This window comes from Megachile rotundata, chromosome 3, assembly GCF_050947335.1.
Source record: "Megachile rotundata isolate GNS110a chromosome 3, iyMegRotu1, whole genome shotgun sequence".
In the NCBI taxonomy this organism is placed as follows: Eukaryota; Metazoa; Arthropoda; class Insecta; order Hymenoptera; family Megachilidae; genus Megachile; species Megachile rotundata.
Window position 1 is genome coordinate 14,753,809 of NC_134985.1, and position 1,009,241 is coordinate 15,763,049.

The window sequence follows — 1,009,241 nt, forward strand, 5'->3', positions numbered from 1 at the left end:
GCTTGCTTGGCCACCCCTTATCAACCGTAGCTTGTACATTTCTTTTCTGGCTCGATCCTCCTTTCTTTCCTCCCTTCTTTTCTACTCGTGCCAATGTCTCCGAGACGCGGCCCATCAGCATAAAACGCGCAGTTTTATGAGCCGTAGCGAGTAGACGGCCCCGTGTTACATCTTCCTCAAATGATCCCTGGTTGTTGCCTCCGCTTCTACAATCGTTCTCGCTTTGTGCACGAGAGTTTCGGCGATGGCGTTGTTATCGTTGCCTTCTCGTTCTGTGATTTTCTTTTGATACCTACCTCCGCTCGCTTTAGAACTTCGCTTTATTTTTGACCCCGTTTACTACGTCGCGGTTCCCGAGGACTCGCAATATCTCCATTAAACTACAAGCATCTCGGTTTACCATTTTCTATTCTTCAAGCTACTTTCTAGGCTAACTTTTATGTAGTACAATCGCGGACTTGACGTGTTACTTTACGTGCTGTGACTTGACGCGTTACGTTACATGATGTGACTTGATGCGTTACTTTACATGTGGTGATATTGTGGCGGTGCGATATGGAAGTACTGCGCGTGACGATAACGATGTACATTGTAACACGTGAGAATTACAAGTGGGTACGGAAATTACAATTCATAAGAATGGCATAGCATATACGTTAATCATATACGCTATTAACCCTTTGCACTCCCTTTGTTGTGGTACAACACATTTCTCTTGGATCTCATAAATATCTCAAATAAATAGATTGACACATATTTTCATTTACTTACTACTTATGATAAATGTAAAATATATTTGTCACTCTGCACTGTTACTATATATTTATCTAACAACCCCTTTCTGTATCTATTTTATAAATTAAACATATCGTAGGTTAAAGAAACTAAGGAGTGCCAAGGGTTAACATATTAAGTCTACACATTTCTAATACAAATATGAAACTCGATATAAAAAATCGCTTATAAGTATTTCAAATAAATAGATTGAATGTATATATTTTCATTTACTTACAATTTATAATAAATGTAAAATGTATTTGTCACTCTGCACTGTTACTATATATTTATCTAACAACCCCTTTCTGTATCCATTTTATAAATTAAACGTATCGTAGGTAAAAGAAATTAAGGAGTGCCAAGTGTTAACATATTAAGTCTACACATTTTTAATACAAACTAAAACTCGATATAAAAATTCGCTTATAAGTATTTCAAATAAATAGATTGAATGTATATATTTTCATTTACTTACAATTTATAATAAATGTAAAATGCATTTGTCACTCTGCACTGTTGCTATATATTTATCTAACAACCTCTTTCTGTATCTATTTTATAAATTAAACAGATCGTATATAAAAGAAATTAAGGAGTGCCAAGAATTTACATATTAAGTCTACACATTTTTAATACAAACTAAAACTCGATATAAAAATTCTATTGGAGAAATGATTAAAGACACCGAAGCAACGTAATTCGTTATTTCAATCTGGCCATTTCGTTACGAGTTAAAAGTACGCAACACGGAATCCATTTTCGAGGAGAGAGAAAACGATTCTTTCGCCTGTCATTTTCCTTTTTCGTACGAGGGTGTAGAGAAGCGTGCGCGCGCGTGCACGAGTACAATGCACTTTCAGGCGTGCACACGCATCCCCGGCGAATCCCGAGTGTCCCGATCGCTAATGGTTTGCCGGGGTTGGATGGTCCAGTGATTAATTGTGTCAGCCATGATTACATTACAGAGGACGCAGATCCACTATATTATGTAGGATCGTGCATGCGTGTATCCCGCGGCCTGGTCCTTTTGCACGTGCGTTCAACGCACTCGCGCGTGTTGCCAGGATGTCGGAGAAGTAGCCGAGCACCCGCTTCTGTGGTTCATTGATCGTGCAACACTCCACGATTCCCTACATCTTCAATCTGAATACACTCGTAGAATCAAACCTTTCGAAACGTGTCTTTTAAAAAACCGAATCGGAAAATTTATAATTATTTTCAAGGTTTATGACTACTCTTGCAATGTCTGATTATTTGTTATTATTAGATCTCTTTCAGGTGTGATTATAAATTTTGGATCATCAAAATTGGCACTTGTTATAAAAATTTTTAATTTCAAAGTATTGTATAAAACTTGACCCTTTGCGCTCAAGAGGTGGTTCTCAGTCGCCATTTTATTTAGTACAATAAATTGAAACAAGCATTGTTTAACTGATTCTATAATATGACACTATAATTTGTCTATAATATGACAAATAATAACCTCAAGAGAAGTCATTTAACTTTTTAACTGAGTTTTAAAGTTGCTGTTTGTAAACAGTCAGATTACCTTTGAGTGCAAAGGACAACTCTGTAAAATCATAAATCGGTATCTAAAGTACTTTAGGCTTTCAGAGTATCGATGATATTGTTGAAATATTTTTGAGCGTTTTTGTACTATGAGCGGGTATTAGCACCTCGGCTAATAACAAAGCATCGAAGTTTGTGCTAGCAAGATATAAATAAGAGGTCAAGATGGAAGTAGTTCGCGATAACAATTTGGCGCCGCAGGCGGCATTACCTTAACGAGTTCCAAGTTAAAAAAAAAGAAGAAGAAGGTAGAAAAGGAGAAAGACGGTAACGGGACGAAGAAGTAATTACAGACGGAGCGGAAGGCTTAACGTCGATCCATTTGTGACCGTTCTCATTAGCGGTTTAATTTCCTGAATCTACCGAGGATGACTTTTCGGTGAAATTTTCGAAATTTCTCGATGCCAGCCGGCTATAAGTGGCTTCGTATCTTTCTAGCCGGTCGAACAAATTACGAAGGAGGATGAATCCCTTCGGAATTGGCCCGTGGCCGAGAGCGGACCGAGAAAGATATCTTGGCCGCGAAGATGAGATCGCGGTATCGTCGCGAATTAAAGTTTCGCGTCGTTGCTAACGGTTGTTCCACTTTCAAACGTAAGTATAATTTCTGTTATCTCCGCGGTACCCACGGGCCGTGCAGCCACGAAATATAAAATAATAAAGGCCAGACCGACCAAAGCGACCAAGAACTTTGGCTATTACAATGAAACAGTTCCGCGCAAACGCGTCTTCAACTTTTAACGGCTCGCTCTCGTTCCTTCGTGTCTCCGGCCATTCTGCTGCTCATTTCCCTCCTCTATCGCGAATTTATTTCCCCGACGGCGATAGCATTCAATTGTATTCGGAAAGCGAATCGGCCAAAAAGGAAAATATAAGATAAAATAAGAAACGATCGGTCTGCAAAGATATCCAGATACTCTTTTAACTTTCTTCCCTTTATACCGCCTCTCTCTCCCTTATTCATATATCTTCTCTTTTTTTCTTTCGTTGTATATTACTAAGTGCTTAGTCGCATAATTACATTCACCCTCTTGCCTCGTGAGCACCATATTTATTTCAGTTTACCGTCGCCTTCTCGCCATTAGGGTACTAATCCACTTAATTTCTTCCCAGGCCTGGCCGACGATGGTGTTCTGTTTCTTTTTGTATTTCGATGCTCGCGCGTGCAGGTACATTGCAATTAACTCGTCGAATAAAGCCACGACAATCCCGCTGCTCCTCGCGAAATAAACGTTGCAAAGCGACGCGTTTAAAGAACAAAAACCCAGCGTGGTTTTCGGACACTTGCATTTTTAAACCCCTTTTAACCCTCCTTTCGACCGGGATTTAAACCGATTAATTTCGTGATATTTGCAAAGATAAATATCACCTCTTCCACACTTCTGTACGTTCTAATTTTTACGTATCGTAATTTACATTCATTACAACTTTCACGTGTTACAATCTTTATACTTCGTAATTTCTACGTGCAAGAATCTCTGTACTTTGTAATTGTTCGTTGTAATTACTGTGGCTTGTAACTTTCACGGATTGTTATCTGCCCACGCTGTAGTAACACGCGTTACAATTTTTCCACATACCGTAATCTCTATGTATCACAATTCCTATGCCTTATAATTTCCACGAGTCATAATTTGCATGCGTTATATCACATTAACTTATATTTCCCGTCTGCGTGATAAAATAAATTTCCCGTAATATTAACCGAAAGTCACGATGGTAGAAACGTGACCAATCGATGAGCAAAAAAAGGGAATCACAGACATCGCGGGCTGAGCGGAGTTGATTAACTTCGGTCGGGCAAGTTGAAAAAACCTTCGATACAATCTTTATCGTGTACGGTAAAGAACTACTACCGCCGGTAATTAATTATACAGAAGAGGAAGTTCGCGGAAGTTTTCTCATTTTTTCCATGGAAGAAGGACCTCTCTCTCTCTTACTCGCTCGCTCGATGAACCTGAAGCACGATCATTACTTTTAATAGAGCGCCCAGCGAGCGAACAACAACTAAATCTCGATGAGAACGGATCGCGATACCCTGGCCGGCATTGAAACTAATTTTCCCGCGCAACTACCCGGAAGTTAATTTCGTTTCTATCGAGTAACGAAGAAGCAAAGTTACGGGACAAGTATCCACGCCCTAAATTTCGCGTCTACGAATTATTTTGATCGCTGTGTAACAATGCTCAATTTTGAAATGACGTCATTTTAAATGGCGGACACGGTGTAGCGATTTGTAAGCTTGTAGCTCAGAGCAGATTACAACAACCGTTTTAACATTCTTTCGACGCTCTTAGTACAATATAGTTAATTTCTCTCTGTATAGGTACATCGTATTACACTTTGTATATTTCGAAAGCAATTATTGTTTGCAGCTAGAAATTTTATATTAACACATTGACTGCTACACGAAAGCAATTTTCAATTACATCCAATAGTGCTTAAATTTTTATTAAATTTTTATAAAAATATTTTCACAATATATTACATTTATTTTCCATAGATCCATGTAATTAATGCAAGAATTTTCGATTAGGAAAGTGAATAAATTTTGAACAATATACATCAGTATAGAAACTTAAGTGTAGCAGTCAACATATCAACGATAATAAAATAATGTGTTCTATTGAATTTCAAGCATCCACTTATTACACCGCAGTTATTACATGATCGAATAAGACCAGCTACAGGAGTCATCAACGTGCTATCAGCGGACAGCGAGCAAAACCACGTCAAAGTACCGTTATCTCTTTAATATCTCATTTTCTCCGTTTCCTTCGCCGCAGACGTTAATTACGAAATAATGCATACAAAGCTGTGTACGAAGCGTGAAAATCATAAGAGTGGGAGCCGCCTGTGGGAAACGAGGGACAGGATATGGCCCATTGGCCGTGTGGCAAGACGGGAAAGTGAAGAAGAGGGAGAGCAATAATACGAGGATCCTTGGAAAACGGCCAAAGTGTCAGTCGTAATATTATGGTCGTTACGTGGAACGTCCCAGACGTACATCGTACGAATCAACATTTTATTCTGTGACACTGTGCGAGTGTACGCACACCTTCTCCCGATACAAAGGCAACTGGCTAGCTTTCACTTTCCTCGATGAAATCGTGAACGATCCAGCGAATCCTCTTCGACGGTGCTCGCCCACGCCTTCTGTTATCCGCCGTGCAAAGTGGATATGAAGAGTACCGTGTCACCGGAGCATAATTTGTAACTGCCTTCACCCTGAAAATTTCGTTCTTTGTTAATCATTCATCAACCATTTTATTCAACGTCATTTTTATATTCACAGATATTGACATATCACACATCTCTTAATAGAGAACTTCAAATTTTGCAACTTTCCTTAGGATCTTAATAATTAAGAATTTTGAGAGCGCATGAAAGTATTGTGAGTTATGAAAAATTTGGAAGTAGGACTCGACCTTTCGTTAGGTAGAATTAACTCTAAGAACAACTTGTTATTAAAAACTCATTCATTCTTACTCTAAAAAGTCTCACCGTGTTTTCTTTAATCGACAATTTCAAATTTTGCAACTTTCCTTAGGATCTTAATAATTAAGAATTTTGAGAGCGCATGAAAGTATTGTGAGTTATGAAAAGTTTGAAAGTAGGACTTGACCTTTCGTTAGGTAGAATTAATTCCAAGAACAACTTGTTATTAAAAACTCATTCATTCTTACTCTAAAAAGTCTCACCGTGTTTTCTTTAATCGAGAATTTCAAATTTTGCAACTTTCCTTAGGATCTTAATAATTGAGAATTTTGAAAGCGTATGAAAGTATTGTGAGTTATGAAAAATTTGGAAGTAGGACTTGACCTTTCGTTAGGTAGAATTAATTCCAAGAACAACTTGTTATTAAAAACTCTCACTCTAAAAAGTCTTGACCAGTATTTTCTTTAATCCGTTTCTGGTATGAAAAGTTGAAGATCCGAGTTCCGACGAAAATGTTGGTTATAAATTGCAAAGGGACAGTGGCTAGATAAGGACAAAGTGGTTGGTAGAAGAGATGAAAGGACAAGAAGTCGCGACGGTCGAAGCATGCTAGAGAAGCTTCGGGAAACGTTGGTATTATCATAATAATGGCTGAAACCATCATCTTTTCCGCGTCTGCTCTCTTGCTCCCCCGACCTTACTCGAGGCTCCATTCTCCTCGAGAGTGCTTCAGAAAGCCAAGCCTAATAGCGCTCGCGTTTTGTACATTTACAAATTTAAAATGATAATTTTCTCGTGGGTGTGGCGAGCCTTCAGCCCATTTACGCCCTTTTATCGTCGCGGTCGTGGCTCGTTCCCTTATTTTCCACCCCTGCTTTTGCCAAATATATCATGCGTCGGTTATGCGACTCGTAAAAAGGAATTGCAACCAGATATTTCGAACGCGGAATTTTTGCGAGGGTAATCGCGTTGAAAGGATCGAGTAATTGCGAATGTACGATTTACGTTTGAGGAATGTAGAATAATTGATTAGATTTTAGCTTACCAACAATTCCCAGTCAGTATCGTTCACGAGGACCAAAATTCCTGGCCGCCTGCACATACAAAGTGTCACGTAGTTGGAAGATACGGTGAATACATGTAGGACAGGCTATTTTTGTGTCACGCGATTTGTGGGACTCTAGAGCCCCCTTATCATTTCTGTGTTACGTATTACCGTATCGATTGGGACCGATATCGCGGCACGCCGCTATTCGAGCTAGAAATTAAGATCGAAGATACTGATAGCCGTTTGTTATTAAACAATGTAAAAGCAGATAACAGAAATTAATTTCGAATGCATTTTTTACTGCAATCTCTGCTTGGAGAGCATTTAAATCGGCACGAAAAGGTCACTTTATTTATAATTTAACAAGTAGAAAATACAAAAATATCCTTTACATAAAATTAAAAGTAGGCTACTACTTTATGGCTCAAAAATTATTTTTTGTCTCTTTTTTATTTTGAGTGCGCCTTTTGAAAATGGTACCGCTAGTATCATCTACCGGCCGAACACATAACTGTCGGAAGAAAAAATTATTTCTGCAATGCATAAGATATTCTTATATTTTGGCGATGCTTGAAAATTCTTTTATAGTAACGACAGTGCTGAAAAATGATTTTGTGATAAGCTTTATAAGTAAAAATTTAAAAAAATTGGCGAAATTTCAAAATCAATATTTTTTTCGACACTGTGGCGCCATCTCTCCGGCGAACGGGGTGAACTACGCACTTTTGAAACTGAAGCTTCATTAGTTCCCACTTCTGCCGCTAGGTGGCAGAACATTAAAGCGGGAAATTCAAACTACGAATTGTAGCGCCATCTCTCCGGCGAACGGGGTGAACTACACACTTTTGAAACTGTAGCTTCATTAGTTCCCACTTCTGCCGCTAGGTGGCAGAACATTAAAGCGGGAATTTCAAACTACGAATTGTTTAAAATTGATCATGATTTGGTAAAGCTAAAACATTCCAAAGTTGATGAGCCTTGTATTCGGATGTAATTTTATGCACATTGAAGTTAATTACAACAATAAAATCAGTATTAATTGAATTTTTAAACAATGGAACACGTAGCGCCATCTCTCCGGCGAACGGGATGAACTACACACTTTTGAAACTGTAGCTTCATTAGTTACTATATTCAACCGCTAGATGGCGGCCTAGTCATCTAGCGGCAGATCACATAACTAATGCAACTAAGTTTGAAATGTTTGTGGTGTATGAAATATACTTTAGTATATAAAACTTTGAACTACTGTATAAAAATTTTTTTACAATTGACATCACTGTGGAATGTCAACTGTATGATTGTTAACACTGTAGACAGCTTTAAACTCATTAAAGTTATACATATTAAACTGATTCACAAAGTATAGTCGTGATATTGAAATGGTAAGAGACCTCTAGAATTTATTTTACGTTTCGTCTGTTGAACTATTATACTTTCAGACGTATATACTTTTCGTATAATATTCTAATAAAGATTTTCTGCAGGCTTTATAATCCACCCTTCAAATTTTGTTAAATAGTACTGTAGCACCATCTCGATTACCGCCACGGAACTATCGAGACGCCATCTTAATTTTGTATATCGGTCGAATTGGAAAATGCGAATTAATATAACATATCGTTACCGTGGTGGGACACGAGTGTATTGTAAACTTCGCGGACACCAAACAAAATACTTATTGTGCAATTTACCACAATTGAAATGTTTACGATGCCGAGGTAAAATAGTAGGATGAATTGACGACTTACACGGTATCTCCCTGTAAAAACAGTTCCGGTCGTTCTTTTAAAAGGTTATCCTTTATCCAGAATAGCAACTTTTGTATAGTCCCTGTAAGATTTCACGTGGCCAATTATATTTGCGATTTGAGAACAATTCGAAAAACTTACATTCATCTCCAGGTAAGTTAACCTCGTGTTTTTTCTTTTTATCGAAAAGTAATTCCGCCCCACCCCTGAAATAATTTATTGGATCAGTTATGAGACCTATTCTATTATGACTACAGGAGAAGTTAGGTTATGTATAGTTTTAATTGTTACCCGAATTCAATGGTCACAGGAAGTACACTATTTTTATTAGACATGTTTAAAGATTCTGTTTAAATGTATTACTTGTATTTTCATTAGCTATTATCATTTAACCCCGCGCATAGAAACAACGTGAGTGACAATTCGTTTCAATTCCGTGTTCCTTGTGTTCGAACGATCAGTAGCGTACACACTGTACGCGGCAAAAGCCGGCTTCGATGTTTGGATTTGGTTTAAAAAAAAAATATTTTGTTCCTTATCTAGATACTTTTTTTCTGTCTTTAATTCATTTTGTACAAATTTACATTGCAAACAAGCGCAATAATTTATGATCTTAAACATCTATGGATTAAAAAATGCAGGAATGTTTATAATCTTTTCTAAGAAAAAAAACAGTAATGTCAAACTTGTTGATATTAGCATAGGAATTAATAAATCTATGATAAAATAACTAGATAAATATAATAAAATTTAGAACTAGTGCCCCTTGTTATATACAACACGAATTACATCCCTGTATGTTCGCGGGTCATTAGTCTCGCAATAATTATGTATTTAATTGCGACGCAGAGGTTTCTTAGTAAAGGAACAACAGCAAGAAATAAAGAATTAAGATTTATTGACTAAAAGTAGTGAAAAATCATATGCATTTAAAAAAATATATAATGAAAACATAGATTCGATAGAATTAGACGTAAAATATGTGAACGAGTTGAAGTGTAGATGCCTTCAGCGGCAGCTGTAATGGCGGTTGTCGGGAAAGTACGGACGCACGCGTTAAATGTTTCAAGAACAAAATAGCCAACATTCTGTTTAAGCCCGAATAATTCTGGTCTTCTGGCAATCACAAGATTTTCTATAATCGTAATATTTTACATGTTTAGTGATTACTTTCATAATGTCAGAAGAAAACAAACATACTTCGGAAGAGACCGAATCAGACATGAATACGGAAGATCACAGCAAGGAACAATCGAAAAGTGATACAAGTATGTTAAACAATGAAACTGAACAGCCTATGTTAGAAGACGAAGAAATGCCGACGTATGTTAGCGTATCAAGTCCATCGAGACGCGACGATTCAGATGTTAATAACACAAAACAAAATAAAATACCTGTAGAAGAGGATCACAGTCGAAGTCCTTGCCCTAGCGACGATCAAGGAGGTGGTAGTATTTATGTACTATCCTCTGGAGAAGAAAGTAATCACCCCTATAATGATGAAGATGAAGATGATTATGGAGACAGTGACGGTAAGTGTGCGATATAAAGATATTATTTTATACCTGAACCAGTATACGGAAACTGAAAATTGCATTATGTAGTATTTTTTATGCAGTACTTGTAGACACAAGTAACTTTTTTCTTTCTGTTTACAATGAATAATTATAAGCTGTCGATGTGTTAACACTGACAGAGTATTTAATATATTATTGTTACCATAAACTATAGACATGGATGAAATGGACCTTGAAAATGAACACGAAAATGCGATGTTAGATGATGAAGAAGAGGAAGATGACGAAGATGATGATGATAGAAATCCTCTCAGATTACCCAATGAAGATGATGAGGATATAGAAACAGAATATGATCAAGAATATTTTGATAGGGTGTCCGATGATTTTATTTTAAATAATAGATTAAAACAACATCATAAAGAAAGAAGTTTGTCGTTGCAAGATCTGAGTATTTGTAAAAACAATATCCATTCACCATATAGTAAGAAAAGGCATAGTCTAAATATTGTTAGACCAAATTATCTTAAATATCAACATGTGGAAAGTAAAGTGAAGCAATATATAAGAGATATAAAGAAACAGAATAGAAAGTCTATGGAAAAACGTATTAAAGAACAAGAATTTATAATAAATAAAAATTATGATGAGGATGAAAGTAAGATATATTTTTTGTCTGTTAGAATTTGGATACTCTGGCTTGGAAGATATGTCTATTGTCTATTGTAAATAGCTGTAGGTCATAGTACTTTTAGTAATCTTACAAAGACAATAAAACATGCTTCCATGTACTTGAATAATCAAGTTTTTAAGTTATAAGCAACTAACAAATATAAATTGTAATTTATTCTTCTTATTTTTAGACATTGACAGTGAACAAGTAAGAGCAACAGTTACTAACAAAATCATAAAAGATTATGCACAGAAGGCTATTAAAGACTTGCAACATGAAGAAAATGAAGGTACTAATTTAGTTTATAATATAGCACAAATAGTAAAAAATGGTGAAAACAATAAAACTGACAAGGTAATTGAAAATCAATTTAAACATGTTCGAAAGGATTCTGAATATACTAATACCCAGAATGAAAAACGTGCACAAAACAGTGATGATCGGTTAGAAAAACGAAATGGTTCTGTAGACATTAACGTACATCAAATTGAATATCAAAATACCCTAGATAGAAATACTAAGTTTAGTAACATAAATCAATCTTCTCTAGTTAATGGTCATGAACAAACCCCTGCATTTATCAATCTACGTACAGTAACTTATGAGGAATATATGCATGGTACACCAAATACTGTACAGAAGGAAGAATTAAATGAGCAAAAACAGAAAAACGTGAGTGAAGTATATAATGAAGCAGAAATGATCACTGAACAAGAAATCGATAATAGCGATACAAGTTGTTCTTTAAAAATCGAAAATGTGAAGAGTATTAGAATGAGTCATGAGGAATCGAGTAATTTGAATTTTGCAAAAATAAATGCAAATGAAAAAATGGTTGCAGAAAACAAAGAAATTATTCAACTCAAAACTCAACTGAATCAAAAAGATGCACAGTTTCATAATTTGAAGGATGCCTATCAGAAAACCCTGGCAGAGAATATAAAGATGAAACAAGAATTAGATGAGCTGAAAAAATCCTTAGCAAAATATGAAAATGAAAACAAAACGTGTGAAACAAAAGTAGCATCTGTGCAGACTGAGAACGTTGAAAAGTCTGTAGACAATCAAGAAACTGTAGCCAAAGCAGAAACAGTTAAAAAAGTATCCACCAGCAGTGTCGCGTCGACAGCAAGTTCTTCCGATCAATGGGCGGAAAGCGCTTACAGTCCAGCTGTATCCATCAAACCACCAGATATAACATCAATCCTCAATTCTGATGACAGTATAGTACTTACCAATGGTACTCCAAGAAAACTAGCACATCCATTGTCTCGAACATTCATCACTTCGTCCCGAATTTTACAGACTCTTTCTAACATAACACAAAGCAAAACAAAAGTGGAAAGTCCTTTGGTACGAAATACCAAGAAACGGTCAAATGAAAATTCAACGGATCAGTTGTTGAATTTACATTACAGTTCTCCAATTCATACGTCAAGTTCCAAAAAACGAAAGGCAACAGAAATGCTCGGTAGTGCCGCTTTTACTCAACCTTTCAAAATTCCTCACACAACTGTAGAACCAGACAGAAAAAATAGTACTGACGCTACCACTGTAGAATTTAAGTACGTCGAGGAACATCCAAAGTCTAAATCAGAACAGGAGCAGAGTGCATCTGTTAATAAAAATGGCAATGCCTCTACGTCTGCAGAAGTTAAAACGGAAGAAACAATTGATCAGAACGGTGTAAAGTGTTTCATATACGCAGAGGATGAAAATACTAAGAATAGAAGTTTCTTAATTCAAGCAGAAGAACCGACAAAAGATGGAATAAATGACAAGAATCGGGTGCAAGAATGTGGTCCATATTTATTAGGTAATCTTGAAGTAAGAATGTCTGAAATAAATGGTACAATTAGCGTTTGGGGTAAAGAAGTGAATCGGGAACCTGCGAACGATAACGAGGATGATGCGGAAGTATCTGCCACAATGTCTGAGAAGAAATCGTATGATTGTTGGCATAATACACCTCAAATGAGATTTAACGAGAGCCCGCTGGTTTGTTCAACCAGCAGAAAACTGAAAATTCCATGTAGGTTCAATAAATCTAACAGTTCTCAATATCGTCGGTCTTTGCCCGTGAACGCGATGAGAACGTCTTCCTTAGGAGACGATTTAAGCGATAAGTTACGTATGGATCATTCTTTTAGTCTAAACAATTGTGTTCCTTTTTGTGAAAACTGTGATTCTCCGAAATATCCTGACGAATGGCCAATTTATAAAGGTGCTTCGAGTTCACAAGAAAAAGTACATTCCTGTTGTATACACGGTACAGAATTTGTTGACGAAGAACGTCATTGTGATGTGCATCACGAGAAACAGAAATACGATGTTAGTCCTAAACATAGTAAAACTAAGTTTTATAGTAAGGGAATTCGAAGGAATTCATACAAAAATACTTTTATACCAGATACAAAAAATCACTTACACGAAAACAGTACGAACATCGAGACAAACGAAACAACTTGCAAATGCCACGCTCGTCGTTCATTTCAGAATGTAGTCGATAATGCTGCGCATTCGAAATACTGTAATCATGTTAGAAACATCTCTTATACGTGTAAATCGTCTTTGGATAACGCAAGTAACCATGAGACTTCCGAGAAACATACTTGTTCTCATAGTATTTCAAACGAGGATGAAGAAGACCCTCTTATACCGTTCAAGCGATCTAATGAAACGCCTGAGGTAAAATAATACAATCTTTTATGAATTTCAGTTTTTATTTGTCTTTGGTACCTATCTTCTTTTTCTTATATTTAGACCAGACAACGAAGATTAAGTGGTAAAAAGGTGCGAGGTATCCTTATGGATCTCTTGAGAGGATGTGGAGATTGTCGTAGTAACAGTGCTGCCAATTTAAGTAAAAACGAACAACACTCGAAACAAGCACATACTTCACATGTTCCACCACAAATTAAGATTTCATCTCCTAGCCACGAACCTACATCTTCAGGTTCTACACAGTGTAATGAAAGGTAACATGGTTTTAGTATTGTTAGAATAATAGAGCGTTATGAAAGGAACTATAAAATATACTGTCAGTTTATGTTAACTTGCAGATGTTGTCATGCATACGCGCAACGAATCGAATCTCAACTTGAAGAGTTCCGAATGGAAATGGAAAGAGTACGATCACGTTCCGATGCAATCCTCGATATGCTCAATATGCTTCACTCTGTGGATATGAACTAATGAAATTTACCCAATTTTAAATAAGTGCTTTTCCTTGTACAGATCACTTTCTTAATTTTTTTTAAGTCGGAATTCACTGTCGACGATTTTCCTTATTTACCTCTCGAACTTCATCGCATATAGGAAACGCCTGTTCAATTTATTAAAGTGACATACACTCGAAACGAAAGAAAAAATCACCACGTTGTATCAGATACACATTTGTATTATAGAAGTTCGATTTCGTGTCGTTGATAAATGTGATATAAAATGAAAAACAAATTTGGTATGATTTTTATATCGTACGAACATTTAATACTTTTCTTCTTATAATTTAACTAGAGAATTTTTGTTACATTCTAGACCAACAATGTTTGAACATGTAATTTAAGTAACCGAGTGAGACGACGATCATCGCCTCATCAAACTTTTATTTCGATATCAATAAAATACTGAGTAATTTCTTATTTAATAGTTGCAGTCGCAGGAATCGAATCCTGTACCAGCCTCTCCAGGTAAAACTCCAGGTGGCATCTCTCCTTGTCCTTTAAAGATGTTGCTATAAGATGTCTTCAAATAATTTACGTGTCCCTGCAGTGATCTTATACGACCCTGAGCTTGCTCGAACGCCTCATTGAGGTTGTTTATTTGACCTTGCATTTTTTGACGAATCTATAAACGATGATAGGTAAGCCGACGTTAAAATATTTCCATTAATTTAATGATAAGTTACTTCGTCTCTATCTTTTTGCGCAGCTCTTGCAGTGGCTCGACATTGAGCCAATTGTCTTTCCATTTCCGCAATTTGACTTTGCATTGTTCTTCTAGCGGTCTCGCATCTTTCTTTCGTTCTTGCTACTTGCCTTGCAGAATCTTCTCGAACCTTTTAAATAATATTAATTAAAATCATCATTTTACAGTTTAACAAATTTATATTGCAATAACATACCTGATCAAGCATTGCCGTCAATTGAGTAACCTCGTGCATCTTTTCATCGATACGCTTCTGCAGTTGCGCCTCATGTTCCTCGAATCTAGCAAGCGTATTCTTCATACGTTCATTTTCATGCCGCAATTCAGTATTTTTCCGCTCTAGTTCATCGAATCGTCCCGAACCATGACCCCTTTCATCCTGTAAAGTGGTTTGTCATATAATGCCTGTCGCACAGTTTATTTGATAAACATAAATGGATAAGAACCTGAAGCTGTTGATACTCGCTACGTAACACTTCCAATTGATTTTGTAAAGCCTGCATCTTCTCTTTGGAACCTAAAAGCTCTCGCGACAGATCCTCGCAATTTCGTTCTGCGACTATACGCATTTGCTGTGCTTCTTGCAATTTCACCTGCGTTTGCTTCAGGATGTCAGGTAACGGTGCGAGTTCTGCAAGTTTCTCTTGGAACTGATTCTGTACAAAAGATTGTAAAATTTTGAAGACCCTGCATGTAAATCATTGGTGTAATAAGGATTTCTGAGTTGTATATCGGAATTTGGAAGATCAGGAATTTAATAAACGCATGAGTACATATTTTTCTACCTACTTTAACTCTACCAATCTCCAGAGTCACATTTTCATTCATTCGTGCATTATCCATCTCCATGAGATCAAGTTGCCGACGTTGTTCTTCCACTTGTTGTTGTGCCTATTTTTCGCCGATATTATTACAACATTTATATCGAGAGTTAAAAAAAAGTATGCCCTGTTAATTAGAACCTGCAGATATTTGTTACGATAATCCTCCAACTGAGCAGCTTGATCTTGAATCAAAGATCTCAGTTCCTCAAGCTCATCTTGGGCCTCTCGAAAACGTTGTTTGAAAACAATAAGAGCTTGCTCTTGTTCAACCATTTGCTCCTTGAAGCCTGTCGTTGAACGAATTATTTCATGTATTTGTGCTTAGCAGAGTTCGGAATAATCACCTTCGTATTTCTCTTTTTCAGCTTCTAGCGTTTTCAAACGTTCTTGAGCGTCTGTCAATCTTATATCCAATTTGTCTTTCTCTTCAATAGCATCTCGTGTTTGTTGCTTGAGTTTTTCAGCATCTGTTCTTAAACACGAAACCTCGCATAATTTGTTTTTGTAATCATCCTGTAGACGTGCGTATTGCTCGCGTAGATCACGTAATTGTTGCTGAGGACATGTGCTAGCTCCCTTTCATTAAACAATTCGTTTAGTCCATGTTAAACTTATTTGTTAAGTTAAGTCTTACCATAGGAGCATTTACACAGGGGCCAGTACAAGTTGAAGTAGGAGCTGGTGGCATCTGTATACCATGGAAAATAGATCATTTTGTAATTAAAGAAAAGATCATCCTGCTAAATCTGATTACCAACTGCATGCAGTATGATCTCAAAAAAAACAAAATATTTGCACTTTTTATAAAAACATTTATTTCATACAGAATTCGTGATAATAATCACTGTAACAACAATCACTATCGGCGCAAATTTTTAAGAGTGTGCTGATATTTATGATAAGCGACATATTCATGAAACAACCCCTTGTTTACACAACCAATCTGATCGTAATACTGTTTGGATACCTTGGGAAGAGGTACTGAGGATGGTGGTGGTAGAACCGGTAATGTTGGAGGTGGTACATAAGGCGGCGGGCTAGAACCTTGAAGATTCATAGGCGCAGGAGGACAACAACCACAAGGTGCACAAGGACCAGTGCATTTCAACAGCTTTCGTTGTTGTTCCAGCTGTTGACGTTCTCGTTGTACGTTAGCAAGTTCTATCTGCATGTTACGTACTTCGCATTCCATACTGCCCAGTTGTTGTTCCTGAAAGGGTAACAAGTGTGTGAATAAAAAAATTGCACTCGTAGTTTAATCGAATCGCGAATACGTACTAGCTGCTTGGTATTGTTCCCATAAGCTGCAAGCTTGTTCTCTATTTCAGCGGGACAAGCCCCTTTCGGAGGTGGTGGCACGCATGGCGTTTTAACGACGGCTGGACTTCGGCAACACATTTCGTCGACTTGTGAAGATGCACCACTTGTAATGCAAGCACCTGTTACTGACGCTCCACCCGCAAGCCTGGGTGATTCTGAAACAATTAATGTCAATCATTAATTTGTTTTATTGTGTTGTGATAAACGTGACCACTTCTAGTGACACCAGAAAGCATTACTCACTAAAAAGTATCAACTAGATGTCATTCCTGAATATTGAACATACATTGGAAAAGTGGTTATTAATCTACCGAGACATACCACATACGGTCTGGGCGACTGGCGACAAGGATTCAGCAGACTGAAGACAACACTTGCATCGACAGTAATCGTCGTCCTGCTGTAATGTAGTGGTGCGTGAAACCGAACGTAAAGGACACGGACTTGATACTCCAGAGGAAATTGCACCTGGACAGGTGTAACAACAAGGACTAGTGACTCGTTGATTCAAGCAAGCTATCTGACGCGTCAATTCCACATTTTCCTTCACTACTATTCTCATTTCAGCCTGCAGACCGCATACCTTCCTCTGTAGGCTTTCAACTGCAGAATCCTTTTCTAGTAATGCTTCTTCTAATTTATACCTAGTGTGAGACAGAATATCACATGACTTATGACAACATATTTTTCCCGATGACAAAATCCGTACTAACGTTGTTAGGGAGACTTTCACCGATGTTCATATTTTTTGTTCGAGTTTGTATTATTTGTTCGTATCGAGAAACGATACTGGGTGCTCTAGATCTTATAAAGAGTATTAAATACTTACTTGCCACCTTCGAGCTGCGCGTTTTCTTGTGCCAATTTCTCTTGCATAGTTAACGACTCTGTTAGCTTCCCAGTCAGAGTTTTAAGACTTTCAGTTCCTTTCTTTTTACTATCTGCTACAACAATTTTTGGAATTTCGTCTTCCGTGGTCCCGCAAACGATTACTCTTGGAAGTCTAGCCGGACGAAGACACATTTATAAAACTATATCGCCAGCAGCGAAATCAAAACGTACTTGTCTTCAGGATACTCTATTTGTGGCAAGTCGAATCGATCTTCTGGTTTGGTTACTTTTATCGCAGATACTTCTTTATCTATTTTATCTCTGATCTTATCCTGTGTCAAAATTTCCTCTTCTTCTTCTGTGATCGCCTAGAAATCAATGACTAAATCATTCACTGGGTACAATTTATTCTTGATACCGCATGTATCCAATGGAAATATAGAATATGTACCAAGCTGAGTTTCGAAGTAGGATGCGGTATCATGTCGAACATTTTCGCGAAGGTGGTACTCGAGTAATCAGCCAAGCCTAGTAACCGTTGCAGCTTCCGAGTTATTTCTTCAAATTCAGCCAACTTCCTCATAACTTCATCTTGCTTCGATTGAATTGCTAACGTATCCTCCTCGGTTAAATCTTTTTTCTATAATACATATCACTAATATGAAGGCAGACCTTTGGAAACAATGTGTCTCGAAAGGGTTGGTTTCTCCTAAAACCATTACTTTAGAAAGTTCAGCTATTTCTCGTTTAAGTTGCTCAATTTCCTTTGCGAGTACTGCACAACGTTCATCAGCATTCTTCATTTCCATTTTCACGGCGCTGTCAGTTAACGGCGATGAACTTAAGATGGATTCATTTCTACCACCAGGCTTTACTGGTACACCTAATTCAAAAATTGCACATTCATGAAATCAAAGTTATTTTGGGGACAAATCAATTGTTAGTTATACCACTGATCAAACCTTGTCAGTCTATTACAATTATACCTTCACCAACACCAGGAGGAAGTGGATGAAGTGGAGGCACCTCATCATCCTCTTCCTGTTGCCCAAATGGTGCAACTTCCGACATCTCTTTAAGCGTAGCTTCGAGTCCTTTATCTTCAACTCCGGATTCTGTAACTTCAACTTCTTCACTCGTTATTACAACTTCTTCACCCATCTCTACTAATTCAGCATCTTCAAAATTTTCGCTCAATAATTCTTGCATTTCCTCCGTCTCGTCAGCCATGCTTCAAAATTAGATCAATTTATTAGAATAATAATAACGTATTTGAAGATTCAGTACGACATACTTTGATGATTCTTTTGTTTCAGAATATGGACTCTCAATTTCCTGTGAATTCAACGTTTCTAAATTTGATGTCTGCGCTTTCCTTTTATAATCCTCTGCCTCATGTGCCTGTTAAATAATAAATATCGTACAATTATAATGTACAGTTCAAATGATAATGGATTTTACACTGAGAATTGTTGCGCAATTTAAATTCCAACGTACTCGCTCAAGGATGTGTGGTTCGAGCTCTGTTCGTTGCGAAAGTACCGATTTTATAAAACGTTTAGAATCTTTGAGATTTGTTGACTCGTACAAAGGCGTATATCCCTGCTGATGATACTCGACAGCAAGGGAATGTATTTCCGGTAAAGTCAAAGGTTTCTTGAGATCGAATAAAGACTCCAATGAACCAAATGCATCTCTCTTCAAAGAAGATTCCTCGAACTCGGTGTTTTTTTTCTGCGACTTTGAACCGTACTTTTGCAGATGTTTCAACTCGTGGAAGCTTTTTGTTTCGATAGGAAGACCGTCAAATTCGCGAACACGAAAAGACCTTGGTGAACTTTTTGCCGAGCGAGATAAGTTCCACGTACACGGTCGCCGCTTCTATAATCAGATAAATTGTTTATTTAAAGCGTAAGATATTTATTTTGTTACGGTGATGAAACTGTTATAAAAAGTAAAATTAGAAGCAAAGGTGATGTAAACATTTATGGAAACTGATTGCAAACTTTTACAGATACGAATTTTTAGGTGGATCCGCATTATAATACAAAATGCATACCAATGTATAAATAAAGAAATAAAATTAGTTAACGTTTTACCTTCATTATTTTACCTTCGACACAACACCGTTCTTTCAATAACATAAACTCCTTAAAGTTCAAGGACGATGGCTTCTTTTCCTCGAATGTTCACTGAAGAAACGGTATCGTTATCAAATAGCGTTGGACGATTTCTCAATTATTGTTTTCGAAATTTTTTTTTGGATGGTTTTTGTAAAATTGGAAACTGCAACAAATAATACGTTAATATATTGAATAAATGATTAAAACTTATGGTCTTATAATGAGAAAATAAAATAATTTAATGTATAGGATTTGACACTTACCCAAAAAAACCTTCAATTTCTTGAAATAAGAGTGTGAAATTGCGTCTTTTATTTTTCTGTCGAACGATGGATTTGAACATATCAACATATACCTAAGATGCATATCAATAATTTGATAAACATTATAAAAAATTGTATCACTTTTTTATTATTTTATTGCTACAATTATTAACAATTACTTCGTAAGACATTTTAAAACGTGAACAATTTATTAAACGGCAAAATTTAATTAATAATGTTACAAGAAGCTGTCGCTAATAAATATTACCACAAATTTACTTCTTATTTAACAGAAACGTTTAACTTTTCAATATGATATAAATAAAGGGAGTATGAGAATTAAAATAAAAGTAAATACATACATCTTACAGTTACAATACGTTACACGATTTGTATACTATAAAACTGGTGTGACTTCTTCCACGAAGATCGGCTGAAAAGCATAAAAAATAAATATGTCAACGTACATAACATACAATTGCTAATAGAAATAAATTAGCATTTAAATAATATTATATTATAAATGGTATGTTACCGCACCAATAGAATCATTTCAAATATCTTCTAAAAATATATTTTCGAAAATGAGTAAACAAAAATTCCGTTATATATAAATGTCTCTAATATCATAGCTGAGTTACTGTGTTTATACACAATTAATTATGAATACATTCCCTTGAAGGAAAACCTCTTATACATAATAGTCAATAAAATTTACTTGTAAATAGATAGGTCGTTTCGCATCTTTATAAAATGGAGGTTATGGATATCTGTAAGTGTTTACAAATATAACATATATGTAAATCAAGTGGCACAAAACATTTATAATATAAATGGAATTTATATATTATAATGATGTTTATATATACGAAATTTTATAAACAATTTGTATATTTTTATTTCATAAAGAAATGTAACATTATAAATAATCATTTATGTTAAGAATAATGACAGAAAAGACTGTCTGTTTTCATACAAATTAAATAAACTTGAAGTACAATTTAATATAATTACAATGATTTATTTTAATTTCAATTATATATTGCAGCAGAAGAATCAGTACAAATGGAAGATACAGGCGAAGATCATTCTGAAGAATCAGATACTAATGACAACGTGGACAATAATGTAGACACTGAAATTCAAGCAGATGATGAAAGTAAGTTTATTTTCTTTTCAACATACATAATGTAAATTAAATATCTTATACTATTTAAATATTACATTTTAGAAAAAGATGAACAGGATGAAACAAAAGTAAAAAGACCAAAAGAATCATCCTTGGATGAGTCTCAAACTGATTCTGATCAATCTTGTCCAATATGTATGGATTTATGGACTAGTTCAGGAGAACATCGTTTATGTTGTTTACGTTGTGGACATTTATTTGGATATAATTGCATTTTAAGATGGTTACAAAATTCTTGCACCAGTGTAAATCGTCGTTGCCCTCAGTGTAATAGGAAGGCTGCTGTGAAAGATATCAGAATGTTGTATGCCAAGAAATTAACATCAATAGATACTGCAGAATTAGAAAAATTGAAAGAACAGTTGGACACTGTTAAGACAGAGAAAAATCGTATAGAAATGGAACTGACAAAGTACACCCTCAGACAGAAGTTATTTGAGCAACAAATTACAAGCATGAAAAATCGTATATCTGAACTGGAAAATCAACAATCGGAAATAAGCATTCATTCCTGTCAAAATGTTTCAAAACACATGATTAAAAAGTTCCACTTAGATCGATCAATAGAAATATGTAAAGATGGTGGTTGTCGTGTGTTAGATTATAATCCATCATATGGAGTTCTAGTTGTCTCCCAGAAATCAACAAATGCATTATTCTCGGGTTATGGTATTAAGAAAATTGACACGGATAAATTTCAACCACGACAATTCGTTTTTCTGCATTCTCAAGCCATAAGAGATGTTACATTCAATACCAACCAGCAGTCATTGTTACTTAGCGTTGGTTTTGATAAGTGTGCAAAATTGATGGATATACAAAATCATATCATCATGCACACTTTTCAAGTGGATTATCCATTATGGAGTTGCTGCTGGTCAGGCGACAATCCAAATATATTTTTTGTAGGAGCTCAGAATGGATCTATAACACAATTCGATATTAGACAAACTTCTGGTGCTATTGAAAGTTTAGAGAGTCCAGGCGATAGATCACCGGTGGTTTCTTTAGCAACAGTACCTGTTAATCCCGGTAGCGGTATTGGTCGCGGTGGTTTTATTGCATGTCGTTTAAATACTTGTTACGCTTATGAACAAAAGGAGTCAAAATATGTTCCCAAACAAATATTTCTGGAAGGTCCTTTTGTGTCTGTATGTTACGACGAAAAAAATAATCACACATTAATATCTTCTCGACCGAACGCCAGACAACCTCATGCTAGACATATAGTATGTACTATAGAAAAAGGCAACGATGAATCAACTATCTGTAATGTAGTGCACACGTTTCATGCTGGTAATTCTCAACAATTTTTATCGCGACCATGTTATATAAATGTCGAAAACGATACGTTAGTTGCTGCTCATCAAGAATCCACCAGTAGTATATCCTTGTGGAGTACATCTAGTGGAAAACAAGTAAATAGCCTCCCGGTATCTGATCCTGTGGTAGATATGTGTGCAGTCGATATTAGTAATAACTTATTTTTAGCAACTCTCTCTACAAAGAAAGTGAGGATTTACAGCCATGGATAATTTTCATTGTTATAGAAATAACATAATGATTTAATAATTTATGACATTTTGTAACATTTCATTCATGTTTAGAACATCTTTTACATGTACATTATAAATTCACAATTTAACAGATAGATGATATAACTGCCATTACTTCATTTTGTTTACTATAAGCTTGAACAGTATTTATTCGCATAAAAGTTACGTGATAAAAACATATGTAAATAACTTAATATAAAAATTTACTATAAATTTAATACCGTTATTGACAATGTAGAAATTTTTCATATGCATAACTATGAAGAAATTTAGAAATAAATCCTAGAATTATCATTATACAATTAAATATACATATTTTTATTACTATGCAATACATGCAATAAATATTTGTTATAACATATATTATATTTTTCTAATAATTTAAGTGTTTCAATGGTTATCCTAAATATTATTCCAAAATAGAATAGTAATAATGAAGGTAAATGTATACTGATAATCATTAAGTGAAACAATTTACGAGATGTAAGACTTATTCAACGTAGAAGTATGAACTAGCAAACCAACCATGTATCATAAAAAGGGAATTTTTATATAAGTAAAAACACGAGTGGATGAAGATACCGTATCACAAATTAATTTCTTTTTCTATGCATTCTATTTCTGCAATTATCAAATTTTATTATAAATTTTCAAATTATGACATCTTTATCTCGAAGTTGACATAATAATAAAAGAACATAAATTTATTAGAAAAATATACTGCTGATTTATAGCTGTTATTACATCGAAATTCAATTTTTGAAAAAATACTACATGACGTCTTTATCCATTTGTGTTTTCAAGTATTTTCAATACTCTTATTGAAAAATGTAATTTATTAATATTTTTGAAATATTAAATTACAGTTAGAATTTCTATGAATGTTGTAACCAATTGCTTTCATAAATTAATCCATATATTCCTAATTTGTAAAATCCGCGAATCTAAATCAATTAAACCAAACAGCATTTATAATCTATTAGTACACCTCTAACACAGCCTCCACATAAATTACTAGAAAATGTAAACAAAAGTTTAAAAAATCCTATTTCAGCACTGTCAAAGAGAAAGTATTACTTAACTGTATTTAAAAAAATCTATATAACACACGTAATGTTACGTACAAGTAATTTTGCTGAATAAGTTTGAAATGTATACTACATGTGCTGCTATTTTATTACTGTTCACTTATAAACTTGCAGTTTATTACAAATATTAACTTCATAAATTTTACTGAACATTTTTAAAACGAAATAACTTTTTCCGAAATTTCATAAGCTGGAAGTGTTAATATTATTCAGATGCATAATATTTTTTGTAAATTTTATAATAGTTACTATTATTAAGGTCCATCGTATATCTACTTGAAAACCAAATCTAGTTTATGTTATTTTTAGAAATATAGTAAATGCAGTTTGGTGTTGTAAATATGGAATGTACATCTCCAGCTTCGAGTACAGAAAATGATGCATGTGGAAAAATATATATATGTATATAATTGACATGGTAAATTATAAATGATTGGAACACACCCCATCACCAAAAATGTACAGAATTTAAATATTAACAGTATAATGTTTATGTTACGACTCTTTTTACAAATACCATTTAACGCTAATATGTTTTTGTCTATTTCAATAATGTACAATCAGATTTAATTAAAGTAAACCTCTTTGTGGCTTAAAGAAATGTACAAAAATAAAAGTATAAACTAGTAATCGTTCTCGTATTGATGTAACAAAGTATACAGCACAATGCTCTATGAAACCAAAAAATTTACTACATACTATTCCATGCGAAAATTGTGTATTCATACAAACTGAAGAAGATAAATCAACCAATTAAGTAAATGTAAAAGGAAAGGCCAATGAAAAATTTAAAAGTATGCAATGATTTATACAAAGAAATTTAATAACTGCTCAACAGATTAAATTATTTTTCTGTAAAAAAAAAAGCTGTAAACTGCTGATCATTTAAATAACATTTTTATGTTTTCAATAAACGTGAAATGAAAAATAATATTCCTTTTATAAAGTTCTTTAAAATGTGATTATCAAGTTAGACTTAACAGATTTTATTAGTTATTGTTTTTCTTCATGCCTATTTTACAAGTTAAATAAATGACTATTATTTTAAGATATTAAATGAATTTTCCATGAATTTGTTTGTCATTGAAATATTGTCGTTACAGGTGCTGAATTTGATTATGAAACTGCTATGGTATCAATAACTGGGCATAGTGTTGCGGAAGTTTCGTAATGACAATATGAACAGTGCTTTTGCATGACAGATTAACTATACAGTTATCACTAACTGAAGAGCTGCTCAGTGGCACGTTCCAAATCCCAATTATATGAAGATAAAGCAACTCTTGCATTGTGTTCTTCAATTCCCATATCTGTTAGTCGCCTTATTTTATCATCTAAATCAGGCATTTTTGCTGGTCCTGTAATTACATTAATGTTTATAGTAAAACAACTATCAATTTTAAAATTAAATCTAAAATTATTAGAACTTATATGTACTTACCACCTGCATATACAAATGTCCAATGTTTGGCAGTTTGACGGAACATTTCTGGATGTTCTTTGTATTGTTTAGCTACAACTGCATCTTGTGGGTCATCTGGTTCTGCAGCAGATAATAAAGCTTGCAATGACAACAATACAGTACGCAAAGTCATAGCTGCAGCCCTGAAAATAAAAATTTCAATTATCCAGTCTGTTTCAAAGAATGAAATTAAAGTGCTTGATCTTATCTGATACAGCTACATACCATTGATCTTTCAATATATCCAAACAAATAGCACCTGTTACTGAAGATATATTAGGGTGCCATATTTTTGTTATGAATCTCACCTATAGAAAAAAAATGTTTACATAATTAGGACTTATAAAATAACTTTTGGAATAATGACAGTATATGAAAATAATTTATAATTTTTTTAATACTAAATTAAAATATACAGATATGCTGCTTTATCTTGTTTTAACTTATATTAATTTTACTTATTTTTTAAATAACATAAAACTGATTCTTTATCATTAACATACATTGATCATATTGACTTACAAAGTGCTTACTTTAGGAGGATTGAAGGGATATGTCTCGGGAACTTTAATCTCGAGTACAAAATTACCTCCCTCATATGGCGTATCGGGTGGACCCGCAATCTCACCTTTTAATTCAGTAAAGCTATCATTTACTAATTCAACTTTAATCGCACATTTTGCAACCTGTAATCAAATTTAAAATTACTGTTGATTAAATAAATTTTTACTATATTTCTTCAGGTTACAGTTAAAATTTTCTTAAGAAATATATCCATACATGTGTGGATATTAGCATAAACAATGTATAAGAAACAAAATTACTCTATGAACAAACGAATGATAAGAAATGTGAAAAATCAATAACATGAAACTGTAATTTTCCACTATTCCATTGCATATGTCAGTACTGTATTAAATTTTATGCTTGTTATTAAAAAAGATTAAACTTGTATCATTCTTTACAATAATATTTTTAGTGGATGCACATACTATATACAATGTACTGTTTCAATGGCATATATTGAATAGTTTTCAGAAACATGTACAAAATATGATGATTGACCCATTTGACATCAATACTTGATAGTAAAATGATGTAACGTCATATACTGATAATTCACACATTGTCAGAACAAAAAGATTGTGATATTCTGACGCAAATGGCTTGTGTATAAACATGTGGAAATATTAAATCAAAACAGATGTTTACATGCATACAGAATGGATCTTCTAGACCAGCGTAAAACTAAAAGATTGTGTCACTGCTCTCAAAAATGGAAAATGCGTGGTACGTACTATTTTTAAAGAACAACTGGTAGAAAATGTACATATAACAGACTAATTATACACTGAACATTAATATAAAAATTGATTTTCTTTGTACAACTCGCATTTTAATTTATCAAAGAATCTGAAGACTGTAGGCAATTTATATATATATCTGTTTTCTTAATTAAAAACAATTAATACAAAATCCTTTTCCATACGATATAAAAGCATTTAATCAATAAAATTCGACAATTTTAAAAGTAGATGACTGTCAAGAATATCATACAACAGGTGCCTATGCTTTGTTCGTAGCGATTTTATCGGCCAATGAATTGCAGCACATTTTTGTCACGCCACACATGAGATTTCTATAGAACGATATCATTAGTCGAATGATGTTGTCCAAAGACTTTAATAGTTCTATTTTGCAAGAAACAAGTAGTACATTTTCAAATCATTTAAAACTATTGTTTACTCACCTCCTCACTCTTTATAACCTCTTTAAATTCGCGTTTGATTCTCTGTGCCGCGATGTTCGCCATAGCTTCCGAATCGGTGGAACGGTCAGCACACTGTCATCGTCATTCGAATAGATTAGTAAAGTTCGCTGAAAGCGTCAACGTACGTAAACGTTTCAGGTAATAATACTCTGATTTACTCTCTCTTTCTACTGAGAAAAACGATCGTTCTAATTCGTGTTCTTTACTAAAATCTTCGCTCACGGACACATCCAATTTATCATTCAATCATCACCGGCGCCACATTGATGAGAAAACTTGACTGTCACCCGCTCGTGTTCACCCTTTTGAATTTCATCTATATTCACGCCGTTCTTCTTAAGGCGCCAACTTGTAAATAGCAAAGATCAATTTTTAATAACTATTTGATTATTTACTTAACTCAAATTTATCCGTCACAACAGCTTAAAAGTACGTAAAATATACGTGAAAATATTTTATATCTGATAAACGAAGGTGAATTTAGTTTACTTCTCATAAAAAAAAGTGTTAAAGGTTATAATTTTTAAGGTGACAAATTCAAATTTCATTACAGAATAATTGTAAATTTATAGTTTCAGTGCGATATGTAAAGAAACAAAAAGTTTAAAATTTTTATTCTTATTGTAATACGTATAATTTGAAGCACTATTACGTTGTACAAAATTAGTAAATCTCTGGAAACGAAAGGTTAAGATTATAATAATTATACAAAAACAGATTAAATAATATTTTGATAGAATTCATAATTTTTAATATCTGACAAAATAAAGTCGTTGATTTTAGTTTATTATTCTCTTAATAAATAAAAAAATGTTTGATAAGAAATGTATTTACGCGGTTAGGTCCAACGTTAAATAGGCGGAGCATAATACAATACGTCATATCCGGTTTTTAGAGCGTTCTCTGATTGGATAGTCTCTTTGTGGTTTCTGTTTAGTGATGCCTGTGTCCCAGCCAGTGCGTGCTAAGAGTTTGTTACGCGCAAACTTGGAAAATTCTCGCGGGCAATTTTTGCAAAGCAGAATGCCAAATATCAAAGTCTTCAGTGGCACATCACATCCAGATTTGGCTCAACGTATCGTCGACAGGCTCGGTATCGACATTGGAAAAGTTGTCACCAAGAAATTTAGCAACCTCGAAACATGGTAATGGTCGCAAATCACCGCTATAACCACGTTATTGTCATTGCATTAAACTTAGGTTCGGACCACGTGTCGCCAGAAATTTCATTTAAGTTTTTTCTTTCTGCCATACATTTCTATAGAGGATAAAGTATTTTTGTCATTTTCGTGTTATCCTTTTCGCGTTTCCATTAATCTATCAACTTTACTAGCCTACAAACAACCCTGTCGCGCAAGGCCGGTTCCCCGTGTGTTGCGAAGCCGCGACGTTTAAGTTGAAGGTCAACTAGTACAATTATTAATACACATTCTAATGATTTTCCATGTTAATATATCTTTATAAGTATGATTACATATATTTAAAGTTGTTTGGTTCGTACACAAGTGATAAGAATATTTATAGCTATGTTTTTATTTGCTTTTAATAAAAAAAATCCTAAGTACAACAAAACTTAAATGGTACATATAAATAAAGGAAATATACTTGCACATGTAGATAATTAACAAAATCTGAAATTGGTTATTTCATTTTTACGTAATCAATGTTAGAATATACATAGCAATATTTATAATGTTATGAATACATAATAATTTGTATTTTTAAAATTCTTTATCAGTGTGGAAATAGGAGAATCAGTACGAGGAGAAGATGTATACATTGTACAAAGTGGAAGCGGAGAAGTAAATGACAATTTGATGGAATTATTGATTATGATCAATGCTTGTAAAATTGCTTCTGCATCTAGAGTAACTGCTGTAATTCCTTGTTTTCCATATGCGAGACAAGATAAGAAGGATAAGGTAGGATATATTAATACAATACTTTTTCCATATTTTTATCTAATGTATGTTATCTATAATACATTAGTAGAAATTTAACAGGAAACTTGAATGTACTTGCATCACAGTTTGTAAAAATAGATTATAAAATTTTATCTAAAGAAAGTTTTTGTTTTTAATATTGTGTTTAATATAAAAAATTTTTTAATTTATATGTTGTGATATTTGTTGTTTGTTTTTCTTGTTATTGATTATAAAATATTTATATCTACAAATTAATGTATGTTCATACAATTTTATATTTTTATTATATATTTTTTCAAAAATATTTCAAGATTTTGTTCTTTATATTGATTAAGGGAATTTAAAAAGAAATTAGAATTTGAACACAAAACTAATGTTATTCAGTTTCGACTACATCATGAAGTGAATATCTAAGAAATTGTGTGAATGTAAGATTCTTACGTAACAAAACAACTTATAGAAACTATGCTTCAATGATTCTAATATTGTAGGTATGTAATAGTTATCTTGTTGATGTATGCCATTAATTAACCTGATTACATTGCTTTGAATATACAAGTAAAGTGAATACTCCTGTAGGAAAATTATAATGTGATACTTTTCATGTAGTTGTATGATATGTAAATTTTTTAATTATCTTTGTAAATATCTATATTTTCTACAGTTGGATGTTTATTATGTGCTTATTTCTCTCAAGTAAGCATTTCTGATGTAATAATCACATGAAGTACGTATTGTTGGTAACTTGTGTGATAGGTTCTGGTTTTAATCTAAATGTATATTTTATATCATCTGTAATCGTATGAGATGAAAATATGGCTCTCGCAATAAAGAGAACACAAGTCATTGAAGGAGTAGTTAAATTTTGTTTTTATATGATATCTTCACAGGGTGGTGATGGAGGTGACAACTCAAATTCTAAGAAACAAATTGTCATGAAGTCAAACGAATGGAAATTCAGGGTAACTTGTAGTGGTCTTTTTTCCTTTCTTACTGTTTAATAGCTTTGCAACCACCAATTGGAATAATGATCATATATGGAATGTTGAACACGAATTTCTTCATCGTATAAAAAATGCTTTTAACTTTTTAGCTTTTATCATTGGGTCTTAGCAAATGGTGTACTCATTTTACAAGATTTTTATTATCTTGTATCTGAATTTTTGCAACAAGTGTACATTTTACATAAATTTAATATTTATATCAAATTATAGATTATAGCACAAATAAATTACAGTTGTAAATATGTACTGCAAGCAGTTTAAATGTACTACATGAATATTTATTGCATGTAAATATACATGCAGAATTGCTCATTTTACAAATGGAACTGCATGAAAGTTATACAGGCACTATTAGCATGCACATCAAAATCAAGGGTACTATACTAAACAGAAAGAATCATTCATCTTACTCATTCTATGGATAATTTAAACAGCGAACATACATTTCATGAAAAAACTCATGAAATTTGCATGAATTAATTTTCCAGGAACATTCATTTTAATTGACATATATACCTGCTGCAATATACCATTTTGTATTTTATACAGCAGTGGTATAAATGGAATAATATATCCAGGAAAAAGTTAACATAGTAGTAAACAATAAATACATTACAGTTAAAGCATCGGATTTAGCAATTATCTAAGGTTATCACAAGATGGATAACCCACATGAATATTGCAAAACTATTATCAGAATTCGTCGAGGGGGGCCTTTCGCTCGTTACTACTACAATATTTACAATCATTGTGTACTAAATATGATTAGGTTTATTAAATTTTCTAGTAAACTAAATTTTTATTATTATTTATTCAAAAGGGTGACAATTGTATGCTACTATGTTACAAAGAAATAAGCACACTAAAAACATATCATTGTAATGAAAATTTTATAAATAAATCAAAAATGAATTATATTATGAAAAATAAATTATATTGTCGAAACGATTTTTATTAAAATATGTTAAATACATATTCTTAAATTTCTGAATACATAGTTGGGTATTTTCAGGATTATCTGCCTGAGCTCTCTACAGTGAGTATAAAAACACGATTGTCGAGTGTAAAGTTTGTAGCTGTAACATGATGAACAATTCAATTTGTAATATTATTTTTAGTTTCTTACAAAACTTTCTTTGTAGGACTAACAAAACTTATCTTTTGTTGCTATATTATACAATGGTACGCCCATAAACGAATGAATGAACTATTTGGTCCAAATATATTGATACCTGAATGAGAGGGCAAAATATTAATATAATAGCATTCTACATACATTCTTAATAATCTACATATACATAATGGGGTATACACCTGTATGTTAAATGGGTACTAATTATTATATTCCTAAGGATAATATCGTCTGAACATACTAATCAAAGAATGCCTGTTTTATTAATGAAATAGTGCTTTAGAAAAAAATGATAAAAATTGTGATTGTGTCGCTCTGATAATAGTACGTTATACTAATAATACAAATAAAAGTATTTTTAAGATGTTAACATTAGCCAGCTTTTGTGAAGTTTATGCTGATCATAGATAAGTTAATGAAGATGACTTACCTGCAGCTACTCCTCCGAGCACAATGCATTTGTTTTTAATAAAGAAAAAAAATAATAAATCAAAAGTATTAATATCAATGTTTTTGTTATAAACTTCATTTATAATTTTAAGCTTGCAGGATTATTTAATCTATTATTTCACATGTCTTTAGATACTCCAAAGACAACATTTAAGATCAAGATGCACTGTGTTCTGTTTTTTTAATATATAAGTTTGATTTATGCTTCATTTACACTTTTGTTGAGTCTAACTGGGGTGCATTTGCAACATACCGTTTTTTCCTTTTTATTTTATATGTATACATGTACAATATATTTTTAATATTTATTTCAGCACATAGCCATTGTATTCATATTTTGTCCCCTCTAAAAAATTAATACTTAAAATTTTTTTTGTGACACTCTTTTTTGATAAAAACTATTTTGAGTTATATATCGACACATTCATTTATTAGGCTTATTATAGCCTTTCAGTGAGCTATACAAATTTTAATAGCAATTTTTTTCAAATTGCAGGATATTTCCGGTTGCAAATGGACTCAAGAGACTCATGTAAATTTATAAAATTGAAATTCATAACTGTGTTTTTTTCAGAGTCGTGCACCTATTTCGGCGAAATTAGTAGCAAACATGCTATCAGTAGCAGGAGCTGATCACATAATTACAATGGATTTGCATGCTAGTCAAATTCAAGGTTTTTTCGACATTCCAGTTGACAATTTATTTGCTGAACCTGCTGTTCTTAAATGGATCAAAGAAAATATTGTTGAATGGCGAAATAGCATTATCGTTTCTCCAGATGCTGGCGGTGCTAAAAGGTAATAAATCATATTGAAAGTTAACTTGAAATATATTTATATAATATTTTGTTTCAATAGGGTAACATCTATCGCCGATCGATTAAATGTTGAATTTGCGCTTATACACAAAGAAAGAAAGAAAGCAAATGAAGTTGCTAGTATGGTATTAGTTGGAGATGTAAAAGATAGAGTTGCTATTCTAGTAGATGATATGGCTGATACTTGTGGCACTATATGTCACGCGGCTGAAAAACTTCTGGAAGCCGGAGCAACGAAAGTATATGCAATTTTAACACATGGAATCTTTAGTGGTCCGGCTATTAGCAGAATTAATAATGCATGCTTTGAAGCTGTGGTAGTTACAAATACTATTCCTCAAGATGGTCATATGAAGGATTGCCCAAAGATACAAGTAAGTATTTTATATTAAATTGTGTATAGTCTTCAGTGAGAAAGAATATTTTTGTATGTTTTAGTGTATCGATGTATCGATGATGTTTGCTGAGGCTGTAAGGCGGACTCACAATGGTGAATCCGTATCGTACCTGTTTTCAAATGTACCGTATTAGATAAACATTTTCCTAACAATGACCTCTGTCAAACCATGTAAGGAGAATGTAATCTTTTTACATCTCTTATTTTTAGTTTAGTTTAATCCGTTTGCCTATAAGCGCAAACTTGGGATCAATACTAATGTCCCAGTTTTTTAATTTGAAAACTATACATACTCCTTTCTTTGATAGATGATGTGTGTAGAAAATGAGACTTTAGATGGATAAATCATACTGTACTGTCCATTTAAAAGAAAAAAAGAAAAAATATAAGTTGATAACTAATAGATGCCATCAATTAGCTTCAGAGTAAAATCCGTTAAAAGTAATTGAATTGTCGCTAGGCTGCTATTTATTATGCAGAATACATTGTTATTTTGTTTAGGATACAGATATCGCATTGTTTGACCCAAATTGTGCATTGTTAGAGAAACATCTGTTACTTTCATATACAATGCTACTACATTAATCCTAACAATGGTACATAACTCGGAGACAAAGTATCGCGATGAATACGTGAAGGAATTCGGGCAGTATCACTATATTATTAGTAGCATATCTCATTTTTTACAGTCAAATATATAAAAATTTGCAACATCTGTGAATATTTTTCAAGTGGTATTACAAAGCGTCGAAAAAAAACTAGCTTTTTACAATTCTAATATGATACTGTTTATTAGATTATATACAATGGAATAATAATGTCAGAAAGACATTATATTTTTTTCATGTTTTACTATCACAATTTTTAAGAAAGGCCGCTATTTATATAAACATAATTATAATTGACAAAACAATTATATTTCCTCGTATAATAAATGAATGACTTCGGTGTCATCTACTCAGTTAGCTTTGGACCAATATAACATGAAAATACAAGTCAATACAAACACAGCATTCTTCATATGTAAATTTCTCTTAATTCGATAAAAAGTGCCACCTGTTAATACACTGGGTATTACAATAAATATCTCTATAAATTATATAATTTTAATTCTTTATTGCTATGATGAAAAATTTATATACACGATGAAATCTATGTATAATGATAATTTAAATGCTATAATTACAATTTGTTATTTCATAATTAATTGTTAAGAATTATTCTTTTCAAGCTTATATTGCGTATGAAACGTAATTGAAACAAAACGAGTATAACTGCTTCAAGTATGAAGTTTATAATCTTGTTTAATTTTTATTAATAACTATAACATATTGACATATAGTCTATATGTTGCACCATAATACTCAAATACTATTGTATTTTATTGAATTGTATCACTAATAATTAATGTTTATTATATTGTAATTAAAAGAAAGTATAAACAGGTCAGTTATAAACAATGATGTAACTATATCAAATACCATGTTTCTCGACTGCGATCAAAGTATTTTGTTAAAATAACAATGTATGTAATTAAGATCTTACAAATTGTATAACACAATACGAAGGTGTACCTTAATCCATAATTTAATTTATAGTATTATGTGCAGCAATTTATTGAAACTAAAACTGTGTAAATTTTATATTATGAAATACACAGTACATGGGATTCCTATTTGTTTAAACATATTTGTGAGTAAATTTTTAAAATGTTATGAACGAAAATTGTATTTAAGTACAAAAAGTTTCTATTTACATACTATTTTATATAAATAATACTACAGTGATTATAATGTTTCTACATTTATAAAGAAAAAATTATATGTCAAAAATTTAATTTCGACGCTTTTTTAACACTAACATAAATCGATAATATTTGAAAATGTGCATTATGATCTTCATTTGTTCAAATAAAACTGTACCTATTATAAAATAGTACCTCATTTGTAGAAATTCATAAAAATATATAAATAAATAATTTAAACTGCCAATATCTCAATATTGCGTATGTAAGAATTATAACTAGAAAACTTACTGCTATATATCTTACTTTCTTTATAATTTACAATGACCAGGTGGCAATGTTATGTCGAATACTACTGGTGGATTACTTGGTAAATAGTTTAAATCACATGTTGATGCGTTTACATATATTATTTTCCCATCAGATGAAATACCATACCCTGTAATGACGGAAATATATATTTTATTGTGTAAAACAAAACAAACTTGTACAATGTACCTTCATGTATATGACCAAAAACATGATATTTCGGCTTGACTCGATTTTGAACAGTAGAAAGTAATTCCACACATCCAGCTCGTACACCGCTACAGCACAGATCTCCGTGTCCTACAGGAGGTGTATGTGTTATAAGGATATCTGTGTCTGTTGGTATCATGTCCCATTTTGAAAGGCATGGTGCTCCTCGAGGTACATTAAATGCCCATTTACAAAATTCTGGTTGCCTAAATTGTAAAGAAAATTTGTTTAGAGTAGTAAATCTTACGTTTGAAATAGTATTCTACAAATATTGTCCACTGCATTATTCTTTTATATGTTATTCACCCATATTTTTCGTTGTTATATGATAGTACTGGATACAACATCATGCTAGATCATAAATTCACACATAAATATTTACCATGGTGTACCATATATTTTTATTCCATGTATAACAATTTCAGAATCTTCTAAGTAGGTACAATTTGTCAAATAATCTTTAACATTAGTGGTCTGTATCGCTTCTGCAAGAGTGTCTTTAGACATTCCCAATGTGGGTATATTGTCAAGAATACTGGTCCCTGTATGTTTTTGACGATCCCCACTAGTGTGTAAGGAAAAAGGATTGGTAAATGTAGGATCAAAGCTAAGCTCATGGTTGCCAGCAATAACAATCTTATACTTATGTGGTAAATTGCCTGCAACAAAATACCTTAAGATATATATTAATATAAAAAAATATATGGAATAAACATGTATGTTTTATTTTACCAATCCAATTGTTAAACTCTATGACTTCTTGTAAGCTACCACATTTTGTAAAATCTCCAGCATGAATAAAGACATCTCCTAGTGGTATATCAAATTTTATAAATGGAGTTAATGAATGAGTATCACTCATACAAACAACACGAAGCTGTAATGCAATGAAATATTATAAACAATTATTTTCTATTTGAGAGTTTCTGTCACTGAATGAATGGACATACTGTTGCTTTTAGGTTAGATTTAAATGTATGTTCAAGAATGATAAAATTAGAAATAATTTGATCATTTTACCTTATCATTTGGTGCATCAGTAGTTGGCAGTTTAGCATTTATTTTAATAACTTTTTGCTGTTGTGATAATTCACGCCAAGCTGCTGTAGGATTAGCTGTTAATGGATGAATCTCTATGTTCATGCTGAAGAGATTGTGATACTCGGTTGTCAATTTTATTGTTGTTATGATAAAAACTTAAAATTAGTAAGTTTGTATACAACTGTTTTGCTACATACATAAGATCAACTTCATTTTGCACTTTTCATTTAGAAATATTCATAAATTTAACGTCAAAAATAAATCTGAAGTAGCTTATGAATTTACTTCTTTATTCCGCTTGGGTAATTAGTTTTTATTGCACACGATATTATTATATTCTGTTTAACACAATAATTCTTATGTATCAATTATTTCAGTTGTTAGTATGACAAATAAATTCGTTGCAAATAATTAAATATTGAAGGACCACTCCAAATTTTCGCGCCCAGGCATGAACTAATATGTTCGAATTTTGAACAGATATGTTGGCTCGATCTAAAAATTGTTATGAAATATTGATTAATGTTATGCTTTAGATAGTCTTAACTGTTTAAAATATCTAAGATAAAATGCATAATTTACTCATAAAAAATAATAATTATTTTAATAAAATGAGTGATACAAATAGAAATGACCAATCAGCTGTTCACCTGCAAGTATTCATATTTAATTATTTGTACATACCATTTACTATGTAAATAATATGTCGAATGCATATTGTTATCTTTCTTAGAAAGTTTAAATAATCATTTCAACAGTTGGACAACGTCAATTGTACTTTGATCTGCATTAATTTAATATAAATGTACTTTGGCCTTTATTTGTAATCTGTACTGGCAACAAATAGGATTTTGGATTTTTGAAGATTACAGATAAATTAAGTGCTTAATATAAGAAATTGTCAATTATCTATTATTTTAAAAACAGTTGTATCGTTGTCACTGTTAAGTTAAAGAATACTTTTTGTAACATAATAGAAATAAAAGGTGCCAAAATGTTTTCACGTCTGGTAAGTTATTTCTCAAATAAAAGATTTAGGAAATAATATTTAAAATATATAGATAAATATGTGGAACTAATGTCAAGTAATCTATATTAAAGAATTATACTAATATTGTAATATATAAATATTAGGTATTTAAGAAAGTGACACAGCAAAAAATAGTGCGAGCATTTTCATCTGATATTGCCACAGGATATAATTTTGGTTAGTATAATGTATAAAAATATAGCAATATTACTGAATATTATTAAAATGTTATATTTGATGTTTTTGTTCATATGTAAATAACGTTCATTTTTTTGTGATTTTTACTTTAGAATTAAATGAAACACAAAGGGAAATGCAAGAATTGGCACGAAAATTTACGAAAGAAGAAATTATTCCAGTAGCTGCTGAACATGATAGAACAGGAAAATATCCATGGGATATTATTAAAAAAGCATGGAGTTTAGGACTCTTAAACAAAGCTATACCTCAACATTGCGGTATAATTACAAATTTATATAACTTGAATGTAAAATGAAATTTGAAAAACATATATCATAGATAGACAAATTATTATTGTAGGAGGAATGGAAGTTGGTACTTTTGATGGCTGTTTAGTTGCAGAAGAATTTGCTTATGGTTGTACAGGAATATCAACTGCATTGGAAGGATCAGGATTAGGTGTAAGTTGTATTATAAGCAATTTTTATGTATATAAAATACAAACTGTAACTTGAAAATTTTTTTAATGAATTGTATGTAGCAAGCACCAGTAATTGCATTTGGAACAAAAGAACAACAAAAGAAATATCTTGGAAGACTCATTGAAGAACCACTTGTTGCTGTAAGATAAACAAAGTTCTTAACACATATTTGAAATAGTTTAACATATTTACACTCTATAAATTTTAGGCCTATTGTGTTACTGAACCTGCAGCTGGTTCAGATGTAGCAGGAATTAAAACAAGAGCTGAAAAGAAAGGAAAAGAATGGATTCTTAATGGCACAAAAATGTGGATAACTAATGGCGGTGTAGCTAATTGGTACAAATAATTACTTATAATATTATTTATTATTATCTTGTTATACATTATACATAAAAAATAAATTTTGTATAGGTATTTCGTTTTGGCAAGGTCAAATCCTGATCCAAAAGTGCCAGCTGGTAAAGCTTTTACAGCTTTCATTGTCGAACGCGAAAGCGAAGGTTTAACACCGGGTCGTAAAGTAAATTTTATTACTCTTGACATTATTGTACCGAAACTGATATTACTTCACCTTTTAATATCGACTAAATTTACTTAGGAAATAAATATGGGTCAGAGAGCTTCTGACACTCGAATGATAACATTTGAAGATGTCCGTGTTCCAGAAGAAAATGTTTTAGGCAAGGAAGGTGAAGGATTTAAAATCGCTATGAGAACGTTCGATAAAACTAGACCAATGGTACACTAGATGTAATACCCATACCGTAAAAGGAAACACGAGACTGGTGTCTGAATTTTGGTTTTTGTAGGTTGCAGCCGGATCTGTTGGTTTAGCTCAAAGAGCATTAGACGAAGCTACAAAATATGCATTAGAACGTAAAACTTTTGATAGAGTAATAGCTGAACATCAAGCTGTAGCGTTTATGCTTGCCGACATGTCAATCGGAGTCGAGACAGCTAGACTTGCGTGGATGAAGTCAGCTTGGGCTGCCGATAATAATCTGCCAACAGCCACAGCACTTGCTAGCGTTGCAAAATGTTATGGTGGCGATGTCGCTAATAAATGTGCAACGGATGCAGTACAAGTATATAATCGTTTATTATAAATCGTGCTTCTGATTAACAAAATTTTTAACAATTTCATATACTTTAAATTGTTGTTTACAGATTTTTGGCGGTGCAGGATTCAACACTGAATATCCTGTAGAAAAATTAATGCGAGATGCAAAAATTTATCAGATCTATGAGGGCACTGCTCAAATTCAAAGACTTATAATCTCGCGTCATTTACTTAACCAGGCTAAACAAAAAGCTGCGTAATTGGCTGTGTATGCTGTATTGCATCATCATTATGTACAGAGGTAGTTGTCTTTACATAAACTTTCATATTTTTTTATGCCCTTTTATACCTACATTTAACCGATTTCAGCACTCACGTTGCCTTTAAAAAGTATTTCGTATACGCATATACTCTGTTCTAATCCGTATATACAATATATATTTTTTATAACACTTTGTATGGTTGTTGTTAAAAATTAAAATTTTACAAAAATCGTTAACTCCACGTTGCGTTTTTACTTTATTACGTATTTTTATTAAACGACATGGATATTAAGGGAAGATAGATCAAATACGTTGTTTCGATATTTTGAATTTCGCGCCTTCGGATGTTAGATAGCGCTGCAAACGTTATCCGAAAGCGTTAGTCAAGTGTATTGTACAATGAAAAGAGATTACATCGCATTATGTCCGTCAGGTCATAGTTTTTACACGGTTATATTTGGTGAAGTCGTGCGTGACGAGTTATGCAACATTTGGTGTAAAAGCGCCCCATAATAAGACGACCAGATATTGTGACACCTGACCTACTTAGACAGTATCGTCGTATTTAAGACAGTGGTAAATTGACAGCGTTCGTAACACGAAAAACGCATTTGACAGCCTTTCAATTTGCAGGTTCTAAATGCCTGCTAACACGAGAGAACAGGGAAATCTTTCGGAAATTGCGTCTTTCCGTGATACATTATTGGAACACAGTGCCGTGACTAGTAAACCTTGGTACCCATATAAGACCACGCTCGATACGTTCCATCTTTCAAATTACTTTTCCTTTTGTCACTGTTCATTGCCGGAAAATTAAAGTAAAAATTATCTGATTATTTCGGTGTTCGAGATTTCGTTTCGAGCATGCAAATATGTTTGGCTGTTCTCTTTCTAGGTCGCGTGGCATTTACGGGACGGGTATACTCATATTTTCCCTTTCGTTACCCACTGACGTGCCCGTGAACGTAATATCGGGCGCAATATAATTCATCAATAGTTTGTTCGCGTTAGCTGTATTCAAATTGTTACAAAAACAGGAATTTAATTTTGTATTTTGAAATAGTCGATTAATTTTACATTTGCGTATTTAATTAGTCCGTAACATTGCACCTTGCAATCAGTGTACCTAACTTGAATCATAATCATGCAACGCGTTAAAATTGAATCGATCAACTGTTCGATAAATTAACGAAATGAAATTCATTTTTCGCAGATCATAAAGACACAAGTCATCCGCTACACTTTGAAAATTAATCGAAACATCGTCGACTAACATCATCGATCGTAATAAAGAAAGGAGATAGGAGACGTGAAATAAATTCTCAGCATCGTTCTACGACGCATGATTTTTTAATTTTACGAACCCGTTCGTAACAACACATCGATCAATCGAAGCTGCCGTTTGAAATCGACGCCGCGAGCAAACGTCGCGACGAGATAAAATTCAAAAAGAGGATTAACGGAAGAAGATCGATAGATGGTAGACCGCGATGGCAAGAACGAGGCGTCGATTATCGAGAAACGTGTTTTCGGTGGTCGGTAGTGACAGAACGGATAGGTCGCGGGCACTAACGCGGAGCATACGACCCTGTAACTCGTGCTGTCAGAGCGCAACGGTGCGCCGGACGCTCGCTTGACTAAGGGAGTGCCCGTCCCGATGCAAAGTGTAAGTGAAGTGGCCTACAGACCTACATTTGTCTAACGTTCGATTTTTTTCGAGCCGGCGGACAGGAGGTTAATAATCCGCGCGGGGCTCATTTTTCCGCGGGCGTGTGTGATGTCGCTGTTGTGTGATATACCGATGTTCGGTTGAAAGAGACGGTGTAGTTTCGGTACGCTCAGACGGCGCTGGCCGGCGCGGGGAGCGTAGTAGTAAAAAGAGAGAAGGATAGCAAGAGCGTGCGCACACGAGGAGGAACAGAGAGAGAAAGAGAGGGAAAACAGGGAGAGAAGGAGAGACAGAAGGAACAAGACCGAGCGCGCGCTTCTGTCGACTAGACAGAGAGAAAAGGAAAGAAGACAGACAGATAGATAGACGGGGGTAAGAGAAAGAGAGAGAGAGATAGCGCGAGGGTGCGTAAGAGAGTGTAGGTGTTTTGGAGAGAAGTGCGTGCGCTCGGGGACGACGTGCAGGAGGAGGGACCCCCGTCTGTCTGTCTGCTGGAATGCACGAGGGCCGAATGGCTACGGGGACAGGGGAAGGTGGGGGCCACACGGCCCTCGAGAACACCACCGCGACGGCCCTTACGGAATCATCGTCATCCTCCTCCTCCTCGGTACCGAACATCCTGACGGAAAACAACACCGTGGCTAATCCGCCTTTGACCGAACCTCAACAGCAGCCGAACCTTCATCAGGTACAGCAGCAGCAACAGCAGCAGCATCAGCAACAGGCTCAGCAACAGCACTCGCGGCCACGGGTTAACTTAGTCACCGATCTGCCAGCGAGCGATGCCTCAGGTAACCTCAAACACTAGTTTCTATGCTCTCGCGTTCTTTGTTGTCGTGGTATACCGCTCTTGCCAAAGTCCCTTCTTCTTTCTTCTGCTTTGCCCTCCTCTTTGCTTCACTCTCGTTCTTTGCCGTTTCTCCTTCTCGCTTTCGCTTTCGCTTTCGACCATCTCCCTCTCGCTTTGTGCGTGCAGTCTCTCTCGTCCTTTCCTTTTCTCGCCAACGCGTACACGCTGTATGCGTCCCCTCTCTTTCTCGCTTTCGCCCGTTCTCTCTCTTTCGTCGTCTCGTTTGCTCGCCTACCCGTTCCACTCATTTGCCCGCGAGCTCTCGCGACTCTGTCCACTTCCGAAGTTACAGGTACACACGGATCTCGTTCTCCGGTTGCAGGCATTACGCGGTTTACTCTTAGACTTTATAATTTCCTACGCTCCCTGTTGCGACCGTTTCTTTTCCTTACATCGATTCACCGGGAATAGCGGTATTAGAGATGGAAAGAGAACTATTAACGTCTTGACTTTATCGCGACCGGTCGTTAATAAAACGCGTAGAAATGAGTCTCATTCATCGATGCTCATTCTTAACGAGCTACTCGTGCGCTGGCAATGTTTATCGATACGCACGGCGGGAAAACTTGAACTATTGAGTTGTCAGAAAAATTCGATATCGAAGTCTTATAAACGACTTGTACACATATTCTGTAATACCTATACTTTTTAAGTGGCATACTGCATTTCTCAAGTTTGATGTTCCCTTATCAAAATGATAAACCTATTCAAGTACGGGCCAATAGCGATATGTCACCTGACTATGCACAACGAATGGGAATCTAAGGGTGACTTAAGACAAAATGCTTAAACCCATACTCGCATAACGATCGTTGTTTACCTTAAAACGTTAAGAACAACGGAGATTCGCGACGAGAGTCGCTTGATGGGAGTCGAAATGGTCGTTTACATCGGAGGTTCGCGCGATAACAGGCACACGAACGATGAAGCCAGATAATGATCTCGAGACACGCGTTATTTCGCGCGCGATAAAATCGAACGCGGTGCCAAGGAATCGGCGGGGGTGCGCTGTCTATGCGATTCTTGGAGCGTCGGCCGTGTCGCGCGCCACGGTACGCGCAACAGGCGTTTCGCCGCGAATTCCAAAGCGAAGATGCAAACGGAGCCTCCCGCTGGCCATCCCGCTGCCTCGGATTTAGAACAGACAGCCTTCGAGCGTTTCTTTATGAACGTTGCCACCGACCCTTCGCGGACAAAATAGCGGTTCGATGAAACGAGACTTGCTCGCCTTTATTTACGTCTCTCCCTCCTCTCTCCTGTTGCATCCCCTCCTTTCTTTTTGCGCGGTGCATCGATTGCGAGACGAATTTTTCGGAAACAATGTCCAACCCGATTATCTTACACCTTTTCTCTTTTTGCGCAATCTCCTTTCTTCCTGTCCTTTCTGTATTTACTCGCTCGAACGGAACGGACTCGGGAGAGTATTTCTGGTAACACGGTTTTTCTTTCATAAGGTTAAGGTGTCTCGTCAGTATGAAAACAATGTTTTAGTGAAATGTAAGGAAGTAGTTCTTTAACATTTTGACTGCCACATATGGGTGACGCTTAATCTTCCATACGAATGTATCATCTATATCATTAAGAATTTGTCTAATTAATTGGAAATATTCGTATTAATTATTTGAAACTATGAATAATAAATATAACTGAATAATGTGAGAGTATTTGGTAAGATTTGTTAGAAACAGAAATACTATCTAATATAATTTGCAGCTGCTTCTGTGTGGCAGTCAAAACGTGTTAACGAAAAATAGTTCCGTTTTCCGCTGGTCATACAGCGCTGCTGTCGTGTGGAAAATTTCTGAACCGACGTATGATTTTCTTTTCAAGATCCTATGTTTAGAATCGCCTAGAATCGCCTCGAATTGTATCGAATTGAATCGGATGGTATTCGAGTGGGCCTTCAATTGAATCATGTCCAATCGAATTACGTGAATTGGAATCGCGCGGAATTGAGTCGTGTCGGACTGAATTATATCGAACTAACTTGCGTGGAATTGAACCACATTGAGTTGTACAGGATTTAATGTACGTAGAGTCGAATCATCTCGAATTGCGTCGAATCATGACGAACGTTCTTGTACATATTTAGAGCATTCGTTTATTTACTGTTTATCGTTTATTTTATTTTTTGCTCCGTCGAAAGGCACCCTTACTCGAATCCGTGTCAAAGTGCTTGGACTGGCAAGAATATCTAATTACTGGATAAACAAGCAGTGCGAGTAGGGCCATACTCGAGGCTTGAAAACGATTCTTCTGGTATCGATATTCGCGGTGGTCTCGCGGCTGATCGACTTGGCGCGGCGTGCGCGCGCGGTTTAATTTCCTTAACCGTGACACGGCTATCGATTCGGCGAAGGTGGGTCAAAAAGGAGCCACCGCGAGTAAAACGAGTCCAATTTCCCGCTGTTCGCGATAAAGATGTCAAGTATGAATATTCATGGCTCTCGCCAGCATTAATGCAGATAATTAGCTGCATTGTGGCATTGCACGATTACGCGGGCTCGTTACAGTCGTGTTGGCTTATGTTTCTCCTCGCGTCAAGGGCAGTTTGCACTCTATTTTCTCCGTTTGCCCGTGATCGGCAACGTTGTTACGTCGTTTGTCCGTGTTCTTTTTCCTTTTTTTTTTATTCTTCGTTCTGTCTCCCGACCCCCTTTTAGCCGAGTTTACAATTAGCGTTCCCGTTTCGAATTGTTGGTACTTGCGCAGCCGGTGTTAAATCCAGTGGAGCGTGGCAATTCGTTCGAGATACGAGACCAGTCATGGAGCACTCGAAATGAATCGAAACGCTCGAACTTTGCGGTGAACCTCTTTTAACAACTCTTTCGTATAACCCTCTTGTTCCTGTAACTTTTGTTTCAAATTTTGTTTCGATCGGTCTCCAATACCTTCAGATCAGGTTCCGTAAAAATACAATTTTAACGATTAACACAAAATTTGAGTAGCTTATAAACATATGAAGTGATCATCCACAACGTTATTGTGGAAAACATCCATCAAAGTCGTGGATGTGCAAGAAAAATTTTTGTGCACTCATAGATTCGCCCATCAATGGTTTAAAACTTGTAATTAATTTATCTACACCCTCTGTACTTCCTTTCAACTAAATTTGCATTCAGTTATCGAACACAATATCTCCTCCCCCATCTCCTGATTTTCGAGAATGACACAATCAGCTGTAACACGACGCGAGATAGTTCGTGTGGTTGCAAAATTAGCGGTGAACCAGATAACATAGGAAGTGACACGAAATTATCAACCGGAAGTATCGTTCCGACTGGCTTGCCGCGATTTGATAACGCGGTTTGCAACTTTTCGATCGCGGGGTCCGAGCGTCGCCGATCAAATTCGCGAGCGAAGGTTTTATCGGGGCGGGACTCGACTCGCGAACAGGTTGCGTTAATTAAAAATGGGTCTATGTTACCCGGGGAGAAAATCATTGTGAAACTGGTTACATCACGTCTCTCCTTGATGCTTCAACCGATCGGTGAAAGCATCCGACAAACGTCGCGGTGCAACTCTAGAAATGCGTTTGCACGATTTTAAAGGTCGGAAAGACGCGTCGCGGCGTCCTCTTTCCACGCTCGCATTTCACGCGACACTCGGCCGGTTCTCGCTACTTTTACTTTCATTCGAAGCTTTGCGAACGAGACAGCGAGAACGGAGGCTGAACATTTCTCTCTCTATAAACAGAACTGCGTCCGCTGTCTCCGACAAGCTGAGACCGAACGGGCTGGTTAATCCTGTTAACTTGGAGACTCTGTTCGAGAGTCACACTGTGTTATACGGTGTTCCGTTTTATTATGGTCAAGAGTTTGGTCTTTTCGGTGACTCTTCTTTTGTATTAACTCGGAATTTTCAGGGTGGAAGAGAAGAAATAATTAATTGTAAGAGTAACCATTCGTATCAAGAGACAGGTCTATGATAGTATAGGTCTGTTATTAAGAGATAGGTCTGTATTTGCTCATTTTTAAAAACCTAGACTGCTAGTAGAAGATATGAAGTATCATGTATTGATATAAAATATGTACATTTTGAGTTACATTGTTACTTCGAATGAGGGATATGGTATACGGTACGCTTATAAATTGCAGCAATTTCATTCATTGTTTTTTTGGGCTGCTCAACGACCTCGGGTTGCTGAATATATTAGACCAAAATGGCATCGGGTGCAAAAGGTTAAAGTGTTGGCTGCAGTGGGGGGTCGTTGATGATCGACGTCAGCTAATTTAATCAAGTAATTAGGAGAAAATGGGTGTACTAGGTGCTGCTTATAGATATACTGATATAGGGATCTAGGGTGTGGAGGTGTAGGCATGTGGGGTACCGAGATTTAGAGATGTAACGACATAGGCATATTGGGATCTAGGAATACTGGAATGTATGTCAAGTGGTATACATATTGAGATCTAATAGCAATTGTAGCTGGAGATATTCAAAGATTTGTGAGTTCAGGAATTTGTAGACCTAGAAGGTTTAGAATTTGGGTGAATTTGGATCAAGTGGTCTTTGGATCTTGATGTTTTAGATGTTAATCATCTGAGTTAATGTATTTAACAGGAGTTCAAAAATACTGATATTTAAGAATACAGAGACCCAAAAATGTAGAAATATATACACTCTATACAGTCACATAGAAATATAGAAATTCAATCACATGAATCTAAAACTAATAGTACTCCTCCATAAAAATTCCCAAACAGAATCTTCCAAAATCATCAACAAAATTTAGAAAAGTTTACGACACGTCTACAGTGAACCTTTTTCAACAGAAACGTGTTTTACCGTCGTCACGTAAACGCTAAGAGTAAGTCCGCTTTTATAATGATCATATTTCACCCGAGGGGGGATGAACGCGACGCGTTTCGAAAAAATATTGCTAGTCGAGCGCAATTTTCTTTTCCACTTCACTGTAGGGAGAAAATATATTATCCCCGTAAAGGTTGCCACTATTACTTCTCGAGGGGGGCGGTGGTGAAAGGTAGAACCCCGGCTTTCCACAGTTTTCATAAGCGTGGCGGCGCGTGCCGCACACGAATTCGTCGCAATCGTTTCGGGGTCAGGTTGTCCCGGGGATGTTGCACCCTTCTTCACAATGGCCCGCGTCAACATCTACCTGCTGTGCCGAAAATGCACTTGTTGCGTGTCGTACTTGAACAGAGGGGTGCCCAGGCTCCGTAAATCATGATTATCCGCTCGACTGGGGGGCACGGACCCACGGGACCGAAAGGTACAGGTGCAAATAGAGTTTTCGTGTCTCTTTGTAAAGTTTTTCTGACGAATATTCGATTGTTGGAAAAATTACGATGTTCCTGATACTCGAGTATATCGTTTCAGTTTTTCAAAGTCTACTTTGAAGACCAAGTTCTGTTTTCGAGAAGCTAAATTTTAACCCTTATGGATCGTTCGTAAAACGAATTCATGTAATAATTAATTCATACAATAAATGAATTCATTGCAATGTACGAAGATTAATATCTCGTTCAAAGGACGAAGTAGGATAAATTTCAGAAAATTCTGAATGCTCCCTAAAAAGTTATCAGACTCAAATAATTTAGAAGCTTATTGTGCTCCAGAACAAAGTGCGCAACTCGTGCTTGTAAATAAAGTGCAGAATGTTAGTCGCGGTAAAGAGGAATTTAAATGTGATACCATTCCAAAAAAAAGTTATTCAATATTCATGAATATTCAAGGCCGTGTCTTCAATACATCGTTCACAGCCTGCTTTATCTATTCTTCGGGTAGATTCTTCGTGCTAGACCTGTTTCGTTGCATTTGAAGAATTTTCCACGATCGCGAGTTTCGATGCTGCCTAATAATTGTTTGTAGAATTGTGAAAGCTAAAATTGAGGCGAGGTACAAAAATTAGTGTGTCGGATGTTGGGTCACCGGGGTTAAAATAATTAAAGGATCGCGCACACGGCCAATTCACCGGTCTCGTTCGAAATTTCAATTTCAAATGAAAGTACCATACGAGTTTACTATAACGGTATATTCATACCAATTTACGAAGCATGTTAAAGCCTTTAATGAGTTCGCGTGTACTTCCGTTCGCATTTACTTTAGCTATAAAAAGGTATGTTAATAGCGTTTCGAAAGTGTCTAATTTTCTAACTTAGCAAATTTCTAAATTTCAAGATAGACGATCTGTTTGTACCTGAAAGCGATACTGTCTACGGTTTCGTGAATATTCCAGGTAACGTACCGAAAATCTGCTTTGTTAGTTTTCAACGTTGAATATGATATTAGTCGTTCGTTTGGTCGTTGCGCAAAGAGTCTCGGTGTCTCCTCTATCCGAGCTTTCTTTTTCCGACGTATTTGCCCAATGACTTCGGAAGCGTCCGTCCAACAATGGACACACGACCCTTTTCACTTTTCCCTCTCTCTTTGTCCAACAAATTCGAGCCACTTTGTCCGGCGTTTCCGTCAGTTATAGTTTCTCCGTGACGTCTCCATTCGAAATCTCATTCGTGTTTATTACTCGTCGCAGCAAGGGTGCCCTGGCACACGAATCTTCTTGTTTCCGCTGCTCGCATTGTGCAATCGTTGACACTGTTGTCCCAACTCTCACCGGGAGTGGACTTAACAATCATACCGCTTTCCTACGGGAATTTATGACTCGTCAAACTTCTACCTGTTGCGACACGCTAATGGAAAGCGGATAATTATTCTTCAAACTACCTGCGAAAATTTTCTGACCAGAGAAGCGTGCTCGTCGATGCAATTAGGAAGGGGTAGTTTTAGTCTGTCCTTAAATATAACTATGTTCACATCTCAATTTTCGAATTTATAAATTCTCTTTCTAAATTCCCAAGTTTCTATGCTTCTAAATTCTCTAGATTATAAAAATTCTAGTTCTCCAATCTTTAGATAAAAAACTATAGATTATAAACTATAATTTCTAATGGTGTAAATCTGAAGATCATGGATCTCAAAATCCCTAGATGCTGAAATTCCTAAATCCCCAAATTCCTAAGCACCAAAGTTCCTAGATCTCAAATCCCCAGATTAGAAGTCTCTAGGTCCAAGAATCCTTAGACCCAGAAACCTCTAGATTCAAAAATCTTTAGACCAAAAATCCTCAGATCCTTAAACCACTAAATCTCAAATCCTCAGATCAGAAGTCCTTAGATCAAAAAATCCCTAAACCACTAGGTCTTAAATCTCTAGACCAGAAGTTCCTAGATCAAAAAATTCCTAGACACAGAAAATCACGAGATCTAAAAATCCCTATATTTCCAAACCCCCTAGATCTCAGCTCCCCAAATGAGAAATTTCTAGATCCAAAAATCTCTAGATCCCCAAACCCCTAGATCTCAGATCTCCAAATCAGAAATTTCTAGATCCAAATATTCCTAGACTTCCAATCTCTGAATCCTGAAATCTCTAGATTCCAAAGTCACTAGTACAGAAATTCCTAAATTCCAAAATCCCCAAAACCGAAATTTCAAGATTCTGAAATCCCTAGATCCCCAAACCCCCTAGATCTCAGATCTCCAAATCAGAAATTTCTAGATTCAAATAAACCTAGACTCCCAATCTCTAAATCCTGAAATCCCTAGATTCCAAAGCCACTAGTACAGAAATTCCTAAATTCCAAAATCCCAAAAACCGAAATTTCAAGATTCTGAAATCCCTATATCCCCAAACGCCCTAGATCTCAGATCCCCAAATCAGAAATTTCTAGATCCAAATATTCCTAGACTTCCAATCTCTAAATCCTGAAATCCCTAGATTCCAAAGTCACTAGTACAGGAATTCCTAAATTCCAAAATCCCCAAAACCGAAATTTCAAGATTCTGAAATCCCTAGATCCGAAATCTTTAGACATAAAATCCTCAACTTTGGAATACCTAGATCCCTAAATCTTCTATGTAAAAGTTGATAAATCCCTATAATTTTAGTTCGAAATTTGCAAGTCCCCAAATGTACAAATGATACAGAAACCCCAGTTAGCGCAGCGAGCATGCATTGGGTCCATCGTCGCGCGAAAAGGCAGCGTAATAACATTCTGTATCGGTCGTAATTGCAGACGGATTTATGGTAATTAGCGGTCGAGTAATAAGCGTACAATACTGGAAACAGTGAGTCATTGCGCTTTGTTTTGTGCACCTTCGTCAGAGGTGCAACAAAGTGACGGACTGAGATTGTTTCATCGGTATCAACATTTGTTCAACGTCGTTGAATCACGAACGAGATTTTCGCGGAGTTTTCTGTTTGGTCCAGCTTGTTTGATCGACGAATTATAGCGCACGTAGCTCGCGATGTCTCTAATTCGAAGACAAACACACGTTTTCAACGCAGTTTTAAAAGCAAAGAAGGTGTTCGCCTCGAGTATACGCCGAATCGATAATAATTTTGAAACTGGTTGAGTTTCGTAGAGTTTGGAGAGCTATTAAGTTATTAACAGATTAGATACGAATCTCATAGGATGGGAAGCTTGATTTACACTTTAATATATCTATCGCGGCGTATTACGTTGTATAATCATCTGATTGCGGGAGTTTGTTTAAAATAATCGAAATATCTCGAGTTGTTCATTCTCTTTTGATACCCTAATATTTTCTCAAGCAGAGTGTTTCAAAGAATTGATCCGTATACAGAAGATTGTACAATCTTGTCCAAAAAATTAAATGTCATCTTTGTCTTTTGAAAAACATTGCAAGTATAAGAAATTTACATACACTATTTTCACTGGACTGTTTAAACTTCATCATTTTTATGTATTCATTATTTAAAGGAAAATGTTAGGTACATATAGTAATGACTTTCAATTCGTGTATCGATGACGAATGACAAAACTAGCATCTTCAATTTCATCTTTACGATTAATTTATGCCATGAGTAATGGTAATTTCGTGGTAATCATTTCTATACATACCAAATTGATGATGTATCGTTGTGATCGTGTACGTGTGTACGTATACGGTGCTCTACTACTATACGTATACTCCCACGCCACGTTAAGACGATGGGTCGTTTCTCCTCCACGACGGTCGCTATTGAATCGCTTGACCCACTTTGATAAACTCGCATTGGAATAACTCAATAACACCAAGCCGAGCCAACAACAATAATTATTATTCAACGTTCCCAGCGGGCCTGGGCCACCGGTATAGATACTGTGCAGCCAATTTCATCGCACGAACTTTCATCCCCCTACGCTCACCTTTCACCCCCCTCGTAGCATCGTAATGACACGATAATGCAACGTCTTAATTTAGAAACACTCTACGTTTTGTTGCGTCATTTGTTATGGCAATTATGCATTTGTGTCACGAGCTTATGTTCTATTCAGATTTTCAATTTTCAAATTTGGGAACTTGGGGATTTAGGGATTCGGGGATTGGAAATTTAGGACTTTTGAAAGGTTGAAGTTTGGGTATGGGAATTTGGGGAATTGGGGATTCGGGGATTTAGGGATTTGGGGGTTTGGGGATTTAGGGATTTGGGGGTCTGGGGGTTTGGGGATTTAGGGATTTGAGGGTTTGGGGATTTGGGGATTTGGAAATTGGGAGATTTGAGAATTGGGTGATTTGGAAATTGGAAAATTTGGGAATTGGGAAATTTGGGAATTGGGAAATTTGGGAATTGGGAGATTTGGGAATTAGGAGATTTGGGAATTGGGAGATTTGGAAATTGGAAGATTTGGGAATTGGGAAATTTGGAAATTGGGAGATTTGGGAATTGGGAAATTTGGGAATTGAGAAATTTGGGAATTGGGAAATTTGGGAATTGGGAAATTTGGGAATTGGGAAATTTGGGAATTGGGAAATTTGGGAATTGGGAAATTTGGGAATTGGGAAATTTGGGAATTGGGAAATTTGGGAATTGGGAAATTTGGGAATTGGGAGATTTGGAAATTGGAAGATTTGGGAATTGGGAAATTTGGAAATTGGGAGATTTGGGAATTGGGAAATTTGGGAATTGGGAAATTTGGGAATTGGGAGATTTGGAAATTGGAAGATTTGGGAATTGGGAAATTTGGAAATTGGGAGATTTGGGAATTGGGAAATTTGGGAATTGGGAAATTTGGGAATTGGGAGATTTGGAAATTGGAAGATTTGGGAATTGGGAAATTTGGAAATTGGGTGATTTGAGAATTGGGAGATTTGGGAATTGGGAAATTTGGGAATTGGGCGATTTGGAAATTGGAAGATTTGGGAATTGGGAAATTTGGAAATTGGGTGATTTGGGAATTGGGAAATTTGGGAATTGGGAAATTTGGGAATTAGGAGATTTGGGAATTGGAAAATTTGGGAATTGGGAGATTTGAGAATTGGGTGATTTGGAAATTGGGAAATTTGAGAATTGGGAGATTGGAAACTTAGAACTTTTGAAATTTTAAAGTTTGAGAATTTATAGCCTCAGAAATTTGGGTATAGAAATTTGAGAATTTAGAGATTTGGGGGTTGAAAATTTAAAAATATAAAAATTTGTAATTTTGCCCCTACAGAGTTGCCCATCTCTGACTTACATTAACACCTAAAAATTATTCCTAAATTCATACACCACTATGTCCTTTAAATCTGACATCCAATATCCCCAGATCCCTATATGCATCTAACCCTGAGTTCCTATACCCCTATGTGACTTGTAAAATAATTTGTGCAAAGTTATCGAAAGATATCTTTGTGCAAAGCTGTATCATTAACTGATTGCAATGATAAACGTCAAACAATGTATTTTTATATCTTTCCTCGAGAGTTTACCGGTGTATAAATATCATTCTTCTAGTGCAAGCTATAATTTAATGCTGCATTGTAATCGTCTAATGGTGGTAACTGTACGCCGTAGCCGTCGGAAATAATCCTTACTCGCATTCTCGACGCGTTACTAATGGCTATTATGTCTTTGTTACCGATTTATTGAGAATACATATAATTGCATGTAACGGGTTTGCATAATTGCATTGTACTTGCAAATGAAAAACGAAAACGTATTTAAAATGCCCGAGACCGTGCCTGTACGCTTGATTGTTCTGCGATTTTAATGGAACTGAAATATGTTATGTAAACTTTAGTCTATAACTGCTATTTAGGGGTAAAAATTCCCTTTGAAGTTTCTACAGTGTATACACAAAAATGCATGCAAAACTTTTGCACAGTTTCTATGTTTATTTCTATATTTTATAAAAAATATTTAATTTTATTTATTTGATAAATGTATTATATGGTAAATTGTAAGGATTTCACTTTCCTAGAAATATTTCCATAAAACAGCGTGAGCGCCTGTTTTTAGGTCCTGTTTAGCATATTTCAATTGGATTAAACCATGAGGGGTATATTTCTCGAACGACTTCGAAAAAGTAAACCATATATGTATCTCGCATCGCCAAATTGCTTCTCCTAACTTGTGGCGCCCTCCCAATGGTATCAACGTCTAAAAGCTTGCCCAAAGGATCGCATATAAGAATTGCTATCCGTTCTACCGAACGCATGCGCGCGACATTCAAAACGCATTGGTACAAGAAAACGTTTAACGGTTAAACTACCAAAGCAGTCGGAATTACCGATGCGTGTGTAACTTCCGGAAACGGAAACATAAACGCTGGAAAGATTTTACGACCGCCTTTGTTTTTTTAAATAGACGTGTATATTTTTGACTCGCGTACTTTTGTACGAAAGAAACGTTTGAAGTGTTTGATCGCGTGCAAGTTAGGCTTTCGTTAATCGAAAAGAAGTATGGCGGTAAAAGTGTTTTGCCACTCACCGTAAATACGAGCGTATCTGGTGTTCGAAGAAACGATCGATCAAAGATGATAGCTTTCGACGAGTAGGAAATTGTTTTCGCTTATTTGGTAATGCAACCGGTAATACAGTTTCGCGGGATTGATTTATAGGCCCGATTATTTTTGTCGTCGCTCATCGACTCCCTATCCAACGGTCGTTAAAGAATATTTCACGAACTATAGTTAGCAGACATTTCTCGGGCTTTTACGAGTAACCCTTCAAGGACGCGACCCAATTCCGTAGGAAAATTAATTTACTCGGTGCACGATGCTTTAGCGTCAGCTTAGTTTTCAAACGTGATTAAGGATCATCGATTCGAGCGGAAGAGGCGCGCTCAAACCTTTTATAATTCCCGCGATTGCCGCGACACGGCGTTGGTCTCGTTTCGATCAACCGTTAAATTTAGCGCTCGAGTAAGATTTCTCTGGAAAAATTCAGTCGAGGAATTTCACAGGTACGATTACGTCTTATACACCATTGGGTCGAGCAACGAAAAAGAAAAGTAACGCTATACAGTTTACGGCGCGCGATACACACGAATCTCGAAGCGTAAGCATCGAAATCGAAAGTGTTTATCGTAGATCGCAAGAAGTTAAGTGTTTCCATCGATCACCGCATCATGGCGCTGATCGCGTTGATCACCGAAATTGCCTCTCTCTTTTATGCCGCATAATTCTTCCCCCACCATCCCGTACAATTCGACAATCGGTCCGTTCGTACGTTTCTCGTGCCAGTTATGATGAATTCGATTGGGTAATACCGACGCACCGCGGCGAGGCACGAGAAGTGACGCCACGGGACACGGTCTGTGGTTTTTAATACGCGTCCTACTTTCTGCTATCTTTCCCGGCGTCCGTGCACGACAGAGAGCGCGCGAGCGAGCGAGCTAGAGCGATCGCGCGTGCATCATCGTTCCCCTGGCCCCTTGTCCCGCATACACGTTTCATCCTGTCACTCTCCCTATCGTTCTTTCGTTCTTTTCTGTCGCTCGCAACACACGTTCGCGAACGAACAAGCGTGACGTGATTGGCGCGTGTCGGGACTCCCCTTCGTCTCTGGCATCTGTAGCTCTCTCCGTCGCTCGCGTCGCCGCGTCCAGGACTCTTCTCTGTTTCTCTGACGAAGTCACGACGCCCCCGGGAGAGAAGCCGCGAGTCTGTTCGCTCGCTCGCGGAGAATCGCGCAACAGATAGAGAGTAATGGTGGAAGAAAGACGAGCGTATCGAGGCCGTGGAGCGATAGAGCGAGAGCACGGGAGATAACGCGACGCGGCACGGCGAGTTGCACGGCTAGAAGGACTGAAATTGAAAGTGGTCGTCCCACTGGCCCACTGACCTGATTACCCACTGACAATGACACGAATCCTTGCCTCCCACCGGGCTCACCCTTCCCCACTATCCCTCCCTCCCTCCCCACGTGCGTCCTACTCCCTCGGTCTCGGCGTACGTGGAGGCAGCGCCTTCTCGCACCTCTCCCGCCGACGACGGCGCAAGCGTCGTCCGCTTTAGCGCGAATCCGACGAGGACGCGATGCTTTTTTATCTTGCCGAGATACATGCATCGGTACAATCGTAGCGCGCCGCGTAAGAACGGGGTGCCGTCGCGAACGAAGGCCTCGAGCGAAACGCGAGGGTGAGCCTGACTCACCGACGAAGGGCGTCAGGTGCACCGCCGCCGATGTATGCCCTCTTTCGTTTTTTATTTCGATGATTCGTACCTGCGACCTTGGGCGATCGATGCTGTACGATAATTATAGTGGTCGTTTGAATTTGGGTCTCCCGCAAATACCGTAAAAGGTGCGGTCTCGCGGGAACACGCGAATTGGGTACAATTCACTTTGTGGTTTTCTTTGTATGAAAAGAACTTACATTGTAAGGATGTCTTATACAATTGTATCCGGGAGATTGTCGATAATATCGAAATGTTCGTTAAGACATCGTTAAGTCATTACATCGCCCAATTGTTCGAGTTTGAAACTAGTTATGCAATTTTATTTAACCCTCACTCACCCTTAATGAAATCGTTATATCGCCAGGGTAAACGAGCGAGACTAAGGTGCATAGAAATATTAGTAGAAAAGCGAAAAACGTTAAAAATGCTAACTGGTCCTAATTCGACGGGACTACAATTTGAAACATAAAAACGTAACGTCCGTTTTTTGTCGCCTGTAGATTTCTCATGCTCGCTCGAGTTACCGTGGTTGCTCGCCGTTTCGTATTTGCGCAATCCTCTTCTCCCTCGTATACGCGCGTTTACAAAAGAAAAGAAACGAGTTACGTTACAAAATGAGCGTAATACGTCGTCGCGTAAATTTGCGTTCAACGTTTGAATAGCTTTCTAATGATTTATGCAAGCGAATCGCTTGACTACGTGGAACGACTGCTTAATATTCGTTCGGGAACAGTTTCCGCCACAAGCGTCGTAAAATGGAGCGCATTTAAATGCCGCGTAACCTCATTGAGTCGCGAACCAGCTGATTCTCGAAGTCACTATCACTTGGTCATGGTCCACGATCTAAACCGCGCCTACATCCTCCAGCGGTAGTTAGTTTCTTCCCTTGATTGTTTTCAATGTCGCCGTAAACTTTCCTATTCTCTCGGGTAATCGATCACAAATCTTTTTCCTTAATCGAATCGAGTTAAAATTCATTATGATTTTATGGGTTAGTTTTGATACTTTTTATGTTGTAACTAGTTCTGATTCTATGCGTTGTTTTCACGCGTTGGATTGCGACGAAAGGGACAGCAACGCGTTGTAATTCCTCGCGCTATATCGCCATGTGTTGAAATTCTACGCGTTACAACCTCACACGTTGAAATTCCACCCACCCTAATTTCACGCGTTATATTTCCACGCGTTATAAATCCTCGCGCTATATCGCCACGCGTTATATTTCCACGCGCTATATCGCCACGTGTTGAAATTCTACGCATTATAGTCTTACACGTTGAAATTCCAATTATTGTAATTTCACGCGTTATATTTCCTCGCGCTATATCGCCATGCGTTATATTTCCACGCGCTATTTCGCCACGTGTTGAAATTCTACGCATTACAGTCTCACACGTTGGAATTCCACCTACTGTAATTTCACGCGTTATATCTCCACGCATTATATTTCCTCGCGCTATATCGCCATGCGTTTTATTTCCACGCGCTATATCGCCACGTGTTGAAATTCTACGCATTACAGTCTCACACGTTGGAATTCCACCTACTGTAATTTCACGCGTTATATCTCCACGCATTATATTTCCTCGCGCTATATCACCACGCGCTATATTGCCACGTGTTGAAATTCTACGCATTATATCCTCACACGTTGAAATTCCACTTATCGTAATTTCACGCGTTATATTTCCTCGCGCTATATCGCCGCATGTTATATTTCCACGCGTCACATCGCCAGGTGCTGTAATTCTACGCATGACAACCTCACACGTTGAAATTCCACCTATCGTAATTTCACGTGTTATAATTCAACACGCGGTGTAGTCTCGCGTTATATCGCCAGACGCAGTAACTGCACGTGCTAGTAAAATATCGTTGGATATTATAAATAAGATAACAATGGAGACGATAGGGAAAGAAATTTTACAGCAATGTCAGATCGTAACGAAAGAAAATTCCGAAAGAAAAGACGGGGAACGCGGGGCAATTACACGGTTCCCTTCGATCGCGAGCGTTATAAATAACTCACGTAGCTGAGCACGTGTTAATTAAGGCCTGTTGGGAACGTACGGGCCCCAGATATGTCTCCGGCAGCCCGTTTCGTGACTCGGCCCAGGCTTCTCCACTCTCGCTTTCGGCGCGAAGGAGGCGCTTTCGGCAGCCTTTCGCAACCCTTTTTCCCAACCCGACCAGCTCGAAAACGTACACACGCGTTCTCACGTATCTTTTACCCTGTGTGCGCTACGTGTGTGGTTGGCTATCTGACTGGTTGGTTGGTTGGTCTCTCCGTTGCCGAGCGGCTCTCGCACCCGCCTACTTTCGCTAGTTTGCGTAAGAAATGTATACGTACCTGGTTAGCTAATGTGCCTCGCGACACACACACTTGCGAACACACGTAGACGTCGTCGCACACCATATCTAAGAATTCGAAACGATTTTTTATTTTCATTTCTTCCTCGAAATTTTTCTGTTCGAATCATTTCGCTCGCCGAGGGGGAGAACAGGTATTTTTGCTTTCGAATAATTTTCGTTTCTTTTTTCTTTTGAGTTTCTGCCGGTGAATCGAATCGCGAGGCAATTGCGTTCGATTGTGAAACGATCAGTTTCACTCGCATACCGATCCGTTTTTATTGACTGGTTAAGTAAATTAAGTGGCAGCCACGATGTTTTTGCGACCGATTTTCGGGCATGCTGTTTAAAATAACGACGATAATAATTTGTCTTTATTGTATCGAGGTTTTTGTACAATGTTGATGCCAGAGAGATTTTATGAAAGTTCGCGGTTTGATTTATGGATTGCGCATGGAAATTTGTAAAGAGTATAATGGTTAAACGAAACAATGAAAAGCGATTACGGGCAAGTCTTGAAATTGATGGATCATAATATTATGTATAGCATTTATACAGGTAGTCGCGCTGTTGTCCGATCTGCTAATACAAAAAAAAAAGAGTTGAAACGAGTTAATTATAGCATGCAAGATAGAAAGATATATTCTGCAACGATTCTAATCAGACAAAGATTAAACATCTGTGTGATGAAAATAGAAAAAGATAAGAGAGATTTCATATTGTAATAGAGTAACTGGCATCATCTTAAAGAAGCGGCACAACTTTCGCGCTCGTTTCGTTTGACTTGAACCCAGCGGGCCCCCGGGGGTTCAGCATATATTTGACAATACGTGACTTCCCAGACGGTTACGTAAAACAGAAATTTATCGTAATAACCTCGGGCTTTCAAATAGCGAAACTATCGGCACTTTCTCGTTCCAAAGATCCCCGGTAACGACGGTTGTCGGCCAATTTTCGGGTTAAACGAATTTCGCGTTGGTCGAAAGTGAAACCTCCAACCGTAATCTGTGCTCGTAAAAATCTCATTGTCTTCTAACAGGACGTATCTCTTTCGCCACACCTTCTTCGAATCTCTCCAAGTAGCGATGGCGTTGATACGATGCAAAATTTATGGTACTCAAACAACTCGCTATTTAATTACATTATACTCGCGTTATATCGCCATCTTTATGTACTATTTTACGCGATAATAATGACAGTTAAATCGCCACGCATTATATCATCACGCGTTATATTGCCACGTGTTATATCACCATGCGTTATATTCCCACGCGTTATATTGCCACGTGTCGTATTTCCACGCGTTATATCGCCACATGTCGTATTTCCACGCATTGTATTACCACGCGTTATATCGCCACGTGTCGTATTTCCACGCGTTATATTATCACGCGTTATATCGCCACATGCCATATTTCCACGCATTGTATTACCACGTGTTATATAACCATGCGTTATATTCCCACGCGTTATATTGCCACGTGTCGTATTTCCACGCGTTATATTCTCACGCGTTATATCGCCACATGCCATATTTCCACGCATTGTATTACCACGTGTTATATAACCATGCGTTATATTCCCACGCGTTATATTGCCACGTGTCGTATTTCCACGCGTTATATCGCCACGTGTCATATTTCCACGCATTGTATTACCACGCGTTATATTGCCACGCGTTATATCGCCACGTGTCGCATTTCCACGCGTTATATCACGACGCGTTATATTACCACACGTTATATCGCCACGTGTCATATTTCCACGCATTGTATTACCACGCGTTATATTGCCACGCGTTATATCGCCACGTGTCGCATTTCCACGCGTTATATCACGACGCGTTATATTACCACGCGTTATATCACCACGTGTCATATTCTCACGCATTGTATTACCACGCGTTATATCGCTACGCGTTATATTGCCACGCATTGCATTCCCACGCGTTATATCACCACGTGTCATATTCTCACGCATCATATTACCACGCGTTATATCGCCGCGCGTTATATTGCCGCATGTTATATCACCACGCTTTGTATTTCCATGCGTTATATCGCCACGTGTCGTATTTCCACGCGTTATGTCGCTATCATGCGCTGAACTTCCACTCATTATATCGCCTCGCATTATATCACCATGTGTTGTATTTTCACGCAATATAGCGCTATCTATCATACTTCCACGCATTATATTGCGGTGGATCATATTCTCTCGCATTCAGTAGCATTGTGTTGTCTCGCGTTATATCGCCGCACTTTCACCTCCTACCACTTGACTATTCGATAACTGACGAGTAGCAATGAATTGCATGTGTCAAAGTGCAAGCGAAGAAGCGTAAGGGAAGAAGAATAAGAAAAACGTGAAAAGGACTGTCGCGAGACTGCAACAAGTGACTTATTAACGCCGGTATTGAGATTAAGTTTATTCAGCAACGAGTATGCCATGACACACTAACCAAGTGGTCGAGACCCACTTAAGCTACCGGGTGACCTCCATCGAAATGGAATGGATGGGGTGATAGTGCGTGGTGTATTTTAAGCGTGCTATACGCAACGCTCACGGAAAGCGTCCCGACGCGAGGTCGTCCGCGTGTGTCCTTCGATTTTCAAACGGGAAGACCATTAATTGCCTGTACACCGACGCTGATTCGCTTTAGACCTTCGTCTCGTTGAAAATTATCCTGTTTTGTACGCTGCGCGAATTTCGCGAGCACAAATCTTCGGATGCAGTTTTGTTTTTATCGTAAACACGATGTTTCATTCGTTTATTTCTTCAAGCTTCATGGCACGATCGGATTTAACTCCGCCTAAGTTAATTCTGTAGTTTCTCCACTCGACTGTGTGTATAACAATATACTTTGTTCTAAGAACTATTTACTACGAAACCTGTGTAATGGAAACCGTGGAAATTTGGAGCGTTCTGTAATCTAATAATTAAGTAAGAGGAGTGGTAGCTATCGCATAGAAAATTAAATTGTAGGTGTTTTACCGAAGATTGAATATTCGTGAATTATTTAAAAACTTCGAAGGGAAAGTTTGGAGCATCGGTATCCGTTTCGAGTATGCGTGTATTTCGCAAAGCGAAAAAGAACCACGAATTTGGCTTTCATAAGATTCAATCAGGCCCGGTGCGTTTTATCGGATATCCAGTCGATTAGATTGCGTGTCGTCGATGACCCTGTTCTACCACATCGATTCCGTGACTTCGTGATTTTTCAAAGCGAGACGACGACGATTGACTATGGAACACCGGCTCGCTATATTTAAATGCGAGCTTAAGATAGATAGCATGGTCGGTGGAAATCGGTTGTGAGATAGAGAACGATTCTTTTCTCGACGTTGCTACGCGAATCCGCAACCTTTGAGAACATTCGCATTTATCGGTGATCGTCGATTTCGCGTATCCGAGCCATTTTTATATTAGACCTCTTTACGCTTCGGCGCTCGATTTATCCACGGTTAAAATAATTTCGCGGTTAACGCAACTCTTCTTTTTACCGCGATCCGCTTGTGGCAATCGGAGGCGTGCGATATCTCCAAAATGGATCGAAGCAATCGGGCCCAAGGTCGACCAACATCGAGAAACCATGTCGAAGATTCAGAGTGTCGTGAAATCTCGTCGGCTACTCTCCCGCCTTGAAGTCGAATTTTTGCGCCGATCGGAGGATCGGGTTGGTTGGTCGGTTGGTCCTTGAAGGTGTACGCAACACGGTACCGATATAGCCTGCGCCTCCGCGTATGGAAGCCGTTGATAATTTTTCGATCTTACCCTGGGTCATGGTCTGAATGAAATTCAGATTACCATCGTGTGTGGTATTATCGTATCTCACGTTGATCGTGCGTTATCGCATTCGTTTTCTGCGGCGAACAATTTATTTAGAACGGAAATATCGGACAGCCACCTATTTTTTTATTCAAATTTATTAAACAGGTTCTTTTTTGCGCATTCGTTTAGTCGCCGCTTCAACTTTTTATGCGACTCCATTTTCGAGAGACATACTTATGTCAGCCATTAATTTGCCAAAGTGTTATCGTTTACTTTTCTTTCTTCGACGTTATTTATTCCGACTATAAGATGAATGGTTTCGTGGGTGTTACAATCTGGGGACGTGGAAAATATTTCTTTCAATATGGGGGTTCACTACAATTATTTGTCTACGGATATCAAAGTATAGGAATAAGATTTCGACTCATCCACAAGGTGTAATAATATTGAAATTTGTCTCATTTAAAATCTAAAAATATTTCGATCCAGTATCCAGGAATGTCGGGTTCTATTTCAGTGACGAAATAGTTGGAATGTGGGGACATGTTATTTGAAATCTGGAGATGTCCACAGTTATTTAAAATCTCTAGGGATATCTAGGGACATAGGAATGTAAAAACATCGGTATCCCAGATCGCGTGGAATCTCGAGATATTTTAGTCGACGCATCTCGAGAATTGGGGATGTCTTTCAGTTTGACAGGCGTCGCTTTAAAAAGCAGATTGACGAAATAATTCTTGGAAATAAATTCTCTTCGAAAGATCGTAAACAATTTTATCCTGTTTCCGCGGAACGGAATTTCGTTGCTGCGTCGTAACGCAAGAAGGGTGTTCGGTGTCGTAACGGCGACAGGTTGCGTCCCTTGGAGGAACGATCGATCGAGTCCGAGGAATCGATAGCGAGACAGAGCACGGTAGGAAACGCCTGGCGAGCATAGCAAAAGCGGAGAAGGCTAGAAACGGTCAGGGAGAGACGGATTACCGGTGGATAAGAATGTGTGTCTAGTTTAGTGGGCAAGTAGGTCGCGAGGGAAACCAACGCCGAGTTACGCAACGTAGTTCCAGTGTTATACAACTATTGACTCACCGGATTAACAAGTAGGCTGGGTGAAAACGAAAGCTGAGTGCCCGGGCTGCCTTTTCTCTCTCGGTACCGTTTCTCTTTCCGTCTCGCTTTCGCCTCTGGGACTTCGGTCGAGCGTAGTCACGCGTGTGCCGATGTCGGCGAAAAAATCGCAAATCCAGATGCTCTTAACTCGTACACCCTTCTGAGATCATCTCCCTGTATTCCCTTTTTTCCTTTATCTCCTACATTCTACCTTACCTCTTTCACAGTTCCCAATTTCTACAAATTCAATTCTAAAATTCAGAACCTTAAACGAACCTTAGACTGTGGATCACATCTGAGGGCCCAAAATTAATCCCTACTTACCTACTTAAATAGCTACGCGTTCCTTACCTACGCGACATCGTAAACCTGATAACAGGTTCCCACGAAAATTCCAACCAGTGAAAGTATTACTTTTGATGAAATACCCCTCGACGATTTCAAAAGATAAAAAAAGTGTTCTCTCATCGAAGCGAGTCTTTCGATCTTGTTTCTCTGGAGAAGCGTTATCGATCAGGTGTAGCCGTAACGTCATAATCGCGGGGTGTTCGCGTGGGATACGTATCTCTGACGCAAGTGGATTCGCATGCTTTTTTTTCCATTTTCGAGGGCCGCCGGGGGAAAAAAGGAATCAGGCCACTTTCGGCGCGAACTTCTTTCGCGGAGGAACACGCGAACCAAGTCGAACCGAGCGACCGAGCGGCGATGCTATGCAAATTGCGGCACAGAAATCACCGCTGCCACTCAATTATCCGAACGTTCGAGTCGAGCGTCTGATCTAAAAATAACATCCACTTAACACGGTGCCTAGTTTTAACGAGACCGCTTCACCAGACAATTGACATCGATGTATGTACTTAGGGATTAGGCATTAGACGCAACAATGAGATTAGGATCGTACCTGATCCTCGCTCGGTGAAATCCCTCGTGAATGATTATTCAGTCGGGTTTGTTTGCATGTGATAAATGCTTTGATGTTCAGGTGTCTCAGAGATTTACTTTTGGGATTTTCTTTCTGATCTGGATACGTGTACTACATAGATGTTCTGAAGTTGTTAAATCCCTTGATTCACCTCGAAATCATTGAATTACCAGATTACGAAGTTCTGAAATTTCTGAACCTGAATTTTAGAATTCCCACATGTCTAAACTACTAAATTGCAAACTTTGAAATTTCCAAACCACCGCATCAGGGAATTTTCTTTTGAACGCGACATTCGTGTCGACGTTAAAAATCGGTACATCCCGTCAGACGAGAAGGTGTACGTTTTGACATATTTTTTCGTGGAGGTCCTCGTTGCAGATGACTTTCGATTTCTTGACTCGACGAAACCAGTTTGGCCGTGTTCCCTCTCGTTCGATGCTCGTCACCGAGAAGCGTCGCGTTATCGAGATCCGAAAGCAATGGCTGCAGCTTACGTCGCGATATGCTGCAGCTTGCTTTGGCCGCGCTAACGTTGCCGACCTGCCTCAAACGAGCAAGGCTCGCCTCGTCTTGAGGACGCGATACGTAAACTGGAACACTTATGTCATGGAAAACGGTGCTCGCGCGACTCATGCACGCCGCAAAAAATCACACCTACGACAGACCGAGCGTGTTTTATTGCACGCTCGGCTTTCCAGCACGCTCCTCCGTCCATACACCGCTATCTTTAGCTCGCTACAGGGACTTTGATCGTCGTTGTAAAAACAGAGATATAAGAATACTTGTATAGTGAGTCTTCGCTGATACACGCGATTATGTTGATTAAACTTTATTCTCATTAACCGATGCGTTAGATCCTGAATCTTTACTCGTCTTTCGAATTACTCCTTTATTTCATGGCATATTTGCAATGTAAGATTTTTTTAAGAACAAGTAAATAGAATTTCGAAGTGCAGTTGTATTTATCCAATATAGTTTATGACATGGATTTTGTCTATTTATTTAGGACAGTCGATGACGCAACTGGTGCGTCATGTACTTATTTTGTATAATCAATGACATACCACATGCATTTCAAAATTGTATCAAAACTGAAATATCCTAAGGTGGCAAACTTTCAATGGTTCAAGATAAAATTTGAAAAAGATGTAAAAATTGAAAGTCCCAATAATTGCAATGTGGTCGATGACGCACCTGGTGCGTTGTGTACTTATTCTGTATAATCAATGACATACCACATGCATTTCGAAATTGTATCAAAACTGAAATATCCTAAGGTGGCAAACTTTTAATAGTTCCAGATAAAATTTGAAAAAGATGTAAAAATTGAAAGTCCCAATAATTCCAATGCGGTCGATGACGCACCTGGTGCGCTCTGTACTTATTCTGTATAATCAGTGACATACCACATGCATTTCAAAATTGTATCAAAAGTAAAATATCCTAAGGTGGCAAACTTTCAATGGTTCAAGATAAAATTTGAAAAAGATGTAAAAATTGAAAGTCCCAATAATTCCAATGCGGTCGATGACGCACCTGGTGCGTTGTGTACTTATTCTGTATAGTCAATAACATACTACATGCATTTCGAAATTGTACCTAAACTAAAATATCTTGAAGTGACAGACTTTGAATGGTTCAAGTTTGAAAAAGATATAAAAATCGAAAGTCCCAATAATTCGAATGTTCCAACGCAATTAACGTGTCAGCCTATTTTCAAAGGAGTATAAACCAGGTAGAGAAGATGGATACCGACCAAAAAAAGCTCGAGAGTCGTACTACAATTAAGAAACTAGGTAAGAGTTACAGGGCATAGTTGTTAAGCAGTCAAGCGAGTGTTTCGTAGTCTCCTAGTTGGTATTACCAAAGAAGCTGTCCTAAGTTCGTTCTCAATTCGAAATAGTGAAATCGGGTCCTAAGCCCGTTGCACAACTCGGAAACGAAGAAGACCGATTGACCAATAAGGGACAGCGTTACGTATCACAATAGACACGTCGCTTGAAAAATCGTCGTCGTATTTTTACTCCGGTATTTGCAAACGATATCCTACTTGTCTTGTTTTCTGTTTGCGAACACGTCTCGAAACAAAGGATCATTACAGTTCTCGTGTACCTATCTTGGGTATTAGCGATTCGTCTTTACGATCGGTAAGTACGGATCTGTTCAATGATTACACGGTTTAAAGGGTATTCATTTAGTAATGTCAGCCTGCTATTCTAATGGCGGTGCGTAGAAATCGAGGAACACGTGGAACACCTTTCGTGTAGGAGCAAGTGCGATGCATGTTTCTCGATCATCTTGATGATTATCTCGAAATTTTTATTTATGAGGTTACACTTAGTCTCTGGGGATTCATCTCTAAGTAACATTCTGTTTTCGGTGAACATATGTGTAAATTATAAATGCAAATCTTTGTTGGAAGGTATGCTTTGCCAGATATACTATGTTCTCAGATATGCTTTGCCAGGTATCTGATCATCATATTTGATCATATAAAAAAATTGAACTCGGAGATTTTTATGTATGTACTATTTACATATGTGAACTCGTAAAAATATTGGTCGAAGTAACTTCTGAAAATATATCAAGTTTTCACCGCGGTCTAACCGTATAAGAGCTCTACTTCGCCAAGCGGCGTATTTCAACGAATTGTAGGTACGTAGAAAGTTCACGCGGCTGAAAAGTTTGCCGACATAAATGTATTATCGACTGTACGGTTGGCGCAGAAGTAGAAACACGTGGCATCCACGACTGACCTATTTCCCCGTAGACCAACTTTTGAGAAACGGTTCACGCGACACGGTGAAAATTACCGCGATGTTCGATTTTCAACGATCGAGCAATAATCTTTCTGCCGTTAACCAGAGCTGACTCGCAGGAAGGCTTGACCTAACCGTGTCACGATTTAAAGGTCAGCCTCTTTCCACGTACCACGATCTACCGTCGTGTATCTACGTTTTCGTCTATAATAACAGCCTGCAAAAACAGTTTTTTACGTCTGGCTCGTTTCTGCGAACGCCACCTCTGACAATGCATCATCAATCCTCGAGTCTCCCATTGACAGAGATTACACGCGTCCGTTGATGGCAGAACATCGAAACGATTATGAACGCGTTTCTTGTATCTCGTCGGCCATGTTTATCCGCGCGACCATTTATTTGCACAGCGAGCAAATCGAATTTCGCGAACAAGCTGAGGTCGTGTACCAAGGGAAGAAGTCGAGGAAGGAAGGAAGGAAGGAAGAAGCGATGGAATGAGGTCGTGTTAAAAGTGGGCCAGGTTTACTCGGTAACTGTGTCACCACTATTGATCTGTCATCCACCCACAACCTTCTACCGCACCACTTATCGTCGACCGTACAGTCCAGGCGGAGCAAACTGTTGCAATAGTTTATTTTCACTTCCTATCCCTGCTTTCCAGTATTAATCTATTCCCGTACAGAATCGTTATTTACGATCTAACGAGACGGCGAAATAGAAGGGTCATAAAAATTGAAGGCCCGCTGAAATATGACACACCTGTGACAACTTTAACACTTTCGTGGCTAATCTCCCGGTCTTCATAGGGCTTTGTGTCAATATTTTTTTATTTTACGGTGGACTATTGTCACAGGTGGGGGACAGATTTTGAAGTTGGATAGGAAAATCTTTGGTACGATGATCTATGAGTTTTGAGATGGGGATGGATATCAAATGTAGTGGTGATATAGCATAAGGAGATATAACGAGTGGTAACTTAATACGGGGTGATACGCGTGGTAATACAATACGTAGTAATACGATACGTAGAAAATACAACTCGTAGTAATACAATGCGTACTTAGCACAACGCGAAGTAACACGTTGATACAACACATCAAATTATTACAACGCATGTAATTGTAATGCGTAGAATTATAACGCGCGGTAATCCGGTACATAGAATTATCACATCGAGTGATACAACGCGTGAAATTACAACGCATATCAGGCGTAGAATCATGATACGTGAATTATAAGAACGAGCGAAGTAATGCAGTTTAAATCGCAGTTTTCAACTTTTCGAACATTGTTCAACAGAAATAAAAGTAGATCCGTGAAGCGATAGCTCGCGTAAATAGTTGACGGCGATGGCTTATCGTCGAGCCATTGAGCAAATCGTGCTCCATTCTTACGGGTCGACCAGCCGCAACGATCAAACGCTTCTAAACGATAGCTGCTTTTTCGCTGATAGTGGCACAGCGTGAAAATTACTGGACGCCTTTAGATCGTGCAACCTTTTTGTTGCCTCAGTGGCTACCTTTTGTCGCAGCGCATTAGGAATTACCCCGGTGCGCTTCTAAATTTAATTAAACGACGTCTGGTAGGAGCGTGCATCGTTCGCCAATTTGTATTGTGTATGCTGGCCGATTATTGACTGGAACAGTCGATAAAGAACCACCGCGGGGAAAGCGTGTATAACGTTGAAACGGTCTGCTGCACTGCGGCTGACCTTGAATGTACTTATCTACTGATGGGAAATACTGCTCACGACGTAGCCATTACACGTTACTCTACCTGTCCTGAATAATTTCGCGACTTGTTGTTCTACACGCGTGCCACCTTACTTACTACCTGAATCGCGATTACCGCTCCATCGCTTGGTCGCGTTTTTCTTATATTAGGATGTTAAATTAATTTTATCCGAAATTCAATGTTTATTTCATTCGTTTATGCTGCCGAGGTATTCTTGTACGACTCGTTTTACGATATTAGGATCAGGATGTTAAATTAATATACTAGGATGTTAAATTAATTTCATCCGAGATATTCAATAATTATTTCATTCGTTTATGCTACCGAGGTATTCTTGCACGACTCGTTTTACGATTTAGGATTAGGATGTTAAATTAATATACTAGGATGTTAAATTAATTTCATCCGAGATATTCAATAATTATTTCATTCGTTTATGCTACTGAGGTATTCTTGTACGACTCGTTTTACGATATTAGGATTAGGATGTTAAATTACTATACTAGGATGTTAAATTAATTTCATCCGAGATATTCAATAATTATTTCATTCGTTTATGCTACCGAGGTATTCTTGTACAACTCGTTTTACGAGGCAATCAATGACGCACCACATGCGTCTTGCACTGTTTATCTAGTGCAATGCGTCACTATGCATTTATTCAATGCAACTGATGACGTATCATGTGCTGTATGATTTTTATTCAAGGCTATAAATGACACACTGTATGCGTCTTATACTTTTTATTCAGTGTGAATAAGTTATATGCATTCAATGTAATTGACGCATCATGTGTGTCTTATATTAGTATGGCTATTGAAGACGCACCGTGTGTGTCTCATATTAGTACCGCAATTGAAGACGCAACATGTGTGTCTCATATTAGTACCGCAATTGAAGACGCACCGTGTGTGTCTCATATTAGTACCGCAATTGAAGACGCACCGTGTGTGTCTCATATTAGTACGGCAATTAAAGACGCAACATGTGTGTTTCATATTAGTACGGCAATTGAAGACGCACCGTGTGTGTCTTATATTAGTACGGCAGTTAAAGACGCACCGTGTGTGTCTCATATTAGTACGGCAATTGAAGACGCACCGTGTGTGTCTTATATTAGTACGGCAATTAAAGACGTACCGTGTGTGTCTCATATTAGTACGGCAATTGAAGACGCACCGTGTGTGTCTCATATTAGTACGGCAATTGAAGACGCACCGCGTGTGTCTTATATTATTACTGCAATTGAAGACGCACCGTGTGTGTCTCATATTAGTACGGCAATTGAAGACGCACCATGTGTGTCTCATATTACTACAACACTTGAAGACACACCATGTGTGTCTTGGAGCAATCAGTGACATAATGCATCTAATGCACTCAAAGCATTCGACTGCGCAGCATGTGTTCTATTGTTCGATTAACCGAAGTCTTAAAATTACAAGTGTTACTATATAAAGCGAGAAATGAGTGTTTTACGTGTTCGGATGATTACAAACACATGATGTAATGGTACTTATGGGGATGGTCTGATCAAACCCTGCTTTTGAGTAGGTTAATTGCAAACTGCTCCCTTGCAACTGTTACCGGTGTGCAGGTGTTGACGCGTAAAGCGTGTCGGCGCGATGCACCTCTGCCATTATATATTTCTCGAGCCGACAATTATTGGCTAATCAATTGAAATGAAATTCAAATATGCTGCTTTAATGAAAGGAACCTAATTATGTACATTGTTCACCGCGGTTCTAATTTATTAGAAAATTACGGGTACAAAAACCAATTCAACGGTAGACACACTGAGCGCATTAAATATCGCGTGGTAGTTTTAGTAGGGGGACAATAAAGTGGTCGTTCGTCGAGGTAAATGTTGCGAGTCTTGCACGGGTCTGTGCAGTCGACTGCGTGGAATAAATTCGCTGCTCCACATTGTCTACGCATCTAATAAGCATTTCGAGTTGGACCATTGTTCTCACGATGCGTGTTCATTTCTCTGCTCTTAACATTGTAAATCGTGCGCTGAAATTCATGATTTTCTCCGACCCTGCTGGAAAATAGATCAACCGTTTAACTTTTAGTAGGACAATAAAGCTTTGCTTTTAATACGAGAATGTATCGTGTTCGCCGCGTTACGAACGTTTATGCAAATTAGACATACACGTATTTATAGGTAAACGCGTCTATGTGTGAGTCCGAAGAGGATGAAATAACACTGGCGGACTTAAGACGGATCTCTCGATACGAAAACACGTTCTTCACCGTACAAAATTCAGTTTATTCGTCTTCCCTCGAACAAACTTATTAATCAAAAATATTCGTCGAAGACATAAATTGTTTATTACACCGAACGTTCACAGGCATATTAAGTTCCACGAACGTAGGCGTGTACAAATAACGTATGAAAATTCGCGTAGATTTCTTTTTCAATTCAATTACGAAAATAGGTGGCGAGGAATGTGTTGGTGTGTCTGAAAGTAAGTCTGAACGTCGGACACGGCATCGCGCGATTACAGACGGAGGCGCCCTCGGTCCACACGGACCTGAGCGTGAGTTTGTAACAGCAAGAGCGCTCCTCTCGCGGGGAGAACTGTGTCAAGGGCAAAGCTAGCAGGGCACCGGTCCGTGACGAGCCGAAACGAAACGAGAGAGCCGAGTTTTACCTGGCCGTGCCTACCTCCCTGGCTTCTGCGCCTCTCTCGTGACCGAGCACCGAAATCGCTTTGTACCAAATATTATTCGTCGCTCCATGCATTCCCTGACCTCTTACAAAATTGCACCAAAAATCTCCAGCGTTGCATCATCGTATCGCAAGATGTTATTGATTAACTCGAAGCATGGTGCCGAAGAAAAACGTACATTTACAAACCGAATAATGGTACCACCCTTTTTTTATTCTCTCCACTTTTTCGTTATGATCAGTTCGATATAATTGGAACGGCGTGTAATTAGAAATATCGAACTGAAGTTAATTTTCGTTATGTAAACTATTTCGTAACCATGGAAATAGTACGTGAGAGTTAATAAATGGGTTTTAGTAATGACTCTTTTCGAGCGAAAGCGCAGGTCTGGTTGCGTGGCGCCAGATTCAAATCGCTTGACGTCAGATGCTGAACCGAATCTTTTAATCAGTTAATATTTGTTTTTGATGATGAATAGAAACATAGGTATACTTGTATACGTTTATCTGTTTGAGTATACATTTATTTGTTTGAGATATTATTGTTAAAAGTGGAAGATATTTAACCGCGCTAAGAAAGGGCACGCAAAGTGTTGCGCGAAGAGTATGCGCAGTAGCTCAGAATACAACTCTCTCGTAAGAAAGATTTGCACGTAGCTTTGCTACAGAAGTACCCAAAAATACTTAACAATCTAAATGATCGAAGTTGAGAGATTGAAGCTTTGTATTAGAATATCGAATGTACATAGAGTCTTAATCTACTTACATTAGCATTTGTATCGCTGCTGCCCCGAGGCCTTATATTACCCTAAGCCGAGCGATGATCAGACCCAGCGTGTAGGAACGTAAATAAGAAAAAGAACATAGTTCGTAAGTTCCGTTCTAAATCGATTCGAGTGGGAAACGGGGACGGGTTTCTTCGAAAAACACGTGGCTCGAAGCACATGAAATATTTCACGCGGTGCTTGCAACATAGCCTCCCCTGTGTCTCCGTTCCTCGTCAGCTTGGCGTGGTTACGCGAAAAATTCTCTTTGTTAATCGGTTCGGGAACGGGAGAAAAATAAAACGGTGAAAGCGGTTCACAGTTCAACGCGTACCGGCAACAGCAACAGCTTTGTCCAGTTGCGAACATTAAAGTCAGATTGAATCGCTCAACCTCCAACCCCGGCGTGGAATTTGGATCAAGGAGGGCTCTGCTTACAGAGCGTGACGCCTTTATGGAGTTTACACACGGAACGACCTACGCCCGCCTCGCTCGAATCGCTCGGCTCCGCTCGGCTCGCGTACGCCTCGCGAGAAACTCGAGATACACCGCAGAGATATCGACGCGAACCGGAGAGATACGGCTACTCTCTTGCTACCGTTTGCTCGCTCACCGATCGAGCGAAAGCTCGTCGAACTTTTAGGCCAATCTCGCGGGAAGCGCGGTTAAACGATCAATAAGTTACTTCGAGCGCCAACACCCACGCCTCTTGTTCTATATCAGATGCGTGTTCCCCTTTTCTCGTGCAGATTCTTGCGAAACCCGACCATCGTTCGAAACTCTTTCATCGTATTCACAATTACGCTCTGATCTGTGAGCGTATCCAGAAGATGGGTCAAGAATTCGTGACGTAACCTTGCCAGAAAGAAATCGAACCGGGAGAATCAAAGGAAAATTGATGTTCTATTTATGTTAATAAATCTTTTCGTTCTAGAAACGGGGGATCTAGTGCAGATCCTGTATCTCGCATGAAATACAGAATTTTTGAGGTTACGGATTAGGTCAAATAATTTATTGTTTTTGTTTCGAAAGATAGTTCAGTGTTTTAATTGGAAAGGAAAGTCTACGAACGTCACCGGTTCTCGTAAACGGAATACTCGGTGAATCATAGTATTATCTTACGGTAATTACGACTTACTCATACAAATATTGCTATAATTAACGCCTCGTGATTAAGACTTACGGGAACTTCGAAACTTTCGAATACTTCGTATTACGAATGATGATCGAAATGGTAGTTTCATGGATCGCTTGCAGAGGGATTCGTAGTACCAACTTTCTCGCAAGTACTCACCTCGCTACTTATCCACATATACTCTTTATACTCGCAAACGTACTAACTTTCGAACGAATCAAATTATTGAATCGGTATATGTGCCATACTTTAAATCTAATTTCAAACTCTTCATCATTCTATCTGTTAGATCGATATTATTTTTCTGACATCTGAACATTTTCCATATGGAAATTTGGGTGTACAATTTTAATCGATGTAACATTGTATATGTTCCATAAATCTGGGTCACGATCGCCTGGTTACGGCCATTCGAGGGCTAACGCTTTGACGGCCAGTGTCACGTATTCGTTCACATATTTCATACCTTTACCGCATTTCTAGCTACCAATCGTCAATACAATTTTTCCATTAACAATTAAATGACATACGTTACTGAATCCTCCGGAATATGATCCTACTTATATCTTAAAATGCAAGCAATCTAAATTACAAACTTATAAATTTGTAATCGCAGAGTTACTCAGTTAAATTGAAGCTACGTTAACACAATATAAAAAATGTTTTACATCGAAGGATTCATGCTCCCAAAACACACTATGTTCCACGAATAAAATATTTCCGCTTTTCTCGCAACCTCCGGCAAGTTTCATCTCCATTAACCACCGGTGCCATTTAGAAATGTATCCACACATATAAAAAAAAAATCGGTCCTCGTGATGGACTAGCAGTGCCTCACACGTGCACGAATCCAATGCACCGACGCGGCACACAGTGTAGCTGAGACAACGCGTTTTGCTTCGGTGCACTTAGCTTTACCTTTGTGTCGTTTTTCTCTTCCTCTGTGCCCCCGCTCCGCGGGAGGACAAAAAGGCGAACAGCATAAAACCCCCTAGCAGCGGCGTAGCCGCCTATCGTATATATCGCCGCTGTCCCAATTCCGTCGAGGTATTGTGTCATTCGATTTTACTTCGGCGCACACGAGCTGTCAGACCGGCCGGCCGGCACCGTTGTCACTTTCGCGTATTTTATGCGGGGCATTAATGCACGCGAACGATGATACGCGAACGACACGTATGCATTATGGGCATGCGTACGCATTTGCAACATTCTCTGCCCGGGAGTTCTGCAGACTGAACTTTGTAGCACGTGTGTGCTGTGGCTCGGCGCCATCGGTAACCGTAACATTTATAGATAAACACAATGTAAAATTAAACAATGCTACAATTAAATTTCATTAGACTGAATAGGACTTGTTAATTTCTACGTGAACATCTGGACTTCTTGGGTAGGTCTCATGAATTAATTGCCGTGACATTCACCCTTACTTTGAACGTCTGTATAAGTCTGTCTAAATTTCAAATGTACCCATGTCACTTGAAGGTATGATATTCTTAAAGAGTTAGAATTCTTAGTGTTGGTTCTTAAACCCTCCCGGTTGATGCGTCAGTCAAGATTCAGGGCTATAACATTAAAAGAACAAAGAAAATTAAAATATCGTAACTATTTTATATTCAGGGATCCTTATAGCTGGACCAAAATTTCAAGTTGAAGAGTATTCAAAATTTGATTGAGGTTCGTCATATTTGAGGTGTAAGTGCGTCACGAGTGAGGCTTATCAAAGTACGAGAAGGGGTTAGTTATTAAATAGTAGAATGTAGTTCTGTTTGAAAGGAGAATCGTTTCTCAAGTTTTAATTTACAACAGTCACGTAGACGCGTAAGGCTATGAAGAATACTGGATGAGCCGAACGCGACAGCCAAGAGCCCAGCCACTATTTACGCGCGGACGTACCGTAATTTTCCCTTCCTTTCTTTTCATTCCACTCGAGAAGGGAAGCACTTTGGAGCTCGGCAGAATTAGGACAGCGCGGACCATAGCCAGTGGGAGTTTTATGCCGGCAGGCGTTTTTTCTTCGTCTTCTTCTTGGTCTTCTCGCTGGTCGCGTACTCGGCTGGTGGATGGGCGCAACGGAGCGAAACGCGTTGCTCCGACAAACTCTCGGTACGTGTGCTCGTTGTGCGTGCATACAGAACAGAAAAGCCGAGGGAAAAAAAGGAATCAGAGCTTGCGTCAAAGCTGCACGCTGCGTTTTCAAGCGAATCGTCTTCGTTAGCGACTCGGCGTCTTTCAATTTTTACCTACGCGTTCTGCGGTTGTTTCGTAACCCCGGAAGGTTCGAAGAAAAGGGGGTTCCTTGTGTGTCAGCTGCGTCTTTCTCGAATATATTTCGCGTCGGTAATGCGGCGTTTAAGGCTACCTGTTATTCCGTGGTGTGTCAGCCTATTTATATCGGCCTAGATTCCGCTTTTACATCGCAAGCCACAGGTACGCGGCCCGAGGAACACCGCGATTCTCACGATAGGAACGCGATAAATTTATGGCTGTGATTAATTTTTGCGAAATCGTCGCCCTCGCTGACTACTACTGTGTTGCTTTGGAAGTCGCTCGTGCATGCCTCGCAGCTGACCGACTTGTGCATGATACACCTATGGATTAATCACTAAGCAAAATAAACACGTGCTTACGCTGTCAACGAACAAACCTATACACATTTTTTATCGATCCTTTCATGGACCTCATTTCTCCACGTCCCAATTTTCAATCCCCAATTTTACACATTTTCTCAAAGTCCCAAAGACTACTTCTCTAAAGTAGCCTCTAAAAAATAGAATTATGTATACAGGAAAATATATGATTACTCTGTAATGCTTAACACGGTGACCAGCAAACCGATCAACTTTTTCCTCGATCGTTTTTCACGCCTGCGATATGGCATTGTCACACATCACACAGGAAGCTCGTTATCGAGAAATTGTCAAGGATTTAGAAATCTTCGATTCGTGGAACTCGCGAAACCGAAGGTCTTTTTCTAGCTTGTCGATCGTTTCGAATTGATTGATTGATTATGAATGGACTGCGGACGTTTATGCGCTTATGACATATTGAAGTATGCAAAGCGTGGTCGTTCATCGATTCACTCAAAATTATACTATTATTTCCAAATATAAAATGTGGCACTATCGAGTACCAAAGCACACATGAGTTCATATTAAACTTTGATACTTTCAGCATAGCTCCCATATTTGCACCTCTATTTACATGTTTAAGCACTACATACTTAACTACACACACTACATATTTATTAAACAATATATAAAAATACACCACATTAAATTATATTAACCAAAATAAAGTAGTCTAGAGCATAATAAAAATCGAATATATTTCATGCCATATACAAGGTGTCTGTAAGATTTATGAAGAAGTATCGACAAGATATTAATAGCAGTGAATGATAATGCAGGAATACTTACCGCAGCGTATATTGGCAAAATGATTTCCAAGTTAGACCGCAGCGGTTATTTTCGGACAGTGTATTCGATCGTGAATGGTTCCGATCACGGTCTCCTTTTAGAAGCACCGCCGTGTGATTTTCTAGTATTGATTCGCCGGTTGTGGTGTACGCAAGACCGATGCAAGCGATACCACGACGACGACGCTTGCATGTTCGTAAAATGTTATATTTTTCCACGCCGTCATCATCCTTCGCGCATGGCCTACTTGGCTTCGTGTAAAAAGGGCTCGGCTCTAAATCGGGAGCAAGTTTACACACTGTCCATCTCTCGCTCTAACTTTATCGACCATCCACCAATAATGATGCCTACACGCCCCCGTTGCATGTTTTCTTTCCTCCTCCCTCCGAAAAAAAAACATTCCTTACGATCTTTGTGGCTGGAAGATGAAAGATGCTCTTGCCATTTTATTCCGATTTCGTTTGCTCCGATATTTTAGTCGTGCAAGTTGTGTTTTATTGGGTCGAGTGATTAGGGAGGGAGATTAAGAGTTTTGGAATTTGGGAATTTGGGAATAAAGAATTTGGAAATTTGGAATTCGGAAATTTGGAATTCGGAAATTTGGAATTCGGAAATTTAGAATTCGGAATTTTGGGATTTGGAAATTTTGGAATTTGGAAATTTTGGAATTCGGAAATTGTGGAATTCGAAAACTTAGAATTCGGAATTTTAGGATTTGGAAATTTTGGAATTCGGAAATTGTGGAATTCGAAAACTTAGAATTCGGAATTTTAGGATTTGAAAATTTTGGAATTCGGAAATTTGGAATTCGGAAATTTTGGAATTCGGAATTTTGGAATTTGGAAATTTTGGAATTCGAAAATTTGGAATTCGGAATTTTGGGATTTGGAAATTTTGGAATTTGGAAATTTTGGAATTCGGAAATTGTGGAATTCGAAAACTTAGAATTCGGAATTTTAGGATTTGGAAATTTTGGAATTCGGAAATTTGGAATTCGGAAATTTTGGAATTCGTAATTTTGAAATTTGGAAATTTTGGAATTCGGAAATTTGGAATTCGGAATTTTGGAATTCGGAAAATTGGAATTCGGAAATTTTGGAATTCGAAATTTTGGAATTCATAAATTGCAAAGTGTTAATTCCGAAAATTGCCTTGAGAATATCAAGATCCCAAGTAAAGAAAGTAAACATTTTCAGAAATGATAGTAAAACGTTAAGTTGGAATTAAAGAGAAGACGGTGTGACTGCAAGACGGATGCACCAAAACTAAATTTACCAGCAGCCCCCGATATTGTCGCGGATAGACGCGGTTGGCGCGGTTTTTTCGAGTCAGCTTAGTCAGTCTGGGGTCTGAACGTGAAGTGCAGCGTGCAGCCAGGCGTGCGGCGGGGGCTTTCGTGCGTGGAATAGGCTCAAGGCTGCACCGGTGCAACGTCGAGGCAGCTAACTACTCGCGGTATACTGCTTACTGCTCACTGTCGGTCTGCGGCCTGTGCTACCTGCTCTCGCGATCGGTGATCGATCGATCGGATCCGATAGGATCGAAAACTCGTTGCAGAGAGGCGCTGACGTAGAACGAACAGTATCCGCCGTGAAAGATACATCTACTTACGATGTTCCAAGATGCCTCGCGTTTAACCCTTTCTTTACTCGCTCTCACAGGTTCCTGTTATTAACGTTGCACGGACATACGTTCGTGAGAACTTCTTTCTCTTTTATTGATGTTTGATCGTTACTATACATTTCAATTTTTTTAAGATCATATTTTAGTTTTTTATTTTTGGAGGAGATGAATTTACAAATTTTGGAATTCTATATTTTTGAATTTTAAATTTCCAAATTCAAAAATTTCCGAATTCCAAATTTCCGAATTGAAAAATTCCGAATTCCAAAATTTCCAAATCCCAAAATTCTGAATTCTAAGTTTTCGAATTCCACAATTTCCGAATTCCAAAATTTCCAAATACCAAAATTTCCAAATTCCAACATTCCGAATTCCAAATTTCCGAATTCCAAAATTTCCAAATCCCAAAATTCCGAATTCTAAGTTTTCGAATTCTACAATTTCCGAATTCCAAAATTTCCGAATTTCAAAATTTTCGAATTCCAAAATTTCCAAATCCCAAAATTCCGAATTCTAAATTGTCGAATTCCAAAATTTCCAAATTCCAAAATTCCGAATTCTAAGTTTTCGAATTCCACAATTTCCAAATTCCAAAATTCCGAATTCCAAAATTTCCCAATTCCAAAATTCCGAACTCTAAAGTTTCCCAATACCAAAATTTTCGAATTCTAAAATTTTCAAATTCCAAAATTCCAAATTCCAAAATTCCAAATTCCAAAATTCCAAATTTCAAAATTCCAAATTCTCAAATTTCTTATTTCTATATTTCCAAATTCCACATTTCTGAATTCTAAATTTCCTCATTCTCAAATCCCTATATTTCCAACTTCATAACTTCCCAAATCCCCGTTAAATAAATTCCTGCTACCCATGATCCCGCGCTTATATAATAAAAGCAAACGATAAAAAAGATTTGTTTTCGAATCGTTAAGCCGTTTCCCCGAAGCCTCGCGTTCGGATAATCTCGGATAATAACGAAAATATCGTTGCAAGGATACAGTGCTATCGTCTTATCTGATCGATATCATGCAATATCGATGTTTTGCTTTTCGGTTTCAAGGAACAGGAATTTTTGCCCCGTCACTTACCCTCGTTACGAAACTAGCAACCGCGTCGTCGAAGATCATCGTCGTTCGATTAAGACTTGCATGAAAGGTGAAACTCCGATGCACATTCGGTGTAGCTTGTCCGATTAAGAGATACCGGGTTGCTCGTTTCGACGGCGAATCGATCGTTATCGACCAAAAATCGAGCACTTTCGTTCGAAAGTTACATGGAAGCGGTCCCTTGTCCGATATAATTTTACATCGCATGCGGATTCATGCGTTTCTTTCCACGGGGGTTGCGAGCGCGTTATGCACTCTTCTTACCATTCGACGTGCATTAATTGGACGGTAAGAGCCGACCGCGTTCCCTGCACAAGCGGAATTCCAGTCTAGTAACCATACAGTTGCTGGTGCGAGCTTTAAAAATGTTTCCCAGCGCGTAATACGCGATCGGTTCTCTTGAACGTGAAGGAAACCGGTACGAGGTGGTCATACCGCCGCTCTTGGTGTATATACCAGACCTGTTCTACAAAATAAATAAAACCTGATCCACAATACGCGATGGCGGTATGGTTGGATCTGCTGGTTCAATGAAACATCCACGTCCAAAGATATGTAGGGAATAGCTGTACATATTGGAGTCAATCGCTAGACTTCAAACACGAGTCTTTTGTTTGCGCATTCATTTCGAGTATTTCATTTTAATTTTACTATTGTACGGGTTACATCTACTTGTTCTATCATCGTATTATATGGTGATACGCATTGTGTTATATGGTTCTTACGCATTGTATTTGTAATGCGTTACAGTTCTCATGAGCTGTAATAGATACGTATTATCGTCGGATTTGTTACGCATTGTATTTATTATGCGTAATTCACACGCATCCCGTGTTGTATTTATCTCTGCATCTACTATTCGCTACGCTATTACGCGCGGTTGATTTGCCACGCATTATATAGCCATATCGCTATATTGCACCACCACGCGTTACACACACATCTCGGCACGCGTTACATCATCATGTATTATAATTTTCCGTATCATGTACCCGCGAATTAGGTCTCGCGTTATATCGCCGCTGAGTCAAAAAATACCGCCACCTATAATGGTCAAGGGTTAGAATAAATTAACGAAAGAAAGAAAATGAGAGAAAAGGGGAATGATAATCGAAAGGGAAGAGAACGACAAAGCGAATCGTTGAAGTGGGAGCAAGGGTGAGCCACGGCGTCGTCGACGACGACGCGGTGGTGACGGCGTCGGTGACGGCGTCGGCGACGAGCGGCGGGGAGGGGAGAAGCTTAGTTCTCGGCGAGCAGAGGCGGCGCGCCACTCCGAAGGGTAGAGAGTAGGGGCAGGGCGGCGGTGTGGAAGCAGGGATGTGGTGTGGGGTCGAGGGAGGGACGCGGAGTGCGGTCAAGTGTACTGGGTAACTAGGTCAATGAGAGAACCGAGAGAGCGACGTTGTTGCAGGAGCACGAGCGCGCCGCTACGAGAGCCTCTCTCTCTCTCTCTTCTCTCCTCTCTTCTGTCTGTCTCCGCTCTTGTCGTTCTTCGATATAGAATACTACTGTTTGCTTCACGCATTTCTACGTTCTTTATCGTAACGCATATAGTCGTTATATCATACATTCCTCGTTATCAAGTACTATTAAATGTATAATGTTTAGAGCTTCGATTTAAATTCATTCTTATTTGTTCACTATCGTAATGGAATCGATTTAAATTCATTCTTATTTGTTCACTATCCTAATAGTATGTCTTACCGATTTAACAACTACATTTATCTTAGAGGTACAATTTGCATGGAGAACGGATGTTGAATCCATCTTAAAATTACGGATGTTCAGAAGGACCATCATTTTAACTCTAATTGAATAATTAGCACTTCCATGTACTTACAAACAGCGATTGTTTTAGTCAAAGCGCTCCGAAGCGAAAGGGTTAAATAACCAGTCGTTCATTCGCTTAAATGACCGCAAACACGGTCAGAGTCGTGGGGTTAGGAGCTAGCTAAGGAGCACTGGTTATCAACTTCCTCTTCATATTTCCCCCGGCGTTTCTTCGCCTCTCGTACCATCTAACGCAGACACTGTTCAGACGACGGAACGCAAAGAAGCTTTTTGTTAAATGAAATTCAGACGTTGCTCTCCATTCGATCAGATACTTTTCACGGACTCTAAATTGGTTGGACCAATTTTAGACACGTTCATACTGTTTATATCATTGTATCTTATATGGAGGGTTTCTCTCGTGTAGTTTCTATGCTAATAGAATTATATTTTTTATGAAACTCCGTCAGTTTTATGAAAATTGAAAGGTACATATTCTAGAGAGTTACTTGTATGTTAAAAATGTAGCATTTCAATTTGTGGATGTACGAGTAAAAGGATTAGCGAATGCTGGAAACATCGCAGTGCACTCGGGATTAAGATAATTAGAAAGGGGATTGAAAATTTATGTTAGGAACGTGTTACCGGATGAGGAACAAAGGTAACGAGAAGACGGGTCGCGCGCACGTGGGCACACTTTTAACACACATCGATACCGGTAGTATAAGGTGGTCCAAGTGCATCGGGTAAATGGGTCAAGCGAATTAATTCTGGTTGGCGAGCCGCACTTTGTGTCTCGGTGCATGACGAAAGCTGTCGCGCACTCCTATCGCGACAGGGTAAAATTTTCTCCCCAAACACAAAGATAGAAATAATTACATAATGAAAATCGATATTTCATAAATTGTGAAATCGGGACACACCAAATTTTTATTTTATGCCATTTATAGTACTCGATACAATTTTCAGTAGAAAATTTACTAATTTTGCAAGGATTCATTTTGTTTAATTTATCGAAAAAAATTGTCTTTTTGTTTACGATCTAACGCCAGAAAAAGAGCAACATTTCTCGGAAATGTTATGCGCGGTTGTTTTCTTATCATCGCAAATAAACAAGATACTTACTTGTGGCATTGTAATTGCACTATTAAATTTACAAAACGTTGCATCACATGGCAGTAGTGTAAAAAGGAAATATCGCAATAAACATATATGTATGATATACAAAATGCGTAAAATATTTAAATTTCAGCGTGTTTGCAAATTTTAGCCTTAACGTTAAATATTAGTAGGAAAATTTAGTGACACGCGATATGTTAATATTAGGTAGGACATTTTTCAAGTAGATGATCTATCTGTATAACACGAGATGGCGCGTTGTGGTATCTCGCGTTATATCGCCTCGCATTGTAGTTTCTCGCGTTATATAGTCATGCACAGTGGTTCCTTGCGTTATATTGACAGAGATTGTGGTTTTTGGTTTACGTTATAATTCCTCGCGTTATATTGCCACGCTTTGTGATTCCTCGCGTTATATCGTCACGCTTTGTGGTTCCTCGCGTTATATTGCCACAGATCGTGGATTTTGGCGTGTGTTATAATTCCTCGCGTTATATTGCCACGCTTTGTAGTTCCTCGCGTTATATTGCCACGCTCTGTGATTCCTCGCGTTATATTTCCACAGATCGTGGTTTTTGGTTTACGTTATAATCCCTCGTGTTATATTGCCATACATTGTGTTCCTCGCGTTATATTGCCACGCTCCGTGGTTCCTCGCGTTATATTGCCACAGATCGTGGTTTTTGGCGTGTGTTATAATTCCTCGCGTTATATTGCCACGCTTTGTGGTTCCTCGCGTTATATCGCCATGCTTTGTGGTTCCTCGTTTTATATCGCCACAGATCGTAATTTTTGCCATGCGTTATAATTCCTCGCATTACATTGCCATACATCGTGTTCCTCGCGTTATATTACCACGCTCTGTGGTTCCTCGTGTTACATTGCAACGCGTTGTGTTACTGTTCGTTGTATTACATATAGAACAGTGTTAACGTCGTTATATTGCTACACGTAAATCAGTATGCGCTTGCGCTTAAAAGTGACAAGGTTTTAACTTGTTGGATGGGTTTAGTACAGATCTTGTTAATGTTTCAACCGCTGTCGTTATATTAAGTTAACCTAATTATAATGTTACATTTTTATTACATAACAAAGCATATAATTTTATAATTAAAATGATGAAATTTTATTATAATTTTCAAATAAGTAACTCTTTAACGCCTATTAACTTATATAAAAAATAACTTTATATTTTTTATTTTACTGAATTTGACTCCGTACTGAACCTCCAGTATCAACACTTTCGGTTGGCAGTAAAATGTTACGAGATAAAATATTACAAAAAAATATGTACAATTTGCATGAGCATCCGCAGTCATGTCACGGGCAGCCGCGCAGCTCGTATCGACGAATGTTCCCGCGAAGCCGTACATTCCGAATACGAACCGATAAAACGATCCGCAACACGACAACAAATCGATGGCTTAGCGAGCGAATGTACATATCCACATTTCGTGAAACTCAAATTCTGCAACATATAGTTCTTAACTCTCTCCTTATGACGTATAAAAGTCACGTTTATATCCGCTTCGTAAACTTTTGAAATTTTAAGTCTGGTTACACAAACATTCGCAAATACTAATTGAACGCTTTAAATTATAATTACGTACATTACGTATGAATACATATCTCAGATAATATACAACAAACGCAGTGTAAACTTCTTGTTTAACATAAAGTAATACGATTTATAGCCGCTTTATAATAAAATTGAAGTATCTTTATATAATACTTAATAGTTAATATAATATATTAATAAAACAAATGACATTTGTTCCGTAAGATGTTAAAATTCGTCACGTCGAATTACCCAAAAAATGTACGACGTAAGAATCGTTACTGTAACAAGTTCAAAGCTTGTACCAATTTACGTGGTCGCGTGTCGAATCGTTCAGCTGATACACAGGAATAAAAATGCCGGGTTAAAAGTAGAGTTGCGTGCGTGTTTACACGCAATCACCTCGGACACCTTCTTGGCCAGCGGTTTCTCTCCACACAACGAAGACAGAGAGACACGCTCGAACATACATGTGTACGTGTGCGTTGGATTAGAAGCGAGAGCGTGTTAGTGTAGGTGGGTGGCCATGCACGTGGATACGAGAGAGCTTAGAATTATGCTCTATAAGTACACATATAAAATTGTACTACGCTGGTGGCACGCATGCGGATCTACGAGCGTTGGTAACGCGGCGGTGCCAGCCAGGAATCAGGTCACTCGTATCAAACTGACCTACATACCGTTATCGGCCGTATTATCGCCTTTGATAAAGCGCTTATTAAACGTACAATTATGCCGGGGAAAGATTCAAGGCGTCGTCGTGTTGTTCTTCCCTTCTTCGACGTTGTCCGTTTCTACCGTATTTAACTACCCACATTTTTCTGTCTTACAATCTCGATTACGAGCTCGTAAATTAAATCAATGCGGGGCCGATATTTTGATTCGATTGAATATTTACAGAAACTAGTTTTTTTTAATTAGAGACAATTATGGAAACCTTATGTTTATCTAAGCTCTGTTAATCTTAATTCTTTCGCACTTGACGCTAATAATTATTTGTGATAAAGAAATCCTCTATTTTACGAATATTAAAGACCTTATATTTTTCTATTTTTCAAATTTAATCCTACATTTCTGAATTCATAAATTTCCAAACTTAATATAAACGTAAAATAATGTACACATAGCAATATACTAATAATAATGTACATATATACAAAAGTAAAATAATGTACATATATATAAAAGTAAAATAATGTACATATAGCAATATACTAATCATAATGTACATATATACAGAAGTAAAATAATGTACATATATATAAAAGTAAAATAATGTACATATAGCAATATACTAATAATAATGTACATTTGTACAAAAGTAAAATAATGTACATATAGCAATATACTAATAATAATGTACATATATCCAAAAGTAAAATAATGTACATATAGTAATATACTAATAATAATGTACATATATACAAAAGTAAAATAATGTACATATATACAAAAGCAAAATAATGTACATATAGCAATATACTAATAGTAATGTACATATATACAAAAGTAAAATAATGTACATATAGTAATATACTGATAATAATGTACATATATACAAAAGCAAAATAATGTACATACAGCAATATACTAATAATAATGTACATATATACAAAAGTAAAATAATGTACATATATATAAAAGTAAAATAATGTACATATAGCAATATACTAATCATAATGTACATATATACAGAAGTAAAATAATGTACATATATATAAAAGTAAAATAATGTACATATAGCAATATACTAATAATAATGTACATTTGTACAAAAGTAAAATAATGTACATATAGCAATATACTAATAATAATGTACATATATCCAAAAGTAAAATAATGTACATATAGTAATATACTAATGATAATATACATATATACAAAAGTAAAATAATGTACATATAGCAATATACTAATAATAATGTACATATATACAAAAGTAAAATAATGTACATATATACAAAAGCAAAATAATGTACATATAGCAATATACTAATAATAATGTACATATATACAAAAGTAAAATAATGTACATATAGCAATATACTAATAATAATGTACATATATACAAAAGTAAAATAATGTACATATAGCAATATACTAATAATAATGTACATATATACAAAAGTAAAATAATGTACATAAAGCAATATGCTAATGATAATGTACATATATACAAAAGTAAAATAATGTACACATAGAAATTTGAAGTACATGTTCAAAGTGGGAACTATCAACTTCAACGAGCTCTTATCTCCGAGGAGCGACTAAACAAAGTTACGTATCCAAAGTTGCAGTTTCGACCACCGGTTTAATTTTGATCCTTGACCTATTTGCAACGCGGATCGTCTTAAGGTATTACCTAGTTTGATGCTTTAAGACTTGACGCGGACAGAAAGCGGTACGCGGAATGATATCGTTCGATTCGTCATCGGAGTATCCTTCAGCCGATAGTCCGATGATGACGACGACGTTGGTAATAATAACGCGGGGTAAAAGCGTTCTCCCCAACAAGCTAAAAATAACGAGCAACAATGACACGGGTGACCGCATGCTGGCCACTGTCCTTCCTCGACAGTTCGAACTCTTCAACTTGACCTGAATATAAAAATTATTCCTGTCTTTCGCGGACAATCTTTCGTGGGAACAAGTTTTGCGAGTGTTCGAGAAAATTCAGTAATGGAGTATGTAGAAGTCAATTTCAGTACGAGTTTTGCTTAACGAGATCTGGATATTATTCATAAGTCTACCGGTGTTTATGCATTTATGAAGTCTGCTATATGTACGTCTATACACTACGATGTTTATGTATAGCTTCGATATGTCGTAAATGCATAAACAAAATACTTCTCAATGGTTTGAACCTGTGTCGTATAGATACCAGTCTATTTACAAGGGGTAGCTCTGTCACGAAGCCAGAAAATTATTATTTTAGACTTTACTCTGCCAACTGATTAGTATTTATACCTGCGCTACCTTTCTTTATTCTAACAATTTATGATTTTCTGGTTTCGAGACAAAGTTACAGTAGCGTTTGAAAATCTTTGGAGCATTAGAACCGAAATAGTCGGTAATCGTGCGGGGCTATGAAAGTACCTCTGTTCAATAAGACGCGTACCAGTTTGAACGGCAATTTGTGACAGCCTAATTCACCGCCGCCATTAGGAGCAGGAATCGCGCCCGAACGCGTGACACCTGGTGTATTTCTAGTTTCACGTGACGTCTTCATCGTCACGTCTGCGTACTAAAATTCTCGCCGCGTGAATTATTCGCGTACATGTTCTGAAATTCATGTCTGAGGTTCCATTGATCGCGGAGAAACCGATTGCTGGCATTACGTAGGCGAATCAACGAAAGTGAGAGCTCGAGATCTCCGGATCAGAGGCTGTTACATCTACCAGGCGCGAGAAAGAGAAAGAGTTGGCTTACTTAGCTCGGTTATGCGTCCGAACAAGAAACGCTTGTTCCTCTCTCTCGTAACCGCTTAACGTAACAACCGTAACTAGTACCATTGCCAACGAAAGCTGTCGTGGAAAGTAAAAGCGGATGAGCCACTTTTCGCGCGTGACGGAGCCGAGGCTGAACACCGGTCGGACAAAGAGAGTCCACAGGACGAGCCGCGAAAAGAGAAGGCTAGAACTTTCGCCCATTCACGTGGTGTTCCGCGGCTCTTGAACCGACTCGCGAGATTACTATTGCATCTAATGTACCGTCTTACACGCGATATAAATACGCGGCTAGGTACGGACAAACACGAAGAAGCGCCGCGTCTAACCGTGCCCGATGCACACGGAATTGGCACGCGCGGATGCGTTTACGCGACCACAACTACGTTAGCAAATAACAACACGTGCTATTTCACTTACCTCTGCTATGTCGGAAGTATCTCTTATCGCATCGACCACTTGGTCATCTCTTCCAAATTTTCATACAAATATTTGTGGCGGTACAGGTGGTATATGGTATAGAGATCTGGTGATATAGGGATCTGTAGATGTAGGGATCTGAGAATATAGGAATCCGTGGATATAGAAATTTGAAGAAATAAGAATTTGAAGATATAGGGAACTAGGATGTGGGAATCTTGCACTCAGGGGTCTTGCACTCATATGGGAATCTAGGATATAGAGATACGGTAGTGTAGGAATTATAGAGAACATAAGAATCTACAATCTAGGTGTCAGGTATCTACGAATTTATGAATCTAGCGATCTGATCCTGAGGAGACCTGTAGCTGTATCATGAGACTTCTAATTCTACAGAGATGGTTGTTAGAGACAAGTAAATCTTGAGACTACAGATGTCTAAGAATGCAGACATCTGAGAAATCTAAAGATATGCACCTATCGAAATGTGGAAATGTCTACACATGACGCATTTCGTTTTTGCAAGTACAAGCGTATCTGACTCACCAGAGGACGTTAACCTAATTGTCCTTCACAAATCTGAGATGCTAAGGACACCTGTATCGAAATACTTCCGCTTCCTCGATTCGCTAAGGTCAGATAACAACGTAAATCGACCAAGGTGTTCATTTAAACTTCCTTTAACTAGGAATAAATTAAATAAACTTTTGGTGAAAGAAGAAGGAATCTAGGCGTTATAGAGAAAATGTTCGTGACATTGTAGTTTATGATATTTCATGTATATGTACTGTGAGAGACATCATGTTCTTGCTCGTTTACCTCGCGTCTGGCTCGGACAGAAATGTTTCTCCAGGAAATTGCCGGTCATTACAGTCGCCGATCATTATTATTGGCCTTACCTCTCGAAGACCTGGTCTCGTGTACCCGATTCGCTTTTCAACCTTGAGCAGTGATCCTGTTCGCTCCTCCTATGGGAGATTCACTGACGAGGTAGTAAAACTTAATACCCTATGGACCGGAAGATTAATAGACTTTTTGATGACAGTGCTTATTGACTGAAAATCGATTAATAAACTTTTCATGCTTTTAATAATTCACCTGGGTCATTTATATCGCTTCAACTTTTATTTTGATCGAATTTTAACAAATCGTAATGTTTGACGTGGAACAATAAAAGCGAACGATGCAATATGTCCGTGAAGGATTAAAAAGCTAGGCGTGGACCGTTTTTAGTTATCTACGAAGGTTAGGCGTTAAACGCGTCCGTTAATTCAAAGTAACGCGATGACTTACTTTCGCCATAATTCCCCTGTTAATGGCACGCTCGTTCCGCGCGGATCGCAAATTTTTAATCGTATCGCGAGATTTTTCGGTCAAGGTCGACTTCGTCCTTGGCTTTTCTTAATCGTGATCGCTGATAAAATGAAAAAAAAGAACAAGGCGGGGTGGTCGCGCCTCAAGGTGCACAATCAAACGGCCGATGTTGCGAACAGATACATACATTGCATACACGGTAGCTCGCACCAAACTTGCATTGGACTAAATACATAAATATGATTCGTAATAAACGGCAATGAATGCCGGTCTATCGCTCGCGTACGCGAACTTTCACATTTTATGGAGGGTCGGGAACAGTACTGCCTTTGTCACACTGTCCCGTACACGTGTGCTCGCTAAACACGTTTCTCGTTAAGACAACAGTCATGCGAAACGCTTAAACAGCTTAAATCGACCGAATCAAAGATGCTCCTTAGTTTCATCATTTTCTTATTTCTTTAATTCTTTATCGTAATGCTGAATCATGCCGGTGACTCAGTGCAATTAAATTTTTAGGTCATTTCTATTTTTAATATGTTGACGTACGGGTTTTTCTAAATTTATAGGTTACTGCGATTTTATGTCTGCACTCTTGGATTTTTACATTTACAGGTCCTTAGGTTCTTAGGTCTCTACATCTCCGGATTGTTATATATACAAATCACAATATAACCTAAATCCACATGTCCTGAAATCTTCATGTGTCTAAATCTATGTACTTAGGTAAAGGAAGGTAGATAGCTAAATCCACATAGGATTAAATCTCTACAGCAAATTTTTTCTTCCAAATCCCTAGATCTCTCTATCGTTAAGGACAGCATTCAAGCTGCCCTTAGCTGTCCAAATAGAGCTGTGGTCACCATTGATCGCTGAAGTCGTTTTTTCTGCAGTAGCAGTTTCCCAACCGTTTACCTTCACGGATGAGTTTCGGCTCAATCTGCGAAGATTCAACGGGTCAGAAACATCGCGTTTACTGCCGTCTCGCCTTTCTACTCAAAGACACCGAAGCAAAACTTTTACGAACCCCCAAAGGCCGCGACGGTTCCAGCTAAAAGAGAAACTGCAAACACCCCTTGTGGATACAATATTGTCATCGGGGCACTGGGTCACCGGGAACTCCCGTTGCGAATTGCACGCAATAATTCTCGACAGTATTTCCCAAATATTTACATCCACCCTTAATTTATGGGATCCCCTGGAGAAAGCTTCCTCGCTATAACTCTTCAAGGAGCATAAACTGCATCCCTGTCCAGGTAGGCCCGAATTGACCCTGCAATTCCGTCACTTTCTAGAAAGGTGCAATCTTGTGCCAACAGCTTGTTAGATTTTAGAGAATGGAAGGTTTTTTTGAAGTCTTTTTTACTTTCGCATAATTTCGTTTATTACTGTAAGGGAAGTTTTGGATGATTTAGGGATGTAAGTGCAATATGTGACGACGCAGGGAATTACGTGTGGTAATTTGACGCATTGCAAATGCGTGTAACGCTGCAGATATGACGTGTGGATGTACAACACGAGGCAATGTCAGCGAGTACGCTGGATTGCAGATATGCATTACAAATACAGTGCGTCGCAAATAATATGCGAGAGGATGCAACGCGTTACGGATATTATGCATTACAAATACAGTGCGTCGCAAATAATATGCGAGAGGATGCAACGCGTTACAGATACTATGCATTACAAATACAGTGCGTTGCAAATAGTATGCGAGAGGATGCAACGCGTTACGGATATTATGCATTACAAATACAGTGCGTTGCAAATAGTATGCGAGAGGATGCAACGCATTGTAGATACTATGCATTACAAATACAGTGCGTTGCAAATAGTGTGAGAGAGGATGCAACGCATTACAGATACTATGCATTACAAATACAGTGTGTTGCAAATAGTATGCGAGAGGATGCAACGCGTTACGGATATTATGCATTACAAATACAGTGCGTTGCAAATAGTATGCGAGAGGATGCAACGCATTGCAGATACTATGCATTACAAATACAGTGCGTTGCAAATAGTATGCGAGAGGATGCAACGCATTACAGATACTATGCATAACATGCACAGTGCGTTGCAAATAGTATGCGAGAGGATGCAACGCATTGCAGATACTATGCATAACAAACACAGTGCGTTGCAAATAGTATGCGAGAGGATACAACGCATTCCAGATACTATGCATTACAAATACAGTGCGTTGCAAATAGTATGCGTGGTGAATACAACGCGTTACAGATACTATGCATTAGTACAGTGCGCTGCAGATATATCACGTGGGTCTACAGTGAGAGGCAGATGCAACGCGCTGTAAATTCTATGCATGAGAAATTCATTGCATGGTAATATAACGCGTTGTAAATATATGTCTTAGTAGTACAATGCGTGGTAACTAGTTTGCGTGACATACAAAGCTACAAATTCTACGCATGACAAATTCATTGCGTGGTAATACAACGCGTTGTAAATACATCTCATACTAGTACAGTACGTGGCAACTACTTTGCGTGACATACAACGCTGCAAATTCTACGCATGACAAATTCATTCCGTGGTAATACAATGCGTTGTAAATGCATCTCATAGTACAATGCGTGCAGGTACAGCGCGTTGCAAATACTTTGCGCAACAAATACGAGCTGCAAATTTACGCGTGACAAATTCATTGCGTGGTAATACAACGCGTTGTAAATGCATCTCATAGTACAATGCAGATACAGCGCGTTGCAAATACTTTGCGCAACAAATACAATGCGCCGCAAATACTACACATAACAAATTCATTGCGTGGTAATACAACGCGTTGTAAATGCATCTCATAGTACAATGCAGATACAGCGCGTTGCAAATACTTTGCGCAACAAATACAACTTGCCACAAATTCTCCCCGTGACAAATACATCGCATGTTAATAGAACTTGCAACACCGCATAAATCTGCAGTTATCAAAAAATAGTAAAGCAGGTAGCGAAATCTGTGGCAGCAATCGAAATTGCAAAATGAAAAAAATTTCCAGCGAAATGATCGGTCGCGATATGCGTTCGAGGTCCATTTCGAATTCCATCGTGTGTCCCAGTTGCAAGGTAATAAAAATGGGAGACGACGAGCACCGAGAGGGTCGTCTGAGGTATATACATGGCCACACACGGATGCATGCTCGCACACCACCGGGGGATACATCCTTGCACTTCTACACTGAAACTGGTCTACGCGTCCTTTTTGCCATAGAACACGATGGATTTGCACGGTGATGTGCGCGCACGCGCGATTTCGCATCTTCGTCGCCGACGCGTCTGTGTACGTGCGTGTGTCCGACGTGTGTGCGATGCGTCGTAACACGTACAGACACACACCAGACAGGCGTGCATTTGCACAGGATTGTGTGTACTTGTAGACACATGTGCGCATGCACGTTAATGCACACACTGTTACACGTGGTCTCGCGATATCCCATGTGGGTAAGTGTGTCAAGGACGTGCGAACTGGCCTGCAAAACGGCAGTTCGCGTTTCGTGGATGAAACAGTCTCTCGTTTTCTCTCTCTTCGACTTCTTCTTCGATGATCCTTATTTTTCTTTTCCTGATCGCTGGACAACACTGAATGATAAGTCGCGAAAGGAAGGCCCTCCTTAGTTAACCCTAGAAACATGGAGCCTCGTACGTAACTGTTTCAATATCTGTGTTAATACCTTGTTTTTTAATATCTTTACCGAAGGTCGCTACGGTACTAATCTTCAGTGTAATCCTTTAATTTCGAGAAAACTTATTTTCTAACTGACGCTTGATTTTTTTAGAATTTTTTTATTATGAACATCTAAAGAGTTAACATCTTCTTTAACCCATATTCGAAGAATGTATAAATGTAGGTTGTGCACTTCGACAAGTGCCCCAGAATTTTAACAAGACTTTTAAATGCTCGACTTCAAAAATATAGTTCTGTCTATGCAATGTTAATATAAGAAGCACAACCCCCAAGGGGTTGAACACTTTCATAGAAATTGGAGATTTTCAACAACCCCCTCGTCCTAAACGAATTTGACAGTTCCGATGGTATGACAAAAATATGTATTACGGTAACAGAGTCTCTCTCGATCCGCGCGTGTGTGTGTAACAGCACAATGAGTTAGATTTTACTTTTAGTTTCGAAAATGGGATTGCAGAGTGGGGCGGTCCTTGGCACACTTCACACACCGAGACACGTTGCTCGTCGAGTAAGAGAGAGCAAAAAGAGCGAGAGACAGAGAGAGAAAGAGAGACACATCACACGGACAAGAAAGAGAGAGAAAGATCACACCAGTCTCATATTCTTTGCGTCGAATATTACGAGTTACAGATACCATACCTGCATAGCTAACACCGAGATAGTAATCGCACGCTAGAAGACGATATAGATAGAATTTTTTTTTCGACGACGGATAAAAGTTGGCCTTAATATTACTTATTAACGTGTTAAATACCACGATGAAAATGGACGTTTGTTGCACGGTATGCTGTAATTGCATTATTCAGAACCTTTTTTTAATTCACACTTTCAACTTGAAATTTTTCATTTATCATTTCTATTTCTATCTTTTATTAATTTCAAACTCTTAATTTTAATTCTCATTTTTTTTTATAATTTGTATTTGCAGTCAACTTAAAATTTCAATTTTAGTCTCTTAATGTATAATTTCAATTTTAATTTCTTTTTTCGTAATTTGTATTTGCAGTCAACTTAAAATTTCAATTTTAGTCTCTTAATGTATAATTTCAATTTTAATTTCTTTTTTCGTAATTTGTATTTGAAGTCAACTTAGAATTTCAATTTTAGTCTCTTAATGTATAATTTCAATTTTAATTTCTTTTTTCGTAATTTGTATTTGCAGTCAACTTAGAATTTCAATTTTAGTCTCTTAATGTATAATTTCAATTCTAATTTTTTTTTATAATTTGTATTTGCAGTCAACTTAAAATTTCAATTTTAGTCTCTTAATGTATAATTTCAATTTTAATTTCTTTTTTCGTAATTTGTATTTGCAGTCAACTTAGAATTTCAATTTCAGTCTCTTAATGTGCAATTTCAATTCTAATTTTTTTTTTATAATTTGTATTTGAAGTGTTCAACTCAGGATTTCAATTTTAGTCTCTTAATGTATAATTTCAATTCTAATTTTTTTTTAAAATTTGTATTTGAAGTGTTCAACTCAGGATTTCAATTTCAGTCTCTTAATGTATAATTTCAATTTCAATTTTTTTTTTTTATAATTTGTATTTGAAGTGTTCAACTCAGGATTTCAAATTCAGTCCCTAAAAGTATAATTTCAATTTCAATTTTAATTTTTTTTTGTAATTTGTATTTCAAGTCAACTTAGAATTTCAGCTTCAGTTTTTCATAATTGGAAGTAGCTATTTTAATTTAAATTTGACTTAGGAAATTAACATAGGTGCAAGGATGGTATGAAGGTAGCAATAGTTTTAATATGGGAAGATACTCAGTTTGTTGTATTCAGTATGCTCCCCTATGGATACCAAGGATCCGGACAGTCGGCGACGCACGGTACTCACACTGTAGGTCAGGGCTTCCCAAACTTTTATGGGCCGACCCAGTTTCGAAAACCGTCATTTTTCACGAGACATTCGTTTGTAATGCATGACTCCAGTCTCCAAATTCTTAGGATTTCAAGTCCTAAAATGTTGATATCCCCAGGTCAAGTTCCAGATTTCTAACTAACCTCTTCACAAGTTTCAAAACTTTCAATTAAGTAAAACCCAAATACCCCAAATACTAAAATCTCCATATTCTTAGAAACCAGAATTAAAAATTAAAAAATTGCAAGAATTCCAACTGCACCTTCGCTAGGTCTCGGACCCAAAATTTCAAGCTGAGAAAAATTCTAAAATTCCTATATTTCAAAGTTTCAACGTTGTATAGTTGTAAAGTCCTTAAGTCCCAAATACCTTAAATATTAAAATCCCTAATATTCACAAACCAGAATTAGAAAATTAAAAAATTCTAAAAGTCCCAACTGCACCCCCGCTAGGTCTAAGTCCAAAAATCTCAAGCTATGAAACCTTCAGAAAAATTCTAAAATTCCTACGTCTCAAAATACCAAAGTTGTACAGTCCTTAAGTCCCAAATACCCCAAATACAAAAATCTCCATATCTTCACAAACCAGAATTAGAAAATTAAAAAATTCTAAATGTCCCAACTGCATCCCCGCTAGGTCTAAGTCCAAAAATCTCTAGCTATGAAACCTTCAGAAAAATTCTAAAATTCCCATATTTCAAAGTTTCAGAGTTTTACAGTCCTTAAGTCCCAAATACCTGAAACACTAAAATCTCCATATCTCCAGAAACTAAAATTAGAAACTGAAAAAGTTATAAGAGTTCTAACTGCACCCCACATCGCGTACGTCATAGTCAATTAAAGTCGACATTGGACTACAAAGATATCTGTTTTATTAGAATTTTCTTTTCTTTCAATTATATAATTACATTCCATTAAATTTGCAATGCCGATCACCAGTGACCCCCACGGTATTCAGCGTGTTAACGATCCATCTTTAACCCCGATAATCTTCGATCTAGCCGAAGGAAAATTGCTCCCATTTCTGTCCTGAATACATTTACCTGTATAATCCGCAGGAAATACACTGTTGTACGTCGTCCGTTTAAAAATAGGGTCTCGTACTTTTAGTAGGTTGCCATAACTCGTGCAAACTCCGAATTGTTGCATGTATATTTTCTGCATTTACGATCGTCTGTTTTTCTTCGTGCGTTCGAGGAAGAAACGCTACGTTGTTTCCGCATTTTTTGCGAAACACGTCGAGAAGAAGGAAATCGTACGGTGTAACGCAAACAGAGAATTCTGTGGTTGCACAAGATTTAAAATATGCAATAACTCGATGTAGTTCGTAAATTTATCGATTCAAGATTTTCGTTCATTAAGATGGTCTGTGAAATAATATACTCTCGCCTGCGAGCGCTTAAAGGATCAGCGTGATGCTAATTGGGTTTCGTTTGGGGGTTTTAGGAATTTCAAATTTCCAAATTTTCAAAGTTTCGAATTGTGTAATTACAATGTGTGGATTTCCAATACATAGCATATACAACGCGTGGAATTGCAGCGCGTGTAATTCCAATACATAGCAAATATCACGCGAGGAATTCCAGCGCGTGGAATTACAACGCGTGTAATTCCAATACATAGCAAATATCACGCGAGGAATTACAGCACGTGTAATTCCAATACATAGCAAATATCACGCGAGGAATTCCAGCGCATGGAATTCCAGCGCTTGGAATTACAACGCGTGGAATTCCAGCGTTTGGAATTACAACGCGTGGAATTCCAGCGTTTGGAATTACAACGCGTGGATTTCCAGCGCGTGGAATTACAACGCGTGGAATTCCAGCGCTTAGAATTACAACGCGTGGAATTACAACGCGTGGATTTCCAGCGCGTGGAATTACAACGCGTGGATTTCCAGCGCGTGGAATTACAACGCATGGAATTCCAGCGCGTGGAATTACAACGCATGGAATTCCAACGCGTGGAATTCCAACGCGTGGAATTCCAATACACAGCAAATATCACGCGAGGAATTACAGCGCGTGGAATTTCAATACGTAGCAAATATCACGCGTGGAATTCCAGCGTTTGGAATTACAACGTGTGGAATTCCAGCGCTTAGAATTACAACGCGTGGACTTCCAGCGCATGGAATTACAACGCATGGAATTCCAGCGCGTGGAATTACAACGCATGGAATTCCAGCGCGTGGAATTCCAACGCGTGGAATTCCAATACACAGCAAATATCACGTGTGAAATTACAGCGCGTGGAATTTCAATACGCAGCAAATATCACGCGTGGAATTCCAGCGCGTGGAATTACAACGCGTGGAATACCAATACATAGCAAATATGACGCGTGGAATTACAACGCGTGGAATTCCAATACATCGATTCAAAATTTTCGTTCATTCAGATAATGGTCTGTGGAATAATACACTCTGTGCTCGCCTACGAACGCTTAAAGGATCAGCGTGATGCTAATTGACCCAGAATAGCGTAATGCCGATAATGGTCACATAATTTCAAGCTATACGGGTAAAGGACTCGCACTTTTACAACCTTGTCGCTGCGACTGTCGTTATCGTGTTCGTCCACTATCGTCTGCTGTGTATTATCGATGGAATAAATTCCAGCCGAAGAAGATACGAAGCTTCATTTCTAGATCGACCGTGGGATATCAAATTGTGGAGTTAAATTGAATCATTCAATTCAGAATCATTCTAGGATAATTTTAAAGGATATAGCGTTAAAAATCCAACGTGAGCAACTTATATCCAAATAGATCCAAAGCGGATCATCTAGTGTTACAAATTAATCGACCCATTGATGTAACGTATAGATCCAATTTTTATAGTTATTCAACACTGTAGCGTAGATATACATATCGCGTATTTTATGAGTCCTCATGTTGCAAAGAACGATTACAGGGAATTATCAGCTACAAATTCTTCAATTGGAATTATTACACAACACGGTACATAAAAATAAAGAACGCCGACATAAAAAGTTACAAATCAGAATATCACTTAACGAACAAATATTTTTCTATGATTTATATTTCAATTATAGAAACTTGTACCCACGATTTAACACAGTCCGACAGTTTTTTCCTACGAAATTAGAGAGTCTCCGTTCTAATGAAATCACCGCCTAATCGTGTGTCGAAACTGTAGAACCTTTGGTATAATGATTTATCATTCCCGAACGTGTCGGTGTGCGCCATTTACATTTCCACAGTTTCTGGGTCACAGCTTTCACTTTCTTTCGTTGCTTCTTCCGCCCTTTCGGATACCCGAAGCACGGCCCTTTTCCCTTTCGTTTGATCCACTCTTTTTTTTTTTCGTTTATCGTCACAACGATAGTGATTGAACGTGACACGCAATGAAACACGCTCTACTACGAACTCAATTCTTTTTCAATAGCGTACAATAAAATCGTACAGGTACGTTTCCGATTTGCTGTAAATGGAACAAAACAGGTGTACACCTCTGTTCCAATGATGTACCATGCACTACTATACTTTTTTATGATCGTACGTTATATCACCGCCATATTGCTATTATACCAGTTATACTAGATTAATTGCGTTCGGTGCACAGGAATTGCATGGAGTTGTAAGTGCCATGTAGTGGAATTTCTACGCGTGGGAATTGCCATGAGTTGAATTTGAGGTATCCTGCAATTATTTTGAGTTCGAATTGTCAATTTGGAGTTGTCACAGGTTGGAATCGCCACGCGCGGGAATTGTCACGCGTTGGAGTTGCCACGCGCTGAAATTTCCACGCGTTGGAATTACCACGCGCTGGAATTTGCACGCGTTGGAATTGCCACGCGTTGAAATTGCCACGCGCTGGAATTGCCACTCGTTGGAATTGTCACGCGTTGAAATTGTCACGCCTTGGAATTTCCACGCGTTGGAATTGCCACGCGCTGGAATTTCCACGCGTTGGAATTGCCACGCGTTGAAATTTCCACGCGTTGGAATTGCCACGCACTGGAATTGCCACGCGTTGGAATTGGTGCGCATTGGAATTGCCACGCGTTGGAATTGCAGCACGTTGGAATTATCATGCGTTGGAATTGTAATGCGTTGAAATTGCAACAGTTTGGAATAGTCACGCGTTGGAATTGCAACGCGTCGGAATTGTCACCCCTTGGAATTGCAGCAATTTAGAATTGTCTCGCATTGGAATCGCCACGCGTGTGAATTGTCACTCGTTGGAATTGCCACACGTGTAAATTATCATGCGTTGGAATTGCCACAGTTTCGAATTGTCACGAATTGTAATTACCATGAATTATAATTGCTATCCCTTAGAATAATCACAAATTCGAATTACTATACGTTGGAATTGCCACCCATAGCAATATAACAAAATTGACGATAAAAATTCGTAGAAAATCTTCCCTCCTTTCACTCAACTTCTCCAACAAAAATCCTAATTCGAACGTTGTCTAGATAATTTTAGCAACCTCGAACAATTTCTCAATTTAGTTGCCGTATTATACTTGACGTGATTTTAATAAAATGCCCTAAGAATGTGCCCTGTCAGCCTGCCGGGGGCGGCTGTGCGTCTACTCACTTGTTGCATAAAGAGGTCGAGGTAGAAGGAAGTTTCAGAAAGAAATTGAACAGTTCTTATTTCCAGTTTGATTTACTTTTTTCCCAACTGGCATCGCTGATTAACAAGACAAGCTTTCTCGCTAAACTTTGTAATTAACATTCATCCGCGAGCAACGTCTCTCGCTATCTTTCGCTGCTATACATTCCTCTTGCGGCTTTCTTTTTTTTTATCTCTCTGTCGCGCAGCATACATTTCGTTTGATGTACCACCGCTTCTTCATATTTTTCTCGCTTTTACTGTTTCGTGTAATTGAGCATACGAATGTGGATATGCTGTATTTTTAAGTGGTTACGTAAGAGAGACGCGCAACATTGTGTTCGAATCGAGAATCCGTGGCTCGAATATATTTGTCGCGATAACAACAAACTGCTAGATGCAATGTAATTTAATTGGTGAAATAAAAAGTGGATGTAGCAACGGAAGATTACAACTATTGGTCTGTTTACAGTTTATTAGAAGCGTTAAATAAAAAAAGCTGCGATCGCGATTCGAGCACGATCGATCGATACGCGCTACTCGAAATAATCGAGGAAAATTGAAAAAAATTCTATCATAGCGCTTTGTTATATATGATGGCACCTAACCTCTAAACCTGGTGCACTGGATACGACGACAACGACGATGGCGGCAACACGCTTACAATAGTTGCCGCGTGCATTCATCGATGACACGTTATGCGCGTGCGTGCATGCGTGTGCACTTGCATATACATAGGTACGGGCGTACGTAAATGTATGCGCTATTACGGCAGGCGAGCATGGTTACTTGGACGGAAAAGAGCGTGACAATTACGCTCGAAGTGTATAAGCAAACCTCTGACAGGGGAGTGGAGAGAGAAAGAGAGAGAGAGTGAGAGGGAGTGAGGTAGCATTAGAGAAAGACGATATTCGTTGTTCGCGTTCGTTAGAACAAGAGAGACGGAGTAAAGACGATATGCGCGAGGTACGGAGAGAAAAAAGGGGGAGCCAGGGGTAAGGCAAGAAAGAGAAAGAAACGGTTGAGAAAGAGCACCACGGTGGAGAAAGAGAAAGAAAAAAGAAAAAAAAGCACGCACGCGTTTAGGGTGACGGAACACGTAAAGAGGTAAGGGCAGGGTCTGAGAGAGAGATAAAAGATAGGTTGGGAGGGTGGGATGCGCGAGGTGGATCGCTGAGGGTGCGAGACGGCGAGGGCGAGAGGGAGGGAGCGAGAGAGAGAAAGATACAACGAGAGGGAGCGAGTCGCGGCTGCGTCATGTTCTCAGCGAACTGGGTCAGTGGGTCTCCCCACCGCTTCGCATCATACATCTACTGCGACGTACACACAGAGAAGCACTGGCACTGTTGGGGAGTGCCAACGGCGTTACTGTTGACCCAGCCACGGCCTGTATGTGGCCTGTGCGCCTGCCCTGTGCCCGCTTACCGCGACTCTGTGTTTGGTTCCCCTGTGCTCTTTGAAAGCAAGAGTTGTTCTCCGCCGTCCGTTCGATTTTACTCGCGCGCGACAAAAAACAAAACCGTCCGTGCTGCTGCATCAAAGTCAACGATACCTCGCGACCTTCCGCGGGAACATCTGGTTCTATCGTTCTAAGCGTACATGTATTTCGCAACGATCAGCCGTGTGCACGTTCGATGGTTCGCTCGATCGATTTTTAAACGGATCTCGGACTTTCTCGCGGACGCGTATTTATCGGGACAAATCGGTTAAATTTTCGTTGAAAATCGGATGGGATCTCGTGCGGTTTTACGGTACCCGTAAGGTACACGTGCGTTGGGGTATCCGCCGGTAGCACCGACGACAAATACGGTCGACAAAACGGCGGCAGACCGGCGCGGGAGCGTACGAGGACAATACTTCTCCGGCCGACATAGACCTGGTTCCGTAAGTAGGTCATCCCCGCCAGCGGCTGTGCAACCTCCTTCTCCCCTCCTCCCTCGATCCCTTCGACCACGGCAATACCTCCCGTCCCTCCTCTCGCGACTCCCTCTCCTCCCGGACCGCGTGTTACCCCCCCACCATCCAGGGCACTCGGAGGCACCTCCACTACTCCGTCGGGCACCTGGCCGCGCGCGGTGGCATGCGCTGCTGAATCACTTTCACTTATGCCGTGCGCTGTGTTGGTTATACGACGTGCTTCTCTCTCTCGCACTCGACCCGTGCCCGTCGGTAAAGGGACACGCGCGCTCGTTCTCTCCTCTCCTCTATACCCACCGAAACGCCAAAGGAGCCTGACGGTGCGCGCCTCTCGCCGTTCTCCCAGTTCTGCCAATTTTATTTTATTCCGGACGGTGTCACGGTGAAGCGCGTATATTTTCTGCCGGTCGAACCCGCGCCGCGTCCGCGTCGCGTCGTGTCGTGCCGTGTCGTGTCGTCTCGTGTTCGTTTCGATCCGGTGTAAAAGCAGTGGTGGTCGCCGTTGACGGCGCGTGGTGTACCGCCGCGACAACGCGTGTTTTTATCGGTAACGGGCAAGCGGGGCGTGGATCGAAACAAGACATCATCCCGGACCGTGTTTTTTCGCGTTCACCACCGTCGTTGTGATATATACGTGACGTGTACCGTGTCTCACGAGACGGTCTCCCGACTCTGCCTACCTCCATGTGTCTTCGGTAGGGCGGCAGAGGGGAGGGGGCGGGCCCTTCGGGAAAGCAACGAGGCGAGAAGACAACTAGTCGTACGCAGATTGCCGAGCTGTCAAGTCGTACGTTCGGACAACTGGAAGATCCTCTTTTTGTTTCTTTTTCTCACTTTATCTCTCTCTCCCTCGCTCTTTCACCGGACTTTACGTACCCTCTGTTGTCTAGAGGTACACTTTTGGATTACAGTGTGTGCGCGCGTTCGATTTAACTTGACGATTCGCGGCGTCGCTGGTTTTTGTGTGAACGCCGTGGGTTAAACTTCGTATCGCGTACGCGCATGTGTGATTACCTCGTAACGTTACCGGCGATTCCCGTGTCGCGAGAAACAACGATCCGATTGTTTTCTCCGATCAAGACGGTCCACCTCGTACAGTGGACAACCAGTTCAACCTCGTGTGTGCTTATCGTTGTTTCGGTGTCACGTTGTAACGCTGGATTATCAGTGCCCGCGACCAGAGAAAGATAGTAACGAGGGACGTGGTGGTTCGTTGTTGCGCGACCGTACCAAGAACGCGACGAAACGAGTCCGTGCATCAGTGACAACCGTTCATAATTTTTTTCATCACGAAAAACACATCGTCGTTTTACCATGATTCGGACGTAGTAGCACACGAGTCGAAGAGGATTTATCTGCCGCGGTGGTGCGCGACGATGGTTACCTTCGCGAACGTGTACCGTAGAAAAACGTGACTGGTGATCGATATTGTACGTGCCAAGGGAACAAAGTGTGTTTTCTTTCATGCTTACGCTTTCAACATCGTCGTTGTCGTATCGTCGTCGTTGTCGTCGACATCCAGCGCAACCGGTGGTACCTTAAGTACCACGATCTCGCACGAGGCGCGCTGTTCACGCGTCGGAACTAAAAGGGGAACCCGTAACCGCCGTTTCTCGTCCCGTAACGCCATCGGCGATATATCGTTAACCAAGGTGGCTAGAACCGGGAGAACTATCAGCCACTTCATATATGAACCGATACGCCACGAGCACGTTCCTCCGTGCAGTGCTTGCGCAAGGGTGATATGTTATTGGAGATGGAGCAGCATTCGGGCCTGATATCCCTGAATATGTCGCCGTTCCATCTAAGCCCTCAGGGCAGTCCCCAAGGTGCGGCCGGTGCGGGCCAGCAACAGCAACAGCAGCAACAACAAGCGCAGCAACAGCAACCGCAATACGGTTCCTCGCCTTACGGCAATTGCGCTCACAGTCCGCCCACGACGATGTGCCACCAGTCGCAGTCGCAGCAGCAGCAGCAGCAGCAGCAACCGCAGCAACAACAACAACAACAACATTTGCCGGTACACGGTCAGGTACACTCGCAGGGTGGTATATCGGGCTTCGATGCCGTGTTCTTCGACTCGACCGCCCTGGAGGAACGGTGCCCGATGTGCGGCGACAAAATGTCGGGTTACCAATACGGCCTGCTCACGTGCGAGTCTTGCAAGGGGTTTTTCAAGCGCAACAACTCGCCGTGCAGCAGCAAAAAGGTGTACACGTGTCTGTTTTCGCCGACAGGCGGTGGGGGAGGAGGCGGCGGTGGCGGAGGTGGTGGCGGTGGTGGCGGCGGCGGCGGCGGTAACAACGGAGGAACCAGTGGCTGTGGCGCGTCTTCGGCACTCGAGATCGGCTCTTGCGGCAACAAGAAGGTGTACACGTGTCTATTCTCGCCAACAGGAGCCGGAAGCGGCACCGGGGCCAGTGGCGGCGGCGGCAATAGCGCCGCTAATGGCGCCGGGGGCAGCTGCGGCGCGTCGACGGCCCTCGAGAGCGGCGGCAGCGGTTATACCGGTGGAACCGCGGGCACCGGCGGTGGTGCGGGCGCCGCGGGCGGCAGTGGGCCCACCGCGGGAAACGCCGCTGCTGGCGGCGGCGGTAGCGGTAGCGGCGCCGGAAACGCTACTGGCAATGGCGGCAGTTCCGCTACGGTAAGCGGCAATGTCGCGATACCAACTACCACCTATTCGTTACCGTCTGGTACCCTCTGTCATCCTGGATTGGGTCAGGTCGGGGTCGGTGTCGTCACTGGCTCGATACCCTGCCCATCCGACTTCCCCGACACCAAGGACATCGTCATCGAGGAACTCTGTCCCGTGTGCGGCGACAAAGTATCCGGTTATCACTACGGGCTACTCACCTGCGAATCCTGTAAGGGTTTCTTCAAGCGCACCGTCCAAAACAAAAAGGTCTACACGTGTGTTGCCGAGAGGTCCTGTCACATCGACAAGACGCAACGGAAGCGGTGTCCCTACTGCCGTTTTCAGAAGTGCCTCGAAGTCGGCATGAAGCTTGAGGGTGAGTTTTAACTTCATTGTGAAATTCTACGCAGTGCTACTTTACAGTGGATCTCGAAATTATTCCCGCATTCTTTAACTCTTCGCTTCGTTTTCGTATAATGTCGCAAATATTGTGCGATTTTTTTTTTAATAAATTTGTAACATTTGCTTTTCGTTATTTTTGTTATTATCGCTCATGAGAGTTTAAAAATTCACTAGTAATAATAATAAGAAAGTAGCAGTAAGTGAAATTATGTGGTCCAATTTAAAAACGTTGTTTCAAAGAGCGTGTCAATACATTTCTGATCCACTGTATTTCGTATTTGCCTCCGTATGCTCGTGAACGCGATGCGCGCGCAGCTTTTATATATCGCGATAGATCGAGAAATTGGCGGGACCGGAACGCCTCGTCGTTTCGAAAGCTTCGCGAAACCTTGTTGATAGATCAGGTGCATTAACGTGGAAGGTAAATAATGCGAAGAATTTCGTACTATTGCGCAAGCAGATTTTTATTTGGGCGACGATATGGGTGCTCATTTTTTTGGACGTGAAAGCGATGCATGCGGGTATCGTCGCGATTTTTATGCAGAAGGTGAAAGATCGAAAGCGCGCGCGTATGCACTCGAGTAGATTTCTATGTTCAATTATGCAACATAATATCATGGGACATTTGTATACTCGGATGTAGGCCTTTGTCGGATAAAGTAAGTGTAGCTTTCCACTAAAATACCAGAATTCCTTATACGTCCCATTTCTCTTACGAGAAGCCTAGAGTACACCTGAGTGTTTATACATAAAAAATCTTGCATTGATTAGAATGGATAAAAGAGAAAATAGAGATAGAAATTCATTAACACGTATGTCGACCATCCTTTTTGCATTTTACGACTGGTAACAGACTCGTTATATCTGTGACGAAATATCGCCGGTATGCAAATAATTACTACTGCGAGAATAGATTATTGTTCCCCTTAAAGTTAAATTCTATCGCGGTACAAACACTTTCACTGTGCGTTACGAGTGTCCGGAATCTTTTTTACAATATCACCGTCGTGTTAATATTACCGCATTATTATCGAGTTTTGCGTTATCTCTTATTCAGTATCTTAAACGTGCACTGGGCGATACGTCAAACGTCGTTTACGCGCGAACGCGTGTACAGCGGTTTGCACATCGGTAACGCACGGCTCCTTTCGGCAAACTTCGGCCAAGCCCGTTCGCGCTCGAGCGTTTTCGCATCACGCTCCTACGAACTTAACCTTATTACACACCGTGAAGCGATCAACCGATACTGTCTTCTTTTGCAAATTCTTTCGTAGTTCTAACACTTCTCTGTAATTCAACCAGCAAAAAGAATACTTTGTTCTTTGTTTTTTCCCTTATATTTGCACGATAGCATAAAGTCATTCATTCTAAGAGAATATCACGACCGTGTCACGATCGCGCGTCCACGTTGAACAACCGATTAGGCAAACGGAGTTCTTATATACGCAATAAAGAAATTCACCGTCAGTTTTCTAAAATGCAACGAGTCAGCGAAGTTTCTTTATCACGCCCAAATTTTTATCCGCTTTTTTTATGCATACAGACAGTTTTCACAGAAAATTCTTTTTACGCAAATTTGCTACTTTTGACAGTCATCGTACAAACGTAATGACAGACTCGTGTGTCAGTTACGAATTTGTGGAATCGTGAAATGGATATTATTTAACCCGAATTGGAAAGTAGGGTATATAATGCGAAGCTTAAGTACCGCTTCGTTAGCAAAGGGTTAAAATGTTTGAGCAGTTTACGCGCATTAATAGGAGGACGATTCGAATGAAGCGTCTAATGCAATTCGAGTAACTGGGTCTAGGCCCTCAAGGCCCAGCGATTAAGCGAATCTCGAAACAGGCTCTGTCGCAATTGCCGCCTTTGCACGCCGTTTTCCACGGCGTTCCTACAGCGGCAACGGGATTGCTTAACGCGGAAAGTTTCCAGAGTGCTTGCGAGCGTTTACGAAAGGAAGCAGTTTCTTACTTGCACGCTATTCAGAAATGTAAAAACGTCCGCGTATGAAGTTTACATCGATTTGCTATAACGGGCCGTGTGGCTCTTCCAATTACTTGATGTATTAGTTAATACATCTTGGGTTAGAAATTTAAGACGTTGGGAGAAATTTTCAAATATTCTCACATCTTTAAAATTTGATTTAGTAATTTTGGAATTTAACAATTTATAAATTTAGAGTTCCATTTATGGGTGTGGGACTTCTAAATTTCCAAATTTTCAAAGTTCAAAATTCTGTAGTTAGAACGTGTGCAATTCCAATATGTAACAAATACAACGCGTGGAATTACAACGCGTGGAATTACAGCGGGTGGAATTACAACGCGTAGAATACCAATACATAGCAAATACAAGGCGTGGAATTCCACTACGTATGTAATACAACGCGTGGAATTATAACGCGTGGAATTACAACGCGTGGAATTCCAATACATAGCAAATATCACGCGTGAAATTCTAGCGCGTGGAATTCCAGCGCGTGGAATTTCAGCACGTGGAATTCCAGCGCGTGAAATTACAACGCGTGGAATTACAGAGCGTGAAACTCCAATACATAGCAAATACTACGCGTGAAATTACAGCGCGTGGAATTACAACGCGTGGAATTCCATTGCATAGCAAATATCACGCGTGGAATTACAGTGCGTGGAATTACAACGCGTGGAATTACAGAGCGTGGTGGAATTACAGAGCGTGGAATTACAGAACGTGGAATTACAGAGCGTGGAATTTCAACTCTCAAAGTCCCCAATTTAAAAATTGACACATTCGCAAATTCTAATTTTTCAAGTTCTGAATTTCCAACTTCCTATATTACCAATTTTCTATATCGCTAAATTGCCAAATTTTCAACCATAAAAATTTCCAAACGTAATATTTAAATTTCAAGTATCCCTAAATTGAGATAAGTGCACGTATTAGCAGTCACGTAAGAGTATAAGTCTTTCGCAGTCAAAGGGTTAAATAGCTGGTCTGCGATAACACCTGTCACAGTTCTGCAACGGACCTGCCGTTTGCAGTGGTCCGTGAATACGAGAACGAGGCTCATTCAACGTAATGAACGTTATGGATCTGCTTTATAACCGATTGAAAACCATCCTCTCCTGGAAGCCATAAACCCATCAAGCATGCAACTTTTATTGATACAAAAGATTGTAAAAGTCTGGGAAACGGGGCCGTTATTGCTTTGACATTTTATTTATTTTATTTGAAGAGTTATTAACAGTTTTATGATACTGTTTGATTAAAAGGATCCGGGGGTTGTGAGAGAGCTTTTATGTCAAAGGTGAAAACCACCCTGGAGGGTTCAACTTGATAGGTTACTTTTACACGTTGATTGCAAAAACAGTGTGTAGTAAAACGTATGTAGTATTGTGTGTTGAAGCTGCAATTTTATTTCTGATATTCTACACACTTTTTCGCGTATTTTCGAAACAAAAGTGTTTAAAGGGTAGTTGGGTATAAAAGGGTTAAATAACCTGTTAAAGATTTTTGATTAGCTATTACTAATGAGGTTTCTTTTGGGTAAATCGATAGTGTTCTAATACGTAGCAAATATCACGCGTGGAATTTCAGCGCGTGGAATTCCAATACCTAGCAAATACTACGCGTGGAACTACAACGCGTGGAATTCCAATACATAGCAAATCTCACGCGTGGAATTCCGGCACATGGAATATCAGCGCGTGGATTTTCATCGCGTGGAATTACGGCACGTAGAATTACGGCGCGTGGAATTATGGTGCGTGGAATTCCAGCGCGTGGAATTACAACTCGTGGAATTCCAACACATAGCAAATACTACGCGTGGAATTACAACGCGTGGAATTCCAATACAATAGCAAATACTACGCGTGGAATTACAACGCGTGGAATTCCAATGCATAGCAAATACTACGCGTGGAATTCCAATGCATAGCAAATACTACGCGTGGAATTACAGTGCGTGGAATTACAACGCGTGGAATTACAGCGCGTGGAATTATGGCGCATGGAATTACAACGCGTGAAATTACATCGCGTGGAATTACAACGCGTGGAATTCCAATGCATAGCAAATACTACGCGTGGAATTCCAATGCATAGCAAATACTACGCGTGGAATTACAACGCATGGAATTTCAATATATAGCAAATATCACGCGTGGAATTACAGTGCGTGGAGTTACAGCGCGTGGAATTACAACGCGTGGAATTACAACGCGTGGAATTACAGCGCGTGGAATTCCAATGCATAGCAAATACTACGCGTGGAATTCCAATGCATAGCAAATACTACGCGTGGAATTACAACGCATGGAATTTCAATATATAGCAAATATCACGCGTGGAATTACAGTGCGTGGAGTTACAGCGCGTGGAATTACAACGCGTGGAATTACAACGCGTGGAATTACAGCGCGTGGAATTCCAATGCATAGCAAATACTACGCGTGGAATTCCAATGCATAGCAAATACTACGCGTGGAATTACAACGCATGGAATTTCAATATATAGCAAATATCACGCGTGGAATTACAGTGCGTGGAGTTACAGCGCGTGGAATTACAACGCGTGGAATTACAACGCGTGGAATTACAGCGCGTGGAATTACAGTGCATGGAATTACAACGCGTGGAATTACAGCGCGTGGAATTACAGCGCGTGGAATTACAACGCGTGGAATTACATCGCGTGGAATTACGGCGCGTGGCCGGCGTGTATTGGTCGTTTAATGAGGTTTCTCTTGGGCAAATCGATGAAGCTTCTTTTCGTATTCCAAAAAGCCAGCTAAACAAGCTGTGCACACTCGTTAAAGCGTGGTTCAACAGCATCGAAACAGCGTATACGTTGGATTTTTAATTTCACTTTCGAACCCAGACATCGTCATATGTGTACGGACATGATCAAATATTGACACTGGGCGTTCAATTTCGCAGCTGCGAATAATTTGACTGCTCGTTCATCGTCCTTATATCCATTCTACGTTTTTTCCGTGTCTTTACGAAGAATTATTTTACTCTCCGTTCGATTCCGTCGAGACACGCGTGTCTATCTGAATTATTTTTTCACATAGTAATTTATCGTCTTTGTATCTGCAACGCGAGAGGGAAGATATTAACTCGAAATTCTTAATGCTCGAGAATGTCTGTTATACATACATTCGTTTCTGCAAGTACAGTTATAAAATTATGTAACCAAATAATCATTCACAGAATAACAGTGACATAAAAAAAACTTGAAATAACTTGTGTAATGATTGCACGATGTCATGTTTCTTTTTCTTAGCTACTTTCGAGAGAATAATGCGCCATTTTTGCTGCCTGGAGTTTCAATTGTTATTATATTTAATTTTACTTGATTTATTTATGTACTTTACTTAATTAACTGTGACATTGACAATCAAATGGAACAAAATTACATTAAATCAATATAGATATATTTGTTGGACAAGATTTAAATTCTTATAGTACATAGTACGTCATTTTTCATTAATAAGAACATCTCATAAAATAAAATTGAAAATTAGTGATAAATAAGATTGAAAATTGTAGTCAGAGTAGTTCGTCCGTAAATTTCTTAAACTTCGAGTAAACAGATTTCATTTCCGCTCAAATAATGTCTTACACGTGGTTGTTTGATATCCTTAAGTTTCACTTTCTCATTTAGGAAAAGAGTGTGGGATATGAACTCCACGCGTGTCGAATTCTAATCTTCGAGTAGTCTTGTCTGACCATTAACGCGTTGGCGGTTATTCACTGCGAGCAGTGAATTTGGACGTCGGTAGTAAGACATATTAACACGTTTAAGGATGAAAAGGGACGTGTAGAAAATATTTTGTACCGTTAATCGCCTATACTTTGTAATTCCATGCATTGTATTGTCGTGCTTTGTAATTACACGCTTTGGATTTAATATGTATTGGAATTCCATGCGCTGTAATTCCACGCGTTGCTATTTGCTACGTATTGGAATTCCACGCGTGGTATTTGCTACGTATTGGAATTCCACGCGTGGTATTTGCTACGTATTGGAATTCCACGCGTGGTATTTGCTACGTATTGGAATTCCACGCGTCGTATTTGCTACGTACTGGAATTCCACGCGTCGTATTTGCTACGTATTGGAATTCCACGCGCTGTAATTCCACGCGTGGTATTTGCTACATATTGGAATTCCACGCGTGGTATTTGCTACGTATTGGAATTCCACGCGTGGTATTTGCTACGTATTGGAATTCCACGCGTGGTATTTGCTACGTATTGGAATTCCACGCGCTGTAATTCCACGCGTGGTATTTGCTACATATTGGAATTCCATGCGCTGTAATTCCACGCGTGGTATTTGCTACGTATTGGAATTCCACGCGTGGTATTTGCTACGTATTGGAATTCCACGCGCTGTAATTCCACGCATGGTATTTGCTACGTATGGGAATTCCACGCGTGGTATTTGCTACGTATTGGAATTCCACGCGTGGTATTTGTACGTATTGGAATTCCACGCGTGGTATTTGTACGTATTGGAATTTCACGCGTGGTATTTGCTACGTATTGGAATTCCACGCGCTGTAATTCCACGCATGATATTTGCTACATATTGAAATTCCACGCGTGGTATTTGCTACGTATTGGTATTCCACGCGTGGTATTTACCACATATTGAAATTCCACGCGTGGTATTTGCTACGTATGGAAATTCCACGCATGGTATTTGCCACATATTGGTATCCCACGCGTTGTATTTGTAACATATTGAAATTCCACGCGCCGTACTTGTTACATACTGAAATTCCATGCGTAGTATTTGCTATGTATTGGAATTCCACGCGCTGTAATTCCTCGCGCTATACTTGCTACATATTGCAATTCCAAGCATTTAATTCAACATCCGCTATAATTCCCAGTATACTATCAGCAAAATATCAAAGAAACCTATTTACCCATATTACCAGCTCTCTAATTCTCTTCTCAAGCCCCATCCGAGGCAATATAACGAGTCTACTCTAATTCGATTACCCTCGGTATTCTTCACCTCCATAGCAATCAAAGCTGTCTACATTACCCGAAGTCTTCAAAGGAATTCTTTCCAAACGAGAATCAAAGTAATAGCATTCATTCGATGAACATCAAGATCGCGTTAAGAGGGACATGTTATAAGATTCTTTACAGTAGATAGATTTTAGGCATCTGGCTGAAGTAAAAAGTTTAATTCTCTCAATGTGGGTCTTAGAAACGTTCTCAGCCTTTTCTTTTCGTCATTAGGGAGAGAAGAAAAAAACGGTCTTTTAACCTATCTCAGCGTGTTTCTTTTTTTTTGGACAAAGAGGCAGATTTGTCACGTGGTGACAAGCGAAGTCTTGTACGATATCGCCGGTCAAAATTTCGCAAATCGAATCGTGAAATTTGAGGTAGGACGTTCCGTGTTCACATAATACACGGTGAAAGCCTTTCGGAGTCGCTTGACAATTTCTATTAGATGGCCGAAATGTATTTTCACCGGTCGAGCAACGTTGCCGGTGAAATTAGAGTCGAAAAATTCGTTAGCCGCTTTCGACGTCGAAAGTTTCTTCGGGCATGTTATACGACACTTGTTGGTCGTGTGTTAAGAAAAGATTCGCCACTTGTGCTACTTACGGATTACTTCATTCATATTACTTAATGAAAAAGTGCTGATTCAATGATACATCCTCGGTATCGATTATCCAACTACCGGCAGATTTGTCAGGTTACGGAGATATTTCTCAATTATTTCGCGAAGAATTCATTTACTTAGCTCTTTAGTTAGCTTTTAAATCAGGTAGTTCATCTGATACTTTTGTAATTGTTCTTCAATTTAGTTTACATAGAGAGTCGTGTTGGTCGGGTTAAGTTTTTAAAACTCACATTTTGAGGATGCTAATATTTAACATTTCATGACATAACAGTTGAATTATCGCATACTGTTATGACTTTACACGGTGTAGTATCCTAACTGGCACATCATAATTCATGTTCTCTCTAACCCATTTGTAATAGATCTCCGTATACCTCTATGCCCTACTTTCTGTACCTACATTATTTAGACTACGACCCAAGGTGTGGGCCACGAGTCGCGTGAAACACTAAAATACTTCGGAATTTTCTAACGGGTCTTTAGGATTTTTGAAACTTCAGAATATGTTCCGCGAAGTGGGTCGCGAAAAATGACCGTTTTCGAAAGTAGGTCTCGATTCATAAAAGTTTTAAGAACCTTCATACGCTTCTTTCGTTCCAGCAAATATTCAAAATCTTGCATCTCAACTATTAATCATAAAATGCGCTCATAAACCTGCTTTCCCCAAACGCCGTACCTGAATCCATGGTAGCATCCTAAAAGTGTATCTTCGTTTGGAGTAATATCCCGTAGGTACAGCATTAAAACGAATTTCAGTACCGTTTACGACTTGCGAAAGGGCCATCATTTGCATCTGTCAGCCACGTGGATCCCCGAACGCGTTTAACGGTCGAAGGGAAACTCTGTGAACACGCTCGATTAGCCCCTGTTGATTCCGGGGACACGTTCCCGTCGTAAAAGTGAGAGCCAGTGGTCACCGGTCCACGAGTAGTTAAAATCGGCCGGTGGGTCCTAACGTTTAGGATCCGCCGCGAGATTACATTATGGCGGACCCAGAAAATCAGGCGGGACGTCGGAAATCGTGGCATGCGCCTCTGTGTTTAGAAACTCACGAATTTCATAATTATTGTATTATGTTGCAAGAAGGTGCTATACCTGGCCGACTGCCTGCCTGTCTGCCTTGCCTGTTTGCTTACCTGCCTGGCTGCCTTGCCTGCTTTGCTCTCGACTCCTACCTTCGTTGTTCGAGCGCGCGCGCGAACCAGCTACAAAGGTGGGGGAGAAAGGTTAGGTTGAGGCGGGGATTGTGTAATCCCTCGTTGAGTGGAGCCTCACCGTCTTCTTTTCGCCGAAGCTTTTATTTCTTTCTTCGATTCTTATTCATTCTTACCAATTTATATCCTTCGTCTCGCACTTATCAATGATCAACCTGTTTGCGTATGGTCCTAAATCAGAAAACTATTTCTACCTATCAATTATACGAAAGAGACTTTCTGTTTTTGTAGCAACCCTTATGAAGCTATTAAGCATCCTCATTTCACCCAAATTTTTCATGAAGTTTGACCTAACAGGTTGACAACGCAAGTGATTACTGCATCAGGGACTTAACCATACAGGGACATAATTTCAGTTAGACTTTGTCATCTTTAATCCTACTTATAAAACACATCTCTCCAAAACGACCATCCTCTAATGGTCATAAACTTACTTACACACGAAGGTTCAATAAATTAGAATATATCCAGTAACTTCAATACTAGTAAACCATACAGTTCATATACATTTAACAAACTACAAAAATTACATATTTACAATGCAGTACAACGATCAGTACACAAGCTTATTTTCAAGTATCCATCAATTTAAGTCAACATCTCTGTCCACACTGCAAGAATACATATAATCGTTGCATACACATAATCTTTCAATACATATAATCCTCGAATACACATAATCTTTGAATACATATAATCCTCCAATACATGTAATTGTTGCAAACATGCAATACATGTTTAAAAACATTAACTCTACAATCTACAAGAAAAACAATTCGAAGTTGAAGTTCAGGTATCATCGCCTGGTAAAACAGGACACCTCGCGCGTGTGTAGGTATCATCGGGTCTCGTTCGTGGTTTTTCTTTTTCAGTCAGTCGGAAGATCATGTTCTTTGTTCGACTAGAAATTCAGCAAGGGTTTTCTGGCCGACGATTTTAGTCCTTTTTTTTTGCGTTCTTTCGCAATGCGCGGATGACTTCACTAACGGTCGGGCGCGTCGCGTCGCGTCGGCTGCGTCACGGGGGGAACTTCTCTCACGCGATTGGTCCAAGCATGGGCGACGGTAGTCACGTGGTTGCACATTAATTTCTATGGGGAGGGCCTGACGTCACTGGACCCGTGGACCAGATTTGCCAAGTGAGTTTCCCTTTCTTTTCGACGTACTCTTGGGTTCGGTGCTCTTGCAGTGGCGTAAGTTGATTTTTGGGTAGGTCAATTCCCCTGGATTTGAGATAGTGTTAGGTATTTGGATTAGGGATGGATTGAGTAGATTTTGGGAAGTAGTTGGGGACTTTGGGAGTTGGGGATTTGAGGATTTGGGGTTTGGGAATTTGGGGAGTTAGGAGTTTAGGGAGTTAAGTATTTGGGGAGTTGGGGATTTGGGGAGTTAAGGATTTGGGGAGTTGGAAGTTTAGGGAGTTGGAAATTTGGGGAGTTAAGTATTTGGAGAGTTGGAAGTTTAGGGAGTTGGAAATTTGGGGAGTTAAGTATTTGGAGAGTTGGAAGTTTAGGGAGTTGGAAATTTGGGGAGTTAAGTATTTGGAGAGTTGGAAGTTTAGGGAGTTAGAAATTTGGGGAGCTAAGTATTTGGAGAGTTGGAAATTTAGGGAGTTGGTTACTTGGGGAGTTAAGTATTTGAAGAGTTAGAAACTTGGGGAGTTAAGTATTTGAAGAGTTAGAAACTTGGGGAGTTAAGTATTTGAAGAGTTAGAAATTAGAGGAGTTAGACGTTTCAGAAGTTGGACTTAGGAATCTGTAAACTTGAAAGATATAAAATTCCCAATACGGTAAACACAAAGTTCCACATCCCTCACACTACATCTACTTCTTAATAAACCACCCTAGTTCTTAGTTACACGCCAATGCGTACTTACGAACCTTGCAAACCGGACGTGGGTTGCATTCTTCCAATGGTCTGCACGCGTCCCAATGCACGTGGATCTCACCCGCACACGCGTACCACCCGTTCCCGGCTAGTTCCTCCTAAATAAACAAACGAAACGAAATAGAAAAATTTAAAGCAACGATAGTACACTCCACGATTACCACTTTCATTGGTCGCAATCATTTCGCGGAAAATAAAGGTCAAATCGTTGGACATATTTAAAATTCTTTATCAGAGATACCCCTTATCGACTAATGCTACTATTAGTAAGCAGAAATAGGTACAACTTTTTATCTTCGTTGCCATGTTCATGGACGGTAAATATGCCTTATTTTATTTACGATAACAGTGGATTCGGTACTAAAAAAAAACATTTCTTTGCATAATTCTATACAAATTCAGGTGAATTCCCGGTTTAAGTGGTTAGTCGCGACTGTCACCTGCGTCTACGTTTTATCGCGCATGCGCAGTAGATTGATTTTGCGCGTACTTTTTCCCGCTACTTTTAAACTATTACATGGATTATCAGGGCTGTTATCAGGAATATTAATGTTAACGATGTATTTATATGTGTAAATGATATTTACAATAATGAATTAATAATCAAGTAATAATTCGTCAATTTGAATCATTAAAGTCCCCGCTGCTTTATTTGCAAATATTGTAGATAAGTAGGTAATGGCGGTCATTTAAAGCAATAACTGTAATAAAACTAAACTATAAAATTGAATATTTATTACAAGTTACCATTTACATACTCGAGCCATTAAACAATTATTTGAGTAACAAGATAACCGCTTCTCGAATAAAATTAGCAATTAAATAGGACGTACATTTGGTTCTCATTGTTCGCACATGCTGATAGTACGGTCACGTTATATTTAAAACAACCTTTGCATAGAAAACTTGTTTTCTATAAGTTAGCTAAATCAGTTACACGGTGCAATAGAAAGTGTCGTAAGACACATAGTTGCACACCTTAGACATTTCGTTTAGCAACAATAAAACGACGATTGCTCCATTATTACCTGTGCACGCTCCAGAAAGAAAAGATCCACCCTCGCAGGTCATTAATTCCACAAAAATGAAACTTTTCCGGTAGGTGTGCTTCGGCTGTTGCATAATAGAAGCCACCGAGAATCCCTGTGTGTGTACGTGTGTGCATGGTTTCACTAACCATTGACGATCGATGGAAAAGCGTCCCGCGTTGTATTTAACACATTTATATGCCGCTTTGGTAACACCGCGTTTGTTGCTCTTGCCAAATCCCAGCGCAACCGGCGCTTCTTTCTTGCAAATCGAACGTCACGATCCTGATCGATCATTCTTTACAGAAATTCATAAAATTCTGATCAAGGTACGTTCGTTTCTTTTCTGTACTTTCTTACAGGATTTTATGTTTAGAAATTTGGGAGATTGGAAATTAGGGGTTTGGGGATTTTGGTTGGGTTCTTTAGGGGTTTTGGGGATTTTGGTTAGGTTCTTTAGGGGTTTTGGGATTTTGGTTAGGTTCTTTAGGGGTTTTGGGATTTTGGTTAGGTTCCTCAGAGGTTTTGGGATTTTGGTTAGGTTCTTTAGGGGTTTTGGGATTTTGGTTAGGTTCTTTAGGGGTTTTGGGACGTTGGTTAGGTTCTTTAGGGGTTTTGGGATTTTGGTTAGGTTCTTTAGGGGCTTTGGGATTTTGGTTAGGTTCTTTAGGGGTTTTGGGATTTTGGTTAGGTTCTTTAGGAGTTTTAGGATTTTAGTTAGGTTCTTTAGGGGTTTTGGGATTTTGGTTAGGTTCTTTAAGGGTTTTGGGATTTTGGGATGCAGGGATTTGGGGATACAGAGGTTCAAGAAGATGCAGAAGTTTAAGAATATAGGGATTTGGGGTGTGAGAATTTGGGGACAAAGGGAGTTGAAGATTTGGAGATTTAGAGATTTAGATATGAAGGTTTGAGAAGATAGAGATTTGGGGATGTGAGAATTAGGGAGCATAGAGAGCTGAAGATTTAGGGATTTAGATATGGAGGTTTGAGAGTATAGGGATTTAGGGTGTGAGAATTTGGAGATTTGATAATGTAAAGGTTTGGAGATTTGCATATGTAGGGATTTAAGGATGTGAGGACTTGAGGATGTGGAGATATGGAAATTAGGTATTTAGAGGTGTAAGAATTTGAAAATTTAAGGATTTCAAAGGTATAGGACTTGAGTAGCTATTCAGTAAAGTCAGTAGTTGAGTAGCTACTAGTAGTTGAGTCGCTTGAGTAAATTCAGAAATTTGAAGACAACCCTTTGCGCTGGAGAGGTGACTCATTTCCCATTTTCTTTAACACAATAATTTGAAATAAGCATTTTTCAACTGATTCTATAATATGTCACATATGATGTATAAACATAGCGAAACAATAGCGGAAATTATTACTAGAGAAATAATAACGAAAAAACTCATTTAACCTTTTGACTAGCAAGTTGCTGTTCGCAAATTACCTTCGAGTGCAAAGGGTTAAATACTCCACCCATAACTCCAGAAACTGTACAACTCAGATTAGACAAATGTTAGATTTAGTTATCCGAGATCCACAAACGATCGATTGTCTCCCACAACAAAGGCTCGCATTGTACTCTCCAGTGAAATGTATCGATTCCATTATGCCGAGAGTGCAACCACGAAATCCGTCGCACAACGATGCAATTTCGTGCGTCCTGTCGTACTTCCGGTAGTTACTTAGACACAATGTTCCTCTGGTTGACGCGTTTCCACGGGGTTCCAAGCGACTGGGTGCCCCACTGGAATTCGATTCGTAAATACCATTCCTGTCGTGGTCTGGCATATATACTCGAACGATCGAATCGTGCCGTATATCGATACGCTAATGTTCGGTGCCCACGCGAAACTCTCCGCCACCCACTCAGAGACGCGTCGCGAGAACCCGTCGAATCTCCACGCACGTTCACGTGTTTCAGCTGTTTAACGTGAAAACGTGGAAAACGCGCGGAACACGTGCTCTGCATAAGCATCGTCACGATTATGGATGATTGCGGCTCCGGGGTGAAAGAGTCTCTTCAGGTTTTACAACCGCTTGCGTCTTTTTTTTTCTACATCAGAAAATAATAGCGATGCCAGCAGGTGAAAGTAGTTTGCGTGTCAAGCAGTTTTATTTTAATGAAATTGCGTTGCACAGGTTTTTACGAAACACTGTGACCTATAGTGGTGTTCGCTGCTGGTAGGTCGAGTACCATTCGATTTTGCCCAATTATACGGCGCCACTTTGGACGATTGGAGGGTAAATTTAGGTGGCGAATTCGAGGAGAGTTGTGGTCTTTGTACCGTCGCAGTTTCTGATGCTTTTGTGCACCTGGCAAGTTGAGAGGCAGTATGGACTCTGAGGTCAAATTTAGATGTTCAGGTGCAACGTAGGTTATACATGTAGGGATCCTTCTAACATTGCCATATTCTCAAATTTCCAAATACTTATACTTTAATTTCCAAAGTAGTTTAACTTCAAAATTAAAATTTGCAATTCTTCAGACCTCTGAACTCCACTTTGAACTCCTCCAAATATCCAAGTCTCTAGATTCTTAAACATTTTCAAATTGCTCAAACATTTTCGAACACTTTCATGCTCTTCACTGTACACTCATCAGAACATAAAGTTTCTCTAGGACCTAAGCTCCTAAACTTCCCTCAGTCCAGATTCTCGAACAGTCGCATACGGTTAAAAAAGGGAAAGCAAACCCCGTCAGAAAAATGAATGACAGAAAATTGAACACGACACGAAACAGCAATTACACGTGTTAAATAAGAGCGACACACGGTGTCTGTAGCGTTACATAGCATTGCGTTAAACGAGCCATCGAGAACAAGTGGCCGAAAGCAACAACCTGAAAGTCAAGTTTAGCAACTTTCGTTATTGGCTTGCTCTGGTCGACTATTGTCTGAATTCCCAGGTAGTTGGCGTGTACGTTATTAGAAAGAGAGGAGAGCAGAGAGTGTCGCGGAAAAGAGCTCGCGAGACGACGCGATGGAGCGTGCGCTGCGCTCGTTCACCGCGTCTGCTAACCACGCTCGCTTAATCCTTCGGATGATGGATGACGCTCGCTTTGCATAGCGTTCGTCAGGAATTAATGGCAGAAAAGTTCGAGAAACGAATGCAACCGAATGTCAAGTTTACGGGCCGATCCATCGCGTGACTGCGAACTGGGTTCGTTCGAAATTAAAGGTATCTAGCGTTACGGTATTCGATGATTTTATGTCTGTGGACCAGGGTACTTTCCTGGTGATGGCATTTCTGAGTTCTTCAATTTTTTTGGTACTGGGTTTTCTAGGTAAAAGTTTCATAAATTTTCAACTTTCCCAAATTCTAAATTTCCCAATTTCCAACTTTTCAAATTTCACAAATTCTAAATTTCCCAATTTCCAACTTTTCCAATTTCTAACTTTCCTAATTTCCCACTTTCCCAAATTCCAAATTTCTCAATTTCCAACTTTTCCAAATTCTAAATTTCCCAATTTTCAACTTTTCCAATTTCTCACTTTCCCAATTTCCCACTTTCCCAAATTCTAAATTTCCCAAATTCCCACGTTTCCAATTTCCAACTTTCCCAAATTCCCACGTTCCCAATTTCCCACTTTCCCAAATTCTAAATTTCCCACGTTCCCAATTTCCAACTTTCCCAAATTCTAAACTTCCCAATTTCCAATTTTCCCAAACTCTAAATCCCTCAATTTCCAACTTTTCAGTTTCTCAAGTTTCCCAATTCTCAACTTGCCCATTCACTCATTTCCCAATCTCCTAATTTTCTAATTCTCAAATTGCCAATTTTTCCAATATCCCACTTACCCAATTCCCCGCTTCTTACATACGCTAGTACCAAATTTCCCATTTGCCAAATCCCTCCAATCTCTACCTTCGAAATCCCAATTACCCAATTCCCTAATATCTAAATTACTTAATCACATCACTTACTATCAGATTACTTAACACTAAAACTACCAAACCGGTCAAATGACCCTCCTCAAGTTTCTTATTGTAAGATGTACATTTTGTTGAAATGCATTCCTTGAAATCAACATTGACTTTTATCAAGATAAAGAATAAATGTGTGTACTAATTTATATTTCGTTGTTTGTTTATTTATTGTTTGACTTCATTTTTAATTTCAAATTAAGTACACATTATATGCCGGTAGGTTTAGTGTTAATATCCCAAACACAGAAGCAAAATTTTCTCCTATCCATCAAATCGGGTGTTAATATAATCGATATATCCTCATAACCTATCAGTAATCTACTGTCACACCTCTACCTCTTCCTGGTCGCAGATGTACTTAGCAGGGGCAAAAGGGCAGAGCAGAGGAAGGAACGAAACAGAGCGAAAAAGATACGGCGAAGGAGTAGGCAAAGGGAATATCACGGGAGAGAAAGAAAGAAAGAAGGAACGAAAAGAGAGGAGGCGTGAGCGGGTACACATAGGGTGGCGGAGGCGGCAGTGTAGATCGGCGGGACGAGGTGTTGAGGGAAGTAAGGTCTAGGGAAGGGAATAAGTAGGGTTAGGTGGCGGCGGGGCGATCGAGGAGTGTAGGGAGGTGTCGGGGGCAGAGGGGCTGCCCTCCTCCCTCGGCGGGACGGCTCAGGCAGAAGTGGACGGGCAAGCGATTCAACCTCCTTTCACTTTCAACGAGCGCACACCGCGTTTGCTCGCTCGCTCACTCGCTCGCTCGCCTGGTGTGTTTCATGCGACGACGGATAGAGCAAACACTTCGTACGAAAATAGGCAACGCCGCCGATTTAACCGCGTGTCCGCCCTGCAAATCGTAAATTGCTCAAAAATTCACCCTCCATCCCTTTGATGGCGTTCCAACTCGATTTTAACTAGATGCTTAGATCATAGGCTCGTTATAGTACACTGTATGTGGCAACTTCTTAATGTTAATCTGGGGGAAAAAGAATTTTTGATCAAGCTGAGCTTGGAAATTCGAGGTGTTTGAGAATTTAGGAATTTTTGACTTTGAATGTGTAGAAATGTGGAAATTTAGGAATTTGTGATGTAGGCACTTGAAAATATAGAACTTTGGAAATTTAGCAGTATAGGAATTTAGGAACTCTGAAACTTGTCTATTGATCAGTACTCGCATGCTACATCACCCCTGATTACCCTCCACTCTAAAAGCCCACCGCACACCTCTTAACGAATGCAGTAAATCGTCCTATAACACGCACGTAACCGCATTAAGCCCTAAATAACGCGAGCGTATCATTTTTATTAGTTTACGAAAGCCCATTAAAACCGTGGTCCTTTCCTTGTGAAACCCGAGGATCTCCGGCATCGGGCACACGACCCGTGCTGTACCGGGAGCGTTGCCATACCCGCGAACTTTCTGCGCATCGCGATGCACATCGATGAACTAGCAGCACCATTTATGGCGCAGGACTTTCAGTAATTCTTCCTCTTGTTTCATTTCGTCGCCGTTTCATAGAAGTCCACGTAGCAGAGTGATTTTCATTTTAGCCTCTCGGGACGATGAAGAGTCGGTTTTTTGTGTCGTAGCCAGAGAGGAGAGACTGGTTCCTTAATGCGCGTCTTGCGAGGGCACTGTATTAATCCGTGGCCGACGAAGGGGGATCCATATCGAGTTCCTTCGCTAGGCCACTTCCGACCCCGAGACCACACATCTGGGGAGCTCTTGTTTACAATGTGGATTCTCGAGATGTGGCAATACTTGCTTTCTTGGAAATGCTGCTGCAATATTATCTACGATGTGCTATCAATCGTATGCCATCATGCACCTATCATACTTTATTGTATTCTATTATTTTACTCTAATGTTATATTCTGTTATCATACTGAACACTATTCTTTCATTATTGTACTGTTATAACAGTTCATTTTTATGTTATGCTACTTTTCTGTTACCATACTGTGGCATGTACTGTCATCCACTATAATTATGTTTACTGTGTCATCATATACTGTCATTCTCTATAATTATGTTTACTATATCAGTATATACTGTCATCATATACTGCCATCCACTATAATTATATTTACTACATCAGTATATACTGTCATCATATACTGTCATTCACTATAATTATATTTACTATATCAATATATACTATGTCATCATATTGTGCCATCCACTATAACTATATTTATTACATCAGTATATACTGTCATCATATACTGTCATTCACTATAATTATATTTACTATATCAATATATACTATGTCATCATATAGTGCCATCCACTATAACTATATTTACTACATCAGTATATACTGTCATCATGTACTGTCATTCACTATAATTATATTTACTATATCAATATATACTATGTCATCATATAGTGCCATCCACTATAACTATATTTACTACATCAGAATATACTGTCATCATATACTGTCATCATGTAGTGTCCTCTACTATAATTATATTTACTATATCAGTATATACTATGTCATCATATACTCTCATCATATAGTGTCCACCACTATAATTATATTCACTATATCAGTATATACTGTCATCATATACTGTCATCATGTAGTGTCCTCTACTATAATTATATTTACTATATCAGTATATACTATGTTATCATATACTGTCATCATATAGTGTCCTCCACTATAATTATATTTACTATATCAGTATATACTGTCATCATGTAGTGTCATCTAGTACAATTATATTTACTATATCAATATACACTGCGTCACCATATTTCTAGTACCATGACACATACTCCATCATACTCTAATATCTCACTCTTCTGTGAGACCTTTTCTCCTATACAGTCCTCTACTATTGTCCTACACTCGACTATCATATACGCTAATATATTTTACTGTCATTTCTACCCCACTATTCCAACTCCACATTACGTTATCGTACCCTGTTATCATACCCGATTATCACATTTCATTTGATCGAATATATATATCCACCGAATTTGACGGGTGAACTGTACCGTAACTGTATGCACAGACGAGATTAATGTTTCTGTTAGAGTTTGAGTGTTATCAATTTGATTTGATGTATACGCGAATGATACGGGGTATGTTTAGAGGATATTAATATTAACGAAGTGGCGAACAAACGGAGTACGTTAACAGGTTGTCCCTTGCAGGCTAATCGCGAGTAATAAATAATCGGCGTTGGCAAGTCGCAACGGGTTCGCTTTCAATAGCGACGCGTTCAACGTGCCAAATAACACCTGCAGCTTTCGTAGGTGGAGATCCATGTTTCACACGTAGAAATACCCGTTTACGAGATACGAGACACTTGTTCTCCATCCAGGGGGGGCAAACAGGATCGTGCGGTCTTTTGTCCTGTAGTTATACAACTTCTCGAATACAATTTGGTTAAAGAACCTCTTGATTTCTGATTCGATTGAAAAATTTCGGGGAAAAATATTGTGCGCGTTTTGCAAGTAGGCGGAAGAAATGATCCTCTAGCTCGCGTGCCAACCAGACACCGCGGTTCTCCAACATTCGTGTTTCGCAGAAGTAAAAGGTTGCGAATTTTGACATAAATAACACGTAAATAGCCGTTCGCTTAATTTTCGTTGCGGGCTTTTAATGATACCACGCGAGCGTTAACGCTTCGGGAATAGACTCGGTAAAGGTTAAAATAACTGCACGGTGACATTCTTGCGGCCCCAAATCGTACAAAATTCCGGCAGCGTCATAAAAAGGTGCAACGCTCGGTAGAAAAGTTTAACGAGCCGAAGAAAGAGATAAGAGTGCAAATGAGGCAAAGGAGGAAAAAAAACGGAGAAAGTATCAGTGTTTAGCGTTTGGTATTCACGAAAAGTCCCGAAGTAACAATAAGTCGAGGGCGCGATCTTCGCGACAAGGAGTCGTCGCGACACAAAGATGACGGAATGTTCTTTTCAAGGTGTTTTAACGTTTGTTTTCTTTTTTCCCATTTTAGCCGTTCGAGCGGACCGGATGAGAGGCGGTAGGAACAAATTTGGACCCATGTACAAAAGGGACCGAGCGCGGAAGCTGCAAATGATGAGACAACGGCAGCTGGCACTGCAAACGATACGCGGCAGCCTCGGTGACCCATCGAACTATCCCTCCGCCGTAACGCCTTTCCTGCATATTAAACAGGAGATCCAAATACCTCAGGTCTCGAGTCTAACGTCTTCCCCAGATTCGAGTCCATCCCCCGCAGCCGTGGCCGCTGGTCTGGTCACGACCCAAGCTGGCAGCGGAGCTGGTCAGCATCAACTGATCGCACCGTCCTCACAGCCAAATATTTCTGGCGGTAATCACCTGCACAACCTCAACCCTGGCCTGGATAGCAAATTGTGGGCTGCCAATTCCACCACCCCTAGTCCGAAGGCCTTCAACTTCGGTGAACAGTCCACGCAACCTCACGGGGCCACTGCGTCCGCGCCCTCTACCGCCGCCTTGAAAACTAGTCCAATGATAAGAGACTTCGTGCAAACGGTGGACGACCGCGAGTGGCAGGCATCGCTATTTGGATTGTTGCAAAACCAAACGTACAATCAGTGTGAAGTGGACTTGTTCGAATTAATGTGCAAAGTGCTCGATCAGAATCTGTTCTCGCAGGTGGACTGGGCTAGAAACTCTGTATTCTTCAAAGATCTCAAGGTTAGTGCCTTATTTATCTCTAATTACTTCATCGCATTCTTTCGATGGAACGCAAGTTTCGCTCTATCGTTATTTGTTGTTTTGGTCTGGGATATGTGTTAGTCTGAATACCTTGTGTTAGGTGATGGGCTAGTGTGGTCGTGGACGACGATGAAGGTAGTTTCCAAGGGCCTCCATATTTCTAAATTCCTAACTATCCTGAAATTTAGAAGTCAATCTCTATATCTTTCATGGTTAATCTTCAAATCCCCAAATTCTTGTACTGATCTCCGAATCTCCAAAGAAGTCAGTCTCTAAATCTTCCATAACTAATCTTCAAATCCCCAAATTCTTGTATTGCTCTCCGAAGCCCCAAATCTCCAGATCTTCTGTATCAATATGTCCACAACTACCCACCGTGCACACCAATGCCCTGCGCCTGGCAAGCACTTGATTTGCCCATCACTGGTATACACAATACAGTGGTCTATGCTGCGTATCTTCAGCTTCCAATCAACATGGTTTCCGTGTTGGATACTGAAAACTAGGTCTTACTACATTTTGCTAATCCGGCACATGGCTGTACCTAAATTTGATCATAAATGTAACCCTTGAAAGGTTTGAACGCACTGATGTTCTCATGCTGTATCATATCTTTTAATGAACTATGTTTTGGCTATTGTCCATTATATGTTTTGAGTGTAAATGGACGCGGTTAACAATTGAATAATCATAATCAGTAATTATATTGAAATGAACTTGATTGGATTTTGGAAGATGGCAATGAGTTGCTGCTCAAGTTGGTGCCCATAGATGCTTTATGAAAGGCAATTATAATCATGTAAATAGTGTCATCAGTATTATTGACCATGTGAATGTTTTGTCATTACTTCAAATATACCTGAAGCGATTTTTTAAAAATGTAAAACATTTAATAATGATGAATGTTTCTTTTCCTTGAGTTGTAACTTGTGAATACATTTTTTAATAAATATTGCTGGACAATATACTGATAATCAGGGAATCCCTTGTAAACTTCACGATTGTTAAGAAAACTCCCAGTAATTATACCGCGGTATATCAACTAATATTACAAGTCTAAAATAAATACACAAGTTGTTAACATAGTAGAACACATTTCCTCTTACAATTACAGTCTTCTGTAGAAAGAAATATTGTGCATGGATGATATGATTCATCCAACTATTTTTAAACGAATTGAACTTGTTACTATTAACAAAGTATAAAAAGCAAATAAAGTAAATTGACCCCTTCAAACTTTGCAATTAATTAGCACATTCGGTTTTTATAAAATTTGTTGGCAGATCCATTAACCAGTAATTGCTACCCGACAAAAGAGAACTTTATTGATATTAATCTATCTTTTTTTTTATTTTTTTTTTGTAATCTTTTTTTAATAAAAATCGTATGTTACAAAGTTGTAACAATCGGAGGATTTTTAAACATCGTTGAGAATCTTTTCAAGAGAAGTTAGTTCTTACCGATAAATAACTCGTCGCTGGCCTGTTGGTAGTATGAGCGGGGATGTGAGGTAACCAACAGCATTGCACAATCACTGAATGATTTCAAGCATCGCCTCATATCTAGGTCATAACAAGATACGTTTCTGGGTTATGGCGGTTGCCCTAAAGCAGGCCCATGTCAATTATAAACCGTCTACGTTTACCGATTATATTGTTTTCACAAAGTGTTTTTTTTTTATGCGGACTTATAAAAAGATTCGTTACCATTTCGTTCATACCTTTGAGTCATGACTTTTCTACTTAACGAACAATATGGAGCAGTGGTACACGTTTTTTTAACAGGGATCGTTATCTTTTTTGTACTCTTGAGTGTTGCTAAAATTTGGAAATTGGGAGTTTAGGAATTTGGGAGGTTGGAAATTGGGGATTTTGGAATTTAAGGTTCTTGGAATTGGGGATTTGGAAATTTAGGGTTCTTGGAATTGGGGATTTAGGAATATGGGAATTTTGGAATTTAGGGATCTTGGAATTGGGGATTTAGGAATTTGGGAATTTTGGAATTTAGGGATCTTGGAATTGGGGATTTGAAAATTTAGGGTTCTTGGAATTGGGGGTTTAGGAATTTGGGAATTTTGGAATTGGGGATCTTGGAATTGGAAATCTTGGAATTGGGGATCTTGGAATTTTTGAATTTTGGAATTGGGGATCTTGGAATTTTTGAATTTTGGAATTGGAGATCTTGGAATTGGGAATCTTGGAATTGGGGATCTTGGAATTGGGGATCTTGGAATTGGGGATCTTGGAATTGGAGATCTTGGAATTGGGGATCTTGGAATTGGGGATTTAGGAATTTGGGAATTTTAGAATTGGGGATCTTGGAATTGGGAATCTTTGAATTGAGGATCTTGGAATTGGGGATCTTGGAATTGGGAATTTAGGAATTTGAGAATTTTGGAATTGGGAATCTTGGAATTGCGAATCTTGGAATTGGGAATCTTAGTAATGTGGAACTTGGGAACTTAAGAATTTGGAATTAGAAATTAAAAAGTGTGGAAATTACAATCTAGAAAGCTGAAAATCTAAGAACTGTGAACTTATAAATTTGAAAATACATGCACACTTAAATAATTAAAAATGAATCTAGGAATTTAGAAATGTATATATTTGAGCCAATTAAAGTTCCCAGTAAAATTACAATATAGTAATTCTAATTTGTCTTAAACAGGTTGATGACCAAATGAAGTTACTACAGCACTCCTGGTCGGATATGTTGGTGCTTGATCATCTTCATCAAAGGTTACACAATAATCTACCTGATGAGACTACGCTTCATAATGGCCAAAAGTTTGATCTCCTTTGCCTCGGCCTACTTGGAGTTCCTTCCTTGGCGGACATTTTCAATGATCTATCGTCCAAACTTCAAGAACTAAAATTCGACCTTTCGGATTACATATGCATGAAGTTCTTGATGTTGCTCAATCATGGTATAAGTTTATGCATATACCAAAATCACACTGCAAGGATTCAAAAGAAACGACATATTTTAATGTATACATTTTTATTTAAACATGTAGAAGTTCGTGGATTAGTTAACAAGAAACACGTGCAAGAAGGTCATGAACAAGTACAACAAGCTCTTTTGGATTACACGTTGACATGTTATCCTTCTATACCGGTATGTATATTTTATATAGGTGTACACGAGGTCCTAATTAAATATATACACACTTTATTACATTTGTTATTTTAAGGTAGCATAGAGAATAATTTATTGTTATCCGTAGTTATTGATATTGAAGTGTGTATAAATTTAATTAGAACACTCTGTGTATATGAAGAGGTTGTTATTTTGAATGCTTGATTTACAATGAAATTTTTTGTAAACAGGATAAGTTTAATAAGCTGCTAGCAGTATTACCAGAAATCCATGTGGTAGCAACCAGGGGAGAAGATCATCTTTATCAGAAGCATTGTAGCGGTGGAGCGCCAACTCAAACTCTTCTAATGGAGATGCTTCATGCTAAGAGAAAATGAAACGATAGATTCGTTTGGCATTTTTGCCATGAGTTAGTCTGTTACTATATCTCAGAAATCAAGCTAACGCCCCTTATTGTCAGAGTGGACCTCAAAGTACCTATTAAGAGCTAAAATGCTGTTTAGGTGTTGGACCAAGTTTAAGGGGCCCTGGTTCAATCGATACCTAACGCAAACAAATCAAGTATAGACGTACATACTTTACATATATACATAATATATGTATTATAAAGTGTATCTAAATATATAAACATAATGACATATATTTTCTATATTTGATGTTGAAGTTTTAGAGATGTATCCATGGAGAATTATTACCCCTGTTGATGGGTACAAGCGCAGGGAAAACAGTAAGCAAGATGCCTTGAAAACAGTACAAAGGGTGGTTAACAAAATATTGGTCAAAGGGCAGGCAACTTTTATCTAAATAAGTAAAGCTATTTTTCTAATACTAGATGCGATTATTTTTAAGCATACCACTGAAGCCTTGCTCTTATTTGAACGTAAATGAAATAATAAAAGATATCCTAAATAGTAACGAGAAAGAAAGAAATTGCCGACTCTGCGGTCAATCGTGCTTCTGCAAGGGATTCAATGGGCATACTTGAACGACAGTAAAAAAATTTCATGTGATATACTTATATATACATATATACATATATGTCGCACGGCCACCTGGGCATCCTTAGAACTTCCTATGAAAGAATAAGAAAAAAATAATCTGCATTTTGTCACACTTGCACACAGCAGGGCTATTATGTATTGTAAATACTAGTTAACACATTCCAATTACGTTGTAAAGTATGAATCATGTTAAATATGTAATTATAATATTTTGTGTATAGTTTAATAAAATAAATATATTTCTGTTGCTTATTACCGAGGAAAAAATCATTAGCTACTTAATGTCTTCACTAATTTTAGAGTTTTATTCATGTATTTTTCTCTTTTTATTATTTTTCAAATAGGTGGCGGAAAAAGAATAACCAGAAAAGATTCGCGATATCTTATAATTGTATATTGTATCATAATAAAGATTCTGTTTAAGAAATAAAAAAGGAATCATTGGAGCAAGGTTTATGTGGTCCTACATTATCTAGCGATTAATACTAAGTATATAAGAGATCAATATTGTCTTATCGCAGTTGTTAAATAGATAAATATTTACTGAATGTTAAGATAGCGATGATCGAACGTAGTAATTTTTTCACTAATAGATTATTATTGTTTAGTCAATAGTCAGAAACTTTTCAGTGCTGTGAAGGTTGTCTTTTCGACGCCTGTGGTATCTAAGCCATCGGTAATTACACGTGCTACATTCGAGGCTCAAGCGTGGCAACAGGAACAGAAATCTTTGCTCGTACTGGTAGGCTGGTAGTACCACCCTTTGCAACTCCTACTGTTTATATCCTCTATCAATGAAGTACCTGGAAAAATAAAATGCTATTTTACTACTTTCACTTTTCCACCGACTTCGATATAAGATGTTAAATATAGATGTAAACGATTTGTTGATGTGTGTAAAAAAAGAACTCGATGCCACATTAGATTAAGAATCGAGTGTTGAATCAAATCAGGAGGAGTAGCTGCGAGTAATACTACCATGAGAAATATAAATATATATATATACACGTATATATTTTTGAAAGCATGCATGTACTTATCGTGTGAGTAAAGATTTGTGTCCATGGTCAAATTTTTTGCAAATCTTCGACACAAAAAACTGTATCAACGTGTTCCCAAATTTTCAAATCGTCTGGTTCTGTTTTAATCGATCGATATCCGAAATAGAGAGTTTACATTATTTTTTTGGCTGTTTAAAATACTTTGAAAGAAGAACAAAAAAAAATAATGCATTACTTATATTTAACTCGCATATAAATGTCTACCTCTTCATAACTGTATTAAGTCTTACATTTTTACATTTTTAATAAACCACATACCTCAGAATAGACACCCAGATAGCAAATTAAATGGAATGTATGAATGTTACCTACGTAGACGTTAAATGTCTACGACTTCTGTAATATGCGTAACAACAAAATATAAAAAAGTTCCATTCAAATATTGTACCCACTGTATTTCCATGTTAACTACGTTAATTATTCTTATGTTCTATTCCAAATTAGTCTATACTTGTACACGGCATGTACAAAATATATTTAAATCGAGGAAGTTTATAGCTACTAACAAAGTTTTCCAAACTACACTTAATCCTGTATTGCTGTTTGGGTAAAATCAAATTGAAATCATAATGTTTTTATTTATTATAATACCATTCATCACTCATAACATTTCGTGGAACGTGTCGGTCTGATAATTTTGGAACAATCTAGGAGAAAATGACAAACACGAAGTATTTCAGAAACGAAAATTGTCTCTTCTAAATATATCCCTAAATCAATGATATTTGTATGTATCCATCCTATTTAATCGTCCGCTCGATTCTGTTATAACATGTTTAATTAATAATTGTAACTAGGAAATACGAAAATAGTGGTGTTATAAGCATTGTGTTAAATATGTACAGTTACCAGTTATAATTGGCAAACGATCTAATTTAATATCGATGTGATTTTTTTTTTGATCCAATAAAATAATTGAAATTAACATTATACAAAAGGCAAAAATGAACAAGAAAAATATGCGTTGTTAACACTGCCATTAGGAGTTGGCAATTGTAAATTATGTAGAAAAACAAATTATTGATTGTAAATATATCTTTATTATTAACTAATAATTGTTCCTTTTTAGGATTGACAGCGCTATTTTTTATATATTATACTGATTGAACTCCTATTAAACAATAATATTTCCCTGATTGCACTCCTATCTTTGGTAATTATTGTAAAATACGTGCAATGCCCAAAGGATTGTATGATAGATTTCAAGAGGAGGGTAAAGGATGGTACTATTTAAATTAATTAAGCAGACAATTTTCAAAAATTTACAAGTAGTATTCCAAAACATTCTATATTTGTTTCTTTATTACATACGAGGTATAATTTAAATGCGTTTATGTACAACACAAAGTTTAATATAATTTGTAACAACGGTGTCATTCATATACAAAATAACATGTATATTTAAAACATTTGTTTGCTTTGTACAAATATGGTAACAACATAAGAAAATGCACAGTGGTTAATAAAGACATCAACTAACTACTGCATTTAGCTTCATATTCTTCATTCACAATGTTTATATATACATGTTACCGTGAAAGACCGAAATCTGGAGAATGTCGACTTTCACCGGTGAATGTCAACATTCACATAGTCGCTTGGTGCATGTCCGAAATATTTGCTAAATACCCTTATTTCTGACTTACACCGGTAAATGTCGACATTCACCATGCACTAATGGTGAATGTTGATCATGTCGGGGACTTATATTTTCTTCTCCGTAATTCAGTCGCTATAAAACGTCACAAGGGTGACGTAACTTTTTCGCCTCTTTTTCTGAGAGGAGAGACCAAGAATTTAAAACACATAGTACATTCTAAGCATACGTGTTCTTCCTCCGTGGCCTATTCTGGCGTGAATTTCATATAGTATACTGAACAATTCTTCATTGGTAACATAATACTGTATATTCGTTTCCCCTGATTTTAATGGTACAATTAATTTCCTTTCATCATTAATTTTTAAAACATTAAGTTTTAATCGTCTGTAATCCAAAGGTGTGTTGCACTTAGTTTTAGCAGAAACCACTTCAGAAAGTATTTTAGAGTACTTTTCTTGAGGAAAATAAAAGCAATTGTCTTCTCGTTTACCCGCAATTAATGCATTTAACTTTTCAAGAAAAAGATCACGATTTACTGCAGTATCCATTCAGTATAAATTACGGTATTGGAAAAAAAAAATTAAGAAAACGTTGCTCGCATCATCAAAGCTTGCATAAGATTGACAAAGCTGACTGACTCCCAGTAGAACACAGGATTTGGCGGGAGAGAGCCAGTCGCTACTTTGTCGGCTCCTCTCTTTTGGACCTCCACCAAAGCATATCTGTGATTGTCGACATGCACCGGTGAAGGTCCGAATGTACAAGAATGTAATAAAATATTCGACCTTTCACCGACGTATTTGGTATGTGTTGACATTCACCGGTGAAAGTCGACATTCTCCAATTTCGGTCTTTCACGGTAACATACATATTATAGTACATGTATTTTATTAAACATATATTGCTTCAAGTTATTAAAAATTCTGCCTCCGACCATAGTTCAAAGACAAATTATTTTTTATATTTGTAACGATATTCTTATTATAAATATATCAGCATAAATTCGTCCTGATCGAGGCACTATTTCTTTATTTAAATAAAAAAACTAACTTTACATAATAGTATATCATACTTTGTTAGTAACCACAGATGAAAGGATCTTTGTAATAGCTTTTCAAAATCAGAGAGTAAATACGTGCATCTTTTGCTCATCTTTATATCATTATTATCATTATAGTCAAGTATTAACAGGTAAAGATAAAGGGCAGAAAATTTTGGTCTATATCCGATAAACAACGTAATAAGGAGAAGTTTAAGTTCATAGCATTCAGTCCCTAAATAATCAGTCGTTGCACGGCATTCGAGGAGAAAGGAACTCCAGTCTGTTTATGTATATTTTTCAATTTTCATTCTCGTTCGTTATTTGAATAACACGGAAAGCTGTACTACTGCCACCTATTAATAAAAGCCAAAGTTTATAAAATGAAAAGTTACGCTATCGTAAATTAGCTCTTTCTACACGTCATACGGTAAGTGCAGGTAAATTACCGATCGAAGAAATGATGTGCGTGTATTACCCATCTTACTCTAACAACGGAAAAGATAACAGTTTGATGAAATAAAAAGCATTCTGAAGTTAATTAATCTTGTTCTGAATGTAATTTGATGCATATGAAAGCTAATTAAGCCTATATAATCATTTTTTTCCATTTTTTTGAGAATTGAACATGTGACGCCATCTCTCTGGCAAACAGGGTAAACTACACACCTTTGAAACTGTAGTTAAATTAGTTTGCCCATCCGCCGCTAGATGGCAGTACACAGGGCGGGAATTTTAGTTACACTTTAAATTACTTAAAAATTGATGATGGTTTGGCGCAGTTCGAACAATCCGAAGACAACTATTCTTACATTCGGATGTAATTTCGTGCATATTGAATTTAATTATAACAACAAAATCAGTATAAATTGCATTTTTCGAAAATGGAACAAGTGGCGCCATCTCTCCGGCGAACAGGGTGAACTACACACTTTTGGAACCAGTGTTGGGCAGACCCAGTGCATGCGCAGTAAGCTATCCGTAAAAGACCTCAGTAGCGTATACACTTTGATGAAATATAAGGTATCATTAGGCCCTAGAGAGGAAAAAAAATAAATCTGAAGAAAATTGCAGGAAAGAGAATAAAAGGGTTAAATAATACAACATATTATATATAATAAAAGTAATATTAAATTTATTTATGATTATTATTATTTTTTACATTTACAGCCGATTTGTTATATGAATACCAATATTTGTTGCAAGAGCAAAGGAAAATATACCGCTCGATTTTTATCAAATCTATGCATGTTAACAAAATAAAATCCATACATTTCTTTGTCATTGTTTCTCTGATATTATAATTTTCACACGTATAAAATATAGTTATTCAAAGAGGTCCATCCAAGTCGTTTTTCTTAAATAATAAATTCATTTAGTGTTTTAAAAGTTATTGTGCTTTTCTGTTATTTTAAATATAATAATCTCCCATATTCCATCATATTATTCCTATTATATTATATTATATAATTCACGATATATATATACATATATATACATATATATATGTATATAGTATATATATAGTATATAGTATATATAATATAGTATATATAGTATAGTATAGTATAGTATAGTACTATATAGTATATACTAAAGTATATAGTATATATATATCGTGAATTATATAATATAATATAATAGGAATAATATACTATACTATACTATACTATATATACACACATATATATATACATATATATATATATATATATATATATATATATAGTATATAGTATATAGTATATAGTATATATATATATATATATATATATATATATATATATATATATAGTATAGTATAAAACTATACAACTATATATATATATAGTATATATATAGTATGTATGTATACTATACTATACTATACTATATATACACACATATATATATATATATATACATACATACTATATATATACTATATATATATATAGTTGTATAGTTTTATACAGTCATATTATAACTACTTATATTCCTACTTATATTACTACACATATTACTACGCATATTACTACTTTTATCATCATTATCCATATCATTCTTATTACTATCAATATTATTACGCATATTACGACTACTATCATCGCTGGAACTGTAATTATCCTTACTACTCTTATTTTTATCAATATTATTACGCATATTACTACTTTTATTAACATTATCCTTATTATTTATTTTATTATTAATGTTATTACGCATATTACTACTTTTATTAACATTATCCTTATTATTTATATTATTATCAATATTATTATGCATATTACTATTTTTATCATCATTATCCTTATTATTCTTATTATTATCAATATTATTACGCATATCGCGATTATTATCATCGCTGGAACTGTAATTATCCTTACTACTCATATTATTATCAACATTATTACGCATATTACTACTTTTATTAACATTATCCTTATTATTTATATTATTATCAACATTATTACGCATATTACTACTTTTATTAACATTATCCTTATTATTTATATTATTATCAATATTATTACGCATATTACTACTTTTATCATCATTATCCTTATTATTCTTGTTATTATCAACATTATTACGCATATTACTATTTTTATAAACATTATCCTTATTATTTATATTATTATCAATATTATTACTCATATTACTACTTTTATCATCATTATCCTTATTATTCTTATTATTATCAATATTATTACGCATATTACGACTACCATCATCGCAGGAACTGTAATTATCCTTACTACTCCTATTACTATCAATATTATTCCACATATTACTACTTTTATCATCATTAACCTTATTATTCTTATTATTATCAGTATTATTCCACATATTACTACTTTTATCATCATTATCCTTATTATTCCTATTATTATCAATCTAATAACGCATATTACGACTACTATCATCACTGGAACTGTAATTATACTCACTACTCTTATTATTATCAGTATTATTACGCATATTACGACTACTATCACCGCTGGAACTGTAATTATCCTTACTACTCCTATTACTATCAATATTATTCCACATATTACTACTTTTATCATCATTAACCTTATTATTCTTATTATTATCAGTATTATTCCACATATTACTACTTTTATCATCATTATCCTTATTATTCCTATTATTATCAATCTAATAACGCATATTACGACTACTATCATCACTGGAACTGCAATTATCCTCTCTACTCTTATTATTACCAGTATTATTACGCATATTACTACTTTCATCATCATTTTCCTTATTATTCTTATTATTATCAATCTAATAACTCATATTACGACTACTATCATCGTTGGAACTGTAATTATGCACACTACTCTCATTATTATCAGTATTATTACGCATATTACTACTTCCCTCATCATTTACCTTATTATTCTTATTATTATCAATATTATTACGCATATTACGACTACTATCACCGCTGGAACAGTAATTATCCTTACTACTCCTATTACTATCAATATTATTCCACATATTACTACTTTTAGCATCTTTAACCTTATTATTCTTATTATTATCAGTATTATTCCACATATTACTACTTTTATCATCATTATCCTTACTATTCTTATTATTATCGATATTATAACGCATATTACGACTACTATCATCACTGGAACTGCAATTATCCTTAATATTGTTATTATTATCAATATTAGTACCCAGATTACTACTTTTATCGTCATTACCCATATTATTCTTATTATTATCAATATTATTACCCATATTTCTACTTTTATTATCGTTGCAACTATTATTATTATTATTAATACCTTTTCCTATATAACCAACACTCCTCCACCCTATTCCGGCCTAACCGGTTAGATTGTATCAGGTTACGTCGGTCCCTAGGGTTAGGTTGGAAAAGGTTAGGTCGGACCCTAGGGTTAGGTTGGAAAAGGTTAGGTCGGACCCTAGGGTTAGGTTGGAAAAGGTTAGGTCGGACCCTAGGGTTAGGTTGGAAAAGGTTAGGTCGGACCCTAGGGTTAGGTTATATTAGGTTAGGTCTGGGTACCTAACCTACCTAACCTACCCTGACCTAACCTAATATAACCTAACCTTAGGCCCTGACCTAACCTAATCCGACCTAACCGGTTAGATTGGAAAAGGTTAGGTCGGACACTAGGGTTAGGTTATATTAGGTTAGGTCAGGGTAGGTTAGGTCGGTTAGGTACCCAGACCTAACCTGATCTGACCTAACCTTAGGCCCAGACCTAACCTTTTCCAACCTAACCGGTTAGGTCGGATTAGGTTAGGTCAGGGCCTAAGGTTAGGTTATATTAGGTTAGGTCAGGGTAGGTTAGGTCGGTTAGGTACCCAGACCTAACCTGATCTGACCTAACCTTAGGCCCAGACCTAACCTTTTCCAACCTAACCGGTTAGGTCGGATTAGGTTAGGTCAGGGCCTAAGGTTAGGTTATATTAGGTTAGGTCAGGGTAGGTTAGGTCGGTTAGGTACCCAGACCTAACCTGATCTGACCTAACCTTAGGCCCAGACCTAACCTTTTCCAACCTAACCGGTTAGGTCGGATTAGGTTAGGTCAGGGCCTAAGGTTAGGTTATATTAGGTTAGGTCAGGGCAGGTTAGGTAGGTTAGGTACCCAGACCTAACCTAATCTGACCTAACCTTAGGGCCAGACCTAACCTTTTCCAACCTAACCGGTTAGGTCGGATTAGGTTAGGTCAGGGCCTAAGGTTAGGTTATATTAGGTTAGGTCAGGGTAGGTTAGGTAGGTTAGGTACCCAGACCTAACCTAATCCGACCTAACCTTAGGGCCAGACCTAACCTAATATAACCTAACCTTAGGGCCAGACCTAACCTAATATAACCTAACCTCAGGCCCAGACCTAACCTAATGTAACCTAACCCTTGGCCCAGACCTAACCTAATATAACCTAACCTTGGGGCCAGACCTAACGTATTCTGACCTAACCTTAGGCCCAGACCTAACCTAATATAACCTATCCCTAGGCCCTGACCTAACCTAATCTAAGCTAACCACAGGCCTGATTTACACTATGCGACCTAACCTTAGGTCTAACTGAGAATAATACAGTGGTAAGTATAATAATTATAATTATAATTCCAACGATAATAATAATTGTAATCTGAGGAATTGTATATGTTATATTGATAATAATAAGATTAGTGATAATAATTACAGTTCCAGCGATAATAATAGTCGTAATATGTGTAATAATATTGATAATAATAAGAGTAATAAGGATAATGATTTCATAAAGTAGTAATATGCGGAATAATACTGATAATAATAAGAGTAGAGAGGATAATTGCAGTTACAGTGCTGATAGTAGTCGTAATATGCGTTATTAGATTGATAATAATAGGAATAATAAGGATAATGATGATAAAAGTAGTAATATGTGAAGTAATACTGATAATAATAAGAATAATTAGGATAATGATGATAAAAGTAGTAATATGTGTAATAATATTGATAGTAATAGGAGTTGTAAGGATAATTACAGTTCCAGTGGTGATAGTAGTCGTAATATGCGTAATAATACTGATAATAATAAGAGTAGTGAGGATAATTACAGTTCCAGCGATGATGGTAGTCGTAATATGCGTAATAATATCCATAATAATAAGAAGAGTAAGGATAATGATGATAAAAGTAGTAATATGTGTAATAATATTGTTAGTAATAGGAGTAGTAAGGATAATTACAGTTCCAGCGGTGATAGTAGTCGTAATATTCGTAATAATACTGATAATAATAAAAGTAGTGAGGATAATTACTGTTCCAGCGATGATGGTAGTCGTAATATGCGTAATAATATTGATAATAATAAGAATAATAAGGTAAATAATGAGGGAAGTAGTAATATGCGTAATAATACTGATAATAATGAGAGTAGTGAGGATAATTACTGTTCTAGCGATGATGGTAGTCGTAATATGCGTAATAATATTGATAATAATAAGAATAATAAGGTAAATGATGAGGGAAGTAGTAATATGCGGAATAATACTGATAATAATAAGAGTAGTGAGGATAATTACTGTTCCAGCGATGATGGTAGTCGTAATATGCGTAATAATATTGATAATAATAAGAATAATAAGGTAATTAATGAGGGAAGTAGTAATATGCGTAATAATACTGATGATAATAATGAGAGTAGTGTGCATAATTACAGTTCCAACGATGATAGTAGTCGTAATATGAGTTATTAGATTGATAATAATAAGAATAATAAGGAAAATGATAATAAAAGTAGTAATATGCGTAATAATATTGATAATAATAACAATAATAAGGATAATTGCAGTTCCAGTGATGATAGTAGTCGTAATATGCGTTATAATATCGATAATAATAAGAGTAGTGAGGATAATTACAGTTCCAGCGATGATGGTAGTCCTAATATGCGTAATAATATTGATAATAATAAGAATAATAAGGTAAATGATGAGGGGAGTAGTAATATGCGTAATAATACTGATAATAATGAGAGTAGTGTGCATAATTACAGTTCCAACGATGATAGTAGTCGTAATATGAGTTATTAGATTGATAATAATAAGAATAATAAGGAAAATGATAATAAAAGTAGTAATATGCGTAATAATATTGATAATAATAACAATAATAAGGATAATTGCAGTTCCAGTGATGATAGTAGTCGTAATATGCGTAATAATATTGATAATGATAAGAATAATAAGTATAATGATGATAAAAGTAGTAATATGCGGAATAATATTGATAATGATAAGAGTAGTAAGGATAATTACAGTCCCAGCGATGATAATAGTCGTAATATGCATAATAATATTGATAATAATAAGAATAATAAGGATAATGATAATAAAAGTATTAATATGGGTAATAATGTAGGTTAATTTGATAATAATAAGAGTAGTAAGGATAATAATTATAGTTTCACGATAATAGTAATAATAACATGGGGAATGATATATGTTAGGTCTCCAGACCTAACCTGATACAACCTAACCTTAGGCAATGACCTAATATGATCCGAACTAATCTTAGGTCCTGACCTAATGTAATATAACCGAACCGTAGGCTGGACCTAACCTATTATGCCCTAACCTTAGGCCCTGACCTAACATAATATAACTTAACCGTAAGCCTGACCTAACCTGTTGATTGTCTGTTATGTTTAAGAATGTAATGGAAAGGATTGTAAATAAGTACATGATTTCTTTTGTTTATTTATTGTAACCATAAATACATACAATTTGCAAATATATTTTGTACAATTTTTAATTTATGTAACTCTTTATTGGCTCAATTGTTTGTCGAAGATCGAGGCAGATTGTGTGCATATTCAATTTTAGAACTGAAAAATAAAAGCATTTATAATAACATATTTATTGTTGTTGCACGATTTAATAATATTTTTACGTGAAAGTTAGAACATTAGTAAACAGAAAATGTTACATATAAAAAGAATAAATTGAATAACTATTTATAATGTACAATTGTTGTGGCTAAATATATGTGTAATATTAAAAAATTGAACTTACGTTGATTAAATGGAACGCAGAGATCCCTCCTCCACTTCAATGCTGTAAAGACTAGCTCGTCAGTCCGATAGCATGGCTTAAACTACTTTTAAGTAGCGCGCAGATTTGGAACTGTAGCTTCGTTAGTTCCCACATTAGCCGATAGGTGGCAGGACATAATACGCCATCTGGCGTTAGAAGATAGGAACTAATTAACCTACAATTTCAAGAGCGTGTAGTTCATCCTGTTCGACGGACAGATGGCGCTACCAGTTCCATAGGTTAGAGTACTCCGTGTTAGGTGTAGATTAGGTTAGGATATAATTAGAATGATTTTTTAAATAAATTTTAGAATAATTTTTTAAATAATTTTGCAAATATATATAATCATTAATGTTTAATGAAATATCATGTTTTTGATTAATAAAAAACCAATAAAACGAAAAATAATCAGTATTTCTTTGAAGCAGGATTTTTGTCCCGCTAGATTAGCCAAACGACACACTGTGCGCCGTAAGGGCGCGTGCGCATTACTTTTAGTGGCGTGTCTTGTTAGGACCGATCAGCGCTGATATGCGCAAATAAATGAAAACTTGTCGTTTGACGTATCCTATTATTTGTGAAATAGAATAAAATAAATTGTACATATAGATGTATGATTGAAAACATGTTTAATTTCTTTAATAATGTAGGAATTTGCATAAGTTAGATAAAATTGTACTTAATAATGCTTACAATACAATTCGGACAATGTGGAAATCAGTTGGGACATACATTATTTTCAAAAATATCATCTGATTTGAAATACACGAATACTGGAGTATCATATAATGCTAATTATCAATATTCTGAAGATACATTTAATAAATGGTTTACTGGTATATCTAAGCACAATAAATGGTTGTCAAGAGCAATTCTTGTAGATACAGAACAAAAAGTAATTAACAAAATTTATAATGATACAAGTACATCGTGGGCGTATCCAAAAGAAAATATAATTTGTCAAACTGGCGGTGGTTGTGCAAATAATTGGGCTTTTGGTTATTTAAAAAATGGACAAGAGTTAAGCGATTTAGTTCTAAACTGCGTCAGGCAAGAAGTAGAAAAGACAGATCATTTTGATGGTTTTCTTTTACTCCTAAGTTCTGCAGGTGGAACAGGATCTGGTATTGGCAGCTTCATGGCAGGAATGATACGTGAAGAATATGAAACAAAACCAATCATTACCACAACAGTATTACCATTTTCCTTTGGAGAAGTGTGTACTCAAAAATATAATACACTATTAACCTTAGCAAAACTCTATGATCAAAATGATATAAACATTTTATTTGAAAATGAACAAATATATAATATATGTACAAATTTATTAAAAGAACCTGCTACAAATTTGCAAGACATTAATGAGATTATTTCAGAAAAGTTATTGGCCATTTTTCAACCATTAAATGATACAAACATGAATTCATTGTTATCTCGCGTAGCATCTCATCCTTCTTACAAATTAGCAACAATCAAGAGTACTCCACATATACCAACAATGTCTGCAAAATATGAATCTATGTGTAACTGGAATTCATATATGCATCATTTGAAACAGATGCTTCGAATACCCAACTTAAATATGCAATTAACTGATGCCGAATTAAAGACACCGACTACCTCGTTTGGGAGTACAGCACATCATGCATATACGTGTTCAGTGTCAAATATCTTGGTAACACGTGGATCTGTAACAGATAAAGATTCTATTAATACAAATGAATTTAGAGAAAAACATTTATACGCAGACTGGAATACAACTGATTGGTTTACCCATTTGCATCAAAATAGAAAAATTTTAAACCACGATAAATTTCTTGCCTTAATAACTAATAATTCCCAAATTTGTGATCCTCTGGATATACTTTTAGAAAAGACCTGGACTTCTTACATTAATGCTGCCTTTTTACATCAATATAAACAACATGGTTTAGAGGAAGACGATTTTTTACAAGCATTTGCAGTACTTGAAAATGTTGTAAAAGAATATAAAGAATTAACTACTCATGTAAAAAGATAATATGATTATAAATAATTCAATTTTTAATAATTTATGGATCATATAACTTTCTATATGATATTAATATTCAATATATGTCGAATCATATTAATAGCAGAAAAACAAATTTAAATATTGCATGCATCGAAAAATAAGCACACACGAAAAATGACGACAGAATAAAATTATCTAATTTCCGATATCATACAAATTTATTTATATGTATAATGACAGTAAGAGAAGAAAAAAGAACATCAGTATTAACCAAAAATAAAATATTTATGAGATAAGATAATTGATCAACAATGACTTTTTATTTGATTGAGAAAAAATGGAACAGAACGGAATAAATAGTTCTCCTAGTGTGCATCCATCCTACAATATAGGAAAGTGCTTTTGCGCCTGTGCAAAGGGGCAGTCGAATCTGCCGAAACATAAAAGAAAAAGTTCTGACCATTTCCAAGAAATAACGAAAATACTTCCAGGAATTGGTGGCCATCTCTTCCCCCCTTCTCTTACGTTCATCTGAGGAGAATCGAAAGAATCGATTTCTTAGAAATATTTTCATATTATACAATATTACTGCGTAAAGTATCATCAAATCATACCTTTCAATTATTTATCTGAAAATGCTTATATTGTCATGTTTTTAAAATTTCTAAATTTTTGGAACTTTGGAACTGTCGAATTTAAGAATTTTGCAATTTCTAAACTTTAGAATTTCAAAATTTTCGAACTTTAGAAATTTAAAAAAATTACAAACAAATGTATCATAAAAATTTACAATTTTGGAAAATGAATCTGAAATTATAAAATTTTGAGAAGCACTGTCTAGCAGGTATACGAGATTTTCAAGGTCAAAGTTTTGCACGTATTATGTAAAGGACAGTGGAGAATACTATATAAACAACAACAGATGCACTATCCGTACACGTTTTCTAACACCGGTCAAGCGTTACAGGTACAGCTACGATTGTTAGGAACTCGTTTGCTGTCCCTTCTTCGCCCCCACTGCATATCCTGACTATCGAGCATTTTGAGTTTTAGTATGCCACGCTATTTATCTCCTAAATCTTACGATAGTATGTATAGCTATTAAAAAAATAATTATTCCATACATCATCTAATAGTACATGTTCCAAAATATATGAATTTGTTTAAAATTTATCAAATCATTTTTCCTTTACAATGGAAATAAGAACACAATATTTCTGAGTTTTAAGTCAGCTATTTTTCATATTACGGGGTTGAAGTAGTGGCGCCATCTGAAGAGTACAGGGACAACGATTATTTTTTAAACATATTAATCATCTTTCTTCAAACTATTATCAAATATTATAATTGTAATTGTGCTATTATTTATTACTACAATATAACAATATTCAATTAACTATTTGCATTCTTGCAATGGAACTATACAATTGCAAATACATACATAATTTTAACAGATCTTTCGAAAAATATGTGTTCGTCCCTGCAACCTGCGCACCGCACATACACGTGCAATACAATACGCAGTCGTGTGCGTATGCGACTCGAATACCAAGAGGCGTGGTTTGAATAGGCCAGTGTTTCCCAATCTTTTTTGAATCACGATCTCTATTATGATATTTAAACTACACTTCCCGCGTTATTTTGAGAGATCTCAAAATTTTTTAATTTCTAAAACTCTATGTTTAAGCATTTGAAAATTTTCTAACTAAAAATGAATGACTGCTATGATCTCATACTTCTATCATAACCGCTAAAAAACAATCGCAGCGACTCTACAGCAAATGTTCCTCGATCCACTGCGTGGGAGCCACTGGTATAGACGAACCTGTTCGGTACTTTGTCCCCTCTGACAGGAGAGAACAATATCCTTACACTCACACAGAAAACAGGCGCACTCTGGTGTCGAAGCTGCGGACAAAATGGTACGCGCCATTTTGTTTAGTGCTCGCTGGACGCGTCGTGCGTCGGGGTGGTGCAGGGTTGTTTTCGTGACAGTCAACAAGAATATATTCGTGATTATTTAAACTTGCCTGCGATTTAATGTATACAACAGTGCTGGAATTAATTCAGTGCAATACATTTATTATTTTTCTGCATGATTATTGTGACGCGTGACGACGCAAGGATCAGTTTTTTGAGAGTCGAGGACTTTCTGATGTTCGCAGTGTCAGACGGGATAGTTGAAAAAACTTTGCAAATGCATTGCGCCAGTTACAATTTCATGGATATTTCGTAGGGAATCGCCGTTATTGCCGTTTACGTCGGCAGAATTTTTTTCCACAGGTAAGAAAAGAGGGGTTGCCAGAGCTTAATCGATAAAGCGTCTCTCCCATACTCTTTCCTCTTCCTCGTTTCCAAACATCACAGTTTCGCGTTGTTTTTTCTTCTTTAAATGTACGAGATACATTTTATGATTTTAACAGAAGTTTTTTTATGCTAAATGTTGTGCTCCCTAACCGCTGTAGTGTCTCGCTTGTGCAAGCCGTTCGAGGAAAGTGAAAGCTCGTTCCTGATCGTTCTGCATTGGGTACGGATCTCATTGCGTCCGTCGCAGCGGCACGCGTTTCGTACAGTAGCACGGTAGGCTTCCCTGTGGGAAATGGCGATGTAGGAAAGGGGAACCCCCACCACTCGTTAAATTTTGGTTGATAATTTTGCAAATTTACGAACTTGATTTAGGAGTTTGTAAATTTAAAGACTTGACAATTTTTCAATTTGACAATTTGACAATTTATGAAATTTAAAACTTGGAAATCTGATTAATAAGAAACGTAAAAATTAAAATATTGCAAGTTCACATATTTAATTCCCTAAAATCAAAGTGGTAGGGGACGTCTCCCCCTACATTGCTCTTTATCCAAAAGAAGCCTACATTGCACCAGAATGCAATTCTGTGTTGTAGGAACTGAAGCATTATTGAACCCAAACAACCGGCACTTTAAAGTTTATTCTTGGGTCAGTCGTGACCCAAACTTACGGAATACATACAAATGATAATTTAACTGAAGTCAAGTATAAATGTAGTTTTCAAACAAAAGGATTTAATATATTATTTTTCTGATATATGACTGTTTTTCGAATGGCTAATATTAATCGATACACCATGACATGTGTTTTAAGTTTGATTCACGTTTAACCTAACCATCATTTGAAGGTTATTAGATGCGTTTTAACAAAAGTTCCCAAATTTTTATTTGCCAATATATGCGTCCAAACATGGTCATTTTTCGTGCACTACTCGCTTTTAATTTATTCCTAAAAATTTCAAAATCCCGCTTTCGAAAACGATAACTTTTTTACACTTCATAAATGTTAGATTTTCGTATGAATGAAAAGAGTATACTCCTGGGAATGATTAATCATAACAGTGAACTAAATTAATTCATTGAATATGAAATACACAAAAAGATCGTTGTTACGGATAACATTAATATTGCATAAGAGGTATTGCACATTCCTCACAGCATTTCCTAATAGGTTTAATATTCCTAAAATCAGTAAAATGTTACTACAAAGTACTGATACATGATACAAAAAGGAATTGATAACAGTTTCTTACGAAAGAGACTTTCACGTTTAATGTTTATTATATGTTTATGGGTTATAAACTTTAAAGTGAAAGTATTATACATATTTGATATTATCATGAAAAACATATGTTTGCTGACAAATTACTTATCGGCTAATAATTATGTAAGAGTTTTTATATGGTATTTCTTGTTACTACTTTACAGGAATGTCCTTGAACAGGTAGATTATATTGGATTTCGTGTGACGTATTCAAGTAGAAAACGATGCACAAATGTAGCAAGGATTGATTCCTTTTCAAATATTAAGCATAAAACAACAAATATTTAGAAGTAAGTTATAATAGCAAATATCTTTACCGATCATCGTGATTCTATAGACAGCGTTGCGATCACTGAATTTATCGGGTGATTTCAATGCTAGGATGTGCAGCAAAACTGTGTACATTAATCTAACGATAGTACAGTAACTACAGTAGGACCCCGGAAAAATGGCCGTTTAGGAATTTTTCATTCGTTTTTTTGTGTTGCTCGTAATGCAAGTACCTTCGTTGCATCTCTTTAGAAGGGGTCGTTTGACTGAAGCGAGGGTGAATTCGTAAATAAGTAAACGCGCGAAATTTGAAAATCGTAACAGTGAAAAGACTCGTTTCCCCCTAAATTTGACGTGTATTAAAATTTTAATTACCATCAAGGTTCTACAACGCGAATTTAAAGCGGTAAAATTGAATAACTGAAGGCGCACAGTATATTCTGTTAGCTTTATTAAATTTGTCGCTTAGCGTTAGTCATTCTTGTCTCTAATAACATAATCTATTTTAAAGTACATATTATTCGGTAAAATATTTACACGATGATGAGGAAATTATGATGGTCAGGCGACAAATCGGGAGAGCCAAACACACCCTGTCATTACGATTCGTTTTTCCCCAACTTATAAGAGCGACTGTCCAAGAACGAAGGGTGCAACGTGCTCACTCTTTTGGAACATCGATCTGTTAAGTCGGCTAAGTTTTAAACCCCTTCGCTGTATCGAACGAAAATTCCCGATTGCAACTTCGTACGGTTAACCATTCCAAAGTAAATAAATTTTCTAAATTAAAATTTCTAGAATAGAATAAATTTTCTAAATTATTAATTTAGTGATTATGTTATAATACATATAATACTGCATTGTGTGAAAGTATATAACTGAAACAATGACGACTATCAAAGTCATTAACGCTTGCGTAGGAAGTTACCACTAGATTTAGAAGGTTTCAGGGGTTATTACTAGGAAGTTGGAGCTTACCTAGACATCGACACAGGTGCTTGGGATTAATCCAAGACACGCCTACGAATGACTCACTATACAAAACTCCGTATTCTTTTTTTCTTTGGTAGCGCGAAAGGGTGCCGACGGTTGAACTAGTACTCGTTAGACATTTTTTAAACCGGTCAAATTTGTCGGTTATTTTATATCTTTGTTACGTTGATTCATAAAATAAATGTATAATTTCATATTATACTTTGCCTATCAATTTCTGTTATTTGGCTATGAAGTTTATTTGTATTAATTTATAAAATATATTTTAATTATAAGTTCTTCTAATTTGTATATGTCCAGTTTGTTTTCTATTATAAGATTACGTGAACATAATGCAAGTCAGTGATTCAAGGAATTTGCACGAAAAATAAAATCACGGTTAAGTTTGGTATGTGACCGCCACATACCACGCCTCTTACTAGATCGGCATTCCATTGAACCCAACCTCCCCATGTTATGCCAAAGGTGATTTCTTATTCGTTCTTCTTTTTCGTCCGGTCTTCGATCTTGATACTACTACTTGGTACATGCTTACATATAACAGTGAGACAAGCAACCGCAGATTTTGCTATAAACTTAAATAGCGTCGAAGCAATTTCGATATATCATTGAATTCTGTTTCAGAACTAGAATACCAAATGATAAACGAGAATGCGTACTCCTGCTGAGACCGAAACACTATCTCAACCTGAGATGTACAAATTTGATTCTCAGGAAATGGAAGCACCGTCGGGTGTCAATCAAGTGGTTTTGTCACCCTCCCGTCCAGAAACGCACATATTTACTAATAGGTAAAGAAAAAATATATATTTAATAGTAATAGTGTGTTCTTGCAAATACACCTGTTTAAAATAACGCGCTATTTTTCGTACAGTTGCGCGCGTATCGATGCGCATGCGCACTTGTAATTACCTATTGTAGGTATAATACGAAACAGCTGGTGCGAGAATTTATGGAACCCTGAATTATTTCGAAAATATTGGATGCTGTGTTAGATCATCGATACGCAACTGTATACAGTTCATTATCGTTAGGTTATGTCAGAAAACTAGCTATTAAAAATATAGAAAGATTCTTTCGTGCGATACTCGAAAATTTTTTAATTCCCAATCTAAAAAATTGCAATTTCGAAAATTTGTACATTGACAATTTCTAGAAATGTCTCATTTACAGTAATGACGGTATTGTCACATTATTAAAAATCGACGTACTTATGAAATAGCATCAGCATTTTTTATCGATCACAATACGATTTCAATTACATAAATTTCAACTGTAAGAATAATTGAACACATCACAATCCAGATACAATTTAATTCGATCAAACTCTAATGTAATTATGAAAAGAACAGACACACTTGATCATCACGTGTTATATTGAAGTAACGAACGGTAAATGTAGCCCTCTACCGGATAACTTGTTAGTTTTTGATATGTATCCTGCTCGCGAACACTGTGTGTAGTTTTGTCGTGCTGGTTTTTTGTTCTCCCGGAAAATAATTTGCTCGGTGGCATGATTTTGTAATACTTTCTCTCGGTACATGAGACAAGGGTGCTACATCCATATGTTACGCGTGGTACGATGGTCTTTACACGGTTTTTCCTCCGGAAGACGCAGAACGACGATGCGGCCGTTCCAAACAACGTTGGTACAAGGAGGTGAGCACGAAGGCCAAATCGTCGGAATGCGCTTCCGATAACGGCACGATGACGGCTTCGATCTTGTTCTCGAACGAACACATTTGTATAAACCTGTATTTGTAATTTCTCGAATCTCAGGCATTTACAATTGTAGTGTTTATTTAATTCTTCGTAATTTGTATTGGGTTTAATATATCTTTTGCGTTGAGTAAACACAAAAGTTTATTATGCTACTTAAATATCATCAATGAAAGAATTGTATAATAAAAGGATTCGTAATAAAGGACTATATTAGCAAAGGACACAAAGTTCAGTCTAAAATATATCTTCGTATCAATGCTTACAGTTATCGCGTTAGGTTACTTGTAACACTCGATTCATGCTCGAGATTGACAGGTGTATACTAACGATCATGGTAGCTTTCCTTAGGAAAAATGACATCAGAAAAAAATGGCACCTTCACTCGTTGGTTTTTGGTTTGTAATTTTCGAATTGACAAGCTTTCATATTTTGGAATTTAGGAATTTGGAAATTCGAATATTTCAAAATGAGAAATTTGATGATTGAAAAAATCGAGAATTTGGAAATATAAAAATTGCAAGTTCACATACTTGATTCCCTAAATCGAAGACAAAAATGGTGGGGACCTATTTCCCCTACACTGACTCTTAGCCAAAGGAAGCCTATGTTGCGCTCGGATGTACAATGCATACAAAATAACATAGCAAAAACTCAGTGTTATAGTTGATTTATTAATCAACTATAATATCAAAACACACATATTGCCCACGCAATATTATCATTTTATCGTGGTCCATATCTTTTAGAAATTCCGCGAAAATATAAGGAAGACATTACGGGGAATAGCACATTATTCTAAAATACATATTGCGTCTTCCAACAGTATAATTTATTTTATCAGAGCTTGCTGATTACAAGTACAATAATGTGATTGAATCATCGACCAACTTATAATTATTAGATTAGAGTTCAAGAATTCTAGGAAAGGTTCAAAAAACTTAACCTTTTGTTTGATAATTATCAAACTTTTAGTGTTGATACGATAGTTCGATTATTTCAAAGATAACTTAATTGACTTATCGATGTATTCGTTTCTGTTACAAACGCGGAATTATTTGAAAAAAATTTCCGTTTATTTACATAAATTACTTCCTTCAAACCACGTTGCATCGTTGTAGTTGTGCAGCTTTAAACGGATAAAAACCCCTTGAATTCACTTTCACTACAATATATATCAGTTAAATCGATAACCGATAGCCAATTTAAACATTGACTTTAAAGAACATATTTATGCACTTCTGTTTGAAATGCATATTTTTACAGAATAAATGAACACACATTTGCTAAAATAGTAAATGGTAAGAAATTAATTATCAACTGATAGTAGATTTGTCTATAGTTAAGAAAATGGTTTAATCGTAATTAATTGCCACTTTTTAAAAATATCGTTATCGATACAAAGTTCAATTTTTTATTACAATATGAGTCTTATTAGTATCATTTACATGTGATGTATAAAATATAATATAAAAAATTACGTATACCCGATGCAACAAGATAAACTTTCGCTAATACATTGTGCTTTCTATACCATCTTTGACCTAAGCATGAACTAACTACATACAGACTTGAAAGCTTATGTCAAGGTCATGGTGATAGTTTAGAGAAAAGTTCGGCCGAATAATTTTATTGCTAACAGCATTGCAATTATTATTATAATGAGCGAACATAAATTTTTTAAACAATTTATGTCAAATAATTGTAATAATACAATTTCGCCTGTTTTAATATATTCATGGTATTTATCAAGTTTAATCAGTATAAGCAAATTGTAGTTGAGCAACAACTATTCCTACAAATGATGCAATAATTTGAAAAATTTTGCAAAGTTATATAAATTAATTTTTCTGTTTTATTATCTATTTAAAAGATTTTGTAATTTTATAAATTATTAATTTTTAGCATGTTATGCATCCAAGAAGAGTTGGGCCAGTTGGGTGGAATTGCAGGAGGTCCCATAATCACTGACCCACACAATGCTCAATTACCTAATAATAGTCATAGCATTTCGGGAAGCAATAGTAATTCCAGTGAAACTGCGACAAAATGTACTCCAGGTTCTGGAACTTTGGATGCACAGAGGTCAAGTTGGGTCGAGGGTATATTAGGATGTATGCGCCCAGTTTGGACTATGCTTTCAAAAGCAGCTGTGAATGAAAAAATTAAAGGACATCAAAGTATATTATTTTTTTCTATTTATTTAATATAGTTATTACAAATGTTATTAAGAAAATTAACAGAAAATCATTGTAGCTGATGATTGGGAAATACCATTTGAATCAATTAGTGAACTTCAGTGGCTTGGATCTGGTGCGCAAGGTGCAGTATTTAGTGGGAAATTAAACAAAGAAATTGTAGCTGTAAAAAAGGTACGAGAACCACGTGAGACTGATATAAAGCATTTACGAAAACTTAATCATCCAAATATTGTTCAATTTAAGTAAGTCTTTTATTGTTGTACATATACATGTATGTGGAAAGTTCATAACAGAATAAATATAAAATATTATTACGTATTTTCAGAGGTGTTTGTACACAAGCACCATGTTACTGTATTATAATGGAATTTTGTCCATATGGACCATTGTATGATCTTCTTCGAGCTGGGAAACCAGTTCCACCTCCTAGACTTGTATCATGGTCTAAACAAATTGCAGCTGGGATGGCTTATCTCCATTCGCATAAAATTATACATAGAGATCTCAAAAGTCCAAAGTATGATAATCAACATAAATAAGATTATGATAAAAGTGTTTAAGTTTTAATTTTTTAAATATTATCTATTATTTTAGCGTATTGATAGGACAAGGAGAAGTTGTAAAAATTAGTGATTTTGGAACTAGTAGAGAGTGGAATGAAATCAGTACAAGAATGAGCTTTGCTGGTACTGTTGCCTGGATGGCTCCAGAAATAATTAGAAACGAACCTTGTTCCGAAAAAGTAGACATATGGTCATATGGTGTAGTATTGTGGGAGCTCTTAAGTGGTGAAATACCTTACAAAGATGTGGATTCTTCTGCAATTATTTGGGGTGTGGGCAATAATTCTCTTCATTTACCAATTCCCGCAAGTTGTCCAGAAGGGTACAGATTACTTGTAAAACAATGTTGGGCTGCTAAACCACATAACAGACCTTCCTTCAAACATATTGAAATTCATCTTGGCATTGCAGCTGTTGAAGTGTTATGTACAAAACCTGATGATTACTTTAAAACACAGGTAAAGTATAAATTTTTAGTGAGGAAATCATAAAATTAAATTTAAAGCTATTATATTTAATAATTAATACAATTATAGCAATCTTGGAAAAAAGAAATAAGAGATCATATGAAACAAATGCAAACAAATAGCTGCAGTAGTCCAAGATTTGAAGCTGATCTAATACGACGACGCGAGGATGAATTAAGGCATGCTCAAGACATTCGAGAACACTATGAACGTAAACTCGAACGCACTAACAATTTGTACTTAGAATTAAATGCTGTTTTATTGCAGTTAGAACAGCGTGAACGAGACGTAATTAAGTAAGTATCGATTTAATACGCAAGCTAAATTTAATGAATGTAATAGTTAATAATCATAATTATAATGTTTTAGACGAGAGCAACAAAATGGATACAAACAATGTAAAAAACGTCTTGTACATCCCTTTTTAAAGGCCCAAGAAAGACTCCATCGTAGACGTAATCCTACAACACAATTTTCATCTTCTACACCAACAACCCCACCATCTCCAACAGATTGTCCCCAAAGTCCTGTAAAAGCAACCATGTATACACAATTGAATGAATCTAATCAACCAGAAACAGTTTTAGCGCCTAGTAACAGTTTCAAACAACGTAAATATAGACATCGTCGAGTAGGATCTGGATGTGGTGTAAACTCTAGCCCCCGATCAAGTCCCCATCACGAAAGAAAAGTATATATTCAAATGTGAAAAATATACCTTTTCTATTTTGTAAAAATAAGGTATAATATTGAATCTGTTTTTTCAGAGTACAGAAGTATGTGCACGTTTTGTTGATAATCAAACTCAAACAGATATAACGGATATTAGCGAAACTGATTTCAATCCTGTTGGACATGGAACAATAGTTTCATCAACAGAAAAGCTTTCTGTAAATAGCATCAATAAACAGTCATTAAATAAACAAACATCAGAATGTTTAAATGGAAATTCAGTTTTGTCCGAAGCTCATTATAGAATGCAATCTAGTCCCTGTTCCAGTCCTGAACCTTCAAATGAAAATCATGCTAATGGGAATGAACGTTTAAAGGACTGTAGTGATGATGATAATCTTGAAACACTTGGCCGAAAAGTTAGTGAAATCATTAATGCTAATCGCCTTATTTCTCCTATAGATAATGGAAATTGTGATGATGTCATACAACATAGGTAAGATCTTTAATACTATGACATATAGCAAAAATAATTGTATAAGTAATAATTAATAATTAATTTCAGGGGTAAAGAGGAATCTGTAAAATTATCTGGTCATTTTTGTGGAATTATTAACGGTACTAATACGCAACAAGAGCAATCGGAAATTAAAACTCGGCCTTGCACTGAGAACATAAATGATTTACGCGATCATGAAGATGATGCATGCGAAGAAAGTTGGTCGGATGAAGAAGGTGAAGATCCGAGCTACACGTATAATTATTCTCTAAGAAGAAGGAGGTATGTATTTTAAATTGTTTCTACCAAAGTTATATTTTAGAAAAAAAATTAAACTATTACATATTTTTACAACTTAATTTTATAGTATTGCGAGAAGACCAATTGGTCCTGGGTATAGATTAAGACGATTTAAACACGCAACAGTACGAATAGAGGGAGTGTTAGCTTCAGACGAAGAAAACACTTCCGAATATTCGCATCCTCCGTCCAGTCAATCATCTACATTAGAAAGTAATCCTGATACGCAAAGAGCACTTCGTAATATTCAATATTCCCATAGGGTGAGCTAAAGTAATTTTTTATCATTTATAAGTACACGTTATTCTGTATAATATACACGTGGAATCAGGACTGCTACACTTAAAATAAATAGAACCATTGTGATAAAAGGATTAGAACATAACTGTATTTTCTTGTACAAACAATTTATGAAATAATTAATTCTTAATCTCCAGTGTTTATAATTGATTACACTACAGATTCTTTTTATCTCCATGGTCCTACTTATTTTAAGTCTTAATTCCACATGTATATAAGTATTCCAAAAAGATTATATAAACTACAAATTCTCCGTCCCAAAACAAATTGAGAAGTCCTGTATTATTTTGTGATCTACAATTTTGTTTCCTTGAAGGTACAAAAACAAAATACTGGAATCATATGTTAACGTAAGAATAGAAAGAGAACGTTTCATAAAGATCCCTTGTCCAATTACGTATGTGCATTACTCATTGACCGGCGTTGTGCGCGATATTTGAAAAATCTCTACAGGGGAAATATAAAAGTCTCATATTTCCTGAGAGTTGTTTTTTTGATAAAATATAAATTTTATAATTAAAAGATTTAACGTTAAATAAATATAGACTGAATATAATATAATAATATTACGACCTACCAACGTGCATGGTACTCTGTGTTAATGCGCATATACATACAATCAGACAAGGACGCGGAAAATTCGTGTACCGTTTTTACAATACTAATATCGCTTTTTCAGCTTGCTCACGCACTCTATTATTTATATTTTCATGTTTATTTTCGAAATATAAGCAATTAAAAATTTAGAACTCACTGTGTATGCAAATGTGTCTCCAGCTGTCAATTTTGCATGCGCCGCAGTCCGACCGTTGAGAGTTTTGACAAGCAACTGAGAGTACGTTGCCCGAGGTTATAGAAGAGCACGTGTAGTGATGCGCGCGCATTCAAATCTTCGATCGCTTATATTTCAAAAATGAAGCGGTAGATTACAAAGTAATAAAAGGACTTTTTTTATTTATTTTGACACGAAGAATCTGCAGTTTTTGCATTACACATTCTTTCCTTGACACCATGTGTAAACACAATAAAGACAAAAAATAAATGTATTAGGAAGTAAATATTTCGAAAAAAAGACCGAGTTAGGGAATATATAATGGAATGACAATTGTTAAGAAAATTCTACAAAATAAGTGCCTGTGGCAATTTGTATAAAAAATGCACGAAACAATAACTAAAAGTTAAATAGAAAAAAAATTTAATCGAATTGTAATGTGCAATATAAAGCAATTAAAGCTTTCAATTGGAAATAGAGTTGTTGGTACATTTTCAATTCAACGAATATTCAGATATATAAATAAAATTAATTACAAATGACACAAGATATTGCTTCAAAATTATTTTATCACAAAAGAAATCATTAAATATTTTTGATGCAATAAAATTACATTTTTACTATTAATCTTACCGCTGATGTAATGTAAAGTACTGTATGTAATCGATTTTATTTTGTTTCTCGATTAACAAATGAAAAATCTAATTTAATGACTACGTTTACAATAAAATTAGCATAAGTTGTATTATAATATGATGAATAATAGTGCAGGTTGTCTGAGTTTCAAACTGAAACTCAACAATAGTGTTGGACTGTATAAGAAAGTCATACTCATTTTTGCAAATTAATAACAATAAGTATTCCAATTATATATGCATAACTAGATGATATAGTTAACTCAGTTGTCCAAAGTACTGTTCTGCATCCATCTATTGTACCTGCTTTGAAACTCAAATTGCCTTAATGACAATTACTATACATTGTAAATATAGACAATATGATATGAACTTAAGAAAAATAGGAATAAGATATTGTATAACATTTTGATGTGCTCATTTGGATGAAATAATTAATAAGACGTACAGAGATGTACTTTCTAATAATCATACATATTGTATCTATTATATTTATGCGAGTAGTTGCATAAATTGTTCCTTCTTGTGCAGTGGCAGCTAAACTGACTAGTTCTATTATTCTTTAATAATAGAAGCGGTACACAAAATTTGTGTTATAAACAATAAAGTTGATTTACAGTAATTGATTTATTCAATTTAATTATAGACCTTATTCACATTGTATGTTTAAATTTTGTAAAAAATAAAATAAAATTTTTTTACACAAGGTATAATATGTTTGTTAATTCACTGTTACTTGGAAAAGATATGGTGTTTTTTTGTTTATTTAACTAAAGAATATTCTACATAAAACTAATAGAACAAGTAACTTTACTTTATGTAAGAGTATATTAACTTATTAAAATAGATATAATAAATAATTGCACAGCCTATTGTTGACAATAAAACATACATATCATAATGCATAAAATAAAACACACTAATAAAAAGAAGTTACAATGTATATAGTAGGAAAATACTTCATTTATACCTATGATCAAAAATTCAAAGTCAGGCGCTCAATGTCATGTGAAATATTTTTTTTTTATATTAATATTAATGCTAACTCGATGTATGTATAACACAAAATCTCTATTTGAAAAAACCTTATTTACATTTAAGTCCATAATTCTACCATTTATAATATCATAGGAGAGTATGTAAAAGTTTTACAGCTAACATTTCAGCATATTATAATTTTAAAGTATTTTACCGTTTTTCACTTAATTATAAATTTTAATGCATCGTGTATATACAGTTTAATTAACAACTAATTTCAAATAACAAATCAGATCTTCAATATTGTTATTAAATGTAACTATTCTTTTTAATGCATTTTTAATTGGTTAATTCCATTTTTCAAAATGTATAAAATCTCTAGTTATACTTATATTTCCAATAAATGTAGTAATTCATGATTTTTATATTAAAAATAAATATATGCAACTTTAATATTCTAATATCGAAATGAAGACACAAACGAAAAAGTATCCCAATATTACTGTTAAATCAGTGATTAAACTAATTTCAAATATAATAAGAGTACTTTTTCATGAAATTTCAATTTCACACATTGTTCAGATAACAGGGCGAAAAATTATATTTGATATACTATAACTTATAAATTTACCAGTAAAATGAATTATGAAGAAATTCAGCAGTAGATTTATACAAGGACGAAGCACTTTGTCTTAATCCAGTAAATAATGATACAACTCCTTCTTTTTCATCCTCTTGGTCATCTTCTTCAGGCAAGTAATCTGGCATATCATCAGTATCAGCATTATTTCCAGTATGCACCTGCAAGGTATAATATAATCATGTTGTAGAGAAAATATTTAATTTTATTTTAAAAAATGATTATGATCCAAAATGCTTTTACATATGCATGTATAAACACAAGCAAAATAAATATATATATTTACCAACTTAACAAGATATTCCTGATTAAATTTATTTCGTGTCACTAATCTTGCTTCCATATTTTCTGAATTCTTTTGAATAGCTTCTGCAATTTGTTTGGCTGTGACATAACTTAATGTACGCATTGTAACACGTTGATGTTCTACATCAACAACAAGAGAAACTAATCCATTAATTCTTATTAGTATTGCCTCTAACTCTGCTCGGGTTTCCTATTTCATATATCATTCTTATGAAATAATAGACACATGATATTAAGACACAAATATTGTTCATATTTACCGGCAATAAACCTTGCACATGTAACACAATAACATGAGTTTTTAGTTTCTTAGGTTCTATGACTCTTCGACATCTACTGTGCAAGTTATATATTGGGGGCTTCATTCTTTCTATATCGTTCTTTATGGACTGTGCTCGTGCAGATATCTTTGGTTCATCTATATTGTACTTATTTATAACAGCATCTAAAGCTTCACGAACTCCAAAAGTAGAAGTTATGTGTACATAATTATCCACATTTTTTACAAATAATTCCAAGATATCTAAGCCCAAATTAACAATTTCAATATCTGGTACTTCTAAGATATATGCTACATATGACAAAACTGTTTTATCCTAGAATGATCAGGTTATAATAACAACAATAGATGTAACATATAAATTGAAAAAAATGTATATCCTTACCTTTAAAATCGTGTCGTGGTTTGCAAAATCATTAGCCAATTTCTTATATGTTTCAAGGGTAACTTTCAATTCTTTCGGATCTATCGACTCGTCCACGTCCATTATCTAATACCTGAATGTTGACATTAACTTAATCTTATACCAATACGACCAAAATAAGAAGTATCTTGTTTCACTTTTGCGTTAACGTTACATACGGCAATGACCGTTCAAAAGTTACTTTGTCAATGTTATTATTAAGTCAAATAATTTAATTAATATCATTTATGTTTTTAAAAATGCGAAATGCATATTTTGATATTTTGACATTTTGAAGAATGCATTTTAAATTGTTTATTGAATTAAAATTTGTACGTAAAATGAAATTTTAACTTGAACATACTAAATTAGGAATTACTTTCTCCTACAATATTTTTAGATAAAATGTACGTTAAAATATAATGCGATATATTTAAATATATACTTGATATTTGTATATATATGTTTCATATACGATAAATAAAATACGTTTTTAGAAGAATGCAATTTTTAAACGTACGTAAGATTATTCGCTTATTGAATGTATAGATTTTGCATATATGAGCGTAGACGTAAATACATATGTTTACATACGAACTATATGTATATGCATAAATATATATATATACATATAATACACATGTATCTTTTGGAACAGATATATCAGTATTACCCTATGTAGTAATAACAGCAACAGTCATGCTACAACCAGCTGCTGCCAAATTATTTTGATGACGCACATATTGTAGTACAGTAGCGAAACTGGTGTCCGTATGACGTATTAAAATAAGATGGCTGACATTCGTTCTATCAGCTACCAACAGCATAACACCCGTACTACCTTTCTAATGAACTTCTTTCTTATTTAACACGATCAAGAATTTTAAACCTTCATTGGTGTTATCCGAAATTATTGTAGAAAGAGGTCAATGTAGTATACGATATCTAACGAGCATTAAGAGTAATTAGGGAAGCGCATAAAGTAAGGGCATACATCCCACGTATTTTCAAATACACACGTACAGGTGATTGTTCATAAGAAGTGCTAGTGTAAAGTGCATATTGATTGTTAAAACAATGGAATACGTACTGATCAAAGATATACGGCCGGGCCAAAAAAACATTAATGTAGTGTTTATCGTTTTGGAAGTTGGCCATCCTACAATTACCAAAGAAAACCGCGAAGTTCGAACGTTCAAGGTAGCAGACAGTACAGCATGTATGAATGTCTCAATTTGGGATGAACCTGGACAACTTTTGGTACCAGGTGATATTGTTAGATTAACAAAAGGATATGCATCTGTGTGGAGACAGTGTTTAACACTGTATTCTGGAAAAAATGGTGACATACAAAAAATTGGAGAATTTTGCATGGTGATAAATGAACAGTTAAACATGAGCGAACCAAATCCTGCTTTAGCACAACAAATGATAAATCAGAGCGGTTCTGGTCCACCTGGTAGTAATATTAATAATAACATTACAAATAATGGAAATGCGAATAACATCTCTGGACAATCTGGCAGACAACCATTGGTATATTTTCTATCAAGATTATTCCTCAAATTATCATGTCTGTGATCAGGTTTTAATATATTTGTATTCATTTTGCTATAGGCAATTCAAAGTAATTCAACAACACCTACTAGTGGTACACCTGGTAGTTCTACAACAACAAAAAGTGGAAACAATAATAATGGTAGTAGTGGTGGAAATACTAGCAGTACTTCAGGACTTCCAGGAGGATCTGCAAGATATTCTGGTGACTCAACAACAAAAACAACTGTTACAGCAAAAACTAATTCTCGGGGTCGTGGGGGATATAGAAATGGTGGACGTAGTGACCGTAGATAACACACAAATAAAAAACGGCTAATTATATATGTGTAATAAAAATATGCAACTGATTACATTCAGGACAACTGTAATATACTGTTTTTCTAATAATCCTGTATATGTGTATTCATGAATTAATGTATACGATAAAGTGTATTTAGAACATAACATGAATTGAGGACAATCCAGTTAAGAAGAATAGATTAACATATTATTATTAACATTTAATAATTAAATTTAAACTATATATTAATTTAATACAAATATCTTTTATCAATATTTATATTTAATCTTTTGTATCAATTTAAGTCTGGGGATTGTCTTCAAATCAATATAAGTATCAAAATTTGTCTTAATATGATAAATAATGTAATGTGTAATATAAAGTACTCTGCATTTAACTAGTAAATAATCTTACTTGATAAATTTTTAAAATATATTTTATTAAAAAAACTTTCGTATATGTATGAGTCTAATTTATACTGAGTAAAAATACTTTTTATATTTTATATACAAATACCTCCTACATTATAGAAATTTATTTTTCATATTTAATCTTTTTATTCAGTATAAATTTTGCTTAAATAACTGACTCTATTTGTATACTGTGCTTTTGAGAAAGTTAAACAAATTGAAAAAAACAACAAATGTTCTTTCTATTCTTTCTTTTATATTTTAAATAATAACAATTCATTGTTAATGACTATTAGTTAACTTTGTCTTTATTTAATATTATATAATACACTTTCCTGTAAATGAATTTTTACAAAATTAATGACATTATGAAATGACACAATTTCTAAATGACTATTTAAAACTTTATCATAAATATTTGTCTATTTTCTACAAAACTAATGATATATTTATAATAATTAAAATTCTAAATACAAAATATTAACTGAAATCTGCCCAACTCGCTTATGAAGTTTATCAGACCAATATGATTAAGAACAAAAGAGTTTCCGGGATAAATTATTAGATTGCGATTACATAGGATACCATTTCTGTTTTTCTTATACAATTTTTAGGTTATGTTTATACGTGGATCCACGCTTATATGATATGTCACATCGAAGTAAGTGAGAACGATATGTGTTTTTTATTTATATATAATCTATAATTGTATCCGTCTTTATAACTTTAATGTATTATAATTTTGCAAAATGAATGTAATTATTATATATTTATTATGTTTCGGATATTTTTATTATTAAACATATGATTTGATAACAGATGTATAATACCAAATATAATAATTTATTGCTATTTTTCATGAATCTGGAGAAGTATAAAACGGTACGTTCGATGCATTTATATTTTGTAATTAACAATATTTTACTACTGTATATAATATTCTAGTAATTCATACATGTTTTATTTATAAGTATTGTTATTGTGACAAAATGCAAACAATAGATAAGATAAGCATTATTGATAAAATAGGTCCTTGCTTTATTTATTTTTTAATTCTGCATGGAATAAAAATTGAAACATTATTACTTCTTACTGAAAACAATATATATATAAACTAATATTTTATAACATTAATTTGTATTTACAGATTACTGTGTTTTAAAGTATGACAAGATCACATATAAAGTATGAAATTGCAAAGGATGCAGATGATACAGCAGATTATTTTCTTCAACCTGTACAAGAATTTCCTAATACATCCAAGAAAGAAGTATCTCCTTGGAAAAGACTCTTCCAAATTGCTGTATTAATTGTTACTTACTTTGTGTTATCGGTAGGCCTAACATTTTATGTGCAATGGCTTTACAATTCATATGTAAGTAAGTAATTCTCTAACTTATAGAAATGTCTGTCATTATGGAATTTTATTTTCGATATGTAATAATTTTTTAGGGATTTAATTTTCCTCTTACTGTTGTGATATGTCATTTAACAGTTAAATTTCTTTTATCTTCTTTAATAAGATGTATTAAAACATGTTGGAAAAGGCAACAACAATTAAAACTTTCTCTACAAAGTATATTATGGATGGTTATGCCAGTTGGTGTGGCCAGTGGTCTTGATGTTGGTCTATCAAACTGGGCCATTTCTTTAATTACAATGTCACTGTATGTATAATATATTCTTATTTTACCCCTAAGTTGAATGAAGTAAAGTATTTATTGTTATACATTAACAAGTTATATTTTCACTTAGATATACCATGACAAAATCAACTACCATTATTTTTATTCTGGGATTTGCTCTTATTTTGAAATTAGAAAGAAAGGTAACAACATTGAGTTTTAAACAGTAATAAAATGTTTTGAATATAACATGTATTAAGGGAGCTAATTCTGTTATAGTCTTGGTCATTAATATGCATTGTAGTAATGATATCAGGAGGCTTATTTATGTTCACTTACAAATCAACACAATTTGGCATATTTGGATTTTTGATTTGCCTCTTAGCATCATTCTCAAGTGGTGTTCGATGGACCATGACACAACTTATTATGCAAAAATCTAAACTTGGAATGAAAAGTCCAATTGATATGATGTACTATATGCAACTTTGGATGTTATTACCTATTGTGCCAGTGATGATATGGTTTGAGGGTAAAATCTTTTATATATATCAAATCTGTAATTATACTTTGTTTCAATCAGTTAATTAAGTATCACTAATATGTTTTCTAACATAAACCTTAAGAAGATGAACTATTATTTAGGATCTCGCGTGTACAGTAACTTCAATAACATCGATTGGAATGATGTACACTCTATTATAATTACAACAGTTGCTGTGCTTGGAAGTGCTATTATAGCTTTCCACATGGAAGTCATGGAATTTCTAGTTGTTACATACACTTCTAGTCTTACCCTCTCAATTACTGGCATAATTAAAGTAAGTGAAAATAATAATGCTTATAACATGATATATGACATCACACTAAATAATTTAATTTTGTGGCAATAATGTTTATATATATATGTATTTGTAGGAGATATGTATTTTAATCTTGGCTGTTGAGTGGAAAGGTGATCAGATGAGTGGCCTTAACTTTATAGGGTTGTTGATGTGCCTTGGTGGTATCATAATTCATTCTATTCAGAAAATATTATCAAATAGAAATAAAAAAAGTGAAAATTTGGAATTACAAATGAATTCTTCTTTAAGTATCAACTTAAAGAATGAGGAGGGAATTGAGACAAATTTACCTCTTTTAACTCAAAAATCAACTTCTTTAACGAATCTTTTAAATGCAGAATTTAGTTCGGATGAAGATGATGCGGTTAAACATGGTGAGAATTCTACCCAAATATTGTCTAACATATTGCAACGTAGGGAGCAGTAAATTGTAGACTTGTGATACTGGTGTGCAATAAGACAAGGTTTATTTACTATTAAAAACCATTCCATGTATGACATACATACTGTACTATATACCTATTCTTATGTTTGAATTTAGTCATACAACCTACAATTGCTTTATTTTTTAATGAAATTTCTTACAGTTTTTGGTAATATTTCGTCATATTTTTAAAAATGTAATTTATGCCGGTAAAGTTTATATTAATGTACCAAATTTATTTGTTCTATATAATTTTAGAACATGAACACCTAAATTTGACTTCAATATTTATTTATATATTGTAAACAGATAAACAGTGCATAAAATGAAAGACATACAAATATTTACTATAGTAAAGAGAGTTAAAAGACCATTCCTTTCATAAATGGTAGTCATTAATTATATTTATTTAAACACTTTTTATAAGTTTAACTTATCACTACAAATTTCAGTCTGTATTAGTAATTCTTTGTTTGAAAATGGCATAATAATTATCTTACCGATTAATAGTACTTTTTTCAATTTTGCTATGTTTATAGTATGTTTTTATCTTTTTCAACATTAAGATTCCAATAAACGCACAGTATAATAATAGATAAGTAAGTATTGCATGTAAATTTAATGTTATTAATAATAATTGAAAATTTAATGCAACTTATAACAATTTCTTCAGTCTAAATTTTGGTAAAGTACAATATTATTTTTTTTATGATGAGTATAAATATTCGTAAATGTAAGAAAAAAAATAACTAATTAATAATAATATTGTTTATAAAGAATTTTCGTACAATTTTGTGGTTTTAATAATTATGTGAAATATTATATTTATACATTTTGGAAACGTTCTGTATCGTTACATAAGATTCATTTGATATTATAACACACAAACTCGTTTGTGTATTGTAATAGTAGTAACATATATCAGAAAAATTTGTATGTTCTCATATTGAGAATGTTGATAACTCTAAAATTTATAATAAATTTTGTATATATAAGTATGATATTACTTTATATTTTATTTAATTTTTGGATAACAATTACTATGAATTTCATTTACTATAAGAAATATTCTACATGATTTAATTTTTATTATGCTGTGAACTCTGCTTAAATGTTATATTTGTCAATATAATGTATGATAATCAAGTATAAAGAAATATGTGTATAAATATTGTATTTAAAAGCAATATAAAGTAAAAGCGATTTTCTTTATATTAAAATTAAGTTTTATTAGTAATGCATGGATAGTTCGATTTTTTTTTATATTTTAAATTGATCTGTTTAAAATAATGAAATGAACTTATTTTGTATATACAATTGTATTACTGCGATAAATTGAATAAATATGATGTATACCTAACATAATCTCTATAATTATTTTAATATAGATTAATAAATAATCATTACCTATATAATTTAATAAATAATTTTGTAGGCTTATTACTTTGTCTGTTTGATTTGATTAGTCTTTTTAGATTTGGCTTCAATTCTTTCTTCCAGCTTATGAATTAACTCATCCAATTCATCCTGTTGAAAAAAAAGAATTCATTGTAGATAGAAGTGAAATTATCACCTAAGTACTAATGTACATATGTTTGAAGAACTTACCTCATTATACGTATACATTAAAGTACAATGTTTTAAAGTTTGTTTTTTCTTGTTAAATAATTGCAATGCGTGTGGCAAACAGTAAATACTGTCATCTTGGGAATTGCTAACCAACGAAACAAATAGATTAGCTCTACAAACTTCACATTCAAAATCACCATCATCTTCTTTCACTTTTTTCCCTTTTTTTCGTTTACCACTATCTGGCAGAGGTAATCTTTCTGTATTTAAAAGACCCACCGATACTAACTGTTTTCGAGAACTTATTTCTTTCTCACGAATTTTAATTACACTTGGCAAAATCTGTAAATATTGTTATCAGTAAATAAAAATAATTTATATAAAACATTATGTGTGTTGATACGTACCTGTTTTAACACTTCTATATGAGATCTAGAATCATTAATAATGTTGAATAATAATCTTTCGAACGAGAAAATTGATGGTTCACAACTATCTTGTATGTCCTGAAATAATTATACAATGATCATAAAAATGAGTACTATAAATGTGTGATTAAAGATATAAGAATACTATATATTTACTTTAAATACTTGTTCCGCAGTTTCTAGCCACGATAGTTGTGCAAAGTAAACACTTTCAGAAACCACATAACCAGTACATATGCTTGATGTAAATGCTTTAGGAAATACAATTATAAATTGTCCTGGTTCTTGTACAGTATGACACAATGATACTCCATTACTAACTAACAATTCAGGAGGAACCATTGCTGTGTCTGATGGTAACCATATAGTTTTATTTTTACAGTATCGTGGTACCATTTTTGAAAGAGCTTCTCTGAAATTGTTGTTATGTTCATCTGGTATACCATACCAAATCTTTTTGGCACCAGTGTGTAAATATTCTATCCAGGGAAGACCGTGGGGATCACGATACCAACAGCATGCACTGAATAACATTCCTACATGAAGTGTTGGTACTGTCACACCTGTAAATAAAATTAGAATTATGTAGTAATTTTGTATATAAAAGATATGATATGTTCATCATGAAATTTTTCAAAATACTTCCATACCCATTATTGGACCTAAAGCTCGCAATACTGAACCAGCATTATTAGTGAGTACTTTAAGATTCCATGGATGTCTTGCAAATGGACTATTTTTTGCAACAGAGAATCCAAAACCGCGACCACTTGAATCAATGCTTGCAGCATGTACACATACATGCCGTTTTCGTTCTGCAACATGTTTCCAAAATGCACTTTCAACCTCATCAGCAGAAGCACCTTCAGCTTCATTTCCAGATCGTTGATTTTCACCAAACCACATACGCTGTGTGTTTCGTGCGATACGGTAGAAAGCATTTAATGGCATATTTCTACCCTATAAAATCATGTAACATTATGTTAATTTTCAAATTCAATAAAATTGAAATTTATCTGATTATAATTATTGTAATTCAGAATTCCTACCTTTACAATGCATTCTTCAATTTCATCAGAGCTATCATCTTCTTCATCCTCGTCATTATCTCCTCCAGTACTTGGTGCATTTTGTCTCTGCAAAGCTTTACTTTCTCGTTTTATCCATTCAGATTCAACTTCATCAAATAATTTGCTTCTTTCCTCTAAATACAGATTTTTGATAAATGAGTAGAAAAAGATATATACTATTTTTTGTATATTCGTGAATATATACCTGGGGATAATGTATCATACGGTAATAAATATTTACAATAAATGTCATCTAATTTAGTTACACGATCTTGGGCAGATTTTGGTATCTTCATACCATCAGCTACTTTTTGCCACTTTTTCTTTTCAATGACTTCCTTTAATCCACCTAAGCTTTGAACTGTCTGATATAAATGAGGTAAATCAACTTCCATGCCACCAATCTGTAAAAAAAGGAAAGTAATAAGTATACCAGAAAAAGAAAAGTTAATAAAAAAATGAATAAAAAATTTACCCAAGGCGGATGAGTCAATGTTATACTTTGTGTGGCCAAGTATTTTTTTATAGCCATCATTTCCTTCACATTAGGTCCCCATCTATGAAGCATGCGATGTACATATTGATTATAAGCAGTAAATCTCATGTCATCTGACACTTTACATTCCGGCTGAAATAACAATTATAAATGAAACAGAAATAAAAATGCATTCATATTTCATTTGTATTGATTAACTGTTACATATAATTAACTTTACTTTAAAATTAGGTGGTGGTACAACTCTGCATATTCCAAATTTCTCTGCCACTGGTCTTATTTTATCTATGTATTCTAAAGGATCTTGAAAATCTTTTTCACTAGGATGAAATGTTGGAGCTTCAACTAAACATGCTTCACTGTTTAGATCTTTTGCACTTGGAAATGTTACATTATTAGATGGTGAATAAACTTCAGCATTTTTCTGTTTTGATTTGATTTGACATCTATAATCACAAGCATAAACAGGTGCACATGTATCAAAACAATACTTAATTTTCTAATGTAAAACAATAAAATTATATTTTTACCTTTTTCCATTTTTGTTTGAGTCAATGGAAGTCTTTCTCTCTCTAGAAGTTTTTGGAGATTTTGTTAATTTTTCTGTTCCTGTACTTGATAAAATTCCAGTGTTCTGTTTGCTTACAGTTTGTATTATGTTTTCATTTTTACATGGAGAAGTTGACTGAATTTCAGAAGTAGATGCAGGGATAACCGAAGTAACAGTTGAAGAGGTAGAAGGTGTTGAATGATCTGTAGTTACAAAAGTAGAATTTGGTGGAGTACGAGTTGTGGGTTGAACAGTACCCACGGGAGGACAACGTGCGATAGATGATGGAGGTTTTGTAACTAATTTAGCTCTTAAAAGAACTTTTTGATTAGGTCCATTTGGTCCTTCAGTACCAAGTTTAACAGCTACACCTTGAATTAATTGTTGCCCTTGAACTAAATTTGGTCCATTTCTTGTAACTGCTTGTAATGGTATATAAAATAGTTGACCATCATTTTCATCATCATTTTCGTTATTACTCTCAGTTTGTGTAGATATTTCTGTACTTTTATGTTGGTTTGAATCTCCTTCTCCTGTTTGTTCTTGTGTTTGTGCATTATCATCAAGATTTACTTGCACAGCAATTGATGCACTACAATTTACATTGCTCCATGTTGTAGTTAACTTATCCAATGGTAGTACTTGTATATTAGCTAAAGTTGCAAAATTTTTGGGTAATTCAAATTTATTTATATTCAGTGTAGTATTTGATGTATTTTTTGTTTCAACTGTTTCACATTCTTTTTGTGAAGAGATATTATTGGAGGTCTCTTTTGATTCCAATATCTCACTATTATCCATAATCATCTTTTCTACAGTTTTATTTGTATTATTTTCAGATTTATTTGTATCAATTTCAGACTTTTGTTCAGTGTTTTCGGACAAAAGAGTACTTGCATTTGATTTGGTCGATTCACGAATTTTACGTCTAAATGGAGTATTAACTGGAATTTCAGTATCACTTTCAAATGCATAAACACTACTTTCATTTTCTGGAGAAAATGCATTTGCATTAGGAATGACTGTTTTGCGTTCTTTAACTTTTGGTAAAAATGGTTTTCTTGGCTGAAATATGGTCTTCTTCTCACTTGACAATTTCTTTTCACCAGTTCCATCTGTTACAGTTTGATCAGATTTTAATGTAACATCACTTTCTTCTCCAGCACATAAATCTTTACATAATTTTGCATTTCGTGCTTTACTAACATCTTTCAAATCTACATTACTTTTATTCACAATAGTAGGTTCATTTTCTTGCTTTATTTCACTGGATTTCGTATCTATTATTGTAGTAGATATAAATTTACTTTGTATACTCATACGATCTTTTGCGTTTGCCTTTTCTGCCAACTTTGAAAGTGTAACATTAACTGGTCTTACCAAATGTTGAATCTTTGTTGAAATAGATAAATGCGATACATCAGCCTTTTTCTCACAGATATCATATTTAAAAGTAGATACATTTTCCATCTCCAACTTACTCTCTTCTTTAGCAAATGAACTTTCATTTAACCATTTCTCAATTTGTTCAGTAGACATGTTCACTTTTTCTTTCCTTACATGTAATGTTGATAAAGATATATCTACATCATTTCCAGAAGACATTTCTGGTTTATGGTGACATTCTTTTTCAATATGTTTTATAAATTCTATTTCATTAGATGACTTCAATTTTGTCTTTTGCATTCTTTCAGATTGGGTACACTGATTATTTGCCACATTCGCTACAACAGAAGTTTTGTGTAAGAAAGATTCATTACTTATTAATTCGGTGTTTTCTTCTTTATTAGGTGGATCTGAATTTTTCTCATCTTCTATTTTAGTTGGCTTTGGTGTATCTTCGGTTTTCTCTGCAACTAGGAGATTAGCATTAACGTGGGTTTGACAAGAGTTTAATACTTTAGATATTGTTTTCTTTGTAAATCCGCGAAAAGATTCTTCATCATCTGATACTTTTGAAAGATCCACCTTTATAGAATTCTCATCCAAAGATTGTTCAACCTTATCTGTAACATCACAATTATTGTTGTTGTTATTATTACTAGAAATTTCTTCAGTCTGTGGATGATCATCTTTCTTTCTCTTTATTTTATTAAGCACTGTTCCTAAAGTTTCTTCGTCAGAATCTGCAGTTCCATCTGCATTACTTTGCACCTTTGATTCTTTTTGCTTTATTTCACTACCTTTCTCAGGTAATGACTTAGTAAAATTTTGTTCTCGTTTGCGTTTTATCACAAATTTATCCTTATTAAATCGTACATTAGTTTGAACTTGAGGTTTCGGTTTAATATTTACATTATTTTGAACCTCAATTCGCGTGACTACATTTTTCGTAGAAGATCGAAGAAATCGACTTGCGGGTTTATTTAATTTTCCTAAACTTCGTCTTGTAACAGGCCTTGTATTATTGTTATTATTACTGTTATTATTACTAGTGTCATTAGAAGAACTTACTGAATCTTCGTCGCTATCTATTTCACAATATTTCTGAACCCTTATTAGCCTTTTACTTTTAAAAGCAATTTTACTCACTGTAGTTTTGTCTAATCGTTTTTTCGCTACACTGTGGATAGCAGTAACTTTACCATCCTTAGTTTTAGTAACTGGTTTTGAAGCAGGCTGTTTTACTTTAACTTTAGCTTCATTTTCTGTTTGAGCACTTTTACGTGCATTTGGTAATTCTGGAAAACTATCCATAGATCCATTATCATCATTTTCTAAATCAGGACTTACAAGTTTCCTGCCAAGAATTTCCATATATACTGCAGCTGCTTCTTTTGTCTTTCTTGTTGGTCTCTTATTAAGATTTTTTGGTGAAATTGTCCCAGTATGAGATCGAGTAATTCTTCTTGTTTCAGATTTACTTCTAGTACACATATTTTTTTGAACATTCTTTTGAACTGCACGCTTCATTTGTGATACTGATTTCTCTGAGGGACCTTCCTCTTCATATTCAGATGTAGAGTCTGAATTTGATGTATCACTGTTATTTTGTTTTATGGTAACTTTTTTCTTTGGCTTAGGTGGAACAGATTTAACTTTTGGAGAAGTCTTTTTCATTTTGTCTGCAAGTACACTGCTCCTTAAACCAAGTCTCTTAGTTTCAATTCTTGGAAGAAACTTTCTGGGGGCTAATTGATTTGTGGATTTTAGCATAGTCCTTTCTGTACAAGATCTTGTTCTCATAACACAGGATGCTTTAAATTTATGTTTAATCCTTTCTTTAGCAAGACGTTGTTCCTGATATTTTTTCTTGAGTGCTTGTACAGTAGAAGTAGCACTTTTAAATGTACTAATATTTTTTTGTATTGTACTTGAAACTTTCTTTTTATCATTAACAGCAGGTTTTACTCTGGTAACAGTTTTTTGACTTGTATCTAATTTTTGATTTTCATTAGATGTAGTACTAGAACATACATTCTTATCAACTGATGTACGTAATGGTTTAGGTTCAGACTTTTCTTTCTTGTTTCCAACATTGAAAAAATTTAAACTTGGAGGTAAAATTGATGTTCCTAAATAAAAATATTAATAATTAATTGTTAATTTCAGATTATGATTTACGTAAATATGTTTTTAAAATAATAAATTAAAAACCTCTAAAGCATAGAAATGTTAAGAAATCTTCTGTATTTGGTCGTTTATGTGTTATTAATTCAGTTATAACTGCTGGTTTAGCTTTCTCTTTATCCTTAATTGGAGTATGTGTAGGGTTAAAAACATTTGTTGCTCCTTGTGCAAATTTTCTTTGTGCATGCACTTTAGTTCTACAAAAAGATATTAAATATAATTTCGTATTTCACACATTAAATAAATATTTTCCAAAAGTATTTAAAGAAAATAATAAATTCAAACAAACTTGCATATCTTACAATTGTTATAGCTTAATAAAAATCAAAGTGTCTTAAAAAAATGTTGAATTATATATTTACCTCTTTGGAGATTCTGAAAGTGGTTCCATAAGATCCACTAAATCTCCTTCTTTTCTCTTTCTTTTATCATTTCGACTTAACACCATTTTTCACTTTTATTAAGAAACGTTTCAGTCGATTAATAATAAAAAATTGACATATATATGTTTACTAGCATTTTAATAGGTAAATGTAATATTTACCTAATCACTATCTTCATGTTTATACAAATTGGAAATTAATAAATACCGAAGAACTATTATAAAGAATAAGATATAAGCTTATTTGTAAAGAACAAGCATTTACATAAATATACGAAAAATACCCAAAAAAGAAATACAGAATCTATACAGCATATAAAGTTTAGAGCTATTTAAAAATAAAGCATTTTTCATTCAAGGTAAATAAATAAAAGTTAATAATAAGCACAACGATAAAACATCTGTTCTTCTCACTAAACGAACGATTGTTTATTGTGTCAAGTAAAATTAAATACCACGCTCTGATCTATGGTTTAGATATACATAGATCTGCACTATAAAATTATATTGATTTCTCAAGTCTTGTTCACATTGCACGCACTGCGCTGCGTTACACATAACACACTTTACTATATATATGAATATTATTTCGCGAAAGAACCGTAACAATTTCGCGCATCTCGACTGCTTTCAGAACATTCTATATTATCAGTGTGATGTCAATCTACAGGCGGCTTCTCTCTTTGCGGCCATATATACGGTGAACAAAAATTTATGAGAAGTAGGAAGAAGCGGTGTTGTTGGAAAGTATACTAAATATGAAATCACTGGATATACATGCTCAACACTCTCTTGTTGCTATATAAAACATATGCGCATTAGCCTTGATTATGTAGCTATTAGATCCAATTGGAGGAGACCTGCGCAACATGAACGAAAACTTATCGTTTGGCACAGCGATTCTCTCATGAAACAAAAAGTATATTGAATGTTTAGCTAATGAATAGATATGTCAAATATTATTTATACAGGAAACAATTTATATATTTTAGAAAACACTTTAGTGTACAACAAATTATAATTATTTTTTTAATTAATTTAAGTAAAAAAAGGAATGTCCTTGAATTTACAAATTTTGAATAATCGATATCAATAGAATGTTCATGAAAATAATGTTACGCCATCTATATACGAATGTGAGAATATTTTACTATCTTTTTCATGTTTACATTTCAAACTATTAAAACTATACGTATGGAATATATATTTAGATATAACTAACACGTCATTTAAATAATTGCGACAAATTTGTTACTTTGATAAGGTAGGCGAAATCATAACATATAATGCACTTAGACAAGTATTAATAAATAATTGTTGGATGCGTCATATTTTAATTAAAAAAAGAAGTAGAATGTCATTGTGACAAAATTTCGTAATCAGTTCATGTACGTACAGTAAAAATGTGTCACTATTAATAAACAATGGTAACTGTTGTATAACTTAGCTTGAACATTAAGTATGTATATATAAGATTTAATTAATTTTCTGTCATTTTTTCAGGCAAATTAGCTTTAATGTTCTTGATGGAATTTATAATCACTTGACATTATTTTTATAATTCATTTTATCAAGACAAATATATATATGTAAATCAATTGATTTATTAGAATTATCTCAGGAATTTAATATCCTTTTATTAGGTTATACTTTAATAAATATAAACTAATTACATTGTACAATTACTTATTTGTCTATAGTTACATAACATATTTAATTATAGATACTGCATTTATAAATAATACGAAAACACAATGAATAAAACTGGGCCACCACCTCCACCCTACGAGCCACCTCCATATGCACCGCCTGGATATTCACAAACAATGGGTGGTGTTCCACCTGCTAGTCCTTTTACACCTGCTGAAACTTGTATGTTCTGTTTGTAATTTATTATTACTTTTAATGTTAAAATATATAGAAATCATTGAACTAATTAAATTAATAAAGTTGGTGTAATAAATAATTGTTATCATTATAGATACAAATGGACCAACTATAGTAACAACGATTGTTGCACTTGGACCAGGATCCACTCATACAATTTGTCCACATTGCCATGCAGAAATTGACACTACAACAAAAACAGAACCTGGCTTGATTGCTTATATATCTGGTGTTGTAATTGCATTAATGGGGTAAATATGATGTTGCTGTTTTTAAATAACAGTATAGTTAGATAGGATAAATGTAAATACATATTAAGAAATTGTTATAAAATCATTCATATTTTATACTTATATTATAGATGCTGGTTGGGATGCTGTTTAATACCTTGTTGCATCGATGAATGTATGGATGTTCATCACAGTTGCCCTAACTGTAAAGCTTATTTAGGACGTTACAGGAGATAAAGCAACATGATATATTGATGCTTATTGCATTTCACTTCAAAGTCGTTTGAAAATTACATTATATTCCAATATATATATATATATTTTTAACTTTTATGCATTGAAACATGTTTCTAATGTTTGAGATATAAACGAGCAGCTTTAAACATTTTCACGTGAAAATTTATAACCAGTACAATGCACAAAGCAAGATTGCACATATTAAAATTTTGGATCACTTTTGTCAAAAGAATTGCTAACTAAAATATATGCTAGATAAATCGAGATATTAAACTGAAAAAGTTCCTAAAAATTAATTTAATATGTTTTAGAACTTTTTCATTTGAAAAAATATAAAATAGTTGAGCTGAATGTACAAACAAGTACAAACGTTATTGTTAATTTTATTTGCAACAAAAGTATTTTTTGCAATATATAGCATTCCTGCTATGTATATAAAAGTTGTATACAATATGACTTCATTTTACTAACATTAATATTAACAGCAATTACTACTTACAAGTATTATTAAAGATCTATTTTTTAAAATGATTAAACTAATGTACTCAATTTGTATTTGTTTTTAGGGAGTTTAATTTAATAAATGTTAACAATATAATGTTAAAAACTACTATTTTTTGGAGATAATATGCACTACTGTTTTCTTATAATGATTATATAAATTTGTATAAATTTTCAAATAAAGATAAATACTTTGTAAAATAAAAAATATTGTAAAATTCACCTCTCAAATAAAGTATAAGTTACCTTTGTTAATGTGTCGGAATATTTGTTATATTTTATAAATAATAATTAATAAATTTTATATTTAACCTTCACCTACCTGAAATATACAAGTATATTTATAACCATAACACAAAGATGATCAAAATTTAGGTACTTTTACATTTGATATTAAATGCTGAAAGGCGTAATTATATTTGAAATAATTCAGTTTTAAACAATTCAAATATATCACATTATTTTACAGTAATATGTACGCTTTCCTAGACAAATATTTCGTTATAAGATATTCTGTGTTCATAAGGTTATGATACTGTTGACAATAAAATAAACTGACATTCAACGTAACTATTGTTCTTATTGAAGCTTGCTCATATGAAATTTTCATATGTATCATAATTCAAAACTTGATTATTATAGTTATTAAGTAGATGAAGCTAAAAATATTCTCAAGGAAATATGAACAAAAATGTATATTAAATACATTTTGCTTTGTATTAGGAGTTAATCTTAATAAACACATAATCAATCACAAGCACAGTAATTTTTAATGTTTTTGTGTATTCTCGACAGTATTTTGTGTACTTAATTTCAGATTTACGTTTATTATAATGTGGCATTATTCAAAATCGTTTTATAATAAAAATGTAACAAGATGGAGCAATCATGCATTTTACAATTATCAAAGAATAAGGCACAGTAATTCAAAGTCTAATTCAGAAACAAATGAAGATGTTGATGATCCACTTCCTAAAGAAGCAAAAGTTGTGATATGTGGAGGTGGAGTTATGGGTGGTGCAGTTGCTTATCATCTTTCACTTATGGGATTGGGACCTCAAACTGTTATTGTAGAAAGTGAAAGGTAAAGTTTGTGCAAAATACATTTAAATATTTTGTTTAATAAAATTTTATTTGACTTTAGATTAGGTGGCGGAACAACATGGCATACTTCAGGATTAGTTGGAGCATTTAAACCAAGTCTGGCGCAAATTAAGTTAGCACAGGATAGCATAGCATTATATAAAGAACTAGAAAAAAAGAACTTATCAACTGGTTGGAAGCAATGTGGTAGCCTTTCTTTAGCGCGTACCAGAGATCGTATGACTGTATTTAGAAGAATGAAAGCACAATCCATGTAGGTCTATAAAATTAACAAAATAATAATAAAATTATATGAATATGAGAATGTAAATTTTGAGTGCAGTATAATAGAATTTTATAAATATTCAGATCATGTAACATTGAATGTGAGTTAATTACTCCAAAGCAAGTACAAGAAATATGTCCAATGCTACGTACAGATGATTTAGCTGGTGGATTATGGATTCCGGGTGATGGTGTAGGAAATCCTTATCAAATTTGTTTAACATTAATAAAAGAAGCAAAAAGAAAAGGTATATTTTGTTTGTTCTAAATATTTCTTTACCATTTAATGTTATTTTTGCTTACAAGATATATTTAAAAGTTATGTTTTCAGGTGTTAAAGTATTTGAAAATTGTAAAGTTACTCGAATTATAACACAAAATGATAGAATTGAAGCTGTAGAAACAACACGTGGTACTATTGAATGTGAACATTTTGTCAATTGTGCCGGATTTTGGGCACGTAATGTAGGAAAACTAAGTGAACCATATGTAAAGGTTGATGTTTTCTCTTATTAACGGTATTGAATATTATTTAAAAGGGTAAATTTTTTAAATAATGTTAAGTTTATATATTTAGGTACCGCTTCATCCTGTAGAACATTACTATTTACATACTAAACCAATTACTGGTTTAGATCCTATGACTCCTGTTATAAGAGATTTGGATGGTTACATTTATTTTCGAGAAAACAATGGACGCTTATTAGCTGGTGGTTTTGAACCAATTGCAAAACCAGTATTTGAGGATGGAACAATACCTGGTTGGATATTGATTTGTATGTGTCACTAACATTTTATATACTGCAATCTAAAAAAAATTTCATTTTAGAAACTACAGAACAAAGATTTTTACCAGAAGATTGGGACCATTTTCATATTTTATTGGAACAAATGCTCCATAGAATTCCGAGTTTAGGAAATGCAATTTTGGAAAAACTGTGTAATGGTCCTGAAGCATTTTCTCCAGATTGTAAATGGATAGTCGGTGAAGCTCCAGAAATTCGTAATTATTACATCGCTGCTGGTATGAAAACGGTAAGTAATGTTAAATTATTATTTAATGATAGAATATATAAGTGTAATTTTTCTACAGGTAGGTATATCAGCAGCTGGTGGAGTTGGTCGAGCTACCGCGGAATTAATAATGCACGGTTCAACGTCTTTAGATATGTATGAGTTAGATGTATCACGTTTTTTGGGCCTTCATAATAATCGCAAATTTCTACGTGATCGAGTAAAAGAAGTTCCTGGTATGCATTACGCGTTACAGTATCCACATAATGAATTTAAAACTGGTAGAAATTTGAGAATGTCACCAATTTATCCAAAACTTCGAGAAACGGGTGCTGTATTTGGCCAAGTAATGGGATACGAGCGACCATCATGGTTTGAATTGAATAAAGATGATGATGGTAAGTTTATTACATTTAAGAAGTATATTATAATATACTCAAAAGCATTTATTATAATTCTTAAATATTAAAGCAAATGAATTCTGTTATATAATTTGCTTTGCTACATAGATTTAGAAATAACTGACGCGTTTCCAACTGGTAAGATTGCATACACAAATACGTTTAGTAAACCACCATGGTTTGAACCAGTTGCGGAAGAATATGCTGCGTGCCGTGAAACAATTGGACTTAGTGACTATTCTTCTTTTACTAAGATTGATTTATGGGTAAGTGATTATGTGTAGTTAATTTTAAAAATTTCTACATCCTGAAATTCTTAAGTTCCTGATCACAATAAATATAAATGTTTCAATTCTAGAGGAGTTCATATTTATATTTTAACAGCGATTTTATTTATAAATACGATTCAAATTCATTTCTATTCAAAATAATGCTGTAACTTATATATTTCTTTAGTCACCTGGAATGGAAGTAGTAGAACTACTACAGTACTTGTGTTCAAATGATGTAGATGTTCCAGTAGGTAGCATTATTCATACAGGTATGCAAAACCATGCTGGAGGCTATGAAAATGATTGCAGTCTAGCACGTATAGCTCCCAATCAGTAAGTTGCATAAATTACTGAAATCATATCCTATAATACACAACAGCACAATTATACTTGAAATATTTTAGCTACATGATGATTGCTCCTACTATACAACAAACTCGCTGCAAACAATGGATTAATCGTCATTTACCTGCAGACGGATCAGTTGCAGTATCTGATGTCACATCAGCTTATACAGCAATTTGTATTATGGGTCCTGCTACTAGACAGTTACTTTCAGAATTAACGGATACTGATTTGAATCCTAAGAATTTTCCGTTCTTTACATTTAAGGTATTCATTGTTGGTATGATTTTATATAATTTTGTTAGTTTTATCAAACATACATTCTTTTAAAAGGAATTAGATGTTGGTCTTGCCAATGGAATACGTACAATGAATCTAACTCATACCGGGGAACTTGGTTACGTTTTATATATTCCAAATGAAGTAAGCATTCTGAATTTGGTAACATAAAATACGTGTGTACATATTTTAACATGATACATAGTGTTGATTTATTATACATTTGTAGTTTGCATTACACGTATATACAAGATTAATAGAGTCTGGGGCGAAATATGGAATAAAACATGCCGGTTATTATGCGACCCGAGCATTACGCGTTGAAAAATTTTACGCATTTTGGGGTCAAGATTTAGATACGTTTACTACTCCGTTAGAATGTGGACGGTCTTGGAGAGTGAAACTTGATGTAAGTTTTTTTTAAAATTTATAAACTGTACATGTTAAATTTAAGTTGACATATTTAAATATTATGCATTTAATAGAAGAACATAAATTTCATCGGAAGAGATGCCCTCTTAAAACAACGCGAAGAAGGCGTAAAACGGAAATACGTGCAATTATTGTTGAATGATCATGATCCGGAGTATGATACATGGTGTTGGGGAAGTGAGCCTATTTTTAGGAATGGAAAATATTGTGGGATGACAACTACTACAGGTTACGGATTCACGTTCAGAAAGCAGGTATGAATTCAGTGCCATCAATTATTGATAGTAATTTACTATGTTAATTACTGCGGCGTAAAAAGTATATAAAAACTCCAGAACGTAAATAATTTCTTCTTTTAAAAAAGTGATTAAACTTAAATTTAGGTTTGTCTTGGATTTATACAAAACTTTGATTCGCAAGGACGACCACAAGAAGTAACAAATGAATACGTACTATCTGGAGACTATGAAGTGGATGTTGCAGGAATAAAATTTCCTGCAAAATGTCACTTGCATAGTCCAAATTTGCCAACTAAATTCCCAGATAAAGAAAGAGATTCTTATCATGCAACGCGAGATCAGCACTCTGCATAACTTCGACAATATCAGTTTTAAAGTGTGTATAAATAATGTATATAGATAGGCCAAGATTTAATAAATTAACTAATAAATGATGATTGTAAAGAATTACGTAAACCACCATTTTAATTAATCAGCTTTATCTTCTTTCATAGCTACAATTCTTAAAAAATTACATCAATGTATACTAATAATTATGTACTATATTACAGATTTCCAAATGCACCATACATTCTGCAAGTACTCCCTAAAATGACTTACATAGCACATTTTTTAATTTTGGTACCGACTCAATATACCACTTACTCATAGTACATTTATATTCAGTTTAACCTACAAAATTTTACTATTATTTCATGAACACCCTTATTATTTTCACTTCTTTCTCTTCATTATGATACGCATTATACCGACATTTGTGCTATAATATTACAATGTCATGGTAACACACTGTTTCAAGTACACTGTTCGAAAGACACGTTTTGTGAGGTTGAATGTTCGTTGCTGTTCTGATCGATGCAACAATCTTTTTTTTATTAAAATATTAACATAATAGTAGTCTCACTTATTCTAGGTCAATTGATACATTTAATGTACTGATTATTCGATATCTATCCACCAAAAGTTAAGCCCAAAGTATAGTACATCTATTCGTACATTAACAACTTTTTACACGCGACCCTTATCATTAATGTTTTTTTTTACTGTACACAAATTGACAATGAAAAATAAAGCGTCCTATCACTCTGGGATCTCCGGTTCCGGAGTGGGCTGTACTTGTTTTTGAACCATACAAGATCGAGCCACTGATTCAAACAATCTGTAACAAAATAAATCATAAGTCAATAATCAATCAAGATAACATCTATTAATTAATAAGCGTATCGACTTACTTTTCGATTTCTGGTGCACAGTGAACAAACTCGTGCGTCCAGAATTTGTATGTTGGATTTTTTATAAGTTCAATGAAAGTTATTAAAAGGCCCCACGGATGAGGTCTATTCACAATAAGTCTTTCAAGAAGAACTCTTGTTATTTGTTCTTGTATCGCTTCGGTGTTGGCTTCCGCGAATAAGTACAGAAGGGTACAACTGAAGTAATGTGTATGGCTGTTAGGATATCGAAGTTGATTCGCGATCGCGTTTAAAAACAAATAACGACCTTCTGTATCGAGATCAACTGCTAAGTTTTGGAATATGTCCATATGCGCAGAATGTGCAATAGTGGACATGTTAGGAGTATGCCCTTTGCTACGAATGAAAGCTATAGCCTGCGTTCCAACGTAGAGTACTAAAGCATTCATTAGCTGAATATTGTAGCGAACACCAGCTTCTTGAGATACTTGCAAATTACTACGTAATTCGGAAAGGAAAGTAACTGGTGCGCGTGCTTTCAAATACGAGTCAAGTTCTTTTTTGAAACCAAGTGGTTGTATCATGGACGCAAAGTTGGTTAATACTCTAGGAGCATGTGCTATTTCTTGCAACATGTCAACCTTTAAATTAGGTGTGAATGGATCAGGTAAGCGCATGTTTCTTGGAAACGCGCTTAAGATGAGGTTTCTCATTTGTATACAATTGGGTGGAATAACGTCACAAAATCCGTAATGGTAATCACAAAGGAATTCAGGAAAATCATGTAACAAGACCAACAATACCCTAAGAGTTCCTTTATACAATAAAGTCACAGGTTTTGCGAGCTCAGCATTTCGAAGATAAGGTGCGAGGTATTTAAACAAGTCAATCAACAATTGCGCGTACATGCCCCAACACTTTTGTTGTGGTGTAATTGCGAGCATGCGTCCAATGAAGACTCTGTGTGAAACTAACTCTAACCAAGCGTAACAAAACCCTGAAGCTTTGGCTGGTCTGAGTATATGCAGAGTATGGCAGAAAGCAGTCAATACTTGGTAATTTACTGCTTCCAGTACAGGTTCAGGGGCGCAAAGCTCTAGGAAGAGCATAATGAAAATTCTATGATAGGGCAACTGTTGAAAATCAGTACCTCGTATGTCGTGATCTTGTAATAATACACCGGCTACGATTCCTAAAACCTTATTCAGTAAATTAATTTTCGTATGAGTATTTGTACTGTCACCAGAATGTTTGACCAAAAGCGCAACCAGACGCACGAAAGCATCCAATGAATGGAAACACTTTGCACGAACAACTGATGGGGCTGCATTGGTTTCAGCTAAAGCACGGTAACACAGATCGACGCACATTTGTGTGCTTAACTTGAAGAATCTCGTTATAAGGTCGTCAGTTTTGAGGATCCCATGAATGTTCATTTGATGAACAAACATTCCAAAAGCTTTCGTAGGATCACGTGCATGTGTTGGACTATGATGCATCGAAACCCATTCACGTAATAGATATTCCGTTTTTTCCATCAATCCGGGTGGGTCATCAAAATCACGAGCCTTTAAAGAAACAAACAATATAAATTGTAAACATATACACGTGTTCTTAAAGCCCCGATTGGTCGAATTTACTTACTCTCACCTGTAGAATTCCAGAATGAATATGTGCTGTAGGTCCTGCAGGTGCTCTGTCTGCTAATACTCCGGGATCATGATTAGCGCGCAATGACTCTATTAGATTTGTTAGTCTGAATAGCAAAATCCTAGAAAATACACAAGTGTTATTTTAATAATCAACAACATAGTTGTTAATAGGCATCAATATACTAATTGATAGTAACCCTTCAGGAGGTGCTCTGTGATGAGCCATTCTAGCTAGTATCTCAATTGTATGGAACAAATCAGATTCGGTAACATGCGTGGTCTGTCTCTCGTCAATTAAATAAAGCTGCACCAATTGCATGGCAAATGCTGTTGCCATTGCATTACCAGAATCTATAGCTTGGGCTAATGCTAAGTCATACTGTGGAAGACTAATTAAATGAGATCTAAAAAGAACATTAAAAATTTACTTATATCTGATTGCTTATGTCATTCAATAACTTCAAAATATATTATGAAAATAAAATACCTAATAAGATAATCAACAGCTTCAAAATTGTATCGAAATTCTTCTCTACATTCTGTTAAACAACGGGTAACATGTTTGTTTGTCCACTGCATGCCATAAGCACGTGGATCTTGAAGACACTTCAGAATACGTAAATGGAGTTCTCTATACCGTAATATAATTTCGGAATCTATCACACCACTTGAAATGGTTGGGCCATCTAATAGTCCTTCTACAGCCTAAAGTAAAACATAAAGAACGTATACTAAAATTATATGTACGTGTGGACAACCGTACTCGTTCACTGATTTATTTGTCCATCACTGGTTTATATCGTACATATATACATATTTGATATTTTACCTTTTTGAGCAACGTCATAGCAGCACCTGCGTCTCTCGATCTTCGTGTAAGAATAATAGATTCCAAAAGACTATGCAGAGCAGCATGTTGTGGGGGAGGTACAGCTGGGCCCATTGCAGCAAGTAATACTTCAACCTCTGCAGCAAGCTTCTCTAACATTGCCCCAACTTCATCATTGCTTACTGCCGCTGCATACGCAGCTACCTGTTGGGCTGTTGCTACTGCAACTGCTGGGTTAGCGGCAAATGCAGTTACAGTAGGTTCCTTCAAATATAAACCATTTTAAATATATATCGTGTATATATACATTAAAAAATATATATTGTATAATACGTACTGTAACAGGTTTTGGCATTAATAAAGCTTGCGTGTCTCGTTCAGATAGTGGTAAAAATCCTGGAATATTTCTTGCAAATTCTTCGTAAACAGCCATTTGTTGAGGCGTCACTCCGCCTACTTTTAACCTAATTTGTTCAGGCATTCTCTCAGCTTGATATTTAGCCAAAGGATCGCAGTATCTTCTCCCTTCCTGACGCGCGATCTTCCGTAGTTCAATTTCGTTCAGTAGACGTTTATCCATTTCAGGAATAGCTTTTTCAATAGCTGTTTTTTGTACAAATGCACAGGCAAGCTCCATATTGTCAGCAGCAACTACATTAGCCGCTTGCTCTGCAAGCTCTTTCTGCTGTGGAGTTGTACCCATCATTGCAGTCAAAAAAGCTTGTTTCAAATTTGTACTAATCGACGCCATAACTTGGTCACGGCAAGTGATCATAGCCATCCCTGCAGTTAAGTTGCGAACCATGTGTCTTGCTGCTGTTCTCATTCGAACTTCTTCTGGGTCTAATGCAAAGTCTTTTCTTACAATTTGTTCGCTAGTGGTTAAAGCGATCTTAATCGAACGATCAACAACGGGATGAATCCACTCTTGAATTGCCCTTTCAACAGCTGGACGCACGAATTGCTTCAAGTGTGGGTGCGTTTGGAATAATGGCAGTTGATTATTGATGGTGATGTGTTGAGAAATATTAGCGATGCCTGTTACAGATATATCCATGTAATTAAACCGTGGTTCTGGTGGACCCGTAGGTAGAGATGGTGTTGTATTCGCTGGAGCTGTCTGTGGGACAATCGCTCCAGTTGTAGTAGAACCAACTAATTCTTCGATAGGACCCTGGGATTGTTGCTGATTATTGTTTGATTCTGACTTTTTATTTGGATGCGATAATTGATACTCCAAAGTTCGCAACTTTTCAGGATCTTTCAAATAAAGTGCAGGTTTTAATTCACCAACGTCGATACTTAAATTTTTGCAGAGTACTTCAATTTCAAATTTTAAATTTAGTTTCAAATCAGGCTCTTGATGTAATTCTGCCAGCACGTTCATAATCGCCATTGTCCACGGATTGGGTGGTCGAAAAACACGACTTTTTGCACAACTTTCGAGCACTTTAGCAACGAATGGAACCACATAAAGGAGCTCCTGTTGTCCTTTATGATATGCTTCGACGAGTAAACTTTTTAAGTCTATGTCAATCTGCAAGATGGGTTTATTTCTACCAAGAGTTAACATTCCTAGCCAATGACCTAAATTTTTGAGGAGAGATCGATCTGAAAAATTTGCTATCCCCTTATCACTCCGTAATAAAACCTTTATATTCCTAAACGTTTCTCTAGTAACCATTTTATTCACTTCAGGTAACTTTAAACAGTCTAGAAAGTTCGAATACAAGGCATGGAAATTTAGTTCTATGCTCGCACGTTTCATTACTAGATATTGTGCCATCCAAGGCCAATATTCTTCCGTAACAATTTCTCGAATTTCATCACACTTTTGTTGCAAATTAAGTTGACTAAGATTGTTAAAGATGAACGCTGTTTTATCCTGTAAAGCTTCTGGAGGCGTTGTAATTTTTTCTTCTTTATCTGTTGCTACTAATAACGTATCAATATTTGTTGCATTAGCAATGGAAGGCTAAAATTAAAATATAAAATTATAAGCAAGGATAAAAAGATACATTAAACAATCACAAAAATGATGTTTTACTTACTCTTGCCGAGAGAGAAGTAGTCGGAGTCGTAGACGACTTCGCTTGAGTGGTACTTGTCGTTATCGTTGTTGTTGTAATGGTTTTATATGGCGTAGTAACAGGTGCCAGCATAGCAGCTAAAGTTTTTGGGAGGACTGGACCTTGGGGTCTTGTGGGAGGCTCCTGCCCCTGTAATCCATATTCTATATACTCAATTAAATGTGGTGGGAACTCACTGAAATGCTGAATTGCCCTGACGTGCTCACAGTATGTTTGGTAGTCTTTTAAACGACTCTTGAAACGATCCAGAGCTGTTATGCCGAAGTAATACATCTTGCTGCCTTCTGGTTTCCTCAGAGCATCCAGAACAAATCTTAGGGCTAATCCAAGGGTCATGTAGCTGTTAACCAATCCCCTTTCAATAATTCCTCCAAATAATTGTGCAGTGATTTGTAACTCTTTGTCGGGATATTGTGGAAAAAATCGATATTCTTCAAATAAATTTCGTAACATACAGTTGAACACTTCTCTCTCCCTTTTACTACCAGAATCTTGAAATTTTTTTAACATATCGAGAACTTCATCAATTGATAAGGTAGGATGTGGCGGATGATTGTATATACGTTGAAAATAGCTGTTCGCTTCATCTTCAATTTCTTTCGAAACATTTTGTGACATATCAGGAAATAAGTTTGACGTTTCAGGTATCCTAGCTTTTTCGATGCCTGTTGGTGGTCCGAGTCTACCCAATCCTCCAATTGTTGTACTACCGGGTAAAACGGATGGTCCTTGTGTACCGACTGGTCCTGAATGTAACTGAGAAGATAATGGCAACATTGGAAATGGACTTGGAGAAGGTCCCATAAGACGAGAAGGAGAACCTGGTGCTGATACTAATGGTCCAAGAGCACCAGGTAAATTGAATGCAGAACTGCTCGGTGGACCAAGACTTGAACCCAAACCCATAGATGCAAGACTTGAACTTAAATTTCCAAGCGGGTCTACTTGTTTCGAAGAAAACAACTATAAAATTTAATAAAATACCTCAGTACATAGTAAACGATAAATTATTTGTAAACAATTACACCAAATTTTATACCTGTCCCCCCAATGTTGCTGGATTAAAAGGTTCCAGGCCCCTATGTCTTAAAACTCCTGGAGGTGGAGGTCTACTCATTGTACTTTTGCTCAACATTAGACTACAATTTTGTACCATTGTCATTATTGCTTCGGAACATTCTTGAGAAACACTCCTTTAAAAGTATTTAAAAAATTAAAAGGTGTTACCAATAGTACAAATTTTTACAATAAAGTAAAACATACCCAGCACACACTTGCAAGCAAGCAAGCATCGTCGTTAGCGTCTCTTGTGGAAGTTGACTCGCTTTCGGAACCGTAATATCTTCCTTTATTCCAGGTCCCATAACTTGAGGACAACGCCTTTGTAGAAATTTTACACAAGCGGTGACAAAAACTTCACCTTGTTCTCTAATCTTATCTGTCAACCATTTCTCTAATTTCAAATACTCTCTTCTCGAAGCCAAGCAGGCTAAGTCAATAACAAATGGATAGGATTGAGCAGTAAGTAAATGTGTTAATGCTTTAAGATCTTGAGCAACATCAAGAATACGAGATAGTCTTGTTTGATCATGATCTCCGCGTATGTACCATTCTGCCATAGCATGCATAATTATAGATTTTATTTTAACTGTATTTCCATGCCATGCATGATGTAGAATAACGGCAGAATTTGGATGATTTCCAAGAAAAATGGGCATTAACGTACTAAGTAACTCTTGTCTTAGTATAGTAACAGGAGCATTAATTTGCAATAGGGCTAATACAAGAACATCAGGGCAGTGCTGAATGGGCCACTTAAATATTTCTTGCACTGGTCCATACAGTCCTCTTTCTGCCATATGCAAAAGTAATTCAACTACGTTTAATGATCTCCAGGTTTGTGCTTCTTTACTGTCACTTTCTGGTGCTGCTTTCAAAACATCAACAGTTACAGAATGATATGGATAGTCGGCAAAACAAAATATATCTGGACATTTTAGAATTTGTTGTACTAAAGAAAATTGTCCTTCTACGTTGTCCCAGTGACGATAAAAAAGTTCTACGGGAAACATATCAGGCGGATATCCTTGATGTTGCAATCCTAATCTTAATCCCGTGATCAACAAATTCAATCCTTGTCTATCTTTGACAACGAATTCTGCATGATCTAACTTAACTATTACTTCATTCCATGATAACGTAGATTGCTGAAATTATAAGTAAATTTAATATTTAATACTAATACAAAATTTTAAACTATCAAATAACAATTGATACTTACAATTTCTTTTAAAGCTTGAATGAAAACCTCAACATTCCATGTAGTGGGTGCAGCACTATCTGCTGACTTTTCTTTGTTTGCATCTTGTGTAGCCCCTGAATTACCCCAAAAAGATTGTAAACCTCCAGCATCATCAAGACTACTACAACTACGTGCCATATGAGCCAAAACTCTTGCAGCACATGCTGGAGATATTTCTCTAGCTCCTAGGCCAGCTAAGGCTGAACGACATTCTTCGATGGTACTAGTAAATCCATATCCTAATTCCATAATCAATTCTACTAGAGAATTTCCATCCTAAAAAGCACAGATATATATGCATGTACATAAATACATTTAAAAATTTGAAATCTTATAGCACAGTTACTACACAGCAATGAATACTACTTGATTATTTTACCATTTGATTAACAGCCATGTTTAACTCAATTTTGGCTTGCGAGGTTTCCCCGTTGTCTGGGTACAGGAGTGGTGCTAGCACCACTGGTACCAGTTCACGGGGAAAGTCGCGCCTTAAATTCTTGAGAAATTTTTCTTTTGCTTCCGATGAAAGGCCAAACTGATTGGCTGAATGCAAAGCCTGAGATAATATTAAATGAAGTACTTCAGGCAATGAATCGTGCAATCCTTCTTCCTGATGTTTATTGCTCGTTTCAGAATTAATATAATTTTTTATTAACTCAGGCAGCTGCTTTTTTACGTGTTCTAGAGCTAATGTACGAATTTCAGTATTCTCAGAATGCAATAATGCAATTGCAAATGCAACTTCTTGTACCAGAGTTAAGCCAAGTACCTTTTTCAAACGTAAAAAAAACTTTGCAGATGGATTCAAAGTCTGAAAAAGTAAAATTAAAATTAATAAAAAGTGTTATAAAGCTATAAAATGTAGGTTTTTAAATATATATATGTACATATATATATATGTATTCACACTAATTTTGATAGCCTTAACCTAAATAAAAAGTAAAATAAACCTTTTGTTGATGAAATGGATGATCTATAGCAAAGCACAGATTAGAAATAAAAGAAGGTTTGCTAAGAAGATTAGTACACTCTTGTTTCAGAAGTTGCACTTGAAAATAATCTTTCGCACTTGATTCTGGTGGCTCTCCCGTTGAAAAGTCAATGTACGACAGCAAAGAGCGCAGCAAATGTCTGTCTGCCTCCAAACCCTTCCACTGCACCAGCTACAATATAACCACAAATTTAAAAATGAACATGTACCATATATAAGATATCTATATAAACTTAAATGTATTGAACACAACTTCTGAAATATTATAACCTTTTAACTATCAAGGATGAAAAAATCAACATAAACATTTTTAAAAAAATTTCAACCAAATAAATTTTCAAGAATTTATTTATTTATTAAGTTTTTAAGACCTTAAACGTCGAAAAAACATGCATTGAGAAATTAACAGAGTTTCATCATTCGAAATGATCCGTTGGAACATATACAAATTACGAGAAGAGGCTAAGTTCAAGATGTCTTTCGTGCCGCGTGAACATCAAATAACAAATAATCTTGCAATAAGTAGAATAATAGATACATAAATCTGAACATAATTTTTCTGATAAGGAGGTTTATCTTAATAAATGAAATCAAATGAAATTGATGATAATATTCATAAAGCATATTGCGCTGTTTCGAGGTCGGCGTGTGATGAACAGAAGTGGTAGGGGAGGGCAATAAGAGATGCAGCAGTACAACAGGTTTTTTTTCTACTTACAACTGATATTTCTTGGCAGCTGTCCCGAAAATTTTTCTTATTTAAATTCGCAACCAAATAACTGATTTGTGACAAAGTAAAAGACAACGAGTCCAGGTTCATAGTTCCATGAATACGACCTCGAAAGCTTCAAACGTGTTTGAAGCTTTCTTCGGTATCCACGAATTGCCTCCCCGGATTCTCTCCTCGTTAAAAGCATGAAAACTACATTGGCACAGTCCTACGACCAACATCGGGATTAATATTTTGAAATACAATTTCAAACCAACGTCATGGCGAGCACAACAAGATAATACTGAAAACGTAACACTACTTCAAGATCACACCATATAACCAGTTACACTCTACTGGTCTCTTTTCCCATCTACTTCGGTAGACTTCTACCTCTACAAGACAGCCGGTTCAATGTTTCTTTGAACTGCCGCTAGAGTGCGTTAATATTCATTCTGAAATCTATCAAATTTTATTTCATTTTATCAATTTCCATTTAATTGCAATAAATAATACATGTATTCAGTTTCTTGGATTTGAAATCATGTATGATTAAGAATAAAGTCAGATTTGCTTGAATTTTCAATAATAAATTGTAGAGCAGACTGACCAACTTTAGCATTATTGTTGGTAATCCACTAGAATATTTTGTACGATATAAATATATATGTATAACATTATTATTTGACTAAATTTAAATTAATATTACGTCGTATCATATGATCTTCTGTACATGCTGATTATTTTCTATCCTGGGAAGACTATACTTATCGTAAGAAATTTTATTCATTCTGCGCATGGCAGCTTGGATTAGCGTCTGTAGGCTTTGTAACTATGAGCGACGCGTTTATCACGTTTTTGATGCCAAACCTGTATATTTAGTGATTAAAATATTTTAATTTCTAAATTAGCAAGTTGTAAATTTCCAAATTCCCAATTTCTTAAGTCTCCTGAATCTCAAGTTTTTAGATTTCTAAATTTGATTATCCATGATCTATAATACGTATATTCGCTTCCCGTAAAGTTTACAGGTTTTTGTTGGAAAACCTACTGAACTTGCTGAGAGTTCGCGAATGAGGATGATCTTTCATTGAACAGAGTATATATCTATTTTATTCCATTGTTGTGCTGTACGTGGCGATCCATGCAAGCACGAAATATATAAACATAATTTGTTATCAATTGTTGTCGTCCAGAAATAAAACAATGAACTTTATAATACATTTGGTATAAAATGTAATTATATAGTAAATCGATAATAAAATTCGGTGGAAGTGAATCCTGAATCTGATTTACTTAAATGCGATTTTTAAATGTATATATGTATGACATAAGCACACCTTGACAATATTTTAATTTGACGTCCGTCAAATCTGTGACAGAAAAATTAGAATACTGTTTTATATTTTACTATAGAATTTAAACTAATAACTACTTGGGTATGTTTAAATTGTCAAAGCATTTAACACTAAGCAACTTTTTAATTCCATGTTTCTCTTTCTTTTTAATTATACGTAACCTATCTTTTTTTATTTTATTTACAGTTCTTTCCTAATTATTGTAAAAAAATGGCCACATCTACTTTAAGACAAGAAATACTGGAAAGGAAAAAAGTAAAGAAGAAAATGAGGTAAAAATTGTTACATATGTTTATTTAATTTTTAACATAAATGCAATATAAAAAGTAATATTTGTAATGCACCTAAGTAATTATATTTTGGTTTAAGCAAGGCACAGATGCAGTTAGCAATAGTTAAAAAGAAACAATGTGATGCTAAAGCTCTTGCAATTGTTGAACAACTCCTAGAACCTAAAATAAATTCTGAATGGCTTTTAGATAATGTAAGTATAATTTCTCATTATAATCTGCATATGACTGAAAGATATTTCTCTCTTATTATAGCTGAAATATATTAATAAAAGTCATATGGAAGATGTAATTGAAGAACGAGGGATAACTAAGTTATGTGGTTATGTATTATGTAATAGCAAATTAACAACCATAATTGATCAACAATATCATATATCAACAAAGAAGAACAAAGTTTATGATGTGACTAGGCGTAAAAATTTTTGTAGTTCACGTTGCTATGGAGCTTGCAATTATCTCTTACAACAAATGCTTACAAGCCCTCTGTGGTTAAGAGATAAGGACGAAATACCAGTGTTCAAAGTATTGCCAGCCAAAGATGAATTAGTAAGAAGTATACCTGGAGATGAAATTCATTTTAATGACATAACTGTAACATTGAATGCTGATAATAAGGAGGAATCAACAGAAGTTAATACAAAATGTGACAATTTGAATGATGCAACTTTTGATGCACATTCAAAAGTTAATGAACACAGAAAATATGATACAGTAGAAGATTCTCAGGCAGCTAGTAAACATGTAGAACTACACAATAGTGAAATGCCAAATGTATTGGAAGAACAGTATTCAAAAAATTCTGATGAAAAATTAGGAGACATAAAGAATTCATCCATTGATTTAAAAGATATAACTGATAGTGTTAAACAACAGACAAATGATGATATTGTTAAAAAAGTTTCTTTCTCAGATAGTAATACTGTGCTAAATTATTCTGAAATTGAAGACCTAGACAATATGAATGATAATGTTACTATAAATGAAAGTCAAAATGAAAATACAAAAAATGATAGTGAACAAAGTAATTTAACTACTACCAAGAAAAATACAGACATTAGTAATAACAATGTTCAAGAAATAGAAAAAAATGAACAAAACCGACATAAACGAAAAAATGTTATTAAAGAGAGGCAGACAAATGAATTTTATAATCTTGCAATGCATATTGAACATAGTGTAAAAGAGTGGATAACAGAGGATACAATTTCTTTATTGTCAGGGGAAGAAGATACTAAGAACCGATTATTGGAGAATATAATAACACATGACAGATTCTTACATTTATGTAAAAAATTAAATAAATTACAATTAGAAGATGAGAAAGAAGACCAGACAGATCTAATGAAAAGTAATTTAAAACCTTTACCGCATTTGTCTGCCCTTGAAGAGGAAGGAAAGAAAATGGAATTAAAAGTAAGCATAATATAACATATAACATAAAATATATAAATAATTACTGGTCTATTATTTTCAGGTACGAGCATTCTACAAAGGCAGTATGATCGTAGAAAATCCTAAAAGTACAGAAAATGTTAAACAGGATAGTGACTTTGCTCCAGTATTACCTTTGATAGACGCACATGCACCGAAGGCACTTCGACGTCGTATATTTTTAGATAAACTTAATAGGATGTAATATTGATTCCAATATTTCTTTAGTACTATGAGTTTGTCTTTGTTGTTAAATAGAATTATTTAATTTCTTTTTCAGATTACCGGATTTATTACGAGCTTTAGCGAGTAATAAATTGCCTCAGTATATTTACAACAGCGAAAAGAGTGCTTTAATTAAGGCCTTAGTTAATACTTTTTCATTATCTGCTACAAATATTATTTTTAAAACTGCAGAATGGACTCTTGTTGGTCTTGTAATTATCAAAATGTAAGTACCATATATTAGTATAAGTTCTGTACTTTAAAAAATATTACTAATATATTTATGCATATTTTTTTAGGCTAAGTATGATAGATCCACAACTAAAATTTTTATTATCAAGTAAACAGGCATCAATGTATATCTCAATGATTTTGATGTCATATAAGTTGGACCCAAATTATTTGGACAGACTAATGATGGAATTGATTAATGACATAAATATATCGAATGTCGATAATATCACAAATACGTGATTAAATTATGTACGTTTTATAATCGTTTTAAGTAAAAAATATGTATTTTCGAGACACATTGGATCTGTGTATGTTTATATTTTATGTAAAGTAAAAGATAAATAAACAAAATAGAAAATACAACTGCTTGTAAGTAAAATTAGTAAATTATATTTTTCAATGCATTTGATATTCAAACAATTGCATCACTTAATTTTTATAGTGAACATGAGGCTGGTGTAGGTACACCAGTCAGAGGAGAAGGTGGACAATCAAGTCCTAATGTGTCCATCTGGGTTGTTGTTGTTAACTGGTCTTCCGTAGAACGACTTCCAATTTTATCACGTAAAGCTTCATAGAGATTATGTACAGCTTCATTATGCTTAAATAATAAACGTTATTATAGATACAATATATTTTATATGCTTCGTTTTATTCATTAAGATGTTACCTGACTAGTTGGTTGAAGAGCTTTCATTAGTGCATGTAAACGAGTCGGTGGTAATTTCGGATGAATATACCAAAGTAGTTTTAACAAATGTCGTGTAACATTGTCTCTGCCTAATCCTGCTAGGAAAAATTCGTCAAATATTACAGTACAGAATGATTCGTTAGAAAATTCATCAGCCATATTCAGGATTAACAGAGATACCTATGAATCATAATATTCAATTTTACATTATATGCAATTCAACAAATATAAAAGATATAAATTATGAGTTTACCAAAGTATGCAAAAAGGGATCTTCAAATGCACGCTGTGCTTGACAATTAGGCAAAGTAGCCAATACTCTCATTAAGCCTCTAGCATCACCTCTTCCTCTTCCTACACCACCACCACCACCTACATGTAATGCATAGTACATAGATAAAACAGCAGCAACTCCTGAAAGTTGTGCGTATGCTTGACAAGCGTCAGGAGGTGGGCCAGAATGTTCTATTATAGCAATTGCACTTTCTCTTTCATCCGGCGGAAGTTTGCAATTTAACTGTCTTATTTGATCATCTACCTAAAGTACAAGTTATTTTTTATGTTAATTTTTAATTACTATGATTATTATCTTTAACGTGTTAATACGTTTAAAGTTACTTATTAAATCATATACCATTAAAGACATGAGCGCTGGTAGAAACTTTGTGACAACTTGACTATCCAATTTCGGCTCCTTAAAATCTTGCGAGTCGATCATTTGCCAGGCAGATAAGCCTAATGCAAGCATTCTTAGTAATAGTACAAGAACTGCATTTTCTCTAGGCAATGCTTCACTGTTTATCAAATGAAGTGCAATTTTTATTGCACTACTAGCAAGAAAGTTCACTGCATATGGGTCGCATAATATCATGCTTAAATCTCCTAATACTTGTTCCTGTCCTCTCTGTATAAAACTGTAGATCATTTCACTTATCTAGTACAGCAAGACATAGTATTATGAAACACGAACAGTTTACTGTATACCTTTATACTATCTAGAAAACCTTGCAATTCACGGGACCTTTTAATGTCAACATTTTTTTCCCTGATACATGCATCAAGACACCAAGTGAATTTATGGCATGGGTCAACAGAGATGATGTCTTGAACCTAAGGATCAAATATTTATGTAATTAATATTATACCAATGTGATTTAATATAATACAATTTAACATAATACAAACTGACCTCTAAATCATGTAAGGCCATTAATAGTTCAGCTCTTAAGGTACAATAATGTATATTTTTTGTACGTAAAAATAGAGTCCTTAAGAATTGTAGTACCATATCATATAATTTTACGCTATGCCCAATCATATGAGCCAGCTTTTGTACTACTTCACCTTGTCTTCTTACCTAAGTATGCAAAATAACATAATTTCATGAAAATTAAAATTCTTATTTTGAAGAAATTCATGCAGTATACCTTGGGGGAAGGCATGAAAAAGAGACTATTTAGATTTCGATGATCAAACAATATTTGTTCTTTTTCAATAATGTATCGACTAAATAATGGAGAGACCTCATCTCCAAATAGGCTCTGGTTATCTTTCCAAATTTGCCGTTTAACTTCTGTATCTGCATCATTATATAATTCTTTTTCACGGACAAGTACTCGTAAATATTTATCTTCTATATGTGGTGTATTTCTTAAAATACACATGACAACAGGTCTCAGTGCTGCAACTCTTACAGCTGGGAAACTTTTGGATAATAATTCTTTTAGTCTTTTATCACCTGATGAACCTTTATCTGCTCTTTCTGTACCAATTTCATTGATTCTTTTTATCAATTTTTCTCTTAGTTCTTCTAACACTGATGCATGAAAATCTAATCTTCTTACACCATGAAGATCAAGCAAAGGCAACATAGGTCTTAAGGATGGCAATAAAATGCCATTTTCCAATTGAAATTCTTCAATTGCTTTTAATGGGTCTGTACAACTTGTCAAAGCATCTCTTAAAAAACCTTGTCCAGGTATTCCAAGGTCATCTAAACCATTTCCAATTTCACAGCTGCCTTTTACAGAATTCATTGTTTCCTTTTATACAATGCTTTTATCTATGAACAATATATACATTTGTATAACACTGCACTTATTTGAAAGTTACCTCATAATTTTTAGATCAAATAGTATAATTTGTTTTTAATTTTATGTGGAATTATTTATTAAGTGAACTTTGTTGATCACTTTGTATAAGAGTTTATGATACCTGAAAATGTCAATGCTTTGATTACATACAGCATTGCAACAAATTTAAAATATTAAATGATTATCCTTACAAGTTTTAACGAATTATCACAATTTTTTCTCTTTATTGTTTATCATTAATTTAGTAATTTATGTATTCTAATATTAATTTCATATTTATTTAATAACCTGTGTATGCAAACTGTCGTAGATATAACCACAAATGTAGCGGTGGAACTAAATAGCTTCTCACAATTAGTGGTTTGCGGAGAAACTGTTTTAATAATTGGCCGCTTGGTGCAGCACTTCAAAGGCTAGTTTACAACAAAAGAATGACACAGAATCGATATATTTAAAAAAATGTTTACAGATTTATGTACTTTTAATTATATTATAACATAATTTCAGTAAAGAAAATTTGAAGGTATAATTATACAAAAAATACATGGAATGTCGTTAACGATACAAGTATTTCGATCGATCGATACTAGTCAATTCGCGAAACAGGAAAATTTGAAATGTCCGACAAGTCCGAAGTAAATCGTTTTAACATTTCCCTGTAAACAATAACCTACAAAACACTAATTTATATAGAATTAGTAAGTAATGTAAAACCTAATAACGTGAAATAAGGCGTGTAATGCTGAAACTTTCGACTTATTTATATATCTTAATTGTTATCCTTTTATTAGTCGCTTCTAACGCCAGGAAAAACAAACATAACTTTATCAACATATCTTCATATTATCAGCCTTGCGAAGGGTTAAATAATTTACAAGACTCTACTGTAAATTTTACGCACGTGTGTCAAGGATTAATGACTACTTTAAACGAAACATATGATTCTTATATAAAATCAGAAAATAATTTGAAAAATGTAGTGAGATATTTAGGCAAATTACAAAAATATCAGGAAAGTAAAGTAAACACAACGTACATCGAAAATGATTCGATTCCAAGTTTTTCAACAATATACTGTTACGCAGATACTTGTAACATGAAATCAACTTTCGCATTTAATAATCTATCGCTAAGAGTAGAAGAAAAGAAATGGAATTTATTCGGTTACAAGTGGAAACGAAGAAGTCTGTGCGCGGTTCACGACGATAAAAAACATTCTCCGTCAACACCGTCTAATGTCCTCCATGTTGCTAAAAGGAAGACGCTAATGGATTACGACGCACCAGTTTTACTGGACGACATCGAGGACTCGAATTCTCTAAAAACGCACGTAAGAGTGAAAAGAAGCAAATCTGACTGGAGTCCACTGTCATCGTCAGCATATCAACAAGAGTATTTAAGAGACCTTGCAAATTCTTTTCCTCGGAACACTTACGAATCGGTGGACGAAAATTCCTACGACGACGACACCTCATTTGACGCGAAACGAGAAATCAAGTCTGAACAGTTTTCTGTACCTACGGACAAAGATGGGCCAACGAAAGTTATCGATACACTGGCGTCTGACGAGAAGGATAATTCAATAGTGTTACCATCTGATGTTAACAAAGTAAAAGTTTCGGTAGACAACGGTGAAACGGGTAATAGAGAGATTGCAGAAGAATCAGATTCGTTTACAAATCGACGAAATGACGAAAATATGGAAATTGATCTACCGGATCCTATGATGGCGGTCGATTTAGTGAGAAAGAAACGGAACAATGTGATGGAAAGGTCCGAGTCTCAAAATTCGAATGAAAATGAAAATCGAAGGTTGTCGAGTTTAGTTGCCGCCAATTTGAAGGCACACTTACTGCGAGTGAGGAGAAGGGCAAAGAACAATCACGATAGTTCAAAGACGAAGAAGAAGAAGAAGCATGCGGGAAAGAAACAGGGTAAAAATTCACGACGGTCGTTAGGGAACGAACGTACGAAGAATGCGAATAAATTGAGAACACCTCGCGAGAGAAAACCGAATGCAGCAAAAAGCGAGGGTAAATCAAATGTAGGGATTACTAAGGTAGTTTCTAAGGAAAATAATGAGAACAATTTTCATCGTAGATTCGTAGAATCGAAAGACTCGGTCGATAATTCTAAAAACGATCGTTCCTCAAAGCATCTCGTACTGGAAAATAATGCCGATAATTCTGAACCTTCATCGGCGATAATGGTAACTGGAAATGATGATGACATGACGAAATCGGAAGACAACGGAGATACATCATTAACGCAGAATAAGAAGGAACAAACCTTTCTGGAAATGGCAAAATTACGCGAGAAAAGAAACAAGAATACGGAAGGGGGGCATGGATTTTTGAATAAAGAAGACGAGTTAAAGTATTATGAGAATATTCGAGAACCTGAAACGGAGCGTCGATGCAATGCTCGGAATAAAATACAGCGTTCGGTGATGGTCGAAGGGGAAGGTAGAGCAGTTAGATCCATCGAGGAAGTTAAAGAACTTGCCAAGAAATTGGTTACAAAGGTAAAATTTAAGGAAATACCAAATCTAATAGTAGATCAAATGATTTTGATTTTTGATTGAAAATATTGATAAATGCCATTATGCAATATTTTCAATGTCTCTATACCTTAAAATTATTAATAAGAAATTTTTTAACAGGTGAATGAACTGCAAAATTTTATAAACGCCGGAGATCCAAAAGCTAACGACAGAAAAGAGAAGACAGTCGAGACAAGAGCGATCGACGATCTCTGTTCGAACGCTAGTACAGATTACGACGTTTTCAATGAACCGCCTCAAATTGTTCAGAAATGCGTACCAATGGGTGATAAATATTCGTCGAACCCCGCAAAAATTATAGTCGAAAGGAAAATAGGTTCTTCGAAAATTGCGAAAGAAAATAAAAATAGTGGAGAGAAAGGACGTTCTACGATAGAGAAGAAACGATCAATCGTTAGACGAATACCGAAGACGCCGTCGAGTACTTCAAAAACGGTTCGTAGGGAAAATGCAAAACCACGTCGTAAGTGGGGCAGGTGGACTGATTGGAGCAGCTGTAGTGTCACCTGCGGTAAAGGTCGACAAATTCGATGGCGATACTGTTTACGTGACTGCAACTCCGCGGAAACTGAAATGGAAGAGAAAGCTTGCCAATTACCGGCTTGTCCCCCTGGAAAATTTCTTGGCATATTCTAATAACGAGAAGCGTTACTTTAATCATATTTTTAGCGTATACTTACATTGTAATCTTTTTAGGTAAGCTTTGTATTATCATACTGTGTAAGAAAAGTAAAACATGATTAAATGAAAAATTTCGAAGTGCATGTTTTGATGAAAGGATATAAGTACAGTGAAGTCCTGCTATATGAGTATGAGGTTGCTCATACTATTGATAATAGTGTAATGAATTTTAATCGAAAAAATTTATACTAATTAACCATATAGCGAGAGTGCACTGTACAATAGAGGTTGGTTTAAAATCTCTGTGAAGGAGAACAAGAGTTAAATGCAATTATGTAACAAATCGCATGGTGTATATTTTTTTTGTTCGTCTCATTACCAAACACACAATATATTATACAGAATATTTTAAACAAAACTTCATTTCTTTTCTTCTTTGAACGTATTCACAAGTAACGAGTATTCGTTGCTTACAGAAAGTTGCTGTAGCCCAATGATCACGTTATTCAACGAACAGTTTAACTAAGACATGATAATTCGCCCTTTCTTTTTTTTATGTCGCGAAATATTCAGCGATCACGACTCACTAATGTTATAGAAATATTTTGCGATATCACGGTAGTGGTATTCGGTAACGGTCCTTCTTTTTTTCTTTTTTCGCGAATGTACAATTTAGCGGATCACTTTTGCTTTACTTCTGTCTACGTATCCGCTTTGTATCCCTATATTTGTAAAATCTCATATAATACACATCATTTATCCAACAGCATTCTCAGTTTCGTTCGTCCTGTTGCTTACAAATTAGTTTTATTGTATCGATCGTACAAACGTGATGTCTCTCGTGCGTTTCTTTTAAATTTAGATACAAAGTCACCGAAAATTGATCTAAATACAAGAGTCGCGGTGTAATAAATTCAAATTCGTATCAATTTAACTCGGTGGCTCAGCAAAAAGTTCGTGCTTACAACTATTAACGTGTACAGTAGTATATCTACAAAAAACAATACACATTTGTTCTTGTGATTGCGTGTAGACAGAAAACACAGTGACATCGCACGATCGTGAACGTTTTCGACATCGTGCGATGTATAAGCCTTTTTTACCGTTTTCAACTGATAATTTCCATGTTGTGTTTTTTCTTCTTTCTTTTCCGTTTAACGTAAAGACATTCATCGATGTCGCGCGCATGAGTTCATAACCAGTCACAGCACAAAAACTTGAGTCGTACGAAGTATAAAGTTAAAAAAGTGAAACGTACGAGGAGGGGACGACAATGGTAATACTTCGATAAAAAAATAACAATCATTGGCTTTACTAGGTAGGGATCAGGGTGACGCCAATGATTGTCAAATCCTTAAAATTCCCAAATTTATACAATATTGAATTTACAAATTTCCTGAGGTTCAAAATTCCAAATACCTAAATCTCTAAATTTCGAATTCCTAGTAACGCCAATAATAACAATTAACGCGACGCCGAAGAGAACGTGCTATGACCGTTCACCAAAGAACAAGAGATCCCGTCGATGCGATATCTCCAATTAGTGATATCCGGCTTGCCCGTCCAAGGGACCCACTTACATATACAAATTGATCACAATGGTAAACGCATACATACCCACGAATCTTATCCACGCATACGTTAATTCCTTTTAAACACGCTCACACACACTCTTATATAATTGCGTAATGTCTTTTGACCGTTGATACTTATTTGTCTTAGTCTAAAGGACGCGGAAATTCGTCGGTCCCCTGGTCTTCGACAATGTTCAGTTGCACTTTGTCTATCTCGACTGCACTTAAGCGGTACGTGTTTCGTTTATTTAAAATTTGAGCTCGTATTTTTTTACATCGTACATAAATACACGTATCGTGCCTCCTAAAAGAAAAAAACCTATCGTTTCTCTCGTTTGTCTTGCTCCAATACAATAACGTTGTCCCCGTCTTTCTCTTCCAATTAATTTTCTGTTGCATGTACAGACAATTCACACGTGGAAGAACACATTTGCGGCACCTTTTATTCTGTCCCGTGGCTGTCCAATCTAAAACAATCGTCTCGTATGGCAGGAAATAATTCGAATTTGATTCTCGCGGGGATAGAATTTGTTAAAACAATATATTCCTCGATTGTTCGGCATTTGTTTGCGACAATATATTTAACACAGGCTCCTCCTCGCCTCCGGCCATGACTCGAACATCTCGGTCTGGGTCTGAACGCATCTCTCTCAGTCTTTTCTCCACTTTCTTCGTCTGTTCGACACCCAGCCAGCTTGCTGAAAATTGAAATACATTATTTATTTATTTTTCTATTTGATATCAATTTAAAACACTATCGATAGTGTTCAATATTATAATAGATACTTACGTCCCATCGGGATTACGTTCTCCGACAGAGTTCTCGCCACAACTAGTCTCACGTTTGGTACCTTATCCATGGATAGCTTCAATAAAGTAGGCAACATTTCCTTAGAGAATTTGTGCCCACTGATAGCGTTGTTAGCTATCAATTGAGCGCATACGAACGCCAGTGTTTGTCGTCGAGTCCACTTCTTCGCGTACACGCCTAGCGAGAACCTGAGCTCTTGAAACAACGCCGAGACCAGGCGTTCGCTGTCGGATTGGGCGACAATTTGCGTCACCTGTACAGACATTGAAGTAGAATCATTGGACGTATACGCGATAACGTTACACGGTTCTTTACCTAACGTCGCCATTTATGACCTTTTGTTTAATGAATTCGGAAAATGCAAAATCGAGAACCAGCTGAGACTCTTCTCCTTTACAATTACTTTTAATCGAAAGAAGCCAACGATGATCATGCTTCAAGAGAAAATAGCAACGTCAGATGAGAGACACCCTGTTACGTCCAGATTATACACAGAAGATGGCGAACGTGCGAGGTCATACCAAAGAAAGTGCAACGTGCCTCACAGCAGCGACTTTGTCGTTCAGCAGCTCAAGAGACAGGGGCACGATGTATCGTTCAAGTTGCATGGGTGCAAATAAGTTCACAATTTCCAGCAGTTGCGTGGCCAACTCTTTTCGGAACCTCCAGTTCCATTCGTTATCGGTGACGAGGAATTCCTTCAGCTTCGGCAGATATGGGAAACGATCGGTGGGCTTAAGTATCTTCAAAAAGGCCGCTAGGTGTTTAAGAACGCCTATTCTGACCTCATCCACGTCCTGGATGAAACAGTGATAAGCAGGGACGAGATCGCTGGCAGTCAGTTCTTCGCCGAGTATCGTGGCGATTTCGTGAATACTCGAGGCCAGTGTACGTCGAATTTTCCACTGATCGGCGTTTAACAACAACTTGTAGGTTGGCAGTAAATAACACCAGTGCTCTCTACCTAACGTGAGAGCTACGGCGGGAAAACTAAATGCACAATAATGAAGAATGTCTGCTCCTATGTCTGAGTATCGTTCTGGCTCGGCCATCGTTAGGAACATATTGACCAAATGCAAAGGGACTAGCTCTTCTTCGTTCACACGTATCAGTTCTACCTCTGGGAACTTATCTTCGTCTACTACGTCGTCTAACGAAGAGGCTTTGCTACTGGCGGTGTTGGTCATTGGTTTCCAGTTTATGTTATTCTTCGCTGATGATCTTTTCGCAGCTTCGACGAGTTCGTCGTCCAAAGGCAGGTCTGGCGTTATGTAGTAGTATAAAAATGGATTGTACTTCTCCGTGTCATCCGTTGTTTGGTTTTGATTCAACTTTCTTCGTATCTGAAAGAATAGGATAACTGGTTGCAACTTCTTTCAGAAATAAATGGGAATGGAAAATAATGTAGAAAAAGATTATCTTATACTATTGTGAAAACGTAGTAATATAAATTTTATGATACTTCAAGGCAATGTTATTTACCTTAGATTTGTAAGCTCTCAGAGCAAAAATGTGATCTTCCTGTGACTCGTCCTCGTCCTCCTCGTCATCAGAAGTCGATCTTTGTATTATCACAGACGAATTAAAGTTATCCTTAGTATCAAGATCCTCTTGGTCGAACGAGTGGCGCCGCACCACGTATTTCGGAGGGTAGTTGCCTTCGTACGAATACCTTATACTGCACAACATCATCGAATTTTGAATTACGCCGTGACTCGAATAAAACTAGGATTAAGTAGGGACGCAAGAACAGAAACTACAACAAACGAGTCTCGAGTCGGCCAATTTTAGGCATGATAGCGAAAGTACATTGTACCTGAAACGAGTATCTTGTTGGCTGGTAAACACCAGCTCGCCGTGCTGATTATAAGTTACTTCGGTAAACTGTTTTGCGAACGTAGATATAAATAGTCCTAAAATTTGAAAGGCACACATTCGCACCCATTTCGATTCGTCGTCGAGATGCATGGCTAGAAGTTCGGCCAATAGTAATTGACGTTGTTGGAGGGTCATACAGCAAGCAACCGGCATCATAACGTCCACGCTGGCTCTCCGGATGCCCCACGCTTTATCACAGCATAGATCGACGAATACGGGGAACTGTAATCGATCAAGAGATAATTAGGCCATTGTCGATATTTAACGGAGAGAAAGAGGCCAAAAGTACTCACCAATTTTCGAAGAAACGCCTTCCTCCTGACTGCCACGCAAATCTCTCCAAAATGCGACACGCATACTTTTCTAACGTAGATATCCTTGTCCTCGCAGAGGGCTATGTATCTGTCCAGAAAAATCTTTTCTGTCAGCCTTTTGCCAATGAGCGGTGCCATCTTGCTCATGAGCTGCGGATCGACATAGTAGATGATAATAAACACTGTACTGCAGTGATTGCTGATTAAATTATATATAATAACAAAACGTGCGATGAATCGCTTAATACTTTGGGTATGGTAAAAGATTTCAAGAACCAGATGTAATGATAAAATAAAAAATTAGAGGAGCCAGGAAGCTCGCACGCAAATTACATGTCACTTAATATTTATTCTTAAATAATAATGTTCGATAAGTTATATATGAAGTCAAAAATCGCACCGTTCCGCTCATCAAAGCTGGCTGTGATACGAGTCGAAAGTCACCACATCACAACCACTCTGATGGGAGGAACAGTCGAACACACCTGTAAAACTCGAGATATCGGATCATCGATCGGGCTAGGGATAGTTTCGTACTATCTTCGAGTACCGCGTATTAACGCCCGCATCGTATAAATCAGGAAGAAGGTCATCGGTAATAGGGATTGAACAGAAATGAGTCACTCTATCGTTACGCATAAATACGTTACTCTAAGAAACGTTTATTTTTTCCTAGAACTTCAACAAGTACATAAGCAAATTGTACGACGAAAATTTGACTATGTACTAACGCTAAAACTAGATTATTCGGTGACTATAATTAGCTAACTTTCACGATGGCGTCATACTGAAAGTGTGACTCATAGATATGTTAAGAAGTTTGTAGATAAAGGAAATAAAAGCATTACAGTTTATACCCATTACTTTGTTCGGAAGTAAACTGTACTTGAAACAAACATAAGACGAATCTAACGGTTAAAGATTAACATCAAAGAGTTCAAACTATTTCGTGTCAACTGCGCGTAACTTGCAAGTCTGCAAACAGACCCTGAAGGAAACATTTTGTTCCTTCCTGTTCTCCATTTCTCCTCATGCGACGAAGAAACGAATACAGACTTTAACAGTTGAGAAAAGATCGCGATTCGACGAACGATCGCAACGACGTCCTTCGTAAATCCGTGCAGGATCCGTGAGAGGAAGTCGAGCGACCATGAGAGCGCAAAAGTCGCCACGGACCTTTCCCGAAAGTGGAAACTAAGCGCAAGAACTCGTTATCGCTGTCCGTATCGGGACAGCCGATCGGAAACGTTTTTCTTCGAAACGACGCCGAAGAGCTGGCTCGTCAAGATAGGTGATGGGCAACTGCGCCCACGAGGGCGCGGTGCAGACCTGGAAATGGTCTATGCGAGCAACGATAGTATGTAGATTCTTGTTACAATAGATGTCGAAGAAAATTTTTCGAATTGGTAATACAGAGGTTGAAAAATTTATCGGATTTCTATCATCGCTGCACAGGCGGTGCACTTCAGTGCTCGTGAGCTCAATGAGCACTTCATCTATTACAGATCAATATCATCAACGTTTATTAAGGACTACTGAAAACAGTGATCGAAAGGTTTATCGACGCTCATCACCGATGAAAACAATTATGGGCCGATGAAAACAACACTGATCGAAAGGTTCATAACAAATGAGCGAAAATAACGAGGATCGAAAGCGGCATAACAATATTGATTTTGAAGAAAAGTTCTTGTTTGGAGAAAGAACACGCGTGTTCTTGATCGACGCGTGGTGTCTTCCGGGAAGCGGTTGGTCGGCGCGGCGCAACGCTCATCAAAGCTGGCTGTGATATGAACGCTCGCATCAGCATATCACAACCACTTTGTGAGCGATACACGAGCGCACGCTTCTGTGGGTCTCTGTATCGAGAACTTTCGTTCGCACGACGTCGCAAAAAACGGCGATCCAAATCGTCAAAAATGGCTGTGATATGAAATCTAGAACAGCAACACGCCACAACCAATTTGACGATTGGATCGCGTTCGTCTCGTTCCCGTTAAAGAAGCCTCTCTTGAAGGAAGAAGGACATCATCCATATCGTATCTCTCGTGTCCACGGGATGATTATTAATTAAGCGGTCACTAAGTGCACCGGAGCAACACACACGGGCAACGTTCTCTCCTCTGACGATCGATTCTGCGGGCCAAGCTCATCAAAATGGCTGTGATATGACTCGAAACATTCCACAACCAATTTGATGTATCGGACCGCAAAAGGTATTTTCATTTCGGCGTTGCATACAACATCGTTCCCCTTCTCTTCGTGTATGTTCCTCTCTTCTGGTTGTCCCTCGATTTCACGGGATATATACCCTTTTTTCTCTTTCTCTCTTCGGTAATTATTTCCGTTGTTCTTCGTCCGTTCGATACGCCGAGGATGGACACAATTTTGCTCATCAAAGCTGGCTGTGATAGTCGATCTCTATGACAAACCAACTTTGATGGTAAAAGCATGTCCCAGCAGCGAGCATCTTCTTCGTCGGAACTTTTCTTCGTGTACAAGGACTGGGGCGAGAGGGGGGAAAAAAATGATGAAGAGTTCTCCAGACCTGGTCGCGTACTCTCTCGACGTCGGAGCAGAACGGACGCCGGATGAAAGACAAGATAGTGAGACGCGATAGCGTGAGAACATCTCACTACCCATGTCTTTCTGACGGAATCCGTTCGAAGGGAACAACACCAGCTTCGAAATGCTTCTGAACGCCAACTTCGATACACATAATATAATCCCTGACCGGCGTACCAAAGTTTCTCGCTAACCGGGAGGAGAAACGACGATCGTTTTCCACGCTTCTTTCGTATTTACCACGCGGACAGGATACAACGCACCACGCGTTACTTGTCCACCCGCGGTTCCTTACATACGTATGCGCTAATTAGAACGACGTCCAATCGACGCGGAGCTACATTCGAGAGGCATTCGACGGTAAACGACGACACGCTTCCTGGAATGTTAACGCTTTAACGGCTGCATGTTTTATCAGATGACTCTTGTTATTTCTAATTTACATTTCTATGGACAATTATCTTTTCGAAGATTCTACGCTAGATACAAGTATCAGTTTTCTAATTATATTTAACATGGTCTATAATAAATACTGGACTCACGATATCTGTTAGTGTTAGGACTTTAAATTCTCTGAATAACGATCTTTTAGATGGTAAATGAAAATCATAAACGATTCTCCACATTAACAAAATTAATGTTAAGATTCTTTTTTATAAAACAAAACTTTTTGCTAAAATATTTATGAAGGTATAATAAGTTAAACTTACAGAGATACCCGACTGCAGGAAATCGATCGAAGATCTGCAAAGAATTTCTATCACAGGGCAGATTTTGACTTCGATCGTGGTGCTGTCGAGAAGGCCGTTCTTCATCAGAGTGAGCACCACTGCCTGGGTCGTCATTCGTACCTGAAGAATAAGAAGTTTATCAATGGGATTTCTTACCGAGTTTACTGTATCTCGCTTTTCGAGTGTTCTTTCCCCGAGAGATTTATTATCCCACTTATCTCGGAATATTCACCTGGTTCTCTTCATCCCGAAGGTATGTGACAATGATGTTGAGCAGATGATCGTGAAGAACGTCGCCGAAGAGATGAGAAGCCTCCTGGCAGATCGTCGCCACGTGCGGCAGCTGTTCCATCAGGTCCAGTCGAACCTGCGTGTCTGAAAGCAGAAAAAACACCATACCGATCATTTCAGCTCTTCGGAATGGAAAAGGACATTTTTCTGTTCCTAAATTTCAAAATGTAAAAACTGTAGACTTGCAAAACACGTTGATTTCATTTTTTGGGTAATTATTCATTTTGTGGTGTCAACTTTTTGAAGTAGTCTGAGCAGGTTTGGTAAAAATAAAATTATCTGGACAATTTGTGATGAAACTTTCAAAAATTGAAAACTTGAGAAACTCTTGGGTTAAACATTTTTGTATCAGAAAAATTTTGAAATTTTTTTAAAGTCGAATATCAGAAAATTTTTCAATTAGAGGCTCTCTGATTTTGAAAATGTTTAATAATAAAATTGAATAAAATTGAAAATTAGCGAGAGTGAAAATTAAAAACTTGATAATAAAAAATAGAGATGTTTGTAATAAATAAACGAGAGAGGAGTAAAAATATTCTGAACGTAAATGTCCTGACTTTTTCCTTTCTATTGTCTAATTACGTATTAATTCCATGCAACGAGCCTGGTCGATTCGTGGAAGGAGGATAAAAATGACGATGTGTTCTAGGAGGAATCCGATCGTTTCTTTGCAACTCACGATCGGTCGCTAGCCGACAGAAACTATTCGTGCGTCGAAAGCGAGAAAAACAGGAGGGATAGGCAGGGGACCCATTCTTCGACGTTTTCTCGACCTTGGTCGTTTTTATTCTATACCGCCGGGTGGGTAGCCCTTTTCGTGGAAATACCTGAATGAAGAAGGCGTCGCAACCGGCGCCCCTGCTGATTAGGAAAACTCGCACCTTTACAACGGAGTTTCAGAACACGATCATAAAGAACGAGAATTTCCCGTTTGGTCATTAGGGAAACGGCCGTGAACCGACTACGCTCAACTAGAGACAGGTGCACAACAACGATCAAAGTTACGACCCTACCGCGTTCGTTAATTTCCTCGAAACCTTCCGTACATTACACGCAACGATCTTCGAATTTGTTGATCGAATAAAACTGTCGTATTTGAAAATTGATGGCACGATTTATTCAATCTTTGTTAAACGGTATACGATTTAATCTTTGTAATATCGAAATCCATCCTGAGAATCACTGCTGAAATATTCAACGTTTCTATTGCCACATTTCTTATACCACAATTTTTTTTACTGGAAACAGAAAAATATTTTTCAGAGTACTTTTCATTTAGAGTGTAGCAATTTATGTCTACAATTATTGTGTATAAGTGTCTATCATTGTGTGGACATTTATGGATATTTTTATATGTGATGAAGATGAAAAGTGCTTCTATTAAGTACACAAGTTACACTGATAAAGTTAGAGCAGTTAAAGGAGCTTCTTTTGAAAGTATTGAAATATCTAATTTCCAAATAAGTACAAGTTTAGTCATTTTGTACTACATACTCAACTAGAAAAATATTTACATACCGATACCACGTCAGCTTCGAAAAACAACCACCCTTTGGCCACGATTTCAATTTCCATGTTACTAGTCTTGCAAAGATGTCTGACTTCTTCCTTGATTCTTCCATAATTCTCAATGTTCATTCAACAAAAATATTCAAACACTTAATTGACGGTAAAAGATTTTAAAAAAGGCTCGTAAAACAATCCAACACGAGTTGCTTCGAATTTTTAATTCTTGTAATTAAAGCGAGCAACTTCAAATACTAATAATATTCGCACACTATAACTCGACAATTGAGTAACGGTAGATGGACCTCGAAAAGGCGGGAAAGACCGAGTTCGAGGATCGAAAAATCGAAGGAGATCGAAGAGGAAAGAAGCACCTCACCGACCGAGAGCGTGGGTGAAACTGAAGGGTCGACGATTTGTCGCGGGAAATGCACCTTCCTGGACTTTTTCCAGTCCAGGGTGGGGATAGTCAGGGTAGCTGCCCCACTACCAGAAGGCCCAACCTCGAAAAGGGTAGGAGGTGACCGTGGGGCAACACAGGGTTCTCTTTCCGGTTACTGTGCTCGTCCTTCGTCAGACCCACCATCTGAGCACGTGCTCGCTTTTCCCTCCATTTTCTCGTCTCCCTCGTTTCCTTTTTGCCTGCCACCGCCCTTACGTCCACAAAATTTATACTGATGCAATCATTTTTTCAGAATATTACAAATATGTGTTATTTTGAAAAGATACAAAAATTATGAAATAAAAAATTATGAGAGGTTTCATAAAGGGGCGAGACATGTTACAGGGTTCTGAGACTGGTACATTTGAGTTTTTATGAATTAATAAAGCACATTTAAAGTTTGAATGAGATTGTGATCACTTACTTTATACTACATTCATGCATGAATATAAAAAATATTGTATATGATTTGACTTAAGGGATGTTTCAGCTAAAATTTAAAACATAATCCACATGTAGCTTGAACAAGAAAAATTGTAGCATTCATAAAAATCGAAGGTTCTTAAATATTATTTTACTAAAATAATTGTAAAATTCTGTCCGTTCTAAATTGTAAATACCGATATGCAGAATAATAACTTTTGGGGAAAATCGTATTATCGGTACAGTTTAGCATCTCACTAAGCGTTCCTTTTCTTTCCAACGGGAAAAGAAGCTTGCCCCACCCCTGTTTCCCTTTAGCACAGCCCCTGGTCCATTAATCACGAGCTGGGTCTTATCTCCTTCCTCCGCCTACTCTCCATCCTTGCGCCTTCTGTCCGGGCCGAGATCCCGCCAAAAATATCCCGCTGCGTTCCTTCAGGATTAAGCGTCGCCGATTATTTACCTTGCCGTATTTCGTCTCTTTCTTCTCCCGTTCACATCCTGTCGATCGGTTTTCCTAGGATTCCGCTTCATTGTCCGTTGGTATTCGCAGAGAATCCTTCCTTTTTTCCCGCGTTACGAACCACGTGGCACAAGTTCTTTTGGCGGGAAAGTCTGTACTCTTATATTTCGATAATCGTCAGTGTTTTTTTTTAATTTACCGATTTTAAGTAGAAATGATTGATGTATTTTATTGATTACTTTGATGAGAGTAGTGAGATCATACACCCCTATAATAAGGAATACATGATAATAGGCTAAAACCTTGATAACAGACTTTTGGCGGGAAAGTCACAATTCAAGTTTCTCCAGATTTAAATAAACGTTTTCTACACAGAAGCGTTTTTGTTTTACGGGTTCTGGGAAGACATACCTAGTTGTATGAGAGCGATTGATCTACGTTATTGATCCAACTGCACGATAACGAGACACACACCCCTAGCTGATAATAGCAGGGTGGTTCGTAGAAAATGCTAGTCAGATCCGCATGAAAACCACCTTCGCGGAACAACAATTGTTCGAACCCTTCCTTTTACGAGAACAATTGGCTTCGTTGCATTCTTATCGGGAGTAACCAGAGAAAGCGTTACCTTGTGTAAAATATTCGGAGCAAGTTCTTTGAAGTTACTCGAGTTAACTTTCAATGTTTAAAAACTAGTAACGTGATTCGACGTGGTTGTCTAAGCTGAGTGACGTTCTCAAGCCGCTTCCAAAAATAAAAAAGGAAGAGGAAACGTCAATGTCACCCAAAACGGTTCCTTCCACATATGGTAAGGAAAAGTCGGAAACAGTAGGACGCAGCAACTGGCGTCCTTCGAAGGAAAAAGGGCGCCATATCCCCTCTGCTTTCGCTCGTCCAAAAATACGTGAACGCGTGTGTCGCGTGCCCTCGAGTCCTGGGATTTTCGAGAGTCGACGCAGCCACCCTTCGTTGCCAGTTTCGATCGACCCACGGAAAAACACCGATCATGGCACGTGTTACGGCCCAACATGCTCGTACCATGGATCGTCCCCTAAAAATAGCTTTGGACCGGTGTGCGACACGCTCGTTTCGGATCACGCGTATCGTGATGCACCTCTGTTTGACACAGTTGCATCCCTCGAGAGACGCCTGATGGCTTAGGGCACGCTTCCCCCTATAGTTTACTTACAAGATCTGCCTTTTCCTGTCGAATGTCTTCTAAGGGTATTCTTGGCTCTATTGCAACTGATCTGGCGAATTTTTGGGGAGATATTTATGTTCAAATGCTTGAATACTGGAATATCCATATTCTTATATTTGAGAGATTTTTATATCTCTAAAAGATTAGTCTCAAACTTGCAAATTAGTAGAATCTAATTGAAGTACCAGTTTTCAAATTTCTAAATTCATAGATTTTAAACCTTTAAACATCCAAACTATCAGATCCTCAAATTTCTAAGATCCCACATCTCAAATCTAGTAACATAATAACCTTCAATCTTCTTACTCGAGTACCAACGCACTAAGATGTCTTACCGCGCTCTTCGCAAAATGGCGGCCGTAAGACTCATACCTTCTAGCCTAACTCTTCAATAGAATACACGCAAGTTCACATAGAAGTAGGAATATAGCGCACTGCACAGAGCTCATACTCTTAATTATCCATCTAATTCTACATTTTATACTTTTGTCTCCGTTACAAAGAGAAGCGCACAAGAACTAAGTTTATTTGCAATTCGATTTCTATTGTCCTCGAGGTACGCGTATTAATGGGGCAAGGAAAATAATAAAGGGGACCACACGTAGCACGTTTGTTTCGCGCTGCGAGGTCGTCGAAATATATTTTCGAAGGTCCGCAGAAAAGAAAGGAGCCATTAGTGGGATGAAAATGCAGTGGCGCGTCATTTTCCACGTTTCCTCGAAGCGGCCCAGGTAAAAAGAAAACGTTTTTCGCGGAAGGATCACCGCCAGGCTGTTGCTGCTTTTTGAAAGGTTCTGTCTCTTTTTTTTCCGCGGCAACGTTTCACAGAGAGATACTCATCGACGAAACGTCATGGACGTTCCTTTGAACACGGCACACCAACACGATCCTTCGAAACCACCTTGGTCGGAAACGTCGTCGCTGATCGTTCATCCTATTTGCCTTCCGTGAAAGGATCTCGATTTTTCAAACGACTTGAAACACGGTCACGGTGCAAGCTCCCACGAATATTTTAGAACAATTAAATAAATAAATTCCCGTGGGAACTTTCGGAGCGGGATGTTATAGGGTCACCTACAAATATTTCACTGTAATACTATGTGGGGAATTCATTATTACTTAATTCAATTATTTCAAAATAAATGCATGGTGGAATTCGTGTAATAGTTATTTGACATGGCCGCCAGCAGCGCGGAAAATGGCGGACGTTTCTTGTCTAACTGATAATTTTATCTAAAGATTGCAGAAGTGTTCAGATAACAGTTCAATAGTTCAACTTTGAAAATTTGAAACTTTATTACCTAAATCGCTAATTTACCTACTAGGAAGAATAGACTCGTAAAATCCATGTTTTGACCCGATTTGAACACCCCATTACCATATTCGTAAAACAAAAATTGTAAGTATTTGTCAAGAGAATAGACAGAAATAACAAGGTAGCGAAGGGCGTTTATGATGAGCTTATTGAATTCGTCTTGTATTGAAAGTGATTATAGTTTGCTGACTCAGGTTCCCTTAATAATCGGAAAACCTATTTTCGACCCGCTTTTATGTCCCTTTGGAAAAACCTCAGCAGGTTTATGATTTCTTTCTATTTGTTTCAGAGCGTACTCTCGGGTGTCCCAATATAATCGGTATTGATCTTTTGCGGATAAATGTCGGGGTATTCCTGGCATTAAACTTTTATGATTCCATAGATGAATGGTTGTCGTTAACGAACGATATCAAGAGTCTTTATTTTATCCGACCTTTTACATTTACTTTTCGAGTGAGCACGCAAAACGACTGTTAATACGTTTAATTCTTTCTGTGAATTTAATATTCGACTATTAATGTTGCTTACACATTTTGTTGTACCTTTTATAATTATATTTATTTGATTTCGTTATTTAATTTACTTTCGGTAGATGCTGATGTTTATAATATAATAAATAAGTACTTTGTCCCATTTTATCTTTTATCTCCATTTGTTTCATTATCATTTATTTAAAACAGAATGTAATATCTTGAAAGTAATAAATGTATCGTCTTGGGAATTGACAAATTATGTCTTGAAAAGTATCAGTGTTTGAAAGTAAAAAGTGTGTTTCAAATTCTGCTACGAGTGGATGAAAAAGTAAACTGTGCTACGGCGACCCCGTGTAAATACTACGAGCACGGAAACCACCAGGGACTTCCGGTGAGGCACGCGCTGCAACGAAACCGGGGACAATCTTGTCGTCACCTCGTACGGCAACGCATAGGGTCGTCCGTAACCCCGAAACTTGCCTTCATCGTCATTTACCCACCCTCTTCTTCCCGTACGTGTTCTGCCTTCTTTCAAGAGCGCGATCTTCTATTTTTAAGCTTCTCCGATGCATGCGTTTTCGTTCGTGGAAACCGGCCGGAAAAACAAATGGCGAACGAAAAAGGAACTTTCTGGGGAAAGGGCGCGCTGAGCAGTGTGAAAATTAAAATTTTACTATTTTAATTTCAAAGTCATTGAATTTATAAAGTTTTAAATTTGCATCCCTCAGAGTTTCAAGTCCCTGCATCTACAAATTGTCCAGCATTCGTTTCTCAAGGATTTGGAAATATAGAAATACCAATTTTTTAAACTTAGATAATAAACAAATTTGAGAACTTAAAAGAGATCCTGAAATATTTGTGCCAATATTAAGCTACCGTCTGAAAGTTTTTATCGACAGAGTTTCAGCATTCTTAGTTTAATTAAAGGGGTGCTTTAAAGGGTGCAATCTTTCTCAAGCAACGTGGCAACGTACAAATCACAATTTTCCTCGTTGCCGGGAAAGTGTGAAAAATTATCTGTTGCATACCAAAGGTTCCTTTAGCATCTGGAAGTGACATTTTATTCCCATTTTCTGTTTCATAAAAAATGAAGATGTGCAAGATAGCAAGAACGTGCGTTTGAGTAAGCAAAAAAAGAACACAGAAAGAAAATTAGCAAACGAAAAATTGTAGTAAATACTATGCTTAAAATTGCAACGAATGAAGGATTTGGCTCAGAATTATTTCCAATCCTTCCGTATCTTGCACTGAAATAATAGAAAGCTGTATCTAGCGATAGCAACTATTGCAGCTTGCAGCATAATGCAACAGAGCGATTGTGCAGTTTGCAATTATGGGGTGCGCATAAAAGACACTCAACAGGTTACGTGCTTAGACTGTGAATCATTGTAAGTGGATAATTTAACGCTGGAACGAGCGAATCCGTCAGAATGATTCCTACATGTTTTTCTCGAAACATGTTATTTTTCTGAACAAGTACATTATGTACACTACCGTCCATAAGTATCCGGACACCAGCGAAATATGCATTCGCGTTGTATGAAAGTTATTCAAGTATCTGCAACAGTAACTAAAATCGATTTTTTTTTTTGCGAAGGTCAGAATACTGGAACGTTTTTCCATTGATAATTCTCGTTTGGAACTCATATCCCGATGGAAAAGAAGCTATAGACGAACTAAACCGAAACTGTCGAGTGCGTAGCGTTACCTCCATTCTTATCTCCATTGAGGGAACCTAAACATCTACCAACAGTTTACAAACGCTTGAAACATATCGAAGAACCCTCTGAATACGTTCTGCACCATAGAAATGAAACACAGTAGAAATTAAAATTTTTTTTAGAATCGAAAGCGTTTCATTAGATTCACAAATTTGGACTTTGTACTTCTGGACATGAATTTTACTTTCACACTTTCATTGTATAATTTGTACTTAAAAATTAATTCTATTACGTTATGACACCTCAAAAAAGATAATAATAATTATTACAAATGATATGATAACCCTAAATATCTTTCGTACAAAGTTCAACTATGTTTTATGTAACGAAACCAAGTGTCCGGATACTTATGGACGGTAGTGTATATTAAATCATTTTTTAATCATTTTTGTCTCAAAACAGGTGTGTATTTGATGCTTTTGTTCTAGTGTTAAATTTTTTATAACTCGTATTTTAATAGGTTATTCACGTATGTTAAAGATCATTCCTGGACATTGTAAACTAATTTTGAATATTTTAGTGAGGGGTAAAAGAAATAATTCAAAATTAGCACAAAAAGTTAAAATTGAACAAGAATGCAGTAACTAATTTTCTACATTAATAATATTTAACTTACCAGGGTCCTGAATGATTTGTTGCACCAGTTGCATAATTTCGTTGACGTTGAGTTTCGTTCCATTGTCGGCGGCAGTGCGAAATGTTTCTACTAAAATTCTTCCGATTCTTTGTCTACAACAAAAAATGATAAAAAGAAGGTTAGATGGTGTACATCCACAATTGAAAAATTTTAGATACAATTTTTATCCGTATGAAAAAATTAACATTTACATGTACATTCATACTGATCATATGCAAAGTTATTCTAAATATTTATTTATTCTGTATATATAAAAATTCTGCCATAATTTGTACAATCAGCGCATCAACAGCAAAGATAAATTGACATTGTCGCTTCTTCCAAACGTAATAAATCTCGACGCCTATCGCAAGATACGTTCGACAGGGTAAGAAATGAAAGATGTACCGAAGGAAAATTATATTCTCTCGGCGGAATCGTCAAAATGCAAATACCATCGCGGGACGATAATTAACGGCGAACGGAAGAAGTTCGCGGGAGGCGAAGAAGTTTTAACGAGGAACGATGAACTGCGGCGACGAGGCTCGAATCGTTCGCGGCCCCCAACATTCCCTAGATCGGTCAACTTTTCCCTAGGTTAATTTCGCCGAACTTCCGAACAACGGAGGGTAGGAATAAGTTGCCGAAGCGGCCGGACTTCGCCGAATCTTAACGATCGGGTACCACCGTAGGGGCCAATCAGAAGCGGTGGTGGGGGCAACCGAAAAGGGAGCGTGCGTCAGTGGTTCTTAGTCGGCCATCGAGGCGGCATCCAACAAAGACCAAACAGGAACAAAAAATACGCACATAATAGAACCGTGCAGACACCAAAATGTGTAACCATGCAATTTCTCTGAAATCGAGAAGCAAATATGAGAATACTTTGACTTACTAATTATTGTTTATTGGAGATTTTTATGTATAAGAGAAATTTTTTTTAAAGTATCAAATGGATGTTACATTTTTTATTAATCATATTGCACGTAATTACTTGTTGTAAGGTATTGGAGAAATGTTATGTACATTTATTTTTAGAGATGTTAAATTATAAATAAACATTGAAACATTTTTAGATTATTTTGTATGTTATATCTGCACGTGACTCAACCTGAATCAGTTATTTTTATTTATTTATTTATTGATGAATACTGCAAGTAAGGACTTAATATGCAAAAGTTGTGTTAGATTAGAACAAAGCGAAAAGATGTAAACTATAAAATCGCAGTAAAAATGACTGCACACACAATACATCAAAGTCATTGAAATCGATAAGCTGGGCGCTATTCCCCATAATTACTAAAAAAGAAAAGGGGTGGTTGAAGAAGACGCGAAGAGATGAAAAAAAAGAGGAAGAAGAAAGGGAGGAATGCAAGAAGATACGAGGATTCGATCCTCTTCGTTTTGCGTTCTGACAAGACTTCCCCCCACTAGGTCGATTAACGAGAGTGGTGGTGGTAGTTGGCCCCCTCCAGACGGTGTTGCGTACGGATGGATACAGAGAGCGTGTGTTGGAGGGGATGTTCGAGGAGAGTGTTGTTGGCATTCGAGAGACGAGTCGAGAACGAGCACGACCCGCGAGCGCGAGAAGGACGGAGGGACTCGGGTCGTGAAGGAGAGGTCGGAGGGGAGACGGGCGAACGGTGGGGGGCAGAAGCGGCACCAACGGATGATCGTTTGCGGTACCCCACCAGAAGTTTACTAGACGATCGTTGGTGGGGGTAGGCCGTTCTCCAAAGTCGTTGGAGAACGGGTGGAGGGATGGTACCGCCCGTGAACGCCTACTGTGTCGGCGCAAACATGGCCGCCGCCGACGTCGTCGACGACGACGGCGTCCACGAGGGCGACGTCGAGCCACTCTTGTCACGCGTAACCCCGTCTGCCTCTCTATAATAATTTCGATAGATATTTACCACCCGATATTTTCCTTCGACCGACATTCCGGGTGTTTACCCGATCCCCGATTAGGTCGACGTTCGCCGTTCGGGATGGAAAGGCAACGAGACCCGTGGACCCAGCACCCCCTCTGGCCCAAAAATGAAGCACGACCCTCGTTCGCCGCTGACTTCTGCGCATGGTCGTGCTTCGGGATGGCTCGTGTAAGATCGATAGGGAAGACGACGGTTTCGTGACCGAACCGACTTCGGGGGCTGCTTTCGATTTTAGGGGAGAGCCGATCTGCCCACGAATTCCTTTCGTGATCCCCGCCACGGTTTATTGAAGATTACCCCCTTCGTTAATTTTTATCGCGGGATCTACTCTTCGCCTGGCAAATTTTTACTTCGGCCTTCTTCGAGGGTTGGGGTCAACTTCGTTTGTTAACCCCTTTCGACGTAAATATTTTCCTCGCACTTTACGATATCGATTAGGTTTACTGGTATAGTATAAAGTGCTTATCTCACGCAGTTATAATGAAGTTTTATAGTAAATTTTTATAAGGTTATTGAACAATTATGTGCTTAACCCCTTTACATTGCCTTAAGAAATACTTCATGTACTTTGTGAAATATTTTGTAAAAAGATAAACTGTATATTACAGAAAATTAGAGATTGGTGAACTGATCACTGGCAAAGTATTTATAAATGAATTTAAAAATGAATGTATAAATAATAAATTGGAAAAAAGTTATCTACCCCAACACTATTTCAATAAAAGAATACTCTATTCAGCGGCACTGTAAATATGAACCGATCCACCCAAACAAGAAACCCGAACAAAACAAATTGGGAGATTGATTGCAGCTGCTCCTCTGAAAGCGATCGATCGATTTACGCGATCGCGTGTGAAAATTTGTGGGGTTTATTAGACCGCGTCGCGACGAATTCGCGAAATTCCATTAGTTAGTTGGTGAACGAATGGCTAGAACGAAAGCGAGAGGAGAGATCTCCACGGTAAGGGTGTTTACGAGCGCGAAGGGGACACGGGGAAATCCATGGGAAGATATATCGTGTCTTCGACATCGCGTGCAGACTCCTCGGGATACATTGTATTCGAGTCGCGTGCGCGTGTCTCGTGTATCCTGGTTCGAAGGAAGAAAAGTGGATTTGCCGGTGGTTTCACGGCGACACTGAAGAAATGGACGTAATACACTGTCGCGGGGATGAACGACCGATAAAAATGGTTATGGGAGACTCTGTCGTTTTCATCGATCGGTATCGATCTAAATATTCTTTTAACTTCATCAAAAATATATTTAATATATATTTTTATTTTTAGTATATTAAACTTAAACCTCGTGTTAATATTTAAAAAGCTTGCAAGATCGTTGAAGTCACTGTATGATAATAAAAAACAAGAATGATCATTTAGCAAGATCATTTAGAAACTTCATTTGAGTCAACTAGAATATGTATTTTATGATATATTATAGAATGAAGCATATTTTGTGAAAACATGTTAAAGTCGGTCCCACATATTAGTACATCTATTTCTCTAACACTCTAAACGTCAAATTGTACGATACATTTTACTCGTATAAACATTTTTTAATAACACAAGACGAAGAAAGTGAATTATAAAAAATTCTGTTCAAATATTTAACATGTACTAAAAAATTCAAACCACCCTCAAATATGTACTCTTATTCAAGAACAATTAATTTGTAGATATTTTGTTAGATATACGGTATTTCCAAAATATCTTTGAAGAAAATAGAGGACCACCGGAGCGACACATAATAAGGGCTAAGGTCCTAATCCGAGCCAATTGACCGTTCGGCAAAGACAATATTCTCCGCTCCGTCGAGCAAAAACTCATCGCCAGCAATCGACGACGTTTCACCCGTGTCACAGACAAGTTGACTGCCGCTTTCTAGCCACCGGAAGTCAGCTGTTATCTCAAGAAGCAAGCCGAACGACAAAGCCTCGTCTCGACCTCGTCTTTGACGCGAGCGACCCACATTCGCATCCATGTTCTACGCGTCGAAAACGGGGCTTTGTGTGTTTTACAAACTGTTACTCCAAAAAGGCGATTCTTATTACAAATAGATTCTTTTGATGGTAGAAATTTAATCACTGTGACTCGGTTTTGATAACTTTCGTTTCAGTATTATATTTTACGTGTTTGTTATTAATTTGTGATGGAAAAAATATGAAAATCTTGTTGGGAGAGATTGAAAATTAAAGTGGAGTAATATTAATGTTTACGTGCAAGTTCATCCTTTAAAGTTGTATCTAAGAACTTTGCTTCTCTTCAAGTTTCTGAAAGTTTAAATTATTCTTGTCCTATTATGGTGTTTTAATTACCTACAGCATAGAAAATGCACTACTTGCAGAATACTATTGTATAATACTTCTATAAATTATTACAATATTGCTGAATTATATTAAGCATCACATATGATGTAAAAAGGACTGGCTCCCTTCCCTCTAACAATCTATACAATAATAAAATAATTAAACTAACCAAAAATTGTAATAAACCTCAACAGTTAAGAATTATGAGATCAGTTAAATTTGAACGAAAGATGAAATAATTTTCATCCCCCTCTAAATCGTCGCAGCGGATTTTTCTCAAGGAGTGAAAGAACGAATTCTGCGAGACAAGATAAATTCCCATGGGCCCAGAAACCGCCCTTTGGTGCGACCCTTGCGCATCGGGGTTCATTCTCTGTTGCGAGGGGTAACGACGAGGGTCGAGAAAAGGCTAGGGTTCCGCCACTCGACAAACTCGCGACGAGGATACCGGCTTCCTCGTACGGGACTTTCCACGGGTTCGTCTTCACACGGTTTTTTCTTTACCCCCTTGGATTTGTTTAGGCTCCCCATTTATGCCTCTCCTTGCTTTTCTCCGTTACCCTGTTTCGCGATTGTCTCGCGTGTTTCGTATCATCGCACATGCCTCTCTTCGAATCGAGAACAAACAACCTAACGAATTGAAAAAGGGAACGAGAGAATTATGGAGGGGTTCTAATTTTGCATTTTACTTTGTTAACCTTCTGCGATTTTAATTTTTATACTGGGAGATATTTTTATTTTTTATATGGAGAGGGTCAGTATTAATATTGATAATAGTTTATGAATCTTGAAGTGAATCTGTTAACTTCAATGACTTTACAAATTCAAGACGTACAAAGACAAGATGGCTGCTGTGCAAGGAAAGTAAACAGAATAATTCAATATTCACCCCTTTATTAGCTACTTTCGTTGTAAAGTTCAACGACACTTTCAACATATAAATTTTTGTACTATTCTTCCAATATTATCCTACAATATCCAAAATTTATTTGTAAGTACCATTTGTGAAGTACCATCGTGTACAAGAGCGTGTCTTGAACATCAACAGATACAATACAATAAAATTGAATAACAGAATTCCAAAGAATATAAACTATGTAATCCAGTAAGTAGATTGGATTAAAAAACGAGCACGCGTTCCATATAATTACAGTAACAGCCCAAGAACATTCGCCGATACATTTACCATGTTAAAAGCGTATATACGTCTTCCACAGCGAAGGGGTTAATGAAGCATTCAGACAAGTACAAAGGGATCAGAATTCTTACCGTAGCTATTAAACGCGTTCGAGTTTTTATCAAGGCGATCAAAGAGTTAAGCTCCTTTCGAGAAAAGTCCTCCCATGGAAGCCGCAAAATAAAATCGGCAACAGGCAGAAGCCGCGCAAGTTTCTAATTCCTGGAAGCGTTTAGGTCGAGGGGGATTAGCCACGAATTAGCTACGAGAAATGAAACACGATTTCGCATCGATAGTAGAGGTTTTGGATAATCGGCAAAGTTTATCCAGATGCATCTGGGGTGCAGAAAAATCAAGGGGGATTCTGGCCAGGTGTCTCGTCAGATGCGGACTGACGGAGAAAAATGACGGAAGAAACAAAAAAGGCCCAGTGAAATTTGTTCGTACATCTGTCTGCATTCGTTTCGTAATGTGCCATGGGCGGATTTGGGAAGATGGTGATTTGTTGAGGTTATTGGTTTAATATGTTAAGGGAGAATGACAGAGTCGTTGGTTGGTGCAAGTTTGGTGGTGGTGCAAGTAGATTCGTAAAATAATAGTTTCAAGGTTTATGAAGGGGAGGGAAATTTCTGAAGCGGCATCCAAATTCCAAAATTTCCAAATTTCAAGCTTTCCAAATTCCAAACTTCTCAAATTCCTAAATTTCCAAATTCCAGGCTTCCCAAATTCCAAGCTCCCCAAATTCCAAGCTACCCAAAGTCCAAGCTTCCCAAATTCTAAAATTTCCAAATTCCAAGCTTCCCAAATTCCAAGCTCCCCAAATTCCAAGCTACCCAAAGTCCAAGCTTCCCAAATTCCAAAATTTCCAAATTCCAAGCTTTCCAAATTCCAAGCTTCCAAATTCCAAAATTTCCAAATTCCAAACTTCCCAATTCCTAAATTTCCAAATTCCAAGCTTCCCAAATTCCAAGCTTTCCAAATTCCAAACTTCCCAAGTTCCTAAATTTCCAAATTCCAAGCTTCCCAAATTTCAAGCTCCCCAAATTCCAAAATTTCCAAATTCCAAGCTTCCCAAATTCCAAGCTTTCCAAATTCCAAGCTTCCCAAATTCCAAAATTTCCAAATTCCAAACTTCCTAAATTCCAAACCACCCAAATTCCAAACTTCCCAAATTCCAAACCTCCCAAATTCCAAACTTCCCAAATTCCCAAATTCCCACCTTCTAAATCTCCAAATTTGCAGCCTCAATTCATCCAAAAAATTCCAACTCCTCCAAAAACTCCATCAAAATTTTTTTTCAACCATTTCCATAAGAAGTCCAAACCTCGCAACGAGCGAAGTTGAAAATCCGATTAGGCAAGAAATCAAACTCGGAACGAAGAAAAGAACACGAAGAGGTGGATTTAAAGTACGGAGAGGATTAACGCGTACCTCCAATTGGTTTATGGTTTCACGCTTCTAAACGACAATAAATAAACGTCGAACCGTTCGGCTGAAAACGGTTGAAAAAGAAAAGAACCGGGTACCGGAGGTAGCATCGCGTGGACGTTAATGATCTTGGAGGAAGGTAAAAGGAAAAGGAAACTCGCGCTTCCTTCGAGCAACGTTTATTACCAAGGTCAAATAATTTCGGTGCCCGCCTTCTGGGTTTTCCCTGGGTCGCCTTTGGGACACCTGTCCCTGGCACGCACTCGGGTGAAACAAGCCACAGGATTTAAATCTTTACCTAAATACCGCTTATCGTTTCGGACGTTACGTTTATGACGTGTTATTCTTGGGAATGTGGATATTGTTGACGATTTTTGCGAATTGGGGATTTTTGGGGGTTGGGGTAGAGGGATGTAGTGTGTAAGGTTTATTTGGAGGCGTGTGGTTCTTTTGGGTGTATAAGTTTCTTTGGTATGAGAAGGTGGAGAGACTTTCTAGCCAAACTTCAAATCCTCAAGTTTTTTTAATTTCCAAGTTGTCAGATTTAATAAATTTTTGAAATTCTCAAATTGTAAAGAAGTTTCATAATTTCTAAATACATTGACAAATTTCTGTATAGCCAGATTCAAGTTGCACAAATATCTGAATTTTCAAGCTAGCAATGTATGACCAAGTCACTCGAGTGACCAAATTCTAGAATTTGTATAATGTGCTCCACTTATGATCTACTCCCTCATAAAATAATTCTACGTCTATTCCAACAAGTCTCTCAGTAAAATAATCTGTCAATTAGAATCAGAAAAAATGAGTAATTCAGAAATTGCCAATATAGCCATTGCTAATACTAGCGAAGAGAGTAAGGATGTTCGAAGAAACTTCCTCGTTCCCGTTTTAAGCACCTTTCAACGAAACGATAGGAATCCGACCCTACAATTAACCTGTCACGAGGTTCGATTGCTGCGAACGCAGAACGCTAATGATACGGTTCTTGTCGAAGAACATTCAATGGTCAAGACACCGACGTTTACGACACGTTGTTTAATTCATTCACAACAATGGTTCCGAGTGTGTTTGGAACGGTGAGTCCCACGGGACAAACCTGTCGTATAATCTCCGGTAATAAATGGGGCAATAATTCAAAGGGGTAGCGGAGATTTTCCGGGGCGGAATGTAGAATTTACAGGTAAAAGGACAACACGGGCTTCTTTATTTCGTGATGGCTAACAAAGTTTCGCAGCGTGCCACCAACACCTGCCCCCGTTTAATTATTATTTCGAGTACGTGAAAATTCCTGTCCACGTGCACGATACCAGGCATTTTAGAGAAACTTTTAATGCGTGTTGTTTCATTAAAAGCACGTTCGTGGAAAAATACGACGCTGTATTTATACTTTTAATTCGTGTCAAACTTTAAGTTAATGACACGCTTTTAGAGCGATAAGATTCAGTTCGTATAATTAAGACTCGTAAGTTTATGAAATTTTCAAGCGATGCAAGATAATTTATCTTCTGAATCGGGGTTGGAATACATAGGGTTAATCTTGATATGGAATCGTGTAATCTTTCATGTAGGATAGCAATCATAAATGTGTACAGATGTTTCATAATGTTATAGATTATATTTAACATAAAAATTTGTTGAAGATTCATGATACAATCTAAAAATTTTCGAGTATAATGTAACTGTTACATCAAATTTTTGAGAAAAACGAAAATGGTTACTTATAAGGAAAATTAATTTCATCAACACAGTACTGATACCGGAGAAAGTTTTCGAAATGATGGTAACATTGTTAGAGTAAGAAAATGTGGGGTGTTTTTCGTCGAAATCCGTCCGAGTAGAAGGAACGAAAAACACAGCTTTATGGCTCAATTAGTCCGTCGTAAACCTCTTATAATGCATCATCGAGAAAATTTAAAATCACCGGGGGTAAACACGGGACCGAGACTGTTCACAAATACGAAGAGGAGAGCAGGGGGTGCCTATTATGCGCGTCCGCCGCCAATTCGGACGTCCCGTGTAATAACCCAATTAGCGGTCCTGCGTTCACCGCGAGAGAGCGAGATCGATGTAACACGGTTCGCACGGAGACAAACGACCCGTGAAAACGGGCATAATTCGCGCGTACTCTCGCCGACACGTCGATTCGTCAACGCTGCGACGCCCTACTAGATTTCATTCGTTTTCCTCGCAACTTGTTTTAACACTCGCGTATCCGCCATTTTTTTTTGCTTAATTAACGGCGAAACCGATATGGTATACTCGTCTTTTAATTATGTATTGTTGATGTGGACGCGTATCGAGGTGCAAGATTGATTGATTTGCTCTTTTAATCTCTGAGTTTGACATTTTTTAAATCCTCGAATTCCTGTTGTCGAATCTCTAAATTCATATAAGTACAAAGTTTTATATCTTTATATTACTGCATATACAAATTCTTTGATCTTCATATACTTGCGTACTCACATGCTCACATGTCAAAATCCTCAGATCTTAAAAATCTCTACATACAAAATATTCTTAAGTGCACACTATATCTCCATCTCTAAATTCCTGGATCTCTGAGATCCTCAATTTCGAAATCCTTAAACTCAAACATCCTTGAAGTTTCAAACATCCAACTTCACATCCCAAACTGTATATTCAGAATCATAATACGAGCCAAAGAAAAATTCTACAACCAAAAGTGTTCCAAAATCTAGAAACACTAATAAACAACTCTCCATAAATTAAACCATAGCGTCTTTTAATTAAAACATAGTATGCTAACCAAAAGAGTTGCCAAAGCAGATGAACCCCATATAGCAAATCGATCGAGAGAAGCTTCGGAAGGCTCTGTCTCTCGCAATCGATAAATCGATGCAGAAGAGAGCGCCGGTGTATACCTCGTTCCGATGCATACCAACGAAAACTTTTGCCCGGGGAGTTCTCGTCTGGTGGCCATGAGGTCGATCGTACACGCGATTCGCGAGCGACCAGTTTTCGCGGGGAGTCGCGGTACAACGAACGAAGGAGAAACACGTTGACCATCTCGTTTGCTCGAACGGCGGCCGTTGTCTGGCGGAACAGAGAAGACGAAGAAGAGTCTGGTAGCAGGGTCTTCGTGGCATGAAGGGACTCTGGAGAGAAGGAATGTTGTTGTTGTGCCGGGAGGCGGTTGCACCGGGGAGGCGGTGGAGTGCAACGACGCGGCCGGCGGCGTGGATCAAGCGGCAATAAAGAGAGAGAAAGAGAGAGAACGAGGTGCACGCGTGAAAGAGAGAAGGGAGTGAAGGGGAGGGGGGAGGTGGTCGAGGAGGGGCGGCAAAGTCAATGCACCGCAGGGGAATGCAACGCGCTGCGCGCCACGCCAAGCAATACGGAGCCTACGTCAGAGTGCATTCTACTGCACTTTACAATCACGTCGCTCTGTCCCGGCTACTAGCTGCAGGTCCTGTGTTTGCTTCTAGACTCTCTCTCTCTGTCTCTTCCTTTCTCTGCGGTTCTCGGATGAGGCAATAGGTGTATCGACGCTGGACATTAGCGCTTGCTACCAGGATAATTAATTTGTCGTTTGCCGTTCGAGAGGAAGACGCTTGTAGAATTTGTATTCGTATTCTTTCAACTTCTCAAATTTCTAATTACGAAAACCTTCCTGTCGTTAGAAAAGGTAGAATATCTTTATGTTCCTACGTGTCAACATCTACGGGCCTCATGTCCCTCCATCCATCATCCACATTCTACATCGTTAGATTTCTATACCCCGACATGTACACCAAAATCTTGATACAACGGTTAGATTAAAACTCTGATCACATTCAGAACGAACAAACATCGATCGGACCGTTTCAATTTCTCAAACGACTGGCAGTTCTACGATCAAAGTTTCCGAAAAGCGAGTGTTTTGAAGTCCGTGGCAAAGTCTTATAGGAGCTATCGTTTCTCGGAAGCAATGCATCAGAAGGCGATGCCCGCGAGCCACGGCGCGTGTTACGAGTCGACTCGAATCGAGTTCTCTCGCTGAAGAGGACAAACGTAAAAAGCGAAGCGAGGAAGGAGAAGGTCGCCGAGGAAGCGGCCGAGAATGAAAAGTAAGCTCGAACACGCGGCACACCGTGTTGGCGATAAAGAAAACCCGGAGCTACGACGCTGCTTTTGTCGGCCAACTAGCGACTGTAAACAAGCGGAGCTTGATCAGCCTCCGACCACGCGTTCCAAACATCGAATCACTGTTCACCTCTCGGTTTTCTTTCTCTTGAATCCGGTCGTTTAGCACGCAGGAAATGACACGATGCCGGAAACGGACGCGCAAGAAGAGGGAATTTCCTTCGAGCTATTCGTGATTTTAATCGAACCATCGATCCGAAACAAGTGGTAAAACTGAATACGTACAAAACTGTATATTGACGTATACACTAATTTATTGTATGAAGTGTAAAGAAATTTCATGTATGAAAATATAAGTTCAGTATGTGTTTGTATAAATTTTATACTTGTGTTGTATCACACATGGATGTGAATGTCTGCTAGTCTGACGGGACGTTTCATTGATTCGTATGTCAACTTACCAGACGCGCACAATATACTTGTACAATAAATTCATGCTGTTCAAGCATGCAGTCACATAGCTTAATACATATCAAATCATTACCAACAATGTTCTGAAATGTTACTCAGGTGTTACTCTTCAAGTTCAATATACATACATATTCAAAAATATATAAAGAATAAAAGAGAACAAATGTCTAATTACGATTGAAAAAAAAGCTGAATAGTTTTCTACGAATTTTTCTTCGAGTAAAATTGTGGCAAGGAAGAAATTTATTTAACGTCACCTCCTTATGAAGATCTGATTTGAATTATTAATTGCAGAGGCACGAAAGCAATATCGTCAGAAATTTTCCGACTAATCCATATCGCGTGTTAGGTCCGAGAGGCCGGTCGAAATTGGCGAACGGTGAAAAAAGGAGCAGCGCAAACAAAAGAAAAGAATTGCGACGCGTCGCGGTTTCTTTCGTAACGTATTCCCGTAGCTCGCCTATGCCCAGGATTCCTGGGTGTTCGACTACTCGATCATCGAGGAGAGAGGCTGGAGCGAGAAAGAAAAGGAAAGGAAAGGGAGCGGGGATATCTCGAAAACGCGCGCGTATTCGAGCACGCGGCTCGGCTCGGCTTGGCGCGACGCGACGACGGAGCGGCTGGCGGCGTGTGGTCGTCGTTTGTGCAGTTCAGTCACTCTCGGCCGTTCGCACCGTGCCCTCCCGCCTCGTGGGTCCCACATACCCGCCGCGAGATACATCGTCGTTCTTTCTCTTTGAAAAGCTTCGTTCGTTCGCGATCGCGTTGCCGGTGTGCGTGTGATCGCACACGCCGTAGAACGATTCGTTCTTGGAACGGTCGCGAGAGAGAGAGAGAGAGAGAGAAAAAGCGAGTGAGGTCGGATACGGAGTACAAAGTCCATGTACAGTAGACGAGATGGTGTGCGCGTGCGTGAGTGTGAGCGAACGATAGAGTAGGAGGGGAAGCACAGCGTGAGTAGCGTGTGTACGCGCGGAGGGCTGCGCATGCGCCGAGCGTACCGCAAGAGGCGCACTGAATGAAGTCCCCTACCACCGCCCAGACGACCGACACGCACACTAAGTGCGCCGCCGTGAGCACCTCGTGCCCGATGTTACACGATGCGCTCCACTCGCACGCGGCGGTATGCGATACACGAAAACCGAAATAATCCTCGTACGATTGATTTTCGTACCGCTACACCTTCATTGATACCAATTTAAATGGGAACAAGAGAAATCCAATATTCCCAAGAGAAATCACTGAAGACTCGTAAGAATAATATTTGCATGATAGTTCAGAAATAGGCTTGTCAACTGAGCACTTGAAAATTCAGAACATTGAGAATTCCACAAATTTAACTTAAATTTGTACTTTGAATTTTGGAAATGTAAAAATTTATAAATCCATATACTTAAAAATATGAAAAAAGAATCCATAAGCTGGGAAATTAATTATCTACCGGTGCCCGCCACAAGCACCGTGCCCCAGACCCTCGCGAGCGCAATTGCCCATCACTGTTCTCCATATTATACCACCGTCTTCCTCCGCTACCGCGTGACGTCGAGACAAGGCGCTACGAGAGGAAATTAGAAATTTGCTCGGCGGAGATGGTCGTAGGATTGTTATTTGATTCGTTACTGCGGGCTGCCGAGTAATTGCGCAGCAAGCCCCCGGACTCGGAACAATAGCGACACAGCTGAGAGAGAACTCTACACTCGGTCGTCGAAAAAAGAAACCGTATTGGCCGCGCCGGAAATATCTGCCCTATGGCGATATCCTATTGTTCTCCGTTGTAACTAATTAAGAAAACGACGGCACACGAAAATACTTTACACGACTGCGATGAGAGAGACAGAAAGTGAAACTGTAACTCGATGTACTTTCCGTGCTTTAAGTTAAGAATCGAACCACAATTTGGGAAATTTAATTAAGATTAACGGATCAAAACTTTTTATTAATTTGACTGTACATAAATCGTCTAGGTTGAAATCCACGAGGACGTGCCCTAGATTTCGTGCAGGGTAGAAATGAAAGCAGAATTTTCATAGCGAAAAATATAAAGAATAAAGAAGCAGTGAAACTAGAATGAACATTCGGGTGTTTTTAATCGTAGAGGACCGGAAGCGGGTAAGTAAGATCAACGAAGAAGATGCATCGCGCGGCCATCGCATCGGCCGACATATGCCGGCTGCGGTGCGTGCGTGCAGCTGCTATATCGTCCTTTGGGTTTGGGTCGGTGGGTGACACGTTTCGCTCGTTGTGCACGGCTGGTACACACGCGGCAACCAATGGGTATTGATTTGTGGAGTGAACGCACGGTACCGCGCCCCTCCGCCGCTCGTCTCGCCCAGCCAGGCCAAGCGGAGCCGAGCGGAGCCGAGCGTCGACTCGCCGGTCGCACGGGCAGACCCGCGCGCACACGCCTACAAAGCAGCGCGCTCGAATTCCGTGCACACACGCGTCGCGCATACGATTACCCGCTTCGGGTACACCCTCTTTCGGCGAGAACCACCCTCCATAGGTTCAGGGACCGCTCTCCCCATCGGCGCACCCCGTGTCCCTCGTACAGGAGGGTGAGACTGCATCCTTTGGGTGGGTCAGGGCCAGAGAGACAGAGAATATCGAGGGGATGCCGAGAGCCACGGAAGAGTTCGTCAAACCTACGAGGTCCCTGCACCCTGTCGGCTCGTTACGCGCCGCGACCGATACAGGAAATTCCTGCGTTTCGTGGTATGCCGTCGCCCCGTTAATGCCCCCGTCCGAGCGTGCATTTTATCGTATCCTAATTCGATTATCGAGAGGAATAAGGAGGAGAGTCCGGTCGAACACCTGTTGAAAAAAGTGGCACCGCGAGGAGAGAGAGCGAGAAGCAACAGAATTCTGGTAACCTTGACGGTAAAGGTAGCGCATACCAGCGGTCTCTTCCTTATACAGAGGATCCGCGAAGGACACGGGCTCGAAACACGCGGACCGAAGGGGTGAACGTTCGCACGGGGGTGGAGCGAGGAAAGAAAGGAGCGCGCGGAAGGTCGACGACGGGCGACGATGGGAACGACGAACGGTGCTGGACGCCAGGATAAAGGATACAGGCTGCGGCGGTAAACTAGTCCCTCTCTCGGCGTCCTGGGAGCGGTAGAGGAAGAAGCGGCAACGAAAGGAGAAAGGCTCGAGGAGGAGGAGGTAGGAGGGTGCCGCACGGCCGAAGTAAACAAGTGGAAGCGGTAGAATGGGACAGGCACCGGTCAGTGCGATGCATTTGGTGCATTCCTGCAGTCTGCGCCGCTGCGGGCTCGAACGAGCGAGCGGGAGAACCAGCAAGCCGAAGAGGGTGCGAGAGAGACGCCGAGGAGGAGGAAGACGAGGAGAGAACGAGAACTCGAGAGGTTCCCGCGGGAGCGAACGAGAAAGAGCGAAGCTCTGCAACGCGGCACGCCACTTTGGACCGACGGACGCAAACCGCATTCCCGGCCGTGACCTTCGCTAGGACATCGCCACTGCCCCCACCCCCACCCCACACACACACCACTCTCCCATACAACCCCACCCGGAGACGCTTCTGATCCTCACCGACCCCCTCCTTCCGTGGACACCAATCGTCCTTTCTTTCTTTGCTTCTTTCTCCCTGCCGCCCTCGTTCAATCTTCCTCCCTTTCGTTTGCCCGTCTCCCTCGCGCCAAACGAGATCTTGCCCTATGAGAATCCTTCCAGCGTCCGTGGCCAACGTCCCTTTCGATAGCGCCCGTTTCCCACCCTCTCTGTCGGTCAACAGTCGTCAAACTCTTCATTTCGCCAGGAGATTACGTTCTTCCAGTACGACATTTTTACCCGATCGTCGGAGATAACTTACTCGATTTAAGACGATACTCTTCAAGTATACCCAGACACATAATCGCAGTTACCGACTCGACTCATGTGACGTACCAATGTTCGTGGACGTTACCTCCCTCTGCTGCATCAATGTCCCGAAATTGTATGAATTACAGTATTGCAAATTTGACAATTTAAAAGTATGGAAATTTCAAAGCACTTGCTATACAAAACGATCTCACTTTTAATCATCTCGAGATTAAAGTACGTAACATAGTCAAACAACGGACTCATCGCGAATTTAGAAGGGAAGCGAGGCGCGAAGGAACGAGGCTACTTTAAAGGGACTCCGTTTTAATTTCCTGTCGCGGCGAAAGCCAAAGACATCGTCAAACCTTGCCTCTAAACGAGCGGGTAGATGGAACACGCGCGTACGAGAGCCGAGGAAACGTGTAGCCTAAATGAGAGGAACGATGCACGGGAGGTTAGCGAACAGGGCACGGCTCTGAAGAATTTCCTCGAGTTCTCTCTCGCCGCTCCTCGTCTAATTTACGAGCGGTCGCCCTGAATTCGAGCAAATATTTGTCCAGCGCGTCCGACTAACGGGTGTATATGAGAGAAAAAGGTGGCAGAAAGCGAGGTAGAGGCGCGTCGACGCGCGTGGGGTCGAAAACGGAGTAGAAGCCGAGGGGGGAACAGGGGAGAGCACATCATTCATAGTCTCTCGAAAAGCGGTTCCCTTCCTTTCCTGGGCGTCACCGAATATTTTTCTCTCCTCCGTTTTATGGACATGGTAGCATCTCGAATTTGGAAAGTAGCATTTCATTTCACCTTATAATGGACTGTTCCCGAGAGACATCGTTGGGATTAATTAGGGATTAATCAGGGTAATTACAAGCGAAATAGTTTCGCCCTATTTGGCATGCACACATTCCAAAAAATTCGAGAGAATCTGGCGATGTTTATCGGAATTTGTAGATATGCGGATCTGGGATTCCCGGGATTTTAATGGAAGCGGAATTTGGAGATTTGGGAAGCTAGGAATAGAAGAGTCTACAGGTCTGAAAATGCAAGAATTTCAGGATCTACAATATCTACAGAATCTGATTTGAATATTTTGGAAAATAGACGAGTTTGAAGGTTTGCCGATTTGGAGAAAATTTTGGGGTTCGTCACAGCTTGACCACCTTGCAAGAGGGTGCATTCCATCGGCTTGCATTGGAGAGTTCCAAAAGGCTCTTTGATGAAGGCCGTCCCGTAGTGTTCTAGCCGGAAGCACACCTACTGGAAAGTATTCATCCAGGAGGGAAGAAGAAGCCGAGAAGCCGAGTACCTGGAAGTCGTGTTAACACGCGCTGCTGGACGCTACAAGCCGCTCCAATTAGCATCTTCTTTTTCTCCTTCGACTTCTTTCGCCTTCTCCTCGCGTCTGCCTCCGTCTCTCGGCTTCCTTTTCAACCGACTCACACACGACGCCGATGGACGAGCACCTGTTGAACGGACTCTCGGAAGACGCCGCGGATAGGTGCCAGGTGTTCCAATACGGATTCTAATCGTTTTCTCTTCGTTACAGGCCAACGAAACGGAACAAGTTCCCAAGTGTTCGCTCAACGGAGAACCAAGGGAGCTCGTCTCCCTTTCATTCATCGACGATCGCGATTTTACGATTGCTTAAACCTTAAGCACCTTCGTAGGGTTCACTCTATTAAACTTAACTCTATCGACGCTCGAACTTATCGTAGATAACGATGTTACTCGGAAAACTATTTATCGTTCAATAAAGATAAGGGCTTTCATAAAGGGGCACGGTAGCAATTTCGAGATGAAATAATTTTTTAAGGACGAAAGTATCTTTGCATGAAAACGTAACTGAATGTGTGAACATTCAGAACGGAGATAATATAATAATGTAACGCATGGGAATGTATTCTATTTCGGAACAAAGGTCGGATATCAAAACATGACCAGTTCACCTAGAATCGTAGAGAAGTAATGAAATAAACCGTTGAAAAGATGGCAATAAAAGCAAACGAAAACGAAGTTTACAAAAGTCTGGGAGCGCAGACAGCGTCTAAAGAAAGCGAATTCCAAAAGAGATCGCCGGAAGCTGGCTTTTCCCATTGACGTCTCGATACCGGGTGCGGCTAGAGCGTGCATTGGGCCGTTTCCGGCGGTAGTCGACTCGGTATTTTTATAGTTTAAGCCGGAGGAAAAAAATGCTCGGCTCGCGAGCAACGCGGAGCAGTCTCGGGCGTAGTCTCGCTGGTTGCGCGCACGGCCCGTTCCTGCCGGCCGAAATACGTCGGCATCCAAATAATTCGGGATACGCCGCTCGCGTGAGATATGAATGAGAGAGAAAGAGGAGCCGAGAACGGCGTGGCGTTGTTTACTGTCTGGCAGGAACGGAGAGTAGAAGAAGCATCCGCGTGCACCGACGAAAAACGAGAGACGAACGACGGGGCCAGAAGAAGGAGAGCATCAGGAGCAGGGCTGGGAAGAACGGCGAGGGAAACAGAGGGACCGACAACACGCAGACAGGGATTTAGCGGAGTCGGAAAGAGAGGGAGAGAGGAGAGAAAGAGAGGACGAAAGAGGGAACGAGAGAGACGAAGAGAGGAGAGGGAAACCTGGTACGAGGACGGGGACCGGGCCCAGGATTCGAAGAAACAAGAAACGCAGAGTCAACGACCCAACGAGAGAAGAGAGCCGTCTCCGCGTTAAGGCGCGCTCGAAACTTCCACCCTGCCTCGAATCCGCGCCGAGTCCTCGCCGCGCGCGCTGATACGGGATCAAGGACGCTCGCAGCGGAATTCCTCCGCGGACTCGCAGGTGGTAGAACCTGATAAACGCCGCCGGAATTCCTTTCGGTTGACTCTGTCTCTTTAACCTTTGCTGATGCCACGAGAAACATTATTTCACGTTGGAATAATAAGAAAACGAGCGTGTGCATTGGCTAACACCGATCTAAGATCCGCGCCGATCGCAAGGCCGCGCCGGTTGCGTCACACGGTCGACGTTTAGAAAGGAAAACACGCGCGCGACGTGTCGCAGGCGAACTCTGGACTAACGACAATCACACAAGGGTGTGGAAATCGCTTTCGGTACGAATTCAACTCGTAGTCTTACAAAACCCTTGTGGCTTTCTTCGGAGTGGGCCTTGCTCTTTTCGATATTTTAATTTTGAACTTTCTATCTAATCCATCGATTACGCTGTATGAACAGTGACTGTCGTGCTGCAGTCCCTCACTTCAAATATCTTATTCTATTACATTACATAATATACAATAAAAACTGAAACTGCATTTATGACACAACACATTATCCTAATTCTCTTAACAATGTTTTCAATGTTATTTCGCAAAAATATTTTCCTGGATGAATTCCCCAACACCGCATGAATACGGTTGTATTATATTGCAACAGAGAAATATAGAAGCAGTGATTTTTCAAGCTAGCCACTGAAATCAGGTTCGAAACGATGTGCCAATCGTATGTTAAGTTTCGCCTGACGATCTGATAGAATGTAGAAGCGTTCCAGTATTGTTTTCCTGGAAACGGACCAACCCATGAATGATTGCCGTTGTCACGTTCGGTCGTCAATCTCTTGACGTCACCACCGGTAGCGACGACGGTCGTGTTACGACCGTGCGACCGTTATGTGACCGATTGGCACACGACTAGCTCACCGACAGCACCTGACGACGACGGCGACGACGACGACAACGACGAAGAACGGCGACTCTCCTGCTTTCCCATGCTGGGCCGGTATTCGTCGGAGGTGTCTCGTGTCGCGTCTAGCTGCTACGTGACATTCCGCATGAAATTCACGCCTCCAGCGATCGCTACTCTAGTTAACCCTTTCGCTTTGGAGAGCGTGTATCCACCACTTCGAACAGTGGCTCTACTTATGTACGTATATAATGCGTACGTATTTAATGCGTTTGTTACGGACGCTATTGGTGTGCGTCACACTCAATTAATAGCATTAATATTTATAACATTGCTGAAATCGAGGAATAGCGTGGATTGTAGGCTGTTGAACAGCGAAGGGAAAATTAGCTGCATAATGCTGTGATATAGCCAGTGGGGTAGCGTGGTAATGCGACGTATGGATTAGACAAAGAAATAGTATAGCTATACAACATGTGAGCTGTATCACACATGAGAAATACATGATGTGAGTTTTAGAATATGTAGATGATGAACTGTACATGGAGACTTATACGCGCGAACCATAGAACGCATAGACTACTACGCTTAGAACGGGTAAACTGTGTGTGAATAGTACTATGCGAAAGCCACGTTAGTGACAACGCCTGGCAACGTAACGCGTGACTCAATACTTCATATTTCTACATCCCTCGATACAAACTTATACAGATCACTACCACGATACCTGTACCCCTAGATTCTAATCCTATTTATCGTAATCGACCCTAACGGGTTAAACATGACTATGATTCCACGCAGCAGCGTCGCAGAGCATTCCATCGAGGAGCTCCTCCGTGCGAAAGGGTTAATTGCCCTCGAGTGTGTTTTCGCAAGAACGGTTCAATGTCCCGGGTGTCGTAACGCCACGAGGAAAAGCGTTCTCACCGTCGATGATGAACGACGGGGTCGAAAAAAATTCCAAATCGGCGCGCTTAAAGACACACTCCACTCCAGTTTCGGCGAGTGGATTGATATGGAGATTAAAGGGTTAGAGAGCCGGGGGGTACGCGGACGACAGAGAGAGAGAGAAGAATGGAACGCGGGAGAGGAACGAAGACGTTGGCCCGAGAGGGGAGCGACAGAGAGAAAGAGAGGGGCGAAGGGGAGGACAAGAGGGTCAGTAGCTCTGCGTTCTCATGCATTCCGCTCTGTCATGGCGGCCAGCGACTCAGACACGCTTCGTCTGTCCTCGTTGTGCATGCACTCCGGGGGCAACGCGCGGCTCGTCCTCGTTGCACCGGACCCGGAGGAACCAGGAGGGAGAAAAGGGTGCAGGGACGGGATACGGACGGGGGCGGCGGGGCTAAGAAACACGGAGGGGAGCGCCCACTGCGCTAAATGCTCCGCGGCCGAGCCGCGTTTCTCTCTCGATGCTAACACGACACCCCCCTCGCCCTTTCTCCTTTCGAGGCCCTTCGTCGTCGCGACGTAAACAACGAGCCCCAGGGCCACGCTCCGACTCCTCGACCTATAAGGGCACGCTTTCAGGTGACACTGCCTCTCGTGCCTTTCGATGTCGCGACATTGTCATACCTCTTCACTGTTTACCTTATTACCAACTTGCTACACAATTCTATCAATTTCAACTTTCTATCACTCTACTCCAATTTTCAATTAGGTTTCATTTGAAGTTTAAAGGAAAATTTTTAATTCGGACATTTTTGTTCGCAAGATTTTTTTTTCAAATAAAATTTGATATCATTCTTGAATAATTATTATTCCGACTTATTTATTGATTTGATTGTTCTTAATTTAAGCTGAATTACGTTTTGCAACAAAATATAATCTTTTTAAGATGCATGTAGTATTTGGTAATTTAATAGCTGAATCGTTGAATGTCTTATTTATTGTGGAATAAGTAATGTTCCAAAAACATTTGCATATTGGTGTAACATCACGTGACTCATGCAGAAAATTATGCCTCCTTAGGCTCGTTTGATGAGATTTTTATGATACAACTGTTCGTAACTTATGGGTACACTAGTATGCCAGTTACTTCAGTCAACGACGATTAGGTTTAAAAAGACTCTGTTTTTAAATTACTCATTAAGATTAAATTAAATGCGTTTCGGCCTAGCCTTGGCTTCAGCAGTAGTGTAGTTTTGGTGGTCTGGTGGGTAGCGAGCGATGGTGATGATGATAATAATTATTAAATAATAATATTGGATTTGGAGGAATATTATAGAAATGTATGTGGCGGTGTAAGTATTATTACGTAGTTGTCTGTTAAAATTGTTATTGTTGTTGTGGCGAAGCAGAAGAATCTACTAAAACAAAAGGTAAACAAAAGTCAGGAAGGGGATCTCACCACGTTCGCCGCAGCCAGACAACTTCTTGGCTTTATTATTGTATAGAGATAGTGCACAAAGCAGTTTAATACGATCGTTAATTGTATCACATAAATTAAAGTAGATTATACTTTAATTGGAAGTTCCGTTATCCGGAGTATCAAAAAAGATAAGATATTAATCATTTTATTTGTAATGTTAATATACAGAAAATGAACACCAGAGTATTACTAAACTAACTTCTAATTATCCATGTTTTCAAGAATTACTTCGAGACATTTCTCAAAACTTTAATATTAAATAAATGAAGAAATGTACACCTACAGATGTTATAATATCACAGTGATTTCAACACAATGAATGTTTAGTAACACGACGATCAAAACAAAATTCGGTGTCACCGAAGGTGTATTTTTATGTGACAGTAAATCGTGACATTTACGGTCATGACAATAAACGTCGAGACTTTTGTGGTCATCAAAACTAGATGTCGCACGTGTTTAAATGTAACTAGATGTTGTGACGTTAAGCCGCTTGAGAACGGCCACAGAAAAATGTCGCACCGTTTAGTCGTATTTTGTAACAACAAAAACCATGACTTTTACTATCGTGTAAATGTTAAACTTAGCATGTGTTTTACGGTTATGACACTAAATACTTCTGTCGTCACGACACTAAACGTCGAGACTTTTATCGTCGTCCGAATTATCTAGTTTTGATGACGCGACATCTATCGCGTCATCCGGTCTATAAGTGCCTAGACGTCGTGAGAATAAATTGCATGAAAACACAGCTGCAGAAAAATGTCGATAGAAAGAATGCGTCTTTGCTACCTGGTTCGCGCGGCAAATTTAAACAAAGTAGCGTCGACGCGTTCGCGCCTACATTCGAATCGGTCGCATGACGCACCGGAATCCTTGGAAACCCGATATATGTCGTAGAACCCTTTGTAGGAGCACGCAGCAACGCGCGTAATTCTGTTTTGATATTATTAGAAACAACCTCCGAAGCATGCCCTCCCGCCCACGTTGCAACCGCACCGAGCAGCGCCGACTGACTGTCAACACCGAGCAGCGAAAGTAGAGAAGCCACGAAGAAGAGGGTCACCGCACGACGACTGACGCGCAAGTCCCTTTTACGAACCGTACGTAATTGAAACGGAGTTAGGAACAAGTTAACGAGCGATTCTCTTCGTGATTATGCGATACCGGCCACCTGGACGCCCTTAACGTATCTGAACAATCAAAAAGATCCAAATACACGAACCTCGTGGCTACTCTTCGTTTATCAACAGTGAGAGTTTAAGATCCTTAACTATCCTTCACAAGTCCTAGAGGTCAAACACCGAATATCATACTAGTCTAATTAGCAGAGGTATTTGTACTACGGAGTAATTCTCCTTCAGAGAGACTTGTAAGGCATGCGTACGCAACGGTACTTCAATTCCCTGTTTCTCTTTACGACGCGATTTAACGCCACATCTCGTAAAACTCGATCAAACGAGCGCAAAGGGAAGTAATATCACGCCAATCGGACGCACTCGTAGCTGCGTTATAATAGAAGCTAGGAGGAGCCTGGATGAGTCTAGGACGGGGCAGCAGCCGTAAACAGGAGCAATGGCGCGACGCTTTTATTGCCGGTACGCTAACCACCATCGCGTATTTAATCAGCTTGGCTTTGTTGGACCGAAATACCCGCGACGCGGCCGTTTTTGACGCGTTCAGACGGCCGGTGTTCTCGGAAACGGCACGCACGAGCAAGAAAAATCGGTCGCTCGTAAATCAACGGCACCGGTTCACCATCTTACAGCTGTTGCCTCGTGTGTGTACGTTTAGTTTCTATGTAGCCTTTCTAGTGCGTCAAAATTTTGGTAACTAGGATTTTGGAGGAAGGTTTAGGTTCACACGCGTTTACGTATTCACGCAATGAATCATCGTGTAGTAGATTACTCTGCAGTATAGATCTCTGTGGTGGATCGTCAGATGTAGTGTTTAGGCGCGCTGTAACTCCACGCGCCGTATTTCCACACGTCGTATCTTCACGTGTGCTGTTTTTCTACGCTAAGTATTTTTACACGTATCGCTATGCATATGTACTTCGACATGATCTATCTTGAAGCGTCTATCATTCCGTATCTTCACATATAGTATGTCTACTGATTTCGACGCGTAGCACCTTCCTATATCTCCACGCGCCGTATTTTCACGCGTATCACTATGTATATGTACTTCGACATGATCTATCTTCAAGCGTCTATCATTCCGTATTTTCACATATGGTATGTCTACTGACTTCGAGCACCTTCCTATGTCTCCACGCGCCGTATCTCCCCGCGCGGTATTTTCCCGCATCATAAATAGAGGTTGATCAGTTACCCAGTTACGGGAATGAGAATAGCGCACTGAGAAGAAACGATGAACGCGTTAACCTGGTTTGAATCGTCGGAAGTAGAAGAGCGCGAGAAGAGATCGAAAGGAAAGAGAACGTTAGGGAAGCCTGAGTGGATATCCTCGGTGGGTAACGTAGGTACTATCGTATATCTTCCCACAGGAGGGCGGGAACGTCGTGTCTCTCGTAAGGGGAGACGGCAGAAGGGCGAGAAGGGTCCTATTAACGCGCGACCGCCGACAATAATGCGGAGAAAGGGCACATGAATGCCTCGTGTTTGCACATGCGCGGGAGCGATGAACTTGAGAAGAAGGTCTCTCCTTCGAGTCTCGTTGTCCTACCGCTTCGTGCTCTAGCTTTTCAGGACGAACTTTCATGCTTCTTATCCTCCGTTTTTACTCGCTTTAATATATCAAGTAATCCTATAAATAATTCAGTTTTTTAGAACTCGCAAATATTCTGCTTGGAATATGAGACATCTAATGTTATTATTTTACAAAAGAATCTTTTTGCTTAATGAAAGAATTTTTATCTGATGAAAAGATACGCTAGAAACTGACTTCATATTCGAAAGAGTTGTATATAAAAAAAGTTTGATAATAGTTTGACGCGAACAGTTGTGCGGGAGGGGGAGATATAAAAGTGTTGTTCGACACGAGACACGATGTCGACTGATGTGAAGGTACGAAAGTGTCGGAACATGCCCCGAGAAGGAACGAAACGCGGTGGTCGCGATTGGAGCGAGTCAGCTCCGAGAACGACATTCCATACACGTGTGTCCTTAACTCAGCCTCCTACAGCATTCGCGACGATCGACCTAACTATCAGAGATCGCAATCGCGGTGAGAACGTACGGTGAGAAACAGGAAACACGTATGACGTCCTGCTGATACGTTCTTCTTCTTTAATCTTAACCCTTTACTAGCGAGAGGTTAATACCATTGTCTGTTAACCTCTTCAAGAATAGTTCGTCATTGCTCATGTACAAACTGATAGTCTCCTTTATAAACAAAATTTATGTATGCACATTCGTGTATTAAATATTTTAAGAATTCTGAGTACATGTTCTTCTTGAATGTGCACTAATGAACATATCGATTAAAGGTAAGTTAAAGTACAAGAAACAAATCGCAACTGGAAAGTCGTTGAAAGAAAAATAGGAAACGCATTGTGCAGAGAGGAGCTGCGCTCAGATGCGAGCCATTGAAAGCGATTATTCACGTGTTGCGCAAGAAGTTATATTTACCGTAACGTATTGACGGATTCTTTCGTTCGATCGATCGGATTTTGGAAAAAAACTGAGAGCCCGGAATGAGAACCGCTGTCAGCGCTGCCCCGTTACAGACGCACGCTGGCACAGGAAATATGAATGTAACGCCGAAAATTCATTCATGATATGAACCGCGAACGGGGGCGTACGATTTGAATTTTGGAGCACACGGGACCTGTCTCGAGGAAAGGTTAACGAAATTTGTCGATAAATAACAGGCTCGTGTTCCCTCAAATCGTGGGAATAATGGGACGATTAGAGAGGCTTACGCGATCGCGTAGGCCGCCATGTCCCACGTGTGGGTTCGCTTAAGAATTTATAGAGAAACGGTCTTGCGGGCAAATTAAGAGAAAAAAAATGCGAATACTCTTTTTTTGAGAGATCTATCGCAATTTTACGACTCCATTTACATTAATTCGCGAAAGTTACGTCGTCGATAAGTATAGACCGAGGAAGTATTGTGAACCCTCTTTATTCTTCAGATAATTGTTGGATATTTTATGCATTCGTGTATATGTAGATTTTATTGGAACACCCTGTATGTAATATAACACAAATATAAACATGTGTACGTAATATGAAAAATGAAGATATAAATAATAAATAAATAAATATATTTAATAGTCCAACTGAATTTTGAAGAATTTAAAATAGTGAGCAAAAGTCAGATTGTATAAAGAGAAATAAAAGTGGAGGGTCATAATACCAGCTCTTTCTCTGCGTGTGTACGCTTATGTGTGTGTGTACATACTTTATCGTAGTTTGGTCGCGTGATGTATCGTAGCGTCCGTGAATTCACTCGATCGTTGACGTTTGCTCACTTTTCTTCGACTCGTGTTTCCCAGAACGAACGGTAATATATCCGTGGCGTGCTCGCTTCCCGTATGGGCCATCGAACTTGGGACGCACTGTAGAGGAGGAGCCGAGGCCCGTATTATGGGAACACATACGCCTGAACACGTGTGTCTCACTTCCTGCGGCGGGCCGGAAGTCTCTATAGTACTATGGCGCACCGTAGTGTAGCGTGACCACGCTACAAGGGCCATTACTACCTCAATGGCAAAAAGAATGGTCCAATTACCGGTTAAAGCCACGTTGCTCGTCGTTACTCCTTTAATGCGTTTTTCGGGGGCGTGTACGGCTATCTCGGCTTTCCTCGCGATTCTCTTTACCCTCGTACGATTTTTCTTCTCCTCCGACTCTTTTGTTTTCTTCGACGAACGATATATTACGAGTGTGTGCCATCGTTTCGTCCAAGATTCTTATTCACGCTCTGCACGAAATCGAGAACGTTTCCGTTGTTCCGAGAATTCCATCTCGACGTTACGAATAAAAGCGTTCGTTCTCGAGAAGAGAAACCGGTAGTGCGATTTCCGGTCAAAGGTTCCGCCATCGAGTTTTCGTTGTTACAAACCATTCTGGCCTGTTCCAGCCACGTGTTCGATTTCCGTTAAACACCGTCGACGCACTGATACGCATCCCTTTTTTCGTGTCCCGAGGACGCACGGCCAACGCTCTTTGTATACAAACAACCGCGAACCCTGTTACGTACATGTGCCCCGAACGTCTTCGCCCTTGACACCAACCGCACGGGATGTTTATCCAGTCCGAGCAGACACTCGCGCACACGCGTACCGCGTTCCATGGCCGTGAACAACGAAGAAAGAGCGACGCGCACTCGACGATATAAAAATACAACCGTACCGCGGCACGGCTCGTACCACACTGAGAGTGATCGCTGGCGCGTCATGCTCACGGCGATGCGCAGACATAGGCTGCGCAGACGTGGGCTGCGCACACGCCGCTGCGCACGATGCGCGCTCGCGTTCGCGCTCGCCAACACGCACTCACGCATGCGCAATGCACGCACCCACACGACACTAGCCGACTGGACGCGTACGCGATGCGTTGCCGCGGGTGGTAAGGAACCGAAGGGCCAGGGACGTAGCGAGGGGGAGAAAAGGGATCCAGAGAGGGGACGAAACAGACCCGTTAGTTCTCAGAAGTGGACCGCCACCGCTCGCCGCCAAACAGACCTGTAACCACGTACCGATCGTGGTGGTTCTCTCTCGCCTGCCACCGTCACCGGGCTTTTTGGACCCTGTCGAGCAACGTGTCCCGTCTTGAGGTGTGACCATCGATATTCTTATCGATAATATCGCGAGATTTCCGATAATTCGATATGGAGAAAATATCTTCAAGATGGTCACTAAGATTACTGTGCTTGATAACTCTTTTATTTAAATATATTCATTGGTGCTGGAATTAGTTCAGACACGTATAGGGTCTTTCATACTCGTTTCTCGAAAACTGACAAAATTTCAATTTCTCTATCCTAATTATCTGACGAATGGGGCGAAAATTCGAAATATTTTAAAGAAAACTTTCTTCCCTCCACTTCGTACCGCAAGAGATTTTCACGCGTCACGCGATAAAACGACGCACCCGCGCGCGTTCTGTCGCAAGCTGACCGGCCATTGATTAGATACAAGTGTTTACCCGAGTGACGAACACATACCGATGTCATGTGTTTTTTCATGAGAAAAACGACGGAACGCGAGGAACGAGGCTCGTAAATACCGTCGATGAAATTGGGAGAGAAACTGGTTATCGGTTTAGGTCCGCGCCGCGGGGAGAAGAAAGAGAAAAGTTACGGGGTCTGTGTGTGTCGTGTGGGAAAAGCAGGCAGACCGTTTCGCCGAAATGCGACCTCGGCTCTCGTCTAGTTTTTCTTACCGAGTAAAAGCGGCAAGTGGAGAGCGGTCGAAGGCCGCGTGCATCGAGGATCAACATTTCCTTTCTTTCATGGAACGGGGGCAACGTCGTGGGTGGTACATCATGGAGCGTTTGCATGAACGAAACGTGAAAGTTGACTCTCACGCACACGAACGTTCTTTCTGCTGTACCACCAATTTTGGACGAATTGTCGAATCGGATGATTAACATAGGTTTCATCCTGGGTACAAAGGCGATAACGCGTGGTAAACAGTTTCGAGGTTACGACATCTGATGTTTAGATCGTTCGCTAATTCGTTTTTGCATTAGATGGATTGCAAATGACCGACTTGTTTTCCAAAACACAGTTAGCAATAAGGGTGTAAAGAGAGAAACATTCGATACGAGTGATCGTCCCATTAGGCTGTTCCTTCTCGCCGGGACGCGCACGGGCGGTCTAAGAACTGCAAGATTCATTAACGGTTCCTCGGCACGGACACGCACGCTCGCTTGTATGTGTACAACGGCGTGCATTCCATCGGTCGCGCTCGTGTGAACGACCGTAAGGTGTGCTCGTACGCAGAAAGAGACACACGAGGAAGAAAGATCCGAAGATAGATGCGTAAAAAGGAAAGAAACAGGAGAGAGAGAGAGACTGTATGTATTTGATGCGCACAGTTTGCCTGTGCTAGACGGTAGACCTTGTCTATCGTCATCATCGAGGTACGCTAGGAACGTAGGAGAGTTATTAAGGTCAGTGGTGTAGCGAGGATCGCGACGTGTCCCGAGTTCTAGGACCTCGTGAATTGACCTCGCTGAATAAGCTCCGTGCGTCTCGTTACCCAGTAAAAGGTTATTACAGTTTCCCGTAATCGCGTTCCCTGTTGCACGCGGTTCGAACCATCGATCCGATTGCAATTGAACGCGCTCCGGTAATCCGCTTCGAATCGATCGATTTACACGGCAATAATAACGGTTATAAATAACGCGGACCTATTGTGCTCCGATTGTTTCACCAGGGACCGATAGAAGGCGGTACTCTTACTCTCTAATGCAAATTAAACATCGATCTGGTTCAATCTGTTAATCGTCACGATTTAAGGCCGACTTAAATTACACCCAACGATTCGACACAATAAAAGCTTGTAGCTACAATGTAAATTGTATACAAGTATCTGTTAGAACTTTATGATCCTTTACAAACCTACAATACACCTTCATCTTGTTATCTACACTTTGTCCAACACAACCTTACATAACCGCAACTTAGCCTAAACCATAATTCAGCGCAATGTAACCTGACCTAATAACAAAATATCGCAATGTAGATTCGTGTGACCCAGAACGGAAGCGCCACTTTTTCGGTTAATCATTCTTCCGATGATTCTACGGTCACAGGCTTTATTTTTTCTCCGGTGTTCTCCGAGGCGGAAACAGAAAGTCGGCCGCGATGCACGAATCTCGCTCGCGATATACCCGAGATAAGTTGGCCCGAAGGCGGAACCGAGAGTTGCAAGTTTGTCGTCACGGCTGATCGAGCCACGTTTCAGACGATGCTTGCCAACAGCGAGAGGGAGAGAGATCGTGTGTATAATTTGCGAATGTACCGAAAGGTACGGTATACTCCGGCCGGCAATCGTGTGCCGGGCAAAGCTTTAATAATCAACTCCGCTTTAAACGTGCAATTTACATTTCGATCAACTATGTGCGCCCACTAAGATGTTGCTTTCTCTGCTCAACGAAATTTCTTTTGTACATTGGCGTATTTATGTAGAGGACATCATTTTTCTAGATTCGGTAGTGATGGCTTTATGAGCGATATGAACAAGTGACTTCAGAAAAGCTTGAAAGTGGAGACTTAGACATTTTGATATTTGGGAACTTTGGAGAGTTAAGATTTTGTAAGTTGTACAAACTGAAGATTCGGGGTTTCAAACTTCAGGAAATGCATCTGGAAGAAATAGAAAATCTCTGACGCAGGGTAAGACCAACGTTCTTTATGAGCGATATGAACAAGTGACTTTATACAATCTTGAAATTGAGACTTAGACATTTTGATGTTTGGAAACTTTGGAGAATTAAGATTTTGTAAATTATTCCAACTGAAGATTCGAGGTTTGAAACTTCAGGAAATGCATCTGGAAGAAATAGAAAATCTTTGATGCAAAGTAAGACTAACGACCTTTATGAGCGATATGAACAAGTGACTTTATACAATCTTGAAAGTGGAGACTTAGACATTTTGATGTTCGGGAACTTTGGAGAGTTAAGATTTTGTAAATTGTACAAACTGAAGATTCGGGGTTTCAAACTTCAGGAAATGCATCTGGAAGAAATAGAAAATCTCTGATGCAAAGTAAGACTAACGTCCTTGAGTTTGAAGTGGGTTGAACCCATAATTTGTGTGTGCGGGGGGCGGTAACATGTTTCTCGGTTACCTAATTACGGCAATACGTAGTAAACGAAACGTCGAGGCGACGCCCATGCGAGAGATCGCGGAGGCGCACCTAACCTATAAAGAGACACGGAAACGTGACGGAATGCGCGCGTACGCCCGCGTGCGTCACTTTGCACCGCGTCCTCTTTCTCAAGCCACCGTGTACTTTTTAATTACACGAGTCCGTTCCTTTCTGGATCGATAGCGATGCCGTGCGTTTCACCGTTTACTCGGACCAGCTCGTCAAGGAAGCCGACGAAGAAAATGTTTAGACAGCAACGCGGAGAAAAGATTTATCCGTGGGACGCGTAGTCGACGAATGGAGAGAGATTCGCTCGATGAATCACGACGGCGCGAGCCGTGTCACTCTCCCCTTTCGGGTTCTTTCCCCTTTCCGTGCCAGAGTTCCTCCACCTGACACACCGGGCCACTTAAGGCAACAACGATACCCATCCGCGCCCAAAAGGAAAGACGAATGCCCGCCACCATCTCGGATTTCGAAATGACGCGTATTTCTCCACCATTCGCGATAAATTCGATGGTTTCTTTAAGGGAAATAAGATAATACCTATTCGAGCTGGGGAAAGTCTAGAGATATCCTTTTTACTTGAGGCAAATGGCGTTCAACGCCATTTTTATTTGAAGAAAATAAAAACCAAACCATCCTTTTTGCTTATAATATCGTGTCACACTCCTGACGTGCATTATAGTTCAGGCACAACTAACTAAAATCATGTTAGTAGCATGGGTGAGTCTGGAACTTAATATCAATTACAGTTTGCACAATCATAAAACTCTGAACCCAAAATATACTTAACACTTCACCTTTCCTTACTCATTTCAATATTAGTTACCAAGGGTTTGAGCAAAATATGATCAATTCAAAAGAACTCTTTCCATAAGCAAATGAAGTATAGATACTCGTCTTACATGCTCTTGCAACGATAAATTAATCATTTCACTATTGCGAGCACATTGAAAAAGTGATGAGAATGTACACCAGAGCTGATGGAAAGGCGGAACGCTGAAAAATTAAGTCGAAGCGAGTTAGAATAATTTCCCGGAGGCGAAGCGGAAATCGAAGGCGCGGCCGTTACGAAACGCCGGTTTAAAACGGAGCTGGTGTTCGAAACGCGCGGCGTTATGATAAGGGAACCGAAAACAGACGCAGGGAGAAGGGATACGTAAAGATGGCGTGGGTCCAATCACGACGAGCCGTGGCGCCTTAATTGGTACTCGCACGCGTGGCTCGGGCTTAAGAGGTTAGCGGCAGATGCATCCGAAGACGGTTCACAACAGGAAATTCCTCCTCCCTCGCCGCTCCTCTTCTGACATTCCAGCTTCTACGCATATTTATGCGTGGCGTCCTTCCTTCCATCTGACTTCTGGAACCCTCTCTTTCTTCCCCATCCGCCGCATCCTCCGCTCCTAACCGAGGCATGCACAAATAGACATCCTCGTTCGAGCGACGCGACGCGAGCTCCACGGAGCCGATGAATGGACCGCGCGGATGACGAGGGTAGGAAAAGAAGGGCGTCAATGAGCCGAGTTGCGTGAGCGCAATTATCGTTCGTAGCACGAGCTGACGCGAACCAGCTGGAGCAGCCAGATTTCCTGCGACCACAGATTTCGCGGGGGTGGTTCACGACGAGGGTTTATACGATTTACAAATGGAGGGCAAACGTGGGCAGTATGTGGGTGATGTACCAGTTTTAGGGGAGATCATATAGGGAGCTCTTAGCTCTTCTAGGCTCTAAGTTCGATTCTTTATTCATATTCTACCTAGACTGCAGCTATTATACTAAACTCTTCCATTCTACCTTTGCTTGCGACTTTTAACACCCTTTTACAGTTCTAGTACTTCAGCTACCACTGCACCTTAGACTTTGGAAGCGTGACACATATGGAAGTTTACAAAATATAAAAATTCTGAAATCTGTAACTCTGAGAGTGTCAATGTAAAAATTATATATCTCGACTCTTCATCCCAATCTCTCAGGTTTCCCCTAGTTTCACCCTATCTATCTTCCTATCTTTTACACCCATTCTTCTCTGTCTTTATCAATGAACCATCCGATAGCGAACGATGATGGATATTACCCGACAAGAACGATAAACGACCACCATAAAATATGAAGGAACACAAAGTTCAAGTTGACCGGAAACCCTCGGTTTCCGCGACTAATTAGCCGATTCGTCGTCACAGTGACATCGTAATTTGCGCGGCGAGAATCGAGGGTCTATGGTACCAGTTTCGGTGAATGAACCGGAGAAAAATGTTAATGAGTGCAATTATTACACGACACGGAGGCGGTGTCTGCACGAGATAGAGAGAGAAAAAACATGGAGAAGGGAACGAGTGGGACGACCAATGCATTACAGGCTGCAAATTAATGCCAGATGTGTATGTGTGTAAACGCGTGCAGTTATTGTTACGTCGATACTCGCAGCCGTGGATACGCTCGGTGATTTGTGAACTCGACTCGACTTTGTTTCCACCGAAAACGTTTCATTCAATGTTTTTTAAACGCGACGCTCTGCTTTATCTTCGAGATACACGAAACGTGATAATTCGGTGGAATTCGGGGAAAATTGGGTAACGAGACAGGAAACGAATTTAGGAGCTGTGTTCGTTTATTTTATATGGAGATGCGTTAGGTTGGTTGATAATTAGGTTGGTCATTTTGTAGATATTATGAAATATATGATTCTACTGTAATTCCATACAATTTAGAAGTAATTTCATGTATAACTTTATGAAGGATTTGTTGTGAGTTCATGAGAGAACCCGAGTTTAAATCTTCATATTCAAAGAATCATAAATTGTCATCAAGTAATGAAATATGTAACTACAGTTTCTATTCCGCATTATGTATCATATTTACAAGTGTTGTAACTAATTGCTCGAACTTCGAAATGATACTGTTTCTCAAATGTCTCTTTCGAAGTCCTGATATTGCCAAACATCTGAATGTCCAAATATTTCAAAATTGTCAGAGTTGAAAAGCGTTACAGAGAATGTGTAGAGGGTTCGAAAGGATTAACCCCTTGCACTATGACTTATTTGTCAGTGCGTCAGTCAGAACTGACTAATTATAGCTACAATATTAAAACAGACACAAAAATTGAAATATGTTATTCAATTATTGACTATGCAAATTATACTATGAACTCCAAACTGAAGCGTATTAAAAACTTGAATAAAATTGATCATGACCGAGATACGAGTCGTCACGAGACTCATCAGAATAGTGCAAGGGGTTAACACTAAACCTACCGACATATAATGTACACTTACTTTGAAATTAAAAATGAAGTTAAAGAATAAATATACAAACGACGAAACATAAATTAGCACACACGTTTATTCTTCATCTTGATGGAAATCAATGCTGATTTTAAGAAATGTATTCTAACAAAATGTGCACCTTATAATAAGAAATTTGTGGAGCGGTCATTTGACCGGTTTGGTAGTTCTAGTGTTAAAGAGACGCTGAAAAGGTGTATGTCGAATGGTGATTGCAATTTGGAATATCGTGTAAAACGGGAACGATCGAAGGAATCGGGAGACAGAGAAACTGGTGTGGAAGTAAACGGCCCTCGGGGGCCGTGGGGCGTACGCTGGTACGCTTAGCGCACACTCGGGGCGGTGGGGCGGGAGCGTGAGCAGCGAGCACGCTTACTACGCGCTACGACAGAACGGCTACGTTCACGGGCCGTATGAATGTACCGTGTCGAGCGCGTACGTACGACGACGCGACGCGCACGTTTGCGGCGTGCATTCATAAAGTGGCGGACACGTAGCGCGCGCGTGCGCACTCGCTCGCCTTCTTCGTTGCCGCTCCTTCCTCTTTTCTTCCTCGTCGTCACCCTTCCTGCGACTAATACGGCCTCCCTCGCCACCCATCCTCGCGACCCGCCGTATCCTGCACGCCTTTTTACATCCGCTAACTAGCGTCGTCGCTTTGCGGCCTGCATCGACGATTCGATCGATCGTTCGTCGACACCGACTCTCTTTCTCGATCTTTCCACGCTTTCCTTCGGAATACGAGCACCGGAGGTATTTTTACGCTCCAGGGGGATCCTTGTTTTGAGCTACTGCAGCTGGCTTACAAGATATCGGATGTGGGGTCTTCTTTGACCCGTGTATTCTCCGAGATCTTGCAAACTTTCTGATCATGGAATTAGCAAATTCCCAAATTCTCGAAGTCAATAATTTCCTTTTCGTTAAATTAATTTGTAATTTTCATAATTTCCGAATGTTCAAGAGTCAATTTACAAATTGCAAAATTGTCCAATTTCAAACCTTACGAATTCTTTAATTTTTTCACGTGTTCCTAAAGGATCTAAATTTCTCCTAACAATTGTAATTTGTCATAGGTCAAACCCAGGCCTCCCGAATATAGGGACTAAGTTCGTTCCCGATTCATCGCCGGCTCCTGGAGCATGGAGGAAAGAAAGGGAGCGGCAAGAAACGCGACGGATAAACCCTCCTCTTCGGTCGCGGCCAATGTGCTCGCGAATAGGCGTCCGCTTGTTTCTGCGCGGAGCGGCGCGAGTTCGTAGCGACGAACTTGTACGGGGTCAACGGAACCACCGGAAGTCGTCGATGCCCAGGGTCGTCGCCGATTCTCAAATTGGTGGCCGCCACGTTCTCTCTCTCTTCCTCTCTTCGGTTCGCCTTCCTTATGCTTGCTACTACTGCTGCTTCCTCTCCTTCCTTCTCCCACGACCGCGTCTCTTCCCTTCTTTCTTTCTTTCTTTCTCCGTGACACGAGCCGTTGGTTCTCTCTGTAAACAGGCCACGTAATCCCCTACACCCACTTTTTCCTCCCGTCTAAATCTGTCTCATCGAAATGCGTCCGACGACCAACGGAAACCCCCAGCCGTTAATTTGTCTCTGCGACCAGACCCGGTCGGTTCCTTCTCCTTCCACCGGGTCGAGTTCCTTCTTTTTCCCAGGAACGGATTTCGGGCCGACGCGACGCAGCGAGATCGTCGGAGGCTACGAACTTCGACGACGAAACTCTCTGGTGAATGACTCGGTGCACGCGTGTGAGGCGTGTTTCTCTTTGTGCGTGCTTGCGGACGAGGGTGCACAGTGGCGTAGCTAGCTTTTCGCAAGAGAGACCGACTTCCATGCGTTATATTGCAGTGGACTGCAACCTGGAAGATCTCGACGATTTAACCCAATAGTCAATAATACTTGACTCGGTTGAACCTAATGGAAGCTTCAATAATAAATCGTAACTTTGCTGAGTTTATAGCTGAACTTAAACTAACCGAAGGTGGTATGAGTTTCCTACTACATAGGCAATCAGAACCGACTCAATCATACCTGACTATATTCGAACATGATCAATGAAACCATGATATAACTTAATCTAATATCTAATTTAACCCTTTACACTCGAAGGTAATTTAACTGTTTGCAAACAGCAACTTTAAAACTTAGTTAAAAAGTTAAATGAATTTTTTTATTTCTCTACTAATAATTTCCACTATTGTTTGCTTCATTATGTTTATACATCACACGTGTCATATTATAGAATCAGTTAAAAAATGCTTATTTCAAATTATTGTACTAAATAAAATGGTGACTGAGAGTCACCTCTGAAGCGCAAAGGGTTAACAGTATGTTCTGTAACCTAAATGAAGCTAACAAAATAACCCGATTAATTTGACATACATTGACTTCGATGCATCAGATCATACCATTACCAGGTGTTTGAGAACTGTAATATCCTCCTATACACCTCCACTAATTATATCGCCAAATTCCAAGCGTGTCAACCCCCAACCCTTCCCCAGTTACGCCAATGTCGGTGACGTCACACAGGAGAAGCACGAACACCAAGAGACGCTCGCGTACGAGCGTCAGACGGCGTAAGTCGCGTGTGACGTTCGTTGGTATCTTTGTGCGTGGCCACATACGGAGGGGGAGAGAACGGACTGGTGTTAGAGTGCGTGTGTACGTCGTTCTAACCGTACGCGTACACGCTAATGTGTCGCGAGAAGGCGAAGAGGGAACGGGCGAGCGATAGCGCGACAAAGCGAGACAGAAGACACGGCCATGTGTAGGACCGGAAGTATGAGTATCCGGCCAGACTCGTGTGGGCTTCTCTACGCGCCACGGTACTCTCCTTTCCTCTCGGCGCGTACCCTCTTCCTTTCTTTCGCTCGCTTAGCCCCGCTTTGTACTTACACCCGGCTTTGCCTCCTCCTCGTATGCCAGTTTCCTCGCTGTCTCTCTCTGTTCGCGCGCTGGCCCTCTTTATCCTCCTCCACGCTCGCTCTTTTATCGACGCACAAGCGACGGATACGAGGAACGGCCACCGTTCCACGACGGTGTACGCGTGTTTATAAATACGACGATAAAGCCATAATCGAAACGGCGCCACCGTAAACAAATACGCAACCAGCGGCTGGATCCACACGCCGCTACGCGTTTTAACCCGTTCAACCGTTTATTTCCTCCGCAACGCCTTTCTTTCCAACAGAGAAAGGATTGTAAGTGGATTCGGAGATGGGGAAGTTTTCCAAAGTGTTTCAGTACTTAAACTTGCGTATCTGAAACTTCCTCAGCGAATATTCATCCTTATTTTCTCGAATTTTGTATCTTTACGGATTATAAATTTGCAGGGTAGTGCACGTGTTCCGAAACCGATTTCTCAGACCGCCTGGAATATCTATGGGGTGCATGCGACCCCTGTTCGCGACTGCGAATGAATGGATCTCGTGCCGAGGAAACGTTAGATCGCTTGTTCGCGTGCGAGCGTCGTTTCTACACGTCCCTACCTCGCCGTCAATGACGGTGGTCGAAGCGGGATCAGGCCATGCAGGAGGAAACGAGACACCGCGGCCCGTATACGCGGACTCGCCACGTTCAGAGGATGTGAATCGATCGATCGCACCCCTTCGCGCGTAGGCGGTGGCAACTTTCTTCCAGGAAACCGTTTGGATCGTCGTGAAAACACACGAAAATTCGTGGGGACGTGTAACGCGTCTAATCGGCTCGCTCGATCGAGGACGTTACTCCAATTAACGCCACGAATTCTTTTCCCTTTATTGTACGCCGCACGAGAAGGGTCTGTTAATCGGCAAAAGGTGTCTCAACTTCTCCAAGCACGAATGTACAATTATTTATTTCTAAATTAATAATCAACAGTTTTTTTTGCACGTATAGTTTTTTAGATACATATGAATTTTAATTAGGTATGTTTCGAGTAATTATTGTAAATGACTTGATGGGATATCGATAATGTTAGAGGTCATTTTGTTAATTACGACAAACTGTATTAATTACAAATAAAAATTTAAGACGTTAATTTAAGAGTACTAAAATGCCATTTGATAGCGTCGAATTAGTAGAAGATTAACATTCTATTGAAATAAAAGAAAGAGTATGATTATAAATACATGTTCAATGCCATTCATGGGCGAGCTCCAGCCGAGCGGTAATTTCTGAATGTTCATAAATAATCGGACCCTCCACCGTAGTTTCTGGCCGGTCATCAAATATTCGTGACGAGTTAGCTCGTTATATCGGTAACGAAAAGAAAAACGAAAGAATGAAAGGGAAGTTAGCATTCAAACAGCTTAGCAGACGAGGTATCGACGGGACGTGGGAAAAAGGTTGGAGGAAGTTGGACGGTGGTTCGAGGCCGTGTAAAGAGGTCAGAGGGGCGAGAGGCGCGGGAAAAAATATATTCCAATATTCGATCGCATAGATAAATAAATACATGAGTCCCTGGGCCCCCCGCGCCCTTTGCCGCGAGCCCTGCAGCCCCGAGCGTCCGGTCGCGTCGATCTAGAATCCCCGTTCGAGGATCTAATTTATATTGAAGAATTCCGAAGAGGCCAACCAGAGGCGTCGATCTTTGAGGCGCCGCCGTTTAAGATGCATTATGCTAGCGGCCGGCCGACAATAGATCCCGAAGAGAGAGCCACGAGAATGAATACGCGAGTAAAGGGTAAGTTCGACGAGGAGGAAAGCGAAGGAACACGAGTGAAAAGAAACGCGAGGGACGAGGAGCACAGGAAGGGAGGTAGGTAGGAGAAGAAAATTGAAGGATAGACTACCGGTGGGAGAAGAAAGGAGAACTAGATAGAAGGAAGGAGAGATAGACGCCAGGGGGGTGCAAGGGTGAACGGAACTGGTCCCAGACCCAATATGATAATTGAGTATGGCGAACGATGCGAACGTAGCACCTTGTAGGACTCCATGTGGCCATTGTGGCCTCCCACTGTCGGGACCACCTCGAGAACGCGACTTTGTACGTCGAAACATCAAAGGACTCCCTTTTACCCCCTCCATATTCTCTAACCCACCTTTGACATTCACTCTTGTTTCATTATACTGCTGGAAAAACTGAGATTTTATGTGGCATTTTGTTTCATCGACTTTTGGATTAATTCGAGATAGATATGGTAGAGGTAGGCTTCGATAAAATGGTGTAAACACTACTTTCTAGGTGGTAAATTTTTAAATGTTTGAACAATATCGGAAGCTTTCAAAGTTTTTGAAATAAAGTTCATTGTAAATTTTTCCACGTGGAATTGTAGCTTTTACTATCAGTTACGAGCCTACGTTTCGTCTATGCACACACCCGTATCACAACCATCATATTCCGTGTTTTCCAAGCTCGTGTCTTCTCGTTTGTTTTTCCGCAGTTTCCTGCCGTCCCGAGCTGCGCCTATTCACTGGAAGCCTGTTGTACTAATGTTTTCGCAGACTTCCTCGGGAGCAAATTTAAACCCTTTCTCAATTTCAAAATTTCATATTTTACGTTGTAAATTTGGTAAATTTTCACAACACCAAATTGCTTCACAAACTTTCAAATGTTACCCCCAAATTTCGAGTGATCAATTCGCTAAATTCTCAAATCGTCAAATCCCTGAAACTTAACATTTTCATATACCTAAAACCCCTAAATACCTAAATATCTAAAAGTTCATACGAATTTTCCAAACAACTCTCCATTCCGTTTGTCCCTAAACTACGGCACACGGTTACTTACGGTTCCTAGGATTCCTAAAGTTCCTAGGGCACGATCGCTGTGACAGACCTTTCTTCACTTATTGCTTCAACTCGCGCCACCGAGAGCGTCTCGGTCGATCGCGTTCGATCGAACGCGACATCCGGCTCCCCGTACTCGTCCACGGAATATTCGATTTCCTGTATAGACAGGCTAATGCGATTCGTCGATGAGAAACTAGCCTGCCGTCGATAGAATTGCAGCTCTAACCGGTCTACCGGTGCTAGATCTCAGTCGTCGAACAACGCCGATTCTCACAATGGTGTATTAACCCTTGAACGCCTGATGGTTAAGGCCAATTGTGACTCAGACATTAGACAATGCTATTTTTGTTCAACTTAGACTTGCCGTTATAGGACGAAAGAAAGTTGTATGGAAGGGAGGTCCCTGTGTTGGTCACGTAGGCTACCGAGCAAGGTGGATGCTTTTGTCATTACATGGGGTTCCATGAACATTCTAAATGTATTCGCATATTTGTGTATTCGTTATATCTTCATTACATTCTTGTATAATATAGGTCTATAGTTATAGGACAAAGTTAACGGAGTATATTTACTGACAATGGTACTCTCGAGAGTTTCAGATGGACACTTTGAGAGTTCAGAATCATTGATGTTCAGAATCAAGACTCTGGACAGGGTACATAGTTCGAATGACGTTTGAGCAAAACACATTCGTTATATCTTCATTACATTCTTGTATAATATAGGTCTATAGAATGACAGAGTTAACGGAGTATATTTACTGACAATAGCACTCTTGAGTTTCAGATGGACACTTTGAGAGTTCAGAATCATTGATGTTCAGAATCAAGACTCTGGACAGGGTACATAGTTCGAATGACGTTTGAGCAAAACACATTCGTTATATCTTCATTACATTCTTGTATAATATAGGTCTATAGAATGACAGAGTTAACGGAGTATATTTAATGACAATAGCACTCTTGAGTTTCAGATGGACACTTTGAGGGTTCAGAATTATTGATGTTCAAAATCAAGACTCTGAACAGGGTACATACACTACCGTCCATAAGTATCCGGACGCAAGTGAAATATGCATTCGCGTTGCATGAAAGTTATTGAAGTATCTGCAACAGTAACTAAAATCGATTTTTTTTCTGCGAAGGTCAGAATATTGGAACGTTTTTCGATTAATAATTTTCGTTTGGAACTCGTAGCTCGATGGAAAAGAAGCTACAGACGAACTAAACCGAAACTGTCGAGTGCGTAGCGTTACCTCCATTCTTATCTCCATTGAGGGAACCTAAACATCTACCAACAGTTTACAAACACTTGAATCATATCGAAGAACCCTCTGAATACGTTCTGCGCCATAGAAATGAAACACAGTAGAAATTAAAATTTTTTTTAGAATCGAAAGCGTTTCATTAGATTCACAAGTTTGGACTTTGTACTTCTGGACATGAATTTTACTTTCACACTTTCGTTGTATAATTTGTACTTAAAAATTAATTCTATTACGTTATGACACTTCAAAAAAGATAATAATAATTATTACAAATGATATGATAACCCTGAATACCTTTCGTACAAAGTTCAACTATGTTTTATGTAACGAAACCAAGTGTCCGGATACTTATGAACGATAGTGTAGTTCGAATTTGAGCAAAACACATAAACATATGGTTCACATTGTACTAAGCCGAAATTTCCTAACCGATTATCTTGAGAACGGAAAAATGTTAATCATTTGTTATCTCGAAGGTAGAACGATCTCTGATTGCAGCACAGTAGCCCCGTTATCGAGGAAATTCCTGGGCGTTAATTGTGTCGACTAGATTCGTCGCCAGCCGCGGTTTTTATCGCGTCGAATGCGTCTCGTGTCGAAACGATTCTCTGTTTCACGATGATAATAACGATGACGGTTCCCGGAGGGGGAAAAGAGGGTGAAACTCGGCGCGAGAGAAAAAGCACAGGTAGGAACGCGCGTCCGATGGTGTCGAGACGATATGATAAAGTGGTGGCGCTAACCTCTCGAGCAAACACGACGAAACGCTATCGGCTCTTCTGTCGTATCGTTGCGACAGAGGGTTCCGTGTCGTCTGCCGTTACCTTTCGCTCGGTACTAGACGTGGGATGTTATTGTCGGCCGTGACCGATTCACCGATAAACGAATTACACGTTGACGGAGAAAGACGTTTGCTCGTATACGTTGATAGCCAACCACTTGTTAGAGCCGCGATAACGCTAATTATCCAGGGACATTTACAGACAGCCTACGGTTTACATTCGACTCTCCGATGACCAATTTCACTACGTTATAGTAACCCAATGGCAAGTGTACGAGTAAACTTCCATAGAGAAAATATACTATCTTATAGGCCATCACTTGTTCATTTTTAAAGATACTTAAACCCATTGCTGTACAATTTATTTGTCAGATGCGTCAGTCGAAACTAACCATTTATACCTATAATGTTTAAAGAAACAATACAAATTAAAATGTTGAATATTTTATATTCAGCGATCCTTCATAATGCAAATTATAGTTGGACATAAATTTTAAGTTGAAGAGTATTACAAATTTGAGTAAGATTTGCTATACTGTGAATGCGTCACGAGTGAGACTCGTCAACAAATATGAAAATATGAAAATATTACCTTACATTTTCCATCTAAATCATTTCAGTCAAAGTTACAGTAATTTACCTATAATTTCATAAGCGTTCAAACACGATGTGCCTAAAGCAGCATCAGCAATACTCGAGCGGCTAATAAGTGGAAACAAAGTAACTCGTCCATCTCGGAATCGTTTGCTCTCCCGTCTCACGTCGTTGACGTAATGCGGCGAACTGACAGTGGTAACTACATTAACCTTTGAAGGGAGGCACCGCGTCGAATCGAATTCGGCACACGCCGCTGCGCCGCAGATTCGAAATTCTACGCGGACTGACATTGCCAGACGATACAAACGCTCGCTAACGTACAAAGGAAACTGTTTCGTCTTTGGATCTCTTCGAATTACTCTACACTCTCGCTATATTGCCGTCGAGGTTGGAACGGTCTTGAAACTGGTACAGATTTTCTTCTTTGATGTTGTTAATAATGGTGATGTAAATAATACTTACTACGGTAAGTTGGTTATGTGTAAAAATCACGTGGATGTTTAATCACATGGATGTGTGAGAACCACATATACGTTTCAGTGATAATATTAATATAAAATGGCGGGTGATCAATATCAGAATATTTACAGAAAATACAAATAATTTGAATCTCAACTTAATCAGAAATTACCTACTTGCATCCCCAATTTCTATTTCTTAAAATTTGAATTGTGAAGTAACGTTATCAATTTTAGCGTCGAAAAAGTTCTCGTTCCCGTTTGAGAAGATGTAGTACGTGGCTGTACGCCACTGTCGAAGGTGAGAAAGTGAAAGAATCCGAAAAGGAAAAAAGGGAAGCGGAGCCCGAAGGTGGAGAAAGAGGCGTAGACTGGCAAATGCCGCGAACGTATGAAAACAAATTACGAGGCGGCGTCTGTTTGTTGTGTTCCGAGATGAAGCTGAAGAGAGAGCGAGACGAAGCGGTAGGGACGAGGATAAACGGGACGGTGCATTCTCCTTGTCTCGCTCCGTTTCTCTGATCCTCTGCACCGGTGCATACGTAAGAGTAGGTAGAGAGACCGTAGACGGATTCTCGAAGGTGCATTCCATTCCCCTTCCTTCGTTACCTTCGTGTTTTCTTCTTCTTCTTCTTTTGCATCTCCTAGCGAGATGCGTAAACTCGATCGTACTCTTGTCGTGCCACGAAGAGTTGGTCGAAACCGTATATCGCCACAGATTTCTCCTTTTTTACCCTACGATATTGATCGCTTGCTTTTTCTTATACGAGGTGTGACACAAAAGTAACGAGACTAGGTCTGTAACTTGAAAAAACAATGGAATTCGCAGCAATTATTTTTGTGGCATCATCCCACATACCTCCTCTATCCATGTTGCCAATTTCGATTGAATCGGTCATACCATTTGGAAATATTGCGTTATTTAGTGAACACGTGCAACTGCATTCTGCCGGAAAAATGTCTAACGTAAAAACCGAACAGCGAATAAACATCAAGTTTCTTGTAAAATTTGTTGAAATCTGTTGTAACATGTTATGAGACATGTATTTTTACCTATGACTCACAAAGTAAGCGCCAGTCGATGCAATGGAAGTCTTCAGGAACCCCAAAATCCAAAAAGAACGCATGTCAAAATCAAAATTCGACAATAATGGAATTGTAATGATTGAGTGGTCTCCCAGTGGTCAGACTGTTAACTAACGCTATTACATTGAAATACTAAAAAGACTTCGTGAAAAAATTAGGAAAAAAAGGCCACAGTTGTGAAGCGATGGATGGCTGTTGCTCCGGGACAAAGCACCCGCTCACACGGCACTATCTGTCAAGCAGTTTCTGACCAGCAAAATTATTATTGTGATAGGGAATCCTCCTTATTCGCCTGATTTGGTTTCATGCGACTTTTTTTTATTTCCCAAAGTTAAATTTTGCTTAAAGGGAACCCATTTCACCTCAGTTGAAGAGGTTCAGGCAAAAACGGAGAATCGTCCGAAAGGACTTCCAAAAACCTCGTTCCAGAATTGTTACCAGCAATAGCAGCGCCGAATGCATAAGTGTGTGAATGCTGAAGGGGACTACTTTGAAGGTGATAATGTCACGGAGAACTGATTCTGCAGGTACAATGATTTATTGGACTAGTCTCGTTACTTTTGTGTCACACCTCGTATTTAATCACCCAACGATGAATGGAAGTACCATAGGTATCTAGCTATGAGTTCAATCTTTTAGAATTCAATCTGAGTTCAATCTTTTATTTCGAAAGTAACATTTCGAAATTCGATGTACAATAGAACTGATACAATTAGACATCTTTGATTAATATCATTCCTGAATAATTTCGTGAATCTTGAACCTTTATTTTGATGTACCGTAAGTGTCATTTTGTGATACTTCTGCAACGAAATTGTTTCGAAATCGACTATTTGATATGCAGCAGTGCAACGCCATTGTTTGCTACGGATCAGCCATTTTGGACGAATACGATGAAGCATTTATACTGACCTTTAAGCTTCAATTTGAAGCACCAGAGATACCATGAAATTATGTCAGACTTCCTACGCTAAATCGTTCAGATTCACAAGCTGACATTCTAAAATGTAGCTGACATTCTACAAAATCTAACGACTCAACTTAATAACGGTACTGAAAATTTACCCCGTTCGTTCACAAACAAATTGTAACTCCTTGTGTTCACAATGGAACAAAGTGTTCATAATGGAACCTAAATGATTCCAAAGCAAAAGGAAATTTTGTGCAACGAAGTTCGATAAAATTTATACATAAACAAATTGTAATTGCAGCATAATCTTTATGTTCACAATGGAACAAAGTGTTCATAATGGAACTTAAATGATTTCAAAGCAAAAGGAAATTTTGTACAATGAAGTTCGATTTGTAAATAAATGAAAATTGAGAACGTTTCAGATAACGATTAGAAATTAATAGAGTAGCTTTCGTTGATCGTCGGCGACCATTTAAGGGCCGTCCTAAGTGACGCACCCGCTCAGCCCCGCTGGGCAACTCGCACGAGCGTACGCATGCGTCTTCTCGAGGACGAAGGGCGTGCGTGGCTCTCTTGGGCGCTGTGGCTGGCAACCCCTCGGCTCTTACGTCGCCAACGAAGACGCCCTTTACCGAGCAATTTCGTTTGCTGCTCTCTCCTCCCTCTTTCATCCCCCTCTTCGCTAAGTAAATCGAATTAAGCGGCAGACTCTCGGGGTATTAGCGGCAACGAAATCAACATTTCGCGGGGCGCTGCCCTCGGGAGGGGCACGGTGGCCATCTACCGAGGGTAGTCGAACGCTACTTACCGATGTGCGTTCGATAATTCGCCCCGAGTTTCCTCGGGTCACGAAAAGTAAACGCTTTCGAATTAAATATTCAGAGCCTTTCATCGTTTTCGGGAAAAATGAAATTATGGGCTGGTAGCTCTTTGACCTTTATCGATTATGCTGATTAATATTACGAAGGGTGTACTATCACGGTTTGAAGGGTATTATGATTTGAAGGTTGTCAGATAGTTTGTAGAATTAGTTCAGAAATTAATTCGGGGTTCACAGATGAAGACACTACAGAAGGTATTTGAACGATCGCAAAAAACAGTTTCTTCTATCATAGATAGGGGTTAATTTTTAACTATCATATTATAGACAAGTATGCAAGATGTGGTACTACAGTGCTAAATAAATTTGAAATAAAAATTGGTGAGTCGAGATGTTTGTAGTCTTCACAGCAAGAAACGTGTACGTTTTCTGTCGGGAAAAATTAGGCGGGAAATTCGGGAGGTCACGATTCTTGGAAGTTCGAGGGGCGTTGGAAAGAGAGGGAGAAAAGAGAGAAAGACGGACGGGTGTGAGAGAGTGGCGGGTGTGATATCCCTCCCGGGCGTTACGGCGGGCGGGTGTTACCACAGGGCGAAGGGGTGTGCGAAGGATACGAGAGCAAAGGGAGAGAGACAGGACACGGGCCGAGTGGAAGGCGCGGGGAGAAAGAGGAGGGTTCTATAGGAATTATATGATGGGAAGGGAAGCAATTATTGGGATGATGGATGGCCCCGGGGCGCCGCTGTAGTGCTTCTCTCTAACCAAAGATCTTTCTGTCCCTCCCTTCGTCTCTTTCTCGCCCTTATCGTCTCCCATCGCCTCTTTCCGTCCTCCTTTCTCATTACCCTCCTATGCTTCTTGTCCTTCTCTTTCTGGATTCGACTCGATTTCGCGTACATCCGATTTCGACAATGTCAACGATTTATTAACGAATCTAATATTTTATCGTATGAGTCTGAAGATAGGGTTGGTCAAAAAGTTTGACCGCAACAAAATCACACATCACATATGAAACATATTATAGATTCAATATTGTGAGCTCTGTATAAAAGGAATTATTGTTCAAGATCTATTACCACTGCCAACTTCATCGATAATATTGAAGATTTATAATATCACATGGAAGTAAAATGAAAATTATGAACACAAGTAAAGACGTATAAATTATTTACTTCTGACAGAAGTTCCATAGTATTTACACAGCGAATTTGCAACCCCAATTTGCACGTTCCATAGTATGTACACAATGAATTTACAAAATAAATTTATAAAATACTAAGAATTTATAAAATTCTTAAGAATTCGTAAGAATTTATAAAATACTAAGTTCCGTAGTATTAACACAGTGAATTTGCAACTCCAAATTGCAACCCCAAATTAATTAAAAGTACATAGAACTAAGTCGAAGTCCAGAATAAAACAGCGAAAAAGTGTCGAAATTGAAAGAGGCGTGGAAGAAAATTTTCGGGTGAACGACCGTGTCACGTGGGCGGAACAACGCGTAATTTAGCGGCGTTTAAATTCTCCCTTTTTCCTCCGGTTCTTACGAATTTCCGCATTTTTCCTTCTCCGAGTTTAACGTTCGGTCGCGCATCGCTACGCGGTTAATTATCGCGAGCTCGCCACAAGGCTCGAAATCTCGTTTCCGAGACCTTCTTCCACGATTGAAATTTAGTTATTAAACAGCCGAACAGAGCTCGCGTCGATGGATTTACGGCACGTTGGGGATCGGTCGCGAAGCTTCTGGCGTTTTCACGTTCGCACCGTGTTCCTTTATCAATAACGTAGGGCGGCTTATCGCTCGTTGTGCCACGTTTCTTTCTCACGCTCCGAACGCACCGTTATTAACTGTGTCGTTTACAATTCTGCTCGACAAAATTTTATATGCAATACTTCAATTGCATTCAATTCTTTCAATTCTTTCTTGGGATTGTATTGTATAGATTCATTATTTGGGGAGTCGATTGATATTTTAAGGCGAGTAGTTTTGATTTAGACTGGTTGGCTATTTATTTATTTTAAGGGATGAGATATGTGGATTATAATAATTGTGGTATAATGAAATGCTTAATTTCTTGCACTATTTTAACTATTTTAATTTTTAAGTTTGATACACTTGTATCTCAGCTGTGATTAATTTTACTTTAAGTTTTAATACTTCATTTTCAGTTCAAGACTTCAAGTCCAATAATTTACATAGATTTAATACCAAGTTGACATAATAACAATGATAACATACATAATAATACTTCAACTTTCTTTATATGCTTTAATATTGTAGCTGTGATCGGTTAACTGACGGTCACTTAACTGACGGTCATTTAACTGACGATCACTTAACTAACGATCAGTTAACTGACCTGAAACAAAAATCACAGTGCAATGTATTAAATATAGAAGAGCGTATCTAAACGAAATAAAATTTGCTACACTAAAAATAGCAAAGAAAATTTGTTAAATGTAATAATACTATAACTGTATTATCGAGTGATTTAAAAACAAAATGTTGAATTATTTATTCATTTATTTAATTGATAGTTTAAAGAGGACTTAAGTGTCGAATAGAACCCAGATGAGTTAATTTTGCGAGAAATCCGTTTTCGTTCGTTAAGGAAACTCTAATGAAACCGCAAACGTTTCGAGCCTGTCTATTGGATAGGATATCTATCGTTGCGGCGTTATCGTTTCTGGACCACTTCCTCATCCGGTGACTCCGTTCGAACTGCCGCAAATTTTCCCAGCGATACGCGACTTATCGATCGCGCGTGTCGTTCTCGAAACACGCTACGACTGGAATCGATTCGTATTTCCTCGTCGATTTATCAAATCAACATCGACATGCAATTACATGCAATTCCGCAATCTTATTTAATATATTTATCATCACGGATGATAATTAAAACTTGTTTCGGTTAAAATGTTTATGTTCATACAACCATACTGATGTGAAAATCGAATCGAATTTAAAGGCTGTATTAATATTTTGATGAAGAAATATAAAATATTTAGTTTCACGTTTCAGTGTGTAATTTAGCATCTTTTATTTCTTAAAAAATGTTTTTGTATACTATTTAACTGTTTGCATTTCTTCATTTGTTTCACCTCTTTGATTTACAAAATTCGAAAGGGTTCTCAATCAAATGTAACAACAGTGTGGAGTATGTGACCAATACATTGTTTTTTTTTTAGAACTAAATAGATGAAGATATATTTAGAAAATTTGTTCATCTGAATTATTTATAAAATCCAAGATAAATGTCGAGCTACAAATAGAGACTTAATAGGGTTAAAAAAATAGAGACTTCAAGTCTTTTTAACTAACATATTGAAGTTTTTAACCAACATACAAATTTGAAATCTTTCAACCAACAAAAATACTCAAACTTGAAAATATACTGAAATTAATAAAATCTATATATAATAGTATAAGTAGTCTAACAGTTCATCACCTGCTACAATAAAAAAACATCACCAACAGTTAAAGAACACAATATTGATAATTTTCCCGATATCGAAACAGCGTGAAAAATTAGATTAAAAAAAGCAGACTCCATCTGTCGGAATCTTTTTTTGTCCGTCGATAGCGTTAGCTGTCGTCGTCGTGGTGGTCGGGGCCATCTTAAATGGGACCACTTAAGAGTTTCGTGAATCAACCGAGCCGCTGGAACTCCGAAAACGAGTCCCTCCCGTTCTCCTCGCCCCATCGGTCGCGTTAAAGTTTGCTCTTGGACGACACACGGCGAGAAACGGAGCTATCGTGCCGACACGACTCGTCTTGAATTTCGTCATGGGAGTAGGTTGGAATGCGTCGAGGTGCTCTTAGAGTCGGTATACACGAAGCCTTCTTACTCTGACACCGATGGATTTACCATCAACCCTTTACTCATGAACACAGAGCTACACGTACTCATTGCTTCATTTTAATGATGTTTAGGGGATTGTAAATCTTGTGCTCTTATTTGTTTTTCAGTATTGATATTTGAGGTAGTTTGATGAAACTATCTAGGTAAGCTTGATGAAATGAATCTCAGAGGAAATGATTTGTTTTTGAGTATTGATATTTGAGGTAGTTTGATGAGACTACCTTGGCAAGCTTGATGAAACGAATCTTAGAGGAAATGATTTGTTTTTGAGTACTGATATTTGAGGTAGTTTGATGAAACTACCTAGGTAAACTTGATGAAACGAATCTTAGAGGAAATGATTTGTTTTTGAGTATTGATATTTGAGGTAGTTTGATGAAACTATCTAGGTAAGCTTGATGAAATGAATCTCAGAGGAAATGATTTGTTTTTGAGTATTGATATTTGAGGTAGTTCGATGAGACTACCTAGGCAAGCTTGATGAAACGAATCTTAGAGGAAATGATTTGTTTTTGAGTATTGATATTTGAGGTAGTTTGATGAGACTACCTAGGCAAGCTTGATGAAACGAATCTTGGAGGAAATGACTTGTGAGGAATTTATGTGAAATATATGAAAATATGAACATGTAAGGAAGTTTACAAATTATACTTCAAATCAGTATATCTTCATATCCCAACTCATAGAATCCTCTAATTCATAAATGACCAAATAATCAATTTTATGAATTCCCAAATCTTAAGAATGTCAAATTTCTAAAACACTATAACTCTGAATCTCCAAATTCTCGAATACCAATATCCCACAATCCCCCAATTTAGGAATGACCAAATTTACGATTTTCCAAACTCCCAAATTCTAACAATTCTAGACTCCTAAAATTTAAAAAGTTCAGATTTCCAAATTCCCAAATTCTTGCATCCTTAAATTCTAGAATTCCTCAATTTACAAATGACCGAAGCCTCAATTGTCCAAATTCTAAAATTTCCAAATCACCCAAAGTTCCAAATCTCCAAATCTTCCTATTTTCAAATCCCCTAATCTTCAAGTCTCCAAATCCCCAAATTTCCAAATCTCCAATTCCACAAATACTCAAATCCCCAAATCTCCAAATCTCCATATTTTCAAATCCCCTAATCTCCAAGTCTCCAAATCCCCTAATCTCCAAGTCTCCAAAAACCCAAATTTCCAAATTTCCAAATTTCCAAATTTCCAATTCCACAAATACTCAAATCCCCAAATCCCCAAATCTCCAAATTTCCAAATCTCCATATCTTCAAATCCTCAAATCTCCAAGTCTCCAAATCTCCATATCTTCAAATCCCCAAATCTCCAAGTCTCCAAATCTCCAAACCCCCAAATCTCCAATTCCACAAATACTCAAATCCCCAAATCCCCAAATCTCCATATTTTCAAATCCCCTAACCTCCAAGTCTCCAAATCCCCAAATCCCCAAATTTCCAATTCCACAAATACTCAAATCCCCAAATCTCCAAGTCTCCAAATCTCCAAACCCCCAAATCACCAATTCCACAAATCCCCAAATCCCCAAATCTAAAAATTCCCACCTTCCCAAACAGACAACCCCCAATTTTCCGACTTCCAAATCTCAAACCCCAAAATTCCAAACAACCAAAACCTAACTATCCTACAAAAAGCTAAAATTTCTCGAAACACCAAGGGCCCGAAAGGGTGCGATGCGGCCCTGTTTTCTGACGCGTCCATGAAGCAACTTGCGAGTGTACGTCCGCTGCACGCACACGCTCGCGTGTCGGTGAAACGCGGCTCGAAAGAATCCCATTCATAGACGTAGGAACGAGAAGAACGAGAAAGAGAAAAGGTTGACGGTGCAGGGGGCTTCGGGAGGGGAGAAGGAAGAGGGAAAACGAGAGAGGGAGAGAGAAGGAGAGAAGAGGCAAAGGTATTCGGATTAGGCGCAGGCGCCAGGTAGGAGAGAAAGGCTTAATGAAAAATTTTCCACGAGAGGCTCTGCGCGGTAGAGCTGGCAGCCGTTTTCTAGGTCGTCGTCGAAGCGGCGCGGGTCTGGAATTCGATCTTCGAGCGATCGATCTAAAACGACGATCGAAGGAGAAAGAGAGGAAAGCTTAGGAGTTGGAAAAAGAAGATTCAGCGGCGCTCTTTTACACGGAAAGAGACGATCGATCCGTACGATTGTGTTCGACCGAAGGCGACCTATCGACCTCGCGCTGCGGACACGGTTCTTCCATGTACAAATGTTTCACTTTTATTTTTAAACTCCCACCGTTATTTCTCATGAAACGTTATTCGTATCGATTAAGTTTGTTAGAATCAATTTTTATTGCGAGTAATTGAAATGACAAAGAATTATGCATTTCAGTAATTATTCAGTAAGGGTGCTTGCTATTAAATTTTAATTAAAGAACAGTGTAATGGACTCGCAATGTCTTACAAAATATTAGAAGTTTTATTCTTAAGTTTTTAAAATTAAGAATAAATTTTTAAGCTTAAGCAAGCTGATTTTGCTTATTCTCTTCTATTGTTCCCTCCACTTCCGTTGCGACCCTTACAACAGCGAAGATGTGCGTTCTTACCAAAGACAGTTTATACTTCATATTATTCTACTAGTTAGATTCATTGTGTTTCATATTATCATATATTATTAAATCTATTTATGTACTCATTTTTATTCTATTTGTGTTCATTGTGTTTCATACTATCATATATTATAAAATCTATTTATGTACTCATTTTTACTCTATTTATATTAAAAATTGAACACAATAAAATAGAAACGGCAGTGATCTGTTAAAAGCAAAAGCTATTTCGTCATAATTGTTATCAATTTCGTAAAGCATACTAATTTCCAATGAATCGTACCGATAAGAAAGCCGAGTGTACGCTCGTACTTAAAGTAACCGTATCGACTTATTTACTACGTTTTGTACCCGATTAGAAATGGAAGGAGTGTGTCAATTAAGAGGACACGCGACGTAGAATATTGGATCGACATCGCGGTTACGATCCCATCGACAGCAACAAACTCGTTGAACGGCTCGTAACACGAGCAACACGCGTGCGGCCACGTTTGCTTTGCTGTCGATCGTGAAAAATGCTGGCGCCTCTTTATCGGCCCTGGAAAATTATCTACCGCGATAACGACCATTGATCGCTCCCCGTTGAATCGAGTAGACAGACTAGTCGTCGGTCTCACGAGTGGGGGCGAAACAGAGACGGAGAAAGATAGAAAAAGAAGAGGTGGGACAGAGAGAGCGAGACTCGTTTCCGTCGTGGCGTGCTCATGAATGAAAGCCGAGTATTTCGAAACATCGAGCGAGGAAGCAGAATGCGCGTCACTCTCCTTCCCTTCCTCTTCGTCACTCTTTTTAACGTCTACTCGCGCGCACTTCAACGCTTATCGAACCGAGAGGGAAAAAAGGAACAAGCTGATACGAACAACTTAGGGTATTAGAGACACCGTTTAGAAATGCTCCTTTTTATACCGCTTTTCGTAAATGAACGTTCTAGTACATCACTTTCGATCATTCTGTAATTGTTTTCCTAATAGCATTTCGTTATTGATGATGTTGCGTGAACAATTGTCGGTATGGACAAGAAAAATTCAATTTTATAAATTCATAAGTTCTCACCTTCCTAAACTTCAAAGTAGTTCATGTTAAATTATCAAGTCCTTATATGCATACATTTTAAAATTCTTCAAATTTTATGATCAAATCACAAAGACACTAAATACTAACATTTTCAAATTCTCACCTACAAAATTCTTTTAACAAAATGAGTGACAGAGTTGAAAGTGTATGGAAATAAAGAAATACTTCTTTATGCAAACTTAATTAGATATGCATATATTGAACGTTACATGTAAAACAATAATATTCACGAGCACATAGGAACTCTATAATAATGCAGACAGAAAGATGAACATAAAAGAGCACACCCTTGCAACCGATTTAATAAATGTAGACTGTATTATTGCACATAGACTCTATTCTTAATGTGTACTTAATTAGATATCCATATATTGAACGTTGTATGTAAAACAATAATATACACGAGCACATAGGAACTCTATATTAATGCAGACAGAAAGATGAACATAAAAGAGCACACTCTTGCAACCGATTTAATAAATGTAGACTGTAATATTGGACATAGACTCTATTCTTAATGTGTACTTAATTAGATATGCATATATTGAACGTTGTATGTAAAACAATAATATTCACGAGCACATAGGAACTCTATAATAATGCAATCAGAAAGATGAACATAAAAGAGCACACCTTTGCAACCGATTTAACACTAGATTTACGGAACCCGTCAAAATGACGGATAATAGGTCTATTTTAGATGACAGAATTTGTTAAGAAATTTTTGTAAAAATGTCAACTTTCAGCAAAAGAATCAATGTTTTAGGCAGTTCACATATCATCTGCAATTTATTTATTTTTCTACTTTAGGTAAATTTAAATAAAAGTGACCATCAAACGTCCGTAAATCTAGTGTTAATAAATGTAGCCTCCATTATTGCATATAGAGTCTATCCTAACTATCCTTCTTACTATCCTCATCCAAAGACCGCCTTGGTTTAAGCGCGAAATTCGAACGTCCCCAAGAAAACCGAGGTGAAACCAAAACCTGAAAAGTACACACACAGTTATCGGAAAGTGTCGATTAGGAAAAATGTGGCAATGAAACGGCGTTTCCTCGAAGCCACGGTCCGCACACGTGTCACAGATTATTCACCCTGACGACGATACCCGAACGAACTCTGCCTCTCTTCGGGCTCGTTACGTCACTGGCCGATCGATCGCGTTACATAATCATCGTTTACGATCCATGGATCGCGGCAGCGATTCGTTATCGGTTTGAACAATGTTTTCGCGAACGATACGAATCACGGGAATGGCAAGTTCTTTTTCTTTCGGTTCTTCTCCCACCCTCTGTTAACGACCGTGATTATCAGTCGGTGACCCAGTGTCGAATGGACGATAGCCCTCGCCATTCATATCTACGGTTTTTCGTCGTCACACGCAACCTCGGCCCACTATTTCTACGCTGTAAACACGACTAGTTTTTTCACCGATTTTGTTAGATTCTTAGGTGGAGGACCACAGGTCTTTCAAGTTTATTAAAATGTTTAGTAAGTTCATGCAATACTTATAAGTTCATGCAATCACTGATCTAGCTGCATCATAATTACTGGTGTAATTAGGATTTCTGACGTAGAGAGGTTGTTTATTAAAATGTTTCTAATTCTACTCAGCCCACATTCGCCGTTTTGTACAATGGTTACGAGTGATATTCCTATAGTAGAATTCATACAAGGTTAATACTACAATAATTATACAAATGTCATTCATAATTCCAATAACAGAGAAAATATACGGTTCCAGTTACCCAGCTAATAGGAGAAGACAGGTAAAGGAGTACAAAGTAATTCGATTCATGGAATTTCGATAAGGTTTGCCACGCGTATCCCAGTTCGAAAAGATGGCGCGAAAGAACCTGTCCCTCCGACGAGCGCATTCTTCAGCTTCTAACCCGAGAATCCTCATCTTCGAACAGCGAGTTTCTACCGCGGAAGAATCTTCTTTGATTAAAGGAAACTCGTGTACTCGCGCCTTTTATTCAAATGCCGCGTTCGTCTCTGTTCAGGCAGCGTTTCGAGTCGAGCGTCTCACTCAGCATCCCGAGGAGGATCGTGTCCCGTGGGATAGGGTTGGAATATAGCCGTTAATTATCGCGGTAACGTGGAATGCGCCTCGGTTTCCCTTTCTCTCTCACCGTTCTCTCCGTCTTCTGCTCTCTCACAGTTTCCCTCTCCTTTTCTTCGCTGTCCTCCTCTCTGTTTCATCGACGGAGAGAGGAAGATTCACTCCTATGCATCCGTCGGCAGTGGCATGGACCACCTCATTCATCCTATCTGCATTCCTTTAATGCTACCTGGGGCCCGTGGAATGTCCACCGACCAACATCCTCGTCTGTGGAGAGCCGGACATACGGTATATACCCCGTTCCTACGAAGCTTGCCACACGTCTCCTACTTTCAGAGTACACTTTCGGGGGTTGTTTCGTTCTCTCCAAAATTACCCTTTTGTAAACGGTTCGGTGAATTTTCTTTGAATATCGCTATAGATGTGACGTCAATGCATGCAAATTTCAATACACAGACTTCGATGTGTAGAACGATCAATATATGGGGATCGAAACGCGTGGCGATATAGTGCATAGAAATCTCAGTATGTAGAAACATCAATGCGTGGGAAATTAAATATTTAATGGTATAACGCGTGGAAATCTCAGGATATTGATATGTCATAGCGTGGGAAATGGAACGCGTGGAAATCTCAGAATGTAAATATTTCATAGCGTCCGAAATGGAACGCGTGGCAATGTAACGCGTGGAAATCTCAGCAAGTAGAAACATCAATGCGTGGGAGACTAAACGTGTGGTGATATAACGCATGGAAATCTCAGCAAGTAGAAATACCAATGCGTGGGAGACTAAACGCGTGGAAATCTCAACACGTGGCGATATAAGGCGTGGAAACCTCAGGAAGCAGAAACATCAATGCGTGGAAGATTAAACGCGTGGAAATCTCAATGCGCGGCGATATAACGCGTGGAAACCTCAGCATGTAGAAATATGAATGCGTAAGAAATTAAACGCGTAGAAATCTCAATGCGTAGGAATATCAATGCGCGGCGATATAATGCGTGGAACCTCAGTACATAGAAATATGAATGCGTGGGAAATTAAACGCTTGGAAATCTCAGTGCGTAGGAATATCAATGCGCGGCAATATAACGCGTGGAACCCTCAGCACATAGAAATATGAATGCATAGAAATCTCAATGCATGGCGATATAACGTGTGGAAACCTCAGCATATAAAAATATGAAAGCGCGGGAAATTAAACGCGTACGAATATCAATGCGCGGCGATATAACGCGTGGAACCTCAGTACATAGAAATATGAATGCGTGAGAAATTAAACGCGTGGAAATCTCAGCGCGTAGAAATATCAATGCGCGGCGATATAACGTGTGGAACCCTCAGCACATAGAAATATGAATGCATAGAAATCTCAATGCGTGGCGATATAATGCGTGGAAATCTCAACGCGTAGAAAACTCAACGTATGTATAATTCACCACATGTGAAACTCAACCCGCAGAAATCTCAACATGTGAAATATCAAACGCGTGGAAAACTCAATACTTGAAAAGCCCACCGCGTGGTAAGCTGACACGTGAAACACGTGGAAATCTCAACGCACAAAAATCTAACCACGTGAAAATCTCAGCATCTAAAAGCATCCACATGAAGCAATAGCAACAAAGAGCAGCTAGATCCGCGAAAAAGGCTAGGTCAACGAGTCCGGTTAGATCGAGGTCTCGATCGGCAAGGAGCAGTGACACAGTCGTGATTCGTAGGTCGTAAATCATCGGATAGCAATGGAAATCGAGTAAATCTGTTGGATGACTTGGCGGGAACACACACGGGGGATCGTTAGCCGGTCGATGGTCATTGCTTGTCTAATATGTTAATATACGAGTGGAGGTTACCCGAGGCAGACTAGGCGTCGCCTATCCGGACACTCGACCGGTGCTTCTACTTTCTTGGCCACCTTCCTTTCCTTCTTCTTCTGCTCGTCCCCCCGTGCGTCACTTCGACGAGGATAAACAACGTGAACGTACCGCTATACACGCCGCTGTTACGACGCAGAACCGTCCAATCGTCAATTATCACGGCCGAGGGCAAAGGAACTCGTTTACCTTGTCAATGTACGGGACCAGAGTCCGTAGACCTGCGCAACGACCAAATCTACGACGCAATTCGCTGGCCATGTCTCGAACCGTCGTTATTTCGAAGTATGTTAGGTACAATTTTCTTGCTGTCTCGTATGTGACAAGATTTCGAACTAGTTAGCGGAGCAAAGGTGTTGCGATCGAAGTTCTGCATGTACACTGTACTTATCGGTGTAAATTTTGATCCACTGGTGCGTTGACAGTTACGTGTCTCGTGTGATAAAATTTTGGAATCTCGGGACTTTGTCAATTTTCGAGAACTCCAGGACCTTGCATAGACGTAAATTTGGTATGAAAAATGACGATCAGACAATATAAATTATACGATACGCAATAAACCGCGCTCTCCCTTTTTACAGCATCAATTCCGGAATTTTATTGTCAAACATGAATATCGAGGATAAAGAAGAGAGAGATAGGTGACGGGAGAGCGTAAAACCGCGTCTCATCATCGGCATCTCACGGTCGTTAGAAGCGTATCATAACACGGTGTATAACTAGGGGTAGATTCGACGGAACGAAGCCCCGTGTTTCACCTTCGGGGCCCCCGAGGCAATACAACACAATAAGGCCCCGAAGCTCGGCGATCCTCACCAAGATACCAACAGGCCCAGGCCGCTTCGATCTCGCTCTTTTCCAACCGATCTCTCGGTCACTCCTTTCTTCTCCCTCTCTCTCTCTGTTCATCGCGTTGTTCGCGTATCATCTTCTCCTTTCTTTCTCCTTCCTTTTCGTACCCCGTCTTCTCTGTCTCTCCTTTTTTTATTTTTCCATGCACAGTGTGGCTCTCCTTTTTCTCTCCTCGTCGAAGAAGCAGCAGAGAACCTCTTACGGCTTCTACTCTTTGGTCGTGCCGCCGCCTCGTAGCCCTTTATCTTCACCTTCCAATCGGCCTCCTCATCGTCTCTTTCCCTTCCCCCTCGTACACCCCTCGAACCCCCTGTCCCTTCGTCCAACCATGGCCCCCACGGCGAGAGGCACCTACCACCGCGTTAACGCTCCACGGGGCGAACTCGCGGCCAAATTTTCTCTGGCATTCGATGCTCTCGTGTCATTGATCGCTAACGACCACTATGATACACCGATTGGATTACGGGGGCTGATAATACAGGGACCTGCTAGCCATTGTCTTTATGCGCTCTTCGGACTTTATGGAATTTGGGGTGAGTAATGTACTGGTAGTACTGGTAATGTACTCTTAGCTTCATACTTTTTATGCATGAAATATTTTTAACATTCAGATACGCTCAATACAATGGTTGTCAATATACTTGATGTGTATATACACATATAGTTCTCAATATACTTGATATACATATATACACATATATGTTATCAATATACTTGATATACATATACACACATATATGTTGTCAATATACTTGATATACATATATACACATATATGTTGTCAATATCCTTGATATACATATATACACATGTAGTTGTCAATATACTTGATATACATATACACACATATATGTTGTCAATATACTTGATATACATATATACACATATATGTAGTCAATATACTTGATATACATATGTACACATATATGTTGTCAATATACTTGATATACATATGTACATATGTAGTTGTCAATATACTTGACATACATATATGCACATATGTTGTCAATATACTTGATATACATGTATACACATAGTTGTCAATATACATGAATTTGATATTCCAAAGTTACGACAAACAAATTGTAACTTGACATGTTATATGTAATGAACCGAAACGGTAGGTCAATAGGAACACGGTTGATATATTTGTAAGAATGAAAAAGAATATTTTGTGAAGGTCCGAAAGGAGAAAATGGTATTAAAGGGTACGTAGGCGGTGTCTTCGATCGAAGGCGACAGCTCGCGGTTCGAATTCACCGTGGTCTCTCGTCATTTCGTTTTGCATTCTTAATAGGACCGCCGACAGAGATTTATCTCTCCATCTGATGAAATACAAACGCAGAAATATTTGATTCCAGGCTTGTCGTTCGGCCTGTTTCTCTCTCCCCCGTGGCTGGAATCTGAAAGGTCTCGCGGATCCCCAGGAATTCGTTTGGTCCGTGCGCAGTGAAAGCAAGAAAGTTTTTCTTCTTTCTCCAGCCGTTCGGCGAGGGATCTCTTCTTCCTTGTTCGACGTCAGGACGACTCCGAGACTCGGCTCGACTCTCTTAATCGATACTGTTTTCTTCGAAGGAGATTGCGCGTTCGCCGAAGGTTAGAGACGCCGTTCGGCGTTAGGAGCGCCGCGACGAGCAAGGATGCGCCTTCCTTTTCGCGGCAGCTATTCTCTTCGACTCTTTGCTCCTTATTTCTTTCTTTCTTTCGCTCTCTTTGCTCGACGTCGCTGCCGGCTCCTCCCTTGACGAAGGTCAAGACACACGAAATCTCCATTTGCCCGAGGTCGTAGAGCGCCGCGGCACCTTCGAATTTTGTGCCGGACCTTCCGAGAATCGACGAGGAGCGCCGCGATGCGAACCAAAACCCTCCTCTCTCGATCGAAAACGAGCCTAGGCCACCGCTCCCTCTCGGGTTTCTCACTTTTTTATGACCGACCTTCCTTCCCGTATATCGCTAACGAGGCGGCGGCCCTGCGACAACACGCTACAAAGTAGGTAGGTAGGTGGTCGCCGCTTCTGCTAAGGACATCTCTAGCGTCACGCTAAGTCCATTTTCATTGCTCCTGGATTTCACTCGCATTATTTTTTCTTAACCCCTTGTACTATATTGACGAGTCGCACTCGTACTTCGGCCGTGATAAATTTTACTCGAATTTTTAGTACGCTTCAATTTGAAGCCCAATTATAATTTGCATAATAACATACTGACATAACATTTCAAATTCTTTTGTCTGTGTTAATATTGTAGCTGTAATTAGTTCTGACTGACGCACTTGACAAATAAGCCATAGCGCAAAGGGTTAAGTGTTTGCGCGATTTTAAATTTATATACGTAACGATGACGTCACACGAATGGTTACCTGTGTCGATTACAAAGGCGACACATTGTCAAAGTAACTGTTAACTGCGTCTTGTCCTTGTGCGCGTATAAGAGCAAGCACGTGTTCACTAATTAAATCCATGTAATCTTCAGTTATAATATACGTTTCACTAATGTTAATACTAGACGGCTTTTTCGTTTTATTTCTGCTCTGAACATTTTTACACCCTCTTCTGACTGTCAATATATTTGGACATTCGATGCGGAGAGACACGAAGGGTGAGATGGCTGAGATACCGCGTGAGCGATTGCAAGTGGAGATCTACAAATTTGGCAAGAGCTCGTAATATTCCTAAATTGATTTCCAGATTCGTATCGCAATTTACCAGCACACCTTTTAGAATAACTATCCGAGCGAAAGAAAATAATTGCAAGAAAGGCAGGAAGAAAAGACAGTCGGAACGTCACGGAATCTATCGTTTGCTCCAATTCACGCGAATCGAGATAGTAGTAGATCGATGGAATTCCGTAGCGTGTTCGATCGGTTACGCGCGATGAGCATCAAGAAGTTCGATAAAACGGTCGCGAGTCACGAGAAATCTTAGCGCGAAGAGATCGTCGTGAGAAATCCTCGCGTTCTCTCACGCGGACGAATAAATTGTTCGTTATTCCGAGTTTTTCTCACGTAGTAAAGGCATCCGTCCCAGATCGTCGGCCGGTGTGTACACGAGAGCGCGATATAGCCGAAAACCGGCCCGCGGACGAAACGAGACGAATCGTCCGCATACATATGAGGAATCGACAATGAGTTTCTGAGAAACGCGGACTTTAACATAAATTTCCGAGAGGCTCGTTCCATTTCGACGACTTTCTCGGTTCCCTGCTTATTCTCCTGCCCCTTGCCCATTCATTCCTCGACGCTCTCTATCGGCCTTCTTTCTCCGCTTCTCCTCTTGCTCTAGCACGCGGCTCGCTGGAAAAATGTCCCACGACGTCTCTTTTCCCTTTTTCCCAGGACCCCGGTGCAAGCTTTATAGACGCATTTTTTCCCGAAAGGACCTACCCCAAGGTTCCTGGAATCGATGGGCCCCTCAAGGATCTCTTTCTTCCTTTTTTTTCCCCCGACTCTCCTCTTACCAACGGCGACTTCGTTTCCTGCTGTATATCTCGCGCTTGTATTTTTCAAACACCAGACGCTTGGAAACGAGAAATCGTCAACGACGATGTAAATCTCTCCGCGTGCACGGAAAAAATATGAAAGAAACACCGCTCTTGCGTGTCTAGTTCCCGGATCGTGTTTTGAGTAGGCGCGTTTCGACGAATTCGACCGTAGGTTCATGTTTTCGCTCGATTTATGGGACCGGGAATCGATACGTACAATTAGGTAACGTAGACTTTTTCTGGATCAGGGGACCACCCATCTATTTCAGTTTTTTCGACTTTTCACGTATCTCGATTATCAGATTTCTGTAATTTCCAAGTAGGAGATTTCGAAGTTCCAAATAGCCCTCGAGTTTCCACCGTGAATTCGGTATAACTTAAACAGACCATCGTGTGATTTTCTCGTACGTTCTCGTGTTATAAGCGTCAAGGGTCGTACGAGACGATTTTCAAGGGTAGAACTCGGTTTGTTCATGGTGCCGACTAAATTCCCACGCGTTCTTCCTTTGCACGCCGCCAGGGTAAGGGGCTAGTCATAATATTTAAGATAATCCTAGGCAGGAAGGTAAAGCCGTCTCCGTGTTTCACAAACGCTTCTCTCCTCCGTTCCTCGGTAGAACAGGAATTTATGGCGGGGAATTAATGGCACCGTCGTCGTCGTGGACCAAGAAAAATTTCGTCGTTCCGGTTCAATTGTTCGCGGAGCAAATTGCGGTGTAAATTTGACGCGGTTATTTTCTCTCGTTAGAAAAAGCTCGAGAGAAAAAAAAAATATATATGTATAAGGGAAGAGTGTCTTCTTCTTTCCCGTTTCTTGGGACGCACGCTTTAGTGCCCCTGACTCGGCTCCTGCATTTACATTTTCGAAAGGAGCATCCGCCTTTCCGAGAATCGACACAGGTCACGAGGAACGCTCCTGTTCTCCATCGCGTCGATGTATCTACTTACATACTTTCTGGGAAAAAAAAATCGTTTCTTCCCTTCGTCACATGGCGACTCCTTTTTTCTCCGAGAAACGATCTGCATCGAACGCGAAAACATGAAACTCGCTTTTTTAATAACGTTTGGGAAGATTTGGGTAGTCGTGGTTCTCAACTTGGGACTTGCAACGAATTTGGAAACAACGTACGCTTATTGCGGTGCTTACGGTGCTATAGGTACGAGAAAGTCCACTTGACAACACCTGATCAACTTCGCTACATTCTCGAAGTCGGTACATATATCTTAGCAGCAGTAAAGTATTGATCAGGTACGTGGAATGTCAGTTTGTGCTGCACAGGTGTTGCCTCGTAAGGGTTGAGTCGAAATAAAAAATAAATTTACGATGAAAGAGAGTAGCAGCAGTCATCGAAAGTTTGGACGAGACAACGACCGAAGAATCGCATCTCAGGGGTGCGAATGATCGCGAATGAAGAATTCCCGGAGAGTCCCGCTGGTAAGGAGCATCGAGGAGAGAAAAGAGTAGAAGTTGAAGAAAGATCGAAGTCGAATGTTTCGAGGTATCCTCGGAAGGAATTCCAAGCCCGGTTTGGGCCCGCAAAGGCCAAGAAACCGCGCGCGCCCCCACGTTTCGAGCCTCCGCTGTTTCCGTCCCTGTCGCTCCTTCCACGCGCGTTCGTCGCTCCGGCGCGGCCTAAGGCTTGCCTCTATCGGGCGTCCTGCGATTGGCCCGCGGGCCCAGTCATTCACAGAAAACACAGAATGCAGACGGTCACGTGACCGGTGGACCAGGGCCCGAGAGAGGAGAGTAGAGTAGAGAAGGGAAGAGAAGAGGGTCGGGGGTGTGCGTGCTCGGTATGGCGCCAGGCGGTTCACCGCCTCTTTGCTCCCCCTTTGTCCCTCGATTCCTCCTCGACCGGAGGGATGCGAGTCCCTCGGATGACGCAGGTTTCCCTAGCGATGTCGACGAACCTTCCTCGAGTATCGAACAACGGAAGCCCGGCTCGCGATTCTCTCTTTGTGAATTAGCGGCGGCAGCAACAGGTGTCGCTTTTAGAGAATCAACGATTCGGCTTTTTTTCTTCGGGGAAAAGTCGACGAAACGGGGTCGAAAAAAGGCGGAACGCGATTCCAACAGGTTTCGAGAAGGAAGCGAGAAAGGGGCCAAGAAACGATGCGAAGCCTCGGTTCGTAGTCGTCGCGTAGCAGAAAACCGACCAGGGTGGTTCTCACCCCCTCGTGCGTTTCGGGCACTGTGTCGGTGGCCCGATTCTCGGAAGGACCTCATTTGTTGCTCGGTGCTATATATCTCATTCGGGAACCTCTCTCTCTCTCGTTCCCGTTCCTCTGTTGTTGCTGCCGCGGCCAGAGAACCTCGGGATGCTGGGAATAAGTGCATGCTTTTACGAAAACGAACTCCGTTTGCCAGCGGCCTGCCGCGAACGTGTGCGTGCAGTCGTTCCACACCGATCGCCCTCTTCGTTTCTACCAACACAGCCGCACCGGGGTACAGTCAACGACGCGCGAGGGTCGAACGCGTGCTTTTTTTTCCCTCCAAAAATCTGAGCGTGAGAACGCAGATAAAAAGTGTCGAAGGAACGGCGATAAAGGAGCGGATGCCTTTGCCCGTTAATCGTACCGAAGGTACGCGCTGATTACGCGAATCGTTCGCTGCTGGTGTCAACAACTTTTCTTTCTCTTTTTCTTAACAGGTATACGACCAGGTATTCGACTAGATATACAACTATTTATACAGGAAGATACGGTCGTGTTTGATCGTCGTTTCATAGAGGAATGTTAACCCCTTCGCGTGTATAGAGAGCTTGACTTCGGGCACTAGGATCGAGACTATTGTACAGATAAAAAATTATCTAAATATGAATGAGTTATACGTACAAGAATTATCTAAATAAATTACCCGGTGAAAAAATTATCTAAACAACGATTAGAATTAAAGATACGTTATCTTCGTCCGTTATTCGAATCGTCAGAACTTTTCAGTCAGACAATTTATCTACATCTACCGAAATAATTGTTTAACCGGATAACCCAAGTATCCGAGTATCGTTAAACCACGTAGTTAATGGCGAGATACGTCGTTCGTGAACGCGAAGGGGTTAAAGTAATCGTTAAAATCGTCCCGTTTGGGAACCGCTGCTCGAATAAACACAGACCCTGCATTCCTGCATACGAACGGAATTCACCGTTCCTCGACGCGTGCTCGAGAACGTCGGTTAACCGTTCGGAGACGAATTCCTGATGCTCGTGTTTCGCGACTTTCGTAAGCGTTCACGATGTACGGAAGAATAATCGAACACGACGACGATGCAAGATTTTGAAAAAGTTTATAGTATTATAAACTTCTTATGGGAGAAGCGGTAGATGATTCGAATTTGAGCGGGTGCCGGAAACGCGTCTTAATCGGCGCGAAAAGTACGCGACGGCGCGAGGCACGCGCGGAATCGAAAAAGAAAAGCGAGCGCCGGTCGGGGAAGAAAACAGGTGGCGGTGGTTAGCGGAGCGACGAAAACGAGCGGCTCGCGTATGGGAGCGATCGGGAAGAACGCGAAGAAGAGCCGCGGCGTGTCCCTATCCCGGGGATGAGTCCTTGATCCCTCCGTAGAGGGCTGCAGGAGCGGAGGAAGAAGGAGGCGAAGAACGCGGAGCCGGCGCAGAATTCAAAGAACTGGGAGCGAGGTAAACAAAATATTCGTGCAGGTCGGTGTGTATACACGGGTCCGTGGCAGCTTCTCGCGCGCGTGCATGTGTATCTCCGGGCGCGAGAGGAGAGAGAGAGCTCGGTAAGGGTGGGGCGGGACGAAGAAGAATGAAGGTGTACGGAGTAGGGCCCCGGCAAGGGCGAGGAGTCGGTCGAAGAGAGAAGGAGAGACGAAAGGTATTCGGTGGCGCCGCGCGCGAGTCGGTCGAGCGAGTGCGAAGGGCGAGAAGGTAGCGAAGAGGGCGCGAGGCGCGAGGGGAGGAGCCGGTGTCGGTCGAAAGGTGGGAGAGGGGCCTCGAGAGAGGTAAAGGGCCCCGAAGATGGGCCCTGGCGGCGCGATAGTGACGGCGATGGTGGTGCTAGCGATGCTGCTGCCGCCGGTGGTGGTAGTGGTGACGGTACACGCAGGGGTAGAGCCGTAGAGGGGGGCGAAAAAGAGGGAGGACGGAGGCAGAGGCGAGAGGGAAAGGGCGGGGGTCGTGGAATGCGGCCGTGGTCCCGGTATATACGCGCCAGTCGGCTATGCCAGGGTATTTGTGTATTTATGTGGAACACCGGAGAACCTCGACGATGGGAAAGACGGAGACGGCCACGCGAGACTCTGCCGCGAGAGGGACGAGGATGGACCAGAGCCAATGGCCAGCCAAGGTGTGCTGCCCTTTTGGTACGAGGGAGCGAGTAGGTAGAGGTACTCCAAGGAGCTACCCGACTATGCAGCAAGAACACCAGGAACCAAACGACAACCACCGTCCCACCACCTACCGCGCTTCTCTTTTTCTCCTTACGAGGTTCCTCGAAATTCCATCGCGGACTTCCACGTCCCGTCCGGAAAGCTGCTCCTTTCGAGGAACTTTATAGGATCCGAACGGTTCGTTACAGCCCCGCGATCGATCGCCACGAAAATTTTCTCCGCCGACCGAATCGTCGCGTTACGTACGAACGCGTCCGGCGAGACGCGTCGTGGAATTTTCCCGCCTTCTTCCCTGATCTTCCTCTCTCGTTACCGGGAACGACGGACGTGACACGAGTGACCGGCACGTGAGAGAATGTCGTCAATGCGATGGCGGTGGTTTCTCGAGGGAACGAGGAGGGCAAGGGCCGAGGAGGAGGAGACACGAACGAACAGGGAGGGAAATACCTGGCTTCGGAATCATCGCGGGCACACTGTACGCGCTCTCGAGTACGAATCTCGAATACCGACCGTCCCGAGCGATCGCGGAGACTGCAGCCCCGGTATTCGAACCACGTGGCTGCTCGCCGACTACGAGCAGACTCGCACGCTCGCGATCGCGTTGACAGGACACGGCGAAGGGTCAACGACGTATCTGGAAGAACCGGTGCTCGAGCGGCGCATAATTTGCCGTGAGAATGCAAATCGGCTGATTCGTTTGAATTTCGAACCGCCACGCCGGCACGAGAAACGAGACGGTCAGCCTCGTTTCTTCCTTAGAAATGTCCTTATCTTGCAAGGTCCCGCGACCGACCGTGCATTCCACGGGCAATCGGACTCCGTTGCGGACGGCGAAATACGAAGAGTACCAAAAGCACCTATTCGACGTTTCCGCCTTAAACGCGCCAACTCGCACGCCCCGTTACGGACGAACCGCGAAGAAGTCGGATAGCAGGTGTGGCGCTATTCAAAGATTTCGAAAGGGCGTCGCTTCTATATCGACCCCCGATATCTCCAAAGCCCCGCGTTTCAAATATATAAGTAGAGAACTTTTCCCGATCGCTTTCTTATCCCCCTAACGACTGTCGTTCTATTCAGAAAAGAAATATCACGCTGGAGTATCGCGAAGATAGCCAAAGGTGTTCTATCGGTTTCGACTAATAAGATGTCGCTATTTCTCCTTACTCTTCGAACGTTATAAGACTCGAAAATGTAAAGCGTGAATATTAATCGAAGCAGTTTTCAGCATCTTGCCACAGATTATGTAGCGGGTGAACAATGTGTACTTATATGTTATTATCCGCTGTAACAAACGCGGACGGGATCGTTACATTGTCTCGGCAAATGTCGCGTCGCGGTCGGGGTTCGCCCGTTAAGAAAAGTAACCGAGGAAGAGGATAAAGCGGATCGGTCCAGAGGATGGTAGGTTTGAGTAAGGTTAAGAGTACCTGGCTAAGGTCATGCATCTCCGCGGTTAAATCGATTGGCATTGTCTTCGCTGTCTAGACTCTATTGAACATTTCGCTGATATTTATGCTACTTAGCTCATTCGCAAAGTTTGTTCACCTCGATACAAATATTCCACGGTGCTGTCTGACGACGTACGCAAAAACGTTGGCTGCGACATACACCCACTCGATCATAGCAAGTTCGTACAGAATGACGGAACGGAGTCGGTTCTCTGGTGGTGTTTGCATGGGTTAGCAGAGATCTCGCTGTGTCGAGGCTCGCACAGCATCTCGGGCGGTCCAGTGGCGTCACTGCCCTCCTCGGACCCCCACCTTGCTGTTCCCATCCCCTCCCGCCACCCTTTTGGGCTGGAGTTTTTGGTGGAGGGGCAGTGTACGTGCACGGCCGCGCACAATCACCGATATCGTTCGTGTGTGTGCGCGTCTCGGGATATTAGGTGTACGAGGACGCTCGCGCGCGCCTGTGTGCCCGACAGAGGGCAACAGAAGGGCGAGGGACGAGGGGGCAGGAGGGAGGCGTCGCGCCGTGGGAACCGAGGAAAACGTTTCCCGCATACCACCCCTCCCCGCGGGCTCGCCCGCCCCCTCCAACGCCGGCACACATTCACACACGCTTCGTACGTACGCGTACACACACGTGCATCCTTGGTGGCCCGCATTAATATTCGGACATCACCATATTTAAATAATTATTCGATGGACGCGTTTACAATTATGTTTAACATCAAATTCTCTGTTCGATTGTTGTACAGTATGAAAGTTTTTATACCTATCGATATAATAAAAATATATTCTCCTTTTTATACTCATAATTTAATACATTTATAATGTAGGTAAGAAATATCTTCTGGGTACAAGTATTTATTGGTTCAATGTACATATTATGAATCAATTGTTGGAATATAATGAAACGATCAACAGTGAAATAATTTGTAATAAGACAATTTCAATTTTGCACATTACCTAAGAAAATAAAGCTTGCGAGTGCAAAGTAGAGCACAAATTGCATAAAGTTTCTCTAGACTCTAAACAACATAATACATTTAGCGAGCTCCGAAAAAACGTTGTAGTTTTATAAACCAACGTCCGCAACATTTCATTAAGAATTAAAAACCGCGAGCAAATTTTCTGCGGTAAATTCCCCATTCTTTCCAGAGCGATTCTGCGAAGAACAAAGAAGGAAGGTTATACGTAAAAATCGCATTATTTCAGTGCGTGGTCCTTAATGGGTTAATGCGGGCCACCGTACACACACGTCGAGTAGGTGCGCGAGCGCGCGCGCACTCGTGAGCACACTAAGGAGGTACGCGAAGCGAATGTGGGACCACGTGACTCCACTTTCGCGCACACACTCTCCGGTTCTACGTAGCCTTCTCTTGCTCTATCTTTCTCTCGACCTCTTTCTCGCTCTCTCGCCACGTCTTTCTCGCACTCTCGTACGTGCTCTCCCTCCCCTCTTTCTACGATCCTTATTCGAACGACGCAGTTGCGCGTACCTACCGCGGGAGCAACTGCGTCGTAGGCTTCTTCGAGAACGAGATCCGTGTATCGTTTCCTTGTCCGGCGACATCATCCGCAGGATCCAAGAGGGCGATATACGCCGAGGAAATCGAGATCGAGAGAAACAATGACCCTTTCTCTTATAAAGCGATTGCAAATTAAGCGATCGGTAACTTACCGAAGCATGCAGCGTCTATTGGCAATCTGTCATTGGACTTACCTGAAATCAGAGGAAATGATTATTAGTTGGGATAGTAAAATTTGATGAACAAGGGGAAGGCTAGGAGGCGATATGTAATGCGTAGCGATACGTGTAGCGACGTATAATACACACGTGTCGATCTATGATGCGTAGTGATCTAATGCATGGTAATTTAACACGTGAGGATTCTACACGTGGAGATCTATAACGCGTAGTGATCTATGACGTGTATTGATCCAACGCGTGGTAATCTAATGCGTGGCGAACTGTAGCGTGTAGTAACCCAACGCGTGATAATTGCATACGTAGCGATTTTTGACGCGCGGTGATCTAATGCGTGATCATTCCACGCGTGGTGATCTAACGTGTGACAATTCCACGAGTGGTAATCTAATGCGTGACAATTCCACGCGTGGTGATCTAACGCGTGACAATTCCACGCGTGGTGATCTAACGCGTGACAATTCCACGCGTGGTGATCTAACGCGTGACAATTCCACGCGTGGTGATTTAACGCGTTACAATTCCACGCGTGGTAATCTAACGCGTGACAATTCCACGCGTGGTGATCCAACGCGTGACAATTCCACGCGTGGTAATCTAACGCGTGACAATTCCATACGTGGCGATTTTTGACGCGTGGTGATCTAACGCGTGACAATTCCATGCGTGGTAATCTAACGCGTGACAATTCCACGCGTGGTGATCTAACGCGTGACAATTCCACGCGTGGTGATCTAACGCGTGACAATTCCACGCGTGGTAATCTAACGCGTGACAATTCCATACGTGGCGATTTTTGACGCGTGGTGATCTAACGCGTGACAATTCAACGCGTGGTAATCTAACGCGTGACAATTCCACGCGTGGTGATCTAACGCGTGACAATTCTACGCGTGGTAATCTAATGCGTGACAATTCCATACGTGGCGATTTTTGACGCGTGGTGATCTAACGCGTGACAATTCCACGCGTGGTAATCTAACGCGTGACAATTCCATACGTGGCCATTTATTATGCACGGTGACCCAACATATTGATCTATAAACGCAATAATCCATCACATGACGATTCCACGCATGGTGATCTACCGCATAGCGATGTACCTCGAACCGAACCGCTCGGTACAAATAAAGATTTCACTTCACTTTTTTCTAGAACATAAACCGACTCCAGTTACGCAAACACGCAAATACCACGTAGTTCTTTGTATGTCAACAGCGAGTTTCGTTTACGAAAGGTAGTAAAATTTGAGGGGAAAGGTTGGTCTAAATTTCGATATGCCTCGCAGGCAATGTTTCGAAGCGCGGTGCGACGTTTGATATCGTCCATGCCTGGCAGGCACGTTCCGACCGCAAAACGTTCGTGATTATTCTAACAATAGATCGTGTATATCCGAGTATACTGTAATTTATTTGATTGACGAGCTGTGTAACTGCGTTTGAACAAGGTGTGATCGGGGGTAACGGCAATTAGCAACTATGTATGAAAACTCGTTGCTCCAATTGAAAGGACACTGCAAATCCGATCCGTGATAATGTTTGCAGCTCTGGTTACCTTCCTTTATAAATTGTTCATTCTTTATGACTTTGTGTAGTACATGAGTATATTTTTTTTTTGGAGTGCATGATGCATAGACTGCATGAGGAGTGGACGATACGTCATAGATTAGGAACCTCATGTTGACATATTGGATATCGCGGTGCAAACAGATTTATATGTAGCAAGACGTATCAGAGCATCTAGTTATCAAGGTTACTAATAAATCTAACACTGGAACTTCTAGCTTGTTGCATCAACTTATATCTTCAGAACTCTATAAATCCATATCCATAATCTTAAATTGATATATGGTTAGACTTAATTTAAATTAAACATAGATCGAAACTAAATTCAAGCATTAAAGCGAACTAAAAGCACTAAAGCGAACCATTGATTCAAATAAAATATTTAAGTAAAAATTGTTTTAAAGAGAATTTAAAGGTGCCGCATCGTTCGAGCGTCGGTAGAACAGGAAGGTTGCACAGGTAGGCGAAAAATCGAGCCGACAGGCAAGACGGGAGCGTAAACGGGGAGATGGGTGCACGTAGGTGTATCGGGGGCAGGTACGCGTTGAACGTGGAAATTTGAGACTGACACGAGCAAATGAAACGCGGAGCGGAGAGGCCGGAAAGCCATAGAGTACTCTCTCTCCCATAGAGCGTCGTGAAACTCGATTATTTGGTGCGAGGCGAAGGCGGGATTCGGGCTTCTGTACCGGTTTCGAGTCCGAACGGACGCACGCGTCGCGTCGCGACGCGCCTAGACGGTTCGCCGTGTTAATTAATCTCGTTAAGGCGCCAACTGACAACCGCGTACAACAGACTCTCGCTGACGATCGACTTTTCACGCCGTGTCGACCTTTGTTCGCGGTCGTTTTCAATCACGTACTCGTCAAACCGAAACGTTTCCGATTTCAAACACACCTTTTTAATCTACCGATATTCGTAAATATTTTTGCAATTCGTTGAAATGGATGTAATGTGAAAAGGACTACATTTCGAAACCCAATTGAGGCTACAGTTTGAATTAGAAGGTGCCAACACGAAGGTCTACATTCGTCATCAAAATCGCCATAGTTGTCGCTGAGGTCATTATGGATATCGTCAAGATCGTCAAAGAAAATCTATTCATCAAAACCATCAGAGTTATCGTTCAGGTCATTCAGATCGTCATAACGAAGGTTATGAAAGCTATCATAATCATGAAAGTCGTAATCACTATCATAATAATAACTAAGGTCGCTGCAGTAAATGTTAAGATAATTACAAGCATCATCGAGGACATAATCAACAAGGACATTATAATCATGAAGGACATTATGATCATCAAAGACATCATGATCATCAAGCACATTATAACCATCAAAGGCAGAATAATGATCAAGGATATTATAGTCATCAACATGTTCGATCAAAAAAATATCTAAAGCTTCAAATGAATGTAGCACATTATAATCATCAAAGACAGAATAAAGATCAAGGATATTATAGTCATCAACATGTTCGATCAAAAAAATATCTAAAGCTTCAAATGAATGTAGCACATTATAATCATCAAAGACAGAATAATGATCAAGGATATTATAATCATCAGCATGTTCGATCAAAAAAATATCTAAAGCTTCAAATGAATGTAGCACATTATAATCATCAAAGACAGAATAAAGATCAAGGATATTATAGTCAACATGTTTGATCAAAAAAATATCTAAAGCTTCAAATGAATATAGCGGTGTTATAAATGATTATAACATCTTAATGTCCGGAAATTTTCGTATAATTAATTCGTGCCAGACATGCACCAGCTCCTATTAAGAGCATCAACGAAGGGTTTATATAATTCAAATTTCTTGGTAGCAGATTCAGCAAAGGATTCAGGAGCAAGTTGGTTTCTGTTCGAAAAGTGAGAACAGGAACACGAGCAGGAAAGAGAAAAAAAGGGTGAAGAGTGAAAAAGAGAGTACTAGAGAGAGAAGCACGAAGAAGGACGCGGTCTAGATGAAAGCGACCCAAAAGGGAGGTCGCCGCCCTTCCAGGAACCCTTATAAAACTTGGACCTGATCTTCCTAACACGCACAGTCAAATCGCTCCACACATGCTCGCTCCTACCAAGAATAATCCCTTTCTGTTTATTAAAATAAAGCCTTGTCCTTTATGATAAAAAATGAATTGGGATAACGCTTCGTTCGCTCCATTACTTGTCTTTGAATACTTGCTGACCTATCCTCTTTGAAGATCGTCGTACAAGCAGATCTGACGAGCACGCACGCGTTTCACGACTCCTAGGATTTTTCAGGGATTCTTAGATTTCCTTCGTAAGATAAGCCCAGCTTTCGCGGCTATCGCGTGGGAAGCTACCCTCGGGCGCATTCGCACATGCGCTAACACGCGCGAACACTTGCGAATTTTGCATATTCACTGGGTCGAGATCTGGGTAATTTCGAAAATTCTAGTTTATCAAATTTCCGAAAAGGCAGATTCCTAAATTCTCAAATTTCAAAGCTATCGAGTTCTTCAAGATTTAAATATGCTGATCGTTTGCAAATCCGAATTCTAACATACCGAAACTTCCAATTTCTCTGAACCTCAGTTTCTATTTGCGAATCTCTACAATTTTCCGAATTTCCAAATGACCTAAACGAAGAAAGTACTAGTTTCTAAATGTGTGAAGGTGAAAGTTTGAAATTTCATTGGAGAACCTCTATTGGGCGTAAAATTTGTCTGATGTGGATCCGGTCCCATTCATCCCTAGCAGGGTTAAACGTGGTTTTCGGCGTCTGGAAAGACGATCTGGTGCGTAATGTTCTTCCCCGAATGCACACGGAGCCCTTACCCCGATCTTCTACCCTTTGAACTTTTAAGAGACCACTCGACACTCGGGAAGATGCCTCTAACCCGTTCAATGAGGCCAATACCACGAGGGTGCGGCCCTTAACAAGGTTATGGGACTCTCTCCCCGTCTCTCTGTCTGATTCCCGTAGCTACCCCTTCGTCTCTCTTCGTGTCGCTCTTGGTACGCGTGTACCGGCACTTGCGTCGGTACTCGCGCGCGACAGAATCTCTTTCCGACGTCTCGCCAGGGGGTGGTTGATTTGGGCGCGAAATTGCCCGACAAAATCAAATTTCATTTCGCCGAGGGCGTGTCTGGACAATCGAGCAGCCAAGTGGCCAGCGGCCAATCTGACTATCTCGTCAACCAATTTTGCCGGTGATTACTTTGCTCTCTCGTCGCCCGATGCCCGGTGTCCCGGGGCCGAGCGGTACCGCGCGTTAAGCGTCTTTCTCGCGCTCTTTGCTCGCAATTTAACGCTCGTTCCGCGAAAATTTTACGACTGTATTTTCACCCCGTCCCTCTGTAACGCGATAATCACGGGTTACGGAGACAGGTCCCGGGACAACGTGCTTCTCTCTTTCCCGTTCGTCTCTCTGCCTTCCTGTCATCGGCACGCTCGCAATTTAAATTCTCTTTCGCGTTTTTTCCTCTCGGCGGGTCGCGTTTTAATTACGCTGCTAAGGGTTGCTTTTAATATCGCATCATTTAGTTCTTGGTCGGAAATAAAGGAATCGGGGGTGCACGTCTGCCTAAGTTCTGACGAAAGGATTCGGACTCCTGCATCGAATATTCACAAATTTTTAATTATCTTCACATCGCTTTTTTTATGTAATATAACCATAAATAGTACTCTTATATGAATAACATGTGTACATAAATTATTATCAAATTTTATTCATGTTTAATTTTATACTTGCTCAACACATGTTCATAAAATCGCTTTATAACAGCAACATACAAGCATAAGTGCTTATATGAATAACATGAGCACATAATTTATTATCAAATTGTATTCATGTTTAATTTTATACTTGCTCAACACATGTTCATAAAATCGCTTTATAACAGCAACATACAAGCATAAGTGCTTATATGAATAACATGAGCACATAATTTATTATCAAATTGTATTCATGTTTAATTTTATACTTGCTCAACACATGTTCATGAAATCGCTTTATAACAGCAACATACAAGCATAAGTGCTTATATGAATAACATGAGCACATAATTTATTATCAAATTGTATTCATGTTTAATTTTATACTTGCTCAACACATGTTCATAAAATCGCTTTATAACGGCAACATACAAGCATAAATGCTTATATGAATAACATGAGCACATAATTTATTATCAAATTTTATTCGTGTTTAATTTTATACTTGCTCAACACATGTTCATAAAATCGCTTTATAACAGCAACATACAAGCATAAGTGCTTATATGAATAACATGAACACATAATTTATTCATGTTTAATTTTATACTTGCTCAACACAAGTATGATCATAAGAGATTATGTTCATAATAGAAAGTACATTACTAATATTATACGTATATTACAAAAATTGAATATTATTCATAACATGACAATTTCACGCAAGACAGTTGCACCAAAGGTAGTGTCCTTTCTTTTAGCAATAAAAAAGTATTAACTCAAATTACATTTGACATCAAATGTTATTGTCGAGGTGCTCCAACATTTATAAATGTCCAACCTTATTTTGATTTGCAGAAACGAGAGCAAGAGAAGGAAGAATTCCCGCGGGAAGCGTGGCACAAACAATCCCGATTACACCGAAAATGTTCGGTGATTCGATTACAGAAAGAGAGACAGATCGTGCGCGCGCGCGCGAGTGTACTTAAGCGAGCACACCGCTATATAGTCCGTGTAATTCAATTTCTTTAAAGTAATTACTTGTTGCTTCTACCGTTGGAAGTTAGTTCCCCGGTTGAAAATCAATGCCGCATCCACGACGCCGAGTTTCTCATTATGAGCTGAAAGCGTCTCCGCGAACGCGATCGATTAAGGGTCGAGAGGCGACCACCCGCGACCGATCCTTCGTTTCCCGACCGTTCCGCTTCTTCACTCGTTCTGGGAGAAATAATCGTTTTACGCGATGTCTTGTTCGATTTCGAGACGGAAGAAGGAACGTCGGAACGCGTGACCGGGAACAGGACCCGCTACGTCCGAGCCGCCATTGATACGCGGACGGTACGGACGCGAAACACGCCTTTATTATTTAGTATTCTTACTCTTTCTTTGACTGAAAAATTGTTTATATATTTGTTAAGTCATTTGCGTTGATGGAAAAATTATTCGAGGCAATTTAGATGATTATTATTGTCAGAGACATTTTGGGAAATATTTTTTGATCATCCTTGTTTTTGGTAAAAATTTGTCGAAGTTAAAGATTCATATGTTCGTTCACGTTTTATAATAATTATTGTGTATATGAATATTCACAGTAGAAATTTGCAGACTATTGTAACACGGAGTACCATGTAAAAATTATAATAAATAAATTATATATTTTTTTGTAATAAATTAATGTTTGTAGAGAAAGTAAATGCAAAGAGTGTTAGAAAGTTTCGAGCTGTTTTGATACGAGCACTCGAGAAGATGGCGGGAAGCGTTTCATACCGACCGCCATTTTGACGATCGATATCAAGCTCATTCTTCGTCCCAATCGACTAATGCGAGTTTTAAATCACGAAAAAATAGAGATGTTTTTGAAAAGTGAACCCTCCATCAAATGTCCCTAAATATCAATTTTTTAACTTTAATTTAAAAATTCTTATTTCACTAGTTTGTCACTGTTTCTATTTTGCCAACGCACAATTTCCTCCGAGTCTGAGTCATGAATGACCCAGACGCCATTCAAGGATTAAATATAAACTTCGTCTATTTATATTTGACAAAAAAGTAACTAGGAGACTAACGGTTCATAACACGTAATAAATTCGGTCGCAGACGAAAAAAGCTCGATCGAGGACGAAGAGGAAAACGGGAAGCAAACAGGAAGCGTGCCTATACAATATCGTCTTCGACTATTTTCGACCGGACTTCGTAGAATCATACAGTTTCTTAGAGAGTTTACGGCGCCATCATTCATTCCGTGGTTACTCGGCCGATACTACCGGCTAGCCGTTCATTTCCATGACGCTGCCTCTCGGGCTGCGTTCATCAAGAACATTCTAATAAAGAGAAGAAAATTTAGAAATTATCGGAACATTGGGATTTTAAGGATATTTGGATTTTTGGATATTTGGACTTTTGGACATTTGGACATTTGGATTTTGAACGTCGGGAGTCTGATGCTTTAAAATTGATTAGACGATTTCTGAGCTTCTTCATTTTGGAACTTTAGAAGGTTTAGACTTTGAAGTTCCAAGGTTTTATGCCAAAGTCATCTACTTCGAGGTGCTAAGATTCCAAAGATTTAATATTAAGAAGTTGCAATACCTCGGGGTTCAAAGATCTTAAAATTTCAATACCCTATAATTCTAACATCGCAGAGTTCCAATATTGTAGAGTCCCAAAATTTCAAAGTTCTAACACCTTATAGTTCGAAAATTTCGAAGGTCCTTACAATCATAACATCTCAAAGTTCCAATACTCTACAATCCCAAAATTCTAAACTCTCAATACCCTACATCCCAAAAATCCCAAACCCCAAACTTCCAACACCCAAACGCCTCCAAAACTTCCACAAACCCCTCCCCACTTTATTGCATCAAAAGTCGAACCCCAAAAGATTTCTCCAAGATTAAGCTTGCCAGCAGCCCACGCAGTGAAAAATTCTGCGCTCTTAAAATAACCAGTTACAAAAGAAGCCGTCGTCGAGGATCGCACGCGAGATATATCCCGGTATCCAGCCGTGGCCTTTCTCCAGGAAAATGCACCGCCTCGTATTCCGTATGAATCGGAGGATCAACGGAACGTGAGAATACATAGAACGTAGCACGCAATCGCGATATACGTACACGCTCGGTAAATAGTCGTCGTTACACGGCTGCAGGCGGATTTGCATCGGCTACCGGATGTTTACAATCTGCCACTTGACGGCGACCCAACGTGCGCTCTGGCCGTTACACGCATGTCGCGGCATTATGCGTTTTATCCTACACATTTTCTTCATTCACTTCTTTCGATTCTGACGCTCGTTAGGCTAGAACTGTGTTTATTATAATTTTGTGGGTAGTCTGTGATTAGTTGTTAAATTCAGAAGTATAGGTATACTAGGTTCATGGTTAGGTTCATAGTATATACTAGGTTCATGGTTGAATCATAGACACCTATTAGGTTCGTGGTGCAACTGTAGTCGTTTAAGTTCATGGCTCAACCGTAGAGTTCATGGTTCAGTCGTAGACACGTCTATTAAGTTCACGATTCAAGCATAGGGTTCATGGTTCATAGGTACATGTACTGAGTTCATAATTCAACCATAAACACATATGTTTGCTTGATCCATACGCGTTCGAAGCGCAAATTTGTAGGGGATAGTAGGTAGACTTCATAGGTAGAACTTCAAGGATAGATGTATATTCCATATATGTAACTATTGAGTTCATACATGAATACGTAGCAAAATCAATCTTACAAGGGTTGCCTATACTTCTGACATCCTTTCAATCTTACCGAATCCAGCTGTATTCCATCAATAACTCACAACAATGCACAGACAAGTAAATTGAAAAGCCACATAGAAATTGTAAATTGCGGAAAGGAAGTATCGAAGTAAAAGTAGAAATCGCAGATCGAAAGAGCAAGTTTGTAGCAACGGTTCGAAGGACGTAGGGGTGTATCGGAGGGGGTTTGTTTTGGTGCGTGACTATCGAAAAGGGGTGCGTGGCCCGCTCCCGCAGCCCGTGCCAGGCACGCAGCTGCACGCACCTATGTGTACCTACACGCGGGCAACACAAACACGCGAGAATGCAAAATACGCTGCGTGCACGCAGGCCCGCCTCCTCTCTCCGATGGCTGTACGAAAGATAGAGTACCGATAGCAGCGGCGATTCGCCATGGCCAAGCCGTGATTTAGGGGTCGCTATGGCGCCACGATTCAGAAACAAGGGTTCGTTGAACCCGTTCGCTGTGCAACCCTCGGCCGCGATCGTTACTCTAAAAGCTCCTCTGTCAGCGTGATTACGAAAATGTTAAACTGGCCCGTTCCAGAAGGGTGGAAGGGGAAACGGTAATCAGGGATGAAGAGGAACGGGTGTGTCGAAAATCTGTCGTTTCTTGCGTTCGATAAAATGTATACTCATGATTTTTATGGGAGGTCTGATGTTATAGAGATAACTCATTTCGGTTAGGATTGAGTTAGTGTGGGTCTAGGTAGGATTGGTATGGTTCTACGTAGGGTTAGTATGGTTCTAGCTAGGGTTGGTATGGTTTTAGATAGGTTTACAGAGGGGTGGTAGTGATCTGAGAATTCATTGAGAGTGTTCATATTCTAGGTATGATGATTGATATGATTTTAGGTGAGGTGTATATGGAGATGGTAGTGATCCATGTTTGAGGTTGATACTCTAGGTATGGTAGTTGGCATGGTTTTAGGTAGGTTTACAGAGGGGTAGTAGTGATCTATGTTTAAGAGTGTTCATACTCTAGGTATGATGATTGATATGGTTGTAGATAGAGGTGTACATGGAGTTGATAGTGATCCTTGTTTGAGGTTGATACTCTAGGTATGGTAGTTGATATGGTTTTATGTAGGTATACACGGGGGTGGTAGTGATCTATGTTTAAGAGTGTTCATACTCTAGGTATGATGATTGATATGGTTTTAGGTAAAGGTGTACATGGACATTGTAGTGATCTATGTTCGAGGTTGTTGATATTCTAGGTATGGTAGTTGGTATGGTTTTAGGTAGAGGTGTACATGTGTATGATAGAGATCTACGTTTGAGATTGTTGATACTCTACATATGAAGGTTGGTATCGTTTTAGATAAAGATTTATATGAAGATGGTAGTGATCTATGTTTGAGGTTGTTGATACTCTAGGTACGATGGTTAGTATTGTTTCAGATACAGGTGTACATGAAGATGATAGAGATCCATGTCTGACAATCTTGATACTCTAGGTATGATGGTTGGTATTCTTTTAGATAGAGGTGTACATGAGGATGATAGAGATCTATGTCTGACATTCTTGATCCTCTAGGTATGATGGTTGGTATTGTTTTAGATAGAGGTGTACATGAGGATGTTAGTGATCTATGTTTGGTATTCTTGATACTCTAGGTATGATGGTTGGTATTGTTTTAGGTAGAGGTGTACATTAGGATGATAGAAATCCATGTCTGACATTCTTGATACTCTAGGTATGATGGTTGGTATTGTTTTAGATAGAGGTGTACATGAGGATGTTAGTGATCTATGTTTGGTATTCTTGATACTCTAGGTACAATTGTTGTTATCGCTTTAGGTAGAGGTGTACATGAGAATGATCATGATCTTAGTTCGAAATTATTGATACTCTATGTATGATGGTTGGTATGGTTGCAGCTATAGGTATAAATGGGGATCGTCGTGACCTATGTTTCATATATATGTTCGATCTCAAAGATAAAGGACATTGTTACTGAAAATCATTTGAACCATGAAGCTTATTAATTTTCAAATACCTAAATGTGGAAGTAGAACAGGTTGTGAGTGAATCACGTATACGTGCGATTGCAGTCCGTATATTAAAAAGTGAAACTGTAATGGCGTAACCGTGAAAGATTAATTCTCGCAATAACGAGACGGCGACCTTTCGGATCGGTATTCTTGAAGTAGGTCCCGCGCGACACGGGGTCGCTTTTAGAATGAGCTACGCGAGAGGAGTTGCTCGCGCAAGGACGTCCGTGTCGGGCAATTTTTGCGTCGGCACGCCGGGAAATTTACGACGCGACGTTGAATATTACACGGAAGGCGAATATTTCAGCGGCGGTCTAAGTTCAAAGAAACGTCGTCGCTAACGGTTCGAAACGATCGGTGAACCCCTCTCGCGTCTTTGTGTTCGCGTTCAAAAATCTGCCTTCGACTACCTGCGGTTTTTTTACGATCCTCGTCCCGAAATCGTTTTATCGACAAAACGGAGCAACACGTCGACGTCGCAACAGCTCGAAAACGCCGACTCGATAGACGACGTTAATCGAACGAGAGGGTTGAGAATCAATTAGACGGCGAGTCACCGGAAGTAAGACATGTACGCTTCCTGGCGCGCACGTCATAGCCCATTGTTCCAAGACGAGAGACTTCATCTTCTTGACATACGAGCCACCTGCACCCTCGTTGGGTTTCCTTCGAAACTTGCTGTCTCTACGACGACATCGACGACAAAGACCCTACAGAGCCACGATCACCATATTTACTTCTATGTTTCGCTGAGGGCGAAAAACCGACTTTGTTACGATATTAACCGTTTTGACATAAAAAGGGAGATGTACTACTTCTAAGCAGTCAATCAGTACTTTGCAAAAATTTACATTTTGCAAATGATAGAATAATTGTTTAATATACAGAAAAAAAATGAAAACCATTGCATTTTGAAGATTTATAGAAATATCAATGATACATGGAGACATTCAATTAACGCTTGAACAATATTTTTGCACGGTATTTTTTCAGTTTCACAAAATAATGCATTTTAGAAGCCTCATAAGCACTTAGTCAAAGTTAAACTTGATGTTCCTTCGAATTTTCATTGTTTAAAGACAGTAAACGTCCAGAAATTCTGAAGCACTACATGATCCAATGTGTCCAAAAAATGTGAACAAATACCAAAGACTTAGCGAAGACCTTTTACTAAAAAAAATTCATTAAACAATGAAGTATATCATATGGTCTAGCAATAAAACAGGAAAATCATAAATTCCCATAGAAATGACACCAGACACGAAGAAAGACTCCACACACGTGCAGTAATCGGTTGAGCATCGAATCGATTCCCCAAACGGTTCGATGATCGATCGACTCTATCACCGTTTACGACAAATTATAAATCGTAACGAGCTGACGAAAGAACCGTGGCGCCTACACGCGGAAGATGTGGGACGCGTACTTACACGCGCGTGTTTCATCGCGAGAAAACGCGAACCGTGCTTATTGAGATCGAGAGACATGCGAACCATAAACGACTACCAATCAACATATCACCTACGTCCTGTGGTAGGCGGTCGCCAATTTCGAAACGGAGTTTTTGGTCGAAATCGAGTTCGATCCAATTTTATGGAGTTGAAAATCGAATGCAGATGAATTTTGAGAGCGTCGTTCGATTGCGAAACTGATGAACTTGCAATTTTGAGCATAGTTGACGAGTACTTTCGAAATTTTGTAATCGATGATTGATTTGGTGATCTCAGTGATTTGGTATTTGGAGAGTTTAGGAAACTGGGGATTAGGAGAGTTTGGATTTGGAAATTTTAGACGAGAATTTAGAAACTTCTGGGTTCACGAATTGGGAAAATGAAGTTTACAGGATTTGGAATTTGTGAATTTAAAAATTTGAAAACTTGATAAATTGCAAAGTTTTGGAACTTGAAAATATCTAATATAAAATGTATGAAACCTTGGTGAACCCTAATTTTTAGTGCAACGAACCCTTCGCACAAAAGACAATCCCTTCCACACAAATTAATAAAAATATTTAACAAATTGATAAGAATCATAAAATTTGCACGAAGAAGAAGAGAAATGACGTACTGTTAGGAAACAGAGGAAGTTTTATCGAGTATGACATTAGGCTACGGCATTTAAGGGTTAAGTGAAAAAATCAACCCTTAGCTATTGAACGCGAGGAAACTGCCCACGCGAACGTCACAAAACAATGGAATAATGTCAAAGCACAATTATGGTAGCAACGAAACGTGACTCGCCCACCCTGACCACGTTCCACGGCTCGTTGAAAACGTTGGTCGTTGTTTATTACCGTGGATAGACTATTAGGTCGCTATTATCGCTAGTTAGTACTCTAAATAAACTTCTAACATTAAATTTATGGTCGCTGCTCTTCAGATGCGTTTAGAATTATTAAATTATACCCTTCATGCAAGGTACATGAAAGGGTGTAATTTAACAATAGTTCTAAAAATTATAAATATGTATTATTTTTTTTAAATAATCATAACATTGTACCTTTTAAGAAAGATATATGAAAGAGTACAATTTAACAACAGTTCCAAAAATGATAAATAAGAATTATTTCTGAAAAATAATCATGAAATTGTACCCTTCAAGAAACATATATGAAAGGCTATAATTTAACAATAGTTTCAAAAATTATAAATAAGTATTATTTTTTTTAAATAATCATAACATTGTACCCTTTAAGAAAGGTATATGAAAGAGTACAATTTAACAACAGTTCCAAAAATTATAGATAAGAATTATTTCTGAAAAATAATCATGAAATTCTACCCTTCAAGAAAGGTATATGAAAGGCTGTAATTTAACAATAGTTTCAAAAATTATAAATAAGTATTATTTTTTTAAAATAATCATAACATTGTACCATTTAAAAAAAGTATATGAAATGATAGAATTTAACAATAGTTCCAAGAATGATAAACAATCACTATTCTTGAAAAATAATCATAAAATTACACCCTTCAAGAGAAGTATATGAAATGCTATAATTTAACAATAATTCCAAAAATGATAAACAATCATTATTCTTGAAAAATAATCATAAAATTACACCCTTCAAGAGAAGTATATGAAATGCTATAATTTAATAATAATTCCAAAAATGATAAACAATCATTATTCTTGAAAAATAATCATAAAATTACACCCTTAAAGAGAAGTATACGAAATGCTATAATTTAATAATAATTCCAAAAACGATAAACAATTATTATCTTTTAAAAAATAATTTTCTGCAAATTATTTAAAGTACCGTTAAGGTTAAATTTTCTTCTCTTCGGTAACTCGAAGAGTGTTCGAATTGATCGAAGAAGAATTTCGCTATCTTTCGTTCCAATAAAGCGATAACTATTTCGCGATAGATTTCAATATTTTAGGCTCGATCTAGTCCGTGCAGTAATTTACTTTACGTCAATTTTTCTACGGCACCGGCGATCAATCTCCATTACAGCTTCCGACAGCCATCGCTCTCGGGCACACCCCTTCTCTGCTCTCGTCCTTAAGTGCGTAACATCGTTACCGATTTTTGCATCTACCCTTTGGACGCTTCGCTGAATATCTCTCTGCAAGATTATATCCATCTGACAAAACGTTTTAAATTAATCGACAGAAGCATCGGTGCTTTCCAAAATCTTGAACATTCGACAATTCTCACGGCTCACTTACCCCTTTCAAAATGTATCTCCTTTCAGAACTCACTGGTCGCAAATTATAGTCGCTATTTCATTTATGAACGTTTATGGACAATCATCAAGTTTTAACATTCTATTTTGTTTTGCATATTTTGGTTAAAACGTATCATTTTAATAAATGTTTTAATTGTTTTAATAAATGGTAACCGACCACTAAATATTTGATCAAACACGTACTTGTACATGAACATCATGAACAAAAGATATTCGATGAGTAAAGCTTGAGAAACATGACATATTTGTAAATTAATTAATATTTGTAAATATGGACATCATCCTTGAGCGTCTTAAAACAACCCTATAGTTGTATAATTTAAAAAAATATATATTTAAACAAGGAGTGAATGATCAGAACTTTCAGATAGTCCAAAGTAACCCTTAACTAAAAATTTCATAAACTCCTGATTCCAATCAATCGTTCGCGAATACAATTTGAGGATAAATGACGAACCGCACGAAATCGTCGATGAAGAAAAATGAGAATGAAAAACAACCCCTAGAAGGATAAACTAGCAGACACGCAGTCAGGCTGAGAATTGTAATTACAGGAAAATGCAAATATTTCGAACGGAACCATGAAGTGGTAAACTGGTAATTACGAGTAGCAGTTGTAGCTTCTTAGACATTGCATATGGAACTCGAGAACGCGGAGTTTACTGCTTCGCCGGTCGACATTACTGGCTGTTCCTTCTTCCGCCGAGTGATTCGTTCAAACGCTCGGTGCATAACTAAAGACTTTTTCATCTGAACCTTTGAGAAACATGCTTCCAATTGCGATAATAGCTCTTTTCGTATTCTTTCCGAGCTGCTCCGTCTTTCTTCTTCCGTTATCATTTTTTTCGTATGCGGTGGAGGTAGAAGGTTGCACTGGTCGAATTCTTCAGGGAGAGGGGGTAGGAGGTTGCACTGCTGGGGATTTTGGGTGGTGATGGAGAAAGGACAGTTTTTAGGGAAACTTTGGGAGGATTTGGAGAGGGATGGAGGATTTGGGATTTGAAGATTTGGGCTTTGGAGAATTTTAGGGATGGTTAGATTTGGGATGTGGAGAACTTGGGGATTTGAGACTTGGGAGATTTGGGGATTTGCAGATTTGAGACTTACGGGATTTGGGGATTTGCAGATTTGAGACTTGAGGGATTTAGGGATTTGGAGATTTGAAACTTGGGGGATTTGGGTATTTGGAGATTTGAAACTTCGGGGATTTGGGGATTTGAAAATTTGAGACTTGGAGGATTTGGGGATTTGTAGAGAGTGGATTTGGAGGACTTGGAAATTTGTAGATTTGAACTTCTGAGGATTTGGGAATTTGTAAAGAGTGGATTTGGAGAACTTAGGAATTTATAGATCTAAACTTCTGAGGATTTGGGGATTTGTAGAGAGTGGATTTGGAGAATTTGGGGATTAGTAGAGAGTGGATTTGGAGAACTTGGGAATTTGTAGATTTGAACTTTTGAGGATTTGGGAATTTGTAGAGAGTGGATTTGGAGAACTTAGAAATTTATAGATTTAAACTTCTGAGGATTTGGGGATTTGTAGAGAGTGGATTTGGAGAATTTGGGGATTAGTAGAGAGTGGATTTGGAGAACTTGGGAATTTGTAGATTTGAGCTTTTGAGGATTTGGGAATTTGTAGAGAGTGGATTTGGAGAATTTGGGGATTAGTAGAGAGTGGATTTGGAGAACTTGGGAATTGGTAGATTCAAGCTTTTGAAGACTTGGAATTTAGAGAACTTGGGAACTCGTAGATTTAAGCTTTTGAAGATTTGTGGATTTGTAGATTGGGCTTCTAAGAATGCACGGACTTGTACATTTGTTCTTTTAAGAATTTATGGATTGGTAAATTTGGACATATGATAATTTGGGGATAGGTAGATTTGGACATTCGATAATTTGAGAGGTTCTGAAGCAGACTTGGACCTCTACGTATATGTATGTGGATCAAGAGACTTGTACTTCTGAAAATATGTGGATCCACAGTCTTATGATTCTGACAATACGTCAATACGTAAATCTGTGCCTTTAAGAATGTGCAAACCTCACAATTCAACCATGTAGAAATTAAAAAACGTCAATGCTTGCAAACTTCCATATTCCTTCATTTCTTCATTTCATTTAAAAATACCAACTTCAACTATTTAACCCCTAAATGCATGATTTTCTTATTTTACCAAAAGTTATCAACTAACAAAATACCTTGAAAGCGGTTGATTCAAATTAAAACGAACAGATGACGCTATTGTGTATTTGATTGGTGTGTTGCAGATATGCAACACTACTCACTGCAGGTTTCCTACATTTTGTAAATAATTTATAAGATTAAAACTGGAATGTTGCATTTATACAACTATATGCGTTTAAGGGTTAAAAATCTGAAAAACTCCGCATTTGAGAATGTGACAAATAAATTTCCCAATTTAATAAAAAAATTTACAAAGACAGAACTTCCAAAGAAAAAGAAAGAATACGATATAATAGGTTGCCCATGTGTTTCAGTTCGACGAAGCAGCCTTAAATCCGATCAATCAAATAAGCTCACCGCAAATCGGATCCGGGTAAAAGCGTCGAAAGTTTCCGCGATAAGAAACAAGACTGTTCTCGATCAATTAGCTTGCCTCGTACGTACACGTCGCTCGTTCTACGGGCTCTCGTTCCAGATTCTGAATGACGCGTGTCCGACACAAGCGTGGATGAGTGGCGGCAGCAGGGAAACGATCGAAGAAAACGCGAACGGTGCAGGTTCGCTGAAAAATCTCGACGATCGATCATCAACGTTAAGTATATAGACACGAGAGAGCCCAGACGATCAAACCGAATGCAACGATGCAGTGTCGTTGTGCTCCAACTTAAAATTACCAGGTGTGTCGTAGCGAAAATTTTAAGTGAAAATTATGGTGTTCGAATTGAAATTATGTAAAAACATTGTGGGGTTTAAATTGAAATTACGAAACAATTTTCTTGGGCTCGAATTAAACATTACGCAACAATGTTGCAGTGTTCGGATCAAAAATTGCAATGTTCGAATTATGATTATAATGTTGCAAGGTTCAACTTAAAATTTATAGAACAATTTTGCGGTGTTCAGGTTAAAAATTAAGAAAGTTGCAATGTTCGAAACGAAACAGAGTGTCAGTGTACAAAGGAAAAATTACTTTAATTAATGTTAAGAAACTTCAAGATTATTACAAAAATTTAGATATACAAAATCTTAAAAATTCAGTAACAAATCTAACAAAATTACAATGATAAAATTCAGACAGAAAACGCTCAACAAAGTTGCACAAAGTAGCAAACCTTCAAAACTCGCATAACTAAAAATTTTACAAAACAACAGCAAATAAATAATTTTATAAAATGAAAATTTGTAGAAAATATAGTTCATGATGCAATCTGGAAAGAAGCTTAGATATTTCGAGTATCACGAAACGCGCGCAATGCGGTTCTCACGTGTCCCTGTAACCCGGGGCCGCCATCTTGTGCGTCCACCATGCGAACGGCGAGATCCCCACTACCGATCCACGTATACCCCTCCGCCAATCTTACAAAGCAAACTTTTTGATACGCCAATTGCCGGCTGTGGTGCGGTGTCCCCTCGAAAAAGAATTTTCAACGGGACCGTTTCTTCGTTCGACTTCGTGTGCTCCGAAAACACCCGACGATCTTCGTCGGTTCGACGACGACGCACGAATCGTCGTTCGTGAATCCGATTTGGGTAAAAACGGTACAAACGATCTCGGAGGTCAAATGAATTCGGTTAACAATTTCGGAGATTCAAATTTTTGGGGAAATTAAGGAAGTGGAGAATTTGGTAATGGGGAAATCTGGGGAATTCGGAAATTTGGAAGGTGAAAATTCACAAAGGTGGATATTTGAGAATTTAGGGAGTTTTAGTTTTTTGAAGCGTGGGAATTCGGGAAGCTTGGAAATTTGGGGAGCTTGAGAAGTTGGGGACTAGGGAATTTGGGGAGCTTGAGAATTTGGGGACTAGGGAATTTGGGGAGCTTGAGAATTTTGGGACTAGGGAATTTGGGGAGCTTGAGAATTTGGGAGTTAGGGAATTTGGGGAGTGTGAGAATTTGGGGACTAGGGAATTTCGGGAGTTTGGGAATTTGAAAACTAGGGAATTTGGGAAGCGTGGGAATTTGGGGACTACAGAATTTTGGAAGCGTGGGAATTTGGGGGCTAGGGACTTTGGGAAGCTTGTGAATTTGGGAACTAGGGAATTTGGGAAGCGTGGGAATTTGGGGACTAGAGAATTTTGGAAGCGTGGGAACTTGGGAAGCGTGGGAATTTGGGAACTAGAGAATTTTGGAAGCGTGGGAATTTGGGAACTAGGGAATTTGGGAAGCGTGGGAATTTGGGGACTAGAGAATTTTGGAAGCGTGGGAACTTGGGAAGCGTGGGAATTTGGGAACTAGAGAATTTTGGAAGCGTGGGAATTTGGGAACTAGGGAATTTGGGAAGCGTGGGAATTTGGGGACTAGAGAATTTTGGAAGCGTGGGAACTTGGGAAGCGTGGGAATTTGGGAACTAGAGAATTTTGGAACTAGGGAATTTGGGAAGCGTGGAAATTTGGGGGCTAGGGAATTTGGGAAGCTTGGGAATTTTGAGGACTAGGGAATTTGGGAAGCTTGGAAATTTGGGGAGCTTGAGAATTTAGGAACTAGGAAAATTATAAAGCTTGTGAAGTTGGGTCTAGGGAATTTGGAAAACTAGAAACTTTAGAGAATTTATGAATTCCAAGAACTTAAGAATTCAGAAACTAGAAGATTTGGAGAACTTAGAAATTTAAGAATTAATGAACTAAAAAATTTGATAAACTTGAGAATTTGAATTAAAGAATTTGTAGCTTCAGCAATCTCAAAATTTGAAAATGTGAAAGTCTGAAACCTACAGCGGTCAAACGGTAAATCTCAACCGACCGAAATAAGGCAGATTCAGAGACGTCCTGTTAGAAGACTCCTGACTGTTATCCCATGTGCAGCGAGAGTACGTTTAATTGCAAAACGTTGCATGATTTTAATATCGTGCACGGCTGATTCAGTTTCGCATAGTTCGTCGATGAGTCACGCCGCCTCCTTCTCTCTATTCGTTATCACGCCGCGTGCCGTCGATATTCGGGGACGTGAAAGCACACACCACGTGGCCACCTATGATCGCGTACATATCGTCCCTCTTATTCACCGATTCATCGTCAGCTCTAATAGACGAATTACACCGTTACTCGCAACTTTGCCCGGCTCGTAGAATCGACCGCGTCTTCCTGGAACGCCACGTTCGGTGTCTACTATCCAGAGGTCACCGGATGGAACAACGAACACTCTCCGCTCTCGGGTTCGTTTCACCTTGCTGAACTTGGACGATCGATCCGACGAGGACGATTCCGAGTAGGCGGTGCCACGCGCGACTATGGACATGTACGAAAAATTTCGAATGTCGTCGAAGTTTCGCGCACGAGAATTTGAATGGCGAAAGGAATGCGTGTCTGATTGGTCACGCCGTCGCTGGCCCACCATTTTCGACGCTATCGTCAAAATGGCACATGTACTTGAAACTTTTCGAAATACCATCTCGGAGAAAGATACCGCATATGCGCAACGCATCTTGAATTTGAATAGAGAAAGGAAAGTAGGTCGAATTGCAGCGTCGCTTTTGGACGCTATCGAGAAAACATTTCGTTATGCGTCGACTTCTTAAAATACAAGAAAACCTACGTTCAGAATATACCTAAGACTTGAACGGCGAGAAGGTTGCTTTTAATATTCAATGGCATACACAATTGAAAGATAAAACTAAAGAATCAATTTGTTCGTGTTACCTATAGCCACGATAATTTTCACTGAGACTGTCATCGCGATAATCGTGTTTTTCAATTACCTCGAAACAGTTAATCGAATTATGTAGTATACAGTGACAAAGAAAATCAATGAAACAGATTGAGATCAAGTCGGACGGAACGATAACGAATGGTCCATTGAATTTTAACCCTGGAACGCATAGTCGACCTCTTTGATACATAGAGAATGAAACATTAAGAATGAGAGTGCGTGGAGTCGACATCAAAGTGGAATGCAATTGCGACGAATCTAGCAAGCAGCTTACAGTGTCTCGACCAAAATTAGGTACATTAAATTCGCCTCCGCGACGTTTCGCTATTATTTAAATATCTCGATAATTTACGACCAGCAGTTTAGGAATAAAGCACCACCATAAAGGAAATATAGAAAGATTTAGTTGAAAAGGAGAATTAAGCAAGGTTTTACCGCATGTCGCAATAGAAATGCTAGGTTATTTGTCAGGAGCGTTTAAACTGCGAAGTATCCCCGGCAAGAATCGTCACCTCTGGTGACATTTTTATCGGGTCTGGAAAGATTTTTCGGGTGTGTCACGACGCGCGGAGTTAAGGCGGCAACCAATGACTCGCCTGTTCGAAAATAGAGGCGCCGCTTCGGTGGCACGCTCGAAGCCGCGGCTGCGTTATCCGTCTTATCGCTCGGGCATTACGTAAGCCACCATGTCGCCCACGTCTTTCGCAGAAGGGGCTTCGTTGCGCGACCGACTAAAAGCCAGCGCGGCGTAAGAGCGGCTCGAAAAGCCAAAGCGAAGCGAAGATCGAAAGAAAAAACCTCGAAAGGATGAACGCGATCGAACTTGAAATTTCGTCCACGTGACGGCGAAATTTCGCGGCGCCCTCGGGCCGCGTTCACGCGAACGCGATTTACTGCGCAGATTCCGAGTCACGCGGTTCGTCCGTTCGTACCTACGTCGCGCGCAACGATAACCACTTTTCTTTCTCTCGGTGTGCCGCCCGCTGACCACGGACGTCGAACTTTCCTCATCCCCACTTCGTACAACGCGCCTTTAACCTCTTTCTAGACAACGTACAACTTACGTTTTCGGTCCTGTTCGTCCGTCCCGTTGGAGAATTCGCGGAACGTCGTTCCTCCCGTTCGGTCACCGTTTTCGACTTTTTCTCGCACATCCAATTATTCCATCGCGTTCCAATTCTCCGACACGGGTTATCGTAGCAGCTAACCTCACTGTCAAGTCCTTCGTTACCGGCTGAAATTTCTCGACTGCTTACGAGCGCGATCATTTTCACGAGTTTGCAATAAACAATTCCACGTTGCACTCGGCGTACACCGATCGAGTCCGTTGGCGCGCTTCCCGTGGATCGGCGCACACGTTACAGCGCGCCTATCGAGCGTACTTCGTAACTGTCCGCCGTAGTCGCGTAACCGACGAACCGTTTCCTTTAACCGTCAACGTTCTCCGGCTCCGAAAAAGACGGGGACTCCGGAGTCGCTTGACAAACAGCTAATGCGGGAAACGAGAAAGTGTGCGTAACACACGCGCGTCACTCGGTGGCGGTGCGTGTGTGTACGAGGAACACGTACGGGGCTCTCGCGTGCGCAGAAGCAAAGCGCGCACGCGAGAGACGCAGTTTAAGCCTAAGGAGAGAGCGGCGGCGGTGGCGGCGGCGGTTCTCTGGCTCTTGCACACACTACACACACTGGGTGGCCCGGGTTAGCGTACGACGCAGTTAAAATGGCCGCGCGTGTGTGTTGTCCTCTCTTTCTCTCCGCCTTCCACTCGGTCTTTCTTTTTTTCACGGCAGTCACACGCGGGCATCTCGCGCGGGACACGATCACCCGCGTGAAATCGTGACGCGTCGTTGCTGCTGTCATCGTCGTGGCGGCACTGACTCGCTCGCGAGAGGACATCGCGCGAAACGTCGCTAGAGAAACTCGGACGAAATTCGCGAATGACACTTGCAAACGAAGCGGACGCGCGCGAACATCCGCGTGGGGACTGTGCGCGCTAGCGCGAGCCGAACGCCGTGCACGTCGACGCGACACCGAGTCGAGATGCGACGCAAGAACGAACAGCGCCGCCGACGCCCGTCGCCGGAACTACGAGGGTAAATAGCGCCCTGTTGAAGGAGGGGAGGCGAAAAGCTACGGTGGGGGTACTGGAAGTCTCGCGTACGGAGCCGCTGTACGCCATCATAGAGAACGATGACGGGAAGGGAGGAAGAAAACCAGTCGGTGCGAGAGAGAGGAAGAGAAAGACCGCGGGAGGGGGGAGAGAGGGGAGGAGACATCTCAAGAGTGCGTCGGGCCAAGTGCGCGAGTGTCGTCACATCCGGTATTCGGGGTGGCGCTGTACTGTTACGATAGTGTGTACACGCATGTCTGTGCGTGCGCGCGTGTGTACATACGTGTATGCGTGTACGCGATAAAAGCCGGCATACACGCGTACGTACGCACACAAGGAGACGAGTGTGTACGCGAGTAAGCAGGGTGGAGTGAGGGCATCGTAACGTGACACAACATTGGTCCGTGCACCGTGTACACGGAAAATTATGTGGCACAGGTCGCTGGGATTCTACCGATATGGGCTGTCACGTGAGACGAGCATGTGTCTCGTTTGGTCTTTTGAAAAATTCATGCTCCGCTGCTGGCGTTATCGTTGCTGGACTTTAATGCATTTCGATGCTCCGAAAAATTAACTCGCCTAGGTATATTCGCGACTACAACTGTACATAGTAAAAAGATGATGTATGAGAAAGATTCTAATTTTGTAGTATCCTTAGATCCTGTACCCAGGTCCTACCTTTTAGGAGTAACAAATAAGTTATTCCTAAGAAATATAAGATACCGGAGAAGCAAACACGAGATGCAGTTTATCTCGAACGGCACGACATGGTTTATAGCCGCACGCGTGCCATGGAACGAACACGAGTGCAACGAATTCCGAGCTATGCGGAAAAATATATTTTCTATGACGCGGGTACGGTTACGTTATTACTCGGTGGACTTTGTTTCTGTTGCAAACGCTCGGCGTGGTTCAGCCTGCGGTCAGTTGCTATTAAATGATTCAGCGATTTTTATGTTTATTATTGCCTTGTAATTTATATAATTTGCAACGATCGTTCCTTTGGAAGCTTTAAGGTGAACCTCTTATCGGTTTTTAATTTAGAGCACCTATGTTTGTTTCGATCATTGATTGATACAGCATAAGTATTTGATAATTGTTTCATTTCCAAATCGTAATACGGCACTTGTCGAATACAAGTTCTCGCAGACTGCAAAAACCATACGCAATGTTTGACCACTCGTTTCACAGAATCGACGTTTTATTGCATTATTCTATCAAAACGGATCTACCGTCCGTATATAAACGTCCCTGATTGTTACGGGATAGAAGCGGCAGAAATAGCATCGTTCGCCGGCATTCCTTATAATCCAAGCGGGTCTGTACGCAGGGACATGAAGATCGTATATGACACGACGAGACCGGCCAGTCGTTTACGTATGCGTATTGGCTCGTCACTGATCTCGGTGCGAACGTCACCGTGGAACGTTCAACACACCAGCGTAGCTCGTGCATTCCGATTTCTAGAACGAGTCGCACCAACACTCTCTAACCCAGCCAATTTGATTTGTTCGTGGCTTCTGTGGACTGGCATTCGTGAGAACACGCGTCTCCTCTCGTCGAAAGCTTCTCTCGCCTCGCGCAAAACGATATCGTTTCTCACGCCTTTCGATCCCTTCTTCCCATCCTGAAACCTCAAAATCCCGACTATTCTAATAATTACCTTCCACGCTTCCGGGTTCTGCGCATTTTCTCTGCTTCGGCGAAAGCAAAGGTCGAAGCATCTTGGAAAGTGAAAGAAATATTGGGATATGGTTTATAAGCATCTTTGGTGTAATGTGGTTCACTGAGGATACTAATAGAGAAAGTGGAGGAAGCTTTAAATTTTGTCATTTTAGTATTTTATAATTGGGACTCTGGAATGGGTTGGATGTACAGATGTATTGATTACAATAGATATGGTTTATAAGCATCTTTGATGTAATGTGGTTCACTGAGGATACTAATAGAGAAAGTGGAGGAAGCTTTAAATTTTGTCATTTTAGTATTTTATAATTGGGACTCTGGAATGGGTTGGATGTATAGATGTATTGATTACAATAGATATGTTATCAAGCACCCAGAGTTGTCATGTTTACAGGAGATTCACAGTTCGGTAATCCTGTCTATATTAAAATATGAAAATAATAAAAATAAGTAAGTCGATGTAGTGATGTATTTAAGCGTGCGACAAATGATTAAAGAAAGTTGGATCGAGTTCTAAAACGGTGTCCCATGACACAGGAAGCGTATTTTTTTCAAGTGTAACTTCGATTCGCTCCGTTTCAGGAGGAGGCTCGCAGAACGGAACGTATCAATGACGCGGCGAGTATTAACGGCTGACTGACGTAAAGACGAAAAAAAGTCGGGGAACGTTTGGTCGTGTTATCGTTCGATGCTGTCGAGGAACGACCTCATCCGCCTACACCTACACGCTCACCCACCAGTCACGTGGCGCTTGACGTCGCGACGATGCAGCATTTCATTCATCACGATCGATTTCATTAGCGAAACGTCCATGATGTTCCGCTTGGACGAAACCTTTGAATCGACCGACGACGATACGTTACCGTATCGCGGAATAATTTTCCACCGACTTACTTTGCTCCTTCGACCATCAATGACATGCGCCGATAAAACTATGCGTCTCGTCGGAAAAGCTCGACGTATTTCTACGTGTTTATTCCACTCAACGAGACCTCGACGGTTTCTACGTAGATAGGTCACGCGACACGTGCGACTACCTTACTATTTCATCACGTGTTCGAATGTCACGCGTGCCGTCGAGATCGTGATAAGTTCAAGTAAAATAAGTTCTATCCTCGTTAATTCGTAACCGTGTGTCGAGGTTCGGTGACGATTTGCGCGCGAAATTCCTGAGATTCAAATCCACGTTGCTAACAGAACTCTTTATCGTATACGGAAGATTGGTGTTATACTTTCTCTTACGCATCTCTGTAAGAGAACGTTCTTGTAAATGTTCTTGTATTTGTAAATGTTAACCCTTTGCGCTCAAGAGGCGTTATTCGATTTAATACAATAATTTAAAAGAAGCATTATTTAATTAATTCTATAGTAGTGCTTATGTTATGTATAAACATAGTGAAACAGACAATAGTGGCAATTATTAGTAGAGAAATAATAACTTCAAAAGAAGTCATTTAACATTTTAATTAATATTTTAAAGTTGCTGTTTGCAAACAGTAAAATTATCTTCGAGTGCGAAGGGTTAATCATTTGCATTGTAATACTCCATAAGCTATACTGATTTGAAAACCTGAAATTTCTGAATGTATAAGAGTTCTCATATTTGAAGACTAAACATAATTGTCGATTTTGTGAAAAACGTACGATTTGCAAATGATCAGTGACACCCTTAGAAAGGGCTGTTAATTGTACACAAGGAGCAGGGTCCTTGAAGCTGTTAATTTTCCCAGGGAGGAAAAATGCGCGTTCAAAGAAAATGGAGAGGGTATCCGAAGATGACAGGGAGGAACGTACTCAGACGACGGCGATTGCTCGTCGGAACTTTCGCGTAAACATGCTTTGAGATTACTTCCCTAACACTATCGAGGGAATTATCAATTAGAATTAATTAGCAATTAAGCCAGCCGGCGGACCAACTTACCACGAGTTACCTCGAAGACGCGGCAAAGAGGGACTTTAAGAGGAGTCGTCGGTACGGATCAACGCGGCGAGGTTCTCATTCGACCGGATTTTGCCCCGAGATTCTCTTAAGTACTGCTTACAATAACCGCTGGAAATTGTCTGCCGAAACCCCATAACCGTCGATCGATAACAGTGATTAGTAGAAAGAAATGTTCGTGGGAAAGGTTCGGAGACAGAAAGCGGTCGAACTGTTTTTAACGCGGAATTATCGACATCTTTTTGTCGTTTCCGAGTCGTTTGACGACAAACGAATCATTCGGGAAAAAACTGGACGTGTAATTGATCGAACTTCTAATCTGAAGGGATTACAGGAGGCGGTCCAGCCTCGAGTCATCCGTTATTCATCATGCGGGCATACGAGTCATAGTTTCTAGCTGCGGATTCATAGCGCAGGAAGTGATTCACGAATTTTCTCAAAATCCTGATACAGGTGAAACGATAAATTATCTGGTGTATGTACACAATTCGTGGGAAACGATGTTCGTCATACGTGAACCTAATATCGCCTATCAGGTTTCGAACAGTTATCGAGTAGAGACTACCACATACTTTTATATAACATTAAACTCAGACGAAAGAGACTATTTCTTCTTAATATGCAGCAAGGTACAGTAATAATGCAAAGATTTTTACTGCAAATCAAGATGAGACTAAATTTTTGGAATGAAAACTAGGAAAATATTTTGATTAACGCTTTCAGATTAAACTTTGTAATATATTACTTTTACACCTGCATATTATACAATTAAATCTGAAGGTATTGAATAGGGAATACAACACTATACAGTCAAGTCTGAGAATGTCAAAAACAACCAATTATTTATTACAAAAATAAATAAAAATTTCTCCACATTCCAACTAATCGAAACATCTCTGACGTGTACATAATTAAAACGTTAAAAAACGTCATAAACCAAATAGATGATGTATCGAATTTCCTCGTATAATGATTCAGAAATTATTCAAACCAGGCATCATCGAAGATGGCGTCCGTGTCACCTAAGTGTTCTGTCACAAAAAAATTGTATTCAATCGCGAGAACTCTCGTGAATCATATCGTAGCGAGAACGTAAACGAGAAGAATTGATAGCGCCGTTGACGTCTGTTCGCAATAATCCTGCTTATCTATCAGATATATCACTTCGCTATTCCGACATGAACGCTTGTGACGTATTCACAGTTAAGTTCGATCAAAACATACTGGTCTGATTCTGCGACGCGGTTATATGGGAATTTCCTATCGCAGAGCCCCGAACGCGGGGAATTAGTGGGTGTTGAGGAAATACAGTGTTGGGATTGGATTGCAACAATGGCGTGGGAAATATTTTGAGGTTGGGGATTTGATGGGTGAAGAATTTGGAGGTATGGGGATTTGGGGGTAGGGAAATTAGTTTGAGCGATGATGCAGTCAGAGCGAAAAACAGGGAAGGTAAACAGTGTGAATTGGAAATTGGAAGATTTGGGATATGGGAGATTTGGGAATTGGAAGCTTTGGAAATTGGGAGATTTGGAATTTGGGGATTTTGAAATTTGGGGATGTGGGAATTTGGGGGTTTGGGAATTTGGGGGTTTGGGAATTTAGGGATTTGGGAATTTGGGGATTTGGGAATTTGGGAATTTGGGGATTTGGGGGCTTGGGAATTAGGAGATTTGAGAATTGGGAGATTTGGAATTTGGGGATTTGGGAATTTGGGGGCTTGGGAATTGGGAGATTTGAGAATTGGAAGATTTGGAATTTGGGGATTTGGGAATTTGGGGGCTTGAGAATTAGGAGATTTGAGAATTGGGAGATTTGGGAATTTGGGGATGTGGGAATTTGGGGGTTTGGGAATTTGGGGATGTGGGAAATTGGGAGATTTGAGAATTTGAAGATTTGGAAATTGGGAGATTTGGGAATTAGGTGATTTGGGAATTGGGAGATTTGGAATTTGGGGGTTTGGGAATTTGGGGATGTGGAATTTGGGAATTTGGGAAATTGGGAGATTTGGAATTTGGAGATCTGGTAATTGGATGATTTGGAAATTGGGGGATGTGGAATTTGGGAATTTGGGAAATTGGGAGATCTGAGCCGATGTTATGGCGTAGAGTATGTACCGCCCTAGAGCCGATGTTATGGCATAGAGTATGTACCGGCATGTTTAATCTTCCGAAGATATTTAAACAAAATCGCAGTAGACATTCCGACGCAGACTCGTCGGTAATACGAAAAAGAGTGTGTACGCATTTTGACGACCCCACGAAATGTTTTCGCGGAGTGCGTAGGCCACCGCAACGCGTTACTCCATGAGTTCTCTCGCGAGCTCGCGGTTCAATGTCGCCAGAAGCAGTCAACAACAATGTGTAACCGCTAAAAATACTCTTTCTCCCTTTCCTCTCCTCTGCGTCCTTCTTCGTGATGGCTTGCCCGTTCATGACTTTTCTTCGCCTGCTTGTGTTTCTTTCTTCGTGTCACCCGAGAGGGAGTACACCAGCCACCCCACTTTGAATAGGCGCTCGGCGCAGTAATAGCTTCCTCTTGGAACTTCTCGTGACAAGTTCAAGACCTTTCCCCTTCTTCTTGCTCGTGCTCGAAATCTTTTCAACATCGTTCCTTCCCTTTTTATTCCACGGAGAAATTATCTCGAGGCGTCTGATTTGCTTGGACGCCGAGTTCTGACACTCCCTGGGTCAAGCGTCGCCAAATGGGGGCTCGCGTGCCGGTATTCGGATATTTTGTACTTTTCAACTTTTCTACAGTTTCATGAATTTTTGGATTGATTACTATTGTGTTTTTGGAAGTCTTTTTGTATTACTAAGTTCCGAGCTTCCAATTTCTTAATTCGCAAATTTCTAAAGACTTAAATTCTCAAGTTTCTCAAAGTAATATCCCAATTTCTAAGTGTTCCAATTTGCAAATTTCTCAAATTCCAAATCTCCCAATTTCCAAAGCTTCCAATTCCCAAATCTCCCAATTTCCACATCTCCCAATTCCCAAATCTCCCAATTTCCAAATCATCCAATTCCCAGATCTCCAAATTCCAAATCTTCCAATTCCCAAATCCCCAAATTCCCAAACCCCCAAATTCCCACATCCCCAAATTCCAAATCTCCCAATTTCCAAAGCTTTCAATTCCCAAATCACCCAATTCCCAAATCTCCCAATTTCCAAATCATCCAATTCCCAGATCTCCAAATTCCAAATCTCCCAATTTCCAAATCTTCCAATTCCCAAATCCCCAAATTCCCAAACCCCCAAATTCCCACATCCCCAAATTCCAAAATCCCCAAATTCCAAATCTCCCAATTTCCAAAGCTTCCAATTCCCAAATCACCCAATTCCCAAATCTCCCAATTTCCAAATCATCCAATTCCCAGATCTCCAAATTCCAAATCTCCCAATTTCCAAAGCTTCCAATTCCCAAATCACCCAATTCCCAAATCTCCCAATTTCCAAATCATCCAATTCCCAGATCTCCAAATTCCAAATCTCCCAATTTCCAAATCTTCCAATTCCCAAATCACCCAATTCCCAAATCTCCCAATTTCCAAATCATCCAATTCCCAGATCTCCAAATTCCAAATCTCCCAATTTCCAAAGCTTCCAATTCCCAAATCACCCAATTCCCAAATCTCCCAATTTCCAAATCATCCAATTCCCAGATCTCCAAATTCCAAATCTCCCAATTTCCAAATCTTCCAATTCCCAAACCCCCAAATTCCCACATCCCCAAATTCCAAATCTCCCAATTTCCAAATCTTCCAATTCCCAAACCCCCAAATTCCCACATCCCCAAATTCCAAATCTCCCAATTCCCAAATCTCCCAATTCCCAAATCTCCCAATTCCCAAATCTTCCAATTTCCAATTCACACTGTTCACCTTCCCTGTTTTTCGCTCTGACTGCATCATCGCTCAAACTAATTTCTTACCGCGTCCAAATAAACAAATACCTCATTCCCTTAATTAATTAGAATATTTGCTCCTACGCGGTCTTGCTTTTTCTATTTGCAGATTTGCTTCCTCTATTCTGTTCAGTATCTGGGTTCATCTTATAACTGCACCTGGAACTTAGCTACCTGCATCCATTTTGTGGAAATATTTAACTACATACCAGTGGTTTTTTAGTTCAATCCCATGCACATATTTTGGCAAATAAAATAGAGCAGAAAATTTACTTTGTCACAGATACGATGACTCCATAAATACAAAGGGTCATCGAGTTCCAGCACCGTTCGAGACACATCGACAAGGAAAATTCAGGTCTAAAGTTATTTTTACAGCAAACTTTTCTCGTTACCACGATTCTCTTTGATGTTACTGTTTCACATGTACTTTACTTTTTCTTTGGCTCTTACATTTAGCAGAAAAAGTTTGTCTTCGATTGTACTTGTTTTAAGGAAACTCCTTATAAATTACAAGTTCTTGTTATGAACACTTCAACTAGACTTTGAAAGTTCGTAATGTCTAGAATTATTCACAATTATGATTGTGCTGTACATAGACAATTCTGTAGACCTTCGTTTATAGGTTCGTTTAATACGTATTTTTTAATGAGAATGTAGGTACTCATAAAAAAAATGTAACAACAGATACAACAGTTATTGATCATACAAAAATAATTTTTAGCAGTTTTGTTCATGTATGCTGAATGGAACGGCGTTTTCTTAGATAAGGAATTCATTCAACGACGGAGCCGCGGTTAACGAATCCAGCATGTGGCCGAAAGTTTCGGGACAAAGAGGGAAACGTTGAACCGGGGTACACGTGTTCCCTTGGGATTCTATTCGCGAACACTTGAAACCCCCATGTGAGAGCGATCACGAATGAATTTCGCTCTTTGGTCTCGATTCATAACGCTTCGATTGACGAGGACGCGACGCGTGAGTCAGGATCTCTAACGCGTTATTGGAATTTTTCCGAATCATCGAGCAAACGCGCGGCATTTTCTGCGTGAATTCTTTCCTCGCGGAATAAACGCTCGCCGGCTAAGCTCAGACGAGTCGCGCGAGAATTTCCATTGTCGAAATCGCGACTGGATACTTCATGTTTTCCGAGCCCTTCGCGTGACCGTCAGCATTTTTACTTTTGCTTCAATTTTACTTTGGTTTATCAATAGTCTTCGCTGTCTTTGTCTTCAGATCCCCTTTGCACTTTATTGTTTGCAGACAGCAACTTTAAAATGTTAATTAAAATGTTAAAAATTGGGAGATTTGGAATTTGGGGATGTGGGAAATTGGGAGATTTGGGAATTGGGTGATTTGGGAATTGGGTGATTTGGAAATTGGAAGATATGGGAATTGGGTGATTTGGGAATTGGGAGATTTGGAATTTGGAAATTTGGGGGTTTGGGAATTTGGGGCTAGGGAGATTTGGGGATTTGAGGATTGGGAGATTTGGGAATTGGGAATTTGGGGGTTTGGGAATTTAGGGATTTGGGAATTTGGGGATTTGGGAATTTGGGGATTTGGGAATTTGGGGGCTTGGGAATTAGGAGATTTGAGAATTGGGAGATTTGGGAATTTGGGGGCTTGGGAATTAGGAGATTTGAGAATTGGGAGATTTGGAATTTGGGGATTTGGGAATTTGGGGGCTTGGGAATTAGGAGATTTGAGAATTGGGAGATTTGGAATTTGGGGATTTGGGAATTTGGGGATGTGGGAATTTGGGGGTTTGGGAATTTGGGGATGTGGGAAATTGAGAGATTTGGAAATTGGGAGATTTGGGAATTGGAAGATATGGGAATTGGGAGATCTGGGAATTGGATGATTTGGAAATTGGGAGATTTGGGAATTGGGTGATTTGGGAATTGGGAGATTTGGAATTTGGGGACGTGGGAAATTGGGAGATTTGGGAATTGCAAGATATAGGAATTGGATGATTTGGAAATTGGGAGATGTGGAAATTGGGAGATTTGGAAATTGGGAGATTTGGGAATTGGAAGCTTTGAAAATTGAGAGATTTGGAAATTGGGAGACGTGGAAACAAGGAAATATTCCACATACGAGTAAGAGAGACTGTCCTACATGACGCACACACCCACACACTCGCAGACATCCAGAAATTACTCGCCACATCGTGGTTGCATATCCAAAGAGGAGTACAGCGAGTCGCGATTAAATAAATTGCTTCGTATGACGCAAGGAATTACGATCAATAAGAGGATTGTTTATGAAAATATTAAATGGGCTATTGGTTAAGAGTTATGTACACGGAATACACGTCAGGCAATACGTGTTTTCCAAGTGTATTATGCATACGCGTCATTCAAACGACAATAAAGAATTCCAAGAATGGAGGATGCATTACTATAATAATAGTACGTGTGAATGGTTACTCACGTCACAAACGATGTTTCCGAGTATACGATCTTGAATAGGTAAACTTACCTGCAACAGAGAACAAAAAGTCATTCATTAGAGCGATAGAATGGAGATCACAAAATTCACCCTCGTATTTTTATCGAATGTCTTTTAATCTTAGGGAATGTTTATACACATTTTCGATAAATAGCTGATAAATTCAGTCTTTCGAAGAACTTTTCTGAGATCGAACAGTCTTATAATTTGTAGTGTATTGAATTATTGTTTCATTGATCTGGGAACGTATTTTTGATACACCGCCCTCAGATAAGAGTCCGTGCAATGTTTCAATCCAATCGACAGTAAAAAGGAATGTAAATCAGAGAAATGAATATTTACTGCGAGGAATAACAGTTATTCGTGCTATCGAAGCGGCGTTAAGGCCATTATCACGAAAAGATATAGCCGGTTAATTTTTCTTATCCTAGACAAGAAAGGATGGAGCTATAGCACATATGGTCGTTCGTTTTCGGCGTATCACGTCAACCCGTTAATTATCACATTTATCCCTCCACTTAGTAACCCCAAGTAACAGGAACACTGTCCTACATCGTGTTCTCGGATCGTTCAATTTACGCGATCTCGATTGACCCGGTCAGATATAAATACCCCGACATTTCCCACCCAACGAGAGCATTCTCGCTAGGTCACGATCTAGCATGCTCCGGCATTATCGACGGACATAACATACGGATTTTTCCAGTGCATTATTTATGGCTTTTCCTTCGCGGAAGACGGTTAATTTTTATTGACGAGGTTGACACGATTCGTAGCCGCGACAGATTGTCGCGATCGGAGGACAATGATCCGGCTGCTACCCTCAGAGTCCAAAGATCATTTCGTCGATTTTACAAAAGCGTCACGAAACGCACACGATGCCGCACCACCTGGACCTTGAATTCATCTTGGCCCGTAGTAGGTCTTTCTTCCGCTCGTGCACGCTCGCGACGAAGCGGGCTCGCATCTGCCACCTTGTGCCGCGTGTTCCGTTCCGACCGGGCCCGATAATTGCTTGGCCATCACGCCGCCGATCCTCATCGCGATTCATCCTCGTCAGCCTTTCGGAAAGTCATCGATCCGAGTCGTGTAAACACGGGCCAATTAAATGCTCGTCGGAAAAGGGAAAACGTGGTCGTTTAACACGCCACGGGTACGGCAGGGGGGTGTGGCAGGTGGTGTGCCACCGTGCCGTTCAGGAATCCACGATTCGTCGATGCACGCATGAGCAACGAGTAATTAATACGGATCTGCGGGTTATCGAATGTGCTGCCTACTCCATCTTTCGCGCCACAAAAAGTCCACACACTTTAACTCAATTCATGTTCGAATCCAAAGAAACTTCCTCTCGTATCCAGAGTCGAATCTGCGGTATCAAAATTTAGAAACCATCTTCCAAATTTATTTATCTAGAAATTTCATGGACTCAACTTCACAAATCCATCTTAAATCCAGTCTTAACAATTAAATATATACACAATTACAACTTATGACATTTGAGTCTGAAAGTGATCCTGCAATTTTGTCCGAAGTAGTCTAGCTAGAACAGTTGGCCAGATACCCGTACCGCCCCGGGGATAGAAATGTGGGGTACCAGCAGATCCCCGCTGATTAATGATCGTACTAATCGCGAAAACTGAATGTAGATAGGATCGGCAAACGAGGTGGACTGCGTTCGTCGCGAAGAATATTCGTTGTGTCTGGGATAGAGGAGGTAGCTGCGAGTGGAGAGTCGGGCCGGCATTGTATCGAGGATCTCTTGAATCCGCCAACTCTTGACATGGTTTTAAAACACAGTGAGTAAAAGAGCGTCTGCACCGGTGCGGATCGTGCAGGCGGTTGACGGTGAACCGCGGATTAATTTAAAAGCGGCGAGAAAGAAGAGAAAGAATCAGGAGGATCGCAAACGAACGAGCAGCTTAACGTCGAGTGGTTCTAAGGTGGTTGAAGGTGGTGAAGCGAGCTCGGGGATGGGGAAGAGTAGTATATAGCCGGAGAAGGAAGAGGCGGAGGTGAAGAAGCTAAGGAAAAAGAAGGATAAGAGAGAAGAGAGGAAAGGAGGTGGCAGGGAGGCTTAAGCAGGGGGCAGCAGGTGATGCACCAGGTGGAGGACGACGGCGCGTGCGCCGTTTTGCCCCCCGCCTTCCGGTCACGTGCCTGAGCCCTCAACCCCCTCTCACCCCCACCCATTCTCTTCTTTCCAAGAACTCTCTTTCGTTTCTCTTTCTCTTTCTTGCCTCTCCTCAACTCCACACTTTGGATTTCTTCGGGGGGTACGTACCCTTCTGACACTTCCACAATTTCCATCGCATCCCGGTACACACAATTTCTTTTATTAACCTTTTGAGTACTGAATTATTTGAAGATTTTCATGCCCATGGGACGGATTTATATGGATTAATATATAAAAGTCTCCTTAAATTAAAATGGCGAGTCAGACTCGTCCACCGTAACTTCGCCCAAGTAAACAGATGACGGGTCTCACTCGTCAAATGCACCTAAAGGGTTAACCACGTTGCAAACACTGTTTACAACTTTTCCCTTTCCAATGAATAGAATCCACCATTTTTCTTTAAATGATTCGATACAGCTTCTCGGAAGATAACCCTCCCACAATTTAAAAGCAGCTTCTTTAACCCCTTACACTATTTTGACGAGTCTGACTCGTGACGCACTCACACTTCGGCTATGACCAATTTTACTCGAATTTTGAATACATTTCAATTTGGAGTTCAAGTCCAACTATAATTTGCATAGTCAACGACTGATACCTAATTCGCATAACATTTCAAGTTTCTGTGTCTGTTTTCATGTTATGGCTGAAATTAGTCAGTTCTAACCGACGCACTTGACAAAAACATTATAGTGCAAGGAGTTAAGAGGGATTCCAACTGTGATCCCCGAAAGAACAATGAGAAATCGGGTTTTCCATTTTTTGTCTTAACGAAAACATGTTTTTCACGACAACTTATTGGTCGCTCCAGAATAAAGGCTTCCTACGCAGTTGGAAAGTGCGTCGCGTCGGGGTGTTCTTATTTTGGCACGAATTGCGTGTTTGATTTCGTCACCGAATTCGTCGAAGCCGATATAAAGGGAAAGAATAACGGCTATGTACGACCCGGACGAATCTTTTTATTTGACCGAATTTTCGTTCCTCTTCACGAAGAGCCGAGCGAACGGACAGGAAGTCAGATAATCATCGACCCTTGCCGCCTGTCGGCTTTTTAAGAATCGAGTACTCCGTTTCAGTGATGCCTTCTCTCACAGATTGCTTGCCACTTAGCGATTCGCGTTCACCGGGGGGAAATGCACACGCGTGTCGAGTACGTACAAACAAGAAGAAAGAGATAACACCGTGAGGCGGAATATGGGTGAACCCGAAAAAAAGCGTGCAGCCGGTAATACTTTGCGGGTAATAAAGGCGAAGCGGAGGAAACCGGGCAAGTACGACGATTATGCAATTCTTTCGAAAGATAAACAAGTGGAAACAGGATCCATGGCGATGGTTTATCTGGTTCCACGCGCAAGACTCCGAAAATTCGTGGAATGCTTAGAGCTGCAACTGTCGGATGAACGTGCGCTACGTCCACGATACGACGCTTGTATCGGATGCCTGAATCTTTTTGTGCTTAGCTCGTGTCTAGCCGGTGGCGAAAGAAAATACTGTGGCAAGATAGAGGCTGCGGAGGATAGAGCGACGGCGACACGTTTGTTCTCGCGAAAATTTTGCTAATTAAAGGCTTCGAACTTTTATTACAGAAACTCTGGGTTTAGAGGACTTTATTACCGTTTTACCGTTCTTCACTGCTGTTCTACTATTTACTACTATACTATTTCGTTACTGTTTCATTCTGCTATTCGATTGTACCTCTATTTCGTTACTGTTTCAGAACAGTAGCATAGTGGCAGAGTGGAATAAGAGTGAAAGAAAAGAACAATGGCACAACGATATAGAAGAGCGGATCGAAAGCGAGTATTCGAAGCTGAATACTCGGATACCGGGAACCGAGTAATCGAAGGTTCGGTTAGGAATCCAGCAGGTATCCGAGATGTTCGGCAAGAGCCGTAAGTTGTTTTTTTTTTCGCGACGCGACATCTGTCCAAGCGAGGCCGAAAGAACGTTACGGGTGGAAGAGGAATGATCCAGAAGGGGGTCGATAGGTCGCAAGTATCCCGAGGAGAAGCCAACTCACCTTTTCGTGGCTTCTCCGTAAATATACTCGGCGCGATACACGCTCGCGTCCCCGTGCATCTGTGTGCCCGGTGCACGGCCACGTGGCACGTGCGTGTCAGCTGCAATACGACCAGGAGGAGGTTTGGGTTCTTCTCGAAGCCGCGTGTGCACGCGCAAAGGAAGCTGTCTATGGTCGGGGCCCTCCTTTGGCGATTTTATCGACCGAGCGAGACAGCCAGCACGGCAACCCCTCGCGTACAAAGTGGACGGGGAAAAAGAAGAAAGGAGAGAAGCTGACGACGTCGTAACGTAGGTCGAAGCGAAACCTGGCAGAAGGAGGTTAGGGAACCTTGTTGCCGTAGAAAAGTAGGTGTACGAGGTACAACCACCGACAGACTACCTGCGCCTAATTTAAATTTTTCGATGGCAGCCAGCAGCGGGATCGTGGCAGCACCCCGCAGCGGAGCACCGCCACCGACACGAGGGACGGGGGTGAACAAAAAGGTGTACAACGCTACGAAATCACTTCATCGCTGCTGGCAGATGCTACCACGAGGTGTGCAGCCACGGAGAGAAGGTAGGGAGCATCTCGGCCCTCTCCTTTCCTTTCCTTTCTTTTCCTCTTTTTTTTCCTTTCCTCCCGGCACACGCTTGCGGCTCGAAACCGAGGGAAAAAATGCATCAATTTCCCTGCGCTGATAGCCGAGAACAGATGTCCACCGAAAGGGAGCCGATATTCTCCTTCCACGGCCGCACGTGCCACTTTCTTTTGATGCTTTCAGACACACCAAGGTATATCGTCATCTCTTCGGCTTACGTAATACCGAAACTCGCGTGCCACGGTAAGCCTCGCCGCTACGCCTCGAGCATGTTAATCCACCTTTAATCGAACTGAGATGTATTAACGAGGCTCCATCCTACTCTCTGCCTCTACTTCCCATCCTGGCTTTCTCTGAGGAAAATGGCAATGTAAAAATGACGTCACTCTTTCGTTTCTGATTCACAAGTACTTAAAACTCTGACTCTAAGAATATATAAATTTACAACCTCGTGGACATTTATAAACTTCTTTTTTTTCATTTACTTGTTTAAACTCGCATCAACCATTCAAGGGTTATTAGCGACTAGGAGAATACACATTTAGAGCTTGTTGTACAATTTAGTTATTTTGAGATACTGCAGCCGGTTTTGGGTCGAAATGTTGTCTTTCATATTGTCCTTTATGGTTGGTTTTATGTTATATCGTTGCCTGATTGGAGTATATTTCCTGCAGTGGATAATGATATGTTCTATTGTGAGGTGGTCTTTATTTATAAACTTGTAAACCGGAGTACATTAAAATTTGAATCGCTTCGAAAATGAAACGAATACATTGATCAAGAATCTTGCAAATTGAAATGAGAGGAGAGGTTCAAATCGAAAGTGACCCAGCACGAAAGCGTAGGATGGTGTCATAAAACAGGAATGCCTCGATCGCAAAGCGAGCAGTCGTCAGATGTCGGGATAAGGGCAACGATGTCCGAAATCGTCATGGAACGATACGTGATCCGCGTTCGATGGCCGCCGTTTAAGCACGGATCGCCATTTCGCGCAGGAAACAAACCGGCGGCTACTACGCGCCGGATTATCATTTTATTCTCGTTCGGCCGCGATTCCGGGCGAACAGCTGTCGACATCGAGGCGCGATCGATCGATCACGCGATATCGGCGAGATAGCACGGGGCAAAAAAAGGAACCGTATCTCCTTGGTGTGTACCTTGGAAATGGTCAATGGGACATGTACGAGCAAGATCGAAGATTCGACCAGATAATCTCGATACGCTAAACATTTGCTCGAGAGGTATCCCATGGGTTATCCGTTTCCTGAAACGAAACAACGGTTTTCCGTAAACAAAACCCTTTCCCGCGGTTATTTACAGTGGCACAGCTGTACCGATCGAGTCGCTGCACTCTCGGGCGAAAGCTGAGCCGCAGGTTGAACGGGGCCCTCTCCGTGTATCGCCGTCCGCGGCGAATATCGTGTCCCCCTCTGACAAGGAAGGGTTGGGACCGCGACGTCTGTTCCGCTTGAGTTATGTACATGTGCGTATCGAGGAGAGAAAGGAAGAAGGAAACGGAGCTACCGCTTTGGAGAGAAGCGAGACGGAGCCGAGCAAAAATCTAAGGAAGAAGGCCAAATGGGGAGGGGAGGTCGAGGGCCCGAAGGAAACACATGCCAGGAAGGCTCGTGCCACGACGATCTAAGCCGTATCTCGTGAGGTTGCAGCTGCCCTGCACCACCGCCGCAAATTGCCTCTCCCCTTCGTTTTGCCCTTCTCCGGGGCCGTTGTTGGCCGCACGATATACTCGAGTCGAGCCACCTAGCTTCCTTAAAACGAGCCCGACTCACAGCTTCTTTCTTTAACTCTCGCTCTAGACCTAAGCTTATATTTCATATTTTAACGTGGAACTCGGAAAATTTAAGATATAACATATTGACTTGTGTTATAACTTGACGCATTTGGGATAATCTCGAAGCTACTCATGACGCAGTCACAGTTCAAATACGATAGACTTATCTTCCGTTTGGAAATTGTCACGTTTTCGAGATCGCAAGTTATCTTCGTTCAATTGATCAGTTTGATTTTCTATCGGTAGAAGTAACTGTAGAGGCAACGTGGGTCTCGAGATGGTTTCGGGCCCCGTTTCAAAGAAAGCGAGAGGGTCGATGCGTGCTTCGCACCTGGAGGTACGCGAAAACGAGTCGGTTCGTGTCGGATCGGGCAATAAAGGGAATCGAGAATCACGATTAGCTAGATTATTTATATAGGTAACTGGCAAGATTGTCTTAATGATATGCAAATAGTATAAGAGGAGCCTGATTGAAGTTGATAGGAAGTATCCATCGAATTGGAGCCCGCTCGAGTGTAAAATCAATCAGGGATACCGGGAGAATCCGCCGCGCCGTTATATTTTGGCAACAGGATAATGAAGAAGACGAAGAAGAAGAGCAGCATGGCCGGGTGAACAAATTCGATCGTTGTCGACCGTTTGACGGCTATTGGGCAGAGAGATATATTCAGTTACCGGGTTTAACACGAGACGCGCGTCGTAACACGATAACTGGTCGCTCTTTCGTGTTCCCCCAACAGCCCACAGCGAAGGGCACTAACGACTCTTTCGTATGATCAAATTTTCGACTATCGAATATTCATCGTCCAACGGAAAGAGGGGTCCCGGGCTCTTTTTATACGGACCAAGTCGACAAGTTTCGCTCTCTCTTTCTTTCTCTAGCGTCCTAGTACCGGTACGAATCACGAAAGACCACCGGACCAAACGTGCCGCGTTTCATCCACCGTCTTCACCTGTTCTCTTCACGTTTTTAAAAATCTCAACATAAATGATAAAATGACAGTGACAAAATTTGTTCTTATTGTATGCTTTGTTATGCTGCATCTATCATATAACAATTTGGAGGAACAGTGTTGTCAGAATGTGTTGACTGTTCACATATCATGTTAAAATGTCTACCACATCATGTGTGACTCCTGCTACAGATTCAACTAAATTAATTATTTACAGGGAAAGCAAACGATAGAAAGCTTCTAAGAGCTCTTAATGTTGAGACAACGATATAACAGATAAAAAGACGAAATCTGTATTGTAGTTTGATCTGTATTGTAATTTGTAGTTTGATGTCAGTCATTATTCTTGTGGTGAACATATTAAACATGGTTCTAAAACTTCACCAGCTAAAATTTGCATCAACGCGAAGATAGTTAGCTATCTGTAGATCTCCGTGAAAATTGCCGTAATCGAGGGTGGAAAATTTTAAACGGAATCCAATGAAAGACCGATCGCGATAACGTCGGACAATACGTGCTCGAGTCTGGAGGTGTTCCAGAAAACCCGAATAAGTTAAGCCCGAAGTTTACTCTCGACCGCCTTTATTCCTGGGGACACTTCTCTTGGGAAGAGAGTACTTGTGAGCCGCTGTTCGCCCCTGTTACAGGACTTCGCGACCGACCAGCCTCTCCTGGAACGGACCAAGAGGAAGCCAGTAGCCGGGGGGTTATTGCCGGGGCGCGATGTCATTTTCTCTCGGTGGCGAAAGGCTTTAGAAAATGAGAGAAAGAGAGAGAGAAGTGGCAGCAAGAGGCAAAGGAAGAAGGCTAGAGAAGAGACTGCGGAGAAACACTTAGTCCCTGACGCGTTTAATGCACGTCAAAGGGCCGTCGTCCTCGTCATCGGCCTTCTATTAAGTTGTCCAATAAGTTTCCACCGTTTTTTAATATTGACTCCTCTGGCGGACGTTACCAAGGGCTCGTTCTTGTATGATAAAGATTAACTACGAAATTATTATAATTTTTTTTGGACATAGATAGGGTTGGCAGGTATTAAGGATATGAAGAGAATGTTCGAAAAGAATATTCTGTATTGTAGTATTATAAAAGTTACAATTATATTCCAAACTGTATATAAAGATTTAGGAACTTATGAACATACATCACTTATGAACATATTCGCCATATACTTATGGACGGTAGTGTACATACAGACCCTCATACATATGGGGTCTTGTCACCTTAATAGTACAAATAAATTTTACCACAGCTTACCTAGAAAACGAGTCAAACTTATAGGCATAATCACCTGCAATATAACAGTCCTGAAGAAATAATCGATAAAAGAATCAGAGTCTTTAACAGACATCGAACGTTAGAAGAAGAAGACAGCTCTGGAACGTCATCGACCACCCTTCTCGCGGTCGGGAGACACCCGGTGTAAAGGACACGACCGACAGGATTAAAAGGATCGAGGATGGACCGTCTGGCGAATGGTCCTTTCGGTCACCCTCGACGCATTTAAACGAACCATCGACTCGTACCGCGTGCATTCTGTTCGCAGAACGTGCACCCTCCTGTCCAGAGCGTGTTCTGACGCGTGCTCTTTCGTTCCACCATGTGTCGGAGTTCGCTTTGGAAATCGCCAGAAGAAAAAGGATGTCCCACAAAACCTCTATCCCGAGATAACTTTAACCTTTGAATCTTTTCACGAATGCACGCCCGGATATGTATCTGTCCGACGATGCCTTCTGTGCCGGGGTATTTCCGCCCTGGCTATTTCACTCGGTGCTCTACTTACGCAAACATGGCTCGTGCTATTTCTCGAGGGCGCATATTGCAATTTTTCTGGAATTTGTGTAACTATTTATTGCTGAGGGATTTGTACATTTTTTGGGGTGCTTTGATGAGGTTTATTGGATTGTGGCATTCTTTAAAATTTGATGTGCTAAGGTTCTAAGTGCCAAAGTTCCAATTTCAAGATCTCGAAGTCCTAAGATTGCAAAATTCCAAGTTGTGAAATCTACAGATCCAGAAGTCCCAAAGATCAAGAATCCCAAGCTTCCAGGGTTTCAATGAAACAAAATTTCAACGTTCCCAAAATTCTAAGATCTCAAGCTTCAATCTGAAATCCTAAGCTCCAACCTCTGAAAGTCTCAAGCTCCCAAAATTCTGAACTTCCAGAATCCCACACCAGGTCCTAAACCCTCAGAGTCCTAAAACTCCACACATCCAAACAACACAAAGTCCCCAAATCTGAAACTGCCAAAATGTACCTAAGATCCCAAATTTGCCAAAAGCCGAATTCTCCTAAAAATGGAAGTCGAAGCTAGAATACTCGTAACTGCAGGATCGTTGAAGGGTCACTATTTGCTCGTGGACGAAATATCATCCGCGAGAAGAGAGGAATTCAGGAAAGAGAGCGTTCGCTCTCGGATTTCCCTGGTTCGCTGTGGAAGCGACTATGCTCAGCCTCTCTTCGCCGGAGGTGAGCAGGAAAATCGGAAGCTTTGCCGCGAGAACGCCCTTCGAAATGGTCGTTACCGGGGCCCTGCTGATTATCTAAGGGCGGACGTCATTTCCGCGTGGGCGTATGCCCTCGGGGGGTGAAGGGGAGGAACGGCAGGCACCCCCTTTCTGCCATTCCAGGATTAGACTCGTCGATTGCCAGCCTCGACAGCTGGGGTAGATTTTTGAAATTCCAGCTGCTGCCTATTTCCTATGGTCTTCCGGTGGAATTTCATCGATCTTTCTCTACATTGTGCCAGACAGAAACGAGCCTTAATTCGCGACGATAACGTTTATAACCTTACGTCGTTGATGGACGTCGCTGAAAAGTGCATTTACCAAAAATACTTTCAGAATTTATTTCTTCATTATTTATTTCGTCGAGGATAATTTAGGTTCAGAAAAAGAAACGATTTTTCTTGTGGTTATATATCACTGCAAATCTGCAATGAAATTCAAATCTGTAATGAATGTATAAACATATTGAGTATAAGTACTCGAGGAATTTATAATGTACGAAGAGAATAAACATATGCACATTTTTGAAGAAGATTTTGTTATGTACATTTAAGAAGATACATCATAACGGTGTCAGAAAATGGAAATTTCTTTGTGCATTTAAGTTTTGAACACTTAGAATGTTGTATCAAAATTCAAACACCTGGCTATCCCTATAGTCATAGGGACGGGTTATGTACAAACGTCTAGCAGGGAGGAGGCAACGGAGATAATTTCACGTTATTTTTTGTCTCGAGGTTCGTGAGGTAAGATTTCTGGAATGTAATTCAAGTTTCTCGTATCTACTGTGGTATGCGATTGAGGATGAATGTGGGCTAGAACGATAGTGCGAAGAATGTTATCTGGAAGCAGCTTTCATGCTTTTATGGACACCGAACTGGATATCCGATTTTCTTCAAATTTCCTGCTGATATTCCGCTCGAAGTATTCCGTCTTTTTTTACGGGTGTGAGGCTCATAGGTAGGAGATTCATAGGTAGGAGATTCATAGGTAGGAGGTTCATAGGTACAAGTCTCATATAGGGACAAGGATCATATAGGTACAAGTCTCATATAGGGACACGGCTCATATAGGTACAAGGCTCATATAGGTACAAGTCTCATATAGGGACAAGGCTCATCTGGGTACAAGGCTCATGTAGGTACAAGGCTCATGTAGGTACAAGGCTCATGTAGGTACAAGTCTCATGTAGGTACAAGGCTCATATAGGTACAAGGCTCATGTAGGTACAAGGCTCATATAGGGACAAGGCTCATATAGGTACAAGGCTCATATAGGTACAAGTCTCATATAGGTACAAGTCTCATATAGGGACAAGGCTCATATGGGTACAAGGCTGATATAGGTACAAGGCTCATATAGGTACAAGTCTCATATAGGGACAAGGCTCATCTGGGTACAAGGCTCATGTAGGTACAAGTCTCATATAGGGACAAGGCTCATCTGGGTACAAGGCTCATGTAGGTACAAGGCTCATGTAGGAACAAAGCTCATGTAGGTACAAGGCTCATAGGTACAAGGCTTATGGGTACAGGTTTCATAGTTACTCTATGGTACTCAGTTTATAGGTGCTTAATTATGGACAAAGTTAAATAAATTTTTTTAAATTATGTCGCTATCGAGTTGAATGTTTCAAGAGGTGAATGTAAAGTTTACTCACGAATCTTGCAAAGTTGAATCATAAAGTAAAGTCAAACCGATGGAAATATCAGTATTTTATAGAATATGATCACAAGTCATGACCGTAAATTTAATCGGCACGGTGAAATGATTGGAGAACTCGTACAGAGAATAAAGCAAAGAAGGACGGTTCGAAAGCAACAAAAACTGATAATCACAGGTTTGCCGGTAGGATTCGGGGGTACACATGTATCAGAAAGCCGACGATGGTGTCCGTGGGCATCGGTCGTCGATCGCAACAGAGCACATATATTTTTTCTGTAGACCCAGTCGGTCGATGGGCGCCCCTGAAGCGGGACCCAGAGGGTGCATTGGAATCGTAGAGGTTCCGAGGGTAACAAACGCGAGTAAAATGGATAAAGGCTACACCTGGCCTCCGGATGGTCGACGGCGGCACGCGCTCTTCTCTCTCTCTCTCCTTCGCCCTCTGTTCCCATCTTTTTCTCTCTCGCGGCAGATAGGTCTCGTTTTCCCCCCCCCGAATGTACACACCTGCCCCTCACCGACACGCATGCACGTCGTTTACGACTGTGCTCGCCGAGGGTCGTAAATGCACACGGATTACTCCCGGCGATGCCCGTGGAGCATAGAAATAGAAAGTGGAGACCAGACGAGGAAAGACATGCCGCAACTAGAACATAGACACCGTTGCAATTCCACAGCGTTATTTCCTAGGATACGGACCGGTGTGGAAAAGGGTGCAACTCGTTTTGCATATGCATACGAGGATGTTAATGCGAGACATGCCTCGACTTGTCGATGCGACATGACGAAATAACCGTAAATCTGATCGTGAAATTCTGCGGAGTATTCGATAAACGCTCGTTCCAAGGCTTACACAAACTCCATAATTAGGATGTTAACGCTTCATGTCATATGTGAAGGATTAACACATATGGATCATTTGAAATCGTGAACGATGTTTATATCGAATAACGCATAGTTCGATTGCTTGTTGACCTTTAAAAAATAAAGCAAACAAGTGGAGTGAAATATCACCTCACACGATTAACGCAAGATCTGTGTACGTGCATCTGTTGCACGTTTATCTTCAAACAGTTGTTTTGAACCTCAATTTATTTCCCATATGCGTAAACAAAATAATTTATACGAAAATAACAAAACTGTTTTCAAAAGTTTACGATAGACGAACTTTATTCTTATCATCTACGTGATCAACATATTTTGTTGGCTAACCGGTTTAATCACCATATTTCTGATCAGATTGAATCTACATATTTCGTCTTACCGTTTAATTAACATGTTTTGCCTTACTATCAGATTTAATTAACATATTCTCTCGTACTCAGAATTAATCAACATCATTATTTCTTATTATCGCATGTTTCGTTTCATTATCGATAACTGCAATTCCATCACAGAATTATTCATAAAACCGTAATATAATAAACGTTATGATTATTAATTACGGAAGGGTTTCAAAAGATTTTTCGACTACATGGGGAGTCTCGCGTGCAGGGAAACGTAAATTTTATCAACGCTCCTGTCACGACGTAGGAAAAGCGGTGAAGCGAGATGACGGAGAAAGGCAGAAGCCTAAAAGCCGGCTGCTGCCAGCAAAGATATCCTAACTGTTTCCCTGCCTCTGTTTTCAGCCTGTGTTCCACGCGAACTTTGCCATTCCGATGCACCCTTAATCCCTTTTCCGTTAGAGCGTCGCAATGAAGTTGACGCGTTTACGCCCCCTTGAAACTTGCTGCTGAAAACTTTAACGTTCTCTGCGACTATTGCTGCCGATCGGAACAATGGCCAATCAATACTTTCGATAACATGTAGCTATCGAATGGAACGGAGGTTCAGTTTTATAAAAATAGGTTTACCTATGCTAATAGACTCTTTACCTATACTAATAGACTGTACGTTTTGATATTACAATCATAGTTTAGTATCAAGAATGTCAAGTTTTGTAATTTTTTTGAATTTTCAAATATCTAAGTTTTGTAAGTTTTAGAACATTAGGTTTACCAAATGCTTTAATTTATAATATTATGGGCTTTCTATAAGTTTGCTAATTGGACAAATGTCTGAATCCTTAAATTTCTGAAAATTTGAAACTAACTTCTATCACTTCACTTCTTAGATCCTCGAAATTTTTCGATCTTGAGAATAATAAATTTGAATAATTTTCAAAGCTACTATCCTTCGCCTACCTATCGATTGTACCAAAAAAACGAGAGCATGTGTGGGATTTTTATCGCCGGGATCTGTAATTATCGAACTCAGAAGAAATCGTAAAGGCACGCGCCCTTCGCCCTATGACCATCTGCCGTCCCGTTCCTTCCCGTGTTCTTCTCCTTTTTTTCCCCATATCCAGCACGATCGATTCGCGTCACGATATCCCAGCATCTGCCGTGGAAAATGGTCATTAAAGTGTCCCTTGCCTCATTAGGGGCTGCTCTCGCGATAATCGCCGACGTCGAAAACTCGAGTGCTGGACGAGCGATCACCTCCACGGCCGACGTGGAAACTTTTAATAATGCGGTCCTCCGCCAATTACCCCCGCAGCCTGTTGTTTCTTGTCGCGTTCCGCCATGGAAAACTCCACTGGACGTAACTGGACAAACGAACCAACCCCTGCCGACGAATTACGAGTGTAACTTCCCTCTGTGCGCGAGGTCACGTACCTGGACAGCTCGTTTACCTTTGTAACGCGACGTTATTGGCGGCTTCTGTTTTTTCTATGCTTCGCTGGGAATTGCGATCGTGGGTTAGGGGGTTGATAGTTTTCTTTTAACTTCAAACTTAATGGTGATTTGGAAATTTAGGTGACTTAGGAATTTTGGGGCTTGAGTAGGTCTACGAAAAATTTATTGTCAATGTATGTCTATTGATACATATGAAGGTAACTGATCAAGGAATGGGGTTTTTGAGAGATGTAGGTCTATGAAAAATTTATTGTCAATGTATGTCTATTGATACATATGAAGGTAACTGATCAAGGAATGAGGTTTTTGAGAGATGTAGGTCTATGAAAAATTTATTGTCAATGTCTATTAATACATATGAAGGTACTGATCAAAGAATACGACAAAGTTTAATGTTGAATCAATATTATCAAACCGGTCTTCTTCATGCAAATCAGCGATAATAAGCAATTTCATGAGGAACGACGTACTGATAGTTGAACGCAACATCGCGCAACGTGGCGCAAGCCCACCTATGTCCAGTTGCACCATGTTACGCTACACTTTTCGTGCTAGAAAAAAATTCAGTCTAACAAAGATCGCTGTCCCAGTGACCGTGATACCATCCCGTTTCTTGAGCAGCCAAAACCGAATCACGAAATTACCTGAACGTAAATCGAAATCGCAAATACCCGCGCTAATACCCTAATCCCGGTTTATTGGTCCCCCCTCTGCTCTCTCTGGTTCCTCACCATGTGGTCGTGTCTAGTCGCGTACGTTTCACGTATTGAAAGCCGTAGCGAGCGAGTAGGATGAAAAAGCGGACGACGACAATCGGAAAATTGTGCCATCTGGCCGAAGGCTGCATTCACACCGAACAATGTCCGCATTATCTGTTCTCAGCGGTAGTGGAAGAGGCATGACGCGGCAAACGTTCGGGTATACCGGACAAATCGACTAGTCATCGAATGACTCCGCCGACAAAAATCCGCCATTTTCTACCCACGGAAAATTCGATGAAATCTGTGCGGATTTTTCTTCACGTTCGCTTTTCGATTTTGTTACATCGCCTTCTTTCAGTTTGGACTTGGAGTTTATATTTCTGCAAATGTTACTGTCGTTCATATTCTTTAATAGGTTTGAACTAAAAGTTCGCTCTTAGTGAAATTGAACTCTTAAATATATTTTGAATTTGGGGATCCTTGATGTAATGACACAAATTGCAGACTCGATCGTGCTGCGAATGTAAGTTTGATTTGTTTCATCTGCAATATGATGTGCGTCACGATGGTACCTCGCGATGGTGCGTCATGATGGTACGATGGTATGTCATGATGGTACAATAGTGCGTCATGATGGTGCGTCACGATATGCGTCATGATGGTGTCTCACGATGGTGCGTCACGATGTGCGTCATGATGGTACGATGGTGTGTCATGATAGTGCGTCATGATGGTACAATAGTGCGTCATGATGGTGCGTCACAATGTGCGTCATGATGGTACGATGGTGTGTCATGATGGTACGATAGTGCGTCATGATGGTGCGTCACCATGTGCGTCATGATAGTACGATGGTGTGTCATGATGGTACAATAGTGCGTCATGATGGTGTCTCACGATGGTGCGTCATGATGGTACGATGGTGTGTCATGATGGTGTGTTATGATGGTACAATAGTGCGTCATGATGATACGATAGTACGTCATGATGGTACGATAGTGCGTCATGATGGTGTCTCACGATGGTGCGTCACGATGGTGCGTCATGATGCTACGATGGTGTGTCATGATGGTACAATAGTGCGTCATGAAGATACAGTGGTGCGTCTTGATGGTACAATAGTGCGTCATGAAGATACAGTGGTGCGTCTTGATATTGCCTCACAATGGTGCGTCACAATATTATAAATCAAACAGCCAACAACCAACAACGCCCATATTTTATAAAATTAAAATTTTGCAAAGTCTTCCATAATTTATATTTGAGTACTAAGTAGATACTTCGTAAAGAAAAAAGAAGAACGACAAAGGGTTAATACGCCAAGATAGCGCGCATTGTAACATTCGGTCCGCTTTCGACGAGCCCGTGTCGTCGTCAACGAGTTAGTTGGTCGTCTAGACTCGTTGCAGACGTGACCTAAGGTGCGGATTAATTTTAGCAGTATTTTGTTTCGGCCGTCTCGCGTTGTACAGTCGGCCGAAACCCATTGGCTCCTCTTCGTCCGCGACTCCTTGGTATTTCAGAATATTTCGCACGTGCGTGTGACGCGACGCTTTCGAGGAAACGTATCGTGGCGCCAAAAGTATCAGCGTTCCCGCACTTTCCGCGAATATCTTTTCCTCGCTCATCCTCGGAAAGAGTACAAAGAAAAGTTCTGGGAATTTGTTTAATTAGCGTTAGCACCACTTTGCTTGAAGTGCGTAATCACGTATCTTGATGCTTTAGATCCGACCATGCGCGTATTAGACAAGTACAAGTTCTTGTACATACTTCTTAAATTTGAACATTTGAAGCTAAGTTTCAACAATTTTTATATTTATAGAATTGTAAATTTAGATTAGAATTTCTATGTTCGTTTATTACACAGTATTGTAAATGTAAAAATTGTAAAGAAAAAATTTGAGAATGTCAGAATCTCGATCAAATTTCTAATAACATTAATGTGAGCAAGTTTTTGTAAACTCTTACTGTCTGATGTCTTAATTGCTGGACTAAACGTTCTGAAGGAAGAAAAAGAACTTTTCAAACGTACATGAAATTCCACGAGCACGTTGTCCCCGGTAGCAGGTAATCGGAAACCATGCAACAACGTGCGCGGTTACGAAACACGCCTTTAATTACATGGTCTGGGTGCTCTTGGCACCTGTGAAAAGGCCAAGCTGTCCACCAAGGAAACCCGGTACACGAACCTCCGATAAGTTACTCTTTTCTCTCATAGATCACATACACCATTCACAAATTCTTCAAATAAAATTCGATCAAATATAAAAACAGACTATTACAGAAAACAGTTATTTTACTATTATCCCTATGACTTGACTCGAGTGTGCAAATATACAGATAGACTTGTCTAACAATGTGCAAATTATTAAACGATGAGAATCAATTTTGATGGTATTTTTCCATCAAAAGCCCACTCTCCGTGATCAATATCCGAATATAAAAGGAGACATAAAGTTGCAGGAAGCATCGGTTCCATAAAGTACGCGTCTAAATTTTGCTCTACGGTCTATTTAACTTATAGGTGTGCTCGATGTACGGTCCAAAGTTCGCTCATCCAAAACGTACGCGTGAAAAAGAGCGACGAAGAGAGAGGGAAATCGTAAAAGAACAGAGGCAGAAGGGAAGAAGCAAGGGAACGCGAGAAAGGAGAGAGAAGCGAATGACGTTGACCTCAAACGAGGCGCCCGGCAGTTGGACGGTGCAGGAAGGGAGGACGCGACGCCGCGCGCCGCGACGCTGACGCACCGTGTATATTTGGCTAGGGTCCGCCACGTCCGATCGTGGTACTTCTTTCCGCGGTTGCTAATCTCGAGTGACTGCTATCCTCGATATCCTACCGCTAATTTTCTTACCCATTCGATTTTCCCCGTTTCCTCACCTACAAATTTACTTTCGGAATTTTACTAATAAAGTAAACTGGTCTCGTACGATAATTAGACTACGGGTATTTATGCGCTTATAATTATCCAGTAAGACCATTATCTGCATACCGCGGATCTCGATTGCGGAATTTATGTGTAGACTTCGGTGTACCATAAATGAACACTTGAAAGAATTTAATAATCACGGTGTTGGTAATAATGTCCAGTAATGACTTAATAATACCGAGGACGATGATGTTAATAACGTCTAACGACTCATTATTGAATTTATAATATTGCAATCTTCGCACATTTATTTTTACTTTCACGTATCCATAGTTCAATGACGATACCGTGATTTAAATATATAATTATGTTCAAGTATCTTCCGTATATTCTGCATATATAAAACATTCCCGACTCGTGTACACATAAGTGATACGTAAATTAAAACGACTTTTACTTGCATTAAATTAAAAATCTCGACAAACATCGTCAATTACCGTGGTTCGAGAGAGAAGAGTTAGACATTTGTTAATGAAGAGAATTTTCCGGAGCGGTTCAGGTAGCAAAGAAAGCGGAGTGGATGTAAAATTCGAGGGTAGGCAAAATGTGTCTCGGTGGCGAAAGTTCGGGGCGACTAGATAGAAGAAAGTCGAGGAGGAGGGTTGGTATAAGCAAACGCGAGGATTCGTTGTAAGCAGAAGAAACAGCCGAACGTCGACTACCGGCGCTTCGAGAATTTATGGACGGGTCTTTCCCGTCTGTCTCTCTCTATGGTCGGGGGTACGACGCATCCGGCCGGTGCTCAGAAAAAGCGAAACCTGCACGAGAGGACTTCGACGTTACATTGTGTTGTATCCCGTCGATGCACACCGCAAAAGATTTCCTTTTTTCACCGTATGGAAATGAGCAGGCATTTCTTTCATCGCGAGCTTATTCAATGTCTGCTTACGCGTACGTCATACACTTTCCTCTCTTTCTCTTCCTATCCCCGTGGCTTCAACAATTTCGCTCGTATTTCCCCGTTAAACATCGTTTCTTTCATTCCACGGAGACGAGTGTGCTTCAAAGAAATCCTGCTACTACGCCAATTTTCACCAAATTCCTCCCTCGATCATATTCCGAAACTCAAATAATACCCAAGCTTAAATATAAAATTAGGGAGTGCATTAGTCGTATCGGTAATTAACATTCGATTGTTACACCTATAATTAAAAACGTTGCATTTATTTTTAATTAAATAAGAAAATTTTCAGATTTTCAAACAAGAAATTTTTTAGACTCAGAAGTGAAATCAGTTAGCTCGTTAGCAAAAATTCCGACAAAAATATCTAGAAACAGTATGATTCCCTTCGACACCTCTGAAAGTTCCTCCATGCAAATTTCGATATCGTTTCTCTTACTGGTTCAGCGATACGGTCACACTCTTCAACTTTTCCGTATACATGCGGGGGAGAGAGCAGGCAAAGCGGGACCGACACTTTCGTTCACGAAATGAGGATAAAATAAATAAATTGGCAACACTCACCGTGTGAAGTTCGTGTCCGACGTTACGTACTGTTGCAATTTGAGAAGCAGCTCGTCCCTTTCACCTTCGTCGCCGCTTCCTCCGACATTGCAAATACCGGTCTCAGAGGCGTTAGGACTCAAATTATAATCGACATCGTCTTTGTCGACATCATCGATCTCCATTGCTGCAAACACAAACATCATTGTTTCTATCGAACAAAATCATTCTTTCGACTCGGTTTGAATTTCGCGCGCAAAGATGGTGGCACATGAACGAATTGTAATATTTTCTATATAAATAATTGTATCAATTATAATAGTAATCATGTAGTTTTTAAATGAAATACAGTTTTTATAAATTGTGCAACCAGTTCAGAAGTTACGAAAAAATATATATAACTGAGCAACGTTTTATAAGACATAATCCTGTAAAGAGAAAAATTAAATTGGATGATGGAGTTAATAATTCCGGATCACGTAACTGTTATATAAGAAATGATGGGAGTCAAAGGGAAATATGTAGATTAGAAAGTATTTAAGGCTTATTGAAAACGCTTAGAAGTCCAAACTCGACCGGTTCATCGTATCCGCAAACACGTTTGTTACCCGGACAATTTTCGTCGTATCTTGAGCATGGAGCTCAAAAGAAGGTTCCCGGAGTGTAACTAGCGTGTTCGTAACGACTCGTGACAAGAGTAAGAGAAGGAAGTTCAAAGCAGAGGCTTTAAACGAAGCAGTTCCTGCTCCTAAGTCTACGTGCCTCCCTCCTGCTTCCTCCGTCTGTCTAGATATTCATCTATTTTCCTAGCCGTGCTCTCATATCCCGGCTAAACACGAATTTCCCTCGATTTCTCTATTTTCCTCCGCTTTGTCCGCGTTATTTCGTCCTCGCGGAAAACTCGTTGGATCCCGTACACAACGAGAGGAAGAAGCGTGCAAGACGAGCGGCAAAGAATATAAAAAAAATAAGCGTTTTTCTTACGAGTAACTCGAGAGCTTGCACGCGGTTGAAAGCGGAATCACTTTCCGCGATGTTATCCTCTTTGAGGGCTTCGCGAAGAATTACTTTAATTTTCCTGGCTGGCACAAATTAATTCTTGTGCGCGGATGTTGCTATATTGCATGAAACGATCATTTATGAGATTCGCGAGACTCGTGCTCTCCCGGCTAGATATTTTTCTCGACGTACTTAGGCGGCATCGATAGGGAAGGGGGATAGAAGAGAACCGGGGAGAAAGAAATTGAAGGAAAAGATTTTCTTCCCGATGTCGGCCATTCCTGCGGCGCTACAGAGAGAAAAAGAGAGGAGACGTGGACGAAGAAAGCGAAGAAACCGGGGGTGGAGACGAAAGAGGACAACGTACAGGGTGGTTCAGCGAACTTGTTACGAGTCGATATTTATTATTGATGGCAGTACGCTCATTCTTTTCTTCAACTTTTATCCTTTCTTTCCAGACTGGAGTTAGGATTCTAATACATGAATATTCTTACACGTCACATGCATCATTTTCAACCCTTTGTATCGTGTTGCACATATGCTACGAAATTGATATACGTTGTCGAACATAAATAATTTACAGAATTTTTAATTGATGGAACCATGGAAAATGTTTCTCCTCTTTAATTATAATTTATTATACCTCCTTGAAATTCTGAATATACCGCATTTTTTCTTTTGTATCAGAATAAAGATGTACCAGAATACAATCGTGTCGTCGTACGTTATAACATGATAGTAGGTAAAAGACATTTACAATCCACATTATTTTATAGTTTAAATTGTGTTCTTGTTAAAAAAAATGTGAACATAAGATGCTTAATTGAAGAAACGAATAAAAATTGTGGCATAGAGAGGGGAATTGTAGTAAAGAAAATGTAAGTAATCGAGCAGTAAGAGATTAATTGAAACAGCCAGTATATCGATCTCTAGGAAGGAGAATTCCGTCTGTCCGATTGTAGGCTCTCTTTTATCGTGACGCTCGATCGGATCGACCGTTCCGGCGTCGAGCCCTTCTATCTGAAACAAGCAGAGCCACCCTCCTCGAGACCACCCTTTCTCGCCGTCCGGCCTACTACAACCCCCTCTATCGGGCTGCTGGCATCGCGGCGTGGGAGGGTTGGGGCTGGGTACCCAGAAACTCATTTGAATCACGTGCAACGACGAGTCAAGTGCAGCCGTACTACGCGCGTTACGCCGACGTATATACGCGCCCTACTACCACCCAGTTACCGACGACGATTTCCTTTTTTTTCTCCCTCGGCCGTTCTCGTCTCCTCCCTCTTTCATGCGACGACTCGCGATTACTCGGGCCGTTTATCGATTCCGACGTCCGTAACCGTGTCGTCCCGCGTTCCATGCCCAATCTCAACACCCATCATCGATTCTCTTTCCATCGCGACCACGCAGTTTGCTTCCCTTGTGCTTCTCGTGAAGCATTCGTCGGAGACGAAAGAGAAGACCGCGGTCATCGAAATTTCTCTCGGGCGCGTAATGGATAGCAGGATTGGGCGGCAAACGGCGACTCGCGCGATCGCTAGGGGTGGCTGCCACGGGGATGAAATGGAAGGAGAAAGATAGAGAGAGCGAGGAAGGGACGAGAGAAACAGAGAGTGTGGAGAGAGCAGAGGGGCGTGGCAAGATGAATGATCGCAAGACGCGGGAGTATTGATCCCGGGGACTGTACTCTCAACTGTTTCTCTCTTTCTCTCTTCGGCATATATACGCTCGTCCTCCCTTTTACCCGCTTCTCTCCTCCCGGCTCGTTCCGTCTCTCTTTTCTTCTCTTTCTCTGTCGGAGCTTCGCACCCCTGTACCGGGTGGCGCGCCGGTTGGGTTCAGGGTCATGCGTGCACCCCTTTCGCCCGTGTGTCGGCTCCTTCCTTCCTTCCTTCCTTCCTTCCTTCGACCGGAGGGAGAGGTTGCTCCCGTCTGGATCGAAGTCGAAGAACCCGGAGAGGAGATCCCTCTCTCCTTCTCTCTCTCCCCTTCTCACCCCGATACAGGCAAACGGTCGCCGACCAGTTCCACCACTGTGAGAGAGATCAACGACATTTTCGGCGCCCAACGTGCAACCCCCGTGTCCCGACAGAAAGGATAAATCCTGATCTTTTGGACATAGTATAATGAACCCCGTCTCGGTCGCTAACCGTGCGACGGCCGAGCGACCTGCTCGATGTGGGAATGATCCCGATACAATTATACAGCGGACAACCAGTGTACCCCGGGTCAGACACGCACCGGCCGTACCGAAAACCTGTATCGTTTATCGTCACGACGCCGTACAACCTCTGGGAAACGGAGCTTCGTTACGGAGCCGGGAATCTAGTATTTGTAGGATATTACAACCGCCTCCTCTGAGAACGTTCGAACGTGGCCACGGAGTCTCGTGGAAATACGATGACCTTTAACCCCTGCGCTATGGCGGCACAGCTCGTCTAGCGCCTCGTAAAGATCCATTTAAGGCCGTTTTACGATACCGATCTGCTCGTGGCCCGCCGCCTTCGGATCCTGATTCGATCAAATATTAGTCGTACCTTCGTTAACGTACCTCTCTGTGATCGTGCTAGCTTTCGAGAAATCGGAGATAACTTTGCAGGAAACCTACGTCTGGGATACTAAATTGAAACGTTGGATACCCTAACTCTATTAATAGTATTAATGTACGAATATGGTCAAGTTTTGCACTTTGAACATTTATAGATTGATACAAGATGTCGGTCCGTATTTTGAAGATGCAATCCTAATTCTTACTTAGTTGCACCAATGAGAGTACATAGTGAAAATCACTCATTTCTCTTCTTGAAAACTTGGAAAATACCTAACCACAAACCCTGTAACCCATCGGTATCGGTGCAACCCCTATGTACCCGTACAACCCCCTATTGAACACGACTTACATTCAAAGACGTCAAACAGTATTATCTACAGCCCCAAAACCAATGATTTCAATATTAAATTTCCATATTAAATACAAAATCGAGAAGGTAAAAGTGTAATAATTTTTGGCCACCGTTAAGAATAATTTGAACGTAAAATGTCGCGAAATCGTGGAATAGTCGTGGGGTCGATTAATAGGAACGCCAACATCCAAGAGTATTAATAACCGAAGCACGACTAAAACTGTGGAGCAGAGAGAGCTCAACATACGTGACAGTCCCTCGAAAAGTAATTACTGTTTCTCTTGTTCTTCGCGCTTAATATGACGGAACGACTGTTTGAAATAACGTTCTGCATGTCGGTCGACACGTTTTTTTTAAAAAGTTACCCAGGATTAAAATGCTCTTTCACGGTCGTTAACGTCCGTTACGCGGACTTTTGTTATACTCTGTACGAACTTCTAATTATACCCTGCCGAGATATGCCACGCTCGTGAATTTGTGCCTGAATAAGAGCGTGGTAGGGGAAGATTGGTATCCTTTAAATACAACTTTTCGAACTTTACTTATCAATCCCAAAATAATTGCTTTCTGGACACTTCTTTGTGTCAACAGTTATACTTGCTGTTACAATGCAATTACACAATATTTTAATAGGTACAATTATGTTTTTAGGAAAGATAGAAGGATATCTTGTTAAGGGTCGAAGTAAATTTGAAGATCAACTTGATTAAAGTATACGAAGTATTTTTTATTAAAAGACTATAACTTCAGTCAATCTTCAAAGAAGTAATAATTGAAGCAACACGTAACAAATTTCTTTCACATGTCTAAGAGGTCATCAGAGTTTCTTTAAAAATCTTTGTGTCCTCCTACATTAGCATGATTGTTTAAAATATAAAGTGCATAAATCCTGCCGGGTGCACGAAAGGTGGCAATCTCGCGATGCACCATATTTCATTTTTTAATATTTGAACCAATTCCGCGAACGCAATTAATCGTCAAGCATCGAAAAGTTGGCCCTCGAAAGCCGGGCAACATTGTACGTAATTAGTAGCAATTTCTGTGCAGGGCAGAGCCAACAGGCGTGTAATTAAGAAGGTATTTGGCGTGTGTGCGTGTGTACGTGTGCGTTCACCTTCCGTTATAAGCATCGCACGAAACGCGATGGCAGAGCTGCCTACAATAACAGGTGGCGCGACAACTGACGTAATGATAGGTTTAGTAGAACCAATTGGAAAGCGAAAGTTTTCTCCGTTGAAATTTTCCACGCTGTTTGCGTCCAAGTACACCAGCCACGGTTTTCACCAAACCGTCGGTTCTTTACTCTCGCCCTATTCACCGTATCACTGTCATTTACGATTTATAATTCATGCGATGTGCAAAGGCGAGCTTCGAGCCGAGCCGTTTCTCAGCCATTTAGCGTAAGGTATACTTGATCACTTTACGAACGATTCATACGTCGCGAAATGCTGCAACAAACTGTTTTTTCGCGCACGAATGTTTATTCTGTCGGAATCATTCTTCCGTATCAGTTACAATCTGCATTTTCGCTTTTTTTCGAATTACTAACATTCAACAGGTACTTATTGATTTTTACCCGATGAATAGGGATGCGAAACATTTTTTTTAAATATGCACGAAGGGGGTGGAAAATACAAGTGGGATAGTAGAGCGAACTCTCGGATTTTTAAGTTCTTGAAATTGTAAAGTTTCTTGCATTTTGGGAAAGTTTGGAGTTCTTGTCGCTTTGAAGGAACTTCTCGAATTTTATACTTTGAAATTTCAAAGCATTTAGAACTTTGCAAGTTTGAATTTTTGGTACTTAAGAATTATCATAGTTTACTATTTGTCACGATCTATTAAAGTATCTAATCAATTATATCTACGTCAAACACATCAGATAAATTATGTACTCACAGGAAAAATAGTAATTAACTTTCATTATGTGAATACGTATCAATTACCGTTCCTTGATCCTTGCCCCACAAGAGTACAAAGAACAAATAATTGATTTCCCAGGGAAAATCGAAGGTGTACACGATAAGGTACGCCAACAAGTTCCGTTTCAAAGGTGATTACATACACAGATGAAAGAGCCGTGTTACGTTTCTATTAATTAAATCGAATCGAGGTTACTACGCTGATATTCGAGTACGGTTTGCGCGATATCGATGCTGGATGACGTCAAACCGCGTTACTTTCCCACGACTCCCGATGGATATTCCCGATGGATGTTCCTGATCGGATAATCGAATTTTGCGGTGACGTCGACGACGGCAGACGAGAATAGTGGTCGAAAGACGACCGTCTCTATTTCGAAGACACCTTTCGATGAATATTTACACGATTACTTTTGGAGCTGACAGATAGAGATGTGGGGTAAACGATCAATGATGTATCGATGCAATTACGTAACGCTTATTTTCCGTGTTCGTTGAAATAATGTCACCATTAACGATCACGTGCTCTGGCTAAACAACGAACCTCCTGGGACCTGCTATGGTGTCTTTCAAACGACCCACTTTACTCTGGGGTAATAAATAAAATATTCATGATCTTAGAAGCAACTCAGGAATTCTGTTTAAAAGAATATGGAAATATTCATACGGATTTAATCAATTCTTTGGTGTCGATCATTCATACAAGGACAGAGTTACAACCCCTTTTGAAGAGGTAAAGGCAACTTTCAATAGTGTATGCTGAAAGCTCTTTCAATTTATCTCTTTGCTGTTCAAATATTTTGCAAGGAGAATCGAGGAAGAGTTTATAGCAAAGAAATTTGAGAAACGACAAGCGATAAAAGTCAGAACCGCAAGATCAAAGAAGTTGACCGTAAATGATCGAAAAAGATCGGAAAATAACGTTGGACCACCATGGGATAATTTATGTGAGCCAGGAGAATATCGTGTTTTACGTCGCGGTGTAATTACGGCTTTGGATGTAACGATCAGCCTGTAACAGTATAGTCAAAGCTCCGGCACAGAAGCGGGATAAACAGCGGAAAGGTCAAAAGGGTATAGAAGTCCGCACGCCTCGTATTTGCTAGGATAAAAAGAAAAGAAAGGAATAAAGAAACGTTCTAATTTAGCGCCAACAGTTTCTCGCTATTCGCGCAGTTAGCTGGAATTTCTTAGCAAAGCAAGTTTCCCATCATCGAGCCTTGTGACCACGAAAGATTTCACAGCGGCTCCACTTCTCTCCCTCCTCGAAACTTTTCCTTTATTTTTTCCCGACAAGTTCCCGCAAAAACCAAGCGAAGGAGGAGGGTGGCATTTGAACGGGAACACGCAATTAACCGAAGGGGGGGATACCTTTCTTTTGCGGTGGGTACACGCTTTCTCGCGCAATATTTTTCATGCGATACCAAGGACGAGAGAGAGAGAGCGAGCGGGGGAAAGAAAGGAAACGGAGGAAAAGCCGTGACTCTCCAAGATAGATCAATAACAAACCATTACGAGCCTCTTTTCCTGGCAGCCTTCAAAGAGACGCGAATTATTCGATTTACCCGTTAATTGCGAGAGAAAGAAGCAATTCCGAGACAAAGGAAGGACACGGATCGATAAGAGGAGGATTCTCGATTCGATTCGAAACAGAGGGCTAATCGACAGATTTCTACCTTTCCCTGTACCTAAATACCGGAGCCACGAAATAACTCATTCTGTTCTGGTGGATGACTGATTGTTTGACCCCTTTCCGGCACGTTTTATATCGATTTTCCTCTGTTTCGTCCTCCCGGCCCTTTTTCGCCCCCGCCCCCGCCCCCGCTGCTCGCACCCGAAGGCGTTTCATTAGCCGCGACGAGAACATTTGTTTTTGTCGATGTTTCGCGGCAGCTTGTCGCTTTTTATTTTTCTTTCTCCTCTCTCCTTTCCCAACCCTCCGAACATCCCCTCTCGCGGATCTCGACGCCGGAAAAAGCGGCACGGGCATAAGAACTTTCGGCTACTTACGCAATTAACCGACCACCGACCCACGCAGCTTTTGTTTATCGTAATTTTATTATTGTATGCTCGGGGTGCCATAACGGGTTCAGCCAACTCCATTTTGTACGTACGCGAACATAAATTCGAAGTTCAAGTAGAATACTACTTAATATTTTTTAATATAAATTGTTCTTCCACCATCGTACACGGGAAATATAAAATTATATTTAAGGGGTTGCGATAACGTTTCTCGGAAAATATAAATGATATCAAAAGTCATAACTGAACTACGTACTACGATATATGGTTTACAGCAATTAGATACCACAGATAATTTTGTTACAACTTTCACGCTGAGTTTGAGTGATTTATAGATCTATAAATGTCAAAGTTCTATGCGTACTTTATAATTTATCTGAAATGTGTGCCAGCAAATGTAGATATTTGAAACTTCAGAGTAATTTGAAATTACAAATTTCGACTTCCATCGCAAACCAAGCCTTTGCCATTCAAGCTCCTGCACCGCCATTTTGCATCCTTTTTTACATCTTACAGCTTCAAATTGCAGACAAAAGGCCACTTGATACTCTCATACTTTGTCAGAAAGTAAATTTTGAAGTCAAGTCAAGTCATAAGTGGTTAAAATAAGATACGAATTTTGAAACGGACATTAAATTTGATTATGAAGAGTGGTACTTGATAATTTCAATTTGCATTACATCTTGTTAATTACCGATGATTTCGATCATTTCGCGTTTGTAAAAGATTTACCTTGCCTCCAGAGTGGTTCGAGGAAATCCAACGATCTCTTCATGTATCCACGTGATTCCAGGCGTTGTCACTACAAATGTTACGACAGTTTCGAGGATCGAGAGAAACAAATCGCGCACTCACACGTTGTACAACAATCACAACAAAGAGTCGGGAGTATCACAAGAACGTTTGCAATTCCGTGTAACACCCTCGGGGGTTGCCACAGGTCACGATTACTCGAAATTCGCTTTGATTATCGGTGTCGCTGTACGATTTCGTGTCCGGTGCGTGTCGAAACGAGAGAGATTCGATGTCTTTTACGGAGGTTGGAAAATGGTTACTGACCGGCGAGATGGATCCTTACGCCGGCATTTTACGACATCCTTCGGGGCGAAACGGCCATGCGTGGCCGGCGAGAATCCTCGCCACCTTTTCCGTGTTTTAGGCCTCGTTACGATGCCATTTTCCGTCACGTTTCTCGTAGAGAAAAACAGAAACGGTCAGCAGAGCATTTCACGTGTTCCAAAGAGAACGGTACCGATCGTAGATCACGCGAGTCCCAGGTTGCGAGTCGACGGGCATAATCGCGTCACAATAATCGTCACTGATCCACCAGAGAAAAATCCTCGAAACTCGCGAGCTCGGCATATCGCGAACATGCCGGCAGCGACGCGACGCTCCGAAAGGACGTTCCGAAGGACGCAGCATCCTTGCAGGCGTTCTCCACCGCCCCCCTGAGGAAGAAAAAAAAGGGGCGCCGCAGCGGGAACGCCTTGGCGATCGTTTCGCTCGCGACGCGTTTGTTGGTCGTTCGACGAGCGGCGATCGCGCGCGGTTGGCGAAAAAGCGAGCCGCACGCGGCGAACGGACGAAAAGTTTAACGCCATGAACGCGACTCGTCGACTGATAAATCCGCATTTAGTGTGGCGGCCTCACGTACACGCCGGGTTCTTGCCGGCTCCACCAAAGGCATGATTGGTCTGCGTGTCGGTGCCCCCCGCCGCCCCCTCGGCCGCCCCCAGGGGCGGGCGACGAAGCCAGAGCGCCGTCGCCGAGCATCCCGAAGCGACGGGGGCGCCACCGAGCGGCACCGACGCCGACGCCGACGCCCGCCACCGATCGATAGTCACCGACCGTCGACGAGGACAACGAGGACGACGACGCCGCGACGCGACTAACTTCTCTCTTCTACCACCTTGCCCGAACCGTTACACCGCGTCTCCCTTAATCGTCCTCGTCCTTTTTCCGTCTCGAGTTTCGACGCCGTACTACGACCATTCTGTCGATCGGACCCTTAGGCCACACCGATTCAACACCGCGGATCGACGGATCCGCGGTTCTTCGATACCGTCCTCTTTCTTTCCGCCTCCGTGCGCCTAGCAAGGTCACTCCACGAGGCGTCGAACGGAACGCTCCAATTAATCGATCCCTCCTTGATTTACGAGCCGCTGGAAACGAGAATGGAAACGTCGAACCTACGAATAGTCCAAGAACGTTGCACGAGAGAGACGCTCAGAAAGAAATGGGCTTCGGAGCGAGTCTTTCGATCTATATTTCGTACCTTTACGACCACGCCTTCGACACAGTGCTCGCAATTCCGCGGAGAATCATCGAGCGGCCTCCGAGGCGTAGCTCGAATAGAACCATCGTGTTGCACGCAGAATTTTTTACTTTTCTTACATTTCTGTTTTGGAACTGTGTATTGAATAGGACTGATAATTGGTATTGGTTTATGACGCAGTCTGATGGACTGTATGGACACTTCGTTCGTACACTTTAACAGTGATTTAGTAATTTTAGTAATTCGTACTAAGTACGTGCTGCATTTGTTTTTCAATGTGTTTGTTCGAGCTTTTTTATTATGGGAACTTTTTGACTATGGCAAAATTTATGGGAACAGTGGTTAGTTTTTTTTTACATGTGACAATGATATTTATAATATGGGATAATTGTTGGTATATTTTAATCACTGTATCAACTGCACTTTGCTGTTCTCGCTATTTTCTGTCGCTTTCACCAGAAATGAATGAAGATTTTTAATTAAAGTAGCTACTTTATTTTATTACTCTTTCATATGCTTCTGCGATGAAAACGATCTTAATAAATCGGCTTAGAGAGGATTAAAATATATTTTCGCGCATAAATATTAAATCCAAAGGTCTCTGCTTAAATAGCACTCTAAGAGAAAAGTCGAACAAAGAATGTTAAAATGAATATAATAGTGAAATAGTAAGATGGAGTCGTAGTACAGTGAAGCGTTAGAACAGTGATGTGGTAAAGTTGAAGTGAACTTGTACAATAAATAGTAGAATAGGATAAGAGAGTGCAGGAGTGTGATAGTGAACAAAGAGAATAGTAAAAAGGTGAAACCTATAATATATCTGAATAATGATATGGTAGAATCGAAGTGAACTTGTACAATAAATAGTAGAATAGGATAAGAGAGTGCAGGAGTGTGATAGTGAACAAAGAGAATAATAAAAAGGTAAAACCTATAATGGCTTGGAATAGTGATATGGGAAAGTCGAAGTGAACTTGTACAATAAATAGTAGAATAGGATAAAAGAGTGCAGGAGCATAATGTGATAATAACATGGTAATGTAGTATAGCCAAATGGTGATACAACAAACTTGTACAACATACAGCGGACTTGTACAACAAATGATAGAGTACATGATACTGAAATACTAAGATAGATGAATCGTAGAATGTACAAGAGTACAATATGACAGTGAACTAATAGCATAATACATGAAAGAGAACAGTAATGTAGTATAGCAAAATTATTGAAACAGAGTGGTATAGCGATATAGCGAACCAGTACAATAGTGAGAGAATATCAAAACGGTGTTACAGTAGAATAACACCGGTGTTGAGAGTAGAATGGTATCCGTGGGTCAAACTGACCCCGATGGAAAGACGGTTCGTACACAGCGTGATAAGGGTGGAGTTCTCGTACTAGCTCGCGTACGCATCGTGCGTAATGTGAACCGGATGAAGAGGTAGCGAAGGGGGCCCAGGAAGAGAGTGAACGAGAGTGTGGAAAAAAAAGAAGTAGCGAAGGAGGCACGGAGTGCGTTGAGGCTAGGAAAGGAAAAAAAAAGGGAGGCGAGTAGACGCCTGGGATCGAGCAAAGCGAGAGGGAAAGAGAGAGGCGATGGCGGGAACAGGAGGGACGAAGGAAGAGGGGCAGGGAACGATGCGCGAGAAAGAGAAAGGAAGATAGACTGGCAGATAAGAAAAGTCATCACGGTCAGTGCGCGCGCCGCGCCACGCCACACCGTCATTCATTGATTGCATCGTGGCGTGCGGTCTGCCGTGGCGAACGTACGTTTTACGTCGTTAATGTGCCACCGGATGAAAGGAGAGAAAGGGAGAAGAAACGGACGAATATAGAAGCGAGGGGAAGCGGAGAAAACTACGAGACACGCTTTGTCGTATATTCGCCTCTCGCTTTCTCGCCTTATTTTCTCGATGCTTCACGACGAAAACACGCCTTGCTTAGTACACAGAGCCTTCCCTTTGCTACGACCCTGTACACTTGCTTTTTACTTTTTTAGTTTTCCAATTTTTTCATTCTGTAGTGTGCAACTTTTCAAATTTTCAAATTGAGGAATTTTTGGGTTGTTAAATAGAGAATTCTTCCCATATTCAAACCTGGGCAATAAAAAACTCCTAGGTCACTAGGTTGTTAGACTTCAAATTCCCTGACTCCCATGACTTTACTAGAGTTTTAAATCTATGGGTCTACAACTTTCTAGATATTCAAGTTTCTAAATTCTGAAATTACTAGATTTCTGAAATTCTAGATATCCAACTACCTATATTCCTAAATTTCAATATATATGTCGAAATCCCTAGATTCCAAAATTTCAACATTGTTAAATCCCTTCATCCCCAAATTTCTAGATCTCCAAAACTCTAGATTTCTAAATCCCTAGATCCTCAAAATTCCTATATCTCCAAAATCCCTAGACCCCCAAATCCCAAGATTCCAAGATCCCTATAACCAAAATTTTCTAGATGCAAAAATCCCTAAATCCCCAAGTCCCTAGATCAAAAAATTCCCAAATCCCTAGATTCAAAAATCCCTAAATCCCCAAATTCCTAGATTCAAAAATTCCTAGACCCAAGAATCCCTAAATTCAAAAATCCCTAAATCCCCAAATCCCTAGATCAAAAAATCCCTAAATTCCCAAGTCCTTAGATTCAAAAATCCCTAAACCCCCAAATCCCGAGATCAAAAAATCCCCAAATCCCCAAATCCCCAAATCCCCAAATCCCTAGATCAAAAAATTCCTAATTTCCCAAATCCTTAGATTCAAAAATCCCTAAACTCCCAAATCCCTAAATCCCCAAATCCCGAGATCAAAAAATCCCTAAATCCCCAAATCCCTAGATTCAAAAATTCCTAGACCCAAGAATCCCTAAATTCAAAAATCCCTAGATTCACAAATCCCTAGATCCCCAAATCCCTAGATCCACCCATACGAAATAAAAATTTGAAAACCTAAAAACGTGAAAGTTTGCGTCACGACTGAACATAATTGCAAAACGATCGCATAAATTGAAGTTCAGCAGGTAAAGCATAAGTTGGTTAGTTCGAAGAGAAAAATCAATGTAGGTAGAAAAGCAAAAGGGAAAGAGCTCGAGATAAGTCATCACGGTCACCAGCACGACCACGTCACGGCACGCAGTCAGTCATTCATTGATTGTATCATAGAATAGCGAGCGTACGCGGCGCCAGTGCCGTAACATGACGTATACGTAAACTCGCGTGGCGTCATGAACGAGAGGGAAAAAAAAGAGAACAGTACAAAATACCGAGAGTAAACCGTCCTACGAAATAATCAGCGCAGAGAAATCTTTAATTATGTACCTTGTTACGGTTTCAGATTGTTACGATTAATTAATTTCATTAGGGGTAATTACGAATTATGTATCTTGAAGGGCGATAGGTCATTTGTGCTACCATATTTGATATACTTGATTTATATGTTAATAATGGATTGTTCTTGAATTGTATTTTTTGATGTGGTGTTAAAGGGAATGTTGTAAAATATTTTTGAAGGAAATTTATATTTTTGTTGGGTAGAATTGTATGTTAGTGTTGTAATTTAATTGGGATTTTGAGGTAGGTTTTTGGATGGCGATTAGGCTTGTGATGGATGGCGATTTGGAACGAGTTTGAGGTCTCGGTCAAACTCTCGAAGTCCCAAATTTCCCAGTACTCAACTTCACAAATTTCAAATTCCCAATTCCCACATTGTCAAATTCCCATGTTTCCCAATTCCTACATTCCCAAATTCCCACATTCCTAAATTTCCACATTTCCAAATTCCCACGTCCTCAAATTCCCACATTCTCAAATTCCCACATCCCCAAATTCCCACATCTCCAAATTCCCACGTCCTCAAATTCCCACATCTCCAAATTCCCACGTCCTCAAATTCCCACATTCCCAAATTCCCACATTCCTAAATTTCCACATCCCCAAATTCCATCATTCCCAAATTCCCATATCCCCAAATTCCCACATCTCCAAATTCCCACATCTTCAAATTCCCACATCCCCAAATTTCCACATCTCGAGACTCCTACATCCCCAAATTCCCACATCCCCAAATTTCCACATCTCCAGACTTCTACATCCCCAAATTCCCACATCTCCAGACTCCTACATCCCCAAATTCCCACATCCCCAAACTCCTACATTTCCAATTTTCCACATCCTCAAATTCCGACATCCCCAAATTCCCATATTCCAACATCCACACATCCTCAAAGTGCCAAATCCACAAATCCCCAAACTCCCCAATCTCCAAATCCTCAACTAACCTCTTCAACATCAAACATCACCACTCACATGCTCCTCCTAAACTCCCTTTCTCCATCGCCACAACATACCACCAAAACCCCAGCCCAAATTGCCCAAATTAACTCAGTGTAAACAATAAAAATTCACGACCACAAAAGTCACAGTAAAATATTGCGTATACGCAAGTTTAAGTATTAATGGGTTAACAACGCCTTGATAGAGCTCGTCGACCGTTCAGCAGTCAGAACGCGAAGGCAAGGAACGAGAGTCAGCGAAAGAGAGACACGTCGGACGTTAAAGCAGGAGAGAAGTAGGTCTAATTAAGAGACGTAAGTTTATTAAACTCCGGGCTTAAAATAGCGGGCGACACACTGCCCAGGAATGTAAGGACAGTCCGGTTTTATTGTCGGTCGAGCTCCAAGATTAATTCGCAACGGACTTTTCTAGCAAGAGCGTCTGAAAATGTCCATACTGATCCGCGAAAGAGAGTCCCGGAATCGAAAGTGGAACGAGATCGATCGAGTAAAAATTGTTTGATTCCCAAATGCACGGGAGGAAAGGCGAGATCGATTACCGGTCTGAATTTGGGTTAGCTGAAGGACCACGAGAAAAGACGAGGTACACACTGATGCATCGGAAGCTTTTCTATTATTCAAGCACTGTATTTCGAGAACCGGGTCAGAAATCGGAAGGTCACGAAATTCTGTACTTTTATTGATACATTTCACTTGTGACCTTATCCTTTAATTTATCTTATTAAGGACTCTAAAAGCAAGTCTGCTTAAACTGACATATTAACACAGTGGAAAGAACCTACCTGAACCTGGTGCCCCACTTTGAAACATCACTTCTTCAAATTATATTGTATTCACCTATGTACCTCTTTATACCACCTACCTTTTATTTTGTATTTTAAGGGATATCAGGGAGATACCCTAACAGCCTACTTTAACATTATTTCTCTCAACATCAAAAAAAAAGAATGTACTTACTTGCACCACCTTCGAGTTTGCACCCTTTTGTTCATCATCAAAAATAATGAAACAATGAAGTTTCATATTGCTGTTCTATATAATATGAATAGAAGTAACTCTACAATAAAGCAGTGCAACAATGGAGTAGTAATAATGATATTAAGGGATGAGGAGATATCAAGGAGATACTCTAGCAGCCCACATTTTTTATTTCTCTCAAAGAGAAATTTTCATCAAAATAAGAAATGTTGTACGCACTTGTACCAGCTTTACGTTTACAGCTTTTTGTTCATCATCAAAAATAATAAAACAATGAAGTTTCATATTGTTGTTCTATATAATATGAATAGAAGTAACTCTACAATAACGCAGTGCAACAATGGAGTAGTAATAATGATATTAAGGGATGAGGAGATATCAAGAAGATACTCTAGCAGCCCACATTTTTTATTTCTCTCAAAGAGAAATTTTCATCAAAATAAGAAATGTTGTACGCACTTGTACCAGCTTTACGTTTACAGCTTTTTGTTCATCATCAAAAATAATAAAACGATGAAGTTTCATATTGCTGTTCTATGTAATATGAATAGAAGTAACTCTACAATAAAGCAGTGCAACAATGGAGTAGTAATAATGATATTAAGGGATGAGGAGATATCAAGGAGATACTCTAGCAGCCCACATTTTTTATTTCTCTCAAAGAGAAAATTTTGAGACAATATTTTTAAGATGTAACACTAACATTCTATAAAAAAAAAACTTTGTAATTTTTTAAGATTCTAAAGGTATTGCCACCCTTAGCTACGTTCAGCAACAACCCTAATTAGCAAAATCGTTAAGAAACGAAGAAACGAGATTCGGTTACCGCGTAGATTCACGAGCTGTTGGCGGTCAAAGCGATAACGCAGTTTCCGCTTAATTGGAAGCGGTGTACTTCCGGCAACGTAGCGTCGGCGAAAAAGTAAAATAAAGGAAGAAAATTGGACGTCGGTTATCTATTCGAGGCAAGAGCGGCGTAATTCATAGGGGCGAGTGCAGGCGTCGGTTTTCCAGCATCGCGCGACCGACGCCGAAGATACAAACAGCGACCACGAGGGTCAGGATTAAATATAACCGTGGCTCGGGCTATTTATAAAGATTAACTTGTTGGCGAGATAACGAAGGAGGAGATGGAGACAACGGCGTTAAATTGTCGCAACAATAGCGCGGGAACCGGCACATTCCAGCGACGACAAATTTCTCGTGCCGCTTCGAGCTTTGACCTCGATATCCCGTCGTCCACGTTCTTTCGTCGCTTGCCACCGAGTTAAATCGGAGGGAGAAAAGCTTTAAAAATACATGAAATGACGTACGTCCCGTACTACAACGGAGATGGGATTCATTTTCTCGACCGTTCGTCCCTCCGGTTACTACGCGATGACGTAATTGCTTTTCACTCACGAAAACGGCTCGAATAGTATTTTAATTGGAATTCCTTCGATCGTACCACTTTCGACAATCGCCAACTACCCGTAATATCTTGTATCGAATCACCAATTTTCGAATATTCAGACTTTTACAATCCATGACGTATCAAATTGAACTTTATTCAAAATCACTGTATAAACTCCTTCGCTCTAGTATAACATGGCTGATTGCCAGCAATGCACAATGGTCGATAATTTCATGACATAAAAGTAAGTCTTGCACCTAATCTAAAGATTCGAAATAACCCTTTGCTAATTTTCTCCACGCAAAATGGCTACCTGCCATCAGAGTATCACAGCACGTCACTTATATCACGTGCAGTTAAACCTCAGGATTTTATGCAGCTATCTACATAAGCACATCGTGTCGTAAACAAGAATAAACGTTTGTACAGTATCATTGTACTCGAATTTGAAGCTGTAAACTGATACTCGACAAGTCTCATTTTCTTCCACTACCAGGTGGAACTGTATCAATATTTTACTCAAAATCGATTCATACTTGCTTCAAAAGTTACTTATTGATTGATTTTATAAGGACCTCAACTGCTATGATCATTGGCCTAAGTTACTTATTTTATATTAACACTAAAACTACCAAACCGGTCAAATGACCGCTCCACAAGTTTCTTATTATGATACACATCTTGTTAAAATACATTTCTTGAAATCAGCATTGCTTTTCATCAAAATAAAGAATAAATGTGTGTACTACTTTATGTTTCGTCGTTTGTTCATTTATTTTTTAACATCAGTTTTAATTTCAAATTAGGTACACATTATATGCCGGTAGGTTTAGTGTTAACCTTTTGAGGTTATTATTATTTCTTTTGAGGTTAATATTTTTTTACTAATAATTTCCAGTATTGAGTTAAAAAAGAAATGAATGAAAAGTTTGCAGAGTGATTTGTTCCAGTGTATCACATGTGTAATACTCGTATCAGTGAATCGTTCAATAATAATACAGTAGTACAAGTAATAGTAACAGTGCAGGTTACACCTCTAGAGACAGGGTTTTCTCGAAGAAGAAGGCTGGAATCCAGCAACGCGTGGAATTTTATTTACACTACACACCCACGTGTGGAATGCATACACGGGCGACGCACAAAACGACACGTGCCTTAAAAAAGAGGCGAAGAATGCGAGGCTCGTCCATTGAGAAGCTTAGTTTCCACATTTACACGCGCTGCCTAATCGGACGACCGGCTCCGAAACGAGAGAACCAAGACAAAAGACCCCGGGACTCGTGCTCGTCCCGCGTGCACCGTATTCGTGAAGAAAGAAAACACTGCTGCCAGAGTGACGAGGAGAAAGGTGTTACGACATCCTTCGTCGTTATCTCACTCTCCCCCTTCGACAACCCTGAAAAAGTTACCTGATAACGCAACAGACGCGTACCAAGTACGGTAGGTACGAATGCACGGATCTGGGGTATATGGAGGTGTAAATTGGAGGATTTGGAGGTTTGGGTGTGTGGGGATTGAGAGGACTATGTTTGGGGACTTGGGAATTTGGGTATTGCGAAATTTGGGATTTGGGGATTGGGAAATTTGGGATTTGGAGAATTGGGAGATGGGGATTTCAAGGTTTAGAAATTTGGGGATTTGGAGATTTGGGAGATGGGGATTTCAAGCTTTAGAAATTTGGGGATTTGGAGATTTGGGGGATGGGGATTTCAAGTTTTAGAAATTTGGGGATTTGGAGATTTGGGAGATGGGGATTTCAAGATTTAGAAATTTGGGGATTTAGACACCTGGGAATGTGGAGATTTGGAGACGTGGAGAATTGGGGACGTGGAGATTTGGGGACGTGGTGATTTGGAGATGTGGAGATTCGGGCATGTGGAGATTTGGAGATGTGGAGATTTGGGGATGTGGAGATTTGGGCATGTGGAGATTTGGAGATGTGGAGAGTTGGGAATGTGGAGATTTGGGGATGTGGAGACTTGGGAATGTGGAGCCTTAGGGATGTAGAGACTTGGGGATGTGGAGACTTGAAGATGTGGAGATTTAGGGATGTGGAGATTTGGAGATGTGGAGAGTTGGAAATGTGGAAATTTGGGTTTGTGGGAGACTTGGGAATGTGGAGACTTAGGGATGTAAAGACTTAGGAATATGGAGACTTGAAAAATGTAAAGATTTGGAGATGTGAAGAGTTGCGAATGTGGAAACTTGGGATTGTAGAGACTTGGGGATTCAGAAACTTGAAGATCTGAAAGTTCATGAACATGAAACCAATAAAATTTGGAAATTCAAAAGTTTGAAAGCTTGCAATCTTAAAAAGCTTGACAAAATTTGAGTATCCACACTTGAAAATTTGAATAACATATCAAAACTCAAAAACAGAAATTTGAAGTTCACACTGCAGTGTCTACACTGCACAGGTTTCCATTCGGTCGATTCCTTTCGACCAGATTCGATTGATGGGATCGGCGAACCGTTTTCTGAATAAACTTGGCGTAATCGATACGCGTTATCGCGGTTACTCGAGCCCTTGAATTCGTCGATCGGTGATTTTCTTTCTTCAGCACGTTCGATAGCGAAATCTGGTGTATCGCTGTACGTGAGTTATCAAAAGTCACGTATATGGTAATAATTACACCAGTATCGGTACAACAGAAGCAAATGCAACGACGCAACATGTTGCATTAAATATTATTTATAATACATATTATAATTGAATAAATATTAGATAACGAACACGAAGGTTCATAAAGATAAAATAAAATAAATGTTCCGCAGATTTCTCTGCCATGAATTATGAATCTGACCGTGCTTTTGAAAAATCCCTCCGCAATGGACCATTACATAAATGGTATCCACTAAGTTACAGACTTTCTCAAAAATGAGTTTCATCGAGAAACCCTATTTTGTAAACGAACGAACTTATTTTGTGAAAGAAACGAAGTAGTGCAAAGGGTTAAGGCAGCGTACTTTATAAATTAGATTTAACGTTAATATAATGAAAGTCGAGTAAAAAGTGACCCATATCGGTAGTTCGATGCAAGGATCGATTCCCTGCGCGAAACAAGTGGAAAGAACCAGGGTGATTCCCTCGGGTGAAAGGTATCGAGGTTAGAAGATACACGGAAATAAATGTCGCAGCGAGTATCGCAGATTCGCAGAACTCGGCGGATAAAGGTTGTACGTATACCTTTGATCCCTTTGAAGGGTGACTGAATGGGGCCGAGGGTGGGGTGGCACTTTAGTTTCACACCGGTTGTCCCAGTGCCCTTGTATGCGGTAGAAAAATTAGCTAGATTGTTTTTTTTCTCCTTTCTCTCTCTCGGTCTCTCTGAATTTCTCTGTCCCGCTCTTTTTCTCCCCGGTGCGCAATGGCCAAAAGCACACGGAAGGGCTACTGGTTTTCATCGAACGCTGGGCCAAGGCCGGGATAGTCGAGAGAGAGAGAGAGAAAGAACGAGAGAGCGAGCGAGAGGGCGAAGAGGGTGCGTTTACATCGAGCTTTTCCGTTTCCGAGCTATCCATCGATCCCTCTCTGCGAACGAGTTTTGTAACCCAATCAAAACTTTCCCCGGCCTCGTAATAAAGTCCCTCGAAGGGTTATCTCGATACTTCCCGATCAGCTATGACGCTCCGATGTTCGCGCGCCTATCCCACGAAGAAAAGCTCCGCTCGAACGGCGGGATTACCGAAAAAAAGGGAAAAAAAGTTGGAACAACCCCTTAAGTGGCTCGACTCGCGATGAAAATATCAGAAAACATGGCGTTACGAAGAACGCGGAGCACTCGAGAGAGGAAAAAGACGGCTCGTTCGCCATCTACGTGCCGAGGAAGACGAACTTTCTGCTTTTAAGGCAGAATCTACTGTGGCCGTTACCAATAGCCTCGGAACAATGCCATCGGCCGAGTACTCTTTGGAGAAGAACGACGCGGGGAAAAAGAAACCGGTACCATCGCGGTCACCGTCGATGATGTCGCGTCCTTCCCGGAGGTCGGTCCACGTGATGGAACGCGGAAGCCGACTAGAAAGCCTCCTTGTCATCGTTTTAACGTCCCGTTGCGTGCCTACGATTTTCACGGTTTCTTGTCAACCGACAATCCGACACGATCGTTCGCAAAAACCGATCTTCCGGTGGTAATCGAATTTTACCCTAAACCGAAACGCACACCTGGGCTGAGAAACGTACTGGTTCTCCCTTCTGTCAGATATCGAATTGATCTAAAAACATTTTTAGAGTACGTGGGTCACGACTTTTGGCTGACACAGTGACATTTTTCCTGGAACCTATTTGCGACCTATCTCAATTTTAGAATGTTCAGACGTGAAAAATAACCGAATACACGTATTCTTCTTGCATTTCGAAACACAACTTGTACATAATGTAAATGAGTTGTTACAGGTAATTGAAAGAATAATAGCGTATCACGTAATTTCAGCTGACATCGGTGAACTAGGAGCGGATATTTATTGTATAGAACCGGTGTTAGTATGCGGTGTCACGTGAGGGTAGCATGTTTCTAGCTTAATTCACACGTACTGCATATTTCATAGGTTGTAAACAATTCGTTTTATTCTCTCTGCACACAGTCGCGCAGTTTACAAATTTTTCGCGCGATAACCGCAATCTAGTCACGGAATAAGTTGTCGCGTGAAAACGTGCACCTTAATTAGCCAGGATCGCGATATCGGCGCGAGAGGGAGAACCGGAAACGCGATGAAAAGAAGGGAAAAATTCGACTCGTTAGCGGGGCCGATAATGGAGGTAGAAAAGAAGAAGCCGAACGGAGAAAGGAAATCGATAGGAAATAAGAGAGAGAAAGAGAGAGAGGTCGAAGATGAAAGTAAAGAATAGAGAGGGAGGGGAAGACAGAGAGAAGCAGACTCGCGCTCGTTTCTCCTTACTCGTTAGTCACGGCCTCGTCTTTATGAATGGGTTCGCTCGGTGGCTTACGAGGAATCGTACTATCTCTCTACTACCGCCACTTTCTCGCTCTCACCGACGCTGTCTTTCCCTTTCTCTAACGGGGTGTCAGCCAGCGTCCTTCTCCGGAGGGGGTTACTGCAAACCCTTACACACAGACAGCGACAATAGAAGGCGGCCGCGAATCGATCGTATAGCTCTCGCAACCGCCGCCGCGTCCGGCGTCATCGTCCTCGCTCCAACAGCGTCTCTACGCGCTAACGCGTTTTGTTCCACGAAAAACACCCTCTCCGTTGCTAAACGAACGCTCGAAATTTTTTAACCGCGTTTCTCACGATTCTCTACCTTTATAGGTCGCTATATCTCCGTATACCTGTATCCCTAGATATCTATATCCTTAAATACCTACAATCCTAGATATCTATATCCCTGAATACCTATAACCACAGATATTTCGTTTACTATGTACATCTGTTCTATATCCTGCTGGCCACTTCCAGGTTATTCTACATATAATATAGGTACACGATAGAGAATATAACGTGAAACGTATGTGGTTTTGAGGATTGAACGCGCACGTCTTGTAAATATTTGTAAGCAAAATTGAGAGCTTGACCAGTGAAAACCATATTCGTATTCGAACCTATCATGAACGAATTATCATGATATATTACATCAATACGATATATCTGACAGTAAATCTGTACTTGTAATTTGTGTGAAAAAGTTATTCTATTATCGAGTCGTAAACGACGAAAAGAGTGAGGGAGCTTCGTTTCGAAACGAGATCGATTTTGCCCGTTCTTCGCGTCCATTTTCTCACGTAACTCGTAGCCAGGCTGCTTCAGGGCGCGGCTGATTCTCGATCGGTGCGGAGGACGCGCCGACAGGATGCAAAGACGCCACGAAGAGGGGTCGTAGGCCGAGAAGGGCGTAGCGAGCGGAGGATGCAGGAGGGTGTGCTTTTATCACTCGTATCGCGGGCCTATTTTGGAGCTTTCCAGAGCTGCGTCCTCTCGAGAAGCGTCACGGAGAGGGCAGAGTAACGTCGTCGCCGCGTGTATGCGGATGTAGGGAACAGAGAAAGAAATCGTGGGCGGGAACGGAAGACGAAGAAGAAGGAGCCCTTGGTCGTCGGAGGAGACGAGGGAGGACTGGATGGTATTCGAGGAATGTCATGTAATAATCGGGCCGCCATTCGAGCGTCCGTTCTGACGATAGGAGGCGCCACCGCTCGGCTCGGTTTACTCCTCGTCGTTTCATCCCTCGTGGGGTGAATTTACGAATAAACAATTTTACACGCTATTTTATTCTATTCAAAATGTTCTTGGAAATGGTTAAATGTCTGAACTGCTAAAAGGCTCCTTTGTCTGAACTGCTGACTTTTATCATCGATCGATAGTTAACTATGCAAAAATGTTTTAAAATAGAGTGAAAGATACGTTATTAACGCGCAAAGGGTGTCTTTAAGTTGGAGGTAACTTGTAACTGCCTATAAGTAACCGTCTTTAACCATTTCATCACGATCGACAATTCTTGAATTTTTTACACCCCTTTCACAAGTCGGTGGTGCCTCAACACGAAGCTTATAATAGGTTACTATAAAAGGAAAGTGGAAGTTTTCTGCAACGGATTGATGAACGTTATTCAAGAATCCGTTTCCATTATGCAAAAATGGTCGCAAACATGTTTGCTATCATTTGAAGGTATCCTCTTCTCTTTAGCGCGTTGATATTCGATCCTTTGACGATGAACGTGCCAGCACAGTCGAGGATGGTTAAATAGTTAAACAAGAATCGAACTAACGAGACACACGGGTGTCCGTGGGTTAAAAAGAAGGGTGAAATTTATGCACCACCGTGACCTTTGACTACCCTCTCGTCCCAGAAGAAGAGGAACGAGAAGAAAAGACGGAGCCAGTCCTGGTACACTTCAGACACAAGCAGGTCTCGTTGCCGGATGAGACACGTTATCGTTCGGTCTCGAGATTCGATTCACGCGAACCCGAGAATGTGCTCTCGTAGCCTCGAATGCGAATTTAATAAAGAGAATAAATCATTTTAATGTAACGCGCGGCGGCACGTCGCCATGGAACGAAGGGGTGACACGAAACGAAAGGGGGTAGAGAAATTCAACGGCGCGAGAGAGAGACGGAGTGATAGAGAAACAGAGGGGAGGGGGAGAGGAAAAAACCGGTATTTTTGCGTCGAGCACGGAGGGGTGCATTTCGTTGCGATTATAAAAGCTGGGCAACCCCCGGTGTGTCTAGACGACGTGGCCTCCTATCAAAAACAGACCACCGAACTGAAAAGGCTGAAAGGGCAAGGAACTCCTGACAATGCCAAGAAATTAAAGTTTCTCTGTATATCCACCTATACTCGTCTCCTATGCCTCTCCCTTCTTTCTTTCTCTCTCTTTTTTTTCTCTATATCTGTCTCGTATCCTCCTCGTCGACGTCGTACGTCGGCCCGAGGAAATAACGAGAGAAAGAGATCACTTTGCCGATAAACGCAAACACACAGCAACGGGGAGAGCAGCGTACGCGACCAGTTAAAGAGACTCTTGTTTCTCTTTCTTCGTGGCAAATGTTTCGCGAGGATTCGTCGTACCTGTTGGAGTTCGATCGATCCTGTCGCGTACACCTCGATGATCCGCACCCCGAACCTTGGAATTTACGAATCCATCTCGTTGCGTTTTATTCCGTTCCAGAGAAAGGCACACATCGAGGGCAACGTGAAACTATAGCGCATCCGATAGCTACGGCATCGACACAGAAATTCCAAGATTCGTTTCGTGCAGCTCTCGCATGATCGATATTCCGCTGACATGTACTGCATGCTGATCGAAAATTTTCGAATTTCCTGGAATTTTGAGATTTCGGACTCTGAAGAGTTCATAAGTTGTTGAATTCTTATGTTCCTAGATCTCTATAGTCTCTGATTCCTATATCTCTAAACTATACTAAAGACTTCTATTCTTATACACTCGGATATATGTATCCTTAGACTTATATTTCCAGATTCGTATATTTCTAGGTCTCTATATGTACACTATTATTTCTATATAAGACTCCTACATTCCCAGCCCGTTTGTAGGTCTCCATGTCCCAAATGTAAAGAATTCGGATAATTTAAACATTCCATCTCGTTCAAACTTGAATTTCAAATTCAAACATAACGAATACCGAAATTTCGTCACAGTGCTAGTTCATATAGTAACTGTAACCAAGAATTAACCAGACGACCGGTAAACATGACGGCATTGTTACAGAGTGAAAAGAAGGATTCATTGATACCCGAGAAACGTCCGACCCGCTGGCTGTCACAGCCAGTCACCGAATCATTTGCATAATCGCGACTGATTACTATCGCTTCACCGTGACTCCCGTAGCCATTGCCATATGTTAGACATCGAAAAATTCAGCGAACGTTTCGACCAACCGCGTTCCAACGACCAACTTGAAACACGGATGATGTCTTCTCTCTAACCGAGAAAAAGAGAGAGCGAGAGAAAGAATCATTGTTATCGAATCACATTTCGAAATGAATCAAATTCCTAATCCGCCTCTCCGTTCGGGGAAATCTGTTTTCGCGGAAACATGAGTTGGAACGATCGTGACACGAAGGTCATATGAAAAAGATGGAATTCAAGGCGCGTTAAGTCGAGTGGATAATCAACAGATCGGAAGTGTGAATCAGGAAGCGGTGTGTCACGTGCTGCCTTTTGCACGTCATCAAATAGGATACGTGAGCCATGAATCGCAAAAGGATTACTCACGTAAAAGGAACTTGCACGATCGAGCTTCGCAACGCTTCAATTTAATAACTGCATAAAACTGCGATATAACGCGCGGTAATACTCGATGAAATAACGCGTGACGATACCTCCCGTAGGAATATAATCGGACAATTTCATGCAAGAAGAGACAATACCAAGCGTGGAAATACAATCGAACGGCGATATAACGCGAGAAAATACCATGCATGGAAATACTATCGAACGGCGATATTACGCAAGACAATACCACGCGTGGAAGTACAGTCGAACGGCGATATAACGCGAGACAATACCACGCGTGGAAATATAATCGAACGGCGATATAACGCGAGACAATACCACGCGTGGAAATACAATTGAACGGCGATATAACGCGAGGCAATACCACGCGTAAAAATATAACCACCGAGTGGTATAACAAATTTGCACTGGTAGTAGTGTCAATACCACGCGTGGAAGTACAATCGAACGGCGATATAACGCGAGACAATACCACGCGTGGAAATATAATCGAACGGCGATATAACGCGAAATAATACCACGCGTGGAAATACAATCGAACGGCGATATAACGCGAGACAATACCACGCGTGGAAATACAATTGAACGGCGATATAACGCGAGGCAATACCACGCGTAAAAATATAACCACCGAGTGGTATAACAAATTTGCACTGGTAGTAGTGTCAATACCACGCGTGGAAGTACAATCGAACGGCGATATAACGCGAGACAATACCACGCGTGGAAATACAATCGAACGGCGATATAACGCGAGGCAATACCACGCGTAAAAATATAACCACCGAGTGATATAACAAATTTGCACTGGTAGTAGTGTCAATACCACGCGTGGAAGTACAATCGAACGGCGATATAACGCGAGACAATACCACGCGTGGAAATATAATCGAACGGCGATATAACGCGAAATAATACCACGCGTGGAAATACAATCGAATGGCGATATAACGCGAGAAAATACCACGCGTGGAAATACAATTGAACGGCGATATAACGCGAGGCAATACCACGCGTAAAAATATAACCACCGAGTGGTATAACAAATTTGCACTGGTAGTAGTGTCAATACCACGCGTGGAAGTACAATCGAACGGCGATATAACGCGAGACAATACCACGCGTGGAAATACAATCGAACGGCGATATAACGCGAGGCAATACCACGCGTAAAAATATAACCACCGAGTGATATAACAAATTTGCACTGGTAGTAGTGTCAATACCATGCGTGGAAGTACAATCGAACGGCGATATAACGCGAGACAATTCCACGCGTATAAATACAGCCACCGAGCGATATAACAAATGTCTACTAATAGTGTCAATACGAGTGGCAATACAACGTAGAAATGTAATGCACGATAATCTATGATATGGCAATATAACGCATGGTGATTCAACGCATGACTAATACAACGCGAGGAAAATGCCTTGCAAGTAGTAAATCCAAAGCGTGGCGATATAACGCGTGGATTTTACCGAAAGAATTGATGGATTTATTGAAATGTAACATTTAGTGGAACACGTGTTACCAATGATTTCGAATAACGAAAAATCAAACGGTTCCGTAAATCACATAAGTCAGCGAATAAATGGAACTTATTGAATTGGTGAGGTCGATAAGAAGATTCTACGAATCGATCGTTGGAATTCAATCGTCGACAGAAATTCGTGGTGCCCGAGGAGCTCCGAACCGAATCGGGTCGTTGGCTCGTGGATCGAAAGGGCACAGGCTCAAATATTTTTCTATCTGTTCGTGCTTGGAAATATAAGTAAGCCAAGCTGATAAACGACCTCTGGAATGTTAGATAAAGTCGATTAGGGCCAACTACGAGTTAGTTAGCAGCAACAGTTGGTGAGGGTGTTGATATGTGTGAGAACGAGAAAGAAAGAAAGAAAGAAACGAAGGTGGATGCCCCATATACGTAGAGCGTCGACTTTATCGGCTTCACCAGGGTCCAGCCATACTCCGATAACAGTTCACGCGTTATGTTCTTTATGAATAAACGTAGAATGATCCAATCATGAGTTGTCGTCGATAAATCGCGTATCGATCGAGAACGAGATACGCGGTCGATTCGATATCTACGAAGAACTTCCGTATTTCGAACCAACGGTTAGAAACTTCGGAATCTTACGAGATATGCTCTATCGAGAGCTAATAATCTGGTTCAGTTTTGTATACGATAGATGGCAGTAGTAAATAGATGGTAGTCGAAGAAAGATCAGTAACCCCGATAGGCGAATAACCGCGCATTAACTCTTTGTTTATTTCGCTACTACGAAACAATGTTTCTTTCATTCGATTCGGATGCTTTTTAAATGATTCACGGATACGAAGATGTACTATTCTTAATACTTGGAACTTTCGCATTTGAAAAATCGATGTTTCTGCATTTCGAAATTATCAAATTTTCCAACTTCTAAATTTTCTACTTAAATTTCTCGATCTTCCAATTTCTACATTTATAAACTATCCACATTTCCGAATATTTAAGTTAAAAGTTTGAAATCGTCTGAAATGGATAGAAATGTTCGAAATTGTACCTTGTCCCATATCTTCATACTAATGGCAGTCAGCAATTCGGCGGGCACTTATCTAGTGTCGATTTAAAATATTATTCATATTCGTAAGACAATAGACTTGGTTGATTGTTGTAGTATGTCGTCACTCGTAAATTGAGTATGGAGGTCGGAATATAAATGGTAGAGAAACATCGGAAAACATATGGGCATTTCGATCCAACAGACGAAAGCAATGAAAACCCGTAGAAACAATAGAGGAGTACGGAAAGCGACCGCGTGCCCTTTTTCTGTTTTCTTCTTTTTTCAGCGTGCAGTCGAGGTAAACACAGCGCGGCACGTTTCGTGGCGCCCCCTAACCGATAAAACGCCATCGAAGCATTCTCATGCCTTGTGAGTCGCGCATGTGAGAATCACGGCGTGACATACGGCTTGCAGTCGAATTGCAACGTGACATCCGTTCAAATGGTATCGAAACTATGTGGTCGTGGATGATAATAAAGTTGCTGACTCGGTCTAACCTGACAGGTCTAGCAAGGTGTAACGTATTTAAAACGGACACGAGTTTACGACCACGCCACCGCCACGCACGCCAGACACTAGCATGCTTCGATGGTGGGGCCACTGTGCCGAACGACCAACCCCTTCCGCGCACGTTTACAACCGTCAATAATGTATTTCTTTGTCAGTACTCACCTTCGTCTGAATCGTCCAGTCCTTCTTTCAGGTTGTAGAATATATCTGAAACCCACAAACACCACGGGTTAGCTGAATATCCCTCGTGTTTTCGAGCAGCTTCGTTCGATCCACAGGCACTCACTCACCCGCCATGTTGTAACAAACTGTAGCGCACTCTCGTGGCCTCTCATTTAACTTTCCATAATCGAGAGATCGTTCTTTAATGTACACGGATATATCGATATATCAACCATTTATTTTCAAATTGACCCAATATTTTATAGAGTATCCAATTCAGACAGCATTTTCAAACTCTAAATCTTACGCAACATAAGAAACAGAATTAGGCACATTTTGTTGAAGCACGATGAACAATGTTCATTTCAAATACTTTCAAATTAATTTTCTTCTACAGACAATAACAAAATTTTACTTTATGGTATTTCAAATAAATAGTATATATGAAAAATACACAAGAATATAATTATAAAGATATAGAAATTACTAATAAAAAACAATGTAAGTTCATGTTAAATAAAATTAAACAGACACAATATGAATCAATATTACTATAAGGATTGTAAAAAGATTGCATATAAAAGGGTTGTATGTGAATAATTTCTAAAATGTTATAGCACAATAATTTTGTTTAATAGATGGATTCAAAAAATAGAGAATACGATGTAAGTTATATATTTAATACATAGATTGGTACCTTAAGTAATAGGAAAGGTTGCGAATGAAAATCGGTAGTTCATAGAAAAGTTTAGCAAAATTATACATGTAACATATAATATGAGCTTATATATGCACCTTTTTCTTTTGTATACACTACATGATATCGTTATTTTACAATCCCCTTAAAATCAACCTTATATTATAGCACAAATTCAGTTACTTCCTTGCCAATACTGACAAGCACAGGTAACTGCAGACTTTCATAAGTTAAGAGAGAAGAATTTCAAATTCGTGGACAAAATAGTTTTATATATTCGTGAACCAGTCACAAATATTAAATTGGAAATGTACAACATACAGTGATAGCAATTTAAGTGTAAACTGTAAACATTATTCTTCGTTTTAATGTCTACTATATAAAAAAAATATTTTAATTTTGCTATTTTATTTTAAATATCTAATTAAATGCAAATTGTTTCTAGGCGAAACCTAGAAAAAATAATTCGCACAGCCGATGAACGTAAAATGATATTTTTCTGTAAAGTGAATTTCGAATATGATAATTCGTATATCACATCTACATATTTCAAAGCAATATTTAGAATGGTACATATTAGAAGCATGACACATATAAATGTGACTTTGTTTTCTGTAATTGATTCATAGTTCTCTCGACTGAAAATACTGTATTCTAAGAAAACAAATGCACAGAATAATATAATTATATCCCACATGTGATACGCATGATATTGTACAATTGTGATTATCTCGCGACAGTTCCTGAGAGTTGTGTAATATAAGTAGGGTAGTGGAAGAGTATTAAAAAATGATGGTGTACTTGTGTGGTGTCATGTGTTATCAAGAGCTACTTCTTCAATTGTAGCCCTGCACATCGGACACTCTACCAACTGATACGAACACGTCGGGCAAAATCCTCTGAAAAAATTTTTATATTCAATATTGGTTAGTTAACAAAAATGCAGATAACTAAATACAGATTAGATAAAACTTTTACGTGTATTACCTATGATTGCACGGTAACAATCTCACTGAAGCTCTTTGGTCAAAACACAATGTACACGAATCCTCTCTAACACTAAGCTTTCTCAGTTGATCTAAATATATGTGTCTAGGAAGCACAACCTTATCTTCAGGCTTCAACGAAGCAAAATCATTAAACTTCTTATATTCGCGATCAGTAGGGGGATATTTGAAAGGTACATTTCCAAAGTTGAAAAGGCATTGTTGGAATGACATGAAACTCGCCGCTGCAAAAAATCCTGCCCTAAAACGTATACATCACGTATTGATAATTTTTAATATTTTAAACTAAATATTCCTTTAAAATATACGAATAGAAATGTACCTCACAGTTTTAAAAACTTGTACACAAGGTTTAAGTGGTACACCATTTATGGAGAATATTATTTCTAATTTGTTTAAATCTAATAAACAACCCAAAATATCTCCAGCCTTCCAACATGGTCTTTCGTGATATTTTTCGCTTTTTGCATTGTACCAGATTAATCTACGACAACCATCATAAGCTAAAGAATATTCATCATCTCCTATACCATATCCTTCCTAAAATGATAAATAAAAATAAACAAAACTATAAGTTGATATTACGTGTATTAAATGGAAAAAAAATGCTTGCATGATTTAAGAACGTGCTGTTCTTTGTTGCCCAACCAATTTGCATTACACCTGTAGTTATGACAAGTGCTTCATAATACCAAATTCCTGAATCTACTTGAAACGTACACCGTACACTTTCAAATGAATATGCGTCGCACCGGGCCTGAAATTATGACACGAATATACGAGCATCTTTTAACAAAATATACATTACTCTTAACAAACTCACCTCTAAACCATTAGGTGATATTTTCAGGTACTCACTTACATCTTTTGTGTTTAACATAACATTAATACCAGTCATATCAACTGAATCGTGAGAATATTTCCTACCTTCCATTAAAACTGAAATTATAAAAATAGATACAAATTAATGATTTAGGCAACAAATTTGTTTAGTCACATGTGTTAACACTTACATAAGTTATCTAAACACCATTGTGCACAGAAACCTACTTGTCTACGCACATAGTGAGTTTCTGTTGCCCATTTTTCCAGTTCTAATAGTGGATTTGGCTTTTCTGCCATCAGACGTTTTTTAATAGTTACTTTATTTTCACCTAAAAGAATAATATAAACATTACATTCGATTTAAATTTGATTAGCATTGAGATCACAACTGCACAAATCATTATGATAAAAAACTTACTTGTCTGTGCAAATTTTTCCAAAGCTATTAGTGAATATAGTACGACATAAGGATCAATATCTTCCCTCTAAAATAATGTATAAAGTACTAGTGAAAATAAGGTTCCAGCAGGCAGATTTTACATGTTATATTTAGAGTCATAAGGTTGATGAAACTTACAAGGTTTGAAATAAGATAATCCAAAGTTGCCTCAGATAGTACAGCAATACTACTTGGACCAGCTAGTTTCTCTGCTATACAACCCAATACCACACAAATGTTACGCTGTTGAGTTGCACTAGTTTGTACACTTCCAAGTTTTTGGGATAATTGAAACATATGGGACAATCGTAGAACTGATTCCTAACATAATTAAAATGACATTATAATCTAATCAACCAGAATTAAAGTATAGGTATACCTTTGAAGGTAGTGGACAATCATCCAATAAAAGAGTAATAACTGAAGGACCTAATGGGTTATGCATAGGAATAACATTAACCATAGAACTGACAACTTGTATCCACCCATCTTCTTTATCAGCAATTGCATGTAATTTTAACATTGCTGGTGGTGGCTCTTGCTCACTGAATATATATAAGAATAACCAATTAATATATTTATAAATTGTGTACAATTTTATAATACTTACTTATCAACAAGAGAACCAATAACTCCAAGAGATTCAAGAACTAATTTATCAATGTTGGCTGAAGTTGGAAATTTGAAAGGGGTAGAAGTTACATCACCAGATGCAGCTGTGCCTACACTTGATTCTGGTAATACAGTATTTTCAATCTCTGCATGATTTTGCCCACTATATACATCAAGATCTTCTGGTGTATCTTTACACAAACAATTACCCATTCCCACAATTTTATAAGAGATACTTTTCAAGATATTCTATATATGTTATCTAAGTGATATTTACACAATTGAGTGACATGTGTAATTGTTGTGTCCAGTTTAACTGAAAATAATATTTCAAAGATGTCAAATCATATGCATACATTTGGTCTTAACGTTAAAATATCGTATATGTGTTAAACTTTACTGTGATACCTACTAAAAATATACTGGGAAAATCATGCTCCTTCATTACAATTAATTGTAATTATTATTCATATTCTGGTATGATTTTCTTTTTACTCCTTTTAAATACATAGATAAATGCAATTTAAATAAAAGTATGAAGATAAACAGAAATCAATTATGATAGTATATTTATTGAGGTAGCCCGTCTGTAACTGAATAAAGATTAATGGCAAATGTTTTCACAATTTATTTGGCTAATCATGGATATGGCATACTTGCTTGAAAGCTGTCATTTGGTTATGTTTTTATAGAGTTGAAAAGGTGCTGTTTGATACTTTATCAATTATTTGTTCAATCACATGTTTGATGAGACTATTCACAAAATTATATTCATTTCATTTTTTTGCGATAAAACGAAAATCCAAACGTAATTATACTCATCAAATGGTACTTTTTAGGTTATGTTCTCAATAATCTTCAAAACAGTAATCTCAGCATAACAGGATACGCACACTACACTATCTTCACATGAGGTGACCAATTCTAAATCAAATATAAGATACGACTTTCTATACTTATAGATACACTGAATCTTTTTACCTTTCATTTAATTATGATCTTCCGCTTCAGTTTTTCAATTTGTAAAAAATTTCCATCATACGAATATGTTTATATAATAATAAATAACTTTTAGTGATTGTTTTAAACTAAAATTTTTGAAAACTTTCTCGGAAAATTAAAATTCATTTGAAGTAAGAGACAGAAATACTTTTCACCAATATTGTTTTGTAGTATTTTTGTTTTTATTTTCTATTTAGGTATTGTGTTATATTTTATTGTGAAGTTAAATCTTTCATATGAAACGTATCCACTTATAAAATTTAGGAGGATAATGATGTAGTAAATTCAAAGGTATAATAATTTACAGAAATACAACAGTATGACATGATATTAACAGAATTATGACATTAAAATGTATTCATTTGAAGAGGAGCCGCCATATCGAAGGATAATCAGCGTTAAAGCGATAATGCATATCGAAAAGTCGAAATCGCAAGGCAGTCGCGGTCCGTCTGGTACTTTCAAGACGAATTTCATCATCAAAGACGGATCTTTAGCCGTTTTCAAATATTATAAAAATAACATTGTATTAGACTGTCTGTCACCTGTGAATTTAAAATTGTACCTCGAACCAATAAATACTTCGATGAAAATCGTTGAATGGCCCTTTTTATAGACCTGCGATGCGATCACGTGGGGAAGGCGAGAGAATGTCAACGATCAATAGTATTACGAAAATGAATTGGTGATTCGTACGTTGGAAAATTTTGTGCACAACATGGGGTGTAGGGACGACGAAAAGTTGCTGCCCGAGCCGGAGAATTACGTGAAACGTTTTTATGATCTCTTTAAAAGCATCGCCGAGGCACAGAGGTGCGGAATGTGTATAACCTCCCTCAAGCTTTGTTTACTTGACGCTTTTGGCGGTGACTTCATCTGTCATTTATCAAACTTATCAATTAAGATAAAAATCCCGATAAGTTATTCTTATTTTCATCAAATATGTTGATCTATGTCATATTTTTATACAAATATCTGATATTTCTTTAAATGTTTCGAATTAACCTAAAAAAAAGTTTGTTTATTAGAGTTGTCACTTTGACAGTTCTCATGTAAAATGAGATCGCATTGTTTTAAAAACAATCTGCGATTGACATTTTCATTATTTTTATGAATTAAATGATAATCTATGAAATTAGCAATCGAATTTATTTTATTTAAGTTAGTTATTAATGAAAATGAGGATGTAATATTCATTTGTAAATAAAAAATATTTTTATTATTATAATCATTATTTTTTCAAGTCCAAATATACTATATTGTTTTAAAAAATTTTTTTGTACTCTTTTTTTTAACATATCGTTGAAACTTGTATGTTAGAGTGTACATTTTAATTTTCAGAAATAAGGAAGAATGGAGAAAATGTAAAAAAAGTAAATCTATACGTAAACGGGATAAGAAGAAGGTATTGGCAGTTTTTGTTTTCGCAAATTTTGTAATGATTACAGTTCATTATATACATTCCGTTGGTTTCCAGATTGATTTAAGTGGAGATTTAAATTACAATAATCCACCAGAAATAGAATTACCTTGCAATGCTTCTGCATTTGCTGTATTTGCTAGTGTTAGAAGTGCTATTTTGGAAAAATATGCTAGAACAACAAATGAAGTTTATAGAGTATCAAATTGTAATTCTCCACCACCACCGGAACATAGTGAAACTATGGATACAGACAGTGAGGATGAAGATAGGATATCAACTATACAGAGTTTACCAAAGGTAACATGCAAAAATATATGGAATACATATGTAAAGAATTATATTAAAATTAAAATGTTTTTAGATTGTAGGCATTGGTTTGCGAAGCGTTTTCACATTGATGAGAGAAAGTAGAATAATTGAACCTCTTTTGTGTATAAAAGCATTGTCAGCTTTATTGGATATATTACAAGGACAACTCCCTGAAGGCCTGAAGTCTGAACCCGATGATGTTATTGGTTAATATAAAACCATCTCTAGTTGTTTACTAGTACATGTAAAAATGTGTGTCTTATGTTTACAACCTTTTTATTTTCTTCCAGACCCACTTTTTGATCTGCTGTTGGACTTTGCAACTTCACATGGTCCAGAATCAGCAGCTGCTAATGATGGTAGTCATTTGACTGCAATTGCTTGTGCATGTTTACTCAGTCTTGTGGTTGTGAGAGGTGATACTGGTCGCCTGTTGGTAGCTATAGCTGCTTTACTCATGTGTCCTAGAGCACTAGCAGTTCAAAATATTCAAGTAAACGTTATATCTAATTAATATTAAACCTTGTAATAGTTCTGATATTCCAAGTTACAATTTATATGTTGTAGATGCCATGTGTATTAACATCCTTACAAAGAAGTGTGCAAGCTGTGTTACTCGGAAAACTTATACGGCCAGACTGGATTACATATGGAGTTCCTAAAAGTTCTAAAATTTATACTTCTACGCTTAAGTTACCAAATGAGATAAATAATATAACACTAAATGGACGAAGTTTCGTGAGTGATGGAAAGTACCTGTACCTACACACAAGTAGAGGATTATTAAAAATTGGTAGTGGTCATGGTGGAACCATTTGGGGTCATCTGTATATTCACAAGGCAGATTTTTATCCGACAGAAACGGGTTGGCTCGGCTATGCAAATGTTAGTGGGATTAAACATTGATTTCTCACGTAGAAATATAGGGATATCGTCGTCCTAACATTAAATCTTTTCCAGAATACATTATATTTTAAATGCACACCCAGGAAACAGAGCGAGTTGCTAATCATTGATGCGGAAACTCTTGTAGTCACAGGAATTGCAGTTCTAGAAGGCCGTGACTGGTCATCGTCGGTCATGTTTTCTGATGGCGAATGTTTAGGAATGATAACAGCGGGAAAAGATGTTAGTTATTATTACTTTTAATTTCTTGAAACTTGTAATGTTTCAACGACTGATACAAATTTTTATCTTCAATTTAAACAGGATGGTTTTGTAGTCAGAACTATAAATACGTTAAGCAATCCAGTTGCAGTTGCATCCGAATTACCATTAAAATTAGCCAGAAAATGTGTAGATGTTTTTGGATATTCTACTTTTGATGAAGAACAAGCTATCCATACATTAAATCCAGGCTGTGATGACGAAATTGCTATAGTCACTGCAGGAAAAGAATTTGGTCTATTAAAAACTGTGTCCGGAAAGGTAAGTGATTACCCGTTTCCCAACGTGTAATCGTTTATATTAAAATAAGAGCATATTGTATAAATGGTATGTATTCAAGGTATTATACACTGGAAAGGGTACTTGTCTTGGTATGAAAAGTAATACAAGGCCTAATAGATGGGTAGAATTAACACTTGGAAAAGGACCAAGGCTTGTAAATTTTGCAGCTGGTCATGATGGTCAGCACGCTGTTATGATCATGGAAGATGGTTCTGTTTTGTTTGCTGGAACTGCTAGACGCGGAGAAGATGGCGATAGTAGTTAGTACATCTGTGCTAAACATTTGTAATACAACATAATTAAACATTTTTTATCAAATTAACAATTTCAGATAAAATTCGCCGACAACCTAAGCCAGTTAAACCAAAAAAGATAGCAAAAGTAGAAGGACAGTTTATCATTGATGCCGCCTGTAATAATGGATCGACAGCATTAGTTACTAAAGAGGGCTCTTTGTTAATGTTTGGCAAAGATACCTTACACAGTGATCCGGTTTCAGGAGTAGTTACCGATCTCAGAGATGTCTGTGTGGTTCACGTTTCATTGGGGAAAGCTCATGCCGCAGTATTAACTAACAAGGGTCATTTGTACACATTTGGAATTAACAATAAGGGACAGTGCGGTAGAGATTTCACAACAGTGCATACCGTAAATAAGGATGTCTCAGTTGTAGCTATGGAGATGGGTACAGCGGATGATGAACTTTTAGTGACAGAAGAAGGTAATCATGTGTGGTAGAATTTTAATTCTCTATTATCATAAAAAATCAAAATATTTTTAATTACATGTAGACGGCATAGAACCGACCGAGGATTGGGAAGAAACAAGGGGAATGTGTCCGCCGGGATTACATCAATGGAGGCATCGTGTTTGTATGGTCTGTACGGTGTGCCGAGAATGTACAGGTTGCAGCATATCATGTTTGAGCAGTATACGGCCGAATCGAAACCCTGGGCAGTACGTATTTAAAGTAATTATTGTGTAGTAGAAGCGACTAAAAATATGCACTTTCAGGGAATGTGGTTGTGGTAAAGGTGACAGTGGTTGTGCCGAATGTGGATGTTGTCGAACATGCGCAAGAAAAGGTTGTACCAATGGTAAAAATTTAATTATAAATTATTATGCTAGGACTATTCATGATCATTTTCACAAATATTTATGTTGCATTTTAGGTAGATCAAGTTCTAATTTACGAGAATACTTACAAAGACGACTAGGAGAAATTAAGCAAAAACAAAAAACCAAAGCAGGTCCAAGTGCGGCAAAGTACGGGATGAAGATGAAAGGTCCGAATAATCAAAGATTGGGTAGATGTCTTCATAAAATAAATATGCTTTGTACATACAGTTTTAAAATTAAGTTAAGTTATATAACACTTAATTTAACATTAATCTTCGTGTAAAATAGCTGGCCCAAGCGTGATACAAAAAAGTACCGGGAAAACTGCACTGGGGTTGGGTACTAACTTGATGACCGAAGAAGGTATCGGAGGAAGCGATATCGAACGAGGTGACGCGACAAGAATTGCTAGTATACCACCTGCTAGGGTTCCCATACCTAGCGAAAGTGCTGTGGTCCAAGTGTCATGTGGGTTACATCATACAGGTAATGTATATAAATTTGAATGATATTTTTTTATTCGTAATACGATGGACATCAGTAATAGTGTGCTATGTACTGTGTACAGTGGTGCTCTTACAAAACGGAGAAGTTTATACATTTGGGAGCAATATATATGGTCAGCTGGGTGTAGGAGACTTGATACCGCATGCTGGACTTGTTCACGTTAAATTACCAAGAATAGCGACACAAGTTGCGGCTGGAAGTAATCATACTGTCGTACTTACTTCGAAAGGAGAAGTATTCACATTTGGAGCTTATCAAGTTTGTATTACTATCATAGTTTATTTACCATAGGAATGTAATTATGACATTCTTATGCGTGCATCTCTTATATTCAGAAAGGACAGTTGGGCATGAATTGGTGGAATGAACAAAATGACTCTTCAAATACTACTTCTCAAACTAGCCGTCGTACAGATAGGACACAGCCGTGGCACAGTTTTCCGAATGTAGTTCCAAATATTGGTCCACGATGGGGTAGACGTGCAACGTGGGTCGGTGCAAGTGGAGATCAAACTTATGTCAAAATTGATGAAATAAATTTTATTAGTTTAACAAGGAGTACTGTTATGGCAAATAAAAACTGCATAAGTATGTCCTCCTTTCGTATATCATCGTTCCATCACTGTTACATTAACAAGCTTACCTAATTCTAAAACAAATTGTTTCAGTTTTAATTCCACATCAAACTGATCACGCTAATTCGTTCAAATGCTTAGTTATAAGTAAACGAGACGGCACTTGTAATAGTTACAGTGGAGCGGATCAAGTTGACTTCAGTAATTGTGCAACGTGTTTAGATCCTTTGTATAACGTTATTTGGACTTTTAATCCGATAAATAATGAAATAAGCCTATATAATATTATATCGACGGAAGCTAGAACAATTCCTGGTTTGGAAATATCCATTTTGAATCCAGGCTTAGCACTGCCTGTAGTATCAAATTGTTTTGTAACGCGTTCGCAAGCTGCCATGCATTTGTTGGGCTGTTTGGATACTCTTACACAAGCACAAGATGAAAATTTGTCTATAGTAGAAGAAAATGAATGTAATCAATCGACACACGGAAAAGCATATAGTCGTGAAGATTTTGTTACAGTTAACAGATTTGAAAGTATGTACAAGAAGGTGACCAAAAATGGTACATATTTTTATTTCTTTCATTGTCACATTTCATATATTTTCAGCACATGGTGGTGGTTGGGGTTACTCGGCACATTCGATCGAAGCTATCAGATTTATGCCTGATACCGATATCTTACTTGGCGGATACGGATTGTTCGGTGGCCGAGGAGAATATACTGCGAAAATAAAAGTAATTCTTATTACTTGTTTAATTTGTAGCAAATCGTAGAAAATAGCTGTAAAAATTATGCCACAAATCATTGCAGCTTTTCGATATTGGAACGGATGGAGGAGATCAAGAAAACGATGGTGAACTTTTAGCCGAATCAGAGGAAATACCATACGAATGTGGATTAAAACAAACGTATTCCATTTTATTCGATGAACCAATTGCTCTGCAAGCTAACAGGTGGTACGTCGCATGGACAAAAGTTAGCGGGCCTTCCAGTGATTGTGGAAATGGTGGTCAAAGCATGGTCGCGGCAAAAAATCAGTTAGTAGAAACCAAATAATTTTTAAGAAATAATAATTTGAAATATCTGTCACATCTTTATATTTTTTGCTTTTAGAGTTATGTTCTACTTTAAGTCTTCTAAAAGATCTAATAACGGAACGGATGTGAACGCTGGACAAATTCCGCAGTTGCTGTATCGTATTGTTACACCAGAAAATCAAACTCCTAACAGACAAAGAGACCAAATCGAGCCGGTTTATGTATTAAAGCGCGACTTCTCTAGAACAGTTACTAAAGTATGTATTTTTTTATAAAATAAGCTTAAAGATTAACATGTAAAGAAATTTTTGTTTAATATATATTTTTTGTAGGATTGTTTTCAGTCACTAATATCTCTTCTTCAATGGAGCTGGAATACGCTAAAAGCAGCCTTAAATGATTCTATGATTCATGCTATTTCTTCTCACACGTTAGTTGAAATGGAACGTTTGGTTTATATTAGTAAAGCTAGTCTACGGTTACTCAGAACATATACTAATCACATTTATCCCAATCAAGGTACGTATCAAATTTTACTTTAAATACTAGATTGCATTTAAACGTAATGCTAATTTGTAGTTGGCAAGAAAACCCCGGCTGAATCGGTGCGCTTAGCAGAATGCATTGGAGAAGTACGCGCCTTGTTGCACCAAATTTTATCTGATACGGTACCGTCGACTACAAAGAGTAAAGGAAAAACGCGACCAAATAAAAGTAAGACTTTGCGTTAGTTAACATGTTCAATATAAAATTCTCTACATAATAGCACATAAAATGTTTCATTACATAGATACAGCTACAATAAATAATAAGCTAACAAACAGCATATTGGACGAATGTCATAGGACATTTGTAGCTTGTTATCATGCGTTTTACCCGACAGCATATTTAAAGTGGACCTGCCTGTGTGAACTGTTGTCAGAAATTGATAGGGTTAGTATTGCACTATTGTATAATTCATTCATTTCGAAATCTACCAATTCATCAAAATATGTATATTACTTTATAGGAACAAGGAAGATCTTCAAAAGATCGTCTATTGTCAGCCGTTCTGGCTTCCTTGTGTAACCCAGCCATTCGTCTCCGTTGTACATTTCCAATTCTGACTAACATTATGGATAGTAGCGATAGCATCAAACGGCAGCTTAGTCCATCCGACAATACTGGCTTGTTGATGATCAATTCAACAGAAAGCCATCAGTATCCAATTTTAGTCGAACAAATTAGTTATAAATCACAAGTGGAAAGCTCGGGTAAAGAGGCCTTAAATTGGTCGTTTCGCGATGTTCTCGATAGACTGTTAGATTTGATTCTAGTCCCCGTGAAGAAAACTCTTTGTAGGGAAAAGACACAATCGGTACCAGAATTGGTGCTTCATTGTTGTTATTTGTTAGCGCGAGTAATCGCTGAATTGGCGGCACAATCTAGTGGAAACGAAGTTGAACTTCAAGCTGCTTGTGGTATGCTTATGTATACCACACCTTCCAGATTTACTCGAGTAAATCAAACGAGATCTTGGAATACGGGTAATGGGTCTCCTGATGCGATCTGTTTTTCGGTCGATAGACCCGGTATCGTTATTGCTGGTGTAGGTATTTACGGAGGTATTGGGATGTATGACTATGAATTGGAGCTTCTTGATGACGTGAGTAAACGTAGCCAGAAACTTCATCCATGTCTTCCTTGCATTATAATAACAGTTATATTACATTTTACAGCAAAATAATACGGGCAATGATCCGTCTCATACTCAACGTTGGAGTAGTTTGGATTTTACACGCGGTTCTTTTGGACCGGATGATTGCGTGAACGACATAGTAGAATTAAAATTTGATAAGCCTGTGCTCATTAAGGAAAATGTAAAGTACGCTATTAGACTGAGAAATCGTGGCGGTCGTACAAGTAATGGTGATGGTGGTTTGAGTGTCGTTAAAGGTCCCGATGGAACTACCTTTACTTTCACAGCTTGTTCCTTAAGTTTCAATGGTATGTGACTCAGTTGATGCAATTAGAAGTCTTGTTTAGGGTGGGCATGAACTCTAACTTCACTAATGGTGTCAAGATGAGATATATCACATGATCAAATGTGTTTTGAAAGTTTAGAGATTTCAAAATCTGTAACCTAGAAAATCTCAATTTTTAATATGAGATATGAGGGTGCAGACCCACCTACCAAGTTACGCTGGTGCATAATTGAAAGATATTTTCAATTGATTCTTTGTGCAGGTACAACACAAACTAGAGGTCAAATACCTCATATCCTTTATTATTCAAACCCTCAAGATTCTGATGGTCAACATACTAGCAAAGCAATGGCTGAAGTTCAAGCGAGGAAGTGTACCCTTGCCATGACAACCACCGTTATTCAAAGGTCTAACGAAATACTTGCATTAGCGAGAGAGAGGGCCGAAGAAGTGGTAGCCGCCGAAGTTCTAGGCAATGCAACATTTATAACGACGCTTTTACCGTTGGTCATGGCGTACATTAGTCCCCTGGCTACCTCAGATCCTAGGGTAGATACTCATGTCCTTAATAATTATCAATATTGTATTCAGTCGTTACAAACTATTTTCTTTCCCAGAGCGGAGTTCAAGTTCTCACATTGATACAAGAAATGCTTCCCCACGTCTCGGCACTTAACTTATTATCCGCAATGGGATCATCTCAAATATCCCAAGACAGCGAGGCTCAGTCTCACGTTTCTCCACCCATTACTACTAGTCATCATTATACTTGGTTGGAAAGCGACCATCCCTACAAACCCTCCACAGTATCTCATTATAAAGTTGCCTTTCCGGATACAGTTAAGTGGTTAACTATTGAATTCACACCAGAGTGCGGTACAGCACAACCTGAAGATTATTTACAACTCTACATTCCAAATATAATTTCATCCGCGAGGTAAGCACGATAAACGTGAATTGTTTTACAGTTTCTTTATAAAGAAATATCAAAAATAAATTAATTTTATTTTCAGAACATCTGCGACTGCAGGGGTAGAAGATGCACCCCTATATTGGCCTGTACTGCACAAACTAAGCAACATACAAAGCCAGTGGCCTCAAAACGCGATCGTCTTACCAGGTAAATTAGCTTGAAATGAATTCAATGTGATCAACATTTTACTCGACTCGTGTAATGTTCCAGGAAACGAAGTGATATTTTCGTTGGAGACTGCAACGAAATACATGAAAAATGACAGAGCAAACATGTACGGGTTCAAGTGTCTGGTTATCGGGTACGACTGGATAACATCAGGAAACGGGCTAAAAAATTTAGAAATTGAATTATCATTTCTTGGGGGTGCTTGTGCCGCGAGTCTCATGAAGAGGAATCTCGCCTTACCACCTGTGACTAGTACGTATCTTTTAAATCCATTAGATTCAATTCTACAATTATTATATATTATTTAAAATATATTGTCATTCAACGAATTCGTTTATACCTGTTCAGACGAGGAAGTGGAAGAAGATCTCGAGCAAATGCAGGAAACCGCAAAGAGGATTTTCTCTATGCATTCAACACTGTTTGCCCGGGGATTCGCTCTGGCTTCGCCTCCCACGGTCTCCCAGGCTCTCGACGGTGTTCTTCCATTCAGGTGAGTACCAAATGCATGATTCTACTTAACCTGTAGTTGGTAAACGGATGAAACTAAAAAGGATTAGTTTCTTGGCTGGTAACATCACTGTAAAGTCTCGCTACGACCATGAATGGTTGGAAGAGCGGGAAAGAATGAAAGTTCGAAACTTGAACCACTGAGTCTAACAACTGTTCACTAAACAAAATGTTATAATTGACTAACGCTAACTCTTCGGAGTATCGTGCAATGATATCGCGGAGTATCGTCTAAATATATTGCAAGTTTTATCTTTTTAAATTAATATAAATTTTATACGCGCTCACGCTTTAAGAATAGTATCACTGGTTCCATCTAGCGAGTCACTAAAACATAGAGTTGCATTTTGCTACAAGGTGGGGGGCTGTTGTTCGTTTAGTTGGCCACTTCGCCGCTAGATGGCAGTGCCAGTACCATTTTTAGATTTCTCCGAAATAAAAGCACTATAAAACCGTTAATACAAACAGTTTTTTATTGCAAATATAATACAGTGTGATTGTTTAACATATGTTATCGAAATAATATGTTTATAGTGTGCACAAAAATTCTATTTTTATAGAGGAAAGGAAGAAAAATTTACTTCTTTTAGTACCAACTTTTCACCGCTAGATGGCTAAGCATTTTACTGCCCATGAAATGCACTTTTTTTATTTATCGATATCAAAGCTTCAAAAAATTTACGACGTTGTTTACGTGTACTGTAGCGATCGTATAACAATTTAATTGCACTATCAATATACACAACTCATATTTTTCGAAAAAATACGATTTTTAATTTTGTTAATGTTCCTCGTTTCCGCTAGATGGTAACTGAAACCGTTCTTGAAGCGCGGCGATATAAAATTAAAAAAGCGCTTGCACAATATTTTTGCTCTATTAAGCTGATTATTGTGCAATTGCACTATCTCCTGTCTTACTGTGTAAATTAAAATAATACTTTGAGAGACGAAGAGGAGAATAATGAACAATGACTTTAAAATTGAACGGAAGAGTCTTCTCACGATATTTCTGACAAGTCGCAGAACAATTGATTATTGTAGATCTAATGAGAACAATTTACGAATCATAATGATCGTACTACACCTCATTTTACATATAAAATTAGTTTTCGATTTCATCGAGTACAGATTAATCCTCCAAAGGCGTGTTTGCCTTTCCGTTCGCTTTCAAAATCGGTCGTTCGTCATCAAAACGATCGAAATTCGAGCCGTTCAAACAAAAATTCAATGCGTCCACTTATCGTGACCGTATTTCATCCAAACGGACTTCGTGGATCTGTATAAACCCCTCGAAAATACGAGTGCGTTTCTGATAATCAGCGCTGCTTTTGCGTTTCCACGTTTCTGCCCGGTTAAACGTAAATAACCGTCGATCGATCCGGTGAAGCTATCGCAAAACTTTGATGCAAATGCGTGGCGTGTATGCAGATTTCTATTTAGACCCAAGGATAGATAAAAGAAGGCTGTAGGAAACTGTGCTCATCTTGGCTGGTTGGTTCTTCTTCACTTTATTATCTCCTTTCAGGTGTCGAACGATTTCAACGTTCGATGTAAAACAGATCGATACGATCGGTTGTCGTTATATCACAGTCTCATGATAATTACAACTAATCAGTTTTTTTTATTAATCGTCATCGTTTATCGCCGTGGCGCGATAATTATAAGCTCCAGTATTGGTACATTAGTATTACGAACGATTTGCAGTCGATATTCTTGTTCCTTGTACGCGTTGATTATTTAAAAGTTTTCAAAGTTAAAATTTTACACATTTGAGAAATTCGAAAAATTGGGGAGGATAGAGATTTGGATATTTTAAGGTTTGGAGATTTGGGGATTTGAATATTTAGGGATTTTCGAGGAATCTAGGGATTCGGGAACCTACAAATTTTCTAGGATTTGGAGATCTAGGGATTTGAGGATCCAGGGATTTGGGTATTTAGGGATTGCGGAATCTAGGGATCCTTGGAATCTAGGGATCCTTGGGATCTAGGGATCCTTGGGATCTAGGGATCCTTGGGATCTAGGGATCCTTGGGATCTAGGGATTCTTGGAATCTAGGGATCCTTGGAATCTAGGGATCCTTGGAATCTAGGGATCCTTGGAATCTAGGGATCCTTGGAATCTAGGGATCCTTGGAAACTAGGAATCCTTGGGATCTAGGGATCCTTGGAATCTAGAGATTCTTGGAATCTAGAGATTCTTGGAATCTAGAGATTCTTGGGATCAGGGGATGCTTGGGTTCTAGGGATTCGTGGGATCTAGGAATTCGTGGGATCCAGGGATTCGTGGGATCTAGGGATTCTTGGGATACTTGGGATTCGTGGGATCTAGGGATTCTTGGGATACTTGGGATCCTTGGAATCTAGGGATCCTTGGAATCTAGGGATCCTTGGAATTTAGGGATCCTTGGGATACTTGGGATCCTTGGAATTTAGGGGTTCTTGGGATCTAGGGATTCGTGGGATCTAGGGATTCTTGGGATACTTGGGATCCTTGGAATCTAGGGATTCGTGGAATCCAGAGATTCGTGGGATCCAGGGATTCGTGGGATCTAGGGATTCTTGGGATACTTGGGATCCTTGGAATTTAGGGATCCTTGGGATCTAGGGTTTTGGAGATTTGGAAATTTGTGGACGTTGAGATCTTGTGACTTGACACAAGATCTCAATACAAGAACGTGGAGACCTAAATATTAGAGAATGTAAAGATCTTGAGATCTAACGAATCGGAAATTCAGAAATCCTGATAATTGGACAATATTATCTACTAGAAAGTCGAAGTATCTTGTACTTACGAAGAGCCTATACTCGACGGTCCAGTACCGTATCAGGCGTACATCCAAGTTTCGTTTGTTTTCGCGCGTTGACTCTAATTGGCCGTGCAGCCCGCGGCACCGGTAGTAGGAAAAGGTCGGTGAATAATCTCGAGAAGGTACGAGGACCAATTTCTGCTGGTCGCCCGGGGGATAAAAGGAAAGAAAAAGGAGGAACGAAGGAGAACGCCGCGCTAGAGTCGTTAGAAGAGCAAGTGGCGGCAGCATCAATAATGCATGGCTCACACGTGCGCGAGATAGCTGCACATGCGGGGGACAAAGCGTCGTTTACGGTACTCCTATTGTACTTTTAGAACACGGCCGGCTCTTCGAACGTCCAACGAATCGCTTCCTCGTTTCTTCAATTCCACGAGATCCTGTTTGCCTTTACATGCGTCAAATTCATTGATACTTTTTTTTATCGGGCAACAGGATGCTATGTATGCTCGTTTTATTCGTTTAGGGAAGGGTTTGTAGGATGGTGTTCGGAAGGTGATGTAGGAGGATTCATGAGGGTTGACGATCTTAAAGGTGTCTTACAGGTTGATTACTGTCGCGTTCAAATCACGTGGTTACACGTATACGAACAGATTTATGTATGTAAATACATGTGGCGTTATTGATATTCTATACATGTGCAGCACGTGACGTTCGACATTATAGCAATATGGGTCTTGTCTCTCTACTGGTGTAATTATTTTGTCTCACTCAACTTATGGTTAATCTTAGAAATGTTATAGTAAATCAAATGTTAGAAATGTTCAGGTAAATTCAATTTTATGAATGCTCAAGTAAATTAGATTTTAAAAATGCTCAGGTAAATGAAATTTTATGAATGTTTAAGTAAATTAAATTTTGGAAATGTTCAGGTAAATTAAATGTTGTGAATGTTCAGGCAAATTAAATGTCAAAAATGTTCAGGTAAATTAAATTTTAGAAATGTTCAGGTAAATTAAATATTATTAATGTTCAGGCAAATTAAATGTTAAAAATGTTCAGGTAAATTAAATTTTAGAAATGTTCAGGTAAATTAAATATTACAAATGTTCAGGTAAATTAAATGTTAAAAATGTTCAGGTAAATTCAATTTTATGAATGTTCGAGTAAATTAAATTTTAGAAATGCTCAGGTAAATTAAACTTTATGAATGTTTAAGTAAATTAAATTTTGGAAATGTTTAGGTAAATTAAATGTTGTGAATGTTCAGGTAAATTAAATGTTAAAAATGTTCAGGTAAATTCAATTTTAGAAATGTTCAGGTAAATTAAATATTATAAATGTTCAGATAAATTCAATTTTAGAAATGTTCAGGTAAATTAAATATTATAAATGTTCAGATAAATTCAATTTTAGAAATGTTCAGGTAAATGAAATATTATAAATGTTCAGATAAATTCAATTTTAGAAATGTTCAGGTAAATGAAATATTATAAATGTTCAGGTAAGTTCACTTTTAGAAATGTTCAGGTAAATTAAATAGTAGGAATGTTACAGGTAGATTACTAAAAAAGAGAGGGTATCTTGGACTATATTTAATACCGTTCTGAAAGCCGGATAGATTTATATTGTTTTGAAAATGTGAAATCGCTGGGCACGAGTTAAAAGTGCTGTATAATTACAGGAAACTGAGGAAGTAATAAATATGCAAAATTACAGCGTGGAGCTTTCGGAAATAACAGAGAAATTCGCGTTTAAAGGTTTTAAATTGCTACTTAAACGCTTGAGTCGTATTAAATGCACACAATTCACTTTCAACGTTCAGTAATTTTATCGAAGCGAAAAGACTGGAAAAGCTTCGCGATTTTAACTGAAATATTTATCGGCGAAAATAAAATTTTACCTGTTTAGCGAATCAACAGTTTCCTCTTGAAATTTTGTTGATCAAGTAACGAGTCGCGTTTATTTTGTTTAATTCTTTAGAGATAAGGGGTTTCATTGTACGTCCGTCAACAAAGCAGAAAGATTGGAAAAATGGCACGTTTCCGATATTTTTGTTCACTTTTTTCAGTTCGAGAGGCTTTACAGTTTCTATTTACACGCGAGATTCACCGATGTTCGTATGGAAATTTGGAATCTGGGTTTCGAGGAAAAATTTGACAATTTGGGAACACTAGGAATTTTAGATTTTGGGAATTCAGAGATTCGGAAATTTTGGAGTTTGAAAATTTCAGAGTTTATAGATTTGTGGATTCAGTTTGGAACATCTGAAATTAGGGTATTTAAAAATCTGCCAATTTGGAGAGTCAGGAATCTAGCTGTTTGTACATTCTTATTGAAGCTAACTTCTAAAAAACTTGCTTCAACATTAAAGATAATTTTCCAGTCTCTACAGCTATTCCAAATATTAAAGCTTTTACTTACAACCAGATATTTAGACTTACCGCACCTCGATGACCATCGACCATGAATTACCACGTCGCGTTAAAATCTGTAGCTCGGAAAATTATTACGATTCGTTATCTTGCGTCCGTCAGAATTACTGATCGAAATGATAACAGTAACAACAATTTATTGGAAAGTCGAAAGCTCATAAATAAACCGCGGTCGCAGTGAAATAAATTACAATCTGAATGAACGTTCCGAACATGTCTCTATTTTACATCGAACAGAAACGGGTGCTAACATTTCCATCTTCTCTCTCGAGAGCCCTTGAATCTCGTTCAATTCGTGTTTCCGTATTGTCAAGGAGTGTCAGGTAATATCGTTTTATTCTGTTACAAGCACAATGAAAAAAACGCAGTTAGAACGGTCGTATACATACATTCACGCACTCACACACGCAGCGATTTTGGAAGCGAACTTTCGTTTCGAATATTCTATCTTCTAACTCGAGTTCTACACCTCGAACAGACGTTTGTACAGGAATGGCACTGTCTTTCTTCGGTTAATCTCGTTCGATACGTCAATCGACACGAGCCGTTTGTTGTACGATCGATAAACTCGAAAGCAACGAAAAGCTCGACGGGACCCGCGTATTTTACACGAGTCAGCCAGAGTTCGATACCTCGTTGCTTTTTATCACCTCACTTTACTTGCTCTCTTCTTTTTTCCTGTCGGTTCGATGAAACTTTCGAGCCCGATCAACGACGCTGTCCTTCAACTTCTAGTCTCAACTTGATTAACAACGCGCCTCGATTATCCGTACGCGTGATCTCGAGCGAAAGAGACGAACACAATGAACGACTCTTATAATCGTCGAGAGGAACGTGACTGCTTTCGAGGAAAGAAACGTTTAGCCGTTCAACCTGGCGTCCGGATAATCGCTGCTGTCGTTGCTGATATGTAAAATGGAAGCTTACGAACTGGCTTGTACATTCGCGAGCGTGCTGGTCTTCTCTAGGGAATATGGCGACGTAGGAGAAAAGATAGTCCATACTTAAATTGATCTTGTGCTCTTCAATTTTTCGACGTCTGCAACTTTAATTATTTGGAACTTGAGGAATTTAAGGATTCAAGGATTACGTAGTTTAAAAACCTTCATAACTTAACAGTTTCGCAATTTGGCAGTTTCATAGTCTAACAATTATAAAATTCAGAAAATTTAGGGATTGAATACTTTCGGAATTGATCTTGTGCTCTTCAATTTTTCGACGTCTGCAACTTTAATTACTTGGAACTTGAGGAATTTGAGGATTCAAGGCTTACGTAGTTTAAAAACCTTCATAACTTAACAGTTTCGCAATTTGGCAGTTTCATAGTCTAACAATTATAAAATTCAGAAAATTTAGGGATTGAATACTTTCGGAATTGATCTTGATATTCCAAGTCTGGAACTTTAACAATTTGGAACTTGAGGAATTTGGAGAAGTAGGAATTACATAGTTTAAAAACCTCGATAATTTAACAGTTTGACAATTTGGCAGTTTCATAGTTTGACAATGATAAAACTCAGGAAATGTAGGAATTGATAATTGAATGAGGAAAGTGACTCCTTGTAAATACAGTGATGTTTAAATTCTAGAATGTACAGTAAAACGTAAAGCAATAGACACTGTTCCCCTACAACAGTCCCTAGCCAGCGAAAGCCTACGTATCGCTCAGTCATACTCTAAATAGGATATTAAATAGAAAAGAGTATCTCGAGATGGAGTCCGTGTTCTCTCGATCACTCATCGTCTGTCAAGTGGCACTGTGCAATCGTTTTCACCGTCAGCTTTTCCACTTTGCACTCGTCACACGAGTCGTTCTAAGCACAAGGTGTCCCCGCACCCGGAGGGTCGTTGCACGTGTCGGTCACGCGCCGGTGCCCATGGTGTCCCGTTGTTTCACAGCTTGTACACGCGAAATCGGCTCGATCCGGCGAATCGCTGGAATTCCTCTTCGTCTTCCGGTTGTCGCTCGAGTCTAGCGACGGCGGTCCTGTTCGGGCCGCGCGAGGCTTCTCGTTACAACTCGGTAGTGAGCGGTTCTGCCTTCTCGACGATCACGTGGAACTCGGTCTCCCTGTAGAGTCTGCCATCGGGCACGACCATGGTTATCCGGCTGTCGACCGGGGCCGCGGATGCGGCAGTTTCCCTGCCGATCACCCCGTTTTTCTTCGAGACAACGTCGGGCGCGTTTGTCGGCACGCTGATCCACTTCTTCCTGCTGTTGCTTCGCCGCCTCCTGCAGCACCACACGATCAGACAGGCCAGCACTATCAGCAGAACGATCAGGCCGGCCACGATCAGGATAAGGACTAGCATCGATCCACCCAGGGAACAGTGTCTGGTCTCGTATTCGAGGAAACTGGTCGGCACGCCGTCCACCTCGTCGTCGAAGCAGAGGAACGTCTCCGGGGTCTCTGCGATCGAGTCCTGCGGCGACATCGTGGGCGGCAACAGGCCGTTCTGTCTGCCGTAGAACCTCGTGTACGCGTTCGTGTAATTGAGAACGTTGTTCTTCCACACGGGCATCATCTGACAATCGCACGGCTGCTCGACCAACAGGTTGTCCAGTTCCAAATGGAAGCTGCCGCGGTCGAACATCAGCGAGCCCTCCTCGAAGTTCACCACGCTGTTGTTCTTGAAGATCAGGTCGTGGAGATTGAGCGGCACGGAGCCGCTCCTCGCCTCGGGATCCGCTCGCACTCCGACGAACGAGCCCACCGATAGACTACCGAAGCTGTTGTTCTTCAGGATCACGGTTCCTCGCGCGGTCACGTCGAACGCCTCGCTCTCCAGACTCTCCATCGCGCAGTTCTGTATGGCGACCGTTCGAGGACTTCTAACTATGAACGCCTTGCTCCTGACCGTGCCCATTTTCACCCCGTCCAGCATGAACTTGTGGTACACCTCTATGTCGTTCATCGTCCGACTGGGCACTAGGTCCCCGAAACTGCCTCCGATCACGTGCAGGTAGCCTACGTCGAACTTCTTGAACGCTTGAGCCTCCATGCTTTCGATGCGACAATTGTCTAGTCTGAGGGTATCCGTGTGCAGTAAGTTGGCGAACGAGAACGCGCTCAGCTGACCGATCCTCACGTTCTCGAAGCTGATCGCCTCTACGTCGCCGCGGAACACGAAGCTCGGCATCGAGTCGATGCTGCAGTTTCTCACAGAGATACGCGTGCGGGTGCTGCGAGGAGACAGCTCGAAACTCTGTCGGACCAAGGTTAGGTTGGCTACGTTGATCAGGTCGACGGACAGCAGGCCTATCATCGAGGCTAGGCTCGAATTCGTCAGGATCACCGAGCTGCAATTGCCCACCACTATTCTGCTCGTGTGCGGACTCAGCTTTCGGTCGCCCTCTATTGTCAACACCAGTTCCTGAAATTAGATAATTAGTTATTATAGGAGTTTGTGGTTTGGGCTTCAAATTTGGGGAAAGAGAAGGTAGAGTAGGAAGAATGAACTGATGATGCACTATCGAGTAAGGGATATTGACATAGCTGATACAGGAAAGAGTTTAACTATCGCGATACTCTCACGGAAATGCATTAATTAGAAACGATGCAAATATTAATTAACACGGTTTGAGGTAATTAAAGGATCCTGTGAAAGTTACAAAGGACTCCATTGTTCTCACTCTAATCCCTCTTTTTCACACGAGACTATGGTAATCGTTGAAATTTTGAACCCCTCCGTAATGATTGAATCAAGAGTTATTTAACGCAGACAAATATGGAACGGATGTTAACGATGCGGGATGCTGAGCAAAGGCTGAATGGCTGTAATTGAACGTCTAACTACCCTAATCGCTGGCAACGCGTGCCTCCGGTGTCGCACGCCCCTGCCAATTAGCTTGGGCCAATATTGTTATCGTAATCGCGGGCTTTGCTTTTCCGTGCCCATCGTCGTTTCCTCTGTTCTGATCAGGTGAACGTTGGAAATTCCAATGTTAACGAGTCCTTCTCATGAAACTTCGTTTCCTGCACCTTTATAAGCACCGGTTAACACGATTCTTATTTGCTTCATTTAATGGACCTCTTACGTTCTTAATTAATCTTTCTACTGGCTTATCGATTTGGGCATATCAGGGGTAGTTATGCTGGCCAGATGGGGTTTTTAAAATTTCATGGGACGTTTATTTATCTTTGGTAGTCGTGTGTGTTTGGTGGTAGTTGGTTGGTGTTTTTAATTTTTCAAATTCTTCACATTTTGAAATTTCAAGGTTTCGGAATTTCTACGTCACCAAATCTCTACGTCCTCAAATTTCTACGTCTCCAAATTTCCACGCTTCCAAATTTCCACGCTTCCAATTCCCTACGTTTCCAAATTTCCACGCTTCCAAATCTCTATGTTTCCAAATTTCCACGCTTCCAATTCGCTACGTTTCCAAATTTCCACGCTTCCAATTCCCTACACTTCCAAATTTCCGCGCTTCCAAATCCCTACGTCCCCAAATTCCCACGCTTCCAAATCTCTACGTTCCCAAATTCCCACGCTTCCAAATCCCTACGTCTCCAAATTTCCACGCTTCCAAATCCCTACGTTCCCAAATTTCCACGCTTCCAAATCTCTACGTCTCCAAATTTCCACGCTTCCAAATCCCTACGTCTCCAAATTCCCACGCGTCCAAATCCCTACGTCCCCAAATCTCTACGTCCCCGAATCCCTACGCCCCGAATCTCTACGCTCCGAATCTCTACGTCTTCAAATCCCTACGTCTCCAAATTCCCACGCGTTCAAATCCCTACGTCCCCAAATTCCCACGCTCCCAAATCTCTACGTCCCCGAATTCCCACTCTCCCAAATCCCTACGTCCCCAAATCCCTACGTCCCCAAATCTCTACGTCTCCAAATCCCTACATCCCCAAATCTCCACCTCCCCAAATCCGTTCTCCCCAAATTCCTACACCTCGAGTCCCTACACCCCAATTTGCGACTTTCCAGCGTATGCTCCCACGTGCATTTAACCTTGCAGCAACTTCATATCCCAACTTGTATACATAAGTTCGCCCGAGTAAAAAGATTCAGCGCAAGTTGTCAGGGACACGTAAATGGTGTAAGTTGGTTTCCCGAAACAGTCTCGTTAACTGCGTCCGCGTTATTTGCAAGCAGCTGCCCTCGCTCGTACATTTTCGTTCTTTATTAATTCATTTGCACGCTACGCTCGGATGCCACCTGCCACTTCAGACCACCTTGTTTGCTAAACAATCGATGCCGGAACGCGTCGTGCATACCTGAACACGGAATCGAGCGGGCAAACACATCGTAATATATCGTTCGTAGTCAGATTATCGCATCTTTCGCGCTAGAAGCGATAACGAATCGTTCGTGGTAAACGATGTCGCGTTTGTTTGGCTCGGGAGCATGATTCATCGTGCACTTTATATTGGATTTCATCGTTAGAGACGTTATACACGACTGTAGATCACGGATAAGTTGCAACGTCTACACTGTAGACTTTTCTCCGTTTACTTTTCAGAGTAGACTTTATTTCGATCGATGGTCAAATGTAGAAAGGTTGTTACGTTCTTTTCCAAACAAAGTTCAAGACCTCTGAAGACGTCCATTGTAAACTTAATTTAGGCAGACCTGTATATGTGAAAAGTCTTTTGAGATACATACAGTGGAATACCACTTATATTAAGCTTCTTGGGATCTTCCAGTGGTGCATTGTAAATTCATGAGATTTTCTCAGAAGTTCACGTGAATATTTAACGCGTTGTATCTTTAATAAGATTCCAATTCCATTACGTTTTATTGCTCGAGATAATTAGACAAGAAAATAATTTCTGTTTCCGTGTTCAATTATGTAGATACACTATTTTCGTGTTGACTACCTGACTAGATATTTTATTGATCTCAGAAAATTGTGTACTTTAACACGTGGTGGAACTTATTTCCACGTTCTTGTGCAAATGTTTTGTGTTATTTTATTGTAGAACCTTGTTTTGTGGACATGTTTGTCACATGTTATACATATGCATTTATGTGTACATGTACATATATGCATACATATGGATTCATACATATACGTATACACATACACACATATACATACATACATACATATACATATGCATACGTACACATACATACATACATACATATACATATGCATACGTATACATACATATACATATGCATACGTATACATACATACATACATATACATATGCATACGTATACATACATACATACATATACATATGCATACGTATACATACATACATACATACATACATACATACATACATAAATATACATATGCATATGTATACATAGTATCTACATATACATACACATACATACATATACATATACATACATATATGCATACATACATATTCATATAAATACATATACATATACATACATAGACATATCTTAATATCTTCCAGATATTAATACATTTAATAGTAAATCAATCAGCTGTTTGTCCATAAAGCATCGCAGATTATAAAAATATTTATTTGAACAAATTGTCCAGCAACCAGGAACCACAATATTGACGAACGCAGTTGACGAAGGAGAAAAGGGGATGATAATAAAGAACCCGTGGGGTCGATGAAAGCGAAAACCTTTGTGCTCCGTTTTCTCAGGTAGCCACGCGTGTTCTTACCCGCCGACACGATCTCTCTTCTCATCCGTCTAACCTTTTGTTCTCGTCGATTCTCATTGTTCTTGATCAATTCTCAACTCACGATCTCCCTCGTACAAGGGATTACCGTCCAAAATCCTACCCCTCAACATTTCGAACAATCGCGAGGACGTGTTCATTTCCGTTTCTCGAGATTTTCTCTCTCACCCACTGCCATTCAAATTCGCCTGCGATAAAGAAGCTGCGAATTCGAGTCTAAACATTAGCTTCACGGTACTCGAGTTTATGAAGTGTCTGATTGTATTTGTGTTGTTTAAGTTAGACATGATCGAGTTTAAATGAAGGTATAATCAAGATGTAGTCAAGATGAAATTAAGATGAAATGCACTTGAAATGAAGTTGGAAGAAATTGAAAGAAAATGAAAGAAGTTGAAATTAAGATGAAGTTGTAAATCAATTGAGTTGAAGTTGCAGTCGAGAGATCAAGTTCTGATCAAGCTGTCTACAGTTGCAAATATTCATTCAGCTATAAAATTATTCAGAACTCATAAAATGTATAAAATAAATAAAATAACAACGATATTCCACATGATACTTATACATAAATTATCACCCACGCTCAAAATAAAATTTCATATTCAAGGTAAAAATACCTCGTACAAATTCTTAAATATCACACAAGATTGCATTTTATGTACGTGTCCAATTTACTAGAAGATTAGGGTTGTGCATAAAATTTGTAAAGTGTACATAAAGCATGTAAAGATAATCTCCACGAAGAAAGTATGGATATAATCTATGTAAAATAGATATAATAGTATACATTGTATAAATGCATAAAGCTGCGTTCCCAGCTGAACAATGTCTTATGACACGCAAATTTGTGTCGGGGTAAAGAGCGCAGAAATTTCGAGGATCGTCCAATGAATCTGAATATTATTTCCAGCTTTTGTTAAGGTCCCCTTTCAACTGCTCCCTTTTATTCCCCCGTTCTAACCCTCTCGTGCATTACTTGCCGTGTAATTCTATCGATCGCGATCTCGTATTCTCCAGACGGTAAAAAAGCCCGTTGCTCTTGATTACTAGTAGAATTCTATTCTCCTCGGCACTTTTTCCACGCGCAATAGAGCATCGACACGAGCTTTCATTTTATTGCCGACTGTTGACACCGTTCAATAGCTATCTCGCCGCGCGGAGACACTTTCGCGTAACGAAAACGAAAATAATAATAAAAAACGGGGGAAATAAGAAAGGAATCGATGGATTAAGTTCAATGCACCGTGACACACCAGTTTACGGAATCGACCAAAGAGGAACGGAGCCAAGGAAAGCTCTTTTACGATCTATAAAGAATTTATGCGAAACAATTTCCCTCGCGAGGCGTATTCCCGCCATTATCGCGTTCGCGTTATTTCATCGCTTCTTTTTTAGAGGGATGTTCTTCTTAATTTAATATCGATGACGTTACGGGAGGGAAGTGGGTTTAGTCATTTGGAGGTTTGGAAATTTTCGGATTTGGAGATTTGGGGGTTGAAGGTTTAGGGTTTGGGAAATTTGGGGTTCGAGGGATTTGGAAATTTAGGAAGGAGGGAAAGTCAGATTTTGGGGATTAAATTTGGGGGATGAGAAATTGGGGACTTGGAAATTTAGAAATCTTGGAATTTGTATTATTGAGAATTTGGGGATTTGGGAATTCGGGGATTGAGGATTGGGGAGTTAAGAATTTAGGGATTTGAGATTTGGGAGATCATAGGATTGGGGAGATAAGAATTTATGGATTTGAGAATTTGGGAATTTGAGGATTTAGGGGGTTAGAAATTTGGGGGGTGAGAAATTAGGGACTTGGAAGTTTAGACATCTTGGAATTTGTATTATTGAGAATTTGGGGATTTGGGAATTCGGGGATTGAGGATTGGGAAGTTAAGAATTTAGGGATTTGAGATTTGGGAGATCATAGGATTGGGGGAGATAAGAATTTATGGACTTGAGAATTTGGGGATTTAGGGATTTAGGGGATTAGAAATTTGGGGGATGAGAAATTGGGGACTTGGAAATTTAGAAATTTTGGAATTTGTATTATTGAGAATTTGGGGATTTGGGAATTGAAGGATTGAGGATTGGGGAGTTAAGAATTTGGGGGTTTGAGAATTTAGGGGAACTGAGGATTGGAGGAATTAAGAATTTGGGGTTTTAGCAATTTTGAGAATGTGACGATTTGAGGATTTGGAAGTTTAGGAATGTAAGAATTTTGAGTTCTATAAGTTTCAGTATATGAAAATTTGAAGCTTAGCAATTTTGGGAATGTGACTATTTGAGGATTTGGTAATTTGAGAATGTAAGAATTTTCAGTTTTATAAATTTCAGTATATGAAAATTTGCAGTTTAGCAATTTTGGGAATGTGACAATTTGAGGATTTGGTAATTTGAGAATGTAAGAATTTTCAGTTTTATAAATTTCAGTATATGAAAATTTGAAGTTTAGCAATTTTGGGAATGTGACAATTTGAGGATTTGGTAATTTGAGAATGTAAGAATTTTCAGTTTTATAAATTTCAGTATATGAAAATTTGAAGTTTAGCAATTTTGAGAATGTGACAATTTGAGGATTTGGTAATTTGAGAATGTAAGAACTTGGAGTTTCATAAATTTCAATATTTGTAAACTTGAAGTTCAGCAACCTAAGTATTTAAGAATTTGTATATTAAAAAATGTATAAACATAAAAATTTATTGTTTCAAAAATTTTATAATTTAATTTGAAGTTCAGAATATCACAAATTCTACAAATCTACAAATTCTCAATTTTACAGCCAAAGAAGTCCATGAAATAAAAATCCCAGTAACAATTCCCTAAAATGACAATCGCTCCTAAAATGACAATCGCCCCACAAATCAGAAGACTCTCCCATTTCTCTTTCCCCGCGGCTTTCAGGGTAACATTCCCATAGAGTCAGCAGGAATTTGATAATCGTCGTTCGCGGGAATTTTACGTGCCATATGGTTGTTCGTTTCCATGACTCGAGGTGTTCCTGGCATCGAGTTTCCATTTTCCAAGTGTTTTCATAAGCGAACGCCGCCTTCTTCTTCCCGTAAATGGCATCCTTACGAGCTTTCCCTCTACGCTTGCAGCTGTTACTTTTGCACAGAACGTGGTCTGCCCTTGCTCCGTTCGCGTTCTTTATATTCCCTGCCCTTATTTCAAGACTACTCGTTACGAGAGAGGAAAGCCGGTGTCAGTTTAAGGCTGTGCGCTCGCTAAAAGGTCTTCTCGATTATTTACGCTATTGTCAATTATTCAGCTTCCGGCGGTACGCGCGCGACAACTTTGCCCGCTTGGAAACGCGTTTGCCCCGAGCATTTTCTCGCGGACGCGTACAATGTTACCAGAGTCTCAAGAAAATATTTTAGAACACCTTAACATGCTTCATTATTCTTTCTTGAACATATTAAATTCTTGTTAAAGTAATATTCTTGGATGATCAAACACTTGTAACATTATTCTTTTTTGACCATGTATTAACAATTTGTTTAAAGATTATTGACAATGTTCTTAATTGTACAATGTGGATGAGAAGCTTTTAAACACTTGTAACCTTCTTGGTTACTGACTTTCTTTGAAAAAGAACATTATTCTTTTTTGACTATGTATTAACAATTCGTTTAAAGATTATTAACAATGTTCTTAATTGTACAATGTGGATGAGAAACTTTTAAACACTTGTAACCTTCTTGGTTACTAACTTTCTTTGAAAAAGAACATTATTCTTTTTTGACCATGTATTAACAATTCATTTGAAGATTATTAACAATGTTCTTAATTGTACAATGTGGATGAGAAACTTTTAAGCACTCGTAACCTTCTTGGTTACTGACTTTCTTTGAAAAAGAACATTATTCTTTTTTGACTATGTATTAACAATTCCTTTAAAGATTATTAACAATGTTCTTAATTGTACAATGTGGATGAGAAACTTTTCAACACTTGTAACCTTCTTGGTTACTAACTTTGTTCTTCTAAAATGAACATTATTCTTTGTTGACCATGTTAAACAATTCATGTTAAAATTATTAATAATGTTCCTGGTTGTACAACGTTGATGAGCATAAATTTATAACACTCGTTACTAACTTCCTTTGAAAAAGAACGTTATTCTTTTTGACCATCTTAATTCGTGTCAAGATAATGTACATATATGAATGTACGTATATGTACACATATGTACATATAATATAGATAATATATTCCTACTTGTACATATATTGACAAAAACTTGCAGCCTCAGTTACTTTGTTCATTAAAAAAAATCTTTAACTAAAGTTTTAATTCAAGTTCAAAATTCCTGTTCTCCAGTCATGAATTTATATTTTGTAAATCACCTTTGATAGCTCACACAAGAAAATACTGTCATGTGAACATAATCGTTTGAACCGATCTTTATCTCTCCTCGAAGAGAATGATTCGACCGAAGCAAAACTGAAGTAGGGTGAAAACGGGCCACGAGCGTGGAAAGGAGAAGAAAATTTCCCCTTTCGATACACTCGCAGTGACGAGTAGACGGGGCGACAAATTGGCTGAAGCGTGTTCGTGAAATGCCGCGACTGTATTATGCGAAATTCAAGGGGTGAGTTCACCAGGCCAGCTATGCATTATAGAACTTCCCGCCTTTTCTTCATTGTTAGCTAAGGTCTTTCCTGAAACGAGTTCTCCGAATATACGTATTGTAAGACTTTCTCTGAACATCTTTATGGACGGAAAAAAATGAACCTTATATTGAATTTTTTTTGCTACTGTTATAATTGGAGCTCTATGCGAATGGTCGAGAATGTGCGATCATATTCTGGTTAGTCGCGTTCGATCTGGTAGCGATTTTCTAGAATCCGCGCATGCAGACCGCCGCGATCTTCGACGCGGATGATATTCGATCTGTAACTAATCCGACTTTATCGACCACTTCCGTTACATGCGCACGCGACACAAGGCGCCTAAGTGGCCGCGATTCGATCGTCTCGCGAATTCGACATGCAAATTTCCCTTCGTTCGATTAACTCCGATACACTTACGTTGCAAGTGATCATTTGAGTGGTCGTTTAGTATGTGACTTACGGATTCTAGGATTTTGGGAATTTCGAGAGCTTTGGAGGATTGGGACTTCGGATGTGTGCAAATTTTGAGAGGTGAGAGTTTGGGCCTTTGGGAGTTTGAGGCGTTGCGAGTTTGGAGCGTTTAGACTTTAGGAGATTGCGAGTTTGGGAGATTTGAGAGTTTGGGACGGTGGTACTCTGGGATGTGAAGGACTTGGAAGATTGAGAGTTTGGGACGTTGGGAGTTTGAAGCGTTTAGAGTTTAGGAGATTGCGAGTTTGGGAGATTTGAGAGTTTGGGACGGTGGTACTCTGGGATCTGAGGGACTCGGAAGATTTGAAAGTTTGGGACGTTGGTACTCTGGGATATGAGGGACTTGGAAGATTGAGAGTTTGCGACGTTGGTACTCTGGGATGTGAGGGACTCGGGAGATTTGAGAGTTTGGTGTGTTTAGAGTTTAGGAGATTGAGAGTTTGGAAGATTTGAAAGTTTGGGACGATGGTACTCTGGGATGTGGGGGACTTGGGACGGTGGTACTCTGGGATCTGAGGGACTCGGAAGATTTGAGAGTTTGGGATATTGGTACTCTGGGATGTTCGGGACTTGGAAGATTGAGAGTTTGAGACGTTGGTTCTCTGGGATGTAAGGGGCTCGGGAGATTGAGAATTTGGGACGTTGGTACTCTGAGATGTGAAGGACTTTGGGACATTGAGACTTCGGAAAATTACAAGTTTGGAACTTTGGACCTTGAAGATACTGAGAGTTTGACACGTTGGTACTCTGGGTACTTCAGAACCTTAGCACATTGACACTTTGAAAGATTGGTATGTTCAAACTTTGTGACATCAGAACTTGAGGATACTGAATATGTGAGACATTGGTACTCTGTGTCATTATAATTCTGGTACATCTGGACCTTGAGCATCCTTTGGACAGTTCTAGACTTTGTTAGTATATAATACATTTGGACTTCGAAACTTTAGAAGATCGGTACTGTGAGATATTAAGTGTTTGAGATGCTAACTTTATGACAGACCTTGTTCTAATTCTAGACTAGGCCTTTTGAATTTCGAAATGAACTTCCATAATAATTATAACTCTGAAGAACTGCCTGCAAGTCACACGACACATCGACACCTAGTATGAACACTGGTGTGTATTTACATTGAGCAGATATCAAATGTCGAGTGATAAGATGGTGCGTCATTCGCAAAAACCTTATCAAGTGCCTGCTATACTTCAAAATTTCTTTAAAATTACTTTGCAATTTCTTAATATTTCGCCTTCAAATCCTCGAAACCACTCAGCTCTGAAACTCCACAACTCGACTTTTAATTTTTGAATTCTCAGAATTTCTCGAAATTATTAAACTTCGTAACCAGAAATGATAGCAAGCGATCAGCTGGTAATCGTTGCACAGATTTTAGATTTTACTTTGTTCGCGCGAATCGATTTCTTCGAACAGCTTTTCCTCTCTGTTTGCTTTCGTTTTCCACGGAGGCGAGAGATCGAGCCGATTGGTTTTCACGGCGTAACCGGTGCCTGCACTCGCGATGTCGTTTCGTCACGGACCGAAGCTTTACGGATCGGGTTTACGACACGCACGACACACGCTGGCGTAACTCGTCTCCTGGGACAAAGAGTGCTTTATCTCGGTCCCCGGCTGCGTTTCCAAGGGCACCGGCGATAAACGGTGCCTCATTGTGTGGCGAAATTCGTAGGTGTAACGGTAGGTGACCATCTTGAAACGTATTCAGAGAGCATCTCGATAACGACTACACTTGTGTTTATGGTTACACGTAAAATAAGCTATTCCATTTTATCTTCAGTTTCTTTACTGTTATTTCTAAACGTGCTGCCTTTTTAGGTCAGGTGTTTCAATTTGTGTTTCACTGGTTTTGGGTTATAATTATAAAATCATCTGAATAGCTAATTGTTCTTATAACAACAAGTGAAATATACTGATTTTGTTCGAGAAATAAATTTGAAAAGATATGTTAATTTAGGTTTGACAATTTTTGGGTTCAAATTATAAAATCATCTGAATAGCTGATTCAACTAATTGTTCTTATAACAACAAATGAAATATACTGATTTTGTTCGAGAAATAAATTTGAAAAGATATGTTAATTTGTGTTTGACAATTTTTGGGTTCAAATTATAAAATCTTCTGCAAAGCTGATTCAACCATTTGTTCTTATAACAGTAGATAAACCATCCTGATTTTGTTCAAAAAATAAATTTGAAAAGATATGTTAAATATCTAAAAAAAATGTTCAATGAATTGTTGAATGCACTGTGATAAAATATGAAATATTTAAAAATGGCTAATATTTCATAATCGAGTAATTAGTAATAATGGAGAGCATGACATCCGATCATTAATAATTTCGAATAAAAGAAAAATGGTAGGTAGCTCGGCATTTAGCTGAACGGGTCATATGAAGCGTATTTAATAATGGCTCACAATCGTGATCATTACACAACCTCAGGCTATTTAATCCAACAGCAATATATCCGATAAATTTATGCTGCAGTCTCTAACACCAGCTTATAATGAGATACGATTATAGTGCACAGTAATGATCCTATAATTTCTTAATCGAATAACCCGTGTACGATATTTAGTAAATATTTTTCGATCGATTAGTCATCTTTATGGAAGATAATCTATTTAGATTTCGATCATTAATTATGGGTTTTAGGTTAATTATAGTGGTTGGGTAAAATTGAAATTAGAGGTAATTGTTTGTTTGAGGGATGGAGGAGGACAGCTTATTTTATATTTATAGAAAATAATTTTTATTATTTAGTGAAGCTTCATGTGTTTTGAGTTGCATTTCAATTTCATTGTTTTTGTGTTGTGGGAGTTTCAGATTTAGGAATTTCTAAACCCCTAAAGTTAGGAACTTAAAATTCTTAAGCAACGAAATTATTAGCTCTCTAAATTTTTAAATTCCCAAATTTCTCAAGTTCAGAACTCTCAAATTTCCAAATTTCTTAAGTTCCCAAATTCTCAAGTTCCAAACTCTCAAATTTCCAAATTTCTCAACCCCCAAATTTCCCAACTTCCAAATTCTCAAGTTTCCAAATTTTTCAACCCCCAAACTCTCAAGTTTCCAAACTCTCAAATTCCCAAATTTCTCAAATTCCCAAATTTCTCAAATTCCCAAATTCTCAAGTTCCCAAACTCTCAAATTCCCAAATTTCTCAACCCCCAAATTTCCCAACTTCCAAATTCTCAAGTTTCCAAATTTTTCAACCCCCAAACTCTCAAGTTTCCAAACTCTCAAATTCCCAAGTTTCTCAACCCCCAAATTCTCAAGTTTCCAAACTCTCAAATTCCCAAATTTCTCAAATTCCCAAATTCTCAAGTTCCCAAACTCTCAAATTCCCAAATTTCTCAACCCCCAAATTTCTCAACTTCCAAATTCTCAAGTTTCCAAATTTTTCAACCCCCAAACTCTCAAGTTTCCAACCTCTCAAATTCCCAAATTTCTCAACTCCCAAACTCTCAAGTTTCCAACCTCTCAAATTTCCAAATTTCTCAACCTCCAAACTCTCAACTTCCAAATCTCCAACTCCTAAATTCCCAAATTCCCAATTTTCTAAATCTAATTCACAAATTTCCTAATTCCCAACCTTCCAAATTCCTCCCCCAAAATTTCCAAACTCCCCCAAAATGTTCCAGTTCCACCATACGAAAATCACAAAGGGATATAAAGACCGTAGACACCGATGATTTCACGAACACAAAGTTGACGTGACGTGGATGCGTTAAGGGCAGCTGCTATTTCTCTGGGGGCATTTTTCTGGGGCCTCTAGTTGGTACCTGTATGTACCTCCGGCACAATAAATAGCGTAGAAAAGGGCAGGTAGAAAACGACCTGCCTACCTACCAGCATCGTCTGGCCTCGCGATTTGCGTAAACACGGTGTAATTTATGGAAGTTCTGCTCGCACCACCCTCGCAATTTACACGGGCAGCGTGCCTGGGCAGATTAGCCACTCCGTGTTTATTTCGACGACCGCCCGGTTCCGCAAAAGGGTTGGTCAGATCGGCCCTGATCAAACTTTACACTTTGAACACGCCATTAAAAGCGCTGGAACTCGGTCTCGGTTCTTTATCTTCCGCCGATAATTCAAGCGTTCGTATAATGCGTTGGCTGAACAAAGGGGATCGTTGGACCCCCGTGTGTCACATTGTCCGCGATTTTTCGTCGCGATAGGCTCCGCGGTTTCTCGATGGATTCGTGGGAAAGGGAGTTTCGAAAAGGGATCGTGAAAGAAAATAGAGATTGGACGGCTCTCCTGGGCACCAAATGAAATCGACCAAACGAAAGGAACCGAGTTAAACGCGATGGGCTATTTCGCGCCGCACCGAAGGGAGTTTTTTTTCCACAGGATGAAAGGTGCTGGCCGAGATTTAGAACGGTCCTTTCCCCTTTATTTATTTCGAGTACTGGTCAAGGAACGTGTTCTTCACGATCCAATCGCGTCTTGTACTAATAAAGATACTTGCTCGATTAGACCCTTGGATGTTGTTCCGCTCTGGTCTTGTTTTCTGTCATTTAGATTTGTGATAGGAATTGTGGAGATTTAGGTTTTATTGCAGACTCGGAAGTTTTAGTGAATGTTAGGTGAAACTTTTGATGAAGGTTCAGATTTACAATTTGGAAATGAAGGCGCATGATGAACGAAGTTTGACAGGAGTTTGATCGATATTATCCGTCTTAAATGTTTAGAATGAGTCATTTACCACTTGTGTTCGAATATTCAAAGTGTAGACTAATTTAGTTGAAACTGCTTTTCTAGCCGCCATTAAAGATTTACTCGAACGTACACGGTATAATTAACTGCAATCGATAACAGAATAAACACGTGCAGTAAATACACATGGTCAGCAACGAGATAAAACATTTCCCAGAATTGATACACAAAGATATCGTCGAAACAAAATGAAAGTGATTGCACGATAAGGAAGCGATAAGTGACGATAGGTATAAGGGAGGGTTTAATTACGTTTATGGGGGAACATACCTCTCCCTCGTCCTTACAGTCGCAGGTCAGTCTGCCGTGATGATCGCAGTAGCAGGGTGGATAGTCGCACCTGTTCGTCGAATTAGTGAGGGCACCCTTGAACAATCCTGTCCAGAAGAGTCCTAGAATGGCGCTTCCCAAGAGGAATCTGGTTGCTCCCATTTTGCGCCTCCGCCCTTAGCTCTTCTTCTTGTCTCCGTCGTATTAGGTTTTCACCAGGTTTTCACACGGAATCGATCGTCCCGACATGTCTTCGATGGATCGAATCGGCGGAGATTCTCCGGTTTGTCGGAACAACGGAAGTTCCGTGTCGTTCGACACGCGACGCGCCACTACGTGATCCTGTCGGTCATATTGCCGTCAGTATTCACCACCTGTCGCGGAACAATTTTCGACGCTGCTGCTGACGTCGTCATTCGAGTGCGTCGCGAAACGCTCCCGGTGTCGGACTACGACATCCTCGTCGTTATTTCCCTTCGTTCGACCGGAAACACATTCGACTACGTCCGTGACAGGCTACGCCACCGTCCAGCATCACGATTTCCAGCGATTTCCTCGGCCCGATGTTGCTGGAACACCCACAGAAAAAGCCTCGTCAAATTTACTGACCCTAACGCGCCTAACCTCTTCTCCGAAGATTCTAACGAGCCACCCAATTCCCTTTTTTTCTATTACCAATGATTTTTGCTTCCCGACAACTATAGACGGTGAATCACGAACGCGTGCGAGAGGAACTGTAATCTCCGTCGCGACAATCGCGTTCTAACCTCGTTGTGTACCCAGCCATGACTAATTGTCAATGTTCCTACGATTCTGCTTATCACTTCTACTTCGGAAAGATACTTCCTGTATCGACTGTTTTTATTAAATTCCTAATTTGAATAAACGAGAATACTTTTCTAACACTGACAAATTATAGCGACTGTTTATTAACTCGCTGCTACGTTACACGCTTTCGAGCACGTGATTTTACCGACTTCGAACTTCTATGAGGCGCTTTGAATGATGTCTCGAATTAGAAATTTTTGTCCTTCACCGATGAATAGAGTAACGGAACCTGTTCATAATTATTGCATTGTGCATAGCATGCAAAGTAGAGACGTAACGATTACATGACTCTTGCAGAGTATGATGTATCATGAAATATTGCACGTTAACTTCGATTTATCGTACACGTACCATGAATGCATAATTTTGCAGGTATTTAAAATTTTTACAGGTGTTTTAACCCTTTATGTTCGAACGTAATGTGACTGTTTGCAAACAGCATCTTAATTAAAAAATTAAATGAATTCTCTTGAGGTTATTATTTCTCTACTAATAATTTCCATTATTGTTGGTTTCTCTATATTTACACATCACACGTGTCATATCATGAAAAATGCTTATTTCAAATTATTGTATTAAATAAAATGTCACCCCTCGAGCGCAAAGGGTTAACATTACACTTTGTGATCAATTTATGTCAATTTGTTTTTCGTCACAATTTTACATTCAGCCCTGTTACTCCATTTTTATAACATCTTTAAAAAAATTTCGTTTCACGATTTTGTTAGAAAAATTCTGTTCAATAAATATAAAATGTTGAAATAAATTTTGAACGTCGAGTAAATAATCTAGGATTGCACGATAGCTCTCCATCTTGGAGCTCGGTTCGGTCGCATAATTGTTATCGTTCAAATGTTATGCAACCGTACACGGATCAAACTATCACGGATTCGTGACCTCTCTAGTTTGTTGTAACTGCGTAGTTTTTCCAGCTATCGGTATAGAGTTTTGTTCGATAGACGTAGCTAATTGGAGAATTAAACGAGACGATTTTTGCCACCGATAAACCGAGTAAGAGCAGAGAAAACGAAGATTAATTCGTCGAAAGGCGATTATGCAATTATGCTTCAGTCCGTGCCAGTTCATCGTTAATTTTCAAAGCAAAATATTTAATCTGTTATGAAGTTTGGATTTCGAATATTAAATAAAAATTTTGAATTTACAGTTCAATGAAGATCACAGGTGATTTTTAAATATAAAAGCAATATTTTGTTCTTAAACGATAATTTGTTCCGATATCGTAGTTAAAACCTGGTAATAATTTAATTGTAAAATCGCATCGTTTAAATCCGAATAATTGGCGAAACGTTTATCGCATTTTGTTTACAAAATACGTGACAAAGACTATAAACGTGACACGAATTTGCGAGCTGACTTAACACACATTTTATCCGCCGTTTAAAAATATCTCCCTTTTAATTCGGTTGGTTGCTTAATTGCGAATATGTCGCAATTCGTTCGGAAGCGAATTAATTTAAAACAAGATTCAAAGCGTCCATTAGCAACGGCGATAATTTTCATAATAAACTCGGTTCGCTTTAATTCGGATTTAAGCAAGAACATCGGGGGTCGGTGAAACATTGTCGACGAACGTTGAAACGTATCGTTGATTTCCAGTCAAATATTTCAAAGAGATTTAGTCGACGGAGCCGAGGCCGTGCGAGATTAAAAACACGAATCACCGTTCTTTTATTCATTCCCGGCATAAAAACTGTAATTTTCGTGGCGTTCTCGGGGACGACCGTGTTTCTTGTGTCGCTGGTACACACGTGTCGTCGACACTTTTTCACGACGTATCGCGTGTCCGACAATGCGGTCGCCTCTAAATATTACAGCGTTTAACCACCGGAGCCACGTTGGAAAAATAGAAGCTTTCATCCAGGGGTCGATTTTATGCACAGCCTACACCCTCGCGATTTCTCTCGAAACCGTCCTTTACTTAAAAAAACGATACACCGAATTAACAGCTATTCGTTGAACTTTCAGACTCTTTCCATCGAAACGTCAATGGCCCTGAAAGAGTAACAAGTTCAATTCTTTTTCCCGCCGTTCATTCAAAAACACTCTTTAATTTCTTCCGGTCCTCAGACACCACCCTTTGAACGTTAAAAAACAGTCATCTTTTTTAAGTCCGTTGATTAACGAGCACAGACCGATTCGACGAACTGCAACTTCTTTAACGCGTCATTAACAGCCTCGAGAGATCTTCGTTAGCCAGCCAATGTCACATCGGATGCAATGAACGTAATTATATTTACGCGCCCAGACTCGAAAGTTGCATGTCACAAAAGGGCAAGAAAGTCCTTCAGCATTCAATTTTCATGCTGCCGGAACCTTTCAGACCATCTTCACAAACGCTCGCTTTCTTTTAACCCTCTAATTATTTTACAGCGCCGGGTCGCAAAATGGAAACTCGATTCAACGATTATGATGGGATGTCGATATTTCAATTTCTGGGGCTCGAAGTTTTTTAATTTTGCTGTTGGATTTTCGGATTATCGCTTTTTATTTGTGGCAGTGATTGTTAGGTGTTTAAGTTGAGTTTGTGTAATTTCGTATCTTCGAATTTTGGAATTCTCAAGTTTTTATATTTTTATTCGCGAGTTAGTAAATTGTGAAATTTGTAGGTTTTCAAGTTGTCAAAGGCCCAAGTTTTCAAGCTTGAAATTTCCATACTCCCAAATTTCTAAATTGTGAAATTTCTACCCTCACAAGTTCTCAAAGGTCCAAATTCTCAAGCTTGAAATTTCCACCCTCCCAAATTTCTAAATTGTGAAATTTCTACCCTCACAAGTTCTCAAGGGTCTAAATTCTCAAGCTTGAAATTTCCACCCTCCCAAATTTCTAAATTGTGAAATTTCTACCCCCACAAGTTGTCAAGGGTCCAAATTCTCAAGCTTGAAGTTTCCACCCTCCCGAAATTCTAAATTGTGAAATTTCTACCCCCACAAGTTCTCAAGGGTCCGAATTCTCAAGTTTAAAATTTCTACACTTCCAAATTTCTAAATAGTGAAATTTCTACCCCCACAAGTTGTCAAAGGTCCAAATTTTCAAGCTTGAAATGTCCACCCTCCCAAATTTCTAAATTGTGAATTTTCTACCCTCACAAGTTCTCAAAGGTCCAAATTCTCAAGCTTGAAATTTCCACCCTCCCAAATTTCTAAATTGTGAAATTTCTAGCCCCACAACTTCTCAAAGGTCCAAATTCTCAAGCTTGAAATTTCTACACTTCCAAATTCCTAAACCATGAAATTTCTACCCCCTCAATTCTCAAAGATCCAAATTCCTAAATACAAAAATTCTTCACCCTACTTCACAAATTTCCAAACTCCCAAATTGTTACACCCACCCCCTAAATTCCCTGCTTCCCACATTCCACCACTTGCAAATCCACCCTTCGAAACCTTCAAAAAACGTCAAAATTCCAAATCCTCCCCCTCTAAATTTTCCACCTCCGAAATTTCCCTGCTCTCCACATTCCACCACTTGCAAATCCACCCTTCGAAACCTTCAAAAAACGTCAAAATTCCAAATCCTCCCCCTCTAAATTTTCCACCTCCGAAATTTCCCAGCTTCCCAAATTTCCATCGAAAAATAGCAAAAATTTGGGGCAGTAGAACGGTGGGTAATCTCATAGTCAGGCATTTGATCTGCCCATCAGCGGGATAATCCTCGCGATCTAAAGCCATCGTTTTGTCCGCGTAAAAATGCAGAACGATCGGCAACCGGTTTCCCCGTCGAATCGATCGCTCTGTGCATCGTGTTTCCGCTCGGAATTCGCATTTTTCCACGCTCGTCGCGCCGATCAACGCACCGAATACGCGCACGTATTTGTTGCGAGCGTGAGCGATTAATTGGCCACCGGCGCACACGCGTTGCTCCACGGACGACATGGTTAGAGAACAACTGGCGAACAAACGAACCGCGGACGAAGATAACGAAACGGGAACGAGACTTACAGAATCACCGTGTAACGAGATAAACGAAGCGAACGATGTCGATGAAGGTATTTAATTTTTTGGGAGCACGTTTTCGAGGTTGGGAAATTTAATTAATAATTTAATATGTGGAGATGAATTTCAGTGTGTGTAATTAAACGCTGGTTCGTGTAATTGAATAATTCGGGCGATTTGGTTGATTGTTACAGTGGAAAACTTTGGGGGTAGTCAGACACGGTGAAAGTTAGAAGAGAAAATTGTTTTGTTAATTATTAGACTGTTTTGTTGGATGAGTGTTGGTCAATGGTCTTCAGAATAAATTCTTAATGGAGGAGTATATTTATCAAGACTTTATTAATAGTTTATATTTGGTAATTGTTCAACCCCTTGCTGTAAAATTATATTCGTCGGATGCGTCAGTCAAAACTAATTATTTATAAGTTTAGTGTTTAGACAAACTTTATAAAAATTAAAATATTTTTAGCAATCTTTGATAATGCAAATTATAGTTGGACTTAAATTTTAAGTCGCAGAGTATGAAAACTTTCAGCAAGATTTCATTCAAGTGCTAAGTAAGTTTCTTTAAAATTAACAAGTCTCGAATATTAACTTTAACCCATCATTTATTGTCACAGTACGACAAATAAATAAAATTGAACTGTTTAGTATATTTCAAATTTAAGAATTCTGATTAAGCAAATAGTATGATATTAAACAGCAAACATATTGCAAATATAATTTTGATTTCTTGTATCCGAAGTGTAATGTTCCTCACGAGTTACTTTTTGAATATTCCTATTTTAAGTCAAGCTAGATATGAACATTAAAATATTTTCAAAACTGAAAACAGCAAACATATTACAAACATAATTTTGATTTCTTGTATCCAAAGTATAATGTTCCTCACGAGTTAATTTTTGAATCCTACTGCTTTAAGTCAGGTTAGATACGAGCATTAAAATATTTGACAAAATTGAAATGTTTTTTAAATGTTTGATTTAGAAGTTTATTCATTGAACCGCAGTGTCAATAGCTTAAAGGGTGAATCGTATATCCTTGACAGAAGTTTCGTTCGCATTTCTGAGTCGACACGCGACTTCCTATTACGTGTCCGTTTTATTCCGCGCCCACGTGCGTCCGCTCGCGGAATCCCGGAGGTATGCGCGCGTTCGACCAGTCGTCGTCTAACCATCGTGCAAGAACTTCCCGTGTAAACTCCCGACCGATTTCATCCTCGATTTCACCCCCAACTAATCTTCGTCTCGCGGTTATCGCGACCGTTGAACGAACACCTCGGGTTTGAGATTTTCTTACGGAGGATCAAGATCTGGAGGGTCGAAGTCTCGTTAGCCGCTGGGACAACGGTTAATCCCGCAATCACGAGCGCTCCGATATATCGAGGGTTCGATTAATCGGCTAACGGGGGTTGCGGAAGAAACGGTTCTCGAGGCTGTTGTATTCTTATCGATTGCAGCGGATTCGGGAATTGTTTTCGACGATTATCGGATATCGATTAAAGCGAGAGTCAAGGACTCTATCGGAGAGGAATTAATCTTCCATTAAGCATCGCAGCCATTCGTGCTGATACATCTTCCATTGTTATTTTTATTCGTGAGTCAACTTTCGAAATTTGGCATGAAATTTAAAGTGATCAGAATAAACGAAATTCAGTAAAGGAAAGAAGTTTGAAAAGCAAGAGGTGCCACAAGAAAATATCGCTGGAATGTCGAGATCGACAGCTGTGCGCCAGAAGACACGCGTCCGCTGCGAGCAATTACGATACGTCGTTCCATTTACGAGGCTCGTCTCGCAGAATTATTAGACTCGTTAGAAGCTGAACGAAGGCCACCGGTAGAAAAACGGCGTATATCTTCGAGGGATAGAAAACGGCATGATAAACGATGATCGATTTTACGGCTCGAAAATGCACAGCCACGGATTAACGAAAGGAAGAGTATGAAACTTGTTTTCGATAATGTGTCAGTGGGTTATGGCACTCGCAGCTTCTTATCGATTAAATTTCTCTATTACTTGGCAGATATTACGTAATATAGAAAGGGATCTTGTGGACCGGTCTTGATTAATTTAATCGTTTCTTCATGAAATTAAGTCATCGGTACACCTTATTACCATCTTATCGGAAGGAAAAGTTTCGACTTATTAACATCGATACTGGTCTTATCAATGTTATGGGACCTTGATAAGGAATTCGAGTGATCATTGCTGAAGTTAAGACGAAGATTACGAGGGAAGTTTCGATTTAGATAAGCTTCGAATTATAACACTCGTGTGAGGTAACGGGGAGTACTCACGTGTAATGTGAGGTAGAACTGGAGTAGAACCGAAATTCTGTAGTGATACAGAACCGAAGATTCTACCGTGATAAAATTTGAGTGGGACAGTGAATCAGTGGATCGCTGATCTAATCTTTTGCACATGGAGTTTATAATTGCTATTCCAGTTGTCAAATATAAGTGAAGTTCCATAGAGCTATTTAGCACTGCAAGAAAGTTCGCAACTATCAAGTTTAAGATAAAAGTTAAGTTCAGCTCCTAGTGTGCTATGTCCGTTTTATCAGTGAAAGCCAGTCTTCCATAAAACAGCGAAGTCTCAGAACTACTCCAGTTAAGAAAAATTAATAGAGAAGTTATTTTGGCAAGCTCCAGTGCTCTATCAGAACAGCTCAGACAGTGATGTCATATATCGATAAGACCAGTTTACAATCAGTCCGATTAAAAACAAGAATTCCGAGATAAACTCGTAATTTGTTCGAGCTCCACTAATATGTGAAGCAATCTGATCTTTTGATTAAATCGGAAGTTTGCAACTTTAAATTATTAAAGTTTATAAACTTTATGGTCCACTGCAAGTTTCGAAGAGAACGATTTAGAACGTCAGATACATGGAATATGATCCAATCCTCGATAAACAATTGAAAGCTTCCCGGAAACTTCTGATTTACTAAACTTTCGAGCTCTCTAATGTACTCGAACGTTATCTTCCCAGAAGAGTGTCTTGCTGTAAGAGAACAGAGGAAAAGAAAAGCGACGAAAGTAAAAGTTAGACTGTAAGCCCTAAGGGGTCTATGTAACCTTGAAGGATTGTGTTCTTAGTTACAAATCATAAAAAATATCGGTAAGACAAGTATGAATGAAAGGAACGGTAGAATGGGTTGACACGAATGATCAAATCGTAAGCGGAGGCAAATGGTATGCAAGTGGCAGCGTCATCGGAGCTACAGTGTGGCGGGCACTCGGGCATTCTAATCGAGGGCTCCTCTTTCGGAGGCGGGTCGAAGACGACATACGGTTGACAGCGAGTCTGTCGCACGCACGTACGTGCCACGTGGGAAATGATGCGTTACGGGGACGATTATCCGAAAGCGATCTGGTGGCGAACAGCCGGTCGGGCATGTTTCCGCGACGTCGGTGGTCCCGGACGGAGATAACGCGACTCATTGACCGAGTTCTCTCTCGCGGACAGGCACACCCACTGTTTGCTCGCGGAAAAATCCGTCGCATCGTTTTAATACGCGTTATGCAACGAGGATCCTGCAAGACGTTCTCTTTGCGATCCTGGAAGACGTTCTCTTAACTTTTCCCCCTGTTACACTTAGGATTTATTCATTTCTCTTTCGATTAATACACACTGTTTACTGTTGCGTAGAATCTTCCGAGAGAAACGATTTACCTCGATATCTCGATCGGGTACCCGCGACGCGACGCTGACGACGCGCGAACAGCAACTGGCCGCCTTTCGAATTCGCGGCTGGTTTGCACCTCGACGACGGTTATCGCGCGACACGACTACCCCCTCTCCTCCTCCAGCCCCCCACCATGGATCACCTTTGCCCTCCACTCCGTTTGTGTTCTCGGCAAACTGCATCCCCACCCGACACCGTGCTGGACTTCCCTCCCTCGATCGCTTTTTCAGTCTCTCTTTAGACGTCTCGAGGAACGCTTCTTCGTCCTCTCTGTCTGCATGTCTGTCTTCTCCCTTTTATCCTACAACGGTACTGGGTCAACATTGACCTGGACCTACGTGTAGGCAACGGTGCATCGATGATCGACCCACACTTTTGGGAAATGCAGTTAACCGGTGCTTTAGCTTGACTGGAACCTATTAACCCTTCTGAACTTTGTGCTTCTTGTAATGTCTATTTTTTTGGGACTGAAATTACAGCTTTAGAAGAGTGGAGTTTGAGGAATTAGCCCCTTGCACTATTTTGACGAGTCTGACTCACTTTTACCTTAGCCGTGATCAATTTTACTCAAATTTTTAATACGCTTTTGGAGTTCAAGTTCAATTATAATTTGCATAGATTGACATAACATTTCAATTTTTTTCGTCTGTTTTAATATTGTAGCTGTAATTAGTCAGTTCTGACTGACGCACCTGGCAAATAGTTCATAGTGCAAGAGGGTGGAGATTTGGAAAGAGGATGTGGGAATTGAACTTGAGAATTTGAGAATTTGAAGATTTGAGTACTAACTGAATTTGAAAATGTGGAGGTTTAGAGACTCGGAAATTTGATAATTTGTGGATGTAGAAATTTAATAATTTGAGGATGTAGAAATTTGATAATTTGTGAATGTAGAAATTTGATAATTTATGGATGTAAAATTTGAGAATTTGTGGATGTAGAAATTTGATAATTTGTGGATGTAGAAATTTGATAATTTATGGATGTAGAAGTTTGATAATTTGTGAATGTAGAAATTTGAGAATTTGTAGATGTAGAAATTTGAGAATTTTAAAACTTTGTAACTAATCAAATGTTACTCTCCACAATAAACACAATATCTCTCCACAAATACCCCTATTCCATATTTCCTTCGAGGGTGAACGACGAGGTAAACCAGATTTCAAATACGTGAGATACGCTCCACAATAAATACTCTCGCTACATGGTTATTCCCCATTTTCTCCGAGAAGGGTAAGAGTGGATATGAATGACGAGGTAAACAGTTCAAGGGTCAATGAAGAGGAGAAAATGATACACACCACCTTTCCTCGAGTAACAGATTTCTACTTTATAACAGGCTGTTATTATTCCATGCCTCATCCCCGTTTCCATTTTTCGCGTGTATCAAATCGATTTGCCCTTGCACCTTTAAGTATCGCGAAACTCGTTCGAGCGTATGAGCTCGCTTGAAATATTTCCGTGTGAGCGTGTGGCTGATACGTGCGAGCGTGCCAACATTGTTTCGCGGTTGTTAAATTTTGCTCGTCGCAAAATCGTATAAATTCATTAGATGATCGAAATTAATCATGGTCTTTCGTCGATTATCGAAATTCGTTGAATTTATTTAACTGTTCAAAACCATTGTCAGCACCTTCTCAATGTTATTTATTTATTTAGAATTTTTTCTGCTACAATAAAAACTGTTTTAAAATATATTGTACTGACTGTATACATAGTATAATGACGTATGGAGTTGTAGAAGTACAACATTATAGTTATATTTTTAAGTTATATTTCAAGTAATATTTCAAGTAATATTTCAAGTTATATTTCAAGTTATATTTCAAGTTATATTTCAAGTTGTATTTCAAGTTATATTTCAAGTTATATTAGCAAGTTATATTTCAAGTTATATTAGCAAGTTATATTTCAAGTTATATTAGCAAATTATATTTCAAGTTATATTAGCAAGTAATATTTCAAGTTATATTTCAAGTTATATTTCAAGTTATATTAGCAAGTTATATTTCAAATTATATTTCAAGTTATATTTCAAGTTATATTAGCAAGTTATGTTTCAAGTTATATTAGCAAGTTATATTTCAAGTTATATTTCAAGTTATATTTCAAGTTATATTTCAAGTTATATTAACAAGTTATATTTCAAGTTATATTAGCAATTTATATTTCAAGTTATATTAGCAAGTTATATTTCAAGTTATATTTCAAGTTATATTTCAAGTTATATTTCAAGTTATATTTCAAGTAATATTTCAAGTAATATTTCAAGTTATATTTCAAGTTATATTTCAAGTTATATTAACAAGTTATATTTCAAGTTATATTAGCAATTTATATTTCAAGTTATATTAGCAAGTTATATTTCAAGTTATATTTCAAGTTATATTTCAAGTTATATTTCAAGTTATATTTCAAGTAATATTTCAAGTAATATTTCAAGTTATATTTCAAGTTATATTTCAAGTAATATTTCAAGTTATATTAGCAAGTTATATTTCAAGTTATATTAGCAAGTTATATTTCAAATTATATTTCAAGTTATATTTCAAGTTATATTAGCAAGTTATATTTCAAGTTGTATTAGCAAGTTATATTTCAAGTTATATTTCAAGTTATATTTCAAGTTATATTAACAAGTAATATTTCAAGTTATATTAGCAATTTATATTTCAAGTTATATTTCAAGTTATATTTCAAGTTATATTTCAAGTTATATTAACAAGTTATATTTCAAGTTATATTTCAAGTTATATTTCAAGTTATATTTCAAGTTATATTTCAAGTTATATTTCAAGTTATATTTTCAAGTAATATTTCAAGTTATATTAACAAGTTACATTTTCATTACATATGTGAAATGTGTACTTTTGTGAATTATATCATTGCTAATAAAATATGTATTTTCCTTGTTTATACAAAAATGATTTAAGGGTTAATTTCAGACGTGAATCTTTCATGACGTATATACACGACGAAGTAAAGGATAAGGTAAAGAGTTAAGAAGAAATCGGTTTATCGTTTAGAGAGGACCGTTTAGGCTGCAATCTTATCCATTTATCGATCAAATCTTCTCCGTTTCCTTTCCGCTCGCTTTTCCCTCTTCCGATCCTCTCTTGGAGTCTTACAGGCGAATTTCTTATCGGTCGCGAACCGATAAGACGGCTCTGATAAATCTAAGTACACACCGGAGTCATCGATCATTCGCGACACGCGTAGCGTGCTATTTTAAACGCTAGTGTCATCGATTTTCAAATTGTTAGTTCAAATTTCATGGGAATTCGAGTAATTAATTTTAGAAATAAAGACATGTAAATATGCTGGTGAAAAAATGAGTGAAAAGGAAGGAAGTAGAAGATATTAGTTATGGTACGAAATGTTATTAAAATTGTTAACAAAACTGCTTGTATATTATACAGGAGCAATTTTTTTCTTAATCTATTACTTAAATTTTGAATTTATTTCAACACTTTACTAAACAGTTTAATGTACATTTTTCATGGTATGAAATCATCTTGAAGAAAATGGCGGGAAATTCAAATTGCCTCACGTCTAATATGAAATCAAACATTCGCAGTAACATCAACTCACATATTTGTTCGCTAAGTATTACATAATTGAAAGGTGTCAATAAACACACAGCGTGATTGACGCATCTAATCGCTCTAATCGAATTAACACTTCAGGAGTCACCTGCAATTTCTTCGATCTTACCGAAGGTTTCGAACACGTCTTAAACAAACACCATTCTTATATTCCTACATAGTTGAAATTTCTTCACGACGAAAGTATAATCGTAAATCTTTGTTATTTCAAGCGAAGCGAATCTTCGTTTTTCTAACGACCACTATTTTTGCCGCTGCTCAGACGTCACATGATCTACCGCTTTTAGTCGACCTTGGAAAAGTTAACCGGCAAAAAATAACGGGAGACCAGTGGTTCGAGACGTAAAAAAAAAAGGGAAATTTTCAATGAATTGCAAAACGGTATTTTCCCGCTCAAAATTTAGCTCTAATTAACCGCTGATTATAATAAGAATTCGATACAAAATTCTTTAACGCGAAATCGTCAACACGTAGCTATCTATTGCGAAACAATCTAACGCGTCGATAACCAACGTGTTAGTATCCAACGCATCGCTATGCAACGTGTCTCTATCTATCGCGTAACAACCCAACGCGTCGCTATCCAACGCGTCGTTATCCAACGCATCGCTATTCCACGTGTTGCTATCTAACGCGTCGCTATCCAACGCGTCGTTATCCAACGCGTCGCTATTCCACGCGTCGCTATCCAACGCGTCGCTATCCAACGCGTCGCTATCCAACGCATCGCTATTCCACGTGTCACTATCCAACGCGTCGCTATCTATCGCATCGCTATTCCACGCGTCGTTATCCAACGCGTCGCTATCCAACGCGTCGCTATCCAACGCGTCGTTATCCAACGCATCGCTATTCCACGTGTCACTATCCAACGCGTCGCTATCTATCGCATCGCTATTCCACGCGTCGTTATCCAACGCGTCGCTATCCAACGCGTCGCTATCCAACGCGTCGTTATCCAACGCATCGCTATTCCACGTGTCACTATCCAACGCGTCGCTATCTATCGCATCGCTATTCCACGCGTCGTTATCCAACGCGTCGCTATCCAACGCGTCGCTATCCAACGCGTCGCTATCCAACGCGTCGCTATCCAACGCATCGCTATTCCACGTGTTGCTATCCAACGCGTCGCTATCCAACGCGTCGCTATCCAACGCATCGCTATTCCACGCGTCGCTATCCAACGCGTCGCTATCCAACGCATCGCTATTCCACGCGTCGCTATCCCACGCGTCGCTATCCAACGCGTCGCTATCCAACGCGTCGCTATCCAACGCATCGCTATTCCACGCGTCGCTATCCCACGCGTCGCTATCCAACGCGTCGCTATCCAACGCGTCGCTATCCAACGCATCGCTATCCCACGTGTCGCTATGCAACGCATCTCTATCGCGTAACAACCCAACGCGCCAATATTCAACGCGTCCTCATCTATCGTCTCCCTGTCAAACTAACTCTATCTCATCACCTCCGCAATATTATAACAAAAAAAAGAAATTGAAGTATCAACCACAATCCGTATTCAGTAACTTCTCTCTCACCCCGTTTTTACACTGACCAAGAATCATCCCAGAATTTAATTCTAATTACATCGAGAAACTTTAGCAATTCCAAGCGTTTCGTGCCTTCCGCGTCTCTATCCTCATCCCCCGGAGGTTTCCGCGAACTATGCTCACGTTCGCGTCGCTCTGAAAAATCTCGCGCTGCCAACAATTTATGTACTTCCGCGACTCGAGAAATCAGCCCCTCGCTGCTTTGATACGTCACTGAAATAAGCTGTTCTTTTTTACGTGAGAAAACTAACGATATCGCCTTCCTACAATCTCCTTCTTTTCTTTTTATTACGATCATGGAGTTCGATACGCTTTTTTCGAGCTGCCCTGGCAAATTTGCTTTAATAAAGGCTATTAATCTTACAGGTAATTATTTGCCGGTATCTTGCTATTCGAGATTAAAGATTGAGCAGTAATTAGCTGTGTCTTGTCCGCTTGCATATTTTAATAGGATTATTGCAGGAAATAGTTGAATCTTTAATAAGGATTAATGGTTATAATATGATTTATTTTAATCAGTGACGAGGTTGATGATGACAAATCAAACTAAATTGCAATATAATTTAATTCACTCTGAATTTGATAGAGTGTGCTTTATAGTTAACCTAACCATTCCACACTATTTTTTGTCAGCTCATTTTTCCTTTTCAATAAAAATTTGTTGACTCTTGCAAATTTTCAAATCCCCAAATTTCTGAAGTAGAAAATGGAAGCAACAATCTCCTACCCCACATCTGTTAACCCTTTTCAGTTACCCCTCCGAGCACTCTCGATTATTTTATTTCTCAGACTTCCGTTTCCGTGTCTACCCTCTTTGCTGTCACTCCTCCTATCGCTTCGTCTCGAAACGTGCCGTGCATAAGGTCGTATCACGTCGAAATTCTGGCCGGAATCTCACGCGAGATATCGCATGGTCAACTTTTCACCCTCGGAACAGGTCGCCGTTGTTACCCTTCCGTTGATAAGACCGTCGATCATCGATTCGTCAAGACGTCATCTCGTTCGTCCACCGATTCCACCTTTGTCTCCAACGAAACACGCTTCGTTTTTTCCGGTGAAATATCGCGAGGGTCGCCGAACGAACGGCTCGAAATTAATCGCGTCCACTGGCATTTCCGATTTCCAGTTCGACGATCGTTCTCGTCGCTGCGGTGAGAAATTAGAACGATTTCGTCGTTAATTATTTCCATCAGTATCCCGCTCGCGTACACGCTCGCGTGTAACGCGGGATTGTTAATTACTCCGGGATTAATTAGACGTGGCCTTGGTAAAAGTGACGCTAGCCGCGTTATCGACGGTGCTCGATTTGCATCTCTGTATCTAGCAATTTCACCTGTACGAAAAATCAAAATTGCCCGACGTGTTTTCTAATAGTTTGGAAACTCCAGATTAAGTTTGCCAAAGTTCGTTACGGTCGGAACAATTTTTGAAGCTCTGCAACAACTTGCGAGTTTATCTTGAGTCTTTTAAACTTTTTAGTTGGATGAACCTCGAGGATTTCATATTGAATTTATTCTCTGTACGTACAGAATGTTAAATTTTAGAGAAATGAGAAGTCTCTAGAGAAATGATTAAAGTTGTCATAACTCAGCTTTTAGCAGAATTAACAATTTAATTTTTATCATTCATATTAACGTTGCAACTTGACAATTGTATGTTTATACTTTTATTTTTTATTTTCGATAAAATAGTCGAAACACGTAGCTGCACAAGTTATTGTTCATTACATCTCAGACATAACTCAGCGTTTAACAGAATTAATAATTTAATTTGTATCATGTATATTAGCGTTGCAACTTGTCCATTGTATACAAGTTTATACTTTAATTTTTTATTTTCAGTAAAATAGTTGCTGCACAAGTTATTGTTCATTATATCTCAGACATAACTCAGTTTTTAACTGAATTAATAATTTAATTTGCATCATGTATATTAACGTTGTAACTTGTCAATTGTATACAAGTTTATATTTTTATTTTTTATTTCCAATAAAATAGTTACTGCACAAGTTATTGTTCATTATATCTCAGACGTAACTCAGCTTTTAACAGAATTAATAATTTAATTCACATCATGTATATTAACGTTGTAACTTGTCAATTGTATACAAGTTTATATTTTTATTTTTTATTTCCAATAAAATAGTTGCTGCACAAGTTATTGTTCATTACATCTCAGACATAACTCAGCTTTTAACAGAATTAATAATTCAATTCACATTATGTATATTAACGTTGCAACTTGTCAATGTAAGTTTATACTTTTATTTTTTATTTTCAGTAAAATAGTTGCTGCACAAGTTATTGTTCATTATATCAGAGAAAAGAAAGAAAGATTGTCATGTCGAAAATATGTCTCACAAATACTCGTTTCCCGATAAAAACAACCGAGACGGTGATTAATTCCGCGTCACGTTCGCTCGTTAAATCATAGTCCGCGGGCTTGATCAACAAGTGTTACTTCTCGAACGTAGTGCGCAGAAACGGAACACGCTGAAAAAAAAAGAAAGAAAATTCCAGTGTATCCGCGGTTGGCAGGAATTCAACGAATACCGCGGTTTGCAGCGATAGAAGGATGAATAGGGCCAAGACGGTGATGAGCCGAGTACTCCACGAATGGTGTCAAGTGTGGCTCTAGAGGTGTGAATCATGAAAGAGTTGTGATGAAACTTTCTCGCTAGATCAATGAACATATTTACTCGTGTTGCTTCATCCGGTGTTCACGTATCTTTTGTCGCTTGAGTTTCTTTTATCGAAAACAGCTTCTAATTTTTTTTTTATTTGAGTACTTATTGGATTTTCAGTTTTCATATTTCTAGGTTTTTATATAAGGGGGATAAGTTTGTGGAGTTCCATGTTTTTAGATTTTTACGTATTAGGGGAGTTAAATTCTTAGACTCTAAATTTGTAGAGTTCCATATCTCTAGATCTCCAAATACCAAGGTTGCTCATTTTCCAGATCTCCACATCTCATGGTTGCTAATTTTCCAGATCTCCACATTTCAAGGTTGCTAATTTTCCAGATCTCCACATCTCAAGGTTGCTAATCTTCCAGATCTCCACATCTCAAGGTTACTAATTTTCCAGATCTCCACATCTCAAGGTTGCTAATCTTCCAGATCTCCACATCTCAAGGTTGCTAATCTTCCAGATCTCCACATCTCAAGGTTGCTAATCTTCCAGATCTCCACATCTCAAGGTTGCTAATTTTCTAAATCTCCACATTCTGAGTTTGCTAACTTCCTAGACCTCCACATCCTCAGATCGTTAACTTTGCAGATCCCCACATCCTAAGGCTGCTAACTTCGCAGATCTTCACACCCCAAGGTTGCTACATTCCTAGATCTTCACATTCCAAGGTTCCTAACTTCTCAGACCCCCAAATTCCTAGACTATCAAATCCCTGCATCCCCATATCCGTAGATCCTTGAATCCTAAGGTCTCCCTCAGTCCCCAAATCCCCTCATCCCTAATCTTCCAAATCCCCCAAAATCCCTACCAATCAATCAATGTTTACCTCTTCACCCTTATTTGTCATATTTTCGCAAGGGAAGATTTGCTCATAACTAGACCTGAACTCCTTGACAGAAAAAAGTTATCATCCACAATAATTTAACATAATAAATCTGAAATGTTAGAACGTACTAAATACGTCCTTACAAGCTAACCATATTAATTACGGTCCTTTGTGTTAATAATTTTCCAAGTACCTCAAACTTCAACGACATTGATTGGCAACAAGAATATGTTTTCGAAGCTGACCTAGAATACCACTGGAATTTCCAGGGTCTTTGTCGAGACGTCAATAAGTTGGATCTGAAAAGACGCCAGGCGCCTCGACGGCGTCTCGGTCGCGTTCCAACCTCGGTTCATGCCCGTCCTATTCATCGAGCTTGCGTCGATGAGTCCAATAACCCCAGTACCAAAGCTTAGCGATATTGTTCTTCCTTTAGGGGTGGAGATGGACAAGACCACCGGCCACCATTTCCGCTTTCTGATCCCGCTATTTTGTTTTGGTAACTGAACTCTCGTTTCTCGACGCATCGGTTCGTTATTTTTCGTTCGATCAGACTTTGCGTTTGATTGGATCGCTGGGACGAGATTGGATCTGTGTACACTTCGATACAGGAAATATACGCGGACTGTTTGGAAAACTCTGCCCCATGTTTTCTTTTCTTTCGGATGAAACATTTGGAACTTAGAGTTTAGAACGACGCAATTTTGTCTATGATAGGATTGTTTTCTTTGAGTTCAAATAATTCTCTGTCGGGTTTCAAACGATGAACTTTTCGGAGACATACGAATTCGGGTAGCGTTTGATGAAATGTTCTGACGGATGAAATTTGTGTCGGAAACACGTGGTTTTTGCTAAATTTTACCTTTGAAAACATAGATGTCGTTAAACCGACTTTGAAAAAAAGTGAAATATTTGACCTATTTGAAAAAATTTTATGCAGATTTTGCCAGACTTCTAAAAGCTCTGTCTGCGCTATCGAAAGCAAAGTGATTACGCGATTGAACCCAGCTGCCGATCGGCGTTCTTTCATTTTTGTTGCGACTTTTAATGATCCCGCCGGCTGAAAGTTTCAAAGCGTCATCGCGCAGATGATTTTCACGCTTCCCCTTTTGACCCGAACGAAACAGTGACAGGCTTCGGTAAACCAGGTTGCAGCTGGTGAATTTTCAAAAGATTTACTTGGCGAGAACGGGGCTGACGAATCCCCGTCTATTAAGCTGCGCGACGTTCACGAGCGTTGACCCACTGCCCGGGGACATATTTCGCGACTTGTTTCGTCCTCGCCGGGGAGAAATACGCCGCGAGATGGGAAAACTTTGTGCTCTGCCGGCCATCGACCAATATACAGCGTCGTTATAAGAACCGAGGATGACGGAGAGCGCGATGAACTCTCCTTCAGTCTCTTCGAACGTGATCGAGGCCAGTCTCGAGAGGGTGGCTGCTTGAAAAATCGTGCAACACCAGTTGCCTCGGAGAAAGATACCTTTAATATAGATTAATATCACGTCGTTTAATATCGGATCTTTTATTGCTTGTAACGAAACCTTTGCTACACGCTCGATTAGAGTGGATCTTCGGTGTAAAATACTGGAAAATGTAACGCCCACGTTCGTCATAGGGAAAGCTGTTTGACCATTGGCTGAGTGTCACGTGGTCGACGACGTGAAGCGCAAGTGCGCATGCGCGAGTACGGTGGGCGTTGCTATCGTGCATGAAACGCGAATATACTTGCGATACATGGTATATATTTTTGTTAATATTGAAATTATTGACTGTTGTGACTGTTGACCTTTTCGAGATTAAGTGAAAGGTATGATGATATATAAATTAGGGTACGTATTAGAGTTTCCATCCACGGGAAGAAGCGGATGGGCAATAAATTTGCGCTTTACCCTGCGGCTGAATAAATAAATGGTTGGCGGAATTGGATCGAGTAGATCCAGCTGGACAAAGATAAATTAGGTGAAGTTAGCAAGATATAGACTCCGTGGGACAGGCAAAAGGGGTTAGCATTGCGGGGAGGGGGAGAACGAAAGGGATCGGTGGTGGACGACCGCAACGGTGAAACCCGAAATTCCGAAGCCAGAAATTCGTGGCTCGGCAACACCAACGGGGCCATAAATGTAACGTTTCGAAACGACGTGCGCCACCGGCTCGACTATATTATGGTGTTTCTCACCGGAAGTTATAATTGTTTGCCGAGTTTCTGTGGCGCGAGCGATTCCCCTCGGGAGAGAAACAGAACGTCGCGTCTCTTTCTCTCTCTTCCTCTTTCTACGTTTTCGAGAACACCTTGTTGTTTCCTGGACTTTGTTGCTGATACGCTGATGTTTTTGCTGGTTCCGCTCGTCGACAAGCTTGCCAACGCTTTGCCGCGACTCCGCTTTAACTAAAATCACCCTTTCACTGCGGTCCTTCCGTAACGAATCATTTATTTCGTTACTCGTCTCTTTGGCAACTTTGCGGTAAATAATATTATCCTAATAGCCAGTTTGGATCGTTTTGTTTAAATATTCCTAAGAACTGAAATTGCATTATAACGTTGATTCTTAGGAAAAAGAGAAACGTAGAAACGGCAGCTCCATGACACGAATTTCAGCTTATCAAACACACGCGTCCACATCCTAATTACTTTTGGCATATCTCTCGAATCTGAAACAGAATTTCATTCTGGGTCGCGCGGTCGAAAACGAATTCCGGAACGTCCGTCATTCGACCACATCGCGCGGACTCGTTTCGCGACACGCGCAATTAAAATCGACGTGGTTATCCTTTTTGCTTCTGTTACTTTGCAAAAGGAAGCGGTAAATTTTTTCCCAAACGACGCGTAACGAGAACTTCGATTCGTACGCTCGGAGAGACTTCCTTTCGATGAGACATATGTAAACTCTACCAGCTTCACATTTTTATATTTACATATGCATATTTTAATTTTTGAAATATTTTAATTTTCATATACTTTAATTTATGAATTACTGAATTTGTGTATTTATAGATCAATTTTGGAATTTCAATTTAGAATTTGTAAATTTATAAATCATTCGATCTTTCAATTCTTACATCCTCAAATTACTTGATCTTCAAATTTCTACATCCACAAATTTACTAATACTCTAACTTCTAATAAAAATTTATTAATACTCATACTTCTTACTTTACCCCCAAATTTTCTGAACTCCGAAAATTCTAAAAAATCAGGGAATAGAATTTTACGTGGTGTCCATATTTTTTCCAAAGAAGTGGGATTTGCTTCCGACTGTACGTGTTTCCGTAGCGAGCAGCGTGTTGCAAGAAGTAGGGATAAAAATATTGGTACGTCCGCGCGGAACTTCAAGATTCCGCACACTTGCGTCCAAGAAAAATACTTACGATAAATTTGCCGCTTCTCCTACTTTGCCTCTGCTCGATTTTCCACCCTCTCCCCCATAACGTTTCGCTGTCGTCGTGCCCGTACCTCGTAAAACCTAATATTTCTCGTCATATTTCAGATGCACCGGCTACGTGATCGCACGGCTGCACGCGTTGTAAATTGCGTGAATAAAAGTCATCGTAAACCACCCTTGCCGATAATTCGTGAAATATTTTCGAATTATCTTTCCTGATTTTATTTCCAAACTTCTCGCCTCTTTTACCATATTACTGTTTTAATTATTATGTGTATTACACGTTGTTTTAATTATTAAAATATTTCAAACTTCTTTCGACGTGTTTCATACACTCTTGATTAATATTCAAATGATATAATAACCTTGCATACTTAAGCAATAATGTTTTAGTCAGTAATAATGTTTATACATGTCCTCCATAATTAATTAATCATCATATTATTTTTGTCAAAGTTCATAAACGTCATCTGCAACAAAGACCACATTTAAAGGACATTTAAAAATTACCAGCTTCTCATTTGGTCATTGCAGTTCATTTTGACTCGCGTTAAGAAGAGATGCCTGCTGGCGACGTTTCGTGCGCAACCGTTTCCATTTAACGCATAAACGTCGTGCAACGAATGAAATCTCTTGCAGCTTTTTCTGTTTCGAGAACCGCTCTGGGGTCATACTTCAATGTAAATGTTTATCCACGGGTGCGTGTGGTCTACCACTCCAGTACAACACGTGCGTGTCGCAATGCACGATGAAAATCTTACCCGGAGAAATGGGTTAAATAACACTCTTCGAGGTGGCTTGAAAATCGGTTGAGTAAATGTGTGGTTATTAATTATCGTAGATGATAACTGACCCTGCGTGGGTTTAACTAGAGGTAAAAAATATTCACTTGGGTAGTTTGCTTAGGAGATTGCTAGCTGTGTTGTAATCTGAAGAAAATTGTATTGTGGGCGAATATTGGATCGATGTTGGTGAGAGAATGTGATCTTTCGATGTGGATGTGGAGAATTTGAAATCACGTGTGTTTAGATACTACGGGTACTGTAGGTATTGTTTGTTTAGGTATCTCTAGGTACTAGGTACTATCTTGGTACTGGTGATCTTTAGTATTATACATGGTAGTATTATATATTTAGTATTATACATGTGTGTACTTCACATATGGTACGCAGTGCTGTTGGATTTAGGTACTGTAGAGTTTAGATACTACAAAAATTGAATGCTGCAACAAATTATGTACTATAGTACATAGATGCCTTGGTAATTAGGATCTTAATGTTATCTATACACATGTATTATACATGTGTATACTTCACATATGGTACGCAGCGCTGTTGGATTTAGGTACTACAGTTTAGATACTACAAAAACTGAATGCTACAACAAATTATGTACTATAGTACATAGATGCCTTGGTAATTAGGATCTTAATGTTATCTATACACATGTATTATACATGTGTATACTTCACATATGGTACGCAGCGCTGTTGGATTTAGGTACTGTAGAGTTTAGATACTACAAAAACTGAATGCTACAACAAATTATATACTATAGATAACATTAAGATCCTAATTACCAAGGCATCTATGTACTATAGCTCCTACTTATTATAAATCATAAGTACCAGGTTGCAGATACAACACATCCCACATACTAATACTTCACCTTCGATACTATAGAACTATGATAAACTATGGCATCACAAGTACCACAAATCCTAATCAACCTCTCCAAAATAAGTATCTGAGCCACAGGTGGCTCCCAAAGCATATAAGATATCCAAACGATATATCAATCGTACAAAATATATCAATGAAACGATTTAAGTTATGAATGTACGTGGCCATCTTTTTTGTTCTCCACGAGTTTAGCTCTGCAGAGCATGAATATAGAGGCATAAAATTTAATTTCCGGTCCAGTCACATTGTCCCAGAGTTATTAACGCAAATTGAGCCCAGGTAATTCCTCTGTCATTGATTTCCCTCACGTACGATAATTTCTATAAAATTCAAATCATGAAGTCGAGCGTGAAAGAAATGCAAAGTTTTTACGGAGCCACGGTAACGCGACATTTATCACTGTCAGATCGTTTCGATCGTCGCTTACGTGCCCGACAGGAAACGCAGGATCGCAGAAATTGCCATAAACGATAGCTGTACGTGCTCTGTTGGCCGATGCCACGGTCCGTGTTTTTCTTCGTTGTAATTCCGCCACGTATGTTCGCGGTGCAAACGAGCCTGCCACCCTTCCGATCGAAACAATCGTTAAATCTCATTTCTTCTCACCCTTTCTATTAGCTAAACGGATTTTTAATCGGCTGCAAAGCGATACGGTGAAATCGATACAAAAATCCCGGTTACGCTTGTAACCCCCGCGACGACCAATCGAATACGATGTTCCGAAAGCGTCGTTCAATTTACCACCACCTATTAGTTCGACGTGTTAAAATTGCTCGGTGGTCTCGTTCGGTTTTGGAAAAACAAGAAGCGCGTTAAAAAAAAAAAACGCGAGAGCTTTTCACGATTCAGAAGCGACCAGATGTTTCCATCGATGCAGCGGTATGACATTCGTAACCGTGTTCATTGCACGTTACAATATCGCTATCTAGATTTTTTTCGAACTCGATTGCGTTCTCCCCTTTTTTGTACGCTTTATCCACGAGGTGTGCAGCGTGCTCGTAAGTGCCTCAACCATTCTTCCGTTCTTCTTTTTTCTAATGGATCGCTACGTTACGAGGGAAGTTACTCACGGGGTGGGAAAAGTACCCGGTACGTGACCTGTAAAATATGTGTGTCGCGTATTAGTTGTTTAAGAAGCCACTCGTCTTGAACACATTGAAACTTTCTGTTTTTTATGAGAAGGTAATTTAATTCGTATATATGCACGTTAATGTCATAATGTGCAAAAATTCCATAAAATCTGATGAATATTTGCTACTGTTGATTTGAAAATAATTCGAACTTTTTTGTGGAACATTGTTTGGTATCAATTATGAGGATAAACGCAGATGTTGAAAAACATGATTTTTCTACAGTTTTGTTTGTTAATTAAGGTCTTTAGCTTCGAACTGTTTAATGAAGCTGCAATAAATAAAATTGAACAAACAATGAAAATGACATGAATAATAAAACTTGACGAATAATAAGTTCGTGTGAATAATGTACATGTTAATGTACATGTATATTAATGTTTATTACAATCATTTTATATAATGTTTATGTAAGGAACATGTCATTTAATATCTCATGTAAATGTAATACGTATGTCGTGTATATTATGTGTATCACGTATGTCATGTATGTCATATGTTATATATGACATGTATGTATATCATGTATGTCATGTATGTCGTATGACATGTATGACATGTACGTCATATGTTACATATGGCATGTGTGTATATCATGTATATCATGTATGTCGTGTATGTATTTCATGTGTGTCATATGTCATGTATGTAACATGTCATGTATGTCACGTATGTCACGTATGTCATGTATGTCATGTATGTCATGTATGTCATGTATGTAACATGTCATGTATGTCACGTATGTCATGTATGTCATGTATGTCATGTATGTCATGTATGTCATGTATGTCATATGTCATGTATGTCATGTATGTCATATATGTCATGTATGTCATATATGTCATGTATGTCATATATGTCATGTATATTAACATGTAATGGTACAATGATAACATACATACATTACATACATGCATACATACATTACATACATGCATACATAAATACATTATTACTTGACATACATGATATACATTGAACATATGGATATGATACACATGATATATTAACATGTAAGATAAACGTACATTATCAAAGTGGTTCGAGAAACGATGCTTACGAACCTATCTACGCAAGACAGGGAAGAAGCGAACGTAAAAGGAAGGAATCGCTGATTAACTCCATAAAACGAAATCGCGGTCGAAAAACAGATTCAAGAACGAGAAAGTAAATTTCGTTTACGTAGCTCTCGAACGGGGGATCCGCTTCGCAAGATCTTAGATTCTATGGTCTCTTACATGGAAGACGTTAAAAGCTCAGGTTTCAACGATCTCTCACGGTTGTTCGTTTCGGAATTCGTGGAATCTCCGGTCGATTCTTGACCGCGATCGAGAATCGGGCCAGGCTAACCGCGTCTAAAGAAGAAAAACCGTAGAATCGAGCTCCTCTTCCGTTTTCGCATTGAAACGTGGAACTCTTTCGCGAAATTGAAATGGTACGTCTAGAATAGGCACGTAGCGGTGTGAGAAAGCGTGCAAAAGAGAGCGAGGGGTAGAGAAAGAGAGAGAAGCTCTCGCGTGGAGTAATTAAAACTCTGAAAGTCCGTAAGTCGCCTCAGACTGCGCGTAATTTGCAAACGCGCTCCTTCGTCGGTTTAGAAAACCGACGGAGACGGCGAAACGGGGTAGAACGAAGAACGTCGAGACTTACTGCCAACACTTGCAGCCTCCGTCTCTCGTCTAACCTCTTCCTCTTTCGCCGAGTTTCCCCATTTTCCTCGGTTACCGTTGTTTATGCATCTTTTAGCCGAGTCACTCACGCTCGTCTCTTTTCCCGCGTTTTCCGCTCAGGCTGGGTCTTTGTTTCACCCGTGCTGGCCCATCGTTTGATGTTTGAACGCGTCGGGCCCTGAAAAAGGGCGATACAGCGTCGTGCGTGCGTGCATGCATGCATTTTTCGTCGATTTATGCCGCGCTCGGATCAAGAGAAAAAACGCAAAGAGGCGCCGGAAGAACTCGTGCCCGGTTAGTGCCACAAGGGCTAAAGCTTTTAGAAAAAAAATGAGAGAAGAAAGCGCCCGGTAGTGTCGGCCGTTGAAAAGCGCGGATACGACTCTTTGAAAGTCGATAGCTACCCCAGTCGCTTCGCGCTGCTCCCTCTTTCGCCGTGTCATTAACGCCGCGGAAACCAGCCGGCTAAACTTCGAATCGTCGATAAACTTGGATCTTGAGATCCGAAACCCTGCGTGTCTCGAAGTTTCGGATAACGCGACGCGATAAGGGGGTGGGTTTTATGGCCTACGCTTGCCGGAAACTTGCTTTATAGTACTTTATTTCCTGCCTTTTATTCGCTTTATATCTTTATATTATTTTCCTTCTTCGTTTCTTAATTTTTTATTTTTATAATTATTTGTATAATTTTTACATTTGCATAATTTTTGTAATTATTTGTATAATTTTTACATTTGCATAATTTTTACATTTGTATAATTTTTGTAATTATTTGTATAATTTTTACATTTGCATAATTTTTATAATTATTTGTATAATTTTTACATTTGTATAATTTTTATAATTATTTGTATAATTTTTACATTTGCATAATTTTTATAATTATTTGTATAATTTTTACATTTGCATAATTTTTATAATTATTTGTATAATTTTTACATATGTATAATTTTTATAATTATTCGTATAATTCTTACATTTGCATAATTTTTATAATTATTTGTATAATTTTTACATGCGTGTAATTTTTATAATTATTTGTATAATTTTTACATTTGCATAATTTTTATAATTATTTGTATAATTTCTACATTTGCATAATGTTTATAATTATTTGTATAATTTTTTTATTTGCGTAATTTTTATAATTATTTGTATAATTTTTACATTTGTATAATTTTTACATTTGCATAATTTTTATAGTTATTTGTATAATTTTTACATTTGTATAATTTTTATAATTATTTGTTAGGTTAAGAAGTAAGTGAGGGTGTAAAAAACTGTAATTTTAAATTTCGTTGTATAAACTAACTCGGTAGAATACATTTATTTCCGCTGTCGGTTTCTTGCATTTTTCCCAAAATCCCATTACCGTTCGCCGGCAGATAGACGTCATATGTAAATATTTGAAAAACCTCATTCTAAATATTACAGCATCGTTACATTGTAAGTTCGGAACGAAAAAGTTGGGAAGTCAATTTTGGCGGTAATACCGCTCCGGAAGAGGTTATCGAAGTTTGTTATTTACGAGTCCATATTGAAAAAGATGGTAAAAGGAGGGCGTATAAAGAACGAGCGATAGTGCGTGTGAACAAAAGCACAAGCCATAAGAGCAACTCATAGATACCAACACGTAGTAAAACGATATTGGAAAGGGTTCAAAGGTGGCCTAGTACCTCGTTCACATGTATCCGTGCTTCGGTACATACTTTTTCGCCGGGTAGGTTGCCGGCAAGGCTCGAGAGTAAATTTCGAGCATTGACTGTCGAGCATGGTTGATCGTAAAAGGTGGATCGTTCGTAGGTGTTTTTCCTTTTTTTTTTTAATCCTAACAGAATGGAGAACGAATTTACACATAAACGTCGACTCGAATCGATATCGATTCCCGCGCAGAATACGTCGGTAAATGTACGACACGGAGGATATACTGAATTTTATTCATATTCTCGCGTTATTCACGCTCGGATCGTCGTATTCCGCGACCCAGATCGAAATTATTTTCCAGTCACAGGAAATACAATTTCTCCCACAAGTATTCCCCCTTGTTGCCTCGTGCCACGAACCGGAGAACTTGTTCCCGATTTCCCGATCCCGAAGCACGTTGTGCCCCCGATCGATTATTTCCGTTCTAGAAAATTCCCGTCTTTAAAAATCGCCGCGTATAGCGACGTTTCCTGAAACGATCCCCTCTTATTTACGCCACGTTATCGAACAAACGAGTTATGAATACGAGAAATTGTTAATTCGTATCTGCTCGGCAAATTGCCGATAGCATCAAGGCAATATTTATTAATTAAATCCTGCTTTTAAGTCGGGATTCAAAACTGTTCGTTTCAATTAACGTTGCACTTTCGAGGTTTGAATTAGGAGCGAACTGATTAAAATTAGTTCAATTAATTCTGTTATACGATCGATTTCCATTAAACAGTCTAGTAAATTAATAACCTTTGTTGTAGGATACTGGAAGGTATGATACGTTCGTGGAACTTCAAATTTATATCATAAACGCTAAATTGTAGTACTTTTATGTCATCGTACTTAATTCTTTTATTCAAGATATATTATTTTTAAACTTCGTAATATTATTATGAGAAGATAGTAATAAGATTGTAATCAGATGATTGAGATTCTCACCCAAGATTTATAGAAAACGTGATTGTACTGTAATGTACATTGAAGTTCATTTAATCCTCCGAGTGTCACAGTGAAAGTAGTCAGACATAGATGACAATATTCTTACAGTAAATCTTTTTCCACGTCCTCGTTCCGTAAGTCTTCGGAGTTAAAGATCCCCGTTCATTTCCCATCCCTCGCGAGGTGTCGTTTCCACCCTCCGCGACACTTACCGAGGGAATACGTATATCGAGAAATTCACGTTCGACAGTAGTTACAACGAAATCGAGAAGAATAGACGTGCAGGATCGAGGGGGTGGGTCGAGGGTGTAAAAATCGAGTGGCTCCCCTGGCACTCCCGCGGGATGAGGACTCGCGTAAAAAGGAGGATTTCCAATATCGCGTCGCTCAGGCATCTTTTGGATCGGCGTTAATGGTCTCTTCCTACCCCTCCGTCCCCTCTGGACCCTCTCTAACCACCATCGGATCTCGAGGATTTTTTTCTCTCTGTATATATATATACTCCCTCGACCCCTTTCTTTTTTATCCTCGCGCGGTTCGTTTCCTATGAATTCGAGTCGAAACCTTGCCGGGAGAAATTATAATAGGGTCGACGTCGATGTAATAACGACATCGGTATCGCTGAGCAGAAAGAATATCGAACTTCTCTAACGAACGTCTGTCGAACGGCAACTGCCTTCATCGTAACGACTCACAATTTTTTTTTTTTTTGAATTCCAACCTCTCGGAAAGTTCTCCTGGCCTCCGGCTGACGTTTCGATCATTTTTTTATGTGGATCTTTCGGACAATTTTTCAAATTTTCTGGTCATTTAGTTTCTTAATTTTTGGAGTATTCGTTGGACGAATTTTTCGGAATTCAAATTTGCAAGATCACAAAGTCTGTAATTGATCTACAGAACCATGATCTTGAAGATCATCGGATCTTGTGTTACTTTTTAATTTGAGGAGACAACGCCTTTCAGCTATGTAATCGCCTTTATCTGTCATAACTTCGGGATTCAATATTTTATAATTCGCGCCTGTCCCATTTTCGCAGACGAGGAAACACTGTCCCGGTTATCGGTGCTTTCGTCGGGAAAACATATTCGCAAATTTGCCCGTAAACACGTTAAATAATGCAAGCTATTCGAACAAACGGAGCGTGCTCTCGCGACTGTGCATAATTAAATATCGACGCACGTTCGCGCGTTACGAGACAGCGTTTTAATCGGCTTTAAAAACCGTCGATGAATTTCGCGAGAATCCCCTCGATGTCTTTTTTATTTCCACCCCCTGTCCCGTGTTTTCCTGTTGGACAGATGCGAACGCAACGATGCGCGCGAATTTCGGTGCTCGCGAATTTATGAGTGACACGGGACTTCGGATTTCGATAAAAACTTAATCATGCACGAGCAACGAGTATCGATCGTGCTCCAGGGCTAATAAATCGAGAGACACGGTACGGTTGTTCCGCTCGTACCGTCATCGTATTTCAACGCTGCCAAGACTTTATGACACTTTTTATTCTCCCTTTTTTTTCTCTTTCCTTTTTCCGAGTCTGGGTAATTATTTTATGGGCCGTCCCTGGTTTATCGAGGAACACGACGGGTGTCGTTTATCCTTCGTCAAGACACACGAAACGATGAATTATTACGCGGTCTACGTTCTACCTTCTAAACGGAATTTATTTGCCTAACACGAGTACGTTCGTGTTAACGTACGAAACGACAAAATTAATCTAATTATCATTCGGTTGTACCTCTATGAATATTCATTCGGTCCCGGGTGCACTTTTTCATTTCGATACTCGATGCACCCATGTGATAGTCCCAACATATGAACCTCACAAATTTCACAAACTCGCATGTATTCCCTATTTTTGCTATAGGGAAATTAGATTCTGTACTCGCGTTTCCGCGTACGGTTCGGATGGCGGCCGATAAAGGGATCGCAAATTCTCGGTTACGCCGTCAACATTACGATCGATAAGATGGCTTCCGTTTTACAATTAAGGTCGGCCACTTTCGCGCCCTGTACTTTATCGAAGTGCAGGTACACCTGCTGGTATCCGGTTGGCTGGATATATCGTACGATGGATAGCAATAATTCCGACACGGGCTATCATTTCGTGATCGTGAAGAGAGTCGAAACGGTTTCCGTTTCTACTTCGAACGGCGATAGAGAGCCACGAAGGTAATAATTCGGGCCAGGACTTCAACTTACGCTAACTTCGTGTTACAAGGTTTTACATCTGTGATATTTCTGCGTATTTGACATGTACATTTTAATTGAACAATCACTGGTTATTATTGCAACGCGATATTTGTCTGTGAGATTAATAGACAGATTCGTGCTAGAAAATTTCATTTGGTCGTTTATTATATTGTGTTAGGTGTTACATATTAAGGATACGTGCAGGGGTTGAATATTAAGGATACATGTAAGGAGACACGAGGACATATCACTTAGACATATGTTATATTCGTGCTAGAAAATTTTATTTGGTCTTTTATTATATCGTGTTAGGTGTTACATATTAAGGATACGTGCAGGGGTTGAATATTAAGAATACATGACTTAGACACATCACTTAGACATATGTTATATGTATATGTTATATACAGAAACATGTATGTTCAGAGACATGTGTTATATATGTTCATTAAATAATTTAATTAATTTTCTACGACCTCTATTGTCTTTTTCAGAAATTTGTATTATGACTCGCATGAGCCTATGTTCATTTCACGCAGGCAATTTCTTTTCATCAGATCTGACATCGTTTAACTGATATTTTTTCATGAGCTCCATCTCTTATGAACTTTATGTACATACTCATGGACATCGAAGTTTTGAAATTATTTTTAATCAGTGCTCTGTAAATGTTCACCTTGCAGTACGTTGTTAAAAAATATATTGTATATGTTCATATACTAAATGAACGAAACGCATCAAATTTTTGTCGCGAGTTAAAAGCTACTCACAGTGAAAAAGCTGAGATAGTTCTCAATTTGCATGGCTTGAATGCATCAAAAAATTAGCAACGTAATATCAATTTAACGATGCAATATAACCTATGAAACTGTATACGAGACCGACCATATCTCGCAAACAAGAATATAACACATTTAGAGCACATAAATCTTGCACAAATTGTATACATTTTAGAGAGTAAAATATTAAAAATAAAGTGATATTCGAGCAAAAATATGAATTTTTAAGATCATTCATCGAGCAACTATTTGCGTACATCGAACCTAACAGGTATATCTACTTCCGTTATTTACGGCCACATAAAACAACTTATAGAAGAAATCGTTTTCTCGTTCGTTTCTTTTTTTGTATTTCATTTCTATCAATTTCGCTCGGGCAATTTTTGCGACCGCGAATTGCTCGATCACAGAATCGCCTCGTGTCCGGCACAAAGTCAACCCCTCTAACGTACCATTTTGCCCGGGTGAATGTTGCCGAATTAAAAAGAGCATCCACGAGTCCACTCGATCATATTCTGAACGTGATTCCATCCATCGATTCAGAGTTCCTGTTGTGCCTCGCGAATCCCAAACCGCGAACTCGCTCCATGTCAATAACCTATATTTATTCTGACAAACAAATCCTCGATGATCAACAGAAATTATTTCGGACTATGGTATTCTGGGTTGAAGCTAATCCTGGAAAATTAACGTATTTGGGTTGGAATTTTATAGTTGGGGTTTTGTATTAGGTTTGTATCTTGTAGTTTTCAATGTCTCTAGGTGTCGAGGTTCCAAGGAGTTTAGGTTTTCTAGGTTCAGAAGTTCCAGGGTTCCAAGATTCCAAGGTTCTAAGGTTCCGAGGTTCCAAGGTCTCAAGGTCCCAAGATTTCAAGGTTCCAAGGTTTCAAGGACCCAAAAGGTTCCAAGGTTCCAAGATTCCAAGGTCTCAAGGTTGCAAGATCCCAAGGTTCCAAGATCTCAAGGTTCCAAAATCTCAAGGTTCCAAGGTTTCAAGGACCTAAAAGGTTGCAAGGTCCCAAGGTCCGAAGATTCCAAAGTCTCAAGGTTCCAAGATCCCAAGGTCTCAGGGTTCCCGGGTTCCAAGAACCTCAAGGTTGAAAGATCCCAAGGTTCCAAGATCTCAAGGTTCCAAGGTTCCAAGGACTTAAAAGGTTCCAAGGTCCCAAGGTCCGAAGATTCCAAAGTCTCAAGGTTCCAAGATCCCAAGGTCTCAGGGTTCCAGGGTTCTAAGAACCTCAAGCTTGTAAGATCCCAAGGTTCCAAGGTTTTCTAGGTTCAGAAGTCTCAAAATTCCAAGATCAAAAAATCCCAAGGCCCCAAGGTTGCAAGATCTCAAGGTTATAAAATTTCGAACGTCTTAATATCTCAAGGTTGTAAGGTCCAAAAGTCCCAAGATGGAAGATCTCAAAGTCTCCAGATCCTAAGGTCTCAAAGTCTCAAAGTTCTGACCACATCTCAGGTTCACAAGTTCTTAAAGTTTAAAATTGCAAAACTTCAGTGACCCAAAATACAAAATCTTCATATAACATTACAATCATCCCAAACTTTCAGTAGACAAAAATCTCAGATGGCAAAAAATATTTAATTCACGACAACGCTATCGAGACATACGTTTGAAAAGAGATACACGTGTCGACGATGAGCATCGATCGGCGAAAATGTTGCCCCCTTCGAACGCTGGAAATTATGCGTCGCGGATGCAAAGTGCATAGGGAACGAGGCTCGGCCGTGCGCTTCGATGCTCCCGAATGCGCCGGATTGCATTCTCCTTCATCCTGCAGTCGGTCCTGCGGCTGGTTGCACGCGCAGGTATCCAGGGATGAACGACAGAGCCGGAAACAGTAGCGAAACACGGCGAGTTAACATCCCACGAGAAACAGGTAGCTCCTTCCGCCGTTCCATTCCGTCCCGTCTCGCACTTCCATTTTCTACCCCTCGCGATTCACTTTCTCCCCTATCCTGTTTTATCTCTATTATTCAAGTAACCCGTCTCGCCTACGTCGGAAGAAAACGGCACCTCGCTTTGAGCCTTTCGCGCGACGAACGCTCACGACACACCGGGTACTTTGCCTGTCTCGAGATCAAACGCGCCGCCCTTGTCTTTGGATCTTAACGCGTCCGAGAGGGTGCACGGGCACGTCCTACTGGCTCTGCCTGAATTAGACTGTTTAATGGTCGAGAGTAAACCGAGGAGAACGTTTGTCAACGGGTTAGGACACTTTTCAGACCTATGCACGTATAACTTTCTATTGTCGATGTAGTTTTACGAATACCTTCTCGGTCTTTATTCGAGCTTTGTCAATTTCAACTGTAGTAGGTTTATATTGGGTGTATGAAATAGTAGATGTTCACTCATTATTTAAGAAATTATTTACATATATCTTCCATTTTCAAGAATACAGTTCATAAAGCGAGTTAACACGTTTGACTTTAAATGACGTGAAACGGCTAGTACTTCAAAATGTAATTTGGCTCGAAAAACATATTACAGACTTTGCCTAAAATAACACTGAGAATACAGCTAGAGATTGTTCAGAATTAAGTCCGTTGCACTAATTGGAAATTAATCACAAGCTCTCCATGCAGAAGCGAATACTTTGTCCTCCCGAATCCTGCTATATTCCTCATCGTATTATACGTATACCGTGCATGTATATATGCATAAGTTTATACAACACGACTACAATGGAAGGATTAAAGTTTCAGGCGTACTCGAGGAACACAAGGTAAACCGTGGTACGCGCGATAAATCCCTGCAAAAGAATTTCTGAACGCAACACGGTCGAAAGCGGATTCAAACGTTCCCCGGCCGAGGAATTACGCGGAGCTCCCCCGAAGTTCCTTACGTAGGAGATTAATCGCTGATCATCTCCCGTCTACGCTATCCGCCGCGTGTCTGTGTTTTCGTCCGCTTCTGAAGCTCGCTTGATTACACGCAAGCCTGATAATAGATCACCTGCTGCCCCGTTCACGCTACCCGCTCGCTAATATCCACCGCGACGGGCTGGCATTTTCCCTGATCCGATTCCGTCATGTTATCCTGATTTTATTCTGCTGAACCCTTGGACCAGCGAATTAATTTGAGTTGGATTGATAGTAATTCTTCTTGGGATAGTAGGATGCTTAAGTGTATCAAATATTAGATGCAGCAACAATTAGATGTACCAAGTATTAGGTGTAGCAACAATTAGGAGTATAAGATTGATTTAGGTCATTCAAGTATAGGGTCATTGTGTCCTATTAATTTTGAGAGAATTCTGGGGTAGTTCATAACGAGTATGAAGAACCTGAGACTAAGGAGGGTCCATGAGGATGTGGATAGTATTGGAGTTTTGTGAACTTGGAACAGCTGCAACTTGGGCAGTTGGATTTCAAGATGTCGACACTTTGTGGCTGGACTTGTGGACGAGAGAACTTTGAGACAATTGGACTTTAGAGCAGTTGGAATCTGGGGCAATTGAACTTTAGTACAGTTGGAACTTGGGTTAGACTTTCGGGCTAGTTTGGAATCAGAACTGTGGGCTATTGGACCTTGGGACAGTAGAGTTTCGAAGGGTTGACATTCGGAACAATTAGGTTAGCGATTGACCTTCCGACTTGAGCTTCTGGATAGTTGTAACGATAGTTTGGAATGATTAGACTTTGTGACGATTGGACCTGGAATTTTGGATCTACTGAACTTTGTACCAAGTGATCCCTGACACAACTTTGGTATCGTGAAACTTTAGAATTTAGACATCTAGCCTTTCGAATTAAAAAATGAAATATCCTATCATAGGTCCTGTTATAAAAATGACCAAAAGTGGATTATATCAGAATACCAAAAAAAGTATCACCTCCAGCTTTCCCTAAGAAAATCCTAGATTCTAAAATCTTCATATGCATGACTGAAGGTACTTGTAGTGTCGATAGCGGCTAAATGACCTGTATCTTAGAATAATCTATTCACGATAGGTACACGCTCTTTGGAGGCTGTTGATAGACCGCCCGAGGGATATTAATGTATCATTACCGTTTCACGGGCCTCTGACAGAAGACCCGAGGGCAGAACACGAAGACAGAGGATTGGTAGTTAGCAGTGGCTACCAGCTAGTTGGCTTGTCGCTGTTCCCGGGGAACACACCATGACCGAGACGATGTGTATTGTAATTATACGGAAACATCCTCTCGTGACTTCATCCTTTGTCTACGACCCCGTCTGTCTTCGTCGATCTCTCCGGGGCCTCCTTCTCTCTTTCTCTCTCTCCTTTCACCTGCTGGTAATCATCAAACCCGGCTGTCTGTTTGCGCAGAGGCCGGGAAACGCAAACTGTGCAAACTCGTCGGACAACTGGTGATCTGCAACGCGTTGCAAAGTGTATAGGAGAGCACGAAGCCGATAACGAGATCGTTTGTTACGCGATCGATCGTTTCGTTTGCACAGGGAATCGTTATTTTCGTTACTGGCTAGCCAACGGCTTGAAATAATATCTAAGTCCATCAGTATGGATGGGTGCTCGTGGAAATCATGTGTGGCGCTGGGAGCGGTATCTTGCGGAACGGGACATATGAGTAAAACTTGTACACACTGATCGATTAACGAATCGGGATAGCTCACAAGTTTCCATACTTTGAAATCTTCAAATTCTTATATACCTACATTTTGGTGTTCTTAGAGCTAGCTAGAAGAGGTCTATAATAGCAGCGAACAGTAAATTAGTCTTGAGATCCTCGAACTTGAATCTCAACATCCACCAATCTACCATAAAAGAAGAATCGAACACGTTCTCCACTCGCAGAAAAATCTAACAGGCCTTAACGAACAAAGTTTACGAGGGAACTCGAGAAATATTTTTGTCGATTAAATGGATGCATACACGGTACAAGAGGTCTACGTAACCTCTCGTCTCGCGTCGAATTAACCAGTCGGATAATGAACTAGTTAGGTTCGCGACAAGGGGGACGAATCGTCGTGCGGGTTCAAGAAGGTTACGAAACGGAAGCGAAGTTTAAGGGGAGGCATGAAACTCGTGGACAAGTTGCTTCCTTTCGGCAAACTTGGATTGCACCGTGCAAACTGATTTCTTGGGTAAACGCTTATGGTGAACGGATGCAAACCGGTAGACTGCCATAAGTAAGGCTACCCACCGTGTCTTATGAGACAATTAAAGTTACACGAGTACATGTGAGTCTGAACTCGAGACACTGAATTCGAGAATGTTTCCGCCCTGAAGACTTTCTGGATTCTCCGTATTTATACAGCGAAACTTCTCTTATGTATAAAATTACTTATTTCAATATTCCAAAGTTCTGAACGTATTTCAACATTACCCGGAGTTTGGAGTCTCCAACCCAAATTCTATTGTCTCTGAAGACTAGAGCTTCCAAGTTTCAAATTCCGAGGTTTCCTAAATTCACTAAATTGTCACGTGTTAAAAATATAATACTTGATCGATTTTTCTGCATTTTTACTGTCGAACTTGAAGTTTTCTAACGTCGCAGAGTTGCACTTGCATCTTGTTTACATTAGCATCTGTCCCAAAGGCGCTCTCTTTAAAATTCAACTTTATTAAACATGAGGTATTTATTGCTGCCCAGAAGTACCTGTGGCCATAACAAGATGGCTACAAATAAATAAGTCAGACACCACGTTCATTCGACACTCTACAGCTATTATCGCTACCGATATGTTTTAACCTACAGATTCTCGTCCCTGTTAGTCCTACAATTTCCTCGTATTAAAAAAATTTTCGTCTCCCGCTGAGATCACACGAACGGCACAGATTTTTACCGGTACGTATCAGGGAAGCCGAACACGTAAACTGTGCCCCGTTGGACTGTTTCTTTTCTTTTTTTCGCGGGCAAACACACGCGACGTGTGACGCGCCTGTAGAATTAGTTAGGAAGCTAATTGCAGCACCGCCTCGTTTTAATTCCATTATACTGGCTGCGTCGTGTAGATGCAAATTTCTGTCCCCCCTTTTCTGACCCCCTCTGTCGCACTTAAACCCGCTCCTAATATCGTCTCCTCTCGCTCTGCCGGCGAGGAGAAACTTTCGGAATTATCTTGTAACGAGAGACGACGGGAACGTTCCCAATTACGGAATGGCACACGACTCTAAGGCGCACTGCATACACTATCAGTGTATTAACGGATATGTCCCTCGTATTTCCGGAAGTTTAAGCACTCGTTGAACCGAACGAAATCGAGAGTTCCGTGCGTTCGAAACAATCGCTTCAATCGAGTTTTGAGTATTTATCGGAGCATGATTTGGTAGTTTTGTGATGGGTGGTCTTTCGTGATTTTTGGGCTGATGTTTCTTTTTTTTCTGTTTCAGGTGAGTTGGAAACGAACGTGGTTACCGTGAGTAATTATGCGTTTTATTATTATACAATTTTTGTACTCTTGTATTTAGTCGATAATAGAAATATGTGATAGTAGTTTGGAGAGTTCTGTATACTCTGTTATTCATTGTATGAGTCGATATAATTCATCATATGTACACTACCGTCCATAAGTATCTTTACACATGTCAAGTTACACTTGTATGAGTCATACAATGTTTTTTAGAATGTAATTCTTCTTTAAGTACTCATACTTCTCTTTATTTATAATTTTTCGATTCATAAAAGTTCTCATACTTTTATATATCTACTTCTATGTCGACTCGATACAAAATGCTAGTAGATTCACTATATTGGATGACACTTATAATGACGACACAATATAGTGTATAATATTTGTAACGATGTTATATGTACGTCGATAAGTGTTCCTTTGGAGGAGCTCTTGAATGAGCAACGTAAGACTTCATTACGACCTAACAAATTGATCGACAGGTAGCCCTTGTCAGCCGTCTAAAAGCCACGGCTAAACCAGACTATCGATATAATCGTCTCCTCCGCTTAATTAGTGGTGGGAAACGAAGGCGCAGCCCGACCTAACTATTAATTATAAACCACCCAAGTTTCACGCGGTAAAGGCTGACCATTGGCGTAATTTAGAAAAGTTCCCAATTATTTCCATTTTCCTCATAAACCTTCATACTGAATTTTCACATCTTTTCTATAAATCTGCAACTTTTAAAAAACTTTCCAATTTTCATTATAAACCTCCATATTGAATTTTCACATCTTTTCTGTAAATTTGCAAATTTTTAAAAACTCCAATTTTCATCATAAACCTCCATATTAAATTTTCATATTCCATATTAAATTTGCAACTTTTTAAAAACTCTCCAATTTTCAAAGTCCTTTATACACGGTAAAATATAAGTACTCTCAAGAAATCGACTGAAAACAAGAAGCATCAGAATATGAGCTACGCCAATGAGGCAATTTCGGGGGAAATCTTCGATCAATTTGTTATCGAAGCAAAGTTTGGTACACCGCGAAGCAAAAAGGAGAAGACGTAGGAAGGAGTGGTATCGATCGCTCTCGATATAATCGAGCCCACGAACTACCGATACTCGCGGCTCGAACTTGCTCTGTTGACACGAAGTCGACGACACGTCGGGGACGTTTGCCTAATTGTTTACCGATGCGAATCCGAACTCCCGATTTCCCTGATGTTTGAGTTGCGCAACTAAAGCCAGCCGGAAACGTAAGTTAATTATCGCCTGCCGCGCGTTTCGTTAGGGTGCCTTCCTCTCGTTTTCCCGAACCGCTCCGCGCAAACAAACGCGACGCCGTTAACTTTGCCTCGTTTCGAAACGTCGACGATGTTTGAGTCTTCTTCGTTGGATCTCCGTGTTAGAAAATATTGTCCGTTCACGCTCCGGCGGTCCATTGTCGACGCGTGCATTATTTGTTCTGCTACGGAATTTCACCGAAAGTTGTTCACATTTTTCGGATACGCTTTCGTTTGTCATATATCGCTCGTATTAAGGCTGGCTCGATTTATGATCGTTCAAAGTGTTCAAAGGGTTGTTCAGTTTAAGGTTGAAGTAAGGTTGTTCAATTTAGCAAGGGAGGATATTTGCAAGAAACTTTTTATTTACCATATTGATACACTTAATAATTTTGACTTATGTGTGTAACAGTTTAGACATATGTAACATATAGACATATGTATATATTTAATAGTGTTCATGCATAGCAGCATTTAAGACAAAAATACCGATAAGGTTTGTTAAGAATAATTTTTCTATTTTCCATGCAATTTTGACCTACTGAAGGATTGACACCTAAACGTAGAAATGATAACAAACATTTTGTAACTTGGATGAATATTCAAGAATTTAATAACATCAAGTTTGGAATGGCAGTCAACAAATCTTCATATACATATATCATACCTACGATGTTAAAGCGAAAGCTTGAAATTTATGAACCAGCAACGAAGATTTATTTGGAAAGATTGAAAATATGAATTAAATCGAGAGTGACCTAGAGTCCCACATAGTGGACAGTTGTAACAGATATCGATACACATCTCGGCACTCCAGGTGTTAATTCCGTGTTGTGTCATCATTAGCTGGACATCGTAATCCTTTTCACCCGGTTAATTGGGTTTCGACAATCGATAATTGTATTCCGAGAGCACGAGGAATTTAAGTATCACGCGAGCCGGCCATTAGTCGATTAATATCGTCGATGAATTTTGTTATCTAGGAGCCGTGCATTATCGCGACCGGAAGGGGGTGACTGCTGTCAGCGCTCGCTTTTGCTCGTCTCCCCTTTTTAACCTCCGCTTTTGCCGTCTCGCTTTCGCTTAATTACACGGAATTCTTTCTCCGAGACTCTCACCCCTTTGGCACGATGTTACGAGGAAAATGGGCTGGTGGAAATCTAATGACTGCCCTATCTATGTGCATATTTCTTATATAATTACCCGCGTAAAGTACACTCCTCGAAATCCCCAACAGCTTGCTCGCCCGTTGCGTTTCATGCCGTCCAGAAGATATTTATGCACATTAATCTTGCCTTTTCATCGGATTTCATTAATGCAACCACTCGACGATGATAACGCGCGCCTCTAATACCGTCGTAGTTGCTTAACCGCTCGCTCGTTACTACACGGGAAACACCGATTTTTCACGCGACCCTAATTATCCAGCCAGACGCTGCTGATACCACGATTCGACTCTGTAAATCAATCTCGCACTGTGTATCGAATTTGTCTCCGCTAAATTCTTCTACACTTCTTCAGAGCCTTCGCTCTTCACATATTTTGATATCAAACTTCACACCTTGTTATTTGGGTATGTTGTCTTTTTCTGTAAAGATGATTAGGCTAAACTCAGTCTTTCTTCGAGCCTATCGAAGTCATATTTTCTGGCAATATCATAAGCAAAGTAAGAGAACCTGGATGTAAATAAAAGAGTATAAACGTTAGAATAAAATTGAAGGAAACGATGGATCTACATGAAGATTTACATAGATGAAGATCTAAGACCGATACAAATAAACAATGTTAAAAAAAAGAAAAATACAATGATTATTTAAAATACGAAGGTTATGTTACCTATGTCAAAACCTATTCATTGCACATTTATATTATACACTATCCTCCACAAATGTTAAAAATATTCTATAAAATGTAGAAGTACTTCTTCGAGTCATATGACAAGACTAGCTTCAGACTAGCTTTAATACGAATATATCTGAATAATCCGATTCATTTCAAAGAAATAACCGCTTACTACTCGCGTACTCGAAATACACTGTTCCAGAAGCGATTTCCATAGCTACCCCTAGCGTACAAGGGGTCTTCTAATTATGAGGCTTTATAATCCAGCGATGACGAGCTGTCTCCGTGAAACGGTTATCGATTAATTTCTCGACGCTCGGCATCGATAGACGTTATCGAATTCAGGCGTCGACAGGATGCCAGAGGGTGGGACAGATATGTCGAGGGGGGTTCGCAAACTTGCCACACGCCGCCTCTGTACTTTCGCGTAATTACCGTGGAGAGGTTCGAGAGGGGTTCGGAGAGCAGCGATGGCGGCGAGAAAAATTACCGAATCGGCCTGGTTCGGCAAGTTCGCCGAAGTAATTTGAATTCGTATGCCACCGCAGAAATTCGGTTTGACACTCGACGTGAAACGTACATAACGAGTCTGCGAACTATCCGGGAATACGAGCCACCCCCTAACGCCGCCCTCCGTGCTCTTGTTCCGCTCGGGCGACTTAAACTTCGGCTAATGGCGTAATTCATTGAATAATTAGCGTCTCGCTGCGAGATGCCGCGGAAATCCGATCATTCGGTTTCATTTCGGACGGAGAATGGAACACGAGAATCCACCTTTGTTTCTTTGCCATCTGCAAGGAACTGTGACAACTATTATCCCCACGGTTCTGTACTAAATGACACTCGAGTCATTATTTTCTTGAACTTTACATTTTCGTAAAAGAATGATGCTTTTCATTCTATCGTATTCTGATCGTGGATCAGGAGCAAAGGTTTGGAAATAATTGTTGAAGAGGTAGTGAGATTTTGCAAGACACCCCTTCATCTGCAGAGCGAAGGTGAAATTTTGACTCTGGTACGCAGGTAGTGGGTGTTTGTCTGCGGCAAACAAACGAGACGCACGCGATCGTGGTGTACGCGAGCACAAAACGCGCGCCGGCAGGCCAGACCGCTCTCGCCAGGCTTTGATGAGAAGCTTCGGTGATTTAACGACACACGTATACACACACGTACACGAGGCATACACGGTGACGGGGAGCATACACCGCCGAGAGGAATCTAATTTATTTCCTCCTTTGTGAGGCCGGGGAAAGGAAGAGTGAGAGCTGGGACAGAGTCGCGGTTTTCAAAGCGAAAAAGCTTTCCAATCTCTCGAGGCAAAGGAGCTCTCGGGCAAACAAGGGATTTACCGCGATGGACGTCGATGGAAACGCGGATGGAATCGGTCGGGGGACAGAGGTGACCGTTGGCTATGCTTGTTTTCGACTCGTAGCCCCTGCCAGGGGAATTTCTTTGACCGGTATCGCCGCGTTTCGCTCGATCCTCTTCGTTTGATACGCGCCAGACTTCGCCGGAATCGCGGCACGCCCGCAGGCCAAGCTTCCTTCGACCGAGCCGCCCTAGACTTAATAATGGCGCCCACATCCGCCGCCTTATCCGTCACACCCCAGTTTCCGTCACACACAATCGGACAGGCGTTCTCTTTCCACGTGACCCAGAAAATTTCACCTGTCATCTCGTTTATCGACATTTTTCCTCCCCTGTAATTTTCGCTTATTAACCTCGGAACATTCACGAATTGTCAAACTCGGACATTTAGAAATTTGGAAATATGGCTAGGTAGCAATTTTTAGATTGATGGATTCGAAGAGTTTTAAGATTCGAATGTTCGAGGATATTTAGATTTGAAAATTTTAAGTTGCGAAATGTTTAAATTCCGGAATGAAAAATTTAATTAAGCGAGTGCCGTTGCACGTAAGTTGCATGTCCACCGCGCCCTTGCGTGCGAATTCGTCCGTCATTATTCCGCGATCCATAACTCGGATACTGTAATTTTGGAAAAGGTTTCGACATTTAATTTGCGCTCTCTCCTTGACATTTGCCAGAGTTACCTCGTGAATACATAATTTTTCGCGGCGACACTTCTTACTTCTCCAAACTCCGGTATCCGTTTCTTCTCGAGGACTTGCTTTAACTAGATTGTTGTAGTTTGAGAGCCTGTTTCTTGCCACCTCTCGGACCGGTTCCGCTCTCCACAATTTCGATGAGTTTTTACGATCAAAGTTTGCTGAATTTCCTTGGAGTTCTATTACGCAATAATAAAAAAGGGAAACACCGTCTCGATGTAATCGCACGGAAGAGTCTGCAATATATAATCCCGTTACGCGTTCGACATTTTCGAATTTAGCACGATGGCTGTCCGTAGCGTGATATTATGCACCGCGCTTCAACCAGCCGTTCGACGTCCGTCTAATTTGCAATTCGTGCTGTCCCGAAGGCACTTTTGATCCCGTCGCATCCCAATGATTCTGCAGCGGCCTCAAAGTGGACGGTATCGCGGGCCACGAGGGGGCCGTTCCCAAAGGGGGAGGATATTCATCGCCTGCGAAAGGGTGGGTCGACGAGGGTGACGGTTCAACTTTGACCGTGAACCAACGGAAGGAAGGGAGCCAGAGAGATTTATGCTGATCAGAAATTATAGGCCGGCTCCGTGGTTGGCTAGACTGCGCCGTAACCTGTTCCCGCCGCATTAACCCTCTTCTCACCCTATCTTCCGACTAGACCGACGCTCGCTGCTTTATTCAAAGCGGGATCCCGGCCACCTAATGTCCCGACAAGCCGTATTTTCGCGATCACGATTTACGATCGGTCCCCCTTTTCCGTCGCCGCGAAAGACTACGGGAAAACGCGCGGATGTTACGCCTCGAATCAGCCAGCCGACCAACTGCCAATTCGATCAGCCGTTAACGACCGGAAAAGACCCGTGTGTATTCCGGCGAGGTCGCTGCAAAATCGGAGGAAAGATTGAAATTCTTGACGACGCCGGAAGACTCGATAAGCGACCTCTTTCGACCACGTCGTTTATTAGTTTTACGGCATCGTTCTTTTCCATATCTCGAGAATAATGGCCAACGATCGACGAGATTTATTCCGGACGATAAAAGTCTCGTCGCGTGCGATCTCCGGATGACGAGCTTCTGAACCTGTGAGGCCGGAAAACTTACGCGTATAAGAATTCGGGAAAAAATTGTACTTGGAAGTCTCTTACCAAATGAGTATTAAACAGACATGAGTTCATTCAGTTTTGTTCTGTATTGACTGGAAGTTTTATCAGCACCCAACGAAACTTTTGTCAGCAGTGGATGTCTGCAAAATGGCGATTACTCTTAGCGTATATGTATGTGTACATATATGTATATGCATATGTATATGTATATACATATATACATTCTATGTATTAAATTATTTAACAGAAGACATCAAATGAAGGATACAATTTCAACGCTACTATTTTCACAAAGACAGATATCTCCAAGTGTCCCATTTCTTACTCATCCACAGTAAAATTCTTCTCTATAAGAATTTCGAAGCGAACGATTCGATCATGCGAGCCATATGGTTAAAAAGCGACATGACGGCGAGCTCTAAAAATAGAATAGAGAACCTCGTCGATGGTTGGCCACGTTCATTCAGAAACGGTCTGGCAGAGAAGAGAGCGGAGTATGTTGCGAAGCCGAGGACGAGGAGGCGCAGAGACGAAGAGGAGAGCAGAAAGAGAGGCGAATATGACATAAGCCATTGTGAGGAGATACTCGGCCTTGTATTCTCTGTGTTTGCATATGAAATCGTGGGCAACGTTACTTTGCTCGGGACCTGTTCTCCCTACTGCTCTCGTTGCCGAGCGAGGCAGGAACGGCGACAGTCACGGGTCAACGAGATTCCTCGATGATGCGTTTGCCCGCGGGGAATTCAGTCTGCGCATATAATTATTGCACGCATAAGCTCGGCTGTTCCGTGTGTGCCGTCAAACTCCCTTTGAGGGGAAGAGTAACCGCGACGGAACGCAAACCGCGTCCCCTCAAACGCCGTCTCGTGAAACGCGCCGGGGGACTCTCGTTGTGCTCAGACTTTCGATCATCGAGACTTCGCGACGTTTAATGTACTGTTGCTTTCACACCAGACGATATTTTGCCTTGGTCCTATTAGGCATCCTAGTTCGTACAATTCAAAGTTCATAATAATTACAAATATACAATAATTCTGATTTGTAGTCCAAAAGCTATAGACTCCAATACTCTCACAACCTCCTGTTAGGCATCCTAGTTAATGCAATTCAAAGTTCATAATAATTACGAATGTACAATAATTCTGACTCGTAGTCCAAAAGCTATAGGCTCCAATACTCTCACAACCTCCTGTTAGGCATCCTAGTTCGTACAATTCAAAGTTCATAATAATTACAAATACACAATAATTCTGACTCGTAGTCCAAAAGCTATAGACTACAATACTCTCACAACCTCCTGTTAGGCATCCTAGTTCATGCAATTCAAAGTTCATAATAATTACAAATATACAATAATTCTGACTCGTAGTCCAAAAGCTATAGGCTCCAATACTCTCACAACCTCCTGTTAGACATCCTAGTTCATACAATTCAAAGTTCATAATAATTACGAATATACAATAATTCTGACTCGTAGTCGAAAAGCTATAGACTCCCGTACTCTCACAACCTGTAAATCCTATCAACCTTATATCAAGCTACGAAGTCTCTGACTTTACCACCTAATCTTTGAATTCTTCAAACTTCTACCATCGTAGGATATCATAATAAGATCCCAACATGTCTAGACTTCTATGTCCTACCCTATTAACGTCGCAAACTTGAAGAATTATAAATTAACTCAGAAATCCTGAAGTTTCAAAACGTCTTTCTCGCGAGTGAAAAAATGTAGCTCCCTTATCGCAGCGTCTCCGCATGAGCCTCGACTCTGCTCCACATCTAGAAGTATAAAAAATTGGTCAAGTACTTCGACTTTTTCCCCGATGCAGCAACGATAAGAACGTGTTAATGAACCCGTTGCGGGCGTTTTCCGTTGTCGTCGAAACAACGGGCTCGGTTACCTGTTCGAGCCTCTCCTCGCGCAGGTGACTCAGCGTGACAAAATGCCGCTTTCCGCTCGTATAACTCGGCGTCGTTTCTTGGCGGGTCTGCACGCGTGACGGCGTCGTTGCAGTTTGCTTGGTCTGGCGCGCAGCGGTTACCGCAAGAATTGTCGATAAAATAACAGACACGGGGAGGCGTGTGTGTACGCTGACGCCGTATGCAAGCTTCGTAGAAACAAGCTCGAGCTTATAACGTTCCGAGTTCCAAGCCTCAGCCGAATCGGCTTCCGACTCCGCCACACGCTTTACGCTTATCGTCCCGAAACTCGTGTCGGGAAAATCGTACGCTTCGCTGGCACTTTATGACCCAGTGCGCCGGATTCCTTGCATCCTCGTGTTGCGAGCGTCCTCTTAGGTATTTCCGTCGATTTCGTATACGGTAGATCGTATCGTTCCGAGAATTTCTACGGAAAATGTTTCTGCGCCCTTGATTTACCGTGTAATCCTGTAAGTTTTGAGCGGTGAGTATCGGAGGCTCAAGCGGATGTACAGGGTGCTTCATCTTCTTGGTCTTAGACCAAGATTAAGTCATCTTCTTGGTTTTGAGAGGTCTATGCTATTTTCATCTTATGTCTAGATGATTGCATTTCTATTCGGAAACTAGTGTAATGATTAATTTTGGTTTAGTCAATTTGCTCGTTAACTAGAAATTGCATTGCGTAAGTCCAAGTGATGGTCCAGAGTGATGGTCCTCTTTTTAACAAACAATTTAATCAATATGTAAGTAAAAAGAATATGACCATATATTTCTGAATGCACCATTCCGTACAGCACCTATTCGATACACTTCATAAAAGTATGAAGTTAGTTGTGGCTATTCATATGCAACCACGGATGTTTCCATTCGTACTATGGTTTTCGCGGGAAATTTAAAAGGTACAGCGATTGAGTCGACTAATTTTCCTCCCCGATTTTCTCGAACAGATCAAACAGATTTGCAAGAGAATTTCGTAATTGCGAACTGCTCCGAATCAGCATTTGGAAATTTAAAGCAAACCTTGAATTAATTTAACACAGCCACGATTTCAGTGATAATTGAGGATCCCAAGAATACGTGAATGGCGAAGGACGTTGAAGAGCCGTAGGGTTTGCAGGGAGCGTAATTCGGAAGAGCTATTATTTTCGCGTCAGGTCGCGGTGTACAAGGGGCCGCGCAGATATTTTAGCGCGAGGGTTGTCGCCCCAGCCGCAACGGGACCATTACCCCATGATATATGCTACGGTCCTGAGCTTCTTTCTCTCTCTTCCTCTTTCGTTCCTCCATGTCCTAGCTACCTGTTACCCTATTACGCCGTATATACACTCTCCCTGCATTCCACTTTATTTCGTTTCTTCTTTTCTGCCGTGGTGCCACGCGGCGAAAATTCATGAGGGTTATTAATTGTTAAAAAAGGCTCGGGACAAAAGACGGTGAAATTTGCACAAGAATGTTTGAATACGCATTATACCCCGCGGCTCGGGTCTCCACGGTACAACCAGGCCGACCCCTTTGCGTTGCTTTGCTTTCCTTTTGCTCCCGTTACGTTCTCTACGCCCGTAAAGAAGAATTTCGCTCGCGGAAAACGAACAGGTGCGTAAAACGATATATACGGGGCCACCGGAAAACGGCGACAAATATTTACGATGCAATCGTTTCTCTTTCTTCGAACAGAAGATTACGGCCAACAAATTCTTTCGCTTCGTGCGATTCCAATCTTTATCGACTTTTCAGTTGCTAGCAAAATATTCGTTTTAAAATATCTGAGATCGTTTCTTGCTTTCTGACATTTTAATTATTAGTTGACGATTGTGAACACCGTTATCGTGTATGAGTAAATGGTGTACGCTTATTGTACCATCGATAAGTAGTTATTATTATTAATTATTTCTTTTGGGTGTCAGGTAAATAATAGTAAGAATATGTACACTACGGTCCATAAGTATCCGGACACAAGCGAAATATGCATTCGCGTTGCATGAAAGTTATTCAAGTATAATTTGTACTTAAAAATGAATTCTATTACGTTATGACACCTCAAAAAAGATAATAATAATTATTACAAATGATATGATAACCCTAAATACCTTTCGTACAAAGTTCAACTATGTTTTATGTAACGAAACCAAGTGTCCGGATACTTATGGACGGTAGTGTATATTTAACCAATCTGTTATTCATAGTATCCAAGAAAAATGTGATGTCGAGTCACATTGGACATGGGAGTGTTAAAGGTTAACTCTGTCCACAAGCACCCTAATGTACCCGAGTAACAATCTCGTTCCAGCAGCAATCGATAAAGAAAAAGATCCCTTCATTTTCCGCAGGAGATCGGACGTTGAAGAAACTTGTTCCCTTCAGCGAGACATTCGACAAAAGATCCCCCGGCGTGTTCTCTTAATCTACGCTCCTCGGGGAAATTTCTCGAGATCATTGTCGATGTACACTTCGTTTCGGAAAATTTCTGTGGAGACCCGGCTTATCGGTAGCGTAGATCAGCGAGCGGAAAAGTTATTCGAGCCAGGATGTTTCGAAGCGAACGTGTCCCTTGTAATTTCGTAGGATCACCGTAACTCGCTGTATCCTGTGGGGATCTGGGTATAAAAATTCCCCGCTAAGAGAGGGCTGGGGTAAGTTGAGTTTTCGGTTGTGTCAGGACGAACGGTGTTAACCTGTCTCTGGGTGTCTTTTTGCGTCGTCCAACGAGTAATCCCCGCCAGTCTCTCCGTCCGCCATTTTCGTTCGTTTTTGTGGAGCTTACGTTTATGCGCGCGACTAGGACAGTCGGAGACGGGCGGACACGTTTCGGCGGGAAAAGGAATCGGGAAGGGTAAATTTCTGATCCGAGCCCGCTAAGAGCTGCATCGCCCGACAATAAACGACGTTCGAGCTCGGTTACGTCGTAAAGGGATTTGCAAATCCAATTTGTGGTCGGCGTTCTCTTCATCGTTGTAAATCTTGCGCTTCTTTGTTACCTGGCTCCTCGCCTTCTGGAGATTGGCCGGGATTCTTATCAGCGAGACTCCATTTTTAATTCTACCAATGTTATCGGTTGAAGCATGTTCGGGCTTTTCTACGTACGGGTCAGTTTTGAAATTACCGAGCGAGAATTTTAGAGATAATCAAGTTGGATATCGAAGAGTCTAAACACAAGAATTTATTCGCTCCCAGCAGCATCAATCATTTCTCCATTTGAACAAAGATGTAAATTAACAAATCTGAAGCATGTTATTCATCAGAATTTTTCTTGCTATTATTCCCAATAAAAACCTGAAAAGTAAAGAATGTGGTGAACGACACGAAAGTATAGTTTGTACAAAAGTAACCAAGGCCATACGTCACAGATTGAGAGTTACATCCAAATGAAAATTGGCGGCCTGTAATTTAGCCTCGTACGTCCGGCAGACGTTTAAAGCCACCGTGATAAATGGTCCTCTGGCCATATTATTTGGCGTCGATTTCATACAATACGCTTTGAGCCGTCCTCCATGGAGTTGTAACATCGAAACGATGGACAACGTCAGTCTTGTTCGGTGGCAGCCGATGAAACGAGGCATTGAACGAGGACACCGATACGTTGGCCGATCGTCACTTAATCGTGAACGATGTTAATGACTCGTGTCCGTATACACCGCGTTCTCGTTTCGCGATACGACTGTCGTCCCCCGTGATAGATGAGCTTCATAGACGATATCTGCAGACGATTTGCGATTGTCGTCACGACTTGTCCAGAACTGCCACGTTCCCTCGTAAATTTCAACTTCACGCTGCGACGAGCCACCTGGAACGACGATTTTCACCTGCATCAAGATTCCGGGTGGAATCGTGACGACCCGTGCCGGGAATTTCGGATTTGCGTGTTTGGGTGTTTCGAAGTTGAGGGTTTTGGGTTTTTGGGTTTTTGGGTTTTTGGGTTTTTGGGTTTTTGGGTTTTTGGGGTTTTGGGGTTAAGGTTTTTTGGGGTTTTTGGATTTTGGGTGTTTGAGTTTTTGGGTTTTTGGGTTTTTGGAGTTTTGAGGTTTTGGGATTTTAGGGTTTTGGAGGTTTTGGGGTTTTGAGGTTTTGGGATTTAGGGGTTTGGGGGTTTCAAGGTTTTAAGGGTTTGGGGGTTTCAAGGTTTTGGGGTTTTGGAATTTTAGGATTTACGGGTTTTGGAATTTTGGAATTTTGGGGTTATGGGGTTTTGAGGTTTTGGGATTTAGGGCTTTGGATGTTTGGGGGTTTCAAGGTTTTGGGGGTTTGAGGGTTTCAAGGTTTTGGGGGTTTGAGGGTTTCAAGGTTTTAGGGTTTTGGAATTTTAGGATTTAGGGGTTTTGGAATTTTGGGGTTTAGGGGTTTCGGGACATTTGAATTTTAGGATTTTTTAAGTTCCGATGTTTGGAATTTCGAGAATTTGAATTTTTTGGGTTTAGAGATTTTGGGGCTTGAGAGTTTTGGGACTTTAGACTTAATGAGATCTTAGAATTTTGGTACTTTAGGATTTATCTTGAAGTATTAAAATTTTTGAACTTTACAATTTAGCTACTTTGGGATCTTGAGAAAATAGGGTTTTGGTTCTTTACCATTTCGGTACTATAGCATTTTGGGACTGAGATCACGACAACCGTGATTGTATAAAGTTTTCACAATTTTCTTTTCTTTTAACTCTTTATAACCTCATAGCTGAAGATCCTTATAATCATTCTCACAAAGTATCTTCTTACTAAGAAAATAATTTTGTAGCTTCAAGATTTTAGTACTTTAATTATGGTATTCTACAGTTTCTACAATTTAGAATTTCATTATTTCTAACCTTGAAGAATCAGGAATGTAGAGAATTCAAGACACACATAGATAAAATCCTAGAAATTCAGATAATAAAAAAGCGAAAAGAAGATTCGGAACGGCGCGAAGATGGATATAAATTTGAAAGTAAATAGACAAGGGATGGACAAGGGTTTTCTTTTTATTATCGTCGAACGAACGCGTGTTTAAAATTCATAAGTTGATTCATTTCACCTGCACGCTCGGCCGTCGGTTCTCTTATTTTATTCGTCTATAAATCATCCTCCGTCTACGGTTCCGTTGTTCTTCTTCGTTCTGGACTCGCGTGGTCGAGAAACTTTCTCCGAATTACCAGATATTTCATCGGCCTCCGGTTCGACCGATCGAGATAGAAAGAGGAAAACGTTTCTCGGTTACCCTGCCACGAATCCGCCGGCATTAATTACGCCGATAACGATTAGCCGACCGAACCACGCGGACGATCTTCCCTCGACGAATCGAGAGCATTCGTCCAACTTTAATTTAACTTCCCTATCGAATCTGCGAAAAACACTCGAGGCTCAACCAGCTCGTTTTTCTGATGGATTCAATTCGCGTGGATGATCATTTTGGAAAATTGTTAGATTAGAGATTTGGTTGAGGGACTTTGGGAGGCTTTTGGGGGTTGGGAGATTTTGGATGGGGGTGTTAAAATTTGGGGAGGTTGAGATTTAGGGATGGGGAGATTTGGGGATGTGAGGATTTGGGGATGTGAGGATTTGGGGTTGTGAGGATTTGGGGATGTGAGGATTTGGGGATGTGAGGATTTGGAGATGTGAGAATTTGGGGGTGTTGAAATTTGGAGACGTTGAGATTTGGGGATGTGAGGATTTGGGGATGTGAGGATTTGGGGATGTGAGGATTTAGGGATGTGAGAATTTGGGGGTGTTGAAATTTGGAGACGTTGAGATTTGGGAATGTGAGGATTTGGGGATGTGAGGATTTGGGGATGTGAGAATTTGGAGGTGTTGAAATTTGGAGACGTTGAGATTTGGGGATGTGAGGATTTGGGGATGTGAGGATTTGGGGATGTGAGGATTTGGGGATGTGAGGATTTGGGGATGTGAGGATTTGGGGATGTGAGGATTTGGGGATGTGAGGATTTGGGGATGTGAGGATTTGGGGATGTGAGAATTTGGGGATGTGAGAATTTGGGGGTGTTGAAATTTGGAGACGTTGAGATTTGGGAATGTGAGGATTTGGGGATGTGAGAATTTGAAGACGTTGAGATTTGAGGATGTGAGGATTTGGAGATGTGAAGATTTAGGTACGTGAGAATTTGGAAATGTGAAGATTTAAGGATGCGACAATTTAGGGATGTGAGGATTTAAGCACGTGAAGATTTAGGTACCATTCCAAAATACTTCTCTTCAAGACATACAAAACAAATAATATCATTTGAAGATTTGAGGGTTCCTTTCCCTATACATATAATTCTCATTCAAAAGAAGTCTTCATTGCACACACATATATTTTTTATTTAACATAAAACGTCATGCTTCTTACAAATTTCTGTTAGACTTCGTCCATCCAGTCGCACAGTGTTTCAAAGAATATTACACATTCTTGAAAAAAGGAGCATAGCAACAGCTGATACGTTTTCCGTGTGGTAAGACATTCTTGTCACGTAGTTGTTCGTTCATATTCAAGATGGATTCTTCGGGTATGTCGCGTTCTATCCAGACGGTTCTCGTTTCTCATCGACCTCGATAACGTTCGCGTATCATCCCCCGCTAGGAAGCGCGAAATTGGCCCGCATCCCTTTCGCGAACTATCCCGGAACATCCGGGATTCGGGGTACAGAAACGACCCGGTGTTGGAGTACAGTCAGATGCAAACTTGGCAAATTTTAATTTTACTTCACACTTTCGTATTTTTGGATGTTCAAATTAGTAATATGTAAATTTTTACATTCTTAAATCTTCATTAACGTGCTCGAATATGAACATTTTTCTAATTCTAACATCTGTAAATAATAACATTCTTAAATTTCAATGTTTCTGGATTTCTATGTCATCAAATCTCAATGCGACCAAATTTTAATATTTTTAATTTGCGATATTTTCAAATCTTCACATTATCAAATCTCAATGTCCTTAAATTTCAACATCCCCAAATTTCAACATCTTCAAATCCTCACATCCCCAAATCTCAACGTCTCCAAATTTCAACACCCCTAAATTCTCACATCCCCAAATCTCAACATCTCCAAATTTCAACACCCCCAAATTCTCACATCCCCAAATCCTCACATCTCCAGATCCTCACATCCCCAAATTCTCATATCCCCAAATCCTCACATTCCCAAATCTCAACGTCTCCAAATTTCAACACCCCCAAATTCTCACATCCCCAAATCTCAACGTCTTCAAATTTCAACACCCCCAAATTTTCACATCCCCCAATCCTCACATCCCCAAATTCTCACATCCCCAAATCCTCGCATTCCCAAATCTCAACGTTTCCAAATTTCAACACCCCCAAATTCTCACATCCCCCAATCCTCACATTCCCAAATCTCAACGTTTCCAAATTTCAACACCCCCAAATTCTCACATCCCCAAATCCTCACATCCCTAAATCCTCACATCCCCAAATCCTCACATCCCCAAATCTTCCCATCCCTAAATCTCAACCTCTCCAAATTTTAACCCCCCCAAATTTCAACGTCCTCCAACTTCCAACACCCCCAAATTTCAACATCCCTCAACTTCCAACACCCCCAAACACTTGATCCACTACCAATATCCAGGTCGTTAAAAATCGCCAGAAATGAACGGGAGAAAGATGTGGTTGCTACGTTTTCCCTAAGGAAGCCAGATTTGCTGTTGACTGTACGTGTCGCGCCATCGACTTCCGGTACAGGGAGTGCCGCTTACGGAACGTGGAAATCAGGAATGCAATATTAAGGCATCCGAAGTCCGTCGAAGTCTCGAGTATTCCCTGTCGACTCGAGCTGCTTCCAGCTGGTTCCTCTCATCTCCGGTTCCCGTGAAATTAACGAGCGCCGAACGCTTTTGACGTACAATACCGCAACCGTGATTGTTTAAACTTTTCAAAATCTTCTCTTGCTTCTAGGAAATTTTCTTTCATACTTCATGGTCTCATAGTTGAAGATTGGGTCAATGATCATAACAGTCGAGGTCCATATAAAATCAATCGATCAATAAATCAATCAATCATAGTTGAAAATGCTTATGATCATTCTGATTACTTATTTTGTTACTAACGATAAGATGAATGCAACATAAAATTTAAACTTAGATTTATAAATTTGTCTTGCATAAGTTTTGCATATGTGTTCCCTATTTTCAACCCCTAAATATAAATTTTCAACGTCGCCTTAAAATTAAATTTATTAACAGCACTTATCAATTGCACCATTTCTGCGAAAAATATAATTTATGCTCAGCAGAAAATTGTTCCACAAAGTGTGCTTATTTATCGGCAGAAATGAATTGCAACCGGTATCAGAACGACTGTAAGTTATCGATCCCCGAGAACAAAAAATATTCGCCTCGTTATTTAACGGGTACATTGAGTTATTTCCCGATTAATAATCCCGTCTGGGAACGCTTGAATCCAACGATACAAGGCAATACAATCCGAGATATCCAAAGTTCAATGGAGTAGTAGCTCCGCAACTGTCGTTTCGCAGTTTGCCCGTTATTGTGTAACCCGTGCTCAAAATTGGAATTCTCCACGGTCGATTAAATCGGAAGTGGCGACACGATTATAGATCCCGGCAAGTATCAGATTTTCCTTCGATCGATACCGGAATGGCGATCGCTGTTGCCCGATTCATTCGGTTTACCGATATTCGAAAGTTGTGCCCGCGCGTTCAATATTTTCCTTTCCATCGAATGCACTGCCTTCTCGCTACAAACACCTCGAAACAGTATTTACGTTGGTTATCCGGCGTCTGCATCCGACCTTACCCTTCATTGTATACCGAGTCGTTCCCGTCATTTCCAGCAGGGAAGAATTTCACTGCCTGCTCGAAAGTGTTTGACTTTCGACGGATATTTCGATGCTGGGAAAAGTGTTGTTGCATCGTATTTCGTGAAACGTTACATATTCAGTTCGGTAAAATGGATATGGTAAAATGTTTTGCTTCGTATATTTCAAAATACGGTTTCAAATTTTAGGTTGATGTTTTGGGTAATTGTTTGTTTAGTAACAAGCAAAATTTAGATGACTTTTTCATATGACTAATGGTAACATATGACATAACGTTTGGAAAATTTGATAAGTAGGAAATTCAAGTAGTAGTAAATGCAGCTTACGACAAATGTAGCGTACGACAAATGCAGCTTGCGACAAATGCAGCGTACGACAAATGTAGCGTGTGGTAAACACAATCCTTGATAAAGGTAACTTGTGACAATATAACACTTGGAAAATTTGACGAGTAACAAATTCAAGTAGTAGTAAATGTTGCTTATGACAAGTGTAGCGTATGACAAATGCAGCTTGCGACAAATGCAGCGTGTGGTAAATATAATCCTTTGTAAAAATAACACATAATAATATAATGTTTATGAAAATTTGACGAGTAACAAATTCAAGTAGTAGTAAATGCAGCTTACGACAAATGTAGCGTACGACAAATGCAGCTTGCAACAAATGTAGCGTACGACAAATGTAGTGTATATTAAATACAACCCTTGATAAAGGTGACATACGATAATATTACACTTAGAAAATTTGACGAGTAACAAATTCAAGTAGTAGTAAATGCAGCTTACAACAAATGTAGCGTACGACAAATGCAGCTTGCGACAAATGCAGCGTGTGGTAAATATAATCCTTTGTAAAAATAACACATAATAATATAATGTTTATGAAAATTTGACGAGTAACAAATTCAAGTAGTAGTAAATGCAGCTTACAACAAATGTAGCGTACGACAAATGCAGCTTGCGGCAAATGTAGCGTACGACAAGTGTAGCGTGTGATAAATACAATCCTTGATAAAAGTAACATATGCTAATATAACGTTTGGAAAATTTGACGAGTAGGAAATTCAAGTAGTAGTAAACGCAGCTTACGACAAATGCAGCTTGCGACAAATGCAGCTTGCAACAAATACAGCTTGCGACAAATGTGAATTATCAAACTGCAATACATGCATACTACACAGATCACTACGCGTTAAAATTGCTATTAGAGTATGCACCATGAAAAGTCTCCATCATACATTAGTTGAAAAAAATGGCGAAACACAGTGAAGCAGACGTCGGTGAAAGTTTCGAAACGTGTGATCGAGAAGCGAGGAAACTCTGGAGGTTCGTTTTCAATCAAAATCCCAAACGTTCCGGGGCCTGACATTCTCGTAGATCGGATGCCTGAAGCGTTCAAAGCGTTCTAATTACTCGAGGCTGCCTAGTCATTAGTATGAATAAGTAAGCGTCCCCTCGCGACCGTGAGGAATTAAAGTCTTTTAATTAAAGAGCCTTTTTACGGTGAATTTAAATTGCCTGATTTCCCAGAGTTACCTCTTGCACGATACCCTTTTCCTCCCTCTCCTTTTTTCCATGCTGACTCCCTTCTGGTAACCCAGCCCTGTCGCTACCACAATTATGTATACAGGGAAAACTTGTCTACTGCTAAAAAGTCTCGCGATTAGTTTAAATAATCCTAGCCGGTAATCCGAGCGGTCGTTCCTCTTTTTACGTCCGCCACGATAAAACCGACCCTTCGTACGATTAAAACGTTTCGGATCGTACAGCCATCTCTTCATCTATCCTGTGATATCTTTGAGAGCTCCACTCTACAGAATCCCCCGTGTGGAATCGATTTGTAACCTGACGCGTTCGTACCGCTGCCTTCTCGACGGGTATATCCTTCCGACGATATAAAACCATCCACTTTCGACGATCAGCTGAAGACTGGTTACTATGTGCTCTTAATCGTGAGACATTTACAAAGGGTTATTTTTGTGTAAACATGTGGAATATGTAGGATTTGAGAATTTGGAGTATGAGAGTTTGGAGAATGGGGTTTTATAAGTTGGGGATTTTAGAATTTGGAGTCCGAGAATTTGGAGAATGAGATTTTATAAGTTGGGGATTTTAGAATTTGGGAATGTCGAGATTGTAATTTGAAGGCTGGAGGGTTTGAGAATTTGGGGATTTGAGAATTTGGAGATTTGAGAATTTGGGGTTTGAGAATTTGGGGATTTGAGAATTTAGAGATTTGAGAATTTGGGGACTTGAGAATTTTGGGATTTGAGAATTTCAGGACTTGAGAATTTGGGGATTTGAGAATTTGGGGATTTGAGAATTTGGAGATTTGAGAATTTGGGGATTTGAGAATTTAGAGATTTGAGAATTTGGGGACTTGAGAATTTTGGGATTTGAGAATTTCAGGACTTGAGAATTTGGGGATTTGAGAATTTGGAGATTTGAGAATTTGGGGATTTGAGAATTTGGAGATTTGAGAATTTGGGGATTTGAGAATTTGAGGACTTGAGAATTTGGGGACTTGAGAATTTGGGGATTTGAGAATTTGGAGATTTGAGAATTTGGGGATTTGAGAATTTGGGGATTTGAGAATTTGGGGATTTGAGAATTTGGGGACTTGAGAATTTGGGGATTTGAGAATTTGGGAATGTGGAGATTGCAGTTTGAAGCCTAGAGAGTTTGAGAATTTGGGGATTTGAGAATTTGGGGATTTGAGAATTTGGGGACTTGAGAATTTGGAGATTTGAGAATTTGGGGATTTGAGAATTTGGGGATTTGAGAATTTGGGGACTTGAGAATTTGGGGATTTGAGAATTTGGGAATGTGGAGATTGCAGTTTGAAGCCTAGAGAGTTTGAGAATTTGGGGATTTTAGAATTTGGGGATTTGTGAATTTGGGAATGTGGAGGTTGCAGTTTGAAGCCTAGAGAGTTTGAGAATTTGAGGATTTTAGAATTTAGGGATGTGGAGTTTGCAGTTTGAAGCCTACAGGGTTTGAGAATTTCAGTATTTGAAAATTTGAGAGCTTGAAAATTGAAATTTATAAATTTATAAACATTAGAATTGTAATTTGAGAATCTGGTACCCTATCAACTTAAAGCTAAACATTTGGAATCTGAAGACTTCGAATTGTTAGGATGTTAATTTGACAATAAGCTTCATCTTTAATACCCTTTTCGTTCACTTGAATGTGTCTCCATAAAAATCCCATATGCCGATGAATTTTTCTGCTCGTCCCAAGACAGTAAAGAATTAGCGATTCGTAGCTCGGTTATATCGTACATAGTCCCTGGAGAACAACGGCCATAGCGCAATCTCGCTAATTGGATCAGAGTGTCGCGATAATTAGTTTAAATCCTTCCATTAATATTCTGTGTTTTACTTCCGCGTTAGGTACGACGTTTCGGATATTCGTCTTCCTGACTTTCTCTACGAACATTTTATTTCCTTCTCTTTGTTCCTTATAAAAAACTACGTACAATAAAGTTTCAGTACAAATTTCCTACCTCGTTTAACTTTCACTTATATCGTGTAGATATACTATCGTTCCACTTATATCAAGACTGTGTACTTATATCAAACTTTATTTTTTATTTCTTTCTTATGAAAATTTTCTTAACACATTCTGATTGAAATAGGATCAGTCCAAAATTACTTTCAATTGAAATTTTATCAAATTTCAAAAGTTAAGAGCTTCGAATTTCAATCTTTCTTACAAAATTGAATCATATCGATATATTGTCAGAGAGCTTCCGTGTATCGATTGAAATTTTCCACGATTCCAGTCATTCGATATTCTATCTGATAAATAAAAGATCCTCGTCGCGATCCGTCACAGGAAACTCTTTGATGTGTTAAATCCGAGCGTGTTCGGCCGAGAAAAGATTTCTCCTCTGACGGTCGTGAATTTTTGCCCTGTTCCAAGGGACTTCTGCTGCAAGCACAGTAGACGCATAGTTTTAACCATTTCTTTACATCCACCGTGATTTACGATCAAAGTCTATGATTACTTCCAAAAATTTGCTGTATATTTTAACTTCAAACACTGTGGGGGTTCTCTAAAGTTATGAACTTCATTTTCATAAATTTTTGTATTATGACTATAAAATTCATGTTCTGTTATCTGGTCGAGCTTTAATATTTTATAGAAAAAAATTGTACATTTGTCAATTTATTATTGTTATAGTAGAATGGTATAATTATTGTAGGAAATGCATATGTGTTGCACGTGCATATGTTATACATATATGTATTAATGTTCATATGTGAGTATGTGCATCGAACGTCATCATTTAAAGTACATCATTTTCGAGATGCCACAACAATTATCAACAGTAGAAATCAATGCAAACTTGTATAATTAATATGAAGTTAAAGAAGTACCATATGTGACATACATATAACATATGTTATCGAATGTATGTATCAGTCAAAATATAATTCATGTATCAGTCGAATTTTCACCTACATATAATTTTACATATATCACAATAATTATCAACATACAGAAATCGATGCAAACTTGTAGAATTAAAATGAAGTTAAAGAAGTAACATATGTGACATACATATAACATATGTTATCGAATGTATATATCAGTCAAAATATAATTCATGTATCAGTCGAATTTTCACCTACATATAATTTTCCAAATATCACAATAATTATCAACATACAGAAATCGATGCAAACTTGTATAATTAAAATGAAGTTAAAGAAGTACCATATGTAACATACATGTAACATATGTTATCGAATATCAGTCGAAATATAATTCATGTATCAGTCAAATTTTCACGTATATCCCATTTTCCAATTATCACAACAATTATCAATACACAGAAATCGAATTCACAAACCTAAAATAAGGACAAAAAAGTAGCATACATACTCCAGAAAATATATTCACTTTTTCCATCAAGCAGACAGCAGCAAGTTTATTCGCACGTGAGAAAGACGTAGCTTTATCTCAAATTCTATTTCGTGCATACGCAACAGCGGGTACGGTGCTTTTTCCACGATACCAACCCAATTTTCGAAAAAGCTTCTCTGTTTTCGATGTTCTTCGGCATTTTTATCGCTCAACTTTCTCGACCGGATCGCGGCTACAGCCGGTGTTCCAGTCGTTATTCTTTTTCGATATCCGGGGCCTCCGAATTTTTTGCTCTCCTCGCGCCATTCTTCTTCCTCTCCGTCGTAATTGTATTTTGGATTTAATCTCTGGAGACGTTTCTTGCAAAGACGGTCGAAGAAACCATCGCCGCCGCTGTTGCTGCCGATTCATCCATCAATCTTCGCGCGTTACGTCGTTCCCACGGCGCTTCCTGTTCCGGTTTTTTACGTCCAAGGATCAACGGAACCGTCGAACGCTTTTTCCACGGAGCAGACTCTATGCGGCGACGGAGTTGCGAAAAAATTACTTAGTGGTGGTATTAATTCGGTTTAAGGGAGTTTTAGGTTGGGGACATTGTGGTTCGAGAGTTAGGTATTTGGGGATTTTGGGGATTTAGGGATTTGGGTGATTTGGAATTGGGATAATTTGGAATTTGAGTAATTTGGAATTGGGGAATGTGGGAATTGTGGAATGTGGGAATTGGGGAATGTGGGAATTGGGGAATGTGGGAATGTGGGAATTGGGGAATGTGGGAATTCGGGAATGTGGGAATTAGGGAGAGTGGGAATTGGGGTGATTTGGAATTGGGATGATTTGAAATTGGGGTGATTGGGAATTGGGGAATGTGGGAATTGGGGAATGTGGGAATTGGGGAATGTGGGAATTGGGAAATGTGGGAATTCGGGAATGTGGGAATTCGAGAATGTGGGAATTCGGGAATGTGAGAATTAGGGAATGTGGGAATTAGGGAATGTGGGAATTAGGGAATGTGGGAATTAGGGAGAGTGGGAATTGATATAATTTGGAATTGGGATGGTTTGGAATTGGGATGATTTGGAATTGGGATGATTTGGAATTGGGGTGATTTGGAACTGGGTGATTTGGAATAGGTATAATTTAGAATTGGAACGTAGAAATCTCAGAATATAGAATCCCTCGAATTTTAAAAATTCACAGCAAACTTTGTCAATTTCAAACTTTCTAAACCTACAAACCTGCATATTTCATAATTCCTAAAATAGTTCAGCACCAACTCTCGATTTAAATATTGAAAAGTACGCAAACAAATTTCAAAGCTTGCCAGTTCCTAAATTCAAAGTTCCTGAATACACGTCTTCAAAGCTCCTTTCTACCCATAATAGAAAGCTTCAGAAAATATCAGGAGTCGAAGAGAAACCGGTCGAAAGAGACAAAAAGTAACAGCGAGTATTCTCGTCGATTCGCATACCGGTGGAAAAATTGCGTGGTAGAGAAAATGGTAAGGATATGATAGCAGTAACTGTCATGCAATATTCCTTTAACATCGTTCGCCGATAGGGAAAAATTCAAGATTCAGATCCGAAAGTTAAAACGCTTTCGAGCAGCGTGATTGAATTTCCGATCAGCTGGTCGATGTACGCGATATCTTTTGTACCGATTCCGGTCTCGTTGGAATTGCTCTGCCCTTTTATCTGCTTTTTCCTTCCTATTTTTTCTATTTTTTCTTTCTTTCCTTTAAAGGAATCGGAGACTGTTCGATACCGGTTGAAATCGCGGCACGTCGGGTGTGCGAACAGCCAGAAGGTGGAGTTTTCGGCACAGTTTCCCACCTAAGAGTCTGAAAGAGAGATACGGTCGATCGAAAAACAGTAAAGAGCCCGCTACGCCGTCATAAAAGTTAAATGGATTCTGGAGACCTTTCTCTTTACGGCAGACTGCGGGGAAAAAAGGTATCCGGGCGTTTTACTTTTGAAATAGTTTTTGAAACTCGCGATGAGCCGCTGGGAGAACGGCGGAATTCTCGCCTTAGGAGATTTAGTAATTCTACCTGGACTTTTACGACGATTCTTTCCGTCGAGAACCCACCTGAAAAAATTACCCATTGTCTTCTCGGTGCTCCGGAGACGGCTTTCCAAACTGGACCGTTTTCGGTAATTAAAATTGGGGAAAAGTTACGATTCGAAAATGGGCTCGAGTTTTGGGTTCATTGACATGTACCTGCAATTGTATGGATAGATACATGACATTTTTACATATGATCATAATTTGATGATCAAAAACAACCAACAACGTGGAGCATCCTGTAATTGATTTATTATAATCATGCAAAAATTAATATTTGAAAATGAAACCTTCCAATGCATTCATGTTCCGAGGAAGAAGAACAAATACATTCTTTTCTTTTAAATAGAGTTACAAGTAACAGTGATATAACAGAGATGTTCTATTAAAATATGTTCCAAATATGATAATTAGACAAGGTAATCACAGTATGAGACTATATCTTCCATTTGATAATCATAATCATAGAAAAACTTCAATTAGAAAATATAAGATCTTATTCCCCTGAATTCTTCATATGTAACATACTACTTAACGAAGTATTTCTTTAAATGGATTTCTTCTTCTAAATAGAGTTACAACCTACTGCAGTCTATTACATACCTAACATTAATCTGACGTAACCTAACTTTAACCCGACCTAATATAGCATTAACCTAACCTAACATAACATTAATCTGACCTAACCTAACTTTGACATGACCAAATCTAGCATTAGCCTAACTAATATAACATTAATCTGACCTAACCTAACTTTGACATGACCTAATATAGCACTAACCTAACCTAACATAACATTAATCTGATCTAACCTAACTTGAACCTGACCTAATCTAGCACTAACCTAATCTAACATAACATTAATCTGACCTAACCAATCATTAACTTAACCTAACCTAGTATTATCTTGACCTAACCTTGCCTAAACCGACCTAACCTAGGATTAACTTAACCTAATCTATCATTAACTTGACCTAACCTAAAATTAACCTGACCTAACATAACTTTAGCTTGACCCACCCTAACAGTCAGACGTTCAAACATGTCCCAAATACGATAATTACACGAGGTAATAACAATTCGATCAGAGACTGCTGACAGGGTTAATACGTAGATTCGGTTTCATTTCGCTGACTGACAAAGCGTCGAACGTGTTTCCGGAAAACGGTAGGAACCAGTGCAAACAAGAAGTAGTTGCAGAAGTTCGCATGGCGGAGCAATGTCTATCGGAATAACCTCGATGCCGGATAGTTTCGAAATTAGTACTACTAGGTTACCGCTCGTCACGTCGACCAAGTAACGGCAACCTATTCGATCCGTTACCACTTTCTCGATTACGTTCGTCGCGCCTGTTTAACATCCAAAGGGAGCCCTATCAAAAATTCAGTAACTACAGGGCAACTCTATTAAATCTACAAAGCTTGTAACTTTGGTGGGAATATTAGGATCTGGGTGTCCGAGGACGTGGAATGTGAAGAGTCTGGGGAACTGGGGAGAATAAAGGGGCTAGGGGGTGTAAGATGGGAGCTTGGGATATGTGTATATTTCTATTATATTCTAAATATTCTAGATTCTATGGTTTGGTCACCTGATAATTTTGGATGTAGGAAATTCTTTCGTTCTCTATAGGATTTAGAGAGTTTGGGTTGTGAAAGTTGGGGCACAGGAAATTCGGAATGTTGGATGTTGAGGATTAGGTAATTGGGGATGTTGAAAAGTGGGATGCTGGGGAAATGAGATGTGGGGAATTGGGGATGTGTGGAACTGGGGATCTAGCGAATTTGGGATGATATGGAGTTGGGGGTATCGAGAACTGGGGATCTTACGAATTTGGGATATGTGGAAGTGTGAGTATAGAGAATGGGGCATATGTGGAATTGGGGTCCAGCGAATTTGGGATAATATGGGATTGGGGGTATGGAGAATTGGGGATCTTCCGAATTTGGGATATGTGGAAGTGAGAGTATAGAGAATTGGGCATATGTGGAATTGGAGCTCCAGCGAATTTGGGATAATATGGGATTGGGGGTTTGCAGAATTGGGGATCTTCCGAATTTGGAATATGTGGAAGTGAGAGTATAGAGAATTGGGCATATGTGGAATTGGAGATCCAGCGAATTTGGGATGATATGGAGTTGGGGGTATCGAGAATTGAGGATCTTCCGAATTTGGGATATGTGGAAGTGTGAGTATAGAGAATTGGGCATATGTGGAACTTAGGGTCTAGCGAATTTGGGATGATATGGAGTTGGGGGTATCGAGAACTGGGGATCTTCCGAATTTGGGATATGTGGAAGTGTGAGTATAGAGAATTGGGCATATGTGGAATTGGGGTTCAGCGAATTTGGGATATGTGGAATTGAAGGTTCATAGAATTTGGCATATGTAGAATTCAAGGTCCTATGAATTCCAGATATATGGAATTGGATAAATAGGCAATTTTGCATAGATGGAACTGATGACCTAATGAATCACCGACATAATCAGACTATAATATCTAAAAGTTACCAAGTCGTCTTCACAGCTCCCAACATTGCGACTATCATTTATTTTTCTCACAGCATCTCACGGAATAAAATATACTTCTACATCGTCAACTATCCATGTTTGTATCCATTCTTCCGTAATTCTCCGTCGAAACTCAGAACATCTCGAATATTTTCGAGCATCATACACGCTAGTTTATTTCCCAGTACACTGTACCCGGTATTACGCTTACACCTGTTTTAATCCAGCGAGCACTCGACGAGGATCGCAGTGTACCGACTCCCCGTGCATAATACCCTTAATAACGCGTGGTTAACTACGAAAGACAAGCGAAACGGAAAAAGGATAAGGAATGAAATAGAAACAGCGGTCGAAGGAGGTGCTGGCGAAATGCACGGAGAAACAGGGTGCCTCTGATTTTAACAGAAATCGAGTTTCCAGCGACGAGCTTTGCCGCGTTTTGACGTTCTATTAGAACAACGGAAAGCTAAAAGCGTCGAAACGTAAGGGAAATTTTGCGAAGAAAATGAAATTTGACTATAGTCGCTTTTAGAGATTGTTCGTCGCGTTCCGTGACTTTGATTCCTGTCGGGTTTCACTGGGATAACTTCATTAACGGAGATGGTTTCATAATTTATTAATCCTTTGTCGCTTTAAATTCTTGCTTCTCTGATATTTCTGCACTTTTATTTTTATTTTATTTAGAGATTGTTATTTTATATTATGTGGTTGGGGATTTGTAAACTTTTTCAGATAGAAAATTGACGAATTTAGGATTCTATTTTAGGGTAGTTTTTGCAGTTCCACTTTATGAGTCTTAACCTTAATTTTAGGGGTATGTGATTCAATGCATTAATTAATTGCGGAGTTTCCCAGACAGAAAATTGAGAAATTTAATATTCTATCTTAGGATGAAAACTTGGAAGTGTACAAAATTTGTGAAGTTCTAATACATTACTAATTGCGAACTTTCCCAGACAGAAAATTGAGAAATTTAATATTCTATCTTAGGATGAAAACTTGCAAGTGTACAAAATTTGTGAAGTTCTAATACAAAAAAATCCTAAAATTCAATTATTCTAAAATTGCAAACTTTACAGTCTCATAGTCCCAAAGTACCAAAGTGTCATAACTAAAAAATTCCAAAATTTACAAACTCTGATTCCAACAGTTTCACAACTCTTAAATTACAAATTGACAAAATTGCAAAATTAAAAGATTTCCAAATACTTAGAGTGTTCGAACGTACCAACCCTTCACTACCAACCCTAAAAACCTAGTCAACAAAAATGCACCTAAAGATTAAACCTAGTAGTTGAAAACGTGTACAAAGGAAAGTTTCCATAATACACATCGAAGAAGTGTGTGGAAGTTTGTTCTTCACGGTGGAACGGTGTTAGGCTCGAATCCGAATTAAGACGAAGGCGTACGGTGAACTCGGGACAAGTAGGAGCGGAAGGCAAGAGGTCAGAGCCGTGGTACAAATCATTCCAAGTTCTTGAGCGAGTTCGGTGAGCTTCGAAACGGCGCGTCCGCTCGGCCGTAAAATTGCTATGATATAGAAGGGTGAGCCTCGAGTTGCTCTCGGTCTACCAATAGCCAACGCGGAAATCTCGGCGAGAGAACGCGCTTTCCGAAACTTTCGATCGTTCTTCGCCTCGCGAAGATTGAATTATTCCTCGAGGAGTTGTTCGAGAAGAGTTCTTCGGGAAAGAGAGAGAGCATGTGCCGTTGGCAGCGAGCGATAAATTATTCGTTTTGTCGCGAGCTTGTCGGAAATTCATTGAGCATTTTTTTCCTGCTTGAAATTTATATCGTGCGGAGACGTTTTCTTCAAAACGGTACTTACAGGTCTTAAACAGGAATTCTTTATTCAGTTTTTTAAATCGTGTTTCTCATTTAAATTATTATAAGGGGTTAAATCTGGTATAGTCAAATCTGTCACATGTTTTTTAATGTTCATTAAAGTTAGTAGAGTAGTATAGAGTTTTGGAAGAATACGCAACTAGTGTAGGTCCCTAACGTGATTCTGAATAAGATTTTCCTCTGCGAAAATGAGATTTGAAGCTTCGTTTTTGAATTATTAAGGAAAAACACGGACCAACCAGAGAGTGATAGCTTCGAGTCGCAGCTGAGCGCGACTTCGTACAAACATTCTGAACAAATTGTCCAAAATGAAGGTTCACATCTTACAGAATTATTTCAGACTTTATGAACGCAAACTGTGGCTATAAAAATTTAAAAAAGAAATTGCAAAATATTCAATTCGCGACTAATTCGACCATCCATTTTTAACTCTAAAGTTAAACATCCGAAATTCGATTGTTAAAGGGAAAAAAAGGGTTGAAATTCGAAAGGTGTTGAACGCGTGAAGGATTGAGAGCGTTATTCTCTGTGAATCGATGGGAAACGAGTCGATAGTGAACCTTTGTCGAAGAAGCTCGTACGTGAAAAGAAAACTCATGGTTGACGCCGGGGTACTCTGGTCGAACAAAGTAAACGAAAGGGCGCAAAAAGAATGAAGTGGAAAAGTCTATTCGAACGGTAAGGGAAAAAGGCAGGCCAATTATAGCCGCGTACGCCGTGCGTCCTTAACGAACCGAGAATCGCTGTCGGTGCTTGTGCAAACGGCGCCGCGATAGCGTACAGACGCTCGACACATGCTTCAAAGGGAAACGAGTTAAATACTTCTTGACTTCAGAAAGCATAGAACCGAAACGCTCGTGCAGGCAAATGAACGGCCTGCAAATTTCAAACTGGAATTATCCCTGGGACACGAGTCCCTCTCTCTCTCTTTGTTTCGACACGCTTTTTCATTCATTTTCCAACTGTAATTAAAAAGTCGTGAAACTATCTGTGAAACTCGATGACGGTTTTTTGAAAGCGAAAGGATCGCTCAATTTTATATTACCATTGTTTGGTATTTTTGTACTGGATAATTTATGTAGTTAAATATTTATGTGATCGTTTTATAGGAAAATTTATTATTTGATATCGATTATCATTTGATATTCTACAATTTTATTTATGCATTTTGGGGCATTGCACTTTTTGACGATGTTAATTATTTCTCTGAAGAGAATTTTATTACGCATTGTAGTGGCAGTTTTGCAGGTTGATCATTTGGAACTTTCCTAAAATATTTTGTACGATGTTACATTATTTATTTCGTGCAGAGAGTGAACAATTACGTAGAGAGATAGTAATCAACTAGTCTTATGACCAACGTGTATAAAGTACCTGTATAATTACATATGAAGTACGTGCATATGTTATGATCATAAAAAGTGTACATATATTATGATCATAAAATCTGTGCACATGTTATGATCATAAAATGTGTGCATATATTATGATCATAAAAAGTGCACATATATTATGATCATAAAAAGTGTACATATATTATGATCATAAAATCTATGCACATGTTATGATCATAAAATCTATGCATATGTTATGATCAAAGAATGCATACACATATTATAATCACAAAATGTATGCATATATTATAATCATAAAATGTATGCATATATTATGATCATAAAATGTGTGAATATATTATAATCATAAAATGTATGCATATATTATGATCATAAAATGTGTGGATATATTATGATCATAAAAAGTGTACATATATTATGATCATAAAATTTATGCACATGTTATGATCATAAAATCTATGCATATGTTATGATCAAAGAATATATACATATATTATAATCACAAAATGTATGCATATATTATAATCATAAAACGTATGCATATATTATGATCATAAAAAGTGCACATATATTATGATCATAAAAAGCATACATATATTATAATCATACAATGCAGACATATACTGTAATCAAAAAGAACATATACATATATTATAATCCTAAAATGTATGTCCATATTATACTCATAAAACATGTACACACAAAGTATACATCCACACATGTATTCACGTGTATTCAACCGTATGTGAGATTCTCAATTATTCCTGCACTAAAATTCATATATAAACTGCAGAATACTGAATGCTTTATCTGAACGTATTTAAACATTGAATCACGATAATCCGCAGCAAACAGCAGCGAAAAGAGTTACGTAAAAATAACGCAATCGAACAAGGTATTAGAGTGAACACGCGACAGTCCAAGTGTCATTCTTCGCTGAATATTGCATACGAATTAATAGGTAATCGAACAACGCTGAGAATACAAATCGTGGAGGACGTTCGATCAACGCGCCAGGAATATTCCGGGTGTGAAGGGTTAATCGACAGGGGGTTAAAAAAGGAACGGATACTAGGGAATTTCGTGTCGAGCACGCGCCAGCCATTCAATTTCCTCGGTAAATTGTATCGCTGTGTAAATTCGCGTAAATAAACGACGACCGAATCAGCATAATGAAAACTTACTGGGTTAATGAGAAAGACGCTCGAATGCAAATGCAACAGAGTTCTCTTCCCGTCTTTTTTGCTTTCCGTGATTCGTCGGGGACGGGGAAAATCGCCGGGCGAAAAAACGAGAGGTTCAAGGTCCGAGAGATTGGTGTAGGTCAGTCAACCGGAAACGGACGATTTACGAGCGACTTGGCTCATAACGAACTACTCCCAGTTACAATTGGGCGGTGCCATAGTAATTTCTGTTACTGTCGGAAGCCGCTCGCTTCTAAATTAGCTGCAAGGATTCGAGCGTCTTACAGTATCCTCCATCTTCCTTGTCCACGAGACGCATTTACATTCGCCATCTTGATGAATATCCGATTGTACGAGTGTACATTCCAATTATCGAACGTCGACAGCAGAGCAATTAACGTAATCCTCTAACACGTTTAATTCTGATTTCGAGGAGATTACAATTCGGTATCAGAGTTAATTCTGATAATTTCTGTTGACTTAGAAATTGAAGTACAAATCTCCGTTTTTATTAACGCTAAACCTACTGGCATATAATGTGTACTTAATTTGATATTAAAAATGAAATTAAAAAATTAATAAACAAACGACAAAACATAGATTAGTACATACATTTATTCTTTATCTTGATGCAAATCAATGCTGATTTAAAAGAATGTACTTTAACAAGATGTGTATCTTATAATAAGAAACTTGTGGAGCGGTCATTTGACCGGTTTGGTGGTTTTAGTGTTAACTTAACGAAAGTACTGTGATGAAATTGAATTAGAACATTTTAATACAAATTATTATTTAATACAAATAATTTTAATACAAATTAACACGTTGACTGCCACACTAAAGCAATTTTCAATTGCATCCAGTAGTGTTTTGATTTTTAATCAATTTTTCCAAATATTATCACAATATCTTGTTACATTTATTTTCTATAGATCTACGTAATTAACGCAAGAATTTTCAATTAGGAAAGTGAATAAATTTTTAACAATGTACAGGTTAAATCAGTATAGATATTCAAGTGTCACCCATCTATGGGTGATATGGCAGTCAACGTGTTAAATAAAAACCCTCTCCATAAAAATTTATAATTAAATTTTTAACCAGAACGACAGAATTTCAATATTCAATCAAAAAGTAATCGATTATGATATCATTTAGCAGTTAATAAAATAATGAACATCAACAGTGCACTCCGTTGCAGCGTTTTAACGACTCGTAATATCATATCGCATCAGTCTTTCGTCCGCAAAGAAGCGAAATATCCCATATCCGTAGGACTCGTATTTCGAAAATAATTCCACGGAATAATTTCATAATAGTGAGTAGCGCCGCGTTTCCCAACGGGTTACTCCGTCCTGACACTCGAAAATGGTGGCTCGTGAAATTCGGGCTGCAGCGCCAGCAGGAGATCCTCATTATCCGTGTGCCGGTACGGCGTTTCGCGGATTTTCCAAATTATATAACGTCGACCGAGCAAAACCGCAACTGGGTCCATAAAACCAGCCAACTCGATGAATCGCCACCCGGAGAATACGTTTGGAGAAGGTTCCTTTTATCCCATCACCTTATATCTATTACTGACGTTAACGTATTTCTGCTACTGTTCATTTGTTTTTTGGAGATTTGCTTCACTTTGAGACACTAATGCAAATTTATGGTCCACTTGATTTGTTACTGGTGGAGGATATGTTAGTATGTAGTTTGAATATGTGGAGATTTGGGAATGTTGAGTTGGGGAATGTGGGATTTTGGGAAAGTAGGAATTTGGGGGAGATACAAATTTGGAGAAGATAGAATTTGGGAGATTGGGACATTTGGGAGTGGGGAAATTTGGAGATAGGGAAGTTGGACATGTGGAGATTTGGAGGTGTAGGAATTTGGGAATGTAGGGATTTAGGGGAGATAGAAATTTGGAGAAAGGGGAATTTGGGAGATTGGGATATTTGGGAGTGGGGAAGTTTGGAGATTGGGATATTTGGGAGTGGGGAAGTTTGGAGATAGGGAAGTTGGACATGTGGAGATTTGGGGGAGTAGGAATTTGGGGTGTAAGGGATTTGGAAGAGATAGCAATTTGGAGGAGGTGGAATTTGGGAGATTGGGATATTTGGGAGTGGGGAAATTTGGAAATAGGGAAGTTGGACATGTGGAGATTTGGAGGTGAAGGAATTTGGAGTTGATGGGATTTGGAGGAGATAGCAATTTGGAGGAGGTGGAATTTGGGAGATTGGGATATTTGGGAGTGGGGAAATTTGGAAATAGGGAAGTTGGACATGTGGAGATTTGGAGGTGAAGGAATTTGGAGTTGATGGGATTTGGAGGAGATAGCAATTTGGAGGAGGTGGAATTTGGGAGATTGGGATATTTGGGAGTGGGGAAATTTGGAGATAGGGAAGTTGGACATGTGGAGATTTGGAGGTGTAGGAATTTGGGGTGTAAGGGATTTGGAAGAGATAGAAATTTGGAGAAGGTGGAATTTGGGAGATTGGGACATTTGGGAGTGGAGAAGTTTGGAAATTGGAAATTTGGAGATTTGGAGGTGTAGGAATTTGGGGTTAAAAGAATTTGGGACCACAGGTAGTTGAAGTCTACCACAGGCAGAGATTAGGGGGCCATATGTATTTGGGATCTAGGTATTTGAAGATACCGGGACTTGAAGATCTACGAATTTGTAGACCTTGGAATTTTTTAATCTAGTAATTTCTAGGTTTAAGTATTTGGATATCTAGAGATTCGAGATGAAAGGTATTTGGAGATCTAGAGATTTGGACCAATAGTCATTAGATCTACGGATTTGGAGCCATAGGTATTTGTTGGTCCAGCGATCGGAAACCTTGGAATTTAAAAACATTTGAAAATACAGAAATAGTGAAATACGATTTGAGACCTCTGATATCGAACATACAAATTCACCAGTGGTTCATGCCAACGATATTCATGGCTTTTCATGAATACCAAGATTGTCATACATATAATTCGTTGAAAAGAACCGTAGCCTTCCAGGAATTCTTCGATTACGATTTTGATACAGAATTATTGGAACGTACGCGGGAGGATACACACGTATCCGTTTTATTCCACGGTCCCTCGCGATTCATTTTTTAATGCATAGAAGCTGCAGGGAGAAAAGAAGCAGAGAAGGTTGTTTGAACAGAGGCGACGAGCACGTTGCTTTTTTGGAAGCGATTTTTCCCTGTATTTTCTACACTGTCCTTTTTTCTTGCACAGTGTCTACTTGATACAGAAATTCGAGTAAACAGTTTACACGGAATTAAAGTGCATTTCTGACTCGCACGGATACGTGGACAAAATTAGAGCGCTACGTAAAAATATCCGAGTTTCTGTGTTCTGAAAGTTTCGCAACTTTTTCAAATTCGTTATAAAATGAAAGGAAGCTAATCGCTCAGGTATTAAGCATTTTGTTCGGATACAAATTGCAAACTTTCTCATCGGATAAATGAAACGGTGCACTCTGGCAGGGACATTAAAACATACGCTTTTTCCATTTTTCTTGTTAAGTACTTTCTATAATCTTTGTACAAACGTACTGTGACGAGTTTTATAAAATTCCTCCATCTTTATAACTATTTATAAAATTGTTTTTAGGCTGCAATTTATAAAATTGTTCCCACTTTTTAACAATTTATAAAATTGTTTTTAAACTGCAATTTTTAAAATTGTTTCCATATTTTAACAATTTATAAAATTGTTTCCATATTTTAACAATTTATAAAATTGTTTTTAAACTGCAATTTTTTAAATTGTTTCCATATTTTAACAATTTATAAAATTGTTTTTAAACTGCAATTTTTAAAATTGTTCCCACATTTTAACAATTTATAAAATTGTTTTTAAAATTGTTCCTAAACTACAATTTATAAAATTGTCTTTAAACTGTACTTCATAAAATTGTTCCCACATTGCAACAATTTATAAAAATCTTTTCACACTGTAACAATTTATAAAATTGTTTTTAAACTGTAATTTTTTAAATTATTCCCACATGGCAACAATTTATGAAATTGTTCCTAAACTACAATTTATAAAATTGTTTTTAAACTATACTTTGTAAAATTGTTCCTACATTCAAACAATTTATAAAATTCTTCCCATATTGTAACAATTTATAAAATTGTTTTTAAACTGTACTTTATAAAATTGTTCCCACATTGAAACAATTTATAAAAATCTTTTCACACTGTAACAATTTATAAAATTGTTTTTAAACTGTACTTTATAAAATTGTTCCCACATTGAAACAATTTATAAAAATCTTCCCATATTGTAACAATTTATAAAATTGTTTTTTTAACTGTACTTTATAAAATTGTTCCTACATTGAAACAATTTATAAAACTGTTTCCAAATTGTAACAAATTTTGTTGAAGTTTGTACAGGACAGAAAGGGGATGATTTTCAAAAAATAAAATATTACTATTATTTAAACAAAATATAAAAATAGATGTTCGAACGTAACATCATATACCAGTGTACATGTCCAAAAAGTAAGTATATATTCATCATTAAAAATGTACTTAATATCACTCTTAAAAGAAAAGGGGTAGTTATTGTTTCCAAAAGTAGTTGCTCTCCACTAGAATCACCCGTTTAAAAAATGTCCTCAGGCACGAAAAGCGTAATCGTTAATGAAGCGGCCTGTTCGTTTCCATTTGTCCGTTAATCGAGGCTTCGATAAAAAAATACACGACAAATCGAGACGGGAGAGCGTGTAACCGTACGATCGATAGGGACTTCGACTTCGACGCTTATTCCGGTGACCGTCGACGTCGTTTCAAATCAGTTCCGGCCGTCGCGTCGGCTCGAGCTTGCAATTCAATCGAGAAATCGTTTAGAAAACATTGTCTCCCTCGACGCGACACAATCGACGCAATCATTGGTGCACACCTGACCCCGATAATCCTTACCGTCCAAGATCGACCCGCTTTTTTCGACAATCCCAAACGCGAAGGGGGTCGTCACGGCTCACTGCGAGTTACATTGTTTCCAGGAATTTAATTTCAAACGTGCACCGACGACGAACGAGCACTGCAATATACTGGGTGTCCCTTAATTGATGCTGCACGGAGATTCTTCTTGCGAAAATATATTGGACGTCTACCGTGATATTCCCTTTCGACAAAATTGTTTTTCATTTTGTGCCGGTTGGTGGAAAAGATTTATGCAAATCTGGTTGAGAGTCTTTTTGGTAGCTTTTTAATATCTGTTTCTTTTTTAATTGCTTTGAAACATTGTTACTTAAAAAATTTTATATATAATAATTTATTTCAATAAATTATTTAGTGAATATTTTAAAGGGTGACTGATTTAAGTGCTCTTAAAATGTGCTGTCTACTGACTATATATTGATTGATCAGCACAATAATTTTATTAATGAAAGACTGTTCAACAACCTCAAAGAATGAATCTATAATTTAATAATAGACAACAAATAAACATAATGAACATTAATACAGAACAAAATATAATACAACAATTTTTCAATAAGTTCAATGAGTAAATATTATTCTGTTTAATAAAAAATATAATAAATAAATTCTCAACCTTAACATATTCGTTAACATCCCCTATTGACCCTACAATAAAAAAAAGACCCCAAGTGCAAGAAAAAATATCAAACTTTAATCGCAAACATTCATCAAATTCCTTCAAGAACATTTCTCCTCAAAATTGATTCAGTAAATATAGACTTGTACAAGAACTTGCAGAAAGGTAGTAAAATTTCGTACAGAGCAACCCTCTAAATAGTATCAGTTCTAGTAGCGTTGTAAGTCACGAAAGATTACCTGGCGGTGTCGGGAGATTTACCCGGGCGATGAAAGAAAAGGAAGCAAAGAAGGAGTCCGTAAGGGCGCAAAGAACGCGGAGGCGAAGGAAAACGAAGAAACAAGAAGTGGCGGAAGAAGGAAAAGGCGAGTGTTCCGTAAGGGCGGGGGTGGAAAGCCACCAAGAACTCGAGGAGTTTTATCGGGTGAATTGTATCGGTGTCAGACGTGCCGAGTCCCGTCGGACCGGATTCCTCGGCCCTGCGGAAATTACATTCTCCGATAGAACGTGGCGGTGCAAAAGAAACGCGAAACAACGAAAAGAGCTAAGAAAGGCGAAGACAGGGATGGGTTACGATTTTGTGAGGCCCAGAATTTGGGGACTGAATGTATGCATGATTTTATGTAAATGATGGTTTAGAAAATACTGTAATATTCATTTTATAGATGTACATATGGTTGTGTTTAAAATAGAGTAGGTCCACATATGGTCATATGTATAAATATACAGGTTGATCCAAAAATAGTGAAACTATGTGAACAAGTTTAATGAGAAAATTTAGAATAGAATAGGTTTATACATGGTTGTATTTAGAGTAGAAGATGTCTACATATGGTTACATTTAAAATAGAGGAGGTCCACATATGATGACATGGTATAATTATACAGATTGATCCAAAAATATTGAAACTCTACGTGAACAACTTTAATGGACAATTTAGAATAGAATAGGTTTATACATGGTTGTATTCAGAGTAGAAGAGATCTACATATGGTTACATTTAAAATAGAGTAGGTCCACATATGATGACATGGTATAATTATACATGTTGATCCAAAAATATTGAACAACTTTAATGGACAATTTAGAATAGAATAGGTTTATACATGGTTGTATTCAGAGTAGAAGAGATCTACATATGGTTACATTTAAAATAGAGTAGGTCCACATATGATGACATGGTATAATTATACATGTTGATCCAAAAATATTGAACAACTTTAATGGACAATTTAGAATAGAATAGGTTTATACATGGTTGTATTCAGAGTAGAATAGATATACATATGGTTGCACTTAAAATAGAGTAGGTCCACATATGGTGATATGGTATAATTATACAGGTTGATCCAAAAATACTGAAATTCTACATGAACAGATTTAATAACAAACTTACAACAGAATAGGTCTATGTATAGTTGCACTGAGAATAGAATAGGTGTATACATGGTTGTATTGAAAATAGAGTACGTCTACATATGATGATATGTGTCCAAATATACAGGGCTGTCCACGTATGAACATATCTTCCTCCACTGTGAACATTCAGTTCTTCAGAAAAATTAACATTCTTCTCACCTATAATTTGAATGATATAAAACGTCTAACTGAATGCCTTGTAAAAATATATCAGTAAAAATACACATCAGTTTTCCAAAAGTGAATATTCCTGTAACATGCACCCTATAATAAGCAGCTTCGAATCTGCCCCAGTTTCGAACAGTACAAACACAGTCATACATTGCACCCTAATTACAAATATTGTATTTCCATTCTTGATCTCTTGATTGTCTAATTGAACGCAATCATCCGATTGCATCGAACATGCATAATTGGAAGGCAATTAGCAACAACGTCCTCGAACGTTGCATTCGTAATAAGGCAAACATTGAAGGTAGTCCACGAATTCCTCGATCCTCTTCTTTTTTCTCCCGTTTCCCAGAGTTCGTTTCTCTCCGAATCCTTGCCAGTTTCCTTTCTTCGGCACACTTCAGTAAATCTCGAGGTTCTCTGCACCAGAGAGTAATACTCGTGATTTTACGGATTGGCCGACTTTGTTCCCATGACCGAGTCGAATTCGCAATAAGAAAACGGCTTTTCCTTGCCATTGTTTCCCCATTGTTGGCGAAAAACGACGACGAAACGAACTGCAAACAGTACAAATGATCGTCGAGATCGTTGAAACACCTTTCAACCTACTGCTCGATCTTCCCGCGCGTTCGGAACTTCAAGTGGTAAACGATGTAAGTGTCGGAGGAGAAGATTTCTCGAGTCGGAGGAAATAATTCTTTTCGAGGTCTTCTAACGAGACAGGGACGTGGATGCATCGTTCGTTTGCATGATTTGATGATTATCAAGGGAAAAGGAGATATGACTTGACTTTCTTTAGGGTGTTTCGCGAGGATTTTAATGAACTCTTCACGGTGATGTGTGCAATTTCCATCTACGGAGTTATGTGTAGAAATTGCAACGCATGGCGATTATCACACATGCGAGAATATCAACTCGTGGCGATACTAACGCATGATACTAAAGCTTGAGATTACCCAGATGTGGTGATAGTAACGTATGTGGATACTAACGCGTGGTAATACCAACGTATGGGAGTACTGACACGTGAGAATACCAACGCGTAGCGATACTAACGCGTGGTGACACTCAAGCTTGAGATTACCCACACGTGGTAATAGTGGCACATGGGGCTACTAACGTATGGTATCACTAACGCGTGGTAATACCAACGTGTGGGAATACTGACACGTGAGAATACCAATGCGTAGAGATACTAACGCGTGGTGACACTCAAGCTTGAGATTACCCACACGTGGTAATAGTGGCACATGGGGCTACTAACGTATGGTATCACTAACGCGTGGTAATACCAACGTGTGGGAATACTGACACGTGAGAATACCAATGCGTAGAGATACTAACGCGTGGTGATTCTAAAGCTTGAGATTACCCATACGTGGTGATAGTGGCACATGGGGTTACTAACACATGGTATCACTAACGCGTGGTAATACCAACGTGTGGGAATACTGACACGTGAGAATACCAATGCGTAGAGATACTAACGCGTGATGATACTAAAACTTGAGATTACCCACATGTGGTGATAGTGGCGCATAGGGGAACTGACGCGTGGTGTCACTAATGCGTGGTAATACCAACGTGTGGGAATACTGACATGTGAGAACTCCAACGCGTAGAGATACTGACGCGTGGTGATTCTCAAGCTTGAGATTACCCACACGTGGTGATACTGGCGCATAGGGAAACCGACGCGTGGTAATACCAACGTGTGGGGATACTAACGCACGAGAATATCAACGCGTAGAGATACTACTAACGTGTGGTGATACTCAAGCTTGAGATTACCCACACGTGGTGATAGTGGCGCATAGGGGAACTGGCGCGTGGTATCACTAACGCGTGGTTATATTAACGCGTGGGGATACTAACGCATGAGAATACCAACGCGTAGAGATACTAACGTGTGAGAATACTGACATGTGAGAATACCAACGCGTAGAGATACTAACGCGTGGTGATAATAAAGCTTGAGACCCACACGTGGTGATAGTACTACAACACATATGTGCACGCAACAAACTTATCCCAATATACCAATACCAAACTTCCACATATTATTCCACACATGAATATCTCGCTTACGCCTAACCATACACTGCCATATTTACTCCTTGTCCGATCTCTCGACTTCTTACCTCCGTAAAATGGACCCGGAGGAGAATTTCAAAAGCATCTATGTCGGTGAACTTTCTGCGAGGATCCAGCTCGCTTTCAAGAAATCCGATACGAAAGGCAAGAGGGATGCATCAACTTGTCAAGCTGTAATACCTGACCTCTTCTTGGACGATTGCTTCTTCCACTCCGCCTCACGTTCCAGCAGCTTCGTATTTTTCGTTACATCGCGTTATCCGTAGCTTCTTGAGAAATTCGAATTTGAAGGGAGGATCGATTTCGAGGATGACGTTCGGTGATCCCGATTTGCCTGACCTTTCAACTCTGCCGCTCCATTCGTTTGAAGCACTGGATGTTTTTCGATTACTAGGGCTTGCTTCAGACGGGATTTCGTTCTCTTTCATGCGGGAACCTGGCCACGTGATGCTCGAGGAAGATCTTGATCCAGTTTCTTTCATACGATGCTTTGCTTTTGCTTATTTTCCGGAACATCAAGAACGCTTTTGTCTTTGAACACTCCTCACTATTTTAGCATGTTTAATCGTAGTTCGTGGTTTCCGGTGTACTGGTCCTGTGCTACACAGATCCTTTTCATCGTTTCCTTTGATGGAATTTTATTTCTAGATACATTTATGTATAAGTATTCTGTTCGTTTCGGTGAACCTGACTTTGACGAGGGCATATTTATAGAAAAATATTCTTTTCACTGAAACTCTGACAGGTATCTGTATCTCGGTACATTGTTATCTGTAGAAATTCATGTTTTTTTCACGAAAGTATCGATCTAATATCTTTGTCTTCTTTGACTTCTTTCAAGTATCAAAATTTATAAACTGGAAGCATGACATGGCTCAAAAGGTTCAGTCAACAAAAATTTATGATGCATGAAACAAGTCAGACAATTCCTTACAACCTCTTCAACAATAATTTAATACATTCTTGTCTTAATATTTGCTAGTCAATTGTCTTTACAGTATATGCACATTTGATAAACTTGCAAACATCTCAAACTGTCTGAATTACAAGATTATCTTACCCTACACATTTTTCATACTTTCTTATAAACATTTCAGTAATCAAAGTCATCTTCGATCAGGTTAAAGTTTCACAAAGGTTTCTGATCCACCCAGTATACACGTATTCATACGCACGTGTATCAACTTGTCACGTAGACGATACCCACCGCAGCTTGGCAACTTCCGAGTGGCAGCTCTACTGTTTGCACGTCCCTGGGCGACGTTTCTACGAGTACCTGGACGAGAATGTGCAAGTTTCAACTTCTCTTTGTCCTCCTTCCCGATCCATTGCATTCTCCGTTGCTTGCCTTTCTCTGTGAAAGCTTCCCGCGCAAAGTTAGGTCGCGTCTGGGTATCCCCCATGTTGAAAAACTACCCTAGTGTACAATGTAGGTCTCCAATGCAGGTAAACTTGAATATTTGTTGCTCCACAAACTCTATATTTTCAAGCTTAAGTCACTACTTTCTAAATTTTTCAATTTCAAAATTTTCAACTTGTCACTTGAGCTTCTCGATGCTTTTGTGGAGTACTAATATTTTTGTGGAGTACTAATTGTTTAGATTCTAATATCTAGATCCTTAAATTCACCCACATCCCCAAATCGCAAATTCCGGAAAGGTCTCCAAATTTCTTCGACCCCAAATTGCAATATTGTCCTTAGGGTCGATTCGCAGTCGAGTGACCTGACCTAGCCCTTATTGGCATCGATAAACCGTGACGGGAGTTTCTGCGAGGCAATATAATGGCTGTCGTGCGTCTACGGAGAACGAAAAAGGGAGACAGAAATTGCGTCTGGTCTTTTATCGTTTGGACCGACAGGGGAGCCGGTGACCCTGCACCGATTGCCGTACCACGTCCTGGACGTGTTTGTGGACTCGTTATTGGCCGAGAGTTAATGGTACGCCCGAACAAGAAGACCGGTAATTTCGTGGTCGACGTCGTTGTTCAACGGCGAGAAACCCGGGAAGATTCATGGGACACCAGGCTCGATACTCGTTTACGTATACCCCCGAGAAATCGGCTTTGGAACCGATCGATCGCTACTTTGCCTAACTTTTGATTGTTCCTTTTGTCAGGATTTTCGGAAGCTCGTCTTCGTCGCGGTGAACGGTTCTTCGAGTTTGATCGGGGCTGAAAATGGCTGCGATCGAGGTTCGTGCAGTTCATGAAGTAATTAGTCGGTCACGTGGGATCGTTTTTGACGCGTCAGCGTATTCCGTGTCCGCTATCAGGCCATAAATTATTTACAGAAATATGTACCAGCGATTATAGTTAACTGTATCGTTTATTATAGCTATTAGCGATGTCGATGTCCATCCGACGCTCAAGTACCGTTAAGCTGGCTTGCGTACCTAATCCACAAACAAGCCCTATAACGTACTTGATACTCCATAGTTAGCTATATCGCAGAAAACGGAACACGAATTGTTAGTTCACGGATTACATTATAAACCTCGGTGAAGAGCATTCAAGGTCGAAGAAGATCCGCCTAATCGCGGCGCCATGTTGTACGAGCGAATCGAAGAGGAAAGTCGTTATCCGATTATCGAGGGGGATTCAGGGGGCTTTGCTCGATCCGGCGTCGCTTAATTACCCAACAAATACATTTAATTGCCACGTTGTCCGGAATAAAAGGGCGGAAAGGCAGGGCGGCTCACCGGAAGGGGATGATGATAATTTAATTGCAGAACGCTTGTTGTGTCTTGGTTCTCTTAGCCTCGAAAACCGTGGAGCAGCTGGCGAAGACGTATTTGCTCGGTGTTTCGTAGCTGTGGCTGCTTGTTCTCCTCCGTTCGTCTCTGCGGGGCTGTTTTTATTGCCAAGTCAAAGACCGAGTTCCGTGCGGGAACTGTTTTGTCACCCGGCTAAAAGGAACTGCGCTGGAAGAAAAGCTCGCGACTCCTACGATGCCGGGGGAAAGCGTTTTCCGCGCGAGAGACGTCTTCCCATAAACAACGGACTACCACTTCCGCCAATTTCCCTTCGACTCGCCGTGTTTTTGTTCGCCGATCTACGAGTCTTTTTGAGCGAACTTGGAATTTCTTCGCTGAACTTGCGACGACACGGCGATATAGCGCGTGGCTCTTCGGTCAGGAATGTTACTGGTCTTCCGAGGTGAATTTGGGTTCCTGGCGCTTGGAGGAAATTTGTGACATTTGGGTGATTTGGCGATTTTGAGAGATTTGAAGGTATTTGGAGGATTTGGGGAATTTTGACGATTTGGTGATTTTGGGCAATTTGAAAGTTCTGGTGGATTTGGCGGATTTGGTGGATTTGGAGGATTTGGAGAATTTGGAGGACTTGGCGATTTGGAAGATTTTTGTGGATTTTGAGGATTTGAGGAATTTGGACGATTTGGTGATTTTGGGCAATTTGAAAGTTCTGGTGGATTTGGAGGATTTGGAGAATTTGGAGGACTTGGCGATTTGGGAGATTTTTGGGATTTTGAGGATTTGGGGAACTTGGACGATTTAGTGATTTTGGGCAATTTGAAAGTTCTGGTGGATTTGAAGGTTTTGCGGAATTTGGGGAACTTGGTAATTTGAGCTAATTAGAGATTCTTGTGGATTTGAAGGATTTATGGATTTGCACAATTTTGTGATTTTTGGGATTTCCTGATTTTGGAGCATTTAATGATTCTTAGAGATATGGATGATTTGTAGAATTTAGGAAATTTGGTGATCTAGACATCTACAAATGTAACCATCCAATAGTTCAAACATTGAAAAATATTAATGTTTGAGAATCTCATTGCACAGAAATTCACAAACGATGCTATGTACATATCTACACCTTCAACCACCCCTATGGCAATATAACATAAGTTCCTCTACACAACAATCTATAACAACAACACCAGTAATAATCATTGCTATTATAACATAAAAAACAGAGAAAAAAGCCAAAAACATGTTATTTCCTAAACGACGCCCATGTTGCAGCAACGAGCGTCAATTAACGCGAAGCTGTTGCTCGTTCATTTTCGTTTGTCCAATAATTGGCCTATCTATAACAGCTTCTTTCAGCGAAACAAATTGTTGAAACAACAGCGTATTCTTGAATGTATCGTCGGCGTTTCTCTCCACGCAATTTTCGCGAAACAGTCAGACAACTTCGTTGTTCAGTCCGACGCGACGTTGATGCATCTGCGCGCGTTGTGCAGCCGAGTATGGATCGGCGAAAGCTTGTTCAGAAAAGCTGCTTTCGCCAGCGACGCTCTGAACATCGTGTTTCAAGAGTGTTTCGAGCTTTTACAATGCTACATTCCTTCCTTCTCTCTATTTTTTTGTTCTTGCTTTGTTGGAAACAGACTTTTCGTGATTTCGAATCTTTCTGTTGCGTCGTTTTGTTTCGAGTTGAAGTTTCGTGTTCTTTGGAGAGAGAACGAATTATTTGGTAATTTGAGAACTTTGGGAGTTTTGTACTTTCAGTGGTTTGGGAGTTTGCAAGTTTGGGATTTTGGAATTTTAGAAATTTGGGACTTTGGGAGTTTGGGGCTTTGGGAATTCGGGACTTTGAGAGTTTGGAATTTGGGAGTTTGGAACCTTGGGAGTTTGGAATTTGGGAGTTTGGAACCTTGGGAGTTTGGGACTTTGGGAGTTTGGGACTTTGGGAGTTTGGGACTTTGGGAGTGTGGAACTTTGAGAGTTTGGAACCTTGGGAGTTTGGGACTTTGGGAGTTTGGGACTTTGGGAGTTTGGGACTTTGGGAGTTTGGGACTTTGGGAGTTTGGGACTTTGGGAGTTTAGGACTTTGAGAGTGTGGGACTTTGGGAGTTTGGAAGTTCGAGAGTTTGGAATTTGGGAGTTTGGGACTTTGGGAGTTTGGAACCTTGGAAGTTTGGAACCTTGGGAGTTTGGGACTTTGGGAGTTTGGAAGTTCGAGAGTTTGGGACTTTGGGAGTTTGGAACCTTTGGAGTTTGGACTTTGGGAGTTTGGGACTTTGGGAGTTTGGGACTTTGGGAGTTTGGGACTTTGGGAGTTTGGGACTTTGGGAGTTTGGGACTTTGGGAGTTTGGGTCTTTGGGAGTTTGGAACCTTGGGAGTTTGAGACTTTGGGAGCTTGGGGTTTCTAGAGTTTGGGGCTTTGAAACTATAGAGATTCTTAAGAGATTCAGGCTTTGAAGTTTAAAACTGTGTGAGTTTGGGACTTCGAGGTTTAGGTCCTTAGAAGTTTAAAACTTTGGGAACTTGATGTTTTGAGGGATTGGGGCTTTGGGAGTTTAGAATTTCTGAAATTTAGGACTTTGAGACTTGAAGAGATTAAGGATTAAGAATTTGGGGCTATGGGACTGCAAGACTTCAGTTTAGGTCCTTGAAGGGTTGGGACCTTGGTTTGTGACTTTAGGACTTTAAGAATTTTGAACCTTTGAATTTTACAATTTTTGTAGTTAGACACCTTCGAACTTTAGAGCATATAATTTGTAAATTTCATAAATGTGGAACTTTGGAATATAAACAAATAGCGATGGGACGTTTAGTTTGAGACACGAGAGTTGGAAGTTGACAATGGTGTAACTTTGCTGTTCTTGAATTTTGTAAGTACATATGAAACTTTGAAACCGTATACTTTGACACTTGGTAGTTGAAAATATTTCTCAGCTGGAATTGCGAAATATGATCCACAGTGCAGCAATAGTAAATTCCTGCGGTATCCCTTTAATGGTCCGAGCATGTGGTTATTTGCCTTGACGTTTAATCCAGGCCTGGATTCTCCGGTTGTAACGAGTATTCTTTGCCAGGAAACGATTCGTTCGATCTGATTTCTTTGGAAATCAGAAACGCTGAATCAGAGATGCAGAGCCGATAAGCATTAACGAGCAGCTAACTTTTCAGTAACGGGATTTTCTCTGTCGGGGCCACAGGTAAATCACGGGCTCGTAAATCGCGTGGCGGTCGTTCTTGCAGGGAACACGAATCGCGCCCGCGATATCTCCTCGATCGGGGAATTATTTAATTTCACGAAGCTCTCAGCTGCAGCGGCAAACGACCGTCGGCCCAGTTCCACCGCGATTATAATTTACAACGCGTAAGACAAATGGCCGCAACGTCGTTTCTACCACTCGTATTATGTTGTTCGTTTAAAATGGAAAACGCCCGGGGCGGCGAGAGTGCTCGCGCGTGGAAAATCGATGCCGACTTAATTTGTCGTTGCTGATTCTCTTCCGGTTTTTATCGCCTCCGTTCGTACGGTGCCGGCGACTGCTTTGAAAACGCCCGTTTAATTTGTCGCGTTTGCATTTAATTGCGATCGACACGCATTCGTTCGCTAACTTCTATGTAAACACCCGACGCGTGATACGGCAAGCACATCGGAACTTATTAATCTTAGACGCTACGAAATTAATTTCATCGCTTATACTGTTGACGCTCATCGTTAATAATTCGCTCATTCTTCATTAGTCCTCCATTTCGGTAGATGGCTTTTTTCAAGTGGATTCTTTAGGTTATTTTTATTACCGTCAAAATTAACGTTTAGCTAATTTGCTGTACGTATTACACACACAGCTACTTTTGAATTATGTACTTTTATTATTTGTCATTTTTCTATTTTTTATTTTTAGTTTTATTTTTGTTGGTTTCTATATCATATTTTGTCATGTTCACTACATTATTTTGTAGTATTTATTTTTTATTATAATTGCTGTACGTGTTATATATATTGCTGTTTTTTAATCATGTATTGTATTTTTATTATCTATCATTTTTATAATTTTTATTTGTAATTTTATTTATATTTTATTTTCATTATATTTTTATTTTTGTTTGTATCTATATCATACTTTGTCATGTTCACCATATTATTTTGTAGTATTTATTTTTTATTATAATTGGTGAATATATTATACATATTGCTGTTTTTTAATTATGTATTGTATTTTTATTATCTGTCATTTTTATATTTTTCATTTGCAATTTCATTTATATTTTTGTTTGTATGTATCATGTTTTAACATGATCATATTATATGTCGTTTTACTATATGTTCATATTATATGTCGTTTTATTATATGTTCATATTAAATGTTGTTTTATTATATGTTCATCATAAAATTGTTAATATTGCAACACTGTGAACATCAGTAAAATAATTTAGACTCAAAAGAGGAAGTATATAGACTGATAAAGAATGACGCAGCGTCAGATTTGTGACCGAAGATTTGTGAGAGGAATTCTGGATGCAAGAAACGAAACTGATATACCGCGTTTTCGAGTATCCAACTTCCGCCAGCTGTTTTCCTCTTCGTAACTTTATTTCTCCCGTCGCGAGAGTTCGAAGTCGGTCGGTTGGCCACTCGGAAAACGTGTCTATCGTCAGTGGAGCGAGGAATCACGGGCTTTCAAGGGTTCGAAAGAAAGGGCTGGCTAATATTTGATCGAATCTGCTCGATTCCGAAAGAGCTACCGAAAGTTACGAAGAGAAGAAAGTAAGGAACATATAAAGAGGGCTAGAAGTTGAAATATTTGCTCGGTGCAAACAAAAGACTCCCCGGGTGACGTCCTCCCCTTTTATTACCCCTTTTTACGATTCCTTATGGACGAGATCCGTCTTTGGTTTAATTCGCGTTCGTAAATGACACCATTGTGAAATCGAGAGCTTGTAAAATGTTGGATAATTGAGCTGTTTTTTGGGCGGGAGAATTGAATGGATAATAATGTTCAATGGTTCGTGATATAAGAGGTAAATCTTTATGGTGTTCGAACGGTAGATACCGATCTACATGTTTTCTACGTTTTGTTGATATACCTTTCACCTTCGTTTGTTCGGAAAGAAATGTTACTTCATACTTGCACCATTGTTAAATATCAAGTCCTTTCACGAGTGCTCCGTGGGAAATCGGGGATACGTAACACGCGTTGGATGTCGAAAATTAATGTCGGCACTTAGATATCTTGAGGATCACGGGTGGTCAGCATGGTAGGTTAGTAGGTAGGTGAATCAGCGAAAAAATTGAGGGAAATTATGGAGAGACGCGTGACCTTTTCAGTTAGAGATAATTATTGTTACCATTTACTTAGTTACAATTATACTGTATCATATTAGAATTGAAATTTACTCTGCTCAGAATATAAATAAGGTTTATCATGTTTGAACTGTGAAATCTTTATGTAATCGTTGCAACTTTGATACAATAATATGTGGGACATAATATGTATTATATGAGAGTAGACATCATGTTGCTAGCTAACGCATTGATATCTACAGTGTCGCTACTTAACGCGCTGATATCTAACACGTCGCTAAGTAGTGCGCCGATATCTAACACGTTGGTACTTAACGCGCCGATATCTAATACGTTGCTATCTAACGCGCCAATATCTAATATGTTGCTATTTAACGTGTCGATATCTAACACGTTGCTACGTAACGCGCCGATATCTAATACGTTGCTATCTAACGCGCCAATATCTAATACGTTGCTATTTAACGCGCCGATATCTAACACGTTGCTACGTAACGCGCCGATATCTAACAGGTTGCTACCTAATGCGCCGATATCTAACACGCCACTACGTAACGCACCGATATCCAACATGTTGCTACGTAACGCGCCGATATCTAACACGTTGCTACCTAATGCGCCGATATCTAACACGCCACTACGTAACGCACCGATATCCAACACGTCGCTACGTAACGCGCCGATATCTAACCTGTCGCTATGTAACGCGCCAATATCTAACATGTTGCTACGTAACGCGCCGATATCTAACACGTTGCTACCTAATGCGCCGATATCTAACACGGCACTACGTAACGCACCGATATCCAACACGTCGCTACGTAACGCGCCGATATCTAACCTGTCGCTATGTAACGCGCCAATATCTAACACGTTGCTATGTAACGCGCCGATATCTAACACGTTGCTACCTAATGCGCCGATATCTAACACGGCACTACGTAACGCACCGATATCCAACACGTCGCTACGTAACGCGCCGATATCTAACCTGTCGCTATGTAACGCGCCAATATCTAACACGTTGCTATGTAACGCGCCGATATCTAACACGTTGCTACGTAACGCGCCGATATCTAACACGCCACTACGTAACGCACCGATATCCAACACGTCGCTACGTAACGCGCCGATATCTAACCTGTCGCTATGTAACGCGCCAATATCTAACACGTTGCTATGTAACTTACCGATATCTAACTTAATATTATGATTTTCATAATTCGTATTACCATATATTCCGAACAGTGTGTGAAACGGTGTCGATCGTCGGTGAAAATGTTCGTCCTCATTTTTTGTCGACTATTGACGAAAAGGTATTAAATGTGTTTTCAAATTGTGGAGGGATTTGCGCGATTTTATTTTTGATCTGTAATCTTTTAACGCGTCGAATGTCGGGGTGATTGGCACCACAAATTCGATATAATGGTCGAATAAAACGGAGAATTAAAAAAGGGGTTTAGAGTTTGTTGTATCGAAAATAAAATTTACAAATTATATTCGGGAGGTTTTATAGAGTAAACTTGCTAATTAATAAATTGATGATTAACTCATTAACCTATAATTTCTTCGACTGTCAGTCAAAAATAATCACTGACATAATATTAAAATAAATAACAGAACTTTAAATGTCACATTCTTTACCTAACCTAACCTAACCCCTTAACCTATGATTTCTTCGATTGTTGTCAGACAGAAATAATCACAATCACAATCACAATATTAAAATAAATAACAAAACTTCAAATGTCAGATACTTTCAATTTATCTGTAATTGCATAAATCGTAACTGCTATTGAACTCAAAAGTTGCAAGGTAAATACAATTTATTTCTGTCATATTTGAACAATCCGTCCCGTGAAAATAAATATCCAAATCGTCAAAATTATTTGAAAATATACCAAGCACAAAGTGAAAAAGTTTCAAAATAAAAGGAATAATTATAATTGCACGAACGACGTGTATTTACAACTGTCCACATATTTATGGTGGTTGAATCGATGGTTGGACCGGCCGTTCCACATAAATCGTGATATGGTAAATGGGTTTCACGGCGTTAGAGAAAAAAACTGCGAAAAAATTCGACGAACCGGTAGAAGAGTTGGAAAACGCAACCAGATGACAATCGGCTGGTAAAAGCTGGATGAAATGTCTATCAATCTGTCGATCTATCCGTGCGCGTTGTACCACAGAAAAATATGGAGATCTATTTTCCTGTCGTTTTTCGATACGAACGCGAGAATGGGAAACGACACGGGGATTTTGTTGACGCATTCGTCACTCCACTATTTTTTTATCCCGCTTTTAGGAACGCGGGTCTACGCATTCTTTATAGAACTTCGGATATTCGAGAAGACTCGAACGTTCGCGTATTTTCGTTTGTTCTTTCTTCTATGGGTTCGCTGTCGGATTTAAATTAATTAACGAGGATAAATATGACAATTGTGGAAGTTTTGTGGGGTGACTTTCGATGTTATTTAGTTTGGAATTTTTTAAATTACAGTGCTGAGAAATTATGCCAACCTTTTAAGTTGCAAATCTCTCAAGGTCCCAATCTTCCAAGTTCCAAATCTCTCAAGTTCCCAATCTCTCAAGGTTACAATCTTCCAAGTTCCCAATCTCTCAAGGTTCCAATCTTCCAAGTTCCAAATCTCTCAAGGTCCCACTCTCCCAAGTTCCAAATCTCTCGAGTTTCCAATCTCTCAAGGTCCCAAGCTCCCGAGTTCCAAATCTCTCAAGGTCCCAATCTCCCAAGTTCCAAATCTCTCGAGGTTCCAATCTCTCAAGGTTCCAATCTCCCAAGTTCCAAATCTCTCAAGGTCCCACTCTCCCAAGTTCCAAATCTCTCAAGGTTCCAATCTCCCAAGTTCCAAATCTCTCAAGGTCCCACTCTCCCAAGTTCCAAATCTCCCAAGTTCCAAATCTCTCAAGGTCCCACTCTCCCAAGTTCCAAATCTCTCAAGGTCCCAACCTCTCGAGTTCCAAATTTCTCAAGGTCCCACTCTCCCAAGTTCCAAATCTCTCAAGGTCCCACTCTCCCAAGTTCCAAATCTCACCAGGTCCCACTCTCCCAAGTTCCAAATCTCTCAAGGTCCCACTCTCCCAAGTTCCAAATCTCTCAAGGTCCCACTCTCCCAAGTTCCAAATCTCTCAACGTCCCAATCTCTCAAGGTTCCAATCTCTCAAGGTCCCAACCTCCCAAGTTCCAAATCTCTCAAGTTCCCAATCTTTGAAGGTTCCAATCTGTCACGTTCCCAATCTCCCAAGTTCCAATTTGAAGGTTTAGAAATGGAAAATGTTAGAAGCTCCAAGATGTCCAAATCTCCAACTCCCTAAATTCCCAAGCTTCCAATTTTCTGTACCCTCTAAATTCGCAACTTCCCGAGAATATCAGATCCGAAACAAGTGAAAACAATTTCAATTTGAAAATGAAAAAGTATTTTATCCCCCGTTTCTCCGACCCTTATCGCGTTCATAAATACCCCGAACCGTAACAATATTTTCCTTATTTCTATCTGTACAATAAACCAGAGCACTTTACTATCCAAAAATCTGATACAGAAGTTCTAAAGGACCCGAACAGAGCATAACATCCAGATTTTATTGTATAACGGTAACAATACGAAAATACTGATATCACAGTTTCAGCCAGTTTCCCTTTGATCGTTCGCACGAAAATTTATGAATACGAGTTTTCCCTGAAAACAGGTGCTCGATCGTGTTTCCTCTCTCTCGTTCGATCGAGCTCGAATCAAATTTCTTTAATTACATTCTCGCCGAGATGCGGCTGTTTTCGTTACACGGCAGCTAGGAACGAGATTACGTTTCCCATAATGCATGCGGCGCATTACACGCGTTGCGTTTAATGTCGACCGTTTATGGCGGAAATTGCAGCCGCCTCTCGTTTTTCTCCCCCTATATTTCCGGAGGAACATCAACGGCAAAATGTAATTGCATCCCAATAGCCTGGGAGACTGTCGCGAATAAAAATGCGCCGAGAAAAATGCGAATATCACTTTCGCGTACTCGAACCTCTCGAAACATTTATTTCGATCGTATTTAATAACTTTCAGATTCCATGCATTCTTCTACTCGCTCAAATTTTTTATTTCGTCACTTTGCTGATTCTGGGAATGTTGGGATTAGGAGACTTCGGTATTTGGAAACTGTGGATGTACAAAATTTGTGAGTTAGAAAATTTTAGAACTAGGGAAATTTTGAGAATTAGGAAATTTGAGAAACTAGGGAATTTTGGAGTTGGGGAAATTGGGGGATTAGGAGATTGGGAACTAGGGAATTTGGGGGCTAGGGAATTTCGGACTAGAGAATTTTGGGGATGACGAATTTGGGAACTAGAAAATTTGGAACTAGGGAATTTTTGAGAATTAAAAAATTTGAGAAACTAGGGAATTTGGGAACTGGCGAATTTGGAAATTAGGAAATTTGGAACTAGGGATATTTGGAGACGACGAATTTGGGAACTAGGAAATTGTGAACTATAGAATTTTATAATTCGGGTATTTGGAACTAAGAAATTTTGGGATTTGGGAATTTGGAACTAGAGAATTTTGGGATCAGGGAGTTTGGGAATTAGGGAATTTGGAAATTAGGAAATTTGGGACTAGCGAATTTTGGGGATGACAAATTTGGGAACTAGAAAATTTGGAATTAGGGAATTTTGGGATTTGGGAATGTGGAACTAGCGAATTTTGGTGCTGGGGAATTTGGGAATTAGGAAATTTGGAACTAGGGAATTTGGGAATTAGGGAATTTGGGAATTAGGAAATTTGGAACTAGGGAAGTTTGGTGCTAGGGAATTTGGGAATTAGGAAATTTGGAACTAGGGAATTTTGGAATCAGGGAATTTGGGAACTAGGAAATTTGGAACTAAGGAATTTTGGTACTGGGGAATTTGGGAATTAGGAAATTTGGAACTAGGGAATTTTGGAGTTGAAAAAATTGAGGTATTGGGAAATTTGGAACTAGGGAATTTTGGAGCTAAGGAATTTGGCAAATAGAAAATTTGAAACTAGGAAGTTTTGGGAACTAAGAAATTTGGAACTAGAGAATTTCAGGGCTAGGGAATTTTGGTACTCAGAAATTTAGGAACTAGGAAATTTGAGCACTGAGACATTTAAGGACCCACACTTCGTAAATTGTAAAAGTTAGGTTTCAAGAGTAATGTTAACTTAGATACTAGAAGGCTTGAATGTCGTCCAACAGCGGTTTGAAAATTGTGAAGCTAGTCGAACTCGATTTCATTTGGTAACGCGATAAAAATGTTAATTACGCCAGCGATCCGAAATAGAACGCGTCTGAGAGTACTGTCTGCGAGTATACGGTCATGGCCACGGTTGTTTATTGAAAATCGATCGAAACGCGATTCCATTGCATCTAGATAAGGCACTTCGGAGTAAAAGGCCAATTGATCGCGGGTTCTCTGTACCCGTTCACCCACGCGAACGTCGTGGAATCCATGTCCGAGTATCGCTGCCACGAACCAAGGTAAACATTCACCGGTGTCGGCCGCGTTATAAGTGTCATTAATTTCCATTAGAAGTATCGCGGCGCACGCGGGTTGATCAAAGATTCCATTGATCCAAGCTGCCCGCCACTCGAGGAACAACAAATCAACTATTCTCTTTTAATCGATGCACCCAGCGCTGTTTACTCGGAACACTAATCGTATGAACGATCAAATATTTGCCCGGCAACTGGCCGCGCGCTGTTCGCGACTCGTTACGTCCCCGCCGAGGTTAGTCCAAGGAAATTAAAAGTAAATTGAAATCGCTCGCTAGCCGGTATCGATTAAGCGAACAGAGAGAACACACGGGGAAAATTCGAACGACCGAGTTTCGGCGAGCCGCGAGCCATTTCGCGCTCAAAATTTCATAAATCGCGGGAAATTGGGTTGCGAAAGTAGTCATCGTTTAATACCGCGACAGATATTGTTCCTTCTTTTTTAGTCCGAATTAAACACTTCGGCGAAATTATTGTTCTTTGAAACGCATTTACCTTGTTCCTCTTAGGTCCATATTTTTATCTTGTTTATAGTCTCTACTCTGCTTTGTAGAACAGACATTACCTTTTTAGATTTTAATATATTTTAAAATTTGTTTTAAATTAAGGGGTGCATCATGACTGTTACTTATGAATAGATGGTAGCAAGAATTTTAGGGGTAACACTGTTTCAAATAACTGATCAGCATCCACAAGGAAATGTTAGCATATGTATACGTATGTGTATACTATTGGAACATGTGTATATATATATGTGTATACTATTAGAACATGTGTATACATATGTGTATACTATTGGAACATGTGTATACATATGTGTATACTATTGGAACATGTGTACATATGTGTATACTATTGGAACATGTGTATACATATGTGTATACTATTGGAACATGTGTATATATATGTGTATACTATTGGAACATGTGTATACATATGTGTATACTATTGGAACATGTGCATATATGTGTGTATACGATTGGAACATGTGTATACATATGTGTATACTATTGGAACATGTGTATACATATGTGTATACTATTGGAACATGTGTATACATATGTGTATACTATTGGAACATGTGTATACATATGTGTATACTATTGGAACATGTGCATATATGTGTGTATACGATTGGAACATGTGTATACATATGTGTATACTATTGGAACATGTGTATACATATGTGTATACTATTGGAACATGTGTATATATATGTGTATACTATTGGAACATGTGTATACATATGTGTATACTATTGGAACATGTGCATATATGTGTGTATACGATTGGAACATGTGTATACATATGTGTATACTATTGGAACATGTGTATACATATGTGTATACTATTGGAACATGTGTATACATATGTGTATACTATTGGAACATGTGTACATATGTGTATACTATTGGAACATGTGTACATATGTGTATACTATTGGAACATGTGTATACATATGTGTATACTATTGGAACATGTGTACATATGTGTATACTATCACGTGTCTCAACTATTTACTCCTCTCACATATGCGTAATTTAATTGTTCAACTTTGAAGAATTAATGGCTGTACCAAGTGCACCATCGTGTCAAGTTATGAAGGTCTAAAGGTTGAATGGAACTTCATAAGGAACGGGTCTCGATTATGGTAGTAATCGAGGGTGATTTCACCCTTGATAGCCAGGGTTTTACGCGGTGTCCAAGGGGTTAATACATCATTAGAGAGGAGGACGAAAGCATTGAACGTGACGCATGCAGTACACGTTTTGTTTATCCGTTAATCAATGATAAGCCATCGACGGCGACGCGGTGGTTGCTGGCGATCGATAGGGTACATAACGACTTCCCTTTATCGACGTCTACCTTTAATTAACGTTAACGAACCGAGATAGCGAACACCCCCTCTGTGAAGTGAAGCTGCTCTCTGCTTAGTTTGTATTCGTAGATGCCGCAGAATTTCGCTTCGGAGGCTGCGCGCAATCCCCTGCTTGTCCAGCTTGTTAACGTTTATGCGCTTTACGTTGAATTCCTCTGGTATGCCGGCTAATTGCATGCTATATCTACGCGAGGAAACGCGCGTGTTATCGCGATCATGAAGCGAACGAATGAAGCGGCGGAAATTGGTAGCAGACGGTTTCTTATGTGCGTACGAATATGCCATCTCTTATTCTTCGTATGTCAATTTTATACTCGTTTATGTGTTGTTGGGTAGTTTTATAGTTTTTGAAATTTGGGATAGCTTTCGGAGTGGAGAGTTTTGACTTTTTGGGTTTGGGAATTTGGGGATTTGGGTTGGGTTATTTGATTTGGAGGTAGGGGATTTGGGGATTAGGTAATTTGGGAATTTGGGGATTTGAGGATTTGGTGATTTATAGATTTGGAGATAGGGGATTTGGGGATTAGGTAATTTGCAGATTTGGGGATTTGGGGATTTGGTAATTTGGCGATTTAGAGTTAGGTGATTTGGGGATTAGGTAATTTGCAAATTTGGGGATTTGGGGATTTGGTGATTTGGAGATTTGGAGTTAGATAATTTGTGGATTAGGTAATTTGGGAATTTGGGAATTTGGTGATTTGGAGATTTGGAGATTTGGAGTTAGGTGATTTGGGGATTAGGTAATTAGCAGATTTGGGATTAGGTTATTTGCAGATTTGGGATTAGGTGATTTGGAGTTAGGTGATTTAGGAATTAGGTAATTTGCAGATTTGAAGATTTGGAGATTTGCAGATTTGGGATTAGGTGATTTGGAGATTTGGAGTTAGGTGATTTGTGGATTAGGTAATTTTCAAATTTGGGGATTTGTTGATATGGGGATTAGGTCATTCGTAGATTTGAAGTTAGGTGATATGAGAATTAGGTAATTTGCAGATTTGGAGATTTGGTGATTTGAGTATTAGTTAATTTGTAGATTTGGAGTTAGGTGATTTGTGGACTAAGTAATTTACAGATTTGAGGATTTGGTGATCTGGAGATTAGGTAACTGGAGATTTGGGAATTAGGTAATTTGTCAGGTAATATGGAGATTTGGAGATTAGGTAGTCTGTGAGTTACGTACTTCCAAGATTTAGTAACTGAGGAAATGTGGGCTTTGCGAATTTAAGGCAAGGGTAACTGTAAATTAGAAGATGTGGGGCTAGAACGTTGGACTTTGGAAATTCAATACAAGTACATTTTGAGAATTAGAACATTTGTGGTTAGGACAATTAGCCTTTGGAAATTTAATGCAAGGATGTTTGAGGATCAGAACAATTGGAGCTAGGACATTTAAACTTTGGGAATTGAATGCAAGGATATTTGAGGATTAGAACACGTCCGACTAGAACATTTGGACTTTGGAAATTTAAAACAAGAATACCTAAGAACATTTGAGAAGTAGTATAATTTGGAATATGTGAACATTTTCCTTCGAAGATTAGCAAATTCAAGAATTCATACACAAGTTGTCCAAATTTAGAAAGTTTGAAAACAACTCCCCAAATTATTCACATTCTAATGAACATCACACTCTCAGATCAATGTTTCCATTAATCTGGGAACATTAAAAACTCGAAAAATGAATTTGACTCAACAAGCTCTTAATTTTTGAAACGGTGAATCCCTCGCAATCCTGTTACGTCAAATAAGTATCTATTTTAGTATTCAGGGCAGAACCGAGTGAATCTGTTTACGCAGCATCCTGCGTGTCTGAGTTATTAATACGAAATCAATATTCATCAGTGCGTTTTCGGTACCGAATTCGCCTGGAATCGATCATCGAAGTCGAGTCAGGTACGGTTAAGTAGTTTGATGGTAATCCCTCTCTGTCAGAGCTAATTAGATACGTAGAGAGATTATCGATACGTAGTTCTGGCGTTATAGCGCGAAAGATATCGTTCTTATCCCGTGGTTAACTGAGACAGAGTGGAAAACTCGTTAAGTTTCCGAGTTAAACTTGAACAGAACTCGGATGAGTAATCGACTCTAACTTCCACGTTAGCGTTACTTTAGACCGTCTGAAATTGCAGATTTATGCTTGATGACCTGTGCTAGATGATGAGTTAATACCGGCAACTACGCGTTATGACGAATTCTCTGAAATGGATTCTTGGATTATGAATCTACTCGAGTCTCTTCCACTACAAAAACAAGGTTATCTATTGATTACGGTTATATGATGCTACGTAATGGAGGACTGTATTTATGATTTCTTTATGGCTTTATCTGATTAGGACTCTTTTTATTTCTTTTTAGTTGCTTCGATAAGTTATGTTATGGTGATTAGTTATTGGAGATGTTTAATGACCTGAAGTGTTATTAACAAGTATTTTTTGACTGGGATAAATTACTGTTATTACATATGTGATTATAGCTACTACATATGTACATGGCTATTACATATGTGATTATAGGCACTGCATACATGACTGTTATATACGTGGTTATAGCTATTACATACATACATGCTCATCACATACATGATTATAAGTACTACATACATGACTATTACATACATGGTTATAGCTACTACACACATGACTATTACATACATGATTATAGCTACTATTATACACACATGACTATTACATACATGGTTATAGCTACTATTATACACACATGACTATTACATACATGGTTATAGCTACTATTATACATGCTTATCACATACATGATTACAAGTACTACATACATGACTATTACATACATGGTTATAGCTACTACACACATGACTATTACATACATGGTTATAGCTACTATTATACACACATGACTATTACATACATGGTTATAACTACTACATACATGCTTATCACATACATGATTATAAGTACTACATACGTGACTATTACATACATGGTTATAGCTACTACACACATGACTAGTACATACATGATTATAGCTACTATTATACACACATGACTATTACATACATGATTATTGTTACTGCATACATGACTATAACATACATGATAATACCTGCTACATACATGACTATTGCATACATAACTGTTACACACATGATTAACAATATGTTCCAATATTTTTAAACTAAACAAGGCTTTATCTCTGATCAAATGTTTGATCGATTTTGTCAACCAGTCTCAATATAAAGTCTTGCTCTTAACGAAATTATTAAAGATATTAATATGCAGGTACTTAACATCTACACTATTAATATAAAAATATTTTCGTAAAAGATTGACGAATAGAAATATAAGATATCGAGAACAGACAAATGACGAGAGCATCTGAACGTTGTAGCAGGGTATTTCGTGTCACGTGGGATCCGGAGCAGTCTCGTATAAATGGTTTAATTTCCTTATTCGGACGGCAAACCACTCGGTGGTACGGGACGAGCATACTGATGAAACAACGACGCGGTTCGTCGGGGACAATCAAGAGGGTCGAGACGTTTACTAGAAACAGCCCTCGTCGGGAGTGCGCTCGAAACTTCCGCCGGTGACCCTTTTCCTGGCTCGTTGTTAGTCGACGACGCCCGACGCACCGGGACAAGAAAAAACGCTGCATTAAAATTGCCAAGAATTGCGATTAATTGCAAGAAGTTGAGAGAAGTCACCGTGAGTGTCTCGGGATGGGATAATTTTTATACATGAAAATGGTAAAAGGGAATATTCGTTCATATGTCTTCTTGCAATTACCCATAATTTAGGGGAAACACTCTAGGAGGAAGAGGTTGGGCAGTTTTCTTGGTTGGAGTTTCATTTGGGGAGTTTTAGGGGTTTATGAGGTTTGACAGTTTGGGGGTGGATTAAGATGGGGGACATAGAAGTATGGGTGTTTCAGGATTTATGTAATTGAGGATCTAATTTTGGAAATCTTCGGATTTGAGGGTCCAGGCCGAATTTTGGAAATCTGAAAATATATGCACATTGGGTGATTGAATTTTTGGACTTCAAGGTCTTAAAACATTAAAAATTTTGAACTTCAGTACTGCAAAATATCAGGACTCACCAGGAACATCTTTACACTCGAATGAATATTAAAATTCTGAAATTATTTCAGCTCCCAACTACAAAATCTCAGACCAACGAAATAAAAAAAATTTCGAAACGACACCCGAATGAATCACGAAGAAAAATATAACCAAAACAAAAGGCAACTAACAAAGGTTGTAAAATCTACATGACCCGTGTCGTATAACTTCCATAAAAGAACTTGTACCAACACCGTCACCGGCGAAAAGTATTTTTTCACGCGATCCGAAGAGACGTGTCAGCACGCGAGCTGTCGTGAGCGGACATTTTTCCAAATTCATTCTTTTAATCTGCCGATCGCAAAGCGGTGTGAATTTTAATTCGCCACGAAGGATAATGGAATGAACGTTTCGCAAAAGTGCGCTATTTCGCGCGAAAAAGTTCACCGGGAGACCGAACGGCCGATCTCGTGAGAGATAAGCACCGCAATTTAATACAATTCCGTTTCATTACGCGCCGCTCGCCCGAGATATACGCTGTTAAGCCTGGTTACGTCTAACTTGCCTGCTCTCTCGCTTCCGAGACAGAAAAACCTTGGACGTTTCGTGTTGCTGTTTATTCACTGCCTTGTGCCACTTTATTCCTCGCTATTCCTCTACGTAACTTCAACTGATTGCGCTCGCAATTGATATACGAACTCATTGTTTTAATGCAATTTCGTTTTATTAGAAACGATGAGTTTCATGTGAGCGAATATCAGAAGATGCGATGATACGAATGGTACTTGGTATGTTTGCAAATTTTGTACTTTGCAGATATTCGAGGTTCCACTCTGCCAAGTTCCGAATCTCCCAAGGTCCCAATCTCCCAAGTTCCGAATCTCCCAAGGTCCCAACCTCACGAGTTCCAAATTTCTCAAGGTCCCACTCTCCCAAGTTCCAAATCTCTCAAGGTCCCACTCTCCCAAGTTCCAAATCTCTCAAGGTCCCACTCTCCCAAGTTCCAAATTTCTCAAGGTCCCACTCTCCCAAATTCCAAATCTGTCAAGTTCCCAATCTCCCAAGTTCCAAATCTCTCAAGGTCCCACTCTCCCAAGTTCCAAATCTCCCAAGGTCCCAACCTCACGAGTTCCAAATTTCTCAAGGTCCCACTCTCCCAAGTTCCAAATCTCTCAAGGTCCCACTCTCCCAAGTTCCAAATCTCTCAAGGTCCCACTCTCCCAAGTTTCAAATCTCTCAAGGTCCCAATCTCTCAAGGTTCCAAATCTCTCAAGATCCCACTCTCCCAAATTCCAAATTTCTCAAGGTCCCACTCTCCCAAATTCCAAATCTCTCAAGATCCCACTCTCCCAAGTTTCAAATCTCTCAAGCTCCCAATCTCTCAAGGTTCCAAATCTCTCAAGGTCCCACTCTCCCAAGTTTCAAATTTCTCAAGGCCCCAATCTCTCAAGGTTCCAATCTCTCAAGGTTCCAATCTCTCAAGGTCCCAACCTTCCAAGTTCCAAATCTCTCAAGCCCCCAATCTCTCAAGGTTCCAAATCTCCCAAGGTCCCACTCTCCCAAATTCCAAATCTCTCAAGGTCCCACTCTCCCAAGTTCCAAATCTCCCAAGGTCCCACTCTCCCAAGTTCTAAATCTCTCAAGGTCCCAACCTCCCAAGTTCCAAACTCTACTTCTAAAACTTACTTCCACCCTAATTCTAGCATTCCAAAATCCGAAACTCAAAGACCCCAATCCCCCAAAAGTCCCAGAACTCCGAACTCCCAAAGAGTGTCAAACTCCCCCTCAAAGCAAATTTCCTTAAACCAAATGTATCAGTACTCGAAACCCAAGAGTTCCACACACGTACCCTTAACTTAACATACGATTCACGAATTAATCGTGGGTTCCCGTCGATTTAACGCTCGATCGATCCTCGTTTCGGAGACAGTCCCCCCCGAAGAATGTCCGTGATTTCCGTTCGGACGGTGGATCCTCTCGCGTTTCGCGACACGTAGCCTCGGAATCAGTCGAATACCCTGACAAAACGGTACGTGTCCTCGGGAACAAACGGGCGATGCATTTATGAGATTTAAATCGCCTAAGCGGTCCATTTCCCTGGTTATGCATTATTCACCGGTTCCACCAGGTACCTGAATGTTTTATATACCCTTCGTCTTCCTCGTTTTCCGTTTCTCCTCGTCTCGCCGCTTTTCTTGTCTAACCTCTTGCCGCAGAAGTCTCGCAGATACGTACGCGAGCTTATCGCGAGAGCTTGGGGTTGAATGACAAAGAAAGCAACGTGTTTTTTTACCTTCTCTTTTTTCACCGAGACCTTGCTGCCTATTATCATTTTTCATGCGGCCGGATGCAAATAACGGCGAAAGCCTTGACGCGTGTCCGCTTGATATTCGCGGACATTAGCTTGTCTTTAGAATCGTCTGAGGTCGTTAGACCGAAGATACTGGATTGTGACGAAACTACCTTAAATTACCTATTTTGCTCGGGGTGTCTGTAATTTTGTCTCTTCAAAATAAAACAGGTTTATATTCTAATTTTAACGTTCAAACTCATCATATAATCAATACATTTTCCCCTTGGCTCATCAAGTCAGATTTATGAGGTTGCAGTTTAAATGTGTCAAACCTGACTCATATTTGGACTACTCTTCAACTTGAAGTTTAGGTGTAATTATAATTTGTAAAGAATCCTTGAATATAAAATACAAGATTTTCATTTGCTTTGCTGGTTTTAATATTATAGTTTGAACAGGTAGTTCTAACTGACGCATCCGACAAATAAATTGTAGGGCCAGGTTAATTTATATTGATAGAATTTTTTAGACAAGTCAGCTGTTCAACATAACATTGCTCATGGATAGAACATATCGAAAGGTGTTTTTTATAATAATTATGTTTAGTTGCTTAATAGTTTCTGTCGTATTTATTGATATTGATCTTATTGTACATATTATGATCAAACAGCAAACTCTAAAAAATACCAAGAACACCCTCTTTCATTTTTATTCTTCAATTTTTCTTACAGCTTCATTTAATCATATTCTGTATGATCTTTAATCATATTCTTCTTTTTGATACTCTTAAACCTAAAACGTCAATAATAAATCATTATACGCAGAGGTACTTTCATAAAGTCTTCTAATGTTCTCAAACAAAGAGTCAGCTGATCTGAACAAGGAACAATAACTCCTAGCCAGCTGTCCGCCTCGTTCCACCCGATTTCTCGTTTCGTCGCATTTCGATTTCCTTCCCAGCCCTCTTTAGCCTTCCATCCTTTCGATTTTCCCTCAGTCTGCTATTCGTACAAATGTAAATTTCGTTGGCAAGCAGGCTCGTCGGCGAACGAGCACGTGCAGATCGCATCCCTGGGCCGGTTTTTTGGTATTCAGAGCGTCGATGCACGAATTCGCCACGGCATCCAGCTGCAGGAATTTTCCTGATCCTCGAGTCGCTCTCGGGAGACATGGCCAGTGTCCAGTTTCGTGCTTGCCTTACCTTGCCCCCTTTAATTATCCCGCTTTTCTGCCTCTGCCTTCTCGTCCGCCACGCACACGCCTACGAACTCACGTTCTCTACGTGACTTCTGGCTTCCTAGGTTCGGACTTTGGATCTTGACGATTCGGACAGCTGCGAGGAGGAGCAATAGAGGGATTTGGGTAGTTTTGGAATACGTAGAAAATTAAAAATCTATGCACTTGTGTTGTAGTTATTTGGGTAAAAGGAAAACAGTCCAGTTTCAAGAAAAATTGTATTTAATAATATAGAAAATTAAGAACACAAAGAACAAGAATGGCACGTTCTTAACTGCTTAACACATCTAATATAATATTAACAAAAGAATACGGCGCTCATCCTCTCTAACGACGCGTATAGACATAAAGGGAAACATAACGGGTATTGAGTCTTTCTTCAACAACTTGGCAATTTAGTTATTGAACATATCGAAACTTGTCAGTTTATAATTGTATACAATGATCTCCCAATTTGGAGAATTTGAACATTGACAACATTCAGATATAATTTAAGAAAGATAACTTTAACGATTCAAAAATACAGAATCACAAGAACTCAAGAATCTAATGTAACATCTACCCCATCCTTCCGAAAGCACCCCCTAAACCTTTGAAATCCGCCATTCTACCCATCCAAAGCAAACATAACAGAAGTATCGCTCCACTTGTCCCGATTTTCCAAAGATTCGTATCAGTCCATGATGTAGGATTAATGGTGCACGTTTCAACATATCCGAACATATCCGAAATCGAAGCTCGGTGTCTTTTTTCTGAAAGAAGCATCGCGAACTGTTGCTTTTCAAAGACACGATAGAGGATGATGTTCAGCGAGTTTACAGAGGCAGTCTCCCCGCGACTTTCAATATTTTATCGTCAAACAGAGGCGGGAATATTAACCGGACGTCCCCAAGGGCCGGCTACGTACACCGTACGATAATGTGGCCCTGTTTGACGATAAATTTCCAACGATATATCCGCGATTTTTCTTTTATTTCCGTTTATACTGCAGCCGGTATTGCGATCGAGCCCGTGAGCCAGACTGACTTCCCTCGTATACCGGCTCGTATTATACTTTCATCGAGCTGATTTTTCCAATCTGCATCGTAGACGTGTCTCATAAACTTGGTAGCAGTTTCATTTCGATCTGCATCGTAGATTTTCTGGACGTTTAGTATTTTTGGGGTTGGGTGAATTTTGAAGTTTGGGGCGGATTTGGTGTGGGAGGGTGTTTGGATTGAGTTTGAGGTAGGTGGATTTGGGGATGAGTGGATGTTGGGATAGGTGATTGTCGAGATGGGTGGATTTTGGGGTGGGTGGACTTGGGGAAACTAAATTTTCGAACTAACAAAGTTTAGGGATGAGTGGATGTTGAGATGAGTGGATTTTGGGATGGGTGGATCTCGAGATGGGTGGATGTTGACATGGGTGAATTTTGGGATGGGTGGATGTTGAGATGGGTGGATTTTGGGATGGGTGGATTTTGGGATGGGTGGATTTTGGGATGGTTGGATGTTGAGATGGGTGGATGTTGGCATGGGTGAATTTTGGGATGGGTGGATGTTGAGATGGGTGGATGTTGACATGGGTGGATTTTGGAATGGGTGGATTTTGGAATGGGTGGATGTTGAGATGGGTGGATTTTGGGATGGGTGGATGTTGAGATGGGTGGATTTTGGGATGGGTGGAATTTGGGATGGGTGGATGTTGAGATGGGTGGATTTTGGGATGGGTGGATTTTGGGATGGGTGGATTTTGGGATGGGTGGATGTTGAAATGGGTGGATTTTGGGATGGGTGGATTTTGGGATGGGTGGATTTTGGGATGGGTGGATTTTGGGATGGGTGGATTTTGGGATGGGTGGATTTTGGGATGGGTGGATTTTGGGATGGGTGGATGTTGAAATGGGTGGATTTTGGGATGGGTGGATTTTGGGATGGGTGGATTTTGGGATGGGTGGATTTTGGGATGGGTGGATTTTGGGATGGGTGGATTTTGGGATGGGTGGATTTTGGGATGGGTGGTTTTTGGGATGGGTGGATGTTGGGATGGGTGGATTTTGGGATGGGTGGATTTTGGGATGGGTGGATGTTGAGATGGGTGGATTTTGGGATGGGTGGATGTTGAGATGGGTGGATTTTGTGATGGGTGGATGTTGAGATAGGTAGATGTTGAAATGGGTGGACATTGAGAAAACCAAACTTTCCCAAACATAACCTCAACAAGTACAACCCCTCCAGTAGTATCCAAACAAGTTTCATCCTCTCCTAACAATACCTCCTCAATCATCCATATATGAAAAAGTGTAGCCAGCCAATACACACATCAAAATAACACATAAATAAATAAATAAATAACCGATATAATAAATAACCTAATCGATTGTCATCCAAATTCAGCGCACGTCCGTGAAATTCATTTGAACAGTAACCACCGTCTCCGTTTTTCACGTAAATGCAAATGAAACGTCTCTAAAACGCTTCTTGCACGGCTGCCTTTCGATTAACCCGTCTCCGGGTGTCTCGAGTTTTTCGCCTCGAGTCCCATTCGACCACCGATCATTAATAAGCCCTCGTTCAGATTAATTAACGACGATCGCTGGGTGCTTCTGCGCGGTAAACAAAGATTCGTACGCGAGGAAAGTTTTCCGCGACGAGGAGCGATCCTGCGATCGAACTTTGTTCGAGCGTGAAACAAAGGTGTCGTCGAACGATCCGACCGCAGGCCGAAGCGGAAAGCAATCGCATTGCATTCGAATCGAACCGCAATTTCAGCGTGTAATTGGAACGGAACCGGAACAATGGTGAAACGCGGACGATTTTGCGCCACGATTCCGATTTGCCTCTTTTGGACGACGTTTCGAACCCTCTTAAGTCCCTGCCCGAGTTACTAATTAGATCCATCGAGCTTCTTGAGAGACTCGCCACTTCGGACGTGGAGAGACGGTGATTACTTCAGAATTTCGAGAAAATCAGATACAATATTTACGTTTTTATCTGTTCCGCTATACATTTATTTACATATTTATTTGTCTATGTACTCTCATATTTATTTGTATTCTCATACTTATTTAATTCTCTATCTACATATTTATGTATTTATTTATCTATCTGTGTGTCTATATATATAATTATCTGCTGACCTATCATACACGAATGCAAGTGAATTGTAAATCTTCATCGACCATTATGAGACATAAACTGAGAAGCTGCAGGACCGCAAAATATCAGAAGGATAGGATTAATAATATAAAAATATCGCAAAACAGCAAACAACTCATATTGAATTAAAGCTTGAGACGTTCCGAAAATAAGTAACCTACCGGTATTCCTATCCAATAACAAGGATTTTATAACATAAGACATCGCAAAATAGCTTCTGTATCATATCAAATTGACCGATCTAATTTTCTGAAAATAAACACGTAATCGATAAACATTCATATAAAATGGCTGTCTGGGCGTTTCAGTACACAATGGACCATTTTGTCCTGTGCCCCGGACAAAAGTTTAATGGTGGTTCTTTAAAAATAACTACTGAGATATCTGGATCAAGTGATTTTTATATGAAGAGGTAATAAGTGAAGGATATTATTTAATATGTGTATTAATGAAAATGTATTAAAATCCTATTATGTGAGAGTACCAGAAATAATACCCTTTAAAACCCTCTAAATAAATAAATACCCTGTAAATTCCTTTAAATTGAGATGGGTGGATTTTGGGGTGGGTGGATTTTGGGATGGGTGGATGTTGAGATGGGTGGATGTTGAGATGCGTGGATTTTGGGATGGGTGGATGTTGAGATGGGTGGATGTTGAGATGAGTGGATTTTGGGATGGGTAGATGTTGAGATGGGTGAATTTTGGGATGGGTGGATTTTGGGATGGGTGGAATTTGGGATGGGTGAATTTTGGGATGGGTGGATGTTGAGGTGGGTGGATGTTGAAATGGGTGGATGTTGAGATGCGTGGATTTTGGGATGGGTGGATGTTGAGATGGGTGGATGTTGAGATGAGTGGATTTTGGGATGGGTGGATGTTGAGGTGGGTGGATGTTGAGATGGGTGGATGTTGAGATGCGTGGATTTTGGGATGGGTGGATGTTGAGGTGGGTGGATGTTGAGGTGGGTGGATGTTGAGGTGGGTGGATGTTGAGATGCGTGGATTTTGGGATGGGTGGATGTTGAGGTGGGTGGATGTTGAGGTGGGTGGATGTTGAGATGCGTGGATTTTGGGATGGGTGGATTTTTAGATGGGTAGATGTTGAGATGGGTGGATTTTGGGATAGGTGGATGTTGAAATGGATGGATTTTGGGATGGGTGGATGTTGAGAAGGGTGGATATTGAGGTGGGTGGATTTCGGGATGGGTGGATTTTAGTATGGGTGGATTTCGGGATGGGTGGATTTTGGGATGGGTGGATTTCGGAATGGGTGGATGTTGGGATGGGTAGATGTTGAGATCGGTGGATATTGAGATCGGTGGATATTGAGATGGGTGGATTTTGAGATGGGTGGATGTTGAGATGGGTGGATGTTGAGATGGGTGGATGTTGAGATGGGTGGATTTCGGGATGGGTGGATGTTGAGATGGGTGAATATTGAGATGGATAGATGTTGAGATGAGTGAATATTGAGATGGGTGAATATTGAGATGGATAGATGTTGAGATGGGTGGTTTTTACAAAAAAATACCTACCCCCACTGAAAACACTACCTCCAGAAATTACTAAAAATATTTCCCTTCTCTAATAAAAATATTTTCCAAAGTTACCAGAAATATTTTGTGAACCCACGAAGATGACTCGTGAGATTACCAGCGATTGAACAGCAAATTAGATTGTTTCGGAAACAAATTCTCAAAGCAGAACAAGCTCGATAATTGAATAAAACAGGATCCACGATCGAAGAAAAAAATCAGGTTTTACGACCCAGCGGCACTAGCTTAATTTATACAGCAGCAGGGAGCGCGGTCGTAAAGTGCAAGCACGCGAACAAAGAGCAAAAAAAATCCGTCGAACAACGGATACAAGCGAACACGAGGAACAGCGTCACGAAAGGGAACAAACTTCTTACGTTTCATGACCGATTTTTATCGTCGTTCTATAGCCAAGCCGCAGCTTGGTCGTCGTAAAAGCATTGATGTTCGATCCATACTCACGACCCTACGCTTTTAGATCTCGAAAGGGTACATGCAAGGGGCATCCGGAGAAAAGATAGTCGAGAGACAAAATGAAAGTGAGAGACGAGAATTTCCTGCGAATGACCCTTTAGCTTTTTTACGGAGTACTTTACAACGATCTTCTTACAAGAATACAAGAGCGTGAACTGAGAAAGTTGAAGGTTTCAGGTTCAGTTGAATCGCTAATTTATTGATGATTCGAAGAGGTTTACCGAGATCTAACTGGGTACCACAATTAAATCAATACTAATTAAAACTTGACTAAACCAATGCAAATATTATACCTGGTTTGCATTTGAAGGTGCAGGAGACGATTCTCGGGATTTTGAACTACTGAGGTTTCTAGTACTGTTTTGAAATGGTGAAATCGGAAAGCTATTCTACATTTTGAATTTTATCTATTCCGAATTCTATTTATGCCAAATTTTACTCACCACGAACTCTACTCGCTCCAAATTCTACTCACACAGAATTCTACACACGCCGAATTCTTCTCATCCCGAATACCATTCATACCGAATTCTACTCGTCCCAAATTCCATTCATTCTGAATTCTACTCACTCTGAATTCTACCCATGTCAGGTTCTACTCACCCCGAATTCTACTCATGCCGAATTCTACTTACACCAAATTATACTCACCCCGAATTCTACTCACCCCAAATTCTACTCATCCCAAATTCTACTCATGCCGAATTCTACTCATCCTGAATATTGCTCACCTTAAATTTTATTCATGCCAAATTCTACTCACACAGAATTCTACACACGCCGAATTCTACTCATCCCGAATTCCACTCATACCGAATTCTACTCGCCCCAAATTCTATTCATCCTGAATTCTACTCACTCCGAATTCTACTCATGTCAAGTTCTACTCACACCAAATTATACTCACCCCGAATTCTACACCCCCCAAATTCTACTCATCCCAAAATTTACTCATGTCGAATTCTACTCATCCCAAATTCTACCCATGCCGAACTCTACTCATCCTGAATATTGCTCACCTTAAATTTTACTCATGCCAAATTCTACTCATGCTGAATTCTATCTACCTCAAATTCTGTCCATCCCGAATTCTATCGATCCCCAAATCTACTCATCCCGAAAAATTTGGGTTGGCTGATTAGATGGCTAGATAGCCATCCCACTGTCCAATGATTTTGTGAGTTTTGTGAATATATCAGTTTGTAAGTTCATTATCTTGTGAGTTTGTATATATGTCAGTTTGTAAGTTAATCATTTTGTGAGTTTGCGAATATGTCAGTTTGTAAGTTAATCATTTTGTGAGTTTGTAGATATGTCAGTTTGTAAGTTAATCATTTTGTGAGTTTGTGAATATGTCTGTTTGTAAGTTAATCATTTTGTGAGTTTGTAAATATCTCAGTTTTTAAATTAATCATTTCGTGAGTTTGTTACTATGTCACTTTGTAAATTGATCATTTTGCGAATTTGTTAATATGTCAGCTTGTAAATTGATCATTTTATGAGTTTGTAAATGTGTCAGTTCGTTAGTTGTTCATTTTGCAAGTCCATAATTTCATAACTTCATATCTTATCAAGTACATAAATTCATCCACCACAAATTTTCATCTCATCATCCCAAAAATCAGATTCCATAACCTACATCGTACACCGAATCAATTCCCGCGCAAATGTGCTCTTAATCGAAGCACCGTACGTTGAATCACTCGCAAACAAAGATTCGTACGGGCAAATTTAATGGTACATTAACGATTAATTTTTGCATGAGAAAACCGAGCAAATATCCCGTAATAACAGCGCTGGGCGAAATAATTAGGCGCATTTTGGTTTCGTTCGGTGGTACGCTAGTCGCTCGATTTCGCTGGCTTAATGATCCGCGAAGACGTCCCGCGTCCCAGAACCGGTGCCCGTGAAATCTAAAGTATCCCCGCTCCAATTGAACGATAATTAATTGCACTTTGTTTGAAAGGGGGGAATTTGCAACCACGGGACCCGGTCGATGCACTCGATTTAATTCGATCTCCATCTGTAGGAGACTCGACTTACGCTTCTACACACGCTTTTGCAATTAATAGTTCCACTTCTTTGGGGACTGTTTGACTGACAATTTTATCAAATGAAACTTTGGGGATTTTTAAGGAATTTATGGGATTTTAAGACTTCGAGAAGTGGTAAGGGATTTAAAACTTTTGCAGAGGTTTAGAATTTGATAGTTGGGTTTTGGGAAAATTAGGGAGATTTAGAATTTGAGGTGATTTAGGAGTTGGAGAGATTTAGAATTTGGGGGGATTTAGAATTTGGGGGGATTTATAATTTGGGGGTATTTAGAATTTGGGGAGATTTAGAACTTGGGGAGATTTAGAATTTTGGGAAGATTTAGAATTTGGGGAGATTTAGAATTTTGGGAGATTTAGAATTTGGGAATATTTAGAATTTGGGAAGATTTAGAATTTGGGGAAATTTGAATTTGAGGAGATTTAGAATTTGGGGAGATTTAGAATTTGGGGAGATTTAGAATTTGGGAAGTTTTATAATTTGGGGAGATTTAGAATTTGGGGAGATTTAGAATTTAGGAAGATTTAGAATTTGGGGAGATTTAGAATTTGGGAATATTTAGAATTTGGGGAAATTTAGAATTTGGGAAGTTTTATAATTTGGGGAGATTTAGAATTTGGGGAGATTTAGAATTTAGGAAGATTTAGAATTTGGGAAGATTTAGAATTTTGGGAGATTTAGAATTTGGGAATATTTAGAATTTGGGGAAATTTAGAATTTGGGAAGATTTAGAATTTGGGGAGATTTAGGGTTGAGGACGAATATGAGAATTTAGGGATTTGAGTTAATTTAGAGATTTAGGGAGATCTGAGAGTTTGGTGATACATTTGGAGACATTACGGTTTGGAGACATATGAGACATATGAGACATATGTAACATATGAGGCATATGAGGATCTGTAGAATTGAACGTTTTTGAATTTTGAAATTATACTCGTGGACATCGATCTGAAATTTAAGAGTTTAACTTGAGAAAATATAGAAATTTGTCAATTTAATGAAACAATTTTCCAAACTAATCTTCTGCCAGAATTCCCAAAACAATTACGCAAAGTTCCAACTCCTGGATATTAATCGGTTCGTCGGAGCCGTTCCGTGTTTGAACGAGAAATCATTATGGTTCACATGCCATATAGAAAGTTCTCGAGACAGAGGCTGAGTGTGCCCTTTTTCCGGGAGTAATTAATTTTCTTGAAGCTCGTCGAGGATTCTTCGGGCGATTCGAATAGAGAGCGGCTCTTTCAGCGAGCGTCTGTTGCTGATAAGGCAACACCGAAACGAGGATCTCGCGAATTCACCCATTTCTGGATCTTACTTTTTCTGGGCAACGCCCCAATTATTCTCGTCTTTCTTAGCTCGATAAATATACGGTGTTCTATATAACAGTTAGGTTAGGTTAGGTCTTACGTATAACTTTGTCTATCAGTTAAGATAGACAAAGATTTCAAAATGAAAGACACTCAATACTTGACTCTAACCTCTTGCACTTTGGTCTAATCCCATGGAAAAATTGTTATAAATATGTCGACAGATTTATTGGTTTCTGATCGAAAGTTATTTATTGAATTTCGCCGGGTAATTCTGTAGTGAAATAAATGAATAACGCTGTGGATTTATGGTTGTCAAGACTGATACTTTAACTGGTACATTTTTTAAATATATATGTAAATAGTGTGATCGATAGGGTGTCGCTGAAAATGCTCATGTGTATGTTGTGCTACTTTTCGTTTAGTCGTACGATTTGGGGGTGTACTTCATATGTGTTCATATGTGACCTCATTCGAACAAAGCCTACCTTAACTACCTTAGCTACTTTGGTACTTTGGTATCAATTATTAAGTTTAATATCAAGTATCATTTATTATGAGGAACATTTATACTCGTCCAAGTAAATTATCATACAAAGACAACATCGACATCAGCCTAACCTGGCTACTTCAGCTACTCTGATGCTTTGGTATCACTTATCAAGTTTAGTATCTATTATCATTTATTATGAAGAACATTTATACTCGTCCAAGTAAACTATCATACAAAGACAACATCGACATCAGCCTAACCTGGCTACTTTAGCTACTCTGATGCTTTGGTATCAATTATTAAGTTTAATATCAAGTATCATTTATTATGAAGAACATTTATACTCGTCCAAGTAAACTATCATGAAAAGACAACATCGACATCAGCCTAACCTGGCTACTTTAGCTACTCTGATGCTTTGGTATCACTTATCAAGTTTAGTATCTATTATCATTTATTATGAAGAACATTTATACTCGTCCAAGTAAACTATCATACAAAGACAACATCGACATCAGCCTAACCTGGCTACTTTAGCTACTCTGATGCTTTGGTATCAATTATTAAGTTTAATATCAAGTATCATTTATTATGAAGAACATTTATACTCGTCCAAGTAAACTATCATGAAAAGACAACATCGACATCAGCCTAACCTGGCTACTTTAGCTACTCTGATGCTTTGGTATCAATTATCAAGTTTAGTATCTATTATCATTTATTATGAAGAACATTTATACTCGTCCAAGTAAACTATCATACAAAGACAACATCGACATCAGTCTACCTTAACTACTCTAGCTACCCTGCCTAGCTACCCTGATACTTTGCTATCAATTATCAAGTTCAGCATCAATTATCATTTATTACGAAGTACACATATACTCGTCCACGTTATCATACAAAGACAACATCGACATCTGTACATCATCATCTATTCAGCAAACCAGCATTCGCAATTACGTCTGAAGAGAACTAAATTGAACAAAATGCACATGAAGCAGCCTGTACAGTCGTGTATCGAGCAGGTGAAGCTTTTTGCTCGTAGAACGCTGGGGAGGGTTAATGTCGGCCGGTGGTTTTATGCGATATTCCATTAAGAGGGTGCCCCGGCGTCGTTCTATTAAGTCGTCTCCCGGCGAGCCGATAGCCATCGACGGGAAATATCGGCGGTTACGTCGCCGCGACGTTTATTCTGCTCGGCCACGGAGCCGACATTGCGACTGGCAGCCCGTCGATTCCACTTTGAATACGCGACTCGTTCTCGCCTGTCCTCTACCGACGCCATGTCTCGATCGATCTTCTCGGTCATCTCGATGGATCGAGATGAACACCGGATCTACGGAAATACCCTCTTGACGACGCTCTTTCGGTCTCGGTTTTCAAGTAGCTCTGTGCTGAATCGTGTTTAGACTCCTTCGATTTCTATCGTGATAAGAGTCTCATTCTTCAGATTCCTTTGCAAGCATTTGAAGCTTCGTTTTTGACGAAAAATGATACTTTGAATGTGTTCAATTTTAAAATTAACTGAGGAGATTTTTCATTAGGTTCATCGATAATGGTGTAATTTAGAATGATTATGTTATGTGTAACAATGTGTATACTTGTTGAAAGTTTCCTGATAATGCAAGGTCTAACTCTTAATCGGAATAGGATTGTATGAAAAAATGTAGTGATTTTTTGACCCACTTGAATCGAGTTTAAAAATGATAAAATGTCTGAGTTAGAATTATTCTATTAACCATGAAGTAATATTAGACAAGATTAAAAAGAACATCAAACCAGAGCGTCCATTATTCCCAATTACCACAGTGACCTTAATTAAATTATTAAAAAAATAAACAAAAAGAATAAATAAATGGAAGTCACATCAACAATCGAAAACGTTTCAGAATTGAAAAGAAAATATTAATCCTTGAAACTTGTGGTATGTCTGACATGTCTGAATCTACTGCAACAAAGGCGCACGAAAATCGATTGCGGAATCGTAGGATATCGATCGTGTATGGATGTTGTTCCAGTTTCATTTACCGGTGGCCAGGTTCGTTAAGGGATAGCACGACGTAAAGTTGTCGAGATCACGGTGGTCCAGCGCTTTCTATTAATAGGCACACGTGTGCACGCATGACGGGGCGCACCCCGATAAATCAGCGACACGTTACTTTTATCGTAGATACCAGGCTGCAACGATCCTTGGATCGACTTCCGAGGCCCACGCGTATCGATACGAGCCAGAAAATCGAACGACGATCGCCCGGTAAGCTCCATAAATCGCGCGCCATGAAAATCCAGCGAGAAAGCGGTTGACGATTTTTATTCAATCTTTTCTTATCTACCGAAGTATCCATAAACTTGATATCGCTTTTTAATCGAATAATTCAATTACCTTCATTTGATAAGCGTTATCGTTCGTGAAGGAATACGGTCTGATGTTGGTTGTTTGATCAAACCGAGCGGCATGAATTGGTAAAATACAATTTAGGAGAAGACGAAGCACTGACAAATTGCTACGACATGATACTTTGCATAAACATAAATATCCACTGACTGGATTCGCGAAGGTTTCAAAAAGCATCAGAAACTCCGGCAAAGACTATGCAAATAAAAACAGAAATCCCGAGGGAAGACTGCCTTCGCGAAGTACGAAAATACTTGGCAGAGTCTTAAAGCCGAGTCACCGCTTCTCAAAACTCGTAAATCCCATAACACCGCCGAGGGAAACCATTTCCTTGGGAAATCCTAAGACACGACGTATCTTCGCGAGTATTCGCAAATGATCGTGTCACCGACGTAGCGTGACAATGCTTTACACATTTTAGAAAACAATGCGTTCTTTCGTTGTTGCCTTGTTTCGTCTTCAAAAGCATGCTCAAGTTCAATTATTTATTACAGTAGCAGACTACTTAATCTATTACAAGAAGACTACTTTGTTATAGAAGACACTTAATAGAAGACACAATAGAGTTATTACAGTAGAATATCATTCATCTATTTATTATAATAAAACACTCACCATAGTTCAGACGTAAAATCCTCCTCAAGTTCAATTTAACACTTCAAGAACTCAGTTCTTCTTCAAGAACTCACTGTCACAATTATCACTTACGCCCACAAGATTCACCTTGTAATAAATTATCGTTCACCATGAAACATTGCGGAAACTTTCAAAATTTCGCGGTTTCCGAAGCGGAACGATGCGCAGAAGCAGACGTTGCAAACGCATTCGCGACACTGCGAAGCGGTTTTCTTAGGTTCGAGAACCGGACACGAGGCCCATCCCCGCCACGATTTTGCTACGAGAAACGAGCCTTAAGCCTTGTTCATAATCGTGCGATGCAGGCCAACCGAGTACGCAGTTGTCGAACGTCTCTGGAATTTCTCATCTTGACATCCGTTTTTTTCGGACGGGCTCTAAGAAGCAGCGTTTCCCACACTGCTCTTTCATTCGTATGCCACTCACGACTCTCGTGTTTAGTATTCAAATTTGAAAGGTGTGTTTGACATTCGCGAATTGAACTCTGGACGTTTCTAACGTTGCTCGATTGTGGAGAGTAAAACATGATTTAGTGGAACAACTAAAAGATCTTAAAATGAAATTTTAGTGAATGGTCTAGTAGTGGAGGTCATATGTAACTGACACATACGATCAAACATGTGATCATATATTTTATGATTGGTCTATGTGATTGTGTGTATTTCATGGTCAGTATATGTTGTCAGATGTACTTCTTGAGCAGTGTATGTGATCATGTGTATTTTACGATCAGCATATGTGGTTATATGTATTTTATGATCAGTTCGTATGATCATGTATGTTTGAAGATCAATCTTTGTGGTCATATGTAGTTTGTGATCAGTCCATGTGATCATGTATGTTTCAAGATGGGTCTATATGGTCATATGTACTTCATGATCAGTTCATATGACCATGTGTGTTTCAAGATCAGTCTATGTGGTCATATGTACTTCATGATCAGTCTATGTGAACATGTGTATTTTATGATCAGCATATGTGGTCATATGTACTTCATGATCAGTCCAGGTGATCATGTATGTTTCAAGATTAGTCTGTATGGTCATATGTACTTCATAATCAGTCCATGTGATCATGTATGTTTCAAGATCAGTCTATGTGGTCATATGTACTTTATGATCAGTTCATATAACCATATGTACTTCATGATCAGTCTATGTGAACATGTGTGTTTCAAGATCAGTCTATGTGGTCATATGTGCTTCATAATCAGTCCATATGACCATGTGTGTTTCAAGATCAGTCTATGTGGTCATATGTACTTCATGATCAGTCTATGTGAACATGTGTGTTTCAAAATCAATCTATGTGGTCATATGTACTTCATGATCAGCATAAGTGGTCATATGTACTTCATGATCACTCCATGTGATCATGTATATTTCAAGATGAATTTCCATGTTCATATGAACTTCATCATCATGTGTATTTCATGAACAGTCTACGTGGTAATACTTCATCATCAGTCCACATAATCATATAAATTTCACGACGACACACATGATCACCGAACTATTTTAGTTCCTTCATCAAAACGTAATCGCCAAATCCGTGAATCAGACAGTGAAATTAATCGAGTTTAATCTTCCCGAAATACCGTATGCGACGGTACATTTTCAGCGATAAGTTAAATTACACCCGATAGTATCTTCGTGATCCAGCTTGACGAGATTCGCGATGATGAGAAACGGTTCGGCTCGTTCCGTGAGCTACGAGCAACGCTGCGAATTAGTCAGCGAGATAACGAAGCCGCATAATTGCGAGCGAGCTTTCCAGCGATACATATCAATTTTCCCGTGGCCACTTTCCCCCCGGGTCGCACTGAAAGTCATCGATAATCGCAACGGTATCTCAGCCGGCGACGTTCACTCGCGACCTTTTGCTCGCTTGGAATTCGACGAGCGTTCCCTGCGAGAGGATGCTCGCCATCGATTCGACCATCTAACCTGATCGTCTGAAAACCTTCGGATACTGTTTTCTATTAGATCGTTCGGATTCTTTCGATTCCTCGTTTCTTTCGTGAATTGCAGGAAGTTCCATTTGGGGTTGCTCTTCGCTCGTTTCCTTCTATTTCATGGCGCTTTCATATTGTCTTGTGTTTAGGTAAACACTGGTATAAATACTTTAGATACTTCTTACGATTCTACTCTAACCTCTATGAAATGTGGACAGTCATTACAAATTTTTAAATATATGTGCACGTAAATCTCACATAAATATAACCATATAGGGTTACATACATTGATTAACACATTCATCAGCACATTTAGGTATAAATACTTTAGATACTTTTTACGATTCTGTTACAACCTCTGTGAGGTGTGGACAGTCATTACAAATTTTTAAATATATGTGCATGTCAATTTCACATCAATATAACCATATAGGGTTACATATATTGATTAACACATTCATCATCACATTTGGGTGACGTTCGAATCTGTACTTCAGGTGACTACTCATTTCATGAGGAACATCTTACTCATCGACTGACATATTTTAAAAATTTCGAGTTGACACGAGTGAAGGAGAGGAGAGTTTAGGTGGTCGACCTCGAGCCCTACGGGCGTCGACCCGCGAGATAGAGACACGTGAGACGATGGAAAGAGTTTCAGACACGCTTCGAGCAGAGGACGAGACTCGTATGAAATTGACACCGTGTATTACAGAGAAAGCTGACTCTCTGAGCGTTTTCTTAAGCTCCCGAGCTGCGCGTTACCGGATTTCAGGCCTCGCCGGATGAAATTCATCTGGCCGGAAACGTGGACACAACAGGGTAATCTTTGGGTCCGGTGTTCAGGTGAAATTAAGCGTTCAGTGATTTCTATTTGTCTCGAGATGTGTCCTTTGGTGCATTGAAGCTTTGTAAAGAAATTATCCCATCAAGTCACATTATATTTCTATAAGGAAAGGATTTGTTTAGGAAGCAAGTGAAGAATATACATCAATGTGGATATTAAAGCTTGAAACTTTCAATTGTAACTCTGATATCACTAGGAATGGATCACTAATGTGATTCACTTTGGAACTTTGTGGATGTAACACTTATTCAAAAATCGCCATATTTCACCCCACTATTCTCCAAATCAATGTTCTCCAAATCTGAGACCAATGTTCCAAGTCCATAAGTTCCCAGATCAAATCCCGAGGAAGTTATTATATTCCCGTGACAAGCCTTATCTAAAACGAAGGTCCTCGATGGACAAATAGAAGAGTTTCAGGGCCACTCTATCCTCGCAATTTCTCCACGTCCGTTCTTCCTGTTCGTTCTCCAGCCCCCCGGTTAGATATCCGTCGGTTTTTCTCTTTGTCAAGCGTCCACTCTCGCCAACAGGTCGACAGCCGCTCGACTGAAACAACCGTCGACGAGATTAAGGCGAGTTCTCAATAGACGTGGACAGTCGGTTATCCGGATTCATCGAAATTCAGACCGGCTAGTCCCTCTAGTCTAATCCCCGATAAGGGGACAAGCGTCTCGTATTGGCAACGATGTCCCTTCTTCGATTTGCATCCGCGAATCCTTCCGTTCTTTCAGTTCGTGTCAGCTCCGACCCAGACGATTGCCTATCCTTACGGCTAACAATATCACGTACCGTCCTCGCGGTAATTTGCCACACGTCCGGACTCCACCTGCTGATCAGAAGATCCCTCTGAACGGGCTATCGACTCCGACCATCGAGCTGTCGTCGAACCGGTCGATCGAGACGGTGAAGAATGAGTCGGGGGATTTTTACGCTGAGGAGAATCTGTCAAATGGACGCATTTACATTTTAAACTATAAGTTGGAAACCTTGAGATTTGGGACCTTGAGATTTGGGAACCTTGAGATTTGGAAACCTTGAGATTTGGAGAGCTTGAGATTTGGAAACCTTGAGATTTGGGGAGCTTGAGATTTGGGGAGCTTGAGATTTGGGAGCCTTGAGATATTTGGGGAGCTTGAGATTTGAGAACTTTGAGATTTGGAAACCTTGAGATTTGGAAACCTTGAGATTTGGGAAGCTTGAGATTTGGGGAGCTTGAGATTTGGGAGCCTTGAGATTTGGAAACCTTGCGATTTGGAAACCTTGAGATTTGGAAACCTTGAGATTTGGGGAGCTTGAGATTTGGGGAGCTTGAGATTTGGGAGCCTTGAGATATTTGGGGAGCTTGAGATTTGAGAACTTTGAGATTTGGAAACCTTGAGATTTGGGAACCTTGAGATTTGGGAGCCTTAAGATTTGGAAACCTTGCGATTTGGAAACCTTGAGATTTGGAAACCTTGAGATCTGGGGAGCTTGAGATTTGGGGAGCTTGAGATTTGGGGAGCTTGAGATTTGGGAGCCTTGAGATATTTGGGGAGCTTGAGATTTGAGAACTTTGAGATTTGGAAACCTTGAGATTTGGGAACCTTGAGATTTGGGAGCCTTGAGATTTGGAAACCTTGCGATTTGGAAACCTTGAGATTTGGAAACCTTGAGATTTGGAAACCTTGAGATTTGGAAACCTTGAGATTTGGGAACCTTAAGATATTTGGGGAGCTTGAGATTTGAGAACCTTAAAATTTGGAAACCTTAAGACCCTTACACACAAACTTAACCTTTACACCCAGAACATGATATAAAGAGTGAACTGGCTTTAATGAAATATCTCTGCCTTGATTGACTCCAGAAAATAAAGAGAGCTTAAAAATATCTACTATAAAAATGTATCTAAAGTAAAAGCAGAAAATAGCACATCTAAATCCATCACGAATCGATAGCACCGAAAAGCTATTTTACACAACGGGAGATTATCAAAGGAAGGTTCTCCGCATAAAACGATGCAGCTCATATTTGAACAGAGCCATTAAGAAACGAAGGAAACAGTAGCATGGCGAAAAATGCAGAAGGAAGGTGCTTTTATACGTGGCCATTATTCTTACCAACATCGACGATGAACACCGCGAACGAGAGAGTGTCTTTGTAAAGGGTTAAGAAAATCTTGCTACCTGAACGTGGTCTTCACAATCGACGTGAAACAAAGCAGCCGTGCACAGTTATGCGCGAGTTGTTTCATTTTCAATTCTCAAAGGCAAAGAATTCGTTTGAAAGGAAGAACGTACAGCGTTACATACGAGACGAAGCTCTTAGAATGTGGTGAGGGAGACGCATTTTAAACAATACCGCGTTCCACGCTCGTGACTGGGTAGAGAACATACACCGGGCATATAGTTATCGATTGAAAGGCAGAAGATGTATCTTCATTGACAATTACTTTACTGGGCCCTTGGATGAAATGTACGCTGAGTGGATTTGACGACTTTTTAATTTGATAGGTTTGTATTTTTAAGTTTTCAAATCTCATGGGTTGCAAATCTCAAGGTTTCCGAATCTCAAGGTTTCCAAATCTCGAGGTTTCCAAATCTTAAGGTTTCCAAATTTCAAGGTTTTCAATTCTCAAGGTTTCCAAATCTTAAGGTTTCCAACACTCAAGGTTTCCAAATCTCAAGGTTCCCAAATCTTCAGGTTTCCAAATCTCAAGGTTTCCAACACTCAAGGTTTCCAAATCTCAAGGTTCCCAAATCTTCAGGTTTCCAAATCTCAAGGTTTTCAATTCTCAAGGCTTCCAAATCTCAAAGTTTCCAAATCTCAAGGCTTCCAAATCTCAAGGTTTCCAAATCCCAAGGTTTCCAAATCTCAAGGTTCCCAAATCTTCAGATTTCCAAATCTTAAGCTCCCCAAATATCTCAAGGTTTCCAAATCTCAAGCTCCCCAAATATCTCAAGGTTTCCAAATCTCAAGCTCCCCAAATATCTCAAGGTTTCCAAATCTCAAGCTTCCCAAATATCTCAAGGTTCCCAAATCTCAAGCTCCCTAAATCTCAAGCTCCCCAAATCTCAAGCTTCCCAAATATCTCAAGCTCCCCAAATATCTCAAGCTCCCCAAATCTCAAGCTTCCCAAATCCTCTCTACATCCCCAAAATCCCTTACATTCTCCCTACATCCCCAAACTCCAATATCTCCAACTTCTCCCCAAGATCTCCCCAAAAATACCAAACTTCCTCCTAAATGAACAAAGTCCGTCTGTTCGCAATGATACAAGTCGTCGGCAAATTAATTATCGAGACAGCTGCCGCCGAAAAAGAAGTATCAAGAATAAACCGATAGGGTTTCGAGGCAATCGAGATCCTGAACTCGACCGTGAATCTGTCTGGACGACATGTTTCGGTTTCCGCTCGAATGTCATGAAAGAGCACGCGACAATGCGCAGGTTCAAATTGCCGACCCTTGACGTGCAATTATTTTTAATTCTACTAATTGAAGAGACGCGTCGTCGTGACGCCTTCGCGAGCATGCATGGCGGTGTATCACAAAGTGATATATACGAGTGCTACATACGAGTGTTGATTAATTAGACGATTCTTGTGTTATTTCTCTGTCTTTGTTCCTTCGATCGATAAGCTTTAAAAGCTCTTTCAACCTTCGGAGAGTTTGTTTGTCAAGGTCTGACGCGGTTTGAAGGTATTTGACTGCAGACGTATTTTTGAAATTCGATCACTTGGAAGTTAAATAAGATACAGGGAGGACGTTAAATAAGGCGCATTAATGAAGTTTAATTTTTTAAAGATGTTTGATTTGTTGTGGCTGTTGGTATAAGTTTCAGGGTGCTCAGAAGATGAGTGTGAAGTTCAATTTTGATTTGCTCCGAACTGATTTAAATTGGATCAAGTGTAAGATCATATGTGGGTTCTGAGAACGTGAACGTCATGTCTAATAATCATGATGTATATGTACGGTGATAATGGTACACTGTAATATGATGATGTGCTATAATACTCATGTAGTAGTGATGACATACTCTACCAACAGTCATAGTGATATAGTACAATAGTCATAATAATGATATACTACAACAGTTATTATAATATGTCTGATAGTGATGTACTGCAGCAGTGGAAGTGCTATAACAATAATGATAGTAATATATTACAACAGTCAATACAGTTATGATATACTGTAACACTTACAGTGATATTCTACCAATGACCATGACAGTCATGATAATATACGACAGTTACAATTGCTGTACTACAATATTCATCACAATAATATATTGTAGAATAATATTTAATAATTATAAAGACTAATGAAATTTATTAACAAAGTATGACTGTTTATAATTAATTAAATGCAACACAAATGGAACTTCACGAATTAACAAATTTCTCACGTCTCTATCTCACAATCTCTCACGAAGCAATGCCCTCTTTGCTTTGAAACATTCGATCACACCAAAAAGACAATCTTACAATCTTCTAGCAACCTTCATTACATGCAAGCTTCAAACATACCATACGCAAGCTTCATTCATATTATGCACCCATGTCGATCATATAATTACATAGTACATACACACACACATACCATACAATTACATAGTACATACACACACATACCACAATATTCCTATCTAACAGTCTAATAGTCAGTCTAACATTGTAAAACCCTACAATAAGCTGCCAATCGATAAGCTACCACATTGAAATATTCGAACATACACGTGACTAAAGGGATGACAGCGTTAGAGGCGCACTAACTTGCCCAAGTTGTATGTTAGAAAAGAAAATATAGGATGTTGGACACGGTGTATGATGTTGCCGAGGTAGGCAAAGGCTGCCGGTTTTAGCCGGGTCGAGGTCCCTTCCGCTTTTACCGCCGCCGCTACCCACATCCTGTCCCAATGCAATCAAATTACTCGCTGCTCGACGCGCCAACGGGGAAATGTCGTTAACCATGGTGGTTATCGCCGGTGCGTGTCGCGTGTCGCGCTTTAAATCGAGTTTCTGCCTTCTGTGCACGGGGCAACGCAGGCCCTGCGATCGGACGGCCAAACCCGATTTTTGTTTTTGTCCCGAGGAAATTCCCTGATGACCAACCCGTTCCATCCTCACGCACCGGCTACCTCTGACAACGTTTCGTTTTCTCTCGTACTACACAAATCTACTGCAACGTGCATTTCGCTGGTGGTTGGTAGAGGTTGGGTTACTGGGACGTTTGTTGGAGGTCAGTTGTCTAATTGTGGATTATAGTCATTGGTGATTATAGTCTTGATTGGGGTAATTATAATCTAGGTAGATAGGTAAAGTTCTTGAGATGAAGGTAATTTAGGATGCACTTATAATATTCTTCTGACTGTAAGACTTCAACAAGTAAAGTTCTTGAGATGAATATAATTTAGGATGCACTTATAATATTCTTCTGGCTGTATGAGTAGTACTATTGCTATCGAGAGTTTAAGTAAATATGCAGATTTGAAGTCAGTATTATTTTTGATACATGTAAAGTTAATGCAAAGTCAAAAGAAAATGTCTGAAACACTATGTGAGTTGCACATAACAATTTATCTGTAGAACTTCAACAAGTAAAATTCTTGAGATGAATATAATTTAGGATGCACTTATAATATTCTTCTGACTGTATGAGTAGTACTATTGCTATTGAGAGTTTAAGTAAATATGCAGATTTGAAGTCAGTATTATTTTTGATACATGTAAAGTTAATGCAAAGTCAAAAGAAAATGTTTGAAACACTATGTGAATTGCACATAACAATTTATCTGTAGAACTTCAACAAGTAAAATTCTTAAGATGAATACAATTTAGGATGCACTTATAATATTCTTCTGACTGTATAAGTAGTACTATTGCTATTGAGAGTTTAAGTAAATATGCAGACTTGAAGGCAGTATTATTTTGGATACATGTAAAGTTAATGCAAAGTCAAAAGAAAATGTCTGAAACACTATGTGAATTGCACATAACAATTTATCTGTAGAACTTCAACAAGTAAAATTTTTAAGACGAATATAATTTAGGATGCACTTATAATATTCTTCTGACTGTAGAATCAGTATTATGATTGCTACTGAGAGTTCAGGTAAATGTGCACACTTGAAGTTAATGTTACTGAGTCAATGTTAGTGAGTCAATGTTTCTGACACATGTAAAGTTAATGTCAAGTTAAAAGAAAATGTCTGAAACCCTATGTGAATTGCACGTAACAATTTATCTGTACAACTTCAACAACTAACATTGATCTCTCTGTCACATAAAGTCCCTCCTTCAAAGAACCTCAAATGCATGATCCTTAATATTTAACCAAGACTGAAGTATCAATTAAGGTACAGAGCTTCTGTGTTCGTTATCCTGATATTCTTAGCAAGGGAGACATAACGCTAAGTAACTAAACAGTATCGCGTTAGAAATAATGTTGAGAAGCACCGAGGAGCTTACCTATTCCAGCAAGATCGTTCGAGGTAATTCGTGTTATCGTGCTACCCATAGAAACGTCAATTTGATCGAGAAAAATGACCCACCCCGATTACATAAGCTCACCTTCCATCCCGAGGGAGCAACCAATCTTAATTCTCGAACGATTGTCCTTGTACCTGGCCCGGTTGCTGAAACTGGTTCATCGATAAATACCACATTCCACCAGGAATTCTCCTATCGATAGTTCACTTTCGTCATATCGCCACTTTACTGACTTTCACGCGCTTAATGACACTCCTGCAACATCGTGGAGCACGAACATCATCGAACGTGATCGTAAATCATTCGCCACGCCTCGTATTAGTCACGCGCTGTATTTTATGCCAGTAGAATTTCCTTGCGTGGTATTTATCATGCGTAGAATTTGCGGTGCGTGTTTATCTTGCGTAGAATTTGCCGTATGCCATATTCACTAGCGGACAATTTCAGGTAGCTGTACGTTTTATGTACTGCGCGTATTTGCTGCACGTCAAATTTATCGCTATACTTGACGCAGGTAGAATTTACTAAACCTAGCAGTTGCTGCATGTATAATTTGCTGTGTAGTATTTAACTTGTGGAATTTGAGTTGTGTCGCAATTTGCAGTGCGTTTTATGTACTGTGCACTTTAGGTACGTGGTACTTGCTGCACGTCGAATTTATAGTACGTTGTACTTGACGCAGGTAGAATTTGCCATTCGTTGTATTTGCTACTTGTAGAATTTACTGCTTGTGGTATTTATTATCATGTGGAGTTTAACGTCCGTTGAATTCACAGTACGTTTTATGTACTGTACGTTGTGTTTGCTGCACGTTAAATTCATCGTGCGTTGTACTTAATACCTGTACAATTTATCAGATATTGTATATACTACTTGTAAGAATTGCTGTGTGTGTATATTTATTGTCATGTGGAATTTGACGTCCGCCGAATTTGCAGTACGTTTTATGTACTGCACGTTGCATTTGCCGCACGTTAAATTCATCGTGCGTTGTACTTAATACCTGCACAATTGATCAGACATTGTATATACTACCTATAGAAATTATTGTACACATATATTTATTGTCATATGAAATTTGACGTCCGTCAAATTTGTAGTGCGTATCAAGTACCGCACGTTGTATTTACCGCGCATCGAATTTGCCGTGCGTCGAATTCCACCGCAGACAAAATATACCAAATTCACCGTACATCGAATTTAACGCGCGTTACATTTCGCGCATAGAATTTACCGTGCACGGTATTTGCAATGCGTCGAATTTATCGTGCGTTGTATTTGACACGCTGGGAATTTACCGTACGTAGTATTTGCCGCGAGTTGTATTTGCTACTCGTTGGATTAATCGCGCGTCGTGTTTGCCGCGCGTAAAATAAACCGTGCGTAATATTTATCATGCGCCGTATTCGTCGCGCGTGAAATGGAAATAAAAGTAGAAATGTTCGACGGTGTTTTTTTCGCAAATTCAGTTGTCAGGATGAAAGCGTCGCACCGCCGATCACTGATTATCGCCCGACGCGACTCGTTAATCAAGTTTAGCCGGTTTCACATCTGAAATTTCGCCCTTTGCGATGAAATACCTTTGATCCGGTCCCGTCATTCGCGATTTTTCGAAGATTTTCACTCGGTGATTGACGCGACACGGTGACAAATCGTCGCTCGCAGATTTGCAATCGTCGATTCGCGAAATCCTGTAATATATCGCCACCGACGTGGACTTTTATTTGCGTCGAATCGTAATCTGTCGGGTATTACTCTTTTGATTTACGCTGCTTAATGATTTTATACTGCTGGCTGTTTATCGTTCGGCTTTGTACGATACGTTAGAAACCGGACGATTGTTTCCATAAACGAACCGTTCTGGTTCATTTGCACTGTAATGCGGTTTATTTTTCAATGAAACGAAATTCCATCGCAAACTGGGTCGGATTGGATCGTAACGAATTGTGCATACGGGGCAAACGTGGCCGCATCAAAGTGGCCTCATTTATGTTTAATCGGCCTGTCCACGTGATTTCAATGACGTTCTCGGAACATCCGGTTTCCGCGAATACAATTGATTTTTCCTATTTCCATATTGTTTAAATGTATTCGATAAATTATTCAAACAATTACCTTCCGTTATACTTTTCATGTCATAACAAGTATTTCCATTTCATACATGGTAACTTTTATTATGACGGACTCGGGTTATTATTTGATTATCCGCATGGATATGTGGACTAAAGGAGTACTGTTTCTGTTATACATAGGAATATAGCAATGTTGGAGTATATACATTGTCATTTGAGTTTAGGAATATTTAAGTAAGCATATATTGGGGTTTAGGAATGTTGAGTATAGGATATCGGAAGGTAAAATACTAGGAGAATTTGAGGAGGACATAAGAGTACGGAACATAGTGATATAGGTAACGTGGAGATATCGGGACCTTAGGTGTCGGAATGCAGGAATATCGGGACATAGGTATATCACACGTAGGATACTAGAACGTATAGATATCGGAATGTAGAAATATCGAGACGAGAGGAATATTGGTTCGTGGAAATACTTGGACATAGGGATGTTGAAACGTAGGAATGTCAGGACATAAGAATATTAGAACAAAGAGATATGTGATATAAGGACATCAAATTGTAGATACATCTGTATATAGGAATCTGTAGGGATGAGGAAGTGGATGTTCTATGAACATAATCCAGATGCTTCAAAATGATGACCCAGTAATAATCAATTACTACAAACACCCCATTCTAAAATAGAATTACCACAATAAAACCCAAAAGTAGCACCTCGAAATCAGAATGGTATAATTCCGGCGCCACAATAATGCGGTGCTTTGTAAACGCGGCGATAAAATACGATATGGAGGGGCGCGAAGTTGGTCAGATAGTGGCTGGGTTGGTCGGGTCGTGCAATATTAGCGGGAAGGTTCGTGTTCCCGTCGGCATAGCCCCGGGTGCTCGACCTTGAGTTCAATCTCGCGGGAATTCGGGAACCTCGGCAACGTCGGCGACTCCCCTGTCCTCTCGGCCGTTTCTCGGCGCGGGAGAACCGGAGCGGACTTTATGCTTCTAAGCCGTCGTTATTGCTGCGGCGCGACGGTTTGCACGCCGCGGTATGCGTTTCATGAAAGATGGATCGCGTGCCACGCTCTCCCTTATAGAGACCTCTCGGGCAAGGGTCGTGCGACGCCCATGAAAAAGGCTTTAGACACAAGAAACGACTTTAAACGTAATACTTCGGGGACCACCCGGGTCTTTGCCCAATTGCCTTTTTTTTACTTCCCGCGGGATATCCTCTTTAAATCTTCTTATGACAATTTTTAGCGTCATCTTTTTGTTGAAGAGATGGTAGAGCACTGTTGGACTAAGAAATTGATTGTTTTTGTAGTTGTCTTGGGGGTTGGATAGCTTGTTATGGGTTGGATAAATCAGATTCATGATTGCAACTGGAATTTTCTTTTTGTTAGATTTTATTTGCTTGTAGAGTGGTTTTAATTGCATTCTGGTGATGAGAATATTTGATAGAATTACTTTGAAGGACTTCTGAACTGATTGAACTTCATCTTTGCAATTTTGTGAAACATATCTGATGATTATGATGAAGGTATCCTGATCTAAGATTTCATTTGTTGCATACAATATTATTACATGATCAGAATATGTGATACTACTGTCATTGAAGAAAGACTTCACTGAAGATCTCATTGATGAAATACTTTAAGACCAATGTCCAATACGAACATACACACGATCAAAATATATGAAAGACGCCACTGAATCACTAAAGACGTCATCGTAACACAAGATTTAAAATACATAGTACTTCACCGACAAATGAAGCAGTCATCCAGATTTACCTTGCTATAATATATTTCTCATGACAGAGTTTTTTCAGCTAGGTGTATTACGTGTAGGCTGTCAAGAAAGGAACATGTGCCGGTGGACAGATCACATCAAGGATAATGTCAGCTAAACGAATGATCAATTGATCAATTAAAAAGCAGCTTGTTGCCGATCAATGATCCGTAACACGAACACGGGTACTTAAATACCTGAACAACCAAAGTGTCCACGGATCATCGACGAAACTAGCTGTAGACGAGTTAAACTTGAAAGTAATTGTGACAGGACCGTGAAAGTTTCAAGGATCTTGAGACCGATATTTTATTGATCAATTTTCTAATAACAGGTACCATATTTGAAGTCGTTGTTTCAGATTTCTTGACTTCTTGTACCACGACTTCAGAAATAAAGATGGTTGATTTTACTGAACTTTTAATTGGTCAACTGAAATTCTTATTGTACTTGAGGAATATTAAAGTACACTTGTAAACCTCTTTTAACGAACAGTAGAAACATTCATTTTTAACATTCAATAAAAATATTGTAAAATTGTAAAGTTTCTTTAGAATATCATTGTCAATGAATCTTGAGCTCTGACCCAAATTTGTGCTGATGTAAAATTGATCAACTGAAATTCTTATCGTACTTGAGGAATATTAAAGTACACTTGTAAACCTCTTTTAACGAACAATAGAAACATTCATTTTTAACATTCAATAAAAATATTGTAAAATTGTAAAGTTTCTTTAGAATATCATTGTCAATGAATCTTGAACTCAGACCTAAATTTGTGTTCTCTTAAAGAATTATTTTATCGACCAGAAACATTGAATAAGATCTTCGTAGTTTCTTTAGAAATTACATGTTTAACCTATCAGAAAACAATCTCATCAACCAGAAATCAGATATCTTTCATCGTACAGTTTCTTTAAAGTATTCAATCTTGTGAACAATTTCATCAAGTCCTATCTGAAGCAAAAACTAGTCCCAGTTTATTAAATCTCTCTTGTCAGAGAATGATTTAACCAGAAATATCGAACTTTCTTCATAAACTCAAAACATCAATCTTGCTTAGTATTTCATGCATCAGTCAAATGAATCCCACCGCACTGTCCCAGATTTCAAAAATACAGTCTCAAGCTACAATACAATCTCAAAAATAGAATCAAGATGAAAAAAATTTTAAATTGCGAAACTAAAATCTGACATTGTAAAAATAAAGTCTGACACTGTAAAAATAAAATCTGACACTGCAAAAATGTATTCTAAACTTGCACTCAGGTCACAATCACCGTTCACAGATATCAAACAATATCTTTAAACAAAATACCACCAAAAACGATCGGAACAATGTCCCGAGTTAAATCCCTAATCCCGTTTCGTGCACTTTGTTCGGGCGAACGTTGCGTATGATCCCATTCCACGTTTTCCCGATTAATTTAATCGCATTAGTACTAATCGGCGTCCAGAACATCGATCAACAAGGTTTGCGAAAGTTGCGACTCGGTGCAGTTGGTTCGGGTAACAAGAGCAAAGTTTTCAGCCGCGTTATCGCCGGCATCGTTGTCGTCGTCGAGGCTTAGCCGCACACGGCGCTTTATCAACGTTGTAACGAGCTGTCGGCGTTATTGCCGAGGTGTCTCCGTTACCACGGAAGCTGACGTGGCGTTTCTAATAAAACGATCGCGCCAAGGTAGCCTGCATCGCATCAGGATCGTGGTAGCTGAATGTTGGTGAAGGGCTTGTGTTAACGACCCGACCAGCCTCCCTATAATCCTGCGGTGGATCAATTCCGCTCGGATCCAAGAAACATCCTTCCGGAAACTGCTGTTTTAGTTTCCTATCGAATTTCGATCCTTATTTCCTGCGAATCGAGCTCCTTGCACAAATTCATATGTGTTCTAATAAAGACATGTTGATGAATGTATTTTGACAAGAGGACACATATGATAATTTGATTGTAAGCTTGCAAACTTGCTAGTCAAAATTGAGACTATTTTGAGGAACGATATTTAACGTGACTAGGTTTGTGCAATGTCTAACTTCATCTGGATGCAGTTTTTTCTGTACCTATAATACATTTGTCTTACAAAAGATACACAACTGGAAGAAAATATTTAATCATAGTATTAATTGTCATTATATAATAATTGTATGTATGAATTATTTTCTATATGGACTAATATACACATGTGAACATGATTATTTTTTATTCGATTTGCAAGTGATGTTCAGTGACCATACACTTAACAATAACCCTTGTTTGAATTGTACTATGAATCTTGTACTATGAAGCTTATACCATAAATCTTGTACTATGAATCTTGTACTATGAATCTTATACCATGAATCTTGTACTATGAATTAACTTTACACTATGAATTAACCTTGTACTAATAATTAACCCTATACTAAAAAATTAACATTGTACTACAAAATTAACCTTGTACTAAGAATTAACCTTATACTAAAATATTAACCTTGTACTAAGAATGAACCTTGTTCTACAAAATTAACTTTGTACTAAAAATTAACCTTATACTAAAAAATTAACCTTGTACTAAGAATTGACCTTGTACTACAAAATTAATCTTGTACTAAGAATTGACCTTGTACTACAAAATTAACCTTGTACTAAGAATCAACCTTCTACTAAGAATTAACCTTATACTAAAAAATTAACCTTGTACTAAGAATTAACCTTATACTAAAAAATTAACCTTGTACTAAAAATTAATCTTGTACTAAAAAATTAACCTTATACTAAAAAATTAACCTTGTACTAAAAAATTAACCTTGTACTAATAATTAGCCTTCCACTAAAAAATTAACCTCGTTCAACTACCCGAAAAAGACCAGTTTCCAAAAGAACTACCTAAAAAAGAAAATAAGTAGTATAAAGTAGAAGAAGCACGAGATAACTGCAAAGTAACGTAGTGAGGATAAGGGTGGAAAAGAGAACCGTGCTCAAACGATAAGCAGCTAGGAGAAACATGAGTATTCCCCTTTAATGGCGGTGCACTGTTTACTAGACTCGCTGGCAGTAAGTCCTTCAGAATCCCGTTGTCATAATCACCGTTATTTGCTTAATTAGCAAAGGTAATTGTACTCCGCGCGCACTCGAGCATGCTTCTTGGTTAATCATTGACATTCCGCGTAGCCGAGCGAAAAATTCAAGCACCGTTTCAATGGCAATTCAATTCGAAACGATTTCGAGGAATCTCGTGAATTCTTGCGGCAGTCCAAATATGTTTCCGCAGTTCCTCGGTGGAACATTTTAATTAGGGCGAAGTGTCTAGACGTGGGTAAATATTTGACGACGTGTTTATTTAATCTGACAGTCGTTTTATGAATGATTGGTGAACGGTTTTTTACACTTCGGTGTAGTGTGATAATTTTATAAATTGAGAGTAAGAATAGTGTATGAATATGGAGGAGATTAATGGAGAAGATTAATTTTATGGAGTTAAGGAAAAATTTTAACGAAGTAAAGATGTGTGAAAATGTTGGTGGACCTGAGGGAGTATAGTTCAATTTTTTCATCATAATTGAAGTTTCTTGCAATAATGCGCCAAACTATTGATCAGACCAAGAATCTTGCGCAAACAGTGTACGCACAGAATACACGGGTCTTTACTTACGGGAGAACAAGTCCCTGTTTTGTGAAAGGCTCTTTTGGTCTCCTTTATATTGCACATGGCTGCCATAATAATTTCATCTAAACTTCCAGCGAAAATATGCGTCATTTTGTAACAAAATTTGTAAGGATTTGTCGGTATTAAAAATAGTGGAAAAAAGTAATTACACAGGGTAAAAGTTAATTAAAAGAAGCGGTGTTTGGATGCATTTCATCTTGGTCCGCGCAGATGGTCGATTTTCCCATTCGATGAATAATCAAAGTCCGAAGCGGATAGTCGAAGCCCCGCGAATTAATGAAACCAATATGAGCTTGCTTTCCCCCGGCTACCGACAGGAAGTTGAGAAATTCATTTTGCGCGTCGTTTCACTCGCCGACTTTCAATTACAACCGTCTCGATGAAGTCTACGAATCCCACGCGGGCGCCTCCTTGCGGATTTTGAATTGTAAATGGGTCGAGGAGCTGGTTCGACGTCTGTTCGAGTACATACTGTTCGATTCTTTCATTTTACTGGTTTCTTTTCGGGGAAAAGTATGGTCGTTTCGAATGAATAGTACATCTGATCTCTAACAATTTAAACTCTTATCAATTTCAGTTAATGGCTAATTCTTTGTTGAATTATATCTGGTTATAATAATATGCATTTTATAAAGAATTTTTGTGATTTATGGACAGGTTTCAATATGCTAATTTTTCTGAAGGGAAAATTATTTAAAATAGGAAAAATTGTACTGTTGTATAAATTTCAGAATTGCAGTAATGTATTGCAGCTATAAATGTAATATATCAAAGTAATTTATGAATTGCTAAAGTAATTAATTTCGAATAGTCATTTCAATATATTTCAGATGAAACTGTTTAACATTATTGTTGCAAATGACATTTATTATCTACATTAATTAAAATATGTTACAAAGATATTTTTTTATGTATACTACATTATTAGTTGATAATGGCGATTCGTATGGAATATGGCCCTCATAATGTTTATATCCTCCAATTAAAATACATCAAATTTCATTAAAATATCATATGAAATTGCCATTGGCAATTGTCTGTATGTCTGAACATTATGCAACAATAATGCATGAATTTCACTTTGACCCATTGTTTATTGTAATTAATAACCAGCCATTGCATATTGATTATATTAACGAGAAATTAAACTAGCCAATTTAATCAAGCTTCAAGTTACAAATTCATGTGTCATTATTGCGATTTTATGATACATTTATAAAATCAATTTTATGATGCATGTATAACTGGTTATTTTAAGCACTTTTGGGGTGAAATCAATATTCTGTTGTCTTCAAAACATGTCAAACTTTTGTGTCATTAAATCATGTCAAACTTTTATGTCTTTCAAACCATGTCAAACTTTTATGTTTTTCAAACTATGTCAAACTTGTATGTTTTTAAATTATGTCAGACTTTCATGTTTTTAAATTATGTCAAACTTTTATGTCATCAAACCATGTCAAACTAGTAACATGTCTTTAAATCATGTCAGACTTTCATGTCATTAAATCATGTCAAACTTTTATGTTGTCAAACTATGTCAGGCTAGTATGTCTTCAAATCATGTCAAACTTTTATGTCATTAAATCATGTCAAACTAGTGTCATGTCTTTAAATCATGTCAGACTTTCATGTCATCAAATCATGTCAAACTTTCATGTCGTCAAAACATTTGAAACTTTCATGTTGTCAAATCATGTCAAACTCTTATGTCCTCCAAACCATATCAAACTATTATGTCTTCAAATTATGTCAAACTTTTATGTCGTCAAACCATGTCAAACTATTATGTCGTTAAATCATGTCAAACTATTATGTCATTAAATCATGTCAAACTCTTATACCCTTCAAACCATATCAAACTAGTATGTCTTCAAATCATGTCAAACTTTTATATCGTCAAACCGTGTCAAACTATTATGTTATTAAATTATGTCAAACTCTTATATCCTTCAAACCGTATCAAACTAGTATGTCTTCAAATCATATCAAACTCTTGTGTCGTTCAAATCACGTCAAACTTCCATGCTGTCAAACCATGTCAAACTTTTCTATTGTCAAACCATGTCAAACTATTACGTTCTCAAGTCATGTGAAACTTCGTTCCCATTTAAAAATCCAGCATATCTTAACCTAATAAATATGTCCTGTATGCAATACAAATTGACATAACACCCCATTTTACATCATCCCCAAAAAAAGTACACGTTACTGTAAAACATGCTTCTCTCCAAAATGTAAACTACAATCCCCATTCGAAACGCAAACAGAAGATTCCCTTCCAAATGTAAAATACCCATTTGCAAGAAGGAAGAGCAGCAGCAAGACGGTAATTACAATATTTCATAATTACATCCCCATCGTATCCAGCAAGAAACTCCGTCAAACATGTATCTTCGGTGTGTGCGTTATCCGGCGTGCGTGTCTTCTTCCCTCAGGAATGCTACCCTGTTCAAACTTCATTTTCAGCACGGCATGCTCGCGGGTTCATGAAAGTGCGTCGGGTCGTGACGCGTGTTTGGCGTGCGCGTGTCGTCACGCTTCGACCGTGAAACAACGGCTCGTAGTTGCATGGTGGCAAGAAACGCGGTCGACATTAGGGACGATGTCGTCTAATTTTCGCGCCACGCGTCTTTGTGCCGCCTGCTCATTAAGCGGACGTGTGTGTACGTGACCACGCCTGTGTTTGTACCTAAAATACTCGTGTTCATGGTAAATATCAGACGGACTTTGAATCAACGGTCCTCCTAAATATGTCCATTTTGTCGATAGAAACTTTCCTCGTGTGTGGAGTAATTAGGGACACTGGTACTCTAATGTGGAACACCTCATTTTAATAGGTCTTGGATTTTACGTTTTTCTTATTTAAGGTTAGAGGAAAAATTTAGGTTGCAAATCATTCAGAAATTTTTTCAAAAATTCATCAAGATTGTATGAGACCCTAATTTATTTATTTTTGTAATTTTACTTCAATTTGAAAATAAACAGCTATGAAACCTCTGTAAATTTAGGGTCGGAAGCTTATTAGAGACATGACATCCTCTATGCAAACTAATATTAAAATATAAAAATTAATTGATACAAGTAAATATTCCATACATCAACCCTTAGCACTCCATTTAACACCCTTCAAAGAAGACAACCGAAGGTTATAATAAATTATACAGTAAATGACTTGATATTTCTGTAAATTTAATGAAAGGCGTCAAAATATGTAATACGTGGATTATACCTACACTCGTCAGAGGTGAAATTAAAGGAGCACAGAGTGTGTTCGGCTGCAAGAAGCCCCGAAGGAATTTGGCAAGCAAGAGATTTTTGGGACGCCATTGTCGACCTGATTCATTGTTCGCCTCATTGTTTCTCGTCACGTGTCAGCGTTCTTGATTCAAGTCCACACACGAAAAACACACGGTCGAAGTTACCAAGTTTCCACGGGACAAAGACGGAAACAATGGGCGAAAATTTTTACGACTTTAACGATACTTGTCAGCGTTACTATTAGCTATCTCAGACTATTTTAATTACTGTACATTATTGAAGAGGTACTGAACATTTCTGCATTCATAGACTCCTGAATGGAGAATGTTTTGAATGTCTGTATTTAAGAATTTGAAATTTTGACAGTCAGAGAACATTCACGTATGTGAATTTAAATTTTGATGTCTGTATGTGAATGCATCTGAACACATGTGTTGTATGTATGTTATGTTTGAACACAGCTCAAAAATATTTGAACATCCTTAAGGTTTATTAATTTCAAGATTGATAAGCTTATAAATTGTTCTACTTCTATGTTTAAAAATATAAAAATTTGCAAATGTCCACATATGAAGCTCTGAATCTTTGTAGGTCAAAAAGTGTCCAACTTAAAAATATGAAAATGGTTGAAGGTTTTAAATTTCTTAAACATTGAATGAGACTACCTTACCCTCACATAGATCACACATTTTATAAAAATTTGCAAATGTCCACATTTGAAGCTCTGAACCTTTGAAGGTCAGAAAGCGTCCAAATTTCAACCATGAAGATTTTTGAAGTCTATAAATTTCTTAAACATTAAATGAAGCTACCCTACCCCTACATAGATCACATATTTTATAAAAATTTGCAAATGTCCACATTCGAAGCTCTGAACCTTTGAAGGTCAGAAAGCGTCCAAATTTCAACCATGAAGATTTTTGAAGTCTATAAATTTCTTAAACATTAAATGAAACTACCCTACCCCTACATAGATCACATACTCGCACAATAACAATTACCCTCCCGATATTCGATTCACCCTATCTCCCCCAAATCCCCGAATAAATTCAAAGGATCGCATTTCCATTGGAATAAAAATCGGAATTCACAGGCGATAATTCGATTTCTGAAGTCGAAGCAGCAGGTGGGAACAGTCGAAGGGCTTAAGGTATCGAGACAGTCGAAACATTTCTTTTTCTTGAAGGGAATATCTGTTTCGGTGGCGTGTTGGCAGGTAATTCGTCCTGCGCGACGGATGGATCGATCCTCGCGGCTTCTTTCACCGATAGGAGCAAAAGAAACGTCGAACAAGACCTAGGAGGAGAGAATACGTTTTTCCATCCGATCTGGCGCAATCGTGACGGATGATAAATCGTCATCCTTCTCAAGGGGACGAGTATCTTTAACGTCTTGCGGACTCCTTTCACGCTGCAAGACACTGACCACTGAGACGTCGCGACGATTTTCTCGGGAAGAACCTGGCAAAAGAATAAGGAAGTGTTAACCGGGCGACTCTTGTCTGACCTCGGAGTCAATTTAAAAAGTCAGGGAGGTATGAGAAGTCTTCACGAATTTACTGTGGTACTTCATTTGGAATCTTTATGGATTGTCACAATTTTTATTATGGATTCTAGTGAAATGTCACTGAGAAATAATGGATACTGTTAAATTTAGGTTTAATTTTTCTTGACGATCTTTGAAAATTTTCTGATCACTGTACTAATCTCTCAGTGCTTGATTAGACTCTACATGTAAATTTTTCTACATACACATTTTTCTAAAAACACCTGATCCTTCATTTGGCTTCGCTCTACATTTTATTACAGATTGTCATAATCTTTATTATAGGTTGCAGTAAAATATTGTCACTGAGAAATAATACTGTTACTGTCAAGTTCAGGTTCAATCTTTCTTAATGGTCTTTGAAAATTTTCTAATAACTGAATTGATATCTGAACACTTGATAAGACTCTAAATCTAAATTTTCCTACATCCACATTTTTCTAAAAACACCTGATCCTTCATTTTCCTTCACTCTACATTTTATTATAGATTATCACAATTTTTATTATAAATTGTATTAAAATATTGTCACTGAGAAATAATACTATTACTGTTAAATTCAGGTTCAATCTTTCTTAATGATCTTTGAAAATTTTCTAATTACTGAATTGATATCTGAACACTTGATAAGACTCTAGATCTAAATTTTTCTACATCCACATTTTCCACCAGACGCTTCATTTTTCCTCAGTCTAAATTTTTCCCAACTCTACGTTGACTCTAAAGCAACGTATATTCTGTAGGTTAGGTTCCGCTAGGTCCCGCAACCTGGTAGTGAATAATAATCTCTGCTTATGTTTACGGCTATGATATACGAGTTATGTTGAAACTACGGGAACTTCTCGCGGCTTGAGGTGTCGGAAGTTTTTTAATATCGCACTGCTGGAGGAGGGGCACGAATGAAATTAAGGGATGATACGGTCATAGGTGAATCTGCGCTCTAACTGTTAAGATTAAAATTCGCGTAATTACATTTCGGTTTTCGTGGTCCAGGTTTTAGATCCGTAATATACTTGTTATGAATATATGCATAATTTGCAAATTCTGTAAGCAAAAAGTTCATTTGCATTTTGCTACATGAAAATTAAATTCGGTAATTAATACTGTAAGTTCTACATAAACCGTAAATATGTTGTAGTATTCTAAGTTGTAGATTGTACGTACAGTTCTAATAATACTAACATACAGTTTTAATAATAAAAGATTCATCGTTTCAATAAAGTATGTCAAACTAAATGAACATGCAGTTATTTTTATGAAATTTTTATCTTGAAACTGACATGTAGTTTTACTACAATTTCATGTTACATGTGTCAGATCTTTACGTTACCGAATCGATCATTGTTTGCTACAACTGGCAACCTGCCATTTTATATTAAGCATGTTGACGGAACGTTTTCGTAATCATTTCCATGGTACATCAAGCTTAAACTACGTTACAAATCCTAGTATTTTTAAGTCAGTGTTTTTGGGTTCCGAAACAGTTCGACGCTAAGAGTATCGACGAAGCGTTTCCGTAGTTTTGAAACCTCGAGTATTGAATCGATATATCACATGTGTAATCGCTACTTTACTACACTTTTATTGTATCGAATTCTATCAAACTTTCGTCGTTTCAAGATGATTCAGACATGCTACTGAAATATCTTCGAGATAGATTTATGAATTTCAATCTAATCTTAAGTCTGAACTTCTGATTTTACGAAGATCAGAAGTTATAGAAATAATTAATTGTTGGAAATGGTCACGAAAATCGAAATAACTAATCTTGAAAGGTTATCCAGACATTTGGCTTGCCAATTCTCATTTCTCTTATCCGAATAAACTTTCTGTATTTCGCCATAGAAATATAGCAACACGAGATAAACACGAAGTCCACGCGTCTCCCGAGGCATCCTCCCGTCGAAAGCATCGACTCCAGCCGATTTCTCGCTGCAAGGAGCACGTAGCTTTACATGAATACGATGTTACTATCAACAATACGAATCCCGTAAACGGTTCGTTTGTCCATCAGTATGTAGGCCGCAGGCGGAGGAACTGTTCGAGTAAACGTGACCTCAAAATCACCATGCAAATTCGCTGAATAATTATTCCGTGTGACCGTCTCGCCCGGGGGCTCCGCCGAGATCTGCCTGATTTAGGACCGGACTCGATTTGTATGGGTGCAACACGGCTACGTTTCGGCCTCCTCGGAGGTGGTTACACGGTCCGGGTGGATTTCGAACCGCCGACGTTCGTCCCCACCGAGATATACTCACGGGAGACGTTTAACGCGATGAAATATGGACGTCGGTGGGAGGAGCCGCGACTGTTGTCCACCAGTACAGTCGACAGCAAATCTGACTTCCCTTTGGGTAAACATGTCGGCAGCTTTTATCTTTTGGACTTGGAAATTTAGGGGTTCAGATGGAATTTGGGGATGCTGCAACTTAGGGACGGTGCAACTTGGAGATGTTTGGAGGTACTACACTTTGGGGACGTTTGGAGGTATTGCAATTTAGGGACGTTTGGAGGTACTGCAATTTAGGGACGTTAGGAGGTACTGCAATTTGGGGACGTTAGGAGGTACTGCAATTTGGGGATATGTGGATGCTGAAATTTATGGATTTGTAGATTGTGGACATTTGGGGATGTAAAAGTATAATATGGTAACAGAGGAATTTGGAGATCTAGGATTTGAGGACTTAGATATTTATGGAGCTTCCAAGTTGAAGATAGGTACCCAAGTACGTACGAGCTGGAGATTTGGAGGACCTTGGAGTCTGAGGGGTTGCAGATATAGAGATAGAGAGATTTGAGAGTTATGGGAATTCTGGACGTAGGAATTTGGGGATTCAGAGATTTGGGAGTGTTGAAATTTGGGGACGTTCGAATTTGAAGATGAGAGTATTTGTGGACCTTGAGATTTGGGGGTCTGCAGAAATAGCAATAGAGAGATTTGGGAGATATGGGAATTCTGGACGTAGGAATTTGGGTATTCAGAGATTTGGGAGGGTTGAAATTTGGGGACGTCCGAATTTGAAGATGAGAGTATTTGTGGACCTTGGGATTTGGAGGTCTGCAGAAATAGTAATAGAGAGATTTGAGAGTTATGGAAATTCTGGACGTAGGAATTTGGGAATTTAGAGACTTGGGAGGGTTGAAATTTGGGAACGTCCGAATTTGAAGATGAGAGTATTTGAGATTTGAGGATCTATAGATGTACAATAGAAACTTGCGAGTCATGGAAATCTTGGATATAGAAATTTGGAAATCCGGATACTGTACTATAGTTATTGTATACCAGCTATTGAGCATCTACAGATCGTAGAATTTGAGCACTTACAAGTATAATAGTTAAAAAATTTCGAGACATAGAACCTTGACAATCCATCGGATCTAACAATTTACGAGTTCAAGCATTCGAAGACAATTTACAACAAACCACCCTAATACACAAAACCTATCAAAAAGCATACATCAAAATTTCCAACCTGATATATTATCACCTGATATACCTAAATATTATTACCAGCTATATTAAATTAAATTTGAAAATCTAGTATATGAAACAAATTTTGCATGTTTGGGTAACAGAAGCCATTTGTAACATTGAAGTCAAATCCTTACATGCATCAAGATTATTGAACATTTCGCATCAATCCACACATATTACATGCAACCCATCAAACGTGTCCCGGATTTATCGTCTGCCGGCCGCGTTCCCATTCGCGATTACGCGTCGTAATAACGCGGGCAAAACGAGGATTTACCGATTCGTTCGCACGGTAAACAACGCTTGGAGGCTCGCCAGACCGTGTTTAATTAATCGGTAGTCCATTAGCGGCTAAAGCGGTCACTGTGTATTTTCCTTTGGTCCGGCGACGAGAGCCAATAGTTCGAGCGTGCTTCAAGCTGGGGTTCGATCGTGAAAATCTCTGTTCTTCTGATCGAGACGGGGGTGGTTTCAAGTACACTACCGTCCATAAGTATGCGGACACTTGGTTTCGTTAAATAAAACATAGTTGAACTTTGTACGAAAGGTATTTAGGGTTATCATATCATTTGTAATAATTATTATTATCTTTTTTGAGGTGTCATAACGTAATAGAATTAATTTTTAAGTACAAATTATACAATAAAAGTGTGAAAGTAAAATTCATGTCCAGAAGTACAAAGTCCAAATTTGTGAATCTAATGAAACGCTTTCGATTCTAAAAAAAAATTTTAATTTCTACTGTGTTTCATTTCTATGGTGCAGAACGTATTCAGAGGGTTCTTCGATATGTTTCAAGTGTTTGTAAACTGTTGGTAGATGTTTAGGTTCCCTCAATGGAGATAAGAATGGAGGTAACGCTACGCACTCGACAGTTTCGGTTTAGTTCGTCTGTAGCTTCTTTTCCATCGAGACATGAGTTCCAAACGAGAATTATCAATCGAAAAACGTTCCAGTATTCTGACCTTTGCAGAAAAAAAAATCGATTTTAGTTACTGTTGCAGATACTTGAATAACTTTCATGCAACGCGGATTCGTGGATTCATCGACCTTCCTTCTTGGTAAGGGATGATTTTGGGTTGTTCAAGGTGAGGGATGATTTTCGATAAAAATACTAACGGTTTTGTCTTGTTCTTCGTTTTTGACGAAGGATGATTTCTGGTACATATACTCGTGGATTCATCCTCCTTCCTTCTTGATAAGGGATGATTCTGGATTGTTTAAGTCGGGGGATGATATCCCATATAAATACGATCCTTCATTTTCGACAACAAGTTATTACAAGAATACCCGTAACTTTCCACAAGAATTAATTTTAACTATCCCTAACTTTCGACAAGCCCCAACTTTAACTACACGCGACCTCATCGACAAGGGATGATTTCACAACGATGCATGATTCGCCCAAATAAACCCGGTTTACCGTCATTTTGGGCTAACAGTCGCATTTCGAGTTACAAACAGAAACATAAGGGTGGTAAAGAAAGGAGAGGGTTACGTAAGACGTCCTCTTCACCCTCGTCAGCTCGTAAGAGCGAATATATGCCGGAAGGGTGGAGAATGAAACGAGCACGGGAAGCGAAGCGCGTGTTAGAAATATGTACGGGTAAATCCCTGTTTACGAGGGTGATAAGGGTCGTCATTAGAGACGTCACAAAGGTACAGGATGTCCTCTCTGCTTTCTGATGGAAGCTACTTTATGTCGAGCACTGTTTTGCCCTTTCGGAACGGTGGTTAGATAATTATGGCTTACGGAGTGTTGTTTGTCAGGCGATGAGGACTGTCAATATTAACTTAGGTACGGAAGATCTGTATGCTGTCGCCATTTGTACTGCTTGTGAAACGTATTTCGAGATTTTGCTAATTGAATAGTTGGGGTGAGAGAATTTTGGGGTGCGAGGATGCGGAGTTTGGAGATTGAGGGAGATATGGATTTTGCGCCCACTTTTCCAAATTTCCACTCTCCCAAATTTTCACTTTTCCAAATTTTCACTTTTCTAAATTTTCATTTATCCAAACTTTCACTTTTCCAAATTTTGACTTTTCTAAATTTTCATTTATCCAAATTTTCACTTTTCCAAATTTTCACGTTTTCAAATTTCCCACTTCACCCAAATTTCCACTTCCCCCAATTTCTAGTTGCTCAATTTCCACCCTCCAAATTTCCATTCTCCCAAATTTTCAATTTTCCAAATTTCCATTTATCCAAATTTTCACGTTTCCAAATTTCCCACTTCACCGAATTTCCACTCACCCAAATTTCCACTTCCCCCAATTTCTAGTTGTCCAATTTCCACCCTCCAAATTTCCATTCTCCCAAATTTCTACTTTTCCAAATTTTGAGGGGATTTGGGGATGTGGGGATTGGGGTGCCTAGGAATTTTGGGACATAGCAATTTGGGGGTGTCTAGAAATTTGGGGATGTAGGGATTCTGAGACGTAGGAATTTGGAAGCGTAGAAATTTGGGAACGTTGGGATTTGAAAGCGTAGAAATTTGGAAATGTAGGGATTTGAAAGCGTAGAAATTTGGAAGTGTAGAAATTAGGAAATGTGAGAATTTCGAAGCGTGGAAAATTGAAAATGTAAGGATTTGGAAGCGTAGAAATTTGGAAGTGTAGAAATTAAGAAATGTGAGGATTTCAAAGCGTGGAAAATTGAAAATGTAAGGATTTGGAAGCGTAGAAATTTGGAAGTGTAGAAATTAGAAAATGTGAGAATTTCGAAGCGTGGAAAATTGAAAATGTGAAGATTTGGAAGCGTAGAAATTTCGAAATATAGAAATTAGGAAATGTGAGAATTTCGAAGCGTGGAAAATTGAAAATGTGAAGATTTGAAAGCGTAGAAATATTGAAATATAAAAATTGAAAAATGTCGATCTTCGGAAAGAGGGACGAGCTATCAAGCTAACTGACCGTAATTATATTAAAACAAAAATATCCACAAATTACTTATAAATTATCATGCATACCCACAAAAAATTTCATAGAAAGGTCCTTCATAACCTAAAACCCCAAAACTTATCCTTAAAATTCACCCTGCAAGATTCATGATACCCATAGCAGTTCACTCCGAACTAAACTCCGCGTCTCCAAGTAATTCATTCGGTCCTTATTTCTTTCTTAATCTTCCCCAAGAATTTCTGACCGGTTGACAAACGACAATTCCCCGTTTTTTCTCCCCTTTTATCCGGTCGTTGTCTCGTTGTCGGTTTCGGCCGTCCGGGAGAAAAAAGAGCCTGGTTTCCAAGACCGCGTCTACCAGAGCTTAGCTGTAAATTTATTTTCTAGCGGGCAACCGGAAGTCCCGTCGCTTGTACCTTCAGTGAAAACTCCTCCAAGTCCGGCGGACACTTGAGCTTTCATTGTTTACGGCAGCCTGAAGGGGTGAGAAGATGTCAGGGGTTGCAGTTTTCCTCCAAGAAGAGAGGCTACTGTGACCGCCTCCATTTCTCTGCACGGTCAAAAGCTCGACCCCGTTTCCCGCACTTTTCACGTCGTCCTTCAACGTTTCTCGCGAAACGGAAAGCTAGAGGATCTACCGTGATCCTACTCGTTCAAGTTGTCCACGAGGAACCGGTTCTTCGGGGAAATCTTCTGGATACGAGTGAAATAAATGACTCTGGACGGTGCTTGATCATCCAAACGATTTTCTTCTCGATGAAACTTTGCACTTTCGGTAGATGTACTAATATAGAACACGGTGGTAACATATGCTGGTTCGTGTTGTACTAGTTGGGGGAAATTGTAGAGGGCAGTCTCTTGATTTGGATGGATAGGGATTTCGGGAGGAGGAGAGAAGAGGTGATGAGAAGATTTAAAGATTTGGGTATGTGGAGATTTTGGAGATGTAGCAATTTGGGGATGTAGAGATTTGGGGACGTAGCGATTTGGGGATGTGGGAATTTGGGGATGTAGTGATTTGGGAGAGTAGGGATTTCGAAACGTAGGAATTGGAAAATATTGAAATTTGGGAGCGTAGGAATTTGGGAACGTAGAGATATGGGAACGTTGGGATTTGCAAGCGTAGAAATTTGGAAATGTGAGGATTTGAAAGCGTAGAAAGTTGGAAATGTAGGAATTTGGAAGTGTTGGAATTTGCAAGCGTAGAAATTTGGAAATGTGAGGATTTGAAAGCGTAGAAATTTGGAAATGAAAGAATTTGGAAGCGTAGAAATTTGCAAGCGTGGAAATTTGGAAATGTGAGGATTTGAAAGCGCAGAAATTTGGAAATGACAGAATTTGGAAGCGTAGAAATTTGCAAGCGAGAAAATTTGGAACCGTAGAAATTTGGAAATGTGAGGATTTGAAAACGTAGAAATTTGCAAGCGTGGAAATTTGGAAGTGTAGAAATTTGGAAATGTGAGGATTTGAAAGCGTAGAAATTTGGAGGTGTAGAAATTTGGAAATGTAAGAACTTGGAAGCGTAGAAATTTGCAAGCGTGGAAATTGTGAAGTGTAGAAATTTGGAAATGTGAGGATTTAAAAGCGTAGAAATTTGGAAATGTAAGAATTTGAAAGCGTAGAAATTTGCAAGCGTGGAAATTTGGAAGTGTAGAAATTTGGAAATGTGAGAATTTGAAAGCGTAGAAATTTGGAGATGTAGAAATTTGGAAATGTAAGAATTTGGAATCGTAGAAATTTAGAAATATAAGAATTCGAAAGCGTAGAAAATTGAAAACACAAAACTTCAGAAATGTCGACATCCAAAAATAAAAATTCCATCAAAAGTGTCCTATCTAAAAATACCTAAAAAGAATCACATCCAAAAAATTTCATCCCTTCCCAGCCTTACAACCACACCCAACCCTGATCGAAATACCCAAAGAAAAATTGCCCGAACGAACAAAAGCCACAGATACACCAAAGACACCTAGAAGTTGATTTTTCAGGTATCGGAATATTTTTCTTGTATCCGGAAGAGAGCTACAGTGTCCATAGAATAGATAATATAAAGTGGACGTATAAAATTGTGGAGTGACGATATGCCTGTGGCTATCTTACAAAAGCGATATTTTCATTTGAAACCTGAGGGGATTACACTGCATGATCCTTAAGAGACGGTACGTGTATAAGAAAGTATTATACAGAGCCGTCCATTCCGTACAACGTCGTTGAATATTTGAAGAATAAGTGGATTGATCCTGCTCCTGAGGTTCCAATCAAATATTCACGAACGACAGGCTGCTAAAGAACAGGAATTTTCTTTCGACGCGATCTACGATACCTTTAAATGCGAACAGCGACAAGAAACTATGTTCTTTCTTTCTTTGGGCTTTTTTGTTTCTTGCGGCAAGGTTCTGTTGCATTATTCAGAGACTGTTTGCGAATTTTATCGTGTGGAACGGACTTTTGAAATTCGATGGTAAACTGTTCTTTGTTTTTTGGATACCTTGTTTTTTGGAGGAGGGAATGATTGGCAAAATTTTTCTGAACTGTTTAACTGTGGAACGTTTAAGGTGAGAGTTGGAGAAGAGGAGATGTGGAAATGTTTTGGGGTGTATAGGAATTTGGGGATATTGGGGTTTGGATATGGAGGGATTTGGGGATGTAGAGATTTGGGGATAGTGGGGTGTGGATATGAAGGGATTTGGGGATGTAGGAATATGTGGAAATTTGGGGGTGGAAATTTGAGGGAGTCGAAATTTGGGGAAGTGGGAATTGGGGGAAATGGAAATTTGGAAATGTGAGAATTTGAGAAGGTGGAAATTGGGGAAAGTGGAAATTGAGGAAAATGGAAATTGGGGGAAATGGAAATTTGGGAAAGTTGAAATTTTGGAAAGGTGGTAATTTGGAAATGTAAGAATTTGGGAAGGTGGAAATTGGGGAAAGTGGAAATTGAGGAAAGTGGAAATTGAGGAAGATGGAAATTGGGGGAAATGGAAATTTGGGAAAGTAGAAATTTTGGAAAGGTGGTAATTTGGGAAGGTGGAAATTGGGGAAAGTGGAAATTGAGGAAAGTGGAAGTTGAGGAAAATGGAAATGGGAGGAAATGGAAATTTGGAAAAGTGGAAATTTGGAGAAGTGGAAATTTGGAAAGGTGGTAATTTGGAAATGTGAGAATTTGGGAAGGTGGAAATTGGGGAAAGTGGAAATTGAAGAAAATGGAAATTGGGGGAAATGGAAATTTGGGAAAGTGGAAATTTGGAAAGGTGGTAATTTGGGAATGTGAGAATTTGGAAAGGTGGTAATTTGGGAATGTGAGAATTTGGGAAGGTGGAATTTGAGAAAGTGGGAATTGGGGCAAATGGAAAATCCAAAATTTAAAGAAGTTAATATCCACTAAAAATTAAAACCCAAAAGAGACCTATACCTAAGAAAACCTCTACATCACTATAAATCACATCTCACATATCCTTCCTACGAACTTGACCCTAATTTACACATCTCCCATCAGTACTTCATATCACTCTACACAACATCCACTCGAACCAACCATTGAACCGCACAAAGCTATCAAAAACTTCGGAAGATACATTTTCGCAGAAACATGAATTGCAAGGTAATTTATAAACATTTTGCATGGAGCTTGCCATAAATCACGACGCGAATAGGATACGTACATTCGATTCGTACGTATGCATCGACCTTAATGCGCATCCAAAAATATTTATTGCATCCTTCTATTCTGTTCGTCTGCCATTACACAATGGTGATACGCGAATAATGGCGAATGTATTGAAAGGCACACATAGACCTTGATGTTTCTACAGATTCCCTGGCGATGCACGCGACATGGTTTTTCAGCCAGCATCGCTTCGATAGAACCATTAAAAGCCAGATTTTCCCACTGACTGTTCAATCGATCCCGAATAAGCGTCTGCAAATATCGGATTTTTGTTGTCCGACCATCGCGACGAAAATGCAATATTTATTTTCGTTCGGCGCTGTTTACGGACGATTCGAGTTCCCGATCAAATGAGACACTGGACACTCATATCGGTCGCATAAATAATTATTTTTCGCGCTATTATAGGACTGTATTCTTGTTCGAGAATTGTAGATTTTTTATAGGTCTGGGTTTTTAGATTTTCAAATTTTCACTTTTCCAATTTTCCGTTTGCACTAAATTTCAGTTTTTTAATTTTTTATTTGCTCGAATTTCTACTTTCTCAATTTTCCGCTTTTCCGAGTTTCCATGTTTCCAATTTTCCAAATTTCCACTTTTCCAATTTTCCACTTTCCCAATTTCCACCCTTCAAATTTCCACTTGCCCTAATTCCCACTTTCCCAAATTCCATTTGTCCCAATTTCCACTTTCCCAAATTCCACTTGCCCCAATTCCCACCTTCCCAAATTCTCACATTCCCAAATTACCACCTTTCCAAATTTCTACTTCCCCAAATTTCCACTTGCTCTAATTCCCATTTTTCCAAATTCCATTTGTCCCAATTTCCACTTTCCCAAATTCCACTTGCCTCAATTCCCACCTTCCCAAATTTCTACTTCCCCAAATTTCCACTTGCCTTAATTCCCACTTTCCCAAATTCCATTTTTCCCAATTTCCACTTTCCCAAATTCCACTTCCCCCAAATCCCACCTTCCCAAATTCTCACATTCCGAAATTACCACCTTTCCAAATTTCTACTTCCCCAAATTTCCACTTCAAAACATTTCCACATATTCCTACATCCCCAAATCACACTCCCAAATTCCTAGACACCCCAGCACATTTCCACATCTCCATTCTCTCCAACCCTCACCTTAACCTATCAGCACGTCCCACAATTAAACAGTTCAAAAATGTTTTCCAATCGTCCCTCGAACAAGTTATGCAAAAAACCAAAGAACAGTTTACCATCGAATTTTCCCCATGTATTCTTCAATACCTACATTACCTCAGTTTATCACATCGCATAAGAGAAAGCACCAGGTCCAACAGTGCGTTTCGACCGCAATTATCGATCCCGAACCAGTGTAGAGATCCGAGTACAAACGTAGCGCGTGAAGTGGCGCGAAATCAAACGGAAGATGTTCGTGTTGGAAATTAAACACGTGTAGTCGAATGTGAACGAGAGAAACAGGGTAGGCAATCGATAAACTTGGTGGCATTTTGATGAAGCGTTAAGCCAACACGCAGCTACCGAGCACCGTCACGACACAGATAGAATACGATATCTGGATATACATCTGGCCGGCTGGCTGCTAATCAATGCTTTATCGGTTATAGCCAATTAACGGCTGCAATTGGCACGCGAACAAAGCGAGCACGTTCCAATGGGTATACCAAGGCTTTCTGTTACGCGTGGCACCGGCTAACCCTGCCCATTGCTAGCTCGATTGTCCGCCTCGAGTATTACTGAATGCCCCGGGATAAACAATTCGATTATCTGAACAGTCGTGTCCACGGATCAACGGATTGTTCGTCGGCGTCGGTGCCGGCCGACCCTGAAACACCGTCATTAGGCCTTTTATCAGTGGAAACAACGACCCAGATACGCTGCGCGTCAAAAGCCCTACTAATTCATCCGAAAGCTCTCTCTTTGTTCTTTACTTCATCTCTCTTCTTTTGGTGACCCTTTTTCACTTGCGTGTACCATCCATTTGTAGGGAATTTTCAGTGAGTGATGAAGTGGGATTTGTACATTCAATTTTTAGTGCGGCAGAAAATTATTATTACCGTGTGGTGATGTGGATTTGTCGAGAACATTGGGAATTTGGGGTATATGGGTTTGGAGGTATGCGGATTTGGGGGTATATGAATTTGGGGATATGTGGATTTGGGGATATGTGGATTTGGGGATATGTGGATTTGGGGATATGTGGATTTGGGGATATGTGGATTTGGGGATATGTGGATTTGGGGATATGTGGATTTGGGGATATGTGGATTTGGGGATATGTGGATTTGGGGATATGTGGATTTGTGGATATGTGGATATGTGGATATGTGGATATGTGGATTTGTGGATATGTGGATTTGTGGATATGTGGATATGTAGATTTGGGGATATGTGGATTTGGGGATATGTGGATTTGGGGATATGTGGATTTGGGGATATGTGGATTTGGGGATATGTGGATTTGGGGATATGTGGATTTGGGGATATGTGGATTTGGGGATATGTGGATTTGGGGATATGTGGATTTGGGGATATGTGGATTTGGGGATATGTGGATTTGTGGATATGTGGATTTGAGGATATGTGGATTTGGGGATATGTGGATTTGGAGATATGTGGATTTGAGGATATGTGGATTTGTGGATATGTGGATTTGAGGATATGTAGATTTGGGAATATGTGGATTTGGAGATATATGGATTTAGGGATATGTGAATTTGAGGATATGTGGATTTGGGAACGCAAGAATTTCACAATATGTGGATTTGGAGATATGTGGATTTGGAGATATGTGGATTTGGAGATATGTGGATTTGGAGATATGTGGATTTGAGGATATGTGAATTTGGGAATGCAAGAATTTCACAATATGTGGATTTGGTCACGTAGGGATTTGGGAATGCAGGAAGTAGGTGATATGTGGATTTGAGGCTGTATGGATTTGACAATATATGCATTTGGACACGTATGAGGTTTAGTGATATAGGAATCAGGTGACATAGGTATTTGGTAATGTACAAATGGTCCATATAGGAATGTGCTAGTATAGCCATTCAGAAATACAAGGGTTTAAGACTTTATGAACCTGTAACCTTCCTAATTCTGTGACTCTGAAATTACAAAATTTTATTATCTAAGAATTTGGAAAATTTCAAATGTACTGTTTTATGGATACTAAAATTCTGAAGTATAGAAAGAAGTAAATTTATGAATTTAAACTTATGAACAATAAAAAATGAATTTAAGAACTTCACTATTTAATATGAAATAAAACTTCTAACCTTCCTTTAAAGCTAACAAGCAAGAACAGAATATAGACCCGCAAAAGTGAACATCACATCCAAAACGCTCCCATAATTCTTGGCAGCGATCAGACGCAATTCAGGTTTCAAGATCCTCTATGGCGACGAATTCATTCATCGTCACACTGTCATCGTTAGCCACGTAGCCACACGTTGCAATTACAACTGGCAAACGGCCGAGTTCATTGTGCGTTCGCTGGCTTCGGCACTCGGCTTGATTCTTCATGTCCGTCACGTTTGCATACGAGGCATCGATTTGCACGCGAATGCCACGACGCGTTGGAATTTCTTTCAGGACACCGGTCATCGCCAATCGATTATTGCTACTATTTCATCGGGTGAATAAATGTAAGGAACCTTCTATTGCTTCGAGAGGTATGGTACAATGCTCAAGTTTGAACAACTACGCTTCAAACTAGATAATCCTGTTCGGATTCTCGTGGGATCTGTATATCATGGTGGATATGTTATAGGCGATATAGTGGACTTTCGAGACCCTAGACACATCGCTGATTCGGTGTACATAGTCGACTGTAAAGTGGATGTGCTATAATATTATATGCCAGGTCTGGTTTACTTTAGGTTGTCATATGTGGTTCAGATGTTGTATAATCTTATTACAGGTTGAAAAATCATTGCATATGGTTCTTGAACACAGACATTCTCAAAGTGATCATATTCTTAAATCTGCAAATTTTTAGACAATTTTTAATTTTGCAAGTTTTCAAGTCTTCAGACTTGAGCTTCAGAATTCTCAAGCTTCCAAGTGTCCACATTTTGCATTCATATTTTCGAATATTTTTAGCATTCCAATTTAATGTACTTCTTAAATGCTTAGTTTCATCAAATTTAACATAACACATCCACTTTAGGTTGTCATGTGTGGTTCAAATGTTGAATGATCTTATTACAGGTTGAAAAATCATTGCATATGGTTCTTTAACATAGATATTCTCAAAGTGATCATATTCTTAAATCTACAAATTTTTAGACAATTTTTAATTTTGCAAGTTTTCAAGTCTTCAAAGACTTGGGCTTCAGAATTCTCAAGCTTAATGTACTTCTTAAATGTTTAGTTTCATCAAATTTAACTTAACACATCCACTTTAGGATGTCATGTGTGGTTCAGATGTTCAATGATCTTATCATAGGTTGAAAAATAATTGTACATTGATCTTGAACATAGATGTTCTCAAAGTATTCATCTTCTTATATCTACAAATTTTTAGACACTTAATTTTTCAAGTTCCTTAGATCAGTTTCAGACTTCTCAAAATTCTAAGTGTTCATATCTTGCATTCATATTTTCAAATATTTCTAGCATTACAATTTCATGTATTTCTTAATTTTTTAGTTTGTTTGAATTTGACGTAACACATCCACTTTGGGATGTCATGTGTGGTTTAATGATCTTATCACAGGTTGAAAAAGCATTGCACATTGATCTTGAACATAGACGTCCTCAAAGTACTCATTCTCTCAAATCTACAAATTTTTAGATACTTAATTTTGCAAGTTTTAAAGTGTCCACATTTTATATACATATTTAGAAATATGTTTAAACATGAACCTTCATATGCTTCATAAATCTTGAAGTTCAAGATTTATGCTTTGTTTAAATGTTCAGGTGAAATTTGAAAAACGAATTCGTATGTCCTAAAATGTTTGGCAATTGTCTGTGGAAAGCAGTAGTTTTCCGGCGCGATATGTCGTGAAATGCACGAGTGACCCCGTCATCACGGGTTATAACGCGCTCGCGTTTGCGGTCTGAAATCGACGCGGAAAATATTTTCCTCGGTTAGAAGATGGAGCAAAAGGTAGAAGCACGGAGCCGGCACGGCACTTTGCTCACGTTCCCTTTTCACTTTGCACGCGGCGACACGAGAAAGAGCTTATGCCGCGTTCACACGCGACGCTCTTAGCCAGCCTCACGATCTATTAATTTACTCGAATTCTCACCCGTCCTTTGCACTCTTTCTCTCCGTACCCGTCGTTTTTCTCCTTTACGCTCCTTGCGAATTTTAATTCTGCGATTCGTCAAAGGACTCCTGGTTAACAGCCCCGGAAATTGATAGTTTCTCGCTTTCCCCGGTGAAAACGACGAGAAGTTAATAGCCTCTTAATAGAACGGTTCCTGCAGGAACAAAGTTGAAAGGTTAAGTCGAGTTGGCAAGTGTAAGCCCCTTGAATATTAGATGAGGACGTTCTTCGGTTAATTCAATAACTTCTCCAATGAATTATATTCCGTTCGATTTCGTTTCATCCGATTTCTACGAAACAGTATTTCGCGGTAAACTGTCGTCGGACAAGATACGTTTGACTGGATTTAAAACGCTGGATTCTTTGGGTTTCGCTTAATTGTTTTCCTTTATCCTTCGAATGTACAACGCCATTTTCACGGTGCACGATAATGGAATTTCCTTGGGTAGACTTAAATCGTCGCCAACGGTTCAAGGATAAACCGTCCCGACTTTTCGTTTTTAACGCGAACACGTCCGACTAGTTCCCAGGGCGGATGAAAATGAGATCGAGAAACGAGAAGCCGTGTTTAATAATTTCATTAGCGGAGCAGGAAAAACAAGAGTAATACCCTGTCTGATAATGCTTTCGTTTTTCTGTTCCTTTGATCGAAATTAGACCCGTAAAAGGGTGCTGACTGTTCGTACACTTGGGACACAAAAATTTACATGAGGTTTCATTAGATATATATACTACATACTACATGTATGTATGTGTGCTAGATACTACACACTACATGTGTGTATATGTACTACATACTACATACTACATGTATGTATACATACTAAAGATTACATACTACATGTATGTATATGTGCTACATACTACATGTATGTATATGTGCTACATACTACATGTATGTATATGTGCTACATACTACATACTACATATATGTATACATACTACATACTACATGTATGTATATGTGCTACATACTACATGTATGTATATGTGCTACATACTACATACTACATGTCTGTATATGTGCTACATACTACATACTACATACTACATGTATGTATACATACTACATACTACACATATGTGTACATACTACATACTACATACTACATGTATGTATATGTACTACATACTACATACTACATGTATGTATATGTACTACATACTACATACTACATGTATGTATACATACTACAGATTACATGCTACATGTATGTATATGTACTTCATATTACATACTACATGTATGTACATATGTGTAGATAGGTGAATGATAGACACATGATTCTACATTGAATTTCATTTTGACAAAATTTACCAATCAAGTTTTAGGGGTACGATCAATACTCAAATTAATTAGTAAATTATATTTTATCGGTTTAAGTGTAGGAACATGATAACTGTAAATGGATGATTGACACATGGTTGTACGTTGAATTTCATTTTAACAGAGGATCGAATGTAGTAATGAAACTTTAGAGGTAGATTGAATATTCAATTTAATTAATAAATTATACATTTTGTATGCGTTACAAAATAATTTCCTACGTCATGAATATTTAAATGTTCATCTTATAAAAATATGTATAGGTGATTATGTATGAATCCAACTGTATAAAATTTGTTGTGCTTAAACCACATGATAAAAGTATCTCCATGCAAAAATGTCCTCGATTATTAGTCCTTCATGATATCCGTGTTGACTCGCGAGAAAAACGAAGAAACTAGCAGGAAATAGAACAGTAAATATCAGATAAAAATAATCTCTCGATATTCCGGTCGATTTTGCGGTGCAGCAGTCGCCAAGTAAGGGAGATCAGCCAAACCTTCTAAAAGACGTTCCAACGGTTATCGCCCGGAAACCGGGAAAGAAGAAATTGCAACGATGCTATTTGGAACGGTTTAAACCCTTTCGCAGCCGTCGCAACGAGTTTTCGCGACGATTAAGAGCGAAGTTTCCGGCCAGGGGGTTGGGCAATTTCGCGGGGCGGAGGGTGAAAAAAAAAGAAGAAGAAGAAGAAGACGGAGAATAATTTAGCGAAACGATTAAACTCCGTCCGTTGCAAGTTTTCGGTCGCGACTCGCCCCGGAACTCGTCCCGGATAACTGATACTCTGCGAGTAAGCCGAGACTTCCGTTTAAACGAGCTATCTTCTTTTTCTCTGTTCCAGGTAAGAGACGTATTGCCAACTTTCATGGGCTAAGCGAAACGTGGTAAGTGGAAATTTGTAACACGACCTCTCTCTACGTTTTCTACGCCTCTTCATATCGCTTTGTGCTCCTAGACTTGGAAAATTAACGATTCCCGCTCTAATTCAACCGCGATTTTTAAAATATTCATGTACTTGGCGGAAAATATGGATTTGTTAAAATCTCCTTTGTCAGGAGAGATGACATTGAAAAATCCCCAAACTTGCAACATCAATTATCCCTACCTAATGTCGCACGCAAGGGGTTTCTCAGCCCAGTTCCCATCAAGTAATACCAAACACCGAAAATATTAGCGATGTCTATTTCCTCGATACTTTCCTTTTTGTCCTGTTTAGTCTGGAATATTTGCAAGAAACGGTAACCGGTCTCGTGCCCAGCCATCCTTTCTTCTCTTTATCGGGGTTCCTTTATTCCAGCCAGTCTGCTTATTTCGCGTCGTCATTACTGCGAAATTCCCCCGAAAATCCCCGTCCCTTCGCCGTCGTATTACTTCTGTAAAGAAGCCTGTACATATACACGTATACGCGCGTATTTATACGTAGTCCCGTGGGTGCGCGGGTCCGTTGTATACGAGCGGGCACAAAAGGAAAAGTAGTCGGAGCAATTTCCGCAATTACTTCCGCTTCCGCACAAACGCCTCCTTTCTTCCGTCTACGTTGACGTTCGTCGCTTTTGGAGCCTCGTCTCCAGGGCTCTGGCTCCTTTTTCTTTTTATACCGCGTTTCTTTCTATCCCTGGTGATTTCGAGACACTCTAAACGCTACCGCTGTCTTCAAATAATGTTAATAACTTTTTCCCTATGTTCTTCTTGTAAAACTACCGACGGGATATCTTCAAGTTTAATGGCTCGATTGTGTCTTCGTCAATTTCTATTAATTTGGAGGATATGTTTCTGGCGAGCACTCAAGTTTTATCGTCATAAGTTTTATTGGTGAAAATCTGTGAGTGCACAGGATATTTTGAATAATTTTCCGGTTTGATTTTTTTTGAAAAATCACTTTCCCAAATTTCCACTCCCCCATATTTCTACTTCCCCCAACTTCTACTTGCCCTAATTTTCACTCCCCCAAATTTCCATTTTTTCAAATTTCTACTTGCCCTAATTTCCACTTTCCCAAATATCGATATCCCCAAATTTCCACTCCCCCAAATTTCTACTTCCCCCAACTTCTACTTGCCCTAATTTCCACTCCCCCAAATTTCCATTTTTTCAAATTTCTACTTGCCCTAATTTCCACTTTCCCAAATATCGACGTCCCCAAATTTCCACGCCCCCAAATTTCTACTTCCCCCAACTTCTACTTGCCCTAATTTCCACTCCCCCAAATTTCCATTTTTTCAAATTTCTACTTGCCCTAATTTCCACTTTCCCAAATATCAACATCCCCAAATTTCCACTCCCCAAAATTTCTACTTCCCCAATTTCTACCCAAATTCCTAAATTTTGCAAATCACAGCCCTCATTTACAACAACTAATTAAGCGTCGAAATCCATCCCTTACATCGCAATTTAACAATCGAAAGACGAAGTGTAATTAACCCCAGAAATCTTACAAGAAACGTTCTCTAATAACATAACGTTTCAATCTCTAAGAGCTTCCTTCTATTCTCGTCTATTTCCAAGTCCCGCCTCGAAGGGATCTATTTCTGAAGAACAAACGTTAACGAGAAATTAATTGCTCCGTAACGGTAGAACAACGTTGTACAACGTTAAAAAAATCATTTTCAGATTTGTTCAGGACCGAACGCATAAATATTCGTAACGCGATCCTTCCTGCGCATTCTTTCGGATCGAAGAAAAGCCATTCGAAGGCGAGCTTCAATTAATTTTCCAACGGGTAATTAATGACGGTTCACGTGTCTGAGCCATGTAGCTTCGTTTTTTCCTGCTCATTTTTCTCTCCCGTTGGCTGTTCTCCATTTTTCAGCTTCGTTTGTTAATGCTCGGGAACCGACACCCTTTGCGAGTCTTGTATGTTCCTCGACAGAATAGCTGCAGTGTCAGCATGGGGTATAACAAATTATTGATCACCGATTTTTGTTTTAACTTGCACGCCAGCGATATCATGAACCAAACCATCAATTCTTAGTAGTAGATGTAGATGTAGTAGTAGATGTAATAGTTATACAGGTACATAGGTTACAACGTAGTGTATCTAGAAATAATTACATTTTTATAATGTACTATATTTGTAATGATACGTTGTCATCGTGGTGTTTCTTACTAAGGCTCAAAAAGGTGAAATCTGTGCAGGGTGTTTCACAAGTAGTGTAGGTCTCTGGAATGGGGGTAGCTGACGTGATTCCGAATAAGATTTTCCTTTGCAAAAATTGAATATGAAGCTCCGTTTTTGAGTTATTAAGGAAAAACATGGACCAATCTGCACGCGAGGATTACGCATGCGCAGACGCGAGAATGCCAGCTTTCGATAACGCATAGTTATCCAACGCGTGGTAATCCAACGCGTGGTAATCCAACGCGTGGTAATCCAACGCGTGGTAATCCAACGCGTGGTAATACAACGCTTAATAATGCAATGCGTGGTATTCCAACGCGTGGTAATCCAATGCGTGGTAATCCAACGCGTGGCAATCCAACGCGTGGTAATCCAACGTTTGGTATTCCAACGCGTGGTAATCCAACGCGTGGTAATACAACGCTTAATAATGCAACGCGTGGTAATCCAATGCGTGGCAATCCAACGCGTGGTAATCCAACGCGTGGTAATCCAACGCGTGGTAATCCAACGCGTGGTAATCCAACGCGTGGTAATCCAACGCGTGGTAATCCAACGCTTGGTATTCCAACGCTTGGTATTCCAACGCGTGGTAATCCAACGCGTGGTAATCCAACGCGTGGTAATCCAACGCTTAGTAATGCAACGCGTGGTAATTCTACGCGTAGTAATGCAACGTGTGGTAATCCAACGCATAGTAATCCAGCATGTAGATATCCAACGCGTAGTAATCCAGAGCGTCGATATCCAACGTATGGTAATCCAACGCGTAGTAATGCAATGCGTGGATATCCAACGCGTGGTAATCCAACGCGTAGTAAGATAAATAATAACCTCAAAAGAACTCATTCAACATTTCGATTAATATTTTAAAGTTGCTGTTTGTAAACAATAAAATTATCTTTGAGTGCAAAGGGTTAAAAATTGGGGCAAGAGGAAGCTTGGGGAGTGGAGATTTGGGAACTGCGAAATTTGGAGGAGTGGAAATTCGGTAAAGTGGAAATTGGGGCAAGCAGAAATTGGAGAAAGTAGAAATTTGAAAAAGTGAAAATTTGGGGGAATGGAAATTGGGGCAAGTAGAAATTGGGGAAGTGAAAATGTGAGGTCTGGAAATTCGGTAAAGTGAGAAATTGGGAAAGTGGTCATTTTCTGACAAGTCAGTTACTTTTTGACCAGATGCAAGTAGCAATTTAAAAGTACATATAAATTTAAGGGTGTAAGGATTGTAGCTCATGTAGCTCGTTCAAATATCGTAGCACGTATCCTGGAGTGTTATCCGGCGTCGAGAACACGGGACGGAGCAAGCAGGTTATCGGACGAGTTATCTCGTCAGAAACAGCAAGGGGGTGAAAGGGTCTCGTGTTGGCCAAGAACGAGAGCTACGGGATAAGAGGAGGGTGAAGGAGGTGTGTCACGTAGGGTGTTATTCGCGTTATTTATACGTCCCACGAGCATCGGTCGGTTTATAATCGAGCGTGGCTGCTCGACAGCCGTGATTACACATCGTTATCCTAGTTTACCCGCCGGAAATGACGGGCTCGAAACCGCTACCGTGCACCCGAGAGCTGCAGGAAACACGTTCCCGATACCGTTTCCGGTCGCATCTGCGAACGCCGACGTTTTCGACCTAATTTACATTGGTACCTTTATTTTTTCTTTTCACGATTCTTTGGGAATTTGGTTCAGATCTTTTGGCAGAAGTCTTTGACAACGAGAAGATTTAGGTATTTTACTGTACTGTTATTTTATGGGGTGTTGCTATAGGAAGCTTTTGAGTACGTTTTTGTACTATTTTGGATTAGGTTCATAAGATACTTCCACCAATACTTCTCCCAATTTCTATTTGTCCCAAGATTCCACTTTTCCAAATTTTCACTGTTCCAATTTCTACTTCTTCCAATTTCTATTTGCCCTAATTTCCATATTTCCAATTTCCATTTTATCGAATTTCCACTTTTCCAAATTTTCACTGTTCCAAATTTCTACTTCTCCCAATTTCTATTTGCCCTAATTTCCACATTCCCAATTTCCCACTTTACCAAATTTCCATTTTTCCAAATTTTCCACTTTTCCACATTTTCACTGTTCCAAATTTCTACTTCTCCCAATTTCTATTTGCCCTAATTTCCACATTCCCAATTTCCCACTTTACCAAATTTCCATTTTTCCAAATTTTCCACTTTTCCAAATTTTCACTGTTCCAAATTTCTACTTCTCCCAATTTCTATTTGCCCTAATTTCCACATTCCCAATTTCCCACTTTACCGAATTTCCATTTTTCCAAATTTTCACTGTTCCAAATTTCTACTTCTCCCAATTTCCACATTTCTAATGTCCCACTTTACCGAATTTCCACTTTTCCAAATTTTCACTGTTCCAAATTTCTACTTCTCCCAATTTCCCACTTTACCGAATTTCCACTCCCCCAAATTTTCAGTAGACATATCAAGTGCTTCACTATTAAAACCTTCTTCCAAAAGACATCCTCCAAAACCACAAATAAATTTCATAAATCAAAAGTTAGAATACCATGTCCAATATTGAATGTCGCAGTAGTACGAACATATACATAGTCAGACAGCTCCGTTCAATTTCCAAACAAATTTCAATTCGATTGAAAATTAAACTTTGTCGCTTCACTTCCTTGTTCAGAATGAAATTTCTGTTCCTTCTTAATTATTCGACCCATGTTTATGTTTGGGGTAGGAAATATAGGGGTAGAGAACGTTCAGGTTCTACCCCATCTCAGTATTTCCCAAGAAAGTCCGATAAAGAAAGATTTTTATATTTTTTTAAAGGAAGTTCTACATCCGTTGTGATTAAGTACGTACCTTATAATTTACACCCTTATCGGTATCTGGAGTATTACTTTTTTCAAGGGTCCGTCGGGAAATTTTGCAAATACTGAACCATAAAATTACTGTGCAGAAAAAGTTGCAAATACTTAAACCCTTGAATGATTTATTTGTGAGGTGCGTCACGAGTCAAACTTGTCAAAATACCGCAAGGTTTAAGAAACTTTAAAAAGTGAAACATCCAAGTAAAAAAATTCTATAATGTAATAATAAAAATTCTAAAAATGTCTCATCATTTTTTGACAAGGTAAAAGTAGATATGTACCATTTCATTCTGTAGCGAATATTTTGTACGACCTGTTTCTGTCGTATCCCCAGTGGCTTGTTTCCGGGAATGTCGTCGATAGTTTCCGGATTGAAGTCCCACTTTATCCTTGTCCAACTTAAGCCCCTCGCCCCGCTGGAATTTAATTATACTCCGCGACGTTCATTTGGGGAAAAACCGGAATCGATTTTGCACGGTATCGTAGTCCGGCATTAATTACGAAATGTTGCTCCCAAGGGAGGGGTAAAAAAACATCGGATCCATGCATATGCAGGAAGTTTTGGGGAAAAATGATATACACGGTATTAGCGATAATTCGACTCGTTTCAGGATGTCTCGATCGGAAATTGTAATTGAAAAATCACCTGTCCAACGTCGTTTGTATTAATCGCGATAAAAATTGACAATACGATGACGTATAATTTTTAGTGAGCATTTCAGTTGCGGTAATTTGTTGTGAATTTATTGTTTCGGTGGATTGGGGATATTTCGGGAAATATGATATATTGATATATAGGGGTGGAGAATGTTTTATACGTTTTAATTTTATTGCGATGGGGAGGCGATTTTACAGATTTTTCTGTTTGTGAATACTTAAATTTTTGGAGGTCTGAATTGATATATTTTTGGGGTGATGAAGTTATACACTTTTTTAAGGCTCTGTTTGTTGAGTTTCTTGAACTTTCAATTTTATTATTTTCAAGTTTTGCAATTTTTCACCTGGTCTAATTTTCATTTTTCCAAATTTCGACTTCTCCAAATTTCCATTTCCCAAATTCCTACTTGCCCTAATTTCCACTTCCTCAAATTTCCACTTTTTCAAATTTCCACTTCCCCAAGTTTCCATTTTCCCAAATTTCGATTTCCCCAAATTTCTACTCCCTCAAATTTGCACTTGCACCAACTTCTACTTACCCTAATTTACACTTTCCCAATTTCACACTTTACCGAATTTCCAGACCCCAAATTTTCACTTCCCCTAATTTCTACTTGCTTAATTTCCTCTTTCCCCAATTTCCACGTCAGCAAGTTTCCATTTTCCCAAATTTCTACTACCCCAAATTTGCACTTGCATCAATTTCTACTTACCCTAATTTACACTTTCCCAATTTCACAGTTTACCGAATTTCCAGACCCCAAATTTTCACTTCCCCTAATTTCTACTTGCTTAATTTCCTCTTTCCCCAATTTCCACTTCAGCAAGTTTCCATTTTCCCAAATTTCTACTACCCCAAATTTGCACTTGCATCAATTTCTACTTACCCTAATTTACACTTTCCCAATTTCACACTTTACCGAATTTCCAGACCCCAAATTTTCACTTCCCCCAATTTCTACTTGCTTAATTTCCACTTTCCCAAGTTTCCATTTTCTCAAATTTCTACTCTCCCAAATTTGCACTTGCTCCAATTTCTACTTACCCTAATTTACACTTTCCCAATTTCACACTTTACCGAATTTCCAGACCCCAAATTTTCACTTCCCCTAATTTCTACTTGCTTAATTTCCTCTTTCCCCAATTTCTACTTCCCCAAGTTTCCATTTTCTCAAATTTCTACTCCCCCAAATTTGCACTTGCTCCAATTTCTACTTACCCTAATTTACACTTTCCCAATTTCACACTTTACCGAATTTCCACTCCACCAAATTTCCACTCCCCCTAATTTTCACTCCCTCAAATTTCCACGTTTCCAAATTTCCACTCCCCCAATTTCGACTTGCCCCAATTTCTAAGTTTCCAAATTCTCAAGCTTCCACACTAAAAAATTCCAAGTCTGCAAATTCCGAATTCCCAATCTCCGAAAATTTCAAAATCCCAAACTTTCCATCCGATATAAAATTCTTCCAAACTCAAATTCTCCAATCCCACCCCATAATACCACATATCCCCACACTGCTAGTTACCACCGAATCGACTTCCATAAAGTCTTCACCGTCTTCACCGCTGAATTATATGGGCTGAATACCCGTAAAGATTGCGATAAACTGAAAGAGCATGTTTGCGCATCAATAGATAAAACTCGATCAGAAACGGTAGATGAATATCGGCAGTGATGGTTCTACTTGTGGAACTTTAGGCATTCCAATCGAGAAATTCCCGATGCACTTTGGCAAGCGAACGAGAGGAATGCACAGATATATCGATCTGCAACGCTATCGAAGTGGATGTGCATGAATATGCTCGTGATACGCGTTTAACCGACGGTGTAAAGAAATGCCCTGTAAAGTGTACACCGATTTCCGATATCTCGGAGAGTCTGACTTCGAACGAGACGTGTTCCGCTTTGCAAACATTTTCCTACAAAGTGTTATGGTCTGTCGGGAAAAACTCGATGGCGGATCTTAAACGCGCCTCCACTTTGAAAAAATTAGAAGATCAATACGAAACTTTAATATCTCTCAAAATTTTATGCATTATTTTAGGTTCTATCGATTCGATATTTTATGCATAATTTTAATTCTTCATATCGGGTTTTATGCATCATTTTAAATTTGCATAATTTGCTTTCAATTTCTCGTGTCCGGGGGAAATTTTATGCATGATTTGAACGTAAGCATAATTTCAATTTTTTGTAGGGAATCTTCTTAAATTTGCATAATTTTTTGTCGACTTTTATGCGTCATTTTAAGTTATGCATAATGTTATTTTAGGTCTTTAGATCAGTTCTAAATTTTATGCATCATTTTCAGTATGCATAATTTTATTTTAATTTTTCATATCAATTCTAAATTTTATGCATCATTTTTAATGTGCATAATTTTATTTTAATTCTTCATATCATCAGTTCTAAATTTTATGCATCATTTTCAGTTATACGTAGTTTTATTTTAGTTCACAATTTTATGCATCATTTTAAGTACCACATAATTTTACTTTATTTAGCAATTTTGCGCATCATTTTATTTGTGAAAAATTAATTCTAATTCTGCAAAGTTTATACTGGATTGTCTTTAGAAGTCGTCCAAAAAAATGAAGCTGTGCCAAATAACCATCCATCAATTCCATTTTCCACAATCCATAAACCCTCACAGTATTATTTAAAAAAAATGTAGAGCCACTTCCCCCAAAAAAAGAACTGTCAAGTTGTATTTTCCTGTGCGTAGAACTCGTCACCTCGGTGCTAACGAAGCTGCGAATTGAACAGGATTTTCTTCAAGGCTTGTTTGCCTCGGATTCGTTGAGAAAGGGTGTTTGCAAGACGCTTTGGATTTTGATGTTTGCACAGAATAGTCTCTGCGAGATGTGAGTGGCTACGAAATTCTTTATGTCACGTCGAGGTTTGTTTGGGTCGGAATTTGGTGACAGGTAATTTGTCAGATATTTTGTCTAACTGACACGTCTGAAGTATTTTTCACCATTGTATCCCGCTGGGAAATATTTCAAAATCTGATTGATAGGTTAATCAATATTTCAGGGCACACTTTGTCACTGTATTCGGTGATCTTTTTTCATCATTTTTGAGGTTTGAAACACTGATTACACTTTTGGTTGAAAGGAACTTGATGTGACAATTTAAATATATTAATAAAATTAAATTATGTTAAATAGAAAATGTCAAGTGAAATGGACATGATTATAATTAATTAAATTTGATTAATATCTTTAATATTTAATTATATTGAATTGTAATTACTTTTCATTATTAAATATGATTAATGTCTTTAATCATGATTTAATATGATTAGTATCTGTAATTATATTTACATGATTAAATCGTATGTCCATGATTAAAGATTAATAATCAAATATTAAATTGAATGTTTAAATTTTTAAAGCATTTGATAAATGTAGTCATGAATTTAATGATTATTATACATCGTTATGTATTTGTGTCTCAACACATTGCATATGATGGTCATATGTGATCATTCCAAAAATTATGTACACTGTCAGATTAATAGATGAAATTGAAAAATTAAGAAGGTTATGAAACTGAAAGTTTGGAACCCTTAAACCTTGAGAATTTGAGGATTTGCACATATGAATATGAATATGTGAACATGTCAATATGTGAGTATGTGAATATGTGAGTATGTGAATATGTGAGTATGTGAATATGTGAGTATGTGAATATGTGAGTATGTGAATATGTGAGTATGTGAATATGTGAGTATATGAACATGTGAGTACGTGAATATGCGAGTATGTGAATATGTGAGTATGTGAATATGTGAGTATGTGAATATGTGAATATGTGAGTATGTGAGTATGTGAGTATGTGAGCATGTGAGTATGTGAGTATGTGAATATGTGAGTATGTGAATATGTTAATATATGAATATGTGAATGTGTCAATATGTGAATTTATTAATACGTGAATGTATCAATATGTGAATGTGTCAATATGTGAATTTATTAATACGTGAATGTATCAATATGTGAATGTGTCAATAAGGGAATATATTAATATGTGCATACATGAAACTGACAACCAGTTACTAAATTATCATAAACAGAGTAAACTCAGAAAACAAGAAAGACAAATCGTACGATCAGAGCTCCTTTGGACACGCAATATTTCCATGTGAAAACGCAGGAGTCGAGTTTTCCGTTCGAGTTTCAATGCAAGAAAGGAAGCACCAAAACACGAGATTCTTTCTTCGCGGAGAAAAACTGTAGCGCCATCGTCCCTTCTCGACATTCAGCGTTTTCCACTGGAGGTAAGAATAAAAGCAAAGGGGAGTCGCAGGAATAGGTTCTGAGAGGCTGCTCTGGAAAGCGTAGTCGAGAACCAGAGGAAGAAAAAGGAGGGTAAAGTATCGGGAGGTGGAGAAAAAAGGTCTCTTCAGGATAGAGGATCTACTTTCGATCCTTGCTGGCGAATCGGAATAAGAACACGCTCGTATGCATAAAAATGTTCGCAATAAAATTGCTAATCCCGCGATAAACACGTCTGCTACTAAGCCTACTAATATTTATTCCGTTCAATAAATCGATTATTGCAGCGAATGAAATCCCGAAGATGGAATAAAAAGTGATACTTGTTTGACCGAAACGTTTGACGGAATTAATTACTGAATTTGTTGTTCGAATTGCGTGAGCTTTTCAGTGAAATAGCAGACGCTACGAACAAATGTTACAAGCGCTTTAGTATCCAACTTGCAAGCTTTGTTGCAGCAAAGTTGTAGAACAATGGAGAGATTCTCTACGACCGATATAATTCTCCCTTGGGAGCAGAAATTGCTGCTGTGGTATGTGTTCGCGTGTGTTTCATTTTTAATGCGTTTCTGAAGTATTTTTTCTAGGAAACAGATAGTTGGACTGTTTAATTAAATTGAATCAGTAGATTTGTTAGTGAAGTGCAATTTCAAGCAAGATATGTATAATTTGTTCAAGTTTTGATGATGATCTTGAATTGATTTTACATATGATGATGTTTTAGTAATAGTATGATGTGCAGCAATTTAAAGATTATATACGAAGCAACATAATTAACTAGTAACTTTAAAAACAGAACATCGATAATTCAACAAGCAGTACAACAAATGAAATGCAGTTTTAATTCAGACAAAATTGTATCAAATAAAATGTGAAGAGCATCGATCAACAGACAATAGAATCCAGGTATAATTCCGACAAAACAATAATAGAATTACATAAGAAAATCTCAAGAGCATCCAACAACACAACGAATTAAATCCAATTATAATCCTAAAAAGACGATTACATCAAACAAGAAAATCTGAAGTAGCAATCGCTCAGCAAATAAAATCCAATTACAGCCCCAAGAAGATAAAGCAAGAAAACGTTGAGTCCCATCAAAGTCCACAAATAAAATCCAATTACAGTCCCTAAGAAACAAAGATCGCAACAAGAAGATCTTTTAATCTTCTAACCCTCGTCATTAATTATCGTCTCGAAAAGGGTTAAAAGTACGTCGAAAATTCAAGCCCGACTTCAAAGTCTGAAAATCAAATCCGAAAGCGCGATACGGTTCGCGAGCAAGATGGAGGGTTCTGCCCTTGAAGCCAATTACAGGAAGGGAGTTAGGATGATCCGCGAGAAGGAGAGTCAGGATAAACAAGACGGGGTGAAAGTTCATCCAATCTCGCGTAATAAGGCGGTAAACGAAGTGGACTCGAAACACGGCGAGGCACCCGGGGGTTGAAGCACGATCATCGGTTTAGAACGATAGGACGGTCGCGAGAAGCTGTCGGTCTTGTTCGCGGTGGCTTTTAGACCGCGAACTTAATTACCGTTTAATGAAAGCGCCGCCCTCGGGATGAAATCCTTATCGGATCGAGTGCAACCCCCGCGGCCGAGTCTCGAGATCCAAGGGGTCGCTCGAGTGCCCCCTGGCTCGGTACATCTTTTCAAATTTCTCTGTGCTTTCTTTTCACCGACGTTTTCGAGCCGGCTTCTTCGAGTATATTTAACTCGTTGAATGCCGACTTCTTTGGACGCGAATGTTTAACCCGTTAAGCACCGGCTGCTGATATCATTTCGGACGATTTTTACACGCGAGATTCTCTTTAATCTTCATGGAGCTACTTTAGAGGATACAGTTTTGTTGCAAGCCGTATTTAGGAAGGAAAATTATCTTCTCATTCACTTTGATTACTCTTAGAAATGGGGGTTTCAAGGGGTGACTTACAATAAGTTCTCTACATTTTAGAAGCTCCAGTGCATCTTTAAGTCACTTATTTTTCACTTCGGTTTATTTATAACTAAAGATCTGCAGGTGTAATTTAGAGATATTCAAATCTGGGAAGGAAGAAAACTAGGAACATACGAGTACAGAGAAGACTAAAGATCTGGGGATGTGGACACCTACGTGATATGGGGATCTGTGGATGTAAATACCAATATGTTGCAATAATGAATACCATGTAATTAACAATACCAGTATATTGTGATAACGTATTACAAGATCATGTATTACAATAAAGAATGTACTACATAATTATACAGTAGAATGATTGTTAAAAATCGAGAACACCATTGATCAGATAGAGGTCTGGCGCTCGAAACTCAATTTTTCGGAGTTAGCCACTTAATGGCGTTCGAAGCGCTCGAAGATTTATCCAGTGCCCCCTCAAGGGATTATTAAGAAGATTAGATTACCGAAACTCTTCCCCAGGGTAACTTTGATCTCACGAGTTTTATAATTTCCAAGATGAAAGCACTTTTCTTGTTTAGACTATTGAAACGACGGGCATCGCAAAGGATTAATAATTCTTCACGATCACTTCATTGCATACAGTATTGCATAAAATACGCTTTACAGTTGAATCCATTAAATCATGTTTACGTCAACTTTCTTTGTTACGAAGGTTTTGTGTCATTAATTTATATTCTCTGAAGTTTTAAATTAAGAGCGCAGAAGGTAGAAGAAGGTACATGTGCACCTTCACATGTGTGAAGGATTGTACCACATATGAAGCTTCTTATATTAAGGAGGATGAAGAAGGTACATAAAGATACATATGTACCTTGATCACATGTGTGAATGGTCCACACATGGTGAACATCTAAGTGTTGTGTTCATATGTACTACATATGAAGCTTCCTATATTAAGGAGGATGAAGAAGGTGCATAAAGGTGCATATGAATCTTGACCACATATGTGAATGGTCCACATATGGTGAACATCTAAAGATTGTGTTCATATGTACCACATGAAGCTTCCTATATTAAGGAGGATGAAGAAGGTGCATAAAGGTGCATATGAATCTTGACCACATATGTGAATGGTCCACATATGGTGAACATCTAAGTGTTGTGTTCATATGCACCACATATGAAGCTTCCTATATTAAGGAGTATGAAGAAGGTGTATAAAGGTGCATATGTACCTTGATCACATGTGTGAATGGTCCACACATGGTGAACAGCTAAGTGTTGTGTTCATATGTACTACATATGAAGCTTCCTATATTAAGGAGTATGAAGAAGGTGCATAAAGGTGCATATGAATCTTGACCACATATGTGAATGGTCCACACATGATGAACATCTAAAGATTGTGTTCATATGTACCACATATGAAGCTTCCTATATTAAGGAGTATGAAGAAGGTGCATAAAGGTGCATATGAATCTTGACCACATATATGAATGATTCACATATGGTGAACATCTAAAGATTGTGTTCATATGAACCACATGTGAACCTTCTTACATTGAGGAGGATTAAGAAGCTACATAAACTTGACCATATGTGTGAATCGTCCACACATTGTGAACATCTGAGGTGTTCATAAACAACAGTCTTCTTCTAAAAAACATATTATTGGTTCAATTACTCCTTACTGTAATTTTGAAGTACACTTTAATTACTGGGTTTAAATATCGAGTCGAAAATAAGGTATCTCACAGCACGCATCAGAAAGTTGGTAGAATAGTAATTGATAGCAAAGTAGTATTACGGGTGTCCGTCTCTGCAATTTTGTGTTGATCCGCTATTAAAAAGTTGAGACCATAGAATCGTCTGAAAGGTGTGAACCAAGCGTTCTAAAGTGGTTCGGTTGGCAACATTCGAGAATAATGAGCAACCTTTAATAAACTGTCAGGCTATCGTCCGCGTCGGAGCAGTTTGAAACTCGAGATCCCCTTGTCCATTTTCAGTTTCCCTCCCCTTACCCCTGTCTGCTTCTTTTTTCCTCGCAAATGTCTGCGAATGGTTCATAAGTTGGTGGTTCTCGAGTCGTCTCCTCTCCTCCCTTTCTCTCGGACTCTCTCTCTGTCTTCGTTTTTCCTCTTCTCTTTTTTTCTTTACGCTGTTCTTACGCCAGTATTCTTATCCGAGAGGCTCCTTTATATCGTAATTACCATTTTTATCCATCCTCTTAGCCTCCCCTTTATTCCTCCCATCGGAATTCATTAGAGTCTCCAGAGTATTCTCGCGTAACTAGGGGACTTACCTTACTACCCGAGGACTTCAACGTTGCTCGAGGAAAAAATCCTGGATTAGAGACGAAAAGAAACGCAAAAGGAAACGGGGTCACATCCTAGGTTCATTCGGGAACGCTGCGGACATGGCTTCTGAATACATGAGCACCTTTGGTTTTCTGGACTTCCATATTTTCCTCTTTTTAAAACCTTATACTGCTAAACTTTATTATTTTCAAATCTCAAGGTTTTGGAATTCCTACATTTACAAGTTTCTACATATCAAATTATTAACTTCCTACATCCCCAAATCCGTACATTCTTAAATCTTTGCAGATCGAAATCCCTACATCCCCAAATCTCAACGTTCCCAAATTCTTAAACCCCGCTAGATTCCAAATTCTTATCTCCCCAAATACCTACGTCCACAAATTCCTAGACTGCCAAATCCTACATCCCAAATCCCTAGACACCCAATTCCTAGATCCCACATCCCTAGATTCCAAAATCCCTGGGATACCAAATTCTCTAGACCCCGAAAACCCTAGATCTCAAATGTCGCAAGATTCCAAGTATCCCTAAACCCCAAATATCCCTAGATTCCAAATATCCCTAGATCTCAAATACCCCTAGGCCCCAAATATCCCTAGATCCCAAGTATCCATATACCCCAAAATTTCCTAGATCCCAAATATCCCAAGATCCCAAATATCTCTAGATCCCAAGTATCCGTAGACCCCAATATTCCCTAGATCCCAATATTCCTTAGATCCCAAACTCCCCTAGATCCCAAACTCCCCTAGTTCCCAAGGATCTCTAGATCCCAAGGATCCCTATACCCCAAAATTTCCTAAATCCCAAATATCCCTCAATCCCAAATATTCCTAGATCCCAAAATCCCTACGTCTTCAAATCCCTAAACTCCAAAATGTCTACATCTCAAAAATCCCTAGATCCCAGACTATTAAACTCTAAATTTCTCTACCTTCAAAATTCTGAATTCCAACTTTCCTAAACTTTCAAATTCATCTACGACTATTTAGTCCTATAACTAAATAACCTAATCCTCAAAAATTCGTTAAAGGTCAACAAGCAAGAAGCGTCCGTCTGATCGTATTTTTTCCTAGGGAAGCAAGATTAACCGTTAAGTGTAGGGCAGAAAATCTCCCGTGGTGTTTTATGGAGAGTAAAATTTAGAGTATAGCCGAGCGGACGGTGTAATCTTCGCTGGAAGTTACCATTTTGCGACGTGGAATCTCCTGCACGTGTAATGGCTGCGATCGCCAGCGATTCGAATCGAGTTACGTTTAATTGCACGAGAGCCGGAAGTGCGCGGAATGGAAACTCTTTGGAAGGAACTAACCTTTCTTCTACCTTTTGCTCGATGGCGAGCGAGTCGCATTAAATAGCTCCTTTGAAATACACCAATTACACAACGCGAAGTTCGTTCGCGAAAATTGCGAAAGGGCTTAGCCGGCCAGCTGGCAAATTAAAGAAAAGGGCTGGGAATTGATTCGTGCGCGGTTACATCCCACGAGTAATCGATTATTAACCTTTAATTAAGCGTATTACTGCTACCTTTTGCATTCATTTCTGTTTCGTTTGCTTCGGAGAAATGAAATATCGCTTGGTTGCTGGTTAATATCTTTTTTGTGAAGGGAACATCATTTTGTCGTGCTTCTGCTATTTCTTGTGTTATTCTCTGTTTAAATATTGTATGAGTTGTTCAATGACGAGTCTTCAAGAATTAAATAAAAATTAGCTTTTCACTTTGAATATTTGAAAATCTGAAATTTCTATGCACATTTTGGAATTCTTAACCTTCCAATGTTGAAAATAAAAAATGTCTATATATCTACATTAATTTTCAATTTATTAAACGCATCAGTTTCCAAGAATGAAACATAGAGTTTATAGCATTGAAATTTGAGATACGCAGATTTACTCTGTACTGTTAATAACAGATCTCACAACATGTCTGACCATGTACATCACCTTCCACTGCGAACGTTGAACCACAATAATACACCCAGCGCAGTATCAGCGTTTCTAAGCGACCTTTAATAGAAGTAGAACTCCGTTACGCGACAAGAACTAGGAAGAAAAGCAGGGACGGGGAAGATTGAATCCCCGCTCGCGGACGATTTATCGTCGCGGATGTCTGCATTTCTCAGTACTTTGGTTGGATTATCGTCTCATTGGATGCCTGCGTCCCGATAACGGGAATCGCGAGATTGTGTTAACCTCGCGAGTCTTTCGCAGCCGTGCTTCGTACTCGTGCGTTCAATTAACATTCCCGGAATTGCTATGCGTCGAATTAACATTCGCGAAATTTCCATGCAATTCTCTCTCTGCGACTTGCGTTCCTATGCGCAGAATTATTTCGTTATGCATAGCATTACCACGCGTCCAATTGCCACGCGGTATATTGCCACGCGTGGATTTGTTGCGCGCTATATTGCCACTCGTGGAATTGCAACATTGTACTTTGCAACTTGTGGAATTGCAGCGCTGTATTTTGCAACTCGCGAAATTGTAACGTAGTATATTCCTATGCATGGGATTAGTATGTGAGGAGTTGCTACGCGTGGAATTGCTGCGCATGAAATTACTACGCTTGGAATTGCTATCCGTAGAAATTCTACGCGTGGAATTGCACCCCGCTTTATCACAATTCTTTGCGTCGATATACGTGGAATTGCAAGTGGCGGAATTTCTATGAGTGGAATTGCAGCTGTTGGAATTGCTATGCGTGGAATTTCTACGCGTGGAATTGTTACAAGTGGGATCGCAACAGATGGAATTGCCAAGCGTGGAATTGCTACAATTGGAATTGTAACAGATGGAATTGCTACGCGTAGAATTGGAGCAAATGGAATTGCCATGGCTGGAATTGCAAGAGATGGAATTGCTACAAGTGGATCTGCCGTGCACTGTATCGTCGCGCGTTGTATCACTGCGCGTGGAATTGCTACGCGTAGAGTTTCTACAAGTGCAATTGCCACTGATGGAATTGCTATGCATGGAACTGTTACGCGCTGCATTGGTTCGCACGGAATTGCTGTGCATTATATCACAACTCTGTAACCCTACATACGAAGTTGTCACATGCTGCATCATCACACATGGAATTGCTACAATCGTCTCAACTTTGTCCTTACCTAAAATATGTATGCTTTCGTTATATCACCGATGACACTGACCGTCAAGAATAACCGTCATGGCGAGTCCGTAATCAGCGGCAGTCGAGAAAGGAGAGACTCGACGAGAAAGGAGAAACGGGATGGTAATTCCGCGATCGCAAGATTCATGGACGGGAAACGATCGATCGATCTCGAAGGACAACGCGCGCGATCGCAGGATGAGCAAGGGACAAGAATGCGGTACAATACGCGGGACCGGTTTCCATGAACGGTAATGGAATCAAAGGATAACGAGGCTCGTTTGGAGCAGCGAGAACAGAGATTTCCCTGGACGAGGAACGGGAATCACGTCGATGAATTTTTATAACGAGCTACCGCCGTCGATCGACGAGCTGTACCGATAGGTCGACGTATGTATAACGTCGGACTAAACGAAATTCAAACATCGCTTTCGCCTTCGCCGGACGTAATTTAACGCGAGACACGGGCGTAACGATGCTGTTTACACTTTTATTTATGAACGCGAAAACACCACTTTATTCCACGAATATTTTACTATGAACCTCGTGTTACCACGAGCAGATGGTTTTGAAGGCTGTCAAAAGCATACGCTTCTCTTTTTATTTAACGTGTCGATGCTCCAGCTATGAATTTTATTGTCTTAACGGTCGATTGATAATTATTATGTCAGAATCGACAATGTTTTACTAGTAATATATTTCGTTAATAACAGATAATAGAAGATTGGTTGTACCGAAGGTTGGTATTGAATATGTTCATAGCGAATACGTGGATATTTTCATAACACATGTGTTTCGACGCACTGGTGTTACATGTATATGTATCAAGTATGTTCAGCATGTTCTACATAATTCCAGAGTAAAGTGTCGTTTGTTTCGGCTCAATACGGTGATCGTAACCTGTCTGTAGCACGAAGGGGTTAACTTCCACGTCGCACCCTCGTCCATGAACTTTATAGTTCTCGCGAAACGAGCCAATAAAGGGGACGATTTTATCCGCGAGCCTTGACAGCGTTCGTTTCCCGACGATTAAACTCGAAGTCACGTATGAAAAATATTGTTTTCCGCGCGACCGCCGCCAGCTTTTTTATATTTCTTTCTCTTTTTTTTTTGATCCACGGATTATCGAGCAGAATTTCGATTATCGGCTCGCATGGAACTCGCGGGAACCCCTGCTTTTTATAGGAAATTGACGACGAGGACCGCTCGAACGATCGAATCGGAGTAATCGTTTTAACGTCGGTCCTCGTCGCTCTGGTTGCGCGAATTAATCGATAGGTCGCGTGGAATTTGATCGGCTCGATGGTGCTTCAACTTCTCCCCAGACTGTTTGAAATCCGTTCCCCTTTCCTTTATGCCCGGCAATCTGGATAAATTGATCGTGAAACGGCCTCGTTGGATCTCTTGAAATGAACACCTTCATTTACCATCGCTATACGACTACCATTCCTGTTTGCGTTAGAGCAACAAATTTATTTTAACGAAGCGAAAGCTGATTGTAGCCCTCCTACGTTTCCACCACTCTGATTTGCATTGTTCCACGATGGGATTGTTGTTTTCGCAATCATCGAAGGGATCCTGGACGTTGAACCCACAGTCGATTGTCCTCTGCTTTCGAATTATTTTATCTTTATTTTTGTTACGATTCGTGACCCTCTTTGATTGCGGCATCAAAGAGTCCTTCATCATTTACAACTTCATCATTGTTAACGTTGTTAACAATTCGGACTTTGTTAACAATGTAGACTTTGTGCACAAACTTCACATTTTGTGGACAATCTGGACAATCTATTGTATACTGTCATTGCTTCATGTGTACATATAACACATTTCTTGATTCATTGTTTATTTGAATGAAGCTACTTCGTGTTCAGGATGTTAATAATTTAATGCAATACATTTTTTAAAAACTAAGTAATAAATGTACTAACCCTTTGCACTCAAAAGGCTACATTCAACAGTCAGTTTAATATAACAAACATAAATAAAAAATTTTGAACTAAACATACAGTGTTATATACGTCATATATGAACGTCATGTATGAACGTCATGTATGAACGTTATGCATGAACGTCATGTATCAACGTCATGTATACACGTCATATATGAACGTCATGTATGAACTACATCATGCATGAACGCCATGTATGAACGTCATGTATGAACGTCATGTATGAACTACATCATGTATAAACTACATCATGCATGAACGTCATGTATGAACTACATCATGCATGAACGTCATGTATGAACTACATCATGTGTGAACATCATGCATGAACTACATCATGTATGAACATCATATGAGTCTTGCTACCTGGTACCAACAAAAATATCTTCCAGCATTAAGGGATAAAATCAAACATTCTTCTCACTGAACCCTATGAACATTCACCTACAATCCTCACAACTTCAAAACCTACTAACTTACAAAACAAAAATTTTCTAAATGAAGTGATTGTCCAACAATCTCCAACAGAGAAATGGAGGTCGATCTAAGAGATCACCTATACGTCCGCTCCCAGTTATCAGTAAAAGCAAGAAGGATGACAAGGATGTTTCCCAGAAACTCCACGCCCAATCAAGGCTCTCTTCAGGTCCTCGGTGGCCGGGTAAAAGCTAGGTTAATCGATGAGTCGACCATCATGCCGCATCCGCAACGTCCTCGGCATCATCCTTCTTCTTTCTTACGGGCCACTGTAATCCTTTCTCTCGCGGTGCGAGTTCTCGCTCGCTCGCGAGATCGTAACTTCAGCTCTCGCCATCAGCGTCGACAAATCCTCCTACGAGTACAAACTCGTGTCCCGTGGAATCAATCCTGCCTAACGATCGCGATAAAAGCTGCTCAAGGAAGCTTTCCAGGTCGACGACGATTTTTGTATCGCGAAGATATACGCGCCTCGTTGCAGGGACGTTTGTTGAAGGAGGAACGGGATCGGGGGACTGGTTCGTCTGCTTCTCCTTACAGGGAATCGATCCTGGAAAATAAGCCTTCTTTGCAGGGGAGTTATGGGCAGACGGAATAGGTTAGGTTAGGTAGTTTTGAGTGGAAGTTGGTGGTTTGGATGCTTTTGGGATTTGGAGATTTTGGGGGTTGAGGATTTGGGAATGTAGGGGTTTTGGAGATATGGGGGTTTGATGATTTGGAGATTTTGATATTTGAAGATTCAGAGATTTGGGGATTTGGGCGTGTAGGGATTAGGGAGAGTGGGATTGAAGAATGTGGGAATTGGGGAATGTGGGAGTTGGGGAATGTGGAATTGGGGAATGTAGAATTGGGAAATGTGGAATTACGTAATGTGAAATTGGGGAATGTGGAAATTGGGGAATGTGGCAGTTGGAGAATGTGGGAGTTGGGGAATCTGGGAATTGGGGAATGTGGGAATTGGGGAATGTGGGAATTGGAGAATGTGGGAGTTGGGGAATCTGGGAATTGGGGAATGTGGGAATTGGGGAATGTGGGAATTGGGGAATGTGGGAATTGGGGAATGTGGGAATTGGGGAATGTGGGAATTGGGGAATGTGGGAATTGGGGAATGTGGGAATTGGGGAATATAGGAGTTGGGGAATCTGGGAATTGGGGAATGTGGGAATTGGGGAATCTTGTAATTGGGAAATATGGGAATCGGGGAATAGGAGAATTTGAATATTCAGAAAATAATAAAACCTGAAATTAGCAACTGAAATCTCCAGAAATATCAAACGCACGTCTTAATAACCAGAATTCTAAAATATTAAAATATGAAAATTCTCTTTACTCTTTGCATCAGCCCCAAGAAGTCAGATTAAAAGATGGAATAAATTTGCAAACACGATCAACGAAATTCCTGTATAACAAAAGACTACCACATATTCGATGAAATTTTCAATATGAATCGATACGATGAGAATTTTTCATCGAATTCGTGCGCAATTAACACCCACTCTAGCGTGAATCAATTATCCGCGAATATAACGAGAATTTTTTTCCTCTTTTTTATATAATACATCAGCCATAGCAGGGGAGATTAAATCATCGCATTGAATTAAACAGAATCGGCTCCGAAAGTGACTCGTAATCAAATTAATTGCTGTTATTGATTTTTATCGAGTAGTACAAGCGAGAATACGTTCCCCGTAAAATACGTACCTATTTTCGAATTCGTTTGAAACAATCATTAAAACTATATTCGTATTCTTTATTTTTTATATGCACTTGCATTCTGATTTATGAAACCTAGCTGAAAATAATGGTACTAGAATTTCAATCTTTAGATTTTTATATTTTAGTGCAATTTTAGATTTTGGGTGCAATAGAATTTTTCAATATTTTCATATTTTACAGAGATCTAATTTTACAGTTGTTTCAGTAACTTTTATTAAAGATTCAATATTTCTTCTATATCATATTTTTCAAAGATCATGTACTTATATTTTTGCTCACATTTTTCGAGGGCCAAACACTTCTACATTTGTTTCAAAATTTGTGGAAATCAAGTTGTTCTACATTTATTACAAATTTTTGAAAGACCACATAGACCATAATTTTATTCAAAGAGCAAATATCACATAGAACTTATTTTACACTCATCTAAAATTTTTCAAACATACTTTTCTTACACTTGTCTCAAATTTCATAAACATCACAATACTTAATATCTTAATTCTTTAAGCACTTGATACTTGAATAAACATATAAACTAAAGTACTCCCAAATTTCTCCCTCAAATTTTCATCCACTTTAAAATCAACATACCACTCCGTTGCACCTCCATTTCCTCTCCGAGAGAGGCTCTCGAAATTTCCTAAAAATTCGAAAGGTATCGATTTATCTCGCAGCAGCATCTTCGCTGGTCCCCGCACGTACACAGCCCGGTGTCGAATGCAGAATACAGAAGATCCTTGGATCCTCTTTTTTCGATCGTCACAATCTTCGGGAGGTTTCGTCTTCGTTTTCTCCCCGATCGCGGTGTTTGTTAACCCAGGATGTTTTGGCTCGAGTTCACCGCGAATATTCGGTTTGTCGAATCGAGGAGCGGTGCACGACACGCTCGGTGGAACTCGAGGAAAACGGAGAACAACGAGTTCCTCGGCCGGGAACTGGGTCTCTGGAAACAGGGGAAAGTCTCCTCTGGTACGTTCAGAGAATTGCTGTTGTTTGGTCGCGTTCGACCCACATCGGTCACGAACTGAACAAATATGGCTGCTTCTCACGATTCTGTTTCTAACCTCTTCCCGTACTTTGACGAGTCTCACTTGTGACGCACTTACAACTTAAATGTGACAAACCTTATTCAAATTTTGAACAGTCTTCAACTTGAAATTTAAGTCCATCTATAAATTGCATTATTAAGGATCCTTGAATATAAAGTATTCGCAGCATTTTAATTCTCTTTGTTCGTTTTAATGTCCTGAATAGTTAGTCTTAACTGACGCATCTGATAAATAAGTGGCACGGGAAGAGGTTAAGAATCTTAATCTTGTGGCGGTTTCACTCCCACGCTCGTCGCCACTAGACGGCGCATAGAATCGAGACCTAGACTTTCTCGCTAGTACTCAAAGAGCCTTCCTATTCATATATATAGTTCCTGTCTATTCTTTCCTTACATTCCCGCGTGTACGGCAAGGGCCTGCTAGAACGCCTTACTGATAAATCCACTTAGCAGGCCCCGGACGAAACGTTCTCCCACTCCTTTACTTTTCCTAGCCTCCCTACCATAGCTAGCCGAACCGCCGAAATCTTTTCATGTATCAGTGTTGTATGCTGTATATTTTGGGGGATCTGAGGATTTGGGAAATTAGAAATTTGGGGATGTGGGAATTGGGGAATGTGGGAATTGAGGAATGTGGGAATTGGGGAATGTGGGAATTGGGAAATGTTGGAATTGGGGAATGTGGGTATTGGAAAATGTGGTAATTGGGGAATGTGGAAATTGGGGAACGTGGGAATTGCGAAGAGTGGAATTGGGGAATGTAGGAATTGGGGAATCTGGGAATTAGGGAATGCGGGAATTGAGGAATGTGGGAATTGGGGAATGTGGGAATTGGGGAATGTGGGAATTGGGGAATGTGGGAATGTGGGAATTGGGGAATGTGGGAATTGGGGATGTGGGAATTGGGGAATGTGGGAATTGGGGAATGTGGGAATTGGGGAATGTGGGAATTGGGAAATGTGGGAATTGGGAAATGTGAGAATTGGGGAATGTGGAAATTGGGGACGTGGACATTGGAAAGAGTGGAATTGGGGAATGTGGTTATTGGGAAATGCTGAAATTGGGGAGTGTAGAAATTAGGAAAAATGGAAATGGGGAATGTAGGAATTGAGGAACTGAAGTTGACAATGCGACACCTTGCACCTGACAGTGTACAAATTCAAATTTTTGTAATCCCATGAAACTTTTGTAACATTCCTCTACCGAAACAAATCACAGTTCAGAATCTAATCCGGCACTATCGGCATTTCCCACCCTTGAAACTGTCCAACCCAATAACCCCATCAAGTGCCATTTAACCAGAAAGTGGGCCACGATCAAACTTCCCGAAGGCTCCAAGGAATCGAGCTGTCTAGTATGATTTGGATCCGGGGCAAATATTCGCAGTCACCTGCCCTGTCGGTTCAAGCGCAAGATTTAAAGCGATGTTCGACGTAAAAGGTATCTCAGAAATCTACAGGAAGTCGGCATTGTTCGCGAATCACGTTCTATCCGTTTACCATTGTGAACGCAACGAGTCATTTTCTTGAAAACACCGTCACAAGATCAGGTTGCTGGTACGACCCTGGAGATCCGGTAAAGATCCGTCGGCGTTGCTTAAAACTGAAAAGAAGATTTCTCAGCGATGGACTATCTCGGTTATCTGGACCGTGAGAAGTCCGATAAAGATGGCTGTTAGACACCAGGAGATTCGTCAGGTAAAAGGGTGCGCTCTAAGGAGACGTATAAAAGGGTAATGGAAGGGGCTGGTTGAAGGAAACGTAACTGGAAATGATTATTCGAGGTTCACGGACCGTGTGATTAGAAGCTTGGAATTCACAGCGACGACGCTTGTCGAGCTGGCTGTAGGAAGTTTACGGAGCACTACATCACATACGTGATCTTGACAATTTTCTTATTTTCTATATTTTTATTTAAGACTGAAGTTTATTTTTTTAAGACGTGTTAATGATTCACGGTTAGAATTGTGTAGCTTAGGATTCACAGTGACTTAGGTAGCTCTCAAGCTCTCTCATGACTTATATATTTGTATCATTTTGTATACAAAATAATACAAATGGTACGAAGCTTCAAACCCTACTTTTGCAAAGGGAAATCTTATTCAGAATTACGTCCTTTACAACATCTTTCCGGGAGTTACACGAGTTGTGAAGCACCCTGTATATATTACAAGGCGAATTATGATCCTAAAAGGTAAACCCCAGTCGGAATCACATATTAATATTTCCGCGACACAGCAATAAATAATAAAAGGCAGTTTTATCCGATGCATTCTCATTAACGAACGAAATAGGAACCTTTCATAAAAGGTTGTGCACGACGAAAAAGAAAGTTCATACCACCCAGGGACAGGAGGAAGAATCTGCAAAAGGTACGGATAAATAATCTAAAACGTAACGGGGACATGTTCAAAAAGCTTCAGCTCTTCAAACGTGAACGAGGAGCGCGTGCATACGGTCGAAAATATTACAGGACGCGAACGAAACACGGCAAAGGCCTCGGCCAATAAAAATATCCACACTCGAGATTTTCATTTGCCGCGAGAAATGAGCGCAACGAGCTTTTCTGCCCTTTTCCTCGCGTGGAATCGGAATGAAAAGGTAGACAGCCTCTCGTCATCGTATAATCGCGGGCCTTGGCCCGGGAAAACCTTGGCTGACCAGGCCAGAGATAAAACCACTTCCTCGCCGCTTCGTCGTTATGTCTGCCCGTCCAAACTTTTGTGGCGCGAATTCCGGAAAACCACAGGATCGTCTGACCACCGATTCCTGCGTTAACTTGTGGAGTGCAAGCTATTTTCAAATCTTATCATGTGGGAAATTGTTGTGTGTTTGGGGATCATTTTTGCTGATTGAGATTGTATAATTTATAGCTTTTAGTTAGGAGTGCTGTATAATAGTTAAAATCTTGTGATTATCAATTTTCAGAGCTACATATCTCTATGTAGAAAACAAAGTTTGACACGTCTAAACATTCTGAGGTTCTCACATCTCCAAATCTTTACATGTCTGAATTGCTACATCTCCACATACACACATGTCCACATATCCACATATTCACATTTCCACATTCCAACATCTCCACATGTCTAAATCTCCACATATCCAAATCTCCACATTCTGAAATTTCTACATATCTAAATTCTTACGTTCCCCAATTCTCACATATGGAACTCCACATATCTCCAAATCTTCACATCTCCAAATTTCTATATTTTCAAATTCCTACGTCCCCCAATTCTCACATGTGGAATTCCACATATCCCCAAGTCTCCACCTCTTCAAATTTCTATATTTCCAAATTCCCACGTTCCCCAATTCTCACATGTGGAACTCCACATATCCCCAAATCTCTACATCTCCAAATTCCTATATTTCCAAATTCCCATGTCCCCTAATTCTCACATGTGGAACTCCACATATCCCCAAATCTCCACATATCTAAATTCTCACGTCTCCCAATTCTCACATGTGGAACTCCACATATCCCCAAATCTCCACATGTCTAAATCTTCACATATCCAAATCTCCACATTCACAAATTTCTAGATATCGAAATTCTTACGTTCCCTAATTTTCATATGTGGAACTCCACATATTCCCAAATCTCCACATCTCCAAATTCCTATATTTCCAAATTCCCATGTCCCCTAATTCTCACATGTCTAAATTCTCACGTCTCCCAATTCTCACATGTGGAACTCCACATATCCCCAAATCTCCACATCTCCAAATATTCACATATGTAAATTCTCACGTCGCCCAATTCTCACATGTAGAACTCCACATATCCCCAAATCTCTATAGTCCCAAATTCCTATGTATCGAAATTCTCACGTCCCCCAATTCTCACATATGGAACTCCACATATCCACCCACCTCTAGATCTCCACATCTCCACATCTCCAACTCACCACCTCGTCCCACCCTCAAACCTCCACATCTCCAAATCTCCAAAAATAACCTCATCCCCCCAAAAAATTCTGATTACCTCCACAACACGAGGTCGACAATGGTTGCCCAAAATTAACCGCGTGCAAACTCGTCTTTGAACCGCGGAACATAGTTTGGGTACCAAGTGCTAGAATCATGTTAATCCTGATAGGCAGTTAACTACATACAGGTACCGCGTCACCGTCAGTTTCCCAGAGGTTTTTGCAGCTGCCTATACGACGACAAGTTTGACGCTTCGCCAAGATGTGGAAGTTCCAGGGAAACTTGTGAGACAACATAGAACGAAACTTGCGAGGCAACTCTGCGTCGCGAATTTCCTCGGCGCTGTCTCGCGTTACTGTAACAACGATGAAAACGTTTGCCAAGATATTTTGTCGACTTTCGAGAAAAATTGTTTCTGTATCTTTAAACGGGATTGGGTGGCAATTCGCACTTGGTTATGAGACGAGATGAAGTTCATTACTTGAAGAGGTTAGGGTTTGATTAAAATAAAGTTGTGGGGGTTTGGTTAAAATAGAGTTGATGATGTGGGGGTTGGATTAAAGTAAGGTTGATGAGGTGGGGGTTTGATTACAATAAATTTGAAGAAGTAGGGATTTGATTAAAATAAACTTGAAGAAGAAGGGATTTGGCTAAAATAAAGTTGACGAGGTGGGGGTTTGATTAAAATAAACTTGAAAGGTTGGGGTTTTGATTAAAGTAAACTTGCAGAGATGGGAGTTCGGTTAAAATAAATTTGAAGGAGTAAGGTTTTGAACCAACTTGAAAAATTTAATTAACACAATCTTGAGGATACAATTCAATTAAAATAAAAATGCAGAGTACTTTGGAAATATAGTATAATCATAAACAATATAAACAAAAAATTATCACACTAATTTTCTAATGTCTATTCCCAGTTTTCTGTCCAGCAAAATTTGTCAAAATTAATATTTTCCATTTGCGTAAATATTTGTGTCGTTACAAGTACGTTCCGAGTGCACTTTTGCAATGCGAGGCGGAAACAGTTGCAAGTATTAAATTCGCACTAAGCGATATTCAAATGAGGTGAATTAGTTCTGAGGGGAATTTAAAGTTCGAATTTATAGGGTAATTTCGTAAATCGCGCAGACTATGTAGATTTAAAATTACAGTTGTTCTTAATTTGCGACAGCTGTTCAAAGTTTCTTCATTTACCATGCTAGTTCAGACAACTCGACACATACACAATACGTCGATTGCCACCAAAAGCGACGCGACTGAAATACATTCACCTGCAATTTACCCGCATGCCAACTTTAGATGTATGTATTTTCCTCGCGTTCTCACGAATCCTTTATATTTTCGTATCAATATTTTATGACTTCTATTATAGCCGCTGCTAAATGGCGTGGAAACTTGAGGAAACAGTTTTAAATAATTCTGCGATTGCGATGCTTATTGGATAAGTCGAAATGCGGTACGAGATTGAGTAGACGTAAAATTGAATAATTAAAGTGGACGGAAAAAGAAATGGTGCAATTTCTGTTATCATTTCTGAATAAGGGATGAGGTTGAGTTAAATAATTGAATCTTGGGAAATTTTAATTAATTTGCGGTGACGTGGAAATTGAGGAGGTTTATAGAAATTATGTCTTTTGGATTGTGACTTTATTAAATTTTTTAGATTGCATATTTTAAGAGTGCTGTATAGTTAAGTTTTGGTGGTTATGAATTTTTGGAGTGGCAAGACTTTATGTGGAAGTCTAAGTTTGAGGTGTTTTAATGTAACATACTGAGATTCACATATGTTCAAATCTTCACATGTTCACATCTTCACATGTTCGAACCTTCACATATTCAAATCTTCACATGGTCGAACCTTCACATTTCCAAATTAGTACATATCCAAATCTTCACATTTCCGAATTGCTATATCTCCACATATCCACATGTTCACATCTCCACATATCTGAATCTTCACATCTCCAAATCTCCACATATCGAAATTCTCACGTCCCCCAATTCTCACATATGGAACTCCACATATCTAAATTCCTATATTTCTAAATTCTCACGTCCCTCAATTCTCATATGTGGAACTCCACATATCCCCAAATCTCCACATCTCCAAATCTCCACATATCTAAATTCTCACATCCCCCAATTCTCACATGTGGAACTCCACATATCCCCAAATCTCCACATCTCCAAATTTCTCTATTTCTAAATTCTCACGTCCCCCAATTCTCATATGTGGAACTCCACATATCCCCAAATCTCCACATATCTAAATTCTCACATCCCCCAATTCTCACATGTGGAACTCCACATATCCCCAAATCTCCACATCTCCAAATTTCTCTATTTCTAAATTTTCACGTCCCTCAATTCTCACATGTAGAACTCCACATATCCCCAAATCTTCACATATCTAAATTCTCACGTCCCCCAATTCTCACATGTGGAACTCCACATATCCCCAAATCTCCACATCTCCAAATTTCCACATATCTAAATTTTCACGTCCCTTAATTCTCACATGTGGAACTCCACATATCCCCAAATCTCCACATCTCCAAATTTCTATATGTTTAAATTCTCACGTCCCCCAATTCTCATATGTGGAACTCCACATATCCCCAAATCTCCACATATCTAAATTCTCACATCCCTCAATTCTCACATATGGAACTCCACATATCCCCAAATCTCCACATATTTAAATTCCTATATTTCTAAATTCTCACATCCCTCAATTCTCATATGTAGAACTCCACATATCCCCAAATCTCCACATATCTAAATTCTCACGTCCCCCAATTCTCACATGTGGAACTCCACATATCCCCAAATCTCCACATCTCCAAATTTCCACATATCTAAATTTTCACGTCCCTTAATTCTCACATGTGGAACTCCACATATCCCCAAATCTCCACATCTCCAAATTTCTATATGTTTAAATTCTCACGTCCCCTAATTCTCATATGTGGAACTCCACATATCCCCAAATCTCCACATCTCCAAATCTCCACATATCTAAATTCTCACATGCCCCAATCCTCACATGTGGAACTCCACATATTCTCAAATCTCTACATTTCCAAATTCCTATATGTCTAAATTCTCACACCCTCAAATCCACACATACCTAAATTTCCACATGTCTAAATTCCCCCGTCCTCCAATAACTAATGTAATTATTATCACAGTAACGTAACACATTATTTCAACTTGAATTGAAAAACACACCTATCTCGAATGATCATTACAACGTGTTGCACACGATCATTTCGAGCGTAGCAGTTAACGTGTTAATATCCGTAATAATCCATATTATCGCGCGTCTGACTAATCACGGATATTTCTACTGCGTCAGGCAGCGATTTACCAAAATACCGGCGGCACGAATTAATCGTAATAATTTTCCGCGAAAACGGGTTGTTTGATAAATCGACCGGTCGGAAATGTTTCCAATTGCGAGTCTCGAGAACGTATTTCGTCGTGCCATTCGAGCCCGGTTTTTTTCGATAATCAACCGGCCGAAGGATTCGCAATTTTCTTTGCCGCGTACTTCAATCTCTGTCGATGACAGGGACGTAAATATTTCATCGTCCGTTTTAATGGACAAGCCTGTCTGCTTTAACAGCCTTGCAACTCGGCTCCCAAACACTCGGGGACGTATTAATAGAATTTTCAGGGAGGCCGGGATGAGTCTTACCCTGTAAATTAATTCGCAGCCCTTCCGACACGCTCATAATTGAGACGATTCTTTTCTTCTTAATTTTCCGCCGACTTCCCTCGTTTTCGCCGCTTCACGATCGCAATCTCGACGAGATTGAATTTTTATTTCGCTAATCGTTCATGCTCCAACTTGTATAATTCACCGAATGTACTTTGCCGAGGGTGCTTCAGAAATTGCGTCGAACATTCTTTCGGATAGTTTCAATTATCGTTTGTACACAAACTTTTAAATATATTTCTGTGTAATTTCATTTTGTCGGATTAATTTCAGCGTTTAATAAATGAAGGACGTGCGGAATACTGTTTCAAAGCCGGACGCGTGGAATATTAATTCGATCGTGCAAACGTCACCGGTGATAGATTAAATTAAAGATTTGCTAAATTGTTTAAAAGCTAGAGATTTTTAGCAGCAAGTCTTTTGATTTGTATTGCTTCCTGCAGACTGTTAAATTGGCCAGAACTCTGATTATACAGATTCATTGAATTTGCATGAAGATTGATAGAAATATTCGTGGACTTGGCAACCGTGCCGACCTTCCGGATGCACTTCTAGTATTTATATTTCCAATATCGTTTTCCAATATTTTCTAATTGTGTTTGGGAAAATTAGATCTAGGAAGAGTGTTAGAGCTTTAAAGTTTTAAGGTTTTAAAGTTTTATAACTGTGATGTTCCAGAGTTATTTTGCAAAGTCAGGGCCAAAATCCTAAAGCTTTAAATTTACTAAAATCTTGAAACTCTAAATTTGCAAGCTCCAAAGACTGCAAGTTTGCCAAATCTTTAAATCTTCAAATTCTGAAGTCTTCAAATTTTTAGGACTAGAAATTCCTTCCCCAAATTCCTACATTCCTAAACTTCTGTGTTTTTAATTTTTTAGAATATCAAATTCCTAGATTCTTGTAGTAGTAGATTCCTAAATCCTGAGGTCCCAATATCAGTAAATCCCAAAATACAAAAATTTTCAATATCAATAAATCCTTAAATCTCTAAATTCCCATATGAGAGAGTTCCAAGATCTCTAAAGTTCCAATGTCAGTAAATTTCCAAATACCTAAAATCTCAATATTAATAAATTCCCATATCACTAGATTCCCATGTCAGTAAATCGCTAAATTTCTGAAGGCCCAATCAGTAAATCCCCGAACCCCTAAATTCGTAGTATTAGAAAATCCCCAAATCTCTAGATTCTCATATCAGTAGATCCTTAGATCCCTAAAGTCCCAATCAGTAAATCCCTAAATTCCCATATCAATAAATCCCTAGCTCGCTGAAGTCCAATATCAGTAAATCCCCAAATCCCTAAATCCACAAATCTCTGAATCCCCAAATTTCCAAATTCCTAAATCTCTAAATCCCCAAATTTCCAAATTCCCAAATCTCTAAATCCGCAAATCTCTAAATCTCCAAATCTTTAAATCCCCAAATCTCCAAATTCCCAAATCTCTAAATCCCCAAATCTTCAAATTCCCAAATCTCCAAATTCCCAAATCTCTAAATCCCCAAATCTCTAAATCCCTAAATGCCTAAATCCCTAAATCCCTAAATCCCTAAATGCCTAAATCCCTAAATCCCTAAATCCCTAAATCCCCAAGTCCCTAAATCCCTAAATCCCTAAATCCCCAAATCTCTAAATCCCTAAATTCCTAAGTCCCTATATCCCCAAATCTCCAAATTTCTAAATTCTCCAACTCCCAAATCCCTAAAGTCCCAAAATTGTCAAGTACCCAGCTCTCCAAATCCCTAAAATCCCAAGGTTCCCAAAATCCCCAATTCTCCAAATTTCCCTAAGTTGCTAATTCGCCAAATGAACACGAACAATAAAGGTAATATCCCGCTTTAAGCTTTTAATTTGACACAATGCTATTTAAAATCATTCCCCGTTTAATGATTCGAGTATATTAAATTTTGTTTCACCAATTATCGGCGATCCCGTGATGTTCAATTTGTTAACGATGGTGTTACTTCCTCCATCGTTTATATTTTTAATGGAAACAGTATTCGTGGCTAACGAACGATGCTGTACGCAGTACGAACGAAAACCTCATCGATCTCCGATAACCATATAACGATAACAAATACCCGTCAGTTTTCATTAACGAACGAACAAAGACTCAAAAATGAACCCGTATTATCGTAACGTCGATCTCTTGTGAAAATCATAGCTACGAATATGTTTCTTTCCGAGGAACTTTTCATTAAAACCCGTTCGTGTCGCGAACGACATTATCAGTTGACGCTCGCCACGTCGTCATTATTTGGGCTGGTAGGGTGTTCAGGATGCAAAGTAGCATTTGTATCCTGCGGTGGGACATCGTCAGCTGTTAACTTTTCGAGTTAGCGTGGCAGATAAGACCCCATGGGGCACGGTAGAATAGCACTTTGCCGGGAAGTTACACCGCGATAGACGTATCAAACTTTCCCGGCCGGGTCTACTTAGGACTACTCGTAAACGGAATTAGAATCTAATGGATCTGGTAAATGCTCCTTAAAAATCGATTCAGAAATTCCTCTTTAATTTTCCGTCTTCCGAAACTGATATTAGCTGTAAAGGAACGTTTTATGACACCATGCGTCGTAATTCCACGCGTTATTAATTTCACGCGTCGTAATTCCATGCGCTGTAATTCCCCGCCCTGTAATACCGCGCACCGAACTTCTACGCGTTCTCATTCCACGCACCGTAATTCCACGCATCGTAGTTCCGCGCGTCATAATTCCACGCGTTATTAATTCCACGCGTCGTAATTCCACGCGTCGTAGTTCCACGCGTTATAGTTCCACGCGTTGTAATTCCACGCGTCGTGGTTCCACGCGTTAGTAATTCCACGCGTCGTAATTCTAATGGTTCGTAATTCCACGCGTCGTAGTTCCACGCGTTGTAGTTCCACGCGTCGTAATTCTAATGGGTTGTAATTCCTCGTGTCGTAGTTCCACGCGTTGTAGTTCCACGCGTCGTAATTCTAATGGGTCGTAATTCCTCGCGTCGTAGTTCCACGCGTTGTAGTTCCACGCGTCGTGGTTCCACACATCGTAATTCCATGCACCGTAATTCTCCGCGTTGTAATACCACGCGCCGAACTTCTACGCGCTCTAATTCCACGCACCGTATTTCGACGCGTCGTAGTTCCACGCGTTCTAATTCCATGCGTCGTTTTTCCACGCGTTCTAATTCCATGCGTCGTAGGTCCACGCGTTATTAATTCCACTCGCCGTAATTCCAGACACCGTAATTCCCCGCGCTGCAATACCACGCGCCGTAATCCCTTCGTAGGAAGAGAAGTCCAAGCAACTGTGACAAGAGTATTTAATTCCGCAAATCCACATAATAAAATCTATCTTAACGTCATGTGACCCCAACGGAGTATCGATGCGGATGTATCTTAAATAAAAAAATTAATTTTGACAAAATAATAAATTCTCTCTTTTTTATTTAAAGAGTTCCGTTATTTCTTCGACATACTATTTTACTTTGTGACCCGACGCGACGTGTGTATTTGCCAGCACAAACGCAATTAACGCGATCGCAGACCGCGTAAAAGGAAACCGCTTGGCGTCGGTCCGCGTAAAGCGAGTCGAAATAATAATAATTGATAGGTGTCGAGCGTTTAAACGTTTGCCGTACAAGCGTTCGTTTAATAATTCAGTGTAGTTCGACCACGCCAGTTGATCCTATAATTATTCTCTAAATAGCGAAACATAAACAGAACGATTACCCGGTTGATCGGTCACCGCGAGTTTCGTGGCAGTCGAATAACGTACAATTATTCGGTTAACTGACCGGATGAATTATTCCGGTCCTCCGCGTGCAAATCAATGCCCCTCGACTCGGCTTCGCGCGATTTATGGCCGCACGTGTCACGTGAACGTTCCTCCGCGAGACCAACTTTCCCGAATTAAATCTTCGTGCCGACTCTGCAACTAGGTCGATCCCTTTTCCCGCCAAGCTTTTATGCCGTGTAATAATTTCATTCTTCTGCTCCTGCACGCTTTGAATTGATCAAATTCGAAATTGATGCGGGATTCCATTATTCTCGGCCATTTTACTTTTATTTCGTTCACGGACTTTTTCCTCCTTTTTCGCCTTGTACATTCTTCTCGATGAATTTATCGTGATTCCTGTTCGATTACTCGATAATTCCTGTCAGGTTGTTCGTTACAAATTTCGGGTTCGTTTGTTTCCATTTGTTCAAGAAAATGATCTGAGGAAGGATCTTTTTTGAGGATCTCTGAAGAGTGTTAGAGATTGTACAATGTAGAGTGAAAAGAATACGGGAATTTGTCTGAAGTTTCAGCTTTGTGACGCGTTCGTGAGAATACTGCTTATCGTAGCTAAGGCATCTCGGATCCATTAAACCCTTAATGATTAAGGGGTTGTTTCGCAACGCCGGAAGCTCTTTGACTGGTAATCGTGTCAAGTGCGTTACACGCCTTGCTTTGTGTGAACCGATGTCTCCTTGGAATCAAGAGTGTTTTCAGTGTAGACTGTCGATAAGCATGTAGCTGTGTAATTGCTTACGAGTTTCGGTACTCGGGAGACTCCTCGTTCGATGTTAATTCGATATCGACCTTTCGGGCATTCGAAAATTTTTGGTTTCAGGAATCCTAGAATTTTAAAGTAAAATATTTGATTGTTTATATGATAGGTTCATTTGATAGATGATAGTTTATCTGATAGTTGATAGTTCATTTGATAGACGAGTATTTAAATAAATTTGTGAGGTTTGAATTTTAATGATTTGAGGTATATGTGCAATTTAAGGATTTGAAGATATAATAGGTGTAGTAGGGTTGGAAACTTAGAAATGTGAAAATTTAAGGATTTTTAAAATTTAAAAAAAAAAACTTGAAGCTATAGAAATTTTTAGACCTCTAAGATTCAATTATATTCTTAATGTAAATTTTATAAGTTTGAGACATTTGAGAAATTGGCAAATTTATAGAATTTAGGAATGTGAAAACTTCTGCCTCTTCTTATACATATGGAACATAGATATACATATGAACCTAGATACACATATGAACCTAGATACACTTATGAACCTAGACATATACATATGAACCTAGATACACATATGAACTTAGACATACACACATATGAATCTAGATACACATATGAACCTAGATACACATATGAACCTAGACATACACATATGAACCTAGATACACATATGAACCTAGACATATACATATGAGCCTAGATACACATATGAACCTAGACATATACATATGAACCTAGATACACATATGAACCTAGATACACATATGAACTTAAACATACACACATATGAATCTAGATACGCATATGAACCTAGATACACATATGAACCTAGACATACACATATGAACCTAGATACACATATGAACCTAGACATACACATATGAACCTAGATACACATATGAACCTAGACATACACATATGAACCTAGATACACATATGAACCTAGATACACATATGAACCTAGATACACATATGAACCTAGATACACATATGAACCTAGATACACATATGAACCTAGATACACATATGAACCTAGATAAACATATGAACCTAGACATACACATATGAACCTATATACACATATGAAAATTTGAAAATGAACAAATATAAAAATGTTCCACTTCGTCCACAAAACCGTACATATTACATCCACAATAACGGAAGTATTCTAAATTCCTTGCACGTGAGCGACTAAGCTTGAGTATCTGGCGGTAGCCATAAAAGCCGAAAAAGGAGGCCAATTAAGCTCGTTAACCAGAGCTGTCCCTCGGAGAAGGTTTCACGATCGATTAACCGTGGTTGGAACGTCGCGTAAATTAACAGAAGCTCGTTAACTATCGACGCACGGTCGTGCTCGAATTAAAATACTCGTGTAACAACCGATCGCGGATCTTGCTTCGGGTTGAACGTTCAAAGAAAATATATTCGTTCTTTCCTTTTTGAGATCGTACTCATTTATGCTCCCAGAGAGGATCTTTTTCTGTTCTTTGCATACACTGAATATCGTAACTTGATACTTCCACTATTTTCGGATCTATAGTATCCTGATCGCACTTTATACTTTACCTTATGGTATATTGTTGCTTGTAGTGTACTTTTGGTATATTTATTTTTGACTTGGTAGGGTTATATAGAAGTTTAATAACTTAATAGTTGGAATTATTAGTTTATTATGAATTTTTCTGTTTTAATATTTTTGAGGTTAGGTTGGCAAGTTTTTAGTTTTGACATGTGTGAATTTTTTAATTTTCAAGCTTGCAAGTTTTTAAGTTTTTAAATTCTCGCATCGTCGAATTGTAAAATTTTTTTATTTCTAGTCCTTCAAATCTGTATTTCTATATTGCTATATCTTGAGTGTCTATATCTTCAAGTTTGTATGTCTCCAAATACCTTCATTCACAAAATTCCTTGTTCTCCAAATATCTACATAGAGGTCCAAATTTCTACATTATAAAATAGATCCATTTAATTCTATAGTATTAAATGTCTACATTTTTAAACGCCTGTATTAAAAAATTCCTAGATCCCTAACACGAAACATGAAAGTTCAAATACAAAATCCTAGTGAAAGTGTAATAAATAAATAAGATTTGGAACACAGTTCGCGACATCGAATTCTATTTCCGCGAAGGTAGCGACAAATTGATACCGCGAGAATGGTATTCGAAACAGTGGGGTATGTAGGATCGATGAACGGGAAAATGAACTTTTCGAGCGTGAACGCGAGGCAACGGTGGCGGGTTTCCCGTTGGAAAACGAAACGCAATCAAACGTGAATTATTCAGACCAATACGTGGCCCGTCGTAATACGATATCGGCATGACCAAAATGATTACCATTAGTCCGACCGTTGCAATCTGCGTCGCGAATTTCCGCTGTTTCCCTTGTAATTCGCCCTATCCGTTCTAGCCTATTACTCTTCGATTGTTTCGAATCGAACGTTCTACAAAAGTTACGGAAAACGTTTCGTACCCTTCAAACTTTTACACGTGTACATATTTTCATCGATATTCTTTGATTTTAATGTTCTTCATTTCTAATCAATTTTTTTAATGTAGTTTAAAAGAGGTAACTGACTTAAAAAATGTAACTGAGAACCTACTTCAAAACATGTGATTAAGGATGTACCTCTGAAGACCTAACTAAGGTCCTACCTCATGAAGAGTTAACTGAGGGACTGACTTGGGAAACGTAGCTAAGAAACTACTTCAAAAAGTGTAATTAAGAATCTACTTCAGAAGACCTAACTAAGGTCCTACCTCATGAAGAGTTAACTGAGGACCTGACTTAGAAAAGACATAACTGAGAACCTGCTTCGAAACATGTAATTAAGAATCTACCTCAGAAGACCAAACTAAGGTCCTACCTCATGAATAGTTAACTGAAGATCTGACTGAAAAAACATAGCTAAGAAACGACTTCAAAAAATATAATTAAGAATCTACGTGAGAAGACCTAACTAAGGTCCTACCTCATGAAGAGTTAACTGAGGATCTGACTTAGAAAAGACATAACTGAGAACCTACTTCGAAACATGTAATTAAGTATCTACCTCAGAAGATCTAACTAGAGACCTACCTCAGAATATCTAACTAAGAACCTACCGCAGAAGACCTACTTGAGCACCTGACCCAGATCTGAAGACTTAACTTGGAGGAACTATCTAAGGACCCACCTCAGAAGACCTAATTGAGCAGTTAACTCAGATCTACCTAAAATCCTAACTCGAAGAAACTATCTGAGGACCTACCTCAGCAAATTCATGTAAGAACCCATCCCCCAAAACCTAACAAGGAATCTTCCTTATAAGACCTAACTAAGGACGTACCTCAGAAAATCCGTATAATGACCTATCCCCCGAAACCTAACAATGAATCTCCCTTATGAGGTCTAACTAAGGACCTATCCGAAAACCCAATAAAGAATCCACCTTAAATGACCTAACTAAGGACCTACCTCAGAAAACCCACCTAAGAACCAATCTCCCAAATCCTAACAAAGGATCTCCCTTGAAAAACCTAATTAAAACCTATCCGAAAACCCAACAAAAAATCTACCTTAAAAGACCTAACTAAGGACCTACCTCAGAAAACCCACCTGAGAACCAATTCCCCAAATCCTAACAATGAATCTCCCTTATGAGGTCTAACTAAGGACCTATTCGAAAACGCAATAAAGAATCTACCTTAAAAGACCTAACTAAGGACCTACCTCAGAAAACCCACCTAAGAACCAATCCCCCAAATCCTAACAAGGAATCTCCCTTAAAAGACCTAACTAAGACCTATCCGAAAACCCAACAAAGAATCTACCTTAAAAGACCTAACTAAGGACCTACCTCAGAAAACCCACCTAAGAACCAATTCCCCAAATCCTAACAAAGGATCTCCCTTAAAAGACCTAACTAAGGACCTATCCGAAATCTCAACAAAGAATCTACCTTAAAAGACCTAAGTAGCTATCTCAGAAGATCTAAGTAGCTATTAAAGAGCCTATGAACTCCAGAAATAGAAAGCGGTAGAAAGCCGTTCAGTTGATTTCAAGAATGGACTCGAAAGCTTATAACAACGGGTCCGTTTGTAACCAGGAAGCGGAAAAGGATCGAACACATCCCGGAAACGATCGTGGCGAGCTCACGCAGCTTCTGTTAATTAACTCGTATAAATAAGTGGCGCGATTAAGGGGCTGACTTGGGAGAGTATACCTCCCGGCGTGTTTACTCCGCGCAGGAAGATTGCAATTTGCTAGCTGGGCGCGGTTAAGACGTAGGCGGATCCGGGCGAATTCATTCCTACCCTGCGAAACAGCCGACAATTAAAAGCGGCTTTATAATGAATTTATTGCCAAGGGATGCGGACCCCGGGCTAACTAGCGACCGCCTGGAATTATCTCCATTTTCAACGCACTGCAATTTCTGTCTGTGCTCGAAGACCGATGACTTTATTCCTCTAGGTAACCGTACTCGATAATCTTTGTTAACTGATTTTTCACGCGGATGTCATAAATATTCAGTGGTTGAGGAAGAATGGTTTTATCTGAAATTTCTGTTCGATTTCTGTTTTTTGGAATTTGGTTATTTCGCGACTTTCTGGAAGACTTTAATTAGATTATGGTTTCATGTTTAGTGTGATGTAACTCACATTCATGAGTTAGCTCTCAGATCTCACATTTTCCAATTCCCACACTCCCCAATTCTCATATTTCCCAATACCCACATTCTCCAATTCCCACATTCAACAATTCTCACATTCCCCATTTTCCACATTCCCCAATTCCCACATTCTCCAGTTCCCACATTCCCCAGTTCCCACATTCCCCAATTCCCATATTCCCCAATTCCCACATCCCTCAATTCCCACATCCCCCAATTCCCACATCCCCCAATTCCCACATCCCCCAATTCCCACATTTTCCAATTCCCACATGCCCCAATTCCCACTTTCCTCAATTCTCACATCCCCCAATTCCCACATTTCCCAATTTCCACATGCCCCAATTCCCACATTCCCCAATTCCCACATCCCCCAATTTCCACATTCCCCAATTCCCACATTTCCCAATTTCCACATGCCCCAATTCCCACATTCTCCAATTCCCACATTCCCCAATTCCCACATTTCCCAATTTCCACACTCCCCAATTTCCACATTCCCCAATTCCCACATCCCTCAATTCCCACATTTCCTATATCCTCATCTTCTCAAACTCCAAATCTCCCAACTCCCAATCTCCCTTCCAAACAACTACAATTTCCTAAATCTTCAAATCTACCACATCCCAACCTCTTTTTCCTCGCTTAGCCAGAACCGGAAGGCGGCACTTTTCTCTGTTAAAAGACGACCCAGTTGCTCGTCGTTTTAATTACTCCTCCTTCGCTCGAGCAGCCTCGATACGCTCGTTTAAGTGCGAAAGTCGACAGAGTGTCGATGATTTTCGATATTAACGACGGAATCGAGGGTTCGCTCCTTTTTTGCCGGTTGATAAATCGCCGCCGACGGCACGGTTGTCAATTAATTTTCTAATTAGCTCGTGGCACGTTGCTCCAGATCCGCGCGTCTTGGAACGCGGCTTTAGACCACGGAATTCACCTCTTCTTCCTCTTTCACTCGCCCTTCGCTTCGTTTTCTCCTTTTTTTTCTCTCTTTCTTTCTTCCTCGACCTGCTCTCTCGTTCCCTTTCGCTCCTCGGATCGCTTCCTCTTTTGGGCAACGATGCAGCTGTAATTGGAAAGCGTTTCCTTCGCGTCCTGGAAGTTTAATTGCATCGTTTGATTGTAAGCGCTCGAGGAAATTTCGGCTTTTCTTTTTTTTGGCGATTCAAGAATTATGGAGGCGGTGGGAAAATTGTACCTCCTGCAGGATATACTAGCCTCTGATAATCTCGTCGGTACTGATATCTTTATTTCAGGTTTATTTTGGTGCCTTTATAACTGGTTTATTTTAGTTACTTCATATCTAGTTTATCTTAGTATTTTCATATCTGGTCCATCTTGATATTTTCATATCTGGTTTATCTAATTATTTTATCATCTTTATATCTGCTTGTTTTTGATGCTTTGGTATCTGGTTTATTTTACTATTTTGGTATGTGGAATATTTTATTATTTTATTACTTTCATGTCTGTTTTGTCTTGACATCTGCCTGGTTTTTGTTTTATATCCACGTCAGATATTCACAGTGGAGCTCCTATTTATTCCTATTCAAGATTCCATTTTGTTTTTTTTTTTATAAACAAGTCTTCAATTTTTTTTAGGAAGAAAGTCTTCAAAGTCAAGTCTTTAATTTAAAGTCTTGTCAGTCAAAATAATTGTACGTAATTAAGGAGGATCATGTACATTACTTTCAAACACATACATATCTCAGAATGTCTCTAAACTTTTATTTTGAAATTTTATTTTTTGACTTGTTATTGTCACATTTTTAGAGACATCACTTTTGGAGTCGAATACAAATGTCATGTACAGAGCTGACATTTTACAACACCATGTTTCAATTTCATTCACCATGTCCCAGAAAAAAATTTCTAAAATCTTGCTTCAAAGTTTCGAAACCCGACAATGTATATTTGAAAATTAATCAACGATGAATGAAATAATAAAGCTATTTTTCTATGGAAATTCACGATGCATAAAACGATACAAAAGGGGATGATTTACGATATCAGATAACCATTACTCATTATATTTCCGTATATTGTTTCATATTATCAATTACCATACCAATTTAATTGGACTCGAAATTATTTTCCGTGCAAATTCAATCGACGTAAAAAAATTCTAAAAGAATTGTTAGGATTTCCCAAAACGGTCAATTGACCTTTCCCAACTTAATCGCGGAAATCAGTCGAATTTATGGCAACTCGATAAAACGTTAACCCAATTTCGTTATTTCGTTAAATTACCTAGAATCGCTTTTCGATTATAGTCCTTCGTTGTGTGCGGTTTTCCTACGAGTTAACAAACGTTCCACAGTCAAAATAGCTTAATATTTTTTTTTCACTACGGAAGATTGTCTCCGTTGAAGATTATTCGCGGATTTATCTAATGGAATTACAAAACGAGCGAAAAGAATCGTGACGCTCGGAGTTTAATCGCCAATGGCATTCCGTTGCTTTATCGGGTAATTTGGTTTGCCTTAACAAAATCGACTTCGTGAAAGACCTACTTTTTCTTTCAATTTTCCTCCGTATTGACCGAATGCCGGCATTGTTCGACGAGAAACGTTTGATTTCCGCCTTTGATTGATCGTCGTGCTGGAAAATACGCTGAATTAATTTCTCGTGGCTCAAATTAATCTCCCGGAATTTTACATACCGAACGCTTTTAAATTACGTATTACTTCATTCTGGAGCAGCTGCTGCAATTTTGGAGAATATAAAACTTTTGCAATTTTTGCTTTTCGAATTTTTTCACTTTGGAAATTTTTTATTTTGGCACTTTAGGCCCTTGGGACTTTGGAACCTGGGGACTTTGGGACCTTGGGACTTTGGAAATTTCAGAATTTGAATTTTGGCAATTTGGGTGTCTGAGGATTTAGAAGGCTTATAATTTTGATATTTTGTGATTTGAAAATTTGAGGGATCTAAAATTTTGATTTGTGAAAATTATGTATATGGGAATTTGGAGACTCTGAGAGCTAGCTTGTGAATTTGGGAATGTGGGAATTGGAAAAGGTAGAAATTGGGGAGTGTGGGAATTGGGGAATGTTGGAATTGGGGAATGTGGGAATGGGGGGATTTGGGAATTGGGAAATGTGGAAATTGGGGAATGTGGGAACTGGGGAATGTGGAAACTGGGGAATGTTGGAATTGGGGATTGTAGGAATTGGGGAATGTGGGAATGGGGAGATTTGGGAATTGGGGAATGTTGGAATTGGGGAATGTGGGAATTGGGGAATGTGGGAATTGGGGAATGTGGGAATTGGGGAATGTGGGAATTGGGGAATGTGAAAATTAGGGAATGTAGGAATTGGGGAATGTGGGAAATTGGGGAGAGTGGGAATTTGGGAATGTGGGAATTGGGAGTGTGGGAATTGGGGAATGTGGGAAATCGGGGAATGTTGGGATTGGGAAATGTTGGAATTGGGGAATGTGGGAATGGGGGAATATGGGAATTGGGAAATGTGGAAATCAGGGAATGTGGGAAATTGGGGGGAGTGGGAATTTGGGAATGTGAGAATTGGGGAGTGTGGGAATTGGGAAATGTAAGAATTGGGGAATGTGGGAATTGAGAAATGTGGGAATTGGGAAATGTGAGAATTGTTATATCATAATTCGTAAATATAGTAATCTGAGTATTTTACAATACAATACCTATTTCGCTCCATCCTACACCCCCATCGAAAATGTTATAAGTTAACCGTTGAAGGGTGCAATTAAAGGAAAAGGGTGCAATTGAAGGATAAGCCGTCCAAATGGATAATTAGAACGATGATGACCGGAGGCCAGTTAAAGGGTGGCATAATGAAACGAAAACATCGGTCGCACATATAGTTTCGGTACGCAACGAGCCGCGGGCCACGAAATTACACAGCCCACCCGATATAATATTCCCTCTTTCGGCCATGCCGGGATTGATTATGTTTATCTTTCATTAGGAACACCGATGAAACTGGGCTAAAGCCGTGAATAATGAATCCCGCGATTCTCTTGCCGGTGTTGTACGAACGCAAAGGGTGGCCCACCGCCGCTGGGAAAGTCGCTTTTTGCCGGAGGGCTGACTTTTTCGCGAAATTGCCGACTAGGGCGGCCTCGAGGATCAGACCTCTCCAGGGGAACGATGCAATCGTACGGGCTAAGAGCTACCTGGAATTGAATTGATCTCTTTTTTCTGGGGGCCATTGTGGCACGATTACGTTAATTGAACGACGAACGCTGCATTCGAATCGGGTCAAGCCTCGTTGCATCCGAAAATTTGATTTTTAAATTGCTAGTTGCTGCGCTGTATACAGAATGCTACATGTGTGGGGAAATAGTGAGTTCATTTTGTTTTGCAACGGTGCTTTTCTTTATTTTTTTTATTGGGGGTATGTTCTGATTTTTTGAATGGAATCTCTGTTTACGTGGACACGTATGTGGACATATGTGATGACATGTGAACACGTACGTGGACGTATGTGATCACATGTGGACATTATGTATGTTTGAAGAATTGTAAAATGGAGGATTTGGAGATTGAGAAATTGAAGATTTGGAAGTAGACAAATTTGAGTTGAAATATTAAAAGCTGACAAATATGAAATTTCGAGATCCCACAGATTTGAAAAGAAGCGAATAATTTGAATTTGTCGAAACAGTAATATCTTGGCGCGTGAACACAGCACCGCAAAGTTCAAATTTTAGAAAACGGGACGCCCGTTGAAAAAGTAATAAATTCCGCGCGTTTCCAGACAGACATGAATTCCTCACGTTTGAACTGTGCGAATATTCATAAAAATACGGAGGCGCATTTCCTATTAAACCGGTGTTCCCAGGTATGATTTTTATCTTAAAAATTGCTGCATATTTCATGCTTTCTGAATATTTTATTCCCCCTTGTTTTATGCGCCACACGTTCCTCTTATGTTTCGTGTATTTCAACGTGTTATGTTTATTGTATGCAGGATATATATCCAAGAAGTAAATTGAAATCGAACAACACGTACCGTTGTGTATATTTGCCCGTTTCCTTTCTGACGTGAACGAAGAGAAATGCATCGAGAAAATGAACTTTCGTTCGCTTTCGGATGCAAATGTTTGATGTGTTCATTCCTGTGGAAAAGGAGGTAGTTAAGGGGCGAGAGATTTTTGCGACGTAATTGTCTCTTCATTTTGGCAAACTACAGGTTGTCTACTTTTTTGATTTTCGATTTTATGAATTTTGGTGATCTCACATTTCCCAATTTACTAAATTTCCCTATTTTTTACTCTCCCCAATTCCCACATATCTCAATTTCCATTTTAACCAATTCCCATATTTCCTAATTCCTACATTCCCCAATTCCCACATTCCCCAATTCCAACATTCCCCGATTCTCGCATTTCTCAAGTCCCATATTCCCCAATTCCCACTCTTCCCAATTTTCACATTCCCCAATTCCAACATTCCCCAATTCCAACATTTCCCAATTCCTACATTCCCCAATTCCCACATTCTCCAATTCTCACTCTCCCCAATTCCCACATTCTCCAATTCCAACATTCCCCAATTCCCACATTCTCCAATTCTCACTCTCCCCAATTCCCACATTCCCCAATTCCAACATTCCCCAATTCCCGCATTTCCCAATTCCCACATTTCCCAATTCCCACATTCCCCAACTCCCGCATACCCCAACTCCCGCATACCCCAACTCCCACATTCCCCAATTCCCATATTCCCAAATTCCCCAATTCTCAAATCCCTAAATTGCTCTATTTTCCAACCCCCAAATTCCCAAATATCCGAATCACCAAAACCCTAAATCTCCAAATTTCCAAATCCCCAAACCCCACCTCCCATCTCTCCAAGTACCCACATCCCTACATTCTCTCCACCTTACCCCAAATTTCCAACTATCCAACTCACCAAATACAAATACCGCCAACGAAGAAATATCGAAACCAAACGTTCAACATTTAAATGTTAATCTTGCAAGAACCATTTATCTGAAACGCTTAATGAAGGTTCCATGGAGCAAGCGTTTCAATCTCCATTATAAAGTTCCGTTCGTGCGTGTCGACGCACAAATAATGGCAAAGCTCGTTTCCGTTTCGCCTGTAGCGGCGCATCGATATAATCGAGCATTCGCAATCTACGATTAGCAAATGTAATTTCGAGAACCGATACCTGCCCATTATGCATTCATTTTCTATTGTTGAGAAAACAGCTTGCCGATGGTGCTGCATTATTCAGCGGCCTTCGAGGCTCGTCATCGCCGGGTTAAATAATCAACCGGACAACGTACGAGGCATTATTCTACCATGTAAACTGTGTCAGACAATTTTCTTCCTGTAGAAATTTTTGGTAAACTTCAACTAATTAACATTTCGTTGCCATGGACCAACTTTAATTAACGTTTTCATGTCATGTGAGGATATCTTTATGTGACACTTGTTACATGTGTGTACGGTGTCACACGCGACACGATATTAGCTCGTACACAAATTTTCAAATTTAATTCACGGTAGGCGCAAACATTTATTAATTAATTTTGCACTTCTAGCGTCCGTCGTTATTTTTTAATTAAAACATAAACCCGATGTAGGCGCATTCCGTGTAGTCATCAATAAAAATCTTCATAAAATACCGGCATGCATTTTGCCGTAAATAAAATTGTCTATAAATTATCATTTTATCAAGCTTTCACGACACGCCGGAATGTTAGAAATGTTTAATAAAAATTTTCATTTTCAACGCGTCGACACACGGTTGACCGTCGGCTCCGAATTTAATTAAAGAAATTGAAAAATAGCGAGGGCACATTTTCGCCATTAAAATCACCCCGTTCAATTAACGTACCCCCAAGAACGAAGTTCGTCGATCAGTTTTTTCCCCCCGGTGAAATTTCTCGACGTATATCGCTCGGAAAATTAGTCGATACGTGAGAAATAACTGAATCCGTCGCGTTTCGAGAGACCGAAAAATTACCAGCGGCAAACAACCCCTGTCGCGCATAAATTCAGCGGCCGCGTCACAGTCACCCTGGGTCATTATACTCTCGTATTTTGTTTAAAAATCGTCACGGAACATCCTGGCCGGCGCAAACACGCCCGTGTTTATCCTCGGTCTATTTGCACGCTGTTTAAAAATCCGTGAAAACAAAGGGTTCGGGGGTCGAACGTCAGCGCGATGATCGAGCGTAATTGCTCTCTCTGTCCTGTTTCGCGAGCCGGCGAAAAAATGCGAAGACACACCGCATCAATATGCGCGGGCAGGGAATCGTCATGGAAATCTGTTGAAATTTTACGCGAACAGAAATTGCGGGGAAAAAAGTTGCGCCGTTCGAACACCTGCAATTTTTGCGCCTCTCCGGTATTAACATACTCCACGATTGTTTCTCTTTGAGGGATTAACATTGCTGTCTATTGAACAAATCGGAAAACTCGCTGACATTTTATGGGATACTTTTTTTCTCGCGTGAAAATTAATTAAACCGCGAATGATGCGAATCGTAATCCAAACCTATGAAACCACGGTACTTTGATCAAAGTTTACCGCGGTTTTTATACTGGTGAATTTTGTGCATCGAAAAATAAAGCTTATGTTTGGATGCTGGAAAATATGGGATTTATGAGTGATGATAAAATTAGATATATTAGAAATTTTTATAAGTTTTAATTTTTTTGTTAAACTTTTTTTAACTTTACATGTATATGTATTTATGTGTGTATGTGAATCATTTACACATATGTATACGTACATGTGTATGTTTTTTATGTATATGTATTTTACATGTGTATGTATTTATGTGTGTATGTGGATTATTTACACATATGTTTGTATACATATACACATACACACATAAACACAAATATATGTAAAATTAAAGAAAAGTATACATATGTATACATATACATATGTGTATATGATCCACATACACACATGAATACATACACATGTAAAATTAAAGGAAAGTATGTATGTATACATGTACATATGTGTATATGATCCACATACACACATGAATACATACACATGTAAAATTAAAGGAAAGTATGTATGTATACATGTACATATGTGTATATGATTCACATACACACATGAATATACATGTATACATGTACATATGTGTATATGATTCACATACACACATGAATACATACACATATAAAATTAAAGAAAAGTATACATATGTGTATATGATCCACATACACACATAAATACATACACATGTAAAATTAAAAAGAAGTATGTATGTATACATACGTGTGTGTACCAACCATATATACAGGGCGTCTGTCCATATATGTCACAAGGGATTTTTTCAGTAAAATTTATTTTTTTTTTCAAAGGAAGTCGCAGCATTCAAGATTGATAGAGTTTTTATCGATCGACAGCATGATTGAAAATGGCGACCACAATGAACACTATAGAACGTTTGAATAACAATCAGTCTGTACAAACGCGATTGTTCATCTGCAGTGAATCGAATTCCAGATCGAGCGCATCATAGATAGGTTTGCCTAGTTACCGTTAATGAGACAATCCGTGCATCACACCTATGTGCGCGATAGCCAATTAATTTCGCCGAATTTCACGCGAAGAACATCGATTGCTTTCGCGCCTCGTGATATATTAATAATCGCCCGACGAAATAGATGATCAAACCAGTGTATTAATTAATCACGTATTAATTTATGAATCGTATACCGTATCGAGCTTTTGTCTCGGTGAATCTACAAAATAACTTCTTGACTAATTTCCGAAATTATTCGGGTATAAAGAATTCATGTAAACGGAGTCTATACAGTCATTGATACGCTCACTTCGATTCTGAGTTAGTTGTTCAATTATGCGCATGGGTAATGGGGATGGAGCGTTGACAGCAGTAATTTGAAAATGGGAATTATTTAGATGTGTAGCTAAATTTGTAACTTTCTGGATTTTTAAATTTGTATGTTAATACATTTTTGGGTAGATCTTTGTATTTCCTAATTTTTTAATTTCTGAATTTTTTAATTTTTAAACTTGCGAATTTCTAAACTTTTAAATTTATAAATTTGGAAATTGCTAAATTTTTGTATTTCTAAGTTTGTGAAATTCTAAATGATCAAATTTTTGAATTTCTAAATTTCTAAATCCCTGAATTTTTAAATCCCCAAATTTCTAAATTTCCAAACTTCCAAATCCCTAAATTTCTAAAGCCCAAAATTTCTAAATTTCTAAATTTCTAATTCCCTAAATTTCTAAATCCCTGAATTTCTAAATCCCTAAATTTCTAAATCCCCAAATTTCCAAACTTCCAAATACCTAAATTTCTAAATTTCTAAACTTCTAAATCCCTGAATTTCTGAAGCCCAAAATTTCTAAATTTCTAAACTTTTAAATCCCTAAATTTCTAAAGCCCAAAATTTCTAAATCCCTAAATTTCTAAATCCCCAAATTTATAAATTTCCAAACTTCCAAATCCCCAAATTTCTAAATTTCCAAACTTCCGAATCCCTAAATTTCTGAATCCCCAAATTTCTAAATTTCCAAACTTCCAAATCCATAAATTTCTAAATCCCCAAATTTCTAAATTTCCAAACTTCCAAATCCCTAAATTTCTAAATCCCCTTTCACATAAAAAATTTTCCTCCTAATTTACTATTCTTGCAAGAAATTACTAATTATAACAAACAATCCAGCACAGTTCCAAAAGTAGAAACTTAATGTATCGAATTTCTAATACACCAGCACAGTTAGAATCGTCAGAGCCAAAATTCTAAAATACCCATTCCACATTTCAAATTAAACACTTCTCGCTCGGCTGAATAATTGATTACGGTTCGTAATATAAGATGCTTCGAAATCTTTCTAAATATTTGATCAGTTGTTAATAATTGTTCGGTTTTATTAATAGGAGATTGAACTTTAACTGGAGTGAATTTTTAAATGACAACTGAAACTTATACTTATCGGTGTTGACCCAATGGCCCTTTGACCCTACACAATGCCGCTGATAATCGTTAGCGAGTAAACTGCATCGTGTTGCCATCTATGCAGTCAGCATTAAACTTTCTGACACGAACTTTTCTTTATTCGGACGCTCTATCGATATCTGTGTCGACTAATCCTAAAGTATTCTACACAAGATAGTTAGATATTCACTTGATATTCAATTACTAGTTAATATTTTAAGTAGTTTACGTATTCAGCTAAAATATATTATTGTTGAATATGTTATATATTTAATTACGGTAGGTATTTTCTTTGAAATTTATTTGGTGAAGGAAAATATATTGTGTTGATTTGAAGACTTTTGATCATTTTTTAGATCTTTTCAAAAGGCTTAGTAATTTTTATTTTTAGTTTATGTGTGAATCTACCTTCTATGTCTACTATTTAAGCATTGTGTCAATATGTGAGCATAGTCAATGGAATGTTTTCATCTACAAACTTTCTAGTTTCATGTTTAAAAATTGTTTAATTTAGAGATCTAATTTTTCTAGCTTATCAAATCTCAAATTTCTGCCACCATTTCACAATGAATGCAAGCTCGAACAACGTAAACACTGCAGTATCGAATACTTTTTAATTCATAATTTGTATTGAAAGATCCCACTTCAGCACACTTTAGAGGCAACCCTGCAGCTCTTGAGTTTGCAACATTGTTGGAGAACATTTGACACAGATTCCTGAAGTTTTCATTTTTGAAATTGTCTCATCGCAAAAGTACCTCGAGTTCCTAGAAATTCGAAACATGCTTAAAATCCTTAATTAAAATTACTCCCTAAACCCTTCTCTTTATTTCATTTTTCTTTACAGTTTTTGGTATGAAATATTGCTACCAGTAACAGTTCTAGTATCTAACAATAATATTATAGTATATAACAATAAATGTATAATAACAGCTTTATTTTCTAGTATTTACTACAGTATGATAATGTAAAATGTCTACATAATACAAAAAGTATTTACATGGAACGATGAAAGTGGATGCAAGGTTAATCGATGAAGATGCATTGAAATGCATGGAAATCCTTCGTTTGAGGACGAAAGGAATAAGAATGAGAGGACAGAAAAGCCACGAGAACGGGTCGAATTAAGTTCTCGACTGAACTCGATTCAAAGATCGCTTCCGCTACGATGATCTCATCCCTCCTTCTACAATTTGATCGGTACGCATGCTGCCATTAGAGGGAATTACTCTTCTTTTCACGCTGGAAAGTCTATTAAAGATACAATGGCCGTGTGATCATTGTCGCTCGTAGCACACCTCTTTTCAACGATTTTATATTCTCATTCGAAACAACGGTACAAAATTTATGTGACGGAATCTTCGACATCTTGCGTTTACTTTTGACTTGTTGCTTTATTAGGGTGTTATAGTAGGAAGCTGAATGAACGAGTTATTCTGTGATGTATGTTATGGAATAATATGGAGTAATTTTATAATGTTATAATGTTAAAATGTTAAAATGTTAAAATGTTAAAATGTTATAACGTTTTAATGTGTATAACGTTATAATGTTATAATGTGTATAATGTGTATAACGTTATAATGTTATAATGTGTATAATGTTATAATGTGTATAATGTTATAATGTGTATAATGTTATAATGTGTATAATGTTATAATGTGTATAATGTTATAATGTGTATAATGTTATAATGTGTATAATGTTATAATGTGTATAATGTTATAATGTGTATAATGTTATAATGTGTATAATGTTATAACGTGTGCACTGTTATAATGTGTATAATGCTATAATGTGTATAATGTTATAATGTATATAATGTTTGTAACGTTATAATGTGTATAATGTTATAATGTATATGTTTGTAACGTTATAATGTGTATAATGTTATAATGTGTATAATGTTATAACGTTATAATGTTACATTATTATATATTTTCATTTGCAAGCCAAATAGAACATTCAGCACTCCAAAAAATTAATTTTGGCAAAGTAACTTTTTTTTTTATTTAAAAAGTTCCGTTATTTTTCCGATACATACAACAACATATTTCAAAATTAATATAAAACAAATCACATGAAATACGCCATACGAACATCTCTTTAAAAACCACGAAAAAATTAAGAATTAAACAGTAGCATACAAAACGAAAGGAACGTAAATCTTTCTTCGAGTCAGCAGAAAGTGGACGAAAAGGGAGGAAGGTGAATGAGAGAAATGCATTAAGTCTGGTTACCGAAAGACGTTGAAACGATCTATATTTAAGAATCGAATGTCCTCTAGAATTACAAACTGTCGATGAATTATTTAGCGTATATTTTTAAATAGAATACTTGAAGATAGAGGAAATTACGATAGCACGTATAAAACGAACAAGAAGTATGGTAATCTAACTGAGACCGGGCTTTCGAATTAGGTCATAAATCTCATCGCAGAATCCCGGCTTTCCCTGGAAATATAGTATAGAAGTAATTCGAAATCTGGCCAAGATCTAAGTATCAAGGAGGGATCAGAGTTTGCTAACTATGCTGGAATATTCCGACAATTAGCGAATATGTAGACGTCCATGGAAATTAGCGAGCATGTATACATCGGATATTAGTATGTATACCTCGAATTAATAACTCGTTATTAATGCAGGCTATAACGTAGAAATTTTGTTATCTATTTTCGCTACAACCACGGAACTGTATTTACATTCATGATGCAGCGAATGAATCTGTCTTTGATACCTTTGATGCCGAATATGGAAATTCTATGCTCGTTACGAGGCGATTTAATGAACAGTTAATTCGTACTGTTAATGAAAATCTACTGAACAACTTATGAAAGAAATAATCAAATACAGAACAATATTTATATTCGATCCAACTTCAAATACAAAAATTATAAACTTCTGATAGATTGGTGACAGTACACGTGTCAGTATATTCGATCCAACTTCAAATACAAAAATTATAAACTTCTGATAGATTGGTGACAGTACACGTGTCATATACTGACACGTGACAGTACACATTTATTAAGAGAATGTATTAAAATTTTTCAGGAAATTTTCAGAATTTTTTATAAAATATTTAGTGTCTACTTTTCAAATATTCTCACAGTCTATCACAACCAATATTATCTTAATAAGTTCCCAATTTGAACTATTCATGAAAGTGTGCCATAACCGAAAATATTTTGAAGCAATTAAACGTTTCGAAATTTCTGAAGCATCGATCAATCTCCCAGCCATTATTGCCGTCGATAAGGTGGAAAGTTTTAAAAGGGTCTCAGAATCTCGACAAATAGGGCATAGCTATGATAAAATACGGATTTGGTGAAAGGCGAACATAGGCCAATGGCTTACACTTTCTTTCGGCGTTTCGATAACAGGGTGGTACGATGAAACGACTTATATTTCGCGCTGATTGATCGTCCGCTCGTCGCGAAGACTTATCGACCACTCTGTCGAGCTCGAAAGAGTTATCGGCCCACTCGATTTTCACCAGAAACGCTCTTAATAGCCTTCCAACCGCAACTCGTTCGCTCTTCGCGTAATGTCGCCGATTACGCCGATAAAATCGACTTGAACGGACCGTGGCGGAGCCATTCACAGAAAAACCTATCGCTTTAATCGCTGTGAGTCGCTTGGAAAAACCTTCGGTGCTCGGGAGTTTACGTCTCAATTTTTCCGAAATATCTGTTTTTGTGAATAGGAGATTATTTAATTTCGTTGAGAAGGAGATTATTGGTGGAGATTAATTTACACGTATTAGGGCCACATGCTTAGCCGTACTGAGTTAGCCACATACCAGTGAGCCACATATGTTACATACTCAGGCACATATTCACGCTGCATACACATATATGTTTATAGTTCATACATACATATTCGTACCTCATAAATTGTATAATATTCATACTTTATATACTGACATATTCACACTTTACACACATACATATTTATACTTCATGTACATACTTATGTCACACATGTACATATGAAATGTTTGCCTTCCCATATGAGACAGTTATAGTAACTCTTTTGTGTCATTTAAAAAGATAACCAAAATCTGTTGTGTAATCTTAAAACAATACATATGTGCATCATCACATATGTACATCATCATATATAGTATACATCATCGCATATGTACATCATCATATATGTGCATTATTACATATGTACATCATCACATATGTACTTCAACACATATGTACATCATCATATATATACATCATCATATACGTATATGATCATATATGTGCATTATCACATATGTACATCATCACATATGTACTTCAACACATATGTACATCATCATATATATACATCATCATATATGTATATGATCATATATGTGCATTATCACATATGTACATCATCACATATGTACATCATCATATATATACATCATTACATATGTACATCATCATATATATACGTCATCACATATGTACATCATCACATACATACATCAACACATATGTACATCATCATATATATACATCATCATATATGTATATGATCATATATGTGCATTATCACATATGTACATCATCATATATGTACATACCAATTTATCCATAAAATACAACTACTACTATTTAATAACGAAGTTTTCACCCGAGTACCAATAAAATACCACAATGAATTAACCGTCCCCGTTCTCCACAAAACAATACAAAAAAAAGATGTTACATTTTTCTCCGCGAATATCCATTCAGGTCTAATTTCTATGTTTACCAGCGTCGTCACGAAGATTGCTCTGTGCTCCTCTTCATTCAGCCGGTTTCATTTTAACGAAGTAACACAATCGCATTGAAAGAACGATGCCACGCGAGCCTGAAAATTGCATTTTCACGCGGGTATGCGGTTCCCTTTGTTCTCCCGTTCCCGGAAGAATTTCCCGCTCGAAAACAGAGCCCGTAATTGGAGCTCATTATCACCATGCATCTGTAACTTTTAGCGTCCCATATCGTCGAAAGTGAAACGGTTCTTCGCCATTGAACATCAATGATACTTCGATCAGTTTCTACCTGTTACATAAAATACGAGTACTCTGAGCAATTTTTACGAAATACACAAAGAGAATTATTAGTACAATTTTACAGTAATTTCGGTATTAAAGCGGATCTGCGATAATTTTGGTAACGAAGTTGAATTTAACGATGAGGGGAAATTTAGCGGTTCAGTAATTTTACACTGTCAGGTAATTTAACATTTCTGGTATAGACAGATCTATTATATTTGACAGATCTATTATACAACGGTATCAATTTAACCCCTTAATTTACAATGTGACGCGCACAATTGGAATGCGATCAACTAGACATATTTTCATTGCAATTGAATTCTGGATTCAATTCTAACTGTAATATATATGATCAAGGGTCACTGAATGTGTGCTTAACATTTCAACGTCCTTTAATTGTTTTAATTTTGCAGCAATTATTACCTACATGTAAAGGACACAACTGTCTGTGGTTAAATGAAAATTTTAGGTTAGGAAATTGTAGATCGAGGAGGTAAAAATTTTAGGTTTGAAAATTGTAGGTTAAGGAGGTAACAATTTTAGGTTAGAAAATTTTAGATTAAGGAGGTAAAAATTGTAGGTTAAGGGGTTAATTTTATTACAAAATTTTTGCGTCTTCCGTCGAATCACGTGAAGAAATTGAATTATTTCCTAGCGAAGTAATCTCGTAGTTGAAAAAGATTGTGAAGAGATTTTTGGAACGGTCAGAAAGATTTCGTTGCGTCTAACTTATGTTCTCCATTATGAAGTTATGCAACTTTGCGTTGACCCACTTTTCTCCTAGGATAGTTAATACCCACATAAATCAGAGGGGTAATTTCGAGTGTGCCTGCCTCTGTATATTATGCAATTCGATGGGGCGAGAATAATTTCGGGCGTCGATTATTCATGGTGCTAGTTGAACATTACACGCTCGTGCGTTTTAACTAGATAATAATTAACGATACTTCTGGTAAGTATCTAGGAACTATAGATTAACGATCGTATTGATTTACAACCAAAATTGGGTCTCTATAGCGAGGCACTGTGAAATACCGATACAAAATTAAAACAGTAATTCTGAAAAATATTTTTATGTAGTTCAATGAGTATTTGTACGCTGTAAAGTAATTTGGAAGTAATTTTTACGTTGTAGATGTAATTTGGAAGTAATTTTTACGCTGTAAAGTAATTCCTCATCTTTAGAAAGTTGGAACAGAAAGCTAAGGGGCGAAGACATCTTTCGAATACTTCTTTCACGCACGTAGTTAAATCGTTTAATATATCAGGTTGTACCGATCAATTTTTACATCGAACAATTTGTCGTTGATAGCGCAAGCGTTAATACGGTATGAGCTTCTTTGATCTTGCCCATCGTGAATCGGATGGTTGAAATTTTCCGGAAGTCTTTCCGTGACACGATCCCTCCTCGGAGATTCCCTTTCATGTTTTTTAGTCCCCGAAATTCCTTAGGGACTTGTACGATAACGTCTGGCGCTCGTTACATTGTTCCAAATAAAACGAGAACGTTTGTGAAGCACCTGCATTTTTCGTTTTGTTGATATCTGCAATGTACATCTGTATTAATACTAAACCACACGTATATACATTTGCTTTAAAATTAAAAATAAAATTGAATAATATAAAGTTAATATGTATATAAAATAAAATAAAACATGAATTTTTTTTCTTGATAAACATTAACAAAAATTTCAAGAAAACTACCATAATTTTGTAACTTAACATGAGAGTCTTGTGAAATGATTATTTGAACTATTTAGTGGTTTAATGTTAAAATTGCAGCGAGCAAAGTGAAGTATACATTAATCCTCAATACTTAATGTAATTTTAAAAATATATTTACAATTATATAATAGTACAGTGATATAACAATAACTATAATATCCATAGTAACTATAATTACAGTAACTATAATAATTGTAATGTAATAATTTAAAATTGAGAATTGTGTAATATCCTATAATGTTATATCTGCATCACAACGAATTAAAATATAAACGTAGCTAAAAAATATTCTCCCACAAAGATTATCTCGTTTCACTTAATACAAGTGAACTTCACTCGCATCACGGTTTGAGGGATTCCGAGAAGATTGATCGCTTGAAACAGAAATGAAAATGGATAATAACTAGGAGATTAAATTGAACGATGCAGCGTTGTAGAAGCTGGAAGAGGACGAAAAAATTCATTTTCATTCGAAGAAATAAATGGATTACCCGAACTATCAGACGAGCCAAGTTTCCAATGAAGATAATAAATTCGCTTGCAATTAGAAGAATAAAGCCGAAGCATGAAAGACCAATTTAATTTGAAACTAAGAGCAAAAGTTGCAATTATATTCATTAGAGACCGGAGATTCTTGCAATTGGTTGTACATTGGGTTGGGATGACGATATTGATATTACGGTAATTTCCATATAATTGTTAGTGGAAAAGTTCGTGCAAAGGTGGCGATATAACGAGATTTTATTATATTATACTGGGGCTCTAGTTTTACTTTTTTTGTGTTAATTGTGGTCGTAGATATTTATGAATGGTTTTTATTGGTGAGAATTTTGCATTGAAATTTTAATTGTAAATTAATTATACTACAATTATACTAAAAGTATAATAAATTATTACAATTGAATTAGAATTAAATTAAAACTAAGCTAAAATTGAATAAGGCTAAATTAAAATCAAATGAGAATAAAATAAAAATTAAATCAAACTAAAGTTATACTAAAATTGTTACAATTGAATTAAAACTAAACTAAAATTGAACAAAGGTAAATTAACATCAAATGAGAATAAAGTAAAAATGAAATCAAACTGAAATTATAATAAAATTGTTATAATTGACTTACAATTAAAATAAAATCAAACTAAAATTAAACAAGGGGAAATTAAAACAAACTGAAAATAAAAATGAAATGAAAATCAAACTAAAACGAAATTAAAGTAAAAATACCCTGAAAATTAAACAAAAATTAAAATAAAAATGCCGTTAAAATTGAATCAAAGTAAAATGAAAATATCGTATTTAATGTAGCGTCGATACAGAAAAATAAATAACGCCGATGGCTAAGAGCAAATACGATCATAGATGATTAATTAACCGATTCCCGAAAATTCGTGTCAACGTTGATCCGTTAAATCCCGGTATGAAACCGATTCGAATATTCCCCGAAAATTAGCTGGTGCTGCATTTTCCATTCTGCGAAACGTTGGCCGGTATCAAGGGTAGTGCCAAGGGAATGCGGTTTTCTGCATTTGTCTAAAAGTCAGCGTGCATCGCGGGCGTATGAAACGGTCCTTCTGCCACCGCCACACCATACGCTATTAATATCATGGGGTATATTTAGATTTCAATGGGGAAGAGCGGGACCACGAGTTGCCTGGCCGATACGCCGTCTGCAAAGTACACCGGCCAATGAGTCGCAATAAAGGAATTCAGCTCTTTGTCGATCTGCTCTGACTATTTTCAAATCTTCTCGTTTATGAATCTTCTGTTCCGTAAATATTCTTATCGATCATTTTGGACATCCGCCAAAATATGTATTTACATACACATGTTTACAAATTCGAATGTTGGTTCACTTGGAACTCTATTTGTTCATTTATTGAGGGAGACATAGGTCTCGAAGGGAAAGACAGGAGGTTCAAGAGATATTGGAGGTTTAAGAGTATGATCGTTTGGAGATAGACACTTTTTATTAATATGTAGCTAACGTTAGTTCAGTTGGAGTTTTATTTGTTCTTTTATTAAGGGAGAGATGGGTGAACTCATTATTGGAGGTTTGAGAGTATGATGATTTGGAGCTGGACAATTTTTATTTATATATACCGAACATTAGTTCAGTTGGAGTTTTATTTGTTCGTTTATTAAGAGAAAGATAGGTGAACTCATTATTGGAGGTTTGAGAGTATGATGATTTGGAGCTGGACAATTTTTATTAATATACTCCGAACATTGGTTCATTGGAGTTTTATTTGTTCTTTTATTAAGGGAGAGATGGGTGAACTCATTATTGGAGGTTTGAGAGTGTGATCATACGAAGCTAGACACTTTTTATTAATATATAGCGATGATTGTGTGGTATTGATTATATTAACAATGGTAGATTTGCTGACTTTCAAATTTTATGAAATATTGTATGCTGTTCCATATTGGATTCTTGAATAAAACCACGTGGTAGCTGCATAAAACCAGAAACTGAGACAAACAAAATTATAATGTATATATGTTAAATGAACCTATCTCCTCCACACATACAAACCTCAAAGGCTAATTATTTATTCAAACTAATATCATGATTAGATTATTATAACCAAAGATGCAAGAACTCAGTCCAAAAGCATCCATAATCCACCCATACCAAAATACAGCAAACTTAAATACAGCAAACCTAACCTACAAGAACCTAACCTATCATGAATTACCAAAGATGCAAGAACTCCACAAATATCCATAATCCACCCATACCAAAATACAACAAACCTAACCTACAAAAACCTAACCTATCACGAACCACGTATGCATCCACAAATACCTCGTACTCTCACGACCCCAATTTCGAACAATCTTAATTGTAATAAAACATCGATTCCGTACCAAAAATCAACAGCATAATTATTCCAGAACGAATGGCATCCGAGCGGTTAGGTTTTATTTTTGGTATTCCGAAGCTCAACGAACGAACGTTTTCTGGTTCATATTTATAATTATATCGCAGGCCGAGGTTTTCACGCTCGTCCGGCGACATCCTGTTTCTCGCATCTTCCTTTTGCCGTCTTTCGAGATCGCCAACACGTGACTGGCAAACGTTTCGTCATTTCGCGGATGCACCAAACGAACGTTCCCCGAACAGAGGCTTTGCAACAAACTTTTCCCTGCTACCTCGTCGAAAACATCTTCCTTGAACTTTCTTGAACCGCGTGTTTGCGACCTCGCGATTCTGTGACTTGTTTTATTAATCAGCTAAGGAGAAACTGACGTTGAAAGGTCTCGTTTTAAAGACTTCTGAAGTCGCGGTGAAGCTTCGTGGCGTGAAATTTGAGGAAAAAGTTTGTAGATATTCCTTTGGGGAAGCTTCACGTTTGGAGATTTAGGGACAACTTTCAAGTCTGATTCAGCTCTTGCATTTTCAACCCCTTTCTGCATAATGGCTCATGTATGAGCCAAACATTCTTATATCTATAAGTGCATGATGTGCATTCCATAGGCCAAACCTATTTTTAATGAAAATTTGGATTTTTTTCAAAACTGCTAGCTTCTATTAACTACTAGCATTGAAAGTAACAACATATATTTTTTCAGCTCTTTCTAAAAAATCATGCAGAAAGAGGTTAAATTTTTCGTCATTCAATTATGAAATATCAATATTAAAAAATGTCTAAATTCCTGAATTTTTAAGTTTCCAAAATTGTTGGGCTTATAGTTCGCTGTCTGTAATCTCGGAGTATCGGTCATATATGGAAATCGGTGTTGCAGAACGGATCAATAAATCGCAGAGAATCACGAAACGGCAAAGCAAGAGGGTCGACAAAGGGAAAGGTGTATCCATGGCGGAAGTGTACGCGATCGCAACCGGTACGATCTAGTGCGTTACGCGACAGAATAATCCACAACGAGGCGAGCTTCTCTCTATCAGGTTTCATTAGCGTGGCCAATCATCTCATCACTCGAACTATGGGCTAGTACTGGCTGGTGTTGGCTGTACCCTAACCCGTTTTCTCGTGCCCCCGGGACCTAATCCCGGTGTCTAGATCGTAGGAAAATCGATCGAGGATCGTTCAGCGGGACGTCTGATCCTGGTTACGAGCGGGTTACCGGGGAAATCACTGGAACCGGTCAACGGCTTATATTAAGCCCGGCTTAGACCGTAAACGCGTTTTCCACCTCGTGCCGCAAGCCAGTCCCTTCGAAAACAGCTTACGTGGGATAGAATGTATCGGGACGTTGTAATTGGACCGGATCCGATGTATCCAGCGACACGTCACCACCCGGTAATATCGAGCGATATTGTTTCGGCAGGGATCACTTCCTGCTTCCGCTGCGAGATCACTTTCGTACTTGCCTATAACGACTGTCCTCGTGCTGGGAACATTTTGCACCCTTGGGATTTTCTTCCTTCTCTAATTTTAGACTCTTGTAATATCTACTTCAAATATTTTATATATTCATATATTCAAGTTTGTTGAAATTTGAAAATTTGCTGATTTGCATAGTGAATTTTGCAAGTGTTGCTTTGCTGTTATTAAGAGTTAAGGGTTGTTAATTTTGTATTTACTATTTCGTAGGTGTACATAATGAAACAATATGTCTTGTGCACATTAGATTTTCACAAATTCACAGAACTATCACAAGTTTATAGAAATTTGAAATTTAATAAATTAATAAATTAGACTGAAAGTCCTCAAGTGGTGAAAAGAACAAACTTCGCTAATTTTTACAACTCACTATCGAGTCAAGACAAGTATAAATAATTTTCAGTCAGAAATCTTGAAATATATTTTTGTATACAGTCAAGTTATTTCTTAAAAACATATACAAATATAATATAATTGTTTTACTTGTATCGATAAAGAGATGAATACTAAAGATCCCATTTTCGCATTTAAAATTACAAAGACTGCAATTGATTTAATAACCTCGCTAGGTCCAAGCACAAATTTATGACAGACTAGTCCGTCTAGTCTCTAGAGACAGAGACTATAATTTCCTCAAAATTAGTTGATTACTCAAGGCCAACCGTATCATTCAATTACCTAGTTCCACAATCCTCCGTCTGTTTTTAATTCGAAAAATCTAAACTCATAGATACACGTGACTGACATAACGTTTATAAGAATCATATGTGTACGAACGTGCGTGTAGAAGATTTATGAAAACAATAAAAATTCTGGAGATTTACAGATAGTTCACATTTGTGATAACTGTAGATTGCATAAATTGTGTATGTGTGATTCGAATATGTTACACTTTCCTCGCGTGATTTGCAGTGCATTTTCCTCGTTTGATACGGTATCAGTACAATAAATATTTGAAAGGGCAATTTATGGTTAAAACGGTATACTTTGTTGCGTGAAGAATATAATGAACAACCTACGACAAGCAACTGAAATAATTTGTTTAAAATTTGTAATCAGAGTAGCTTGAAATGTATAATTAATGGAGTTTGTCTAAAATATACATCGAGGACAATCTGCTTAAAATGTGCAATTAGAATAATTTGACTGAAATGTACAACTAATGTAATTTTCCAAAATGTTATCGGTATAACTGGTCTAAAATTTGTGTCTGGAATTCGTCTAAAATTGACAGGTACAATAATTTGTCCAATAACCATATGTTTAAAATATGCAACTACATTACTTTACTGAAAATATGCAAGTACAACTTACCTATAATATGTAACCAAACTCTGAAAAAAATAGCTAAACTTATCCAAAATAATAGGTATAACTTGCCAGAAATATAATACTACCTAAATAAATATGACCACTATAACTTCCCTTAAAATGAAAAAAAAAAATTAATATCTAACCTAAATGTAGATATATATATGATAAACCTAACCTAGGTTTAATTATTTAACCTAACCTACACAATTAACCCAACCTAAGAAGTTAACCTAACCTACAAAATTAACCTAACCTAAGAAATTAAACCAACCTAAGAAGTACACCTAACCTACAAAATTAATCTAGCCTAAGAAATTAACCCAACCTAAGAAGTACACCTAACTTACAAAATTAACCTAACCTACGAAATTAAACCAACCTAAGAAGTACACCTAACCAACAAAATTAACCTAACCTAAGAAATTAAACCAACCTAAGAAATACACCTAACCTACAAAATTAACCTAATCTAAAAAATTAACCCAACCCAAGAAGTACACCTAACCTAAAAAATTAACCTAACCTAAAACATAATCTAGAACATTCATGTAACTAAAGTAGCATTTCTAAATTAAGCAAACGAACAATCAGTAAATCTATAACATTAATCTAATATTAAATTGATTGAAAGTAGAAAAAAAGAATCGGCAAGAATTTTGAAATAAATACATTGTTTCTGGGATTTGAAGATGGAAAAGGAACGGCACGCAACAAATGACAGGTCGTCAAGAACCGGTTGTTCCCATCGTCGACGACTCACGAGCACCAGCAGCCGGTCGTCAAGAAAAATCGCGTCCTTATCTGAGAAATAGTGGTCCATAAAGAATCGGCGCGAGATAGGGTGATCGTTTCGTATAAGTTGACTCGGTATCGTGGCTGTGGTCTGTCGACAAAGTAACGAGTGATAAAGAGTGCAAAGAGATCACGGCATTCGAACGAAGCACCGGGAATCGGTCGTGAAAGAAATATCGCGTTTATTTGCCCGGATTTCCGGCCCGTTCGATAAAACGTTTTCACGCCACCTTATCCTCTAATGGCGAAACGTTCAATTTCGAGACCAGTCAGCTTTTCACCATTCGCGCCCGTGTATCTTCTAATATATTTCCCGTTTAGCTTTCGACCGATTCGCGGGGAAAATGTATGGCTACCTTCGTATAATGTGAGCACCTTCTATCGATTTTTATAAAATGTCTAAACTTCGAGACTTTGAAATTTTTTGATTGAGGGATTGAGGGATTTTTATATGTTCAAGGCGTTAAAATACTAATTGTATCAATTTTAGAATACCTAAGTTTTCAAAGTAGTATGTTAATGAATTATTGTATTATAGAGTTGTTATTCCAAATTACAATTTTTCCGAATTTGTAAATTTTCAAGTCTTTAAATTTTCGACTCCTAATGTTTCGAATTCTTGAAGTTCCGAATCCCTATTTTCACAAATTTCTGAATTTCCAAATCCCTAATTTCTCACCTCCTAAAGTTCCTAATTCCTCAAGTTCCGAATTCTTATTTTCTGGAATTTCTAAATTTCCAAATCCCTCAAATTCCACCTCCTGAAGTCCCTAACGTCTCAAGCTCCGAATCTCTATTTTCCCAAATTTCTGAATTTCCAAATCCTTAAATTTCCACCTCCTAAAGTGCCAAACTCCTCAAGTTCCAAATCCCTATTTTCCCAAATTTCTGAATTTTCAAATTCCTAAATTTCCACCTCCTAAAGTGCCGAACTTCTCAAGTTCCAAATCCCTATTTTCCCAAATTTCTAAATTTCCAAATCCCTCAAATTCCACCTCTTAAAGTCCCGAATCCCTATTTTCCTAAATTTCTAAATTTCCAAATCCCTCAATTTCCACCTCCTGAAGTCCCGAATCCCTATTTTCCCAAATTTATAAATTTCCGCCTCCTAAAATCCCCAACTCCTCAAGTCCCGAATCCCTATTTTCCCAAATTTCTAAATTTCCACCTCCTAAAGTGCCAAACTCCTCAAGTTCCAAATCCCCATTTTTCCAAATTTCTAAATTTCCAAATCCCTCAATTTCCACCTCCTCAAGTCCCGAATCCCTACTTTCCCAAATTTCTAAATTTCCGTCTCCTAAAATCCCCAACTCCTCAAGTCCCGAATCCCTATTTTCCCAAATTTCTAAATTTCCAAATCCCCAAACTTCCAACCCTTAAAATTCTAAATTCCCAAATTCCCAAATTAAATATCCAAATACCCAAATTCCCAGTCGGCCAATTTCCCAACTCCCCATGAAAGTGCACGCAACTTAAAAGTACGAAGCAAACAGCGCTACATCCATTAAACGAAACGGAAATGAAAATTACGAAAGTGGATCCTAATTGAGACAAAGAGGTACAGGTAGCCGAATTAATTTTGTTATGAAACTCGTCTCCGGCGCGTTCTAACGAAACAAGATAATCCTCGTTACACGAGCTTTACCTAATTAGCTTAATAAAAGGCGTAACAAAAAAAGGAGAAATTTTTACACCTCTCATAATCCGACTTCAGAGGATAAATTTTCAAAAATTTCGTCTCGGAGGCACGATCCAGCCATCAGGATAAAATAATTTGCCAGGTACTTACGTGTTTAACGCTTCAACGATGGATACTTTTTCCTACTACGTACTTTCGCAGGCTTTTCCCCCGAGTGTGTCACCGTGCTCCTCTTTTTCGCTGAAACTTTTCTGCTTTTCACGGAGGATCGGAAAGAGAGAGGAAAAATTGGGCAGAGAAAGAAGGGAAGAGGCAACAGCCGTTTGAACATCAACAGCTGCATCGCAGCCCTCCCCAAGCTAGCCATCTCTATTTGCTCCTCTTACATTCTTCGTGGAATAGTTTGGTCTCGCCGTGGAATATACACCGACTACGCCCAGAGAACGAAAGAGATTAAGAATATCTTTTTCGGTGCGTTTCCGAACAGAATCGTTCGTCCTGTGGTTCTCCCTTCGTCGAGCACCACTGTCTCTACAACGAGAAAAAATATCACTGTCGACCCTTGAACCCGAACCGAGAACAGCGAAGGACTTCCTCGAGAAATAACAGCTTCTGGAAACTGCCTCGTCAAATTTCCTTTCTGCATATTTTTAGTTTAGATTCTCCAAATGTTGAGTTTCGTGCTTGGAAAATTGATAACTTGGCAATTGTTCAATGTGGAAGTTGAAGAATTTTGAATTTGAGAAAGTGGTATTTGGGGATGCGTGGATTTGAGAACCTGGAGTTTCAGATATTTGAGGTACCTTGAGATGACTATGAAATTTAGGTATTTGAACAATTAGCAATTCCACAAATTTGAAGACTCCACAGAAATCTATAACCTTCAATTCACCAATTTAAAACTGAAGACTCAGCTCATCAAACCCAAAATCTCACCAACATTATAATAACAATTCATCCTAATCTTGAAAAATTCCCAATACTGAACACTCGTATTCAAATCTCCATCATACACCTTTACATATACAAAGGAATCTTCGACTGAAACACTATTTGCCAAACTAGATGGAGTACCAATAACGTAGATGGTTCCAGGAATGCCATGATAGTAAAGCGATGGTTGGCTGTTGCGAGTATAGCCCAAAGGGAAAATGTACCGGGAAACTTTATGGGCGTAAAACAGCGATGAAGTTCGCAGTCACATAGTCTTCGTAACGGTGAAAACGCTCGTAAACTGGGTAGATGTAAGACAACGGTAGCTGCAGGCTCTTCTCCTGGGAAAGACAAATTCAGGATTGTCGTGGACGTGGGAACAACGACGATGTTCATGGTCAGAAGAGAAAATGAATCTTCAGGTATTAATCTCGCACCTGTTGCAAATTCATACCTCGTACGCTTTAAATTCTTTTCTAAGGGAGATTAAGTGAAATAGGATGTTTTATGTGGACTACCATTTTCTCTGCCACTTAACGCGTTCAGTATGAATACTAGAGTAAAAAAAGATTCTGAAACACTGGTGAGCAGTTACGTAGACATTGGTAGCTGGACATGTTCATGGTTCAGACAGTTACTTTAGTTTATTGTTGATTTAAGAAATTATATACCTAAATGATATACTGACTTAGAGAATGATATACCTAAATGAGGTACTGACTTACAGAATGATATACCTAAATGGTACACTGACTTAGAGAATGATATACTTAAATGAGGTACTGACTTACAGAATGATATACCTAAATGATACACTGACTTAGAGAATGATATACCCAAATGAGGTACTGACTTACAGAGTGATATACCTACATGATACACTGACTTAGAGAATGATATACTTAAATGAGGTACTGACTTACAGAATGATATACCTAAATGATACACTGACTTAGAGAATGATATACCTAAATGAGGTACTGACTTACAGAATGATATACCTAAATGATACACTGACTTAGAGAATGATATACCTAAATGAGGTACTGACTTACAGAATGATATACCTAAATGATACACTGTCTTACAGAATGATACACCTAAGTAATTCATAAATTTTTAATTGCTACAATCGCTAACAATTTATGAACACGAAAAATGTGGAAGTTAAGGATCAGGAAATATAGGAGCAGAAAATATGATCACCAGGTTCCAATAAAAGTCAGTCAAGGAATGTGAAATACTCCTTTAATGATATCTGACGAAGCAAATATATAGAAATCTATGATACATCCATGGCCTCTGGAGGCAAGTCTAAATAAACCTCGCGATCGTTGCGGTCCCACGGACCCCTCCACTTGACCAGCAGAAAAGACACAACGATATCAGTCCTTAAATTTTCCTATCTTTTTACACTTCCCTGCACAACACCTCTCGATCTCACCTTTACACCGACTCCACGGAACCTTAATTACAAACATCTGGTCAGCAACACTTGGTCGTTCCCCGAGGAACAATAAAAAAACATCGAGAGAAAGCTCTCTGCAGTCTTGTCGTTGACGACACATTATCACAGACAATCGACGAAGTTCATCGTTATGACCTCGCCAAGTTCGCGGAATCTTGGTCAGGTTTGGTGGGCAGTGGCCTGTTAGCCATTTTGCCGGCAGGAGTCGATGTTTGGGGTTCAGGTAGTTCCGAGTAGAGGTGAGCGGTCGCGTCGGACGGTTCGGCGTACTCGCAGAGTAAGGAGTTGGGCCTCTTGTTGTTGGTCTTCGAGGTCCCTAGGATACTCTCGCCCAGAGCCTTGAGGAAGCTCATTGGACGGCCATGATTTCTGGACTCGAGCTTGGGGCTCTCGGGGGGCCTGTGGTTGCCGGTCTTCAGGCTGCCGAACATCTGGCTCGAGCGGTCGTTGATCAGGTGGTCGTTCACCACGTCCGGAGGTAAAGGTTGCGGTGCTCTTCCGGCCAGGGTGGCCAGGATTGGCTGGGAGAGTCTGCTGGTGCTAGGGACAGTCTCGTCGCCTGGTAGCTCGGCGTAGAGGTGATTCTGTTCGCTGGGTCTCTGATCGCGAGGCTCCGTGTACTCGGTCAGAGGTGGTCTGGGTTGGATACCGGAAGGTGTCAGCTTCTCCAAAGAAGGCGTCTTGGTACCTACGCTGACGCAGGGCTTCGGAGGACCCCTGTGCTTCCTCTGCTTCGGCTGGATCACGTCGTAAGCGTTCTCTTCCCTGGCGGACGGTTGCCTGTCGTTGTTGTTGTTGCAACTCTCCTCCACCTTGATCAGATCGTACAGGTGTTCGATCATATCCCTCGCCTGGTTGTAATTGTCAGGATCGTTGAGCCTCTCTCTGAGATCCCTCAGGTACTCCTCAGTGAGCTCTTCGGGCAACGTCTGCGTCGCCTTGTTCTCGGTATAGGGATACAGTCCTTCGGCTTCCTCGTCCTCTTCCGCTGCTTCGGGCTGCGTCTCCACCTCCAGAATCCTGGTCTCCGGCTGGAGACCCGCGTACTCGTGCACGCTTAACCTCGAAATCGACCTGGCAGACGTGGCGGCCGTCATTCCGCTACTCGGCGACAGCCAGCTGGCGAGGTTCATCAGGTGTCCGGATGTTAACTTCGGACACACGCCGTTTCTTCGTATGTACAGAACCCCGGAGCTGAAGCTCACCAGCATTATTAACACGGCTATCACACAGATCACCACGATGATCCTCTTCTCGCGTTGCAGTTGTTCCGAGTCGCTCATCTCCACGTCCAAGTATCCCTTGTGTCCGGGATATACGTGTGGACCGACGCTGGGTGGGCTGGCACTCGACTCCGGTTTCGCGGACGGCTTCTCGCAGTTGATGTGATTCCCAGGCATGCAAAAGATCTTCGTAAAGTTCCCCATGGACATATAACCCTGAGGTAAATTGAAACACGTGTCTAGCGAATGGTCGACGACGCAGTAGCTCGAGTCCATCATCCACGACACGGAGCTGTTCTTGCCCGTCACGTCCCGTATCCAACTCTCCAGGTTGCAGTTACACTTCTCCTTGAAGTAGTTGTTGCCCACGCGGGCGGTGTTCACTCGCTGAGAGATCGCTGCGAATTTCAGAGATCCTGACCGAGCTTTTTGTATCTGGTTTCCGGTGAAGGAGAACTCGAAGTTCGGGGCCGATGTGGCGTCCACCTCGGCGCTGATCGCGTCCGTCTCTAGGTCCACGAACAGATTGTAATCGATGGCTATGTGGTTCCACTGGTGCAACACGATGGCACCCTGGTGCAGACTCTGGAACTCGTTGTTGTTGAAGCTGACCGTGGCTGCGGATATGTCGATGGCTCCCGTATCCACATCTGATAGGCTATAAACGTAAGACGATATTGGACTTTGATAGTTCATGCAAGATTCACAAATGACGACTCGAAGATTTTTGGTAATGACTGTAGATTTGAAGCTGAGTTTCACTTCGTGATTTCGCAATTATATCGATTACGAAGGAAACATTGTAATAACCTTTATTAAAGGACTTATATAAGCGACCTAGTTTATCGAGAAAAAACTTGTTATTCAACTCGGTCTATCATTAGGTATCCTTCGGTCAGTTATTTTTGTTGACTACGTTTGTAATGTCATCTGACATGTAAGGAGTTTTATTCGCAGAATAGTTGCTCTAGCAATAATGTATTCGTAAATTCATCTTCTAAAATTCTAAATGTACCCTACGATCTATAGCTATGCAAGGAAGATTGAATTTCCTTAGGGAAGCAAATTATCTTCTAATTACATCGAGATGAAATGAACCATTACCTTGAATATTGTATCGTGAGATTATCGTGGCCAGCCCTGAACGCTCCTCTCTCGATGTTCTTCAATCTAACGTCGACAAATTCGAGGCTTTGGATTAACGCCCTGTCGCTGAACGCTCCCGTCTCGATCGCTTGTATGGAAGCGTTGCTGATGGTCACGCTGAAGATCGTCATGGCGCAGAACGCGTTCTTGCGGATCACCTTCGTCCACATATCGTCCATACGTATCTCGGCCACCGCCGATGGGAACACCGCTGTCGGCAACTCCGTGATTTTCACGCTTTGGAACATAATCTGCACCGGGGAATTAGAAAATCGACATTACGGAGCTGCTGGAAAATCGCCAATTCGCCTAAACGAATGTGTACCCTTGCGCTCGTTCATCGTGAAACGGTTTGTCGATCGATTGGAGCGTGAAAATAAACAGTCGCTACTTTGAGCGCGCCCCTTTGAGCTTTGTGAGTGATCAGAAATAATTGGATTCGATTCAGTGATGCGAATTGACGATTTAGAGATCGTGTTTTCTTTTTTGGAAATTGGTTCATAGTTTAGATTGTCGGGAGATTTCGTTGGGGCAATATAACGAGAACTTACTGTACTTGCTTTTACACGGTGATCACATGATAAATCGAGGTCTGCAGGGTATGCATAAATTTAGCTTGCAAGATCCACAGATAACTATAAATGCATAAACATCCTCAATGTACTGATGCCTTCACAAAGCACTTATTTCTACTGATTCTGGTAACTCAATCAAACTGTAGATATATCATAAGTCCAATCACTAATTTTCTATTAAGTCTCGTAACTGAACCCGCAATTAATTCCCGCAGCCTAACTATTCCACGCAATACCGTGGACTCGGACTACGTGACCCAACTACAAATTTCTAAGTAAACGAAGTAAACGAGCAGTGAATTTTAAGGTAATTCACCTTGGTCGCTGGTCCATGCCTGCCGTGCTGCGAAGCTTCGAGTTTGAACGCGTTGCTGGACAGCTCCAGGGTGGGTACTTCTCTGACGGTGATCAGAAGCAGCCTGGAGAACGCGTTCGGTTTGATGCCGACGTGTCTGCACCTGGATATCGAGACGCTGAGGGTCCCCCGTGAATTCCTGAACGCGTGACTCTCCAGAATCACGCTGTCGCACTCGGACACCTCCAGATGCGTGTTGGGTGCGCTTAGATTCAGAAAGGCCTGTCTTTTGGCTACCAAACTGTAAATCCCTGAGACGTGGACTCGTTTCACCGGTGAACCATCCGCGAACGCGCCTGATTGGATCCTTAACACTCGGCAGTGGGAGACTTCTACTTCCATCACGTCCGATGGAATGGTCCCTTCGAGCAGTTCTACGTCCTAACAGAGAAGGTTAATTATTAGCTTCGTATTTTTATGACAAGAGATGTGAAATTTATTCGTCACAAGATAAACTCTAAGATTTCAGAAATATTTTCGCGGTCTTGTGACGAGACGGTTACGTGTGACTGCAGTAATTGTTAGACTATGTAGATAATGCTAGAATACAATTTTTGTTTTAATCAACCGCAGCTTTCAGTGTCGGGACTGACGAGGTATTCTCGGTTTAAACTGGTTCTTGCGGATTAGGGAGAGGCATTTTAATCCTTAAAGCTTCTTTGGAAATCGTGAAAAATGTTGGGTTGGTTCAGAATTCGTAGCCTGAGTATAATAATTCCAACTCGAATTTTCTTCACATACCCCAATGATTATCTAGTAATACTCTTTCTATCATTACATTTTGTAATTTAATTCTCAGCTTAAGAAAATAGCATCATCACTATTAGCTTCGTAATTTCATTCTCAGCTTTCAATGGCGCTTCGATCTAAAAGATTATATTACAGCGTGAAGAATCCTTGGGATGCAATTATATTTCGTTAAGAAATTACACGAAATTGCGAGGCAGCTCAGAAACTCGAGGAACGCGAGCAACTCGAGGCATTGTGTCGAAGTCGAAACAAATTACCGGAGTAATTCAGCACGTTGCAGATATTCGAAAACATTCTTCTTTCCGTAATTGCAACGTGACAGGTTAAATCGTTTGGTTTCTGTCATGAAATTGATGTGATTGCAAATATCGCCCCGACAGGATTTTCCTTTCTTTCTCTGTTACATGACGCTGGAGTAGACGGGGGAATTTTAATTGACCCCAGGTATAATTTCTCGGAATAATTTGCCTGTTACGACTGTGACGGCGATGAATAATAATTAAATAGTTAAAAATTTACATAATGAAACGGAAGCCTTTTGCCCTGTCGTTTTAAAATCAACAAGTGAATTTCTGCTAGTTTAAATTGTTGTGGAAAACGAGAAAGCGGAAAAGGAAATGGGAAAGTATCGCGTGATGCAATTAACATTCTGATCGTTGATCCTGATATTGCGAATTCTCGATATCGAGCGAAATTCTTTCGTGTACTCGTAAGTCATCTTGTAATTATCTTTTATCTGGTGCTTGAACGGAGAAATGAGAAGCGAAATCTTTTTCGTGCAGATTATTTCTAAGTTTTCAAAATATATATATTGTTTAAAATATATCGATATTTTCTTATACAATATTTATATTTGATATTTAAGTATTAAATTTGATATTCAGTATTAAATGTGCGTACATTTTTTTATTATTAAGTAGACAAGAAGATCATAAATGAGTATCGAGTCACACTGCTGCTAGTCAGATGGCTACACAAAATGGCGGCCCAATCAGGTCACGTTCGTAAATGTATATTATTGGCAATTACAACCGAAAATATATTGAAAAGTGTTACTTTATTATAATCACTTTTATTATTGTAACGTTTTGCATACCACGTTTTGCAAGCTTCAAAGCATAAATATACACAATCATAAATATGTATCTCAGTAATAAAATATGGCGATGAAATTTTGTACCGATAAAAGCATAATCAGACTATTCGTGTTAGGAACAAACAAGGGTATTTCGCGATTATTAATATCGTTGATACACGACACGTTATCTTTTTAATCTGATCGCAACAATTTGACAAAGTTACCGTTTGACCGCGTTCAAATTGAATGGTTTCGATGAAAAATTCCCGGTAGAATTTTCCGCGATCACTTTATTCACGGTCCCCGTATCAATGTTAATCGTCCCCAGAAGTAATTTTTAATTCAACGAACGGAAAGTGCATACGCGATGAGAAACGTTCCGCTGTTCCTCGTGAAAAATGAATCACGGAGCTGAAACGCACGCGATTACCGGGAATATCTGTATCGAGCTCATCCAAGGTTACATGCCCCGTACGCATCCTTTTTCGCATTTACATTTTCATTACATAACGAGATATCCATGTCTGTCGACCAGCGCTAACTGCGCCACGCATCCTTTCTTCGTTTCCGTTGAGGGTCGGACGTGATTTTATTCAGAATCTACTTAAACCTTCTTCTCTGACAAATGACAATGTTATACAGTAATATTAGAAGTATAGACTGAAGAATTTTATCGATGTCAGCACATTTACTGGCCGTTCTTCCGTGATCAGAGGCAATGATTTTGAGGAACACTTCACTAAGGTACTAGTTGATTCTTTCATTGAGATAGGAGTCAAAATGATATAGCATTGTGGCATTAGACATGTCAGAAATTGTTAAGAAATTAGACATGTACATAAAATGATTAAACTAAATTCATACATTTGAAGAAGAATAAAATGATTAAACTAAATTCATACATTTGAAGAAGAATAATATGATTAAACTAAATTCATACATTTGAAGAAGAATAAAATGATTAAACTAAATTCATATATTTGAAGAAGAATAAAGTGATTAAACTAAATTCATACATTTGAAGAAGAATAAAGTGATTAAACTAAATTCATACATTTGAACAAGAATGAAATGATTAAACTAAATTCATACATTTGAACAAGAATAAAATGATTAAACTAAATTCACACATTTGAAGAAGAATAAAGTGATTAAACTAAATTCATACATTTGAACAAGAATAAAATGATTAAACTAAATTCATACATTTGAAGAAGAATAAAATGATTAAACTAAATTCACACATTTGAAGAAAAATAAAGTGATTAAACTAAATTCATACATTTGAAGAAGAATAAAGTGATTAAACTAAATTCATACATTTGAAGAAGAATAAAATGATTAAACTAAATTCATACATTTGAACAAGAATAAAATGATTAAACAAAATTCATACATTTGAAGAAGAATAAAATGATTAAACTAAATTCATACATTTGAAGAAGAATAAAATGATTAAACTAAATTCACACGTTTGAAGAAGAATAAAATGATTAAACTAAATTCACACGTTTGAAGAAGAATAAAATGATTAAACTAAATTCATACATTTGAAGAAGAATAAAATGATAAAATACCTGGTTGAAAAATTTAATTATGAAGGTAGATAATAAGTTCCCTACGACAAAATTTATGTCAATGACTATGTGTTAATATTGACAAGAGTCAATTTGTATAAATAATATCAGCTGTACTTCCCAGTCTAACTATTAAGACTAACTTTAATTTTGTAAGATCCTGTACAGTTGAAATACCACTAAATACCTAATTATCAAAATTTATGTGTCATGGAATATACACCTGATGGGTCATTAGATAGGCATCAGTTTTGAGTGGAATATTAATGACATTTTTCGGCGAAAGAGAAAACAAAAGAGGAAGGAGAAATTGTTAGTCCACGACAGGTTACCTTTAAAAGTACTTCCGCTGACGTCGGCTTCCGGGCTATCCCTGCTTCGCTGGTCAACACAATTTAATGAAACGTTCGAGCACTATGCCAAGTAATAATTCCGTCGATTCTCTCTAAAGTGAGTCACGTACAAAAATTATCCAATTAAGGATTCGACGACCACTTCCATAATTTTGCAAGATTGTTAGAACACGTGACATTATGACAAATCTTTCCGCAAGGATTAAACCTTGATTTCAGTACCAATAATTAAGGATTGTTAAATGTATCTGACAAACCTTAAAAATTGCAGTAATAATTTTCGACTGCTAAAGAAAGTTTCGTTCAAATTTGAGGTTAGATCAAATATTCAAGAATGGTGAAGTTTCGTAAAAATAGATTTAGAAAGAGGTGTGATAGTCAAAGTAAGAGATCAAGAATACTAGAAAATTTTGTCATTTATACACGGAATTGAAGCACGATGTAGGAAGCAGAGGAAAAATGTTTTTTCCAAAAAATGCGTAAAAAGGCCAGGGAAATGGAGTACGGCTGTCGCTCGGATTGGTCGCGTCTCATTTTTCCCCGGATTTCCCACGCCACACCGGTGATTTATATTCACGACGTTGCAAAGTTTATCTTTGCAAAAAGAGAAGCGCCAGCACCCGTGTAACAGTTTGGAAAAGCTTCGAGACCGCTTTCCAGCGATACCTCGCTCGCGCAAACACCATCGTCCGGAAAATCCCTGCTGGACTAACGTCTAAACACGGTATATAGGGTGTCTAGTAATCGGCCACATAAATAACTAAAATTCTACCTTCTGCATGCTGATTCTACAAAAGTTCTTTGTAGCTTTTCAAAAATATTACTCTTCTTTTGTAACTATTCACAGAAGCATCATATGTAGTTGCATATGGTTACACATGTTGCACATGCTTTTATGTTCATTAACATAATACTATAATTGTAGATTTGTTCCATACAGTAGTTTTCTTAGAATCTCAGAAAATGTTTGTTTTAGTGTTTTAGTTTTGTAAAGCCTGAGAATATAAAAATAACGATGGAAGTTCGACCATCGACCTGTGATTGCTATCACATGTATAATGGGTTGAGAGTGTGAGCCGTGCTATCAAGTATTCGCATGTATTGTTGCTATACAATTCCATCTTTGCAATGGAAATAGAGCTTCACATCTTGATACAGTGGAAGAGAGAAAAGAATTTTTTGAGGGATGTCAAGGGTCACTTTGTGCTTTTTATAAAGTAGTCGTGAGTCATTATGTGTAGCTGTTACAGTCGGTTAATGGTGGAAATGGAACTAGACTTCTGAATCTTGATGTCTTCAAATTTACAGACCTACGAATTCATAAATTTTCACATACTTAGATCTCCAAATTCTTAAATCTTGAAACACTTATGTCTTCAAATTTCAATGAGCCTAAACCTCTATTTGACCACAAACCTATGTCCCCAAATCTGGTCATCTTCGTATTCCTAAACCTCTATGGTTGATGTTCCCAAATTTACAGACCTCTTCCTAAATTTCCACATATCTAGACTTCAAAATCCTAGATCTTTAAACGCCTATGTCTCCAAATTTCAATGACCCAAACCTCTGTCTGACCAACTACCTATATCCCCAAATCTCTACATCTCAAACCTCCAAGTCCAAAATCTTCAAGTTCCCAAATTCACATGCATCCAAATTCCTGTATCCTCCCATCCCACCTCCATCTCCCTATATTTCCTAACCCCAAAAGACCCTAAATATCAAGAAAACTGCCCTCCTCAAGGTTCATATTTTCCACGAAGTAAATTTTTCTGGACTTCGCTACCCGCCACCGTGTATAAGTGTGGGAGGTCAAAATTTCCATGAGAAAACGTGGCTGGTGAACCGTGTTGCATCGATGAAGCGTTCTTTCTAGCCTGGGAGCCGGTAAATCGAAGGGACGATATCCTAGAATCCTATTTTTCGAGGAGGAGGGAGTTAACCGTGAATCCCGAAGGTAAAAGGCGGACCAACCCGTTCTACAAACGACTCTCCTCCTACCCCGTCGCTTTTAAAGGCCATTGTGTGCAGTAAAAGTCAAAGCTGTTTTCGAGGAGTTTGCTCGTCAGCGGCGCGGTGGCCGAACGACAAAAATCGAGACGTCGCGCCGCTCCTTCGACTAAGTCGAGTGAAGATAGCCTAATCCCTTAATACCCTCGTATATCGAGCCCTTTCTATGCCGTACAACGTGGGGAGAGGTTCTCGAGTTCGTTAAGCCGCTAGCGAGGAAAAATGGGGGCTGAATAGAGACGTCCGAAAAAGGTGGAAAAAGTCTTTCGCTTAAATTCCATAATCGTACGTGTATGAACGGTGGAAATTCTGTACTGAGGTGCGTTTTTAATTTTAATTTTGTTCGTAGGTGTTTAATGGGTTTAGAGTTTGGTTGGAATAGAAAAATGTGTAGACGGATATGATGTCTTGAAAACTGAAATTTGGAAGTTTGAGTATGCAAGTATTCTGAAAATCTACAAATATATGTATGAAGGTTGCACATATTTTATTCTCCGAAAAAAGCAAGTTCAACTCCTCCACATTGCACTCAAACATACTCAACATACAAGAAATAAAATATTACATATGCCACACATGTTCAGCATATAAAATTAAATACACAAATTCAAAACAAAGTTTCCGTAATGAACAAGTTAAGCTTCCTAGTATATTCTCGGAACAAATTAAATCACTAGAAGATACTGTTTGCGGAGATATCTGCAGTTTAGTCACTGTGTGTATGTATAATGTCCTAACACATACTCGACCATGTACTGATGTTAACCCACGAGCTGTCGCATGAGGCTAAGGTGTTTACAAGAGCTAATTGTTCAATTGAAACTTTTTTTGTTGTAAATGATGTTTGATACCTAATCAAAACCTAGAATATGAGCAGAATAGAGTCCGTTATAATTTCGAGTGAGAATAAAGTACGGTTCCAACGTGGTGCACAGGTGTGCGTGATTTATCCTCAACATGGCTGTAGTGCATTAAGTTGCATTAGGGATAGTACAGTCTACTCTTAAATTACACGAGTGCGAAGAAAAGCTTCGCCTTAATATTTATATTTTTCGATACACAGACGAAACGTTATGACAAAAAATCTCATTAATGTTTAAGTATGTTAATTATTAATATTTGAACAAGTAGAAGTTATATTTTGAAGATGTAGAGTTTCATAAAAAGATTGTCTTCTTTGGTTAATGATTTGAAACTTTTGGTTAGTAGAGTATGTTTGATATAGATGGTTTCCGCCACTTTCGACGAAGGAACTTCCTCTTTTCAGGGGAAGGAATTTTCGATAATTTGTTTATCTTTCTCGTCGCGCTATTCTCGGTGAGCTTTTCGTTCCCCTTTGGTCGCATTTCGGGAGAAGGTCTTTTACTCTTGGCTTCTTTGGATAAGCACACGTAAACTTTAGTCTTTAAATTCCTAAATTTTCACAAGTCTCAGTTTTTTTTTACAAATCCCCAAGTTTCTATATTTTCAAATTTTCAATCTTATAAATTTCTTACTCTTCCAGAGTCGAAATTTTCAAATTCTCAGGTATTCGTAATTCTTACATTTCCTTAGTTGACGAATTTCCAAATTTTCAAATTCCCAAATTTCCAAATTCCCAAATTATCAAATTTCCAAATTCTCATATTTTCAAGTGTTCAAATCCCCATATTCCCAAATTTCTAAATTGTCCAAATTTCCAAATTTCTAATTCCACAAATCCCAACCTCCACATCCCTAAATTTCTATACATCCAAATTTTCAATCTTCCAAACTTCCACCCCCGAATTTCAAATTTCTCAATTTCTCAAATTCTCAAATTCTCAAATTTCCAAATCTCTAAATTCTCATATTTTCAAGTGTTCAAATCCCCATATTCCCAAATTTCTAAATCGTCCAAATTCCCAAATTTCTAATTCCACCCAACCTCCACATCCCTAAATTTCTATACATCCAAATTTTCAATCTTCCAAACTTCCACCCCCAAATTTCAAATTTCCCAAATTCTCAAATGTCCATAACTCCAACACTTCCCTAAGACTCACATTTTCCTAATTATCCAAATCCCACGCTAAAAGAATTCCGAACACCCCAACTTCCCACATTTCCAATTCCCAACTTCCTACACTTCCCAAACTTGCACAGAAAATTTCCAAACCGTCGAACGAAAAATTCTCAACCCTCTTCCCCATAGTCACACATCCCTAGAGAAATGAAATTTGTTGTCGACTGTACGCATCTTTCCCTCTTTTCAACGCAGCTAAATTCGTTATCTGCGGGTATTTCGGCTCTCTCTCGAGATATCACAACATCCATTTAGAAACCGGGGACTAAAGCGATGCTAACCAACGACGACTTGATTCATTGTAATGCGCTAGCAGCGAGATCCTGCCGGCAAGAAACACGAGCTTTTTCCACGGAAAGAGTGCGCTAGGAATAATTAAATAATTGTTACTCCAACGTCGCTCCTGTGAATTACCGTCCCATCTGCTTGTACTCGCGCTTTCTTATCGTTAGACTGAAAAGTATACGATTGTTTGATCTGTTAGGTAGATATGTTTGCTGTATAATGAAAATATTTATCTTTACTTCATTAAACGCGTTTCATAATTTACTTGTATTTATAAGAAAAATATTATTTGGTGTTATTTAATGGAGATTTATATTTGATGTGCAAAGAGAGATAAACATTATGAACATTTTAGAATTTTGACTATTTTAAATTATTGTTCTTTTTAAGGATATAGGTTTCTTCATTCTTGGAAGATATTGATCTTCAGGATGCTGTGAATTGTTGATCTGCAACCTTGTAAAATATTAATCTTTAGGATGTTGTAAAATTTTGATGTGTAGAATGTTATCAAACATTGATGTGAATTTTATAGAATATTGATCTGCAGGATCTTAAATACTCATCTTAAGAATCTAATAAAATATTGATGTTTAGAATCGTGTTAAATATTAATCTCTATAATCTTGTGAAATATTCATCAGTAAAATCTTGTCAAATATTGATCTTCTGGATCTAATAAAATTGTTGATGTGCAGAATCTTGCCAAATATTGATGTGGATCTTATAAAACATTGACCTGCAGGATCTTAAATACTCATCTTAAGAATCTAATAAAATATTGATGTTTAGAATCATGTTAAATATTAATCTCTATAATCTTGTGAAATATTCATCAGTAAAATCTTGTCAAATATTGATCTTCTGGATCTTATAAAATTGTTGATGTCTCGAATCTTGTCAGATATTGATCTCTGAAGTCTTGTCATATATTGATCTCAAAAATCATGTAAAATATTGATCTCAAAAATCATGTAAAATATTAATCCCCAGGATGTTCTATCATATTGCTCTCTATAATCTTTTAAAACATCGCTCTCAAAAATCCTTCCAAAATAACCTTGATTCCCTCAAAACACTTCCTCTACCACAACATTCACAATTAGTTCTATTTCCACGTATCAGACTCCGCATAATACTGCATCAGTTATTCCCAGTGTGTTCCTCAGAACGTATAAAAATAAATCTGACTCAAAGTACTCGGTAATCAACGCTTCTAATTATTCTTTTCATAAAAGTATATCTAACGTTACCGAACCTCTCCACTTTCCCTTTTTCGAGAAAAACGTTATCACCTATTTTTACGAGGTTTTCATCAAACACCAGGAACAAAGTCGTTAAACAGCCTCTAGCTACCGTTTCAAACGTTCATTAGCGAGCTGATGACTCACACAAGTATGCAGTCGCGTCTTTAGAACGGTCTCAAGCTTACTAGAGTCTCGAGTGTAACTCGAAGCCTCTCGGTTCGTTCATTTTTCCTCGACATCGCAAGTTTCCAACGCAATTCCCCAGCTCGATTTCAACCGGGGACAGGTTCGCCTTGAACTCGCCCATAGTTGAGCTCTCAGCTGGAAAACCGTTCTTTGTATGCTGTGTTTTTTTCCGAGATGCGAGCGTGGATTAACATGGGAGCGTGGTTAATTAATTTCGTTGTTGGTAAATGTTGATTTTGTTACAGAATTGTGGATAATTTCGTGGGTTAGTATCGTTAAAATGTTTAGGTTCAGTTAGGAGGATTAGGTAGGTTAGGTTAGGAAGGTTAAGTTAGGAAGGTTAGAAAGGTTAGGTTAGGGAGGTTAGGTTAGGAAGGTTAGGTTTGTGAAGTAACACTTAGTGGAGTAAATTTCCAAATTTTAGAAGTTTCAAATTTTTATGGATCAAGTCTTCAAATTTCTAAATTTTGAAATCCCCAAATTTTCAGTTTCTCAATCTCTCAGTTGTTGAATTCAGCAAATTCCCAAATTTCACAAATTTCACAAATTTAAAAAATCTCCAACTTTCGAAGTCTCCAAATTCCCCAAATCCCCAAATTCCCTACCTTCCAAAATCCCAAAATCCCCAAATTCTCAATCTTCCAAATTCCCCAAATTTCCAAATCGTAAAATCCCCAAATTCTCAGTCTTCCAAATTTCCAAAACCCCAAATTCTCAACCTTCCAAATTCCCCAAATCCCCAATTTCTCAACCTTTCAAATTCCACAAATCCCCAAATTCTCAAACTTCCAAATTCCTCAAACTCCCAAATTCTCAACCTTCCAAATTCCAAAAATCCCCAAATTCTCAACCTTCCAAATTTCTCAAACTACCAATTTCTCAACCTTCCTAATTCCCCACAGTCCCAAATTCTCAACCTTCCAAAATCCCTAAATCCCCAAATTCCCAACCTTCCAAAATCCCAAAATCCCCGAATTCTCAACCTTCCAAATTCCCCAAATCCCCAATTTCTCAACCTTTCAAATTCCACAAATCCCCAAATTCTCAAACTTCCAAATTCCTCAAACCCCCAAATTCTCTACCTTCCAAAATCCCAAAATCCCCAAATTCTCAATCTTCCAAATTTCCCAAATCCCCAAATTCTCAACCTTCAAAATTCCCAAATCCTCAAATTCTCAACCATCAAAAATCCCCAACTTCCCCAGACTCCCAAAGCTCCCCCTCACATCATCCTTCCGCCACTAAAGTACCGATAAATGACCGCCAGATACAGACACCTCTGCCCATACCAAAACGAAACGTTTATTTAACGCGAAGAAGTGGAACGATGTCAGGGAATTCATTAGAAGAGAACAATGAGGCCAGTGTGCCCTCGTAAAATTACGAGAACCGTCGACCGTTTCTCGATCTTAGTGCTCGATTACTGTATAGTTTTCCTTTCAAGCGGCACCCTTTCCGCCTCCATTTTCGTCGAAACGCGTGCCAACACTTTTTACATGGCTGTTTCTTGTATTCTTATAAAGGAACGTTATAAAACGAAGCTTCTGTATGCGGACACAATTTACCCATTCAAACGAACGCGTTTCTAATGGACGGTTAAAATTGTTTTCCGGGAAGATTAGGCACTTTTGGGAGACACCTAAATCGTGAGCGAAATTTAATTCCAGGATTATTCTCGAAAATGGTGCGTTTCTGTCACACATGCTGAACTGTTTGCATCAAATATTTGGTTCTAAGGAAATTTGTGATTATTATTTTCTTTGGAACTACATTTATTGTATGTATATTGTACGTGTATATGAATTTGTAAGTATATGTTGAGTTTGAATATTTGTTAGCATACATAGCTGAAGATAACGTTAATATAAATTGTATAATTTTGTGGTATTTCCTTGAGTATGCAGTCTATGAAATTTTATGTCTTATGAATTCCACTGAAATACTCTATCATTATATTAATTTCGTGCATACATGAGATCGACCCCTTAACAATTTTATAATTATACGCCTAAGATAAACATATATATTAATATGTATAATATAAAATTGATAATATAATTTATAACATAACAATATAAGGGTTGAATCATAAAATAATTAATACACTTCTTCATCTCTACGAAAGCATCTATCTGCAATCCAAACTAAAGAACCTAAGACAAGTATCATTTTAACTTCATCTCAAAAATATCGTTAACAATGCTTTTCAAGAAATGAAAAGAGCTAAGTGTTCGGTAAACTTGAGAGGTATCAACGAAGTGCCTTCACAGAGAAAATGCAAAGCAGGTGAACGAAATCGTGCTTGAAATCGCGTTTTACACGAAAGATGGCTGATCGCGTGACGAAGAACGATCGAGGACAGGGTGCGGCGATGGGACTGCAATTACTTCCTGCTGACCACTCCTGACCCGTCACTCCATTAAGAAATGAACTCGAAACGGAACCGTCAAATTACCTTCTGTTTCGCCTATTACTGCAATCTTGGCGTCATAACAGCGGTCACTGGTCGTGTAAACCGTTTTATCCTCGCTGCTCCATTGATTCCCCTCTTGGTCGCTCCAGAATCCCAATACCCACATCTCACCATTTTACACCCGCTTTCAACACATCTCTTCCGTACAAAATTCCTCGACTACAAAGTACGAAATTAAAATTTCAAATTTCAGTTTGTAGTTTCGCGCAAAATATCTCTTCTCGATTCAAAAAGTTCAAGTTGAGGAAGTTTGGATAAGATGGAGTTGAGAAAGTTTAAGGTGGGTGTTGGGCTACTTTTAATTAGTTTAGAGACTTTCGTATGTGTTATTATAAACTTGAATTGGCATTTTAAAATTTCTTTAGAGAGGTATACAAATTCTACATATGAGTAGAGTGTACAAATTCTACAAGTGAGTAGAGGTTACTGACACTAAAGAGGCTACGTATGAACAAAGCAAGAACATAAGCGTTTAACACAAGGTTTGATACGTATAATATCATAAATATAATATATACTGATACGTATAATATAAAATTGATAATATAATTTATAACATAACAATATAAGGGTTGAATCATAAAATAATTACTACACTTCTTCATCTCCACAAAAGCATCTATCTGCAATCCAAACTAAAGAACCTAAGACAAGTATCATTTTATCTTCATCTCAAAAATATCGTTAAAACGATATTGCACAAAGCGTCACAGTAATTCCACTGAATTTTAAGTCGATTATTCCGAACAACGATCGATCATTATATCCGCAATTAATTCAACGACGACCGTCACCGCGTCGGAGTTAAAGCGCCGTTCATAATTCTGCCTCCCCTTTGTACTGGCAACTAGGTGCAGAAATAGCCGGCGTTATCCCTGTCTCATCCTTTGAGTCAGCAGCGCACGAAATGGCACGAATTTTAAGAGCAGTCTTAGTCATTCATCGAGCGTGGAAAAACGGGGGAGACCCGGTGTAAATGTGACGACCTACGCAGGAAACTGTCAGGAAGCGTTCGTTCCCTAACGCTGGCCCCGTTCCTCTTTATTTCGAAGAAGCTGCCCCAGCTGTTCCAGAACGATGCTCCGTGCCTGACGTCATCGATGCACTCCACAAAATGCAGACTACTGTTATGCGTTACGCGGAATCGTCTTTATAAATCTTTCGATAGGGAACTTTTAGAAATGGGATATTCTAGCAAGTTTAGGGGATATTTGTGTTGTGGAATTTTGGGATGTTGGGAGGCGATTTGGGAGTTTGGGATTTTAGGATTTAGGTGGTTTGGAAATTTGGGAATTTTTGAAGTTTGAGAATTAAGGGATTTTGGGATTTAGGGATTTTCGAAGGTTGAGAATTTGGGAATTTGGGAATTTGGGAATTTTTGAAGGTTGAGAATTTTAGAAGATTGAAAATTTGGGGATTTTTGGAATTTGGAAGGTTGAGAATTTGGGGATTTGGGGATTCTGGAAGATTGAGAATTTGGGGATTTGGGAAATTTGGAAGACTGAGAATTTGGGAATTTTAGGATTTGGAGATTTGGGGAATTTGGAAGTTTGAGAATTTGGGGATTTTTGGAATTTGGAAGGTTGAGAATTTGGGGGTTTGAGGAATTTGGAAATTTGAGAATTTGGGGATTTTTGGAATTTGGAAGGTTGAGAATTTGGGGATTTGGGGATTCTGGAAGATTGAGAATTTGGAGATTTTGGGAACTTGGAAGCTTGGGAATTTGGGGATTTTAGGAACTTGGAAGCTTGGGAATTTAGGGATTTAGGGATTTTGGAAGCTTGGGAATTTGGGACTGTGGGGATTTTGGAAGCTTGGGAATTTGGGATTGTGAGGAATTTGGAAGGTTGAGAATTTGGGGATTTTTGGAATTTGGAAGGTTGAGAATTTGGGGATTTGGGGATTCTGGAAGATTGAGAATTTGGAGATTTTGGGAACTTGGAAGCTTGGGAATTTGGGGATTTGGGAAATTTGGAAGATTGAGAATTTGGGGATTTTGGGATTTTCGAAGGTTGAGAATTTGAGTATTTGGAAATTTGAAAATGAGGAAATTTGGGGATTTAGGACTTTCAGAAGGTTGAAAATTTACAGATTTGGAGATTTTGGAAGATTGAAAATTTGGAAATATAGGGATTTGTGAAGGTATGTGAATGTTTGATTCGTTTTTAAGTTCATCAATTAAAAATCACATGGATCATGCAGATACACCATAGCCCCATATAGTACCATTGTATTGAATATTATTTCTTTTACATTTAGTGCCATTCACATTTATTTTCTTTTACATTTATTAATTATATTCATTGATGTACCATGTCCATTAATTGTCAAAATTACAAATACACATGAGCTGTGATTCTTTTTGTTGAAAACAAATTGACTTTGCAAGTACTTTGAAGAATGCTCAGATTCAACTTTCCGAAACAACGAAATAAAGTATAAAAAGTATCACTGTATTTTATTTTATTTCTTGAAAAGTGTTGATAATTTCTGAGACACGGTATGTACAGTCTGGTCGCGTGAGATACAGGAAAGCCACTGGAAACAATTAAGAATTAATTTTATGGCACACAGGGTGTCACCTCAAGCTATGAAGCTATTAAGAAAAAAAGATCAAAGGGACCGGTATACACAGTACATCTATAAATACCTCTTTCGTAATATCTTAACTAATCATAGTCTTCTTGACAAAAAAAATGACAAAATTGCTTGGCTTCTTGACAAAAAAATATTGACTTAATTTACGTAAAATTTTCCCCCCCCAAAAAAATTATCCTTTATTCCTTTATTTTCCTCGAAAGAAACACCTGCTGTAGTCACTAAATCACGCAACCTGCCAACCCGTGAAAAAACCTCGGAACTGGTTACAAACGACCCACATAACCGTGGTCGGCTCGATGCCTTTGGAAAAAACGATCCTCAAAAGGAAGACCACTGTGCGGTGTACAGTTTCATAGGGTAGTGGAGAGTTACAACGGCGAGGAAATCTTCACGGGGAATAATCGAGTTTGGTTGTGTCGGGTCATAAACGGCAAAAGGGATGACGTTACCTTTAACGCGTAGGGTTTTCGCTTTTCGAAGGTTTCTTCGTGAAACTTTGCCATTGAGAGCAGCGTGGGGCTGCAAGGGGTATCGAAACAGGGACTCTGAGTAAGCAAGGAACAAAGTAAAAAACTTTTCTTGGTTTAATTTCATCGGAGGGACGAGGGAAGAATTTACTACTTGCAAGCTACAAGGGTGCTTTTTTAGACGTTAGATAGATAGGACATACATGTGAGTTTGTTCATTTTTAATTTTTTAATATACAAGTTAAAATTTCTAATTTACAGGAAGTGAATGTGATAAAATCATCTAAATTTTTTCTTGAATTGAGATTTTTAATTTTTGAGATTTGCAAATGTTAGTATTCAGATATTTTCACATTTATAAATTTTCAGGATTCCTAGCTTGGAATCCCTGGACCTCGGGAATTTCTTAGTCCCTAATTCCCTAGATCTCCAAGTATTCCCACCTTCAAATCCCTAGATCTCCAAGTTGTTCTACCTCAAATCCCTAGATCTCCAAGTTGACCTACCTCAAATCCCTAGATCTCCTAAATTCTAGATCTCCAAATTCCTAGGTCTTCTGGTTCCCAGGTCTCCTGATCTCTAAATCTCCAAATTGCAAGATTTCCTAATCTCTAGGTTTCCAAATCCCTAGATATCCTAATTCCTATGCCCCCAAATCCGTGGATCTCCTAATTCCTATGACCTCAAATCCCTAGATTCACTAATTCCACAGCCCCCAAATCCCTAGATCTACTAACTCCTATGTCCCCAAATCCCTAGATTCACTAATTCCACAGTCCCCAAATCCCTAGATGTACTAACTTCTATCTCCCCAAATCCCTAGATTTACTAATTCTAAGGTTCCCAAATCCCTAGATCCCCTAATCCCTACGCCCCAAATCCCTAGATCCCCTAATCCCTACGCCCAAAATCCCTAGATCTCCTAATCCCTACGTCCCAAATCCCTAGATCACCTAATCCCTCCGCCCCAAATCCCTAAGCCTTCAAATTCCAATACCCTCACACTACATCCCACAAATACCTAAGTCGTTAAATGCCTAGATTCCACTATCTATAGATTCCCATATCAGCCGACTCCCAAATCCCTAGATTCCCACATCCATCAATCCTCAAATCCCTAGCTTCCCATATCAATAACTCCCCAAATTCCATATTCACCAATCCCAAACTCCTCCCTAAATAAACCACCCGAAATATCGTCACACAAAGCCAACTAAAGCAGTCCACAAATAAATGAATGAAAAATAAATTACATCGTTAAATATCCAAGTGCATTAAGTCGCGAAGGAAACGAAACCGCGTTCGAAAGACACCGGTGCTTCCCTCCAGCCGTTTTTTTCCTCGGCTCTCCCGAAAGCGCAAGGTAAGCTGCAATTCTTTACACTGTACGTCAAAAAAGCCGGGGCCCCGCAGAAATTTACGGTTCTCGCGGAAATTTTGCGAACACGGAGCATAGAACGCGACGATATAAATTACCGAAGAAAAATTGGCCCGTGAAAAGCGGTGCTAACCGCTTCTCGCGCGGCGTTCAACAAAGAGGATTCGCCCGGGCCGATACGAGCCGCCATCGACCCCCAAATTATACGCTCGAAGAAATACTCGATCGAGAAGATAAATAATTAAGCAGTTTCGAGACGCGTGTCACGAATGCCGAACAATCGAGCTGGACGGTTTAAGGCAGCGAGTCACGAACCATCGAGTATTCGCCGGCTGAATCGAAATTGACGAACGACCGACAATGGCGAGGCCGTGGATTAAAACGTGGCCTCCGACCAGCCTCCATTTTATGGACGAGCCGTGAACAGCAATGACGGGAATCGATTCTTTTTCTCCTTCGAGAAACCCTTATTCAATTTGAATCGTAATAGGGACAACTCTTTTTTACTTCGGTAAATTGGTTGATCTTTATGTGCTATGTTATTTATGATAAATGTGATTAATTGTGAGATGATTTATGGAGGTGGATTTATGGAATGTTTCATTTTGGATGAAATGTATTTACGAATGTTCTTTACGAATTTTCGTTACGAATTCGGGGTTGTGGAATGAAGGAGAATTTCGTTTTGACAGGAACACGCAAGTTTGTTGCTAAGAGTGTTTGATAAGGCATGTGCGGTAATATGACATGTGTTGTATCAGATTAACTTAGCAGACGTGTACACGCGAATATGAGGGTTGCAAATCGCGTGATTTGAAGGTACCTGTGTATCAGATAAAATATGTATTTTTAATGGATGTTATACGATATCAGAGAATAATAAAACGCCCTCAAATAATTCTCACCGATAACAGAACATAACTGATATTGTTTTCCGGGTGAGGTTCAATGTTTAAAATAACAAGTATAACAAGTTTAAAATAACACAAGTATTTTGACACATCAAAAACACGTGTGTTTATACACATGTGACAAAGAGGCTAAATATTATTTCTTTCGATAAAAAGATAAGATGTAAGAGGATGAGAGTTGAATGTACTCGAACGTCTTCGCGATTCATGACAGGTCGAAAAGCAAGAAAGTGGAGGACAATAAAACTTTTCGAAAGTTTCCATCGTCGAAGTTGGCCGCGAGTGCAAAGGGTAATTGAAGAAACCTAGAAACAGAGCTGGAAACAGACACTGGCCTGCGAGAGAGGATAGTCGGTGTTTACAATTGTAATTCTGGCTGAGACGACGGTAATCGAGTTATTCGAGATTCGATTAACTCCGCTCGACGCGTCGGAAGTGCTGCCTTCTTCGTAGATAGAGTTAAACCCGTTAATCGATAAGGATTATTCGGTTACAAAGGAAAATTATTGCTTCCTTTTCTAAATTTAAACTTTACTCGTTTTTAGGGATTTTTGAGAACTGAAACATTTGGGGATGGGTTCAGGATTTGTGGGTTTAGGGATTTTGGAATTTGGAGATTTGGGGGTTTAGGGGTTCGGGGGTTTAGGGATTTGGGGATTTAGGGATTTGGGGGTTTAGGGATTTGGGGATCTAGGGAATTAGAGCTCAAGGGATTTGGGGATCTGGTGATCTAAGGATGTAGGAATTTAGGGGTCCAAGAACTTTGTATTTGGAGATCTAAGTATTGGGGGTCTAGGGGTTTCGGGCTCTATGAATCCAAGGATCTAGGAATTTGGAGATCTCGAAATTTGGAAGTCCAAATATTTGGAAATCTAGGAATTTGAGAATTAAAAATTGAAAGGTTTGAAAAAATTTGAAGACTGAAAAATTCACAAATTTTGAAACTAGAACACTTACAAATTTGCAAGTAATCGCAAGTAATTTTGCAAGTAATTGCTCTAATTTTTGCTCTCAACTAACCCTAAATTAACCTAAAATTCAGAAGGCAAAGGACCTCTAATCTCTAGGAGATTGATACGAGGCATAATACATTCAATCAATTGAAACAATTGAAAATTTCCTGCAATTTCAAGTAGTTCGTTATCGGAACGATCGCACCGCGAGATCTCGAAGCAGTCACACGCTCGATAAATCCACTTCCGGTGGAACGTATTCTCCGATCATTGTGTTTCTTCTGAAACGTCGCTACGGTGAGAAGTACTTTGCTCTTTCTCCGTTTATTTTGCTCCCTCACAAAAGAGGCGTTTCACGAAAAGCCTCGACACGCATACCAATGTACGCGGTTCTTAATGACGATAGATAACGATGTTATCTGACTGCGTGATTCAGAGCTAAAGAAACGAAGAAGCAACCGGTGGAACGTGGCGTTTCAAGGACCATTTTGTTGGTCCCACGCGTACGACACAGATTCAAGGCTTCGTGAGCGATTAGTAATTTAATATCGAACGAGAATTTCCGAATTATTTTATGGATATTTATTCAACTTTTTTGTGTTGGAGACTCATGCTCATAATTTTGGAATGGGTATTTTTTAATTACATTGTGTTGCACATATGATGTACATATGATGTATATGATGCATATGTGATGAACATATGATGTACATATGATGTACATATGAGATAACATAGTTATGTGTATGATTGTACATATGAGGTAATATAGTGATGTATATGATCTCTACATATGCTGTAACACAGTGATATATATGATACACATATGATGTTCATATGATGTAACATAGTGATGTGTATGATGTACATATGATGTAACATAGTGATGTGTATGATGTACATATGATATACATATGAGGTAACATAGTGATGTGTATGATGTACATATGATATACATATGAGGTAACATAGTGATGTGAATGATGTACATATGATGTACATATGAGGTAACATAGTGATGTGTATGATGTACATATGCTATAACATAGTGATGCATATGATCTCTACATATACTGTAACATAGTGATATATATGATACACATATGACATACATAGTGACATGTATATAATAGTGACATACATAGTGACATGTATATAATGTAACATAGTGAAATAGTAACAAAAAATAATAAGCCAATAGCAATAATAAATAACAGACAGATTCTTCATTAAAAGAATTCATAACAATTTTCAACTAAAATATTTTAGTATTTCTATGTATACATATGTGAACAGCAAAAATATCTCCAAGACCCGAAGATTTAATCCTAGAACATCAAAGTCAAATTTATTCTGATTTACAATTAAAAAATTGTAGTAGTGTTTCCAATACAAATGAAGTATAGCACAGTCTCGCTATATGGCCCACTAAACATATATCCTTACATACTTATTTTTTTAATTTCCTCTACATGAAACTCACTACATATTACTATACGAACACTGACACATAAAGAGATGTCCATAAAAATTTTAAACTGTCACGCATTCTCAAAAAAGCATATAAGTAATTGATTAATCAAAAGTGATTTTGTTAAACACTCGAAAGTTTATTCAACAGGAAAATAATTAAATGTCAGAAATAGTATACCAAATTGAAATTGGAATCATCAATTGAAATTTGATTGGAAGTAAAATTATTGAAAGAATTTCCAGGAATTTTAGCGCGACACTCAAACACCGTTTAAATTTCAAAGTAAATTACGCGAGCGTTGCACGTGTCCAATCATTTAAACGATTTCGATTAAACCTTTACAGTTCAAGTATCAATCAAACTGGTCGGCTCTCGGAGTCCTATTTAATTAACAATGAAATTTTGTCGGGGTTAAGTAAAATATTTAATGTACCCATATAATGTAGCGAACAAAAGGAGTTATCTTTTAATAATTTACAAAGTCGATTAACTATGCTATTTATTAGTGAGTGCTCTGATTTTAACCTCTTGCAACATGATTTATCAGGTGAGAATTAACTAAGCACTAGAATATTAAAACAGAGAAAGAAAAATGAAGTGTCACGTCAATTTACTAAATATAAATTGACTACTAAAAATATAAATTAACTACTAGATTATTGAAACAGACAAAGAAAGATGAAATGTCATGTCAATTTACTAAATATAAATTAACTACTAGATTATTAAAACAGACAAAGAAAGATGAAATATTATGTGAATTTATTAAATATAAATTGACTATGCAAATTGAACTTGAACATCAAATTGAAGTATTCGAATAAAATTGATCGTACCTCAAATTCCCATCATTGCCCAAATTTTTATTCACAAAAAAAGCAAACTAAAAAAATTTTGAAATCCCTAAATCTTCTAAAAAATCTGACATCTGAAAAGTAGTGAAACACAGAAACAAAGGGGGAAGAAACAAAACGAAAAAAAGGAGGTGGCAAGGAAAAAAGGAAGTAAAACAGGAGTAGCAATCTAGTGGTAATTGTACGGTTCGGTTGTAGGGAAGAAATCAGGATTTCCTGGTAAATCCTGCAGACACGAAAAGTATCTAAATGTTGAAAACCACCGTGGAGAATCGTTATTTGACACAGTTGGCTGTCGGGACAAACGTAGGACGAGACCGCAACAGGGGTCTGGTTGCTGTTCCCGGAAGCTAAATCGAATTTAAAATTCCAGCTGACGCAGAAGGGGGACCTCGTGATCAATCGAGCATATTTAAAACGAAACGAGGCATCGCATAACCATGCTTTCTACCACTCGACCAAGCTTCTCCTTTTCGTAAAACTAGTTTTTCATACTTTTTAAATATTCATCGAATGTTGGACTTTTACATAGACTCGGTATAGACTCTATACTGATTGTAGGCTCAGTATGGACTCTATACTGATTATAGGCTCAGTATGTAAATTTTTTTAGGAAGATTTGAAACGTTATTGATTCTTCAAATGACGAAGTTATTTCTTTCGTGAGTTGGCTGATGAGTTTGGGTTTTGAATGTCTTTGTTAAAGTATGACTTGTGTGGACTGAACGTTGTGATGGTCATTCTGGATGTTGATAATGTTAACATCTGTGGACATTGAGACGTTATTTTGAACTGTGACGTTCTCGTTGAATGATACCTTATTATAGCTCTTCTGACTTGCAGAAAACAACTTGCACAGAGGTTATGTTTGTAGATATCTTATGTGAATGAGGTTATGTTTATGTGATCTCTGAAGTGCAAGTGCTATTTTGTTAATACCCTATGTTATCAGACTTGAATATTAATTAAACTATGTGATCACTTTCATGAAATCTTTAACTCCATTATTATTGTTACTCCATGTATTATTATTTTCATATTTTCTAACGCGACTAATAAATCAGTACAAGTTACCCATTCAGCCATTTTGAATAAATCTATGTACTAACAAAAGACGCACGTAAAAAACATACCTGTGAACTATAAGTCTAAAAACTTTGCAGTAATATTTTCAATGAAATAAACTTCCATCATAATTAAGCTTAAACCATGGATATCTCGTATACTTCAAGCAACTTTTCTGAAGAGCATCGTATCACGTTCCACTTCAACAAAGTTACATGAAGTTATAACGAAGTTTCAAGTAAAAATTAAACAAGACACAAAGAAATGCATCGTAAACATCGTGCAGTATTCTCTGTTTGAAACGGGTTCACCTAACTCAGGTTAACGAAGGATAACGTTGCGTGAGGCACGACATTTCACGGAATACGAGATACGGTCTCGAAGATAGTCCCAAGGTGATAATCGATAACCGGCATCGGATCGGTCCGAGTGACTGGCCACTGTTTACTTGGAAGCGTGTTGCGAGCCGATACTCGGACGAAACGGGAGACCCGTGAACGCGAGGTTCAATCGGAGTTCAATGTCCGATCGATGGATCTGTGCGAGCTGGTCTCGATATTGCGTGTTTGTATCGCAACTTTCCCATCGGAGTTATGCCACCATATCTATTGAGGAAACTGGTTTGAAATTTAGAAGCTGAATTTGTATTAGGATTTTTGGAAATTTTGAATATTTGGGTCTAGATATACTACACAGGTGGATGTCTGAATTTTCAAGTTTAGAAATTTTTTAATTTTACTTTTCAAGTCCCCAAATCTCTAAATTTTCCATCTTTCAAATTCCTAATTCGCAAGACCCTAAGGCTCCAAAACCTAAATTCTTAAATTTCCTAAATTCCTAAATTTTTAAATTTTCAAGCTCACAAGTTCAAAAATTTCCATATTTGCAGATCTGCACATCTCCGAATTCGGAAGTTCCCCAATGCTTACATCCTCAAATTCTAAAGTCTCCAAGTACCTAGACCTGCGAATCTCTTTGTTCCCGAGTTTCTAGATCTCCAAATACCTAAATTCCCATGTACCGATATCTCCGAATCCCGAGAGCTTGGAACATCCATGTCCCCAAATCTGAAGGACCCTAAATCTCTATCTGATGGAATAGCTATGACTCCAAATCTCTATGTGATCAAATACCTATGACTCTAAATCTCTATCTGATGGAATAGCTATGACTCCAAATCTCTATATGATCAAATACCTATGACTCCGAATCTCTATCTGATGGAATAGTTATGACTCCAAATCTCTATCTGATCAAATACCTATGACTCTAAATCTCTATCTGGCCAAATACCTATGATCTCAAATCTCTGTCTGACCAAATACCTATGACTCCGAATCTGTATCTGACCAAATACCTATGACTCCGAATCTCTATCTGACCAAATACCTATGACCCCAAATCTCTATCTGACCAAATACCTCTAACCCCAAATCTCTAGATTTTCATATCCTTAAATATCCAAATCCCAGAAACCCCAAACTCCCACACCCAAATTCCCAAACTCCCCCAAGACCCCCATCCCTCAAACAGCTCAGAATTAACACCAGCAAACTACCAAATTAAAACCCAAGAATCATAAAATATTTTTCCAAAAGTAACGAGCATCTGTCCCAGCACCCTCAAATCCCATTCCACTCATAACACCCAAATTACCAAATCCAGCCCGCAACAATGCCAAAAATACGAGCAAATTACCACCGAAAAAATTCAGCATGATAAACATCTCTGGCAGAGATGTAGGTCCGCGTCTCGTTACCGAAACGAGTTACAGCGTACAAATCAGAGTCCGCCAGGGGAATAAAATCAGCGGGAAAAGCTGTTGGTTCGAGCTTTCCAGCAAAGAGCAGCACTTAGAGGTCCGTCCAGTCTCGGTGGGCCGGCGATTAACCGAATTATCCGTCCACGCGGATATGTCGGGTCCTCGTATAATGGCGGCGTGTCCCTCGGTTTCGTGTGTCCGCACACACGCTCGCCGAAAGTAATTTCGCGGTGGCGGCAGAAGGAGCGTTAACGCGTGCACCATCGCGTCGTTTCACCAATTAACTTCCGGCATTCCAGTGACAACCATCGCACGCGAAATTCTGCCGGGTTTCGCGACGCTACGCGTGTTGCTGCCATACGGGGATGTTACGAGATAATATCGGTGCCTTTTAAAATTTCGGTTTCACCCTTGGGGCTTGTTTATTTGCTGATGGAAACCGAGGAAATTGAAGAACTGCGAATTCGTGGCATATGGAGGAATATTGTGGGGACCATTTATGGAGAGTTGCTTTTCCAGGATTCGTTACTGATACTAATATAGGGTATACTAATATGGGGCTCATAATGGAGATTTAATCAGTTGTTAGAATGGGTTAGATTGTGATGATTTAGGGAAACGTCATATCAACGGGGACTTTGATAAAGTAGATCTATGACGTCATCTGTAACAACGATATGTGGAACTTGTTTCTGATAGAACCAGTTGGTAGTATGGTTCTTTAAAAATATAGTAGGTACTCAAATTATTGGAGCTCATAGTACATGATGTACGTCAACAACTTTGCATTGAAAGTTGCTTCTTAAATGCAAGTATTACTTACTAATTTTTAAGTGGCATATAGAGAGTTAAACGTATATGTACCTGGTGGTGTAAGACTGGACGTAGGATCCAGCAGTTCAAGAATTTGTACAGATATTCATTTTGAATAATCATTAAAATTTTTAGCAAGACCTAGCAGTACAAGAGTTTATGTATCATAGGTATACATTGTGAACAATCATAGAGTCTTTTGATTATGGTCCAGCAATTGAAGAATTTATGTAGCCATTCATTTTGAATAATCATCGAATTTTTAGCAAGACCTAGCAGTACAAGAGTTTATATATCATAGGTATTCATTGTGAACAATCATAGAGTCTTTTGATTGTGATCCAGCAGTTGAAGAATTTATGTAGCTATTCATTTTGAATAATCATCAAAATTTTTAGCAGGACCTAGCAGTACAAGAGTTTATGTATCATAAGTATTCATTGTGAACAATTATCAAGCTTTTTGATTACGACCCAGCACTTTAAAAATTCGTCCACAAATTCATTTTGAATAACAAAGTTTTTGAGCACATTAGTGGACGTTACATAGATGTTTTGTCCAAGAGAAGGATAACAATTTTCGAACCGAAAAGACCAATTCAGTCCTTCAAAGCGCATAAGCCTATTCATCTCCCGTTGCAAACGTAGACGTCCAACGATTGCGACAAGTGCATCAAGCTGTTCCGTACACGACCAACTGCTCGACGTCTGAAACCTTAAACATCGCTGCAGATTCTGAAACACTCGAGGCACTCGAACACGTCGAGTACCGCTCACAAGTTAAAGCTACTTGGATGATACATCTGTCAGCGAGTTTACGTTCGAACAAAAGAGTCTTCAGTCAGACACCATTACTCTAGGTCCAGTCGTTTAAACTTTTATCTTCTTACTGCGTTATATGATGCATGTAACAGTCGTGGTTCTTTGGTAGTAGTCTTTGGTAGTGTTTTATAAGTGGTTTTAGGGTTCTTAGTTTATGGGGAGATCATAGATTTGATGTTGGTTCATAGATGGTTTTTGTTATCTTCATAGTTTGTGGAGATTGTAGATTTGATGTTGGTTTACAAGTAGTTTTCGTAGCTTTCATAGTTTGTGGAGATGATAGATTTGATGTTGGTTCACAAGTAGTTTTCATGGATTTAATATTTTTATTTATATGTATGTTTCATGTGAATTTCACTTGGTAGTAAATATTTCATAAAAGCTGCACTGAAAGATATTTTTATTGGAAACAAAATATAGCGTCTTTAAATCTTCTTTTGTTTGAACCTCAACAAAATTCCTCGAAATTATCCCTAATATTAATGACCGCATGCTAACTCCATATCACCATAATTTTCAAGCTTAAACCCAAAATCCCAAATGAACTCCAAAGCTTACATCACAGATAAATTTCTCTAACAACAGCGAGATTAAATTTAGCCTTCGAAGCATCGGAATTAAAAAGCGATTACTCCATTGATCTCCCCACGCGACAAGATGTATACGTTCTACGATAACGATCTTGTTCAGACAAAAAAATGCACCATCAATGCCAAGACTGTGGCTCGATAAAATCACGTCTGACAGTGACATATGCAGCCACGATTTTCACACGTGTTTCCTTGTAAAACGACCCGAGACGAATTTCGATTTCCGTGAAAATCTTGGAAAACCTTGTGCTTGAAAGGGACTTCGAAAGGAAGTGCGCGTCAGACACGGTTGATCGTTAATCGAACTTGTGTACTCAGAAAATAAACTCGATATTTATGGAAAAATTAAAATTTGAAAATTTTATACTGCTAGAAAAAGTTACAACAAATTTGTCTAAATTAAAATAAATTACTAGATAAGTTAAATATTATATAATTCATATTTCATATTTATAATTTATATTTCATATAAATAAATTACTTGATAAATTAAAATAAGTTACCGAAGAATTGCAGTAACAAAGAAGGTGAAACATAAGAAAATTCCAGTTGGCAGAAAAAATGTCTAGAATTTCAGTGAGAGTCGATCGATCGAGCACAGTTCTCGATTGCGACATTTCCTTTCACGAATCTCGACACATGTTACTGCTATCGGTCCATAAATAAATCCTATGCTTATTAGATATTTCCAGAGTTCCGATCTAGAAACCCAAACTCGATCCCCTGAAATGGAGCAACGATTGATTTAAGATTGATGCGGAAAGACAGGATAACAAACACGCCTCCCACACTAAGAACAGGCAATAAAATTCCGGTCGAAAGGGAAACGAAAGAATAGAAATAACGGTGCTATAATCGTTGAATTACAAGAAGTCTTTTGTCGAAACATCTGTTATTCTAAAACTAGAAAACTAGACGTTGATCAGAAATAAATAAACAAATGACGAAACGTAAATTAATGTACTTGAACACATTTGGTAACTCAAAATAAAAAACTTATAAAAGAGACATTTGACCATTTTGATAGTTTCAGTTAAACATGGAATTACGAGAGAAAAATTGAATACGAAAATGTCTTTAATATTTTCAATGAAACATGTAATACATTTATTACAAGTTGTATAATTATTTTAAATAAAAGCTGTCAGTATTTATATTTTTAGAGTCTCATTTGGAGTCCTCACGTACAAAGAACATATTTGATCAAATTTCCTAATTCTAATGAAAGTTCCCAGTACGCAATTACGTGAAGGTATTTCATAACGAAAGTCTGCGAACTTGATATCAAAGTGGCTGCATCTTCGCTCGTATCAGATAAACGAAATTCATATTCGTCGAATGTGCATCGCAAGCGACAACGCGTTCCCTCGAATCCCGCGTTGTCGAATGAACGCGTTAAGCAACGCGTGAATTTGCGAGTGAATTACACACGCTTATAGTCGAAACGAGATGGAGAGAAGGAGAGGGATAGAGAGAAGTAGAGCGAACAAGCGGGCCACTTCGCACGTGTGGCCAATCGCGATAACTCGAGTGTGCTCGCGGGGTGTTACAGAGAATTATCGTCGGGAATGAACGAAGCAGGATGTCGGCTATATCTACGCCCCCGAGCGAATTCTCAGACAAAGCCGGCGAACCGCAATCGGGCCAGATGTGCGTGCACGTATTGTGCACCGAGAGGCCCGTCCTAAAATAATTTATCTGCCCGCCGGGGATATGCGCACCAACTGATAACCGCGATTTCGATTCGCGACGTTTATCTGATTATCGAAATTGTTCGGTGATGTTCAGACTTCGATGACTTCTCACGATGTAACGACTTGTGTATTGTGGCAATTGGAGGCATGGGAATCTAGGGAATAGGATAGGGGATATGGGGAATTAGGTAAGAATGTATGAGTAGAATTGTGGGAGGAGATTATGACAATTGAGAACTGACAGTGTGTGGATGTAGAGATGTGGAGGTGCTAGGATCGAGTATAAGGAACTAAGGGTATCCAGATCCTGCCTCTATATCCAGGGAAGTAGGTAAAAATGTATGACTAGAATTGTGGGAGATTATGACAATTGAGGAGAACTGACAATGTGTGGATATGTGCATATGTGGATGCAGAGATGTGGAGGTGCTAGGATCGAGTATAAGGAACTAAGGGTATCCAGACCCTGTCTCTATATCCAGGGAAGTAGGTAAAAATGTATGACTAGAATTGTGAGAGATTATGACAATCGAGGAGAACTGACAATGTGTGGATATGTGCATATGTGGATGTAGAGATGTGGAGGTGCTAGGATCGAGTATAAAGAACTAAGCGGATCCAGACCCTGTCTCTATATCCAGATCTCCTTCCAGGGAAAAACTAGGTATAAAACTAGCTATACATAGGGATGTATAAGAAGCTGTAGAAGAATTTAGGGAACCAGAAGAAAATATCTATCAATATATCTACTTAGAAATACATCAAGTGATCTAGAAGTAGAGTGCCCACTAAACAAATTTCTACCCATCTTATCACAGAGTCATCTCATCATGTGAGTCCATTTCCCTCCATAAATGATATTGACATAAATTAAAATATCGAGAGACCCCAATACAGCAAAACATCCTACTCCCCATTACACCTCCAATTTTAGATTGCTTCGCAAAATATTGAACCTACCTCGACTTTAATAAGTACAAGTTCTCCATGGTTAGGTTGTTCGGAATGTTGTTAACGACGTGAAGTGAGTTTTGTGTACACTGTACATAGCTGGGTAATTCTGATTTAAATGCGACCGAATACGCTCAATTTGCCTAAAGTTTACTTGAAATGTCAGGTTTATTGAAGGTTCAATTGAGAGTGGGTGTACTGGAAATAAAGGAGTACATATTCCTGTACTCCGAATGGAGGTCACTATTAATAACGTGCAGTAGTCAAGCTTGTTATACTGATTTTATAAACGTAAATATCGATGTGTTTGTACGTTTGATCAGATCAGAAGTATAATCTGCTGCTGTTCAAAATTCGGCGTTTATAAGTATGATGTATGTAAATACATACTAATTCTTCATCAATTCATTATTTCATTCATAAGTTCATCAATTCATAAGTTCTGGAACAATAACATAGCTCATTACTATATTATTATTGTCTAATAATATAATATAGTAATAATTCTCAATCTTACTTACCATTGTTAAAGAAAAATAATTCCTAACAAGTTTTATCTACAACCCAGAATTTTCCTATCGTCCCAAAAGACCGATACCACCCAGATTATCAGGAATTCCCCAGATAACAGAATCCAAAGTTTCGATCGCGCCCAGAAAGCAAAGACTCCGAAAAAGAGCTCGATCAAAAAAACCTGAAGCAAAGGATGAACATGTCGGACGATAAATGGCATCCATAAGTTCCATCGTCCCCCTCGCGTCTCGTCTCGCGGACACGCTACCCGCATGATTACGACTCGGTAACACCCAGAGATTCGTCGTGGACCAAAGTGTAATTCGTTAAAAGAGCCTATTGTGAATAAATTGAGCCGGAGCAAGGATTGGGCCAGCGGTCGACGAGAGTTCGACACGGTGTTTCTCTCGGGCATCGCGTGGTTCGTTTTGTCCGCATGAAATTCCCACCGCGGTCTAACCCTGCCCGCCGCTCGGACACCCTCTGTGGACCGTCAATTTATTAATACAACGATCGCGTTGGACAACCGCACGAATAAAAGACCCGCAGAGGTGTGATCGGTTCTTGAGAACTTGGTATTGTTAGTCATTGACGTATCTTGGGACCGAAGGGTGGGTAAAATTGCGATGCAGTGTAGGGGAGTTGTTTCCACGTTATCATATTTCCATCTTTCTAAATTTCCATCTTCTCAAATTATCACCTATTCAAATTTCCACTTTTCTAAATTTTTGCGTGTCCCATTTTCTACTTTCATAAATTTCACTTGCCCCAATTTCCACTTCCCCCAATTTCCACTTTCCCAATTTCTACTTTCCCCAATTTCCATTTTCCCAAATTTCACTTGCCCCAATTTCTATGCTCCAATTTCCACTTTCCCAAATTTCACTTTGCCAAATTCCCATTATCCCAATTACCACTTTCCCAATTTCCACTTACCTCAATTTCTACTTGCCCCAATTTCCACTTTTCTAAATTTCCACATTCTCAAATTTCCACCTTCTCCAACTCCAACTCCCAAATTTCCACCTTGCCATAATTCCACTTTCCCACCTTTCCACCTTCTCACCTTCCCACGTTCTCACATTCTCAAATTCTCACTTTCCCAAATTTCCACCTTCTTCAATTCTACCTCCCAAATTTCCACCTTCTTCAATTCCACCTCCCAAATTTCCACCTGGATATAATTCTACTTTCTCACCTTTCCACCTTTTCACCTTCCTACCTTCCCAGCTTCCCAATTTCCCAAATTGCCAAATAAGCAACTAGCATCACGACGAACACATGTCCCTCGAAAATTGTTATCATCAGCACGACACAAAGCTACAACAATTCTCTTGTCCCAAAATCGTGCACCGAGAGCAAATAACTCGTGGACGATCGGAAACAGCGAGCGTGTGCGAACGATAAAAGCACTAACAGCGGAAGTGAACAACGTTCCACGGTTATATACGCTACAATACTCGCGTGACAATGCAACGTCACGCCTGGACTGGACCCTCCTAATTATCTGACCCAATTATCGCGCAAACATAACCGTGAAAATGGCGCGATCGTGACCCATAGGTGCATCCGTAGGATATCTGTTATATTCGTTCTGTAATCATTTCTTATTTCTGTCCCTCGCATAAGTGCACTTTTGTATGGAGTCCCCTTGCTTTAGTCTGCAGCTGGGGTCGTTAAGTGCCTTCTGGAAATTTGAGGATTTGGGGATAAAGATTTAATAAGTATAGTAATTCACAGTTTGAGAATTTGAGGATTTAGAACTTTGGAAAGGTAGAAATTTGATGAGATATATATATGAGAATTTGAAAAAATTTGGAAATGTAGGATTCTTCAGAATTTGAGAAATTGATAACTTAAGTAGGAAATTTTAAAATTGTACCATATAGGAATTCACATAGGAATTGTTTCTACATATTAATTCACGTGTGACCATTCAGTGACCATAGTTATTATAGGACAAAATGTAACAAATTACCTCTAAAGGAATATTTATAAAATTGACATCATTAAGGAACAATCTACACATGTTACTATGATGTCTATCTATAGTGTAGCATATCATCGCAATTACTTTTACCAAATTAGATCAACCCAACAAACATATCACCTTATCCTTTAAGAACAATATATCACATTGTAACCCCGCCACAAAAATCAAAGAAAAATCTCGTCTATTAATAGCCATAAGTTCGTCGATCGATAAAAATTATCTCATCGGAATGAAATTAGCGTCGCAATACGATTGTCGACCGCGGCACACGTCCACGTTGAAATCATCGCTGCCGTTAATTTGCGGTCAGTGGCCGCGAGATAAGGTTAATCAGCAATTTTTCTCGAATACCATCGTGAGCAGAGGAAGATCAACCCGTTTACGAGGCTGATGAGAGAACAATGAGTGCCTCAGACGCGGAGAAATACCGTGCGAGCAGTTACGTTGCGTCGTTCGGTCAACCCTTCGACAGGAAGTTGACCGCGCACCGGAAGTCGACTAGGTTTAGGTGATCGCACAAGCTATGATTCCGTGGGACCTATCGCGACGATCTACACGGGTTTTCGACTCTGTTAGACGTTCCTCTGAATGCATAAACACGAGTTCTCGACTCCTCGAAACGGTGTACGATCGTTTCTACAGAAATCACGTGTTCGAAGGCGTACTGATGTCAACCGGTGGGTTGGCGCGTGACGCGAAGGGAGAGTTACTTATTTACCGTTAGTTCCAGGTTTTAGCTTCGAGGTTTTGATTAGATACAATGTTTTATTGTAATGAAAAGTTTATATAGAACTTTCGTTGTGGAAGACTGGGATTTTAGATATGTGGTTCTTGTAAATGCAAAATGTATCGATGACAACCTATGAGTTGGCACATGACACGAAGCAAGAGCTATAACGTTACTTCCAGGTTTTGATTAAATACAATCTTTTACCATAACGAAAACTTGATATGGAACTTTAGTTATGGAAGACTAGGATTATACGCGGTTCTCGCAAAAGGAAGAAGTCATGTAGCGATGACAACCTATGAGTTGGCACATGACGCGAAGCTATCTATATAACGTTACTTCCAGGTTTTGATTAAATACAATATTTTACCATAACGAAAACTTGATATGGAACTTTAGTTATGGAAGACTAGGATTATACGCGGTTCTCGCAAAAGGAAGAAGTCATGTAGCGATGAAAACCCATGAGTTGGCGGATCAAAAGTAAGAACTACCTATTCTACAGTTACTTCCAACGTTACATTTCGGTAAATAGGTATAATGGCAATAACAACTGCATCATTCGCACTATCTCATTTTTGAAACGTTTGTTGACTGTCATTATTTTTTATCTAATTGTGCGAGCCAATACCAACGAAAATATGTACGAAGCGTCCATTTTTCCTTTCTGACCAATGGGAGAGCTCTTCTGAACAGCTCAGCCTCAAGCGCCAACTAGAGGGTTGACATCAGTACATGGTCAAGTACGTGTTAGGTCATCATGTACACAATGACTAAACTGCAGATATCTCCGCAAACAGACGTATCTTCTAGCAATTTAATTTGCTCTGAGAATATACTGGGAAGTTTGTCTTGTTCATTACACGAACTTTGTCTTGAATTTGTATGTTTAACTTCATATGCAGCGTGTGTGTATTTGACTTCATACGCGGTACGTGTGTGTTTAATATATTTTATTTTCTGTATGTTGAGTATGCACACTTAAGATTGTCTTTGAATGAAGGAGTTATACTTGCTTTTCTTAGGAAATGAAATATGTGAACTTGTAATTCTTACATTTTAAAATTTTGACACTTTTAGATGTTTGAATAAGTTTGAAATTTGCAAGTTTCCTAATCGTCAAGTCATAGTATCAACTACATATGAGTAATAGTACTATAGTAAATAGCTGTAATAAAGACACAGGGTATACAGAGTGATTCATAACCGATTAAAGTGCAGATAAAGTAGTGACGCTCACTTGACCTTACATTTTAACGAGTTATAGTAAACAATCGATATATTTTAATGGTTCGATAATCATTTTATCAAAACGTATATTCATCTTATCACCGGTTTTCCAGCGATAAAGACTTCATTATTTCACTAAACGGATGTCAAGAGCTTATAGACCTAGGAAGGTAAAGACGGTAATCAATTTTTTATGCTAGATGTCTCGTCCACGGAGAGATTAACTTCTCTGTTGAATAAACGAAAAGTTATTCCAGCTCAGAAAGAATACCATGAAAGCGTAAAACGATTATTTATTAGTAAATGTGCATTTATTAGTAAAAGTTCAAATTTCATTGTCCGTGAATATATTGGATATGCGCATACATTGAATTGTAAGTATACGCGTTTAGTGGATTAATACAGTCGTTGCGTATACAATTTCTCGTTCGTTTTGAATTAAAAATACATCATGAAATAAAGATCCTTGTTAAAGAGATTAAACCCTGAGATCACTGAAACAGGGAATATCTAAGAGATTCTTGAGGTTTTATGAACTGAGACCCACTTTTGGAAATTGTTATTTTTTTTATTCATTTATTTTTAATAAATCGGTGCTAGATCAGATCTTTTATTTACAAGATAGCGAAGACTGAGGTTACTAAATTAGGTTTGAGGTTTCAAGGTTTCAGAGTTTCAAGATATGAAGGTTTCAAGGTTTCGAAGTTTTAGGGTTCCAAGATTTCAAAATTTCAAGATCTCAAGTTTGCTATTAAAGTCTTCTCAAGTTCTAAGATCCTAAAATCCTAATTGCTACATTTCAAAAGCTCTAAAATCCCACATAGCTTGTTTACACTTAGCTTGTGATCCATCAAGGTTTCTGAACCCATCTTCCTTGCAATCTCCATATCCTAATTCATAAAAATTCGAGAATTCCCTTCACGCATACTTCCTTCCTTTGACCCACCTAATCCCAAGATTCAAATCGCAAAGATTCTACCACCATGACGTCACCCTTCCCATGTCTCCAACAATCATCAAACCTCCAAAGCCCACGTTTTAACGAAAGCACATCTACCGTGCGCAACTGCAGCCTGTAAATAGAATTAACGTCGGAATGATAAGTGAGTACGTGGATCTGATTCGATTAGGAAGTATATCTCACTCGTGGTGTCAATGAACCTGAATGTATCCCCGCGGGGAATAAAAAAGGGGCATTAACCAGACGTTTACCTATTCATCGGTGATTAGAGACACCCGGTATACGAAGCAATGCGTGTCACGCCTACGACTGTCGCGTCAGGCGTTTGTCGGATCGACAGAAATTGCTTTCAATGATACGAAACGTGGTAGGCACCGAGGCTGGTTCGCACAGCAACTATTCTTGGATAAATTCTTCAACGATAACACGGGGAAACAGGCAACGTGACGTTTCAATCGTTCGTTGTCGAAGACAATTCGCTTGGAGGGATTTGAGTTTTACACGTTTACTTGAATACCGATACTTTTCTGTTTAGTTTTGTAGTAGTTTTAGTGGGAATTTGTAGTCTTTTTGTTTTGAGTTTTTTAGATGTTTAAATGATGGTTATTTGAACCTATAGGCGTCTAAAATTCATTTCGATCATATTAACCCTTTGCGCTCGAGAGGCGCCATTCGATTTAATACAATAATTTAAAAGAAGCATTATTTAATTAATTCTATAATAGTGCTTATGTGATGTATAAACATAGTGAAATAGACAATAGTGGAAATTATTAGCAGAGAAATAATAACTTCAAAAGAAGTCATTTAACATTTTAATTAATATTTTAAAGTTGCTGTTTGCAAACAGTAAAATTATCTTCGAGTGCAAAGGGTTAAAATGTAATAATTCCTAATGATAAACAAGAGTGGTATCTCGTAATGTACCTCATCAAAAGTAGTACACGATTTACGAAGCTTATGTACATTTCTAACCGAGTTACTCCGAACAAACGAACGGATAGAATGAATGTTGAATGAAGGTAAAATGAAAGGAACGAAATTCGTTTCGATTTTGTAGGCCGAAGAGAATGTTTCGTTGATTTTTCGGTAGAAATTGTCGGCTGAAAATTGTTCGACAAATGCCAACGAGGCCGCGAACGGAATTTCCCAATTGCCGCAGAACTTGTTATCCTTGCGTATCCAGGCACAGATTGGAATAACGACGACGAATAAAGAGCAGTACAGTTTGCAGTCGTCGAGCGTAGCATCGATACTTAACCCGATATCGACCTCAGAAATCAGAGACGATCGTCGATTTCGCGACGCGTTATTAGCGCATGATCCGTTACGGACTATTAACATCGCGGCACGTTTCGATCGAGTTCCATAATGCGCCTGGATATTAACCGAATTCCAAAGACCCGTTGTTGCCCATTTCCCGATATGTAACTCGATTTCCGATGTTTACGATCGCCCGTGCAAAATATCGCGTTTCCAACAACAATACCAATTTATTGTACGGGTTAGCACGTTCGATCTAACTCGATTTCGTTTCACGCGAAAGTTTCCTGTACGTTGTTGGTTGGACTGCATCCAGCCAAGCTTGGCTGATAACAGGAATGGCAAGTGGAACTCGGGAATAATGCGGCGAAACGTGTTCATAGAAGATGTCTGTACCAAGGTGTAGACCGCGTCTGCTGTGTGCACGCTGCTGTGTGATTCCCGCCATATTCACGGACCAATGATTTATATGCTAATTCTAACAATAAGGGGAATAGGATCCCTTGTTCCGGAAACTTTCACCCATTGGGATTGGTGGGCTGGCGAAATGCCTTCGATGCTGACCAATAAACACTTTGCCGCTATTTGGACACTTATACCTCCCTGTTATATCGCCAGATATTTAACCCCTTACAGTACTTTGACTCGTGACTTACGGTTCAAATGTGATACCTCTTTACTATTAAATACGTTTCAATTTGAAGTTTAAGTCCAATTATAATTCGTATAGTCAAAGACTGCTGAATACAGGATAGTCACAATATTTTAATTTTCTTTATTGATTTTAATATTGTTACGGTTAATAGTTACTTCTGACGCACCTGACAAATTAACTATACGGCAAGGGGTTAAACTCATACTTGTTTAACGTTCTACTTCCTGCGTACTCTACTTGACTAGTATTGTATTTATTACACGTTGAAATTTCAAGTATTGTACTTCCAATGTGCTGTACTTGTCACATGTTCTATTTACTACCCACAAAATTTCTCATGTGTGATAGGAATTTTCTGATGCGTAAAATTTCTCACATCATCATGGTATCACGAGTTGTAACGCTCATAGTATTTGACCATGCGTTGCATTTCCACGTTAAATTTCTGCTGTGCAATTCTCACGCGTGCAATTTCTCACGCATTGTATTTACCACGCGTAGTATTTGTCACGCATTGTATTTGCCACACGTAGTATTTGTCACGTGTAGTGTTTACCATGCATTTCCACGCGCGGAATTTCTTGCGCTTTGAACCTCTGATACGCAAAATTTTTTACGCGTTGTATTGCCACGCGTGGAATTTCTCACACGTTGTATCCCCACGTGTTACATATCTACTACATATCCAAAATTTCTTACGCTATGATGGGTAAAATTTCTAACGCTGCCACGTGTTGTATCACCATGCGTAAAATTTCCCACGTGTTATAATATATAATATCACTATAGTACTATATTATCAGTACTATAATGTCACACGTAGAATTTCTGACGTTATATCGCCACGCATAGTATCACCTAAGATTCCCGTAAACGCAATATCAAACGCGAAAACTTGCCACCTCTTGCCCTACAAATCCATCAGTGGCAATACTAGAATCTGCAGTACTTATTCTGTTAATCGAGCAAATCTACACGCCGTTCACAGCGAGCGTGTGAACAAGTACAACTGTGGACTACATATAAAAACTAGAAAAAGAATTCGAAGACTCTTTTCTTTCGAGTCCGAAAGCGAAGAGGATGTTAGCGATGATCGAAGGTCTAGTTTTCAGAACGTTCATGTTCCGAGAACATCCTTTGTTCTCGAATCTGCGGAATGCACCTTTCTGCGAGAAGTAAACTAGCAGTTCGTTGCGCGGCGAAAAGGACTCCATTTTTAGATCATGCGATCCTACAGGGTCGGTTATGTATCATCTCGAGTGTTAGTCATCGGTGGCACATTTGCGTCGCACGTTTCGGTATATCGTTATCATCGAGGCGACAGGACGTTCGAACGGGTGGATCCTCCCGGTCGGAATAGAAAATGGAGTTATCGTGTGTTAGTCACGGATGGTACTTCTGTTTCATTCACCTGATCTCTGGAGAAGACGCACTTGACGTTAATCCAACGGTGTGCCTTGACGGTGCAGTTGCACCCGTCCATCGCGCATATCCCGGGCGGTGCACTCTCGACCCCACCAGGCAGAAACAGTAGACACCACAGAAACACCGACCATACGATCGCATGATCACACTTTAGCCCGTGCAGGCCACTGAACACTCTTCTTCTCGCGTTCATCTTGGATCCTCCTGGAAGGTCAGGTTCGACGATCAAGATCGTCTTCGATCTTGCTCGGTCTTCACATCGTTCACGACACACCGTTACTCGTACCTGGCGCGCACTTTCATCGACCTGACTGTTCGATCCTCCTCGCTGAATCTGGTTACATCTGTCCCTCGACTATCTGTTCGCTCATAAACTCGGTAATCGACAGAAGCGGCCACTGGATCGAGCAGTCAGCCACGAAGAAGTCCAAACACGCGTATCCGAAGAGGTGGGGCAACTAGAAGCCAGCTGACGCGATCATGACGGAGGTTGCTTTCAAACTGTGGTCGGTGGCATGCACGATCGGTGTCTCCTCCCCACCAACAACCATGTTCTTTGCCGAGCCTTTGCCACGGCTCTCGCCTACTCTCCCTCTTCTTCAGCCTTTTAAAAGATAAAAGCCAGGTCGGAGGGGCGAACTCTTGCTCGCCGTCGCTTTCGGGTTCGATCTGTTTAGATCGTGAGGCTTCTTCGCAGATACACCGGTTTTTCGAGCAGGTCCTCAGGGTCGCCGCACTTTGCGAAGGGCTCTGACCTTGACCAAGTTAGCGGACCAAACTGTCCATCGCGGATCACGAATGTCCTCGTGTTGCCTTTACGTAACGTGCGGTTTCGAAACGGGTTACTCTTCCATCGTGGAACGGCGATCACCTGTTGAAGCCGGGATCACGGTCGCCTCGTATCCTTTGTCGCTTTTGCGGTCTTCTTCCTCGTTCGGAAGATCTGTTGCCTTCTGCGGTTTTCTTATTTTCAGCGGGATTGGAATAATCATTTGAGACTTCCCAGGTGTCGATTTTGCGTAGACTGGTATCTGTTTCAACATTTTTACGCCGTTTTGTGGAATAACTTGTATCTATTTAATATGACCGATGTTTGTATCATTCTGATGTAATTGTATATTCTTGGGGAAACAATTTACAATAATCTTCACCTTGATTGACCTTCAGAGCGTTAGCTTATTATAGACTTTTTTGAAAATTTTAGATAGATACGTATTATTAAAACGTGAAGAACCGAGACATAACTTAACCACAATTGGAACGTGTTTTCGAGTGTAACCACTGTACCATAAGCTTGTTTGTCTACAAACAATGCATATGTAACATAATTCCCCGGATATTCCATGGCTTATATTTCATATTTCATTTGATAATGGAATCTATCGCTCGCAGGGAATAGAACCATTTATCAAATGAAAGTAATATTCCTTAATAAATTAAATTTAGCAATACCACTTTGAAAACCGATACTAAAAGATCCGTAAAAATAATTTGAACTCCATGAAAGATAACCGATCGCTCGATATTCCACACGGATGTATACCACAATTACCCAATGAAAGTTTAAAAAAAGCGCGCGTAACAGAAGACCGTAAAGCCACCGAAATGCATTGTTTTATAGCCGTTTCGCAGAAAAGTTGAAAGTCAGCGAGTAACGAGCAAAAGCGTCGTAAAAACGAGACACGGCTGTCGGTAGCCTCGTGTTTCACGGCGGAGCACAGGGTTTCCCTAAAACTCTGTACACCATGGTCGGCTGTGTTCGCTTTACGAGCGGATGCCTGACCATTTAATTTCCCATGAGAAATTGCGCGTGTCGGTGGAACTTCGGATCCCGTCTGCGACACATATGCGAGAACGTCCGTTCATTCATAACGCTTTTCCCGAACCAGGAAACACCTGACGCCAACCGGGAAGTGGCCATTTCCGAAATGACCACGTGCTGACCATACGTCACATCGCCGGGTCAGCCCTTCAACCTAGCTGACCAATTTACGGACGAATCTTCTTCTAGTTCGATTGAGTTTCACGTTCTTTCCATCGATCCTCCTCCCTTGGCTCGTGTTACCGACGTGATCGGTAAAACGAAACCTCGCGTCAAGGATACTCTTGGTACCGGTGTCTACCAATTGGTATCGACGTTTCTGGATGAAAGCTCGAAACTATATTCGATACGGTTTTCAGGAAATCTACCTGCTATTGGCAAAATTAGGGGTGTGATTGCTACTTGATGTCTTGGTAGTTTTTTTATGAAGGTACTTTGGTGACAGTACTGTGGATAGATTCGATGATGTGATTTTAGTACTTTGACATTATCAGTAGATATTCAGTATCTTGGTATTTGGTAGCTTGATATTCTACCAGGTAGTGTCTTTATTACTACTTTCTAACTCTACTTCGACATTCGGTAATATGATTCTTTAGCATTTGATATCTCATTTTGGTTCCTCAATATATCTGATTTCTTCACTATTATGTAACCTCGTATTCCTTCACCAAATGGTTCCTTCACTATTACGTAACATGCTAATATTTCATCTAAATATAACCTTGCAAATATTTCAAAATTTACACTCGAACCGAGACACGTGTTCATATCTGTCTCGGTATAGCTACAGTAAACTAGTAGCTCCAATAGCAGTTTATTAAATACACAATTAAGAACCCGTATCTCAATATTCAGAGTTCTAATTTTCACGCTACAACAAAATGTCATCAGATCTAACCTAAGCAACATTCGAGAGACCTTTCCAATGCAAATTGAACATTTATCATAACAGTAGATTTGTCTAGCTATAAATAAATGAAACATATTAAGTGGAGCATTGCGTAAAGAGTTTCTTTCACGAGCGAATGTCGATTAAATATACGCAGGCGAGCGGATACCGGTTTGGTCGCGCGTGTTTCTTCGAAGGTAGTCACGTCCAAGGGTTTCGAAGAAGTGGTTCTTGCCGACCGGGTTGGACAACAAAATCGGCGAAGCAATAATCGCGTATAGGTAGAGAACACGTAGTACCGTGTACGAGCGGAGAACGGAATTACGACGTGATTGCGCCTTATTAGGGATGAGTCCGATGACTCGGTTGGGGGAAGCAGCGATTGTCTGGCTGACAGAAGAGCATCGTCCTCTGGTCGTGATCTACCCAGACGAGATCCGTGAAACGGAGCACCAATTAGGGGCATCGCGGCTCGAAAACTCGTTGTAACGAGAAGGCTACCTGCGATGATCGTGGCCTCGTTTGAAACCGCTTCTTCAACCGCAACAGTACTCGCGATTCAACTTCGTGTCGCGCTGGTCGTTGACTCCGGTTACCGTATACAATTTAATAGGGAAGAATTTACCATATTTTATGAAAGATACTTGTCCCACCAAAAATATGCTTCGTTATTTTCGATCTTTAGCGAGTAGGTTTTTCATGCAACCTTTTTCTTCTTCACAGTTGTCACTTGAACGAACGACACTTTCTTCGAGATTTCGTATCGTGCTCGGCTGGAACCAGCGGTGGGCGTCTAGCAAGATGGCTGCAACCGGACAGCTTCGTGGACCCATCGAAATGCGAGGCATTTTACTCGAAGGACGAAATAAAGTGTGGATGGCCAGCCATAGTTATTGTACTCACCAGGGACCAGTACGGGGACGTTGTGCACGCACCCAACTTAAAGGTATAACTCTTTCGATATCTTGATATTAGGCAAGCTCTATTTGATATTAGACTACATGTCTTTTATACTTTGATGTTAGCTGTATTGATCATGTACCTACATTCTAATATTGTACTCTAATTCTTGATATCCTTAGTACCTTTTGTTGCACAACTCAGGCAACTATCGGCCAGCTTAATCCAGAAGCTTCAACTTCGAAAAATATTCGTTGTCCCATCATTAAATTCCTCCATGACTCTTCATGACTCTTCCATGACTCTTGTCTAGGTCGAGGTAAAGGCAGTTCCCATCGAGAAAAAAGACCTAGCAGACGCAGATCAAGGAAGAAAGATCCGACGAGTATCGCAGCCAGATCCAATGAGCTTCGGAGGTCATCCACAGCCTCCATTAGACGTGCCGTACGAAGTCACGATCAACAACAAGACTTGCTTCTATGCGATCACTATCATGAAGGCTTATCAAAATTATTCATTCGAGGAGCTGAGGTTTATGTCACCGACTATAAAAAGATCGAGCGAGAGTATGCTGGTTAGACCTAACGGCGATGGAAGTTATAGCGCTACGTGGACTCCATCGTCCGTTGGATGGTACTCTCTCATGATCACCGTGGATGGCTATAACATGGAGGATGTAAGTATATGTAATTCTTGTTATTTATTCAATTTATTATATATTTATTTCAGAAGATGTTAAAGAAATACGAGAATAATGTACGAGAATATATTACAACCAGGTCCTTGTTAATGGTGGATTTTGTTCTTAGAATTACAAAGTGGAAGTGAAGGAATCTCCGCAGGGTATGCAACCGCCGCCGACGCGAAATATCGTCAAGAAGCCGCAGCATCAGCCGAGACTGAGAAAATTCGTAGCGAAGAATAGCGCCGGTTTAAGGATCAGGGCTCATCCGTCTCTTCAAAGCGAGCAAATTGGAGTCGTCTCGGTTAATGACACTATAGCGTTCATAGACGAGGTAATTGCGGTTCCTTCGAATTACTTCTTCCTTCTCGAGAAGCGTCTCCTTCCTGAATGAAAGCATCGTTGCGTCTTTATAGATACATAACGACGACGGCGTATGGTTGCTATTAAACGCGGAGACGATCAAGGAATACTGTAGCAGCTACCACCTAGAAGCTTGGTGTCTGCAATATAATCAGCACTTTGGCAAAACCTTGTTACTTCCGGTCGAAGAACCGAAATCGATTCTGGACCAAGTTATCAAGGAGCCCATCTTGCGAAAGAGGCCCGAAGTGGTTGACGAGTACGTGGTCAAAGTAGTTTTCGTGTTCCGCTGGTTGTACATTGATTTCTTAATCGAGTTTCCCGTTTCAGTAAAAGGAAAACTGTTACCTTCGACGGCAGTAGGAGCATGGTCGTAGTGAAGTGCGGTGCATCCGGTCACAATATCAGAAGTAGGCCAAGTTTGAAGGCGGCATCGGTGGGAATGTTGGCTCAGGGCAACTCGGTGACCATTCAAGAATACGTAAGTTCCAATGTTAAGTACACTTTAGAAATAATTAAATACAAATAGAATGATTGTCAAACATCTGTTCCATTAGTTCGTGAATAACGAAGGAGTCTGGGTGCAAATCGACGACGAATCGATGGCCAAGTATTGCTTCGACAAGGGTCGAATGGCCACGAGCGAAGCATGGTGTCTTGCCATTAACAAACATGGTGTCACGTACATGAAAATCGAGCAGGACCTCGAAAACGATCCGGTGGAGAAGAAACCGATCATCGCTGATCCGTCCGAGTCACCTAATCACAAAGGTTTCGATTTCTTTGTGCCTTCGGCGAGTAACGAAGGCTTCAATTTCACTGCGCAGAATTATACACCCGGCACGACTGAGTTTGGCGAAGGCAGCAATACGAATCCGTTCATTTTCGGGTCGTACAGTCAACACGATTCACCAGGTATTATAATAGTGTTTACAACAATTTGTCAGTTTTCTTAGTTTAAGATAAACTCTAAAATTACAAAGTTTGAAGATGTCGAATTCCCAAATGATTCTATTAAAGTGTTTGTCTCCTTTAATTCCAGGTAGCGATAAATTCACACCGGAGAAAACAGACGTTTCTCCGAAATTCACGAAACCTCATTCGAAGGAACGAATGGTGAAGGAAAGGGAGCGCGAAGGTGGTGGCGGGAAGTTCAGCGTGTTGCAGAAATGGCTGCGCGGGGACGACAAGTGTCACGGGGAGAAAAAGAGCTCCCCTGGCAGGTGAGTGAAAAAGAATGAGCGGAAGCACGTTCACAGTTTGGATTAAGTTTCGTCATATAGTTTTGGTATCTGCAGGGACTTCTCGGAGTTCGTAGGGGTGTCTGTGAAGGAGCTGGTGAAAGTGGTGGGCGAAAGTCGAGCGAACGGTAACGGTCCCACGCCACCAGAGACACCCAGAAGATTGTCGAGAAGCTCGTCGCCGAAGAATCCCCAAGGTGGGTCACCAAGATTTCACAGCCCGCCCTCTAGCCCGGTTCCGATACCTGGTACGTATACACTGCTCACAAATCACTCGGACAGAGATATCTTTTAGTTGCTCTGCTCTATGACAGATCTTTATATTTTGTTTTTTCTTGTCTCTGACCTCATTGTTAATCTCATACATTCATGTGTGTGTCTTACTTCACACTTTTGGCACCGTAACTGGTCTGAGGAGGGAACCGTTTCAGAAGCTGAGAGACCCGATGTCGATACTTGTAAGATCATGTGTAAATAATGTCCCAGAATCGTTGTCTTTTGCTCCGTCCAAACGGATTGTTTAGAACGAATCATTAAGTTTGAATAAGTCACACCTTTCCGAATGTCTGTCTTAGGTTATAAACATATGTATACATATATATATATCTATATATTTTTAAAAATCTTGTCGGATTAGTTATAACAAAATAGTGATGTTGATCTTAGCTGGGTCCAGTCGACAGCCAGTTGGTTCTGGTAATTGCCTCTTCCCTCCTGCTGCTCATGCACCAGGTACTCGCTCCTTTCCTACTCGACAATAATCCTCAGTCTGTACAGTTTAACGATATATATTTTCTATATATAATAGTGCATAGTGTTTGTGTTGTTCGATACTCGTACCACATTCTGAAGCTCTGTCGATTTATACATTGTTCTTGGAAGATGTTATAGCACCGTAGATTTTGTTCCCATTTTGTTACTGTACGAACACCACACGAATCGGGTGCATGCAAGCGAGAAGAAATATGGACACTTAACTCGTAAAATAATCGAGCGAATTGTTGCACGTACATCTAACTGTTACAAACACACGTTTCACGTTACCCGTACATTCGAGGTAGAGCAATGGAATTAGTGCACAACCGAGTACACGGATAAAAGAGATCCTTAGTATAATATATAATACGATCATTACACGTCACATGTATGATTTCTACAAACGATGCAAAAATTATCAGGTGGGAGAAGCTTGATGGGAGGGGGAGACAGTATCAGTAGCAGCCCTGTGCTATGTGGCTCCCCCCGAAGTGTCGGCCTCTCTCCATTAGGTAAGAATAAAACAACACACAATATAATACTCTAGAGCTTCACACGAACATAGTTTGCACTCGAACATCAACTACGTTTTCGAATCGTTATCATGAATAGTATCGAGATTCGATTAGTTTGATCGTTTCGTTTGTTCACGACAAAGTGGCACGAAATTATTTTGCACGATATCGATGCGCTATGCGAGAGAATGCCACGCAAAACATTTTGTACCTTTGTTACGTTCATCTTGAGGAGCAAGGTGAGGTAGCACCGAGCGATATAGAAATCGAACGACGTTAGTTTCCCAAATTCATTGCTCTACGAATCTTGCGATGTTTCTACGAACGCTTTGTTTCCTTTTTCAAGTATCCGGTGGCATGGTGGACAGTATCACGTCGCAGCGGCGGGGATCAACACAAAGCGACACAAGTGCCTTGGTCAGTAGTCTAACGAGGGATCCTTCGCAGTCCCCAAGTGCTGTCAGCACAACTGCCAATACTCGCGATCTTTCTCCAAGCCCAAGTTGTAGTTCTTTACATATGAGATCAGAGGGTAGCATAGCTAGTCCACCAGACACGCCGAAGCAAGATGGCCGTGACGTGAGTAATATAAATACACCTAGTACTTTGTGGGTTCTTGGATAAGAAGTAGCATAGAAGATTCTTCTAAAACTTGTCTTTGATTTGGAAAAAAAATATATTGTGCACACTAATGTACGGTACAGATCTAACAAGTTAGCACGATAGTAACACAATTTAATTAATTTCAAGGATTCTCAAGAAAGTCCCAGAAAGGTGTCACAAGCACAAACCCAAACGAGTCCCGAAAGCGCAACGACGGCCATGAAGGGTCACTTCAGCATCGGATCGACAGGACCAAAAGAGGAGCGTCACGCCACAAAACTAAGTAGAAGAGAGCATAGTAAAATATCAAAAACCAGAACGAAGCGAGTGATCTCGCCGACCCCGCCGTCCCAGAGTCCAAACCCTAGTCGGACCCTGAATCTGAACAAAGACAAAGTGAAGGAAGCGTATAGTCCTTCGGTAGCGGAGTGTCTGAGAGCAGTGTTCGCGGCGTTCCTTTGGCACGAAGGGATCGTGCACGATGCTATGGCCTGTGCGAGTTTTCTCAAATTTCATCCCAGCTTACCGAAACAAGGCGCGCTGGTGGTGACCCGGCAAGCGGTGCTACAATCGTCGGACAAGCAGAAACAGGAGCAGAAGGCAAGGCAAAGACACTCGGTCGAGGTGACCAACGCTGGTAACTACTTGCACATTCAGCCGAGTACTCTGGAGACGTTAACTCGGTCGGCCGCGAATGCCAACGCGAATCGGAACAGAAAGAAGCAGGAAACGACGATTAAGGAAGAAGTCCAGGAAAACGGGAAGTTAGGTGCTCTACCGGAATTCCAAACTGTGGCCGTGCTACCGCCAGCTTTGAAGAGCTTGGTATTCTTGTGGGAGGAGCTTAGCACGGATTGTCTCCAGACGATAGAACAACGATCCGTGTTGCCCAGCCCGACGTTGCAGATACAAACGATGAAACTGAGTAAACAGCTGGAGAAGCGAATTCGAGAGGACAAGGCGAAAGACCGGGAGAAGAAGAGTAGCAAAAAGAAGAAAGAATGGAAACCGGTCGGAAGAGCGAACGGGTCAGAAGTTTCGGGAGGAATAGAACGAGAGACGGTTTGCGAACTGTGCGGCCAAATGTTTCCGCATCCGGTCACGTATCACATGAAGAAGATGCATCCCGGCTGCGGTTGGCATGCAGGAGGAAAGGGTTACAACAGCGGAGGTCATTACTGCATCGGTTGGGCAGGAAATTGCGGGGACGGTGGGGTCGGTGGTAGCTCTTGGTACCTTATCTGCGACACCTGTCGCGATAAGTATCTGAGGGCTCGCAAGCTGAAGCTCGCGAAGAAGAACGGTGTCGGCAAAATGGTATCGCCGCTTGGTAGTCCCAGCGGCAACGAAACGCACATCATCATGAAGAACAATGCCATGTTCCTATTGGACCTGGCCAGCGCTTCTGGGTTAAACATTCCAAAACAGCAGAGACGACCTTCTCAGACGTTGTCGTCCGTCGCTGAAAACTATAGTCCTCCAGAAGCGGCTGGACCTTTTCCACCGACTGGACCGTTTCAGTGTCTGCAAGCTTTAGGCGTGCATCACTCGCAGAGCCACGATGAAAGGTATTACGAGGAAACCCTGAGACGACAAAATGGACAGAATGGTTACGAAGGGAGCAGTGGCATGTCGAATACCACGAACGGCAGGGTAAGATCGCTGTTCATTTTCTGTTAGATTTTTTAATTAACCTTGGGGATTTTTGTGTAGCCTTTATCCGAACATCCCATGAGCGACAGTGACAGTGAAAGCGCTAAAGCTCGGGGAGCTTTCCATCGATCGGTGTCGATGTCCACTGGAGCACCTTGGACCAGAAATACCAATGACGGTAGAATCGTCATGATGCGGAAGCGGAACAACAGCAGCAGCGAGATGAACAATGGTATGTGAAATTTATTGGGCAACGTAGAAAGTTCTTGCCGTTTTAATTATTTTTCACTCAGTGGATCAAACTTTAGAACTTACTTTACTTAATACATTTTGAGTTATTTTTTGTTGTTACTTTTAGAGTATGTGCACGTGTAATTGATAATTAGAAAACACAAACGGCAAGATTCTTGAAGAACTACTATAATTTTTTGCTTGTTGGTTCACACCGGTAAGATTTGAAAATGAATGACTTGAAGCTTATGAACGACTCAGTCTGAAAGAATATTCCGCCATGTAAACAAGAAGTTTAAACCGTTTCTTTTTTGTACAGAAGCAGGTTCATCCCTTCTCTGCTACCCGTCCGCAGCACTCCAGAAGCTGGTACCTTCGATGAACCAATCGGCGATCGTATCTACCAATCAATCAGAAGTGACCAATACCGACAAGATAGAAATTCTGATGAGACCAGTGATGCTGTTCGTTCTTCAGCAACACAACTTGCAGCATTTGCAACTCGCCATGAAGCAGGCGTTACGTCGAGCTGCCTGTCGAGTTTACGCAATGCAAGCGTTAAACTGGCTGTTAAGAAGCGTCACTCAACCAATCTGTCTTCATGATTTGCTGTGGTGGTTTGCTGCCTCCCTGTCACCGATTGTGTCACCTGACATTGCCGAGGCGAACTACGAGGACAATCGGGTGGAAAAAAGAGAAGATCACGTAAGTTACATGGAGTATTATCGAGATGATTGAAATTGATGACTGGAAGTTATCAACAGGCAATAAATCAAGTGTGTAGTAACAGTAGAATTGATCTTTAAGGATATGATCGGTGTATACGAGCATCCCTTGAGCGATCTAGTCATAATAGGCGAATCCGTTAATCCACTGCCAACGGTGTTCCACACTTTGCTGCAAACTATTGCGGATCTGATGCTTCTACCACCACCCGGTATGTCACATAAACGATACTGTATGAAATATTAACATCTGCGGAAATACATATCTGCCTGTAAGTTACTGTATCCACTATTCGAATTTAGGTTCACCCTTGCAACAAGCCGCTATCCGTATTTGGGGTATCAAATTCACTCCTGCAGATCACATGTTCTTACATAGAAGTCACGTGTTTAGTAACATCAGCAAAATACTGTCAAGATCTGAAGAGGAAGAGGACACCACTTTGAGCATGCACGAAAGCCATCAATCGATGCATTCTCAACAAATCAATAGTTGCGTGGAGGTGCTGAAGGACTTGACGTGTGGAGTAGAGATCAAGGCCTCCAGTAGACAAGCTATGATCGTTAGTTTGACGGACAATTCGACGGAAACATTCTGGGAATCTGGTGACGAAGATCGTAATAAGACGAAGACCATTACCATTGTCTGCGGTGCTCATTCCGTTCCACGAGTAGTCTACATCCATATTGACAACTGCCGTGATTTAACGGTGAGTATGAGATTTAACGATTGTACAACGATAATTTGTGGTATTTATAAAAATGATATCGTAGCACAAAGTATCCAGCGTGACGTTTCAATCGGGTAACAACACAGACGAAATGGTAAAATTGAGGACAGTGGAAATTGAAAGTCGATCTGCAGGCTGGATCCATTGCCCAGTTACTGGTAACTTTATCTGTTACTCTAAACTAAAGATAGTTGTACAAGTACTGATATCGCTTTTTTATACAGATCCACGTCATGTTATCGTCAGACTCGATTTAAAGGGTCCAGACAATTCTTTACGCGTTCGACAAATAAGAATCCTAGGCGAGATTGAAGGGGAATCTTTAAAAGTTGCAAAACAGTTGAGCGCGCAAACGATCCAGCAAAGAAATTGCGAAGCTGAAACGTTGAAAGTATTCCGTTTAATAACTTCTCAGGTAAATTGCACGTCATATTGAGTTGGTGTTCAATGATGCGACTGATGAATTAATTATTAATTTTCATGTACTAGGTATTTGGTAAACTCATACAACGCGAACAGCAGCAACAACAAACGGAAAATACAGAAAGTGCTAATGATGATTTAGAAGATAGCAATGACCTGCGAGAACATATGGTTGGAATCCTATTTAGCAGAAACAATTTGACACATTTGCAGAAACAAGTTTGTACACATATTGTTCAAGCTATTCAGGCAGAAACTATTAGAATGAGAGAAGAATGGGAAGCGCTTTTATGTTCACCTACGCCTGCTAACAGTTTGCTTAGCGATAACAGTGATTTACCAAAGGCAGCTGATACTTATTGCTTTGAAATGTTGTCTATGGTGTTGGCTCTGAGTGGTAGCTCTGTAGGACAATATTATCTGTCGCACCAGTATGGTTTGTTGAAAGACTTATTGAGTCTGCTACATACGGGGTCAGCCAGAGTGCAACGTCAAGTATGTACTTCATATTTTGATGTTCACATTGTGATGTTTAATAATATATTATTTTTTAATTCTTTAGGTAATATCTCTTTTGAAAAGGATTTTGCCCGAAATCAAGCCAGAAACGTTAGCTAATGTTATCAATATCAAACGTCTACCACCGACAGATTTTAGTATCGTGTCTGCAGCGAATAATGGTTTCACTGATACCACAGACTTCGATGAACATTCCGCAGGAATCCTCGACGTTTTCCTAAGTTGTATCGCAAAGGCATTAACAGTTCAAGTAAAAATAAAGGGAAAAGAAAATAATGGAAAAGCACTACAGACTGTTTCGCTAGCTAGCAGTATTCATCCGGAGAGTTACGTCGGCTCAAGATGGTGGTTAAGGGGGTGCATGACTCGAAAGCTAGCGGAAGTGATAATTCAACTTTTGAAAGACATGGCAGCAGTGAGTATCAATTAATTCGGTATTTTAATGATCTATGATTCACCGGTAAATTTCTTACAGGGAAAGTTGTCAGAAGCCTGGGCATCAGTGACCAAAGCAGCAATCGCAGAAAACATTTTAAATCTTACCAGATTAGATGAGAAGAATCGTGATCCATCCGAATGTCTCAAAACTCCAACCTTCTGGTTAGCTCTTTCTTCGTTATGCGTTTTGGACTCCGATCACGTCGAAAGATTGTCGTCTGTGCAGTGGACCGGTTCGGAGGGACAGCCACCACCTCCTAGAGTAAGATTGATTAAAATAATTTATTAAATCCATTACATTTCATATGTCTAATATTATGTACATTGTTCATCTAGCCAACATGTAGTAATCACGACGACAACGAAACAACAGCGATCATCCAATGCAACGTTTGCGAAAACTTGTGTGCAGAATGTGACAGAATTCTGCATCTGCACAGAAGAACTCGAATGCACATAAGGCAAGTTTGCAAAGAAGAGGAGGAAGCGATACGGGTGGATCTCCACGAGGGTTGCGGCCGCATGAAGCTCTTCTGGATTTTGGCTCTCGCCGATAGCAGAACGCTGAAGGCTTTGGTAGAATTTCGCGATGGTGCACCGAGAAAACCTGTCGGTGCCACATCCGGTATCTGTAGATTCTGCGGCACCACCGAAAACACAGGTTTACTGGCAATCGGCAACGTGTGCGCCGATCACGAGTGTCAGGAACATGCAAAGAACGCATGCACCAAGGTCCACCCATGTGGACATATCTGTGGAGGTGTTCAAAACGAGAAGACGTGTCTACCCTGTCTACACAGGTGTCTGCCAGGCACTGACTTAAAGCAAGATGCCGATGACATGTGCATGATCTGCTTCACCGAAGCTCTATCGGCTGCTCCCGCGATTCAACTACAATGTGGACACGTTTTCCATCTACACTGCTGTAAACACGTTTTAATGAAACGCTGGGTGGGACCGAGAATCACATTCGGCTTCTCTCTTTGTCCCATTTGTAAAGTACCGATGGAACACGCTACTTTGGCCGAACAATTGTCTGGTATCAAAGAACTGTATGACGATGTTAAAAAAAAAGCACTGATGAGATTGGAGTACGAAGGTTTAAATAAGTAAGTATAGGTAGCTTAGCTAACGATGAAGAAGTATAATATTTTAACCGTACATGGTTTTACAGGGCTGAAGCAGTGTTTGGTCCAGGTGGACGATATTATCAAGATCCCGCCGCGTACGCGATGGAACGGTACGCGTATTACGTTTGCTATAAATGTCAAAAGGCCTATTACGGTGGTGAAGCACGATGCGATGCACAAGTTGGCGGAGAAAGATTCGACCCTGCGGAATTAGTATGCGGAGGTTGCAGCGATGTGGCGAGAGCTCATATGTGCCCTAAACATGGGGCAGATTATCTAGAGTATAAGTGCCGGTATTGTTGCTCGGTGGCTGTCTTCTTTTGCTTTGGAACAACCCATTTCTGTAACCCTTGCCATGACGACTTCCAACGGGTCACTGCCATTCCAAAGAGCGAGCTACCTTCGTGTCCTGCAGGTATGTTTATAAACATATAATATACGGTACTTAGAGATATAGAAGTATGACTAATTATAATTTGTTCTTTCACTAGGACCTAAAGCGAAACAACTAGAGGGAGACGAATGTCCTTTGCACGTTAAACATCCACCAACTGGAGAAGAGTTTGCGTTGGGTTGCGGTATTTGCCGTAACGTGCACACGTTCTAAGACAAACTTTTGATATATCAACTTGACACGAGACGCGATTATTTCACAATTTTAACAGGCAATCTTTGTTGGCTCTTATCAATGCAACTATACTAATTCAATTAAGCGGATATACAGTTCGATATAAACATTCTTATGATGGTGCGTCATTAATACGGTAGGGAAAAGATAGTTTGTTCGAGGATTTCGATGATGGCAGACGTGGAATTGATGCGACATAATGATGCACGAGGAATCAAATTAGAAGGAGAACTGTGTAGCTACAATCATAAGTGAGAATCTGACGATGCGTGAAACTATAATACTTGTTAAGTATTACATAAGTCGTTTTTATTAGTAATTATAGAAATTACTTAAAACGCATAATGGAGATTGGGCGTATTAAACTTCCATGCAGTGCGACAAATGAGAGAGCTTACACATGCATAAAGTCATACAAAAATGTAGTGAATTCATTTTCGTAGAATATTCTAAGTATAAGCGTTTAAGATAATATAATATAATTCTCTACGATACTTAAGAAATATTTAATAATTATCGACAATGATCCTAGTAAATTATGTACGTAGGTAAATTATGTATGTGAAAGAAGTATATTATTTAAAAAAATGTGAATCAGCTGTGAAGAATATATCGATATCTTTATTCTAATACCACGTATATAACTAAAAAGAAATTTTACAAGAAGGATGAAAGAACTGATTGTTCCAATTCAGTTTTATATTTTATATGATTATCTTGTACAATTCATAAGATAGGCATATAAAATATAAGTGATGTTAAAATGAATGTATCGATATATACATATATAAAAGAAAAAAAAAACAGAAAAAAAAAGATAATGTTTGAATGGAAAGTTGCGCGTTCCGTAACGTACGGAACGAATCAACGTTTGCATTTATCATTCAAGATAGTCATGAATTTGTGCATTTCTCGTGTTAAACACTTTTCTTTGTTTTCTGTACTTTTCCAAAGGAACAGTATGGGTAAATATCTCATACGTGTCGCGTAATTTATTTATGATTATATCAATGTAATGTTTTGTACTACGTGCGCTGTGTTGCGAAACGATAGAGTCACTGTGTATATTCGTATACAAGATGGAACGTGTAAACGATAACCGCGTGTTAAACGTCGATTGTTATTATTTGTGTTTCAATCTAGTGCAGATTAAATGAAACTAATAATTTCAAAACAGAGCAAGCAAAAAAGACAAGAATTTTTATTAACCTACCTTTTCGTCCCTTTCAAACATGGCGTACGATCGCATTCGAACGAGAATCAAACTCAGCGCACTTTTCGACTGGCGACCAATCGATCCAAGATGGCGGCGTACAACAGCGCCCCGATACGGCAGTTTGTCTCAAGCGGTGCGAGGTGTAACGTGTGTGTGTGCGCGCGATCCTGACGTTTTTCGCCTGATCAGCGGTAAGTAGCCTTTATTTACGAGTCGTGCAACAATAGTTATATAATTCTCGAGTCACTCGAGTTGTTTATGCTCGTTCGTCGATCAACCATTGGCGGGAAATATGCGTTTTTCTAATGAGAATCGAGCGGAGCAACCGCTCGGTCGGAGATGATCTCCTACGCACGTTCGTGCCACCCTGCCAGCATTGCTGTCAACTCGCTCTGTTTATTTTTACCACGAATTGAAGCCAATTACAAGTCGACCGTTAGCTTAATTGAACAAAATTGCACGTTTACTTCCTTCAAATAAGAATCTTCCAGTCACTATTTACGATAATCCGTATCCGCCGATCGATTCTTTTATAAAATGTTCTGTAAGAAAAAAACAATGAACATTTCATCTGTGTTCAGTGATCATTAACGCGTAGTCATCCCTTCGACTCGTTCGCCAAATATTTCGTCAAAATTACATTGTCACGACACGAAATTTCGTTCGCGAGTTGTCGTCTGCTGTGTCGATACTTAACCTCACTTTGCTCACTTAACTCGAAGTGCTGTCAAGTTACGGACGCTTCCGAGGCTAAGTAGTCCTTGAATTCGGTAGTCGATACTATCTATAGAATTTCACAGTCTTCCATCTTATTTGTACAGAACAGTACAACCAAGGCATCACATTTTTAATGATCGTTAGTTACATAAAAAAAATATTTGTCATTTCACCGATGTCAGACTTGTAACTAATATTAACCATTGTTCCCGGTGAATCATACAATGAAAGTCAATGTCGCAATCGTAACTGTTGCGACAAATAATTGTTCCGTGGGATTGGACTATCGACGCGAGTACAATGGCTCGAAAACAAAACGATTAGTCGTAACCATGCACGCGCGTTTATTATTACACGATTGATCCGCGTTCAAATCGTGTGGACATACAATCGTGAAACATCTTCGATTTCTACCGATACTAAAAATTCACTCTTCGCGGGAGCCGTTTAGATTTACGTGAAACTGGTTTTAGACACGTGCGTACCACGCGGTCTAATGCATTTCACGCATCTCACGCGTTCGAGCACGCGTTCGTCCCATCACGGGTGTGAATCGACGAATACCATTACGCGATAACACACGCCTCGTCGGCTCGATGAATGACTTCGCTTCTTACCAGTTTCCGTTTTCTCGGAATAAGTGTTATTGCCTTGTCGCGATGAACGTAATAAAATAACATTTCATGTCGGATTATTTTATACTTTGACTGATGACTCATTTAAGTCGTTGTTTTAGTACATTTATCATTTCAGAGTTTCAAATCAATGTTTATCTATACATACGTTTCTTCTACTATTTCATTTTTTATATATATCTTGTATAGTGTCAGTTACTCGATAGGACGCACGTGGTGCGTCATTAGATGCATACTGTAGAACTCGTACGTTATTAGGGGCAGATTACAAGACGCACACGGTGCGTCATCAGGGGTATACTGTAGAACTCATACGTCATTAGGGGCACATTACAAGACGCACATGGTGCGTCATTAGGTATATACTATAGAATGTATACAGTATGTTATTAGGTATATACTATAAGACGCATACGGTGCGTCATTAGATGGATACTGCAGAACTCGTGCATTATTAGGGGCAGATTACAAGACGCACATGGTGCGTCATCAGGTGTATACTGTAGAACTCATAAATCATTAGGGGTACATTCCAAGACGCACACGGTGCGTCATTAGGTATATACTATAAAATGTATGCAGTATGTTATTGGGTACATACTATAGGACGCATACGGTGCGTCTTGACTGCTCTATAAAAGACTCTTCAGACATAAAATATAATAGAGGTCGTTGATCAAAGGATTGATTGAAAACATTGTCCGGTCGATTGTTCGTGCGACAATCACGATTGCTTCGCACTGGACCCCTCGATTGAAGTCATCGGTATTCCAGAAAACCAGTTTCAGTAGAAGATCATCTTGTCCCGTTATTTTTACCGAATCGTATGCATTGCATCCGTGCCGTACGTGTTGTGGCTTTTACTCGAAGGATGTCGAAGGTTTACCGAAACTTTCATCGGTTTCAGTGAAATCGAACACAGTCATCGAACGTTATTAAAACTCGACTACAAGAATATCCGAAATATTTTGTTGGTACGAAATATCGAGACCTAAAATAACGAATTTACGGCGAGGTTACGGTGAACGTATCGAGATAATTACCTATCTTGGTTAAACATATCCGTCATTTTTTAACCGAACTTTATCTCGTCGAGACAGGTGAACAAACGTACGTTTCTCGGATTATAATTTTCCGTGACCGAGTCTGATTCGATCACACTTGAGAACTCTGCACTCTGCGAACCGGAGGTTCAACTATTTTTAGAGAATCTCTTGTGCATTTCGATGGACGCTAATTAATGAACTTCCTAGCGCAAACTATTTGCCGAGAGCTTCGGTCGATAGCGTGCTCGGAAAATTTTACCCGAGGTTATTTTATCCACCTTGTTTCGTTGAAAGCTGTAAATCAGTCGTTCGTTCATACTGGACACGGTTACATTAATTGGACAGGAGTTGAATAAGAATTTCGACGATCAATATTGTCAGTATTTCAGGATTCACTGTATTGCCAATATTTCAATGTTGTCAATAAATGCTCAGGTTCTTTAAAATATTGTCGACACTCAAGGTCTATATGAGCTATAGCTTCAACTAGATTAACCACTAAATATTTTAATCACCAAATATTTTAATCATTAAATATTGTTAATATTTTGAGAAGTCTCTGTCAGTCTCCAAGACTCCAGATTCTCAATAAAAAGATAACCTATTATTGAGACGAACTTTCGCCGCTGTTCAGAAACTTTCGATCGAGAATCAATAACCTGGCCATTCGTAAAGAAACTTCACAGATTTGGTTAACAAATCAGTTGCACAGAAATTCGTTCGAAGTTTTCATTTATCCAGTTCCGATGTTATGAATACAAGTCTGACAAGTTTTAACAGTCGCTGAAGTCTGGGTCCATTTATTTGTTCAAGTGGTGAACCATTAAAATTGATCATTTTATCACCCCATACATTTACAGTTTTTTATATATAATTTGAAGAATGATATTTTTAAAGATTTAATGATTGCTGCATTTTTTAAGATCCTATCACTTCTGTATTTTAAAACATTACATCCGCAAGATTCATTTAACATGTACTGTTTTTATATATAATTTGAAAAATGATATTTTCAAGGATTTAATGACTTCTATATTTTTAAGAATTTTATCATTTCTGTATTTTAAAACAGTACATCCACAAGATTCATTTAACATGCGCTGTTTTTTATATATAATTTGAAAAATAATATTTTCAAGGATTTAATGATTTCTGCATTTTTTAAGATTTTATCATTTCTGTATTTTAAAACATTACACAAGATTTATTTAACTATTTCATTTATCTAGAATATATTAATTTATGTTCTTTTCATCGCACGAGTCTAATGAATCCTTCTGAATATAATGCAAGAATACATCGTACAAGTTCTCTGCAAAATTGAAAAAATTCCATTTTACCGTCATTTCTTTTAATCTCCCCGCGTAGATATTCATCAAAATTTTTTCCAATTAAGTTCCCCATAAATTTCAGAAGAATTCTTGCCTGCAACTATCAGCAGGATCATCCGCGTGTATTTAAATTCTGCGTTTTATGGTATTCAGAGTGTGACTGTGCACGGTACATTGTAATCGCGTTAAAGCTCCGTCAACCAACGGCGCTCTCATTACCGAGATTAACGGCGTTTTAATTACTCTCGGAAGTATTTAAGCTTGCGTACGCCAGTCTAGACACCTTCCGATGAGCTTAATTGGCCTTTTATCCGGTGCGTGTATAATTTCGATGAAAGAAATGCCCGGTGATTAATACGATCACGTGAACGCTGCTATTGGAACATCAACTATTTATTAATACATCTTACTCCAATCTAAAATTGAAAGCGCTCTTTTCCGCGTTAATACGCTTACTCACTGAGAATTTCATTTCGAAGCAAATAAATTTATTAAAAATTCAAAATTCATCGTAAAATATATCAAAGATCGAAATATTTCGTGAACAGACATTTATATACATGAGAATTTCGTTACGAAGCGAATGAGTTTATTCAAAATTCAATATTCATCAAAAAATTAATCAAAATTGATGTCATAGGAAGGTTTATAGTAAAAGAGAGTATTTTGTGAACAGACATTTATGTACATGAGAATTTCATTACGAAGCAAATGAGTTTATTCAAAATTCAAAGCTCATCAAAAAATTAATCAAAATTACTGCTTGATGTCATAGAAAGGTTTATGATAAAAAGGAGTATTTCGTGAACAGATTTATATACATATAGACATTTGTAACTCAAAAACCTCTGAATGTCTAAATTCACAAATGTGAAGATTCTTCCAACATGGAAGTCAACAGAATAATTTTGTCAAGCCCAAATTTCACATTTCAGAAGTACTAAGATACAAACATTTACATGGTAAATTTCATGACTTTATATTGTAAAAAATATGTAGATATGTAAATGAAAGAAGATATGCAGCTAACGAGGTCCGTAACGTATCTCTGGAACGTAAGCAGAGGTCAATTACAGGTACGACGCGTGTCAAAGGATCATTTGTAAATGCAAGGTCGTGGAAGCCCTCGAAGAAGGTTGGTAAAGTTCGCGGGAGGACGTAAGAGAAAGAGAGCGGGTAGATTCGCTCACGCGTGCACACAGGTGCGTGAAACCCAAGGTGAATGCGCCTTGAGCACGGTGGGCACCTTCAGTCGTATCTTCCTCTTCGCATCGAAACGCAACTCTTCGAGAAACTCGTCTTTGATCCTCTCGAGGCTTCGTCAGGTTCGCGCTCGCGGAAGCTGTCTTCGAGTAGTCTTCGAGATGAGCTCGAAGGAGCACGTTACTCGCTGACAGCGTGTCTGTGATTATTTCTGTGAAACATTTCTGACAACAAATGGCAAGATATTTTGAACTCGATTCGATGACGGTAATTGACTTACTGCTCGATTCGGCTGCCTCGTGATTAATTAGCTACGTTAATTGCTTGCCTCTGCCGATCGTCAAACATGTAAGCTTCCGTGCAAACGTGTTTCGGAATCGATTAACAGCAGGTGTTTGACTCAGCTGGCACGTTTTCGAGAATTGAAAATTACGGTTCATTTTCTTGTGCCTCTCTGATTAATGAAACGAGAGTTTCGAAAGTGGTGAATTCTGTGTAGTGTCACGCGAATCGAGACGAACAGGATTTACTCGGTAGAAAAACTTGCTTCACTTCGCGAGATATGGGAGAAAAGCTTTACCATGGTCGTCGTGGCGTCGTCGGCGATTACCGTAATTGAGGACTTCTCAAAGGATACGTTGGGAAGGTAAAACTGCTTCATCAGTCTCTTCGTTATTCTTCAACTTTCTTAATCTACGACGACGTGTGCCCTAATCAACTTACAAGATACGAACACGTGGATTTCGCTCAAAATAACATCCCTCCAACCCTCCATCCTTCCAAACAAGTACAAAGTTTTATGCCTGCCCGAAACTTTCCGCTAATTTAAGAATAAATACAGGTATTTTAAAGAAAGGAAGATAGCGTGGAGTAATTTAAAGTAGCCCTCGTAACAACCTCGAGCAAAATGGGGAGGAAAAAGTTGAAGGAGGTAAAGTTTCGCGTGGAAGTCGTTCAGCCAGAAAAAGATCAGACAGCTTGAAAACCGTTGGAAGGAGGAAATTGTTGACGCGACACGGTAACAATACCGTGAAATAATGTCGTTTCTTGCGGTGCACCTTTAGACCGAGGCTTTTTCTGGAATCATTCTTCGTGCCCGTTAGACGCAGCGTTGGACATCAGCGTAATTTCGCGTAACTCGAGCAGGACTTTAACCCCCGTTGCTGAAAATCGTGCGTTACGCTTCTATGGTAATGCGAACGATTATACCGGCTACGATGATGGATCTAACAGTATTACGGAATTTCCGTATATTCTTCTAACTAGCTAATTATTGACTTTCTTGCATACCGGACGGTTATTGTACATACGAGGTATTTTCATGGTTAGTGGGGTGAATATTTGTGGTGCAGTTTGAAATTTCAGAGTTTCATGTAAGTAATTTGTGTGATTTGAATTGGTGGATCGAGAGAGTGAGTTTTGGAAATTTTGTGTTTGGGGAATTTGAGGGATTTTGGGGAATTTGGGAATTTGAGGAGGTAGGGAGGTGGAGATTTGAGAGTTGGAAGCTTTGGAAATTTGGAAATTTTAGGGATTTGCAAGGTGTGGAGTTTGAGGATTTAGGGATTTGTGAATTGTGGAATTTGAGGATTCAGGGATTTGCAAGGTGTGGAATTTGGGGATTTCGGGATTTGTGAATTGTGGAATTTGGGGATTTAGGGATTTGTGAATTGTGGAATTTGGGGATTTAGGGATTTGCAAAGTGTGGAATTTGAGGATTCAGGGATTTGCAAGGTGTGGAATTTGGGGATTTAGGGATTTCCAAGGTGTGGAATTTGGGGATTTAGGGATTTGTGTGATTGTGGAATTTGGGGATTTAAGGATTTCCAAGGTGTGGAATTTGGGGATTTAGGGATTTCCAAGGTGTGGAATTTGGGGATTTAGGAATTTGCAAAGTGTGGAATTTGGGGATTTAAGGATTTGCAAAGTGTGGAATTTGGGGATTTAGGGATTTCCAAGGTATGGAATTTGGGGATTTAAGGATTTCCAAGGTGTGGAATTTGGGGATTTAGGGATTTCCAAGGTGTGGAATTTGGGGATTTAGGGATTTATGAATTGTGGAATTTGGGGATTTAGGGATTTGCAAGGTGTGGAATTTGGGGATTTAGGGATTTGCAAGGTGTAGAATTTGGGAATGTAAGAACTTGGATATTTGGGAATTTGGAAATCTGAGAATTTGAAAGAGTAGGAATTTGGGGATTTGAGGACTTGGACATTTGAGGATTTGGAGACTTGAGAATTTGAAGTTTAGGGAATTGCAAATTGTGGAATTTGAGAATTTAGAGATTTCTAAATTGTGGAATTTGGGGATGTGAGAACTTGGTCATTGGAGAATTTGGAAGAGTAGAAATTTGGGGATTTGAGGACTTGTACACTTGGGAATTTGGGAGTATAGTAATTCACAAATTGTGCAATCCAAGTATTTGTCGACTTGTACATTTAAAAATGTAAAAATCATAAAAATTTGAAATTTCGTAAATTTGCTAATTTAAAGATCTGCAAATTGTAAAACTTGAGTACTTGCCCTCAAGATTTAAAAATCTAAGAGTACCTTCGAAATTTTACCAATTTTAGAATTCGCATCAGGCTTTGAAAAATGTTTGAACCTTGAAAATATTCACCTTTCAAACAGTTGCAAAGGTACATAAGCAGGTGCGTCAGCCAATACGCTAATAGCGACGCTAATTATAATAATCGAAATATCAGACAGATGAGAACGTAGGAACGTTTTTTAGGTCGGTGAAATTGGACGGGTAGCTTCTCGGTTGTCGTACTCCGAGCGATCGAAAGTACATTCGATCCTGGTTGTAGTCACGATCTCACCTGAAATCGCGTACACTAGGGTCGCCACGTGAACTTGGCCTCGTTAGCATTGAAATCTCTGTTTTCAAAGCTGAACGCCATTCTTTCTCGTCGATCAAAGCGGCAAGCTTGACGTGGTAACCGATATCGATCGCTTGCAATTCGACTTTCCAAACGACTACCTATTTCCTTAATCGGTGTCCTCGTTTGATATCGACAGGTAACGGTGGATGAAGGAGCAATCGATTGTTTCGCTTTTGTGGAGCTCGTTCGTTGCACTTGCACGTGACGTTTGAACTTCCTGATGTTAGCCTTGTATCATGACGAATTTATTCGTCATCAAGTTGTGTACATAATAGGTTATAGGAGTATGTTCGAGGAATCATTCTTTTTAAGTGGAGATGCATCTAAAGGATAGGTTGGACACATGTGTATGACACGTATGATAGACACACATGTATAATAGCAGATCTGTGCGAATACATATGTGTGTATGTGTACTAGATTTAACTGTCGATACATATGTGTACTGGATTCATATCTAGATACATATGTTTAGATGTGTATTGGACTTGGCTGTAGATACTCATGTGTATATGTTACTGAATTTATGTACGTAGGTTCATATGTGTGTGTGTGTGCTGGGTTTATATGTGGATACACATGTGTATATGTATACTAGATTTATCTGGGGGTACATATGTGTACTGGATTCATGTGTAGATACATATGTCTAGACGTATACTGGACTTAGATATAAATACACATGTGTACATGTAACTGAATTTATATGTAGATACACATATGTATATGTATACTAGGTTTATATGAAGATACACATGTGTATATGCATACTAGGTTTATATGTAGATACACATGTGTATAATGTACACCACGTTCATACATACACATGTGAACATGAGTACTAGATTCAAATGTAGATACACATATGTACATGTATGTATACCAGATTTGTACGTACATACACATACATATGTAGTATTTTAGTACAGTCAATTTTTATTCTGAAGATCTCAGATACTTTTCTCTTCTCACACTTTGTTGTAAGTAATTTATAAATATTTGATTTTGTATCTCGATGCGATACGTGACTTCCAGTGTCACAATGACTATCTCCTGCGAAGATATTCGACTCCCAGATCTTCCTCCTTTATGAGTTCTCTCAAGAACAGTTCGCAAAGTCCGAAGTTTGGCAATGGTTCTAATGAACCTAGACTCTAGAATCTAGGAGATCGTAAGAGCAACTTGAGCCCACAATAGTAGAAATTGACCAATTTCGAATCTCATTACCGACCAAGACGCCAGTACAAACGACGTAATTATTTCGACAAAAAGTCCCTGTAAATTCTCTAATTTCAGTATAACAAGAAGTGGTAATTATCAAAAGAGCATTAAACGATGGTTCCTTGAGCAAATGTTCGTTAAAATTCCTCCGTGGATTTTCTCGTTCTCTTGTTCGACGTACGTCTGTTTCCACGGGTTTCCAACTGTAAGAAATGAGATTTACTGTGAGGGAAGTTTAATGAGGAAAACGTCAAAAATGGACTGAAATCGACGCGATTCGAGGGGCGAAGCACACGGTCAATTAAAGGAATCACGCAGCCCGGAACGAACATTGCTCTACGAAGCATTGTGGATGCATCCGTGCAAAACCGAACTATACGCACTTTACGAATGTATACACCTTGTTGCTAATTCAGTTGAACACAACGGACGTTTATCTAATTTGCTGTTAATTACTTCAAGCTTTAAATGCTCAAAGTCAGGGAAGTTGAGATTTATGAGTTATTTGGAAATTTAGGGATTTAGGAGATTTAGAGTTTGGAGGTTATAGATTTAGGAGTTTGGGGATGTGGGGATTTGGGCATATGTGGAGAATTTGGGGATGTGAGGAGTTGGTATCGTGGAGAATTTGGGGATGTGAGGAGTTGGTATTGTGGAGAATTTGGGGATGTGAGGAGTTGGTATTGTGGAGAATTTGGGGATGTGAGGAGTTGGTATTGTGGAGAATTTGGGGATGTGAGGAGTTGGTATTGTGGAGAATTTGGGAACGTGGAAGTATGGACATGTGACGATTTTGGGATGTGGAGATGTGGGAATGTGGAAATTCGGAAAGATGGAAATTGGGGAAGGTAGGAATTTGGGAAGATGGAAATTAGGAAAGGTAGGAATTTGAGAAGGTGGAAATTAGGGAAGGTGAGAATTGGGGAAGGTGGTAATTTCAGAATTTAGGAATTGGAAGAGGTGGGAATTCAGGAAGATGGGGATTTGGAAATGTGAAGACCCCAGATATGTCAATTTGCAAATTATTGAATTTAGAAATGTGCTAATTTGAAAACCCATATTCAAGAACCTGAGAACCTAAAAATTTGAGAACCTGAGAACCCAAAAATTTGATAATCCAAAAATTAAAAAATGTTCGACCACGTCCCCAACCTACCAGCTAGAAAAGATAAAAAAGAAAGTAATTGCTTGCAGCACAAATTAGATTCACGATATCCTCAAGATGGTCTGTGAGAACCTCAACAGTATACATAAAGTGTGCTCACATGGTACCGGTCCTTTTGACCTTTCCTTGACCTTCACCTACACGCTGAACTTCCCAAGCTTCCGCCTAAGAAAACATATCGATGTATTTGCGTCCACGTGTTACGCCGCAAGGTTTGCATTCTCTGGAATACATGTACGGAATGTTGCAGTTGGAGAAACGATCGATGCAAGAAACTACTATGATTCTTGTGCACGATTTGCTCGATTGCACTTATGACCTCTTTATAAACGATCGGTCGTCGACGACAAACGACTTTTTTACGATGAAAGTGAAAAGTACCAGTCGGTTAATTGGCGATCGGTGTAAAGGGAAAGAACGTACGAACTGTCGGTCTCTCGATGCAACCGGTTTTGCCTTTCGATTTAACGATCTTAAAAGAAGGCAGATTGCACGTTTGTGCAATAATGAGCAGTTGGGTGAATAAATTGATCGGCGAGAGTTTCAGGTTTCATATTTTGGGATTTTCTTGTTTAGAATTTTGTCCAAATGTGTCCAAATTTTATAATTTCGGTGCTCAGAAATTTTCAAATGTACAAGTTTAATAGGTTAGGAATGTATAAATTTAAGAATTAGAAAATTTGTAAACCCACTAGTTAGAAATTTTCAAATGTAGTAGTCCAAAAATTTATAAGTTTAATAGATTAAAAATGTATAAATTTAAGAATTAAAAAATTTGTCAACCCACTGGTTTGTAATTTTTAGAATGTATAGCTTGAAGATTTAAGAACTAATATCCCTCGTCCACACAAAAAATTCTCAGGACCAACCAAAGTAACAGTCTACTGTGGTACTTTAACACTGTAAAACTCCTTCTTCACTCTAAATAGTCGAATAACTTCCACCAAGATATCTCCCCACAAAATCATTAATTTTTAAGAGGATACGTCGCGCACCGTACATAAAGCAGCATAAAATATTCGTGTGCAGCATTCGCGTTCGGGACACGTGTCCCTTTTCGTTCTAGATTCACCAAAATGGCGGCGACGCCGGTCTTCGACCTTGGACCCCTCTGATTTAGGCTACATCCGAGAAAGCGCATCATAACCATGTATTTAGGTTAATTTTCTACCTTCATTGTTTTCATAAAATTTTGCAAACTTCTACCTCCTTTCATCGTTTCTCTAAAACCTTGCAAACTTGTACCTTCTACAAAGTACCTCCTTTTGTTGTTCTTCATAAAACCTTGCAAAGTTGTACCTTCTACAAAGTATCTCCTTTTGTTGTTTTTCATAAACCTTGCAAAGTTGTATCTTCTACAAAATGCCTCCTTTTGTTGTTCTTTATAAAACCTTGCAAAGTTGTACCTTCTACAAAGTATCTCCTTTTGTTGTTTTTCATAAACCTTGCAAAGTTGTATCTTCTACAAAATGCCTCCTTTTGTTGTTCTTTATAAAACCTTGCAAAGTTGTACCTTCTACAAAGTATCTCCTTTTGTTGTTTTTTATAAAACCTTGCAAAGTTGTACCTTCTATAAAGTATCTCCTTTTGTTGTTTTTCATAGACCTTGCAAAGTTGTACCTTCTACAAAGTATCTCCTTTTGTTGTTTTTCATAAACCTTGCAAAGTTGTACCTTCTACAAAATACCTTCTTCTATTGTTCTTTATAAAACCTTGCAAAGTTGTACCACCTTTCATGATTTTTTGTAAAATCTTGCAAGGTTGTAACTTCTTCATCCTTTTCGCAAAACCTTGAAAAGTTGTACCACCTTTCTTCGTGTTTTGTAAAATCTTGCAAGGTTGTACCTCCTTCATTTTTTTCACAAAACCTTGCAAACTTGTATCTCCTTTCACCATTTCTCTAAAATCTTGCAAACTTGCATCTCCTTTCATCCTCTTCACAAAATCTTGCAAAGTTGTACCATCTCTCATAATTTTTCACAAAATCTTGCAAAGTTGTTGCACCTCTCATAATTTTTCACAAAACCCTGCAAACTTATACCACCTTCATCCTCTCCACAAAACCCTACAAACTTGTACCTCCTTTCACCATTTCTCTAAAATTTTGCAAACTTGTACCTCCTTCCACCATTTCTCTAAAATCTTGCAAACTTGCATCTCCTTCCATCCTTTTCACAAAACCTTACAAACTTGTACCACCTCCCATCATTTTTCACAAAACCCTGCAAACTTATACCACCTTCATCCTCTCCACAAAACCCTACAAAGTTGTACCACCTTCATCCTCCTCACAAAACCTAGCAAAACCTAGCGAAACTCCTTCTCCCATTTTCGTAAAACCTTCCAAGTTTGTGCCTCCATTGCAAGTGTCCGTTGCATCGATCACAGTAGCGATTGCTTCCTAGTCAACGCTTAATCATTTTTCCGGTAAATGACGCTGCAGAAAATTAGGAACCTCGACGGAACAAAAGTGAACGATAGTAAATCTTGGAACGTTCAGCTACCATGAATGGCGAGCATGAATAATACATGCATGTGACAGGCACGCAAAAACGGTGGGAGAGGTAGGTAGTTTGGTAGGAAGTCGATATGGTTTTCGGGACACGTATTTTATACTTATACTCGAGGTAATCTGATTTTCTAGACCAGCCATGGAACTTCTTGGCTGGCATACTTGATCGGGCCAACTTCACCGATCTCACGCGCTTTCGTTTATGTGGGATCATTCTTAAGTCGAATTTATAGCTTGCCAATCGAGATCTTATCTGACTCGAGGTTTTTTACTAGCGTGTTAGGTGAGGTGAACTTTTCAAATTTTCTGAAGTATCAATTATTTTAACATTGTCTAAAGGGAGTAAGATATTTTATGTCTATTCTGTCATATTTTTCAGGATTATCGAGTCTAGTTTGTTTTTATTTCAAAGATCAACAGGTCCATGATTCTCTTTGATCTCATGCATTTTCTGAATCGATACTTTTTTAAAGGTAGACATTTTTTGAATGAAAGACATTTTTAAAAGGTCTACTTCTTTCCAAAAGAATGTTATACAGAAGTCGATTTTAAACTTGTAAAACTTTTCCTAAAGTTCGAAAAGTGATTCAATACATTTCAACCCTAAATCCGCATATGTCCACATACATGTATGTTCATCATAGTTTTGAGCCATAAACAATTTAATTTGACAAGCGAAAGAAATGACTCTTTTCTTTTAATTGCAGCTACAATTAGTTTCGGAATCCGTAAATCTGTCGAGTGTGGAAGTATTAATGAAATAATGAATTTTTTCCGTGTCCGATAATTGGTAGCATCGTATGTCTTACTAACTACGGCTATCTCTACGGTAAATTGCAATCGATCGTAAAACCTGTCTGGTTCTAAACTTTTATCAGAAGGCCGTTTCTCGTCGGCCACGAATCGCGAAGTTTTTTCTTCAGCATTTCTTTCGATCGTGCACATAATTCTCCGTTGACAGTATAATTTCACGACCGTGGAATTTCGACGTTTCTTCCCATATTTATGTCGAATGAGACTGCGTTTCTTCGATGGCGAGTCGTGCGCGTTGAAGGAATGCAAGGTTGCATCATTCCTGACGACAGGAGATGATAGTTGGATATTATTTCACACATTCCAGATCATGGTTCTTTTACACAAATTAAGTATCGTAAGTTTTGTGTTGGTTAATTTGGGATTGTACGAGTTCGCAATTTCAATCGGAATTCCAAGCGTGAGAATTTTGCACATTGCGATTCCGCGCGTCGCAATTCCAAGCGCAGTAATTCCACGCATCGCAATTCCAAGCGTAATAATTCCACGCGCCGCAATTCCAAGCGCAGTAATCGCACGCGTCGCAATTCCAAGCGTCCCAATTCCACGCGTGGAAATTCCAAACGTAGTAACTCCACGCGTAGCAATTCTAAGCGTGGCAATTCCAAGCGTAGTAACTCCACGTGTTCCAAATCCACGCGTAGCAATTCTAAGCGTAGAAATTCCACGTCTAGCAATTCCAAGCGTAGCACCTCCACGCGTTCCAATTCCAAGCGTAGCAATTCCAAGCGTAGTAACTCCACGCGTTCCAAATCCACGCGTAGCAATTCGAAGCGTAGTACCTCCACGCGTTCCAATTCCACGCGTAGCAATTCTAAGCGTAGAAATTCCAGGCGTAGCAATTCCGCGCGCTGCAATTCCACATGTAGCAATTCCAAGCGTAGTAATTCCACGCGTCAAAATCCCAAGCGTGGTAATTCACCGCGTAGGAATTCCTCTCGTGACAATTCCAAGCGTAGAATTTCTAAGCATTGCAATTCCACGCGTAGTAATTACAGACGTGATAATTCCACGCGTAAAAACTCTAATGCAAATCGATGGCAAATAAATGAAATTAATTGCATCGAAGGTTGCTTACTTGGCTATATGCTAATCAAGGTGTTAACGAACAGTGCGTGTTGAGCACTTCCGTGAGACGAGTAGCGTGCTCGAGTAGTTCGATAACAAGGGTAGACGTTTAATCGAGTCTCCTTTCTTCTCTGTACTGTCGTCGTTCCGACAATAGAATCGAAGTTTCTTAACAAGAAACGACGCTCAAAAGGATCTCTACTAAATATCCTATTGAGTACTCTTTTTGCGTGTATAACGCGTTACACATTACAATCAGAGCACAAAGAGACAGAATCAGAAAAAGCATGTTTTTTTATTTCATATGGCTTTAACTTTTAAATTAATTTCTGTTCCGGAAGAGTTGGAGGCAACACGTGTTGCACGGTGAATTAATCGGATTTCGTTACAACACTTTAAGTACGCAATTAGGACGTTCGATTCTACTTCTTTTTTACTTTCGAAAACTATAAAACGCCTATAGAGCGATATATCTTTACGGATGATGAACAAATAGATGATTGTAATGGTGCTTTATATTCTCTGTCGGGAAAATATACAATACATAAGAAAAATCTTCCCTAACAAGGCGCCAGAGAGTGTTAAATTACATCTGATTTAATTGGAGTAGTTTTTTAAGTGGTTCGATTCGAGATTAGTTTTTCATCCACTTCGATGAATGTAGCTTTCACCGGGTAAATTTAGTTTTCACGGAATATGAATACGTTGCTCATCAAATTATTCCATCCCATTAATTATCATCTTTTTTTTTCGTCTTGCAACGCGAATTCTCCGATGACGTAATCCAGACATTTTTTCATCCGCGTTCACCTACACCCGTCCAGACTCTCCGGTGATCGATTCGCCGTTTCGCCGTCTTCCGTACATTGCATTCGTGCTGCGTGGGTTGCGTGTAGAAAATTCAGACTCGAAAATATCGATCCGTTCGCTATTTGCGTCATTATCAGCGGGGCTGTATATTGCGAATCCGATGAAAGGGAAGAAATACGTATTCCGGCAATTATCGAACGATTATGCTTACAACAAAAGCCTTAAACGAGCTGTTCAGCCTTAATTCAACTTTAATATTAACCTCTCTATATGCATTATTTATTCAATATTTCCAAGCCTCGTTAAAACATTTGAATGCATAATTTTAGTCGTATTATTGTTCAGCAATTTTTGTAAATCCCCGATTGTGCCGATAGATAGTTAATTAATTTTCTGGTCATAATGGATGTGGAATTGTCAGCACAATTTGGCTATATATCGTGTGGTATTATACGATGTGGCAATACTTTGCAATATAGTGGGTGGTTTTATAGCAAATAACAACTCCAAGTGTGAAACAATTTTACGGGTTGCGATATAGCTCGAAGCAATTCCACTCGTGACAATTCCACGCATCGCAATTCCAAGGGTGACAATTTTACGCGCCGCAATTCCACGCGGTGATACTCCAAGTGTGGCAATTCCAAGTATTGCAATTCCACTCGCAGAAATTCCAAGACAGATAATTCCACGCGTGGAAATTCCATGGTTGACAATTCCACGCGCTGCAATTCCATAGTTGACAATTCCACGCGCTGCAATTCGATGATTGACAATTCCACGCTCTGTAATTCCATGGTTGGCAATTCCACGCGGTGGTATTCCGATTTTGGCAATTCCACGCGCTGCAATTCCAAGCTTGAAAATTCCATGTGACGCAACTCCAATCGTGACAATTCCACGCGCTGCAATTCCAGGATTGACAATTCCACTCGCTGCAATTCCAACATTGACAATTCCACGGGTTGCATTTTCGAGCGTGACAATTCCACGCGTTGCAATTCCAAGCATGCCAATTCCATGTGATGCAACTCCAAGCGTGGCAATTCCATGCGTTGCAATTTCACTCGAACAAGTTTCAAATATGACAATTCCACGCGTTGCAATTCCAGGTGTAGAAGCATGACAATTCCACTTGTTGCAATTGGAAGCGTGGCGATGCAGCAGATAACAATTCCACATAAGCTTGACATATCGCGTGACATTTCCACGCGTTTCTACTACGATTCGGCGTTTCTAGGTACACGGTAGACGCGTCGCGATGCTCTTCGACGCGAGTTTCAGGCGCCGTCGCAGAGACGCCTCGACGCCAAGCGTCGAGCCAGTGTATCCTGCGACGTCGCCTGTACGGTTCAGCCACGTGCTTCCGGTTCTTGGTGTTTTGCAAACGGGATTTCGTGTGTGATGCATCTTCCAGTGAATGGTTCGCCCTCCTCACGCGATACGTGAATGTCCACGGTCCGCAAGACGATCAAAAGAAAGTATGTAAATACACTGCAAAGCAGCTTTTAATCATGTATGATATGGTAAAGCATGCGGTAGAAACTTCTTGTTTACGCGTTTTTGTTGGCAGTTAATTGAAATACTTTTTCGTTACATTATGATGCTACTCTTGAAATACTATTTCCAATAAAATTGTTCTGGGATAACTATTAAACATGTGAAGTATAATTTATGTAATGTGGAGTAATTTTGTTGATATGCATATCAAGTGTATTATATAGTTTATATAAGTCTCAGATAGTAATCGAGGAATAAGCGAAATTTAATACTTGGTCAAGTTCTCGCGCATTAATACTTATCGGAAGCTAAGATCTGTTTTCAAGGAAATTATACGAAGTGATCTTGTTATACTCCAATATAATCCGAGCATTTTTTCCATCTTGCTAAGCATATTTAAACGTGCTGGTATTATTTTCACCCACTGGTAATGTTATACAATAAAGCGATAGTAAAATGCTATATGGATTCAGTTACGCTAGCTCAGCTCGTTACAAGAATTATTGAAGCACAAAAATGTCTTTGTATATTCTTTCCTGCTGTATCGAATTAATTCACAAGTCCTCTATAAAATTAATATTTTTCCCACTACATAAAAATGTGCATTTATAATCGAATAGAAATTCTGGAATCAATTTTACCGTACAGTTTTCTTCGCGATCGATGAAGACGTTTAATCTTCTTTCCCCTAAACAAACGAATCAATCTATGACACGCGTACTCAAGAGGCTGTCATACATCTGTACGGTACATTAACCGATAAACAGCGAAGAAAGCTGCATATGTGAAACTACAAAGTATCACGAGACGTGCTCATTGCGTAGATAAAACGTCTTAATGTTAATTCCTTTTCACGTACGCGTTTGCGAGACTAAGTTGTTCTACTCTATATAACAAGTGTGGTGCCTTTAGTTGGCGAGTCCGCACAATTTTTTTATGGAAATGATACACCATGCTGGGGTATGCGCATCGATCACGTTTCCCCCGTTACTCAAATCGAGGCAGACTTCTGCACGATTTCTTTCCACCCCTGCAATTTTATTGTAAGCATAAATCCAATATCTGAGCGAAATTTCGAGGTCCAATATTCTGAAATATCGAAGTTCTAAATTTCTATGCCGTAGTTTGAAGTTTCAGTTCATTTAAGAAGTTCATGCGAATGTTTAGTTTGAAAGGGTCAGAAATTGCGAGGTTTTCAAGTTCTAAATGTCACAGAATTTTAGGTTGAGAAATTCTGCACGTCCACTACCCCCAAATTCTAGAAACTGCAAGGTTTTAGAATTTCGAGAATGTTACAATTTTGATAGTTATAAAATTTTGAAGTTCCCATATCCCAAACTACTAAACTTTTATAAATCATGTGGTTATAAAATTCTACAAATTCTCAAATTTCAGAGTTGTAAAATTCCAATGTCCACAGACCTAAATTTCCAGAGGTCCTATAATCTCAAAGTATTGAAATTTCAAAGTCCTGCTACTCTTAATTGCAAAAATTCCCAAATTTCAAAGTTATTAAATTCCACCACCCAAACCCCTAAATTTCAGAAACATCCATAATCTCAAAGTACTAAAATTTCAAAGTTATTAAGTTCCACCACCCAAACCCCTAAATTTCAGAAACATCCATAATCTCAAAGTACTAAAATTTCAAAGTTCCACTCCTCTAAACTTAAAAAATCCTCAAATTCCCAAGCTATCAAATTCCACCCCCCAAAATTCTAATTTTCCAAAAGTCCCACAATCTCAGTACTAAAATTTCAAAGCCCCAAATTTCAAAAGTTTCAAATTACAAAGTCATCAATTTCCATCCCCAAACCCCTAATTTTCCAAAACTCCCATAATCTCAGACTACCCAACTTCTAAAGTTCAACCCTAAACTTGCTTAACAACCCTAAACTTATCATCCCTAAACCATCCCTAATCTCACCCCAAACTAACTTAACCTGAAAGAATTCCAAAATACCAAGACCGTAAAATTTCAATAAGAGCAACCGAAAACTTCGCTGGTAGAACGTACGTCGATTCCTGTTTTCACGGTTCTCTTTCGAGGATCCTTCTGGAGATTTATCGGTGCCAAGGACCTCTCGGCGGAGCATTTTCTGCTTCGTTCAATTTTGCGCGTCTATAAAGCTTCGAAAAATCGTAGCGAGCTACTTTCACGCTTTATCGACCACGTCGGGGTTGATTCGTTCGCGAAACAATGGAGGAGAGCGACGAGGACCCGTCACTAGGAAGGGGTGGGTTCTCGATCTAACCCCAAGTGCAAGGCCATGAACGCGTCTTCGATGTGCTTCGAATCATAGGAAATTCAATTTTCGCACGAAAACTATTCTTTGTTGGTATCACAGACTGTGATCGATAAATATTATATTTAATAATTTCTTTGAAAATATTTGCTGTTACACGTTATCATAGTAAGGGTTGTTTCTTTCAGGTTATCAAATATAATAGTTTTTTAGTGGTTTCATATTGAAAGATTAACTAATTACATTTACTTAAGAAATGCTTTAAGGAGTTGTCACAATAGGGGTTGTTTTTCCATGCTTTCAAATATATCGATCCTTCAGTGACTTCATATTGAACAATTAACCTTTTACATTTATTTTAGAAATGCTTTAACCAGTTGTCACTATAAGGATTGTTTCTTTCACATTTTCAAATATAACAATTCTTCAGTAATTTCATATTGAACCTATTATATTTATTTAACAAATGCTTCAGTAATTTGTCGCAACAAGAGTTGTTTCTTTCACGTCATCGAATATAACAATTCTTCAGAAATTTCATATTGAGCAATTAACTAATTACATTTATTTTAAAAGGACATTTTAACGAGTTACTCCAATAAGGTTCATTTCTTTCACATTCATACTGTATAACAATTTTTCACCGATTTCATTTATGGATCAATTAATCAATTACTTAACAAAATTATTTATTGTATAAATTATGGTAAAAGCATTTCGTTTGAAGACGAAGAACAATATTGAAATTTCATACTCTTTCACGGGAGTTCATGAAGGTTGAATGACATGGACCCCGTAGACAAACCCTCCTTGATCTCCCTTCAGACCTCGTTGCCAATGAAAAAATCCATGATCCGTGCTCTGTATGGGCACAGGACTTGGTAAACAAAAGGATACTACGTCGATTGTTACTGAAGTGAATGGTGCACCATAATGCTGACGAATTACGTTGCTATTCTTCTTTGCACACGTACGAGATGGAACGACAGGTAATCGTGGCGTGGATTCGTTGCTCTTCCCTTCTCGTCAAGGATGGGACGTAAAGTGAAGGATGCAAATAGTCGTCGTACAAAATCAATAAGCTAAATTTTTCTTGGATGAGATGCGGTTTTAGAATGTATTGGGTGATAGGTGATTTTTTATGTTATTTGATAAGTTAGGGGTGTGATGGGTCTGGGGTAGGTCTAGGAGTAGGTCTAGGGATAGGTCTAGGGGTAGGTTAGGTGTTTGGGGATTTAGGGAGTTGGGGATGAGGTTTTGGAAATTCAGAGATTTGGTGATTTGAGAATTTGGAAATTTAGGGTGGAGGGTTGAGGCTTTTGACGATTTGAGAATTTGGAAATTTAGGGTGGAGGGTTGAGGCTTTGACGATTTGAGAATTTGGAAATTTAGGGACTTGGGGATTTGAGGATTTGGTGATGTGAGGAGTTGGAAGTTTAGAGATTTGGGGGTTTGAGGATATAGCGATTTGAGAATTTGGAAATTTAGGGACTTGGGGGGTTAAGGATTTGGTGATGTGAGGAGTTGGAAGTTTAGAGATTTGGGGGTTTGAGGCTTTGACGATTTGAGGATTTGGAAATTTAGGGACTTGGGGATTTGAGGATTTGGTGATGTGAGGAGTTGGAAGTTTAGAGATTTGGGGGTTTGAGGATATAGCGATTTGAGAATTTGGAAATTTAGGGATTTGGGGGGTTGAGGATTTGGCGATTTGAGGTTTCGAAGATGTAAGAATTTGGGGGTTAGAGAATTTGACGACTTGAGGATTTGTGGTTTGAGGTTTTGGGAATGTGGAGAAACGTGGGTTAGGTTTGAAAGTTCGGCGATTTGAGGATTCGGAATTCAGGTATTCAAAAATTCATACATTCACACATTTGTAAATTTAAAAACGTACCAACTTGAACAAGTCTCGGGTCCAAAAACTTGAACAAGTCCAAAATCCAAACGCTTGAAGACTTGAAACTTCCGAAAACACCCAAATCCTTAACACGAGACTTTCTCACGCTACCCATCTATTAATCCTTCCCCATTCCAAAGCATCCTTGGCCATAAATAGGCTAATATCGTTGGCACAATCTCCGAAACGACTCAAATCGGTAGCGATCGAAAAAATTGCTCCCACAACCTAATCATATCACGATTCCCACCGAACTTGTTTCTGCAAGGTCCATTTGGAAACTTTAATTTGGCAAGCGTTCAGATCAGCTCATGACATTCGAGTTATGGATGTTGCACACGCTAAGATCGATAGATATTATAGAAAAACGTGTCGATGATTCTATTTTCGAAGCCGTTCGTGAAGCTCTGATCGCAGAGGTCGAATGTGTGAGAGAATCGTGTGATGGTAGAAAAATGGCGAAGCATATTGTCAGACTGTTTCCCAATCAGTAAGACCAGGAAAACGCGAGATGCTTTGCCAGAATGAAGCTGGAATACTTGACGACTTCTTGAGCAATCTTGCAAAGTGGTTGTGCACGAGACCCTGCCGCATACTGTTTCCATTATTCAGCGAACGACGAGACTGGAAATGTAATGAAACGAGTCTTTTTATAGGACTATTGATAACTGTTTACTAGTCATACGTAATTAGGAATATTAAAGTATCTTCGGTATTTAATTACGCTCTTCAGATGTTTCTTATTACGGTTTTATTCTGGATTGGTTTTATTGTGAATTGTATTGGCGTATTTTTATTGGTGGGGGTTTTGTCTGAGGATCTGGTACTGATAGGTTTATTGGGCGGGTAACGTGGCGGGGAATTTTAGAGGCTTGGGGAATTGGGGAGGTTCTGGGATTTGGGAGAAGGGGAGATTTAGAGGTTGGGGAGGTGAAAGGGAGGCTGAGATTTTGGGGGTTGGAGGTGGATTGAGAATTTGGGGTTTTAGGAATTGGGGAGTTTAGGTTTGGAATTTTGAGATTTTGGAGTTTTGGAAATTGGAGAAGAAGGAATGGGAAGATTGAGAATTTGGTGATTTAGAAATTGGGGAGGTAGGAATGGGAAGATTGAGAATTTGGTGATTTAGAAATTGGGGAGGTAGGAATGGGAAGATTGAGAATTTGGGGATTTAGAAATTGGGGAGTTTAGATTTAGGATGTTGAGGTTTTGGGATTTGGAAATTGGGGAGGAAGGAATGGGGAGATTGAGAATTTGGGGATTTAGAAATTGGGGAGATAGGAATGGGGAGATTGAGAATTTGGAGATTTAGAAATTGGGGTTTGGAAGTTGGAGTTTTGCAAGTTAGGGTATTTGGAAGTTAGAGATTTGGGAATTACGGATTTCAAAGTTGGAGATTTGGAAACGGGGGATCTAGGTATTATAATATTTAGATATTGGGAACTTGGAAGTTGGAGTTGTGCAAATTAAGGGTTTGGAAGTGGATAATATGGGTATTGGGGTCTTAGAGATGTAGTAATAGTGATGTGCAAATTGGAAAATTGAGGACTTAGATCTTTAAAAACTGTCTAATTTAGAATTGTAACGTAGAAACTAAATATTTGCGATTCATAGAATTTGATAATTGTGTACATGCAAAATTGGAAAATTAAAAAATATAAACTTCAAAAATTTACAATTGAAATAAACTTCCTCGCATTAACCTTTGCACTCCCATGTCCAGTCTACCTCGAAATATCTCTTGATCTTATATTTTCATTTCTTTACTACTAACAGCAAATGCAAAACCTGTTAGTCACATGCTGCTCATTGTTCCAATTTTATCGTGAACCTCTCCATATATTTCATAAACTAAGAAGTTTGTAGATAAAATAAATTGAGGAACACAAAATGGTCTTCCACCTGTCCACACTCTGTCAGAGTATCAATCTTACCCACGTCACAATCAGATAACGAAGTAACCATCCAAACAGTAAAATAATCTCCCAGTGAATTAACGGAAATCCTATTTTATCAGGAAGCCTGCACCACGTTAATCACGGCGACGGGTTTCGCCCGGTAATCGCCTCTCATTTATTTAGTAACCGTTAAAGCAAAACGACCAAAGTGCGTCTGGTATGAACGAGACTCCGTATGAGCCTCGATCGAGGAATCCGTGTCGATTGAAAACGAGGGAAAAACTTGTCACTAGCTATCTGCCTATGTAAACGAACACCGGTACTCGGTGATCTCGGGTCAAAGGTGAGCCCCGATGAATACCTCCATTACGGTCCGGGTAATGACTTCTTTTCCTCGAGCTCGACGCTGAAGTAAACTTAGAGCCTGGTCATTCAGCCAAAAAGAGACCGGATACTCTTTTGTGAATCACGAGCGATGCACGCAGGTAACGAATCGAAGCGGCCGTAGGGCGATGACCCAGATCGTCGTAAATATTCCGTGACTGGAAACTGCCTAACTTATTCCGTGACAGGTAACGAAGAGCAGGTTAATTATTTCGACGACGCTTTATAGGATGGGTGTCTGCCGACAGCTTGCGCCGTTCGAAGTTTCCGGGTGTAAATCGTGGAGTGGATATGTAGATGCACATAGACCAGAAGTTTTGATCTTTTGGGAAATTCGGGAACTTGGTTGAAAGCTTCATAATGGAACTGTATTTGGGAGTTACGGTAATCTGTTTGGTGATGGAGGGAAACAACGAGGGACAAATAATTGTTCTTTATGTTTCATTGAGTTTGCTTATTAATTAGGGTAGAGTTGGAAATTTTTTATTTGGGAATTTAGGAATTTTTTTATTTGGAGATTTTTGGATTTGGGAATTTTGGGATTTGGAATTTTGGGGTTTGGAATTTTGGGGTTTGGAAATTTGGGATTTGGAAATTTGGGATTTGGAATTTTGGGATTTGGAATTTTGGGATTTGGAATTTTGGGATTTGGAATTTTGGGATTTGGAATTTTGGGATTTTGGAATTTTGGGATTTGGGAATTTTGGGATTTGGGAATTTTGGGATTTGGGAATTTTGGGATTTGGAGATTTTGGAATTTGGGAATTTTGGGATTTGGAAATTTGGTATTTGGAAATTTGGGATTTGGAATTTTGGAATTTTGGAATTTTGGGATTGGGGAATTTTGGGATTGGGGAATTTTGGGATTGGGGAATTTTGGGATTGGGGAATTTTGGGATTGGGGAATTTTGGAATTTGGAATTTTGGAATTTGGGAATTTGGGAATTTGGGAATTTTGGGATTTGGAGAATTTGGAATTTGGGAATTTTGGGATTTGGAAATTTGGGATTTGGAAATATTAATTTCCTTAAACCTACATACACAATGAAATAACCTACATACACAACCTACCTCCACAATGAAATTTTCATAAAAAGTTTACAGAAAAGTTTATTATTACATATAAAAATCATAAATACAATTCACCAAGAATCCCGAAAAAAATACAGATCAATAAAAGATGTAAGTTCTCGAACAACGTGCAATTAGCCAAGCATCTGAATGGCGATCGCAAAAGACACAAAGGGAAGAGAAACGCCTTTTAATTCGGAGGTTAAAAAAGTCTGGGTTTCAGAAAACTGGTAGAGATGCTCTTGTCGGAAAAGCGACACAAAGAGAGAAGTTTGAAAATCTCTCGACGGCTTTTCAAAGAGGTCGTTCTCGTCTTTTCGATGTTGCCGCGCTTAATGTTGAAGCTGGTCCACCATATCCTTTACTATCGGTGTTTCTCTGCTTCTCTTGCATTCGTACTTCCGGCTTTCAGACGCCCAGACAAGCACCGTCACGCCATTGTGTATGTGTCATTCGGGTAACGAGTTAATTTATTCGATAATCGTCGCGAAATCATCCTCAATGGACAAAGTATGTACACAGTATGTACAAGTACACTGTCAGTAAGAGTACTTTATCTTTCATTTTAATTTTAGTTTTCATCTGGATATAATGAGAGCAATGAAAACATTTATTTTACACATTGCTCATATGTTACATGAATTGAATGTTTTCGTTTGTGATACTGAAAGGCTTAGTCAAGTTATTAAATTATTAAGGGTCAGTCAAATTATCAAATTATTCAGGGTTAACCACATTATCTGGATATAATAAGAGCAATGAAAACATTTATTTTACACGTTGTTCATATGTTACATGAATTGAATGTTTTCGTCTGTGATACTGAAAGGCTTAGTCAAGTTATTAAATTATTAAGGGTCAGTCAAATTATCAAATTATTCAGGGTTAACCACATTATCTGGATATAATAAGAGCAATGAAAACATTTATTTTACACGTTGTTCATATGTTACATGAATTGAATGTTTTCGTCTGTGATACTGAAAGGCTTAGTCAAGTTATTAAATTATTAAGGGTCAGTCAAATTATCAAATTATTCAGGGTTAACCACATTATCTGGATATAATAAGAGCAATGAAAACATTTATTTTACACGTTGTTCATATGTTACATGAATTGAATGTTTTTGTCTGTGATACTGAAAGGCTTAGTCAAGTTATTAAATTATTAAGGGTTAGTCAAATTATCAAATTATTCAGGGTTAACCACATTATCATGTTATTCGGGGTAAATTTGTCAGTTAGGGTGAATTATCAAGTTATTAAAGGTCAGTTAAATTATAAAGGTTTCATCAAATTATCGGACACAGTTCAACTCAATTAATTTGCATAGAAAATCAAATCAATTAGTCCAAGAGATTTTCCAAAAATTTGTAGTTTGTGATCCCCGTGCTCCCAATGCAAATTTTCGAGATTTCAATCTGGAGCATGTGCTCCGCGATGCAAATCCCGAACTTCGTTACACCAGGTAATTTCCTTATCTCATCGCTTGCACTTTCAACAGTCGTAACGAACAGCAAACACCGGTTTGATCCGTTGAAATTTCACGATCCCAAAGAAATTACGTTGGAGGCAGAGTCCCGAATCAGGAATCAGAGATTGCACCATCGCCCTCCTTTTCCGGTTATCCGTCGTTTTCGACGCCTACCGCGATGTAATGAAGTTCTGCTGCATTAACGCTGCTGCCAGATTGTACGGAATCGAGTTCATGATTGCTGATCGCCCTCGGCGTTAATATATGCTAATTAAGAGCCTTAAGGGTCGCGAAATGGGGGTTGGAATAACTATTGCGAAAGGGATCGTGGATTTTCGGGAAGTGGAATCTGTTTTTAATTTTTGTTCCAAATTGTTTTTATTGGTTTATGGAATTAGATATCACATTTCTAAGTTTTTAGGGGTTTAAGTTTATACATTTCTAAATTTTTTAATTTCTTGAATTTTGGGAGATGTTAAATTTCTGTAGTCCTCATATTTCTTATATTTTTTAAACTTAGTAAGTTTGTAAGTTTCTCAAGTTTTTTTACATTTCTCAAAATTTTCAAGTTTCTCAAACTTCTCAAATTTGTAGATTTCTAAGCTTGAAACCTCCGTGTTGATCTCCCATCACCATGAACCTAAGTTACCAATATTAATCCACAAATTCGTGATTTCTCTGCCAGCATCGTCAACCTAAAAAGTTCGTGAAACGACAAAGATCTCTCCACAGGGTTCGACCATAAACAAGCACAGTCATCCACCGGTACAAAACCTAGAAGCGAACGGTTGTAGCCATCACTCATCAGAACCGATTAAACAGCAATTAAACGCTAGTCCCTCGCACAGCGTCATTAGAGGAATGTTACAAGAAAGGGGCATCTAACAAACTCGATGATACTTCACTGTCGTACACGTTTATTGAAACGATATTACGATGCCTGCATCAGCAAGCGATTACCAGGTGCTAACAGTAATTGACTTCTATAATAACCGCATGCAAGCGTGAAACATTGTATAGAAATATTATATATAAAACATAATAAATAACAGTCTGATTTGCCGAGTCCAGATTTACGGTAATTGATACATTCGAATCGGTTCGTCTCCGCTGGTGTGCACGCAAATTCGATAGGATGAAGAGGAACACGGGTAACTAGAGCCGTAATTGACGACGTAATTACTACTGTAAGTTTGCGGTAGCATCGTGTACTGAGTGCTGGGTAAATAAGATACTGCCTGGCCGTTGGGAAGCTGATAAACTTGCACCACTTGTTGACCACTGTTTCCTACTAAATTATTCGATATTGCGTCGTCCTGAGCGTTGAAATCACCGGAAGGGTCACTTGTGTCCGATGCTTGTTTGAACGTACCGATCACTGCATGACTGTGGTGACCCTTTACCAGTTTTGTATGATGTAGCCCTCCGTAGTTTCCGATCATCAGTTTGTTGGTTTTGCTCAGACCGATTACCTTTGTTCCGTGCTGAAACATAATTTCGGGGTTCATTCGTATCAAATTTTTAAGGTTTTAGGTTCTCTAATTTTCAGAATTTTTCATTTCTAAATTTTTTCATTTTTAGGTTGTTACATGTTCAGGTCCTTTTCTTTCAAATTAAATTCCTAAGTTTTTGAAAGTTTTTTCATTTATAATTCTTTACACTACTGGGTCTACCAATGATCTTTTTGGTCCAAATTTTGTTATGTACACAACAGTCAAACGATGACTATTTCATGGAGCAATATATCTTCAAACTGTATCCATCAAATCGTGTGTCATAAAACACCAGCAGCAATATCAACTACCTCAATACCTTTATCTACCTTAACACCTCTATCTACCTCAATAATGAATATCACGCAACTAACCCCAAAACTTGGAAATTTAAAAATACGACAGATCCTTAACACTAGATTTACGGATGTTTGATGGTCACTTTTAAATTTATCTAAAGTAGAAAAATAAATAAATTGCAGATGATATGTGAACTGCCTAAAACATTGATTCTTTTGCTGAAAGTTGACATTTTTACAAAAATTTCTTAACAAATTCTGTCATCTAAAATAGACCTATTATCCGTCATTTTGACGGGTTCTGTAAATCTAGTGTTAAGACCTAAACCCTTGAGATCTATACCCTTGAGACCTATACCCTTGTGACCTATCTATCAATTTGCAACGAGTCATTCAAAATTAAAGTACTTACAGTCCTCGCCTGGCGATGCTGGTTATGGTTCACATCACCTTCCTTCGATTGAGAAACAGCGGAACTCGGTCTGGGATCGGGGAAGTTCCTTTGCTCCATGCCTTGCAAAACTTCCGTCTGATGTTGTTGAGGTGCGGGTTGTTGCAGTAGCATAGCGTGTTGTAGATTTTCCAGTTTTATTTGAGGGGGTTGAATCGGCGTGGAAGACACTTCCGGATACTGCGACGCTGGCTGTGTCAACACGGTTTCCTCTGCATTCGTTTCGGACGGCGTCTGTTTGCTCGTAATTTCCTGGTTGGAATCGAGGGCTGGCTCCATCACGCGATATTCTTGGTACATTGGGTACATGTTCGAAGGATTCAGACCTAATAGGGAATCGGTCATGGGTTGATTGTCGCTTTGGCGTACCTTCACGTTCTTCTCTGTGGAGTTATTAGGTTCAGTTGATGTATAATCGCTTATATTTATTTTTTATTAAAGGATTGTATGGAAGACAAATTGGAAAACGACTACAAATGTGCTGATGTGTATATAGTTTACATATACTGTGTTTATAGTTTGCATGTACTGTAAATTATATAAACTGTTGTAGGCGTTTATTGTGCGGAACCAATAAGTACCTACACATCGTTTAATATAAATCAAATTTATTGTACGAGACAAATAAATGCCTACACTGTAATAAATGAAGTTAATTCAAAGCTTATACTTATTGCAATGCGATGAATTTTAATAATTCAGTTTGTCGAAAGAAATTGAAGGTGAATTTTAGCTCCTTAACCTACAATTTCTTGAGCAGCTGCGTCATTCACAGCTATCTCATTATTGCTACAAGGTTAAAACAATGAATGGATGTAGAAGTCTTACATACATTTTGTCTTCAGTGATCTTTGATTATCCAGGTTATAATTAAAATTGAATGTAAACGATTACAGTGAAAAAAGTCTATCACGTTCAAACTGTGCGTCACAAGTGCGTCACGATATTGTAGGACAAGGGGTTAATTATGTTAAAAATGTGAAGCTGGTTTTACCATCGAGACCTTTGGTGGATTCGCCATCTAGACTCTGCAAATCAATGACTGGGGAAATATTTTCGTCTAGGGACGACTTCGTGGCCACAGCATCGAGTTTATCCCGCTTCTGCCTCTGCCCAGCAGCACTGGGTTCGACAGACCGCCTGTTCCGGCTATGTACTGGCTAAGAAAATTTGTAAATTAGCTTCGAAATATTATTCACCAATATAGCCATTTTTTCTCAAATTTTTGTTTGTAATATTTTTGAGAGTCTTCAATTTTTTTTTTCAGTAAGATGACACTTATTAGAAGAACATATTCAGTTAATTATTTTCCTGTCTTTAACTCTACATGCTATTATCTTTTAACATTTATCAAATTTTTCTTTGTAACATTTATGAATCTCTTCAATTTTTTTTTCAGTAAAATGACACACATCAAAAGGACATTTTCAGTTAGTTAATTTTCTGTCATTAAATGGATACATGCTATTTTCGTTTCAGCTTCGTCAAATTTTTGTTTGTAATATTTTTGAAAGTTTCTTCAATTTTTTTTTTTAGTAAGATGACACTTATTAGAAGAACATATTCAGTTAATTATTTTCCTGTCTTAAACTCTACACGCTATTATCTTTTAACATTTGTCAAATTTTTCTTTGTAACATTTATGAATCTCTTCAATTTTTTTTTTTTAGTAAAATGACACACATCAAGAGAACATTTTCAGTTAGTTATTTTTCTGTCATTAAATGGATACATGCTATTTTCGTTTCAGCTTCGTCAAATTTTTGTTTGTAATATTTTTGATAGTTTCTTCAATTGTTTTTAATAAAATGACACTCACCAAAGGAACATAATCGGCAGAAGCTGGAGCAGGCATCCCCACAATTCCGAAATCACTCACTTGCCCAGGGTTTAGTTGATTATAATTCTGTGGTATCAGCTGATAGTGTTGTAATAGGGGATGCAGAGCATCAGCAGGGACGTGATAGGAATCCGTGTAAACTGGATGAAACTCCAAATGGTAATCCGCGGATTTCGGTTGTTGTGGATGATCTTTGTTCACATATTGCATAGTTTCAGGAGGTTGGGTTATTATTGAATGATGCTGCTGGGGTTGATATCCAGGCTGTACCAAGATATCGGCCATCCCGTTTCTCGTTAACACAGCCACCGATAACTGAAACAATATTGGATATAAATTATTTATCCACGCTTTCTTTAGAATTACCGAATTACGGTCTAAAAGATTATGCAAAAAGGAGAAAATATTACTGTAACGAGACTTATTTCATTCTTCACGCTTGTTTATTAGAACTTTCCCTTCATAACTCGCTGATATAATTAATGATCTTTGGTTTCTTAAAACCGAGGTAGACAAAAATAAAAGTTGGAACTACGCTTTTCTACGATTTCATTTTTTCAAACTTTCAAGTTTCTTTTCAACTTTTTTCAAACACTCTTGTTTCGTATGAAACATTTCTCTATTTCACCTCTCAGAATAATAAAAAGCTCAAAATCGTACAAAACTCACCACCAGTATCCATTTCGCCATTGTTATCTCGTTGTCAATCGTCCGGAGGTACAATCAAAACTGCGACCCGCGTTCAGAAAACGCGTGAATTAATCAAGGAAAAGTTGCTGAGACCACAAATTTCCTGCAGCACGCACCGTTTTTTGTCGGGTCAACTGTCGTAACTTCGGACGACAGCTAAATTCGCAGATCCATTGTGTTTTTTTTTTGGGTCAGTCTTTCGAAATTGAATTTCGCAACTGTACGTGAGTACACTTCTACCTGGCTTCGTATTTTTCTTCTCTTATCGTTATATTGTATTATCTGCGCCGTGGAAAGACACACGACGGTCCCTGCTGGGAATTTCTTTTTATCCCGAAGAAATAGCTTTTCGTTACATTGTACTTTATCTTGTCTCGCGGAACGTGCAGATTCATAATTCACACCCTCTCGAATCAAGAATCGCTTTCCGGCAAACTTTCATCGCCATATGGGGGCGCAGTCGATAACGATTCTCCCTTCTATCCATAATCTTTTTTCTTTTGGCGCCTACTGTCTTGGCACGGTGAATACCAGCAGCTTTTTGCGGGAATACAAAGTGGCTGATTTGAGGAAACGATCTAAATATGAAAGTTTCATGCTCAAAATTTAGGGAAGTTCAAGAATCAAAGGAGGTTCAAGTGTAGGCTTTTTTAATTCATAAACTTTCTGCACAAAAAATTGTCGAGTCTTAAAATTTGTCAATTGAAAAATTTCAGGACTCGACAATTTTTTGTGCAGAAAGTTTGTGAATTAAAAAAGCCTACACTTGAACCTCCTTTGATTTTTGAATTTGCCTAAATTTTGCAACTTATGAATCTGTAAGTTCAAGAGTAAGTATTCAGTAAGTAAGTATTCTGAATACTTACAGTATTCAGAAATTGTCAGACTTAATTGAAAACTCTTGAAGTTACAGATTTACAAGTGTCCAAGTTTGACAATTCACATCTTCCAAAATCACCTCACAAACTCTCAATGTATAAACCTAGAAATTTTTCAACTTCATACCACTTATCTGATTGCAAAATAACTCCGCAAGATTCTAGCGTGCATCCGTACTAGGAGAGAAATTCGTATCCAATGTTATTTAACGTCTAGTTAACTGCTTAAATCGCATTAAACGCGCTCTACCCGAAAGGTCCCGCGCTAAAGCGTTTATGCACAGGATTTTAATATAATTCGTTAAAAAACCGGACACCGTGAATTTCTCTCTTATTTCAGGGCGTCGAATAATTATCTCGTACGGAAGTGAACGCGAACTTCGGTTTAAATATTCGCGAGAGTTTAGTAGGAGAATGGTAGATCAATGTCCGAATCGTCTATCCATCCAGTTTACGAGACAATCAGGGCATGTCAGCGGAGACGGTGGCCTCAAAGTGCAACGAACTTGTGAAAACAAGGATTTCGCATATTCCTAACGCGCATACCATTATTTGGTTTTGCAATACCTCGATCGATTCACGATTACCGTGAATCAGATCAACTGTGTTGAATTAGGGTTATGGATTGCAATCAAAGAAAACGAGGTCCATAACTCGCTTGATTATACTGATCGTGCCACAAAATTACCCATAATTTCGCTAAAACGACACAGCTGTGCGATTATTGAAATCGTGCTACAATGTAGCTTGAATAGGGAAGGTTCACAGGGAAGTTGAATTTTATTAGGATTATCTGAACAAAGCATTCGTTAAAATTTTGTGAAGTATCTGTGGTTGATCAGGATCGTTTACGAGCACAAATTGGCTCGTTATGGAGAGGTAGAGTTCTATTACACAGTCAGGAACATTATTACAGTGATAGAAGTTTGATCGAATGGTTCAAACTTGAGTGGATTAGAATTTGTAAATTGTAACTCTGGGAATTGAAGACTAGAGACTTAAAATGAGCTTCTAAGTTTACTTCTAAATTTACTTCCGAGCTTAGAAATTTTAATTTAGAGTTTTACAAATATTCTGCAACTGAGAAATGTTCAAACTCTAAGATGTTCCAAGTTCGAATCGAACCTCTATAATTACATTAAAGAACGCACAGTAAATCAATCTCCATTTCTCTATCTGATCTTTCCAATATACTGAATGTAACAAGATGGAGGCTGTAATTATGGTCTTTATGTTTAGGTTGCGTATTCGGTACGTGATGCCGGCGGCGCACCTGACGCTGCGCGAGGAGGACGTGGTACGCTTAACCTTGGAGTTCCTCCACAGCCGTGACCTTCACATCTCGCAGCTATCGTTGGAGCGTGAGACAGGGGTGATAAACGGTCAGTACAGCGACGACGTCCTCTTCCTTCGTCAGCTGATCCTCGACGGACAATGGGACGACGTGTTGGAGTTCATTCAGCCTCTGGAGGCGTTGCCGGACTTCGACATGAGGAAGTTCACCTATTCGATCCTGAGGCACAAGTATGTGGAGCTGTTGTGCATCAAGTCCGAAGCGAACGTGATCGCGGCGGGTACGAACGGAAGCGTGGACAATGCCGTGGAGGAAGTGGTGAAGGTGTTGAGCGACCTCGAGAAGGTCGCGCCCTCCAAAGAGGAGTATAGCAGTTTGTGTCTGCTGTTGACGCTCCCGCGGCTCACTGATCACCTGCAGTATAAGGACTGGAATCCTAGCAACGCGAGAGTCCAGTGTTTCCGGGAAGTGCATCCTCTGGTGGAAAAATTTCTGCCTGGGGACCGAAAGAGCACCGACCCGGCTCATCCTGTCACCTCGGCGAAGAACGACCGACTCATACAACTGATAATTAAGGGCATTCTGTACGAGTCCTGCGTCAATTATTGCCAGGCTAAGGCCACAGGCTCCAAAGAGAGTGAACAGGTAACTATTTACTTTGTTTTTATCTTTTACAAAGACCTGATAATGGTACATTTACTTTTACAGGTGGAGATGAATTTCTCTCGACTGCTGGACGGTTCCGTCGGCTTCAGCGATTCGGACTTAAGTTTGCTCTCTTGGCTGCAAAGTATACCACCGGAAACGTTCGCTGTTCCTTTCGCGCAGCGGACTCTGAACGTGGACGTGGAACGCTTGGAGAGACCGTCGTTGGAGACCTCGTGGACGGAACACATGTTAATCACCCCGATAAAGCCGAAGACGTTCCCGCATAGCGCGATGCCGTTCACCAGGCCACGATCCGCCGCTGACATGATGTCTCGCAGTTTAGTACCGGCTTTAGAAGCTGGACTCGGACCAAGGAGTCCCGGGCCTAAAAATACGCCGATACCGTCTGCGGCGCTAATGGCCCTGTCCACCGGTGATATAAACCCGATGTCGAGATCGTCTTTCGCGAGCTTTCATCTGACCGGCTTTAAGAACAACAAGCTAATGAACACCAGCGTGGACAGGCTGTTCGAGAACGAGGGTGACGTCTTCCTTAGCTCTAGCTACGCCGAGTTCCAACAGCTGCCTTCCATACAAGAGACGACGACCAACAGTCAGCCGAAAGCTCCACCCAGAACGAGGGGGCAGTCGAAGAGTCCTGAAGGTGCGTTTGGCATCATATCTAAACACGTGTGGCACCTTAAACACAGTACTAATTAATCTAAATTAACATTATCGAAGATAATTACAAATAAACATTTCAATTATCGTAGAAAACGTATACACAATTAACGTTTAAATTATCTTTTGAAGGAATCAAAGCTGACCCTTCGGCAGCCTCGACCCCAGAGCGAAGAGTCGCCGGCAGAGAATCTCCAGCACCGTCAACAGCCAGGAGTTCCAGAAGAGATTCTTTAGCTGAAAAGCCAACCGGGGTCGCAGCTAAGATCACGGAGCCCACCGTGATTCCTGGACGACCCTCCTTGGGCGGTGAACATCTAGAACAGAGTTACAATGGAGACCTGTTCAAGGAGTATCAAAAGCAAAAGCAGAGGCTGCAGGAGAAGTTCCAGCAGAGAGAAAGGGAATGGGACGATTTGGTCAGACAGCTGTCGGCACCGTTGTCTCCGCAGGTGGTCGACAACAGACTTCAAAATGACGGGTAAGTGAACATGTTGTGACTTGTTATCCCTTTATAAAGGTTGAAGAGATGGCTGTGGATCAATACTGCTTGACGGTTCTGGATGTGAATGTAATAGGAAAATGTCACAAACATTCATTTGTAATAATCGAAATTGTACTGTGATTTTATGAGTGATTACACAATCTTCATGAAGGATTATGTTTAAATTTTTTTGAAGAGTAAATGTATTGGCAGAATCTTCAAGATTTAACAATGTTAATGTTGTACTTAGAATATTATCAGTTATTATAATAAGTAGAGAGACATATTGTTCACCGATGATTTTAATAAAAATTTGTAAATTTATGAAGGTTACAAACTTTTGAAGTCGACGAAGATAATAGACAGATAATGTTATAGCTGTTTAATCGCGAATTTAACACATTTTGATGTATTTCCTTTCGGAGTTAATGAAGGCTTTGTATTTTGGTTAATTACTCGTCGGATATAATCCAAACGTTATTGTTTTCCGTGTATCGTATAGCAGTGCAATACAGTCAATCAAACCGAGTGGTTAGTTACATTCTCTAACAGATGGCAGCAAGGGAATGCCTTTCTCGCGCTTATTATGGTACTAAAGCGCGAGCCGAGAATAACTTGCTCGGTCTAGACGGCAACTTGGCGCCGATCGAAATAGCGATTCACCACGGGCCGCGTTGAAAAAAGAATCAGCAGCATTATTTTAGTAGCTTGACAATGACCTCCGACTTCCGGCCTTTGGTTCGACGTTCTGTGCGGAGTGTCCCAATCAAACGTCCTCACATTTTATTTCTATCACTTGAATTTTATTTACCTTTGTTTTATTACAAAACAGGTTATAAATTTATATACAATTAGTACAATTATAAACAAAATTTTAGCATGATCGATTGTGACAAATTAATGAAGGTCTATACAATATAAATCATAGCACATTATTTGAGCATTTATATTTTTGTCAAAATAGCGGCAGAGATATAAATCTTCGTTCTGAAAATTCTCCGAATTTAAAAAGTTCACAAAATCACCCGGTAGAAAAATATTATTTCGCCACTTCCAGCTTGTTTCTTTTTACCCGATTCTTTTGGAAGTTGCGGAGCGTAACAGCGTTGTTTTCCCACGTCCACATACACGGGCAGCTTCGCCATAGACAAATCAGTAGTGGCAGGAAGTCATCCCTCGTGAGTGTCGCGCGAATTCCTTTTCGCGAACGAATAAACGGTCCCGGCTGTATCCTCGTAAATGTCGCGTAACGAGCTAAAATTACCGCCGGTTTCGAGATGTCAAGTGCAATGTATCTTTTCTACGAAGGCATATCGGTCACATCCGGTAATAATAATTGAAACGCCGTTTCACTTCGAATCTGCGAATCCGCGTGTTAAGTTGACCCACATATCGGGGCGGGATCATTACTTTTATCGGCGTCGTTCATTAGGAGCTTCGTTATGAATAGGTATTAAAATTGTTTTATGTACTCGTAATATTTTTGTGCTGATGTTGAGGATGGTTTGGGATGGGTATAAATCTAATGTGGGTATAATGTGGCACTGTTTGGTTACCTATGTGTAGGGAATGTCTAATCTACTTATACTTAGTGAATTTATACTAGCTTTATACCTAGCATCTATACCTATATCATCCTATATACATTATACATACATGATACGTACAGCATATCTATATAATCCTATATGCATCATACGTACATGATACATTGCTGCATACCTATATCATTCTATATACATCATACATATATGATACATTGCTGCATACCTATATCATTCTATATACATCATACATACATGATACATTGCTGCATACCTGTATCATCCTACATATATCATACATACATGATACATACAGTATACCTATATCATCCTACATACATCATACATACATGATACATACAGCATACCTATATCATCCTACATACATCATACATACATGATACATACAGCATACCTATATCATTCCATATACATCATACATACATCATACCTATATCATCCTATACACATCCTACATACATCATACATACATCACACATGTACCTATCTACAGATATATCTCAACTCTTACATAATATTTGACGTCTACAAAAAACATAGAACTGTACGAATAGATTTAGCAAATGTGGACGTAGCAACTATAGACCTAAAAAAAACATGAACTCAGAGAACCTATGTCTAAAGACATTCTCCAGAAAATCTAATATAATTGCAAATGCCATAAATCTCCCCAGATGCAACTGCACATCATCAAAGCGTTAAAGTAAGAAGGTATCTGGTTTACCGACGCATGTAGCAGCAGCTCTATCATCTGTCAGGTGTAGTTTCCTTATCTTTAATCGAACATTTTGCAACCAGCGATTAGGTTTCGTAACCCAAATAGCTTTCAATGACGTCGAGAGGTGGTTCAGATATGAAAGAAATGAAAGTGGAATTCAGGCACGGTTCATTGGCATCGACCGCTGACATTGTTCCACGGCCGGATGCCGGATGTATGAGAATAGTAAGTACGTGCACGTTGTTACAGGGAAATCGTGACCATACAGCCTCGTCATTGGTCGCGTCCCATCGACGCGTTCTAGCTTCACGATTTCGTTATACATATTTATGGTCTCATTGTCTCATTCATGCACATCGTAAAACGCGAATGAACGTGTGGATTTAACGACTTGACAGATGAGTTTTCCGCGCCTGACAATTCTGATATCTGCAGACCGAAACGAGTCGCAGCGGTTATTCTACCTTTAACGCGTGTAAACTCGTTTTTTACGGTGGTTGTATTGGAGATATTTTGCATCAAACTCATAATTTTTCATCGACAAAATTGCGTATAGGTATGAAGACTCTGTCGATGTTTAAATATCTGTCGTATCGTTTTGAAAAGATAGGAAGAGTGTTATTGTTGCTCGAGTATTAGCTCTTATATTTCGAAATTGACATTCATCAATCAATCGAAATAACATATTCGCTGTAACATTGTTATACGAAATATTGTAATTGTATGTACATATGGAGAGTCAATGTTTAAATATTTTTTTATTGTCTCAAAAAGATTTTAGTTTTTGCTGCTCATGTGAGCTCCATTACCTCACATATCGAAATTGAAATTTATCGGTGTAACACGTAATGGGAGTTAACGATTTAGCTTGAAATTCGTTCGAGCCTAATTAAATGCAGACACGGATGGAGTAAAATACCAGACACTGGTGCTGTCTGAATGGTATTCGAGTTCAAAAGGCTAATTATCCTCAGCCGTCTGTAGACAAGGTTTAACTTATTCCAGAAGTGACAATGCAGTGGTTGCGGTCGTACAAGTTGGGTATTTGTGCGTGCATATAAATTGAATTGAGAATGTTATTACCAGAGCCATAAAACATGAAATAGATGTTATTGAATGCTGAAAGCTAACGCTTTGTGAAGTTCTAAAGTTGATACAATCTATGCTATTCGCTTTAGGTAAAATAATACGTGTCAAGTGTTAAGAACGTATACAATTATAAATTACTGTAATGATTTGAGGTCAGATGTGGATCGTTTGAGGAATTAATTATCTCGATCGACGTGGAAACTCTTTCTTTCGCGTTTATTGCTGTAGTAACTTGCGAAATTGAACGCGAGGCTGATTCAGAGGTTTTATCGTTATCTCTATCGTTCGATCGAGAGACATAATCGCGAGATTGTACTCTCGGGAGGTCTTACCTTGTCTCGTGGAGAGATACAGTGATGACCATTAAAAGAATCGATCGTATTCTCGATAGTTCTAAGAACTGCGGTTCAAATAATTTTATGTCTTCAAAGTTGATAAGGTGGAAAATCTTCAAACAAATTGTTAGAAATTATGAATTGTTACAATATCTGAATTTATCCAAGTAATCTTGTTATCCAAATAATCAGACATTAATAAAAATGTGAATATCCAAACTAAGAAAATTGACTTGCGTAGAGAAAATTGTATGAACTTTCTGAAGAAAGTGACGAGTGAATAACCGATTCGTTGATCGGCTAAATATAAAAAGACAGCGAAGAATAGCAGGATTTTCTAATTACGTCCGAAAGTCTAATCGTCGATGCTTAACGAGATTATATCCTTTCAATAGCGTCCATTTGTAGACGTACTAACGAGACTGGTTAGCAATCACGTTGACGTGTTCATGGTGTAAGTCAAGGAATTAGTGGTGGCCAAAAGGAGTTTCGAGTGTCTGGCCACTTCGTTAACCGCAAAATATGAGCGCATTTAAACAGTGAGATTTACGTTTCGTGGCCACTGAAATAAGGGCTGCACGAGAATCCTTGATCCTTCAACAGGTTCAACAAACGAGGTCGTTCCCAATGATTCACTGCGCTTAATTCCTCGCCGGCAAATCCCTTTAAATGGCTACGTGCTACTGTAACTTTGCTAGTAGAGAAAAAGTCAATGTTCGAGGTTGTGTGCACTAAATTTATCTTTGCAATTGTAGCTCTGATTGTAAGAGTATAGTAGACTCCGTTGTATCGGAGTTGTATTAGAGTTATAGTAATGGGTGAAGTAAGGGTAGCTTTTAAAATGGATTGATGTAGCGGGTTAATTGGGAATGTCAAAGGTGATAGAATACTGGGGATGTTGGGGTTACTAGGGAATACAACGCGTGGTGATTACTATGCGTGGGAAATACAACGCATAGAAAATTCAACGCATGGGAAATTCTACGCGTGAGGAATTCAACGCATGGGAAATTAGACGCGTGGAGAATACAACGCATGGAAAATTCAACGTGTGGAAAATACAACGCATGGAAATTTCAACGCATGGGAAATTCGACGCGTGGAAAATACAACGCGTGAGAAATTCAACGCATGGGAAATTCGACGTGTGAAAAATTCCACGCATGGGAAATTCGACGCGTGAGAAATTCAACGCGTGGAAAATTCAACGCATGGAAAATTCGACGCGTGAGAAATTCAACGCGTGGAAAATTCAACGCATGGAAAATTGAACGCATGGGAAATTCGACGCGTGGAAAATACAACGCGTGAGAAATTCCACGCATGGGAAATTCGACGTGTGAGAAATTCCACGCATGGGAAATTCGACGCGTGAGAAATTCAACGAGTGGAAAATTCAACACATAGAAAATTCCACGCATGGGAAATTCGACGCGTGATAAATTCAACGCGTGGAAAATTCAACGCATGGGAAATTCGACGCGTGAGAAATTCAACCCGTGGAAAATTCAACGCATAGAAAATTCCACGCATGGGAAATTCGACGCGTGATAAATTAAACGAGTGGAAAATTCAACGCATAGAAAATTCCACGCATGGGAAATTCGACGCGTGAAAAATTCAACGCATGGAAAATTCAATGCGTGGAAATTACTACTCATGGGAAATATAAAGCGTGGTGATTACTACACATGTGAATACAACGCATGCTAACTACTACACATGGGAAATACAACTCATATGTACTACTACGTGTAAGGAATACCACACATAGAAAATTCAACCCCCAAAAAATACAACGTATAGCAAATTCATCGCTTGAGAAGTACAACATCTGAAGATTACTGATCTTTTGGGAAAAAATGCATGGTGATTACCACATATGTGACATACAACATACAGCAAATTCAACAGAAATTCAAAGTATCTCATTGAAAATACAATACATATGAAACTCGTTACGTAGCAAATGCTCATGACAAATGCACATATTCAACCTCCACACATGACAAATACAGTGTATGACAATAGCATTTGCTTCAAATGAAAAATAAGAACGAAATGAACGATGATAGTTAACACCTCAAATTTGCACAAGAAATAAAAGTAATGAAATAATTGCCATTAAAATCGCATTACGAACGCGAGGCATGTAGCTGCCAAAGAAATGACACGAGTTAAACTTGTTAGAGGACGAAATTAGCGTAGAAAGATGAAATTTTCGAGTGTCTCGGGTGCACATTCCCGATTCGTTCGAGTTGTCGAGCGGTCGACACGCGATCGTCACGGACGTTGCTTTCTCTGAGAGGATCGACGACAGTTGCCAGTCATTCGAGGATTTTCTTGGCTCGGCAGCTGCATTTTCTCGACTCCTCGGCAACGTTATGGCACCAGCAGCGGCGATCTTGTCCACCTACTTACTTGCGTGTAATTAGTACGCGTGACCGACCGAGATTGGTCACAAACGTGGCTTTGTTCGAGGCTCGAGCGATCAAAACGGGATATCAAAACGTACGTAACATCTCGTATTAAACCGCTTCGTTAACATCGGAGAATAGCAGGTGCTGTAAATGTTTGCACGCGAAAAAACTGGATTGTAGGTTAGTTTGCTTTGGTTCAAGGTGAATCGATTGCAGGTACTCGTGGGTTGAAAATGTCTCGTCATATTGCAATAGTTTATATGAGGAGTCTGGCTATGATTTAATGTTGATGAACTTTACGGAGAAATATTTTGTTTCCATAAACTTCAGATACTTTTTAATCAAGCTTTATTGTTGGTCTGTTAATAAATAAGAGACAATTATACACATATGTCATATTTCTCATTTTTATTTTATTAGAAATTTTACAGAAACTTTTCTAGATATAAATTAATCTTATCGCACTTATATTACACGCAGTCTAGCGAGTATAAGCTCACAGATAAACCGCAAATAAAAATAAAAATATCACAATCTTAGTGGAACATAAAGTGCATCGTAAATATACTGTTTCACAAATAATCGTGTTCCAGATATACATTCTTCACGACGTTCTCTTTCAAAATCCATATCGTAATCAAAACCCTGACTCAAACAGGTGTTCGGTGAATCGAACTCTCTCGTCGAACCATTCATAAAATTTGCACAGTCAGAAAACAAACGTTCGAGGCACAAAAGATTAATAAACCAACAAACACGAGGATCTGTATTTCGGAGCTTTCAAAACATTCGAATTTTGCAAAATATTTCCACAAATTCTCTTTTGTGATTCAAATTTTTTTTTTATTGTATTTTCTTGTACTTTTCATTTTCTATCATTTTTGGTAATGATATAAACTTTGGTTGGGAAAGGAATAATTTTTTATTGAAAAAGTTTCATGGTTTAGTGACATTTGTAGGTTATATTTTTTATTGATAAATGTTGTGATTGTAATATGTAGGCTTTGAGATAGTTGTAGTAGTATTTTTTACCTTTGAAGATAATTTTTAGCGAGGTTAGTAAGGTATAAGGTGTTATAGTAACTTCATAAGCAAGAGTCTCGCTATATGGCCCTGGTGTTGTATAATCAAGAGAAATCGTAAAGACCATATAAACAGATTTTTTTACTATGTAATACTTGATTGTCAGAGTCCCATGACTGTATGAAATTAATTTTTCAACTGTGAAAAATTGAAATTTTGAATCTCCCGCGCAATATTAAATAATGCGAACCCCGCTTGTGTTACGGAATAACTAACATACATAATAGTAAAATTGTCATGAAACGAAGAGCGTTAATTTTTAAAGTAGGATCTAGATATAGTGATGTGCATATGTAAAATAATCCATGACAGCTGATCGCAGGCGTAGCGAAGGGGAGCATATCCGCGGGAATCAAAGCGGACTGTGATAGGTCGCGTCGATACGCTTTGTTATTACGAGCGTAGTCAGTGTCGACGTATAGTAGAGTTCTCAGTCGAGTGTAATGTCGGTGGCGGGCGAAATCGTAGCCGTCGCTCGAGCTCCCTCGATACTCCACGTCGGGCTTCCTCCGCAGCAGCATCGTGTTCCCCTGTTGTAACGTGCACCGTTCCGTAGCCTCGCGATCCTAGCATTCCGTTCGTTGCTCGATCACGCTCCCTAAATAAGACCCCGGTGACCACTTTGAATTCCACCACGGTCAAATCGCTACGATCCTCCACGTTCGATCGTCCTTTTAATCGGAAACGCGGTCGCGTTCCTCTGGTGTCACGGTCGACCAGACGTCTCGAGATGAAAGTGTGAACTTCTTGCTTGTGTTCTACGTCTATCAAACATCATGATTTATCATAAACCGACTGTACCGCGGTTTCGTATCGCAGAGCGTGTCAGTGTGGCGCCCAACAATCGGCCGATTTACACCAAACAGAACAGCCATGGGAGCACGTGCAGCCTGAAGAGCGCCGGTTCTACGCCCCCATGTGTCAATCGGTACATTATTTGATCTTATCACTTTTTTTTTTCATTAGGCAGTTTTGATTCCTTGCTTGACTCGTGTTTTTTCTATTTGACAATATTCTGCTGTGCGATATTATTGTGTTCAATATGTTAGATGAGTGAACCTTCGTGGTATCTCTTGCAGTATCGCATTTAACATCTAGTATATTAACCTCTGATTAATCTCAAGTTTCTTCAAATTTTCACAAAATTTCAAACAGAAATTTTTATTGAATGAATAACAAAAATTCCGAAATTGATAGTGGACATACGTCTACAGTTGGCAGGTGAACCTATGGATCCGCATTGCTTCTAACTGCCAACTTATTAGGCATGCATCGTACAAGAATCAAGATCACCTCCTTTTTTATGTAACTAAATTCGACTTACATTGATTTTGCACATGTCCACATATGTGGCTGTCGAATTGTTCACACATGTGCATCGTACAAGAATCAAGATCACCTCTTTTTTTATATAACTAAATTCGACATACATTGATTTTGCACATGTCCACATATGTGGCTGTCGAATTGTTCACACATATGCATCGTACAAGAATCAAGATCACCTCCTTTTTTATGTAAGTAAATTCGACTTACATTGATTTTGCACATGTCCACATATGTGGCTGTCAAATTGTTCACACATGTGCACCGTACAAGAATCAGGATCACCTCCTTTTTTATGTAACTAAATTCGACTTACATTGACTTTGCACATGTCCACATATGTGGTTCACATATGTGGTTGTTGAATGGAAAAAGACTGAACGTGCAGATATGAGCATTCTCGATAAAGAAGACATACAACAAATATTTTCTTAAGTTTCATGTATCTAAAATTAGTGTACATACATCAGTTGGGTGGTGCCCATATTTGATACATGAATGGGTGTTGGCCATATTTGATACATCAATTGGGTGTTAATAGCATGAACACCTAATCAATTGAGTTGATATTTGATGAGTTTGTCACTTGGTTAACAGCATAATTTAAAATTTTTTAGAAACCTCAATACCTGTAGTTACAAACTCAGCTTCTATATTTCCCACATTTATAAAATACATCAATAATAATTGTAATGTAAAATCTATTATTGTATCTCATTATCGCCATTGTTTCATTGTACGACATAATGAAGGTATTAATTGTTTCTTTTCAAAAATACTCTTCACATTCAAATAGATAATTCTGTGAACCATCTCGTTCGTTTAGAATGCGACGCTCATTATGAGCAGTTTCCGTTTCCCAGACACACGTTAAACACATATCAATTCTCACAACTGTGAAAAGCGAAGTTATGCATCGGTGTTTTGGAAAATTAGCGTATGATAAGTGCACGTAACGGAACACGAATATTCGGAAATCGAGCTTGGATAAAAACTGTTCAACGTCAGAGGTAGAAAATATTTGTAAAACACGCGAGGTTTGATCACGCGACCGTTTAAAAAAACGTTCCGTACATTATGTTCTGTTAGTTGTAAACACACGAAGACTCCGTTACGTTGATACACGCTGCTCGGAGTAATTGCACAGTGATTCTGATTCCTAAAATATTACCATTCTTAATTACTTAAAGAGTTTTATCAAGCCTTAATTGTCCATTGTGAAATTGCTAAAACTTAACGAACCAAAGAAAATTTCGATATAACATAAGGAAGCTAATTTTTTAATATTCTATAGCTACTTCTTTAATTTACATCTTGGTAAGTACTAAATTTTAACGAAGTAACCGGTTCATTAATTTGAAATAATTTTAACAGATTTATGTCGATATTTGTCAGTGAACCATTTATAAAATATATTAGACGCAATAGATTTCTAAATAATAACGAAAATGTTTTACTTCCTACAAACGCAATAACTAAATCCTAAAAATGCAATAACAAAAACAGCAAAGTATGCGGGCAATTTGATGGAAAGATCGCCTTAATTAGTCACAGTTTCATGACCATCTTATTACGCAATAAATAATGCACGAAAACAAGCGTGTTCACGTGGAACCAGCTTAAAAGCTAACATTGTAGCTAACAACAAAGCGTGCATTCATTCAGCGCGTGTAAAGGATGCGGGATACCTTGTTTCCATAAATCACGTCCTGCTTGAATAATGGACTAGTGTCTTGGATGACCTTTCCTAACCCCATCGTCCCCACTTTGATGATATTCTATAGGAAATCTTGATTGCCGGTGACCCTAAAGCATTTGCCAACAGCGATGCCTTCGCTGCCAAATAGCCACTTTAAACCCCTGAGAAAATTTTGTGGATCAGTAAATAATACGTGGATCGAACGTGTAATTTGCTGATTCTCATGGTTTTTAATATCGGATATTCTGTGTAATACAGTGTCGGGATTATGGTTGAAATTGATGGCTCTTTTTTGGGGTGATTGCAGTATAAAGCAGCCTTTGGGGAGCAAAGGACCGTCACCTGTTCACACCAGCACCCCTGCTAGGTCCGGAATACAGTCACCCAAACCTGTGATCAATGGCTCTGAACCTATGGTGTAAGTACCTCTTTTTGATTTATTATGATTTTACAATGTTAATCTAAGTGGGAGTTAATTATGGGAAGATTGGACGGAGAAATTTGTGTGCTTGATCATTTGGAAGGGGGGGTTGGGGTTTTGGAAAGTTGGGATTTGAGAAATTGGGGATTTGAGAATTTGGGGATTTGAGAATTTCTGTATTTGAGAATTTCTGTACTTGAGAATTTGGGGATTTGAGAATTTCTGTACTTGAGAATTTGGGGATTTGAGAATTTCTGTACTTGAGAATTTGGGGATTTGAGAATTTCTGTACTTGAGAATTTGGGGATTTGAGAATTTCTGTACTTGAGAATTTGGGGATTTGAGAATTTCTGTACTTGAGAATTTGGGGATTTGAGAATTTCTGTATTTCAGAATTTGGGGATTTGAGAATTTCTGTACTTGAGAATTTGGGGATTTGAGAATTTCTGTACTTGAGAATTTGGGGATTTGAGAATTTCTGTACTTGAGAATTTGGGGATTTGAGAATTTCTGTATTTCAGAATTTGGGGATTTGAGAATTTCTGTACTTGAGAATTTGGGGATTTGAGAATTTCTGTACTTGAGAATTTGGGGATTTGAGAATTTCTGTACTTGAGAATTTCTGCACTTGAGAATTTCTATATTTGAGAGTTTCTATATTTGAGAATTTCTGTATTTGAGAATTTGGGGATTTGAGAATTTCTGTACTTGAGAATTCCTGTATTTGAGAGTTTCTATATTTGATCATTTCTATATTTGAGAATTTATGGTAGTTTGAGAATTTCTATATTTGAGAATTTCTGTATTTGAGAATTTCTACATTTGAGAATTTCTGTATTTAAGAATTTATGGGTAGTTTGAGAAGATCTTAAAAATCTGTCGTTTCCTCTACTCAACTCTTGCACACTATAACAAAAGTCCACTATAAATGTTGAATAATGTTCACAGGAGACAGAACTCGGCACTAGGCAACACGTACGATCCCAGAGCGCAGGAGAGCCACTACGACGTCGTCAAGCCCATAAAGGTCAGTAAAATTTGTTAACATTATTTATTAACAGTAAACCTACCAAACCGGAAATAACCGCAGCACAAGTTTCTTATTATAAGATACACATTTTGTTAAAGTATATTCCTTGAAATCAGCATTGATTTTCATCAAGATAAAGAATAAATATGTGTGCTAATTTATATTTCGTCGTTTGTATATTCTTTAACTTCATTTTTAATTTCAAAGTAAGTGTACATTATATGTTGGTAAGTTTAGTGTTAAATATGTTTCATACTTTCCCTCTAACAATGTTTAAGACGTTTCTACGAAACATCCTAATTACCTGTAAATTTATTAATATCTGCCCCTTATCAAGAATGTAACATTCTGAATGGTTAAGATAAGAAACGCTGTTTGAAGTAAGTTATAAACCTGTAATGTAGATAGTAAAGGCATATCAAGCACCGGTTCGTAATTTCTGACTAATGGTATGTAATAATACCGCAACGACATAAAATAGTGAACTAGATTATCGAAGAATCGAATATTATCGTACAGCTTTCTATCTGTCCTTCCTTATTACCATGGTTGCCCGTATAATCCCGTGACCCGTTTACGGTTATGCCCATACTGCACTGGTTAGTGAAACTGGCTGAACAACAATTTCCACGAATCGTTTCCTTTCCTTTGAACTGCGTATCAGTAATTTCGAGCAGAAAAACCTCCGATTACCCACAATTTTATCGTTTCGATCTGTCACGCGATATAAATGTCACGAGTACGTTTTTAATTACGGTGGAGAATTAATCGGGCGGTGAAAGTGTTGGGGTGAAAACTTTGGGAAATTATGTTCTCGGAAATTCGACTGGGAGAAACTCGGTTCGACTTTGATCGGCGACGCAAATCGTCGATTGGTTAATCGAGAAATTGCCAATTAAATACGATAATTAACGTAGTTAGCCGTTGATCGCATAACTCCTCTTGTCATCGAGCCACTATGCCCAATCCTTTTCCGGAAAGTCGATGATGTAACCGGAGTGATACATTGCGAGCTCGACTGTTTGGAAACTATTATTGCACTTTGCAATTCTGGAATTTTTGCTTGGAACTTTTTGAATTTATGGAATTGGAACACTTTGGAGAGTCGAGTTTTAGTGTTTGGATTGGTGGATATAAGGATGTTTGCACTTTATGACTTTGATACTTTGGGACTTTAGAATTTTGGAATTTTAGGGTTTTCAAACCTTAAAGCCCTTAGAATTTTTTAATTTTATGGCTTTGATACTTGGGACTTTAGAACTTTGGAATTTTATGATTTCAAACCTTAAAGGCCTTAGAATTTTTTAATTTTATGGCTTTGATACTTGGAACTTCAGAACTTTGGAATTTTATGATTTCAAACCTTAAAGCCCTTAGAATTTTTTTAACTTTATGCCTTTGGTACTTGGAACCAAAGAAATTTCGAATTTTAAGATTTTGAAACCTTAGACCCCTTAAAACTTTTGAACTTTATGGCTTTGAAAGTTTGAGGTCTTCAAACTTTATAGTTTTAGGACTTGACAAATTTTTGAACCTGAAGATCTTGTGATCTTTAGGAAGTTGGTATTATTGAAATTTTTGACCTTCAAAACCTAGGAACCTTATAGACTTCGGGACTTGTGAACTTCAAGAACTTAGGGACGTAGAAGTCTTGGTACCCTTGAAATCTAGGAACATGGGGATCTTAGGAACATTGAGACCTAGGAACGTAGGAAACTTGGGACTGTGAGAGTTGAGAATATAAGGAACTTGGGACTTTGAGTACTAGGGACCTCAGAATCCTTAGGATCTGAGGACTTCAGGAACCTTGAAACCTAGAGACCTAAAGACTTAGAGACATGGGGAACTTAGATCTGTGTAACCTAGTGAACTTAGGAGTTTTGGGATTTGAGGACTTCAGGAACCTCGAAGCCTAGAGACCTAAGGACTTAGAGACGTGGGGAACTTAGATCTGTGTAACCTAGTGAACTTAGGAGTTTTGGGATCTGAGAACTTCAGGAACCTTGGAACCTAGAGAGCTAAGGACTTAGAGACGTGGGGAACTTAGGTCTGTGTAACCTAGTGAACTTAGGATTCTTGAGACCTGAGGACATTAGGAACCTTGATACCTCCTTAGGTCTCTACCTAAGAATGTAGAAACCTTGAGACCTGTGGACCTAGGATCTAGGAACCTTGAGATGTAGGAACCTTAAAAATCTTAAGAACCTTCAGACCCAGGTACCTAAAAGCCTCAAAACCTAGAAACTAAAGAACCCTTGAAACCTATAGACCTAGCGTCCTCCTCTTCCTGAAACTAGTCCATTTTGTAATTATAAGACTTTAGAAAATGACTCATCTCAGCTAACTACCTGAGCAAGCAGCTACCTATCAAAAAATAATCTTTGCCAAAGATGACTTGTCTAAAATTATGAAACTCGCTTATCACGAAGAACATATCTTGAGCATTAAAAACAAAACGTACTCTGTATCTTCCACATTTAATCGTCTCAGTGTTACATTACTCGCGGTATTAGTCATCTCGATTCCAGAATCGCAATGTCAATAAGATTCGATTACGTAAGTCGAGCATTTCATGGAACTGCAGCAAAGTGAGGCCAGGTGCGCGTCCAGGTGTCCATTCGGAAGAGCATAAGAGTGCGATTTCGATTCTATGCTACGTGATCGTCGAGACCGCCAACAGCTGTTGGCAACATTGTCTCTCTATGGACGTATCGATAGGTCGTGGCCTGTTTTGTCTGTTTCTGGTGTCGCGGACGAACCTAATCGATCCGTGTTAGTTCTGCTTGGTGCAGAACTCTTACGAAATCGGTAAATACGTAAGCAGGATAAACAGCGTGGGATGAACATAGTTATCGTTCATTAAAATTGTGTGGCTATTATTGCTACTTTACTGTTTTATCACATCTCTTTTGAAAGACTGAGTATCGTAGTGGTTCATAATTAAGCGATATTTAAATTGATTCATAATTAAAGAATATATAAATTAGCTCATAATAGAACAATACATAAATTCATTCTGCGAATGGACTCTTTATCCATGTAACTCAAAATGGTTATATTTGCAAGGTCATAAATGTAAGAAGACGAAAGGGATTTTTCCAGAAAGAGTTCAGCTACTGAACACGTTAAAGGAATGTAAATGTGAACTTTGCCTTTGAGATACATATCTTGATTTGCCTAGTTACATACATCGATGACCAAACACATTTGTCGCGTCACATGAAACTGCTACATTTTTCTTTTTTAAAAAAAAATATGAAGCCTTGTAGTTTGGGTTTCATGTTGTCATCCTTCCGGTGCGGTTAGTAGCCGCAGACAAAGCTCCACATAAAATTGTACTTCAAGTTAATCTCTCATTCCATGCCGCAGACGACAGGTTCATAGCCAAATGAATGACATGTAGATTCTGTGAAAACATCTTTTGTATGATTTGGATCAAATGTAAGGAATGAAGCTAACAAGTCCAGCCATTTTTTTTTTGTTTTCATTACAAGAGACGAACCATTGGCAAACTTCTCGACAAGGTTTGCTCGCCTACACTTGAAATTCTAATGTTCGCATCTTTGGATTATGTTACGCGATGACGCAGTTCCAGATGCAAATCGAGGTGGACAATTAAAAGATGCGCAAACGAAAATGGTTGTTCCGTGTAGGCGACTGCGATTTTCCAAGATTTTTGTCACGCAAACTTGTCGATGATTCTTATGACAAATTCCGATTTAACGATGACGGTACTAGAATTGATCAGGATTTGTTTGGAGATGTTAATAGATTTTCGCTGCAATTTTCAAGGGTGAATTGCAGGATTCCACTGTAAATCGAAACATTGTCACGGTGAGTACTCGTTGGAAACTGGACACCTGCCAGCGTGTCACTTTTCCGAAAGGGTACACCTTTTCCAAGCTGAATTAGCACCACCTTCGACCGTCAAGGTAAACTGGAATCAACGGCCATGTGGGTGTCAAGAAGCCTAGTAACTCGGTAGTGACACGTGCTCGTTGTTACAATCGTTTACTTTGCAATTACCTGGCAATAATTCAATTTTCTATCGGACGTCTTTTGCATTCTTATAATACCTCGTGACTACCGTAAATTTATTCCATCTTCCGATTGCTGGAGTGCAAATATACTGATACGATAAATTATTTTTAGGAGAACGTGTTTATGAAATTTTAAATTTTGCACTTCAGAAATTTAGAATTTTTCATTTTCCTAATTTAGGAATTTGGAAGTTTAATTTCTCCTGAATTAGGAATTTATAAATTTAAGTTCATCTAGTTTAGAAATTCAGCAATTTGAAATTGAAGTACTTAGGTTTCATAAAGTAGTAAATTTTTAGGAGTCCGTATATATGGCTCTTTTTATAAATTTAATTTAGGGTGAAAAGTTGTTTGATGTTTGAGTTGTGATTAATTTATTATACTTCAACTAGAAAGTCAAGAATTTGAGGAGTCCGTATATATGGCCCTTTCCATAAATTTAACTCTGGGTGAAGAGTTGTTCAATGTTTGAGCAGTGATTAATTTATCATATTTCAAATAGAAAGTCATGAATTCGTTTTACGTTAAATGAATAATTTATGTAATTTTAAAACGTCCTATATAATTTTTAAAAACTATGTCCTCTAAACGTCCATCGCGGAATGTAGAATATAGAGCGTGAAAGAGAATTGCAGCTCCATCTCGTTGCGCGTACCAAAGTCTACAAGTGCTCTATTACCACTTGTGATACAGGTACTAATTAATCTTATCGCCACGAAATCAGATCCAAGATTTACCGACTCGTAATGAATTCGAAACCTAATGTTCGTTGCACCACGCAATACTCGTTTTGGAGAATTTTATTCCACACTTATTTTAGCATTGAAATTGCCACACGTTCAAAACACAATAACACAACGTTTGCCACAATCGACTATGACTCACCGACATTTTCGTTCCTGGTAATGATCAACAAACATCCTTTTTTTCCGCTGGTTTGTCTGCTAAAGGCAGGCATCCTTAGCCAGAATACCAAACGCGAAGCACAAAAAATATACCAGTGATTTCATCGTTGTAAGAATACAGATCAATCTACGTTTCTTAAATTGGAGCTTTCGAGAATTCCCGAGAATTATCGGTAAGATTAGAGTTGAATTGCTACAGTAACTGACTCATATCGCTTGATAACATTGTGTTTATTAAACGAGAAAAGGTTATAAATGGAGATATTAATCAAATGTAGAGACAAAAGAAAATCAGTACATAATCTAAATTTCATTTTGAACTTTGCTTCATTTCCACATTCTAGATTATACTTTGAAGTATATTTTTGATACAGGTTTTGACAAGATTTTATTTAAAGCTTGATATATTCAATAATGCAGTGATAATTGACGTATGTAGTAAGACACATGGTTATAGATATTTAGCATTTGGTAGGTATCTCAAATTAAAATTTTCTATTTGGACACTTCTGTTTGCCAAAATTAACACGTTGGTATTATTCAAAATTTTGCATAATATTGGTTCAAAACACAGTTTGAAGTTTATGGTCATCGCTCAGTCAAGGTCTGAGCATAGTGAGAGGCAAGGTTGTATAGTGATGGTCAAGGTCATAGTACGGTGATGGAGAAGGTCATAGTAGAGTGATAAGCAAGGTCATAGTACAGTGATGGTCAAGGTCACAGTCTTGTAGTAGCCAAGGTCATAGTACAATAATAGTAGACATAGTCATAGTATAATGATAAGTAATCATAGTATAATGATAAACAAGCTGGTAGTATTGCGATAAACAAGGTCACAGTACAATGATAAGCAATGTGACAGTTCTGTAATAGCCAAGTACAATAGCAGACAATATCATATATGTCTAATTGTCAACTACAACGCTATAAAATCAAAATTACATATATAGTTACCTCACACATTACTATTTACAAAGAGTCAAAATAATCTTGACATTTCATGAAAAAATTTCTTACAAATTCTTATTGTAATTTATATTCGATTCGATACTGAATGTTACGTGTATGAAACATTTTTCTGTCGGATCACTAGAAGTACCTGCAGAATGCTTTTCCTGAACACCCCGTATATTTCATGGGTCTGTCATGAATGACTTCTAGGTCGATAACTTCACCTGCTATAAAAAGAAACCATCACTTTCACGGTACAGATTGTTATTATTAATAAGAAAACATCGAACAGGTTGTACACGACCTGTTTTTGTGCTACACGAACGTAATCAGTCTCATGTGCCCGATACAGATTTACCGAGAGTATACATCTTTTGTATATAATTAACATATTAAGTCAAATGGTGTATTAAGTTTGAATGAATAACAATAAATATTGAAGTAAAGTATATTGAACCAGTGTCTGAATTAAATACATGCTCGATAAGAGCCTTTAATCGAATGGAACGCGAAACATGGAATGCGAGGGGTTCCATAAACTATGCGACAAAACGTTCGCACCGAATAGGCCAGGATGGCGACAACGGGTACACGGAAGATCGGCCATAAACAGAAGAAAATAGAGGTTGGTGAGCAAAGGCAGCACTCGACCCGATTACGAGCATCGTCAGGGTCGTGTTCTCTCGCAGTTTTAACGCGACAAACCCATAAGCTTTGACCTAATATGGAGACTTGGACTTTACGAATGCCACTGCTCTGGTGGGGATCCGTATGGAGAGCTCCTTTGAGGCCTTCGGGTCTCTCTCCTCACGGAGTCCCCCAGTACCTCACCGGACGTGTGTTACGCTGCACACGCGTTTCCACCTAACTATCACGATTTTCCATCTCGTCGATCGCGCTTCGTAAAGTGGCCAAGTGAATTTTCGCCGACCGATTACCGAACCGTCGAGTCACTCGACAGATAAGAATTCGAAGGACGATTGTTTTTGTCTGGCACGAAGGTGCCACTCTTATTGTCAGTACACTTGGATCGCGTCACGCGGATAGAATGTGGTGCTTCGGTGAATTTCGGTGTACAAACTAGCTGGCAACTAAACGAAGCAGTTTGTTGAATCGATCACGATCTTCGTCGTCATGTCGACGTACGCGCACCAGCAAGCGGCGATCCGCCGTCTTGAGGCACTCTTCAGGGACGTGAAGCTGGAACAACAGCAGAACCACGAGATAGTCAAAGTGGAGATCGATTCGAGTTGCTGCGATATCCACGGCAAACACGCCAAGGAGAATTGTTGGAATCGCAGAGGCTCCATCGGGAACGCGTATCAGACCCGAAGAGATTCCCTCAGCCGTCGAGACTATCTGGGAACATCTCCCAGCAGAAGAGGATCTCTCGGTCTGCCGATGTCGCCGCCGAAGAAGGAGCTCCATCCTTCAAGTTTCCCGAACACCTTGAGGAAGAATCCTCTGGGCTCGTCCATGAGCTCCATAAACCACCCTAAAAGGGACGCTCAGTCGACGTCCTTCGCAGGTGCATTGAGACGCGATCCCATAGGACGATCCATGGGATGTCTGAAGAAAGACACCGCTTACAACTACAACTCACCGTTGAGACGGGATTATGTGGCCAAATCGATGACGAGCCTCCAGAGACCGCCTTCCAGGAGAGACAACAATTTGTCCAGCCTGTTCGCGACTTCTCACAGCTCACAGATCTCGAACAACGATCTGAAAGCCAGGAGCACGTCGAACTTGAAGAGCTGTCTGGCTGGATCCAGCGGAAATCTGAGGGGTAATTTGAACGTGACGCTCAGCACTGACCTGTCGACGGGATCTAACGAGAATTTGAAGAAGGACAAGTTAGCTTCGATTTCAAAGAGGGGAGCCTACGACAGGAGGAGACTCTCAACGGACTCTTTGGATAATACGAAGAGAAACTCGTGGGATCCGGGTCGTAGGGGATCTTCCGGATCGTCCGGCGGATGGGACGATCCCATCTGGGAGGAGGGCACTTTCGACGCTGGAGATCAGGTAAATTACATTTCATTTAAATCCCAGGTTTTTTATTTGAGGGATGTTCAAAATTCATTTGGGGACGTTGATTGTTTCAATCAAACTCTTCAAGGTTTCGTGCTGAATGATCAAAGCAATTATCCGTTACTTCACATTTTGCTTATTAGCCTAAGTTAAATGGCTACAGAAATTACATACTTAATTGGACACGGGTGTAACATATCAAGTGGAGAATATAAATCAAGTTTGTCGCATTTGAACTGCAGTTTGCGTCACCAGCTTGAAAGGTTAATGTAGACGATGTTACTAGTAAAACATATATGATTATAAGAATGTTGTAAGGTTGATCAACCATCAAGCGACAACCTTAAAGTCTTGATTCTTGGGTCTACGTTGATCTACGACGACCTTTAACTTAAGTAATTTAGTTCCCTCGTTAATTCAGTGTTAAGGTGTTTCACGTGTGGCGCCGGTACGCAAAGTGTTTGCCGCCAACTTACGTCATCGACATACCTTGCATGGATACGTTGCCTGTTGTTAGTCATCGACCGATTATGAAAGCGACTCCTGCGTTCAACGTACTGTTCACAAGATGACTCCTGATACAACAAAATTAAAAGCACAAAACATAACGAAGCTTTGTACATATTTCGTATCTTTTAATCAGTTCGAAAAATAGAACTAGTTCCTTGCAATTTATAGTACTTGCGGTGAACGGTACAGTATTCCCGATTCGCGTTACGATTCACTGAAATTGCGGAAAAGAATGGTGACAATTTAAAGCCGACGTTAAACGAACATCATTCTCTTTGCCACATTGCGAACAATCAGATGGTGACATTTCAAGGGAAAGGCGTCACGGCTATTTACAACGTCGATCGGCAAATATTTGTATTCCCATCTACTGTAGACGACTCTCGAATGCATTTCACCTGTTGAATACAGTCATCGGTTTGACTGCGCGATTTTGTCTCTTCCTATTCCTTGTTCGAGCGTTTAACGACTGTGACTGTGTGGTAACTATAGTTTCTCGTTTCTCGAAAGTGACGGACGTTGGGAACAAGATTTATGATGATATCTGGAGAAATCGGAATCTGCGCGTCGCTAGAGAGCTAAATATTCACTTATTTCTTAGTATCCCGGAGTATGTTAGGTCTTGGACACCGAGTGTGTAATGAGGTGCAGCTATTTAGATATAAGTGGTTGCGTTTGTCGTTATAGGATTCGTTTATGTATTCTTGGGTGTGATGCAAGATTTTTGCGGTTGGGGATTGCTTTGGGAGATTTATTGTAGAGGACTTTGGAATTTTGGCTCTTCAGGATTTTGGCACTTTGGGATTTCGAGACTTTGGAATTTTGGCGATTTGGGATTTTTACACTTTCAGATTTTGGCATTTTGGAATTTTGACATTTTGGAAGTTTGGCACTTTGGGATTTTGGGACTTAGGGGTTTTGGCTCTTTGGAATTTTGGGACTTAGGGATTTTGGCAATTTGGAATATTGGCACTTAGGGAATTTAACACTTTGGGATTTTGGCACTTTGAAATTTTGGCACTTTGGGATTTTGGGACTTAGGGGTTTCGGCTCTTTGGAATTTTGGGACTTAGGGATTTTGGCAATTTGGAATATTGGCACTTAGGGAATTTAACACTTTGGGATTTTGGCACTTTGGGATTTTGGGACTTAGGGGTTTTGGCACTTTGGAATTTTGGGATTTAGGGATTTTGGCACTTCGGGATTTTAACACTTTCAGATTTTGGCATTTTGGAATTTTGACATTTTGGAAGTTTGGCACTTTGAGATTTTGGCACTTAGGGGTTTTGGAATTTAGAGGGTTTTGAAACTTTGGAATTTGGATATTTTACGATTGTAGGACCTTAGGATTTTTAAGTTTAGGGTCTTTAGGACTTTAGAACATTCGAGCCTTGGAATTTGGATATTTTTAAGTTTTAAAATTTTGGGATACATGAATTTTGAGATTTTGGGAGAGATTTTAAAATTTCGAGACTTCACAGTTTCAACATTTTAGTACTTTGTAACTAAAAAAAATTTGAACATTGAAACCTTGACACTTTGAGACGTCCCAATTTTTTAATTTTATAATTCCAGAATTTTGTATCAACACATTGAGCTTACGAAGCATTATCGCTCACAAAAAAATTGTCATTTTGCAAAATAGGTCAGCATCCATAAAAACCTCAAAATCACTAACCCAGAAAGATTTTATGAAACCCACTAAATACTAGCTTAAAAAATATTCCAATAAAAGTCACCATCAAAATTTCCCTTATCAGTCCAAAAATGTGATTATCGAGTCACGGCAGTAAATCCGAGAAGCCAATAAAAAATCTCGTCTAGTGCCATTAAGGCAGCAGGAAATAGCTCGGAGTGAAGTAATTTGTTTCCTCGTCACAGCTCGATGGCGGTGTTTTAATTGGACCCGAAGAACTGAATTCGGTAATTAAAAGTTCGATCGTTCTTCGGAATTATTGATAGGATTCGATACGACACACCTTTGATTTTTTGATCCGTGCATTTCCCGTTGCATAAAAACTTTCTTTTCCATCGCAAATCTTCTAGTTATATAAAGAGAATTTTCTTCGATTTGATCGACGTTTTCGAAATTCCGGCTTGTGGACATTTGAAACGGTTTAATATCCCGTGACGGGGACGTTTGTGCTGTAACGAGTCATTTTGCAGCTTGCTGAAAAACGTTGGAAAGTTCTTTAATTTATGTAAGTATTTGGTAAAAGATTTTGTGTGATTTGGGAGATCAGTTTTATAATGACAGAGTTATACTAATGGAGAGACTACAGAGACTATTAACACAGAGCATTAATTAAGAGACTGTTAATACAGAATATTAATTAAGAGACTGTTAATACAGAGTATTAATTAAGAGACTGTTAATACAGAATATTAATTAAGAGACTGTTAATACAGAATATTAATTAAGAGACTATTAATACAAAGCATTAATTAAGAGGCTATTAATACAGAATATTAATTAAGAGACTATTAATACAGAATATTAATTAAGAGACTGTTAATACAGAATATTAATTAAGAGACTATTAATACAGAATATTAATTAAGAGGCTATTAATACAGAATATTAATTAAGAGACTATTAACACAGAGTATTAATTAAGAGACTATTAATACAGAATATTAATTAAGAGACTATTAATACAGAATATTAATTAAGAGACTATTAACACAGAGTATTAATTAAGAGACTATTAATACAGAATATTAATTAAGAGACTATTAATACAAAGTATTAATTAAGAGACTATTAATACAAAGTATTAATTAAGAGACTATTAATACAGAATATTAATTAAGATACTATTAATACAGAGTATTAATGGTTAATTAATAGAGTACTAGTTAATTAAAGAATAGTTTATTAAAAAGAATATGTTATATTTCTTTATAAAATATATAATGGTAATATAAATGAAGACGCGTAAATGCACGTAGCAACATGCTTGGCTGTGTAACATACACTGCGAAATAAACAATTAAATAGACATTGCAAAATTGCTACCAACTTATGTCTAGCTTAGAGAGATTCCAGTACCAACACACAAAACAATAAAATCAGTCGTAAAAATTTGTCCTAAATAATCATATTTGGGATGCAAATATGAATTGCAAATTTCATCTCGATTTCACCCATTAATCAACACCCACGACACTGATTAACATTAAATGTCTGCAAAATAGAGAACTCAGATAAATCAATGTTACATTACCAAATGATCGACTCACCTAAATTTTCAACTTCTTTGAGAATTTCACATTTTAAATGTTTATTAAAATTTCAAGATACTCAAGGGAAGTGAAAGTTAGGATTTGGGTAAAACTCTCCACGATCGATTTTGTTCGATAAACATTAATGACGCAAAGCCGAAGGTGACCATATCGAGCGATCGCTGCACCCAATCATCGTTTAAGTTTATAAAAGAGGGCTGCGAGGTGGAAGAGGAAGCGGGACAAAAAACGAGAATGCAAAAAATGTGAGTTACAAGCGCCGCGCAGGTGAGCGTGGGCTCTTCATGGCCAAATGGCGCGTAGGTTTCACCTGCGACCAATCTTGTTGCAGGAAATGCGCTCGCTGCACAAACAAAAATTTGAAAATTTCTGCATTTCATAGGTTTGATGGGCTTTTCTATAATCTGTAGATTTTGTAGGCTAGGTTGGAAATTATACTGAGCTGAAATTTTTAAATTAAATAATTTGGTGAGTTCCAAATTTGGGACTGGCAATATGAAGGATTTGATCATTCTCAAACTGACGATGAAACGAAGCATCAAAATTTGATGTTCAATCATCAAAACTCAAATTTTAATCCTCAAAATTAAAAATTCCATAGCTCATATATTTAGCCTCTTGCTGTACAATTTATTTGTCAGATGCGTCAGTCAAAACCAACTATTCATAGCTATAAAGTTTGAACAAACAATAAAAATTAAAAAGATAACATTTTATATTCAGCGATCCTTGATAATACAAATTACCTAAATTGGACCTAAATTTTAAGTTGAGTATTAAAAATTTGAGTAAGATTTGTTATATTTGACCTGTGAGTGCGTCACGAGTCAAAAGTACGTCAAAGTACGTCAAGAGTTTAAATTCACAAAAATTTCTTCCTCCCTAATTTTTATCAAACCTAAATACTTCCGCTACAATAAAAGTTCCTAATGGATGAGTCGACAAGTTGCATGCGTCATTTTATGTCGCACAATATTCGCGTGTGGTCGATCTAGTTGCAGACTAGGGGATTTCCGTCTAAAACGGAACAGCACGTTGGATGCACGGTTTACTTCCTCGGTACGGTGCACGTGCATCGTCCGCGATGCGCTTTCAACAGCGTGTCGCGTTGTTGCATCGCGCGAGTTGCACCGATTTCGTGTCGTGTCTCGCAAAACCGTTTCGTCTCACGGTACGATGTCCGAGATGATTGACCGATCGAGACCGGTACCGTTAGCAAAAATTGACGTTTATTGACGTATAAACGTGCACGTCCTGTCCGACACATGGCCACCCTGCTTCGATTCTCACTGCTACGGTTTTATTCTTTTTACGAAATTCATGGGGAAATCGGAGTACCGATGTCAAACCATGAGTTGGCGCGCGAGGCGTGGTTTTTAAGACAGCTGTAGTGTAGGTCAGAAAAATGGACGTTTCGTATGTATTTTAGGTATGTCATCTTAGGTAGGACGTCTCACTTGTGTAGATTTTTTACATTTTACAGTTGTGTAACATTACTGTGCATTGTAGATAATTTATGATGCATTGAAAATTTTTAAGGGACCCAATAAAACTTCTTGAAATTTCTCCTGTGTCTATAACAAATTTAAAATTGTGATGGATCTATTGAAACTTCTTAAAGTCTGCTCTATTAAAGGCTCTGAAAACATCTCAAGTACCCATTAAGTATATTTTTAATTTCTTTTATGTCCAATAAAGATTCTTAAAAGTTCTGTATACAATAAAAATTCTTAAAAGTTCGATCTTCGATAAAAATTTTTAAAATTCATCTGCTTCTAATAAAAATTCTCAACATTTCTCATGTCTACATCAGGAATTCTTAAAGTCTGTCTTGTATCTAATAAAAATTGTTATAAATTCTACATGCCATAACAATTCTTAAAATTTCTCTTGTTCCAAGTAAGAATTTTTAATGTCTCCTATACACCATAAAAATTTTTAAAATTCATCTGCATCCAATAAAAATTCTTGCCATTTCTCCTGTCTTCGTCAGAAATTGTTAAAGTTTGTCTCGTATCGAGTAAAAATTTTGAATTTCTTTTATATACAATTAAAATTTCTGTGTTCAATAAAAATTCCAAAAATTGCACAGATTATTACAAAAATATACAAGAATACAAACACGAATAACATCAGTGAAAATCGAAATGGTTAAGCAGGTACTAGCTTATCCACACACCGGTTAAATCGAATTCCAATCGATCAAACATCTGAGTGCAAATCAAATTTGCACAGTCGTATTGTCCCTAGATAGATGTATCTTCGATCTGTCTATACAATTGCAATATGTAAAACGTAAATACGAGCAACTAGGTCAAGTTCGAAGTAGCATCGTGACCAGAAATCGGTGATTCATGCGGCAAACCTAGAAACAAAGTGGGCTAGTGAACCTTGACATTTCTCCAACAAGAATTCCTCGCTTCTTTCCCTATTAACGGGTTAATTAAGATAGCAGACTTATGGATTGCGAAACTTGCATTTGAATTTCTTGATGTAATTTATGGATTGTTACGAAAATACGCGAATATTATTTATAGTAGGTCTTATTGGATGTAATAATTGTATTACAATTGTATTTGCTCTGTATAGCGGTGTTAGACCTTGATGTGTAAGAATGTTATGGTCTCGTAGGTTTAATTTGTAATTTGAATAGTAATTGGTGTTATTGGGAGTTAATGGAGCTATGAATGTAGACGTTCTTCTAAGTTTATGTACGTTTTGTAGTTTACTAGTTTCTGTATTGCCAAGTTTGGAAGTTTGCGGGTTCTGGGATTGTCGTGTACCAGAATTCTCAAGGTTCATTGTTCTCAAATTACGAAACTGTCAAATCCCAAATTTCTCATAAACCAAAATTATCAAGTGTCAAATTTCACATGTTCCACACTTCTCAAATTCGAAATCTCTCAAACCCCAAATTTCTCATATCCCAAACTCCTCAAATTCCCAATTTCTCAAATTTCAGATTTCTCAAATTCCAAATCTCTCAAATTCCAAATCTCTCAAATCCCAAATTTCTCAAACCCCAAATTTCTCAAATTTCAAATTTCTCAAATTCCAAATCTCTCAAATTCCAAATTTCTCCAATTCCAAATTTCTCCAATTCCAAATTTCTCAAATTCCCAATTTCTCAAATTCCTAATTTCTCAAATTCCAAATTTCTCAAATCCCAACCTTCTCAAATCCCAACCTTCTCAAACCCCAAATTTCTCAAACCCCAAATCTCTCAAACCCCAAATCTCTCAAACCCCAAATTTCTCAAATTCCAAATCTCTCAAATCCCAAATTTCTCAAACCCCAAATCTCTCAAACCCCAAATTTCTCAAATTCCAAATCTCTCAAATCCCAAATCTCTCAAATCCCAAATCTCTCAAACCCCAAATTTCTCAAATTCCAAATCTCTCAAATCCCAAATCTCTCAAACTCCAAATTTCTCAAATTCCAAATCTCTCAAACCCCAAATTTCTCAAACCCCAAATTTCTCAAATTCCAAATTTCTCAAATTCCAAACTTCTCAAATTCCAAATCTCTCAAATTCCAAATTTCTCAAACCCCAAAATTCTCAAACCCCAAATTTCTCAAAATCCAAATTTCTCAAACCCCAATATTTCAAAATCCTCAAATCACCAAATTACCAAGAAATAATTAAAGCACTTATCTAAGTCTACAATAGACTCTCTATATTTCCCCACTCTAAATAATTCACTCTATGAAGCAATATTACGTCAGCACCGCAATCTCAAAATTTCCACGATGGAATAAAAATGCGTCGTTACAATTACGTTTCGCGTTCATAGAGATTACCTTGCTGATTATTACGTTTCGTCATCTGCAATAACCTGCTGGTCAGTGGAAGTCCATTTTTAGTAAACCGCGTAGGCATTGCACGATAACATGTTTACGAAGGTAGCCGGCTACACCCATCGATTTTCCTCTTATTTTTCCATTCTTCTCAGCTTCTTCCTTAACTATCTTCTTATCTCGATCGATTACTAAACGAAGTTAATTGACATTCTCTTTCACTGCTTAACAAATTGATGTAACTTCATTGTCTTTTTCATAGCTCACTTCGTTAAATTTCAATTCTGTTTAATAAATCATAAATTATATACTTCGTTCGTTAATTTCGTTGTAGCATAAGGAACTTTGTTAATGGTTGTTTTTTTATATACAATGATATACAATTTAATTATAATCACGAGATAAGACAAGGTATCTGGTTGAATTATTAACTCATTTGTTGTATAATTGTTGAATTATTTTCAAGTAGAAAATATGATAATGGAAATTCGTTAACGAATGGAAAGCGCTATTAGCAATTCCCCCCTTGGAAACGGGTCGATTTTATTTGGTATTGAAACATTCATGAAGAGAGTTTAATAAATATTCTTTCGTACTGAAATTGCATCGGGAATATATACGTACGTAGAGAACACTGAAATTTATTGGAAAAATAGAACGATAGGTTTATATTTTGCAATTTTGAAATGCTGGTTCATTAAAGTAACAATGCTTCAAACTTCATTTTTAACTCCTTTCCATTTTTAAAAATTATATATATCTTATGTCATCAGTGGTTTTGTATCTTTCATTAAAAATTTTAGTTATGAACTCATGATCAATTTTCACAACAGTACTGTGTGCGCCATCTGGCGAGACGCGACAGAACTAAAGCAATAGAATATTGTATTTTTCTTTAAAAATAAAATTGTAATAACTATAATAATTTGTGTTATAGATCACGGATAATAGACTGTAGTTACATTGCAAATTTTTTAAAAAAGAAATAATAAAATTATATCAGTTCATGCACGTGTCACTAGATGGCGCAAGTGATGTTCTTTTCAAAATTAATATAAAAATTAAAAAAACATACAAGGATGAAATTTGTTATTCTGATGAAATCTTTAGCTTATTAAATTAATTCCCAGTATCACAATTAATCTAATATTCTTACAAATATACAGGTATTTTTACTTATAGAAAAACGTAACCAAAGAGTCATACAATCAAATTCAGTACAGAACCACATAATAATTTCAATCACTAAAATAGTCTATTACTCCCATAAAATTTTACAAAATCAATGAATGTAATTATTCATTTAAAATTACTGTTTTACCTACAACTAGCAAAGTCGCCTAAACCAGTCCTGCATTACCCACCAACTATTACCATCACTTTCGATTTCCCCAAATCAAGCTTCCATCACTTACAAATTCCCAATCGTCCATCGAAAGTAACACTCGAAAAAGGACAAAGAACATTATTCCTATCGATCCCAAAAGAAATCTAGGACAAGATGGTTGCACCAACGGGTACAGGTCCGACCAGGCGGATCTAACGATCATCAACTTTCTTATAAATTCTTCACGATTTTCACGAGCTCGATCTTTTCTCTCAATCATCCTCCTAACGTCTCGTATTTCTAAAACAGTCACCAGGTTGTAAACGCGTTACAGATCAGCGCGCATCCATGTTGCGATTCCAACCGGGCTTCTAATCGAATTACCTTGTTCCAAATATCGTACATTCCACCCCGTGCGTACGTACATAAACTCGTCAAAGTCACCGACATTTTTTACCGAGATTATATATTAAGGCTATTTAATAAATCTTGAGAGCAAATAGCCCAGAACCGTCCTAATATGCTCGTATACTATCGATCGATCAAACTTTCTAGTTAATGTTCGGTGAAAAGCTACTATAAATTATTTCGGGGAAATTTTCAATGTTAATGTGGACACTGATACTTTCAATTATAGTGGTTGTAGATGAAGTTTCACTTTCTTTCTGTAATGGAACGGTTGGATATTGAGATTAGTATGAGCAGCAATTTCAGAGTGGTGTTTGGGGTGGTACAATTTTATTTTAGTGGAGTTGACAATTTCGGAATTTAGGGTTTTTGGAGTTTGAGATATGAAAATTTTTAAATCTTCAAATTTCCATCTCCTCCAATTTCCAGCACCCCCAAATTTCCACCTCCCCTAATTTCTAACTCTTCAAATTTCCAACTCCTCAAATTTCCAGCACCCCCAAATTTCCATCTCCCCAAATTTCCATCTCCCCTAATTTCCAACTCTCCAAATTTCCATCTCCCCTAATTTCCATCACTTCAAATTTCCAGCACCCCCAAATTTCCATCTCCCCAAATTTCCATCTCCCCTAATTTCCAACTCTCCAAATTTCCATCTCCCCTAATTTCCATCACCTCAAATTTCCAGCACCCCCAAATTTCCATCTCCTCCAATTTCCAGCACCCCCAAATTTCCATCTCCCCTATATTCCAACTCTCCAAATTTCCATCTCCCCTATATTCCAACTCTCCAAATTTCCATCACCCCAAATTTCCAACTCTCCAAATTTCCATCACCTCAAATTTCCAACTCCTCAAATTTCCAACTCTTCAAGTTTCCAACTCTTCAAGTTTCCAACTCTTCAAGTTTCCAACTCCTCAAATTTCCAACTCTCCCAAATTTCCATCTTCCCAAATTTCCAACTCCCCAAATTTCCATCACCCCAAATTTCCAACTCCTCAATTTTCCATCTCCCCAAATTTCCATTTCCCATAATTTCCAACTCTCCAAATTTCCATCTCCCCAAATTACCAACTTCCCAAATTTCCAACTCCTCATATTTCCAGCACCCCCAAATTTCCATCTCCCCTAATTTCCAACTCTCTAAATCTCCATCATCCCAGATTTGCATCTTCCCAAATTTCCAACTTTCCAAGTTTCCCTCACCCAAAATTTTAAATTCCCAAAATAACCAAATTCCTAAATTTAACCCTTAGCACTCGAAGGTAATTTGACTGTTTGCAAACAGCGATTTTAAAACTTACTAGTATAAAAGTTAAATGAATTTTTCTCAGGTTATTATTTCTCTATTAATAATTTGACTATTATTTGTTTCACTATGTTTATACATCATATATGTTATATTATAGAATCAGTTAAAAAGCGCTAATTTCAAATTATTATATATTTGAAATAAAATGGTGACTGAAAGTCACCTCTAAAAAATTGCTGAATCAATTCTATGCCACCATCATCCATCATTTCTACGTCACCAATTCCCAAAAAATTCAACCCCCAAGACTCCTCTTCCCAAGTTCACCTGCTACCGTACCTCCGCCATTCAATTAACCCCGTGGCGTGCGAAGTGTCTATCACTCGCGTTACCACGCGTAAGAATTTTCGGTCTACTCATACACCTCTTAGAAAGACCGGACGATGATAATTACCCGATTGAATCAAACCGCGTACGGAATCGAACGAGTCTACTTATCGCGTATCGGCGCGTGTGCCAGGCTTGTTATTACAATTTTTCCAGAAGCGTGATCCGGTAATACCTGACGGTAGGATTTTTGCCGGGCACCGGATAAAAGGGAGAAAAAAAGAAACCAGGAGAAACAGAGTACGTTGCGCAATCCGTTTGAACACGCTTCGCAACGAACCGGGTGAACAGGTTGCACTTTGTTCCGGCCCCTCTCGTGAACGGCTCAATTGCAACACGATTGAATCACCGTAAGACTAATATTTTGAATCTGATACGCTTAACGGGCCCTCGTTTAATTGAAACGGCTGGTTGTCGCTGGTTTTCGGAGCGAAACGATCTGTATCGCGAGAACCTCGCTCGTGTGGTGTTAAAAAAATGTACGTTGATTTGAATCCAGAGATCCTCGACACGACCTTCGAGTATTGTACAAGGTAATAGGAGGCCTTGTTCGGGATTGGTAAACGGCTTGGACGTGAATAGTTTGCACGTATACATTTTGTAAGAGTTGTTCCACTGTTTAGTGGAATTATATTGGTTCTGAGATACAGTGAGGATTTAAGGAGGCAGGAAGTTGGTAGTTTTCATAGATGTGGTAGCGATGTGGTATTTGAAAGGGGAACAGATTTTAGGTGTAATACTTGAAATATTTGCATAACAGGTGCACTTACATTTGTATAATAGTTTGTAGGGTTTCTACATGAAGACTGAGTTCGTTGTCAGGTTTAAGTAATTGACTTTTCAATTGATTTGTAAGAAGTGAAGCTCCTCAGCTGACGCGACCAAATTTCCATCTTCTCAAATTTCCAACTCTTCAAATTTCCAACTCCCCAAATTTCCAACTCCTCAAATTTCAAACTTCCCAAATTTCCAACTCTCCAAATTTCCATCTTTCTAAATTTCCAACTCCTTAAATTTCCAACTCTTCAAAGTTCCAACTCCTCAAATTTCCAACTCTCTAAATTTCCATCTTCCATAATTTCCAACTCTCCAAATTTCCATCACCTCAAATTTCCAGCACCCCCAAATGTCCATCTCCTCCAATTTCCAGCACCCCCAAATTTCCATCTCCCCAAATTTTCATCTCCCCTAATTTCCATCACCGCAAATTACCAACTCCCCAAATTTCCAACTCTCCAAATTTCCATCTTTCCAAATTTCCAACTCCTTAAATTTCCAACTCTTCAAATTTCCAACTCTTTAAATTTCCATCTCCCATAATTTCCAACTCTCCAAATTTCCATCACCTCAAATTTCCAGCACCCCCAAATGTCCATCTCCTCCAATTTCCAGCACCCCCAAATTTCCATCTCCCCAAATTTCCATCTCCCCTAATTTCCAACTCTCCAAATTTCCATCTTTCCAAATTTCCAACTCCTTAAATTTCCAACTCTTCAAATGTCCAACTCCTCAAATTTCCAACTCCTCAAATTTCCATCTCCCCAAATTTCCATCTCCCATAATTTCTAACTCTCCAAATTTCCATCACCCGAAATTACCAACTCCTCGAATTTCCAACTCCTCAAATTTCCAGCACCCCCAAATTTCCATCTCCCCTAATGTCCAACTCTCCAAATTTCCATCTCCCCCAAATTTTCAACTCCCAATTTTCTATTTCCCCAAATTTTGAAATCCTGAAATTCTCAATTCCCCAAAATCTTGAATGTTGAGAGTATATCAAATTATTGAACATAAATCATAAATCGATTGACAAAAGACTATTATATCGTTAATTTATATAAAGCGTGAACACCGGAACAGCTTAAAATACCCTAATAAAATACAGTTATATTATAAACCAGATTCTGAACATCTCAGACTAAGTCACCCACAGAATTCGAAGTTCCAAAAACCTTGTTAAGCGAATATGTTGAACCTTGTTAAGAGAATAGCTTGTTAGGAGAATAACCTTTTTTAGCGAATGTTTGTAGAGTGAACACGTTCCCAAAAAGCGCGTAAATGCGTATCAGCAAAAAAAGAGGGCAACTCCAAGAAATGTATCTCATGATCGAAAGGTCCGTAAAGAGAAAGGTGATCGAACATGTTTCGAGTACCGTTTCCGATAATGTTCGCGTTTCTGCGGTAAGCATATGCAGGCGAAAGAAATGTAGGTTCAACAGGTCTCATTATAGAAACTTTACGGTGACGTTGTAACGGCATTACGTGTATATTATCGCGGTTAGTGCTGCAACAGTGTTATATCTATATTATGACGACGGTGGGTTTCAAGTGCCCATATATATACGACCGTATGCTATGTGTATAAGTCACCGTATTAGTGGCACGTATTCGTGACTCTGATCGATAAAATTACTGCTGCCAATATAGAAAATAACGTGGTAGTCGTATGTCATTACATTTGGAATAATTAAGCTTGATTGGTCACGTTATGTAATTCTGAGGGAGATAAATCTTGTATCTCTGACACTTTTGGATGTTATGTGAATGATAGTAGTAAGGCTTTTTTTGGGTTGTAGGAATTTGGGAGATGAGGAGCTCAGGGTTTATTAGGTTATAGGATTTTTGGATCTGAGGACTCTGGGGCTCTCTAGGTTATTGGATTTTGGGATCTGAGGACTCTGGGGTTTACTAGATTATAGGATTTTGGGATCTGAGGAGTTTAGGGTTTACTAAGATATAGGATTTTGGGATCTGAGGACTTTGGGGTTTACTAGATTATAGGATTTTGAGATCTGAGGACTCTAGGGCTCTCTAGATCATAGGATTTTGGGATCTGAGGACTCTAGGGCTCTTTAGATCATAGGATTTTGGGATCTGAGGATTCTAGGGCTCACTAGATTATAGGATTTTGGGGTCTGAAGACTTTAGGGCTCACTAGATTATAGGACTTTGGGGTTTGAGGACTCTAGGGCTCACTAGGTTATAAGATTTTGGGATCTAAGGACTTTGGGGCTCTCTAAGTTATAGGATTTTGGGATCTGAGGACTCTAAGCTCACTAAGTTATAGGATTTTGGGATCTAACGACTCTAAGTTCACTAGGTTATAGTATTTTGAGATCTAAGGACTCTAGGGCTCACTAGTGTTCATATGTTGTATGATTGCTAGGTTCTGAGGTTCCGAGGTCCTATGATTCTCAGATTCTAAGATTTAGGGTAGATTCTAAGTCTCAGAATTTCTGGATCCCAAGATTTCTGAGCTCTAAAATTCCTACATTTCAGAATTCCCACTTTCTGAAGTTTGCAGATCCTACAATTTGTAGATGTGAAGGTTTCTAACTCTATAAGATTCTACATTTCAGAGTTCTTGTATTGCAGATTCCTTAAATTAGGATATAGTTTCCCAGACGTCGTACATAATAAACTTCCTGGGTTCCAAAGTTCCTACCTCCTTAGTTCCTCAAATTTCTGCCTGAGATCTCTAAATACAATTTTCAAATACTGACGTTCCTATGTACCTAAGTCTCAATGTTCGAAAGTTTCAAAACTCCTGCGTTTTGCTATTAGACCAGCTTATGAGTATTATTATAATAATGTACATAATAACATAAGATCAACTTATATAATTTCCAAGTCTCAAGTCTTCCTATGCACCTAAGTCTCAATGTTCTAAAGCCCCAAAACTCCTACGCTTTAATATTAGACCAAGTTATGAGGATTATTAGAATAATGTCCATAATAACATAAGATCAACTTATATAATTTCCAAGTCTCAAGTCTTCCTATGCACCTAAGTCTCAATGTTCTAAAGCCCCAAAACTCCTACGCTTTAATATTATACCAAGTTATGAGGATTATTAGAATAATATCCATAATAACATAAGATGAAGTTATATAATATCCAAGTCTCAAGTTCTATCCAACTGCTTCAAACAGCACATTGAAAGCCTAACTCACGTTTCTCATCAAAGCCTCGCATGCAAACCCAGCAGACCTTCAAATGTTGAAAAGGTTGCACAATCCCCTTCTATGACATACAGACATTTCGAACCTCAATCAATGCAGCATGAAAGCAATCGGTTCATCAAAAACTGCCTTTGAGTGAAAGGGAACTCGGTCGCGAACTGCAACGGGAAGATGTTCATCAAATTCGTTCCGTCGAAAGTTAATTTTTTGCCCGGAACGATCTGTACCATAACGAATCGGATTAGAAAAAAGAGACAAAAGTGGAATTGCATCGTTTTGTCGCCTGAATCGATCAGATAAACGCGGACGACCGGATCACGGTAATTTACGTTTCGTGTCGCTAAACTTTCTCTGAAATCGCTGCGCGACTGATATCGATCTGAACGTCTGCTTGCGCGTCTGGTCTCGGCCTATATTTTCCGGCCGATTTTGGCCGAAGGAAAGCGTGATCGAACGAAATCGATGGTTCTTCTGTCCATCACTTTTACTCGACTCGGAATGAATCGATCGGATCCCCTTGGCGGGATCCCGGGCTCGTTCGAGCGGAAAATGATATTGGGACATCTTGGCGTGAAAGTTGCCGGACTTTGTTGCGCGTTCCGACGCTAATGGAAATAATGGGAACATGGACTGTTTATAATAAGCGATTCAATGATCGGTTAATAGCGTCATTTTCCACGCTGTTTGACATCTTGTGTCGATTTCTTCGAAATTTAACTTAACATACTTACGTCTATGGAACATATTTACCTGGGTCCATCTAACCTACCTAACATGTGTACATATGTCTAACATAGCTATCTAACCTATCAACTTGTCTCACCTATATAAATGTGTACATAGATACACATATTTCGTATGTAGCTAACATATGTATGTATTTAGTGCCTGCCTAACATATGCACCTACGTCTAACACATCTATCTAACCTATTAACCTGTCTCACCTACATAAATATGTACGTAGATGTACATATTAATATGCAGCTAACCTATTTATACTTGATATGTAGCTAACATATGTACAAATTTAATATGCAGCTAGCATATGTATATATTTGATATGTAGCTAACATATGTACAAATGTAATATGTAGCTAGCATATGTGTATATTTCATATGTAGCTAACATATGTACAAATTTAAAATGTAGCTCACATATGTACAAGTTTAATATGTAGCTAACATATGTATATATTTGATATGTATCTAACATATGTCCAAATTTAATATGTAGCTAGCATATGTGTATATTTCATATGTAGCTAACATATGTACATATTTGATATGTATCTAACATATGTACAAATTTAATATGTGGCTAACCTATGTGTATATTTGATATGTAGCTAACATATGTACAAATTTAATATGTAGCTAGCATATGTGTATATTTCATATGTAGCTAACATATGTACATATTTAATATGAACATTTATACATCTTTATGCATATGTACATATGCACATATGTGACTAACCTATTTGTCCTATCTTCATACCTATCACTAAATCCCGTTACCTATCGCAACTAAGTAGACCAAGTATCTAACTTATCTAATGCAACCACATAACTGGACTGCTTAACTTATCTATCTGGGTAGATATTCAACCTACCAGATGTGGACTATGGTACATTTAAGAATATGTGAACACCTAAAAATTTAGATACCTGCAAAATGTGGGAACCTTAAAACTTTAGAACTTTGAATAGTAATATGTCAATTTGAAAATATGAAACTTGAAAAATTTGCCAATTTAAACATATGAAACTTGAGAAATTTGAGAATGTAAAAATTTAGACAAATGTGTACATAAGAGCTACGTTTCGAGCGAGAGGAAATCGCGTGGTTCGGAGCACGTAGTTTTCAGCAGATGAAAAGAAGAGAGCAGGGAAAAGAGAAATAGAGGAAGCATAGAAAAAATAGAGAAGAAGATTGCCGCATCGCCGAGAATTATTAACGGAGCGTATCGGAGAAAGCTGAGATGGAAAATTGAATCGACTTGATCGCTCCGAGTACAGTTCCGCGAACAATTCTACGTTTACCAGAAGAACCATGCACGTATGAAATTTGGAGCGGTAATTTGCTACCTAATAATCGTTATCATTAGAAAAGCTAAAATGATTTATCGGATATTAGGAAGCTGATTTTTGATGACATATTTTTACAATTACAGTAGGTATATAATTACATTCGATCAGAGAAACGATCTTCGTTCGAAGAAGATGGGATCGATTATTATTTAAATAAAACGTAAAAAAGACGATGACCAGAAACGATTTCCCGGAAAGAAACGTATAAAAAGATAGCAAGGAAAGATGCTAAGGAAAGTATTTTACATTCGTGATTAAACTCTTTAACGATCTCGTCGCGGTCTTCTGAATGTGTTTTTATCGTCCAGAGGTGAATTAGCTCTTTACACCCACCTGCCTCGTGCTTCCTGCGTGTAATGACCAGATTTCTATCGAAAATAAAACGACCCAGGATGAGGCTGGGTCGTGATCGACTCAGTGAAAGCTGAGAATAGAAAAGGAACGTGGTTCGAATCGTTTTTAATCTTCCTCTTATCACACTCTCTCCTTTTGAGTTTCCATTCGATATCGGAATATTAAACTACATGAAATTTACTGTTGAATATTGCAGCCTTGGTACATTTTGATAGTAGTCTCTTTGCTTTTTATTTGAAATCACTGTAATTATTTTTGGGGTACATAAATATATTTCACATAATGAGAATACGATTTGTGAGTAATTATTATAGGAATTATACACTATTCCCAGACTTCCAAATTCCCGTAAGCAATTTAACCCTTTGCGCTCGAGAGGTGACTCACAGTTACCATTATATTTAATACAATAATTTTAAATAAGCATTTTTTAACTGATTCTATAATATGACACGTGTGATATATAAACATAGTGAAACAAACAACAGTGGAAATTATTAGTAAAGAAATACTAACCTTAAGAAAATTCATTTAACTTTTTAACTAAGTTTTAAAGCTGCTGTTTGTGAACAGTCAAATTATCTTCGAGTACAAAGGGTTAATCATTTGTAACCTTAACATAGGGTTAACTAGACCTAACAGGTCCACCAGACCTAGTAACCAGAACCAGAAATAATATATCAAGAAGATGATCTCAAAGATAATTACCTTCATCCGTAACTAATAAATCGACCATAACCTCAATTTTGTAACAGGTGTAAATCAGAAGAGATATGTAGCCCATATGTATCCCAAAATCGCGTAAATCAGCAGAGATGTAGCCCATATCGACACGCAGAAAGTCCTGCAACCTGTTGCGAAATCGAGGAGGCATCGTTCTTAAACGGAAGCGCGAGAGTTCCGCTCGCGAGTGGGACCCGGGATGAGTAGAACAAGAGTTGGTAGGGGAGATGAAGTTTCGATCCCGCGAGGAGGAGAAGTGGGTCGTTTCTCAACGAGTCGAAGTCACTCGACGAGAACGCGTCGGCCACGCACTCCTTCGCTGCACTCAGCTGAGCACAGTCGTCTCTGATCCGCGATCTCGCGTTCCGAATCTTCGAATCTCGCGATTCTTCATCGGTTGACAAGTGAGCATTCGCGAACGAACCGCGTTCAAGGTTGACTATAGTGAAGTGATGATAAAAGTGTCCAAAAGGGAAGTACGAAAGTGACAGGTTCTCATCGCGCGTTGGAAAGTGGTGAAAATCAAGGTCCGTGTGAACCCGCGATCCTTTGTTTGGTTGTCGATTTTCCGAGGCTGAATCGAGGGAACGACCCACTTTGATGATCCTACATATCTAGAGAACTTGGACACCGTTAAATTCTTCGACCATGAAGCTCATCGAGGACTAGTTAGCTATGAACAGCGTTCATTAACACCGTAGTTAAAGAAGGTCAGTATCGACAAGATGGGCGACATTCGAGTGCTGGATCCTCGAATGGATCCTCGCTTCGACCTCAAGCAGTCGCGTCCTTGGCCTCCGATGTACCGAAGCCATCCAGCGACCAGAGGACCCTCCTTCTGCTACCGTCCGCTTCCCATGGACGCCATGACCCAGTGGATGACGCCTCATCTGGACTACAACTACGTACCAGCTAGAATAAGCTCGTCCAACGCGAACAAGGGTCGCGATTACTATTATCTGACACCGTTGTATCGCAACGCCATGCCACCGCCGCAGGCCATGTCGCCTCTTCAGGTGCCACCTGTGGCCGTGTCACCCAGGATGATGATGATGGGGCCTGGCAGTCGGGCCAAGAGCTCTGGAGGACTCTGCAGGAGCAGCGTGCCACCCTGCACCTGCTCCGTGGGCAGAACGAGGTCCCTGGAGGACGTCAGGAGCGAGGCGAGCGAGTGGGAGGATTATCACGACGAGAACGGGAATCATTTGCAGAGGAAGAGTCCTAAGAACGGGGCTTGCAAACAGACGCGTAGATCTATGGAGAATCTGTTGGACGTGGAAACTGCTGAACACGAGACGACTACCTTTGAACGGGCTGGAAAGGGGTGCAAGAAGGACGAGAGGAGGAGCGAGAGACCTGGGAGAAGACGGGGCAGCTATATGGTTTGTCTTATTTGTCCCTGGATATTTTTGATTCTTGGTGGGTTAGGTACTTTCATTTAACTTGATGGGTTAGGTAGATCAATTTATCAGATGTAACTGTAGCTTTTGTATTGAGGGAGGATCAGCTAGGGAATTATACTTTAGACATTTTATAATTTACTGTACACTGTTGAAGGACTCTGCAAAATATACAGAGCCACGTTATATTATGTGCAAACTGGTTTTGTTTAATTATAGAATATTATTAAGAATATAAAAGTTAAATGTCGAGTCCTTGTGTTGTCAGGTTCTGAGTCTGAATTATTCATGATATAATAAATTGAGAAATGGCTATCTTAAATTGTAGTAACCAACCATTTTGATCAAACCCTATCAGTTAGATTCGATGAAATTCGATAAAATTTAATAAATGTAAAATTTCATGAAATATTGCCTACGCTGGTATTAAATTTTCTTTAATATATATTCATGAGCATTTGCATAGACTGGATAAAATATCGGTTTTATGTATCGATACAGACTCGTTGAAATATCACTTTTTCACGCTTTCTTCAAAGTTGCAAAATTCTTTAAATCACTTATCGATAAGGTATCTTTTTACACTGTGAATATAGTAGCATTTATGTAAAACGTCAAAGTACCAATAATTTATCCAACCGGAGAAATATATCAATCCGAGAAACGCCTCCATATTCATGAACGAAAATCCTGTTAAAATCTCTTTCTCACTCTGTTAAATGGCGCGTTTTGTTCATGCTAATGAGCGGGAAACCGCTTTTACTAGAAACTTCATTTCGATTTATTTCTCGAATCTGTCTTGCGCTTATCGTGTCTCGTATGTTAATTAACGGGAGCAACTTTTTAATGGAAAGTATTCTGCAAGTTTATTGCTCCAGTTTCGCGATCTTTAATTAATATCGGAATTGAGTTCCGTGAATGTATATGATTTTTCGGTGGATTGGGTGAAATCAACCCTTAATAAATGCAATTTCTATGCTTCATTAATAGCAATTGATAGTTATTTATTATAACAGTATACTATTAATCTTTCTTAACATAGCTATAAGAATAACCGGTTGGTAATGTAACGCGTGGCTATGTAATTTATTAATACATAGTATGTGGCGGTAGGACGCTTTGTGATACGATGGGTGACACTTTAATATGTAGATCATGCAATTTGTGGTGATTTATTGTGTGGGTTATGTAACGAGGGTGATACGATGTGTGATAATATAATGCGTGGTAGTCTAACGTGTGATAATCTGACGCGAGGGGATCTAACGTGTCGTACTCCGACGGGTGGTAATCCAAAGCATGGTAATCTAACATGTGGTAATGCAACGCATGGTAATCCAACGGGTGGTATTCCAACGCGTGGTAATCCAACGCGTAGTAATCCAACGTTTGGTATTCCAACGCGTGGTATTCCAACGCGTGGATTTCCAACGCGTGGTATTCCAACGCGAGGTATTCCAACGTATGGTAATGCAACGCGTGGTATTCCAACGCGTGGTAATCCAACGCGTAGTAATCCAATGTTTGGTATTCCAACGCATGGTATTCCAATGCGGCGAATTCCAACGCGTGGTATTCCAACGCGAGGTATTCCAACGCGTGGTAATGCAACGCGTGGTAATGCAACGCGTGGTAATGCAACGCGTGGTATTCCAACGCGTGGTATTCCAACGCGTGGTATTTCAACGCGTGGTAATCCAACGCGTAGTAATTTAACGCGTGGTAATCCAACGCGTGGCAATCCAACGCGTAGTAATCCAACGTTTGGTATTCCAACGCGTGGTATTCCAACGCGGGGAATTCCAACGCGAGGTATTCTAACGCGTGGTATTCCAACGCGTGGTAATCCAAGGCGTAGTAATTTAACGTGTAGTATTCCAACGCGTGGTAATCCAACGCGTAGTAATCCAACGCGTGGTAATCTAACGAGTGGTATTCCAACGCGTAGTAATGCAACGCGTGGTAATGCAACGCGTGGTAACCCTACGCATAGTAATGCAACGCGTGGTATTCCAACGCGTCGTAATCTAACGTGTAGTATTCCAACGCGTGGTAATCCAACGCGTCGTAATCCAACGCGTGGTAATCTAACGAGTGGTATTCCAACGTGTGGTAATCCAACGCGTGGTAATGCAACGCGTACTAAACCAACGCATGGTAATCCAACGTGCAGTAATCTAGCACGTAATAATCCAACACGCAGTAATCTAACACGTGGTAATCCACCATACAGTAATCTAATGTAGTAATTTCAAACCCCAATTTTGCTACTACATTAAAATAACTCTCCATGGATCTACAGAGTTGTTTATCAAAATTTATCTAGAATGTAGAACACTGACCAGCAGAGACAATTAAAACTCGGACACTTTCGAAAAAAGCATTTTTCTGGTGAAAGTGAATCCGCGGTTGCACAATCATCAGCGCGAACGAGGACGAGCAATCACAAAGTAAAACAAGATTTCTATAAACTATTAACGCTCTTTTATATTTGTTTTTGTTCGTGTTTTAATCGACCAGATTGTCGAAAGTGCGCACGCTGATGTTCGCTTGAAAAAGGCATTTAATTAACTTGCTCTATTGCAGAATTTTGCAATTACAATGATTATTTTCTTTTTTTTTTTTTCTTAATCGTTACACGAGAAAATACTGTTATTGAAATGAACGAACAAAAAATAATTCAAATTAAAAGCGATCCAATTGATGCACTCTCGTTTGTGTAAAAATGATTGATTTCCAGCGGAGATTGCGAAGGATGGCTTTGCTTAATGGAATGGATCGTAAAAAGGCTTCTTGTTTCTTAGTTTCTTGCTGCGTGTTATTTTATAGCTTCATTAACGAGCCCGTTGCAGTAAACTTGTACGTAAAAACTAATAGATTGGAACTTATGAAGTGTTTCGTCAACTTTTTGATACTATTTCCTAAAGTTTTTCATGTGAAAAGGTCTTTCCATTTTATGCGATATTTGATAAGATCGCTAAAGCGATTCGCATTTTAATTTAATCCTTTCACTACCGCCTTTCTTTCCTTGTACTCATAAATCCATCATCGAAACTTGACAAATTTTTTCCCTTCTCTTAGAAAGAAAAGGACTTTTACTTTATTCTAAATCGATATTCACTTTCTGATAGACGCACGTATTTAATTAGATTTCGAAGATAGTGCTATATTTCAACATTGAAATGACTCGAGTGAAAACTAGTGAATTTTTATACTTTAGAAAACGTTTTACATTTCATGATTGAATGTACTTTGGATTTAACATTAGAAAATTTGACGCTCTTGGATTTTATACATATTAGAAAATTCTGCACTTTCGAATTTAATATTACAGGATTAAAACTGACAATTTCATGTTATTCGAAAATTCCATGCTTTTGTATTTCATGTTTGAAAATTCGCCTTCAAATTTTAGAGACGTTCAATCTTATTTTCTAAGAAGAGCAGAGTCACAGTTTCAATCTCTTTCCAAGAGTTACACCACTTGTGCATCACTCTGTAGAAGTAACTCGCATCTCACCATACACATTTTTTATCAAAGATCCATAAATCTGATTACAAACAAAATTAGCAAGTCACTTAATGGTGTTTACAGAAGACAAATAAAAATGCAAAAAACTAAAACAAAAATTGGAGGAAGTGTTTAGCTCGTTGACATATGATCTGTCATATCTCATCCATTAACATTTCGTTACATAATTGTTTCTCACAAATTGCAAAACTTTCTGACCATTTAACGACACGGACATTCACTGTCCATTTGAATATGCAGGTGTTCTCTCTTTCGCCGGAGGGATGCCATCGCTTGAACTATTACGTGATCGATTTAAAGGCCTCTGGTTTAGAAAAATCCACCTTCGAGAAAAGGCAAGCTGGAATCACCGGTTCGATAACCATTGGCTCTTGTAGAATTTCTCGATAACGATTAACGTCATTTCTCCAAGTACGATTTTCGGTTCGCAATCAGAACTAGTTCTTTACCCTCGTTCTGTGCGTCTCTTGTCTTTAATCGAGCTCCGATAAACTTATTTCTCGTTTTGTGATCGACTTCTTGATGCTCCTTATCTGCAGCTTTATGTACTACTACCTTGCGATTAGCTGTTCTAGTTTGCATTCCGTTTTGGAAGATGGAAGAGATCCGTTGGCAAGATAATTATTAATAAACACAAATTGTTTGGAGCATTAACATTCAGAAAACCTGAAACTCGTTCCTGCGAATTCAATGGAGCGTTTAATGACGTACGTACCGGACAGATTAAGAAAGTTGACATATTACGGTATGGTAAAGGATTTTTCTGGTAGCGCATGCTAAAATTGTCGGTAAAAGTGTGAAGAGATAATGTGTTATGGAAGCATAGGCGGTAAATGCAGGGATTTAGGGAGAAATGTTAATGTGAGGAGGTATATGAGGATCTAGGTACATACCCGGGTATTTATATAGAAACATGTTAATATGAGGAGAAATATGAGGTTGTAGGAACATTGGGGATCTGGATATTCATATAGAGACATATTGACATGAGGAACATGAAGAAGAACATGAGGATCCAGGAACATTAGGGATCTGAGTATTTATATAGAAATATGTTGACATGAGGAGGAACACAAGGATCTGGACATTCATATAGAAACATGTGGATGTGTGGAGGAACATTTGGAGTAATTCAATCGAAGTCGAAAACTACTTATAAGACATCGACCACCATTTTGAGATGAACTCGTCACAGCCAACTTCCGGTTGATCGGACAAGTCGCCACACTCGTATCTTTGATTTCCAGAAATAAAACCGACAACAAAAGTGTGCCACAACCCAGATTCACGGGACGACTGGTTTCACCGCAATTATACACTCGTATTCTCCCAGCTTCGATCGATCGATCGATCGCACGATCATCCTTGATGTCGTACGTGTTTTACGCGGCGGAGAAAGGACGGGTTTCCGGTTCGACCGGTTCGTCGTTAAGAGTGAAAATTGCGATTGCGTGGGCAGGTTTATTTCGAGCGATCACGATTTTAGCCTAAGTGTTTAAATATAAGTTAAAGAATATACGTGAACGTAATTCGACAGATTCGTACTATAAAAGTATTGCAGATACTTCGTGCTATAAGCTGATACATTGTAAAATCTTACCAAACCGAAAATTGAATAAAAAGCATAATTATTGCTACCGTTAATACACGCGTTAAAGCTTACGCAATTAACCGATCTTTCATTTCCGTCACTCGAATAATAGAACGTATATCGAATCGAAATCTCCTTGTACGGTGAACAGCGTGTCGAATCGCCGCCATTTTCACCGGCAAAGAAACACAAAATTGCTGTCAAGCGTAAACGCTCGAGGAAAGCGATCGGTTAATAATCGAATTCGCATTGTCTCGAAGTGAAATGTTTCGCGAGTAGATCGAAGGATATATTGTTTTAAAGATCCCGGATACGGTAATCACCGTGCACGCTGCAGGATAAACGCGTTAACTGTACAACGAATAACAATCAACTTCTCAAAAGCCACGCGCGGCATGATTAATAACAACGGTAGCCGCATGTAGCGTGATTCATTGCTTAATTCGTCGAATTCCAACGGGATTTCCTGCTTGCAAAAGTGCGAATTTTTCAGAGCGACAAGATTAAATCGCTGAGGTAATTAAACACTTTGCGGGGTTCTGAAAAATTATGGCCGGATTTATCTCTTTGATTAATCGCTGCTGTAATACTCGAATACTCGCTGTACTTGTAAATTTCTTTTTTAATTTCTTAACTTTGATTTGTTAGTTCTTGTGGTGGTTTCTTAGCTGTTAGGGTAGGATTTTTTATATTAGCCTTAGGATAGGGTTTTCTATCTTATGTAGGATAGGATGTTGTTTATTATTGCTATCTGCAAAGTTCCACTAGTTCTACTAGTTCCATTTTTAAAGTTCCACTGATTCCACTAGGTCTACTTCCAAAGTTCCACTGGTTCCACAGTTTCTACTTCCAAAGATCCACTGGTTCCACTGGTTCCACTAGGTCCACTTCCACAGTTTCACTGGTTCCACTAGCTCTACTTCCAAAGTTCCACTGGTTCCACTAGTTCTACCTTTAAAGTTCCACTGGTTCCACTAGGTCCACTTTCATAATTTCACTGGTTCCACTAGCTTCACTTCCAAAGTTCCATTGGTTCCACTAGTTCTACCTCCAACGTTCCACTAGTTCTACTAGGTCCACTTCCAAAAATCCACTGGTTCCACTAGTTCTACCTCTAAAGTTCCACTGGTTCTACTAGGTCCACTTCCACAGTTTCACTGGTTCCACTAGCTCCACTTCCAAAGTTCCATTGGTTCCACTAGTTCTACCTCCAACGTTCCACTAGTTCTACTAGGTCCACTTCCAAAAATCCACTGGTTCCACTAGTTCTACCTCCAAAGTTCCACTGGTTCCACTAGTTCTACCTCCAAAGTTCAACTGGTTCCATTACGTCCACTTTCAAAGTTCCACTGGTTCTACCTCAAAAGTTCCACTGGTTCTACCTCCAAAATTCAACTTATTCCACTAGGTCCACCTCCAAAGTCCGACTAACATCATTAGTTCCACCTACAAAGTCCCTGAAAATTCTCAAAATCTAAAACTTAAACATCTAAGTTTGTAAAATCCTAAAGTCTGAAACTAGCAAACTACTCCTCCGTTAATCAATCTCTGACCCAAATTCGATTGCAAGAACTGCATCCACAATCTCGATGATCTCGAATGAATAATTCATCCACTTGCGATGATCGAACAAAACGAGCCTATCGGACGAGCCTCTCGCTTTCCATCTCGATTATTTCAGCATCCATTTGCATTGCCACTTTCGATGGCTAATTCGAACGCAGCATCTGAATCGCTTTCTACGACGTTTATCAACCATTTGCACGCCTGCTACCTTGATTAGCATAATCAACGTATTTATCTGCGAGCACCTCTTCATAGAGCAGTCTCGAACTAGAAATTAACTAACTAACCATGATAAACAATACACTAGTATTTACACTGGTATTAACTAGAAGAAGCACTAGATTTATGAACGTTTGTCCACTTATTTTCAAATTGAAACTGAAGTAGAACAATTAATAAATTGGGAATGAAAAGTACAATGATCTTGAAAAATATTTACAAAAATTTCTGACTAATTTTAAGTTTGACTAACTTAATATTTTGAGTTCTATAAATCCAGTAAACCTTGCAGCAAAAATAATAGCCACCGTCGTTGAATTAATAGTGAAGCAATTTCCTCAGGAACAACACGGATACACAGTTTTGGTTCGTTTAACGAGTTCCATAAACCCTGCCGAAAAATCATTCGAACCGTTGAAATAATTAAGAGAAAGAAACCGCCGATAACTCGCGAGTTTACTGACCCGTCAGAGAAACTAGGCTCTTGCTCGCTCAAATTTATGCTTCGTTCCCAGATGGTTTACCGTTTCCGGTACGTTTAACGTCCGGAAGAAAGTCGATTCGTCGATGAACTATTCCACGAAGTTTGAAGTTTATTCGACGATCGATTCTCTTTGACGGCCTCGTTCTCACTCGTAAATCGCTTTATTTCCATTTAAAATCGCCGCACGTTTCAACAGATTTGTTATTCCATTGGTTCCTTATTTTCTCTGGAAATTACCGGTGATTTACAACTGGTTCATGATTATGAACTTACGGTTAAACGCTAATTTCTTTCGAGTGAAACAAGGTTTGTGACAACGGTAGATTTGTAGGTTTATAATGAACTTGGTTGTAGTTAACGCTGTGACTAATTTTATTCTTGTCAAACAAAAATAAATACATAACGGTCAGAAAATTTTATTATTGCCGAAGGAAGAATATATTTGATGTATTGTAATAAACTAACTAAACCTGAGTAAAACTTGACCTAACTTAACCTAACCTAATCTACAATCAGAAAATATGATTACTGCTGAATGAAAAATAAATTTGATGTACTGTAATATAATAAGTGAACCCGAGTAACCAAACTTGACCTAACTTAACCTGACCTAATCTACAATCAGAAGATATGATTACTGCTGAAGGAAAAATAAATTTGATGTACTGTAATAAACTAACTAAACCTGAGTAACCAAACTTGACCTAACTTAACCTAACCTAACCTACAATCAGAAGATATGATTACTGCTGAAGGAAAAATAAATTTGATGTACTGTAATAAACTAACTAAACCTGAGTAACCAAACTTGACCTAACTTAACCTAACCTAATCTACAATCAGAAGATGTGATTACTGCTGAAGGAAAAATAAATTTGATCTACTGTAATAAAATAAGTAAATCTAAATAACCCAACTTGACCTAACTTAATCTAACCTAACCTACAATCAGAAGATATGATTACTGCTGAATGAAAAATAAATTTGAGGTACTGTAATAAAATAACTAAACCTGAGTAACCAAACTTGACCTAACTTAACCTAACCTAACCTACAATCAGAAAATTTGATTACTGCTGAAGAAAAAATAAATTTGAGCTACTGTAATAAAATAAGTAAATCTAAATAACCCAACTTGACCTAACTTAACCTAATCTAACCTATAATCAGAAAATTTGATTACTGCTGAAGGAAAAATAAATTTGATCTACTGTAATAAAATAAGTAAATCTGAATAACCAAACTTGACCTAACAACCTAACCTAACGATCAGAAAATTTGATGACTGCTGAAGGAAAAATAAATTTGATCTACTATAATAAACTAAATAACCCTAAATAACCTAACATAACCTAGCCTAACCTAACCGTAAATCGTTAAGTATCCTTCACGTCATCAATCATCTCAGAGCTCATATTTGTTATCTAACAACGAAAAGCTTAATCGAAGATTTATGCGAGTATTTCTGATCGAGTCGATTTCTATTAGTGTTTTACCGTGAACGACACAGCACGGTGAACACCGATGGAGAAACGGCGTTCGTGACTAAGCAACTCCGCTGATTCGCGATGTGTTTGCCGGCAATCGTTCTACACCTGTCTCGTCCTAGATCTCTCGAATATTTTTTTTCTCGCGTTGCTTCTTCGCTTCTAACATTCGTCGAAGTTATTTCAGCCGGCAACCGACACGCCATTCTGTCTCAAATCTTCGACGAAATCTTCTGAACTGCCACTCCCATAGTAATCTAACTTTGTTGCATGAGTTTGTGGAAAAATGCACTTTCGAGCTGGGTTTGATGATAAGATAAGTGGATATCGTTTTTATTTTATGGAAAGGTACATTAATTGTGCATGTTTGTAGGATCTTTGGTCAATGATCATAGCAGTCGAGGCTCTTATAAAATTAATGAACCAAGCAATATTTGTAGGAGTCTAGAAATACGAAGCAAAAGAGTGTAGTTAGATAAGAGGAAGAATGTTTTGATAATTTCAGTAGGAGAAAATTTTGTTGCTACTTAATAGAAACGTAGCATAAATGTTAAATAGTAGCATTACTGTTTGTTAATGGTACTGTTCATTAATGGCACGTGTTTGACAAAATGCAATAATTGAACCTGGTATTTCATGTAACATATTGTAGTGCTATCAAATGTTAATCAAGAAAGTGTATCTTCTAACATTTTAAGTATTGAATGTCTATATTAAAGTCATCTATGAATTTTTACCAAAACATATCTCATGTTAATAAAATACATACCATTTACACCTCATAAATAATGCCATCAAATACATGAACCTCTCCATACGAAATTAAGCTAAGTACCCCAAGAACGGTTAACTAAGTTCCCAAAAAATAAAATTAAAAAATAAAAGCTATATTTGACTTCCAACCAGAATCCACAAAAGGAAGCAAAAATAATCATTTTGCCATACTAAATTTTGTATAGTATCAATGTCATTAATGCAGTGTACCTAGAACGTGATTTGCAAGGTAAAAATCTGATCAGCAATTCAAAACAGACAAATCCAATTGACATTTGGTGCGAATAGAAAGAACAGCTTAAAAGGAGCGATTACCAGCGAAGGAAATTATTCAGATCTTAATCCGTGTTTCGCACGGTTTAGCAAGAAGAGATCGATGATGACAGCGGACAACGGTCCTCATTTGCTTTGCTAATTCGGCTTTATCGCGAGAGGATCGAGCTGGGTGGAACTCGTGGAAAGTAAAAGCGTGGCGAGGCGCGCGAAACGTTGTGCAAGAAGAATCGCGAAACGATTCCGGGGCCTGTGTTGGGAAAAAGTCCGAGGAAAATTCGTTGTAGAATTCTATTTGACGGTAAAATCGATTGCGTTCGAACGATTATCGTTCCGTGACGTTGCAATGACGAGTAAAAATCAATGCTAAACGATTTAACGAGTTAGGGAGAATGGGGTTACACGATAGTTTGGGAATTTGCTCTTTGTTGAATTGTTACGAAGTCTAGAAAGTCTTTTGGAGTATTTGCTGCTGAATTTTGGTACATTTGCAGCGTTGGGTTCGACCATTTTTTGACTTCGAGTGTGTTTGTACAAGTTAGTGCATGTACACTCTTCAGTGTTCTCGGTAGTGATGGGTTTAAGCGAAATATGTGAACAATCAAAATTTTTACGTTTAGAAATTTTATGATTTGAATTTCGTGCTTTAGAAATTCGGTGATTTGGAAATTTGGAAAGGTAGAAATTTTATCATTTAAGAATTTGAGACGTTAGGTAGATAACTTGAGAAATTGGAATTTTGTAAACTTGGTAGTTCAAGAAACTTAATACCTCAGAAATTTGATGAAACATTAAAAATTTTGATATCTGTCAATTTAAAAACTTGAAACTGTATAAATTTCTCAACTTGAAAATATCTATAAAAATATATAATTTTACTCTTTCCAATCTAATTACTTAACACTAATATTATCTACGAAACTCATAACACTTGACAATGAAAGATTATACGAAGTTCACTCATAACAATGTAAACGAGCCTTCACCCGATAAACCGCAGGAAACTTCTCCAAAGATTAGCATACAAGTAAAATTCAGGATGGTTAGAAATCCATTCAAGGTCTAACTTTCTACTTCTCGAACTTTTCGTTGCGTTCGCGTACCAAGCAACTGCCTGGTTCAAACGCACCAAATGTCCCTAATTCGTGCCTTTTATTACGCAAAATGAATAGGTCAAAGCTGGTCCTACTGGGACATTAACACGATAGGAGCCGGTTCTTGGAGCGAAAATGTTAACAACGACAGCTTCGACAGCTGTGTGTGGCAATTTAATTCTACCATTTTTTCCCGGCAAGGTTTTAACCCTCTGACAGCTACCTGAAATTTCGACGACTTTTACATGGAAATTAGAGAGTAGTGCAAGTGGAACAGCGTGTTATTTGAACGCGTGCAATTCGGTTAACCTGTTGCGATTATGTTAATTGTCTCTTTCTGAAACTGACGTTTGTAACGTTATAGTGAAAGCGTACAATTTTAGAATTTACTGGAAGTTTATGCTTTTTATTGCTGTTATTAGAGGGGATAGTTTAGGTACAGGTTACGTGATTACAGATTTATGTATAGGTTTATATTTCTAAATTTGAGGGTTGTAGTTATATTTGCATGTGATGGGATTATTAAGTGAGAGCTTCCTGTATCTTCGGATAGCTGGTGTGAATAAGTAGAGCAGAGAATATGTGGATTTTAGAATTGATGGGTCTCTGAGTCGCTGGAGACTTGAATACCTGTAGGAGCTTATAGGTTCAAGTCTTTACATTATCAAATTTATATAAATTTATAGATATCTGAGTAGTTGGTTCTTCAGATTTCTATATACTCGAATTCTTAGGACTCCAAATTTCTGCATTCCCAAATGTCTAACTATAGAACATAACCAAATGTCAAACTTCTATTCTCCTAAGCCCCTACGTGCCCAAACTACTATATTCTTAAATCTCTATACCCCCAAATCTCCACATCTCCAAATTTCCACATCCCCAAATCTCCACATCTTCAAATTTCCACATCCCCAAATCTCCACGTCCCCAAATCGTCACATACCCATATCTTCACATCTCCAAATCTCCACATCTCTAAATCTCCACGTCCCCCAATCTCCACATACTTTAATCTTCACATCCCCAAATCTCCACATCTCCAAATCTTCACGTCCCCAAATCTCCACATGCCCAAATCTCCACGTCCCCCAATTTCCATATCTCCAAATTTCCACATCCCCAAATCTCCACGTCCCCAAATCTCCACGTCTCCAAATCTTCACGTCCCCAAATCTCCACATGCCCAAATCTCCACGTCCCCCAATTTCCATATCTCCAAATCTCCACATCCCCAAATCTCCACGTCCCCAAATCCTCACGTCCCCAAATCACCACGTCCTCAAATCTCCACATCTCCAAATCTCCACGTCCCCCAATTTCCACATCTCCAAATCTCGACGTCCCCAAATCTCCACGTCTCCAAATCTCCACGTCCCCAAATCTCAACGTCTCCAAATCCTCACGTCCCCAAATCTCCACGTCTCCAAATCTCCACATCTCCAAATCTCCACGTCCCCCAATTTCCACATCTCCAAATCTCGACGTCCCCAAATCTCCACGTCTCCAAATCCTCACGTCCCCAAATCTCCACGTCTCCAAATCCTCACGTCCCCAAATCTCCACGTCCCCAAATCTCCACGTCCCCAAATCTCCACATCTCCAAATCTCCACAATCCCAAATCTCCACATCCCCAAATCTTCACATCCCCAAATCTTCACATCCCCAAATCTCCACATCTCCAACTCTCCGCATCTCCAAATCCCCAAATCTCCACCTCCCCACCTCCCCAAGTCCCCACACCCCTAAATTCCTAAAAACTCTACTACCAACAATCATACACTTCTCCATTGAAGACTCACTAAGTGAAAGATACACTTCGAAAATGAAATAGCTTCCAATTACCACTTTTCTCCCAAGCTATCAATATCACTATTGAAAGCACGTGTCAGGGATATGCAAACTCAGCCGGACTGCTCTGACAGTTGGTATATTGAGGTATAATTTGTCATACACTTCGAGGAGCGACAGATTGACACAATAATTAGTCACAAGAATCATTAACCCTTCATTCGTGGTACTCTGAGTCGAAACCGAGATGTTCAGCAAGTACAACTTTCTTGTGGATAATTAAACTCACTGACTGTAGAAATAGAGTCAATACGTATGGAGTCATGGTACGATGATATTTTAATACTTCACTGTCAGATTTTTCTTCTATTTGGGAAATTTACGCTGATGAATTTGTGGTATGTGTAATCGCGTTAACACCTTGTGTGATATGAAAGTCACTAGTGCATCTTCTATTTTGTACGAATTGATTAATAAAAATGAGGGAAAGTTGAGATAAATATTGCATTGAATTTTATATTTATACGGATTATTAAAGCAAGAGGTTTAGTTTGTAAACCAAGTCGTAACCATAGTTTAACCCATTAATTTATCATCGCTGAAAATTTGTACGAATTGATTAATAAAAATAAGAGAAAATTGAGATAAATATTGCATCGAATTTTATATTAAAACAATTTTATATTGATACAATTATTAAACCAAGAGCTTCAATTTGTAAACTAAATCGTACCATACTTTAACCCACAAGTTTATTATCCCTGAAAATTTGCACAAATCGATAAATAAAAATAAGAGAAAGTACATCTAAATCCTCTACAGAATTTTATATTAATACAATTATTAAACCAAGAGCTTCAATTTGTAAACCAAGTCATAACCATACTTTAACCCACAAATTTACCACCCCTGAAAATTCACACGAATCGATAAATAAAAATAAGAGAAAGTACAACTAAATCCTCCACAGAATTTTATATTAATACAGGTTATTAAACCAACATCCATTTATAAACCAAGTCATACCTCACAAGTTTATCACGCCAAAAAATCGTACATAAATTTCAGTTTCAGATAGCATCAATTTAAATTTCCATCAAAATGAAAACACAGAAATTTCTCTCCGTTTCTACTCACTACGCAACAACACGTTTGATAATATCACAATTTAGTAAGATAAACGAGTGATAAATCAGTCATACACCTTGACCATACAGCAGCTCCTTTCGCAACGAAAGTGTTATGAGAAACAATACCAAACCGATGACGTATATCTTAACCAATTAACATTTATGACGTGTGAATTCACGTTCACTTGATCGTATCTTTGTTTCTGTAATTTCACCGACACCGAGAGGTGTTGTTGACCGTCAACGACCATGAAACTTGTCTTTAACGGTGACTTTTCGTTTTTCAGCAAGAACCACGGCAAGAACTTGATAACAGCAATGGCAGCAGCAACGGTGGTAGACCGAGATTCGTTCCTGTCACGGCGTTGGAGGATGTGCAGGCGGTTCGTTGCGCGGAATTTCACCCCCATGGAAAATTATATGCCGTGGGATCCAACTCGAAAACGCTCAGAATATGCTCTTATCCAAAGCTCCACGATGTTAGGTAAATATTTTTCGTCATTTTTACTAGCTTTAATTATTGGTCAAATTGGGGAGTATAAGTTAGGTGTGTACTTCAGATAAGTTGTCGAGTGATAGAGATGAAATTGGGCATTTGGAAAATTGGGACGTTGGAAAATTGGGGATTTGGAAAGTTGGGACTTTGGAAAATTGGGAATTTAGAAATTTGGGGCCTAGGAAAATTGGGACTTTAGAAAATTTAGGACCTAGGAAATTTGGAACTTTGGACCTAGGGTGTTGGAAATTTGAGACTTTGGAAAATTGTGATTTTGGAAGATTGGGAGCTTGGAAATTTGGGACTTTGGAAAATTGGGACCTTGGAAAATTGGGATTTTGGAAAATTGGGACCTTGGAAAATTGGGACTTTGGAAATTTGGGACCTTGGAAAATTGGGACTTTGGAAATTTGGGACTTTGGAAAATTGAGACCTTGGAAAATTGGGACTTTGGAAATTTGGGACTTTGGAAAATTGAGACCTTGGAAAATTGGGACTTTGGAAAATTGGGACTTTGGAAAATTGGGACTTTGGAAAATTGGGACCTTGGAAATTTGGGACCTTGGAAAATTGGGGCTTTGGAAAATTGGGACCTTGGAAATTTGGGACTTTGATAATTTAGAAGCTTGGAAATTTGGGACTTTGAAAAATTGGGACTTTGGAAATTTAGAACCTTGGAAATTTGGGACTTTGGAAAATTGGGACCTTGGAAATTTGGGACTTTGGAAAATTGGGACTTTAGAAAATTTGTCCCAAGCCACATAATTGAGAATTCACTTCCAAACCACATAAACCACCGAATCTAAAACCACTCAAATGTACCTACGAACAAAACTACTCTTCTATTAATTATCAACTACTGTGCTATTACGCGTTGCATCTCTATACAGCTCAATATCGCGCGTTATATCGCCGTCCCTTATATCACCAGGTTGTATCGCGTTGCACCATGCACAATACAGAAAGATACACTAGCGATACCAAAATATCTGTAATTATACGAAGTACCGAAGTTCCATTGGAGTTTTTACCGGTCTAGTTGAAATGCATCAAAAGAATGGAACGAAGAGATAATATCGCAATAAAGGTTGGCAATAAAAGAAGAACCCACAGGCTGGTGGAGCATTCGAGAATGCTCCGTTTGGTATGAAGGTCTTCGCCGTTCGTTAAGTCAGCACACTTGCGTAAAATTAGTCTACCAGCGGCGAAATTAAACGTGGCTCGAGCGTCGTCGATTCGCGAACAGGCCAGCTTTGCAACCGTAAATAATGAGCAGGTTATCGTGAGACCAAGTGGAAAACGAAGCTTCACTCCAACGAGAACTAAACGGTCCTTACGACTTACTATTGTTCTAGGCAATTTCTGGACATGCAACGGTTTAATGATAGTCGCATGAGTAATTTATTAGATAATCTACTCTTACTCTTTTATCGAACGTAGGCTTATTTTTTATGGTGGTGATATGACGCGTGGAAATGCAATGCGTAGAGATACAACGCGTGGTAATCTAACGCGTGGAAATATAACGCATTGCAATATAACCCGTAATGATATAACGCGTGGTGATACAATGCGTGGTGATACAACGCGTGGAAATGCAATGCGTAGAGATACAATGCGTGGTAATATAACGCGTGGTGATATAACGCGTGGTGATACAACGCGTGGAAATGCAACGCGTAGAGATACAATGCGTGGTAATATAACGCGTGGAAATATAACGCATTGCAATATAACCCGTGGTGATACAACGCGTGGCGATATAACGCGTGGTGATACAACGCGTGGAAATGCAACGCGTGGAAATACAACGCATTGCAATATAACCCGTGGTGATATAACGCGTGGTGATACAACGCGTGGCGATATAACGCGTGGTGATACAACGCGTGGAAATGCAACGCGTAGAGATACAATGCGTGGTAATATAACGCGTGGAAATACAACGCATTGCAATATAACCCGTGGTGATATAACGCGTGGCGATATAACGCGTGGCGATATAACGCGTGGTGATACAACGTGTGGAAAAGCAACGCGTAGAGATACAACGCGTGGAAATACAGCGCGTGGGAATATAACACGTGGTGATATAACGCGTGGCAATATAACACGTAATACAGAGTGTTGCAACACAACACATGGCAATATAATACGTAACACGTAATTTTGAAGAAGTATCCCACTTTCGGTGTTACGCATCCAAACTACATGTTTTTGTAAACCTAAAAAGAAATTCTATATTTAGAATCTAGGTAATTCGAGAGATTTTGAGATCGTATCACTTCACGAAAAGCATTTACTTATTTTTTCATTGCTGTACAGTAATTCTTTATGGAATCGCGATTGTTATCATCGAATTAAACGGATGAAACACGTTCCATATTTTTTTTTTATTTTCTATTCAAGCTGCAGTGAAAGCGTAATGTGCTTGTAGTTTATAGTTTCTCTCTAGTGATACTGACATAAAAAAACAGATCTTCACTTTCGTTCGTGACATGAAAGAAACTTCAACAGAATAGCCTATTCAATTTTCGGCTTCTCTTTTACGGAACTTTCTTCGGTATTTTGGAAATAATGTTATTTTTAGTAGGTATTGTACTATTCAGCTGTGTGTCTCTTAATTAACCTTCGAATACACCTCATTCATCGGAGATAATAATAAGATGTACAAATATCTCTGTTGAATATACATGTAATTTATGGAACATAAATCATAATCAAACGATCATTTGATCTTCCTCAAAACTCTATCAGTTACTCTGATGCAATTTATCTCTGCTACTTTCGTGTACGCAAAATAATTTATCGAGCAATAAATAAGCTCGTTTCTCATAAAATCTCAAGCATAATTTCATTTACAAGATATATTTACATGTCATACAAATATGCCTGACATAGCAATCGACGTATTAATGCAATTAACATTTCCAGCAATTCATATTTTGTCGAAAGTATTTACATTCCACATCCGATTCTTCAGTGAAACGTTTTTCGATTCTATCAAGGAATGTGTCACCCACGAACCTAACGCGTTTCATTTTATCCGCGTGTAAATTAGCTACGCGGAACGTGATAAACGCGTAGCAGTGTGACAGCGGTTGATTGATAAGCGAGAGAGCGCCTCTTCATTTGTCGCGAAACATCTCGCAGAACGATATCAGTGCCAAGTCTCTTTACATCGTTTCCGTCAACGTTTGTATCCGCTTTCCAGAAAGAAAACTGACCATCGGCTGCAAATTGTTGTCGATTGAAAGTTAATTGCTTGTCAATCACTGTTTCCGCAATCGTGCATTTTCTTTTGCTTCCCAATGTTCATATTAGAAGATCTCTATTTCTCTACATTTCCATATCAAATAATTTCAAATATCCAAATTTCCATGTCACCTGATCTCTGTATCTTCAAATTTGTATATTTACAAATCAGGGTGTCACCAAGTTCCTAAATCGTCCATCCATAAATTCCCGACCTCTAAATCTCCGATCCCTAAAACCCTGAATTCATGAATCACCGATCTCTAAGTCCCTGAATTCCTAAATCACCGATCTCTAAGTCCCTGAATTCCTAAATCACCGATCTCTAAGTCCCTGAATTCCTAAATCCCCGATAGCTAATTCCCCGATCCCTAAATCCCTGAATTCTTAAATCACCGATCTCTAAGTCCCTGAATTCCTAAATCACCGATATCTAAGTCTCTGAATTCCTAAATCCCCGATAGCTAAATCCCCGATCCCTAAATCCCTGAATTCCTAAATCACCGATCTCTAAGTCCCTGAATTCCTAAATCACCGATCTTTAAGTCCCTGAATTCCTAAATCACCGATCTCTAAGTCCCTGAATTCCTAAATCACCGATCTCTAAGTCTCTGAATTCCTAAATCCCCGATAGCTGACTCCCCGATCTCTAAATCCCTGAATTCCTAAATCACCGATCTCTAAGTCCCTGAATTCCTAAATCCCCGATAGCTAAGTCCTCGATCCCTAAAGTCCCGATCCCTAAATCTCCAATCCCCAAATCCCCAATCCCTAAATCCGTAATCCCAAAATCCCCGATCCCTAAATCACCAATCCCTAATTCCCCAATCCCCAATCTCCCCGCTCCCTAAATCCCCAAATTATGCACCTAAACCTCAACCTACAAAAATTTCCAACTTCCCAAACTTCCACATCCCAAAATTCTTCAACCTCCATGATTCCTAAGCCCCTAAAATCCCCAACTTGCCAAATATCTCAGAAAAGAAATCCACTGACCCAAATCTCTCTCACTAGCACTCTAACCGCGCACGCAATTACAGCGCAACCAAAGCAAATCGAAAGAACAAAACCAAACGCAGTCGCTCATCGTTTTAATATTCTCCGGGCGGAGAAATCGGGAATTCCCGCTTCGATTCCTCTCCGTGATTTCAACCATACCGATCATTTTCTACACGCAACATTCGCATTTCCACTGGAAGAAAGCGAACCGAACATCAACATCCAAAGAAAATCAAGACGAGTTTAATCGACGAACAAGCACGCACCCATTCAAGTTCACTTGATCAAAATCTGACGGAAAGTGTAGGCGGCGTGAAAGTTTCTTGTTTGAAATTGTATCGACGATCCTCTCCCTGATTTCCACGCTCCTCGAAGCTTGTTCGCATCCTGCTCGTGATTAATTAAGACCGGTCGCCTGAGAACGAGGATGAAAACGAGGCTGAAAAAGAGTGACGCATGTGAACGCGATACTTGCTGCTTACTGTTCTTGTTGAACAAAGGATATAAATATTGATTATAATATGAGTTTTGTCGAGCTATTTTAGTCACATAGGTAATCGTTTTGTCATAACGCGGGATCTTGGATTTTGTTATGAGTTAATCCTTGAATGGGTGATCTTTTATTTAGAGGTGTTTGTTGGAGGAAAAGTGTTAATATTAGAATAGAGTTAAGATGAGAGATACAATGCATAGAAATATCAATGCATGGAAATAACGCATAGTGATGGGGCACGTAGGAATATTAACGCTTGGAAATATCTATACATGAAAATATCTATGCGTGGAAATATCGATGCATGGAGATATCTACTCGTGGGAATATCAATGTATGGTAATGGGACGAGGAGGAATATTAACGCGTGGAAATATCTATGCGTGGAAGTATCGATGCGTGGAGATATCTATGCGTAAAAGTATCTATGCGTGGAGATATCTATGCGTGGAAGTATCTATGCGTGGAAATATCGATGCGTGGAGATATCTACGCGTGGAAGTATCTATACGTGGAAATATCGATGCGTGGAAATATCTATGCGTGGAAATATCTATGTGTGGAGATATCTATGCATCGAAATATCTACGCATGGAAATATCGATGCGTGGAAATACCTGTGCGTGGAATTATCTACGCGTGGAAATATCTGTGCGTGGAATTACCTACGCGTGGAAGTATCTATACGTGGAAATATCGATGCGTGGAGATATCTACGCGTGGAAGTATCTATGCGAGGAAATATCGATGTGTGGAGATATCTACGCGTGGAAGTATCTATGCGAGGAAATATCGATGCGTGGAAATATCTATGTGTGCAAACATCTACGCATCGAAATATCTACGCGCGGAAATATCGATGCATGGAAATACCTGTGCGTAGAATTATCTACGCGTGGAAATATCTGTGCGTGGAATTATCTACGCGTGGAAATATCTATACGTGAAAATATCTACTTATGCAAATATGAACGTGTAGAAATACCAACAACCAGCAATAAAACGCACAGAAATACCAACACGTCCATCAAGATGTGTCGATTCAACTCATGCGTAAAATTGCAGTAAGGACCGAATGAAAGTAAAAAACACAATGAGCGATCGTTTCGATGATTGAATGTTTCAGCTTTGAAATTTATGGTACCGAAGTGGAAAGTTAAATCGAGAATCGAGCAAAAGTGAAACGATTCGCGGGCAAACCGGTGGATCGATGTCTCGGTTGCGTGGTTTCCTTTTAGTTGTTTTAACGATAGCTTGCGCGGTGAAATGAAACAAGCGTTATTTCGTACCGTTTAACAGGGACGCGTTGATTATAGATTAAAAATGGTAATTTCTGATGCTTTTCAGAGAAGACCATCAGACGTATCAGCCCACGGTTCTCTTCAAGAGAACGAAACATCACAAGGGTTCGATATATTGCCTCGCGTGGACACCGGATGGACAGCTGATGGCGACCGGAAGCAACGACAAGACTGTCAAATTGATGCGTTTCAATGCTGACACATCGAACCTCGAAGGTACATAAAAATTATTAAACTCACGAATCTTAACATTAATTATTAATCAAGTATGTTATTTTACTATCAATTAAATTTCTTATAAAACATGTGGTTTAACCCACATGTCATTTAAATGTGAACTAAACAAAACTAATTCTAAAATTAGTTAAAGTTAATTGAATAAGCAATATATAATTTTCATATAATTATCGAATTTATTCGGTTCAAATTGAATGGCAATTGCAACCGTAAATTGTTGCTACTGTGATTCTGTGCTATAGTATACAATAACTTGGTTTCTAAATGTAGTGCATGGTCAAGATTTAGTTAGTAGATAACATTACATTGCACGTGCTATTAACGCCATATTTAATAATATCTAAACTTGTACATAAGCTGGCATAGACGTATAATAACGACATCTATACATAGAGCACTCGTTTCACGTTTCACTCAATCATAAACAAGGACGCTCATTTATCCCAATCAATCTACCCTATCCGCCTCGGCGATCAGACACTAAAACCAGAGAGAGGCTCATAACACCTGCCGTAAGTTTCAAATTACTTAACATATCCTGAAACTGCTGGGAAAGTCCAGTTAATTAAAGCACCGAGAAACTATATCACCACCACCTACCTCCACTCTATAATCCACCAAATAACAGCCTTTCGACTTCCTGCTTGTCACTCGGGCAACCGTCTCGCGTGTAATTCTTGCGTAACGAAAGTTCCTCAAAAAAACTTTCACCCCGAACGAACAATTATGACCCTATCTCGTTCCCGCAGGACAAGAAGTCGAGCTGACGATGCACGACGGCACAGTACGCGATCTGTGCTTCCTCGAGGACACGTCCAACAAATCCAGCCTCCTGATCAGCGGGGGTGCGGGCGACTGCAAGATTTATGTCACCGATTGCGCCACCGGAACACCCTTCCAGGCTCTCAGCGGACACAGCGGCCATGTTCTCACTTTGTACAATTGGGGAGGCGCAATGTTCGTCAGCGGCTCTCAGGATAAGACCGTGCGATTCTGGGATCTGCGGACGAGGGGATGCGTCAACATGGTCACACCGGCTACGGTACCTGGAAGCAGGGTTAGTTCGGCTCCGCTAAAGACGGCACGAATTCGGATGGAAACCTGGTGGTGGAAGCAAAATTTAGATAATTGTACTTTGTGGACGTTGGATTCATTGATACTCGTGGTATTATGTGGATGCAGGGTTAATGGATTGTAGGGTTTGCATCTGTCAATTTTTATTATGTACATCACTGTATCCACATGTTCGTACACAGATGTTATATCTATACAAGATCAATACTGACATTGATGTTTTCAAAAGTATACCACTTGGTTTCCAAACTCTTTGATAGTCATCATCGTTCACCGAGAAGGTAGAGTCTCAAGAGTTAGTTCGCTTCTCGGTTAGTGCTCTTTTCCTGTCATCGGCACTGATCAATGAAATCCTTTCGAAACATCCGAGTCACATATGTATCATGTAACCATATATAAACTGATATCACATTGCTTCCGTCTGCTTGATAACTACACTACCTACCTGCTGTAGGTAACTGCACTGCCAGGTAGCAACAAGTTTTATTAAGAAAATATCCAAAGTTAAATATCCAGTTCCAAAGCTCCTAAGTAACTAGAAATAATCTGTGGATCACACGAAATACACAGAAAGGATTTCTACGATCAACAGCGCATCCAGCATGCACCGCCGACATCATCAGACTTTTGCGTTTGTTAAGTTTCGTTTTTGAGTTCCACGTCCGATAAAATTTCGACCCACGTTTTTAAGTCACATCGGTCCATCTTCTTCACGCATTCTCTCTGTAGACCCTTTCTCTGTCTCCAGATCGAATTTTTATCGGACGTACTTCGAATCAGCGTGGAACGGAAGCAGTATCGCGTGTCTGATCAGCATTTGATACCGTTACAGGTTGGCAGTCCGGTAGCTGCACTCTGCGTCGATCCATCCGGACGTCTCCTGGTTTCCGGTCACGAGGACAGCAGCTGCGTTCTCTTCGACATCCGAGGCGGTAGAACCGTGCAATGCTTCAAACCTCACGCTGCTGATATAAGAAGCATACGCTTCTCACCTTCTGCCTACTACTTGCTCACAGGTGGATACGATAATAAACTCGTTCTCACCGATCTGCAAGGTATGTTTCAGTTCAGTTTGAGCTGATTAGTATACGAGATGTGTTTGATACGCATTACGATAATTAAAGGTGTAATCTTATCGATGATTGCAATTTTACTTTTTCACTTTTTGAATAATTACATGTGGAATAAATATTTGAGGACGTATGTGCGAACATTTATTTTTAAATTCATGAACCGAAAGGGGTAAATTGCAAGATATCGAGAGACACGTGATCTTCTTACCCATTAATTTATATATTTTTTTGCAGGAGATCTAACGATGCCCTTACCCAGCGTGGTCGTCGCCCAGCATCAGGACAAAGTGATCTCTGGACGGTGGCATCCGACGGAGTTCTCGTTCCTCAGTACCTCTGCTGATAAGACAGCAACTTTGTGGGCTCTGCCACCTGTCTAGGCTATCTGAATCCGAAAATCGCGCGTTCATCACTCACCATGCTTTCTTCTTCCTTTCGGCAATAATCTTATCGCTGATCGTTCGTGGTCGTTCCTTTATTCTAGCTTCAACTTCCGTATCATCTTTTTTGTTTCTTTCAAAGTAAAAAGTGGAGACTGAAGTTTGTTGTAACGTTATGATTCATCTACTCTTGGTCGGAAATAGTTACAATGTAAGGAAGAAGGAGCGATCGCGAGCGATAGAACGCATGAGCGCGTTATACCAGGAAGAAAGTTGCTTCGTGTACTCGCGCGTAATTCAACCATGACCAATTAAAAAAAAATCTTCCTGAAAAACGCACGCGGATGAAAAACATTGTAACGTGTTACCGAGTAAACGTTGCACGCTTCGAGAAGCTCGGTTTGAGATTAGTGAAAGTTCAGTTTCGCGTAGACGATGCATCGAGAGCATCCTGACGTTTATCGACGAGTCTATGTAGGAATCATAAGACTGCGAAAGAACTGACATGAACATTAATAATTCGGAGATACTTAACACGGACAGTTGCGGACGATTGAATTCCTATATGTTATAGGACGGATCGTCACGGTGGCATTTTGAAATCGATCAACAATATTTTCGTGAGTTAAGATCGAGCGTGTTGCTTGGTAGATTCGTGGTGTAACGTTTGTCTCTCCATTTTATAGAGTTTCTTCGCGGTTGTGTGTTTACCCTGATGTAAATAAGTTAGCGTAGCGTTAAGCGTCGATCGTGGGAGACGAAAATCTGCTCCGTGAACGTCAATCGACCCTTCATTAATTTTTAGTATTAAATGCTCTCTTACCCTTACCCTGTTAGGCATGTGCGGGTAACCCGATGCGTTGGACGTATACCAAGTTTCTATGTATTGCTGGGATTTGTGAAGTTTCGAAGTTGGAGAACTCGAGGAGTTTGAAAATTTGAGGGGTTTGATTCTGAGATTGGAAATTTCGGAATGTAAAAATTCAAAGATTGGAAAATTTGGAAGGTTTGAAAATCCAGAGATTAAGAAATCAGAGACAGTTCGAGAATTTAGAAATTTGAAAACATGGCTTTCAAAAATTTCTAAATTGATACGAATTTGTGGATATCGTGGAGCGATAAATTTTAAGCACAGTCCCATTTGGGATATTCGCACATCCCTTCCTGTTACTGTTTCGTTGCAAATATCTACATTTACGCATGCAAAATAACACCTGTAAAATGTACGTTTTTCTCTGAGTTCGTCCATCAACCCTTCTGTTTGTTATTTGTGTTTTTTATGCTACATTAATTTAAACCTTAAACTAGAACAAGAGCGTTTCTTCCCACCAAATCATCGTCCCTATCCTCTTATCGATCCCCGAAGTCACGCCAAATATTCGCATATATTATATACTTATATAATATAATAGATTACCTATTCGTATTAAGAGAATCAACGTATTATACGTACGCTCATTTATTAATCGCTATTTTTTACCAAGAGGATTTACCAATTGACGAGAAACGAGATTGTGTGTGGACGGTCGAGTCGTTCGAAAGATTTCGACCGTGCCCGTCGTTGTAGCGCGATAAACAATTATAGCGAGACGAGAATGCTTTTAGATTTAAGGTCGTCGCTTGTCGAAATCGCCAAAGCTGTCGAAGTAGCCGGTGAAAGAAAAAGGAGAAAGTCTTGCGATGTTTTAACACTTAAACGATCATATTTCTCCTTGTACATACTTGCACGTTTTCGCGAGGATCACTTTTGTTTTATTTCCAACTACATGTGACACATCTTTTGTGTCCGTGCACTTTTTCGATGCAAAGAAAAACTCGTAGAGTTGTGACCGAGCGTTCACATATGTTATCGACAGAGGGTTTGAAAGCGATGTCAATTTCATAGTCTTTGGGAAATTATATTTCTTTTGTAAAATATCTTCTCTATTTTCATACGCAAATCTACACAGGTTATGTCACTTTTTATAACACAGTGAACAATAATTTTACTGCAAAGTATTTTTGTATTAAAAACAGTCTTTTCGCTAGAAGTTTTATAAAGCTTGCATGCAGATATAATAAAGTATACCAAGTAATAATGAGAAGTGCAATTTCAGCTACTCTTAGTTAAAGGCAAGTACTCTACCCATATTTACAAAAAGAAGCTATATTCTTCTATCTAAATTGACTTCAGTCTAAATTCACAAAATAAAATTTCCAATATATATCACTGTAACATAACCAGAATATTTTATCACAAAAATTTCCAAACTTGCTGTCGATAACGTATTTTCGTTTGCGATAGAACAAGGTTATCGTTTCTGGCAACAATTTCGTTTTATTGCACGATGCTGCCTTAATATCTCTTTACGTTATCTATTCATGATCGATCGAGCAGGATTTCGATACAAAGACAGAGTCGTTGAAAAGGAGCAAAGAAGCGAGCATCTGGCTTCTTCTGTAGCAATTTATCGTGCCTTCTGTCGTGGCTGCTTTCGGCGATTCACACTTATTTTTCTATTTTTCCGTGTTCAACATTTGTCACTCTGCCCTCGCGTTCCTTTGCACCTCTTCTTTCCGATCATAATTACCTTGCCCCATCGAACTCGATTAAAGAACGCTGAATTATCGAACCTCTTCGTTATCTCGTACGATAATTACCTTATTATAACATATACATATATACATATAGCATAACTTATAACTTTGTACTTTTCCTGTAGATACGACATAATACTGTCACGTCTAATTTAAACAATAAAATTTACGTTATTAATTATCGTGGTTTTTCAGTGATGTTAGAGAAGTGATGTTAGAGTCTTTATGGTTTTGAAGATTTTTTAAATTATGAATGGATATCATATGTGACCTGCGTCATATGTTATGTGGACCTGTGGAGTATCAAGTTATACACAACAGCATTGAACGTTGTGAAACAATTTTTTTTTTTTTTTAAGAAAAATTGTGCACAATTTTCTCAAAGCTTCAGAGGTAAATGTTCTAAAGTCTCAAACACTAAAAAAGAAAAATCTGCATTAAAATGAAGTCATCGGTACGATCAAAGAGAGCGTCAATTACGCAATTAAGCGGGTAAAAGCGATTACCACGAAGTCTCGGAAAGGGTACCCATCGACTTTTCGAAAATTTCCCATAATCACCGGGCAATCATGCAATCATCCACCCGCGCTCGTTTTACGCACCTAAGTCCACCGGTCCGCCATTTTATTCCGGCTTACGAAATTTTTGAAGGATTCCCAGTTTACCCTCATTACGTTTACGGCCCAGAAACGGGCAATTTGGGACAATAGAAATTTATGTAGGGTGAAAGAAATTAATGCGACCATAATGTGATCCTCTACATTTTGTAATTTGGATCAGGTAAATCGAAGCTGAAAGAAGAGTGTAGAAAATTAGGATATCAAACGATTATTGAAAACGATTATTGAAAATGATTATTGAAAATGATTATTGAAATGGAGTAAAATATTGAACATAAAATGGCCAAGCTTCGATACATATTATACAATCATTAGTTACAATAATTAAAGAAATTGTAAACACAAAATGGCCAAACTTCGATACACATTATACAATCATTAGTTACAATAATTAAAGAAATTGTAAACACAAAATGGCCAAGTTTCGATACATATTATACAATCATTAGTTACAATAATTAAAGAAATTATAAATACAAAATGGCCGAACTTCGATACATATTATACAATCATTAGTTACAATAATTATAGAAATAGTAAACATATGGAAAGTAATTATTAAGTTAGAAATGATGCACATGTAAATATGAAGTGAATCATTCAAATAATTTATATTATCTCTTGTGTTACAAAATGTGTCGACTGTGAATCCTCTGGTTATCGACTCGCCTTACATTTATTAACCCTAAAGTTTATGAATTATAATTCTGTATAAGTGATTATAAAAACCCAGATAGAGAATTCTGTTTAAATACGAAAGTATTCTATTTCTATTTAAATAAAAATGATGACGAAGGAAGATTGAAAGTGCTGCAGGAGTGGACCTCAGAACGTGGACCCACCCACGAAATTCCTAGGTTGCGTTACGTCGATTCGACGAAGCCGTTTCTGTCGGTTCACAAATATTCTCGAAATCCTGACCGCGGGCCAGACCGACCTAATTATTATTGGCCATCGTTGAATACGATCCTTACTCCCCGAGGACAAATGCCGTTTCCTTTCTACTCGAGCACCACCTACGATCGGAATTCCATCCCCTGGCGGAAGAACCAGAACTCGAGCACCGCGTTACACAGACCTCAGGAATGCCCCCCGAGCTGCGACTGTTCCGTAATATTACGTTTCCGAACTGAACAAGGAACAATGGACCTGCGGCTGAACATGTGTCGAATGCTGTAAAAGAAACTTTCTAAAGGATCATGGACCTGTATTGCTCTCACAATCTTTTTTACTCTCAAATTATGGTAAATTTCACCGATTATTATGTTTAAGATTATGAAGATTTATGTTCAAAACATTTTTATGAACGTGTAGAAAATATTGGTAAATTTTTTAGGGTTCTTGTTTGTAGAATTGTAATAAATTATAAAAGAGAGATACGAGGATAGAAAAATAAGAATTCTCGTTTATTTAATTTTAATAAATTATGAGAATCAGAAGGTCAATAGTTTTGATATAAGATAATTATTCGAATAAAACGAAGTTACTGTACAGCGAATAACTGTATATTCCAATAAATTTGAACGAGGAATTAAAGGTAAAAAGAAGGAAATTGGCACAAGATATATCGTCATAAAAAATTTAAAAGCACCTTTCAGATTGAGGATAATTTAATTCTATCAAATTAAACGTACAAATTACCCCTATATGGCGGAAGTACCATGATTCTCGATTAACAATTATCATCGAATCCACGACTGATGGTAGCCATTAAATAACCGTGTTTCGAAAACACGAATTTAAGAGTCATGGCACCTAAATAGGCAAAATGAAGAGGAGGTATCCGAATAGCAGAGGGGACTAATTGGCACGTGCCGCGATTCCGTCGATGCGAAATTTGCGAACGAGTTGAACGATCGTGCTGCAAACGCGTTCAACGTTAGAAACGTAATAACAATAATCAACCGGTCACGGTTCCAGGAATAATCTTGCATTCGGTCCCGCTAATAGAGTCTCGCAATTAAAAAGGTCGAGAGCTGATGGATTCGGACCGTTACCGAAATCACGAACAAACTATCGGCGGACGTGTAGGCAGCAGAAGAGCTCGATGCATTAGCCTAATCGCGCCGTTAAATAATTCATCGGACGAGGCATTCAAATTAATAACGTATTACGTGAATCACCAGTGATCAAGCCTGAATACGGCCATTGCTTTGTATGCTTTACCTTTTCGCAGTGGTTCTCCTCTGAGTCTTCTGACTTGTCCTATCTTCTGTATTCAAAAATTGCGGATTCACTTGTAAATAAAAATATCAATATTCTTATGTATTCAAGAATTGTAAAATTCATAATGTAATTATTAATTGAGTCTCAAAGTTCCAACCTTCTGAGATACCAAATTTCAAAGATTTCGAAGCTTCAACATACTATAGTCCTTTGCCAAAATTGAAGTTCTTTATTAAAATTGAGAAACTATATCGCAAAACTTCGTACCAAAGTCGAAAGATGTGAAAGTTCTATTATTTGTGGACCTGTACCGACGAGTAGATGCACACCGATCCTTATAACAATTAATCAAAATTGAGAAACCATGTCCTACAACTCTGAACCAAACTCAAAAGATGTGAGAGTCCTAATATTTCTGGAAGTGTACCGATGAGTAGATGCACACCGAACCTTATAAAAATTAATCAAAATTAAGAAACTATGTAAAACTCTGAACCAAAGTCGAAAGATATGAAAGTCCTAATATTTGTGAACCTGTATCGACGAGTAGATGCACACTGATCCTTATAACAATTAATAAAAATTGAGAAATCATGTAAAACTCTGAACCAAAGTCGAAAGATGTGAGAGTCCTAATATTTCTGGAAGTGTACCGATGAGTAGATGCACACCGAACCTTATCAAAATTAAGAAACCATGTAAAACTCTGAACCAAAGTCGAAAGATGTGAAAGTCCTACTATTCGTGAACCTGTACCGACAAGTAGATCCGCCATACTTATGAATCCCGAATCAAATACTCATATTCATTCGATTAACCGCGTATAATAAAGCTTTGACACCTGTATTTAATATAACCGCAGAACGTTGAGCTTGAAATTTATCAGCGAAAGTGGCATACATCAAGCGGTTGCCCACTGTGTTTATCGAAAGACGAACGACGGTAAAATTATACGAAACATGATCTCGATGATTATTACCGTCGTTACAAGATCCGTTTCTATAGCTCTCGAAGGCACGGTTTCGCTCATCAGCAACGAACAAGACGAAGAGAGCGTCGAAGGAACGCGTGTGCACCGCTGCCAGTCCAAATCGCATTCAAATGAGGAAAGGGAAGGGTCTCGAAAAACAGAGAGACGACCGCGTGTAATCATTCTCGGAAGGGCGAATCGGTGGACGGACGGAGGGATGATGATGATAATAATAATCTGAATGTGCCCACTTAGCATACGTATAATTTACCGCTTAAGATGATTCCGTCGTGCTGCTCGTCCTCTATTCCTCTCTGTTGGACGGTCGTCCGAAGTCGAAGCCAGAAATTCGTAATCATCGAGGGTTGCTGCCCAGGGCGTCCGCCCAGAGACACCATCATCTGCTGAAATGAAATGCGAGGGAAAACGTGGCCAATTTGTGGCCGACACCGTACGAGACTTCAACGACCGTGCTTTTTGTCGCTACGCACTTTTCTACACTCTTACTCTTTTCTTATTATATGAACTTTATTTTGAAGAGTGCAACTTCATCTTTACATAGCAGCTTGCATTTATAATATAGTTAATATATGATATACAGTGCGCTTAAATTATAAAATGATATACTGGGACAACCTTTTGAATTCGATATTAATTCTTTTGTTACATGAGTAGTTTGGTCTGTTTCTTTAATTGCAGACGTAAAATGTGTCTGGAAAGATTAAGTCACAAACACCTAATCAATCTTAGCCACTTAGTAACATTGCAATTATTTATGAAACATTTTCTGCATTTTCATAATTGAGAAAATTCACAAAGTCAAGATTAAATGAGACACCTTATAAAATTTTTTATTTATATTCTTTCACAAATGCTTTAAATTATATTGACACATAATAAACAAATAAAAGAGATATTTAAAAAGATAGTTCGATGTCCAATAAATGACAAAATTCTTTCACAAATACCTTAAATTATATTGACATATGATAAACAAATAAAAAATATGATATATTTGAAAAAATAGTTCGATGTCCAATATATGAAAAAATTGTCTATTCTCCATATTAGAAATTCTAAGCTAAAAAGTCTGTTCGTGCCGCGAAATCACCGGGGAAAGAATATAATCGCCAGAAATATAATATGCCGAAACACGTATAATTTTGCAGCCATTCTGCACGTTAGACTTTCCGCGAAAAACAGATTTCTTTGTTTTTAAACATGGTGATTACGGCGAGCAAAGCGTCGCGTGACGAAGAATGATAAACAGTTGGTAAGAGACCAAAAGCCGAACGCTGATTTAATGGGGCAGGGATAAAAAGAACTGATTGTAGGTCCAGATTATTATAGGTATTTTTGCACAAATATTTGCATGAATTCATAGCGACTGTCTTGTTCTTAATTTGCTTTTCGTGAAAAATATCGAAATTCGAATAATTTCGACGTTGAAATTTGATGCAATTAATTTTAAAAGCTATCTTTAACAATGATGGGTCTTATATTCTTTCTTGAGTTACAGAAATTAATGTGTTATTGTTATGATAAAGCTATTGGTAGTTTCACTAGCTGATATTTATCCGATGTGATTTTTAATTTCACGTAATTTTTAATGAAACAAGTGAGAGAATTTTTGATGATATCAACTTTTCTGGATTCAATAATAAAAATTCCTATGGAAGACGTAGCTCACATGTAGATAAAATTGTCTCCTCATTTATTTCTTTAATTTTTAAATGTTTGTAATTCGAACATAAAGCAGCAAATAATATTTGTACCTCGATTAATTAATTTTATTATCAAGAACCGATAACAAACTCACCATCAATGATCCAACTATTAAAACACAATTTATTCCTCAACAGTGTAACCACGAAACAGTGAAACACCCTGTCACTCAAACAAAAAGCAAGTCCAAAACTCAAGCAATCTCTTCGTGGCGATTAATCAAGGTCGATTACGGTGATTCCCATGGCCACAGGGTTGAGGGTGGCACCACGCCATAACTCTCCGTAGTAGCTAATACCACAGAAGAGTCGTACAAACGCGAATCGGTTACTAGTTACTACTTACACGCGAGCTTGTATGATTTATCGCCGGGGGCTGGAAGGCGAAGGCGGTGAGAAAAAGACGATTCGAGGGTAAAAGACGAAGGCACAAGTCGATAGACGAAGAGGGATGAAGAGACACGAGTGTGAATCTCTCAGGTTGCTCTACCGTGGCCAATTAAGGGCCAGTTTTAATCGTTCCGCGTCTAATTGCTGACCCATTACATTGTCTCTCCAGGGTAAATACTTCGGGTTAAATACCCCCCCGTCAGCGAAGGAAATTTGAGCCCTCGAAAATCATCAGCGAGTAAACACTGGCTGGGAATCTCCTGTCAGGGATTTTGCGAAGCTGATAGTTTCGTTGTTCATACGATTTATCTCTGACTATGAAGGACGCAATGGAGCATTTGTATAAAATAGTCGTTGTGTTACATAGTTGTTACTTGGTGATTTAACTCTTATTGAGTGACATTTTGCTGATAACTTACTGACCTAGACCAGTATTTTTTGTCTAGAACCTGGACAAAAGCTAGTAATAGCTTTGTTGTAAAAGCTAGTAATATAAAATAGATAGACTCTAATTTTTTTCCAGAGTGAATCGATATAATCATACTCAAATCATAAGGAGGGTAAAATTGCTCTCGTCTGTCCACTTCGATTATACATATGCATTAGCCTTTCTAAAATATGTATACAGATGTTACAGTCTGTCCACATAAATCATACATTCCTCCAGTTCTAACCTATTGCATTTATGACAAATGTAACAACCTGTCCACATAAATCATTCCTTCTTCCAGTTCTAAGCAATTGTACTTATTAAAAATAATTCCTAGCGTGTTAAGTTTTAGTCCGCAAGTTGTCGCGTTTCAGAATGGATACAGTGGGTGCTGTATCATCCAAAGCCCGATCGGTGCTCGAACCGGTCCGTTAATAACCACCCTCGCACATGGCCTAAGGATCACCATGGCGACCTACAATCACGCCATAGACAACTCGCAGCGACTCGATCATTATCACAGCCAATAATCACCGGGACGTATTCCGTTAAGTGCTCCTCTCTGTTCTAGAGCACCCACTCTTTTTTTTCCACCAGCCGCCCCGGTCTCATTTCTCTTGTTCTTTTCCATTTGTCCGTCCCGATCCTTGCTTTATCTCTCTGTTATTTGGCCGAACGACCAGAGCGATAATCAGGGAGTCGAGACCGCCGTCGGATGGACGGCATCACTAATTCGGTCCAATTACGCCAGGCGATTAAAAGGATTTAATTGTCCGACGCGCCTGAATCGCCTTCAACCCGAGGAAGGGATATTTCAAACCTGGGTTCATCATGGTTATGGTTTTGAGTTTATGGGATAGAGGTGGAGATTTGCGATTTCTAATTTTTTCATTTGGAACTAGAGAATTTTGGGATTTGGAGATTTGTGATACATAAGAATTCGTATATTTGTCGATTCAACAATTAGATCGTTTATTTTGAGGGTGATATCCATTTGCGTGAATATACATTATTTTTAAAGGAAATTTGTATAATCAATCAGTAAAAAAATTGCTGAATTGCCAGTTTTTATATGATTAACCTATATTTTTCATTGACATATATGCTAACCTTTGAGTTTCTCCAAATAAATTGAAAATGGACATACTTCCAAACGGTTCAATGTAACAATTTTATTGATGTACATACACAACACTCTTTCATCTTAACTCAGCCCGAATTTCAATAAAATCATAAACCTTATAGCTAAATACTTGACTGAAGAAACTCTGACCGGTTTGGCAGTTCGTCCCTCAGTGACGCCATCGTCCCTCGATCAGCGATATTCCGCGAGCGATATTCAGCTATATTCTGCAAAAGGGTATGAGATACGTCCGATCGAGGACCACGGCTTAATTGACAGTAGCAACGTTCGAGGGGGGTAAGTTGGCTCGCGTCCTTATTATCGTTAATTTTAATTAGAGGTTAGTGCCGGGTCCCCGGCGGTGTCCGGGCGAGATACGCGCAGCCACGGATCAGCGGGACGCCGGAAAGAGGAGCGTCCCATGCCGCGGGAGGAGACGCGAAAAAGGACACACCGGCTGATCCTGATTATAAACGACTGCTCCTGCGCGGATACGAGCGGCACGCGGGCATCCCGTAGCGAAAGAACGTTCTCCGGAGAAGCCACGGAGACGAGGACGTAGCTGAGACGAGACGTGATTCCGCGAGATGATTCGAGAGAGCTACCCCTCTGCGTGAATCTTCTGCCGGACGATATCTGATCCTGCGAGGGACAGCTCCCGGATTCGAGAGTCCTGCCGCGGCGAGGATCCCGCAGCGAATCTAATTTCTCTAATTTCGGACCGCTCGAATACGATGCCACTGCTTTACTCGCGGGAGGACTCGGATTTTGACTTCTCCTGTCTACCGGTTAATTCGGGTTCAACTGGACTTCTTATGGTGTTCTTAAATATTTTCGCTAATACTTTGAAGGATTTGCTGTGGATTGCTTTCTTTATAGATCAACGTTTTTGTAATTCTGAATTTTTTGACATGTATCATATTTGAATGTCTACATCCCTTTTGTGAGAAATCGAACTCTTGTACGACAAATTGAAGCTCATGCTTAATTCATGTTTTATTGATGCAAACACTTAATACATATACATATATGTATAAATTAACCTACCTAGCTACTGTATTAACTTATCTACTGTATACCTACTTTATTAACCCTTTGTATTAATTCTTATTACCCACCAACTCCGGAATTTACAAAGTGGATCTAGAAAGGGATTCTCAATGAAATGTATTACCACAGTGTTGAGCATCTAGCAAACTTTTCATTTATTTATCACTTATTAGCACGTATAATAAATAAATGAAAATACAAGTGTTCAATCAATCTATCGAATTATTTATAACATTCAATGCCAAGCTACACTCAACACACTGCAAAGTCTTAATAATACATAAATTCATGTCTCATCGTTTCTTTATGTGACCAACTCATCACAAGAAGTCAGATTTTCACTCAAAACAGCAAAGTCTTCTCAAAATAAAACCTTCGTGCAACTATAAATCGATAAAGTTTCACGTGGTAGACAGAGTTTCTTGTAGAAGATCGTTTACAATTTTTACCTACATTGTCCACAGAACCTGTTAATTACTTGCTCGACCACACAAGGCGTAGAACGAAAAAGTCTCGATTATGCTAAAGCCTCGTAAGAGAGGCCAGCCTACTCATTATCGCGTTTCGTCGTTCGTATTGCAGCAGAAATTTCCTGCGATCTCACGTCGCAAACTTGAAGTCTCTTGTGTTTGTAATTGGTTTCTTTTTGCTTGTGAAGATTTTCAGAGAGCTTTCAAGAAAAGACTGGAAGAAAACGTATACCTAACTCCTGCGGTAATTTGGTCATTCTGCGGGTCGTTTGGTAATTTTCTGTCTTGGAGGAAAATTAATTCACCTTGCAGAAATTTAAACCTTGTTATAATAGTTTTTTTTTGTTTAAGTAAATTGTTATTGGAAATTACTGTCATCGTCATTTAAAATACAAATTGTCATTTAGAATAGTTATCAGCAGCTAATACACTGTTACAATATATACAATATATCATTAAAAGTCATCATTATCATTTAAAATTAAAATAGCGTTGTGCAGACATCTTTAGAAAACATAATCATATCAAAAGACGTGATCGACTGCACCTACAATGAACATTAAATCGCTCCTATAATATAAATGAAAATTAAGTCCTCTCTATAATATAAATTAAAATGAAACCTTCCCTATATAAAATAGATCTGAACACCCACACATTCCCACAGTCAACAGCCCTCAAAAAAATACGCATCTCAAAAAAGCTGAAGAAGCCGAAGTTCGAGATCGTTGTCAAAAATAAAGGAGTCAGCCGGGTAGGATCCCTCGTTTAATTACGGACCGCAGCGTCCCGATTTTACGTTCATACCCTCGCGTTATATCTTTCCGGACCCTGAAGAAAGGTGTGTCATAAAATGGCGAGGTGTTTCCTCGGACGCGCGTACACGTCCACGTTCACCATGGAATTTATAGGTTTATTAGGCGAGGCGATAATACGCGGCCGGTGTCTAGAATTATTTACTGGGAACAAAACGGGTCGTTTACTTCGTACAGCTGCTACGACTTGAAAATCCCGTTTATCGACGATCATAGAGAAACGAGGAGAGATGAAACGAGCTTCGAATTTTTGGAGTTCGATCGTTAAAACGTGGGACATTTTTTAGAGGCGGCGGCTAATTGGGAAAGGTAGTTGTGGTCGGAAACTAATTTTTTCTAGGGAATGTGTGGTGATGGAAGGGGATTGTTGGGATTTTTTGGAGGGTTTTTGGGAATTTGAGGAGGTTGGGATTTGGGGATTGTGGGAGTGGGAATTTGGGATTTGGAAACTTGGAATTGGAGAATTTGGGGAACTTGAAATTTGGGGATTTAGGAATTTTGGAATTTGGGAATTTGGGAATTTGGAAAATTGGGAATTTGGGAATTGGGGAATTGGGGAATTTGGGATTCTGGACTTCTGAGATTCTGGGATTTGAGAATTTGGGAATTTGGGAATTTGGGAATTTGGGAATTTGGGAATTGGGGAATTTGAGATTCTGGACTTCTGAGATTCTGGGATTTGAGAATTTGGGAATTTGGGAATTTGGGATTCTGGACTTCTGAGATTCTGGTATTTGAGAATTTGGGAATTTGGGAATTTGGGAATTTGAGAATTGGGGAATTTGGGATTCTGGACTTCTGAGATTCTGGGATTTGAGAATTTGGGAATTTGGGAATTTGGGATTCTGGACTTCTGAGATTCTGGGATTTGAGAATTTGGGGAACTACAAATTTGGGGATTCTGGGATTTGGAAATTTGAGAATTCGGGGAACTTGAGATTTAGTAATTTTGGGATTCTGGCATTGAGAATTTGGGAATTTGAGAATTTAGGGAACTTGAGATTTGGGAATTCTGGAATTTGGAAATTTGAGAATTTGTTGAACTTGACATTTATGGATTCTAGAATTTGGAAATTTGGGAATTTACTATTCTGGAATTTGAGAACTTCGTAATGTGAGAATTTATGCCTCTAAAAATTTGCTAATCTAAAAAAATAAAACTGTGCAAACTTTGAAACGTCTCAACCAATCTATATTTGAAGTATCTTTATCTGAATGAAACCCGACTGTCCATACGTATACTACATGTTAATTTTAACAAAGATACAGTATAAATTCCTACGTGTCCAAATACCCTATATCATCCGTAATAACCAAACATCATCGAGATGAAAGATGGCGAAACTACCAGAAGACAGGGGTCATAACTCCTGAAAATAATTTTCCAAACATATTGCAACAAATCCAAAACCGTTTATCTCAATTCCACATTCTCTTCATAACCGACACCATAACTTATCCTCGTCCGAGTATCACCTAAATCTCGCTTCATGAGGATCGACGTAACGACGCTGGCGTCCCCGAGGAACGCATTTCACCCTCTTCTAATGGTACACTCGGATACAATGCGACATTCCTTTAAATACGGAAACTAAATCTCTTCGTTCCTACATATTTTATATTTTGTATTTCATATTTTAGTATATTCAAGTTTTATGAACTCTTAAATTTTCAAATTAATTTTTAGTGTTGTAGTTTCTTGTTTTATAAATTTGAATATTTTCAGATTTATAAGTTTGTGGATCTTTGGCTTAAACTTTTGCAGTTTCCAGTTTTCAAATTCTCAAAATTTTTCATCTTCCATATTTTTACATTTTTAATCAGCGAAATTCCTAAATTTCTTTAGAGCTACAAATCAGCATAACTCTGAATCCTAAATTCATCAAATTCTTAGGTCAGAAATTTTCTTCTTCCTAAATTCCTAGTCCAGACACCTAAATCATCAAATTTATAGCTACCCACGATCCTAGACTGTCAAAACCCAAAATTTTCATATTCAAGATCCCTAAATCACAAGTTCAAATATCTTACACCTTCACATGTTCTGCTGATCACATTCCTAGATCATCAAACCCCAATATTTTAATAAATCCCTCGATTTTCATTTCCGTGGATTCTCACAACCCAAATTCTCCAACTACCTCAAATACTTAAACGAACCTCCGAATTCTAAATGAACCTCCAAACTTAGCAAATCGTAAAGAGCATCAAATCCCGGTGGGAGTCCCGTTTCCCTCGGGACGTCAGATTTGCCATAGACTGTACGTTGGCTAGGTCAACGTTGATATACGAGAGCGATCATTTCACGTCATAACAGCGGTGTTGGTCGTCGCGAACGAAACGAAGTGGCCGACGAACCTGTTACTCTGGTGGCATAAGGCGCCTCCTCGACCAGCTGGCGCGAGTGCGCCTATAAATACGGGGCCAGTTTGCATAGCGATCGTCCCTCGAGATTACGATCCCGTCGCGTTCAGGAAAAACTACGAGGACGACGTCGACGCTCTCTTTAACGATTCACGGCTTTTGATCGGTCCCGCAAGCTCCGAATGGTGAGACGTCCAATCCACGTAGTCGACGTAAATGTCCCTCAGGTCGGGTGATCGTAAATGATCCCGCGGTGAATCTGTCGACTGGTTTGTAGACCAAAAACGAAGAATATTCGTAATAATGAATGTGGGGATTATATATTTGTCTCGTAGTATTTATGCAGTTAGTCTTTATATTTCGACTTCTGTGTGAAGAGAGGATTGGAAGTTAAGACAGAAGCTTTTTACTCTGACATCTTCAAATTAAAACCTGTATCAAAAACATGTACATTCTGTTTTAGTTTATTTGATAATTAATATCTTTAAAGGTAAATGTATTTTATGATCGACCATGAAATATCGACCATCTGTTAAGAATATCAATGACTTATGTAGACATCTTCACTGATGTTCAAGCTTCAAATTGATGTAGGGGAAGTGGTACATTAGCTATTTGACCAGCAACATTGAATTTGATCAGCAACGTTGAATTTCTCCAGCAACATTGAATTTGACCATCAATGTTGAATTTCACCATCAACATTGAATTTAACCATCAACATTGAATTTGATTATCAACATTGAATTTGACCATCAAGGTTGAATTTCACCATCAACATTGAATTTGATCAGCAACGTTGAATTTGACCAGCAACATTGAATTTGACCAGCAACATTGAATTTGACCATCAAGGTTGAATTTCACCATCAACATTGAATTTGATCAGCAACGTTGAATTTGACCAGCAACATTGAATTTGACCAGCAACATTGAATTTGACCATCAACATTGAATTTGACCAGCAACATTGAATTTGACCATCAACGTTGAATTTCACCATCAACATTGAATTTGATCAGCAACATTGAATTTAACCAGCAACATTGAATTTGACCATCAACGCTGAATTTCACCATCAACATTGAATTTGACCAGCAACATTGAATTTGACTATCAACATTAAATTTGACCATCAACATTGAATTTCACCATCAACATTGAATTTGACCATCAACATTGAATTTAACCATCAACATTGAATTTGACCACCAACATTGAATGTAACCATCAACATTGAATGTAACCATCAACATTGAATTTGACTATTAACATTGAATTTGACCAGCAACATTAAACTTTACCATCAACATTGAATTTGATCATTGACATACAATTTAACCATCAGCATTGAATTTTACCATCAACATACAATTCGCCCACCAGCATACAATTTGACTATCAGCACACAATTAATTTTCTACAACAATTTGACAATTAAAAATAAAATTTTCATATTCTTTTGACAATACCGTACGCCATTAAAACTGATGAAATTGGTAATTATCACAATAGTATTTATCGAGCCAAAATTGCGGATCGCGATTGGAATCTCACCCTCTTCCGCTTACGCAAAGTCACGAGCAGTCCTCTTAAATTCAATTAAGGGACCACCGAAACCAGTGGAACCCGATCCGACATCATCCCAGTCATCTTCTGCCCTTATACGTTTACGTTCGCGACACTGCTATAAAGTGTAAATGAAGCGATCTCTTGACAACTATCCCATAAGAATTATTACGATGATAAATTATGGAGATCTGCCGGTGATATGCGACTTGTACTCTAAACCGTTTAGTCTCCTTAAAATACTGATCTCTGTAGCATGATGCGAGATAATTTCTTCATTTAATTCTTACTTTTTTTTGTTTTAGAATAAAAGTGTAATTTTTATTGGTGTTAAGATACCTTAATTGTTTCATCAAATGCTAATGAATTTTTTTAGGGAACTGGTTGTTATTCTGGTGTAATTGGTCATTGCTTATTATTTAGTTATTTTACTGTTTTATATTAAAAGCATTCATGTTAAAGCATTCGTGTTAAATTAAAGCATTATGTAGTTACTTAAAATTGGTTGTTGTTTAATTGAAGTTGATGAGTACTTGATAATCAGCCATTTTCTGTTCGAAATGTTTATACAGTAATTTTAAGTGATCCTCAAACTTTAAATTCGTAGAGTACAAATGTTATGTAGTTGTACTTTTATGTCATCAAACTTTATGTTAAACTTTGAACGTTCTGAAAGTAATTATTGTTTGCTACAGTTCATAACCAGCCATTTTGTGATCAAGATATTCACAAAACGTATGCAATCATTTTCAACGAACCTCAATCTTCATATTAATACAATACAAGCTTAATTTTATCTTACTTATAGTATGTAACATACTCATAACTTATATATGAAAATCTTTCACATATGAATAATGCATAACATTGAAACCCTGTTACAACCTAAAGACGCGTTCAAACAACCAAATTTTAATTCTTGCACGTCAAGATTCAACATCCCCTTTCATTGTTTAACTATGTCTATATTAACTCGTTCACCATAACCTAATTCGTAATTTTTCAAAGAAAGTTCGTATCTCGACTAGGTATCCGCATATGCCCGCGCGAACAGGTAGCTCAAGAGCAACAGGTTGTTGAACACGAGGTTCGATTCGAGCAGCAGTAAAGTCCTAGACAAGGCCGACAGGGAGAGCAACACGGCGCCGAGAAGCGCCTATTAGAAAGTCCCAATGCACCCACGGAATGCGATTGTTCGCCACGATTGTGTCTTATTTAGATTCCTACCGCATTCCCGTGTTCGCCACGGCTTTAAGCCACTGTCGTCGTTATTGTCCGTGAACCGCCGATCGCCATTTTCATCGACGACAGCGGCTTTTCGTGACGGCCCGTTTAATCGTAACGGGTACGTCTCGCCGGTTTACTGTGCCGTATAAACTCGCACGTCCATTGTGCCACTGTTCACCAACATTCCGTTTTCATTCTTCGATCAAACTGTTTCTTCCACGCGTAGTACCTTTACAAATTTTACAGGTTGATTCGAAATTTTCTGCATTTAATATGATATCGGTTCGTGGTTAGATGAAATGGGTATTTTAGTTGAAGGACCTCTTTTAATATAGTCATTTGTACTATCTTAAAATTTATTCATTTTTACAGTTACAAAAATTTCAACTGCAGAAGTCAAGTATAAGTAAAAAATATTTTATCAAATTATAAGTTAGTGATATGAAAATGAAAAGATTCAGTAACGCAGATATAATGCAGTTTGAGACCGATTCGCAGGATTCATAGGATGATTGTTTTTGCGGGAGAACTGCCTAGTATCTACTGTTTTTCTTTCCCTTATTATATGGCCGATGATGAAGTACCGTCCGGGTTACCTAATGCTCGCACAATGGCGACAACGGCGCGTTCCATGTGCCGCACATAAATCTCCGAACAACGGGCGTATGTGTGCCGAGCACGCTTACAAACGCCGCGTTATCTCGCGATGTATCGCAGCACCACTACGCTAAATATGTTATAAATTCTCTGGTGAAACATTAGGGAATGCTTTGAATGCACCTAATGTCGGGCATTGACTTTCCCTCGCACTGGGTCTGAATAGATCAACCACTAACCACCCTTTCTCTGCCATTCTTTACTCTGTGATGAACGGATTCCTTCCTACATCACTCTTTGACTTATTAAAAATTATTTTTGTGCATTTAAGAATGTGAGATGTAAAAAAAATGTCAGGTGCAATGTAAGAATTCTTTGAAACAATGCATTAGTATAATCAATAAACCCCTTCTATTTTATATTTATTTTGAAGAACATTACAAAGTACATTTAAAAATTTATTTTACCTTCCTTCAGTCCTTAAGAAAATTAATATTGAGATGAAATATATGCCTAACAACTGTATTCATCTTTAAACTATTTCCGGAATATCGTTACCCACATAAAGATCTGTAAATCATCAAGTTGCTCATAACCGAAATGATAAATCACAGGATTAATCAAAAAATTGCTACCCTATTTAGCTCCCGTGTCCCATTATTAAATTTATGTTTGTCCAGCCTGAATACAGGTTTCACCGAAAGGATTCTCGTTCTTTTGAGAAGAGATTTCTGGTAGCAAAGATGCGAGAACAGCACAATTCGCGCGAAAAAAGAAGAAGGATCGAAGGATACATTGTAGTCCCTCGACGACGTCCAGCCGGATGATTTATTTACGAATGGCGGAGCGAGAGATCATTTATTCGCTGCATACCGGCTGATTTAAAACTTAGACAGCTCGCGGGGAAATTTATAACGATAATACGTCGGTGGCTCGAAACGTGGCAGCGCGACAAAACGAACAGAATCGTCGCGTAAATCATTACTTTTCGGAGATAAATGCGTGACTTATCGTTTCGTCGAGGGGAACCTTTACACCTGCGCGAAATTTACATTCCTCGGGCTTTTGAAATAGTTTCTATGATAAAAATAGTCGAGCATCGTTCTCCTGTTATATTTAATACAATTATACGGTTAAATAATTAAGGTTTTTCGTGAGTAAGTACTATTTTACTTTATAAGGATTTTTTTATCGAGATTCAATATTTAACACAATTTTTGTGGTTATTAGGTTTGAAAGGTGAAAGTTTATTGGACTTCGAGACAATAAAATTAATACAATAAATTAACAAGTTTTCTGGCAATTGTTAAATAGTCAAGGAAGCTTCTATACAATTAAAAATTAAAATTCGACCAACGCCATCTAGTTGATAGAGTTTTAAACCTGCCCCTGGTAACAGGATCGCAGACAAGCGAGAAGGTATCTGGAGTATCAAGAGGTTTCCCGCGCATTTCAGTACGCATGCGCAGTAGCACCAAACTGCGCCATCGATCCAAAATGGCGTCTCGCAATAGGCTTAATTATGATCGATCATATTTATTAATTACACGTTTCCTGAATGCAATGTATACACTTTTATGGTTGAGAAATAAACTTCAATTAAATTTTGACCTTGCTTTATCTAACATAGTGCAGATTTAACCTAATACAGACCAAACCTTGCTTAGAACTAACCTTATTCTGACCCAACCCTGTGCAGACCAAATCTGATGCAGATGTAACCTTGCCCAGACCTAACTTTATTTTAATCCAACCCTGTGCAGACCAAATCTAATGCAGACATAACCTTGCTCAGACCTAACCTTACTCTAACTCAACCCTGACCAAATACTATATAGACTCAACCAAAAAAGGCTTAGAATGGATTTGGAATAATAACCTAACGCTAATATAGTACAATAAGTTGTATGAAATTGTGTAGATGACTGAAAAGTTAGACCACATAGTTTATTATCCATAAAATTATTCTTGCGTATAGAACGAAATAACTAGAAAACATAGGGTAAATAAGAGATCGGTAAAGTGAAACGTTCATGGCACCCACGCGACCACCGGTCTAGATGAACTGTTTGTTGTTGCGTTTCAGTGAATTATGACCAGGCCGTGGTCCCGTGCTACGAAGCCGCCGTATATTAACGGCTGAAAGCCAGCAAATGAGATCCAGGAAACATTACAATTACCATCGCAAACAATATTCCACTGTAGAATGGAGCCGAGAAAACGGTTATTTACAGCCCATTATACTCGTGGGACAACCGAGGGAGGAAGTGCAACTTACACCGACACTGCACGTCTCTTTTGTGGATTAAGGGGAGGATCCTTAACACCTTCATGATTGCTCATTTCTTTTAGTGACAATTAAATTTCTTCATTATCTTACGGTTAGATTTAATTGTGGTTGTATTTATGGGACGTTGCGGAAATTGTTAATTAAGAATAGGAATATTTGTAATTTAAACTTTCAATTTTCTATTGGGGGCTTCTTTTCTACATATTGGAACGTGTATGTAATTTTTGAATATTCGAAGACAGATATATTCTTAGATTTCTGTACACTGAAGTTCTGATATTTTTAACATGGTAAATGTTGCTATGTTTCCATATTCTGAATTTAAATAGCAAAGTTCAAGTGAAAGCGTCAAACCATAACGTTTGTGAGTCAATCCAAAGATATGTACATTGTGCGATCAGTGGTATAAGTCAACGATTGGTGAGTCGCATGTTTTATGGTTCCACAATGACGTAAGTAGAATTATATGATTATATTTTTCTTTTCCGTGTCAAGTATTTATGCGAACATTAATACAGCGGAATTCCTGCCACTTTCACTTAGATATTGCAATAGATAGCGCAATGAATTATAACGCGATTGGTGTCTACATCATACGTCAATTGTCATAATTGCAAATTATCAGAACACAATTGCTTACAAAATTGATATCGCATTAAAAAATTGATACAATGTTGACGTTAACATTCGATAATTCGATTGTGGAAGATTTGCGAAGTCGATCGTTTGACCCCCACAGGGTCCAACTCGTTCGAGCTTCCATTTAACGCGCTAATTAAAAATGTGAGAACAAATGGTCGATGGCTGGCAGTGATTAAGCTGTGAAACGGAAAACAATTTACCGATGCAAATTCACGAGCGGCTCGAAGGCGGCTGGATCTCGAGGCTGTGATTCATATCTGTTCTAAATACCTCGTATTATGAACCGGCCCGCGAAATCGTTCGATTACACTTGACGTTTCGGTGAGCTCGTATCGTAAGCTGTTGCTTCGATTAACATTCCATTCGATTCGCAATTGCAGCCCATTATCGGCGCCGTTTGTACACTTTCCGATTGTTCGTGGGCGTCGAGGCTGCACAAACGATTTCTCCGATTATTCAACTCGATCGCTCTCGCATCCTGTTCCGAAATAACGAAACGTAATGATATAGGGCAATATTGATTGCGATAATTAATTAAAACCTTGATCTCATCGGGTGTGCCTAATGAATATTCATGTCGGTAATGATCCGGATAATTGCGAGGCTCCGTAAGGAATCTTACAGGGACACGCGTGAGATTTAAGTCTCTTAGTTCAAATTATTAATTATTTATATTAATTGTACATTAACAAAGTTATTCAAGATGTTAACCTTTAGATTCAATTTTAAGCTCGTGGAATATTCTGTGACTGCATTTTTAGATACTTAGACTTTTGGGTTCTTAGATCAATTATCAAGATTACTAGATTTCTGGATCCCTAGGTACTTATATTATCAAAGTGTAATTATCAAATTAATTTTTGGATACTTAGATTTTCAGATCCCTAGATACCCATATTCCTATTACCCTCAATCCCTAGATCCCTAGATCCTCAGGTCCCAATATCCATAGATCCCAATATCACTAAATTCTAATATTTCTAGATGCAAATACCCCTAGATCCAAATATACCTAGATCTAATATCCCTAGACTCAAAGATAGCTAGATCCAAATATCCCTAGATTCAAGGACAACTAGATCCAAATATACTTAGATTCAAATACAGCTAGATCCAAATATACCTAGATCCCAATATTCCTAGATTCAAATATAGGTAGATCCAAGTATCCCTAGATTCAAATACAGCTAGAGCCAAATATCCCTAGATTCAGGGATAGCTAGATCCAAATATCCTTAGATTCAAATACAGCTAGATCCAAATATACCTAGATCCCAATATTTCTAGATTCAAATATAGGTAGATCCAAATATCCCTAGATTCAAATACAGCTAGATTCAAATATCCCTAGATTCAAATACAGCTAGATCCAAATATCCCTAGATCCCAATGTCCTTAGATCCCAATACCCCTACATGCAACATCCCTATATCCAAATATCCCTAGCTTCAAATATCTCCAGATACCTAGATCCCTATATCCCTAGTCACATATCAACTTCCTTAATATCCTTCTCATGATATTAAATTCGCAGGAAGAATTTGTTAAATGCTCTCCACTGAATTTGCAGGAAGAAGTTTTTTGAATAGAAGTTCCCTAAAATAATATTTTAAAAAAGTAAAAGCAAGGGTATTTTCAGAGAGTAGATGACTGCAGTTAATCAGCTTGGCAAATGAGTGTCCGAAACAGCGTCTCTACCACGAATCGTTTGAAACGCGACATTCTTCGAGGCACGATAAGAGAAAGCTCGCCGGGCACCGTGCAAAACAGATGTATCTGTGAGCGTATCGGGCGAAAGGGGCGGCAAGTGATTCGCGAAAACTCATAAATATGCGAGGGCACGATAAACGATCGAGCCGTTGGTCGGCCCGATGGGAGACGTTAATTACAATTAGACCGATAATCGGTGGCCGCTCGTTTTCCAGGGTACCGGCCGTAAATTACCGATCTCTCCGTGGTCCGCGACGTTTATAGGCGACGTAGCCGTCCCGCGAAAATATCCGGCCGGACCCGGTGAACGTTCAGTTACGAGGACGTGGTAGACGCAGCTCGATTAAAGGTACGTCTAACGACGTTGCTTGATCGTCGATCGTAAACTGGGAAGCGACTGACGGCGTTATGGACGACGAGGGACGAAGGAAAAAGCAGACAATCGGCGAAATAAACCGTGTAACGAACGAGAGAGGCCGGACAGTTTCGTTCTATTCCTATACGTAGTGAAATTTCGATCGCTATGCGCGTGATAAGGTGAACGCAGTGGACCTTAACCGAGCCTCTTCTTTTTCGAATTGCCGTGGATAATCCGCATGAATGGGAATCGTATTTTTCTCGAAGGGTTAATGAGATTTTTCGTCTCACTTTTATGGGGTATTTGCATATCTAGGAGTAATTGCACGTCTTTTTGCATCGTTACGCGTCAGGGCGTTAGCGTCATAACCTCACTTTCGATCTGCGACACCCTTTGAAATTTTCTACTTTCAACATTTCTTTGATATTTAAATAACTACGAAGTTCATTTGCAATTACGGAATTGCAAGGTTTAGGTACTTAAGAACGAAGAAACTTTGGTATCTGAATGTTTAGAAATTTGGGAAATGTAGGCACTGGAGTGTTTAGGGGTTTGTGAAGTTTGGAAACTTGCAGCATTGAACTCGAGGGTTTGAAGGTCGAAAATTCTGTGAATTACATCCAGAAATTTGGGTGATGTAGGAATTTGGAAAATTCAGAAATCTAGCAAATTTAGAAACTTGGGGTTGTAAATATAGAAACTTGGGAATTTAGGATACGAAGGACTAGGGTATCTAAAAATTTAGAAAAATCAGAACTTGAGTAATGCAGAAATTTGAAGACCTGGAAATCTAAAAATAACAAAACTTCACCTCGACACATTTCTCCCCAATATTAAAAGAAACATCCCTTGCTACTCCCACACTGATTGGAATGACCATAACCTCCAAATACTTGCACATTATAAAATATTTCAAACCTTCTAGTAATTCAGGTATAACAAAAATCCCCAAAAAAGGAAGTCATTGTCTTCATCCCTTATGCGAAGTAAAGCAACATTGCACCGGAGTGTACAAACGATTCCATCGCTCGTAAGCGAGAAGCGAAAGGCCTTTACACGAGCAACCCGTGAATTGATTTATTCGAGCGTCGCATTCCCGGACACTATCTCACGACCTTAAAAGCGGCTAAACGATTCAATTTGTAGTAATTATAATGCAACCGGGCTATGGAGCACAGGGCTGGCCGACTGGCTGGCTGGTCCGAGCGCGCGCTTTTTTTTCATTGATACCACTTAAGATGCGACGAGGTTTCAACGTGTGGGCGTACGGTGGTCGGTCGGTTCGACTGAACACTTCTCTCGACAATTTCCAGTTAATCTACGCGATATTGCACTCTAACTTCAGCGCGTTCGATCACCAAAAGTCGTATTATATTTGCGGGTACTTTTGGGTGGATGAACCTACTTATCTTCTAACCTTCTTCTAATTTATACATTATTATTTATATTATTTATACATTATTATTCGTATTACTATTGGCTGTAAAATGTGATACTTCAGTAGCATGATAATTATTGTAAAAAGGTACTTGTTTGTGAGAATTGTTATATAGATTTGAAACTGTGATACTAGGATGACATTGTGAGAATTAGAAGGATGTGAAAGATGTTGCAGGAGCAAATATATCTTACATGGACTTGAAGTTATGATACTTTAACTAAGAATGTGATTGTTAGTATAAATATGAGATTTCATAAAATATTTTCTCTTGTCAGATAATTAGGATAACCTTGATTACATGTTTTGCATGTATCATTCCTTTTTAATAAGATTCAGTTTACGACAGGTATAAGTGCATAAACTAGCCTAGACTTATATAGTGATTAAAAACGAGAAGTTTATGTATGGTTTGTAAGTAATTGTTCACACACCTACATAAGACACATACATTTTCTTTTTGATTATTACAATTGCTCACAAATGAAGCCTCAATAGGAGAGAGGCAATTTTTATTGTACACATGACGAGTTTCATCTTGCACAAGTTTTATTAGTTTCCTCTATGAAATCTTGAATCTTAGCATCATTTTTTAATACCAATCGATGACACGATATTAAAAACTTGATGAAGAGAAGCATTTTTCAGTCCGTACAAGTGAGGCAAGTTATATCTCTGTTTCATTACCGTATTCCACGATAAAATTTGTAATAGAGAAAATGCACATGAACATATTGCCATAACGAAAGGGTTAAACGCCGAAGGTGGTTCAACGAATGATGAAACATAGTGCGGCTGTTCAGCGAGCGAAAAGAATAAAGTCTCTTCCTTATTGCTGTCGGTGCGGTGTTCACATGAGAAAGCGGCTTCCTCCGCTGACCACGCAGGTGGTCCAACCATAATGGTAACAATAATCCTTGCGCTCGTAACCCGTAATACTAAGCAACCGTTGCTGATTCAGTGGTCAATCGGTTGCATATTCTCAATTATTTGATGCTAGTTACTCCCACGCGTGTGCAAGAGTTTCTTGAAAATGGGGGGATTGGTAGAACTGATAATTGTACTGAATGTTCGTTAAGAAGTTATAGATTCTTTGTGGAATAACGGAGAAGTATATTGCGAATATGAGACATTGGAAAATAGAGAAGTAATTAGAGAAGATGTTTGATGATTTTTGAGGACTTTTGAAGATAAGGCAATTTGGAGATGGAGTTGAGGAATGGTTAAATGGTGACAAGGGAGAATGTTAAGATGGTAAAGTGTTAAGGTGGTAAAGTGTTAAGATGGTCAAATTGTAAAATGGTAAGAAAGTGGTGAAGTAAAATGTTAAGATAGTAAAATGGTCAGATGACAAGATGGTAAGATGGTAAAATGAAATAAATGAAATAGCAAGATGAGATGGTAAAATAATAAAATTCTAAAATAGTGAAATACTCTAACAGTACAATAGTATAGTATTAGATAACCTTGCAATAGCAATATAATGTCCTAATGAAGCAGTAGAACATTGAAGCAGTAAAATAACAGACTAGTCAAATAACTAAATAATAATACCAGCACACAAGTACAATAAAATAAATAAAATAATAGAATATTCTGTTAATGATATAATGAAATAATAGTACAATGGCAGAAAACTAAAATAGCAGAATAAAGCAGCATACCCCGATAAATATCCCGTAGCAAACCATCAAAATAATTAAATAAAATCAGCCATGAATTACACGTCGGAATTCAGGAAGTAACATGTGAGTTTCGAGCAGAAGAAAGATAATGGTACTCGGCTCGAGCGCAAGAGATACTCAGCGCGGGAAACTGTGCCGGCATTCTAAAAGAAGAGAATTTAATATATTCGAGCACGTCATTTTCCACCCCCATTTCCTTGGACTTGGCGAATTGTCGTAGATACATCTGAAAATAGGCTTCCCGGAATAGCGAAGAATTTAGACCACCAACGCGCGGCTCTCGTCTCAATTAACGCTTAAAGACTCGTCCACACGGAACCACCACCCACTACGCATCTCGACACGCTGTGTTTGTTCGTAACAAGAGTCGGGCTTGTTATCTTATAAGAGCTAACCCGACGATACCGATCTTGATTCATACGTCGTCCGCGCTACGACGAGATCGAGCCTGGTGCTTGTAAATCACGCGAACATGCTGCGCACCTTTCTCGGTTAAGAGGCAAGTGTTTCCATTCTGATACACGGTTTTCATTTCCATTTCATGTTTTTCCAAAGCATCAAATATGCTTTCATTCGATTAGACCTTCATCTTTGAGCAAATTAGGAATTGGAATTTATGTTTGACTGAAACTATGAATTGCATTTGGTGGATTGGTCAAGTGTCATTTTTTGGGGGTAGATCACTTTTAGGTTAGGTTAGGTATTTCAGGGTATCCACACATTTTAGGGTAGTTTGACATAAAAATTATTATTCTTATTTTAAATTTATCTATTTTGGTAATATTACATCATTTTTCTAAACGTTTACTTTCGGAAAAGACCCGTGTCATATAGGAAGGTTGCACAAGATGGCGAATGTCAGTTTCGGTTCGCGAAATTTGGTATCAGAAATATTCCTATGAACCCGTTCCTATTCCATGTTGTAAAAGAATAATATTTTACAAGAAACATTTACAAAATCAGTGATAAATAAAGGTCTACACAATTCTTTTCATATATTAATAAACCTATTCATATATCATATAATAATATTTTACCAAACATGCAAAACTTCAAATAGAATATCACTTTAAAAAACATCGAAGCCAATTGCAATGAAACAGATTAGAACCGATAAGAGATCAAAAGGTTACGTAAGTTGTACGATGTTAAAATGGCTTAGTTTATAGATACTATGGTTCCAATTAATTGCGATAATTAACCCCCGACAGAGACGCAGCAGGCCAATACAGGATCAACTTTAACTTACAGCTAAATTTTCATTACAGAACTTCTCGATACAAAATATTATCTAATAATGTTTTTTATAGAAAGAAATTCGTATAAAACATGTGTGATATGACGCGTGAAAGATCGTTCAATTACAAAAATTAAACGAGCTCTTCTCTTACGATTGCTTATAATGTAGCAAGGAATTGAATTTACTACATGAAATTGAATTGAAAGGAAATTAAATATTTCATTAATATAATTTCATTATTAAATGAAAGGTGCAGATCAAACCTATTAAATGATCTATTTAAAGCTCATTCAATCATCTTAAAAATTAAAAAAAAAAACTTTAATCAATCTCTTCTTTCTAATTTCTTTTTATACCTTAAAAAATTCTGCAGTTTTATAAATTTATTTCCAAAGCCGGTAAGACATGTTGCATATTCCAGTTCTATCAAAACAATGAAATTATGGTGCCTGTCAGAGTTTCTCGCAGAAGAATGCGAACAGACATGATTTACCTGGATGTCGACGAGTACGGAAGAACGTGCAATCTGCGAAAATCTAGACATGCCCGCATGCCGACTGAAATCTGCCCGCGTAGTCGCCTGAGTTTCGCAGTAAAGTGGGGTCAATTAGAGACGAGGACCTCGACCGCTTCGCTCCCACACTCTGCAGAAATTTATTCCGTCACTCTAATCGAGGCCGACTGGCTTCTTCGTTGCGGACACTGCTCAGAGATTCATAGGAAATCTCGTCTCCCTGCTTCATATTTTTTTATGTATCGTTGCGATGTATGGTCGCGCGTTGTATTACCGCGACTGCATGTGTATGTGATATTACCACGCGTTATATTGCCACGCATTGATATTTCTATGTTTTATATTAGCGCGCGGTGAAATTTCTACGCGTTGCGTCACTACGCATTGAAATTCCATGTGTAGAAAATCCTAATGTGGGAAATTGCTTTGCGTCATATTACTACGCGTTATGTCACCACGCGTCGATATTTCTACGCGTTGTATTGCCGCGCGTAGAGAATTCCAACGCATGGAATTACTACGCGTTGTATCGCCAACCGTAGAAAATTCCAACGCATGGAATTACTACGCGTTGTATTGCCAAGCGTAGAGAATCCCAACGCATGGAATTACTACGCGTTGTATCGCCAAGCGTAGAGAATCCCAACGCAGGGAATTACTACGCGTTGTATCGCTACGCGTAGAGAATCTCAACGCATGGAATTACCACGCATTGTATCGCCACGCGTAGAGAATCCCAACGCATGGAATTACTACGCGTTGTATCGCCACGCGTAGAAAATCCCAATGCATGGAATTACTACGCATTGTATTGCCAAGCGTAGAGAATCCCAACGCATGGAATTACTACGCGTTGTATCGCTACGCGTAGAGAATCCCAACGCATGGAATTACTACGCGTTGTATCGCCACGCGTAGAGAATTCCAACGCATGGAATTACCACGCGTTGTATCGCCAAGCGTAGAAAGTCCCAACGCATGGAATTACTACGCGTTGTATCGCTACGCGTAGAGAATTCCAACGCATGGAATTACTACGCATTGTATCGCCAAGCGTAGAGAATCCCAACGTATGGAATTACCACGCATTGTATCGCCACGCGTAGAGAATCCCAACGCATGGAATTACTACGCGTTGTATCGCCACGCGTAGAAAATCCCAACGTGAGAAATTGCTGCGCACCGTATCGCCACGCGCCGTACCGTCCCGCGTCGTATCGTCACGCGCCCTATAGTCCGCGTCATACTACGCATTGCGTCGCCACATTACACCACAGCACAACATCTGAAGTCCCCCAATAGTACACCATAAATAAATTTCAAAATTTCGTCCTACACGTACCCCTTAATTTTATCTCTTTTTTATTGAACCTTTTTCAAGATATAAAATTACGACGACACTAATCTACAGTCGTATACTCTCATTTGCATGACCGTATATCAAACACTACTCGATTAATTTAAACGAAAAATCATGAAAGTTGATTTTAATAAACGATTCGAGATTATAGTATAGTCGATTCGATTTCATGGTTGATTATCGAAAGAACAGAACAGGAGGTACCATAGTACTCGGGGATAGAAATAGAAAAATCCAGCTATGATGTGCTTCCTACCGACTCGAAACGAGAAAGAAAAGGAACGAGCAAGCAGAAAAAGCTGTTAATGGCCGAGTTATAAATTATTAATGCGGGTATTATCCACGTAGTACGGCCGGGAAGCTTTTATGGGCAGCGCGCAAGACGCGGCCCTCAGCTTCGTCGTTATTGTAGTCTTCGGCATCGACTTTGGATAAGGTTTTACTACCTGTACGCGTGTGTATAGGGTGGTTCGAGCACACGGAATTTCGATGTTATGTTAATAACATACAGTCTTTCAATTTCTGGTGGTATTGGTTTCTACTGTGAAAAACTTGGCCATAGTCTCACTTATCGGCTCCTTTACTTTTTCACTTGAGAAACTATATAAAACAAATGAGTTTTAACGGCATAGAAAAATATGTTCATGTATTTGGTGTAAATGTTGCTGTTTCTTTAAAATAGGAAGGTTTGTAAGGTTGGTCTGTTTGTAAAACTTCACACGAATGACTTATTCTGAAATACGGAAACTCATTGTCAGAAGACAATGAAGACTGTTGGACATCTTTAGCTGAACACGAAGAGTGACTCATAACGACTGTTCATAATCTGGTACAACTATAAAATGTGTATACACATGAAATAGTACATTAAAATTATAGTAAGCTTATTTCATACAAATCTTATCTGATAAATTAATGTTGAAGATTCTTCAAGTATATGTATATTACTTATTTACATAATTACACTAACAAGAAAGCAACAGTTCTGATATTCATAGAAAGACTTTAACAAAGTGATACAACCTCATCGATCTCTTACCATCAAACGCAATAAGCTTGAACTACAACATATATAAAAACAATACACATAAAATTCCATATACACTGAGATGTTCTATATGCATCATATGTCCACAAGTGTCCTCAAGCCTCCAACGTCCCTTAACTTAAAATCCCCAACATCCAGAATCTCCAAACGAAAATATTTATCCCAGCAAATTTTGAACATCAGATAAACTTCTTCCAAGTCGAAATTGAAGTTTGACAAGGTAAGAGTCTTGAAGAATGAAAGGACCTGTATACCCGGACACATTGTGCTCGTGGTCTCAGCATGGTAGACCGGCCATTAACGCTTTTTGCTGGCGGCCGTGCGTGTGTCATTGACGCTGCTTTTATTGGCCCGGCGCATAACTTCCTTTAGCGTTGCTCGTTTATGAGCGAGTAATTGCACAACGATTTCGGTGCCAGTGTGTACACTTCGGGGCAGCGAGGCGGGGGAGGGCGAAAATATGGAGCATCGATAATGGTACAGGGACCACCTTGATTACCGTAATAACGCCACAAAAAGATTAGGTGTGCTCCTCGGCGCAATTTTCATGACCACCTAAAATTCCACCGTGATTGCCGCGCTGGGGTACGCGGAATTGATTTCGGGCAAGAAAGATGTCTCCCGATTCGAGGGAACATATGTCCTCCGGCATACTTTGTTTTTGAACTTCTCTTTTTAATCGAATGATCATTTTATATGGACCGAGGGTCTTGCAGGGGTTCTTATACACAATTGGATATGGTTATTAATATTACACATGATATTGTATTGGTGATGTATATAATTGGTGTATATTAAATGATACACTAATGAGTAATACATTGATGATATATATTAAATAATATTACATTGAAGACATATATGTCTTACATACATACATATATGTCTTACATACATACATATGTGTCATACATACATACATTACATATATGAAATAAAATTACATTGATATGTACTAATACTGTATTGTTGATGTACATTCAATAATATTAGCAACAATTATTATCAAATGTGATATCTTTCTGATGTCAACTTCAATGGACATACCTAATCAGACACTACCTGATCATACATGTATGTATGTACATATGTATACTATATGTATACTATTGACAAAATTATATTTGAACACAGTTTTCAAGATGTAATTAACGTCTGAGACAACGTATAAACATGAGATGAGAATTCAAAAAAAAAAATTAAGAATTGTCATTTACAAGTATGTTACCATACACATATGTTACCATATCTATGTTATAAACGTTAGTATATTATGTACCTACTATTGATAAAATTATATTTGAACACAGTCTTCAAGATGTAATTAACGTCTGAGAGAACGTATAAACATGAGATGAGAAAGCAAAAAAAAATTAAGAGTTGTCATTTACAAGTATGTTACCATATGTTATAAGCGTAAGTATATCATGTACCTATGATTTTAATTTTCCGAGACGAGAATTGAATATAAGTTTTGAAACAGATTAAAGTAGCTTTCTAAAACACCGACTTCCGACGATAAATAATCATGACGGTGTTTTACAGGGATCTAAACCGAGCTGTCTCCGTGGACAGAAGGCAAAGGAATAAGCAAAGGATTCAATCGTAGAGAAAACATTTTCACAGTGGCTATCGATGATTAAACGCGACAGCCACGACCGGCGCATTGAAAGTGATTTATTTCGTCCGTGACAGGGAGATAAATTAGTAGCGTAATTCGCTCTTCTTCTAGTTACACGAACGTAAACATTCGCCGTCGTATTTCATAGTATCATCGTCCGCTGGTTTGCGGAAAAGCCACGAGTAAATAGTCGGTGTGTATCAACGCCTTCGGCGATTACACGACCGGCCACGTGTTAGGCATAATTAAAGAACGATTAAGATGAGTGTTGCCGGTGGTACTACCGCATGAAAGTTGACTGGTTTGATTTCAAACAAGATGGATGCGGCCTTTCCGCGCTCGATAATTAAACAGAAAAATCATGTTCGTTCTTTTCAAATTATGATTAACTTAAAGATGCAAGATAGACAGCTTCTTAATTGAGTATAAGAACAATGAGAGTTTACTGAGCAGTAAATTGATCGCGAAGAGCTCATCCTAACGAATAGGGCGTCAGATTTTATTCCCTGACAAAGAAATATTCCAACGAAAATTAATCGCCAGATTAATGTCAGTCGATTGAAAGTCTGTATGCAAAATCGTTTACTAAGCGGTGGTAGTCTTTTTGGTAATGTGATTAAGCGTCTGTTTTACCTCGTATTTCTTAGTGCCTTCAACGTGGCACGAGTGGAGAATCAAACACATGGAATTACTGTGTGTATTGTCACGCGTTGGTATTTCTACGCGTTACATCGCCACGCATAGAAAATACCAACGTATGGAATTACTACGCGTTGAGTCGCCACGCGTAGAGAGTTCCAACGCATGCAATTACTACGCGTTGTGTCGCCACGCGTAGAGAGTTTCAACGCATGGAATTACTACGCGTTGTATCGCCACGCGTAGAGAATCCCAACGCATGGAATTACTACGCTTTGTATCGCCACGCGTAGAGAATCCCAACGTATGGAATTACTACGCGTTGTGTCGCCACGCGTAGAGAGTTCCAACGCATGGAATTACTACGCGCTGTATCGCCACGCGTAGAGAGTTCCAACGCATGGAATTACTACGCGCTGTATCTCCACGCGTAGAGAATCCTAACGCATGGAATTATTACGCGTTGTATCGCCACGCGTAGAGAATCCAACGCATGGAATTACTACGCTTTGTATCGCCACGCGTAGAGAATCCAACGCATGGAATTACTACGCGTTATATCGCCACGCGTAGAGAATTCAACGCATGGAATTACTACGCGTTGTATCGCCACGCGTAGAAATCCCAATGCATGGAATTACTACGCGTTGTATCGCCACGCGTAGAGAATCCAACGCATGGAATTACTATGCGTTGATATTTCTACGCGCTGTATCGCCACGCGTAGAAAATCCTAACCTGTGAAATTGCTACACGCCATATTGCCACGCCTCGTATCGTCCCGCGCCGTATCGCCACGCGCCCTATAGTCCGCGTCGTACTACGCATTACTACCGCTTCAACATGTCCTATATACGTAACTCTCTTCACATACTTTCTAATAAATTATCACACATTCCGATTCACACATACACACATGTCTTCGAATATGGAAATCTTTCGATTATTTCTGAACCGAGTATCATCCCCGATGATTTGTGAATTACAAAGAGAAAGACAAGAACGAGAAAGGGGTAAGGTAAGTATATAGAGGAATCCCGAATGCAAATGGGCCAAGTACGAGAAGGGCTAAACTGCTTATTTTTGGATCTCCGGGAATGCGACGCACCCCATGGTTCCACGGTTGACGGGTGTCGTTATTTCGGACGATGGGTCCACACTGGGGACCCCAGCTGGAGCAACCATTACATCGTCCTCGTTATTCGGTGCTAATGACGCCGCGAGAGCTGGATTTATGGTGTTGAGAGTTAAGGGCCGAGCGGATTTCGCGCGCGGAACGTGTGGGCGAGATACTCGCGTAAATCGGGCTCCTTCGGGGAAGCTTGTTCCGCTAAGTGACTTTACGACACGATTTTAGAAAAATGTGTCGCGAGTCTGACCCCCATTTCGTTCGTTGCTTTCGCTGGGAATCGTTTGCTCACTGTGATAATCATTGATTAGTTCAAGATTAGAGATCTTGGATACGTATTGTATTTAAGATAATTACGATCAGTTGTTGATATTCTTTTATTGTTAATATATGTTGACTAATGATTTTCACATTTAAAAATTTGTATATTGTCAAGATAAGAAATCTACAATTCTCTGGTTGTCAGGTAGCAGAATTCCGAGGTTACCTTTTATTTATTAAATTTCTAAGTTTCTAAATTTCTGAATGATCAAATTCCTGCATTTTTAAATGATCACGTGCAATTTCTAAATTTCTCCAAATTCTCAAATTTCCAAAAGAATTTAAACTGACTTCCTAAATGAATTAAACCACATTTAACCATCATATCAACATACCCTCGTGATCAAAAAAAGCAAGCAGAAACGCAGAGAGGATTGAAATACCGATTGCAGCCCTTATTATCGGGAATGACGTAGAAAATGAAGCGATTAGTCGAAGCGATTGCCCGTCTCTCGCTAAAGTTTCGCGAGCAAAAACGGAATCGATGGGGTAAATTCCAAGGAAACGAGGAGAACGGACGACGTTGTGGCGTTGGAATTGCTGGATGAACAACGGAAAGGAAGAAAAAAAGGGATGCGAAGGAACGCGAAAGAAGAGGAAAGAGATAACCACCTACGAGCTAACTGGATTCCATGGAAAGACGGTCATTGATTGATTCCTAGACTTCCAGACAGACCAGTGAATCGAGTAGTTTCGTTACTTGTCGCTTCTTTCAGCCTTCTTCCGCTTCTTCTCTTTGCTGAACGGTTATCTTGAAAAAGAAAATACCGTTGTCTCGTTTGCTGAGATTCGAGCGATGGCTACGAAGCGCGTTTAAAAATCTCGCTCTTCTGACTTTTAATTTTATTTGTAATTTATTTTATTTACATTTCAAGCGTTCATCTTTGATAACAAAAATAATACGCTATGTAGGTTCTCGAATAATTATAACATACATTAGTCTCTTCTATCATAAAATTTTTGACAAATAAAAAATAAGAGAATGTACTTGTACTCATCGTAGTATGTCAATTTTAAAAAATTCACAAGTTCAATTATTGTCCTAAATTTTTCTCGACCAAGTCTAAATTAAAGTTAACACGAAGAAGTGTGAAAGGTTTGCTATATCACGCTGTAAACTAGGAACATAAAGCAACGAATAAGAAGAAAAGACAGAAAGATTAATTTCATCAAGGATTAAGTGATTAATAAACGGTGAGACGTCGATATCGAGTTACAACATCGATTATGGAACGTACGATTCATACACAAACACCAAGGTAACCGAATCTGAAATTATCCATATACGAGGCATGTTCTCGACGATTTAATCGCGACAGAATAATCAAGCTCGCTGATTCAACCGACAGGAAAGCGTTTCTATTGATTAATTGAGATTCCGACACGACTAATGAGATCAATACAAGAGATACGAAATTACAGAATGGATATCTAACGAGGAACGAACTGCATGAAATCCTACCGATTGCGTATCGAACTCTGCTTATAATTGGAACAAGATGCGTGATATGTGAATCATGACGCTTTTAAGGCGTGATGCGTATGTAAGATCCATTACACGTGAGTCTTATTGTGTAATACTGTTTGTTATTATATGTTAGTGCACATATAAGATCATTGCAAATACATGTGTACATGTACGTGTACATGTGTTTATGTATACACATATGTATGTACGTATGTATGTATGTGTGAATGTGTGAATGTATGTATATACATATATGCATGTATGTATGTACGTATGTATGTATGATCGTATGAATGTATCTACATATGCATGCATGTATCTATGTATGTATGTATGTATGTATGTATTATACGTATGAATGTACCTACATATGTATGCATGAATGTATGTATGTATGAACGTATGAATGTATCTACATATGCATGCATGTATGTATGTATGAATGTACCTACATATGTATGCATGAATGTACATATGTATGTACAAACATATGAATGTACGTACATTGTATATATGCATGCATGTACGTATGTATGAATGTGTGAATGCACCTACATATGTATGCATGAATGTATGCATGAACATATGAATGTACTTACATATGTATGCATGTACCCACGTATGCACCTACTGTCTTTAACCTAAAATCAGTGGTACCCAACAAGAACCCAAACAGTGGCGCTCCCTACGAAACCAAGATATTCAATCTGCTGCATAATTAACCCGTAACTTAGTAATTGCACCCGACAGTGTGCAATCGACATGCATGTAATCTTATCGACACATACATCACAGTCCTGGCGTTATTCCAGAATCGATTGACAACGTATTTATCGAAGAAACGAACTCACAGACACGTTTATTCAGCGGGACAGTCAATTAAACGCCATCAGGAGATACGAGAGGAATAAACGCTTATTCGCGTTTTTCGTTGAACGCATGTACATATATCGTGAAGCTGGCAGAGTAACGAGGACGCCACCAGTAATCCAGGCTAATCAATTTGGGCCTAATTGGAGATTACGACGATCCTCGCGGTCCACCCGGCTCCCCTCTTTTCTTTCCCTCTTTTATCCTTGATTCGCCGCGGACGACCGCGGCGCTAATAGATTAATTTATTACGCCAAAGCCCTCAAAGACACCGCCCGAGGACATATTAGTATCGTGTCACAGCGATCATTAAACAAACCTGAGAGCGGGAGGAGAACCGCGAAAGACCCGCAAGAGGAATGTTAATTCCATCGGTGATCCACGCATACGCTATGCCGGCGTGGGTGAAACTTAATAATCTTTTTTCCTTTACCGAGTTTCATCCCATAAACGGCGAACATTCCGATGAATCTGAGAGAACATTTTTATCTCCGTTGGCTCAGTTTGTTACTGAAGGTATATTTTTGTTTAGACTTCCTCGAAATTTACGCTCACAAAGTTTACCTTCGTGATCTGTCGATTGATTGGAGGGTTTGCACCCTTTTAGGCTACTGTTTACCCACGTGTACGCATTTACAGGGTGAAAAAAGGATTGACCGTGAGAAAGGATGTTGCGAGGTGCTAATATTTTGGGAAAAGAGCTGGGGAGGAACAGGACTTTGGGAACAGTAAGACAGAAGATTCTTTAGGACTTGTGAGAGGTCGGAATTTTAGGACTTTGAAGCTTGGTAATTTTTGTACTTTAGGATTTTGGAATAGGTGTGCTATCTTAGGACGAGGAGTTTTTATACCTTGACTCACTGAGACTGTCATTTTTTAATTTTTTAATTTTCAGTCTTTGTAACTTTGGTACTTTGTTCAATTGTGGGGTCCTCTGCAAACAATTCACAGTTTCGACTACACAGAATGTTTCAATAAAACGTATCCCCATCTTTTAAAATTACAAACAGTATGTTAAGTTGAACAAGATTTTAAATTGAAGAATGTCTACCTAAAAATTACACATGTACGTTTGATAAATATCCACAGTACCGTTGCTATAATACAGTTGGATAAAACATTCAATTACGGTAGAACCGTCAGGACGAAATGATGGTAAGAGCATAACCCGCAGGAGTTTGTAGCAAACGCAAAAGGTTTGCGTTAGCGTAACGCGATAACGCGAGATCAGAGGAGTAAAAAGGGAAGAAGAGGCGAGGATAATTGGCGGGGCGGAAGCGTCGTGGGCGTAAAAGGGAAAACGCGGACGAAAAAGGCCCGTGGACATGAAAGAGGAAGCGGAGGAATATATCCTACCTGTTACGTGTATTACCTGGAACGTGCGCCGCTTTCGTGCAGCGGTGAGATAAGTAGTGTATGATTTGGCGATGATTGATGGGGTCATGGGTCAAAGTGATCAGCGGCGCTCCAGGCGCCTTGGCTCACCTGACTCGAACCCTGGACTCGAATACTGGAGGTCCCTTGGGATACCCTCGTGTAATACGACCCTTACCTCCCACTTTTCACCCTTTACTTGCCCACGCAACCGGAAGTGCACAACGCAAGTTTTCTCTCGGAGGTACTTTGTCTTCACTAATTATTTCCTATTGGATTTGTAGGAATATTTGACGGATTTCTTCTGTGACTTCATTTTATTGTCTCGTGTAGGGTGAGTTCAGTAACTCGGTCAAATTTTTAAAGAAATTTTTTAGAGATTTTGTTTTGAGAGATTTTTAGTGAAACACCATTGGAGGACCTTTAAGAAGTATTTGACAGATCAAATTTCTTTTTGTTCTGTTTTGACCTGACTTCTTTAATGTCTCACACAGAGTGAGTCCAATAGCTTGGTCAAACGATATGTTGGATTTTTAGTGAAACTCTATCGGAGGATCTTGAAGAAGTATTTGACAGATCAAATTTCTTTTTGTTTTGTTTTGACTTGACTTCTTTATTGTTTCACACAGGGTGAGTCCAATAACTATGTCAAACGATATGTTTGATTTTTAGTGAAACTCTATCGGAGGATCTTGAAGAAGTATTTGACAGATCAAATTTCTTTTTGTTCTGTTTTAACTTGACTACTTTATTGTCTCACACAGGATGAGTCCAGTAACTTGGTCAAACGATATGTTTGATTTTTAATGAAACTCTATCGGAGGATTTTGAAGAAGTATTGGACAGATCAAATTTCTTTTTGTTCTGTTTTGACTTGACTTCTTTATTATGTCAAACAGGGTGAGTCCAATAACTATGTCAAATGATATGTTTGATTTTTAGTAAAGATAGAAAAATAGTGAACGATGATTTTACATTACTTGACAACTTCTATTATCATTCAATATGAAAGTGTAGTGGTGTTGCAAAATGCACTTGCTTTATAAATAAGACTTGATCATTTTACGCGACCGAATTTTTCCTATAACTTGTAATCAAAAAGTGAATACCCTAACTCCTAAAATACCAAAAAAAGAATGTTCAATAATCTCCTGGGAAAGTGTGCACTGTTGTAATACCCTGACGAGTAAACTCGTTACAGAATTTGAAAGATCACGCTGACACACTGAAAGTCGATAAATCGTTTTCTTCGCTGTTCCAATTTCACTTAAAGACACATTATGATTAGAAGGATGAAAAATAGCGTCTCGTGCAATAATTCACCTGTATTTTCACATATTTCCCAGGGTTCGAGAAACTTGAAGTAATTAGACATCGATGATGAGGGCTCTGTACAAATATTAAGAATTCAACGATCACGTTTGAAAATCAAGATCTAGAAAGGGGAATAAATCCTCCGTAATGAGCGACGTATTACATCTGTAATTATAGCCTCTCATCTGCCAAGCTTCGTTCCCGCGGAAGCTGCCAATAATGGCATCGAGTTAATGAGAGAAACCACGAAATTGGCACCGTTCCAATTACTCGTGACGAACCGTGACTATTTAGAAACTCTGTAAAGATAACCCCAATTAAAATTTCAAACAATGTTTCGACTCAGGTGGTAGTTTAGTGGTCAGCTTTAGTACTTCAATCAAATCGTTTAATATGAATGGTACAGGAATATTCTAGCGTAGCACAGTATAACATAGTTGCATAATGCGACAATCATATATTTAAATAATAAAGTAGCATAATAGTACAATATTACAATAGCAGAATGTGAAAGACTATAAGAACAGAATAACAGGATAGTATAACAGTATTGCAGTATAATATGACATGGTATAATAGAATATAACATAATGTAATAGACGAGTGGATCAGACTAGTAGAATAGTAACATGGCTACATTATGGATCACTGTCACGATGTACTTTCGGTAATAATATTTTAAAAAATAGCAGAAAATTAATACTGCAGAAAAATAAAATTGATCAGCGAAAAATAATGTTGAAAATAAAGCAAAGAATCAATAAGTGACGAAGCACATGTTCCAAATACGCGATTTTTGCAATGGAAGCGATGGAGGCAACAAAAGCAAAAAGCGAAAATTTGCAAAGATCATCGGTGCAACCACACCCAAGTTCGTCTGTTGGAAGATAACATTCTTGGTGCGCCGTCGGAGCGGTAAAAGTGCGTTTTGAATCGGCGATCTCGATCGACCGGTCGAAGAGCAGAGATTCCATCCAGCCGTTCACATCCCCCGTGGTATCCAGGCTCGTTCGATCTCGACCGGTCAGATATATATCGAAGAGGCTCGAATAAAACGCGCAACTCGATGGCTGTCACTGTCGAAGCGGCAGCCTGAGAAAAATCGATCCGCGTATCGACGATCGACGCTACCGAACGGTGCAACGAATGCAACGATCAGTAAGACAACTCTTGCGCAGGGTCGAAGCTGGCTTTTCAGCCCGGCTCTATGCGTGTCCATCATAACGGACACTTAACATCGGTTACCCCTCTCCGTCCCGACCGGGTCGACTACGTGTGTACCGGCAGATCGTCAACATTTTTATTTCTCGTTCGTTCGGTGGTTGCTTGATTTACATGTGAATACCGGGCGTTAACAGACGCTTCTTCGGTTACTAACTACCATCTGCCTACTATCGGACCTGTCACAGGAACCTCTCTTCTTCTTCGAGCGTCTTTCGCTAGACCATTAACCTTCGTCTACTTGAAAGGATCTGCACGCGTTTCCTTTTGCTCCTTTCTTTCTCCCCCCCACCCCACTTTCTTCCTCTTCTTCTTCCTACCCTCGTACGCGAGGCGCAATCGCGGTTTCGACGTTGACGAACAAACCGAGTTAATTGAGCCCCATTAATCGGCCAACATGTCCCTCGAAATTAGACGAACGCCAGCCAGACTGCTGCTATACAAAAGACCGGTGTGTTCCGAACGCAAGCAAGGAAGAAGAACCTTCCCCTTGTCTCGTCGAGAATTTCTAATACCGATAAAAGCGTTCTTTTATGCAAATACCCTTAATACAAGTCTGAGTGATCGAGCACCCTAGTTAGCTTTGATTTCTGCTGCGGGTTCAACAGCTTGACAGCACTAATGAGTCCTCGAGATCCGAGGCCCGGTAAGTCGAGTTTGAAGGGGCCTCAGATAAGGAAGAAAGGGACGGCTGACGGCGAAAACGTTTGCCGCTATTTGCAACAACATTCGTTTATTTACAATGTCTATCTTGATCAATTATACATTTTCGGTTGCTACTTCGTTTAGTTGCAATCTTGATACTTTCCTTCTAATTCATGCTGGGAGAGCATGAGGTCTATGGGGAACTTATAGCTTAGGGAAAGGATGAGGAAATTTAAACAGCATTTAGGATGAGCATTTATAAAGCTCATGATCGAGGAATAAGTTAGGGGAAGACTGATTGAAATGTAGGTAGAGCATAGAATAGTGCATGCAGGTCTAAGATCTGGGCAAGATACAAAGAGTCTCAAAATGTAAATTGCAGTGTCTGAAGGTATGAAAATTTTAAAAGTTCAAATGTTATTAGAAGTTTTAAGATATCAAAGTTTCACGAATTTCAAGTCTCAAAATCTTGCAGTCCCAAGGTTTGAAAATTTCAAGATAGTAAAATGTGTTATAAAAATCCTAAACAAAATTCAGACAATCCAAACATCCAATATCTTCAATTAAACTTTCCAGGTTCTACAATTCTGAAATAGCAAAGTCACCCAAAATCATCTCATGGTCTCACAGCCTCGATTTCAGGAAAATATGAAGATAGTACGCAAATTCATGGCAGCCAGATTTATCAGCAATACACTGATAAATTTCTGATATAGCAATGGAAGATTTCCATGAAAGTTCCTATCGCGAAGCAGCAGTGAATGTACGAATTCACACGGTATCGAAGTACCACCCATCCGGAAGATGGCGATCGAAAGGACAGGGTGGCAGAGACACGAGGCAATAAATATCTTTATGCAAAGCTCGCTAATAAACATTGTCTTAATGATCGAGGATCTCGGATGTTCGGTTCCCGTCTGGAAGAGGCCAGCAAGCTGGCAGCACTAATGAGTTCCCGTAGAACCGAGAGATCACTCGGGGCCCACGGAAGATCGAGAGCGTGCAGCGTGCGGGCAAACGAGGACGGACAGACGGAAAAAAGGAGTCGAACGAAGGGAACTCGAACCGATTTGTTAAGATATCTGGTGGCCGCCTCGCGGCCGTCCATGAGGAATGTTGAAAGTACGTGGCCACGGCAAGAGACGTATTACGTACACCGGTTCGAGTCCCAATTAAAAGTTATCGGCCAGCTTCGGCCCCGCCTACCGAGATCTACAGTTTCTAATTATCGGATAAAACATTATCCCCCACCCCCCGCGATAAAACCAGCCAGGGATCCGTTTGGGCCCGCGCCAAAAATGTATATTTAGGCACGGGACACCTAACGCGGGGTATTAATAACCCGATATCACTTAAAATATCGCGCAACAAGACTCCGTATGCCGTTTCCATATTATTTCTGACCTGTACTCGATATTTTAAAATATTAGATTTTTCAATTTCATGTGGGACATCAATAACATCTACCTGTCTATCAGATTTCTTGTAGTTGTAGAGGTCTTGATTTCTTAGATAAAATTGTGAAATTATGAAGGTTTTAACCGGTCGTGCAAACTATACAAGGTACCTACTATAAAATTTTGGATCTTCATACATAAAATAGTAAATGAGTTTGAAATGCTTATATTTGCTTGTACCGTTGTTTCGCACCCTCTCACCCTTAGTCTCATGATCTGCAGAATGTTACAATGTAACCGGAGCGGATTTCCTGTTTGGACTTCAATTTGATCCACTGTTCTCTTTGGCCACTCGAAAGCTTTCTTATTATTTCGGAACTCTAGATGTGTTCTCGGTATCTCGGTTCGACCCGCGGTCTCCCTCTGTCGTTCTTTCTCTCTCCTTTCCATTTCTGGTTCCGACAGCCACTTCAGGGTGTCAGGAATGCTCGACTCGAGGCATGGCATCCCGTGGAGTTGGCAGGGACCGATTAAAGGTGCATCCACAGAGACCACTATTCTTGAATCCACTTTCGCTGGAATCATTGTATCATCTTGCATCCAAATTTCATCGACTTTCAACCCTTATGAGTTCGTAATTGATGTTGTTTATCTGCAGCGTGAGAAACTTGATTTATTTATTCGAGAGGGTGTGTTTGGTTAAAAAAAAAACTTACTTCTGTGTTTCACGTGTTAATATTAAATTGTTAAATAATTAAATAGTTGAGTAATTTTGTAACATAGAAAAGTAGTTCGTTAGAATGAGTATTAAAATACCTGTTACACAGGTGTATAAACGTGTGACTGTAGATAAATAGAATTGCAAAACACAGAACAATTTAAAGTTATAAAAAGACATCGTTAATATTAAGAGAAATCGGTGGTCTCAAACTACTAATTATGTATTAAAGTAAAATTATGCGAGGATGTAGCGATGATTTTCCTATCCGACACAGATAACGCGATACTCAGCGTTATACGCGCAATTTAATAAAACAGGTGCAAAACCAAGATTATTTTATGTATAACGTATTACAAAGTATAAATATATGACAGCTTGAACAAGATTTCACGCCAGGAACACCGTTGGAGAGTTATAAGCTGCGTACACTTTGTGTATTCGCTTTATTTTAAACGAATGCGATAGACTTGTTTCTACGGGAAACACGGCTAAAGAATTCTGCGATAACGCTCGAAAATGATAAAGTGAGATTAACGGCGAATAGTAAAGTATTAACAAAGATAAGTGCAGATAGAAAACAAGTTATAGCGGTGGCACTCTACTTAATAATATTAGGATTATTAGATGCATTAGGGATCCAGCAAATGCGAATGTAATTACGCTATTAATCTTGTAATATTAATCAATTTTCTATTAAAATACAGGAAGATGTTTAATTTTAAAAAAAGTAGGTAACGCTAGCTTCCTCAATTTTCCACAAAATTGAAAAAAATTTAACAAAATCGATTACGTATTTTATTTCTCGGACACTGTCGTTTAAAGGTTCAAAATAAGAAGGATAAAAATTGAGATTGCAATGGACACATGTGATTATCTGCATAACGGATAATTACATCATATTAATGTTTCATTAAGACGTTAATTGCAATGGCGTTCTATAATTGTATATTACATATTCAGAACGCGGTCATTAAAATTTCCTGCTGCTACTTCATGGAATTATTATAATATCAATTCTACTTACAATCATTTTTATGTAATTTGCTTTTAATTATTCAATTACATCGAATTTGTGATGCTGGTCAGTGGCGACCCCCACAGAAGCGGACATGTAAATCTTTCCCCATACCTTGCGTAACTAATACGTTGATTACCGTGGTGGTGACCGCCATCATGGATTTAATATGTTCGAATTATTAAAAGGAACAAGACTTTCAATTCCGTGTAAAATTAATAAGACATTAATTTTATAGGTTTGTGGGGGAATATTTAATTAGCGTATTTCATGTTGTAAGTAGGTTTTGAAATTTATTAGATTTTTAGGGTTCAAGATATCTAGATTCTGGGATTTGTACATTCTTGTATTTTTATATGCATAGGTAACTAGATCTATAGATCTTTAGATGTCTGGATTTCTAGATACCTAGGTTGCAGGGTTAATAGGTACCTAGATTCCAGAATTACAGGATTTGTAAATTTCCAAATCCCTGGATTATCAAATTGTGGGATTTCGACATCCTTAGATTTTTGCATTCAAAGATCCCTGGGTCTATGGACTTTTAGATGTCTGGATTCCTAAGTACCTAAATTCCAAGATTCCAAGGTTCCAAGGTTCCAAGGTTCGAAGGTTCCAAGGTTTCAAGGTTCTAAAATTCCAAGGTTCCAAGATTTCAAGGTTTCAAGGTTCTAAAATTCCAAGGTCCCAAGATTCCAAGGTCCCAAGATTCCAAGGTTCCAAGGTTCCAAGGTCCCAAGATTCCAAGGTTCCAAGGTTTCAAGGTTTCAAGGTTCCAAGGTTTCAAGGTTCCAAGGTTCCAAGATTCCAAAGTTTCAAGGTTCTAAAATTCCAAGGTCCCAAGATTCCAAGGTTCCAAGATTCCAAGGTTCCAAGGTTCCAAAGTTCCAAGGTTCCAAGGCTCCAAGGCTCCAAGGTTCCAAAATTCCAAGATTCCAAGATTCCAAAATTCCTAGATTCCTATATACCTAGATACCAAACTTTCAAGATTCCAAGATTTCTAGGTCCCTACATCACTGTATTCCTGAACACCTATGTTCCTGGATTCTGGTACTAAATCTTCATTCTCCTTGTTCCCTATACTCCTAGGCATATCACAGATATGCATATCACAGCTTTGCATATCACAGATCCAAATATTCCTCGATTCATATGTTCACATATACCCACATATGTCTCTACATCGCTCTGCCCCATAGTCCTACTTTTCCAAATCTCCATATCCAAATGTTCCTCAGTTCATATGTTTCCATATACCTACATATGTTCTACACCGCTATATCCCTACATTCCCATAACTACACTAATACGTGCTATGTACAGTCCCTTCAACGGTGAAGATGTTAAAGATGAGCATGAAGAATAAACCAAAGTAGTAGAAAATCGAGCAAGCAGTAAACGATCACAAAGATGTGGACAGATGGTTTGGCATCGATACAAAACGACGATTTAAGAGTTCTGAATGCGACTTGAGTAGTCAATGACGACGGGAGGTCCAATGAGGTGGCGCTCGCGTGTGCCAGAAAACAAATTGGAGCACTCGAAGACAGTCGGGTGCCATTCAGATAGACATCGACACAGATCCCATGGTTCCAACAGCGAGGATGACGACGAAAAGCCCGAACAAACGTGACGCGTTCAAACTGCCGCTTATTATCCGGCGTCGATATAAGATCGATACACGAGATCGAGATCGATGCAGATGTAATGTATACAACAAACAGCCCGAGGGAAAGAGGAAGGTCGATAAGATCTTCGAAACGTCCACTGGAACAGCGGCGAACAACACGGTTTTTCTTCTGTGCTCTTTCTTTTTTTTATTTTCTTTAGACACGTCGATCTAGAAGTCATAAGGTTTTGATTCTTTCGAGAAATACTCGATCGACGGCCGATAGTCGGTGATCGATAACCGTTTACCGGTTTGCGAGCGAGCTGCTTGATCATTCGCGACCCGTGAAAACACGGATTTATCGATCCTCAATAAATGTTTCGATGATTTTCTTTTTTATTATTCAAAAGCCAGTTTCGCATTCAAAATTGTAACTATTATTATGATTGCAATAGCAATCTTTGATAGATTATAGAAAGGAGTTTAAATTTGAAAGAGCAAACTTTAGAAATAAATAAATACCTAGACAATTTCACGAATTTCGTTCGACCTCTTCATTAATTTAATTAATTCAAATTTAACTACATACAAAAGTTCAAAAATATATCTGTCAGTTATTATAAAAAATTGCTATAGAACTATATCCGTAAGTCGTAGAATTTAATTGAAACAACAAGTTTTTCATCAAACGAGGGTTACCGAATAAACCGGAGGACACCAAAATGGCCGTAAAGATCGCAAAGGTGGTCGATAACGCGTTCGACGAATTCCGTGACGAGTGCCAAAGATGAGGGACCACGCAAGGCGAAAAATTACTTATTCATGCGAAACTTTCGGCGCGAAAATTGATTACGGCCAATAAATCAATCAAAAAGGGGTAAACGTCGAGGGCGAGGAGGAACGGGAAGAAGGAGCGGCGCGGTTTCTGCGTCAAAATTAATAAATCGATTTAATTGATTTAATAAGTCGATCGATTTATGGAAGCAATCAGTGTCTGTGGGCAGATTTATTGCCGCATAACCGTTTCTTCGCGTAACGGTTCCGCGAGCGTCACGCACCACGAATATTTTCAGCCCTTCTCGAAGAGAAATCGTGTCCTAAAGTGTTTCTTAGAAACAATTCCCCCCCGTCTTTTGTTTCGTACCTTGATCTCGAATTTATTTTAAAAATATTTATCTAAAATCTGGTAACTGTCTGAATATCTAAAAATTAATATTTTAATTTTATTTCAATTTTAATCTGTTCTTATATACACATATTATACTGAAATACACATATGTATATTTCACATACTATCACATACTATATTGTTCTCGTATGTTTCACATACTATCTCAAATTCGTAAATATTAAAATTTTTTAAAAATAATATTATGTTGCATACAGAGTCTCCTACTGATTCGCACAATAGTTATACTACATTTCAAACTATATTTATTTTGCCATATTTTAAAATTGTTGCAGTGACGTTGCATACAAAGTCACTTACCAATTCATACAATAATTATACTACATTTCAAACTATATTTATTTTGCCACAATTTAAAATTGTTGCAGTGACGTTGCATACAAAGTCACTTACCAATTCGTACAATAATTATACTACATTTCAAACTATATTTATTTTGCCACATTTTAAAATTGTTGCAGGGACGTTGCATACAAAGTCACTTACCGATTTGCACAATAATTATATTACATTTCAAACAATATTTATTTTGCCACATTTTAAAACTGTTGCAGGGATGTTGCATACAGAGTCACTTACCAATTCTCACAATAATTATACTACATTTCAAACTATATTTATTTTGCCACATTTTAAAATTGTTGCAGTGACGTTATATACAAAGTGACTCACCGACTACCACAAAAATTATACTACGTTTCACACTGAATTTATTTTGCAACATAAAATTGTGAACAGTATAAGTTAATAAAATGGCACCATATAATTTCAGCATAGTAATTAATTCACATCGTGTCCCTATAAATCTGCATACCTGGTCGTACAATATGCAAGCGGGATCAGAATACCGTTTCGATTTTCCGCTTTGCGGATATTATAAACATATTAGGATTCCCGTTGCAGCGTTAAAACGTGGCCGGCTGTTTCCAGTCACGTATCCCTCGTCTAATAATCGTCAGATCGTGCTACGTCGCTGTGTGCAAACACGCCCTAGCTTGCACTACCGCGAATGCAATCGTGATTTGCATACAATCGCGCGTCCCATAGCATCGACGTATCGTTTCGCGCGTTTTCAAGACTTCTTTTCTGCATACGCACCTCGACCCACGAATGAGATATAACACCCGTAAACTACTCGACCTGCCAGTCATTTATTTTATGGCCCTGCTGAAATCTATCGACAACCGTGCTCTGTGCTACAATTTACGCATTTGTACTTCTACGAAAATTTGTTATTTATTCTGTCACGATGACGTTATTCCAATAGGGTTGTACAGTCATTTTTTATGTAGATTGAATTTTGTTAATAATTATTCTGATAGATGATCTTGAGCTCGCATATTACTACTACATTTTTAAATTTTACTGTTTATAAATTTTATCGAAATTGTTAATGTACATCATTTTGATTGGGGACATTTAAAAGTTTAACAAAGTAATAGAAAAATTGTACTTATTTTGTATATCGTTGCAATAGTAGTATTAATTGAAATTAATTTAGAGAGTAGCAATAGTACGTCGTGGATTGAACGACATCATCAACATGCAATGTTGATTGGGAACATTTAAAAGTTTAACAAAGTAATAGAAAAATTGTACTTATTTTGTATATCGTTGCAACAGTAGTATTAATTGAAACTAATTAAGAGAGTAGCAATAGTACATCATGGATTCAACGACACCATCAACATGCAATGCACTGCATGCAAGTAAATAAAGTTCCGAAGCAAAAACCCGAGTTACAAGAGAAAGAGTTGATTGTCTCCGGGCGTGTCATACAAGAAAGAGCAAGAAAAAGCTGGTAGAAGTTTCAGAGTGCGAGTATAAAAAATCTGTTATCGACGTAAAAGGTGATCAACGATGGAGCAACTGTTTAGCGAGTACATCGGTCCGGTGAAAGCGATAGTAAAAGTATGGACATAGAAGCGAGTAGCTCGTAAAGAAGAAAAGCGGCGTTTACGTGTGGCAAAGAGATAGAGGTGCTAGATATATGTTCGATCTAAGATAAGTAATCTCGGTTGCGGTCGCGAATGATCGTATTAAAAGGTGCCATAACGTTCATCCAGAATGGCATGTGGAAGGAAAGAAAGCCTAACGAGTACAAATTTTATGAGCAACAGGATAGCGTAACGTCCTCTTTTTCCGCGGCAGGGCTATCCGCGATTATCTGTCCGCGGTTCGCGGCGCAGGCATTAATTCCAACGGTTTAATCGCAATCGTTATCATCGCGAATGTATACCGTCCTAACAAGACAGCTCCTGATAACCGGCTCCTTCGATGTTCATCGCGCTTGTTGCACGAGAAAACCGTAACCAGCTTGTAATTATGAGTCCGTGGAACGAGACCGGAAGCTCGTTTACTCGAGATCGAATCGCGGGATTCGATCTTTGCCCGGCTGATTTCCGGAAAGTCACACGGATCTTCTTTCCGATCTAATCGGCTCGAGCGATCGCGATTTTCAATTTGGCCACCGTTCAATTTCCAACGAAGAAGAGGGTGGCGAAGGAAAAAGAGAGAAAGCTCGGACGAGCAGGACGAAGCAAGCCGATTGGCTACGATCCAATTACGTTCAATGAAAGTCTCTCGAGGGATTTATGCCCTCCGTTTCTGTCCCGTCTCCCGTCCCGCCGCAAAAACAATGATCCATGGATCCCTTTTCCGGCACTCGGTGCACAACCACTCCGCCGACCAATGCCCCTCTTTTCGTTCTGACCAGGTGACGATTTTTTGCAACTGCAACTTTTGGCCCGATACAATGAGAAACGAGCCGCAAAAGGAACGCGCCGATGATCAACGGGTCGACCAGCTACGGAACGGGTATAAATTTCCAGAGAAATCACGTGGCCGCGACCACGGTGTACACAGGTGTACCGGTGTCGTGAGATTTTCGAGGAAAAAGACCGAAACGGGATGAGGCTGCTTCAAGGGTCTTTGTCCTTTCGCGTTCGATCACCCCATTAGGAAAATTACCAAATCGATTCAAATATTACTCTCATCTCAAACCTATGAATACTCATTATACTTTTAATTATCATTAAAAGACAAATTTTTACTAAATACATAAAGTTTACATTGTCCAGGTATTTATTAGAATTTCCTACATAAAGAATTTTCTTGTGGAAGGTTTTTTTTTATTATAAATAATTTAGACCTTAAGGAACGAAATGTCGAATGTTCTTGTGGAAGATTTTTTTTATTAAAAATAATTTAGACTTTAAAGAATGAAATTTCCAAAATGGAGAAACACGCGAATGGAAGTATGTACGAAGGTATACGGAAAATGCACGTAACGCTCATTAATAACGCGATTATTAGGCGCGGCGCCAACCCCGTTACGCTATTCGGATCCTAACCTAATTGGCATGGACAATCGGCCACACCATGAGCCATTTCGTGCACCGATGAATTTATCTTCTTTCCTGTGCTCCACGATGCGAGCCATAATTCTCTGACGTTCCGACGATGGTCCTTCGACGAATAAATTTTTCCCCGTCAGAACAGGCGCCGCCATGTTACGCCCACGCTCGATGATCTTACCGAGTTTCCGTTATCTCCTGCAAGCCTTTGACTCGTCGATTGCACTTTGCTCGATTCTAATTTCTACTTCACGTTATTCAGAAATTATCTTCGCAAATCACAAATTTAGAAATTTGAAGATTTTTTCATTCTTAAGTTGAATTTAGAAATCTTTAAATTTTTAGATGTTTGAAGGATTTGAAGATTTTTTGGATTTTGTTGAATGCATGAGTCTTTAAATTTTTGGTTGTTTGAAGCATTTGAAGTTTTAACATTGAGAAATTATAAATTATAAAGATTTATAAATTCTTAGGTTTGCAGATTGAAAAAGAAAGAAAGGTTTTGAAATTGAAAAGCTGAAAGTTGCAGAAGGATACCTAGTAAGGCTACCGTGCTTATGATGCTGTTCTAACATATTGCTGTTAGCTGCCGAGCACTTTGTATACACCTGTAATCATGCGTCGTTTAACCTTAATGCCGCCCGCTCGCGTTTCATCGACACTGTTGCACACCGCGCGAATTAAGCATACGAGGTCAAGAACATCGTTCGCAACACGCATGAAATCACTCGTTACACGTGCACCACGATGCCATAAAATAGAGTGTTTCTCAGCATTATGCATCAGACCTGTTCATTTTGTCCCTTAAATACTGCACCTTTCTCGACCATGAACAATGTATCTTCTTCATGTATATCATATGTGTACTCTCAGTGTTAATGTACCTATGTAACATATAATATGTCATCACATATGTTAATGTCATATGTGTATTCTCATTGTTAATATACCTATGTAACATATAATATGTCATCACATATGTTAATGTCATATGTGTACTCTCAGTGTTAATATACCTATGTAACATATAATATGTCATCACATATGTTAATGTCATATGTTTCCTTTCAAAGTCATGTGATACTTAATATCAATTGAATATTTTTTAACAATAAACCTTAACATCAAACGTATTTAGAACACATAACTCCTTCGTAAAGTAATCGAATGCAAAGTCGCTTCAATTAATAGCATTAACCAACCAGAGTGTAACCATATATTAAAGGTAGACATTTTCCTTATTTCACAAGAGTCGTAATAAATAGGTTTAATCTTTGAAATACCTATAACTTCATCATTATCGCACCTGCATTCAACAGTTAAATAAACAATCAATTTTTGTAAGGTAACGTGATATATACGGTGACTGCTCGAATTTATGTTACGAGCTAATAGTATGTTCACGAATACGTTATCTTGATAGAAATTAACATACAGTTCGAAGAAAACAGTCTTAACAAGCTAATTTAAAGGCAGAAACTCGCATACTGGTCATTTGTCCGGTTGAAAATTATTACCATAAAATACTAGTAATCAATGATTGGCAATGATTAAGTAAACAGCACAGAGGATTTGATGTGCAAATAGTGGCATTGATACGACCGATTTCATAACGTTAATCAAAATTCAGAAGTCAAAGCAGGTGCCCAATTATGTCAGTCACGGGACAAGATTCTGACAGTATGATCAATTCTTATGAGTGATTGGTACTCCTCGATGACTACAGAGTTGCTGTGAAAATGATCATGCCCGCCTATAACCTGCCGTGCGCTGCTACGTGCACCTGCGTTCATTATGCGCCTCGAAACGCGAACGCGATAAGAATATCCAATTTAAACGATCGTTTCATAATTTCATATCGGTGCATCGGTAAGCGGAGAATTTAATTTCCAGTTAACATGGGCTCGCGGAAACGCGTACCAACCCAAACGGTTTCCAGATTCAAACATTGTCTTATCGTGGCTTTAGTGACAACAATATTGCCGTACGTTCTCATACTTTGCAACGGAGATAGCTTTTATTAAGATATTTATTCCGTGATTGTACTCTATCTGTTAGGGTGCGGAGTGTTGATTATCGAGTTAGACCTAGAGCTTTGATGTTTATTATGTATATGTGAGTATATAATTATTATTGTGTAATCTTCTAATCGGGATGAAAAATTATGTACAATCATATAAAGTATAATTATTAATCACATATGTACATGTGTAGTAAAAACGTCAGTAATGTATGTGTACATATATACATGTGTAGTTAAAACGTCAGTGATGTATGTATACATATATACATGTGTGGTTACAACGTCAGTAATGTATGTATACATGTGTAGTTAAAGCATCAGTAATATATGTATACATATATACATGTGTAGTTAAAACGTCAGTAATATATGTATACATATATACATATGTAGTTAAAACGTCAGTAATGTATGTATGCATATATACATGTGTAGTTAAAACGTCAGTAATATATGTACACATATATACATATGTAGTTAAAACGTCAGTAATGTATGTATACATATATACATATGTAGTTAAAACATCAGTAATATATGTATACATATGTACATGTGTAGTTAAAACATCAGTAACGTATGTATACATATGTACATGTGTAGTTAAAACATCAGTAACGTATGTATACCAATATACATGTGTAGTTAAAACGTCAGTAATATATGTATATTAGATATGATTAGCATCGTCAAAAATATAATGAATACAATCAACATATTTATTAGTTCCGTACGGGTACAGAATAATACATTACACAATACTTATCGCCTCGCAATAAAAAAATGTTTGATAATTTCCCTTGTTCTAAAAAGAGGGATGCCGGTGGCAATTATCCGCGTTAAGTGTGGCGTGTAGGGCGAAGGATGGCGTTATGTCTCGTCCTTATCGGCCCCGTTTAATTGGACGAAATTACACGGTGCGTAATGCGCAAGTATCGCAGGCGTTGCCTCGTGGGTACCTACATTGTACCGGTACCGGTGCTGTACCGACGCCGAGGGCCGTCGTTGAAATATTACGTTTTTTTACCGTTAGCTCAACGGAGACGGTTAATTATCCCGTTTAAGGCGGAGGTGAAAAGTTTTAGTCACCTCTGGCTCGCCGAGAGAAAAATATAACGGAAGCGCGACGGGCCCCGTAATGCTCGCGAAATTGCGCTCGTAAAGCGGATCCGTGCCATTTCGGCGAGTTTCACTCGGGGTAGAGTCCCGAGGGCCTGCCGTGATTGACACTACGGGCCGCGGTTTCTTTTCCCGACGCGAGAATTCGTAATTAATGAATGCGTAATTAAGGAGAGCATTCTTTGCGCGGTGATGATTGACGAAATGGGTGGAGCAATTTCGAGGAATTCGACGATTGCGATCTTTTAACTTTTGGGGCTTGGAATTTTGGAACTTTGAGATTTTGGAGTTTCGGTACTTTTAAAGCTTGTAGCAGTTTTGGGACAGTTCTGGGTCTGGGAACTGTGGATCAGTGGTGAATAATTTTTAGAGATATACAGGGTGCCTCACAAGTGGTGCAAGTCTTGGAAGTGGGTGGAGTGATTCTGGACATCCTTGGCAAAAATGGGGTTTGAATTATTAAGCAAAAACGACTACTAGAGACACTATTAGAGATGCTAATTTTTAGAGATGTAAACTTGTATACTTTCATGAACTTTCAACCCACTTTCATACCCAACAAATAAATGTACTACACGTGTCTATCAAATTTTTCAAAAACCGTCAATCTAAACACGTCCTATCTCTCTGGTCACTTCACCTTTGTTAATTAGAATAATTAATCTTGATCAAGTGCCATATGTTAGAGGAACCATATCGTCGCATCGATAAAACAGTACATCCCTACAACAAAAAGTTCCTCGTCACCGGTTTCATTTGTACGCCACTTATCGATGGCGGAGGTACAATCGACATATTCTTCTCTGCCTGAACTTTTCTTCTGAAAGGTCATCGTGATACGTCCGTTACACCCGAAGACAGTCGTCGTTGGCATTTCTCGATTTGGCAGTTTCTTGCGTTTCCCAGGCTGCCTCGTACATAAACAGCCAGGACACCTGGTCGATGGACATGCGAGTGTAGACGCTAATCGGGGAAACATCCCTGTGGACGAAGACGAACGGGAGTCTGTGGATCAATCTTCTTAGGCATAGAGAAATGTTCCTTTCTTCGATTAAGCACAGATGGTTTGACGAAGAAAGTGTGGCGATAAGAAAGTTCAAGCACATTTATATTCAAAGAAAATATGTTTGATGTGCAAGTTGCAAATTTCTTAAAGAAAGTTTGAGTGGAGGAATTCTTCTTGGGTATGTGAACACTTATGACCACTATTGTAATGCGATAAATATTTTTACAATTGCAAATTTTTTTTCAGGAATTTTTTTTGAGTATATGAACACTTATGAACACTCTTGTAATGCAATAAATATTTTTGCAACTGCAAATTTTATTTAAGGATTTTTTTTTGAGTATATGAACACTTATGACCACTTTTGTAATGCAATAAATATTTTTACAATTGCAAATTGTTTTTAAGGAATTTTTTTTTGAGCATATGAACACTTATGATCACTCTTGTAATGCAATTGCAAATTGTTTTTAAGGAATTTTTTTTTGAGCATATGAACACTTATAAACACTATTGTAAATTAACAAGATAAATATTTTGTGGGGTTTAATTGTACCAATGCTTCCGAACGATAAATTCCTGGGGAGAGTCAACTAGTCTGACTTCTCATCAGTGCATAAAAATTCCCTCTTATTTGCGCATTTCTGCTTGCACGAGGATTACCCATCTATCGACTCTTTCATTCAGCCGCAGATTATCGAAGGGGCACAATAGCCCCTGTATAGCAGCGCCTATTGGCCGATTGTGTCGTGCAAAGTCTTGGTTATCTCGAACCTTTACCTTCCCACGCGTATCGTCCGCGATAAAGCCCGAGGGTACATAAGCGTGCGAGAAGTCTGGAAATCCGGTAACGCATCCAAACGAGATTTCTTTGACGATTGAAACGTGTAATAAACCTGTGCAATAAGTCAAATGTCTCGTGATATAACACGTGTATGTTACATTGAAATGTATGTTTGTAAATTACTAGACTATCTTGATGTCTCTATGTATCTTTAGATCTTCATACATAATCTCTAGATCTGGAATTGAAAGAAACTTCCTACGTGTACACACTTGCTGTTTGTTAATAAGATTAATGCGATACCGAGTGTATTCTATTATTTGTAGTTTATTAACGAGTGTATTAGTTTATTACGAATGTATTAGTATTACAAGCAGAGCAATTAAGTGCAAGGACCTTCTTGAGCAGAAACCTCACACAGTGTCGAAATCAACGTCTGTCCGTAAGTCCTCGTGTCGAATCGTCATGGTCGATACTCCGGTCCCCGTTTAACGAAGAAACGAGATTTCGACGAGGGATAAAAGTCTGGCGATAGAGGGTGGTCCGATTCCCGCGATCGGATTTTCGGATATCGAGACGGCGCGATCGAACCCGCTACGAGACAGTCGTGAAATCCGTGAACGTTGCCGACGCGAACGAAACCACCCCGGTGTCCATTTGTACGTCGGATTAAGACGTTTTGAATTTCGCACGGAACGACCGAATGAAAGACACCGGAAGGGCCAGGTCGAGGGAGGAGAGCCATGGGCATCGACCGACTGCCAGATTAGTATCACGAGCGAAAAAGCTTGATGGGAATTAAGACGACGGCGCCCATGTCGAAGCGGTAATGCATCGAACTGATTCTCCTCTCGATGCGCTAGCCGGACGAAAATGGACAACGCGAGAAAGAGAAGACCCGTCGGGATCATCTTTTTACTCGTACACCTGTGAGAACGTTTATTCAGTCGCTTCACGAATAACTTCTTGGAAAATAATCCGTTTTTAATTTTCCTCTGGATGCAACTGGTTCATATTCTTAGATGTCAAAATATATTTAAGCAAAAAAATTAAACAAAGGAATTGTATGTATGACAGCATATGACGTATGATATGAACATATTTATGAACGTATGTATGTAGGACACGATATGACGTATGATATGATATATTTATGAACGTATGTATGTAGGATACGACATGATAGGATACTTTCTATAAAACAGACTTGGGCAAAAATGTATGTGTGTGTGGCACCATGTATGTATACTGATATGTGTATCAATTTAATTATCAGTATATGGCTGTAATGTTAACATGACTGTTATGGTCTCATAAGCAAAGAGACTGAGATAGGTACAAAATGAGTATCAATTAAATCATAGCCAGCTATTAAGTCTTCCTCAGTTTTGATTTTATCAACCCCTTGCAGTATTTTGAGGAGTCTGATGCACTTGTACTTGTACTTGATAAATTGTGCTCAAATTAATACACTTCTTGGAGTTCGAGTCTGACTGACAAGTTGTAGCGCAAGTATCGTGGCAAGTTATAACGAATCTGCGAATTGAATAACAGATTTCGAGCAAAGTACTTAAACGTAATATTCCATCTAAGTTATGGAAGAACGTGTCTGAACATCCCATCGGCTCCCGAACGAACGTGTTGGTATTATCTGGAATCGCGGAAGATCACGGGAACTTACGTACTTTATGCACCATAATTATTATCATCATGCGTCCCGGTAATAACACGATACGCGGTCGTGTGTGTACTTTAAAAACAGCCCCCGAAACCATTCGGCTTTCCTAAAGAGCAAAAACTCGAAGAAATTGCCCATCGATTCTCCTTTTCTCGTCGAAGCGCGCTGCCACGCTTGTTATCGTCGCGGTATCTTTTGACCGGGGAGAGGAAACGCATTCGCGATGAATATCGATACTTATCTCTGAAACGCGTGCCGCCATATGGAAATCGCCGCGTCAGCGAGAATTCGACGCACGTCGATCGATCGACGCGAATCGCGAGCGTTCTTTCGCGAGCGGAGCGTAGGAGTTGTCAAGACCGGTTTCAAAATCGGCCCCCCTTTTACGCGCAACGGCACCGACAAATATCCCTGCGATTTTATTCCCTCTACCGCGCCATGTGGACTCCAAATGTTATATTCGTTCAAATAAGCAAGTATCAAAATTTCTCAATTTAACAAAATTTGAAAAAATTAAATTACTAGTGAAAAAAATTGAATAACCACCACCGATAAATATTTTGCTCTTAAATCATAAAACTCGATTCTGTAAAACTCGAACCTGTGATACGTTCATGTAGTTTGCATAAAGTGCCACATGCTGCAATAATTAATTAAAAAGGTAGTTATTCATTCCAGAATGAAAGCGATTAAGGAATAAAATATGACTTGTCAGGCTATATTTTAATGAATACTTTTCATGTCGGTAAAATATAGACGTGAAATAAAAGTTTGAAAGAAGGGAATAAATATAAGGTGGAACACATCTTCTAAATTACAGGGCAGATGTATGAGATTTGAAAGATATCATGTATCCCATTAATTTTATTTGTAACTAATTTACCTTCGACAATGTATTCCACGATGTAAAATCTTTGAAAGTTAGCGGAGTAATGGGATTTGGAACCTGTTGCTCCGGAAGGTAGCAAAGTCGCAACAACAAATATACTTCATTTATCTGCACAACTTCCCATTAAGTGAATGGTCGACCTAACAAGCACGCACAATGTGGACTTAATAACTTTCCTGTTCGCGATAAACATCGAAACACGGTGGAGGGTTAGGTTCAAGAGTAGCCAGTTCGAACGTGGTCATTATACCCTCGATATTTCGATATTGATACTTCCATCGCCCTCATTTTACTGGGCCTAATCTTACTCCGCAACTTTGTAACCACTTTTTTTATTTATCTTACTATCAATTATTCAATAAGTTATCTGTTTGCATAGGCTTTAGACAGGTTATGTTAAAACGTACTCTCGGGAGCCATCAATTAATTATCGATCATTATATTCGATTAGTTACATTACGCATTGTATTATTACGCGTCAGAGTACTCGTTGCGTTACTGCCCGTTAAATTATGTGTTGAGTTATCACGCGGTAAATTACTGCACGTTGAATTACTACGCATTGAGTTATTATTCGTTAGATTACTACCTACTGCGTTATCACATGCCAAATTACTACGCGTTACTATTGAGTTATCAGGATAGATTACTCGTTGCGTTATCACGTGATTACTATGCGCTAGATTACTACGCATTGCATTATTATACGTTCGATCGCTTTATCGTTAGGTAACTGCACGTTAGATTACTACGTGCTGCGTTATCGCGCGTCAAATTACTGCCCGTCAGATTACGTTAGATTTTTAACCCTTTGCACTCGAAGATAATTTTATTGTTTACAACTTTAAAATATTAATTAAAATGTTAAATGAGTTCTTTTGTGGTTATTATTTCTTTATTAATAATTTCCACTATTGTCTATTTCACTATGTTTATACATCACAGGAGCACTATTATAGAATTAATTAAATAATGCTTATTTCAAGTTATTGTATTAAATCAAATTGTGTCTATGACCTCTCGAGCGCAAAGGGTTAAATCCATATTTTCAAGATCAATTTGTCAATTTGTCAAAATTTGTCAATTTGTGCGTCTACTAACTTTTGTCTCTATTGTCTAACGATATTAAAATGTCACTATCGACAGCATTCACAGTCGCGAAACTCCTTTGTAATTCATATTGACCTCCATTAAATTGTGCCAAGACCGAATGAGCCCACATCGATATTTTCCGGTAAAGTGAAAAGCCTAATTACATCCTGTATAAGTGATTAAATAGCAAACGCGTAACGAGCACCCTTCAAGCGAAGCAAAGCCTCGCGTAAGCAACGTTCCTCGAGGCGGTGACGCTTCCCGCTCGCATAACTCGCAGCGGAAACGGCGTTCTTGGGAACGAGCTCGGACGACAAGCGGTTTACACCTTGTAGGTACACCACAAAGAATCGACGTGTTAATCCGCTCGCATGCGCGCCGGTATTCGTAAGCAGTACGTAAATCAGTAAGTAAATCAGCGTGGTGGATTAAAGCGACGTGTCCGCGGGCCGCTCGTGCACGCGCGTTACACGCGCCTCCGCCGTGTACACACGCTGCCGTGTACCTACCCTTTCGTGTAGGCAGCTCGCGAGAGGAGCGTATACGCCTCGAGCAAACCGAGCTATTCAGATTTTTGCCGCGAGCAATCTAGGCGCAAAAAATCAACGCAGCCCAGACAATCGCTCGCTCGCCCACGCGGTTCAACGCCTGCGTGCACCGGATCCCTCTTGCTTTCGCGATCCTTCCACGTGTCACCGGGATATTTATCCGTCCTGCAACTGTGCCGGTAATCTTGATAATTGGATCGTTGCTCCGGGTCACGGTGCACGCGATCTTGTGTGGGATCTGGAACTCCTGAACCCAATCAGGATCTTGCGAATAATAGCAATCAAACCTATACTTCAACTTAAGGGGGGCAATACCTTTAGAACATTAAAAAATTACAAAATTTGTTTTTTCTATAAAATGTTTACGTTTCACCTATCAAACCTATTCTTCAACTTAAGGGGGCAATACCTTTAGAATATTAAAAAATGACAAAATTTTTTTTTCTATAGAATGTTTACATTTCACCTATCAAACCTATACTTCAACTTAAGGGGGGCAATAACTTTAGAATCTTAAAAAATTACAAAATTTTTTTTTCTATAGAATGTTTACATTTCACCTATCAAACCTATACTTCAACTTAAGGGTACAATACCTTTAGAATCTTAAAAAGTTACAACATTTTTTTTTTCTATAAAATGTGTACATCTCACCAAGGATTTTTTACCTCGAAGATACAAAGTTAGTATTGGAATCAGTAAATCAAGCTTCAAAATAATTGTACAAACCTAAAATTTCAAAGCACAAACTTCAAAGAACTTCAATTGAGAAAATGTGGTTGAGGATCGAAGAAGTTGAGGATTTAAAAATTAGAAAATGTAGGAAGTTTCGTGAGTTCCGAAATACGCGATTGAAACATGACTATAAACTTTGATAGACTACAATTGGACACAAATAAAGAAGAGGAGAAATGAAATAGGTAACTGTTAAAACTCATGTCTAACATGTCAGAACCACAACAAAATAATCGAAATCCTAATTTTTACGATCTCACGCAATTAACCATGTTTACAAGAAATGTGAAACATGTCCAGCTACATATTTCGCAGCGTGTACATCAAAATGTCCGTCCGGTTATTAGAAGTTGATAAACGAGTAGATATCGCATACTTGCAACATTGGATTTTTTATTCTACCCGGAATGGGGCTTCTAGATTGAAAGTATAACACGTGAGTATTTGTGCTTGATTTACAAATATTATGTTGATTATTGACTGCGCCTGGATTTATGAGATCCATGTTACCGTAGAAAATGTAGAATAAAATTAATAAGTGACACGTAGACCGTCCGGATTTCGTCGATAAAAACGGGATAATAAGTCGGGCACGGAAACGCGTTCCACGGTTTTAACTAGTAACTTTCATATTGTGTTCTTAATTACGGGACGTACGGGGAAAAAGTTGCACTTACATGTAATTCATTTGCGTAACTTGTCATTACACGAATTGAACGTAATATACTGGTCACGATAAATCTTCGTGGATTAATATACCGCAAAATAATGTTATGCTTTGCGGAGCGTAACACTGTGCAAAAACAATTTCCTTCGTCGTATACCTATTTGACCATATGAGACTAATATGTGTAATAATTATACGTTCGACGAGTTTAGAACACGATAAATCGAACATTTACCGTGGTAAATTTAGAAAAGAAATTAGATATCATTATCTTTCCCGCGTTTTGAAATTTCTCATTCAAGTATTATATTTATAGATGCGAGCGCAAAAATTCTTGTAACCAATTTTTTATTTCCAATTATTTTCTTATACAATTATACAATTATACATTTTTTTATACATTTTATACTGAACAATTTTTTTATTTATTATAATAACTCTTATGTATGTGTACCAACATATTAACTCAACAGTAAAATAATTTTGCAAGACTTTTTAACCTTTATTAGTACTTTTATGTGTAATACCCGTGCGAAGAGTCTCATCCTATTTTAAAATGCAGATGTGTTTAGTGTAAGTACCACCTTCAAAGAAGATCTGTGTAAACGAAGTTACCCGCATAAACGATACATAGGGAGCAAACGATGATTGTTTATTCCCCCAAATCTGAATATTTAACAACATGTAGACGTATCATCAAAAGCTGCTGTTCGCCAGAAAAATTATAGCAGCAAAATCAAGTTCGCAACATTCTTCCCGCTTCCGGCAAATTTCAGGTTGGAGCATTTTGGAGGTAGAAAAAATTACACGAAACACAGCGGCGCCACTTTGCACCAGCGTGCAATGTGCAATCTCGTTGTCGAAATTAGGCAAGCAAATTATAAGCAATTAACCGGGAACACTCGATCTTAACAAATAATAACGTAGGCAGAAGCTGGTGTATCGAATATTTGTGTCAGATGCTTATCTTATCGTTGTATCCGTCATTATACTGTTAATGATATTCCTCGCGTGCGTTATTCGCAGAAAAAATTATATACAATAACGATGAGTAGCAGGAAATAATCAATTACATCTTGTAGCGATATTCTTGGTAGGGACATTAGTACATTGGTATCAGATACGGCTCGAATTATTTCGGAATTTGGTATTCTTAATTGAATAACCTTTCCGCTCGCCATCGCGTGTCCGGCCAGATACGCGCAAGAAGTCCGCTAATAATGTTAAACAGTATAATCCGTCTAATGACACGTTCGCGGGACACGTGTTCGCGTGTAAACTGTGCAAAAAGCACATTGCAACTGGTATTAATCGAAAGGGAATTTAATACGAGGAACTCGAGATCTGTTCCAACGATCCGATTGTATCTCCGATTTCTAGAACAACGGGTTTTACGTGTTCCTGGAAAATCCTTTCGTTCGCCATTAAATTTCTAATATCTCGAAAAGATTATATCGTTGTAAACGACGTCGAGGAAATTTCTTTGGCATTTTTCAGCGCTGATGTAACCCGGTAGAAATGTATCGTTTCTATTAGGCGACACGGACCATTTTACAGCTTGTTAGCTCTCATACGTTACACCGTTCGATTGCGATCGTCGATCATTTGTACTTTCCTATCTGGCACATTTATCTCGCACCGGCCAAGTACCGGAGGTGGGTGATAATCGAAACGGCTCGTTATCGACCGTTCATACGACATCTAAAACCTCGACCAACGCGCTCCTTTATCATTGCGAACTATTGCCGCCGTAAATGCTGTCGCGTTACATCGATCACCCCATGGTACACCTACAAAATTTAATATCCTCTTCTTGCAGATCTCGTAACTGTTTTTTAGTTGCCAGATGTTTAGACATTTTTCAACATGTGTACATGTACACATGTACAGACATATGCAGACAACTACTGATATGTACATGTGTGCAAAAACATGTAGGTAAGTACGTACATACATAATTGTTAATATATGAAATATGTAAAAGGTGTACTCATGACTTTTATCATAAACGATGCATTTTATCAAAAGAGGTGCACAAACACGATCAAAATTTCAACAACTACATAAAATACTAATGTTAAGATTAGGTACAATAAAAAGAAACTGCAGCATCAAGATGTGCATCCCTCACATCTTGAACACCTCACAAAAAGAGGTGGTCAAACATTATAAAAATTTCAACACATGTATGAAGTACTAATCCAAAGACGTGACTAGGTGCAATTGTGCCAATATGAGACAACTGCAGTATCAAGACATACATCCCACACATCTTGAACACCTCGCAAAAAGAGGTGCACACACATCACAAAAATATCAACAACTGTATCAATCTAAAAACTTGTCTAGGTACAATAGTGTCAATACAAGAAAACTGCAGCACGGTTGCACAACCGAGTAATACAACGTCAGCGATGGGTGTCGTTCAATTACAAATTCGAGCAGTCAAGATGTGGAACGTGGTTTCCCAGATAATGCGATAACGAAGGGCCCAGAGGAGTTAGCGTGCGAATCGACGCGAAACAACGTTGCCCCGAAAAAGCGAGAAGGTATCACCTTGTGTATAGCCGTCGCATGAAAGAGGACGGAAAGAAGGGACTTACGCTGATAAACACGTGTAGCTTTTAGCGAGGCATCCCGAAGATCGTATCTCCGGTAAAATATGCCCTCCGAGGACAATATTAACTGCTTCGTGCTTCTGCAGCCTATCTTTGCCCCTTGCGACACCAACGACCGCCGTCCACCCCGTGCACGCGCGAAACCCTCCTGGATTCTTCGGCCACCGCTGAATTATCGCCCGTCCGAATCCTTCGCGGCAACGCGCCGGTAATTAAGCGGCTTTAATTATTATTATACGTTGCACGCGGGTGGCGGGACCGCGTCCGTTTTATGACCCCCGCGTGCCTTCGACCTGACCACGGCTACGTGCTTGCGTATTTTTATCGTCTTGCATTTTCTTGGTCCGAGGAGGGATGAATGAAATTCTGAATCACACTTTGTATCTTCTATTTTATTTACCTATGTTTGACAGCTTAAATTATAGTCCATTAAGTTTAGATATTGACACTGTGTGAAATTATATATAATGTAACATTGACATACACCTATGATTTACACCTATGACTTACGCTTATGACATACACCTATGACATACACCTATAACATATGTACACCTACAACATACACCTATGACATACACCTATAGCATGCACCTATGACATACATTTTTGACATACACCTATGATATACATTTTTGACATACACCTATGACATACACCTATGACATACACCTATAGCATACACCTATGACATACATTTTTGACATACACCTATGATATACATTTTTGACATACACCTATAACATATGTACACCTACAACATACACCTATGACATACATTTTTGACATACACCTATGATATACACCTATGACATACACTTTTGACATACACCTATGACATACACCTATGGCATACACTTTTGACATACACCTATGACATACACCTATGACATACACCTATGACATACACCTATGACATACATCTATGACATACACTTATGACATACATCTATGGTGACAAGTTTGGTTCCTTGATTCAGAACTCTTTCTGTACCAAATACAAGAAGTTGCTTGAACAGACCTAATGTACCAACAAAGCATCAATATATCGTTATGAATAAATGTATGGAAATTAGTACAAAGACCAAAAAGATGAAACGCGTGTTGAAATAATAGCATCGATCTCGAAAACGATGAAAGAGATCTCGAGACAGAGATACCGAAGAAGCGGAGGGGATATAAAAAGCTTGAATAAGCAACGAAGCAACAGGTAGACGAGTAAAATGAGCAGGATGTCGTCGTCGGCGATAAGCTCGCCCCCGCGTTCGAATAAGAAGCAACCGTTGCGATCCTCGGCGACGATTGCGCCGCAAGGTGAAACTTTATTGGCACCTCACCGCTCGAAGAAGTTGTTGAACGAAGCTTCGCTTCTCGTTCGTTTCCTCTTTTTCTCGCCCATAGTCGAGCAAAGGACCGGGCAGCAGCGATTCGCGTTGCATTAATAAGCGCCTATCAGACGTTCATCTATGGAATCTTGCGTACGCAACGATGATCTACCGACCCGTTCCAGTTTACTGATGTCATTGCACCGCGCCGCCATAATTTTCAGCCCCTTTCCTGTTTCTTTCCTTCCCGGAGAATGCCAACCGATTACGCCAGCTGATATCGAGCCGGTAGCGAGGATACCAAAAAACCATTTTCAGAATCGAAAGTATTCGCCGGTGTATAAGAAGAAATAGGGGTGGGTCGAACCAGATTTTATTTTTAACTCTGCTGTCTTGTCAGTTATTTTGGTATTGAAAATTATACGCAAGTGTTTCGATTGAACTGCATTCCAAAAATTCAAATTATCCTTGTAAATTTATCATGATCTATCAAATTTTAGCAGAAGTGAAATCACGATGTTTGAATGCAAAAATGTTTGGAATCTGAAGAGATTAAACAGGTTGAATATGCATAAGCATCTCATGTGGAGTGTTTACACGGAATAATTTGCTCTTATCGACCGATATCTGATTTTTCGAATTGTCTGTGACTCGACACTCGAGTCTGTCAAGATCGAATGAGAGCTGCTGGTTGACTGTAAGTACAGGAGCCACGTCTTCAGAGGCAGCTGCATCTATCCTACTCGAGCGATGGCCTTGTACAGTTATCGAATTTGTTCAACAATAATAGGATATCTTTATACACAAAGTAAAAGCATAATTGAGTGAAATATTAACTTGAGGATTTAATGAATGTGTAGATACTTCTTCCAATTTATTAACCAAAGAACAAAGGAAATTGTGCCACTTTCTTTTACAAAAATCAGCCACTTGTTTAATTTATAAATACCAAGAAACTTGAAGAGACAGTATACATGAAATATCTTCAGAAATGAAAGTACACGTATAAAAACATCTCACAAAACCTTACAAGAGACATTCTGAAAACCAATTCGCTTCAAGTACATAGCAAGTACTTCGGTCAGCATCTCCCTCGTCGATCGAGCGCATAAAAATTGATTGCAGCAGTACGTCTATTTTCTGTCCGTAAACTATTTATGAAACCACTCGACGTTATAGTCACACGACCTCGAAAGGGTTAAAGTAATTCTAATTTACAGAGTCTTATTGTAACCGCATATCGGATTCCTCGGTCATAAGTAGTTTCCGTGGATCGTCATCGGCATATAACGGCCCGCGAACGGCGAGGAAGTGGACGATCGGAAAAATCCACATACCGTCAGTCCTCCTCTCGCTCGCCAAAGATTATCTCAATTATGAACGCGTAAAAGAAGCAGACTCATGCCGGTGTGCTCGGTCATCACCGTCGTGAGAGCGCAATCGCAATGCCTCCCTGTAATCGTGCGCGCGTATAAACCGCTTCTCCGTCTTTTCTTTTTCCTCCCCGTACACTCCCCCTGCCTCCCCTTGTTTTTTCTTACCCTGCGCGCGCGAACGCGTACATATACGCCTCCACCTGCCACTCGACGATGAACCGCCTATAAAACCCGACGAGGGAACAACTTTTAGCTCGTATCTAGACAGCTTTCTACTTGAGAATCTCTGCTTTGAAAACTCCTTTCATATTTTCTATGTTGGAATTGAAGCTTTTTGTGCATTTGGAAATTTTTGAGGAGGCAAGTGAGCGGACACCCTTGTTCTAACCCCTTGTTGTAATTGTGTAACAATTGCCATGTCGTATCACACTCGTGACGCTGTAGTTAGAATACGACCAACCAGACTTCTTTCTAGACATACAAGGTCCAAATTAAACATGGCTACTTCTTAGGAGAAGCTATCCAGAAGTCTTCTTAGACAAGATATTTTTGCAATCGATTTGACCTTTCCATCGAATAATCTGAAAGTGCAACAATGTAAAAAACTGTAAGACTACAGTATAAATTGGATGAATAGTAACTGCAGTAGAAGTTGAAGAAGGAAGATAGTTAAGATGGTGGTTCAGTGATTGCAGCTACGAATTATCCGAACGAGGCAACATTTCCAGAGCGTGTAGCAAAGAGTAGAATTCCATTTCTACGATTCGATCGCAACCAGCTGCCATTTGGCCGTCAGTCGGAGGGGCCGCATGAGAACCATGATGATTGGACCCAATTACAGGTGGCGCGGGCGTGCTCGGGATGTTCTTGTGTCCCTGTTCGAGCATCCTCTCTTTTCTCTCCTCGTCGCGGGTCTCCGCCTATGCCGTGTTACGAGCCTGCATGTTTCTTGGCAGGTGTATACACGCATTTCCCTCCCGTCTCGTCCCGTCCACCGCCATATCCCTTCTCCGCGTTTTGTGTCTCCCTTGTTCGCGAGATACGTTCCTTTCTCCGCCGCCCTCGCCGAAGGAAATTAAATCCCACTTAAACTCGCTGATTATCGTTGTCACGTATACGCGAGCGGGCGCCCGAGAAACGAGCGGACTCCACGGAGCAAAAACTACGCCCGGCGAGCAAAAAGCTGAACGCGAACAGCGGCCGCCGACGACCATTTCCTTTCCGTCAAATTGAATTTTGATCTTGCCAACGAACATCCAGCTGTTCCGCTCCTCTTCCATTCTTGGCGCGCAGGCGCCTTGCAGCTTTGATTCCGACAGATTTGCTTCAGAGATTCGACTCGCGTTTCTTGCCCTTTAAATTGCCCCACATTCGACTCGCTTTTCTACCGTTCCGGAAGTCGTCAACTCCGTTTTGGTGGCTTTTTTATAAGCGCGAATTCGGGGGTCTGATTGGATCGGGAGATTCGGGAATTTGGAATTTTATTTATTTGAGGATTGTGCGATTTGATGTATTTGGAGGATAGAGCATTTGAGGATATGAGGATGTGAGGATGTAGGAATTTGTGGATGCAGTGCAACAGATTTGAAAATGTACTGAATTTGCTAAGTTGAAAATGTGGACACTTGGAAGTCTTTCACTAACATGGAAGTTTGGAGATTTAAAAACTTGAGAATAGCAAAAGATGATAATTCGAGAACTGAAGAATGCAGTGATACGGAAATGAGTAAATTAGAAAATTTGTAGATGTAATCTTGCAAAAGAGTGTCCTATCTCCCTATCTCCTATCTCCCTATCTCGTATCTCCCGATCTGCTATCTCCCCATCAGCTGAAACGCTAAAACCCAAAAATTCGGCTCCTAAATCATCCCCGTTGGCCGCAAAGAAATTAATTACCCTACGCCGAGAAAGCGTGAAAGAGAAGCACGGGGTCGATCGCAAAAAGGAGCGAAGAAATGAAAGCAAATGGAAAAAAATAGTGGAACAAAAGGAGCAAGGAGAAGAAAAAAAGGAGGGCACGTATGGGACAGTGAAAGAGAAGGGAGCGCGTTAAGAAGGAAAGAAGAGAAGAAGGAAAATAAACGTGGAACAGCGTATCAAGCTGGATTTCGCTGTAATGAATTCCACCCTCAATGGGTAATCATGGGCCTCGCTCGATTACCCGTCTCTCCCTCTCGGCCACGATGGAGAGAAGAAGAAATCTCTGGATGAAAGGAGAGGAACGAGGAAGGGGTGGCTCTGGTTCGGGGCCCTGGAATAGCACTTAGGGCCCTATACGTGCCTCGGATGATACCCTACAAGGTAGCAGGAACGGCAGCCGACGCTGCCGGCGTGGTAATGTTTTAGTGCATGGAGGCGGAGGCGTGCTCTGGTAGTTAGGTTCCCCTTCGCCGTATATACAGGGTGTCATGTACTACATGAAAAATTGAAATTCCTACGAAAAAATTTTCTTGCAAATACCTTCGCTTTTGACCAGTGCTTGTATATCAACTTAATCAACTTTCTGTTCTGTTCATTATTCAACAATGATGAATCACCTCATGTGACCACTAGGTTTAGGTTGAAATTTCAGTGCTGTTTGTGTGAGGTGAAAGTGGAGTGTTAGGAAGCATTTTTAAAATGAAGTTGACACCGAATTTTTAAAGCAAAGTGATCACTGAGGTTGGAGAGTCAAAATTTTACGAAGAGGCAAGTCAATTCCTGCATGTGGACATTTTTACATCTGCAGATCTTCAAATCCTAGATTCCCAAATATACAAATGTCCGAATCAAATTACCAAATCTTCAAAATCACAAATGTCCATCTATCTCAAATTTGCAAATACCTAAATAAAAAAATTCCAAAATCTCCAATTCCTCAAAATCTCAAATATACATCCACACGTGCACCAGTACACATATGCATCTGTGTACATTGTCCCATCCAACAAACTTTTCCCCATTTCAATTATATGACCAGTTACATGACACCCAGTATATTGGTGGAGCAACTGACGTTGTTGTCTGTCGTTGTTGTTGTTGTTGCTGCTGTTGGTGGCGGTGCATCGAAGGGGGCAACGTGCACGCTATCATTAGGAGAAGCAAGAATGAGGGGACGGTAGGAGGATGGATGAGATGGATGTTCCCTCCTCGCTCCTCGTCGTCGTCCTTCTTCTTCTTCTTCTTCTTCTGCTCCCGCTGCTGCTGTTGCAACAGCTCCTGCTGCTGTTCTTCGAGTCTTATAAGCGTTGCACCAGAGGAAGGTCGGTAGCAGAGTCGCGCCTCGGGCTACGGCTCTTTTATATGTGGAGCAACCCTCTCCTTCCTCTTCTTCTGCACGTACCACTCGACCGGCAGATATACCTTTTTCTTTCCTTCGTTGTGGTCCTCCCCCGAGCCTCGAATATTCGGCTTCGCGGAGCTCGGTAACGGGAACCCTTTCGAATCGATAACGAGAAGAGAGTTTTAACCTGGGTTGCCGGATGAAGGAGATGCGTGTGACGTCATGTAGGGATACGTGGGGTTAAATCGATTTAAATTGATGACACGTGGACTTATGATAATAGGTCGTTTTTATGATGTCTTGGGCTATGGTGTGTCGTGTTAGGAATACACGTGGTGATATGAGTGGGAGTATGACTACGAGTGATAATATATGGAAATACGTATGCGTGAGAATTTTAACGTGTGGGAATATCAATGAATGGAAATATGGATGAGTAGAAATATCTATGCGTGGCGATAGGAAGCGTGGAAATATTGACGAATAGATATATCAAAGCGTAGAGATATGAAGTGCGAAATTAGCACATGACGATACGGCACGTGCTAATAGCGATACATGGAATTTCAGCGCGTGGAAAAATTAAAGTGTGGGAATATCAATGCGTAGAAATATCAGCGCGTGGAATTACGGCGCGTGGAAATTCGGCATGTGGGAGTATCAGCGCATCAAACTACGGTGCGTGGAAATGCGGCGCGTGGAATATCAACACGTAGAAATATCAACGCGTAGAGATTACGACGCGTGGAATTACAGCGCGCGGAAATACGATGAGAGAAAAATACGACGCGTGGGGATACCAACGCATGGAATTACGACGCGTGGAAATACGGCGCGTGGAGATTCCAACGCATGGAATTACGGCGCGTGGGGATACCAACGCGTAGAAATATCAGCGCGTGGAATTACGACGCGTGGAAATACAACGCGTGGAATTACGACGCGTGGAAATACAGCGCGTGGAGATACCAACGCGTAGAAATATCAGCGCGTGGAATTACGACGCGTGGAAATACAGCGCGTGGAGATACCAACGCGTCGAAATATCAGCGCGTGGAAATATGATGCGTGGAACTACGGCTCATGGAAATATCAACACGTAGTGACCATCACATTGAAACATCAAATATAAATACTCTCCCACGCAAGACTCTGCCCTATTAACACCCCCATCTAAAAAAGAACAAAATTTGAACCCAACACCCAATGTAATCTAACAGACAAAAAACTGTTGTCCACTCCCGACGTCGATTGTCAGCTTCGTTAAAAGCATTATCACGGCTATTAGTCACAATCACCGAGACGGTAAAAGGGCAGTATGTATTTCGAGTGGCCTTTTCTATTACGATCAAGCGCCACATGCAGAGAGCTGCTCGTAAGAATACAAAAGAGAGCCGCGTGTCATACTTGGATGCTTACGGTATGGATTTATGAGCGACCATGACCGAGGAACGTTGAAGATGTTCACGTGTAAGTATCTATCCGTAGGGAAAAGTTCATCGCGGGTTAATCCTGAAATACGGCGACCGAGCCGCGGGTGAACACAAAGAAAATGCTAAGCCGCGTTAAACGATCGATCCTGCCCAACTGCTGTTACCTTGTTATTTATGGTATTTCTAATTTATCGTGGAATTTGGAAAAAGCGAGCTCGTTCGACGGGTTGAATACCTGGAGAGGGGAGTTCAATGCTAGGTCATTTCTTTTCTAACTGTATGGTTTTGTATGAAGTCCTCTCGATAGGTTTTATGTATATAGTACATATATGGAACTTAGTTTGTACCTATAAGATACATACACCTTTACGCACATATAAGATATGTACACCTTTATGCATTCAACCATATGAACATACATGGTACATATACTTTTATGTATTCAACCATATGAACATACATGGTACATATACCTTTATGCATTCTACTACATAAACATATATGATATGTACACCTTTATGCATTCAACCATATGAACATACATGGTACATATACTTTTATGTATTCAACCATATGAACATACATGGTACATATACCTTTATGCATTCTACTACATAAACATATATGATATGTACACCTTTATGCATTCAACCATATGAACATACATGGTACATTTACCTTTATGTATTCAACCATATGAACATACATGGTACATATACCTTTATGCATTCTACTACATAAACATACATGATACGTACATATTTATGCATTCAATTTATATGAACATACATGATACGTACACATTTATACATTCAACTATATGTACATACATGATACATACACCTTTATACATTCAACTTATATGAACATATATAATACGTACACCTTTCTGCATTCAGCTATATGCACATACATGATAACATATTCCAAAGAATCAATTTATTAAAAGCAATAGGTAAATAATCAATCAAGTCACAATTTTGAAGAACAACATTCTATATATGTTCTAAGTATCTTCAAAGTGTATTTCAAGTGTATTTGCATATTTTGAAATACCGTAACCGAACAATGCTTATCAATCCAGTGACTCCCACAAATTCCCAAAAGTAGAATTTAAATTTGATTACGAACACCTGTAAGAAGCAGGAGAAACCAGATGCAGGTAATGGAGGTCCGCTCCGGATGAATGGAAATCGCGTGAATGACCGAGGAACGCCCGAGGTGATCGAGTCGGAGCAGAATGAGCGTCGGCGAGCCGACATGCGTGATCGAGGATGATCGACTCGAGATCGTCTATGGATCCTGTTGCTCGAAGACGTCGAGGACGCTGGAAAGCGATAACCGATCGTCCTGCAGGCATCCTTGCGCATTCGAAGCGAGAGAAAGACGCAGAAGTCGGGAAACGGGCGAAGAAGAGCGGGCTCAACGGTGAAAAAGGTAGAAAAGGAATAGCCAAGTAGAAAGTGGCAGGCCACCGTTATTGGCGGGCCGAAAACGCGCCGCCTCGAGGCGCAATATGCAAACGACGCTTTAAAACGGGATATTTGCGCTTCGCGTTCACGCACACATCTGTGTTACTCGGCCGAGTAAACGCGGTTTTACTGTTTCCTCGATGCCGTTCGCTACCCGCTGCTGCATTAGGCCCACGCATCTGGGCCCGCTCTGTCGGCGGCGATAAAAAATGCCCCCTCTGGACATGCGACCTGTAATCAGCCAGGGAACAAAGCCACGGTGCTCGAGTATGCACCGGCTGATTAGGATTTACATTTAATCGGGACCAAGCCTATACTCCTTCGGGGCGATTCTGCCCCGTAAAATTGATAAAGAATAGGTGAACGGGCTCGTGTTAGAGCACGCACTTAGGGACTCGTTCGATACTTACAGGGTCTTCTTTTGTGAAATGAACTTCCCTTGGGAAGCTTTTAAGGGAATTGGGAAATTCAATCTGCAGACTTCTACATTTTCAATCATCAGATTAATCAAATTTCATAAATCTATAAAATCTTCAAACCAAGTTAGGTTCAAATATCAAGACATTAAATATACAAGTCTAAAATCATAAATTCCAAGTATGAACCCTCAATTGCTAACTTTCAGTGTCCATACCTCAAATATTGATTTCCAAATCTATAATCCTTAATGCTCAAATCTCAGATCTGGAAGACCCCAATCTTCAAATTTCCTTATCCCCATATTATCGAACCTTCAAATCTGCACCCTCGCTTCTTGTAGACCTCTCAATTCCATATGTTAAATTCGGAATGCTCAGTTTCAGAATCCATAAGTCCCAGATACCAAATCCTGAAATCCTTAAATCCTTAAATCCCTAAATCCACAAAGTTACAAATACTGATAACCTTACATCTCCATATCCCCATATTCCCATATCCACATATGCTCCAACCTCCATATTCTCAAATCCCCAAATCCCCAAATGCCTATATCATCAAATCCTCAAATCCTCAAGCCCCTAAATCCACAAAGCTACAAATCCTGATAACCCTACATCTCCATATACCCATATCCCCATATCCACATATGCTCCAATTCCTATATTCTGAAATCTCCAAATCCCCAAATGCCTATATCATCATATCCTCAAATCCTAAATCTTCAAATCTTCAAATCTTCAAATCTCTAAATCCCTAAATCCACAAAGTTACAAATACTGATAACCCTACATCTCCATATCCACACATTCCCATATCCACATATGCTCCAACCTCCATATTCTTAAATCCTCAAATCTCCAAATGCCTATATCATCAAATCCTCAAATCCTCAAACCCCTAAATCCACAAAGCTACAAATCCTGATAACCCTACATCTCCATATCCCCATATCCCCATATCCACATATGCTCCAATTCCTATATTCTGAAATCTCCAAATCCCCAAATGCCCATATCAGCGTATCCTCAAATTCAAAATCTCCAAAAGTAATGTTTGTGAGGTTAATCTTGAACGATGCTTTCGCAGTTTATCTTCGTGGGCACTTTAAATTGCGAGAGAATTGACGGGATCTCACCAATGATGCGCGTCCGATTCCATATTCTGGTTATAATTCACTTCGCGACGCTCGACGAGCAGGCTTTTAGCTGCGATAACAGATTTACAGGCGGTTTTCGAGTCGCGAGTGTAATGGACGTTAAGAATAGAACATTGGCATGGTCTTACTAATTCGACTATTATTCTCAACAACGTTCTCTTTCGAGATATTGCATTCTTTACCTTTTCTAGATTTATCGAAACCAATACCTGTGCTGCTTTTCTCGTGTTCATCTATGAACCAGATTATATTCACTAGACATATTGACGAATTTTTACCATTTACAGTTTTTCAAGTTCTCTCTTTTAAATCTACCCAAGGCTTCAATTTTTTTTATTCTTCAATACCCATCTTCTTCGTCACAAAGTTTTAATTTTTCAAATTTCTCAATTTATTCCCATAATAATGAAATTCTACCATTTTTTTTCTAATCAAATTTCCAAACTTCACAGTTTACTCTAACAATAATCAAATTCTCCAATGTTCTTCTCTTTAAATTTTCCAATTTTTCTATTTGCTACAAGTATAATCGTGTATCTTAAAAAAGTTGAAGGTAGCAGAAGGCAAATAATTTGCCAGTCGATTCTCTAAACTCTAAAGGGATTAGCTCCCTTTCTCTCGAAACGTAGATTAAAAGTCGAACGAACGTTGTGTCACGATGATCGTAGCTTTAATGACCGTCAACCCTTCTCGATGTCGGGTGCGCACGAGGGGGCGTGCCCGGGGGCAATTTGGGAAAAACATAATTTAACAGGCGTGGCCCACCGCACGCAAGGTGCAACGAAAATGAGATTTTTTATCGTTGCACCCTTTTCCGATCTTTCGTTTCGCTTCTGCGAATAGATCTTGCGTTGAATACATCGAAACTAATTTTTGAGCTATTCTACTACACAAATCTTCGAATTCGCAAATTTCAAAATATCCAAATTTCTACTGATCTTCCAAAAATATATTGATTTTCCGAAAATATACTGATCTCCAACAGTGCAAATTTCTCAAGCTCCAGACACAAAAATCTGCAGACATAAATGAAAAATCAACGAGTGAACATCCTCTTCCTGTAATCCTGCGATACTTGTTAATGTACACACTTCCCTTTCAGCGTCTAACGTATCAAGATGCCTCTTATCCCACATTTTTCTGCCATTCGACGCGCATCATTCGAATAGCAAATAATTACATAGTAATCAAAAGAAATTTTCAAGCGGATATCCTACATAATACAACATGGCTTCTATTTGTAGCACAACGTGTTCTTAACAAGCGCTTCGTATAGTTTGTTGAACGCGCGAAGGCCTTAATTACGTGAATCAGTTCGACAAGCTCGACGTCGATTGACGTCGAAGTGAAAGCATTTCCGCCAGCGGGGACGCCAATTAGCACGTGTTAACCAGCTCGAAAACACAGAAACTTTGTGCCCGCTTAAGGTGCGATCTCCTTCGATGTCGATTGCATAAATCGTGGGGCGTAAAAGTAACCGGGCGACAATTAAACCGCTCGTTAATTGAAAATATGTATTACGTAAAATTATGTAACGTCGCTTCAACGAATTAGGATAAACTGGCGCCGTAACGCTCCTTTCTCATATTGTAATCGATACTTTTTTCAATTAATTTCGTGACCTCTTTACGTAATTTTAAATAGGACAAGACTGACTCAGAACAAGGAAAATTAAAATTTTTTAACTATTTTATATGGGATCCTTGATAATACAACTTACAGTTGGACATAAATTAAAGTTAAAATCAAGTTAAAGAGTATTCAAAATTTGAGTAAGGTGTGTCACATTTCAACAATAAGTGCGTCATGAGACTCGTCAAAGCAGCAAAGAGGTTAGGAAGCAAAGTTAACATGGCGACTACAAGCAAATGAATTGAGGCTATAGCTGGATATAAATTAAAGTTAAAATCAGGTTAAAGAGTATTCAAAATTTGAGTAAGGTGTGTCACATTTTAACAATAAGTGCGTCATGAGGCTCGTCAAAGCAGCAAAGAGGTTAGGAAGCAAAGTTAACATGGCGACTGCAAGCAAATGAATTGAGGCTATAAACAAAAGCGTCAGTTATTGTAATAATGTCAAGTATTAGTATAATATCTATTACTGCTATTACTAGTATTATTGTTACTAGTATTTCTAGTATCTAAGAAATATAACAATGTAAAGAAAATGTCAAGTACTAGTATAGTAACTACTACTGCTATTACTAGTATTACTAGTATCTAAGAAATATATCAATGTAAAGAAAATGTCAAGTACTAGTATAGTAACTGCTACTGCTATTACTAGTATTATTTTTACTAGTATTACTAGTATCTAAGAAATATAACAATGTAAAGAAAATGTCAAGTATTAGTATAGTAACTACTACTGCTATTACTAGTATTATTGTTACTAGTATTACTAGTATCTAAGAAATATAACAATGTAAAGAAAATGTCAAGTACTAGTATAGTAACTACTACTGCTATTACTAGTATTATTGTTACTAGTATTACTACTATCTAAGAAATATAACAATGTAACGAAAATTTCAATTACTAATAACGACGACTGCTATTACTAATATCATTATTACTAATATTACCAGTATCCAAGGGATGTATCAACGTAAAGAAAACCCGCATCACAAGACGCAATAATATACTCTCCTCCGTAAAAATCACGCGAATCGCCATCGTCACTTCCGTTTCTACCTGTCCATCGTGTTCGTTCATCATCGAGCTCGATCGCGACTTATGACGCGCGGAGTCGACGCTCGGATGGGCGGACAAAGGCGAGAAAAAAAAGCGCGCCAAGTAAAAGGTTTCGCGAGCAGATATATCAATCCGAGTCGGTATGAATCTTGCCGACAGGTTTAAGACTCGTGAAGCGGATGAGTCCCGGACAGGTGCGAATCCTGTGAAAGACGAGCTTCGCCCTTGCGCGCGTGTGAACGTGCATTATCCTCCGGGCTGAGCTTTAGAATTAGACGTTGAGATTCTTCGAGAAGAGACATTTGGTTGGGATCATTAATATTAGCATTTCACTTCTGTTTCCGGTTTGGGGTTCGTGGGAAGTTCTTAAATTGGTTAATTGTTTTGTCTTTCGAAGTTTTGTAGTTTGAGTGGAGGGTTAGTTTGTAGTTTGATGAGGGTTAGTTGTATTCTCAGGTTCATGAGGTTCTGAATTCAAAATTTTTTAGTGTGCAATGGTTGTGAATATGCAATGATCTAAATCAGAAAATTTCTACTTCAAAACCATAGATATAAAAATTTCTAAACCTCCAAATTCCTAGATTTTTACTTCCATTATCCATATTCATTCATTCATTCACAAATTGCAAAGAAACTGCATATCAAGGTTTTTGAATATTTTTGTGACCAAATACCTATATTCCCAAATCCCTAGACCTTCAAATTTCCACTCACCCAATTTCCCAAATTCTCCAATCTCTCAATATTCAAATACCTAATTCCCCAAATCCCTAGATCTTCAAATTTCCACTCACCCAACTTCCCAAATTCTCGAATCTCTCAAATACCTAATTCCCCAAATCCCTAGATCTTCAAATTTCCACTCACCCAATTTCCCAAATTCTCCAATCTCTCAATGTTCAAATACCTAATTCCCCAAATCCCTAGATCTTCAAATTTCCACTCATCCAATTTCCCAAATTCTCCAATCTCTCAATGTTCAAATACCTAATTCCCCAAATCCCTAGATCTCCAAATTTCCACTCAATCAATTTCCCAAATTCCCCCATTACTCAATGTCCAAATACCTAAATCCCCAAATTCCCACACCCCCAAGTTTCCGACCACCCAAGTTCCACCCATTCCAAACCCCCACCTCTCTCCCCAAATAACTCCCCAAATCCTCGAATTCCCACGTGTCCAACTAAATCCTTAAATCTTCAAATCGTCACTAAATTCCCATATACGTGAACCCCGAATCTAAAACGACTTCAAGATCACCAAATTCCTATCCTCTCAAACATGCATTTGCAGTTATGCCACCCTTCTACGACCCCTGAAATATTTCGCATGGTTTGACTTCAGAATTTCGTAGCTGTCAAAGTATTTCCAACAGTAAGCTTCGCGACTTAACGAAGATAAAATCGAATTTACACGTTGAATAAGGCAATATGTTGAATTAAATCTTTATTTCGCTAAGCCTCTTATCCACGCTGACTTTCATCCAGAGTGTATCTCGAACGCAGAAGATTAAAGCTTTGATCACCTGCTCTTGAAAGCAACACTGTCGGGTTTATGAACGTCCTGTAATCGTATATCTGAAATTCTTTTGTGATATTCGACTGTTCGCAGGCTTTGTAACGGGAGATAATATTTTTTGTGGGTCTCTATTGGTACACGTTACATGATCGGACGTTAGATCGCCTTTCTATTACTCTGTGTTATAATTCCATGAATTATAGTTCTGGACGTCATATTGTACTTCCGGAAGTTATAATTCCACGCGTTATTTCATAGGTTATAATTTCACACATTGTAACTTCACGCGATATAATTCCACACGTGCGTCATAACTCCACATTACTATTGCACACGTCGTGATTTCACGCGTCGACACTCTACAGGTTGTAATTTTACGCGTTGTAATTCCATACCTTGCAACTCCACACATTGTAATTTCACGCGTAGAAACCTGGCGCGTTATAATTCTCGTGCGTTGTAACTTCACACTTTGTAACTCGATGCGTTATAATGTCCCGCGTTGTAATTCCATACCTTGCAACTCCACACATCGTAATTTCACGCGTAGAAACCTGGCACGTTACAATTCTCGTGCGTTGTAACTTCACACTTTGTAACTCGATGCGTTATAATGTCCCGCGTTGTAATTCCATACTTTGCAACTCCGCACGTTGTAATTTCACGCGTAGAAACCTGGCACGTTATAATTCTCGTGCGTTGTAACTCCATGCGTTATAATATCCCGCGTTGTAATTCCATACCTTGCAACTCCACACATTGTAATTTCACGCGTAGAAACCTGGCACGTTATAATTCTCGTGCGTTGTAACTTTACACTTTGTAACTCCATACGTTAGAATGTCCCGCGTTGTAATTCCATACCTTACAACTCCACACATTGTAATTTCACGCGTGGAAACCTGGCACGTTATAATTCTCGTGCGTTGTAACTTCACACTTTGTAACTCCATGCATAATAATGTCCCGCGTCGCAAATCCACGCGGTACATTACCCCGACCAGCTTTATATTGCTTCCTGATCTCCACGATCTATAATCACACTTATTATAAAAGAATCTAATTTCTCACACGCAGATTTCAAATCATTCAGCTGTCATTAGAAAATCCTGTCTCTCATAACTGATCTCACTCGAGTCCCCTCGATTATGATTCGCAACAAAAAAGATGATTATGATCAAAGATAAGAGCATCGGAGATATTATCATCGATTAAACGTTATAATAAAAACATCAGTTTCGAATGACTGCTAAATCGATATCCGCGTAACATGATTACCACGATCAGCAAACGATAGCTTTCGAATCCTTACGATAAGTTTTCCTAAAAAAACCCTTAATGAAGCAAAACCAACACGATTGCTCAAGATTTCTCGATATTCAGCTGATTGGCTGGTTCCGTCGTCGCCGATGCGATGTCAGTATCGATCATTATCGCCGATCGTGACAACGGCCGATCAATCAAATTCAAATCGACCGTATTAAACGGGCAGTGATAAGCGCCGCGGGAAAATGAGACGCGTGAATGTATCTGGGCAAATTATCAGAGCCAATTAAACTAATTTAAACCTCACCACCGCTACCTTAATCATTGTGCATTTCGCAATGAGATTATAGCCCAGGGAAATCAGGATCGAAGCAATTTCTGCTGGTACTTTTGTACCGAACAGTTCCCTGTTTTCGCGATATGCTCTACGGGGAGCCACAGATAACGGTTAATCAAGAATATCTCGTTATCTATCAGTCCTACGGCGTTGACAGCTATTATACAATTTTTGCGTTAAGAAATTCTCTACCAAAAAGGTTGTATGAGTTTTTTCGTGGGGGCAATTATTTTCATGTTACAGGTGTCCGATCTTCGGGGTTCTGATAAGACGCAGGATGTGAGTTATGCTAATTTAAATGGCACAGAATAAGTATAAGAGGAACGTGTATTAGCTGTCAGTGACTTTCTAATAAAAATTACTTTAAAAGTTTAATGATGTCAGCTATACATGTCAAGTGTGATTGAAATCTTGTAAGACAACCTTTGTAAGTACATGAAACTGGTTGCTCGCATAAAAGACTAATCTAACATTTTTTAAAAAGAATTTCCTAAACTATAAATCCTATAATCGCCATTTTTACTGTGGATGCATAATGAAATATGTAACCATCCCTGATCAAATTTTATCGTAGAGCTGAAATTTTATCACAGAATTGAAACAGCTCCGTAAAATCCGCAATTTCATAGATCAGTAATATTTTAAAGTAATCCCTCAGCCTACAATCACGAGGAGCACATGTGGTCTCGAAAAATCCTCGAAACGTTCGCCATTAGCGGCACGCACCGATGCAGAAGCGTGTGCGAGCTATTACACGCTTGCACAACGAGAACCTCGACGTTGATGCTAATTAATGCCGAGAGTCGGTCGTTTGCATGCGTGAAATCGATTTTTGAGGCGAAACCTGACTAGAACCTGCTTGCTCCGTGTCGTACGAGTTCATTAATTCGGTGGGTGGAGGAAAGGGACCGAGTGAGATATCAGCGAGATCGATCGATCGATTGATCTCTCCGTGCGGCGGACACTGTTCGACCGTGAGATCGATACGCGAGGATCCGGTGAACGATACACCTTGCGAAGGCGTCGCATCGAATTTCGTTCGATGTCGATTAGTGTGCACGTGTTAGACTGCGTGGGTGGGTGATCTTCAGGACACTGCAAGTAAACATTTTATGGACTGGGTTGATCTAACTGTGAATGTTTAGAGAAAAGGACATTTAGGAACAAGATTTCTGGAGGACTCACTACGAGATGTCAGTCATTCAAGATATGCTTGAGACTTCTTTTGATGAAAGTGGAACGAACATAAGATAGTTGGTTTTTGTCAGAATTTATTATGTGAGAAGACATTCAATACTGTATTCTTTGCATTCAATACTAAATTAATATTGAATGACAATGTTATAACGAATGTAACAGCAAAGGTGGTAAGTGAATTGAACTATGTGGGGTTAGTTGTATGTGGCATTGAAACAGGTTGAACTATCATTTCTCCTCTGATTTTATAAATTGCTTGCCATTTTTCAGAAGTGTGAAACTTATATACTTTGAGACTATCAAGTTCAAAACATCTTTGCAATCGTAAAAATCTTGAAATGAAATTTTCAATAAAGAACAGCTTAAAATAATTGTATATGGGTCATCCGTGCTGGTACTATAATTATTAGAACGCAAGAGACACGTTCCGAGTGAAACTTCAAGAACAATCCGCTCGTGTTTCAGACAACTGTTCACGAATCCGAAACAAACTCGCGGGGGTGTCACGCTATTTTCGTGAGCTCGTGTCACGACCTAATAATACTTGCTTTGATGTACTCGTCGTCGTTCAACGTCATTCGATGGGCCTGTATGTTACTACTCACCTTTCAAAGAGATCGTTTCGTTAGGAAAAATGGGGCTCGTTGACACTCCCAACAAAAGGGGCTCAGAAACTGATCTGTACGAGGTGCCTGAAGGCAGTCGGACATTTTGTTGACACGCGGGACGTGTGATTGTCTACTTGCTCTACTGTGCCACTTACGCGTTTACTAATACTTTATACATATGCATATGAATACCTATTAAATAAGGTAGAACTGTATTTTATTTTTAATAAAACAAATTTATTTTTAATAAAATAAAATAAAATGAAGTGGTGTCACTTTGAATGATGGTCATTACTTGTACTTCATCCCCTTTTTTAGATTAAATGACGGAGTGTAATATTCGTGTATAACATATGTTATATGTGTACACTATGTACCTCACACATGCATATATTCTTACAAGATGATACAAATGTACTATACATTTAAGTGAAAGATGTAGGTAAATTTTTAAACCAGAATACATGCATACGTCTTTACCTTTCGAATTTTGTTCCCACAAAAGAATCTCCCACAAAGAACAGGTTTCTCCGCTATTAAATTTATTACCCCATTCAACTGATTTATTAAAGAATATTCTTTCATACGAACCAAGAAGTATTATAAGTAACTCTACTAGATTTCACAGCGAATTAACCTACGTAATTTATGTCCCGCGACAATTACAACATGAACAGAAGAAGCACGAAACTATATCAAAGTACCGGCTTGATTAAACAATTCGGTTATCTGAAATCTAGATTAAAAAGGAGGAATCTAATCGAGCAGCACGTGTGTGTGCGTGTATATATAACGTAGAGAAACGAGAATTTGTACTTCCTTATGACAATCTAATCGTTTCGCTTGTGTTTTTCTAATCTTAGCAGGGTGAACGCGAACGCTGTTACATTCATGGTCATTTGCGAGGCTAATTTATCAAGGCGGCCTCGCGAGCGACTGAAATTAATATTCCCGGCTCGTAGATCATCTCGCAGCTAGATTTTAATGGAAACTTCGTTTTTTCATGCTTCACTCGGAAATAACGTTGCTGCGTTATCGATGCGTTCCTACATGAATCTTTATTTCTGCTAAATTTTCTGCTTCGTAAAATCAATTTCATTTTAATATCACCAAACTTTTCTATATGATTTTGAATACTTTGCGTGAGCTTCAAATTTTATGTTGTTAAATGTAGTACATGTTTTGTATTGATAAATGTACTATATGTTTTATATTGCTAAATGTATCACATGTTTTATATTGCTAAATGTGCTACATGTTTTATATTGCTAAATGTACTACATGTTTTATATTACTAAATGTGCTACGTATTGTATATTGTTAAATGTGCTATATATTTTATAATCCTAAATGTGCTATATGTTTTATAATCCTAAATGTACTACATGTTTTATATTACTAAATGTGCTACATATTGTATATTGTTAAATGTGCTATATATTTTATAATCCTAAATGTACTACATGTTTTATATTGCTAAATGTACTACATGTTTTATATTGCTAAATGTATTACATGTTTTATATTGTTAAATGTACTACATGTTTTATATTGCTAAATGTACTACATGTTTTATATTGCTAAATGTACTACATATTTTATATTGTTAAATGTACTACATGTTTTATATTGCTAAATGTACTACATGTTTTATATTGCTAAATGTACTACATATTTTATATTGTTAAATGTGCTATATGTTTTATAATCCTAAATGTACTACATGTTTTACATTGCTAAATGTATCACATGTTTTATATTGTTAAATGTACTACATGTTTTATAATCCTAAATGTACTACATGTTCTATATTGCTAAATGTACCACATGTTTACACACATAAAAAAAAGAAATGTCTATTACATATATTAAAAAATGTACAATATTAGACGTGCTTATTAAAATGTGCTAAGTAATGCAATAAAAATCAAGTAACATCCTCGAAACAAGTAGAACATCCTCCTATTTTTTAAAAATAATTTAGATCTTCATTTTCAATATAATTCAAATCATGCACATTGTTCAAGCAATGTACTACGTGATAAATTCAATAAATTTCAAAATTATACATTAAATAAAAATCAAAGCCATTGAAATCGAAAATCAAGTGTGACACCTGATACGAACAACATCGTAAATATGTCGACATATGTATAATTCAATACTTGCTTCACATTGTAAATTCAGTGTCACAAGCTACAATAACACATCAAGTATCAATGTATGTTATGAATGTTTCAACGTCTTACGAATTCAACTAAACAAACCTAAGTAAACTAATATAATAACCATAAAACAGCATCATACGAAAAATAAATGTGCAGTATCTTGAACTGTCTGACTACCAGTGTCTATTTCTACTATATCATCCATGTTAATGCCACCATATCGTAACGATAACAGAATTTTCAAAAATTGTCTAAAAAAGAAACTATCGAATAAAGTAAGAAACGAGACAGTGGCATGAATTCTCATCGCAGTAAAATGTTTGAATTAGTTGTATCCGCGTGTCCATGGATTTCCTTCTTTCCGGGGTTTCCTGGTCGCAATCTTACAAGCAACTCGCGACCAGTTCCAGCTCGAGCTGTTAGGTCCCGCCAATGAGATACGCCACGAGAGATTTTTTTCCCGAACAGGCAATTTACGGTAAAATTGCTCGGCGAGGCGTGAAGAATTTTGAGAGGCGTGCAACAAGTGGTTGGGTGCAACAAGTTATTGCCGGCGACGTACGTCTGGCTTTCCAACGCTTGTCCCTTCCTTCCTTCTCCCGTTCCTACGATTCTCTTTCGCCTTTGCACCGCGAAATTCTCCGATTCACCGCGTTCCATCGGCCAGGCGACACTAGCGGGAAAAATACATGACCCCAGAAGACCATGTGGACAACCGATTAACTTTGAATCGATGGCCAAGCGTTTCACTTCGCGATTTTACGCGGTTTCATGTGTTTTCTGTTGACAATTTTAAGGAAGACATTTTCAAGTTTGTTAAATTATTGAATCATGAAGATTTTTTCGTAGTAACGTATGTTCTTTTATTGTGAAGTTTGCTGCTTCTTAAATTTCTTGGTCAATGAGGAGTTTTGGGATTTTCTAGTATTTACATTCTTAAGTACCAAGTTTAAGAATTCGTAAATTAAACTCCCAAACCCTCAAATTCTCAAACATGCAAATTTTTTAATTTTTAAACTCCCAAATTTGTAAACTCCTAAGTCTCTGAATTCCTAAAGTTCTAAATTTTCACCCTGTCAAATTCTGAACGCCCCAATTTCCCAAATACTCAAATTCTCAAACCCCTAAATCCTTAGACCCGAATTCTCAAACCCCTAAATTTCAAAATTCCCAAATTCTCAAATCCCCAAAGTAAATTGTCACATTCCCAAGTCCCCGAATTCCTAAATTTCCACCCTTCCAAATTCTGAGGCCCACAATTTCCTAAATTCCCAAATTCTCAAACCCCTAAATTCCTAAAGCTCTAAATTTCCACCCCCCCAAATTCTGAAGCCCCCAATTTCCTAAATTCCCAAATTCTCAAACCCCTAAATTCCTAAAGCTCTAAATTTCCACCCCCCCAAATTCTGAAGCCCCCAATTTCCTAAATTCCCAAATTTTCAAACCCCTAAATTCTTAAAGCTCTAAATTTCCACCCTCCCAAATTCTGAACGCCTCAATTTCTCAAATACCCGAATTCTCAAACCTCTAAATTTAAAAATTCCCAAATTCTCAAACCCCCAAAGTAAATTGTCAAATTCCCAAGTCCCCGAATTCCTAAAGCTCTAAATTTCCACCCTTCCAAATTCTGAAGCCCCCAATTTCCTAAATTCCCAAATTCTCAAACCCTTAAATTCCTAAAGCTCTGAATTTCCACCCTCCCAAATTCTGAAGCCCCCAATTTCCTAAATTCCCAAATTCTCAAACCCCTAAATTCTTGCACCCCCCAATTCTCAAACTCTCAAATTCCTAAACTTCCAATTCCCCAAATTCCCAAATCCCTAAATTCCCAAATTCCCAAATCCCCAGAATCCCAAATCCCTAAATTCCCAAATTCCCAAATCCCCAGAATCCCAAATTCCCAGCCTCCCAATCTCCCAAACTTCCACCAAACTTCCCAAAAGTCCAACTCCGAACCGTATATTTCCATACTACAAAACAACAATCTCTATTCCATGCACTCCTCTGTTTATTCTGCGAACTATTCGCTTACATAAGCTCGCGATATTTCAAGTCCACGGGTTCAGCAGACGGACAGTCACCACCCACGTGCACCGACCTTCTCTTAATCTTCGTCCTCCGAAGATCACGGAGCGTCGCGACGCTCGTCAACAGCGACTGACAACGCTTCGCGGACTTTACGAAACGTTACAAGTCAACCTTCTGAACGCCCCTCCTCTTCGCCTTGGACATCGACCACGACCATGCAAGCGGCTGATAATTCCTTGCTACTATTTCAAGCGGACGTCCTGTCCTGTGTCGAGAACCTCGTCTAGCTTTGGCCTTTGTCCAGGGCTTTCATCCAATCCTCTTCGAAGGATTACTCGAAAATATTCTTCTGGAACGATTCAGGACTTAGGAACTTTAATATTAACCCTCTACGGGAGACGACTCTCAGTTGATGTTTGATTTGAATTTTTATAGCACTTCCAACTACTTTAAACATTTAATTAATGGGACAATATCTAAATATTTTATTGAATCTTTTAAAACACGTCTTTTACAATTCAAGGATGGCAAAGGACTGGTAACAAATCAATTAAACATTAACGGCATTCATACATTTCCAACGAGCATTCGTCCCCACTTGCAGCACCTTTATTCACTCCATTCACACTTCAAGAAATTATAATAAACATATAACGGGTGTTACAAATAATATTAAACCAATAAATGCCTACAATATTGACTTGAAATAAGCATTTTTAAAGTAATTCAATCTCCTTCAATTTTTTAACTGGTAAATTTTAAAGTAAACAGTAAATATACTTTCGAGTGCAAAGGATTAAAAAATTAGGATATTGAAAAATTGAGAAATTGGGAATTCGATATTTGGATCCTTAATAAAAGACCACGTTGCATCCAAATGTACCGAGTCATCTACTTCATATAATAGCTATTAAATATAAAATATTTTGACGTTGAGAAATAAAACCGTTTCTAAAATATCTCAAAACCAGTAAAATGAATTATTTGTAGAATATCTCAAAATTAAAAAATTGAATTCTGACCAATATAATAGAATTGTTATCGAACGATGAATTGGGAGAGGTTGGTTGAAGATGGCTACTTCAAGAAAGTATCCAGGCGCCAGGCGCCACAGCAACATTCGTACAATGTATCCAAGAAAGTATAAGTTACTTAACACATGTACACGTGTAATTTGCCGACCAATTTTACCGCTGGCCAGAACCTATTCTCAGATAACGGCTGTTCTCAGTCAGCGATCGCGTTAAGCAGCGACGTGCAGGGTAGCAATAACGCCGTCATCGGTGTTGCTGCTTCGGGGCAAGCGTTACGGGCAGCCTCGCGGAATTACGCTTAAGTCCCTTGCCAGAGGAATGCGGCTAAAGCGAGGGTCGACGATTCTACTTCCATGGTGCAACAGAGAGATGCTTATAAGAAAGAACGAATTTTGGAATTAGCATAATTCGAGGAGGAAAGAAGGAAAGGGGGAAGAAGTGTTGTGGAAGTAATGACGAGGAAGAAGAAACGAGAAGAAGATCGTGGAAATTGGAGAAGTCAAGATGAGTAACAGTTGAGATATGGATGCAGTAACTTTTGACACCTGTATGTTTTTGCTATTTTGTGTGCTTAGAAGTTTTTGTCTGGAAATTTGGGGATGTGAACATTTGACGATTTTGAAATTTTGGTTGTCCGAAGTTCTAAAGTTTGAAAATTCGGAAAGGGGTTGACAATTGGAGAATGTAGAGAATTATTAAATGGGTGATTTGATTGTTTGGACATTTGCTAATTTGGAAACTTGATAGTTTGACAGCTCTGTGTGCTTCTAGATCCCAAAATTATAATGTTCCTAGCTTCCTAGATTCCCAAATGTTTAAGTCCTTAGATACCTTGACGGTCAAACTCTTCACATCCCTAAATTTGATGCAAGGCTTTAGATCCTCAAATTTCCAGATACCTAAATGAGTACATCTTCAAATACCTGCTCTCCTAAGTTCCTACCTCTCCACATCCATAGTCTTCACACCCACCATTTCTATATTATTCCCCAAATTCTCACAATCTCTCTCTCCCCAAACCCATCAAAACTGCAATACAAATTACACAAAGACTTTGCACTCACTAACCAGCACAAGAACCTTCCATAAAAAAATTCCGCACAATGTGCAAGGATTCAAGTGCAAATTGGCAAAAAAAGAAGAAAGAATCGTCTGGTGTAACGGTTCGCGGACAAAAGTTTGCCCGGTCACGTTCTTATTTAACAGACGTTAATTTACGACGATAGCGTTGCGTGACGCTCGTTGGCCGAAGCTGAGACCAATCTCGCGTCCGAGACTACTCCACAACGGGCAAAGGCGTTGGGATGCTGGCGGACAGTTGCCGGAAGCCGCGTTGTCGGCCGACGGGCTCTTTTGTTGTCGCAAAACGATGTTAATCGTCGCTGTTTGACGAACAATTCTATTCCGAGCGTTGCTCCTCTTAGCGAAGAACGCCGCTCGTCACGCGCCTTGAACAAATATATTACGTTCATTTTGCACCGTTATTACCGACGGCGACAACACGATTATGTGTCATAATTACCTGCTCTGTAAACTTAACGGCTAGCTATTGTTAACTCTATTGTGCGTACTACGGTTAATTAGCAAAAGCGGCTGATCATTTTTCAGTTTAAACGATGCATTATGGAAGTTCGTCGTGTTCTCAACTATAAATTAGTACTGGAAATTTATTATCAATTTTGTTGTAATTTTCTGGTATGTTTAGGCAGAATCTTGCTGACGCTTGCAGTCCTCGTAATGAACATCATATATGAAAATGTGATCTAGTAAAACTCTCAGTCCTCATGACATACATCACATATGTCCTCATAATATACATCACGTATGAAAGTGTAATCTAGTAAAACACTTTCAGTCTCACGACATATCACGTATGAAAATGTAGTCTAATCAAGTAACTTTCAATGCAAGAATAACATTGTAATATATAAAGAAACTGTGTCATACCAATAATAATACTAGTTACGAGTCATAACAGAAGTAGCTTATAACAGTAGTAGGTTTAATATAGGTTCAAGAGAAATTTTTAAACAGCAGTCTATCCACAAAAAAATACAATAAAGAGTTGAAAATATTACATGAAGTCACGAGCAGATAAGAGTCAATGTTAAAGTACAAAATGGATTTCTACAACGTAGACCAATCATGCAACATTTTGTCCGTTTCGGATCACGGAGAGACGCCGCGTGAAGCGAAGTTAGAGCAAGAAATGGCAGAGGTAGAAATTTGTCAGGTGGAACGCAACATGGAAAGACGGACGTCGCGGAGAAACGTCGGCTCCGTTGTTCCTTGTCTGAAACAGCACGACGTTTTGGCATGACGGCTACACGTGTACTATTGTTCGTCCAATACGTGGCCACCCACCGCAAGGGGACACGGTACAAGCATAAGAGGACTGCGTTAAGATGGATTAGATCAGAGAGAAAAGCAGGCAGATATGAAATAAAGGAGGACAAGTCTCTTTGGCCGGTCGACTCGTGATTCCCGCGTATATTATCGTCGCTATTATTACGCCTTCGCCACCCCCCAAACGTTTTGACAGACAGCGCGACAGACAGGTTTCTGCCTCCTTTCTCTAACTTCTCTTCCTTACCATTTTCCTTTTTCGTAGGTGTAGTCTTTTTCTGCTCGGAAATGGAAACTCTGGTACTCGTGACACTGCGATTATTAACCTCTTGGCTTATTATGTCGAATCGTGCTTTTGACGTTACAGTTCGAATACTGTTTAATTACAGTTATAATAAAAATACTTGTTGCTTTACAATGAAAGATCGCTAATTTTAAAATATGTCTAACGTCTCAAATTTTTTTGTTTATTTTAATCTTGCAATAGTAAATGGCAGTAGTTGCGACATTAGTTAGCTCTGATTGATGCATCTGTTGAAAATGTAATAGGTTAAGGGGTTGATAAAGGCCCTCGAACAGTATATGTACAAAAAGTTGGACAATTTTCACTCTTTCAAATGTATACCATTTAGTATAAATTCACGTATTCCTAAATTTACACAGTTCCAAATCCACATATTCCTAAATAACCAAACTTCCAAATGCCCCAATTCTCAGATTCTTAAACTTCCACATTCCCACGTTCAAAATTATAAATTCTGAATTTGTAAAGCTTCCTACCGTCTCGTTTTCCACGTCACAATTTTTCTCACAGAATCCCGGGGTGGTCAGAATACAGTCCCTAAAAAAGGAGCAAATCGCAGGAACTTGCCGTAAGTGCGCTGCTCCAGGCACATCAGCGCAGTGCTCTATTTTCCATCCACTCGGATATTGGAGCGGAGTCACGATACGGATCAGATCTGAAGGCAAAATGGATTGCCGTTCGGACACCGTGGACTGGTTGGAGCGATAATCTCGCGACTGTTTCGTAAATAAAGCAGAGCCAATAGAGTAGAGGTACTCACCGTTTCTTCCCTCGCGTTATATCTGGCTGAATGATCTACATCTGTCCACGGGAGAGGCAGCGCGCGAGTTCCTTTGTGCATCTAATGGTGGGTGGCCCCAGGATGAATGAACAATAGTACACGTGTACTAATCATGCCAAACTGTCATGTTGTTTCTAGCGGAACAACGGAGGCTCGCTCGGTCTGGCTCGTGTTCGTTCGCTACACCTCCTACTAGCTACACGGGATTACACGTGGCGCGCGCGTTGTGTTTCTCCGTTTGATCTAATCTGACGAGCACGATGATGGATCGCGCTTTTTCACGGGGATAATGAACTCGTTTCGAGCACGCGGCGAGCCGCGTCGCCGACGTCGGACGCTTTTCGAGAACGATCGTCGGGAAACGCGAGAAATGCTTCGCGATCCGAGATTATCGTAACCAATAGAAAACGTGTGGTCGAAACGCCGTTCGTTACGTCTCTTTGATGTGAGTAATTACCGAGGGATATCGCCACCCTGCCACCTTGATTCGCGTCCGTATAACTGGATACAAGTCTGCTTCTTTAGCGACAAAATTCATTCACCGATCTTGTTCATGTAAGATTTGATCAAGATGCTGTAATCTCTTGAACCTGTATTGGAATATCAGGTGAAATAGCAATTGAGTATCTTTAAAAATAAATGAATTTATTGAAGCGACTCGAGAAGACGTCTGCACAAGTCAAGTGTGGAACTAAAACTGGTGTTTACTTCCTAAGGACAGATAGTCTGGAGAATTCACCCTATTGGTCTTCAGGTATAAACACAGCCTAGGGACTCTGAAGACAGAGTTAAGATTCATTATTGTAGACCCAGATTCAAAACATAGAATTTTTTGTTGAAATTAATTAAACTGAAAGTTCAAGAGCCTATAACTTGCAAGCTTGGTAACTTGTTAAAAATTATCAAAACACTATGGATTTGTCTTAAAGTTTATTTTGACCCAATGTTATGAAAGGTTGTGGCCATGGAGTAATTTCTTTTATAATGTTTGCGTTTTAAAGAGCTTGTCCCGTTAAATAAACGAATAATAATATGGTGATGTTTGGGAGTAGTGTAATGGGTTAACTCGGATGAGGGATCGCATAAAATGACATTATGTATCCAGGATAATGTGACGATCAGCAAGCAAAACCGACGCGACGCAACGGCGCGAGCTTAATTACTAACGGGAAGCAAATTTATTTGGAATTTTCGATTACTAAATTGCGAACGATTATCGTTTAGCACTGGCCGCCGGGGGTGCACGCGAAAAGTTATTTTTCTCTACCGTTACCTTTTTGCCCCACCTCAACCATCGATATACGCGAACTGGTAATTGGACCGTAATCATTATCATTGACAATTTTACGAGCGACCATACGCCGATGATCGTTTCACGGCGTAAAAGACCGCTGCAGGCCAGACGCGGGCCTCTTCTTCTTCTCCTTCTCGTGGCCACTAATTTACATGGAAACTATAACCCGAACACCGTCCTATGCTCCCCGACACTCCGACCGCTGCGATCGAAATCGCCGACGATTTCTGCGTGCCGATTTCTCGGAAATAGTTGATCCAGCTTTCGAAGAATGGTCAAAAATCTGAGACTTTGCGGAGACGCGTTCTGACAGAGGAACCGCGACCGACTCGATATTGCGAATGACGACGCAGTCAGACGACGAAGACGACAACAACGACTTTTCATCCTCGACGACGGGGCTGACGTGGGGTATGCGATGGCGAACAACTCTTCGCGGTTATGTAACCACGCATGAAACTAATATATCAGAGTTGTCCGGCTTTGTGACAAACTTAGACCGCGTACCGAGCCAAGCCTCGTCTTCGGCCGATCTTGCGGATCCTTTCGAAAGAATGCGAAAGTTCTGTTGTATGAATCCGCCTTTAATTGTTGATCGATATGAACATTTAATATGAACATTCATTAATAGACACTTAGATAGTCATTTACTAATAGACAATTAGAATTGACAATAGTTAAGTTCAAGAGTTATAATGTCTGAAATTAATTGATGACATAAAAGTACAACAAAAATATGATTATGATACATGAACATCAAGTTTGAGGTTTACTCAAAATGGCTACATAAACATTTTGTCAACATTCTCATCACAAAGTAGCTGACTGTAAATGTATACTATAATATATAATAAACATGCTATATAACAGTATGTACATTCAAATATTCGATTGCGAAATGAAGAAAGATGAGGAGAATCTCAAGACACAAAAGTAGCCAAAAGATTACAAGAGGTTAACAGTCGCGACAACCAAAAGCCACAATGAATTTCTAAAAGAAGACATATCTCGGTTCCGAGAAGACAACCGCGAGTTGCAGGTATATTTACGATTCGAGTAATCGTCGAATCTATGTTGCCGCCGTAATCCGTTTTTAATGCGAATATTAATGCGTTCCCGGGAGCATGCGACGAAACACAGAGTCGTCTGAGAACGAAGCGTCGGCTTAACGAGCATTAAAAATACGGAAACTTCTTTTTCTCGGTTCCGTTGTCTTCGTCTCGCTAAGACGTCGAGTAGATCCCCCCTGTACAAGTCAGACTAAACACTTTATCCCGGTCGCAGGCAAAAAGGGAGGAGAGAAAGAGAAGAAAGAGGGTCAGCAGCATTTTCGCGATGCGTGCGAACAATATAAGAGGCGCGGAGAGAGAAGGAAACGGGCCAACGAAACGGAGACGACGCGTCTGTCTGGGGTCCTTAAAGGCCTCGGAGACAACAGATGTTCCCGTTTTTTCGACGGTCTGCGCATGCCATCCGAAAAAATTCTTCCTCTCACGACCCTGTCAAAATCGAACGAGGAGATCTTATTTATTAGAGGGGCCGGTTCCTTTTCTTCTTCTCTTTTCCGGACCGCCATGCGGACCAACGGGATATCGATCCTCTCGTTTGCGTGATGTAAAATTCGTCCTTAATGAACTCGTATCTGGAGCGGTTTCTGTTACGTCACATGTGTGATATGTGGGTGATTTTGGGGAATTTCGAGAGGGGAGAATTTGGGAGTTTGGGGAGGGGAGAGACGAAGTGGGCAGTGGGGAAATATGCGAAATTGGGACTTGGGAATTTGGGACTTCAGGATTTGGAAATTGGGGGTTGGAATATTTGGGAATTTGGAAATTTTGGAATTCGAAGGGTGGAATGGGGGGTTTAGGTATTTTGGAGACGTGGGAATTTGGGAACGTGAGAATTTGGAAATTTTGGAATTCCAAGCTTGGAATAGGGGGTTTAGGTATTTCGGAGACGTGGCAATTTGGGAACGTGAGAATTTGGAAATTTTGGAATTCCAAGCTTGGAATAGGGGGTCTAGGTATTTCGGAGACGTGGGAATTTGGGAACGTGAGAATTTGGAAATTTTGGAATTCCAAGCTTGGAATAGGGGGTTTAAGTATTTCAGAGACGTGGCAATTTGGGAACGTGAAAATTTGGAAATTTTGGAATTCCAAGCTTGGAATAGGGGGTCTAGGTATTTCGGAGACGTGGGAATTTGGGAACGTGAGAATTTGGAAATTTTGGAATTCCAAGCTTGGAATAGGGGGTTTAGGTATTTCAGAGACTTGGAAATTTGGAAATTTTTGAATTTCAAGCTCGGAATAGGGGGTTCAGGTATTTCGAAGACGTGGAAATTTGGGAAAGTGAGAATTTGGAAATTTTTGAATTCCAAGCTTGGAATAGGGGGTTCAGGTATTTCGAAGACGTGGGAATTTGGGAAAGTGAGAATTTGAAAATTTTAGAATTCCAAGCTTGGAATAGGGTGTTTAGGTATTTCAGGGGCTCCGAATGGAAACTTGAGAATTTAGAAATTAGAGAATTTGAACATTCTGGAATTTTGAAATTTCAGACTTCAGAGTTTGAATTAGGAGACTTTGATATTTCGATTCAAGGTATTCATCCTACTGTAAATTTCAGAACCTTCAAAATCCCTATTCCCTATCTACTACATCAGAATCCACACCTACACTCAACATGTCATATCAGTCAATAAGTGTACAAACAATTCTCCATCGACAAAATATTCCTCAGTCCGTACATTGTCTCAAGTCTCGGCTGTCTCGATTTTAAGGTGTGCCTGTCGTTGGTCGCATTTAAGCTCGTCGCATACTGTTATAACACGCTTGCGTGTACCTACGCTCGGCGTCGAGCTGTCAGTTCCATTGTGAACGCGCTACGTGTGACACAGGCATGCGACATATCGCGTACACAAGATTTACCGGTAACACCCACATGGCAGATGCGTTCAACTGCGCGAAACGCGTGTCTCGTTTTCGTTCGAGCGCGATCCGTCGAGACCGAAGGCTGAGAAAAGGTCACTTGGATTCGGCCGACATGGAACGATAATTAATGCGATTTGGAACGGCGTGAAATGCGTCGACAATGTCCGCGAGTGGGTCTCTTTGATCTGATCGTACTCTGATGATCGAAAGAGATTGGAGACAGTAAAATAGGTACTTGGTTTACTGTTGGATGGCTCTTTCTATAGAGCGTTAGAAGATTTTGCAGATATTGTTATGTGGTATAACAAGCAAATGTTTTTGGGTGGTTCTAGGTTTTTAGTTTGTGCGTTTTTATTGTAAATGAGTTATTGTTGGGATTGTTTATTTGGAGGATTTAGGGTGGATAGTCAAGTTGATAGAGGGTTTGGCAGATCTTGGACTTCTGTTAATTATAGGTTAATTGTAAGTTATTGTTGATATTGCTCATTTGGAGGATGTAGTATGGATGCAGAGTCAAGTGGACCTCTAGAGTTTGGAAGATCTTGGACTTCTGTTAATTATAGGTTAATTGTAAGTTATTGATGATACTGTTTATTTGGAGGACATGAGGTGGATGGAGAGTCAAGTGGACTTTCAGAGTTTGGTAGATCTTAGACTTCTGTTAATTGTAAGTTATTGTTGGAATTGTTTATTTGGAGAACATAAAGTGGATGGAGAGTCAAGTGGACCTTCAGAGTTTGGTAGATCTTGAATTCCTATTTATTATAAGTTAATTGTAAGTTATTGTTGGAATTGTTTATTTGGAGAACATAAAGTGGATGGAGAGTCAAGTGGACCTTCAGAGTTTGGTAAATCTTGAATTTTTGTTAGTTATATGTTAATTGTAAATTATTGTTGAAACTGTTTATTTGGAAAACATAAAGTGGATGAAGAGTCAAGTGGACCTTCAGAGTTTGGTAGATCTTGAACTCCTATTTATTATAAGTTAATTGTAAGTTATTGTTGGAATTGTTTATTTGGAGAACATAAAGTGGATGGAGAGTCAAGTGGACCTTCAGAGTTTGGTAAATCTTGAATTTTTGTTAGTTATATGTTAATTGTAAATTATTGTTGAAACTGTTTATTTGGAAAACATAAAGTGGATGAAGAGTCAAGTGGACTTTCAGAGATTGGTAGATCTTGAATTTTTGTTAGTTATATGTTAATTGTAAATTATTGTTGAAACTGTTTATTTGGAGAACATAATGTGGATGGAGAGTCAAGTGCACTTTCAGAGTTTGGTAGATCTTGAACTTCTATTAATTATAGGTTAATTATAAATTATTGTTGATATTGTTTATTTGGAGAACATAAAGTGGATGGAGAGTCAAGTGGACCTAGAGTTTGGTACATTTTAATGTTTGTAGGTTTTGAGTCTGTTTCTTGTAGATTCATATAATCAGTAATGTTTTTGATTTTGCTAAATAACAAAGTATAAATAAAACTAGTTTTATAAACCTAATTATAAAGAGCAGTCTTAGAAAGACATTACCTACTACCAAGATAGATTAGTCCATAAATAAAGTGTTGAGAAAGAACGAAAATAAAATCAATGCAATTTATTAAAAGAGATAATAACAGAGATCATATCAAATAAGACATTCGAATCTGTCACGAAACGGTTCCCTCCAATTAGATATCACAATTCAGTGCATCGATTAGTATACGAAAGAGGAGTAAAAAAACAGAAATGATGGTCCCGTTTAAACGCGACCAGGACCGAAGACAATCTAAATAAAAAGCATCCCTAAATGGAACGTTCTGATCGTTCTTCTACCCGGTCATCTGACTATGGATGAATTATGGGTAACACTTAAAAGAAGATTTGCCAACCGGCGCAAAAAACTAGAAACACTCGTTTTAAACGGGGGAACACGGTGCCTTTAACTCGATTACTGTTGTCCGTCTGAAATTGGCCGATCCCGGCTATAAAAGAGCAGACGTGTCGTTTCTTTAAACGGTCGTGAAGAATGGCGGATATTCTAGCGATTGCTAGAAAGTTTCGATGATGTTTTGAATCGGAAACGAGCTACGTGTTCGACCGTAATTAAAGCCGTGCAAGAGAACCTACGCGAGTAATGGGATTATAATGACACCGCGAGGATTTTCGACCCGACATCGACGAACCTGAACGCGGATTCTAATCGTCCTGGGTCAGTAACACCCGTTAATGCGCGCTACGTTTAATCGATACAGCCAGAAACACTGTTTTTCTGCTTTCATTATAGACGCACTAACGACCGATTACCGTTCGCGGTTCTTGCGAGAAAAATGATTGATCGATCGATCGAAACATTAGACCTGTCGTTCGAATTCGACTTTTTTCTCTCCTCTTCTTGTCAGCTCAACAATTATACCTAATTATATCGATCATTTTCTGCTTCGCTTCAGATTTATACTTTATAGGGTTACACTGTACTTGTATTTACACTGAATAAACAACAAATAACTCTTGGTTTTTAACATATGGATGCATGTTAACATACATTATGGTTAGGTTAGATTATAATGCATATGTTATAATATACATGAAAAATAATTATCACTCCGTCTCTTTCCTTGAAATACCTTAAAATATATCGTAAAAATACTTGCTGCAAATATTTCCACATATGTTGCACATAAAATATTTTTAATAAATGTATAAATTATTTCTCTAAAAAAAATTTCCCAAAAATACTTCTTTAATTTTTCTCTCCAAAACAGAATACATTTAACAAAAATACTTTCTATATAATTTGGTCACAAGCACGTTCTTTACACCTTTAAAATAATCATTAATTAGTGACATTTCATATATTCATAATCTTCAATCTTTAATTAATGCTTTCACATCCTTTACTTATAATCTTCAATCAACTTGCACCATTCAATTATAACGATTAATTACTTGCATTACTGGTACTCTCAATCTTTGGTCATTAATCAGATTCACCTTTGAAAGGATACTTAGGAGCCGTTTTATCTTTGTCTTCGCAAATTGTGAAGTATATAAGGTTATTTGAAATTCCGATACTCCATGAAATTTTCAGCAACAAGGCTGGTAATAATAATTCAGAAGTGTTGGCTCGTAGTTTCCGAGCATACGAATTAACACCTCGTTCCGAGACAAACGGAAACCGAAAACACCCACTAAACGTCGGCTGACGGCACGCGTAAACCTACAAACAAATACGTTTCCCTGGGTTAGACAAGTCTGAAATATGTTATTGTTATTATGCTCCGCGTCATCTAATTTTCCCACATGGACGCCGCTAATGAATGGAAATTGCTCGCGTCGTACATTTTCGAGTCTGCGAAATCCTGCTATGCATGTGCGATGAAATTGGAGATGTACTGGTATTTCATACATAAGAAATTGACTGTTGTCGAAATAGTGATGTCAAATTCATTTCAGAGAATTAATTATGTCACTAATGTATATCAGTTGTACTTTCTCGCAACACATTTTCGGTATCTGTGTCAGTCAGATCTAATTATTACTATCTAGTATTTTTTATTAGATTAGTATTTCGGATTCAGCTATCTTTAATTACGTAAATTACAATTGATATCGAAAGACGCGATGGTTTTGCAAATATTTAAGCTTGATAAGAATTCCACAAGAGAATGTAGAGATTTCATAGATCGTCTCAAGGAATCGGTACAGCAAGGAAGGTCACTAATGGCCCGGAATGGCACTCGCAACAGCTTCTTTATCGATGTAAACAACCGCTAAATTCACCGGGACGCGGTACATCGTGCCAAAGTGCGGTCGTATTTTTGGAACGCACTCTCATGGCGTCTCACGTCAGCACGCCCTCGCTCGAATCGCCAGCCGTCTCTTCCGAGCGTTGGCAGAAAGAGTCGTGTGAAATAACTCGATCTCGTTCGGAGATCACCGGTTTCATCGCCAAACTTCCACTGTAATGCTTTTCACTGCAACGCACATAAACTTGTAGATGTATGTAAACACCAGGTAGATGTACACAAACATACTGTATACATATGTACATATGTATACGTACACACATGTACAGACTGTATACATGTGTGCATATGTATATGTACACACATGTGCACACTGTATACGTATCTACATATGTATATGTACGCACTGCATACATATGTGCATATGTATATGTACACGCATGTACACACTGCATATATATGTGCATATGTATATGCACACACATGTACGCACTGTATATGTACATTGCATATGTATACATATGTGCACACTGTATATGCACACTGCATATCTACACATATGTACATAGTGTATATGTACACACATGTACGCATTGTATATGTACGTTGCATATGAGAACATGTATGTATATGTACACATACGAGCACACTGTATATCTACACATTAGTGTACGCTGTACATGTACACTGTGTATGTACACATATGTATACAGTGCATATATGCACAAAATTTCAAAGTCAAACTTAAAAATCCAATAATTAGAAGATGTGAAAATTTCTCGAACATAAATTTAGAATTCTGAACCAAACTGAAAAGTGAAATAAAAAAATTGTGCCCTTATCTAAACCCAGGTATACGTGTATATCTGTCGGTTAAGCAGCGGCTTTTATCTCCATAGCGGTCCACGTCATTTTATCGGTTTTTATCGGTTCTGATGCGAAGTTAATTGGTTGTCCGTGTTGCCACGGCGAGCGTCGCTACCGTGAAAACCAATATAACGTTTACGAGTGCACGTAAGACGGTCATAAATCAAACCGCTGAAAACGAACGAAACGATACCATTCGTTCTGCGTGTCGCTTCTCCGGCTGGTTCCTCGGGCCTCGCGGCGGGCGCGATGCGTCAAAATTTTATATATATCGATGTTTACAGGGGAAAAGTAACTAACGACCGGTGCGAGACCGTTTCTCATCCTAGCCTGGGGAAAAGAGGATACGCGTAAATCATCGTGGAACCGCGAAATCGCGAGCCTAACGAGGCGTCGATTTCAATTTTCCTCCGTCTGAAAACGGTTGCTACCGTGCAGCTCTTTTTATTCTTCTCGAGTATGCTAATGGTTCTCCTTCAACAGATACTCGAATTGGTCCGAATTTAAAAAAGAATGCTCCATTTAAATGTTGAAGACATTCGAAATGAAGGCCCATTTGTAGAGAATGCAAATATGACAGAATAGTGATTGATGTTCTCAAGTTCTTGAAATATTCTGCAAATTACTCAAAATTGCAGTTGATAACGTCTAAAATGGCGGGTGAAAAGCAGCAATCAACAGTCACTTACGTATTCACATGGAGCCAAACATCTCTTTTTCTGATTATGGAAATCTGATAACGAGTATATTACTTTTTACTCGTGAACATCTATTTAGTAGAACTTTTCCTGTACAAGAAATCTTGTAATAACAGTTAGAAGTCAGTTTTTGCAAAAATCGCTAATTTGCAATGTGGATATTAATAAGCGAACAAGTATAGCTTACAATGAAACAACGAAAGTTTACGTTGTCTCGGGCGTTCAACGATTACGTCTAAATTGGCACTATTTTTGAGACACGGGCCTACAGAACGCAGCCCGTTGAACCGCCTTCTGACGTTTACGACCATTAAGAGCGCCATAAATTTCGCGGACGCTTTTTGCGACGTACTATACACATTTAAATAAACTTCTTTCGAAGGCGTTAATTGTATCAACTTAACGTCTTCATTTAAATAGATTGAACGCTTTGTAATCGAAATTAACATTTCCTGCACAAAAAAAGAAAGAGGCAATTATTTTTATTACCGCGAAACACGCTCCGATATTATAACAGCTGTCTGTGATATAAATTAAACGTCGTGTAAACTATTCACGGCTTTCAATTAACCAAATACACGCTTCAAAAGTAATTATCTTATCGGACTCGTAAACTTCTTATCTTAATCGTAAACTGAGTTATTTTGTAACATATCAAATTTGTATACATTTTATTACAGATGTTTGTTTTATCAGGAAACATGAAACTGAAATTTTCTTAGAGGCAGATATGAAATTTTTTGCGTTACGATTCATAGTACTATGTATAAATTATAGTTGTTAAATACACGTGTTCTATAAAGGAGATAAATACTGTAAAAATTTTTCATTAGTTTCTTAGAAAATTATATTACTATCTGAAAGGATAGGATAGGAGTTTCCTTGATGTTTAAGTAGCAGTAGGAAAATTAGTATTTTATTATTTGCGACGAAATTTAGCATTGAATTAATCATTGTTACAAGTGCGTTCAATGCAAGTGTTTGAATGTACCATATTCAATATAAATTAAATCTAACGCCAGTGAAGCAAATATGTAGCTAAAACAGACGTACTTTGATTCCATGCGCGACGCATTGTGATTTCAATTAAGTCACAAAAATTTTTGCAAAGTCATCCAAGTACCTCCTTCTTGTGCACATATTGACTTCAGAAGACTCCACATCTCACTGTCTTAAAAATTATAAAATCTCCCTGCTGCTATACCATAAAATCCAGTATACTAAAAGATAAAAATTACATAAATATCTGATGCGTCCAAATCATCAATCTCTTGAGAAGAAATAAAAAATGAGGGAGAATAGATAAGGATTGATTTTCTGAGGGCAGAACGGTGGTCGTTGCACGCGGTCGTAGACCACCGGTCCTGTCTATTATTGTCATCGGAGTTGCAATAGGAGAGCAACGACAAAGTCCTCGGCAGCCACGGGACGCTACATTCATTCGCGTTCAACAGTCAGCCAGACGCTAGTTTCGTTCACTATGTTCACCATGGCGATTCATAGTCTCGCGGGTGTTCCATTAATGAGGGTTCCTCGTTGCGGCTAACCGCGGCTGTTATTATAGCTGCTCATAACAGTGAAGCGTGGTGGGCAGCGGAACGAGGGGTTCTGGCAGCCGCGTCGCGGCGTCCCCTCACTATGAGGCATTGAGCGTCTATTTTCACGCGAGCGTCGCCAACAGCGTCGTTCCTTGTTGCGTCATCCATACATGTATCCACCTCGTGTGGCAATTAAACTGGACGTCCAAATATTTTTCGTACTCGAGTCATTTTTTCAGCAGACAAGCGACTGAAGAACACGGTGTCGATTCATGTGGATCACTTATTTGATAAATCTGTACTACATCGGGTAGTAAATTTGTTCCACCTATCAGAGTTTGATACTCTTACGTTAAATATCCAAGTCTGTCACATTTCAATTTGCATAAACATATGTTACATTAAATCCCGCGAAGTCTCGTGATGGAACTCAACTGGTTGCTTTCAACGCCTGCATTAAAAAGTGTCGTGCACAGTCATGCACACGTTCCGCAGTCGGTTATTAGAAGAGACATTTAATCATAACGGATAACAAGAACGATCTACATTTCGTTAATCCTCTTTAAATGGGGGATGATCGGCGCGGTTCGCGGTTAGACGCTCGAAAGCCGCCACTCGAGCAGGCTATCATAAGCGTCATTAAACCGACTAGTCGAGAGCCGGTTGTCGTCTCTTCTGACACCAACGCGTGGCACATCTAATTATGTATCTCTTAGTACTTCGGTTATAATTTTATTAGCGATCGCTGTTTTTCCGTCATCCCTTTTTGCAATTTACGATGATAATATAAAAGTTGAACGATTAGAAATCGATTAGTAAGTGAAAAATCGCTTCGTAGAGAACTCGATCGATCGCCCGAACTCGTTCGCTGCTTGCTCTTCCCGAGTTTATTAAATCGTGTCCAAAAGCAATCGTAAATGCGCATATTTCAGGGCGTCGTAATTTAGAACGCAGATGTAATCGGGCAACATAGAAGCACTTCGAGTTAATATATATGTAAAGTAAAAACGGATCGATCGGAAGCAACCATCAGATAACGTAATCCTCCGCGAGTTTCCTCCCGGTTTATCGGGACGCTGTATCTCCAGAATGAAAAACTGGGCGCTAACTATTCGCGAGCGAACAAAACGATCGTTAGGATCGACCGGTCTTCCGTCGCGGGCAACCTGCAAAAACAAACGCAATCAAATCGGACTACTCATTATACAACTCATTACGCTCGGCGAAACAACGTTTGCGACGTTTAGTTCCACTCGAGGTGAGCGTAATTTTATATTGTACCACTTGTGTCCATTGGCGTAACTAGACAGGGACCATTCGGAACGCGTCAGTCAAGATGGAGCTCATTAACGTCGCGATCGATCGATGCTCCATATAGGGATGAGTCGTCGGTCAAAGTGTCAATTGTCTAACGGTCTAGATCTATCACAGCTTGTCGATCAGGTGCGCGACACGTTTGAAAATACATTGATGCCTGAATATATGATCGCTCGTCACGTATTCAGCATGGACTTCTGAGAAATTCAGCTTGACATGTATGGGGAAGTTAAGATTAGCTTGATGTTAAGGTACCAAAAAATTACTGTAATCTCCGTAATTCAATCAGGGTCATATAGTGATATTACACAAATCTGAAATTACCTTTTCCCTATTTCTGTAATTTAACCGACTACTTCAAGAATTGTTGAAGATAGTTCACAACTCTCAAACATATCCACGATGAACGAACATATACGCGGCCATATATCCGGACAGCAGAATACCCAGATAAATCTATCAGGGTGTTAACATCCTCGTCACCTATTTTCGCGGGGTCGAGTGGGCGAGTATAACGATAAATCTGCAGCCCAACTTTAGCATTTTCAGTGACGCATTATCTCGTCGCAATTCCAGCGAGTCTCAGACATTTTTCGGGGGAACCCCGAATTCGTTCCTCAGAAAGAAGCAAATTAATTTACTCTTCCGAAACGTTCGTAATACAGGCGTCGAGAGGTTGGCCGGGAGGACCGAGAAAAGGACCAGCAGGGACAGGCAAAGAGAGAAACCCAGCCAGACAGTGGAGGGCGTGGGAGATACATTTATAAACTCTCCTGTGAGCTTGGAATCGGCTGATTTACTGGCCACGGAAGGAGATCTCGTCGCGTTCGCTTTATAGAACGGCTCGTGGACTCCGGGCTCCGGCCAATTGGAACTTTCGCGTCGAATCTCGCGCTCGATCGATCGCCCGTGAAATACACCGATCCGTCACACTGTTTGCGAACTTTATTTCGTTAATGGACATATTTTCGAGTTGCGATAAATATACCTTGCATAAAATTATAATATTTATCCAACTTGGAATACTAATTGTACCAGGGCTGACTCATCAGATTAGGTGACTTTCGGAAATCTGCAAATGTGGACATATGGGAATTTTCATGTTTCTAACACGAAGTAGTTTATGTTCTATGACTGTCACATTACATGGAGGATCAGTAGTTCATTGTTTAGATTAAAAATACTGAGGTACACACAGGTTAATTTTAATGAAAAATCATGTGATAGTGAACAAGAATCTTATAGACCTCAAACCTCTACATTTACGTATACATAGACTTCCACATTTCGACACCTCCAAGTCTTATAATCTTAAACCCTAAACTAAAATTGAATTGTCAAGTCTCCAAAAGTCAAAGTTTGGTTTCATAATAGTCTTTCCTTTAGTGATCATATCCCTGGAGAAGCCATATTCGCTGAGTGTATAAGTGTCGGTGACAAGGCACTTACGAGTAGCTTCTAAACTGGTCGACTTGTTTCGTAGGAGTTACCCGGAAGTCGCGAAGACGGTGTCGTCGAATTCACCGGTGCAGATGAAGCGCTTCGAGAATGAGTAACCCGTACACGATCGTCGATGCAATTTGACGTACGTGGACATAGAGACGCTTTGTACCGGTCGCGTTTTAACAAGCTACTTCCATTATTTCTCTTCGAGTATTGTAATACCAAAGACCGTGGCACGTTCCATCGGAACCATAACAAATATCCTGGTCATACATTATAATCTCCGCGACGGTGGAATCTCGCGATGGTATTCGTTTCGCGCATTTCCCAGACACCGCATCTCGAGTGTCCTCGATTGTTTCGTCTACCACACACTATAGCTCGATTGTTGCGTCTGCCCTCCATCAAATCTAAGTGTTACCGCGTGTCGGTTCTTTCTGGATTAATTGCCCTTCTCAAAGGGAGAGACAACCGTGATGAGTCCTATTGCAGTAGTCTTCTGCATTCGGTTTAAGGTTATTTCATTATATGACTCGATAAATAAAATTGATCTTTCGCTTCTCGGCAATAATCTATCACTCGAAGATTGTTGTAACTCGATGCTTTCCTCTAAAAAATTAATGGTATCTTCGAACGAACTATTATCGATCACTTTAATGGGTATACCTTAATAGCCGTAAGAAGTCGTAGGAGCAAGAAAGGATCGAGGTCTTAATAGTCCGCTGGAGTGTAAATATTAAACTGTCACGTCGAATAAACTCGCCATGCGTTTGCTGAAGTAGCTTTCACAACGTTCAACAGGTTAAACTTCCTCGCATCGACTCGATAGAATCGTCGATCTTGTTCTACTTTATCAAACGGGAACAGCTCTCATTCGTCGTCCTTTATATCGTGCGAGTATAGGAAATTCTTACGTTGCATCTAACAAAAGAAAGAAGCGCATTTGGCAAGGAAAGCAACGGCGATGAATCGAACGATAATTAGCACGTCAACCCTTTTCGTTCAAACGTCTCGTATTTCCAAAGTATTTATGTACCTCCCCCACCCACCTATTTATTTGCTCCGTACACGGGAATCGCTTTTAATCTACATTCCTGCCGAGCGGCTTCTCGATGTTTAATTACGTTGACTAATTTCGCGGAGCGGACGTGCCCCGCTCATTCGATTACCGGGCAAGATTGAAACTCGACGATAAATTCGATGAGGAAGCGGAAGGGGAGATAGGTGGCTTGCGATAAGAATTTCGCTAGAGAAACACGAGAGCGGCTAGACACGCTGTTTGCTCGCCTTTACAGAATGGCATGACGTTGCTAGCGCGGGATCGCATCAGACACGGCTGTCGTGGATCGCAGAAATAGCTAGCACGCATCCGGGAAAGTCAGGGTCCGTGAAATATATGTCGCTACGTTGACAAAGCGACTTCACCGTCAGAAACTTTGAAAATTTCAAGTATCATTTGTTAGCGGTTTCAGGTGGTGCGATCCGACATACGCACGTGTCGCAATTGCCTCTTATGTTTCCCTGCCTCATATAGGGTGGTCTAACTAGGTAGGGCACAGGGAAGACCTGGTACCTCCTTTACAAAGCGAGGACCGACCTTGTTAGTAATTATTGCAACAAACAAAACTGAAGTCACTCTGATAGGTGACTCTAAAAAGTATGACAATGTCCAGGACTTGCTTACAAAAGCTTGTCTCAAAAGGTTAACCAGCAGGTTTCATACAGTATCATGTTTACTAAGTTCAATAAATAGCCTAGATCATAAAATGTCTCAATTTTCTAGGTTTGGATTTTGAGGAGCTAACGATGTAATACGACATCATCTATCCAGAAGCTGCACTACAAATTTTAGCAGTTTCTGAACTATTCCTTTCCAACCTCAATTCTCCTTAAGAAACATTCTTCCTACCATCTCCATCTTGAGTCTTGAAGAGTCTTTGCTACCTCGAATAATATGACGTTAAAAACGTTATAATAATACACAGAATTAATTAATATCAGGTGATCTAACTCCCGTGTATCAAACGTCTCCGTTCTCGGAATTACAGCTGCGGATTTGCATGAAAAATGGTTTGTTTTCGTCCGTAAGCGTACGCGTAATTGTGACACGTGACAGAATTATTCATTGTCGGGCACGTTAATGCAACCGTCTCGGGAGCGTAAGCCGCGATTTCCGAAACGCATTTCGCTCGTCCACCCGCACGACGCGTGGCCTGAATTATCCAGCGGAAGATCGCGATTCGTAGAACGACTACGTTTGATCTCCGACATTCTAAAGAGTGGACTCGCAAGCTAGAACCCGTATTATGTATGATGTCTTTTATCAAATTAATCATAAGACCGCTACATTGATTAATCTCCGTTCGTGGCTCCGATAGACTAATTATTATAGGTCACTCTGGGAACTCGTACGCATTTCTGGGCAATTACGAAACTATGCGTGTACTGGGTTCCAATGTATACATTCATATGTGCTTTATGTGATACATATGTTACATTGTATGCTATATTTATATGCTACGTTATATGTTACATTTTGTGCTATATTTATGTGCTGCATTATATGTTACATTATATGCAATATTTATATGTTACATTCATATGTGCTTTATATGATACATATGTTACATTGTATGCTATATTTATATGTTACATTATGTGCAATATTTATATGTTACATTATATGTTACATTATATGCAATATTTATATGTTTTATTCATATGTGCTTTATATGATACACATGTTACATTGTATGCTATATTTATATGTTACATTCATATGTGCTTTATGTGTGCATATTAGAAACATATTAGACGTCTTTGATGTTGATCATATGGTCATTCTGAACATTTTTGTAATTTTACAATTTTTACAATTTGAACATTTTGAACAATTTTAATATAATTAATATGACATCTGTTTCAGAATGGCATCAACATCTGCTTCAACCGTAGAATTACATAATAAAAAATTATGTATACACTTTCTGGGTATACCTACATTTTATAAATTGCCTTCTAACCTAACAACACCAAAAATAAAATTAAAAAATACATAAAAGCAGCTATAAAAAATGAGGAATAAATTATAGAGAGACTGACAGAAAATCGAAGCGAAGAGGGAGAACGTACAGACTCTCAGATCAAAGGAAAGGAAACATCCGCAAAATCTCGGACGGTCATCGGTAACGCCTAACTAGGTACGAGATGAGACACCCTCGTTATGATATCATGGAATTCCTTTCCGCGTTCAGCGTGTCTCGCAGCAGGGATGGTGTCCACGATGCGCGTAAATCTTTCGGCGTGGTTACAGCCGCCGGGCATTACGTTGATGCACTATTTATAAACACGTGACATCGAGACGACGAGTGGTGGGTGCGGGTGGGCCAAGAAAGCCCGAGCAGTTTCGTGTTCTCGCCTCTTTCGCGTCCACCTGCTCGCTAACTCGTCCTCTTCCTTCCTCCGCACTCTCCTTTTCCGCCGTTTTATTAAATTCCCTACGCTTCCTTTGAGCCTCCTACACTTCCGAAACCGATTTGGACGCTCGTTGCTTCTCCTCGCTTTCGTCGCAGCGAACGTTTATTCGTGATTTATGATGGAGATTTAGGAAGACATGGAATTAGTTTAGTCTTGATATGATCGATATGAAATATATTACTTATAGTTTTTTAATCTTGTATGTTATGTGGATGTAGCATATGTACTGTTCGTTCTTAGAATTTGTTCGTTATGACACATATTCGTTATAGGACACATATGTAGTTATATGAAGACACACATGTAATTCTTCAGTTCCTAAATTTTCACGCTTGCAAATTTCCTGTTCAGATTACTTGAAGTCCTTGAACGACACTTGAATTGTGACCCATAATGAAATAGACCATATAAGTTTGTATGGAGTATGTTATTTGGATGTACAGTACTGCTTCGTTTTTAAAATTTGTACGTTATAACACATATTCGTTATAGGACACATATGTAGTTATATGAAGACACACATGTAATTCTTCAGTTCCCAAATTTTCGCACTTGCAAATTTCCTGTTCAGATTACTTGAAGATCTTGAACGACACTTGCATTGTGACCCATAATGAAATAGATCATATAAGACCGGTGGACAAAGGTATCCTTTTCTCTTCCCGGGAAACAGTTTGGTTAAACCTGTTCCTCGGTTCGCCGAATCCTGGCGTGTCCTTTGATCAGTGGATCCAGCGTTCTCGAACGGTACATAGGAGGAAGGCTGCACGCGAGCACAGGACAACTCTTCGATCTCTCTCTGTTCGGTGTCCGGCACGGTGCATTTTCGGTGCACAAGACTCGCGGCAAAGGGTGAATTAATGCCGATGAGAGCGGGCGCAGTTAATAAACCGGACTTATTAAACGATTACATTAACGCAACCGTCGCCGGAGATTAATGCACTCGGCTCTGGAACGTCTCACTCGTTCGCGGAGCGGCGTGTATATATACGAAGAAAGGCAGAAGCCGACAAGAAATATGATCTACACGGTGTGGGCACCGTATCGCGGTAGCCCCGAGATAATTACGGCCATGACCGGCGATAATTTTTGCGTATCGAAGGGCTAAGGTCCGACGCGAATGTGGACCGATAAAGGATCGCGCGTTAATAACCCCGTCTACTTAGTTTCTTCCTTACTGTCTCTCTTAATTGGAGCGAAATCCATTAGAAAGGTAATGAAGATCCGGAGTAATTAAGTGGAAGGACAACCTTGTCCTGCGCGTCACTCTAGAACTTTAGTTTTCACTATTCAGCTCATTATTCGATTAGAATCATACGATTCTCTATTATATATTTATTTAGCATTGGTCTCATGAATTTGCTCAAGTTCGTGTAGGGTTTGAACCTGTTGCTTTATTTCAAATAAAACTACAGTATAATACAGAAATACAGTAGATAGTATCTCTGAACTGTCCTCGTTAAAATATAACAAGATTGAACAGTGTTCCTCGAGTTGCTACAGAACGTACAACATTTACAAAAAACGAAAACTTGGTACACAACAGAAAGTACTCGATTCACATAGCAAACTTTGATGTTAATTAATAACATTCGTTGTTTCGAGTAACGCGATAATCCATCAAGAACAAGTTTACCAAGGAAACTGGAACGCACCTCGTACTTGTGGACAGGTGCACAGGGTGCATAGAGAAAAAAAGCACCGAAGCTTTGCACAAAGCGAAAAGGAACATGCGAGAAACAAGGAAAAACCAGAGCCACGACAGCTACTGGCCTTGCTAATCAACAGCAATCGATTCTTCTCGTTGCCAGCCACGCGGATAATTTCCCTCGTCGTTCCTTCGCGAACCGTTCGCCGACGTCTAATGAATACAAAACGCGTCGATTTATCTCGCCTCATTCGCGGAATATTAATTATTAATCGCACTGTGAATATTTATAAGCCGTTATGGTAACGCGAGCATTGGCGTAGCTAAGATTAGCAGGGTGGGCCGACACCTTTCTAGCGTGGAATTTAACGCGGAATTATTCGAGGCTTATGGACATCGCATGATTCAAGGAAATATCGTGAGTAATTATTCGATGTAGGGACTATTCAATAGGAATATCTTGTGTGACTGTGTGACGCTTAGGGGTACCACATATGACTATTCGATGTATAGGACCACATATGACTGTACAATGTATTGGGACGCAACTGATGAGTATTCAATGTATTGGGAGACCACATATGACTATTCAATATATTGGAACACCACATATGACTATTCAATGTATTGGGACACCACATATGACTATTCAATGTATTGAGACATCACATATGACTATTCCTATGACGACACAGCGCATATTACCACGCATGGAATTACCAATGTTTAATGGTACAATGCGTAGAAATTTCGACGCGTGGAAACCGAACGTGTGGATATAGGACGCGTGCGAATCGAACGTGTGGATATCAGACGCGTGGTGATCTAACGCGCATCAATTACCACGCGTGGAATTTTAATGTTTAATGGTACAATGCGTAGAAATTTCGACGCGTGGAAATTGAATGTGTGGATATCGGGCGCGTGTGAATCGAACGTGTGGATATCGGACGCATGGTGATCTACCACGCAGCGATTACCACGCGTGGAATCTTCAATGCTTAGTAGTACAATGCGTGGAAATTTCGACGCGTGGAAATTGAATGTGTGGATATCGGGCGCGTGGGAATCGAACGTATGGATATCGGACGCGTGGAAATCTAACGTGTGGATATCGGACGCATGGTGATCTACCACGCAGCGATTACTACGCGTGGAATCTTCAATGCTTAGTAGTACAATGCGTAGAAATTTCGACGCGTGGAAATTGAATGTGTGGATATCGGGCGCGTGGGAATCGAACGTGTGGATATCGGACGCATGGAAATCTAACATGTGGATATCGGACGCATGGTGATCTACCGCGCAGCGATGACCACGCGTGGAACTATCAATGCACGGCGACACAATGCGTAGGAATATCAACGCGTGGTGATCCAATGCGTGGAAATCTAATGTATGGAAATTCCATGCGTGGTGATACGACGCGTAGTAATTACCACGCGTGGAACTATCAATGCATAGCGATACAATGTGTAATATATAAAGATTTGATGAGTGGAGAAGTAACGTGGTGATCTAACATTAGTCCCATGAAATAAAGAAGCTAGTTACGCCAATGTGCGCGAATCGATCGACAATTTCTGTCACCTGACCATATCGCTAACCTCTCGATAATGTAAGCAAAATGGCGATCGCGAAAACGGCAAAAACACGGCGATAATGGACAACGCGAGTGACACGCCTCGCCTCGCCGTGTCGTTTGCAATCGAGTGTGCAAAACGCACGGTTCGGTCGAGTTATGCGACTCCCCGTGGCGTCGCGGAGAGAAGGCCGTTAATCAGCCAATTGCAATCATCGCACGGCACAGGTACAATGCCGTTGATTGGTCGATTGGCTGGTAGCCGTCTCCTGTGTCGCCTCTACACACGGTATCCGCTTTAATAGAGGCTAAGCCTCCCGGCTCGATATGTACTCTCGATACGCCGAGTCGAGTCAATTGCTACGAACCGTTTGCTCGATCATCTCTCCTAGAGAAAGTTTTAAGCCGATGAGTATCATTAGCCTAGCGAATAGTCTATAAAACGATGGCTGCGAGAAATCGAAGAGAGTAGCGGGACTCGATGGAAAAAAGTCTATTGAATCGTCTATAATTTAAAGGACGATTTGAAAACTTCGAATATCGCCATGATCTTTTTACATAAATAGTGTTATGTTGCTTCATTATTTTGACGTTGATTCGATCATTTGATGTTCTTTAGAAAAATACAAGGACTTCCAGTATGTTGTAAATAATGAACTATGGTATCTGATTGATAATAAATGACAAGTTTTAAAATTGTAGGTTGAACATCAGTTGTACGATAAGTACTATGTTGCTGGAATAAAAAAAGAACGATTTTGATACCAGATTAGAGCTGGAGTTGCGCTTTAGAATATTTAGACTAGTCTAGTCACTTTCTCCACATATTTCAATGCAAGTAACAACAAAATATTGTATATCACTGTCCTGTAATTCTTAGTATCAGATTTTATAGCCACAGTTACAGTAAATGTTCAAACTGACAAAATATTTTCAGCAAATATTTCTATCCACGCGACGAATGAAAGAAAGTCGATAGAGTTGCGGTCGTGTCCAATGACCATCAGCTACGGATGCCGATTATCGGAAAAACGCGAAAAATCATTGCAACGCTGCAAAAGATTAGAGTCTCTGGAATGCACCTCGATAAAAAGATCCGTAGGTGTAAAAATGCGTTAGCGGGCAATCGTCACGCTCGATTGACCAGTGTCCATCCTGACGGACATCCTGTGGCGAAGGGTGATGGCTCCCGCATACAGAGGTCGACTATCTCCGATGGAATTCTCCGCGACCGACGGTGCATGCAGCTCACTGGACTCTTCTTTCCTTCGCTCTTAAGTTCTTGTGGATAACAAGAAAAATACATCAAAGTCGCCCAATTTCGCTACGCTGAACATACACATAGTCCATGTGTATGTATACAAATGGTCCATACACATATTCAGTATATTTGATATGACTGACCATACAGATTGTCCATGTGAAAATTCAGTATATTAGGAACGACTGAACATCTAGACAGTCCATGTGAATATTCAGTGCATACATATATGGTACACCTGAACATGTAGATGGTCCATGTACATATTCAATATATTTGATATGACTGACCATACAGATTGTCCATGTGAACATTCAGTATATTAGGAACGACTGAACCTCCAGATAGTCCATGTGAATATTCAGTGCATACTTATATGGTACACCTGAACATGTAGTTGGTCCATGTGAATATTCAGTATATTTGATATGACTGAATATCCACATGTGAATATGCAGTATACATATTTGACATGACTGAACATCCTGAAGGTCCATGTGGACGTTCAGTATATTTGACACAACTAAACATTACTTCAGTAGGCAGCAGCTCTAAGTTACATGACTACCCTTGCCCTACATTCTAGTAGAGTTAAAACGGTAAACCCTAATGAAGTTACACATGAAAAATAGAAAGAGGTGTTTTTACCAAGACTGTGATGAAGCAATATCCCGCGAGGTTGGTCTGAATAATAACCCGTGAACGTTTTATCGGGGAATGCGGTTGTGCAGCGTATCGAGCAAACTCGCCTGAAGATATCAATAAAGGTTGGCGTTTCTATTGGTCGAAATAGGATCGTCGCGCGGTCTAGCTGGCCGCTCGCGGATGATGTATCGTCGCGACGCGGGAAGCGATACATAAATTTCCGTTCCGCGTCGACCGTAAATATTCCACGCGCGTTCGTGAATTACCGTTTCGCGTGCAGCCTGAAAAGAAGCTGGAATAAGAGAGAGACCGGTTGGAATCAGCGTGGACGGTAAATCGGAAGAAAGGGGAAGCCGGCTAACGACAATAAAAGGCCTTTTAAACTTCGGAGAAGACGTCGCGACGTTTTCTCCGTCTCCGAGCGAGACGTTGATAAATAATCATTGGCGTATAGACGCGAGCGTGCGCGTGCAGGTGTACGCCGCGACGAGCAGTGCCGGGCGGGCAACGCGCCGAGTCGCGACACCTGGTGCTGATTAACGAATCGGGAGAATCGGTTCTGGTCAGGTAGAAGGCTAAACGGTCGGCTAAATTGCCACGTTATTCTTGTAAACCGCGCCACATCCCCGACTATCCAATTACCGGACGAGGTGGCAAGATGTCCCGAGCGGGTTACACGCGTTCCACCAGCGTGACTCGGAATCGCGGCTTTTTTTAACGCCGCCGACACCATTAAGGGCGGCTAATGAGCACGCCGGAAAAAATTAATCGGTGAATTTGCCGTGGCACCGAGCCGGCTGCAAAACCCCTTCGTTACCTTACAGATCACCGAATTTTTAACAAGTATCGAGGCCAGCTTTTAACGACTCGACTTGCGCTTCGTCTTGTTAATCCCACTCGGAGGACCCCACCTTCGCTATGCGACCAATGTAGCGGCCATTTTCTTGGAACATCAATATCTCTACAGAAACACTGCATGTACTTGTCATGCACGTAGAAATATTTATTGCAGTCTGTGAATTTATAAAGAAACGGATTGAAAAATTGAGAGAAATTGATAACATACGAAAATAATTTAAAAGTAAGAAAATTAATTGCGAGATTAGAAATGTAAGAAACTATGAAAGTAAGATATCGAGTAAGTAGATATCACAATTAGCGAGTTGACAAATTAGAAAATATAGAAGTGTCAGATTGATAAATTGGGAAAACTTGTGGTACACACGAAAATGTAGGAGCTCCTCGTGGAACGATGCGATAAGAAATGGTTACAGGTTTCTCCCTTTCGTACAAATTAATATAGCGTTAACACGATTCGTTGCGTGTCATCAGGGAAGTCATAAAATATAACGGTCCGATAGAATATCCTCGATAAGGGAATCGATTATTTCGAATCGGTCGATTCTCAACGGTATCCGCTAGACACGTTATATAAATTCGAACGACGTTTCGACTAATTGGCGCGACATTTACATTGGAGCACCGATCGGACGATATCGTGACGACTGGTTCGTGGAACATCGGAAAAGAACAGGTCGAGGAGTTAATAAAAAAGAGGCGACAAGACACGAAGATATTTTACACCTTCGATGGATCTAATCGACCCCATTCGCGCGTCTAGTATCTTTACGATTCTATTTCTCCTTCTGTAATATTTCAATGACGCATTACTTTGGTCCAGCATTGGTATTCCTTAAAAAACGTAACGGGGCATCTCGTTGCCATTTTCCCGGCTATCAATGCTCAGCCGGATAATTCTATAAGTGATTATGTCGTGAAACGAGCTTAATACGAACGTGATAAACTAGACGGCGGTAATAATATTATAAATGTATTAAAATATGTAGGTCAATGCGGTACGTTTTAAATAAGATGTACAATTTGCAATATCGAACTACAGTTACCGTCGCCTGTCACGCAGTAAAACGCGAGCGGCGTCGCGTCACGCTGCGCGACAAAAACCGAACACGGAAACCGCAAAACAATTCGTCAATTATATTTGGGATCGCCAACGAGACGGCAACTGACGGTGTCCTCGCGTCACGATGATTTTGGCAAATATCGTTCAAATTTTCTCGTGATTCGTTTCGAGTTATTCGCACGAAAGTCAAAATTCCGCGTGAAACTCAAATGCGCGACAAGATTCGCTTCAGCCGAAGAAGATTTGGGTTCTTCCTGAATGTTCCCTCTGGTTCCTGCAGCTAAAAGGCGACGGGAACGACAAAAATGGGGGTACAGGTGCCGAAGATGTCGGCCAGGGTGGTCAACGCTATCAGAAATCTGCGAGAGGCACATGGATCCACGTCCAAGGAAATCATGAGCTACATCATGTCGCAGTACAGCGCTCCGGAAAGCACCATACAAAGACAGGTCTCTTACACAGTTTCCAAATTTTTTACCAGAAAGATTTTTTATTTTAGTTTGATGTATTCAAATTTTAACATGATAAAAATTTTAACACGATTCCTGACTCGTACATCGGTAATGAATATGCACAAATGATAAATAAGGACTAAAACAGGTGTTGCATTTTACGTATTATCTGCGATCGACAGAAGTTGTCCATTAATTTGACATCGTATTTATGAAAACGAAATGTAAGGACGTGAATGTAGACTCTTACGAATGAACGTGATGTGATCGAAGAAACAAATGCATGAAATCTTTGCATGTAAAAAGTATACTTCATTTGCTGCAATTATGACATTTTTTATCGACTCAATTTAGACCTCAGACTATGACTGATCTGAAATATATGAAGTATATCAATGTGGTTGTTAAAAATTTGCGTTTGAACACGTGTCCTGTTAAGTGACATAACCTCAGTCTCGTAGTCATGGACGACATCAAATCTTTGATAATTAAAATTGCAGAATAGAATTTTCTTGACATATATGAACTAAACCCCAACCAAAACGTCTAGATCGTCACCCTACTATAGGCTAATGTTTTGTTCAAACCTTTAAATTTACTTGGAAACACCATGTATATCCTATTCCTACTTCCCGATAAAAGAACGACAGAGGTGAGACATAATTAGACTCACCTAGCGTCCAAGCCGTTACGATATCTCCGACCGATGTAAAACGCATTAACGACAGACGGTTGAAACGGTAACCGTCCAACTTTTCAAGGCCTAATGAAACCATAATGAATTACATCGTCCCCAGATGCAAGCGGCACTGAAACGCGGCCTGGACTACGGAATCCTGAAGAAGAGCAACGGCCATTACTTCTTGAACACGGACGCGGACGTGACGCAGCTCGCCTCGTCGATGGCCCCGGTCGAACGAGGTAGAAGATATCGCCGAAGAAGCAGAAGAAGAGGACGTAGACGTCGCAGCCGAGGAAGGAGGCGCAGAGGTCGCAGGAGATCCCGCAGGAGATCCCGCAGGAGGAGGCGAAGCGGCAGGCGCCGAGCAGCCAAGAGCAGGCGAGTCGGTTGCACCAGGTGCAGGTGCAAGAAGGCCAGAGACATCCAGGTTCTGAGGGACGAACCGATCGACCAGAACGGCCAGGAAGAGCCATGCGACTGCGAGACGAACCAAGAGCGTCAAGACAGGCAGAGCAAGAATCGAGATCGTAGTCTGAGCCGCAGTCAATCATCGACCAACAGTAATCAAGATGGTGCGGACGATCGACAGGAGATTCGTGATCAAGATTGATGCAACGATCGATACTCGGTACCGTGCTCGTGCAGCATCGTTAGTGGCGACAATCTCTCAGCACATTGTCAGCGTCTTCGAGACGCGTCTCCATAACGTGCATCCCCGTTACCTGTGTCTGAATCGTCCAGTTGTATGACCGTATGAGTCATGTCTATCGGTTTCATGATGTACTGCATTTGCGTTATTTCATACAGATCCGTCAATAAAATTGCGTCGTTGGTCCGTAATGTCTTCTATCTGATTCTTGGGAAACTTGATGATTTGGAAAGAGAACTTGGAAATTTTCAAATATAAACTTGAGGTACTGTGAACTTAGAGTTTGAACATTTAGGGACCTGAAAATATAAACACTTGAAAATTTTTTTATTTTAATACTTCAATTTTCTGAACTTCTAATACATGAGATATCCTTCATCCAAGTCTCATACCTTACAGAGAAACTAGCTCATCTATCCAAACCCTAACTTCCACTTTATCCTTAGTCCAAGTCTCATACCTCACTAGCCAATGTGTCCAAGCCCTAACTCCCACTTATTTCGATCAATTTTCCATCAAAATAAAATCGCCCTTTCTAATAATACTAAAGAGAGAAAACACCCGGTTTCCCCCGATTTTCGAAGGATTCCGCGCACAATATCCTCGCGAACGAAAGAGGTAGCCTGAATAAAACCAACGGCTATAATTCTTCGAGCGGAGGGGTCAAGGTGGGTTAGAAAGGATCGAGAAGTGATTAGTGGTATTTACCGGTGCCTACTGAGAGAGAGCCTGCCGATTCCTGGTGCCTCTCGGACGTCCTGCAGTGTCCTGCGTACTCGTCACAATACCGCGATCTAACTGCACCCTATTCTTTACCGGGACTCTCCTGGAGGTCGACGCGACACTACCGGTCGATTCACCGCTCGATATTAATGCGCTTCTAACGGTAAGTATCGGTATTGAACGAGCGACTTCTACTCTGGACCGTCTGCTTCTGCGTTTTTCAAACATCTTTGGAGGTCCACGGCGACAAAACGTATCGTACGATCAAGATTTTATCTTGATATCGGGGGCTTTTCATTCTAACGAATAAATAAAAATTCTGAAGTATGTCAGATTTTGAACATGTGTGGACTATGTCTTCCGATGCTATAAACTTACGAAGCAAAATTATATAAATAAGTTTGAGGTTAAAGTTGGTCAGGGATTTTTATTTTTAAAAATGTCTAAATTTGAGAATTTTTAGACGGGTCAGCTGTAGGTTATTTTGAGAAGAATAATTTTGGAGTGTATTCATGAAGACTGGAGTATCGTAAATTATTCCAGTAGATGATTTAATAAAAGGAGAACGTTTTTGATTCAAAGGTTATTTGTAGCATCTAGTCGTTAATGAAATACAGTATGTTCTATTTTATTAGATATCTGAAGCGAAGATTAATGTGCGTTACTAATTTTTGACCAAACAGTTACTAATTGCGAGTCAAAGGTCATCTTGTCCGATAAGATAACACGGAAGTAAACGAGAAGCTCGATCCGAACGTTACACCTCATTTACCATTTAACGAGTAAGCGAGTCCCGGCAGAACGATAAGGCGAGAACAAATTGAGAGGAGTCTAAAAATCCACGTTACAACATGTTGCGGACAAATTTACGAGTTCCTCGCTGAAAAGTCCGTTATCGTTTCGCTTCTCTCTCTGTTCTTTGTTCCTGATCTCGCAATTAGGAAGACCAGCTCTGAAAACAGGTAGTCTTGCAAACTTTTTAGCATCCTGCCACGTTATTGCACCTATCGCCAAGTTTACGCGTATCTAAAAGCCTCATTCTCGAACGTGTCAGGCACCTAATCGCTTCAATTGAATCGATAACGATGTACAGAGAGCTCGTTAGTCGAGACGATTCTAAGTCGCAATTAAGAAGCTGCGAATTTTACGATGACACGGAAGTGGCCATGGGGATATAGAGGTACAAACTGGAGCCGGATTCGCGAACACCTGGGTAGACTACTTATTTCAAGTTTTATAACTTTTTTCGATTGGTGACGCTTTTAATTAGGTCTCTCAATTTTTAAGTGCTCAAGATCGTAAATTGACAACTTTATTTTTTAGGTAAATTGTTTGCGTATGTTTCGAGCTTAAATTATACTATTCATTCAATTTTCTGATTCTTCAAATTTCTAATTATTTTATTTTCTCATTTTGTTAGTTCCATATGTCGCTACATCTTGATTATCAAATTTTTAAATTTCAACATTTTCTATTTACATATTTTCCACTCTTTTCAGTTACCTTCTCAGCTAGGTTTTCTATATTTCTTAATTTCTACATTTACAATTTTTACATCTCTAATTCCTACATATGAAGTTTCTAAATTAAAAAATTTGATACTTCAATTTTTATAAACATAATTTCTAAACCTTCCGAGTGCTCGTATGCCAGTAACAGTTCGCACAGTGAACCCTTTACCCCAGACTTTCCCAAGCGCGAAAGTCGAAAAAAACCAAACCGAATAAAGGTAGAAAAATGCAACGAATGCCAAGTATGTTAAAAGAAGCGTATCTGAGTAGGCATCGCAAGATAGTTTCTGGCCGGAGCAGAAACACGAGAACCGTAACGCTGGAAATTTCAGGTCAAGCTCGCTAAAAGTTTCGGAGTCATCGGTGTGCGAATCCGCCTAAACGACGAGAAAGGCCACAGTTAGCGAACGAAAGGGTCGCAGAAAATCGCGGCGATACGATCTTCTCGCGCGATTGCTCTCGCGAGCAGCGTACGAAACGGCGTCGGATCGAGGTGTCAAGCCGTATTCTCACGTGTACCAACCAGAGAGATAGCGTCACCCTGGCATTACGTGCGATATCATTAAGGTAGATTTATGTTGTACGCACAGGAGACCGCTCGGGCGTTGGGTTAGACGTCAGCCACTTTGCTCTAACGTGCTTATGCTCGTTTATACTTGTACGGGGCTGTGTACATGTATGTACACTCAGGTGCAATGCTAGGCTTCGATGGAGAGTTTCAATCAGAAGGGAAGTTTGACTGGTGTTTTGGATGTTGAGAAATTATGGTGTGAGGTTTCAAACTTCTCATATTCCCATGTTTTCAAATTTCTGTATTACTAAATACCTGTATGTCGAAATAGATAAATATCTGATCCCTGAATTCCTGATTCTTAAATCCCTGATGCCTAAATCCCCGATTCCTACACACTCGAATTAATGTATCTTCAGATCTCTACGTTATCAGATTCCTATGTCGCAAAATTTCTACACCCCCAAATTCCTACGCCCTAAAATTCCTACACCCCTAAATTTCTACACCCCCAAATTTCCACATCCCCAAATTTCCACATCCCCAAATTTCCACACCCCCAAATTTCCACACTCGCAATTTCCCGCATTCCTAAATTCCTATATCTCCAAATTTCCACACCCCTAAATTCCTACACCCCCAAATTCCTACGCCCTAAAACTCCTACACCCCCAAATTTCTACACCCCCAAATTTCCACATCCCCAAATTTCCACACTCCCAATTTCCCACATCCCTAAATTCCTATATCTCCAAATTTCCACGCCCCTAAATTCCTACACCCCCAAATTCCAACGCCCCAAAACTCCAGACCCCCAAATTCCTACACCTTCAAATTTCTACGCCCTAAAACTCCTACACCCCCAAATTTCTACACCCCCAAATTTCCACACCCCTAAATTTCCACACTCCCAATTTCCCACATCCCTAAATTCCTATATCTCCAAATTTCCACGCCCCTAAATTCCTACACCCCCAAATTCCTACGCCCTAAAACTCCTACACCCCTAACTTCTCACACTCCCAAATTCCTACACCCCCAAATTCCTAATCCCCCAATTTCCCACATCCTTAAATTCCTACATCGCCAAATTAATATAGTTCTTTGAATATATCTCTCTCGTATTAATGTCCCAATGCCCGCGAGTGTACGTGGAAATAAATTGCCGGCAAAGTGAAAGACAGCTTGGTTAAGCTTAATTCGGAGAGCACGATTTGCCGTACATGATTTGCGAGTCTAATTGAAAGCCAGGTAGACGCGATACAAAATTGTAGCTTACGAGAGGATTTTTCTAAACACTGATCGCTGATTAATTTCTGGCTGCCGCTCGTTTGCGTGAACGTTCGTGTTAGAAAGTACGGGCAAATTGTGTAGCGATCGTCTGACGCCAGAAAGAAAGTTAAGAACGATGGTTCGCGGAGAAGAAAAAGCAGCGACATTTGTGAATGCTGGTGCGCGACCTCGTTCTTGTTTCATCCGGAAATATTCGGCTAAAAATTAGCGGTTATTATAATGTCTGCTGTTTTTAATGACTGGTCTATGGTTCTTTGGTACGTTCACTGTATTTAATAATATTTTTTTTTGAGTACCTAGGGAGTTTTTATATTGGTCATGTGTGTCGTATCGTGTCAGTAAATAGATGTACATTAATTATATTTAGAGCTAGAAAAATTTGATCCACTTGATACTTAATCAACTTGGAGCCAGAGAAACTTGTAAATAGTGGTACTTGGCAAATTTGAAACTATATATTTACAAAGAAATTGAAGCTTACTATTTTGCACCTATAAAAATGTACAAACCTACAACCCTCGAAGTTTCAAAATGAAAATATTGAATGATTCGAAAATTGAGCAACTGAAGTTTGAAATAAAAATTTGGAATTTAAAGTACGTGAGAAATTGAATAATTTGAGAGTTCCATATACAACCCAGATAAATATTAATATCCCATGACGAAAGAAGTTAGAAACGGTGTGAGGCGAATGCTGAAATCTTTATTCAAGCGCGATTACCTTTAGAGGTGGCACTAGATTCTGAGCTAGTTACCGTTCCACGAGGAAGTAAGAGCACCGACTTGGCTAATTAGGATGCTGAGATCGCCACCTGCTGATTTTGTATCATCGAGCGTAGCCTAATTCGAGCAGCGGCTAGTTTACAGCCAGTTATCAACCTTGCTGATCGCTCGAATTAAAGTTTCTCCCATATGGACCGAGAGTCTATTAACCGTGAAGGTGGTGACTAATTAAATTCCTCGAGGATTGGGTCGTGTACGTTCACACGATACGTAACGACGATCTGAAACGCCTCCGTTATCTTTTTTTCCCTCTTGTTATTGTCATTGTTGTGGCCCCTGTATATTGATACGTATCTACCTGTCCTAACGGAGACTTTCTATTATTTGTCGGACAAAAAACATTTCGCCTTTTTATACTTGGCCCACATGTAAACCACGATATACCGTATCGGTTTCATTCATCTATTTTAATCGGCAATTTTTTACCTGCCTGGAATTGCTTTTAAGACAGATAAAATCCTTGGTTGTATTTTTTTGTTGGAGCCATTTTTACATTCTTTTTATTCTCTATTACGTTTTTTACCCAATAAAGAATTATTGATTTCTGAATCTCTTCTAAATTTCTCAGTTCATCTCAATTCTTTTCAAATCTTTCTGAATTCTAAAATCGCAAAATTTTTAATTTGATCAAATTTCAAAATTCCGAAATTGCCAAGTTTCCCGAACAGATGTTCTCCTTTCTCGAAATCGAAAAAGCTATCTTTCGCAGACCTAAAGTATTTCTACAGGAGTTAAACAGCGATCCAGCGAGTCCGTGCAACGATTCCACAAGATTTAACTCGTGTTCGAGTCTTTTTCAGCGACATTTCGCGGGACCGACGTTCATTATCGCGAAACCGTACAGCCGCTTAACTGTTTTGTCCTGGCTGATGGATAGCGCGTTCGCACGTTATTACCGGGCACACACGGCCCGTTTTACGAGTCTAGATTGGTACACGGTTCTGTGTCCGACCTGGCAAGGGCTACCAATGGCAACGTTAATAGTGTGTTTACCGATAATGGTCTTCGAGGCTGGTCGCAAGGTAACGTTGGCCGTGTACCTTCAACCATTCTGATTATTTTCCCGTCCACTTTATCTTACTCGGGACATTATAAAGAGATGAATAAAGCTTATAGAGTGTTGGGTTTTGTAATGAGCCTCACCGCTCATTTCCATGCACCTGCTTTGAGCAAGGGAGCCGTGTGGCGAGCTCGTTTCATTGTGAATCGGATAGTCGGATTTACAAATCATCGGTCTACTTCAGATTTGCATTTTATTACTTTTCGAACCTTGATAATATTGTTAGGGAAAAATCGGATATGACCTGAATTCAATTTCAAGGATTTTTGTAAAAGGGTGTTGAAGCTGTGTTCAACTTGAATATTTTATTGAAAGAAGAAGACAGTTCTGATGTATTGTAAATAAAGAGTAGTTTTTTAAGAGTTCTCCAAATTAATTTCAATAATAAAAAATCATTCTGATGAATGACTAAATCGTCTGAAAAACGAATGACTTTTGTGGTTGATTTAATGGAGTTTTATATGAAAGTAGAAGAATGGGTAATTGCCTACTGAAGAAGACAAAATACTGCATATTTAAAAATTAATTATTTACGAAGGTGTTAAGTGTACTATCGTGACATGAATTTATAAAAACTTGTAATCTCCAAATTCTCCAATTCCAAAATTTCCAAGTCTCCAAATTCCCAAACAGACTCCATGACCGCTTCTAATTCTCACGAACCAACACAAGACACAAAACAAAGTTGCAAGTATGCAATAAAGATGCATGTTTACAACGCAATAAATTTCAACTAATACTCATATCAGTATGAAGTCGAAGAAATTAGGAAAAGAAGAAAATCCTGTAATCTTATTAACCGATATTTATTGGTCAACAAGTATTACACCGATGTTCCATAAGTATTTATTTTTCCTTCGTTTTCCTCCAATTTACTTGCAAATTCGAAATCGTATAGAATGAAACGACCGCCATTTTGTTAGCGTTAAACTAACTAGAAGCTCAATAAGGGAAAATAAAGTTGATCAGCTAGTTTGTGTACATAAAAGCGAACACCTACCGCCTACGACCTCATCGAACCAGTAATTTTGGAAAAAATCGATCCACGGAGGGCTTCGTACCGGTTTGATAAACACGAACAGCACGACATTAGCTACCAGCGCTACGATTATCGATAGGCTAGCTACATCGAATGGTCGTTTTTCCGTGACCGATTCGTCAAATAATAGTTTTCTGTTAAATATTCGCGTGTAGCCGGATGATAGGTGATATCGTCGGGTGGATTTATGGCAAATTAATAACTTGTTACCTGATACGATCGTGCGTTTACGAAGGATCCGTGAGACACGGTGTAAAACCGTAACACGAGTTTTCTATCAAAATGCAAACGAGATCACGTGCAAACGATACTTACTTCACCATACGGTTTATCTGAAGACGAGGATAAAACAAGTCATTAGTGTATCGCGTCGTACGTAATAGAACTTTATGATCTGGCGACGTGTCCACAGAAAACCAAACGGAAAAGTAAAAGATCGTCTTACATTAAATTCTACCGAGAAATTAAGATAGGTATTGACTCGTTAACACGAAATACTTCAATTAGCGATCCCGTTCATTCGAACAGTTTCATGAAATAATTTCCCGCCGATTCGAAGTATCGAATTACATACAATTTGTAGAAAAATTGCCGTGAAACTCGTAGGTAGAACCGTTACGTTCGCAAAGGTGCGAGAGTACTTCGTGCGAAGTCGCAAATTGCGAAACACCCACCAGTTACGAGATCCAGAAAGTCAGATCGGGGAAAAAACCAGACATATTTGTCTCCGTTGCAGCTGGCACCACCCCGGATGTCGTGCGTGCGCGTACCGGAAGCCCAATCGATAATTACTTACCCGCCGAGCTAATTAACTCGGTTTTAGCGCGGCTCGAGATAAAATTACCCGAGTTGTCGCGATGAAACGCGAACGATCGAGAGCTCGAACATCGGTCGTACACCTGCGACCAGTGATACGCTGCTGATATATGCATCTTCATTAGATAGCATTTGGGGATTAAGACGTTTCAGATATGCAAATTTTTTTACTTCGAGAGGGGTTTAGGGTTTGTTTAGTTTTAGAGTTTAGGTTAGAATTTATTTAGGTTTAAGGTTTAGGTTAGGTTCAGGGTAAGTAGGTTTAAGTTAGGTTCAGGGTTGATAAGTTTAGGTTATATTCAAGGTTGGTAAGTTTAGGTTAGGTTCACAGTTGGTAGGTTTAGGTTAGGTTCAAGGTTGGTAAGTTTAGGTTAGGTTCAAGGTTGGTAAGTTTAGGTTAGATTCAAGATTGGTAAGTTTAGGTTAGGTTCAAGGTTGGTAAGTTTAGGTTAGATTCAAGGTTGGTAACTTTAGATTAGATTCAAGATTGATAAGTTTAGGTTAGGTTCAGGGTTAAAATTTGAAGAATTGGAAACAGTTGACAAGCTGAGGAATTTGAAGATATATGAACATATGTGAACATTTGAGAATTTCTAAAATTTGGAGATTTGAGGATTTGAAGACTTAAGGACACAATTCAGGGGCATATAGGGACACATAAATCAGGGAATTTCTGAGTTCAGACACCTGGAAATTTAGGGAGTTCAATAATTCTATTATTTGGAGGTTTGTGGACTTTGAAGTCTAGAGTTCAGAAGTTTAAATACTTTGAGATGACATTTGAAAATTCATAGATTTTTGAGCTTTCAAATGCAAGAAAGATGATTTGAGGACTTGGGAATCTATAAAATTTAATCACTCAGAAATTGTAAGAACTTCAACATTTTTACATTTGGACATTTGAAAAACTATTTTAAAAGTTTGATAATTTGATGTTTTGGAGATCTGAAAACAGAGAGATCGAAGTACCCGTCCGGAGCCTTAAAAATGTCTGAATCCAAGAAGTATAGATACAAAAATTAGTAAGTTTCTCGAAATGCAGTTGCACCTGTCCACAGCAATAAAATTGCAGCTAGAAAGGTGTAGGCGTCCTCGGACGCACCGGTCTCCCCAGTTTGTCCTTCGTCGACTTGAGTCACCCTCTCGCATTTGCATCGTTAATTAACGAAGTCGGCCCGCGCTCGATATCGTGGTCGATGCGGACATCGATAGCGGTGACCGCTCTGTTTTTTCACCGGTCTCGCACCATGAATTTTAATTACGCGCGATCGACGTCGCGGCGCGTCGCGTCCACGATCCCGACGATCCGTGGAGGAACGTCGTCCGACGGGATCGCGGCGAGATTCGGCGATAAAACCGAAAACGAGCAAACGAAGAAAAGCGAGGAACGATCTCGAGCCGATATATTCGAGCCGAGAATTTACAGCGCGACGGAAGCGTTTTTAGTCGCCCCGGGGCTACGAGACCGCGCGGGAGAGCGAAACGTGTGCTCCTCGCTGATCGATCGGTTCGCGATTCATCTTCTCCGTATAACGAGTCACGTGGTCGTTTATAGACGCGAGTCGGTTAATTAGACGCTTAATTAGACACGTACCAGTGGCCGGGAAATAAGAGCAACCTTGCATTTGTTTATGATGTATTAAAGTATACTCTATTTACTTCCGAATAATCTCTTCTATATAGGGTGTTTCACTTATAAGGAACCAGCCTATCTTTTCTAAAAGTTCTTATTTAAAGAATCAATCGAATAGTTTGTCCACGTGTAACTTTGTTCTGTTTCTCGATTTTTTTTTTCAATTAAAATATTTGTTAATGTAAGACGAAATCTATGTACGAGGAACACACGTTGTAAAGAATAATTTTAACAATTATTTTTTTACAGCAATTTGTAGATACTATAAATTAGTAAGTACCGAATAAATATGTTAATCAGGATCGTTCAACTGTGATCAATTTTATTCGAATTTTGAATACACTTCAACTTGAAGTTCAAGTCCCATAATTCATATAGTCAGTTGCATAATATAAATTGAAATAACATTTGAACTTCCTTTATCTTTAATATTGCAGCTATGATTAGTTAGCTAACTGACGCAACTGATAAATAAATCACGACGTAAGATGTTTTCCGCAGATGCTAAGCAATTTGAAATTTTCCATAATGTTTGAATTTTTATCGAGAAGCTAATAATATTGACAAGAAGACACCTTCGCGGTTGTCGCATGATTATTGAAAGCTCCTGTACCATCATTTTCTCTTTCCCTCTGCGTGTGTATAATCGTACATCAACGTAAAGGAAAAATAAAACGCCTGAAGCGTTTATGGTAGGCCAGTAAAGTCGCGTACGAGTCGTAATTCAATGACATAATTTTTAATCGGGAACACTGGCGGAGAAAAGAGTGGTTGCCTTCCGGTATCTGGAACCGGTAACCATCCGCACGGAACCACCGGGTTACCGGTCTTGTATTTATATAAAGTATAAACCAACAGCGGGAAAGTAACGGGAAGAGGGATGGGATAAAGGAGGAGGAAAGAGGAGACGAAGAAACCCGCAGGTTCTCCGGGTATCCACAATGGGTCCGTGTACCGTACAGACGGCTCTATTCAGCTCCAAACAATGTAATCACAACTCAGCGCTTTCCGCGGCCGTCCGCGACGCTCGCTTATCGATCCATCGATGAATCGCTCGCTGATCGACGGATCCCGGTTTCGATCGAACGTCTCACGGTCCGTGAATCTTCGCGTTAATTAATTAACCGCTTGTCCACCGCGGGACGGACCGAATCACTTCGATTCCCTTTTGTGAAATCGGTCTGGTTCCTATCGTGGGAAGCGGAATTTCGACTTTTTCGCAACCGGTTCTTATGACAAAATACTTCTTGGTACTAGGAACTTTCTGCTTATTTTTAACTCAGTACTTTTACGATATTGAGATTCTGCATATTGATATTCGCTACAGATACGGAAGAGGAGCATTGCTAATTTTTAGGCGAATGTACAGTGGACAACCGAGACCCTGGCGCGAAGGAGGCTGACCCACGGCTGCGATTGGTCGAGAAAGAAAAATGGCTACTTAGACTCACATGTAGCTATTGACTCGACTGCTGATGCACAACAATAAAGCAAAGACAAGGAACAAAGACAGTCACCTTGAACGTTAGAATGGCACATTGAGACTCCTTGAGATACGTCCCTTAAACTTGGGTCAACCTCCTACGAGCCAAGGTCTCCACATGTACATGCCACTGTACATTCAAATAAAAATTCCAGTGGTTCGTAACACACTTGTTTGTAATTAAAAACGTATAGATTTTAAATTGAAAGAATTTGCTCCGCTATAACATAATTGCCAGTGTAATCGAATAATACAACACGTATCACCACAGCGACTGAAGACAAGAAAGCAGTTATTACAGCAAAATATCTACTCGAGAAATTTACGAGAATCGATCGCTTTTATTCATAATCAAACGTCGGTATTCAGGATTTTATGTGGCTAACGGGCTCGCGCGAATAATTTTACGTCATTCGTGACTATGGTGAAAGAACGATAAATAACACGTTGGCGAAACGACGAATTAGATTGAACAGTGCTCGAACGAGTCACGGTATAAAAAACAAGCAGCAGTAATACTCATGATTATGTCCTCAAATAGCAAGTATTGCGGTCGAGGCGGCGGATACATTAACATCCCAGCATTTTACGGCTCGTAAAATCACGAGCCTGTAAATTATCGCTGTTGCGGTGATCGCTGTCAACGCGACCAATTACAAAACAACGAATCGACGTAGATAATCGTCGGAGGATATTATCGCCGATTAACGATCACAATCGCTGCCGGTTCGACTAATCTCGGGTCAACCGCATCTTCTCGATACCTGGACTCGATTAACGACTTCTTTGCTCGCCTGACTCGCGGTAATTCAAATTTCAAACATTTGCGTGTTCCATCGATTCCTCGGTCTCGTTTTTCATTTGCAACATGTTGCGTTTCGTTCCACCGATTCTCCTTTAGGCGCCGTGAAAACGACCGTTCTCGATCGAATCGATTCTCAACTCACTAATTTCTTCTACGTCTGCTATTATTTCGATGGAGTGTGGACTGCCTTTGGTCACGAGCGATACAGCTGTCTTCAGGTTATTTTACAAGTGTTGGTGTTTTACCGATCTGATATAGTATTAGGTTTGGATTAGGTTAGACACATTTGAAGCTTTGAAACTTTGAAGAACTTTTGAAGCTTCGAGACTTTGAACGAATCTGCAATTTGGTATTTTCAATTAAGCGCTGTGATTAATGCAATTTCTTGCCCGCAGAAAATCCTCCTGATCACTCTGATATTTCGCAAGGGAAGTAATGTTCATAATCGAGCTCTTTCATCCGTCACGAGCGGCGAGTGGCGTGCTCGAAATCAATTACTCATTAATCGTCCTCGTTCAACGACACTGCCCCCGCGCCCGTAATTAACGGTGATTAATTGGACCGAATGCCGGTCGATATTTTAAACCGCGTACGAAATTCGCCGCGAGCCACGAACGGCCGGTGAACGAAATCGGAGGAAACGGACCCCGAACACCGACGATGAATTTGAGTTATAATTGATCGTCATGCGATACAAAATTCTACGTTCTATGCTTACTATTTCTTCTGCTTTAAATCGAGCTCGGAATGAAGTGCAACTTGAATGAGGTGCACCTTTCGAACATGAAGGTTTAACCTAATATGTAAAATGTATAACCAAAAATGTAGCTGTTGGATTATGCTACAAATTCAATGAAATATTTTGTTCTTTAACTATCTTGTGGACACTTGAAAATATTTGAAGGTTCTCCTAAATGTAGATATTAAATCATTGTTATATGTTCATCGAACTATTTTGTTTTTTTAATTCTTTTGTAGGTACTTGAAATTTTTGGGGGATATTAAAAAATGTAGATACTAAATCATTGTTATAAGTTCATCGAAGTGTTTTGTCTTTTTAACCATTTTGTAGGTACTTGAAATTTTTTGAAGATACTCAAAAGTGTACATATTAAATCATTGTTGTAAGTTCATTAAAAATATTTTGTTTTTTTAACCTTTTTATACGTACTTGAAAGTTTTGCAAGATGCTCAAAAATGTAGACATTAAATCATCGTACAACTTCATTAAATAATTTTGTTTCCTAAAACCTTTGTAGGTACTTGATTATTTTGGAAGACGCTGAGAATCTTCATATTATTCATGTTTGTTGATGTTCATCAGATTGAATCTATTTTTTGAAAATACCTAATACCTTTTTCTAACAGCAGTAATCTACGTTTTTATCGAGTTCATCATTTATTTGAAACGAAAGTGAATCCGGCGCAAATGTTGTTACGCAGTACTCTCAAGTTTTAATGAAAAATGACAGAAGTCGATCATGCTAATCGTACTCTAGATTTCAGTGAAACGTCCGTTCGTTTTTCTCCTAGCATCGTTAGACGTTTCACTTAATTAAATTTGTAGTCTCGATTACCAGTGGCCATCATAGCCAATCAACGTGCTAAAGATCGTAATGGAACATAAAACGATACGATCATTCGCATGCAATATTTTAATCTATCAAAGAAACTTTCGAACGTTTCCACCGATACATCCTGATAATGCATGTACATTAGCATTCTTCAAAAGAGTCGGCTAATTAATTTTATCATTAACCGCGTGAAACGAGAAAGATAGATCGATCGTACGAACGTTGTCGCATTAAGAGCGTCTTATCTGTACGAATGATCCGGATCCTCTTACCGAATGCGCCAGAAGATCGTTCGTGTTAATTCTTTTTCGACAAGCACGTGCCCGGACATTTCAAAAAACATGCACGACGTGTGCCCGCTTATCAACGAGAAAGGTAATCGAAACTGCTTCGACCAATTTTCTATTCGTCTTCTCGAGTTAATCATACGCTGGCAATGTCCAGCGCGACAGCAGCACTTTGATCTTCTGCTCGTTAAGACACCCGATGAGGAACGCCTCCTCGCTCCTCCAATTTACACGAGAAGCCGGAACACGTTTAATGTCATCTTGATGGCTACTTCTTTTCCCGTTTTTATTATCTCACTAATATAAAGAATTCCTGTAAATCAAAAGGGGCAAGCATGGAGATCTATGAACGATCGTGTCTCCATTATTCTGCTGCTAAAGTTTAGGTTCAGAATTTTTTCAGTAGGGTAATTCAATTCGACGTGGTTCGATATCATGCAAGTCAACTTCGATGAAAAAGTATGAATTTAATTTTTAAATCTTGCGAAATAATTTTTAAAAATAAACGTTCAGTAACTAAACCCGTCCTCAACAAAATGTATAAAATTATGTTGTACAACATAGTCTAACCATACACAATCTCGAAGAGCAGTAATTTCTGAGCAATTATATCGATTACATTTAATAACCGATCCAAGACTAGAATACAGTATATGCGGCAAGTATCGGAGAAAGTTAGATCGGTAGCCATTTCTTCGGAGATAACGAGGACGATGACTGTTGGAACAAGAACGATCGATGTTTGCATAAGTAGATCTACGAGAAAGAGGCTGACTCGTTCGAGATAATAGTTGCATCGTTACCGATGGAAACTGTAACGGGGAGTCAACTTTCTATGTCGGATGATCGAGCCAGGAGAGTAAAACGAAACGAGCGCTACACCTGTCGACGGTAATTTCGTGCCGAATGTACGCAGCCGGAAATTATTTATACGCGTTAATTGACGGTAATTAGAGGCGAGTCTCTCGATACTCTTTTAAAACATGCTGTACACGACGGACGATCGTAAATTCGAACGAGCCACAAAATTTTACCATACGCGAAACCGATCGATCTTTATCGATGTGCCTCCGCGAAAATTCCCGATTAATCGGACTATTCTTCACGAGCGTAATTAATTGGCCTCTCTTTATATCGGCACCGCTTCTGGACTTTTTATAACGCTGTCGCATTAAAATAAATGGACTGTCAATTCCGAGCTTGTTATTCCGAGATGATTTTCGAAAGCACGTTTCAATTATTTATGCAAGTTACCCTTAATCTCTGGAGTCGGAGCTAATTATGGCTGCAATGTTAACCCCTTGACTTATGACGTTGACTCGTGATTTTTATTTCAGCTTCTTTTCATTATTTATTATTTAGTTGGACACCTAACTCCATGTAAATAACGATATTGTGCATGAATATTATATTAACCCTTTGTTAGTAGAATTGTCGAGTCAGACTCGTGAGGCACGTTCATATGTGATAAACCTAAATGTGATGAATCTAACATTTCAATGTTCCTTATCTTAACATTACAATAATAATTATGCTTGACCAACGTATTTGCTGAAGAATTTATAGGTCAATGTATTAAGACAATTCAAGAAAGTTGAAATGACTTCGCACCTACTGTTCATATAGTGCAGAATCTACTACTATGAGAATATATGAATTCCACATATGTAGACATTTGCAAAGATTGAAATACGCGATGTGTCTAATGCATACATTAATGAGCGACGCGTGACAATGTTACACATGTCACGACAACGGAATAATATTTTCGTTTTCCCATGGCCGAAAGAAAGCAACGGAGGTGGACATCTTGAAGCATCGAGTTGAGCGCATATAATGGTTCGCGTCGCTCTTTTCGACGAAGCACACTTTAAAGCGTGCGCGTACACGCGTAGGCGACACTAAAACGCCCACGTAGCCCGTACAAATATTGAACAAATATTAACATAATGTTTGTACGTTAGGCTTCGACTATAAATACGAACGACCCACCTGCGACGGAAGACAGGTATCTTTTCCGAGAAAAGAACGGCGGGAGACAGAAAAAGACGAGAGCGGCGAATCACGAACATCGTAATCGCTTCTCACACCGATTTTCCGATCAAACGAGAATCTTTATAACGGCTTCCGCGAACAACCGCTCATTTTGCTGCATTATCATGTGAACTCGGTTTAATTATGGGATGCGTTGAACAGAGAGTGGCTCGTGGCAACGGATACAGGGATTGCTGGATTAAACCGCGCAGAAAAATAACCATTAACTAATCAGCGATAATATCTCGGGAATTTCTTCTTTGTGACGTAGAGAAAATAATCAGAGTGTTACTAAGTGGCATATTCAGCGTTACTGACAAATCTAAACTTTAATAAAAGAATCAAACTTAGTCTTCTCGATTTCTTAAAAACAGTACCTGTCTTATCACATGAAAATATTATATAAAATCCTGTACTAAAAATAGGATATCCGACAATTTATTTAATTGCAAAATAATTGATTTAACAGTCGATTTAACAACAAAATACATGCAATGATCTTTGGAAACCTCCGTTCCAAATTAACGATAACCCGATAATACCTATTGTCTTTGGTTGCATTGTTCCCGGCAATCATACACGGTGGCAAAAGGACTCGGTTGGTTGTTCATTCAAATCAGAAGAGCATTTCGATGCGTTTTCGCTCGCACGTGTGCCCGTGTGGGTGGCGGTTGATTTAAATGTCTCGACCGGGTCGCGTCATAGGCGATTTTCTTGATCTAGCGTTAATCGCCCCCGTCATTTCGAAACTGTGTCGCATTGCGCTCTATCAGTCTCTCGATTATCCGACTAATAGATCATACTGTCGTCCTCGACAGAGTTTATCGACCACTGTATCCTGATTTCTTCACGTTTTTCACCAGTCCGTAGTTCGCATAAAGATGTCGAACAATCATTGCGTTTCAAGGATTGTTCATATTTCTTGGTTCTTGGAATTTTATGAGGATTTTTGAACATCTGGTTTGTTGTAATGTATGTAGTTATGTAGTTTTGTGTGTGGATTATTAGACATTACACATATGGATATGTTTGTCATCACATATTACATATGTGGATACTTTTGTTATTAGACGTTACACACATGAATATGTTTGTCATCAGATGTTACATATGTAGATACTTTTGTTATTAGACGTTACACACATGAATATGAATATGTTTGTCATCAGATGTTACATATGTGGATACTTTTGTTATTAGACGTTACACATATGAATATGAATATATTTGTCATCAGATGTTACATATGTGGATACTTTTGTTATTAAACGTTACACATATGAATATGAATATGTTTGTCATTAGATATTACATATGTGGATACTTTTGTTATTAGACGTTACACATATGAATACTTGTCATCACATGTTATATATGTGAACACTTTTGCTGTCAGACGTCACACATGTGAATACTTTTGTCATCAGAAGTTATACATGTATATGGACATTTTTGCTGTCAGTCATATGTGAACACTTTTGTTAGCAAACATTGCACATGTAAATACTTTTGCTACCAGACATCACACATGTAACTACTTTCTCAACAAAATATCACATATGTGAACAATTCTGCTATCAAAAGTTCTATGAGTTTATTCAGAACCTATCATCAGATGAACCACAAGAAGCATGAAACTCAACAACGTGAAAATCGTTCTCGAACTCGTAAACCATCGACTATAAAGAATAACCATTACAAGCTCGTAATAATCAAAGCGTAATAAAAAGGATCGATGACGCAGTATCGAGTTAACTTCACGTACGATTCGATAATTTCTTACGGTCGTGCTCGCAATGAAATAAGCGTTTACGGTTTAATAACCGCATCGATAATTGCGCCAATTATCGATCCTCGGTGTTCATCGAACCATCTGACGCTTCAGCGGCGTTCGAAAGGCATTTTCACGAAAACGGAAAGCTGACACGGAAACAGCAATTTTTTTCGAATTTCCCAGTCACGTCGTGCATCTGGTGGTTCGCGTTAAAGCGTCGTAAAGGTAAACCGTGGCTATCGCGCGACCAAACGAAGAGAAAAAGCGAGGGAACAGAAGGGTAACGGTAGATAAGCGTGCTGCTTCGTCTCGTCTCGTTTGACGACTAAAGACGCGCGATATTACACGCGCGGAAACGATCCTCCGCTCCATTACGACTCCCGGCCAACTGGCGATTCTCCTTAATCGTTCGTTCTTCCATTGCAAAACGGTCCGTTTCGTTAATAACGTTTCGGCGATAAGGCGAATGATGGACATGAAAAATTATCGGCGACGCGTGATAAACGCGGATGATGCGTCCAGGATTTTATTGACGAGAATAAGGAAGGAATCGCTTTTATGCTTTCGTCACACGTGGTCGTTATCATTATCTTGTAGAATATTCTTTCGATTTGCTCGAAATGACAATTTAATTTGTAATTTCTCTTTCGGGATTAACCGTTGCTTTCTAATGACTTTCGCTACCGAGCATCATTAGTCTGCGATACCAGTTGCTAACCAAGTGTGTAAATTTTGAAGCGTAGGAAATTAAAATTCTATTGCTACGATGTTTGCGTTTTATGTATGGACATATGTTCTTAAATTATACTGTCAAATATCTACATCTGTAGATCTCTGTAAATTAACTACTGGCTAAAATACCCTTAGGTCATATAATACTAAATTTCAGTATTATCACATTTTAATATCGGATAAGTACATCACAATATTTCAAGATATTTCCCTACTTGAAATAGCTAATACTTTGTCTACTATATTCTTATATCCTCAACTCTAACTTCTGTCTCGCTGGAAATTAAAGGGAATAAGCACTGAGAAATCTGCCGTTCTCGTGTGGATATTTTTCAACCGCCTTCTCAATGTCCGTCGTCTCAAAAGCGTTTTACAGGAACGCCGGCATCCGCGTAACGACCTAATGGTTCGGAGAAACTACCGTCGTAAGAAGCCGTAATGAGCAACCGCGTAAGCGTTCGCGCCCAGAACACGCTGTATGTCGGTCCATTCGTCCGAGCTGCGAGTTACTCGACGAAACAGGAAAATAATGCTCTGTCGCGCAATTATATTCATCAAGAATACGACCGGCCGTTCGCGAACGGACCTCCGCTATTAGCTTAAACGATGAATCTCTTAATCCGTAATTAGATCCTGGTGCTGCGAGCAAATTGTTTCGGGACTTATGTTCCTCTTAAACGAACGAGATTTTCGAGTCGATTTTATTCTTTGTATTCTCTTATCGAGGTCTCAGGGAAACTTAATTCTTCAAGAATGAAAAAGTTTGCTATCACAAATAAATACGAAACCAATATCTTTATCAGCAGAGTAGTCTAACAAAGACTTACGTGTAATAAGCTTCAAAATGACAGTATAATTTCATAAAATATTTCATAAAAAGTTTGCTATGACGAATAAATACGAAATCAATGTTTTTATCAGCAGAGTGGTCTAACAAAGACTTAAGTGTAATAAACTTCAAAATAACAGTATAATTTCATAAAAAGTTTGTTACCACAAATAAATATGAAATCAATATTTTTATCAGCAGAGTAGTCTAATAAAAACTTAAGTATAATAAACCTCAAAATGGCAGTATAATACTTGATGTAAACTCGATCATAAAACCGAGAAAATTATAAGGAAGTACATGAAGGTGTGATAAGTCGCTTATCGTATGTTCCATCACAAAGTTCAAAGCGGTACAAAATTTGTTTCCATCATCTCGTAACAGGTACGCTGTACGTCGACACCATGGCGCAGAAAAATGTGGTACCATTTCAAGCCATTCCTCCTTTATACAGGCCCTCGTGGCGATGCATATTAATTAATATGTTTGGTATTGTGTGGCCGCTCGTCGAGATGTTATCTCGCGCCACGGGTTCCAGCTTGCCTCTCGATGTCTTACGATTCACCGCCTTGAGATCCTCGCGATCATTACGATATCGTAGGATGTGACAAGATCGCAGCGAGATATCGCACCGGAGGAAATCCTTTGTCCGTACACTTTCTACTATATCATTTCCACCTCAATTGTCTCAACTTACATCGTAAAAAATCTGAAAGCCGCTTTATCATTTTCAATGCGGATTGTCTCGTTACTTTGATGGCTGGTAAAATTATTTAGCTGTTTAACATTCAAGATTAAGGTCGAGGTCGAGGTCAAGTGGTCGAGGACATATTCATAGTAGAGGTCATTAATGAATTCTCTGTATTTGTACTATCGATTGAAAAGCTATTCATGAACTCAAAGTAAGATAGAATTAATTTTCGTTTAAATTGAATTATTTTATAATATGGCATAATAGGGTGGCAAGACAAGATAAATTTCTAATTTTAATTTATTGTTCCATGTTTTCGAGCATGTACAAACAGTGAATTTTTATAGATTTAATACGCAGTATCAAATGCTTGCAATATGTCCATGTTACCTCTTTGTACGTCGGATAAACTCACACGGTTACAGAATGTGTGGAAGCGCGACATAATTACAGCAAACGAAGACGGTGTCGCAAAATGATTATCCAGAGAGAGCAAACTACAATACGTAGGTGTTCGTCGGTGGCGCAACGATTTCACGGTTCAAGGTTCGAAGGATAGAGATTTCAGCGCACTGGCCCGGTCACGGCGAGCGGATAATTCCTCTTATTACGACAGAGGTGCAATAGGGCGCGATTCGCGCGCATTACTCAGGCCGCGTGTTATATCATCCGCGGCGAAATGTATCATGAACGTTATTACCAAGGAACCCAGCCGTCGGAGAAAGCGAGGGAAAGGTGGGAAAAATGGTGGGTCCGGGTGGAAGATAAGAGTTTAATTATCCAGGCAAAGCCTCGGCTTTTCTGCCTCTCCGTACCCCTGCCAGAGGGTCGATTAGGTGTACGCACACTCGGAGTCCACCTGCGTTCGTACGTTCTCGGACGTTCGTAACTTGTAGGTACGTATCGTGAGCGCGATAAATCTCGAGGAGTCAGGTGGACGATGGTCATCAGCTAGTCTCCGCGTGTAAGAACCGACCGCGAGCACGGTACCGGGTTTAAGCCTGTTCTCATGAGGCCGGGACGGCCTAGCGACGACCCACGACCCTGCTGGCCACAACTTACCGCATCGTACACCCGCAATGCTTCCTACGATCCCCCACCGCATTCCTGACCTGCCGGACCAGGTCGGAATACGTAATTCCGACGGGGAACACGCGGACACCACCGGAACAAAATGCAACCTACAACTCTTTCTATATACTGCACGAAAATTTAAATCCACCTATAAACATTTGTAGCGACGTATATTTGTATGATGGACATTTTATATCGTGTCGATTATATTAATTTTATGCAAGGACACCCTCCAGTCTCTTCATAAATATTCATTCCTTGATATCTGCAAGACAGATAGAAGATGAACTCTATGAATTCTAACAGATAACTCCACCTTCCTTGTCTTTCTAGTGCATATGAATGTAATGTAATTAACTCCTCCTAAAATGGAAAGATTAACTCAAACAGCGGAAGAAAATTTAAATGTAATACGTAATGAGACAGTTAAAGACCACGTCAAAAATCATGCAGAATCTTTTATGAAACTTACACGAACTGCCAGTTAAACAATTTATGAGCGAACCAGAAGGGTGTTATGTAACTTGACAAGTCTCGAAACGTAGGGACCGAGTTTGGCCTACTGGCAGTATAACAATGAGTGGAAAACAAAATGGCCGACGTTGTGGCTTATCGTAGTTGGCGGAAAACGTTGGACAGGCAAACGTTCCACATTTTAAGGACCGTGATCGATTGCCACGTTGACGTCTACTATCGACGTACCGGTCGTATATCTCTGCTGCGTAGGTACCAGGACGCGAGCGTGGAAAAGGTTTTACGTAACCTCCGCAGGTTTGACGACCTCCAACGCTTAGGGGAACGCGTTTCGTCGTCTCTGCCGCGGCAATCGATTTGTACACTCGTCAGAGGGACTTTGTTGCCGTTCAGGGACCGTTTCACGCGACAGCCTCCGATAACGCCGCCGACAGGGCGAAATAATTTATCGCGGAAGTAACGTTTTCTTGGTGCAACGGCGACACACGTCGAAGGCCGCTCGCGTACTCCCTCGAACCGCAGATCCGCGTGTTCGCCACACGTGTGGGCGCTCAAGATACGCATGAATACGCTTTCTCGCACCTATTAGATAGATACGGGCAAACGGATCGGATGTATCGAACGATTATCAGTGATTAGTTACCTGCTACGACGTTTTTTTTCGCGATCGATCGACAGCCTGGTACCGTTTATCTGCACGAAGGTGCAGAAATGCAAATTATTCTTGTTGCTATATGAGATGCCTTTTAAGATCTTGCTCAAGTTGACACTTAATACTCTGCTACAAATTTTATCGATTCTTCGATAGCGCGGTTTAGAAAATTTACCGATACGTGATTTTACGCTGTTGTGAACGTCTTCACGATGGGAGAAGTCAAGGAACAGTTATTCTGCAAAGTTGAACTAGACCGAACTGTAATTAGTTCGTACTATGTTAAAAAACGCGCAATAATTATAATACACCAATTAACGGGAGCTAACATTTTCTGGCGTCATAAAATCACGTTTCGACGACGTAGAAACAGTAGGATTTCGCCGATCAATGATCATCTGCATAATAGATGCACGCTTATTACACCGTAAAAGCATCTTATCAACGATATCCTCGGGACTCGAGTCTCGGTACCGGTATGCAATATTTGTACCTGAAAACGAGGACAGGTTCTTCTCGTTGCAGCCTGTTGTTGCAACTTACACTTTTACTTGTCGACCGAAACGTTCTTGCATGATATTCCAACGAGTAATAATACATTGTACAACCCGGTGCGGCGATAAATGCAAATTTAACACCGATGCACGGCTATCCGTTCCCGGAAATCCGTGCTACCGTTCGATTCGAGATTATTACCGGTCACTCGTGATAATTGCTGCTACCCGTATCTGCGAGTCGTAGGTTTCTTCGCCCTTGAGGAACTTTCACGATGTAATAAGATCGGTATTTAAAAATCCTGTACGATATTATCGTCCAAATAAATATTTGGGATTCGAGAATGCAGAGCAAAAGTCGCTTTCAAAAATTGCATATTCCACATTTTTTTGATTCAAGAAATTTCAACGGGGCATGCGAGTTGTTTGGATGTTTATGTAATAAATAAGGTAACTTTCACTCGATGGTTTTTGCTGATAAGGAGATATCAAGATTCTGGAGACCCGAACATGATTTATCGGACAGTCCACATATAATATATCATAAATACTTGATCCGTTATAAATTATTTTCTACTATAATGGCTGACTGATGGTTCCGAACGAATTCTCTCATAAATTTACCGAGCGATATAGGTCGACCCTTTCATTCTCACGCCCCTATGGCGATCCGAGAAAAAAATTCGACTTCCCTTTCTTCGAAATGGCGCGAAATCGCTCCACAACGGTGGCATAATGCAGGCGACGATTAAGAAACTCGCGCCCGGCTAATCGGCAATTTCCCTTTCGTGCTTTCGAATTACGCGGCGTGATTACACGTCCAGCAAGTCGGCCAGAAACAGATGTATCCTGTAATAAAGCAACGATACGATCGTGAAGGCCCGTTTCTACGATTCGCGACTGCCACGTGTTAAACGAGAAAGGCCCGCGGTTACACGCAGTCGGAGAGTTCGGCGGCGACCGAGCTTCCAGACGCGCATTAAGAATCGTCCTGAAGGCGCGACAGCTCTAACGAATAATCTATCTGGCACTTAACAGATGTACAAGAAGATTAACGCGAGAAATCGGCCTGTCATCGTTCATTCGATGTCTCTAATTGGCAAAATATTCACTAGCTTTTTCTTAAAATATTCTCAAAATTCAGTGATTCGCGTTAAGACAGTTTTCAGTTAGGTTTGAAACACCGAGGTTTAATTGGACTGAAGATATAAGGCTAAGTAGATGGTTCACATATGTGCACGTGTTCATAGGGTACGTAAGTAGGGTACATACGTAGGATGCATAGGAGTACACACATGTACACACATGTCTCGAGACATGAAATACATTAAGCTAGACATAGGATACACATGTAGGATACATATGTAAGATGCATATGTAGGATGCATATGAATATATTACACATATACACATGTTTACAGACATAAGTACATTAAACAAAGCATAGGATACACATGTAGGATACATACATGGGATAAACATGTAGGTTACATAATACATAGGATACATATGTGGGACGCATATGTAGCTTACATACGTAGGGTACTAAACACGGGATACGTACATACGATACATATGTGGGATACATATGTAGCTTACGTACGTAGGATACTAAACATAGAATACACATGTGGGACACATACATAGGATACATATGTGGGATACATATGTAGCTTACATACGTAGGGTAGTAAACATAGGATATACATATAGAATATATATGTGGGATACATATATAGCTTACGTAGGTAGGATACTAAACATAGAATACACATGCAGAATATATACATATGATACATATGTGGGCTACACATTTAGCTTACATACGTAGGGTACATACGTAGGATGCATACGAATATACGTACGTACACACATGTCTGCAGACATAAATACATTAAATGAATCATAGTATACATATGAATATACACATGTACACATGTGATCAGACATGAAGCAAAGTTTGATCCACGTCTTGCATGTATAATTATTTGAATTTCAGGGATTAGACTTGAAAAGTTAGTTAACACGTTCCGTGCCACGTGTACCACCGGTGGTACACGGTAAACTTGATCGTCAGGCCACGTGTACCACCGGTGGTACACGCAGTCATATTTATTCAATGCGTTGAAAACATATATTTTATTACAAATATAATTCTGTAAATTATATTTCTACCTAAAAAATGAAGTATTATACAAGATGCAGTATAGAACAAAAGAAAAAAAGAATTACTTATGTATTGAGGATGTAATGAAATATTGTATGATAATATATTAATCTTTAGTCAAAATATCAAATGGCCTGAACGACAAGTCAGGCAAAATTGGCTTGGCACGGAACGTGTTAAAAGAAGGTGACATGAGCGAAAGTTCCGCGTGCAGTAATAGGACAAAAGTTTCATTGTTCGGCATCACGGAGCAGCTTCTTCTTCGTTCGGGTGGTGTCCAGGCTGTCGTCGGACAATGAGGCAAGTTCTGGGCGCACAGGTGCGTATTCGGAGCGGAGGGGCGTGTTAAGGCCCGTTTTCTCCTAATTGGCAACATTTTTCTTGTTCTCGACGGCGTGTTCTCCGCGTCGGACAATTGCATCAGGGCCAGCATGGGCTTGCATTGAAAGAATTCGTGGCCAATTGCCGTTGCCGGTTGCCGCTGAAAAAAAGAATGCATAGATCGCTCTACGATTATTTCGCGTGGCGATTGAGCAAGCCCGACCGACGCATATTTCTCCGGCTGTCGTGTATCGAACGGAACGCTTTAAATCTTCTATCCCAATTGAGAGGCGAGTCGGAGAACAGACCGCTTCGTGGCGGACTCGCTTTCTGGATTATTAACTTATTCCCAGCGACGTTGCGTGACACCGCGCGATACGGGCTCCTTAAATGATGGTAATGGCACCCACGTAACACACGTAACCGCGTGTGGTCGAGTGGCTTTCAGGTTCGCAAGAATTGTTACTCGACCGATTCGCCACGAGCGCGGATTAAGATTCTCCAGATGATCGTTATTATCCGCGTCGAATACTGGAACCTGTATTCGCGCTGCATTCTTGCTCGCTGACCCCGAAACGCAAATTAATACCAATCCTGAGACACGCGTGGTTTCCATTCCAACTCGATCAATCTTTCTAGAAATCATTTTTAATTTCAATTGAAAATTCTCACATTCTTTCATGAAACACTTTGTTGGATTCCGGGAGAATTGACAACACGCTTTATTTTAAAAAACTCGAACAGCTTTATTGGGTCGACTAAGTACTAGACTCTTTCTGAACCTTTCTATATTGCGAGGTTTATACATATATACCATTGCCGGAGATAGGTTGAGGTAGGGATGGTGATCAAGGGACAGTGTGACTCAGGCAAGGTCCAGGATGAGTAACGAGTAGAAATCTGTAGTGTTTGCTATCTTATTTATTTGGACACACTGGTCATCCAACAACTTAATAAATTAAAAACTGACACGACTGCTTTGCAATAAAATATTAATCCTATGGTGACAAACACTGTTCTTATCGATATGACAATAATTTTGAAAATCACTTTCGTCTAATACAAGATACGTCAAGATCAAACGATAATCGTACGATGTTACAACTCCAGCCGAATTACTTATTAGCGAATACCGATACCGTTTTCACGCTGCAGCGATTCCGTAACACAAAGCGATAAAGCCGATGTCGTTTCCGCGGTTTAACGCTGTTCAACGAATATTCACCCGTGACAGGGCAGTTTACGGAACCGATTAACATAAAACTTTCCCTCCCGTGTGAATTCACGCGCAAACGATGACCCAGTTTCGCGTGGCTGCCAACGTCGAACAATTATATTTGGCGTGTACAGGGTGCTGCGCGAAGAACAGAGAGATACGGAAAGAGAACGATGGCAATATTAATCTGGGAGCCTGGACGATCCTCGTGACAAATGCGGGACACGATCGCTCGAATCTCGACGAGTCGTCCAGGAACCATCTCGTTACGCTTTCCCATTTATTTAGCGAGGTTAATCGCCGCCATTCTGCTGTGCGATACGTCGACACGTTCGACAGCCGATTTACCGTGCTCTTTTTTCATATCGGCAAGAAAGGAAAAATCAAAATTGAAGTTTTGCAATGAAGGATATTGCTAAATAACTAAAAGGACGATATTGGTTATTTTATTTATGTCTTGAGATTGTCTGAAGGTATCATAAGTGAGTTGTTAGGGTATCATGGTGGGTGCATGTGGTGGATGTAGAAGTCTGGCAATTAGCAGTTGTTGATTGAAACATTCGATGATTTTATATTTGCAAAAATTCTCAAAGCTTGAGGTGAAACAACTGTTTGCTACCTTGCCATCGAATTGTACGAGATTAATGTTTTAAGATCGGTGTACAAGTTAGTCTGCGTTGAGAAAATTATTCAGTGATTTACATATTTTCAGAGAACCTCAAGCCTCAAATTGATATAGAATTATATCGTGCTGTCAGATCGTTTGATGTTTTTAAAACGGCTTGTTACAAGCCAGAACATTAAATAAACGTTTCGTCGAGCAATTTTCAGAAACCTGTGAATTTCCAATTGATATAGGATGTGTGTAATTTTGCGGACATAAATATACACATCAGACGCGTGATGCGTCGTATACAGAAAGTATTAATCAGTTGTCATTTTGCGGTGGCGATAAGAATTCCCGTGCAGGTATAGTAATCTATAATCCGAGTAAGAGTATAAATCAGACGAATAATTTTACCCAAAGGCTGGCGCCAGTCTCCAAGTACACTTCCAATTACGCGTCGCAATGTGAAGTTCCCTGAGAAACGTTCTCAAGTATTTTCGAACAGTTGGGGGACAGGTAAGGCAGTCGAAGGTAGTATAAAAGAGGAACAGCGTGATTATAGATTACAACGTGATACCGGGTGGCGAATAAATAACTGTATTACCGACGTAAGAGCGCGGAGGACAGATAACATCCAGCAGCGAGAACAGCAGCAGAAGCGGCAGCAACCCCTTTCGGGGATTACCCGACAAAGCGGCACGCATCAACGCGCATATTTCTATAATTATTGCCGGCGCCCTTTGATCTACCTTAAACCGACGGTGGCTCTCCTCCCCGCCGTCCCTGAATCTTCGTTTCACGCAGAAAAGGCGAACCCGTATCACGCCGCGAGCTTTGGCGAGAGCTCGCGATCGGCAACGCGCTGATAACGAGATTCCGAGCCGCGTTTCTCTGCAAGACCTCATGGGACCGACAATGAAATATAAGCGAGCACGGCGCGGAATTTATCATTTCTTTCGTCGCCCAACATAATTCGAATGCCGCGCCAGCGTTTAGGTTACCATACTTTTCGATCGAAGTTATCGTGGATTTAAGTTAACGTGTTATTCACGTTTTGCAGTAGGTTTGTACCTAGGCGTTTGTTAAACTCTTGCTTTACAACATGGGTTAGGTGTGATATGTCACTCGTGACGTACCCTATAATTCATGCGTGATAAACCAGACTCGTATTTTTACTACAAGTTCAATTCTAATTATCATATGCATAAGCAAGCATCGCTAAAACATTATACTTTAACTTCTTGTCTTAATGTTCTAGCAATAGCTAGCTGTGAATAACGCAACTGCCTAGCAAATTATAAGTTAAGAGATTAGTATAATCTTTCTAGCCTTCATTCAGTTATGACAGAAGCTTATTATAATTTTGAAACTTGTCTTCTGAATTTAGTTACAAAATTACTCTTTCTGTATTGCATTCACTTTTATACATCATATCTCATTGAACTCTGTTACCATGTAACACCTTAGTCTAGTCTACATGAACCTTTAGACGATTTCTTTATTTTCTAAAGAAAATTGAACAGTCAAGTATATTTTGAATTTAAAGATCCTTGATTGCAGTTGGTATTCATACTTCAAATATAATTTTTAATTGTACCTGAAGTGTAGTAACATGAATGTGACACGATAAGTCAAAGCTACAACATAGTCCAGTTGAAACTGAAAGTCTAGATGAACCTTTAGATGATTTCTTTATTTTCTAAAGAAAATTGAACAGTCAAGTATATTTTGAATTTAAAGATCCTTGATTGCAGTTGGTATTCAGACTCATACTTCAAATATAATTTTTAATTGTATCTAAAGTGTAGTAATGTGACACGATAAGTCAAAGTTACAACATAGTCCAGTTGAAACTGAAAGTACGAATAAAGTGAACATTTCGTACTAATATATGGGTGTCTAGTATGTAGGGGTAAATCGTGGCTCGTAAATAGTCAGAAAGAGACCGGCAATAAATAACCTCGGTATCGGTAATTAAGCGGAATTCGAAGGGATCTCGGCGAAGGGGTTGGACGTCATTAGGGGTACGCTGGTGATTAGGTCAACGAGAACTTCTGTTCGGTAGAGAACGGTAGCAGGATTCACCTGCTCCCGATGGGACAGCTGCTAGCGATTCGTACGCGTGCTTCGAACACCGTACACTGGCCACGGTGTTAATTGCCGTTCGCGCGAACCGCGCCAAAAATCCTACCGGACCGTAACCGATTATGTCCGCAAATTAATCGAGCTGTTTCACTCATAACGTCTGGCAACATAGTAATAAAGCGTTGTAATGGTATATTAACTGAAATTGCAGAGTGAGGAAAAATGAAAAGACACAGTCGAAAGAAAGAAACTGACCGGTCCAGGTTGCTCAACGACGTTCGGACGCTTCAATTAATCGGCCAATAACGATGAATAATTATACGTTTACGTATCGGGAGTGCGAGTGAGCGCCACGCCTATGTATAATTAACACTGAATTCATCTTTTTTCTAGTTCCTGCTTTGAAAGAATTTGACATGCAAAATGTTGCTCGTGCATTTCTTGCATTTAATATGCACATGACGGCAGAAACATTTACGATCCTCGAAATCGCTCTATGTCCACAGAATTTATTATGTAATTTTAAGTTGTCCGAGTTCGTGCATTTTTACGATATTTCTTTTCTTGTTTATGATACCTTTTTGCACGAAAGGTGACCGCCGAAATGGTTCTGACATTGTAACAGAATGCAAGATTTGTGGCTGTTGTCCAGGTTCCTATGGTTCACATAGAAACAAGGCTGACCCGATAAATTCCACGAACGTTTCCACAGTCGGTAGCAACGCTTTCGTCCTACATGCGAATGCCAACCGCGAATATGTATTCGTTCGGTGTATGTTGAACTCTTTAATTTTAATCGGTAGGACTTTGTGGTGGACAGGTACGGTGTGCACGGAATAAGAGATCGTTTGGTCCCCTAGTCGAGACTCGTAAATATGTTGCACAATGTCGAACAGACAGTCTAGACAGGTATTAAGGTATCGTTAAATACTTTGTCCCGATAATCGAACTAGCACCATGATCCGGACAAAGAAATACACTCTGAGCTGAACATAAATCGGTCTTCGAAATCGGTCTTTGTTTTTCGTAATTGACAATCGGCTTTATACGAGGATTAATAGAAGACATACGCAGTCTTGTCAAACAAATCTTGAGCTTTAAGGACTTGTTTTCCGAAGTACACTGCTTTGTGATACCTGTACGTAGATAAATTGACTTTCTATTTTCGAAATACAACCGCTAACTCGATAATATTTTAGCTTATTTCGTTTGCACGAACACGACGAATCTTGAAACGACAGGGACTAGAAACACGGATAAATAAATCTTGGAACGAATCTCGACCACGAGCCGTTATCCGCGATTTAATAAAACCAGAAACGTATGGAAAGCGGACGGTTGAAAGGTGAAAGAGATCGCGGCACGACGTATCGAGAAATCACGTTCGAGAACGGCCGTGGCGTTCGATGAAAAATAAATAATCGAGAACGATACGAGAGGTTAGGATTTTACACTTGTCGATTTATCCGGACGCTGCGTGCCTTCGAAGTAAATGCAGGTGTAGAACGGCGCTAACGACGTCGCCGTCAAGCTTGATAAACAAAAAATAAAAAACAAAACGAATCGATTACCTTCGATCCTAAATGAAAAAAGAAAACGCGTCGGGTTGCGCAACGCGGCTGGAATCATGGCGTCCGGCATAATCGAAACGCATAGGCCCCGATCTTTTGCCTCACAATTAATCCAACCATTTATATACACGATCGACAGCGGTACACAGTCGCGGTCGACTGGAGAAATTGATTTTTTTCCGTGGTTGAACCGCGTCGCGGCCAAAGGAACGAAACCTCATATGCATACACGCGTGAAACGAAAACCGATCGCGAGATTCTCAACAGCGTATCGAACCTATGACCCAAGATCGATTAATCACATTCCCTTGGTGCCCGGGGCTTTATGAATTCCCTCGATGCGCGTCGATTCTCCGACGAGCTCTATTCGACAGACTGGCCTGTCAATTAAAAAACTCGCGATGGAACGAGCCGACTACGTTCAACTAATTCCGTTATTTTCTCGGACTACGAACCGCTCATTACCCGCGGTAATGGACGCCACGAGCACCTGATTATCGCCAGCTAGTATTTTAGAAACATTCAGCGAACTTCTAAGTTTCCTATTTTCTGAGCTTTGAAAGTCAGACAAATGTATGAACCACTAGGATTGAATATAATTTGCGAGTCCAAGATTTTGAAGTAGCAAGGTTGAATATAATTTTCGAGTCCAAGACTTTGAAGCAGCAAGGTTGAATATAATTTTCGAGTCCAAGATTTTGAAGTAGCAAGGTTGAATATAATTTTCGAGTCCAAGATTTTGAAGCAGCAAGGTTGAATATAATTTTCAAGTCCAAGATTTTGAAGAAGAAAGATTGAATATAATTTTTAAGTCCAAGATTTTGAAGCAGCAGGGTTGAATATATTTTTCAAGTCCAAGATTTTGAAGCAGCAGGGTTGAATATAATTTTCAAGTCCAAGATTTTGAAGTACCAAGATTGAATATAATTTTCAAGTCCAAGATTTTGAAGCAGTAGGGTTGAATATAACTTCTAAGTCTAAAATATCGAAGTGCCAAGATTGGACATAATTTTTAAGTCCTAAGATTTCAATGCCCCAAAGTACCAAAACCCCAAAAGCCCAAAGTGTTAAGTTTTCAAGATCATGGAATTTCAAAGACCCCAAAATCCGAGAACCTCCAAAATTCTAAAATTCTAAGAATTCAAGAAGAACACTAACGTCCTAAAATCCTAAGATTTACAGATGAAACCCTAAAGTCCCAAGATCCTACAATTCCAAGAGAAATCCTGAAGTCCCAAATTCTAAATTTCTAAAATCCCACTCTCAACGCTTTAGCCCAAAATACCATAATTAGAAATGTCCAAAATCGCAAGCCGTCTCTTTCAAAAATAACGAAAACTCGCTACCATTGTTCCTTGCTGCAATCGTATCCACTGACACGAATCGAATAAAAATGAGAGGGTTAAAGGATACACGTGGGCAGGTATACATCCGTTCCATTTTTATAGATGCATTCGACACATTATAAGAGCCGTAGGATGTGGAAAAATGGGTCAGCACCTGTAAAAGAATATCAGGTACGTCCCACTAAAGAGGCGCCTATTTTCAAAGAGACAAGCCGACATGCAGCTTCGACGCCTACGCATCCGGCCCAAACCAGTCCTGCTTAGATAATCCTGTTCAAGATACTATTTTCTAAAAGTTTCTCACGCTGAAACTGGACCCGGCTAGCACCCTGTTCCAAAGGACTAGGTGTGATTAACTGTTGAAGCTGTCTGGTAATTATGCTCGTTGAATAGAGAATAGAATACCGCGTCGAACATCTGACGGAAAATAGTCGGCCCTTTTGTTTGCCACGGAATTCAAGGTTCTTTCTGTCGATCCTCTCTTGTAGAAACTGCGTTAAATTAGGAAATTAATCCGAGTTAACGAAAATTTGAATCGGGGTGATAGAATCGACGCGACGAAGAGGATGTGTTAAATGAGATCGCAAGAGTTGATTCTGACCGAACCGGCCCTAATAAATCGGTAAGGTTAAAATACAGGTGTGAAGGGCAGACACCCCCCGTGGACCGTGAATTTGTGAGTTTCGTCGCAAAAATCGGCATTAGTTCCGCTAGCTCTCTTTTACCCTCCCCATTTTTTTCACCTTCTCTGTCCTCTAGATGTCACTCCTGAGGCGTAATTCCCCAGTATACCGGTTCTCCGAAATTTTTATGTAACTTGTGCATTTAATATTCATCTCTGATGGACATTTACGAGTTCGAAAATCACCATTTACATCGCTCATTTAACTCACTCATGCATGATGGCGTACGACGATATATGGGGACCTTTGGAGACATTTGTGTCAATTAAGTGTTTTCGATCGTCATTGAATAAATTCATACATTTCATTCACACCACTCTTGCATATTAATAGATACTATATCCTTACATAACGAATTAGTGTAAAACAAATATAATAAAAAAATACTTAATACACCCAAGTACCACTGTATCCACAAATCTATTTCTTTAAAAAATCCTAAAAGTATAGGTACAAAAAAACTTCGTATAACTATCTGACCAAGAAGGACAATTAAGTAAAAAGAGAATACACGATTTGGAGGTGGTGTAACATTTAGAGAGACAAATGGGCAGGCCGTGATTTCCACAACCTTCGTGGCAGTATTCGTTGTTCTCAGGGCCTCAATGATGTACCTCCTGAAAAAGCATAGTAGTATGCATTACACATAATAGCCACTTAATCGCAATCAGGCAGCTACGTTGGCGGGCGAACTCACGGGCTCAACACGGAGCACGGTAAATAAAGTTATCCAGTCGGAGGGAGTCCTTTTAAAGCGGCCGTGAGACGAAGAGGATAAAAGTAGAGAGAGCACGTACGATTTCCACAGCCTCTTGCACGGCAGGAACCATTAGTCGATGCACATCGGGCCGAACGCATCGGCTGTGGATGAAAATTACGGAGCCCATAAACGATTCTGCTGGAACAGAACGAAAATCGCCCCTGGGGAATCACCGAGACGGCAGCTACCATGGCTGTACGGATTATTTCGCGTTACCAGCGGCGGCCATACGTCACGATAACGAGTATAACGCTCGACAGACTACTGTGCCACTTGCTACGTGGGTTTCCTCGAATCTGATTTTCTAATTTTTCAATTTTCAATTTCTCGAACTACACATTCTCATATGTGGAATATTCTGGCTTCAAAATTATTTCGTCCACAAATTTTCACTGTCAATTTGTCACTGTCAACTAAAATCTCAAAGTACAGGAGATTGATTTAAAGCATACATCGTTAAATTATACCTCTCAAGTTTTCCCCGATCAAACGTTTAATATCGGTTTTCAACCGTTTACCTCGTGTTCCGATATTTATTTTGCAGCACATCATTGCAGGTAGAAAAAATTGAAGCGAGAAAATTGTATAAACAAGGAATAATTCGGGGTGGTCTCTGTCAGAAGGCGAGCGTAAAACCGCGGCTGGTCTCGTGATCCATCGAGGCAGAGCCGATACGGATCGTGTGGCTATTCAGCGGGCACGCTTCTCTTCCTTCGGGCCGTGTCCGTTCCGGAGCGGGTGACCTCTTGACCCAGAGGTGGACGCCGCCTGCAGGAACACCCGTGTGGATAATATATTCCGGGTGTATTCCAGGCAATTTTCGCGGGGCGGTGTTGCGTTGATTGCGGTCGTTCATCGCGGCTTCGCCTTCATTCCCTCTCTCCTTTCCCGTTTTGCGCACCGTTCTCAAACTTTCTCTTCTCGTCCTTCTCTTCTTCTTCCTCCGTTGCTTCTCTTCGCTGCCTCTTCGTTTTCACGAGGTGCAGCAGTACACTCGCGGGTCTAATTTGCGCACAGCGGGAGCGACACGAACTAATGCACGTTGCGCACGCCGGGAGAGAATCCGTAGGATCTTTGTCTTCGCGCACTCCCGCGCTAACGCGCATCCATCATCGTGGGACCCTCTGTCCTTCGTCTTTTCTAGGACGCGGTTAACTCGCAACACGGACGAAACTTGATCGACGCTAGAAATTTCTCAACGTTCGTAACCGTCGGTTTTGATGACCCCTTAACGAGGCGACTATAAAACGGAACAATAAAACGCCGGTAGTAAATAATGCTCGATAACCGAAAATCTTTATCATCGACTTTGTTTACCGCTTCACAGGTTTGGTCAATGACCAAGGATAGCCGGGGGCGGAGCTGCAGGCCCGAAGAAAGCTGAACGTTCTTTAATAACGAAATTGCGAAGGTTTTACGCGAAATAATCGTCGGACAATCGTGGCCGTCCACGGGAGAGGAAAAAACGAGGAACAGGAAGAAACAATCACCTACTGAATCCTACGGGCACTTTTGCGGAACGAAACACGAGTTTCGAGAGGCTGGCCAGAAGATCATGGCTCCGAGGCAGTCTACTACTATGTCGGACACTCTCGGGGTAACGCTTCATCTTCAACTTTTGAATGCTGCCTTCTACGAGTCTGGGTAGACAGCCACCTGACTCGACAGCTCGAGGGTGCAATCATGCGCACGCGAACCCATGAAACGCGACTCGGCCATCTTACTCGCTCGGGCTTTGATCGCTAACATTTGGCACTGCGAAAATCGCTTGGTACTTTAAACAAATTTGCCAGTTTTAAATGCTCTCGTTTTGTCAAATTGTGTTGGACCGTATATCGAGATAATTTGTTAATAAACTGATTCATCTTAAGAACATTTATGTAGACATTTTAAGCCTTGAGGTTCAAATTGTATGTGGAATTGATTAGCACCATGTGTACAGCACATGTGTACATTAGCACTTATCTGTATAAGTGTCACTTTAAGATACTTTTAAATCATCATACGAGACTTTGCGTGTATTGAAATAGATCATTACAAGTAACTGACTTAACTAGCCAACGAGTCATTTTATATTAAACACATTAACAATACAGTAATTTTCAGCAATCTTCGAACTGATGTATCAGAAATACCAATTTCGTATTCAAAATTATGTTCGACTTGGCGTGTAGCTTGACGGTAGCATCTTCCAGTAGCAGCTAATTGTTCTGAGAAAGCGATTCGGCTATTAATTAGCAATTTGGCGGTGTTTACATTTGCAAGTGTTCGATTGGTGCCCAGCTGCAAACGCCTCCACCCTCGAGGGTCCAATTTGAAGGACGAAATCCGGCAAACGGATGTTCGCGTGACCGTTGCGTTTAGACGAAGAGAAACGAGATCCAACATATGCCACAAGTCCGGCACGCGAACAAGTTCGCCGACATATGCTCTCGGTATCGCTGCGAATCGATGGCATACGCGTTTATCGTCGGTACGAGGGATAAGAAAGATCGTTTGTCGCGACTCGTACTGTCAAGAGACGTCTTACTTCTACCGATTCGCGAGCAAAAGATTTTATCGGGGTGAAAGACAAAATGCGAACGATCGATCTTTGTGTCCGGTAGGCTTGCACGCGACTTGTTGCTCGTCAACCTGGAATTTTACACCTGTGATATCGTTCATAATTATGTGTATATATGAATGTACGTATGTTTATCGAATTCGAGGACCCAAACATCATTCGACTCGATTATCGTTACGATCTCGTTATCGTCGATACGACCAGCTGCGAGGTCGATCCACGATTAGCTCAAAAAGTTGTCTGCCTCTCCACCCTTTCTCGTTAATTGACCGGTAACGTTACGAAATACCGGCATCGTTTTCCTTAATCCTCGAAACAGGCGTCCGAAATGTTGATACTAAAGGTTTGCCAGTGGGATCAATGTTAAAATAATATGTTTATTATGCATAGAGTAGGAGCTAAAAAATGATATGAAAGCCTGAGACTGTGGAAAAGTGCTTTTGAACAGTGCTTTTGTATGTATAAAGATAGCTTGAGGACTCAAAAGTGAAGATTAGGGAATCAGTAGATAAGAATATATAAAAGTTTGCATGTTGAAAATCGAACACGCCCCATCCGGAAATAAGTCGAAGTTACGACGAAGAAAGAGGAAGGTCTCGCATGTAATGCGTTATCGATGCGCGTAATTTGCAACGAGGACGGCTAATTATGCAACGCTGATAACGCCGATTCATTTCTTCTTTCCTGTCCCTTCTTCCCCAAGCTCGCTCTTCATCAAGCTTATATTCCAGAACGCGGATGATGAAGCAGCTGCTTGGCCGGTCGAAACGAGAGCAATCGAGCGGTGCACGCACCGGACGTCGGACACACAGCTTGATCGATCGATCCGTGAATCGACGGATCGTGCAAAGGGGAACAATATTTGCCAGCGAGCACGATAAGGCATTACACCGAGGACCCGGCTCGCGGTAATTAATTACGTCGGTCCCGAAGGAAAATGAATTGCCGCTCGCGGCAATAACAGCGGTTAATGCGGCAACAATTATTGATGATGCCGCAATAAGTGCTGCATGTCGAAACGGTAATTCATCCAAGATTAATAATTGACCATGGATTGATTTTAATCTAAATGTTCTTCTAAACGGCCCACTTAATATCCTCATCACTGGCCTGTCCGCAAAGACACCGGAAATCCACCTGGTTTCGTTCTGCATAACATTTCAACAAACATTTTTTACTTCGGAGACGCAAAGCAGCTAATGTTGAAATCGGTAATGTTTCAAACTTCAAAGTAATTGTACAAACTTCAAATTTCAAATCACAAACTTTGAAGAACTTCAATTGAGGAGAAGATGTGGTTGAGGATCGAAGAAGTTGAGGATTTAAAAATTAAAAAATTTAGAAAGTTTGATGAGGTCCGAAATATGCGATTGAGACATGACTATCTATAAACTTCGATATCTATAAACATGACTGTCTATAAACTACAATTAGACACAAATAAAGAACAGAAAAAATGAAGTAGGTAACTGTTTAATCAGCAAGGGGTACCTAGGGGTAAAACTGGTGCAAACAAGCTAGAATAAAAATTCCAGTAGAAGCCCACGCAGAAGATGTTTTAAAGCCGCGTGTGAGCCGCTAATTAATACGTGAAAGTCACATAAGCCGTGGGCAGAGAGATGCCTCGTGGATAAAGCGTCAGGATTAAGACACGAACGGTTTCCCGAGAAAAATTCGAAGGCAGAACACGCATGTGGAAGACGTATCAGAAATATACGTTTATGGTGTCCCGGGGTATGGGAACAATCCTACGCGTCAGATTAGATCTAGCGTCGAAATTATGGAAGATCGTGGACCGAGAGCTTCCGCCGGTTAGATACGACAGGGGGCATTCTTTTCTTGGCCGTCTTTCCAATTACTGGCCTTTGACATTAATTTGTCGACCGGCTGACCAACGGCTGCCGCGTCACGGTGAGAAGAGTCGGTTTAACCAGGAAATGGAGATGTCCGTGGACCACGGTTAAGCGCGACTGCACTTCGTCATCGTCGACGGTCAAAGACCGGGGTATATCTATCTCCGCTAAACGGACAGCGATTTTCTCGCTAACCGTTCCTCGTGAAACGTCTCGCGGTGACGAGTCCATCGGTAAATCCCCGGATGATGTACGAGGCACGCTTTCCTCGCAACGGGGACAACTTTTACCGAGAAACTCGGATTTCGTATGAAAAGACCTCCACAAAGGAGCTCTCGATTTGCACAGGATACGCTACTTTCTACCTAGTTTCACAGTACACGCGTACTAAGACGCTTTGTTTACGGACCGATTAACGAGACGCGTATTTCGCGGAGAAAAAATTAATCTTGCGGTAGCTCTGTTCGACCACGACGGAGACAAAAACTGGAATGGAGCGAATCAACGGAACGTGTGCTGATAGAAACCGCGTTTGTGAACATACGGACGGGAAAAAAATTACTATTCATTGCTGCCGGATTGTTTTGTATAATGCGGTTGCCACAAGCTGCTATTAAGAGATTTCTACGCACCGTCAATGCGAGGCGGGACAAAAGAGACTGCAGTAGAAAATTCATGGTTAATTTCGACTCTTTTGTTATTGTACGAGATGAATAGGGAGCTTATAATGTTGCTTCAATTATTTATCAACATTGTACAAAGTACTGAATCATTCTGAAGATACAGTATACATGTACATGCATGCGTATCATATAACATGACATGTGAAGTGTATCAATTTATCTGACAATTTGTTCGAATTAATATGGTCATCAATTAAAGACGAAATAGTAGAATTATTGGTTTTCACTTACATGATTGCAACACATTGGCATTCAGTGAAAGGAATATCAGACCTAACAACTTAAGTTGCAGCACTTGAAAATTGGTTGCCATTTGAAGACTCGGCGCAATCAACACTCGACAATCATTTCATGCAAAAGTCTTAATGTATCAATAGAAAATTTTCAAAGATTATTTTTATCGATAAAATTCATTACAACGCTAAGTAAAAAGTGTACAGGTCTACAGTGGCTACTTCAGAATCTACTTTTATCACTATTGATCTCTAAAAGAGACTAAAACTACCCTAGACATATCATCCCTCTGTAATCACCCATTCCCTATAAAAATCGCAGGGAATTCGATCAGACCGCACCTAGAGGATGCTGGTTCCGATGATACAGCGTCGATTGCTGCTGGTCGCCACGATGGCGATTTCCCTGTTGCAACCGCGTGCTCGCGAGTTTCTTCTTACCTTTTAGGTATATCCAGCCCGAAGTATAACCGAGGACTGCGGTTCGCCGCAGTATCCAATAGTTACGAGCGCGTCATTATATCCCCAATCGATATCGAAAGTTTTGATCGACACGGCAGCTGGGAAGATCAGCCTCGATGTGGGATCGAGATCTCGAACGCAGGGTACCAGACGGTGTACAGTCAACGACAAATCTCCTTCCGTTGCTTATATCTCCATGATGAGGACATCTATTTGGACGTTGGCAAGTTCTTATATTTGGAGATTTGGAGAAATGGAGAGTTAGGGATTTGGAGAGATGAAGAGATGGAGATTTGGAGAGATGGAGAGATGGAGAGTTGAGGATTTGGAGATTTGGAGAGATGAAGAGTTGGAGAGTTGGAGAGTTGGAGAGTTGGAGAGTTGGAGATTTGGAGATTTGGAGAGTTGGAGAGTTGGAGATTTGGAGAATTGGAAATTTGAGGAATTGGGGATTTGGAGAATTGGAAATTTGGAGAATTGGAAATTTGAGGAATTGGGGATTTGGAGAATTGGAAATTTGAGGAATTGGAAATTTGGAAAATTGGAAATTTGGAGAATTGGAAATTTGGAGAATTGGAAATTTGAGGAATTGGGGATTTGGAGAATTGGAAATTTGGAGAATTGGAAATTTGGAGAATTGGAAATTTGGAGAATTGGAAATTTGGAGAATTGGAAATTTGAGGAATTGGAAATTTGGAGAATTGGAAATTTGAGGATTTGGGGATTTGGAGAATTGGAAATTTGAGGAATTGGGGATTTGGAGAATTGGAAATTTGAGGAATTAGGGATTTGGAGAATTGGAAATTTGAGGAATTGGGGATTTGGAGAATTGGAAATTTGAGGAATTGGGGATTTGGAGAATTGGAAATTTGAGGAATTGGGGATTTGGAGAATTGGAAATTTGAGGAATTGGGGATTTGGAGAATTGGAAATTTGGAGAACCGGAAATTTGAGGAATTGGGGATTTGAAGAATTGGAAATTTGGGGAATTGGGGATTTGTGAAGTTGGGAAAGTGAGCATTCGGAGTTCGTGAATTTTGGGGATTTAAAAATTCAGGAATGTTGAAATTTGGGGATTTAAAAATTCGGGAATGTAGAAATTTAGGGATCTAAGAATTTGGAAATCTGCAAATTTGGGGATTTGAAAAATTGGAAAATTGAGTATTTGGAATTTATTATCTTGGGAATGTAAAAATTCGAAAGCGTAGGAAGTCGGGAATCTAGGAATTTGGGTACATGAGAATCAAGCTTAATTTTGAGAATCTACGAAATCACAGTATAACTATAAAAAATTGAACAGCCTCATAAAGAAATAAAATTTAAAGAATATACAAAAAAGTCGTAAAATGCTAAATTAAAAACGATAAATGAAAAAATGGTGAAGTAGATGGAAACGAAAGGGTACGTTGCAGTCGAGTGTACCGGCTCGCGTGCTGGTGCACGCGTTCAAGGTAGCCACGCGGCGAGAGAAAGGACGTCGTGTCGTGTATCAGAGAAGGACGCGTGGCGTCGGGATGCCTCTGGTTCGCGTGATTATCTGCCCACACTATCCGTCCAGTGCCGGCGCTTATCCTGGGTTGCTTATTGGTTTTGGATCTGATATGGCCAGCATTAAGGCCGCTTTCCACTCTTCGTCCTCGAGCTTGTCCGCGTAATGGAATACGAGATAAGGGAGAAAATGGCGAGTGCACTGTCAGAGGCAGCTTGATTACTCGTCCTGGGACGGCTGCGCGCTGATGAGCGATCGTTAAGTGCCGATGGACTCAATAAACGGACCTTAAGCTTGGTTTACAATGATACTCTAAACGCATGCCGGTACCATAAGTATCGAACAGTACGTAGATAATCGTGTCGGTCAATTAGCAGTTAGCCCTACGAATACATCAATGTAAGTCCGATTTAACGATGTAAGGAATTATATGTACACTAAAGCATTCTAATTAAATCTCCTGTGTTTTTATGCTTGTAAATTCCATAAGAGTTTCGAGTAAAAAATGAAGATTCCGTAAACATTCTGTGGCAGAATTTAGTAGTTAAAGGTAAGTCGTTAAATTAATGCAAGGAGGCACACATACCGATCGAACAACTTATATTACCGTTCCTGAGATTCTTCGGGACCGTTAATTCTTCGAGGCCGCAAAATGGACTAAGTACATTACACCTTTTTAAATCTCGCCTTGTCTTTTTCCGAGGCATTATTGATTTTAATGCACGTTCTGCCGCTATTAAGGTGGGGACTTCCTGCAGCAAACTACTCTGTATACATTACAGTACATTAACGCGAGATGAGCACTCGGAACGATCCGGTCGAACGTCGAAACGATCGAATATATTCTACTAATCAAACGCGTGCGCGCTGCTCGTCGCGACTTAATTACAAAATCGAATATCATCGTGTCGATCTGTGTCTCCATAATGGGCCTCATTACAGCGGATATCGAGACGCGTTAACGGTCGAAACGCTACGAGAGTCTTAATCACGATCTTCGCGAAATGGACGGAAACGGGACGACGAAATTCGATGAAGATCCCACCAGTTTATGCCGTGGCAGCAAGTGGGCGAAAATGTTCAACGTCCGTATCGAATCGGGATGCGTCGCATCGAGATCCTATCGAGATGACGCACTGCGTCTGATACCGGATTCTACGGAGACTCATTCGTCGCCGGTTTATTTTAGATGCAACACGAGTGCAACGTTTTGAGACGCTTAAATGATGGGTCAACAAAGTTTTATTGTTTTGATTTTAAGAGATCATGTTGGACATCTTGTTTAGTACAATTTGATATAAACATTTTTTAAATGTATCTGTAGTATGATACATATGATGCATATACATATAAGTTTGCAAAAATGCATATGTCACATATGGATTAGAACTTCAAGTTATATTAATGACATAACCCTTTGCACATGAAGGATGACATCTTGTTTAGTACAATTTGATATAAACATTTTTTAAATGTATCTGTAGTATGATACATATGATGCATATACATATAAGTTTGCAAAAATGCATATGTCACATATGAATTAGAACTTCAAGTTATATTAATGACATAACCCTTTGCACATGAAGGATGACATCTTGTTTAGTACAATTTGATATAAACATTTTTTAAATGTATCTACAGTACGATACGTATAATGCATATACATATAAGTTTGCAAAAATACATATGTCACATATGAATTAGAACTTCAAGTTATATTAATGACATAACCCTTTGCACAAGAAAGATGACATCTTGTTTAGTACAATTTGATATAAACATTTTTTAAATGTATCTGTAGTATGATACATATGATGCATATACATATAAGTTTGCAAAAATGCATATGTCATATATGAATTAGAACTTCAAGTTATATTAATGACATAACCCTTTGCACAAGAAAGATGACCCCTTGTTTAGTACAATTTGATATAAACATTTTTGAAATGTATCTATAGTATGATATGTATAATGCATATACATATATGTTTCCAAAAATGCATATGTCACATATGGATTAGAACTTCAAGTTATATTAATGACATAACCCTTTGCACTTGAAAGGTGACGTCTAGCTTAATACAATTTGAAATGAATATTTTTTAAATGAATTTGTAGTATGATACATATGATGTATAAACATATAAGTTTGCAAAAATACATATGTCACATATGTACTAAAAATGTGACTGGACTTCTGCAACTTCATATGTCCACTCAGTGTGATATTTTGAAACAGTAAATATACTAAAAACATAACTATGTTGCAGTACAATATTAAGTATAAATAGTATGATAAACAAAAATGAAAGACTGCTTGAAATAGTAAAACAATAAGATAATGTATAGAATGAGATGATATAGTACATTTATCTGGTAGAAATGAAGCAGTATGACAACAGTATGAAACGGACAGTAGAAAAAGTAGTTACTACTTTAACGTGATCTAGTTTAACCTACTAGTGTCAATACAAAAATAGTAAAAGCATTTGTTAAAAAAAAAAAATGTATAAATGATGGCCGAACTAAATGGAATGCTCAGCAGCATTAATTACAGCGTTAACAGAGGAATAAAACGAACTGAACGCGAGTGGATGAATATGTATAATATCGATATGGGAGTAAACGTGTTAGCCAAGCTTTTACAAAGGCATCGCGTTTAAGGATGTTGATAGACGTCATTTAATTGGTATCGTTTTAATAGCAGGCTAGCCGAGAAAGGCATCCGTTACCTTAATGCGGCCGTGTAATTAGCGACGTATCCAGAGCTTTATCGCTTTTGCATGAAGCACTCTGCGAGGGAATCCCGTGGCGATTACGTCTTCATAAGTGAATCGTACTTCCGATAATAATGTTTCTTTGGCCAGCGAGCTGATAATTTATCTGCTACATGTGACCAGTCACGAACGTTAATCGAATAACTCGAAAATGTTTGACGATGTAATTGCTTCATTCATTCTTTCAGCTGTACTTCTGTTCGCGGGTGATTAATAAAAACATCTTCGATTTCAATTTTTCTTTTTATTTATTCAGTTACGAATTAAAATACAGATTCAGAATTTATTTGCTATTGCTATAAATGTAGCGTATAAGACATTTGAACTCATTGGCAAGTTTTTATATTTGGAGATTTGGAGAACTGAAGAATTGGAGATTTGGAGAGATGGAGAGTTGGAGATTTGGTGAGATGGAGATTTGGAGAGATGGAGATTTGAAGAGATGGAGATTTGGAGAGATGGAGACTTGAAGAGATGGAGATTTGGAGAGATGGAGATTTGGAGAGATGGGGTAGAAATTTCCCAAATCTCCATCTCTCCAAATCTCCATCTCTCCAAATCTCCATCTCTTCAAATCTCCATCTCTTCATATCTCCATCTCCCCAAATCTCCATCTCTTCAAATCTCCATCTCTCCAAATCTCCATCTCTTCAAATCTCCATCTCTTCATATCTCCATCTCTTCATATCTCCATCTCTTCATATCTCCATCTCCCCAAATCTCCATCTCTTCAAATCTCCATCTCTTCAAATCTCCATCTCTCCAAATCTCCATCTCACCAAATCTCCAACTCTTCATATCTCCATCTCCCCAAATCTCCAAATCTCCAAATCTCCATCTCTCCAAATCTCGATCTCTCCAAATCTCCATCTCACCAAATCTCCAACTCTCCATCTCTTCAAATCTCCAAATCCTCAACTCTCCATCTCTCCATCTCTCCACATTTCCTTTTCTTCCGTTACACAGACTGCTACTTTCACTGTATTGCAAAAGTACAGTTTACTCCCTAGTGCAACATAATCTAACAAACGGAAGCAAAAAAGCAATCCTATCATACTGTCATTAAAAACTTGTATCAACGAAATCCAAGCAGCAGAATAATAAATCAGAGAAGTCGCAAAGGTAATAGTTATGATAATTTTAAGTGGTGAAAAAAGAGCAGCGAGTTAATGGGATCGAAAATACCCGTAGTGCGTGTTTTTCAATTATTATTCCTCCACATCTACCGAACGCTTACGCAAGTGTCTATGATATATTTTAAAATATTTAACTTTCGACTTCTACCCTGCTATTAAAATTCGTTTAAAATACCTCGCAGCAAAGAGCGTAATCGTGGCGCACTAGCGGAATCGTTTCGAAGAAAGTCGCAATTATCCGTCGTAAGGGAGGTACGTAATAAAAGACGGCGTCGTAAATTACCGTATCAATCCCTCAAACAGATAGCAAATCGCTAATGGCAAGACCGGGAGCTCATTACGTTTACCGATCCCACGGGTTACGTAGCCTACGCGGTATTAACATCGGTAATTAGTTCGGGCCGAATGAAAGTTTAACCACGGATCGGCGAAATTAACCGGACTAATCGGTCCGCGGTGATTCGCAGCTTCGTGATTCTCCAACGAGCCAACTGGCGTCGTTCCGATGCCAATCTCCGACAAGATTTTCATTAACGTCCACGATACAAGGTTGTAAAATAACTTTACGTGCTCGATGATTATCCGTAATCCGAGTAGCGGAATAGATGCGGCCAGAAGAAGTTTAAAGAAAGCCTTCTTTTGCTGTTCGACGCTTGTAAACGTTCTTGTACAACGCAATTGCTTCCGATTATTAGAAATTATGAATTTATGAAACTTTCGAGCGTGTTCACCGTATGTCGAACACGCGTGTAATCGAGAAGTTATTTTAATCGAAAAGTAGCGTTAACCTTTAGGGAGGTTAGAATACAGTTTGTTTTTAAATTCATGTACTCGTTAACTGTGCTATTAGAGCTGTTAGGAATTCTTTGGGGGTTTGTTTCTGTGATTGATAGAAATTTAGGATGAAAAAAATAATTGAGTCACATAATTTTTCTGACCTTAAAATAATTATTCTTAAAGAGGTTAATACGTGATATTTAGGTATTTAGTGAATTAAAGAATGTAGCAACGAGTGAACTTTTAAAGTTGAGGATTTCTTGTGTCAGGGATTTAACAAGTTGTGGAATTATCAAGCAGGGATTTAGCTAGTTAGGAATTATCAAGCAGGGATTTAGCTAGTCGTGACTTTATCAAGCAGGTATTTAACAAGTTGAACATCCACCAAGTTAGAAAAGCACATTATTAATTTACAAATCTGAATGTTTAAAAATATTAGAACATTTAACCCCCCAAAATTTCTAAATAAATAATTTGAAAAATTTCTAAATTTCTCAATAGCAAGTAGACCTAATCTAACGCAATTAATTTGTGTTCTAAGAGTTTGATGCACCCTAGTTCTGGTAACAGTGCAAGGTAAATAAGAAAACAAGTAATATTGCGATAAAAGATCGACTAAAAAAGGACGATTCAGTAGCGGACCGCTCGTTACCGAAACGAAGGGGGCCTAGTAATTGAGAATAACGCCGTAGAAGAGCCAGAGGGAAATTTCACTGACGGAGATTCGTACCTTGTGGAAGGTGGAAGCTGATTATTATTTACGTCCGACAGGGGAACGTAAATCGTTGCTGAGGATGCTGAACATCGGGGTCGTGAATGAACGTTTGACGACTTCGATGAACGAAAATTCTTAGTCGAATGCCAACGTGGATTTAGAAGTAAACATCTTTTAAAAAATTTCATATAAATAATGAAACGTATTAAGTACAGTGTAATATGGTATAAAAAATATTTATAAATACCGCTGTTGCTTTCAACCAAAAAGATATAAAATATCATACTGCATTTTTTTTTTATTATTAAAAATATGTTACATAAACGTAACGTTTTATTACAAAGTTATGCAGTATGAATTACCTATGTTAAGATATGTAAGGTCGACTGTGTTTATCTTGCGTACATTTATGTCTCGTTTATTAACGATTATAATTATGATATTATGAATCATTACGATACTACTAATTCCTCGTCACAAAATATGATCCTTGCACGTTTGACACCGATAAAATACAGAATTTATTGCGACATAAATCGCTTTAGAATTTTGTCGAGTTCAAGTAAACACATTATTAATTACGGACGTTAAAGTCATTTCCGCGTCATAAACGATATTTTCATAAAAATGAAGAGATGATAGGAAGAGATTGATTCTTTAATCTGTGTATAAAATAATTACAACCGTCCGTAAAATATTTCAATCGAAAAGATGAAACGTAACAGTACATAATTCCATACTTCAGAAAATGGATAGCTCGATGACAGCAGGATAACCGATTTAATAGAGGAAGCAATCGGTGTTGATCGACCTAACGAAGAAATGGAAGTGTGAATTCTACTTCTTATTCTACTGTCCGTTTCATAAATGTTACCATTTTGATGGAGAACGAAGTTTAATTGAAAGCTTGTCAAATTGCAAACGAAGCTGTAAAAGTGCACCTCAACAGGTTGCACCCTTTAATACAGTTATCCCGGGTTCGTAACTTTTGAGAGGCAGATCCCGTCCTGTTAATTCGCTCGTTAAAGCGTCCCAAGGGTTTCGTAAAGCAACGGTCGGTCGTATTTCCGCTCGCGGACGCGTCCTCTTATCCGTGCGCCTGATCGCATTAAATTTATCTCTTATCGAACGATTCCGTGGCGCATCAACGGCGATAACCGCGTTCTTTTTCGCGGCACGACATCGAACGGAGACCAACTAAATATGGACTGCTTCCCGCGGAATAGTCGATGCTTCTTCCACGACGAGATTTAGCGATACGTTGGCTTTTTCGAGCGCCGACCGCGATGTTAAGCCGCGTTAAACGACGTCGTTAGCTACGCGGAATGACTACGTAAAATCACACCAAACCACGGTAGTAACGTTAATCCCGGTTGCTTTCCATACCTGATAAACTATTCGACACCGTGTCCGACTCTCACTGTTTCGACGATTTTATTTTAATTGCCGAACTGTAGATACCGCTCTCGTGTTCTTTTACTTGTAATCGTTTATCTAATACAATTCAAGCTTACAGGGTGTCTCACAATTAGGTGAAATGCGGGTAGATGATGTGATACTGAATAAGATTTCCCTTTGCGAAAATGGTGTAGGAAGCTTCGTTTTTGAATTATTAGGGAAAAACGCGGACTAATCGGAGCGCGAGGATTATTACGCGTTGGACTACTACGCATCGAATATTCACGCGTTGGATTACTACGCGTTGGATATCCACTTGCTGGATTACTACGCGTTAAATTACCACGCGTTAGATTCCTACGCGTTAAATTACCACGCGTTAGATTCCTACACGTTAAATTACCACGCGTTAGATTCCTACGCGTTAAATTACCACGCGTTAGATTCCTATGCGTTAAATTACCACGCGTTAGATTCCTACGCTTAGAATTACCACGCGTCGCATTATTACTCGTTAGATTACTACGCGTAGAATATGCACGCGCTAGATTACTACGCGTTGGATATCCACTTGCTGGATTACTACGCGTTAAATTACCACGCGTTAGATTCCTACGCTTAGAATTACCACGCGTCGCATTATTACTCGTTAGATTACTACGCGTAGAATATGCACGCGCTAGATTACTACGCGTTGGATATCCACACGCTGTATTAGTACGCGTTGGATTACTACGCATTGGATTACTACGCGTTGCATTATCACACGGTGCATTACTACGCGTTGGATTACCACGCGTTAGATAACTACGCGTTATCGGAAGCTGTCGTTCTCGCGTCTGTGCATGCGTAATCCTCGCGCTCTGATTGGTCCTTGTTTTTCCTTAATAATTCAGAAACGAAGCGTCCTACTCTATCATAATTATAATTACTAAAAGAAAGTAATTGAAATTGAAAATGAAGTTTTTATTCCTAAAAGATCAAATTAGAAAATTTCCAATTAGAAAACCGTTTCAGTTACGCTTTAATTCTCAATTAAAGAGAATTAAATCGTGAATCACTTAATTGTTAATTATCGCTCAATTAATTCGATCGCATAAATCGATGAACTAAAAAAGAGTGAGAAGAAACCAGCTATGAAAAGCTTCGGCAATGAATATTCATTTAATAATTGATCGGTAACATAAACCTCGCGTTTGTCGAAACAGAGAAGGGCAAAAAAGAAATTCAGGGGGGTGGCGTAAATCAGGGAATGATCGACTAAAAGTAAGTGGTTCTCCCCGTTGTTTTTATTACCGTTTCGACTTCAATTTGCACGCAATTCGAATCGATTTGTTCACCGAGGGGAACCGTAGCGTAGCCCACCCCAAAACTCGTATAATCGATAAGATACGGCGACAGTTTATCGCGAAAAGTCGAACACGAATTACATTGTCACGGGGGAACAACAAGTTTACGAGGTTAAATTCGATGCTGGCATACCGAACGAACGAATTATTTGACGCGAGCAACAGTCGAGCATCAATAAACGGGTATCTGGAATCGCGATCGAAGTATCCGGCCGATCGCGATCGGTTCGATCGGGCACGCTTCCTTCTTCTGGACTCTAACCACGCCTCGAGTTTCCAGGTAAGACCCCGCCACGACGGACGATTCATTATGCACAATATTCACCTGCCTTTCTAGAGAAAGAGAGAGAGTATCGGTAGGGTGGACACGGGCGACGAGTTCACGAAGAGAAAAAGAGAAAGTGTGAGCCGGACGGCAGGGAAAAAGGAGAGGACGATGATGAGGAAGCAGAAAAAGAAAGGAAAACGAGAAGCGAAGAAGGAGACGGCACAGCGAGCGTGCAATAACGCAGCAGTCTTTACGGTCATTCTTACGAAATAATTACGACAATGCGAGCGTAAATAGCCGTTTAAGGGACCTACACCTGTGGAAAGGGGAGCTGGAGTAGACCACGCACCTGAGATACCTAGCTGCTCCGCTATGTTAATTATCAGGGTAATCGCCCTCGCCTTTTTTGTCCTTCATCGAGTCAACCGCTTCAGCAACGTTTCCTTAACCGATCCAGTTCGTTCTATCGAGAATCTTCGATGGAAAACAATGTAACCTGTTAGCCTTCCCTTTTTTCTTTCTTTTTCCTGGAAACTGACTTGTTAGAATAACGGGATCCTTATTTTAGTAAATAGGGGTGGATCCTTGTAAATTCATTATGGTACGATTTGTACGAACTGTACGGGAAACATAGCCACATCACAATTTTCAAATTTCTACATTCATACATTTACATGCAAGTTTCGATACTTCTAAATTTCTGCGTCTTCAAGTTTTTAAATTTTGAACTTTATAAATTCTCAATCTCGATATTTTTAATATTTGACTCGTAGAGAATATAAGGCGGAATGATATCTAGCACATGGTAATAGAACGTGTTGGAATAGTAACCCGTGAAAATACAGCGAGTGACAATACAAGACGTGGAAATATAGCGGGTGGTCATAGAACGTATGAATGCTAATGCGTGAAACTATAGCGCATGGTAGTGCGACGCGTGAAGATACAGCGCGTGACAATGGACCGTGTAGGAGTACTAACGCGTGAAGGTACAGCGCGTGACAATACGACGCGTGAAATTAGAGCGCGTGGGAATACGGCGCGTAGAGACACTGACACGTAGGTGTATTAACGCGTACGAATACTAAGCATAGGAATACTAATGCGTAGAGATACTAACATATAGAAATACTGATGTGTAGGGATACTAACACGTGGTAATGTAATGTATAGGAATACTAATATGTAGAGATACTAACACGTGGGAATAGAATGTGTAGGGATACTAATATATGGAAATACTAGCCCATACAGATACTAACGCGTGGGAATAGAATGTGTAGGGATACTAATATATGGAAATACTAGCCTTTACAGATACTAACGCATGGGAATAGAATGTGTAGGGATACTAATATATGGAAATACTAGCCTTTACAGATACTAACGCGTGGGAATAAAATGCGCAGGGATATTGATACATGGAAATACTAGCCTTTACAGATACTAACGCGTGGGAATAGAATGTGTAGGGATACTAATATATGGAAATACTAGCCTTTACAGATACTAACGCGTGGGAATAAAATGCGCAGGGATATTAATACATGGAAATACTAGCCTTTACAGATACTAACGCGTGGGAATAAAATGTGTAGGGATACTAAAATATGGAAATACTAGCCTTTACAGATACTAACGCGTGGGAATAGAATGTGTAGGGATACTAATATATGGAAATACTAGCCTTTACAGATACTAACGCGTGGGAATAAAATGTGTAGCAGTACCAATGCAACTCCACAAAAATATTAAACTACATCTACATACAAAAATTCTTGCAACGGCAATATAGCGGGACTCTCCCATATTTCCCCTCCTAACCCACAATATACATACTGTTACCAATTCCCCTACACAAAGAACCTTAAAAAAAGACCAAAAGCTAAATGCAATGTCGTATCGATTTTATACTTTCATGAGTGAAAAACAGTTTTCTGAACGATAGTGACCCATCACCGCCACGAAACAATGGCGATTGAACAAAAGGCAAGCGCAGCAGGTGCGCGGTGATTTTATACATCAGACTGACCATGATGAAACTATGAGACTCCAAAGTGGATCCTCTGACAGAACGTCGCATTCTATTGTCGAAAGATCGGTCAATTGCAGCGTATACTCGGCGACGAGCATCTGTCGATCTTAGGTAAAGAAAAAAAAACGGTACGATTCTTAATGGATTAGCTACTCGTTGAGGAACGATCAAACGCGGTTGTAAATGTAATGAAAGATTTATTGCCCGAAATCACCTGGTCGAGATACCTCGTTTCATGGAATATGGGAACGCACCTTTTGCTACTTAAAACGATATTTCTGTGTTTGAGGAGATAAGGTTATCTGGGGAGAGAATAATAAAATGGTCAATGGAATTTTGAATGGTAGTTTGGAGGGGTGCTTTTTATGGGAGTGTAGAGGAAAATTGTGAGGAACTATGTAAGTGGACTGATGGTGGATAGGTGGTGGACATTGGTGGGTAAGGTGCTACCATGAAGAGTTTGTTTAATTTTCATGTTAGTCAAGTAAATTTCTTCACGGTGGAATTTGCAAATTGTCATATTTTCTAAATTTTCAAATTTTTATGTTCTCAAAATTTTGGATCTTCAGTTGCTATGTTTCAAATTTCTATTCCTCCAATTTCCACATCCCTAAATTCCCACTCCCCCAATTCCCACATCCCCCAATCCCCACTCCTCCAATTCCTAAATACCCAAATCCCCATTTCCCAAATTCCCACACTCCCAAATCCCCATTCCCTCAACTCCTACACTCCCAAATCCCCACTCTCCCAATTCCAACACCCCCAAATCCCTATTCCCCTAATTCCCACATCCCCAAATCCCCATTCTCCCAATTCCCACATCCCCAAATCCCCATTCTCCCAACTCCTACACTCCCAAATCCCCACGCTCCCAATTCCAACACCCCCAACTCCTACACTCCCAAATCCCTATTCCCCCAATTCCCACATCCCCAAATCCCCACTCTCCCAATTCCAACACCCCCAAATCCCCATTCCCCCAATTCCTACGCTCCCAAATCCCTATTCCCCCAATTCCCACACCCCCAAATCCCCATTCCCCCAATTCCCACGTCTCAAAATCCCTATTCCCCCAACTCTCACATCCCCAAAATTCCAAATCCCCAACCTCCACGCTCCAAATTCCCATTTCTCCACTTCCCACATCCCCACATCCCCAAAACTCAAAATCCCCAATCCCCACATTTCAAATCTCCACTCCGCCAATTCCCAAACATTCCAAAACCCTACCTCTCCAATACCACACTTCCTAATCCTCACCCCTTCAATCTCCCACTCCCCAATTCCTAAATTTCAAGTCCACAAAAAAGTCTCAATTTCTCAAAATTCTCAAGTTTCCATTTCTATCTAAAAACTTCAATAATTTCTAAAAATAAAATGAGGTCGCCGGAAGATCGAGACATCGATTACTAGGCATCGACTTGGGTTAACGAACCGATCGTCTCGCAGGACGTGTTCCTCTTTCGCGAAGTCCCAGAGAGCAGTCCACCGGCGAGCGGCGCCATTATTAATATTTCATACGGTTTATGGACCGCTGAGTGGCAGCGCTCGCTGTTCCTCGTCTTTGTCCTTTTGCTCATCGTCCTTTCCTCCTCCTTCTTCTTCGTATCCTCTCTTTTTTTTACTTTTTCTTACTCCCCTTCATATGGGTACACACCTGTACGAAGTTTCGAGCAAAGATTTCGACTTCCCGACACACTTATGATGTTTCGACAAAGAACTTGTTTGACACATTGTGTGCGAACGTACTGTCAGAATTGAATAAACCGGCAGTAATAAAATTCGTACAAAGGAGAAGCACGTTTAACCTTTATTATGGAACTTTTTTTTCTTCCACAGTTTTATTTTTTGTGATTTTTGTCAAGTTTTGATTCTTGTAAGGAGTATGTTATTAAAGATTCTCGTGTATGATCAAGAATATGTAAGTGACGGTAATAAGGGAAGTTTGAAGGGTAGCAATTTAAGCAAGGACATTTACAAATTTAGAAATTTGCAAATTTCTACATTCGCAAATTCTTACGTTTGCAAACTTCTACATTCCCAAATTCCTACTTCCCCAAGTTTCTACATTTGCAAATTCCTACGCTTCCAAATTTCTACATTGCCAAATTCCTACAATGCCAAATTCTTACATCCCCAAATTTGTACATTTGCAAATTCCTACGCTTCCAAATTTCTACATTGCCAAATTCCTACATTCCCAAATTCCTACATCCCCAAATTTCTACATTTGCAAATTCCTACGCTTCCAAATTTCTACATTGCCAAATTCCTACATTGTCAAACTCTTACATCCCCAAATTTCTACATTTGCAAATTCCTACGTTTCCAAATTTCTACATTGCCAAATTCTTACATCCCCAAATTTCTACATTTGCAAATTCCCACGCTTCCAAATTTCTACATTGCCAAATTCCTACATCCCCAAATTTCTACATTGCCAAATTCTTACATCCCCAAATTTCTACATTTGCAAATTCCCACGCTTCCAAATTTCTACATTGCCAAATTCCTACATCCCCAAATTTCTACATTGCCAAATTCTTACATCCCCAAATTCCTACATCCCCAAATTCCTAAATTTCAAGATTTGCAAATTTCTACATTCGCCAATTCCTCCACCCCGAATTTCTAACTTCCCAAATTTAAAATGCATTCGCTGGAATGTTGGTTCTAAAAAGACCGATGTTCATCCACTTCCCCGGAGTTCGATGCTCAGCCATCCATTACGACCCCGGGCTCGACGACCACACCTAAGAAACAGTACTATCCGTGTCCTAGATCTGTTAGCACATCGTTACTAATTATACCGTTAGTACTTTTTTATCCGTAAAAGCGCTTATTAAAATTTCAAACTCGCATAATTCGGTGGCCAGCAAGAAAAACGTTAATAACCAATGGAAATAGCCTTTTAGTGTAACAAAAATCTGGACAAACTTCTTTTTCCCTATGGCTGGATGTTTTATCGCACACACGACCGTGACTAATTACACGTCGGAAGATTCAACAGCATTTTTACGCTTCTTCTCCCCTTTCCTCGTGCATCATTCGAGTCGGATGTTGCATAAGCACAGTCAAAGGGAAAGCGTGGCCGAGGATGATGAGATTATTTTGTCGCGGCATTTGTACGGCAATCTACATTTGTCTCGCTCATTATCTGTAATTACCCGATCGTAGATAAAAGTCTTCTGTGGAGGAGGGTGGATAATAAAACACCGCTTAATCATTAAATAGTATTCACCTGTACATGATTATGTGCAACCGATCAAGTTAGACTGCCCTTTTAAATAATATGTTGTTTACGCGTGTGATGTTAACATACGTGTAATAGCTGCGGCACCTGTATCGGTGCACATGTCGCGCAGAAATTAGGGAACGAAGGGGACGAAGTCTGATAAGCGACAATTATCGGAATGTAATTTGAAAAATTTGGAAACTTGGAAGTTTGGGAGATAGAGATTTTGAAATTTGTTGACTTGGAAGATTTGGAAATTTTGGGGTTTATTTAAGGGAGAGGTGGAAATTTGGGTATCTAAGAAATTTAAGGATCAGAATTTGGGAACTTTCAATTTGGTAATGTAGAAATTTGACAATTTAGCATTTTGGTAATTTAGAAATTTGGGAATTTAAAAATTTGGGGTGGAGGAATTGGGGAATGTGGAAATTTGCAAATGTAGGAATTTGGGGATGTAGAAATTTGGGAGCGTAGGAATTTGCAAATATAGAAATTTGGGAGCGTAGGAACCTGCAAATATAGAAATTTGGGAGCGTAGGAATTTGCAAATATACAAATTTGTGAGCGTAAGAATTTGCAAATATAGAAATTTGGGAGCGTAGGAATTTGCAAATATAGAAATTTGGGAGCGTAGGAATTTGCAAATATAGAAATTTGGGAGCGTAGGAATTTGCAAATATACAAATTTGTGAGCGTAGGAATTTGCAAATATAGAAATTTGGGAGCGTAGGAATTTGCAAATATAGAAATTTGGGAGCGTAGGAATTTGCAAATATAGAAATTTGGGAGCGTAGGAATTTGCAAATATAGAAATTTGGGAGCGTAGGAATTTGCAAATATAGAAATTTAAGGATGCAGAAATTTGAGAACGTAGCAATTCCAGAATTACCCAATTTGAGGATTTCAAAAATCTATAAATCTTGAAACTTGACAATACCATAATCTCAAAACCTAAAACTTCAGAAGTTGAATAAATTACCAGAAGACTATCCTAAGTGAAAGATATCCTCTCGCTACTGTACATAACGGCGTATCGTTAGCGGAAGTAGTTTACAAGAAAAGTGAATTGGCGCCAACACGGAAGCCATTTCACGGAGATCGGCTTTTACCAAACTTTTCATCATCGGCCCTTCACTTCGTAGCCGTTCAACACCGTGGATAAATCGAACATTGCAACGGATCATAAAGGACCCACTTTCACCGTGGTACACGTTTAATGCAAGTCACCCACGCCGGCCCGTTGTAAACGGACTTTTTCTTCTTTGGTTCGCGCGGCAATCAAGGGGGAAAAGAAAGGCGAGCCTCGCCGCGAGCGTGTTCAACGAAAGCGCGAGATTCGTGGCCGTGGCATGGCGTGATTAACGCGCCGCAAGCAGCTTAATGCCCACTTTGTACATCATCATCGGTATAACCGAGCGAACCGGCCAGGGGACAAATGAGCGTTAAATAAAATACGCGATCATTATCACAAATCACACTCGCAACGAGTGCGACGTGTCACAATCGAACCCTTTCCAATTCTCATCTATGTTACTCTATGTTTCCTGAAGCTGGAAATCGACGATGATGCATCTAGAATGTATGTCAATTGCATCTACCATATGTGACAATTGCATCTACAATATGTGACAATATGCGTCTGTAGACAATTATTAGATCCACATACTGAAAACCATCTTTGAGCTGCCTCAGGACATGATACATATTTAAGAACGTACATATCTAAGGACATATCTAGAGCCATACATGTCTTATCCCCACACATGTTCTCTGACATATTTGAACACTCCATGCGCACAGACAATATCTCACAAACCATCTCACATTCCTGCAAAACTTGATCACCTCTCGCGAAGATCAGTCATGAAGTGGATCTAAAAATTGGCACCTTTGGAACAAAAGACCGTTAGAGGTCAGTGTAAGGCTAAGTGGTGGAAGAGGAGCAAGATCGACTCGCATCGATGCGTTTTAAGGCATCGGCGTCGAGGCTCGCGCTCCTCCGCGAGGAGAGGGCGGTTCGTCCCATTTACATCGAAGGCGGCCCACGGAATGGCAGTCGAAGGCACGAAGGCCGGCAGCGATAAATAACGTAACTCCGCCCAAAATATAAATTGAACGCTACCGGTGTGTGGTCCCCTACGGATGCCTCTCTAGATGCTTGCTCGCTCCCAGCCACCTATTAAAACCATGCGATCGTGTGCACTGGTCGACCGTGTTATCGTTGTCCCGCTCCTTCTCGCTTCAATTAACGCGGCTAATACCGTGCGCGGGTGATACCCTCCACATTTTCTAGTTAGGTTCACCGTGGACTCCGGGGTAACATGGGGATAACTATGACTCTGTAGGAATTGGTGATAGAAAGATGTGGTGATATTGAGATGACAAGGTTGTACTTCGATAACTTGTCATCAAGATGTGAAAGTTGGACTTGGACCTGTCACTGAGATGACAAGGGTGTACTTCGACAAATTGTCATTAAGTTGTACTTCAATAAGTTTGCACTAAAATATTGAAGTTGAAGTTAAGTAAGTTGACTGTGTAACAGTAAATGTGATAATTGACAGCTGAACAAGTTGGCATAATTCTCAAATTTCATTAACCCCTCACCTTACAATATAGTGACGCACTCTTGACGCATACTACAGGAGGTGATAAACCAGACTCTTTTCACTGCAGCTGGTTAACCTTAAAGGCTAACCCTAAATTCTTAAATATCCAATAGGTTAAGGGGTTAATCTCAAATTCGTAGATACCCAAATTAGGTCCTCGAAGTTCCAGGTACCCTCGAAGTCCCAAATATCTAGATCCTCCAGTTTCTAGGTCCTCAAGTTCTTGGATCATTGAATCTCCACATTTCCACATTCGTACATCCCCAAATCCAAAAATCCCACCTTCCTAAGCCTCCAAATCCTTAATCCATCCCGTAATTTTAAAACCCTCCAGTTCTCAAGAATCAACAACTCCTCAAATGTTGTCGTAATTTTTCTAACAAAGAATCGCCCACGACCGAAGTAGCAATTTTAGCGAGCGTTGCTTTAACTCCGCGACGAAACCAATATCCCGGTTGCCAATAACCGTTTTCCAATCTCTTTGTCCCCGTACGGTATACAGACGCGAGTACATGGAACCCGTTTACACGACGTGTTTACAACATGTGGAAGTGATTTTACACGCTGCGAGAAATTCGCGCGGTCGACGCCCGGAACGAATTTACGAGTCTTCCATTCTTCGGAGCTCGTGAAGCCAACTATTATTTCCCGCGCGGATTTCCTCTCGACGATGGTCTCTTGGAGCATCGGAAACCAGAAATCGAACTGAGCCGCGCCTCCTTCGATCGAGCAAATAATCGAGAATCAACTGACAGGAGAATGCGAGCGCGATTAAACAAATCGAAGCGATTGAATTTATGTATCGCGCACGGTGCTAGACGTTCAATTAAGACCGTGGCAATTTCCGTGACGGAATTTTTTCCGATCGGTGATTTACTAATACAACGTTATCGGGTTGTGACGAGCGCCTGCGGACTCGAAATCTGGTAGCAACTCGAATTATGGTGCTACATCGATGATCTTTTAAATGGGCAGTAATTTTAAATGCAACTTGTCCAGGATATGCGAGGATCGGTTTAATAGGGAAATGGCTGACATGAATCTTTGAGGTCGCAAAGAAAATGGAGTCGAAGAGGAAGGATTACAAGAAGATGATAGGGTGATGAAACCCTTGTATGACATCGAGTCGTACGAATACCACAAATACTATAACAGAAATATTTTTTAACTAAGTTTTGACTGCAATACCAGGTGCAGTTTGTACAATCACAGATCTCTAAATTCAAAATATGTCTGATACTTCAAGTTTTTTTATTTTAATATTGCAGCAGTGAATAGTTTGTCTCTGACTGACGCAGCTGTCGAAAAAATATCATGAACTGCTTAAATATTAGTACTTATAATTCTTCCTTAACGATTACCAAAAATAATTCACAATACAGTGTCACTATATTGTGGTTTTAGAAAAGAGGTAAATCTGAAAATATTCATATGGCTACCAAATTTCGAAAGCAATTTGAGACTATTCAGTATGCGGCTATAAATACTTCGATTACCAGTTGAATAAATTCAATTACCGATTCAATTTCGAATCCCATCACCAAAGCTCGTCCCTCCCATTGAAGCCGTACGTTGGCGCCACGAACGAAGTAATTAATCGTCCGCAACGAGTAAAACAATGCAGACAAAAAAGAAGTAAGACAAGAGCACGTAGAGTCATGGTGGTTGAAGGATTGCCCGACTCACGGCTAGGGCTCGTTAATAAATAAATTATCGGCAATCTATCGGGGTACAGCATGGTCATTTCGAGGATGGCTAGAATCGAGCCGGACGCCTGGATCGTTCACGGTGGCAGGTGCATCGTGTCGTAAGTTGACGAGGTCTCGACCGGCAGGAGGTACCAGCAGATTACGAGAGGAGGACGCGACCGGTACCGACTTCGTTTTCAACCATCGTCCACCGCCACCTGGTGCGAACCTCGTATCTCATGCGGCACCGTGGGCCACATTAAAAGCCGCTAATGCGAGGTAGCATTTTTTAAATGTGTCGCGTGTCTGTCCCGATGCCTAGTACGGAGTCAATTAGTATTTGCACGCTGGCGGTGTGAAGCACATCCACGATGTGCTTACTGGGCGGTCTTATTTATTCTGCAAGCTTGAATATTAAGTTTGGAAGGTTTATTCGTAGAGACAGACAACTGTACAAGTAACAGCATGTGTGTGAAGCCACACTCTATTCGGTCAGTAATCGGTTATGGATTTATCGAGCTGACAAACTGAAATTTCTATGTTCATATAGTTTTCTTGAGATTGAATGTTATCAAATTTCTAAATTATCAGATATCGAAAACCACCAATTGTCTACATTTAAAAAATTTTAAGTGTTTACATAATTTTTAATTCTTCGATTTTCCAATGTTCAAACTTGTGAATTTCTAAATTTAGTTTCTACTAACCTAGAAACTTAACTTAATCTACTAGATTCAGAGTTTTTCTGTAAAACTACAATATTAGCAATCGTATAAAATTCTCGTATATAAGAAAAACACGTCGTTCGATCACTCAACCGATTTGCATAAGATATTCCGATTACAAGCACATAGTCAGCCGAGCGAGTTTACAGAGAGAAGTGCAGCAGTTTTCTCCTTGCTAAAATATGCACGTCGTGTATATTATTTTATTCAGAACATTTATAATAATTTTTATTCTATATACATGTGCGACATGTTTAACGAGCCATACGGTTCTTAAGAAATTTTATTAAGTGTTCTAAGCACGTGAGAACTTGATCGTTTATTATATATCGGGTCGTTCTGTCAGTAATGACGTTCGTACGTCTGACTTTAATGCGTTGAGGATAATTATTGTAGTGTTCACCATCTTCATAATAAACGCACATTTTTTCTCAAGAAAAAGAAATGGTTGATTAGTTTGAACATCGATGCTTTCTATGGCAAGATTCTATGGATTCGATAGACACTCTAAGAATGAATATGTGGAGTATTTAGAGAATCTTACTTAGGTATCACTATTTAAAAATTGTTACTAATAATTCTATAAAATATTTATAAATCACTCAAAAATTATATGGAGTTACATACAACTATTTAAGCTACTCAAAAGACTACATAAAGCTTACATTAATTATTATGTATAATTAGCAATTTATTACAAGTAAAACATTATAATAAATGTAACCTTTATTTCAAACATCCTAAATCATCCTAAAAATCAAGAAGCGAAGATCTATAAAGAATTGAAAGAAATAGATACAATTATCTCGATCTTTAATTACCCAGTTATCTAGATATGTAACAAGAAATTTACATATGCGTACACGAGCGAAACACACCGACGCTCACATATGTAGGTGGCCCCGCTTTAATGGATGACGAGGAGATGCGTTTCAGGGGCGGAGTAGGCGAAGGTGCAACCAGAGGTTTTCAATTTGGAGCACCTGCCGTCAAATTGTTCCCGAACATGATTGGGGCCGACCCAGAAGGGCGGAAGGTACGTCGAATATCGATGGGACATAAAATGCCAGCACCTTACGCCCTTTCATCGTATCTTTGACGCAACCGTTATGAAATTTATGTTACGATACCAGAATACCATAAAACTAGGAACTGTCGACACTGGTTCACACCTTATAGCGTTCACGCACTATAAAAATCTTTTTATTCGGATAATTTTAACTTTATAAAGGAGACTCACTAAACCATTACTTATAATACAATAAACTTGATATTTTCTAACTGTGATGAATGTTTCGAGTTTCAACAAGTTTCAAAGTTTCAACAGATGAAACATTTATTCAATGGAACAAACGACAGTGATCGATAATAAAAGATTAATTTCTATAGGTTTCAGAAATGAGAAAGCTTAGAGTCTTACAGGAAAGATATGTTCGGTTAAGGTTGTAAACGGCACGCGATTGAACTCTAGTTTTATTACAGTTATTTCTCGAGCGTCCAGCTTTCTCCCTAGACCTCGTATAAATCCGAAGAAACGGAATAGCCGAGTATCCACGGTCCGGCACGCACGAATCCGTGATCGGGATCTGATTTATCGAATTTCTAATCGCGCGGAAATATTTATCGTGGCGCGTGCTCGATCGAAGGGAGCCGTGATTTACGCGCGATAGACGCCTATTAAGTATCGCGTTGTCAGTACGGTCCAGCAGCTACCGTCGGAAATTAGTGCAAACGAACGTTGAAAACCGCAAGGCTGCACGCGTTCGTCGTTTACTTTCATTCGCACGGCGAAATACAAGCGGGCCTGGATATTTAATTAACGGCGATAAACCGGCGAGTTATGAAACCAGCTGCCCGATGTAGATTGCCCCAATTCGAATTAAGAGGCCGTAAGGGAGGATCCTTGGGCTTAATATAAATTTTCGAGGGAAAAAAAGAGAAACGGACTTACTCCTTTTATACCTTTCAATTGCTACGCCACGTTCCGCCGAAATTAATGAGAAACTACTTTCTCCGACACTTTCTTCCTTGGGATGAGTCGATCTTGCTGATGAATCTATTAACTTCTTGCGAATTCGACTGATTCACCTGCTGTAAATCTAGCGAATTATTCTGACGGTTTACTGCATTGTGACTAGGATTTTTATCTGTCGCATGTTTGACTAAGGTGACTCAGAAATTTGGAACTTATGAGGAACTTAAGGACTTGTAAATTGAGAGGTCTTCAAGTACATACGAATTGGGTAATTCAGCAAATTTAGAGATATAAGGATTTGAGAACTTAGGAATCTGAAGGATCCAGAACTTTAAAAATGTGATCACTTCAAGGATTCATAAATGTGGAAGTCCAGGTATTTCATTCTTGAGACCCAGAAAAAATAACAATGACTCGAACTGAAAAAATAAAATCATACAACTGCAAAATTTTATAACATCCACAATCAAAATCTCTCAACGATGTGATCGATATTTACACTTATTAAAACTGTGATCCTTATACACCAATGACCACAATTTTTCAGCATTGATATGAAATATGTGATAACAAGAGCTGCGCCCAGTAATTCCACGCGCGGCATCCCCGATTTTACGTCACAGATAGGAAGCCCGTCGTAAACGGTCTGAACTTAACGGAACAACGATTGTGGCTCCAACGTGCGTTCTTTCGGACTGGCTGAAAACCGCGCGTTTATTTCTATGCGAGTTGAGTGGACATTAAAGAGAATCGGTCGACGGAAACGGGAAGGGTAATTACGTTGACTCGCGGTCTACGAACGCGTCGATGAATTCCATGCTGCAATAAAGCCACGTGCAGTTAATACTAGGCCTACCTCGCTATTTTATTAGGGGTTTAGAAAAATGTCCACCGTTATTGAGGCAATTTTCCTCCTAGATATTAAACAGATATATAAACGCGGTAATTGTGAGAAAAATATTTCTTATCGTTATTGGCTGTGTTATGACTTTCTGAAGAGTAAATATCGGTAGCGAAATTATGCTGCTTTTTAGGTTCGTTAGCTTTCATCGAGGTTTTTGAAGGACTTTTATGGGGTTTTGTTGGGTTCTTGTTAAGGGTCGTTTGGAAATTTTGTGGGTTTGATTTTGGGATTTGAGGAGGTAGAAGTTGGGAGGTGGAAGTTAGGGAGATAGAAGTTGGGAGGTGGAAGTTAGGGAGATAGAAGTTGGGGAGTTAGAAGTTGGGGATTTAGGAATTGGGGAGTTAGAAGTTTGGGAGATAGAAGTTGGGGAGTTAGAACTTGGGGATTTAGGAATTGGGGAGTTAGAAGTTTGGGAGATAGAAGTTGGGGGTTTTAGAAGTTGGGGAGATAGAAGTTGGGGATTTAGGAATTGGGGAGTTAGAAGTTGGGGAGATAGAAGTTGGGGATTTAGAAATTGGGGAGTTAGAAGTTGGGGAGATTGAAGTTGGGGATTTAGAAATTGGGGAGTTAGAAGTTGGGGACATAGAAGTTGAGGAATTAGAAGTTGGAGACATAGAAGTTGGGAACTTAAAAGTTGGAGAGTTAGAAGTTGGGGAGATAGAACTTGGGGAGTTAGAAGTTGGGGACATAGAAGTTGGGGAATTAGAAATTGGAGACATAGAAGTTGGGAACTTAGAAGTTGGGGAGTTAGAAGTTGAGGAGATAGAATTTAGAGACTTAGAAGTTGACTAATTGACCCCAGTCTTTCCTCCAACAATATCCTGTCCCGAAACAACTACAAAGAGACATCCAACCATCCTTCTCCCTACAGTATAACAAAATTACTATTAAAGTACAACTCGCCTTTAACTCTAAAACTTAAATGCAGACAGGATTACAAATGCTACAATGGAAGATAACAACGCTTTGTGAAGTATCATAATGTTTCGTACGAGGCTCATGAAAGTCGTCGTAGAATAAATTAACGACGTCTCGTTCGATATACGGCCTTCTCGCTAAAGACATTCTCGATAATTTCATCTTAATCGCAGCTGGAAACGCGAATACCGAGGATCAAAAGTTAACTGCTCTTTAACGCTTTCTTTTGGTCAACCATTTTTTTTTTCCAAAGTATCCGATGAAGCTTTCTTGTACGATTACCTCCGGTTTCCCGGTGATGTACGAAGATTATTCGATAAGCTTAACGACGCCGTTTAACGAAGTATAAATAACTGAAATAAATTGCAAACATTCCTACTAAGCTCTTTACACGGTGAAAAGAAAATTGCCAATCAAACTTTCTTACCTTTTACTCGAAATCGTTAACGGTAGTTGTAATTCTTCGTTACAGCAGTGAAAATGAATTGTCTATAACGTAGATAACAGCTGGTGTCGTCGACTGAATCTACGTTTTAATCTTCCATAGGAAACCTTCGAAACTGGATAAATCTTGCGTATTCTAAACGTTTATTTACGTTCGGGAAGTTTGTAATAGAATTTAACGACGATATCAAGATAAAATCTTTATGTACTCAAATAGAATGTGATGTTTACAAGATTTCAGACATTTCTCTAGTTGTATGCTGGCTATTTTGCGCCAGCGTCATTTACTCGAGGCTCGCGTGTTCTGCATTTTTTCAACTGCTCGCGCGTTAAAAAAATCCGATATCTACCATATTCGACATATATTTATATACTTTCATAGATGTTCGTAGTTTTGTATGTTGATATGTGTTGAGTATGCGGTGTTAAGTACGTATGTTACATATGGACATATACTGATGACATCGGATCAATACATTGTTAATATTTTAGGATAATCCTGGCCATCATATTGTCAATATAACAGTTCACTATTGTAGGCATTAATTTTAAATAATTCCTAAATAAATTTATATCTACATCTCCAAAGTATCTTCAGATACAAAGCTACCAAATCCAGAGACTGATCAAATCTGGCGATTAAAGACAGCACCATATGAACCATTAGAAGAAGCAGTTACGAAGGTAGTTCACAACGATTAAAGAACATCAAGATAATCACGAAACGAATCGCATCGTTAAGGGAGCAGAATCTCGCACCAAAGTGTTCACATCCTTTGTCAGATAGCATGTGTCGAACGAACGTTTGCGCAAGGTGTTTGTAAGGACAATAGAAGGGAAAAATCGGAGCTCTATGATGACGGTGTTATGGTGGCAGCTGGTAGTCGTCCACGTCCCGGTGATATAAACGCGAGGGTACAGACATTATAACCGGGAACCGACATTCCCCGAAGGCTTTACGAGGGTGTACACGCGTGGGTCCCTGTTTTCCTGTAGTTAGCACAATGAAACGACAAACGACGACGTAGTAACGTTGACCGCTTGACCAGCTAGCCCACGGCCGTTTATCAAGCGAAAAGTGACCGTGTCCAAACACGGAAACCCTGCGAGGGTGGTCGAACGCGTTACGAACCTTTTCAACAAAGACCATTGTACTCCACGAGGAGTATCTTAACCAGGTGTACGACAGAGGATTAATTTTCTCGATTGAATGCAGAAATTGATGACATCGAACGTGTAGTATGGACAGCTCGGTTTATGGCCTAGGTTTCAATAGTAATGAGACCTTGCGTTAGGTTGTGTTTGCTGTATTTCTATGGGTTGCACGGCTTTCGAGTTTCTATGGGTTATATCGCCACGCGTTTAGGTTCCCACGCGTTATATTGCCACTCGGTCGAATTTCTACGCGTTGTACTTCCACGCATTTATTTTTCTATAAATTGTAATTACTACGCGTTCGAATTCCTACAAGTTGTATAACGACGCGTTCGAACTTCCACGCGTTATATCGCCACGCATTTAGTTCCCACGCGTTATATCGCCACTCGGTCGAATTTCCACCCATTGTACTTCTATGCATTTATTTTTCTATAGGAAGTAATTACTACGCGTTCGAATTCCTACAAGTTGTATAACGACGCGTTCGAACTTCCACGCGTTATATCGCCACGCATTTAGTTCCCACGCGTTGTATCGCCACTCGGTCGAATTTCTACGCGTTGAATTTCCACGTATTTATATTTCCATGGGCTGTAATTACTACGCGTTCGAATTCCTACGCGTTGTATCGGAACGCGTTTGAACTTCCACACGTTATATCGCCACGCATTTGATTTCCCACGCGCTGTATCGCCACTCAGTCGTATTTCTACGCATTCAGCCTCCACACATTTATATTCCTACGCATTGCATTACCAGAATTTCGAGTTTCTATGCGTTGTACTACCACGTGACTAAATTTCCACGCGTAGCACTTTGACGCATTTATATTTCCACGCGTTCATATTTCTATGAATTGTATCGCCACGCATTTCTATGAGTAGTATTACTACTAATATTAAGATTTCGCATGGTACCGTAAGGCACTGTACTGCAACATATCCTGACTTGTTCGTACTTCTACCCATTGTATCACCTCGTAGGAATACAAAACTGCATTGCCTTTGCAACAAATCAAGTACAACACATAAAGGACCACGATCAAATTACGACAACAAAACTCTGATTGTAATATCAGATCTAATTTGTAATACAAATTGCAATGTGTTGAACAAAATTGCAATGATAGAAAATACAAAAATAGTCGAATCTCTTAAAAAACATAAATCACAAAAGAAAAGTGGAAGACGTGTTTCCGAGGCCCCCGTCGAAGCCTCGAACGCTGTCATTCGTTTTCGGATGACAGCGGGCCGACTGCATAGTTCGATACGATCGGGTCAAGATCGGCCGGGAGCCAAGCAAAAGGCCGCTTGGCAGCCAAGAGCAAAACCGTAAGCGCAGCTGCAGTTGATCAGGGCCACCTCCTTCCCTCTTACGTTGGCGCGTGCCATCCCCCTGTCTTGTATCTCCCTTTTTTTTCACTTTCTTTCCCTACGAAGGGGATCCAGGTAGAAGAAGATTCTTATACGTTACCGGCTCTCTTGCGTAACGTACGTTCCGCGTACCTGCTGAGGACGCGCGAAAGGACCGAGGGCTGCATTGTGCACGGGAACGTGCCCTTTAAACGAATTATCCAGTGACGGGGCCCAAATTTATCTGGCAAACGGTTTTCGCGGATTATTAATTATCGCTTTTTATTGTATTAAGGTATTTTGTTGTATTGTAGAAGTTTAATGTGAAAGGAGTTTAAATTTCGTATGTGCAATTGGAAACGTATGGTTGTATCTTTTTGTCAGTACAGATGTCATACGAATTTTTATGTATGTATGTTATTTAAGTAATTTTATTTATTTAGTGTATTAGCTTGGTTATTTTAGTTCAGATAAAACTTGATGCACTTTTGAGTAAAATAACAATTTCTTTACAGTTACAATTCAGCAAAGTAAGAAAATAAATACTGTGGGATAAGTGATACATAGTATGAACTTAGAACATGTTGAATTACGTTGCAAGTTTAGTTTGTTTCTGTTCGTTCTTTAATTATTTTTCTCCGCATCAAAATTAATATTACATTCATAAAAAAAGTTACGACCCATTTCTAGATTGTCAACCTGTTCCTACAGTTTCATATTTGCCGAAGAGAATCGTTTATCTCTAACATAATGAAACTCCGTAAGTCACTCTGGTGTAAAGTTCAAGTTTCAATGTAAAGTATGGAAATTAACGATCAAAGTGTTCGATACTATAAACAGGAAGATTATAGCCTATAAAAATCCAGCAATGAATCTTCGAATATTAGGGATGAAACACGTCGTTTCGTTTGACTTTTATGATGCCTGTATATCTTCGTGTAGCTGTGAAAAGACCAAACGCGAAGTTTTTCGGTAGAGACGACATGTGGATGTGTGAACGTGACTGGAAGAGTGTAGCAAAGTAAGACGGGGACAAAGAAGTGGAAAAAATTGTATTGATCAGAGTTATTCACAAAAAAATCTATCAACGTTCACATGATCAGGAAGACCACCAGACTTCAGATGAACAGCATTCTTCCATTGGAAGTTCGCAATATTTTGTGTGAAGTTTTGGATAAAATTTATGTGCGTACAAGTCAACACTACAATCACATCCTTAAAGATTAATTAATTTCTGTATTATGAAGTAAATAATGAGAACTATAATAGAACCTTATCGATGCATACATCATCACATTACTATAATATAACCTAGAAATTTGTTATTGCGAAAAATGCCTTGCTTTTTAATTTTAGAGTTGAAAAGTTACATCAACACACCAGTCAGAAGAAAATAAAAAGAATAGAGCTGCTTCTACAAATCTCAGTTTACCTTGTAACGCACATATTAAGTTTATGGTCCACATTAAACCAGCCATGAAAGGTCGACTCCAACGTTCCGATTCGTCAACGGACATTCGAGGGACGCGTGCCAAAATCGGAAGTCTACCGGGTCGACAGAACAGAGCCCAGAAGGGAAAAAAGAAGATGAGAGGAGAGAAACAGCTGAGACGCTTTGAATCGTGCCGCGTGTGTGTATCCAAGGCATTCGGCAACGGTTGAGGCTCGACGTATAAAAGAATCTTGTCCCGTGCCTTCTTTCCTTTCAAACGATCATATATACCCTGAGCTAGGCCTCGAGACCCGAAATTTCAGTTAGAACCCTCTTCACCCCACAAGATAAGCGTACTTTTAATACTAGAGGGGAACGTGTCGTGGCTGTATCTGGGGGAATAAACGATAAAACGGCTCGTGACGATACGTTGAATTCGACTACTGGATTATTTGTTACGTGCTGATATTTTTGCAATGGAGAGTCGAAACCTGACGGATTATATCGTGGAGCTTAACTGATTGTCAAAGCGAATTTTCAAACTCTTCTTCTTGTTTCTCTTCCCTTCTCGTTAGCGGTCGCTGGCCGCAATAAATTTGATCGGCTTTGCTTTATGTAAGATCGTAGGCCATCTCTCGTCCCGCTCATGGATATTTAGGATGACTGCATTCCAATTAATAGGAGACCTCGTCTCCGAGGTCCTCTCCCTACACTCCAAAGACACGAGTCGTATTCCCGATGACTATGGAAACCTGTCTCGAGGTGGAAGCATCGTTAAAAACGTCGTTCACGTCGTGAATACTAATCGACGCCACTGTTAAAGGTCAGACGTGGGAGTTGCTTTACGAGAGACAGAGATATTGCGATGCTGAAAATTCAATGTTCGAGGTAATTGCCTTTGGCGACGATACGAATATTAACGTACTGGATGTTGCCGAAGTTATCGATAGATAAAGAAAATTAAGTGTATGTCCATGTTATGGTGGTATAAGATTCACAAACTATGTTATACGTGGACTGTTACCTTGTATGTAGTGACGTATGTGCAATTACACATGCATTGCACAAAATATCGATAATGATATAATGTTACAAATGATAATGTTGGTAGAACTTGTGCAAAAAGTATATTTGACGAGACAACGTGTGGAGGCTGTGGAAACACATGTGGAAATATCCACATATGTGGACACGTACATATATGTTTATAGACATACACATATGAACATGTAGGAATATTAGCATGTGACGACACGTACGAGTTACACGTAAAAACATCAACGAGTAAATATCAACTCATAGAAATATATGAAACAGCAATACATCAAAATATCGACATATCAGCTCATGATGACAAAACACATGCGACAATTAATGAGTGAAGATATCAAGTCATAAAAATATCTCGTAGAAATATAATTCAGAAACTCATGGTAACGCAATGAATAGATGAACATCGTATACAAAATATCAACGGAATACAACTCATGAAAATATCAACGTATGACAACACCATCCACAGAAATATTAGTGCGTGGCGATGCAATGCAACTATCAACAATCTATAAAAATACCAATGCACGGCGATATGACGCGTGGAAATATCAACGCGTGGCAATACAAGATTGCAAAGTGTTTGATTACTCCGAGTCTTACAATGTCCTAGGAATATGGAAATCGGTCTGATAGCACTTAGTGATTCCTAGATGAGATAACGATCGGGTAGAACGAGTTTCTCGCGTCGATTTGCGCGTTCGTGGACAGCGTTTATTTTTAATCCTCGTTATACTAAATGGTCCTGGATATGTACACTCCTGTTCACAAGTCGTGCATCACTCTCTTTAGGATCAGTCCACACTAAATCGTACAATTACTGATTTTGCGTTTATGTTCATGATAATTTTGATAGTGAGTCAAAGATATTTCGATAAACATGTCATTACCAGGCTATTTACGCATAACACATTAAACTTGTCTAACTATACACAAATTGTGTAACCACGTATAAATAATGAGCAAAGTTAAATTATGTAAAGTAGGTTTGATCGAAATTTAAGCTATTATTGCAAAACCGGGCCTGTCCCACGATTTCTGAACGGGAGTGTATACGATCGAGCGTTCTGGCAAGAGATCGTGTTACTTTGCGAAATCTTACGCAAACGTAATCGGAATGGTGTTCGACGTAGCGGAATGATGTTTCGTGGTTCGAAAGGTTCTAGTCGTGTGTCCGGTGTTCCGAGTGAACGTTCGCGGACACCTTGAGAGACAGTCGATCCTAATTGCCGGTAAAACCGGGTATATCCTGGCAACCACGAAAAATAACACTCGAAAGATTGATGGACAGTCACGCTCGATCCGCGTTGGAAACGGCGCGTTCGTCGAGATCCTCGTCGATCGCCACCGCCGCGTATTTTCAGTTTGAATATCATTACCATACAGAATGAACCGAGCTGCCCCCGAGGAACCTGCGATCATCTACCGAACAAATAAACGACCTTTTTCGTCGTATCCCGCTGCTTTTCCCCTCCCTTTGTGCCTATATATCTCGTCGACCTGCCCCGCGTATCCGCGGCGCGCACTCGTTCCGAAAATCGATCGACCAGGTACCCAAGCAGATGCTAACCCTTCGAGACGATGAAAGCTCGAGAGGAAACGTCTTGATCGGATTCGAATAGCTCTTAGCATATTTATTAGATAGCACCGGCGCAAAATATCTCGGTGCAGGTGATCGTTACATCTCGCGTTTCCGGCTCATCAAATATTCCACGTGCGCTTCCGTCACGTTGTGCGGTCGCCCTAGTTTTCATTGCACGAGGACCATTCGTTTGGAAAATCTGTTCGACGTATTATGAATCCGTCTTGTAAAGCTATGTGTAAGGATATTCGATAAGAGCTTGTGGGTAACATGGTGAAGTTGCATCACTTCCGAAATACCTTTTGACACAAGCGGAAACACCCATCCGATAGGAGGGCAAACATAGTGTTCTATTTTTACAAAAGGAACAATTATACTTACAATGAATACGTGACTACGGGACTTCACTATCACAAAGTGTTAAATGCTACGAAGTTTGTGACTGTAATAGATTGCGTATTTCTACGGTATCCACGATATCAGTTTATCTTGACAATCTCCTACGGTTGCATCGCGTCCCGATGTTATCGAATCGAATTTTACGCGTTACCTTAATCTGTTAATCTCGATTCGATCGCAGGCACGATCCATTTGCGGACAATAAATAAATACATTATCAGCAGCGGTCGCAACGAATCCACGCTATTAATTGTACATCCCTTAACGAACCGCGAGAAAGAGATACGAAGTTGGCGGAGGAAAAAATCTGCAGGCAGTACAATGTACGTACGCTTCCTCGTACACGGTTGTTCGTTTTGCAACGGAACACGGTCCGGCGAGTGAGCGTTGCTCTTGCAAAATCCCATATCGTATATCGGGTCCGGCACCCTCGAAAAATTATCGACTGCACGCGGCGTTACGGCGTTGAAGCCGCGCGGCGATATCCCGTTTATAACCGTCCAATCAGATCGGGATATTATCTCGGCAATATACAGCAACGTGGCCGCCGATTGGAGCGAGCCCACGCAACTGCAATCGTCTCATATGCATATCTGCACGCTTAATAGTTAATGGTCCGCCTCGTTGTAACATTGTGGTAACACTTCCCCACCCTTTCTATCGCGGTTCTCCCCCCCTACCGACCATCTTGTAACAAACGCCGTCCGCAACCTCCTTCTCGTCCATTCCGTTTTGCACGCTCGACCAGCACTTTCGACAACGAGCCAACGATCGAAATCGATATAATCGACCGTTCGTTATCAACGGACCACCGTGGATTCGCCATTAGCTTCATTACGCCTTTTCCTTCGACGAGACTCTCGCGACACCGACGATAACGCGACCACAGCCTCTCAAAACGATCGACCGAAACCTGTAATTATTGCTCTGACCACTTTTCGATGTAGCACCGTTAACGACCGATCGGTTCGGGGGCGAATATGCGGGCCCCAGAACACTCCTGATGGCTCGAATTAATAGTCCATTCGCGAGAACAGCGGATCGATAACGAGCATAATCGATTACCAACTTGAATTTCGTGTTTCTTCCGTGAACGGGTTTCTACGTTGCTTACCGATCGGGATGATAATCGACCGGTGTTATCGATTTTAACTTCAACATTGTGATACCCTATCGAGTCGCTAATGGAATCGATACTCGTTTCGATAATTTTGTGAAATGTACGAGCATCGATAATTTTATAACGCATCAAGCACCGACAATATTGTAAAACATCATACCATCATCAATAATAAGTATCGACTAAGAGTCGATAATGAAATGTCAAGTATCTACATTTTCAAACTCGCAAAATCTCAAGATTACAAAGGTTCTAACTTTCTAAAATACTATATGATATCACATGAACCAATTAGTACACATGACTAATCACAAAAGTGTCTATATATTTAGCTCCACTGTATCTCAAGAATTATCGCTATCAAAACTGCTTGGGTACTGATCGCAAATACCAAAAATTGCTGCGCGCTTATCCAATTAATCGAATATTATCGACACATACCGATACAATACCTGCCTACTCTGGTCAAGCAAAAATGAACGAAAAGTACAAAGCAATGACGAACGGTGGTTCGAGAAGAATCAAGATACGCTCGGCTCTATCTTTATCCACGAAAACAACCACCGACATACCGCTCGGCAGATCGATCAAGGGCTAATCTGCGGTAAAGCCCGGTCAGTCGGTCCAGGAATATCAGGAATGTCGTTCGATGGAAGCAGAGAGCAAAGGGAGGGTATGAATGGTATCCGCGTGGAATTAAATTCATTCACCCCCGGGAGATTTTCGACGAGATCCCAAGCAAACGGTTCTCGCGGTCGAATCGCTCGCGGAGTCGAGCGGAGAACAATTAACGAGCCAAAGACCCGACGACATTATCCTGATCTCTCGCGTGGCGTTGCGTGGCCTAATTTTAGCCCGATTCCCGACTAAGTAAAATATCTGCGAACACAATCGTTCGTCTCGGTGGCATCGCTCAACGTCCAACGTTACAAGGCCCGATGGCTAGAACGCCTTCGTCCCTTGTCACCGATGAAAGAGGTAAGCGCGTTAAACGGGGACGGTTGCATAAGGCTGAACCCTAAGTACATCGCAGGGAACAAGGGGGATATCTTCTTGGAAACGGCTTAGGTAAGGAAGAAAGCGAAAGCGACTATCCAACGGATTCTACCGGACACTCTCGATCGTCACGATGAAACGGGATCGTAGCGGTAGATTGATAATAAAACGCTCGTGTAACTTGTGTAGAAAGTCGTTCACACAATGTATGCACGCCTGAGCTGACGCGTTTTACATACTGTAAGAAAATCAACTTCGCAGGTATCTGACTAAATCCTTCGGTATTTTTTTGGTATCTGCCACTGAACTCTATTTTTATATCTAGTCATTGACAAATATAGTACAGGACAGCTTTGGCAATATCACTATTATGTATATAATCATTATCTATGATATTTATGAGAATGTACTTCAATGTGAACTGGGATCTTGCTACATATGTCCATGTATCATAAAACAAAAATACCACTTTTGCACAGTAACCCCTTTAAATAAAACAGAATTTACATGATTTCTATTACTGTCAAAGAAACAGAAAATGATCATCGATAACTTATACGGTTTCAGAACGTGCATCTAACGATAAAAAAATTTACTCGTCAAGAAATGAAATGTCCCATTTAAGTATATGAGGATAGCAAAGTGCATAAATGTGCGAAAGCCGCTTATGTGATCATCAAGCACCCTCAACGGTAATTCCCCTTAACCCATGGGAGTAGCCTGAATGATGATAGCTGTTTCCGCCATAGAATGCGTTAAAGAACCGAGTAGAACGATGAATGAAATTTTTGGGATGGACAGACGGTAGAAGCTGTTAGTAGGCACGCGAACCTGGCTGGGATTTATTAGGAATTGCATTAGAGCACTCGGTGTGGCCAGTTCCTCGCGCGAGCGTATAATTCCCAGGGGATATTCTCATTATTCTCAAGGCAATTATAATCCCCGATGCACCGAGGCGTCGAGGCTATATTAATTCGCGGCCGACGCCGTCTGAGAATGTCTTACGTATTAACCACCAGCGGGGCCACTGGACTCCGCGTGGTCACAAATTTTCGCCCAATGAAAACCTGCATTCTTCTGTAATGTTCCAGTCTGGCCAATTCTGACCGCGAGAGGAGCGCGTGCGCGCACGGAATGATTTAAAGATACTTTCGTCTCCTCCACTTTTACCCTTCTATTTCGGCGGGTGTCTTTTTGCCAGGTCCCCCTACTCTGCTCTAACGTTGTTCGGTCGTTAGCATCGTCTGTTCCGACTAATTCCGCCCGATGGATTATAACGAGCCCCGGCGTAATAAGCTCGCGGTCCACTCCGTTTAATCCGCCGGTGTAAAAGAAGCGTGAAAATCGCCTCGAATCGATCCGACATCGATCGACTACTACAGGGAATTTGAACGATTTAGGAAGTTGGGAGCCGGCGCAGATCGGGACGAGTTCTCGAGGATTACAAGCATCCGATAAAAAACGAAACTCGTTCGCTTGTAGCCGCGAAGTAAAGCGGGTCATCGTGATAGCTAGCGTAATAACGCTAGAAACGGTAGGATTGCAAAAATGTTTATGTAGAACGGTTTGGACGTGCAACCCTTTCGGTTAACGGTACCATTGGCGTAACCGAGTAGGGACCACCCTCACCACGTCAGAACCTACTTCGCTTAGTTTAAAACGTGGTGTCATAACAAAGCTAGAGCTACCTTGCGCCAATGTACATTCTCGTTGAAACACAGTACACGCGCTTTGATAAACGCAAACAGATCTCGGACGCTGCAACAAATTATTTCCAATGAACTACGCGATCAACTGCATCATCACGAATGTTTGAAACATGTCGATCCTCGATACGCTCGACGCGGGATACATCCGTTGACGCGCAATTTTACGGCCATTACGGCGCAGAAATCTAATCTTGATTATGAATTATAATCTGTGAACCTGGCGCGAGCAAATGGCCAAGTGTCCATAAAGCGAACGTGTTTTCTGTCGTGCGAAAAAGGAACACGATCATTCGACCTGGATAACGCGAACAGGATCTGGAACGCATCTCGCCAGAACATTATCGTTCGTCCTTCCAAGTACCTCGTGACTGCTGCCTACGCAAGCGCGAGTACCGCCGTCCGCCATTGGCCGAACAGCCACTTTAATCGTGGAAGAACCAGGTTCAACGTTATCCCCCTTTTTTTCGCCTCTGACAAATGAGCAGTACGCCCCCTTCTCGTTAAACATCATTTTCATGCGGGACGAAAAATGCCCGCGCCAAACCTGGCGAACGTTCGCTAAGCCGTCGTTGTTTAAAGATAATTAATAATTTCGGTCGACTGGTACCAGACGTCAAACTTTTGGTTTCGGACAAAAAGAGAAAGAGAGAGAGTATATTGAACGCCCTGGATGACTTGTTTGCCGAACGACCGGGTGGATAATAAAGATTTAATGAGAAATGATGCTCGTGGTTCTCGTTACGCTTACATCTCGATTATACACTCCCCGTTTCGCCGCTAATTATACCGACATCGCAACTCGAATTAAGCGACGAACTATCGCACTCAAATTTTAAATTGCGTGCACAGATTCTGGACAAATCGAGGATAACGGGCTCAGATTTTTAATTGGGAAACGATAAAATTTCATTTCTCAGTACGGATTTGGTAGTTTCGATTCAGTAGACTACATCCAACTTTCCTCAAATTATTGTACATCATCTTTCACACGAGTCACATCATTCTATCCACCCCATTCTAAATCTCCAATTCCCAAATTACCAAATTTGGAATAATAGTTAGGATCATAAGGTGTGTTACTCTGAATCTTCATTTTCATTTTCGAAATCGTCTCACAGCAAATGTATCAGTTAAAAGCTCATCGAACGGTACCGAGGTAATTCGAAAATTATTTTAATTCGCCTAAGGCAATAACACGAGGATCTACGGATTACAGCAGAGTTATCTTTGGTCTCTCCCTCGAAGAGGAAGTAATTCAGCAGAAGCAAAGTTCGCCGATAGGTTTACAGGATAACGCTTTGGCGTACTCGTGGACAAGGTAGGACGAGGATTGCAGCAGGTATTACGTGGAAGCGAAGACTCGCGGTGCAAGCGAGCGAGGGTCGATATTAATCTACATCCAGCGCGGCGGCGAGGGACGGCCATGCATTCATCATCTTTATTTTAACCACACGACCAGCCAGGCGGTATATCCGACTGCGATCTGCGCTAATAACGTTCGCTTTATGAATGGCGTGCGCGATCCTTGAAACACCGCGAGCATTAATTCGCTGGGCGAAAGCGTATCGAAATTGGCGAGCGATCGACGTCAGAAATTGACCACTGTACGAAATACTCAAACGAAAAAGGTCGCCGGGCGAATTGTTACCCGGTGCTTCGATTCATAAACTTTTAAACCTTCAAACATTTAAAAATTTTCAGGTTCCCTTCAAAAATTTAAGTTCAGAAGTTGAGTAATGTTGCAGTATTGCAAAATATATTTTAGAATTGTTTCTGCTGCAATAGCAGACTGTTTCAAGATATACTGAGGCATATGTATGAAGTTGCAGAAGCGCAACATAGTTATATTTTTAGTGTATATGTAAAATATGTAGTTCTCTCAAATGCATCATTATATAGTAGTAAAATATGTGTTGAAATCAGGTCTCATTATTTTTTTCCTTACTTTAACAAAAATGAGTTAAATTAAGACATTCAAGTCACCACAATTTAGAGCAATCAAATGTACAAATTCAGAAAATTGAAAACACTAAAATTTCAATACAGATATGCAGTCAGTAATTGAGCAACATAAACCAAAACAAAAACGTGAAATTTTCCAATTTTCAAATTAAGGAACTGAGTAGTGAATTGTGTAAGAGAACGTTCAGATTCGACGCCACGGTCGATCGTAAAGAGGAATTACGCAATTTGCGGAAGAAGCAACGACGAAGGGCAAGGTCTTCGAGGAAGTTTCCAACTCGCGCTCAGCAGCGTTCGCTCGGTTCGCGAACTAGAAGAGAGGGGAGCTGCGAAATGACTAATGGCGCGTGGCAAGCAAATGGGCGGGAAGCGAGGAGAACCGTGGCGAGAATCACGATTGGAGTAACGAGAAAATTATATGCGTAAAGCGACTGACAGAGTGGCGAGAAAGAGTCGACTGGACGGAAGTTCACGCTAAAACACGCGAGGAATCGAATCGGTCGTGCCACCAGCATGATTGCTGGCAGAGCCACCAGATAACTGTGGATTCACGAAAAACGTACGAAATGAATGAAGTAGTTCTTCAACGAATCTGGAATTTTTCGTCTTTTGTACTTTGCTACTTTGGAACTTTACAATTTTGAAATTTTAGAACCTTGGAAGTTTGAGGATTTGTTTGAACACTGCACGTCTGAATTTGTTCTTGAATTATGATGTGAAGTTTTGTAATCTTCAGTTAGGATCTTCTGTAAGATCTTAAGGTTGGAACATCCTAAACTTTGGAATATGAAGACCTTCTTGGAACAAGAAGTTGTAAAGATAGATTGAAACTTGAAGTCAATGGAACATAAACAACTCAGTGGATCTCGCAAAGCTTCTCCAAATCACGTCTAAGAAGTCTCCAATTTACGAAAGTAAATAAAGTGTAAACTCAAAGTGGAACAGTACTAAAATTAATTTACCTGAATCGCTGTGTAACAAATCGGGGAAGATGAAGGATAAAAAAAGAAGCAAGCGGCTCCGAAGCGAAGCGATGCCGAGTATCATTAATCTGCCGTTATCCGGCAGATTCATCGGGTTCGATAGAAATTTCCGCGGTTCCGTGGCACGAGCGAGTCGCGCGACCACGACTAAATCAACTCTCTAAAGTTAGACTCCTCCGGGAACGTTAAGCAGCGACAGTAATTAAAAGTATGTAAGTGCAAATAACCGTACGTCGTATCGGGCCAATTTATAGCTCATTACCGATAAGCTTTCTCTGGCGTTTCTCGAGCTGCGACGACGACACGCGCGAATACGACGATGCGCGTAACATATCGCCCGTTTGCCGAAGGGTGTGGTCGAACGGGAACCGAGGAATACCGATATGGATGGCGTTAATGAGGAGAATAATCGAGCTGGCTTCTACCGGGAGGAAGAGGAACGATCCGTCAACGCGAGAAAAAGAGAAAAATGGTCTTGGACCCCGGAGGTACATGAAAATCACTGACACAGATTTCGTACATCGTGTTCAACGGATTTAACTTGCATAATCGTTCTTTAAATTGCGTACACTCGATTATGCGTGACGATAAATAAACTCAACTGCATTGTTCAATTTTCTTACAAAATTAAAATCGGTTGTTACATTGATTAGCTTTATGTTGATGTTAGACTCAACTAATGTTGGACTTGCACAATGTTTATTATTAGGGTATAAGGATGTTGAACTCCTTTTAAAATTTAACATCTTGGAACAGACAAAGATAGTTGAAATGTGAAACAATTGACTGTGCAAATATTTGGACTAGAACTACAAATTAAAGCAATTTATTGAACAAATTATTGAAGCAATAATTTGAATAAAATTGATGACAAAGTACGAATGCGTCAGATTCATCAAAGTAGTATAAGTCCACGCATTTAAATAGAGTATAATAACACAGTGGAATAGCGAAGATAAAATACTAATATAGTGAAGCAGTTTGGTGACACAGTGAAATAGCAGTATAATAACTTCTACAGTAGTTTCACTATTCTTTGCGCAATTACCAGAGTCGCTAACGTTAACAACCATTAAACTAAACGAAATACACGAGTGTACACAAGGCAAAGCAAGTCCCGAAAGTTACGCCCAATTAATGTAACCATCGGTCAGAACTGGTATTAATGAATTCTCGCCGGTGATTTCAATGTAACCCCAAGAACGACAGGAGACGAAAGAGGGTAGAAAAAAAGTATAACGGAAAGAAAGAAAGAGAAATAGAGGGCGCCCACAGTGGCGGTTGAATGCGCGCCCGGCTAAATTAGTCCGCAGAAAATCGCGCGATCTATTCTACCCCGCGAGGCTTTCTTTCCTCGCAGCGGCGTGTCCCGAAATAATTGGCAAAAGAAAACCGTGGACCGGCCTCTACCATTCCCGACGGACAATGTGAATTATTCGAGTTGGCGGCGTAGGGAGCGACGCGTATGTTACGTCGTCGCCGTCGTCTTCCTTCGGCCGTTGCGTTTGCCCTCGCGTACCGCGACCGTATCGCGAGCAAAACGACCGAACGCTATTGAGCAGCCGAGGAAAATCGTTCTCCATTCAGCCGAGAATGCATTAGAGACGTGGAAGAGGACAGCAGGAAGCTGCGAACTCGTAGAATAGCCGGGAGCGAACAAATCGAAAATAGCATCGTTCCCTCGCGATCGGGCTAAATAGTACTTACTCTAATCGTACGCTGCACCGTGCGAACTAAACGAACGATTTATGGTCGATTTTTTTAATTATGACCAGAAACTTTGTTCAAGTGCGAAAAACTTATGAACGATGCAAACTGAGGCTGAAGATCATATGTACTGTTGTATAATCATGTGTAATCATGTATACTGTCGTTGGGATGTAATCAAGAACCCAAAACAGTAATACTGTTGTAGTTGTCTTATAAAATTAGTACAATTAGTAGGTACAGAGCACTAGTATAATGGTATGAATAATAGAATATTGGAATAATGATATAACAGTATAGTTGAATAATAAAAAAGTAATATAATAGTACAGTAGTGCAGTAGCACAGTGTGGTACAGCAGCAAAGTGCAATGATGTAGAAATAATTCTTCTATAGACATCGACTCTTGTAATCTCTGCCTCCAAATAACTTTGCTTCAAACAATTTGTATACATATACACAAGACAAAGATACCTCTTTTGCTATCATATGGAGACATTACATTACAAATCATATCCACCTAAACAAAGCTTTCAATCAAAACTCAATTATGAAACATAGTTAAAATTTTGAGTAGTTCAATCACTCGACATTCAAATTATATCCGACATTTTTAAACGTCCACATTTGAAAGTTAACTTAACTAAAGAAGAAGAGAGTTTGAAAAGAGCTTTGTTCAAGACGAGGTCGGCGCTGAGTTCGCGTGCTTGCGGTAAACGAAAAAGAAAAAAAGAAGAAGAGAGAGCGGTGGTGTAACGAGATGAAAGCGAGGGGGGATCAGAAACGATAATGCACGCACGGCCGCGCGAAATCCCGACGATTCTCTTTTTGCCAACGGTGATGGGTCGTGCACCGTAAAGTCTCCCCTTGCTCCGTTCGGCTGTCCATGCCGGATAACTCACTTTATCCCAGCCCTCTGTATAAATTACGGGCAAATAATAGTGCGCGAAACGGTCGCGTGCCACGCTTGCTTCTCTCTTCGTGTGCATTGCGTTACCTTACCGCTTTTATGAACGACCTATGCCTCGTGGCAGCAAACAAATATGGAGAGATTTCGAGAATCGTAGCTTATGAAACGGGAACTGTAGTGTACTTAATACTATAGTGATACGGTACCCTGTAAAATTAAATAAAAATTATTAGGTACAAGAAGATTAAAGAGAAAACTTTGTTTGAGGATTTCATACTTTGACTTGTCGCCATGATGTTTTCGCGGGATGTCAGGAAGTATCGGCTTGTTGGTGGTCCAATGTAGTTGACAGTCTTCAGAATACACCACACGAATGTTACACACACTCACGCACATTATTTCGAAACTATGTGATCACAAATAAAACTAAAATATGTAAAATAGACACAATGAACGATGAATAGTTTATCGAAATTTCACTATGACGCACTTCACTATTCGGCGATCCGCGAACAATGAGTTTACGTAGCACACCCGAAAGAGGGCACGTGACCGCGAAGTCACCCGAAGTACGATCGTACTTCCGAACTGTAACAGGTGTCGATATCGCAAAGGCGCGTTTACTGAACCCCGCCAAATGTTCGAACTTTTAAATATTTCCACCTACTAATTCTAAATAAATATTCCTAACTCGATTTCTCTTTTCTACTCAATGAAACTTCCGCTTACGATAACAATAAACGTTACCAAATAAAGATCTCGATAACGCAACTGTTTCTTTGCTAAACAAACGCGAAATGAAAATTATCATCGTTCGCACCCGGAAAGCAGAGATCGCTATCGCGGCAGTCATTTGGATGGTCCGCCTCGAATGACTCATCCTGGCTAATAATATAATACTGAAATTTAATCGATTACGTCATTGTTACGTAATAACGATTATTTCATACGCCAACATTAATGCTGGCGCGTTAAGAACACATTTTTTAAGTACTTTTTGCTGCTTTCTATTTTGAGGCTGTTTACTACACACGGGTTTCCATAAAAGACTGGTGTCTGGCGAATGTTATATAATTTAAGCACCGTTTTTTCGTTTCATCGATTGCGTTAGGTTCTATCGAGGGGCGATCGTTTCACCGGAAATCTGACGGAACAATGTGGCGCAGTTGGAGGATTTTGCGAGGGAAGACGGTGGCCAGATCGAAATAGATCGCCGACCCACAATCCATGCAGTCACACTGCACAGTTAATCACCCCGTCTTCGACGCAATTATCCCAAGTAGGCGCGAGATCGGAGATCCTCAAGACTCCCCGCATCGTGCCTACTGTTCTCAGCGATTCTATAACTGCTACGTGGTTCCGTCGTTACAGGATTCGTTATAAATACCCTGGATCGATCATAGATACCCACTGAGAGAACTCGTGCGGTTATGATTGATTTTTAAAATAGTTCCCCGCGGATAGGATACCGATAATCAACCTTTACATAAACGTTCATCATTTACGTAACAAATGCTCGATCCACTCGCCGCGTGTCAGATTATCAGCGGAGCCACCGATTACGGTTAAGTATGTGTCGAGTGGCGCCTATTTTATTACCTTGGCACTGATTGCCCGAGCAAGTGCCAGAGGTAATTATTCTTTCGCGAATCTATCTCGCTAAGGTATCGTAGAGTGTTTTCGCATTTACGATAACAATTTTCATCCATTTGGACTTGGAGATCATTTTAAACTGTATCGATTAGATCAAGATACAACTTTGCATTTTGATATTTTCCCATAAAATTTTGAAGCTTGAATCTCTTCCGGCTATCGTGTATCTTCATGGTAGGAAAATGAAAACAGAATTTCACGCGAGTTAAATTTCGCGTAAGCTCACGCTGAGGAACTTAAACATAAAATGTACGTCTCGGTACAGGGTATTCGTAAGTATCCTACGAATTATCGCTAAACCGAGAAGATGGTAAGTGTACATCGCACATCAATTTGCGTGACTTTATCGCTAGCATTTGTCTTCGTGCTACTATTGTGGGACCAAACTACTGGTTGTGCTGAGCGAACGAATGGAAAGTAACGGATGAAAATACGTTGGACCTGGACGTTCGGTGGATAAATTAAATTCACGGAAGATCGATGTCCCTTTGATATTCCATGTCTGACATCTTCAGAAATAACGAAACCGTTAAACGGCGCCTTCGTTGGACGTTGGTCTCCAAGTTGCCGAAACTCAGTGTACTCGCGTGGGATTTACAAAGTTGACACAGCAAATAAATAATTACGCTTTCGATTCAATTTTCGTTAAACTCTAAATCATAATGATTTCAATGGTAGGCTCAAAGTCTGTTTCGCGACACGACGCAAAACGGGCATCACGAGCATCTCGGGGTAAATTGTGTTTTCTTAGCGTCGCCCACAAAGGGAGCCACGCTAAAACGTGCATTAATCAAATCCGTTGCGAGTCGGTGGGGACACAAAGGACTAATTAAGATTTCTGACCGTCGTGGCAACTCAAAACTGAGAACGGCGACCTTGCGCTCGTTATTTAGCACTGATTTACGATTATTTTCAACGGACCGGTCTATTATTCTCTGCCGTATAATCAATTGCCACTCGTTTGACTTTATCCGCTGAACTCGCGGCTGGACTTCGCAACTGTGCCGCATTTTTTGCACCGCGTTGATCAATCCTACCGTACCGCTCCCTTCGATGCTGTCCCTTTTACATACTCGTTTGCGGCGGGACAAGAGCAATTTCTTTTTTTCATCCTGCGTAACATTGCAATCGTTTCGAAACATCGCATACTTAGAAGCCAGTAGTATCGTACGCCCAATGCGACACAGTCCGAGCGTGCATAATGCGTTAGTGCTAAATTTACGTTCTGGCGACGCGCATCTAGACGTACGTGGGAGGAGTCCACATCACCCTTTCTCTCTCTCTGTTTCTCGTTCGAGAGATCCCTCTTGAAGGTCTACCTATTTCTCTCTCTCTCTCTCTCTCTCTATGCTGTTTCTCTCCTCGCGATCTTGTCCTCTCGCCCCGCTTGCGCAAGCTGCCGACGGTGTTACCACTTGACTGGCGATTTGTTACTCGCAACCATACGCGATGAATAATTGGCTACGTCACGCCGCCTAGGTGTAAGACGGCGTTTCCACGTTCGCGATGGAACGGAATCGTTTCCTGCACGAACACGGGGGCGTCCCTCGTCCGGACGAGACTTCTGCGTCGTTTTTCCGACCGCGTTACGGTTAGTCGAGCATCGTCGAAGACCCTCTTCTGGAATCTTATCGATCCGCTTCTTCTCCGGTCGTGTCAATGAATCAGGCTACCCGTATCGTCGCTCATACGTTACACCGAGTTCCCAACGCCATCGGTCATAGCCGTAGAAAGATTCTCTTTACCGGTTCCTAAGCGATTATTAATCTCATTAGAGTTGACTGCGCGGCAGATAAGCAGACGCGGTTTTATAGTCGTCTCATTTATTACCGATTATCCGACCGCGCGATATTTAACGGGCAGCTCGCCCAACACGAGCGGTATTTTCTCTTTTCGAATAAACTTGTCACCTGTTACCGTTCCGACCGATCGCCGCTTGAAAAGTACCCTAATCGCCGCGTCGTCTATCAACGATCTACAGCCTCGTTGCGCTCGCTTAAAAATCGCCAAACCAGAAGCGGCGAGGTTGTCAATCGATTTTTCTGTCCGGATTGCTCATGTCGCGGATCAACCGAGGTCTTCTGGCGACGGTGGCGAGTTACTGGAACAGCGATAAGCTGCCCGCTTGTAAGCCGCGTATCGAACAGCGTGACTAATGCTACAGAGAGAATTATACTTAGCTAACACGGTGCAGCCTAGTAAACTGCACTCGACGAGAGTGACATTTCCCTCTCGAATTGAGCCGTCTCTCCAAGCCGAGGAACATGCAAGACTCTGCTGACGATATTGGCTAACGCTGGAACCACACGATTAAAATGACGTTCAATGAAATCCTTGCGAATGTGCTGTATCATACTTGTCTCTTACAGTATTTTCTCCTGTGGAAAATGGGGATATCAAGAATGATATATCATTCGACGTGAGACTCAAGTTTGGCTTAACACGAGTTAAACCTGCATAACTGATAGAACCTCCTTCTCATACAATTTATATATTAGGGTTAGTCGAGGATTTGAAAACATCAACAGTTAGAGACAGTAGTTTGAGAATCCAAGAACGTATGAGCATATGAAGATTTTGAGATTTGGTACCAGTGTTCTCCCTAGACATTAAACTCGCATATTCTTATCAGCTTCTCCATATGTCCACACATGGTCCCCTATGTCCACACACGGTCTCTCTACGTCCCTAAGTTATCTCTACGCCCATGTTCCCGCAAGTTTCCCTACCACCCCGATCTCTACGTTCCCAATTTCCGCCAAAACTAAAAGGACCTAAGTTCGCCAGTGTTTCCACTGTAATCACAATACAACTAAAGTGTCCGCCAGGTCATTAAGTGGACAAATGACGTTACGGTTGCTGAGCTGCACGTTGCGTCTCGCTCTCTCCCGTGAGCGATCAACATGTCATAATCAGCTGGCTGTGAAAGCGGACGGAGAAATGCGTAGCCCATTAGGCGAACAACGGCGGCCACTGTTCGGCGTCGGAGGCGGCCGTTTCTGCTGATATCGCGAGGCAGAGCTTACCGATGAGACCGGCATCGCGACGCTGACAGAAACGCGATTGGCGAACGCAGCCAGTCACGGTGGAGGTGGCCACGCTTCCATTATACGCTTCCACGAAACTCATTCAGCCGTTTTCGCGCGCTTTCAATGAAATGGCTGCGACTCGCGCCGCTGATTCATGGAAATGGCTAACGAAAACGCCATGGTATAAATAGATCGTGGAGATAGTCGTTTAGGTGGCGCGTTACTCGCTGCGAAAATAGTAAATGGACAAATTCCCTGTTGTTTAATTAGCATTATGTATCTCTGACGGCGAGGCGGACAGCTGTTTCAATTATGACATTTTCAACTGGACATTAAGGAGATTGACGCTGCTTCGCATGTTCATAGCGGAGTAGCTATGTAGCGTTTCCGAGCGCGGTCTGACGAGGTGGTTTGATCGATAGACTTCTAAAATTGGGATTTGTTCTATAGTATTTAGGTCGTGATATTGTTAGGTGCATTCTTTAATTAACATTTTCTATTTTCTTCTTAGGAGATAGTATGTCATGGAAAGTTTAATCTCCGGATAATCTTGTCAAACGACAGCTTGATTTCATTGATCTTGACCGCGAGTTCTCTCGAATATGTTCACATAGTTCAGTACTAGTTCAATTAATTCACGGATCTATCATAGATGAGTTATGATTAGTCAATAATTTCCTGACGTTTGGGCATCGTAATTGCAATTTATGCGCCATCCTATGTACACTGTCAGCATCACATCGAAGAAGACGTGTTTACGGATCGATGAATTAACGACTGGATACTCTTTTTACAATTTATCTACAAGTTTTCCAAGATAGCTACGTACAAAACGAGCAGCACATCGGCTACAACTCGAAGAAGCGTTTTCCATCGGCGTCTAAAAAACGTTGCGGACGTTGAACGACTGCCAGAGCTCGGCTACGTCTCGTAGGAAATATCTTGTTCCCGAGGGACACGTTTTCGTCTTGTAGCCGGTGCCAGCTGCTCGCTCGCGTACTCCCACGCGGTATCAGGTACCGTTCTCATCGCGATCAGTTATCCGCCGCGATGGAGTACGCGCGTCCGCCTCGTCGGCGAGGGAGAAAATCGCGGAGAGACACACGAGCGACAGGTGGCGTTTTCTGCCGCTGGACGGACCGGAAGTTTTCCCTCGTCGGTCTGCCAGCCGACGATGGAAGTGGGATTTTCGCGTGGCCCATTCCGTCGCCCGCCATGCGTTCGACGTCCGCCGGCGATCGCTGACAGGTTTGCGGTTGTCCTTATAATAGCGGTGCCACGACCAAACCACCGGACACACACCGCACGAACGCATAACCCGACTCTGTCTATTTATACAGAACGCAACTCAACTCACGCGAACGCTATTATACGGCACTGCGCCTTCGGCCTAGTGTGCATTCTGTGGGTGAAATCTTTCTAGTTGGTCAGAACTTGCTATTATTGCTTCAAACGTCCACTTAAACTGGTATAAAAGTATGCAAAATGGGGACACAAATAGGGTGGTATCATAACTCATCCTTGTTTACTCCTATCATCAGAGTGTCACATGAACAATAAACGCGATCAGATTGGGATTGAATACATTTGACGTTCATGTTGCATCTGGCAAACTTGGTACGAACCCTCTTGTCGTTATGCGATTATTTAAATTTTAGCAAGGCATAAAATGCCTTCAGTAACAGTGTAAGCAGTTGAAGCTAGAACCACAATGGTATTCTGATTAGTTTCAAGATATTCGAACCTTAACAACTTTCCTAAAAATTACTTTAAGATGACTTTGGAGATTACTTTGTTAATAGCATAGCCTATTGGCACGAGCGCACGCGTTATTTGGAGTGGTTGTACCAGCAACATGGTTCGGCAGGTGCTACCAGGTTGCGTCGCGGCGCCCGCAGGTGAGCCCGGAGATGAGACCGCAGAATGATCTCGTATTCGGCAGGAATTTATTACCGGACTAAGAGAAATTCGCGGAAGTCGGTGAAACGAGAGGCCGATTTTGATGTAGTGCTCGTAATTACGGAAGCATGGTAACCAGGAACGAATAGCGCCACACGAGAAGGTAGCGAGATAAGAAAATCGGGAGACGGTGGACGGGCTGTCAATGGTGTCGATGATACCGCTAATTTGAAAATATGTGCCAGATAATGTATGGAGACTTGTTAAGAAATCGTAAATCAGTCCCCCCTGGGCATGAATTACGCTCAGACTGAATGCGGACCCTGCTCTTTTAACCGAACACCTCGAAACGCACGATGCATCGTCTATTATGTGGAACATTAATTAGCGACGGGCGACAGCTGCGGCGAGGAGAATGATCAGAAAAGTGAGACAATTTATTGAACTATCGGACCGCGAGCTTTTAAACGAAATTATGTAATTAGTCAGGGTTGTTGTGCATAATATCTTTGATACTATGATGCAAATAAAAACGAAGTTTGCAAGTTAAGTGCCATGGATACGCATCCCAGCCAATACTAACAGGTGTTTAAAAAGCGAGTAATTTTACGTTTTTTTAAAGAAATGTTTTCGAAGTGGCCTTGAATATAAAACATACATGCAGCCGTTAACAGCGCATAATTAAGCGCAGTAAAGTTATTATATTTTGCTTTAGCGTACTTTATGGCGGCCCATGTTTATTGCTTTCCGTTAGAGACATATGTTTAATGTTCAAGGTTACAGTCAAGGTCATTAATAAATTTGTCCCGAGTGCAAGCATAAACCGCTCCACTAATTTGTATTATTTAAATTGTCGACCATTTTATTCTCCCTTAAACTCGGCGACTTGTGCGTTCCAGCTTGGAATGCAACTATGTTAATCGCAGTCATTAGAGTGTTTACTCTAACGATAGTATGATAAATCGTTTCTGCTTAGAGAGCAGTATTGCAACTTTTAACAGTTTCAACTTTACCAATCGACTCGCGCATACGTCGCGGATAATGTAGCAAAAAAAGCAACTTTGATTCGAATCGAGTTCAGCGTCAACGGTTAAGAGACAAGCCCGACAACGCGGTACGCCTCTTTCCAGTTAGACCCCTTCAATTTCCCTTTCCTCCGTGTTTATATAATTATTATATTACCAATGAATATGATTAGATGGCGGTGTTAAACTGTGGGCTTGCAGAGGTACTTCCTTTTCCCTTTTTTTTCGGAGGATCGTTGCACAAGATTGCATGTCACACGTGCGTGTGAACAGATCGTAATCACGCGTACGCGTAGCGGATCGCAAGTGATACGTTGCGGACGATATTAACGATATAGTCGTTAATTGTTGTCACGTTGCCAGCCGGACGTCAACGTCATTCGTCGCTCTTTCTCCGCGCGAGAAACGCCGTTCAAAGAAGAGCGCGGAACGTAAAAACGACAGAAACAAATTTATCGTCACGATTCAACGGAGTCTGCGGTCTCGTTGATGTATTTAGGTAGCAAGTAAATAATGGACAATTTTAACCCCGTTCACTGAGGAAGATCACGCGATACGATATAACAAGGGTCTATAATGTTTTAGAATAAAGAATAAACATAAGACAATGAGTCACGAAGCATAGTTTCCGCTACCAAATCCAGACAATGGCTTCCTGCTGACCCATTAATGCAATCGTACGGTTGAATCATCCTCAGAAACGAAGACTCCGTCGTCCACCTACACCTCCCACGTCCAAGTCGATAAAGAAACCCGAGTCTCGCTAATTGTTACGATGATGGATCGCTCGAGGCAGACAGGGCATCTTTGTTCCCTCTCGTTCCTCGATGAATTACGGGGATGTCCGCGATAGGAATGCAAACTGGCCAATTGACACGGGATTCTTGCCGCCAGTAAGAAGCGAGTAAACCCGTTCCTAGTTAGATATCAGGATAATCGCCGCTGGTTTTTCCGCTTCGTTAACGATCCAGATGGCGACAATGAAGACGTTCATGTTGCGTACATAACCTCACACCTTAAAGATCATCTGGAATCAAGTTTCCAGCGGGGCTATCTTTTTCTCTTATCTTCTTAGCAATTTTAGTTAACGAAATTCATAAGATGTTAGTACTATTGTTGATATTAGTACTTTGTTGGTATTCATGAGAATATACTTGCATGTATAGGGAGAGACAAATAAATTGCTGTATGTGTTAAAAGAAGATTATGAAGGATTCAGTGAAGCAACTTTAGGATAACCTGAGGTGGAGATGAATCACTTTGGTTAACGGGCAACAAGAATATATTTCCAACAAAATGATAACAAATAATAACTAATGACGTAACCGTGAAGTAGGGTTATGAAGACGATGAGTCTCGTTCGTCCGCTATTTTCCAAGCTGTCTCTAACTATTGGAAAAAAATCATGTTTCTAAGAAGACCCTAGCTAAGGACGCAAAACGTCCGAACCTAGCCCTCGAGGACCTCAAACCTTTCGAAGTAAATTACCTTACCGTCACCAAAATTTACGTTGGTGAAAATCCGAAGTCTTTGACGGGAAACGCATCGATCATCGACTCGCAATCTCAGGGAAGCTAGACAGGAGCGGCCGCCAGAGATTCCTCGTCGTTCGTCCTCGTACGCTCGCTCGGGCTATTAATTCGTCGAAGGACAATGGAGATATCATTCCGCGGCAGGGGATCTCGCGGGGCGTAATAATAATTTATTAACGTCCCACGTAATGCGACGCGTTATCTCGCGTCCGCCCACGCGTTCGGCTACCTCTGCTAGCACCCCTGGCCGTCGTACGCCCCGATCGGAGCGGAGCAGAGACACGCTCCGAGACGGCAGCCGATCGTGTCAGCCGCAATTGTCATTTATCGTCCTGAGGATTTACGGTTCCGTTTACACCGGCGCCGATACCAGACCGTCCCGAAGTTTCGTGCGATTCATCAGCGCGCGATCGCTCGTATATCCTCGCCGACGACAGCCTAGCACCGCTGCTGCTTGCTTACCGCGTACCACCTTTTACCGGACCGCGTATCTCCGGATGCGTCGCGCGAGTACCGCGCGCGTCCTCCCGAGAGGACACCGCCCTTCGAACACCGCAACATCGTCTGCGACTCTCTTTGCTCGTTTTTTCATTTTTATTCGCAACAACGTCTTCTTGCCACTTGTTCGCGTGATCGAGAAACACGTCGACAACGCTGCCGGCTTCAAGTAGCGAGATTTCGAACGCTTGTTCCGATTTCGGTCAGTTTATGCCGAGATGCGTAGGATGTTAATTATCCGAGAAATTCAATCCTTTGAGGAAGATGCATGTGGCTGCTCTATGTTGTTACTCATTATTTAGTGCTATCTTGCTGAGCGAGATACATGTGCTACATTTTGCCGCTGACTATCCCGTTATTTCACTGACTATATTATTATACTACAATACTTTTATACAAATTTTATGTAATATGTTATATTAACATGCGACGAAGTTATGTAAGTTAAACGTCTACGGTCCTTAAGATCTTGTAATCATTAGTCACTAAAATTCTATTAATAAGTCGATACTTTCATGAACGACGCTTCTATAAATACCCATAACAAGCCACCCTCGAATTCTCGTTGGAATATCGCGACGTAATCGCCTCGCTGTTTAGCAAAACTACTTACAAGCGTTTTGTTTCGTTTCTATAGATGGATGAGTCATTAGAGAAAGAGGAATTATTACGAAAGACAAGTTCGCGTGAAGAGATCCTTTGTGTGGTAGCGTTCGCGGCGGGCAACCATCAGGCGCGAGCAACAGGTTGACTGGTACGCGTGACACATTAATTAAGGTTCGTCGATTTACATCGGCAATCACCCCATCGCAGCTTGTAATCGAGATGTAATTACCACCGTGTACAGATAGAAATATCCGGCTGTGCAAACGACGTCTATCTTCTTATTCCCTGTCGCGTTGCTCCTATTCGCGTTAGCGCGGATGAATTACACTCATCTGTGTATCAAGGACGATTGTAAAAACCAGTGTAAATTATCTGGCGTTGATCGATCACGCGGGTCAAAAAGTGGATCGAGGAAAGGTCGTTGGGCCAAAACTCGAGAGCCTTCATGCTCGGATAAATTTCGAAAGAATTCTAGCGAACGCGAGAGGCAACGATACGGTTTCGAGAAATAAAGGCCCCGAAAGAGCCGCGGGGCCAACTTTCCTGAGATTCTTATGCCCGGTTATGTCGTAATTGTTTAATTCTCGACGAGGCTGCAGCGGGTCAGATGAAAGGCGACAGATAGGGCTTCCATCTCGTCGTGCTCGTTTCATGGATGAGGGGGAGAGAAAGGGGAGTCCCTGAAATGCACGTAGGCAGACGTCTCATTAACGAAGCTCGGCCAGGTAACAGCGACTGGTTACGAGTGAGCATTTACACGTGGCAACGTGTTACACGGATATTATGGTAACTCTTATCTGCGGCTGGCATGTGGTCGGTGAAGCTTCGAAGGTCCTGCACAATCAGCGGCCGATGCTTTTCGCGGAAGCGTTCTTAGAAACAGGACTTGTAAACGTCTCGGTAGGAACGAATTATCGGGATCGTTTGCCGAGCTCGGGCGTGATTTTACATTTCGGAACTGGCCACTCGCGAGCTCTTTGGAATCCGTATATTGCCAGCGGTGCAATCCTGAATCGGCTATAACGGACACTGTTAACCATCTATACGTTCCATTCGTTTCTAAATACACCTAAGATCACGTACAATTTAAAATGGAATACAGTTACAAAAATGAGGTCCGGAGGTTAAACACCGATAAAATCTTGATAATCTATCGATAAACAATAACAGCAGTAAGTGGTTCGGTGTACATCGCTTTTTAGCAACAAAATTAGCAACTAACGAATGGTATAATTTCCGTGGAAATTACACCGAGTTCGCAATAGCATAGAAGGAAATATGGCTTGATCAGCGATGCATGACTTGCAACACGGTGAGCATCCAACCGACGTTTTTCCTGAAACTCTGTATCGAAATGTTGATCGGAACCATTTCAACCTCGTCGACTAATTCTCGAGCAATTAACGAATCAATTTATTCGACTGTTATCTAGATTTCGTCACGCCACCCTCGGTATCGATCGCGCGTCGGTGCCGGTACATGTTGCAGCGAGACCGCTTATTCGTTAGCGATTAGCTGCGTTCGGAGACGCGTCGTAATTCGCGCGGATTTATCGCGCGGAAACGCGGCGGGTACGAGCGTGAGAAAAGGTCGAATTTCTAACAGATTTTCATGCCGAGGAGACGATCGTAAGGACGAGAACGAGTCTTCTCAGAATCTGATACGACGATCCGGAATGGGATCATGAATCCGGTTGGTCGTTGAACTTACTCACGGCCCTTTGCACTCCCCATAACGAGGATTTTAACACCCTCGCTCGACCACGGTCGGCCCCTTTGCTCCGTGCCATGCCGAAGAGTATCACTTCCACGGAACATACACCGAGCAACGCAACCGGGCCCCGTCTTCATCGGCCTGTTCTTAATTCTTCAGATAAGAAAAATCAGGTGTTATGGGCTGCCTTGCTGGGCCAGTACACTTCTTGAAACTCACCGTACAAAGATCATCGCGGATAAGACGATGCTGTTCACCGAGGTACCCGGCAGATCTTCAAGTTCCTCGACCGTGATGTGATTCATGGTTCTAGGTCATGGTGCTCTTCGTGCCACTCGATCCAACGACGTCTTACCGTGGCGTGGGCCTCCGACGCTAGGACGTTGTACCCTGCTTCTAAGAATTTCTTATTCGTTCTCGTTTTTTTTTTCTCCTTTTTTCATCCTGACACGTCGTGTCATATACAAGAAACGATAGCAGTTTCTTGGCCCGAGATATTCAACCACCGTGTAGATAGAATCTATCGCGTCACATTCTATTTTTGTCATTCTTGTTCGCTTTGACGATAACTTAATGACATTGTCCATAGACATGTTATCGACACTCATCGATATTACCTCCATTGCATACAATTAGCTTTCACCGAGAATTATCAAGTACTGTCATGCGTCTTTAGTAGATTGTCACCTGCATACAAGGCGAAGCTAATTTACTTGTCAATGATGCTTCATAAGTACCTTTGTTTAGCAATTACCATTTTATGCACACGTGCCACACATCCATTATATTCTCCTATATGCCATTTTCCATATGGCATCATCGATCCATATCTTTCGCAGCTGCAAATCAAATTTTATAATCTTGAAAACTATTATTTTTTTAGAGTGTAATTATAGTGTAATACAGAGCAATTTATGATGGTCTAGAACGATACTGTTTATCAGATATTTTGCAACGAAGAAAGTGTTTCGGTGCCGTTAGCAGTGAATCGTCGTGCCAGTGGTTTTTAACTGGGAACCTTAAAAAAAGCACTCGTGTCAATTAACGGACCAGTCTAATCGAGTGCACGCAGGTGGTCATCGCATTCACCGTTGATGGCCGATCGAAGTAGAAGCGCAAGAGAAGGCACCTTGCCCTTTGGCCCGAGCTATGTTTCCGAGCGTTTCTTAAATACCTTTCTCTCTCGTTTCGTTCTCCACGAGTGCCACGAGCGGCAGACCAACGTACGGTTCGACGAACGATTCGGTTACATCGATGTTCGACCCCCAACCGCGGCTGTCGGAGAACCGCGCGTCGATTAAGACGTGACCGATGGAACGGGAGGCTTATCGAGAGAGACCTCTTACAGGCAATTCCGTGCGAGCCAACTCGCGGGGGTTGTGGGCGAAACGCGTGGGCGTAGGCTGATCGTTTCTCGTTCTATTTCTCCTGCCTTTTTACCGGAGATATCCGCTGCGAGATACCTGATGGGGTCGTTACGACAGAAATTTTCGAAATTTCATGTGAATTAATATGGAATCATGTAGTATCTCCAATTGTCACGTTTCCAAAGTCTCTTCCAAAGGTTTCAAATCCTCCAAAAATTATGCCTGTCATCCATTAACATCTGACAGCCCTTTCGTGCCAAACAGAAATCTATTTGCGTCACCTTTTTGAAACTCTGACAGAAAACAGGGATCGTGAATGTAGATGCAAAGAATATCCCCTGAAATCAATTCGCCAGACCATTTCGCGGATCACAAACAAAGGAGAGATCGGCTCGAGGTATAATTGGAACGAAATAGACGAGACTGTCTATAGCGAATGGCAAATAGCAGATGCGAGATCAGCGGGACGAATCGCGTAAGGATGCTGTCGATTAACCGATCGAGCGTTCTCTGACGTTGTATCGAAGCGTGTACACGCTGAATTAATAGGACCGCCTCGTCGGTACCGGCTCGTTTCGGTATACATTTATCGAGAATTATCCACGCGATTGCTCGGCCGATAAAGTTTTTTGTCGCTGGGGGGGGATCATGGTCAGGTAGAAGTGTTCAGGTCCTCGTTCTTCATTCTTGTTGGTCGCGGAGCAAGGAAGTCGCAGCGAACGGTCCACGCTCGTATATTTTCTCGGCGGATAAGCGTGGGCCCTCTCTGGACCACTTATCGCGCCCCACCGGCTCGTATTATTTAATTAATGAATACTCAATCGGCGCCGATTGACACGCTGCGATAACTGTTATTACGATTTTTACACGCACAGGTGCCGGGGAATACGTGTCGACGCGATATCCCGCGATAACTCACGTGGCCTACAAATGCGATCGTGGGACCACTTAGTTCGAAAGACCCGAACCTAATGATTCCTCGAACTCGATTTTCCGATACTTTCCACGTCGAGATTGCGTTAACGTTTTAGAACACCTACTAATCGTGAGAGGTGTCAGTACCGAGGATGGACCTCTTAATGACGGTCCTGGTCGCGACTTTTTACTCGGTTATCTTCTCCGAGACGTTTCAATTAGGCTCCAAGATGGGTCTCCGTGTAATTCATGTCTCTGCCACGACAGGAATTCGATTAGCTTGGAAATTCAATTTGAAATTGGTTATAAAATTGCGCTGAAATTAATTTGTTGAGCTGAATCTATTAGCAATGTCATAAGTGTTTGATATTCAAGGATACGTGTAAAGATGCAGAGTTTAATTTGTACTATTATCGAGATGATTTACAAGCTCGCTTTAATCGTTCGTGATACATATGTATTATCATCATGCATTGCACATAGGCATCACACAGTGTTACACAATACGTTTTGTTATACATTATACATTGTTTCATTATATAATACTATATAATTTATTAGACGGTGACAGTATGTTCTATGTAACATGTGTTTTATACATACGTGTAGTTATATGCACGTCTTACACATACATGTAATCAAACCTAACAATTGAATGCACTGGTGGAAAGCATTTTGTGGCAAGTACAAGATTATTTCGTCGACGAGAACAAATTATCTTAAAAGGAACTCAACAGCCATCGAGCGCGATAACAAACGAGTTAAAGTCCGTTGCTCATCGGCTGAATTTTATTAACGATACCGGGGATCCGTCGGATTTCGTACCCGCGGAGTGATTCATTACGAATCCATCGACAGTTCGGACGTGCAGCTCGTAAAATGGATATTCCCGTTCCGGTCGTTCCCTTCGGCCGGATTTCAACCCCGTGGCAGCCCGGTGAAATAATAATCGACAGCCGTTGAGGCGGGCCAGAAGGGCGCCGCTCGCGTGTGACTCGCGTTAATTAAGCGCGACCATTAGCATTTAAATCGCTTTTTAATTGCAAACGCCGGTGTTATCCGGACCGCATCCCGTCGGATCACGAATGTTGCGCTCCGTGGCCGAAGCACGAGCTCGAAGGATTTCGAGCGGCGTACGACTCGAAACCGGCCATCGGTCGATTATTTATGATTCACTACGAGATATTAAGTACCGTGGGACTCGGACGGCTCCGTAGAAACTAATCCCCCTCCGTGTATCACCTTTTCCTCTCGCATCCCATTTCTCTCTCGTTCCGTCCTTTTCCAGTTCCTGTTCCAGGCCTTTCGTTTCAACCGGGTTGCCTCTTCTTCTCCGCTCGAGCGTACACGGACACCGAATCCGATCCGTCTGACGTCGCGAGACCTTGATGACAAATTCAAGTATCTCGGATAGAGTCGGCAGGTGCTTTAAACCCGCCTCCTTCGCGGCATTCGACATTCCCGAAAAAAAAACTTTCGAAAGGTGACGTAACTCCGCGTATAATACGTTCGTTTTTATTCATGTATTCTAACGAGAGAGCCCGCGCTTGAATTCCCGGTTTCGCGCGCGACAGCACCACGTGCGATCCTCCGGGAGGAAGGTCAAACTATTCCGATTCTTTTCTTCGTTCATTATTCTTCATATCCACTATTTTTATTATATATCTACGGTATCGATAATATCGGTAATTTATCTTCGATGACACTATTGAGGTTCTTTAAATAAAAGACTCAATCTACAGAAAGGAAATAATTATTGAAAATGTGAATTGTAACAAACGGAGACGAAACCCTTCAGAGTAGCAGTTTATCCTGTCCTATATTGTCGCACGACTAACTTAAATAATAAGAAAAAAATAGAGATTATATAGGGTCTCCAAATGGTCAACAGACCCATGGCTTTTACGACCTAATCTGAGCAGAGTCGCAGTGAAAGTTCAAAATATATATTACTCTCCGCCCGATAATTGAATGACATAACGACGAATTTCTTCGATCTAATTAACAGTCATCTAGCAAAACCGAGTTTCTTGCGGACAGTATCCATTATCCGCGGGCTCGACACGGATTAACGCGTGCGAACTTTTTTATCGGACTCCGAAGACCAACTCCTTTCACCGTTTCGATCGAACGCACCTGTCGCCGTTCCCACTTTCCGCGATTCAGGCAACGCTTTGTTATCGGTACCGTTTGATTTTTTTCTTCGTTACGGCGTGCGTCCGCACGACGCTTAATTAAATGCGAACACGCTTTTAATTCGATTAACGAACAGCCTAATTGAAACGCGAACAAGATTTACGCGATAAACGCAAAACGAGCGAAAGGAGGATAATTCTCGTGTTACGGGCCAGGATTTTGTTCGATCGGTATCTTGCGTTTAGGCGAAATTATACGGTGGCTACTCGATAATTGCCTGGTCGGACGTTCCTGGAAGTTAGAGATGATGGAGTTGGCAGATGGATGAATTTGATTGGCTGAATTAGCTGATTTTTTAGCTTATATGCGAGGTAGGTTTGTGTAACATTGTCAGATAGTGAGATGCATTGACATATGGGTTGTATTCCCATGTGTTAGATTTTCCATGCATTGTATTTCCACATGTTTGATTTGTAAGACGCTGCATCGAGACGCGTTGTATTGCCACACGTTAGATTCACCACGTGTTAGATTTGCCACCCATTGTATTTCCAGACATTAGGTCTGACCCGTTGTACCATCATGCAGTAGATTTGCTACCCATTGTTTCGCCACACACATCATCCCTACATCTCCACAAATTATTTCTTACATGCCACAGGATGCAAGTAATACACACAATTAGCACTCTCCTAGACTATATCCTCAAATTTCCAAAAATACCCCCTTAGGCTGACCAGTACTCAATTTCTCACAAATTTCAACCCTATCTTCTCCGTCCAATAGCGAACTCCTCACCGACTCATGACAATAACTCCTGATAATAGATAACTCCTTACGATCAATAAGTCAACCTATCCCCGTACTTTATAGGACATTTTCCCTGAAATTACTTGCATAGCTTATTTCACGAGAATTAATTTCGCGTAACGCGAACGAGCACCCGGTTAACTTGCCGCGAACGGACGAGTTAACGCAGCGATAATAATTCCCGGCGGCCAGTTCGCGTTTGCACAGGTGCATGTTGCGTGAACGTGACTCGACGATGCTTTTGCATACGTCCGTCCGGTAGCTATGATAAAGATACGCCTATGTATTTACGACAAGCATTAATCCTCTCGGGATTGCGGCAGACAACGGAAACGAGCGTTGGATTTTAGCGGAATTTTCTAACGTGACTAGATCCAGTTAGTTGCGCTATTATTCCACCTTTCTTTGCGCGCCGAAACGCGATGCAACGATGAGAGATAAAGCCGCGAACGAGTATCGTGATTCTTGGAAACGCGCGCCAATTATACGCGCGATCGGTAATGAAATCGTTCCGACTATTAATTCACACTCGCACGCAAGCCTATAATATTCGACGCCTCGCGACGAATTTACGCTCGTGCAGGAAATTTCCCGGAACGAGCTACGTTCGCTTGTTGGACACGCATGGACTTATTGCTTTGACGTCTCGTGCTGTTTCCGATGTTTTTTGCTCCAGTTTTACCGGGAATGTTTAGTTGAGAATGACGAATGATGTGAGAGGATTAGATTTTGCTAGGAAGTTTTATGAGGATTAGAAAAGAAATTTTTTGGTAGAATTTGTAGTTTGAGGATTTGAAGACTGAGATCTGGAGATTTAGAAATTTGGAACTTGAAGCTTGGACATTTGGAAACATGGAAAATTATAAATTTTAAAGCACAACATTTAGGAAACCGTGAACTTGAAGTTCAGGATTTTAAGATTTGAATAATTGGACAATTTAAAACTTAGAAAATATTAATTTTAATTTGGAAATTTGGAAATGGGGGAATTTAAAAACTTGACAACTTAGAGATTGAGAAGAAGAAAATTTGGAGAATGAACTTGGAGTTCAGAATTTTGGAAACTTAGAAATTTGAAAATCTACGAATTTTAAGAACAAAAATTGAAACCTTGAAAAATTGAAAAATTGAAAAATTGAAAAATTGAAAAATTGAAAACTTGAAAAATGGAAAAATTGAAAACTTCAAAAATTGAAAAATTGAAAAATTGATAAAAATAAATTAAAAAATGAATAAATCAGTAGATCCATAAAGTGGATAATTAAAATTACATCAATCTTCCTAAACAAATCCTCTCGCAAAAAAAATCTCCCTATTTCATTCTTTGCGCAAATATCGAACAATTCCGCGTCCGAGGAAAAAGGAAGAGGCTCGCGGTTATTAACCGAAGAAAAAATGGCGACGCATAGGAATTAGAATCGTAGAAACAGCAAGTGGCGAGAAAACCACAGTGTTCACCATAGACGCGAGCAAAAAAGCAGGCGAACACGATTGCCTGTGGAGAGGATCGAGATCATCGAGCGATCGTAAAACGATGAAAAGTCGAGAAGAGGCACGCATAGAACTGGAACGCCCAGTCGATCGAATTGGCGCATCGTCGCGGATGCAAAAAGCGTCCGTTGCTGGATAAATGCAAAGGGCGCGACCGGAAGATGGTTCGACAAAAGTGTACGCAGCAAAATTGTTGCTAGGAAAAAAGATGTGTTATTAATGGACCGGACTGAATAGACCGATTAAATTAGCGTGTCGATGGATGCACGATTTTTCGTGCAGCGTCGGAGTCGACTTATTACGAGACCTAAGATTACGATTCATAGTTGCACACTACATGATTAATTAATAACACGTTTACAGAACTGCATGCTTTTCTTTTGAATACGAAACTTATTGGACGATTTTACTGAAGACACCTAATCGAGTTAGATAGCTTAACTTACAATTAACTTTTATTGAGTTACGTAGAAATCAGTCGGTTTGATACTTTAACTATGTAGGAGCATCTTTCCAGTTTCTGACACTTGTTTTTCACACAAGTAGCACATTAATTTTCTAACATCGTTTAATTATTCAAACGTCTACCAGTTATATAACAGTATTATTTATAATTGCATTCATATTTCAATAACTGCTATTACCGTTAATATAGTTAACACTTGATGTGCCAACATGATAGATTTTATCATAAAACTCCGATATTTTACACCTACAATATCTGCAGGATATTAGAATCGATATCCGTATTAGAACTAAATTAACAGTAATGACAGTAATCATCATAGGAATTATCAATAATAATTAAGATATAAATGTGATTAGCAATAGTGAAATAATTTGATTCCCAGATAAATGGAGTAATTCAAAATTTATGCGCATCTACCTTGAGCGTATTACGAGCGGCAACAGGGGCGTGTACACGAAGAAGAAAAAGCGAAGACCCGGTAAATCCTGTCCACAACACGAAGAGATCGAGCAACGTGTACCAAGAGGAGTCTTCTCTCGGGTTACGCGAGATAATCGCGATATTTGCTAGCGGTGAGTATCAATCAAAGCTGCTGGCCGCGCCACAGGAACCCCGTGTCCGTATTAAGACAGTTTGTAGCTTCTAAACGTCCAGCACGAATAAGCAGACGGGTTTACGGCTGCTGTTACGGTGTGCAACAAAGTACGTAATGAGCGGCTAAGTGAACGGTTTCACCTGGAATCATCGATCCGAGCGTCGTCGGGGCAACCCGTGAGTTAACGTTGTCTCGAAGAAGGAGAAACGATCTCTAAAATCGAACGACCGAGCGTATAGGGTCTTGATCACAGTATTTATGCGACAGGATTATCGTGGCGGCCGTATCTATTACCGTCGGCGCCTACTTATCCTCCCTTCCTCGCGAAATCCGTAAATGCGAAGGCCAAACGCCAATTTCTTAACTCGAGAAGGCGAATTTCGCGGATCGATCGGTTTTACGAGCGTTGTTAAAACGAACCTAATAGTCCTGGACGGAAACGGCTACCGTTGGAACGAGGGCCTTGTACGTTTCTTCGACCTCTATGATTTATGGATGAATCGTGGTAGGCCACTTTTTAATCAAGTGTCAAAACAATTTTAATGATCAAGTTGCTGGATATTTGAAGCATGGGAAGAACTTGAGATGTCAGTATGTTGGCCTCAGTTGAGGAACCTACATCAAATCAACTTTGTTAAACTTAAAACAGTATCATCTATTAATTGTGTCTAACTTATGTTGCTAGACATATGTGACATGGTAGCAACTACAGAAGTCAGTATGTTAGCTCCTTGGTTCTAAGAGGAACCTACATCAAATCAACTTTGTCAAACTTAAAACAGTCTCAACTAGCAACTGTGTCTAACTTATGTTGCTACACATAAAATTTCAAGAACAAGATTTGAAGTTTGAAGTTTAGGAATGATGACTTAATCGTAGGACATGAGAGTCTGGAAGAAGAAGATGAAGAAATTGAATTTATTCTTAGTACTTGAATGATAACTTAGACTTAGAGCTTGAGGGTCTAAAAGAAGAGGATGAAGAAATTGAACATAGAATTTGAAAGACGATGACTTAGGTGTAGAACATAAGTCTGGAAGAGGATGAAGAAAGAGTTGTAGAGCTTAGAATAAAAAGTAGCTATTGATTAAATATTGTTTACTCTATGCAGAATGTGCTAGGAACGATGAACGACAACTAACTCCGCAACCGATTTCTAAAAGGAAAACCTCCTCAGTTACCTCAGTGGTCCAGAAAAGCTCTTCAGTTATCTTAGTGGCCCAGAAGGGCTCCTCAGTTATCTCAGTGGTCCTGAAAAGCTCCTCAGTTACCTAAGCGACCCAGAAAGCCCAGTGACCCAGAGTGGTCCTGGCTCACTGTAATAATCCTGTGAACTTATGAGCAGGCTCGTACCAAAGTATAATCAGAAGGGTGACCAAAGTATAGATCACCTTTGAACGATGATGTATATTAAAAGACTGGAAACGCTATTAAAACACGCTCGCGCGACCCGAGTTTCCAATATCGTGGCTACACCTGTTCTCTCTCTATCCGGCTTCGTTAAATTCGATATTTCGCAATCCGCACGCGCCTTTCCCGCGGCGCCGCTCCGCACCGCTCCGTGTCGAGCTGAGCTCCGTGTGGACGCACGTGCGTCGATGCCGCAATGCGGCCAACCAACGAACACGAAGGACCCACCACTCTACGCAACGCCGCGGATAATCAACGGCAGGATACGAATACCTTGAAGCGGGGAAAAAAGGCCACCGATACCTATCTCGCGACTAAATTGAGGCAATTTTCTATTGGTCGAACGGAACGGATCGTTTTATCGGGATTAATATTTCAACCGACTTGTTCCGTCTCTTTTTTTTCTTCTTTTTCTCGGCTGTCGTTTCAATGTGTCCCCTAGTTGCACTCGCAACGACCACCAGAATCGCATGAATTGCGCGCTAATCGACTATGAAGGGTGCAGGATCTCTGATTCTTGGAATCTGGTTTCGAATTAGCTGCTTTTTTTAACGGGCCGCGAACTTGTTATGAAACTTCTTTGATAGGCGATGGAAATGTAAATTGTAATCGTGTGCGGAATAATCGGGTTTGAGGCTGTAATATTCGACACTGAAACGGGGAGACATTTGCTGGAGGTATAGCTTTTATCATAATATTGTTCATTTTTAAGTTGGGAACTAGTGAGTTTCAAGGTGTGGATTGCAGTAGAAAAGAATGAAGATGATCTATTTTTTAGTTTCAGAAATAAGCCCTCAAGAGCAAGTGCATATCTCATATGTAGCTTATCAAACGACAGCAAAAAATTTCATAGTTACTTAAATCCAGAAAGGCTTTAAGAATGCTGATGGTAAGAATTAAATCTATTACACAATTATTTAGTGATGGTGAATTTGAACATTTTTACGAAACAGCATTAACCCCTTGATCTATGATTTCCTCAAGTGCGTCACTCGAAGCTGCAATACTAAGTCAAATAAGGAAAATTGAAATGTCAGGTATATTTTGAACATAAAGATTGATTATGCAAACTGTAATTAAATTCCATTTGCAATCGTGCAAATATGATTCCGTTTGTTATGAACTAATGTGCGTCACGAGTGTGCCATTATAAGCAAAAGGGCTGTTGCTATCTCTTGCATCGAAGCGTTAATTATAACAAACGACTACATTTGAGAATCTGATTTGAATTATTCATTGTTATATCTTATCTTGAAATCTTCGATTGCACCACTCGCAAGTTGAAAGCACCCTAAAGGTATTCCTTTGTTCCGTTTCAATTGTACGAGCAATAAATTGATCCCACGATTTTCTGGTGTATCTAGGAAATCGAAACTGTCGGGTGAATCCGTGATAAAGAGGGATAGTCAGCACTCCCGTTAATAAACAACGGGAATCCATTATAGGAAACACCTTCGAGCACAATGTACTTAATGGGCATAACGACCGAACGATGGCCGGACACGCACACGCGTGTCACCGCTCGTGCACTCGCGTGTGTCGTAACGCGGGCACCGTGCAAGGGCATGTATGGTAGTTTGTGCACCTTATGCTCGCTCTCGCCGCATATCTACACAACATCGTTCCACGCCACATACCGGGTGACTATTTCTTTTTTCGAAGATCCCAGCCGACGATAATGGACTCTAATTGCTGTTGCTGGAACCGGCGCCCTGTCCTATCTCCTTTCATTTAGATTAATTGCAAGGGGTTTAATGAGCATTCTAAATGATTATCCGCTGACACCATATAAATACCGTAAAACGGACAAGGTTGCTCGAATACTTTATGTTTTTGTACGCTTTATTTACGATCTATGCCTCTGCATTGTACCTCCGATACAAAGTAACAATTCATGCCTTCGTATTTTTTATTTGATTCAAAAATTAATCGTCGAACGAGAAAATTATTCATGTTTTTGTGCAGTTATATCTGTAAATTTCTTCCGGTATTTACAAATACGAAAATCTGATATATGTGTTCAAATCTAATTTTGTTGCCAACTATGCCCTTAGTATTTCTAAGATTGTAAACGAAGAATTCACCCGTTATACAGGGCTCTTAATTCTTACGGTACGCGAGTTAGGTGTATCTACCTGTCCAAGGCCCCTCCCAGCTCACCTGTAGTGAAAAAGGGTCAATAGCACAGCGTAAGGTGCACCGTAAAAGTCTGGACCGGGATGCTGGCTCGAGAGATCGGCCCCGAGGATAAACGTGGACAATACTTGTCCCGTAGCGTCGCTAGGTGAAGAATAATTAAAATAAAAAGAACACAAAGTACGCGAAGGCAGAAATCTAATCGGGAAATGGTCTGTTCGACGTATAATGAACGACGTGATTCGGCCCTCCTTCGTCGACGTCATTCTGGTGATTTTCAAGACGTGCACGGGGACGGTGAAGGGTAAGAGGGAAGGGTCGAAAGTTTTTCGAGATGACACGGCGCGATAATCCGACACGATGAAACTGTGGGAAAAGGTGAAATCTGAAAATAATGATATTCATGGGCCGGCCAACATTGTAGAAAATTAAACCTTCTGTTTGTGATGAGCTTGAATTACCATAAACATCGAACTACCTCTTTCCCCATCGAGATTTACTCTTTGAGAGTGTACCGCTTGGCCCACGTTTTGACGTCTACGATTTTTCTACTTGAAAGCTTAAGACGGAACGAGAAACATATGTATATTCGTAATATAACCGATTCTGATAAAAAAGGTAACGACATCCGACATTCTGGGTCGATGTGAATTGGATCGTTAGATGGTGGGAGCATTCCTGTATGGAATGCTGCTAAGAATGTAAGCGGTTTGTTAATCGAAGTTGCGAACATTGTTTACGTTCTAATTATCACTCCAACTCTGTTCAACCCTTTCGCTACGATCACTGCTGCTGGATTAAGTTACATACCGATTAATATTGTTCCTCAATTTTTTCTAAGGATTTAGTACTTTTACTACACATGCATAACGCTGGAAAATGAAGTTCGAAAATTTTAGGTTAAGTCAAGCTTATAATTCTTTGCATTGTACAGAAAATATTTGTAACAATAAAAATGGCGGTGAATTGTGATTTTAAAGCTGCAGCAATCACAAGGATTAATATCGTGTCACGTACACCTAGCATGGATGTAAAATGATGCATTGTGATTTCTGACAAAATAATTAATGATTTTATTTTTATCTAAAAAGCTCAGTTTCTCTAGCATTGTATCATGTAAAGGACTGTAAATATCTGACTGAATTCGCTTGCTTTCCTAAGGCCCTAAAAAATTCTGGCAAGGACCAGACATGGAATCTTAGCTTCTCCTCACCTGTCATAAAGATCCAACGATTCCGGACAAGTACACCTACGTACTTTCTCTTAACGATCGTTTCGCATACTCCTCGAGAAACCAGTCTAACCGAGCGGCGCATCGCGAGGGAACCTAATAACAAGCCGAGATGAACACGAGAAGAAAAGACTAAGGAGGAACGTTAAATCCTGCCCGTGGGATTATAAAGGTCGCCGTTTAGGGTTTATGGAGAGAAACATAACGGAATCGTGTTGGAACGTGGCCTCAAAGTACCGAAAGTAACGCGGAACGATGCAACGCATGCTCTAACGGCATCCTCTACCCTCGAGCGGAGTCCTCGTGAAAACGCACGAAACTCCAGCGATATTTCACCCCGCACATTTATTCTTTTCGTTTATTATTAAATAGTAGTACGAGAGTTGTCTTCGTCGTTATTGGCTCTTACAATAAAAAAAGCAGAATTGAACGGTATCGTATATTCTCATATATTCAGCAATGATATTGATGTTATTTTCTTTGACAACTAGGTTAGGTTCACTCGATCGAGATAGCTGGTTATCTGTAACTATGGACTCATGATCGAACTGGAGCAACCAGAATTTTTAACCGGGTACACCCATGAAATTTCTTAGAGGCGACGAAGACCTAGAAACTTATGGATTACAGTAATTGCCCTGAGGGGGGATGGAACTGTACTTTCTAGTTTCTGGAATCGTAGGTTCCTTGGTAGACCTAGGAAATTACGGATTACTGTTGATTTTCTAGGAGAAATTGTAGGAAACCCTGAGGAATTGTAACAGTTCCTAGAGAAAATGATAAGCTACAGATAGAGGATTTTAGGAATTATGGCTAACGGTTGTGGAAACCTAGGTTACTTTCTATTATAGTATTCTTGCTTAGAAAAAGAAGACTTGGGGAAGTAACAGTGACCTTTCCTAAAGAAAATGAACCGTGCATAAATTAACTATAATGTGTCATAACTCTTACTCTATTGAATTACCTAAAGTCTTCTACCCCTGCATCACAATTTTCTTCAAGAAAGCCCGAGTTGCTCGAAAGTCAAGTGCTCGATATATTATTTATTTCCATTGACAAGTGAAAAGTTTCTGTCCAGTAAAAAGACAGCCCCGTCTGGGCCCACCCTGGACCCAGTTACGCCAATGGTTCCTCGTCATCCTAAGAGATGGTATCGATGTTGGTATCGACTGCCACGCTCGCCACGAGTCCTTGAACCAGTGGAAGAAGAGAAGGTGGAAGGTGGAGAAGGTGCGTGCAGCGAGAAAACCTGCGTTGTAACGAACGCGCGTTCCATCTTGATTTCTTCGGCTCCTTTCACTTTCGACAGTCGCTTCGGTTCTGTCCGTGGCTGAAGACATCGCGAGGAATGGATCCAACAGGCTTCCTTAAAATTACCAACGAAATGGCGGAAGTAGTAAAAAGGAGATGGGATGCCGTTCACCAGCTGCGCTAGAATGGAAAACGATCGACGCGAGACAAATTTCAGACGAATTCTAGTACGGAGAATCCTTTCGATATCGGCGAACGCTTTCGATTTGTCTCGGTTCGAATTCAATTCGCCGCTTCCGTTTCGTGCGTCGAGCTCTCATTCGACGCGCTCGTTAAAATTATCTCATTATAATCCTACCCTTCGATTCTTTGGAGGCGATCAGGCTCGAGCCTTGAGACCACACGAAATTTGCATACGTAACGCTCTTATGGCTTGAAGGGTTGTATTCAAACCCTATGCTTTCTTTCACAATAAACCCTTCTTTAGATTGAACTAATTGTTTCTCTTCATAGCGTGTATAGTCTTAATTTCTTTTATATTCGGATCTGTCTTTGAAGTTCGCTGTCTGCGCCGAAACAAAATGGAGTGCAAGTACAAGAACAAAATGGCAGTGTTCATCATAAAATGAAGACTACAGATATTACCGTTAGGGTTGAAAGTATAATTATAACACAAAAAAGAATAAATCTTACGTTCATAAATCGAGTAACAGTATAATATAAATTTCAAAATCAGCGCTATCCCTTTCGACAGCTCCAACATATTTGACAAGCAGTGAGAGGTACCCAAAATGCCCCTGCGGTTAACTGTTACAAAACTTATCGATAAAGTCAGTAATTTTCATTGAGAATTCATTGATCCAAGTATCGCAAAGCTGGAGCAGATAAACTCGATAAAAGCTTGGAACAGTCCGAAGGAGTAACGATCGTCACGATAACAGCACGCATTACGACAATACCAGTTGTTACGAGCCAGAGCCAGTCTAGGAAAGGTCTTTTGCTTAAGGCGAGCTCTCGCAGTTTCTTGCCCGACCCCTTCTCGTTCGTTCCTTCGGAATCGATTTACGAGCAAACGCGTGTACACCGCGCGTTGCGTCAGTCCGGTGAACAGGCGGCAGCAACGGCACGCCGGCACACCAGCACCGAGCAAGCTCGTGGAACCTCGGCCAGCGCCACTTCGATGGCACGTGTGCACACGTACACGCGCACACACGACCCGCGACGCTTAGACACGCTCCGTACACGATAGTGTGCACGCGTGCGCGCCACTAGACAGGAGGCAAATGGCCTTACAAGGACGTACCGCGACACGCACGGCCTGCAACCGTACCAATGCGCCGCCGCTAACGCCACTGCGCATACACCATTTACATGAACGCTCGTGCGCATGCGCGATCGCTACCGCTCGCACGCATGCGCTGCTACCGATTCCTATCGCTTAGACACTGTTCATACTCGTTTTAAAGGGCTTTGTATACTTTTGAGGGTGGCTATTTTTTTTTATACGCTTGTAACGTTATTGTATTTAAGTTTCTTGAGTTCCAAGAGGACCAAAGGCAATTATCAAAATTATAAGTATCGAAGTTAGCAAGTTTTAATGTCTCAAGATCTCAAAGTGACAATAAACTCAACTCTCCAACGTTTTAATGTTCCAAAACTCCACGTTCGAAGACAGTGACTTTGAACGAGCCACACTCTTGTATGCGTATTTTTAACACTAAACCTATCGCCATATAAGGTGTACTGAATTTGAAATTAAAAATGAAGTTAAAGAATAAATATACAAAGGGTGGAACATAAATTAGCACACACATTTATTTTTTATCTTGATGAAAATCAATACTGATTTCAAGGAATGTACTTTAACAAAATGTGTACCTTGTAATAAGAAACTTGTGATCGGTCATTTGACCGGTTTGGTAGTTTTAGTGTTAAGAGCACAGTGGTTGAATATATCGCTGTACTTCCTAATTAGCCTCTTGCTGATATATCATGTTCTATGCAAAATGAAAGACTTCCGCTTTGAAAGGCTTGAAAAATCTCAGCATCCTTTACGTTATCTAATACAAAAAAAGATGATATAACCGCAACGGGCGTCATCCATTGTCCCCCGAACAAAACTAGTTATTTTCTACGGATCCCGTCAGCGGGCCCATAAAACAGGTGGAGATATAAATAAACCAGGGTGAATTTGCCCGGCATGGGGCATTTAAATCGTACCATTCGGATAAAGAATCTCCTCGTTGATTGCGTTCATAGATCGGCTAATCGGTTTTCGCGTTTTTACGCAATTCGAGCAGGAAGGCCGCGGGCGATTAATAAATTGATCCAGCATGAATCACGCGACTGGGGACTCTGACGATAAAGACTTCTTGAATTTATTTGAACTTTCCTGCGCCTTTCTCTCGGATGATACGGTTTGTTGAAAAATGTAACGAGAATTTGCAGTTCGCGAAGGCGAAATCACGTAAATTGCTGGACAGGTAAGCGTACGTGAGCAGGAACGATTTATATCGCAAAATTACCACCCCGCAACGGGTACAATACAATGTGATAAATTAAACGTTCCGGCGTATTGGAGCCAGCAGCACGTGAAAGGACGAATGGTAATTCGAACGTAGCGCGTTATCGTAGCAATCGGGAGCGTTCGCTTTTGTCTGGTCTCGCTTCTGTCCCTCGGGCTTTCCTGCTTTTCCAGGGGAAAGCGGTGGATAATTATTAATGTTCCGCCGGTTTCTCCTGTCCCGTACAGCGGTAAGAGCAACGTGCAATTCTGGGCTACCGTTCTCGCTCGAGACGGTGGCTGCTCGCAGATGCAGATACACGGGAACGGTAGCGCGCGTGAAACAGTTGTACGCATTATGTTATTCGAATTGTAAGGCTATTCAACGTTTAGTGCTAATAAACTTGATTGCGACTACGATTCGTATGCTAACGATTTTACGCCCGTTGCTAGTTTTCGATTCAAATCGTCCAACTCGAAACTGGTTGTTTCATTTCCGTTCCATAACTTCTCAAATGTAGAACGTTTTAGTTTTCTTAAAGACCTAGTGTTAAAAATTATCAGGCACGCTTGCTCGCATTATGTAACAAAGTGGTCGTTCGTTATTTTTTTAATTTTATGAATTATTAATGATACATTATATTTAGGCTCAGTGAAACTGGTGCTTAAACAAACTAATAACATTGATTAACCTCTTGAAACGAATTATTTTAGTCTAAACTCGCCGTTGATTATCAAGGTATTTTATAGGAAAATGATAGAAATTAAGATATTTTCTTGTACAATCTTGCGGTAAATTTTCCTGTACCTTTTTGCAAATATGGCAAAGATATGTTCTTTGTATTTATAGTGCTAGGAAAACAGTCGAAGTGCATTGTATGCGCTTCCTGTTCATAAATTGCAATTGAAATTTCACAAGTTCAATAAATGTTGGCATCAGTTTATAAATTCTACATGTTAACAAGTTCGATATAAAGACCATAAAAACAGCCGTAGTTAACGAAACCGATACCTTCAATTCGTAAAACGAAATTCTCTCTCGTTCTTTTGTCCGTTTTATTTCGTTTAACCGCGTATAATTGGAAGTCAGAAAATGCTCAAATTGCAATTAAATCCGACCGTTCCCTTTCCCTCGCAATCAACATTATGGCAAATGGGTTTTTCTTCGCCGGAGAAATTCACTTCCGTATTTTTTCTCTCTCTCTCTCTCATCGTTGGAAAACTTCCCGCGATTCGTTTGCTCGTTACGTCCCGCGTTACGCAAATACGAAAATCAACTTGCAAACCATTAATTTGTTTCGTTCTACGCGCGTTTCCTGACTTTAACGCCGGCTACGTTTTAAACAAAGTCGAGCATTCCACAGGCTTCTATTTCATAAACGCACGGGCGTAACGCCGCGCATATACACAAAGGAATTCTATGCATGTCAATACTCTTCTCGTTCGAACGGTGAAAGTATCAAAAGTTTCGAACCTTTCATCACTGATGACGTTCACTGTGCGCATGCAAATGCACACGGTGGCGTTCGCATAGTTTGTACTCTATCATTATTTTCCCATTTCGCAATGTGTTTGCTTTCAACGAGGAATAAACTGACGAAATTGTTCGGTTGGATCGTTGGGATGTAGGGATGTGGGGATATAGGGATAAGGATGTAGGGGTTTCAAGAATATAGGTTGTGACGTATCGATTGTAGACATATGTGAATGTAGAGAAAGAGGGATGTAGAGATCTATGTTCATAAGAACCCTGCAAATGTACCTATCAAGGTTAATATCCGAGGACAGAGAGATTTGAGGTTATAAAAATTTCAAAGTATAAGTACTCATATGGGTTTCAACATATGAGGTATGTAGACATATGTGAATGTGGAAAAACAGGGATGTGGAGACCTATGTTCATAAGAACCCTGCAAATGTACCTATCAAGGTTAATATCCGTGCACAGAGAGATTTGAGGTTATAAAAATTTCGAAGTATAAGTAAGGATATGGGTTTCAACATATGAGGTATGTAGACATATGTGAATGTAGTAGAACAGGGATGAGAAGATCTATATTGCTATATTGTTATCGTGGAAATATACAGATGAAGGTTAATATCTTTGAATATAGAGATTTGAGCTTATAAAAATTTCAGAAATGGTACATAAAAGTTTGGGTTAAAAAGTATTTGGGTTAATCTGAGAATACAGAAACTTGAAAGCGCAGATATAGATATAAAGATAATATTAATATAGATACGTTCAGCAGAATAACTTTAGATCCTGTTACCCTCCGAAAGAACAAGTTTTATTATATGCACGTCCACATATCGTTTTGCTTCCGTTTGCGTCGATGGTTATTTGAAGCATCATTATCATTATTACGAAGCTATCGATGTCGGTGCTTAAAAACCGTACTTTCGATCGTGACTCGATCCATTATCACGAAAACGTGTTACTATTATGGGTCATCTTGCCGCCATTTTGCATGCGCGTCGGACGCTGTAGTTCACTATGGGGTGCCATTGCTCTTAACCTTCGTAGAAAGAGATCTACTTTTAAATATGCAAATTTCGAAGTAAAATATTGAGAACCTGTTTCGTTCGTGTTCTGACGTGCAACACGATTGCAAGAATGTATTTATAAGATATCTTCGAAGTAGTAAATTGCGTCATTAATACTTCAAAGATTTTACAGCTCGAAGATGATAGTTACGATGGCATGTTATATTTTTGTTATTTCTACGTGGTATTATACACATTACTGCAAGTTTTTCATTTAGGATCTCGAAGCAGTATATTTACGGTGTGCACGATAGTAACAATTTTAGTCATAAAATTTTATTGGGATGAACTTCAATGATTTAATTAAAGCATCCACGTTTTTGTGTTTATATCTATTTATTCCATTACTGTGTGTCTATTGAAGAAGGTTAGAGTCAATCAAAGACAACTTCCGACTCAAGTTGAAATCTCTTCGTATAATTTATTTCGTGTTAAAGTTCATTTTATTTCCATTTGTACACAAATATCGAGGTTACAGTGCTGCTGGTATCGCTCAAAATCGCATTTAACCATAATGGTGAACGGTTGATTGGGGGGCATTATGTGTAGCATCGGGCCACCCACGAACCTCAATCAACGCTGAGCATCGGTTCGACCTCTTCCACATCCTCTTTTATTACGCTTTTTTAAATACCACAGCTTTCGCGATCGATAGCCCACAAATTTAATGTGTGGGGATTTGACTCGTGGTGATTTGATGCAGTAGAGATACTTGACGCGTGGTGATTCTATGAATAGTGGACTCGACGTGTGGTAATTCGACGCGTGGTGACTCGACGCGTGGTAATTCGATACATAGAGGTATTTCACGCGTGGTAATTCGATAAGTAGAGGTATTTCACGCGTGGTAATTCGACACGTAGAGATATTTGACGCGTGGTAATTCGACGCGTGGTGACTCGACGCGTGGTAATTCGACGCGTGGTAATTCGACACGTGGTGACTCGACGCGTGGTAATTCGACGCGTGGTAATTCGACACGTGGTGACTCGACGCGTGGTAATTCGACGCGTGGTGACTCGACGCGTGGTAATTCGACGCGTGGTGACTCGACGCGTGGTGACTCGACGCGTGGTAATTCGACGCGTGGTAATTCGACGCGTGGTGACTCGACGCGTGGTGACTCGACGCGTGGTGACTCGACGCGTGGTGACTCGACGCGTGGTAATTCGATGCGTTGTGACTCGACGCGTTGTAATTCGACGCGTGGTAATTCGATACGTAGAGGTATTTGACGCGTGGTAATTCGATACGTAGAGATATTTGACGCGTGGTAATTCGACGCGTGGTGACTCGATGCGTCGTGATTCGACGCGTGGTAATTCAACACGTGGTTACAACCATCGTTATAATTTGAGAGCACAAAGCATCATCACTATCAGTTACATCAAGTCTGCTAATAAGGACTACTTGATTAATTATCATTAAGGATTAACTCGATCAGTAGCTAACTACACTTCTTAACTCTGTATACCATTACACAAATAATTCTTGTAGTCAATCATTCATCTTAAAACTATCTTCATATTTTAATGTCACTTGATATTAGGTACAGAGCAGATTGCACGTTGATAAAGTTATGAACTACGAAGTAGATAGCAGTGTTAACTGTGAACTACACAGTTAACTTTTTGTACAAAGTCACATTTTGTTATATATTTTTATTTGCACAGTTAAAAGAAGAATTGAAAAAATTCTAAAATGCTCAATGAAGACGTGAACATTCTACACCTGAAATACTTGGTATTGTCTATAAAAACAACTTAACAAAATTTGAAAAATTTCTAAGATACTTACCAAAGTCGTCAAAGAAAATTGATCTCCATCTTAAAGTGTCGAAGAAGTACGGGTTAGAAAAAGTAGTAATGAACAGTCTCACCTTCGATCCCGAAATTAATATTCCCCCTAGCGTATCTCAATATCGAGGGGTTAATGCACCGATTCGCCGATCATGGAGCAATATGCACGCAAGCGAGCGAGCAGGCAAGCAAGTTGCCAGGTAATCTCAGGGATCGAGTTGGTCGCGAGACGCCGCTGGGTCCGCGAACGGCATCGCAGGTGGTGAAGCTGCGCGAAATTGAAATTGATTCCGCATCGGTAATAAGCGGCTCCCTGCAGCACGGGGATCCGCGTGCGTTACACGTACACGCCCCGAGGTCGTACGCCGCGCCGCGCCGCGCCGGTTCACGCCGAGCCGAGCCGAGCCGCTTTCTCGCACCGACACTACGCCACGTGTCAGTGTATGGACACGTGTACTCGCGTACGTCTAACGAGCCGATCGATGCTCCTCTTCGTGCTCGTTTCCCGCCGATCCACCTTGCGCCATTCATAACCATCGAACGGCTAACTTACTGCGGTATAACTATGCTTTACGGACATCCATTTTTAACATCGTGGTGGATTTCTATGTTGGGTCCTTTTTTAGGGTATGCGAAAGTTTGATAGGTTAACAAGGTTATTAACATGTGAACTGTTCACATAACTTAACCTAACCATATGTTCATATGGTGGACAGTGTGATATGTGTATGCACTTAGACGTTATGTCATAGTTAGGGTTTAAGTTTGTGATTTAACAGTGGCAGGGAGTTGATAATGACTGTCGTTTAAAGTACCTTCATGTAGTTATAGCTCTTTAAATACTTACGTCTTTTACCTTCATCTGTAGACCCATACATCCCCAGATTTCTACAACCTTAGATACCTACCTACACCATTAGACCTCCATCTTCCAAATCACTTCATATGATCATGGTACAGATAGTCTTTTAAATGAAAACAGAAAAGACACGTTCACCCTAAGAGTTAAAAGCAACATCATTACATCAAGCTTCAATTACAAAGTGAAGATATAAATCCGCAAGTAGCACCTTAAGATACCTGGTGACGCACAGAAAGCACGTGCGAAAAAGTGGTGCAAGCCGAACCTTCCCACGGGGAGAAGAGGCAGCTCGGTTTAACCATTAACTTCGAAATCTTCGATTTACGGTCGGTTTCTCTCGCGTTTCAACTTTACGCGTGCGAACAATGGCCGCCCACGCCAGGGCATTATATTTATTCACCAGTCCACTTGGACGTACGTATAAGTACCCCTCCCGCGTTGCACGCGTCCGCCATACACACGCCGCGTCTCCGTGTACAGTGTGGCGTGCATATATCTCCTTCACTTCCTCTTCGCGGCCATAAACTTGCGGAGCACCTTTCTTGCCAACAGACGCGGCAGAAGCGAGGCAGAAAGGACTCGCGCGTCGACCACCGCGCCGACTGCTCCGAGAAACGTCAGCCTCGCGAGATCTTGAGCGAGAGCAGCTACCTTTAGTCCTATCAGATCACCTATGCCTAGTGCAGTTTAGAATGATTCTAGTGGTGTCTTCTTCTAGTTAGTATCTTATTGGTATTTTTGGGTGGAGATTGGTAGGTGGGTTTGGGTAGGTCTAAGGGAGCGGTAGGTGTTGGGGGTGAAATATTGTTAGGCGTCAAGTTGGGGAACGGAATAATTGCTATTAGTTGAAGACAGCTATATGTCGAAGTACCACGCGTTGAATCACCATGCGTCGAATCACCACGCGTTGAATTACCGCGCATCGAATTACCACGCGTCAAATACCTCTATGTATCGAATTACCACGCGTCGATTACCTCTACGTATCGAATTACCACGCGTTACACATCTCTACGCATCGAATTACCACGCGTCGAATCACCACGCGTCGAGTCACCACGCGTCAAATATCTCTACGCATCGAATTACCATGCGTCGAATCACCACGCATCGAGTCACCACGCATCGAATTACCACGCGTCAAATATCTCTACGCATCGAATTACCACGCGTCGAATACCTCTACGTATCGAATTACCACGCGTCGAATGCCTCTACGTATCGAATTACCACGCGTTACACATCTCTACGCATCGAATTACCACGCGTCGAATCACCACGCGTCGAGTCACCACGCGTCAAATATCTCTACGCATCGAATTACCATGCGTCGAATCACCACGCATCGAGTCACCACGCATCGAATTACCACGCGTCAAATATCTCTACGCATCGAATTACCACGCGTCGAATACCTCTACGTATCGAATTACCACGCGTCGAATGCCTCTACGTATCGAATTACCACGCGTTACACATCTCTACGCATCGAATTACCACGCGTCGAATCACCACGCGTCGAGTCACCACGCGTCAAATATCTCTACGCATCGAATTACCATGCGTCGAATCACCACGCGTCGAGTCACCACGCGTCGAATTACCACGCGTCAAATATCTCTACGCATCGAATTAGCACGCGTCGAATACCTCTACGTATCGAATTACCACGCGTCGAATGCCTCTACGTATCGAATTACCACGCGTCGAATGCCTCTACGTATCGAATTACCACGCGTCGAGTCACCACGCATCGAATTCCCACGCGTTACATATTTCTACGCATCGAATTACCACGCGTCGAATCACCACGCGTCGAGTCACCACGCGTCGAATTACCACGCGTCAAATATCTCTACGCATCGAATTACCATGCGTCGAATACCTCTACGTACCGAATTACCACGCATCGAGTCACGACGCATCGAATTACCACGCGTCGAGTTACTACCCATCGAATCACCACACGTCAAATATCTCTACGCATCGAATCACCACGAGTCAAATCCCCACACATTAAATTACAACACACCAAACACCCCCACGCACCAAGTATCATCAGTCCATACCGATCTCCAGCATATTCGTGACAGGAAACTTGAACCTCATGCACAAAACCCATCCATCTTACTTCCGTATCGTCGGCGATACATCTACCCCAAACGGAATAAATTAAAATTTCTTTGTATCGCAGAAACCTGAAAGGCTGCTTCGGAGTGCTCGAACGACACCATCGGACAAAGCAAGCAGGGAACGATTAAGAGCAATTATGCGGGATCAAAGGGATGGCGAGCTGTCGATACCGGGAGTGTTTTTTTCCATACACCTGGACGGAACCCGTCCTCCACCTGTGGCTGAGCGCGTTTCCTCGAACAAGGCGGACGAAGAGTTCTGTGGCTCTGACCGCGGAATCCGACCACGGGCTCGTTTCGATTTTTTGCCGTGGCCGGGTATGCGGGCACACCTACGTCAAATCGTAAATACATTTATTCATGTTAGGCAGCCGCGAGTATTGTATTCCGCTCGGCGTTAGACAATGAAACGGGGGCGTTTTGGCCGTTCTCGCGCCGCCGCAACTGCAGATGCCGGTCGCACGGCGAGACGTTCATGATCGAACCGCTCGAAAATTTATTTCGCCGGTGACGATATTCAACCGTGAACCGGAAACTACCTCGAACGGCGTTACGGTTAAACACCCTCGATTTTAGATTTTTAGCAGTTTCATATTTTAACGACTGTTGTAACGGTTTTATTATATTGTGATTGCGTTTCGTATGGAGAGCAAGAGTAATATTTCAGTTTGACGAGTAAGAACAATTGTTTGCAATGATTGACAGAAATAATGTTCTTTCCCTATTTATTGTATAGGGTGAGACACTAAAATCGCCCATCTGAGTAACTTGGCTGCTATTGCTGTTAGGAAAAAATGCATCAGGTCAAAATTTTGTCCAAAATTATTTTGTCTTAACATTGTACTGTATGTTCAAAATTTTTGACTAATGTTAACGTTTTGCTTGTCATATTTTCCAGTGATTACATGTAGTTTCTGTATATCTATACTTTCGATATCAAAGTTGAGAATCAAAATTGAATCTGTTTTGCTGAAGATCTCGATCTTTCCTGGAATTTATTAATTCAATTATATTTTATTAAAGTACGGGGCGGCTCCCCTCCCGGTTCTAAATGTCCTAAGTCACGTTCGGCTTCCGAGCAACATCTATTTACAGGCGCATGCCCGTGTTTCCGTAGCGTGGCTAATGGAATAAATATCATAATCAACGGCAAAGCGGAAATTACGCTTCTCCGTAGCGCATCCTACGCGGGATCACCGGCCGTCACGTAGAAATACGAAGAACAAGGAGCCTCGATAGAGTGGCCCCTCGACAGGAAGGATATCCGTGCTTTCGCGACCAGGCAGCCGGGACGATCGATGCGCGGGACGTTTAATTGGCAATTATTTGTTGAAGCAGCGAGACCGACACCATAAAGCATTGTAAATCGACGAGGAATAAATCCTCCCTTGGCCGGGACGGACGCCGACGACCTACGAGAAATACGTCCTAACTCCGCGAGTCCACCTCCATCCACGTCTCTGCTGCTTCACCCGCGCGTATTTACGGTCTGCGAGCTGGCGTACGCGCGTACAAAGAGAGGCATTGTGCGCTCGTTTGCGCCACGGTGTATTTCAGAGGCCTCGCAGCGAGAGGAACGTCGAAGGATCGGCGAAGGAGGCTCGACGTCCTGGGAAAAGGAGCTTCCGATGAATAAAACAGGGACCATCCTGTCTGTTCGATTCACGTTTCGTTGGTAGTTTGTTCGAAAACGCGTAGGCGAACGAGGCGTTAATATTCTCACGTTGTAACAGTCCCAATTAAGGATCGTCGACGCTGAAGAACGACGCAACGATGTCCAGCCATTATCTGAAAGAAGGCAGCCATTTCCCGCTTCCGTCAGGCGGGAACGCGCGAGCACGCGTTGCGAAATGGCGGCAAAACCACGCAACAGACCACCGTCTTTATTTGTAAATAAGTGGCCGGTTCGCGACGGTAATTATCGCGATCGATCGAGAGCAACAAACAGGTTGGACGTATCGGCGAGGAGCACGGTGAACGTCTGCCATCGGAGGTCGGAAAAAAAGCGGTCCAGAAGCGTGTAACAGGTCGATCGGAACGAAGGAGAGCGTTATTAGTTTTGCACGATTTAGCAATAAATCGAAACGATCATCCGTCCTGCCCGCTTCGTCCCGCTTTTTGCGCGAGCTGGTCTCCGTGCTCTTCCCTATTCGATTCTCACCGGTGTGGACAGTAATTAATGGGAAAATCCCTGGCTTGCCGTTCTGTCTCCAGAATGGAGTTACGAGCGCGGGCAGAATGCTTTTTCTGGGGAAGCTAAGCTCTCCAGACCGGGAACGCTCGTTTCGCAGAAGAACGTCGCTGGAAGCTAACGCTTCGGATGGATAGTGACCTTCGAATTCCATGATACGCCTTCTCGTCGGTCACCGTCTCCATATTTGATACTTTTCACCCGGAAGACGCTGGGGCGAGAACAAAGTACAGATGGGGATACAATAAACTCTCAGACAGAGATTTACTGGACCGAGACTCCTGAGTCTTTCTTTTTACCAGTCCACTGCTCGTAACGAGTCAGCTGGAACCGCGTAGCCAAATGCTCTCTGCGCTCCAATTTCACTGCACAGCAATATGCTTGACTGCCAAAGGGAAAATGATGATGTTGCGAAAGGAAGGCAATCTTGTAAAATTTCATTCTTCAAGATAGAGTATCCTGTATTTATGATACATGGCGTAAATAACGCAGCTGTCCAAACATTTATTACAGAAATTATTAATGCCAAGTATATGTGAAAATGGGTTAAAAAGTTTCTTCACACCAGGAATGACATCACTTATACAAAATGAGGCACTTGAAACCGACTGCCTGAATAACTTGGCTGCTAGTGCTAATAGTAAGAAATGCATCAGACCAAAATTATTTTGTACCTTACTTTATATTATGTTACTTTGTATCTTGGTATGGTATTTTATATTACTTTGAGGAAATGGTCTAATAATATAATGTCGTGCAATCATGTCCTTTAAGACTATGCATACCACACTTTTTAAAAATTACCTTGAACAGATGCATTAGTCATGCAAATGAGGAGTACAGATGTACAAGTATACCTCCAGATATATGTATTACATTTAGACGTATGTAATGTTCAGAAATGATACTTTCAGCTTATGAAAGCTGATAAACCTTTGATACAAATTTTTTATCCTCCCATGTTAGTAAAAATGAAAATTCTTCTTCGTCCAAGGTGTTGCTGGCGCTCCTAAGAGCACCCCTATGCACTAGTTGCGTACTTGGTTCCGATGACGTGTATGTTTGGTGAAATAACGAAAAGGAAGAAGCCCATGACAGGTATCTAGGTACGCTCCTGCGAATCACGGAGAATCTCACGTACATTCACGCACACGCACTCGTCGCACAGCGGCGTAGCTATTGCTTTGCCAGTCGGCAATCCCATTAGGAGTGTGTCAAACCCTGCGACATTTATTGAGCAGCAACGGAATGTCCCGATCGTGGAGTGGCTGCGTGCACGGCTTGCCACGGTTGCCTGCTGATTTTCTCCAGATGTGGAGCTGTTACGCTCGCGTCCGCGAGACGGTCGCCTAAAATGGCCAGGCCTTGGCCAATCTATAAAACATCGCTCGCTCTATCAACGGCCCTAAACGCTTTTGCGTTCGAACGCGCCAGGCTTTTCTTGCGGGTACGCGCCGTAAACCGACGCGCCGCCACCGATGACACCGGTCGGCAAGAAAATGGACGAAGAAACGGCCGTGTCTACCGGGAATACCGTGGTCGGTGGAAGGCCGTTTACAATATTCGTAATAACCCTTTAGGGAAACCGTATTGGCTCGTTGGTGAACACGAAGCGCACGTTCGCCGACGTGCGTGGCGCGGTTTAGCTCGCCTGCGGGCAACGCAAAAAACGACCACCGTGGCAAAGAAGTCACCGCGTTTTTATCGGCCACGTTTCGAGGAGGCGGTTAGGCGAACGTTTACGGCGATCGATCTCTACGTTGCGAACGTGCTACGTGAATCTCGTTATTGTTCTTACCCTCAGGAAGCTGTGGTATCATCCATTCACCCGTCATTGTCCATTATCTTCGATTCGTTTATAAAGAGAATATTAACATGTGCGGTTGCAGGTACAATAAGTTAAGAGGTTAAGTGTCTGTCGATCAACAAACAAATTTTTATAAATTGGATCTCAGAGTATGTCTCTAGTAACGAGAGTATCTGTAGGAATATAGAATATTTGTATTCCACTCGCTCATTAAAGTTCTGAACAAAAGATGTTCACATATTAAAGAAGTAATATAGGGTTAGGTAAAGATATTGAAAAGACAAAAAGACTGAAAGAGGTACCATGTTGGGTCAATAGAGAGTAGCAATATTATGAGAGTTATTTAATGAGTTATAGTTATTTAAACTCTATTCCTACAATATCACCCCCTTGCGCCGTCAGTGAAATCCTCGTGGAGGAGACAAAAGGTGGCTCGGTCCCCACGGGGCAAGTCGAAGAGCGGCTGCGGTAAACGGAAGCGCTGACAGGTATCCCGCAGACGTGGAACCCGGCGTGCCCTTAGCAGATCGGTCGTAAGTAAACCTAATCGAAGCGTACAACCGCGGCGAGAGGAGGCAACGGCAACTTGCCAAATAGAGAATCCGGTCTCGACGTAGGCGGTCCGCTCGGGCATCGTTGACGATCTGCGCGGGAGGAATTATCATCGCGTAGCGGCGATATCATCCCCCGTGCGTCTCGGTCGATCGAACGGGCACGATCGATTTACATGCGAGTCACGGATGATCGATCGACTCGTCGCCGCGCGACGTGTCTGTCGACGCGACGCGGGCCGTCGATGCAACATCGAAAAGCCCGACGAGTATCGTTCGGCTCCGGTGGAAGTCACCGACCCGCTTCCACTCTGGCCACAACCTGTTGGGGCCGCGCGAAAAATCACGGAATCCTTCGATTAATATCATCGACTGGCGAATATTTAAACCGACCGAGCGCGGGATCGTGTTCCGCGTCAGCGGGACTGTCGGGTGCTAAGACGTCGCGCGAATCGACGGCCGGCTGAATTATCTTCTCGAGCGATCGTATCGCCTTCGAGTTTGCGCCGCTCGCAGAGCTGACCGTCCGTGTCTTTTTGACCGGCGAGTCGCCTTCGTAGCTCCGCTCGTTATTCAACCGATCGCCGACGCGCTTTCTGGACGCTCTCGGCTGTGTCGTCGCCGGGTACTCGACTGTCTGTTTTTGATCAGCGAACCGATCGGAGTTTACGCTTGGATTTATTAAGTTATAAGACGGGTTTACGCGCGTACGCTCCTCTCTTAACAAATAAAATCATGCGAGAGATACCGGCTTCCGTTGCGGAAACTGTTCTTTTCGATGCCACGATCGATCAATCGGGGATCGATTTATTTTTAGATCCGAATCGTGTTCGTTAATAGGCACTAGTGGCGCGACTAGGCGCAGAATGAGACTCCCCGTTCATCGAGATAAGGAAACGTTCGTCATAAAACCTTATCTTAATGAAAATACGTACTTAGGTACTTGGATTCGGATCGAAATCTGACCGAACGCAAAACGGAAAGTAAGGTTCTTATCGCAGGAAACTGCGTATAAAAACCGTGTCGATAGCGTCGTTCGAACCTGATCCATCTTTATCGAATTTTTCCCTCGTGTCAATGAATGGTGCACTTATTCGACACAAAATCGCCGAAGGAAAACGAGTTGAAACAAGGGTAAAAAGGTGCACGATACGAGTCTCGTTTTCTAGAGCATCTCCTTTCGCCTGAAACGCAAACTCGAAGCAACAAATCTATCTACCGAACGTTTCCTGCGGCCGGTTAATCGCAATCGGCGTTCCTTTCAGAGACAAGCGATCCCGGACCACCGTCACCGGTTCGTTGACTGACGCGGTACTCGACAATCTGTCCCTGAATGAAAAGTATCCAGACTCTGAAGAAACGCCGGAGAGACCAGCCAGCTCTTTTAGAACTAACGACCGATGCCTCTACATTATTTATACCCGGTCTGCTTCGACGATTCGATCGAGTCGTTGCGTTGCTGCGAATCGGGAAAACGAAACGATCGTCTTTTAACAGTTTAAACGTAACCAGACCTTTTCAAAGTCGAGGGTTGCTCGTTCACTAGCGAATCGTCGCCTTTTACTGTCGCATTTGTTGCCCGTAATAAAGTATCCTTGTTGAGGAGAGAAAAGTCGGACGGAAATAACGCGAGATATAAGGCGCTGTGATATAGTGCATCATAGTGTAACGCGTGGACTTCGAACGTGAAGTAGGGATTCAACGCGTGGCAAGTCAATGAATAAAATTTTAACGTGTGGAGATTCAATGAGTAGAGTTTCGACAGGTGGAGAGTCAGCGTATGAGAACGACGTGTGTGAAAATTTCGGCGTATAGAATTTCCATGCGTCGAAAATTCAACATATGAAAATCTAATGCGCAGAAATTTCACATGTGGTGTTTGAGTGCGCAGAAATTTCACGTGTGAAGTTCCAATGTGCAGAAATTTCATATGTGGAGATTGAGTGCGTAGAAATTTCACATGTGGAGTTCCAATGCGCAGAAATTTCACATGTGGAGATTGAGTGCGCAGAAATTTCACATGTGGAGTTTGAGTGCGCAGAAATTTCACATGTGGAGATTGAGTGCGTAGAAATTTCACATGTGGAGTTCCAATGCGTAGAAATTTCACATGTGGAGTTCCAATGCGCAGAAATTTCACATGTGGAGTTCCAATGCGCAGAAATTTCACATGTGGAGATTGAGTGCGTAGAAATTTCACATGTGGAGTTCCAATGCGCAGAAATTTCACATGTGGAGTCCCAACGCGTGAAAATTTCAGTATGTAGAATTCGAACGCGTAGAAGTCTAACCCATAGAATTCTAATGCACAGAAAATCTAACGTGTAGATGTCAACACCTAGAGTGCCTAAGTGTATATTTAACGCATAGAATTCCAATGCGTAGACTTGTGGAGACCACATTTCTACCAGGAAATTATATAGCAAAAAATTATCGAGCAGAATGCCACATAAAGTATTCAACCCAATATCTTTCTCCAAATAAAATAATACACAAGTTATAATTAAACTCGATTCGGAACAAAGATAACCGTGTTTTCTGTTCAAACAAAATTAATACTTAAAAGGTCAGCACGTCCTGGATTCCTAAAATAAATTCGCTGAAAAATTGATTTGTAATGTCATTCAATAACGATCGTGAAAAATGAATATTTCCGCCAGGGCGGCCTCAAACCGAGTCCAAAAGTAAGCGAACCGCGGATGATAATTTCTATATTTTACGGTGTATCGGAGGTCTATCCGTGGCTCGACTTATCAACCGTGTCAAGTTATTTGCGTGCGTCTGACACGCTGTCGAGATTAACCACATCCTCGACAGGTGACGGTCGACCGGTAATGCAATTAAACGGACTGATTTATTATTGAGGGCGCAGCGGGCAGGATCCGAATAGCCGAATCGTCTGTTACACCCGCGCGAAATCGGGGATCGAGGGTATTTCCGGGGTCACCGGAATCGAATTTATTGCTCGGCGACGACCTGGTTCTGAATCCCGTCCGCTGACATCCCTGTACGACGGATCGATCCGAAGGCTCGTCGGAAACGATGTGGAATTGAATTCCATTTCGGTAAACGTCCTGAAATTCGGTTACGCCGGGAGATATCGCGTTACGTGACGTTTATGTAGGTATCATAAACCTGTATGATTAAAGTCCCTTTTCGGAACTAATCTCCAACCTCCGTTACTATTGGATGACTGTACAAGCGGAGGAGTTTCAATTTTCAAAGATTAATTAAATATTCAAGCTCTTATTGAATCCGTTGTTCAAACCTTCAGGAATTTCTTGCTAATAGAAGAACTTGTGTAGAATTCAGACCTTAGTCAACATTATCTTAAAAATTGAAGTAAATCTTTTTTCTTGGCGTGGCAAGGTTTCACTTCAATCCTCACATCAAGCGTCATGCAAGGTTTTCTTAATTTGAAAAAGTTATCATAAATAATTTAAGTTGCTATCTTTTTTTAACACCGATATTTCCAAGTTTTGATCGTTTTATCTAAAACGAACCAAGAAGAATTCTTATCACATTACCCTAGTAAAATATGACTTTAATAAATTTCTCAATCTGTCCATTGATTGTAGTATAATCAAGATTCAACTGCAGGGCTTTTAATTTGCGACGCGTAATTGCTAGATAACGCCGGTACTATTATTAAAGCAACGATCTGACGGCAATAAACTCCCACGCGCGTTTATCAATCAGTGACACGTATACTCGTTCTGGAGGAGAAAAAAGAAATCGATCGGTACAAGCAGGAACAGGAGAAAAAGGACAGGACGGATAAAGAGGAATGGGTGGAGTAGGGCATTAAGCCGTATTTACGCCTGGTGCGATTTCGCGTGGGCGAGCGGCAGCAGCAATTACGGGCCCGGCGACGAGTCGATGAGCGAAGCCGCCTTAACGAGCGGTTCTTCTCTTCCCTTCGTCTCCGTGCATCCCTCTTCCTCTCCTCCCTCGTCCTCCATTACCGATCGAGGTGTCCCACGAATTTTAAGGAACACCTTTGAGAGGACCGTAGCCGCCTATCCCTTCTACACGCTTTTCCCGGCCCGGGAGAATAAAACGAGGATGGAGGGATAAAAAACGAGAGAGAAAAAGACAGGAAGAATCATTCTCGGGAGCAGCAACCTGTGGACTGGCCTTTTTATCGCGCCGGTCGGAGCCGGCTTTACGAGGAGTCCCATAACGGAAATTTACGGTCCTCCCTTGCACCCTGCCTTTCCTTCTCGCCCGCCTCTTCCCTTTTCCTCGCCGGACCTCTCGCTCGCTCCGTACCGATGTGTCTCCGTTGGTCCCGATCCACGATTCCACCGATCGCTGGCTTCCACACGGCCGGAAAGAATTAACGCCGATTAATTAAGGTCGCCAGATTCGAACGAGCTGTGTGGTCCGTGGCTGGACCGATTAAGAGGAAGCGTGGTCTTTAAAGTACCGGTTATACGCGCGACACCGACAACCGGGGCCGCCTACGCTCCATGTTTTTCGATGATCCTTATTGATCCGGTACCAGTGGCGTAACTAGGATTCTTCTCTCAAACAAATTAAAATCACTTCATGTGTACGATTACGCTTTAGATTCGTACTCGCTGTATCAGTATGGTTATAGGTTATTTCCACATATGGTACCACGGATGCTCAGAGACGTATCAGTCCACGTATCACCACTAT

General features: G+C 39.3%; 29 protein-coding genes and 1 long non-coding RNA gene across 103 annotated transcripts; 16 read left to right on the top strand and 14 right to left on the bottom strand.

The window, feature by feature from the left end:
* Positions 1–5,350: 5,350 nt before the first annotated feature.
* Urm1 (Ubiquitin-related modifier 1) lies at positions 5,351–9,060 on the bottom strand. Its single transcript, XM_003702054.3, has 5 exons — positions 8,875–9,060; positions 8,725–8,789; positions 8,584–8,665; positions 6,830–6,878; positions 5,351–5,574 (listed from the first exon to the last, which is right to left on the bottom strand). The coding sequence occupies exons 1-5, from the start codon at positions 8,916–8,918 to the stop codon at positions 5,506–5,508; spliced, it is 309 nt and encodes a 102-aa protein (XP_003702102.1). The 5' UTR covers positions 8,919–9,060; the 3' UTR covers positions 5,351–5,505.
* LOC100879366 (uncharacterized) lies at positions 8,596–14,414 on the top strand. Of its 2 annotated transcripts, XM_076529823.1 has the most exons (7): positions 8,596–8,736; positions 9,747–10,115; positions 10,315–10,758; positions 10,964–11,062; positions 11,324–13,461; positions 13,537–13,751; positions 13,836–14,414. In XM_076529823.1, exons 2-7 carry the CDS (start codon positions 9,761–9,763, stop codon positions 13,966–13,968), a joined length of 3,384 nt encoding a protein of 1,127 aa, XP_076385938.1. In that variant the 5' UTR covers positions 8,596–8,736; positions 9,747–9,760; the 3' UTR covers positions 13,969–14,414. The 2 variants fall into 2 exon arrangements, with proteins under 2 accessions (XP_076385938.1, XP_012138161.1); XM_012282771.2 differs by having other exon boundaries at positions 10,964–13,461.
* Positions 14,230–20,743, bottom strand: LOC100881157 (uncharacterized). Of its 2 annotated transcripts, none has more exons than XM_076529825.1 (22): positions 20,602–20,743; positions 20,424–20,494; positions 20,062–20,117; positions 19,775–19,961; positions 19,173–19,556; positions 18,970–19,076; positions 18,662–18,906; positions 18,398–18,558; positions 18,127–18,315; positions 17,907–18,043; positions 17,674–17,847; positions 17,166–17,488; positions 16,803–16,999; positions 16,492–16,734; positions 16,159–16,212; positions 15,869–16,100; positions 15,663–15,811; positions 15,490–15,591; positions 15,147–15,356; positions 14,897–15,079; positions 14,681–14,830; positions 14,230–14,619 (listed from the first exon to the last, which is right to left on the bottom strand). In XM_076529825.1, exons 4-22 carry the CDS (start codon positions 19,817–19,819, stop codon positions 14,416–14,418), a joined length of 3,489 nt encoding a protein of 1,162 aa, XP_076385940.1. In that variant the 5' UTR covers positions 19,820–19,961; positions 20,062–20,117; positions 20,424–20,494; positions 20,602–20,743; the 3' UTR covers positions 14,230–14,415. The 2 variants fall into 2 exon arrangements, with proteins under 2 accessions (XP_076385940.1, XP_076385939.1); XM_076529824.1 differs by having other exon boundaries at positions 20,062–20,153.
* Rfwd3 (ring finger and WD repeat domain 3) lies at positions 20,447–23,684 on the top strand. Of its 3 annotated transcripts, none has more exons than XM_076529836.1 (3): positions 20,447–20,587; positions 21,110–21,220; positions 21,293–23,684. In XM_076529836.1, the coding sequence occupies exons 2-3, from the start codon at positions 21,127–21,129 to the stop codon at positions 22,783–22,785; spliced, it is 1,587 nt and encodes a 528-aa protein (XP_076385951.1). In that variant the 5' UTR covers positions 20,447–20,587; positions 21,110–21,126; the 3' UTR covers positions 22,786–23,684. The 3 variants fall into 3 exon arrangements, with proteins under 3 accessions (XP_076385951.1, XP_076385950.1, XP_076385949.1); XM_076529835.1 differs by lacking the exon at positions 20,447–20,587 and adding an exon at positions 20,693–20,833; XM_076529834.1 differs by lacking the exon at positions 20,447–20,587 and adding an exon at positions 20,851–20,974.
* A 1,180-nt stretch (positions 23,685–24,864) lies between these two features.
* Positions 24,865–27,245, bottom strand: Ubc4 (ubiquitin conjugating enzyme 4). The gene is made up of 5 exons (XM_003702056.3): positions 27,107–27,245; positions 25,890–26,042; positions 25,582–25,664; positions 25,336–25,499; positions 24,865–25,252 (listed from the first exon to the last, which is right to left on the bottom strand). The coding sequence occupies exons 1-5, from the start codon at positions 27,167–27,169 to the stop codon at positions 25,116–25,118; spliced, it is 600 nt and encodes a 199-aa protein (XP_003702104.1). The 5' UTR covers positions 27,170–27,245; the 3' UTR covers positions 24,865–25,115.
* Positions 26,492–34,542, top strand: Prps (phosphoribosyl pyrophosphate synthetase). Of its 4 annotated transcripts, none has more exons than XM_076529838.1 (7): positions 26,492–26,646; positions 28,065–28,272; positions 28,866–29,049; positions 29,943–30,014; positions 32,213–32,436; positions 32,497–32,830; positions 32,895–34,542. In XM_076529838.1, the coding sequence occupies exons 1-7, from the start codon at positions 26,580–26,582 to the stop codon at positions 32,985–32,987; spliced, it is 1,182 nt and encodes a 393-aa protein (XP_076385953.1). In that variant the 5' UTR covers positions 26,492–26,579; the 3' UTR covers positions 32,988–34,542. The 4 variants fall into 4 exon arrangements, with proteins under 4 accessions (XP_076385953.1, XP_076385954.1, XP_003702105.2 ...); XM_076529839.1 differs by lacking the exon at positions 29,943–30,014 and adding an exon at positions 31,069–31,092; XM_076529840.1 differs by lacking the exon at positions 26,492–26,646 and adding an exon at positions 27,125–27,265.
* On the bottom strand, positions 32,967–36,682 carry LOC100881269 (metallophosphoesterase domain-containing protein 1). The gene is made up of 5 exons (XM_003702153.3): positions 36,137–36,682; positions 35,849–35,993; positions 35,499–35,775; positions 35,096–35,322; positions 32,967–35,036 (listed from the first exon to the last, which is right to left on the bottom strand). The coding sequence occupies exons 1-5, from the start codon at positions 36,257–36,259 to the stop codon at positions 34,909–34,911; spliced, it is 900 nt and encodes a 299-aa protein (XP_003702201.1). The 5' UTR covers positions 36,260–36,682; the 3' UTR covers positions 32,967–34,908.
* A 297-nt stretch (positions 36,683–36,979) lies between these two features.
* Positions 36,980–39,416, top strand: Mcad (Medium-chain acyl-CoA dehydrogenase). 2 transcript variants are annotated; one of them, XM_012282773.2, is made up of 11 exons: positions 36,980–37,166; positions 37,292–37,364; positions 37,478–37,645; positions 37,728–37,828; positions 37,909–37,989; positions 38,058–38,188; positions 38,264–38,372; positions 38,451–38,591; positions 38,662–38,937; positions 39,020–39,213; positions 39,282–39,416. In XM_012282773.2, the coding sequence occupies exons 1-10, from the start codon at positions 37,152–37,154 to the stop codon at positions 39,170–39,172; spliced, it is 1,248 nt and encodes a 415-aa protein (XP_012138163.1). In that variant the 5' UTR covers positions 36,980–37,151; the 3' UTR covers positions 39,173–39,213; positions 39,282–39,416. The 2 variants fall into 2 exon arrangements, with proteins under 2 accessions (XP_012138163.1, XP_003702202.1); XM_003702154.3 differs by having other exon boundaries at positions 36,981–37,166; positions 39,020–39,416.
* An 85-nt stretch (positions 39,417–39,501) lies between these two features.
* Positions 39,502–129,789, top strand: ftz-f1 (ftz transcription factor 1). Of its 7 annotated transcripts, XM_076529832.1 has the most exons (8): positions 39,502–39,751; positions 39,809–39,910; positions 40,389–41,635; positions 102,407–103,183; positions 122,864–123,552; positions 126,241–126,499; positions 126,590–126,690; positions 126,903–129,789. In XM_076529832.1, the coding sequence occupies exons 3-8, from the start codon at positions 41,341–41,343 to the stop codon at positions 127,047–127,049; spliced, it is 2,268 nt and encodes a 755-aa protein (XP_076385947.1). In that variant the 5' UTR covers positions 39,502–39,751; positions 39,809–39,910; positions 40,389–41,340; the 3' UTR covers positions 127,050–129,789. The 7 variants fall into 7 exon arrangements, with proteins under 7 accessions (XP_076385947.1, XP_076385945.1, XP_076385946.1 ...); XM_076529830.1 differs by having other exon boundaries at positions 39,502–39,910; XM_076529831.1 differs by lacking the exon at positions 39,809–39,910.
* Positions 129,790–138,558: 8,769 nt separating this feature from the next.
* Positions 138,559–142,888, bottom strand: LOC143264112 (uncharacterized). Of its 14 annotated transcripts, XR_013037622.1 has the most exons (5): positions 141,533–142,321; positions 141,379–141,449; positions 140,546–140,613; positions 138,905–139,071; positions 138,560–138,717 (listed from the first exon to the last, which is right to left on the bottom strand). It is a non-coding gene; the product is annotated as an uncharacterized LOC143264112 (long non-coding RNA). The 14 variants fall into 14 exon arrangements; XR_013037613.1 differs by having other exon boundaries at positions 138,559–138,717; positions 138,905–140,613; positions 141,533–142,331; XR_013037621.1 differs by lacking the exons at positions 141,379–141,449; positions 141,533–142,321 and adding an exon at positions 142,797–142,888 and having other exon boundaries at positions 138,905–140,059.
* Positions 142,889–143,060: 172 nt separating this feature from the next.
* wnd (Mitogen-activated protein kinase kinase kinase 13 wallenda) lies at positions 143,061–154,501 on the top strand. The gene is made up of 11 exons (XM_003704667.3): positions 143,061–143,201; positions 146,376–146,542; positions 149,376–149,650; positions 149,727–149,913; positions 149,997–150,188; positions 150,266–150,692; positions 150,771–150,997; positions 151,071–151,392; positions 151,469–151,869; positions 151,939–152,154; positions 152,240–154,501. The coding sequence occupies exons 2-11, from the start codon at positions 146,403–146,405 to the stop codon at positions 152,442–152,444; spliced, it is 2,592 nt and encodes an 863-aa protein (XP_003704715.1). The 5' UTR covers positions 143,061–143,201; positions 146,376–146,402; the 3' UTR covers positions 152,445–154,501.
* Positions 154,502–155,431: 930 nt separating this feature from the next.
* Positions 155,432–157,297, bottom strand: LOC100882298 (armadillo repeat-containing protein 1). The gene is made up of 5 exons (XM_003704659.3): positions 157,160–157,297; positions 156,469–156,580; positions 156,064–156,399; positions 155,784–155,993; positions 155,432–155,658 (listed from the first exon to the last, which is right to left on the bottom strand). The coding sequence occupies exons 2-5, from the start codon at positions 156,568–156,570 to the stop codon at positions 155,485–155,487; spliced, it is 822 nt and encodes a 273-aa protein (XP_003704707.2). The 5' UTR covers positions 156,571–156,580; positions 157,160–157,297; the 3' UTR covers positions 155,432–155,484.
* A 266-nt stretch (positions 157,298–157,563) lies between these two features.
* LOC105662861 (SOSS complex subunit B homolog) lies at positions 157,564–158,414 on the top strand. The gene is made up of 2 exons (XM_012288487.2): positions 157,564–158,022; positions 158,104–158,414. The coding sequence occupies exons 1-2, from the start codon at positions 157,564–157,566 to the stop codon at positions 158,338–158,340; spliced, it is 696 nt and encodes a 231-aa protein (XP_012143877.1). The 3' UTR covers positions 158,341–158,414.
* A 638-nt stretch (positions 158,415–159,052) lies between these two features.
* LOC100882188 (solute carrier family 35 member C2) lies at positions 159,053–162,016 on the top strand. Of its 4 annotated transcripts, XM_012288488.2 has the most exons (8): positions 159,053–159,397; positions 159,556–159,618; positions 159,884–160,111; positions 160,189–160,403; positions 160,492–160,564; positions 160,641–160,893; positions 161,007–161,182; positions 161,280–162,016. In XM_012288488.2, exons 3-8 carry the CDS (start codon positions 159,902–159,904, stop codon positions 161,631–161,633), a joined length of 1,281 nt encoding a protein of 426 aa, XP_012143878.1. In that variant the 5' UTR covers positions 159,053–159,397; positions 159,556–159,618; positions 159,884–159,901; the 3' UTR covers positions 161,634–162,016. The 4 variants fall into 4 exon arrangements, with proteins under 4 accessions (XP_012143878.1, XP_076385873.1, XP_076385872.1 ...); XM_076529758.1 differs by lacking the exon at positions 159,556–159,618; XM_076529757.1 differs by lacking the exon at positions 159,053–159,397 and having other exon boundaries at positions 159,414–159,618.
* Jarid2 (Jumonji, AT rich interactive domain 2) lies at positions 161,649–170,539 on the bottom strand. The gene is made up of 13 exons (XM_003704657.3): positions 169,858–170,539; positions 169,676–169,767; positions 169,341–169,510; positions 165,724–169,258; positions 165,414–165,639; positions 165,173–165,325; positions 164,903–165,101; positions 164,677–164,831; positions 164,278–164,587; positions 163,784–164,190; positions 163,607–163,705; positions 163,239–163,541; positions 161,649–163,157 (listed from the first exon to the last, which is right to left on the bottom strand). Exons 2-13 carry the CDS (start codon positions 169,759–169,761, stop codon positions 163,071–163,073), a joined length of 5,730 nt encoding a protein of 1,909 aa, XP_003704705.1. The 5' UTR covers positions 169,762–169,767; positions 169,858–170,539; the 3' UTR covers positions 161,649–163,070.
* A 280-nt stretch (positions 170,540–170,819) lies between these two features.
* Positions 170,820–172,199, top strand: LOC100881974 (LITAF domain-containing protein). Of its 5 annotated transcripts, none has more exons than XM_076529761.1 (5): positions 170,832–170,959; positions 171,199–171,338; positions 171,419–171,567; positions 171,677–171,833; positions 171,944–172,199. In XM_076529761.1, the coding sequence occupies exons 3-5, from the start codon at positions 171,450–171,452 to the stop codon at positions 172,047–172,049; spliced, it is 381 nt and encodes a 126-aa protein (XP_076385876.1). In that variant the 5' UTR covers positions 170,832–170,959; positions 171,199–171,338; positions 171,419–171,449; the 3' UTR covers positions 172,050–172,199. The 5 variants fall into 5 exon arrangements, with proteins under 5 accessions (XP_003704704.1, XP_076385876.1, XP_012143874.1 ...); XM_012288482.2 differs by lacking the exon at positions 170,832–170,959 and adding an exon at positions 170,989–171,122; XM_003704656.3 differs by lacking the exon at positions 171,199–171,338 and having other exon boundaries at positions 170,820–170,959.
* Positions 172,200–172,810: 611 nt separating this feature from the next.
* On the top strand, positions 172,811–177,334 carry LOC100882959 (pyruvate dehydrogenase phosphatase regulatory subunit, mitochondrial). 4 transcript variants are annotated; one of them, XM_076529737.1, is made up of 15 exons: positions 172,811–172,925; positions 173,368–173,634; positions 173,695–173,907; positions 174,003–174,166; positions 174,238–174,413; positions 174,496–174,679; positions 174,748–174,953; positions 175,012–175,330; positions 175,442–175,599; positions 175,790–175,938; positions 176,010–176,217; positions 176,284–176,373; positions 176,459–176,638; positions 176,715–176,915; positions 177,045–177,334. In XM_076529737.1, the coding sequence occupies exons 2-15, from the start codon at positions 173,384–173,386 to the stop codon at positions 177,252–177,254; spliced, it is 2,709 nt and encodes a 902-aa protein (XP_076385852.1). In that variant the 5' UTR covers positions 172,811–172,925; positions 173,368–173,383; the 3' UTR covers positions 177,255–177,334. The 4 variants fall into 4 exon arrangements, with proteins under 4 accessions (XP_076385852.1, XP_012143868.1, XP_076385853.1 ...); XM_012288478.2 differs by having other exon boundaries at positions 174,250–174,413; XM_076529738.1 differs by lacking the exon at positions 172,811–172,925 and adding an exon at positions 173,129–173,243.
* A 28-nt stretch (positions 177,335–177,362) lies between these two features.
* Positions 177,363–187,082, bottom strand: Not1 (CCR4-NOT transcription complex subunit 1). 2 transcript variants are annotated; one of them, XM_012288481.2, is made up of 14 exons: positions 186,679–187,082; positions 185,920–186,132; positions 185,346–185,780; positions 184,946–185,242; positions 183,928–184,871; positions 183,704–183,857; positions 182,626–183,627; positions 180,912–182,549; positions 180,575–180,838; positions 180,233–180,450; positions 179,943–180,149; positions 179,744–179,864; positions 178,133–179,661; positions 177,363–178,059 (listed from the first exon to the last, which is right to left on the bottom strand). In XM_012288481.2, the coding sequence occupies exons 1-14, from the start codon at positions 186,778–186,780 to the stop codon at positions 177,981–177,983; spliced, it is 7,203 nt and encodes a 2,400-aa protein (XP_012143871.1). In that variant the 5' UTR covers positions 186,781–187,082; the 3' UTR covers positions 177,363–177,980. The 2 variants fall into 2 exon arrangements, with proteins under 2 accessions (XP_012143871.1, XP_012143870.1); XM_012288480.2 differs by having other exon boundaries at positions 179,738–179,864.
* A 696-nt stretch (positions 187,083–187,778) lies between these two features.
* Positions 187,779–190,850, top strand: LOC100882847 (putative RNA polymerase II subunit B1 CTD phosphatase RPAP2). Of its 4 annotated transcripts, none has more exons than XR_013037607.1 (8): positions 187,779–188,108; positions 188,214–188,299; positions 188,397–188,511; positions 188,573–189,733; positions 189,795–189,952; positions 190,032–190,202; positions 190,276–190,579; positions 190,653–190,850. XR_013037607.1 is itself a non-coding variant. In XM_012288462.2 (8 exons), the coding sequence occupies exons 2-7, from the start codon at positions 188,238–188,240 to the stop codon at positions 190,448–190,450; spliced, it is 1,842 nt and encodes a 613-aa protein (XP_012143852.1). In that variant the 5' UTR covers positions 187,779–188,108; positions 188,214–188,237; the 3' UTR covers positions 190,451–190,459; positions 190,653–190,850. The 4 variants fall into 4 exon arrangements, 1 of the variants encoding a protein (XP_012143852.1); XM_012288462.2 differs by having other exon boundaries at positions 190,276–190,459; XR_013037609.1 differs by lacking the exon at positions 187,779–188,108 and having other exon boundaries at positions 188,377–188,511.
* Positions 190,578–194,564, bottom strand: NELF-B (negative elongation factor B). Of its 3 annotated transcripts, none has more exons than XM_012288468.2 (9): positions 194,430–194,555; positions 193,283–193,407; positions 192,329–192,963; positions 192,091–192,258; positions 191,886–192,011; positions 191,536–191,805; positions 191,155–191,439; positions 190,881–191,081; positions 190,578–190,811 (listed from the first exon to the last, which is right to left on the bottom strand). In XM_012288468.2, exons 3-9 carry the CDS (start codon positions 192,935–192,937, stop codon positions 190,647–190,649), a joined length of 1,824 nt encoding a protein of 607 aa, XP_012143858.1. In that variant the 5' UTR covers positions 192,938–192,963; positions 193,283–193,407; positions 194,430–194,555; the 3' UTR covers positions 190,578–190,646. The 3 variants fall into 3 exon arrangements, with proteins under 3 accessions (XP_012143858.1, XP_012143856.1, XP_076385862.1); XM_012288466.2 differs by having other exon boundaries at positions 192,329–193,115; positions 193,186–193,407; XM_076529747.1 differs by lacking the exon at positions 193,283–193,407 and having other exon boundaries at positions 194,430–194,564.
* On the top strand, positions 193,465–196,316 carry LOC105662860 (uncharacterized). 2 transcript variants are annotated; one of them, XM_012288472.2, is made up of 3 exons: positions 193,468–193,692; positions 193,786–195,518; positions 195,657–196,316. In XM_012288472.2, exons 2-3 carry the CDS (start codon positions 193,911–193,913, stop codon positions 196,191–196,193), a joined length of 2,145 nt encoding a protein of 714 aa, XP_012143862.1. In that variant the 5' UTR covers positions 193,468–193,692; positions 193,786–193,910; the 3' UTR covers positions 196,194–196,316. The 2 variants fall into 2 exon arrangements, with proteins under 2 accessions (XP_012143861.1, XP_012143862.1); XM_012288471.2 differs by having other exon boundaries at positions 193,465–195,518.
* Positions 196,317–196,509: 193 nt separating this feature from the next.
* LOC100882740 (serine/threonine-protein phosphatase 4 regulatory subunit 1) lies at positions 196,510–361,669 on the bottom strand. 6 transcript variants are annotated; one of them, XM_076529742.1, is made up of 11 exons: positions 361,516–361,668; positions 332,817–332,982; positions 212,503–212,615; positions 204,284–204,426; positions 204,031–204,171; positions 200,735–200,905; positions 200,380–200,663; positions 200,046–200,241; positions 199,085–199,906; positions 198,543–198,816; positions 196,510–198,450 (listed from the first exon to the last, which is right to left on the bottom strand). In XM_076529742.1, exons 2-11 carry the CDS (start codon positions 332,978–332,980, stop codon positions 198,284–198,286), a joined length of 2,475 nt encoding a protein of 824 aa, XP_076385857.1. In that variant the 5' UTR covers positions 332,981–332,982; positions 361,516–361,668; the 3' UTR covers positions 196,510–198,283. The 6 variants fall into 6 exon arrangements, with proteins under 6 accessions (XP_076385857.1, XP_076385859.1, XP_076385858.1 ...); XM_076529744.1 differs by lacking the exons at positions 332,817–332,982; positions 361,516–361,668 and adding an exon at positions 302,323–302,627; XM_076529743.1 differs by lacking the exons at positions 332,817–332,982; positions 361,516–361,668 and adding an exon at positions 280,703–280,725.
* Positions 361,670–362,174: 505 nt separating this feature from the next.
* Positions 362,175–365,893, bottom strand: LOC100881468 (RING finger and SPRY domain-containing protein 1). 4 transcript variants are annotated; one of them, XM_076529748.1, is made up of 12 exons: positions 365,752–365,893; positions 365,508–365,682; positions 365,094–365,411; positions 364,863–365,028; positions 364,622–364,804; positions 364,463–364,529; positions 364,233–364,373; positions 364,043–364,158; positions 363,833–363,976; positions 363,542–363,759; positions 363,200–363,460; positions 362,175–363,111 (listed from the first exon to the last, which is right to left on the bottom strand). In XM_076529748.1, the coding sequence occupies exons 3-12, from the start codon at positions 365,306–365,308 to the stop codon at positions 363,024–363,026; spliced, it is 1,599 nt and encodes a 532-aa protein (XP_076385863.1). In that variant the 5' UTR covers positions 365,309–365,411; positions 365,508–365,682; positions 365,752–365,893; the 3' UTR covers positions 362,175–363,023. The 4 variants fall into 4 exon arrangements, with proteins under 4 accessions (XP_076385863.1, XP_003704699.1, XP_012143830.1 ...); XM_003704651.3 differs by having other exon boundaries at positions 365,508–365,688; XM_012288440.2 differs by having other exon boundaries at positions 365,508–365,688; positions 365,756–365,847.
* An 882-nt stretch (positions 365,894–366,775) lies between these two features.
* hiw (MYC binding protein highwire) lies at positions 366,776–671,509 on the top strand. Of its 12 annotated transcripts, none has more exons than XM_076529725.1 (54): positions 366,776–366,910; positions 367,439–367,502; positions 367,575–367,817; positions 367,882–368,035; positions 368,120–368,322; positions 368,397–368,714; positions 368,790–368,957; positions 369,039–369,257; positions 369,337–369,538; positions 369,610–369,999; positions 370,070–370,235; positions 370,293–370,375; positions 370,451–370,585; positions 370,686–370,883; positions 370,966–371,162; positions 371,240–371,492; positions 371,573–372,016; positions 372,090–372,217; positions 372,294–372,520; positions 372,597–372,777; positions 372,853–373,039; positions 373,100–373,234; positions 373,311–373,453; positions 373,530–374,165; positions 374,239–374,506; positions 374,747–375,033; positions 375,102–375,421; positions 375,498–375,604; positions 375,668–375,877; positions 375,974–376,118; positions 659,517–659,739; positions 660,007–660,369; positions 660,503–660,709; positions 660,792–660,997; positions 661,069–661,219; positions 661,296–661,653; positions 661,781–661,961; positions 662,022–662,227; positions 662,646–662,711; positions 663,158–663,247; positions 663,597–663,829; positions 664,001–665,506; positions 665,567–665,738; positions 666,057–666,442; positions 666,545–666,674; positions 666,766–667,172; positions 667,237–667,351; positions 667,418–667,608; positions 667,683–668,111; positions 668,179–668,550; positions 668,611–668,835; positions 668,910–669,682; positions 669,748–670,118; positions 670,195–671,509. In XM_076529725.1, exons 1-54 carry the CDS (start codon positions 366,816–366,818, stop codon positions 670,308–670,310), a joined length of 13,983 nt encoding a protein of 4,660 aa, XP_076385840.1. In that variant the 5' UTR covers positions 366,776–366,815; the 3' UTR covers positions 670,311–671,509. The 12 variants fall into 12 exon arrangements, with proteins under 12 accessions (XP_076385840.1, XP_076385847.1, XP_076385842.1 ...); XM_076529732.1 differs by having other exon boundaries at positions 662,037–662,227; XM_076529727.1 differs by having other exon boundaries at positions 370,451–370,564.
* On the bottom strand, positions 381,440–510,238 carry LOC100882628 (uncharacterized). 6 transcript variants are annotated; one of them, XM_076529753.1, is made up of 3 exons: positions 510,019–510,237; positions 398,035–398,603; positions 381,440–384,694 (listed from the first exon to the last, which is right to left on the bottom strand). In XM_076529753.1, the coding sequence occupies exons 2-3, from the start codon at positions 398,194–398,196 to the stop codon at positions 383,333–383,335; spliced, it is 1,524 nt and encodes a 507-aa protein (XP_076385868.1). In that variant the 5' UTR covers positions 398,197–398,603; positions 510,019–510,237; the 3' UTR covers positions 381,440–383,332. The 6 variants fall into 6 exon arrangements, with proteins under 6 accessions (XP_076385868.1, XP_076385866.1, XP_076385865.1 ...); XM_076529751.1 differs by lacking the exon at positions 510,019–510,237 and adding an exon at positions 406,491–406,605; XM_076529750.1 differs by lacking the exon at positions 510,019–510,237 and adding an exon at positions 406,450–406,577.
* Positions 615,434–656,644, bottom strand: LOC100882408 (uncharacterized). Of its 2 annotated transcripts, none has more exons than XM_003704660.3 (4): positions 656,066–656,644; positions 618,931–619,350; positions 617,998–618,290; positions 615,434–617,551 (listed from the first exon to the last, which is right to left on the bottom strand). In XM_003704660.3, exons 1-4 carry the CDS (start codon positions 656,270–656,272, stop codon positions 615,799–615,801), a joined length of 2,673 nt encoding a protein of 890 aa, XP_003704708.3. In that variant the 5' UTR covers positions 656,273–656,644; the 3' UTR covers positions 615,434–615,798. The 2 variants fall into 2 exon arrangements, with proteins under 2 accessions (XP_003704708.3, XP_076385856.1); XM_076529741.1 differs by lacking the exon at positions 656,066–656,644 and adding an exon at positions 648,759–648,971.
* A 133-nt stretch (positions 671,510–671,642) lies between the features above and the next one.
* On the top strand, positions 671,643–771,259 carry LOC100881866 (WD repeat-containing protein 47). 4 transcript variants are annotated; one of them, XM_076529736.1, is made up of 11 exons: positions 671,643–671,738; positions 704,308–705,007; positions 705,071–705,674; positions 705,824–706,172; positions 716,718–716,828; positions 717,780–717,858; positions 759,483–759,679; positions 765,786–765,955; positions 766,726–767,033; positions 767,865–768,105; positions 768,358–771,259. In XM_076529736.1, exons 2-11 carry the CDS (start codon positions 704,327–704,329, stop codon positions 768,501–768,503), a joined length of 2,886 nt encoding a protein of 961 aa, XP_076385851.1. In that variant the 5' UTR covers positions 671,643–671,738; positions 704,308–704,326; the 3' UTR covers positions 768,504–771,259. The 4 variants fall into 4 exon arrangements, with proteins under 4 accessions (XP_076385851.1, XP_076385848.1, XP_076385849.1 ...); XM_076529733.1 differs by lacking the exon at positions 671,643–671,738 and adding an exon at positions 676,645–677,125; XM_076529734.1 differs by lacking the exon at positions 671,643–671,738 and adding an exon at positions 676,654–677,125 and having other exon boundaries at positions 767,883–768,105.
* On the bottom strand, positions 698,318–702,317 carry LOC105662859 (uncharacterized). Of its 2 annotated transcripts, none has more exons than XM_076529756.1 (5): positions 702,170–702,317; positions 701,480–701,815; positions 700,664–700,820; positions 699,622–700,043; positions 698,318–698,901 (listed from the first exon to the last, which is right to left on the bottom strand). In XM_076529756.1, exons 1-5 carry the CDS (start codon positions 702,188–702,190, stop codon positions 698,491–698,493), a joined length of 1,347 nt encoding a protein of 448 aa, XP_076385871.1. In that variant the 5' UTR covers positions 702,191–702,317; the 3' UTR covers positions 698,318–698,490. The 2 variants fall into 2 exon arrangements, with proteins under 2 accessions (XP_076385871.1, XP_012143844.1); XM_012288454.2 differs by having other exon boundaries at positions 700,655–700,820.
* LOC143263932 (uncharacterized) lies at positions 723,956–726,642 on the top strand. Its single transcript, XM_076529760.1, has 2 exons — positions 723,956–725,785; positions 726,213–726,642. The coding sequence occupies exons 1-2, from the start codon at positions 724,892–724,894 to the stop codon at positions 726,216–726,218; spliced, it is 900 nt and encodes a 299-aa protein (XP_076385875.1). The 5' UTR covers positions 723,956–724,891; the 3' UTR covers positions 726,219–726,642.
* Positions 771,260–883,055: 111,796 nt separating the features above from the next.
* On the top strand, positions 883,056–884,973 carry LOC105662862 (uncharacterized). The gene is made up of 2 exons (XM_076529581.1): positions 883,056–883,448; positions 884,249–884,973. Exons 1-2 carry the CDS (start codon positions 883,305–883,307, stop codon positions 884,741–884,743), a joined length of 639 nt encoding a protein of 212 aa, XP_076385696.1. The 5' UTR covers positions 883,056–883,304; the 3' UTR covers positions 884,744–884,973.
* The last annotated feature ends 124,268 nt before the right edge of the window (positions 884,974–1,009,241 follow it).

Bases quoted from the DNA above. Each gene is read 5' to 3' on its own strand.
- Urm1 (XM_003702054.3), bottom strand. From the start codon at position 8,918: ATGTCTAATAAAAATAGTGTACTTCCTGTGACCATTGAATTCGG. The intron at 8,666-8,724 runs GTAAGTTTTTCG...GAAATCTTACAG, and splicing joins TAACTTACCTGGAGATGAAT to GGACTATACAAAAGTTGCTA. The intron at 5,575-6,829 runs GTAAGCTAAAAT...CGAAATTTTCAG, and splicing joins ATACTGACTGGGAATTGTTG to GGTGAAGGCAGTTACAAATT.
- LOC100879366 (XM_012282771.2), top strand. From the start codon at position 9,761: ATGTCAGAAGAAAACAAACATACTTCGGAAGAGACCGAATCAGACATG. The intron at 10,116-10,314 runs GTAAGTGTGCGA...CATAAACTATAG, and splicing joins TGATTATGGAGACAGTGACG to ACATGGATGAAATGGACCTT. The intron at 13,462-13,536 runs GTAAAATAATAC...TCTTATATTTAG, and splicing joins GATCTAATGAAACGCCTGAG to ACCAGACAACGAAGATTAAG.
- LOC100881157 (XM_076529825.1), bottom strand. From the start codon at position 19,819: ATGTTATTGAAAGAACGGTGTTGTGTCGAAGGTAAAATAATGAAG. The intron at 18,044-18,126 runs GTACATATTCTA...ATTGATTTCTAG, and splicing joins CTACTTCGAAACTCAGCTTG to GCGATCACAGAAGAAGAAGA. The intron at 15,357-15,489 runs GTAGGTAGAAAA...TCTTTTGTACAG, and splicing joins TGGAGATTGGTAGAGTTAAA to AATCAGTTCCAAGAGAAACT.
- Rfwd3 (XM_076529834.1), top strand. From the start codon at position 20,914: ATGATGTTTATATATACGAAATTTTATAAACAATTTGTATATTTTTAT. The intron at 20,975-21,109 runs GTAACATTATAA...TATATATTGCAG, and splicing joins TTTTTATTTCATAAAGAAAT to CAGAAGAATCAGTACAAATG. The intron at 21,221-21,292 runs GTAAGTTTATTT...ATTACATTTTAG, and splicing joins AATTCAAGCAGATGATGAAA to AAAAAGATGAACAGGATGAA.
- Prps (XM_076529838.1), top strand. From the start codon at position 26,580: ATGGATCTTCTAGACCAGCGTAAAACTAAAAGATTGTGTCACTGCTCT. The intron at 28,273-28,865 runs GTAATGGTCGCA...ATTCTTTATCAG, and splicing joins TTTAGCAACCTCGAAACATG to TGTGGAAATAGGAGAATCAG. The intron at 32,437-32,496 runs GTAATAAATCAT...TTGTTTCAATAG, and splicing joins GATGCTGGCGGTGCTAAAAG to GGTAACATCTATCGCCGATC.
- Ubc4 (XM_003702056.3), bottom strand. From the start codon at position 27,169: ATGGCGAACATCGCGGCACAGAGAATCAAACGCGAATTTAAAGAGGTT. The intron at 26,043-27,106 runs GTGAGTAAACAA...ATTTGATTACAG, and splicing joins AGGTTATAAAGAGTGAGGAG to GTTGCAAAATGTGCGATTAA. The intron at 25,500-25,581 runs GTATGTAGCTGT...TTTTATTTTCAG, and splicing joins GATATATTGAAAGATCAATG to GGCTGCAGCTATGACTTTGC.
- LOC100881269 (XM_003702153.3), bottom strand. From the start codon at position 36,259: ATGAACATAGAGATTCATCCATTAACAGCTAATCCTACAGCAGCTTGG. The intron at 35,776-35,848 runs GTAAAATAAAAC...ATTTTGTTGCAG, and splicing joins AGAGTTTAACAATTGGATTG to GCAATTTACCACATAAGTAT. The intron at 35,037-35,095 runs GTACATTGTACA...CCGTCATTACAG, and splicing joins TTTTGGTCATATACATGAAG to GGTATGGTATTTCATCTGAT.
- Mcad (XM_012282773.2), top strand. The intron at 37,646-37,727 runs GTATAATTACAA...TTATTATTGTAG, and splicing joins AGCTATACCTCAACATTGCG to GAGGAATGGAAGTTGGTACT. The intron at 38,373-38,450 runs GTAAATTTTATT...AAATTTACTTAG, and splicing joins GTTTAACACCGGGTCGTAAA to GAAATAAATATGGGTCAGAG.
- ftz-f1 (XM_076529827.1), top strand. From the start codon at position 101,914: ATGTTATTGGAGATGGAGCAGCATTCGGGCCTGATATCCCTGAATATG. The intron at 103,184-122,863 runs GTGAGTTTTAAC...TTCCCATTTTAG, and splicing joins AGTCGGCATGAAGCTTGAGG to CCGTTCGAGCGGACCGGATG. The intron at 123,553-126,240 runs GTTAGTGCCTTA...TGTCTTAAACAG, and splicing joins TATTCTTCAAAGATCTCAAG to GTTGATGACCAAATGAAGTT.
- wnd (XM_003704667.3), top strand. From the start codon at position 146,403: ATGCGTACTCCTGCTGAGACCGAAACACTATCTCAACCTGAGATGTAC. The intron at 146,543-149,375 runs GTAAAGAAAAAA...ATTAATTTTTAG, and splicing joins ACGCACATATTTACTAATAG to CATGTTATGCATCCAAGAAG. The intron at 151,393-151,468 runs GTATATATTCAA...CTGTTTTTTCAG, and splicing joins GTCCCCATCACGAAAGAAAA to AGTACAGAAGTATGTGCACG.
- LOC100882298 (XM_003704659.3), bottom strand. From the start codon at position 156,570: ATGGACGTGGACGAGTCGATAGATCCGAAAGAATTGAAAGTTACCCTT. The intron at 155,994-156,063 runs GTAAATATGAAC...TATATGAAATAG, and splicing joins ATGTGCAAGGTTTATTGCCG to GAAACCCGAGCAGAGTTAGA. The intron at 155,659-155,783 runs GTAAATATATAT...TATACCTTGCAG, and splicing joins AGGAATATCTTGTTAAGTTG to GTGCATACTGGAAATAATGC.
- LOC105662861 (XM_012288487.2), top strand. From the start codon at position 157,564: ATGGAATACGTACTGATCAAAGATATACGGCCGGGCCAAAAAAACATT. The intron at 158,023-158,103 runs GTATATTTTCTA...ATTTTGCTATAG, and splicing joins AATCTGGCAGACAACCATTG to GCAATTCAAAGTAATTCAAC.
- LOC100882188 (XM_012288488.2), top strand. From the start codon at position 159,902: ATGACAAGATCACATATAAAGTATGAAATTGCAAAGGATGCAGATGAT. The intron at 160,112-160,188 runs GTAAGTAAGTAA...ATAATTTTTTAG, and splicing joins AATGGCTTTACAATTCATAT to GGATTTAATTTTCCTCTTAC. The intron at 160,565-160,640 runs GTAACAACATTG...ATTCTGTTATAG, and splicing joins TTTTGAAATTAGAAAGAAAG to TCTTGGTCATTAATATGCAT.
- Jarid2 (XM_003704657.3), bottom strand. From the start codon at position 169,761: ATGGTGTTAAGTCGAAATGATAAAAGAAAGAGAAAAGAAGGAGATTTA. The intron at 165,326-165,413 runs GTAAAGTTAATT...TTGTTATTTCAG, and splicing joins TACCACCACCTAATTTTAAA to CCGGAATGTAAAGTGTCAGA. The intron at 165,102-165,172 runs GTAAATTTTTTA...CTTTTTTTACAG, and splicing joins CATTGACTCATCCGCCTTGG to ATTGGTGGCATGGAAGTTGA.
- LOC100881974 (XM_003704656.3), top strand. From the start codon at position 171,450: ATGAATAAAACTGGGCCACCACCTCCACCCTACGAGCCACCTCCATAT. The intron at 171,568-171,676 runs GTATGTTCTGTT...TTATCATTATAG, and splicing joins TTTTACACCTGCTGAAACTT to ATACAAATGGACCAACTATA. The intron at 171,834-171,943 runs GTAAATATGATG...CTTATATTATAG, and splicing joins GTTGTAATTGCATTAATGGG to ATGCTGGTTGGGATGCTGTT.
- LOC100882959 (XM_076529737.1), top strand. From the start codon at position 173,384: ATGTGGCATTATTCAAAATCGTTTTATAATAAAAATGTAACAAGATGG. The intron at 174,680-174,747 runs GTTGGATATTGA...ATTTCATTTTAG, and splicing joins TGAGGATGGAACAATACCTG to AAACTACAGAACAAAGATTT. The intron at 175,600-175,789 runs GTAAGTGATTAT...ATATTTCTTTAG, and splicing joins TTACTAAGATTGATTTATGG to TCACCTGGAATGGAAGTAGT.
- Not1 (XM_012288480.2), bottom strand. From the start codon at position 186,780: ATGAACCTGGACTCGTTGTCTTTTACTTTGTCACAAATCAGTTATTTG. The intron at 184,872-184,945 runs GTAAGTATCAAT...TTATAATTTCAG, and splicing joins TTCAAGCTTTAAAAGAAATT to CAATCTACGTTATCATGGAA. The intron at 180,451-180,574 runs GTAAAATATCAA...GTTTTACTTTAG, and splicing joins CTATGACGTTGCTCAAAAAG to GCTGTAGAAGGACTATTAGA.
- LOC100882847 (XM_012288462.2), top strand. From the start codon at position 188,238: ATGGCCACATCTACTTTAAGACAAGAAATACTGGAAAGGAAAAAAGTA. The intron at 188,512-188,572 runs GTAAGTATAATT...CTCTTATTATAG, and splicing joins CTGAATGGCTTTTAGATAAT to CTGAAATATATTAATAAAAG. The intron at 189,953-190,031 runs GTAATATTGATT...TTTCTTTTTCAG, and splicing joins TTAGATAAACTTAATAGGAT to ATTACCGGATTTATTACGAG.
- NELF-B (XM_076529747.1), bottom strand. From the start codon at position 192,937: ATGAATTCTGTAAAAGGCAGCTGTGAAATTGGAAATGGTTTAGATGAC. The intron at 191,440-191,535 runs GTATATGATTTA...CTTGTACTTTAG, and splicing joins CAGCGCTCATGTCTTTAATG to GTAGATGATCAAATAAGACA. The intron at 190,812-190,880 runs GTAACATCTTAA...TTATTATTTAAG, and splicing joins CTCTTCAACCAACTAGTCAG to CATAATGAAGCTGTACATAA.
- LOC105662860 (XM_012288471.2), top strand. From the start codon at position 193,734: ATGCTGAAACTTTCGACTTATTTATATATCTTAATTGTTATCCTTTTA. The intron at 195,519-195,656 runs GTAAAATTTAAG...ATTTTTTAACAG, and splicing joins CCAAGAAATTGGTTACAAAG to GTGAATGAACTGCAAAATTT.
- LOC100882740 (XM_076529742.1), bottom strand. From the start codon at position 332,980: ATGGAGATCGATGATGTCGACAAAGACGATGTCGATTATAATTTGAGT. The intron at 204,172-204,283 runs GTGAATATTCCG...CTTATTCTTCAG, and splicing joins TTCGGGATGAAGAGAACCAG to GTACGAATGACGACCCAGGC. The intron at 200,664-200,734 runs GTGAGTACTTTT...GATCGATTACAG, and splicing joins AGGCGTTTCTTCGAAAATTG to TTCCCCGTATTCGTCGATCT.
- LOC100881468 (XM_076529748.1), bottom strand. From the start codon at position 365,308: ATGGGTAATTGTTTGTGTAAAGATACACCAGAAGATCTTGATGTATAT. The intron at 364,374-364,462 runs GTAAGTTTTTTA...TTATTCTTTTAG, and splicing joins GGAAAAATTTGCACAGACAA to GTGAAAATAAAGTAACTATT. The intron at 364,159-364,232 runs GTAAGTGTTAAC...TTATAATTTCAG, and splicing joins ATGGTGTTTAGATAACTTAT to TTTTAATGGAAGGTAGGAAA.
- hiw (XM_076529721.1), top strand. From the start codon at position 366,816: ATGGGGTGTAGGGACGACGAAAAGTTGCTGCCCGAGCCGGAGAATTAC. The intron at 369,258-369,336 runs GTAAGTGATTAC...TATGTATTCAAG, and splicing joins TAAAAACTGTGTCCGGAAAG to GTATTATACACTGGAAAGGG. The intron at 668,836-668,909 runs GTAAGATTGATT...TTGTTCATCTAG, and splicing joins GACAGCCACCACCTCCTAGA to CCAACATGTAGTAATCACGA.
- LOC100882628 (XM_076529753.1), bottom strand. From the start codon at position 398,196: ATGGGAGCAACCAGATTCCTCTTGGGAAGCGCCATTCTAGGACTCTTC. The intron at 384,695-398,034 runs GTATGTTCCCCC...ATCTAATTTCAG, and splicing joins ACTGTAAGGACGAGGGAGAG to GAACTGGTGTTGACAATAGA.
- LOC100882408 (XM_003704660.3), bottom strand. From the start codon at position 656,272: ATGAACGCGAGAAGAAGAGTGTTCAGTGGCCTGCACGGGCTAAAGTGT. The intron at 619,351-656,065 runs GTGAATGAAACA...CTTCTCTGTTAG, and splicing joins GCGTCTTCTCCAGAGATCAG to GACGTAGAACTGCTCGAAGG. The intron at 617,552-617,997 runs GTAATGGTTCAT...TTACGTTTATAG, and splicing joins CTCACGATACAATATTCAAG to CCTATCAGATGTGGATACGG.
- LOC100881866 (XM_076529733.1), top strand. From the start codon at position 677,061: ATGGTCGTCGTGGCGTCGTCGGCGATTACCGTAATTGAGGACTTCTCA. The intron at 677,126-704,307 runs GTAAAACTGCTT...CTTTATGTTTAG, and splicing joins TCAAAGGATACGTTGGGAAG to GTTGCGTATTCGGTACGTGA. The intron at 767,034-767,864 runs GTTAGTTCGGCT...GTGTCTGATCAG, and splicing joins CTACGGTACCTGGAAGCAGG to CATTTGATACCGTTACAGGT.
- LOC105662859 (XM_012288454.2), bottom strand. From the start codon at position 702,190: ATGGCGAAATGGATACTGGTG. The intron at 701,816-702,169 runs GTGAGTTTTGTA...ATATTGTTTCAG, and splicing joins TGGCGAAATGGATACTGGTG to TTATCGGTGGCTGTGTTAAC. The intron at 700,044-700,654 runs GTAAAACCAGCT...ATAACTCCACAG, and splicing joins ATCCACCAAAGGTCTCGATG to AGAAGAACGTGAAGGTACGC.
- LOC143263932 (XM_076529760.1), top strand. From the start codon at position 724,892: ATGTCGACGTACGCGCACCAGCAAGCGGCGATCCGCCGTCTTGAGGCA.
- LOC105662862 (XM_076529581.1), top strand. From the start codon at position 883,305: ATGGGGGTACAGGTGCCGAAGATGTCGGCCAGGGTGGTCAACGCTATC. The intron at 883,449-884,248 runs GTCTCTTACACA...CATCGTCCCCAG, and splicing joins AAAGCACCATACAAAGACAG to ATGCAAGCGGCACTGAAACG.